The sequence below is a fragment of the Podarcis raffonei genome, chromosome 8, assembly GCF_027172205.1.
Source record: "Podarcis raffonei isolate rPodRaf1 chromosome 8, rPodRaf1.pri, whole genome shotgun sequence".
Taxonomy (NCBI): domain Eukaryota; kingdom Metazoa; phylum Chordata; class Lepidosauria; order Squamata; family Lacertidae; genus Podarcis; species Podarcis raffonei.
In genome coordinates, this window is record NC_070609.1 from 74,886,826 (window position 1) to 75,989,593 (window position 1,102,768).

The 1,102,768-nt window shown below is 45.5% G+C and overlaps 12 protein-coding genes and 8 long non-coding RNA genes across 58 annotated transcripts; 12 read left to right on the forward strand and 8 right to left on the reverse strand.

The window, feature by feature from the left end:
- Nucleotides 1-1,007: 1,007 nt before the first annotated feature.
- PIK3CD (phosphatidylinositol-4,5-bisphosphate 3-kinase catalytic subunit delta) lies at nucleotides 1,008-54,185 on the forward strand. 4 transcript variants are annotated; one of them, XM_053400879.1, is made up of 24 exons: nucleotides 1,008-1,043; nucleotides 16,125-16,189; nucleotides 21,586-21,749; nucleotides 26,670-26,898; nucleotides 28,242-28,474; nucleotides 29,237-29,416; nucleotides 30,398-30,547; nucleotides 31,330-31,419; nucleotides 32,936-33,157; nucleotides 37,561-37,657; nucleotides 38,337-38,467; nucleotides 39,297-39,356; nucleotides 40,302-40,469; nucleotides 41,365-41,486; nucleotides 43,470-43,613; nucleotides 44,287-44,386; nucleotides 45,206-45,384; nucleotides 46,834-46,946; nucleotides 48,158-48,236; nucleotides 49,009-49,176; nucleotides 50,525-50,648; nucleotides 51,235-51,380; nucleotides 52,377-52,509; nucleotides 52,954-54,185. In XM_053400879.1, exons 3-24 carry the CDS (start codon nucleotides 21,609-21,611, stop codon nucleotides 53,089-53,091), a joined length of 3,147 nt encoding a protein of 1,048 aa, XP_053256854.1. In that variant the 5' UTR covers nucleotides 1,008-1,043; nucleotides 16,125-16,189; nucleotides 21,586-21,608; the 3' UTR covers nucleotides 53,092-54,185. The 4 variants fall into 4 exon arrangements, with proteins under 4 accessions (XP_053256854.1, XP_053256856.1, XP_053256855.1 ...); XM_053400880.1 differs by lacking the exon at nucleotides 1,008-1,043 and adding an exon at nucleotides 14,428-14,446; XM_053400881.1 differs by lacking the exon at nucleotides 16,125-16,189 and having other exon boundaries at nucleotides 1,019-1,043.
- LOC128419783 (uncharacterized) lies at nucleotides 4,377-15,379 on the reverse strand. The gene is made up of 2 exons (XR_008331917.1): nucleotides 15,210-15,379; nucleotides 4,377-4,530 (listed from the first exon to the last, which is right to left on the reverse strand). It is a non-coding gene; the product is annotated as an uncharacterized LOC128419783 (long non-coding RNA).
- A 2,139-nt stretch (nucleotides 54,186-56,324) lies between the features above and the next one.
- Nucleotides 56,325-117,015, reverse strand: CLSTN1 (calsyntenin 1). Of its 4 annotated transcripts, XM_053400882.1 has the most exons (19): nucleotides 116,622-117,015; nucleotides 98,326-98,448; nucleotides 88,385-88,414; nucleotides 86,575-86,770; nucleotides 79,496-79,704; nucleotides 77,894-78,043; nucleotides 76,554-76,739; nucleotides 74,442-74,690; nucleotides 72,027-72,148; nucleotides 71,564-71,726; nucleotides 69,522-69,572; nucleotides 67,743-67,900; nucleotides 65,996-66,144; nucleotides 64,369-64,595; nucleotides 63,551-63,721; nucleotides 61,905-62,050; nucleotides 60,976-61,114; nucleotides 59,724-59,908; nucleotides 56,325-57,940 (listed from the first exon to the last, which is right to left on the reverse strand). In XM_053400882.1, the coding sequence occupies exons 1-19, from the start codon at nucleotides 116,695-116,697 to the stop codon at nucleotides 57,743-57,745; spliced, it is 2,928 nt and encodes a 975-aa protein (XP_053256857.1). In that variant the 5' UTR covers nucleotides 116,698-117,015; the 3' UTR covers nucleotides 56,325-57,742. The 4 variants fall into 4 exon arrangements, with proteins under 4 accessions (XP_053256857.1, XP_053256858.1, XP_053256859.1 ...); XM_053400883.1 differs by lacking the exon at nucleotides 88,385-88,414; XM_053400884.1 differs by lacking the exon at nucleotides 69,522-69,572.
- A 21,760-nt stretch (nucleotides 117,016-138,775) lies between these two features.
- On the reverse strand, nucleotides 138,776-160,395 carry CTNNBIP1 (catenin beta interacting protein 1). Its single transcript, XM_053400894.1, has 3 exons — nucleotides 160,277-160,395; nucleotides 158,324-158,414; nucleotides 138,776-141,549 (listed from the first exon to the last, which is right to left on the reverse strand). The coding sequence occupies exons 1-3, from the start codon at nucleotides 160,370-160,372 to the stop codon at nucleotides 141,491-141,493; spliced, it is 246 nt and encodes an 81-aa protein (XP_053256869.1). The 5' UTR covers nucleotides 160,373-160,395; the 3' UTR covers nucleotides 138,776-141,490.
- LOC128419782 (uncharacterized) lies at nucleotides 149,298-149,965 on the forward strand. Its single transcript, XR_008331916.1, has 2 exons — nucleotides 149,298-149,630; nucleotides 149,736-149,965. It is a non-coding gene; the product is annotated as an uncharacterized LOC128419782 (long non-coding RNA).
- A 1,547-nt stretch (nucleotides 160,396-161,942) lies between the features above and the next one.
- On the reverse strand, nucleotides 161,943-196,370 carry LZIC (leucine zipper and CTNNBIP1 domain containing). Of its 5 annotated transcripts, XM_053400893.1 has the most exons (9): nucleotides 196,222-196,370; nucleotides 193,998-194,123; nucleotides 192,955-193,090; nucleotides 192,413-192,511; nucleotides 190,701-190,796; nucleotides 190,161-190,242; nucleotides 188,718-188,755; nucleotides 188,315-188,355; nucleotides 184,848-186,238 (listed from the first exon to the last, which is right to left on the reverse strand). In XM_053400893.1, exons 2-9 carry the CDS (start codon nucleotides 194,096-194,098, stop codon nucleotides 186,205-186,207), a joined length of 627 nt encoding a protein of 208 aa, XP_053256868.1. In that variant the 5' UTR covers nucleotides 194,099-194,123; nucleotides 196,222-196,370; the 3' UTR covers nucleotides 184,848-186,204. The 5 variants fall into 5 exon arrangements, with proteins under 5 accessions (XP_053256863.1, XP_053256865.1, XP_053256866.1 ...); XM_053400888.1 differs by lacking the exons at nucleotides 184,848-186,238; nucleotides 188,315-188,355; nucleotides 188,718-188,755 and adding exons at nucleotides 161,943-162,049; nucleotides 164,700-164,785 and having other exon boundaries at nucleotides 196,222-196,368; XM_053400890.1 differs by lacking the exons at nucleotides 184,848-186,238; nucleotides 188,315-188,355; nucleotides 188,718-188,755 and adding exons at nucleotides 161,943-162,049; nucleotides 164,700-164,785 and having other exon boundaries at nucleotides 193,998-194,124; nucleotides 196,195-196,368.
- Nucleotides 196,371-196,418: 48 nt separating this feature from the next.
- Nucleotides 196,419-224,980, forward strand: NMNAT1 (nicotinamide nucleotide adenylyltransferase 1). Its single transcript, XM_053401932.1, has 10 exons — nucleotides 196,419-196,542; nucleotides 210,992-211,165; nucleotides 211,746-211,929; nucleotides 213,235-213,374; nucleotides 213,866-214,270; nucleotides 214,395-214,450; nucleotides 220,289-220,382; nucleotides 222,789-222,967; nucleotides 223,999-224,100; nucleotides 224,693-224,980. The coding sequence occupies exons 2-10, from the start codon at nucleotides 211,048-211,050 to the stop codon at nucleotides 224,741-224,743; spliced, it is 1,329 nt and encodes a 442-aa protein (XP_053257907.1). The 5' UTR covers nucleotides 196,419-196,542; nucleotides 210,992-211,047; the 3' UTR covers nucleotides 224,744-224,980.
- A 4,196-nt stretch (nucleotides 224,981-229,176) lies between these two features.
- UBE4B (ubiquitination factor E4B) lies at nucleotides 229,177-298,097 on the forward strand. 6 transcript variants are annotated; one of them, XM_053400896.1, is made up of 30 exons: nucleotides 229,177-229,996; nucleotides 230,042-230,537; nucleotides 247,805-247,991; nucleotides 253,616-253,751; nucleotides 256,861-256,948; nucleotides 258,080-258,224; nucleotides 260,095-260,323; nucleotides 261,342-261,746; nucleotides 264,357-264,476; nucleotides 269,518-269,659; nucleotides 270,545-270,645; nucleotides 270,742-270,856; nucleotides 272,673-272,756; nucleotides 276,705-276,761; nucleotides 276,927-277,043; nucleotides 278,060-278,158; nucleotides 280,076-280,189; nucleotides 282,211-282,409; nucleotides 283,683-283,821; nucleotides 285,636-285,735; nucleotides 286,465-286,592; nucleotides 287,373-287,471; nucleotides 288,011-288,246; nucleotides 288,488-288,614; nucleotides 289,252-289,396; nucleotides 290,224-290,358; nucleotides 291,699-291,890; nucleotides 294,189-294,363; nucleotides 294,813-294,959; nucleotides 296,672-298,097. In XM_053400896.1, the coding sequence occupies exons 2-30, from the start codon at nucleotides 230,514-230,516 to the stop codon at nucleotides 296,731-296,733; spliced, it is 4,047 nt and encodes a 1,348-aa protein (XP_053256871.1). In that variant the 5' UTR covers nucleotides 229,177-229,996; nucleotides 230,042-230,513; the 3' UTR covers nucleotides 296,734-298,097. The 6 variants fall into 6 exon arrangements, with proteins under 6 accessions (XP_053256871.1, XP_053256872.1, XP_053256870.1 ...); XM_053400897.1 differs by having other exon boundaries at nucleotides 229,177-229,645; nucleotides 230,396-230,537; XM_053400895.1 differs by having other exon boundaries at nucleotides 229,177-230,537.
- On the reverse strand, nucleotides 295,118-296,195 carry LOC128419785 (uncharacterized). The gene is made up of 2 exons (XR_008331918.1): nucleotides 295,608-296,195; nucleotides 295,118-295,572 (listed from the first exon to the last, which is right to left on the reverse strand). It is a non-coding gene; the product is annotated as an uncharacterized LOC128419785 (long non-coding RNA).
- A 7,184-nt stretch (nucleotides 298,098-305,281) lies between the features above and the next one.
- Nucleotides 305,282-445,641, forward strand: KIF1B (kinesin family member 1B). 14 transcript variants are annotated; one of them, XM_053400902.1, is made up of 49 exons: nucleotides 305,366-305,556; nucleotides 316,222-316,401; nucleotides 344,592-344,668; nucleotides 349,472-349,651; nucleotides 359,231-359,296; nucleotides 361,910-362,088; nucleotides 363,250-363,361; nucleotides 365,679-365,756; nucleotides 366,707-366,772; nucleotides 367,774-367,791; nucleotides 371,284-371,359; nucleotides 372,332-372,410; nucleotides 372,929-373,071; nucleotides 375,134-375,172; nucleotides 378,829-379,040; nucleotides 388,897-388,976; nucleotides 390,437-390,512; nucleotides 394,040-394,119; nucleotides 394,773-394,879; nucleotides 395,484-395,567; nucleotides 396,114-396,294; nucleotides 397,799-397,871; nucleotides 412,655-412,751; nucleotides 413,773-413,921; nucleotides 414,937-415,115; nucleotides 416,518-416,655; nucleotides 417,924-418,196; nucleotides 422,994-423,112; nucleotides 424,267-424,352; nucleotides 424,464-424,593; nucleotides 426,074-426,236; nucleotides 426,644-426,734; nucleotides 427,020-427,138; nucleotides 428,094-428,149; nucleotides 430,139-430,247; nucleotides 431,240-431,306; nucleotides 431,860-431,944; nucleotides 433,458-433,563; nucleotides 435,190-435,304; nucleotides 435,458-435,591; nucleotides 436,805-436,866; nucleotides 437,452-437,597; nucleotides 438,640-438,879; nucleotides 439,544-439,615; nucleotides 439,910-440,031; nucleotides 440,955-441,107; nucleotides 442,322-442,514; nucleotides 443,084-443,202; nucleotides 443,626-445,641. In XM_053400902.1, exons 2-49 carry the CDS (start codon nucleotides 316,296-316,298, stop codon nucleotides 443,666-443,668), a joined length of 5,478 nt encoding a protein of 1,825 aa, XP_053256877.1. In that variant the 5' UTR covers nucleotides 305,366-305,556; nucleotides 316,222-316,295; the 3' UTR covers nucleotides 443,669-445,641. The 14 variants fall into 14 exon arrangements, with proteins under 14 accessions (XP_053256891.1, XP_053256877.1, XP_053256879.1 ...); XM_053400904.1 differs by having other exon boundaries at nucleotides 417,948-418,196; XM_053400907.1 differs by having other exon boundaries at nucleotides 378,907-379,040.
- On the reverse strand, nucleotides 421,572-431,246 carry LOC128419793 (uncharacterized). The gene is made up of 3 exons (XR_008331922.1): nucleotides 431,081-431,246; nucleotides 428,431-428,626; nucleotides 421,572-421,880 (listed from the first exon to the last, which is right to left on the reverse strand). It is a non-coding gene; the product is annotated as an uncharacterized LOC128419793 (long non-coding RNA).
- Nucleotides 445,642-452,548: 6,907 nt separating the features above from the next.
- PGD (phosphogluconate dehydrogenase) lies at nucleotides 452,549-467,765 on the forward strand. Its single transcript, XM_053400917.1, has 13 exons — nucleotides 452,549-452,676; nucleotides 455,816-455,891; nucleotides 457,121-457,300; nucleotides 458,489-458,554; nucleotides 459,274-459,392; nucleotides 460,559-460,628; nucleotides 461,153-461,287; nucleotides 461,861-462,050; nucleotides 464,085-464,215; nucleotides 464,723-464,856; nucleotides 465,683-465,782; nucleotides 466,469-466,591; nucleotides 467,462-467,765. The coding sequence occupies exons 1-13, from the start codon at nucleotides 452,669-452,671 to the stop codon at nucleotides 467,579-467,581; spliced, it is 1,452 nt and encodes a 483-aa protein (XP_053256892.1). The 5' UTR covers nucleotides 452,549-452,668; the 3' UTR covers nucleotides 467,582-467,765.
- A 2,927-nt stretch (nucleotides 467,766-470,692) lies between these two features.
- CENPS (centromere protein S) lies at nucleotides 470,693-479,320 on the forward strand. Of its 2 annotated transcripts, XM_053400921.1 has the most exons (5): nucleotides 470,721-470,921; nucleotides 471,687-471,810; nucleotides 473,153-473,186; nucleotides 477,061-477,127; nucleotides 478,840-479,320. In XM_053400921.1, the coding sequence occupies exons 1-5, from the start codon at nucleotides 470,736-470,738 to the stop codon at nucleotides 478,996-478,998; spliced, it is 570 nt and encodes a 189-aa protein (XP_053256896.1). In that variant the 5' UTR covers nucleotides 470,721-470,735; the 3' UTR covers nucleotides 478,999-479,320. The 2 variants fall into 2 exon arrangements, with proteins under 2 accessions (XP_053256897.1, XP_053256896.1); XM_053400922.1 differs by lacking the exon at nucleotides 471,687-471,810 and having other exon boundaries at nucleotides 470,693-470,921.
- Nucleotides 479,321-479,913: 593 nt separating this feature from the next.
- Nucleotides 479,914-485,662, forward strand: LOC128419791 (uncharacterized). 2 transcript variants are annotated; one of them, XR_008331920.1, is made up of 3 exons: nucleotides 479,914-480,535; nucleotides 481,830-482,438; nucleotides 485,213-485,662. It is a non-coding gene; the product is annotated as an uncharacterized LOC128419791 (long non-coding RNA). The 2 variants fall into 2 exon arrangements; XR_008331919.1 differs by lacking the exon at nucleotides 479,914-480,535 and having other exon boundaries at nucleotides 481,512-482,438.
- Nucleotides 485,663-487,659: 1,997 nt separating this feature from the next.
- On the reverse strand, nucleotides 487,660-495,951 carry DFFA (DNA fragmentation factor subunit alpha). Its single transcript, XM_053400920.1, has 6 exons — nucleotides 495,770-495,951; nucleotides 492,037-492,198; nucleotides 490,035-490,177; nucleotides 489,751-489,940; nucleotides 489,466-489,638; nucleotides 487,660-488,689 (listed from the first exon to the last, which is right to left on the reverse strand). Exons 1-6 carry the CDS (start codon nucleotides 495,879-495,881, stop codon nucleotides 488,486-488,488), a joined length of 984 nt encoding a protein of 327 aa, XP_053256895.1. The 5' UTR covers nucleotides 495,882-495,951; the 3' UTR covers nucleotides 487,660-488,485.
- A 1,193-nt stretch (nucleotides 495,952-497,144) lies between these two features.
- On the forward strand, nucleotides 497,145-612,704 carry PEX14 (peroxisomal biogenesis factor 14). The gene is made up of 9 exons (XM_053400919.1): nucleotides 497,145-497,264; nucleotides 509,388-509,435; nucleotides 555,169-555,253; nucleotides 592,714-592,836; nucleotides 597,622-597,707; nucleotides 602,577-602,679; nucleotides 604,771-604,868; nucleotides 607,823-607,914; nucleotides 610,180-612,704. Exons 1-9 carry the CDS (start codon nucleotides 497,193-497,195, stop codon nucleotides 610,646-610,648), a joined length of 1,176 nt encoding a protein of 391 aa, XP_053256894.1. The 5' UTR covers nucleotides 497,145-497,192; the 3' UTR covers nucleotides 610,649-612,704.
- Nucleotides 612,705-625,809: 13,105 nt separating this feature from the next.
- LOC128419792 (uncharacterized) lies at nucleotides 625,810-633,888 on the forward strand. The gene is made up of 3 exons (XR_008331921.1): nucleotides 625,810-628,667; nucleotides 630,221-630,382; nucleotides 633,792-633,888. It is a non-coding gene; the product is annotated as an uncharacterized LOC128419792 (long non-coding RNA).
- A 2,793-nt stretch (nucleotides 633,889-636,681) lies between these two features.
- LOC128419796 (uncharacterized) lies at nucleotides 636,682-639,546 on the forward strand. Its single transcript, XR_008331925.1, has 3 exons — nucleotides 636,682-637,028; nucleotides 638,079-638,247; nucleotides 639,500-639,546. It is a non-coding gene; the product is annotated as an uncharacterized LOC128419796 (long non-coding RNA).
- A 3-nt stretch (nucleotides 639,547-639,549) lies between these two features.
- On the reverse strand, nucleotides 639,550-945,591 carry CASZ1 (castor zinc finger 1). 8 transcript variants are annotated; one of them, XM_053400928.1, is made up of 21 exons: nucleotides 945,074-945,591; nucleotides 886,931-887,075; nucleotides 795,501-795,565; nucleotides 710,619-711,215; nucleotides 697,105-697,954; nucleotides 693,327-693,395; nucleotides 677,526-677,616; nucleotides 673,560-673,724; nucleotides 669,380-669,552; nucleotides 667,043-667,905; nucleotides 663,780-663,921; nucleotides 662,908-662,971; nucleotides 661,039-661,202; nucleotides 657,776-657,898; nucleotides 656,201-656,530; nucleotides 654,897-655,095; nucleotides 654,135-654,306; nucleotides 646,755-646,903; nucleotides 645,314-645,548; nucleotides 643,905-644,198; nucleotides 639,550-642,194 (listed from the first exon to the last, which is right to left on the reverse strand). In XM_053400928.1, exons 4-21 carry the CDS (start codon nucleotides 711,169-711,171, stop codon nucleotides 641,014-641,016), a joined length of 5,817 nt encoding a protein of 1,938 aa, XP_053256903.1. In that variant the 5' UTR covers nucleotides 711,172-711,215; nucleotides 795,501-795,565; nucleotides 886,931-887,075; nucleotides 945,074-945,591; the 3' UTR covers nucleotides 639,550-641,013. The 8 variants fall into 8 exon arrangements, with proteins under 8 accessions (XP_053256903.1, XP_053256900.1, XP_053256901.1 ...); XM_053400925.1 differs by having other exon boundaries at nucleotides 795,472-795,565; XM_053400926.1 differs by lacking the exons at nucleotides 886,931-887,075; nucleotides 945,074-945,591 and adding an exon at nucleotides 805,448-805,521 and having other exon boundaries at nucleotides 795,472-795,565.
- LOC128419795 (uncharacterized) lies at nucleotides 646,859-654,469 on the forward strand. Of its 2 annotated transcripts, XR_008331924.1 has the most exons (4): nucleotides 646,859-646,939; nucleotides 647,645-647,755; nucleotides 648,679-648,875; nucleotides 653,882-654,469. It is a non-coding gene; the product is annotated as an uncharacterized LOC128419795 (long non-coding RNA). The 2 variants fall into 2 exon arrangements; XR_008331923.1 differs by having other exon boundaries at nucleotides 646,899-647,755.
- Nucleotides 945,592-1,102,768: the final 157,177 nt, after the last annotated feature.

Sequence of the window (1,102,768 nt, forward strand, 5' to 3'; positions counted from 1 at the left end):
ATAGGGACACTTGAAGGGACTGTAATTATGACTCCCTAGGCCTCTGGTAAACCTTCCTGAGGTTCTCTCACCCCTCCTCTCAGGACTCTTCCTTGCATGCTTTTGAGTGGCTGGCAGGTGTCCTTTTGAACAATGGTAACACCTCTTGCTTTCCTAGGTGGATGTGCATAAAAACAAACAAACACAACCCTCTGATAGTTGCAGGTCTGACCCCTACTGCACTGACCTAAAGATCACATCATTTGCACCAGCCACTTTTGAATGTGAGGGAATGTGGCTCTTGGATGGAAGAAAAAGGTTGTCCCCCCCCCCCAGCCCACTTTTAGTCTGTGCGCACACTGTAACTTTAGATGATATTTGGAGCACATTCTTTCCCTCAGAGAATTCTGGGAACTGTAGTTTAAGGGTAACGTGAAATTGGAACTCCTTGTCAGCCGGAACTTGCCGGAACTCCATTCTGGCACCTCTCAGGTGGGCGCCATTGCCATTCTAAGAGAACAAGGAAGGTGTTCCTAGTGATCCCTGGCACCTCTTTTTCTAGAAAAATAACACTGGGTCAAAATACATTGCCCAAAATTCTTTGAGAGAGAGAAGGGTGTGCTTTAAAAATCGCCTTAGAAGAATCCCAGCATGCAGGATGTGAATAGCTCAACAACTGGCAGGTCAATACATTCTGTTGCCTGAGGCCAACAAACCCTGAGAAGTGCATAGAAAACCCCACAAGAACCTCTCCCCAACTATATAAGTACAATAATAATGAACTAAATATCTTGCTGCCCTCTCACAACATCCCAAATCAGCTGCCTGAGGTGGCTGCCCTGGCTAATGAGAGGGCCGGCTCTGTTGACCGTAGTCTACTCTATACTCACTTTGGATTAGCCTCTTTCCTTGGTCATCCCTTACAACCATTGGAAATATAACCGGAAAAAATGAGTTTGGTTAAAATTCCGGATCATTGGAAATCTCACTTAACGGTGCATTCCTGATTGTGTCTACTCAGAAGCAAGTGCTGCTGAATTCAGTGAGGCTTACTCCGGCCCCAGGTAAGTAGGGATATTGCTGCACCATAAACTTGTAACTGAGAGCTTTATTCATTTGTAAAGCACTAACCTCACACCAGGCATTGATTATTATAAAAAATGAAGCAAACAAAAATCAAAAGGCAGTTTTTAAATACAATGGTACCTCGGGTTACATACGCTTCAGGTTACATACGCTTCAGGTTACAGACTCCGCTAACCCAGAAATATTACCTCGGGTTAAGAACTTTGCTTCAGGATGAGAACAGAAATCGTGCTCCGGCGGCACGGCAGCAGCGGGAGGCCCCATTAGCTAGTGGTGCTTCAGGTTAAGAACAGTTTCAGGTTAAGAACGGACCTCCGGAACGAATTAAGTACTTAACCCAATATACCACTGCAGTGGTTAAAATCAGTGCAATTTTGCATTAACATGTTGGTCCACTGTGGAAAGCTTATCCTTGATCTCAGGAACCATTCTGCAAAATTTGATTAAAATTTTGGTAAAAAATGTTACCAAAATTTGGTAAAAATCAGTGCGTTTGAAGGGGGTAGTCCGCCATCTTTGTTCAAAATGGCGTCCAACTGATCTAAACATAGACAAAAACCTGCTCCTTCATCTCAGCAACCATCGTGCAAAATTGGGCTGTGATAAGAGGTGACAAAATGCATAGGAAACAGACAAACCACTTTCCAAAATACATAGTAATGTAGTAGAAATATATTAGCAGAATCCTCTGCTTTTTAGTCAGCAACAGCAGCCGCATCTAAACTACCTGAGCTGCAATATTGTGACTAGTCTGTCTGGACGTTTGGTTTTTGGTAAGGAAATTGCTTGAGGTTAATGTTTCTCGACCTGTAGGGAAATCCAGCATTTTTTGTAAAGCTAATGTGGTCCCCCCCCCCCTTGTACATTTACACTCTTGTTTTCCGGAGCAAACATCTTGTTTGTTAGTTATCTGTTTTGCTGTGGATTATTCCAAAACTCTAGCTTTCCAGAACGCCACTGGTGTTATAACTTTTTTAAACTGGTTTTTAATTTCAAGTAACAAAACATACCGATATCTGATGGGACCTGTTGTGGCTGCAAGAAGGCCCAGTAGGGCCTGCCGCAGGCTGCAGAATATTGAGGGGGCCCAGCACCCTCCTTGAAAATGGGGGGGGGGCCCTTGGCACCCGCAAATGGTACTCCTGAGTAGGGCTAATTTGGGGTCTGGTCGTAAGGATTGTCCCATCATTTGATTAATGAGCCTGATTTGGCTGCTGCGCAAAAGGAGGAGTGTTGAGTTACTGGGACTAAAGTGGAATCAAAAGATAAATGTTTCAATCAAATCTGATTTTAGAAAGAGGTTAACAATGTCTTCTTGTCCATTTTCCAATAAGAGAGTGAACACATGAAGTCTCGGCCCCCATTATCCTCCATTTTTAACCATGTGACCTGGTCTGAGCCTTGTAAAATCAAAAGGATATTGTATAAGTGAGCGGAGTCTTTATATCATTTTAGCATAGGTATTGCTATCTCTCTGTTCTTGATCGTATAAAGGTAGCCGTGGTCTCTTGTTAATATATATTTTTTGCGAATTATTAACATGAAAATTAGGTATGTTTATTGAGAAGACTCAGAATAAGTAAAAGGAAAGCACAGTTGTCAACGCTGCCCAAGGTCCCAGCTCACACAAGACCAACGCTGCTTCTTTCTCTAGATAAAAGTCTTTATTGAAGTTCAGTTTCACTTCCAGACGCGCAGCGCGCAACGCTACGTCTATACCTTAGACCGTCGAAGCTCCATCTGAATCTCCTCCCCCCTGACACCAGTTTAAGATTCTAGCCTTACTCCACCTCTTCCTCTGTTCCTTCTCTGGGTCCGCCTGCTAGTCGGAGTCTCAGCCCTCCTAGACTCCTCTGACTCTTCCCCCTCCCTCCTTCTGGCTTTCGGACCTGGCTCCCAATCCGGGTTTTCTGCTGTCCCGCGCTCCTCCATATTTGAACTTGGCGCGTGCGCGCAGCCTCCCACTTTCCTTCTGACCGTTACACTTGTGTCACTGCTCCCTCTTTCGGGGAGGCTAGCTGGACCTGGCCTTCCCTCCGTTTCCCCACTTCCCGATGGGGGCGTGGTTACCCCTGACTCATCTTCTCTCCCCGCTGGAGGAGAGGCTGGTCCTGACTCATGTGACTCTTCCCCCCCACTGTGCTCTGGTGTGGGAACTGGTCCTGATCCTCCGCTGCTCCCTTGGGAGTCCCCTCTGGTCCCTTGTTTATGGAGCGTCCCCCCTGGGACCCCCCTTGCCCTTACCATAGGCGTCCCCTTCTGGGAATCTTCCGATTCGCTGGAGAAGCTCATGGAATCTCTCGGGTCACTGTCATATTCCCCTACGCTCCCCTCTGATTCCTCTCCTCCGCTCTCTATTTGCTCTCTCCCCTGCTCTTCTGCTCCTGAGCCTCTGACAACAGTAATAGCATCATTTTTGTTATAGAAACTCTGCCCCCAACCATGACAATGTTAGCTTTAACCAATTTTTGAGCTTAGTTGTTAAATCTTTTGCAAGGGAGTAAATTTCAGTTGTTTTAGTTTAGATAGATTCTTAGGTATATTACAGAGTTTCAGGACAGTTGTTTTGTGCCAATGCAGTTGTAGGTCTGGCAGGGTGTGTGTACACACCAACTCAGATTAGGTGAATTTAACTGTTAACCCAGATATCGTGCCATATATAGCAAGCTGGTGCATAACAGCAGGTAATGAAGTTTCAGGTTCAGAAAGGAATAGTGCAGCATCGTTTGCAAAATATTGATAAGATGGGTTTTTCCAAATAATTCAAAACCTTTTATCATCATCTGCTTTCAGTGCCAAAGCTCCATGGCCAGGGCAAAAAGCAGGAGATACAATGGGTAGTTCTGCTACTTGCCCCAGCCAATGGGAAATGTCAAAACCTGGACCTGTGACCCATAGTATAAATTATAAAGCATATCCACACAGGATGCACTAATACCAAAGTGTTGTTATACTATACTATACTATACTATACTATACTATACTATACTATACTATACTATACTATACTATAGTGTTAGGACTATAGAGCTAAGTCAGCCAACTCCTGTGGTATTTATTAATTATTTATTTTTCAAACTTTTATAAGAAAGCATCACATTACAATGCACATTTTAATTGGGATGGGAAACCAAACTGGACTTACTTTTGCATAATAGCAGCCTATATCATGCTGCTGCTGCTGCTGATTTGTTGGCTTCGGTGCTATCTTTTAACTATTTTATTGATTATTGCTATTTTGTTTTATGAGTTATTGTAAATCACTCTGGAAGTTTTTAACTGGAGGGCAGTGTAGAAAGGTTTGAAATAAATCAATGCAACTTAATTTTATTTATTTATGGTGATTGCATTCAATTTTTCTGATGCATATGAGGCCCTCAGAGTAGCTTATAGCCAGGGCTTTTCTTCTGCTGGAGCTCACCGGAGCTCAGCTCCGGCACCTCTCAGGTGAACACCATTGCCATTCTAAGAGAACAAGGGAGAAGTTCATGGTGAGCTCTGGCACCTCTTTTTCTTGAGAAGTAACACTGCTTATAGTGCATGCAAATAATGCCATCGGCATCAAAATGAATAATCTTTCTATTTACATAAAAATGCAAGACTGTTGTCACGCTGTAGTTTGCATGGCTGCCAACAGATGGCCACATCGACTCCAGTGGGATGGCAAGCAGGCAAGTGAGCATGGTGGCCAGGAAAGCTATTTAGTGGGGATGGCGAGCAGAGTCAGGGGTAGACTTTGGTAATCTTTCATAAGATTTGGCCCTGTGTGAGGCCAAAATTTGGCTCCCCCAAACCGATCTTCTCACTTTTGCTCCCTCTTGGGGAACCACCTGCCCTGCCCTAAATGCAGAGCTGGCAGAGTCTACCAGCCTCTACCAGTTCAAGAGCAATAATCCAGTACAGTAGTTAGTTGATTAATCAACACAGTACCGGGATCAGCTGTTTAATCTACCAGTTAAAATTCGGATTGCATTTTTATCTATTATCTAACAGCAGAATTCTGCACAACTTTATGCAGAAGTAAATCCCAGTTTATTGAATGATGATTGCTCCCAGGGATGCTCACTAACCCAGGAGTAAATCCCATGTGAGTAGACATTCCTAGAGTTGGATTATGCCGCACAAAGGCTCTCCAAATTACACCTTGGTTGCAAAAAAACAACAACCCTGATAATTTCTGTGGCTTCACTGAAACATGCAAAAGACATTTAGGCTAAGCTGGGGGAAAGAGCAATGAATAAAATGAGTCATCTTCTCGAAGGAGGTTTGAGTGTCTCTGCAAAGATAAAATGTGTTAGATTGCAGGAAAAAAATAGCTGCAGAGTTAAATGTTTCCTCTCCTCCACAACCCAGGTGGTTGTTGAAGACTGGTAACATTTTAATCAGGCTTGAAGTAAATTTAATTAAAACGCTGAAGATAAAAATTCAATTACAAGGAGAAGTGAATTGCCCAGTTTGTCCTTAAGCATATAAATATTTCCTCTGTGCTTTTACTGAAACAATCCTATGCATTTTACTTAGCAAAAAGACTACATAACATATCCCAACATGTTTAAAGCACACGACATCCCCAAAGAATCTTGGAAACTGTAGTTTACATCTCACAGAGCTATGATTCCCAGCACTGTTAACAAGCTACAGTTCTCAGGAGTGTTAATTTTTTAAGCCATGTGTTTAAAATGAATGGTGTGTACTGTACACAGCCAGTGTGTGCTCGTGTCGCTGTGCAGCCTTGCAGTGCTCTGCTTTTAGCGCCACCTAATATTGCCCCATTCTACATCTTTTTAGCTGCTTTCTGCCCTGCCAACTGCAAAGGTGGATCTACACACAGGGGAAAAAATGCTATAAATAAGTCAGAAATTACCGTATTTTTTGCGCCATAACACTCACTTTTTTCCTCCTAGAAAGTAAGGGGAAATGTCTGTGCGTGTTATGGAGCGAATGCCTACGGATGGCGGGGGGATCTGCTGCAGTCGTGAGCAGAGGATTCATGGTTCCCCTTCCTTCCCTCCTCCGTGGCTCGCTTTGAAACAGCAAAGCGGGAGAAGAGCCGCTGAGTGGGGAGGAGAGAGGGACAGAGAGCCTGCTTCTTTAAAGGAGCAAAGCACGGATCCACATGGATCCTCAGGATTTTTGCACTGGGTCACCCCAAATTCACCATCAGATCACATAGCATGTCCATGGCTACAGCTTGCACCAAAAAAATCACGCACCCACTGTTGCCTGGGGCCGCAGTGGTGCAAAAACGTGGTTACAAAGCATGGATCCACATGGATCCTCAGGATTTTTGCATTGGGCTACCCGAAACTCACCGTCAGATCACATGTCTGTGGCCACAGCATGAACCACAAAAATCATACATCCACTGTTTCGTTTAGAATATTTTTTTTCTTGTTTTCCTCCTCTAAAAACTATGTGCGTGTTATGGTCAGGTGCGTGTTATAGAGCGAAAAATACGGTAGGTCGTTATAACAAAAAAAAATTAACCCCTTTGGAAAAATGCATAGAAGAACGTAACTGCTTTCTAGCGTCATTGGTGTTGCATGTTTATAGCGCATTCAAATTGTCATTTCTTTCCTAATGTGGCTGAGTCTCAATAGTCACCAGCCGCCACCACTGCCTTTATTACAGTGATGTGTTTTGGTGTAATGGGAAGCTGTTCCTAAGATTACGAGTGATCAAGGCAGGCACTGCTAACAAGACGTGGATGCAGATTTTATTTTAATCCCTGGTCTATTGGGGGCATTGCTAATTGTTTGCTATTTGTATGGATTTCCATGAATTTTTCATTAAACTCAGTAATTTTGGAGGGTTGTTAAATGCATTGCTAATTGTTTGCTATTTGCATGGATGGGCGTGTTGTTTTCATTAGTTTAACGTGTTTGTTTTGCTTTTGCTTTTTTAATGGGATATAAGCTCGTTATATATGGCTCATGGGGCTGAGCATTTAAGAAAGAAGGACTTAGCCTGGTTCTGCACCCATGCACCCATGTGCACCTGACTGGGTCTTTTAATAAACTGTGGCACAAAGGCAGGAGTTGCAGGTGGTGCTGAAAACAGCTGTCCAGCTGTGGAAGATGGCAGTCTCCAAAGACTAACCAGCCTTCCTGTTTGTCTTGTGGTGGCAATTAAGCAAGGCGGCCTTCAAAAACATTTTACTTTGTCCCGTTCGCCTATTAGGTGTTGAAAAGGCAAGGAATGGATGATGCACAATGAGCTTTTTAAGTTGCCTAATTGGCCATAATTGTCACAGAGCTTTTTCTATTAAAAAAAAAAAAAGCAGCAGCCTTTGGGATGTTGGGCAGATTCCTATAAGGTCAGGAAGTATATTATACTGACTTCCTTGGTCCATTTAGCTTGGTATCATCTCTGTCCCATCCTTCGCCAGCCTGGTGCCCTCACAGTATGCTTTGGGCTATAGTTCTGCTGCCAGGACTTCCCCAACCCTACCGGGAGATGCCATTGGTGATTGAACCAGGGATCTTTTGAATATAAGGCAGAGGCTCTACCACTCAGCTGTGAAACTCTCTCTTAAAAGTAAAGCGAATATTCTAGTCCTCATGGTTTATTTTAAGTACTGTAATTAATGGGAAGAGTCTCATGCTCGACCGACTAAAATGTTACTCAAATAAAATGTGGGGTGTGATAGCAGAAGGTGCCTCATTTGTGGCTGCCAAGTGAGGTTGCCAACTGAGCGGGGGGGGGGGAAGCTGGGTCTGTTCTTATGCCTTTATGGGCAGCGTGAGATGCAGAAAACACTGTGTGTGTGTGGGGGGGGGGGGGAGAGACGTTCCAGGTCGCTCTGGAGGAGGCCCTGGCAACGGAAGCTGCCGAGAGGTCGACGCAAGAGGCACGGCCGAGCCAGCTGTCCCAACCGAGGGTCCACCACGAAGACCTCACCGACGACTCAGGATCCGACAGGGAGGAGGTGCACCGAGTACAGCAGCGCACTCAAGCAGCCCACATACCACAGCTGCCTCGACGAGAAGGAGGGAACTGCGCAAGCTGTGGAGAAAGCCACGAGAGGAGGACCTGCCGTTTCCGCAATGCAGAGTGCAGGCAGTGCAGAAAATCGGGACACATCGCCCGGGTGTGTCGGGCTCGGCCCACCCGACGCCAGGCATCAGATGACCAATCCAAGAGCCCCAGGTCCCGGGGCCCAACGCACCAAGGCAACTCGACAGAGCTCACGGACGTCCAGGTATACCAGTTGCCCCACCCCAACGTAGAGAAAATTTATGTTGACGTACAGATAGAGGGGGCCCCATGCCGCATGGAGCTTGACACGGGTTCAACTCTATCCATAATCTCGGCAAGGACCTTAAGGAAACTGTGTCCTACTGGGGGTCCCAAACTCAGGCCGGCCCCATTCACCCTCCGGGACTTCCAAAAACGTAAGGTCCCCACAATGGGGGTGGGGACCTTCAGGGTGCAATACTGAGGGCGGACGCGGCAACTGGACTTGCTTGTGGTCAAGGGCCCCTACATTAGCTTACTGGGATTGGCATGGTTTGGACCACTGGGGCTAGCCGTCACCGGGGTGAACCACACAAGCTTACAAGTGGACGTGGACGCCATATGCAAGGAATTTCCGGGGGTTTTCGATGGGAAATTGGGACAGTATACGGGCCCCCCCATTGCTCTACAGCTTGACCCCGCAGTACGACCGGTCAGGCTCAAGGCCCGCCGGGTCCCGTTCGCCCTGAAACCCCGTATAGACGAGGAATTGGACCGGCTCGTGGAGCAAGGAGTGCTGGAGCCGGTGCCTAATGCCCCCTGGGAAACCCCAATCGTCACGCCCGTCAAGCCTAATGGTTCGGTCCGCATCTGCGCAGACTACAAATGTACCATAAACAAGGCCCTCACGGCCCATGCATACCCAGTGCCAGTGGTCAGCCATGTTCTTGCCACCCTGGCTGGGTCGAAAATTTTTGGCAAGCTGGACTTGGCCCAAGCATATCAACAGCTGCCAGTAGATGAGGCCACAGCAGAGGCACAGACGATTGTGACGCACAGAGGAGCATTCAGGGTAAAGCGGCTGCAATTCGGTGTCAGCGTGGCACCAGGCATATTCCAGAATCTAATGGACTCTCTACTTAAAGGGATTCCTGGCGTTACCCCCTTCTTCGATGATGTGTTGATTGCCGGGCCCACACCAGAGGAGTTTGAGGACCGCCTCCGCACCGTTCTGCACCGTTTCCAGACGGCGGGTCTCAAGGTGAAGCGGGAAAAATGTCTACTAGGAGTGCCTCAGGTGGACTTTCTGGGATTTATGGTGGACGCAGAAGGGGTCCACCCGACTGGGGACAAGGTACGGGCCATTTGTGATGCCCCAGCGCCCAAGAACAAGACTGAACTTCAGGCCTTCTTGGGACTATTGAACTTTTACCATTCCTTCCTTCCCCACAAGGCGGCGGTAGCGGAGCCCCTACACAGACTCCTGGACAAGCGGGCCCCTTGGGTGTGGGGCCAGCGCCAGGAGGCCGCATTCCAGGCAGTCAAGGACTTGCTTGTCTCAAACTCGGTCTTGGCACACTTCGACGAGAGGCTGCCGGTGGTGCTAGCATGCGATGCCTCGCCCTATGGAATTGGCGCTGTCCTGGGACACCAACTCCCGGATGGAAGAGAGGTACCGGTGGCATACTTTTCCCAGACACTCAACGCAACCGAGCGGAACTACTCGCAAATCGACAAGGAGGGTCTGGCAATCGTGAAGGGAGTAAAAAAATTCCATGATTTCTTGTACGGGCGGCCCTTCACCGTGGTGACTGACCACAAGCCGTTGCTTGGCTTATTTGCCCCTGAAAAGCAGACCCCCCAAGTGCTGTCTCCTCGCGTCCTCAGGTGGTCAATTTTCCTTGCCAGCTACCAGTATGCACTGATTCACCGTCCAGGGAAGGCGATGGGCCATGCGGATGCCCTCAGCAGGCTACCACTACCGGAAACAGGCCCCGACCCAGCACCTGCACAAGAGGTTATGAGCCTGGAGCTGCTTCCCGACCGCCCCATTCAGGCACAAGAAGTTGCACACCATTCCAAGAAAGATAGGGTCATCTCCCGGGTCCTGGACTGGGTGTGGAGGGGATGGCCCAGCAGCAGCCCCGGGCCAGAATTCGCCGGCTACACAACCCGCAAACATGAACTGTCGGCCCACAAGGGGTGCCTGTTATGGGGAAGCAGGGTCGTTGTTCCCCAGCCCCTCCGCAAAAGGGTCCTCACAGCCCTACACGAGACACACCCAGGGGTAGTAAGAATGAAGGCCCTTGCCAGGAGTTATGTGTGGTGGCCGGGGATCGACGGAGAGATAGAGGCCTGGGTCAAACACTGCCAGGCCTGCCAAGAATCCCGCCCAGATCCCCCAAGGGCCCCAGTCCAGTCCTGGGAGTCCGCCCGGGCACCATGGTCACGCCTGCATGTGGACTTCGCTGGCCCCTTTCAGGGGAAAACATTCTTCATAGTGGTGGACTCCTACACCAAATGGCTGGAAGTCGCACTGGTACCGTCCACTTCTACGTCCGCAGCCATCCGGGTACTACGCAGGCTGTTTGCAACCCACGGGCTCCCTGACACTCTCGTCTCAGACAACGGGACTGCATTTACGTCAGGAGAATTCCAAACCTTCACAGCGCAGAACGCCATCCGCCACATCCGTTCGGCGCCATTCCATCCTGCCACCAATGGCCAAGCAGAACGCATGGTGCGGACCACCAAGGACACCCTTCGCCGCATGACGCAAGGGGATTGGGAGTACCGCCTTGCCACATTCCTTCTAGCACAGCACAGCACCCCCAGCTCAACGACTGGCCGGAGCCCCGCTGAACTACTAATGGGTCGGCGCCTTGCAATCAGATTGGACCGCCTTCACCCCGATAGAGCTCAGGATGAGGTAGTGGTGGGGGAAGGCAGGAACCCCCGGACCTTCGAGGCCCAGGACCCAGTGTACGCAAAGAATTTTGGGGCAGGCCCAGCATGGGTACCCGCCACAGTCACCAGGGTCACTGGCCCCGTGTCGTACGAGGTGCTAACAGATGGGGGGCAATGCTGGCGCCGCCACTGCGACCAGATACGGCGACGATTCCCTGGAGAAAACCAGGAGGAGGAAAGGTCAGAGGAGTCCCAAGGGAACAGAGGGGCAGTGAGGCCCATAGAGCACGAGGGGCCAGCAGGAGAGGCAGAATCAGTAAATACAGAGAGGACCTGCGAGGCCGAAAGGACACCGGAACCAGAACCACGACTGAGCGAGCCGGTTGCGCCAGACCAAATAGCCCCATCACAGCCAGCATCCTTGGAACACGAGCCAGAACCTGAACCCCGGACCAGGGAACACCCCAGGCCGCAACGCACACGTAGGCCACCGGCGTACCTCGAGGACTATGAATGCGACCTCCCGGGCAGGACTGGAACTTAGAGGGGAGGGGTGTTATGTACTGAGCTGAATAGGATCCAAACTGCAGCAGTCTGATTGGTCCTAGAACAATAGGATCCAAAAGGCAGCAGTCTGATTGGTCCTAGAACAATAGGATTCAGAATGCAGCAGTCTGATTGGTCCTAGAACAATGCAGCAGTATGATTGGTTGGCAGGAACTACCCAATCATGCTCCAGATAGAAGTGAATCCACAACCTGATTGGCTTACAGTAGAATTCCGGAATTAGCCAATCATGTGCAGCCCATTGTGTAAATAATGTATATAAAGCAGATACTTTGAGGGGACATTCATTCATTCCTCCTCACCACTACGAGCTGAATAAAGAGCATGAAATCACTTCGCGACTCTGAGTATATTTCAATAATCAAATTATTATTTGAGGTGCCAAAGCTACAACGGGCAGCTGAATAGTTAGCAACCACACATTTAACAATTAGAGCACAGCAACTTCCTGGTCAGACGTTAAAAAATAATTGAACCGAGGCACTTCTTCAAATAAGCAGAAGTTGTCTTCCGGTAAAAAGTGACTTACAGAAATATCTCCACATATAGCAAGGCAGGGTTGAAGGATTAAACCACCACCACCACAACACCACCTCAGGGAAGCTCTGTAGAGAGGTTTGTGATGGCTAATAATTATTCCCTTATTAAAGGCATTTTCTGCTTGTCTGCAGCTTCCAAAGATTGAAGGGAATATGGAGTAGTAAAGCAGATTGCAAGTGCAATCTTAAAAACATCTTGGGCCAATAAAACCATGAAAAGGGGATTGTAGGAAGGGCACAGAGAACCCTGAAGGAAAGCCTGTTGTCTTGAACATAATTACAAATTATTTTTTACAGTCCAATGTGTTCTTCATATGTAGTGATTTGTTAGATTTTTGTACAGTGGTTTTCAAATGTCCTGGAAGTTGAACGTTTCTGTTTTTGAATGCCGAAAACCCGGAAATAAATGCTTCAGTTTTCGAACAAGCCTCAGAAGTTGAACATGCTACGCGACTTCGCAATCTGGAGCTGTAGGTGTCGCCTATTGAGGTTTTGGTTTTTGAACATTTCAGAACAGATTACGTTCAAAAACCAAGGTACCACTGTACATTGTTGATCGAATTAGAGCCAAAAGCTTATGTTGGTCTAATCAGTGGATGCTTCAGCTATAGCTGTAGATTAGCATGGCATCTGCCAATGTAGTGCGCACCAGGTGCATGGAACTTCCATCAGCCTCACCAAGTCCAAAACACCTGGAGGGGCAGCAAAAGTTGGACTGGTTGGCAAAGAGCTAATTGCACAGAGTTTCACTTGAAATAAAAATAAAAATGGAGGTTATTTTCGTTCAGACATATGTAATGCCATCCCAACTGAAAGAGAAACCTGCTAGCAGAAATGGTATTTCCTCCTTACAAGGAATAGAATCTTTCATTTCTTAAACACTGCCTTACACCTTTTTTCAGTTCTGCATTCTTACAGCGAGGTCATTTTCAGTGTGGGAATCTTCTATGCTGTACTAAGGAGAGTGGGGAGGTATCAGTAGAATACCCTCCTTTTGTTGTTGTCGTTTAGTCGTGTCCGACTCTTCGTGACCCCATGGACCAGAGCACGCCAGGCACCTCTGTCCTCCACTACCTCCCGGAGTTTGGTCAAACTCATGCTGGTAACCTCGAAAACACTATCCAACCATCTCGTCCTCTGTCGCCCCCTTCTCCTTGTGCCCTCCATCTTTCCAAGCATCAGTGTCTTCTCCAGGGAGTCTTCTCTTCTCATGAGGTGGCCAAAGTACTGGAGCCTCAGCTTCACGATCTGTCCCTCCAGTGAGCACCCAGGGCTGATTTCCTTAAGAATGGATGCGTTTGATCTTCTTGCAGTCCATGGGACTCTCAAGAGTCTTCTCCAGCACCATAATTCAAAAGCATCAATTCTTCGGCGATCAGCCCTCTTTATGGTCCAGCTCTCACTTCCATACATCACTACTGGGAAAACCATGGCTTTAACTATACGGACCTTTGTTGGCAAGGTGACGTCTCTACTTCTCAAGATGCTATCTAGGCCTGTCATTGCCCTTCTCCCAAGAAGCAGGCGTCTTTTGATTTCGTGGCTGCTGTCACCATCTGCAGTGATCATGGAGCCCAAGAAAGTAAAATCTCTCACTGCCTCCATTTCTTCCCCTTCTATTTGCCAGGAGGTGATGGGACCAGTGGCCATGATCTTCGTTTTTTTGATGTTGAGCTTCAGACCATATTTTGCGCTCTCCTCTTTCACCCTCATTAAAAGGTTCTTTAATTCCTCCTCACTTTCTGCCATCAAGGTTGTGTCATCTGCATATCTGAGGTTGTTGATATTTCTTCCGGCAATCTTAATTCCAGCTTGGGATTCATCCAGCCCAGCCTTTCGCATGATGTATTCTGCATATAAATTAAATAAGCAGGGAGATAAAATACAGCCTTGTCGTACTCCTTTCCCAATTTTGAACCAATACCCTCCTAGTGTCCCTATTTCACAGGGACAGTCCTGGAACTACAAAAGCCATGCCAGTTTCTGATTTGATCCCAAATGCTTTGGGGGGGGGTTGACCAAATATGGGGGGTAGAGAAGGGGAGTGAGAAATGCCCCCATTTTTATCTGGGAAATGTTGAAGGGTGTGCAGCAGTGTGGGCGGGGCCCCAAGGCCCTCAAAATGAATAGCTTATCACTTTAAGAAACTGCTGCGGAACTGGGGGCAGGGGATGAGAGTTGCAGAAGTACCAGAAATAAGGGAGGGGAACAAAATGGGAGGGGAGAGGTCCCCAAACAGGTCCGTTGAGACTGAGCATGCTCTGTGGGCATGGAATGCTGAAAACTCTTTGTGTGGAGGGCAGGGGTCACCAATTTTTCTGGCCTAGTGGGTATATTTTGAATTTTGAGAGAGTTCTGGGAGTGCCTGTCACAAAATGGCTGCCATGGAGGAGGTGGTTAGTAAATGGCAGGTAAAGATGATGATGATAATGATGATAATAATAATAATAATAATGACACAACAGAGAAAATTATGCACATTTTGAGATTTCGACAAGGACTAGAACCGCCAGACACTTTCAAATATGACTTGGCATTCCTGTATGACATACAGTGAAACCACCATTATCAGGACAACCTTCGTCAGCAGCCTAACAAATCTAGAACTAAATACTTGGTGATTTGAAATATACTCAGAGTCGCAAAGTGATTTCATGCTCTTTATTCAGCTCATAGTGGTGAGGAGGAATGAATCAAAGTCCCCTCAAAGTATCTGCTTTATATACATTATTTACACAATTGGCTGCACATGATTGGCTAATTCCGGAATTCTACTGTAAGCCAATCAGGTTGTGGATTCACTGCTATCTGGAGCATGATTGGGTGGTTCCTGCCAACCAATCATACTGCTGCATTGTTCTAGGACCAATCAGACTGCTGCCTTTTGGATCCTATTGTTCTAGGACCAATCAGACTGCTGCAGTTTGGATCCTATTCAACTCAGTACATAACATGATTTGTTAAAGGTGATCATCTTGACTTCAATTTTAACACGTCTGCAACCACTGATTCTACATGCCTGTTTTCATAGTTTGGCTTTTCACCTTTTATTTTCCGTCTGTTATAATTGTTCACTCTGTTTTATATATAATGACATTTTTAGAAAAAAAATACTAAAATAATAATAATAATGGCTTACATGGGAAGCATAGCATAACAAAAAATTAGAGATACCTGAGGGTATGTTCTACTGCTCATGATTATGGATATTTTTTGTTTTCCAGTTAAATCTGAGAGTCCGGGACACCTTGTGGGCCCAATGGTGGTAATAGGCACTGGACTGGCAACCCTTCGTATAGGGGGATGGAATGGAGTATCCTGAAAAAGGGGGCGTTGTCCGGCTGGAACCATGAACAAGAGGACTCCACATTGCAATATTTTGTTAAAGGCCCTACTAGATATATCTAAAAGGCCACTGGTGCTCAGTTTGCTGCATTGAACATGTTTAACAGCTAAAATTGTGCATAAAGTTTTTTTTAAAAAAATAAATATTGGCAGAGAAAAATCGACTCTTCAGAAATCCTGAATCACTCGGAACTCTGGATAAAACAGCAGCAATAATATGGAAGAATGTTTTTAAGTGAAAGACGTTTTTTAAGTGTAATACGTAATGGTTTTCCTAATGTTTTAACCGCTTTAGGTCTTTGCTTCCGTTTTCAGACGTTGCATCTCTTTGCCGCCCTGCGCTCCTTGAGGAGGGAAGGCAGGGTGCAAATTCAATAAGCGATGGCAATGCCGCAGGGCGTCCTGTGTGGGGCTGCCCTTGGAGGCTGTTCGGGCCGGGGTGGTTGCCTGGGCTTGAGGGTTGATGGGAGTTGTAGTCCAGAACCATCTGGAAGGTAGCCGGTTGAGGAAGGCTGACCCTGTTGCTTTTGTGCGTGTTGCCTGCGAGAAAAAGTTGTCGGCAAACGCTTCCTGTTGCCGCAGAGACTTTGCAAACGGTCCCTTGGATAGCGCCAAGCCCAGCCTTCGAGAAGGAGGGGGCGCCGAAGACTTCCTAGGCCGGCGTTCTCCAGATTCTCCCTGGCAAGGTTTATTTTATTTTATTTTTTTCAGTTCAGTTCAGTTCATTTTTATTTATATTTTCAGTCGGCGCCGGTCAAGAGATCCGCTTGCTTTCCTGCCGGGGAAGGGATCATGGATGCTATCCTCAGGTCAGTAGAAGGGGTGGTGGGCGCATCATGAATAAAGATTTGACACTGTATGTCAGCCTCTGCCCTCCCAGGGATCCAGAGTCTTCTCCAGCAGCTGGTCCTACTCGGAGTAGACCCATTGAAGTTAATGGGCTCGGCTCGTTTAGGCTCATGAATTTCCATACTCTGAGATGGATCGTAGCAGGCGGCAACGCTTGGTTTATTCTGGGTTGTATCCAGCCCTTACTCAGAGTAGACCCTTTGAGATTAATGGGCAAGCTAGCCCAGGCGCAATACTTTTGAATGGGTGTACTCGTGAGTAAAACCTAGCAGGGATGCAACCCTCTGACTTTTATCCTGACTTTGAATTCCACCCCATTCCAGTCCTCCCAATTTAGTAGCACATGATGCTTGTTTTTCTCTGCGATGCTCTTTATTTTCCTTTTTTGAAGGGGGGGGGACTTTTCTGGGCAGAATTTCAGCCCTTGGGAATTGTGTGTCCTGTTACCCAGAGGGGTAAATGTAAAATGGTGGTGAATGGAAATCTAGATTAGTTTCTAACGGTTGCTATGTGCACATATAAGACCTTGAGAACAGTGCCTCTGAGCATGTTCAGAGTGCCCTTAGAACACTGTCTTCTACCAACTCAAACTGTTTATTCAGCCTGGTGTTCCGGTAGAGGACTTTCCCAGCAGATGCTGCCTGATTTATTTTATTTTATTTTATTTTATTTTATTTTAAATAATCTTTATTAATTTAAATTACACACATATACAAAGAATTTACAATCTCATACTACAAAAAAATTAAAGAAAAAACAATTAAGAAAAGAAGAAGAAAAAGCAGATTTATGTGCATAAAAAACTTAATCTTCCTAATTAATACTTAAATAAACACTTAAATAAAAAAGACTTCTGACAAAATGAGTCTTCCAATAATTCTCATTGTACTGTTTATACTTGTTTTTTTCACACAGTTTTATATTGCTGCCTGATTTATTTTAACTGGAGATGCTGGGGGACCTTCTGTTTCTGTGCGCCATTAAACATTTCAGATTTGGCCATGAGAGATGCAAGGGCTCTGTGTCAGAACATTGTGAGTTATAGGTACCTTTATTATCCATGAAAAACTTTCAATAAAAACAAATTAAAATAATGATAATAATATTTGCCTGCATCTCCGCATCCTGACCTAAGGTGGGTAACCTCAGCAGGCACACTTATATTATCGGATTAAAAAGTGGGTGCCCGAAATCATGTTTGGCTAAAGATTTAGCCCTGATCTGAAAAGCTGGAGGACTGTTGCAAAGTACCGGTATATAAAATGTTAAAATTGGGGCTTAGAGGTCTGAAATAAAGGATGTCAATTTTGCAGTTGGGGTGGTAGATATTGTTGCTTTAGTGTTATGGGGAGAGGGGAGGAGTGGTCTTACTGCTGGGGTGTGTATGTCTTTGTATGGAGCAGACTTGATATTTTTTTAAGGATGCTGAGCTCTCTGAAGCTCAAGAGCTATGGGGTTGTTAATCTTCATTGTGGGGCCAACTGTTTGCTTCTTTCTCCTCAACCTTTTGAAGTATGACATGTTCTGAAAATAGTTTTACTTTGATTTTTACGGGGGGGGGGGGGGAGCAGAAGTATTATATGCCATGCTATTCAGTTTTAACCCAGGCAAGAAATAAATAACACCACGGTTCAGGTCCGTACTGGTTTGTTTATCTCAGCCTTGAAGCTAATCCCTATTTTGGTGCAAGATCTGGTATTCTGCGAATCTTCTCATTTCTTTATTTTAAAGGGACATGCATTTATAAGACTTTAGTCCTCATTGCTATATAGAGAAGCTTGACAAAGCTAATCCGCACTCCTGTGCAAGATTCGGTATTCTGAGAATTTCAGTACAGTGGTACCTTGGGGTACAGATGCTTCAGGTTACAGACTCCTCTAACCCAGAAATAGTACCTCAGGTTAAGAACTTTGCTTCAGGATGAGAACAGAAATCACGCGGCGGTGGGAGGCCCCATTAGCTAAAGTGGGAGCTCAGGTTAAGAACAGTTTCAGGTTAAGAACAGACCTCCAGAACGAATTAAGTTCTTAACCCGAGGTACCACTGTATGTATTTATTTATAAGAGGGCTTACATTTCTAAGGTTCAAGTCCTCTTTGTTACAGGGGGTGGGGAAAGCTTGTGAAACATGGGCAGTGTTGGGCTGTTGGAAAATGTTTCATTTTCCTTTGAGTTATGTATCAGTATATACAAACATGCATTATATTGGTCTCCTCGCAGCTTTATTAAGTCATCCTCTTCCTGTTATGCTCTGAAAATACCCCTGGCAAATAAATGCCTCATCTTTGCAGATGTCTCCCCCCCACCCCCCAGTGCGGCCTGTAGAGGTTTTTGTTTCATGTGTTGTTGTTGTTGTTTTCTGTCCTAAGTGCAAGTTTGCCTGGCATTGTAAGTGCTTGGCAAGTCAGATTTGTAATAACAAAGCACTTAGTGTAGGGCTACTGCGTTATCAAGGGGAATGATAATTTGCTCTCTTAGCTAGCAGAGTAATATTTCTGCCTCTGTGACCTGTAGATGGACAGGGCTGGCTGGTAAACTAGCTTTGCTCCTGGGGTCTGTTGTGTGTGTGTGTGGGGGGGGTAAGCTGGATTCACCCCCTCTGAAGGTCGAAGAGAAAAATGCAGGAATGTGGCATAAGATTCCAGAAATGGAATGGGAGGTCAGCAACCATGGACTCATGATGTCACAGCTACGACGTCACCAGTACTGGCCTTTAGCTCCATGCGCTGCCAGAACAAAACATCTCTCCCTGCGGGGGTTTGGGGGGGCAGGACAAGGAAAGTATTTGCTTGCTGTGTCAAGAACTCCTGTTTCTCAGCAACTGTTGTTGGCAATCTTGCCTGTGCTGGGAAACGGGAACTTAACTGAGAACAGGCACTGTCTGGACTGATTTTATTGATGGCTATGGACTCTGCTTGGAAACGACCTGGTCTGTTTTTTTTATTTAAAAAATCTCAAGTGACCCCAAACAGCATTACATTCTGCTTGTTACTCAGTGTTCGGCACAAACGCTACTGTCAAGAGGGAACATCTGATTCCGCACCAATCTGACCCACCACCGCCCCCCCCCCCAATCATTTGGACGACATGCTCCAAAGCAGAGCTATTTTCAGTTTTCATTGTGCAGTGTCTTTTCAGTTTCATTGGCTGCCTTTGGGTGTTTTGTCAGCACTGGAAAGGTGAGCTGTAACATTTTTAAGATAAATAATATTCTGAGTTAGGAACATAGGAAGCTGCCTTACCATTGTTCCACCTATGTCTAGTGTTGTTCCACCTGAGTTCAGTGATGGACATGTTTGGGGAGCATGTGAGAAGTCCTAAATTCAGTCCTTATCAAAGGGGTGAGGAACCAGTGGTCCTCTAGGTGTTTTCAGTTTGCTCTAACCATCTCTAACCATTGGCTGGTGGGAGTTGGGAACCCAACTACGCCTAGAGGGCCGCAGGTTGCCCATCCCGGAACTAGACTGCCACTTTCCTTTACTGAAAATGTGATAGAAAGTGTGGAAAATAAAAGCATTGTTTTGTTGTCAGGTGACAGGGAAAAAATCCTCTCTGTCTGAGACTCTGGAAATTTGCTGCCAGTCAGAGCAGGCGAATCCAGGGTAGATAGATCAGTGGTCATGCTTAGTTGGCACCCACATTTAAAAACACATTTAATGCACATTGAAAGCACATGGCACCCCTCAAAATAATTCTGGAAACTGCAGTTTGCTAAGGGTGCTTGGAATTGTAGTTCCATAGAAGTAAGCTATGGTTCCCAAGAACGGTTTCCCCAAAGAATCCTGGCCACCTTTGTTTGTTAAAGGCTCTCAGAATTGTAGCTCTGGGGGGGGGGGTAAAGTAGTTCCCGAAGAATCCTGGGAACCACAATTTACTAAAAGGGCTGCGAATTGCAGGTCTGTGTGGGAGTAGACGACAGTTCCCAGGATTCTTCGTTGTTGGGGGAGTATCATCTGCCTTAAATGTGTCATTTCAGGTGATGTGATGTGAGCAGGAACTGCTAATTCTCACCCCACCTCTCACCCTGCACTAATATATTTCAAATACAGCTGGAGTCTCCTGGGGCGGCATCAAATGTGTGTTTGTCCCTCCCCCCCCCCCCGGCCGCTCACCCCCGCCGAGTCATCCCTGGCTCAGCTTACGCATCTGTAACTCAAAACAAGCAACAGTCATAAATGCTTCTGGCATGCCAAAGCTCATCTTGTAAACATGTCTGGGGTTTGATGTGTGTGTCCCGGCTGCAGAGGGCAGGGAGGGTGTCAGTGAAGCCTCTTCTCTATTTCCTCTACTGAGAACACCACTCAGCACCCCCACCCCCTTGCTTATATTTCCTTCCCTTCCTAGGAAGTTGAATGTGTGGGTTGTGGTGGCTGCATCTTGGCCAAAAGGGCTCAACAGATAATACTTTTTTATTTTTTTTAAAAAAGCAAGAACCACAGTCTGCATTTCTGGGAATTTTTGCACCCAGCTTAGCAACAGATGAGGAAATGGCACATACGCTCTGAGGGGCTGTCATGCAAAAGTGGTGAAGACTGACAAATGGCACCCAAGGGTCCTGCAAGCTGCATTATTTGGGGTGGGGTGGGATGTTGCTTCACACAGACACCCACCCACCCCACTCTTTCCCAGAAGGTTCTGGTGCCTCCTAGTCCTTTATCAGGTGTATTGTGGTTAGAAAGTCAGCACCTGGCACCGTCAGGATTTACATGGAGATGCTGTACTGGGAAGAAACCTCACCTGCTGAATCTCTCCCTCTCGAGTAGCTCTCTTGGGAAAGGGTGCAAGATGGCTAATCTTTTTGAGACATGGTACCTTTATATTATTACCTTTCAGAATTAAGCATTGGAAACTTGCAGAGAGGCATAACTATTATTGCATCCATCCCATTCCAACTGAAAGGGAGACCTCCTTCCAATAATTATGGTGGGGTGGAGGTGGAAGTTTGAATTTGGGTGTGCTAGGCAACCAGTGACTTCCCTTTACTACGCATGGGTCCAGAAAAAATAGGACATCTCTCAACAACTGCCACGATCCTGGTGATATTTTTATTAGCATTAATTTCCGGCTAATGATCAGGTGGCAAATCCAGCCTCCCAAACTTCTTGGTATTATTTTGCGCTCTCTTTTTTTGGTTAAGTTTCTAGTCCTTAGGATTATGTTCCTTCTCATAAGGACTGCAAACTTGCTTTTCAGGAAAGACAAAAAGATGATCCAGGTGCTAAATTCTTTGTTTATAAACCCCTAGCTAGTTTCAGCCTGTTTGGGGGCAAAACTGAAAACCATCGCATATCTATCTGTCTTGAGACCTTACAGATACATAAGTTTAACTTGTCCTCTCTGTTTCTCCTTGGTGGCAGGTTGTAGCTGAGACCGGAGCAGGATGCCCCCTGGGATTGCTTGCCCCGTAGAATTTTGGTCCAAAGAAGCGAACCAGAGCATTCAAGTCGACTTCCTCTTACCCACTGGCATTTACTTGACCCTCTCCATTTCCTGCAATGCAAGTCTTAACACCATCAAACAGGTACTCAGCTCTTTCTCTTTTTATCTTTCTTCATCACAACAGAGTTGCCAAACTCATTCCACATGTTTTCTGTAAGCAAGAGATTGTGCAAGGTCCCGAGGTTCTCTGATGCATCCCAAGCCAGGGCTGGAAAAATTCCATGAAGCTAAAATGTTGTTAGTGAAAAGAACTAACAACATATTCACCCAAGGGCCAAATGTGGCCCTCCAAGCTTCTCCGTTTGGCCCCCTGGACTCTCCCAAGACACACCTCTCAACAGCCCTGCCCTGCTCCCTCCTCACCTAGTCAGATGGGCAGGGTACTACTGCTGCTGCTGCTACTAGTACTACTTCAATGATGATGATGATGATGATGATGATGATGATGATGATGATGCCCAGCTAGGATAGGTCATTGAACTCTGAGCATGCCTCTTGCTTGCTTTCGTGGACGGAGGATAGAGACAGATCTCTCTCTGTGTGTAGTCTACTATATAGAGATGAAATTTGCATTCATTGCCCTACCTACTTTCCCCTCTGACCCCTCCCACCATCGGAATGCGGCCCCTGGAAAGCTGCCCAGAAGGGAATGCAGTGCTCTTATTTGAGAATGGTTCCCTGTCCACCTTCTGGCCCTTGCAGAGAACTGTATGCACCTTTCAGACCCTCCCAGCAGCCAGCATCAAAGGCAGAAATCCTTGTATTTCCCTAGCCTTGGAGCTTAGCAGCTGGCCGTTTTGTTACAGGAGCTGAAGTGCAACCTGGGCAAAGCAGAAAGTCACTCTCTGTTTATCAAATAAAGGAAGTGGCAGTTGACCTGTTCGAGGTGAGATTGCACTTCCCCTTCTTAAAAGATCCAAGATTGCATCTTGGCAGGTGCATCTAAGACCTCATCTATTCCAGGAAATGCCCACATTTAGTTTTACTTACCTACCTGTTTCTCTGTCATTAAAAAACCATCCAAGCGGTTTATTTGATTCCCTCACCCCCAGGACTTTTACGTCAAAAACTTGCTGTGATACCTCAGTTAGTGCATTTGAATTAGTTTACAGGACAGGTCAAAAATTTCAGGAGTATGATCCTGATTTTGGGTACCAGTGGCCTGGCTAGCTATGGCGAGGCACCAGGATTCATGGGGTGGGAGCACCATTGAGCATTGTTATCATGAAATGTGTCATGTTGCCATGGTGAAAAATTGCCACAAAACTGCAACTTACTCAGGGGACAAATTAAAGCAACTTGGTGGCGATTTGGCTTAACTTTACCATATTCCAAGGACACGTTCCAGGCAGGCAAGATGCTCAGAGTGCAATAAAGAAGGACCAGGGAAGGTGTGGCCTCAGGAGAGGTGTGTGGTTTGGAGAGAGTTCTGAGGGCCAGATAAGAGAGGCTTTGAGGGCCGGCTCCCCACCCCCTGGCCTGAAGTTCCCCCGACATTATTGGTTAAGCTAACAAAATTAAAACCACAGCAAAGGTCCACTGTCACATGACGCAAAGCTCTGGAAGTCATAAGGCTTCCTATGTTTATACATCTGTTGTTTTCAGAAGCGCCTGCAAACAAAACAACATAGGCAGTTCTTTCCCAGAATCTGGGCATTGTCCAAAGGTATGTTTCGTGAACAATGTTCTGTGCAGGAGAAAGAACACTTGGCATTGTTTGAATGGAGAGGAATTTTTCTTTCCTCGTGCCACCGGTTTGACGCAATTTTGTTGTTTCGTCGTGTCCGACTCTTCGTGACCCCATGGACGAGAGCACACCAGGCACTCCTGTCTTCCACTGCTTCCCGCAGCTTGGTCAAACTCATGTTCGTAGCTTCGAGAACACGGTCCAACCATCTCGTCCTCTGTCGTCCCCTTCTCCTTATGCCCTCAAACTTTCCCAACATCAGGGTCTTTTCCAGGAAGTCTTCTTTTCTCATGAGGTGGCCAAAGTATTGGAGCCTCAGCTTCACGATCTGTCCTTCCAATGAGCACTCAGGGCTGATTTCTTTCAGAATGGATAGGTTTGAACTTCTTGCAGTCCATGGGACTCTGAAGAGTCTCCTCCAGCACTATAATTCAAAAGTATCAATTCTTCGGCGATCAGCCTTCTTTATGGTCCAGCTCTCACTTCCATACATCACTACTGGGAAAACCATAGCTTTAACTATATGGACCTTTGTCAGCAAGGTGATGTCTCTGCTTTTTAAGATGCTGTCTAGGTTTGTCATCGCTTTTCTCCCAAGAAGCAGGCATCTTTTAATTTTGTGACTGCTGTCACCATTTGCAGTGATCATGGAGCCCAAGAAAGTAAAATCTCTCACTGCCTCCATTTCTTCCCCTGCTATTTGCCAGGAGGTGATGGGACCAGTGGCCATGATCTTAGTTTTTTTGATATTGAGCTTCAGACCATATTTTGCGCTCTCCTCTTTCACCCTCATTAAAAGGTTCTTTAATTCCTCCTCACTTTCTGCCATCAAGGTTGTGTCCTCTGCATTTCTGACCCAACCACACACAAAGCAGATTACAGGAATGATATAAGGCACGCCAGAGAAATGGAAAGCAATGCATTTATTTTGCAACAGTGAAAATGCTAGGATGTTTTAAACACTGCCGTGTGCGTGCATGTAGAGCAATGGGATGGAGCAGTCTGGATGAGTATGTAGTACGTAAAAGGCCCCAGGTTAAATTCACCAGCATCTCTAAGTGGGGCTGGGAAGGTCCTTGTGCCTGAAATCCTGGAGAACTGCTGCCACCCAGTGTGGGTAATATTGAGCTCAAGGGACCAGTTGTCTAACTCAGTATAAGACAGCTTTCTATGTCTTAAGGGAAAGGTTTCAGCTCAGTGTCAGTGCATCTACTTTGCACATAGAAGGTTCAATCCCTGGCATCTGGGAGTGTCTCCTACCTGAAACCTCAGAGAGCAGCCAGTGTAGACGGTAGTGAACTAGACGGATAAATGGTCCTACTTGGTATAATGTACAATATGTGTTGTCATGTTCCTTATGTAACAAACACAACCAGGAATAAGACCCACAGAAATATAAATTATATAAAAATATCAATATATTTATGATGTATATAATGTATAGTGATAGATATAGATGATAGATAGATAGATAGATAGATAGATGAATGAGCTGGTAGAGCATGAGACTCTTAATCACAGGGTTGTGGGTTTGAACCCCATGCTGGGCAAAAGATTCTTGCATTGCAGGGGGTTGCACTAGATGACCCTTGGGGATCCCTTCCAACCTTACAATCCTATGATTCTGTGATCTGTAATGTACTTCAGAATACAAACAATGTAAAAAGTAGTCGTACTGTAGTAATTCTTCATTACCTTATTTTTATGGGGTATTTTGAAGCACGTTTCAAGTCTATTTATGGTATGCATCTGTGGGTCTTAACTGTTGGCTCAATATAAGGCAACTTCGTATGTCATAAGGGAAAGTCTCAGTGGTAGAATACTTGCTTTAAACACAGAGGATTCCTAGTTCATCATTTAAGTGTTTCCCATCCCTTTCCCCAGAATTCACCCTGTGAACAAACTTGAACTCGGCTAGCTGCCTTGATTGGACTCCCATCTTAGGGAAGGTACCTGTTCAGATGTTGATGGGGCAACTCAAACGAGGGCCTCATCTGCACTATGCATTTGAAGCAGCATCATACCACTCCAAACAGCCATGGCTTCCTCCACAAAGAATCCTGGGAACTGTAGTTTGTTAAGGGTGCTGAGATTTGTTAGGAGGTCCCATTCCCCTCATAGAACTACAGTTCCCAGAATTCCCTGGTAAAGGGTATAGGTTGTTAAGCCACTCTGATAGAGTCTTGCCAACTCTCAGCACCCTTAACAAGCTACAGTTCCCAGTATTCTTTGGAGAAACCATGAGTGTTTAAAGTGGTGTCATAGTGCTTTAAATGTATAGTGCAGATGGGAGCAAGGGAGGGGGGAGGGAATAAGTTGTATACAGTGCTTTTTTTCTTAAATTTTTTTAGGGGTACTCTCATTTTCCTACTCATATTGAAATACTGCCCCTCAATGAGGCCAAACTTAGATTCACAAAATGTTTAGGGGGCATGCGTACCCTGTGTTCCCCCCTAGAAAAAGCACCGTAATGTCAAAAGAATACTAACTTCAGTGGACTTTGAATACCAAGGATCTGAGTACAAATTGCCAACTGCTTTACCATACATATCGTACGGCTCAGATCCAAAGGTCTTTGCAATCCAAAAATGAAGAGCAAACAACGAAACACAGCATCTGATTTATACAGAGACGCACAAATACACTACAAACGTGACTAAGTTTTTAAAAAAATAAAAATAAAAAATTGATGACAGCTCTAATTAGGTTAGATTGTGGTCATGATAGAAAGAAGTGAGGCTGGAAGTGATTTGATCTATTTTAACGGCTGAGAACAGATTTCTTTTCACCCAGAGACTTGTTTAATTGTTCAGTCACATTAGTATTTTAAAAGCATTTCTTTCCTTAGAGGTGCAAAAAAATGCTCTATTTTTTGTGATTAGCATAAATATCAAACCTGCTGATTATTCGTTTTATGTGTGTGAACACCAGAGGCAGCCTAACAATTGCTATTTATTTATTTTTTAAAAAAAGAAAACAAAAAATGGAAATAAAGGGTTGGATCCAGTGCAGAGTAAGCCTGTTGAGATTAAGTTAGTCATGCTAACTCCTCTGAGTAGGACTAATGTTCAATACAACCCAGCGCAAAGAAACGGGAACTATTTCTTTTCTTTTTAAAAAAAGTTTGTAAAGCAGGAATAGAGTATCTGTTGCCCTCCAAATGTTGTTGGATTCCAACAACATGTGCTGACTGTGGCTGGTGGGGAGTTGCAACCCAAAAGAACCCTTGAGAGCAGCAGGTTGGTGTGGGCTCTAGAGGGCCAGATATTCTGATCCCAGAATAAAGCATCTTCTCCTCCTCTCCCTGTGTTTCAGATGGTCTGGCACCACGCTCAGTTTGAGCCCCTCTTCCACATGCTCAGTGGCCCAGAGTCCTACGTCTTCACCTGTGTCAACCAGACAGCCGAGCAGCAGGAGTTGGAGGACGAGCAGCGGAGGCTCTGTGATGTCCAACCCTTCCTGCCGGTCCTGCGGCTTGTGGCCCGTGAAGGCGACCGAGCTAAGAAGCTGATCAACTCTCAGATCAGCCTCCTCATCGGCAAAGGTGAGGCCCAACCTTGAGGGGTGGTAACTGGGGTTGGATTAACCCAGCCTTGCTCTGCCTGCTGCCTTCCAGGTGGTTTGGACAATGACTCCCATCAGCCCCTGGTGCCAGGGCCTTCAAATCCCATCAGCCCCTGGTGCCAGGGCATTCAAATCCCATCAGCCCCTGGTGTTTTGGAATCTCGTCAGCTGGATAGTAGTAATAATTATATTATTGTTGTTATATAGTGGTACCTCAGGTTACATACGCTTCAGGTTACAGACTCCACTAACCCAGAAATAGTGCTTCAGGTTAAGAACTTTGCTTCAGGATAAGAACAGAAATCGGGGGCAGGCGGCGCGGCAGCAGCAGGAGGCCCCATTAGCTAAAGTGGTGCTTCAGGTTAAGAACAGTTTCAGGTTAAGTACAGACCTTCGGAACGAATTAAGTACTTAACCTGAGGTACCACTGTACTTATATCCCACCTTTCCTCTAAGGAACTCCAGTACAGTGGTGCCTCGGGTTAAGAATTTAATTCGTTCTGGGGGTCTGTTCTTAACCTGAAACGGTTCTTAACCTGAAGTACCAGTTTAGATAATGGGGCCTCCCGCTGCTGCCACGCGATTTCTGTTCTCATCCTGAAGCAAAGTTCTTAACCCGAGGTACTATTTCTGGGTTAGTGGAGTCTGTAGCCTAAAGCGTCTGTAACCCGAGGTATCACTGTATATAGTTTAATCTTCACAACAACCCTGTGAGGGAGTTCAGGCCAAGAGAAGGTGACCCCCCCCCCAGTGAGCTGTATGACTGAGTGTTAGGAGACACTGATGTGAGAGCACTTTCAAAAGTTGCTCAATCCCATCTGTTGTTTTGGTTGCCCCTTTCTGAACCTTTTTCCAATTCTATGATTTGTCTGAAAACAGAGGGGTTAGGGCAGTGGAAGCAGAACCCCTGTAAAGCTTAAAAACAACATATTAACTCATTCTGCATGCCTGCTTTGTAGTTTGTTTTCCTCTTTTATTTTTCATCTGTTGTTATAATTGGTCTTCGTTTTATATACATTATGAAATGAAATAAAAAATATTTACAAGAACAACAACTTAGAACTCTAAGAATTCCAATTCCAAAATCATTTCAGTTTATAACTCTTCTATGGGTGCTGGCCATCCATTTTTAAGCACCCCCCTCCAAAATGCTTTCATAAGGACTGTAAACTTAAAGTTGAGAAATATTTAAAAGATGCCATTCTTATATTAGAGTGATGGCGTTGCCTGGTTCTACACCACAGATGGCATCCCCCACACTCAAAAAACTATTATTATTGGTTTTATTTCAAAAATATATATCTTGGGATTTACTATTGTCAGGCCTCCACGAGTTTGATGCCTTGTCCGACCCAGAAGTGAATGATTTCCGCACCAAAATGCACCAGTTCTGTGAGGAGAGAGTGACCAGGCGGCAGCAGCTGAGCTGGAAAGCCTGGATGGAGTACAGCTTCCCGGTGCAACTGGAACCCTCGTCCAGCAGTCTCGGAAGAAAGAACCCCCTCCAAGTCCACAACAAGAACATCTTTGTCAACGTCAAATTCGAGTCTGGAGGGGTAAATCCACAAGCCTTTTCAATCTGAGCAACTTTTTTTATTTTAAGAAAAATAAATACTCGTATGCATGCAGCTTTTGCAGTTTGCACGAGGACAGTATAAGATTTGGCATAAGAGGAAACAGAGAGAGGGGGGAAGCAGGGCATAAACAGTGAGGAAAATGTGCTTCCTATGCCATAAGTGGTCAGGCACCTGCTTTTGCATGCAGAAGGTCCCAGGTTCAATCCCTAGCATCTCCAGGTTGGGCTGGGAGAGACTCCCTGTATGGAATCTATAGATTAGCATAGATAACACTGACCTAGATGGAGTCTGTCTTGCATAATGGCATAAGCCAGTTTTATTATTATCATATTTATTTGTTAGTAACTTTACAAAGAAAGAAAAGCCTCTCAGAGCAACTTAGCATGATAAAATGCAACAGTAAATAACAATTAAAATCAGAAAATATAAAACAATGTATAAAATATGGGTAGATAGGGCTGTCTATAAGATAATCATAGGATTATTGTTTTCATTTTGTACTTATTTTTATTATGTGTTTAGTGTTTTTAATATTGTAATTTTATGTTGTGAACTGCCTTGAGATCTATGGATGAAGGGCAGTATACAAATTTAATTAATACTACTACTAATATGTCACTGGCATTTTACTGAGAACCATGAGGACTAGAGTCTTAATTTTTTTTTTTGGAGGGCAATAGGCTATAACTCCCTGGGAGAGCAGCTCCCTGTGTTTTGCTCATTATATTTCCTTCCCTGCAGGAAAGTTTCACCTTCCAGATCTCTCCCAAGGAATTCCCCGTGACACTGATGAGCTACGCTGTCAAGAAGCAAGCCACAATTTTTCGGCACCAAAGAATGAATAGCCCGGAGGAATACGCCCTGCAGGTTAACGGGAAATGTGAATATCTATACGGGAACTACCCTCTGTACCAGTTCCAGGTGTGTGCTCCCCTCTCCCACCTTTCATCTTACTGACTAGCTGGGAAAGGACAGAGAAGGCAAAGGATATTCGTTCCCTGAGCAGAATGGGCTTTTCGCTTTCTGGGAGGACCCTGTTTGGGAAGCCACTGGGCCAGACCAGTGGTCTATTTACCTCTGTACTGTGTACAGAGACTCTGCATACTTTCCCAGCCCTATCTGGCAATGCCAGGGATCGAACCGAGGACATCTTGCACACAAGGCAGATGCTGTATCACTGAGCTACAACCCCTCCCTTAAGACCTAGGAACATAGGAAGCTGCCTTTTACTATTAGTCCATTGAGCTCAGTGCAATTTACACGGACTGGCAGCAGCTCTCTAGGATTTAATATAGGAATCTTTCCCAGCCCACTTGGCCTGCCTTTAAAAATATACATGTCCAGTTCATTTTATTTTCATAGCAAGGCAAGCCTCTGATTTATTCCTATATACTATCTATTTTTAAAATTTATTTTGACATGTACATGCTGCTTTGCCCTCGGCACAGCTTAAAAATTGCATGCCAAAGTGAGCACAGGGAGAACCATTTAGTTCACTGGGGGACACCAGGAAGGAGACCATAGAGAGGAGTGCAAGCTCTTTCTGTGCTATGGATACCAATGCACACGTTCTCCATCATTCTGTCATTTCAGGAGTGGGGTAGTGGATTGGAATTCAGCGTTTTTCTCATATGGGCTAGAAATGTGGTGGTTGTTATATATATTCTTATATTCTCTCATATATATATATATATATATATATATATATATATATATATATATTCATAGGATTTTATACTTACTATATCTTTTCTCTGAGAACATATCGGCAATCTGGGCCTCCCACCCTGACTTGGCCCCCGTTCCCAGTTCCTGTAGCCTTGCACTCCTTTTCTCCTCTCATACATTTAGCGTTTTGAGCTCCTGCTATATGTGCTAATGTCCTTTGATCCATTCCTGCAGTACATCCGTGACTGTTTGCACCGCGGCCTCCTGCCACATCTCACAATGGTGCACTCCACTTCCATCATGGCTCTGTGGGAAGAACAAACCAATGGGATCGCTCACCCCTCAAAAGCGTCCCCCAAACCTCCTCCTGTCCCCAAGAAAAAGGTAAGCTGTGATAAATAAATAAACAAATGAGAAAGGCATGTCCAGACACTGTGGTTTTCCCCAGTCTTTGAAACGGAACGTTTGAAAGTTTGTAGTCCATATGACGTTTTCACTGGCCCTGGAGTACCTGGGTTTAATTTTTTTTGTACGTCTCCCTCCCACCCTCACTCGTAGAAATGATACAGTGTTTGCAGGAAGTTTTGAAGCTTCGACCTGCCTCACAGGGTAGTTGTTAGGTTAAAGAAAACCATTGTAAGCTAGGAGTGGCGGAAGCTCAGCCTCAGCATGTGGCCCTCAGACCTCTTCCCAGGCCACACCTCCCTCCTTGCCCGCATCTCTCTTGGGTATACCTGGAGTCAGTTCTTGAACTCTGACAATGTGTCTTTCTTGCCTTGATGGAAGGCCGGGCGGGGGGAGAAACCAGCTGACTCCACAAAAGTAAAATTCACAGTTATTGCTCAACCCACCTTTGCCTCTGGCCCTGTCCCACCACTGGGGTGTGGCCCCCAGAAACTTGCCCAGGAGAATGTGGCCCCGGGACGACAAAAGTTTTCCCACCGCCTCCTGTAAGCCATCCCGTGATAGCTCGACGGAAGGGTTGGGGTAGCGATCTGAATAATAATTAAGTCTGGACAGAATAACGGAAATTAAATATATCTCAATGCTTGGTGTATAGCTTTTCCAGCTTAGCTAACTAAATTGGCTGATGGTTGCCTCCTATGCTTTAGTGGTGATATTTACCTCTCTCCCTTTTCTCCCCGCACCCCAACCCCACATGCTAGCCCAACTCCATCTCTCTGTGGTCACTTGAGCAGCCTTACTATATCGACTTGGTGCAGGGCAGTAAGGTGAATGCTGATGAACGGATGAAGGTACTCTCCCCACCCCCACCCCCTTTCTTTATGTCTTTCTGCTGGACTTTCTCTGGCTGCTTTTCCTCTTCCTGCCTTGTTGTTTACTGCTTGTTTAAAAAATGCTGAGATCAAAAGGCAGAAGTCATGTGCTGACTTCTCCTCCCAGCCACCACCAGCCTACATGAGACTTTTTCATTCAGCTCTTAAGTCGGTGTCAGTGGCTTGACACTACAGGAAAGGGGAGGGTTGTTGATCAGCATTCTGCAGAAGGAGAGTTCTTAGAAATTTCTGGCTGCGTGGGAGATCACTGGTTTTTGGGGTTGTTGTTTTTTTAAATGTGCTCCTGCATGATACAAAGCCAAAAAAAAAAAAAAAGACCAAAGAAAGTAACCCACAAAAACTGATACCTTCATAGATGTAGAAATTTGGCTCTGCAAGGTCCAGGGAAGGCTGGAACTTTGCTTCTTGAAGGTGCCACCTTTCTGCTAGCTGGGAGGGTTGTAGTTCTTTTTATTAGGTTTGAAGAGCAGTCAAAAATGACCTTATGATGACAATGATGATATAATGTATTTATATCCCATCTTCCTCCAAGGCTGGGATTCAAAGTGGCCACCAACGTTTAAAACAACATTATACAATACAGAGGAATAAAACCAAACTAGCTAGCCGAAAACATTAATTAAAATACATCAGAACACATCTAAAACCAGCAGTTAAAACCCAGTTTGCCCATTGATCAGCATTGCTTGCACCTTACTGTACAAAGGCCAGCCTGAATAGGAACCTGCAACCCGAAGTACTATTGTTTATTTATGTAGGGTTTTGTTCAGCTTAAGTTAGAGTAGACCCATTGGACTGCATGTGCGAAAGTTAGGCATGGCCATTAATGTCATTGGATCTGCTTTGAGTAGGATGACACAACCGGTTGTTACTTATTTATTTCCATTTCCATAAAACATAGGCAGCTGCTTTGTCCGGAATCAGGCTGTTAGTTCTACTAGCTCAGTGCTGTCTACACTGGCTGGCAGCAGCTCTCCAAGGTTTCAGGCAGGAGGTCTCTCCCAGCCCTACTTGGGAGCTGGGGATTGAACCTCAGACCTTCTGCATGTAAGCAGATGCTCTGCCTACTGAGCTACTACAGTCTGTCCCCATGTTGAAGTGATTAACAACCAAAACATAATCATATAACATAGCAGTGATTCCAACGTTGCAGTGTGTTGGACTACATGACCCTTGGGGTTTTTTGTATTTCTTCTGGGAGCCCAACCTCATGCCATTGACTGGCAGTCATCACCACTATAGAGCAAAATGTTCATTGGGTTTTGCCAGCAGCAACTCAGCTGAAATGCAGGTGTCTCCCCCTGCCCTGTTGACTAAGCAACAGAGACCGATTTGTGTCGTTTTCCTTTGTCCCCTCTTTTCTCTACCTGTTACCTTTTGAAGCGCACATGGGTTGAGCGCATGGCGCACGCAGGCACAGAGCTGTGAGGTTGGATGGCTTTGCTCACCCTTGTCCTGCATCTCCCTTTCTCAGCTGGTGGTCCAGGCAGGCCTGTACCATGGCCACGAGATGCTCTGCAAGATGGTGTCCAGCTCTGAAGTCAACGTCTGTTCAGAGCCCGTGTGGGGACAGAGGCTTGAATTCGAGATTAACGTCTGCGACCTACCTCGCATGGCCCGGCTGTGCCTGGCGCTCTACGCCGTGGTGGAGAAAGCCAAAAAGGCAAGGTCTACCAAGAAGAAGTCAAAGAAAGCTGTAAGTCCCTCCTAGGGTTCACTGCATTGGCCTGGTGGTGCAGTCTTGCAGTGGCAGGGTGGAATGTACCACTTCACTGCTGGTTGTGTGTGAGAGAGTTTCCTCCTCTTAAAAACACCCTGCAAATAGAAATCTAGACCAGCAGGGGAGAGGGCTGAAACCTGTTTCCCTGATGCGTTCGGTTTCTTCTTGCAAGAGATTTTTTTTTTAAATGTAAGAACCTTCCCAAAATGGTGTATTTCTTCCTTCAGGCACTGTCTGAAACTGTTAATTCTACGCTACGTCTTCAAGATTCTTTCCACTTCCATCCTGTGGAGGTCTTAGAATTGGGGAGCCATAAACCATGTGGATGAGGGAGACGAGGGTGAAGCAGGTCAATTTCTCCAAAGTGTGGCTCAGGTTGTTTACAACCTGGGTCTGTTATCTATGTTAGGACACAGCGATCACTTTAAAGTGTGATAGCATCCCCCAAAGGATGTGGCTGGGTGGGGCTGAGTAGCTGTAGATGGGCAAGGGGTGATTCAGTGGATGTTTGTTGTTGCCCTTCACTGAGTTGCCCCCTCCCCCCACCCCTTCCTGCTTCTCTCTCTGCACTCCTTTATCTCCATCTTTAAAACTCGGGCTTACAAGCCTTGTCTGAAATCCTGGTCTAACGTCTGGAGGATCATAGGTTCCATATCCTTGATCTAAATGATTGCCCATAGGTAGTTAGCAAGATAGATACTTAGCTAGATAGCAACATGGCTAGGAAGTTAGTTAGATAGCTAGCAAGGTAGCTAGCTAGATGATAGATAGAAAGTTAGCTATCTTATTTAGCAAGATAGCTAGATAGACAGAAGGTCAGTTAGTTAGGTAGCAAGAAAGACAGAGAACAATATAGCTACCAGTATACTGTATAAAGAAAGCTAGCTAGCTAGCTAGCTAGCTAGCTAGCTAGGAAGCAATATACAAAGTTAACTACCTAGGTGGAAAACTAGCTAGTTAGCAGATAGATAGAAAGTTAGCATGTTAGCTAGCAAGATAGATAAGATAGGTAGCCTTATTGGTGCCACTGATCTTTTTGACATGTAGGTTCACAATACAGGCTTAAAATGCAGCAAAGTCAGTCCTCACCCCCACTGCTTCAAATCACACTTGCATTCTGTTATACACATCAGTGCAGCGGGATATTTTTCCAAGTTGCCACTTCCTATCCACACCAGTGGTTGGAGAGGGAGTGTGGATGTCATCATATGACTTCCATTGTCAAAGACCACGTTTCTTAAGTAACTAACAGGACAGATGTGGATTGGGGCATTTACAAACCAGCGGGAGCAATGCTGGATGGAGAGTGAGCAGAACTGTGTACGCAGCCTTAAATGAAAAAGTGTGTAGGTTTTTTGAGAGTTGCAAATTCCTTATGTACAAAAATCCTGCGAGAACAAGCTTGCAGGAACTGGGCAGGCGGCTTGAGTCCTTGGACTGCATCGTGCTCTGCTGAGTCATGCTGCAGCTATTCTCTGTTGCTTCCTCGGAAGATGCTGAGTCATTCACTTCTTGGACCATCTCCACCAAAGATCTCATCATTTAGGGCTTGGTCAGGAGCCAGGCCTTCTGCTGTTTTCGCTGAGTGACTCTTAAGAAGGTTTAGAAGTTGAAAGAAGGGAGGCAGTTAGAAGTAGAGAGGTGAGGCATTCTTTCTGGGTATTTTCTTGGATATGTGCTGGAAGCGAGCATTGCGAAAGAAAACGGAGGAGGGTGTTTGCAGCCAGATTAATCCCTCGGCCCTGTTTACTCTGCAAATGTTTGTTTGCTTGCTTGTTTTGTTTTTTAAAAAGACCAGTTGAACCAGTTCTAACTGTCCCCCTTCCAAGGCTAATAGACTGAGCTGCAAATTTCTAATGACAAAAGCACACAGGAGTCAGAGGGAATCTAAACAAACAAGTTCAAGACCCAGTAGCAGTTCTGAGTGGATGTGAAAATGTGAGCCCTGCTTTTCAATGAATGCATTGTATGGGCAGCTTACCAACTCCTACAAAAGCCAACCCCACCCTTGAAAAAAATATAAATATATAAAACACAGTACAACTAAAAAAATAAATCAGTAGCTAAAGTGCTTTTGTTCTTCTTCTTCTTCATAATAATAATAGTAGTAATAATAATAATAATAATAATAATAATAATAATAATAATAATAATAATAATTTATTTATTTATACCCCGCCCATCTGGCTGGGCTTCCCCAACCACTCTGTGTGGCTTCCAACAAAATATTAAAATACAGTAATACATCAAACATTAAAAGCTTCCCTAAACAGGGCTGCCTTCAGATGTCTTCTAAATGTCTGCTAGTTGTTCTCTTTGACATCTGGTAGGAGGGCGTTTGACAGGGTGGGTGCCACTACCGAGAAGGCCCTCTGCCTGGTTCCCTGTAACTAGGCTTCTTGCAGTGAGGGAACTGCCAGAAGGCCCTCGGAGCTGGACCTCAGTGTCCGGGTAGAACGATGGGGGTGGAGACGCTCCTTCAGATATACTGAACCAAGGCCGTTTAGGGCTTTAAAGATCAGCACCAGCACTTTGAATTGTGCTCAGAAACGTACTGGGAGCCAATGTAGGTCTTTCAAGACCGGTGTTATGTGGTCTCGGCCTCTCCCAGGCACCAGTCTAGCTGCCGCATTCTGGATTAGTTGTAGTTTCCGGGTCACCTTCAAAGGTAGCCCCACATAGAGCGCATTGCAGTAGTCCAAGTGGGAGATAACCAGAGCATGCACCACTCTGGCGAGGCAGTCCGCAGGCAGATAGGGTCTCAGCCTACGTACCAGATGGAGCTGGTAAACAGCTGCCCTGCATACAGATTTGACCTGTGCCTCCATGGACAGCTGCGAGTCCAAAATGACTCCCAGGCTGCGCACCTGGTCCTTCAGGGGCACAGTTACCCCATTCAGGACCAGGGAGTCCTCCACACCCGCCTACCTCCTGTCCCCCCAAAACAGTACTTCTGTCTTGTCAGGATTCAATCTCCATCCTCCAACCGCCTCCAGACACTCACACAGGACCTTCACTGGTTCTGATTTGAAAGAGAGGTAGAGCTGGGTATGATCCGCATATTGATGGACACCCAGCCCAAACCCCCTGATGATCTCTCCCAGCAGCTGCATGTAGATGTTGAAAAGCATAGGGGAGAGGACAGAACCCTGAGGCACCCCACAAGTGAGAGCCTAGAGGTCTGAACACTCAGCCCCCCCCACCACTTTATGAACACGGCCCAGGAGGAAGGAGTGGAACCATTGCATAACAGTGCCCCCAGCTCCCAGCCCCTCAAGACGGTCCAGAAGGATGTTATGGTCGATGGTATCAGACGCCGCTGAGAGATCCAGCAGAACTAGGAAACAGCTCTCACCTTTGTCCCTAGCCCTTCAGGGTTTTAAAAATCTGCTTTGGCCCTCCTACTGACTCTTGAACTTGTTTGTTTTCATTTTTAAAAAAGCCACTTTGGGCTCTGGTGAGCTACTGGGTTTTGAATTTTTTCTCTGTGTTTTTTTAAAGAAAGCAGACAAGTTCAAGACCTAGTAGCATAGCAGAGCCAAAAAAAGCAGCTTTAAAAAAGAGTGGAGTGGGTAATTGGATCTGATCAGTGGGCCCAATCCTTTTCTCCCCTTCTTACAGGCCATGTTTGATGGGTGGGCAGGACCACCCACCTGTCCATCACCTGATGTCACAGAGGCATCAGGTGACATTTTTTCCTGGTGCACACTGCTTTGAAGGCCCGACTATCAGCTGATTGCCAGGCCTTCAAAGCAGCATTGCACCGGGAAAATATGTCACCTAATAAAGGTAAAAGGTAAAGGACCCCTGGACAGTTAAGTCCATTCAAAGGCAACTATGGGGTGCTTCGCTCATTTCGCTTCAGGCCAAGGGAGCCAGTGTTTGTCAATAGGCAGCCTTCTGAGTCATGTGGCCAGCATGACTAAACCGCTTCTTGCGCAACGGGACACCATGACGAGTGCCATAGTGCATGGAAATGCCGCTCACCTTTCCGCCGCAGTGGTACTTATTTATCTACTTGCACTGGTATGCTTTCGAACTACTAGGTTTGCAGAAACTGGGACAGAGCAACAGGAGCTCACCCTGTCGCACAAATTTGAACCACCAACCTTCCGATCAGCAAGCCCAAGAGGCTCAGTGGTTTAGACCACAGCGCCACCAGGAAAGCAGGTCACCTAATGTCTCTAAAGCACTGCAGACAGATTTTTGCAAGCGCTGCACATGAGCTGATCTTCGGTCCTTTACAAATAGCTATGGGCATGCTGCACCCTGGTGCCTGCAAGGGTATATGGCCAGTGGGCATGGCTTGATCACAGTCATTGAATGTTACTCCTGCTGCGTGGACCTGACCCACTAAATCTTCATCACTCTCCCTGCAGGACTGCCCAATTGCCTGGGTGAACATCATGCTGTTTGACTACCAAGACCAGTTGAAAACTGGAGAGTGCTGCCTGCCAATGTGGTCATCGTTTCCAGGTACATAAGGCAGCTCCCTAATATTAGTGTTGTTTTCATCCTGGGTGATAGAATATATGGGACAGGGACGTAACTCAAAGATAGAACATCAGCTTGGAATGCAGAAGGCTCCAAGTTCAATCTTCAATGGCAGCTCTCTCTCTCTCCCTCTCTCTTTCTGTGTGTGCGTGTGTGTGAGAGAGAGAGAGAGAGAGCAGGGGTGGGGAAAACCCTGGAGAGCTGCTGCTAATCAGTGCAGACAGTGCTTAGCTCAATGGACCGGTTGGGCTGAAAATTATTTGCTTTATGTCTTACACACGGCATGATTGTAAAAAGACAACCACCACCTGAAAGCGGTTTACGAAAAAGGATAAAGCGATGAAATTGCCCATATGAAAAATTAACAACAATACTTTTAAGACCTCTGAAAAGCTAAAATAACAGTAAGCTAAAAACAGAATTAAAAAAAGGTTTTTAGCAGACTCTGAAAAGAGGTACTTCTGCCTGATATTAATAGGCAGGGAGTTCCAAAGCATAGGTGCTGCCACACTTAAAAAAATAAATGAGGCAGCTTCCTATGTTCCTCTGACTGTGACTTAGCCGAGTATCACAACGTATGGCATTCATGTTCCGTTCTTGCCAAATCATTGGCCACTAGGTGGCGCCATGTTTCTTAGGGAGCCTCATCCTTTCTTTCCAGATGAGAAAGGAGAGCTACTGAACCCAACGGGCACCGTCCGGACCAACCCCAATATGGAAAGTGCTGCAGCCTTGGTCATCCGCTTCCCTGGCATTTCGCTGTACCCGGTCTACTACCCATCCTTTGAACAGGTAAGAAGGTGGCGGTTTGCACCCCTGCCGCTGCCCAGTTAAGTCTGCTTTCTGGGTCAATGGAAAAAATGGCCACCTCCATTCAGTCTTAAGAGGGGTGCGCCTCCCATTACTGAGTGTGGAATCCCATTTTCATGTAGGGCTGCCAGTTCGGCTGATTTATTAGGCTTGCATTTTATTTGTTTGTTGGTGTATTTCATAATATTTACCCACTGCTTGATTGGGCAGCTTACAGTGGGAATAAAACATTAACATCAGTAAAAATAACTCTTTAAAACATTGAAAGAGATAAAAATCAGCAATAAACTGTGTGTGATCTGGGCTGGAAGCTAGAGAGACAGAGGTATAACCTTGTTCTGTGCCTGATGGAGAGGCAAGATCCTGTTAACGCTATGAACCCCTCCATCTTACACTCAGGTTGTATATGTGTGTAAATAAAGCCAAATATCCTAAAGACATCACAGTCTCTGCTGACCTAAATTCCAATTTAAGCATCTAGGACCCCTGGATTCTCTCATCACTTAGAGATTTGGGCAGAATTTAACAGTACAAATTCATACATATACATACACACACACACACACACACATATATATGTATATATATATATATTATTCATATAAACCTTCATACATAACAGTTCCATACATTATTGTAAACCACGTTGCGTTTACTTTTCGTAGGGGGAAAAAGACCATGATGTGCAAATAATAATGTTGATGATGATGATGATGATGATGATGATGATGGAGCCTTTATAGTAATAATAATTAATCACGACGGTGTTTAAATGTCATTTTACACATTCTGTTTTATCTTTGTGTTTCAGATCATGGAGCATGGAAGGAATGGGCAGTGCCCCCGGTACATGTCGGAGGATCCAGAAGAGGTGAGCACATCTTCCTGCGCATCCGTTTTCAAAACTAGTTCAACATTCCGTCACACCCCAGCATGACCAAGGAACAGGAGCTGGGGGTGGGGCTGTGCAAATAGGAGCCAGTTGAATCTCAATCACTTGGGATCATTTGGGGTGCAGGATACAGTTTAGCTGGTGTTTTGCTGATTTATTAATGAGATGTCAGCACATCCCCTTCCTTCAATGAGCTCTGTTGTGGCAAGTGTGTCCATTGGGATTATCCTGTTTGATCTTCCCAACAGCCCTGTGAGGTAGGTTAGGGTGAAAGAGGGAGACTTGCTCAATGCTGTCCCATGAGGCTGAGTGAGGCCACGTCAAGTGAGGCCCAGCTAGACCCGATGCCATCAAAAGACAAATCAAAGCTTGTAGGCACTGCTAGTCCTACTCAGAGTAGACCCATTGAAGAGAATAAACATGATTAACTTAGGTCCACTAATTTCTGTGGGTCTGCCCTGAGTAGAACTGACTTGGATACACCCCAAAAACCTGAAGATAGATGTTATCTTCAATATTATTTTTTAAAACTGGATGGCGTATCTGTTAGGGTGTTGGAGCGTGAAAAAACAAGTAGGTTCCCAACTAATAGAGCCAAGACCTCAGTCTCAATAACAGTTCGTTTTCGGTTGCCTGCATGCGCAACACTATGCTACCCCCTCACGGCTTTAAAAGAGGATTAGTCAAATTCATGGAGGTGAAGGCAGTGTGGTGTAGGGGTTAGAGAGTATCGGCCTAGGACCCTGGAGACCAGGGTTCGAATCCCCCAATCAGCCACAAAAGCTCACTGGGTGTGACCATTCACTCTCAGCCTAACCTGCCTCACGGGGTTGCCGCGAGGATAAAACGAGGAAGGAGGAGGAGCTCTCTGAGGGAAAAGTAGGGATGTGCTAAGTCAATATTGTATCAATCCCCACGGTTCAGAAACAACAGCTGAAAGAGATTCTGGAGCGCCGATCTCACACCGAACTCTACGAGCACGAGAAAGACCTTGTGTGGAAGATGAGGCATCAGGTGCGGGACCAGTACCCAGGTGCCCTGGCGAAGCTGCTGGTTGTAACCAAATGGAACAAGCACGAAGATGTTGCTCAGGTGAGAAGTTCTTGCTTGGGAGCCAGGGCGGCAGTTGGCAGAGAGTGAATGTTTAGGTGTTGCATGCAGATGTTCAAGCCGAACATTGGTTCTAGAACCTCTATTTATCTATCTGTGCATGTGTATATGTTTTTTTAAAATGCAGAATTGTACAGAATGGCGGAATATGTGAAACCATGTTAGGAAAAACCGTTTTTTTTTCTTCAAAGCCAACAAGTTAAAAAGAATCCGTCCTTCGCACAAGGGTGGGTGGCAACTCTGTTACTCCCTCCATCCTCTTTGATCAGTTGCCTCATCCCGCCATTGCATCCCCCACCTTCCTGTTTGTGGCAGTGGAGTTTTTGACACCAACTTCCTCTCCCCACAACCTCCTCCAAGCTCTGAGAAAGGGAGAAAGGTGATCCCTTCTGCACAAGGTAGCCAGCAGAGTGCTTGAGCTGGTATTCTCTACTGCAGTAGCTAGAAGGATACTTCAGCTTAAGCCTTTTCAGCCACCCAGAAGGCCTTGCTCCATTCTCATCTCTTTCAACTGTTGTTTGTAGGACTTGGTCCTCACAGGACATCTTTTGTGCCTGACTAGAATGTGTCTAGCAATGCCTCTTGCTTGTCTAGAGAGAGGAAAGAGGGGTTTGTGAGCTGGTGTGGCAATCTAACGTACAAAGGCAAAAGTTTCAATTTTTGCTCCACCCACTTCCCCCTGGCTTCGCCCACTGCTGGCATGTGGCCCCTGGGATGTTGCCCAAAATAGAATGCGGCCCTCGGGCAGAAAGAGGTTCTGGACCCTCCAACAACCTCTGGATGTGTTCCAGTGTGTCAATCTTTCTTCTTTCCCTCCCACCACAAGTATTTTATTATTTTCCGTCTGTCTTTTTTAAAAAAAATGTTCACTTTGCAGATGATCCACTTGTTACAGTCTTGGCCGGAGCTGCCCGTTCTCAACGCCTTAGAGCTGCTGGATTTCAACTTCCCTGATCGCTACGTGGGTTCCTTCACAGTCAACTCGCTGAAAAAGTTGACGTGAGTAAAACAAAAGTTTGCCTGATGTTACCCATTTGGCTAGGTTTATATGCCGTTTGATAACACGAAAGGTGGCATGTAGCCAATACCCACATTTATTGATTGATTGATTGATTGATTGACAGCATTTGTACCCTGTTCCTCAGCCAAAAATGCTCCTACAGTGGCTTACGTACAATCAAAACAAGACAGTCACTACCCTCAGGCTTACAATCTGGAAAAGGCAAAAGAGAGAGGGATGAGAAATCAAAATCAAAACTTAGGCACCAGTTTCTAAGCAGTTGGCACAGTTCAGGGGGCACGGGAGGTGCCTGATGGAGCTAGGCCTCCAGCAAAGCGGATGAAATGAGCCTTCTGTTTCCTATCTCTCCCACTGAGACAGCTTGGTGGTAAATGGCTGCCCTGAGATGACAGAGGATGCTTTAAGTGGCTGGCCTGCCACAGCAGAGCCAATGAAGTGAGTTCTGCTTTCCACCTCTCCCATTTCTGGAATGGCTTCCAGTTGAGGGGAGAGTTTGCCTAATGGAGTAGACCTGCTGAAAATTTACCGGGATGACTAAGTTAGGCCCATTAGTACTGGCTTTCTTCTTATATACATAAAAACTTAAGGTGTCGTCATGCTGCAGTTTGCGTAGCCGCCAATAGATGTTTGGCAAGTGGGGGCAGGTGAGCAACACAAGCAGCAGCCACAGACCCTATTTTGCATAAAATGGTACAAAATGCTCATTTTAAAAAAAAAGCAGAAAGACCAACAGACTTTAAAAAACAGTGGATGCAATAAAATGACCAAAATATAGATAAAATCAATTGAATTTTTTTTATTTCCCCCCTGAAAAAAATACCATTTTATTGTTTCCATTTATTCATGCAGTGTGTAATCAATATTCATTTATTCAATATTCATTTATACAGTATGTAATCAATATTCATTTATTCAATATTCATTTATGCAGTGTGTAATCAATATTCAGCAATTCCACCCTTCCCACGGTATTTATAAACAAAAGCACATAATGAACTTCACAGGGCTAGGTAGGCTTGCCTAAACAAGGAAGCTTTTAGCAGGTGTCAAAAACAGTACAGTGAAAGTCTCTGAACCACACCCACAAAAAATTGGGGGTGGCAGGCAAGGAAACGTTGTGCACCCCCTCGAACTCCTTGGTGGAAGGATAGGATAAAAGCATGAGGAGTAATATCAGTAAAACCAATTTGTTACATTCTGCACCTTCGTTTTTGCAATAACTTGGTGCCTGGTGTCAGTGCGTGTGTGTGTGAAAACATCAGAGGCTGGTCTGTTAAGGCAAATGGGGTGCTGCACCATCAATCTCAATATCATCAGCCAGCCCCCCACCTTCTTGCCTTCTTGCTTACATCCAGTTCATCTCCCTGCTCCTCCTCAATCTTAGTGTTGCCCTTGTAGAACTCAGCAGGGAGGTGCATGGGGATAAAACTAGAATGAGTGGGTTCCTGCTGGCCCTCATTCTTGCTTTGCCTCGTTTTTCTGCCCTACCAGTCCCAATGGGAACCAGCAAAGGGGTTGGGCCAAGCAAACAAGAGGGCAGAAAGCTAACCCACGCCTACCCCAGGGTGGAGTCATGAGTGGTTATGGAACTGTCTGCATAACTCTCTGCCGTGCCCACAAAGCTGCTGGAATAAAAGTTGAAACCTGTGAGAACTGTAACTGAATGTTGCAGCATGGAACGCTTCTGTCCAAGGCACACCAGCCAGCCATACCCTTTCCTGTCACTGGCTCTGGCTCCTCCTGCTGTCAGGCTCTGTGCCTTCTGCCCCAGCAGTCTGTCTCCCTCACACACACCCCAAATCCCCATGGGGAAATAAAAATAAATAGATGAAGGGAATAAGAACAATGGGGAGGAAGAGGTGGGTTTGCTGGTTTACAGTAGCCCTGTGCTGCGTGTCAACTGATGCCTCTGCACTTGTGGTGTGGAAATGACTCCTCTGCTGCCGCCTCTCCTTCTGCAGAGATGCCGAATTGTTCCAGTACCTCCTCCAGCTGGTTCAAGTGTTGAAGTACGAATCTTATTTAGACTGCAAATTGACCACGTTCCTGTTGGACAGGGCCTTATCCAATCGCAAAATAGGGCACTTCCTGTTCTGGCACCTCAGGTAAGGAAGTACAGTTAAAAGCTAACCGCATGACATGGGCTGCAGCAGGGAAGGAATACGGAGTTTAATTCTTTCCTTATTCCTCACCCCCCTCCCTGACCAGCTGTGATCCCAATGAAAATCTCCTCCCCACCTGCTTGTTATTGTTGCTGTTGCTAAAGACCCAAACTGTGTCAACTGATTTTAATATTGTATTTTTAATGTGGCTGTAACCCACTTAGGGACTTTCTGGTGAAGGGTGGATAAAACCATCAATAAATTATAATTAACCAAGAATTAATTTTGTTGGCCTTTTAACCAGCATTTTCAACAGAGACCTTTCTCTGAGGGCCCTCACTTGCTGAGGTGTGTTTATATGCTTGAACAAATGGGCAGGGACTTCTTCTGTGGTGGCTCCCACCCGACTTTAGAATGTATCCATCCCCATAACACTGGCACCAACATTCTTATCATTTTTGGCAACAAGTTAATAAGGGATTACCTTTGTCTGTGGCTTGCTTTGTGTTCATTTTCTTAGTTTTTTTTTTAATTGTCTTCTGATATTTTGCTTTTATTATATTTTGTTGTTGTACACTTTGCCCTGAAACTCATTTTGGGTGAACGGTTTTTTTTTTTTTTAAAGATCACCATCATCCTAAAATGTCAATTTCCTCCTCTCACCATCCCTGCTTAGATCTGAAATGCATGTCCCGTCTGTGGCCTTAAGGTTTGGCCTGATCCTGGAAGCTTATTGCCGAGGGAGCACCCACCACATGAAATCTCTGATGAGGCAGGTAAGCAGCTGGCTTGTCCAAAGGGGATGCTTGCACTTTTTCAAACCAGCAGGTTGGTACAGGGCAGGCCCCAGGGCTGGATTAACCATTAAGCAAAATAAGCATGTACTTAGGTGCAGGAGTCAGCAAACTTTTTCAGCAGGGAGCCAGTCCACTGTCCCTCAGACCTTGTGGGGCCCTGGACTATATTTTTTTTTGGGGGGGGGAGAAAAAAAGAATGAATTCCTGTGCCCCACAAATAACCCAGAGATGCATTTTAAATAAAAGCATACATTCTACTCATGTAAAAACACCAGGCAGGCCCCACAAATAACCCAGAGATGCATTTTAAATAAAAGGACACATTCTACTCATGTAAAAACACGCTGATTCCTGGACTGTCTGCTGGCCGGATTGAGAAGGCAATTGGGCTGGATCCTTAGTTTGCCTACCCATGGCTTAGGGCATCAAGAGAAAAGGGGCACCACAGAAATTTTCCATTGTGATTAGAAGAAGTAGCGGGGGGGGGGGAATCAAATATAATTTTCCTTCTTACTGTAGGTTTTATTTCATTTTGAAAAATAAAATATTATTTTGTGTTGTTTATATTTTGAATTATATATGGAGGCACCAAAATCTTCTAGGTGTTTAGGGTCTCTAAAGGTCTGAATACAGCCCCGGGGGATTAAATAGCACGTTTATTTCATGTACAGAGGCCAAATGGACTGTCAGCGGGATCTTATTTGGACGCCTTAAACATTTCGAATAGAACAAAATGAGTTGACTTGGCTCTGGTTGTGTTTTAGATTATGTAATTTTTCATTCTGCCTCCCGATGCAGAGCGAAGCCCTCAACAAGATGAAGACATTGAATGGCATCGTCAAATTAAGTGCCCTAAAGAACCCCAAGCCTCAAACTAAGGAGTTCATGCACACCTGTTTGCGGCAAGAGACCTACCTGGAAGCTCTCTCCAACCTTCAGTCTCCCTTGAACCCCAGTGTCATCCTGGCAAAAGTCAGGTAAGGCAGGGCTGGCGGTGCTCAGGCACGGGGCTGGATGTGGCCCTCCAAGGCCCCCTCGGAACTCTCCCTAGGCCACCCCCCTTCTCAGGTCATACCCCTCAGAATCTCTGCCTTGCATCCTCCAGGCTAGAATGTGTTGCTGAATGCTGATAATGCCTTTTGCTTGCCTGGAGCAAGGATAGAGTAAATTTACCACATGTGGCTCCACCCCACTTGCCCCCTGGGCTGAAAAGGATTTTCCATTGCTGACACAAGGGGCTACTTTGGATCGCACCAGAGCTTGCGGTCGCTCAGAGTGGGCCAATTTCATCTTATCAATTTCAGCAGTTTATACTGCCCAGGACCCAACAAAGTTGAAAAACATGTTTTTAAACAACCCAAGATGCTGTTTTAAAACATCAAATCAGGGAACTCACAAGGCCTGTTGGAATAATACGGTTCTTTATCAGGAGTCGGAAGTTCAACAGGGAGAGGGGGTCTGTGTGATCCCTGCTGGGAGGTTGCTCCTCAGAAGTGTTTCCCCAAAACCAAACACACAGATATGGGCCGTGCATCTTGAGCCTTGCGGGGGACCATTGACAGTGACTTCCCAGAAGGGCTCAGTAATCAGGCAGGGATACAAGGGGTTTAAGCAGCCCCTTGGACCCAAGTTGTGAAGGCCTTATAAATTAGTACAAGAACCTCAAATTTGAGCAATCGTGCAGCCAATGCAAGCTTTTAAGCACCAGAGTTAAGTGCTGGCAGTCATCTGCCCCCACCAACTGTTTGGCTGTAGCATTTTGCACAATCTGGGCCTAGGATGGTGTGGACCCAGGAGGGCTCTGAGCTCAGCAGTAGAGCATCTTATTTGCAAGCAGAATGACCCATTGGTGTTTCCAGGTAGGGCTGGGAAAGATTCCCTGCCTGAAACCCTGGAGAGTCACTGCCAGTCATTGCAGGCAGTACTGAACTAGATGGACCTAATGGTTTGACCCTGTATAAAATAGCTTTCTTTTGTTCTTAACGCCTCAAGGGAAGGGCTGTAGGTCACTAGTAGAGCGCATGCCTTGCATGTAGAAGGGCCTGGGTTTGATCCCTAGCCTCTCCTTTTAAAGCAGGGCTCTCCAAACTTGGGTCCCCAGCTGTTTTCGGACTACAATTCCCATCATCCCTGATCACTGGTCCTGCTAGCTAGGGATGATGGGTGTTGTAGTCCGAAAGCAACTGGTGACCAAGTTTAGGAAACCCTGATTTTGAAGCAGGTGTTGGGGGAAAGATCTCCCTCCCTCTGCCAGGGATCCAGTAGAGCAGCTTGACAACACAGCATGGCTATGTGGAAAGAGTCTATCTTGCACCATTTAAAAGTTTTATTATTTCACCCCTTCTTACCTCCAAGCTTCTGCAAGTGGGTGGAGGTTTTCAGTTGGTTTTCATATATATATGTGTGTGTGTGTGCAATTTTTCTAGTGTGGAGCTTTGCACTTTCATGGACTCAAAGATGAAGCCTCTGTGGATTGTGTTTAACAATGAAGAGATAGGCGGCACCCGCAACGTGGGGATCATCTTCAAAAATGGAGACGGTAAGGAAGCCACACAACAGCTTCTTGCTGGGTTGGGGATATAGGAGGAGCCTCTTTGTCCCAGGAAGATGCCTCTCCCAGTAACAGTGGTCGTGTTAACTAAGGAGCACTTAGTTAAACTATGCAGCTGGCTATCACTTCTCTGTTTGATGCTGTCTGTGTGTAGTGTTTTAGAAACAGTGATATGGCAGGTCCTTGACCCAAGCAGCTTACAGTTTAAAATAGACACTGGAAAAGAGCAGAGGATGTGGGAAATTAGAAGAGTATGTGATTATTTCAACTACGTTTACTCTGGCTTTGTTACAATAAAGTAGGAATAAGGTGTTTGTTGTCCAGCAACATCTGGAAGGCTGCAGGTTGCCCTTCCTGGACTTAAGGCTCCTAGGACCACCTTTCAGGAAAGAGGCTGCCTGCTGTGTCTCTGCATGAGTTCCTGCTCTGGCTTTTTATTGATTAAAACTAATGAGTTTTGACAAGGTAATTAAGAGGTGTGGTTGCATAGAGGCTGTTCTGGGGCATGCACATATCTATCTACATCCACATTTGTGACAGTTTGCAGGGTATTATATATTTATCTCTTGATTTGGCTATTTGCTTTTAATGTGGATTTTTTAAAGCAACCCTGGAATTTTATTTCCACTGTTGACACTGCAGGGTGTAGATTAAGTAAACAACATGCCGGCTAACATACAAAAAACCGCTTTCCTAAAGAAGGTACATATCTTAAGCTGGCATGCTAGTTTCCTAGCACAAACATTGTGCATTATGCTGGTAATCTTTTTACAACAACCTTGTAAAGTAGGTCCGTATTATGATGCCCAATGAACAGGCATCGGTTTTCCTACTGCTAAGTGAGTTTGTGTTGACAGAGGCAAGATGTACAACTTAGGAGACTCCTCCCTAGGTCTCATCAGGCTAAGTTTTGCTAAGTTAGCAGTGCCAATCAGTTGCACAGCGTCTACTCTGAGTAGGACTAATGCTGGCTACAACCCTTAGTCTCTTAGTCACAATTCTACCCCAACTTTCCCAGTTTTAATCATCAGAGCACCCTAAAACATGGGAATGCACAAATCTCCATGTTGTTAGTGCCCCATTGTGGCCAAATGAAGAACACACAAAGGCAAATGTTCCCATCATCATAACCACTGATGAAATGGGAGAAATCATGGGATGAATAGAGGAAAAAAGAGAAATGTTTCTTAATTTTTCAGATCTCCGTCAGGATATGTTAACCCTGCAGATGATCCAGCTGATGGATATTCTGTGGAAGAAAGAAGGGCTAGATCTCAGGTGAGTTCCAAAATAAATTTTTATACCCCCCCATCCAAGGTCCTTAAGGCTGCATACATAGTTCTCTCTTCTCTTCTCTTCTCTTCTCTTCTCTTCTCTTCTCTTCTCTTCTCTTCTCTTCTCTCCCCCCACCCACAAATTTTACCTTCACAACAACCCTCTGAGGTTGATTAGGGCTGAGAGATCCATTTAGCTACTGGTCCACAAAAGAGCAAGCCATCGAGGCTGGTTTGGGCTCTCACTCCTGTCTCGCTTCATATTTGCAAATTAACCCTGGGTGTTGGGGGCGTGTTTATGTGTGTAGGGCAATGGAGTGGAAGTCTCAAACTAGGCTGCTAATGGTGCGCTACCTCTGCGGCTGCTGCAATCAGAACAGACTGGTAGCCCAGCATAAAATGGCACTTTTAAGGCACAGAAACTCTACACTGTCCAAGCATTCTGTCACCTGACTGCCCAACAGCCAATCCTGGTATACCAGGGTATATAAAAGCCCTTGCCTCAGGGCTTGCTCCAGAGTCTTCAAAATACCTCTCTAGCATCAGGACAGCCTTGAGTCCCTGCTCTCTTCCCCCAACAGTGACCATGGCTTGGGCGACACACCTTCCTTCTAGGCCTTTTAAGAACTTGGGACCCATGCCTGGGTCTGGTTTTGGGTCTTTTTGGCCATGTACCTGCCTCTTGCCACTTGGGCTGGCAGTGGCTTCCCTGCAAAACACCCAGAAGTTTTTTTAAAGGGTCCTGACATCTTCCCCTCACTCTTACCTTCTTTAAGGATGACTCCTTATGGCTGCCTTTCCACGGGAGACAAGACAGGGCTGATAGAAGTGGTCATGGACTCAGACACGATTGCCAACATTCAGCTCAACAAGAGCAATATGGCGGCCACTGCCGCCTTCAACAAGGACGCCTTGTTGAACTGGCTGAAGTCCAAGAACCCAGGGTAAGTTTTTGTATTATTGCAGGGGGTTGGAATACATGCCCCCCTCCTAACTCTACAATTCTATTTCCTTACTATGACTACTGTTATTTTTAAATTATTGTTAGAGCAAGTAAGAACAGTAGGTTGTATCTAAGGCCTTTTGTTCCATTAGTGCAAGGATTTGAGTTCACACATGGGAACTTCTCTCTTCGCCCTCCACTCCACTCCACCCCCAGATCTTCTCCATAGGAAGGAGGGAGGTTGTGTTGTGCTGACATATATGCTTGCTTGCATGAATGGAATGAGGAGCTTAGTGGATACAAGCACACAAATATAAATGAAATTGCAAAATGGTTCAGTGAGGGTTAAAAAAACCACGACTTCCCAAATAGATGAAGGGTCACCAACCTTTGATAGGCTTACTGGACACATGCAGAATTTTTAAGCTGGTGCCTTGAGTTCATTGGGAGCTTTGAAAAGTACATAAAGCTGAAAGAGGAAGTGGGAAAGAAAGTCACTTACCCAACTTCCTCCTCCAGTCCTATCTACTTTCCAAGGGAAAAAAATAGCCACCCTCAGCACCTCGTGAGTGTGGGAAGTTGTGCGCATCACACTATCAGCCCCAGCAACAGATCATCTAAATACCTGGATAAATAAAAATGTCTTTTAAAAGATGGCTTAAACCCATTAGGGTTGGCCCCTGCCAGATCTGTGAAGGGGAGGCTGTTGTGTAACGAGTGCTGCAACTGAGAACATCCCTTCCCGCATTGACACAGTATGTTTGCTGTTTGGGGCTGGGTTAAGGTGTTTTACCTGGTATATATGGGAGAAGGCAACCCCCCCCCCCAAGCACCTACATCCTATTTGTGGTTGTAACAAATGTATGGGGCATACACACCATACATTTAAAGCACATGGTTCCACCTCCCGAAGAATCCTAGGAACTGTATTTTTACCCCCATAATTCCCAGTACCCATAACAAACTAGTTCCTGGGATTCTTTGGAGGAAGTTGTGCTCTTTAAATGCCTATGGTTGTATGTGAAGCCATGGAGACGTTGGCCATGTTCTCTGACCTAGCTCACTCCAATGTTATTTTCAATTATTTGATTTACGTCCCACCAAGGAACTCAAGGCGACAGCATACATGGTTTCACCACCTCCCCATTTTACCCACCAACAACCCTGACAGGTAGATTTGGTATGCATCCAGCGAACTTCATGACGGAGTGGGGATTTGAACCCTGGTCTCCCAGGTCCTAGTCCGGCACTTTAACCACTATACCACACTGGCTGTGAGGTTACATTGCCTTGCAAGGAGGAGCTCCAGCTTATCTTCAGTGGGTTTTTGTTCCCTGCCTTTTGTGTAGCGATGCGCTGGACCGAGCCATTGAGGAATTCACACTCTCCTGCGCTGGATACTGCGTGGCCACCTACGTGCTTGGCATTGGAGACCGCCACAGTGACAACATCATGATCCGAGAGAACGGCCAGGTATCAGCAATCTGATACGCCTTCAAGGGGCGATGCAGCTGGTTAATTTCTTCCCACCTCTTTTTGAATCCTCTCAACACCCGTGAAGTAGTTTTATACCGATAAGGAAGGCTTCTGCAGTGGCTTTCAAACTCTCCCAGAAGGAGTTTGCAGCATTAGGGACTTTAAGAAAAAAAGGCAACGAAGAGGCTACACATTAGCAGCTTGCAAATTTATGCATGGCATGGAGACAGCGGCTAGGTAAAATCCCCTCCCCCAATAGAATTTGCATCCAACAAGGATGGCTTTAAAAGAGGATTGGACAAATTCGTGGAGGGGGCTGCTAATGGCCACTGGCCATGAGGGCTATTCTCTGCCTCCACTGTCGGAGGCAGTAATGCTTCTGAATACCAGTTGCTGTAAATGGCAGATCTGCTTAAGGTTTGCACTACCTGTTGTGTAATTTCTTAGTGCAGAATTTATTGGTTTTTCGAATGGTGCAAGTAGGGTCTCTCTTCTGTGTTGGGAAATTCTAGGCCGTTGGGACGATGCTGCCAGGCTTGCAATTAGAAGCCCTAACCTGCTCCCCCCCCCCATTTGTTTCCAGCTGTTTCACATTGATTTTGGCCACTTCCTGGGAAATTTCAAGACCAAGTTCGGGATCAATCGCGAACGGGTCCCTTTCATCTTGACCTACGACTTTGTCCACGTGATCCAGCAGGGCAAAACCAGCAACAGCGAGAAGTTTGAACGGTAAAGGATGAGCTCTGTGTTGCTTTGAAAGTTACCCCCTGATTTGCTCTGGTTGGGCTCTCCCCTCCCCTCCCCAATTTGCCTGGGGCTTAGGGTAGAATCAAGGGCTTTATTTTGTGTCCAGGGTTGGGAGCCGCTGGTAAACTGAGAAACAAAGCCAGAGAGATGGATTATATACAATGGATGTTGTGTGTAAAAGGTATATGCGCACGCACAGTGAGGGTCTGTGTGTAAAATCTGTGTGTATTAACACATACACACAGGAGGAAATTTATGGGCTGCACCCAATGAGAGTCTTACTCAGAGCAGACCCACTGAAGTTAATGGGCCTAACATTGTATACCACCTGTATATTAAAAAGATAAAAATACACCTATACAGCATTCTGTATACAGCTGAGAACCAGGTTACTTGAGAAGCCGCCTTGTGCCTTACACACCCAGTAGATCGCTGCAGTCTGCAGGAGAGTTTCTCTTGCATGTTCCAAAGACTTCTGAAGTGCATTCGGCAGTAACTCAGAGCAGGGCATTTCGAGATACGGCAGGAACCCACTATCTGCACTTTCGGAAACAGTTGAAGACACCCCCCCCCACACACACACTTGATGAATGGATTTTAGTCTTGTTTTAAATGTATTTGTTGTTTTTGTGTTTTAAACTGCTTTTAATTATCTTGCATGTAATACACCTCGAGACTATGGCTTAGAAGGCAATTAATAAATCAGTGGTGTAAGAAGTATTACAAATTACTAATGACACACTGTCTATACAAAGAAGCAAATGTAGACAGTTGGGTTCTGGCAATGGGCTGTACTAAGTGGTCTATGAAGCCCATAAGTTGTCCCATGTATGTGTTGCAGAGTGTTGGTGTGTACAATTGTTCCTGAATTGTATCTAGTGCAAATCCTAGTGAAGTTAAGTTGCACAATTTATTTATTAGGGAGGGGGCATTGTCCTCCCTTCCATCCACTTCCATTTCAAAGCCTTTTCCTTCCAGATTCAGAGAGTACTGCGAAAGAGCCTACATGATCCTCCGATGCCACGGCCTCCTCTTTCTACACCTGTTTGCACTGATGAAAGCAGCGGGGCTGCCGGAGCTAAGCTGCTCCAAAGACATCCAGTATCTCAAGGTGAGAGAGAGACAGGTCTCAAGGGAACCTTAAGGTCAGGCAAGGACCCACCTTTACAGCAGGCTGACCCCGTTTCCCCCAAAATTCCGCCCCCCCCCCACGGACCACTGAATATTTTTGCCTGCCATAGCAACTGTTAGGTGCTGCAAGATTTTCAATCATGTTTTTGCAGCTTCATTTCTTACATTTTGTACTGCGTTTACTATTCCATAGAACACAACAAACATATGTATGAAATGAAAGCAGCAATAAAAACAGAGTTAAAAATCAACGTGGATATGGAGCATAGACAATGCTGTGGTTCACTGACCAGTTTGAGAATCCCTGTCTTAAATTGTTTTTAATACTGTGTTTTTGTTTGCTGGGACCTTATGGTGAAGGGCGGGTAAGAAACTGAACTAAAAATAAAACAATAAATTTAGTTCCTTTTTCCTCCTTCCTTAGGACTCGTTGGCATTAGGGAAGACTGATGAAGAGGCAAGGAAACACTTCCAGCTCAAGTTTAACGAAGCCCTGCGGGAGAGCTGGAAAACCAAAGTCAACTGGCTGGCTCACAATGTGTCCAAGGACAACAGGCAATAGTTCTCTAAGCCTTTTTTATCTACCTGCCAGGCGCACCGAGTTGTGCCCAACATTGGGGGGGAGGGCATCACATCATACACGTGACCAGCCCCCTCCCCTCAACAGGCTCCCACCAGAGCCTGGCTTTGGCCTGTGAGGGAGCTGCCAAGACAGCTTCCTTGGAGTGAAGAGTTGGTGGCAGAGAGCTGTGCCCCTCTCCACAACTGGGCTGCAACTTGTGATGTTCACCCTCGCTGTAGGGCGGGGAGATGGGGCCCAGCAGTGGCACCCCCTCTCAATTTTTTTTTTTGGGGGGCTGAAGCCCCCAGCACCTGCCCATCCTTTGAAATGGACCCTCCAAGAAAAGGTTTCCTACTTCTTGGCTATTTATGCGACTGCTTGAGTCTCTTCTTGCTGGAAAGCTACTTCTCCTGCACATCTTTGTTTATGTGTGTGTTTGTGAGCCCATTCATGGATTACAGGAGGTCCTTGTATAGGCATTCTGTAACTTCAAGATTGCTTTGGCCTCTCAGTAGAGTGAGGACTGGGCCTTTGGGCAAAGCAGTTAGCAGCATCCTTCCAGCACATGCATTTTAAAAGGATGGCTTTGAAAGGGGTATGTGTGGTTTTGCGTGTTGTGTATTTTATACTGATAAAGCGTGTGCTAGATATACTTTACTTGTTCACTGGTTGAACAGAGATATTTGTAGTGTGAAAACCGCCAAAATCGGAAGAGCTGGGCTCTCTAGGAGGAGGATTTGATGCCTTTCTTTTCTGGATTCTTTTGTGTAACACATGCACCCTCACCTCTATAAAGAAAGAAAGAAATGCTACAGGTGACAGTGTCTCCTGCAATGCTTTACTTGCATGGTTGTAGTAAAGATCAAAACTCTTACACTTGTACTGGATAGTCACTGTGCTAGGTAATTTTTTTGTTTCACTTATACTTAGCCAATAACTGTAAAGAAAACAGCCTTGAGGTACTACGTACAAGCCAATTCTGAACTGTTTTTTGTTCCTATGTGGGGCCTTAAGCCAAAGATTTGCATTTATAAAGGTTTACATGTGATTTCAGGTGCTTGGTTTGGGGACTGAAATATAGCTGTTTTTGTTAAGGTGTGTCCTTGTCATTTCTTATTAGCAGTTGGTCTGTCTTGTTGGTACGCTGCAAGGGCCACTAATAATAATGTTCAACAAGTGACCAGCTTACAGATTTTTGCAAAAGGCAGAATGAGCAAGGATGCCTCAACACCCAGGTTCCAAACTGCCTTTTTGCAAAACTGAAGACTTTTGATACTACTTAAATTTCCTTTTCTGGGCCCAAAACTTTTCAAAGACCTACCTTGCTTTATAATGAGCCAGAGCAGGGGGCCATCTAGTATTGTCAACACAGTCTGGAAGCTGCTCTCCAGGGTTTAAGGCAGGAGTCTCTCCCAACCATACCTGGTCATGCCTTCTGCTTGCAAGGCAGATGCTCTGCAACTGAGCTACGGTCCTTACCTGTGCAAGCACAAAAGAACTTAAGAGGATACCGTCATCAGATCCTGCTTCCAAATCTATGGTACCAAGGTGCAATGTTTATAGCCTCCATTTCTTTTAAGAAGCCCTGACAGAAAAACACACATTTTGTTTCCTAAACAGTATAGGTTAATTAAAAAAATGCATTCAGTTGCTAGGCAGAAAGAAATCAGCTCAGAGGCCTAACAAAGAGGCAGAAAGTTAGACAATAACAAAAGAAAAATTTAGAACCAGAAATTTATTGTAGCTCAGACTCCCCACCCCCCAAACTTGACCTATTTACCAATATACACATCTGAAATGTTAGATCCATGATGGCTACATACTGCATCAGAAAAAGTGTACAACCTTTCAGCATTAGCATTTAAAAGAGAGAGAGTGAGAGTCATGATCAGGTTTACAGTCTCTAAAATACAGCTGCTACAGTGATGGTATCATGAAAAAGAGGGTTAAGGAGTCTTCTCTACACAGTGACATTTAAAGCACAGGGCAACTTGGACATATGTTAAAAGTTTTCCCGTTTTGTTTTACTTCAAACTAGCACTTGTAACAGTGGTCAAAACCACCTTCCTTGCCCCTTAACATTTTGCAATTAAACAACCCCAAAGGGAGCAGGAATGAACCAAGTTGTTCGGGGCTTAGCCTTTCCCTATCGTCAGGTCCACCCTATTGTGAAAGGCACTCCAGAGAGACTTTCCTCGTAACTGAGGGAACACAGCTCCCATCATCCCTGACCATTGGTCATGCTGGCTGTGGGGCAGGAGCCCAGCAACATCGGGAGTGCTGCAAGGTCCCCATCCCTACGCAAAAACAAACCCTGCTGCTAGGTAGTAAGAGATTAAAAATGCCAGGCCCAGAAGCATCTTGCAGGAAGCTGCCTTATCCCAAGCCAGCCATCTAGCTCAGTAATATCTGCACTGACTGGCAGTGCCTTCCCAGGACTTTCAGGAGGGACATCCCTAGCTCTACCTGGAGATGCCACAGGGGATTGAAGCTGCAGCCCTTCTGCATTCAAAGCAGACACTCTACCAATGAGGGGAGGTCTCACTCTATTTCCTCACTGCTGTCTCCAACCACCTGGATCAAGCCCTCCGACTCCCCACAAACAGACATCCCAGCAGCCAACATTCTCCCCCGGCCCTGCTGAATCCAATGCTCAAACTCCTAAAACTGCAATGCAGCCAGATTTTTTCCCCCTCATGCAAAGCAGCCGGTCAGAACTTGGCTCACCTTAGCAGGCAACCCACACAACAAAGAAAAGCTTCAGCAGAACACCGCTTCAGGGGAATAAATCAACTGTAAAAGCAATAAACTCGAGGCTCTCTCAAGGAATAGTAATTTCTAAAAAGTTAAACCAGAGGAGAGGGAGGACCACATGCCTAATGAAAAGCCCAGCACTCACCACTGCCATCGGGGTCATAACTTGCTTTTCGGAAAACCACTCTGGTCCCTTCCAAATTCGGGCAAAACATTTTACTGGGCATGGTCTTCCCACCAACAACCCCCTGCCCCATCTCCAAACCTTGTGGACTAAACTGCTTAATTAAAGAGTATTCACAAGGTCACTACTGGGAATAACTTATGCCCTAGTTTTGACAGAAAGGTAGCACATATGTTCAGTGTAAACAACGACCGAAAGAAGAGAACGGAAGCTTAATAAAAAGAGACCCAACGTCCCCACGTTAATTGTACCAAAGGAGCTACAGGGAATGGACAGGAGTGATTGTTTTTTAAAAAAAAAAACAGGAATGATGCCAGCAAGGAAAGTCGACCTGACCTCCTCCTCTCCAAAATGTATATTCAAGTTCACGACTTAAGACAGGCAGCCAAGACAGAAGCACCCTTCCTGCGACACTGTCCTTTTACAATCAACCGAGCCACCTGCGTGACTAGTAGTGTGCAACCCAGAGAGAGCACCAGGCCCAAGTGGTCCAACTGGGCTGTCTCCCTTTGTGCAAAAGAAATTGTGTGATCTGGCCAGCCCACCTTACTGTCCCTAAAACTGAAACAGACCAGGACCCAGAATGCAAGAGGCAGGACAGTTGGACCCAGAAAAAAGGGGGGGTCCATGAAGATGCCTTCATGGTCAAATCATTTTTTGCCACCCCCCTCCCACAACAATAAAATATAAAAAAATAAAAAGGGGAGAAACCCATCAGTAGAGTTGTGCCAGAGAGAAGATGGCAGTCTAATCCAATGCCATTGGATCATCGTTAGCTTTTCCTCTACGCTAATTAAACTTGCCCCATGCTGCTGCTGCAGGAATTTTGGGGGGGGAGGAAAACCCAAAACCTTATTATTACATCATGCGGCATGATTTTTGATTTTAAAACCCTAGCATGGCTTGTGTCCCCCCTCCCCCCTTTCCCCGTTTTCACTACCACAAATGACGTAATTACATAATTCCAAGATTATTTACAAAATATTAAAAAGTCTCGTTAAATCTTCTAACATAGTTAACCTCATTCTGCCACTTTACACATGCACTAGAGTTCAGGAGGAGGAAAAGAAATGCATTTAAAAAGAAGAAGAAGAAGAATCACAGGGATGTAACAAGCCACAAAATAAAAACAATAATAAATCCGACCCAAAAGTTTAAAAAAAGTTAATCTTTTTGTGAGAGAAGGATCCTGGCATTATTATTATTATTATTTTACACTCAGCCACCCCAACAAGAAAGCATGAGAAACGACGCCAGAAGCCTAGTGCCGGACCAAAAATAAGATTAAAAAAACCTCAAAATCATGGTCTAGCGTGTGCAATGACTAGAGGGCTGGTCACGTCCCTTAAATGAGATGACACAAGGAGTGTGTGAGCGAGAGAGACAGATAGCACAAGGCAGTTCCTTGCAGAGAAGAAATAAAAATAATCCAGTCATTGTGAGGTGAGGGAGAAATAGGTACTAAATAAATGTCTAGAGGTGCGACATTTTGATTGGCGAGATTAGCCAGGAAAGAAGAGACAGGACACCAGGACAAGGGGTCTAGGGAGGGGGGGATGTTGGTCAGCTCTGGGGGCCTAAGCGACTCTGTTCACGCCATGGATTCTCAGGAGCGATGGAGTGGTTTTGCCGCGGAGTCTTCTAGGGCAGAAGAACAAAGGAGAGAGACAGAGAGACAGACAGAGAGACATACAACAGCGGAGGGAGCTGGGATCAATAGGTGAGCGTGGAGTCATCCCATTCTAGCTGCTGCTGCCTGTTCACGTTCTGCTGGTCCTCTTCCCGCTCCCCCTCCTCTTCGTCACTGCTCTCGGACTCAGCGCTGGTGATGTCATCCTCCTCCTCCCCATCCTCACTCTCCTCCTCCTCCTCTTCCTCCTCCTCCTCGCTGCTGTGCTGGTCCTCGTATGTCTGTGCAAGGAAAACAAAGACCCCAAAAAGGATGAATGGCATTGCAGCCAATGCTAGTTCTACTTGGAGCAGACCCCGCTGAAATTAAGAGAGGCCACTGGGCAGGGGTTGTTTTTTAAGGAACAGCGCTTTGCTTGTTTGCTATCTGTATTTTAACACATTTACCTTTTATACCATTTGAATTCTATTAGAGAATGATTACTTTTCAACTTACTGCCTTTTATATGATTCTAGCTTTTTGAATTTTATCTGTGTTGTTTCAGTTTGTGAATGCTGCCTTTAGTCCCAGTCAGGGAGGAAAGGCAGGAGATAAATAAGTACAGTAATAATAAAAAAACAACTAGTCATACCTCGGGTTGAATGTGCTTCAGGTTGGGTTGCGCTCCACAGCAACCCGGAAGTAACAAAATGCGCTACTTCCGGGTTTCGCCGCTCACGCAAGTGCACACGGTCAAAATGGCGCCGCGCGCATGCGCAGGAGTGGTGAATCGCGAACTGCGCACGTGCAGACGTGGGTTGCGTTTGCTTCTGGATGTGAACGGGGCTCTGGAACGGATCCTGTTCATATCCAGAGGTACCACTGTACTTAGTTCAATTAGATTCAAGGGGTATATTCGGAGTAGATGTTTAGTCAAATATGACATAATAATGCAAGGCACCTTCTGTTGCAACTTTTAAATGCCTACTGAAAACTTTTCTATTCTGCAAGGCTTAGGCAGGCAATGAAGAATCCATATTTCCACAATAGTTCATTGATGCCCGTTTTAAACTTTTGCTTTCACGCATTTTTGTTGCAATCCACTTTGATAATTTATTTATTTTTTACTGAAAGAGTGGTAAATACTTTATAAACGGGTAAGAAGGGCTATGCTGTTCTCACAAATGGGAAGCCCACAAGCAATGACCCATTGTGGTTTTGTTGTTTTTTCACTTCTGAGGCTTTCTACCCAAGTCCTTTCTTCTACCAGTCTCCTCTGGCTTGCTCTTCCCCATACAGGCAGAAAATACAAGCCCATGACTCAAGCTGAAGACCAAGGCAGCTCCAAATGCAGGCAGGGTGATGCACCTCTCCTACAGAGTTCAGCAACAGGCAATCTCTTGTCCAGGGGAAGGAGAGAGCAGTTGAGTTCCAGAGTCTGGTCAGCCCAGGTAGATGTTTCATGCTGGCCAGAAGCCAGGAAGGTTCAGGGAGAGAACGATCTGAGGGGCACTTTTGGAAAATTCAGTTGGCTCAGGATACAGCAGTTTAATGGATGTCTTGTGTTTGAGAGACGTCAATTGCTGGTGTGTTTGCCTGTACAGCTTCCAAGAGCTGGCTCCCTTTAGATTGCATCCCATTCAGGGATAAAGGCACTCAGGGAGAGCCAGTGAGGGGTGTGGCTTGGGAAGAGTGCTGAGGACCAGCCAGAGAGGCCTGGAGGTCCGAATGATGTCCCTACCACCACCATCACCCTTTTTCAAATCAATTAGTGAAGGGTGAAATGCTTCATAAACTTTAGCATCAGGCCCGCCTCTCACATACAAGGCCTTTAAAGAAAACCCGAGGAAGATGCCGGAGTGCTGGTGGCAGAGGAATGCCAATGATGGTGAGATAAGGGTGGGCCCCCTTGGAGGGCTGGCTGTAGAAGCTCAGAGGGCACGATGCAAACTTTGGACCACCTATTGAAGAACAAAGCCCCAGAGGAATCTGTACCCTGCCCTCTTGGATAAACTGCAAGAGCAAAAGGAGGGAGAAGAGGAGGGAACCCACACAGAGAAACCCACAACACCGCACAAGCCTTACCTCCATGGGGTTGACAGTAATGGTCAAGGCTGAGTCGTCCCAGTCCATCTCGTTCTCCTTCCCAGAATCCTGGTCCCGCATTGTCCGCTGGTGGGCAGCTCTGATCCGGAACACGCCTAGGATGATCATGAATACTAGGAAGCTGACGCAGACCACAATCACAACAGTGGCAGTGCTTGGGACCACTAGGAGAGGGTTGGAAGACAAGAGGCAGATTGCACAGTTAGATGGTCACAGAAGAGGAAGAAGCAGGCAGCACATGCCATGTGCTTCCTTACCCAGAGTGGTGAGGAGATCAGGGGAATTTTTCTAGGACTACTCAGGTTTTTTTGGAGAAGGAAGCACTAGAGAATCACACTATGTGCATGATACGGGAAACCCCCCACCCCCAAAATGCTGCTTGCTCAGTTTGCATGTTCATAACATGTAGTTACAAAAAGGTATACTAGTTCCCAAGCAACTGTGCAGTCAGCTCATCTACATTTCTGAAGCATAAGCTGCTCCTAACTGCTTCACTCCAAATTCCAAGGCTAATGGTTCTCATTGAGGCCCAGCCTCATGACAAGGCTGCTAAGGGGCAGACGTCAAAAGGTGTCTGGAACCCACAGTCTCTGGTTATGAATGCCCATTCCGGGCTCCCTTCACTGGTTTGTGAATTATTCTGCCAGCCTCTTCCTGATTCTCCATTATTGAAACTGCCAAACAAATTGTGCTCTTGTTCACAGATGGCAGAGAAAGCTTAGTTCTGCTAATCTGATGCCCTCTGGATCTTTTGGACTACAATTCCCATCAGCTTCCCCCACCCCTGGGGCTGATGAAGGCTGTGCTAAGTGTGTTGGGGCCAAGGAATGCCCACAAGTAACTCCACACAGTGTAACCTTTCAGTGAAATCCCAACATCAGGCTTGGCAATCATTTAAAAAAGGAAAGGAAAAGCTCCCTCTTTCCCGAGAGCTCAAGGAGAAACAGGCTGTAATTCCTTTTTTCTTTTTTAAAATAAACGAAGGCTACTTTTAAAGAAATCTAGCAGGCTATCTGTGCCTCATAGGGAGACTTGAATTTCATATCCCCCAAGACATTAAGTGCTGCTTGGATGCAATTAGACTGATATATCAGCCACCTCTTGGAAGAGAGCCAGAGATCTGCCTCACCTAAGTGGCAAAAGAGCCTCTCTGAAGAGGATTTTATCTGAGTAGGTTGGAGGGGGCAGAGCTCATCAAAGGAGGTTCATCCAAGGCAGGACGAGCCCTTACCTGAAAATCCTGGGTGAGGGCTAGCCAGGTTGTGCCCAGAGAGGTCGACAAAGGAATGGTGGACAGGCTGGACAAACTGAGGCTGTGCTGCAATGTGGCTGGCATGGTCCACGGGGTTGGCGGTGTGGATCACGTTTACCTGGTGAAACAAAAGACGGGTAAGTGGGAAGAGAAAAGGGAAAATTAAATTTGGGATTATCTGAGTGAGAACTAGCCCCCTCATTTCCGCATCCAATTTTCTACATACACCCAACTCATAATAGTAGGACCCAGTAGGGTCACCCAATGAAGCAGAATGGTGGAAAATTCAGGACCAAAGGAAGGACTTTTTGGATTTGACGAATTCACAAGGAAGGATTTCAATGGCTATGAGCCACAAGGAATAATGAGGGCTAACTCCCATTATTGGAAGGAAGATGCCCCTTAAGGCCAGTTTTTGGAAATCGCAAGTGGGGAAAAGCACTGCCATTATAGGCCTGTGGTTGGCTGCCGTGGGACCAGGATAGTAGAGCGGGTGGGCCTTTGGCCAGACCCATCAGTAAGGCTCTGTTCATGTTCAGCTGTAAGCCTACAGAAAGGATCCACTATAATTTTCTGTACGGAGGCTAGATGCTTCAAAAAATGAGCATCACCAGGGCTGTGACAACTGCTGTTTCAATTGACTAAAAAGGTGTTTCTGAATCAGTTAGCAGCTTCTTTTTAAAAAAAGGATAAAAACCATGACTGACAAAATGCCATGTTAAGGGGCACCCTCTCCTTGCAGATGGACTAGCAGTTGGACTCTGTGTGAGGCAGCTTTATATTTCAACTCGTGATGCACATTAGCTCTCTGTGCGGCATTAGCTGGTGTTTCAGCTAATGGGACCAGTTCCTCAAAACACCCCTAGGAGTCCCTGTAGACCTCCTGAAGCCAACATTTGCTGACGTACCTCCACTTTAAATTCATTGCTGACGTAGCGCCCATTCAGCTCCGAACATACCAGCTTGAACTTGCGGTCAAACAGAGACACTGCGTGCCAATTGCGGTAGCGAATCAAGTGCAAAACCTCCTCATAGCTGGCCATAGTATCAACCCCTAGAGGTAACACAAAATGCTGGTGAGGGGACTGGGGGGGGGTTGTCTCTCATATATATGAAAGTTGCATTTTTATACAAAACATCCAAACTGCTACCTAAGTACGCCCACCCCACCTGAAATGTAGCCCCTGATACTGGTTACAGCAGAAAAATACCAAAATTCTGGGGAGGTAAAAATGCCAATATAAAACCAAATACCAAAATTCTGGGGAGGTAAAAATGCCAATATAAAACCTTCAGCTACATAAGGTGCCTTGAACATTCCATATTGCATGTTAATTGAGCTGAAGGATTTACATCATTGTCTTTAATAAATTATTCTTTAAGAAATATTTCGAATAAATTAATGGAATAAACGAGGAAGTATTCCATTGAGCACAGTTTCCTGTTTAACCCAAACTGGGAAAGTATAGCGAATTATGGTTAATGAGTTGAAAACAAGCCAAGACAGTAAGCTGTAGTTTGACGTTGCATGTTCCAAAGCTGTTGAACCACAGTGTTCCAGATCAAATGAACTACAGAGAATAGCATGCTTCCTAGCTTGTTTGCAGCAGGGTTGAGGAACCTGTGGCTCTCTAGATGTTACTGGACTTGGACCCTGATTCCTGGCCATGCTGGCAGGGGCTGATGGGAGCTGGGAGTCCAACAACATCTGGAGGTTCACGGGCTTCTCCATCCCTGGTGCGAAAGGGGTCCACAGAAAAGCCCTTTGACATATCAGAATCATATGCCTATCTAACCAGTACCAATGCTTTAAACATCCCAGCTAAGTGGAGAGGAAGAGGGGACAGACACTCCATGTCTGGCCTAACAAAAATGTCCCCTGCGCTTATTCTGTGGCGATTCTTGTGGCACTTGAATGCTGCCATTAAGGCAGAGCTGTCTTGGCTGATGAACAAGTGAGACACTATGCATTATCTCCAACTAAGTTTAGACCCCTTGAAATTAATGGAGCCAAGTGAGTTGAACACATTGATTTCAATGGGTCCACTCTAAGCAGGACTGACACTGGATACAGCCCACTGTTTCTCTGATGAGAGATCAAGCCACCTTTAAGAGGAAGCATGGATGCCTTATTCTTGCATTCACAAGAGGAACAAAGCACAAAGACACCTTTGTAAGAGAATGGAGGAGCTTAATTTTGCCTACAAATTCTCCTGAAAACCAAAGACCAGTTCCAAAGGTTTATGCAAACTTGTGGATCACTTAATAAGAATGTGTTTTGCAGATGTATATTGTTAAACGTTTATGTACAGGAATGCAGATTTTCATAATGTATTTTTGAGGGGACCTCCAGGGAAATTTAAATAACATTTTAAAATGGCTTGCCTTCAGTTTTGTAAATACCAGCCGGCTCAGAAAATGGTTTATCACTGTGACTCAAAACTGAAATATATTTAAGACTTTAAGTCATCTCTTGGTATCTCTGGGGTCTTTGCCTTATTAATGCAATTAGGATTTCAAGCACATTCAGGTACAGAGGAAGAAAGTGCAATACCGGTAATGATCATGCCCAGGTTGGAAGTGCTCATCTCCATCCCCTTCTGCTGCAGCCGGACCATGTCGACCTCCAGGCTCTCTTGCTCCTGGCTGAGCTCATCACCAACCACCGTAACCTCGCAGGTATCCAAGTTGTGCATGATCTCCTCAGACACCAGTGACTCTTGGACTGCAAAGGAGAGGAGGGAGGAGGAGGAGAAAATCAGGAAGGCAGGAAAACACACAGAGAGTCTTCTTTGCTTCCAAGCTTTTGCCAGACACAGGGCTCACCCATTTGCCTAAGGGACTAGAATCTTGAATGTTTCCTACATTAGGAAGCTGCCTTAGGCTGAGTCAAGCCACTGGCCCCATTGAGCTTAGTACTGCCTGTGTGACTGACACTGGCTCTCTAGGACTTCAATCTCTACTAGCCCTTCCTGGAGATGCTGGGAAAGGAACACAGGATCTTCCGCATGCAAAGCAGATGCTCTACCACTGAGCCACAGCCCTTCCTTTAAGACACAGGAGGTGCCTTACACTTAATCAGACCATTGGGCCATCTAGCTCAGTTCTGCCTGCACTGACCAGCAGCAGCTTCCCAGGGTTTCAAAGTCAATGAATCTTTCCCAGTCCTACCTGGAGAAGCCATTGCCCCTTCCCCCCAACATTGACTGTTTCCCCCACCTTGCCTCTACTACTCTCTGGCCACCCGCATCCCAGCCTCTCCCCCAAATCCAAGTTTCTCTGATAATCCCTCGAAACAGGGGCTGTATCAGACCCTGCCCCCAGGCCACTAGTCCATGTATGTGTTGCACAAGCTAGGTGAGTGGGCTTTACCTGTGGGGTCCTCATCTCCCTCCCCCTCCGGCTCAACCTCTCGCGTGATGGTGCTGATGATGCGAAGCTCAGGGAACAGGGAGACCCCTTCAGGGCTCTCGAACTCCGAAGCCGAGCGGGCAAAGTGGTTGATGCCACTCAGGCTGATCTTGGGCTCTTCAGGCTGCAGGACCATGATGTAGCCATCCACAAAGGGGATGGCGATGCAGGCTTCATCGTTGGAACACCTGCCAAAAAAACGGGGAAAGGTGACAGGAGCCGGTTGCCATCAATGCCAGAGAGAGGGCAGTAGGTATCCCAGGAGGACAAGACACACAGCACAGGACTAACTGTAAGAAAGAGGGCCTGTCTGAAATGTGTGCAGTGATCATCTTAGAAGCCACACATCAGCTCTGCCTCTGAGCTGTCTCTATGCCAGATGGCGGTTATAACTACTATTTAAGAATTGGTGGCTGAGTTTGCTTTTTCCTCTCCTCCCTCCCTGTCCTTTTTGTGTCGTGCTCTGCAGATTGGAAGCCTGCAGGCAAGGACTATCTTGTTTTATTTAATTGTAGGTAAGCCACGGTTTGGATAGAGAGTGGGGCACAAATGCTCTAAATAAAGATAAAACATGTGGGCACATTCAGAGGGTTCTCCTCTTGAGGACAGGGTGTGTGTGCCACGCCCAAAGAACAAGAGCCCAGCATCCTCCATTATGGAACTTCTTCATTCTCTGCTCAGTGGTGGCTCCTCATCTGTGGAATGCTGTCCCCAGGAAGATACGCCTGGTACCATCCCTTATGTGCTTTCAGTTGCTTGGCAAAAATGTTTTTATCCCCCCAGGCCTCTGGACTTCAGTTTGGGAGGGTGGAGTATGTTTGGGGGACCCTCTTCTTCCCCTTATCTTTTCAATAGGGCAGGCAGAGTTGGGTCTGCCTTTTATGCATGCTGCTAGCGAGTAATTTGGGTTGTTTTTGTTTGCTTCCACAAGACGCTTCGAGTCACTTTTCTGAAAAACTGGTTGGCATCCATCTGTCTTGGAAGACAATGGAAGAGTGTTCCTTTGGGGGAGAAGTCAAACTGCTGGAAGGTTGCAGTGCTTGCTGTGGCTGTAGAGACCGATACAGGAGAGACATGTTTTGTTGCAGCTGGGGCAGATGAAGGCATCTGGTTGTGCTGCTGCAGGTGCAACATGGCGTTTCTTTTGATAACCATAATAATCTTACCCCTGAGATGTGGAGGCATCTTCAAGACGACCAAGTAGAATTGGGACCACGGGGGTAATCTAGTCCAACCCCATCTATGGAATGCTCTCCCCAGGGAAGTTTGCCTGGCGCCTTCATTATATACCTTTAAGCGCCAGGTGAAAACATTCCTTTTAAACCAGGCCTTTGGTTGATCATATTGACATCCAACACCCTTTTAGAATGTGGCTGGGGGTGGGGGGTGGGAGGTTACTGGGTTAGTGCTTTTGGTTTGATGTTGTGGTCTTGTTGTGAAATGCCCTGAGACCTCCGGGTATAGGGCAGTGTATAAGCTGAATAAATAAAAACAACAACCCCCTGCAATGCAGGAATCTTTTGCCCAATGTGGGGCTCAAACCCACGACCCCGAGTCTCATATGGCTTGCTCCCAAAGGGAAACTCACTTCACGGTGCTTGTGATCTTGATCCTCCGGATCCCAGGTGTGGGGAACTGGCGGGAGTTTAGGTAGGCGATGTGCTGCATGGCCTTGTCAAACCGGTCAATGTCGTCTCCTTCCAAGCTCAACACTGACTGGCTCGGGTTCATGTGGATCTGGAAGATCAGGCAGAGAGAGGTGAGAAGGGGCAGTAGGGGCAGGAAAGAGATCAGACCCAGGAAGTGCTAAAATAAAGCAATTTTGTGCCCAAGACTCCCCTATGCAGAGACAGGAAGGGGGACAGTAGCTCAGTGGTAGAGCATCTGCTTTGCATGCAGATGGTCCTGTTTCAATCCTAAACATCTCCAGGTAGGGCTGCGAGAGACTCCTGCCTGAAATCCTGGAGAGCTGGTCCATCTAGCTCAGTATAGTCCACACTGACTGTGTCCCTAGGTCTTTAGGGAAGGGCCAAAAGTCAGGGATCACAGAACCTGATTCTCCAGGTAGAACTGGGAATGTCCCCCTGTCTGAAATCCTGGAGAGCTGCTGCCAACCTGTGTGGACATTACTGAGCTAAATGGGACTGATGGTCAGACTCTGTATAAGGCAGCTTCCTCTGTCTCTATGTTTCTTCAACAGTTACTGCTTAAAGAGTAATTTATTAACTGGGATTTGCCTGCCTGCCCCCAATTAGCTTGAAAAGGTAGCAACACAGTAACTGTGGGTGTATTTCACCATCCAAGAAAACATCCTCAGGACCAGGCAGGTTGCTAAATCTCCAGTAATCCATCTAATTCTACATGCATATTTTCCATGCTGCCGCAACCCCCTTGCCACTGCAAGGTCGCAGTTCTCCATGCCTCAGCAAGTAAAGAGAAGAAAGGTGTATGGGGGCGGGGGAGAATTCTTCTCCCTCAATTTGCTTCTCCCAATACAAGAGAATTCCAAGCAAATTTATGGGATGATTATTAACCCCAGGCACGTAGGGAGCCGTTTCAGACCAATGGCTCATCCAGCTCTGTATACACGGATTGGCAGCATCTCCCCAATAATATGGCAATTAAAACATAATCCGAATGCATCTTCCATATTTATTTAGACCATTTTTACACTGCTTATTATACAAGAAGTGTCTCTAAGTGGTGTACAGAAAACTGAAGCAGCAACAAGCATTACAGTAATACACAATACAAGTTAAAAACAAACGTGTGCAGTGCAGGTGCTGTGTGTGAGTGGCAAGTGTGCACCCATGTATGCACTGAACACATCCTTCCTAACCATGCCCAAGGCTTGAACGCAGTCCCTGGGCCAATAGGTTACGTCATTGTTTCTGTATACTGCCTTTCTGCCAAGGCATCCAAGGCCAAAATTAAAATGCTAAAATACATAGACGGTTTACAATACAGAGCAATCGGGTCCTCTCAGGCTGATTGGTGGCAAAAGCCCCCCCCCCCCCAATGAGAGTCTGAGCATCCTGGATCCTGGCTTCCTGCAGGGCACGCAAGGTTTAAGTAGCCCCAGGGAAGATGGAGGAGTGGTTGCCCTAGCAGCTCAGCTCTGCTGGGAGCTCATGTTATCTGCTCCCTGGCCTTGATTTCCTCCTTTTAGACACCCCTGCTTTAGAGACATCAGGCGGTGCCGGGAGAGACGTCATTCCTGCTCTCATTAGAGAAAGGAGAGGGGGATGTGTGTGTGTGAGAGACACATAACATGTCATCCTAATTGATCTCTGTTCTGCCCATGGATCAAGGGTCCCTCTGCTACACAAGTTTACCTTCAGGCCTTTGCCGACGCCCTCTGAGGTCTGTAAATCCAGTCCTTCCTTGCAGGTGTAAAGGCAGTCAATCACCTTCTTGTTCTCCAGTTTACCAGAGCGGATCATTAAGCCGGCCAAGTTGCCTCGGAAGAACTGGGCCATGCGGAGCTCTCCACCTTTATGGAGCAAAGGAAGAGATCTTGAGCATCATACAAGTTTGCTTCGGGAGGGTGCGTGCGTGCGTTTGTTTAAAGTGCCAACTGTGCTTTTGTTCTTAAAACTGGCATGCGGGTTAGTTTAGTGCCCATTCTTGTGTTAACCTTGCAGGTATGTTCAAGCACAAGGGGGGTGGGGTAGAGAACTCAAAAAGAACGAAAGACGTCCACTCATGCAATAAATATGGCTTTTGAGGCAAGGATGGAATGACCCTACTCAGTGCTGAAGGAAAGTGGTACAATCCTTTGGTCATCAAAAACAGGATTTTCTCCCTTAGTAGAAGCAGTCTCTTCAAAAGGCCAAGGCTACCTTCGTAGCTGCAGTATGGAAACTGCACTTAAATAAAATATTTACACAACAGTCCATCCAAGTAACAATTGCCACTCAATTAGACACCAGATGCAGGAAGCTACCTCATTTGGAAGCAGTTTCCTTCTACTGAACATGAGAAGCTGCCTCATACTGACTTGGAAAACTGGACCTTCCAGCTCTGCACTGACTAGCAACAACTCTCCAGGGGTCTTTTCCAACCCAGTTTGGCAATACAACAGATTGAACCTGGGGCCTTCTCCATGCAAAGTAAATACTCTACCACTGAGCTACTGTCCTTTCCTGAAACTATGAGAAGATGAAGCTAGGAAGACCAATCTTTGCATGGGCTATTCCAACACACCTCTTCTAATATGATGTTAACCATGACACACTTCTACAGTCTAAAAAAAATAAAAATAGGACGCTTTTTACCTTTTGGAACTATTGCTTTCATATGCACATACACAGAGTTAACCTATCAAGATCCACAGAAATTAATCTAAGATTTCTTTAATTGGATGACAGCCTTCTTCAAAATTAAGTATTAGTTCTATTATTTAACAGTTCTCAAAAGCTAGTTTTTAACTTCGCCGTTCAAGATGAGAATAATTAGAAGGTATTCTTCTACCCTGTACAGCACTTCATATAAAAGGTGCAATTTAAAATTAACGAAAGTCTTGGTTTAATTGTCTCAAGCAGAGATGTTAAATCCACCAAGCCGTTTCCAACAGACCTGGAAATATCAGCTGCAAGTCACAAGAGTTTTACAGCTGCGTATGCAACAGACCCTCCCCAAACATATCGGCTGGCAAGTCATTCCAGCACTTCCTCCATCCTCTTGTTATGGGACATGGAAATTTATAGAAGAGGCAGCTCTTCTGATTGACCATTCGATTCAAGGGAGCAATTTGCTGCCCAATGAGCACTGCAAGTGACCGCAACAACCTGCCCTCACTTTGCATGCAGCGAGGGCTGAACCATCAAAGCAATTGACAAACTGTCTCATTTCAACGCAGCCTTTTAAACTGCTTTTCATCTTGCAATTATCACCAATGGGAGATAAAAAGAAAAGAAGTGAACATTCAAGAAACAACCAAACAATAAAAAGAAAAAATAAGAAGCACAATGGAAGAAAACAAGCCCAGCAACACAATAATAATGTAGCTTCAATGGCCATAATGCAATGCTGGCATTTCATGCTATGTGTGAGATGAAGCGATATTTCGGCTTAGAAGTGAAACGGGGGGAATAAGTAAGAACACCAGCAACCTGCAGGGGTCTCGGTCGCTTTTTCTGTGTCATTCTCATTTCCTGTATATTCTGCAGAAAAGCAAGACGAAAGGATAGGAACAAGGAGAAGAGAAAAAGGAACCGGGTGGTTAGGACCTGGAGGTTTCTCTGACGCAGTGCACATGCCTTGGAGGACGTGCTTTGTTTACCAGATGCCCGTCTCCCTCTCTGCATTCAGTACTATATATATATATATATTCTTAAATTCTCTCCCCTTCCTATATTGGTCCTCCCGCCAAGGAAACCCTTAGCCTTGTATCAGGGAACCCCAAGAACATTGCAGAAGGACACTTTCCAGAGGGCACACTTGGAGATGGATCTTCATGTGCGGCAGAGTGTAGCAGGGATGATGTGAAGGAACTCAGAGGGGACATAAAGGAAAGGGACAAATTCGACTGCAGGTTTAAGGTAGAAACCTTTCCCAGACCTACCAGATGCTGCAGGGGGCTGAACTTGGGAACATTCTGCATGCAAGGCATGTGCTCTACATCTGCACTAGGACCCTTCCCTTGAGACACAGGAACACAGCAAGCTGTCTTACACCATCTAGTTCTGTATTGCCTATGCTGACCAGCTGCAGCTCTCCAGGATTTCAGACAGGGGACATTCCCAGCCCTATGATAGAGATGCCAAGGACTGATGAACCTGGGAGCTTCTGCATGAAAAGCAGTTCCACCACTGAGCTATGGCTCTTTCCCGCTGAACAGAAGTTTACACGTGAGGAAGCATACAAATCTCTGCCCCCCCCCAATAACGCAGTATAAGGTGGTGCATTTGATCTTACTACCTTCCTCATTCCTCTACAGGCGTAAGCCTGAGCCACAGCTGGCTGGGGCATGACCCGCCAGGCCTGCTAAGCCTCACTGCATAAGATGAAAGTGCAATCACTGAACACACCCAAGGGGAACAAATAATTGCCTCTTAGGGACACCCAAGTGCCATTTTGACCTTCCAAATCAGGAAGCACAGAGAAACCATTCTGAAAACCATCAGCACATGCCGACATTGCAGTGAGAGTGCTTCTAGGCATTCAGGAAGATTCCTCTGTTCTTTATATCATTTTCACATTTAAAAATGCATTTCAAAAGCTTTAAATATATGCCAGGAAATAATCTTGCAGGATACAATATAGTTAGGGATTGTATTCTGAAGCTTACCCTGTTCAGAGTAAATCCACTGAAACTAATGGCCATGACTAACTTAGATTCATTTATTTTAATGGGTCCTACTCTGAGTAGGACTTAGCTGGAAACTAATCCTACGAATAAATATGCCATTTATGGTGCTAACTCCCCCCCCCCCCTTTAGCCTAGATACAGCAGGTGTCTTCATTTGGTGATCTACATCCCTTCTTCTGCTCTTGGGATGAATCCCGGAATCCATTTTCTCAAGATGCTGACGAGGGAGAGCGTCAGTGGCCTTGAAGGCTGTGATTCAGCAATATGCATCCTCGAGGGAACGGCCGTTTAAACCTGCTTTGCATGTTAAAACCTACAGCTACTGCTGTGTTTCTTTTTATAGACATAAGCAGCAAAATCCTCCAACACACAGACACAGAGGGTAAATTACTCCGTCAAAATCCTCAAAACCAAGCGTGTGGCCCCAGAGGGAGGAAAACACAGTAAATTTGGCATTCATGTAAATTCTAACCAAGTTCAAAAGCACAACTTCTTCATTCCAAGGTGAGGTTTTCTCCACTGATGTTCTCAAGATTTGCAGCAAATGTTTTGCTTTTATTTAACTCTGCCAACAGACTGCGAGCATGCCAATCACCTGGGCTTCAAAGACATCCCAATATAATTAGGAAGAGAGAGAACAGGCTGCACAATTAGCTCCTATGCATTCCCCGTTGAAAATGCATTGCTATTTTCAATCTCCATCTGTTCTCTTGCAGTCTCACTGCAGAGATGCAAGCTCAGTGGAGTTTGCCCACAAACTAGAACAACAAGAGTTCTGGACAAATGACCTACAACTATTCTGCCACCTTTGAGAAGCCTGCAGCTAAAAAAAAGGTAAGCTACCTTGCCAGCAGGCTCCGACCACCAGCTGGGATTCTATTTTGGAGGGATGGAGCGGGTAGTCTTCCGTCACTGATAGAGGGTCAAAGGAAACTCCATCCACGTACAGGGTCACTGCTGGAAATTCGACATTGAGGACATAGTGATGCCATTCCTTGTCGCACACCTGTAAAAGGTACAAGAGTTTTTAAATGGAGGGAGAGAGGGAGGGAGGGAGGGAGGGAGGGAGGGAGGGAGGGAACCTCCACTTTGCGCCGGATAACTTCCTTCCAGTTCTTGATAATAAAAACTAAATTTTGTCAAAGATACCGAAAGCAGGAGTGTTACTGTATCGCTACCCCATTACGGTTCCATAACGAACACTTCACAGAGGACTGGCCTTTTCCTACTGCTAATTGACATACAAAGACTGGCTATTGATCTGTCTAATATTACACCCAGGGTTTGCCTCCTCTGATAAACCCACCTGGTTCAGCTTCCAGTGGAATTCTGCTGGTTTGTAACTCTGCCCCTCCGAAGGATCTTGACGAAAGAGGAACCCAAGACGGCAATTGTGCACATAGAGGGAATAGTGGTGCCGGTTCATATCTGTCCCAAGAAAGATCAGGCTTGTGTTACCATTTCCCTTTCCTCCAGTTGTAAAGCTAGTGAACGTTTGGATCCTGTTATACATGTTACAATCCAGCACATTCTTGTCACAGCATAAGCATGGGATGGGGAACCTTTCCAGCAGGTGGGCTAGATCCTCAGCTCCACACCCCTTCTGGGATAAATCTGATGGGTGGGTGGGGCTCCCTGTCTGCCAATCACCTGATGTCACAGAGACATCCAGAAATGCTGTGCTTTGAAGCTCCGATTGTCAGGACTTCAAAGCTGCCTGAAGAAGTTCCATGCTGCTGTTTAAATTTCAGAAAACTGCAGTGTCAAGAGTGGGGAGGGCTGCTTGCATGAGGGCTTTTAAACAGCCCTGCACTCTGCTTTTCAGATGGCTAAGCAGCAGTGCCAGGAGGGAAAACGCTGCTGCCTTACTCCAACAAAGGAAACTCACTTTAAGCTCTCATGTTTATCTTTGAAGCTTTGCCATTACCTGCCCCACACCTGACGTCAGGTATGACAGCAAGGTGTAGGATGGATAGGCGTGGCTTGCCCCAAAATACCATGGCCTGGCAGGCCAACTCTGCATCCTTCAGCTCGAGGGTTCCCTACCCCTGCAGTAAAGGGAGGTGCTTAGCAAAAAAGGATGCAGGAGGCCTAATCAAAGGGAGACCATTTCCATGGCAGAAATGCCTCCCCTTAGGGCAGTTCCATAGCAATTGCTCTTTGACAGTCCAAGACATTTCAGGAAAATGTCCGCTTCTTAACTAATGGCTCAGCCAAATTTTGCACAGAGGTGCAATAAGAAGAAATAGGCCAGCATTGAAGTGAAAGAATAAATGGCAGTATTCTGGTTTGCTAGTCTCGTGACAGCCTTCAGCCTGGAATTCGGAGCCGGGGTGGCTTTTCACACAAGAGCACCCCTGCTTCCCCATTCAGTGTGAAAGGGACCCAGAAAAGCAACTTTGTTGATAAGGGTGCATGGATTTAATGACAGTTCCCCTGTGCTGAAAAGCATGGAATTAGTTTCTGGGAAAGGGTCTGAATTACAATGGATTTCAAGAGCACAGGCTTGCTTGACAAGCTGCAAAAAAATCCAGATTGCTCAACAATAGTTGGCCACAGAGTTCAGGGTTTTTGGAGCCCTCTGGGAGGAAGGGGCAGAAAAGATTCACAACGCACCAACACACACTGGGGGATGCGTTCACATGAATCCATCTTTAAGCCACTACTACCAAGATAAGAGAAAACTGTCATGTAAATCTGCTGTACTCAGGAATCAAATTCTCTGTGGCCGAGAGCATCTTTCTGCATAACCACATCCAAGAATGAATGGAATAATTCACCCATGTTTTAAAAGCTTCATCTCCAACCTAATTATTTTCAGGATCCCAGATGATCTCTTTTTAATTAAGGGAAACATCTTAAGTTGGCCTTACCCCAATTCTTTTAAGTGAAAGCATGGAAGCTTCTGCTTGAAGAGAGCACTTTTGAACACAGCCAGCTTTCGACTGATATGCCTTGATCTTTCCCCCTTATTAAGTGGAGACTGATCAAAAAGGAGGAAGAGGCCCTTTCCCAAGGTGTCCTCCAGATGTTGTTTGATAGACTGCCTGGGACTGATGGGAGCTGTAGTTCAACTAAGTCTCAGGGAAGGCTAGGTTAAGTTTTGGGAGATCAAAGTTTTAGTTGCTCAGAATGGCTGCTTCAGCCTCAAGATGACAAGACACGAAATTCCTTTCTGCACTGTTGAGGTGCAATGTACAAAACCCAAATGATCGCATCTCTTTTGTCTCAATACCACCTTCCAGAGTACTGTTGGTATCATTCAAAGACTGATGCTATCGACAAAGAAATCGGGGAGGGAAAATGCAGGACAGAAGAGAAAAACATGTTTTCCCAGAAAATGTCAATCAAGACTTTTGTGCACTCCGTTCATTTTTTATGAGTATACTGAGGGATCTTATTGCAACACCTGCTGGAGAAAACTGGAAAGCAGCAACTCCCACACTTCTGACTGCCACTAACATGAAGAATCAGATACATTTACCCACCACCAACAACCCTGCCCCTCACCCACACCAAACACACGAAATCAGAACAGACTGCAGCATCCTGGTGAGGGCTGGACAACCATTCTTACACAGATGCAATCAGGTTCTTCTCCCTCCCTCCAACTCACAGAACTTGGAATGTTTGCTAACGTTCTGTGGTGTTGCAATGGTTCAGCCAGAACTAAAATCCCCCATTTTTTAGCCCAAGGGTTCCCTTCTCCACCCGTTCCAACCTGTCTTGTCTGAGTTGCAGATGATGGTCTCCTTCTCCCTGGCCCCAGGCCCATGCCTCATCCACACGGAAATCACAAAAGGCTCTTTCATGTTGACGGTAACAACGTTGTCTGGGACCTTCACGGCTTGGGTGCCATTGAACTCGAAGACCTGGTCGCTGTCATGGCCGTTGTCAGTCGGAAGGCCTACTGTCCAGTTTGCCGTGCTGCTCGGAGGAGGAAGGAGCTCAGCTGTGCCAGAGGAAGCACCTGCAATTAAAACCATCAACAATGTCACAGCAGACTGCCAACAGAGGAAACACATTTGTTTGTGTGTGTGTGTGTGTGTGTGTGTGTGTGTGTGTGTGATCTGTTGTTAGGACAAAATGCTAGGCTTTCACAGAATTAGCAGCAAGAATTCAGAGTCAGCATTGTTTGCTGAACTTCCACTGTAGTGGAGCTAGACAGAACCCCACAGCTTTAAAAATGCCCCCCTCCATTTAACCCACTGGCCAATATCCAGGTCCCACTGCCTTCAGTATCTCTGCACTTTGTGTTGAGAACTGCATTACGCTGTAATTGTGCTTCTCTTGTTGAGTTCTTGCTTCAAACTGAAGAAGGATCCATCACTATTTACAGCTCCCTCCTCTCATATGGCTTCTGTCATCCAGTCCCTCAAGCTCAGCCTTCAATGAGCCATCACTGTTGCTGCTGCTGCTGCACTCAGAGGCTGTTTAATTCTCAGGAGCAAGGGAAGGGACCAAACCCAGCCCTAACAATTGCCATTGCTGCTCATTCCCTTGGAGAAATGTTCAGCTGACAGGAGCCATGGAGGAAGACCAAAGCCATCTCTCAAGAGCTTGCACTGGGAATTGTTCGTAAGGATACTGACACCATGCTATGCAGCCAAGATTGGCTCCCAAAGGAGCTTACAGTTAAGAGAGAATAATACAACACTATTAGGGATATAGGTGCAGGTTTGCACTTGCCTCTTCCGGCCTTCTGCACTGTTTATGGCCTAGTTCTGGTCTTTCCCAGAGGAGGCAGACAGAAGGAGAAGCTGTGAATAAAAACTTGTGGGCTAGCTGATGATGAAGAGACCAACTCACACGCAACAGATAAAGACTGGTATAATTTCACACTGATATTTCACATGCCAGTGGTGGTGTGCATTAGCCACTTCCAACACACCAACAAAAAAGGGAGGGTTATAAACCAGTAACACAAATAAATGAGTTATCCTTTGTTTTAAAGGCCACATGCTAAAGGGGAGTGCCCACCTTCCTCCACCTCTGGTCTGTCAATGCTTACAACAGGGATGGAGAATCTCAGACCCAGGGGGCCAAATGCAACCCTCCAGAGTTCTCTATCTGACCCATAGGACCCTCTCCAGGCTATCTGTCTCACTGGTTTTGCTTCACAAACTCTCTCACTCACTGTATTTGCCTGGCTGGAAATGTGTCTTTTGACTCTTTGCTTGCATGGAAGGAGGACAGAGAAGTGTGCATTTGTGTGTTTAGAAAATAGCCTACTGTACAAAGTACATGAAATAAATGCACTTAAAAGAAAAGCTGAGGGCTTCAAACAAAACGAAGAACAAGTTACAGACACCAGATGAAGTATCTGCTCCTTTTATTAAGAATAGTTACTTCCATTCATAATATTTATTCTAGTTCTATTACAGGGGCAGATGGGGCTCATCAACCTGAGAAGGTAGCCCATTTAGGAGAAATAAAACTCTGATCCTATACCTCTGCTGCCTTGCGGAATATCTTCAGGAGAAGATGTATTGCTCTGCTTCCCTTTGGATCACACCAGCAAGACTGGGGGGGAGGGGTGTGTCTTGTTTTCTGGGCACCCCAGGTCTCCCAGGTTTACACCCCATGGAGGTCACTTCGGTGCTGCTGACTCAGCAGTCTGACTTTACTCCTGGAAATGCACTCTGTTGTCTCTCGAGACACACGGATGACAACAACAGCAAAATAGTTTAATTTTATAAAGTTTTAAGATTTTAAAAGTACTGATTTGTGGGGGGTGGGTTATGCAGATTTTGCACTGACTATCTGAAATGAGATAAAGATGAAAGGAAGGCGTGGATTGTCGAGAGGCCTAAGTCAGACCAAAGGAACTTACCACAGAGCCTGTGAAGGGATTTCTCAGAGTAAGTATCTCGGTCACAGCCCTTCCCGATATGGTTGGTCTCCAGCTCAACTGTGGCCTGCACGGAGGTGATGGGCTCATCACATGTCTCCAGATGGATGTTGGGAAAGAGAGCGAGGGAGCCAGTTCCAGGTTCGTACTCCATTCTTTTGCTCCAGCCTGAATTCATAAATGGAGGGGGTAGGGGAGAACAGTAAAGATCCATTAGCAAACCCTGGAACCTCAACCAATCCAATTTTAAAAGAAAGCAGAGAATATAAAGAAGTACAAAACCACAGCCTCAGAAGAACAAAGGTGATGAGTTAGGAACTAAAAATATTTTACTTCCTATTACAACCGGGCCTGAGCTGAGAACTGAAATGGGTCCAAATGATCTTTTTCTTCCAAGAGTAACTGCAATTACTGTGCCACAACCCTCTCAAACACCTTTCCTAAAGGGAGGGAGGGGTGGTATTGGGAACTGGGTGGTAGTTGTCACAAACCATCAGGCCCAGGGTGGGCTTTTGTGGAGTTGGAAGGGACCCTAAGGGTCATCTAAGTCCAACCCCCTGTAATGCAGGAATCATAGCTAAAGAATCTCTGACAGATGACCATCCAACCTTGGTTTAAAAACCTCCAATGAAGGAGAGTCTACCACCTTCCCAGGAAATACATTCCACCGATTAACAGCTCCTACCCTCGAAAAATTCTTCCTAATGTTTAGTCGGAATCTCCTGTATTGTCATTTGAATCCTTTGGTTCGGGCCCCACCCTCTGGAGCAGCAGAAAACAAGCTTGCACTGTCTTCCATGTGACACTGCCAGCCCTTCAGATATTTGAAGGTGGCTATCATATCACCTCTTAATCTCTTCCTCTCCAGACTAAACATACCCAACTCCCACAGCTGTTCCTCACAAGGCTTGGTTTCCAGACCCTTTATCATCTTTGTTGCCCTACTGTGCACACAGTCCCAACTTGTCAATATTGCTCTTAAATTGTGGTGCCCAGAACTGGACATGAAGCTCCAGATGGGGACTGAACAAGACAGAACAGAGTGGTACCGTTACTATTTTCAGGAGTGGTCAGATCACTGACTCATTCAGAATGGCCAGAACCCCACGCCCCTCTGCAAGGGTTGACTAGACCCTGGATCCACTAGGCCTAAACCCAGATTAAAGTGGATCCAAGTAGGAAGTGGCTTCCAGGGACACCTACAGCTGCTCTGCCAACACTTTCAACACCACTTCCCCCCCAAAAAAGGGTACTGGCAATAGGCACTAGAAAGAATTTCAATGCTGTAACACTGCATTGGGTGGGTGGGGAACAGCACTGACCTTGCCAGCCTGGCTTGCATGTAGGTTTAATGGTGATCTTCACCAGCACGTCCTCAGCAGCTCTCTTCTTCCCACAGTCATAGGCCGTCACGGTGAGCTTATACTGGTGCTCCTTGCCGTAGTTCAGCTTCTCTGTGTTCTTAATGTAACCTGACAGCAGGAGGAAAGCGTTTGTTTGTTTTTCAGTAAAAAAAAACTGGTGCACTGAAAAGGTTGAGGGTGTGGAGAAGTTGTGAATAAAAATTTACTTGGGATGCCTATGCCAGGTTATAGGAGAATTTTCTTGGTGAATGGGTTCGGGAAGCAGTGGGAACACGTAGAGAATCAACAGAAAGCAAACAAAAAATGCACGTAGATAATCCAGTATTTATTTTGCCATCAAATCTTCTGTGCTAAAGAGTGTTTTGCAGTGCTCAGCCTACAGTGTGCTGTAGTGCTTAAGAGTGCTGGACTAGGACTCAGGAGACCAGGGTTCAAATCCCAGCTCAGCTATGAAGCTCACCAGGTGGCCCTTGGAGCGTGTCACTGTATCTCAGCCTAACTTGCCTCACAGGATTGTTGAGGGAATTAAATGAGGAGGGGGAGAACCATGTATACCACTTAGAGCTCTTTGGGAGGAAAAGGTGGGATATAAATGCACTAAATAAACAAGACACTAACCAAGCAGTTGTGCCTCTTGCATGAAGTGAACTTAAAGAGTCCAGGGTACTCTAGAATGACGGTTCTCAAAAGTTGCTGCAGACCACTCACTGGGAACCTCAATAGATATCTTAATGCACTTTTTTTGTTCCGTAAATCAAAGGATGTGTGTGTTTTAACAATATTTTTCAGTCTACAGCTCCTATGTCACAATAAAACTGCTGAGAAAATTGTGGGCACTAGGCCTCTTTAGCCTCTTCAACAACCTGGTCCCAGTCAAAAAGCAGCCTCAATCCCAGTCATCAGAAAAGAAAATGGAAGAAGAAAAAGCATCCATAAAATGCAGGACCAAGTACAATTCTGCAAGCTTTCTGGAGCCCATCAGAATGGAGCTCATGGTCCACCAGCGGTTTGAGAACCTCTGCTGTGGAATGCGTCCATCCCTCCCCTGTGACTTTTCATCACAGGGTAGGATGGGCAGCAGAGAGACATTAAGTCTTTTTCCAACTTTCCTTAGACACACCTGATCTCCTATAGTAGCCTATGACAAGCACACAACCAGCTCCAAAGCTCTCCAAAACAAAGTTTGAAATACTCCCATTTTGAAGGCTGAAAATTTGAAGCACCAATGAAAAGAGGTATTTTCTACTGTTGCATCAGGAACGAGGAACATGTGGGTCCTCCAGATGTTGTTGGACTACAATTGCTATCATCCCTGATCACTGGCCACACTGGCTGAGTCTGATGGGAGCTCACAGAGGGCAACAGATTCCTCATCTCTCGTTTGTATCTAATGTTAGTCCTAGTATAGGGTTGCCACATTTCCAGACAGTTGTTGAGCTTTTTTTCCCTTCCAAAATCGCAAAAAATAAAAAATGCCAGATTTAAATGCTTTTACAGAGCAGGGTGAAATGGAGACTACCCCTGTATAAACACACACACACAGTCAATGGTCCTACTTACCATCCTTGTCAATAGCAAAGGGAACATCTGGTGTGACGATTTCATAGCTGCAGATCTGGCTGAACTGGGGAGAGCAGTCAGCATCCACTGCTTCCACTTTCAGGATGTTGTCATACCTCTTGCCCTCAATAACGGCAGCTTTGTAGGACTTCTCTTTAAACACCGGGGCATACTCATTGACATCGTTCACCTGGATATGCACCGTTGCTCTGGAGACAGAGTAGCAGCCCATTATTGGCATTCAGCAGAGTCAAAACAAAAAGCCAGCCAACTACATTCTCTAGCAATCAACCAGTTATGGTTTACAGAATAGTATTAGCGTTCTAAAAAAATTCTGCAGCTCCGAACCTGCATGTTTGCCTTTCACCCCTGCGAGGCCACCATTATTCCCATTATTCAGGCAGCCCTTAGAAAACTAAGATGCAGATGATGCTGACCACTGGGCCGCTGTCAGGGCAAACTGTATTTCAATGCTGGTTTTAAATGTGCTTTAATGTATTTTAACTATTGCTTTTCAACTAGCTCACTTTTATTACTCTGTATTTTATAGTGATGTTTTTAAATGTTATAAGCCACCTTGAATTCCAAACTAGGAGAAAGGTGGAATATAAATACATTAAAATAACAGCTGTTTTTGTTTATGTTTATTATTATTATTGAAACATGGAGGCTACTAATGTGTGGGTAGATAAGGAGTCCAAGTCATAGAATCATAGAATCATAGAATCATAGAATCATAGAGTTGGAAGAGACCACAAGGGCCATCGAGTCCAACCCCCTGCCAAGCAGGAAACACCATCAGAGCACTCCTGACATATGGTTGTCAAGCCTCTGCTTAAAGACCTCCAAAGAAGGAGACTCCACCACACTCCTTGGCAGCAAATTCCACTGTCGAACAGCTCTTACTGTCAGGAAGTTCTTCCTAATGTTTAGGTGGAATCTTCTTTCTTGTAGTTTGTATCCATTGCTCCGTGTCCGCTTCTCTGGAGCAGCAGAAAACAACCTTTCTCCCTCCTCTATGTGACATCCTTTTATATATTTGAACATGGCTATCATATCACCCCTTAACCTCCTCTTCTCCAGGCTAAACATGCCCAGCTCCCTTAGCCGTTCCTCATAAGGCATCGTTTCCAGGCCTTTGACCATTTTGGTTGCCCTCCTCTGGACACGTTCCAGTTTGTCAATGTCCTTCTTGAACTGTGGTGCCCAGAACTGGACACAGTACTCCAGGTGAGGTCTGACCAGAGCAGAATACAGTGGCACTATTACTTCCCTTGATCTAGATGCTATACTCCTATTGATGCAGCCCAGAATTGCATTGGCTTTTTTAGCTGCCGCGTCACACTGTTGGCTCATGTCAAGTTTGTGGTCAACCAAGACTCCTAGATCCTTTTCACATGTAGTGCTCTCAAGCCAGGTGTCACCCATCTTGTATTTGTGCCTCTCATTTTTTTTGCCCAAGTGCAATACTTTACATTTCTCCCTGTTAAAATTCATCTTGTTTGTTTTGGCCCAGTTCTCTAATCTGTCAAGGTCGTTTTGAAGTGTGTTCCTGTCCTCTGGGGTGTTAGCCACCCCTCCCAGTTTGGTGTCATCTGCAAATTTGATCAGGATGCCCTTGAGTCCATCATCCAAGTCGTTGATAAAGATGTTGAATAAGGCCGGGCCCAAGACAGAACCCTGTGGCACCCCACTAGTCACTCTTCTCCAGGATGAAGAGGAACCATTGATGAGCACCCTTTGGGTTCGGTCAGTCAGCCAGTTACAAATCCACTGAGTGGTAGCATAGTCAAGACCGCATTTTACCAGCTTCTTTACAAGAATATCATGGGGCACCTTGTCAAATGCCTTGCTGAAATCAAGGTAGGCTACATCCACTGCGTTCCCTTCATCTACCAGGCTTGTAATTCTGTCAAAAAACGAGATCAGGTTAGTCTGACATGACTTATTTTTCAGAAATCCATGCTGACTATTGGTGATCACAGCATTCCTTTCCAGGTGCTCACAGACTGTTTGCTTAATGATCTGCTCCAGAATCTTCCCTGGTATTGATGTCAGACTGACTGGGCGGTAATTATTTGGGTCCTCTCTTTTCCCCTTTTTGAAAATAGGGACAACATTTGCCCTCCTCCAGTCTGCCGGGACTTCGCCTGTTCTCCAGGAATTCTCAAAGATGACTGCCAGTGGTTCTGAAATCACATCTGCCAGTTCTTTTAATACTCTTGGATGCAGTTCATCTGGCCCTGGAGACTTGAATACATCTAGACTAGCCAAGTATTCTTGTACTATCTCCTTAGTTATTCTGGGCTGTGTTTCCTCTGCTGAATCATTTGCTCCAAATTCTTCAGGTCGGGCATTGTTTTCTTTATCGGAGAAGACTGAGGCAAAGAAGGCATTGAGGAGTTCAGCCCTTTCTGTGTCCCCTGTTTGCATTTCACCATCTTCTCCTCTGAGTGACCCCACTGTTTCTTTGTTCTTCCTTTTGCTACGAACATACCCATAAAAGCCTTTTTTGTTGCTTTTAACCTCTCTAGCAAGCCTGAGTTCATTCTGTGCTTTAGCTTTTCTGACTTTGTGTCTACACGTGCTGGCTATTTGTTTGAATTCCTCTTTGGTGGTTTCCCCCCTTTTCCATTTTTTGTACACATCCTTTTTTAATCTTAACTCAGTTAAAAGTTCTTTAGATAGCCACCCTGGCTTCTTTAGGCACCTTCCATGTTTCCGTCTCATTGGTATTGCCTGAAGTTGTGCTTTTACTATCTCCCTCTTAACAAACTCCCAGCCATCATGAACTCCCTTTCCTTTTAGTATTACTGTCCATGGGATCTCACCCAGCACTTCCCTAAGTTTTATGAAGTCGGCTTTCTTAAAGTCGAGAAATTGAGTCCTAGTATGCTTGGCTGCTCCTTTCCGCTGTATAGTAAACTTCAGAAGAGCATGATCACTCGCGCCTAATGATCCTTCCACTTCTACCCCACTAACCAGGTCATCAACATTGGTTAGGACCAGATCTAAAATGGCTGTTCCTCTTGTAGCTTCTCCCACTTTCTGGACAATGAAGTTGTCTGCAAGGCCAGTGAGGAATCTGTTTGACCTTATGCTTTTGGCTGAGTTTGACATCCAACAAATATCCGGGTAATTGAAGTCCCCCATTACTACTATCTCCCTTCCTTTTGCATGCTTGGCCATCTGTTCCAGGAAGGCATCATCTATGTCCTCCAAGATGCGATTTCAACCAACTGCCTACTTTATCTTTCTAGCTATTCCAGTACACGGGAGAGTAATCAAAATGCAGCTTGTTTGTTTTTTTAGATCAACCCACAGGAAATAATCCACTGATCCCACACTCCCCAGGCCCCTTCTACCTACTTGGGCAAAGGCAGACAACATGCTGCCCTCCATCCAAGTTGTTGGCCATCACTGCCCCCTGCGGCAGGGGGCTGCATAGTCTAACTATGCACTGTGGGTTCCTTGCAGAGCCAAGTTGCTAAGAGTCTTCTTGCAATGCAACATCTGGAGGACACAATGTTGGACTACCTCTGTACTAGGGAGGAAGACACAGATGGAGTGCTTTTTCAGCTTCAAGCACCTAGGAGTTACATGCCTGGCAGCAAGCAAGGGAGCAGTTTCAAGAAGGCACAATGGGGCAAAGGAACAAGTAATGCCTTGCATCTCTAACGCACATTAAACAGCGATAAAGAAGAATGGGGTTTGCAAAGCACTCGCTGTCCCTCCATGGAACATCCAAAGCTACTCTCATGTCTCAGGCTTTGCAAATGTGGTGCTGGTCATTTATTTTCCCTACTATAAACTATAAATGGCATCTAATGAATCACGGGAACTGAATAAAGACAGGGCAATTGGCCTGGTCAGCCAGATTTGATAGCTTTTATTACAACTCAAGATTTATTGAAGTAAAGGCCAAGTGAGCTCATTTCTTAAAGGCATGAAAATTTGCCACCATAAAGATGACTACAATAGCTTATATTTAATAGGAAAACCTATAAAGAACTTCTGAGACTGCCTCTTGTACTCAAAAGTTATTACAAAAACGTGTGACCCTTATCAGTAAGCAAAACACAGAATAAATCAATAGGGGATTGAGCTTTGGAAATGCAAACGCTGTCTGGAGCACCAGTTTCATTTAAAAAATAAACATTATTATTTCATACAATCGAACAGCAATATTTAAAGCCTTTAATTTCAAAACTTGCATAGAATTACCGTATTTTTGCCCTATAGGATGCACTTTTTCCCCTCCAAAAATGAAGGGGAAATGTGTGTACGTCCTATGGGGCGGATGCAGGCTTTCGCTGAAGCCTGGAGAGCGAGAGGGGTCGGTGCGCACTGACCCCTCTCGCTCTCCAGACTTCGGGCAGCTCTCCGCAACTTCCCGCCGGGCTCCCAAGGCTTGAGGACAGCAGCCTGCAGCCCAAAACCTGGGGAGAGCAGTGGAGCGCACCCTGGGCTTCCCGCAGCTCTCCGCAAGCCTTGGGAGCCCGGCGCGACTTCCCGCCAGGCTCCCAAGGCTTGAGGACAGCAACCTGTTCTGGGGGCTGGGGTCGGGGGAAGCTCGGGCTTCCCCTGCCCCAGCCCCGCGCCGGGGGGGGGATTAATTTTTTTTTCTTTATTCCCCCCCAAAAAAACTAGGTGCACCCTATGGGCCGGTGCACCCTATAGGGCGAAAAATACGGTAAATAATTTTACTATTACAGAGCTAGAATAAATATAAGAGTTAAAAAAGGATACTTGGGGCTGATGAGTGACTTGTTCTTCATTTTGTTTAAAGCTTTTGACTTTTCCTCATTTGTATTAATTTTATGTCCTCATAAACACATGTAATCAATTCCCTGTCCTGAAATTCCCATCTCTCTTTTGAGATATTAAGTTACTCGGTTCCATGGATTATTCTCTCTCTCAGCTTCTCTACCCCCATAGCATATCTGTTAGCTTACCAATATTTACCTGCTCCCATGCTTTATTAGATATAGTATATTAGGCTTCCGTTTTCCACCCCACGCCTTTGCATAAAGTATTCTAGCCACTGAAGTTATGATATACAGAGCATCAGTCTCATTCGCACAAGAGTTTTCTTTTCAGCGGGAGCCTAAGTAGGTGTACAAAAAGATCCACTACATATTTTAGATTCCTTGAACCCACTGTTTTATTTCCCATCAATGAACAAATGCTTTTGGCCAGCTTTGAGGACATGTGAAAGAGAACAGTGTGTATAAAGACTGCTGTGTGCTGGAGAAGGGGGGGAATTTTTGCATGCCGTGGAAAAAATGGGACCCTATGTATACATACTGCACATCCAGGACGGGCCTGTTCCATACAACATATTAAAGGGTCTACAGCATTAGGGCCCACTTCTGTGTATTGGAGAAGAGCACTGATGCTTTCATTCATCCATTCCATTCTTAGGCTGCCCATCAACCAAAGCCTTCTGGACCATGTTAAGAGGCTGGAGAGCAGCTGGGTGTCAGCAGCAGCACCCTGCCCAAGCTGTACAAGATATGCACAGGAGCAAATCCAAGAGGTACATCTTAGAGAATGGGATATGACTACAGATTTAGAGATCTAAACCTTGTTCCAACCCAATATGCATCTGGCTCTTTTAGGCACGACAGGTGTATGTACTGAATCCCTTTAATCTGTCTGCTCCTGATGTAACCAAGTACTATGAAAAGGCTTTGGGTGTGCTGATGACATTAAGCTCTCTAGGGAAGAGGTGGGAGGAGGGTCAGTGGATTCTGGGTGGGAAGGGGAACCAATGTTTTTGAGTTCTGAATACAGTACGGTTTTTATTCTGTATATTTTCTGTGTTTGTCCTGAAACTCAATAAAAGTTCTATTTTTAAAAAAGAATGCAAAGTGATGCAATACAGTGGAACCTCAGGTTGCGAACGTGATCCGTGCGGGAGGCACGGTCACAACCCACAGCGCCACGTCTGCGCACGCACGTGATGCAATTCGGCGCTTCTGCACATGCGCCAAAACCCAGAAGTAACCTGTTCCGGTACTTCCGGGTTTTGGTGTGTCCATAACCCAAAAACGCGCAACCAGAGGTATGACAGAGTACCAGTTTTTGGGAAGGCATTTGGGAAAGGGCCATAGCCTAGTGATAGAGATCCCACTTTGCATACAGAAGGTCCCAAGGAAGGATCAATCCCTGGAATTTCCAGATAGTGCTGGAAAAGACTCCCTTGCCTGAAACCTGTAAGAGCCTCTGCCAGTCAGTGTAGACAATACTGAGCTTGATGGAACAACTGGTTTCATCTATTAGAGGAAACACACGGAACTGCTGTATTTTAAGCACAGAAATCTTTGAATTTATGCATTGCATTTAGGGAAGCCTGAGGGGAAAAGAAAATCTCTAATAACTTTTGTCAATGCTCAAGCAGTGATAACAATGCAGAATAAACTGTCCCTATTTTCATTCGAGGAATGTTGGAGGGTATAGTATAATCCAGGCTTCCTCAATCTCCAGATGCTTTTGGCCTACGACTCCCATGATGCCCAGCTAGCAGGACCAGTGGTCAGGGATGATGGGAATTGTAGTCTCAAAACATCTGGAGGGCTGAGGTTGAGGAAGCCTGGTATAGTCCATACTGACTGGCAGCAGTTCTCTAGGGTTTCAGACAGAGTGTCTCTACCTAAGCCCTATCAGGAGATGCTGGGGCGGGACCTTCTGCATGCAAAGCAGATACTCTACCACTGAACATACCTTTATTTACCTCTTTCCCTCCTACCCCATGTTTATTATTAAAACCCAAATCATTGTTTACGACTGCAAACGGCCTTGAATGCACTGGCAAACAGGCAGCTTATGAATGTGGCAGAATGATTTTAATCAAGCAGGTAATGTATGGGCAGATCAATGCAATTTAGGGTCCGGGTGCAGCTGGGAACACTTCTGGTACCAAGACCACCCACTGAGCATCTATCACTGTCACCAGCCGGTTTTAATTCATTCATTCAAGGGCAGACTACAAAGAAGAAGAAACCGCATCCTGTCAGGAGGGAAAAAGATGCCTAAATCAGAGCCTCCCACCTCCCTCTCTCCCACGCTGTACTTACTTGTGGGATTTCTTCATATTTGCTCCGTCTGGGCCCTTCCCACAATCATAGGCCTGGATGGTGAACGTGTAGTCCTTCTGCAGCTCACAGTCCAGTTTCTCTTTGGATCGGATCATCCCCTCCCCGGTGGATTTATCCACCACCACCGCTTCAAAAGGGACATTTTGGCCATGGATTTTAAACCCACAAATCTCACCTATGAGATTCAAAGTAACTCCAGTTAGCATTTCCAGGTAACAAAGCATGAAACAGCGGGGTGGTTTTTTTTGTTTTGCTTATTAAATGCAATTGTATGTGTGTGCAGCCAGGGGTTTGTGAGGGTCTGTGGACAAAGCAAAGAGGCAACTGTGCTTTTAAAGATGGGTGAGTTCCGGGAACTTTGTTTTTAAAATAAAAATAAAAAGGCATACATTTTGCTTTCCAAGCAACTGGTTTTTTTACTTTGCATCCATTCATGCAGGAATACAAAAAGAGAGAGAAGAGAGATGTAGACAGGCATTTCACAGGAGTACTTGAGATGCACTCTAGGGCAAAAGAGTAAGAGATCTTAGGGGAGCGAACAGCCAAGGCCACGGGGTGGGGAGGGGGGATATCTTCTATGCCAAGCTACTGGGAAATAGCTGGGCAGCTTTGCTGGATTTTGACCAGAGCAGGAGGTTATAATGCGCCGTTACAAAGTCGGGAGAGGGAATAGGGGGAAAAGATGGAAAGAAAAGCTTCAAGGTATATAGAAGATTCAGCACCACAATTAACATAAATTCTGTCAATTGATCAAAAGGACAAAGTCTTCCTGTGCAATGTACCTGGCGTTTAAAAAAAAAAAGTCAGGGAATCAGAATGAACTACTGAATGAGAAAAGGTAGAAATACCAACTTTTTCAGGCATCCATTTCAACCTACTTAGAACTGTCCTCTATACTCTTACTTTGTGGTTCAGCCCTAAACCGTAACATAAATAGAAGAGAGTGATATAGGCCAAGTGCAAGGACAAACTATTTCTACTGTTGTGTCTATGGTTGTGAGATTCAGGATGCCCCACCTGCTCACACACTCTTTCCCCTCGGCTTCCTTCTTGCACATAATTGCCGTCTCCCTCTCCTTTTCAGAGCTAACCATAGCACAGAGTTACATCTCCACTAATACTACAAGCACAGTTAAGTTTCAAACTAGAGTGTGCAAGCCTACAGTGGCTATACCACTTTGAAACTAACCATTGTTGCTTCAGTACAGATGTAACCAAGCACCATGGTTAGCTCTGAAAAGGGAAGGAAAGCTGGAAGGCAAGGGAGGCTGAAAGAATAAACATGTTTGTGGGTATCTCCATCTCCAAGATTACGAATATTATACCTGCATGGGCTACAACTAAGTCCAGCTTAGTTGTATCCAGCTTAGTTGTATACAAAGTGACCAACAATCTATACCATGAATTGCTGGTATGCAGTATATAATTCGTTGCTTCAGTTGGCAAAAGTTTTGTTTCAGTATATGACTAGAACACCCCCAGAAAAGGAAACTATTAGAGAAAACACTCAGAAAACACATTTACCAGAACTATACACAGCCTAGGTATTAAACTGCACAGTTCAAATGGATGTCTGATTTACCGATATTTCTAGCCAAGGGTTGGTTACATAACATTTTTCTATCAATATATTTTGAGGGTGGTGGGGTCAGCGAGGAAAAAACTGGGATAATAAAATGGGGTCAAAGAGCATGACAGGATCTTCTGTTTAAGTGCTGATTCCCCATTTCATAACCAAAGTTAGTGGGTTAATATTCATAAAAGGGGGATAGAAAGAACCCTTTATCACCTTCTTTGGTGACTGTCACCTCAAAACTCTCTAAAGGGAGAAAAGATAAACCCAAGTCAGTAATACAGGAAAGACCGAAAAGGGAGCAAATAAGGAAAAGGTCAAAGATGTAGACATTTACACAGAAAACCTTCGGACATTTCTCTTTTTTAAAAAATCAGAATCAAATGGTCATAACCAGATCTTCAACTTACTCCTTTCATTCAAGTTCAGAGACACCAAAGATGCCATTTCACGTTAACACGTTTTCAACATCACTCATTTCCTTCTTCCAGTACTTTGCAGTTTACATACTTGTTCTGAACTATATATTTAAAAGAGATCTAGGTTGCCATCCTATGCCAACTTACCTAGGATCAAGTCCCACAGCCACCCCAATACATTGCCTATTGTATCAATATCATATTCACTTGTAGCAGTGAACCCTTCAACACTTGACTGGTTGACATGATGTGGCAGTGCAGGATGTGAAGCAGCCCAAGTGCTAAACATTCTGCAGTTAGACTTCTGTGAGGGAAGCTGAAGCTCTCAGTTTGCCTGGGATTAAGAATCCCACGGGGGGGGGGGATCCCACAAGGGGGCAGATGGAGGACCCTGAAAGCAGTTCTGAGACACAGGGAAGGTACAAAGGCAGGCCATACAACACCAGCAGACTAAGAAAGAAAAACTGGAGGTGTGTAGGTAGGGAATGAGGCTTGAAGGGCAGAGGAAATAGGTGTGATTTTCCAGGTAGGTAAAAGTTGGCCCACAGGCTGGAGATTAGAAACATAACCTCATAGAAACAAAGGAAGCTGCCACCCCCATCGTTCTACCCGGACACTGAGGTCCAGTGCCGAGGGCCTTCTGGTGGTTCCCTCACTGCAAGAAACCAAATTACAGGGAACCAGGCAGAGGGCCTTCTCAGTAGTGGCGCCCGCCCTGTGGAACGCCCTCCCACCAGATGTCAAAGAGAACAACAACTACCGTATTTTTCACCCATAGGGCGCACCGGCCCATAGGGCGCACCTAGTTTGGGGGGGGTGATAAATAATTTTTTTCCCCAGGCGCGAGGCTGGGGCGGGGGAAGCCCGAGCTTCCCCCGACCCCAGCCCCCACAACAGGCTGCTATCCGCAGTGATGCAGTCAGCTCTCTGCAAGCCTAGGGAGCCCGGCAGGAACTCCTGCAGGCTCCCAAGGCTTGCGGATAGCTTCCTGAAGCCTGCATTCTCCCCATAGGACGCACACACATTTCCCCTTCATTTTGGGAGGGGGAAAAGTGCGTCCTATAGGGCGAAAAATAGGGTGCCAAACTTTTAGAAGACATCTGAAGGCAGCCCTGTTTAGGGAAGCTTTTAATGTTTGATGTATTACTGTATTTTAATATTTGGTTGGATGCGGCCCAGAGTGGCTGGGGAAGGCCAGCCAGATGGGCGGGGTATAAATAATAAATTATTATTATTATATTGAGTTTGTTTGTCTATTGTGGCTCTTTGTTGTCAGCAGACAGGCAGCATCTTTCCAGGATTTCAAGAAGGGGTCTCTCCCAGCCAAAGAATTGAACCTGGGTCTTTTGCATGCAAAGCAGATGCTCTACCCTTGTGAGTTATGTACCTTCCCCACTCCTGGTGTATCTAGTCAGACACACTATGCAGTCATCTCTTGCTGTCTGTTATGCTACAGGACGGCAAACCACACCATGGGGAACAAATGTGTCAGGTCTTGCCCAACAAGCATTAGGAAGACACGGCTGCAGAGAAAGCTCAGCAGGGTGCCAAAGCATTTGCTGAATGTTGAACCATGGCTGCCTGCATCTCTAGCTCAGCTGGCCACCGGGCTGTGCAACTACTGCTGCCAGAAAGGGTTGTGGAAAGATGAGCAGTACCCATGCACTTGTCGCAGCTCCACCAGCCCATTAAGCCTTCTGCTTTCCAAATGCAAGTGAGTCTGTGCAGCAGAAGTAGCAATGCACTTCACTTTAAAAAATGTTCACTCATTTAAGAAGTTATACATGCCTGTTATCTAAAGGTTGTGTGGGTACCAACAGATGCCCCAATTGGAAGCCTGCAAGCAGGACCTGAGCACAAGAGCAGCTTTCCTCACTTGTGAATCTCAGCAACTAGTATTTAGAGGCACACTGCCTCTGACAGTGGAGGTAGACCATATCACTGTGACTAGCAACCACTGATGTCCCATGAGTCTATCTTAAAGCCATCCAGGTTGGCAGCCATTATGCCATCTTGTAACAGCTATTATATGCTGTCTCTGTTAAATGTGGAAAAGCCTTGAAAGGTGACACATGCTACTTCTAAATGGATGCTTGCATGAGGCACTACAACTACCTCTTCCAATAAAAATGACACTCAAAAGAAATGCATGAAATAGGAATGTCCTATTAAAATTAACTGGACCCAAATCAATGCCGAAACACATGACTTTTTTTTTTAAAAAAAGTCTTGATTTTCAATTAAGACCTACTCAATTATTCTGCCCTCATCGGCCAGGCACAGCAAATATTGCCCTCCTGGGAAAGGAACTCAAGACAGTATATTTGGGAAGTCAATGGGTCACTGAGGGTACAAAACCTATTGTTGCACCCCTGCAAGTAGACTTCAGACAAGTTCTCCAACCAGAGGGCTGAATACAAAAAGCTCATGAAATGCTAGAGTACCAATAGTTCTGGCACATGAATGAGTTTCAAGAACAATTTCCAGAGGGAATGGTAGCTGTCTTAGCTTCTTGCAGCAAAAATCAACTGTCTTTTGCTATCTTAAGGACAAGCTGTGTTATGGCATAAACTTTCACGACTAGTCATGAAATGGCAGACTGGTGACATTTTATTGAGCATTGCAGAGATGACTGCATTATCACCATCAATGAGAAACAGTACTAGACAGCACAGATATTTGGCATTGGTAAGCTGATTAACTCAAGCAGTTATCTCAATTTAACTCACAGGGGATGGCACAGAACTTCTTGATGAACTGCAGTTCAGCTATTTCATATTGTATTCTTCTTTATCAATAACTGCTTGTGAATAGTTTCCTGTTCCACTAAAGATGTTAATTTACTCAGCACTGGTGAGAGGATCGTATTATTACCAATCTGCTACTGTAATGGATTTCACTATTTAACTTACATTTAAAGTTCTTATTGATTGCTGTTTGCAATTTTTACATCTCCTTGCCGCTCAATTCCCACCTTAATGATTTTCTCCTGTACTAGTCCAATGAAAAGATTATGTAATAATAAAATTTTGTTACGCCTTTAAAAAGGTGCCACAATACACTCTGTTGCTTTTGCTTCAAAAACACTATGCTTTCTTGAAGCAAACATTCCCATGAAAACATTAAGAGCCTAGTCTATGGCTGCAGGACGGCATGATGGCAAGAAGCCCAACAGCGAAGCGGGGTGGGGAGGAGGAGGGGGGAGAGACAGACAAGAAAGAAGTGTGTTAATGTGACACAGTTGCCTGGGCTGGCTTTTGAAAATAAAAAGACTGCACAGCTCTTGGCCACTTTAATTGGTCTCTTAAACTCCTTTGTCAATGCCAGTCAATGCCAACCTTTGCCATGAGGCGATTCGAGCATCACCCTTCTTGGCATCCCTCTGTCAGAACTAATCTATCCAGGAACACTCCTTGATTCTCCAAACATTGACTGCGGTGCTCAAGATGCACTGAGAAACTCTTTTTTTTTCTTTTTCCACACTGGCCAATCTTCACTTTCATGTGAAGCACATGAGCAAAGCAAAATTAACAGGCAAATATTTGAAATTTACGGCCTGGAGTATTTGAAATAGAAATATTTCTTTGAATTCAACTCAGTTACCCTGTTCTACATCGACCCTGGGGAGAGGGAGGACAGAAACAAGCATTTAGCCAGACAAATTCCAAGCATGTCACTAATTGGGCTTTGAAGTATGGCACTCATTCGGCCACTCGCTGTTCTACAGAAAGGCCAGGAATTTCACCCAAACAAACATTTCTGAGCACATTAGGGAGTCTTAAAAAACAACACCCATAATCTGGCCAAAAGGCGTGCTTTGGGGACTGTTCTGCATATTCTAATAATTGAACAGACAAGAGGTCAAAGTTTCAATATGTGCTCCAGATTTCCAGGGCACAATTAATGGGTATAATGTTTCTGCCAGAGTTGCACAGTCAAGACACTGTTTAAAAACAACAACCAGGGAACCAGAAAATACAGCTTCTTAAAACAATGCTGAAATACAGCAGTCAGCATTGGGTTTACCTACAATCAAGAAAATTGGAAGGTCAAGATTGGAGCAGATTCTGGGTTCTCCAACCAAAGGACAGTGCCCTCCATTAGAAACAGCTACACTTTTGATGAACTGCATATTCCTCGCAGGTACACATAATTGGAAGTGATGTGACCTCAAGCAAAGGTCTTCCACAGAGTGCTATAGTTTTGCACCTCTGTAGTCCCTTCCCACTCAAACAAAGGTACTTAATACCAGATAAGACTACTGGCCAATCTGGTCCCGTATTATCCACTCTAATTGACCTGATCCAATGAATTGGAGATGCTGTGGAGGCTGGACCTGGAACCATCTATTGCAAAGCAGGGTGATGTACCACAGAGTTATGGTCCTCCTTCCCCTTCTTAGAGTTAAGTGATACCCTCCTATGGTAGCGGCATTCTACACTATAGTTCTTTCTACCTTCAGAGATGGAGAAGATGCCCTTTAAGGAAGCTTGCTGACCATTATTTGTCTGCTCAATAGTGGCACTCACAGGACTGGTAGGCCAGAAAGCAGCCAGGCAACGGCAAATAATTCTCGATTTCCCCCCATCCTCCTCCCTGCTGAATTCTACCAAAGGGCAACACTGAGGCTAAGGTAGAGGAAGCTGACAGGCAGGACCAATCCCTAGGCTGATTGTAAGCAAGAAGACAGGCAGGGGCTGGCTGAGGGCAGTGCCATATTCACCTTAATGGACCACCCCCCACTGTTTAGTAGTGGCAGAGGACATCCCCACACCTATCTATCCTAAACGTGACAGTTCCAAGGTTCTGGGCTGGACACAAATAACTGTCCATAAAACTAGTCTGTTCCATCTGCACTCCAACCTCATCCGTACACAGATGGAAATTCACTGAAAACAAATGACAGCTGGAAAGAAAACCCAATTTGAAGCCACAGGCCTGATAATTCAAGTTTTTGTTTCATTTAATTTTCATTTCACTTTTAATTTGTATACTGTACCACCTTTCTAGGTTTACAAGGCGGTTTACCAGCTGAAGAAATAACAAAACATACAACAAAGATCACATATCTTATAGCACTGCAATTCAGTAGAAATAAGCCATAATAAAATATATGACTTAAAATAAATGACTTATACCAAGTAATATTCAATAATCCATTAGAATATAACTACTGTATACTGTACTTTAAAATTAACTCTCAAAATATCAGCAAATAGTATTAAACAGAAATTCACTCTCAACAATTGCAATGTATCATTTATTAAATTATAATCAATGAAAATAACAGCAAAATTACAATACATAAAATGCCACAATATATAAGAAACACGTATACCAAACCTTTATACCAAGGCAGATTCCTCCTAACATTCCTGCTTGAGTGATGTCAAAAGCTCTTCCTGCCCTGCCCTAAGCCCAATATTACCAATTTACAAATTAGCCAGCAAACCTAGTTACAGGAAATTATCCATTCCTATCTATTAATTGGAACTGACAAGGCCAACGCCCCTCTCTGACTCAAGCAGGGCTGTTTGCTTCCCCTCTTTGCCTATCAATTAAACTCCCATACTACACATTTAGCCAGCTGCAGCCCGGATGGCAGCACTGCTCACTGCTCTAAACAAACAAGGGCTGGCAGCACAGCCAGGAGAGACGCAGACATCAGCAATCACTCACCGGAACATGAGCTTCCTATAAACTGCAAGTGGGGAGAGAGGAAGGAATACTGACAGAGGGCTTAAATTTTGTGGGTTATTTTTTAAAAGACGAATCCACAATGCTTAGACATGCTGCATGCGGACTTTTAGATCCTGTATGCAAGCACTTCCCTTAAAATGGAGACTTAAATCATGCACAATGGCAAATTCCTACTTTTAACACACCACTATTAATATAGGACAGTGTGGAGAATTAACTGGGGGAAAAGGTTATAGCCAGTGCTAGTCCTACTCAAGAGCAGATCCAATGAATTTAATGGACATGATGAACTTTAGGTCCATTCATTTAAATGGGACACAACCCAAAGTATTTACCGTATTTTTCGCTCTATAACACGCACCCGACCATAACACGCATGTAGTTTTTAGAGGAGGAAAATCCGTAGGCATGCCACCCGTAGGCATTCCCTCCATAACACGCACAGACATTTCCCCTTACTTTCTAGGAGGAAAAAAGTGAGTGTTATGGTGCAAAAAATACGGTACTTCTTCTTGGAAGTAAGCAAGCTATGCGCACACACTATATTAAAGCTTCTGTTTAACTCCAGAATTTTTATCTCTCTCTCAGTTTTGAGACAGAAGAGAACGGCTTATCTCAGTACGGTTGCTGAGTCGCAAGTGAGGAGAGTGCTGTTGTGGTCAAGTCCTGCTTTTGGGCTTCTTATGCATGGCCACTGTGAGAACAGGACACTGGACTAGATGGGACTTTGGTCTGACCCAGAGCCACAGGGCTCTTATGTTCACCACACCTATGGGAGCATTTTTTTTTTAACTGTAGGATAAGGGTAGAGGAACATGTGGGCTTTGAGATGCTCCTTGACTACAACTCCCATCATCCCTGATCACTGGGCCATGCTGGCTGGGGCTGATGGGAGTTGGAGTCCAACAACATCCAAGTTTACTTGAGAGATCACTGTACCCCTTATGCACTCAGTAGTTCAGTGCATTATACTGGAGAATCATGCCCCAGAATACCAGAAGATAGGAATCGCATGTGGATAGAGTGCTGCTACTGCATGCATATTCAGCTTGCAGGCTTCCCACAGGCATCTCGTTGGCCACTATAAGTACAGGATGATGGACTAGATGGTCCACTAGCCTGGTCCAGCAGGCTTGTCTTACATTCTCATGTCCTAGGAGCAAAGGAAACTGCCTTATACTGATTCAGGTGCTCTACTGCTAAGCTATAATAAGGACATGATTTGCCTGCCTAAGTCTCAGATTCAGTTATTTGTAACTACAGATAAAAGGGTCTTGGACAGGGCAGCTATGCCCAACCCTTAGCTCTCCTTCTGAAGCAAGAAGCATAGCAAACGTTGAAACAATAAGGAAAACTGGACTGCAAACTGTTCCTGAAGCTGAACAAACTAATCAAAACAATCCCACCCCCACCCCTTTAATCTCTACAATAAAGCCCATGTTCTCAATAGAACAGAGTGGTGTGTGTTTGAAAACCAAAGTGTGGCAGGTTCGTACGGGTCAGAATGAAATATAGACATAATAAATGCAATGAACTTGCTATCTTAACATTTTGGCTGGTTGTGAATATTGCCAGACTGGTTTCCCAATCAAGAACTTGGTCCTGTAAAAGATTTTACTTAGCAAAAGGTTTATTCAGACAAACCACTAATTAAGAGCTTACGTTAATAGCAAGGAATAGACTTGACACCAAATGGTCTCCTGCACATAATCTCCTTATGTCTGATCAATCAAGGGGCAACCTGTGGGATGTGTTTTTTAATCCCTTTATTGACTAAAGTAGACTTTAAACCAAGTTGCTGGTGATGGTAACAACCTAGCAAAACAAAGTAGTAGCAGAAGAAATTGTCCATAGATTGGAACTGTTCAATTTCTTAGTTGCCCTTCCCCATGAGGTCCCAGGGCAGGCTACAACAATTTTAAATTCAGTATTAAAAACAGTTTAAAACAAACTAATCCAGGGAATAAGGTGGGTCTTGTAAATGTATATATCTCAGGTGTCCAGGGTAAAGAGATGCGTCTTCAGCAGTTGATGGAAACTATATATTGGTGCTAGATGCCCCTCGGTGGAGAGGGAATTCCACAACCTAGGAACTGCCACAGGGAATGCCCTCTCCTGGGCACCCACCCCAAATTTCTGAGGGTAGTGGAATTACCAAGAGGGCCCCCTCTGCTAATCTTAACACCCAAGAGGGTCTGTTAGGAAGAATGAGGTCTTGCAGTATTTGGTAGTTATCCAGTCCAGCTGCTTAACCCCAACACAGTACAGCCCCCTTCCCTGTACATAATGATGCATCTCCAGCTTTTCTTTTCAAAAAGAGCTCCCAACAGCTGCTTCATCCGTTGTGAAAATGCTCTTCAAGTTCCCACAACAATTATGGTGAATGTTCTTCTCCTCTCCAGTGTTAGAAACTCACCGATATATAAGCTAATTGCTAAATGGCACCTTAAATCTGGGTTACAGTCACCACAATGGTATATTTGGCATCATTCCCCCCTCCCCCCAGTGTGGTGTTGGTTGTTATTATTAATTTCATTTCTATACGGCTTTATACTGTAAGAAAAAAATCTCAGTGGTTCATCAAAACATCAAATCAAACAATACAGAATAAAACAAATTCAAGCTTTAAGGAAAATATTTCAGATCCTTCTCTAGGTGACATTTTGCTTTCCCCATATTTACCTACTTAATTTACATAGTTCCTCCACAGCGGAAGTACTCTAGAAAGTCAGTGTGGTAGAATGGTTAAGAGTGTCAGACTAGGACCTAGGAGATCAGGGTTCAAATCCCCACTCAGTCATGAAGCTCACTGGGTGACCTTGGGCCAGTCACAGCCCCTTAACCTACCTCACAGGGTCGTTGTAGGGATTAACTGAGGAGGGGGCAAGCCTTGTGCTCCTTGGAGGAACAGGTGGGATATAAATGCAATAAATACACTCTTCTGCTTACCTGCTTAAAAAAAGCTGGAGGGGCCAGCCAGATGGAGATGTCAGTTGCCAACCTGGCATCCAGAGATCTCCACATGGTCGCAATCGGACCCACTCCAGTCATAAAACACGCCTGGCTAATTTCTAGCACCGCTCCCCTCCGCACAATTAGTGTCATCTCTCTCTCTCTCTCTCTCTCTCTCTGCATGATTGTTGTGTTTCTTCTTGCATTAGCACACTGGAAGTAGCTGCACAGTTCCAGAAGGGTAACCACATTTGTTGCTTTAGCTGCAACAGACTTCACTGGCACAGATCCTGACTTGTTAACAAATCACTGGATATCGCATCCAAAGCAGCACAGAACCCTGTGGCACCTTTAAAGATTAAAGGGTTTCATTATGGCATATGCCGTCATGGAACAGAGGCAACATCAGACTTGTTTTAGGATGTGGACTCTCACTGAGAAAAGCTTATGCCATAATAGACCTGTTAGGTCTTCAAAATGCCAGACGCCTCTTGTAATTTTAGCTACATGTTGAATCTTGTCTAAATAAAGTGCAACTATTCTGAAACATGCACCCAGAGAACAGAAGTCGTATTATTTCTTCCATCTTTCATTTCAATTAATGCAATCCTGAATCTATTAAATCCAACACTTCTGCAGTAGACCATAGACATAACTGTCTCAAATCTAGTTTAGATGTTCCTCTCAGAAGTGCTACTTATTAACCAGGTTGTCCTACCTTGCACAGGCAAACTGTGGTTTGTATCTAATGCTAGTTCTACTCAAAGTAGCCCCAATGAATATAACAGTCTAATTTGGGTCTGTTACTTTCAGTGTGTCTACTCTGAGTACAACTTAAGTCAGATACAACCTTGTGTGTTCCCTCATTCCTGGGTGTGGATTTTTGTACTTGTCCCTGTCGAAGACTGTATTGGTTATCTCCCCAGCTCTGTCTAATCATTTGGAATCACTGGTTTGGCATAACAGCACATTAGACTTTAGTCTAATGAGTGCATTGCCACCTTACATGAGTGATTTCTGGCCCAAATTTCTCACACTTTCAAAAGACACGCAACAGTTAGCAATAAAATACCAAGATGCCCGTACCTGCAAAACGGAGAGGTGCATCCTTATCCAGTGCTATCAATGGGGGGTCCAACAGTACTGTGTTGTCGTTTTCTGTAACTATGCCATGGTAAGTTGTTTCAATCCACGGTTTGTGCTTGTTAACTAAGACAGAGAGAGAAAAGCAAGGTGAAGAATATATCAAGAAAAAAATTGTATTTGTTTAAAAGTGTAACAGATTGTACCCAGTTAAGTCCCACCTACACAGATTCAACCCAAATTAGCCATTTCCATTATTTCAATGGCTCTACGTTAGATACAATGTAATGTTTTGATGCTATACGTCCATTTGGGGACACCATGTTCACCAAAAGGCCCCCATGAAGCAGCAATTTGACAACAAAGATGATTCATTTTGAAGTAGTTTACAGAGTGTCTTTTTCCAGCATTCAAGAACGACCAGGGGACCAGATTATGTCAACAGCAGTAATTTTCACACTGGTAGTGTGAAGTCATGCATCAAAGCTAATCTGGCCCAAGCTTTGTGAGAAAAATGAAAATTCTTACCATGAACCTCTATGGAGAGCATTCCTGGCAAGGGAAGAAGCAGGCCTGTGATTCTGGCCAAAAGAAAAAGAGACGCAGTATGTCTCCCTCCTCACATCCCTCCAGCTGCAGGAATGCCCCCCAGAAACCCATGGGAAAGATGACCCTTCACATGCCCTCTCAAATATCTGCTCACCTAGTGGAATGTTGTTACATGTTATGTTTGCTGAGCCCTGTCCTACATCATTCATTTAAACCAAGGCCACAATCCCTTCTGAGGGCCATATGCTAGTGGCCAGTGGTGGATGGGGCCAGTGGCAAAAGTGGCCAGAACAATGAATGCAAATGCTACCTTTGTCTTGTGGACTATTTTCTACACACATTTACCCAGCTCTCTGTCCTCTTTCCTGCCAAGAAAGAGGTTATTATTGGAGCTGAAGGACACATTCCAGCCAGGCAAAAGCACTCGGGATGCAAAGCAGGGCCAGTGAGGTATGAGGCCTGGGGAATAGCTCCAACTGACAGAGAGACCTGGTTCCCCATTGCTGCTATAAACCTAGACAGTCAGTCACAGATAGCAGGACAAGATATGCCCTATTGCTCAGTTTTTATGCAGATTACAGCAGCCAACCAGGAATTTAATCAAGTTAAGTAATGCACAAGGTGTCCCTAATATGGCTTGTTTTTGGACATGAACAGAATGTTAATGCTACAGAGGCAACCCTGCACACCGACTCCAAACTCCACAGCGATGCGCTTTCAGTATTTCTTCTAATCCAACTGCAGCATATAAAAACTCCTAAACTTGCAGGTGAAGACTAAAAACTAAGGAGAAGCTCAGTGAGATTTCTTCCAAAGTATCTATGTGTGGCCTTACAGCCTTAAAAGCAGGCCTTGTGGAAGCTGTGGCTTTCCATGTGTGATTGGACCACAACTCCCATCCTCTTTTGATAGCTGGTCACACTGGCTGGAGCCGATGGGAAATGAAGTCCAGCAAATATTGGAGGTCCACAAAAGTTCCCTATCACTGCTTAACATCAATGCAATGCTCCCTATACCAAACATGAAGTCTACTGTACATTTAAACCTCCAATAACATGCCATATACATGCCTCTTCTACTACATCTTAGCATCTTCAACTCCCACCATAGTTACCAAAAAAGAATATTTAAATGCAATTTTGAAACAAGTTTTATTTGCATTATGTTGAATACTGCCATGCCTAGCCATGACATTGTGCTAGGCATGAAGGCCTCAGAGGATGAACTTGACACCACTAAGAAACAAGCAGGGACCAGTAACTCCAGTAACTGAAGATCCCCTTGAGGGGCCCTCTGGGTTAACACCTGAACAAGAGCCTCATGACATCAAATGAGGAGGTGGAGCCACACCCCAGTCCACAACAGCACCACAAGGTTTAGGTCCCTGCAACAGCACAGCAAGCATCTACAGGAATCTGCAGGTTACTCATGCATAAGTAATCCATGATACTCGTTCAGGGCCATCAGCTGTGGTTAGGGTGTGGTTTAGGATGCCCAAGTATATAAGGCTTCCTTCTTGAACCTTCCAGTCTCTGGCTCCTGGTACCCAACTCTAGTTACACCTCCGGGCTGAATTGTACTGTGTAGACTACCTTGAGATATTGACCTTGGATCTTTTTTCCTTGGCCTTGCTTCTGGATTCCCTGTGTATGGCCTTGGTTTGTTTCGACTGTGCTGCACCAGAAACCCTGTTGGTGCTTGTAAGTATTTTGGTGAGAAGTTGAAATTTCTGGGATTTGAATGAGCTCTTGGAGTGTGACAGATATGGATTCTATACACACCCACCTACCAGTTATATGAAAGTTATGGTGTTGTGCCATACAAAACTGTAGGCCTGACTACAGGTCAGGTGGTCTACAAGCTCTGCACTGTACCACTATCACGTCCAGCATCCAAGCTGCCCCTTGCAACTTAGGCTCAATTCAGACATTCTGCTTAACCATGGTTATGGAAGAATCAGATGCTGTGGTTTGACATGGATTTAAAAAACAGTTGGCACAATGTCTGAACAAACAGTCACAGGCATCATTACAGAACCCCCTGTACTATGGAGAAAGGGATTAATTGATGAAGCTGAAAGGACAGACCATGCAAGCAACTCTAATCCGTGGCTTCCTCATTGTACTTTTGAAAACTCCAGCCACAGAGTGGGTTTTATCTGAACCCTAATCAGCTCAAGCCAAGGTCTGACACGATGAATGAAATGAGTCACAGCAACAGCCACTCTTGAAAGTGCGAAATAAAAATGCCATTTCCCCTTTCACCCATCATGAACAGCAGGAGCCAAGCATTTAAGAGGAGTCAAGTCTTTCATGTGTAAAGAATTATATTATTTTTGTCATTATTGCATAAATTTGTAGGTGGCAGGGTTCCCCCCCACCCCACAGAACAAATTATCCAGTTGACGTGACCTACAGGAGAACACTAGAACAATTTTCTATTATGCAGAAACTCTTATCTTGGTCTTACAATTTGATTAATAAATCATCTTTTAGAAAGGTTAATATGATTAAGTGCTTTTCAGGACAGATAATGTATTTAAAAGAACCAGATTTTTTGGTGTTATTGGAATTGGATTATTATTATTTAATCTCTTGATGTTTTCAACAGAAAGCCTGTTAAAATGCAATCTGGATATTAACACAGAGTAGGTTAATTATAACTTATTCCTGTATTTAAAAGAGTAAGGGTGCCAAATTTCAAACTTCAGATGAACATACCTTCTTGCACAAGGAATTATCAGGAGGGTAGTTTTACATCTGGAGGTCAGAGTTTTTAAATTCTAATCCCATCTGCCCACTGGGTTCAGGGTGGGAACTAACCATTTAACAGTACAATAGTAACTCTTGTTTCTGGATGTTTAAAGGCCCTTTAAGCAGACTGAGATTCTGCAAGAGCAGCTGTGGCAGACCGTAACAAAATTTTGCAAAATTCTCAAAACTAAAACTAGAAGTCCTTAGCTGATTTGAATGTCAAACATTCTGAGTGGGAAGGGCCCAATGAAGTCCTCTTATTTCTCTCCCTTGCTGGCCTTTGGTTTGTGCATGGGCACATAGTGCATGCAGTGCAGTGGCCAATTCAGAGCCTGGGATGTTGACACATTTTCTTGCATTTCATCATGTTCATGTAACTAGCAAGACTGCGTAAGTGAAGCATGCATGCATGGGTACCCTCATTCCTGCAATAAGCAGGTTGCTACAGTATAGGAATCACAGAAATGCAGGGTTGGAAGGGACCCCAAGCGTCAATTAGTCCAACCTCCTGCATTGCAGGAACCACAGCTAAAGAATTTGAATCCATTGGATTTGTATGAATGCATACAGGTTCCAAAGGCCAGCTAGGGATGAGCAGAAATGGAAGAGGATTCTACTAGGCCTTACACAGATCTCTTCCTGCAAGGGAGAAAAAGTTGTGCCCTGAGTCACTAAAAATGAGACAAACTAACCAAATTTCCAAAATTCAATGCTTTTATGTCCACACTTCATTCCAAGAGACCCAGTATCGATAACTGGGCTATCTAGAAAGAAAAACCAAATCAGGACAGCAGGTTGCTATTCGGTACAGAACTATTTAAATTAATGGACATGAGTAACTTAAGCCAATTACTTTCAATAGGTTTACTATGAGCAGGATTTGGTTGGATGCAACCCAACAGAAATTTGAATTGGAAATATGCTTAAGAATTTCCCTGTTCTTATTCCACCCCAAGCGTCCTCTGGCATATACGAAGGTTGTTGAAACATTTAACAAGAACATAGAGCTAAAAGCAATCTCTTTCTCAAAAGGCATCAACCAAGCCACTTAGCCAAGTCACTGCTAATCTCCTGTCACATAAGCAAGGATAAGTTGTGTTGGTTTGCTTGAAATACAATATTCTGCCCTACCTACATGAGACCTGCCAGAATCTGCTGCATGTGCCCTGATAAGCTATGACAGCGTTACACCCAAGCTCACATTTAATCCATCTGAGGAAAAGAATTGTCCTTGACACATGAGCTGCCTGCAGCCTGAAATTGACTTTTCATTTGGAGCTGACAATATTGAAAGTAGATTCAAAACCCTAATTGATGAAAAGCCTGGCTTTCTTCTTAAATGAGTATTTGAAAGGGGAGAACACATGACTTCAAGAAAAGAGCAAGATAAAATGTACCCTTTCCTTGTTCTGGTTATTTTAAAACGCAATCACCACCTCTTAAAAAAGAATGAGGACTGTGTACAGCAGGCTGACAAACCAACTACTTAGAAAGCCTCCTGGGATAAGTAAGGATCACCATCAAGCACCAAGGAAACAAAGATTTTTGTGAATTGGTAGATGGTCATTTTTCCTTGTTCTGGCTAACAGAGTCACATAAAGGCTAAGGTACATACTGATGAAGAAGTAGGCTAGTGCGTCTGACAAGCATGTAACAGCAAAAACACTAGGAGAAATTGACAATTAAAAGCATCAGCAGAGATCAGTCGTCCCATTTCAAAATCAAAGAGGCCCTCACAGAATATCTAATTCATCAAAGATGGGGGATCCAGAGAAATGACTTTCCCACAGAGGTCAAGGTTCAAAGTTAGTTTGTATGGGAGATGATGCTCTTCTAGTTATGCTGAACACAGATTCTTATTTCGGACCAACTAACATTCAAGATGCAATGCACAAACTTTACATTGCAGGCTGCTCCTCGTGCCTAGATATTTGTGAAATTTGGTTGGGGGGGGGGGAGATGTTTCTTGATCACATGGCATTTGCCAAACTTGAAGCTTCACTACACAGTGTCCCAGTCAATCGACCCTGTTCAGGAAACAGTGCCCTTAAACGTAGAAACTTTGGGACAACTGCCTTGTTGTTGTTGTTTAATCCATTTGTTGCCATGATTTGTTGTTCTCAATAATAATAGTAATGATTTTATTATTTATACCCTGCCCAGCTGGCCTCTGAGTGGCTACCAGTACATATAAAAACATAGTAAGACATCAAAAACTTCCCAATACAGGGTTGCCTTCAGATGTCTTCTAAAAGTTGTGTAGTTCTTTTAGATGGGAGGGCATTCCACAGGGAGGGCACTACTGCCAAGAAGGCCCTCTGCCTAGTTCCCTCACTTCTCTTAGTGAGGGAACCACAAGATGACTCTTGGAGCTGAACTTCAGTGTCTGGGCTGAACGATAAGGATAGAGATGCTCCTTCAGGTATACAAGGCCAAGGTCATTTAAAAATGGCTGTTCTTGCCATTTTTATTGCTTTTTAAAAAATGTTTTACAGTTACTTATATTTTGTGTCAGATCTGTCTTACAGAATACCTGGTGTTCCACCAAAATGACTCATGGAGAAAGAAATACAGAAATATTAAGAAAGATGTTACTGCCAGAGAATCTTCTGAACCAGCCTCATTAGATAAGCTTGGAAGGAATAGTGGGGTCGTATCCAATATCAGTCCTACTCAGTAGATCCACTGAAAAGAATGGAAATGGATCACATAGGTTCATTAATTTCAGTGTGTCTACCCTAAGTATAACTTGATTGGATATAAACCTGTGTTTTACATGCCTTCTGGTTTTTGATCCTTCTACAATTTTTATCATTATAATTTCTCAACTCTTGCTGAAGATTTGTCAGGCTGAAAATGTGCCCTTCAACTGGTTATTAACATATAATTCCTACTGATCTTTTAAATTTATTTTTAATTTGATTGCTAGCTAAATTTATTTTTAAGTTGACTGCTAGCTAAATTTAGTTTTGATTGCTTAAATTTCAACACAAAAACACAGCAAGTCATCAGAGAGACACTTATACACAATAATGGTATGTACAATTCTATATAGGTATATTAAACCTACACATAATTTAGGTGCACCATAGTTCTTTTTTAGGTGCAGGTAATGGTCACGCAGACTGTTCCTTGAAACGTAAGTTTAAAAGCCCCACTAACTTGCATAAAATTGTTCTACTGGTTCTTTGCCTTTCATCATGAAAATGTTACAGGTTATCTTTCCAGCAATTGTGAGGCTTCGTAAGGTTTTATATCACAGCTCAAGAGACAGATTATTTAAATTTGTGTAATAGAAAGTCTAGCAGCTACAAGAAACCAAGTTAGCAGTTCCTTTGGATAATTTATAATTATAATTCTCAAAATTATATTGATATTAGTTTGCAGGTATTTTTTAAAAGAACAATTATATTTTTACTGGGTGCTCTGTAAAGAGCAGAGATGATTATTATTATTATTAAGCAACTATTAAGGCTATAAAGTAGCATTTATATATAAAGCCAGGATTCACAGAAGCTGCTCATAAACTCTCAACCCCACTAATACAAGCATTTTTGAACATTTTCAGAAATGGCTTGAGCTCTTGAAAACCTCCCATGGCAGAGAATTTAACAAAAATTTAATAAGTCCAAATGACCACAGGAAGCTACCCTATCATGAATCAGGGCATTAGTCCACCTGACTCCATACTGTCCACATTGGCTGGCAGCAGCTTGCCAGAATTTCTAATAGGGGACATTCTCTGCCATGCCCAGAGAGGATGGGGATTGAACTGGGGGTCATCTACAAACAAAGCAAATGCTCAGCTACTGAACTATGGCCTTTCCTGTAAGGCACAGGAAGCAAAGTAAGACAATTTGGTCCTGCCAGTTCAATACACTGACTGGCAATTGCTCTCTGAGATTTCAATGAAGCAGTCTTTCCCAACCTTACCAGGAGATGCTAGGAATGGAACCTGGAACCTTCTACATGCAAAACAGGTGTTCTACCAATGAGCTTTCCTTGTTGCAAAGAAATGTAACATGATGCTACATCAATGGACCAGTGAAGAAAAAGCTCTAGGAGGTCAAAAGATGGTACAGGTTTTTCAATATGGGACACTTAGGCACCACCACGTTACAGAAGAAGAAGTATTTCTATACACTTTGTGAGGCCTTGATGATGATGCCCCCCCTCCAAAATGTTTTCAGATACAAAGCATTTTAGAGTAATCAGCTCCAGTAGCCAGCACAGGTTTCTTTTCAGGAGGGATAATAAATACAACTTTAATATGACATGTCAGCTAAAATACTGCAGCTTTTGTTAGCAAAGTAGTCCTGAGATTAAAAGCAAAAAAAAAAAAAAAAAGCCATCTCATGCCCGGCAGATATGTTCTGTAATTAAGATCCAATGACAACTTTTTCTCAGCACACTGAAAACAACACTAGCCTTTGTCTATTCCCTTTTTTCTTTTAAAAGGTTAATGCAGCTCCTTTGGAAAGGTGAAACCCTTATTGATTAGGTTAAATACTGGATGGCTCTCTGGTTTTTACTGGCAATGAAGGTATGTTATTTCACTCCCTTGTGGTTGTTTTTGTCAATATGCAAGGGATAATCCTCCAGCAGCTTGCAAATCCTGCTTCGGGAATTGGATCCTGCTCTGTCAAGCTATCACATTCTTCCTTCACCAATGCCTCCTTTAGAAGGTCAAATATTCCTGGACCCTTATTCCTGGGTTAACACTTTGCTTAGCAGATCAAAGGCAGGGTACCTGCTTTCTGTGGAGAACCTTTACCACTGGCTGGTCAACCTTCCTTCCCATCCACCCGAATCCACATGCAGCTCCTCCTAGAGGTCTGATAATTTTTTCTCTTGGAAGCAAAAGCAGCTGGAAACCATCACTTGAGGAGGCAAGCTTTCCACCCAGCCCTGTTCCACAGCTACCTGCACTCCTTGCTCCCAAGGAAGCTGGCCTTTTCCCACCACTGGCCAGCAGAGAGAAGTCTCCCCCACCCACACTATTTTGTTGGAGGGGGAGAATAGTCTGGGGCTCTGGGGAAAGTATACATGGCTCTTCTCCCAGCCACCATTTTATTCTTACCAGTAACACAGTGAGATGAGTTAGGCTATGTGCGTGGAACTCACTCAATGTCATCTAGTGAGATTCATTACAGAAGGGAGATTTGAACATGGGTCTCCTTAGTTATTGTTGGCATCCTTCTGTCTTGAATGGAGTATGCCTCCGGGGGTGCATTAGTATGTCTGGAGGGTCAGGGCTGCCTAGACAACAAGGACCCCCCCCCGCCTCACTGATGTGATCCAAAGGAAAGCATAGCAATACATTTGAGACTAGCTTGGCTGCAGGAGCTGCTGGAAGGAGGAGTACATGGTGCCATCCAACCACCTTAGAGACTCCACCTCAGTACTAGCCCAGCATACTAACTACTATGCCCAACTGTCTTATCATCCTCTAGGGTGCCCTCCAATGCAGCACCCTCCAGGTGTCCCTAGGACTACAACTCCCTTCATCCCGGCTAACTGACCATGCCGACTGGGGCTAATAGATGTTGGAGTCCTACAACAATTGGAAGACTCCACATTGGCTACCCCTGCTTTGGTGACTGGGAGGCTGCTATACATACCGCCCCCACCCCAAAGTATCCCTGTTATAACTTAAATTTTTATTTAGCGTTTTAACTTTTTATTATGGATTTTAGTTATCAGCTGAGAACCAGTCTAAGTTGAAAAGTGGGGTGTGGTACACACACACAATCCACCCCATTTTGTAAAATCCTGCCCCCTTGCTTTCCCCTTTAACACAATTCTACCCTTTTATTTTAGATTTTGATTAGCACAAGCAGCTAACTCAAGTCAAGGAAAGCAAGGACAGTCCAATTTTGCCCAACCAGCTTAAAATTGCCCCAAAACATCTTAATGCAGTTAGCTGCCAGGGCAAAAACACCTCAGCTTTATGGGAACAAGGACTCACCCATCAAAGCACTGACTCCACGTACACAGGATTAGGCCACTGCCCAAGTCGGTTAAAAAGCGACTCCTACTACTATTAACACTTGGCTCAGAGAACAAGGGCATGGATAAGAGACCAGCTTACGCCCACCCCGCGAAGAGATACTGATTATTACCTCTCCGCATTTTCTTCTGCTGTCGCAGCTATTTTGAGCATCCCATCCAACGTTACTGGACAGGCAGAAGCACTGCCTGATCTAGTTCATCACAATGGGTGCCCATATGCCTTTCCAAGCTTTGCATTGACAAAGTCAGGTCCTGTTTGTTGTCTTCCAATGATGTACACTCAGTTGGCCACTGTGAGAACAGGGGGCTGGAATAGATGGGGCACTGGTTCTAAACTCCATCGCCTGTCAGCCTTAGGGAGCAATCAAAAATTATGCAGATGATATAAGCTAGTCTACTGACTGAAAGTAAGGGCTCTTCTAAGACCCATATGGGTCAGTGGTGGGGAATCTTTTCAAATTCAAGGGCAACATTCCTTCAAGGGCAACCTTCCAAGAGCTACATACTAGTAGTGGGTGTGGCAAATGGATGCAGCACTCACCTTAGTGGCTTTTGTACTCACCCCCCACCCTCCATCTTGTCAAACAAGTGGTAAAAAGTGTTTGCGGTTAAGATTAAGAAACCAGCCACCAACGGAAACCACATGAGTTGTTCATAGTCCACAATGACTTCCTGGGCATGACTAGCAGACTAGCTTTTGGCCCCAGTCTGTGATGGAGAAAGCCTAAAAAGTAGAAACTGATGCCCATTCAGCTAAATCAGCAAACAGTTCCAGTGCCCTACCTAATCTATTAAATCACTGCTGAGCCATTTCAGCATGAAGTGAATTATAAAGTGACACTCACTTTTTAAAGTTTTGCACTGCCCATTAAAGCACCTGAAGGTTGAAACTGGTCTTCCACCCCATCAACAAACTTCTAAAAAATACATCTCAAAAACTTAATGTTTAAAGAAAAACACAGCTGAACACCTAAGTTCTAAAATTGGAACGGTATGGATAAAATTGGTTCCTGTGCAAAGAGGACATGCAATTCTCCCCCACCCCCAACACATGAATAAACACACACACACACACACACACACACACACTTTCTTGAAACATTTGATCAGCCTACCATGGGCTTAGCCAGGATTCATGTCGGGGTGCAAGCTTTATGCTGGGGGGGCAGAATCTCAGTTAAGTATTTTTATTGATTTACTTAATTGGAGGGGCACCTGCCCCCCCTTGGCTACACCCATGCAGCCTATTCAGATATATTTTTCTTTTTACCTCCTTTTCTTGCCTGCATTTTCCTTCCAGTGAAAGTAAGATGAGCCTGTGGTGTAATTTTGATATATGTATTCTTCTTTCCCAGTAAGCATCCTATCTCAAGCACCACTCTCTGATCCCTCTTTCTTCTGCTTTTGTATGAATGTTATCGGTGAAGCTTGGGATTATATCCAGCTATGTGTTTATTTGGAGCAGATCCATGGAAATTAATGGATCTAAATTTTGTATACTAATTTCAATTGGACTACTCAGAGCAGGACTAGCACTGGATACTCAGCCACATTGGGCAAAAAGTTCCTACACTGCAGGAGGTTGGACTAGATCAGGCCCTCCCAATCTTGAGTCTCCAGTTGATTTCTGACTACAACACCCATCATCCCTAGCTAGCAGGTCAGGGATGATGGGAACTGTAGTCCAAAAACAGCTGGAGGACACCCCCCCAAGTTTGGGAAACCCTGAACTATAGGATCCTCAAGATCCCTTCCAACTCTACAATTCTGCACACCATAATGCTTCATATTGCAATGTCTGTAACTGAAAGACAAAAATCATTTAATGCAAAGGTATTAAATGAAGCTCATTACACAACCATGGAAATAATCCAAGACCTGTTCGCTTAGTCACCCATAGCAAATAAAGAGTCCCTGCCAGGCAATCAGGCAGTGATTGCTTGAGGAGTGTTGTCTCCTTCATTTTTCCTACCCCCATATGAAACAAGTGAATTGAAAACATTATTTTTGCATTGGGCTATGCAAAAGGTAGCTTTGGCTTTATTGTATGTCTCATAGGGACAGATTTCTGTGCATATATATCCCTCCAGATTGTCCCCTTTAACGTGCAGTTTGAAAGAAGTTTCCCAGGCCAAACAAAAGCATTCTCCTACCGTATTCATGCTGTGCTAACAAATGGAGGACTGAAAGAGCAGAAACAAAAAGAAGCAAACCTGAGTAGAGCTGCTTTCATCACCACAAAGCAGCTAACAGTGAGAAGCGTTGTCCATTTTAAAAGCACGAAGGGCCCTGCCAGTAATTTAGATCCAGCAGCTTCGCAACATTCTTCAACAATGCAACAGACAGGAGGAAAGTGTTACTGATTCTGAAAATGGAAGCTCTGAGGTAGATGTACAGCCCTCCTCCAACTTGGTGCTCTCCAGATATTTTGGGTGACAATTCATCAGCCTCTGGCTAGTAGTCTAAAAGATCTGGAGGGCACCAAGTTGGTGAAGGCTGATATAAAATGTAAAAAAGAAAAGTAATATAAAAACCCCTCCTTGTCGGATTGGAAGCCATGAACTCTTTGCTAGTTCTGTGCAAGTTAGTTCCTAGGATTGAAAAGCAACACACACATTTTCAAGCCTCCAGCTCTCCATAGCATCCTGGGCATAGCTATAAATATATGTGGATACCACTGCTGGATCAGGCCAAGGGCCCATCTAGTTCATCAGCCTGTTCTTACAGAGGCCAATAAGATGCCCTTTTGGAAACCCGCAAGCAGGACCTGAACACAAGAGCCCTCTCCCCTCTTGTGGTTTCCAGAAACTGGTATTCAGAAGCATCATTGCCTCTGACCATAGAAACAAAGGCCTGTGTTTGTACAAGAATATGAATTAATCTGTTTGGCTTTAAATAAGCCGAGTAAACCTCCAAAACCAGACGTCTAGGAAAAGCATAGGTAGCTGCCTTCTATCTGGCTCAGTATTGCCTACACTGACAGGCAGTGGCTCTCCAGGGTTTCAGGCAGTGTTCTCTCCCTGCGCAACTTGGGAGATGCCAAGGATTGAATGTGGGATCTTCTGCTCTACTACTGAGCTACAGCCCTTCCAAAATATCCTTCTGAAATATTAGAGCCTTTCCAGATGATGGCAGCCATATGAAAACAGTGATAAACCACACTATGCTAAATGGGAAACCAGAGACTGTCACCAAAGAAAATCCTTGCACAGCCTTGAATCTCTTTGCAGCAATAGCGCTTCCATCACTTCCGGGTTCGCAATAAATAGCACAGCCAATTGAGAAAGGCAACTGCCATCTGGCCACATTTAAAGTCAGGCTATAAAAATTCAGCAACTGTGCTCTATTTCAAGTATATATAAAATCAGCCATAGGAAAAGAAACATTTACGTTTTAACAGCAAAATAACTCCCAAATCACATTTTTGGAAATTTGAACCAAACAAGCAAGAAAAAGCCAGATATAGGACAATGTAGCTTCAAGGTACATTATCAACAGATGAGCAATAAGGCAGGCAAAAAGATCACACAATCCTAGCACAGTTGCCCACATATACCTATTGCTAGTCATTTGTGACACACTGTTCATCTCAATCAACTCTCCTATACAGAATACAACACTAATAGCAAATCACAGGACATTCATCTTTACATATTTGTCTGAGCATATTGCTAGGGGTGAAAACTTGCATAGAACTGAGCTGTAAAATTGTTTTAAGAATATACCAAGGGGACAGCAGTTGTCCCAGAGTTGCAAATAAATCCAAGAAGTTTACTAGTCCACAATAAACCCTTACTAGCCCAAAAAATAGGCTTTCCACTGGCTACTATAGAACGCTTCTTTCAAGTTTAATTTCAGAGAGGGGAGGTATGAGAGGACAGGAGCCCATGGGTGCCAAGGAAGGCCTTGGCACCCATGAGCGCTGTGTTGGCAACCCATGGCATAAATCAATATGCAATGGGGCAGTACTAAACTTCCCCACTCCCTTACTAAAGCTTTCCCACCTAGTTATCAGTAGGAAACTGTTGGTGATTTCCAGTGGCTGTTTACTTGTCCATGTTATTCCAAATTAACACGGTATGAGTGATCATGATCATGTGCATATCACATTATTAGAGTGTGTCCTTCTGGCATAAGATGCTCAACCTAAGGTCATTTCTCATCTGTCCCAGGTTCGCTCCTCAATGGCATCTACAGACAGGACCGGGAAACTCCCCTTGTCCAAAAACACTGGAGAGAGCTGCTGCCAGTCAGTGCAGAGTAGACAATACTGCGCTAGAAGGACGATGAGCTGACTCAGTATTAGGCAGCTTCTTGGGTTCCTATTTAAAATAAGCCCTTTAATTCAAAAATATGGGGACTGAAATCTTGCTTTTTAAGGAAGGAGGCACAATTCAGTAGTGCAGCAATATCTTTGCATGCAGAATGTATCAGGTTCAATCTGCAGCAACTTCAGGGGGGGCTGGAAATGTGTCCTTGTCTGAAACTGTGAAAAGCTGCTGCCAGTCAGAATAGAGCAGGCTTCCTCAAACCTGGCCCTCCAGATGTTTTTGGCCTACAATTCCCATGATCCCTGGCTAAAAGGATCAGTGGTCAGGGATGATGGGAATTGTAGTCTCAAAAACATCTGTAGGGCCGAGTTTGAGGAAGCCTGGAATAGAGGATACTGAGCTAGATGGACCAGTGGTCTTGTTCAGTATTAGTCAGCTTCCTATGTTCTTAGATATGAAGAACAGGAAGCACCATAAAGACCAACATGTTTATTGTGCCATAAACTTTTGTGGACTGGAGTCCACTGATCCAATAGAAAACATGCATGGTAATAAACATGTTATGTCTTCAAGATGTCGGAAGACTTTACTGTGTTGTGTTATGTTGCAACACACCAACCCTCTGGAAATAGCTACAGTGAATGAAATTTAAGAGACAAGCACAGTTGTGAATCCATTGGGATGAAAACTAAACATTTCCACAGATGATTGAAAGGTTCAGTTTTTATCAGCAAAATACCCCAACATCACCTGTACCACCTTAAAAATAAATCAGTTTGAAGTCAAATGGGTTGTGTCCCATGTTGGTCCTACTCAGTGTAGACCCATTGAAATTTAGACATGACTAAGTTAAACTTCAATGGGTCTACTCTGAGTAGGACTTCGTGAAATGGATGTCTATAAAAACATTTTAAACGGCACATGTTTTAAACAGCAATTAAGCCATCTCACAATATGATTGGGGGGAGCTCCGGCTCCACATTTAGGGAAAGAAACATTTGCAACCCCAAAAACACAATCTGCAATGCGTCCTTACTTCCCAGCTCAAGGCCCAGCGATAACACAAGAGCTGCAAAAGGTTAAACAGCTAGAGAGGTGTGAGAAGGGATTGTGTTTGCTTTAAATGACAGAAAGCACTCTCAATGAAATTGCAGTGGTTTAAGGTTCCCAGAGATTCAGTAAGGTGTCCAATTCTCTGCATCTATTCACAGCTGACGATCAAAAAACCAATTCCACCATCTAAAATACCATCGCTGCTTGGAAAGGGGTGGGGGGGGAATCATACTCTCAACAGAGAAAGAGCTTTTTGCAAGCCTAGAGACAGACAGTATTTACACCATTGTTAATCTCATCAGATTGGTCCAGTTTAACCTTGCCTTGCCACAAGCAACAACGGCTGTCTCTTATCATCAAAGGGACAAACAGAAGTCTAGTTGGGAAATAATTTGCAGAGTGTGAGAGAAATGATTTGCATGACAAAAACAAAGAAAGTGTGTGCCGGCAGAGAGCTGCTGCGGACTCCCTCCCCCCACTCACAAGCAGTGCCATTATACCCCCCACATTCCATTCCTCCCTGCTAACCCAGATTATGAGCCAAAGTGGGCAGCGGAGGACACAGCCTGGACAGCCAGAATCGCCCGCCAGATAAAAACACTGGCAGTCTCTCTATCTGGGGAGTAAGCAGGTTTTCTTTCCATCTCCAACATGATCAGGTTGCCCTATGGAATTTTTTCCTCACTGCCGGAAAAGGAGGGAGGGGATTATACCAAAGCAAAACAAAGCAAGAGGGAGGGGGGCACTGCGGGCACTGTGTAAACATTCTCCCTGACCCTGTAGGACAGCATATATAGGGGGCACCTTTCTGTCACCTTCCTCCATCTGTTCCATACGGCACCATATAGACTTGAAGGGATAAGAAGCCCATCACCACCAAGGACACTGCTATTTCCTTCCCCATTTGCACTCTGATCCAGATACACAGAGCATATGATTTGGGGACGTGATTAAGCCTTGTTAAATCCCTATAGGGGAAAGGAGCTCAACATACAGGAATGCAGGGGGGGGGAATGGCATAGGGTGGTATAAAAGAGGCATCACTGGAGAAAAGAGTGATAGATGGACTTAACCTCAGAGATAGATTCATGGGCACAGGCGATTAAATTCTAAAACTACAGAGGGAGGAAGGCTATCCATCATCCCCTTTCCCGAGGGGGGAAATAGTGCCCCCACACACTAAAAAGATGTATCCTCTTAAAAGAGTGAAAAGGTAGGAGGAGCGATCTTCCTAAGCCCCCCACCTCTTATCAAAAGATGCCCTTGCATGAAGGACTCTACACCTCCAAAGTCAGATATATGGAGGGAAACAATTCCTTTGGCAGGGTCCGGAGTCTGGATCCTTCAAACACATGTGCCTTTCTGAGATGGTTTAAAACCAGGGGAGAGGAAGGAGGAATAGAGGAGGCAGAGAATAGCTTTTATACAGAACGTGGAAAGGCCAATGGTGGTCCAGAAAGTACATTTGGATGTAAGAGCGTGGGGTGGTGGTGGTGGTGGACAGAATACTAATAATTAATAAGCACAGTGGGGAGGCAAACATTGGGGGGGGGGAGCAGAGATGCAGGAAGTACAGGCCCCCTAAGAGGAAAGCTACAGGAAACAGCTTCAAAAGGACAGGCTGACAAATGCATGTTCGCCAAGCCATACTTAGAGGGGTCCCTGAAGTGGGGTGGGCAGTATAAGGTAAGTATCCTGTGCGTAGGAAGGTGCTGGTTTGGGGGTCTGGGAGAGTGCTTTAGAAAGGGGAAGAGTAAAAAAAACAGGCAAGTGTCTGTATGAAAGTTTGTGTATCTATGTGTGCTTAAGGGAGTGAAATAGACAAATATTGGGGTGGAGAGATTTACTGATAATGGCATGTTGGTGTTTCCTATGTAAGTACTATGTTAAAAAGAGTGGAGGTATTCTGCTTAGAGGGGAGGAGGTGTTGCTATGAGGTGGGGAAGATGGGATGAAGTGGAAAGGGAATCAAATCCACCCCCCCCCCAAAAAAAAATACAAGAAAGTGAGTGCATGTATGGAAAAGAGAGTATTAGGTGTATTATGAAACAACAATGCTATATTCTTAATATAAGGAGGGATGTAGTGCAGTAGGGTTACATCATTTATTAAATAATGGAATGTTATAATATCCTTGTTAATCAGGGACTATTAATGATGCACTGTATTATAATGGACAATATAAGTACAAGGATAAAATATTGCATTATCAAACAATGCAATATTAAGCACTATACTCTATTAGGTATTAATAGTTTTCTGGCTGAAGAGTGGAGCCTAAGTACTTTAAATATATACTTTATAAATTATTCATTTTATTAATATATTTCTATTATTAAACAGCTGTGGAAGATTACATATAAAAGTATGAATATGCAATAGTGCCTATATCACTACTAACCAAAGCAATATTAAAATATCCTTATATTAATGGCTGCAATATTAACTTGTACATTCATATACATACATACATACATACATACACACAACCATTGTATTTATATATACAGTATTACATTAGATATTATTTATTACACACCTAATCCTATATATATCCACTCAGAAGTACATTGCACTGACTTCCATGGGGCTTAGGATGAATATCCATCTTAAACACATACACACCTATGAAAGCATACTACAATAATAAAAATATATAACATTATCAAATCATGCAATATTTATATTATGCACTGTCAGACAACTGCACTTTACAGAAAAGGACCCTTAAAAAATATCTCCTAATACAAATGCAGCAAGATCTAATAAATAAGAACACTGAGTGATTTTCACACAGGGTACACTCTTAGGAGACCCACTGAAATTAATGAACCTAAATTGCCCATGCTCACTAACTTCAACGGGTCTACTCCAAGTCGGACTAATGTGAAATGCCACCTGCTGTTATCATATTGTGTGCTGCAATAAGCATCCCAACACAGTTAAACAGACATCTTCCCATTAGGAATACAGAATGAGGCTAACAAATAATTACAATATCGCATGTGCAAAAAAAGGGGCCCAGTACTGTTTCAAGGCGGTTCTCCTAACGCAAATACAGCAAAACACAACACATTAATAAACCACCACCACCAATAAAACAAACAAGCCAACAAATCACGATATTGCACAGCGCGGTAAGTGACCCACAGTAGGTTCTAAAGAGCAATGCAACCGCAGCGCAGGCACAACAAACGAAGCAGCAGCATCACCTTCGTCGTCCTTATTGATCCTTTCCATACCAATGCTACGTTATTCATCATAATCATTATTGCAACGTCACTGCTATCTATATTAGTGCAACGCAAATCTTTATATGCATATATACATGCGCATACCTGTATCTATCCGTATACAGAAAACGCGCGCCCAAACACACATACGCGTCTATCTACATATGCATATGGATAGACATTTCTGCAATAAAAAGGGAAAACGCAAGCACCGTTACGAAGGTCTCCTTGGCAAGGCAAGTGTAGCACCGTGCCTAAGGTACTATCAGTTAAGTGCAACGCTAAGGCGTTATCCTCCTATGGCACTAACGGGGTGGGGTGGCTGGAGACCTGGACACCCCAACCTATTTTTTAAAAATTTATCACACTCACACACACACAATATTGTTGTTTTCCTCCCCCACCCTCCCCTCCGCCTCCTGGCTCACCTCGGGCAGCGCGGACCCGTCCGCAGAGCAGCGCAGCCAGGAGGAGGCAGGCGGGCGCCAGCCGGGAGGGCAGCATCTCTGCTAGGCCGGGAAGGCGCTTCTCCGCCTCGCCTCCTCCTCCTTCTCCTCCCCGGCGCCCCCCGACCGACCCCCCGTTGAGGGGGAGGGCAAAAAAAAAGGGCTAAAGGAAACGGAGGGGGCGGGTATTAGCGATACTAATAACGACACATTAATAAATAATAGCAACGGTAGTAATAAATAAAAAGGGTGAGGGAGGTGTCCGGGGGCGGAAAATAAAAGGGAAGGGAGGAAAGGCAGCCGTTCCTCTCAGCCCAGCCTGGCCGCCGCGTCTTCTCTTCCTCCTCCTCCTCCTCCGCCTCCTGAGCCCGGCGCTGGCTCCGCTGGCTTGCGAACTAAGATGGCGGCCCGCTCCGCTCCCTTTCGCCGCTCCCTCCCGCACCGGTTGCCAGGCGACGGAGCGGGGGAAGGAACCAACTGGGAGGGGAAAGGAGGGGGGCGAGGCGGAGGGGGAGGAGATACCATCGTGCGGAGTGGTGGAGGGGGGAGGAAAGGCAGAGGCTGAAGGAGCAGCCTAAGCCGGGGAGAGGGGAATGGTAGGAGAAACCGTGATTTCACACACACACACACGCTGGAGGAGGAGAATAGAATCGTGGGGTTGGAAAGGATCCTGTGGGTCATCCATTCCAACCCCCTGCAATGCAGCAATCTCTGGACCCAACGTGGAGCTCACTTCCAGCTCTACATTTCTATGATTAGAGGATTCATTTTACTGGGAGATCTCAGGTGCAGGTGAAAAGCAAAAAAAGGGCGTGGAGCTGAACTGCGGAACTGTCTGCAGCAGGAGGCAGTGATGGCCGTTGGCCACCTGAACCAATAACTTTAGAAGAGAATTCATGGGGGGGTCACAGCTGTCAACTTTCAGATTTGAAAATAAGGGATCAGCAGCCTCACCTGACCTGGGGAAATCTACGGGATATGTAACAATCCGGCATAGCAGCGGGAAGCAGCGGGAAACGGCGCTGGAAAATTAATAATAATAATAATAATAATAATAATAATAATAATAATAATAATAATTTATTATTTATACCCTGCCCATCTGGCCGAGCCTCCCCAGCCACTCTGGGCAGCTTCCAATCAAGTGTTAAAAGCAATACAGCATTAAATATTAAAAACTTCCCTAAACAGGGCTTCCTTCAGATGTATTTTAAAGAGAAGATAGCTGCTTATTTCCTTCACATCTGAAGGGAGGGTGTTCCACAGGGCGGGCACCACTATCTGGTTCCCTAAGCCCTCACTTCTCGTAATGAGGGAACCGCCAGAAGGCCCTCGGCGCTGGATCTCAGTGTCCGGGCTGAATGATGGGGGTGGAGACGATCCTTAAGGTATACAGGAGCGAGGCTGTTTAGGGCTTTAAAGGTCAGCACCAACACTTTGAATTGTGCTCGGAAACGTACTGGGAGCCAATGCAGATCTCTCAGGACCAGTGTTATGTGGTCCTGGCGGCCACTCCCAGTCACCAGTCTAGCTGCCGCATTCTGGATTAATTGCAGTTTCCAAGTCACCTTCAAAGGTAGCCCCACATAGAGCGTATTGCAGTAATCCAAACGGGAGATAACTAGAGCATGCACCACTCTGGCAAGACAGTCCGCAGGCAGGTAGGGTCTCAGCCTGCGTACCAGGTGGAGCTGGTAGACAGCTGCCCTGGACACAGAATTAACCTGCGCCTCCATGGACAGCTGCGAGTCCAAAATGACTCCTAGGCTGCACACCTGGTCCTTCAGGGGCACAGTTACCCCATTCAGGACCAGGGAGTCCCCCCCACCCGCCTGCCCCCTATCCCCCAAAAACAGTACTTCTGTCTTGTCAGGATTCAACCTCAATCTGTTAGCCGCCATCCATCCTCCAACCGTCTCCAGGCACTCACATAAGGGAATTTCCCGCAAAAAAGGGAAGGTTGACAGCTATGTGGTGGGTGAGGTTATTGATGGCTGATAGCTGCAGTGGCTGAGCGCTGCCCCACAGCTGGAGGCAGTCAAGCTTCCGAATACCACTTGCTGGAAGCTGCAAGAAGGGAGGGTGCTCTCGTGCTCGGGTCCCAGTTGCTAGTTCCCCACAGGCATAATATGGGTGGCCACTGTGAGAACAGGATGCTGGACTAGAAGGACCGCCAGCCTGACCCAGCAGGCTCTGCAGGGTCGTTGTTGCTTTAAAAAGAGGCATTCACCCTGCCTCACCCCCTTCTTACATTAAAGTGGGCTTGCATCAGATGCTAGTCCTGCTCAGAGTAGACTCATTGAAGTTAATGGCATGTAGCCAATCCGTACCACCAGTGACGGGAGGAAGCGGGTGTATGATTATTATTCTTACAACAATTACAAAGAAATTGCAATCTTTATATAGCCGATAAAAACATGGAAAACGGGGGGAAAGAGAGATGCTGATGGGCATGGCCTAATTTAGGACCATTAGTTTCAATTGGTCTACTCTGAGTAGGATTTTAATCGTAGACAACCCACAGTGAGTTCTGCCCCTCAACTGGAGAACCAAGGAACTGAGCTTCTGAGAATTTGGGAATCCAAGCTTGGGGCTTTGCATGTGTTATAAGAATTTAAAGGTCTCAAATATAGAATAAATATTCCTAAATGCACACATACCTAAATATATGAACCATGTGATAGTATGGGAGAGCACTCCTGGAGCCATTTTGACTCTCCCAGTGACCTCAAATATTCCTCTGCAGTAAGGGAGTCAAATGGGGAAAGCCTTCCCATTGCCTTTTTGCTTGCAAATCCTGTCTTAAGGGCATATTTGTGTATGAATAGGGTGAGCCTATGACCTGGATTCAGGAATTAAAGCATTACCATCACAAAAGAATGGCCAGGGTGCCCAGGTAATGCAATCAGTGACCATTATCAGGTATCCTGGAAGACAGGATTCCTGCTGGAGACCTTCTCCTTCTGTGATGTATGTATGATGTTTTAGAGGAGTGGTCTTGGGAGTGGTGGGCAATTTCAAAAATCTACATAAGGGCTTGCCACCATTGTTCAGGGTTCTCCTCCTTCCTGCATGTGGTGAGTAGGGACCCTGTTGCAACTGTTTGTTTCCTTTAATAAAGATCTGGCTTACTAGCTGCTTTGCTTCTCAATATACTCTGGTTGGCCTCTGTTTTCTCCTACCGATAAGGAACCCATTTAAGGATTCTATACAGGCTCCGGAATACCCCATAAGGAAAAGGGAGCAGGTTTTTTTTCCTTATAACATATTAATACCACTTTGTTCTTACGCAGAAGTCCCACTTGAGTTCAAAGGGATATAGGATTGTAATATTACAGTTGTAGATCTACCTGGGGTAGACCCGTTGAAATCAATAGGCATAACTAAATGAGGTCCTTTCTATTTTCAACGGGTTTACTGTGAGCAGGACCTAGTGGGAGAGGCACTGCCAAGTGCAGACAGTTCTGAGCTAGATGGACTAACGGTCTGACTCGGAGTCAACTGACTTTCCATGTTCCAGAATGGTTGTGGGAGAAACCACAACAAAAGTGCTCACATCCCACTCCACCTAGAAGATGAAAAACGCCCCTTCTAGACCTTTGGCTCTATTAAATCTTTGAGCAAGTCTCTGCATTTTCAGAGCAAGGTTGCAGGAGACACTTTTCCTTGGAAATAACCTTACATTTCAGTTGTGTTGTGTTGCATTCTAGTAGGTCAAGTTAATAATAATAATAATAATGTAGTAGTAGTAGTAGTAGTAGTAGTAATAATAATAATAATAATAATAATAATGCAATATTTCCCCCCGTTTGCAGACAGTCTGCAAAGGAGAGGAAGGGGCACTGTCAACAATAAATTCCAATGCTCCATCCATTTTGCATGCCCTTGCAATACCACGTGGGGTTTGCTTTGATTGAGGGGAGGGGAGGGGAGAGGGAGGCAGAATAGCACATAGCAACTGATACACTTTCCACTGAGCACAGCTTGTGTGTGAAAAGTGCACACAGGGGTGCCTGAAAAGGAGACAGCTGATTGCAAATCACAATTGCGTTCCAAAACTCTTTATTGGGTTAGTGAAGGGTCGCAGGGAATATTGGAAGACACCCGCAGCGACATCCCACCTTGCATTGTGCAGAATTTCCCGGTGGAACACAACCCCTGCTGAAAAGGGTTCCTTGCACACATGACACAAACTTAAAGCCCCCCCCAAAAAACCACACCTTGGGATGAATCTTGGGGAGTATAGATTGTGAAGGATGTTGGGAATTGCAGCTCAGTGAGGGGTAGACTACTGATCACAGGTCATCCGCTCCCTCTCAGCTCCCTCGCAGGGTTGTAGTGACAATAAAATGGCAGAGGGAATAATGTGTTATTGAGTTATAACGTGCCTTTATGTTTATGAATACGTGTTTGTCCTCAACCCTATGCCCACAAGAAGTTCTTGAGATGAGCAGAAGAAAGATAGGATCTGAATGTCATAGCACGTACAGTTGACAGCAGCTCTCCAAAGTTTCATATAGGGGATATTCCCAGCCCCTCTTGAAGATGCTGGGGATTGCACCTGGGGCCTTCTGCATGCAGAGCAGCTGCTCTACCGCGGAGTTGTGGCTTTTCCTCTAAAAGTTAAGTAAGGTCACATCCGCACAACACACATTTAAAGCACCCTTATACCACTCTAGCGGTTTGTAAACCGTATCGAGAGTGGTTAGGAGACCTTCGCAGAACTATAATTCTTAACAAGAAATAAAAGTCACAAGTCAGGGATTAGCAGCCAAGGGATGGAGGGCTGAGGAGCAGCCCAGAACACTGTAAATAAGTAGCACCCTTATCTGTTCCCCCCCTTTTTTTCTTTTGCTGGGGGGTAGTGGCTGAATTTACAACAGGCTAAGAACCAAAGGGACGCAGGTGGTGCTGTGGGTTAAACCACAGAGCCTAGGGCTTGCCGATCAGAAGGTTGGCAGTTCAAATCCCTGCGACGGGGTGAGCTCCCGTTGTTCGGTCCCAGTTCCTGCCCACCTAGCAGTTCAAAAGCACGTCAAAGTGACAATAGATAAATGGGTACCACTCCGGCGTAAAGCCTGATATAAAGCCTGCAAGCAGGATTTGAATTAACAACACTCTCCCCATTTCTGATTTCCCAGCAACTGGTATTCTGAGGCACAACGCCTCTGGCAGTGGAAGTAGAATGTGGGCATCATGGCTAGTAGCCAACGATAGTGCTGTTTGTTTGTTTGTTTATTTCTATCCCACCTTTCCCCCCCCCAAAGAGCTCAAAGGTGGTGGACACAGTTTCTCCCGCTCCTCATTTAATCCTCCAACAACAACCCTGTGAGGTGGGCCAGGCTGAGAGAAAGCGACTGGCCTAAGGTCACACCCAGTGAGCTGATTGGGGGATTCGAACCCCGGTCTCCCGGGTTGTTGTCTAACAATCTAACCCCTACGCCACACTGCCTCCCCCTCCATGAATTTATTTAATTCTCTTTTAAAGCCGTTTTGAGGGGGTACTGCAGCAGAAAGCATGGAATGAAATGCATTGTGCAGGCAGGCAACCAAAAATTCAGTGTTATTGAGACTCAGGCCTGGGCTGTATTAGTAGGAAACCATCTTGTTCTTTCACACTCCGCCACCACCAAGCTCACATCAATAATTAAGGTGTCTACAACTTGTTCATTAGCAAATGAGCTCTTTGTCTCCCCGTCTTCTGTAACAATTTTCTAATGAGGAGCCAAAGGAGGCAGGAGGGAGACAGAGAGAGGGAGAAAGACTCCGTTAGGCTTGATATCTAGAAACCAACATCCACCTTCCCCCCCCCTTTTTTTCCTCCCTGATTGGATGCCGCAAAGCGAGCAGGCCGAGATTATTTTTAGAGCAGCGAAATTATTCGCCACCCTTTCCCCCCCTTTCCACAAGCACACACCTATGAGCTGTTTCTCTCCCCGTGCGAAATAAATAAATAAATAATGCAGAATATGCTTTAGAGCCTCTGGGATATTATTGTTTCCAGTTGGAGTTTTATTTTTAAATTTGTCACGTGCTGCTTTCCTTGCACTGGGGAATGGCAGATGGGCCCCAGGCAAACTTTTTATTTATTTTTTTAAAAAAGAAATCAATATAACAGATAACTTCCTGTGGCTGTCCTCCCAAAGTATCTCACCCTCCAGCGAAAAATAACAAAGCAAATGAAAGCAAAAGGAAAAAGGGTGTTGCTCTGGTCCTATCCATCCTAAGTCTGGGTCTTGCTGCTTTCTTGATGGAATGCAGAGGAGCCAGTTAAAGGGAATATCGTTTAGGTCTGTTGATTTATTTACCAGCATGCATAGCTCAATTTGCCATGCAGATGCTCCCTGAAGATGCTGAGTGCATTTCAAATAAGAAATAATACAAAATGGAAAGCTGCAAAAAGAAAGGGTTTTGTTGTTTGTTTGTTTGTTTGTTTTTACAAAGAAGGGACCACCAGATAAAATCTATAACGAAACAGCAACAAAACAAGGAGCTTAAAAAACAACGACCCCAAAACTCTTTGCAAAAATAACGTAAGAAGAGTTTGGCAGCTGGATTAGGCCAGTGGCCCATCTAGTCCAGCATCCTGTTTCCACAGTGGCCAACCAAATGCCTCTGGGAAGCTCAAAACCTGAACCTGGGTGCAACAGCAACTCGTTATTCAGAGGGATACTGTGTGTTGATGTGGAGGTAGCCTTTGGATTGTCAATAATGTTCTCTCTACTCAGAGCAGACCCATTGAAATCAATGGACATGATTAACTTAAATTCTGATTTAAACACGTTTACTATGAGTAGCGTATGGGACGCAGGTGGCACTGTGGGTTAAACCACAGAGCCTAGGACTTGCCGATCAGAAGGTCAGCGGTTCGAATCCCCGCAGCGGGGTGAGCTCCCGTTGCTCAGTCCCAGCTCCTGCCAACCTAGCAGTTTGAAAGCACATCAAAGTGCAAGTAGATAAATAGGTACCGCTCCGGCGGGAAGGTAATGGCGTTTCCGTGTGCTGCTCTGGTTCACCAGAAGCGGCTTAGTCATGCTGGCCACATGACCTGGAAGCTGTACGCCGGCTCCCTCGGCCAATAAAGCGAGATGAGCGCCGCAACCCCAGAGTCGTCTGCAACTGGACCTAATGGTCAGGGGTCCCTTTACCTTTACCTTTACTATGAGTAGGGTAGCTGGCAGGTCTCGAACCCTCAGGGAGTTAGCGACTTCCCTTGCATGCAAAGACTGGCTCTGGCGGATTGAACAGACAAGACCAATAGTGGGTCCAATGGTCAAGAAGGCGGCTTTGGCATGTGCTGTAGAGGGAAGTGAGGGGCAGATGGGACTTGTCGACCTAGGAAGGTGTCTCATCTAGGATAAATAAAACTCTGGTCCAAAACCTCTGTTGCCTTGTGGTATATCTCCAGGAGAAGAGGCTAAGGAGCCTTCTTGGTAAGGGAAGTTTAGCTGCCTTTAATGAATAAAATACTAAAACAGCCTTTATATAACATTTCCCAAGCGTTTAAAGCAGTTTGCATATCTAGTACAGTGGTATCTCGGGTTACAGACGCTTCAGGTTACAGACTCCGCTAACCCAGAAATAGTACCTCGGGTTAAGAACTTTGCTTCAGGATGAGAACAGAAATCGTGCCGCAGCGGCAGTGGGAGGCCCCATTAGCTAAAATGGCACCTCAGATTAAGAACAGTTTCAGGTTAAGAACAGACCTCCAGAACAAATTAAGTTATTAACCCGATGTACCACTGTAGTTATAATCCTTACACCATGTATAGGGAATCTCAAGCCCATGGGCTGAGTGCAGTTCTCCAGATCTGTCAGTTTGGCCATGCCCTCCTCTCCCCAGCCATACCCATCTGCTTTATTCATACCCTTCTGGAGTGTTTTTGCCTGGCTGGAAGGTATCCTTGGACTCTAGCTTTTGCTTCTCATGGGTGTGCTCCTGACTGATTGAATTTTCATTTTATCTCACATATTTGGCTCTCAGGCCGTGGTTCACAACAGAAGCCGAACATACTGCCATCAAACATAAAAATCATAAAATCATAAAACGATAAGCAACAGCAAAGAGTTTTAAAAGCACAAAACCAGAAGAAATTAAATTAAAAGGTTTTTTCAAAAGGCCTGGGGACAATAAAAGGGTCTTCCTTTGGTGTTGAAATGATATCGAAGTGGGCACCAGACTTCTATTTACCTAAGGCCTTTGGCAGCTTTCAGTTTATGGACAATTCTGGTTTCATCCTCTGCTTTTCTTGATTTATATTGGACAGCTGGTGTGCCTTCCTTTATTTTTGCTTTTGTGCTGGCCTCAAAAAATTGATGCAAGCAAGCTTGCACATTAAATTAACAAAAAGGCAAGAGAATGAAATACAGTGGTACCTCGGGTTACATACGCTTCAGGTTACATACGTTTCAGGTTAACTGTAACCAAATACAGTGGTATCTCGGGTTACAGACGCTTCAGGTTACAGACTCCGCTGACCCAGAAATAGTGCTTCAGGTTAAGAACTTTGCTTCAGGATGAGAACAGAAATTGTGGGACTTCCGGTGTAGCGCGATCTCGTCGCAAGCGGGGATCTTACCGAGAGGGAGATTCCGCGCTATTTCGAAGGATTAGGGGGGCTTCAGGGCGCGGAGGCCCCAAAAAAAACACTTCTGGAGGGTGTCCAGAAGGTCCGGTTCCCGGCACAACCAGAAGCGATCAACCCGGCCGTCCGGTAGCTTCAGGAGAAGTGAAGAGAACGCGGCAGCAGCAGGAGGCCCCATTAGCTAAAGTGGTGCTTCAGGTTAAGAACAGTTTCAGGTTAAGTACGGACTTCTGGAATGAATTAAGTACTTAACCCGAGGTACCACTGTATTCAGAGAATGAAATATTCTTCCAACTGGGGACTCATGTAGGAAATCTAAGAATGTAAGTGGAGCTCTGTGTGCTTACAACAAAAAAACCCCCAAAACCCAGCATCTAACCCAGCATCCAATTTCCAGCAGTGACCAATCTGATGCCTCTGGGAAGCCTACAAGCAGGGAAGTGGGTTTTCCCTGTAGCTTCTCCCAGCAGATAAACTGTCTCTGGTCATGGAAGTTCCACTGAGCTCCCATAGCAAACAGAAATATCCTCTGTAAACAACCAAGAGTCTTGGGGCACCTTCAACCCTGACACATTAACTGATGCCACACTAAATTTGTTAGTCTTTTAGGATGCCACAAGCCTGCCTGTTTTTGCTGCAACAGGCTAACTCACACACCTGCTCTTCTGGAAATTACCCTCCATAAATCTGCCTGATTCTTTTGTCCAAGCCTTTATGCCATAGGGCACCAATCTTTTTTAGTCCCATTGGTGCATTGGATTTTTTAGTGAGCTGTATGGGTGCCCCTGGCTCTGGTCACCTCTGTCCTGGTACAGAGAAAAAGTGTGTGCTTGCACACTTCAAGGGGACCTGGCTTGGGGTCAGATTCAGTAGAATTAACTTGAGCCTTGAAAATCACAGAGGTGAAAGAGGAAGTGGGAAAGAGTGTCATTTTCCAACTTCCTCTTTCAGCTCGATGTGCTTTGCAAGGGAGAAAAGGTTAACCACCTTCACCACCTTCCCCAACCAAGGGCTAGGGGGAGAGGGACAAGGACACACAGATGCTTTGTGGGCACCAGGGGAAGACCACAAGGCTACCACTGTGCCCGCAGATGCCACATTTGTGACCCCAGATGTAAGTGTCCTGTCTGGTGAATGAACACACAAAGCTGCCTTATGTGTACTAGGCAAGATTTTGGTTCCAGGTTTGTCTATTGAGTCATAGCCGCTCTCCAAGGTGCTATATGACATCCCCCCCTTTTTTTAAAAGCCTGATAGTTTATTAGAGAATCCTCCTTTTCAAATAATAACATAGTTCAGTCTCCCTCATTCTCTCTCACTCCATGAACGCTCTAACTGGAGATGTTGGAGGCTGCGTTTGGAATCTTCTTCATGCAAAGCAGATGCTCTAACCACTGAACTACAGCCCTTTCCTTAAGAAACAGGAGCATCAAAAGCTGTTGAACTTCTGCCTGTCCAGTGCGTTTCCCTGCACATAAAGCACAGCTTTTCCCTCTGTGCAATCATCTGGAAAATCTTCACCTAAGGCAGAGTAGCACTTCTGCCTGTCCAGCGCGTTTCCCTGTGCATAAAGCACAGTTTCTTGCACTGGACAGGCAGAAGTGCTACTCTGCCTTAGGTGAATAAAAAAAAAAGCTGCCATAGCAAGACCGTTGGTCGATCTGGTTCAGTATTGTCTACACTGACAGGCAGCAGATTTCTGGGATTTTAGGCAGAGGACGTACCCATTCCTACCTGGAGATGCTGCCAGGAATCGAACCTGTGTCCTTCTGCAAGCAAAGCAGGTGCTCTGCAATGGAGATCAGGTCTGTCTCAAAGGTGAATCACACTGCCTCGTTTGTTTCAGATGGAACAGGAGGATTTTTGTTGCTGTTGTTCCTGTGGGTCAATAAGTCACCATGCAACCTATGCAACAACTTTAGATTCTCCCAAGAAGATTTGATGGGAGTAGAGAAAGGAACGCAAGGAAGCGAATGGATCCTAGCTGTTGGTTTTTGAGTTTGAAACAGAAACAGAGAAAAGTGTCGATCTCAAAGTCTTTTTCTCCATTTTCTTCCTCCATCGTTCCTTAGGCTTTAAAGTTGTCTTCATCTGTTACTGAGTGAGTGGAGGCGGGGAATCTGTTGTGTTAAAGAGGATTAATCCTGCCCCTCACAACCCTCCCTTCTCCTTTTCAAAAGTTTCCCTCTTCCTCTTTGATCATGTCTGCGGACTGTGTTCGGGGATGCAAATGAAGGCCTTGGCAATCGCGTAGAAGAAAATCATCTCCCTTGACATTTTGGAGAGTGTGTAGGGAATTCTCACTAAGCCATTGAAGTACAAACTGATCAGAAGGAGGGGGGGGATGAAACAGGAAAATTCAATAAGGCAGGGACCCGAAAAGAATAGAAACAGACAACAAAGAATGTGAAAAACGATGAGTGTTTGCTACGGGGTGGGGAAATTGAGGCGCAGCACCCAGACCTGCTTTTTGAAGCCTCTGTTCTACAATACTGCATTGCAGGGTGTATAAATATGTAAGGGCAAGATATGACATCTGGTGGAAAAATCTGGAGATCCTAAGCAGTAGTGACAAATTCAGAAGTGCAGGGTCCCTTCAGGATGGTCACAGCCACGTCATCTGTAAGCTTACACAATAATCATATAAATATGGATGCATTGCAACAGTCATTGCAGATCTCCATGCGCTGCCTTTCAGCTAGATCCACTGTTTTCCATGCCTCATAAATGGGCAAATACAGGTGAAACTCAGAAAATTAGAATATCATGGAAAAGTTCATTTATTTCAGTAATTCAACTTAAAAGGTAAAACTAGTATATGAGATAGACTCATGACATGCAAAGCGAGATATGTCAAGCCTTTATTTGTTATAATTGTGATGATCATGGTGTACAGCTGATGAAAACCCCAAATTAACAATCTCAGAAAATTAGAATATTAAATGAAATCAGCAAAACAAGGATTGCAAATAGACCAATATTGGACCTCTGAGATGTAGAAGCATGCATATGTACTCAGTGCTTGGTTTGGGCCCCTTTTGCATCAATTACTGCCTCAATGCGGTGTGGCATGGATGCTATCAGCCCATGGCACTGCTGAGGTGTTATGGAAGACCAGGATGCTTCAAAAGCAGCCTTTAGCTCTTCTGCATTGTTTGGTCCCTGCTCCTGCCAACCTAGCAGCACTAAAGCACACAGTGCAAGTAGATAAATAGGTACCGCTCCGGTGGGAAGGTAAACAGCGTTTCCGTGCGCTGCTCTGGCTTCACCAGAAGTGGGTTAGTTATGCTGGCCACATGACCCGGAAAAACTGTCTGCGGAAGCGGGCAAACACCGGCTCCCTCAGCCTGTAAAACGAGATGAGCGCTGAAACCCCAGAGTTGCTCGTGACAGAAATTACTGTCAGGGGTCCCTTTGCCTTTACCTTTCCCAACTCTAGAACTCTATTATTCTAATCTATGGACATATAGGCGGCCACATGGCAATGTGGGAAAGAACTCCATCTCAAGGCATAAAGCCTGAGGAAAACAAAGGCATCTTCTCCCGGCAGGAACAAGGGAGGCGAAATGGAACCAGAGTATCTGCCAGAGCTTGAGGCTGCAATCCGTCACCTCCCCCCCCCCCCAGCTTGTTTTGAGAGAAGCACATTCCCCATCAGCTCCTCTTAAATAAACCATGGAAAACTCACAGGCAGCAGCCTCATGGCATCTATTAATAAGCTGCCTCTTCCACGTCTCAGCAGGCCACCTGAGAGAGAGCTGATCCCTGAGAACCAAGCTGATTCGCTGGCTTCTTCAGAGACGCGGCCCCCTGCCGTCACTCCAGGGCGACAGAGCCTCTTGCAAGGGAGGTTTCTCCTGTCTCCAGGGAGGCAGGCTGTTGTTCTCCTTCCTAGGGATGCACTCTCTCTGTATACATGGGTTTGCATCTGAATATATTGAGGTGGGGACCCTTGTTCTGCTTGAGGGCCACATGCCAGGGGTGGGTGGGGCCAAGAGGCAAAAGGGAGTCAAAAATCGATGTAATGTTTGCCTTTGTACACTAGGCTGGTTTCTTAACACATTTGCACACTCCTTTCCTTCATTCCAGGCAAGCAAGAGGCATGCCCAGAGTTCAAGGACATTTTCCAACCAGGCAAAAATACTCAAGGAGGGTGCAGAGTAGAGTCCAGAGGGCCAGATGAGAGAAGCCTAGAGGGCAACATGTGGTCCTGAGGGTTCTCACCCTTATTGTGTGTGCATACACAAACATGCAACTATATATAAGCCTATTTAGGCGCCAAACTTGGCATAAGGTAAAGGGACTCCTGACCATTAGGTCCAGTCGTGACCGACTCTGGGGTTGTGGCGCTCATCTCGCTTTATTGGCCAAGGGAGCTGGCGTTTGTCCGCAGACAGCTTCCAAGTCATGTGGCCAGCATGACTAAGCTGCTTCTGGCAAACCAGAGCAGCGCACAGAAACGCCATTTACCTTCCCACCAGAGTGGTACCTATTTATCTACTTGCACTTTGATGTGCTTTCGAACTGCTAGGTTGGCAGGAGCAGGGACTGAGCAACAGGAGCTCACCCCATCACGGGGATTTGAACTGTCGACCTTCTGATCGGCAAGTCCTAGGCTCTGTGGTTTAACCCACAGCGCCCACCGCATCCCCTAATCTTGGCATATAAGAACATAAAAAGAGACTGTCTTCAGGATCAGGCCAAGGGCCCATCTAGTCCAGCATCCTAATCTTGCAGTGGCCATTCAGATACCTTGTGGAAGACCACAAGGAGAGCCTGAGAGCGACAGCAACTCTGCCCACTTTTGATTCCCAGAAACTGATATTCTAGCTTAATGCAGCCTACTTGTTTCCTAGTTCCAACACGTCAGGTTTGGGAGCGCCTGGCCAGACCTGCTTCTCATGGACAGCCTCAGCCCAACCCATTTTGTAAAACGGCCATGATGTCCGGCCCTGACTACAAACAGGAGCCCACAGGGTACAGCAGACTCTTGGACAAAGAAAAGACAAGAAAGTGCTGTGGGGCTGGATTTCAGGACCTTGGAGAGCACCCAGGAGATCTCTTCCTCCAAAAAGGTCTGGTGGAGGTCTTTTATCCCTTTGGTGGGATTCTGCTGCCCCTTTCAGGCTCTGCCTGCTTCCTAAAGAGAGGAGAGTCTTAAAAGGGGGGAAGTCTTCTGGCCCACAGCTTAGCCCTCCCATAACATCTCACTCAGCTCTTGCCTTGTGTTTCAAGAAGGCACTGGTTAGTACAAGTCCTGCAGCATAAAGACGGGTCATGGAAAGCTGCCAGACACTTAGACCATCAGTATTGTCTACACGAACTGGTAGAGAGAAGAAACGCCATGGTGCACCTGTAGCAGCAAAACCGGACGCCTTTATCTGCCCCATCTGCAACAAAAAGGTCTATTCCTGTATTAGGCTCTACAGCAGGCGCTGTAACTCTCCAATGGTTTGACTTTACCGCCTCCCCAGAAAACAACTCTTCCAGAGACAGATGGATGCCAACAAATGTGACTGGCACTGACTCAGTTTCAGGTGCTGAGAGTTGTTAAGAGACGCCTACAATTCCCAGAGTTCCCTTTGAAGGGGGATTGATTGCTAGATCACTCTGGAAATGGTAGCTCTTGGAGGGGGCTAGGGAATCTCCAAAAAACGTTCAGCACCATTAACAAACTGCAGCTCCCAGAATTCTCTGGGGGAAGCCATGACTGCTTAAAGTGGAATCACAGCCCTTAAATGAATGGTGTGAATATGTGTGGGCCAACTCTCTTGGCCTTAGAATCAGAGTCAGAAGAGATATTGGAGGTCATCTGTAATCTCTGCTCAGTGCAGGATCTGCAATGCAGGATGTAGCCATCCATACCCCCCTACATTTAAAGCAGATTTAAAGCGTTTGATTTTCCCCAAAGGACTCTGGGAACTGCTGTTTACCCCCCCAGCTACAATTCCCGGTACCCTTCACAAACTACAGTTTCCAGCAGTCTATGGAGGAAGCAATGTCACATCATAGTGCTTTAAATATATGGTGAGAATGTGCCCTCCTCCCTCTTCCTCTCCAGGAGCTATGCAGGAACTCAGAGGCATTGTCTGCCTCCGCAGCTCTGCTTGGAGATGAGCTCTGCTCATTTGTGGGCATTAATTTATTCCTTCTTGCTAATTTGAAATGAAGCATAAACACAAGTGTGCCGCTGTATAGCCCATGACCGAGGGTGCAGTTTAAACCCAATTATGCACTATCATCAGAATACATGCCCTTTTATTCCGGTGGCATATTAATTGTAGCCCTCCTTGCGCTGCTTATTAGCACAATTATAGTCTTTCTTCCCCTCCTCTCCCCCTCAAGGCTCCCCCTTCATCAGCCAGCCTGCCTTTTCTTTCTCAAAAATTATTATTATTCCATCAAAACAACATTCTGCTGTCCCAAGGAGGCTTCAAGCATTATTATTAAGAAATAATGGGAGAGTCTGCCTGGGCCCTTCTCTTGCAGGGAAAAAAAGAAAGCAGCATTCATCATCAAAGTGTGTGTGTGTGTGTGTGTGTGTGTGTGTGTGTGTGTGTATCTATATCTATCTATCTCTCTATCTATGAGAGAACATGAAACTCATCCTCTTTTATAAGGCCTGAACACAGCTGTCTGGCTTTAGAGTTTCAATGTAGCAGGTCAAAGGCCTTGAAAGAAAGTGCCTAACCTACCTCGCAGGGTTGTTGTGTTTCGACTGGGTGCCCAAAGTGGCCTTCCAGGTTTCTCAACCTGGCCTGGGAGGCTCACACTGCTCACCCTCCTGACTTTAGATGCTCCTTGATTGTCTTGGCCTGGCTGGAATGCCTCCTCGAACTCAGATCATGCCTCTCGCTTGTCTGGATAGAGAAGGGCGAGGGAATGGGACTTAGGAAAGAGAAGGCATGTGAGTGTGTGTAGAAGCTAGCCTATTGCACATTTTAAATTTGATGCTCTACCCACCTTTGCCTCTGGCCATGCCCACCATCTACATGTGGCCCCTGGAAGGTTTCCCAGAAGTAATCGTGGCCCTTGGGCTGGCAAAGGTCCCCCACCACTGAGGCAGCCCCTTTCAGCCTGCTAAACCATATGGCTGACACCGATCACCGAGCTATGCTGGGCTAGGAGGATCAATAGTCTGGCTGCTGCCCTGCTCTGGGCCATGGCAAGGCTCAACAGGAGAGTAGGGCAATATGAGGTTCAAGCTGGATACAAGGCAAGGTGGGACAAGGTTCAGGCTGGCTGCAAGGCTGTAGGGGAAACACAGAGCTCAGAAGTTCCTCCAGCAAAGAACAAGCTGAAACTAAGTCCCCTTGCAGCAACAGCACCAGGTGCAGACTAGTTCTGAACACCACCTGTGCTGCAGGATGCTTCTCTACTTCAAAGGGCCCAACCTCCTCCAGGAATCTCCAGTTGTGATGGAGCAGGACAAGCTTGAGTTTTCCAGGGACTTCTATGGTGGAGTCAGAAGATGGCAGTGCCATACACCCAGGATGTGGGGGGTGGGGAGGACTGGCCCCACAGAGCTTGTGGGGCAGGTCTTACTTGCCCCCATTTCAGGAGTCCTCACCTCCATCACCTGATAATAATAATAATAATTTTATTACAGTATTTATACCTCGCCCATCTGGCTGGGTTTCCCCAGCCACCCCGGGCAGCTTACATAATAAAACATAAAACATTAAAAACTTCCTGATACAGGGCTGCCTTCAGATGCCTTCTAATAGTTATGTAGCTCTTTATCTCCTTGACATCTGAAGGAAGGACGTTCCACAGGGAGGGTGCCACTACCGAGAAAGCCTTCTGCCTGGTTCCCTGTAACTTCACTTCTCGCACTTCTCCTCCCTCAGAGGAGCAACTCCTGGGCTGAACGATGGGGGTGGAGACACTCCTTCAGGTATACTGGGCCAAGGCTGTTTAGGGCTTTAAAGGTCAGCTCCAACACTTTGAATTGTGTTCGGAAACGTACTGGAAGCCAGTGCATAAAGAGGAATCCAACTTTTGGTCCCTGACACCTTCCTGGGCACCTGTTTGACTGCATTAATTTGTTTGTTTATATCTAATTAAATTTATTGGTTGCTTTTTTTTGTTGCCAGTGCAACCCAAAGCGACTTGCAGCAATAAACAACATACATTAAAAATACCATAAAAGGAAAAATAGAAAATCTAAAACACAATCATATTTTTCAAAATATCCCACCTGCTCAAGGAGGTGCCACGGAATTAAAAGCCAAAAGCCTGGCAAAGAGGAAATGTTTTTACCTGGTACCTATAGGTAAGGAATGATGGTCTCAGGTTAGTCTCCTGGCAAAGAGCATTCTACAAGCTTGGAGCCACCACTGAAAAGGCATGCTCTTCTGTTGTCACTTTCTGCACATGAAGAAGGGCCTCAGATGATGATCTCAGGGCTGGGTTGGTTCACATACGGAGAGGCAGTCCTGAGCCGCATTATGCTTTAGAGTTCAAAACCAGCACTTTGAATTGGGCCTGGGAATTGGTAGCCAGTGCATTCAGACCGTCTACTCAAACCCTCTTGCCCCGGCGAGCAACCTGGCCACCGAATTCTGCCATCTGAATTCCGATGGCATTGGAATGCCCTTGGGCTGGTGGGGTGCACAGATAATCGAAAACTATCCCCAAGGGAAGGAGAAAATGAACACCCAGCAGGTGAACAAAATAGCAGTGACAGAAGAGATGGGGAAGAATTGGGCTGCCTTTTCTTGAAAAACACCATCTGGGATGACTTTTCCTGCCGCCTTTTAGATAATTGGCCATCCGCCTAGGCAGTGTGTGAGAATAGCATGCTAACACACACATACGCACACACAGCACTGAACAGATATGTTTGCCGTTTCAGTCTCTCTGGAAAGTGCATCAGCACATAGCCACTGCCCTGAAAATATATATTTAAAAAATAATAATTGTGAAAGTCACAAGATGAGCTTGAAGGGCACTAGGTCTGTGGAGGAACCAACTGATGCCAAGCCTGTGATTCATTCTCTTTGTCTTTCATACTCAAGGTTTTGAAGACATCCGTTGGCGCCGGGTAAGGTGGCCAAGCAGGTGGGATCCTTGGAGAGGCAAAACAGTACCACCCACCCACAATCAGAGTGAATCAGTAGGCCTGAAGGAAACCCCAAAGTTCCCAGAAGTATAAAAGAACTTTACCAGGTGGGTATGAAGGCAAAAAACAGCCAAGTGAGAATTGGGCATGCTCAGTGTGTGCATAGGCTGAGAGAAAAATGGGGTGGAAGTAGTGGAACGTATTTATCCTGGAAGAAATGGAGTCTCCTGGAAGGGCTGGCTGGTTCCGTGAACAGGAGTCTTCTGCGCTGCAACATTTTGTTGCAGTTCCTCCTTGCAAAGATTATAGCAGCCACATGAACTCAGCATGCTGGCAGACCATGTACCATTGGTTGCAGAGGACGAACAAGAGAATGTCACCGCAGCTGTTGTGCCCTGCTTGCAAGTGGCAACTACTGGAAAAAGTCCTGGATTTCTGACAATGGCATCACCTGATTCACAGTAACACACAGGAAGCATTGCCTAGACTACACTGACTAGATAGCGGCTCTCCAGGATATCAGGCAGGGGTCTCTCCCAGTCCTACCTGGAGATGCTGTTGAGGATTGAACCTGGGAACTTCTGCATGCAAGGTGGATGCTCTACCACTGAGCTATGGCCCTTATCCCTGAATCCAGCTTGAACTAGAGTAAATCCAGATTAAAAACCATTTGAGGTTTTTAAGCAGAGCTTGGATGGCCACCTGTCATGGATGCTTTAGTTGAGAATTGTGTGTCGCAGGGGGTTGGACTAGATGACCCTTGGGGTCCTTTCCAACTCTTATGAGTCTGGGAGCATCCTGGGAATCAGGACTGCTCATTTTGAAAGATAACACACCCACCTTTGCTGCTCTTCACCTGAAATGAACAGCTACTGCATTTTTTGTTTTAAAAAGAGGAAGGGCAAGCCCTCTTTTTGTAACAACGTAAGAGGAGGCCTGCTGGATCAGGCCAGTGGCCCGCTTGGTCCAGAATCGTTCTCACAATGGACAACCAGAGACGTCAATGGAACTCCCTCTCTACTGAACAATAGGGTGAGCTCCCGTTGCTCGGTCCCTGCTCCTGCCAACCTAGCAGTTCGAAAGCACATCAAAGTACAAGTAGATAAATAGGTAGCACTCCAGCGGGAAGGTAAACGGCGTTTCCATGTGCTGCTCTGGTTCACCAGAAGCAGCTTAGTCATGCTGGCCACATGACTCGGAAGCTGTACGCCGGCTCCCTCAGCCAATAAAGCGAGATGAGCGTTCCAACCCGAGTCGTCCGCGACTGGACCTAACAGTCAGGGGTCCCTTTACCTTTTAAGAACATCTTAGTTTTAGCAAGCTGAAACATGCTTGCTGTTTTTAACTGGTATTTTTAACCGGTAATTTCAGTGTTTTGTAAACTGTTTTTGTTTTTAACAATCAAGTGGAATATACATTTTGTGAAATAAGAAATAAATCTGGTGGGATCAAAAGTGCAGAGCTGTGTGAAGAAGCCAATTCATTGGTCAGCCGTGACACTTCTGACATTCAGCTTGAATGGCCCAGTTCTTAGTTTATGGGAGAGAAGGGGGGGGGGAAGTGTCTCCTTATCTGCTTTCTTCACACACATATTGTACACACCTCTCTCTATCATGTCTCTCTCCAACATCTGCTTTAGAATTTGGGAAGGTCAAAGCAAGGTCAGGCAGCAGGGGGCAGAGAGGAAAAAACAGGTGGATTCTACTAGATCCCCATCTGGTAAAATAGCAGCTCAGAATGACTGTATACCAACACTCAGCTCACAATCCCTTTCAGATGGCTGCTTCTGCTGGTGAGGCTTACCAGGCTGTCCAGTCTAATTAGTCTTTTCCCTCCATGGCTCACAAGCGGCTTATAGAAAAGCTGCAGCACAAAAGCATTTTTTTAAAAAGGAATAAAAAGTTCCCCCACTTCCTAGTGCTTCAAACAAGACATAAGAATGTTAAAATTCTAAAGGAGCAAAAAAAGGAACAACGGGCCTCAAGCTCTCCTTTGAAACAACCAAATACTGTTCTAGAGAGCAGAGGTGGGGAGGTATTTCCAGAGGGCCACATTCCCTTCTGAGCCACCTTCCAGGGGCCGCATGCTAGTGGTGGACAGAGCCAGAGGCAAAGGTGAGTGGAGTGATAAATTTTACCTTTTGGTAGAGCAGGCTGGTTTCTACACACGCTGTTCTCTATCCTCCATCCAGATTAGCAAAAAGCTTTATCAGAGCTCAGGGACATATTCCATCCAGGCAAAAATGTTCATGGAGGATATGAAGCAGGGTTAGTGATGGGGGTGGGGTGGCCAGGAGTCTCAAGGGCCAGGTAGACAGACCTGGAGTGTCAGATTTGGCTCCAAGCAATAGAGGTACTGCTTTGTTCCAGAAAGTTTCTCTGCTTTGGCAATGAAGGGGTGCTCTAAACTGGGCCTGGGGAGGTGGTGGTATCAACTAGAAGCAGGGCTGGAGGTCAGTTTCTCCTCCCAGATTCAATGAAAGGCTGCCCAATGCCCTCTGCTGTCCTTCGTAGCCCCTCCTTTCCTTGAGACACCTGGGTTGTTTCATTAATCTCTTCTTTGCATTGTTCAAAATGGGACGTTGTTTCATTTTCCACTTACATTATTGTACGTTAATAGGCCATAGCTCACCTTCATTTCATTCTGCATTCCTTACATTTATAGCCCTTCTGCTCCCCAATCCAATTTGAATTTTGGGGTGTGTCCATTTAGGAACGCTGTATATCTCCATTTACCATTCTGGGTGTCACTGGACAGATTTATGTCTTACTGCCCTCATTGGCTGATTTGTACAGGTAAAAAATGAAGCGTGCACACACATAGCTCATCTGAAGTGCTTAAGATAGGGAAAAATCTCCCCTCACCCACAGAGCTGATTAAATAGAATTGCACATTACAGTATATTGTTTTAGGAATTGTTTTGTTACAATCCAATGCTGAGCTCTGATGGGGCCTTTTCGGTGCCGGTGCCACAATTGTGGAATGCCCTCCCTAGCAAGGAGCCTCTCCCCCCTCATCATTAATTCAGGAGTAAATTAAAAACATTATTCCTTACCTGACATTTGATGACTGAATATTCCTGGCAACCTTAATATTATTAGCTGTGATTATGAGTTTTAATTATATAATTTGTTATCCTGTGGTTTCTGGCCTGGGGCTCCTTTGGAAGAGAAGGCAAAAAACTGAACAAATGAAACACGTTTTTCCTTTTGGAATGAAGGCAAAGGGGGCAGCTGGGCCTATCACTACTGTTGAAAAGGCCCTAAGACAACAGAGCTGGAGATGGAAGTTGGCAGGCAGAGCACACAATATGAGCTTAAACTTTGGTTATCTATTTCATCATATGCAAGGGTATTTTTCTCAGTACCTTCAATTAGGTGGTCACAGTGTAACACCGAAAATAGATTACACTGCATAGTCAGTGGGGGAGGGGGGGAAACCTGGCTTCCATTTCATACCACAATGAACCGTTCCCTCTGACGCCACATCTCCTGCTGGGTGTCAATTCTATTGAAAGGCCACCTCTGATTGTAAAAGTAGCCTTGCATCCTGCTGTACAAGCAGATCCCATTTCTGGACTCTCAATTCCTCCCCGCCCCGCTTTACAGAAATGGCCTACTTGCTGATGTAATGATAGGCATCTAACTCTAAAGAGTGCCCAAGAAAAAGTGACTGGAAACACCCGTGTCCATTTCAGGCAGCAGCTGGGAAGTAGAGGGGGCACATTTAGTGAGGCAGAGAAAAGCTGAGCGGTTGAGGGCGGTTATCACATGATGACCTGCCTTTGTAAAGCCACTGTGTTTATGATGCCAGAGGCAGAGCTGTCCAAGTACATCAGACACAACAGTCCTTCGGTCAGCTGCTCATCATGGAATAGGCCCATTTTTCAGATCATGTGACTCAGATACTAAACCGTGTTCTTGCCTATCAATCCTTTTCCATGTGTATTGACAAACCAAGCTAAAAGTGCTGGTTATAATCTTTAAAGCCTTAAAACAGCAATGGGGAATCTGTAGCCCTCTGCATACTGCTGGACTCCAACTCCCATTATCTCTGACCACTGGGTCTTGCTGGAGGGGGCTGATGGGAGACTGGGAGTCCAAGAACAAATGGAAGGTGACAGGTTCCTTATCTTTGCTTTGCAGACTATTTTGCTTATACTGCTATTGTTTTGAAGCTGTGAGTTGCCTTGTGTGGAAGAAAGCACATGATTGTGTAAACTAGGGCTGCGTTTGAAGGCAGAGTGAGATGGCTGCATTAACAGCAGAAACCCATGGATGCCTACTGCAACAGTCCCATTGAGTTTGATGGGGCTTTCAGCCAGGTAAGTGTGTGCAGGGCTGCAACCCCAAACTATTTCCCTCCCTCTTGGCATAAGGAGGGCGTGTGCTTTTAAAACTTGGATCCTGAACTTGAAATCTCACCCAAGAGCAATACAAGGACTTTTTCATGTTCAGCTGGATAAATATAAAACAAGAAGCAAGGAACAGCTCTTACAAAGTGTATTTCCCTCAACCCTTTCAAGTTACATTTTTAGCCCTCCAAAAGTTTAAAAACCACAGAAACATGTAAGTTTGCTTCGTTAGAAAGATGCAACAGCTTGGAAATGCCATATATATCAATGGAACACAGGCCGCAACCAAACAACAAGGCTGTGACAGTGTTGCCTGGTTGAACCAGCAAGCTACCAGTTGAACTTGTTCACGGAATTTCCAGCAGATGTTTTAGTCGTCGAATCGGCCACAAATTGGGCAACAATCCACTCCTGTGCAACAGAGGTACATACGTAGTGCAGAAGTAACACAGGGTGGAATAGCCTTTCTGCTTCTTCTTTTAAAAAAAAAAGAAGAAGTGGAAGATCTGTGGGGGAGCATAGGAAAAGAAGATTTCTAGGAGGCAAAAAAAATTAATGAAATGTTGGGGCGATGCCACAGCAGGGATAGGGAAGCCTTAATGGACCACATGCTTTCACAAGAACTTCTTTCTGTTAACAGGGGAGTGTTCAGCCTCCATTGCAGTAAAACACAAAAGAGAAAAATAAGTTAACAAAGTTCATCTAATGGCAAAGAGGTGGATGTGTAGGGAAAGGTGACCCAGACACTAGCACATCCACCAGCCACTGCAAAAGAAGTGACAGCTTGGCGCAGGGGAATCTCTCAGTGACAACACACTTCATTCTGAGATTTAGAGAAATTACGACTTCCCTATCATGGAAGTTTTTGGGTGAGGGAAAGCACCAGGATTCTCTTCAATGGAGCAAAAGCTGCACATTTTGTCATGCTACAGAACAAAACAAAACCCTGATAATTGGGATGAAGAGCTGTCCTTTCTGACACATTAAAAAACCGGTCGTGGGGAATAAAACCTGAACGGCAAGGGTGAACTGCATTTATTGCTGGTTTTATTTGAACAGGTGTCATCATCAGCCCCAAGAAACTGAGGCTTTTCACATTGGGAACTTTTATGAAGTTTCAAATCAAAACTCAAGTATCATTTCCAGAGAGGGAACACCTGCTCTTTGCAGGTAGACCAATTAATGTGGGATCACCTTTATTCCTCTTTTCTGTATATTATATCTTATCATATGCTATTATTCTTGGTATCTCTTCCTCCTCCTCTCTTCTCCTCTCTCTCTCTCTCTCACACACAGACACACACACACAGATAGCAATAGCACCTGGACCCTCATAGCCAAGGGCACTTGGAAACTCTAGTTTGCCGCAGCCAGGCTCTCAAGCTGGTTCCTCTAGATAATGATCTCTCCTGCAAAGACAGTGAAACCACAAGTTTCCCCTTCAATGTTTCCCCACCCCCTCAAATACTTCATCAGTACCATCTCACCTAGGTGCCTTCTTGGAAGTACTGTGAAAATTCATGGCACGGGGGGAGACTCCTGGATATAGGCAGAAAACAACTCCTAGAACTTCAGGGTTTTAACATGCATTAATGTCATTGTCTCCGTTTTTCAACAAACAGGTTGTATCACCTGAAGCCACTTGGATATTTTCAGTGGATATGCTCTGCCTCCAAAGAGATCAACAGGCACACAAAACCAAGCCCAATTGGAGGAACTCGTCAATTTCATCTCACTAAGTCAGTGCAGGCATTAGGCCAAAGTTACACGATTCAGGCTCTTACCGCACTGCCACATGTGAAGCAGCCAACAGGTTAAAGATCGAACTGTGCAGACTGCCTAGAAGAATTGGCTTGCACTCCTTCCCAGTTTGACACTTTGCAACTCACAGATATTTGGGAATACAGAATTCCTCCATAGTACTGACAGGCCTTCTGCAAGGTGCAAAGGGAGTTGCCCAAATTTGCAGCAGAGGCTCATTTTCACAACTCTAAACGAACTGTCAGGGCTTCCAACCAACTCCTTCCTGCATGGGCAGAATTGAGAAAACCAAACATGCTTTCAAGCAACAATTTCTTGAGGAGAACTGAAGAACAGAGGAGACCAGCGTGGAAGAGTCAGCTGCATATAGACTCTGCAGCCAACAGGAAGTCAACAGTTAAGCCATTTTTTTTCTTCAAAAAAAAGGCAAGCAAGCATGTAATAAATATGGCAAAACATTTCCCCCTCCCACCTTGACAATAAATGTGAAGCAATAACTAAATACGTTAATTCCCTCTACCCTTCTTCCCTCCCCCTACAAATTTTAGCAAGGAAAACACTGATGTCAGCAAAACACCTGAAAGCCACTCATTTTGCAAACAGCAGCAACAGTCCATTTCCAGTCTCACACAGCCACGCCCCTCTCCAAAAACACACACAAGCATGACCTAAATAAGCACCAGAGCTTGAAGGCTTTTAGAAGTAGGATGTCAGCAATAATTCTTAAAAATACAAAATTAAAAATTAAGGGGAGTGTTTCCACTGGTCAAGTTTCCTTCCTTTAGCTAGCCAATCGGAGTCCGCTTTTTTTTTTAGCCAATCATGAAAGCATTCCTAGAGTTGTCCTTGATTTAAACTGCCTTGCTGACCCACCAACAGGGCATACAGAACAGACGGCTGTGAAATGCATTCAGAAGGTCAGGTAACAGGAAAACTGAATTCAATGGGTTGGGGAAGGCTACCACGGGACAAGACAAAAAAAATCAGGGGAGGGCAAAGGAACTCATGATTGTCCGGCCATCTTCCTCGATTTCCTAGAGCTTATTTGCCCTGCTCCAGCTCTGAATTGCTCCAACAGCCCTTCAAGCTACTGCCGTCTGTCTTCAGTCTCCGATCTGGAAAATGCCATCACCCCATCCTCAGCACCTGTAGAGGAAAGGCAAAAAATGGGATGTTATTGGACAGGTAGGTTTTATTTGCTTAGACAAAGAGTAAGACATGCTAGCCAGTTTCCTGCATTGTGAAGAGATCTGTTTCCCTAAAGCTAGGAGGGGCTGTGGGGAAAGAGAAATATGCCCATTATTAGGGCAGATAATTACTATTCTTTATCACTGTTTGTCTGCAGGCTTTGAGGAGCTTTCAAATTATTGGCTACAAGGTTTTGAGAGAAAGAGTGTTAAATGCAAGTTATAACACCTTATTTTCACCTTGTGTTCAGAGGAATCAATGTTGTTCCCAAACACTGATTATAATTAAAACCTACAGTGCATTCTGAGAGCGAGCTAAAGTGCTTCTTTTTAAAGATGACGGAAAGTGTTAAATGACTCAGAAATCCAAAAGAACATAGCAAAGATGACAGATCAGAGACCTGGCATGCACCAGCCAGCAGTGCTGTGCGTGGGTTGTACAAGTGATCCTCCCATTCCTCCCTAATTCGAACCCCACCCCCCTTGTATCATATGCAGACAGATGTTGATTCTTTTGTCCCACTGGCTAGAAAATTCACTACTTGCTCTGTTGAGTGATGCTGAATATGAGACAAAGGACTACAGGGCAAGGTTACATAGTGCTAGCTATTTTGCTTTCCTCCTCAAATCATTCATATATAATACTTATAAATTACTGGGTATCCTAGCTTTGCTGGAGTGGTTGTGGTGTACAAGATTAGTGTTGTTAAACTGCAAAGACCTGGGTCTGAATCTCCACTTAGCATTGAAAATAACTGGTTAACCATGGGATGACAGGTACATTTTCTCAGCCCAACCTACTTCACAGGGTTGTTGGGAGGATGAGGGAGACCATGCTATGTATGCTAACCTCAAACTCCCAGGGAGCTAGTACATAAACGTAAATATAATAATAATAATAATAATAATAATAATAATAATAATAATAATAACAACAACAGCAGCATTTTAACTACAGGGAAGCAACTTGTCTCAGTCCACTTCACCACACCTGCTGTTACACAAGGTCCTTGCTGTCTTGGTAAAATTTCCTTATTCCTATCTTCCAGTGGCCTGTGACTGGAAGTTCCTAGTTCTTTTTCTTGTATAGCAAGACGTTTATGAAGTAATATGGGGATGGAATGCTTTACTGCTTCCAGAAACCACACAAATAGGAAAGTCCCTGGATGAGTGCAATCCCTGAGTCTTCAAGTGGTAACTTGCTGCAGTCTGTGTGCAACCAGCCTGTCCTGTTAGGGAGATGAGAAGATCAAAATCTGGGGAAGCATAAACAGCCTTCTCCCCACTTAGGAAGACAATACAGGCAAGCTGGCTTTCCAAATGGCTACATCAACCCTAACAAGCCACCATTCCATAAAACAGGTAAACTGCACCCACTTGATGACCTATTGTGAACTATTTGCTCAGTACTTTGCTGACAAAATTGCTTGGATCCTTTCTGATTTGGATGCTATAGTTGATACAGATCCAGTGGATGTAACTTTGGCCTCTGCTTGTCCAGCATAAATTGATACTTTTCCATTTGTACAGCCTGAGGATGTGGACAGGATCCTTAGAAATGTGAGAGCTACATGTCTGCTAGATCATTGCACAAGGGCTGGCAAGGGTGTGCCCCTCTGGTCAATGCATCCTTACAACAAGGCAGGATTCCAGTGAGCCTAAAGGAGGCAGTTATAAGACCTCTGTTGAAAAAGCCCTCCCTGAATCCCACTGTACTGGAAAATTATTGGCCAGTCTCCAATTTCCCATTTTGGAGCAAGGTACTAGAGTGTGTGGTCGCATCTCAGCTCAGGGGTTTCTGGAGGAGACTGATTACCTAGGTCCATTTCAATCTGGTTTCAGGCCTGGTTATAGGACACAGACGGCTTTGGTTGCCTTGGTAGATGACCTATGCCAGGAACAGGGCAAGGGGAGTGTGTCCTGTTGGCTCTGCTGGACCTCTTGATGGTTTTCAATACTACTGGCCATGTTATCCTTCTGGACTGTCTTGCTGGGATGGGACTTGGAGGCACTGTTGCACAGTGGCTGTTCCATCCTGGAGGAGCGAACCCAAAGGTGGCGCTGGGGGACTCCTGCTTGATGCCTTGGTCATTGGCCTACAGGGTCCCTCAGGGTTCTATTCTGTTCTGTCCCCCATGCTATTTAACATTTACATGAGAGGTTGTCCAGAGTTTCAGGGTTTGGTGTCACCAGTATGCTGATGACACCTAAATCAAAGGAAGCTGTCTTGGTTCTAAGTCAGCGTCTATCATCAGTAATGGACTGGATAAGAGTGAACAAATTGAAACTTAATCCAGACAAGACAGAGGCGATCTTGGTCAGTCGGAAGGGAGAACAGGGAATAAGGAATCAGCCTGTGCTGGATGGAGTCAAACTCCCCCTGAAAACCCAGGTTTGCAGTTTAGATGTACACTTAGACTCAGTCCTAAGCATGGGTGCCCAGGTTTCTTCAGTGGCCAGGAGTGCATTTGCAGAGTTAAATTTAGTGCACCAGCTGTGCCCATTCCTTGAGGTGTTCGATTTGGCCACAGTGGCACATCTGGTAGTTAAGCCACTTTTGTGCACTGCTGGGAATGCAGTGCAGGATGGCCAAGATCTACAACAGAACTTTCCACCCCCAGGACCCACCTAAGAGGGTTAAAAACTATTGACATGACTAGTTACAAAATGGGGTGCAGGGCTGAAGTCAGTCACAAAACGGCAGCAGGTGGAGGCAGAGTCTGACGTTATCAGTCGGCTATTACCACAATCATTTCCCCTCTTTGGAAACAGTTAAATTATTTGGCACAGCAGGTTCCATAGTTCAGCCTTCTTAAAAGCTAAGGAAAACATTGAATTTGGTCATATTGTGACTCAGACTCTCAATTTTAGGCAGAAATTGCTGTTTGAGAGGCTCTAGGGGAGAAGAGGACCTCAAAATATTTTTACTTAATTTCGGGTCATTTCTCCTTTCACACTTGTACCCTATTTCAACCGCAAACTGATAGTTCCTTTATCTCTCTTCCTGCTCTTACATTTACTTCCTCCTCCTCTAATAGTTTCCCGCTTATTATTCTATTCCTCTTGATTCCCAGTTTTTATATTATACTATAGTTATTGCTATTATTATTAAAAGATTGACCTCTCTCTTTCTAATTCACTTCAATGCCACAACCAGTTCTTTCCTTTACAGAATGGAGGAGCGGCTTCCTGGCTTCTCCTTTCTCTCTCTCTTGGTCTGCCCACGTACCCACCCACCCACCCTTCCCTCCTTCCCTGCCTCCCTCCCCATCCCCTCTCTTCTATTACCCTGTCCTCTCCTTCTTTCTCTTTTAACCTGGTATGATACAGCCTCACTCTCTACCTCCTGCTCCCATGCATGCATGTATACCATGTGTGAAGGGAGCGGTTGCCATTGGCTAGGGGACAGGCGACTGCACTGAGGCCCACTAGTAATCCCTAGCCCAGCAGGCTGAGAAATGGTGCTCTAGGACACATGGGGCGTGAGGAGAAAGAGGATCCATCTAGTTAGCCTTGAGCCCCTCTTTAAAGCAGGCTTCTGGACAGCAAGGTGGTCTTATGGGGAATGTCTGTGCCATGTTTAATTTGCTGCAGAACTTCTGGCCTCCCAAGGCTGACAGAGAGGAAGCTGCTGGTACTTTCATCTGCAGATCCTCTAGCAGCAATGATCAGAATCAAATTAAGAAGCGGCATGCTTTCCAAGAGTCCCCACCCACATGGCTGCGGATGTTTAGCTAAGCCTTCAATTGATCTTTAGTTTTAAAAATGATCTTTGCCATTCAAGAGCAACTGATAACACAAAAGCATTTTTCCCCCTTGGCCCCACACAAACTAATTAGGCCTGCATGAATGGATTATTTCCTTTAATAAGGCTTTCTTTGAAGCCTCTTGGTTAAAAGGATTAGATAGCAGAGAGAGCAGTTCCAAATGCAATACATCAACAGACTCAAGTTTTTTCTTCCTCCTGAAAGACACTCAAGGAAGCCACTTTGCAGTTTTTGCTGATGGAAGATTAATTTAAGTTACTATCTTTTGGCAACTTAGTTCAAAGCAATGCATTGCCCCTGGGCAGAGATCAATAGTAAGGAGATGGTTATGACAACAGTTTTATGTCTTGCAAAGTTGCTTTAGTTATGAGTAGAGAAAGCAACTCACAGACCCACCGCCCACAGGCTCATTTTGGTCATAACAGAGTACTCTTGGATTTAGAAAGGGAGCACGGCTGCTAAGTGTCATGGACTGGTTGGATGCAAAGGAATGGTGGGAGCCAGCAGAGGAACCACCAAGAGAAGAAGGCTCAGAGCCTGGAGATTGGTGGTGGGATGATGATGAGTGGTCACAGGGAAAAGCAGGGGAAAATTGGGAGGTGGTGGTGTCGGAACACATCATTTGTGAAAATGTGTTCCTCTGACTGGAAGTCTGAGATCCGTGTTTATAATGTTTATTATATATTACAATTGACTAACTGTTAGTAGCACAAAAGGGAAAACCTGAACACCACACAAACGCGAGGGGAATTAGTGATCCTATAAAAAAGAAACTCACAGATTCACAAATCCCCTAGGGGAAGTAAAATCCTCAGTGGCACTTGGTTTCAACACCAAGTGACAGCACCAGGTTCAAATAAAGGACAAGGAGGTAGCAGTCATTTTTGGCAAAGGAATAACCTTTAAAATTCACTCAATTCTGAAATACAATAATGGTAGATATGTTTTTATTAATGGGACAATGAACGGATCTGTATATGCACCAAGTCTGAAGCAACTTCATTTTATTCAAAAGCTATTACATGCCCTCCAACATTTCTCCAATGAAAATAGGGATGTCCCATTGCATAGTGATAATTTTACTATTTATACCCCACACATCTTATTGGGTTGCCCCAGCACTCTGAGCAGCTTCCAACATATATAGAAACATAATAAAACATTAAACATTTGGGGGGGGGCGGGAAATACAGGATTGCCTTCAGGCGGCTCGGAGGTTGGATAACTCCATACCCTCCAACATTTCTCCAATGAAAATACGGACATCCTACCATACCCTCCAACATTCATCCAGTGAAAATAGGAAAATCCTATGGAAAAGTAGGACATTCCAGGATCAAATCAAAAACTGGGTTGGCTTCTCTGAATCAGGGACACCCCTGGAAAATAGGGACACTTTGAGGGTCTGGCATTATGTAAATCCAATAAACTTGCTAAAGGGAGAAGCCATACTAGGGGATGACTTCAACCTTAATGTATGAGCAGTCTCTCTAAAAGACTTGAGCAAGGGCGCCACCTGGAGGAACTTTTTAAAAGATAAAGACCTCATTTTTTTCTTTTTACATCTGTTTGCCAAAAGTCTAGAGTTTTTACTTCCATATTCATAAAAGTGTTGTTTCACTTAGAAGAGGTTGACTAGTGTGTTATTAATTTCTAGTCTATATCTTGCCTCTTTTGTTCAATTACTCTGAGATGTTTTGAACCTGAACTTTTATATTTAGTTAGTAGATCAGTAATTTCCATTTCTAGTCTGGTTATTGTTGTAGAGGTTTAATAAATGATCTTTCTTTGAGACATATACCTCTTGTCACTGCTTTCATAGCCTCCCCAAGGCTGGTAGAATTGGTGCTGTTATTGTTGTATTCCAAAATAGAACTGTAGGGTTTCTGCTATCCTTTATCTAGATAGTTGATTGGTCTCTAAAATAGGGTTAAATGGATTTGGATTTCATTGCTCAGTCCTATGGTCACTTCTACTGGAGTATGATCAGTAATCTTGATGTTACCAATATTCATTGATTCTGTGAAGGGAAATAACTGTGGAGTGAGCAGTTAAAAGTTTATAATCTGGATTGAGAACCATGTTGGCTTGAATGAAATGTAAAACTGAATTCTTTTGTATTTTCTTTGCAACTTGTATCATATAAGTTCCATTTTGGAAGAGTTATAGTAATTTGTATGCATCTTATTTTTCTCTCACCTCCATCTTTTAAGTGGAGGAGGAATAAGGATCTGGAAGAAACCACTGTCTGGACAAACATTACTGAAGCTTTAGTAAGCTAAGGAGCTTAGTGTGTTGAGATAAATTAAGTGCAAAGTCTTTAGAAAGAGCTTTAAGAAAAATAAAGTCAGTAAAGTAATCTTTCAAGCATTCTGCAAAACACCTATTAGTTAGTGAAAACATCTCAATCATGTGAAGGACTATTAAATTCTCATTTTTACAGGATGAGGTACAAATCTCAAACACACAAAATTACACTGAAAGTGTCCTAGTTCCAAATTAAACTAGAGAGCTTGGAGCCCAAGTTATTTTCCTGGAAGTCACTGGGTGGAATTCAATGTAGCACAGTTATAATTTTTTCATCTGCACAAGCTTTTCAGTTTACTGGATGCAATGATCTCCCTCCCCCTCACTGCTTGGGGTTATCCCCACCCCCACCCCCGCCAATTTGAAGTGGGAGGGAGTGCAGAGTGGGAGGAGAGGAATCCCCATTCAGAAACACAAGGGGCTTATTAGGTGAATCCCACTCATTAGTCAAACTGCAGTGGATAGATCCAACAAAGACAATAAACAAACAAAACAAAACAAAACAAAACAAACTCCACCGAAGTTAAAAAGGCATGCTAAAAAGTCGAAAATTGAAGATTCAACGTAAGACCAGTTTCTGTTTGTGGTTTAACTATTGTGGCAGACCTTCTATATTCATTTACCATATTTTTCGCTCTATAAGATGCACCAGACCACAAGACGCACCTAGTTTTTGGAGGAGGAAAACAAGAAAAAAAATATTCTGAATCTCAGAAGCCAGAACAGCAAGAGGGATCGCTGCGCAGTGAAAGCAGCGATCCCTCTTGCTGTTCTGGCTTTTGGGATAGCTGTGCAGCCTGCACTCGCTCCATAGGACGCACACACATTTTCCCTTACTTTTTAGGAGGGAAAAAGTGAGTCTTATAGAGCAAAAAATACGGTACTTCTTTGCCCTCTTTACACAAGTCCCAAGGATAATAATGTAAGCCATTCTGAACTTCTTAGAAGGCTAGGAAGTATAAAAATGCAACAAGAGCTACACTCTCTGTATACAGAACCTTGCATTAATTTATTACCTTGAGGGTCATAACCGATCCTCTGCTGCTATTCTATCCTTTGTCAAAATTTATGGACTAGACAACACTAGTGTTGGAAAAACATCCATACCTGTTTGCTATTTGGGTGCGTTTGAAAAGAAAATTATTAATATGATGAATTCCAAAGAGGTAGCTGCAGAATCTGTCTTAAAAGCAGATATTTATTGAGACACCAGCTTTCAATTGTTGCAGGCTACTCCAATTGTATGGTGGGCGATGTCCCCCCCCCCTCACACACACACACAAAGATTTGGAAACAATGAGATCAGAAGTCCATGAAAGGCAAGGGGCAGTAGAAAGTGGGTCCCATTTTCCTGCAGAGTCCAAATATATACTAACAAAGTGGAGCTGTCGATTTTCAGCTATCTTTCTTGCTATGCTGACTTATCACAGACAGCTGCTTATTGGGAGTAGATCAGTCTGATTTTATTGCTTTGGCTCCAGTCCACAAAGGGGCTCAAAGGTGACAGAGGACTCTCTGTTCTTGTTACAAATATGATGCTGCTAGGTTCATAAAAGCAGCCCTGCTGAATCAGATCAAAGGCCCCTAGTAGTTCCTTCGTAGTAAGTGCTAAGACTGAGAGAGATGCTATGCAGGTTCTACTAGAATCACATCCTTTTGGGGAAAGGGGGGAAATCAACCAAAAAGAGCAAGGCAGAACAAGGCAGGAGATCCAAGCGGCAGGCTTCTTCTAATGTGCACTACTTTTAAACCCAGAGGTGCCTTTGGTGTGGAAATTCCATGGAAGCAGGGTTTCCTAGCAACAACAAGATAACAGATGACATCATGGCCCACAAAGTAGATGAGCAGAGTTATCTAACAGACAGCAGATGCTTCTTCCTCCCCCATCCCAATCCCAATCCCCACTCTCTTCCAAAACCCCATTTTTTAAAAAAGAAGAGGAAAGAAAATCTCTAGTGGATCTTATGTAAGTACAGGAGACTTATTTCAAGATAATCCTCTCAGCCTTCCAAAAGCCCCACTGCCAATTTCAGCAGCCCAAATCAGTTTTCTTTTCTTTGCCCTATTACAGATTACAGTGGCCAGAGCAGAAGAGTTTACAAAGCAACACCCCAAGAAATCTCCAGCTGCACAGAAGACAGGAAGATTTCCACAGTTAGATTATATATAGCCAAATTACACAAAGAAGCTAGAGGAAGATGCAGAAATGAATGGCATCTATTTAATTTCTTAAGTAGCATCATTCACTGCAGAACCCAAATCATCTGGAATAAAATCTTAGGTGAAGATGAAATAATTAAAGGTTGTAGTCTGTCTTAGTCCTACTCAGGGTAGACCTATTTATATAACCCTTTGAGGCCCAGTAACTTCAACTGGTCTATCTATTGAAAGCAAACCTTTTAGAAAAAGATAGTAAAGGTAATCAAGTTTTGAAAGTAGTCAATACCCAGTTAAACCTAATTCACTGAGCTACAAGAAGTTATTTTCAAGAGACAAACTGTGCAAATGAGGTTTAAGCAGTAGATTCAACCAAAACTGTTCCACTGGGCTGCAGGTGGGCAGCTCTGCCATACAGAGAGAAATATGAAAGGGAGAAAGTTTCTAGCTTAGTCTTCAACTCAACATGCCAGTTTTCTGTGAGAAGAGAAATTTTCTAGCATAGAAGATGGTCCCATAATGGGAGTCACAAAAGGCAGTGTGAAGCAATGCAGTTCAGAAACAAGTTTATTGCCTCATCCCATTTTCTGAAAGCGGACCTGATTTGCAAACCTTTTTTGGGCCAGAAGTGGCAATTTGAGATGAGGTTGCCTATTAATTGAAAACCTGTGCTTAGTAAGCAGCTTGTGTGGCTGATTATATGTTTGTTTGTTTCATGTGTGAGTCGCTGGACACGGAGCAGACTCAGGTGACTTACAACCAAATTTTAAAACTTTGTGAATTCCATCAAACACCTAAGTGGAAAGGAAAATCTTCACTTGGCACGTAAACTATGTCAGTGTCAGTGCCAGGAAGGTTTATGTCTCACTTGTGAGAGCATTTCGCTACTGCTGGTGGTGTCACAACAGAAAAGGCCCTCTCCCTTACCGGAACCCTCTAAGCCTCTCTCAAATAGGACACAAAAGAAGGGTTTCAGATGATGCTTGTGAGGTCTGGTATATTCTTGAAGAAGTAAAGAAGCAAAGCCTAAGATCAGAAGGGAGGTGGTGGGGCACTGTTGCTCTTTGTCCCAGGTAAGCAGCAAATAACAATGCTGAAAATAACCAGTCTGCAGAAATAAATGCTGACTGGGTTGCGGGAGATTGAGAATTCTGTCCAACATTTCATACAGCAGTTGAGGAATCTACACCAGTTACTACACCAACAACTCACAGGAGGAGTGAACCTAAGATCACTCGCAAGCTGAAGTGAAGGCTTCAGTTGCAGCTTGTTCAAACAAAGCTGTTGGCGCAGAGCCTAAGATAGCTGGCTACTTCACTGATGAGAGTATCAACTCAGCCCTAGCCAAGCTTATAAATAGCCAACTGCCTGTGGAGACTAAGAAATTGCTTCCAGGTGATCAGGTGGAACAGTTGTTTACTTTTAGGGCACAAATGACTGCCAATGATACATGGGAGCAGGTGGGCTACTATTTATTTATTTTTTTACAGACCTATTTGCAAAGCTGTTCTTGGCAAAATCACCTGGACTTGTGCTTAACCAGACTGTTCTACATTCTTGTGTGTGCATGCACAGATATTTTAACTCTTTATCTTGCATTAAGCTGCCCTAAGTCTATACGGGAAAAAATATTTAAAGGCATTGTGTGGTCCAGCATAATTCTTAACATGAAAAATAGCTTGCACAAGGCAGTAGAAGAGCCTGTTGCCACAGGACAATTGCTGTGAATCTGAACTGGTGAACCATGAATGTTATTTCCCAGGCAGCAGGACCTGAAGCTGTGTCTGCAGTTACAGTTCCGAGCAGAATTTACTTCCCCTCTCCCTCCTGCCAAACCGAACTTTGATTTTTATAGTGGCCTCAGGTTTCACTACAGACCCTGCCTGGTTCTCCAGCAATACAATGGCACCTTCTAGCTATGGTGCATTCACCTGCTTTTCGCGTATTTTATTTCCAAAGGGAATACGGTTGCCCCCCCAAAAGCCAAAGGAAACTAGTGTGATAAATTCACCACTTGATCAGCAAGAGTAGCAAACTGCTTGCAGACCACAACAATTATTATTAATAAATGGTGCCAAAAGAGAAACAGAGGGACTTTGCCATGGCTAGGAGGTAAACAAACATCAGAAAGTAAGGGCACAGGTCCATAGCTCAGACAGGCAACCTTTACAAGGAATACGGTTTTGGAAAGGAAGGAAGCAGAATATTTGCCAAATGCCTGGGAATCAGAGCTGAATCTATATGAACATTATTGTTGACACTTCCAGTAGCATGAAAAGGAACTAGAAAAAAATTCTGCACACATGCTCATTGGCCAATTGCTATTCAACCTGCCTGCTTACAAAGGTCTCTGGTATCTACTCTCATATTGTCTTCAACTTCTTCAAACCCAGGAACTACCTTCAGCTCAAACATACATCTAGGGACCAGTTTCTTATATTTTCCTTACTTGGTGGTGCATGATGGTAGTGCTACCAGTCTGTTCACATGATATGCAAACATTCTTCTACTATTCAAGGTTAAGAACCGAGTTCAAGTGGCGCACAAAAAAACAGACCTTAAATCTGTTTAATTCTGCAGCTGCATGCCCAAACGATGCTCTCCGAACTACCTCCAAGAGGCATGCCCTCCTAGGGTGACTGGGACAACCCAGTCCAATGGGTGGGATACAAATAAAAAATATTATTATCATTATCATTATTATTCCAATAATTAGCTGCTTGGCAGGAAAAGGGGTATTCTGTCTCAGTGCAGCAGTCTTTTCTTTCTTTTTTCTTATTAAAGATTTATTAGTTTAAAAAATACGTGCATCATCTCTTTTTCAAGTTGTGTTTTCTACAGATCGGTTTCATTTGTTGTGAGACATAAGTGTTGCATGCAGTATTAGGTTTAGGTTGGAAAGAAAGGGGGGAGAGGGGTATGGCGAGTGGGGTGGTAATGCTTCTATCCTTCTATGTGTGGGGTTTTGTGTCAGCGTCACTTGGATGAGTTCTCTAACTATTCGCTTGTTATATTTCCTTGGTGGTGAGAGAGGTTGGGGGCGGTCTAGGGTGTGGTTGGTTGTATTTGGTTGGCTGTAGTGAGATTTGTTTATGTGTGTGAGGGGGTGGATTTTTGGATCAGGTTAGCCATATTGATTTGTATGCTGTCTGTGGATTCTTCTTGTTGTATTGTTGGGGTATGTATATGATAAAGGGAAACCATACTGGGGTGACACAGCTTCCACTCTGGAAATATTTTCATATTTTTCTTGCCATTTACCTCTTTTTAAAAAGAAATTGAATAGCCCTGAAAGTCTGGAAACTGGTTAATAGAGATGAACAGCAGAGAAAGCTGCAGGCGCTCACTAGATGCTGCATTCACTAGTGGAAATGTCTGTTGTTCAGCATGAATACAGACTTTGTGAACAGACAAAACCAAGTAGGAAGCCAGTTGTGAAGATTCCCATTAGATGATTCATCTTAGCAAGTCCCAGTTTACACAGGTCTCTTTGAGCTGCTCAATTCCATGGCAGATTAGACTCCAAAATTATGCCCAAAAGCTATGTTGAGTGACTCACACCAACTGTGTCTGGGCTAGAAAAAGGCAGATGTGACAAATAATGGAATCACAATAATAGGTAGGAGGGGAACAATTTTATAATGCGGTCTGGCTTCCTGTAAAGATGATCTGATGTTAGGAATTAGGGTGTTTTCTATAGCATGATTTATGTGGTTGAAACTCCCTTATTAAATTTTTCTCTACCGCTTTAGAACCAAGGCTACAAATCTGCCTTTTGAAAACGACCCTTTATTTATTTATTTTCGTCCAAGGAGATCAGGACTCTCCCATCCCAGAGCCACCCTGCGATTAGAAGAGAGCAAACGGCTCCTAGTCACTCAGCAGGTCTCATGGAAGAACAAAAATTAGCCCAAGCATTTCCCTGGTCCAACACTTTACTGATGCCCTTCAAATGTTGTTGGACTACAATTCCCATCATCCCTGATCTCTGGCTGCACTGGCTAGGGCTGATGCGAGTTGGAGTACCACAACATTTGGAGGGCCACAGATTGAGGAAGGATGTACTGTACTACCCCATACCGGCTCTCTAACCAGAGGTGTTGCAATTCTGTAGGCAGCTGCTGGGAACATTTTCAGCAACAGCTTCAAATCAGTGCATCTTTGTTTCTCTGGCATGTATCTACAACATTTTGGGAATGAGTGGTGAAAACACAAAACATATGTTTATTTATTTATTTTTATAAAAGTATTCATACCCTGCCCTCTCATAACGTATCAGGACAGTGTTCAGCAACATAAACACACACACACACACGCCATTAAAGAGAGTGCAGAACAATCAATAACATGACTGGTTACTCAAGAAAATGTCAAACAACTGCATAGGCCTGACAGCATGTTGCTAAAGCAAAGCCTTCCTCCATAGCCTTCAAAGTATCCTTTTCCTTTGTTCATGTGCAAAAAAAGAAGATCCTAACTGTGTGCTAGCAGGAAGGAACACACAGAACAATGAAAGGCATCCCAGCAAAACCAAGTATTACAATCCTGAATCCAAATCTTATCTGATCCCCGTCTACTTTCAAACCTCAGGCAACTTTCTTCCCCTAAAACAGTACTCTACAACCTTGGGTCCACCATTGTTGTAGGATTACATCTCCCATCATGCCTGATCACTGGCTAAGCTGGCTGGGAATGATGGGGAGTCACAGTCCAACACCAACTGAGGACTTGGGGTTGAAGAATATTGCACAAAATTCATAGTGCAGGCTGAGTGGCTCCCCTAGCCTAGTCCATCAACCTATCTGCACAGAGTATATTTGCATCTCAGCTCTGTGCTCCCCAAGGGACCTGGCTCTCTTCAAGAACCAACAAGGCAGGGTTGCTGCAGCAAACAGTGGCGGCAGAGTCACCAAGGTTGATACTCCCACTTTAACGACCACACAGATTCTGCTTTCCAGTCTCATTATGCAAATAACCAACAGCACAACCTAACTGCAACCTCTTCATTTTAAAAAACAAAAAACCCCAGATGCATCCAACTGTATTTGCACAGAGCGTTTCAAGAGTGTAACGCCTTTCAGTTTATCTGACAAGTAGCAGCTTAGCACAAACCCTCAAGAGCTGCTGCTTTTGCTCCTTCTTTAATAGGCGGGGAACTAATGCAGAATAGATCAAAACAGATGACTGAGAAAGAAGGCGGCCAACATTCCCTCAGGCATGTACTTACAGATTAAGGCCTCCATTCTTCAGATCTTTCATACCTCTGAGCCCCTGCTCCAAGAACAAACCTTGGAGTTCGGTTTCAAAATATCCCTTGGTGTCAAAGACTCCAAGAGGAACAGCTTGCGTTTTGAGAAGTACTGTGCTAATTACCTTCCAGTGAATTGTTAACATCACTTTCAATGCGGCACTTCCAGATTGCAAGGTAGGGAATTCTAGAGCTTTCCAGCTTTCACCCATGTTTCTATTAAAAAAAAATTTTTCCCCCTTCCAGTAGCACCTTAAAGACCAACTAAGTTAGTTCTTGGTATGAGCTTTCGTGTGCATGCACACTTCTTCAGATATATTTGTTAGTATATATTTGGACTCTGCAGGAAAATGGGACCCACTTTCTACTGCCCCTTGCCTTTCATGGACTTCTGATCTCATTGTTTCCAAATGTGTATCTGAAGAAGTGTGCATGCACACGAAAGCTCATACCAAGAACTAACTTAGTTGGTCTTTAAGGTGCTACTGGAAGGAAAAAAATTTTTTTTTTGTTTTGACTATGGCAGACCAACACGGCTACCTTTCTGTAACTGGAACCATGTTTCTATGACAGCCATGCAGCTTATTCCCACTCTGAACTCCTCCACAGAACTTAAAGCATCTCCAAATCCTTTCTGCCAACATACTTGGCAAACGTCTAAATCACACTGAAATGGGAGCGCACCCCATCTATTAAAGAATGAAGACTGAACAGCATAACCGACGTTAGATCATCTAACGTGGCTATTCTGCACATAAGAGTTCAATGTCTTTGGGTGAAGTGAGAACGTAACCCTACCTGAAGACAAGATTTGCCACTCAGCAACCAGTTACCATTTTCTAGGGTTGAGGTAGCCAAAGTGGTGCCCTCCAGGTGGTGCTGGACTACAACTCTCATCAGCTCAGCATGGCCAATGGTCAGAGATTATGGAGGTTGTAGTCTAACAACACCTGGGGGGGGGCACTAGGTTGGCTGCTCCAGCCTAGGGACTAGAAATTGAACCAGTCTTCAGCATACACCTCCCTGCTTTCTAGCTATGTCAACAAAGGCATAGCTGAGCAACTGCCACAGTGTTTGCCATTGCAGAGGCAGGGAGTTGGTCCAGATGAGAACAGAATATGCAAAAGGCAGAAGTGCTATTAAATGGAAAAAAGCAAAAACTTCATGTATGATCAAGCTATGAAAGTTTGAGTTTGCAAATTTAGAAATGTGGCTGGATTCAGGAGAATGTGGAACTCCACGGTCAGGATCTGATGAACCATTAAATTAATACCCAGCCCCAAAGGGGATTTAGATGGATCTTTGATGCACATCAAAGGTTTTGCAAATCAGATTTTAAAATTTCCTTCAACACCTAGATGCAAGATATAGGGGTAGGGTAGTAGGAGGTAAATAGACACTATTTTCTAGGAGAAATGGCAATATTTTAAATTCAAGCATCTTAGAGGTTCTGAAATTGGTTTTTATAGGAAGCTACTGCCATCTAGTGGAGAAGATCTTCATTCAGACAACCAATTTCAGTTTGGCTAATTAAGACACTGGAATATACTTGATGTTATTTAATTACCTCCATGGTTACCTCTTCTCCTGTCCACAGAATAAGAATGAGAAAAGCGGTGACTCCCTAGAGCAGAAGTTCTCAAGAGCTGTTCCTGTGAAGCTCTGCAGGTTTAAGATGCTCTTGGTTTAGAGCAGTGGGAGGGCTTCCCCAGCCCTCCAGATGCATTACCATCCCTGACCATGGACCATGCTGGCTGGGGCTGGAGTTCAACATCTGGAGGGCTGCACTGCATAAGCCACTTCTCAATATTCTATCACACTTTAGAATGACAAATTAAAGTAATTATTCAACATGTCTGTATTTCAATTTAAAATTTCCACAGCAGTTTGCAATCACCAATAAACATACAAAATGGAGAACTGTGGTTTAATGTTAGTTCACAAACAGGGATCTTAGTTCATGTACAAACTGTTAAATTTAGTAAACTTTAGTAAAGTTTTAAGTTAGTAAACTGACATCAATTCTGTTTTGGACTTAATAGGGAACTTTGACCTAAGCAAGACTGGCATGCCAAGGAAGGGATGTAGCAAGCATGTCCCAATGTCCATTTTCAGCTGCTAAACTATGGCTTGAAAAGCTGGGCAATGTAAGACCAAACCAGGTTATATTTTTGGTACTTGCCAACTGAGTGGATGTTTCAGCTTGTTCTGTACAACCTTTGGGGGATCATAGATAGCATACCAGCTGTGCATCCATTAACATTACGACAAGCTACAAGACTCACATTGGCATCAAAATTAATACATTTCTACATTGATCTCTTAATTTTGGTTTAATGCCTTAATGGGGAATCCTTGAGCCCCACCCTCAAGAGCTTTTGAGGAATAATGCTCCAAGAACAAAATGATTTGTAACCTCCCTCCTTCTAACAGAAGGCATTAGAGTACTCCAAGGGTTACTCCCACTTTTGGAAACCAAAACAATTAATGTCACAATGTCAGCAAGGGGCTGCTAATACCAAAGAGGGGTGATGTGGAGTCAGAATTAAGAATTCCTTCTGCGACTACAGATGCAGCTTAGCTCACGGCCAAGAAAATGATCAAAACCCAAGTTCCATCATACAGGAGCCTGGAACCTACTACTCTCCTTCAGTGAACTCCCCTGGTGATGGATCGAGCATTTGAAGCCCTTGTGGCTTATGCTGCTTTTTGCTCCTCAAGCATCTCTGGGGTATTTAAAAAGAACTTCATCCATCATTAAAGCTGAATTTTCATCTTCTGCATCTTACCTAGATCTTTGCTCCTTCCCCTTCCCACAAAAACAACAGCAGACAAATGTAATACAATCAAATAGAATCATGTTTGACAAATTTATGGGGGCACAAGACTTAGCTTTCTTTCTTGGCAAAAAATTATGTTAACTTTCTTGCTGATTTTGGATTTATTTTAGCACAGGGAGCACAAAGTTTTTCCCTTCCTGAGTCTTGATCTTTCAACATGGTAGCATCTATGCTTTGGAACTCCCTGCCTATGAGCATTAGACAGGCATCCTCACTGTATTATTTTAGATGCTAGATACAAAATGTTTTATTTCAACAAGTCTATCCAGATACTTACTTTTTTCCTAAGTAAAATAATATAAATAAACCTTTTCTGTAGCTTTAAAATAAATTTAAATGCATTTCCACAAAGACCACTTATACCAATAAATATTTGGAAAGCTTACATGTCTCTCCCTTTCCCCTGCTACTCACCCTGATCAATTGAATGCTGAGGAAGTTGGCTAAGTTGGCTATTCACTACCCCTGCGTACGTTCTCAAGAACTCCTCTTCACTGGTGGTTAACTGTACAAGGACAAAGAAAAACAAATCCACAAATAGAAACTCAGCAGTAGGGTCTGTGCTTATTTACTATTCAGAGTACAATTCATCACAGTTCAGTTCAGTTTTCCTTACTGTCACTTGTACCTGCTTCCAACCACACAAGAAGGGGCCATAAAAACAACTTCCCCTTTTTGTGAAACCACACTAAATAGACACCACTAAACGGACACCACACTAAATGATCCCCATGAAAATAATTTGGAGACAGCTACTGTTTTATTCATCTACACATGGCAATATAAAATGAAACTACTTTGCCCAATAATATAAAAAAGGAGAGACACAGAGAGAAAAGTGCTACAAAATATTATTTATTATAAGCCCAGTGAGTTGGGAGGGGCATTTAAGGTAACATTTTAAGCAACATTTCTAACATACAATGGATACTGAGATAACTCCTGTATCCCTGGTGTGTTAATAACCATTCCCTTGATAAATGAATTTTTCTGAAATACAATGAGCTCACGGGAAGTAATATTTTGTTGCACTTGAATTTTCTTCCCCAAGTTCCTCCACCTCCCCCCAATAGTATTGCTACCCTATAATTCTGTGGTTGGCTTCCAATGACCAAGAGAGCCTATTATGTGTTGAAATAAACCAAAGAGTAGTCCCCGACAAGTCCCCAACTAGACTCTATACAAGCGTCCATATATCCAGCAGATGACTAAAGAATGCACAACTGAAATTATGTGTTCCTCTATTAATATCATACATTCATTTTACAGTTTACAGTTTAAATTTTCAAAAAGGGGTAGGTAGAAAAATTACAGAAACCTAGATGTAGTATCTGCAAAATAATTACTAGCATTTAGGCTATTAGTCATCATAGCTATTATCTTGGGATCACAAGTGAGAGACTGAAAGTGCCCTCATTTTGTCCTTATGGACTGCCTTTAGGCACCTGGTTGGCCACTGTGAGAACAGGATGCTGGACTAGATGGTCCTTCAGTCTGATCCAGTTGCAAGGCTTATCTTTTGTTCTTATAGGATAAAGGTTTGGGGGCAAATATTTAGTATTATTGTACCCTTTTTAAGATGTAAAGTCAAGCAGAAGTAATATTATCCTGTACCACATTCAAAGTTGTTTAATTAGAATCATGATCTTAAACATTCCTAGTGGCACCTTCATCTGCTCAAGAGAAACTGGAACCTTTAAGGAAAGCTACAAGTAAAAATGGTAAAGGACCCCTGGATGGTTAAGTCCAGTCAAAGGCGACTATGGGGTGTGGCACTCATCTCGCTTTCAGGCTGAGGGAGCCAGCGTTTGTCCACAGACAGCTTTACAGGTCATGTGGCCACATGACTAAACTGCTTCTGGTGCAACGGAACACCGTGATGGAAACCAGAGCGCATGGAAATGCCATTTTACCTTCCCACCACAGCAGTACCTACAGTATTTATCTACTTGCACTGGTGTGCTTTCAAACTGCTAGGCTGGCAGTAGCTGGGATAGAGCAACGGGAGTTCACCCTGTCATGGCGATTCGAACCGCCAATCTTCTGATTGGCAAGACCAAGCGACTCAGTGGTTTAGACCATAGCGCCACCCGTGTCCCTAAGGAAAGCTATAGAAGAATGTAGGGAGGCTCTTAGTCACAAAAGTCCATGATTCTAACTAGCTACCCCTCTAAGTTGCCCTGTACAAGAATCAATTTGAGGTGAACAAGCAAGAAAAGTTTTGCAAACTGGAAAATGGCTCTCTCTCTTTAAACCCCTTGAGTGCCACAAACAACTAACATGGGCATGGTGTTCTAGAAGGCTAGTACAAATTATGCTGAACTAGTAGCTTCTGTGAGGATCTACAAGGCTGCCTGCAATACTTACATTTGATCCCATCTTCCTAAGCATTAGCAGGACTCTGACTTTCTGCTGAATATACATCTCCTCCGGACTCTTCCCGGGGACACCCTCACGGTTCATTCCCCTCTTCCCAGTTCCTGAGACTTCTAAATATTAATCACCAACAAAAAAGATACAAGAATGGTTTACTATGTTAAGAATAATAGGCAAGGAAAAGGCTAAGTATTAACAGTTAAAACCAGCAATACCCTATCCATAGGAGCTGCCTAGTTAGCAGCAGTTCTTTCCTAAACCAGGGATGTGGAGCCTGTGTCCCTCAAGATACTGTGAGGCTTCAGTTTCCATCAGCCCTTGCCCACATAGCCAATGATCAGCAAGAATGGAAACTGTAGTCCAAGAATACCTGGAGAACCACAGGTTCCCCAACCCTGTGGTACACCATTTAATTCAGCTACAAAATGTCATAACTATCATGCTGGATCTCCTGGGAGTGCTCAGCTGGGGCCACAATATAGTAAAGGCTGACAAGTTCATTTTCCACAGGAAAATAAATGGTTTACAGCTGTCTTGAACAAAACGCTGTCAGGAGAACATGTTACAATGCTACAGTCCTGTGGGCACACTAACAGCATTTGACACAGAAGCAAGTGACTAGGTATTGAACTCACTCTTTTTTAAACAAAAATATTTATAAGTTTGAAATTTATACATTTCACTAATTTTACAATCATTTTAACATTTCAAAGTTTGACTTCCTTCCCCCTCTTTCTGTGGTTCTTTAAATTTATTTTTTAATATCTTCTGCATATCCAAATTCATTTAATTTGATCATTTAATTATCTACTTATATATATACACTTACGAAACTGCAGGTTATTACAATAATCCTGCCAATGTTTTTATCTGTTTGCAATTTATCTGTAAATATTCAATTTGCATTCTTTTATAAAAAGTTTGTTATCTTGATTTCTTATTCTTCTGGTAAGTCACTCTTCCTTGGGAAGCATGAGGCAAACAGGCTCATTTGACAACAAGAAATCAAGCCTTTAGTATCACTAGTCCTGTGAAACACTCTGCTAATAGAGATTCAGTGAGGACCTTCTGTGCAAACTTTTAAACACCTGCTGAAAACTTTTGCAGGCCTATGCGGGCAATTAAGAGTACATCCCCCACAATGGTTCACTGAGGTTTGTTTTTTATTTCTTTTTTGCTTTTAACTTATTTTTAACTTTTTATTACAGTGGACCCTCTGGATACAAACTTTATTTGTCTTGGGGGTCCATACTTACCCCAAAAAGTCCGTATCTGAAGGTGTTGCTTCTGCGGTGCGGCGAAACCCAGAAGTATACATTTCCGGGTTTGCCGGGTTCGTAACTCGAAATTACGTTACCGGAGGTACCATTGTATTTGGTTTTATGTTTTTATATTGTTGCAAGCTGCTGGGATATATCTTTATGAGACAGCAGCATATAAATATATTCACAAATAAACTTTTACAATGAATTAGCAGCAACATTCAGCCTGATTGCTAGCTTAATCACCAATATGAATGTCTCTTAGCTATATTAAGATACCACACACAGATGATAGTTTATCCATGCAGCCTTTCAATTCCTCCAAACTGCACAGAATGGATCGTAGTTTATAAGAAGAAAAAGAAGTTAAGAATAGACCAAGAGCTAACATTACCTGCTTGCCTAGTAATCTCAGGCTATGAGAACGTTTAATCAAAAACAGCCAAGGAAGGAGAAATCAAAGATGCAATCTGCGCTTAGGGAAAAGCATGCAGGGCTCCACCTACAAGAAAGCATACAAGGAGAATGAAATGTAGTATCCATATTTGATTGGGTGCATTGTAATTTCTATATCATTTGTTTAAACAAAATAAAAAAGTGATACTATGTTCTGGCAATCTGCGCACAGTTTAACCAAAAGCTCACTAGTTTCCTGTTTGGCAACTGCAGTGTATGTTGCTGCTCTTAGGCAATTCATTTTTATCTGAAATAAGTCATAATCTTTCAAGAGGACCCAGCTGTCCTTTCAAAGGGCAATAAATGCCCATTAAAAGCAAGATCAGGATATTAGGGAGCAGGCTCTAACAAATTCATCTACTGTGACTCTAGACCTATCAACAGATAAGCATGGGAAGTTCTCCAAAGGCTTCAAAATTAGCCAGATCTTGAAGGAAGCATTCCTCCTCAGAGATGGAGCAAGTTATAGCAAGATGGCACATGTCACTGCACCTTCCTGGCACCATCACGTATTATAATCTTAACTCCTTTGAGGCCAACACACAGTTTCTCATGTGACCTCAGGAACCAGTCTGTTGACTATACGACAGAAGATCTCACTTTGCCCAACAATGGCCCATGAATTTGGGTGGTTGCTCCACAAATGTGGAACTCTAAATCGGAGACCTGCCAAAGCCCAAGAACTTTTTAAGGGTCCTGCAATGTCTCTTAATTTAGCTTGTCGGGAAACCTATGGTGGGAAGGGCCAGGTGAAGGAATGTTGGTATAATGTGTTCTAAAGCCACGATATATCCCAACAGACTATAGGCGGAGTTATGGAACAGGTCAGACACTCTGGAAATTAAAAGGAAGGCGTTTCTTTCCACCAACAGGTGAAACACATAAATAGCTTTTTAAAAGGGAAAAAATGAGCATTTTGTGATTCATTTTCCAGCAGGTGGCACCACTTACCAGGATCAAGAAACACCAGCCCCATCCCTCAGACAAATTTTGCACAATTCAGCAGGTAACCTTAAGCCAGGGGTGAAGTATCTGTGGCCCTCTGGGAGTTGCTGGACTACAACCCACGTAATCCTTGACCTTTGGCTATGCTACTTAGAGATGCATACAGTAACATCTGGAGGCTGCAGTTTCCCACCCCTGCATTAAGGTGAACAGTACCCTTCCTTTCACTTCATTCCTAAGGTGGAAGGAATTAAAATAAGAGTAGACTAGAAGTGGGAAAAGGGAAAGGAAACAGAAAAAAATATATACAGTTATGATTATTCAGTTCAGGCTGTGGCTGAATGGCATTTATCTCTGAACTGCCAACACGGCAATCCAATAAGGATGATAGTATAAACCTTGTGCCTCAAAATATACTAGAAAAATGAATGAATGAATCAGACGAAAACTTGACAACATAATTACAAGTCCCTGAATGTTAAAGTCACTGTGGTTTAGATCAGGGGTAGTCAACCTTTTTATACCTACCGCCCACTAATGCATCTTTCTTGATGGTAAAATTTCCTTACCGCCCACCAATGCTCAATGTAAGGAGGATTCAGCTTGGGACGTAGAACCCCCTACAACCCACCCAGAATCCTGAAACACCCACTAGTGGGCGGTAGGGACCAGGCTGACAACCCCTGGTTTAGATAAAAGACAAACCTTTACTGCTATAGGGGCATTGAAGCAAGACATGATTGCTACCATCCAGCAAAACAGCCAAAGATAGGCAAAAAGATCACGTGCAGGGAAGCTAATCATGCTAATCCTCCTCCTCTGGACTTGGCAGCTAAATAGTCAGGTTCCAGTTGAAAACATAAGCCAAACCATGGCTTAGCTCAGTATACAACAGGAGCAAAACAATTGGGGAAGAGCTAAGTGGCCACAGTCTCCTCTCTGGGAGCCTGCATGGTTTGGCTTAGTGTGATGTGAGAACCAGGCCACTATCCCCAGGCCACTATCAAGAGATGGTGTTCTGTTCTGCTCACAGTATACATTTTACCTCACTTTCTGATGATGCTCTAGAAGACTCTCTTTGCCGAGTCCTCAGAGGGAAGAAATTCAGCAATCAAAGGGTAGTCACTCTTCTATAGGCTCCTACAGTCCTAACTGATGCATGAACTTAAAAAGGTGGTACTCATCTATTTTACACACCAACGTGGGATACAGGGGTGATTATGGTTATTTGGGATATGTAAAGCTAAGTGGTTTTAAGTAGCCCACTGAAATTGTTCACAAAGACAACATGAAACCTGTACAAATGCTACCATGTTGGCTTTAAGACATATCCAAGCTACATGGGTGAAGGCAGGCTGCCCATGGCATCTTCCAATATACAATAAATTGTAATCAAGTTATGCTTGCTGTATAATTTGAAGGCTCAAGGCCAGCCCCTGGCTGTTTCCCCTGCAAGGTTTACTGCCTAAACTCTTTCCTCAGTCCTCCCCCCACCCCCAGCATGAAATAATAATACCATGAACTAATGAATGGAACCACCACATATATTGATCATTTCAGGACTTAAGAGCCCCATTTCTATGAACAAAATATTCTCAGCCTAAGTATCTCAAGAATCTTGGTAGCAGGCCTTGAGGGTACGGACAGGTGCGACATTTCACAAGAGGCTGTCACATAGATTCTACACTACTTTCATCATGCATACTGGAGCTCAAAACAAAATATTGGGTTCAGACTGCTTGTTCAGTTACCTGGCTCTGTTAAGATGGAGAAAAGCTCCCTGGACTATTCGCCTCGCCTTGGTTATCACAACTTGGAAACACTGCAAAGTGCCACCCTGTGGAAACAAAACAGTGATTTTAATATACAACTTAACACAGATTAAGGTATGCTAAATATTTTGGACTCAATCAAGTGTTGTCTAACAAAAAGCATAAGTTGTCTTCCTTGTAATTTATTTGTACCCCATTTCAATAAGCTTTGTTGTTCAGAAGCAAAATCAAACTTCTCAGCTGCTGAAAAAGAAGCTTCTGTAACTAGAAATCAAGAGTTTAATCAAAAGAAGGTAAATTAATTTCTGTGCCACAAGACAGACATGCAGGTGGAATGATCTCCCTCCTCTGCCTTTTCCACTCCCTCCTCTTCCCTTGTGTTTCTTCTTTTTTTTTTAGCTTGTAAGCCTTATAGAAGGGCCTGTTACTGACTGTTGATAGGAGCTGCTTTGGGAAACAATTGTCTGAAAAGCACCAAAAATACTAATATAGCAAGACCATAACCATGCAGATGACCAGGGATTGTGGGGACAGTTGATGTGATTGATTTAAAACATAGTAGTAAGAACAGTAGAGGAGGTGGTAAACTTGTGTCTGGATTGCTCAATTTCATACTGCTTGGGTTGGGGTTGGGGTGCTCACATGATGGAATGTTACAAACAAACATCCCCACAGAGAAAAGTGATATATCAGACAGAATCCTAAGACAGAACTGCTTATTCCAAGCAAACTTGCTTTGTAGGTGTAGGGATTCAGTTTCTTTTTCTTTTTTGTAGGAATGACTATTCTATCAAATGAGCTGTCATCTGTAGCGTGAAGCAGTATAACTCAGATACAAGTTTAGCAAGTCACCTAACATGGGTGCGAAGTACAATAAATTTAATTCAGTCATCGACTATAGAACTACATGGTACAATTTGATTTCAAAATCCATGGCTGGGGTTGATGTCAGTTGGTTTCAAACTTTTTCCTCAATGACTTGCCTGCCTAGAAACCCGTGTCCTGCCACAGAACCGTTGTGTATTCTATAGCAGCCTAGGGCACCCTTGTATTTAAGAACTAGCCTCATAACCATAGACGACGACCAGGAACTGCACACAGGCAAGTGCATTAAATTCTATGCAGACAGGTGAACAGGATGGCAGAGGAACCAGCACAGAAACCAAACAGGCTGCTGGAGGAAAGTCCCCTCTTCCACACCCAGTACAGAAATGCAGCTCATAGTCCCTCCTCTGCCAGCCCCCAATAGACTAGTGATTCTTTTTCTTTTCTTCTCTTTTTTGCATGCTATTAACTCGTGGGGGCTTATTTACAAGACTATTACAAGGGGGCAGTTCACATAAGTCTCTGCCCAAGCCTATTAGTTCACGCAGGGCAACAATGAGACCAAAGTGTACACTGTAAACCACACCCAACCCTTCCCTATAGCTGTGCATTTCAGAAAATATCAGTAGCAGGAGGGCAAGCTGTCATTCAGGGAAGCTTGTCTGCAATTAGTGATTACAGAGGAACCTAATAAATGTCTGAGGACCCTCAAGGTTCCTTGAACACCAGTTGAAAAAATTGTTGATTTAAGGAACACACACACACACACGTTTCAATCAGAGGTCAGAGTCTGGTAATCCCAAGTGTCAGCTTATTTCTACTATCCCACAAAGCATCTGGAAGAGATGCCAAACTAATCCCCAGAATGTCACCATCAGGAGGGGACACTACAGCTGAGATTCCTGCAAACCCTCCTCTGCACTGCAACACACTAGGAAGGGCTAGAAGCACATTAAAAAGAAAAGTTAGAAGTATCATCTTGTCTCTGAAAAAGAAAATTCCCTGAGGAGAGAAAGAGCTATTTTAAAATCTTTTAACAATTTTTTTCACTAATTACTTCCTGCTATCTTTGCTTTCTAAATCTGTAACAGAGCCCTAGGACATCTCTGACAAAAGGGTCATTTACAGGAACCAAGTGATCTTTTGATGTCTACAAAAATGAAACACCCGCTTCAAACCCTCAGCAAACGAGCTTCAGAATTATTGAGAAAAGATCCATTCCAGCTGTATCCATTTTATTAACAGACAATACTTTGTTATTATTTCTCACTACTGCAGCAGGATGTTCTCAAAGCATTGCTGTGAACACAAGTATAGATACACCAAAGCACCCTTCTCTAAATTAAAGCCCTCCAGATGTTTTGGACTACAACTCTCATCAGCTCCCAAAAGCACAACTGTCCTAGCTGGGGCTGATAGGAGTTGTAGTCCAAAACAATCCACAGACTCTATGAAAAAAGTAAATATCTCCTTGATACCAGGAGGTATCAGGAAAGGATCTCAGATATAAATTGCAAGCTGAGATCTAACCTAAATGTATCACAACAACAACCCACCAATTAAAGCAACTCATACATACACATTAAAAGGCAGATTCCAACACTTCTGACTAAGGACACCTATGAAAACAGTAAAATATGAGCAACCTCCCCTCTTCACTTTACACAAGTTAACCCAGAGATTGTAATAATGCTGGACACAGTTTCCTGTTTCTTCATATACAGTGGGTTGGATCTGGGCTACATTAATCACACTTAAGTTTCATTGTTTTAAATGTGACTAAAGGGTGATCCACTTAAGTCTGGATCTAACTCACTGCCTACATGTTCTTGCACCCAACATAAATATATACAGGTGGCAACCACTTTGCACATGTTCAATTGACGCACGACCGCTGACACGTGGGTAATTTTGTACCCGGAAGGGGGCATAACGGGGCAGGCTTATGTGCGCTCTGCCAACACGTGCGAATGCCTGGAACGCAGCCCCCACGCAACCAGGCAGTTGCCTGTATTACAAGTGAGCAACGTGAAGCCCAGAGTTCCAATGAATGCATTCAAAGCCACAAAGAAAGTCAGTGACAGAGCTAAGTGCAGTATCTGATGACCTTGAATCCAAGGACTACACGGCCATGTATAAGGATTTTCATTTCAACTAAAAATCTGAAATGTTCAGCTACACATGGACTTTCAAGAAATAGGATCCCCAAATACTCTGTAACAGGATATTTTGGGGGAGACGTGGGGCGTGTATGTGTGGAGATGACTAAGGTCCCAAAAGCAAGCAATGCTTAGCAAGACAGCTGTACAACAGCTGACCCATCACCACCAAGGCCTGCATAGTATTGCTCATTATGCAGTTTATGGAGAGCCACAGTGGTTTCAGGGGGCACGGCCAAATTCCACAGGTATCTCAGCCATGGATTAAATGCCAGCCCGTTACCCTTTTGTGGAACCTGCCATTACTTGCAGTCATGTATACAATCAAAAGTATGCTAGGGGACTATCATATCTACCATTATTATCATGAAGGAAGCCACAGTAATCTTCTTCCAAATCATCATTTTCAGCAGAGGAGCACCATATACACACAACCAATTCTCACAGCTTCTACACAAGGGCTGCTGAGCTGACACTCATGGGAGCAAGTAAAGTGATTTAGACTCTTGACACAAGCCCTGGTCAAAGTAAACCTGACTAAGAGTGCATAACTTCACCAAGTCAGAGACCATAGCCTGTTCTACCTCTGGTATTTTAAAGTGACCAATGCATAATTAACTGTCAAGTAATAAACTGACTATACAGAAAAAGAAGCACATTAAATGCTTAACATAAAACTTAAACAGTGTTCTGCATCTAAAAGTCGATCCTCACATTCTATCCAGCTCTCTCACTAGCAAGGAGACAAAGAACTTGAGATGGATAACATCCAATGGAACTGGATGTTTTATGGAATAAACAAATGTTATTCTAGAGTAGAGGATTTCCAACCTTTCTACCTTCAGAGAACCCTTTCTACTCCACAAAAGCCTGAGTTTAAAAACTGGCACTAAGCTGTTCCCTTAAATGGACACTGCTATTCTCCAGTTTAATCTCTGCAGCTATGCAGGACACTTTTAATGGTTACAATATGATCCCAACAGGCAAAAGGATGTGGCATCTTCAAGACTTGTTTATTTACAATGAGATCTTCCAACAAACACCAAATAACTGAAATCCAAAAACCCATTCCACACTTCTGATTATTTTGTACTCACTCAATGTGATTCATGGCCTTCAACCGCAGGCAGCTGGAGACTGCATTAATTCACTTCTCCAAAGGGATGTCAGCAACATAGAATTCATAACACTTATCCATTTATAATTGAACAGCAAGATCGAGAATACTTGATGTCTTGTATTTTTTAGGTTTTTTGGAACACACCAAGCTTCTAAGGGACGCTCAGGCCCCTTGGTATACAATTTCAGCTACATTTGACTTCAAACTGAATTCTCCAATGGTAGTTTCCATCCAAGTGGCTAATACTGTACAACTTTAAGACAAAGCTTTTACAGTCCTTCCCATGAAAATAATAATAATAAAAATAATAAAAAATAAAAAATAAAAAATAAGCTGCAGTCACCTATATATTAATTTCTAAACCCAAATTGGGGGAAAATGTTCCTCCCCTGGTCATGATCTTTGAATTTCTATAGCTTCTTTCATGAACAGATTTCAAAACACATTGAGACCATTAATGAAGTCAAATTCAAGAACTCCCCTAGGTAATGTTGCCTGACCACATGGAGTCAAGTTAACTGTGAATTATTGTTGAACTTGTTACTCTCTTCTGTCCTTAAGGCATAAGCAACCTATTGCATTTTTTGCAAATATCACCTTGTCAGCAGAGAAAGACAGCTTCTGTTGTACTTCAAGCCAGCCAGCCAGCCAACATATCTAGCCTTATTAAAGTCAGTGTTCGTTCTAGAGAAAAGCTACAACTTCATTTTGCCTTCAGGCAACTGCAGTATTTGGATACATAAAGCAGAAGTGTGTTTTAATCAACCTCATCAACCTGATGCTCTCACAGATGTTTTTGGACTACAACTCCCACTGGGTGCAGCTGATGGGAGTTGTAATCCAAAACATCTGGAGGGCAACAGGTCAGGAAAAGCTGGCCTAGGCCTTGTTGCACCATACCCTAGAATGGCATGTCAAACAGTTGTGTAATATTTAGGTCTCTCCATGGCTGGATGACAGCCAAACATTTTTGGTAATGCGGGAGGGGGTATCTTGTTACAAATTATGGACAACTACACCTCCTTAAAGAGAAGCCTATTCCATCTTTCAGAAAAACAACAAAAATGGGACAGAATACAATACTGTATTTGTAAACCAAGTTATCCTTAGCCATGAGGCCCATCTTTATATAGTTAACACATTGCTATGCCTGCTATTTGAAGACCTGCAATCTTTCCAGAAGCCTCATATAATTGGTAACAAAAAACAAAACAAGAAATTGTTATCAGTTTTGTGGATAGTCAACTGTTCCTTTATTTTAAACCCCACTTCATTTTCAAAAGCAGCTTGCCATGTAGCATGGAGGGTTGATATTAAAGATTCATAAACCCAAAATTCTGTTGGTTATACAGAAAACTAGGGCTGAAAAGCTTGCTTGTGTTGATCCATCCCCAAGGAATGTAAATCTATGGGGAGAGTCAGACTAAATAAGTGAATCAATAAAAAATTTCAAAAATGTATAGAGCTATTTAGTCAGTCTTATAAACAAAAACTAGCATTTACTAACCCATAAAAGCTTACTCACATTTATCTCTGTCTCTCTATGCAGTTTGAGTAATGTCTGAAAGGAGCTGGATCCTTGGATATGAAGCAGAGTGCAATAATACTTTACAGATAAATAGGCCAATTTTAGCAGAACTCAAAAAGGGCATACTATAAGCTTTGTGGCATGTCATAATAGGGTTTCCACAGTGCTTTTTTCCTGGGGGTACACATACCCCTAAACATTTTGTGAATTTTTGTACTTAAAGCACTGAGTTGCCATATTTCAAAAAGTAACAACCAGGACCCCCTAAATGTTTTTCAGCTTTTTTAAGGAAACCCCCAAAATTGTTGAGTTTTTTAAGACAAACCCCATTGTTGAGCTTCTTTTTACAAAAATGTCAAGAAAGACCATAAAACATATGGCAGCCCTATGTTATAAACACCCAGAGAAGTTGTGTAACTCATTTTGATTTTGTTTATAATACTGTATAGGTAAAGGCAATAAAGCATTTTCTAATGTAACACTTAATTTGTAATTATTTATCTTCATCATGTCTCACATGACATTTCATGCATTAATCATTATTTCTGGGCATGTCAAAGGTTTTCTCAAACACTATTTCATTATGACAGCTTGGAAAACATATGCCACAAATATGTCAACAGTTTCTGTGTTGTCAGCAAGAAAATGAAACAACTGGGAAATGCTTTGGTTGCTTACAACATATGGCAAATTATTAATCAGTGCAAAGCCACTAAAAAAATAAATCAGTAGATAGCTCTTGAAATTGTGTTTCTGGTTACTAAGAAAGGCATAAAACCTGTGGCAGATTATCATTTGGTGTAAATAAAACATGGCAACAGTGTATCTGCTCATTTTTGTGAGTGATTTTGTATTTCCCTAATTATCAAGATAAGTTGATAATTTTAATGTTTGTCAACTTATTCCTCTGTCTTTCTTAAAACTCTTGTTCAGACCACAGGTAGAAAATATATTTCTATTTTGTAGGCACCAAAGTTTTACGTACTTGGTAGCCTTCCAAACTAACCACTCTGTACCCCACAAAAATCATTGACTGCAGTATCGTGATACTATGGGGGGGGGGATCAACAGGAAGCACAAGACACTTTTAATTTCACACTGGAGGGTCATTGAACTAATTAGCCAAGCTACACATTGTTGTTTCAGGGGTGGTCAGGAAGTCGATGTCACCTCAATCTCCTTTGCTCTCCACAAACTCAGAAGCTTCCACCTTAACTGCAGACTAATATATCAAAATATTTCCCACCTGCAGTTGTCTGTGTTTAAGTTTTATGGCACTAGGTCATTACACTAACAGTTAAAAGGAAAAAAAGCAGAGAAGGAAATGTCCTCAGCAGGGTGAAGTTTCCTTCCTTTCTAGACAAAGTTAAATATATAAATATGCTATGCAGCAGAACCAATATACCAAAGGTAACAGATAACTTGTTAGCATGGACATTAAACATATACTTCTTACATTTTCCAAGAGAAAGACTTGATCAGTGTTAATCTACTGTATTAGTATTTTGCAAAAAGAGAAAGTGAAATTGATATAAGGCTGAAGAGTCATATGAGTTACTACTAAGCTCTATGGAGTAGCCTGCAATTAATCATTGTACAAACTTGAATTATGCAGGATTAACATTAATTATGTTAAATACTTATCATACTAGACTTATTCAGAAGTGTCTGTTCTAGAGAACATTTATCTTGCACACTAACTGAACAGAGATTATACAATGTACCCCACGATTAACCCACATGAACAGCTTAGTTACCAAAACTTCATTGTTCATTGGTAATTATAGTTTGAGGATTTCTGGAGACTTATTGCATACAATTAAGACAGGACCTTTTTCAGTGTTCAACCAGAATTTTATACTTTAGCTGCTCTTTAAGAATTTTACTGACAAAAAGAATATGGTTTAAGCATCTTATGCACTGAAGGAAAATGTCCTCTGTGAAATGAAAGAGGTTTGTGTTTTAACTGTTGATCTCTCTACCATATGTTACAGCTAATGGCACAAGACAAGTTAAGACTGTACTCTGCTGAACAATGCCTTCTCTATATAAACTCACTTATAAGTCTTCCATTGTTGACAGCACCAGTTATGCTTGAAAGTGCAACAATCATGCTGTTCTGGACAAGGATGTCAGCCACAAGCTACCATGTACAATGTTTCTAACAGCACAACTGTTTATAAATTCATGTTATTCTACAACATGAGGTAGCTGAAATCTCAATGCACATGTCAGTGGGCTTTTAATGTCCAGGCCTCCTGAGCCACAATTCCCAAACCCAGAAACTGCATTTTTGCCTTGCAGCTCCACCTGTCAGTTCCAAATTCTGAAGTCTCTTCTCCCAACCCAAATCATGTGTATACTCTTCTTTTTACCTTGCCCCAAAATGCAGGCAGCATTGCAAACAAGTTTTCTGCAATCAATGGCTTAGTATTAGCCAACCATTTGAGAATAAATGATCTAATAAATTTGCATGTTAATTAAACTTAAGTTCTTGAGTGAAAGAAACATCCTTTTACAAAGTGAATAAAAACTACAGAAAAAAGAAATAGTACTATAATACCTGATGCACACATAACTGCAGGGAAATTCTGACTGTGCAAGTAGATCACGTTAGCTCATGCATTCCAATTCTTATTTTAAGGTTGAAATTCTCAAGCTTGAGTTTACCTTCTTGTATTTAAAAAGCAGACAAAAGATAGAATAATCTTAGACCCAAAATAGAGATGATACACAGTGCATTTGTTTTAGACCACTGTTCAATAACCTAATTCAGAACATAAACACATTCTGAAACGCCAAAGGTATATATCCAGTTTAGGGTGTATCCAGTGTGTGCCAATCCTACTCAGAGTAGACTCCATTAAGTTAATGATTGTTACTAACTTAGGTTCATTAAGTTAAGTCTACTCTGAGTGGGAGTTAGTTGGATACAACCCTGTGTATGCAGACAGATTCAATATTTCTCTCAGCTCTTGACATTAATGAAAGGGTACGTTTAAAAATAATCCTGGGGAAAAATATCATTGATACAGAAATACAAATTCTTGCTTACTTTTATGAAGTACGTTTGTGCAGAAAATGTCACTGTGAATGTAGCAAGGGCAGGGACGGCATGAGGAGAAGGGGCTTCGCATATTCACATTATATGCAGAACACTCCCTGAAGAACTTATCAGTTCAATACTCAAGTTAACTAGGATTAGAACTCCTACTTTGCCCATAGACTTCAGCCCCATTCAGGCATGCTGCTCACATGCAAATGCTACATGTGAGCAGGCTGAACATGCTAAGCTCTAGCCTCCCCCGCTCCCACACCACGTCTCTGTGCCCATTGCTGCCTTATGCCAAGTCACAGCATTGGTCCACCTAGCTCAGAAGGTTTTGCTAACTGGCTGTGGCTCTCTGGGGTTTGAGGCAGGGAACATCCCCCACTTCAAACTTCAAACTTTTGGAGGGTGATGGGCATAGCAACATGAGAGGAGAGTAGCTTCGTACATTTGTCCCCTGCCCGTGCACAGCATATGCATGTGAGGAGCCAGCCAAATTAGAGCATAGATATATGAAAAAACCCCATAGATTACCTATGTTGTTTTTTAAAATAATATTGATTAAAATTACAAAGGAAGGCTTAAGGGCACTGAGTTTAAGTGACATTGAGAATGTATCCTAAAGCGAGTTAAGAGATAGGGTTGTGCAATCTCAGACATAACAAAATGGTTCTGAAGTGGGGCAGGGAGAGAAATCTTGAAAGAAGATGTAGACAATATGAAGAGAGGTGTGGTCAGCAATTAAAGCAGGTATGGATAATATGTGTGCCTGCAGCTGTTGTTGGATTAAAACATCCCTGGCCTTTGGCCTTGCTAATTGTGGCTGGTGGGAAATGGAGACAATGACATATGGAGAGCCACAGTCTCCCCATCTCTGAATTAAAAGCTGCTTCAGACAGTACAAAAGGGGAAGAAGTAGGACCTCATGCATAAATGCCAACATATTAGACATCTGAAACATTAAACACAAGACAGTAACATTCACAAGTAAAAAAAAAAAAGGAAAAGGAAAAGGTGGGTAACTTTGCACATTAGGCAAAGGACTGTCTGGATTTAACATAAAGTGAACATACAGCAAATATCTGCTGCTTGTCACACCCGGCTGTGAAGCAATGGTGTTAACTTCTTTGCCAAGTTCTCACTTTAAGTGTTTCACCTGTTTTAAATGTACATCTGAAAATGCAACATACAAAGCGGCAACTGGTAGTCTAGAGCCAACTGCCAGAGGAAAGACTAGAAATGGGTGTGGCAGGAGGCTGCCAGATAGAGGAATCTGCCTTAAATCAGGTCAGACTGTGTCTATCTGTCCACCTAGCCTGATGGGCAGTGTCTCAGGCATGGAAATTTATTTTATGCTCCCAGCTATTTTATTCTTTTAACTGGAGATGCAGGGGACTGAACCATAGACCTTTCCAAAACAGGTACTCTACCTGTGGGTCCTCCCCAAAAGGATTCTTCCACTGGGATGCAAGCTATTTCCTTGCCCAGACTTGAACCCTCGAATTAGTGAGACCTGCGCTTTGGCTGGTCTCCTGTGGCTTGTGCCATAGGGTTTAGTTGTGAGAATCAGGGGTTCCAAATGAGCCAAGATACCATTTTTTCATTCTGGTGCACAAATATACAATAATTTCATATTGGTCTGGACACTCTTCGACGCCAACTATTTATCAGAAGAGAACCCTAGCCTCTTTTGGAATTGGACATTGTTACTCAATCCATGCACAAATACACTTATTATACATAGTTATTTGTCTTGTTTTTCTGTTTGCTGTGTCTAGTACAGTGGTACCTCGGGTTAAGAACTTAATTTGTTCTGGAGGTTCGTTCTTAACCTGAAACTGTTCTTAACCTGAGGTACCACTTTAGTTAATAGGGCCTCCCGCTGCTGCCGCACGATTTCTGTTCTCATCCTGAAGCAAAGTTCTTAACCCAAGGTACTATTTCTGGGTTAGCGGAGTCTGTAACCTGAAGCATCTGTAACCCGAGATACCACTGTATTTGGTTACTGTTATTTTTCTTTTCTTTTTTATACATTTCAAAATGAAATAAAAAACTTTATGAAAAAGAGAAGGAAGAAGGGCCTAGTAGTGCTGCCAGCAAGTTCAAGCAGGTGTGGGACTGGAGCAATCTGCAAGGGATTAGGAAATACTACTATTCTGGCTCTAAACAGGGGTCATTTAGTTTACCAGTTATGAAGAATATGTGACAGCTTTGCAGAAACAAAAAAAAATTGTTTACAAACCACCAGCTCCTTGAAATCTCTGACCACAGAAAGTCATGTAGAAATGTGGCAGCCATATCCGTCCAAATGACTTTTAGGTGAAGCTGCTTATGATACTGCTGTAAGAGCAAGAAGAGGAGTAAAGAGAGAACTGCAGCTGGGTTTCTCCCCCTGCATGCTTAAAAGAATGCAGCACAAAAAAATGGACAGGATTCTGAAAGCATGGGATAATTTTCTGCATGTGTGTAAGACAAAGGTTTAGGAGATGGAGAGGAAACATTAGGTGTGACAGTCCTGAAGGAATCCCTACAGGAAGCATACAAGAAGAAATCACCCAAAGAGAAGGAAATAAAAAGAAGATTTTGAACAAATGATTTTTGGGTGGGTGAATTAAGATTATTACTTTTTTGCTTTAGCTTTTTTAAGAATTAAACTAGTTGATTTGGAGTAACTAGTGGCAGAGCTCACTGGAAACAACAGGTTGAACCAGTTGAGTAAGGTTCCCACACACACCCATTTCATCATCATCAACCCCCCTCCAAAATAATATTTAATTTTAAAAAACATCTAAACCACTCTTTCTCCTGATGTATTCCAGGATGGTTTACAATAATACAGTTGCCCCATCTGCACATAATGCCAAGTCAAACCATGGGTAAACATGAAAAAGCAAGTGTGCAGGTACAATGAGCAAAAACTGGGGCTGCTTCACTCCTATCCAGGTTCTGCCGCCGCCGCTGCCAACTACCTAAGGCTAAACTATCGTTCACCTTAGCATTAAGCACAAACCAGGTCAGTATAATACAATATAAATATAACTACATTCAGTAATAAAACTAAGAGGCAGCAAATTATAAAACTATAAAGCAGATATAACCATTGAAAACTGCTTCAGCAAATAAAGAGTTTATTGACCTGCCGCTGAAAAGACTGCAGTGTTATCAAGCTGAACCACCTCAGGGAGGACATTCAAAGTAAGGGGTGCCACCACAGAAAAGCCCCTTTCCTTTAACATCAGAACATAAGAAGAGCCCTGCTGGATGAGACCAGTGGCCCATCTAGTCCAGCATTATGTTTTTACAGTGGCCAACCAGATGCTTCTAGGAAGCCCACAAGCAGCACATGAGAACAATAGCTTTCTCTGGCTCATGTTCCCCAGCAGCAGGTTTTTCAAGGCATGCTGCCTCTTATATACCAGGGTAGATAGTCATCACAGGGAGTAATCACTGATGGCCTTATCCTCCATGAATTTGTCTAATCCCCTTTTCAAAGCTGTCCAAGTTGGTAGTTATCACTACACCCTTTCAAGCTAATTCCTTAATTTAACTATGTGCTATGTGAAGAAGCACTTATTTTTGTCTTAATTTTATTTTTGAAATGTACAAACTGTCCTTCACCCCAAAAAATGGATTTTAGGATGGTACACAAAGAAACATAAAAGTTACTGACACACTACTACACAAACCAACAACACTAAGTCAAATAAAACCGTTCAATTGCCACAGAGAAGAACCCCCTCCTTTGCACATGTACCTGAAGTACTTCTCCTGTAGATGGAACAGGTAACATTCGTTTATCACCAACCCACTCTTCAGAAATTTTGGAGAACACAATTTAGGAAGAGAAGAGAAGCAGGCTGTGAAGGTGTAAGATTGGTGCATTCTGTGTTGACCAGAGTCATTGTTAACAGGTGGCCCAGGGAGCCCAAACTCCCAGATCACTTACCCTTCCCCTCCACCCCAGTATTAAACTTAACATTTTAAAATTTTCTTTGCTTACAAAGTTGTTGAGCACGCTTCAATGCTCACTCACGACAAGGCTGCAGTTATCCTTCATTGCTTTCTATTTGTGGCAAACATTGTGTTGATCTGTGGTCACTGGACTGGGTATAGATGGCATTGACTGGTGGCAGGGACTTATAAGTACGTATATGAAAAAAGTAGATGAAGATGGGAAGGAGAAGTGGTGTTAGAGATGAATGTGCTCATGTGTGAAAGTCACGTTGTTGTAAAAGGTTTGTTTTAATTTGAATGTGTAGAGCAGCCCCTAAAACCCTGCTGGCATCCTATAGGAATGGAAAAGAAATTGATCCACATTTTGAAATCAACCAACCAAATTTGCTGGTCCCAGTGTTATATGTGGATCAGCCAGTGTATGAATTTGGCAAATGCAGTTTATACCTTTTTTTATTAAGAAAAGGCGTAAGTACATTTCACAGAAAAGGCATACTTAGGGGAAATGAAAGCATGCAAAAACGTCTCTTAGGGGATGAATGTATACAATCTAAATGTGAATTTTTCATGTTTTGTTTTAATCGACAAAAAAAAAATATGATATGGGATGGATTTACAGAGGCTGAGCCATCAATCCTTACCATTCCAGAGCTCAGAGTAAGCACTGGCAGCAAGAGCCGTAAAACCTCAAGGGCAGATCCACAGTATACATTTAAGGCATGTTCAGTGCACATTTAAAGCATATTACTTTACTCTCCCACCCCCAAATCCTGGGAACTGTGGTTTGTTATGGATGCTGAAAATGGTATCTGAGGGGCAGAAATCACAGTTAACAGGATTCTATGGAGGAAGTGTGTGCTGAATATGCTCTCAATGTATACCATGGATTTGACCTGAGAAGAGGCTTGCTGCTGGATCAGACCCACCTAGCTCAGCATCCTGTCCACGCAACAGTCAACCAGATGCCCAGAAGCAGGACCCCACCGCCTCTGAAACTAACCCCTAAATTTATACGTTGCACACAAATTACCATACGATTATTTCGTTTCACGGGCCTGTGTGAACCCCACCTTTTAAAAGTACTTAGCGATGCTTCTAGCGCTGTGTGTATGTATATATGTGAGGGAAGAGAGAGCAAGCGAGCAAGAGTGACTCCATGACGGTGGGTGGTGCTGCTTAGAGGAAATGAGGGGGTTTTTTTGGGGGGGAAGGATGGTTGGATAAATGAGGGTGGGTGGGAGAGATGAGGCGGAGGGCGCGCGAGCAAGCAGTGGGGGAGGGGGGAGATGGAACGCTGAAGGGGAGTGACGTTTACGAGAGTCGGGGGAGAGGCGCGGGCGCGCGAGCAACGGCCGGCTGGACGGACATTCGAACGAGCAACCAGGCGCGCGCAAACAGGCTGACGGACGAGCGCGCGTGCGCGAGCAGCCAAGCGGACTGAGGGGGAGAGAGAGAACAAGCAAGCAAGCAAGCAAGCAAGCAGTCGCCTACTCACCGCGCGGCGCCTTTTGTTGCCAGGCGAGGCGTAAAGCGCTTACCTGAAGTGGCGGCGGCGGCAGTTATTAGCAGCACCAGTAATAATAATGATGTTGTTGTTGTTACTGGGTCTGGGAGGAGCCCTCGAGTGGCCCTCCCGCGTAGACAAGGAGGGAAGCAGAGGCAGGATCGTGCCCTCGTCCTCTCAGCACTTGGAGCGACTGAGCCTCCTTCTGCGCCTGAGGGGAGAGAAGCGCCGAACGGTGTGTGTGTGTGTGTATAAGCGGCGGCCGCTGCTTCTGCTCTTCTTCTTCCTCCTCCTCCTCCCTCCGTCGTCGTGACTCACAGCGGCGGCGACCGAGGGAGGGAGCGGAGGAGGCGCCTGGGCGACTCCGGGTGGGAGGGACCCGCCGCCGCCGTCGCCGCTGCTTGCCGCGTCCCAGCGCCCGAGGCCGCTGAGAGGCGGCAAGCCGCGTCGCCTCAGGCAGCCGCCTCCAACGGCAACCTGAGGTAAAAGGGGGCGTGGCCAACGCGGAGCTTGCGGCTGGGGAAGGAGAAGGCGGCTATTGTTTCGGGGAGGGGCGTGGCCCGGAGGACGGGGCGTGTCCGAAGGGGAAGGGGGTCGGGGAAGGGAGGAGCTACAAGGAGAGGGGGGGCGTGAAAGTAGCCTGGGGCGGGGTCGTCGTCGGGAGGCGGGGCTTAGAACGTCTCGGGGTGGGAATAGGAGCAGTAAAGCACTGAATGGAGTGCTGTTGTGCTCTGGTCCTGTTCATCGCCTTCTGGCAGGCACCTGGTTGGCTACAGTGAGAACAGGATGTTAGACTGGCTGGGCAAGGGCCACTGGCCTGATGCAGCAGCAAGGCTCCTTTTATGTTTTATTCTGGTGCCCTCCAGATATTTTGGATTATAGTGCACATCTGCCTCAAGTGCAGGGGGCTGCAGCTCAGCGCTGGAACACATGCTCTGCATGCAGCTTTAATCCCTGCAGCTTCGGCTAGGAATGGAAAATATTCCCATTCTGAAATCCTGGAGAGCCACTGCCAGTCAGTGTTGACAGTACTGACTCTGTATGAGGCGGCTATTGCATCATTCTACCCAGACACTGAGGTCCAGCGCCGAGGGCCTTCTGGTGGTTCCCTCTCTGTGAGAAGCCACGTTACAGGGAACCAGGCAGAGGGCCTTCTTGGTAGTGGCACCCGTCCTGTGGAACGCCTTCCCACCAGATGTCAAAGAGAACAACAACTACCAGACTTTCAGAAGACATCTGAAGGCAGCCCTGTTTAGGAAAGCTTTTAATGTTTGATGGATTTCTGTATTTTAATATTTTGTTGGAAGCCGCCCAGAGTGGTAAATTATTATTAATATTATTATTATTATGGGAGAAGAGTGCCACACTTTGAGGTCACAGAGAGGAAATCAACAAGTAGGTCATAGCTGTATAATGAGAGGAGCTAGGAACTGGATTTCTCACTTAAGGAATATCAGTAGTGGGGCAGTGGTTACCTAGCTGGACAGTAGAAAATCCTCCTCCTCCAGATTCTTTATGCAAGGCCAACCCCAGAGGATCTGGCTGCCCAGGTGTTGTTACTGTTTCCTTTACTTCTCCTTATATTGTATCTCTATCCAATAAGGTGCAGCAACAAACAGGCCTGTGCTTTCCAATCTGTGCTTCAGTACTTAAAGGACATCAAAGCACGATGGCACAGAAATCTACAACCTGTCAGTTAATGAAGACCTTAACATGAAAGCCTGTGAAAAGAGCAAAAGCAAGCTGCAGACAGGAACTGGGCGGGTGTAAATATGCTGGGATCTGAGATGATCACTAACACGTACCCAGCAAGCAGCAGGCAGTAATGATGATTAATTATTTAAGAAAAACTGAGTGCGTCAGCTCAGGCTGAAGCGGGGGAGGGGGGAGACGGAAACATCACTCTGGGATCCTTCCGTTAGAGTTACATTAATTAGCATGGTGTGTGAAGCGCAGAGAAATATCCAAAGACATTCTATCCTCATGTGAGGTGGGAGACCTGCAATTAAGGCATCTGTTTACCCTTTGTATCTGACCGAGATGGCTTTTGAAGGAATTACAGGCTTAATGCAATTTTAAAAACACACCATATGTTCTGCTTTGTCCTCATTTGGCTGCTTGATTGTATAAACGTCTCAGGGCAGGGGTGGGGATAATCTGTGGCCCTCAGATGTTATTGGATGCTAACTCCCATCAGTCCCAGCCAGTATGGCTGATGGTCAGGGATGATGGGAGTTGTAAATCCAACTAAAGCTGGAGGGCCACAGATTCCCCACCCCTGCTTTAGGACAGGACAAAATCTACTTCCCTGCAATTTCTAGTTCTTCCCTCTGTAGCAAGAGGGGGGAAAAGTTCCACCTCAGTATACTTGAGGACCACTATTATCTATGTGCCCCATGAAATATTTTATTTGCTATTTATTGATTGCCTTTCTGCAAAGTCTGGTGGTACCCAGCTAATGCAAAGCAGGGACTTGCAGTTGATAGGTGATTGGGAGGGGCAAGTCAATTATCTTTGCTGCAGAACTTGCATTGCCTTGTTCCAAGTGCCAGAATTTTAGGAGAGGATAAGGTGATGGATAGTAAGAAAAAATGCAGGTACATTAAGGGTGAATCAAATGGGAAAGCATTTCAGTAGGAAAGGCAGGGGATGGGGGAGATTGAGCACAGGACAAAAAGCTATTTGCAGGCTGCTGTTGCTCCTGACCCAGTTCTTAGTCTGATATGGTCTGATCCCCTAGAGATGTACAGAAGGAAGGCATGCATATTTGTGGTACGACAAGGTAAAGTCTCATAAGTTGTTTAAAAACCATATTGTAAGGAAATCTCTGTTTTCTGTCTGGACTAAATACAAGGACTTATTTGAAAACAAGACTCCGAGGTGGCTATCACCGATGGAGGCTAAAGCCACAAAAATACTTAATATGGGGGGTGGCTGGGCAAAATACTGTGAAATAATAGAAAGAGTGGGTGACACTTGGAGGTTGCAGAGCTTTGAAAAATTGAAAGGGAAGGTGCGAGACTGGTTTCACTATGCCCAAATTTTAGAGATCTTTAAAAAAGATAAAAAAATTGGTTTCCAGGTGGAAAAATCAAAATTAGAACTAGAATTACTTGAACCTAAGACGAAAGTGCTTTCAAGAATGTACAACTTGCTGCTTAAATGGAATACTCAAGATGAGACAGTCAAATCAGCCATGATAAAATGGGCACAAGATATTGGATACAACATTATGTTTGAGGACTGGGAAAGGTTATGGACCACCGGTATGAAATTTACGGCATGTAGTGCCTTAAAGGAAAATATTATGAAAATGATGTACAGGTGGTACATGACCCCAGTCAAACTTGCAAAGATATACCATTTGTCTGATAATAAATGTTGGAAATGTAAGGAGGCTGAAGGAACTTTTTACCACCTCTGGTGGACATGCCCGAGGGTGAAGGCCTTCTGGGAAATGATTTATAACGAGTTGAAAAAGGTATTTAAGTATACCTTTCAGAAGAAACCAGAGGCCTTCCTCTTGGACATTGTGGGCCAGAGGATACCTAAGAAAGACAGAACCTTCTTTCTATATGCAACGACTGCAGCAAGAATTCTCATAGCTAAATACTGGAAGGCACAGGAGCTACCCACACTGGAAGAATGGCACACACAACTGATGGACTATATGCAACTAGCCGAAATGACTGGCAGAATCCGAGACCTGGGAGAAGAGGCTGCGGAAGAGGATTGGAAAAAATTTAAGGACTATTTACAAAAACATTATAAGATATATGAATGTTAAAAATTTGCTAAGGTTTGAGGTAAATATGCTTCAGTATTGAAATTCGGAGTTGATAGAAACAAAGTTAATGATTGAGAAAAGTTTTAATTTCAGAGTGAATAATTAGATGAAAATACAAAAACACAGGAAACAAGGTATTAATTTGCTGTTTATATTTATTATAAAGAATGCAGGGATGGAGGAGATGGGGAAGTCCAGTGGATGATGAAAAAAAAAAAAAAAAAGACTTCGAAAAATGAATTTTTTCTTGTTTAATTTCTTTTTCTTTCTGTAAAACCGCTTTTGTTGTGTTATTGATGATGGATTTAGATTCTGGAAAAAAGCAATAAAAAAATTTATAAAAAAAAAAAAAAAAAAAAAGAGATGTACAGAAGGAACGGCAAGTGACATCTTCTTTGTTTAAATGGCTGCCGTACAGAGTTCTCAAACCTGCTTGCTTTCCCATATACATCTTTTAAAAATGATAATTTAATCTTAACCCATAACTCAAATTATATTAGGAAGCTTAACGACTTTTATTTGTAAATGATGTACTATTGGGTGACCAGTGTGTGTGTTTTATCATACAATGTAAGACCCTTTGGGATAAGACCCCCCCCTAAAAAAACCCCCACTTTTTAAAAGCATTAAATGGTGTTATACATTTCCATAGTTTCCTGCTGATAGTTTGGAGCTTTGCATGACACCTCCAGTTCCCTTTGCTTTATGCATCTTTTTTCCTAGGCGTAGCTGAAAATCAGGTATCATAAGCCCTAGCTCCTCCATTTGCTGCTTTGCACAGCCAGCCTTAACACTGGACAAAGATGCTCTGCTTCAATCTCTTGCCGTTAGCCATCCATGATAATCTGCTTTGAAATTCATTTAGGATTCTTTCATAATCCAGCTGCCACCACACACCAAGACTTTCCATATGACCACAGGGGTAGATTAGTTCTGATGTTAAGATGGTGCTCCTGGTCAAATTGAAATCTTTGCCATGGCATCATTACTAGGATTTTTCACACCCTTAGGAGAGCGCCCATTCTAACTTTTTGCCAGAAACAATTTTTTGGGCAATCAATATCATAAACTACATCCTGCATTTTTGGACTCCAAAATGACCATTCTTTTTATGAGGACTACCCATATTATGAGCTATTGTTTTTACTTTTAATGAAGTATTCTTGCAGTTGGGAAATTTTGTTCCCACTCCAGAAGAGAAGAGATTAAGAGGCAAAAAGAGTCTATTTTGTATTTCATAATGTTGCATAACTTAGAAAAAGAGCATTGAGTGCAGAAAATCAAAGAAAAAGTGACCTACCTCACAGGACTACTGTGAAAGCAAAGCAAGGCTACAGCACAGAGGTGGCGAACCCTTGGGCCAATTTTCGCCTGCCATGGGGTCCAAGTGAGCCTATGCATCCATTTCCCTCAAACCATGCCTTCTAGCTCATCAGCTGATGTCTCTCACAACATCATCATGTGACTGCAGGCAGGACAGGGTTAAATCCTGCATTGGAGGGAACAGATCAGAATTTAATCTCCCACTTGTCTGCTGATGAGCAGGGGCAGGATACCATGCAAACCCCTTCCTGAATCAGAAAGAGGTATGCATCATAATTCTCTGCTAGAACAGTTTCCTTCCCTTCATTTTAGTAGGGCTTTCAATGCAAACCATCAAAAGTCCTGTATAAAACAAAGAGGGCCAGCATCATTTTTAGCAGCACTTTGCACCTGATGTCCTTGTGCTGTCAGGTGATTGACAGGTGGGTAGGGCCACCCACCTGATACATTTGTTCAACATGGCCAATCCTGATGATTTGGTCTGTGGAGCCAAAAAGGCTAACCACCCCTGCTATGGAGAATGTTGCTCACTAGAAAAGATGTATATGTTCTCACGCCAAGTAACTTTCCTTCTGCTTTCCACACCTGAAGAGGAACTTTCAGAGTTACCAATTTGCAGGCAAGTTTTTGAAAAGAGATTAGAATTTTACGCCAGCAGCACTAAGGCACCTTGAGCTTTATAATTGCTTCAAGCAACAGTAGCTCAAGTACTGGATGCCTAACAAGAAAATCCAACCCTCTCAAAGAATGTATTCCAAATTAAATGCCATATTTGAAACCATTGGCATTTTAAGGGGAAAGTTGTTGTTATAAGGCACTGGTTGTGCCCTTTAAAAGAAGATGGGTGGGGGAATATAAAATTGACAATAAAGATAAAATGCATTTCTCAGTGATGGTTTATTAAAGTGAAATGAACAATATGCAAAGAGAGACAAGTAAATGCAAATCTCTAAGCTGAGTGAGGGAGAGAGATCAGAAGAAGAAGCCTGTTTAAAGCCGGTGTGACTGCTGGGTTTGGCTCAAGGCACGGATTTGCAATGGCACAGCAGCAAAGCTTCCCTTCTGCAGGCAAGGAACTAACCCTCTAATCATCGCTAATGAGACAGCTACAGCATTTCAGGGAAAGAAGGTCTGTAACCACTGTGACTTCACACAAGCTGTTATTTAGCCATCAGTTTTAAAAGGGAAGAAACATTTAAAAGGATGCTATTCCCAACTGCCAAGGCCTAATCACAAGCCACAGAGGGCAGTGAAGACCACAAACAGGGCAGTCAAAAGCAGCCTAACTCTAGGAAATGCTGCACGGAGGCTTTCAGAGTCACAAAGCTCAAACGCATACACACTTCCCGGTAGACCTGCTCTCTCCTCTAACCAGGGTTTTCCCATATTTCTGTGGGACATAAGCCACCACACTTAGGAACAGGATGCTAGGTATGGTGCTCCCCAAGTTTCCCATGGGGCTCTTGCTCCTTGAACAGACTACATGACAGGCAGAAATTCAGCTGATTGAGCTTTCCATTGTATTCCATTGTATCTTTACTGCTTACCTGTTGGGCAGCTTTTAAAGGCAAAAGAGCCCTGCCAGGGTGAAAAGGGAATCCTAACATGTTCTCCACTGTAAAACTTCATATGTGACTTGTTTTTTATCTGTCAAATCTATGACTAAAGGAAGTTTTCCAACAGCTCCAATTAGGGCTGCCATACGCCTGGATTTTCCAGAACATTACTGGGATTTCAAAGGCAGAATTGACATCTGGGGGGGAATTTATGAATGGCAGCGCTTTGTCCTGGATGTTAGGCAAGTCAATCGAAAAATCATGGGTTTTTTGGGTGCTTTTGTAAAGAAAAACTCAATAATTTCAGTGGTTTCCTGGAAAAAAAAGTCAACAATTTTGGGGTGTCCTGGTTTTTACTTTTTGAAATATGGCAACCCTAGCTCCAATGAACTAGAGCTTTCAGTCCCAGATCCAAAAGTAAACCTGACCTCAAACTTCTGTGTGTCTAACATTGGAGGAGGCTTGGACAGTATGGTCTTGAGTTGAGGACAGTGAAAATTGAGGAACACCAACCTACAGGGAGATTCACAACCTAATTTTGCTCATTGCAGATCAAGCTTTTTCTAGACTGAACCCACTTTAGGCTACAGGTGGAAATTGGATGTTTGACTTCACAACCCCAAATCCCTGCACACAGAAAACAGTCATTTCCTAGGGTGGGAGGTGGGGAGTTTATAGCCTAGCCTTCTCTCTGACATACAATTCCTCTGCAGCTGAAAGAGAAAGAAAGGGAAGAGTGTGCATTGGGAACAGGTATAAGAGGGACATTCAAACACTCACATCCCACTAGCTCCTGCAGTGTGAATCAGTGGAGTTCAGCAAAAGATTTACCTCTTAAATCTGGTGGTTTAACAGCCTTGGTATTGTAGAAGCACTGTTGTGGATGGTGGGAGAGACTACAGAGGGACATTTTCTACTTGCCCAGTTTCAGAATTCATAATCCTATTTGGAAAAGTGCCATCACAACTGATCTATAAAACATGGAAGGTAGTCGCCTGTTTTATGGCTGATCTACTGTGGCCTTTGTTCACTAATAACCCAGCGAGCGGCTCCTCCCAGCCTCATGTTCCTGCACTCCCAAAAACTGCTGAATAAGGGAGAGTCATGTTTTGGCAGCATTGCAGTATGCTACAGCCAGCACCCTTTTGGCAACCTACGCATGCCTGCTAGCCAGGAAAATAGAATATAGGCATTGTGCTTGTTCCTTTTTTAAACTGGGGAGGGGAGAGGGAGATAGCAGCAGTTTCTCAAGTTACTATACAATGAGTTCATCTGGGAGCTGTGGCAAGGGTAAGAGAATTGATTGGCAGGGGTGATATTCAGTACTTTCTTTTGAAAAGAAATTAAAATCAGGCCCCAGGCAAGCTTACATATGATCTGTAACAAGCAGAAGAGGTAGAAACAAGGAAGAAGTTTCATATTCAGGATTAAATCAAAACAGTTTTTCAAATCCATTCACTTTCTGGGGTTCTAAGTGAACAAGATCTGTAGCGATTAGGAAAAGGGCATTCTGCACGTAAATTCAACTCTTAAGACTGAATAGGTGAGTCCTGCAACAAACTAAGGTCAAAAATGAAGGGGAAAATGACAGAGAAAAAGAATGTGGATGGCTTCAAACTGCAAAAAAGTGAAAAACCAGTATAGAGGAGATGGCAGGGCAGAAAGATATGCTCTCCAACACCACTCCCCCACACCTGCAAAAAAAAAAAAAAACCCAGTTGGACAGTTACTAAGTTGTAGCCAACCAAGTCCTACTCTGAGTAGACCCATTAAAATTAACAATTTAGCCATGTCTGCTAATTTGAGTAAGACTTGGTTAGAAGCATCACTAAAGGCACTCTGCACATGCCAAGAGGCAATTATTTAGGGAAAAGCTACAAATATTGCAACCAGATTATGGGGTTTAGTCCTAACAAGCCCTCTTCCGATGGAGTTTTCAGGGATGTCTCAACTCCTTAAATATGGGCCTAGCAAGAGGATGCCCTCCACAGACACCAACTTGGCAAATTACCCACCATCCAGTGAGAAACCTAGTGTGGCATTTCTGTCTAGAGCTAAGAAGACCCAGATTCAAGACCCTACTCAGGCTAGCTAATTACTCTTTATGAGCCTGACCAACACTGAACATCTCCAGGTTGGGCTGGGAATGACCCCTCTGAAATCCTGGCGCACAGCTGCTGGTCAGTGTAAACAACACTGAGCTTGATAGGGTTGGAAAAAGGCAACTTCCCATAATCCTAAGTGAAAATTGTTGAGAAGGAGCCCAAAGGGACGAGGGAACTTTTAGCTCAAGCCGATAAGTCACAATCAACCAGCATCTTCCAGGCCTAACAAGATCAACAGTCAGCAAGCGCCACCTTCATTCAGCAACAGAACAGGCAGCATCTAAAAAAAGTAGGATTCCTCTCTGTTTGTTTCCACTTGGAAGGAAGCAGTTTCATGCCGGCCTCCCAAAACATGAGGGAAGAATGGCAGATTGTAGCCCATAACACGCCTGGCTACCGTAGGAGGCCAGAAACAGGGCTTATTGACTGCGTTCCCTGTCATTCTGGTCCACAATGTTAAATTGGCCCAGAAAGCTCCCAACAGGGCTGCTATTGTTTGCCAATCAAGACACGGAGGACACAATGCTGCCCATTCATATCCCAAGAGAAACCGGGAGGGCAGGAGGGCGCTCGGCTTGTTTTGAGACAAGCAAAACTGTGTCGCATTCCACACTAGAGCTACATTCTCTCCCCCACCCCACTTTAAAAAACCCCACACAATTCCAGCAAAAGAACTGAACTCACACAGCCATCAAGCACCAAGAGCTGCTGAAGAGAGATGCTTTCTGCCATCACATGTAACAAAAATAATAGAGAAAAACATTTTACTAGAGAAATGCACAATTTAAAGTGGGGAAAATACATACACAATGCATACATTCAAAAGGTTACACAATTAAGTTAGTTGGTTTCATTTCCTTGTTTTTAAAAAGTACCACTTAGTGGTTTTAGCCTCTGAGCTTATGCAGCCCAGCTCGCCAAAGGGCACTTCAAAAACGATCTTCATTGTAGGTTAGCTTGCCTTTAAGATAAAGAGCGTTACAAAAAAGTTTGTAAGAAACACACAAATACAACATGGTAAAAAAACAAAAACCCCAGATCCAATGCAGCTGAACATAGCCTGCTTTCACTGCTTTGATTTCTCTACCTCAAAACTTGCCAGCGCGAAGACCTTATCGCCTGATCCTGCAGTTAATGAAAAAGAGGGACTGTTTTAAAATTCTGCCTTTATTCCATCAGCAACATCCAGCCTCCAACAATAATTATTGATTAACAATTACAAGTGTAAATTGATATAGCCATACTAATCACACACAGAGGTATTTGATAGTAAGATTTATTTATATTTTTAATATGTGAATAGAATGTTATGCACTTATAATTATATGAGTTTTTGATCCACTGTTTTAAGTCTTTCTTAACTTGGAATACAGTAGTACCATATTGCTTCTCTTATACAAGTTTCTTTTAATATTTTCCTTTATATCTTTTATCTCCTTATCTTAAACCTGACCATGCTCAATTTCCCCCCTCCCTTGTTGAATTCTTAGAATACTCTGTGAGTTTGTTATACATTTAATAGACTAACAAAAATAAAAACAAGAAGAAATGATGGTGGACTGAACTGCATTGATTTAAATGACAGATTGCACTGATGTTAACCACTGATGTCAAAACCACTGATTTTAACCATGGATCTCAAAACTGCACTAAACTGCAGATTTGGGAGTTTCTTAGAATTCCCAAGCAATTATCGGTACAACACTGCCAGTAAGTCATATGCGGGTAAGATGGCAGGCAACTATTTACCACATTGGCCTGAATATAAGCCGCCCCTGAATATAAGCCACACCTTTAAAATTTAAGGGGGGGTAAAGAAAATAAGACAATACCCTCTCCCTTAAAATTCCACAGGCACTCACACCCGTAAATGTCAAATGTAGAAGAAAATCCTACGGGTACTAGAGAGGACCCGCAAGTGGGTTTAACACCTGTTCGTAGCACCGTAAATGCAAATTTAAAAATCAATACTGCACTGTAAAATATAGGGAAAGCGATGTATGACATTAGAATTAATTGCACAATAGTCTCAAGCTCGCAAATCTGCAAGAAAACATTTTTTTGTTCCGTTTTACCATATGTTTGTTTCAGCAGCGATATTCTAAAAGCCAATTTTTGTAAGGTTTAAAATTTAAGCCGCACTTTAACTTTTCACGGTCAGAATTTGGGGGGAAAGTGCAGTTTATATTTGGGCCAATATGGTATGTGGACTACTTATTTTCATTGACTGATTTTGCCAGGCTGATCTACAGGATCAAGTTGTATGTTGTGACTGAGACTGATAAGCATCATTTGGAATAAAGTCAAACCAGTCTGTCATTGGATTGGAAAAAATGCTATTTAAGTTACACTCATGTTCATGCTATATGGCAGTGAATCCAACCTCCATGCCTGTTAATGAAGAGGAAGCAGATGAGCTGTAGTCATGAACTAAGGATGATGAGACACCATTTCTTTTCTCCTGATTGTGAGAAGTTTGACACACATGATCAAGGAAAGAGGCATGGGGAGATTTTTTTTTTTAACTTACCAAGATCACTGGAAACTCTCACAAACTGGCTGAGAGCAGCTCCTGCATTTGTTGAAAGAAAAGTCTCATCATCAGGAGTCAGCTGTAAACACAAAGAATGAAAGAAATAAGAATGAGCTATGAAACTTTTAATATCACTTAAACCAGTGATGGCCAAACTTGGCCCTCCAGCTGTTTTGGGACTACAACACCCGTCATCTCTAGCTAACAGGGCCAGTGGTCAGGGATGGTGGCAATTGTAGTCCCAAAACAGCTGGAGGGCCAAGTTTGACCATCACTGACTTAAACATTTAAAATGAAAGTGACATAATGAATACAAGAAAACATTTCCAAACAAGCTTTCATAGCTTTAAGATTCCAGACAAAGCCTTAAAGAGTGTTGAAGCATAGCAAAAAAAAAATCCAATTCTGTAATATTCTGTGCAGTTTCTAAGGGATCCAGATTCTGCAGCAGGGTATAAGACTAGTACTACACAACATGTGTAATCCACGCAATTCCATTTATAGCCCCATGAAGGACATGCCAAGCAAATTTAGTACCTTCTCCCCAAGCTTCCTGAGAGCAGTGAGAATTTCCACTTTTTGCTGAGTATAGACGTCCCGTCCCAACTTTCCAACAATTAGATCTCTGTCCATCTATAAAGGGGAAGAGAAAACCGGGAAGTGGGGGGTGGATGACACTAATTATGCATCTGATGTATGAAGATTTACACAGCCCTTAGGAATTAACACCCATTATTTGTGTACCATGAGAAAGAAATTTGTGGCATTTGCTAAGTGTCAGTAGCAGAAAAGAATGACTGCCGTCTCCCACCATCAGCCCCATCTGGCATGACTCACAGTCAGGGATGATGGGAGTTGTAGTCCAGCAACAACCTGTCCAGGTTACAGGTTCCCCATCCCTCCTTGGGCAGAGTTCTCCCATCACACATTTCCATGTGATTGTGTGAACCAGTTCACAGGCACCACATGGGGCAAAGCTCCCAATTAAATCAAAGCTTCTACAGCCTGCCTGAATCATCATCATCTTCTTCTCATTATCATTATCATTAACATTTGATTACTGACTGCCCTATACCCGCAGGTCTCAGGACGGTTCACAATATAAAATCACAACACAAAAGCACAAAAGACATAATAATAATAAAAAAGTGGAACAACCAATAATCCCCCCTCCCCAAATTACCATATTTTTCACCCTATAGGGCGCACCTAGTTTTTTTTTTGGGGGGGGAATAAAGTAAAAAAAATTATTCCCCCCCCCCGGGTTTCGGGCTGCAGGCTGCGGGCTCCCAAGGCTTGCGGACATCTGCCTGAAGCCTGGGGTGTGCTGCGGAGCTTGCCGGTATCCCCTGTTGAAGAAGAGCAGCCACCACCGCAGCGCCGTGCCAGCCGATTAGCTTCCCAATCCGGCGCGAGGTTCTGCGGCGACGGGGGAGCCCTGCGCTCCGAAGGCAGCGCTGCCGGCTGCAGGAAAAACGGAGGCGAGGGAGGAAAGACGAAGCTGGAAAGGAAGGGAGGAAAGGAGGAAGCTGGAAACACCTCCAGCTTTCAACCCATGCCTGAGGGGATGCCCTCGTCCCGGCGCGCAGGGCCAGGAGGGGCGGTGCTGCGAGCCGCTCGCTGCCCAAAGCGAACGCAAGCGGGAGCAAAACACACTGCCCGCGCAAAACACACTGTGCGTCTCCATCGAAGGAGCAGCCTGGAGAACCTCAACATCTGCCGCTCACCATCCCGCTGCCGACTGAAGCCAGCCCAGCCCGGAGCGCGGGAGTTCCCGCCGGGCTTTGGGCTACAGGCTGCTGTCCGCAAGCTTGGGGAGCCCGGCGGGAACTCCCGCCGGGCTCCCCAGGCTTGCGGATATCTGCCCGAAGCCTGGAGAGCGAGAGGGGTCGGTGCGCACCTACCCCTCTCGCTCTCCAGGCTTCAGCGAAAGCCTCATTTGCCCCATAGGAAGCACACACATTTCCCCTTCATTTTTGGAGGGGAAAAGTGCATCCTATAGGGTGAAAAATACGGTAGTTTTCATAATTTAGTCTGCCCAGCCCAGGACTAGGCAATGCTGTTAACACTCCCAGCTTCTAATTTTTGCAAATCAGTATAAAATATTGTTTAAGATTTTCAAGTTTTAAAAAATTAGTAGATCACATTGGGATGCCTCACAGGAAGCAGTTTATAAATGAAATGAACTAATGATTCTAAACATACTTCACGTATGTACACTTTTTAAAAAGGTGATAAAACATCTTTACCTCTGCCAATCTTGTCCGCAGCTGCCCTGGCTGCTTTTTGGCAAACATCCTGATGACTTCTGGGGTTTTAAAAGCCTGGCTGATGGCCGCTTGTATAGCCTGGAAGAGGAAGATTACAAGCTAAAACCCTCGCGAAAGATGTTGCATTACACTATTGGTCCATCTTGTTCAGCATTGTGACTGGCAATGTCCCACTGGAGTTTTAGAGAGGAGGCATTCCCAGGCCCATCTAAAAATGATCAGATTTAACCTGGGGCATTCTAGGTGCAAGGCAGATGCTCTACCACTGAGCTACATCCTTTCGCTTAAGAAATAGGAAGCTGCCTTAGCTCAGCATTGCCTAAACTGACTGGCAGTGGCTCCAAAGGGTTTCAGGCAGGGGTCTCTTCCAGCCCTAGCTAGATATGCTGTGGATTGAATCTGGGACCTTCTGCAGTCAAAGCAGATGCTCTCCCTTTGAGTGATGGACCCAATGTCATAATGCAGTGTTTTAGACACTACGTCAAAAAAAAAAAAAAAAAAAGTCCCCTCCAAACACTCACCAACTGCATCCCACTAAGTTCGTCTACCAATGTCATGTTTCCAGACATGATCTTCTTCAGGGAATCATTGAACTCACTCAGCTGCTCAAGGGTTTCTTTCTTGGTCTCTTCATACTCATCTGCATCCAGATCATCTCTGAATAAGAGCAAGCACTGCGACTCAGCCAACAGGTTAACAACAGTAGGGCTCTACATAGGAACATAGGAAGGTGCCTTGTACCGAGTCAGACCATTAGTCAATCTATTATATTTCAACAGCCATCCCTCTTGTTAATAGTGGGCTGCTTTCCCCATCTCACAAAATTAATGATGCCAGTATTTTCCTGTGCCACCCTGAAACAGTGTGGAGCTGCTGCTAGTCGGTGTAGGCAGTACTGAGCTACGTTACCTCTAGGTATCAGTTGCCACGGAACAGTAACAGGAGACAGCTAATGTCCTCATGTCCTGCTTGTGGGCTTCCCAAAAGGCATCAGATTGGACACCAAGGGAAACAGGATACTGGACTAGAAAAGTCTTTGGTCTGATCCAGCAGGGCTCTTCTTACATTCTTAACAACAGCAACACAACATACTGGCATGTCACATGAAGCACTGCCCTTGGAAGATCCTTAAAGGATGTCTGAAAAGGACGAAATCCAAATGAGTGCATGCATCACCCAGTAGTGTCTGGTGCCCATTGGTACTGGCAGGCCAGAAGGCAGGGAGCCTAACAGTAGGTGGAACCAAAGTCAACTAATTCTAGCTTTGTCCACATTCTCCTCCCTGCTAAGTTCTACAACGGCAATACTGAGATTATGAAGGAGGAGGCTGGCAGGCAATCCCACCCTCCTATACTAGTGCTATGTAAGAAGTCAAGGTAGGGTCTGACTAAGAGCAGGCTGACATTAGTGGGACTGTGCCCCATTAGCCCTGATAGGCCAGCCTCCAAGGACATCATACGATCCATCTACAGCTAAAGACTGGATGGATGCCTGCTCTGCCATACATGGCGTTAACACAAAGATTTTGTGACGGATTAGTCAATTTCAGGATGGAATTTATTACCTACACTCCTCCAGATCTTGCAATTGCTGCATTAGTCTATCCAGTTGCTCTTCCAAGTTCTGTTTCAACTTACTGGTCTCAATTGCTCCCCTTGAAGCCATTTCAAATTTTGTGCATTACAGACCACCTGAAAGAGACAAGAAACATACATGTAGTGTGTGTTATTTAAACTGCCAATATCATAACGGTGTTATACAAATTGACGATGCAACTGCATTTGGAATATTGTATGCAGTTCTGGTCACAAAGGATATTGTAGAGCTGGAGAAGGTTCAGAAAAGGACAACAGAAATGATCAAGAGGATGGATTGACTCCACCCCCTAAAGAAAGATTGCAGCATTTGGGACTTTTTAGTTTAGAGAAAAGACAAAAAAGACTTATATCATGATATAAGTCATGATATAAGATATATTATTCATGGAATGGAGAAAGTGCACAGTAAAACATTTTTCTCCCGCTTTCATAACACTAGAACTCATGGGCTTCCAATGAATCTGAATGTTGGAGGATTCAGGATAGATAAAAGAAAGTACTTCTTCACACAGCACATAGTTAAGCTGTAGAACCCACTCCCACAGGAGGCAGTCATAGCCACCAACCTGGATGGCTTTAAAAGAGGATTACACATATTCATGGAGGGCAAGGCTATCAATGGCCCCTAGTCACAATGGCTATATTCTACCTCCACTATCAGAGGTGTCATGCCTCTGAATATCAATTGCTGGGAATCACAAGTGGGCAGAGTGCTATGTCCAGTTTGCAGGCTTTTGACAGACATCTGATTGGACACTGTGAAAACAGGCTGCTGGACTAGATGAGCAATTGACTGCTCCAGCAGGCTTCTCTTATGTTCTTAAAAGGAAATAGCAGGCTAGTTATATAGCGAAAGTGGCATAAAAGAACTTCGCTCTAGTACAAAGTTAAATATCATCTTCTTTATTTAAACATGCCCATCCTATTCGAGAGGCTCAAAGAAGATAATATTGTATTGAGGGATTATTGTAGCATGATTAACTCACCCTAGGAAGCAAAATTAATTTAAAAAATTACCAGGATGTTTGGTTTACTAGTATCTAGTGCAAAAGTATTTCACACCAAGGACCAATATGTTCAGGCATGCCATATTTTTCCCCCAGTTTATAAAATGTGTTTTAAAATTATAAATAGATTTCCTTCTAATCAAATAGGGGTCGGGACACTCAGCTAACTCTAGAAAATAGCCAGTTTGGCTCTGAAAGCCAGGGTAGAGTAGTGGTTAGATGGCTGGCCCTTGGAGACCAGAGTTCAAATCCCCATTTGGCCACACAAACCCTATCTGCTTTTTAAAGAAACATTAGTCACAAATCAGTGTACAATAACAAAAACAGCAAATCCAAATGACATTTAAAAAACATTAAATACAAGCATACTTCATATAAGCAAAAAAATAAGCAAAAACCAACTCCAGTCAGACAGCTCAGCATGCTATCAGCAATTTAGAATGTCATCTCTGTAGTCTAATTTACATAAGCCGCTGAAAGCTACTGAGGAAAAATAAAAATAAAAGCCTTTGAGGCCCACCTAAAAACATCGGTTTCTCTGTCAATTCCCTGATCCACAATTAATTTGAGGAGGAAAATGTTAGGAGGGGCCCAGCGACAATAAACTGGGAGCCAGTCTTACTAACACAAAATACAATTTCTGACACGCCCCCCTCTCTTTTGTAGCTGGGGATGAAGCCTCACCAAGGAAAATTTGCCGCAAGCACACACACCCCGGACCTCTCTAGGGTGCTAAACCTTACCCTAAATGAGGAGTGGGAAGCCTCTGGCCCCCAGGATGCTCCCCAGCTGCACCCCCCCTCACACACACACTGGCATCGCACCCTCCTTGAACCTTTTTGCATGGCCGGATTATTCCCCTCCCTCCTCCAGTAATTCCCCCCTTGCTTACCCGAATGGAGAAGGGTGTGTGCACAAACTACCAGCCTACTGTACAAAGGTGAAATTTACACTTCTTGCCCCGCCCACAGCTGGCATGTTCCAATCCCCCATCCCCACCCCAGAAGGGAATGGGCTGAAAATGGCTCCCCGCCCCAGCCCAAACCATTCAAAACCCCCTCCCAGATCCGCAGGCGGACTCCTTTCCTTATATACACCCACCCAGCCCACCATCCCTAGTATCCTTCTTCCACTATTAGCTTCTATTCTTACATACCCCAGATTATCCCCGCATGCCCCTTACCCCCCAGATAATCCACACTCCTTCAGCCTTCTAGAAAACCGACATTCCCAACTCCCCCAATCACATCCTTTCTTCAGGCAACGGGGTCCTCTATTTCAAAAGCCCAAACCCTTCCCACTTCCGGTTTCAAGATTGTGTGCCGGGGACCGTTCCTAGGGACGGACACGGCACCTCTTTCGGCGCCCGCGACCAATAAGAAGCTTCCCCGTAGGTACTCGTGCAATACTGTTCCCCCGCAGGCGGCCAAACCCGCACAGTTCGGTTCCGTCCCTAAAGGGTTGTTGGCCGGAATTTGTCGGGGAAGAGGCGCCCTCCAAACTGGTAAGAGCCCATTTAGGGGACCTTATGGGGTCGCGATATGAGGGATGGGTGAGTTGTTTTGGATTAGTGCGGGGTTTTTTCATGGCGACTGATGAACCGGTGAGGGGACGGGGCTGTAGTGAAGTCAGGGAACCCTTGAATGACCCCGGAGGCAGAAAGTAGTGCGGTGGTGATAGAAGTTGATATTGTTCATATTTAGCGTGCTTGTGAGTGATGGCGAATGCCAATTTTAACCTGCATTCACGGGGGGGGGTGTATCCAGTCGAGATATACACGTTCATGCAGCTGTAAAAGTGTGGTAGCTTTTTCCAGAAAGGGCTAAAATTAAGAATGGGCAACTGAGGATTCATTTCTTAAAATTATGTGTGTGATCTTCAGCCATAGCACCCAGGACAGCTCATGGAATAAAACCATAAGTTATAAATACAAGGGCAAAGGGCTGGAGATATGAAGAGGGATTTCACCTGGTGCTAAAAAGATGTTTAGCATGGTAAAGAGGGGAATGAGAGGAGAAATAATCGCCATCCTCAAATATCTGAACGGCTGCCACATGGAGGATGGAGCAAGCTTGTTTTCTCCTGCTCCAAAGAGTAGGACTTGAACCAATGGCTTCAAGTTACAAGAAAGAGGATTCTGACTAACTATCTGGAAGAACTTGGCAAGAGCTGTTTGACACTGGCCGTGAGAAGTGGTGGACTCTCCTTTCTTGGAGGCTTTTAAACAGAGGTTGAATGGCCATTTGTCATGTATAATCTAGCTGAAATTCCTGCATTGCAGAGGGTTAATGACCCTTGAGGTTCCTTCTAACTCTGCAGTTTTAAGATTCTATGCTGTTACCTGGTAGCCCTTCCAAATGTAGGAACACAGCAAGCTGCCTTATATTGGGTCAGGCTATTGACCCATCTAGCTTGGTATTGTCTGCACTGACTGGCAGTAGCACTCCAGGGTTTGGGGCTGGAGTATCTCCCAACCCTAGCTGGGAATTGACTCTAGGTCCTTCTTCGTGCAAAGCAGACACTCTACCACTGAGCTATAGCCCTTCCTTAAAATCACAGCTATGGTGAAATATAGGTAATGAGGAGGTGTTGTAGGTGGGAGGTGAGAGATGTCTTCATGTTGTAAGACATAGAGGAAGTATGTGCTTTAAGATTTTGTATGAACCTTTAAAATAATAATAGTGCATCCAATCTGCTACTCCTGTACATGGCTCAGCAGGCTGCAGGAAGTCACTCTAAGGTGCAGAGGGGAGCACAAAAGTATTTTAGTGCCAGCCAGCTTGAAACTGCCTTGTGGTACATTTGGCAGAAAATCCATCACAGTGGAAATAGTGTGTATGTGGGGTCATTCTGTTGATCTGCAGCCCACTTCTTCTTGGGGCTCCACGAGGCTGCATTTTCTCTGTAGGTGAATAATTGGTATCAACTTCTCTGAAAGGCTGAGTGTAGGAGAGGTGCTTTTTTGGTTTTTTTTTTAAGTCAGCCACATTCTTATACCTTTTACAGCAGTGTGACATGTAGACATTTAGCAGGTGAAAGCTCTTCCTGGCAAAAATTGATAACCAAGTAAGTCTCATTCAGAGTAGATCCACTGAAATTAGTGGAACTACATTACTCACATTTTTAACTTAAACGGCTCTACTCTCTGTGTACAGTTTACTCTGAGTAAGACTTTTTTTTTATAGTATTACCATTAAAGTGGTACCTTGGGTTACAGACGCTTCAAGTTACAGACACTTTGGGTTACAGACTCCGCTAACTCAGAAATAGTACCTCGGGTTAAGAACGTTGCTTCAGGATGAGAACAGAAATCATGCAGCGGCAGCGGGAGGCCCCATTAGCTAAAGTGGTACCTCAGGTTAAGAACAGTTTCAGGTTAAGAACAGACCTCCGGAACGAATTACGTTCTTAACCCGAGGTACCACTGTAGTATTATAGCAGTTATATCCCATCCTTTCTCCAAGGAATTCAAAGTGGTGTACATACTTCCTCCCCTTAATTTAAGCCCCACAACAACATTGTGAGGTGGGTTAGCACTGAGAGGCAGTGACTGGCCCAAAGTCATCCAGGGAACTTAATGGCTGAGTGGGGATTTGAACCCTGGTCTCCATCACGCTAACCACTACACCACACAGTTTGCCAAACTTTCCTGTATTCATATCCCACCTTTCCTCTAAGGAACTCAGTGTTGGCATACACAGTTCTCTCCCCCTTAACCATTTTTTTCCTTGCAACACTCCTTTGATGTAGGTTAGGCTGAGAGACTGTGACTGACCAAAGGCTTCATGGCTGAGTGGGAATTTGAACCCAGGTCCTCATCTGACATTCTAACTACTGCACCACACTGGCTGTGGACTAGCATTGGATACAATGCACAGAGAAAATCTGTATCTTTGGGTTGCTGTTGGGGTGTGGTGCATGGGAGTATGTGTCAGCTACATGGCCAGTTCTGCCGCCACTGATGGAAGTTGTAGTTCAGCAACCTCTAGAAAATCATACAGGCTAGCCACCCCTAATATATAGGATCAGGGTGTGTGATTATAAAGGAACCCAAAGTCAGAAACAGCCAGATGTTTTGCTTCTATTTTGTCTAAGAGTCACTGGGCTGAGATGAATAGTTTAAATGAAATCTTAATTTCCACCTTTTTAAGGCCCCTTGTGCTTAATGAGGGTGATTTCTGTATAAGCATGCTCAGGATTTATTGAATTCCATTTATTAATCAGTTCTAATAAAATATTTCAAAGCCATTTCACAGTAAAAAGATTGTACTGCATGTTCCCTGGGGTAATCAAAAGTCTTGGCTAGGAACTCTGACATGATCTAACTCTGAATTGTTTAATACTACTAGATCAGAATTGTAACTTGGCTTAAATTCATCAATTCCTGAAGACAAAGTAGTTTTGAATTTTTTTTAAGGGTTCCTAAATACTTTCAAATTCATTGTGAAACAAATGTGAGGTTTGATAATACCTCAATAGAGAGAGTTCTACAGGAGTTAGCTCCTCATTCATTGCTGATCACTAGATTGGCTGCTTTTTAAAAAGCAGAGTAAGATCTATTTCCAATCCAAACGTATTACATATTACTATATTTCAATAGCACCTTAATTTATATGTAACTCTGATTTCCTCTTCACAACAACTCAACCCTGCTGTATAAAGGTAACAGCCCCATCCATTGCTCCATCCACTTTTTTGCCAGTGCCTGTACACATATTTTGCCCCGGACTATGCCCTTCAGTGGCAGATGGCCCCCAAAGCTTGCCCAGGGGAGAATGTGGCCCTTTCCTTGGAAAAGTTTGACCACTGCTGCAGTAGGTGGAGAAACCCAGCCTGATGGGTGGGGTAAGAAGAAGAAGAAGGAGGAGGAGGAGGAGGTGGTGGTGGTGCCAGCTTTGTACTGTGGAGTCTGATCACATGATGAAGAGATCCGCTTAGAAGCCATTTTGGCATATAATTTAATAATCCATTTGTGCAGCAAGCTAAACTCCACACACACAAGCACATACCCTAAAGGCAGGCCATTATCTGGAGAGTTAGAGCCTCCCTTCCCAGGAATATACAATCTGACTATTTTAACATACTGCTCTGCAAAAAGGAATTTTCAGATCGCCTCTACACAGCTGCATGTCCCTTCAGCCTGGCGGGGGGGGGGGGAAGCTACCTGAAATCTTTCTGTTGGAGAAGAAAGCACCCTTCTAAAAAGTCCCCTTAAAGATAAAAGCGGCTGACTTGAGAACAGGCTACTCCCCTCACTTTGAAACTGGAGCTCTGGAGCATCGCCTTCATCTGTCTCTTGTTCCATACCCGTTCCCATAGCAACCCTCTCCCAGTTAATCTGCTGCAAGGAGCTTCTACATTAAGTCAGGAGTACACATACAAAAGGAGGAAAAGGCTTTGAGGGCTTACTGTTTTGCTCCCTTCCCACAAAAAAAGTATCTGTGGATTTTCAAAAAAATATTACTCTTTTTAAAAAATTAGTAGAATTTTCTACAAAAAGATTTTGAAAGCCAGCAGCCTCCCAGAGCTATCCTTTAAAAAGAACCCTGAAAGCCACGACTCCCCCACCTACTGCACCTCAAAAGGCTGCTTAATGAATAGTTAAAATCTTTGGCTATGAATATCCCCAGATCTGAAGGTCTTCCCACTGTGTCTGCTGCAGAGATCAGTCCGTTTCGAAAAGAGGGAAAGAACTGAAGGCAGTTTAGCAGGCCGCTCATCGTGGTAGGGGCAGACGAATCCAGCCCCTGGCAGATTACAGGTCAGATGTGCCACAGGCAGCCACACTCGGAGACTGGCTCATAACAGATCCCCGTCTTAGTCTCTTTGTTCAGTATCAAGCCAGGAAAAACCACGTTCACAAGCCAAAATAGTCCCAGGACAGAGAAAAATGCTATAAAGGGGGGTGGGGATGGATGCCATTAAAAGAAAAAATAGCACACTTTTGAATTTGCTGTGCGAGTGCAAAATATCAGGACAGACCCAAAACATTTCAGCTTTCTTTTCATTTGTTAAAGCTAGTAGTCCTCATGATAGTGAAAAAACAACCGTGTGTGTGTGCGCATGTGGAAAGTCAATCTTTTGTGTGCATGCGTAGGGGCAAATACAACTTCCTTTTCCTCCTTTGCCTAAAAATTTGCTAAAACTCCCAAAAGGGAACACATCAGCATCTAATTTTTCAGATAGGCTTGCTTAAATAAGCATGTTTTGAGCAGGCACTGAAAAGAGTACAGTGAAGGTGCCTGCCTGGTGTCAATAGGCAAGGAGTTCCAAAGTAAAGGTGCCCCCACGCTAAAAAAAATTTGCTTTTTTTACAACTGCGGAACACGTATTATGTGGAATCTGTAGCATTGCCAGTACCACAGACTGAAGCAGTCAGGTCAGTGCATATGGGGTAAGATGCTTCTGCAAGTAAACTGGCCCCAAGCTGTTAAGGGCTTTATATGCCAATACAGTGGTACCTCGGGTTACATACGCTTCAGGTTACAGACTCCGCTAACCCAGAAATAGTGCTTCAGGTTAAGAACTTTGCTTCAGGATGAGAACAGAAATTGTGCTCCGGCGGTGCGGCAGCAGCAGGAGGCCCCATTAGCTAAAGTGGTGCTTCAGGTTAAGAACAGTTTCAGGTTAAGAACGGACCTCCAGAACAAATTAAGTACCTAAGCCGAGGTACCACTGTAGTAACACCTTGAATGTGGCCCAGTAACAAACAGACCACCATTGCAGATCTCTTAAATCTCTGCTTCGTGCCTGCTGCAGTCTGAATAGTTTCAACCCACAAAGTGGATGCTATTTATGTTTAAACCAAAAACCTGCCATGTAAAATGAAAAATATGCATTTAATGTCACAGCCTAATTTGACCTTAGCATGTGGCCCTCCAAATATTATAGGACTCCAGCTTCCACCATCCCTGACTATTGGCCATGCTGGTGAGAGTTGTCACCCAAAATATCTGGAGGGCACTGAGTTGAAGAGGAAGGCTGTTTTAGCGCAAAGAGGAAGTATGATACCTACCGGTTGATACTAGACTGCTCACCGAGAGAGCCACTGATAAGTAATAAAGCTCAGGAGTGGTTTTGGCCTATGGAAGACACAACAGTCCATTTGTTAGAAAAGGAGCTTAAACAATTTTTTTTAATGATAAGGTCCCGTCTTCAGACTTGCAATCTAGTGAGATCCCATAAGGGTCAGAATAACAACCCCATGCATTGGGAGTGTGTCCCACTGTCTTCAAGACGGCCTACTCCCAAGTCAGATTGCAGATCAAGTAAGAAATATATGGAAATACAGTCAAACCTCGGTGGCCGAATGTAATCCGTTCTAGAAGACGGCAAAGTCAATGGAGAAAAAAGAGAGAGAAAACTCCCTGGAAGCCATCTGGCTTCCGAAAATCATTCGAAAACCAGAGCAATTACTTCTGGGTTTTTGGCATTCGGGAGCCGAAACGTATGATAACGGAGGCGTATGGGAACTGCGGTTTGACTGTACTAAAGAGTTATTAAGTTACAGCCCTTCCCTTATGACGTAGGAAGTTTCCTTATTCTGAGTCAGACCATTGGTCCATCCAGCTCAACATGTCTACGCTGATTGACAGCAGCTTTCTGGGGTTTTCAGACAGGGAACATTCCCAGCCCTGCCTGGAGATGTTGGGGATTGATCCCCAAGCCTTCTGCATGCAAACAAGTGCCAAGTGCCCTACCACTGAGCTATGATATAAGCAGCTCTTGAGCTCCAAAAACTCTGTGAACAACTCAGGAGCTGCTTATATGAGGGAACAAAACTTGGAATTCCTCCAGCCCAGAATTCCATTTTAAAACAAATTGGGCCACCCAAAAGCCTCCCCTTATTCCGCTAGCTTGAGGGGTGGGGTAAGCTTTTGTTTTTAGGCATGCCTAAATATAACAGAATCAGCAATTACTCACGCATTGTGTGGCTAAGGCAGTAAATATGATGGTGCAAACTCCTTTTGCAAAAGAGGCGCCCCCAAAGATGAAGAAAGTGGTCTTCAGCTCCCATGGAACTGGTTCCAGCATGACCAGAAGCAAAGCTAGCCCTGAAAAGATGGGAGGGGAGCATTAAGAGTGCTAAAAATGCACTTGCACAGAGACAGGCAGGATGCAGGGCTGTTGACAGGTAATGTAGCATATTAGGAAGCTGCCTTAGCTGGAGGCAGGCCACTAGCCCATCTAGGTCAGTATTGTCTACACTGACTGGCAGCCGCTCTCCAGGGTTTCAGGCTGGGTTATCTCCCATCCCTCCTGGAGATGTCAAGGATCAAACCTGGGACTGTCTGCATGCAAAGCAGATGATCTGCCACAGAGCTATGGTCATTCCCCTAAACACAAAGTAAAATCCTAGTCCTCATGGTTCTGTATAAAAGGCTGTTTTAAACACAGAAAACTGCAGAGTCAGGCCACTAGTCCATGTCACTCAGTATTGTCTACAATGACTGGCAGTAGCTCTCCAGGGTTTTAGACAGGGGACACCCCCAGCCCAACCTGGAAATGCTGGAGATTGAACCTGGGACTTTCTGCATGCAGAGTTCAGCAGCTGGCTTATGTTTGATGTTTCAAGAAATTGCAGAATATTTCAACTACGCGCACACATCACAGAAATACAAAACCTCCAAGTTCCAGCTGCCTTGGTTAACAGCCACAGATTTACCTAGAAGCTTTAAAAATAAGAAAATGCTGGCTGCCATTCCACTTTTCTTGTGGCAATGAGTTTCACAGCTTAATCCAGCATTCTGCCGCGATGCACACCTGGATTCCTAATATTTGCCCCCAGTACTACCTTGATGATGGTGGGCAGCTTCAAGGAAAGGCCCCCAAATGGAGTGTGCAAATGAGCGACAACTCCCGGGTGGTGCCTATGCAAACCCTCCATTTAGCCCCCGTTCTGTGCACCGAGAGACCCTCGACTGCCTTCAGTATACAACCCCTTAAATTGCACCCTTGCTAGCCTTGACATATTAATAAAAACAACACGCAAATTCTGGATGAACAAAATCCTTCTGGGCACATAATTCAGCCCACCAGGCAACGGCAAGAGAGCCAGACAAACCATGGTTTACCCACCAATGGTGAAGAACGTGAAGATGATGCTTCCAACCAGATTGTAGAGGAGGGGCAGACCACAGTAATGAGATGATTTAGGTCTGGAAGAAAAGGGTTGAGGAACCACTGTGGGTCTTGAACCAAATGGTTTGGGTCAATATGTGCTTCTTGAGGTATAGCCTGGGATGTATACACACCCGAAAGTTTGCACCAGGGTAATTCCAGTGCCTTGCCAAGAAAAGTTATGCCCATTTCCATATTTCTGTCCATTATTTGCATTAATTCATGCTAGTTCAGGGAAACAAAGCTCTTCCCTTGGCAAGTCCTGGTCTCCCTTTTGGCTTCATCCTTGCACTTTTACACTTGCCTCGGCCACCTTACGAACTAGAAACTTGATTCTTGTATCTTTAATCAGAAGCTGTGGGTTCTCTAGACGCTAAATTCTGTGCCGGCTATCGATATCTGTACTCACAGTTGCAGGATACAAATAGCCCTGCTTTTTTGTATATCACAGAGCCAGGAGTGCAGGTTAGGAGCAGAGGAAGCAGCCTCATATCTGGTCATCTGGACCTGTGTTGCCTGCTCTGACTGGCAGCCACTCTGCAGGGGCTCAAGCAGAAAGCGGCCTTCCCCACCACCTTGTAACTGGCAATGCTGAGAGTGGGGTGAGGTTGAACCTTGGACCTTCTGCAACTGCAACTCAGGCTAGAGACCAAATGCATCTCCTCAGGCCTGTTTCTCAATCCCTCAGGACTAACTCCTCGGGTAGCCCTCCTTATGCCACTGGGAAAGCATTTTGTGCCCCAGATGTGGCTGAACTACAGCTCCCATCATCCTTGTCCATTGGCTGTGCTTGCTGGAGCTGGTGGGAGTTGCAGTCCACATCTGGAAGTTGCAGTCCATCTGGAAGGCCACAGGTTCCCGCACTTGAGCTAGACCAGTGTCGTTTCCTGCAACCGATGTCTCAAGATGTTAGGCAGGGATTCTCCAATTCTTCAAGGACTTTTGCACAGCGCTTGTTGAGAGATCTAAACAGAAGGCAATCCACATCCTTTCTGCCAAATGTGGCCCTCCATCTCTCTCTGAGCCTCAGGCATTCCCTCCCCACACAACACACCCTCTCTCCAACCCACATCCCTCACTGGCCTTCCTTGAGTGTTTTTGCCTGGTTGGGATGTGTCCTTCAGCTCTGTTCATGCCTCTTGCTTGCCTGGATGGCCTCTGAGTGTGTGCAGAAACTAGCCTGTGGTGGAAAGGTAAAATTTGCATCTGTTGCTCCGCCCACCACCAGCATGTGGCCCCTGGAAGATTTCCCAGAAGGAGATGCGGCCCTCGAGCTGAAAATGTTTCTCTACCGCTGTTTTACATCAGGAATGAGGAGCCTGAGTCACCCTCCAGAAGTTGTTAGACTCCAACTCTCATCATCCCCAGCCAGCATGACCTGTGGTTTGGGATGATGGGAGTTGTAGTCCAGCAACACCTGGAAGGTGGGCTCTTTCTGCTTTTGATGCACCTTCCTATCACCTTACACAGGGCCTGGTGACCACAGTCCCTGAAGCTGTTAAAGTAACCCCAAAACAGTCCCACAGAAACTTCCCGTTGAATTTTCAACCCTTCAGGTTTGGAGTTTGAACCCTCAGCCCGTCAAGGGGCAAAAGACCCGATAGCCTCCTTGCCAACAGAGATTTAAACCAATAAAGACACCCAAAACCAATTCCAAAATCTTCATGGGCCAGGCTGCGAGCTCTCTCTTCTCAACGTCACCACCTCGGGATATTCCAGCCAGCTCCCCCCACGTTCTGGAAGGTACGCAAAGGTGTTGAGAGTCGTCGCAAGCAAGACAGGTGGATTTTTTTTAAAAAAAAATCAATAGCAGTGTCCCTTGCTTTGTACCTTAGCAAGATGTAGAGCTGGAAAATGAAAGCAGCAATTCCAAGGGCAAATATTGCAAACTGCCTAAGGGGGAAAGAGAAAAAACAATGGTGTTTGTTTATTTTAATGTTATGGCACCTGTACCTTTCCTTCAAGGAGCTCTAGGTGTGGCATGCTTGGTTTACATCCTCCCCATTTTTATCCTCACAACAGCCCTGTGGGGTAGGTTAGGTGGAGACGCACAACCAGTGAGCTTCGTGGCTGAACACGGATTTGAGCCCTGGCCGTGCCCAGCTCCTAGCCCAACACTCATAACACGCTGTTACCTGTGGAGGCTGTTCCAATAGGGTGAATGGGGTGCTGTCCCACCAACCTCAGCTTCTCCTTACGAGGATGGGGAGGAAACTAGAATTCTCTGGCCCCACTTATTGTTCAACTCCCTGCCTTCCGCCCCACTGGTCCCAGTGCACACTAGTCACCTGCCGACCCTTGGGGGAAATCTCCCACAGTTCCATAGTTCTGGCGGTCACTTGCAAGCAGCGTGTTAAGTGGCAGGTTCTTTTTCTTGCAACCCAACCACCGAAGCCATCAAGGAGCAGCTTGGCGCTGCAGTTGGGTAACATTGGACCAGCCTCCTCTCCCCAACCCTGTGCTTATCCAGATGCACATTGCATTGCAGGGGGTTGGACTAGATGACCGCTGGGGATCCCTTCCAACTCCATGATTCTACGATACACCTCCCGACAGGCCCAGCCAGCACAGCCCAAGACACTGGTATGCCCGAGATAAGGGTTCTTACAGTCTGAGTCGGTGACGCTTTGGGAGCCGTCGGCTGAAGTGGTAGGCTGTGTGAACTAGGCAGAAATGGATCATAGCGGATCTCCCGGGAACCTGGGGAGGAAGAGCAGAGTCTCACCTTAGGATCAGTAGGTTGGTTCTTCTGAAAATTTAACACAAGACCAGAAGCCTACCAGTTCTTTGCCCAACTTGGGGCCTTACAGATTTTGGGAGTCAGTCTCCAGGCGCCTCATGCTACAGCTCCCATCAGTGTGGTTGGCTGGAGCTGATGGGAGTTGTAGGAGAGCCAGTGTGGCGTAGTGGTTAAGAGTGGTGGACTCATAATCTGGTGAACCGGGTTCTTTTCCCCGCTCCTCCACATGCAGCCGCTGGGTGACCTTGGGCTAGTCATACTTCTCTGAAGTCTCTCAGCCTCACTCACCTCACAGAGTGTTTGTTGTGGGGGAGGAAGGGAAAAGAGAATGTTAGCCGCTTTGAGACTCCTTCGGGTAGTGATAAAGCAGGATATCAAATCCAAAACATCCAGAGGGCACCAGGTTTAAAAGAGGATCAAAACATATTCATGGAGGAGAGGGCATAAGTGGCTACTAGCTGGGATGGTTATGCTCTACAACTGGATATTACTACCCACAATGGCTATGCTCTCCCTCCAGTTAGAAAGCAGGATGCTGGTTCTTCTGCTGTTGTGCTGGAGTCATGCTTTGGGTCTCCCCAGAGGCATCTAGCTGGCCACTGCCTCCTCAGGGAGCACATAATGCCATATAACTAACATTTAATTAAAACAGGGCTTCTCAGAAACGAGTTCTTGAGCGTGTACAGAGCGCCTCTACCTCACAATGCGTATTATGTGTGTGGTTATGGTTAGAGACAAGGACACGGGTGGCGCTGTGGGTTAAACCACAGAGCCTAGGACTTGCTGATCAGATCAGAAGGTTGGCGGTTCAAATCCCCGCGACGGGGTGAGCTCCCATTGCTCGGTCCCTGCTCCTGCCAACCTAGCAGTTTGAAAGCACGTCGAAGTGCAAGTAGATAAATAGGTACCGCTCCGGCGGGAAGGTAAACGGCATTTCCGTGCGCTGCTCTGGTTCGCCAGAAGCAACTTAGTCATGCTGGCCACGTGACCTGGAAGCTGTATGCCAGCTCCCTCGGCCAATAAAGCGAGATAAGCGCCGCAACCCCAGAGTCGGCCACAACTGGACCTAATGGTCAGGGGTCCCTTTACCTTTACCTATGGTTAGAGACATCTGATGGGGGGGGGAGGGAAGGAATGGTATGTATATTTAATATTAGAGTGGAGGTGGGGTGATAATTGCATACATTGGATCTTTAGAAATCCACAACATCCAAGCGAGGCAGTGTTCCTGAGTATGTGAGGAGTTCATATGAGCAGGACTGAGTCTTCCTCCTCATCTACAGAAATCTACAAGGAGGAGGAAGAGAGGGGGGAAAACTGACAGCTTCCACCCGGGGGAGACCCCCGGCACAGTTCCGTTAGGGAACTCGGCCCCTTCACCATTTCCTTCCCGTTTTAACCTTACCAGCAGCACCAGATGCCTCGATGAGGTTCTGCACCGCCTGGCCAAGCCGCCGCTTGCAGCCTCTCTGCAGCCGCAGTGGTCAGGCTTTCTCGCCGCCGCCGTCTTCCTCCGGCCCCTGGATCGCCCTCTGCGCGGCCCGCGTAAGCCCCCTGCGGATCGCCGTCCCGTGCGGCCGCTGCTCGTTCCCCTAAAGGCAGTCGACCCGGTGCAGGCGGCGGCAGGCAGCACGGCCTGCTGCCCGGGAGCTTTCAGCTGATCGCTCGATCAGGTTACAGGATCGCTTTCATTCATTCCCCCACGTTTCTAGCCCGGGGCGGAGCTCCGAAGACTACAACTCCCATCATCCCTGCCTATTGCCCTTGCTGGTGGGAGTTGAGAGTCCAGCAAACACTCGGGAGGGACCGGCAGGATCCCCATCTCTGAACGAGACCACCCAGTGCCTTTCCTCCACCACAAAACTCTCTTGGCATCTTCTAATGTAAGGACTCCAGCTTCTACCACGCTGGGGCCTAATGGGAAAAGTTCCAGTGCAGGGGTTCCAAATTTTTTCTCACTTGACAATTGCTGAGGGTTTTGGTGGAACACTTAAATTATTATTTCCCCCCTCTCACTGTAGGAACCGAAGTGCGCTGCTTTGACGTTGGTGGGTTTGCTTGTTTTGCCGTGAAGCAGCATGTGAATTTTATGAAATAAAAAAAATTCAGTCAACAAATAGTGGAACTTTAGGTTTGCGGATTAAAGGGCAGTTTTGAAAGTGGGAGTCCAGGGCTTGAGGCCTGTGGGATAGGGCCAAAACAGTGTGTTTTCTTTAAGGCCCTGCTGGAATTCTCAGTGATTTATTTACTGCCTGGGTAGCGATGGAGAAAGTTGGGCTCTGCAACTGGTTTTGAATAAAACAAGTGTATTTTCTCATATGTGTTGCGTATGTCTGAAATTGTTCGTAGTTTGCTTAATTCTGATTTTGCTGGAGAAGGGGCAAAAAGCTGCCAGCTACAAATTGGTAAGAGTCTGCGTAATGTCTGTACATTTAACTGTGGCAACGCATTGCAGTACAGTAGAGCTATAGTTCCCTGTGCAAGGTTCGATCCGTGCTAGATTTTTGCAAGTGGTGACATGAGAAGAGCAGAAAAGTAAGAGGGGTTGAAAGTGAGAAGTAAAGGAAACAATGTTAGAAGGGATGAAAGAAGAGAAATGAATTTTTCTCCTACATTGAAGTTGCAACAATTTCACATCACTCATCTGTGTCACAACCTCAGATGCATCTCTTGGTTGCAACTAATTGTCTTGACCCTTTTGAAAGGGAGAATGAACATCCTGTTTATTCTCCAGTTGACAACTGTCTGGTTATTTCATGAGGAAAGGTTTTTTTATTGTTATTATTATTATTATTATTATTATTATTATTATTATTATTATTATTAACTTAGTGCTTATACAGTCATACCTCGGGTTAAATACGCTTCCAGTCGAGCATGTTCGAGTTGCGCTGCACGGCAACCCGGAAGTAACGGAGCGCGTTACTTCCAGGTTTCGCCGCATGCGCATGTGCATGCACTCAAAATGACGGCATGCGCAGAGGCGGCAAAAAGCGACACACGCGTGCACGCGCAGACATGCCGTCGCTAGATACGTTTATCTCTAGATGAGAACAGGGCTCCGGAATGGATCCTGTTCGCATCTAGAGGTACCACTGTATGTTGTAAACTGCCCTGTGATCTTCGGGTAAAAGGTGGCATGTAAATAAAATAAATAAATAAATAGCCTGGGATCTCCTTCACACAAAAGCAGATTTCCCAGCTGATGAGCTACAGTGGTACCTTGGTTCTCAAACACCTTGGTACTCAAACAACTTGCAACCCAAACACTGCAGACCCAGAAGTAAGTGTTCCAGTTTGCAAACTTTTTCTGGAAGCCGAACATGCTCTGTTTTGAGTGTTACATTGATTTGAGTGCCACGCTTCCGTTTTGAGTGTTACTGACTCTGACTGAAATCTTACAGAGAACACAGAGAGAAAATGGCTGCTACTTATAAGGAGAATGAGTCACATGTCAGAGTGACTCAACAGTTAGCAGTTAGGCCTGAATAACTTTAGTAGGCCTAAATGATTGTGCAGTCCCAGCACTTCCCAGCCTGCTTCGCTGCTTCTGCTCTCATGTGTCTTTGTCACATGACACAATGGTCTCGTTAGATAGTAAAATTCATGTTAAATTGCTGTTTTAGGGGTTGTTTTTAAACAGGCATGGGCAAACTCCGGCCCTCCAGATGTTTGGGACTGCAATTCCTATCAACCCTAGCTAACAGGACCAGTGGTCAGGGATGATGGGAGTTGTAGTCCCAAACATCTGGAGGGCTGGAGTTTGCCTATGCCTGTTTTTAAAAGTCTGGAATGGATTAATCCATTTTGCATTACTTTCTATGGGAAAGTGTGCCTTGGTTTTGGAACGCTTTGGTTTTGGAACGGACTTCCGGAATGGATTAAGTTTGAATACCAAGGTACCACTGTACAGTCTTTTGCTCAACCCACAATAGCACAGGAAGCTGCCTGGTACTGAGACAGATTGTTGGTGCTGCCTTTTGTGCGTCTACATGACGGTAACTTCTGCTTAGCCTCTTGTATTTCAGATATATACATATATAATTGCTTCCTTTGAAACTGAACCTGAGCTCCTCCTTCTCCTCGCTTGCAGCGTGTGGTGGCGTTGACTCAGCCTTCCCTCTGCATCTGTGGCTCCAGCCAAGTCAGATGGAGAATTCGGACGACAGGACCGAGGTGGTGCTCCTGGCCTGCGGGTCCTTCAACCCCATCACCAACATGCACCTCCGACTCTTCGAACTGGCAAGAGATCACCTGCACGAAACAGGTAACCCCTGCTGCTCCTTTGAGGACCAGCTCGGAATCCTACTTTATCAGTCAAATACAGAAATAGCTTTAGTAGTTTGCTGGTTTGTGTCATCGTTTATTTTTTATTTCTTATCGGTTAGGAGAGAGGAGGGAGAGGGCAAAGAAAGCTGGTGGCGAATAATCTATAAAATATTGTTCAGCTGAGCTACCCCTTGGGAAGCTGTTAAGTCTCCACCTTTCATTCACCAGTATACTGCCTTCTTGAAACACTTGTCATGATGTTATTTCAATACAGTCATACCTCGGGTTACAGCTGCTTCAGGTTGCATTTTCTCGGGCTGCGGACTGCCGGAACCCGGAAGTACCAGAACAGGTTACTTCCAGGTTTCGGTGGTCGCGCATGCACAGAAGCACCGAATCGCAACCTGCACATGCGCAGACGCGGATTGCAAACGTGCATCCCGCACGGATCATGTTCGCAACCCGAGTGTCCACTGTACTGGTATTCAACAATATGGCGATTTATTGCACAGCCCTAGTCCATCGTCCCAACAACCCAACAACCCAACCCCCTGGCTCTTGCCTTTTGTTGCATTCAGGGAGATACAAAGTGGTGAAAGGGATTATTTCACCTGTGGGCGACGCATACAAGAAGAAAGGCCTCATCAGCGCAAGGCACCGGGTGACTATGGCGAGGCTCGCGACGGAGAGCTCTGACTGGGTGGAAGTGGATGACTGGGAGAGCAACCAAAAGGAGTGGCAAGAGACCATCAAAGTCCTCAGGTATTGCAAGGGCTGGGTGTGTGCCACTGTAGCTCAGCTGTAGGGCACCTGCTTTGCGTTCAGATGGTCCCAGGTTCAATCCCAGGCATCTCCAGGTAGAGCTGGGAATGTCTCCTGCTTTAATCCCTGCAGAGCCGTTGCCAGTCAGTGTAGACAACACTGAGCTAGATGGAGCAAGGATCTGATTCAGTATACGGCCAGCCTTCCAACAAGCTTTTTAAGTGGGGATGTTTCACAGCCTGCATCTGTATTTGAATTACTTTTAGACAATGTTTTTAGATGTTTTCATTGTTTTGAAACCATGCCAAACCCTGTTTAGCTTTGTGATGTGCTAGCAGTTTTTGTGTTTTTTTGCTGCAAGACTAGGTTTTTTATCATTTGTATGTTTGCCACACTGGTCTCCTTAGGGAGGAAGAGTGGGATATAAATGCTTAATAATCCTCTCCTCCCCCTCCCTTTTTCTTTTTTTCCTCCCTCTCTATTTTCTCCTCTCTCCTCCCCCCACTTCTCTGCCCCCCCCTTCAATCCCACATTGCCTCAGACTGACTGGAAATATCTCAGAAATGTCTCAAACTGACTGTAATTGACCTGTATGAAGGTTTCCACGATATGAAAACAGAGACACTGAGCGTACTCTTGTTGCTTATGGAAAATATTTTAATAAAAACATTTTTAAAAATAGAAATAAAAACAAATGTTCAATAATGATAATGATACTGTTGTTGTTTTTCTTCTTCTTGTTGTTGTTAATAATAATAAATAGTACAGCTTCCTATGTCTGAAGAGTTGGCTGTAGCTCAGTGGTAGAAACCATACTGTGCATGCAGAAGGTTTGAGGTTCATTTTCCTGCAATCCCAGGTAGCTGGATCAATCTCCAGCAGCAACAGAAATGGAAGCCCTGCCTCCATTCCTCTCCCCTTACTTTGCTGCTTCTCCTCTCTCTGATTCTAGATTGTAAGTCCCCCTGCAACAGTCTATTCTCCTCTTGTGTGTTCTAAATCTGGGGTAGAGAGCTGTCTATGATGCACTACGTTAGCCTTCGGCAGCCTCCTGCTCTCTAGATGGTTTGGACTACAACTCCTATCAGCCCCAAGCAGCGAGGTCATGATACGTGGGAGCTGATGGGAGCTGGAGTCTAAAACATCTGGAGGACAGCCAGACTGGTGAAGGCTGTGCTGTGTGTTCATGCGGTGCTGTATTTGCAATAGATAAGAATGGGGAGTTTTTCCCCCAAGGGATCCAAAAGAGAAAAACATATCACCACACCCTCTTTCGCTTTTTAAAATCATCCTTTTGTGTCACAGGTATCACCAGCAGAAGCTAAAACGTTCGTGTCTCACTAACAGCTTTGATGAAGTAGCTCCTTTGAACAAAACGGGGCGGAAGAGAAAACGGGAATCGGGCAGGCAAGTCCCCGTCAGCCGGAATCAACCCCAAACAAAAGGTTCATTTAATATCAAAATTGTAGTGAGCCAGCCATCTCGTATCCAGCGTTGCTCGGAAATTCTAAGGGGGGGAACCCAGTGTGGTGTTGAAATCAGTAGTTAAAATCAGTGCAGTTTTGAAAGGTTCAGTCCGCCAAAGAATTGTGGGAAGTGAAGTTTGTTGAAGGTTCTGAGAGTTGTTAGAAGACCTTCTCCCAGAGCCACAGTTCCCAAAAGGATTTAACTATCAATCCCTCTTCCCAGGGAACTCTGGGAATTGTAGTTCTGTGAGGTGAATAGGGGTCTTACTAACAACTCTCAGCACCCGTAACAAACAAACTACAACTCCCATGGTTCTTCCCATGACTCTTTAAAATGGCATGACACTGCTTTGAATGTGTAGCGTTTTCACACCAGGGACACACAGCTCTCTGGCTTTAAGTCCTAGACCGGGGAAAATGCTGCAGAGCTCCTATCCCAATAATAATTCCTGTCCCTCCCATTTTGCTAGGTGTCCCCCCTCAGCTGAAGTTGCTCTGTGGGACAGACATCTTGGAGTCCTTTGCAGTCCCCAACCTCTGGAAAGCAGAAGACATCGCGGAAATTGTGGCCAACCACGGCATGGTGTGCATTAGCAGGGTGGGGAATGACGCCCAGAAATTCATCTACGAATCCGAGGTGCTGTGGAAGCACAAGGAGAGCATTCACGTAGTGCAGGAATGGATTGCCAACGACATCTCTGCCACCAAGATCCGGAGAGCCTTGCGGAGGGGCCAGAGCATCCGATACCTGGTGCCAGACGCAGTTCGAGCTTACATCAAGCAGCACGACCTGTACACTGCAGAGAGCGAAGATCAGAATTCAGGAGTCATCCTCGCTCCGTTTCAGAGATACACGAGGGAGGCCAAAAATAACTGAAGGTGTGGTGGCGGGGCTGGTCCATATGGGCAGGTGGGGTGCTAGCCTGCCAGCTTCAGTCTTGATTCCTCCAGACCCCTCCTTCCTAGAGAGTTCCTGGTTGTCGCATTCCTCCTCTTTAGTCTCAGTGATGCTCCTTGTAGAACACAACAGCAAGGAGGATGAAGGCAACATTGGAGTGAGTTAGCTTTGCCTGTCATTGGCTCTGCGTCTACTCACCGCTGGGCTCCCTCCCTTATGCCCCACCAGTCCCAATGGGCACCAACCCCCATTGAATTTGAACAGTCCATCTTTAGATGGGAAAGGGAGGAGAGAGAGGGAGGGCTGGGGCAACCTTTGAGAGTTTTATCAGCTTAGAGTTTTATTAGTGTGTTTTATCAGCTTAGCACTGTCACAGTCCCCAAAGCCATCCCCTTGCATGCCAGGGACTGGGGCCTTATGTAGAGTTGCCAGCTGACGTGTCAAAATCACACACACACACACACACACACACACACACACACACACACACACACAGAGCTTCTCAGCCTTTCTCAGCATCTTCATCAGTGGAAACCAGAAAGTGATTTTTTTCAAGGCACAATTGCCTGAGAGTGCCCGTGAGTTGAGCTGATATTGAGGGCACAGGATCTGGCTGCTGGTCGAGAGGTTGGCAACCAACCCAACTATGTGAACCTGAATCCCAAGCATTGCAGAGTCTTCTACTTAAACACACGAACAACAGGCCTGATTGTAATGCACCAGCGCTTCTCTTCTTTAGGACAGGCCTGCAGAACTTTGGGCACTGAGGTCGGACAGAACCCATCTGTTCTTTGCTGTCCCAGGCAGGCAGCGAGACTGGGAGGTTTTTTGAGCCCACTATGAGCCAGTATATACAACACACGGTATATCACCTCCAGCTGGGTGGACCAGGAGTTATTCAGGTCTGTTCTGCTGTCCCCTTGAGCTGCTAAGCACCATTGTGCAGCCTTTGGCCTCCCCCAGAGGTAAAGTCTGCAGAACAACTGTGACTAAAGGGTGGAATGGACACACCCACTTCTGATTGAAATCTGGCATCTTGGCAACAAGAGTTGAATGCTTGCTTTATTACTTTGAATTTCTTTGATTCTAAGAAGATGTGATTGACTACCCCTCCGGTGTGCAAACTGGTCACATAGCCCTTGTCCACTCTAAATGCCACCTAGAATTTGAAGTGCCTTGCAGGTTCACCAGCTCCTACATTCAGTGGCATTCTCCCCCTCTTGTTCGTTTGACCCCTGCCCCTACTTTCCCAACTGTGGTTGCAGACTCTGTTTTGCAGGTAACAATAACTGTGAACTGAATGTATCAACACTGAACCTGGTGGTCAGAATTACATTTCCACCAGTTTTAATCTTAACCATGGTTAGCTCAAACCAGAGTTTGCACACCCAGTTCCAACCTAGCTGCAGACTCTGAATTGAAGATAGCTATGGTAAGCTATCAATGCACAAGTAGCTATGGCTAGCTCCCAAAGGAGACAGATAAGGGAATATGTGACCAACAGAGGAGGAAGAGCAGGAACCAAGAGGAGGTTTTCAGTCTCCTCTCCAGTTTTCCTCTACATGAATGCATATTGGGAAATGCTTTTCACAGAAAGACTGCATGCCTTTGAATCTTTTAGCTCTGTTGGTTCAGAGCCGCCAACAGAAAAGAAAAGAAAAATCAACAAAGCTTTGGTCCTCTTAAACTTCCATGACTCACACATCAATTGAACAGAATTTGTGTATGTTTCCCCCCAGCACTGTCATGTGATTCAAGAAATAAACTATAGGGGTTATTAAAAGAGATCTCAAAAGATGTTGTAGCATATACCACCGCCACCCTGAGGTGATGTTATTAAATGATACTGGGATTTGCATGAAGAAAGAACATAGAATATTAGTGAGTAATTTAATTTAGCTGGAGCAAGAATGTTCCTTGTAAAAACAAGAGGAGAAGAACAACAGGAAAAGGAAAAACTGTGACAATGTGTTAGCAACCTGCAATTATTGCCGTTCAACAAAGCAATCACAAGGCGATAATGCATTTATTGTATGTTATATTTTGTAAGATTGGGGAGAATGATCACATACTAGAGAAAGAACAACGCACAAGAAAACCTACAAAGGCTATCAGTGTTGTTATGTTTCACATAATGAGTGTAACAGATGAGGATTTGTCTTTATTCAGTTACTGAATGTTCTTGTATATTGCGTGTGTGTGTGTGTGTGTGTGTGTGTAAAACATACATGCACACACAAATACCCTTTTCAATTTTTGGTGACTTTCTTCTTTACAATTATTATTTTTTAAATGAATAATTAACAGGAACAGAACAGGGTCGAGAGTTTTTTGTTTACGGTCAACTTTCATTGCAAAATCGCACTTTGCCCTCCCCACAGCTGCACAACCAACCCTTTAAAATCATAATGCTGTAGTGTGAGAGCGTTTGTGTGCGTGCCCTTTGCACTTTACCTCTGCAATGCTAGAGAGGCGCTGTGCATGAGCCAGGAGATCAACATGTGATATTTTGATAACTTCCTTACTCAACAAGTTTAGAATATTACAATAAAATCAGTATGACGAAATCAGTTCACAAGCTGAGTGTGTTTCTTTTGCACTGGGATAGAGGACTTTTCTCTGCCTGAGAACCGCATTCCCTTCAGGGCAACTTTCCAGGGGATCATAGCTGTCAACGTTTCCCTTTTTTTAAGGGAAATTCCCTTATTCCGAATAGGATTCCTCGCAAGAAAGGGAAAAGTTGACAGCTATGCAGGGGATGCATGCCAGTGGTGGGCAGAACAGCAAATATAAATTTTACATTTGTACAGGGGGCTAGTTTCTACACCCACCCACACCCTTGCTTCTCCATGCTCCCATCAAGGCAAGGCAGGATCATGATCAGAGCTGAAGGACATAGTCCAGCCAGGCAGAATGCATGAGGAGGGGGCGAAGGAAGGACAATGAGAGGCGTGGCCTGGGAGGAGGTGTGGCCTGTCAAGAATCCCAAGGGCCAGATAGACAGGACTGGAGGGCCGCATTTGACACCTGGATCTAAGAAAAAAGCTTTTTTCCTTGTCAGAGAAACTCACCAAATCAGCTCAGCCAAGCAAGACTATGGGTTATGTTTGGCTAAGGGATATTGCCACTTGAATTTTCAACAAATCCTAAGTCCCTTTATATATTAGAGGGACAAAGAACCATTTTTCAGCCTGAGGTTCACAACCTCCCAGGGCCATGTTCCAGTGGTGGATTGAGACAAAGGCACAAGTGGGTGAATCATAGACCCAACAGTCATTTACTCGAACCCCCTGCAATGCAGGAATCTCAACACTTAGCCCCCTTTCCAATTTAAAGCCACACCAGACCCTGCTTAGCTTTGCAAATGTGCTAGAAGATTTATTGCTACACTACTAGGAGAACTGAATATAAGTGTTACCTTTGTACCTTTGTACCAGAAGCTAGTTCCCATATGCACTGACACACCACACTCTGCACACACACACACATACCCCATCTAGGCATGCAAGAGGCACCATAACGGGTGTATGTGTAAGCAAGTGCACAAACTATTTTGATTAAAAATCAAGACTGTTCCCTTTTTGTTATCCCATGAGGTAGAGAACAATGGTGCACGAAGGACAGGAAGGCGACTCTGAGGTCTGGTATTGCAATCCCAGATGGTCATGCAACTTGGAGAGACTTGGGAGGACCAGAAATGTGGTCAGAGTTCGAGGTCTCTGCTGTGACCGCAACCTACTTCTGCAGAAGTTGCTAAATTGTTGAGGGCACCAGGGTGTTTGCCCACCCAAAATAGTCTGATTAACTTGAGTTTTATGCCCCCCCCCATATATATATATAAACTTTGGCTGTAGCGCATTGCAGAGCAAAGGTAGCACATGAGAGTTTATTCATCCTGTTATCTGCTTTGCCTTATCTAAACATAAGAACAGCCAAGTTGCTGGATCAGGCCAAAGGCCTATCTAGTCCAGCATCCTCTTTTCACAGTGGCCAGCCATGTGCCTCTGGGAATCCTGCAAGCAGCACTTGAGCGCAACAGTACTCTCTCCACATGTGGTATTCAGAGGCATACTGCCTCCAACTGTGGAGGTGGGGCATCTGCTTATGTTCAAGTTTATAGTACATAAACAGGGTGCAATGCACAGGCTGAAGGGCCTTTGTCACTGCCTAGAGGACCAAGAACCACTGGGTAGTTGCAGCTGTTCTTCCCAATTAAATGGGCCTTAGATTGGAAGGACAGATCCTGAAGCTGAGGCTCCAATACTTTGGCCACCTCATGAGAAGAGAAGACTCCCTGGAAAAGACCCTGATGCTGGGAAAGATGGAGGGCACAAGGAGAAGGGGACGACAGAGGACGAGATGGTTGGACAGTGTTCTCAAAGCTACCAGCATGAGTTTGATCAAACTGCGGGAGGCAGTGGAAGACAGGAGTGCCTGGAGTGCTCTGGTCCATGGGGTCACGAAGAGTCAGACATGACTAAATGACTAAACAACAAGATCCATGTGAGACATAAGTAAGCCCTTCTGCATATGGGGCACAATCAGCTTGTGGAACTCACTGCCACAAGGTGTGGTGGCAGACCCTAACTTAAGGGATGAGAAAAATGCATGGACCTGTCCAATGCTAACCCTACTCGGAGTAGACCCACTGAAATTGATGGCCATGGCTATCATAGGCTCATTTATTTCTGTGGGTAGGACCTGATACAACCTTATTAGTCTTTATGTGGAGCTTCCATCTTGTGAGGCAGTCTACCTTTAATTGTTATTACTTTAATTGTTATCAATCAGTACACGGATAGCTCTGTTGGTTAGATCACGGTGCCGATAATGCCAAAGTTGCAGGTTCGATCCTTGTAAGGGACAGCTGCATATTCCTGCACTGTAGGGGGGTTGGACTAGATGATCCTCAGAATCCCTTCCAACTCTTAGTGGAGGTGTTTTTTTAAAAAAGTTGCTGTGCATACAATTCTGTAGCAGAGGAGGGAAACAGCAAAGGCCTCTTTTCTGGCCTCCCATCATCATCTGACTGGCAACAGCTGGAAAGGAGATCCTGGTTAAGACTAAGGCTGGGGAGCCTGTGGCCTTCCAGATGTTGGGATCCCAACTCCCATCAGCCCCTGCCAGCAAGGCCAATGGTCAGGGGGTGATGGAAACTGTAGCCCCAACAACACTGAATAGTCCAAGATGTCCCCATCCATGGAAAGAGTCTTGAGTTGAGTCTTGGGCACCTTCTTGTACCCGTATTAGCTCTGGGTAATTTGGGATAGAAACTGCCTTTGCAGAAGTAGTATACAGTGGTACCTCGGGTTAGGAACTTAATTCGTTCTGGAGGTCCGTTCTTAACCTGAAACTGTTCTTAACCTGAAGCACCACTTTAGCTAATGGGGCCTCCCACTGCCGCTGTGCCACTGCTGCTGCCCAATTTCTATTCTCATCCTGAAGCAAAGTAGTACTATTTCTGGGTTAGCAGAGTCTCTAACCTGAAGCGTCTGTAACCTGAAGTGTCTGTAACCCGAAGTGTCTGTAACCCAAGGTACCACTGTACCTCCAAATGCCAAATGCTGGGAAGTGACCGTGGGGAAGCTCCGTGGTCTTCCCAGAGGCACCCTTGGCTGACCACTGTTGGAAGCAAGACACTGGGGCTTGGAGGGACCTTTGGCCTAATCTCTGGCAGTTCTCCCACACCATCAGTTTTGAGAGAGACCCAGATTTGACCCACATTAAGACCAAGAAGAGGTTAAAACTCTCCTCTTGCCTCCTCCCCACCCCGTGACTCATGGAACAGTCACTTTTAGTTCTGAAGAAAAGATTTCAAATAGCTTGAACTTTCCCCTCCAAAGTCCCAGCTGCAGCAGATTCTGGGCCCACCCCTCCAGTAGATTGGATCACACTCCCATCACCTTCAGCTGTGAGACCTCTCCTATTCTCCATATATATATCTAGAGAGAGAGGAGGGTCTGCAAAGGTCCAGTTAGCTTTGGTGTTGTATTAGGTTTGCTTGTCTACTTCAGCCATGCCTGCTGATTTCAATGGCACCTGGAACCTTGTCAGCAGTGAGAACTTTGAAGGCTACATGGTGGCCTTAGGTAAGCTGAAATATAGTTTGATTTTCTCTTCCTATTGGATTATTTGCTTTATGTTGGAAACTGTTCCTCTTTGTGCAGAATGTCCCCCACCCCACCCCTTTCCTCAGCCAGAAGCTGTATATGTAGTTGTTTGAACTCTGCAATATATTATGGGTGTTTTGATTTTTGTTTTTATTATTAAAAAGTTTGTATCTAATCACTGCTGATTCTCAACTCTTGAGTTCCTTGAGTTATTTACTCAGAAGTAAGGTCTGTTGAATTTGGGGCTTGGCTCCTGAATAAGTATGTACAGGATTGCTGGTTTCCCTTATGTTGAATTGAGGAATCCAAGCATTCTGTATCTTGGAGGATTAGCTACATGTATTTCTGAATGGAAGTCCCTTTCCAGGCAAGGAGCTGGAGTTTGTTCTCCCTCCCATGCTTTGCCATTGTAACAACCCTGTGACATAGACCAACATCAGTGAGTATAGGAGTTTATTTTTAAGGACGAGCTGGACAAATTCAAAGTCTCCTTGTGTTGCTGTGCAAGGATGTAATTTGCTGGAAACACTTGGTGTTTCAAATAAATTGAATGCATTTTATAGGGGAGAGGCCAACACCTTGGTGATCTTCTGAGCTTATGTGGGAGTTCATATTATCCAAATTGCTTCTTGATGTATCTCTGGGCACACCTGGTCTTCTCAGCCTTCATTCTCTAGCTAAAATGGGGATTACAGTCTCCTTAGTGAGTTGTCTCAACAACAGTGTTTGGCAACACAAGTGGGTCAGGTCTAGAATATTTGCAGCCCTGTGCTTATGAAGTATACAAGCTCTTGAGCTCAGGGCAGCCACACTCACATGGCTTCCTTTTTTTTCACTCAACAACCTTGTAAGGTATGGTTAGGTTGTGAGAAAATATTGCCTAATGAGATCTCAAAGTGGAGAGTTGAACTAGGGCTCTATCATTTCAAATCAAACACAGCAACCACTATACCACACTGGCCCTGCAGCAGCTACTAGTTCACCTACATTGACAAAGAACCAATTCCAAGTGGCTAGACCAGTGGTTTTCACCCTGGGGTGCCTTGAAATGATGGTCAGGGGTGCTGCAGGCAACCCTGGCCTCTGTCCCTTTTTCCTTCCCTCCCTCCTCTGATGCCCCCTCGCGTCTCTGCCTCCCAAAGGCTTGCACAACTGTTTGTTGCAGCAGCCCTGGCTACAAGCAACACAGGCAAATGGTGCCTTTGGGGCTGGACAGGGGGTGCTGGTTGCCAGGAGCTGAGGAGGCTCAGAGATTGGGGGGGGTGCAGGGGCTGCCTGGAGGACTTCCAATAAGAGGGGAGAGGAGGCTGAGGGAGCACTCCACAATCTTCTGTGCCAACCTACAAGTTTGCAATAAGGTTTCCCAAGAATTCAGACATCTGACCCATTTATTTTGGCTCAAATGAGTAACTTTATTTCAACACTGGGCTGAAGAAGTTGAGGAATTGATTTCACACTTGCCACACTTTCCTGAATGACTTGTTCCAAGAACATGAAATTCTCTCTCCCACTGCCCCCTAAACACTTTTTAACAAAGCTAATTGCTCTCCATCAATCCTAAGGAACGGGGACCTCTTAACAGTCTGCCAACTTCCGATCTTCAAAGGCAAAAGCACTGGGGCAGTGGTCTGACCAGGACTCAGATTATCTAGGTTTGGGCAGGTGAGGAGTAGAGTGGGAATGTAGTGGCAAATCTGGAAGTTCAAGATCCCTTCATGATAGTCATAGTCACACCCCTTTTATGACTAGACAGCCTTATAAGATATATTAGTGATGCCTTGTTACCAGCAATGCAGATGTTACCGTGTTGCCTTTCAGATAGATCTACCATTTTCTGTGCATGTACAGGATTCGGACTGCCCCATTATATTATTTTACAATGAATTTAAAGTTGTGTTTTCTTTTAAGTTCCATTGCACAGAACAGAATATCCACACCATTCTCTTGAAACGAAAGCACCTTGTGTTTTCAGTGTTTGTAAGTGCCTGGCTTCTGCAACATAGAAGTGGCATCCATTTCATGCTGATAGGGCAGCTCTGGAAGGCTGCAGGCATGGACCCTGCGGCAGAAATAGTAATGGGTCTTTGACCCCATCCCCCATGACCCTGGACCACTATACCAATGGGTGGGAAGTAGCAGTTATGGCATAGCTGAGTGGTAGCATTTCTGCTTTGCATGCTGATGGTTTTGGGTTCAGTCCCTGGCATCTCCTGGCATGGCATGGAATTTCCTCTAGCTGATACTTTGGAGAACTGTTGCCAGTCAGCGTAGACAGTGCTGAGCTAGATGGACCAGTGGTCTGACTCAATAAAAGGCAGCTTCCTGCAATCGGAAAATCAAATGTGTTCTGTCTAAATAACCTGGATGCAACTTCTCTGTGCAAAGGTATCGATTTTGCCACCCGCAAGATAGCCAAAATGCTGAAGCCTCAGAAGGTCTTCAAACAAGATGGGGACTCATTTTCCATCAACTCAACCAGCACTTTCCGCAGCTATTTAGTCGAGTTCAGGATTGGGGAGGAGTTTGAAGAAGACAACAAAGGCTTGGACAATAGAAAATGCAAGGTATTGAGGACTGGAGAAAGCCTCCCTCTAAGTAGGCAGCTTTAATTGAAAATAAACTTGCCATCCTCCCCCCGCCCCAGCCAGGATGGATGCATGCATGCATGCAGGATGTCTGGGCGGGGGGGGGGGAGCGGGATCCAATAATTTGTGGTACCCAATTCTTGTTTATGTATGAGTGCATTGTGATATTACACAAGTATGGGTCAGGAAACTGCATAGCCTGACTTTCTGTCCACTATACTGATAAGCTCAGGCTGGTGGACAACATTGTTTTAAAAAAAATTGCAAACAAGAGCATCCTAGGTGGTACAATGGGACAGTGCATCTGGCTCTTAACTAGAAGGTTGGTGGTTCGAGTCCACCAAGAGGCAGGATTCCTGCATTGCACAGGATTTGGACTAAATAACCCTTAGGGCCCCTTCCAAATCTGATTCTATTAAAACAACATTTTCCAGCACTGTCCTCTTATTTTTCAATACTTTGGCTATGTACACACTGCACCTGTGAAGCATTTCTTCCTCGCTCCACAGAATTATGGGCACTGTAGTTTAAGGGTTTCTGGGAATTGTGCCCAGAATTCTTTGAGGGAACAAATGTGCTTCATCAAGGTGTACACACCAGAACCTTGTTTGCTCTTCTGTTCATCTGGATACTACTTTCAAGAACCCTTCGCTTGCATTAATTGTCATGGGCTTATTGTAAGCTGCCCTGTTAGATGGTGGGGCGTAAATCTAAACTTTATAACAGTGCCAAGCTAGCCATTGTTGGGGTGGGAGCAAAATGGTGGTCCCATGGAAAGTGTTTCTGACATGGGTTAATTGAAATGGATAGGGCACTGCCCCACCAATCTTGGACTGCCCTCAGACAGCCCACCCCTATGTGCCTCACAGACAGTTTGGAGGGTGGCCTTGCCTGTTATCTTCCTTCTCCTTAGTCTCTGTGTTGCCCTTGTATAATTTGTTGACCCTTGGAGCAGAACCTGAGAGATCAACTGTGCCTTGAATATTTTTGACCCCTCTCCTCCCCTGCAGAGTGTGGTTAACTGGGACGGCGACAAGATTGTTTGTGTCCAGACTGGAGAGAAGAAGAACAGAGGCTGGACCCACTGGATTGAAGGAGATTACCTGTACCTGGTAAGTTGTTTCAGGGGTGTATAGCTAGGGTTGCTTTGAAGGTAAGCCAGCTAGATAGATACTCTGGAGCCAGGGGATGTTGACTCTGTATGCTTTGCATATGGGTCTTCCTATTTGAAGAGGCCCCCTACCACCACACCTCAGCCATGTTTCGTGCTTGAGATAGCCAGTGAGTCCTCTGGCCTACTCTTCTCTCCCCTGTCCCCCTGCCCAATATGAGCAGCAAGGGGCTTTTTAACAGCTGTTGCATCAATAGCTTGCGTGTTCTTCACTTGGGATGGGAGTTTGCAGCCAAGGTCTCTGCTATTTATATGCACTGGGGAGAGAACTAATGGGCCTTTTGCCTCTGTGGGATTGAGTTGGCCAATGGGTAAAGCCTAGGCTACTGCTACATTTAGGTCAAAAATCTGCTTTGCATGCAGGTTCATTCCTCAGTATCTCCAGGTAGGGCTGGGAGAGACTTCCTGTCTAAAACCCTAGAGAGCTGCTGCCAAACAGTGTAAGCAATACTGAACTAGATGGACCAGTGGGTTTGATTTGGTGTACAGCAGCTTCATGTTCTCTTGTTCCTAATGGATGTCTCCTTGTGCAGGAACTCCGATGTGAAGACCAAGTAAGCAGGCAGGTTTTCAAGCGAGCGTGAAGTTGATTCCTGCGATATCCCCCAAATGACAACAGCGCAGAGAACCACGTACAGGAGCGTTTATGCATAGCGGCACTTCAGACATGGAGTGCTAACTGAAAAGGCAGCTTTACAGGTCAAACCTTCTTCCTCCACCCCTGGTGCTCTTTTTGTAAAAGCATTCCAACCTGATCCTTTGGAACAAACGTAACTGTTAACCTGCACTTACTACGTAACTTCATTAAAAAAAAAAGATGACTGTTTGCAATACAACTTAAGAGTCTACAGCTTTTTGTTAAGAGTACTGTACTATTTTTCTAAAAATGCCCTTTGGGGATATAAGACTATATATGTGGAATTCTCGGTTCCAGGTGTGTATACCTATGCCAGCTGCACACCATACATTCAAAGCACCACTTTAAATATCCATGGCCTTCTGCGAAATATTTTTGGGAGCTGCAGCTTAAGTGTCTGGGACTGGCAGGGCTCTGATCAGTGTGTGACAGGGGAAGGGGGCTGGAGCGGGACAGCGATTTATGGGGTTTTGTGCCACCCACAAGGTAGGAGCCAGGGGAAGAGTCTGAGTGATCAGAAGCAGGTGTATGTTTGGAGGGGGTAGGGTGCAGCACATGTCAAAGCAGAGGAAGAAGCTGTTCAGGTGAGGGGTGGGCCAGTTGAATCCACTCTGTCCCCTGCCCTGCTGCCTCCTAGGAACAGGAGGGGCTTGAAAAGGAAAGCACAGCAGCAACTTCCATGTAGGAGAAGTGTTTGCACGCACTCCATCAGATGAAGCGATTTAAGCCTGGGAGAGGGGTGCCTGGTCCCGCTGTGGCTTCAACTGTTCAGCCAGAGCACAAGCCTGAAAAAGTTAATGCCAGCTACGTAGCCACAAGTAGTATGTGTATGTGTTTATTTTCTGAGCACCTTAGGAACTGCTTTGGTCAAGAAAGAATTAAACCACTGGCCATTTTCCCTCCTTGCTGGGTGTTCTCGGGACACTGAGAATGCTGAGCATTGTTAAAGGTAAAAGGTAAAGGTACCCCTGCCCGTACGGGCCAGTCTTGACAGACTCTGGGGTTGTGCGCCCATCTCACTTAAGACGCCAGGGGCCAGCGCTGTCCGGAGACACTTCCGGGTCACGTGGCCAGCGTGACAAAGCTGCATCTGGCGAGCCAGCGCAGCACACGAAAACGCCGTTTACCTTCCCGCCAGTAAGCGGTCCCAATTTATCTACTTGCACCCGGGGGTACTTTCGAACTGCTAGGTTGGCAGGCGCTGGGACTGAGCAGCGGGAGCGCACCCCGCTACGGGGATTCGAACCGCCGACCTTTCGATCGGCAAGCCCTAGGCGCTGAGGCTTTTACCCACAGCGCCACCCGCGTCCCTGCTGAGCATTGTTAGGAGACCCCTATTCCCCTCACAGAGCAGCAATCCCCAGAGTAATTTCACAACCAATCCATCTTCCAGTGAACTGTGAATTCTCTCTCTCTCTCTCTCTCTCTCTCTCTCTGTGTGTGTGTGTGTGTGTGTGTGTTTGCTTGCCTGTGGTCCTGCCTTCCATTAGGTATGTGGCCTTTCCCTCATGTGCGACCTAAGCCAACGTGGCCCTCAGACTGGAAAATACTCTGCACCCCTGCTTTAAGGCAAATCAAGCATTACATGATGAGAAACTCAATAAGCTAGTTGCTGGTGAATTAACTTTTCTGCAGAAATTTCTGATCACCGGACAAGGCCCCGCAGCTCATTATTTCTTAGTACAAGTTGGTAGAAGCTTGAGATGGATGCAAGTTGTGACCCACAGTTTGGCAATACCTTTAATAGGACTAACCAAAATATCTTAACTGTGGCAAGCTTTTGAGGACCTCGGGGCTCTTCAGCACAAGTCATGCCCACTTTGCAAATTTAAAGCACATGTCCTGCCCCCTGCCCGAACACAAAAGAATCCCGTAATTTCCTAAGAGTGTTGGGAGCTGTAGCTTCCCCCTCATAGATCTCCTAATATTTTTTAGGGGAGGCGGTGTGCTTTAAAAGTATAGTGTGAATGTGACCACAGCCTCTTTGAGGAAGGAAAAACCCCACAGTTCAGAGTCCTCACCATTAGGTGGCACCTCTGCTACGTTATGGAAAGACACTCGGCTAGAGATTTTTCTAAGTCTTGTGAGCAGATGACTTGAGTTGTGCAGACTACCTTGAAGAACCTTCCTTAAACTAACAAGCAGCTTAAGTCTTTGCATTATTTTTATAGCAGAAGAGCAGGTCTTTGACTTCATTTCCCCCCCATTTTGCTTTGAGAGAAAGAAGTTTCAGTTTGTCTTTTAAATCAGGTATTAAAAAAACACTCTTATATGCAAGGGTGGGGTTTGTTTTGACGTGTACATAAGCACTGATCCAGCACACAAGGCTGCAGCAACTAAGAAAGATGTTTGTTTTCCAGTAAACCTCAGAGGGCACCATTGGCTTAATTCACATTGAGTGATAGTGTGGTGGCTTTTCCTGTGGGTCAATGGCCCTTTATAGAACAAAGGTACCATCACCCCATATTAACAGATGATAAAATCGATTTTGGACTACAGTATGACCTGACTGAATGTGCCTCCATGTAAAAACTGCCCAATCAATTTTCCTTCAGATAAATTAGGCACTATACTGAACAGACTTATCTAGTTGCAGAGTAATTGACAGAGTTGAACTGATGTACATAAGCACTCCAATAACTGAGGTTTTATTTAGTGCTAGTGTTGCTCACAGTAAAACCATTGACAATAATGAATATGAGTAATTTAGGTCCATTAGTTTCAACGGGTGTACTTTGACTATAACTTAGTGTGGTATTACCCTTAGTGTTCAAGTTGCCTCTCAGACCCTTTGGGTTTTTACTCTCTTGGCACAGAGCAAAGTCCTGTTTTTTATTTAAGTACTGTATACATGTCCTGTCATTCGGCAGCACATTCCCCCACTCTTAAGCTGGTTCACTGTTTCTTTTTGCCTATTAAGTGAATAATTAAAACAAAAAAACAAATAACATGACAAGGGCATAAAACAATGGGGGGGGGAGTGGCAGGTTAAAAGCAATCCAAAACACATTTTTAAAAGCTTGGGGTCAAGGAAAAAGGTCTTCACATGATGAAATGAGTGTCAGGCAACCTTCTCTGGGATCAGGGATGAAGAGATGTGGGTACCACAGTTGATAAGGCCTTTTCACCCTGTGGCTGTTGCTGGCTTATTCTCAGGGTTTATATTATTAAACCTATTTTACTCCGAGATGTCATGGGTTTCTCCCTGCCAGCTCCCAGCGGTTAGGATCACAAGGGTCATCTAGTCCAACCTGCTGCAATGCAAGAATCTTTTGCTCAATATGGGGCTTGAACCCACAAGCTGAGATTAAGAATCTCCTGCACTACAAACTGAACTACCAAGGCAGACAAGGAATCTTTAAAGGTTCAAACAGGCTCCTTTACTGTACTCTTTCTGTGGCTTATGACTACTTTCGTTGTTTGTAACTGCGTATTCCACCCCCCACCCCCCAATGTTGTGAGCTACCATGGGCGTGGTTTGACCCATGGAAAAGCAGCATACAAACAAAATTGTGCATGTATGAATAGCTTTTGTAGTATGGAAACCTCACGGGACTCGAATCTGACAATATTGCACCACATCGCCACCCCTCAAGCGCGCCTCAGGATGACCTCCCCCCCCCCGGCAAATGAAAACAAGGACTGAAATATTGATTTGTTAAATATCCACTATTGGAAGCATAGATGGAACAGAGTGTGAAAGCGTTCCCCCTCATCTAAGACACGCGAAACAAAAAGAAAAGGACTACTGGGGTCTTCAAGCATTTTATTACCAATTTATTCCAATTTTGCTGTAATTTTTATTTTTTATTTCGGCTTGTTAACGTGCATAATTGTCCAAATAATACATTGTTATTCAAGTAAATGAAGAGTTTCGAGTCCTATCGCTCTCTTTGCATAAGACAGCCCCTCCCCCAGCTCTCTTTCCCGCCTCAGCAAAAGCTTTTCCCCACGCCATTCATCGCAGCATTTCGCGCCTGCCCCGCCCCTGTTGCTATGGCGCAACCAAACAGGCCCCACCTCCCGCTTTTAGTCCCTCCCACCCCGAGCTTAGCTTCTTGTAGTAGGTGACAGTGATTGGGCGCGGGCAAGCGGCGGAGGCCTCCCCTCCCTCTTCTCATTGGTCAGTACCAGGGCGCACGCGGGGACCTTCGGCCTGTGACCGAAAGACGATGAAGGGTGGAGCGGCGGAGACGCGGGTGCGAGGAAGAGGAGGAGGCGTGTCATCCGCAGCGCGTGGACTGCTGGGCGGGAGAAGGCGGAGCCTCTTTCTCATTGCACCTCCCTCTCTGCTCCGCGATTGGGCGCCTTCCCTGCGCTCGTTGGGCTGGTTGGTGGGAGGAGCCTCCTCTCTCTTTGGCCTCCCGCACTTAAAGCGCGCGAGCGAAGGGACGCACGGACGCGTAAGCTCTGGTTGGCTGGCTATCTTGCAGCCGTACGCAAAGAGGCGTGCGGAGAACCGCCTGGAGGAAAGAGAGAGCGCGCGCGCGCGAGGGAGAGGAGGGGAGAGGTCACGTGATCCGACGCCAAGATGGCCGCCGCTGCCTCCTTGTTTTGATGAATAATCTCTGTGTGGGGAGGCAGAAGCAGCGTCTGCAGCAGCTGAGGGAGAAGAGTGTGAAGGGGCAGCTCTGAGGGGAGTGTGTTGGTGGCTTGCCGAGAGGTGTAAGGCCAGTCATTGGCTCGGGCTTTCCCCACCACCCTCCTTCCACACTGCCTCCTTTTCTCTGCAGCCCCAGCCAAGCCAGGCACCTGGAGAATTCAAGGGGCTGAGGTGGAAGAGAAGGTGGCTTAAGCTGGGGCCGCGTGCGAGGCTAAAGGGAGGCAGCTGGCTAAACTGGGGCTTCAGGTTAGGCAGCCGACTAAGGGGAGACTGTTGTAATATATAGCTGGTGGCAGGGCGCTGTATTCATATATCTATCTATTGAATATACTGTATAGGAGCCAGCAAGCAGCTTGGGGCTTCTAGCAGAGGGAGAAAGAGCGGGACCTATCTTGTGTGTATATATGGGACTAATAGGGTTTCCTGGGTATACGGAAGGCAGCTTGCGATTGGGAACTGGGGATAGTCAGCAAGCGGAAGGCGCTCTGCCGTGTTTGGTGGACGGTGAGCAATAGGAGCCTCTTGTGATACGAGGCGGTATCTTGCTGACCTGGGGAGCTTTCAGGGTTTGTAGGAAGGTCCATAACAGGCGGCAGGGTGCCACTGAGGCTTTAGGACAACTGGGGGACGGTGAGCAGCGAGTTTTCTGAGATCGGTCGGAGGCTGCTTGGTAGGCCACCTGGGGCGCCTGGAGTGTCGAGAAAAAAGGTCAGTGGGACCCAAGGCAGGAAGCAGGAGCTAGGATCCTAGGGGGTTATCGGCAGCTTGGGGTGCCTGTGGAGGGAGGCCTTTAAAGCTGGGGCTACAGCAGAGATAGCTTCAGGTACAGGAAGGGGTAAGGCCTGGAGGTTTAGATAGGAGTGGCTTATGTGTGTGTTCATAATCATTTAGTTGACTAGCAAACCAGAGAGAAACAGCCTCTGCCCAAGAACAGGGGAAGTATATTCTGTGGTGGTGGTCTTTACCTCTGACTATGCAATTCTGAAACGTCCCTAGGGAAAGAGGCAGCACGACAGGATTTCCCTTAAAGACTCTCTCTCCCACAAGCACGCCCCTCAAGGGAAGTACAGAGCTCCCCTTCCCCCAAACTCCTTTCACCATTAAGAGGAAAACAATGGAGGAGCTGAGCGCTGATGAGGTGAGTTTAAGGATTGTTGATTGAACAGCGGATGATGTGGGAAGGGAGGCTGGGCACCAGGATGTATCCTACAGGTAAATGGTTCTACTGAAGGGGGTTTGCCATGGGGATTTGTGGAGTCCCGCTATTTCTGCAAAGTGAATAAATTTGTATGTGGACCTTGGAGACCAGAGTTCAAGTCATCACTCAGCTATGAAACTTGCTGGGTGACCTTGGGCCAGTCACTTGTCTGTTTGCCTAACCTACCTTGCAGTGTTGTTGTGGAGATAAAATGGGGGGAGGGGAACTATATGTTTGGGCAGGAGTTTTGATTCCCTAGCTAGAGTGCTAGAATGTATCTAGATATAAACGTAGTAAATGATAACAGATTAGTTTTGCTATTTTGGATAAATGCACTAGTAATGTAATGGTCTTGTGTTGCATTTTCTCCCCGCCACTTTTTGGACACACCTCACCCTACTTAAGCCTGCAATTATATAGAGGGTGGGGTTGTTTTTAATCCCTTCTTTTTAGTTGAGTATTCACCTATGTTGAGTAACACATGTCAGATTTTTCTTACTTGGAGAAACTTTTTAAAAGTGTGCTTTGGTTTATTGAATGTCTAAAGCTTGACAGTACTTTGTGCTTAAAGGGAACTTTTCAATTTACATTATTTGATACTGAGGGATAGATAGCTATTTTCCCATTGGGGTGGCATACTACCAGGGCCATTTTTAGGTCTTTGTTCAGATAACGTTTTGGACTTCTCCTTTGTCCAAGTTGTCTATGAAAGAAAGGTGTATGTGGGGACACACAACAGGTCTCCTCAACAGAAGCATGTAAATGTTAGGCTTCTATTTAAAGCTTTGGTTTCAAATTCAGAGTTGTAAGTTTTTTTCAGGTGGGAACCCACAGTGCGAAAGGTGCTAGTATGATTGCTTATGGAATGATTCCAGGGTTGTTGGATACTGTCCTGGTGAGGTGTTTCTTGAGAGTACTTCCTATCTTACTAAGAGGATGTCCTGTGTTTTATTCAGACTTAATTGTGAAGTTTAAACAAAAACAATTTAAACTTCAAAAAATAATCACAATGAGGGAATCTTTTCTATCTACACATTGATATTTTCATCTTGTTTAATTCTAGTCTTTCATTATCTCTCTCTCTCCCTCCATCCTTACCCCTTCTGCCAGGGTGGTATTTTGTTGCTTTTTTAAACAAAAAACAAAGGATTTTTGGATCTTATTCATTGCAAAAGCATTCACAGCTACTTAATCAGTTGCTTTATACTAGCAAGCTCTTTCTGCACACTTTGACACATTGGTAGTACATTGGCCCAAGGTAAGGCCATGTGAGCTTTTTTTATATTGTAGTTTTGATGTAGGTGAAAATACTTTGAGAAGCTAGCTTGGATGCTTTCATAACTTGCCATGAAGCAGGCTTTTCCCATGTGAGTAATCTGTCTTATTTTTTTATTTTAAAATAGCTTTTAAGCTGCCTTTCATGCGCAGAAATACTGGATCAAAATAGTGAATACGAAATCGTCAAATCATTTAAAAGAAGCAAGAAGGTGGAGTAGAAACGCCTTCAGACAAAGAAAGTACCTAAAAACAACTGAATATTTTAAGCCAAGCATGTCCAAAGTCCATTTCAAGGGCATAGTCTGGCCCGCTGATCGGTTTAATCTGGCCCCTGCCACAGTTTATTTTCTGGGGTTTATTTCCTTTGGTCGGCCCTCATGGCCCTTCACTTCATCAAATCTGGCCCTCTTTGAAGTGGTGAAGTTTGGACACCACTGGTTTAAGCAGTTATTACAGTTATTTATTAGATTTCTTCCCTGTACCACGCTTTGAGGTTCCAGGGCAAATTGTGACAATTTAAAAATACACTAATAAAATAACTTAAAAGAATTTTATTTATTAATTTGTTAATTTTATTAACAGTTCGAAAAAGCACATCAAAGTGCAAGTAGATAAATAGGTACCGCTCTGGCGGGAAGGTAAACGGCGTTTCCGTGTGCTGCTCTTGTTCACCAGAAGCGGCTTAGTCATGCTGGCCACATGACCCAGAAGCTGTACCTCGGCTCCCTCGGCCAATAAAGCGAGATGAGCACTGCAGCCCCAGAGTCGGTCACGACTGGACCTAATGGTCAGGGGTCCCTTTACCTTTACCTTGTTATTTTATACATTTCTATACTGCCCTTCATTTGAGGATCCCTGAACCTCCCTGGGGAGAGCATTCCACAAATGGGGAACCACTGCAAAAAAGGCCCGTTACTGTGATCTCTTGTGGATAAGGCGCAGGAAGACGAGTCTCAGATGATGATTGCAGAGTCTGGGTTGGTTCATAGGGAGAGAGGTCCTTGAGGTATTGTGGTCCTGAGCCATGTAAGGCTTTATAAGTAAAAACCAGCACTTTGAATTGGGCTCAAAAACTACCGTTTTTTTTTGCCTTATAGGACGCACTTTCCCCCTCCAAATATGAAGGGGAAATGTATGTGCGTCCTATGGGGCGAATGCAGGCTTTCGCTGAAGCCTGGAGAGCGAGAGGGGTCGGTGCACACCAACCCTTCTTGCTCTCCAGGCTTCAGGAAGCTATCTGCAAGCCTTGCAAGCCCGGCGGGAGTTCCCGCGGGCTCGCAAGGCTTGCGGGCAGCAGCCCGAAGCACGGGGCGCCCTCCGGAGGGTGTTCCCACGGGCTCGCAAGACTTGCGGATACCAGCCTGTTCTCGGGGCTGGGGTCGGGGGAAGCTCGGGCTTCTCCCGCCCCAGCCCCGCGGCTGGGGGGGGGAACAATTTTTTTTTTCATTTCCCCCCCAAAAAGCAAGGTGCGTCCTATGGGCCAGTGCGCCCTATAGGGCGAAAAATACGGTAATTGGCTTGGAAATTGTGGTCAAGAGAATATGGTGGGAAACTGAAAATTCCAGAGCACATAAATAAGTCTTGTTATCAGCACTGGACTGATAACTTTAGTGCCAGTCATGCATATCAGAGAACAGCATTCCACAGATGGTGCCTCACCATGGAGAAGGAATTATTCCATATCATTACATAGTGAGTTTCTAATGGTGGAATATGGAAATGTGCTTCCACCAAAAGTCTCAAGACATGGGCAGGCTGGTTATAAGGAGAGGTACTCCTTCAAGTGTTTGAGTCCTGAGCTCTTCACGGCTTTAAAGATGAGCATAGCATTTACTATATGTAGTTCCTGCTTTTTACCATTTTTTTCAAGGTAGTTCACAATATTAAAAAAACCAGTTTATTTAAAACTGGAGTTAGTGATGACAAAAATAAGGGAAACATATGAAATAGTGGCACTGTCAAAACTCTGGAAGTGTCAGGTGTAATTAAAATAGAAAAGGCACAGTGAAATAAGGTCTTTACTCCTTTCTGAATGAGAGAGATTCTGTGTGTTCCTGACTGTAAGTAGGAGTGAATTCCATAATTTTGGAACCACCATGAAAAAGCACTGCTTTTACCGCACCCCAAACAGGTTCCTGCCTCTTTTCATAGGCTTGAATTTGGTAGCTGGTGCGTACAGTAAAACTCTCCACCGCAACCCGCGGACAGGCTATTCCCATGCTGTCTGCGTTACAGTAAAGGAGAGACAGAGTAAAAAAACACATACAAAAACACTGCTTTTCATGAATAAAGTTCCTAACTGATGGAACATCATGGGACATGGCCTGAATTGTTCAGACTGCAAATTCTCACCAGCTGTGTCCAACGGAACATATTTCCAAGTACACAGACATGGGCTTGCACTAAAATTCAAGTAACAAAGAATGGGCTGCTAATATGGAGTAGCAGCACACTGACCACAGAATTAATTCTAGTGTTATCTTAGTTTGCCTTGATGTTAGAATTGAGCAGTGTTGGTTTGAAGGCAATCTGGGTTAGAAAGAGGGGAGGAAGATGTGAGACCATGCCGCATTTTCAGTCTTTCGAACTTTGGTTTGGAGAATGCTAACATGACATCTAAATTCAGCCCTTTTTGTGAAATACCTTTATTGGTTGCTTGAATATTCATAGAGGGCAGCAGTTTGGAGGCTTGAAACTATGTGTTATCTACTTACGGGTTTTCCAGTGGCAATGAGAAATGCACAACTCCCACCCCACTTTTCCAGTAAAACCTTTCTAGGGAATGAGTGCAAATGGGGGCCATAGGGCCTAGGCAATGGTAAAATGTGTGGTTTGAACACAGAATGTCCCAGGTTCAATTCCTGGCATCTCCAGTTAGGGCTGGAGGAGTCTTCCTCTCTGAAACCTTGAAGAGCTGTTGCTAAACAGTATAGAATTAGATGGATCAATAGTCTGACTTGGTATAAGGTAGCTTCCTGTGTTCATATGACATGCACTGGAGAAGCAGTTGGAAAGTTAAACTTCATTGGCTAGTAGAAACAATGTTTGGCTACTAAACAAAACCAAAATGTCTGGACGCTTGGGTTTGCTTTGTGCAGGTGTATGTGGGGTTGCAATAAGACAGCCCCTTGGTGGCCTGCTATATCATATGAGCAAATTAGTGGCAAGTCTGCTTTTACATGCCAAATATGGATCTTTATTTGGGTTCCCTGTAGGGCTTAGAATCTGAATGTTTCCCTATAGGTTACATTGAAAGATAATTGTCAAGGCAGTAGAGTAAATTTCCCTGTCGAGCTTTGGCGTTCATTTTTCTGAAGTATGTCTATGATGAGCATCTGTTAGGCATGGTTTTAGGTCCAGACTGTTTGCTATTTAGGTCACACCATGTATCATTTTTTGAGGTGATGTAGAATCAAGTTTTTCTCCCCAGTTTAAAAAAAATGAGTTTCTTGTCTTCATTGTTGTGGAAATCCATTTGCATACTTTTTGGGTTCATTTCTGGATCCAGTTCAAGGTTTTCACATTAGTGTTTAAAGCCCTAAATGACTCAGACCCCCAATACCTGAAAGACCACCTCCTTCCCTACAGATCTTCTCAGGTGCAAAGTTCATGGGGGATGGGGCTCTTTTGTGGCTTTGCTGCCTTCAGAAGCAGTGGTGGCAGCAGCCTGGGAGAGGCCTTCTTTGTGGCAGCCCCTAAGTTGTGGAACTACCTCTTCACAAAGATGCAGTTGGCAACTTCATTGTACAGTTTTTGATGAATGCTGAAGATGCAACTCTTTTGGGCCTTTGGCACCTAAGATGTATATTTTCAGGAACAACTCCTGCTTTTGTGATTGTATTTTTAGTTGTAATTTTTAAAACTCTTTTAATGTTGCATTTTAAATTGTTGTAACCCTTCCTGGGACCTTAGGGTGAAGAGCGGGATAATGATAACTATGTAAAAGTGGTGTCACCAAATGGGATCCTTGTTTGGTGGATAGATGTCTTGTATGGCTTCCTGGAACTACGGTCTATACAGTCATACCTTGGGATGAATATACTTCAGGTTGAGCGTTTTCAGGTTGTGCTCCGCGGCTTTTTCCACGTTTTGCCGCATGCACAGACACTCAAAATGACGTCGCGTTCATGCGCGGAAGCGGTGAAACGTGGCACATGCAGCTGCGTAGTCGTGTGTTACGTTCGCTTCAGGATGCGAACGGGGCTCTGGAACGGATCCCGTTCGCATCCAGAGGTACCACTGTACCCCCATTTCCCATGTGGGAAAGGGTATATGATCATCTGTTGCCCAAGGATCTGTATTGGGACTGGCAAATTTTAATGTCTTGAATAATGAACATGTTGGTGGAGGTTGTACCCACTCTGGGTAGCCCCACTGAAATGAATAGACATGACTAAAGTCCAGTAATTTCAAAAGGTCTACTTTGAGTAGAATTTAGCTGGATTCCACCACCATTGAGGTGTCCCAGGTTTCCAAATAACACCAAATTGTTTTAGGTGGTAAATAAAATTGAAAAGTGATTGTGAAGTGCTCCAAAAGGCTCTTCCCATGCTGGGTGAAAGGAGAATAAATTGGCAAATGCGGTTCATTGTAGGTAGGTGTGAAGTGATGCATATTTGGGGCAAGCCCCAGCATCATCTATATAAGCTGATGGGGTCTGACTATCCATGAAAGGGATTGTGGGGTCATGGTGGACAGCTCACTAGAAACAGCCACTCAGACTGCGGTAATGCTGAAAAATACAAATTACTTGTTGGGGATCATTAGGAAGGGGGATTGAAAACTGCCATTGCTGTAATGCTTTTATACAAACCAGTAGTGCAACCATTCTTGGAATACTGAATACTGTTTATAGGTCTAGTTGCTGCATTTCAAAAATATATTGTAGAGTTACACTAAGGGAGCCAGAATGATCGAGGGGCTGGAGTCAAGAGGATAAAAGCCTAGGAAAAGTCAAGTAAAAGGGAGACATGATAGAGGTGTATAGAATTTTGTATCATGAAGAGAAAGTGGGTGGAGAGAAGTCCTTCTATCGTAATACTTGAAAATTGTGTGGGGGGGGGGGAGTTATCCAGTGAAACTAAATAGGAACTTAAGAAGAGCCCTGCTTCATCTGACCAAAGGGCTGCCTGGTCCAATATTCTGGTTCCCACCATGGCCAACAGAAAGCCCATGCACAGGACATGAGGGCAGTCACTGCTCTCACTCTTGTACCCCAGCACAGGTGTCCAGAAGCACAACACCACTGCTCCTAGAGGTATCATATCACTGTAAGGACGAGAAGCAACAAAGAGCCTGACCCTCCATAAAGACGTTTCATCCGTTACAAAGCTGTCCAAGTTGATGGCCATCACTACCTCTTTGTAGAATTCAACAGTTTAACTACCTGACACTGCGCGACAAAGTCCTTCCTTATATCTGTCATGAATCTCCCATTCCCATACCCTTGCAGACTCCTGTTCCTTTAAAGGAATTCCTGTATTTTACAAAACCTGTAATACCTTTAATAATGAGGTGGCGACAAATCAATGCAAATCTGCAAATCAAGAACTCATTTGTAAAACAAGCCTACTAGCATATACCTCAGCTGCGTAATCTCTGTGGAAATGTATTTTTTAAAAACAACAACAATGGAATCCTACTATAGCAATGAGCTGCAACATTTATGATCCTTTTTCTCTGTTGGTGTGTGTGTCTGTGTCGCTTGCATGCTCTGTGCCATCTGTGGAGATAATATTGCAACAACTGACATCTTTATGCAAAGTCATTCAGTATATTCCAAAACATCACAATGTTGTTTTGCATGTTGAAGGTAATGATTTAGCAATCCTTTGATGTTGCAATAGGAATTTAGGGATGTGTGTGATGCCAGTGGCTAGGGTGTACTTCTTGTGAGCTGGGAATGACTAAGGAAGGACTACAGTTCTCAGCAGACACTGGGAGACACTGATGGTAATGCTAAAGAGGCGAGACACTTAGTTTGGAAGTATGTTAATTGTCACTGGAATAATAGGCCAATTGCATTCAGGTGATGAGGACTTTTGACATATTTTAGCTTAAGCCACTTGGTTTAAGCCTGATTATATCACTGTTAATGTAAGCCATTGGCACCAGAAATGCTGTGTAATCAAGCCAGGTTATGCAATATATAGAATTTGATTTATGACAAGGACTTGACCTTTTAAAGCATTAATAAATTTCTGTAAAGTCCCCACCCCCCTTTTCTCTCAGTTCAACTTTGCTTTAAAAAGAATACAGATAGTTTGCAGGCTTACTTTGCTGTTGCTCGAGTCAGGATTCATTCTGTCTCCTCACCTGGTGTGGTATCTTGTTTTGAATCCCACCCATGCACAGGTCACCAGGCATGGAAACTGACCCTTACCTGTGGCAAATAATAATTGCCTTCAGGCTGTTGGGTAGGATTTTTTGTTTGTAAACTTGAAGTTATTCATGCTATAGAGATGAAAGCCTTGTTACACACAGGAAGGTGAGCTATATCACATGCAATAGACTTGATTTTAGAGCCACAACACATTTATCCATAGGACGCTGCCATATACTGAGTCAGAGCAATGGCCCATCTTGGTCAATTTTGTCTACACTGATTGTTAGTGCACTAGTTTCAGTCAAAATGCCCTCCTCAGCCCTACCTGGAGATGCCAGGGATTTTACCTGGGACCTTCTGCATGCAAAGCAGATATTCTGCCACTGAGCTAGGGCTCTTTCCCTCAATGACACTTAGGTACGCAGTGTAAAACAAAATGGCGTCTTTCAGACAACTATCTTAAGGTAGGGCTAGCCAATGTTGGACCCTCCAGATAATGTGGATTATGACTTGAGGGCACCACACTGGTTGTACCAGGTCTCACAAACAGTGAGGTTTCACAAGCAGTGGTTTATGAAGTGGTGGCCGAGCATTGGGATTTAGCTTAAATCTTGGCTTATTTTCATGATTTAACTGGTATTAATCTGAATTTAGCCCATTCACACATAATGAGGAATTCTGGTTTAATACAAGCCAGGACATTTGTGCTGAAGCCAGCGTGTGACAGGAGGAGGACAGGAGGAACAATTGTTAATATCTTCTTAAACCATGGCTTAGGAAATTTTGGGAGATCTAGTGCCACCATCACACTCAAGGCGATGTCAATAGCATTCTTGGGCGATTTCCTATTCAGGTAATAATTAAACCTGCTTAGCTTCAACAGAATTGCTGCATCATGTACCGTCAGGCCGTGCCCTGGGATACCCTCTGCAGGCAAGATATCCTGCTGTACAGACACCACTTCAAAGCAACCTTAGAGAGGGACATCTGTAATGGGAAGTTGATTTCTTACTTCAGAAAGTGTAGATAAATCTGCATCTCAGGCAACTGCAGGGGAATAAGGAAACACATCCACTGGACCTTTTTGCAGCGTGAGGAAATGGTCAAATAAACCTGTTCATCAACGCAGCCGAATCGCTGCATTTCGTACCTGTGCCTGAGAAACATACTTCAAATTTGCTGAGTGAAGGGACTGAAGAAATGATTGGAAAAGCCAACTCAGTACTTTACTGAATGTGCATGGGAGAAAGCTTATGGATCTGAATGTGTGCTGTAGAATAGTAGCTTTCAATCTCCTTTCTGGAGAACACGGGGTGGAGGCGGGTTCCTTAGAAGTAAATGTGGTGTGTCTGTCCTCATTGAGAAGATGAAGCTTTAAACAGTAGCTTGCTCACTCATAACCAAAAAATTGGCAGTTGCATGTGAGTGTTTAATGTGCTTTAGGATGTACATTCCTACATGGCAAAAGGTCTCTGTGAATTTAGTATTTTCCTAATAACGCTCCCTGAAATCCTCTGCAACACATAGGGATTTCTTCTGCAGATACTGATGTAGAAAGCTATGCCCCAATTATTAGGGAAATAGTAGGGGGACTCTGAAATCCACAAAACACAAGCCCCCCCAACCCCTGCCCACTTTTATCCAAATCAGGACCTCTTTGTAGCCTTATGAACATAGATGCTGAGGGGGCTATCAGTGGCAACTAGCCACAATGTCTATGCTTTACTTCCACTGTCAGAGGCCGAATGTCTCTGAATACCCTGTTCTTGTGGCACTGGTTTGTTGTATTTTAAACTGGTGCAATCTCCCTTAGGGCCGTTTGGCGGAAGGTGGTAATAAATTGAATTTATAATAATATCATTTGCTGGGAATCTCAAGGGAAAGAGTGCTGTTGAGCTCATGTCCTGCTTGCCAGCTTCCCATTGGGGTATCTGGTTGTTCACTGTGAGAACAGGATGCTGGACCAGATGGGTCCTTGGTCTGATCCAGCAGGGCTCTTTTTACATAAGGGACTGGGTCTGCAGTACTGTTACTTGATTGCTGGAAAGGGTTTCCTAAAGTGAAAAGTTTGAAAACAGTTGAGGAGTGTACTTGGATAACTTTCTCTATTATACTTCAGGTGTAACATAAAAGTGGCTTTATATGTGTTAGATCGTTGGTCCATCTAGCTTAGTATTCTCTACACTAAGTAGCAGCAGCTTTCCAGGATTTCAGGCAGGAATCTCTCCCAGCCCTGAATGGTGATGTTGAGGATTAAATCTGGGACCTTCTACATGCAAAACAGATGCTCTTACTACTGTGCTATGGCCCTTTTTGCTGAAAAAGCGCTGCTTTAGGAGCATAATGTTTCTTTGTTAGGCTTCATTAAATGCATTCACCCTACACGTTTTTGTATGTGTGTGCTGCGGCACCATTTATGTATTCAAAATGGGGGGGGGGGGGAGTCTCTTGTCCCAAGAAGCTTACAGTCTCCCAGCTGCAGCATCAGTGGAAAAGGGGAGGTGGAGGAAATGAAAAGCAAGAGGACAAATAGCACAGAGAAGGGAAAAAACCAATCATGTGAAGAGAAACTGTGGTGAAATGTTCAGTATCATGCCAGCACTCCTGGGAGGGGTGGAGAGAGAGAGATGGTCTACTGAATCTCAGTGATTTGTTTCTGTAACGCCTCAAATGTGCAGGAAGCTTTTTCTCCTTAATTTCATATACTACCCATATGTTAGATATTAAGTGTTTACTAGTTTTTGAAAGGCGGGGAAGTGGGGGGCCATGCCTAGCTTACGTAATGTGTTGTGAAGCCTGGAACCAAAGACAGAGACTCACTGTGGCAGACTGTCAAAACACTAGTGTGCAAATCATGGTTTGCATGTGAGCATGCATGTGCTTCATGAATGGCTTATAATACAAGGTATTTATGTATAGCACTGCTCCTGCCCCTTGTTGCATGTGGGACAATGGAAGTTGAAAGTAGCTTGCCTAAGGACACCTGTTGGGTTCATGGGGGAAGGTAAAATTTCAACCAGGACATTCCCATTTGTAGTTCAGTCTCTCTCTCTCTTACACAACACCTACTTTTAGGTGAGATGATGGAAACCTTTGGAACACTTGATTGCCTTCCATTTGGCTCTGATGCAGAGCCAAGGTTCCAAGTATCTGGGAAGTTCATGGTGCTAGGGCCTCCTTACTTCCGCAGAAGGTTCCAGGTTCAGTTCCTAGAATCTCCAGTTAAAACAGAAGTGGGGAACCCACAACCTTAGAGATGTTGTTGGCTTACATCCAAATGGGACCATCTTCCACTGGTCCCGAAAGCTCTGCATTGGCTACCTACCAAGTGACCTGTCAAACCCAATTCAAGGTTTTAGTGCTGGTGTACAAAGCCCTAAGTGGCTTGAGACCCAAGTACCTAAAGGAGTGACTCCCCTAATATCGACCATCTCAGGCCCCACAATTGGTAGGGGAGGCTCTGTTGGTGCTGCAGCCACTGACCCTCTTCAATGCTGACTCGCTGCTTGTGGAGTGCCCTTGCTGGTGAGGTGTGTCTTGTCTCCTTCATTATAGACTTTCAGGAAAAAATGGACATCAGTTTATCCAGACATTTGATGGCTGATAGATACTGGCCATGACAACCTTGAAATTAGTGGCTATACAATTGCTTTTAAATGTTTTAAGGTGCTATTGTATTTTTTAACATTTTAAGTATTTATTTAAAAACATTTTGATGTTTGCGGTCTTGGGATTCTTTCAAGGAAAGGGAGGGGTACAAATTTAATTAATCATCTCTGACAATTGACCCCGATCCCTTTGTCTGATGGGGGTTGGAGTCCAATCGCTCCCGAGAGGGCCACAGGTTCCCCTGAATTAAAACAATATGTAGTGAGAGGGTCCTTGTTTTTGGCCCTGAGCCTCTGGAGAGTCTTCCTAGTTGACACTATTCAGTTGAATGGACCAGTGATCTCCCTTGCTACATGGCAGCTTAACTTAGATCAGGGGTAGGCAACCTAAGGCTCGGGGGCCGGATGCGGCCCAATCACCTTCTCAATCCGGCCTGTGGACGGTTCAGGAATCAGTGTGTTTTTACATGAGTAGAACGTTTCCTTGTATTTAAAATGCATCTCTGAGTTGTTTGTGGGGCCTGCCTGGTGTTTTTACATGAGTAGAATGTGTGCTTAGATTATTAGCATGGTATGCATTAAGTTGAAACCTGCCCTGAGCCTTGGTGACAGCTGCATTGGTTGCCAGTTCTTCTCTGGGCCCAATTAAACACATTAGTGTTTAAAGTGCTAAATAACTTAGGTCCTGAGACAGTCTCCCTCCCCACAGACCCTACTGGGTGTTAAGAGGGGGCCCTCTTGGTAGTTGTACACTAAGTTGTGGAATTCCCTCTCCATAGAAGTGTGTCTGGCTTCTTCACTATATAGCTTTTGGCATATGCTGGAACCACAGCCCCTTGCCCTGCCCTCTGACACCTGAGGTGTTTGTTTTCAGGACCCACCCTGTTCCTGTGACACTAATTGTTTTAATTGTTCTAAATTGTGAATATTAAGTTGTAACCTACCCAGGAACCTGCTGGTGAAAGGTGGGGAATAAATTCAATAGTAATAATAATGAGGAGGGGGAGGTTACAGATAATACAATGGGAATCACTAAATAAAAAGCTGGTGTTTTAATAAAGAAGTGCAAGTCTTTTGGCTGGCTTTGTTGGAGTCTTGATTGAGCCACTGAGCAATTTGCAGCATGTGTGAGATGGTCTACGTTGCTGAGGACAGGATCGACCATATGCGGCTGCGGCTCATCTATTACACAGCTCAGTGTACACTTCTGGCATTGTACAGAAAAGGCCACGGTGGCAATATCCCTGCTGTGCATGTGGGGAAGTGTGAGCAAAAGAAATTTGGAAGTGGAAGGAGGACAAGATGTGGGCAACGAGGGGGATAGGGCGGGTGAGGAATGGGGAATTACTGTGACAAATGAGAAAGCGGAGAGTCTTCTGAATGCACAAGGAAAGACTGAACCTTGCCATGTAATGCCCAGATAGCCATAGCATTTAAAGGGGCTGGAATAGTCCATAGATGGCTTACTGTCCAAGGCCTTGCACTTGGTGTTGTCTCCTAGGATTTTTACATGGCATAAATATTCTGTAGAGGGCTGGTTCCAAGGAGTTTCGGGTTCTTCTGTTTCTCCGTCCAATCCTGTTGTCCACTTCTCAAACCTAAATGCTACATGGAAAGGTATGGAGAGCCACCCCCAGTTAATTTCCTTTTTTTTGGGGGGGGGGGAAGGATACGGAGCCAGGGAAAGTAAGATGCTTAAAGATTGTGGTAAATGGGGGTGGCGATGTCTCTTTAAGCGGACTTTCCTTCTCTTTGTACTTGCAACCTCCCAATTCTCAATTGGCACTTGCAAGTACACCCCTACTTGGGAGAAGTGAGATGTTTTCTCAGCTTAAGTTAGGGACTGTTTGTATATAGAGAGCTACTTCAAGGGAGTTGGCAAAATAGGACCAGTGGGATGTTTAGGATACTGAGTCAGACTATTGATCCATCTCTCCTACATAGACTGGCAGTGGCTGGCCAGGGTTTCAGGCTGGGTTCTTCTGTCCCAGTCATGGAGTGGCCAAGGGTTGAACCTGGGACCTTCTGCATGCAAAGCAAATGTTCTACCATTGAGCTATGGCCCTTCCCCCAAATTACAGTGGCACCTTGGGTTACATACGCTTCAGGTTACATACGCTTCAGGTTACATACGCTTCAGGTTACAGACTCTGCTAACCCAGAAATAGTACTTCAGGTTAAGAACTTTGCTTCAGGATGAGAACAGAAATCGTGCTCTGGTGGCGCGGCGGCAGCGGGAGGCCCCATTAGCTAAAGTGGTGCTTCAGGTTAAGAACAGTTTCAGGTTAAGTGCGGACCTCCGGTACGAATTAAGTACTTAACCTGAGGTACCACTGTATAGCCGTTACCCCAGTGTCATACAGTGAGTTGGGGTTTGAACTCTGGTCTCTCAAGTCCTAGTTGAACGCTCTAACCATTACATGTTTGATCACCCCAATTACTCCCCTCCCATTACAACATGTCATGTCACAAAAAGCTTGTAAGTCTCCCTGCGGTTTGAGAATAGGGGTGGCACAGGGAGGGTAGCATTGGAGCAACCTAATTCCAAATCTCCCTTGAGTTTGCAGAGTTAATTTGGATCCAGGTCAGTGAAAACGGGCACTGGATGTTCAGTAGGTTTCTCAGAAGAACATGTCCTCTGATAATGCAGCAGCCTTTTATCAGGTTGAGATTCCTTTTGGATCTCTAGCTGAGAGCATATCTTGACCTGCTTCGTGTGTTGGTCTGGAAGTGTTAATTCAAGTTCTGAAGATATTTTGCAGGACGACAACCGGTAGACATATTAAGCTTTTTTTGATAGGATTTAGTTATCACAGTTGTCTGGCAAAACAGAACTAGCTTGCCTCATACTATGAATGTAGGGTATAATAGGGCTTCCTTTCAATTTAGCTGCTGCTGAAGTTAATAGCTTTTGAGTTTTCATTACAGTCAAGTGGTTTATATCTTGTGAAATAAAATGAATGTATTTCGCTGTGTATCTTTTGAAATTCTTATTGTTGTTGGTCACTTGATGTGGTGTAAACAGAACACTTGTCTCCTCCAGGAAGCAGCGCAAAAAGGAAAGAAAAAAGCTATCAACCATTAGCTTCACATCATGCAGAACCAGTGTTAGAAACTGAGATAGGAAAGCTAGGAGCTAAATGGCACCTTAAACCTAGGTTATGGGCGCAACAAGGGAATGTCTAGGCACACTTTTTTATAACAAGAACACAAAGCTGAAAATGAATGAACTACAGCTAAAATCTGACATTCATTTTCACATGGTCTAGTCCTTCCCCTGCTCACTCCCCCTAATATTCTTAAGAGGGTCTCTTCTCTAGTCTTCAAAGACTAGCTGGAAGTGGGGAGGCAGAAAAAAGTCCTCCTTTCCTTCCACTCTACAGTTTTAATTTGAAATCTTAGACGAAGTACTGCGCCCAGAGCTCAGAAACTGCTCATGCTAATGAAATTCCCTGTCGCAAAATGCTCCTAGAACAATGGAAGTTTCGAACACTGTGCAGAACCAAATATAACAAACGTGTTATCATTCTGGAAACAACCGATGTGTACAATGAAAATGCAGCAACAAGCATTTATTAATTGAGTGTCTAGTTGCAGTTAGCATGTTTGAACAGTCTGCCACTAGTCATGTGCTGGGTGTCCCCCCCCCCCTTGATGTTGGCCTTTCACATGAACAATGAATTTGGACTAGCAATCCTGTACAAATTTTGTATTTGAAACATTTTAAAAATTGCTTGCTTTGAGGTATAGTGTGACATTGAGTGAATTAATGATCCACATAAATATGCTTGCAAAATGCAACTTGTTATGGATCTGAAAGATGGAGAGCAGCTTTACTGGAAGATAAAGAGGAGAAGAGATGATGATATCGACCTCATTGCTTAAGGGGGAACCTTTCACTGCTTCTAATTATAGTGTCCCATCTGAGCAGGGGAATGGAACACCGCATGGTGTTTTCCACATGTTGTTCTGTATCAGTTTCCGGGAAAATGCTCTTTGGAAATCTCTCGGGGAAAGGATAGAAGTCCAGGTGGTAAATCGCTAGAATGTTCAGAAACTTTATGACTTAATGGAATGGAAGCATGTTGCCCTTGAAGGAGAACCTTCTATTTATTTCTAATAGTTCCCAAACAACTGGGGGCGAGGGAGGGAATATGTTTTAAAATGTGTAGTCAGTCTTGAAAACAGAGCTTGTTTTGTGAATAAGATGGTGGGCTGTGAATTGGGAAGTTTCCAGCCTGCATCTCATTCTAGCTATGAACTTAACTGGGAGGCCTTAAACAAATCCCCCTCTCTGCCTCAGGACTGTTGTCTGTAATACCGTATTAGCCCGAATACAAGCCGCACCTTTAAAATTCAAGGGGAAGAAAGAAAAAAAGACAATACCCAAATATAAGCCGCTTCCTTAAAATTCTGCAGGCACTCACACCCGTTGTGTTTTACCGTATGTCTGTTTCAGCAGCAGTATCGTAAAAGCCAATTTTTTTAAGGTCGCGAATTTAAGCCGCACTATAACTTTTCACGGTTAGAATTTGGAAAAAAAAGTGACGCTTATATTCAGGCCAATACAGTATGTAAAATTCACAGTGATAATGGTTGTATTCAGTTGTTATGCTAGCTAAACTTTCCATTTGGTGAAATGTGAATGTGTCTGGCCTCCTCTCAACATAATGTGCACCCTCTCCCCTCTTTCCATACAGGATGAGTTTGAAAGCTTCTGCTTTTTGGTTAACCACAGTTTGTTGTGACCAGAATCTGTGCTTAATAATATTATTATTTATTAAATCTGTATATCTCTCTTCAGTTCACAACATAAAACTACAAAATGAAAAAACAAAAGACATAATAAAGCAAGCTCCATGTATTCCGTGTCTGGATTGACTTGCTTCTCATATTTGTTTTGATTACAGTAGTTAAATGTAATTCTTTTCTCACACTCCCTTTTTAAAACTGTTATGCTGGATTATAGTTAATATTTACATTTCTAGTAGCTTGCTCGCTTATTTGAGAGCTGTACAGGAGCCATAGTTTGAAGTTTCCTTGTTTTGAACTAACAACAGTTAATGGTCACCATGGTTTGTTGGTCCAGATAACACAACGAATGCTGGTTAACTGAAAGAGAAAGCAAAAGCTTCTGAACTTTTCTTCCCAGCTGCATGGGAGAAGGAGTGGTGGATCTCCATGCAGGCCCTGGAGGAGGCCATGCTCATTCAAATTTTGCTAAACCAGCTGGCATCATTGTCAATTGGACATGCTAGCTGATGCTGATGGAGTTGTAGTGGAAAATAACTGGAGGGCATCAGGTAATGAAAGTCTTGCCTCAACAGCTTCCCTCGGCAACAAATTGCTGCAGGCCTTGGAGCGATACTGCAGTCAGTAGCAGAGGAATGACTTCACTGGATTCTAAGAACCAAGGAGAGTCATAATTTAGTTGTAGGTTGCTTGTTTTGTATGCAGAAAGTCACAGGCTCAGTCCCTAGCACAGCCTTTCTCAATCTTGGACTGCTAGATGTTGTTGGACTACAACTCTCATAATTCTTAGGCAGCATGGCCAGTGGTCAGGGATTATGGGAGTTGTGGTTCAAGAACATTTAGTAGTTCACAAAAAGCTACCCTAGCATCTCCAGGTAAAGGGACCCCAGGTATGAGGTGATGGGGAAATACTCTATGCTTGAGACCCTGGAGAGCTGTTGTCAGTAGGGACAGATAATACTAGACTAGATGGACAAACTCTTTGACCTGGTGTATGGCAGTTCCCTATCTTCCTATTATTCTGGCCTTAACATACATTTTTTGCAGTCCCTTCCTTCAGCTAGCATCTCCAGGTGGCATGGGAAAGCTGTGCCTGACCTGGCTTGGGAGTATCTTGAAATACATCCCAGTTCTATTCTTAGCTCTTTTTTCTTGCCTTGTCAGAACCCCAGAGGATTTATACACCAGCATTTTGCTAAGCCCTTTTTTAAAAAAAAAAAAGTTTAACCCTTGTTTCATTGCAGATCCGTCGGAGGCGCCTTGCCCGGCTCGCCGGCGGGCCATCTTCTCAGCCCACCACACCGCTTACGTCTCCGCAGAGGGAAAACCCTCCGGGGCCTCCTGCAGCAGCACCGCCTTCTGGAGCGCCCCATAACCTTGGGCTAAACATTCATAGCATGACCCCAGCTACCTCTCCCATTGGCGCATCAGGTAAGCCACAACTTAATAATCCTTTTCCTTGAAATAGCTGTTACTGGTTTCTATGTATATTACATTTCCCCCACCGCCAAAATGGCTATCAGGTTGTACATTAACATAAATTATCCTTATTAAGCCGTACAAATTTTTCAAATGTTCATCATATAACAGTCCCAGGGACAAAAGTTGTTTTACCTGTTGCAGACCGTCGTTCCCAGGGAAGAATATAGTTCAAGTTGTGATGTTTAGGATAGCCATATCTGCAAAGATGCTTCAGAGAGTTTTGTTTAAGACCTGTTTTCATTTGTATATTGAATAAAACGTCACCATCTTGCCATGAAAACTGTCCATTCCTAGTATCACTGACGTACTTTCTTGGTGACAGGAAATTATACTGTTTACTTTAAACTGTTAAGTCCAGGGATGGTCCTTGTAAGGCTTTCTAGGTTTGAGTTGCAGATAGCCGAGTGGCCACTAAAAAAATAGTGAATAAATCCTTATTCTTTATATTGGCATTTAGGCCTCCACAATTGGCAGTGAAAACACAATTGGCAGTGAAAAATCCAGTTTAATAATTCTGATTTCCTTCCTGTTAGCAGCTGTGTTAGAAAAATTCCTGGTCATTTTTTTCCCCCACGGCAGATGATTAAAATGAACACTAGGAATTCAGATTTCTTTCTACAACTCCAGTATGGAGTAGTTTTTTCTGCATTGCTATGTTAATTAAAAACTGCAGAATGATAGATCAGTAAGGAAACATTACACTTGCCTAATTTTTTCTCTTAAATATTTTGTGGAAATGCACATTCATTTGTTTTGATGCCATGTTCTCTTCCATGCGAGCACTTTCAGCTGAAGGGAGCATCTTGTACAACCTTATTAGGTCCTGTCTTTTTGTGTGTGTTGGTTCCTCTCCTTGGAAGCAGGGGTGTGTGATCTTTTCAGCTGCTGGTTGTGGCTTAAAACAGTCCATACTGGGAATTGGGATTGTTTGCAAAATTCTCTGCAGCAATTTGTGATGCTGGCCATGAGCAATGAGATCTGTTCATGGACAAATCAGCAGAGTTTTGTGGCACCTTCAAGACAAATTTATTATGGCATAAGATGAGCCCTGCTGTATCAAGCCAAAGGCTTAGCTAGTCCAGCATCCTATTCTCACAATAGCTGACAAGTTGCACATGTGATTCTCTGCAACTGGCATTCAGGCATACTGTCTCTGACAGTAGAGAGAGAGGACATAGTCATCACAGTTAGTAGTCTTTGATAGCCTTATCCTCCATAAATTTGTCTGTTTCTTTAAAAGCAGGGGTTGGGAACCCTTTTTAGTCTGAGGGTCCCATATCCTTCTGGACATCCTTCCAGGAGCTGCTTATCAGTGGTGGACAAGACCAGGTTGACACATTCCTCTATCCTTACAAGCAAGAAACATTACCAGAGTTCAAGGACACATTTTCAGGGGAAAACGCTCAAGGAGTGTGTAAAGGAGGGCTAGTGGGGTGTGTGAACTGGAGAGAGTTCCAAGGGCCAGATAGAGGAGGCCTGGGGGCCACATTTGGCCCCCACCCCTCAGGTTCCCCATCCCTGTTTCATCTTGTGTGTTACACGGAAGGTTTCGTGATGTATATTCCATTTCATTGGGTTAGAATATCTGAGTTACAGGTAACCTGTAAAATTTCATGCATCTAATGAACTGGATGCTAGTCAACAACAGCTTATTACAGTAAGCCCACAGCTTACACAGGGGTTACATTTTGGGGATCGTTCCTAAAGCCAAAATCATGTCTAGTTGAAACACATTGGGAGCAATGGTGGTTGGAATTGCCAAAGTTCTTTTCCCCGGACGCCAACCCCTTTTTGATTTTTTATTTGCCAAGCGTGTAAAGCTGAATGTGCACAAGTTAAATGTGTGTAACTTGTGGGCTTACGGTATGCAATTGTAAATTGTTTGGTCTTTTAAGGTTCCTATTTTGATTCTGTTGCAACAGACTAATATGGCTACCCCTCTGGATGTTATTGCTGGATGGGCCCTTAAGTTGCTGCTGGCTACAACAGCTAGATAGAGGCTCCTTTTTCCAAGGCTCTATGCTTCTGAATACCAGGTTTTCAGCCAGGGCTGAAAACTCTTTTCAGCACATAACCTATAATCTGTCTTAGAGGGTTTTGTGGAGATAAAATGTGGTGTTTGGGGGTTTAGGAGCATGTGCCCTTGGAGTAAAAATGCAATAAATAGCCTATTGAAATGTGTAGCATAGACGACAACATTGATTTTAAATAAAGGATTAGTCATGTTCCTGCTATCATATAGGCCTTTCCCCTGCAGAGATCCCAGTCAGCCAGGGCAGATGCCACTGGGTGTCAGGGCTGTGTTTGCCCTTACTGCAACAGTCCTCATGTGCAGCTGTTTACTTTTCCCTTATCTAGATGAATGGCAGCCATTCACTTAATGCTGAAGAAGGGCCATTGTTCATGCTTTGCATGTAAAAGGACCAAGGTTCAATCCCTGGCATCATCCTAGTAGGGTTGATAAATATCCCTACATGAAACCCTATAAACCCACAGCCACACAGTGCCAAACTCTCGAATAGCCACTGAGCACGAAGCTGCCTCTTAATGTGCATAGCCCTATTCAAGGCCCTGTTCCTTCAATATGTGAGTGTATGATGGTAGTTGTGAACTAGCCCTCATATATATCTTACTTTGTTTTTGTTGCTCTCCTTCCTTCCTCCTTAACCTTGACCCTGCAGTTTAGGTGAGAGACTAGTATGCCACTGTGATGCAATATTGCACATTGACCTCATGCTGAAGATACAGTATAGCAATAAATATTTTTCCTGTTTGAAATGGCTCAAGTAACACATGTATAGTCTCTCTTAGCTGTTTACTTCGAGAAATCATTCTGGCCAGCTTGCTCCACTATTGGATTCAGTATTGTTTGTGCCTACCAAAGATAGGGGACAATTTTCATTTAAATTTGCTATGAGTGTGCTGGAATAGATTATGGAGCATATATTCTGTCCAGAGCAAATGACTATCAACACTTTATTTCTTGGCAGGCAGCGTGCAAAGTGGGAAAGGTAGTAATGATGGCTGCTTCATTTTCTTTGCTTTTTTATTATTCATGGGTATCTTAAATTGTACTAGTGGCTATCTTTTCTCATCAGTTTGTTCTTACTAGGTTTTTAAATACGTTTGGTTTTCTTTTACTTGATGGAATGTTTGAGACAGAATGCTAAACCATGGTTTAGTGTTACATTTGTGAGTCTTGGTAAACCATGGGCTCTCACTCTTTCTTTCTTTGGTATGCCAGAGGAGGCAGTTGAAAGCTTTCTGAGATAACTGGTGTTCCCCACTTAGGAGTTCGAACTCTTCCTAGTTAGCTCAAACAAATCAAGACCATCAGCTTTGGTTTGCTTCCTTACTTGAGTTCCTTAAAAGCAGGAGCTAAATGTAATATATAAAAACTAAGTCTGTTAGACTAATTTGCATTACAGGATGTTTTTTGCAATAATAAAATGGGGTCACTCTACTTATGCTGCTTGCAGCTCTTTGGAGGAAGGGCAGGGATGCAAATGGAATATTGTCACTGGCTTTGAGTGACAGTTCCTGTTCCTACCCTTGTTGATCACTGCTAGTAAGTTCAAGCCAGCAGCAGTCTGCACAGGTAATGTTTGGCTGGTGGGTTGAACTATGCTGCACTCCTATTGCCAGCAAATTAGGATGTCTGAAAGTAGTTTTGACTGTGTATGGCAGTGGTTTTCAAGCAGTGTGCCATGGCACCCTGGGGTGCCTTGAATGATGGTCAGGGGTGCCACAGGCAACACTGGACTCCATCCCTCTTCCCTTCCCTCCCTTTTCTGATGCCCTCTCAAGATGGTGGCCTCACGTTCACCTTCAGCCAGTCACCATTGGGCTGCTGAGGCTGAGGGCATCCTCTTCCCAGGCCCCTATAAGGTGGCATGAGGAGGCACCTTCCTTTGGGTTAGGGGGTGGGTCGGCTCAGAGACTAGGGGCTGCGGCTGCCAGAGGACTCCCAAGGAGAGGGGAAAGGAGAGGACACTGAGGAAACACGGCGCAAGGGAGGGTGTTTGAAAAGGGGTGAGGGAGTGCCGGCTCTAGAGATGACATAATTGGGCTTTGGAGACTTGGAGCACATTTCCTCACAGGGGAGCTACAGAAAGAATGTAGTTGGTCAAGGGAGCATTTGACTCAAAAAGGATGAAAATCTCTGGTGCATGGGATTACATTTCATGGGGAAAGTTTTTGTCTGGAACCCGAGTATGCAGTAATAATGTTCTACCCTCCCAGAAGCCCACTCTGCAGTGACTCGATGCGAGTCAAAGTTTTTGTCATGGCTGGGCCCGCTCAGAGCAGTGACTCTACAGAGTTGCAGTGGGCAACCTTTGAACTCATTACAACACATCACTCTGAAGTCTTTGGGGATTACTGGTGTTAGTGCATTGCTGATTATTTATGTTGCAGATATATAACATTTTTAATTGACACTTTAGCATTTTCATTGTATATAAGGAGCACTCTTACTAGCAAACTCAGTCACCCTGTGCCAACAGAGTTGAAAAGCAGGGTCACTAGGAACTAGAAGTTGGTATTGGTTCAATTCCAGGCTGCTCAGAAATACAAAAGCAACCAAACTAGGCAGTCCCCCCCTCCCTCAAAAAAACCAATACCTCAGCCCCAGTGAGGATTTGTGCATATTCTGTTGTTCCCAGCAAGCAGATAATGTTGAGTGTCAGTTGGAAAAGAAAAACAAACAACTGGAAGAAGGAAGGAAAGCCTGAATTGGCTTGTCTGAGCAGCTTAATAGTGCCCTGGAGTGATGGCACGGCTGGCTGGAATAGGATTACTCCTGGTATTGGGGGGGGGGGAAATGTGCTGCAGCATTTTTTTGCTGTGTGTGTGTGTAATATAAGTACCGTATTTTTTCATCTATAAGATGCCCCCATGTATAAGACACCCCTTGTTTGGGGGGACTCCAAATTTAAAAAAAAACACCCCTCAGCACTACCCATGCTTAAGGTAAGCCCCAATTTTAAACCTAATTTTTGGTTAAAAAACCCTAGTCTTATACACGGAAAAATACGGTATGTAATGTGTGTGTAATTTACAGTATGTGTGTGTTCAGTGTTGGAAACTGAGATAGGAAGCTAAGAGCTAAATGGCACCTTAAACCTAGGTTATGGGGGCAACAACGGAATGTCTAGGTGTGCTTTTTTCCAAACAAGAATACAAAGCTGAAAATGAATGAACGACGGCTAAAATCATATGTTCATTTTCGCATGGTCTAGTCCTCCTCTGAAGACTGCAAAAAACAAAGCCATGCTTCCCCTGCCTGCCCCCCTAATATTCTTAAGAGGGTCTCTTCTTCAGTCTTCAGAGAGTGGCTGGAAGTGGGGAGGCAGAAAAAGACCCTCCTTTCCTTCCACTCTGCAGTTTTAATCTGAAATCTTAGGCACAGTACTGCGCCCAGAGCTCAGAAACTGCTCATGCTAATGAAATTCCCTGTCGCAAAACCTGCCTAGATCAATGGGAGTTTCGAACACTGTGTGTGTTTAGTTCAAGAATGTGTTGTAGGAACAAAATGACATATAGTTTTTCCCCCCGGTGTCCTTTCCCTGCAGGTGTAGCCCACCGCAGCCAGAGCAGCGAAGGTGTGAGTTCGCTCAGTAGCTCCCCATCAAACAGCCTCGAAACACAATCTCAGTCCCTCTCCCGGTCGCAGAGCATGGATATCGATAGCGTCTCCTGTGAGAAAAGGTAAAAAAGTTTCCATCTGCCCTCTTCATTTGAGGCTGTCTCATTGTGGGTTGCCCCAGATGCTTGTTGCTCATACAGATGCTAGTTTTTTATGCCCTGCTCAGCAGTTTCTAACATGAGCTTGTAAATAGCTGCTCGCCTGGTTCCTGGTGGTGAGATAGAATTGTCTCTGGGGAACTAGGCAGGGTATCTTTTATCAAAGTAAGTGGATCTTTTTAATTGATAGTTCTTATTGAAATTCCCACAAAGAAGCAAAAAACAGTACAGTCAAACAATACAAAATAAACCATAATGAATCAAAATAATATGAACTACGTATATATTTAAGGGACAGGAGAGGTGAAATAGGGGGGGAGGGGGCAGCTGGTGGTCCAGGTCAGTCCAGCACTCAGTGCTTCCCATCTATCTTGTGTTTGTGGAATATCATTTGCTCATAAATCTCCAGTTGAGTCATATCTTATGCTCAAAGAGGTGATGGTTCTTTAACTTTAATCCAGAAAAAGTGGCATATATGTAGTCTAGCTGGAAAACCTTATTTATTGCATGCATACACTCCCCACCCCAACACACACACACACATTCATGTAAGGAGCTAATCTGAGTTATCTTCTGCTTAAGCCTTTGCTGGCAACTAGTTTTTTTCTGTGGGCATCTTAAACAGTTGGGGGGTTGATGGGCTAAGGTCACCTCTCTAACCCAAAATGTCTTGCTGGCAAATACAGTGGATAGAACTGCTTCTTTTAAGCTCCCACCCAGAGGGATAGGATGCTATTTTGGTAATGGGGTCAAATTTACCATTTAAAAAAAACACACACACACACAACCACATATTAGGGAATCGATTGTGGGAACTGAAATTCAAAAGGAAAGGGTAAAAAAATAGAAACCGACCATGTAATAAAAGCTTTCAATATTAACAACCCAATCAGAGTGGCTGATAAGATGTCTGAATAATTAATAATGAAATAGCATGCAGCATTGATTGCTCAAAACGTGTTTGTGAGGGTGATGTGTAAAGCAGCTACAGTTGCCTAGATGTTTTAGGAAGAAAAAAGGCAGTGAAGAAAGACGTGAAAAGGAAGAGGGGAGCTTTTGGTTGGGGTCATGCTCTTTGCCCCTGTGGTCTGAGCATGAGTCCTGAGATAAGAGGCAAGCGTGGCCCTCACCTGTTTGGTTTTCATGACTGCAGCTCCTTCCTTGGTAGGTTAGTTAAAGGGACTGGGTAGAAACCGCTCAATCAGGTGAACATTTGCTGGGTGCAAAGGATGCTGGGTGTAACTGTTACATATATTCTGTGGTTGGAGATGCATGCAGAAGGACCAAGGTTCAATCCCTGGCATCTCCAGGTAGGGCCAGGAATGTCCCCAGCCTTAAATCCTGGAGAGCTGCTGCCGGTCAGTGTAGTCAATAGTGAGCTAGATGGACCAAATAATGAGCTAGGTGGTCTATGCTCAGATGTTGTTTGGAGCTTTTCCTTTTTAGTTTTAGAAGATTGTTTATTGATTATTTGTAGCATACACACTAAAGCTTAATACAAAAAAGGACATGAGAAAAATTAATAGAATTAATTAAAAAAACCAAACAACAATTTCCAGTGGCAAGAATGATGCCAGTTACAGACTGAGACTTCATGAGTTGGTAAGGTATTTAATCCATGAAAGCTTCTTCTGTATTAAATATTTAATTAGCCTTCGAAGCACTAGGGGTCTTTTTGTGGTTTCCCCACAATCTTACAGTTAAATTTCCGCCATTAAAATGCTCAATTCTTCTGTCTTTATTTTTTTAAAAGAATTTATCCATTCTGAAATTATTTAATTAACAACCAAATATAACATCGAAAAGGAAACACACACACATTCATGAAATGGGAAGCTGGATTTTTCATCCCTTCACAGAAATTAAAGACCCTTCAAAGGGTTGTCCCTCTCTTGGTTTCTAGATTCTAATCCTCCTCTAGCGACCATGTTTTAAATTTGGCACATACTTCTCAGAAGATTACAGTGAACCAGAAGCTGCTATTCTCCTTTTCCAGAACTCACTATATTGTTTAATTGGGAATATGTTTTTTTCAGTTCATTTATGATAGTTAATATATTAAATTCATGCACGTATTTCTGCTCCCCAAGATTTATGCCCAATTTAAACAATGAGTCAGTAACACACAGATTTCAGTATTCACCAAATATGGCCAGTTTCGCCAGGCACCCTTGCTGTTAACTTTCAGGGGTCTCTTGAAGACATGCCAACAGGCCTATGCCATTTAAATCTCCCTACCGTTTTTTTTAATGTTCACCGTGTATTGTTTTTATGTTCTCTTTTATCTGTATATCCACAGGATATGGTGGTATATGAAATACTTATATAAATAAAAGTATAAAGAAAGAGATCTGGAGGGTGGCAGTGTGAGAATGGACCTTTTTAATGGCGGCATTTCCTGGGAGACACTTGCCTGGTGGGATCATTGCTTACCTTTAGGTGCTAGGCAAAAGCATCCTTTAGCTGCAGGCCTTTGACTTTTGATTATCTGTAGCCTCCTTCACTGGATAGGATTTTATAGTTCTGTCTTCTAAAGATATGAATGAGTTTTAGCTTCGAATCTGTTCTAATATTGGGCTGGTTTTAATGTATGTGTTGTTGTTTTTGCTGTAAGATGCTTTGAGTTGCTTCTGTAAAAAAAGTGGCAAATAAATTGCATTAATAATAATGCTAATAATAAAAATAAGCCTGCAGAAACTGCATGCAGCCTCACCACCATCCATATGCCCTGATTTTTTGTTCTGTGCAGGCACCAACTTAAGAACAGAGGGGTTTCTTCCCCCACCCCTTTTAGTTCCTAATGGGCTGCTCTGTAGAGCTCCTTTCAGGTTGAGTCACTTTTCCGCCTTTCTTTGGAGAGCAAAACACAGTATGAACAATAGGTTGTGGGCCAGGGCTGTTGACTAGTGGCTGTTAATGGCAACATTTGTTAATGGATCCAGTTATTCTTGTGTATGTCAGTCTTTTCCCTCCTTGAGCTGCCTTCATGTTCTGCAGCCATCCTGTTTTTCGGTCAGCAACTTTCATTGAAAATGCCTGGAAGAATTAATGGGTTCTTTGTTCTACTTGACAGTATGTCCCAGGTGGATGTAGATTCAGGAATTGAAAACATGGAAGTTGATGAGAATGACCGAAGAGAGAAAAGGAGCCTTACCGATAAGGTGGGTAAGCTGTACTGGATGGAGTTGGGAAGCTTGGAGACACTTGACTGTTGCCCTTTATGGGGCAATGTGCGCACGGGTTTAAAAATGAACGCTCATTCATTTATTTTTATTCATTTGGGTTTCTTGCTCACTCTTACTTCCAAGGCCTCTGGGCAGTTAAAAGTTAGGAGTGTGCTATCAAAATGCTATGGGCTCAGTTTCAGATAACAAACCACCTATGCTTGTTATCAGTCTTGTTTCATGTGCTGCCTCTAGTGGAGGAGTTGCAGCTGGATGGGATATGGGGTGGCCTTCTTGGTTGTGGCGATGCTGTTGTGAAACTCTCTCCCAAGAGAAGCTCAGTTGGCTCCCTCACTGCCTGTAGGTGGACAGCTGAAGCTTAACTATTTGACCTGCGTTGAGTTTTTGTTTGCTTCAATGGTTTTGGGTTTTTTGCCCGTTTGCTATCAATCCCTTTATTTCCAAAGTTCAGAGGTGAGTGCCGATCCTTGTGTAGCCTAACAACACCACCCATGTTCAAGAGGCTTGGAAGAACCCCCAGGTTTGCAGAAATTAAAAATCAAATAAAATTGGGGGGGGGGAAGATCCTGAGGGGATCCCAGAAGCAGCCCAGTGGGGGCTGAGCATCCTCAATTTGCCTGGAATGCAGAATTACTGTTGGGGGGAAAAGAATAGAAAAAATAGGTGGGAGGGGATGGTGTATCTTGAAAGAAGACATTGGTAGTTTGGTTTGGATTCTGAACAGGGGCCCTCCATGTTCCCACATTTTGTTGCAGATTCCTCTTGTTTTTAGCCTTCCTTCATTGCATAATTTCAGTATTGTAAACAGCCTTGTGGGGAGCCCTTTGCGGCCTGGGTGGTGGGTTTCAAATACAAATGGAACCATCTTGGAGAGATGGGGAATGTGCTGCAGGGCACAACCCTCTCTCTCACTTGCAAATTCCACCCTTCCATGGCTTGCTGTCACTGTTAGTGAGCATTATGTCTGCATCAGGGTGGAATGCAGCACAGCAGACCAGAATGAGGTTGCTAACCCTTACCTTACACAATCACAAATACCTGCCCTTTCGTGGCTTTTCAAAACGAGTACCCGAATCTTTTCCTCTCCCCACCCTCCCCATGATAAAGGAGCCCCCATCAGGATCAGAGATATCGGAAGAGCAAGCCTTACAGCTGGTCTGCAAGATTTTCCGGGTCTCCTGGAAGGACCGAGACAGAGATGTCATCTTCCTAACTTCGCTTTCTGAGCAGTTTAAACAGAACCCAAAGGAAGGTAAGGAACCTGAGGTTTAATCCCAAGTGCCTGTTGATGATGCTGAATTCAGAAGCTGGGCTGCTTACCATCCGTCTAATTGAATGCTGTATTCTATCTTGGCCAGCAGCAGCATTACATGGTCTCAGGTAGAAGCATTTCTCAAATAGCTACAGAGATTTTTCAATGTTATTTTAAATAAAATGCACCATCTTTCTAGGCAAAATGCTTGCTCAAAATTTTATCTTGTTTATTCTTAGATATCTTGAATCAAAATACATGTATGAACCAAAAACAGTGGAAACAAAAGAGAGGGAAAAGAGATTTGTTGGGGGTTGGGGGCTGGAATTGTCAAATAAATGCAAACTGGAGCAGATTTATTTGGATTTATATCTACCCTTCCTCCCCCAGGAGCTCAGGATGGCAAACAAATATACAATTTTAAAAACACAAAGCAAGCAAAAACATTCTAAAACAGATTAAAATGTTCTAAAAACAAATGTTAACTATAACATCTAAAATCATTAAAAATATATTAAAAGCAGTTACAATTGGAAGCATCCGATGACCTTGAGATTGCCAGGAACAGTATTCTTCAACCACCAAATGCCTGGGCAAATAGGAATGTTTTCAAATTCCTCCTGAAAGTTAATAATGATAGAGGCATTGTACATCGTCAGAGAGGGCATCCCTCAAGCAGAGAACCACCACTGAAAATGCCTTGTTACAGGTTAGCACCAACTGGACAGAAGCTGGGGGTCTCTTACATACCACTGAACTACGGATCACCCCAAATGAGAGTGGTCCCCCCCCCACTCCTTCTCTCTGCCTCTCTGTTGTGGACACACATAAGACAGCCCTCTCCAACCTGATGTTGTTGTGCTACAATTCTTGTCAGCCCCAGCCCGCATGGCTGGATGTCAAGGGTGATTGGAGCTGTAGTTCCACACATTAAGACTCGAGAAGCCTGGTATAAGGTCAGTAGATCACAGCTCAGGCCATTGGGCCTTCTAGCCAGGTGTTCCGTTCTCTTACGGACTCACGTTCTCAGGCAAAGGTCTCTGCAACCTACCTAAGATTGTTGCGCAGGAGGTTCTGGGACTGAGTTTCTGCTTACAAAGCTTTGTGGTCTGCTGCTGAGCTAAAGCCCCCTTCCCACGTGTCCCATCATGCTTAAACAAAGGCTAGTGATTAATACAGTTGCTTGTTCATGGGAGATGGCTGGTGGCATGGGCTAGCGAGTTCCCATCTAGCTGCTGCGTTGGATTTCCTTCAGTGGGTACAGAGCTCCAAATTGCATTTGTCATCACCAGATGGTGTCTGAGCTGGCACCAAAGAGTGTGTGTAGGGAGGGGAAGGACTCTTATTTGGTGGGTGGCTCAGCTCCCACCATGTTCACGACTTGAAGATGGAAAGCATTCAGTCTGTTTTGTTGGCAAGCAAGGACGTTAGACTTGCCAATGCTTTCAGATTCCTCTGCAGCTCCTGTCTTTGAAACAGAAGTGGGTGATACGGTGACTGATATGGAAGGTGTGGCTGATATTGGCACTCATAATGCTGAGAAGCTTTTGTTGTCATCAAGGATGCTGGGTTGACAGGCCATTGGCTCATCTTAGTTCCTTGCTTTCCTTCAAGCTGTATGGGGTGTTTGTCAAAAGGCAGGTGCTCAGAGTACATCTCTTGAAATTAATGTGCATGCATTTCAGTTGATCTGCTCTGAGCAGGACTTGGTGGGATACAGCCCCTGCTGTGACCATGTGCTATATTTTCTCAAGACTATCTGGGGTTGTCAACCTCATAATCTTCAGATCTTTCCCTTAAACTCTGTTTTGCTTCTGAGGTGCTTACAGTGGAGAACGTTCATGTCATTCGCTCTGTCTCTCCTCAAAAGTGTTCTCGGACTTCAAAGACTTGATTGGCCAGATCCTGATGGAAGTTCTGATGATGTCGACCCAGTCGAAGGAGGAAAACCCCTTTGCCAGTTTGACAGCCACCTCGCAGCCCATTGCAGCAGCTGCTCGGTCGCCTGATAGAAATCTGGTTCTGAACACTGGTTCCAATCCAGGAACGAGCCCCATTTTCTGTAACGTGGGCTCGTTTGGCTCCAGCTCCTTGTCGAGGTAAGTTATAGCTGCATAACTAGCTGGGTTCCATGTCAGTGAGTTTGCAAGGGCAGAGCAGAGGGGTTAGGTGTGCAAAATGGTTCTTTCCAAGTTCTGCAGTGCAAGGCAAGGTGTGATGGATACCCGGAGGGTGGGGGGAAAGTATTTGTTTGAAGCGTAGCCATAGGAAACCTGGCCACTTCTTGTATGATAACTGTCCGCTGAGCAGAACCTCTCTGCCATTTCTTTTCTCCCCCTGTCATTCGACTTTTTTGAGCACTAATGAGAGCTAGAAACTTGTGGGAGCTCTTCCTGTTAAACAAAGGCAGAGATTACTGGGATGCCAGAATGCGTGTGCTCCGTGGGGAAATGCACCTGCAAATGGCAGCTATCCCTTCACTTTAACATGCATTTACCGTATATATTCAAGTGTAAGCCGACTTTTTCAGCACATTTTTTTATGCTGAAAAAGCCCCCCTCGGCTTATACTCGAGTGAGGCAGGTAGCAGCGGCGGGACGAGCAGCCCGAAAGGAGCCCTTTCTCGCCAAAGTAAGGCATGAGTCCTTGTGGTGAGAAAAGTACAGTATGGTCACTTCTTACACTGTGGTTTGGTAAGCATTCCTAAACCCTTGGAACCACCCCACAGTTAGCAAGTGGAGGGGAGCGCATGTCTAGCACTCCCAAAGCTGGCATGCCAAATGGGCCTTGACTGCCCCCCCAAAAAAAACTATGGCACAGTGCTGAAAAGCTTTTTCTGCGCCAGGAAACCCTAAGGTTTAAAATTCTCTGCCTTGCTGGTATTTAACTTTTGCAATTTCAGCAAGTGTGCCTTCAACTCATATAGTTGAAATCACGCAAGTTAAATGAGTATAAAATGGGATCGTACTGGAAGGGGAAATGTTGAGCTGTCTTGCCTGTTTCTGTATCTTATTACCTTCCCTTTTTGCTGTGTTCTAAGCTCCCAATTTATCTCTCTTTTCTTTCTTTCCTTCCTTTCTTCTTCCTCCTCCTCCTCCCTCTTTTCGTTGACTTTAGTCTCTATGGAACCAGCCCAGCTCCTCTTTTCAGCCTCTCAAGCCGTGCACCTTTAGCCGGTTCCTTCCTTGCCTCTTCTGCCAGCCCGGTTGCCCCCACCCCTCCCATTTCTGCTAGCCCTCATGTCGTGCCAGCAGGCCCACTGGTAGTCCAACCCCCATCCCCGAGGTACCGCCCGTACATGGTGGCTCATCCTTGGGCCTTCCCAGCTCCTCCCGCTCCGCCTTCGGCAAGCACCTCCATCCTCTCCCGCTCTCCAACTCCTCCTGTTATAAGCGCCAGTCCTCCAGCTGTGCGGGCTGGTTTGCCCAGGCTTAGGCCCGTAGCTATGGCCCTGCCTCTGTTCCCTGCTTCGCCCGGGCCCCTTGGCAGACATTCTTCTTTCCTGAGCAGGACACCATCTAGGTATTGAGTTTGCATTTTAATGTGTGCTGTGCAGAGTTGGTGTGACTTGATGCACTTCAGAAGAACTCAGCTAACAACATAATAAGCTTTTTTTGGTTCCTAATTGTGCTTGAGGCAAGCTAATACACTGACTGTAAGTGGCACCTGTTGAACCACAAAGCTTTTGGCGTAGGGTGTGTGAAGTTCACAGCTTCTTACAGGGGAGAGAAGGTGAACAAATAGTGACGTGCTTGATTCCCCCGAAATTTGGGGATAACGTGCCCGCCTTTGCTTGATAACTTGTTTTGAGAAAAGAGTGCTTTCCCTACCTTGATCTCCTTGTCTAGATGGATCTTTCCTGTTGCTTGCTTTCAGAATGTATAAGCCGTGTAATGTAAAAATAGTCAGGCAGCAAACAAGAGTACATACAAGGTAAAGACCAGCAACGAAATGAAATGAAAAAGCATAAAACAAATTATTCAGTGTAGATCGTTTCAGCAGCAGACTGAAAGTGCCAATTCAACCTGAGTAATAGGAAGAGAGGTTTTCAACAGGTTAGACACAGATAAAAGTGTCTAAAACAGAGGAAAGTAGGTGCCTGCCCTAATTGCCAGAGTTCTGTAACGTTAGTGCAACCACGCTGATGGACCTGTTCCCTACGGATCCTCTCCCATCTGACCCGCAGGAACTCATCAACTGAGCTCAGGAACCAGATGGCACAAGGCAAGGCAGAAAATCACCTGGTCCTGCATTGCTTAGAGCATTATAAACTAAAAGTAATACCTTAAACTTGGCCCAGTACCATATAGACAGGAAATGCAATAATTTAAATAGTATGGTCGCATGTTGATGGCACGTTGCCCCATAGACCTTTTAAGTCTGCCATTCTTTGTATCTATGGCAGTTATCTTTATTTCTCTTACCTTGATGCTTTAACGGTCTGTTGCAACCAATCTTCTGTCATATTTATGTGTGCTCGATGAAGAGCTTTAAAAATAAAAGTCACATTGGGTGCAGGAGGGACCTGGCTGCTGTAAGGGATGGACTTGAGACTGTGATTAAGCGTCTAAGCCATGGTGACTATGCTCGGCCCCCACAGTTGGAGGAAGCAATGCTTCTGAATACTAGTTCCTGGAAACTGCAGGAGGGGAGAGTGTTGTTGTTCTCAGGCCCTGCTTGCTGATTTCCCACTGAGGCATCTGCTTGGCCACTGTGAGAACAGGGTGCTGGACTGGATGGGCCTTTGGCCTGATCCAGAAGGGTCTTATTAGGTTCTTATCCATCTGAGGCAGTTGGGGGTGCTTAAATGGTGTGAAGAGGACAGTTTAGGGATGGAGAGGGACCTGGGTGCCGTCAATGTAATGATGGTGCTAAAAGGCATAGGGTTGCGTCCAGTATTAAAGTTTGGGTAAAAAATGGATACAACTCATGGGATTTCACAAGGGGACCCCAGTACCCTATGTGTGTGTATGCATGAAAACTAAAGGGCGGTTGCTTGAACTGTGTTCTGGTGCAAGGCAGAATATCATCTAGATGCCACCATGCCATAAAATCCTTCTCTACCTGCTTACTTTGATGAAGAGATCCCCTGTGTTGAAATTAGTTCATGCATTGTAGCAAGTAGACTTACTGTGTTGCGAGTTTTCTGGCCTGTTCTCATTGACAGCTATGATTGTTTTAACACCTGCTGCATTACTCGTCAGGTTTGCTTTCACACTCCCTTAATAGCAGGTATGGGGAACTTCTGTGCCCCTCACTGAACTGCAGCTCCCATCAGCGCCCAGCCAGCATGTAGTTGAGCAGCACCTGCAGGTCACCTGCTTCAATGGCTCCATCTGAAAGGGATCTGCTCAATGACCAGCAGATAGCAGGAGGGCATTGATTTTGTGTTGCCCAGTTAGAACCGGTGTGTTTAGGGGAGAGACCATAACTGGGCTGATGATAGCTGCTGCAGTCCAATGCACCTGCAAGTCCCCATGCTGGTTGAGGCCAAGCTAAATGGACCGGGGAGCTGACTTGGTGTAAGGCAGCGCCATAGATGGTCATGAGGAAGACCCAAACCACCCTAGTCTGCAGGGCATGAGTTGCATAAGGAGAGGGTCCTTTGCATACAAGAACCTCTGCCTGAGATGCTGGAGTTCCTATTACTATTGGAATAAGTGGTAGTGGGGACTGTGGCCTAGTTGTATGGCCACGTACAAGAGTCAGCCAGAGAACTGAAGGGCTTCCATTTGTGATTTGCTACCTTAATTCTTCTCAAAAGTCTCTTCTTTATAAAACCTAGCCCTTCTCTTACTTGGAGAGAAAGCAGATACTGCTTTGCTTTCATTGACCTGAATACTTTTTGGGGTTGTGTCTGTAGAGTAGACCCAGTAAAGTTCATAGGCACGACTAACTTAGGTCTGTTCATTTCAGTGGGTCTACTGTGAGTAGGACTTAGTTGCACCCATCACCTTTTGCTTGTAGTAGCATTGCCGTGGCTTCTGCATGCTTGCATGCTTGCGGTGAATGTTATGTTGGTAGAACAAGTTACTCTTTATATTTCCCCCCTTTCTTTTTTGGTCTTCCTTTCACCCTTCTCTCTTCTCTCTTTCATATTCACTGGTCCATATTTGCTTTTGTTATGAATAGTATGTACGACAACCCTTTCTCCCTCCTCCTTGCCGTTTCTGATGTTTCTGGGGACAGTTCTGATGAAGAAAATGAGGACGAGGATGAGGATGATTTTTCTTGTGTCCAATTTGGGTCCAGGTATTCCAGAAAGTGTGCAACCTACCTATGCTTGGGTGCTTAAAACTAACACGTGTTTACATTTACTTTTCTGCCTACCATATCATAACACCCTTTCCCCAGAAAAATACAACTGCATCTAATTCCATTCCCATAATAACACTTCTTGTGAATGGTTTTGCTCACATTTTAACAATCCCCATTAAACCTATTTTCTCCCCTCCAAGCCTCTGATGCCAGGAGGAAGGGCTATCCAAGATTCCCTTGTAGCGAGGAGGGTGGGAAGAGTGATGTTTGAAAGAGGCTTCTTAACCTCTGCTTTCCAGCCAGGTGTGTTAAGAGATTATAATTTCTATTCTTGGAACCTTTTTGTTCCAGGGTGCTTAGATCTCCCAACAGTAACTACTGAAATGTTCAGTAGAGCCAAGGCAGGAGAGTTTAAGTCTGTTGTGGGTTTCCTCCAACCTCTGGACTTAGTCATCCTTATTTCCATATGGGCCAAGCCATGCCCATTCTGTCCATCACGTGATATCACAGGGCAGGGCAGGTTGAACGGGTTTCTAGCTTGGATGATGCCCAGTTCAAGCCATAGCTGCAAAGGGGCGCCTTGAATTCTGCGCTGTGTGGATTTGGCTTCTTGCCTTGTCACGCTGCTTTTGACAGGAATCAGATACACTTGGGAGGTCCCAATTGCTCTCGAGTGTGTCTAGCCACTTCTGAAATCAGTGCAACAGTGGAAAGCACCAAATTCAAAAGGGATAGCTGTTGGCTCCTTAGGTGCAGGAACAGATTATTTTCCCCCACAGCCCCATATAGAAGATGCTGTTCATTTGCATGCTGTGATTCCTGCATTGCAAGGGGCTGGACTAGATGGCCCTTGGGGTCTTCAGACAGGAGACTGCGATGCTCTTGGCAAACTAAGGGGTTGTGACCAACCAAAACCTATCCACATCAGACCCTCTGAAATTAGCTTAATTGAGTCTGCTCTGAGTTGGAATAGCATTAGATACATAGCCAGGAGTTCATTTCCCTCCGGCGAGACTGTGAAACCAGCATGTTGTAGTGCTGGGCTAAGACCTGGGAAATCAGGGTTTGAATCCCCACTCAGCCAGGAAACCCACTGGGTGACCTTGGGCCAATCACTATCTCAGCCTAACCTACCTGTGATGATAAATTGGAGAGCTGGGAGAGGTGTGTCCTCCACTTCAATCTCCTTTGAGAAAAGGTGGAAAGTAAATGTAACAATCCTCTTCCTCTCCACCTTACACACACCATAACCATTTGTGCAGGAGGGCTGCTATTGCTCCACTGTACTTTAAGGGCTCTTAGGTCCCTGCTAGTGGAAGCATGTTCATTGATAATCTGCTAGCATCTTGGGGATTTATCCCTGGTGCCCCCCTCCCAGTTGGTTGGGGTGGGGAATCAGGGAAGCCCTCAGAACAGTGTGCAGGGGGAGCAGATTGTTTCACTGGGCAAGCAGAAGCAGAACATTGGTAGCAGTGCAATGCTGGATTCCTTCCAGTGCTCAGTACCCATGTGGCCTGGTCTTGGTGGCTATATAGGAACCCTAAAGCACTTCAAGGGGGTCAGTTGAACTGGAGTCGCTCGGTGTGGACATGGAAGTGAATCCTGTGCTGATGAGGCACCTCTAGCAACAACTGTGGGTCAGAGTATGGAGCATCATGCTGTTTCTGTTTTTAATTTGGGATAATTCTTAGTAGGTTTTCAAGGATAAGTAATACATAAGCAGAGGAAGTTGAATAAAGCAATTGCGTTACACCAAGCATACACAGGGACGTGGGTGGCGCTGTGATCTAAACCACAGAGCCTAGGGCTTGCCGATTAGAAGGTTGGCGGTTCAAATCCCCGCGACGGGGTGAGCTCCCGTTGCCCGGTCCCTGCTCCTGCCAACCTACCAGTTTGAAAGCACGTCAAAGTGCAAGTTGATAAATTGGTACCGCTCTGACGGGAAGGTAAACGGCGTTTCTGTGCGCTGCTCTGGTTTGCCAGAAGTGGCTTAGTCATGCTGGCCACATCAACCGGAAGCTGTCTACGGACAAACGCCGGCTCCCTCAGTAAAGCGAGATGAGCGCCGCAACCCCAGAGTTGTCCATGACTGGACTTAACAGTCAGGGGTCCCTTTAACTTTTAAGCATACACAGAACCATTATAATAAATGAACTGACCAATTGAACAAAACCAAATCTCTCTCCAACCAAAAAACCCCCAAAACAAAACCCAACAGACCCTTTGGTTCCAAGTGTTATGTGAATGCCCCTTAGCAGGCAAGCGTGGCAAAGAAATATCAATTTATATGTGAATCGTAGCACATACCAGAATATATTAAATCTAGCAAAAGAGCAGTTCACTTTAAGATGTCCAAACCATCCAGAGGAGGATATAAATCATTAGTTTTATCATTAACAAAGGTGATAAAAATCCCGCTCTCTTGCAAAGTAGTCATTCTTTGCTTGTCCCCTGACTACTTTTGCATGTTGTTGTATTTGACTAAGAGTCAGCACTGCTCATCCTCCCTTCATTTTAAGACATGCACCCTTCCAGGGTTGTTTCACACACCTGAGAAACCAGGAATTTGCCGTATTGTGTGTTGCTGTGATAAAATGCAGGCGCCTGTCATTGCACCTGCAGTATAACAAGGTGTTCAAGGGGGTATACTATTCTACTGACACACGCACCCTCCTCCTAGGAAGCAAGGTGACCTTGCAGGCTATTAATAGCTCAAAAGCATAAACAGACAGAATGAGTCCTACCTAGCCAGCATATATTTATATATATATCTGAGAGATGTTGTCTTCAAGGTAAAGGAAATGCTAATCATAAGTGACCGTGCAGGTTTAATGATGGAAGGTGTGAAAGAGTTCCTTGGCTGGAGCTGCTAATTAATTGGTTTAAGGATGGGAGGAGCCTGTGAATCAGAAGAGGATGTCCTGTCTGTTGCTTTGCAGGTGATTGACTGCAAAATGTTAATGCTGGCCAGTTTTATTTATGTGCGTACTTAAAAGGGCTATTCCACTTCCCTCCCACCAGGGAAATTTGGCTAACAGCATAAAATATTTTTTAAAAGAATATCCAGCACATAAAAGTGTTAATAAAGGTTGCAGACAGAACAGAAAATCTACCTCAGCAATTAAAGTGTGTGTGTGTGTGTGTGTACACGTACATGTACACACCACACGTGCATATATCCTTTGTGTGCTGTGATGGTAATTCTGCCTGAATTTTAAACAGCTCTTGTGGCTGATTTCAAAGTGTACAGCGATCAGCCTTTCTTAATCTGTAAAGCAAATGTTATATGATAAGCTGCCTTCTGGAGACTGTAGGTGGTGTGTTTGGCATCTGGTATATGATTACTTAAGAGAGAGGGTTGCTTTTATCTCCACAATGCGTGTGTGTGTGTGTGTGTGTGTGTGTGTGTGTGTGTGTTGCTGTGTGTGAGTTGCTCCTGTTTCTGAGGACGGAGGCTTCCCTGTTTGCTCAGCAAGTGATCTAAATGTAGCTCTAGGGTCTTTCAGATTAAGGATGCCTTTCCTTTAAGGCGGATATCAGGACAGATAAAAGGAAGTCCTTCTTCATGGTGCATAGTTATAAACTATGGAACTCGCTGCCAATGGAGGCAGCGATGCCTACCAACCTTGGATGGCTTTAAAAGAGGATTAGACAAATTCGTGGAGGAGTGGGCTATCAGTGGCTACTTGCCAGGATCGCTATTCTCTGCCTCCACAGGTGAAGGCAACAACGCTTCTGAATACCAGTTGATGGAGACCACAGGAGGAAAGAGAGCTCTTGCGCTCCGGTCCTGCTTGAAGGCATCTGATTGGATACACTGAGAACAGGGTGCTGGAGTAGAAGGTTGCCCAGAAGGGAATGTGGCCCTTAAACTGAGAAAGGGTTCCTCACCCCTTGTCTACACTAATTAGCAGCATTTCAGTCTTACCTGGAGACCTTCTGTGTGCAATGCATGTGCTTTGTCACTGAATGATGGCGCTGAGTAATATACAGTGGTACCTCGGGTTAAGTACTTAATTCATTCCGGAGGTCCATACTTAACCTGAAACTGTTCTTAACCTGAAGCACCACTTTAGCTAATGGGGCCTCCCGCTGCCGCCGCGCCACCGGAGCACAATTTCTGTTCTCATCCTGAAGCAAAGTTCTTAACCTGAAGCACTATTTCTGGGTTAGCGGAGTCTGTAACCTGAAGCGTATGTAACCTGAAGCGTATGTAACCTGAGGTACCACTGTAGCGGCTTTTCACAGAGCAAACTGGCTGGCTATCCTCTGTGCCTGACATAGGTGCAAGCAGGTACTGAAGATCTGCATCATTTCTGTGGGGCTGATCAGGAAGGCTGTCTCCTTAGTATCTAAAGCCTGAGTACATTTGCCCAGAAGGGAATGTGGCTGTCTGGCTGATAAGGGGGTCCCCCATCCCTGCCATATTAGAATAGGGCCTACACCGATTGCACGATTCATGTGGATTGAATCAGTTGTTGCCACTGCAACAAGGAGCAGTGCCTTTTGAGTGTAGGCCCCTGTTCTGATATGACTTCTAATACATGGTCATCAGTGGATATTAGAAAGGAGATTCCAAGTGAACATCAGGAAGAGCTTTCTGACAGCAAGAGCTGTTGGACAGTGGAACAGATTCCCGCAAGAGTTGGTGGACTCTGATTCCTTGAAGGTTTTTAAGCAGAGACTGGATGGCCATCTGGTATGGGTGCTTTAGTTGAGATTCCTGCATTGCGGGGGGTTAGACTAGATGACACTAGGGGTCCCATCTCTACAATTCTATGTTTCTGTGAATGGAGACAGAGCCAGGTTGTTTGTGGACCAGCAAACCTTTTTAAAAAATTAAGTAGTACTGCCACCAGAGCGGAAAATTAACAACTCGTGTTGTGGGTCTACGCTTTTCCGTGGAGAGTTCTCTGTGCAAGTGGTGCAAAGCCACAGCTCTCCCTCCATGGACTGCCAACTTTCACTGACTGCTGTGGGAAGAAGTGGCTTTACAGCCACTTAGCTTATGATTCTTTCCTTTATTCCCTTAAAGTGGTGGAGGCTCTGGAGGAGCCAGCATTTCTGACTCATGCAGCGACCACTTCACCATCGAGACATGCAAGGAAACTGAGATGCTGAACTACCTCATTGAGTGTTTTGACCGAGTGGGGATAGAGGAAAGAAAAGCACCAAAGGTATGTTGAGGAGAAGGATTCTCTACAATCAGTTTTTGCTGCTTCTTTTTTTGGGGGGGGAGGGGAAAGGAGTTTTAAGGTGCAATATCCACTCCAGATCCCTCCAACCCAGAGAATAAATTTGAGCATTTTTTGCTAAAGAGCAGGGCCTTCTCCGCAGTGGCACCCTGTCTGTGGAATGCTCTCCCCAGGGAAGTTCACCTGGCACATTCATTATACACCTTTAGGCGCCATGCACCTGGCTCCTTTTTAACCAGGTCTTTGGTTGATTTGATTGACATCCTATACCCTTTTAAAATGTGGTGGTTTTTTGGGGGGGGGGTTGTTTTATTTTGGTTATATATTTTGTGGTTTTATATTTTGATTTTGTTCTGTGAACTGTCCTGAGACTTCCAGGTATAGGGTGGTATATAAATTCAAATAATAATAATAATAATAATAATAATATACACTACAAATAAATACTGTTGTGAGCGGTAGCAAACTTTTGATGCCTGGAAAAATAATGTACCAAAATCTACCTTCAATTGCCACAAATACATTACTAATGTAAATTAGTAATTTACATTACTACAAATAAATACTGTTGTGAGCGGTAGCAAACTTTTGAGGCCTGGAAAAATAATGTACCAAAATCTACCTTCAATTGCCACAAATACATTACTAATGTAACACTACTGACGTTTTTTAATCACCTTTATGTTGCCCTGGTCAGGATGACCAGTGGTTTGGGATGGTTGTAGTCTGGCAATAGCTGGAGGGCTGCAGCTGTTCCCCACCCCTGAGGTAAAAGGTTTTAGGAAGAAATGTGCCACTTTGCTTTTAGGGTTTGCGGTGGCTGGGCTCCAGCATTGCTGGCAGTCATTACTCCATTTATTCCCTTAGATGTGTAGCCAGCCGGTGGTGAGCCAGTTACTGAGCAACATCCGATCTCAATGCATTTCCCATGCTGCTTTGGTGCTCCAAGGATCCTTAACGCAACCGAGGTGAGTTGGGCCTGCTTGTTGCCATCTGTTGGGTGGTATTTTCGTGAGCCCCTCTCCTCCCAATCTTCACCCCATGTCCTCCTTCTCGTGCATAAGGTCATTACAGCAGCAGTCGTTGCTAGTCCCGTACATGCTCTGTAGGAATCTCCCTTTTGGCTTCATCCAAGAGCTGGTGAGAACGACCCATCAGGATGAAGAGGTGTTCAAACAGGTAAGTGGCCGGTTGTTTTTAGTGACTTGCAACAATACCAAATAACGGAACGCAAACTCTGTGCAGAGGCCTTGTTCACTTTGGGCATTATACACATAACCTACAGCGATTCACAGATGTGTGTGTGTGTGCGTGTGTGTGCATATAGATAAAATTGCAAGTATGTCCCACCTTTCCTCCAGTGAGCCCAAGATGGCATGCATAGTTTTCCCCATTTTATCATCACAACAACCCTGTGAGGTAGGTTAGGCTGAGAGTGAGGAACTGGCCCAAGATCACCCAGTCAGCTGTATGACTGAGGATTTGAACCCTGGCCTCCCAGGTCTAGCCACACCACCACACTGGCTCCACTGGTGTTGGGGTTAGTGTGTTGCACTTTCAGCTAGGGAGAATGCAATGCAAATTCCCATTCAGGCGCAAAGCTGGCTGGCTGTTCCTGGCCCAATCACAATCTTTGAGCCGAAACTTCCTTTCCGAGCTGTTGTGGTAATAAATGCAGAAGGGTGATTCTGTTCACGTCTCTTTATCCATACTGCTGCACCATCATTGTACATGGCACATTACAAAAGAACGAGTTTGATGTGTCCCTCCCTGCCCTGCCTCAAAGAGCTTGCAATCTAAAAATAGATACAAGGAAATACAGAAGAGGAGGTGGGATGAATGCATGGCCATGCAAGGAAGGAGGAGTGCAAATATTTAAATTGCATGTATGTTGACTTAGTTACAACGGGGTGTTAGGACTAGGGGTTGTTCCAAAGTATTCCTGGCTCTGGTCAAGTGAATTTTGAGGGAGGGGCTTGAAGGAAATAAGAGCACAAGGACCTCAAGCTTCAAGAAAGTGGCAGCCCCCCCCCACTTGCAGTCTAATGCTGCATACTAAGTGGTGTAATGATTAGCATGTCCTTAAAGGCATATGAATTTCACTAAAATAAAATAATACTGGTGCATGAGACTGTCTTAGATAGGGCCTAGTTGGTGATGGCTCCCCCATTCTGTAATTCCGTCTCATTGGAGATACGCTCAATCCCTCATTTACATCTTTTTGTCACCTACTGAAACACAACCGTTAAATTTGGCTTATGGGGGTTAGCAGGATGATTTTGCTGTTGATTGTTTTGTGACTATATTCTGCTGTTGACTGTTCTTGAGATATTGTTGTTTTATAGTTTTATTGCTGTGTTTTCTTTTTTAGTTAAGCATTCACTGCCCCGAAAACTTGTGTTGAAATGGTGGTCTGTTATTTAGTTGATGGAATGTATAGACTGCTTGACTGCAGTAAAACATCTAAGTTGGTTTGCAGTATAATAATGCTATCTGCAAATCTGCAAATACAGCGATGATTATAATGATGGTGGTAATAATAATAATAATAATAATAATAATAATAATAATAATAATAGTAATGCCGTAAGTCTGGTTCTAGCTAGTTGATACATACCCAGGGGCTGCATGGAAACCGGGCTTGATTATTCATTTTTATTTTGTTGAAATTTATATGCAGCCCTTTGTCAAAAGACCACAGGACCGGCTACAGCATAGAACGTAATAAACATACATAGCCTAACATAATACTCACACAATACATAACTTAAATAGTCATCCATTTAAAGTTAATGGTAATAAGCAATGCAAAGTCATTATGTTGTGAACCGCCCTGAGATCTACGGATGAAGGGTGGTATATAAATTTAAATCATCATCATCATTATAACTGATAATGTCATAATAATACAATAATACAGATTAGCCTTGCCTGCTAAAGTGGAAAGTACAAGAGTCATGATTCTCTTTCTCCCTTTTCCTTCTTCTCTGAACAGATATTTATCCCCATTTTACAAGGCCTGGCTGTGGCTTCGAAAGAGTGTTCCCTTGATAGTGACAATTTTAAATACCCCTTAATGGTGAGTAGCCTTCCTCAGTTTTCTCCCTGTACATAACCTTCCCATCTGCTGGTAGTCTGCACCAGGTAGACAGACTATTTTTCCTGGCAATGAACAATGTTGTTGTTGTTGATGATGATGATTTTCCTGTCCAGGGTTGCATTCTGTAGGGGGTTATTTTTTGTGGGTGGGGCTATTTTTGGCCACTCTCCTTTTCCTCTCTTTTTGCTACCCATATGAAATTTGGTCAGTGGCTGTATCTTGCCCACCTATCTCTCATGGAGGTGGTCAGCCTGTGACTGGGCCACATCACTTCATACTGCAGTGTGGGAGGGATGGGGAGGGATATCACATGATAGACTGTTTCTTTAAGTACAGCACATGGAGAACTAGCATGCAAAAAATAAATATCTAGCATAGCTCTTCACTTGTATTCCTGCCCCCATCCTGGTAGGAGCACTGAATCATTCAATCCCCACCTGCAGTCTGAAGCAGCGCATCTCTGCCACAGGTGTACCAGCTCAGTGAGAACCTGGAAGTTTAGTAGGGTGTGATTAGCATAGGAATCAGGCCGTCTGCTTTATGGGAGAGAGGCTTTGTTTGGAGTAGAACTGAAATGTCCCTGCAGAGAGCAGCAGGGACTCTTTCAAGCCGAGCAGACTCTTGATTAAAAAAGAGAAAAGATCCCTCTGTGATTGCTGTGTCTGTTTGCTCCACTCTTGTGCAACATGGCTTGATTTGGACAATGTGTCTCGCATGGATGCATTTAGGCAGCCAGAGATTTCAATTTAATTCAGACGTTTTTGAATTCAATTTTATTCAGACTTTCCCATGGTTTTGATTTTATGTCTCTGCTACTAGTGTTGAAACTGCTCCTATTTCTATTGCGGATCTTGTCATGTTTGATTTCTAAGCCAGTACCGTATTTTTCGTCCCATAGGACGCTCCGTCCCATAGGAGGCACCTAGTTTTTTGGGGGGGAAATAAAGAAAATTTTTTTTTCCTTTATTTCCCCCCCAAAACCAGGTCGGGGAAACCGAACCAGGTCGAGGAACAGCAGGATGGCGGCGCTGTGCCTCCCTGCTGTCCCCTGAGCTTATGGGGCTGGCCAGTGTCTGCCCGGCACGAGGGGCGCTCTGCTTCAGGGTGCCCCTCGCGCCAGGCGGCAGGCTGCTATCCGCAGCGTGGGGAGCCCTGCGGGGAACTCCTTTATTTCCCTGCCTAGGCTGCGGATGTGTTCCCGAAGCGCCGGGCGCTCTGCTTTCAGTGCGCCTGGCGCTCCGGGAAGCAGGCTGCTATCCACAGCCTAGACAGCCCTGCGAGAGTTCCCCTCTCGCTCTCCAAGCTTCAGCGAAAGCCTGCATTCGCCCCATAGGACGCACCCAGATTTCCCATTCATTTTTGGAGGGGGGAAAGTGCGTCCTATAGGGCGAAAAATACGGTATTTTATTTAAATTAGTGTTTCGATTTTGAATAAGCCACTGTGTGTGTAAATACACAAGAGGTGGTGTAGCATAGCAGCTAAGACTATGGATTTTATTATTTGCTTATTAAATAACAAGACTCTAGATCAGGGTTAGTCTCACCCAAGAGTAGACTCATTGAAATTAATGGAGAGAGCTAACATGCATTGCAACAAACCCGGAAACGTCAGAAAGATGTCGCTGAAATGCCACTAAAAGGGTGGAACGGGGTGTTTGCAGGCTTTTTCAGTGGGTTTCAGTTCTGCATGATCTTTTTGACGTGCACGGTGCCTCGGAACATAACCCCCGCGTAAATGGGTGGGGCTGCCTTTATCCATAAGTAGTGACAGTGGCAGCAGTTACAATATTCCCTAACCTCGTGCCTTTGGAATGATAGTGATGGAGAGAGTTAACCAAAAGGAGTATATATGTTGTGCTATAACACATCCAGGATGTGTGGCACATTGTCCTTCTGAATTTCCTTCGATTTCATTCTGTCCTGCCTGCCCAACCCTTTGGGAGGATGTAGATGAAAGTTCTTTTTGTCCTGGGTTCTTGACATCATCCAACGACTTTCTGCTCTCAAATTGCAAGACAAAAGGGGCCCTTGGTGCACTGAGAACAATAGATCTATTTTCCCCAGGCGCTGCTTAACCCTTGCCTGGTCGTTTTGGAGTTTGCCAGCCACTTGGCTAGGCAGCAGAGATGGGAAGAACTTGACTGCTGGCTTGAGAAATGCAATGTGTTCTCTCCCTGCGGTGCCCATTTTAACTTCTTATGAGCAAAAAGGAGATGAACCATAAGTTTAATTTGGTAGAGATTTTGCCCTTAATGGGAGAGATGTGGATAAATGGAATGCATTTTTGTCCCTTATGCTGAAGTGTAAGTGTGTGTTGCGTCCATTGCCTGTGCAAGGCTCTCTCCTAGAGAGACAGGCTTGAGAGCGTTAAACTTATTCTCTGCCAGGTTATCACCCCAAACCTTTTAAAGAACAATTAGCCCTTAATTGATCTGGATGGCTTGGTGCACTGGCTTTTCTCCTCCTTGCTACTTGTGTTTTCATTGAGCGATGTTGTGTAAGCTGACCAGAGGGAGGATTTTTGTTTTCAAGGGCAGACTAAAAAGCTGTTAAATAAAGGGAAGGCCTGTGCCCCTCTCGATGTTCCTGGACTTCAACTCGTATCATATTATTATTATTATTATTATTATTATTATTATTATTATTATTAAAGATTTTCTTGATTTACAAAAGTGTGTGCATTGTCTCTCTCTCTCTCAAATTTTCCATTTAACATTTTTACAAATCAGTTTCATTTGTTGAGATATAAGGAAGAAAAGGGGGGAAGAGGTGGGGGGAGATGGGGGGGCGGGTGGTGATGATTCTTTTTTACTTACTATATGTAGGGTTTGGTGTCAGCATTGCTTGTGCAGGTTCTTTGCTGTTCACTTGTGTTCTTTTGGTGGTGAGAGAGGTTGGGGTTGGCCTAGGGTGTGGTGATTCATTTGTGATTGGCTGTGGTGGTCTTTGTTTTCATGTGTGAGTGGGGTGGCTGAGTGTTTTGGATCAGGTTAGCCATATAACTCGTATCATCTCTGACTGTAGGCTGTGCTACCTGAAGCTCTTGGGAGTTGGTGGGGGCAAAGGTTCCCCACTCCTGGTATAGAGTTGGCAGGCTGTCCTCTCATCCCTTGTAAGAACTTGCTTCCAACTTAAATTGGGGAGGGGAAAACTGTTGTGGCCTGGCTCAGAAATCTAGACCTGGAGCGTGTGTGCTCCCGCTGTTGTTTGAGTTGGAAAATCTGGAGTTCTCAGGACGTCCTGCTATGATGGCTCTGCTCTGCCTTCATGGCCAAGAGGCAGTAATGCGTCTGAATACCAATCGCTGGAAGCCACAGGAAGGGGAAGTGCTCTTTTGCTTGGGCCCTGCTTGTATATTTCCTACAGACATCTGGGTGGCCACTGTGAGAACAGCATGCTGGGCTAGATGGGCCATTGGCCTGATCCAGCAGGCTCTTCTTAGATTCTTATGCTGAGTGGGAGGCCAGGTCCCCAGCGTAAATATACTAGGACTAGCCAATCCAGTCTTCATACTGCTTATAGGTCATAGAAGCTGTTGATTTACCTCTGATAACTTCTGAGACATGACTGCACATACTCCCAAACAACTCTCCAGGTTAAGCTCTCAAGCCATCCAGACCAGCATCCTATTTCCCTCTTTGACTAGCCAGGTGCTCTCGGAAAGCCCACTCACAGGGCCATGAAGACTAGAGCCCCTCTCCCAAGGTTGTGGCAGCTGGTATTTTGAACCAGGAGGTCACACGTAGCTGTCATAAGAAGCTAGCCACTGGAAGAGTCCAAAGAAAGACAGCTTCTTAAGATGCAACTCTTTTAATAGCCCTCCATCCAACACATTGTTCTTTTTTTCCATTAGTCAGCCAAAGAACCTGTGTAGAAATGTCCTTGGATCATTTTGTTTTTCTCATTTATTTTTGTTTCTGTTTTTAGGCTTTAGGTGAACTATGTGAAATCAAGTTTGGGAAATCTCACCCCGTGTGCAGTTTGGTAAGTGGAAAACCTGTTCTTACAATTCCTTTTGAGTTAATGCTGGTTTCCAGTGCTCAGCATCCATCAGATTCTAGCAAGGGGCGATCAGTCAGGCAGCAGAGCAATTTACAACCTTCCAACCCACATGCCAGTCATTTCCCTGTCACCCTCTTGTACCCACAGGTTGTGTCTTTGCCTTTGTGGCTGCCGAAGTCTCTGAGCCCTGGGACAGGTCGGGAACTGCAAAGACTCTCTTACCTCGGGGCTTTCTTCAGTCTCTCTGTCTTTGCTGAAGATGATGTAAGTGATGAGCGAATGAGACCAAAGCAAAAAGATCTTCTGCTACAGCAAAAAAGTTTTGTCTAGTCTGCTGTGGTCTGCCTCAAAAGCCTCTCCCTTCTTTTGCAACCTCTGACGCACCCACTGCAGAGGGTTGTTAGGTTGGCAGGCATGCAGGACAAGGCCTTTTTTGTACTGGCCCCACACCTCTGGAATATGTTTCCATTGGGAGTTCACCAAGCCTTATCACTACAAGCATTCAGGAGAGGCCTTAAAACGTGTTGGTTCTCACTGGCCATTGCTCCAGTTTGTGTTTTTTGGCTTTATGGCAAGAGTGATAGAGTTGTATCCAACTAAGTCCTACATAGAGTAAACTCATTGAAATTAATGGACCTAAGCTAGTTATGTTCATTCATTTCAGAAGATCTGCTCAGAGTAGGACTAGCATTAGATGCAAACTATGGTTTTTAGTTTACTTAATTCTGGGCTTGTTGGGTGTTAGTCTAATTTTAACCGCTATTAAGTATGCTGTATATCATTAATTTGGGACACGGGTGGCGCTGTGGGTTAAACCACAGAGCCTAGGACTTGCCGATCAGAAGGTCGGTGGTTCGAATCCCCGTGACGGGGTGAGCTCCCGTTGCTCGGTCCCTGCTCCTGCCAACCTAGCAGTTCAAAAGCACGTCAAAGTGCAAGTAGATAAATAGGTACCGCTCTGACGGGAAGGTAAACGGCGTTTCCGTGCGCTGCTCTGGTTCGCCAGAAGTGGCTTAGTCATGCTGGCCACATGACCCGGAAGCTGTACACCGGCTCCCTCGGCCTATAAAGCGAAATGAGCGCCGCAACCCCAGAGTCGGCCACGACTGGACCTAATGGTCAGGGGTCCCTTTACCTTTACCTATATCATTATTATTTATTGCATTTCTATATCATAAGCTGCCTTGAAATTGATTCTGCCCATAAACATGGTCTTTACATGTACTTTAAATAAAACATACCTGTGTTGTTCATTGACTTTTTTTTTTTCCTCCTTGCAGCCTAGAGTGGTCGAAAAATATTTCTCTGGACCTGCCATTACCCTTGAAAACACCAGGGTGGTTAGCCAGTCTTTGCAGCATTACCTGGAATCCGCAAGGGTAGGTGTGCTGAAGAGGAATTGGCTGCTTTTTATCTTGTTTGAGAAAATGTTTTTGCTAAGGGTGTCAGTCAGCATCAACCATACTCAGAGCAGACTCACTGAAATGAATGGACATGACTAACCTAGGTCCTATTCATCGCAATGAGTCTACCCTTGACATCAAGCAGGTGCCTTTACTGTACTCTTTTTGGCGCCTGCTTAAAAGCAAGCCTACTCTGCTTCACTCGTACATTGGATCCCGAACACCTTGCAAGTTCAACGTTTTGGCTCCCAAATGCTGCAGACCCGGAAGTGAGTGTTACGGTTGTAAATGTTCTTTGGAACCCAAACATCCGATGCGGCTTCTGATTGGCTGCAGGAGCTTCCTGCTGTGACTTGGCTTCCGAACGTTTTGGAAGTCAAACAGACTTCCAGAACGGATTTTGTTCGACTTCCGAGGTACCACTGTATTTAGAAAGTCGTTGCAAGTTTTAATCTGTTCTTAGTTTATTCTTATTTTAACTTTTCCTCTTTTCAAATGTTGTTGTTAATTCTTGTGGATAATTTTATCCAATGCTTTTTTCCCCTTAAAAAAATGTTTAGGGGTACTCTCATTTTTGACTCAAGAAAATCACCATTTTATAGTTCAAATCAGGAAAAATACATACAGTAAATGGACAAAAGTACAAAGATTCACAAAATGTTTAGGGGTATGTGTGTGTACCCCTGCGTCCTCCCAGAAAAAAAGCACTGATTTTATCATTTAAACTTTTTTTTGTAAACTGCTTTGTAAAAAAACACACAACCTAAATTAAGAGGTGTATAAATTTTATGAAACAAATCAGTAGAATAATAAAAAGCTGGTCACAATCCTTGGAGTGATATTCAGCTACATTTGACTCAGAGCAGACCTAATGAAATGAATAGACATGACCCAGTTAGGTCCATTGATTTCAGTGGATCAACTCTGAGTAAAACTTTGCTGAATATCGCTTTTGGTGCTTAGATGGTTCCTGCTACAACAGGTGTTATTTCCTGTGCCTGAGAGCGAAGGGGGAATTCATCTTCTCAGATGACTGCTGCTGTCTGCATATTTATTTTATTTTATTTTTAAAAAAACTTCGCATTTTTAAATGTGTTGCCTGATTAATTATGGGCCTAAGTGTAGTCACTTAAAATATTTTTAATTACTTTTAACTGATTATTTAAAAGTTGTAGCTTTAGGGTTGAATCCAGTTCTAGCCATACTCAGAGCAGACCCACTGAAGGACAAAACTAACCTATGCCCATTTATTTAAATGGGTCTGCTCTGAGTTGGATACAAGCCTTACTTCTGATCAACATTTGCGAGGTCATCTTAAAATCCAGAAGCATTAGGGGAATAGAGACTACAGCTGCTGTGTAACCGAAGTTTCCAACTATGCTAAGACCCTGGCCACATTAACACCATACTTTTAAAGCACTATGATACCACTTGGCCGCCACCCCAAAGTATTACGGGAGCTGTAGTTTGTTAAGGGTTCTGAGAGTTCTTAGGAGACCCCTCTTGCCCTGACAGAGCTACAGTTCACAGAATTCGCTGTGAAGAGGGATTGACTGTTAAGCCGTTGTAGGAATTGTAGCTCTTTAGCACCCTTAACAGACTACAGCTCCCAAAATTCTTTTGTAGGAAGCCACAGCTGTTTAAAGTGGTATCATAGAGCTTTAAATGTATGGCGTGAATGTGACCTTTCTCTGCACCAGCCTTGTGCCCACCTGGTGTTTTTGGGACTACAAACCCATCATCCCTGACCGCTAGCCATGCTGGCTGGGGCTTATGGGAGGCCAAGACATCCAGAGACTGCCACCAAGGCTGTGCTACACAGCTGTTTCTCAGTGAAAGCTGCAGTTGCTCAGTTAACTTTTTTTCTGACTTTCCTTTTGTAAAAATCTTCAGCAAGAGCTGTTTAAGATCCTGCATAGCGTGTTACTCAACGGAGAAACCCGAGAGGCAGCTCTCAGCTACATGGCAGCCATGGTCAACGCCAACATGAAGAAGGCCCAGATGCAGGTGAAGTTGTGCCCGCAATCCAGATTGGTCGTGAAAGCCTGTTGGCACATTTATTGTGTCCCTCTCCCCTCTTTGATCAACTTGAAATCATAAACTTGGCTGTCTTTTCTGTTGCCATGAACACCCTCACCCACCCTCTGCATTGACCTTCCTGCAACCAAGCCTCTAGTCCTCAGATTTATACTGTCAGCCCTTGCATCACTATGCTTGTCCGTCTGCTCTGCATAAGGATATCAGCCAGCAGTCTTTGATTTCCTCCTCTCATGTTTCTGTTGCTTATGCCCTGCCCCTCCTGACATCCCAAGATGTCCTCTGCTACCTGTTAGTGGGCCACTTTTGTTTCCCTTTGGGGAGGTGGGAGTGTTACTTGCTTTGACAGTCAACGTTGGAGCCTTGACACGTCAATAACCAGCAAGTCATGACATTTTAATTGTAATTTTGCTTGCACCCCGCCCCATGCCCATTAATCTTGCAGCTTTTAAAATTTTAAAGTTTGCAGCTTTTAAATACTCCATACAAATCGGAGCAGAAGCTATTGCAACTGAAACAGCAGTTTTTAAACATACCATTTCCCCTTTTCTTTTTTTGCTGGCTGTTCCTTGAGTTTTGTTTTACTTCTGTTGTTGTTGTAATTTATGAAAAAAGTAATGTCTGTTTGCATCTAACTGGCTAAATTGTATCTTGTAGTGTTGGACTTGAGGGCCATTGGGGGGGGGCACAAACACAGCTGGAAAAGTGGCTTCAGAATATTTAAATAAATAAAAGCCGGGGCTGGGAAGAGAATAATATTTTTATCTTGGGCTTTTAAGTGTTGTAAGCACTTCATGTGCATTGTCTAGTTATAATCCGCTCAACAGGTAAATCAGTATAATCCCCGCACATTATATAACTACCCGATCTTTATGTTCAGCCAAAGAGGCACTGTTAAGTGTGCCACATGGCATTTGTCTTCTGCAAGAAATAGGGGGTTTAGTGTTTAATTATTTTTTAATGGTTGGTTCCCCCCCCCCAAAAAAAATGTTTTTAGCTGTTTCTATTTTAGCTGTAAGCCACATTGAGTCCCTGTCGGGCAGGATGATGATAAAATGATGATGATTGTGATGATAAAATATTGTGTTCCAGCCTAGGTTGTTTAATTCCTTGCCTATTAATTGTAAACAATCCCCATTTCTACTTGCATTTTTCAAACACCTTTTGCTTACACAGGACTTTTCTGATGTGTATCTCAGTCCATGGGTTATTGTGTATCGCTGTTCAGGTGTCAAGTCTTTTTCTGCTGCTTTATGGATGTGTTAATGCTCTGCCTAGATACTTAGTTTATTGTGCAGTGTATGTAAATATATGAGCCTATAAAATAAGCAAGTGGGGGAAATGAAGCTGGGGGAGATGGTGGCTTTTTTCAGACCAGCTAGGGAGCACCTGGCCAAGGTAAAATCTGTGGCTTAGCAGCTGAGAGCTCTGCAGGCGCTAGGCAAACAGTTCTGGGGAGGGTAATTCCAAAGGCACACTGCCAGCAGTACTCGGAGCAAACCCTCTGGCGATGCTCTAAATTAGAGGTGGGGGAACCTTGTGCCCAGGCCTCTCGTTTGGCCTTTAGAACTCTGCCTTTTGCCACCCGTTCTTCACACCTTCCTTGAATGCTTGTGCCTGTCTGGAATGCAAATGCATCCTTGAGCTCCGATAATGCCTGTTGCTTGCCTGGGGTGTAGGATAAAGACAGATGTGTGAGCGTGTATAGAAGCTTGCCTACTGTACAAAGGTAAGAGTTGCATTAATTACCCCACCCACTTTTGTCTCTGGCCTTGTGCACCAGTAGCATGTGGCCCCTAAAAAGGTTGCCCAGAAGGAAATGCGGCCCTTGGACTTAAAAGGGTTCCACCCCCCCCCGATCTACGTAGACAGGTTCACAAGTGGGAAGGCTGTCCTTCAGATACCCTTGAGCCCAGCTTCAAATACGGTGCTGTCTCCCTGAAGTTCCAGTTCTTAGATAGCACTCTGTTCCCTTTCTCCTGGACTTGCAGACAGACGACAGATTGGTCTCTACAGACGGCTTTATGCTCAACTTCCTGTGGGTGCTTCAGCAGCTGAGCACGAAGATCAAGCTTGAGACGGTTGACCCCTCCTACATCTTCCATCCTCGGTGTCGCATTGTACTCCCAGCGGATGAGACGCGAGTGAAAGCTACCATGGAGGATGTTGGCAGCTGGATGGTTGAGCTGTGTGAGTTACGGATGGCTGCTGTTGTCTCCATCTTTTTGTTCCTTGGCAGATGTGCAAAAACAAATTTGTGGGTTGTTTTATTCTGGGCTATGTGTTTAGAAGTTCTGCTCCAAGGTAACCTAGCACTTATGCTTTAAGGAAAATAGAGTTGTGAGACCTTTGGAATTAAATATTGTTTTTAATGTATTGGCCATTTGAATTTCCAGTAGTCTGTGGAATAGACGGAGCTATCTGGAACACAGGAAATCTTGCTTGACTCCTGGCATTGAGATTTCACTCTGTGTTGGTCCCATGCACACTTTTCATATCTAGCTTTGCAGCCTTAAGGTCTAGAAACTTGTTTAAGAAGAAACATGCTTTTTCCCACCCATAGTTAACAGTTGCATCCAGGACATGAGCCACCACCGGAGGCTAAAACTTTACAAAGCAAATGAGAGACAGGCCATTTGTCACGGCAGATAGCGGTTACTTCATTTATAAGATTCCTTACTGCAAGGATGTGGAACCTTCAGCCTTCCAGATGTTGCCGGACTCCAATTCTCATCCCCCTTAGCCATCATTGCCAAGAGTCAGAGATGCTGGGTGTCGTGGCCCAATGACATCTGAAGGGCCGCAGGTTCCCCAGCATGGCTTTGGGCAATTTCTGTATGTTGCTACATGGGGAGAATATTCCATGCTGCATGGTGGCTCCCCTGTTCTCCCATTCACCACTTTCTGCACTGGTTTCAGCTATATCTGTCCGCTGTTCAGTCAGCATCAACACAGTTAATACATAGGTGCTGTACAGTGGTACCTCGGGTTAAGAACTTAATTCGTTCTGGAGGTCTGTTCTTAACCTGATACTGTTCTTAACCTGAGGTACCACTTAAGCTAATGGGGCCTCCCGCTGCCACCGCGTGATTTTTGTTCTCATCCTGAAACAAAGTTCTTAACCCGAGGTACTACTTCAGGGTTAGCGGAGTCTGTAACCTGAAGCGTCTGTAACCCGAGGTACCACTGTATAACTTAAGGACATGGGAGATACTAGCTTTAAAAGCATAACCTTTTAGCAACGTTGCCCAGCAACATTTGTTGTTGTGCCACATCATGGCCACTGATGTGAATGGAATTTAGTCCAACATGCCAGTGGATCGGTTCAAAACGTAACAGGCATGAAAGAAAAAACTGGGACGGAAGCTCTAGTACTATAACCAGGAAAGCTTAGCTTAATATTTCCCATGTCTGAATGCACCCTAACTTCTCAATTCTATCCTGTTCCTTCTCCTTTCCCCAGCTAGGGATCAGTCCCTCTTTTCTGAGCCGAAATTTCCAACGGAGTGCTTCTTCCTGACCCTCCATGCCCATCACCTGTCTATCTTGCCAAGCTGCCGTCGATACATCCGTCGACTGAGGGCCATCCGGGAGCTCAACAAGTGAGGAAGACACGTAGAATGCTGACATTTTCTATATCTGATTTTTATCCTGTTGTCGATTTAAATTACTTTCTGAATGCTTTAGTTTGTTTTTGCCGATAATCTCATTACAGTTATACCTCAGGTTGAAGTAGCTTCGGGATGAATATTTTCGGGTTTGCTCCGCCGCGACCCGGAAGTAACGGAGTGTGTTACTTCAGGGTTTTGCCGCTCGTGCATGCGCAGACACTCAAAATGACGTCACATGCATGCGCAGAAGCGGCAAAACGCGACACGTGCAGACGTGCAGTCACGTGTTACGTTGCTTCAGGATGCGAACGGGGCTCCGGAACGGATCCTGTTCGCATCCAGAGGTATCACTGTACTTAAATTTTGCTGCAAACTGCTTTGAGTGTTTTTGTTTTTGTTTTACGATCAAGCAGTGAAAAGATTTTATTAAATAAACAAAAATAAAATAAATAAGGCATCTCCATACTCTCAAGCACTTTTGATAACGGTCTGCCAGTTTCTCCTGCCTTCTTTGAGTCCCTTCAGTTTTTTGTTACCCACAGAGCTCTGAGCTGGCTGATGTGTGGCAGAAAGGTTGTGAATGCAGATGGGGGCTCATCATGCGGCTGGCTTGCTAGATCCAGATGGCTGTGGGAAGCAGGGAGCCTGTCTTCTGCCGATGATCTCAAGCTCTGCAGGCATTGTCTGCTTGGAGAGCTGTGCCAGTTCCCAGAAAGCTCTGCAGGCCACCAATGGCCTCATTGTTCATTGAGGTCTAAAGGTGGTTTTGAGTAATCGCTAGCATAACTTGGCAAGAGGATGCTTACTGTAGTGTGCATGCACAGTATCAGGAGGGAACTAGGACTGGGTACGCCAACGATTCAATCAGCTGAGGCGAGGTTGTGGGGGCTGAGTAGGGGGAGAAGTGGTCGGCTTGGTTCTAATGCAACTCTGTGCCATGGTTTGTCCCATGGATGATCAAACAAACCATAGCTTGTTTTGCCAAAGGTTTGGCTTGTTGTCCAGCTGCTCTTGCCTCATGCCTCTATAGTTTCATGAGCTTCTGGGGTGAAGTGGTCAAACAAACCATAGTTAAGAGTGCTTGGTTCACACATAATACCAGATATAGTTCAAGCAAATGAAGATTCATCAGCCAACTACAAACCAGCATCTCTAAGTAGTAATGGGCAAAAACTCCTTCCCTGAAACCCTGCTACCAGTTAATGTCGACAATGTTGAGCTAGATGGACCAATATTTATTTATTTATTTATTTATTTATTTATTTATTTATACATACATACATACCCCGCCCATCTGGCTGGGCCTCCCCAGCCACTCTGGGCGGCCCCCAACAAAATATCAAAACACAGTAATGCATCAAACATTAAAAGCTTCCCTAAACAGGGCTGCCTTCAGATGTCTTCTAAAAGTCTGGTAGTTATTGTTCTCTTTGACATCTGGTGGGAGGGCATTCCACAGGGTCTGACGTTCCACCAATGGTCTGACGTGATATAAGGCAGCTTCCTATGTTCATAGCTTAGTGGTGGAGCATCTGTTTCATATGCAGAAGGTCCCAGGTTCTATCCCCAGTGGAATCTCCAAGGAGGGCTGGGAATGTTCCCTGCCTGAAACCCTGGAGTGCCACTGCTGATTGGCATAGACAATACTGACCTAGATGGCCCAGTGGCCTGACGTGATATAAGGCAGCTTCTTGTGTCCTGTTTCATTTACCTCTTCCTCTCTGGTGCTTTGCACTCTCTGCCTTTGCCACAATTGCTCATTTTTTATTTTTATTTTTTTCCTCTCGTTTGGTTTACTTTTACAGGACCGTGGAGGACTTGAAGAATAATGAAACTCAGTGGAAGGATTCTCCTCTGGCCACACGGCATCGAGAAATGCTAAAGCGCTGCAAAACACAGCTCAAGGTTTGTAAGCTGCAGTCGGGCAAAAGCCAGTTGGTCCCTTGCTCCAGTTTCACCTTGAGGGTTTTAGGGAGCCATCCTTGACTACAAATGATTACGGAGATTTGAATGTGTATGCTAGGTGCTGATTGCCTACGTGAAGGTTTGATGAGCTAGTAAACTTGGATTGCAGGCGTAAGAGGGAGATGCGATAGAGGCATAGAAAACATATACATCACATGAAGAAAGCGGTATTTGGGGAAAGAGTTTTCTCCTTCTCTCATACTACTAGATCTTGGGGTCATCCCATGATGCTGATAGGCAGGAGATTTCAGGGCCGATGAGAAGCCTTCACAGAACACATAATTATTATTATTAAATTCATTGCTGCAAGCCTAGGCAGGGATGATGAAGCAGAACCTCTGTGTTCAGAAGTGGCATATCTCTGCATACCAGTTGCTGGGGTGGGGATGGGGGCAAGAGCAGGAGAGAGTCTTGCCCTTTTGCCTTGCTTGTGGGCTCCCGTCTTTGTTGTCCACAGTGAAGACCAGAGTGCTGGACTAGATGAGCCTTTGCTCTGACCCATCCACCAGGCTCTTGAACTGCTTCTTCTTTCAGAGTATGCTTCTCCCAACTTGAATGCTTTGCTGTTCTGAGTGCAATGTTTTGTTTGTGCATGGGCAGCTGGGAAATCTTGATTTCTAGGGTGGCGCTTTTGCTTAACTTTTGGGTCCTGGCAACTTCTCTGTGCAGAAATTGGTGCGGTGCAAAGCCTGTGCAGATGCCGGCCTCCTAGACGAGAATTTCCTTAGAAGGTGCCTGAATTTTTACAGCATGGTCATCCAGCTCTTGCTCCGGATCCTAGACCCTGCCTACCCCAAGTGAGTCGCATTTACAGATCTCTTCATCTCACCCAGTGTGCTTTATTGTGCTGGCCAAGTCGCTAGCTACCTCCTGCCAATTAACAGTAGGTGTCTGCCCCAAAATGTCTCCTATAGGTGAGGCCATTGTTCAGTTACCAGCTTTGAAAAGCCTAGATAATGCTTTATGGGGAAGTTTATAAAAACATCTCACTTCCCAAGCAGCCTGAAGTCAGTGAGGAGGAAGTCTTCATCCTGACACTATGATGTGTATCCAATGTTAGTCCTACTTGCAGTAGGCCCAGTCAAATGAATAAACATGATTAATTTGTCTATTAATTTTAGTGTGACAAGAAGTTAGTTGAATGTGACCTTTTCTTGTCACCCTTCCTCATCCTGATACCCTCCAGATGTCTCTGAACTACAACTCCCATCATCCCTGATCGCAGGCCATTATTGATGGGTCTGATGGGAATTGTATTCCAAAAACAGCTGGAGGGCACCAGGTTGGGAAAGTTTGATTTGTTCCCTTACTCTTAAAATGAAACCTCTACAGGAAATCGGATACAAATTGCATACATATACCTTTGTTTTAAAAGAGTGTAGGGTTTAACTTGTTTTTTTGCATGACCCTTAAAATGTATTTAAATGGCTGTGAATTTGCTTTCCATGTATGTGGCTTTTGGTTCACGGTGGCGTACTTAGCCAGTTATCTACCCTTTGCAGAGTTTTGAAAGCTATTTATGAAAGATTCCTGCCCCAAGGCGCTTAATGGTCTTTCTCTCATCCATGTGTTCACAGCATAAAACTGCCTTTAAACCCTGATGTCCCGAAAGTGTTTGCAGCGTTGCCTGAGTTTTATGTGGAAGATGTCGCGGAATTTTTATTTTTTATTGTACAGTAAGTAATATTGCCACCTTGTTCTTGTTAGCTTCCAAGAAGCATCTGGCCACTGTATGGAAATAGCAGGAAGGGCCTTTGCTCAGCTTTGGAGCATCTGCTTAGCATGTAGAAGGTCCCAGGTTTGATCCCCATTGGCATCTCCTGGTAGCCCCTAGAGAGCCACTGCCAGTTAGTGTAGACAATACTGAGCTAGATAGACGCAGTGGTCTGAACCTGTATAACGCAGCTTCCTAAGTTCCTGTGTCTTAAGGGAAGTGCTGTGTTAGAGCACTTCCTGGCATCTGCAAGAAGCGCGCAGGAAGACATTTTGCCGGAAACACTGGAGAGCTGGTGCCAGTCTGCATGGACAGTATTGAGCTGAGTGGACCAAAGATCTGACTCATTACAAGGCAGCCTTCCATGTTCTGAGGCAACAAGACTAGACAGGCCTTTGGGCTGAACCAGCAGCTTTCTTCTTACCTTGGTGTTGTGCTTCTCCATTCAGGACCATTTTCTCATTTGCCCGTTTTTCATCCCACCCCACCCCCTGTTGCCAGATATTCTCCTCAGGTACTTTATGAGCCTTGCACCCAAGACGTTGTGACGTTCCTCGTTGTGATGCTGTGCAACCAGAACTACATCCGGAACCCGTACCTGGTGGCAAAGCTGGTGGAGGTGATGTTTATGACGAACCCGGCTGTCCAGCCACGGACACAGAAATTCTTTGAGATGATTGAGAACCATCCTCTCTCCACCAAGTTGCTTGTACCATCGCTGATGAAGTTTTATACAGGTTAGCTGCTGCCTGACTCACAGTTTGTGTTCAGCTTTAAACACAGAGCCATGCCCTGGGATGTGAAGTGGTATTGATCGCCCTGGCTGATTATAGAGTTGGGATCTCTACGTCTTTACATACAGTTCAGTATCCCTTGGACCTCTGGCCAGTGTGGAGGCGAGAGGGTACATCCCTTCCGTTCTAACTTCAAAGTGGTGGATTTATTGTCTGACTTACGGTTTCCCTCCGTCCCCCCCAGATGTCGAACACACTGGAGCCACCAGCGAGTTCTATGACAAATTTACAATCCGCTACCACATCAGCACCATCTTCAAAAGCCTCTGGCAGAATATAGCTCACCACGGCACCTTCATGGAAGAGTTCAAGTGAGTTAGAAGGCTTTCAGCATGGCGGGGGCTGGGTCTTAAGGGTTTCTGGACTGGCCCTCATCTTTTGTGGTGAGACCATAGTTCAGTGGGTTAGAGATCACCTGCTTTGCATGGGGAAGGTCCCAGGTCCAATCCCCACCATCTCCAGTTTAAAAAGATCAGGCACCTGGTGATATAGAAGGCCTTTGCCTGAGATGTTGGGATAGGTGCTGCCAGTCAATCTGTGCCTCCCTTCTCTTTCATTTCAGTCTGGTATTTGCACCTCCCCCTGGGTAGAGCATTTTTAAAGTGCTGTGCAGGAAGGCAGTTCCCAAAGGGGAATTAATCTGACTTTGATGCACTGGATAAGAGCAGGGTAGCAGTTCAGGATTACAGATAAATAGTTGTATTAAAGGCATTTAGTCTTAATCTTGTGTGTTCCTTACAACAGTCTTGTGGGGTAGGTTCCATTTCCATTTTGTGGGCGGGGAAACTGGTGCACAGCAGTAACAGATGGCTGAGCAGGGATTTGAACCTCTGCCAGATCCAAGTAACAGCACTGTGGTTGCAGCTCAGTCATTCTGCTGTATTGGAACCAAGGAATCCCATCTCCATTAGAACTCTCTGCTTCTGTCTCTCTCCATCTCTCTTCTAGCTCTGGGAAGCAATTTGTTCGCTACATCAATATGCTGATCAATGACACAACGTTCTTGCTGGACGAGAGTTTGGAGTCCCTAAAACGCATCCATGAAGTGCAGGAGGAGATGAAAAACAAAGAGCATTGGGACTTGCTGCCCAGGGTGAGCAAATGTCTCCTTTTGGAGGTTCCTCTGCCATTTTCTGAGTTAGTATGCCCCACCTTCTATGCAGTAAGTGCCCCAGTGTATCACAAGAAGGGTTGGCACCTGCCTTCAACAACCTGGGCTCTGAGCCAGTTTTAAGGCTTGGCTGCTTAAATATAAAGTCCTGCATCACTTTGGATAGGTTATCTGAAAAAGCATCTTCCCTCCACTATCTCGTAAGGGCATTAAATATCAACAGATGGAACCCTGTTAATTTTTGCCATAGCCTGATTATTATTGACTCCTGGAGGTGAGCTTTTTCATTGGTGTTTTTCATATTGTGGAATGCCCTCCCTACTGAAATAACCCCCACCAGTATTGGTGTTTCGCTGGCTCTTGAAGGTGCACCTGCTTAGGCAAGCATGCCCCAGAACTTAATGTTTGGTTTTTAAAAAACTTAAACTTTTAACGCTTCCGTTTTTTAACAGACTTGTTCCATTGGATTTTAAAGTAGTGGATGTTTTTAACACTTTGAATTGTTAATTTGTGTCTTGTTTGGATTTTGCTATTGATTTTATATTTGTAAACTGCTTAGAAGCCATTCTTGGCAAGTAAGCAGTATATAAAATAATTAATAGCAACTTAATGTTGGTTGCATCTGGTGCTTTGTGATATTGGGGGTGGGAGCAGTGAGATCATTTGGGGTGGGATGGGGGTGGCAGAAAAGAAGCAAGGGTGTCTTGCTGCTGGAAGATGTGGCTGGAAATTTGATAACATATACCAGCTGCTTGTTTTATTTGATGCTGAGGCAGAGGCAGTTTGATCTGCAGCACCTTTTCTTCTAGGACCAGCAACAAGCACGGCAGTCTCAGCTGGCACAGGATGAGAGGGTGTCGCGCTCTTACCTGGCCCTGGCGACAGAAACAGTCGATATGTTCCACATCCTCACCAAACAAGTTCAGAAGCCTTTCCTCAGACCTGTGAGTATAAACTTGGGGTTTGTGATGAGGCGCTTTAAATTATAAAATAGGTGGCAACTTGATTTGCAGGTTTTACTTACATTACTGGCTCTGCGGTTCATTCATAGCCCAGCCAGCTTGAGTTCTTCAAAGTCGGTGTTATTGTGGATGCAGCCATAAGCCTCACCTGTGATTTAAAAATTCTCATCATTGAGACTCTCAGCTTTTAGAAATCTCAGCCACTGCAGGTTATGGATAGGGCCAGAGAGTGTAAGGCCTGAAACAGATGTAACATTTTAAGATCTCTTCACTGTGGCTAAGATATGGGGTTGTATGCATTGCTAGTCCTGTGCAGAGTAGATCCATTGAATCGAATGGGCATGACTTAGACCCATGAGTTTCAGTTGGCTACAACTCCAGAGGTCCAGTTCACCTAAACCAGGCATCCCCAAATTCAGGCCTCCAGCTCTTTTGGGACTACAACTTCCATCATCCCTAGCTAACAGGACCAGTGGTCAGGGATGATGTGAGCTGTAGTCTCAAAACAGCTGGAGGGCTGAGTTTGGGGATGCCTGACCTAAACTATTTGGGCTCCTTTTGTTCCTCTACAGAGGAAGTAAACCTTGATCCCTGGCTCAATGTTGCCTCCAAACCACAATAATAAACCAAGGCTTGTTCTTCGCAGTTTCTTGGAGCAAAAGAAACCAACATGAGGGGTTTTGTACTACAATTCCTATCATCCCTGGCTATTGGTCATGCCGACTGGGGCTGATGGGAGTTGTAGTCCAAAAATTCTAGAGGGCACCACATTGGCTACCCTTGGGTTAGTGGCCTCTGGGGTGTCCACATGGTGCTAGAAGCCTTTGCCATCAAGCCAGGGGCAGCCTGAAAAGTACTAGGTAGGTGCCTGCAAGGGGGCAAGCAGCCATGGGGACAGGAATGGCCACCTGGTGTACAATCCAAAAGTGCCTCTTGTGCAAGGAGCGGTGGTTGCGTAGATGAGATGAGGATCCAGATTCCTATCTGCTGAAAGCAGTTGGCAACCTTCTGCCACACTATAAGGGTGTGACCAAGAAAAACAGAATCCAGGAAGCAGGCTTGGTTCTCATTGGGACAAAGTAAACAGGTTTTGACGTAGGAAATGGTGGAGATCGACAAAGCTACATTGGGGAAATTAACACAGTTGCAGAACAAGGGACAAGCCTGTTGGATCAGGCCATTGGCTCATCTAGTCCAGCATCTTGTTCTCACAGTGGCCAACAAAATGCCTGTGGATGCATTATTATTATTAAGCATCCGGCATTTATGGGGATTCAAGAATTCCTCTCCAGTGATAATACTTTCTGCTGTGGCATTTCCAGGAGCTTGGGCCGCGATTGGCTGCAATGCTGAACTTCAACCTTCAGCAGCTGTGCGGCCCCAAGTGCCGCGACCTGAAAGTCGAGAACCCCGAGAAGTATGGCTTTGAACCAAAGAAGCTTTTGGACCAACTGACGGACATCTACCTGCAGCTAGACTGCGCTCGCTTTGCAAAAGCAATAGCTGATGACCAGGTGAGTGGGGGAGTCCAGGAAAGAAAGGTGTTCAGAAGGTTAGGGTTAGGGAAGAAATGGGTAGTTAGGGATGGGGAAGCTGTGGCCCTCCAGATGTTCTTGGATGACAACTCCCATCATCCCTGACCATTAACTAGATGGAGCTGATGGGAGCTGGACTCTCAACAAAAGCTGAAATGGCCACAGGTTCCCCAGGGCTTGCGTAGTTCCCTTTGCCATCTTCATAGCAGTTGGATATTGGCCCATTTTGTTTTGTTTTTCTCCAATTTGAGATGGACGTTGCTTAACCTCTCGTGTGCATTCATATTTTAGTAAGGATACATAAATACCTTGGCAAAGATTTTTCGGCGTTTCCCTAATAGGCTTGCCTTTTTGGGAAACTTTGGTAATTTAAATAGCTGTATAGCATATTCAAAGGGTGAGAATTTTGGGCAAAAAGGTGAGTGCTCTGCTAGTCCTTAATTATTTTGTGACAGTTGGATTCCCCCCACTCCCCCTCAAAAATGTGATTTGAAGAAAATGACTCCACTCTGAAGTTGAGATTCTCCCAAAGCATTTGCTGAATTCTTCTTTCGATTTGTAAAATTCCATGCAATTTATGAAGCCCAGAAGAGTGTGCTGGGCACTGTGCCATATAGGCATAGAATTTTTTCCCCTGCTGGGTTGGTGTCGAGGAAGGAGTGGGCACATCGTGTGTTGATCACTGCACTGCAGATAAATCTGTATCAGATGTCTGAAGCAGCTTGATGTGGTGGAGCTGATTTGAAAGAAAGTCCCCGAGAAAGAACAAACCGATGTTGCTAAGTCATGCCGCCACAGGTTGACTTCTTTAATGCTCTGCTTGTTCAGAGCAAGCTGTGCAACCCTGTCTGAGGGCACCTACCTGATGGGCAAAGTCTGATTTCCATCCCTAGTAACTGAAGTGTGTGTGTGTACCCTTTCTTGCTCCAGAACTGAGTTTCCTTGCACGTGGCTTTGTTGCTTCATATTTTGGCGACAACAGTCTCTCAGCTGCTTTCCCCTCCCTGCTCCCGCTGGCTGATTTGATATTTATCTGGCAACCATACTGCCTTGGAATCGGAGCGCTGCCCATCCTGCAGTGATACTGCATCGCACTGGCAAGCTCCCAGCAGGTGCCGGCTCTTGCTTGCTGTGACTCCTTACTGCAGGCTTTTTGGAGTTGACATGGCAAGGAGGGAGGGAGAAGACTTTCTGATTACATGCCAGCAGAGTCTGCCACTTGATCGCTGCACATGGAAGTGCACACAACCTATCTATTCCAGGAGCAGATAGCCTTTCTCACGCTTTGGACCGTGTGTTAATTTTAGGAATGTCGGGTTTGCCATCTGTGTCAGACCAAACAGCGGCACATCCCGTCTCCCCACATTGTGTAAACAGGTGCCTCAAGAAAGCTTCATAGCAGAGATTTCCATTTCCATTAATTACCTGGTATCTAGTACTAAAAGCATGTCGAGAGAGGGGCAGACGGAGAGGAGAACAGACGATGTTGTGTGTGCTGTGATTCCGCTGAAGTGCAAAGCAAGCAAAGAATTTGTTTCTGAGTATGGAATGCAGATTCCTCGGGATCTCAACTTTCATTTAAAAAGAGATACCACATTTCTAGTCCTTATCCCTGTGAATATATATTTGAAAGAGTGGGTGGTGGCTGAATTAAAAAATTTCCAGGGGTTGAAGGAAGCGGCTTCAGTGACTTTGCCTTTCCCATAATACGCTAAACCAGAATGAACAGCCCGGAACGGCAGAATAAGCTTTGCAAAGTGGTTTTTATTCCATTTTGCTCAGGTTCCCCATGTCACTAACGCTCAACTGGGAGGTGGTGAAAAGCTGTAGGGAAAGGACTTAACTCTTGGCTATCTCCCCCTGACTTTCTGTGCCCTGTTCCTGCAGCAGTGCTTTAAACACAGAACAGCCAACTGCTTAGAAACATAGATGAGCTGCCTTATACTGAACCAGACCGTTGGTTCTTTAAGTTCAGTATTGGCTCCCTTGACTCCTGGGGCCTACTGCATACAAGCAGATGGTCCTTCCCCTAAAACAGAAGTAAGGTCTTCAAGCTGCTGTATACAGAGTCAGCCCATTTGGTCCATCTAGCTCAGCCTTGCATCTACACAGACTGGCAACAGCTCTCTAAGGTTTCCAGCTAAGGGCCTATCTGAGGGTACTGGGGATTGAGCCTGGGACCTTCTGCTTGCTCAGCAAGCGCTCTGCCACTGAGCTTATGGCTTTGTCAGGTCTTGGTAGCGCATGCGATCATTGTGGTGCTTTCTGTCTTTGCAGAGGTCCTACAGCAAGGAGCTATTTGAGGAGGTCATTTCAAAGATGAGGAAAGCTGGAATCAAGTCGACAATAGCAATAGAAAAATTCAAGCTGCTAGCTGAAAAGGTGGAAGAAATCGTTGCCAAGAACGCCCGAGCTGAAATTGACTACAGTGACGCTCCTGACGAGTTTAGAGGCAAGTAGATTTTTGTGGAGATACTGCAGCTTCACCCAGGAATCATCAGTGGGGCTAAAATCGAAAGAGGGGCTAACATTTTAGGATTGTTTCCAATGCTACTTCTACTTAGAGTAGACCCATTGAAGGTAGTGGCCACGACTAACTTTGGTTAATTTCAGTGAGTCTCCTCTGAATGTGACTTAATTGGATGCAACCCTTAAGAAATAAATAAATTTTATACTGAACTAGTGCAGAAGAGCACGCCGGTTTAGCTTTTCCCAGATGCTTTTTTCTTTTTCTTCCTTTTTAGGAAATTGTATAGATGCACTCAAGGTGCACCAATGAGACCTCTGTCAGTGTGAGGTTGTTCTTAAGAAAAACACCTCTCTAGCCTTCAGTTCTCTAGGAATATTTGCAAGTGAGTCTGAAGTTTAAAGTTTTGATGATCTTGAAACCTTTCCTTCCAGATCCACTCATGGATACATTGATGAGTGACCCTGTCAGGTTGCCATCTGGGACCATCATGGATAGATCTATCATCCTCCGGCACCTTTTGAATTCCTCCACAGATCCATTCAATCGGCAAACACTAACGGAAAACATGCTGGAACCAGGTAGAGAAACTTGTGTTGTGACCTAAGCAAAATAGAGTAAGGGAGCTGATAGCTGGTGATTTTTTTTAGATTAATACTTTTATACAATAAATAAGCAAAAAAACCAACAACCTTCTCTTGGAAATTGGCCTGTAGTAGAGCAATCTGACACCCCAAAATATTTTGTCAAGATGTTCACTTATATTTATTTATATTATAAGCTTTCAGCAATAAAAATCCACAGTTACAAAAACAAAACCATCACACACAAAACGGCCCCAAATGAAACAAATTCAGCAGAAGGTTGTCTGCTTTTTAAGCAGGGAGGGATCCCTCTGCGAAACTCTGCAATCTCTACAGATGGAGGCTCTGATAGCTGAAAGATACTGTCCATGGCAACCATGAAATTGTAGTCTGGCAACATCTGAAGGATCACCCTTGCTCTATGCTTCTGCTGTTGTCTTGAGGGACTGAATTTCCTCATCTGCTGATATGTCACCTGCATAAGAATGTTGCTTGGGCCATATAGTGCAGTATGGCCAACTCAGGCTGTCATGGCTGGCAGTCATTGATGCACCTCTGCTCTTCCATTAATGTGCCCAGCTCTCCCTTAAAGTCTGCACTGGCTTCCTATCTGATACCGGGCCAGATTCACGTTTCTTGTGCTACTGTATAAAGTCCCCAAATTACTTAGGCCCAGGGTACTTTAAGGACCTTCTTGCCCTATACAAGTCAATCACTGAGTTCATCTTTGGGGGAGAGCACTATTTGTGGTCCTCCATGGACCAAAAGCACAACTCGCATCAACAAGAAATCATGGAAATCTGGAAATTAATCCAGAATGCGGCAGCTAGACTGGTGACTGGGAGTGGCCGCCGGGACCACATAACACCGGTTCTGAGAGATCTGCATTGGCTCCCAGTACGTTTCCGAGCACAATTCAAAGTGTTGGTGCTGACCTTTAAAGCCCTAAATGGCCTCGGTCCTGTATACCTGAAGGAGCATCTCCACCCCCATCGTTCAGCCCGGACACTGAGATCCAGCGCCAAGGGCCTTCTGGCGGTTCCCTCATTGCGAGAAGTAAGGTTACAGGGAACCAGACAGAGGGCTTTCTCGGTAGTGGTGCCCACCCTGTGGAACACCCTCCCTTCAGATGTGAAGGAAATAAGTAGCTATCCTATCTTTAAAAGACATCTGAAGGCAGCCCTGTTCAGGGAAGCTTTTAACATTTAATGCTATATTGTTTTTAATACTTGATTGGGAAACTCAGCCAGATGGGCGGGGTATAAATAATAAAATTGTTGTTGTTGTTGTTGTTGTTGTTGTTGTTGTTGTTGTTGTTGTTGTTGTTATATGTCTTCAGTGTCGAGGAGCTGTTTTTGTGGAACTCGCTCCCACTAGAAGTCAGACAGGCACTGTCCCATTTCATTTTAGGAGGACTTGCACATGGATGCTTCTCTGATGATTTAAAATATTTGTGGTTCGTTGTTCCATGTGCTCTGAGTGGACACGAGAAGCCGCCTTATACTGAGTCAGACCATGAAGCTCAGCATTGTTTCTGCACTGACTGGCAGTGGCTTTCCAGGGTTTTGGGGAGGGAATGTTCCCAGCCCAACCTGGAGATTAGACACGGGACCTTCTGCACACAAAGCAGATGCTCAACCACTGAGCTTTGTTACGATGAGGTATTTTGTGTTTAACTGTCCTTCCCCCTCTTTACTCCCCCTACTCAGTGCCAGAGCTCAAAGAGCAAATCCAAGCCTGGATGAGAGACAAACAGAACACTGACCATTGAGGACCCTCCTCCTGCCTGGCAGCACACATGCCAAGGTCAACTGTGAAGAGCAGGACGAAGGGGATTGAGGCGTGGGGGATGTGCTGATTCTTTTGGAAGTGGAAGCTGGCTGGGCTGGAGCTCACACAGTGCCTGTTGCTGCTGCTGCTGCTGCTGCTGCTGCTGCTCCTCCTGCTGCAAAACGACATAAAAGCATGTGGATGAAGAGAAGGAACAACAAAAATTTTAAAAAGCAGCTTAATTCTTGTACATATATTTAAGTGATCAAACACGCCGGTTGATAACGTTGTGGGGGATAAGTTTAGGAAGCTGGCTCTTGTTATGAGGCAAAAATCCTCTGACATCTCATAATTGGGGTTTATACAGCTTGAATTCCTTTTTTTAAAATAAAAAAAAACCTGGAAGACATGTGGATCAGGGAAGCAAAACCCTCAACATGTTGTGTTGTTTTTGTTTTAAAAATATTGCCAGGTCTCCATTAATTTGATTGTGGTTGAAACCTTGAACATTTTGCTGCTAAAGTGACCCCCACCACACATACACATTTTCTTTTCTTCCCTGTTAACTTTTCCTACACTACCCTCTCCGGTTTTTTTCTGTAATGTGAAGCAAATGTTCCCTGTATATTTAAAAAAAATAATCCTTCTCTAGCCCCAAGAGAACATAATCTTGAAAAGATAAGTGTGCCTGCAACAAGTGTTAATCTTGGGGAGGGAATCATATTTTTCTATTACACATATTCATTTATTTTTATTTGGTCAGCCATACATGAGAAGAGTAATCCACATTGGCAGATTTCCTTTTCTCTCCCCCGCTGCCCCTGCCTTTTTCTTTTCTTTTCGCACATTGGATTTTTGTCTTTTGGGAGACGCTTAAACGCTTTAGGGTTTTTTTGTTGTTTTTAAAGCCAGAGATCTAATAAGCTAAATGATGATGATTCTGAGTCTTTTAAGAGCTTGTCTCCCAAGCGGGGCAGATCATTTTAAGTCTCAGCACCTACCAGTGAAGGCAGGAATATCCATTTTTATGTTGCGTACCAGTTTTGTATCCATGGCTTGGCCTTACCAAAGCAAAAAAAACAAAAAAAGGGTGCAGAAAAAAATGTAGACTTGCTTTTTTTTTTTTAAGAAAAACACAGAAACTATATAAAAAAGACGAAACATTTTTGTATGACTGCCCCCTGCTTAAAGATACTTGAATTTCCTTTTTAAAAAGGATTTGAAACCACAGTGTTTAAAAAAAAAAGCCTGAAAAGAAATGTTTTCTTTTTTTTCTTTTTCTTTCTTTTTCTTTTTGCTGACAGTGTCCTCTGTTCAGTTCCTGATTCTTGAACTACAATAAATGGTGATACACATTCACAATAACCCTTCAGTGTGTATGTCTCCTTCACATACGTTGTATGCATGCTGCAGGTGGGTGGTTGTGTGGGCTGCTGAAGCAGAGTTGGAAATGTGCTTGTTTGACTTTAGTACAGTCTTACCTTGGAAGTCGAATGAAATCCGTCCCAGAAGTCCATTCGACATCCAAAACGTTCGGAAACCAAGGTGCGGCTTCTGATTGGCTGCAGGAAGCTCCTGTAGCCAATTGGAAGCCGCGGAAGCACTGTAGGACATTCACCTTCCAAAAATAGTTCACAAACCGGAACAGTCGCTTCTGGGTTTGCGGTGTTCAGGAGCCAAAACGTTCGAGAACTAAGCTGTCCGAAAACCAAGGTACAACTATGTAATATCTCTTATTTATTTCTTACTTGCCCTTCACTCTAAGGTCCCAGGGTGGATTCTGACACTAAAACACAGTATTTCAAACAGCTTATTATTTACAGTCATAAAATTAAGTGGGTCCTAAAAAACAGGCCACGCACATATCAAAAGCCAGGGTAAAGAAGGTGTGTGTTCAGCATTTTCTGGAAGCTGTGTAATGATGGTGCCAGACACACCTCTGTGTGGATACAGCCCTGTTTTGAATTGCAAATCAAATCAAATCAAGATTTGCAAATCAAATCAAATCAAGATATACTATCTTCCATAGTATATCACTTTCAAATTTTAAAAAATGAAGCAGTTTGTAAGTTCTTCTAATAATAAACCTGTGACTTGAAGGTCTGACATCGTCTGCTCCCTATTTATAAATTGAAAAATCAAATACCACACTTACTTAAAATTGTTCCCCTCATTAGCCATTCTGCTGGTATTGGTTTATTTTAAAAAAATCATTACCTGTTTATTCACCACTAGCAGGTAGGCCCAAAGCAGGGTACAATGTCAATGGGACACAGGTTGTGCTGTGGTCTAAACCACTGAACCTCTTGGGCTTGCTGATCAAAAGGTCAGCAGTTTGAATCCGCACAACGGGGTGAGCTCTTGTTGCTCTGTCCCAGCTTCTAGCAGTTTGAAAGCATGCCAGTGCAAGTAGATAAATAGGTACCATTGCAGCGGGAAGGTAAACACTGTTTCTGTGCACTCTGGCTTCTGTCACTGTGTCCCATTGCACCAGAAGTGGTTTAGTCCTACTGGCAACATGACCCAAAAAGCTGTCTGTGGACAAATGCTGGCTCCCTCGGCCTGAAAGTGAGCTGAGTGCCGCAACCTCATAGTTGTCTTTGACTGGACTTAACTGTCCAGGAGTCCTTTACCTTTACAATGTCAAAGCACAATGGAATACATTAAATGGATTAGATTAGATTGATAAAATACGTCAGCCTAAACAGAATCAGCATATCCCTTTCATATTGAGGTGACCAACCTATGTTCCATTCTAACTTCATGGGTTCAGGGCAAGCAACAGCCGGTGTAAATAACTACACAAAATAAACATCATTTTAAAATCAGAAGTGCATGATGCACATCCAACATAAAATGTTGCCACAAGGAGGAAAATCCTAAGAGATGGGATTTCTTAGTTACTGAACCTGTGCTCTGGAATTTGCTTGCCCCTCTCTTAGGATCCCATCTCTTGGGATAGGGAGATGTGTTCGGGTGTAAAAATCTCTGGCTTCTACATGGATTGAATGCAGCTTACTAAACGGAGGTAAGAGTCCTGTCGCCTGCTGCTGAACCCACTTTTGATTCTGGCCACAGTCACCACTGGTATGTGGCTCCTAGAAGCTTCTCCACAAGTGAATGTGGCCCTCAGGCTTTTAAAGAAGGTTCCCCACCCTGATCTTGAGAGACCAACTTTGTTTTGAAATCTCAGCAACTCTGCAAGAAATACGTTTTTGAAACCCCAATCTCCCCCAACCACTTAAAAGGCAAATTAATCACAGCTGTCCCAAGCTAAGCTGAGTGTTTAGCAAAAAGGATCTGTTCCCTGGATAGAGTTCTGGGATGGACAGCAGCCACAAATCGATAGGCAGGCTAAAATAGAAACCAAGACGCCATACATTTTTAAAGGGGCGCAGCCATAGCTTTAGATTATACAGCAGAGTTCCTGAACAAAGCCTGCTTTAATATTCATATGAAGAAAAGAGTTATGAGCATGGCAGAGAGTAAAATGCCAGCTTGCTGGATCTGAGGAACAGTCCTTGAAATGGGCAGCAACCCCTATCTCTTCTGTAGGGGCAAGTGCTTACAAAATATGGGTAATAAGTTTCTTCAATCATTGGAAACTCCTGGTGTGTCACATGTATTATGTCAAATGTTTTAACGTCGTATTTCTCAAACAGGACTCACCAGTGGGCCTTGACCCACTTTCAGAGGAAATAACAATAAAAACAATACAATAACCCCACCCATCTGGTTGGGTTGCCAGTGTTGGGACAAAGTTAGAAAGTGAAATAAAGGGTCATTATTACCATTACCAATTGAATGAAATTGTTACTATCATTCATAATAAACAAATGTGACAGAAAGAAAGGGATAAGAGGGAAGCTGTTACAGGAAGAGGGATGAACTGGGAGTGGGTGGAGATAAGGTACAAGTTGAATATGAAAGGAGAATGGGATAATAAATTGCAGAAGATAGGTATATATATTTTAGGAGTCCTGTGGCGTGGGTTGTGAGGGGAAAATAAAAAGTCGTCTCCATTTAGAGCCTCTATATCAGCAAACTTGCCTAAACTTGGGAGGCTTATACTGACCTTAAAGAAAGCTGAGCTGTGGAGCTACTTGCCACAACGAAAATGCCATGGTGAAGGAATTTCCAGCTATAGGTTAGATACCGCTAGAAAGCAATGTCAGTAATGGCCAGCTGATTATGGCCAACTCTGCCTCCATCTGCCACCATTTCTGTCCTCTCAAGCGGGCCCTGGGGTTAGAAAGTCTGATAACCCCTAGTCTAACACTCTTAATCCCAAGAATTTAGAGGCAGGCAGAAACACCTGAAAAACTAATAAGAGAAAAAAGATACTAAACACTAGGTACTAAAAAACTGAAATGACTGTATCCTTGCTTAACACTCAGCTATCAAATGCTAGATGTTGTTGAGTGGGGTTGATCTCTCTCTTGGTTACATACTTTTGTTTCCCCGCTTCCAGCTACTATATAGTTATAACACCTGACATGTCATGTTCCACGAGATAAAGAGAGCTGCCTCCAGGATACATCTGATTGTTAGTGGGACAAGGATTTCAAGATGAGACTAATTGCAAGAGGCAGGAGGGGAGCTAAGATGAACTAGCAAGCAGTCTACTCTCTCCCATGACCCCACATGCCTCAAAAAGCATGTGATTTGCTCCAGAGATGAACAAACAGGGCCCACAGGAGTACTAAATCAAACCAGATGCCCCCCGAGTTGCTTACCAAGGCTGCATACACACCATATATTTAAGGCACATCACTCTCCCAAATACTGTAATCCTGGGAACTGTGGCTGCCCCTTAAACTACAGTTCCCATGTTTATGATTATTATTTGGTAGGCAGCCATGTGTTTTAAATTTACAGTGTGTATGTAGAGGCAAGAAGCATGTAGCAGAAATGGGGTTGTCTCCAGTGTTAATCCTATATAGAGTAGACCCACTGAAATCAATTGATATTACTAAGGGCCCATCCATACTTGCAAAGAAGTCCTGTACCTGGGAAGTTTTGGTGCAAGGGGGGAAAATAGGTATAAAACAATAATTCACTGGATGTCAGGATCCAGGTTTGGAGCAAGTACTCTTTGGTGACAGAACCCCAGCAGATATTTAAAATCACAAAAGATGCAGCAAAGTAAAGTGCAGAAATATAGGCTGTTAGACCTTGTGAGTTCCAAAGCATAGGAAAAGACCACACATTTAGTAAATAAAATAATGGTTTACTTACAAACTCGCCAAAGGTTATGTTCGTGTGCTTTTCCATACATCAGTCAGAAAGGTTGCACAGGCAGTAAAACTTAGTTTAGTTGCAAAGTGGTGAAAGTTCCTAAATTATTGGTATAGGAACTCAACAGTGGTTTGTGAGAGCCATGTGGTCTGAGCTTGGAGCAACCAACTCAGACCTCCTCACATGTTGAGCTCAGGTAGGCTGAAGGAGAACGAAAGCTTTATTACGTAATCCCTTCCAAGGTGAGCTAAACTTGGCAGGGCAGCTTACTCTATGGTCTTAACCCCTTTATGCATTGATAGACTTAAGCATTATTGATTACATGTGCCTGGTTATCCCACAGAAAGCATGTGTCCAAGCAGTTCCCCACTTGTCCCATGCTTTATAGAGACAGGAGGTTTGAGTGGTTTTCTGTTTGCCCTGCTGCTTCCCCTGGAAAACTGCACTCTTTACCACTGAATCAGAGCAAATGTCAATCAAGGAAAACCCAGTTGATGTTTGCTTTGATTCAGTGGTAAAGATCAAGCTTATCTGAAGGAAAGCAGTGGGGCAAGCAGAAATGTGGGCAAGCCCTAATTCAGATTAATTTCAATGGGTCTGTTCGGAGTAGGACTTAGTTGGAGACAACCCATATTAAGCTGTCATATGTCATGTCAGGAGAAATCAAAATAATGGGGGAAATCTGGAGGGTACACAAAACTATTTTATTGGTACATCACATTTTTAAATATTAAAGGACACTTACAAAAATACCACTCTGTTCTGTGGCATGCTTGAAACCTGAAGTATATTTTGATACGCAGTGAGCCAATAAAATATTTATTTTACCCATGCCCTTCAGATTTAATCTTCTTCCCATTTCATTTCCCCCCTCTCTTATACCGAGTCAGGTTATTGGTTCATTCAGCCCTGGGATGGGAAATGTATGGCCCTCCAGATGTTACTGGACTTCAACTCCCATCATCTCAGAGCTTTAGCCCCACTGGTTGGAACTGATGGAAGCTGGAATCTAACAACATCTGGAGAGGCGCAGGCACCCCGTTTCTCCTGCGTCTTAGGAAAGGACCATCACTGCCTATCTGATGCTGTCTTACCCTTTTAACTCAGGGATGAGGAACCCCTTTCAACTGGAGGGCCAGGTTAAACTGTAGTCAGCCCTCCGTGGGCCACATTTGACTGGTGGACAGAACCAGCCACCTGCCAATAGCTCAGGTAGATTCAACCCCACCTAAAAGCAGTGCAGCTTGCATTGAACATCCATTTGAACAATGCCAACCAGGAGCCACATTTCAGAGGGATCAGTGTGTGCTCCCAATTCTTCCCTCGCAAGCACGGTTTGCATTTGGTACCATTTAAATTGTTTGGCAGGCATCAGATCCACTTGGGCAGGTCTTATCAGGATCCAATGTTTAAACCTGGCACCCAATGCAAACTTCACTTGGAAAGGGACAACAAATGGGATCAAGCATAGGCAAAACAGGCCAAATTAAGCCTGATTAGGTCCACGGGCCAGAAGTTCTTAACTAATCCTCATCTTAACCTAGGACATTCAGCATGCAATGGTTGTTTCCTTCCATAATCACTTGAGTACCTTCAACCATTTATTTAAATTTTCTGCATAGTGGTGATGGGGAGAGGGTTTACTTCCTTTCCATTACTCACATCCCCAGCACTTTATGGAGGATGATTAATACCATGAGTGGTGCTACGTGTGGGCATAGCCAGAGAGGGGCAGGGGGTGCAGCTCCCGCCCCCCGATCAAGTAAATAATAATTTAAAAAAATTAACTAACTGACCAGTTGTGTCACAGATAGCTCAGTTCCAACAAAAGCCCTGCCCCCCCCCAAATCCTGGCTATGCCCATGTTGTTATGAGGGGGGAAATGGAGGGCACAGAAAGTGCTAAGTATATGTTAATGACAGTTCAGCAATGGGGTGGTGAGCAACCTCCTTGTTTTGGGGAGCCACTTGCCCCCTTTTGGCACTGCCTTATGTAGATCACTCCACTAGCCACAGCCATGCCCTCTCCATGCTCTTCCCTTCCTAATTTACATTTTGTTATCAGCCCCTTTATAATATTTATTGCATCCTCATCATTTGCTTTTGCTTATCTGAAAGCCAGTTGGGCCAGTCACTCTCTCAGCCTAACCAACCTTACAGAGTGGTCCTGAGGATGAAACGGGTGTGACAAAAATGTGTGGTAAACATTTTTTTAAAGTCCTAATTTAATCTTCCCCCTCTATTTGACTCAGTTATTGGAATTTTAAATCCTCCCTTAATAATAAAAAAATAATAAATTTTATTTATATCCCGCCCTCCCCAGCCGAAGCCGGGCTCAGGGCGGCTAACAACAATAAAATAATACAACATTCCTTACAACTTCCTTCCAGTTAAAAGCTGTAAGGTTTTTTAAATAGGTATGCTTGAAGGGGCATTAGAGGAAAGAAGGAAGATACTTATTTTTTAGACCTCTTGCAACCTGTGCTTTAGGTTTTTCTTCCCAATCTTCGTCTCCCAAGGTTGCTTCACACATTTACACAGTAGAAAACTTGGGATTGGTTCCAAGTGTACTAGTGAGGGCAGGAGCCACGGGAAACTCGAGTGTACTGTACAGCCCCTCTCTATGATAGCAAACACGGTTCCTGCATTCACACATTCATTTTTACACGTGTGTGTGGAGGGGTAACTTGTGAACTGGTAGTGCTCTTTCCGCCCTTCCTCTGAGCCCCTCTCAGCCTTTATCTTCCTAAAACGTCAGAATCCCTTTGATAAAACTCGGCCTCCCCAGTAGATTCGTGACTTAAAGCTCTCCCTTCTATGTCTCTCTCAATAAAAAGCACAATCTTCCACCGAATTTCCCCTCCACTGAGGTAAAAAAAAATAAAAAAGGACAAGCATCTACTGGATGAGTGAACTCCATCGCCTCCCTTTTTATAGCTCCCTGCGGAAGGTTCCGTCATCGGCTTACTTTCTTCCTCCGCAAGAGGGAGCACCCGCGTATTCCTACGCAGCCGCCGAAAGGACTCCTGAGGAGCATTCTTAGGCCAGAGCTCTGAGAGCTATAGAGAAATAATTCCTTTTTCGAACTCTAATTGGCTGCCTCCGCCGCTGCCGTCCCACCTTCGCGATGCCTTTCCTTAATTGGATTGGCCGAGAGGCACTCCGAGATTGGCAGGTGAATCCTTTCCACAGACCCCTCCCACCTCGGCTTGAGGACCGACAGCTCAAGCGGCCTATCGGCTTCCGCATTCGCCCGGCGAGCCGACATCTCCCCGCGTCTGATTGGAGGTCGTCGAGCGGGTACGGGGGCGGAGCCTTTCCCTCTGGGTGGAGATTATCGATTCCAGCCCCTTCTCTTGCCAGTGTAGCCGCGACGCTCCTGTCAGGCGGTTCGATCCCTCTTGTTATCCTCGTCCTCTCCCCGCCCCGCCGCTCCTTTCTGTGATGCCGCTCTTCCCCGGCCTGGGGGCTCCGTGATGGGGCTGGGCGGCCTCTGTCCCGCTGGCTTCGTCGCCGCTCGTTGTCTCCCGCCAGGCTGCTGATTTGACGGCGGCGCCGGTGTCGCCTCCGCCCTTGACTGCACTGAGGTAAAAGGGGTGGGGGTGACGGGCGGTTGTTGGTCACGTGAGAGGGTGGGGGGAAGGGAGGGAAAAGAGCTGGTGGGGGGAGGGGCTCATCCTTGAAGCCTCCCTCCCCCCTTTCCTTTTCATCCATATGGTCTCAGTCCCGGCTTCCCCATCCCCACCCCGCCCTGTCCCCAAATTCTCCATTGGGGCTGTGGCTCCGCGGTCGGAGCATCTGCCTCAAAAAGGGCCAAAGCCCTTGGCAGCATCTCCAGGTAGGGCTGGCCTGTCTTTGAGCACTCACCCCGGGAGAGTTGCTGCCAGTCGGAGCGGGTAATACTGAGCTGCTGGGCCAAATGGCCTGACTCAGAAGTATAAAGCAGCTTCCTATGTGGGCGGTCACCTCCCCCCCCCCCAAAAAAAAGCCACCCAGGAAGGGATAGTGTAGGTGGATCTGCATGTGCGGGAAGGGGATTGCCATTTCTTTCTTCACCCCCCAAATTATCCTCTGTCTCCCCCCCTTCTCCTTGCCCTGTCTTTCCTCCAACTGTTTTCAGCCCTCCCCACAATTGAGGGGATCAGGTGGATGGAGGGATGGGGTACACAAAGGTGGATATGGTTGATCCCTGGGTTGGTCAGGTGATGACACCCCACTCCTTCTATATTAATCTATATGGGGGGGGGGTTCTCCCCGGCAAACATATGACCCCAAGTGACATCCAAGAGGATGGTGGCCATAGTGTGATTAGTATTAGTAGTGAAATGATAATAGTTCTTAATAATAATTAATGATCATGGTTTTCATACTGCCACTTGCAAACATCAGAGGCATAATAAAATATAATCAGCTCAATATAAGATGTAGTAATAACAAATTAAGTATAATCATGTATTTGGCTTTTAAACCATATTTTTCCTGCCCTCCGCCCGAATGTTAGGGTCTGGAATACCCTACATGCATACATACATGTGTTACAAATGACCTTCCATTTATGCCTCTTTTAAGTAGGTGTTAGCTCCACTGATGGCTTACACCCCAGTAAGTGTAAGAGGAGGCCGTTCTTTAACCTTTAAATTCAAAATACCTGTGCTCCAAAGATATTGTTGGATCCTAGCTGGCTGAGGCATTTAAGGGGTGGGAATCTCTATGGGATGTGTCATTGGGAGAATGGGGGCAGAGGTGTGTGTATGATAATAGCACATAATTTATGCATGTAGCTGTGTATATATACAAGGTATGGATTAAGTATGCCTAAGTGTATCACTGACTCACAAGATTGTGTGCTGAACTGCAGAATACAGACATAGCTAGAAACTAAAAACCTCTTTAAATTCCTAGCAGTTAGAAGATTGTGATTTTCCAGCCCTGCTATATCTGTGCAGCTAAACAAATAAACATGTCTCTTGTATACTGTATATTTATTGTAATCAGCAATTTCCTTGCACTCTCCTTCCTCTCCTTTGAACAGACTAGGAACAACCCCGTCATCCTATTGACTTCTTTTCCTTTGCCAGTTCCAGTTTTTCTCCCCCCTCCCCCCAGTCAATTCCAAATGGAGATTCCTTACAGCCCCCCTTCTTATTACTAATTCCAAGTTCCTCCTAGAGGCATTTTTATATTGGGACCATACATAGTTTGAGATCTCTTGATTGCCTGGTCTCTAAATATTCAGAGAGAATGCCTCTCAATCTAGCCAAATTTGAATCATTTTTCTTTTTTCTTTATTTATCTCCCTCTCTCCAGTCCCCCCCTCGCTTCCCTAGTGACATCTAATTTAAGATCCCAACAACATAACCATCATAGGAAGTTGTTGTGATGGTGGTTGTCAGTGACACCCCTCAAAATAAAACATTTATACTTCATAGCTCCCTAGCTCCATCACAGATATATTTTGTGAATCTCTGCAAATCTCAGTAAATACTTCCCTCAATAAAGAAATCCCTTTGTATCTCAGCCCCCCATCTCCATCAGTTCTGCTTCCAGTTTCCCCACTGTGAACCCTCTCCTGAGTGGGACCCGTAGCCTCATATTTATTTTAAGAGAGCAGTTTTCAATGTTTGCATCCTTTTTCGCTGAAGCTCTGTTGCAGCTTCATCTTTTAAGCAGGGCGGGGTTTGAAGCAGAATTCTCCTTCATTCTATATTAATTTCTGTCTCTTCCCCAACCCCAATTCCCTACAGCAGTGACTTGTTTGGGAAATGCAGGAACCTCTGTGTTTGTCTTTTCCCTACCTCTCCCCCCAGCTTTTCCTCTTCTCTGCCATAAACAGCTGCCGTTTTGTTTTGATGCGTTTCCCCACCCCCCCTTTCCTCTATATCCAGCACAGCACAATTACGGGGCAGCCATATTGGGATGATGATCCGACAGTCCTCTAGGAGCTTAATCAGGGATGGGGCAGAAGGTCAAAAAATACTATTTTGGAATCAATGGCTTTAGTGCAAATGCTCACCGGGTTTCATGGAGTTGTCTGCTAATTGTCATGGCCTGCTTGCATCTTCATAGTTGTGTCTGTACCTGCTCAAGTTGAATTTTCGAGGGTGGGGTTGTAGGACTCTGTGAGTTGCCTTTTTATATTGTACATCTCTCTCTGTGTATTATATTATGTAATATTTCTTACTGTGAAATTTGATGTTTCTCTGTATGGAGCAAAGATTTTAAAGCTTTTGCCCTAGTCCTTCCATCTTCCTCTTCCTTTTGTCTCCATCTTACTGGCTGCACACAGTGACTGCTGTGAATTTTTATTTATTATAAAGTGCTAAGTGGATATTCAGCTCTATAGAAATAGATGATGACGATGGAAGGTATTTAAGTGTCTCTGTCATACAGCTTCCATAGCTGTAGCAGTATGAAGGAAAAAATGTGGTTTTGTGACTGATGCCTAACTTGATAGCATTCAGATGCTTGGTACTGCTGCTTTCATTTAAATTTAAAACGGTTACCAGTCTGTATTAAGATGATAGACACCAGGCCTCTGCCTGTCTCTTTCCCTGTTACAGAACGTAAAATTTTACACATACTCTCTGAGTATTTACACATACTCTCTCTGTCCTGGATGCTTCTAAGTTAACTTTGCATACATTAATCTCTGACCTGGTTTCAGTTGTCATCTTAGTCATGGTGAGATTTTTGTCGAAGGTGGTCAGATTTTAATTCAAATGTAACATGCATTGCCCTTAATAGTTTTAAAGGCCAGCTTTGGCTTCCCATTAATTTATCCATCTGGTTTGTGGAGCTTTTATATGGTTGTGTGTACTGTGTGCTAAGGAAACATAGAAAACACATGAAGCCAATCAAAAATATTTGCTTGGGTTTGTTTTAGATAATATTCCTGGAATTTGTCTGGCAGGGACTAGGATGGAAGGTGCAAGAGAAAAAGTGGAGGGCATGAAGATAGAGGTGTGGTACCCAGCAGGCCTGAGTAGCTTTTTTGAGAGGTTTAGTCCTCCAGTAGAAGTGATGGCTAATTGTTCTGCTGAACTAGCTGTAAAGTTTTTGCTAACTCTGCTAGAAAAAGCTTTTGGACTCTTGCATTCCTGGCCAGCCAGGGGCCCTTGGGATTTTTGAAAGGTCGTTACATTTTGATCTGTGTATTAAGCCGAGAGGTGCAAAATAAGTCAAATGTTTTAAAATGCAGTCACCATTAAAATGGCCACAAACCTGGACAGCTTTAAAAGGGGATCAAGCCGACTCATGGAGAATAATAGCCACTAGTCATGGTGATATTGCCTCCATTATTGGAGGTGGTATGCCTCTGAATGCCAGTTGCTGGGGTTCACGATTGGGAAATTACCTTTATATACATGTCCCACTTGTGGGCTCCTCATTGGCATCTATGAGAACAGAATGCTAGACTAGATGGGCCTTTGGTCTGATCTAGCAGGTTTCCCCTGTTCTTACACACAGGCACACTCAATAATGTAAGCTGGTGCTAATCATTACATATAATAGTAGTGAATCCCTAAGAAGCCCTAAGATATGAGTCCTGAACCTACAACTGGTCATTGAGTGACCCTCAGTTCTAGTTTTATATGAGAGGGAGGACAAAAACTTCTCTCCACTGGGAACATACATGAAACGGATGAAGAACCTGTCACCCTCTAAATGTTGGACTCCCAATTTGCATCAGCCCCAGCCAGCATGACCAGTGGTCAAGGCTGTTGGGAGTTGGAGTTCCAACAAACTGTGGAGGGCACCACATTTTCCATCCTTAGACTAGTATCTATCATGACAAATGGCCAGTCTGTCATTTGTTTTTTTTAAGTTTTAGCCTCTGCTGTTCTCTCATGTTCAGAATGGAATGTCACTGTCAGTTTCTGAGATGGGAAGTATATACTTCATAATGTATTCTTCTCCTCCCCCATCAAATAAAGAAAAAAAGAGAAAAAGTTACATGCACTGGGAAGCAGACACAAAGTGGTTTCACCCTATTGTGTGGGGTGGGGAGTATGGCGCACCCTTTGTGATTCAGTTTATAAACTGGAACATAGGAAGCCACTTTACACCAGTCAGTCTATTTGTAAATCTATCCTAGTATTGGCTACATTGGCTGGTAGATGTGTCTCAGGTAGAAGGTCTTTCCTGTCACCTCCTTGACATCTTTTTAACTGGTTATCCCAGAGATTGCATCTGGGACCTTTTCATACAAAGCAGGTGCTCAACCTCTGAACTGTAGTTTGCCAGTTGTCAGATGACTTTGATAGCTGCTTCCTTAGGCAAACAACTTTAACACCTTTTACAAGGTGTTGTGAGGCTGGAGGCTGTGCCTTACTTTTGTGAAACCTTTTTAGTTCCATATATTACTTAAACACAGATGAAAGCACCCAAGCTTCATTATTGCACCTTTTCAAATTGCAGTTTGCAACAAATTGCAGCAAATTCAGTTTTTTGCTGAAAATGCTCCTAACAACTGGGATGTAGGAAATAATAATAATAATAATAATAATATACCACCATTTGAGGATCACAGGGGGTTCACAACATAAAAATACAAAACAAGAACACAAAATACATAATGAAACCAAAAGAAACCAATAACACCCCCCTCCCAGAAACACATTTAAAAGACCATGGAATGTTAATCAGTCAAAAGGCTGGTAATAAAGAAATGATTTTGCCTGGTTATGTAATGAAGGTAGAAGGCGAGCCCCCCTGGGGAGAGCATTCCACAAATGGGGAGCCACCGCAGAAAAGGCCCATTCTTATGTTGCCACCCTCTGGACCTCTTGTGTAGGAGGCAGATGAAGAAAGGGCCTCAGTTGATGGTCGCAGTGTCTGACTTGGTTTATATGAGAATAGGTGGTCCTTGAGGTATTGCGGTCCTGAGCTGTTTAAGGCTTTATAGGTCAAAAGCAACACTTTGAATTGGGCCCAGAAACTAATTGGCAGCCAGTGCAGTCAGGTCAAGATCAGTGTAATATGCTGAAATCGTCTTGCCCTGGTGAGCAACCTGGCTACCAGATTCTGCACCAGCTCAAGTTTCTGAATCATCTTCAGAGGCAGCCCTGCATATAAATGTGTTGCAGTAATGTAATTTAGATGTTACCAGAGCATAGATGACAGATGTTAGGCTATCCCTGTCCAGATATTAGCACAGCTGGGCCACCAGCCGAAGCTGATGGAAGGCACCCTGTGCCACTGAGGCTGCCTGAGCCTCAAGCGACAACAAAGGATCCAGAAGTACCCCCAAGCCGTGTACCTGCTCCTTCAGAGGGAGTGTAACTTCATCAAGAGCAGGCAACCTACCATTCATCTGGTCTAGGGTACTGCCCACTGGATTCAGCTTCAGTTTGTTGGCTCACATCCAATTCATGACCGAGGCCAGACAATGGTAATACCACACCTGCAGATGTAAAGGAGAAGTAGATTATAGGTTGCCTTCACATCCTGCAGCTGTCAACTTTTCTTTTTTTGGTGCCTAAAATTGTTTTCTGAGAGACGATGTGGAGTTGTGTCTCTCAGAAGGACAGGCCTAAATAGTCAGAATTACTTTTTTGTTTGGTGGCTTTTAGTCTAGTTCCTTTAAAAATCTTTTTTCCCTTCTAACAAGACTCTGGAACACTCTGTTCAGCAGCCTATTCCATTTTTCAGTGGTTTCGTCATCTGCACAGGCATTAAAGCAGCACTTCAGATGGCAGTGTGTGAGCTTACTAAAGAAGGCTTGTTCAGAAGAATGGTGTATTGAAATGTTGTTTCCCAGCATGCTTATTTAGTCAGGCTACACATTTCGCATATTGAAGTCAGAGAGAGGATTAAATGGGGCAAGTGTGCCCCCAATCTCACGTTTGACCTCTCAATAAATTGGTCCGTCTCTTTAAAAACAAATACACGCAGCAAACACAAAACATTGACTGTTTTGCATCTTTGCATGTTCTCTGTTCTGAGATTTTGCATTCTAAAGTGATGGTGCTGTTTGAGAGAGAAGGAACACAATACCTGAATCATGTGATGGAGTAAAGCAGAAAAAAAGTCAATGAAGCAAAAGACCCTATTTCTTTCTAACACATTTGAAGTCTGCTACAAATGTGCATAAGAGCAAAAGAAGAGTCTGGTGGATCAGGCCAATGGCCAGTGTTAGAAATTAGCCAGGCACCAGGCACATTTTGTGTCTGGTGCAGGTCCAATTGTGACCATGTGGAGATCTCTGGATGTCAGGTTGGCGACTGACATCTCCATCTGGTTGGCCCTTCTAACTTTCTTAAGCAGGTAAGCCAGGCATGGCCAAACTTGGCCCTCCAGCTGTTTTGGGACTGCAATTCCCATCATCCCTGACCACTGGTCCTGTTAGCTAGGGATGATGGGAGTTATAGTCCCAAAAAGCTGGAGAGCCAAGTTTGGCCATGCCTGAGGTAAGCAGAACAGTTTATTTATAACACTTATATCCCACCTTTTCTTCTGCAAGGAGTATATGGTTCACCCCCTTCTCAGTTAATCTCACAGGTCATAGGGATTAAGAGGCTGTGACTGGCCCAAGTGGGGATTTGAACCCTGGCCTCCCAGGTCCTAGTCTGACACTAACTACTACTCCACACTGACTTCCTAGAGTCCTTCTTCTATGGGGCAGCTATATAAATTAAGTAGGTAAATTAATATGAGGAAAACAAAACATCACTTAGAAAAAGATCTGAATTGTTTTCCTTGAAGCTTGAGTTTATGTTATTCTGGATTGTTTCATGTGATGTTTCAATGTGTTGTAAACCATTCTGAGATTTTGTTTTCTTTAAAATATCAAGCGGTATAATAATGAAATTATTCTTAACAACAACAACAAATCTCATTGTAAAAAGCATGCCTAGACATTCTGTGTGGTGACTGCAACCTAGAACCAGATGTCAGTGGGATGTATACACACTGGATTCAAGCAAGATTCAAGCATTCTTTCCTCCTGCGATTTCCAACAACTGCTATTCAGAAGCATTAGTGCCTCTAACTTTGGAGGCAGAGCACAGCCATTATGGCTAGTAGCCTTCAATAGTCCCCCTTCATGAATTTGTCTTGTTTGGGTGGTATGAATCCATTGAATTATATCCAAGTTTGAAGAACAGAGCAGCTTGGTAACTGTGGTGCACAGTAAACCAGAGGTGTGAGATCCATCACTTTCCAGATGTTGCTGGACTCCAATTCCCATCATCCCTGACAATGGTCATGCTGGCTGAGACTGGTGGGAGTTGGAGTCCAACAATATCTGCAGTGAGGAATCTCATAAATGAAGTAGCTTTGAATGAGTAAATGCTGGATTTTCTCATTCTGTTGGAGGCTGTGCTATCCTCTGATTCTTTAGCAAAATTACCAGTGTAACCCAAGCTATTACGGTAGAGATGAGGTTTATTATTGGAAAGAGCAGTTTTAGTCATCAGTGTGCAATCCCTGCTCAAGGATGAGGAAGGCTGTATCTTCTTTGTGGTGTAAGGAGCTACAAAAGGACACTTAAGTTGAGGATTCCAAAGCACCGTATTTTTCGCCCTATAGGACGCACCTTCCCATAAGGCGCACCTAGTTTTTTGGGGGGGAAATAAAGGGGAAAAAATTATTTCCCCCCAGGCACGGAGCTGCGGCGGGGGAGGCCCGAGCTTCCCCCGACCCCAGCCCCCAAACAGGCAGCTCTCTGCAAGCCGTGGGAGCCCAGCGCTGGCTTCCGCTGCTTGCGGAGAGGTCCGCGAAGCCTGGGCGCGCTGATCTCAGCGCGCGCAGGCTTCGGCATGCAGGCAACTCTCCGCAAGCAGCGGGAGCGCTCCTGCTGCTTGCGGAGAGGTCCGCGAAGCCTGGAGAGCGAGAGGGGTCGTTGCGCACCGACCCCTCTTGCTCTCCAGGCTTCAGCGAAAGCCTGCATTCGCCCCATAGGACGCACACACATTTCCCCTTCATTTTTGGAGGGGAAAAAGTGTGTCCTATAGGGCGAAAAATACGGTACTTAATGTACCTTCTATGATATTACCAGAAGTTTTTTGTCCATTAATCCAAAGTGCTTTTAGTTCTGTTCCAAGACAGCTGATGATAATAAAAGACTGTAGAAGGCAAAGGTTGTACAGTATTGCAGTATTAACATTCATGCATCTCTGCTGTCTTCATCTCTTGGTTTGTAACTTACGGATTTTTGCAGACACACCTACAAGCTAATGTGTAACTTTCTTGTTTTGATGTGGCATGAGGAATTGTGAGTTAGCTAGCAGCCAATACTCGTTTTATTTGGTGGGTGGGGGAAATGACCTGTCTCCTAAATGTATAGCTACTGTGAGATATAAAAGTTGTCCAGTTAGCTATACTACTCAACAGTGGCCAAATACCTGACTAATAAGATGACACATCCAATTCCTTTATTTCACCGTGCAACCTGTCTTCACCATTGTGAAAGGGGGCCATAGTGTGAAAAAATATGGGGGTGCAGTAAGGATTCATTTAATCTTTAAAAGCAAACCTACCTAGTTTGCACTTTCTAAAACAGTATGTGAACTGAAAAGCAGCCATCCTTCAGGATTTGCATTTCTTTGCATTTGCCTTGTATACTCCAGGCAAGTAGTGTGTACAAGAATGCATAGACTAGGGTAAAGTCTATATGGAAATAACATGTAAAAATGCATTCTGTTAGGAAATGAATTCTCCTTTACAAAAATGTTTATATTAGGCAGATTTGTATGCAAAAATGTCTATTTCAGGATAAATTTGTTTGTTTCAAATGCACCATGAACGGTAAGCCAGAAATAAACTGAGAACAAACTTTGGTTTGTTTATGATTTACTGCTCATGGTTTGTTTGAAAGAAACAAACCATGATCCAGGTTTGGAGGACATGAAAAGTCATTCTATGGCTTGTTTGAGTCACGTGGGTGCTACATGGGAGGGGAGAAGCCACATGATGACTCACGTGTTAAAGGAGAAAAATGTTCACAAGTAAGCTATGGTTTAATACAAACAGTGGCTTATTATTTCTAAGGGAATGCAGCCCTTGACAAGAAAAAGGGCAAATCTCCATGCCCTAAAGCAAATCTCTCTCTGGGAGAATCCTATTTTAGGCGCTTAAAACAAAGTGAACAATATCCTCAACTGCCTCCTGATCACAGTCTTTACTTAAGAGAGTCTAGTACAGTATATCTTTTGTCAATGTAGGCTGAACTGAAGATAGCATCTCAAAATGAAGAGCTGTAGAACGTTTTCTCAAAGGAATGTAATGTTTAATTCATAATAATAAGGTTTACCACACTCTACATTCTTTATAACATAGTGCCATTGTGAAAACTGGGTATTGTGGATGTCCAGTTGTAATTTTACAGGTAGGCCGTCTGTGTATAATTTTTTGTATATATTTGTGTATAAGATGTTAGATGTTTTTGTGTCAATAACTATGAATAGCCTTTAGTTGGATGTCCTTTTGGTGTATCCTGCGTTAAACGAAGCTCAAATTATTTATTTTTTCAATCAAGGAATAGCAACATAGACCAGAAAAGGACAGCCATGTCAGTAAATAGAACAAGTTAATAAAAGGAGAGGATGCTAAATGATATCTCCAGTCTCTCCGTTAGCTGATTCAGGATTAGTTGTTCTCAAGCCTATCTGCGGAAACACAATAATTTGCCCACAATGTACTCTCTCTCCCAGCTAAACTGCATTTTTCGCTATGGCTATTTGCTCCTGGAACTTGGTGATTTGGGCTATTTGCTTTGTTAGCCAGCAGCTGCGAGGATAGAAATGTTTCAAACAGAAACCTGCTTCCCTCCCTCTTTTCTACAGAATCAAGGAGGGAGCTGTTTTCAGGGTGACTTCAAAGGCAAAGCCACCTCAGCATGTATTTTAATTTTTATATACTCTGTGAATGGAGGAAATCCCTGGGGTTGTGTAGGTTTCTTTTAAGCTTTCCACATGTACTGATAAAATGAACAAACAGCACAAAGAACGGCTGTCCTTTTAATCCCTCTGAGTCAGGAGTGATGTCAGTTTGCAGGCTCCATGTTTTCTCCTTGAGGGAGGGGCTGGAAACAATCATTTCCCCCTGAAAGCTATTACTTGACAGTGGCTAGCGAGAAAGAGGGTAACCCTGGATACGCTCGGCCTCCATGAAGCCAAAAAATATGAAATTTGTCTGTAGGGGGGTATCTAATGAGCTAAGCTATTATCCTAGCAACCATCAAGATGTCTGGAATGTATTTTCAAATCATTGAATTTTTTTCTCTCTCTCTCTCTTTCTCTCTCTCTCAAAAGATAACTCCAGGAAAGAAAAAGCTGTGGAAGTCCTTCGCTCATAATTTCTGGAGTACACACAAGAGAACTGCAAAATGTCAGGCGCTTCAGTCAAGGTGGCTGTCCGGGTCAGACCCTTTAATTCCCGAGAGACCAGCAAAGAGTCCAAATGCATCATACAAATGCAAGGCAACTCAACCAGTAAGTTTGGTGCAAATCTTCAGATGGAGTAGTTTTTCCTTGATGAGATTCTCAGTAAATTGGTTACTGTCTAGCTTATGTCATTGACAAATGGTTCATTTAAGGAAATCCTTTCTTTCTGTATGTCTTGTGATAGTTTTTTTTGAAAGGCATTATAAGTTGCTTAAATGCATTTTTGCTTATTAATACTCTTTATCTTACTGTGGATATGTCAAAAGCAGAAACGTGATTTGGAGACTTCCTTCTCTTTGGCAACATTGCACGATCATTTCTGTATGAGTTTCTCTTTGGATATGGCAGAATGGTTGTCCATTATGCATGTGTGTTTGCTTGAGAGGAAGCTTAAATGCCTTTTGGTCTGTGGCTCCATTTTTGTGGCTTCCAGAAGGAGTGTAACAACAGCGATCATCCAGTTTGCAATTTATGGGGTAATTCTGCTATCAGTAAGACAGGTAACCAAGAGGGAGAGAAAGCTGAAGTATTGCTTAGCAACCAGACAGAGTAGCATGATGTTTGCTGAAGTAGCACATCCCCTGATTCTGAGAGTGTTTTCTGCTGTATGTTAAGTTGAATGACTCCTTGCTATGTACAAGGCCTGAATTGAGAGAGACAAAATCTCTCAAATTATAAGTTGGTTGTAGTCAGTTTCCCAGTAAAGTGTTATCAGGAGTACTTTTCTCTCTGAACTCCCATCTGTGTTATTTAAATGAATTTGTTTACAATTCCATGATTAAAGGTGTCCTGGTGTTGTTGTTTTGTGGTCTGGCAGTTTGAACCCCTGGTACATACCTGTCATCATAGATATAACTGTCTAAATGGTAGTTTTCAAGGAACAGAGTTGTAAAGAAATAAATGAACAAGCTCTGAGGATCAAGCTGTAGCTGCTTCAGTAGGGAAAGGCTTCGTTTGCATCTTTCTATTGAACTGATTTTGCTGGGAATGTTCTGACCTGCAGCCTTTTGGGGAACGTCTCCAGGCAGACAAAAGCAAATTGAAATAGCAGGTGGTCAGACTTAAGTCACTTCGACCCATTTAATAACTGTGGGAAAGTAGCATTAGAGATATCCTGGAGCTTTTGTCATCTGAGGGTGGGCTTTTCTAGTGTGCTATTAGGTAGGAATTATGCAAGGAATGTTCAGAAAAATGGATCTTCTGAAAAGGAGAAAGTGGAAAGGGAAGAGGCTGCTTTTCAGGCGGTAATGGGGGGACTGTTTTCACACGCTTTTACAGGCTCTTGTCTCCCCCCCCCTCTTGTGTTCTTACTGAGCGGCATGAAGGTGTGTATAGAAATATACACTTCTTTAAAAGGAGTCCATAACCTCTAATCCCAACCTTCCCCCCCCAAAAAAATTACCATGTGAATGATAGCAGAATATCTCCTGTTCTAGCCTGTCCTGGGTGTGTGGTGTTGTATCTAGTCCATGTGCTGCAGTGGTGAACAACTCCTTTCAGCCTGAAGACTGTATTCCCTGGTGGCCACCCTTCTGAGGGCCACATGCCAGTGGTACGCAGAGCTGAGGCAAAACAGGTAGAACAGCAAATAGGAATTTTATCTTTCATTTCTACACACACTCACCCATCACTCCTCTCTAGCCTCCATCCAGGTGAGTGAAGGACATTATATCAGAATTCAAAGGCACATTCTAGCTAGGCAGAAACTCTCTGGGTGTGATGCAGGGGCCAGTGAGGGGTGGTGGTGTGTGGCCAGGGGCAAGACAGTTTCAGCATATTACAATGATTGTGGCTCAGCTGCACTGGCTAACAATTAGTTTCTGGGCTTTGAATTATAAACAGTATCTCAAGGACTGCCTCTCCCCATATGGACCGACTTAGACACTGTGATCATCACCTTGAGGCCGTTTTTCATGTGCCTCCTTCACAAAAGGTCAGGAGGGTGGTAACATGAGAATGGGCCTTTTCTGCATTGGCACCCCGTTTGTGGAATGGTCTCCCCAGGGTGGCTCTTCTGGAACAAACAACAATAACACCTAGAGTAGAACATTAGAGGTTTGTCTGATTATTGGGAAATTGGGAGTGGGGTGAGTGCTTGGGGAGATGTATGATTTAATCCAGCATGGGTTGACTCCTGTGTTCTGCTTTTATAACATGCCAGCTATGCATTCTCTTTGGGCTGAGCTTGATTGGGTTCCTAGTTGTCTGTCAGTAATAAAAAAAATTAACAAAGTCAATTGACACTGAAGTGACATAGATTATCTCTTTTCTGGGTATACTAGTTGAATATTGAACTGTAATTTTGACTAAATCTGCGTATGGCTTTGGCCTGGACTGAGCATAACCATGGTTTGTTTAACAAACCACATGTTAATCATGAGATATTCCATAATCTAAGAAGCCACGGCTTGTTTCTACAGCTTTTGGTTTGTTGTCCAGCTGCTCTTTCCTCAGTAGTTTGATGAACGTCTGGGGTGTAGTTGTCAAACAAACCCATGGTTAAGCGTGCTGGGTTCACATGCAATGCTAACCCACAGTTAAGGGAAACAAGTTTTGTAAGCCACCAACAAATAAGCTCCTAATTGGTTGGCAGTTAGAAAACCATAGTTACACTTTTGGGCAGAGTTCACACATAATGCTAAGGCCTAGTTTAATATATTGTAAACCAGGTGTTTGTAAATATTTTGTTTAGAAAGAAATAAAAGTTCTTTTCTGTAGTTTCAGGAGTGAGTGAGACAGCATTCTACAAAGTCTAAAATGTACAAGATACTGAGAAGCCCATGAAAATGCCATGCTATTTCCTGATAAATCTTAATTAGATAACCAGACAGTTTGTTCAGCCCATCTTGTAAGGGCAGCTTAACAATTGCTTGGCATGTTGCGTGGCATGCCTATGCATTGCTAAGGACAAATAGACATTTAGAACTGTTGGAGATACTGGCTTTCGACCAGGAAATGAAGTTGCCTCCTCTAGCAAATATGCATGGATTTAAATATTTGGAAGTTGCCAATACAAGTTTCCTTTGTCCTTTTTGAAAGAGGGTGGTACAGCTAGAATTTTACAAGCTGTCCTTAATATTCTATGGAAAGCAGTTTTTTGAAAATATCTGTCCTCTGGTATAATCCACCCTGTTTAAACTTGCAGGTGCAATTAGGATTCATACAGGCTGTAATGTTTCAATGCAGGTGAGGCTACATCATGGTTAAGCCACGGTTAATGGTTTACCATGAATGCGCAGTAAGCTGTGATCCCTGCCTGAAGTGCTGTGTCTGAACTGGGAATCATGGCTTGTTTTGCTCCAAATAAATGATGTTCTGAAGCTGAGAACAAGGCTTGGCTTCAGATCATTTTATTTTATTAAACAAAACAAACCATGACCCCAGTTTGGCCATAGCGCTGAGCCAGGGAGTTGTGGCTTGTTGCTACTGCTCACTAATGGGGAGGAATGAAGCAGCAATGATCTGGGCATTCACAGCAATGCCTTAACCGTGGTTTAATCACAACATGCAAATGCAGCCTTTATCTCCTTTCTTTATCTTTTTTTCCTTTATCTTTTTTTCGTGTGTGTGTGTGTGTGTGTGTGTGTGTCTGTGTATAGAATTGAATAGTGAAATCCTGCAGTCCAGCTGAAATCACATGTACTGTCTGCATTAAGAGGCTGGAATGTTGGCAGCACGCCTGGCCTGCTTGCAGGGCGGTCGGAGCTGATTGCAGATGCTACACAGCAGAAAGTTGCTGTCATGGAGGATATGGAAATGAGAATGGGTTTGTGTTGCTGGTGGTGGTGGTGGTGGGAAATGGGGGGAAAGCTGACAGCAGAGGTGCCAACTTGTGAGAGAGATTGAGGAACTAAAGTCATGTCAGGGGGCGGAGCAGAACGCCTCAGCAGCGCAACTTTAGTAGCCAGAGGTTCCTCCTTCACCTCCTGCTGCCACTGCCACCATCCAGGGGCTGCATATTCCCTCCTTCGCAGCAGCAGCAGCAGCAGCAGCAGCAGCAGGAGGAGCCAGCCACTGAAGCTGCGCCATGCTTGGCTCTTCAGTTGGCCCTGAGTTTTTTGGACATTGCAGGGGCCTGGCCTCCCTCACAAAAATATTGGGGAGTCTAAAAGGGTTGGGCCCCCAAGAGTTGGTGCCCCTGACTGGCAGTGGGGTTGCATAGTTGCTTCTGGGGTTGAGCATTTCCAGCTTTATACAGCCAAAACTAAGTTATTTGCAGACTTCTGAACTGCCTCAAAGCTCCAGTATCTATTAGGGCTAAAAGGAAGAATGGAACCGCAGCTGGTTTCATGGAGGCAGTTCTTACAGGTGAATGGCTGTTTACCAGCCTTCCATGATGAACATTCTTAGGCTATGTTCTCAGAGGATGACTTTAGCAAATCTCATCTATTTATTGCTGCTTTGTTCTTGATGAGAGCTGGTGCAACACAATTCTTTATAGCAGGTGTTGCCAACCAGGTGCTCTGCAGATGTTTCGAATTCTAACTCCCATCAGTCCCAGCCAGTATGGCTGTCTAGGAGGGTTTTTTTGGAGTTCATGTGCTTCCCTCTCCTCTTCTGTGAGGCAGGCTGTAAATTTTTTTGTCCAGTCAGGCACACTGTAGTTTTATCATGGTTTGCAGGGTTCATCACAAGCTGTAATTTGTTGGTTCAAATGAAATGGACTTACATTGTGACTAGAAACTAGTGTTCTGGTTTGAATGGAAAGTGCAAACTATGGTTTCTTCATACTTGGAAGGAAGTGAAGGAATGGTCTTGTGCAAAGACCTCTTGAAGGCACATTCTCATAGTGCCAAACTATGGATCAGTGATACATTTGAACAAGTCCTTTGTGTAGTGACGTTTCTGGACTGCATCTCCCATTACCCTTGGCCATAGGCCATGCTGGCTGAGGCTCATAGGTGTTGTAGGTCAATAGCATCTGGTATGGACTCCCTTTTTGTTTTGTTTCCTCCTTTTAAAAAGGCACATGAAATGCCTGTCATCCTTAGCTTTGATGTTCATGTAATTGTTAACAGGATAGGGGCTGTTTCACCGATTCAGCAAGTCTCTGTCTATCATGAAGAGAATTCCTTCCTCTTTGGAAAGCAGAACAGCAGCAAACTGTGGGCTATCCTAATGGCAGTAATTCTGGTGCCATTCTAGTGATTCAGCTTCTGGCTGTTCAGTAATGTAATGCACAAAAACAACCCCAGCCAATTGGAAGGAAGTGTTGTTCAGTCATATGACGGCAACTGGAATAGTGCTCCACTCCCAAGCTATTCCTTTTTTATGATTAGTGCCTGAAATTGGTTCCAATGTTTGGGGATCCTTTTAAGTCTTGTTTTCCTGAAGGGTTTGCTGCATTAAGCCTCCACAGTTGAAGAAACTCCTCCTCTTCCTAGTAACAGCAGAATGCCTCCCCAGAACATTGAGTAAGATTTTCTCCTACAAAGGTCAGCCATCAAGCTTCCTATTTGCATTCTAATCTCTGTTTTTTGTAGCTGTTCTTAGATTGCTAATACACTTTCATCACAAAAGGGCTTGGGCGCTGAGAACTCATTATTACAATGAACAGCAGTATTTTTGACAGTGCTGGAAGCTGCAGCTGATTAAAGTATGTAGTGCCTTCATGTTACAGTTCAAAAAAGTCAGAACTGTTTGCCCCAAATCTAGAAAGTCAGCGGAATATCTATCAACCTACCTACTTACCTATCAATCTCCCTCCACCCAGAGGAGTTACACATTTTGATATTTTCTTTATCTAACTGCCATATTTTCATACACCACAAAAGTGTCCCTGAAATAATGGTACTCTATCCTAGTTTACCAGGAGCAATATGGAGCATGTTGGTTTATTTTTCTGTAGATATAATTGCCTGATGCTGCCATTGTGTTTAGTAAATGCATGTGCCATCACATCCATCTCTATCTTTTCACTGGTGGACTGACTTTTAAAGCTAGTTTCACTGCATTTTTGTGGTTTCTACCCTGCACTGCATTCTACCTTGCATTTGTGTGGTTTCTACCCTGTAGCTGGCTCTTAAGCAGCTGGCAAAGCATAAAATACATGGCTGGATGGTAGCACAACTAACTTAAGTTCCAGTGGATTTCAAGCATGACTTAAATTTGGATTCTGCCCAGTAGATTTCCATTATGAATGCAATATATACAACATAGAATCATAGAATTGTAGAGTTGGAAGGGACCCCAAGTGTCATCTGGTCCAGCCCTGTAATGCATTAATCTCAAATAGCTCCTACATGACAGATGACCATCCAACCTCTGCTTAAAAGCCTACAAGGAAGGAGAGTCCACCATCTCTCGTGGGAGTCTGTTCCACTATCAACCAGTTCTTACTGTCAGAAAGTTCTTCTTGATGCTTAGTTGGAATCTCCTTTCTATGCAAGTTCTGTGGTTGGTTTTCTACTTTTGTTGTGGAAGTCCTGAGCCATTTCTTGTGCACTTGATGGGGACAAATAAACTCATTTACAACTGCAAGCTGGGTTGATAATGTATAAATCCCATTTGTTGTTTTTTTTTTCATTAAATATTTATTAGCATTTTCAAATAGCACAGAACAAACAAAAACAAAAAATAAACAAAACAAAAAACACAAAAATACATAACATTCAAAACTAAACAAAAAAAGAATAAAAAAACACATAAAGTTTCTAATACTTATTATTCTTAACCTTATTTCTCAGACTTCCTCACACCTCCCCTTCTTGTATTCCAATTTAAATTGTCAGTTCAGCAAGTCCTTAACTTATTTCTTTACCTTAGCTTAAACATTTGTTCTAACATATTATTGCTTTCCTTTACTTCTTTTTTCCATTTCTTCAATTTATTTTTAACAGCCTTATTTTCAATTAATTTAAAAAGAAAAGAAACCAATTTTACCTTATTAAAATTACACATCAACACTTATACCTCATTAATTATTCTTAAACCTTTTTCCTAAAGTCGACCAAAATTTCCCTTCCACGATTTACCCAATTTCCTTACCACTAACAAAAAAAATATAAAAAGCAAATTATCCTTATGTACCCTTTGGATTCCCAACCTCCACCCACCCTTTTCCCGGTTCCAGTCCCCAACCAATATCCATCAGTCTTTATGTTATTTATTTAGCCTGGAGATCTCACATCCGAGGCCCTTATATCTCTCTCAGTTCCTTTCTGCCGGTCTCTTTGATAGTCCTTGATGTTAAACCCCAAGTCTCGGAGGGGCTCCGGCCCAACAGAATCCATGTTGCTTCCAGCCAGTCCTCCATACTTAAAGGCAAAGCCTATGGGGTGCTCCAACTCTTGTTTCAAATTTCTTTCAGATCCAGATGTCCCCAAAGCTCCAGCTTTCACCAACAAATTTGTAATCCTCAGGTCTTCAGATCTCCTCCAAAAGGGATCTCTCCATTTTCCAGACTCCCATTCAGACCAGGCTTTCCACATCCAGTTTTTATTGTCCTTTTTAATCATCATGTCAGGCCTCATATTGTAACTCTCCTTTGACTCCTGCAAATCTCCTGCTCCTCCTTCATTTTCTTCAAAAACAACATATTGCTCCATCGTATCTACACTTTCAGTTTCATTCATTTGTTCAGTTGAATGGGCTTCCTGTTTCAAGTCCTTATCAGGCTCAAAACTGTTGTTTACTGTCCAGTGTAGTAGTGATACCTTTGTAGACAAAGCATTGTACTCATCTTGCAAGTTTCCCAAGAGAACGAGTGCTCTGTCCAATTCTGCTTGGATTTTACATGCTCCAGCCATTTTTGTGATGTAATGCCCCTATTACCCCTCTAGGGGGATTTTAGTTCCTTAATGTTCCTTTCAACTCAAAACCAAAAGTCCAGTTATTTTGTATCAGCCCTCCTTATTTTCAACAAGTTATACCAAGTAAACCAGCAAAAACAGCAGAAACAATGTTCTCTTTTTCCAGCTGACAACTAGCTGACTAGCAGCTCACTTGACAGCTGTCAAAATCTTCAATGCAACAGGCTTTCTCATAGGACGTTCCCGGGTCTCGGGGGGGGGGTGAAATTTCAGCTCCCAAGATTCTTTTTATCCTCCAGTAAATCTTCTTATAGTGTCAAAACCGTGAAGTCAGGATCTTTCATTAAAAAACAAAAAACAGATTCTCTCGACCTTAGCTGCCCAGTCCTTTGTTTTAAATTATTTACAAAGGGGGGGGGGTGAACTTCCTTTTTAGCCCCTTCCCGCTCGTTCCAAATCCAAAATTAAAGATTTTTAAGGTTCCAATCTCCGTATTACTCACGGGTTTATATTTTAGAGTCCAATCGGTCTTGGAAGAAGTTGGCGCTCTCTGTCAATGGCTTGCGGCTTCACTCCGTAGGCGAGGGAGTACTCTCAGCACCACGCCTCACCCTGCCTCCGTTCCGAAGCCTTTAAAAAGGCTCCGTCGCGGATTGGGGGGGCGCAAATGGTGCCTGCCGAGTCTCTGTGTTCACAGGCATCCGCGCCTGTGATTTTAAGGGTCTCCGCTTCGCCGCAGCGGCCAGACCCAGACGCTACGGAGCCGATTCCCTCCGGAGCTCGGAGGGAATCCGCCATTAAACAATGGCGCCAACCCGGAAGTCTGTATAAATCCCATTTGAACACAGAATTAAACTAATTAAACGTGAATTTTATTTCCCTCTCTGCAGAGAGATCTTACAGTATCCTTTCCCCATATTTTATGCTGTGTTTCATGTTATTGGATCATCTGTGACTTGAGCAATGGGATTGCAGTTCTCCAAACCCCTTTATCCCATTGCTTAAAGCAGTGTGGTGGCCCCATCTGTCAGGAGTAAACCACAGATGCTGCCTTTAACAGATTGTGGTTTATGAAGCTGGGAAGGCATGAGCTCTCGGCTATATGGGATACTTTGTTTGTTTATTTATTTTGGCTTGGAATGTATGCTCTTTTCTATCTTTAGTTATTTATGAGAAGGACCATATAAGTGGTAGCACCTGGTTTGCATGCAAAAGATCCCAGCTTCACTTCCTGATGTCAGGTAGATATTTCAAGTGAATTGAAATATGTCTGTGGAGGCCCTTAAGAGCCCTCATCAGAGTAGACCAGTCTTCCCCAACCTGGTGCTCCAAGATGTTTTGCACTACAACTCCTATCATCCCTCACTTTGATGCTCATGCTATCTGAGGCTACTGGGAGTTTGAGTCCAGAGCAGCTGGAGTGCACCACGTTGGGGTATCAGGGAGTACACAATGCCAGGCCATGTGGATGAATAGTTTGAGCTGGTGCAAGGCACCTTCTAGTGTCTCCCCCCCCCCCAATTTTCAGTATTTTCAAAGGGGACCTTAAAGTCTAATCCATTCAGTCAAATGGATGTGGGGAAATGTGCATTGCCACCTAAAATACCTTGATAGCCACTCATCTTGCCACCAAAGTTGGAAGCATCCAGAGATGGGCTTCTGATGCGGATCTCAACCACTGGTGCATTTCACTGCATACAGAGAAATGGAACAATAACATTCCACATTCTTATCTGCTAATAACCATAGACATGTTCACATCACAGGTGGCTTGGCACCAGTGATCTTTGACATTTTTCTTCCTAAGAAGGTGGTGCTTACAAGTATGGTTGAGAAACCCTTGGGAATCCAAAAGACACTAACCAGGGACTTGAGATCTTGACCACCATTGGCCATATATCAGGCAGTGGGCCAATGCTCAGTAAAAGAGCATCAATTTTGCATGTAGAAGGTCCCAAGTTCAATCCCCAGCATCTCTGAATCGGACTGGAAATCTTCCCTGTGTGAAATGATGTGGAGATAGTTTCAGTCAGTATGGGAAATACCGGGCTAGATGGTTTGACTTTGTCTGAGGCAGCTTCCTGTGTTCCTACTGCTTAATCGGAGACCTGTCTCACTAGAACAACCCTTGTGGCTGGATGGCTGAAGAAATAAAAGTCACTTACCCCAATACATTTTTCAGTATAGCTTAGGAGAAAGATTTCCCAGATGGTGGTCAGAGGTTTCAGATGGCAGTAGATACTTGCTCCCACTAGCCTAGTGGGACAGTCAGGGGGAAGAAGCCTAATTCAGTTGCATCCATGCCACGAATCCCAGAGGCACATCACTTCAAATATCAACATTTCATGTCTCTCCTTGGATGGAGTGAGTGGCTTGACAGCTAGGCAAGCCTCAGAGGAAGTTGTGAAGTTCATTCAGATCAGTGAATCCTCTGCTTTCTTGCTTTAATTTCCAACTTGTGAGTTCACCAGCATAGTTTTTGATGTCAGAAGGAAGCAAGCAATCTTCCTGCAAAATGCAGGACTTTTGCCTCCTGGCTTCTCTGGTTCTTGCTGACCCTTTTGGCTTCATAGTTTGGCTGTGCGATCAAAGGCTTTTTTAAAAACTTAAAATGACGTGAAAGCTAGAAAGACCCTGGATAACTGGACATTGGTGGCAGCTCTTTCTTAGCTGTATTATGCCATTGTTTCTCTGGATATGCAAAGGTGGCAAGCATGCACACAGAACAGCTTGGATGTACTCAGAAAAATAAGCTTTTGTGTATCAGAGTCCAATTCATCAGCTGGATGAACTGCAATACGGTTGTACCTTGGTTTGCATATGTCTTGGATTACAAACATGTCAAACCCAGAAGTGTGTGTCCCGGTTTGCAACCTTTTTTTTTATTACAACCCATTTTTTTATTTTTGGATTACGAACTAATTTTTTTTGGAGGCTCCATTGGTGAAAGCGTGCCTTGGGTTACAACCCGTTTTGGTTTACAAATGGACCTCTGGAACGGATTATGGTTGTAAACCAAGGTACCACTATACTTAATTGGCAAGAATATATACACATGGTTAGTGGAATTAAGTGGGAAATCCTTAAAAATGCAAAATAGAACAGACAATTATGATTAGTTGAAAGCAAATTAGTTATAGGGACACATTAACAAAGCAGTGTTGGTGATAACACAAGTCTCCTGGCACTGGTCAAGTAATTAACAACATGTAAAGTGATAAAAATCCATACTCGATTCAAGCCACAGTCTGGCAGAATTGAGCTGCCTGATAAATTGTAGTTGTACTGAATCTACATGGATGCCATGTTGCGTAATTAGTATCTGTAGTAGGAATGAGTGTGGCGAGTATAGTGAATGCAGGTTTGGAAAAGTGTATACAGTGGAACCTTGGTTGTCGAATGTAATCTGTTCTGGAGTACTGTTCGACTTCCGAAATGCTTGACAATCAAGGCGCAATTGATGGTTGGCAATATCCATTTTAAAAATGGAGAAATGCGCCTTGGAAGCCATTTGACTTCTGAGGCGCGTTCAAAAACAAGCATTCACTTCCAGGTTGTCAGTGTTTGAAAGCTGAAACGTTCGACTTATGAAGCGTTCGACAACCGAGGTTCTGCTGTATTAAATGTCTTGTGTCCTTGGTTGATGTTGGTGAAGAATATATATATTTATTTTGTCAAATACTAAGCCAAAACTCCTTACTTGCAACGAAGGGGGCTCAGAAACTGCTCCAGCCAAATTGCAGTGAATGTAAGTAACAATATCCAATGCTAGTCCCACTTGGAGTAGACCCATTTAAATTAATAACCATGACTTAGGCCCATTCATTTCCATGGGTCTACTCTTAATAAGACTCAGTTGGAAACCTATTATTGGAGCACAGTTTGGACGTCTGGTAATCTTGACACATAAACTAGTTTCCTGTTCCAGTTTTTATGTAAGGGATTCTGGTCATAGATGGGGCTTCTTTGTAGATGAGGAATCAGTCTTGTTTCTCAAGTTACTAGGTCAAGAGATGGGGCTAAGGAGAATTGATCAGAACAACAGATGGAGGAGAAAGTACAGAGTGATGAGAGAAGGCTATGCCTGCTTACTCACAGGTCTCGGCATGATGCCTGGGCTCTGGGATCACTGCTTGCTGTTGTGCAGCAGTGTGGACAAAAACCTTGTGAATCAGTTCAGGGTAGGGATCAGGCAAATGACTGGCATGTTTGATGGCTCTGAAATTAGCTGACCCAGTTGCATCAAAAGCAGTGCCTAACTAAGCAGGAGTGATGAGCAGCAGCACTTGCCACCATAGTACTAGCTAGATTTTATTTTAGGAAGAGGAATAACTTCTATGTATCCCTGCCTTGGTGTCCAGTAAAGTCACTCAGATGCTTATTATGGTCAACTGATCAATAGGACAAAACACAGAAGCATAAAGTGCAAAATCACGGCCTTGATGGAGCCAATTATTTTGTTTTGTTTTTGTTTTTTGGCAAGAACTAACAATCATAGCAGGTCCAAGAGACATGATGACAATCAAATATTTTGTCACCTGCTCAGTGATAAATCAAGAAAGATACTCAGAAGGGTCTCTAAAGATGGCCCAAGGAACAGTCTCATAAGAGGCTATATTATGTGTTCTTTAACCCCCAGATAAAAAGTACTGTAAAAGAATTAATGAGAGATTGTTTCGTTCTGGATGCTTGAATGGACACTATCTCTCTGGGAACTCTGCTGTCTAAAAATATTTCAATATGAACTATTAAAACTGGCCCTTAAGGTTAGAATTTCAGAGAGACAAAGAGGTATTTTTCTGGATCTATATTATTTACCTCTTACAAATGATATTTGTATTGCATAGAGATCTAGTTTGGGTATTTTATTTCTCTTTGTGACCACTAAGAGAAAGTAAACCATCTGACAGACAACAGCTTATCCCAGGGTTGGAAAATTCCATCCTTATCTCACACACATTTCATGGGGACAGGTGGGTGGGGCAGCCCACCAGTCATTTTGCCTGGTGTCACAGTGACGTCAGGATACCTATTTCTGCCTTGTACAGAAACCTTAGCCAGAGGGCTTATAATTGTAAGATTCTGCCTCTAAAAATAAAATAAAAATTTAGAAAGCTGGATATGAGACAAAGACAGTTCTTCAAGCATTTGTTAGTGCATTTCACTGCTTCCCTTCAATAACCAAAGTTGTTCAGCTTGTGAACATGGGCCCTCTGTTCTTACAGAGCTGTGCAAAACATCTAAGCAGTGGCGTAGCGTGGGGGGTGCAGGGGGGCCCGGCCGCACCGGGCGCAACATCTGGGGGTTAGGGTTAGGGGGCGCAAATCCACGGGTTAGGGGGCACAAATTACTTGCCTTGCCCCGGGTGCTGACAACCCACGCTACGCCACTGCATCTAAGCAAATACATTCTATGGGCAGCTGCTTTTTAGTCTGAGCTGGCAGAGAGTGGCTGGCCTGGTTACAAATCCAGGATAATCACAGTAATGATAGCTGAATCCTGTACTGATATATATATTTTTAAAGCAGGCCTCTCTTCAAATGCAAAAAGAGAATTTCTTTAATGTGCAGCTGGTTCTTCTTTGTACCTCTTTAAATGTATGTACAAATGCTTTCCTCCTAAAAACTACATTGCTCAATCCTCTTTTCCCCCTCCTGAATTCAAATCCTTCCATTCAGGAATTCTGCCTGTCATCCACTAATCTGTCTGTGATAAATGTGCCTGCTTTCATGTAACTTTTTTTCCAGTTTCTTGCATGAAATGAATTAATCTCTTGGGGACAATGTGTTTAAAAGTGCCCTGTAATTGTTGATGTAAGAAAGGGCCATAGCTCAGTGGCAGGGCATCTGCTTTGCATGGAAGAGGTCCCAGATTCAATCCCCAGCATTTCTAGTTAGAGCTGGGAAAGATCTCTATCTGGTGCTTTGGAGACCCACTGCCAGGCAGTATAGAGGATACTGAACTAGATAGACCAGTGGGCTGACTGCATGAGGTAGATTTCTACATTCCTAGGAATGGTAAAGCAGTGGTAAAACATGTACTTTATGCGCTAAAGGTCGCAGGTGAGAACAGGATGCTGGACTGGGTGAACAATTGGCCAGATCCAACATGCTCTTATTTTCAATCTCCGAGTAGGGCTTGGAATGTCTCCCTGTCTGAAACCTTGGAGAGCCACTGTCAGTCAGTTTAGACAACAATGAGCTAGCTGAACCAATGGTTTGACTTTTTATAAGGCAAATTCTTAAGTTTCTGAGTGTATGTTGGAAATGTAAAGGCTCCATATGGAAATTTGGAGAGGAGGCCCCTGCTTTTAGTGGGATTGCAGCCCACATTTATGGAGCAGGCATGTTGTCCTCCTGAAACGCCAGCTGCAGAGTTGGTATTTATAGCAACTGGATCTGGGAGAGCAGCTGAGGATGAGAGCTTTTCCAGCAGCTTCTGACTCTCTTCTCCCCCTCCCTTCTGTTCTGCATGGCTCACTTGCTTGCTTGCTCTTTCCCTTCTTCTCTTGGTACAGAGCTAGAATTCCTAAAGTAAGGGAGTAAATCCAGCTAAATTCCATTCTAAGCCATTCCATAAGGGTGTTCGTGAAGCTTCCTTTCTTTCAAATAACTTGAAAAATGCCTGTGCTGCTCGACTTGAGAGTGAGTGCCATTCTGCAGCTGGGAAGTGTCAATTTCTCTACATTTGTTCTGGTGTAATGTGATATCTTCCTCCAGATTATATTAATTAGATTTTTGTAAGGTGTCCAATACTTTCTAGTATCCTCCCCTCCTGCTTGCTCCATGTAAAAGTGTGATTTGACTAGACTTTTGATTTGTGTTCTGTATTTGAAAGCTGCATGTTCTGTTGCTTTTCACACTACTTATTGTACCATCCCTCCTAATATCTATACAAACATAACAGATGCTCTCCAGAAGTGTGAGATGCATTATCCTGGAAGCAATAGACTATATCTATTATAGACTATATCTATAATAGAGTTGATCCGTTGGCATTGATAGATTTGGATATTTCTGGTGCATTAATGTCAGTGGGCCTACCTTGGTTAGGTACAACCCTTTATAATTCAGGACAGACAAACTTTTCATACAAAGTGGGCTGCAGGAATGCTTCAACATGAAACCTGTGGGCCGCACATTGCTTTGTTGCACGAGGGAAGGAGAAGTGAAGGGGGAGGTGAGAGAGGCAAAAATTTGAAGCCCAACCAGCACCCCTCACTCTGTCTTCCCAAAGCTGGCTAAGTGGGGTGCTGGGCTTTAGTAAGGCAGTATAAGGTTGCGGCCGGGTCCTAGAGCCCTCCCACCTCCTTCTCAAAGACCTGACTGTGGGCTGCTGGAGGGGGGCATCAAATGTTTCTGACAGCTGCCAAAAAAAAGCTACATATGGCAATACATCTTATTTCTCCCTCTTTGTCATATGAGGGCAGAGTGGGATGGCGGTTTCACCAGCCGTATACCACTGAGTGAAACCGACATTGTGGTCTGTTCCTCATACTGGTTCTGGGCGATATATCGAGATATCGCCCAGGCCTAGCATACAGCATTTATTTCTCCACCTCCATTACCCATCTGTAAAATCGAGTAATTGTGACCTACTTGGTGAGCTTTCTGTGTCATTGAACTGCAGGGTCTTTAAAGCACTATCCCTATAATACATTAGATACCTTTACTCTCTTCCACTGCAACAATGTCTGTTTTGATGGCATACCTGCAAAGAGTGTGGCATCAGCATCCTGGAAACAGTTATTCATTTAGCATCAGTGTTGTATGTTTGGTGGCACTGGACATATTCTCCTAGAAAAAACCAGTCAGCATAATTGTCTGTTCTGCCCCACATCAGGTAACTTACCCAAAGTCCCTTGCACATTCCCCCATGCCAGATTCCATCCCTTTTGTAAATTGGGTCTGCTTTTGTTGGGATACACTTTCTCATCTCAGAGAAGGCCATCTTCTGTCTAGTGCCATATGCTACAGCTGCATCTCAAGGCCATATGCCACAGCTGCTTCTCTAAGTGGATGAGAACAAAGCAAAATGCATCCCTTTTGTCAGGCTATTGTGCTAACTAGCCCTTTGCAGGGCTAAGGTCTCCTGGTGTCTTTGTGGGGAGGGTGGATGGGATCACATCACCATTACCTTTGGGCTTAAATTGATGGCTGATGGGATCGCCTGTTTTTAGTTGTTGTTCTTTTCTTGTTCTTGAAGGTTTTTGGGCTTTACAATAGCTCAAACTGGAACTTCAAAGCACTTTTTCTTAAGAGAGTCTAGCGGACCAAAAGATATAAATTGTGTATATTAGGAACACTTTCCATCCTGGCTGGGCCTTATGAGAACTTTGTTGCTTCAAGAACTGGGGCCTGAATTTGCTTGCTTTTTTTCTTCCTCCCACCTCTTTTCCCTTTTTTGTGTCATGTATTTTAGAATGTAAACTCAAGGCAGGGACTGTCTTTATTTTATGCTGATCTATAAGCTAGTCTTTTTGCCTTTTTGGCAGAGGAGTGGAGTAAGCATGTTTTTTTACATTACATACTTTTTTATTAGGAAAAGTATATGCTTTGGAAACACTAAACTCTCTGATTACTAGTAAAGTTCCCCTTATAAAATTCCTTTCCCCCATATAAACCAACCTGGACTCTGTGTTCGTCATCTGAGACCCTTCTTCATGTGCCTCCTACATTTGAGGTCCAGAGGGTGGCAACACAAGAATGGGCCTTCTCTGCAGTGGCTCCCCACTTGTGGAATGCTCTCCCCAGATAATCTTACCTTCATTATATATTTTTAGGCTCCAGGTGAACGCATTCCTCTTCAACCAGACCTTTGGCTGATTAATATTCTAAAGCCTTTTAAATGTGTGTCGGGTGGGTATTGTTTTGTTTTTGTTTTAACTATTTATTTGCATTTTGTGAACTGCCCTTAGATCTTTTGATGAAGGGTGGTATATAAATCTTAATAGTAGTAGTTATACTACTAATACTAATAGCCAGTGTGTTGTAATGATCAGGACCTCGGAGAGCAGGGTTTGAATTGCCCCCCAGCTCACTGGATGACCTTGGACCAGTAACCATCTCTTAGTCTAACATACCTCACAGGGTTGTTGTGAGGATGAAATGAAATGGGGAGGAGAACCATGTACACCACCTTGAGATTCTTGGAAGATAAAGGTGGCATATAAATGAAACAAACAAGTAAACAAACAAAACATAGCCTTGAGAACAACCCTGTGAAGTAGGCCAGCATTCTGGCTTTCCACCATGAGAGCAGACTCTGCGGTAATGAACTTGACTGAAGCCCACTTAATGAGCTCTTGGCTCCCAGAGGGATTTGAACTCAGGCCTTTCAGTGCTTCATTTCCAGGCCGCACCAATAAAGGATGTATTTTAAAAGCTCCTGCAATCCCAAGTTGTAAGTACTGTATACTGTTTTGTTTCATACATTAAAACAGATTAGTATTAGGCACGTTAATCAGTCTTCCAGTTCTGTTGGGTATCCTGTGTTGTTTATTGAGTGGGGGGAAACAGCAGCTTGCACAAAAAACCAAGGGTGCCTCCTTATGCAACAGCAAGGCAGCTTGATTAAAAATTAAATCCAAGCTTGCATAATTTAGCAGATGAAAATGGCATGGCGTGCACATGTCTTGCCCTTTTGCATACTGCTTACTTTGTGTGCATGCTGTTTACTTAGTGTGGTTTGGAAACAGCAGAAGCATACTGTATACTTGAGTACTTAGATTCTTTTAAGATTTGTCTGTTTGGGCAACACTCAGGTTATCTTCGGGGAACACATTTGCTTCCGAAGGACTAAGATGGAATTTTAACAGAGTTGAAGGAGGCTTAGATGGCAGCATTGGAATGTATTTGAGAGAGAGAAAAATAACACATCCTGCTTGAAATGCTTTCCATTCTCAAGGCTGCCAGTATGAGCCCTTGCCCATGAGGATTGCTAATATCCATCCTGAAAAATAAACAAGACTTCCTAGCTATAGATGAAATTGAAAGGCACCCACCCTTGCTTCTACTCCTTTGGTTTCCAGGGAAAATGTCAGCCATTTGCTTGGCTTCAGGCAATTGCACAGCTTTCTAATAGCAGTGGGCTCTACTGGATAGCATCATATCCAGTATCTTGCTCAGCCAGAGACTTCTTAAGTAAGTCCCCCCCGCCCAAGGAAAGGCAGGATTTAAAAATAAGCAACATAGAGCAAGTTCCCCTTGGTCTTCACTTGTTCTTGTGGTGTAGTGGTTAGAGTACTGGACCCGAGAGACTAGAGTTCAAATTTCCGCTTAGCAGTGAAGTCCACTGATAACCTTAACCCAGTCACTGCCTCTTAGCCTAATCTACTTTACAGGGTTGTTGTGAGAATTATAGTCCTGGTGGTGGGAAGGAGAATCATGTATGCTACCCTGAACTCTTTGGGTGAAAGCTTGGGTATAAAATATGTTGATTGATAAGTAAATAGGAACTAGCTTGTATCATGTCAAGAACATGCTATAAGTGTAAGTGAATACCTTAAAAAAGAGAAAGATTAACATGCAAGAAAAACCACTGTTCTGCAACCAGTTTGGAGTGGCTGTTATTAGATGCCAACACAACAGGGGAGAAAATCTTAATCATATTCAAAGCATAGTTATCAGAATCAATTGTTTTAAGTGACAAGCCCATTGGTTTTGTGTTTGTGTGTCTTTGTTTTTTTGCTATGGGCTTATTTTTTGTATGACTAACTGGATGTCACCCAACAAATCTGATCATGGAAACAATGAAATCCTCTGTCTCACAATGATTTTTTGTTTTCTTGTTTAATGGCAAGTGCAGATGCCTCAAAAGGGGCATCAAGAGTGGTCAGTGTTGCATAAAATGGCAGTGTAAAAGCCACTGCACATCCCTGATTAAAGCCTCTGAGTTCTCATAAGCAGGTGGCTGGGGTGAACCGAGATCCTCAAAGTTGCTGTAAGTGCCACAGTGATGGAAGCTAATTATAGCCGTGGCACAAAAGCATGCGAGGGTTGGTTTGCAAACAGAATTGTTAATTGCCACATTGGGCCTTTTGAAATATCAGATAAACAAATTTCTTTCTAAATACAAGCAAGTGGTTAACGTGGGCCCGTGCTGTGATTCCCTGCCTTTTTGCGCCTCTCCCTTTCAAGGGGATGTGTAATTAAATTATTAGCATGGAGTGCTGTGCATCCAGAGAGGGAATGCCTGTATAATAATGGTCTGCACCAGGACTCCATGATGTAGCTCTATGAAAGCTTTAACTGGGACTATTCCAGCTGCAAGGGTGAACCCTATGAAATCGTAGTGAAGGCCTGCCTGCCTACTTTCCAACCTGTTCCCCCTGCTTGCTTTCTATTCCAGGTGCCTTCTGTTTTGTGGCTGTTTGTGGTATCACAATTTAATGCCATGTGTCTTTATGATAATTTGCCTTGCAGGGGAGCAGGGGCGGGGAACTACTGTATTCCAAACCCCTGTCAGCATGGTCAATGGTCAGGGGTGATGGGAGTCATAGTTAGCAACACCAGGAGGGTCACTGGTTCCCCACATCTGCTTTGCATGCACTATATCATAAGAACAGAGGGAACTGCTTTATGGCAAGTCAGATTATTGTTTCATCTAACTCAGTACTGTCTAGGTAAAAAGGTAAAGGTAAAGGACCCCTGGACTGTTAAGTCCAGTCCAAAGGCGACTATGAGGTTGCGGCACTCATCTCGCTTTCAGGCCGAGGGAGCCGGCATTTGTCCACAAACAGTTTTCCAGGTCATGTGGCCAGCATGACTAACCTGCTACTGGCACATGGAGGACCGTGACGAGTGCCAGAGCACATGGAAATGCCGTTTACCCTCCCACTGCAGCAGTACCTATTTATCTAATTGCACTGGCATACTATTGAACTGCTAGGTTGGCAGGAGCTGGGACAGAGCACTGGGAGCTCACCCTGTCATGAAGATCTGAACTACCGACCGTCCGATCAGCAAGCCCAAGAGGGTCAGTGGTTTAGACCATAGCGCCACCCGCATCCCTTCAACATTGTCTACACCAGGGATGGATAACTGGATCCAGTTGATGAAGCAGATCCTCTCCTATTCTGTGGAAGGGTACTTTGACAAGTGGGCTGGGCTGCCCACCCGTCAGTCAGTTGCATCACTATGATGTCACAACATCAAAGCCAATAATTGGGAGCACATTCTAAATATGTTCTTTATTCTTTCTTCCTTCTTTTGTGGCCGTGGCTTGATTTCAAGTGCCCTTACCACTGAGCTCTACAGCCGTTCCCTAGAGGCTGAAACACTGGTAGCTGCTCAAGCAGCTGAGAATAAAATAGGGATGGTTGCAGTTTTTCACAGAGGAAAAGGAAAGGCTAGGGGTTTTATCTTGTTGTTTGCTTCTTACTGAGAAATGGAGCTTTTAAAACATTCTCTTAAATTGTTGGCGCTTTCTTTTTTATTTTTAAATCTGCATCAGATGTCATGTAAGGGTTGTCTATTGATTTCATTTTGTGCCCCTCTCTCCATTCATATGTCTGAATAATTGTAGCGCTCAACGTGAAATGTTGGCAAGTGCCTACATCTTAATATTTCATATAAGAATGGCATGTTCTGTAGGTTTCTGCCTTTCGGTCCATTTCTTTTTTACAAAATGGCTAGTTCTTATTCATGCGTGGTCAATATTTACTCTCTCCTCCTTGGATCTCTTCATAAAGTTGACCTTATAAATATAACTGAATTAACTGAGCTGGTGTGATTATATAAAGAGAAAAGACAACTTTGACTGGAGCATGTTGGTAAATAGTCATTTTGCTTTCTAGATTAGGACCTTGCTTGTCACAAGTTCTCTTGAGCACAGTGGTCAGTTAAAAATCCAGTCCTTGCCTGAAAATGTTTCTGTGATGTTTTGTAATTCTATAGACAAACCTTGAATTAAATGCGGCAGTGTTAAGTGTTTAGTGGCTTCTTTTTTCTAATGAGGCTTTTAAGAAAGCTAATTTTAAGAGGCATTTTAGAAACTGGAAATCAAAAAGTGGCAACTTTGGAAGCCTAAATATTGCTGCATGTAGTATCTTAGGCAGTGCATCGTGAGGAAATGAGTGCCTCTACTTTTAACACTATTTTCTCAATGAAACCAGACTAGCTTGTTGCCATAGAAATGGCAAACTGAGAATAATTGACTTCCAAGGTTCTCTGTAGGTTTGCAGATGAGTCGAGCGGCTGTTTTTAGGAAGCCTTCCTATTTTTATAACCATATACCTCAAAGGTACGCCATCACTGCTTTCCTGGCAGGTTTGTTCATAGTCCATGATGTAACATTTTCCCAAGGTAAAGACTTTCGTCATAGCTGGTTAGATGCAGATAGGTCTTACTCAGACAATTGTATACTGTACAAACCTTGGCTACAGATCATGCTTAAGGACAAAAGACCTTAACTATGATCCTAAGTTCGGACAACATACAAGGCCACACCTTAGCACCCTCTTAGAGTCAGCATGTTTGTGCGGTTTTGGCAAGCCATACTTTGACTTCCTGTATCGTGTGAACTAGGCCATTGTTTGCTTGGAGGATTGTCACAGATTTACTAGTTGTGTGCCATAATAATGGTGATAGTCATATTGTTACCATACTATTGCTGGATAATGGACTATATAGCTTTGTGGACATCTTACTGTATCTCTGCAGGATTTTGTGTTCCAGCATACTGATAATAATTTTATAATAATAATTTATTATTTATACCCCTCCCATCTGGCTGGGTTTCCCTGAGGCGCTCCTTTGAACATTCATCTGTACTGGCATATCCCACTGACTTACTCATATGTGTGACCTGTGGCAGGGCTTTTGTGTGACCAATGGCTTGATGTTTTACTTCATGGGGATTTTGATTCATGTAGGTATATAAGGCAGCGGTGGCCAACCTGGAGCTCTCCAGATGTTGTTGGCCCAAAGTCCCATCATCTCTGACTACTGGTCGTACATGCTGGGTCTAATGGTAAGTGGAATCAAAGATCATTTGGAGAGCCACAGCTTAGCTACAGCAGGAAACTCTCATCAGATGGCCTTTCTGCAAATCCCACTCAGTCTTTCGTAAGCTTGTCCTGTGTGTGTAGATTAGTACCCCTGCATAGCTTCTCCGGTATGCAAAGTATTTGTCTCCCATTGTCTAGATTCCATAACTGTCATAGATACAGGCAATAAAATCTAATTGCATTTAAAAACAATGAATACAAGAAATGCAATCTATCCCCTGCATAAGTTAAGAAGCATAGCCATGTTCAAGTCCAGTGCAAGACAGGTCCACACTTTTAGTGGGGTAGACTCAAGATTTGTGAAGGGATGGAAGCCAGAGTCTTTGTAAACCAGATTACTTTGCCCTTGTAATCTTGAAATCTTCCAAAGATATTTAGGATTCCAAAGGAAGGACTGGTTTGTTTGTTATTGCTTGAGAATGTTGGAAAGTAAAGTGGCTTATCAGAGGGGAAAGTGGATTGAGGTGTAACTGCAGCTTGGTTATGGTGTGAAAAGAGTTGCATTTTTAAATGCTTATGCACACTTCCAAATTCCTATCCCCAAATTGTTGCCTCCCAAGTGAAAGAATTGTTACAGTATGTACATCAGCTGTTGTGTTTTTCCCCTTGCGGATGTATGCCAGGGTTTTTTTTTTACTCTGAGGCAAGTAAGTGAGTATCTTAAACATGCTAGCATAAAGCTAAGCAAGCCAAATAGATGGGCTTGCCTCAAGCCAAGCACAGCTGTTTATAGAAGGGCCCTATGTGTTAACTTGATAGAAGTGGTTTGCCTAAAAGCGGCAGTGGCTGCAACTGCCTGGGGTGCCAAAATTCCAAGGGCACAGGCCATGGCTTTGGAAATGTCTTAGAGTGGGAGAAACTCAGTACTGCAGCACATGGATGAGGTGTACAAAGGCGGCTGAGCAACCCCTGGGCTGTGTGATGCCCCATGTAGCCCAGGTGATGTGATCAAGAGCCTTCTGATCTCCCATTGGCTGCCTATACATAACCACAGTTGCACAGTGACAGAAGTAAAAATCAGCGGACACTGAAATAAAAAATAAGATTATCATATCCTGGTCAAGTTGTTATTATTGAGTGTGGTGATATTCCGCCGCTGGATGGGAAGCAGCACATAACAGCAGTAGGAGCAAAATCCAGTAGAGTGCATAAGCCCTTCTCTGTTGCAAGATCTTCTCATCTAAAGTCTGTGCCTTGTTTATCTGTGTGGGCCTAGGTAGAGGAGCTTGCTTAGGAACATAGGAAACTGCCTTATACTGAGTCAGACCAATGTTCCATCTATCTCAGTATTGTCTACACCAATTGACTGACTGGCTCTCCAGGGTTTCAGGCAGGGGACATTCCTAGCCCTACCTGGAGATGCTGGGGGTTGAACCTGGGACCTTCTGTGTGCAAAGCAGGTGCCCTAGCATTGAGCTAAGGCTCTTCTGTAAGTGGCAGTCCTCTCCCCCAGCCCAGGTGTCCCTGCGCTGGTTGTTAAAGCCCTGGCAGTCTGGATAAAATAAGCACCCCCTTAATATAAGTGCTAACGGTAACTGTTATATGAAAACCTCTTTAAACTTTGCATTGTGGGTTGCACCTTCCTGCCCCTTCCTTTATCTCTCTGTGGTTGCAGTTGATGAGCTGCTTATGGGATAAGAAACAGAAAAAGTGTTAGACTGGGGAGACTTGAAAATATTCATTCGGGCATTTCCTGCTTTTAGAGCCAGTCAAAGTGTGAAGGTATATAGATCTTCCTGTAATGGTTGTTGCAGTGTGTGGGATTGCTTGGGTTACCAGCTCTCTGTTTTTATTTCATAGCTTGTGTTGATGCCCCCGTTGCTATACAGAGTCTATGCCTTCTCTTCTACGTGACGGTGGCCTCTGGTGTAAGCGATATTAATCCTTGGCTTTTGCCTGACTGTTGGTATTCATAAGTCAGGAGCTCCGGCATAAGGCAAATCCATTAAATGTGGAATCAACAAGGAGAGAGGTGCAGTAGCAACAGTTGCTATTTGCAGTTTGCACATGAAACAGGGCCCCCCACAGATCCCCTTCCCATTTTAAAACCTTTGCAAACAGTTTTGTTCAGGAGCACGGAGTCTGTGCAGTATTGGAGAGTAGTGGCAAGCAAGGGTGTTAGACGCCATGTGAAGGCAGAATGCAAGGATAAGGGCTGTAGCTCAGTGGTAGAGCACTAGCATAAAGAAGATTCCAAGTTAAATTCCCAGTATCTCCCTGTAGGGCTGCAAATGACCCTTGCCTAAAACCCTGGAGAGCCACTGCCAGTCAGTGACAGTGTTGAACTAGATGGACCAATGGGTTTTACTCTGTATAAGACAGCTTCTCATGTTCTTATGGTAAAGGTTCAGGGGCTTGAGTGTCTGAACAGAAGGGATGCCAAGTATGTTAGGAAAAAGGACTTGGACTAGGTGTGACACCAAACCCCCCTGTTCGTGATGCCTGAAGAAACATTTTTTTTATATATAAGATATTTATTAAGATTTTTTATAATATTACAATAAAATAAAAGAAAAGAAAAAACAGAATAACAAAAATACAGAATAAAGAAACTTTTTAAGAAAAAGAAACACACATACATTTTCAATTACTTGTTTTCTTTTAACTTGTTTCCCGGACCTCCTCATACCTCCCTTTTTTGTATTCCACCCCAAATTGTTAGTTCAGCAAATCCTTACCATTATATTATTACCTATTTATAATCCTTTTTTTTCATATTCTCTTAAAGCATTACAGCTGGAAACCACTTAATTTCAATCCAACATCATTCTAACACTCATTAATTTTACAATATTTCTGTAGATAATCTTTAAATTTCTTCCAATCTTCTTCCACCGACTCTTCTCCCTGGTCTCGGATTCTGCCAGTCATTTCTGCCAATCCCATATAGTCCATCACCTTCATCTGCCATTCTTCCAAAGTGGGTAGTTCTTGTGTCTTCCAATACTTTGCAATAAGTATTCTTGCTGCTGTGGTAGCATACATAAAAAACGTTCTGTCCTTCTTTGGCACCAATTGGCCGACAATGCCCAGAAGGAAGGCCTCTGGTTTCTTCAGAAAAGTATATTTAAATACCTTTTTCATTTCATTGTAGATCATTTCCCAGAAAGCCTTAATTCTTGGGCACGTCCACCAAAGGTGAAAGAATGTACCTTCAGTTTCTTTACATTTCCAACATTTATTATCGGGCAAATGATATATTTTTGCAAGCTTGACTGGGGTCATGTACCACCTGTATATCATTTTCATAATATTCTCTCTTAAGGCATTGCATGCCGTGAATTTCATACCTGTGGTCCACAACTGTTCCCAGTCAGCAAACATAATATTGTGTCCAACATCTTGTGCCCATTTAATCATAGCAGATTTCACCGTTTCATCCTGAGTATTCCATTTCAACAGCAAGTTATACATCTTTGACAAAATCTTAGTTTTGGGTTCTAACAGTTCTGTTTCTAATTTTGATTTCTCCACCTGGAAGCCGATTTTCTTGTCCAAATTATATGCCTCCATTATCTGATAATAGTGTAGCCAATCTCGCACTTTGTTTTTTAGTTTCTCAAAGCTCTGCAGTTTTAGTCTATCTCCCTCCTGTTCCAAAATTTCCCAATATTTCGGCCATTTGGCCTCCATATTGAGCTTTTTCTGAGCCTTCACTTCCATTGGTGACAACCACCTTGGGGTTTTATTTTCCAATAAATCTTTGTATCTTATCCAAACATTGAACAATGCTTTCCTGACAATATGGTTTTTAAATGCTTTATGTGCTTTAACCTTGTCATACCACAAATATGCATGCCAACCAAAAACGTTGTTAAAACCTTCTAAGTCCAAAATGTCTGTGTTCTCAAGAAGCAGCCAATCTTTTAGCCAGCAGAATGCTGCTGATTCATAGTAAAGTTTAAAGTCTGGCAGGGCAAATCCGCCTCTTTCCTTTGCATCAGTTAATATCTTAAATTTTATTCTGGGCTTCTTGCCCTACCAGACAAATCTAGAAATATCTTTCTGCCACTTCTTGAAACAATCCATTTTGTCCACAATCTGCAATGTTTGAAACAAAAACAACATTCTAGGCAAAACATTCATCTTTATAGCTGCAATTCGACCCAACAAGGAAAGCTTCAAATTTGACCAAATTTCTAAATCTTTTTTCACTTCCGTCCAACATTTTTCATAATTATCTTTAAATAAGTTCCCATTTTTTGCTGTCATATTAATCCCCAAATATTTCACTTTCTTGACCACGGTTAAACCTGTCTCATTCTGAAACCTCTCTCTTTCAATCAATGTTAAATTTTTCTCTAAAACCTTAGTTTTTGACTTGTTCAGTTTAAATCCTGCCACTTGACCAAATTCTTGAATTAGTTCTAAAACCCTTTTAGTACTAGATTCTGGCTCCTGTAATGTCAGTACTAAATCATCTGCAAATGCTCTCAATTTGTACTGTTTGGCTCCGACCTGTATACCTTTAACCAACCGGTCCCTTCTAATCATGTTCAGCAAAACCTCCAGGACCGATATAAAAAGCAATGGAGAGATTGGGCACCCCTGTCGTGTCCCTTTTTCTATCTTAAATTCTTCCGTCACCACATTGTTTACAATTAATTTTGCCTTTTGTTCAGAATATATTGCACCTATACCATTTTCAAAACCTTGGCCTACCCCCATCCCCTGTAGGTTCTTCTTCATAAAGCTCCAAGAGATGTTGTCAAATCTTTCTCCGCGTCCACAAATATCAAAACTGCTTTAGTATTTATATTCACTTCTAACTTATCCAATATATCAATTATATTCCTCACATTATCAGACAAATGTCTTCCCGGGAGAAAACCCGCTTGGTCTTTATGAATCTCTTCCATCAATACTTTTTTCAATCTCTTGGCCAGAATGTCAGCAAAAATTTTGTAATCCACATTAAGTAACGATATAGGGCGGTAGTTCTTAAGCTGAGTCTTTTCAGTCTCTGTTTTCGGTATAAGTGTAATATATGCCTCTTTCCACGACTCTGGTGCCCTTTTCCCTTCCAAAATTTCATTGCAGACTTCCTTCAAAGGTTGTAATAGCCACTCTTTCAAAGATCTATAATATCTAGAAGTCAGCCCATCCGGTCCTGGAGATTTGCCCAATTGCATATTTTGAATGGCACCTTCTACTTCCTGTTCAGATATTTTATAGTTCAACATTAATTTACTTTCTTGAGAAATTTTCTGTAATCCGTTTATTTTCAAAAATCGGTCTATGTCCATTTCTTTCTGTGGCCCTTGTGAGTATAATTGTTTAAAATACCTCTGGAAGAAAGCAAGAAATAGGGTAAATTTAAAAAAATAAAATCAAGGTAATACCTCACAGGGGGAGGATTAGAACTGGACATGTCTGCAGATCAAACATCTACTAGGAGAATAAGGTCCATGCAATGACAGAAAGTGGGAAAGATGGTTAGGGAGTTCCAAGGCCTTTGCACAGCCACCAAGAAAGCCTTCTCCTGGTGCAGCTTAGACATGATGATTGTAACTGTCTGAATAGGGATTGCACAGATTCATGAAGGATAAGGCTGTGGATTGCGACTAGTCCCAATCACTGTCTGCTACCTCCATTATCAGAGGGTTTATGCCTCTGAATACTAGTTGTAGGGGATTGCAAGTGGGGAGGATGGTGTTGCACTAAGGTCCTGCTTGTGATAGACTTCTGGTTGGCCACTGTGAGAACAGGATGTTGAACTAGATGGGTCTTTTGGTCTGATCCAACAGGGTTATTTCATTCTTATGTCTGTATGTCAGGGTAATATGAAAGGAACGGGAACAGAGCCAGTAAAATAACTTCCCCTCCCAACCTATTAGAATCGAATTGCTCTGATGCCATTGTAAGATAGTTCACTCTCGACTTCACAGAGCCAAAGCACAGTTGGCTACAAATGCAAATATTTAATACAGTGTCTTAAATAAAAAGTGAATGTAGTGGTTTACCATTATAGCTGAGTGGATATAATTATAGGCAATTCCTATAGCACTCTTTTAAGTGTGTTAGGTTCTGAGGTGTTAGAAGACAAAAATACCAGGTTCTTCATTTGTGTATCTACAGGAATTAGATAAGCCATAGTTTAATGTGACATGAACAAGCTGCAGTGTACCTTGGGCTTATTTGTTTTCAATTCTGATGTAACTATGAAGTGGACTTTATAAGCTTTCCCTTCTCCTTTTGGTTAACTGCAGGTAGTAGTGTCCTCTGAGTCAATATTATCTATGGGTTGTTTGAAACAAGCCAACTTGAAACCATGATTTAGTGTAGCCTTCTCTTCCATATGTTGTTGAGAGACTCCAACTCTCATAAGCCCTTGCCAGCATGACCACTGGACAGAGAGTTGTGGTCCAGCAACATCTAGAGGACACTATATTAAAAAAGGCTGGTTTAACATAACTTCTATCCCTGCCCTTTCCTGAAGTTCTTCAATAATAAATATGTGTTTGTTTATTTTTCGCTAGGTATTCTCAACCCAAAGAATCCCAAGGAAGCACCCAAATCCTTCAGCTTTGACTACTCCTACTGGTCTCACACATCGGTAAGAGCTCTGATTTTGTTTCCTAGAACAATCCCCTTTGAAGGTGGAATCCAAGCCTGTCCAGCTGGTGATTGGACACCCCCCTCGCCCCCTAAAGCAGCTGTTTTCTTCCTTTGACTGTATTGTGGTTTTAGCAACTGAAGTTTCCAAGTATCATCTCAGTGTATGTTTAACTGCTTTTTCCATCATGGGTTTCAGAAAGATTAAATTCCAAGTGGCAAAGAACAAGTGTGTGCAAAGATGATAGAGGAGAGGGGTTGGCCCAAGGAGTTGGAGAATGGAATTTGAACAGCAAACATTTTCCTCCTGTGACTGTTTAGTTTTATTTTTTGTTCAGAAAGGAAACTCTTCCTATAGGATTATTTCTGGCTTGGTGAAAGATGAGTTTTAATCTTCTGGGTTATTAGGAGGAGGGCAGTGCTGTGCCTTCAGCTTCTCTACTCTACCTTTCTGCTGAAGTCATAAAACATTCTCTCCTCCAAACAACCCCCCCCCCAAAAAAATCACTTGTGAAAGCTGAATCTGAGGTCTTGCTTACTTCCAGTAATTGTTGGGCTTAGCCGTGGCTGCTCTTCACTTGTCATAAGGGTGGAGTAGATGGAAAAAAGCACTCCCTATTCCCAACAGATGTAAACTTGGGTAATTGATTTTGGTCCAAGAGGAAGGTATGGGCAGGGTTAGTAGCCACTGAGCCCAGTTGGCTCTCATTCAGAAAAATCTAAGGACTGAAAAGTGTTTTTGTTTTCTAATCCCTGCATCCTGAACAAAGAAGCTATGAAATGGCCCTACTGTCCTGCTACTCGAGGGATAGGGAACCACAGGCATAGAAACCTAATGTGGGGCTGTTGGGGAACGACACCCCCCCCCCGCCAATCTGGTGCTGAAGTGACATCAAAGCAAACCATTACAATCTATTTCAGGACAAAACTGTATCAATACAGGACATAGCATTTTACATTAAAATACAGTTGAACCTCGGGTTACGTACTGTCCTCCTTACGAATGCTTTGAGTAATGAGCTCCACTAACCTGGAAGTAGATGTCCCTAGTTGCGAATGCCCTGGAATGCACAGACCCGGGATGCACAGACCCGGAAGAATAGACCTCTGGAATGAATTAAGCTCGTAACCGGAGGTACTGCTGTATGGGACAATCCTGTATTATACAGGACAGGTGGCAACCCCACCCCCAGGCAACACTGTCTGGCCCTCAGTACTCTCTCTAGGCCACTTTTCTCTTTGCCCAGGCCTCTCCCCAACACTTGGCCATACATGAGAAGTGTTTTTGCCTGATTACACTGTGTCCTTGAACTGTGATAATGTGTTTTCCTTGTGTAGATAGAGAGGGGTGTGTGCAAAGTAGCCTACTGTACAAAACTAAAAATTATATTAATTGCTCTGTCTGCTTTTGCCTCTGGCCCTGCCCATCATTGGCTGGGAGCTAATGGGAGTTGTAGTCCAAAACACCTGGAAGGCACAAGGTTGGCAAAAGCTGTTTTTATACCAGTCTTCCAAGACTGCTGTTCTGCATAGACCCCACTGTTATTTAGGAGCAGGAAAGCACCTGGCTGAAATGTCCCCTCTTGCTCCAAACCCATTTAGGTGGTCTTGGTCACACCCCTCTCTTGTCCCTTGGCACCACCATTATAGTATGATAGATAGTTCCCATCTGAGCGTGGTGATGATGAACCTGCCCCACCAAGATAAAATTTAGCATCTGATCCTTGCACTCCTGCATGCGTGTGTCCGCGTTCTCTCTCCTGACCCTCTCCCCCAAGCTATTCCTCTTAATTGAGTAGTAAGTTGGTTTTCCACAGAGAGCATAGCAGGGCAGTCATCTTGTTGTGGGTTAATCTGCTCCACTTATTCCTTGAACGGGAAAATGTTCTGCTTGTCAGCTGAGGCTCCAGATTATGTCATGCTTGGAAGCCTCTTTTTAAAGAAATAGCATTATTTTTTCTTCTCTTTGAATTTGCTTGCTCTCTGAAGCCTTCTGTATGTTTGTTTCTTCAGTAAGATTGTGAAACACAATTATTCCCGTTTTTTTTTAAAGGAGCATCTGGCACTGACTTCTTTGCTTATGCCCTTTATATTTTATTTCAGTTTGATGTACTGAGTTCTCAGCTTGAGAGTTGGAACTAGAGCCTGTGCAAGCTGACAAGGCTTTGCCCTTAGAGAAGCAGTGGGACTAGTTGGGTAATAGGGGAAGAGGGAAAGGTATTTTTCTAATGCTCTGTAGTACTTTATTCTCTTTATTTGCTACTGTAAATGTTTGGTATTGAGGAGTCATACACTGGAGCAAATTCAGTATGTTGTGATAATCCAGGCTTTCTGGCTTATCAGTTGTTCCACTTTGCTCTTCACCTGCTATGACAGAGGAAAACAAACCAGGAACCCACAGTTAAGTTTGTCTTTCAGTTACATCCAAAGCTGCTGTTTTGGTTTATTGTTCCCTAACAAGATGCAATACTAAGCCATGGCTTGCTTTTTAAAAACTTGGTTGGTTTTCCAGCTGCTCTTGCCTTGTGCCTTGGTAAGTTGGTAAATATGTGGGGTAGTGTGGTCAACAAACCATGCTTAAGGAATGCTGCTCATATTTCACGTAGCACCAACAATGGTTAAAACTCAGATTGATAAGCCAAGAACAAACGAAGGATGCAGACCATGGCTTGTTGTCAGTAAACAACCCATAATTCAGATATGGGCCAGGTTCAGACATAACACTAATCCATGGTTGAGTAGGCCATAGTTTGATAAACAATGTTATGTACGAACCAATAAGCCAGGCATGTCTGAAGTCCGTTTCGGGGACTTAATGCGGACCGCCGGTTGGTTTAATCCGGCCTCTGTAGCAGTTTATTTCCTGGGGTAAATTCCTAAAAAAAACTCAACAACTTCAGTCCTAAAAAAGGTCAACAACTATGGTTGGCCCTTTGGTCGGCCCTCACAGCCCTTCACTTCATCAAATCTGGCCCTCTTTGGAAAAAGTTTGGACACCACTGTAAACCAACAACAAGCTATGGTTTAAGGTTGGCTTCTGACTGTGAAAACAAACCACAACCTCTTGTTCAGCTGTAACAGGAAGCCAGGCCATTTTGCTTTGTTTGGTCCTTTCATGGAGTGAATTCTAACAGTGTGGGAGTGATCAGTTACCAGCTTCTTCATGGCAAAACCTGGCTTATTGTGACATGTGAACAATGGCGTACCCGTAATATGCAGTAATTGATCACCCTGTAAGCTGCAGTAATAGCATGGCAGTTTCACTACTTGCCCTCTTCTACAGCTGAGTTTCCCTTTCTCCCCTACAACTATTTCAACAGATTATGAATTTGGCCTCGCTACCCCCGTTTACATTTTTCAATTTAGGTTCCTCAAAACGTGAGCAAGGTTTGCATCCCTAGACTGCCCTAATACTTCCAGATTTGTCAACCAAATAAAGCTGTCACTGTAAACGACTTCAGCTGCCTTTAGTTTTCTCCCAGCCCTGTTTGTCCACTTGCTAACTTGCAGAAGATATCTACTTGCGACAAGGTTCTTCCTTGGCATTACAAATTAGCAAGATGCTTTTAATAAAACAGTTGGGGAAGTCTGCTTGGACAGCTGCATGAGCTGGTTAGTTTTCATGACTGGTTGCACTTTGTCGCTGAGATCAGAAGCATATCCTCTTGATTTCCTGAAACAAAAAGCACTGGCAACTGCAAGGCTCCAGGAGCCTTAGAAGTTCATCACCTTCCTTTTAAGTAGTCCCCGTTGATACCAAAGTGGCCATATCTAATTCTAATCTATAGTTAAAGGTGCAAGGGGATACACTTGAGTGATAGGAACTGCAAACTTCCTTTGGTAACTGGTTGTGGTAGAGGAGGAACATCTTAAACAGGGGTGAGGAACTTCAGGCCTCCGGGCCTGTATCTCTCTGACCCTTGGGATTCTTCCTAGGCTGAACATCCCTCCTCAGCCACACTCCTCCTCAGGCAACACACACCCCTTACAAGCCCTGCTTTGTTTTCTGCTTGAGTATTTTTTGTCTGGCTGGACTGTATCCTTAAACTCTGACTTGCCTGGATGGAGGAGGATGGAGAGAGGGATGTGTAGATACTAGCCTATTGTACAGAGGTAAATTGTCATTATTTGCTCTGCCCACTTAAGCTTCTAGCCCAACCCTTCTGGCATGTGGCCCAGAAGTGAATGTGGCCCTTGGGCTGAAGATGGTTCCCCATCCCTGATCTTAAGCATTGTATTCCCTGAGGGTATGTCCTTCATAAATACCCATTGTTTAAGAACATAAGAAGAGCCTGCTGGATCAGGTTGAAGGCCCATCTAGCCCACCATCCTGTTTGCAGAGCGGCCAACCAGATCCCTCAATAGGATCCTTGGCATCTCTAGGGAAAAGGTCCTCAGAAGCAAGGCTAGATGAAACTTTGGAGACTAGTTGCCAGTCAAGAGTAGACATTCCTGGGCTAGTGGGACTAATGCAGCCTGACTCCACAGAGGGCAGCTTTATATGGCCAAGGAGTGCTTCCCACACTAGCAACCCTTACCATTCTTTACCAGTCTTGCCTGTTAACAGCTGCTACTGCCTTTCTGTGGAAGGCTGTATCACAATCTTTGGATTCCCTTATCTCTTTCCCTTAAGAACATATCACATGAGATCTGCTAGATGAGATGAAAGGCCCCCCTCATAGTCCAGCATTCTGTTCTCACATTAGCCTGCCAGATGCCCTAATGGGAAACCCTTTACAGTTGTTCCATTCCTAATGGGATCCATACTGACTCTCCGCTTACCCTTCTGTTTAAATCTTTGCAGCCCGATGATCCTTGCTTCGCATCTCAGAATCGTGTGTACAATGATATTGGGAAGGAGATGTTGCTGCACGCCTTCGAGGGCTACAATGTCTGCATCTTTGCCTATGGCCAAACTGGAGCTGGGAAATCCTACACAATGATGGGGAAGCAGGAGGAGAATCAGGCAGGGATCATACCACAGGTAAGGAAGAGTCTTGGGATGCCCTGCTTTGCAAAATGCTTCTAGCAATTGGCTTTCACATGGGATTTCTCTGAAGCTTACAGGAATCAGATTCCAATTTCTTTTCCTCAACCAGAATTGTTGTCTTCTTTTTAGAAATGCAAAAGGTGCGGGAAGAAAGAAGGCATTTTAAATAGTCAAAATTAAAGTTACCCCCTCTTGTTAGGATTTAAGTGCTTTTGTCTCAACATTCTGTAAGAGCACAATCAAAATATCATTACTTATGGAAAAATTGTAGCAGAAAGAACACATTCATTTGCACGCTTTTGGTGGCAACTGTGTCCATACAAGAGTACCGTAGGTGAAAATGCAACATGCGATCTCAAAGAACTTTAGGTTTGTCATCTACGGAGAGAGAGAAGTTTGGGTTTTTTAAAATATATATATAGTCTTTTCCAGAGAATGTAGGATACATCTAAGTGGATAGCAACCATAAAATCAGCAATTCTGACAGTCACTATAAAACAAGGCAGCAGTAAGAATGAGTCAGAAAAACAGCAAAATACAGAACAGCAAACAAATCTATAAGGAGGGCGTAGCTCGGTTGCCAGTAGCAAGAGGAACAAACACAAACCAGTGATCAGCCAATTATAATGACTGTCCTAAAAAAGAAGAAGAGGAAAAGTCGATTTGGGTGAGGCACTTGAAAAGGAACAGTCTCATCTTTGCATATTTACTGTATTCAATGACCCAGTGATCTGGCTCTGTATAAGGCAGCTTGTTACGTTCCTATGTGTTAAGGGAAGGATTGTAGCTAAGTGGTTAGTGCATCTGCTTTGTATGCAGGAGGCCCCAGAATCAATCACTAGCATCTCCAGGTAGGGCTGGGAATGTTCTCTGCCTGAAACTCTGAAGAGCTCCTACCGGTCATCTTGGACAACACTTAGCTCAATGGCACAATGGCCTGACTCTGTATAAGGCAGTTTCCTATGTTCCTATGTATAACTTACTATTGCTTGTGCTGCTGCTGCTGCTATCAAGTTAATTGAATGAAGTGTGTTTGGGAGGGGAGGCAGTTGCTGAGACTAGATTTCAGCCTCAATAAATACATTTTGCTGAGTAGGCATTTTGTGCCCTCGTTCTGCTATAGGATCAGCAGCAAATGCTGCTGGCTCTATGCCCCCTGAGTGTAAAATAGACAGTGAAAACCCTTCTTGTGCTAATGGGAAAAACACATGCAGAGCAGACATTTGATGAGGGCTGAGTTATGGCCAGAAGCTGGTGGTAGGTTAAGCAAAATGCCAGCCAGGTGTCGGGGCTGTGTGTCTTCATTTGGAAGCAGGGACCAAGACTGAACTCTGTGCTGATTGTTTTGCATGAAGTTGCTGCATTCTATATCAGAGTTGGGTAGCCCATGGGGCATATCTGGCCCCCAAACCTTTTGATGTTGCCCGCCCCCCGTGGGTATCCTTTTAGAATGATTGTATGATTCTAAATTTTTAGAATATAGGAGAATTTAAGGCAGTATCCAACACACTTGTTCGTTAGCGCAAGGATTTACGTGTGTGCAACAGAACTTCCCCCTGTGCGTGTCCTTGTCCTCCCCAAATTTGCTAGGGAGAGTTGGGGGAACCTCAGATCAGATTTAGGGGGCTCACAGAATGGAGGGGAGGGGGAGATCATTGTGTTGCTGAAGCAGAAATCCTTGCACTGGATGCTCCTTTGGGCATAATCTTTAATTATTGTTTTTCAAACCTGTTTTCTTTATGCTACTCTTTCCTACCACCCTTACTAGTTATTTCAGGATGGTCATGCCCTGTAAAACTTTCTCCACCATATCCTCTAAAATTCCTCTTTGTCTTCATTGCTACAGGCATGTGCTCCCCTGCCTCCTTTGGCTGCTGAAACAGGAGAGATTTTCTCTTTCTGTCAGCCTCCCTTTGGAAGGCAAAGGCTTAAACCACCCCACCCCCCGCTCAGCATAAATAAAGCAGATATTTAACAGATTTTACTATGTATGCACACTTTATTTTTTATTTTTACTTTTTTAAATATTTTTTATTAAGGATTTTCTTGTTTTACAGAAGTGTAGTGCCTCGTATTTTTTCTTCTTCTTCCATGTAACATTTTTACAAATCTGTTTCATTTGTTGAGGCATTGGGGGAGAAGAAAAAAGAAAGAAAAAAGAAAGGGGGGTGGAGAGAGGGAAGATGGATGGGGGTGGGGTCGGGTGGCGGTGTTTCTATTATGTTTAATGTAATGTATGCACACTTTAGAGCAGGGGACAGCAAACTTTTTCAGCAGGGGATTGGTCCACTGTCCCTCAGACCTTGTGGGGGGGGCTGGACTATATTTTGAAAAGACAAAAAAATGAACCAATTCCTATGCCCCACAAATAACCCAGAGATGCATTTTAAATAAAAGGACACATTCTACTCATGTAAAAACACGCTGATTCCCTGACCGGCCGCAGGCCGGATTTAGAAGGTGATTGGGCCAGATTCGGCCCCCAGGCCATAGTTTGCAACCCATTCTTTAGAGTATAAAATCCGGGTTTCCTGGAAACAGACTCCAAAAACTTCATTTTTGCACTGAATTGCATGCTGGTTGGGGTGTGATTGCTTCAACCATTAGTGCCTGCTCATGCCTTCCTAGCCCCCATTGTCAGCTCTTAAGTTCCACCTGCAACAAAGGACTAAGGAAGGCCACAACTGTACCTCACACTTAAACTACAAATCCACCACAAATGCACAATTAGTGGTCCAAAAGATACATTTAAAGCACTATCCTACCACTTTAAACAGTCAAGAATCCTGGGACCTGTCATTTGTAAAAGGTGTGAAGAGTTGTTAGGAGAGCCCTATTTAAGTCATAGAGCCACAGTTCCCAAGGTTCCCAAGGTGGTTTAACAATCCATCCCGCTTCCTAGGGAGCTCTGGAAATTGTATTTCTATGGAGGAAGCAGGAGTCTCATCACATATGACAGCTCCCAGGATTTGTTGGCTGTTTAAAGTGGTATAAGAATACTTAAAATGTGTAGTGTGGTTGTGACCGAAGAAGTATAGAAGTGAGACTTCCGGGTTAGCGCCAGCGCTGAATGGCGGATTTCTCCCGGAGCTCCGGGAGAGATCTGCTTCGCGGGTTCGGGTCTTGTTGCTCACGGCGGAGCAAAGACCCTTAAAAGTCACAGGCGCGTAGCCTGTGAACCGGAGACTCGGCGGGCACCTTTGCCCCCCCCCGACGTTGTGAAATAGCCTTTTTAAAGGCTATAGATCAGCGGAGGGGTGCGTGGAGCGGTGCTGAGAGTCGCTTTTACCCAGCCTGCGAAGCGAAGCCGCGTCGCCATCAGCGGAGAGCGCTGACTTCTTCCAAAGATTTTGGACTAAAAGAGAGCAACTTTCCGTGAGTAGGATTGAGTTTGCATTACAAATTGGACGTCAAAATTAATGAATTTGGGCACCGAGACGGATAAGCACTAAAAAGGAAGTCTGCTTACCGTCCTGCAGCAAGATTAAAGCGAAAGACAGTGAAGCTGTAACTTCTGACAGGAGCTTTTACGAGCTAAGAAACCCAACACCAAGCAAAGAACTCCCCCCCAAAAGGCAGGGGAGGGGGGGAAGAAGGCTTTAAAGGGATTTCCTGCCTAATTTAAAGGAGAGTGAACTGATTACTGCTGCTTTTCTACCTGGGGGTCGGACTGCCGGAGGAAAGACACCGGCTAAGGACGGTTGCTACAAATAAGGTTAGAAAGTAACTGACATATAGACTTTGGTTACTCTCAACTTGAAACATCGTATTTGGTTACATAGTAAGTCATTTACAGGACACTTTTAATTTGGATCTTTTACAAAGTAAGGGACTTGGAGGGCTTTTGCTTTTTGGAAGTGTGGGAACAATTTAAAGTTCAGAAACTGATTTTGCGCCCTCTAGAGGATTTGGCCAGCTTCAGGAACTAAGTGGAATTTAAAACCTGAGAACTTTTTATTGTTGACAGTTTAAGAGTGTGGGAATGACCTTGAACGAAAGACTTTGTTATGGCAGATGGTAAACAGAAAGAAGATCCACAAGAAACAACTTTGAGATCTGGTAGACAATACAAAGTGGACTCTTCTATGCAAAGAAGGGCCTCTGTATCAGGGGCCCCGGGAACTGCAGCTGCAACAAAGGCAAGAGTGAAAACAATGTCTTCAGAAGACGCGTTTACAAAGGCCTTGGGAAAAATAAGTGATTCTTTAGAGGAATTAAAGAAGCAAGGTGCTGAAACAAATAAGAAAATTGAAGAAATTTCTGGGAAAATTGATCTGAATACAAAAAGTATAACTGACCTTGGAAATAAAGTGAACTCTAATGCAGAAGCAATTGGGAAACTATTGGAAGATTCATCTACAACGCGAAAGATAGCCGAAGAAGCTAAAGAAATTGCTACTGCTGTTGAAGGGAAACTTCCACCGGTGTACAGGAAATTGGATGAGTATGAACTGACACTTTCTATGCAGGACATGCAACGCAAGGAGAAAAATCTAAGGATCAGACTTGTGCCGGAAAAAGAAGGAGACAACTTGGTGGATTATTTGACAAAAGAGTTTTCTGACTTTTGGAAGCAAGATTTGAAAGAAGAAGAGCTTAAAATTGAGAGTGCATTTAGGTTGGGAACAAGGCAGAAGAAGAATAGACCCAGAGACTGCTTGATAACTCTAAGATCCAAAGAAGAGAGGGATAAAATATTGAACCTGCATTATCAAACAACCCTTCGGATTGAGGACTCTTATATTGAGATTTTTAAAGACATCCCTAAAAGTATCTTGGATGCAAGAGGTCCTTATAAGGATTTGGTGACACTACTGAAGAGGAACTACATACTATTCAGGTGGGAGTTTCCCCAAGGCTTGTCTTTTAAATACAAAGGCAAGAAAAGAAGAATAAAAACAGTGAGTGATAAAGACAAGTTCTTGGGAGAACACGAAGAAGACCTACAGAAAGAGACCCATCCAGGAGAAGGACATCCTTCAAGATTAGACAAAGACACAGAACCACCGACAAAGGACGAACAACAATTGGGAGCTGTAGGAGGAATTAAATAACCCCATCATGGCTTTGCAACTTCTAACTTGGAATTGTAATGGTCTAAACAACCCCCGAAAAAGAAAAAATATATTTCATGCTTTGAAGAAAGATCATTTGGACTTGATTTGTTTACAAGAGACCCATGTGACAAGAGCACATAGAAAATTGTTAATAAATAAGAGACTGGGACAAGAATTTATATCTTCAGATAAAGTAAAAAAGAGAGGAGTGGTGATCTACGTAAAGGAAAATTTGCAGCCGAAACAAATTTTTAAAGATGACCAAGGAAGATATTTGGCAATTGAAATTCAATTTCAAGGAGAAAAATTTCTGATAGTGGGGGTGTATGCACCAAATGAAGGGAAAACAGAATTCTTTAAGAAGTTGCATGAGACTTTAATGGACTATATGGACTATAAATTGATTATGATGGGAGACATGAATGGAGTAGTTTCAACAAATATGGACAAAGCACAAAGACAGGTAGTCACAAAAGATGGAAGACTACCAAAAACCTTTTTTGAAATGACTGACAATATGGATTTGATTGACATTTGGAGAACAAAACACCCACTAGAGAGAGAGGGAACCTTCTTTTCTGAAGCCAAAATGACATGGACTAGGATCGACCAAATTTGGGTGACTAGCGGTATGGCGTCGAATATAAAGAAAGTGGAAATCTGCCCAAAAACTCTCTCCGACCATAATGCAGTAAAGATGGTGATGAAGCAAACAACAACTGGCTCTTTCAGATGGAGAACGAATGACATCTTATTTAGAGACGAGGAGATCTGTAAAAAGGCCCAAAAAACCCTGAAAGATTATTTTGAAATTAATCTAAGGACTAAAGTAGAAAAAAGAATAGTATGGGACGCAAGCAAAGCCGTGATGAGAGGGTTTTTGATACAACAAAATACATTAAAGAGAAGAAAGCAAAATGAGAGGAAGGAGAAAATTTTGGATAAGATAAAAGAAGGGGAAAGGAAATTAAGATTGAAGCCAAAATCGCAAGAGATTCTAAGAGAAATTAAATTGTACCAAACACAATATATGGAACTGATGAATCAAGAAACAGAATGGAAAATTAAACAAATGAGACAGAAGTCTTTTGAATCTGCAGATAAATGTGGCAAGTTATTGGCTTGGCAAATAAAGAAGAGACAAAAGCTCAACACGGTAACAAACTTAGAAGTGGAAGGAAAGAACATATGCAACCCAGTAGAAATTAGGAATTGTTTTCAGAACTACTTTAGACAATTGTATACACAAGGGCCGCAGAATGAAACAGATATACAACAATTCCTCGAGAAAAATGGGCTGAAAAAGATCTCGCAGGAAAGTAAGACAATTTTGAATCAGGAGATATCAATACAGGAAATAGAAGATGCCATTCAAAACATGACGTTGGGCAAATCACCTGGACCGGATGGACTGACTTCCAAATATTACAAAGTTTTGAAGGAAGGACTTATACAACCTTTGAAGGAAGTCTGTAATGAGATCATGAAGGGGAAAAGGGCACCCGATACGTGGAGAGAGGCCTACATTACACTTATACCAAAGACAGAGACTGAAAAGACCCAACTTAAGAACTACCGACCCATCTCCTTACTAAATGTGGATTACAAAATCTTTGCTGATGTTTTAGCAAAGAGACTGAAAAGAGTTTTGATGGAGGAGATTCATGGGGACCAAGCGGGCTTTCTCCCGAAAAGGCATTTGTCGGACAATGTAAGGAATATAATTGACATTTTGGAGAAGCTGGAAGTGAATATAAACACTAAGGCTGTTTTGATATTTGTGGATGCCGAGAAAGCCTTTGACAACATTTCTTGGAGTTTTATGTTGAAGAACCTCCGGGGGATGGGGGTAGGCCAAGGGTTTGAAAATGGTATAGGTGCAATATATTCTGAACAGAAAGCAAAATTAATTGTAAATAATGTTGTAACAGAAGAGTTTAAGATTGAAAAAGGGACACGACAGGGGTGCCCTATTTCCCCATTACTTTTTATATCGGTCCTTGAGGTTTTGCTTAATATGATCAGGAGGGACCAGTTGGTTAAAGGCATTCAGGTCGGAGTCAAACAATACAAATTGAGAGCATTTGCAGATGACCTGGTACTTACATTACAGGAGCCAGAAGCTAGCACGAAAAGAGTTTTGGAAATAATCCAAGAGTTTGGTCAATTGGCTGGATTTAAATTGAATAAGTTAAAGACTAAGGTATTGGAGAAAAATCTAACACAGATTGAAAAAGAAAGGTTTCAGAATGAGACGGGGTTGACTGGCTAAAAAAGTGAAATATTTGGGTGTGAATATGACAGCTAAGAATGTGAATTTATTTAAAGACAATTATGAAAAAACTTGGACAGAAGTGAAAAAAGATCTAGAAATATGGTCAAACTTGAAGCTTTCCTTGTTAGGTCGAATTGCAGTTATAAAGATGAATGTTTTGCCAAGAATGTTGTTTTTGTTTCAAACATTACAAATAATGGATAAAATGGACTGTTTCAAGAAGTGGCAGAAAGATATATCTAAATTTGTCTGGCAGGGCAAGAAGCCCAGAATAAAATTTAAAATACTAACTGATTCAAAGGAAAGAGGGGGGTTTGCCCTGCCAGACTTTAAATTGTACTATGAAGCGGCAGCTTTCTGCTGGCTAAAAGAATGGCTGCTTCTTGAAAACACAGACATTTTGGATTTGGAAGGATTTAACAATATTTTTGGGTGGCATGCATATTTGTGGTACGACAAGGTTAAAGCGCATAAAAGTTTCAAAAACCATATTGTCAGAAAAGCACTGCTGAATGTCTGGGTTAAATATAAGGACTTGCTGGAAAATAAGACTCCAAGATGGTTATCACCAATGGAAGCTAAAGCAGTTAAAAAGCTAAATATGGAGTCGAAATGGCCAAGATATTGGGAAATCTTGGAAAAGGAAGGGGACAAACTGAGATTGCAGAGTTTTGAAAAATTAAAAGGGAAGGTGAGAGATTGGTTACATTATCACCAAATAAATGAAGTGTTTAAACTAGATAGAAAAATAGGCTTCCAGGTGGAAAAATCAAAATTAGAGACTGAACTGTTAGAACCCAGTACTAAGAATTTGTCAAAAATGTATGATCTGCTGCTGAAATGGAATACACAAGATGAAATGGTAAAATCAAGTATGATTAAATGGGCTCAGGACATTGGTCATAACATCATGTTTGCTGATTGGGAAAAGTTGTGGACCACCGGGTTGAAGTTTACGGCGTGTAACGCCTTAAGAGAAAATATAATGAAAATGATTTATAGGTGGTACATAACCCCAGTCAAGCTTGCAAAGATCTATCACTTGCCTGATAATAAATGTTGGAAATGTAAAGAAAAGGAAGGTACATTCTTTCACCTCTGGTGGACGTGCCCGAAGATTAAGGCATTCTGGGAAATGATTTATAATGAACTGAAAAAGGTATTTAAATATACTTTCCCCAAGAAACCAGAGGCCTTTCTCTTGGGTATTGTCGGCCAGGGGGTGTTAAAGACAGATACAACTTTTTTTATGTATGCTACAACAGCAGCTAGAATACTTATTGCAAAGTACTGGAAGACACAGGATCTACCCACACTGGAAGAATGGCAGATGAAGGTGATGGACTATATGAACTTGGCAGAGATGACGAGCAGAATCCGAGACCAGGGAAGAGAAGCGGCGGAAGAAGAATGGAAAAAGTTCAAGGACTACTTAAAGAAATATTATAAAATTGGAGACAGTTAGAATGATGTTGGATTAAAACAAATGGTTACTATCAGTAATGGTTATGACAAAGAGAATAAGGGTGATTAGCATAAATTTATAATAAAATAAGGCAAGATTTCGCTGAATAACTGTAAGAATTTGGAATGCAGAAACGGGAAGTAAGAGGAGGTCGAGGAAGTAAGGTTTAGAAATTGGGTTATGAAATGGTACTTGTTTTATGTTTTATTATTGTTGAATGTTTGTTCATGTATGTTTTGTTTTTGTTATATAAAAAATTGTTTAATAAAAATATTATAAAAAAAACACACACGAAGAAGTATAGAAGTGAGATTATCAGTAACTGGGTACATTAGCTGACAGGGTTGCTAACACCAACAACCTCCCAAACTGAGTTTATTTTGCTTTTAAAATTCCAGCAGATCAACTCCAAAAGTGATTCTTCTTAAAAACAAGTCAAAGTGTTTTCACAGCTGGCTCTGGGAAGATTTAACATCTTAATTATCCCTCTCCTAGGAGCTCTAATGCCCACGTAGGAGTTCTAATTTTCCCCTTCCCCCCCATGCTGAAGTTGAATTTGGTTATAATCAATATCTGCATAACTGCTAAATGGATTGGCTGTCAAGTGTGTTTTGGGGGTGTGGGCATGGGGACTGGATTAGCAGCCTCTCTGCCAGGCCCCATGTATTGGACAGAAACACTTGGAAGCATAGTAGATTAAGCACCGCAGGGACTTTCCTTACAGTTTTCCTTCTCCCTGGTTGTAGAGTGATGCTCTCTCTCTAATCTCTTTATAGCTCTGCGAAGAGCTGTTTGAGAAGATCAATGACAACAGCAATGAGGAAATATCTTACTCTGTGGAGGTAAGTGTCTTGGTTGAATTTCAGGGACACTGTTTAAACATAACTTTGGAAGGGAAGCCTTGTTAAGGCACAACTCTTGTGATATTGAGACATAATCCTTGGTCCCGCTGATCAGCTTTGTATGTGTGTCTGTGTCTGTGTCTGTATAGCACTACCTGGCATTTTACAAAGAGCAGGTATGTCTCTACCCCAAGGCGCTTACAATCTAAAACAGGCAGAAGGAAGCATGAGAGGAATTGAGGAAATGGAGGCGTGGGCAGGCAGGAGAAGGCTATGTTATTATTTCCATTACACATGCATTGGCTTTGTTACAATATGGTGTAGGAACTTGGGGTGATCTAGACTGCACCCACTACTGCTTCACACCCTCCTCAAATGAGAGAGGAGTGTGTGATTGTATGTAGAAATCAGCCTACTGTAGGAAGGTAACATTTACATTTCTTGTTCTGTTTTTGCCTCTGGCTCCACGTACCATTGTTAAGTGGCCCACAGAATATTGTGCATAAGGAATTATGGCCTTCAGCCTAAAAACGGTTCACCACCCCAGTCTAAGGAATAACCCATTACCTTCTGAAATGCTTTCATCAGCAACACGAGTGTCTCTAATGCCATTTTTTCACCCTCCAGCCAGACTTGACCATCCCACCTGTGACTCCAAACTCCATATAACCTAAGTCTTCATGCTACTGCTTGCCCTCTTCTCAAATTTCTCTTCTCCACAGGCTCCCCACAAAAGCCCCAGCCCCAGCCCCTCCCTCATTTCCTTCACTGCTGGCCACCTCTGCCAATTTAAAATAGCAAGAAGAGGTTGATGTTGTGCTAGCTGCTGGTAGGTCATGTATTCTAGACCTTAAAAATGCTTTGGAGCCTCATTTGCCCTGTCTTCTGGTGACAAACTCAGCGCTATATTTGTAAGCTCATGGTGAATTTTATTTTACAAATACTTGGTGCGAAGGGAGTTCAGATTTGACATTGGAAACCAGTTGTTCCACCACTGCCTGCCAAAATAATAAAGGATTGTTTCTAGCTATATCGTACTCAGAGTAGATCCATTGACATCAATGCAAGTAAATTAGGTTTGATGAGTCTACTCTGATGCAGCCAAAAGATACAGATTTTATGTGCAGTTATGAGCTCCTCAAGTCAGAATCTGTCCCCTTCCTCCAAATCTTTATCCAAATCAGCCAGTCTGGGAGGACTTAGCAGAAGCCGCCCCCATTGCCTGTTGAATAAGGAGGCCTGATGAAAGCGTATGGAACAAATGCATGCAGCAGTGTGCTATTTTTACCTAGGTTGCATTTCCGTCGTTTGCCAACTTATGGACACACATCCTCCTAAGCATCGGCTTGGCAGACAGCCTAGGAATTGTCATTGTTGTGTCGTGTTAACAGGAAAAACGCGTTTGTTCAGGCACAGCTCTATTATGCTACCTTCCGGTCACCCCAGTCACCCGCATTCTTTGGGCTCTGAAGCAGTCACGCCCCCTCCAGCTACAATGCACACCTGTCGTTTCCTTCCTTGGTTGCTAAAAAGGCTTTCCAACACTGCATTTGTAGCCTGGGGCAAAGCAGCAGTCACACACGCCTGGGTATGCACACAAACACACGTACGTATGTACATACATACTTGCAGAGCATGAAGTCTATAGCCCTCTCCTGATATTGCTCCCCAGCCTCTGCACTAGGAGCTTTCATATAGCCCACATTCTGTCTATCCATCTCAAAACAACCTCTTCCTCCTCCCACCTTTCACAACCATCTAAGCTTGTGGCTATCACCACATGCTTCTTTGAAAACCTGGATAGGTCTAGAACCCAAGAGTGGCTCTTCAGGTTTCCTAATTAGCAGCTGGAGCAACAGAGGTGAAATTTTGCCACTTCCTGGAATGGGTTATAATTTCCTGTGTGACTACAGTATGCACCTCCCTCCCGCCCTCCCCCAGTGCCTTGCACCCAAGCTGTAAATCAACCTTTGCCAGATGTTGCTGGAGGACATTCCTGATAGGGATGGTGCCTCCTACTGGAAGGATCAGGCAGGGCCCTCTGAAGTCTTTTGCCTCCTCTCCAGGATGAGGAGTAAGTAAACTTTTCCCAACATCAGGTCCACCCTGGTATTTATCTATAACAGCAGCCATCAACCTCAGCTAGCATGGCCAATAGTGAGGGATGAGGGGAGCTGTAGTCCAACAAGATATGGAGGGCCACATATTTCCCTATTCCTGGAGTTGGCCATAATGGGCTAGAAGGAGCAGTGATATGATCTGACTTACGTAAGGTGGTCTCATTAGCTCAATAGCTTTTTGGATGGATAAATTCCTCTCGTTATTTTTCTTTGTAGATGCTAGAGTAATCTAAAGAGCTCTTACGTAACTCTTTCAGCCAAAGTGCATATTGATTGCTTGTTCTGAAACATAATCATTGTGAATAATGGAGCCTTCTTAAATGATGATGATTTTTTTTAACTCTGTAAAAGAGGATCTTTCTAAATATATTTCTCTCTTCATACTCCCTGGGTCACCTGCTTTGAGTAAACCTCTTCCTTAACATCATTTTCCTGTATTGGTTTTCTTACAATTGTCCAGATTTGAACCATGTGTGTTTGTGTCTTCTTGCAGGTCAGTTACATGGAGATCTACTGTGAGAGAGTCCGTGATCTGCTGAACCCCAAGAACAAGGGGAATCTGCGTGTCCGGGAGCATCCTCTGCTTGGGCCCTACGTGGAAGACCTGTCGAAACTTGCTGTCACTTCTTACACTGATATTGCGGACCTCATGGATGCTGGGAACAAAGCTAGGTAGGTTGGGTCTTATTTCAGGCATGGCACAGGGACATTGGTGTTTCACAACTCACACAGCTGTCAGGTCTTAAAAATATTTGCTAGTACACCAGTGTAAATAATTTCCCTGTCAACTTATGAATATAACCGTTTGGAGTATTGCCTAACAAACATTTTGGCCAGTCAGTCAGACCCTGCATGTGAGCCAGGAAGTCTTTCATTGGATATAGTTTCTCATTTCAACAGAACCTGGAAACTATGGTTAGGAGGCTTAGAACAAAATGGGGTATTAAGCCAGTTTCAAAACATAGTTGAATGTCATGGCTTGTTTCTAACCTGTGAACAATAGTTTCCTGGTTCAGATAGAACATGAAGTGATATTTAATGGAAGACTTCCTAGTTGGTTGGTTGGTTTGCTTGTGCGAAGGCTTGTGGCCAAAGTCTCATCCATATCTTCGCTTGTTAATCCAAGATATGATTGTCCAAGTGCACACAATTGAATTCTCTTTCCTCCCAATCAAATATTTCTCTTCAACTACTTCTGGCAGTGGTGGGGTATAAGTAATAAATTGTTATTATTATTATTATTATAACATGGTATACTTTACTAGTTCTGTTTTGCAGCTTATAAATTAAAACTGTGGACCAGGTTGGCATAAGAGAGATTATCCTAGGGCACAATGATGCAGCTGCTTGCTGAAGCTAAGCTGGTGAGGGGGTGGCCAGTGCCTGGTGGGGAGGGCACTGTATACACTGCCTTGAGCTCCCTTGTGGAAGAGCTAATACAAATGAATTCCCCCACTTTTCAGCCAAGGTTGGCTCCAAAAAGTAGATTACAAATCAAATAGACAAATACAGAGGATTCAAGGGTATGTGTCTGGCTGTCTCTCCTGACTCCTGGCAGTCCATAACACAGTCTAGAAATGGGTCCTCCAGCTATTGTTAGAATCCAACTTCCAGCAGCTGCAGCAGCCAGCATGGCTTTGGTAAGCGATGATGGGAGTTGGTAATCCACCAACCTTTGGAGCTCTGCAGGTTCTCCCATCCCTAACCTAGTCCCAGGTTCAGAGGACCTTGTATGATGGTAAAGATGCCAACTTCCCATTGATTCTTCCCATCAATGGTGTTCTTGTTCTTTAACCCCGAGCTTTCCCTTTCTTTCTCTTTTCTGTATTAAAGGACGGTGGCAGCTACCAACATGAATGAAACCAGCAGCCGTTCCCATGCAGTCTTCACTATTGTTTTCACGCAGAAGAAGCATGACCTTGAAACTGACCTTTCCACTGAGAAGGTAGGCTACTCCCGAGTTGGGGATCAGGGGAAATAGCTGGGGTGCAAAGCAAGCTCCTTGCAACTAGATCAGGGACTTCCCTCATAACATGAGTTGGGAACTGCTCGCTCTCTTTCCCAAGGGTGGTGAGAAATGTCGGTTGGATTGCCTTCTGATGTGCTTAGGGTTGTATCCAACTAAGGCCATATTTACACCTTATATTTAATACACTACAGTGGTACCTCAGGTTACAGACACTTCAGGTTACAGACTCCGCTAACCCAGAAATAGGACCTCTGGTTAAGAACTTTACTTCAGGATGAGAAAAGAAATCACGCAGCGGCGGCAGCGGGAGGCCCCATTAGCTAAAGTGGTACCTCAGGTTAAGAACAGTTTCAGGTTAAGAACAGACCTCCAGAACGAATTAAGTTCTTAACCCGAGGTACCACTGTATTTATTTGAAACACTTTAAACAGTGATGGCTTGCCCCAAAGAGTTCTGGAAAGTATAGTTGTTAGAAGACCCTCATTCCCCTTAGAGGGCTACAATTCCTAGTGGTTTAACAGTCTCTCTTCCTAGGGAACTCTGAGAATTATAGCTCTGGGAGGGGAGTAAGGGTCTCCTAGGAAATCTAGGATACTTTGTGGGAAGCCATGACTACTAAGGCCAAATTCTTAAGACATATTTAAAGCACTCTGATAGACTTTAAACTATGTCTTAAGAATTTGGCCTTAGTAGGATACAACACTAAGAAAGAAGATCTCTGTAGCTGTAGCATAAGGAGAGCCTGAGTAAACCCCGCTCCTTCTGCACAGAAGTGCCAGTGTTTCTGCTTGGCAGGGCTTAACTAATTACCGCCTCATTAACTCTCTCTCTTCTTCTCCATCCTCCCTGTTGGCCTAGTTTCCTTTGGAGCAAGCCGCCTTTTTAAACTGTGGAGGGATTTGCCGCCTTTTTAAACTGTGGAGGGATTTGCATGTTTAAAAGGGGAGCTTATTCTTCATGGGGGAAGTCTCTGGCCTGAATGCTACTTTTGGAGGAAAAACAGGAGAAGCTTTAGCACAGTGCATTGTGCAACTGGGGTACTTATAGAACATTTCAATTCTAAGAATAAACATTTATCTCTCTACAATACAATATCTGGGGCTTTTTACTCGAGGAAAAAATGTGAGTAAGGGAAAGCATGATAGAAGTGTTTCATAAAATGATGCATTTGTGTGAAGAGAGTAGATACGGAGAAGTTTTTCTTCCTCTCTCATACTTCTAGAACTCATGGGCATCCAGTGTAGCTGAATGTGCACACAACACACAGTTAAATGACGGAATTCGCTCCCACAAAAGGTAGTGATGGCCACTAATTTGGCTGGCTTCAAAAGAACATCACTACTAGCCACAATGGCTATGTTCTCTGTCTACTGTTGGAGGCAGTATGCCTCTGAATACATTCAGTTGCTGGGAATTGCAAATGAAGAGAGTGCTGTTGTGCTGAGGTCCTGCTTGTAGGCTTCGCATTGGGGCAACTGGTTGGGTGCTGTGAGAGCAGGATGCTGGACTAGGTGTGACTTTGGCCTGATTCAGCTGCAGGGCTATTTTTATGTTAACACATTACCTGTTCTCTCACATTAACACTCTGCAAAGTTACAGGAGGACGGTGACCTGCTTGTCATGTTGTTGACTTAACTTCTTTATTAGGTGAAGATAATCAAAACTAGCAACCTGCAATTTTCTGGCCAGGTGGTTGTAATGTAATTCCCCACACACCCCCAATATAAATTCCATCCCAGATGAATACAAATTCCTCTGGGCAAAACAGTAAACATGGCCAGCATCCTAATGATGCATATAGCTGCTGAGGCTGCATGTTTTATTCCCAGTTAAGTATTTGTAATCATTGCTATGCTTGAGGTTTTTGTTTTAGGCATGAAGTGATGGGATAGTGATCAGAAAAGGAACAGTTAAACTAGGGGTCATGAGATGGGTGGTGTTAGCATGCCATTGACAGCCCTGATTCTGGTGACACTGGTGCCTTGATATGTAGAGCAGCTTCCTCTTCTATGACGATAGAAGCCCCTCCAAGCATGCAGAATCTGTGATATATAAAGTTCTGACAGTTATGCTGGCTGTGTCATATTTGTAAATCTGCCTCTTTGTAAGCAATGGCTAAAATATAGGGGAGGTATTTGGATATCTGAAAGCTGAACTTATTGGGACTTTATAGCAGGCATCTGATACTGTGCAGGAGTGTTTACCTTGGGCATCTGAATACTGCGGGACCAAGATAAAATTGCTGGCTATCTCTCTCTTTCCCTGCCTTATTTGACCATGCTTTTCTTTACAGGTTAGCAAAATTAGCCTTGTGGATCTTGCAGGGAGTGAAAGGGCAGACTCCACTGGTGCCAAAGGGACCCGATTAAAGGTATGAGTTGGCTTTGCTATGTTGTGGGTAGCCAGGGAAGGAATGTAGGTCTGTGTTAAGAGCAGCCACTTTGCATGCAGAACACTCCAGGTTCAATCCCCAGCATCTCCAGTTAAAAAGGATCAGATAGCAGCAGGTAATGGGAAGGACCCTTCTCAGCCAGAGACTGGAGAGCCACTCCCAGTTACACTACTGCGCTAGACTGGTCAGTGGTCTGCCTTGGTAATGAGTACATTCCTGGATGTTGCCATATCGCTGGATGCATTGCCAAGGATCAGTATTTAGCATGCTGCCCTACCCAATTTGGAGTGAGACCTTAGCCTTTGTCTTTTCAAAACATCTGGCCAGATGTTTGCTAGCCAATCTTCAGCCATGGTGGGGGTGGAAAATGAGATAAGAGGACAATTGATACCCTGAATTGGAGTGCCTGTTGCTCATGGGTCCCACCCAGTATTTGAGGGACTGCATGTTGAGAATCTTGCATTGCAAGGGGTTGGACTAGATGACCCTTGGGAGACCCTTCCAACTTTACAGTTCTGATTCTGTGATTCTATGTGATCCTTAGCCCTTTCTATTCCTCCTGTGTACGTGCGGCTTAATGGCTTGCAGAGGTGAAACCAGAGTCCCTGCCGCTTTGCTGGGGGAAGGGAAAAATGCAGCCTGCATCTCCAGGAATTTTAGGGCAGTGATGACCTATGCATGACGTATACCTGTTGGTCAGATCCTAGACCAACACAGGTGACCACTAGGTAAAGAGAGTCTGTTCTGAGATGCTGTAACATGCATGGAGTCAGACACAATGTACAAAAGAAGTGGAATCCTTAATGCCATAGGTGTATATATCCTGTAGCAAAAGAGTGGGGTGGGTGGGGGTGAAGTGTCTCATTTTTCCAGACTTCCCTTTTATATCTGGACAGCTTCAAAATCAAATGTTTGATTTACCTTTCTAGGAGGGAGCAAATATCAACAAGTCTCTCACCACCTTGGGAAAAGTCATTTCAGCCTTAGCAGAAGTGGTAAGTCCAAATTATTTTCACACTCATTTTTTAAAACAAAACAAAACCATGAGCTTTACAAGCCCACCTGGTTCTAGTAACATGCCAAGACATCAATAAAATAACAACTGCCTCAGGAGGGTGTGGCAGGATATTGTGTGTTAACTGACAGTGTTTTAACAGCTGTTTTAAAAAATACTTAGTGCCCAAGTAGAAATGTTTTTGTTGTAGCTTTCCAAAGGCAGAGGGCTTCAGAAATCTACTATTTGGAAATAGTGATCCTCTACCCCAATTCTCCCCACCTACTAAAGAGCCTCAGACACGCTGATTTTGGGGTGATTTGGGTGGGGAACTAACCGGGGCCAGCAGAGCTCCTGATTTGACCCATGAGGCTGCTGTCCCTGAAAAAACCTGCTCACCAGGCTCACTGCTGGCATTATATTGCAAAATTCTAAACTAGAGAGGGCATGGGCTGGGCTGCATCTGTATGTGGCTGGGCTCAGACTCCCATCATCCCTGACCATTGGACATGTTGGCTAATGGGAGTTGGAATCCAACAACATCTGAATCTCCAGTGGTTCCTTATTGCTGTTCCAAATGGTCAAAGCCTAGCTCAGAGGTGACTGCTTCTCTTAACACTGAGTATAGTGTTAGCCAGGCTTTTAACATGCTGTGTATGTCTGATAATGCCAAGTCCTTGAGCTTCCTGCACATGGCAGGGTTCTCCCCTTATGCTCCATCTAAGCTCTTAAATTGACATGGTTGAAGCCCCTCTAGCTCCTGCCCTCCCTCCTAAGGCTGCCTGCCCTACTGTAGCCCCCCTTCATATAGTAAACTCCATAGGTTCAAGGTTACCACCTGGGGAAAGTGTTTTGAGGTGCTTACTGATGTGGTTCCTTGGAAAAGTAACTCTGGAAGTGCATCTGTGAATCTGTGATGCCTATTTAAACTCCCTCTTCTTCCTCGCTCCACAAACTTAACCTTATCTTCTTCCTTCCTTCCTTCAATGCTTCCAAATATAGGATAACTGCACCAGCAAGGTATGATGATGGAGGAAGGGTAGCTGCTGTCAACTAAAATGTGACATAGCCTGAAGACCAGGGGTAGAGAAGCCGTGACCTTCCAAGATGCAGCTGGACTCTAGCTCTCATCAGCCTTCCCCATTGATCGTTCTGGCTGGGCTGATAGGAGTTGAAGTCCAGCAACATATGGAGCGTTGCAGGTTCCCCCACTTCTGGTGCTGACTATGTGGGTCTTTAGACCAGAAGAAAATAGGAGCAGGGGTCCACAGGGTTGCACTGGTTCCATGTTTAAGGATGCATTTCCATTGGCTTTAGAATCTCTTTGAAGGGGCCTCAAAAGCCATCTAGTCCAGCCCCCTGCCTATGCAGGAAATTCACTTGCTGGACCATTTACTTGCTTTTATGTTATTTTGTTGGTTTTAGCTTGTATTTTTGTTTTAAGGGATGTTGTTGCCACACTGCACATAGTTTATACCACTTACAGGTGTGTTTTTTTTAAAAAAGAAAACTTAAGTGGTTTAGCAATGATTTGAAATAAATGAAGTAAATAATAAACACAGTCACCAAAATGGGTGTTTGGGCTCAACCGTATAAGTGACTGTCTCTGAAAAGGCGAAGTCTGATTTATTTTTATTTTTAAAAAATCCTATACTTCCATCTTTCTCTAAGATGGTGTTTGCTGTGGTCTCCCATCCAAGGGATTAGCCAGGTCTGCAAATGCTTTGCTTCAGCATTGGGTCCCTCTAGATCACTCTCTGGACCTCAAGGGAAAGGGTTATTGATTCACAAGAGCACAAAGTGGATCCCTGCTCCTGTTGTAACTAACATGGTTTTCCCTTTCTTTAGCAGTACAAGTAACATGCACTTACTTATTGCTGCTTCTTCTGAAACAAAACTTTAGACCAGGGGAAGTAGTGGTCCTCCAGGTGTTGTTGGGTTCCCATCTCCCACCACTTCTGACCATTGACCATCCAGGCTGATTGGAGATGTAGTGTAGCAGTACCTGAAGGACCACAGAACTTCCCACCTCCCTGCTTTCAGAGTTTCTGGTTCCCACCAACCAGAGCAGAGCATATGCCCGACTAACTCTTATTTGCCATTAAAACCTGGGAGTCTGCACTCTCTCTCCTACTGTTGGCTCTCAAATGAGTAAGAAGGGGCATTTGCTGAGCTGCTTGTGTGTTAGAGTGGTTTGCATAATGCATTGCTGAGGTTGCTACTTTACATTTGAAGTTTTTGCGGTGGAAACATTCAGATGGATGCAATTGAAACTGACTTCTGATTAGGCCCGCTCTTTCCTTTCCCACCTCTACTGCTTTGCCTAAAAGTCAGATGGTGCTTTCTGTGGTCTCCCATCCAAGGGTGACCAGGTCTACAAATGCTTTGCTTCAGCATTGGGTTCTCCTAGATCATTCCCTTGTAGACCAAGGATAGGATTCTTAATTCACAAGAGCACAGCTGCTTTTAAAAAGTGCATGTGGGAAGGTGTTTCCTGCGTAGCATCTGTTTCAGTCCTGTGCCAAAAGTAGGACTTGAACCCACGTTCAGGAGCACCTCTCACTGCTGCCCTGTGCCAAAATCTACACAGACTGCATCATAGCTGTTTCCTTCCTGACAGTGTCTGTCTGTGTTTTCCTGTGAACACTTCCTAAATCCTTCTAATCTTCAACCAGGTACAAGATTAGTCTGTGTGGGTGGGAGGCAACATAGAATTGGACCTCTCTAGTCTAATTTTGCTAGCTAAGGCTTTCTGACCTCTCTCTGTCCTCAGTAATCTCTCCCCATCCCATCCCCTTCAGTAATTTTAAATGCTCTTCCATCTGTCTGTACCCACTTCATTGGTGGCTGTTATCCTTTCTTAGGTAAAAGCCCAGCAGTATGTAAGCACAAATATAATTCAGCTGATGATTTACTCAAATATAATTCAGCTGATGATGCTTCTTGGCTTGCTGAAAATTAATTTCTAAATAAAACAGAATACCGTTGATCTAATCTTAGTGCCGTACTCCAAATAAGTCTGGCTTCAAGCTTGCAGAGTGTTGTGGAAATATCCAGAGTCTCTTTGGATTAACTTCATAGCTTTGGTTTTTACTGAGGTGGTCAACTTATATCTAGGTTGTACCACTTGGGAGTGTAGTTGAGCCCCTGCCCCCCCCCCTTTTCTAGAAAGCAAAAACATTGCATGTAGAAGCCCAGTGTGTCAATTCGAAGGATTCCAGCCTAACTTTTCTCCCTGAATTTCATGGACTTTTATTTTATTTACCTATTTATTATTTATTTAATTTATATATCACCCTTCATTCGAGGATAAACTATACAACTTACAATGTTGTTTCACATGTTGCTATATTTAGCTTCTTAGTTTTCTATCCTGTCTGCAATTATTTCATCTGCACAGTCGATTTAACTCAGTGGGTAGACAACTTTCTGTTCTCTTGGTAGAGCAGAAGATATTATCTTCAGAAAGTGGCCGGGGGGGTGGCATTTGTTGATCAGTCAGGTTCTGTAGTAATGGTGGTTGCTAACAGGTGCTTCACTCTTACAGCGTATGTGATTTCAGGCAAAGCCAGAAAATAATAATACAAGTATGTGTGGAATCTCTGGGTTGCAGCAAAGTACGTTTTACTCAGAGCAAACCCATTGAAATGTATGGACTCAAGTTTGCCATGTCAATTCATTTCAGTGGGTCTGCCCAGCATTGGATGCACCTTGCAGAAGCATTTTCCATTGGCAAAACAATGGGAAAATGTTTTGTAGTGAGAATTTTTGTTGTGGGGCTTGATGGGGCATATTGGCTGCCAGTTGACCACATCTGTTTCAACTTGAAATGTTCTAGTCGCAATCCAAAGACTGGCAGGGCTTGTTCATGCACATGTGCAACTTTCTAGGCTTATGCTTCCATGACAGGAGCCCAACGTACTACAAGACAAGCCACTTTTTGAAATAGAGGGCTCTTTTGAAATCTCTTTGCTACACAGCAAGGAGGAATGCTGCTTGAAGAATGAGAAATAAAAAATCCCACTGGGTGTGCTAAAGCACTCAGGCAGGATGAAAGTAGTTCATGAGATCCCAGCTCTGAATCCTCTCCTTGCTTTGTCCCCCCCCCCCCCATCCATTTTTAGATGTCTTATAACTTGGGTAAGATGGTATGTAGCATTTTAGCTGCCCACCTTCATGACTGTTAGGAATATATTAAAAACACACACATTAATTTCAGCAGTTGCCTTCTTAGAAGCATTTAACCCTCCCTGTAAAACTCTTCTGCCTAATTGTTTAATGATAGTTTTTAAGATCTGTTTAGTATCACCAATTGACTAAAACATTGTAGCTTTAATTCTAGTATGCACTTGCTTCCTGAAGCTTTTGTTTCATTGTGAGATTATCTTGGCAAAACATGCCTTCAGATGTTGCTTCTTGAAAGGTTCAGGAAAACGTGTGCACACAACTTTGTGCAGACTTCCTTTTTTTGTGTGTGGCAACTGGCTTTTAAATGCTAATGTTCTCTTGCAGAGTAAAAAGAAAAAGAAGACTGATTTTATTCCATACAGGGATTCTGTGCTGACGTGGCTGCTTCGGGAAAACCTGGGTATGTTGACATAGCAGAATCTTTTCCCACCTTTTATTAGTTCCCTGCTAATTAGTAATTACCTTTCATTGTTTTACACTTGGTATTTTGGGGTGGGGAACCTTTGGCCCACCAGATGTTGCTAGACTACAACTCCCAGCATTACCTTTGACAGTTGGCTGGGCTGGCTGGGGTTGATGGGAATTGGAGTCCAACAAACATCTGGAGGGCCACAGAGAGATATAGCAGGGAGCCTCTTTTCTGGATGATGCTTCTAGTTCCCAAGAGCCTTCAGTCTAGGCATGGGGGTCCTGTGCCCTTCCCAGGCGTTACTGCAATACAACCCCCATCATTCCTCATCATTGGCCATGCTGGCTGGGACGGATGAGAGTTGGAGTCCTGCTTCATGTGGAAAGCCATAGTATCTCCACCTCTGTGGTATTTCCAAGGTTCAATATTGTACACTGTGGCTGCATCTAATGAAGTGGACACTATTCCACGAAAGCTTATGCCCTTATAAATTTATTTCTCTTTGCAATGATACAAGACTTCCTGTTGTATGTCCATCACCTTTGATATATATTTATATATAGTATTTGGAGGTTAAAAAACAGGTTTCTGGTCTTTAATGTTCTGAGGGGGAAAAGATACCTGAAGGTTAGATTTAGGATTATATCCAATACTAGTCCTACTCAGAGTAGACACACTGAAATTAATGGATATGACTAATTTAGGTCCATGAACTTCAGTGGGTCTGCTGTTAGTAGAACTAGGTTGGATACAACCCTAAAATATAATTTCCCCACTTATATATATGGTTTGTATATTGAGGAAATAAAAGCATTTAGGATCTTTAAAAGAGCCAGTTTAATCTCTTGTTGACCTTCCAATGCCTTGGCTGTGGAACCTGGATTTGTGACTCAGTCTGTCATTAGTGCTGTTAGCAGTCAACTTTGACTCCTGTTTAATTGGATACCCTTTTTTGCTTCATAGGTGGCAACTCAAGAACGGCCATGGTGGCTGCTCTGAGCCCAGCAGACATAAACTACGATGAAACACTAAGCACTTTAAGGTATTGATCGTGGTGTCAAAATGAGGGCAGGTCTGCTGCTTTCCCATTTAGTTCCCTTCTTTGTAGCATGCAAATGTGAAATGGAGGTTGATTCTGGTCTCTTATTCTACTCACCTTTGTTAGTTGTGGTAGTGTAAGGAAGTGCAGCAGAATCATATGAGGACTCTGTTTAAACTCCTTAAAAATTACATGCAGTGAGAGGAACTGAGCCATGAATAGGAAGTTGCCTTATACCAATTCAGACCATTGGTTCATCTAGTTTAGGATTGTCTACACTGACTGATGGCAGGTCTTTAGGATATCAGGTATGGGACATTCCCAGCCCTACCCAGAGATGCCAGGGATTGAACCTGAGACCACTGAGCTGCTGCCCTTCCCCAGAGGGGAATAACTGTGTCATAGAAAGTGGTATCAGCTAAGGCTCTTGCACATTGCTCAGATTTGACCTATAGATATGTGGCAGAGTTGTGGTGGTGTGTGTGTTTTAAAATGAACTGACCCTACACTTGTCTCTCCAGATACGCTGATCGGGCAAAGCAGATCAAATGCAATGCTGTTATCAATGAGGATCCCAACGCCAAGCTGGTGCGGGAGTTGAAGGAGGAAGTGACACGGCTCAAGGATCTCCTCCGTGCTCAAGGGCTCGGAGACATTATTGACAGTAAGTGGATTATACAGATTCAAGCTCCAGGCCTTGCTGTGGGAGATAACCCTCTTACTCAGCTTCGGAGCTGGGGGTGGCAGGCTGGGAAATCCAGCCACTTTGGTGGATCTGAAAGACTGAGGAGCACAGCAGGGGAAGAATGGAACCAAGTTCATGGATTCGGCAATCCCACAATCTCAACTTCATCAGCAGCATTTGCTTCAAACTCGAATTCTGTGTGGAGCCTTTCCAGGCTAACAGTGAGGCCAACAGTTTTGCTGAGTAGTGTTCTGTATAGTCTTCCATCTTTCTGGAAAGTTTATACATATTTTCCTACCCGTTAAACGGTGAATGCGGGGCTCCCAGCAAATGGGTCCCACTGCAGGAAGTGAGCTAAAGCTGGGCCAGCTGCAGTCATTTCTTCCATCGACCCCCTCACTTGCATTCCAGCTCTCCGTCCCAACAGTATCTTCAGGCTGTCAGTTTCCACTCCGACTGCCTTCCATTTCAGGGCCCCTGCCAAAGCAAACCAATTCAGATTCCATTTTCTTTGCCCTAAGTTTTGGCTGAGAGGTTGGAGCAGCTAAGCTCCTACGGCTACGTATGGATAATTTTGGCACAGAACAAGCAACCTGGTTTTCAAACCCCTTTATTGGATATCTGATTCCTCACTGCCTACCCACAGAGCACAGTAATGTTAAAAAAAAAACTCCAACAAAGTAGGAACATAAGAAGAGCTCTGCTGGATCAGGTCAAAGGTTCATATTCTGTTCTTACGATGGCCTAGCCTCTGGAAGGCTTACAAACACAACCTGAGGGCAACAGTGCTCTCCTCACTTGTGATTCCCAGCAGCTGGAATTCAGAGGCACATGGCCTCCTGGAAGCACACAGCCACAACAGCTAGCAGCAACTTATCCAGTAGACGGTGTATGCAAGCAAAGCAACTCTTGTCTCTTGCTTGGAAAGGCAAAAGAGCTGCAGAGGATTGTGTTTCTGGGAATGCCTTTTCCGTTGTTACATGGTGAAAATATTAAAATACCTCCCACCCCCAAGGAACAATTTTCCAAGAGCTTTTTATCCACCTCACAACATAGTGAGGTTGGCATTCCCCACGTCCTGGCCACAATGAAAATAATCCTTTATTTGTTTGTTTACTTATTTGTTCAATTTGTATACCACAACATCATATGAATACATCGGGTGGTGTGCAAATGACAAAAAAATGAAAACAAAAAAAATTAAATCAAGCAGATCAATATAAGCACACATCCAACCAAGTCCCACAGGCAGTAGTCCCATTGAAATTAGTTGACCTTAGTCATGTCTGTTAATTTCAGTGAATCTACTGAGGAAGGGGCTGTACTGGCCCATGTGGTGGGGAGCAATTCATGGTCTGGGATGGGACCACACTCTCATTAGTGTTGAGAGAGTGGTTCCATCCCAGAACATGAATCGCTCCTGCTTAACATGATCTTGTCGTTTCTTTTCACTGCTCAGAGGTTGCCATGACATTCAGCAATGGGATTTGGCAACCACACAAAGCACCAGGAATGTAAGAATTTGGTCTCTGTTTGGCTAAGGATGACTGTTTTTACAATGTGGGTGGCAGGCCATTTGTAAAAAATGTCTACTTATTTCTCCCGAGGGGTTGAGGGGGGAGGAAGGAAACTTTTAAAATAAGAGATCAGTGTATTTGTGAATGCATTTGAAGTAACTCTGACTTTAAGAATTGATGTTGAGCTTTGGCCTTTTGGGTTGTGGGTGCTTATTTGTCTGCCAAGATACATTCTGACTTAATCACGCTTAACGAGGTCACAATCTGTATGCATTGCATGCCTTTGCCTTGAAAAAAATGGATGAAAGAAGAAAAGGCTGTGAAACAAACAGCATTAGATTTTTTGAGATCCCCCCCCCTTCCCTGATTGTGACAAAACTAGGTAAATTGCTTGTGTTCTATTTGAGAATCTGATATTTTCTTTGTATCCAGTGCCTGGGCTTTTCTTCCCTTTCCTGTGTCAACTATTAATCCTAGATATTTTACGCTTCTTGTATCTTCCCTTCTAAACTTCCTTCCTCCAGTTGATGCATTGGACGATTTCTCTGGAAGTGGAGGCAAATGTGTGTACTGTGGAATTAGTAACCTTTCTAACCTTTTTTGGCTTTTGCTGGGCCAGCTTTCAAGCAAGCTTTACATGCTGTTCCTCGCAGGGAAATCCCAGGCAGAACCTTTTAAAAACCAACATTAGCAGCATGGAACCCAATCTCTTTCTGTGGAACCCAGCCCCTTGCCAACCACTTCAATTTTTCAGGCTGCTTTTGGGCAGAGTGCAAACTCAAAGCTTGTATTTTAAGGCGTGATAACAGTGTGGCACTAGAGTGGGTTTGAATTAACAGGATTTGAGACCATAACTCTGATAAAAGTATGCAATTTATGGCAACAAATGAAGAAAGATGGTGGCATTTTGTTTTGGTTTTTGAAAAAAGAAAACATGAACAGATATTGAATTTTTTAAATTCCATTTTAAACTGTAAGTGCACTGCCAGCTGCAAAGGGCTGGAATTGGCACTTTTCAGTTTATTTTCATTCAGGACCCCCCCCCAGTGTTCCTCTTTCCCCTCCACTCCTCTCCCATCCCAATCCCCATGAAAAGATATTTCTCACATTTAAAAATAGAACCATACCCAACGATAATGAGGTAACTGGATATATAACGAATATGATTCATTAAGGCAGCACTTCTTTCCTTACTGTCTTATATCTCTTAGGGAAAGAAAACCGTTCCTTGTTTTATAACTTTCAAATATACGTGGGAATTTGAATTGGATTTTCCTGGAAACGCAAGGGCAAACATTAAGATGCCATCTTAATCTTAGATAGAGGGCTATATCCAGTGCCAAACGTATTCAGATGACTGAAGTTAGGCATATCTGTTGATTTAAGTAGGCCTAGTCCTGAGTTGACAGGGACGCGGGTGGCACTGTGGGCAAAAGCCTCAGCGCCTAGGGCTTGCCGATCGAAAGGTCGGCGGTTCGAATCCCCGCGGCGGGGTGCGCTCCCGTTGCTCGGTCCCAGTGCCTGCCAACCTAGCAGTTCGAAAGCACCCCCAGGTGCAAGTAGATAAATAGGGACCGCTTACTGGCGGGAAGGTAAACGGCGTTCCGTGTGCTGCGCTGGCTCGCCAGATGCAGCTTTGTCACGCTGGCCACGTGACCCGGAAGTGTCTTCGGACAGCGCTGGCCCCTGGCCTCTTAAGTGAGATGGGCGCACAACCCTAGAGTCTGTCAAGACTGGCCCGTACGGGCAGGGGTACCTTTACCTTTACCTTTAGTCCTGAGTTGGATTCAAACTACCATGCAAAAGGCCTCTGTCTTTACAAGATGCAATTGAGGTGACTTGAGTTGATTCCACCAGTGTGATGGGTTTTAAAAATTCCCTTAGGGAATGGGGAGCACTGGTGGCTTAGCCCAAATAGTATTTCTTTATTTAGGGTTGTATTATTATTATTATTATTTACTTATTACATTTTTATACCACCCTTCATTCGAAGATTACAGGGTGATTTACAATATAAGCCCAACTATGTTATACTCAGAGTTGACCCACTGAATTTAGCAAACCTAAGTTAGTTGTGTCCATGAACTTCAGGGGTCTGTTCTGAGTAGAACTAACATTGGATATAATCAGTGCTATTTTCCTAGAAAAAGAGGTGCTGGAACTCATGAACGCCTCCCTTGTTCTTTTACAATGGCAATGGAGCCCACCTGAGATGTGCTGGAACTAAGGTCCCGCAAGTTCTGGCTGAAAAAAGCTGTGGTTATAATACTAATTAATCAATTACTAGCAGCCTTGCACCCGACACTATTATGGAATTCTAAGAAACAAACAACAGCACAATGCAGTACTGTCTGGTATCTGCCTAATATCTTCATTCAAAAGGGCATTCAATTGTGTCCAAAAGTAGACACAACCATGATCTCATCATCATGCAAAATCATCATGCAAAATTTGGTTATGATATCTTAAGATGTGCCCAGACACATAGAGAACCGCTAGACGGACAGACAAACTGCCCCCCCCCCAAATTGACTACTATTAGAGGGTTTTATTTACCCACCCTTCAACAGAGGTCCCAGGACAGGTTATAGCAATATAAAAATAGTCTGAAATCCAGCACTGAGGGTCTTATGGTGGTTTCCACACTGCGAGAAGTGAAGCTACAGGGAACCAGACAGAGGGCCTTCTCGGTAGTGGCGCCCTCCCAGTGGAATGCCCTCCCATCAGATGTTAAGGAGATGAGTAATTATATAGCATTTAGGAAACATTTGATGGCAGCCCTGTATAGCAACGCTTTTTAAGGTTTAATGTTTTATTTTTATATGTGCTGGAAACCACCTAGTGTGGCTGGGGCAACCCAGTTAGATGTGTGGGATACAAATAAATTATTATTATTATTGATGTCATTTTAAACAATTGACAATCAGAAGACTAGGGTGTTGTGTTTGTATGTGTACACATACGTACACATACAAGCACATACACTCACAAACACACATATGTATCAGATACTCTCGTCTGAGTTGCAGCCTTGCCCGTTACTCCTGCCATTCCTAAATGAAGAAAATAACATGGTGGATGAGAGAGATCTGTCTGGAATTTCCTTGAACTCTGATACTTGGCAGTGTAAATTTTTCCAGAGTGGCTCTTGCTTTAGGGCATTTTTTCTCTTGCTCTGTCTTTTAATTTTTTTTATTTAATTGATGCTGCTTCCAGCTTGCCGGCTTTTAACTCTGTCTTGAGCACCAGCAGTGCAGCATCATGGAGGGAGAACCATGCATGGCGCAAGGGTGCTCTGGTGCTCTGTGCAAACTGTGCAACAGTCGCAGCAAATGCAACTCCTGTCTCCCCCTGTCGTCCCCCCTCCTGCCCTGCTGTGAACGCATGAGTTATTCCACAGGAGGTCTGGTCAGCTCCATCTTTGCCCTGCCCGCTTGCCGAATCCTGGCGGCTCTCTTGTTCCCGAATCTTTCCTCTCTTTGCACCCTCCCTGCTCTTTTCCATATTTATAGATGGCAGTTTTCAAACCAAATTAAAACTCACCCCACATCTTATTTAAAAAACACAACTTTCTTGTACTCTGTACATATTTGACCTGTTAAGCATAGGCTGAAAAAGGAGGAAGTGCCCAAACATGAGTTCTTCCTTCCTGAAACCCATCCTATCCAAAGATGCATGCAAGTCCCTATGTCACAGCCTGGTCTGGTCATTAGTGGAGGAACTAGCAAATGAAGCTGCCATTGGCCCATCTAGTCCATAGGGACACAGGAAGGCACCTTACATTGAATCAGATCCATTGGTCCATCTTGTTAGGCTGGCATTGCTAGTGGTGAGGGACGATTAGCTCTTAAAGAGCAGGTGCACTCCTCATAAGAACAGTCCCAAACTGGGGTGCCACCCTTGAAAAAGATCCTACCCCTCATGGATTCCAACCACCCATCAAGTGAGGAGGCACCTGATTCAGGGCCATGCCAAATGAGTGTAACAAACAGGCAAAGCTTCTTGGAAGGACATCTGTTTCAGAACTGCCATCTAGTCCTATTAAACCTGTCTCTGTTGCTGCTTGTGTGCTACCTTTCTTATACGGGTGTCTCCTTCCTGTTTTTCCTCCCTACCTTCCTTTTTTCTGCTCTTCTCTCCTTGGCCTCTCCTCTCTCCATCCCTGTATTTCTGCCTCCCCTCCTGTCTGTTGCCTTCCTCCCTTCCTTCTCTCTCTCAGATCTGAAAGATTTTCAGAACAATAAACACAGATACTTGCTAGCATCAGAGAATCAACGTCCTGGCCATTTTTCCACAGCATCCATGGGCTCCCTCACTGCATCCCCATCTTCCTGCTCTCTCAGCAGTCAGGTGGGCTTAACGTCAGTCTCCAGTATCCAAGAACGGATCATGTCTACGCCTGGAGGAGAGGAAGCCATTGAACGTTTGAAGGTATGGACATGTCCTCCCTCCTCATATTCCTTACATGTAGGTAAGCATCAGGACCCCAGAAGTATCAGTCTCAGTAATCCATGGCAAAGGACACCCTGGTTTCTGAGTGATGGGGAAGTTCCACTGTGGCCATCCTCCTTACTTCAGTATTTGCCATGTGCTTGATCTATACATTTGGGGTGGTGCCTGTTTGGTTCTGTGCACAGTTAATGACATGAGGTTGGGTGTATCCTGTAGCCTTCCAACACAAAACCAGAGCACAGGCCTGGAAGAAGAATGAGCTTTCATTGTGGGGAGAGGGGACCTCAATTCCTTGCTCCTTAAAACTTGAGAGATATTTGGTCAGTGCTAGTGAAATCTCAGTAGCGAGGACAGGAGCTAAGCAGAACATTCATTAGCAGGAAGATCCACTCACTCCTCCCTTTTCAAATGCAGAATGAATTGTGTGATGTATGCTAGGATATTCAGACTTACTTATTAGCATAGTTGCTTATATATTAATTGAGTAAGTTCTTTGCTAAAACTTTCATTTGGTTAGAGTGCTGGACTAGAGTTGAGGAAGCCCTAGTCACCTTTTCTGGTGAGCCGCTCTCGTCTTTGAGCCTAACCTACCTTGCAGCAAGATTGTTGTGAGGTGGAGCGAATGGGAGATACAACCATCTCTGCTGCCTTGAGCTCCTAGGAAGGGGGCAGAACAACAATTGTATAAAATTGAAAACTCCACACTGCCCTAATAGAAACCCCCCTTTTAAGCGTACACACAGCTGTGGGTTCGGCAAGAGTGTTTTAAATGATTGCTTTTTATCATTGACTAAATACTTGCTGCTGCTTGCAGGATGTTGTTGGGATCCCACTTTGTCTCCAAAAGCATTCCTGGGTGTAGTTTGCGTATTTCCAAAGAGAGCAAAAAAAATACATTAGTGATACTTGCAAGGTGAACTCATTCCTTTTGGTAAATGCTAACTCAACAGCCATCTGATGGTTGGGAAGATTTGAAATCGGTGCAGTCCTGGCTATGTCAAAATCATACAACTAAAACTGAGGAGCCAAGTCGTGGACTTCAAGTAGAAGTATGGGCCAAGAGTAGTGGATAAAGAGATTTTTTTCTCCCCACCACACCATAGTAAAACTCGGGGTCTTCCAATGAAATTGTTCAATTGGCAGGAGATCGGGGGCGGACAAAGGAAAGTCCATGGCACGATACTTAACAAATTAATGGCAATAGTGGCCACAAGATGTCATGATCCCCACTGGCTTGGTATCTTTCAATGTTGATCAGACTAATGCATGGGAAAATAAAGCTATCCATGGTTATTCTGTGTGACTTGTAGATCTGATGGCAGTGTGTCACTGAATACCGATTACAAACACTGGAGAGAGATAGTGACTCCTTGTGGATTTCCTGAAGGCATCTGGTTAGCTCTACTGTGCTTGGTAATGGGATGCTGGGCTAGATGGATCTCTTAACACTTAGTTTCTTATGGATGCTTAAAATCCATTCATTCCTAAAGCAAATTTGTATGGAAATTCCTTGATAATCTAAAGTGTCTCTTATCAAAACCATAAATTCTGAATGGAGCCAACTTGCTAAGCGTGGGCTGTGCAATGAGGACTACGAGTATGTTGCATTGTTGTATCCTGCTTTCCTTCCATCGTGGCTTTTGAGAGGATGGATGTCAGGTTCCAAAGAGGTTGTCCCATCCAGGGACAGGGCAGATCCAGATCCGCTCAAATTTGTGGCTTCCTATACCTTCCGATTGTACTCTGGGACCATGCAGAGACCCTGTTTCAAGAAGGCCTCAGTGCTGCTTCTTTGTCAGGCTAGCAATATGGCACCCAGTGAGAAAGAGTGTGACCAAAATGCCAGAACTCAAAACCATTTCAACCAGCATGATATATGGGACAGTTTTTAAATGCCTGGACCAAGTTAGCCACGAGCACCGACGTCAGAACTGCAGTAGGGATTGTGAATGTCCTGTGGAACATAGGAAGCTGCCTTGTACTGAATCAGACCATTGGTTCATCCCACTTAGTATTGTCTACACTGACTGACAGAGGCTTTCGAGGGTTTCAGACAAGGGTCTTTACCCAGCCTGACCTGGAGATGCCATTGGGGATTGAACCTGGGACCTTCTGTGTGCAAGGCAGATGCTCTACATCTGAGCTAAGGGCCTTCCCCAATATGTGCATCCTTTGGTTGAGATTAAATTTTTAGGGCAATGAACATTTGGAAACCCAAAAGGCCATCTAGCCTAATGCCTGCAATGCAGGTGAAGGTGGCATATGCCTCCTTAAGCATTTTTTATTTTTGCAAACAGGGCTAGTGTGCCTGTGTGGGATGAAGATTGAAATCCCTGGCCTTTTATTGGGATGTTCTTGCTTGCCTTCCTATAAAATAAGGATACCGGCATGTAAAGTCACTGGTTGAGTGGCAGACTTACAAATATATTTCCATGTTCAGTTGAGCTGAGGAAAATGAAGAGTTTATTTCAGCAATAATAATTCAGTCTTTCCTGGAAGTGTCACATTGGAAAACGGAGCACCAAGACCTGGACCCTGGAGATTACAAATGTGAAGTGCTCACAGAATGCCTGCCCCCACCCCCCATACATGGACAATGGAGGCTTTTGTCTATGGAACAGCATCAAAAGGGCACAGCAGCAATCTTTCGGCTTTTACCAAAGCCTCCTTCTCCTCCCCCACGGTTGGGCATGTGAAGCAGCAGGCGGGTTAATGTTGTGAATTTAAATACTGCCTACCCCTCCTCCTTTTTTCCTTCTTTTCCTCTTCCCGTATTTGAAAAGCTGCCAGGGCAATTTGGATGGACCAGCACGCACATTGCACTTTTTTCAAAAATGCCGTTGACATGGAGATAACAGTGCTGTCTCTGCATTTGCCTGGCGCTCTGTCATAAAGTGGCGTCTTCAAACATATTACCCCTCCCCCCCCAACTTAATGTCTGGGCTGGCCTGCCTGTGAGTCTTCCCCCTTCATCAGCATTCAAGGCAACATCTCCGGCATTTTGAAGGGGAACGGGAGGATGGAAGCAGCTTGGCAAGGCAGCATCTTCTGACAAGTTAATGACTGAGGGCATCATGAGCTTCAAAATGACAAGCAAATAGAGATGTGGAAATGAGCAGATCATCTCTAGCCCCACTGGGGCATTGATAAATAAGAGTGTGTTTCCTGTTACAAGGGATTCCAACCTCTCCCTTTTCACATAACCCCCCCACCAATCTTTTTTATTTCTTCCTCTGTTTTCTTGGCTCTTAGAGTAAGCTTCCACAGTTGAAAAACAGCCCTGATATTTGTCTTTTCCAAAGGGGAATGAGAGTGGGAGAAACATTCCCTCCCCTCCCACTAGTTGCTGTGGGAACAAACGACCATTTGTGCACAAGTTGCCAGACTTGCTGTTGAAGGGGGGCGGAAATCAGAATTCTGGAGTAATGTTGGTGTTGGACCTGCATGGTGTTCCTTGAAGGCTCTTCAGTGGTTTATATTCCACCATGCCTTATGGTGGAGAACTTGTCATCCAGCCAGAACGACACATTTCCTTCTGTATTACTTCCTGGGGACCATATGCCAGTGGTGGGCAAGTCTGGAGGAAAAAGTGGGAGGAGCAAAGGATATGACCCTTACATCTGTACAACAGGCTCCATTTCCACTGTGCAAAAAAGGCAGAGAGGTTTCTATATGCACATTCCACACACATCTCTCCATCCAAGCAGGTCAGAGGCATTATCAGTTAATTGGGCACAGACCAGGACATGGCTTGGGCAGAGTCCTGAAGGCTGGGTAGTGAGGCTGGGGGTGGGCACATTTGGCCCTCAAGCCTGATATTTCTCATCCCTACCTTATGGGTTCTTGAAGATATTGGCAGCATTTGGCTGCTGGAGAGAGGAGTCAAGCGTCAACAGCATTAAGCTAAATAGTGGTGTAGCTCAGCATGACACAGCAGTAAAATGACCAGGGTGCGGGGGAGTGACCATGGTTGGCTCTCCTGGATTTTGCATGTTCATACTAGGCCATGGTTTGCCTTATCATGACATGCAAACCAGGTTCCTTTGTGAAAGCATATTTGTACTTATGTACATGCACAAGTGTGTGCCTCTGCCTGGGGAAGAACCAGGAAGCGATCCATTCCAAGCTGAGATTCCTGCAAACGTAGCACCCACTTGAAAAGTTCTGTTGTATCAGATGATATTCCTGCAAATTTGGCACCTTATTAGCAAGTTCTGTTGCATCAGACCTCTCAGGACTTCTAACACAAGCAGATTTGGTAGCATGGTCAGGTGCTCTTAAAATTTGCCAGCCTCATAAGCAGTATTTCCTATTAAATTTATATGGCCACCCATCTGTAAAATTCTCTAGGTGGCATACAAAACATATCTTATAAAGGTGCTCCAAGGCCCAATTCATCCTTCATTAGATGGAGGATTTGACCTGTCAGGGAACTGCCATCTGAGACTGATGGAGCCATGCTTAAGGAGCTCCGTCAGAGACAGAGGTTTGTGGACTTAGCCAAACTCTGAGGGACTAGGATTTTACGCACAAGCAGCTCACCATCCCATCACAGCAATCGGACAGTCCCTGAAAGCAGCTTGTGCAAAGAGGCATCATGAGCAACCCAGCCGGAGCCGGGGGAGCAGGAGGAGCTGGAGAGGGTCCAAGCCTGGAAGAAAGGTACAGGGTGTTGGAGCTCCAGCTAGCGCTGCAAACGGCGAGGCTAGAGGAAAGGAGGGCACAGGATGCAGGTAAGACAAAAGGCGCCCCACTAGCAAGAAAGATGCCAGGATTGGTGCAGAAGTTTGGGGGGGACCCCAGGAACTATCAAGCCTTTAGGACAGAGATGCAGTATGCTCTCGAGCTGCAGTTTAACGACTTTCCCGACGAGGCATCGCGAGTGGCGTTTGTGATTGGCCATCTCGAAGGAGGGGCGAGAGACTGGGTTAGACCCCTGATGGCAGGGAATAGTGAAATGCTGAAGGACACAAGGAAGTTTTTTCGCGCCATGGATTTGATGTTTTCCAGCGAGATTGAACAGGGACTGGTGCGCAGACAATTGATGGCTTGCAAACAGGGGAGCCGATCGGTTCGTGAGTACTGGACTGAGTTTACCATGTTGATACATAAATTGGGATGGGACCTATCGGCGGAACCCATTCAAATGCTCTTTGAAGAAGGGCTTTCTTCGGCGGTGAAAGACGAACTTTCCCGGGCGCCCAGGGCGGAGTCTATGGACCAGCTGACCAAATCAGCGCTGACCATTGGAGCGCGCCAGGAGGCAAGAGCCTTGGAGAAGTGGGAGGGGAAAGGAGAGCGTTGGAGGGATTTCCGCATTCCAGAGATTCCAGAGCCAAGTTTCCCGCCAGGAGAGCCGATGGAAGTTGGAACAGCGCGCGCGCGCGCAGTTTCAAATCCCAGTGAAGGGAGGAAGAAGGAGGGAAAGAGCGCCAAGAAATGTTATCTCTGCCAGCAGCCAGGTCACTTTGCCAGAGTCTGCCCGCAAAGAAAGGAATGGCAAGGGATGGCGGGAGCTGTTGGGGGGAAGGAGGAGGGAGTCCAGGAGCCAGTAAAAGCCAACGCCTGGCTGCCACCGTCGGGGCACTGCAGCCAGGCCAAGGAGCAGTAAAAGTGCCCACTCCGGAACCTCCAAGACCAGCCCTAGTAATAGAGGTGTTGCTAGAGCTGGCAAACGGATACCCACTAAAGACAAAGGCGCTGTTGGACTCAGGCAGCTCCTGTAATTTTATGAGTAAGGAGTTTGCAGCTGAACACCAGATACAGACACTCCCTTTAAGCAACCCCCTGCAGGTGACCACGATCGATGGGAGGGAGCTGTTGGGAGGAGAAGTTAGTCTACAGACCGTCCCAATGGTTATGAGGGTGGCCAGGCACACCGAAAGGATAGCGTTCAATGTGGCCACCCTGGGAGGGGCTCCCGTCATTTTGGGAATGAGCTGGCTAGCGTTGCATGACCCGCTAGTGGGCTGGCATCAGAGAGTGGTCTCCTTTGGGTCAGCACATTGCCTGGAACACTGCAGAGAGGGAAAGGTGCCAGAAGGGGCAAAAGCCTTTCTAGCAGGGACGGAAGTGGCAGACAAAGGGAAGGTGCCCAAACAATACGCTGATCTGAGCAAGGTCTTCAGCGAAAGGGAAGCAGATAAACTACCACCGCATAGAGACTTTGACTGCCAAATTAACCTGGTCCCTGGGGCCCAGCTCCCCGTGGGCAAGCTGTACGCCATGTCAGACAGGGAAATGCAGGAGTTAAGGGAGTTTATTGATAAAAACCTGAAGAGGGGCTTCATCAGAGAGTCCAGAGCGGTGGGGGGGAGCCCAGTGTTTTTTGTGGACAAAAAAAACACGGATAAACCCCGGCTTGTAGTGGATTACAGGCGGCTAAATGCCGTGTCAGAACCAGTGACTTTCCCCATGCCCAGGATTGATGACATTTTGACCAGGGTGAGGAAGGGAAAGATATTCACGAAATTGGACCTGAGAGGGGCATACAACCTGATACGAATAAAGAAAGGGGATGAATGGAAAACCACCATGTTCACCCCTTTGGGGGCTTTTGAATATCTCGTTATGCCATTCGGATTACAATCAGGCTCCGCCTGTTTTCAATCGCTCATGAACCATGTCCTGGGACCTTTGCTCTACAAGAATTGCGTGGCCTTCCTCGATGACGTGCTGATATATTCAGAGAATGAGGAGCAGCATGTAAAGGATGTCAGGGAAGTGCTGAGCCAGCTGCAAGCAAACCAGCTGTGGGTGAAATTGGAGAAGTGTCAGTTTCACACCAAGGAGGTGGAATTCCTGGGGTACCGCTTATCAGACAAGGGATTAGCCATGGATCCAGGCAAGGTCCAGGCGGTGCTGGAATGGAAGACACCGAAAACGAAAAAGGATGTGCAAAGGTTCTTAGGGTTTGGGAACTTTTACCGTAAATTCATCAAGAACTTTGCCCACTTAACGGCTCCCATCACGGACTGTCTAAGCAGCAAGAAGAAATTCGTTTGGACGGCGGAGGCGGAGCAAGCATTTGAGGAATTGAAAAGGGCATTCGCTTCGGAAGAACAGCTCCTGCATGTGGATTTACAAAAACCCATGAGAGTGGAAACTGATGCCTCAGACTGGGCGGTGGGGGCGGTGCTGCTTCAGCCAGGGAGCAATAAGTCGGAATGGAGACCTTGTGCCTTCTTTTCGCGTAAGCTGAACAAATCCGAGAGGAACTACACCGTATATGACCGAGAACTACTCGCCATTCACGAAGCGTTCCGGAGATGGAGACACTTACTAATTGGCGCACAGCATAAGGTGCAAGTGTGTACGGACCACAAGAATTTGGAGTATTGGAGAACGGCACGAGTGCTCAACCAACGACAAGTGAGATGGGCCCAGGAGTTCTCCAAATTCCATTTTGAAATCTGCTATGTGCCAGGTCCAGAAAACATCAGAGCGGACGCTCTCTCTCGCAAACCTGAATATTTGGAGGGGGAGGGAGCGCCTGAAGAGAGACATATTATCCCAGAGGACCACTGGGTGTGTGGGGCGGCCTGGGTGGGGCAAAGGGAACTGGTAGAGGGAACGGTAAATGATGAATACGCCCAGGATAAGCTCAGAGGTTTAAGGAGAGAGGGAGAAGACCCCGGAGGTTTTGAAGAAAGAAACGGGGCATTGTATTACAAAGGGGCTCTATATATACCCGAAGGGGAATTGAGAGGGAGAGTACTCAAACAGCTGCACGACAATCCCACAGCGGGGCATTTTGGGCAACACAAGACCATGTGGTTGGTGACCAGGGAGTTTTGGTGGCCCAAGGTGAGGGAGGATGTACGGGAGTATGTGAGAAGGTGTGACCAATGCCAGAGAGCCAAAGGAGAAAGGCGGGCACCAGCGGGGTTATTAGAACCGTTACCCACACCAGAACGACCGTGGGAGGCGGTATCGATAGATTTTATGACGGATCTGCCTAAATCCCAGGGGAAAACCGCCATACTAGTCGTCGTAGACCTGTTAACTAAGATGGGTCACTTTGTAGCTTGCTCACATGCAGTCACGGCGGAAGAGACAGCGAAATTGTTTGTAGAACACATTTTTAGGCTGCATGGCGCCCCCTTGAGGGTGGTCTCCGACAGAGGGAAACAGTTCACGTCCAGATTCTGGAGGAAACTTATGAGCTTGTTGCACGTAGAGGTCAACTTTTCGACTGCCAGGCACCCTGAGACCAATGGGCAGGCGGAGAGGGCAAACGGTATCCTCCAACAATACCTGAGGTGTTATGTCAATGACAGAGAGAACGATTGGGTCGAAAAGTTGGCGCTAGCGGAATTTGCTTACAATAATGCAGAGAATGTGTCCACCGGGATGAGCCCCTTTTTGGCTAATTATGGGTACCACCCCAGGGCGTTTCCAGGGGGAGGAGGGGAGAGATGGAGTGTCCCGGCTGCTGAACATTTTGTAGAAGAAATGGAAGCGATCCATCGTCAACTCCAACTCAACTTAGAAAGGGCCAAAGAAGAATATAAGAGGCAGGCAGACAAGAGCAGAAGGGAAGGTGAAACCATTAGGGTGGGGAGTCAGGTCTGGCTATCAACCCAAGGGTTGCCGTTCAAGGGGGGTTGCAAGAAATTGAGACCCAAAAGATTGGGACCATTTGAGGTCATCCAACAGGTCAACCCAGTGGCTTTCAGACTCCGGTTACCGAACCACATGAAACTGCACCCAGTATTCCACAGGTCATTACTGTCACCATATAGGGGGGAAGGTGAAGGGGTATCCACACGGGGGCCAGCCATAGAAGAAAGGGAAAGCAGCAACCATGTGGCGGAAATCATAGACTCCAGGTGGAAGGGTAATCAGGTGGAGTATTTGGTCGCGTGGGAAGGGGAACCGGAGTCGGAAAACACCTGGGTGACGGCAGAGGAGGTCCGTGACGAGATCTTGATCGAAACGTTCCACCAAAGGTTCCCCAGGAAACCTCAGCCAATAGCGAGGTTCCGGAGGGAGTACTTTGGCACCACCGACGAGGAGGAGGAACTGGAAGGATTCAGGGAATCGGAGTTGGAAGGAGGAACAGACTCCGATGAGGAGGAGTACTTGGAAACCGGTAACAGCAAGAGGTGGAGGGAAGTGTTCGAAACTTCGGAAGATGAGGGAGGTTCATTCAGGGGTTTTGCTCCCTCGCCTCCCGCAGAGGAGGGGAGGGAAGGGGGTGAAGGGGGCCCTGGAGGGGAGGTGGATGTCAGGGAACTGCCATCTGAGACGCAGGAGGTGAAAGGGCTCACAGAGGGTGAGAGAGACCATTCAGCTGAGGAGGGGACCAGCAGGGGGAGAAGTGGAGTTCCAAGGGAAAGTGAGTCGGAGGGAGGGCTCAGAGACACTTCAAGCGAAAACAGTGGGGAGGTTTCAAGACCTCCTGTAGGGACACCCACTCCTCGCCGGAAACTGTCACGCCGAGAGTCCAGAAGACGCGTTTCCGTTAAGGAGCTTTTATGCTGGAAGAAGTTCCGTAAACGCCCACTGTCTGATTCAACGAGCGACTGATGGAGCCATGCTTAAGGAGCTCCGTCACAGACAGAGGTTTGTGGACTTAGCCAAACTCTGAGGGACTAGGACTTTATGCACAAGCAGCTCACCATCCCATCACATGACCCAAGACTCTGGATTGCAAGTTGATCAATGTATTTGCTGCTCACTATCTTCCTATTGTTCATTTTTATCCTTCTGTTTCATTTTTAGATTTAGCTAAATGTAAAAACTTGTTTCATCAAGTAGGCTAGTGAAAAATGGGTATTTAGATGTAGCTTCCTTGTACATACCTCTAATTCTCTGTTGGACTTTTTTGCAGGAATCTGAGAAGATCATTGCAGAGCTGAATGAGACATGGGAGGAGAAACTGCGGAAGACAGAGGCGATTAGGATGGAGAGGTTGGCACATACATAAAACCACAATCTATGTTTGCTTGGAGGATCTTAAGCCATATGAGGGCAGGATTGCAGCTAAATCTCATTGGAAAGGGAGAAGACTTTTACTAAAAAGGAGTAGAGGAATAGTCACAGAAAAGGACCTAACAGACCAGGTTAAGACCAGAGTTCTGCAGGAATGACTTTGTTGCTGAAGGATTTGAGAGATATTAACAGACTTGGCGTACATCATGTGAGAGGGTGGTGTGAGACATATAGTGTGAGACAGGGGTAGAAGAATGGTAGATTAGGATCTATTGGGGGATCTCTGGGTGGTTTGGAGTAGACTAGCCAAGGATTTCTGGTTGTTTTTAACTATAGCAACCTCAACATTGTGTTTGTTTTATGCCTTAAATTCATTTGCTTTAGCAAATGAAGCTGTTTATGTGACAGGCATCAGGAGTGTATTTTGATGTGAAATGACTTTGAGCTCAGCTCTGGCCCAAGGAACCATTTCTTGAGCTGAGCAGGTGTTCAGAGGCACCCTGGTCCATACTTACTTGAGAGTTGGTTGTTTGCTTCCACCCTTCACGCTGCTATTTTGCGCTGGGCTTTTGTTGAAGCGTGAGATTCTAATAAAAAAGCCCTCAAAAGTATGTCTAACCCAAACCCACCATATTGTAGGAAATGGGGTGAGGAGTTACATGGTCAAAGTGCCTGAAACAACTGGAGGAGATAAAAGAGCATCAGGGAGGAAGCAAAGAAAGGGAGACTAAAAAGACAGGTAACCGCAGAGTAGAGAAGGTTCAAATGTCACAGCTAGAAATAGGAAATCTGTCTGGAGAGCTAGAGAGAGTGTAGCATAGAGACATGTAGAGAATGATGGTTTTCCAGATGGTTTTGCCATAGTAAAAATAAATGGCTCTAAACCAGGGGTGTGTGTGTGAACCTTTGGCCCTACAGACATTGTTGGACCGCCACTCCCATCATCCCTGAACTGTACTCTGCTGGAGCAGATGGGAGCTACAGCAATATTCAGAATGCTACAGGTTCCCCACCATTGCCCTAAATCTTAATGCAGCTTTGCCTGTTTAGGTTATCCTAGGGTTGGAGGAGACCTTGGGTCAAAAATTTCCTTGTTGCACAAATTGGAATGCACTATCATCAAACTACGGCCCTTCAGTAAGTGAATCTGCCAGAGGGAGGGTTGTAGATGAGTGGCAGAGGAGATGCTTTGCATGCCGAAGGTACCAGGTTTACTCCCTGACATCTCCAGACAGGACTGAGAGCATCTCCTGCCTGAAATCCTGGAAAGCCACCGCCAGCCACTGCAGAAAGTACAGAAATAAATATGTCCCATCACAACTGTATGTCATGATTATTAACCTTGTATTTTGTGATTATGAGCTCCTCTCATTCCCTCCGTGTTTTGAAGCTTGAATTATAAATATATTTCAGTGATATCTCTTTTCCCTCCTTCATAGAGAGGCTTTGCTGGCTGAGATGGGAGTCGCCATTCGAGAAGATGGAGGAACCCTTGGTGTTTTCTCACCTAAAAAGGTAAATCTGTGCTGTTGAGTTGTTTTGTGAAGACTGCCCATTACTGGGCTTTTTGGCTCCTAACCAGTGTTAGAAACTCAGATATATAAGCCAAATGCCAAATGGCACCTTAGACCTGGGTTACGGTCGCCACAATAGAATTTCTAGGTGCCATTCCCCTCCCCCCTTGAGATTTATTACTATTACTATTAATATTATTAATTTCTTTTTTTTATTTTAAAGAAAAAAAATCTCAAAAGTGGTTTAAAAGGTAAAGGTACCCCTGACCGTTAGGTCCAATTGCGGACGACTGGGGTTGCGTGCTCATCTCGCTCTATAGGCCGAGGGAGCTGACATTTTGTCCACAGACAGCTTCAGGGTCATGTGGCCAGCATGACTAAGCTGCTTCTGGCGAACCAGAGCAGCACACGGTAATGCCATTTACCTTCCCGCTGGAGCGGTACCTATTTATCTATTTGCACTTGACGTGCTTTTGAACTGCTAGGTGGGCAGGAGCTGGGACCGAACAATGGGAGCTCACCCCGTTGTGGGGATTCGAACTGCCGACCTTCTGATCGGCAAATCCTAGGCTCTGCGGTTTAACCCACAGCGCCACATTAAAACATCAAATAAAACAATCCAGAATAAAACATATTCATGCCTCAGTATTTCAGATCCTTCTTTAAGTGACATTTAGCTTTCCCCATATCTACCTACTTAATATTTTTGTTGTTTAGTCGTTTAGTCGTGTCCGACTCTTCATGACCCCATGGACCACGCCAGGCCACGCCAGACTTAATATAGTCAGTGCTTTTTTTCTGGGGACACACACAGGGGTATGCATACTGCTAAACATTTTGTGAATCTTTGTACTCTGTCCATTTATTGTATTTTTCCTGATTTGAACTATAAAATGATGATTTTCTTGAGTCAAAATGAGAGTACCCCTAAACATTTTTTTAGGAAAAAAGCACTGAATATAGTTTCCCTATAGCAGAAGTACTCTAAGAAGTAGGAGGCCAGTATGGTGGAGTGGTTAAACTGTCAGACTAGGACCTGGGAATCAGGGTTTGTATCCCCACTGAGTCATGAAGCTCACTGGGTGACCTTGGGCCAGTCACAGCCTCTTAATCCCTACAATGACCCTGTGAGATAGGTTAACTGAAGAGATTGATGAACCATGTATTACTTGGAGAAAAAGGTGGGATATAAATGCAATAAAGAAGTTATTCTGCTTACTTGCTTAAGAAAACCGGAGAGGCCAGCCAAATGGGGATGGCAGTGGCCAGCCTGGCATCCAGAGATCTGGTTGCAGTTGGACCTCTGCCAGTTGCAAAACATGCCTGGCTCCTGGAGAATTTCTAACCCTGCTCCTAGTCAGGTTGGATGCAGCAAATAATAGGTCTTATCACTGTTCTGCCACCCTTTGGAGCAGAACTTGAGCAAAAGTTTACTGGTGCTACTGGTAGATTTCAGAATGTCTTGAAGTTCATGTGTGCTGAAATTGGATGTGCAGGTTTTCAGGAACCTTTTCATAAAACTTGTATAGGGCACATAGGTGAAACAAATAATATTTGGCCACCCTGTGGGAAGCAATAGCCAGTTTGATGCATAACTTTATCATAGGAATGTAGGAAGCTGCTGTTCTTAAACCAAGTCAGACCACCGGTCCATCTAGCTCAGCATTGCTTACACTGACTGGCAGTGGCTCTCCGGGGTCTCAGACAAGCCCTGTGTGGAGATACCTTGGATTGAACCTGGGATCTTTTGCATGCATGCCAGATGTTCTACCACTGAACTATGGTCCTTATCAGGTTAGGCTCCAGAGGTTGTTGTAATTGGGCATTTTCCTGTGGCCCCAAGATGGGCAAAGAACCCAAAGGCTCATCAGCAAATCCCTTCTTAGTCTTCTGAAGTGCTGAAAAGACTTTGAAATTAGTGTGGAAGAAGTATTGGTTTGCACATTCTGCATCAAGGGGGCTCAATGAAGTTTCCTTATTCAGGAGCTCCTGGAATTTTGGACCTTGCAGTAGTTCTCACTATGGTTATTGCTCCATTCCCCTCAAGCTCTCTCTTTCCTCTTGTTTCCTCTCATTTTTCTGGACTCTCTCCATGTAGATCTTCCCTCAGAGGCCATCAGCTCTGTTTGATGAGTCTTTTGACGCATTTGCTCTTGACCAGGTTTGTGCAGGTGGAGAAAACAGATGCTTAAGTAGAGATTTCTGCCTATGGAATTAGAAAATAGACACTGATCCTTCTTCCCTTTCCCTGTCCCATTCATCCTGATACTCTTGTTGCTTGTGGTCGGCCTTTTCCTCATTCTGAACCCTCCGATCCTTAGAGTTCTCATAGTTTCGTTTTATGCTGTAAGGTGGCATATTTTAACTGTGAAAGTCTTGGAACACTAGTTAATGAACTAGAGTTACTGGCATCTTCAGTGTTTGTCTTTGTTGTTGTCTGTCTCATGTTTTATTTTGTTGTTGTTTTGACATTTTGTGTTTTTCCTCTTTGTTTGTGCTTGCTGGCATTCCACTGGCTAGATTTTCACTCCAAGGCCATGTGACTTGCTTGCTGATTCCAATGGGTTATTTTCACCAAAGAAGGTTGGTTTAGTGCTTGTTGTAGCTCCTTAGAGTCTATGAAGAGTGTTCGCTGGGTGTCAATGTCCATTTTTCTGTGTTTTGTTTTTGTCCTGATGTTCTGTGTTTTTTCCTTTTGTCTGTGCTTGCTGGCATTCCATTGGCTAGATTTTCACTCCAAGGCCATGTGACTTGTTTGCTGATTCCAGTGGGGTATTTTCCCCAAAGAAGGTTGGTTTAGTGATGGTAGCAACTCTCTTAGGTTCCAGTAAGAGTGTTAGCCGTCTAGCAAAGTACCTAGCTTTTTTCCTCTTATGACTTGGAAGCATGGGGTACAAGAGTGCCCCCTTCTTCACATAGAACACAGAATAAAAGCTTCCAAATAGTCTAACCTTCTCTGTAATGTATCCTGTGGTAGAAATTCCTCTTCCCTTGACAAAATCTGAGGTTGAGAGACTGTGGTCAGCAAATAGATTTGTTTGAAGGCACCTCACTTTGAAATACAAGTAATATTGATATGCTCACTTTCCATCCCGTTGTCATCCTTTATTTCTCTTTATCTCTTTCCACACACATGAAATTTCTATTTCTGGGCAAGTGGAGCAGGAGGACAAACGGGTTGGCGGCTAGTGGACCAAGAAGAAGCTCTCCAGGGCCTGATTTTATTTTTTTTAGTGGTTGCCAGTTACTAACCCTTGTTAAGCAAAAAAAAAAAAGGGGGGGGTATAAATCCACTGAGTAGATCTTCCAATTTAATGCTGGCAGCCATTTCTGCCTATGATATCACTCTGTTTCTGTACTGAAATAGTTTGCATCTGTTCAAGAAATGACTTGTCTTCTCCCAAGGAGAGAGAGGTTAATTTGAAGTTGCATTTGGACCTTGAAGCTGCTGTGTCGCCTTTTTAAAGAAGTTGTACAGGGGGGGAGAGAGGCCCTGATCTTTAAGTTAATTGCTTTTCCTCATTTCAGACACCTCACCTTGTCAACCTCAACGAAGATCCCCTCATGTCAGAGTGCCTACTTTACTACATCAAAGATGGCATAACCAGGTGAGAGGCAACAGTGCTTTTAGTCAGATGGCTGCCACCTTCAGTCTCTCTCTTCTCTCCCAAAGCAAATCCAGTCATATTAAGCTCTTGCGTGTCAGACAGAGCACGTACTTAATTACCCATGTCCTTGTTTACATGCATGGGATTAACGTTTAATTGTCAGATTTGGAGTTGCAGGAGCTTTTTACCAAGCGGAATATTGCCAGGGGAGCTTGGAAGAGGAAGAGCAGACTGATTGTCTTAGCTGGGCATTTTCCTCCTAAAGCTGGAGTGGAGCAGCAGGGTGGGGAAGGATACTGCCATTATAATTAGCATAGTCTTACCTTGCGATACCTACTTCAGCTTCGCCATGGGTAGTGAGGATGGCTGAAAACAGAGAATCTCAGGCTAAGCCGGAAAATGAAATCCACCTGAAATTACGCGATGATCATCAGGTCATTGGTCCGCAGGGTTGGCTCTACTCTTAGGCAGAGTGAGGTAGCCACCTGAGGCAGCAGGGGCTTGCAGGGAGGAGGAAGCGACTGGCAGCAAGGTTTTGGAAGGGGACAGAGCTGTGTATGACATGCACAAGCTTCTCTGTTTATTGCAGATTACTATGTTTATTTTTTTTTTAAGCTATAAGGAATTTAAACAATTTTATTTGCTGGATGCAGGGTTGGCCAGGCAGATGCTGAACGGCGTCAAGACATCGTTCTCAGCGGGGCTCACATCAAAGAGGAGCATTGTATTTTCCGGAGCGAGAGAAACCATAATGGCGATGGTGAGACAGCAGCTTGCTTATTGGTTAAATATCTCTCTGCTGCTCTGCCCTGTGTTGTTACTTATATTGGTACTTGCCATCTTCCGGCTCTTTATAGGCAAGCAAGATATTCTTTGGACTTCTGATTAGCTGAACTCTGTCCTTTTCTGGATTATGTAGTTAAACTCCACCCGGGTTTTGCCCTGGCTTGTTTGGAAGGATTTTAAGAGGCATTCCTGTGGAAATCCTGGAATATGCATATTCTTCTCTGTGGGAAAGACTTCTCTCCCCTGTCCTTCCCACAACATAAGACCATAAGGAGGGCCCTGCTGGATTAGGCTAAAGGCCCATCTGGTCTTCCATTGTCCAACCGGATGCCTTTTGGAAATGACCAGAGCACAGCAGCAGTCCCCTTCCCTGCTGTGATTCCCAGCAGCTGTTATTGAGGCATGCTGCCTCCAAGAGCAAAGGCAGAACATAGCCATCAGGGCTAGTAGCCATTGTAAACACTTACAGTGTCTTTATAGGTCCTATCTAGGAGCTTGGAGAAGTTCTCTGGGGTCAGGTTATCCAGTTTCTCCCGTCAGTAAAACAGTGATATGAGTATTCTTTATTCCTGCTCTAGTGATTGTTACCCTGGAACCTGGTGAACGGTCTGAAACCTATGTCAATGGCAAGAGAGTGGTGCAACCTGTCCAGCTGCGCTCAGGTAAAGACGTTGAAATTTGTTACTCTGTCTTTGGTTTTTTTAAGTGTCTTGAAAACTGTGTGGCTCCATGAAAGAAATACAGGAAGCTGTTTTATCCAGAGACTATTGGCCCATCTAGCCCCATACTGTCTTTTCCAACTTGGAGCCCATCATCCCTGACCATGGGCTATGAAAGCTGAGGCTGGTGTTAATTGTAGTTCAGCAATATCTGGAAGGTATCACTTCGGCTACCCCTGGCCTTCTCTGGCAATGGCTGTCCAACAGAGGTCTTTCCCATGAGCTGTTCCCTGACCCTTCTTACAGCAGATGCCAAGGATTGAACCAAGAACCTTTTGAATGCAGAACATGTGCTCTACTACGTTGCTTTGGGCTCTTCCCATAAGTCTGTCGTCTTTGAGTTAGGGTTTTATGATTTCTGGCTTTGACTGTCCTTGAGAATTCATTGCCTGGGGATAGCATGGCTGAACAAATCCCAGCTAGCTCTCTCTCGTTAAAAAGCAAAAAACAAAAACCCTTTAGGTCATAATCTTTTTATTGCCCGTCCAGGAAATCGTATTATTATGGGCAAAAACCACGTGTTCCGCTTCAACCACCCTGAGCAAGCACGGGCTGAAAGGGAAAAGACTCCATCAGCAGAGACTCCCTCAGAACCAGTAGATTGGACTTTTGCTCAGAGGGAATTGCTGGAGAAACAAGGAATTGATATGAAACAGGAGATGGAGAAAAGGTAATGCATTTTTTCATGACACTGAACAAGTTACCATTCATCCCTCCATCCATCTTACTGAAGTGCTGTTCTCTTCTGCTTAACTGTTGTAGAGCATCATCCTTTAATATTGATACAACTTTCACATGTAATTCTTTTTAGTTAGAATGTTAGCTGTGAAGCAAAATTGCTGATGAAAAGGCTCCTGAGTAGTTTTCGCTTAACCTTTGTTTGGTGCTGGCTTCAGAAGGTTTTGCAGAGTGGCTCATGACAACATTTTGTTTTGTGGAGAGATGCTTCTTTGTTGCTAAAATAGAGCACTGGTCATAATATATTTAGCTTGTTGCAGGATTCTGCTTTCTGCAGAAGTTTTTGTGTTTCCCCACAATATTACTGATCAGCTGGCAAAATAAGTTTTTAGAAGACTCTTGAAGTTCCCGTAGTCCTTTTAAAGTGCCCCGCTACCTAGAAGTGTGTTTCTGCACACACCCACACCAGGAAATCCTTAGGTGGGGCAAATGGGTGCTCTTAGGTGGTGGGGGGGTGTGCATCTGCTGTCTCCACCTTGACTATTGCCGTGTTCCAGTGGGTACCCTCAGGGGCTCAGGATCCAGTCTCAGGAGGTACAAGCATCTTAGCAAAACACTCACCAAGGAAGGTGGGGTTGCAGCTGCAGTGCAGTTGAACCAAACCGAGGTCAAGCATGGAGAATTAGTCTAGGTCCAAAATGTGGTCCAGCAGCATGGTCAGGCAAGAGTTCAAGGGCAGTATCACAGAGAGTTCAGTCAAGATGCCCCATAGCAGGACAGGCAGACTAGGGACCTGAGACCTTCATTGTTTCCAACAACTGGATGGTTCCATTGGGAGCCCTTACATACTCTGGCCTCCTAGACCACTAGTGCTGGTATGGAAGGGATTGCTTATATGGAGACCCCATTGCTCACAAGCTGCATGTTATGTTGTTTTTTGGCCCAGACCTTTTGGTGTTGGGGCTCTTGAGGTGGGGGGTGGGGTTCCAACACCTCCTCTGGTGACAGCTACAAGGGTTCTTCATCAGAGCTTCTCTCCTTCCCCACAAGGGTATTCTCTTTTTTTTTATATAATAAATTTTATTAGTTTTCATCCAATTATACATATTATCTCGAATACAACAAATTATGACTGTTTTGGACTTCCTTCAGCGTCTCTGACAATCATCCATATTTATACCTTTAATACACATTCCCTTCTTTTGTATTGCCAATATTCCTCCTTAGTCCCGTTTATTTCTAATAAACAATACTTATTTATTTTTTTACAGTGCCTCTTGAAATCCCACTAGCGTTGTGTTAACACCACATATATTTTTCAGGGTATTCTCAGCACTGATCTCAGGGGACCCTGCCTTCTCCTCAAGGTTCTCAACCTGAGAGGAATCTGGTTCATTCTCTGAGGACTCGGTGCCAGGTACCCAGTCCAGGCTAGGCACAACAACCACATTCCCAGATTGTATTAAGCTGACCAGGTGTCTAACTTCTCTCCCCAGACTTCAAGAAATGGAGATTCTGTACAAGAAGGAAAAAGAGGAAGCAGATCTCTTGTTGGAGCAGCAGAGGCTGGTAGGTGTCAGTATTTCTTAGCTGTCCTTGCAGAAATCAACATGCTAAACTTCCAGGAAATGTGATCAGATTGACTCTTCCCACTGTTAGCTGCCCCTTGCTTCTCACGTGCTACTTTGGCTTCAGATGCCTGGGGGCATACCATAAAGTGCATGGATCTCATCCACAAGTAGATGTTGAACCTAAACAGGTACAATGTGCCAACATCCTGGTTCCTTAACAGGTCAGAAGGAAGGCTTGTATTTTGCATTGTTACAGCCCCCCTCCCCCAATCAACTCTGAAATGGCTTTTTTGATGGTCTTGCCTGTTATGGTTGCCCTGGAGGGTTGCTTTAGTTTTCTCTTGGATCAACACCAAGTACTAATTCTATGCTGCTGAGGAGAGCCTTCCAGATGCATTGGTGTGCCAAGGATTTTTCACACGTGATGTCCAAAACTGTTGCTGCAACTCTGCATGTTTTTTAACCTTCCTCCCCTGCCTTGCATGGAGTGTGGCTCCCCAGCAAGGGTGTTGTTTGATGCACATAGCAGTGTGTGGTTATGGGAAAAGGCGAAAGAGTTTTTGGTACTAGCAAATCACTTACACGTAGCTAAAAGACAGCAGGTTTTCTGGGGCAAAGCAAGCAGAAGTGAGGATGGTTGCTAGGGAGGAAGCAGGCTTCTCCCACTTTAGCATCCTGGTGCAGGAAATGAGGGATAGGGCACCTTCATCCAATCAATGTAAAGTGAATCTCTAAAAGAACCATATTCCCATTTTGGATGGGTCAGGAAACTAAGTTGACTGGGTATACTCCTGGGCAGGGGTTTAGATCACAAATGGGAACCTATTGTGGTCCATCAATGTCTGGAGGGGCACCAGGTTCTACATCCCTGATCTGGATGTCTAGTGGCAGGCAGTGAGATCTGTCCCTGCATCTGAAACTATGAATGAAGGTAGTAGCTGGCTGGAAATTTATTATGAATGAAGGTAGTAGCTGGCTGGAAATTTATTTACTCAATTTCTGTACTGTAGTCTAACAAAAATGTTCCCAAGGCTGATTTTACTTTTTAATAAAGTGAAGACAATTTTAAAAAAAATACTTAAAGTGTTTTAATAAAGTGGATCAGATTCATTTGTTTCTAGTCATTAGACCATTACAAACAAAGGTTTTAACAGTATAAATAGTGGAATAAGGCAGAAATGGAAATTAACCTGGACACAAATAAACTACAAAATGAACAAACTTAGAATACTGAGTTTGTGTTCATGGACTAGAGTTTTCATTCCTCCTTCTTCCCTTTGCAGCTGCCTGCACCTTCCCAAAGACTGCTCCTGAGAGTTGGAGGATCCTTGGGAATGGTGTGAGATATGTGGTGCAGAGGGCAGCAGATGGAGGGGTAGAGTTGGCTGCAGTCACCCCCTCTCTTTCTGTGGACAGAGGAGCAACTTAGACTCAGAACTAATAAAAGCATGCTTCCCATTATATCCCAGATGTGGGAAGGAGGAAGTGGGGTGGGAATAAAATGTGTTTTCACTAGTCTCCAATGGTAACCAATGCAGACGTTTTTCAGAATTGGCAAAATATGCCCTTAAAGGCTTGTACCTGTTAACAAGTGTGCAGTGGCATTTTGTATTTGTTGAAGTTTCCAGATTGTTTTCAAAGGGAGCCCCATGTAGAGTGTATGGAGGTCACCGGGCATTACTGATGGGTGCTGGGGTATCCCTATCTTTCAAAAGAGGAAGACTTCAGGAGGGTGCTAGTCAGACAAGAGTGCAAGAGCTAATACTGATGAGGGCAGATCAAACAGGGCCAGTGGAATAATCCATAGTCACTAATCAAATGTTCCAGATTTGGGTTTGACCTGACACAGAAGGGGTTAGGTAGGATCACAGGATAATCCAGGGAGCAGACGTGCAGCTCAGTGGGAGCTGTGAGGTCCTGCAGGGTGCAGAGCTTGGCCCTTTCAAAGCCAGAGTAAAGGGAGCCATTTAAGGTTTGTGTGTAGCATCTGTACTATAGCATACAAATGACAATAATCTTTGAGACTTGGAAGCTTTGGCCCGTCTTCATTCACAGATAAAGGCAGACCAGATAGCAGCCTGCAAACAGCAATGACTGGTGCCCATTAGGACTGGTAAGGCAGAAGGCCGAGAGACCAACAGGGGGTGGAACCAAAACCAGTGACAGGCAGAGTTACCACCTGACTGGTCATAAATCAGAAGATGGGCAAGTAGGGGCAGGCTGAGGTTAGTGAATGCTTCCCACTTCTCCCTAATACACCTGCCCTCAGTCCATAGCATTCTTTGGATTATAGAAGCTCACCATAGAAATATTGCAAGTGTCCTTAGTCTAGTATTGTGGATATAATAGTTCACATTTAAAAGTGCCCGTTCCAAGTGTGTTAAACTGGTATGTGGATGAGAAAGGGATACCTTCTGCAAAAGAACTAATAAAGCACAAACGGGGGATTTCTGAGCATTTGCTTACGGCAAAAAATCAATGTAATGTTGTTTCCTACTAAAGAATAATCACAACATGCATTAAAAATGTTACATAGAAGGCACAATATGTTTGAAATTTTAAGGAAAAAAATCAGTGCTGGGCTGAACAGTTTTATCTGCTTTCCTAAAATAAAAATCCAGGTATGTTAAGTTTTGATGTAATCAGTATAATCTTCCATGTAGGAAGGTTGCATTGAAGCCAACCCTCAAATTTGGTAGTAAGAATGAGTTCCTCTTTTTCACTCCTCAGCTTTGTTGAATTGGTTTCTTAACATAATTTGTTGAGTCTTTTCATAATGGAATTTGATGGGCGAGATCAGCAACCCTCCTTCATATTAGCAAATAGCAAATTTTGTGTATGTGCCAGAAAATACAGAGGTGACAGGTCTAATGATGTCAACAAGCCCCTTTCCTCGCCCTTTCTGGACACAGCCTTGAAATTAGCATGTGGTGTGAATTCTGTTTGGGTATCTTCCATTTCCACTGCAGTATGATGGACGGTTTCTTTACAACCAAGGGATTGCATTATTTAATAGTAGAGTTATTGCTGTGGGTGGATAGATGTTCCTCATGGGATCTGTGAATGACCCGAGAATCAGCTAGGCAGCATGTTTAAAATACAGTTTTACTGTACCTTGGAAGTTGAACGGAATCTGTTCTGGAAGTCTGTTTGACTTCCAAAATGTTCGAAAACCAAACTGTGGTTTCTGATTCGCTGCAGGAAGCTCCTGCAGCCAATCAGAAGCCGCGGAAGCCCCATCAGATGTTCGGGTTCCAAAAGAACGTTTGCAAACTGGAACAATCACTTCCGGGTTTGTGGCATTCGAGAGCCAAAACGTCCGAGTTCCAGGGCATTTGGGATCCAAGGTACAACTGTACCATGAACTTCTTGGTAGCATGGTAGCTAATTCTGATTCCTTATTGTCTAAGCAGGCCCTGGAAAACATCTGCTGAGTTAAAAGAACCCTGAACCACTAGCTCAAATAAATGGGCATTCCTCTCAGAACAGCATGAAAAGCTTTGTTTGTTTGAAACGACTTAGGAAAGCCATTTCTTAAGACTTCGCAATCTTAAGGAGTGATGTCATTTTAAAAACATAGCAAGCTTGTGTTAACACGAACCACAAGCTGAACTAGCAATTAGTAAATTTGTAAGAGGCTTGGTGATAAAATATGGGATAAACTTTTGTGGGCATCGAAATAACACAGGCTTTGTGCGGGGTTTAGTGCTTTAAATACCGTTTTAGGATGATTAAAGCTCATAAGCATTCTCAAAGCAACGTTATCAGTGGAAAATGGAAAAGACCCTTTTGGAATGTGGTGGCTAGACCTCTTGCTTGTAGCAGGTTCTCCTGGGAGCCTGAAGTATCCTCACCCGTTGTAGTGGCACTTACATGACTTCTAACCCCCATCCCTAGTGGCTGCTGCTGATTCCACCCCCCATTTTTTTTTACCTTCTAACACTTCTCTGGCTGCTTTTCTAGTAGAACGGACTGTCCACCTGCGTGTTCCTGCACCACGTTTACAGCATTTACTAACCAATGTTAACTCAACTTAACCCTTGGCTGTTCGTCTGATCATTCTGCAATGACTGTTGGGTCCACTCACCGTGAAGGAAAGATCGCTTTAAATTGATATACATTTATACTGGATTAACTCGTCAGCAGTAACCAAGGCAAAAATGTGCGATTGAACTTTTGCACGTCTTTCTAGCATGAGTAAAGTGTTCCTTCCACCTTCCTACCAGGTACTTGGTTTTAGTTTTTTCAACAGTTTCATCTGGATTTGAAAGTCTTTGAATATTCCATGCTGATTAGAGTCGAATTTTCCATGAAATCTAGATGTGGCTGGATTTAATGAAACTACCGGAGCACCTTTAGGATAAAGAGTCCAGCATCATAAGCCTGAAATCTTAAGTTAGACTTTCCAGAACATTTATTCTGTTTGCTCCCCCCACCCCCTTCCCTGCAAAATGATTTGTTTAGTTTTTAGTTACTTTTTATTGTGGAGCATTTTCATTCCTTCCCCCATTTTAATTTTGGTTATTTTGGGGCCACTTCTCGATTTTTCTTTTCCAAAGGATGCAGACTCTGATAGTGGGGATGACTCGGACAAGCGGTCTTGCGAGGAGAGCTGGAGGCTGATCACTTCCCTGAGAGAGAAGCTGCCCCCCAGCAAGTTGCAAACCATAGTTAAAAAATGTGGACTCCCCAGCAGTGGGAAGAAACGGGAGCCTATTAAAATGTATCAGATACCTCAACGTCGACGCCTTAGCAAAGACTCCCGATGGGTTACCGTCTCAGACCTGAAGATCCAGGCTGTGAAGGAAATCTGCTATGAGGTGGCACTCAATGACTTCCGGCATACGCGCCAAGAGATTGAGGCCTTGGCCATTGTGAAGATGAAAGAGCTTTGTACTATGTATGGGAAGAAAGACCCCAATGAACGTGACTCATGGCGAGCTGTTGCCCGAGACGTTTGGGACACTGTGGGGGTTGGCGATGAGAAGATTGAAGACGTGCTGCTCAATGGGAAGGGCATTGCTGATGTGGACGACCTAAAGGTGCATATCGATAAACTTGAAGACATCTTGCAAGAGGTGAAGAAGCAAAACAACTTGAAGGATGAGGAGATAAAAGTCCTTCGAAACAAAATGCTCAAAATGGAGAAGGTTTTGCCCCTGATCAGCTCCCAAGAACCAAAGGGCCAGGCAGCCGTGGCGGCCACAAAAATGAAAGAGCAACCCAATGTCCCCAAGAAGGTGAATGCTGAGGGAAGCGTGAGAACTGATGAGACAGATGCCCACATGAATGATGGCCGTGTCTCCCAGTTAATGGAGGAGGACCCAGCCTTCAGGCGTGGGCGGCTGCGCTGGATGAGGCAAGAGCAAATCCGTTTTAAGAACCTACAGCAGCAGGAAATAGCCAAACAGCTTCGCCGGCAGAACATGCCTCACCGGTTCATCCCGCCCGAGAACCGCAAACCCCGCTTCCCGTTCAAGAGCAACCCTAAGCACAGAAACTCATGGAGCCCGGGCACGCATATAATTATTACGGAGGATGAAGTGATTGAAGTGAGGGTTCCAAAGGAGGATGAGAAGAAGAAAGAGGAAATTGGGGAAAACAAAGACCCGTGCGGTAAAGTCCCCCTTCCCAAGGACCCCCAGCAGCTTTGGTGTGCGTATGGCCCTCAGAGGGGTCAGGATAATATCCAGATCAAGAGGCAGCCGTTGAACGCTCAACCGCAGCCAAGCCATCTGCAGCCAGAAACATCCACTCAGCTGCGCTGGAGAAGCAATTCCCTCAATGGGCAGCAGAAAGGGCTGCGTCGCCAGACATCTGACTCATCAGAATCATTGCCCTCTTATGGTGGACTCCACAATCAAGACCTGCAGACTTTCCAGCAGAAGCGCCACATGCATCAGCACCGCCAGTCCTATTGCAATTATGGCAGTGGAGGGGTGAATCCAGAGAGCAACTTAGCCAGCGGTCGTGCAAGACAGACTGATCAGCCTAACCACTATAACCAGTTTGTGACCCCTCCACGGATGAGGCGACAATTCTCTGCACCTAACCTCAAAGCTAGCCGAGAAACAACTGTCTGAGTCCCTGGAGAGTTGAGGAGGGAGAGCGGTGCTGATCCTGGGAGGTGGTGGTGGTGGTGGTTGCTGTAGCTATACCTACCCTGAGTTTCAAATGATCATTTTTAGCAAATGAGTGGTTTTCTATGCTAAGCACAAACATTTTCTACCTATCTATTATTGCCTGTGAAACATGTTAGAATTGTGGAATATTGATGATTGATAACCCATACCTTAGGGACTTTGGGAAGTTGCCTTCATTTTATTTTATGGGGATACCTTTTTTATATATATATTAAAAATTGAAGCCTTTCTGGAATACCTGTAGGGCTACTCTCTCCTTTGGACAATCAACAAAAGCAAGTCTACTATGTAGTGTTTGAATGTCATCTGTAAAAGCTTCAATGCAACAATTTAGGAGTCTGACCCTTGAATCTCAAGTTGTATTCAGATTCCTTGTTTTGGTTTTCCATCTTCTCAGTTCATCTTGTTCAAATTCACCCATAAAACTTCCGGTTTGGAGCTGATAAGAGAACACAGTTAGTCTCTGGCCCTTCCCTCTCTGTGCCTTCAGGAAATAAAACACTGACATGTACAGTCCTTCTTGTAGAGTCCTCCAAACTCTCATCTTCTTGCAAAGTGCTTTTTTAAAAATCGCATTCTTCCTTAGCTTAGGTAGAATCAGTATAACATTACAGGGGCAGCCAAAAGCTGCCTAAATTAAGTTGCTTGCCCAATTCTGCATGCTGCCTTTAAGCGATGTGATGGGTGTACAGCTGCGGCATCTTCCTCTTCCAATTCACATGGGTCTTTAATACGTTATAACTTAAAAGACAAGGACAAGGATAGGGCCTTCTTGGACGTTATTGGATTTCAACTCCCATCAGCCCCAGTCCCAAGCTGGCCAGTGGTCAGTGATGATGAGCATTGTGGCCCATCAACATTTGGAGGGCTCAGGATCCCCATCCCTGGACTTGCAGAGAGATTTTGATTGGTTTTTTTCACTTACTCTGTGGGGGCACAACTCCACAGTGAACTTGAAATCCTTCTAACTCCCAAGAAGCCTTGGCAATCATTTTGTGGGGGTGAGTAATTTTGTGTTGGCTGCTTAGCTCCCAAAAACGACTAGGTCTTTCCACATTTGTTTCAGGAGTTTATTATGGCAGTTCAGCCAGTTTACATTTGATGCACAAGCAGGACTCTCAAGTGGGGCAAAATCGAAATTTCTGCCTTTTACCTCCTGCAACGACCGCTCTAGGTCTGATTACACCATTGGTCAGGACCCATTAACTGATCTTGCGGTGGGTCATGAAAACCGGAACAATCACCATGCAGTTGCGTGGTAAAATAATTAAGATACAGGTCCCCAAATGCATGCTTGGGTTAAACAGTGCAGACTGACTCCACGTGGCACTGCCCCACCAACCTTAGTCTGCCCTCAGCCAGCCTCCAGCCAGCCCCCACCTGCCTGCCATTTTACTAACATACAGCTCCCTCCCCTTTGGCAGGGATGAGGATGGGAAGAAAACTAGAATGAGTTGGCTCTGCCTTTCATTGGCTGCAGTTGTGCCTGTCATGGGCTCCACTGACTGTTCAGCTCCCTGCCTTAACACCCTACCAATCCCAATGGACACCAGCCACCACTAGGATTCAGGGTGGTTCCCTGGTTAGAAAAAGTGGTGACCTCCTGGATTACACGATGCAGTTCTCCTTGTCCAGACACACAGTCTCAGTCCTTTGCCTGGCATGTGCTCACGTCAGTCGCATGGGGGAATATGGACAGGAGCCTTTCCCCAGTGAACACAATAATGGGAATTGCCTGTTGTCCATGGATTTGATTGCCAAGTATGTTTGCTCACTATATTGCAGAATCCAGGGAAGGTTGGAACTGCTTGCAGGGCCACAAAATTTATTTATTAATTAACCAATGAATTAAATTTAATTAATTGTATTGGTTTCAAAGAGAGAATATGTTTCTGTAGACAAAGCCCCCCGTCAATTTTCTTTTTCTGAGCCAGAGATCACAGTTAAGTTTCCAGTATAAAAGGTGACACGGAGCAGGGGAGTTGAAAAAACTAAAACTTGAAAGTCTTGTGCTTATTGAAATTCCTCAATTAAATTATGTGTCCTTTTAATTTACCCCTTTTCTCGCTGCTCCAGGTTTTTAAACATATCTGGGAACCTGAGCCTTTTATCTGCCTCATTTCCATAGCTGTTTATCCTGTGAGTTCTCTTGTCCGAGGAGCAATTTGCGCTTCATAAACCATGCCACCAGTTTTTTTTAAATTGGAACTCTCTTATCTGGAACAGCATTTCAATTGAGAAGCTGCCTATTTAATTCTAGCTAGGAAATGAGCACAATGCAGTGACTGACTAGCAGAGTCCAGTTACGGCACAGGATGCAGGCAATCCATAAAGGTTTGTAAGAGGACATTACAATCATATTTTTTAAAGAAAATAATTCTAGCCCCCCCCCCTCATTTCTGTGATAAATGCTGTGCAGACCCCTTAAAGAGAAATAGGATGAGAATGTGTGGGTCTTGGGACTAAGTTAGACTTCACACATTGATGCATATAACTGTCTCCCAATGTCATCTTTAAATGAAAAGCAGCCTTCGGTGGCTGGGGTCGGGAGTGGAGGGGTACCAGGCTTCTTAACTCTTGCCCCAACAACTGTTTTCCTACTTGGTCATCCTTCCCCAAGCTGCTTTTCTATGTGGAGGGGGAAAGCAGATGGGGAGATTAGCTGCAGAAAACCAGCTGATGGGTAATGGATTACCAACAGGTATTTGTTGCTGAAAGTTCTGGAGTTGAACTGTCAACTCCAGAAGATGCTTTGGAGTGTGTGTGTGTTAACACCTACAGAAAAGCCGTCCTGGGGTGGGGAGAGTTCCACACACTGCTGCCATCCCTAACAGTTAACTTGTCTGTATAACAACTCAGAAGCAAATCCCACTGAGTTACATGAGACTTGGCCTAAAGCAGACATTTCATGCTCCAAGGACAAAAAGGTATTCCAGTCTGCATTGAGAGAGCTTCTGTTATTACACTAGTGTTATTAACAAGTTAGGAGCTGTGTGATTTAGACAGAGCTGAAATAAGAGTTCCCGGGACCTCCCAAATATGTTTTTAGATTGCCTTAAAGCAGCGTTTGCCAACCTGGTGCCCTTCATATGGTTTCAACTTACACTGGTGGTGAAGGCTGCCTTAAAGTTACAAGTTGGGGAGAGCGTTGAAGGTGGGTGGGTGGTGAGGCCTCCTCTTTACTGTTTTTATCTGCTATTCGGCAACTTCTTTCTGACTGGGCTTAATCAAGAAATCTGTCCAAAGTTAGAGGGAGAGGATCTTTTGCATGTTTGAACGTAGGTTCAAGCAGATCAGTCCATTCACTCTTGCCTTTATATATATCGTAAAAATGTGTTTGCCTTTTGAAATAGTTTTGAGAGCTACAAGAGGTGTGAACTTTGGTTATCATTACTGTAAAGGAGGAAATGACTCTTCCGGTGAAGTGATAGGATTTTGAAAACCTGTCCATTTATTATTCCTCCCCCCCCCCCAAAAAAAGGGGTTTTAATTTTTTTTTAAAAAAAGCAAAACTCTGCATTTTGTGAAAAGCAGAACTGCTTGTGCATTTTAACAAGTGCTTTCAATAAATGATGAAATACTCTTGTAAGTCTTGTCTTGTCTTGGTTGGGATCTAAAAGCATTTGCTTTCTTTTTAGAAGCCCTGTTAGGGGGCAGGAGGTTTCCTTTGAAATGAAACAACATGGAGAAAGGTAGATGGAACTTCCTCCCCATCCGCTTGGCTCCTTCAATGTGGAGGGGTGCCCCATGACATTGATGGGCAGCAGATCAATGCACAGTTACCTTGTCCTGCTTTGAACTGAAACAAACCTAAACTGTCCTGTGCAGGGCTCAGGCTGCATAGTAAAGGGGAACAGAGCTTAGATGTTGCTTCAGCATCAGTTATCCTTCGAATTAGCCTTATCAGCAGTTCTGTGTCAATTGTTAAGCTCCACCTTGATTAAAACTGCCTCTTCGTTTAAAGGGGTGCATCCTGCTCCAGTATTCTTGCTCCAGTGAAGTGGCGTGTATCCTACTAAAGTCCTTTTCTGACTAGATCCATTGAAACTATGGGACTAAGTTAGTCATTAGTGGGTTAAGTCTAATTACTGCATACTCATTGTGTTGGAGTCATTGTTTCTATTGACCTTGGTGGATTGTGATCAGGAACTGACCAACACATTACAAAGAACCTAGAAATCAGTCCCAGGCAATAGATTTCTGAATTGTTGTTACTTTTCCTATTTTTACAAATTCTAAAAGCTTCTAAAAGCTTCATCTGCGTGGTAAACAAAGATGGGGGAGGGGGAAAGATTTAGCATAGCAGTTGGCCAACTGTGCTGGCAGATTACATGTAGCATTTCAGGGTGGGGTTGTAGTTGTTTGTATGTGTAGGGTGGGAGAACTTTTAAAAATATCATACCCACCCTTGTCAAAATACCCTTGCACACTCTGCATAATATATTGGTCTTCTCTGAGTTGTAAGGGGTGGACTGGGAGGTGTTGTCTAATATGTGGGAAGGGGTCAGATCTGCCCCAGAATTGACAGGTGTGGGGTGCTTTTGTAAGCCCAATGGTGTGTTTTGGGAAAGGGCTTTTGCTCAGTGGTTAGAGCATCTCTGCATCCAGAGAAGGTCCCCCATTCAATTCCTAGCATCTCCAACTAGGGCTGGAAGAGATGTCCATCTGAAATGCTGGATAACTGCTGCCAGTCAGTGCAGACAACACAAAGCTAGATGGAGCAACCCTGTGGGTTGAATCCATCCAAGTCCTCCTCAGAGCAGACCCACTGAAATCAATGGATCTAATCATTTCCATTAATTTTAATGTGTCTTCTGTGAGCAGGATTAACACCTGATACTTCCCTATGTTCCTTTGTATGCAGGCTGTAACCAAATCTCACAAATGAACAGAACCAGTTTAAATATCAAAACCAGGGTCCCCTTCACCCTTTTTGAAAGAAGCTGGGCTAATTACCTTAAATACATAATACATAAATCATCCAGACTTTCAGCTAAGCTTTCTGTCGTCTCATCCTGCCATGCAAACATTTGTGGGCTATGTACTATTTTCCATCTTCGTGTGCCTCAGAGAAGCCAAGCAAACCCGTTAGATTAACTATTGAGCGTTGCCAGGAAACGGGCTTACCTTACCAGGCTATTTCCTTCCATTGATGAAATGTTGCCTGCCCTTTTTGTTGGGAGTCTGGGAAATCAAACCTCCCCTCCTCTGTGCCCTTTTTGTTATTAATAGCTTAGAGCCGTTTCTGTATGCAAAGTATGTGTGTGTAAAAGAGAGAGGGAGAAACTACACCCACTCTTTCTGCACATTACGGTATTCAGAGCTTATAGCTTTCTTTTTAACTTCTGATTTATTAAGTATGTGAAAATTTGATGTGTGCTTGAGGGTTCTAAATAGGTTCTAACTGGTTAGAATAGGTTAGAACTGTGACCCAGTAGACGTGGCTGAATTTCAATTCCCATCAGTCTCAGTCAGTAAGACTGATGGTTGGTGTCAGAGACGGGTTGGACACTGAGGAATAGTAGCTGGATACTGGTGAGTGGGCACCAGGAGAAAGGGATGGGTGGGGTGGAGACTGAATTGGAAGATGGGATCGGTCTGGGGGAGCCTGAAACAGTCAGGAGGTGAGAGCCAGAGGCAGGAGAAACTGCCAGATTGGAGAGTGAAGAACAAGTGCAGGAGGAGAGAGAGAGAGTCTGGTGCAAAGGGCTTCCACATCTCTTCCTCCTGCCCCCACCAGGATTGATTGGCGGGGGGGGGGCGCAGAAACAGGTTACTCACTGGTGGCATCTTCGCCTGCTTGCACACAGCTTGGGTGTAGGAGGTTAGAGGCAGGGTTTTTATTTTGCTGCAACTGTCTCATTGGGTGCACACCTAGGAGTAGTTGAGAGGCATAGGACAGATGGACGTGCCTTTTCCTAACTTGTAATTGTACTTTTGAAAATAAAGAGTTCCCGTGTTTTCCTGTCTATAAGATGACCCCATGTATAAGATGCCCCCTACTTTGGGGGACTCCAATTTAAGAAAATGGGGGAAGCTAGCCCCCATGTATAAGACGCCCCAAATTCTGGACATTATTTTTTAGGAAAAAAACCTAGTTTTCTACATGGAAAAAATACGGTAATTCCTCACTTTGGGCATTCCTTACCTGACAGGCAAAGAGGATGGGAATTCTAGTTTGACAACACCAGTAGAGCCACAGGTACCTTTCCATCCTAGCAGAAGCAAGTCCTTCTGTCCCAAGGATGGGAAACCAGATGTTGCTGGTCTATGAATCCTCTCATCCCTGCCCACTGGGCAATATGGCTGGATAGGGATGATGGGAGTTCAATAATATCTGGAGGGCCACAGGTTCTCCACCGTGGTGCTGTCCATACTGAATAACTATGCATTCTCTCTAGTAATGCACACCTGGAAGGAAACTCGAGCCCTCTGTCTAGCCCATCTTTTGTTTCCATTTTTGAAGGTGCCTTCAAAAATCAAGCCTGATATCTCAACTACCTTGCTGTTCTAGCCTTAGAGATGGCTCACCACACCTTAGGGAAATGTATTTTGGAATACATTTTTACTAAATAATACATTCCCAACATTTAGCTTAAGCCTTTTCTTGTTGTTGGTTGCACCCATCATTTCTTCTCCATGGGGTTGAACATTCGATTCCCGTTTTAGAGTATCTGCTTTGTTGTACGGAAGGTCCCAGCGCCACCAGGCTTGGGGAAAGACCCTGATTTGATTACTTAGAAGCCAAAAAGACAGAGTGGGGTTAGGTAGATAATATTCATACATTTGTTTCCTCCTTAAGCCTACCCTTCACATGTTTTGAATGATACTTTGTTTCTTCTTATCCAAGCTAAGCAAACCCAGCTTCATTTTATGCTGTTCTCCAGAGCCCCATCTCTCCCTGCATCCTCTCTCAATGCTTTCCTCACAATATTAAAGTAGCGAAAATAATCTCCCTGAAGTGAGTTGTCCACAAAAAAAAAGTTTTTTAATAGTTTGCCTATCCATACTAATTTCAGTTAGTTCCTTGAACCAGTGGCGTAGCGTGGGTTGTCAGCACCCGGGGCAAGGCAAGTAATTTGCGCCCCCTAACCCGTGGATTTGCGCCCCCTAACCCGTGGATTTGCCCTAACCCCAGATGTTGCGCCCGGTGCGGCCGGCCCCCCCTGCACCCCCCACGCTACGCCACTGCCTTGAACTGCAGATATGGGACATCACAGGCCTCCCAGTCCTCTCTGTCTGACCCTAGAGGCTTTCCCCAGGCCACAACCGTTGTGAGCCACATCCTTTACCAGCCCTGCTTTGCACCCTCCTTGTGTGCTTTTGCCTGGCTGGAATGTGTCCTTGAACTCTGATCATGCCTCTTGCTTGTTTGGTTGGAAGATGGAGATGTGTGTGTGTGTGTGTCTGTGTCTGTGTGTTTAGAAACTAGCCTACTGTACAAAGGCAAAATTCACTTTCCATCTCTTTTGTATTTCCTTATCAGTCGCCTTCCACACACATGTCTGAAGGTTATGTACAAAATGCAATAAAAAGCTAAAAACAACATAGAAAATAATAGCAGACCAATTTCAAAACATTACCAAGTTGTTGAGGGATCTGGAGACTTAAGGGTTGTCTCCAGTGCTAGTCCTACCCCTAAGTAGGCCTATTAAAGTCAATGGACACAATTCACTTAGGTATATTAATTTCAGTAAGTCAGCTCTGAGTATAACTTAGTTGGATACAACACAATCTACTATGAGGAAAGGAACTGGGCATATTTAGCTGAAAGGAGAGACGAGAGGATTTTTAATCCTTTTATGAAATCTGCATGCTAAGGGAAATGTAAGTTGCAGTTAATGTGTGAAACAACCAGCTGTTGTGCACATTCACCAAGCCTTGTGGAGAATGTGCACAGAATCCTTCCATATGAAGAGAAAGTTGTACACATTTCCCAGTCAATGTATATCATCTCCAACAGCCTTGGAAAATGTGCACATCTCGGCTGAATTTTGCACTTTCTTCAGACATTATGCACAGTGCCCAACAGGCATTAGGGAACATACATATATCAAATTAATGTGCACATTCTGCAGTCAGTATGCAATAGTCGCCAATCAATGTGCATTTTTTTTTCTGTTTCTTGTTCAGAAGATTGAAATCTGTACCCCCTGAGCTGCTTCTGACCCACTGCCTAATCTTACGTGGCCCAATGCTCAGCCAAGCATCAGGGAGAAAGGGGAGGCAGACTCCAGATAAATATAATGTGTTTTTTTTCCTGCAGTCCCGCCCTGTTTTCACCACTCCCAGCTGCCCCCCTTGAAAGGCCTTTCAACTCAGTGATTCTTAGACCCACTTACGGAGCAGAACTTGACTTTCTGTTGTTTAGGCGTGGGCTTCTCCAGCAGATCACACAGATCAAACTCAAATATTATTTTGTCCTGCTCCACCAAATTTCCCAGCTGTTGAACTCCCATGGAAATTGTTTGGTTTCCCCCCAGCAAATGGATAGATGAGACATTTATCCCAGAACTCTTCTCTGCCTGCATCTTTTGTCACCTTCTTATCTCTGGAGTTATGTGTGTGTTCTTCCACCTCCTCTCTACTTTTGTCTGTCTCTTCTTCTCCTACACGCTCTCTTCTCTTTCCCCTTCAGGATTATGAGAGTAAACTGCAGGCCTTACAGAAGCAGGTGGAGACCAGGTCATTGGCTGCTGAGACCACAGAGGAGGAGGAGGAAGAAGAGGAGGAGGGTGAGTTCTGGGTGGAATTCAGACAGTTTGGGTTGCAGAGAGAGTGAGAGACTGCTCCACAAATGTTCAAGGTGTCTGTGGAAATGATCACAGCTCTTAAATCTGCTTTCACCAACATGACAGTCAACAAAATGACTATCAAAGACTACAGTTCCCATAATCCATTACTGTTGGTCATGCTGGCTTGAGCTTATGGGAGTTAGGACTCCAACTACATTTGGAGGGCCACACATTCACCACCCCTGAAATAAACAAAATTACTATCAAAGATTACAATTCCCCTCATCTGTTACTCTCAGCCATGCGGGGTGGGGCTGGTGGGAGTTGTAGTCTGAAACATCTGAAGGGCGCCAGGTTGGCGAAGGCTACCTTAACAAAACAAAAAGTGACTTTCCTTCCCTCTTGATGCAACCCAGTGTTTCAGTTTAACACAGAACAATCTCTTCCAGGAACTTCTCTGTATTTATCACTTGGATGGTTTTGGAAATAGGTCTCTTACCCTTCAGGATCAGCACCCTTTAGCGTAGACTACAAATACATAAAACAGTCAGGGTGTTCCAGTGTTCTGCACAATATGTTGCATAACCCTCACAATGACTGTAAGGTTAGGCCATGGTTTTTACCTTCATATTGCAGATAAGGGCTTCAGAGAACCATATCTCAGTTTCTTAGCTGGTATACTCTTTTGAGGGGGATAGTTTGCACGCTGTGAAATTCTTAACAGTTTCTCTCCCTCTGATTCTTTTTAGGACCTCTATAGATTCTGGACATAGTTAGATCAGGGTGGGGAACCTCAGGTTCAGGGGCCAAGTGTAGCCCTCTGTATTTCTTTATCTGGGGCTCATGAATTAAATGCTTTTTCCTGACATGATGTCTTATTGCTTATGAGAGAATATGGCCCTCAAACTGAGAAAGGGTCCCCACTCAAGACCTCATATTATCTGGGAGGGGTGGGGCTCATGGGAAATCAGCCCCTGTCTTCAGTTCAAATGAACCCAATGACCTTCTCTCCTTCCTGTAGTACCCTGGACTCAGCACGAGTACGAATTAGCCCAATGGGCTTTCCGGAAGTGGAAGTTCCATCAGTTTACTTCCTTAAGAGATCAGTTGTGGGGGAATGCAGTCTATTTGAAAGAAGGCAATGCAATCAGCGTTGAGCTGAAAAAGAAGGTAGGGGGGAATTCACGACTGAATATGACTGCATGCTGTGCACACCTGTGTCAAGTCATCTTGCAGAACAAATGTGGGTGGTTTCTGAATTGGAGGGGAGTTGGTTAACTTTGAAAGTTTGTCGGAGGATATATTTGAGAATCTCAAATGATCTTGCAATTCCCAGTTCTGCTGTGGTGCTTCAGCATGGTTCAGATTTAGCCTGTGGTCACATTGACGCCATACATTTAAAGCACATGGCTTTCCCCTAAACAATCCTGGGAACTGTGGTTTGTTAAGGGTGTTGGGAGTTTTGTAAACAACAGTTCCCAGGACTCTTTGGGGAAAGCCATGTGCTTTAAATGTATGGTGTCAGTGTGACCATGGCTAGAGTTTGGAGGGGTCAGTTGTGAAGCAGACCTTCTGTGAACCTGAATGCTCCCTGCCTTTCCTGTCTTCAAGTTGGTGGTAAGGCGGGGAGCACAGGAAGAGACCCCTAATGGCCCTTGCTCCCTTCAGCATATTTTTGTTCTCCATGGGGAGATGAAGGGAAGCTGTTCCTGCTTTGTCTCAGCTGTGGGAACTGTCTTTATGCTTAAGGAAACCAGATCCCTGCTATAGGCTATATAAGAAAGCACTTCTAGATCCAGTCTTATCTGAAGTTCTGTCTGAACACCTGATTTTCATACAGAAGCTCTGAGGTTAAATCCTCAGCATCTCCTGGTTTGTCTAGGAAAGACCCCAGTCTGAAACCCTGGAAAGCTGCAGCCAGTGTCAACAATACTGAGCTAGATGGACCAATGGGTCTGGCTCAATATAAGGCAGCTACCTATACCTTAAGGAAAGGAGTGTAGCTCATTGGGAGGTCGTCTGTTTTGCATGCAGAGAGTCCCATGTTCAATCCCCACTTTCTCCAGGTGGAAACTGGGAAAGGACTCTTTCTTGATGTTCTGGAGAGCTGCTGCCAGTCAGTGTAAGCAGCACTGTCTTAGCATAAGGCAGCTTCCTCTTTTCCTGTGCATTACCTCCATTCCAGGTGCAGTTCCAGTTTGTCCTTCTGACCGACACGCTCTACTCCCCATTGCCACCTGAATTGCTGCCGCCTGAGTCGGAGAAGACCCGGGACAACCGCCCTTTCCCTCGGACAGTGGTGGCTGTGGAAGTCCAGGATCTGAAGAATGGTGCAACTCATTATTGGTCCCTGGAAAAACTCAAGTACGTTAGGGCTGCCATCAAAGTCACCCTTCTGGGAAGCATTTTATTTAATTTACAAATATTTCAGCTCTGCCTTTTCCATTCTGGTGATCCACCAGGCAGTAGCATACAACACTCAGGATGACCTAAATTAAAAGTATAACAGGATTATAAAAGAACAGCAGGAGTAAAAAAAATGGGGGAAGAGCCATTTTGTTCTCACCTCTGAGAACCTAGAGTGCCTTTGCCATTTGGAATAGACAGTACTGTAATCAGGGCTTGGAAGGTTAGTTTTAAAAAAAGAGCTAGTTTAACATGTCCAAAAGGAACTATATTCCAGCTGACATTCGTGGAATGTGCATTGTTTAATTTATTTCCCCCAACAATTATGATCTTTAAACTTAAAGGCTCATGGAGTCTAAAGGACACACAAGAGAATGAGCTTGAAGATGAACTAGAAATTGGTAAAAGTTCAGCTTCCAAAACCAACATAATTCACTTTCAGTTCACCTGGCAATTTTGGGAACTACCGTATTTTTCGCACCATAGGACGCACCGGACAATAGGACGCACCTTGTTTTAGAGGGGGGAGAACAAGGGAAAAAAATTCTTCCGCTCTCTGCCCAGCGCCCCTTCAGCGAAGCGGCAGGAGGCGCTGCGCAGAGAGTGGGAGAATTTTCCCCCTCTTGTTTTCCCGCTCTAAAACAAGGTGCCGTTTAAGGTGCGTTCAGGCGGCTACCTTGGAAGCCTGGAGAGCTAGAGGGGTCAGTGCGCACCGACCCCTCTCGCTCTCCAGGCTTCAGGTTCCTTTCGACCTGATCTTTGGGGCTGGTGGGGGGAAGCCCACCACCAGCCCCAAAGAGCAGGTCAGGGAGCAGCGGAAAGGCGCAGCGGAGAGGCTCCTGCCATAGCCGCGCGTCACCTCTCCAGCCGGGAGAGGGTCGTGGGGGGCTGCTTTAGCTCCGCGCGCCCTCTCCCAGCTGGAGAGGTGACGCGCGGCTATGGAGGCTCCTGCCATAGCCGCGCGTCACCTCTCCAGCCAGGAGAGGGTCGCGGGGGGCTGCTTTAGCTCCGCGCGCGCTCTCCCGGCTGGAGAGGTGACGCGCGGCTATGGAGGCTCCAGCCGGGAGAGGGCCGCGGGGCTATGGTGTCTTCGCTCCATAGGACGCTCACACATTTCCCCTTCATTTTTGAAGGGGAAAAAGTGCGTCCTATAGAGCGAAAAATACGGTACTTTCAGGTGGATGCCAGAACTTTTGGAACTAATTCAGTAAACTTAGTTAAGCTGAACTGGTTCACTCCAAGCACTAACTGTAGTGTGTGGACCAATGGCATGATTCCACATGAGGCAGTTTCATACCTTTTAAATGCAATATGGACTTTCTGGTTCTGCATTTATCTTCTTGCCCCCTCTGCTCTCCAGGCAGAGACTGGAGCTGATGCGAGAGATGTACGACCGAGCAGGAGAAATGGCCTCCAACACACAGGAGGATAGTGAGAGCACCATGACTGGGAGCGACCCTTTCTATGATCGATTCCATTGGTTCAAACTTGTTGGGAGGTAGGTGGTTACAAATTTCTATTGGCTGGTTAACTTCAGCTTGGATGGTGAATGGAGGTTTGTAGGTAGAATGTTGAAAGCATTGTCTTACGGATCTCCAGACTTGGCTTGCGTTATCATCCTGTATAACAAAAAATGTCATGTTGGAAGAGGTTCAGATGATGAAGAGGAGACAGTGATGCTTTTTGCAGAGTTGTTCTATTGGTCTTATATATGGAGTTGACCTGCAGACGCAGCCCAGAACTTGAAAGTGGGCTAAGGATTTTGCAGGTCTGTTTGCAAGTTGATCCTCTCTGTGTGTGATAACTTCACATGTTATATTTCATTCCCTGCACAAGATGCAAGGCAGAGGAGAACTGTAATAAATTTGGGTTCGTTCTCTTGAGAAAAGAATTAATACGGTTGTTTTCCTAAGTAGCAGTTCAATGAATCCTAGTTTTTGGCTGGAGCGCTCTCAGCAAGCCAGGCTCCACTGCCTCACACCATTCTCCAGGGATCATCTCTCAACTCCTATCTCAATGTTTATCATAAGGAAATGTCTCTTGCCTTTGTATATCTTGTAAATATCTAACTCTTGAAGAAAAAAGAAATCATTCATTCTGACTTTTAAGGGTTGCCATATGTCCTCGTTTTCCAGGACACGTCCTCTTTTTTATGGGTATGTAAAATGAGAGTTGTCATAGCGATCCATAGTTAAAAGTAGAAGTCGGTAAATGTGTCCTCTTTTTTGCTCTTCAGAACCCTAGACTTTCTTCAGTAAAGTCCCCATAGTTCAAGGAACAATAGATTAAAAGACTCTCATAACATACAATATATATAAAGGCACACACTACATGCAGAGAGAGCATCTGAAAATGACCCCAGCTCCCTTTCACAGTCCAGAATTCTGTGTGATGTATAAAATATTCTGCTTTAAGACAGAAAGTTGCAGCACTGGAAATAGTGACATCTTACCACAAGCTTATTCCAATGATCTCAAAATAATAGGGTGTTTTGGCATACGAGCGTCTGATATATTGTGTAGTATGTTTCCTTTGCTTTCCTCTGAAGTCTTTCTTCCCACCCTGCGCTGCTTGGTTTTCTCCACTGCCCCTTTCCCCCACATTCCTCTGACCTGTCCTGCCCCCATTCCTCCAGGCAGCCAAAAGCTTTTGCTTGTCAGTTTATTCTAGTGGGCTGTGAGCTGGACTCCACATCAGACTCCTTTGTTGAATGAAGTTGTCCTTGTCTTTCTCTCCCCCACCCCACTTGCCTGCGTTAATCAAAAGTGTTCCGTCCACCAATATATCTAGCTCCCCCATTTTCCACGGCTGCGTGAACGAGCGCCTGGCTGACCGCACGCCCTCCCCCACTTTCTCCACGGCCGACTCCGACATCACTGAGCTGGCCGACGAGCAGCAGGACGAGATGGAGGACTTTGACGACGAGGCCTTTGTGGACGATACGGGCTCTGACGCAGGGACTGAGGAGGGATCGGACCTCTTCAATGATGGGCATGACCCGTTTTACGACCGCTCCCCCTGGTTCATTTTAGTGGGAAGGTTGGTGAGGTTAACTGTAAGAATGGCCAAGGAGGGCTAGCTCTTGCCCTGGACTGCTGGTGCCAGAGCTATTCAAGCCAAGCCATGGGTGATGGGTGTGTTCTGAGCTCCGTGCATCCAGGCCTCCGCTAGTTGTATAATGTAGTTTCAGCGTGTTATTTATTATGAATTCTGCATCGGGATTCTCAGCTTCAGTGGGTCGTATCCAACATTAGTCCTATGTACCAAGTTTCTAGTCCATGGCTACTGTGGCCACATGTCTCAGTAAGTGATAAAACCAGGACTTGTAATGAATGAGCAGCATGCTAAATGTATGATGCTGAATTGCTCCCATTTTGCTCTGCCCTCGTGCGGCCAGGAGCAACAAACCCCAAGCCTTGACTCGCTGTGAAGTGTGAGCCAATGCTCATGGTTAGTTTATTTCCAGATAAGCGTTGATGGTTAGCCAAAGGTTTTATTGGTTGTTTCATATGTCACCTTAAGCCCAGTGCACCTGATTTGCTATTTCCAGAGAGAAAAGGGAGGTGACTGAGCGGCATGCCATGCTCTATGGCTTACTGTGACATACAAATATGGCTAGTGAGTGTCAAGGTATGGACAATACTTGGTGAAACCTTCAGAAATTAGAGGAGGACAAAAGCGGGGCTTTTGTATTCAGCGGTTAAAGCTACAGTGATCTTTGTAGTTCCTTCTCTCTACTTGCGGAAGATAAATTATGTCTCTTTGGTGCAGAAAAATATTTTCACTAATGCCACCCAGACACCCCACCAAAACATTTGTGCTAACCATAGTTTGAGGTTTGAAATATGCAGGTGAACCATGGTTTGGAACGGCTTTCAATTTCTCCTCAGCTCAGAAGCCCTACAGCTAGGCATAGCAGCACAATATCGTAATGACAGTTTGTCAGTTCAGAAGTTGCATCAGAGGAAATGCATAACAGTGGTTTGCAAACTCACTTCAAGCCATAGTTTCTGGTATTGTCATCTGTTAATGAACCATGGTTTGTCAATTCAGGCATCACACCGACCCATAGCTAAGCTTCCTTTAACCATTCCTTGGTGTCATATCTGAACTGAGCTCCTATATCTTTTACCACTGTGAGGTTGATTGGTCAGTGATAGTGATGCCCAAGACACCCTTATTGAGCTACATAATCAAGCTGGGGGAATGGACCCTGGCAATGCATTTCCCCCCCCATCTCTACTCAACAGTAAGTCCAACTGAATCCAGTGAAGCTGCATGGATTTAGGATTTCAGGTTGGGTTCCCTGTGTTTAGCTGAGACACTCTGCTGTTATTTCATAGAGACCACAATATCAAGAACCCTCTTTTGGAATGGTGAGGGCCTACCCTGGGGTGAGGAACCTCTGGCCTGTGGGCCAAATTGGATTTGGCATAGGTCCAAATTTGGCCCTTGAGACCACTCTTCCCAAACAATGCCCAGCATTCGGGAGGAAAAGACTCAGCTCCAAAGAACCACCCTGGAGCTCGCTACAACTGCTGATTGGCAGTGTATCTTCATAGGGGCTTCTTTGAAATGGTCGCCTGGTGTTGTAATGACATCAGATAATTAACAGCTGGGAGGCTCCACCCACCTGTCAAAGTTGCCCTGTGGTAGGTGGGGAAGAAAAAGGATTTGAATGAATACAGTTCTCACTCCTATATGTCCCATTCCATGATGCCTTATTTTCTAGTTCTGTTTTGGCCTCAGGGAATAAAGAGCCTTCAGATCACACACCATTACCCATGGCTCCTTACAGCTGAAATCAGTCATTTTTGCATGTGTGTGTCTTGGCTGCCATCTTGTGGCTCAAAATGAAAGAGCTAGTCCCTGTGGCCATATCTTTTGGCATGCTGGGTTGTCGTGGAGGCCTGATGTTCTCATTGGGTTTAAAAGCTGGAAGGGGAGGTGGAAAAGGGTGGCGGCTGTGGAGCATTTTCTCAGAATCCTTGAAATGATGTTGTGTTTATCTAAAGAAAACAACAGCAACCCACCATTATCATTCTTTTGAGTTCCGTTGTCTTTATGTTTTGATACAAATCTTCATATTAAATTTTATTTCTCATTTGGTTTTTGTGTGTGTGTGAATATGCCACTCTGCCTCACCAACCTTTCTGCTAATATAGCTCTCCGCACCCCTTTTTCAGTCTGCTGCTGTGTTGCCTTAAATAAAATTAGATTTAAAATTGTCTTGAAGGAAGTTGGCAGATGGAAGGAGGTCCTTCCACTCAGTGCAGAAGTAATTTCATGGAATTTCCTGCTGCAAAGATCATAGTCATGGCTGTTACCTTAAAGAAGCGATGACGATTCTGTGACCTAGGTGTTGTTGGACTACAACTCTCATAATCCTTGGCCTTTGGCTGGGCTTGCTGAGGTTACTGGGAGTTGGAATACAACAACATCTAGCGGGCAAGCACAGGTATTTGGGGAGAATTTCAGTTCACATTTAAAGGCGAACTTAATTTTTGCTTTCCAAAACAATACTTGAACTGAAATTTCCATCCTTTGTAATTTGGACTTCTCTGAATCTTGCGGTGCAGTTCTCTAGCTAAGAAGTGTGTATGAAAATGCATATAGCTGCTGGGAAACACTTGAATAGGGTGGAGGCACAAAAAGTAGATCTCCTTCTCTGAGTGCATAGCCCCATGGCTCTAAGCACCGTCAGTTCTCCTAATAGAATATTCAGCTGCTGAGTGAGGATGGAACCGGAGCCAAAATGCAGCCCCTTCAAAACGAGAAGGTGTCAGTGTGCTCAGGAGAGCTCCACATTTTTCAGGAGTACAAAAATATTTTTATGGGCGGGGAGAATAGGATGAGCTTCTCCTCTGCAACCCTTGCTCCCCAACCAACAGCCCAGTGAAGATTGGGACAATGGGAGGAGGTGCTGTCTGGAGCCCCTAACAGGATCATCCCTCACTGCAATATTTTGTTGCAGGTCCCACTTACCTTTTAATTAACAACCTTTTAAAAGGCCTTAGATGAACTGTGTGCTGCCATGACAGAGGTTTAAATGTGCTTTGGAAAATGAAGCTTCATTTTTGCATATATCCACCTTTCTTTGCAGGGAGGGCTTCTGCATCCTTGATCCCCACCACCGATGCAGAGAACCTCCCAGGCAGAGGGATTTTAAGGATCTGTGAGAATTCCATGGGGCAGTCGGTGTTAGAGTTGACAAGCGTGGGAGAACCTCAGTGTTGTATCCAACAAAGTCCTACTTGCGTAAGAGCCGTTGAAATGAATGGGCCTAAGCTAGTTATGGTCATTCATTTCGGTGAGTCTGCTCTGAGTAGGACGAGCATAGGCTACAACCCTCAGAAGCATTGCCATTGCTCAAGCAGGGCAGGGGATATAATTCTCATTGAAAGATATATGATCTGGATGATCCCTCAATTGTAAAGGTATACAAGTGTAAATGGTGAAGAGATGGGGGAAGACTTAATTTGCAGCTCGTTCTACCACATGAGAGGCAAGTGTTTCAAAAGCTTATATTTATTCACTCCTAGTGTTCAATAATGACATAGTAACTCGTTGAATCTCTTACCTGGTACAACCTCTCTTGATTCCACTGGGAGTGAAAATGAAGCCAGACTTGATTTAATAGAAATGTTGCATTTTTTACAAGCTCACAAATGACACAACATTCCCTTTTGGCATATTCAGGAGTCTCCATCTCTTCGGAGCAGACTGAAAAAAATGAAGTAGATCCTTAACTGATTTATTCCAGTGCTGAGTTGCGGCTATTTCTGTTCTTCACGTTTTCATTTTGCTCCTAGCACTTTATTAATCTATTATTTTATTTTTCTTTTGTACTGCCATTTTGTTGTCATTTTTGTTGTAGAATTTATGTATATGTATATATATAAAATCATGCATTTTACATCGCTCACATTCTTTTCATTTCAGGAAATGTCTGCCTGGTGGGGCAAAGGGCATGGGGATGGCAGAATAGATTAATACCTTGCAAGCCACTAGTCTACAGTATATGTTTTCCTGGCCTTTATTCCTGTTCACACTTGAGTACGTTTACCCAGTTACGGCATATAAAGCTTCCCCCTCACAGTTTTCCGCAGTCCAAGTAGATAGGAACATATGTAGCTGCTTTATACTGAGCCAGTCTTGGCCCCATCTAGCTTAGTATTGTCCTCCCTGGAGATCTTTCTGCATACAAGGCACATGCTGTTCCACTGAGCTACAGCCCTTCTGAGAAGGAGCTATTTGAAGTTAACGTAAGCAGGAAGGGTAGTAGGGAGTGTAGTGAGCCTGATACTCACTGCAGCCTGTTCTCATCACACTAAACTATGGTTTAGCTTGCTGTCTGAACACAGCCATTCTTGGATGTTGGGCAACATCACTGAAATACACATGGAAGGATGAAATCAATATTAAGCCCCATCATATTTCCCCTTTTTAAAGTGCTTCTGCCTGTTTAGAATGCATTGTGAATAAAGGTGAACACTTTAAAAAAAAACCCTGTAATTTCCTTTCCTGGTGTACTTGAAACGTTTTCATAAAGCTTTCATCCTTAGTAATGTTAGTAATTGGCTAAAAAAAACCCCACGTTTATAGCTCTCTTCCATTTCAAACATCTTCTTTGATAAACCAACATCTTCATGTCTAACTCACTACCATTGAGTGGCTGGTTGAGTTTTTATGCATTGATGCAAATGTGTTGAAACTAGTTTGCAGATTCCAAAACCTAATACGGTGCCTGTTCAGGCTGACAAGCACAAGCTTCAGTTTGTAAGCGGTGTTCTAATGTTTGTGCTTCTGTATAATATCCCTCCTTTAACCCCCCAGGGCCTTTGTCTACTTGAGCAATCTTCTCTACCCAGTCCCACTCATCCACAGAGTGGCCGTGGTCAGTGAGAAAGGGGAAGTGCGTGGATTCCTGCGTGTGGCAGTCCAAGCTATAGCTGGTAAGGTGCTGTGCTTACGCTCTGCCCTTCCATGATTCCTCACGGGAGCTTCTTTCAGCACAAGGGCCACATTCCCTTCTTGCCAATCTTCCAACTCTATGATTCTGGGGACCTCCCAGAATCAGAAACAGGTGGGGCAGCGGATGCTCATTTACCTTTATACAATCATCTTGTTTCTACACATCCCCTCTCTGCCTGTCCTCCAGGCAAGCAAGAGGCATGATCAGGGTTCAAGGGCAGATTCTAGCCAGGCATAAGTGGACCAATAAGGGTGCAAAGCAGGGTGTGTGTTGTGTGTGGCCTGGTTAGAGCCCCAAAGGCTGGTTAAAGAGGCCTGAGGTTCCCTATCCCTGCCTTTTGCGATCCCATGCTGGTGACAGAGCCTCTCCAGTTCACCCTACTTGTGGTCTCCTGGTTTACAACAATTCATCTAACGCTGAACACAGTAGCTGCCTTCCCCCCTTTGTGCCAAACTTAAGAAAACGGTGGCTGATTTTCTTTGGTAGCTCAGTTCAAATCTCTGTCCTTCAGTAAGGAATAACATAGGAATAACATAAGATATTTTCCAGGGTTGTGAAATTATTTATAGAGTGCGGTCTAGTGATTAGAGTGTCGGATTGAGGCCTGGGAGACCTGGGTTCAGAATCCTTGCTCAGCCATGAAACGTACTGGGCCAGTCAGTTTCTCTCAGCCTAACCTACCTCACAGAGTTATTGTGAGAACAAAAAGGAGTGTGGGAAGAACCAAGCTCCTTAGAGGAAAGGTGTGCAATAAGTGCAATAATAAATAAAATGAACAAGATCAACTGAATAGCTGAGTATTGTAAACCAATAGCTGAATTCTACATTTTTAAAGGGCCTACTATAGTTTCTTTGAAAATCTAATTGCTCATCTGATTGCTGTATCCATTCCCAGGGCCAGATTCAAGTAAATAGTTGTGCTAGCTCAACCAGTCCCACTAGTGCAGTAGGGCTTCCTCCCTCTCGTTTCCCCATGCACCCTCCCATTAGCTCTGGGGGGTTAGCAGAACCTCTAAAACAGCACTTGGGTGGGAGAGAGGGGAGATGTTCTGCCTGGAAGGCCAAAATGCTCACATTGATGGAGCAATCATAATCACATGATGTTGAATTCCTCCCTATGTTTTGTTCTTTTAGCTGATGAAGAAGCCCCTGACTATGGATCTGGTGTTCGGCAGTCGGGCACCGCTAAAATCTCATTTGATAACGAGTATTTTAACAAGGTAACCCGCGACTTAAATGAGCTCTTGTATCTGTGTGTTCCTGTCCCTTCTGGTGTAGAAAGCGGACAGAAAGCTAACTTATCGCTCCTCTCTCCCTTTTGGTTTGCTCAGAGCAACTTTACGTCGGTTGCGATGACCCGTTCTGGGTTGTCCTTGGAGGAACTGCGAATTGTAGAAGGTCAGGGCCAGAGTTCAGAGGTCATCACACCTCCTGAGGAAATCAACAGAATGAATGACATGGGTAAGTGATGCAGCTCTTAGGAAAGGTGGGACAGGGTAAACGGAGGCTTTACGTTGAATTTAGGGTTAAGTGCAGGATCGAAACAACAATGGACCCAGGCAGACTGGGGTTCCCCTCCCTTCAAATCTGGGATGGGGAACCTGTCCAACCCCTATCATCCTTGACCATACTGGTTATGGTTATGGGAGTTGGAGTCCAAGAACATCTGGAGGGCCTGGTTTTAATCAGTGTTACTAAAGGCCAATGCAGCCACTCATGAAGAGACACAGCAAGGAGCCTCCTTTTTAGATGGTGCTCCCAGGAGCCTTTAATCCAGAGATGAGGAACCTGCAGCCCTTCAGTTGTTGCTGGAGTCCAACCTCTGTCATCCCTGACCATTGACCATGCTGGCTTCTGGAGCTGGTATCACATAACATCCAGGAGGGCCACAGGTTCACCATCCCTGGCCTAAATACTGCAGTACAATAACAACACATACTTTTTATTATCATTACAGCACTTAAATGAACTGTTAATTCTTGATTTAAAAAATATGCATTGCCATTTGTGTGAACCTAAACCCCAAGCAAAAGTATCAAGACATATCTAAAAATAGCCCTAAGCTGATAACATTAGCACGTAGCATACCTCCCCCTGCCCTGCATTCTTTTTATACGGCAACCCCAAAGGCCAAAAGGTCCCCTCATAGTTATTCTGGAAGCAGGTCCATTATGAAGGCTCTGGGACTAGAGGAGGAAAGGCAAGGCAGGTGGATCAGGGCAGGGGCACAAGTGGCCCTCCAGATGTTTTTGCACTACAACTCTTGCCATCCCTGATCACTGGCTAGGGCTGATGGGAGTTGGGATATCAACAGCATCTGGAGGGCACCATGTTGTTGACCCCTGATTTAGAGGTGGGTGTGTAGCTTCCTGAGGGACGCGGGTGGCGCTGTGGGTTAAACCACAGAGCCTAGGACTTGCTGATCAGAAGATCAGCAGTTTGAATCCCCGCGACAGGGTGAGCTCCCATTGCTCAGTCCCAGCTCCTGCCAATCTAGCAGTTCGAAAGCACGTCAAAGTGCAAGTAGATAAATAGGTACAGCTCTGGCGGAAAGGTAAACGGCATTTTCGTGCGCTGCTCTGGTTCGCCAGAAGCGGCTTAGTCATGCTGGCCACATGACCCGGAAGCTGTACGCCGGCTCCCTCGGCCAATAAAGCGAGATGAGCGCCGCAACCCCAGAGTCGGCCACGACTGGACCTAATGGTCAGGGTCAGGGGTGTAGCTTCCTTCCGTCCCATCCCACATTGAGCCTGAAGAGCTGCTGTCAGTACAGGGATGGACCCTAATAGTCTGGCTTGGCATGAAGCAGCCTCCTGTGTCCTTGAAGCATCGTGGGAAATTCAGGTGCCGTTTTGAGCAGCTGCTTGGGGAAAGCGCCCCACGACACTGAGGCATAGGAAAACCCTGACTGTCTCATGAGTCAATCCTCCCCCTTTTTCAGACCTGAAGTCTGGCTCGTTGCTGGATGGCAAGATGGCCATGGAAGGCTTTACCGAAGAAGTTGGCGACCACCTAAAACTGGGAAGTGTCTTTACTTTCCGGGTGACAGTGCTGCAAGCCAGCGGCATCCTCCCGGAATATGCAGACATCTTCTGCCAATTCAAGTAAGTTTTGCCTGCAGTGAGCAACAGCAGTATCTGTGGGTCAGAGTCTTAGTCATTGTTTTGGAAATTCTGAGCTGTTTGGGAACTGCCGTGCAAGGGTGAACCTAACTCATTCCGGGGCATCCACACACAGAGGAGTGTTGCTTACTAGCCAGAGCCTCTTGTTTGACTTTGCTTCCAATTCCTCAAGCCTTCTAACTAGCATGGAAGGAGGGTGGGCAAACTTTCCTGAGGTTGGGACAACAGCATATTTTAATGAACATTTTGACCCCTCTGTCAAACTTCCTGCGGAAGTGGGGTGGGGAACCTTTTTAAACTATGGAGCAGCATTTCTCTTCACGACAGCCTTCCAGAATAGATGACAAAGCATTCTTTTGCTAAACTAGATTGCATTTTTGTCGCCCTAGCTTTCTGCATCGACATGATGAAGCATTCTCTACTGAACCTCTCAAAAACAATGGCCGAGGGGCGCCTCTTGGTTTTTATCACGTCCAGAACGTAAGTGGAAGTGGGTCTGCTTCTGATGGGTGACCTCCTGGTCTGTCACTGTTGTGGGGGGAGCATGTTCTATCTCTTGGGAGTCAGAATAGCCCGGCTTTGACGTTTTCTGTAAGGGGGTAGTTAGTGTGGATGTGTGACAAAGCTGTAGCTGGAACAGACCCTGTATACATTCCAAATGGAGTTAAGCCATCCATCTCTTGTCAGATGCAGTGGCTGGGGCTTTTGATTGGCTGAAGACATATAAAGCCAGACTGATGCCGTGCTTATTGTCTCTTTTGATAGATTTCTGTGGAAGTGACAGAATCCTTTGTAGAATACATCAAGACGAAGCCTATAGTATTTGAAGTCTTTGGACATTATCAGCAACATCCGCTCCATCTTCAGGGACAGGATCTCAACAGGTATTAGTGTATGGATGTCCCCTGATTAGGTCAGAATGGGGGAAAACGTAGCCTGGATTTGCAAATATTTCCTTAGGGAAGCATTTGGCCACCCGCCCACTCACTCTGCCTACCTGCCTTCCTCTCCCTTCCTTTGCCACTACTAGTATAGCAGTTCTTATTCTCTTCCTTTTCCTAGCCTTTAAACAGCTTTTTAAGGCTAGGGGAAGTAGAGTAAGTTTCATGTGCAACTGCTTTAGTGCTGCCTTGTGAATTAACACAGTGCAGCACTCTGGTGTCTGCATTTTCAATTCTGATTTTGCTCCCCATTCCAAAGAGTAGAATTTGGGGGGGGGGGAGAGGGGAGAGAGTTTATTACCACACTGTAGCACTAAAGCCAGCTGTATTGTTAGCATGAGACCGGTCTGTAACCACCATATTACCTGAAGAATATCTGAAGAGGTTATTCTCGAACCTGTGGCTAACCAAAATTTGATGCCCCTGGAGGATAATTTTTAAGTGCTGTCCATGAAGAAAGAATGGGCCATGATAAAGAGATTTAGTGGTTTTAATGGTAGGTGATGTTGCTGTGTTGTATTATATTATTTATGTACATTGATTTATTTTTTGGAGTTAAGAATAGGACTGGGATAAATTGTGTTCGCTGAGCCCGTATTTTATACAGTCTGTATATGATGTTTGTTTGTTAATGTGAGGTGTGATATACCTAATAAAGGATTTTGAATTGAATTGAATTGAATTGAATCTGAAGAGGTGTGCATGCACACGATAGCTTATAGTGTACCCAGAACAAGCTTAGTTGGTCTCTAAGGTGCTACTGGACAATTTTATTATTATTATTTTATTTATTTTGACTGTGTCAGACCAACAAGGCTACCTACCTGAATCTAGCACCATATTACAATGAGGGTTGGGAAGGACCTCCAGAGGATTAACCTGCTTCCTTTCTCCACAGCCCCCGACAGCCATCCCGCCGATACTTCCCTCCCCCCATGCCTCTCTCAAAACCAGGTAAGAACAACTTTTCACTGACTCATCTCTGTTAGTGTATGTAAAATGCAAGACTGCCTACCTCTCTTCAGCCCGCAATATAAGAAAAGAATCAATTAGAATATGGAACCATTTTCCTGAGGGAATCCCAGCTTACTGTTGTTTTTTTGTTATAGAAGTTTCTTGCCCACAAAATCATTTATTATCCTACCTGCCGACATCTACTTACGTTGGTCAATTTCGACTCAAAGGGGCGGGGAACAAGAAGACCCAAATTTGCTACAACTTCCCCATGTAATTACCTGGATGCAGACTTTGCTTGCCTTTGATGAGCATCTGTTTGTAATCCTGGAGACTCCCCTTCAGTTCATATTCCAAACCAGGGAGGTATTTTTAAGGGTTGAGGGGCTGGTTGAGTAAGCAACTCTTCTGTTCCAGACACGTCATCCAGCCTGCTTTATTTATTTATAGCAGCCTTCTATTGGTGATGCTCAGGAACTACGAGAAACCAAAAAAATCAGTTCAGTTTTGAAAGGATTAGTTTGCCCATCTTGATTCAAAATGGAATCCGCTTGTATCTAAACAAATATGAAAACTTTCTACAGCTTGGGAACCACTGTGCAAAATTTGGTTACAATATCTTAAGCGGTGTCCAAATGCAGATTGTAGAAACAATTTCTCAAAATATTTAGTAGATGTTGATTTATCTAAAGACTAGCTTCCTCCTCATCCACATAGCTCCATTCTCACTAATAACTCACTGACCCAAGCTTGCTGCAACAATCCCATATCTTTCTTTGTTTTTCGTTTTGGTTGTGCATGTTGACTTCTTGTGTTCATTTCTCCCCTCTTCTTCTCCTGCTCCCAATCTCCTTGGTCTGTCCCTTTCCCCTCCTTGCCTCCCTATTGCCTGCTGGCCCTTCATCCCTTACTTACCACATCCTCCTCCTCCCACCGCCTTTTCCAGACCATGAGAGAAAAATTGAGTTGATCAGGTATCTCATGTCTGGCTATGTAAACGTGCATGTGCTGAACACGTTCTCCGAGCACGCCAACGTGCTTGCCTCCTCTGCCGCGGCAGCTTTCCAGGATGGGGCCGACCAGCTGCCACCTTTCCTCTTTCTGCCTGTCCCCAGCTGCCAGACCGAGCGCTTCCCCAAGCGAGATGGTTAGTAGCCGGATGCCGTCTGTGATAGATGTAGGAACAGCCCCTCCTTACCTTTTCCCTGGCCTTTCTGCATCCATCGGTGGTGTGTCCAGGGAAAGGCCAGCACTGGGCAGTTATATATGCCTTTCCAGGATTCCTGTGGTGGTAGTCTTGTGGTACAGTCTTGTGAATCCTACAGGACCTCATTAGAATCCTTAGTTTCTCTTCCTTTTCATTGTAGATTTATTGTGACTATGGGGATTAAGGACTGCATCCTACTAAACTTTACTCAGAGTAGATGCATTGAAATTAATGGCCATGTCCATTCACTCCAACGGCAAAGAGAAAAGTACTGGTGGTATAATAATACCATAGTGCAAGCCACCTCAGATTGGGGCACAATCCTTTTGTGGAGCCTGGAGCATCAGTTGAAGGCTTGACCGCCTTGACAGTAGCTGTATTTGCGTGTATTGGCAAGCCATAAACCATAGCTTTACGGTACACAAGTGAAATAGTGCCCACTTCACTCCTCCCACTCACACTGGAAGGAAACAAACCACACCCACCAGTTTGATGTTATGAATGAACCATGGGTGTGATTTGCTTAGGTCTGAACAAATCACATTCTGTAGCTAATCCTTACTGATTGTGGTTTTATTTGGAGTTTGAGTTTTGGTGACACTAAGTTGGTGTGGTGGTTTATTTCCTTCCAGTGTGACCCTCTTAGGTGTGATCAAAGTAAACCATGGTTTACTGTGACATGTGAACTGAGTCATTGTGTGACCCATTGGTAATAATCCCAAGGAATTCTCCTTCCTATTGCCTTGTGCAGTTTTTGTAAGCTGGCCTTTTTCCTCTTTCAGTCCCAGCTACGAAGCTCAACACAGTGAGTAAGCCCAACTTGGGACAGAGCGTGACCAAATACGACCTCCTTGTTTGGTTTGAGATCAGCGAGTTGGAGCCGACTGGAGAGTGAGTTCCGCCTCATCATCATCTCTCCTGTGTTTGTTTTATTCCAACAGTGTATATCCTGCTGAACATCGTCGTATCTAAGCAGTATGTTATAAGATTACAGTAGAGAGAAAATCAATTGAAGTTTATCGTAAAATCAGAAAGCTTACTTAAAATAGCTGCTGAATTAAGCCAAATGTCTGAAGTTCAATAGGGAGTTCTGATATCAGCTGGGAGGGAGTTCGGCAGAATTCAACCCACTGTTCTGAACTCATGGCTCCTGAAGGATGTGAGCTGTGTGTCCGAGCCTTTGTGGGGTGGGCACAAACAGCGACTCCTTAAGCCCTCAGTTATTGGGCAGGGATATAAGGAATCAGGCAGTCCTTAAAGCATCCTGGACACAAGTTGTTAAGGGCCTTGTAAATTAAGACAAGAGCCTTGAAGTTAGCCTGGTAGCCACATAGATATTGGAATGCTTGAATAGCTTGAACAACCCTTTCTATCTGCAGGGGGCTGTTCTACTATGATCCTGCGGGAACATAAGAGACTGCTTCCTGGGAAACTCTGCCTTCACATTTTCCAGGGGTTGGAAGTTGTGTGGACTCGTAGTCCTGCATTTCTGCTTGTGCCTTCTCCATGGCTAGCAACATTTCAAATCATGCAAAAGAAGAGAGGGCATGCACATGGCACAATTCACATTATTTATAGACAAGTGGTGGAATTTGGCTCTTTGTGGTGCTGAATTGTGACTTGCTTTACTGTGGTGCAATGCAGTCCTGTACATCCGGTTCTCATCACGGTCTTCAGACCCTCCCCCTTTCTGGTAATTGTGAGAGGAGAAGAGGCTGCCTCACCTTATTTTTGAGGTGTAGGCCATTGTATGGGTTTTTTGTTAGGATGCTGTTTCCCATGAATCCTTTGGAAGACGGTTGGTTAAATGATCTCTCTGATTATGCAGGTGTCTCTTCTTTCTCTCATCTGGCTGTTTGCACTCTCCTTTTTCTCCTCTGCAGATACATTCCTGCTATTGTTGACCACACTGGAGGTCTACCTTGCCAGGGGACGTTTTTGCTTCACCAGGTACTCCGATGCTTGAATCTGAGGGTCTGCTAAATTGCCAGGTCTTATCATACAAGAGCATGATAAGACATCTTATCATACAAGAGCATGAGAAGAGGCTGCTGGATCAGGCCAGCCAATCCAGGCCAGCATTCTGTTCTCACAGTGGTATTCAGAAGCATTAGTACCTCCCACTGTGGCTGTAGAGCACAGCTATTGTGATTACTAGCCATTGATAGCCTTATCCACCATAAATTTGTCCAATCTTATTTTATAACCCTCCAAGTTGGTGGCTGTCACTGCCCCCTGTGGGAGTGAGTTCCATAGTTTAACTATGTGCCGAGTGAATAAGCTGTTTCTTTTGTCTGCCCTAAATCTTCCAGCATTCCGCTTCCAACTCCAGCTCCCATCAACCCTGATTATTCTCCCTGCTGGCTGGGGGCTGATTGGAGCTGGAGTCCAGCAACCTTCAAAGGGCCTCAGGTTTCCCACCCTACATCCGACCAGCTAATTGTTGCAGCCCTGCTATAAAGCTGCAGAGGAGACTTAAGTTTTGCTCCTTCAATTCCTCCAGGGAATCCAGCGCCGGATCACAGTCACCATCATCCATGAGAAGGGAAACGAGCTACACTGGAAGGATGTGCGAGAGCTGGTGGTTGGTATGTTCTCCTCCCTCTCTTTACTTTTCTCTTATTATCAGGATCCATTCTGGTTCCTCTTCAGACTGTTTCACATTCAAAAGAACAGCAGCCCCTCTGCAAGCAGTGCCAGCTCTCCTCCAAACACACCTCAATATACCAAAATGACCACATTGATCGAACGCTCGTCAGTCTCATGTTAGCCTTTTTTCAAACCATCATTTCTGTTTTCCCTGGCTAGGAAGAAATGGATGTGTGCTGTGTAAGAGCCAGTGTAGTGTAATGGCTAGAGCGTTGGCATGGGACCTGAAAGACCAGGGTTCAAATCCCCCCCCGAGCCTTGAAGTTCACTGGGTGTGACCTTGAGCCAGTCACTGTCTCTCTCAGCCTAGTCTACTTCACAGGGTTGTTGTGGGGATTAATTGAGGAGGGGCAGAGATACGTACGCCACTTTGAACTCTGGAGAAAAAACTGGGCAAGAAATGTAGTAAGTTAATAAAACTGCAACAAGCCATTTTGGGGGTTTTTTTTAGCGTTTGGGAAGATCACTTCTAAGTATGGAATGTTATGGTGAGGGGAAGTGTGAAGCTTAAGGAAGCATGGAATGACTGGATGGTGGTGAGAATTTGGGCAATTGGGAGAGAGGGGAGGGTGGGATCAGAACCTGTGTGAGTGTCAGAAAAACTTGCATATGAAGGTATGAACATAGAAAACTGCTCTCTCTCTCTCTTTTTTGAAAAATGACAATGTTCCTTCTAGGACAGAATGGATTCAAAAACTGGTTGAATATGCAGAGTTGGGCAGTTTATCGAAAAAAATGAAAAATAGACCAAAACATGAATGCATTTCTAAGTGGGAAGTAGTTAAAATATACCGGTATTTGAAAAATAATTGTCACAGTCTAAACTCTGTTGTAGCATTCAAATAACACCTGTAGTAGTTGATAGTAAGAATCGAGACCACAGATAATTAAATATTTATACTTTAGGCTTTGATAACAATCTGACAAGTTTTGGCAATAAGTTAATAATGAATATGTGAAACATGGAGTGGATGGGAAGTTGTACATAAAGTAAGAAGATATTCTTTATTCTATTCTATTAGATTTTTTTCCTTTCTTTTAGTTGATATGTTTTATATTTTTGTATTAATGGATGATGAAGAATGTTTCTTTTGTTTATTTCAATTAAGCAAATATAGATTAGATATAGATATGAATGAATGAAAGAAAAAAAAAGAAAACTGCTTTTTACCAAAATAAATCAGCTTTATTCAGACATTGGCCTGGTTGGCTTGCATTGCCAAGCAATTAGGATTATGTGCTTGAACCTTTCCCATCTCCTCTGCAAGAACACCAGGAGCATCTGCTTCCATTAAAGATGCTGTTTCATGTGGGGACCCATGGAGAAATTCACACTCCCAATCTCACCGAAAGGTCAAGCGGCCTTCCACCTGGACCCTGCTTCTGCCTAGTGTGGCTCTAAGCTAAATAAATTCCCATCCTGCATTTTGACTCCCTCCACTTTTTCTTCAGGGCGCATCAGAAACAAAGCCGAAGTAGATGAAGCTGCAGTGGATGCAATCCTGTCTCTGAATATCATCTCTGCAAAATACCTGAGAACTTCCCACAGCTCTAACAGGTAATAGGATTTCTCCAACAGCCTGCCTGGCAAGGCGGAACCCTCTCCTCTTGACTCACCTAGGTCAGATATTTGAAGCTGTATGTCAGAAAGGACCCCCAAGCCGAAATCCTTGTATCCTGAGCCAATGTGGATTGAAATTAAAATAAAATAACTCAGAAGAAAGGGTTGGAAGTGTATCTCTTCTCACTTCCTAACTTGTTCGGAAAGTAGTTCCACCCTGGAAGAATTAATGCTTCATTATTTGCTTAAAAGTCATGGGTAGAAGAACATATTAGCTGTTGGTCTCTAATGTTTAGGCATCCTGGATACAACTCCCTTCCCGCCTTGCTTCTTGGACGACAGCAGGGATGGGGATGATATGGCCCTCCAGGTGTTCGTTGGACTACAGCTCCCACCACCCATTGGCCATGATTCCTGAGGCTGATGGGAGTTGGAGTCCCAACAACAGCTTCCTCTTCCCTGACTAGACAAAGGCAGCTGTGCACTCCCAGCTTGCAGGTGTGGTGCTGCCCTCTTGTGTCATGAAATGGGTACTGACACTAGACTACCCTAGTTATTCTATCAGCTCACACCCACACACTACATTTAAAGGACTCTTGAGCCGCTTTTAACAGCCATGGCTGCCCCCGCCCTGCAATAAAAAATCCTGGGAAATGTAGTTTGTTAAGGGTGCTTGTTATTGTAGCTCTGCAAAGTGCGGGGTCTCCTAACACTCTTGACGCCCTTAACAAAGCACACTTCCCAGGATTCTTTGGCAGAGAAGCCAAGTAGTATAAGTTTGCTTTAATATGGTGTGGACCTTTGGCTAAGTCAAAGGTTTCGCTCAGGGTTTGGCTCAGTCTGTGGGGATGTGGGAGCAGTAACGATTTATTTTGTGCTTTTTAAAAAAGTGTTATCTATGAAGGTGGGTTTCTTTGGGTTGCTGCTTGCCTATCCTTTCTTTTTTCTGCTTTATTTGTCTGCTTGTTTCTTCTCCCTCTCTGCTGTTCTTGCTTTGGGCTGCACTAATAAAAGCTTTCTGTGTCTTCACAGGCTCTTCCTTGATAAGGATATGCCTAGGTATTTTCAGTTTGTTTTCCTTTGTGCATACAGCTTCTGGCTTCAACAGAATGCTTTTATGCCTCTCCCCTTTCTCACCAGTAGTTAGTCCTTAGCAAATCTCCTAGCTCTGCTGTGTGACTCGAGTATTCTGTCTTCTCCTCGTTTCCCCATTGTGTTCAGGAGGCGACAGATGCTCCATTTGTCAGCTGAACAAATGAAAAACACACACGGAGCCCTCTTTTCCTCCTTGTGTTCCTTGTACTCTCTCACATTGTGGTTTCCCAATTAAGATCTGGTTACCCTTTTTGTTTCCATGCTGGTTAGTCTATCCTAGGAGTCACTGTTGCACACAAGAATAATATTAGTGGTAACAATAATAAATAATTGTATATTGCTGTCTTATGAGGCACATGCCCCACCTAGTTTTAGATGCAGTTCCAAAAGCTTCTATTTTTATTGCTGGGAGGAGACCACTACCTCTGACCAAAGACGGGAGGCTTTCTACAACATGCTTGTCAGTGGTGTGCTCAGAGGTCCATTTTTTAAAAAACCACGGCTTTGTTTCTCTTCTGTTCCCTTCAGGACTTTCTACCGTTTTGAGGCAGTCTGGGACAGTTCCCTCCATAACTCCCTCCTTTTGAACCGGGTGACCCCTTATGGAGAGAAGATCTACATGACCCTCTCAGCTTACCTGGAGGTGAGTTATCTCATGTCCCCCACACTGGTTGGATCTGGAATCAGGTGGAAGAAAATATCTGACAGAGGGTGGTACCCAGTGTTAGTCCTAGAACACTTGCACACTGGTTTCGTTGAGAGGGTAAACAGCTGCATGGCTCTCTTTTCCTTCCAGCTGGACCACTGCATCCAGCCAGCTGTCATCACCAAGGATGTCTGCATGGTTTTCTACTCTCGAGATGCCAAGATTTCACCCCCTCGCTCACTGCGCAGTCTCTTTGGCAGTGGCTATTCCAAATCTCCAGATTCGTAAGTTGAATAAGTTGTGTCATGTATGAATAAGTTGTGTGTATGGGCTGAGGGGTGTGGATTCTGAATGGATCAGCTTGCTGTTCTGCAGGGATTGTTGATTAAATTAGGTATGGAGATGGGTGTCTCCCAGTGGTATCGTGGTCCAGGATCGCTGAGGGTCTGCAGTAGCCACTGAGAAGAATTCTTCTCATCCTTTGTGCTCATTGCAGCCAATCAGAGTGAAAGGAGGTGAGTCAGCTGCTGAGGATTGGCTCCTGGGCTCACTCTGGAGAAGGCACATGGGAAGAACACCAAGCTGTTGTTCTGTAGGCTCCAAAGCTAAGCATTTGGGAACACTGAAAACACTAGGTGCTTCAGTTTCAAGAGAATGGTGTGCACGTTTATTATATTTATTTATGACATCTCCATACCACCTTTCATTTGAGGATCACAGGACAGCTTATAATATAAAAGCACAAAAATGCATGCCACAGTAACAAACAAAACACCTCCCCCCAAGTTTCAAAGGCCATAGATTGTTTAAGCCAAGGTGAGCCTCCCTGGGGAGAGCATTCCAAAAGTGAGGAGCCACTGCAGAAAAGGCCCATTCTCGTGTTGCTGCCCTCTGAACCTCTCATGGAGGAGGCACACGAACAAGGGCCTCAGATGATGGTCGTGGTTTGTTACATATAGTGGAATTTCAAGGAAAACACAACTTAAGTCAGTCTGAAAGAAGATATTGAAACACTCCAAATCATTTGTCCAGTACATGCACACAAAATAGTAGATCTAGCTGAAAGGCAACACACAGAGATCTGCCTTGACCATTACAATACAACCCTAATTACTATTTTTATTGTAATCTTAGTTTAGTGTAATGAATTCCTATCTGTAGTGTGAGTGTGGGTAGCATATATATTCAGGTTTAGGATATATCCTGTTTATCTACAATAAGCCTGGAGTGGGGAACCTGTCATCCTTCAGATACTATTGGACTACAACTCCCATCAATCCTAGCCAGCATGGTCAATGGTCAGGGATTAGAGCTCCCTCTGTTTTTTATTTAAACCAGACCTTTTCATTCAGACCTTTATTCTGGACTCTGCTGGCTGGAGCTGATGGACCTTGTAGTCCAAAATCTTTTGAAGGTACCAGGTTGGTGAAGGCTGCTTTACCTTCTTTATATCTGAAAATATTATTTTATTTTCTCTGCTTTATTCTGTGCAAACAGCAATCGAGTCACTGGGATCTATGAGCTGAGCTTATGCAAGATGGCAGACACAGGAAGCCCAGGTAAGAGGAAGGCACAGCTTTCCACATTATTATAAAAGTATGCAAGCAGTCACATTCATCTTTGTTGGTTTATTTGCTATATATGTTTATTCTGCAAAGGCACTTTTCATTTCTTAGAACCTTCTGAGGGACAGGATGGAAAGGGAGAAGAAAACAATAAGCAAACTGAGGCAGCCCAAACTTTCATAATGTTACGTAATGATATAATGACTAGATGGAATGGCCAGTGTAGGACATTTCAGGGGGGGCGGGGCTGAAAAGCTATTGGCCCCAGCCAGGCCAACAGAGGAGGCCTCCCTTGTTGGCTGCTGATGAGAGAGGAGGAGCCAAACAAATGTCAGCTGGTCCTTATCAGGTTGACAGAGAGGGCTGTGGTCTCACCTGGTTCAGCTGCAGCCAGGTGGTGCTATTTATTGTGTGGGAGTATGACAGGGAGGAAACAAGAAAACCACTGAGGTGGCCAAGAGTTTCGGCAGGAGTGCAAGGTATGGCTTGTGGGGTGAACAGGGAGTGGCAATGTCGGCTCCTGACCACTGGTATGAATTCCTTTGGGTGACTGTTAACTTGAGCCATTTCATTGCTCAGGGATGCAGAGGAGGAGGAGGAAAGTCCTGGACACTTCTGTGGCCTATGTCCGTGGAGAAGAGAACCTGGCCGGGTGGAGGCCCCGTGGAGACAGCCTCATCTTGGAGCACCAGTGGGAGCTGGAGAAGCTGGAGCTGTTGCATGAGGTACATGTTGAGCAGTGCCCTTGAAAGAACCGGCCTTTGGGATTTCTGCAAGGTTCAGCTTTGTCATTTCCCACCCACCCGTGAGATGTAGCGGCCAAAAGCTACCAATTAAGCTGCCTGTTACTTATTTAGCTGCCTTGTAATCTTCACATGCTTCCCTTTACTACTTAGCTGTTCTGATTTGGGGTCTCAGTCCCCGAATCCTTGGAACAAACATTGTATGTGGTTTGGCAGGGATGTAAGAAGAGTTTGTGAAGACCACCTTGGACACTGGAATGGCTTTCTTTCAATTAACCACACCAGATGTGATGTTTAAGTCACCTTTATTTTGGTTATAGCAACAGCCACTGGGGAATGAATTCCAAAGGCCTCTACTGACAGATCAACTTCCATAAGCATACATATTACATATTACATATTACTTATTACATTAACATATCTCAGCATGTGCGTGCTTTCTAGGTCAACAGGCAGAGGTCACAATTAGGTATTTAGGCAATGAACTTATCAGAAGAGCAAAAAGTAACATCACAGGAACGGAGGAAGAACAAGGCCATAAACCTATCCATCAATGTCAGCAAATTCCTTCACACGTCTTCACAGATGTCTTGATTCTTTCTACATCATCCTTTCCCCGACATCATAGAATTATAGAGTTGGAAGGGATCCCACAGGTCATCTATTTTAATCCCCTGCAATGCAGGAATCTCACCTAAAGCATCCATGGCAGATGGCCATCCAAATTCTGCTTAAAAACCTCCAAGGAAGGAGAGCCCACCAACTTCCAAGGGAATCCATTCCACTGTTGAACAGCTCTTACCATCAGAAAGTTCTTCCTGATGTTTAGTCAGAATCTCCTTTCCTGTAACTTGAATCCATTGGTTTGGGTCCTACCCTCTGGAGCAGGAGAAAAGCAGCTTGCTCCATCCTCCATGTGACAGCTAGATATCTGAAAATGGCTATCATACATCTTATACTATCTGTCAGTGTATGTATCAATAATTTCTCCACTGCAGCTGATACCATTTCTTTTTTTCTTCAGGTCGAGAAGACTCGCCACTTCTTGCTGCTGCGGGAGAAGCTGGGTGACAGCATCCCCAAGTCCCTGAGCGACTCGCTGTCCCCCAGCCTCAGCAGCGGGACCCTCAGCACCTCCACCAGCATCTCCTCCCAGATCTCCTCCACCACCTTTGAGAGTGCTGTCACGCCCAGCGAGAGCAGCGGCTACGACTCAGCAGACATTGAGAGCCTGGTGGATCGGGAGAAAGAGCTGGCCACCAAGGTACAAAGCCCATGTCCACAATGCGGCAGTTGAATACCAGAAGGTGTGAAGGTTTTATTCTCTGAGGAAGCTTAATCCCAGAGAGCACCCAAGGCTACCCCACAAACATCCTCTCTCAGCAGGGAATTTGAACCCAAGCCAGCAGCCTTTTGTTTCTACACATCCTGTTACCACCCCTAACTTTTTAATACCTAAAACCAGCAAAACACACAAGCTGCCCCATTTGCTACACAGCTTTGGAGGCTTATGTGGGTCTGAAACATTTTTGCTGCTGGGGTTTGAATGGACATGGTTAGCTAGTGTCTGGCATTAAATACATGGAGCCCTCTTGCAAAATATTTTCAAGACCACACATTTTTTTTCTGGTCTACAGGAGGACGGTGGAGGCTGGTCCACTGGGGAGAATTGGGCACTACCCCCCCCCCCAAACTCAGCAAGCTCCCATTTATTTACATCTGCTTAGAATGAGGCTCTGCTTGTCATAGACTCTATGTCCACCTGTTGTAGCTTTCACTGCCTTGTGCTGTACCAATTCTGAGGGGCACCAGCCATCACTGCAGGAAGACCACATTCGACAGCCTGTGGGTTAGGTTGAAGGCCAGCTGCCTCCCACCACCTCCTTTGTCCCCGGTGCTAACAGAGATGCTTCTTTCTTCTCTTCTAGTGCCTGCAGCTTCTTACTCACACTTTCAACCGTGAATTTAACCAGGTCTACAACAGCATCAGTGATTGTAAGGTAGGTTTGCAAAACGTTAAGAGGAAAAATTTAGCACTGGGGTGGAAATGCTCAAACTACTACTCAGCAGACATTGAAAGCATGATGGATCGGGAGAAATTGCTGACCAACAAGGTACAAAGCCCACGGCAGTGTCCAAAACACTGAGTTTGAAAACCCCTCATATCCAGTGTCCTGTGAGATTTCTTGGGGTTTCTGTTTGAGCACCCCATGCAGTACTGTTCTTTTATTTTTTTGTTAAAAAACCCTGGCAGGCTCTGTGGAGCTCACCTCCAGCCTCTTGTGTTCTTCCAGCTGTCCGATATCTCTCCAATTGGGCGGGACCCTTCGGTATCAAGTTTCAGCAGCGCCACCCTCACGCCTTCCTCGACCTGCCCCTCCTTGTCTGATTCAAGATGCAACTCAGTGGATCAAAAGTGAGTTGGTTGCCACCAATGACACATGTCCTGCCTCCACTGACAGAGGCAGGATGCCCCCGAGTTTTCTGGGAACCACAAGTTGGGAAAGTGCTATTGCCCTCAAGTTCTGCTTGAGGGTTTTCCCAGAGGCATCTGGTTGGCCACTGCGAGGACAGCATGCTGGACTAGATGGGACTTCGGACAAATCCAGTAGGGCTCTTCTTATGAGCTGATAGATGTTTGTTTCTTTCTTCTAAGCTTCTGTCCCTCAGTAGGCAATCTGTAGCCCTCTTCAGGCCTACTGAGCTTTTCCTCTGGTCTGTGAACGTATTTCACTCTTTCCCACTGGTCATTACTTTCCCTCTGCTAGTCCTGGTACATCCAGGCGCTGGGCAAAGCTAGGGCCTCGGGGGTCCTTGAATTGGTAGGGAAAGGGCCAGACCTCAGTGGTAGAGTATTGGTTTTGCATGCAGAAGGTCCCAGGTGCAGTCCCCAATGACATCTAGTAGGGCTGGGAAGATCACCTTGAGTGAAGCCCTGGAGAGTCTCTGCCAGTCAGTGCAGACAGTTCTGAGCTAGGTAGACCATTGGTCAGGCTTAGTATAAGGCAGCTTCCTCTGCACCTAGGTAACCGGCTACCTTTGGGCAGCTGCTCAAGAGGTGGAGCTAGCTTATCTGATCATGCCCATACTACTGCTTTTATGTCATTGTTTTCTTTCTGCTTTTCATTCCCATGTAGATTAGTGTCTTGAATAGAAGCAGATGCTCCCAGTCTTTTTGTAGAAGAGACGGGAGAGGCTTATACATATAAACCTAGTGATTTGGCAATACAAGCCAACCAGAGCAGTGCCTGAATTAAGCTGATTTCTTTGATTCTTCTGTCTTTCCAGCTGCTTGCTTTGAATGACAACCATTTGTTTTTCTTTCTTAATTAACAAAAGGACCCCAGAAGCAAATTCTCGAGCCTCCAGCCCTGGCCCAGAGGGGGAGCCACCCTTCCAGCTGATGCCACCCATTGAAGCCTCTTACCTGGCGAGAGCAGGCAAAAATGAGTTCCTGAACCTTGTTCCAGATATTGAGGAAATCAGGCCTGGGTGAGACATTCACACTGCAGTAGCTACTAAAAAATAAAAACCCAACACATGTTCCAGAGCCAAGAGTAAAGGAACAGCTACCCTTTTAGCATTGGGGTGTGTGTATGTGCACAAATATGTGTGTATGCAATTTGTTTCCATATATGTCAATGGGATTTGCAGTCAAGATGAGTATTAGATTGATAGAGTGATTGCCCTTCCATCTTCCCCTAGTAGCCCAGGGTGGCAAAAAGAGACACAATTTAAAAGCAACGAAAAAAATTCTAAAACAGATTTAAACATTCTAAAACCAGTTACGATCAAAAACATCTAAAAGCAGTTAGTTTTAACAATTCTAAAAGTAACTACAAACAAAGACATCCTTCCATCCATTGATCTCAGAGTTGCCACAAGAATTCTCTTGCTACCTGGGTAAACAGGAATGCTTTCAGATTCCTCTTGAAAGTGAATAACAATGGAGACAGCTATACCTCACTAGGGAGGGTGTTCCATAACTGGGAAACCACCACTGAAAAGGGATGTTCTCTGCCTCAGGCCTTGGAGAGCTGCTGCCATTGAGTGCTAACACTCCTGGGCTAGGTAGACTCAGCATTCTTGAATTAGTGTCAGGCAGCTTCATTTAACATGCAGGTGGGGGAACTCAGGCCCTCCTGGTGGTGTTGGACTGCACTTCCCATCACCCCTAGCAATCTGGCCCGCGCTGTCTAGGGCTGGTGAGCATTAAAATCCAATGAACACCTGCAGGGTCACAGATTTCCCCATCCCTGATCTGACACTGCCTAAGTCCAGCCACTTTGAATGGCTTGAAAGTAAGCCTGGGTGAGAATGCATGGCTTAAATTGAGGTTGGGCCCTCCTGGATGATGGCCAAGGTTCAGAGATGTTGGTAGTTGTAGCTCAGCAGCACTATGAGGGCCACACAGGTTCCCCACCCCTGTTCAAAATAGTGATGGCTCTGCTGGCTGTTTCATAATGGTGTTCATACCTTGACTGCCTTGGCCCAGTTGCTGCACTTCATTTTCAATTGAAGGTGCTTGGAGAATGGGTCTAGGCAGGAGAAAACGTTGCTGAACTTTGCTAAGGAGTCTAGAAGGAACCATCTGGTCCTCTTGGTCTGTGAGCAGTGGATTCATTGCAGCGCCTGAGGCCTCTTGGAGCCCATCTCCAGCCAGCTCTGTGTCCTTGAATGCTTTCCTCTTTGCTATTTCTTTCTAGCTCTGTGGTCTCCAAGAAAGGCTACCTGAACTTCAAGGAGCCGCTCTCCCCATCGTGGGCCAAGCACTTTGTGGTGGTCCGACGCCCCTACGTCTTCATTTACAACAGTGACAAGGACCCCATTGAAAGAGGGATTCTCAACCTCTCCACGGCTCAGGTGGAGTACAGTGAAGATCAAGAGGCCATGGTGAAGGTCAGTTGAATGGAGGGTGGGGACACTGCAATCCTCCCATAGGATGTGGGTCTATAATGAAAGGGATAAGATCAGCTCCCTAGAGGGAAAGGCCTTTTCAGGCATTCATTTACACCTGCCAGGATGGGGTTGATAAGGGAAAGAGTTCCACTTTCCTCCCATTTATGTGTCTTCAGGAAGAGGTGAAGGAATAGAAAACCCAGGGGGAAGAGGGAATGGAATATCTCAAAAGATGACATGGCTGGTTGGTTGGCACTCTACACTGCAACTTTTTATTGGAATCCCCACATGTGCTACAAGAATACAATAGCAGATGTTTCTGTGCTCCTTTTTCCTAAATCAAATTGGGGTGATAAGGCCATGAGGGTGCTATACCCCCCTCGCACACACTCTCCAACGCAGATCAGAAAGGATTTGTTTTGGCAGGGCCATTTAATCCACCCAAATCTTGGCCGCTGGGAGACAAAAGATGCTGCCCTTCCCTGATCCCTTTGCAAACCGGGTATCAAATAGCTGCTTTAAGGGCTTGTGAGGATTTGCTGAGCGACTGCTTGCCTTTGTGATTCTAGACACCCAACACCTTTGCCGTCTGCACGAGGCACCGCGGAGTCCTCCTCCAGGCCATCAACGACAAAGACATGAATGACTGGCTGTATGCCTTCAACCCGCTTCTTGCTGGCACGATACGGTATGGCGGGGAGCCTTCCTCAGCCCAAGGGCCACCTTTCCTTATGGGCAATGTTCTGTAGTGGGTGGAACCAGGCAAAAATGGGTGGAGCTGTGACTCTTGGGTTACATTCCAGTCACAGAAAATTCTGAGGTTTCCAGCCACAGGCACAGCTCCATCCAGGCAAACAAGAGGTGTGATCAGAGTTCAAGGACACGTTCCAGCCAGGCAAAATCCCTTGACAAGGGTGCAGGGCAGGGGGGAGTGAGTGGTGTGGCCAGGAGGTGGGATGTGGTCTGCAGAGAATGCTGAGGGCCGGGTAGATCCATATGTGGCCCCCCAACCCTCAGATTCCTTGTTCCCACAGTGAGAAAAGAGGGTATAAAAATGAGTGCTAGAAAGAGCTGCAGTCTTGCTTATTTGCTCCTCCTTTCTCCCACACAGGTCCAAACTTGCCCGAAGACGCTCAGGACAGCTGAAATATTGAGTCTCTGTGGGGTTCTCACCAGGTTCCCCAGCCCAAATCTCTTAACACGCCTTCTGATATAGATAAAGCGTTACCTCTCATTTCTCTGTGATTCTTGAATTTCTCTCTCTTTCCTTGTATGCACCCCTGTGGCTTTAACATTCCTCGTCTCTCTCGCTGTCTCTCCCCACCCCCATCCTCCCTTCAGCACTTTCTCCAGCTATTCTAAACCCCACCACCATCTTTTTATCACCCCTCCCCATGCACATACCTGTGCTGAAAATATTATTAGTAGCATGTGGCCAAACTGAAGAAAGTAACAAGGGGGAGGGGAGTGTTGGTGGTGACTTTCCAATTTATATGCACGACTTTTTTGGGCAAAAAAAGAAGGGACACCCCCTTTTTTGTTTCTCTGGATGCCCTTTTTCTTCATTCCAGTTGACTTTGTGCTACTCTCTGTGATGTGTTTGTCTCCGTCTGGAATACTTTTCTTTTGTTTTGGAAGTCTCTGCACTGCTGCTGCTTTCAAGGCGAGGTCCTCTGCACATGGGTGAATGCAGCTCTTTGTCCACCCCCTGGTCACACCTGGAGTGTGACCAAGATATTTCAAATCTCCTTTTGTGAAAGCAGACTTGCTGGCAAATTTGGACCACTTTCCCACCCTGCCTACTTTGGCTTTTAAAACTTTAAATTTTTAGATTTCAGGGCCGCCTCCCTGCCTCGTGGCTCACGAAGTGACCACCACCTTTGCCCATGTCATAAAGGGGGAAGCTGCCACAGCCAGACAGGGCTGACCCAAGATATTTTGTCCATCCCTGCCCCCCAGCCATTCCACATTCAGAAGCCAACTTGAATCTTTCTTCAGTGTTGGCAGGACCAGGCCATTGCATCTGCTGGCAGCACGCTAGCTTAGAGGGCACGTAACAGGCTACAATGGCAAGCATACACACATAGGGCTCTGTCCCCCGAATACATCGCCACCACTTCCTGCCCCCAGTTGATTGCATCCAATGGTAGTCCTACTCAGAGTAGACTCACTGAAATTAATGAACACAGTTAATGTAAGTTGATTTCAATGGGTCTGCTCTGAATGGAACTGAACTGCTTGCAACTCTCTAGCTTTGGCTGCCTGAGGCAGCTGCCTCGCTCTGCCTATTGGTTGAGCCAGCCTTTCCAAGCCATCACTTTTTGGAGTGCACTAGGCTCTGCTTTCTTCCCCTTGGCCTGTGCATCACTCAATGCAAGCAAATGAATGAAACTGCCTTTCGGATGCCTTTGATGCCCAGGTGCAAAAACCGTGCATTGCACGGGGAGATTGAGATTGATGGTTCCCACCCTTGTGGTATTGCTGTGCACTGAGATGGGCCCCCATTGGCCTGAGCACATGTGTCACGGGCCCAAAGATAGCTGGCTGAGCTGCAAAAATCCAGCTTGGCCAATGCTGGTCCCTTCTGTGCCAGAGTTCTTCAGTAATGTGAGGCTGGTCCTGTCGTTAGGCAGAGCAATTTGACCTTCACAGGCAGGTGGTTTTTGGTGGGGATGGGGCAGTGGCAGTTAGGTTAACACCGAGGACAGAGCTCTGGTTTTGTGCCCACGTGGGCTGCTCTGCTGCTCTGCTTCCCTCAGGCACCACGAATGACACCTACAATCCCCAGCTTCTGCACATGGGAAATATGGGGTGAGTTGTCCTTGCTTCAGGCAGCAGAATTCTTCCGGCCACCCCCATTTTCCCATCTGTGTCTCTCCAGAAGAGTCCAGAAAGGCATAGCTTAGCTGTGTACCAAATCTCCAAAAGGTTAAACCCCCTTCCCCCCTTCTACTTTCCTCTTAGTCGGAACTATGCAGGATATCTCTGATGGCTCCTTTAAGAACAGGACAAGGGCTCTGAAAATTGGGATTCAATGTGGTTGTATCCTCTTGGAAGAAGGGTTTTTAAAAACTTTGCAAAAACTTGGCTTTTGTGGGGCATTGCTTTAAAACCCATCAACCCCCCCCCAAATAAATAAGTAAATAAATAAATAAATAAATAGACTTTTTATAAAAACCCAAATCATTATGCACGTCTTCTTTTTTTTATTAAAAAAAAAGCCAAATCAAGATAACATTTGCCAACCTTTGCCAGCCTGGTGCTCTCCAGATGTTTTGGATGCCAACTTCCACCAGCCAGCACAGGGCTGATAGGAGTTGTCCAAAACATATGGAGGGCACCAGGTTGGCAAAGGCTGAGATGTGAGCAAAAGAGCTGTATTGGGGCCTTGTGCTTCAGGAAGAGGATTGAAACAAAACAAGCTCCCTACACCTCTGCTTTCTGCTGCATACAAAACATATAATCTGAACTAACAAACCTGTTTACATGCTTTCCCTTTTTAATCATTTCGTGTTTCTGAGTAGGAGAGGTTTTTAATTTAGGAACAAATGCCCCTCTCTGGAACTCTTCCACTCATCCTGCAGATTGTAAACATTTTGGGCAATTTTGTAGCCAAGGTAGGTTCACTTTATGCTGGTGTGAAGAAGTCAGTCTCACCTAGGTATACTGGGTTCTAGGTTTCCCTACATAAATGCTCTTGTTCTAGATGTCTCTTAGGTCTAGTTTTGTGGGAACACCGGTTGAGATTTTTTTGGGGCTGTGCCATTTGAGATCACAAGCTGGGGCCCTGCACAAATAGATGCTTGTGCCTATCAAAATAGTTCCCTGAACATAGAAAACCAGAATATTCTAACCCTTTTCCCTGACATGCTAGCTTTTGGCATGCTTGGAATTATTTTACATGGAGGAGCATTCCATCATGCAGGCCTATGTCTGAAGTCTGGAGCGGTGCAGGCAGACCTCATGCTCTGGATGTAAGAACCACAATTAAGCCCTTCTTGAGCTCCCCACTAAGATTCTAAGTTTCTCTTTCTTGTGAGGTGAACTTGTGTTGTTAGGCTGATTTTTCTTCAGTGGGGCCATCTTTGCCCTCCTCTTTCTCCTTTCCAAGCTGGCTTTTACTCCTGTGGCTCACTGTGATCAAGGAGGTGATTTAAAGAGCAATTTCAACCTTGTGGTTCAGAGGAACCAAATTTGCATGTTGGCATTTTTTTATGCAGCTTATAAAAGCCATCTAGTTGGGGGTCAGCTCAGGGAGGAAGTTTACCTACAAACCACAGTACTGAACAGAGACATGCAGGCTTTAAGCACCATAGGATTTTTTTCATCAACAGAGCAACCTCGCTGCATTATTTTTTGGGGGTGGGGGAGAAAATGTTTTGGCTCTGCCGTGTGACATCAAGGAGTGCGCATTGGTGCAGTGCCAGGACAGATGGGGCTCTCTGTAACATTACTCTCCTCTCTCTCTTTCTCTTTCATAACTAAGTGCTCAGGTTGGAACTCCTCCTGACACTTTCTGTGGGTCTTGTGTACAACCTCTGTGCAGGGAAAAAAGGGACCATCCTTGGAGGCCCAGATCATGGCATGGGGTCTGTTTGTTCAATGTACTCTGATTGTGTATGTCTCAGCATAGTGATTAACGTTCCTTATACAACGGACACACTCCTCACTGCCAACGTGTGTGTGCATCGATCGAGGCTGCTGGTTCAGGAGCTAAGCCGATTGTGCGATGGTTTTAATGATGGACTTAAAAGGTTTTATGTGGGGTGCTAAGTTGCTGTATCTGCTGCCTCTGACCAGTAACAAAAGTGGGGCGAACTGTGTGGAACCAGGAAACACCCCCCCGGAGGACATTTCCTGGAAATATTATGTGTACACTAAGATAACTTTTTAATGTATTTGTTTTATTGTTTAAACTCGGAACAAAACTAGCCTGCAAAGTCTTTGCTTTGGGAAGGAGGCCACTATGGGTGGACTATAAATACAGGGGTTATATATAAGCATTAAGGGGCTCTTCTTAAGCAGGAAGAGCAAGTGGATGGTAGTGGAAACCAGGTGTGTCATAGCATACTCATAAGCTGGGAATTGTAGTGTCTTATGTAAAGGTCATATGGCTACTAGGTCAGCTTAGGTTGGTTTATATATGTAGCTCAGGTCGGCAAGAGGGCAAACATCCATTCTAAGCCACTGCTGCATTGGCCATTACAAGAGCAGAGCTGTAATCTGCTTTGGAAACAAGGTGACACAAAATTGTTATTTTTTCTTTTCACAGCCAGTCCCTGGTCAGGCACTGTGAGCAGTCCCTTGCCCGTTATAAAATAGTTCCTCTTGGCCAGGTGTCCCCCAAGCAAACAGAAATGAAATATTTTCCCTTGCATCTTAAATTTGGTCCTAAGTTTTCCAAATTCCAGGAAAGAATGTGAACTATGGCGAAAGGAGAGGGTGAGAATCCAACCAGAGAGGTGCCAAAGCTCTGTTCACTGTCACAGTCCTAGAGTCAGCCAGCTCTTAGGACCCGCCTACCTTCTGGAGGCTCTGCCCCATGCCATGGGCCAGCCAACCCACAGAGCATGGGGCTGCAAACACAGAGCAAGCTTTGAGATCACCTTTTGCACCTCCTGGTGGGATTTCCACTTTTCTCATTCAAAGAAACAATTTTTTTCCTAATGAAAGCAAAAACTGACCACGCTGGGAGCTGTAATGTTGGAACTTGAAAGTCATATATATACTAGTTGAATCATAACCTTATGAACCTTTTAATATGGGTTTTCGTTTGAAGCAATGCACTTTAACCTTTCAGGCCAGTGTCCCCATTCAGGATGTTACGGAAGGGGGAGGGGGTGTCAGGCTCCAAACCTGTGGGAAGGTTTCTCCAAACACCCCTCCCACAAATCCCCCTGAGGGCATTTCAAAGCAAAGACTTTATTCGCTGCTGCTTTACTGTCTAATAATTTACAGGGAATATTTAATTTGTTTTTGTTTTTAAAGTATATATAAAGTAATGTGTATTTATGCATCTGTAGTTTATATTGCACACTAAAAGCAGGACGTCCTCTGGGCTGATCTGCCCCTTGGCATGTACTGCCGTCACTTAATACTGTCTATTACTGCCTATGCATCAAGTGGTACAGTCCTCCTCTGCATTAACAGCTGGCTGGATTTTTGTCATTCTCTTGGTTTTGTTTCTTTTTAACATGCTGCTTTAAAAGAACGGGAATAAAACTAAATTTTTTTGCTGCTCTGAGGGTTTTTTTGTGAATGTATGTGAAACTGGACTTCACCTCGTGCATGTGGATATCGCATTACTCCACGATGGCTCACTTCACCTTCACCCTTGCCCTACTCCCCAAGTCCACAGACCCGTCAGTCCTTCTGACGTCACAGGAATGTATCCAGATTTGTGCTTCCTAATACTAGAAACATCAGCCATTGGTGGAGGGTGGGGCAGAAGCAGACATTTAATTTCTTTGGTTCAGGAGGCCATTTGCAAGTTTGAAGTGCAGCCACTGATGACCAGTCTGATAATACTTGAAAGAAGTCTTGTGGTTGTGCTGGTGTTCGTTTTAAAGCCTGTACCCTTTTTTGTTGTTGTTGAGCAAGAGGGACAGCCCCTGTCTCTTGGAGAAAGGGGAGCAGTTTCGCCTTCTATATGGCTGACTCATGGCCCTCATCCAGGGAGGTTCTGAGTGACGTCTGCTAAAGCTAGAGAAGATTACATGTGCTCATCCCACCCAGAACAGTTCTTGTGTGTTGTTTTCCTTCCCCCTATTTATTGACAACCTAAATTCCATGTGCTTTCCGCATACACGTCTTTCTCATTGGGCATTTGTATGTTTAAGTGGTTCCTTCTTCCCGATGCCCACAGACAAACATGCGCCTCGTCAACACAGACCACCCCTCCACCAACCACAGTCACCTGCACAACATAGGTGGCTTTCTGGAACCGATCCCTTACCCCTTCTCTTTCATTTTTTAAATTAAAAATCAGTCTTTCCCTGGTTGAAAGGAATACATTCACAACACTGTACTTTTTTTATTAACTGACTTTGTTTTGTCTTTTTCTGTTCCTTCCCATGTTTTATTTTGTAAATATATCTGATGTTCGGAGCTTGGGTATACAAAATGTAAATATAGTTCATGTATTTGTACTAATTCTGATCCATCTTGCTGTATAGCCTTTAGGTGTGCAATGCAGATAACAATATCTAACTCCGTGTATGGTAACCTTGCACCACTGAACTGTTAGTGAACGAGGTGAAAAAAAATAAAGATTAAAAAGCCAGTGGATTAAACGAATTTCAGCTCCGTGTGTCTTTTCTTACCTCCTCTTGCAAGAGGCTATTTGGGCCCCTCCAAATTGGTGGTTTTGTTTGTTTGTAGGTGTATCCTGCAATTTATTATCCGGGGCTTGAATGCACAATGACTCTGAAAGGGCACCAGATTCCTCCTCCTCTATACCAAGAAACTAAGTCCATCCTGCTAGCCTGCCCAGCCCTACCTTAAATAGCCATGAGACATAAGCAAAGCCTGCTGGTCAGGCCAATGGCTCATCTAGTCTGGCAGCATCCTGATCTCACAGTGGCCAATTAGATGGGGTGGGGAGGGAAAGAACTTTCTATACCAGGTTGAGGTCCTTGGAGAAACCATGGAATATAAATCTAACAAATGAATTAATTTAAATAAGTAAAAATACATCTGGTATCACCAGCCTGAGATCTTCACCTAGTGCTGAACTGTTACCAGAAAGCTCACTCCCAGCATTCAGGACCAGTAGAACTGGAAAAGCTCTTAACCTCTGCTGGCTTAGTACTTGGTAGAGCAGTGCACTTTTGAAACCACTAAAAACAACTGAGGGAAGCGGAAAGAGAATGTCCATACATGTTTTGATCTGCTCTTCTTTTGTAGCTATTAATATGAGGGGGAAAACAAAGAATAGCTATGATTAGCCATCACTCATCATCTTGGGACTTGAAAGGTGCTGCAGTGAGGATGCTAGCTACACCCTTAACACAGTGCAGTTAAACCATGGAACTCGCTCCTAAAGGAGACAATGTTGGTCTCCAAACCAAGTGACTTTGAAAGAGGATTAGACAAATTCATGGAGAGGGCTACTGATGGCTATTGCTCTCCTCCAAAGTTGCTGGAAACCACAGAATGGGAGAATGTGCTTGTGTTCAGGTCCTGTTCGCCTACTTCCCATAACAATCAGTGAATTAAGTTAGGCTGAGAGACTATGACTGACCCGAAGTCACTGAGTAACCCTGGTCTTCCAGGCCCTAAGCCAACAAACCACTACACCACATACCGGCAAATCCAGGTGACCCAATTACAGCTGATGGGGAGGTATTGCGCAACAAGCTCATTTCCCCCAAATACAGTGATACCTCGGGTTACAGATGCTTCAGGTTACAGACTCCGCTGACCCAGAAATAGTACCTCAGGTTAAGAACTTTGCTTCAGGATGAGAATAGAAATCGTGCGGCAGCGGGAGGCCCCATTAGCTAAAGTGGTGCTTCAGGTTAAGAACGGACCTCCAGAACGAATTAAGTTCTTAACCCGAGGTACCACTGTGGCAAGGAAAGTGATGGAGAAATGTGCCAGGGAGCATGGCATAACTCTTGCTTTGATGCAATGGTCATCTAAGCCCCTTGCAAACAAATTGGAATGAATGCTCATGAAATTGCCAGTGTTGTATAATTTCGCTGCAAACAGATCATAATGAATGCTCAATAAACAGGCTGCCTGCAAGTACGCTAGGTCAAATTTCTGAAAACACCCAGCAAGGAAACTTCAAACAGGGAACTGTCTGATCTTGTCAAAGGGATTTAAGTTAAATAACCTCCAGAAACAAGGAAGAGAAAGCCAGAGGGACCAGGCCACACAAGTCAGAAATTGCCATTGTGAACATGCCTCTGGCACTCTGAGCATATGTGTGTATAAAATCATGTGCCTAGAATGACATTCATGTGCTGCTGTGTTTTGTGTGTTTGGTGGTTCAGCAGCAGAACAGCTGCTGTTCAATGTAAGAAGCTGCCTTTGATTGGTCCAGGAAGCCCAGAGCTCTTCAACCTCCTGCTACTGCTTTTAGAAGATTCTGCAGGGCTAAAAGTGGGGTGTGTTGGGGATTCATGAAGACCCCTCTCCTCTCCCCTCCCATAAAGTACTGTTTCCACGGCATGAAACTTGCTTCTGTAGGAATAGTCATAACTCTGTGGTGGGACACCTGCTTTGCATTTGTTTGACTGCAAATCCATCCAAATATTTTTGACAGGTGGGGAACTTTTTTCAGCTTGAAGCCCATATTCCCTTTCAGCGAACTTTCTGGAGGCTTTACATTGGTGGGCACTGGGCAAGATCACAAAGGCCCCATTTGCACTGACTTTCAAAGCACTACCATACCACTTTCAACAGTCAAGGCTTCCCCCAAAGAATCCTGGTATCTGGCTTCTTGTTTGGGGACTGCTGTTCCCCTCCCAGAGCCAGCCCCCAGAGAGGTTTAACAATCAGTTCTTCCTCCTAGGATACACTGGGAACTGTCATTCTGGGAAGGGAACAAGGGTCTCCTCACAACTCCCAGCACCCTTAACAAACCACAGTTCCCAGGATCCTTTGGGGAAAGCCATGACTGTTTAAAGTGGCATGACAGAGCTTTGAATGCATAGTGCTGATGGGGTCAGAGACAAAAGCAGGTGGAGTAAGAATGTGGCTTACCTTTGCACACATCTGGCAAGCAAGAGGCAAGATCGCAGATACGCCCCAAGTCTATTTAAATATGGTGCCATTTATGGTAGTGATGGGAAGCCTTGCCCGCTGAGTGCATAAACCCTTACAGCCCGAGAGAGTGGGAAAGGGAGCCGGCGAACTACCCCATCCCTCGAATGCATGACTTTGAACCATTGCCAAAAAAAAGAATGAAAACAAAAATTTCCCATCCGACCGCAACAGAGGGATGGAAAGGCAGAAGCCTGTGCCTTTAAAGGGCGATGCTCGCCGTCCGCCTGAGCCGATCAGCAGACCTTTAGGCCGGGCTAGGGCTAGCCCCTCCCTGCGGTGGGCTGGCCTAAGCGGGTCCGCTCCAAGTGGAAGCGTCTTTGGGAGCGCCAGTCGCCTACCTTTCTCGTCTCAGCTACAGTTAAGCCGCCCGAGTCGCCGCCATGGCCCAGTAAGTATTGGGGGGTATTTTGGAGAGGGTTAGCGGGGCTCGTTTGGCAATGCTGAGTTACGCGCAAGAGTAAATGACCGATGAGTTCAAGGCGGGGAAGGTTTCCTCCTAGGCGAGTAAATCTCATCGGGCTACTCTGGAGTAGACCGTAATTAATGGCCATGGACCCCACTGACTTCGGCGAAGCTCCCTTCCAAGTTAGCGTGTGTAAAGCAGACCTGATCCGGAACACACCGTGATGCGGAAGTGCATCTCGCTGAGCTCAGTGGAGGCGGATGGGTCGGTGGGCTGACTCCCGAGTAAGCAGGGTCGCGGTCAGGAAGCTTCATTCGGTTCCAGGAAGCTTACTCCCGTGCAAGAGAAGGGAGTGCACTGCCAGGCTTTCCTCGGAGGGAAGTTTGCACTGAGCTCAGTGGGGTTCATCCAAAGGGGGAGGAGGGTAAGCACTCTGTAGGTGCTCAGGGGCATTTCCATGGCTTGTTAGCTCCTGGGGCTTTATGTCTGTGGGGTGGGATCATCTTCTGATCTGGAATTTTATTTTTTCTTTAAAGGGGGGGGGAAATCTCAAATCGTTGCTAATTGTGGCTACATGGTGATTGGTTGAGGAGGCAGTTTTCTTGATTTATCATTTTTTTTAAGGTTGAGCCTTAGAAATGAAAACCTTCAGCCTCTTGAGCCGTTCTTTAGAAATCAGGGCAGGTTCAAGTTGGATGTGCTTGCTTCTGGGCTAATCTCAGCTGCATGGAAATTGATTGTGGTTAATCTTTTGTGTAAATTGGAAAGGACTGTGGCTCAGTGGCAGAGCACTCACTTTCCATGCAGAAGGTCCCATGCTCAGTCTCTTGCAGCTCCCCTTAGGGCTGGGAGGGATTCTCTGCCTGGTACCTTGGAGAGCCACTGCCAGTCAGTGTCTGCAGTTGGATGAACCACTTGCCCAACTCCTCATAAGTCAACTTCCTTTTGCTCTAATCAACTGGTGGGATGAAATCAGTTAATTAAATAAATGATCAGAGCATAGGGAGGCATGTCGCACATGCTTTAACAATACATAATAAGAAAAGTCTGACTGCGCCATCAGGCCAAAGGCCCATTTAATCCAACCTCCTGTTCTCCCAGTGACCAATAAGATGCCTCAATAGGAAGCTTGCAAGCAGGACCTGAGTACAAGAGCAACTCTTCTCACTTGTGAGCCTCAGCAACTGGTATTCAGAGGCATACTGACTCCCAGCAGTGGACACAGAATTTGTGATATCCTTCTCCTTTGTGTGATTCTGAAATTCTCTTCTAAAGCCATCTAGGTTGTTGGCCATCCCTGCCTCCTGTGGGAGCGAGTTCCAAAGTTTAACCATGTGCTGTGTAAAAAAAGTCCATTCTTTTGTCTGTGCTGAATCTTCCAACATTTAGTCTCAAGTTCTAGTGCTATGAGAGGGAGAGAGAAAAATGTCCTCTGTCCGCTTTCTCCACACCTTGCACAATTTTACACGTCTCTTTTGTGTTCCTTCTTACTCTTCTCTAAACTGAAAAGCCCCAGATGTTGTAACCTTTCCTCATAGGGGAGTTGCTCCATCCCCTTGATCGTTTTGCTTGCCCTTGTCTAAACCTTTTACAAAGTCCTTTCTGAGGTGAGGTGACCAGAGCGGTGCTGTGCACAGTATTCCACAATGCGTGGCTTCTCCATAGGTTTGTATAAAAACAGGTTGTGCAGGATTATTGCAAGGATTGCAATGAGTTAATGCAGGGGTGAAGAACCTTCATTGGCCCAAGAGCCACATTTCCTTCTGAGGCCCACAAACCAGTGATGCATGGGGCCACCCACCCACTCATCTACCTCAGCATTCTCTGTTCTGGCAATCAAATGATATCCCAGTTCAAGAACATCTACCAGCCAGGTAAAATCACTGGGAAGGAGGGTGCAGAAGAAGGCCAGTGAGTGGTGTGGCTTGGGCAGAATCACGTTCTAAATTTTTTTTTTCACCTGACCATCCATACTTAACAGCTCCTGGCATTGTCTCCAGCTAAGTCTTCTCCCAGTAGACCCATTGAAATAATTAATTCCAGTGGTGTCTACTCAGAGGAGGACTAATATTGAATACAGCCTCTGGTCATTGTCATCAATGCTTAGTCCTGTATGAGTTGTTTCTAGGCCAGACTTTTCCTTCTGGACTTTCTAGTTTTGAACTTACAGGGATTCAAAGTGAGCGCTTGCACATACTGGAGCTTTCAGGCATGAGGGCTCCTCTCCATCTGAAGTGGTACAGCCCAAACGCAGAGGACTGCCTCCTTTGCTAATTGTTTGGACAAGGCTTAAGAAGATGTAAAGAGAAACAAAGAGACATTGCCCAAGGCAGAGGGGGTGGTGTGGGTGTGGAGAGAGTTGCCAGAGGGGTGCCCAGTATTGGTAACACTTGGCAGGTGTGTTGTGCAAGTTGGGCCAAGCTCAGGATTTAATCCCTGACGTTTTATTATTGTAGCTGTTGCTGGTTCCTGGGACTGCAAATCCACTCTGGGGAAGGGTCATAGCTCAGTGGTAGATCATCTGCTTTACATGCAGAAAGTCCATGGTTTAACCCTTTGCATCACCAGGTTGGGTTGACAAAGGCTGCAATCTGAGACCCTGGAGAGCTGCTGTCTGTCAGTGTACTGTAGACAGTCCTGTGTTAGATGGAACAAGGATCTGACTCTGCTAAAGCAGCCTTCTGAGTTCCTATGCTTTTACCTCCATTTCTCTCTGCTTTTCTTCCATAATGATTTCTTCTTCCTTTCTCATATAATCCCTCTGAGTTTGAGGAAGTCTCTCCCATATTGTTGAGGCACAGCTAGGAAATGAAAGGGCTTCTAGAAGCGTGTAACTTCTCATTTTCTAGATCTAGTTGCTCAATCTCTAGAATTGACACAACACAGTCCTGGCTGGTGCAAGGCATGGATCAGAAGCACAGCCTGGGTTTTTAAACTGCAACCGTCCCTGTTCCTTGGCACCCCTGCCTGGGTGTCACAGGCCCCACCTGCACTGTACATTTAAAGCAGCATCATACCACTTTAAACAGCCATGGCTTCCCCCAAAGAATCCTGCAAAGAGGGATGGATTGTTAAACCATTCTGGGAAGTGTAAGCATCCTTGTCTGTTCTTCCCCTTTTTCAGAGCAGACATCGCCTTGATTGGACTGGCCGTCATGGGCCAGAACCTCATCCTCAACATGAACGACCATGGCTTCGTGGTGAGTGGAAATGCCTGGTGTGAAGTTTTAACTACTAAGCAATTATTTATCACAGACTCTCTCTCGCTTTCTTTGCTAGGTACTGTATAGAACGTAGAAGGGAGATCTTAGGACAGAAGCTTGAAGACAGGGGTGGGGGTCCTTTGGTCTTCCAGATGTTTCTAGATTACAGCTGTGTTCATCTGTGATGGTTCATCAGTGGCATATTAGCTACTTACTGGGCTAAGTTCTAGATTTTGGTGTATAAATCCCTATACAGCCTGGGACCAGGATACCTGATAAATCTTCTCACCCTTTATATACCCAACAGATCATCTTATCAAGAGAGAGACCCATTCTGCACAGTGTTGGGACTGGGCCTTTAGTGTGGTGGCCCCTGCCTTTTGGAATTCCCTCCCATTATCAGACAGGCACCGTCTCTGTGGTGTTTTCAGCGCCTGCTAAAGACCTTCCTCTTCTAATTAAATAGAAATCTTTCCTAGTCTGCATCTGTAGTGTAGATGTTTTTATTGCTTTATAGTTTGTGGGTTTGCTACCCTGGGCTCCTTTGGGAGGAAGGGCAGGATATAAATATAATAAATTAATTATACCCGTTGGCTATATAGTAAATCTGCTGGTGATAAGAAATGTATGAATGTGGAGATAAGAAAAGTTTGAAACAAGAAGGCAAGGAAGGGGATTTAGGGTAGAGGCAAGGAACTTTTGGCAAACCAGGTGCTGCTGGAATGCAGCTGCCATCACGCCCAAGAATTGGTCATGCTAAACTAGGATTGATGGGAGATGGAGTCCAGCAACATCTGGAGGTCCCTGATTTAGTGGGAGGCCTTGTCTTTCCCTGTTTTCTTATTTGTTTGAGTACCTTAAATGACAGAACATAGATTGGCTTCTTGTTTTGAGCAATCTCTGCAGATAATTGCTCAGCAGGAAGTGCTGGTGTGTGTGTGAGAAGCTAGCTAAACCTGTATACATTGAAAGGTGGTTTTTTTTTAATGACCTGCACACCAGGTTAAATCCATTCCAACCAAGCCTTTCATTTTTCTGGTTAAATGGGAGGAAATAATTAAAATGAACATGCAGATGTCTTGTCCTCTTGGTCCTTAGAGTCTGAAAATAACTTCCTAGTTCCTGGCACAAACCCATAAGAAAACCAGGTATAGGAGGATGCATTTCAGAAAAGGCATCAGCTCTGCTGTCTCCCAGTGCAATCCCTCTCTCTTACTCTCTCCTAGGTCTGTGCATTTAATCGAACGGTATCCAAAGTGGACGACTTCCTGGCAAATGAAGCCAAGGGCACTAAAGTCATTGGGGCCCACTCTTTGGAAGAAATGGTCTCCAAGCTGAAGAAACCCCGGAAGATCATCCTGCTTGTCAAGGCTGGGAGCGCTGTGGATGACTTCATCAACAAGCTGGTGAGCAGATCTCTTCCTCCCATCCTTGACCAACTGCCTCTTCTTTTACAAATGATGCCCCTTTATGCCACTTTCCATAATTCTATGGATTGGCCAATGCTAGGGCTGGCTGAACCTTTCCTCCCTGAGGGGAAGGGCTGGGGCTCAGTGGCAGAGCTCCTGCTTTGCGTGTGGAAGGTCTCAGGTTCAATCCCTGGCATCTCCAGATGGGGCTGGGAGAGGCTCCCTGTGGAAAACCCTGGAAAGCCACTGCCAGTCAATATAGATAATATTAAGCCAGCTTACTATGTTTCTCATGGTAAGTTATCAGTTATATTTTATCTGCACAATCAGAATGAATTTCTGGATGATAAATGCTTTTTCTGTGCAGCCTGAACAGGAGCAGTCACCATTAAGAAAACGAAGTCAGAATAGTGTATACGTGGATTAAGTGACTCTTCTTCTTTGTCCTCAAAACTCTTAACCTAGCTCAAAGTTGTTACCTGAACTAGCCAGATGTCTAACTGAGAATCAATCACAGTCAGTCCATCATTTGAAAAATAAGACTTTAGAGCCATCTTGCCCCCAAAAAGCAGCTAGACATTCCATTTTGGCAACTATAACCTTGGCTTAAGGAGCCATTTGATGCCTAGCTTATATTTCTGAGTTTCTAACACTGCTTCCAAGACACAGACACTTACTGCTCTAAAATTCAGTAATATTTTAGTTGAAGAAGGAAACATAAGAAGCTGCCTTATACCTAATCAGACCATTGGTCCATCTAGTTCAATATTGTCTTACTCTCACTGGCAGCAGCTTTCTAGGATTTCAGGCAGGGGTCTTCCCCAGCCCTACATGGAGATGCCATTGGGGATGGAACCAGAGACCTTCTACATACAAAGCAGATGCTCTACCACTGAGCTATGGCCATATGAAGCTGCCTTATACTGAGTCAGACCACTAGTCCATCTAGCTCACTATTTTCTGCACTAACTCCAGGGTCTCATTAGCCCTCTCAGGAGATGTTCCACTGGATTAGATAGGCTTTTTGGTCTGATCCAGCAACTCTCTGCAGATGGACACCTGCCACTAGATTCAGAGAAAACCTCTCTTGGTACCAGTCATTGGGGAAGAATAGTGGGGAAGGGCTGCTGCCAGTGTGCCCTCTGCTGACATCTTCTGATGTAACACTGTCTCTTTCCTTTACAGGTGCCACTGCTGAGTGCTGGAGACATCATTATAGATGGAGGGAATTCTGAGTATAGAGATAGCACAGTATGTATGGTGCCCATTTGTATCATACTTGTGTACTCCAAGGAGCTCAAGAGGATATGTGGGAGCTAACTTTATCTTCACTAACAGACCTGTGGGGTTGGTTGGTTAGGATTTGTTTGCAAGACATTTCTCTCCTAATACATATTTTCCTAAGGATGTTGTCACACTGCAGTTTTTTGTGCAACCAGCAGGTGGCTTTGAGAAGGGCAGGATTGGTGAGCAAAGTAAGTAGGGGTGCAGCCCCTAGTATTTTATAAAACTGCAGCTTTTTATATCCCGCCTCTCAATTTTGCCCAAAGGCTCATCAATGAGTTTTGTACAAGGATTGGAAGTTTTGAGCAAGGTGTTCCGTTGTGCCAGAAGCTGTTTAGTCACACTGGCTACATGACCTGAAAAGCTGTCTGTAGACAAATGCCAGCTCTCTCGGCCTGAAAGTGAGATGAGTCCATAGTTGCCTTTGACTGGACTTAACCATCCAGGGATTATTTACCTCCATGCTCTAAAGCCCACCAATGTCTGTTAAACCAGATGCAAAGGAAATTTTACTCGGTGCAGAATTTTAAGTTTCAAATGGTTATGTAGCTCTTAACTGGTACAGGAGTCAGATTTATTTTCTTTCTCTTTTGTGAGATATACGTTGCCCTAAGTAGAGAATGCAGTGCTTTTGCCCCCATAATCCTATTTTTCGAGCAACGAGTCTCCCTTCTTTTCCTATCCAGAGGCGTTGCAAGGAGCTCAAGGAGAAGGGCATCTTGTTTGTTGGGAGCGGGGTTAGCGGCGGCGAAGAGGGCGCCAGGTACGGCCCTTCTCTCATGCCAGGAGGAGCCAAAGAGGCATGGTAAGTGATTACGAGAATGATTTAATGCATTTATTTGTTGCTTAATGCATAGGTTTCTCAAGGCTATTTACAATTATGAAAGTGTACATGATACAAAATCCAGAATACAGCAAAAAGAAAAAAGAGCATTAATTGACCCAAAGTGCTCATCCTGCAATAACTTCATAGGACAAATCCTATTCCACTCCATATATAAATTCACATATATTGCTTTCCCATTTTTTAAAATATAGCAAATGTTTTAGCTGCTTTTACGTATGTAATTAATTGTTCTGTGTATGGTTTTTATTGCATTGTAAATCACTTCGGGAAGCAGTGCTAGAGCACCTGCTTGGCATGCAGAAGGTGCCAGGTTCAGTCCCCATCAGCATCTCCAGGTAGGTCTGGGAGAAACTCCCTGCCTGAAAGCCCTGGAGAGCAGCTGCCAGACAGTGTAGACAATAATGAGCTAGATGGACCAGTTGTCTAACTGACTCAGTATAAAGCAGCTTTCCATCTTCAACTGTAAAAAAGGACAAATCCTTTCCTACGCCACTCAATAAAAATAAAAATCGCAGCAAGGTATGATCCAAACATAACTGAAAGGCTGGGCAAACAATGTCTTGGCCTAAAGTTTGACAGTGATGGTGCCAGGTGTGTTTCCTTAGGAAGGGCATTCCACAGACATGGAGTCACCACTGAAAAATGCACGTTCTCTCAGTTGGGTCCTCCTCAGATTGAGTTGTGAAGGGACCAAAGCAGTAAATGTATGTTTCATTTTTATTTTTGTTTACTCATTTACCATTTTTCAGTCTCATCCTTTCTCCTGCCTGGGGCAGTCAATAAAATAGTAGATGCGAATAAAACATAATTTTTAAAAACACAGACTCAGATGAGATACAGTAAACAGCAGCAATGGTATCTGTAGGGACTGCACCCCCAAAATATTTTTTTCCTTATCGAAACACCTGACAAGTGAACTTGTTTCTTAAATGCTTCTGTAGTAGGGACAGACCAAATATCACTTGGAAGGGGGTTTCAGAGGTAGGGAGCCACTACTGATAATGCCCTGTCTCGTGTCTCTGCCCTCCTAGCCTCTGTTATGGTCAGGACAGTAAACCAATCATGATAATGTCCTTTCTATTGCCTTTGCTTTGTTTTTCAAACATCCTTTTGGTTCTTTGCAGGCCTCACATCAAACCAATATTTCAGAGCATCGCTGCCAAAGTAGGAACTGGGGAACCCTGTTGCGACTGGGTAAGATGAGCTGACGTGTTTATGATGCACTCTGCATGCTCCTAGAGATACTCTTCAAGCTGATGCCCCTCTTTGTGAATTGTTTTTGGAAGGTTACTAGCTTCTCCAGCACTTCCCCTCCCACATCAAGAGGAAGGGGAGAAGGCAGACCCTTTCCAATGTTGACGAGCCCATTGGGGGCTGTACTTTGGGGGTAGAATGCGGGTGTGGCCCAGCCTCCTGGTGCTAGAATTATGCTTTTAATGGGAATGGGATTTTAACTTATTTATTGTGGAGGTGGGGTTGTTATAAATTATTCTGTGTTACATGTATTTTGTATTTGTATTTTTTTGGTTTTATAAGGCTGATTAATATTATAAAGTCTTTCATATGTGTTTGTGGGAAGGAGGTTATTGTTTTGTTGGTTTTAACTATTTACTTGTCTTTTTACCTTGTGAACCGCTCTGAGATATTGTCATGAAGAGCAGTATATAAATCTTAATAATAATAATTCATTTTATTCTTCTCTCTTATGACTCTGGCAGGTGGGAGACGAGGGGTCTGGGCACTTTGTAAAGATGGTGCACAATGGGATTGAGTATGGAGATATGCAGCTGATCTGCGAAGCCTACCACCTCATGAAGGATGTGCTAGGCATGGACCATGACGAGATGGCCACGGTGAGCCCACAAGACAAACCAATTTCTTGAATCTGATGGGTGAAGACCCAGTTTTAATAAGTCTAAATAAAAGCCAGAACAGGCACTTACACAGAGACACAGCAGGGAGCCTCCTTTTCTAGATGGAGTTCCCAGGAGCCTTTAGGGGGATGGGATACTTGTGGGCCTTCCATATGTTGTCAGACTACATCCTTGACCATTGGCCATGCTGCTTGAGGCTGATGGGAGTCCACCAATATCTGGAATTCCCCATCTCTGACTTGCAACCGATGGGAGTTGTGGCCCATCAACATATGAAGAGCCCAAAGGTTTACCTCTACAGCAGAAACTGCCTTCTTGACTGCAGGACCCACAATTATCCGCTCAATCCACCAGAACCTGTCTTTGCATGCAGGGGAAGTCCCTAACAGTGGAGGTGTACAGCAGAGCAACAAAGGCATCTTCCTATTTTCTTAAGAGCAAATGCATCAGGTTTATAGAGCACAGAGCACTCCATGTCCTAAAAAAAAAAGACCTTGCAGTCTCAGGGAGGGGGTTGTTGATCTCTCTGCTCCTTGTCTCTCTTGCCCCTAGGTGTTTGAGCAGTGGAATAAGACTGAACTGGACTCCTTCTTGATCGAAATCACAGCAAACATATTGAAGTATCGTGATGCTGATGGGAAGCATTTGCTCCCAAAGATCCGAGACAGTGCTGGGCAAAAGGGAACAGGGAAGTGGACGGCTATCTCAGCTTTAGAGTACGGGGTCCCCGTCACTCTAATTGGTAAATAACTTTGACATAGATTTGCACTAAAATGTGGCAATGATGGGAGGGGCAGGGGCCCCGGAGATATGTGGTGCAGTCCTTGTTTACTTGAAAGACCTGAGTTGAGGCACCCAAGAGTTTGTCGCTGTTATTTAGATTTCTGTGCTACCCTTCGTTAATGGAATTCAAGGTGGCATTCATGTTTCTCTCCTCTTCTCCATTTTACCCTCAACAACAACCCTGTGAGGTAGGTTAGGCTGAGAGATGGTGACTGGTCCAAGGTCACCCAGTGAACTGAGTAGGGATTTGAACTCTGGTCTCCAAGACCTGACACTACCCACTACACCGCACTGGTTTTATGCCTGACAACCAGTAAGTTTGCTGTGTGAGCTCAGGATCCTCCAAACTCAAAATATCATCCACACTTCTGTGCTGTTTTCACAGCTGGCAAAGGGCCATAGTTCAGTGGTAGAGCATCTCCAGGTAGGCCTGGGAATATCTCCTGTCTGAAACCCTGAAGAGCTATTGCCCATCTGTGTTGACAGTACTGAGCTACATGTCTGATTCAGTATAAGGCATCTTCCTATGTTCCTGCTCTGACTGGTGATGGTTCTCTACATTCTTGGGCAAGGATCCTTCGCAGTTTTCCAAAATAAGCTCCTTTTAAAGTGGAGATCCTGAGGACTGAACCAGGAATCCTTTTGTATGCAGTGCATCTTCTCTACCTTCTCTACCACTGAGTTATCAACTCTGCCTTTCTTCTTTAGCACACACACCCTTCCTACTGTGTTCTGCATTTCTCCCCTCTTTTAAATATCAAACCTCCTCCACATAGGGTTCAAGGCTTGGCTCCTAGGGTTGCCAGGTGAATTGCTAATGGATTGGGTGTATGGTTTGCTTTTCTTTCTCTCACCCCTTCTGTTTCCTTCCTACATCAGCATGACTTGCAATTTCCTGCTCTAAAGCAGCTGACTCATCCCTTCACAATGCAGAAGGATGTTGGTTGGCTAAGAAAGTGGGGGGAGAGGAGGGGCTACCTTTGTGACTGCAAGAGTGTGGAGGAACCACAGTGCACCTGCGGCAGTGAGAGTATGAGTCACTCACAGGAAATCTGAAGAACTTTTTCACCTTGTGTGTTTGCACTCCCTCTGCCCACGCCTTTCAGGCTGTCAGTCCTTACAAGTGGGGCAATTGCTTCCATTCCCGGTTACCACAAGCCACTCATGTCTTTATCTGCACTACTCAATTAGGTCCCAAAGTCGCTTTGGGTCAGTTTTTGTGAGTAAAGTGACTGATAAAATATTTTTTATAATAGTAATAATAATCCCCTGTAGCACTCAATGAGTGTTACATTCCTGTTGAATATACTCTGTCCTCAGTGGGTTGTTTTTTAAAACAACATTTCTTGTACCACTGCAAAACTTGGGGTTTCTCCAAGCCAGATGATACAGTTCCCATTTGTGTGTTTGATTGTGTTCTCTTTCGTATGCACAAGGATTGGCACTCAGAGTTTACTGTTGATATCTAGAATTGTAGTTTGTTTTGTGGGGTGGGGTTGCTTACAGCACAATGCTATGCTTAATCTGAAGTAACTGCCATTTAGGCCACCTTGACTCCATGCATTTAAAGCACCATGGTACTGGTTTAATCAGTTGTGACTTCTTTCCCTTTCCCCAACCAAAGAATCCTGGGAACTGTAGTTTGTTTTGGGTGCTGAAAGTTGTTAGGAGACCCTTATTCTCCTCACAGAGCAATAATTCCCAGTGGTTTAAAAATCAGTCCCTCTTTCCAGGAAACTCTGCGAGGAAAAGAGGTTCCCCTAAAACCTCTCTGCACCCTTAACAGACTACAGTTCCAAGGATTCTTTGGGGAAACCCCCAAATGGGTAAGTTTTATGTCCTGCCTTCAGTTACATGATACCCAATAGTTTTTTAGTGAAGATAATTTGAGTTGTTTCAGAAAGCAATCTCCTGTGTACACACAGTACTGTGGTCCTGTTTGCCATTGCTTCAGTTTAGCCATCCATGGTGCTTGATTTTTCTTTCTCCAAAGGGGAGGCTGTCTTTGCTCGGTGCCTGTCTTCCCTCAAGGACGAAAGAGTGAAAGCTAGCAAGCTGTTGAGTGGACCCAACGCAGCGAAGTTTAGCGGGAATAAGGCGGCGTTTCTGGAGGACATCCGCAAAGTGAGTTGTTAGGCCAAGGAGGGCTAGCCTTATGGGCCTCTGGGTGTTGTCAAACTACAACTCCCATCTGCCCCCACCCAACATGGCCAGCGGTTGGTGTGGTGGAAGTTGTAGTCCGACAAAATTCTGGAGATTCACTATCCTATGTGTGGGGAAGATGCATCATTCTGCATTATAGTCTCCAACAAGAACCTCCATTGTCTGAGGTCCAGATTGTTGTAGAGATTGTATCAGTGGTTCCAGAATTATAGGCTTCTTCACTCAAGACATGCTCAGTGGGTTCCTTTAATCTGGAATGGGTGGTGGGGTGTGCAAACCAATCATTCCCTCACACTAACTCTGACCTAACGTGATCCATGACGATGGGCAACTCTCTTTGGGTTGATGGGGTCCTTTCTCAGTCTCTGGTGGCTCAGGAAATGGCTGAATTTGCCACCCTCTGGAGCAAATGGCTGACTTTGCCATCCTCTTTCTAAATCTTGACACTGTCCCTTGGCTCCCTTGCAGGCCCTGTATGCTTCAAAGATTATTTCCTACACGCAAGGCTTCATGTTGCTGAGGCAAGCGGCAAAAGAGTTTGGCTGGACGCTGAATTATGGTGCCATCGCCCTGATGTGGCGGGGAGGATGCATCATCCGAAGGTAAGCAAGACAGATAGGATATGATTGGAGCAGGGGCTGTCGATAGACAGGGAGATGATCCTCTTCGTTTGGGGCTCAGACCAACTGAATCGAAAAGTTGAGATTCTAACTGAGGCTGCACCTACACTCCACATTTACAGCAGTATTGTACCGCTTCAAACAGTCATGGATTCTCCAAAGAATTCTGGGAACGATAGATTGTTAAGAGTGCTTCTGCCTCTACTTTCCTCTGTCTCTCCTTTTGTAATGATTTGTTCCCACTTCTTATGCTCTGAGTTTGAGGAAGTTCCTCCCATTGAGACACAGCAGAGGAAATGAAAGGGCTCCTGCATGCAACTTCTCATTTTCTGGATCAGTTGCTCAATCTCTAAAATGAGCATGGTGTGGTCCCAGCTGATTTTAGGATCAGATGACCTTTTCTTTAAAAAAACGATAACACTTTTTTAGCACTCTTCCCTGAGTGACATATTTGTAGACACAGACCCCATCTGCAACATACAGTTAAACCACGATGATATCACTTTAAACTGCTTCCCCCAAAGAATTATGGGAGCTGTAGTCTGTTAAGGGTGCTGGGAGACCCCTTACTCCCCACTCAGAGCTACAATTCCCAGACTTGCCTGTGAAGAGAGATTGCTAATTCTTCTGGGAAATGACTATTAGCCATGCTAGCTGGAGCTTATGAAAATTGGAGTCCAACAGCATCATTGGTTATCCCTGCCCTTGGTTACAATATGTTGGTCCACATATGTTTTTGGGTTCCTGGCTATTTACCTCACTGATTTCAAGAAATCCTACTAACTGCTTTTGCATGTCTTCTGCATAGTGTGTTCCTTGGGAAAATCAAAGAAGCTTTTGATCGAAGCCCTGATCTCCAGAACCTACTGTTGGACAACTTTTTCAAGACGGCGGTAGAGAATTGCCAGGTAACTTCAGGAAGAAGAGGCCACATACACACACCATATATTTAAATTATTATTATTAATTTAATTTGTATACTGCTTATATTTTTAAGAAAAGCACTATACCACTTTAAACAATCATGCCCCCCAATAAATAAATTCTGGGAGCTGTAGTTTAAGGGTGCTGAGAGTTAATTCCCAGAGTTCCCTGAAGAGGGGCTGATTGTGGAGCAACTCGGAGAACCCAGCTCTGTGAGGTGAAGTGGGGTCTCTCCCTACAACTCTCAGTACCTTACAGCTTCCAGAATTGTCTGAAGTGGTATGGCAGTGCTTTAAATGTTCCAGGAGAATGCGGCTTTAGAAAGTACCTGACCATTTTTAAGTGCAGTATGTATGTATGTATGTATGTATGTATGTATGTATGTTAAGAGATAAAGTACTGAATTTTGCATTGCTATGAACAGCTTCACATACACCACAGCCTCAGAATAGCTGTCCATTGTCCATCCCTTGGGAGCAGATTTTGAGGGTGCGTAGAGGTGGGGGGCTGGGATGGAGAGGGTGGCAAAGTCCCATTGTGCAAGGGGAAACTTTGTCCCACTTGCCCAAGGACAGCGGTGGAGACAACCCTATGTTTCCAGTGGATGAAGGGTCATTGGCTGAATACAACTTTTAAGAAGGTAACTACTACTACATCATTCCTCCCTTAGGAATCATGGCGACGTGCCATCAGCACTGGTGTCCAAATTGGCATCCCAATGCCATGCTTCACCACTGCACTTTCTTTCTATGATGGGTACAGGCATGACACTCTGCCAGCCAACCTGATTCAGGTAAGTCAGTCTGAAAACAGCTTTGGCATGTGTGGAGTCCGGTCTGAAACTTCTCCAACCTTTTTTGCTCCATTCAGATCTTTTGCTCATTTCCCTAGTTAACATAAGGAGAGCCTGACTGCTGGATCAGGCCAAAGGACCCATCTGGTCTGACATTCTGTTCTCACAGAGGCCAACGGTAATGCCCACCTGATGTCTCTGTATCCAGCACAATTTGTGGTGCCACCTCTCTCCTGGCCTTCCTTAAAATCCATCATTTTCTTGTGGCCTTTGGGTTAACCCCCTTAATTTCGATTCCTCAAAGCACCCATGTTTTAAGCATATGTGGCTGCATTTGCCCATGATCATCCCTACCTTCATCTTTTCCTCTCCTTCCCTTTTGTCAAGTTTCCTCATTGCCTGTTTTAGATTGGAAGTGCCATACAGGCTGCAGCTTCCAGCAGTATTTTTACCTGTTTTCCCTCTGCAAGGGGAACCTGCGGCTCTCCAGCTGTTGTTGGACTCCATCTTTTATCAGCCCCAGCCAGGGATGATGGGAGTTGTAGTCCAGCAACATCTAAAGAGCTCCAGGTTCTCCATCCCTGAACTGAAAGGATCCTCTTTAGTTTTACCAACACTGATGGAGACTCTACTGTAGAGGCAATGGGTTTGACCTCTTAGATGTCCCCAACTAAATTCTACTCAAAGTAGATCCATTGACATTAATGGTACTAAGTTAGTCACATCAATTAATTTCAGTCGGTTTACTCGGAGTATTACTAACATGGGCTGCAACCCTCAGTGTGCCTCCTTTGAATTTAGCAACAACTGAAAGTTGACTGTGTTACTTTGGCAACCTATATCACTAACCATGTGTGCAATTTCTCAAAGGCTCAACGAGATTATTTTGGTGCCCACACCTACGAACTGTTGTCAAAACCAGGCGAATTTATCCACACCAACTGGACAGGACATGGAGGCTCTGTTTCCTCTTCATCATACAATGCCTAGAAGGAAGCCTGAACTTGAAAGTGGAAAATACTGTAGAGCTAAAACATTCCCTCTTCTTGCTGGTTATTCTCTGTATCTTCAGCACTTTCTCTAGTTGTCATGTTTGGGGAATTTTTTTTGTAAAGAAGTTGTGATCATGTCTTATAGGAGGGCTAAAATAAACATTTAAATCCTTCTTTGAAAATGTTGTGACTTTTATTTCACCAGCCCAGTTCCCTCTAGGAGTAGTAGTAGTAATAATAATAATAATAATAGGACCAAAATCTCAAGCCTCCAAAAAAAGAAAGAAGAACTTAAGCAGTTGCCCTGCTGGATCAGACCAAAAGTATAGCATCCTATTCTCTCAGTGGCCAACCAGACGCCTGTAGGGAACCTGCAAGTAGGACCTGAACACAATAGCAACCATCTTAGTCTAAGATTATTAGCAGCTCTAACAAACAGATCTGCTTTGAATGTTGCATAATCTATGTCTGCATCAAATTAAGCCTTATAATCACATCTTGAATAAATTTCTCTCCATTTTTTTAAGGATGGTAATTAAATAAATGTACAAGATCCTGTTTTGTCCACAAATATAGAAGCCCTTGTGCTGTGCAGCACCCCTGGATTTCCCACCCTCACAGCAGAGCCGCAATGAAATCACCCCAAGTAATATTCCAAAATCTAAAAGTGTTAAGACGCACTAAATTAAGGTCATATGCCTGGGATAAGAAAACCAATTTTAGCTGATGCTGAAAGCTTGTAAGAGTATTTTGAAAGCTTGTAAGAGTATTTTGTTGGTTTATTGCATTTATATCCCACCTTTTCCTCCATGGTGCTCAAGGAGGTGCACGTGGTTCCTCCTCTTCATTTGATCCCCACAACAATCCTGTGAAGTAGGTTAGACTGAGAGGCAATGACTGGTCCATGGTCATCCAGTGAGCATCATGGCTGAGTGGGCACCAGGTATACAGGCTGAGGGAAAACTCTCTGCAGCTGGAGTACCACCTAATAGCAGGTGGTGTTGGGGTAGTACTGCTCACCTGTCCCTCCCCCCAACTGCATAAAAGGACAGTGAGAGAGGGGCATTTGCACCATGTCCACTGCCCCTCCCAGTCTCCATCCTAGTATGCAGCACTGACTCAGCCACATCCCTCACCATACTGTTGGCTACTGGTGTTGCCGCAGAAAAAAACCTTGGTAGTTGGAGGCTTCAAGGATGCAATGAAGGACCTCACTAGATGTCCTCTTAAGGGAGAAGGTGGTTCCACCAGAATGACAATCGCTAGACCCATCAGACAATGACCATGACGAAACAACAGCGAATGAATGGACGATGGTAAAGGGGAAGAAGAAATCGCAAAACGAATCAACAATGCAAACCAGTACAACCAAATATCTGCCAAAAATACTGTGCAAGCCTACAAAGCAGCCGCAGCTAAATCCTCACCCCAAAGAGTGATAGCCCTGCAACAACCACAGCCAAACGAAGCAACCAGAAACCACTCTGGATCGATGGACCGGTGAACACCCCCTTCTCTGCCCTCCCTCTTGTTGTTGTTACCATCATTTCCCCTCCCCCCTGGTTGGGGCAGTATTGGTAGTGGTGGTGGCACAGTCATACCTGAACTATAGATCAATGAAATACCAAGATACCTTGCCCTGTCTGGTGATAGCCCTGAGTCTTAGCTACCCTTGTGCTATGATTTCCCAAACATAAGTGGTGATCTGATTTCCAAACAGTAACGTTTATTATTTCATCAGTGTGATATGGCAGATTACAATGACGAAGGACCGCTGCAGGTATTGGAAAACAACAAACTCTTGGAAGAGGTAGGAATATAGATTATAAAAATTGATATTTGATTTTTTTAAAAACTACAGATCATTAGTGGCATCTAGTGGCTTTCTGAGGTATTTCATAGAAATACCTGGGATTCAGTCTAGTTTAAAAATTTTCTTTGCAACCAATTCACTTTTGAGACAAGGATGAAATTGCTCTCTGGATCAAACATGCCAATCTATGTTGTTTCACTGATTGGAACACCACATGACCTTGTAAGAATGCTAATGAAATACATATTTCACAAACAAATATATTAGTTACATATATTACTCAGATAGTAGTGAAAGCTGAAATTGCTTGGTGGGGGGCAGGTTGAAGGAATAGCTTGAACAAATTTAGCAAATTCTGCATGTGATCATGCTTCGGTGAGGTTCAGATATGGATTTTAAAACTCGTAATTCGGAGACTTTCAGAGACCCATTTGTACAATGTCTTGCAAAGTCTTTCAAAAAGAGTATAAGGCCATTAAGCAAAGATTCGAATAGATACAGCTATTGCTATTATAGTTTTTAAAAGAATGGAAATTGTAGGATTGAGAGTTCATGGATAATGATGCAGTTTAAATGGATTCTGTGTGTTTTGTAGGGTGGTTTTAATTTCTTCCTTTGTATTGAAAACTTTTGTTAACCTTTATGCAAAATGGGAAGGGGCTAAAAACACACCCCATGACCGCCACCTGCAATCACCACAAATCTACCCAGACATCCAATTTTAATTCTGGAGCAGTGTTGTTTTTAACTATCCCTCAATAAATTATATTCTGCCTACTTCTCTCTTGAGTTATTTTACTAAGAGTTTATCTATTTTGGTTTTGATTGGCTGAGTGAATGCAACTTGCCTTGCCAATGATGGGTTTGCCTCCCTGGCTTCCTTTGGGAGGAAGGGAGGGATATACATGGAATGGATAAATGAACATCCATTTTATTTATTTTCAAATGTAAAAGTACCATTATTTATTTTCCCTTATAAAAAGTTACCCCCTCACAGAATATTAGGCCGACAGACACAGCAATATAAAAGCATTTAAATCCCACCCCGCTAAAAACAGAACAAGGACAAACCGCTTATTTGTTTCATTACAATTAAGCAGTTCGTTAAGTAAATTAAATTAAGGTGGCTGGCCACTCAAGAACATTGGAAACAGCTGGGTAGGCCCGTCGTCATAAAATTTCGCTAAATAAAATATGTGACCCAAAGCCCAGCCCCAATCCTATCCCAGTCCCCCTCAGCGCACCGAGTCCCGCGCCCAACAGCCATGTGGTCCTTCCTCACAACCGTCCTTCCCGCCCCTTTCTCCCGCCATGACAGGCCCCTCCCTGCCGCCCGACGATGACCCGCCCCCTGCCCCAGCTCTTGTTTTTTTTACCTCAGAGCCTCCGCCGCCATTACCGCCCAGAGCGCGCGAGGAGGCGGGGCTGGGCGGGAAATTCGAGCGCCATCTTCGCACTTCGCCGCCTTCAGAAAGGGGCTGCCATGGAGGCGGCGGAGGCCGTTGGGCGCCTCTCAGACACCCAGGTATGGGGTGCGGGGCGCTGCGGAGTTCGGCCCCCTCCGCGCTACCTCCCTCTCCCTAGCAATGGAAGCGCACCGCGTGTTCCAGAGCGTGTGCAGAGCGCCGTTGCCTGGCCAGGTAGAGGGAGGCAGCGGGGCCCTGCGCTCGTTGCAGCGCGTAGCTTCTCCAGCCTCAGGGAAGAGAGAGGGTGCCCCGGTGCATGTGTAGAGTTCTGTTCCATTGGTTAAAATGCGTGTGAGCGAGAACGCTAGAGTCCTGTTATTTTTCGTTTTGCATTTGCGATGTTTAAAGCTGTTCTGGTTATGTTATGTCTATTCCCTCCAACCACCGCTCCTAATTTTAAGAAAACAAATTCATAGGATAAACTGTTCCCCTGGTAGGATAGTATTTGGGAGATCTGGGTGTTTTCTCGGGGAGTGGGTGGGGCGCAAGGGGGTGCAAAAGGACAAGATCCTTTACAATCGATTATTTTATGATGCCCTTTCAGTCATGATTCCAGTGAAATAGTCTTTACTATCTCAAAGCAAGTGTGTTGTTCAGACGGGCACAGTTTATGCGACCCTCCCACCAAATATAGTTCCATTTAAACTATCCTTTGCTGCCTGCTTTTTGTGACTGCAAAAAATGAGGTTTTTCAAACAGGTGTCAGGCCACAGTGTGTAATGCCCGTGTGTAATGTCTGTGTGTTGCACAGGCCTCATGTAATGCCTAGGTGGGTCAGTGTGTAAGTATATCAAGTGCAAGTTTTCTGTTTTGTTTTTCAACAGAGGTTGAAGGCTGCATTCCATTATACGGTCGCTGGCCTTTGTGAAGAAGTTTCACAAGACAAAGAAATTCAGTTCAGTAAACAAACCATAGCAGCTATTTCTGAGATCACCTTCAGGCAGTGTGGTACGGCATATATTTTACAGATATCTTTCTCCCCCATAGTTTCATTAGTTTATTTATTATTAATGTTGCAATACATATATGAAATCTTTACATATTGATACATATACCATTATATTCGTAAATTCACATTTTCACATTTCATTATGTACCAGCATTTATCCAATTCTTATTTCTTGCCCTGTGTCTTCCCTCCACCCGTGCGTTACTTCCTTGTTACTATTTTGTAACTTTATTATTGAGATTGTAATTTTGATATTTTACAGATATCTATATTTGTCTGTAGGAGCAATCAGTATTTGTGTGTTGTTGTTTTTTTAAAAAAATAGAACTGAAATTAGATATGTATAGAACTGACTTAATGATTTCTTTTTTTAATTTTCTGGCACTAGAGGGAGTACACAAGATGAGTTCTGAGAAATCTGTTGAACAGCAGTGCAAATGTCAACACTGCTGTACAAAGCCAAATTAACTGTTGCTTTAAAAATCATTTTCTTTGTTTCTCGGGCTGCGTGTGTTCTGTTGCTTAAGTGAGCTAGGGTATCTTAGGCACGATGAATCACTAAAAAAAAAAAAAAGGTTTTCTAGTCCTCTTGAGGGTGAAGGAAAGTTTGAAAAAGTATTTACAATGATGGGTGATAGCTCAGAAATCAGAATAGGAGAGAACGAGTCAGGACTTCTACCACCAGACTGAGATTCTAGCAGTCTCTGAACAGCTTTAGGAGCCAAGCCAAAGTCAGTTGTTATCTAAGACCAGATGACATCCTGTTAGTTCATAAGGCCAATATTTTTTTTGCCCAAAGCTCCTGATCTTGGCACAGGTTTCTCAGTCCATTATGATAGTCACTTCCCCCTCTTCAGCTACCTTGCACCTTGTGACACCCTGCCCTTAACTTTCTGGAGTATCTTCCCATCCTCATCTTGTGCTCACAAAATTACTTCGTTTTTAGGGTTGTTGTTATGTTTTAATCCCAGCCAAGCAGACACCTTCTGTCACAGAAGTTGATCTGCAAACATGCTGGCACCTTTGTTCCATACTTAGCAGCACAATACAGTAGATTATCAAATATCCAACAGGGAGACATCTTGCTAAAGCTGCATCCCAACCCTTAATCCCACTTACTGGGGCGTAGGTCCCATTGAACTCGGCAAGATGTGCTTATGATGATACTGGGGACCTGGTGATGTACGTTGTGAAACTTTTCCTTAGGCTGAAAGGTGCCTCATATGTTAGTAATAGATAACTGGCCACGAAATTTGCTAAAATGATAAAACTTAACATTTGCCTTCCAACACTAAAAAGGGAAAAAATGTTTGAGATTCCCCCTCCCCCTTTGTTTTTCAGAACTCTTTGCAAAAGACCTTGAAATGTTTGCTAGGTAAGTATTGCGGAAATATGTGCTACTTAAAACTAGACATTGTGCTTATTAATCTGATGAGAAATCTAGAAAAGATAAGAGGGTACCTCCAGACAGCTATGTGTTGTGCTGCTTATCCATGCAAGTTTTTCAGAGTCCACACAAAGTCGTCAGCATCAAAATATCAACCTGTATTCTACTCCATCCCATTTAATTTGCATTTATCATATAATTGTGGAGTTGGAAGGGACCACAAGGGTCATCTAGTCCAACCTCCTGCAATACAGGAATCTTTTTGTCCAACGTGTGGCTGGAGCCCACAACCTGAGATTTAGTTTATGCTATACTAACTGAGCTATCCAAGAGTTTAGAAATCAAGCAAACTTGTTGCCAATGACCTGTTTTCAATATCTGAATGTCCTGTTTGCAAATTAAGCCCCCATCTGGAAGTACCCATAAACCTTTCCTCCTTTTCTGTACCTACTTTTCCCAGAAACCAGCTAATGTTCACTTTACTATGCAGCGTTGCTTCAGCAGTTGTGCTCTGTTGGGGCTCTGATTTATTTATTTTGTAGTCTGAATGCAGGGTATTGATTCTAGCCTGTAAGGTTTCTTTCTCTTCCCCACTCACTTACATTCTTATGAAGCATGGTCGAGTACTTAGCTTAGAAACTGTCTGTATGTTTCCTCAATGTGAATAATTCTCACGTACCCTCAATTCTTTGGCAGGCTTTTAATTCCCCCCCTCCCCATTTTTGTCTTGGAATCGCTCTGGAAGCCAGTACAAAGCACAAAAATGTATCTTTACAACACAGACAAATAGTAAATTGCCTAGAGGATAATGAAGCCTTTGTGTTGAGTCTTGCCTCCTAAGAGCAGCCTTGTGGGTGGATTGTGTTCTGCCTAAAGTAATTGCATGCAGGTGTTATGCCTAACACAGCACACAACTGTTGGATTGGTCTCCTTTTGTTGGCTGCAAATTGAGCCCCTTCATGAGTCGGTGAGTAGGTGGTTTGTTTTAAGCTTTTCAGAAGAGTCTGTTGTGTGAGGTGTCTTCCCATGTGATAGAACCCACCCCTCCAGTCTGTCAAATTAGAGCTGTTGGTAATCTAAAGTGATTGCCATTATGTTCTTTTATAGAAAGGTTTGACTTCCGGAAGCTGAAAACTTGTTTGCTACTCGTAAGTGGCTGGTGGAATTGCTTACTTCTTTGAAGAGGCTGCTTGCTCTATCGGTGTTCTGGGCTTGTATCCTTGCAGTTAGGAAGCATGGCCAGAACAGAGGGTTACAGAAACTGATACAGTGGTACCTCTGGATACGAATGGGATCTGTTCCGGAGCCCCGTTCGCATCTAGAAGCAAATGTAACTAGCGATGGCATGTCTGCGCACGCGTGCGTCGCTTTTCGCCGCTTCTGCGCGTGTGCGTGACGTCATTTTGAGTGTATGCGCAAGCAGCAAAACCCGGAAGTAACGCGCTCCATTACTTCCAGGTTGCCACAAAGCACAACTCGAACGCGCTCAACCCGAAGCGCATTCAACCCGAGGTATGACTGTAGTGGGAAAGGTTCAAAATCATCACATTCAGACGTCTTTAAAATATTATCTGGGTCCTCTTTCCTTTTTAATGTGCTTATTCCTGAGCCGACAGACTGCCTTTTACTGCTCCCTAGGATTACATGGATGGATATGGGGCTTTTTTCCTCCCGCTGGAACTTGCCGGAACTCATTTCCGGTACTTTTTAGGTAGGCGCCATTTCCATTCTAAGATAATGAGGGAGGATTTTATGGTGAGTTCCTTCATCTCTTTTTCTAGAAAAATAGCACTGTATGGATGACATTAAATAATATCCTAAGCATGAATTTGACATGCAACTATCCAAACCTCTTGCTTTTGTTTGACCAAAGCAGGCAGAAAACAGGAGCAGAGCAATTTTTACTATATCTTAGTGTATTAACGAATCCTTCAATAGCTGTATTAAATTAATGCTGTTAATTTTGCACTGAGCCTTTGGAATAGAGTGAGCTAAGGGACCTACTTAGTCTTGGTACACTGCCTTGGAGCCAGCAGATAGTGTCAGGTCACTAATCCCTTTGGCAGAGAGTGCTGTGGACTTCATTGAAGTCATCATTTTATGGCTGGGTTTGGGAGGTGTTGCTGCGCTATCTTAACTTCCTAGCCTTGTTCAGACTTGTCAGCAGCACTTTCAAGGCCCTTGTACATCTCCACCCACTTTAGCCTTTGACATACCTGCTGTTGCTCTCCTAGGCCTTGCCCATCTTCACACCTGTCCTGCTGCTAGAATATTATTTGTTTGTTCTCTTTGGAGACCATCTAACCCAGTGTATTTTTCTGGGCCTTTTTACTCATCCAGATTTTGCAGCTTCCAGCTCTTGTGGCCACCTGCTTGTGTGTCTGTCCTGCTGGATCACTGGAACGTCAATGAATTTTTTGGTAGTTGTTGTAGATAATGATGTGTTTGCATAATGACCCAGTGTGTGATTGTGTAAATCAAGTAGCACATGAATGGCTTGTAAAGCACTTGGGGTACCTTCAGCCAGTTTTGTTTTATTAGATTTTATATACGCAGTTTGCTGAAGCAACCCCTCCTCTGCCCACCTCCAAACAGTTTTGTCTGAGAACCCCAAGAAGCTTTGAAAAGCACAGATAAGATGCTGTCGCAGTGAAGCCTTTCTGTTTTTCATCACAGAATCAAAATGGAATAAAAGGTGCTTCAATCCAACTTCTTGTCAACTAAAGAGAGAATCACAGGGGTTTCCCCCGCAATGCTCTTTCCAGTTTAAATTGCCAGTGTGTAGGTTCAGATATTTATGTTCCAGCCATATGTCTGCCTATAACCCAGTCCCTCCTGTGGAACAAGAGAGGGAGATGGCAGGGTTTTATTACACAGCTTTGGCAGCACACAGAATCCTCTTAAGCACATCCCCTGCATGTAGAAAACTCAGTCTAGATGTGCTACCTTCTCCCTGATGTACTCATTTTCTACATGCAGTGATGATCTGTAGCACTGATGTTGCTTTGTAGAATGTGGTTTACCCTCTACTTGTAGTGTGAAATTGTATAAAAGGCTAGGAAGGATACTACCCTGTGACTTGCTAAAAGGGAAGATGGGGATGATATAAAATCAGGATTCCTGCCAGGCCAGACGAGGAACGCAGTGAAGTTACTAGTGTGGCACAGTATGACCTGGCTGCTTTTTTACCCAGTGACTATGGAAAAAGCTGGTGAAAGAACCAGCATTATAGCAGCAACTAGTTAAGCAAGTAGACAAAGCAGTGGCAGGGGCAGATCAATGCAGTCTGAGCCATACAGGTGGACTTGGCAGCTTCCTAGGCAAGCTCAGTCCAAAGAGCATTTGTAGTTTCCTGAAGTGGCACATAAATATTGGTTCTTGTGGTGATTTGAAAATGGCTGGTTCCCTGTTGGAACCAATAGTGTGACTGAATGCTCTGTGACAACAGGATGACTGCAAGCTTAGGGTGGCAAAAATATCTGAGCCAGCCCCAGAGAGATGACAGTATTGAGAATCAAGAGCTACACTTGTGGTTCAGGGTTTATCTGTAGGGTCAGCAAAAGTCAGTGAGTAGAACAGGAGGGTGATTGGTTGAGGAGGGACATCAAAATAAGATTGCTAATTCAAGCCAAGGAGTCGCTAAAAGTGTGCTAAAAAAAATGACCCTAAGGTTGCTGCTTCATTTACCAGTGAGATGTAACAAGTAATGTTAACATTGCCTTGGCTGTCCTTTCCATAGTTTCACAGTCAAATAAGCCCTTTCACAGATAACATTTTTAAGCTCCAGAAAATTCTCCTGCAAACTGCTTCTGTTTTAGTGATTTGGTGTTTGTTGTTTTTTTTTTGTTCCCACTTTATACAGGCATGCAAAACGAAGTACAGTCAACCTTGAGGATGTAAAGCTTTTAGCTAGAAGGAGCAAGTCCTTGGTGAGATGAACCTCTTGTTTTCTTGGCACGTTGTTCAGAAGTCTTGCAGTTTGTTCCTAAGGATGCCTTCAGACAAATTAACATTTGCTGCTGATGGAGAAACTGCTTTCCTCAGTTATTGTTCCATCCCAAATGTCACCCTTGAATGTCTGTCTTCTGCTTTTTTCCTCCCCACCCCCTTGTCATGTTTCTCTGAAGTGTAGTGACACATGCTGGACTAAGGAGCAGCAGTAGTTGTAAGTGGTTCAAAACAGCCATGAAATGCAAGGGTGAAGTGTGTGGCATTTCTACACAAAGCTCAAATAGATAATGACCTTCTACCGCAGCAGTGATTGTTGATACCTCAATCTTACTAATTTTTACTGCATTAATTTTGCAGCTGTAGAGGGAGAGAGAACCTTGGTCTTGATTGAAGCCCTGATATGTGTAACAAAACTTTGTGATACCTTCTAGTTCTAGTTTCCCTTTTGCAGCTCTTCTGTTTGAAGAGTGATGACTTCCTGGTTCGCAACAGAATGTCCTGGGTGACTGAAATTTTCCTGGACCCTTGGACTGATACTAAATGTTAGCAGAGATGAATGGCTGCTGTCAAAAATAGCCCTGCTTCTCCTGGTAGCTCAGGGGTGGGGAAACTGAGAATGATTTAATCCCCACTCATCAACTGATGAGTGGAGGGTTATATCCTACTGCTTTGGTCATATGCACCATTTCCCTGTGGAGTATTGGTGGGTGTAGCCGACACAAAATTTAACCCTATCGGCTGATGTCATCTACCCATTGGAATAATGTAAGCTGATTGACTTGTGGGTGTGGTTTTGAAAAATTGCCTGATGGGTCAAATTGGAACCCATGGCAGGCCAAGATTGGTTCATGGGCCAGAGGTTCATGTTGCAAGTTTCCCCCCACTTGTAAGGGCAATCTCAAAGTTTTCATATTGCTGCACATTGCCAAAAGGAGATACAAAGCTGTTGTTATTAGGGGCAGCTGTCTGTGTGTGTGTATGTTCCATAGCATCTAGTTCTGGCCAGGGTTTGTTTATGCATGAGAAGGGCTGTGTTTTGGATCTAGGTGTTCTCTGAGGTATTTATCTGTTCCTTTGTAAAAAGAGAGGGAGAAAGAGACAGAGAAAGTAGAATTTCAGTTTCAAATGCTGTGTGTTTTTGCTAGCCTTAAGGTAATCTAGGCAAGCCTTTCCACCCTTCTGTGCAATATGCAGCTACAAAGAAAAGGCTGAGGGGGTGCAAAGGGTGCAGCTGATTTGTGTGTCCTTGAACTAACAGCTGCAGTACGGCTTAATTGGGCATATAACGTCTTATCAGGAAGAGCAAGACAGTTGTGCCCCTCTACACTCTTAGATCACAGCTGTGCTAGTTAATAGCCCCTTGTTTATACTTGGTTGCTATTAGTGTTGTTCTAATTGGTGTGTGTTAGAGAGGGGAGAACAGTCCTGTATAAGCAAAAGATCCAGAAAAAGATTCCCTACTCTTGATCTAACTTAAGATTGTCTACTCTGACTTGTGGCAACAGCACTCCAGAGTCTTGGACAGAAGTCTCCCATTTGCTACCTGTCTGCTCAGCTGGAGTTATTGGGGACTGAACATGCAGCCTTCTGCATGAAAAGCATGTGCTCTTTCACCAACCTGTGGTGAGGAATGCTTTCACTAGTTGATACTTTGCCCCATAGGTGAGTAATAAAAACTATTTCTTTCTAGCTGAAATACATCACTGAGAAGAGTGAAGAAATTGCTTTGAATAGCCTGGAAGAAAAAGAGAAAAGGAAAAAGAAATCAGGCTCTCGGAAAGGGAGAAGAGCCTCTGATGAACAGGAGGAACATGTGGTGGCTGAAAGTGATGATTCCAATATGGCATAATTTTCTCTTATCAAGACTACATCATTTTCAACAGGGAGTAATGAAATCCTGGGACTGCCTTAGGAGCTTCAGTTGCTGCTTGCCCTTGGGTAGAACTCTTGTGGTTTTCATTAGTAAGTAAGCAAGCACAATTCAGTTGATATGTCAGTTCCATTTCTTAAAGCAGACATGAAAAATAGATGCTTTGAACATTTGGGAAAGAGAGATTTTAAGCAAATGGAAAACATTGATAAGTCTTTTGTATTTCACTTTACTTAAACACATAAAGCATTGTATAAAGGCCATAGGTCATAACGTATTAAATGTAATTAAATGTGAATAACTGTCTTTTTCATCAGTCCCTGTCTTCAGAGTGGCCAAGCATTTGCAGAAGAATTGCTCCCTTTCCTTTGCTTGGCAGCACCCCTGCAAGATTTTTTTTTTTACTTCCAAATTTTGCGACACATTAAGAGTCGTATTGCATCACACCAAAGGTCCACCCAGTCCAGCATCCTGCTTCTGATGGTGGTCTACCAGATGTCTCCAGAAAACCCTCATGCAGGAAGGCAGTAGCCCTCTCCAGCTGCCACCCCCATCCCCCTGCAACTGGTATTGATTGACATGTTGCCTTTGAATCTGGAAGTCTGCATATGGCTGCCAGAGGTTAGACCTCCTACGTGAGTGAAAACCTTTATGCTGGAACACCCCTCAAACTTCTCCTAAGCAAGGATGGCTCTTTGCAGAGCATACATGAACAGAATAAGGTTTGAGATCCTTCTGTCTATACACTTTCATTGTTTAACAAATATATAGATACCAATTCGTGACAGGATTGATAATAAGAATCAGCAACAGTCCATAGCTGGCTATTATAAACAACCCATTCCCATTTCTCTAACCATATCCCCACATTCTTGATGGCAGGCAGGCAGTGTCAGTTCATAAGTGAAATCTTTTTCCTGTTTTCAGCTCCAACCAACTTTGTCTCTCTCACTGACTCCCTTCATTATCAAAGAAATACTCTCATTTATGGGGCCTATGCTAGATGAAAGTCCTAATACCAATGTGCCGTGAACCCTTCATGTGAAGTTTCCAGGGGAGCAGTTCTCTTGACAAACTTGCATACTGCCTGCAATATGGTTCCAAAGTTCACAATAAGATCCCAAGTTGCCTGCATGGGTTGGAGATAAAATGATCAAACCAGCCATTTCAGCTCAGGCCTGTGGCATGGCCATCTTGGCTAGTAGCCGTTGATAGGCATGCCCTCCTTTCATGTGTGTGTCGATGCCTCTTTTGAAACTTAAGCTAGGGGCCGTCACCACTTCTTGTGATAGTGACATTCATAAATTAATTATCAGTTGTGTGAAGAAGCATTTTCTTTAGACTGCCCTGAACCTACTGCCAGTCAATCTTCGTGTCACCCGTTGAAGTTTAGTATTATAAGAGAAGGAAGACGGACCATGTATAATTTTATAGACATCTCTCATGTTTCCACTTGCCTCCTAGCTTCTACCAACAAATATCTTTGTGAATCCCACCTGCTCCTTCGGGAATAAAGGTAGGATATACATCCAATAAAGAAATAGTGAAATAAAATAAAGGGAGCTAGAAGTTGAGATTCCCCACACCTTTGTCCAGAATCCATTTCCTAGTTCTGCCCTGAACTGCTTTGCTAGGAACATAGTAAAGGAGTTGGTTCCCTCCCCTTATTGATTTTGGATTGATTTAGCATTTGTGTTTCACTTTTCCACAATGAGGTTGAGCTCAAAGTGGCACACAATTATCACAAAAGCTTTAAAAATGAGCAAATATTACAATCACTATAATATCAGAAGCACAACAACATAAATAGGGCAAAAAACAACCACCCCAAACTAATTCCTCAAACAGTACAATTCAGTGCAAACTCCTTGTGGTTCAAAATATCAGAAATGGCTGCTGAGCACTAGCCCTGTGCCTTCCCTCTGGCCTTTTCATTGAGTACAGCAGCAGCATACTCCCAAGCAGCAATATCTCCCATAGCTTTTGGACTCTGCTTTCTCTTCACTCTTAAGAAATTTGATCAAATTTAATTTTTTGGAGGGATGGGGCAACAGATTCCATAGAAGACCCAGATTGTCTATGATGCTGTTTTTCCATGTGGGATATTTAAGATAATTCCTTTCCACAGTCTTTGGAGGAATGGGCTTTCTCTTCACAGGGGCATGGGCCCAAGGCAAAGACCCTGACTGAGTACAAGACCCTTCAGCTTGTGCTAAAAGGCTCACACCTCTGACAAGGTAGATTTTAAAGTTACCTGGAGGGAAGTAGAACAGGCAGCCCCTATAAGCTTAAGGTAAAGGTAAAGGGACCCCTGACCATTAGGTCTGGTCGTGGCCGACTCTGGGGTTGCGGCGCTCATCTCCCTTTATTGGCCGAGGGAGCTGGCGTACAGCTTCCGGGTCATGTGGCCCAGCATGACTAAGCCGCTTCTGGTGAACCAGAGCAGCGCACAGAAACGCCGTTTACCTTCCCGCCAGAGCATTACCTATTTATCTACTTGCACTTTGATGTGCTTTCGAACTGCTAGGTTGGCAGGAGCAGGGATTGAGCAATGGGAGCTCACCCCGTTGCGGGGATTCGAACCACCGACCTCCTGATCGGAAAGTCCTAGGCCCTGTGGTTTAACCCACAGTGCCACCCGTGTCCTGAACCTAAGCTTAACAGCCTCCAATTGAATTTCCCCTTAATGCCATTGAATTGTTCCTTGGGATCCTGTTGTGCGGTCTGGAGAGTTTAAGCATCACTCCCAAACTTAGTTCTGCTGGTGTTGGAGATGTATTCATAGAAGTGAAATTTCTGTTCTTTCCAAGTATATCCTGAGGCTGCTGCAGCAGATTTCTCAATTATTCTCAGAAGGCATTTCTCCCTCCACTAAACGCACCATCGTGAGTCATTTGTTGCTAAATCACCCTATTTTTGTGCTCAAAGTGGCCTAATCATTATGGGAATAATGGCAAGGAAATGAGGTTTGGTTGGGTTGTTGTTGTTTTTTTAGCAAGTGAAAAATGCATATGTGGCTTAAATTAACAGTAAATGTACTCTAATGGGATTGGCACCCAGAGGCTCTAATTAAGGGTTAAAATCAAACAAGACGCACAATTTTGGGACTTAATTGCTCCCTGGTTCGTGCGTCATTGCTTGTGTTTGGAAGGAGATGGGAGGGGGAAGGGGTAGTGGTGGCGGCCAGGAGGAGGGGGTTCTTTGAATAAAAAACATTTAAGTGTGTGCCCCCTCCCCTAAAAAAGGGGGGGGAAAGGTACAGAATATAACTTGCAAGCAAGTAGCTCCTGGCAGAGCTGAACCAGATGGCACTCCTTGCGCACCTCATGCGCTGCCTGTTTCTGCTGGTGGTGATCTACTCCTGTCCCGCACCCGCTACACTTCCTGTTCCAGAAGGACTTGCGTGGAAAGACAGCAAGGTAAGCTGAGAATTAGGAGTCAACTGATATAAAACACAGCCAGGAATTACTTTGCCTTCCATCCATTATGTGAGCAAGCTTTAATCATAGAATAATCAATGAAAGCTTGACAGAGCAATCCTGTAAATGGCTACTCAGAAGCAGGTCCTATTGAATTCAGTGAGGCTTGCTCCTATGTAAGAAGGTATTGCAGTTTGTTAATCGGCAGGAAAGGGAGACAGATTTTAATTTTTGGCGTGGCTTTGGGAGGGGGGTATTGGGTGATTTTGTTTTATTTGTTTCTGTTCTGTGACTTGGGAAAAGAGTACAGTATTTGAACTGGTCTTTCCTCTTAGCTTTGGTTTTATTAAAAGTACAACCCATGTTTACTCTGAAATTGCACATGGCTGGCACACAGTTTAAAGAACATGGTACGTTGCAGGATGAAATACCATATTTTTCCGTATGTAAGATGCCCTATTTTTGGGGACTCCAAATTAAGAAAACACCCCTCAGCACTACCCGTGTGTAAGACGAGCCTCAATTTTAAACCTAATTTTTTGTTTAAAAAAACCTAGTCTTATACATGGAAAAATACGGTAGGTCTTTGCTCCCAAGGAATCTACAGTCCAAAACAGACACTGCAAAGCAGCACAGAGAGGGAATATAAATTGATCGGAGAATTTAGGTACCATTTAAATGAATTATTCAGTAGATAGCCTGAGTTTGTATTATCCCAAATCACTGTATGGTTCAAAATCACCCATTTACTTGGAAGGAAGCCCTACTGAAAGTGGTGTATGGGGCTACAGTTCTCTTACAGAACTAAAGCCTCAGCTGCAATTTGTAGGAAATGCAGTGGCACTAAGCCATATAGAATAGAATTGTAGAGTTGGACGGGACCCCAAGGGTCATCCAGCTCAACCCTCTGCAATGCAGGAATCTCAACTAAAGTATCCATGACAGATGGCAATCCAACCTCTGCTTTAAAATCTCCAAGGAAGGACTTGAGTAAAGCCCTCTGATTGCAGGAACCTGTTTACCTTTTTACTGTGCACTATAAATGTGTCTTCAGGTTTGCGATTTGGGACATTGTACAATGAAACCTCTACAGATCTCTGTTTCCAATACTTTTTAACAAAATAAAAATAGAACTTCCAAACATTTTGTTTTAACAAGATTACTGACAGTGTTGTGGAAACATAAAGTTGTATCGAATGCTAGTCCTACCAAGAGCAGGCTCACTAACTTGGGCTCATTAATTTCAGTGGGTCTACTCTGAGTAGGGCTTGCTTGAATAAAAGCCATGTATGAGAATTGCTAAAAACTCAAAGAATGCAGACGTGTAAAATTTAAACTGTGCTTACTGATGGGAAAGAACAAAGCCCATTGAGAGCAGAGCTGAGCTGGCTGAGGTATTATTGATGAACTCTCCCTCAGATCTCCATTGTATATGTCTCGGCTTTAAATAATACAGAAAAGAAAATCTGAAGCCCCCCATTTATCAATATAATTGAATGCTGCTATGGGGTTTTCAAAATGGTCATTAAAGAAGCAGTTTTAAGAGTTTTCAACTCTTGAGTGCTTGATTTACTATACACGCTTGAAAAAGATCCAAGAAACAGTTCATAAAATTGATCATTAAAAAGATATTTTTCATCCAAATTATTGGATGAGCTACAACGTGGCAGCCTGATAGTTTATTAGCTGATCGCCTTTGTCGTTATTTTTAACGAGAGCTTTATGAATGAAGTAGAAGACCAGAGTGGAATTATCCTTAAAAGGAAGCGCACAAAAAATTCCATTTAGAAATTTTGTTTTGTTTGTAATTTCACTGAAGCCTTGGAAAATTAAGACGTAAAAGGAGTTCTCCCCCCCCCCCCTTTCAGTTGTGAGGCAGAAAAAGAAGACATCCAGTCAACTGGCTATAAATCAGTTTAGGAGATCATCACTCATCTCTGTCACTTCTGCTCTTCTTGAAGAAGACAAATGCCTATTTTCTTTATTTAATATATTTATATACCGCTTACTACTTATGACTGTTTCTAAGCATTTTACAGAATAACAAAGGCAATGTGTATCTAACCAACAATGAAACTCAGAAAATACAACAGTGCAATAAATGAAATCCTCACCCCAATGAAAACAGTACAGTAACACATTTTGAAACATCTTTAGGGTGAAGGATACCTTCCCTCTTCAACCGCCCCCTTGCCATGGCACATCCTGACTCACAAAATACAACACTAGGTAGGTAAAGAGCCCACATGGAAATGGGACAAGGAGGCTCAGTGGCAGAGAGCATGCTTTGTGTGCGCTAGGTCTCTGGTCCAGTCTCCAGCAGGTGTAGGAAAGATCTCTACATGAGACCTTGGAGAACTGGTCAGAGGAAATTCCACAGAGCTAGATGGATCCAGTGGCCTGTCTCAATAGAATGCAGCTTCTCTTGTTCTTGTGGATTTAATCTTCTAGCACTCATTCAACTAAATCAAGTGTGGAGAGCCTTTGTCCCTCCAGTTGTTGAAATACAACTCCCATCACCCATGGCTATTGGCCATACTTGTTAGGACTGATGGGAGCTGTAGTTCAGCAACATCTGGAGGGCCAAAGGCTCTGCAGACCTGAAACATATTCTGCATTTTAAACTGAATTCATTTCAGCTGTGTTAATCTTGCCCAAAGTAGTTGATGCTCTGTGTGTGTTTGTAAAACCATTCAATTTGTGCTTCTCCCAGCTATTCCTGCCGTTCTGCATTTCTGTAATAATGCCTAATATACCTCTGCTTCATTTGCAAGTATTCACAGGCACAGACAGACATAAAAAGAAGTGAGCTGCTTGCTTTCCTTTCTGGCCTCGCTGACTGGGTATCTCGTACGAATGAGGCACCACTATCAAGGCAGGAAAAGGCTGGGCTCAGCTCTCGGGAAGACAGAGCCCCTCATCCTCAGCCCCCAGCCCGGGAAAAGGCACCCTGTAAGAACTTCTTCTGGAAGACTTTCTCTTCCTGCTAACGAAAATTACTTCTTGGGATGTTGCCCTAGCACCAGTGGACTCGAGATGGCTATGACCGGTGACTTCTCTCCTTGAGCAGCAAGTGCTGCTATGTAATATAAAATTTCTCCTTTCCCTTTTGTTGATATTAGATGTGTGCATAGAGAACCAAATCAGTATGCTCATAACTCCCAACTTGTGTGCAGATGTGTTCGTAGGGCATTTAACTGATGTTCCCCATCTCATTCAGACTGTGAAATAAAGCACACTCCATGTATATTTGCCTGTAAATAACTTCTACACATTTCCAGCCAATTACTAGGAGTGCTAGTGCACCATGTCAAAAGAGAGATGCATGCTCCGTGCTGTTATAATTGTGTTGTGTATGTGTTTGGGCTGCCTATAGCATTGGAGAGTAAGATGGACACATACCATTAAAAAAAAGAATTGTTCTGTTAATTACATTTTGTATCCCACATTTCCTCTAAGCTGAGATTCTTAGAAACCTCAGTCCTGTGTTGTTTTTCTTGGCTTCCACCGAATCACAGTATAAATGCAGTTCAACCTATATTTCTTTGACTCCATTAAAAATGCAGATGACTGCATTGTACTCTTATGTGTACAACATACCCCAACAACAGATGGTTAGGACTGAGAGTTAAATGCATTTACTTCAAAAGAAGCCTTGTGGATCTCCACTTCTCACAAGGGTGTTTAAGAGCACAGCCTTGGTTTCTCGGAACTTTGTGTTCATTTAAAATTGGAGCATGGAAACCAGATCCTGAAATGTTTTTGTTAAAGAAATTTAGGAAATTAAAACACACACACAACAACAACAACAACAACAACAACAAAACAACCAAGCTAATCACTGGTATAGTGAAGTGTTTTCTGCCAAGCTGCATAACCTTGAATTGACGTGCCGATCTTTGTGGGAGAGAAGGAATGAGTAACACACACAAACATATTGGGGGAAAGCTTCAGCTGTTCCTCACAGGTTCTCACCAGCACACTAAAGAGTGTTGTCCCAACTTGTCTTTCCTCTGCTGTTTGCTAGTGCTAAGCTTGTCTCCTAGTACAAATAAGCCTTTAGATTCTGGAATAAAACTTTGCTGTGTGCATACGTAACCTTTGTGCTGTATTCTATCCAGAGAGAGCGTGGACATGTGATTACATGTGCCTCTTTCCTTAGCAACATTTCATGTAGTGCCTCTGGCTCAGTTTGTAAACTTGACCCGGACAATTTTTTCTTTTGTATGTGAATTGGACAGACACTGGTACTAACTGCCCTTCCTCCACCACCTCCCCGCTGATCAGATTCTCTTGTTGCGGCAAAGCTGAATAAAGTCTGCACTTGGGGGTCCTTTTAAATCATAGCTGGGTAAAAATTGGGCTCTTCCATATGTTGCTGGACTCCAAATCCAGCATGACCAATGGCCAGGGCTGATGGGAGTTCATAGAATTATACAATTATGGAGTTGGAAGAAGTCCAATGCAGGAATCTTAGCTAAAGCATCCATGACAGGTGGCTCTTAAAGGGCTGAGAGCCTGGGGAGCTGTTGCCACTCAGAAATAAACAAGACTGGGCTAACGGTCTGATTTGTACAAGTCAGCTTCCCATCTGCGTGATTGTATTTCATCATTAAAACCCCAAGGCCATTTCAGGAATGTATGTCATGCACTGTTTTTGATAAAACTGTTCTGCTGTGTTAGAGGGGGGGGGGGAACATACATGAGAACTGTACAGCAGTTTCAGAAGTTATCTGTTGCTTCTTTGTAGGAGACTGACCCACATAATAAGCAGTTGGGATTTGTAGGCAAAGACATACATAAAAAGGTAAAGGTACCCCTGCCCGTTCGGGCCAGTCTTGCCAGACTCTTGGGTTGTGCGCTCATCTCACTCTATAGGCCGGGAGCCAGCGCTGTCCGCAGACACTTCCGGGTCACGTGGCCAGTGTGACAAGCTGCATCTGGCAAGCCAGCGCAGCACACGGAATGCCGTTTACCTTCCCGCTGGTAAGTGGTCCCTATTTATCTACTTGCACCCGGAGGTGCTTTTGAACTGCTAGGTTGGCAGGCGCTGGGACCGAACGACGGGAGTGCACCCCGCCGTGGGGATTCGAACTGCCGACCATGCGATCGGCAAGTCCTAGGCGCTGAGGTTTTACCCACAGCGCCACCCGCGTCCAAGACATACATACCTAAGCTTAAAAAAAAAACCAGTAGCACAGACAGCAGGCAGAAACATATATAATACTACAAAAGTTTTAATACTAGGCAAATGTAGGGTTAAATATTGTTTTTGTTTTTAGAAAAACGAACTGCTAACTAGTCGAATTTATTGCTAATAGGAGTGGTGACTATCCCATGATACTTTATGCAGGTTATAGTCTCAGCTGGAATGCCCCAGAAAGTCAGATTGTTTTCTTAATGTCATCCTCATTAACAGATGGAGTCTCATAGAAATGGCACAGGCACTGAGGCAAGAGAAGGAGAGCTACCAGCTGGGGGTCACTTTGCAAGCGTGGCTTTGGAATACAAGACGTTTGGCTGCATTCTACTACAACATGAAACGTGCCACTAAAATGCACGTTTTGTATATATTTGTAATGGAGTGTGATGTTCTAGCAGGAAGGAAGCATCGAAAAGCAGGAAGGTAAGGCAAAAGGTGATCAGGCACAAAAAAACAGGACCCATAAACTCTAGGGCGTTGGGCCAGTGCCAAAGCCAAAAATTAATCATGGTAGCAACTTAACAGCACCACCTGTAAGCATAAAGGAGATAGGTTTTTTTTAGTTTTTCCTCGCTGCATACTTAAACAAATATATATCACAATCTTTTAAGGATTCCAGCAGGCCCTCCTAGCATGTGCGCGAAATAATCTCACCCCCCCTAATTTGGCAGTTGGTATACTGCAGTGCTTTGTAGAAATGCAAAGAATTTTTCTCCATGCAGAATGATGCAGAGTCCAGTGAACAATGTCCTGGTTAGAATTTCTGTGCTCACATGGTGTTGTTCAGTTTGTAGAGGCACAGAAGACTCATCGATGTGTCCAAACCTGGACTCCCAAGGCCTCCTTATTTCTTGCGTTTGGAACTCAACCAGTCCCCCCATGGCAACTTTTTCTTGCCCTTGGACATGCTCCTCAAGGAGTTTAGGGCGTGAACCTGCTGTAGGCGCCTTGAAAGTTCCTCCCCACAGGCTTGCTGCAAGGCCTCTGTCTTCGGCTTGTCCCAGTTCAGGGTCAGGGCAAGAGCTTCTGGGTTTGCTTTGTAAACCAGCTGCAACAGAGAAAGGAAAGAAGAATCTACCACTCGGGGCCAAGCTGTGTAAGATATGTCAGATTCATGATTGGCTCTCCTGCCACATGGCTTGGTGGCAGGGGACAAGATTTACATGCATGAGGTTTAATCCTTGGACATTTCTACTCTCAAAGAGGTTCCCAGAATCGGTAACGAGAGAGGACCTTGCTAGACATCAGCAGCTTAGACTGATAGATGGTTTGAACTGGTGCAAGGAAGCTTTTTGTGTTGTTTCTATTTTTAATTTAATTTTTAAGACTTTCTATACTATCCTTCATGGTAGGATTGCAGGAAAGGAGTGGTATCAAAAAATACAATATAAACACATTAAACAAAAACAACACTGGGAACCAAAAGTTGTTTTTGTTTTAAAACAACAAGGAGATCAATGCCTAAAAGCTTTAAACTTAAAAACATTTTAAGAGCCGAAGAGAAGGACCAACATCTTTATGTGATGCTGACAGGAAAATCCACTTTAAACAAAAACGGGAAGAGTGGCAGATTCAGCTCCAAATAGCTTAGGGCCTCAGAGAAGGTAGAATTTGGAACCTTGGAAGACAAATGGACTAGAGGGAGAGAGTGATGTTAACCCAATTCTGGCTGTGTGTTTGTTCACCCGGCCCCACCCTCTTTTAGAATAAATCTTGACTGCATTGGTTCCCAAATGCTTTATCCTGCCCTTTCGCTTTCCATGGAGATTTTATTCAATTTGGAATCCAGGCACAACAAAGGGAAAGAACTCTCTGTGGACTCACCTCTAAGTCCTGACTTGCCAGGCCAAGTTCTGGGGCAGACTTCTCTTTAAGTGTGGTCCGAACATGGCTGCTGAGTGGAACCCCGTTACCAGCACCTCTGCTGCTGCTGCTGTTGCTGCTCCCAGCGTCAACCACGTCTGTTTCGTCCATGGCAGTTTCCTCTGATCCTGGCTCTAGGTAATGATTAAAATAATTCATAAAGGTAAAGGGACCATCATATTGCCCCTCTTTCTTCACTCTGGCATGGTTTGTTGAGAAACGAGCCTCAGCCAACAGCCTCATTACCTTCTGCTTTGGGTACAATGTGGTCCTCGTTTTTCAACGCTTGCAGGTAGAGTTCCAGAAGCTGCCGGGATTGCCGTTCCTCTTCCCGCCTGTCCAGCACCTGCTGAAGGGTGTCTTGCAGAGTCTGGATCTTGGGCTGGTTCTCAGAAAGCTCTTGAGCCAGGTCAGAGCATGGCACATCGATGAGCACCTAGAATTAGATGAGGTCCATCCTCTTACAGCAAAGGTGAGGGATCCTCATTCCCCCTCACCCTGTTGCCAAAGGCACATGGCCCTTCTTTTACCTGGAGGTCTTCCTCCGACATCAAGATGATGGTGGAGAGGTCGTCCTTCAGTTGTCTGGCCAGTTGCCTCCACTTCTCTCCACCACCACCATCCACTCTGTCAACGTCTGCGACGTCTTCCTTGAGCCAAGCTGTGCCCCCATCTGAAAAAGAGCCACAGTTATAAGGGCAAATGTAAAGCTTATTAAGCAGGTTTATGCCAAAATTCACAAAGTACCGTATTTTTCGCCCCATAGGACGCACGTTTCCCCCTCCAAAAATGAAGGGGAAATGTGTGTGCGTCCTATGGGGCAAATGCAGGCTTTCGCTGAAGCCTGGAGAGCGAGAGGGGTCAGTGCGCACCGACCCCTCTCGCTCTCCAGGCTTCGCGCAGATCTCCGCAAGCCGTGGGAGCCCGCACCGGGCTCCCGCGGTTTGCGGAGAGTTGCCTGGATGCCGAAGGCTGGGCGCGCTGAGCTCAGCGCGCCCAGGCTTCACACAGCTCTCCGCAAGCTTGGGCTTCCCCAGCCCCACGCCTGCGGGGGAAATAATTTTTCCCCCCTTCCCCCCCCAAAAAAAAACTAGGTGCGCCTTATGGGATGGTGCGTCCTATAGGGCGAAAAATACGATAATCAGGTTGTTTGCATGACAGTGTAGGCCAAGCTATAGTGATGCTGAGCAAATGTGGGGACTCCTGGAGAGGAACTTGCAGCCACTGTTCTCCTCCCCTGGCCCTTTTTACTGCCACACTGAGCTAAGCGAAAGGTAAAGGTAAAGGGACCCCTGACCATTAGGTCCAGTCGTGGCTGACTCTGGGGTTGTGGCGCTCAACTTGCTTTATTGACCGAGGGAGCCGGCGTACAGCTTCCGGGTCATGTGGCCAGCACGACTAAGCCGCTTCTGGCGAACCAGAGCAGTGCACGGAAACACTGTTTAACTTCCCGCCGGAGCGGTACCTATTTATCTACTTGCACTTTGACATGCTTTTGAACTGCTAGGTTGGCAGGAGCAGGGACCGAGCAACAGGAGCTCACTCCGTCGCGGGAATTCGAACCGCTGACCTTCTGATCGGCAAGCCCTAGGCTCTGTGGTTTAACCCACAGCACCACCCGCGTCCCTAAGGCAAAGTTTATCAGGGTTAAAAGAACATAAAGCATAAGAAGAGCTGTGCTGGGTTAGGCCAGTGGCCCACCTAGTCCAGCATCATCCCTGGCCAACCAGATGCCTGTGGAAAACCCACAAGCAGGACTCGAGCACAAGCACACTCTCCCCTCCTGTGACTTCCCGCAACTGGTATTCAGAAATATTTCTGTCTCCAACTGCGGAGGGCACAGCATAAGCATCGTGCCTAGTAGCAACTTTGTCCTCTGTGAATTTGTCCAATCCTTTTTTAATGACATCCAAGTTGATGGTCATCTCTGCCTCCTGTGGAAATGAGTCCCATAGGTTAACTGCGCTGCATGGAGAAGTACTTTTTTTAATCTGTCCTGAATCTTCCAGAGCATAGAACAGGAGTGGGAAACTGGTGCCCCTCCAGATGTTGCTGGATTACAAGTCCCATCCGCCTCAGCCAGCTTGGCCATGGGTCAGGGATGATGGGAGCTGTGGTCCAGCAACATCGGGAAGGTACCATGTTGGCTATCCCTGCTCTAGGCAAATTAATGCCTTATACGGCAGGTGTCAAATGTGCACCAAAAGCATGTGATGGTCTGCAAGTGCAACAATAAGGTAAGGCAACGCCTGCTTTGTGTGGGGGTTGTGCTCCAGACCCCCACGCATAAACCCGCTCCGCCTCCACCCACAACACCTTTTCCAGCCACTTCTGGGGTGCGGCGATGTGCGCAATTGCAGCCGTGTGTCAATTGGGTGCATGCAAATTGGTTGTTGCCTCTTCTAAAAAGTTGAAGAACCTAAAGGGGGTGGGTGGTAGTGGTGGCAGCAACAAAGGTGCTTCTTGCCCAGGGCCTCATTTGCCCCTACACACAGCATCCATATCCTATAGAGCTTCAACTCTTCCACTTACCTATGCTGCTGGTGGACCACTTCTCGCCCTTTGCCAGTGCCACAAACTTGGTGTTCGGCGGCAGACACAAAAAATAGTCCTCGTCATCCACAATGGTGCCATCCTCAGCCAACACCAGCGTGATGGGCTCTGAGGCCTTGTCAATTGCTAGGAGGTCACAGGCTGTGGAAAGGGGAAGAGTCCATATAGCTCAGTGATATAAATATTATTATTATTATTGCATTCAGAAGGTCCCTGGTTCAATCCCTGGCGTCTCCAGGTAAGGCTTGGGATGTCACCTGGCAACCCTAGGGAGCTGCTGCAGGTCAGTGCAGACACTCCTATGTTCCTAAAGAGTCACCACAACAGCGCAGAAAGTCTTGGCCCCAACGGCATACAACAGTTTCTAGAATCATAGAATCATAGAGTTGGAAGAGACCACAAGGGCCATCGAGTCCAACCCCCTGCCAAGCAGGAAACACCATCAGAGCACTCCTGACATATGGTTGTCAAGCCTCTGCTTTAAAACCTCCAAAGAAGGAGACTCCACCACACTCCTTGGCAGCAAATTCCACTGTCGAACAGCTCTTACTGTCAGGAAGTTCTTCCTAATGTTTAGGTGGAATCTTTCTTGTAGTTTGGATCCATTGCTCCGTGTCCGCTTCTCTGGAGCAGCAGAAAACAACCTTTCTCTCTCCTCTATGTGGCATCCCTTTATATATTTGAACATGGCTATCATATCACCCCTTAGCCTCCTCTTCTCCAGGCTAAACATGCCCAGCTCCCTTAGCCGTTCCTCATAAGGCATCGTTTCCAGGCCTTTGACCAGGCCTTCTGTGGAAAGTGTATTTAATTTTATTTATACAAACACGTGTTTGCCCTTTTCTCTCCCCTCTGGCACTAACAATAAAACCAGGAATAGGAAAATACAATCAACACACATTAAACAGTGTAGTTATGGAAGTGCTTGGCCCCTTATTATTTATCTCACATCAAATTTATTATGAAAAGTATTGGAGGTATCCTCTTGCCAAATTGTACAACCCTAAAAGGTTCTTTGTAAATAGCCACTCTCCAAGGGCGAACAACCAGTGAACCCAGGTGAACGAAGGGAAACCTTTGTAAACTGAGAGTCTGTTATTTTCCATTTAGACCAGGGGTTCCAAAACGGTGGACTATGCACCAGCGGTGGTCTATGAGTTTCATTCGGGTGGTTTGTGTGCCTGTGGATCTGCATTTGAAGACAGGAAATGGCCACATCAAATTGGTTTTAAATTGTATTTTTATTGCTGCTTTTATTGTAATACAATAAACAGTATCAGAAGTAAAAGCAGTAATAAAAATACAATTAAAAATCATATGGCGTCTAGCACAGTGCCATTGCAATTGCTATAACAGGCAGAAAAATCGTTAAGCGATCCACTGATTGGGCGCCACTAATTGAGATGACATGGCACAAGTGACTAATGCAGATAGGGGGAAAACATAGGGGGTGAGGTCAAGTAACTTCTGTGGCCTTCCTTGCCCAGGGCTACGCAGGAATGAGAGCTTTCACCACAAAAGCTTGCAGGTCAGCTGTGTGTAATTTGCAGTGCACAATTCTGTATTAGAAGGCTGCAGGGCAATTCTAAATGCCTGGGAGCCACAAGTAACAGGTTCAGCAAGAGCTTCCCTCCCCACCAATGGAGATTAGAATTCTTTAATGCAATTGAGCTTTAACAAGAGTTTTGTCCACACCCCTTAATCATAAGACACCCAACTAGGTCATCTTCTTTCTTTTACTTCCTTTTGAAGGTCCACTGCCTTTTCTTCTCATAAGCTCCTCTTTCCGAACACCCAGGCTTTATTACATTTTGCCCTCCCCAATCGATTTTGTTTCTTCAAGTGGCTTCGCTGCACGGTCCAAACGCTGCACTGTGGAACCCCTTGCAACAAGATTCCAGTGCCTTGATTCTATGCAGTTAGGCTTCACATTTCAGTGGGATTAGGCACACCTGTCTCTGAACAGCACCAAGTCACAAGACTTGTGCTACTCACTGACACTGCAACGAATAATTAGCCCATCTATCCAGTTTGCGTCCTCCTTCTTTAACATGTCCCAAGTGACCAGATGGGTTGCTTGCGTTGTCTGGCTGGGCCCACTCCCTAGAGAGTTTAATTCTTGTGTCTTTATAGATATTGCATTCTTGAAAATCAATCAATCAGTACATTAACACCCCCCCCAAAATCTTTAGACCCTCTTCATAGGGAAAGTGCTCCAGCCTCATTTGGGTTGGCTTTTTCCTCACAGCCAGCCCAAGACTTGTTGACACCTGAGGCAAACCGCAAAATGATGCCCCTCCAGCCAAGGAGGAAGGGGTGAGTGAAGATCTACATGGTCAGCAAGGGAGAAATAAAGTTCTAAATCGGGAACAGAGGGAGGAGGAGGAGACCAGCAGCACCTCCAAGAGGTTACTGTAGAGACAACATTTTGAGCTGGGGTGTGTGTGCCAAAGAGGCAGCAGATCTGCCCACCTCAAGTAGCAGAATCCAGAAGGGAATGCACAATGCACTGCATGCTGCTGTCACTGACACCGTGACAGCAGCAGCAAGCAATGTATTCCCCTCTGGATCCTGCCGCCCGAGGCGGCTGTCTGACTTTGTCTCATGAGTGGGCTGGCCCTGCTTTTCTGCACCTTTCACACTATTTCCATGACACTATTAATTTTTTTCAGAATGGACAGCCGGAACGGCCCACGGTATTCCAAATGAGACTGCATTGGGAAACCAGAGCCTCCCAACCCCTCTCTTTGGGCCTGGGGGTACATTTGTGGGCATCACAAAAATATACCCATTTCACAGAAGAAAAATTATTAATGCTCATAACCTCCCTCCTACAGGCAAAACCCCCTCCCAAAAACAGATGAAACATAGAAAAAGAAGGAAACAACACCCTCACAAGAAACAGGTACCCCCGCCCCCAAACCACCAAGAAAAGGCAAAGCTAACCCTCTAAAATTTGAGGGCCAGGGAACTTTGGAAACTATCAGCTGGGCTATCTGAGGGCACCATGATTCTATACTGAGACCCCAGCTCCTCTTCAGTTCATCACTTACCCAAACCAGTTTGGAGTTATTTATTTAAAACTGCTATCTCATTTTAATTGCAAGTCAGAAGGAAAAGAAAAGAAATATCAGGATTTAGGATTCTAATTCATATCTGGTATACTGTTTTACTATTATTACATAATCTAAAAAAAAAAATGCTTTATTGAAACCTGGTTGGAAAAAATAAACCAGAGGGGTGGCAAAACTGACAGCAATTGACAGGCCAGCAAATTTATGATTATGTATGATTCATGATGTTGTGGAGGATAGTCCATTAGATTTATGAACTGTAATCCTGCAGGTAAGTACAACTGTGATGTGTGTGTTTGTGCGTGTGTGTGAGAGAGAAGACATTCTTGTCAACTTTGGATAATAGTTCATGCATCTGATGAAGCAGACACTGATCCAGGAAAACTTACCCCACAATAAATTCATTAGTCTTTCTGGTACCACAAAACTATTTTGACTTTTTGCTGTTAAAGTTACTGCTGTTCTCCCGGGCTTCCACCTCCCCACCGCCCTGGGTAAGATCCTCTTTTAAAGATGCATCCCAGACCGAAATTCAACCGGTGCAGCTGTCAATACCCAGGGAAACTGATATGGGAAGCTTCACCTGTGGAATCTCTGCCTCTGTAAAAAGAGGAGGGGAGAGGGGGAAAACCGCTTACCTTTGCTTCGCAGCTCCCGGAGGCAGGAGGCCGCCACCCCGTGCTGCTCCTGTTGGCCATTCTGCCTGACGAGACATTGCTTCAACTGGGGAAGCCTGGAACCAGCCGCCATCGCTTTGCTTGTGTTCAGCTCTGCTATAAGGAAGGCTGTTAGATAGAGAAAGTCTCAGACCGCTCTTTGAAGGCAACCAATCGGAGCAGAGCTCGCTTTGCTGATGCAGCCTGGGAAATGTAGTTCTCTTCCCAAATTCATTCCGCACTCTGGACGGCAAACCCGCCTCTTTGCACGATGCGAAATGTAGTTCTCATCCATCTAATTAAACTAATCCCGATTTTGAGGTGACAAAGCAAGAAATCCCATTAATTTATTTCTTCCTCAGCCAGCATCTCTCCGAAGTCTCCAGTTCAAGGATAAGTTTACATATTCATTCGCTTCATACTATCAAATAGACCAATACTGTTCTTGTTTCAAGAGGGAACGGGGATACTTTGTAACCCTAAAGTTGAATTATTTAACTGGAAATAAAATCTCGTGGCTTTGAAGAACTATAGGGAGTATGAACTACCAAGGCATAGCTGTGTTTGTGTACAGTTTTCTTTTGTGGGCTCCCTTCCGTACATCCTTTTATCGCACACCCATGACTATTTGAGCTCTTAATAATATCGGGGAGGTCACACACGACCCTTCTTTCAGCAGTACAGCGTCTACTTTATATGTGGAAGGTTCCAGGTTCAACCTTCATCATCTCCAAGGTAGGACTGTCTGGGAGGAGAGACCCTCTGCCTGAATCCTTGGGAGAGCTGCTGCCAGTCAGTGCAGTGATTAATGTTCTTATGCAGCTGCACTGTTTTATACTTTCTGGATATCCCATTGCCATATTCTAAACTTGTTGTGCTCCATGTTATAAATCAAGCACTGCTGGGAGTTGTTTCTTTTTGTTTTCCAGTGTGTTTTTTATCAAGTAAAAACCCTGTATGGCGCGAACTAATTTTTATTCTGAAAGTGTGCCTGGAACGGGGGAAAAATTTTGAGAACCACCGTCTTAAGGGAAGGGCCGGTGGAGCACCTGCTTTGCCTGCAGAAGCTCCCCAGGTTCAATCCCCAGGAGCAGCAGGGGATACCTCCTGCCTGAAACCCTGAAGAGCCCCTGCCAGCCAGTGCAGGCAACACCAAGGTGCAGATGGGCCAGAGGCCTGATTCAGCATAAGGCAGCTTGTGCATTTCTAAGCAGACATGCTCAGGATCGCGCTAACCACCAAACGAGCCCTTATCCCCTCCTTGCCGCCGTGTGGCTTAAATTAAACCCCCTGCAAATTCCGCAAGGAGAGGAAGGCAAAGAGCGGGCGACTTCTCCCTCGCCGATCGGCAACTCGGAGCTCGGCTGCTTCCGCCTCCATCGGCCGCCTTCCCTCTTCAGAATCCATGGCATCCGAGGATCGATTAGCCGGGTCTGGAAACATGGCCTCCTCCGAGCAAGGAGAGCAACCTGGGCAGGTAAGCGGGGGGTCGGAGGAGGGAGGCGCCCCGGGACCCCCTCCCCACAAGGACACTTGTGTGGGGAGGATGGGGAAGGGGGAGGACAGTCGCAGGACCTGCCCCTGCTGCCCTCCCTCTTTTAAATGGAAGGAGGCACCCCCCAAATAGAGGGGCCCCTGTGCCCTCAGTGAGGAAGGAGCAGGTGGTGCGTGGCCTTTGCCCCATAACTGGGCGAGGGGGGGGGAGGGGAGGGAGTCCATTTGCCACCTCACCTTCTTTCATTCCCACTCCTCCCGTGAAGGGGAAAAATCCCTTCAGTGGGATTTTCTGATCCACCCCCCCCCCCAATCTCAGGGATTACAGGAGGTGAGTGCCCTTTTGCCCTATAATTTGGGGGGGGGGTGCCCTTTGCCCTTTAATTAGTGGGGATATAGGGGGCAGTTGCCTTATAAAACCCTATAATGTGAAGGGCTTCGTTCCCGCTTTTCATAGCCCCCCAATTAAAAAGGAAGGGGAGGAATGTCTAAAAGGAGTGTCTCCGGGGGTTGGAGGAGGGGGTGTCTTTCGCCTTATAAATGGGGGCGGGGAGGGCTAGTAGTTGCCCACTCCTTATGCCCCCCCTTTTAAGGTTAAGGGAGGAATGGCAAAAAGGAGTGTCTGTTTTTCTCCCAGGGGTAGCAGGATGTGGGTGCTTTCTGCCCATATTTTTTTGGGGGGGAGGGTAGGGGCTATTTGCTGCCCATTCTTTTATGTCCCTCCCCATTAAAAAAAGAAAAGAAAAGGCTAGGGGAACTAGGACTAAAAGCAGGGTTCGAAACTGAGATATGAAAGTTAGGAGCTAAATGGCACCTTAAAGCTAGGTTATGGGCACAACAATGGAATGTATAGGCATGCTTTTTTATATAACAAGAATGCAAAGCTGGAAATGAATGAACTGCAGCTAAAATCTTATGTTCATTTTTCACATGGTCTAGTTCTTCCCCTGCCCACCCCCCTAATATTCTTAAGAGAGTCTCTTCTCCAGTCTTCCGAGAGTAGCTGGAAGTGGGGAGGCAGAAAAAGGTCCTCCTTTCCTCCCACTCTGCAGTTTTAATCTGAAATCTTAGGTGCAGTACTGCGCCCAGAGCTCAGAAACTGCTCCTGCTAATGAAATTCCCTGTCGCAAAATGCGCCTAGAACAATGGGAATTTCGAACGCTGACTAAAAGGAGTGTCTATTTATACCCCCACCCCCAATAATGGGGGAGGTGGGAGCCCTTTGCACTATTATGAGAGGGAGTGGAGGAGGTTAGATGCTCTCTTCTCCTTCTGCTTCCTTCTTGAGCTTCTGGCACACACCCTAACTTCAATTTCAAACAATGAGGGATAATTGGTAGAAACTTGTGCTTTTGAGAAGAAGGGGAAATTGGGTTTCCTTTCTCCATAATAGTAGGGGCTGGAAGAGGAATTGTGGGGTGTGTGTGTGTGTGCGCGCCAGTTGTCCCCTTCTTCATCTGCTTGAGCATTGCCTCTTCCAATCTATTTTTAAGGGTGGGGGAGTAATCCCTAATGGGCTAATCTGTCCTCCATAGGGGTAGATGCCCTTAAACCCTGACAGGGAAGGGGCAAGGAAGTGGGTGGAAGGGGACAGTTGCCTCATTTTCTCCCCATTTGACCTTTTGTTTTCCCCTTTCCAAAAAGGGTGGGGGGAATCTGTGTTGGGATGTGTGCCCTTTGACCCATAATGGAGGGAGGAGGTGAAGGGAGGTCAGTTTCCCTCCTTCTGCTTGATCTTGTGTGCCACTGTTCTAAACTGGTGGTGGTGAAGAAATCAGAAGTGGACTTTGGGGGTGTAAGTGGGGAAGGCGGTGTGTGCTCTTTACACCTAATTGGGGTCAGAGTAAAGATGTGTGCATTGCTAGTTACCCCTCTCCTCTTTCTGTATTGGCTTCTCCCCACCCCCCAAAAAAATATTTCAAAAGCAATGGGAGAGAAATCTCATGTTGTGATTCTGTGGCCTTCCTGGAGAGGAAGTAGGTAGGTATCTGTTGCTCCATAACGTGTGAAGAAGGAAGGAGGCATTGCTTAGTCTAGACTCCGCCCCCCCCTTGGGATAGGCAGAAATGGTGGGGAGCTTACGTTTTCTCTGGGCCCCTCCCAGCTCTGGGGAAACTCATTTATAATTCCTGCATGCCTCCTACACACATGGAGCAAGGAGAACAGGTTGGCCTTGTAATCTTTTCCTTGCATATGTAAAATAATATTGAGAGGGGCTGTATTAGGGGGGTTTCCTCCCTGCCACTTCTGTCTGCATTTGGCTATTTCGATTCCTCTTCAGCTTCCTGCCAAACATGTATGCAAAAACCACTTGTTGCACACCTCTTGAGAGAGCTCAGTGACAGAGCACACCTGTTGCATGGCAAGGATTCCATGTTCGATCCCTGACATCGCCATCTTAGAGGAGGGATTGAGTAAGCTGTGGCCTTCTGGGTGTTCCTCGATTCAAGTTCCCATCAGCCCCCCAGGCAGCAGGCACAGTGGTCAGGGATGATGTTGGGAGGCCAGATGCTTCTGGAGGACACCTGGTTGGAGAAGGCTGAAACAGGACATGCCGGCAGTAGTCAACATGCTACCATCCAGATGTTGCTGGACTAATTTTGGCAGAAGGCCCGTAGGTCAGCGGTAGAGCATCTGCCTTCAGTGTTGACGATCGTAGGTTCAATCCCCAGGTAGGGCTGGGAGAGATCTGTGCCTGGAACCCTGGAGAGCTGCTTCCAGTCGATGTGTAGACAATGTGGAGTTAGATAGACCAGTGCTCTGACTTGGCATAAGGCAGATGCCTATGTTTTTACTGTTCTGTGTTGACTACAACTCCCATCATGCCTGAGCATTGGCTGTGCCAGCTGGGGGTGATGGGAGTAGTTGCCCATCATCTTTCAGAAAGCAGCACATGGGCTGTTTGTGAACTATAATGTCATATCCATGATAGCTGCTAGGAATCAATCTGTTGTAAGCTGCTTCAAGAACTTTCAGGTAGTATAGTAAGAGTTTTATAAAGGGAATAAATGAAACCAACCACCAGTGTTCAGAGATGACATACCTCGGAATTCCAGTTGCTGGTGGACAGGCAGAGGGATGCAAATTGTAGCTTTAATAGGGACAGAAGGGCCTTGTCAACCTGGGATGGTAGTCCATCTAGGAGAAGGAAATCTCTGATCCTAAGCCTCCACTGCTTTGCAGGATATCTTTGGGAGAAGAAAGGGCTAAGAAGTAAACGCTACACAAATCCACAGTGGAATCCCTAAGACGGTTGGGTAGTGCCTTGTGCACCTCCTTCTGGCAACTCCTGCAGCCAAGCTGGTGCCAAATGTATTGCTCTGCTTTCCTTTGAATCACATCAGTGAGGCCAAAAGGGCATTAGGGTGGTCCAGGACCCCCATACACACTGCCCAGGCTTGCACCCAGGGGAGGTCACTTCAGTGCAGCTAACACAGAGATTCGACTTAGCCCCTGGAGGCACACTATATTGGCTCTTCAGGCAGATGTATGCCAACAACCAACCTTAGCTTCAAGCCCTCTTTGTGGGCTTCCCAGCGGGCCGTTTGCTTAGCTACCATGAGCAGCCTGATGCTAGACCAGGGGAGGCCTCAATCTGATGCATTGTGGCTCATTTTACATCAAAGGTGGGGAAGCTCATCCCTAGAGGCCAACCGTAGCCTTCCAGACATCTCTGTCAAGTTCTTGGAACTTTGCCTCTCTCCTGAGCCCCACTGTCTCTGTGTCACACCCTGAGTGTTTTGGCCTGGCTGGAATGTGTCCTTGAGCTCTGATAGTGCCTCTTGCCTGCCTGGATGGGGGCCAGAGAAGGGTGTTTGTGTGTAGAAACTATCCCACGGCACAGAGGTAGAATTTACATTTGTTGTTCCGTCCACTTTTGCCTCTTGCTCTGCCAAGCCCCGACATGTGGCCCTCAGAATGTTTCACAGAACAGAATGTGGCCCTTGGGCTGAAAAAGGTTGCCCATTCTTATTTTCATTACTGTTATTGCCATTTGTTAAGTAGATGTCTCCTCTGTGTGCATAGTTGCTCATTTTCTACACAAACCTTGGTGTGAGGACATAATATGCACTGTGTGAGCTCAAATCTGCTAATTTTTGTGCATAGTGCCTCTTCTCTGGTTTTTTGAAGGCCAGGCAGGAAGTCACCTGGTAAAAGCCATTCCTTCTTGGCATGCATAGCAGTATAAAGCCTTTCACCCATTTAGGAACAGGGGTGAGCAATCTCCAGCCTTGCAGATGTTGCTGGACTAGAACTCCCATCATCCCTCACCATCGGCCAGGCTGGCTGCGGCTAATGGCAGCAGAAATTTACAACATCTGGGGAGGTACCAAATTGCTTGATTCTGGCTTATTTATTTATTACATTTTAAATGCCACCTTTCCCCTCAAGGAGCTCAAGGTGGTGTACGTAGTTTCCTTCCTCCCCAGTTATCCTCACAAACAACCCTGTGAGGTTGGTTAGGCTGAGAGACAGTGACTTATGTCATAATAAATGGGTTTGTCTTCAAGCTGCAACAAATTCTTTCTCTAACTGGGTTCTTCCTCCCCTCCCACCAATCTTGTCAGCTGTTAAAGAATCCCTCCTGGGGGAATCCAGTAGCCTATAGGGCCCCTGAGCCTGAGATTCCCAATTACCACAATTAAAGACAAATTACGGTTTAATGTGAAGGATCAAAAGTTCTCACATGGTTCCTCTTCCATTGCTGCTGAGCTACTGATAAACTAGCCAGCATCTGAGTTGTAATGCCTGAATTTGGGCACATGATATTACCATATATCCTATGCTAGTCCTACTCAGAGTACACCCATTGAAGTTAACAGACATGATTAAATTAGGTTCATCAATTTCAGTGGCTTTATTCTGAGTAGAGACCATTGTTTGTGGGTGTAGGGAAGAAAACAGTGACCTGGCTTGGATTAGGCTAGTGAGAGGGGGGTCTGCAAGAAATCTCATCCCCTTAACTCAGTGATGGCCAAACTTGGCCCTCCAGCTGTTTTGGGACTACAATTCCCATCACCCCTGACCACTGGTCCTGTTAACTAGGGATGGTGGGAGTTGTAGTCCCAAAACAGCTGGAGGGCCAAGTTTGGCCATCACTGCCTTAACTGCTTTCTAGAAAAAAGTTGAACTAGGAGATTGTCCTGTGCAAATCAGGATATTTTGAGAGGGTGATTTGCTAACGTAGCATTCTCCAGATGTTTTGGACTATAATTCCTATCAGCCTCAGCATGTGTAGTCCACAATGCTGTCCAAAATAATTTGAAGGAAACAGGTTGGTGAAGACTCTTAAGGCTTAGAGAAGTGATTGAGCATAGCTTGTTTGCTTGTTTTCAGTAAGCAAACCCAGAAAACATTGAAACTGCTAAGCTTGCCAAATACCCTGGTTGTAGCTGGTGTCCATTAATTGTTACTGTTAAGAATGCAAGAGCATGAGAAGAGCCTTCTGGATCAGGCTGGTGGCCTATCTGGTCTGGTATCCTGTTCTCACAGTGGCCAACCAGATGCCTGTGAGAAATCCACAAACAGGACCCAAGCAGAAGAGCATTCTCCCCTCCCGTAGTTCCCAGCAGCTGGTATTCAGAAGCATTACTGCTTCTGACTTAGGGAGGCAGAGCCTAGCCATCATGGTTAGTAGCCATAGTTATCCTTATTCTCCATGAATTTGTCTAATCTTCTTTTAAAGCCATCCAGGTTGGATAGCTCAGTTGGTTAGACCATGGTGCTGATAACACCAAGGTTGCAGGTTCAATCCCTGTATGGACTAGCTGCATATTCCTGCATTGCAGGGGGTTGGACTAGATGATCCTCAAGGTTCCTTCCAACTCTACAGTTCTATGATTCTAGGTTGGTAGTCATCCTTGCCTCCTGTGGGAATGAGTTCCATAGGTTAACTATGCGCTGCATGAAGAAAGTCCTTTTTTTTAATCTGTACTGAATCTTCCAACTGCATTGGATGTCCACATGTTCTAGTGCTTTGAAAGAGGCAGAGAAGACTTTTCTCTATCCACTTTCTCCATGCCATGCATAATTTTAAACATTTCTACCATGTTACTTGCCTTTTCTCTAAATCAGAAAGTTCCAAAAGCTGCAATCTTTCCTCACTGGACTTATGAAATGGGGGAAAAAACGTTTTGCATGGAAAAATAGAAGAACAGAACATTTTGGATTTCGGAATCGTCCCCCATCCCCTGCAGAAAATCTTCCGCCCCATATCCCTAATCACCTCTGTTGCGTAGTTATTGGAGGGCAAGTGCTTGCCTCTGCCTTGGCTCACTCCAGTTCTGGTGTCCTTGGAGTTGGCTGAACTTCATATTCTCATGCTCTGTCCCTTTAGGGGGAAGGGGAGAGAGAGAGAGAGAGAGAGACTGCAGGAAACCTGGGGGTGGTTGAATTCATCAGTTTCAGGCACCTTGCCCTCCTTCCTGATCCCACCTCTGAAAGAAGCCTGGGTTCAGTCAAAAGATACCTCTTGTCTCCACTTTTGGAGAAAGCAATGCTTCTGAATACCATTTGCTAGAAACTGCAGGAGGGGAGAGTCCTTGCTGCGCCCAGGTCCTGCTCTCAGCCCCACATAAATAAGGATTTACAGTGCAAATCCCAAGCATGTCAGCTCAGGATTATGTTTCCTTGAGCTAGCAGGACTCACACCTAGGTAAGCGCGTATAGGGATTGCAGCTCTAGTTAACAAACAGGGATCATCCTAGAAGTAGCTTAAACTAGCATATATACCAGGCTGGATTTGCTAGTATCACTAATTTGCTAAATAAAGATCATTCTAAAAAAACCAACCCCCCTCCAAACCTATTAATTATATTTAAATATTTAAGTACAGGCAACTCCCCATTTACATGTGTTTGAGGCACGTGCAACCTTGCATATTGCTACAAACCTGGACGTGGCATGAAAAGGGGCAAAAATGGCCCGAGAAGATTGCGGAAACAGTGAAAATGGTGCAAAAATAGCATTTAGCAAACCCTCCCCCCGAGCCTTTGCAAGTGCAATCCCAGGAGCCTTTGCACTGACCTTTTTAGGCCTTTGTAGAGCTGGAGTTTGAGCTAGGAGGTTTGGAGGGAGCAATTGTGGTGGAGTTTGGTGGAGCTGTTAAAAGAGTTTTCCAAGGGTTTCCAGAGGTTTAGAGGGTGTCGGCAGGCTTTTTCCATGGTGTTCCCAATATATGTGATTTCATTTATGCATGTGGTGCCTCGGAACATAACCCCTGCACAAACTGGCAGTTGCCTGTATACATTTGTTGGCTATTAAACTTCTTACAAGTGTATACTTCCAACGGAATAAAAACTCATTTGTAATTTAAAGCCCTCGGCCCAGTATACCTGAAGGAACGTCTCCACCCCCATCGTTCTGCCCGGATGCTGAGGTCCAGCGCTGAGGGCCTTCTGGCGGTTCCCTCATTGCGAGAAGCAAAGCTACAGGGAACCAGGCAGAGGGCCTTCTCGGTAGTGGCGCCCGCGCTGTGGAACGCCCTCCCACCAGATGTCAAAGAGATAAACAACTACCTGACATTCAGAAGACATCTGAAGGCAGCCCTGTTCAGGGAAGTTTTTAATGTGTGACATCTTAGTGTATTCTTGGTCTTTGTGGAAGCCGCCCAGAGTGGCTAGGGAAACCCAGCCAGATGGGTGGGGTACAAATAATAAATTATTATTATTATTATTATTATTATTATTATTATTATTAATTTTCCCCATTATTTCATAGAGTTGCATATTGCCTTAAGCCTTGTTATTCCTGAGAACTTTTAAAACTGAGGGTTGAATCCAGCCAGGTTGGAGGCAGTGATGCTTCTGCACACCAGTGTCTGGAAAGCACAAGGGGTGGGTAGCGGAGAGCTTTTGTGCTTGGGTCCTGCTTTCAGGCTCCCCAGATGCATCTGATTGACCACTTTGAGTATAGGATGCCAGTCTAGATGGGCTGTGGGGCTGATTCAACAGTGAGACTCTTCGTACACTCTTAAGCTCCACCAGACACATTGATATCCTCTTTGCTGTCCATCAAGTCTGAAGCGGACAGCTTCCTTTATTCATTCATCTTGACCACTAGGGAAGGGTCCCAGCTTCCGACTTCTTCCTATTTCCAAACAGGGCTGCTGTTGACAGGTGAACCTTTCCCCGTAACAGTGTTTCTGTATTAGAAAAGGTTTAACCTGTTGAACTGTTGCCTACTGCAAGCTGCTAAAAGTGGGAGAGCCCTGCTCTTCCTCAGTGCCAGCCTCAAATCACATGGTGAACCTGAGTTTCAAGAGTGGTAAACCAGTTAAGTCACTATAAGTCTTTTATCAATTGATCTTAAACCGGCAATCCTACTGCAAGACCAGGCATGGTATTTCAAAGTGGGAACTGTATGTGTGTCAAAAGAGGTCTTGCAGCAACCAGGGTTCAAATGCCCAGGATTACATCATTTAAAAAGCAAGCAGTGTGCTCTAAGAACATCTGCTCTAGTTACCCCCCCTCTTTTTTGCGATTTCCCCCATAGTACAGTAAAATTACAACTTTAAAAAATACAGATCAAATAAGTAGTTATCCATATATGTCTCATAATAACTAAAGGAATATTTTGAACATCTCTTGAGGAAAAGAGTTTGACCCTTTGACATGACTATATCTGTTAAGTGTTTCTGTTAACAGCCCACCTCCAAGTAATCATGAGATCTAGAAGCATAGGATTTTTTAAAAAAAGAACAATAATTGAAAGTTATCCAAAAGGCTGAGGTCTACAAGATTGTGTAGGTCAAAAGCTGCCCTTGATCTCAACAATGTACTTTTTTATTTAAGGAACCCCCTCCCTGTTTCCTTAGAGACCTCTCTTAAGACATCTGTCTCTTTCTCTTAGCCCTTCATCTTAACCTGAACTGATTGATGTGGTTCAATATCCTACATAATAGCTAAATGTAGATCTAATTGGGTGAATCATTCAGGCCGGGTCCCTGAGGAGCCCGGAAGTTTTTATATATCTGTACATTTATGTAAAATTCAATACAGCTTTTGGGGGAAAAAAATAAAGTGAGGTCTGGTTTCTGAGAGAAGATGATAGAGAGCATGTTAGGACTCCGTGTGGGGGATGCATTTCCGACATGAAAAGTGTTTCTACAAACGTGAGGGGGGAAACATGAAAAATAGAAAATAGGAAGCTGCCTTATGCTAAGTCAATACCATTGATACATCTACCTCAGTATTGCCTTCACTGACTGGCAGCAGCTCTCCAGGATTTCAGAGACAGGAGTCTTCTCTTAGCCCTACCTGGAGATGCTGGGGGGTTGAACCCAGGACCCTCTGTGTGCAAGGCAGGTATTCTAGTTGAGATTCCTGTATTGCAGGGGGTTGGACTAGATGACCCTCGGGTACCTTCCAGCTTTGCCGTTCTGTGATTCTACTACAATAATAATAATAATAATAATAATAATAATAATAATAATAATTTATTATTTATACCCCGCCCATCTGGCTGGGTTTCCCCAGCCACTCTGGGCGGCTTCCAACAAAACACTAAAATGCAATAACCTATTAAACATTAAACGCTTCCCTAAGCAGGGCTGCTTTCAGGTGTCTTCTAAAAGTTTGGTAGTTATTTTTCTTTTTGACATCTGGTGGGAAGGCGTTCCACAGGGAGGGTGCCACTGCTGAGAAGGCCCTCTGCCTGGTTCCCTGTAACTTGGCTTCTCACAGAGAGGGAACCGCCAGAAGGCCCTCAGCGCTGGACCTCAGTGTCCGGGCAGAACGATCTACTGATCTACAGCCCTTCCCTTAAGACAGAGGGTTGTAGAAAGTTGACTTATACGTAGTCAAACCCGTTCATCCATCTAGCGAGGTACTGCCTACACCAGGCATAGGCAAACTCAGCCCTCCAGATGTTTTGGGACTACAACTCCCATGATCCCTAGCTAACAGGACCAGTGGTCAGGGATGATGGGAATTGTAGTTCCAAAACATCTGGAGGGCCAAGTTTGCCTCTGCCTGGTCTACACTGACTGGCAGCTGACTCCCTCTCTCGCCCTAGAACTCTTGGGCATCCAATGAAGCTGAGCATTGGAAGATTCAAGGCAGATAGAAGAAAATCCTTCTTCACGCAACGCATAGGCGTGGGGAACGTTTTCGGCCTGAGGGCCATATTCCCTTCTGCGCAACCTTCCAGGGGCCACATTCCAGTGGTGGGCGTGGTCAGAGCAGACGTGGGTGGAGCAATGGATGCAAATTTTAGCTTTGAACAGCAGGCTGGTTCCTACACACACACACACAACCTCCATCCAGGTGACTGAGAGGTATGATCAGAATTCAAAGCCACATTCCAGTCTGGTGAAAACACTCACAGAGGGTGCCAAGCACGACTGCTGAGCACTTTGGCATCGTGAGGGTGCCCTATCCCCCACCCAGGCTGAGGTTTACCCTGCCCCCGTTGCAAGCCAACTCCGTGATTCTGTGATTACACTGGATCCAAGTGCACACCAATTTTTCCTTGGACCGTGGCCACGGTCTTAATTGCTCCGTGCTTCAGTGCCTTGTTAGCTGTGCATGAAAACACTTGCAGGGGAGGAAACCTGAGCTGTCACTTATTTTTAAGATTCTTATTCCTTCGTCCTAGGTCTGCTTGGCATGCTGGTTGCCTGCCCCTCAATTATTTTTTTGCCCTAATTTAACACACACATGTTGATTTATAAATCTGCCATCCTTTTATTAGCACAGCCTCTTAGCGTGGGTATAAATTACCCAGTTGTCAAAAAAATGTTTTCACTGGTATTGCTTGTTTTAGGGAAATTTACAGCAGGGGCTGGACTGGTGGGCTGTGCTGAACAACTTCTGAAGGTTGTTGGTTCTGCAGATGGGGAGGGGGGGTTGTCTTGCCTTTGTCCCCTCTCTTCTCCATTTGTAGGGGGCATCAAGCCTTTTTGCCCAGGGCTGAGTAGCAAGCATCTTAAGCAAGGATGTGTTGCATACAGAAACCATGGCAAAACCTTTGGGCATGCATCTTGTTTAGAAGCGTTATCACCCCATATCACTCCAACTTAATTCACACTGCAGCAGAGGAAAGATAACAAAAACCGCTAAATAAGTAATTAAAAATATGTACAAGACCAATGAGTTAATGATACCTGCTTGCCACATTTCCCAAGCCTGAATGGACAGCTTCTTCAAAAAGCCAGATCTCAGGGGAAAATCAGTACAGTGGTACCTCAGGTTACATACGCTTCAGGTTACAGACTCCGCTAACCCAGAAATAGTGCTTCAGGTTAAGAACTTTGCTTCAGGATGAGAACAGAAATCGGGCTCTGGCGACGCGGCAGCAGCAGGAGGCCCCATTAGCTAAAGTGGTGCTTCAGGTTAAGAACAGTTTCAGGTTAAGTATGGGCCTCCGGAACGAATTAAGTACTTAACCTGAGGTACCACTGCATGCCAAATCAAGTGAAAAGACTCCCCTTTTTCCTTGATGTTTCAGTCACAGAGTAAACTTTTCCATAACGGCTGCATTCAAAAAAGGACTGGTTGAGGTTCATCTGCTAATTAGTGGGTGGGACTATTGCTTCGTTTATGGTTTGGATATTGCCGGCGTGCTGTTTTTGCTTTTCCACAAGTTGTGTGTTAAATGAGATGTTAATGTATTGTACGATCCCTACCCCCTTCCCCGCCCCCGCTATGTTATTATGTATGTGCACATATTTTTCTTTAATGTTAAGTTGCTTGGAAACCTTTGGGTGCCAAGTGACTAATAAGTTTAATAAATAAATAAAACAAACAAAATAAACTGGTGCCGATGCTCCAAAGAAAGACCTGGAACAGGTTTCCATTGCTCAGTGATCACCAGTTTTGCTGCCGGAGTTGTGTAAATCATACCTTCTTTCGACAACATCTCCATAAATATCACAATCGAAAATATTAAATAACATCCCTTTTGGGCGAAACAGCAGTGCTTCCTCACCAGTAAGACCTGGTGCTTTTTAAACTGGAGATGTTGGGAATTGAACTGGAGACCTTTTAGTGGGTGCTCTCCTGGCGAGTCATGGCTCCTGTTTGTTTGTATGTATGTCAGAGCAGCTAAGCGTGCTTAGAAGTGACCATTGGGTGGCACTCTAACCTTGCTTTTTTTCTTCTTACAGACTGGCTCTTCTTCTGGAGCTGAGAATGGAGCATCCCGCGAAGCTCTGGTGAGTCCTGTGTTTGTGGGGTGGGGGAATCAAAAGAATAACGTTGCTTTCACGTAATTCAACTCAACCAGGTGTGGGCTGCATGTCCACGTGGTTGCTTTTTTGTGTGTTTTTTGACCGGCTTGTTCTCTTGAAAAGAGCATCTGTTTGGCCACTTCTTTTCAGGGTCAACTCCTTGGTCTCGGACAGAAGGACCCAAGTATCGCTATGTGTGGTGCTCTCTACGTGACCTCTGAACTTTGACCTTTAGTGACACTCCCCCTCCTTATCTTTTCCTGGGTGAGCAAAGGGTCATCTCCAACCACCCATGAAGGACTTGCTTGCTCTCAATAAGAGATTTTTCTTTTGAGGACTGTGGCACGTAACCGGTCTCTTCTATTGGCAGAGAGTTTCTCCATTTGTTGATGAAAATGAAATGTGTGGTGTATTGTGTGTATGCAGATTAACCTGAGAGGTAGTACAGTGGTACCTCGGGTTACAGACGCTTCAGGTTACAGACTCCACTAACCCAGAAATAGTACCTCAGGTTAAGAACTTTGCTTCAGAATGAGAACAGAAATTGTGCGGTGGCGGCAGCAGCGGGAGGCCCCATTAGCTAGAGTGGTACCTCAGGTTAAGAACAGTTTCAGGTTAAGAACAGACCTCCAGAACGAATTAAGTTCTTAACCCGAGGTACCACTGTAGTACATCCAGCTTCTTCATCAGGGAAACCCTCTACAAAATCTCAACCTCCTTTCGTGCTCCTCATCAAGCAGATTTTGAGATTTCGGTGTTCCTGCTATAGAACAAAGCATCATAATTAAGATTCCCAGACCCTACCTCTTTCCCTATTGAAAGGCCTCCCGCAGAAGGCCTCCAAGGTGCAGAGGATTCTGGGATGTTTCACACATGTGCCTTACACGCCCTCAAATTTCTCACTCCAAACCAAAGGTGGGAGAAACCTGTTTCCCTCCAGATGTTATTCTCATCACCACCCCCTAACCACTGGCTTTGCTGGCTGGGGCTGGTGGAAGTTGGAGTCTGGCAACATCTGGAGGGCCAGAGGTTCCCCATCCCTGAAGTAGACCATTGTTTGCTTTTCCTGCCCTTAGCTACTGTTTAACGCAGGGACAGAGACCATTGGCCTCTGAATACCAGTTGCTGGGAATCAGAAACGAGGAGAGTGCTGTTGTGCTCAGGACCTGCTTGTGGGCTTCCCATTGGGGCATCTGTCTGGCCACTGTGAGGACAGGATGCTGGATGGGGGCCACTGGTCTGATCCAGCAGGCTCCTCTAGTGTAGCTTCTGCATGACTGGATAGGCTTGCAGGCTTTAAAGGTAAAGGGACCCCTGACCATTAGGTCCAGTCATGGCTGACTCTGGGGTTGCGGCGCTCATCTCGCTTTATTGGCCAAGGGAGCTGGCATACAGCTTCTGGGTCATGTGGCCGGCATGACTAAGCCGCTTCTGGTGAACCAGAGCAGCACACGGAAACACCATTTACCTTCCCGCTGGAGCGGTACCTATTTATCTACTTGCACTTTGATGTGCTTTCAAACTGCTAGGTTGGCAGGAGCAGGGACCGAGCAACGGGAGCTCACCCCGTCGCAGGGATTTGAACCGCCGACCTTCTGAAAAGCAAGTCCTAGCCTCTGTGGTTTATTTTTATTTTTTTCAATTTTTTTATTAATTTTCCCAAAAATTTTGAAACACACAAACAGACACACAAACATACATCCTGTTTAAATCTTGGTAACATTATTTAGAGACTTCCTCAAATCCCCTTGGTTGAATTGCATTATATATCATTTTAACAGTTTTCCAAAATCAATTTTCTCAGAAAGTTAACTTAGTGACTTAACATCTTTCATTATTTCTAATTTATCTTTAAACATCTTGAATCTTATCCTTACATATTTGAATCCTAAGCCTATCTATTATTTGCAAGCTTTTCCAATTAAATTATCTTAACATATTTAGCTAAATAGTTTAACCCACAGCGCCACCCGCGTCCCTTTTGCAGGTTTTAAGCAGGCACCAAAAAGAGTAACAGGCCTACGTCTGTCATTTCCATTCATTTCAGTGGGTTTGTTAGTAGGACGAAGCTCAGAGAGAGCTCCAGATTTGCTGCCTCGCGTGCCTTCATGCTTTTGTCTGCAATATTTTTTTAAAATTAAGGCTGTTTCTTGCTGATGCAAGTACCTATGCTTTTGCACTGATTTTTCTTCTCCTTCTTCCCAAGGAGAATGGCAGGCGGCTCACTCTCTGCCCCCCACCCTGTGGGCTGACAGAAATTACCTTCTGTTTAATTAACATCATCTCCCCTGCTCTTTATATACTGCTTCATAATTGCTCCGAGGAAAAGAGGAACGCATCGCAGCCATATATCTATATATAGACATAGATATAAGATAAAAATAATTCGTTGGGAAAAGGTGTGGGGGTGGGTGGGTGGGGGGAAAACGCAGCACAAATCAAGAAAATACAAAATAAAATTCAGTGTCCCTGAAATATAATCTTGATCTCGCAACGAACCTTCATGCATGTGAGGGTACCACGGAGCTCATGTGGAAAAGGAACGGGGGCTTTCAATCCTGCTTCCTTTTTAATTAATTTTTTCCGCTTACTCCCTCTCTTATTCCTCTCGTAGCCTCTTCATTTCTGCTTAGGTGTCGTCATCACTTCCAGGCACGCATCCGTAGAGACCCTTTTAACTAATCGGCCGTTCGCTCCCCACTTACGGCCTGACTCGCTGGTCGTTCAGTGCCGCAGACCTCTAGCGTGAGCTTATTAGTTACCCGGGGCTTCTTGCGTTCGGACAGGCATCATGTGTAGGGCTGCATCTGATGACGGTTTGGAAATTGCAGCGGGTGCAGAATTTGGCAGCCAGGTTGCTCACTGGGGCAAGCCGGTTTCAGCATGGTTCCTGGCAGGTTTGGATGTGTCCCTGAGCAAAACGAGCGCTGTCCCACCTTTCCCCACCCCCATTTTGAAACGTGCTAGCATCCCGTTGCACAACTGAGCAGGATACTTCGGCAAAAGATGTTGCAGCAGCTTCTAGGTTCAGGTGTCTCTCTTATACTTTTTTTTTTAAAAAAAGAAGAAGTGGACAGTATTAGAAAGGGTGGGACTGTCAGTATTGGTTAGCCGTAACAGCTGAGAAAGGACTGCTTCTCATCCCTGGGTAAATATGTAGGAACAAGTCTTTGGAGGGAGAGAGTTGGGACATGACCCCCTCCCTCCCTCCAAATATTTTGCAAGCATCATTGCATTTACCTTTCCAAGCTTCTGTCCCATTAGCTTGAGAGCTAGAAACTTTAATCACCACCATTTGTTAAGCCAGCGAAACAAAACAAAAAGTCCTCTCCAAACCACCGCCGTAGTTCATCAAAACCCAGCCCAGTCCCCTTGGAGTAACCTCTGCGATCTTTAATAGCAAGCTCTGCTTCGAACGGGGAGGCAGCAGCGCCCTTTGTCCGCAGCGGTGGCGGCAAATGGACTGAGGCCGGGGGGGGGGCCCTGTAATCTACGATTATTATTATTATTATTTTTAATTTTGGCCTCTCATTTCCCTGCTGTCGGTCTTGGCCCATTAAAATTTCGCCTGGACGCTCCGCGATGGGAAGTGTAACCTTGTGGTTCTCGGAGCGTCAGCAACTCGCTCTGGTGCTGTTTACAGCCAGCGTTTGTCATCCCTTGGCGTGGGATCAGCTTTCTCCTTGAGTCCAGATGCTCGGTGACACGGCCACTGCTGGCTCTCTCTCTCTCTCTCTCTCTCTCTCTCTCTCTCTCTCTCTCTCTCTCTCTCTCTCCCCCCCCCCCCGCCTGTCTCTCTGCTGCCCAATTTCCCCCCTCGATCCTTCAAGCACTTGTGGAATCTAAACAGCCTTTCCCCTCTCCCCTCCCTTTTTCTTTCTTGGTTGGGCATTCTGCTCAAAGCAAAGAGTTTGGCTCTGCGTAAAAAGAAATATGGGGTGGAACTGCACTTGATCAGTGGAGACAAAAGCCTTTTCTCTTAGCAATAAGACTGTAGAAGCTGTATCTTTTGGGGGGCCTGGGTCTACTTTGCATAGAAATAGAAAACGGAGCACTAATTCTGCTTTTTCCCTTGATACCTTATTTAAGAAGGTCTTATTCGTTGCAATACCTGAAAAACTTGCTCGTTCTCTGCAAGTTTCCAGGGGCAAAGCCAAACCTATGGCCCATGCAGCTGCATGGTGGTCGTTTACGCCTGGCAAGTTCCCCTGCAAAGTATGATTCTTATCTGGTTTTGATTGTATTTCAGGACCTATTATTGACCGCTCCATCGTGCTTCCGTGGTATCATGATCTTATTATCTGTAGAACTGTTTAAAGCCTCTGCAATAACCACTTCTCCTCTCTGCATCATTTTCCTTCTAATAAGTTGTAGACCATATGATTTCAAACATGAGGCAAGCAGTTGCTCGTTTCTGCACCTCTCAGACATCTGCATTGTTATATGTAATAAAGTAATTTCTTTTAAAAATGCAAACTTCTGAAAAGATCATAGGGAAAACGGACCTTGCATTTATCGTTTATTGGAATGATAAAAGTGCAAGGCTTGGATCAATCCACATGCATTATTAGGGCTTAGATGATGTACAGATGATTGATCATTTGGACAGGAGTCGGAACAGTTATTGTTGCCATCTTTAAAGAGGGATTTTTTAAAAAAATGAAAACTATGAAGGGTTGGGAGTGAGGGCGAGATGAACGATGATACATACTTGTTTAGCGTATTATTTTCATGGTCTATATTTCTAATAAGAATTTTGGATTTCTTTTTATCCGTATGATATTTTATACACATGCACGTACTGGGTGAATGATAATTTAAGGCGTTGCAGGTAAATATGCAATTGTGTACAAAATGCTACATAGATAAGAATCGTTATTATTAAGAATAGTAAATAAGTTTACTATTTATAGTAAATAAATAAATAAAGTTCTGCACCCAGCTCCATACATATTCCACCTATGTAGATAATACAAATTTGAGGATGTTTGCATTATGATAAGTTTGCAGGGCCTGTAGGAGATGAGTCGTTGTGCGTGTGTGCAGAACCTTGTAAAAGAGTGCCTAAAATGATCAAGAAGTTGTTGTTGTTGTTGTTATTTAATTAATTAAATTTGATGCATCGTTCCTGTAAAGAAATACAAAAGTATTTGGGGCTTTTAGGGGTTATTCACCATTCTCAGAATGATTTAACTATCAGGCCCTCTTCCCAGGGAATTCTGGGTATTGAAGCTCTGTGACAGGAGATGGGGGCGGGGTCTCTTCGCAATTCTCGGCACCTTTAACAAACTACAGCTCCCAGGAGCCTTTGCGGGAAGCCATGACAAAGTGGTATGATACTGCTTCAAATGTGTAGTGTGTGTGGGGCCCACAGCGTGCCCTGATGTGACAGCCCTCCTGATATTTGAAGAACTTTAACTTTCTTTTCTCCAACGAACCTCACTGTACTTGGTTTGCAAAAGCCCCTCTCACCACCAAGCTTGCTTTTATTTTGACCCGCTCCACCAGCCTTTTCTAGACCTGATGGAATCTCTCCCGGCATTCAAAACCCACAGGAACCCGCCTGAAGGAATGCAAGGCCATTATAAGCCCATTAGGGTTACTGCTTGCCCAGAGGTCGCTGAGCTGATAGCATCTCTCTGGCTGACAGTCCTAAATTATCCTGACTAATGTTTGACTGGGGGCTCTGGGTTAGTTGCCCACTGACTCCAACTGTCTGGGAATCCCCGCACCGATCGGAAAATATATATAGACTTTTAGAGGCTCGCTGGTCCTCTCTCTGGACTGTTCAAAGTGAACCTTGGGGGAAATATTATGCAGAGAACTTAAAAAAAATAAAATTGTGGAGCTTGGTTTCGTTGCAGAAGGGAAGGCCTGCAGCCCAGTGGTGGAGCATCCACCTTGCTTACAGAAAGCCCCAGGTTCCTTGCAGCATTTCCAGGTAGGTCTGGGAACGACTCTGCCTGAAATCCTTGGGGAGCCACTGCCTGTCAGTGTAGACAGTACTGAGCTCAGTGGGCCAATGGCCTGCGTCCGTAAGAGGCAGCTTCCTATGTTTCTATGAAACGTTTGGAAGGTAGACTATGGAACTCACTTCCACAAGAGGCAGTGATGGCCGCCAGCCTGGATGGCTTTAAAAGAGGATTGGGCAAATTCACGGAGAGTAAAGCTCTCAGTGGCTACTAGTCACAGGGCTTGTGCTCTGCTGACATCGCCAGAGGCAGCGATGCTCCTGAACATCAGTTGCTGGAAACCACAGGAAGGGAGAGTGCTCTGGTGTTGATGTTGTGCTTGAGAGTTTTGCAATGGCATGTGGTTGGCCACTGTGAGAAGATGATGCTGGTCTTGGATGGGCCTTTGCTCCAGTCCAGCAGGGCTCTCCTTTATGTGTTCTCAAGGCTGTTCTCGGGAGCTCAGGCCTGTGCCAAGCAGACGAGCCCATCTCTGCAACGGTGTGGACTAGAAACTTACAGGGAGTTGGTGGGTGGGGAGAGAATAGGGTTTGTAGAAAGCCCCCTTGTAGTACATGCTAAAGTCTCTTAGCTCTCTGCATTGCACGCCCACCATCAGAACGATGGAATATGGTTTTTCCGTCTTGTGCCAACTTCTTTTCATCGGCTGTTGGGAGAACGCATTAATTTGTCAAACTGTTTTCTGTGAAGCTTGACCTCTTGGTGGAGTTCTGAGCCGAGTCGTTCTTCTTTTCCTTTCTTTCTTGGTTTTGTCTATTTACTGCTGACTCTGTTCATCGGGTGGCTTTTCTTTCTTTCTTTTTTTCTTTTTTTGCCCCTTCACCCTCCCTTCCCTGTGGTCCGTGCAAAATGCACTCTTTTAATCTGTCGATTCCTTTTAATGTGTTGACCTGGACAAATTCATGCGCGCGCCCTGTCCGCGGATGCAAATGTACTTACCGAGGGAGCATGTTTAAAGGGGAACTGTCAGCTCTGCTTAACTCGCCTGGCCTCAGATCGATAGCAGCGCTTCCTTGAAATTCCCCGCGCATCCCGACAAGACGTTGTAATTGAATGCAATCCGTCCCTACCTCCTCCTACCTTGTACAAAGGTATGGCTGACAAAGGTATGTTAGGGCAGCCCATGCCATGGGGGTGACTGCATGCCGCTGGTTTGAGCACCAGTGTGGTGCAGTGGTTAGAGTGTCGGACTAGGACTTGGGACACACGGGTTCAAATCCCCACCATATCACAGAGCTTGCTGGATGCAGCCTTGTGCCAGTCATTGCTTGACCTACCTCGCAGGGTTGTTGTGGGAATTTAATGAGGAGGGGGAGAACGATGCATACCACCTTCAGCTCCTTGGAGAAAAGGGTGGGACATAGATTCAATAAGTAAATGAATGAAATGTTACCTGTGGAGGCCTTCAGACTTGCCTGTGTAGATTGGTGCCACCCACCTGAAACTGCCCATTTGGAGAATTGGCTGTTTTCACTGCACGCATGGGAATCCGCCTGGTCCCCATTTGTGTGAGTATCTCTGTTCATTGCAGCTTGCGAGGGGTCCAGGGATCCCATGCTATACACCGCTTGCCCTATAGAGGGCAGCAACCGCCCATGGTTCCGAGGGAGACCGGCCCCCTAAAACTTCTCATAAGTCTTTTGTGGGATTCCTAAAAGGTCTTCCCTTTGTCGTAGGGCTGCTTCTGTACTTCAGCGCTGCTTTAACTCATGCTTTTACCTTTTACTTATTCTCCTTATGCTTTTACCTTCTCCTCTGCCCTTTTTTCAACGGCTGGATCCTATAGCCCTTGCTCGAGAAGACTGACTTGATTGGGTCTATTATGCTTCCTTGCCCCTTTCCTTCCTTTTGTCCTTGCCTCCTACGGCATTAACTTCTTTATTTTTAATTTATCTACAGTGCCTGATTGATTTTGTTTAAGTTGCTTTATAAAGAAAGGTTATAGATCTGCAGCATCACAAACCCTGGTTTGCACTAATCGGGATTCCTCCTAACCAGGGTTTGCAAATACCCAGACTTGAAACTCTGGTTAAGATGGGAAACTGGGTACATAAGAAGAGTCCTGTTGCTGGATCAGGCCAGTGTCCCACGCAGTCCAGCATCCTGTTCTCACAGTGGCCAACCAGAGAATGGTACAGAGAGAATGCTGGATCAAGGAAGGGGGAATTCAGACCTCAAAGGCGGCCATCAAACCATGTCCTGGTGTTAATCTCTTAACTCAGGAATGGGGAACTTTTGACCCTCCAGAAGTTGCTGAACTACAACTCCCATCAGCCCCTGCAAGCATGGCCAATAACCTGGGATCGTGGGAGTTGTAGTTCAGCAACATCCAGGTGTCCAAGGGTTCCCCACATCTGTCTTAACCAAAGCTTAGGTGTGTGTGTGTCAGTTATTACACAGAATTCTGCAGCATCCTCAGTGTCCATGAGGTTTAAGTGGAAAAAGTTCAGCAACTGCACCAAGTAGCCTACAAATCTAAAGTTTGCTGTGGTTAGGCAGGTGGCGTTACAGCAGAGGAGTGGAGGGTCATGCAAGCTGGGTGAGTACCCTACAGAATTCTCCTTATCTGTGCTGCTCTTTTAGAAATGGGCATCAGTTTGCTACCTCCCATTTAAAAAGAGAGCCAGTGTGGTGTAGTGGTTAAGAGCGGTAGATCCGTAATCTGAGGAACCGGGTTCGCACCTCCGCTCCTCCACATGCAGCTGCTGGGTGACCTTGGGCTAGTCACACTTCTCTGAAGTCTCTCAGCCCCACTCACCTCACAGAGTGTTTGTTGTGGGGGAGGAAGGGAAAGGAGAATGTTAGCCACTTTGAGACTCCTTAGGATAGTGATAAAGCAGGATATCAAATCCAAACTCTTCAAATCCAAAAACACCCCTTTCTTCCTCTTCCCGTCTCAATTCCGTCACCCTTCCTTTTTCTTTTTCCTTAGACAGGCTCTACATATTTAGCTCATTTAATCTTTGCCTCATAAGTCAAGGCTGTAATTGACAGCCCTGTCATGAAGAGGGGGGTGTGGGGCGCGCACGTTACTCTGGCGGATAGCATGCTTTGCATGCAAAGGTCCCTGGTTCAATCCCCGGCATCTCCAGGTAAGGCTGGGAAAGACGTCCCATCCCTGATCTGAGACCCTAGAGAGCTGCTGCCAGTCAGTGTAGACAATACTGAGTTAGATGGAGCTCTGTGCAACGCAGCTTCCTGTGCTCCTCAGGGGTGCAGTGCTTATGGCTGCAGCCACTTTGCTGTGATTGAGAATTATCATCTGCACCTTCCACCACATCCCTACTTGGTGTTCGGACACTACCTTTCTCAAACCCTCAGCTGCCTTGGTCCCCTTGTAACAGTGGCATCATCATCATCATCATCTGTATATAGGGTACTCATGTTCAAAGCACTCTGCGGTGCATTGATTCAGATTGCATCACCTCAGCAAGGTCCCATTGTAGGTTACAGCAATTTAAAACAGCTAAAAACTTATTACCTCCCCCAAAATAGGGTGGGTCCCGAAAACACGCAACTCAGGTGTCAAAGACAGCGTAAAAAAGGTTTATGCTAATCGGGTGGCGCTGTGGGTTAAACCACAGAGCCTAGGACTTGCTGATCAGAAGGTTGGCGGTTCGAATCCCCGCGACGGGGTGAGCTCCCACTGCTCAGTCCCTGCTCCTGCCAACCTAGCAGTTCAAAAGCACGTCAAAGTGCAAGTAGATAAATAGGTACCTCTCCGGCGGAAAGGTAAACGGCGTTTCTGTGCGCTGGTCTGGTTTGCCAGAAGCGGCTTAGTCATGGTGGCCACATGACCCGGAAGTTGTATGCCGGCTCCCTCGGCCAATAAAGTGAGATGAGCGCCACAACCCCAGAGTCGGCCACGACTGGACCTAATGGTCAGAGGTCCCTTTACCTTTAACAGTCATAGCTTGGCCCCAAAGAAGCCCCTCATAGAGTCACAGTGCCTGGCGCCCATGACGAACTGCAGGTCCCAGGGTTCTTTGCGGGGGAAGCCATGACGGTTAGAGTGGCATGAGAGTGCTTTGCTTGTAAGCCAGTCGTGTCTAATGCTAGTCCTACCCAGAGTAGACCCCCTGAAATTAATGGGCATGGCTTAACGTTGGTTCATTCATGCCACTCTGATTTGGACCGACTTAGATGCAGCCCATGGTCTTGCCATGAATGCCAAACTCTTTACAAGCAGAGGAGATTCACTGTAGGCTGCATTGCAGAAGGAGCAGTTGTGGGGAAGCGACCTGTCTGTTCAGAATAAAGTGAGCCTGGTGGCTTTTAAACCAAAAGCCTGTCTAGTCCAGCATTCTTGCAGTCAGGACCTCACAGTAGTAGGCCAAGGTTTAAATGTTCCTTTGATTGTCCTTGAATCTTCCTGCCACACTTTCCATATTCTCCTGCCACACCAGTGTGGTGTGCCACACTGAGAACCACTATACTAGATCGTCTGGCCCAGTCTGCTCTCTCCTGCCCTCTGGACGCTCTCTAGGCTACACCCCTTTCCCCCAGGCCACGCCCCCCACCAACCCTGCTCTGCTCCCTTCCTGAGCCTTTTGGCTGACTAGAATGCATCCTTGCCTGGGTGGAGGATAGAGAGTAAATTTTAACATTTTCTTCCCCACGCAGTTTTGCTTGTGGCCCCTGGAAGGTTTCCTAGACCGCAATGTGGCCCTCTGTCTGAAAACAGTTCCTCACCTCTGGTCTAGTTCCACTTGGGTCAATAAAGGCATGCTGTATCCGGCATGCTTGATAAATTTGTGCCGCCTTTCTCTTGATGCTCAGCAACCACCAAGGAAGCCTGTTGCTCCTTTGTCCCCCAGCTGATCCAGAAGTGAGCAGAGCTTGCATTTCTGTCCTCTCTCCTCCCTTTTCTCAGACTCAGAATTTGGTAATTACAACAAGGACAGGGAACTTCTTTCCAGCTCAAGGCCTACATAGGCAACGTATGGGAAGCCACATACCAGTGGTGGATGGGGCCAGAGGCAAAAGACATTAAGTTACATTGCAGCCATAGTGATGTCAGTCATTTCTACACACACACACACAAAAACGCAAAAGTGGTACCTCGGGTTAAGTACTTAATTCGTTCCGGAGGTCCGTTCTTAACCTGAAACTGTTCTTAACCTGAGGTACCACTTTAGCTAATGGGGCCTCCCGCTGCCACCGTGCGATTTCTGTTCTCATCCTGAAGCAAAGTTCTTAACCCGAGGTACTATTTCTGGGTTAGCGGAGTCTGTAACCTGAAGCATATGTAACCTGAAGCGTATGTAACCCGAGGTACCACTGTACACTATATCAATCTCCAACCAGGCAAGGAACAGACATGATCAAAAATCGCTCAAGGCAGGCCACTGACAGGTGTGGTCTGTGGGGGGCAGGGCAGGCCCGAGGTGAGTGCCGAGGGCCAGATGGAAAGGTATAGAGGGCCACATTCAGTCCCCTGGCTGAAGGATCCCCACTCTGGTATTACAATGTAGTCACTTGACCAGCAGCACGGACAGACTGTTCTAGGGGCCAGCCACGATGTTGCACTGAGGCCCTGCAACATTCTTGGGAGGCAAATTCTCAGTCGCCTACAGGGCATGGGAGCAGATGAAGTGGTGAGCTGCATGTTGCAAAAACCGTCTACCGGTTGCTGGCGGTTTCTGCCCTACGAGGCTCGTTGTCTTGGAATTTCCTGTGTGTCCTGCCATGGGGGATAGAGTGTGTGTGTGGGGGGGGAAGCTGGACAGAGACTGGTCTTGAGGGGGGGCGGAAATCCCCGTCCGCTTTCTGGAAATGGGAGGCGGGCAGCACTCTCGTGCCCTGCGAGCTTTCCCTCGTTCTCCAAAGCATTACATGTATTACTGCAAAGCACGCAGCAGAAAGAAAGGGAGCGTTTTATGAAAGGGGGTAGCAGAGGAAACATTATGGCCAAGACCTTTTATAGCTTTTCCCATTATTATGGTTTAAATCTTGACGTGGTCTTTATTTGCAGTGACAGTGGGACCAGTAAAGAGGAGAGGCTTTTTCCGCCTCCCTCCCCCACAATCTCATCCCTCCCTCTCTCCGTCTTCCTCCTTGTTCTCCTGCCGAATTTCCCACGCAGGGATATAGATCATAAAAAGCTTGCGAGCGGACTTTGCGGTCCGTCTGACACCAGCTTCCTTCTCTCCCCACCCTCTTATGTCGCGGAAGTTACAAGCAGGGCAAATCGCTCCCGCGGATGTCTGAGATGTGCACGGAAGTTTTCATTATCGTAAAAAGCGTCGCCGCCTGAGTTTTCAAGCCCACTGTCAGATGGGAGTGTTTTGCTCTGTAAATAGTCCAGGAAGCCTTTTCAAAGGGAGAATTGGGGGTTCAGGATGGAGTCCCCCCTCCCCCGCCCCTGCATAGGTAAAGTTTGCTGGGTAGTATTTCTTTTTTTTTAGGTGCTTCAAATGAACAGGCACAGAAAAGGGACGCATTGAATTTTAGTAGGACAATCTCACCTGTCTGATAATATTTTCACTTTCAACCTTTAAAAATGTCCCCCATTTGAAATTGATAGAAAACCCATTTTATGTGATTTTTTTTATAAAAGACATACACACAGGATTCTGGTTATTCACTCAGCAGATAACATATAAGGTTATATGGTTAGCAAATTGCAGACTAATAAAAGCCTAAAATACAGGGATTAAAACATACTAGTATTTTGTTTCGTTACACACGCAGAAACGCACACACAAACCCCTCAATGAAGGCTCAGTGTTTTCGTTCATTAGGAATCAAGGTGTGTTTTTTTTCACTTAAAAAAATTATCAGAAGGTTTACAGTTGTATTTATTTATTTTTTAGTGTAGTGAAACAGAGAATGTACATCTGTGTCCAATTACAAGACAAATAGTAGTGATTTAATATCGGAGGTGTTTTTTCCTCTGTCCATTATTTTTTTTTATAATACATAATATTATTGGATAAAGTTAGAGGTAGTATTTCACTTGATACAATCAATGGCTAAAAACATAAGCCAAAAGTATAGGTCACTACAAAAACTGGAAAGTTGTGGACAAAGTTTTTGCTGGACCTTTGAGGATATCTTAAGACTTATCTCTATACTTGCCTTTGAATTTCTCCAGAAGGTTGTCTGTGTGTTTTAAACATTGGTCTGCTTTGGTTAAAATCTGGTGATTTGGAGTGGGCTGTTTTGTTTTTTATGAGCAGCTGGTTTCTTAATATTTTATCTACAAGTATCTTTATTGCATTTCCCCCCTCTTTAAGTGCCATTTGCCGGGGGGGGGGGAAGAGTTTGCTCTCAAAGGCAGCATTGAAATATTTTCCATCAGGGGTGGGTGCCGACTTTTGTCTGATTCTACTTCTGTGTGCCTTGCTTCTACTAGAACTCAAAGATCCACCCAATCAGAGCTAGGTAGAGTAGACCCACCACTAGAATGAATGAACTGGGTGCTTCTGAGCACATTCTGTACCCAGGACTGAAGCAAATTCAGAGTTCTTTTCACTCTTATTTAGCTTTCTTCATACTTAGCTGGGGAAAGTTTGTTGGGCTGTTTATGTTGTTTAAGCAAGAGGGAGTCGGACTCTTGCCCCCATCTACTGTAAACCATTCTGAGGTGCTCCAGGAGATCTCTGAATTACCTTCATTTATTTAATAAATAAAATTGCAAACGGACCATGAGCAGAATTGGGCCTACCTATGAATACGCGGCACATTAGTATGAAAGGATTCTAACTCGCGAGGGTCAAGTATTTTTTGCAATCAGCCCAAAACTTGGAGGAAGTCTCCTTTCCTCATTGCATAATAGTCTATCCTCCAGGTAAGCCATAAGGATGGTAGAATCTGAAAACCTTGCTGGAAGTTTAGAACTTACTGGTGTCTATGTGTCTATTAGGCATGGCTGGATCTATCAATATTGGGTTCTCTCATTTTTCCAATCTGAAGTTCAGTTTCTTACATTTTTCTACATCTATTTGCAAATTCATTTATTTTAGTCCACATGAAAATCAGTCAGGTTTTTAGTGCAAAATTTATCCTAACAAACACATTTTGTGTGTGTTGATTTGCCCAAATATGCACATTTCTGTAAAACAAATTTCCCAAATATTATGCATTTTAAAAAAAAAGTTCTTTTCTCATTTACACACACTTTCTTTGTTAGCATTTCTCGGCTGGAGAACTGCATTTCAAAACCAAGTGCAAATTTTAGAGGCTAAGGTTATGTTATTCATGTATTGTTTCAAATTCACAAATTTGATGGGTTTCTTTTTAAATGCCAGCCCAATCAAATTTCTCCTCCATTGCTAATGAGGATGCTGTTGTCAGTGACATGGGTTTCCTGGAATATTTTGAATGGGAAAACCTTTTCTCTGCAAATTTGAAGGAATTTGCACCAAGGAATTTTCAGTTTGCATCAGATAATTTTCAGATGCTCTAATTTGGCATTGTTATTTCACTTTTATTTAGTAAACAAAGCAAAAAATTCTGTATCTATTGATTTTGCTTAATATTGTAATTGGCGCCTGTTCATTGGTACTGCTAAACTTACGCAAGCAGAAAATTTTCAGAGAGAAAATAAAGTACTGGAAGAATTTCTTCCCCACACCTCATGCTAGAGAATTGTGTGTCACTCACAGTGAAGTGATCCTGGAATGAGAGATCTTGAGAGAATTCTGCAGGAAAATTTTCTGTTCAGGATACCTTCCTGACAAAATCTATGAAGCCTTCTTTCATTGCAACACAAACCTCTTGCTCTAGGTCTGTCACATCAGAATAGCTCATCTTGATTGGGATTCTATTCTTTAAAAAGCAGCCAGCAGCAAAAACGTCACAGGTTTGTCGAGGAGAGACGCTGGCAATTCTCAGCCAGAACTGGACTTCTCTCCAACTTAATTGCACAGCGGTACTAATGGCAGGCTGGTAAATAGCGGCTCGCCCAGGGCGAAGAGTGGCTGCCTGCAGGCGAGCCGGAACAAATTCCCTGCGAATTGGGTGAGAGTGGCTTCTTTCTTGCTTAAAAGATTTATCTCCTGTCTGTCAGCGGAAGTGTTTCTGCTCCCCGGGGTTGGATTTTAAAAACAATAGCAATTAAAGCACTAAAACTGGGGAACGATAAGATGAAGGTGCAATTAAAAGCAGCAGAAGCAGTCAAGGAAAGGGCAGTCAGAGGGAACCAATTCAAAAAACTAAAAAATAAAAGGGAAAATGGGGGGGGGGGAGCAGTCCTTGCCCAAGGCTGAAAGGATATGCAAGGAGGTACCAGGAAAGCCTCTCTGGGGAGAGAGTTGCAGGGGTAGGAAGTCCATAACTGTGCGGTTGCTGCCTGCCCAATCTCAGAAGTGGGGGGCGGGCACCTGAGGAAGAATCCTTCTCCTATTATTAATAAAAAAATAATAATTTTTTACTTATACCCCACCCTTCCCGGTTTAAAAACTGGGCTCAGGATGGCTGACAGCTAATATAAAACATTGATTAAAATGCAACTTAAAAACAGCATAAAATACAACATAAAATGCAGCATCAATATCAATAAAATTCAAAAATTCAGGGGGTCCTTTTGGGGGAAAAACAAAGCAAAAAAAAAAAAACCCAGTCAGTAGACAAAAAATGATTATCATTACATTCATTTCCACATTACTTCCAAGGATCTCAAGGTGGGGTACGTGGTTCTCCCCCCATTTCATCTTTACAGCAACTCTACATGGTAGGCTACGTCTGTGTGTGTGTGTGTGTATTCCCGTCCGGGTCCTGGCACATTTGTGACTGGGGAATGCAGGTTGTTTTGGCACAAGTGACTTGCATGAGTTGCTCTTGAAATCACTGATAAATGCTGGTCTCCTAAATGTTTTGAAACCGTAAAAAACAATAAAACAGGTGTGCATAGGTATTAAATGTGCTTTGTGCTAGTAACTTTTGTGGATTCGTTTGGGTGGGTGACTAATGACTTTACATAGGAGATAAGTTACCCGCCAGCCTGAAAAGAAACTTCTCCTGTGTTCATCACCCTTTTTTTAAATAAATAAATAAATAAATAAATAAATAATTAATAATAATTGTATTGCCTGTTGCCATGCTTCTAACAGAAATCAAATTGCTCCTTCAGGTGGTACATCCTCTCCCCTTTTCTGTTTAGCAGACTAAATGGTCTTCTGTCATGAGCTGCCCGTTTAAGATCTCCTACCCCCCAAGAAAGGAGTCAGCCCTGGATAAAGACTATAGTTCAAAGAGAGAGCATCTGCCTTGCACACACAGGTTTAATCTCCAGGTAGGAGATGGAATAAGACTCTACCAAAGCCCTGGAGACCCGCTGCCATTCAGAGGAGGCAATACTGAGATGGGTGGACACAATGGCCTGACTCTGCACAAGGCAGCTTCTTATCTTCCTATGATCATGCGCAGACCCTGTTCACGTCCCCGGACGTCACTGGTAGCAGGCAGGTCCTCCACAGCAACTCTCCGTCTCCCTCCTCTTGCGAGCCGGCCAAGGGTGCTGCCAACTCTTCCATTTAGCTGGCGATCCCGTGCATCCCTTAAAAGGGAAGGTTTTAATCTAGCTGGCTGCTACCAAGTGTTAAAACAGGAGTTCTTTTATTTATTTTTAGCTGATGTGCCCCATTGAGTGTTTGCTGAGGGTTGCCTTCTTGCCTTCCCTCCTCCTCGTTCCTTTCCGGGGACTCTGTCGGCTGCCCGAAAAGCCCACCACGGCGGGGCCCAGCCGCTTCCCCTCCTGGCTCGGCGAGCTGTCATCTCGCCCGCGATGGTTGCAGAAAAGGATCTGTATTTAAACAGCAGAGCAGCCTTGGGATCTCCCAAGCAGGGTATTAATGCTAATTCATCCGCTCGCCCCCCTGCCGCGCGCGTTATTTGTTTAAATCTGTAGAATCCCACGGTGCGTTTATATCCTCGCCAGAGTGAGCCTTCGTTCCCTGTAATTATTTAACATTATATGCTGATATAAATTGTAACAGTTAAAGAATGGTAATGAGTAAGCCCGTTTGGGAGGGAGGGAGGAAAACACAAACTTAACCTTAGAAATGGCAGAGTCAGCTCTCTTAAAACAGCGGCCAGGAACTTTGCAACAACAACATTTCCCCCTCCCCGACACTTTTATTTTTCCTCCCTCCCCCCTCTTTTGTCCGCTTCCACAAGATTGAGCCGTTGATCATGTTACAGGGATGCCGTCTTGTGTTCAGGCCGAGAGAAGCTGAGAAATTGCACTGAGCTACGGACCTCCCCTTAAGAGTTGGGAACATAGGAAGCTGCCTGGTCCACCTAGCTCAGTATAGTCTACACTGACCGGCAGCGACTCTCCAAGGTTTCAGATAGGGAGTCTTATTCCATCTCCTATCTGGGATTGAATCTGGGACGATCTGCGTGCAAGATAGGAGCTCTGCCACTGAGCCACAGTTTCCCCCCAGGGCTGGCTCCCTTCACCGTGAAGGTAGGAAATCTTTAACAGCGGCAGCTAGTAATAGAAGAACATTTGTTTTTCTAAACAGAAAAGGGGAGAGAAGGTACCACCTACAACTAGTTTGATCTCTGTTACAAGCACGACAATAGGCACTAATTATACAATTGGGGGGGGGAATGGGGGACTGTAAAGGACCTTTTCAAACCAGCAGGAAATTACCTCCCATGTACACAAGCCATTAGTCAGCCTTCCAAATAAATCCACAAAAGTTACTCATAGACACAAATGCACACACTGCCACTTGTGCAATACGTAGGTTGCCGGCACGCCATTGGACCCAGCAGAGTCGGCTCCTCCGCTCTCTGCAGGGTGTTTTGCCGCTGTGGTGTTTTTGTTGCAAGACAAATGAAAGCAGAGGTTAACCTTACAATCCGTCAAAAGGTGTGTGGTGTTGGCTTCTGCCACCCCAATCACCAGCCACTTAAAATACATCCTTTTTAAAGAAAACAAAAACCCACAAAGGTTTGTATCCACTGTTAGGCCTACTTAGAGAAGACCCATTGAAATTAATGGGCACGGCTAACTTTGGTCCGTTAAATTCATGGCTAACTTTGGTTCTGCTTTGAGCAGGGCTTAGTTGGATAAGGTAAGGTTACCAGACGTCCCCGTTTCCCGGGGACAGTCCCTGGATTTACAAATCAGTCCCCATACAAAATCAGTTGAAGTTGAAAAGTGTCCCTGGATTCATTGAAAACAATCTGGTAACCTTAGGATAAGGTCCTTCCTGAAGATGTTACGCTGCGTCAGATCATTGGTTTATCTAGCTCAGTATTTCTTACAATGACCAGTAGCATCTCTCCAAGGTTTCGGGGCAGGAGTCCTTTCCGCACCTTACCTGTGGTCTGAACCTGGGTCACATCTGCACTTAACATTTCGAAGCACATTTAACATGCACATGGCTTCCCTCCCCCCCAAAAATAATAATTCTGGGGACTGTAGTGTGCTTGTCACTGAGCTACCATTCCTAGCACCCTAAATGAACAACAGTTCTCAGAATTTGGTTGGGGGAAGCCACATGTGTTAATTGTGGGCCTTTTTCAGTCACACTACACCCTCAAACCTCTTCCCTCTCCAAAAAAGAAAACTTATGACCATATTATTTTTGTTAGAAAACCAAAACTGTTCTATCTCTGCCTGGGGTACATGAGAATAATGTTCTGTTTGCAGCTAACAGGTACGCAAACAGGAGAAAAAAGGAGGAATGAGTTGTCTGGAGGTGAGCAGCTGTCAAAAGGGAAAGGCAGTGTGCACTTTGAAAGAAACCCCAGTTTCTGAAAGGAGGAGAGAGCGAGATCGTTGAGGTCTGGAGCAAAAGCTACTGCGAGATTTGCAGAGTGCAGCGTGATGGTCGGTCGAATTGCTTTGGCAGGCTGGACCAGTGCCAGCCTTCACCACAATTCATACTGTGTCAGTTTAATAAATGCACTACTTAAATTATGAAATTACAAAAGAAAAAAGAGAATGCACTTATTCAGACTCTTAATACATTAAAAATAAGGCATTAAAACACTAGCTTTCTCTCCCCCCCAACCCCGCTCCCTCCCTCCCCCTCCCCTCCTTTCCAGAATCAATAATGAACAGGAAGGCTTGTAGACATTAACAGTCATGGACATTCAAACTCTTATACATAAATTATCTGAGAAAAATGCACATAAGACTTGAATAATGTAAATACATTAATGCATTTAATAATTTAAACATTAAAGCGTAGGCAGGAATTCGCGGCAGAGGCTGTTCTGAGATAAGGAACGGCCCTGGAAGTTGCGTGTCCCGAGATCGATGGCCAGTTTCCCCTTGAGAAAAGTCTCGGGTGGGGTGGGGTGCGGGAGTCGTGCGGCGAGAGTGACCGCTTGTCCAAAGCAATCCCAGGACGTCCACCATTTTTATCTTTCGTCTTTGTTTTGCGGCGCCCCCGCCAGCGCAACCTATCCTTCACCGTAGCAAGCACAATTCTCCTCTGAAGGTGCGCCGAAGTTCTTAAAATTCCTCTGTGTTCCGACTTCATCTTGCCGTTCCGAGGAAATAATAGTGGAACCCACCCAGAACGTTGTGTCTTTGTCAGGCCAACTATGCGCCATGCTTTTATAGCAGCATGATACCTCGTTAAATAGTCGTGGCTTCCCTTGAAGAATCCTGGGAACGGTATTCTGTTAAGGGTTCTGAGAGTTACGAGGAGGTTGCTATTTCCCCTCCTTAGAGTTGCAATTCCCAGCGCAGTTTAACAATCAGACCCTCTTCCCCAGGGGACTCAGGGAATTGTAACACCCTTAACAAACTACAGCTCCCAGAAGGATTGCTTGGGGGAAGCCACAGCTGCTTAAAGTGGGTTAACAGTGCTTTAGATGTCTTTAGGGTTGGAAGAGACCTCTCGGATCATTTAGTCCAACCCACTGCATTGCAGGAATCTTTTCCACAACGTGGGGCTTGAACCCCTGACACTAAGATTAAGAGTCTCATGCTCTCCCAGGAAGAAGTGCTTCCTTTTTGTCTCTCCTGAATTCCATTAAAGGTAAAGGTACCCCTGCCCGTACGGGCCAGTCTTGACAGACTCTAGGGTTGTGCGCTCATCTCACTCTGGAGGCTGGGAGCCAGCGCTGTCCGCAGACACTTCCGGGTCACGTGGCCAGAGTGACAAGCTGCATCTGGTGAGCCAGCGCAGCACACGGAAACGCCGTTTACCTTCCCGCTAGTAAGCGGTCCCTATTTACCTACTTGCACTTTGACGTGCTTTCGAACTGCTAGGTTGGCAGGCGCTGGGACCGAGCAACGGGAGCGCACCCCGCCGCGGGGATTTGAACCGCCGACCATACGATCGGCAAGTCCTAGGCGCTGAGGTTTTACCCACAGCGCCACCCGCGTCCCACCCGCGTTTTTGTCTCTCCTGAATTCCATTGGATGCCTGCAAATTCTGGTGTTACGAGAGAGGGAGAAAACTTTAGTCTATGATGTGCATAATTTTATAGACGCATATCGTGTCGCCTTGTACTTGCCTTTTCTCTAAGTTTAAAAAGTCCCCAAATGCTGCCAGGGCCTGAGAGCAACAGCAAATCTCCCTGCAGAGACCAAAGCTTCAGTTCCCGCAGACTCTTGGGATTTACTGGATTGTTAAGGCCTCTGTTGCCCTTCGCACTTTGCCCATAAAAATGCAGAGAGAGTAGTCATGTCAGAGCTTGCCCTGAGAGAGCCTAGCTTCGGGTTGGGTACGGGCATATAATTGCAACAGGGATAGTATTTTTCACAACGCCCACAATGGTCTGCAGCCTTGCCATCCTGACTGATTGGCTTCTTAGGAAGTTTGGGGGGTTGGCCGCTTAGACTTTCGACTGGCCTTCCCTAAACGAGGTTCACTCAAGATGCTTCGGACAATACCTCCCACCATCTCTGAACGTTGGCTGTGCTGCCTGGGACTGATGGGAGTTGTAGCCCCACAACATATGGAGGGCACCTGGTTTGGGAGAGGCTGCTGAAGGCCTTACCTTGGTCTGCGGGTCCAAGTCAGGATGGCTGGCACAGCAGAGCAGATCCGCCTTCCTGGTTCTCGTCCATGGTTTCCTGCAAGAGCTGACCAGCGCAACCAAACTCTGAAGGTGGGGCTTGCTTGGGAATCGGAAAGACCTAGACCTGCAAACTTACCAGAGGGCCGAAGTTCTGAAATCCAGGTACCGGCAGTTCAAGACCATGGCCTGACGCCAGCTCCCATTCTGGTAGGAATGTACGTGGGAAAGGAATGTAGCTTAGTGGTTAGCACCTGCTTGGCATGCAGAACACCCTTCATCCTATTCCTGGCATCTTCAGTTAGGGCTGGGAGAGACAGTGAGAGAGCCATTGCCGGGCAGCTTCCTATGCTCCTGTTGAAACCAGCCTTTTGTTCAGAACAGTGAGGACTAGAATCTTGCTGCTTTGTTTTTAGGGAACGGGTTGTAGCTTAGGGATTGATTGCCGCCTGCAGGAGGTCCCAGGTTCAATCCCCTACAATCCAATGGAAAGGGTCACCTGCTGGGTGAGCCTTTTGCTGGGTTTCCTTCGAGTGCTCAATCCCCCCCCCCCATCGTCCAGGTTCATGCAGCCAGCGGGGAGCCTGGCGCAACCCAGAGCAGGGCAGAGGAGGCCCCTAATCTCATCAGAAGTGCTCTTAGCCCGTGTACGCGGAGGCCACTGAGCCGAAATGGCATCTAGACGGCCTTGGCCCTGATCGAATCACTCATTGGAAGTCCACCTAATTAAAATAGAGCTTCATTTTTCTGAGCCGTTGTTTGGCAGGAATTCGAAACGGGCCTAACCCAATTTCTGCGTGTTTATGAGCCCTTTATTATATCAGAAGTACTTTTCTGTAAATGTACAGGGCCAGTGGTAAATGAATTGATCTCCAAGCATAGATGCACTGTGGACTAGCTAACAATTTCTCTTTCTGATTTCCCTCCACTCAGTGGACTGACTGAGCTACGCTGGGTGGGTTGCTGGGACTTGTTTTCTTTCTTCACCTTCCTCTTCCTCTCCTCCTCTTTCGTAGGAAGCTGCCTTTTACAGAGGCAGACGCTTGGTCCATTGAGCTCAGTATTGTGAACACTGAATGGCAGCAACCCTCTGGGATCTCAGCCAGTGAATCTTTCTGTGCCCCACCTGGAGATGCTGGGGTTCTTCTATCCTACTGGGGTAGCTCAGTTGGTAGAGCATGAGTCTGAACCCCACAATGGGCAAAAGATTCCTGCATTGCAGGGGGTTGGACTAGATGACCCCTGTGACCCCTTCCAAATCTACAATTCTATGATTCTATGATTCTGCATGGAAGGTGGATCACAGGAAGCTACCTTATACCTAATCAGACCCTTGGTATTGTCTACGCCAGTGTTTCTCAAACTTGGGTCTCCAGCTGTTGTTGGACTACAACTCCCATCATCCGTAGTGGTCAGGGATGATGGGATTTATAGTTCAACAACAGCTGGAGACCCAAGTTTGAGAAACACAGATCTACTACTGACTGGCAGCATCTCTCCAAGGATTTTAGGCAGAGGACATTCCCACACTTACTTGGAGATCGAACCAGGGAACCTGCCTTACAGGGTTTTTGCAACTATTACAACATGATAATGACTTTAAAGCACTTTGAATGCTCGAATGTACAATACTTTATTTTTGTTCGTTTGCATATTTAAAATCACTTATCTGTCGCCTTTCACCAGAATGATTCTAAGGCAGTTTAGAAAAAAAGCAGCAAAATAAAACCATACAGCTGCAACAAATTAAAAAAATATATCTAAAAGATGTTCTGAGGTTCGTTAAAAGCTGGCGCTACGAGTTAGCGGCCTGGAAATGCCTAAGTAAAGAAATGTGTTTTTTAAGCAAGTGGTGAAAATCCAAAGCTGTTATTAGTCAGAGGGGTTTCACAGGAGCGGTTTGCTGCAAAACATTCTAAAAAACACAGAAGTGATTTTGGAAGCAGCAGCTAAGGGCTGCAGTGAGTTAATTGGTTAGATTAGTCCAATTAAAAGCCTTTTAGTTGGCTTAAAAAAGGTGTTCCACATTAGCAAGGCAGCATTTTAAAAAATGTTTCTTTTAATGCAAAAATGATAGCTGGGAAGCTACCCTTGAGAAGAGGCACCTCCTTTACATGAGGAAAAAGGGAATGTCGCCTCTTAGATTAGGCTAAAAGATGCATTCTGTCTTCTGTGTGCTTGGGGGGGGGGGCAGAAGGATTGCCACCTCTGTTGCTGGCATCCATCTGTCTTGAGAGTGGAGTGCACCTCAGGTGTGGGTGTGGGTGAAGTCAAGCTGCTGCATTAGCGGCCCCAAAGTGACTTTCCCAGGGTGCAAGCCTGGGCAGTGTGTATGGAGGTCCTGGGCTTCCCAGACGACAAGAGCCCCTCTTGTCCAAAGTGCTATCCAACTGTCTTAGGGACTCCATTCTCGGTTTGTGTGTAGGATTTCGTCCTTAGCCTTTTCTCCTCCCAAAGATATCCCTCAAGGCAGCGGAGGTTTAGGGTCAGAGTTTTTTCCTTCTCCTAGATGTGCTACCTTCCTGTTTTGACGAGCCTCATCTGCGCCTCACTTCTGTCTACAGCAGACATGTCCAAAGTCCATTTCGGGGGCCTAACCTGGCCCTCTGGTTGATCCAGCCCCCGTGGCAGTATATGTCCTGGTGTTAAATTAAAAAAACCAAAACCACACCTCAACAACTTTATTGGCCGTCACACATGTTCGCTTCATCAAATCTGGCCCTCTTTGAAAAAAGGCTGGACACCCCTGGTCTACAGCACGCGCAGAAAACCTCCTTAACCTTTGGACCCACTGTTGGTCTCATCTGCTCAATCCACCAAAGCTTATCTTCACATGCAGGGGAAGTCCCTAAGTCACGTAGGGTTTGAGACCTATCAGCTACCGTCACCTGGCTTAGCCGGGCAGTCGAAGCCAGTTCCCAGGGTGCGGATGCTGTCGCATGCTGACAGCTTCTAGGAGCCGCAGGTGAGAGCAGAGTGCAGGGTGGGGACCAAAGGTGGACGAACTACTCCAGAAGGGGCATGATGTTTCCCTCCCCTGACACCCCATACACCCCATGCATATCACCTTTAAGGTAAAGGTAAAGGGACCCCTGACCAACCCCTGACTCTGGGGTTGCGGCGCTCATCTTGCTTTACTGGCCGAGGGAGCCGGCGTAAAGCTTCCAGGTCATGTGGCCAGCATGACTAAGCTGCTTCTGGCGAACCAGAGCAGTGCACAGAAGTGCCGTTTACCTTCCCGCCGGAGCGGTACCTATTTATCTACTTGCACTTTGACGTGCTTTTGAACTGCTAGGTTGGCGGGAGCAGGGACTGAGGAACGGGAGCTCACCCCATCATGGGGATTCGAACCGCCGACCTTCTGATCGGCAAGTCCTAGGCTCTGCGGTTTAACCCACAGCGCCACCCGCATCCCTTTAAGGTACGGCTAAAAAAGGCATTTTGTTTGTGTGTGTGTGTGTGTGTGTGTGTGTGTGTGTGAATGCCTCTTCTAGTATTAAGCTAAAAGATGCATTTTCCTGTGTGCTTGTGAGAGAGAGTGAGAGCAGGCAGAGTGCCTCTTCTATGTACTAGTAGACGAACTTCTCTGTGTGTGCAAGGGAGAGGAAGAAACGGAGGATTTTCCTTCTAAGATGATGCTAGAAGAGGCATTCTGTTTTCTCTGTGGCCGTTTGTGAGCAAGAGAGTGCAGAAGGGAAAGTGTCTCTTCCAAGGTCGCAACCACCTAAAGCACATGACTTCCACCAAAGGACCCCGGGAGCTGTAGTTCACCCCTCACAAAGCTACCATTACCACCACCCAGGAGTCTTTAGGGGAAATGATAAAAGTGGTTTGATTCCACTTTAAATGTGTAATGTGGCTGGGGCCTCAGTTGGCTACATCCCTATAATTCCGATAGAATATGATGCCTCTTGCCACCATGGGCAAGACTTGGGTGTCTCCTCCTTCTGCTGACCAGGTTGGCTTGGAGCTTCAGGGCTCCTGGGCTCCTTATTTATGGACCCTTATCTTTAAACCAGGCTTGGGCCAGACAATCTCTTCTAAGGGTTCCCCAAACCATCCAGAGTTGAGGAGGACATGGGGGAAAGACCCACTGTGCAAGCAGGAAATCCTTGTGCTGATGGGACGCGTTAGTTGGAGGTTTCCCAACACCTGCCCTTTGGAACTCCCTGACTATTGACATTAGGCAGGTGCTATCACTGTACTCTTTTTCATTAAAAAACATTTTTTGTTTATTCAAGCCTACCTGGATATGCAGATATGTATAATGCTGGTGTGTGTGATTTCACCTGCTTTTAATTTATTGCTGATTTTATTTTTTGGATGTTTTAACTGTTTTCACCCATAATTTTATTGTTTTGTTATTTTTGTAAATGACTTTGAGAATCTTTTTTATTTATTTGGCAATCTAGCAGTGGATGCATTTCATTAAATAAATAAGCTAATAATAATAATGGGAAGCAAAAATAAATTTCTTATACTCTGCTACTTCAGTTATTTGCAGGGGGTTGGACTGGATGACACCTCCCTCCCTGGGATCCCTTCCAACCCTACAATTTTTTGATTCTATGCTTTCACTCTCCTTGTTAGAAATTCCTATTTCTGTTATATTTACTTTCCTTTCCTTTTTAAAGATTACAACAATGAAAATGCTGTTTTTGCTTGAGCATGAAAACCTAGCAAGGGAGGACAGCCCCCCCCCTTGCAAAAAAAGCATTCGATTTAAGAGGCTTGGGTTTTTTCAAAAAATATAATGAATAAAAATCTAAAAACAAAACCTCAGCCTTGGAAAAGTGCATTTGGTCAATTTGGACCGTAATGAAATATAGAAAAGACTCAATAAAAGGGCCTTTATTACTTTAAATGTTTTAAATGTGGACTTTTTAAGCCCATCAGGTTAATGTTTTTGTATCATTTTTTGATTCGATTGGGAGCGCTTTTCCAGGTATCTTTGGCACTCGAGTGCTAATTGGATTTCCGCAGATAAATGGTGCTAGCAGCTTGCAGCCCTTACCTCACCGCGTTTCTTACTTCAGCATTTTTTTTATTTTATTTGTTTTTACTGTAAATGTTAATAAATCTTTGCATGGCTTAAAAAGAGTTGGACAAGGCCAGGCAGAGAGAGAGAGAGAGAGAGAACCAGGCAGTGGGTTGGGAGGGGGGGGAGAGGTTTTCCTGCAGGAAAGTAAGGCCAGGAGGAAACCAGCCCCACCACCAAATGTGAGATTTCATTTTGGGAGGTCGGAAGAGTGAAAGGCATCAGATCCTCCATTGCAATTATAATAATAATATATATATATTTGCAAAAATGGGTACTCAGCCAAGCAGCGATCCATAATCCTTAAGATAAAAAGCGTTGATTTCTCCAGCAAGCCCTCCAGACAGGGCTTGGAGGCATTCAAATTGGGTTACCATTGATGGGGTGGGATAGATGAGAATACTGCGGCGTGGGGGCCATTTTAGAAGAAATACGAAAAGGAAAAGAAGGGAGAGAAGGAAAATCAGAAAACCTTTTAACGATGGTGCTCCTGGCCCCAGTACGGAACTAGTGTCCAAATGAAAGGATGGTGCCCCGTTTGGGGCGAAGGGTTGACTTTGGGAATAAGGGGTGGGGGGGACGACACACCTCCGAAGCGGTTTACAGGAAAGAATAAACCAATGGAATTATCAACGGGGGAAAAAGTTAAAAGCAGCAACTTGAAAACTTAAAAAAATAATGAAAATCAAGGATAAGCTAAAAACCAGTTCAAAACACATGTCAGCATTATACACGTCTGGATAGGGTTGCCTAAACAAAAATGTTTTTAGCAGGCACTGAAAAGAGTACACTTGGTGTCAATAGGCAGGGAGTTCCAAAGTCTAGGGTTCTGCCACACTAAAACATTGCTTTCTTACGAGTGCCGAACAAGTATTACGTGGCACCTGTAACTGTGCCAGTTCCAAACTCTAGAGCGGCTGCGTGGGCAAATATGGGGTAAGGTGGTCCTTTTTGTACTGTGGGCGGGCTTTATTATGGTCTGTGGGCAGTGCCTTCCTTTCTGGGTGGGGCGTTTTATGAAATATGGGTGTGGCACATCACCTGCTTGTGTTATGGGTGGGGCTTGTGATGAGATGTGGGTGGGGCTACAGTGAGCTCCACCCACACCTTGCTGCTCCTACACAAATACTTTTGCTGGCCTTTCTGCCCACACAATTTCTCCTTCCAAATTCTGATATTCGGCTTCAAGCAGACCTTGGACCTGCTCCCAACTCTGAGTAGACCCACTGAAACGAATGAACTGAAGTTAGACATGCTCATTCATTTCAGTGGGTGTCCTCTGAGTAGGACTAGCATTGGATACAGCTTGTGTACCTGGATGGAAAACTTTAATAAAAGCCTAATGACTAGGATCTTGTTTTGATAAATTTGGAAGGAAGTTGCCTGCCAGACCCAAACAGAAGGACTGTTCTTGTCTTCGCTAACAGAATAATCTGCATTGTTCTTTTGGTTTTGGGTTTGTTTGTTTGTTTGTTTTATATCCAAACACTTCTGTATGAGCTGAATCATTGTACCCAGGTAGCAGTCCTCTGTAAATATATGACGCGTGTCTTTAATCTGCTGGTGCCTCGCAGTGCTTCTTGCGTAGGTAAAGGACCTGCCGGCCTCCCTCCCTCCCTGAAGAAGATAATTGGTTATTAATTTTTTAGTAGGTAAAAAGTGTAATTGTAATAATGCTTGACATGTGCTGACTGCTTCAAGGTTTGGGGAAAATGAAAAACACACACAAACACACACACACAAAATAGTGCTTTGCATGCAAGACCTGCTTTCTCTCTCTCTCTTGTTTTGCAAGGGCCTCAATCCCTTTTGTTGAAACCGGTTTCCCAAATTTGTGATGCTAGAGGCAAGGAACGCTTTATATTTGGAGCTTTATATTTGGTGTGTAAGAGTAAGACCCACCAGTCCACAAAGCAACCTTCAACCTGTTTTTCTATGTGGGTCACCTGCTGATCTGAAAGCGCCTTCTGTCTGGAAGGAAACAAATTCAGAGCCTGGTGTCATGTAGTGGTGCTGCAGGTAGATTTCTCCTAGGACAGATCACCTTGCTGTGGATGACCCAGCCTTGCCTGATACAGAGATGCAGAATTATCTGGCCCCAGAAGCAACTGATTGAAAGAAGTCAATAGCAGAGCAGGGACTCGTGCAGAAGTGCAACAGGCAGTCTCCCCCAAGCACGGATAACACTGCAGCATCTCTGCTTAGGCCCGGAGAGGGTGACCCTTGACTGTGCAGAAGGCAAGCAGAAATAGGCCACGTCTGCCCACAGAGAATGAGGTAATGGACCGTGTGACCTTTATCCCTGATGTGCTAGCTTTCTAGGTGAAAAGTATCTCAGTGGTAGAGCCTTTACTCTGCACATGGATAGTCCCAGGTTCAGTCCCTGGCATCCTTAAGTAGCTCTTGTCTGAATCTCAGGAGTGCTGCTGCCAGTCTGTGTAGACAGCACTGGCCTAGACGGACTAATGGTATAAGACAGCTACCTATGTTTCTTCTTGCAAAGAGTGGTTTGTTATTAGCACACTTTTTTCAGTGCTCTGCTCCATCCACCCAAATTCTCTAACCTTGTTCGCATTCCCAAATCCTCATTCTCTTGTGTATGCGTAGACTGCGGGGGCTAGCCTGCCCTCCACCCGACCCCAAATGAATCACCCAACACTCTCCTGAATTTGCAAGGATCTTGGGTGTGCAGCAACCTTTACATGCAGCACGCTAATGTCCCTCCCTCGTATTCCGTGAGGCATCATTTTGGGAACGAACGCTTTCAGACCGAGATCTCTGCATGGGGAGCAAGGGTCAACAGGGCTTTGAGCCTGCGCCTGTGCTGCTTCAGAACACCTGAATTTGACTGTGGACAGTGTCTGCGCGTGTGATCTTTGCATGGGTGCTGGAGAGTAAGCTTGCGCTCCCCGCCTCCCTGAGAGTCTGGTTTGCTGCGATTTGATGGAGCCCTTTCTCTCCCTCCCTGGTCAGGTTATCATGACAGGTCTTTGGTTTTTAAAAAAATAGTTGAACGTAATGGCCATAAAAGATGCCGGATGGCCCTCGCGGGAGGCTGAAGGAGTCCATTCATTCATGGAATATTTACAGCGCGGCCGACAGCCCTACAAGCCCGTTACTCATCCTACCTTGCCTCGTTTTGGAGCCGGCCTGGGCAGGCAGAGAGAAGGCTGCTTGCGTGGGCACAGGCTGGGCTCGGTTGCCCTTAACGTGCCATGTTAGAGTGAGCGAGGGCCGGGTGCTCTCCAGGCATAGCTGGACTCTTGCGTTCTTCTAGTTAAACTGTGGAACTCACTCCTGCAAGAGGCAGCAGTGGCCACCAACTTGGGCGGCTTTGAAAGAGGATTGGACAAATTTGTGGAGGAGAAGGCAATCATCAGTAGCTACTAGCTGCGAAAGTTATGCTTTGCCTCCCTGGTTAGAGGCAGCAATGCTTCAGTGTGCTACTTGCCAGAAACCGTGAGAGAGTGCTCTTCTGTTTGGGTCCTGTTTGCAGGTATAGACTGCATAGCATTTTTTGAGGAGGTGGGGAGAGTCCATCTTTGCTGCTTTTAATGGGTTCAGGGCAGCTTAAGTAACCCCACCTTCCCCAGCAACTTCATTCCCTGGCTTCCCCCAAAAGAACCTTTTTGTTCTTTAAGGAAAGATTTTGATAATCAATCTCTTATGTTCCACCCTGGGCCTATAAAATCTGAAGATGGGTGGAAGATATTTCACTTTTGAAATGTGGCTACTCTGCAAAGTTTTTTTCTTGCTGTTGTTCAAGGAGGGACTCTCTCCCCGCCACCCACCGCCCTCCACGTATTTAAATATATATCAAAGTGTTTTAAGAGAGACTTGGGTCAATAATGCCCTGCTTTAGAATTCCCTAAATACATATTTACACAATAGACCTTAAAATATATTAGTCTATATCATGTCATCTTCTCTCGGGGATGTTTTATGCCCTGAAGCGCAGCAAGATAACAGTTTAAAGAAGAAAACAAACAAGTATAAAACATGCAAACTGGAGCAATGAAACACTCTGCATTTGTTTTAAATAAAGACTTGTGAAGTATGGGGAGGGAGGGAGCTGTGATAAGCGTCCAACAGCTTCCAACAGGTTTACTCAGAAGGGACCCCTATTGCTTTCAGTGGGGGCTTCTAGTTAAATGCATAGAGGACTGCAGCCTAAAGACGCCCCATTTTGCTCAGTGGGACTTCCTTCTGAGTAAACATGTGTAGTGTTGTACAAGGAAGGGGCTATGGAGTAGGTAAATTACTTCTAATGGGAGCCAAACCAGTTCACTTTTACCAGAACTGCTCTGGGGGAAGCAGACAAGAGCTGCGACTCGCACAGAGGGCAGCGGACAGCCTCCTATGAGAGACTGGTCTGTTGCTGTGTGTTGCTGTATTGGAGTGAGGGAATGGCGCTCCAATCGCGGAACCCTACAGAGTTAGGGCTGATCTGTTGTGCATGCAGTGAACTGAGCTGGTAGAGTCCTGAAGGTTGCAGACAGGACTGTACCACTTCCCGCTGCAAGTGGAGGATTGCTTCTGCTTCTCTTTTTTCTTATTTAATGCTCAGTTAATCCATGTTTCAAATGTTTTTTATCATATGTTTTATCCTTTCATTAGGACACATGGGAAAAGCGAGGTGTAGAGTTTTTTAAACAAACAAATCTGTTTAGAAACATCTGACCTATAGGAAAGCTAGCAGCAGATCAGAAAACCCTTCATGGAAAACCAACTTTCTGTATCTGAAGAAGTGTGCATGCACACGAAAGCTCATACCAAGAACTAACTTAGTTGGTCTTTAAGGTGCTACTGGAAGGAAAAAAATTTTTTGTTTTGACTATGGCAGACCAACACGGCTACCTATCTGTAACTGCAACTTTCTGATATACCTGATTACATAATGCAAGGAGCGTTTTGGAGGGAGCATTCAAAATAATAATGATTTCAGCACATACTAGTAGCGGAAAATTCCCCCTGTCTCAGGGGTGTGGAATCTCTTTGAGCTGTGGGCCTCAGATCTTTTCTTCCTCCCACCCTGCGGGCCAGCTTCGACAGGGGGCAGGACCACCTCCCTCTCAATCATTTGCTGTCATACTGGATATGATAGCCATGTTCAAATATATAAAAGGATGTCACATAGAGGAGGGAGAAAGGTTGTTTTCTGCTGCTCCAGAGAAGCGGACACGGAGCAATGGATCCAAACTACAAGAAAGAAGATTCCACCTAAACATTAGGAAGAACTTCCTGACAGTAAGAGCTGTTCGACAGTGGAATTTGCTGCCAAGGAGTGTGGTGGAGTCTCCTTCTTTGGAGGTCTTTAAGCAGAGGCTTGACAACCATATGTCAGGAGTGCTCTGGTGGTGTTTCCTGCTTGGCAGGGGATTGGACTCGATGGCCCTTGTGGTCTCTTCCAACTCTATGATTCTATGATTCTATGATCAGGTGACTGACAGGACCACCCACCTGTCAAATTTGACTCACAGGGATGGGGAGGCGGGGGCAACTGCAGAACAGGATTCAACCCTCCACTCATCAACTAATGGACCTTGCATATGCGTGTTAAATCCTGCTTTCTGCAGGGAGGAAACTGGCGTGTGTAGTCAAACTGAGCAGAATTGAACCCCAAGCATTAGCTGATGGCACTCGGCCACTGGGTAATGTCAGCTGACTGACAGCTAGATGTGCTTTTTTTTCTTTTTTCTTTATTTAAAGGCTGAAGGTTTATGGTGATTCTGAATCATGGAGTTCCTTCTTAACATTCAGCCTGATGAAGAGCCCTGCTGAACTCAGAAGTGTGCTCTTGCTTATTTTTGAGAAGAGGTTTTATACTGTTGCTGCTGCTTGGATTTTATTTTCCCCTCACCTAATGGGTCAGCATTGTAGCTTATATCTTTTACTGCTTTGGAGAAGCGGGTGGGAAAATAGTATTATTATTATTATTATTATTATTATTATTATTATTATTATTATTTATTCACTCACTGCTAGGCAGTAGGCTGCAGAAGCTGGCTTGGTCCCAGAATAAAACCCAGATTTTGCAGGGTGAGAGTGACAGTTTACCTTTCACCGCTCTTCTTAATCTTAATTGAGTGTAGCTGTGAGAGGGGAGGGCATTGCCGCCACAGCACCCCACCCCCTCACCTCGTGTCACAATCCCAGGGAACCTTCAACAGCTCAATCCTACCTCTGTCTAACTCAGAAGTCAGTCCCACTGAATTTTAAAGGGGGTTTGCTCCCAGGTAAAATGTCTGTTGCAGGATCGCAGCCTTTAAGTGGTGCCTGCCTGTGATCATTAGAGATAAACTGTATTTAAAGAAGATCTGGGGATTTTTGTAGTACTTTATAATAATAAAATAATAAAAACCACATACGAAAAGGAGAATAATCGCCCCCCCCCAATACACCCTCTCCCTTCTCTCCCTTGTCCCTGTCATATGCTAGGTTTTAATGAGCAATTTTAAAAAATTGAAAATAAAAGAGGAAAATGAATAGGTGTTGAACCAGCCTGTGATATGTAAATGCCAACTAGTAATTACCTAAAACCACAATTTTATTTCTGTTTCATCTTGCAAAACATTTCATTTCCACCGAGTGAAAACACTTAATTTGGGCTGCGTTTTTTCCACCTCTCTCTCTCTCGCTCTCTCTTTCCACCGGCAGGTGACAAGAGGGCACACTTCCCCACGGCGGTGGCTAGGGGGAGCACCAGCTCTTCGCTTGAGCGATGCTCCCCGCAATCTCATTCCTTCCCAAGGTTATTCCTCCCCGGGATGGAGATTATGAACTGGGGATCCGGCTGTTTTGCCTATCCCTGGGAAGACTAGAGTCTTTCTTTATTCCTCCCCTCTCATCTAGTACATTTCCGTAACCTGTCACATTTAAAGGTTGGTCCAGGGTACAGGATCTAGCCCACCAAAGAATGTATATATGATAGTCTTTAAGATAAAACAGGATTCCTTTTTCTGTCTGCGTTGCATTATATGTAGTGCTAGTCCATTGAAAGGAATGGACATGACTGTCTTAGATTCATTGATTTTAGCTGGTCTGCTCTTGAGTACAACTTAGTTTTGTGTGTCAAATATTTATCTAAAAACAGTGTTCCTCTTCAATCAGGTCTCTTTGGCTGATTAATATTCTACAGCCTTGTAAATGTGGGTTTTTTTGGTGGGGTATTGTTTCGTTGCTTTTGTTTTGAATATTTATTTGTGCTTCTTTTTTGTATTTTTATCTTGTGAACCGCGCTGAGGTCTTTTGATAAAAGGACAGTATAATAATGATGATGATGATGATGATGATGATGATGATGATAATGGCAGCTTTTCTAGGCTGGCACCCACAACACTTTTATTGTGAAATGAGTACTAGTGTGTGTGTGCGTGTGCACATGCTCACACACACACACACACACACACAAAATTCACAAATCTATATGCAAAAATAATCCATATGCTGCAACAGTAAATCCACGCATTGTTCTTATATCCTCATTGCAAATGTTCTAAAATATTAGAAATCTTTCTGAAAATACTAATTAACTGCATAAAGCTGTATTCCGCTAATGTTTGCTCAGAGTAGACCCACTGAAATTAATAGGTCTAAGTTAGCCATAGCCACCAATCTCAGTGGGTCCGTTCTCAGTAAAAGTTAGTCAGTTACAACCCTTAGGGCTGTATCCAGTGCCCTACTCTGCATAGACCTATTGCAAATAGTGGGCATGAGTGACAAGTTCATTAATTTCTATGGGTCTGTCCTGGGTAGGACTAGCATTGGATACGACCTTGTAATTATACAATGCATTAATATGAATACATGACTTTATAACACCATATTCCACTAAGCCCCTGCTATTCAGTTTCACAAAGTTCCCAATAACTGGATTGGGATGATACCCTCAATCGTTTTAATCCAAAATGTGTTAAAAGATCACTTTTCTATATAAAAAAGTTTTGCCTTCTCTAATTCTGATAAGTTTTCCCATAAACATGAGGACCTTTTTGGGTTCAACCTAGCTTTCCATTTAGCATATTGAATTCTTTAAAATGTTTTAAAACTTTTCCAGGAAAACTGATGTGATTGCTAAGTCCTGCAAACTCATTTACTTTGAAGCTGGGATCATCTGAAAGGCTTCCTTCTGCTTAGCCTGGGGCAAAACAACCCTCTCCATATTTGAGACACTCTTTGTACAATAATAGACAAACCAAGGCTGCAGTCCTAATGCACAGTTCCCATTGAAATCAGTGAGCTTACTTCTGTGTAAGCGTGCAAACTGCTGTGTTCCGAAACACTCCACCCACATTGAAAGGCCAATAACAGGTTTACTAAGGACCATTTCTGCTGATAATTATGTTTGGTTTATGTGGAGCAGAAAGCCAGTGTAGTATGATTCGAATCCCCACTCAGCCATGAAGCTGACTGAGTGATCTTTCAGCCTAGCCTACCTCACAGGGTTGTTGTGAGGATAAAATGGGGAGGCGGTGAATTATGTACACCATCTTGAGCTCTGAGGAGGGCAGGTAAAATATAAATATAAATAAATATAAAAGGAGGGGGATGGGAAAAACAGTGGCCATCCAGATGTCATTGGACTTCAACTTCCTACTTCACAGGGTTGTTGTGAGGATAAAATAAAGACGGGGAGAGCCATGCACACCATCTTGAGCTATGGGATAAAAAATGTAATTATTTATTATTATTATTATTATTATTATTATTATTAATTTTGACAATTTATATAACCACTTAATTACTGCCGCCTCTAAACAGCGTACAAAAAAAGAGAGTTTTAGATCTATAAAATTAAAAGTAAAGGTAAAGGTATGCCTGCCCGTACGGGCCAGTCTTGCCAGACTCTAGGGTTGTGCGCTCATCTCACTCTATAGGCCGGGAGCCAGCGCTGTCCGCAGACACTTCCGGGTCACGTGGCCAGCGTGACAAGCTGCATCTGGCGAGCCAGCGCAGCACACGGAACGCCGTTTACCTTCCCGCTATAAAGCGGTCCCTATTTATCTACTTGCACCCGGAGGTGCTTTCGAACTGCTAGGTTGGCAGGTGCTGGGACCGAGCAACGGGAGCGCACCCCGCTGCGGGGATTCGAACCGCCGACCATGCAATCGGCAAGTCCTAGGCGCTGAGGTTTTACCCACAGCGCCACCCGCGTCCATCTATAAAATTAGGGATCCATTAAAAAGCCTTCTGGAACAAATAAGTCTTCAGGAGGCACAGGAAGTTTGACAGGGAGTTGTAAAATTAAGGAATGCTGAATGATGTTGGATTGAAATTGAGTGGTTTCTAGCTGTAATGATATAAAGGAACATGGATGGAAAAAAAGGGTTTGGATAGAAAATAAGGTGATATGATAAGCTGTAATGCTTTAAGTTAAGGATTTGCTGAACAAATAATCTGAAATGGAATACAAGAAGGGGAGGTATGAGGAGGTCAGAGAAATTTGTTATTGAAAAGTATGGTTTATGAACTATATGTTTTTTTTAAAAATTTCTTTGTTTTTTGTTTGTATAAAAATTGGAAACTTTAATAAATATCTTTAAAAAAAAAAGGAAGTTTGACAGGGAGATGGGGCCTGTCTGACCTCAGCTGAAAGTGAGTGCCATTAAATTGGGTCCCCAATACTGAACACAAGGTTCCTGGTGGATATGAGCCCTGCATCCAAGCCATGGGGGAACTATTAGCAGTGACTCCCCACAAAGAGCTCTGTAATCGGGCAAGTAACCAACCAACCGGCCATCAAAGTATCCTGGACTTGGAGTTGTTTAGGATCTTGTAAGTTAATACAGGAACATGTTAGGATTGGGGCCTCTGTGTTCAGATATCACAGGTTGAGGGCAAACAGGAGGGCAAGGTATATATGCCTTCTTGCCCACTTGGGCTGTCCTCTGTTGGAACCAGGAAGCTGGGATAGATGGATTCGCAGGGAGAAAAACAACTTGCTGTCTGTTCAGAGTGCTATCCACCAGAGTCATTTGCTAAAACTGATAGGGCAGGGGGCTTGAGGAGAAGATCTGGAGAAATGGCTACCATTTCAGGCAACACCTAATTAATCAATGATACTCATGGCTGCAGGATGCCGCAGGATGCATAAATAGCTTTTTAAAGCGTTAGAAGATGATAATATGAAGGGCCGTGGCTATTAGTGGGGCTATTTAACAAACCAAATGGAGATTATTTACTTGATTAGTCATCTGCCTTCCGACTGATTAATTGAGTGATTAATCCATTAAGTTTAAATAAATGTACATATTGCCTGGACCCTCTGTATTTTTGAAATATGGAAGGAAGTGCAAGCTAACTCCCGCCCCCCCCCAAGGTTGGTAAACGAAATATACCACAGTGTTAGAAGCACAGTACATCTCTTAATGTTTTCTGTCTTCTTCCTTGTCACAGCTACAAGAGAACAGTTTTTAAAAATATATATGCACTCTTAATGTTTAGCCCCCCCCCGTTTAAAATTGGCCCCATTGATTTAATTTGGCTATTTTTTTAAAAAAATCTCATTCTTCCAAGAAGGTCAGGGAATGCACAGTCCCCTTCTACCCCTCCCCTTTTATCCTCACAACAACCTTGTGAGGTAGGTTAGCCTGAGAGTGAGAGAGTGAGCAGCCCAAGGTCACCCAGTGAGCTTCAAGGCTATTCCCAGAGCTAAAATTCCCAGAGGGGTTTAGCAATAAGTCACTCTTCCTAGGGAACTCTGGGAATTGTAGCTCCATGAAGGGAATATGGTGGGGCTGTGGGTTAAACCACAGAGCCTAGGACTTGCCGATCAGAAGGTCGGCGGTTCGAATCCCCACGACGGGGTGAGCTCCCGTTGCGCAGCCCCTGCTCCTGCCAACCTAGCAGTTCGAAAGCACATCAAAGTGCAAGTAGATAAATAGGTACCACTCTGGCGGGAAGGTAAACGGCGTTTCCGTGCGCTGCTCTGGTCCGCCAGAAGCGGCTTAGTCATGCTTTACCTTTACCTTTACCTTTAATTAAACATTTAATATGGTAAAAACAAGCAGATTTCTTCTCAAATTCCACCTGTGATATAGAGCTCAGTCGGTACAGCATGAGACCCTGAATCTCAGGGTTGTGAGTTTGAGCCCAAGGCTGGGTGAAATATTCTTGCACAGTCCTTTCCAACTCTATAATTCTATGAGTATTATTTCAATCTCAAAAGTGGGGGGGTTATTATTTTTGCTTGTTATTATGGCATGTATTTTTGTGGTTTTATATTGTAAGCCGCCTTGTGATCATCAGATGAAGGACGGTGTAGAAATTTAATAAACCTGAGCAACAAAAACAGCAGCTGTCAGTACCCTTAGCAGACTGCAGCTATGGCTGTTTAAAGCGGTATGAAAGTGCTTTAAATGTATGGTGAAGATGGGAACTTAGAGCAACCTTTGATTTATATTGTGAGTAGCCATCCTGATACCCTCCCAACTGTCAGGGATGATGGGAGTTGTAGTCTTAACAACTTCTGGAGAGGCAGTACATCAGCCTCCTCTGATTTAAGGCTTAATATAAGGCCTTGTGATGAGGTAGTGGTCTTTCTTCCTGGACTGTACGACTTAGATTTCAGGTCGGACATCACATGATTGAATATGACAGCGTATGGGGGGAAAGGCCTTTGCATGTAGAAAGGCATTATGTTGAGGAGAAGGACTCTACCCTGGCTCCCTTCTTGACTTTCATGCATAGGGTTTTTTCTTTGATTGTGGGAGAGCCTTTAATCACATATGTTTCCTCTCCCCTCCTGCCCCTGGCAGAACTGGCACAGCCCAGGAACACACTTTAGCCTATCTGCTTATTTCTTTATTAAATTTATACCCTGCTTTTCATCCCAAAGGAGCCCAGGGCTTCAAATACTCCTGTGGTTAAAACAAAACACCCCCCCCCAAATAATAATTATTATTATTTAAAACACCTAAAAACTGTTCAAAGCATCTAAATGCAATAAAACCTCTGATGGATTTTTTTTTTTAAAAAAACCCAGATGTAACCAAATCATGTTTCTGTATAGGCCTGCCCAAACAGATTTTTTTCCTTCAGCAGGTGTAAAGAAGAAGAAGTGTACAGTGATGGTGTCAGTGTGGTTTCAATAGGCAAAGAGTTCCAAGGTGTGGGTTCTGCCACACTAAAGTAATGACTTGTTGCAACCGTGCAACAGGCAGTTGTGTGGCAATTGCAGAATTGCTAGTTGCGCAGATCCGAGTGATTCAGCCATCATGCTTCGTCTAGAGAGGTTGCAGAGTGGGACAGAGCCAGCTGGGCAATCCTTAGGTTTTTGTTTCAAAAGTAGAACACCTGGCGCTATCTGGCACGCTGACATCTTAGTTGGCAACTCGGGCAGGGATTTAAGCAAGCCTGGGCTAATACCAAGCAGCAAGAGCAACGCAGCATTCGCATAGAACGAGAGTAGCAACCGTGCTTTATGGAAAGTTCGCTTCGGTTAGGAAGAGATTGCTCTACACTAATCTCCTTGGTTTCAAATAACAAATAAAAAATAGTTACCACCAGGGGCACTGAAATGGGGAATTGTGTGGCTGAGGGATTGAGGAACTGCTCTAGCAGCGTAGGTTTGAGTCCCAAGAGGTGCCTTTCTTGGGAAGAAGGACAGAGCCATTGATCTGCTTTGCATGCTGAAGATCCCAGCTTCAGCATCTGCAGATATGGCTGGGACAGACTCCTGCGTAAAACCATTAAGAGCTGCTGCCAGTTAGTGTAGACAGTACTGAGCTAGGTGGGCCATGGTCCGGCTCAGTATAAGGCAGCTTACCACGTTCCCAAGTTTTATGGGAAGGGTGCTGCTCAGTGGTAGAGCATCTGCTTTGCTCCTCAGTTCAACTGCTGGCAGTCAGTGTAGAGGTGAATGTACCAGCAATCTTGACTTAAGGAAGAAGGCAGATTCCTATGAGGCGAGCTTGCGGGGTTATCAGGAAGGCTTTTTGTGTGTGCGTAAAATGCACACCCAGCCCAAGATCCTCACTCTTTGAAAGCTTGATCAGGAATCTCCAGGAATGGTGCCTCCTTAGCGAGATATATAGCTTCATAATTAGCCTCTTGCATTTTTTCACGAGTGCTGGCATCAGCGTTCTGCGATGTGTTTCCCTGATTAACAGCTGCTTTGCAACTACTTCCGTGTGCCACTGATGACCGTATTTGTCAAGCTGGTCCTGACAAGAGTACGGATGTTCCTTCTCCCTTCCACCCCCCACTGCCTTTTACTTAAAACACAGCACTTTCTTTCTCCCCTGCTCTAAAGGGGTGGGTGGGTTGGGGGACCGTCCTCTTCCTTCCTCCTAATGCCAGGCTTAAGAAGCAAAGAGTTTGATTTTGGGTCAGATGCCTGTTTTACACAGAAATGGGTGAGTCTGTCTGTTTCCAACCAGCTCCGCTTTCGCAGATGGTCGCCCACCATTCCTCCTCATTTCTTCTGCGTTTAAGAAGGAGAAATCCAAACGAGGAAAAACAATGCATCTAAATACGTTTTTAAAATGTGCATTTTCTCGAAATGCATACGGATACATTCAAACAACCAAGAGCTTTCTTGCAAGGATTGGAGGACCATTGGTCCACGTAGATCAGTATTGTCTAACCCTGGCTGGCAGTGGCTCTTCTTGGTTACAGACCTCCTTCAGGCAAAGCAGATGCCCTACTGCTTTCCTTAAAACAGAGGAAGCTGCCTTTTACCAAATCAGATTGTGGTCCACCTAGCTCAATACTGTCTACACTGACTGGCAGGTTTTAGGCAGGCATCCCCTCCAGCCCTGCCTGGCGATGCCATTGGGGATTGAACCCTTTTTACCTCCACAACAACCCTGTGAGGTAGGTTGAGGCTGAGAGGCTGGTGACAGCCCGCCCTAGTGAGCATTGGGAGGGGGTTGCAAATTGCAAAAGAAACAGGTTTCATAGGAAACGAGAAGCTGCTTGCCAGCCATCTAGCTCAGTATTTTTGTGCCCCACGGAGAGCACATTACAGCAGTCTGGCCTTGAGGTTACAGTGGATGAATCACAGTGGCCAGACTTGGTGACGACAAGTTTCATCTTCAGTTAAACATCGCTATATCTTTAATACAATACGCCTAGTGCTATGGCAGCAAAACTGCTAGCACATTTGCAAAGCTAAGCAGGGTCTGGTATGGTTTCAAATTGGATGGGGAAAACTGTGCGTTGAGATTCCTGCATTGCAGCGGGTTGGACTAGATGATCCTCGGGGTCCTTTCCAACTCTACAGTTCTGAGAATCTAGGTTTTTGCACAAATACCATAAAGAACTGAGTATGTCCAGTACCAGTGTTGCCCACATGTCCCTTATGGGATAATCTTAAGTGCCAGTGGAATGGAGTGGTGGAAGGACTTGCTTTGGACACTGAGGTCCAGCTCCGAGGGCCTTCTGGTGGTTCCCTCGCTGCAAGAAGCCAAGTTACAGGGAACCAGGCAGAGGGCCTTCTTGGTAGTGGCACCCGCCCTGTGGAACGCCCTCCCACCAGATGTCAAAGAGAAAAATAACTACCAAACTTTTAGAAGACATCTGAAGGCAGCCCTGTTTAGGGAAGCTTTGAATGTTTAATAGGTTATTGTATTTTAGTATTTTGTGGACGCCGCCCAAATTGGCCGGGGAAACCCAGCCAGATGGGTATATTATTATTATTATTATTATTATTATTATTATTATTATTATTAGACTGGGGAGGCATTCCTTCAGATCTCTGCTGGACAAGAGCACAGGTTTCCATCAGGCTGCAGAACAGAGGGAGGGAAGAGAAGCAGGGCCACTCCATTGGCTCTGCTGAGAGCGACTAACCACCTTTGACCCTACCTCAGCTGTCACTGCACACACACAGCCCAAAGTCCCCAGTTTTCCAGGTGCCTAGAAACTTGATGATTGTGCCGAGGAATTAGAGATATTACATAACACTAGCTGAAGCTGTAGGAAGCAACTTTGCAGATATCTTTCGCAAAGATGTGTGTGAGAGAGAGAGGGAAGGAAGGGAGGGAGAGAATCTTTCTTTCTTAGCTATAATTTTGTAATGTCATTTTCAATCAATAGACCTTTAGCAAATAGATGAGACAGATGATGGAGGAGGCCCTTTAAATAATTTAGCTCTCGTTAATGGAGCGATTTCATTTTTTGATAGAATGGCTTTATTGAGAAGTAGATTTTTGTCCGCTGCGTCTTCCTCCGTCGCAGTGTATCTACCACTTTAAAAAATACTAATGCGAAAAACCCGTGTGTGTGTGTGTGTGTGTGTGTGTAGCCAAAGACTCACTGGGAAGAGTACTGTTCCTGTTGATTTCATCTAGCAGAGGTGGTTTGGTTATTTTCTTGGAACAGAGGTTACACTTCTGCAAAGTTTTTTGCTTGGAAAAACTAACAGTTTGTCAGAACTCTCTGTACAGCCTTGGAAGAATTTTTGTGTGTGAATTGGGATTTGCAGTGCTGTTGTGCATGCCCAGCCTGCAGGCTTCACACAGTGATCTGGTAGGCCACAATGAGAAGAGGATGCTAGGCTGAATGGGTGCTGTGGTTGCCCTGATCCATTAGGCTGACCTTACATTTTCACCACTGTGCTGCGTAAAACCAAGGTGTGACTTAGTGTGTTGTTTGAACCAGGACTCATGGTGAAGCTCTCTTCTCACAGATCATGAGCTCCAACCAAGGACCAGCCTTTTACCAACTCAAAGAGTGTTGGTCCACTGATCTCAGACTTACCTGGCAGCAGCACTCTGGAATTTCAGGCAGGGGGCATTCCCAGCCCTGCCTGGAGATGCTGGGGTTTGAAGCAGGGAACTTTTCTGTGCAAAACCAATGCTCTTCCCTAGCAGAGTGGATCGAACCAGACATCCGTCTAGGCCAGCACATTCTCATTTCAGCCACTTAACCTGTGACTGTAATTTGGTAGCTGAGCACCTGCTCTGCACCCAGAAGGTCTGATCCAGCTGGGCTCTTATATGCAGTCTGTAAGACGCGGGTGGTGCTGTGGTCTAAACCACTGAGCCTTGGGCTTGTGGATCAAAAGGTCGGTGGTTCGAAACCCTGCGATGGGGTGAGCTCCCGTTGCTCGGTCCCAGCTCCTGCCAACCTAGCAATTCAAAAGCACGTCAAAGTGCAAGTAGATAAATAGGTACCGCTCCGTCGGGAAGGTAAATGGCGTTTCCGTGAGCTGTTCTGGTTTCACCAAAAGCGGCTTAGTCCTGCTGGCCACATGACGCGGAAAAACTGTCTGCGGACAAACGTCAGCTCCCTCGGCCAGTAAAGCGAGATGAGTGCTGCAACCCCAGAGTCGTTTGCGACTGGACATAACTCTCTAAGATCTTAATGCCCTACAGCAAGGGCCTGTTTTTATTTTTGCGCAGTGCCTAATAACCCTGCACAAACCTGTCTAGAAATTACACTAACCTGTTCTGCTCTTGTCCTGCTTTTCTGGCTTCTCCCGACTGGGCTGACCACCACAAGAACCAGATGATGGGCTTGATGGGGCTTTGACCTGATCCTGCAGGACACTTCTTAAGTTCTGACATTAGGTCCTTAAAAACATTTTGGCAGGCACCGTTGCTCATTCCCTGGCAGCGGAGAGTGAACTCTTGTCGAAAGCGTTCCAAAAAGGGAACAGGTGATTAATATAAAGGCAAAGTAGCTTTTGATAAGTTGGCACGTCTCTGTGTCTGCTTACTCGGACATCTTTCATGTTCAGCACATTTCCCCCCTACCTCCGCCAACCCCCAGGTTATTAATTTGTGCTGTTTATCCTTCCTGCATCTGGCACAGCGATACCCGCGCCGTTTAAATGTGCAATTTCCCTATCGCCGGCATTTCCAGTGAGGCAGATCAAGAGGGGCGTAAACAAGATCAAAGTGGCACTTTATGCGCTGGGGGGGAAAAGGTGGGTGGGCTCTGTATTATTTTATGATTTGGAACGACGGAGTGCTAAACTTTAAAAAGTGAGGTTTCCTTCTCCTCCCACCCCCCCTCCCCTTTCCTTCAAACTATGCCGGGAGGTGGTCAAATTTCCCGTTAAAAAAATAATGAGGAAAAAAATGTGAATTTCATCTCCCTCCCAAATTCATTTATCATGCTTTTTAAAAAGGTGTTTCGCTGCCTTTACCTGATGTCTAAATTGGATTGGCTCATTTATGCTGTTCTTTACTGTATCCCCCCTTGCTTTTCTTAAATGAATTAGTAATGACAGCGCACTCCATCATACCCTCTCTACAGCCACTTTAAGGGGGAAGCCGGGTGATCTAAACCTTTTAACCTATTAAAGATGATTTTCCCCAATTGAATCAGACCCACCGCAGGTGTAATAACTAATCATTTAAACTACACCTGCTATTATGTTTTTTTAAGCCATTATGCATGTTGGATAGATGATAATTCATGTTTATTGCATTGTCCGATGGATCCGTTTTGCCTACACTACTCTGATTAATGTATTTAAAGAAATAAGAGATGCAGTTTAAAAGGGGTGGTGGTGGGGAAGTATATATATATATATATATAACGCACACGCACACACATCCAACATTGATGGAATGCACCAAGATTATTTTGAAAGGGCCATTAGAACCCATCAGAAACTCTGCTCTCTGACCTGAGATGTATATTTGAAAACCAGGTGAAAGGCAGGCGCTCGATCGACTCTCTCCCCTTATAAACCCACCTGATCAGTGCTCTCCACAGGAGGGGCTTCCCTGCAGATACCATCTCATCAGGAGGTCCTTTCTGTACAATGTTGGAAGCAGGCATTTAGCATGGCAGCATTGACCCTGTGGAACTTCCTCCCATTACTGGTGCCTGTTTCCAATGAGCCCTTCCAAGCAGTCAGTTAAACCAGAGGTTTTCAACCTTTTTGAGTCCACGGCCCCCTTGAGATTCAGAGGCACCCCTGCGAGGCTCAGGAGCCCAGCTATGTCACCCCTTGCCTGCAGAGCTGGCAGCCTCTCACCCTTTTTTGAACGCCCTCCCCTGTGGAGTCTTCCCTCAGCCTCCTCTCCTCTCCCCTCTCCTTGGGAGTCCTCCGGACAGCCGCTGCTGCTGCCCCTGGTCTCTGACCTGCAACCCCCCCCCCCGCAAACAGAGGTGCCTCCTCACACTGCCCCACAGGGGCCTGGCACTTGTCTGTCCATTCCCAACAGCTGGCGGACTGGGTGGCTGGGCTCCCTCGCCCACTTGCTTTCTTATTCCGAGGCCACCTCAGCTCCTGGCAACCAGCAGCCCCTGGCTAGCCCCAGAGGCCCCATTCACCTGCGGAGCTTATAGCCAGGGCTGCTGCAACAAATAGCTGTGCAAGCCTTTGGGAGGCAGAGACACAAGAGCATTAGAGGAGAGAGGGAAGGAAAGAGGGACAGAGGCCAGTGTTGCCTGCGGCACCCCTGACCACCATTCAAGGCACCCCAGGGTGCCACGGCACACTGGTTGAAAACCACTGAGTTAAACATACATGCCTGGGTCATGTACCACTTTAAACCAGGGGGAGGGAAGGGATGGGTTTTCATTCTGAGAGCCACATTCCCTTATGGGCAAGCTTCTGGGGGCCGGATGCAAGTGGCTGGCAGGCCCAGAGGCAAAAAGTGGGCGGGACAAGTGTAAATTTTAGTTCTGTACAACGGTATAACTTCTCCACACAACCACCTCTGTCCGGGCAAACAAGAGGCGTTGGCACAGTTCAGGAACACATATGGCCCAGCAAAAATACTCAAGTGGGGGGAGCTTGGAGCACCCAGTGAGGGGTGTGGCCTGGGAAGGGGTGTGATTTGAAAACAATCCCAAGGGCCAAACAGTGAAGCCTAGGCCACGCCCCCCCCCAGCTTAAGGTTCCCCCATCACTCCATTGAGCTATTGCTAAAGGTCCTGCCTGTGGACTTTCTGTATTGGGCATCTAGTTTGCCGCTGTGAGAACAGCAAGCTGGACCGGATAAGAATAGAGATGGGGAAGAGCTGGAGTGAGAGAGGGTTTAGTTTGAGAGATAGGGCTTGATTTGAGATGGGAGATAGGGAATAGGATAGTTTGAGGGAGAATTGGTTCTGATTTGAGTTGAGCATCCTCTCTGAGGAGACCATAGCAAGAGGAAGGAGCCCCACAGCTTAGATAGGAAGATCAGGTTGAATGTCTGGGGAAGGTATACAGACAGGAGTTAACTGGAGGGCTGAGTCTGAGCCAAGGGAGGTAGAAGCTGTTGGAATACAGAATAACTGGGTCTCATTCCTGTCAGGAGGGGAGTGTGCTTCCAGGAAAAGAAGGCTCCCAAGCCAGTAACATGGGCTGTGGTGACCCCCTGGGAGCAGTGTGCCCCAACCATGGTTTGCTTTAAAGCCATGGTTTTGTGTGATGAAACCATGGTTTGCTTTAAAGCCATGGTTTTGTGTGATGTGCAAACAGGGCAGTGTTAGAATGCAAGTAAAGCAATATCATGACTTCATTGAGTATTTTAAAAGATACAAATTATACAAAATGGAATATTGTACAACAGTTGTGCCCAACCAACAGCTTCTGGAAGGAACAAATTGTTTGTGTGTCGTCCTCAAAGTAGGCCCACTGCAGTCAATGGACCTAAGTTAGTCATGTCCATTTATTTCTATAAATCTGCTCTGAGTAGGACTCAAGAGTACAACCATAGGGATTTCAAGTTATCTGTAATATTTCATCCCGCTTCAAAGGCAATTTCTCTGTTCAGCTTGCATTCTACTAGCTTTTGATGCCTTGCCTTGCTCAGAATCTGAGTTCTGATAGTCCCTAACTTTTAAAAAGCGTTTTCTCCTTTTCTCTTCCCTCCTGCCACAGATTGCAACAGCGGTGAAGTTTCTGCAGAACCCTCGAGTCCGCCAAAGTCCACTTGCAACCAGAAGATCTTTTCTCAAGAAAAAAGGTATGGTGGATCATGACATTCCCTTCTTTTCTCCTCACCTCCCTGCTCTTAACTCCAGAAGCGTTTCTGCATGTACCAACCCACAAGTCTTTATCAAAATAAATATTTTATTATTTTTCAATAAGGAGAAAGGGAAAATAAGTACAACCATACGACAGAAAGGACAAAATGATACTGTCTGTGGAGTACATTCTATGTTAGGAATACAGACTGTTCAAAGCAGCACAAAAGGAAAATCTGCATTGTTCAGTTTGTCTTATCTTGGGAAACTCTGGGTTGAATCCAGTGCTAATTCAAGTCGACCAACTATAATCAAGGGACCTAAGTTTGTAAACCGCTTTGAGGTTTCGTTACAATCAAGCAGGAGACAAGTCTTGTGATCAATAAATAAGCTAGCTATGGGCATTCATTTTAGTGGGTCTACTCTGAGTAGGGCCAGCATTGGCTACAACGCTCTGGTGTGTTTCTGCACTACACCAAATTGCTCCATAATAAAGTAACATGTGAAACATGGGGCTGGGTGGGTTGTGCATTGTAGACACTTACTGACGAAGCTTATGAACAAGAAACCCAAGAAGCGGTCACATTTGGCCCAGCCCCCTAACCCCCCTGTTGTGCTGTGTCAAGCACTCAGACGACGCTGTGTCTCCCATTAGGAAAGGGCGATTCTGGCCCTTTCTCATTTTTCCTGTCTTAAGTTCATTTCATTTCTGCGTCAGTAAGTGAAGGTGTTTTGTTTGCTTAAAGTCCTCATGAAAATTCACCAGCATTTCAGTGCAGATTTCTCCTAATAGACACTTTACTCATATGCCGTTTTTGCCTGATGACCCACATCTTTGCAAGCAATTACCCCTAATGTGAATATGATTTTTTTATATGAATTTTAATTTAATATTATTTTTTTTCTAAATAAGCTATTTTTTACTAAGAAATGCACACTACCACCTAACTGCTGCGTTTTGTACACATAATGAGATTTTTGTACACCCACTCAGATGGCAGGGTGCAAGTAATAAAATTATTATTACAGGCAGCCCCCCATTTACATGGGGGTTATGCTCTGAGGCACCGTGTGTGTTGGTAGAATTGCATATAACTGAAACCTATTGAAAATGTCTGCAAACACCCAGTTACATCCCCACTCCATTGACAAATTCATGGAGAAGGAAGAGACCGTCAATAGCTTTTCTTTGTGTCCATGGCTGGATCCAGCAATGATTCTAAATACCAGTTGCTAGAAACCATAGGAGCGGGAGAGTGCCCTTATGCTCAAATCCTGTTTGCATAGCCTTCTGGTGATCCACTGTGAGAACAGGATTCTGGACCAGATGGAACACTGGCCTGATCCAACAGAGCTCTCCTTATGCTTTTCTCTGGGTGAGTTACAGCAATTAAAACACATTCTTCAAAGTAGTTCAAAACAACTTACAATCACAGAAACGAGGTGGTGCGTAGATTCGTATTTAAATCCTGGTTGAATCCCCCCTATCCCCTTCCCCTATCCCCCATACCTGCAGCTACCCTTTTAGTGAAAGACCCTCACCGTTCTTGCACCATCTACCCATAAGTCTTGAGGATGAGCTTCACGTTTTCCAAATGGGGAGGGGAACGAAGCTGCCAGCAAAATGAAGCACTGTGGCAGCAGAACGGGGCTGGTGTTGCAAACTTCTGAACCTGTAGCCTCTCTGAAGGAAGGAGGATATTAGCGTTCACAGGCTCTTTGGTCCGTCCTGGCTTCTGCCAGTGGTATTTGATGCTGGTCGACCAGCTGCGGGTGAAACGGTCAACCGCTTCAGAGAATGGCCAGGCTGAGCAGAGAAGGTTATGGGCCGCAGTCAGTGAAAGTGAGGTCGAGTTAAGGTTAAATTTGGGGTCACCCAGCCTTTCAAGGCCTTGAAAGGGCAAGCGATTGACTGCCAAGCCCTTTCAGGAGGAAAAGAGAGCCCACATCTTGATAAATCCAGCATTGTTTTCAGCAGACGGAAGTTTCTTGTTCTGTGGGCCTGCAACATTTCTGCTGCCTTTATCTTAAAGGAAAGGACAGCGTCTTTTTTTTTAAGCTTCTGGGTTAGTGATGATCTAAAGCTGTCAGCTGAAGAGCAGAGTTTTGTTCTGGTTTTGTTTGGATTCAGGTTGCTGAACTAGGGTCTTGATTTCTTCCTTTTTGTCCTGAGCCCGCAGTTTTTAAATCCTTAAAAAGGAAAGCAAGTTTCTAGCCCGTATGGTCGAAAAAGAAAACTAGCTGGCAGGTTTTGTGAAACAAAGCAGAATGGAAGGAAAAGAACATCTTCTGTTCTCTGTTCTTAGCACATCCCATTGGCTTTAGGGCTTTAGTTCTGGTATCTTACAGACCCAGCTATCTATCACCATATCATATTTCTTTCCCTTCAAAAATCCCAGATTCTCCCTCACATACCTACCAACCCTCTCCTGAAACATCATCCTGTAGGGAGTTAGGCGTGCTTCGGAAATAGTTCTCTGTTGAGGTGATGAACCGCTGTCAGGGCTTGTACTACCTCCTACAGCAGGTGGGGGCTCACACAATTGTGTGCTTCTGTAAACAAACAAAAGAAAAAAAGTACAGTCTCCAGGAACTGGATGCAGAAGGTTAGGTTAGGTTTACTGGAGTTATGTTTGCCTTCCAACAGTGAAAAGTCCCGAAGCAATTTACAACCAGAATAAAATACAGTGATATAAAAATACATAGTACACACAATTGCAATCTTTTGGCTTGATCCAGCAGGGCTCGTCTTCTGTTCATATCTAGTAATAACAAAGATCTAGTGGGTTAGGGAAACCTTGGGCCAGAAGGTAGGCGTTTCCAAGATGTCTGAAGCAACTGATGGTGGATGCTTCATTGTATGGGAGAAAAAAGGGCATCAATGGCAGGAAGAGAGCCAGTGTGGTGTAGTGGTTAGAGTGTCAGACTATGACTTAGGAGACCAGGGTTCAAATCCCTGTTCAGCCATGGGTGTGACTTTGGCCACAGTAGCAGTCTCTGAGCCTAACCCACTACATAGGGTTGTTGAGAGGATAAAAAGAGGAGGAGAGGAACCATGTCTGCCACCTTTCTGCTCCTTGGAGGAAAGGTAGGATCTAAATGCAAAATACCGTATTTTTCGCTCTATAAGACTCACCAGACCACAAGACGCACCTAGTTTTTGGAGGAGGAAAACAAGAAAAAAAATTTTTGAATCTCAGAAGCCAGAACAGCAAGAGGGATCGCTGCGCAGTGAAAGCAGCAATCCCTCTTGCTGTTCTGGCTTCTGGGATAGCTGCGCAGCCTCCATTCGCTCCATAAGACGCACACACATTTCCCCTTACTTTTTAGGAGGGAAAAAGTCTTATAGAGCAAAAAATACGGTAATTAAAATGCCCACTTTTGGGGACACCGCCCTGTGCTATTCTGTCGGGTGCAGTGCCACAGGGAAAATTTCCCCAGGTGATTAAAACAATCCTGGGTCATGGAAGCCCGTTCCTATTTATGTCTATGAAATTTTTGTTCGCCTCTTTTCTTTCTTTCTTCTTTTTCTCAGCGGGTTGTAAGTGTTAGCCTTTCTTGGGATATTCCTGCACACACACACACACAAACATGCAGTGAACTTGTACAAATTGCCCACGTGTCCACAATGTGCTTTGTTTGCATTTCAAAAACCGGGGTATCTCTTTCTTTCTTTTTGGAAGCACTGAATTACAGTGCCTCCGGTCAGGGCAGTAACGCCGAGGAATGTCAACTGTTGGGGCTCTCCCGTCTCGGCTGTTCCCGGCTGTCAGAAGTCTTCCCTTCCGGGTCTGATCTCTTGCAGTACAGGTTCTTTCTCTTTCACTCTCTCTCTCTCTCTCTCTGTTGTCCTCCCCCCCCCCCCCGCTTGAAATATGCGGACCTACGGGGAGTAATTAATCATAAAAGCTTTGGGATTTCAGCTCTATCATCGAAGCAATGAAGCAGGGGAAAGCTGAGCCTAAAAGCTGTGCTGATTACCCACGGTAACCTGATATGAAATCTATAGTTGCAAAGCGATACTTAGCACCTCCCGCCCTCCCTGCCTCTCCCCACCTCAAACACAACCGTACCCCAGGATATCTTGTGATATTATAAACCGCCAGTACATATTGCTGAAGTGACCAGTTTCTTCCTTGTGTTTCTCCCCCACCAGACCAACCCCATCTCCCCCCTCCCGCCCTGCTTGTTCCCCTCTCAACGCAGACGAGAGTTAAGATTTCATTTGCAAAAGGTATTTAGAGCAATTTAGAGACAAATGTCTTGGGTGTTTTGCGCCACGTGCCTCTCCCCCCAGCCACCCCCCAACCTCCAGCTTCGCAAAGCAGAATTTTTAGTATCTGAAGTTCCATCTAATCTGTTTAATTTTAATAAATCCCTGACTGGGAGAAGTGGAGATTGGGGAATTTTTTTTAAAGGGGGGGGGGGCAAGCAGCTCGGCGGCGTCTGCAAGAGGAGGCCTGAAAAGAGAGACGGTGACCCGATTAAAGCTTCTAATGAATTACTTGGCTAATGATTACCAAAGTGGGGAAAAAAATGCATAAACTCAGCAACATTCTTTGATGCAGCTGGGTTGCATCCAGCTCAGTTCCGATCAGAGTAGACCCATTGAAATGAATGAGGCTAAATTAGCAATGTCCATTTATTTATCTGGGTCTTCTCTGAGTAGATACAGCCCTCTGTTTCTTCACCCTCCTTTCTGTTTAGTTGCCGCTAATTTTTTGCAAGGCATCATCATCATAATCCCTGGTAATGGCAAACATGGGTGCAAAAGCAGAACCACCAAAAAGGTTGGTGTTCTTTATATCCTGGAAGGTGCTGCTTAGGTGGGCAGGGATATATGGATTTGTAGTGTCTTGCACATGGTGTGAAATCTACCATCACTGAGTGATGGCCACATGGGATGCAGAGAAAGGGCCTTTTCGGTGGTGTCTCCTCACTTGTGGAACAATCTCCCCTGCTGGCATGAACAATGGCTGCTTTTTGGCACAAGGCTTCTGTGCAGGCTAACTGGAGCCCAGAACTGGAGCCATTCCAGGAAGATGATAGGCTGCTCTGTCCAGACACCTTATGAAAATGGCCTATGATTTGTTCCACTGGAAAAGAGACCAGGCAGCTAAGGTCCTGGTTCTGAGCCCTCTAGTGCCTTATGCATCAAATTCACACTGCCCCCCCACCTGGCTACCTCTACCCAATTTTGGCATTTGCCTTCATTGACAGGTCTTGGGAGAACAAGACATAGGAAGTCAGGCCATTGGTCCATCTAGCTCAACCTTATCTGCAGTAATGTGAGTCAACAGTGTGATGCAGCAGCCAACAAAGCTTATGCTATTTTAGGATGCATCAACAGAAGTCTAGTGTGCAGATCAAGGGACGTAATAGTACCACTCTATTCTGCCTTGGTCAGACCACACCTGGAATACTGTGTCCACTTCCAGACACCACAATTTAAGTAGGATGTTGACTAGCTGGAACGTGTGCAGAGGAGAGCGACCAAGATGATCAGGGGTCTGGAAACCAAGCCTTATGAGGAACGGTTGAAGGATCTGGGTCTGCTTAGCCTGGGAAAGAGGAGACTGAGAGGAGATATGATAGCCATATTCAAATATATCAAGGGCTGTTACGTGTAAGATGGAGCAAGCTTGTTTTCTCCTGCTCGAACCAATGGCTTCAAGTGACAAGAAGGAAGATTCTGACTAAAAATGAGGAAAAACTTGGTGACAATAGGAGTTGTTAGACAGTGGAATGGACTCCCTTGGAAGGTTGTGGATTCTCCTTTCTTAGAGGTTTTTAAGCAGAGGTTGGATGGGCGTCTGTAATGGATGCTTTAGCTGAGATTCCTGCATTGCAGGGGGTTGGACTAGATGACCCATGGGGTCCCTTCCAACTCTACAATTCTGTGATTCTATGACAGGCAGTGGCAGGGTTTCAGGCAGGGCATCTTTCCCAGCGCCACCTGGAGATGCTGGGGATTGAACCTGGGACCTTCAGCATGCAAATCAGATGTCCTAACAGAGCTTACAACCTCCACTGCAGTGGGTTGGGCTAGATGACCCTTTGGATCCCTTCCAACTCTGCTGTTCTGTGACGCTTCCTGCTGCTTCAAGCAGTAAATGGGAACTCACTGACAGCAGCTGGTGCATATTCCACATTTAAAATGAGTGCAGTGGAACACACACACACTCATCTGCCCAGCAGTGCTTTGCCTCAAACATAATGAAAGGCTGAATTCAGACGGCATCTGATCTAGAACCTCGACGGCGTTGGCTGGGCCGAAAGAGCTGTTGGCCATGTCTGCGTAATAGGCTGAGCAAACTGCTCCCAACGGGGTGACAAGCTCTTATTTGGAGAGATGAGTAGGAGGTCACAGGAAACTTTGCCCTTGTAGACGTCGCCTTCATTAATCTGCCTTGGTGCCTAAGCTTCATAGGAGGGAGCAGAGCTCTCGGAAAAAAGGGAGGTGGGGAGGCCGGAAGCCTTCCCCTGGACTCGGTTGCCCCTGTGGGTCTCTTGCAGCTATTGTCAGGCCATTAAGTCGTTGAAGGTGGCGACAGGCCGAGAAAGGGCTAAAGCGGGAGCCTGTCTGCCACACGCCAGGGGAGAGAGGGAATACAGCTGGCCAGGCTCCTTAATTAATTCCCACCCCACTCGACACAGATTTGCATCCCAAGGAAACCTTTACCCTGCTTGGAGCAGCCTGCTATTGAAACGAGCACCTATTTTATTTTTCCTTCCCTGTACAGTGGTACCTCGGGTTAAGTACTTAATTCGTTCCAGAGGTCCATACTTAACCTGAAACTGTTCTTAACCTGAAGCACCACTTTAGCTAATGGGGCCTCCTGCTGCTGCCACACCGCCGGAGCACGATTTCTGTTCTCAACCTGAAGCAAAGTTCTTAACCCGAGGTAATATTTCTGGGTTAGCGGAGTCTGTAACCTGAAGCGTATGTAACCTGAAGTGTATGTAACCCGAGGTACCACTGTACTCGAATCAGCTTTGTTTTTCAGTCACGTGACTTGAAGGTCCAGCAAACCACAGAAGGCTGGGCGGCTTTAAAAGAGGATTGGTCAAATTCATGGAAGGAGGGAAGGTTATTCGACAGCTCCTAGCCCTGATGGCTGTGCTCTGCCTCCATGCTTACAAGGTAGTAATGCTTCTGAATTCTCGTTCCTGGACACTGTAGGAGGGGATAGCGCTCTTGCACTCGGGTCCTGCTTGCAGGTTTCCCATAGGAACATCTGTAAAAACAGGATGCTGGACTCGATGGGCCATCTGTCTTGATCCAGCAGGGCTCTTCCTATATTATGTTCCTACAGAAGGCTCCGGTTCAATGGGACAGCGCTCAAATTATTGAGGAGCAAGTAAGAGGTAGTGGCCCCCCAATATGAAATCTACAAAACCCTATCCCCTTTGAACTTTAGCCAAATCATGGCCTCATTCTAAAAACAGTCAGATAATAGGGTCAGGCCCAGGGGACTCCTTGCCTCTCCACAGTTTGAGGCAGTGGTGCTTCTGAATACCATTTGGAGGGGAGAGTGTTCTTGTGCTCGGGTTGGCTTCTGCAGGCACCTGGTTGGCCACTGTGTGAACAGGATGCTGCGCTAGGTGGGCCACTGGCATTGATGGAGGCAGGAGGTTGTGGCTCTCCCTGGGCCTCCCCACAGTGGTGTTGGCACTGCCTACTGGCAGGGGCGCACCTCCCTGTGCTAGCTGGACCTAATGGTCTGACTCAGTGCAAGGCAACTTCCTCTGCTCTTGTGTCTTATGGGAAGGGTCATAGCTCAGCAGAAGAGTAACGGCTTTTCATGCAGAAGGTCCCATCTTCAACGTACCCTTCCTGAAACCCTGAAGAGACAATACCAAGTTAGATAGAGCAGTGCTCTATCTCATTGTCTCTATGTTCCTAACTACATGCATGAAGTAAATCACAACAGAGGTCCATAAAAACACTTGTGGGGTGTGTGTGTGTGTGTGTGAGAGAGAGAGAGAGAGAGAGAGACAGACAGACAGACAGACAGACAGACAGACAGACAGACAGACAGATGGACAGACGAATTAAGCTACTGGCACTCTGATCTTGAATTGGCCAGATATCTTAGATCAGGGCTAGGAGTCCTGCTGCCCTTTTCTCCAACCACTGGCCATGCTGGCTGGGGCTGCTGGGAGCTGGGGTCCACCTGGAGCTGCCACCGTTTCGCCATCCCTGGATCTCCTCTGAGGGTTTTCGTTGTTGTTGTTGCTGTTGCGCAGGAGACCCAAAAATGGATTTCCGTCGCAGGTGAATAAGCTTCCGAAAAGGAACAGATTTCAATTTAGCGCTCTCTTTCTTTCTCTCTTTCTCTCTATTACTTCTTTTTTTTTCCTTTTTCATAATTTAACTCCATTTCACGAGGCAGTTTGCATGTCCTTGAATGGAAGCTCGTTACCGTGAAAGCTTTTTTAGCATTGATTTCATAACCGCCTTAATTTAATAGCTCCATCATTACTGAGAAGCCCTGAGAGTGAGGCCCCAGCTTTCCAGGTCACTGACCTTTTAATTACAGACCTTGTTCTGATGGCCAGGTTATCGACTGGACGTCTCCCAGATTGCACCCCCTTAGGATGGGGAATGAAAACAACGAGGTTTGCTCCCTGGCTTTCCAGGAGGACGTCCGCAGGGGGTGGAGGAAGAGAGGGAGGAGAATTAAGAAAGCGTGGGAGGGGGAGAAAGTAACCTCCCGTGTTTCTAAAATTAATTTTCTCCTTCGGCTTCGTAATTAATTTTTCAGAAGTGTCGCAGTGAGGTTCAAGCAATTCCCCCCTCCTTATTTTTTTTTTTGCGTAGCAAAGGGCAAATCTCACTGTAATCTGTTCCATGGAGACATTACAGCGCAAGTGGTTCTGTTAGCAAAGACAGTCACAGCCCTGCTGTGCAGAGCTGGCATGCAACTTCCTTTCCAAATTTGCCATGCCAAGTTCCTAGTCCTTAAGCATTTCTTGAGGCTTTCCATCCAGGTATATGGTATGATTACTGCTTTAAATGCAAGGTACACGTGTGGCCTTATGTTTAGCAGAAGTAGTACATATTCTTCTGAGAGGCCAACCAAGATGCCCTAAGGGGAAGTCTGAAAGCAGGACCTGACTGCAGCAGCAACTATCCCCATTTGTGATCCCCAGCAACTGGTATTTGGAGGCCTGCTGCCTCTTGGCAGTGGAGTTAAAATATTTATTTTGATAGGAGAGCACATTTTCACCACTGCGGACAAACTTGTAAGAGTTCCAAACCGATCTGATGCGATCTGCCATTGTGGAAGACCAAACTCTTAGCCAACAGCCCACTCTTGTTAACCTTTCCTACCCATAATAAGAGGAGCTGGTAACCACCTACTTGCCTTAGCAGTACAAATAGAGATGCAGAGATTATAGCGGGCGCCTAGGTTTATTTATTCCTGTTTTCTGAAATTGATCGAGAATCCTCATCCATCTGATCTGAAAGGCCATCTCTCTGTCTTGCCAGCCTCACATCTGCATATCCATCACCTGACACTCCTGCGTCTGGGCCTATTATTCATCACTCTTTCTCCCCCCCCTCCCCCCCGGACATCAATCTCACCATGGCTTGCTTTAGCCAAACCTGGCCATGAAATACATAGCTTTTGGGGGTTACCTTTGAGCCAGGGGGATACATGTAGCTGTGCCATAGCAGAGAGCCCCAATGCATTCAGCCAGGAAGGCAAGTATTGGCTAGTAACCATTCCTTCAGGAGAGAGCATCTTGCCTGTGTCGTTCACATGAACTTCAACCCCACCTTAACTAACCCTTGGTGCTTCCACACTTCAATCCAATGAAGCTGAGTGCTGGAAGTTTCAGGACAGATAAAAGAAAGTGCTGCTTCACGCAGCACATGGTTGAACTATAGAACTCCCTCCCACAAGAGGCAGTGATGGCTTTAGAAGAGGGTTGGACAAATTAATGGAAGACAAAGGTGTCAACGGCTGCTGGCCATCAAGGCTCTACGATGGCGCTACTCTGCCTCCACAGTCAGAGGCAGCAATGCTTCTGAACACCAGTCGCTGGAAACCTCAGGAGGGGAGAGCGCGCTTGTACTTGAATCCTACTTGCTGGTTTCCCAGAGGCATCCAGTGAGAATAGGATGTGGGACTGGATGACCCATTCGCCTGATCTACCAGAGCCCTTCCTGTGTTGTTATTTGTTCTGTTCCTGCTTTACCTCCTCTCTTAGTGAGCTAGCTGGGCTCTAGTGCCTCCGTTTGGGGATGTGCCTTGTGTCACCGCTGAACACGGGACCACCAGTTTTGAAACTGTGTCAGTGCATTTTTCCCCTGGAAAATATATTAGTTCATCTCTGAGAAACAATAGATGAATTAAAAAAAGAAGAAGGGGCACAGTGCTGGAAGCAGAGCTAACTTAGCATGTTCCTCTTAAGTAATGTTTTCCAATGGGGTTTGATAAGTGCTCTCCGCAACTTCCTGTCAAAAAAGATTCAAATCTCAGCATTCCTTTCTTTGGGCTTTCTCTCTGTGTGTGTTTTCAGGGAGGGGGCCCCCCGGAAAGAGCACCGCAAGGGGCAGCCGCTTGCTATTTTAATGATGTTGCAAAGCATCTATTGAGTGGGAGAGGAGAGCGCAGACCTGACAACCTCTAAATGTACATTTATTTCTTCCATAACAGAGGGTACGAGTCACATTAACCATAATAGCCTTGTGCTCACTCGCTCGCTCGCTCTCTGTGCTTTGGCCGTGCCCCACAACTCTTCCCCCTTCCCCCCCCTTTCTCTCTCCCTGAACCATTTAGAGGTGCAATTCACTATGTAAGAGGCCTAGCTGGTTTTTACAGCACAAGCAGGGATAGAGAGAGGCTCTCTTTCGTCTGGCCGCAGCAGAGCCTCAGAAATTTTTACCGCCATTTCCATGACGGAGAAATCCACCCCCCTTGCCTCAAACAGTGGCATTTGCAACTGATGGATTGTGGCCGCACACCCTTCTCTTTTATTTTTTATTTGCTGTATTCATATCCCACCTTTTCCTCCAAGGAGCTCAAGGTGGCATATACGGTTCTCCCCCTCCTCATTTAATCCCCACAACAACCCTGTGAGGTAGATTAGGATGAGAGAGGTAGTGACTGGCCTAGAGAGAGCGTCATGGCCAAGTGGGGATTTGAACCCTGGTCTCCCAGGTCCTAGTCTGAAACGCTAACCACTACACCACACTGGCTCTCATTTTTACTTAATCTCTCCTCGCTTGCCCCTTTCCAATCCAATCCCATCTCTCTTACCTAGTATGCCCCCTTTCCAGAAAAAAATTAAATAAAATTCTGCACCGAGACTGTTTAAACCAGGGGTGCACTCTTTAAAGCAGGGGTAGGCACAACCTAAGGCCTGGGGGCCGGATGCGACCTAATTGCCTTCTCAATCCAGCCTGTGGACAGTCTCAGAATCAGCATGTTTTTACATGAGTAGAAAGTGTCCTTTTATTTAAAATGCACCTGTGGGTTATTTGTGGGGCCTGCCTGGTGTTTTGACATGAGTAAAATGTGTGCTTTTGTTGAAAATGCATCTCTGGATTATTTGTGGGGCATAGGGATTAGTTCACCCTCCCCAAAAAATATAGCCCAGGCCCCCATAAGGTCTGAGGGACAGTGGACCGGCCTCCTGCTTAAAAAGTTTGCTGACCCCTGCTTCTAAATCATTTGCAAAGAAACGCTTATATTAAGTAGAATGAGGAGGCTTAAATGAGCAGTGGGAAGTACTGTGTGTGCCACCTTGACTCCTTGGTGGGAGACAAATGCGATAAATAAGTTGTTAATATATTTCAGCAGATAGAGCCAGTGTGGCATATAAAGGTGTTGGGCCAGGAGATCACGGAGGCACGGGGACAAATCCCCCATTCATTTTTTAAAAAACTTGGTTGTTGACCTTTGGGCCAGTCACTTTTGTTCAGCCCAACTTCTCTCGCTGGGTTGTTGTGTGGATGGAGTGGGGTCGACGGAAGGAGAATCACATACGGCACCTTGAACGCCTTTGCAGGAGGGTAGGGCTAAAAATGTAATAAATGCATTAATTATGCAAAATGAGCGTATCTGCATGATTTATCTCACAGTGCCTATTTTCCTGCTGCATCCAGTCACAGGGCACAGAGCTGTGGTTTGCAGGGCAAAAGAACCACCTGCCCACCCACTTGAAATATATTTAGCCGCCTCTTCACTTGCTTCTGAGATTAAAAGAATGTGTTGCAAATTTTTTTATTGGCCACAAGGACTAGGAACTTTAACAAAAATGAAGCTGAATTCGCAACACACCCTTTTCCCATGTGGAAAGGTGACACGTGTGCCACTCTGGTTGACGCTTCTGTGGTGTGGCACATTTTAGGGTGTCAAGATGTTTTGTGGGTCCTTGCGCTTCAGCTGAAGAGCTGTGGATAAAGAGCTTAGGATAAAGAGAGCAAAGATGTGCTTCGGGGTGTGTTAACACATGGTCTCCCTCTTTCAGCTCCTCACTTAATTCCTGTTCTTCTCCTTGCCCACAAGCAGGGAGATATTACACTGATATTATGTAAATCATTTGTCAAGAGGAATTGAACTTAGGAACTTCTGAGCTGAACCTCCTAGCCTAGTGAGCTTTGATGGAAAATATCCTTGAAATCATGAGGACTAGAATCTTCGGCTCCTCCAGATGCCCTTTTCATTGTGTGCATTTATGATTACAGTAATACCTCCCTGAACGTCCGCTTTGTCTAGCGTCCATTCCAGCAAACGTCTGCGGCAAACCCGCAAGTACCGGAACGGGTTACGTCCGGGTTTGCCACTCACACATGTGCAGAAGTGCAAACCGCTCCGCGTGCAGATACGGTGCTTTGCCCTGCGTCCTTTTTGGCTAGTGGCCAGGGCTCCGGAACGGATCCCAGCCGCAAAACAAGGTACGACTGTATCCATACTTGGTTTCCAATAGTGTAACTTCCTGCTGAAATACTTTTCTTTTATAACTGCAAATGTTCCTGTTTACTTATTATCCCACTTTTGTTCCTCTATAGCACAAGAGTGCCCCTCCAGATGGCAGTAAGATCAGGGAAGCTTTGCAGACCAACTCATAAAGCAGAAAGGTCTGTGATAGTCTGGTATAAATCTACCACAAAGGCACTGTTATTGTGCCAATGGCATTTTGCAGAATACACACCTCCACCCCAAGAAACCCCCTGCCACCAGCCTGGAGAGTCCCCTTAAAAATATACTTGAGACCACATTCACACAATATATTTAAAGCACTATGATATCACGTTAAACAGTCATGGCTTCCCCCAAAGCATTATGGGGGTTGCAGTTTCTGCCGGGTGCTGAAAGTTGCTTGGAGACCCCTGTTCCCCTCCCAGAGCCACAATTCCCAGAGTTCCCTCGGAAAAGGGAAACACAGTCCCCGAATATAGATTCATAAGCAGATTCCTGCCACTGTGAGGATTTGGTCCGTATCCTGCATTCAGCTTTCACTGTGGTTCCTAGAAGCAACAGCGGCCACACCCTGGAAATGGCTTTGACTGGCTGGCAAAACCAGGTGCGGGTAGCTGACGGGTCTCAGACCCTCGGTGAATTAGGGACTTACCTTGCATGTTAACAGGCTCTGGTGGATTGAGCAGATGAATACAATAATGGGTCCGGCGGTTAAGAAGGCAGTTTCTGCATGTGCTGTAGAGGGAAGTGAGGGGCAGGTGGGGCTCATCAACCTGGGAAGATAGGCCATCTAGGAGAAGGAAACCTCCTCTGCCTTGCAGGATATCTTTGGGCTGTGGAGTAAACCCTACACAGATCTGGAGTAGAGTCCCTAAAATGGTTGGATGGTACTTTTGTATGCCTCCTTCTGGCAACTCCTGCAGCCAAGCTGGTGTCAGATGTATTGCTCTGATTTTCTTTGGACCACATCAGCGAGGCTGGGGGGGGCATGTATTGTCATCTGGGCAGCCCAGGACTCTCATTCACACTACCCAGACTTGCACCCCAGGAAGGTCACTTCGGTGCTGCTGATGCAGGGGTTTGACTTCACCCCCAGAGGTGCACTCCATTGTCTCTCGAGATAAGACAGTTGCCAACAACCAAGGTAAAGATATATATATATAGATTTGCCTTTACAATTGTGAAAATGCTTGGTTGTCTTTGCTCCCCCCCCCCAAACCATGCAGAATGTGATGCTTACTCTTCAGCCCCCTCCATTTCCGGGTGAAAAAGAGCCTGCTGATCTCCCGCCCCCACGCGCGCTCCTCTGGGAAAGGGAAACATTTTGGCTCGAAGACCGTTAACCACGCTGTCGATGGCCAATTACGGTCCCTGCTAGGCTGTGGTTTCTGTGGTTCCTTATCAGGAACAAGAGTTGTACTTTCAGAGAGAATGAGAGGGGGAAAGTGAGTTGAATGGATGGGCCTCTCCTTGGTTGGTTGTCGTAGGTGGGGTGGAGTTGGGGGGCGGCGGATGGGCTACAAGCCTCTGAATGCCAGACAGATGAGGTTCTGGCAGGTTGCGTGCCATCCTATTCCTGGCCTCAAGCACTGACCTTTTGTTGTAAGCATCACCCCCAACTGGTCACAGAACTCTACTGATAACTTACATAGAGATTTATTTTCCTTTTTGGGTGGATGCCAAGAATTCCTACATGTGGCCTTCTTGAGTTTGCTTTCAATTTCTCTCCCCCCCCCTCTCTCTCTGCACTTCTTATTATCATGTTGTTGTTGTTGTTGTTTTGCTCTCATTATTTCTCTTGGGCAAAGAATGTATCTCAGTGGTTAGAGAATCTGCTTTACATGCAGAAAGTCCCAGGTGCAAACTCTGGCATCTTCAGGTAGGCCTGGGAGAGACTCCCTGCCTGAAACCCTGGAGGGCTGCTGCCAGTCAGTGCAGACAGTGTTGAGCTAGACGGGCCAACAATCTGACTCAGTATATGGCAGGTTTTTTTAATACTGTGGTTTATATGACCGCAAAGGTTGAAACATCAAAAAAGTGACGAAACTGCCTCCAGGCTCAGGAGTCACTTCCTGGACTACCTGGAGGTGCTATTGGGGATTGAAATCAGGACCTTCTTCTGCATGGCAACTGAGATGCTCTACCACCAAGCCTCAACCTTTACACGGAAGGACTTTTGGAAGTCTGTGCCACGCGAGAGACACAAAGGGATCACAGCAAGGCACAAGTGTGTGTGTGCGCGCGCGTGTGTGTATGTGTGTTTATCCTTAATGGGTTCAAGAGGTTTTTTTTAAAAGACAGACATCCTGCAACCTCCTCCTCTCTTTTTTTTTGAAAGGAGAGACTTCATTCCGTATGAAACCGGAGGCACCCTAATTTTTTCTTTTCTTTTTAATTGACTTCATTGCGCTGTACAAAATGTGTCTTGCTAGTAGGAACCAGTCACCAAAAACGTAGCTGGAGTGCTCTCTGATCCCTCAGAGAGATGGTCTGGAGCAAGGGGGGGGGCAGCAAAAGAGGGATAGCATTACACACACACACCCCCATGGCCACCTTGTTGCAAATACATGGGTTATATTAAAAACTGCATTCATATCATATTTTCCTGCCCCCCTGTTTGGGTCATTGGAAGTGCATGGCTGACCTTATGCATTGGAATTGGCTTTATTGAATTTCACCCCAAATGCGTTTGTAATTTTCTCGTGCCTGCCCCCGCCGACCCACTCCTGGTGTGCATGTCCTTGCTTCCCAGAGTGGTGGGGTGTATGTGTGTGGAGCGGGGGGGGGAGATATAGGATAAGTGCCCCCTTTTTATGGTGATAAACAAAATTAAATTTCTCTCTGTCAACTGCTGACCTTCCTCACCTTTGAGGTTGCATCTTTGCAGCAAAAGACAGGAGGCGCCGATCGTGGATCGTTTTGCTACCAAGGGACGTCGGCATGCAAAGGACCGCTGAGCAAATGAAATATTGAAATCTTTTCTTTATTATTTTTTTGCCGGTTAGCAATAATACCGCTCCATCAATCTATCTATCCTTTTTTTTTTTCCCCAGGGGAAGTTTCTTCCCATTCCCGTCCGTTTGGGGGCCTGTAAGGTGTTGACAACAATGGCCCTGTTTGCACTGTACAATTAAAGCTCCATGATGCCACTTTGAACAGTCATGGCTCCCCCCAAAGAATCCTGGGAGCTGCAGTTTGTTAAGGGTGCTCCTGAGTGGCTTAACGATCAATTTTTCCTTGCAGGGAACCCTGGGAATTGTAGTTCTGGGAGGATCCCCTGACAGCTCTCAGCAGCTCCCATGATTCTCTGGGGGAAGCCGTGACTGTTTATAGTTTATGGTGTGAATGGGGCCAATGTCTTTTGCTGTTGGACTCAAAGGGCCACTTCGCTCTGCTAAGAAGTTGTGATACCCACAGACTCAACCCATTTAACAGGATCAGACAGATTCATGGAAGATAAAATGGAAGCAGACCCACCTTCCCCAACAGAGCACACGCTTGCAAACCCGGCATTCCCAGGGGTCGAAAGAGTCAGACAAGTGCGCCACACCTCATATTTAAAAGCTTGGCAAGGGGTGGTGCGGTTTCTGCTGCCATCTGTGAATGTGGCGCCTGGTTCTGGGTGACAAGACTGTACCTCCTTTTCTAACGCTGCTTCAGGCACTGCCTTTCGGCCTTCTATTCAGCCCCCTTTCCCCCTGCTGGCTGATCAAGGCCCTCCGCAGCTTATTGCTTGTCTGGGCCTGTTCTTCCAAGGGAAATATCCTCTGCATATGGAAGTTCCGTTTATTCATTCAGTTAGAGCAGAGTTTCCCAAACTTAGGCTTCCAGCTGTTTTTGGACTACAACTCCCATCATCCCTAGCTAGCAGGACCAGTGGCCAGGGATGATGGGAATTGTAGTCCAAAAACAGCTGGACACCCCAGTTTGGGAAACCCTGAGATTTAGAGTGTTTGCACTTCAACCCAGAAGTCTCCCTGAGTGGCTTCCAGGCAATCAATTAAAACCAAAGCAGTCCCCTGCCCAATTTCTTACAAATGGAAAAAAAACCTGACACACAAGGGACAACGGTCAGAGAGGGAAGAGGGGAGGAGGAAGCAAACTCAGGCACCAATTCTTAAATACAGTGGTACCTCAGGTTACATACACTTTAGGTTAAATATGCTTCAGGTTACAGACTCCGCTAACCCAGAAATAGTGCTTCAGGTTAAGAACTTTGCTTCAGGATGAGAACAGAAATCGGGCTCCGGCGGCACGGCGGCAGCAGGAGGCCCCATTAGCTAAAGTGGTGCTTCAGGTTAAGAACAGTTTCTTTTTTTCTTTCTTTCTCCACCTCTGAGTTCACCTCTGAGTCCATGACCTCTCATGGGAGTTTGTTCCACTGTCAGAAGGTTCTTCCTGATGTTCATAGGAGCCAACTCCCCCACAATAAAATATTTGCCCACCCCCAAGTTGATGGGTATTGCCATTAAAAAAAGAAAAGAAAAGAAAAAAAGAACAGTTTCAGGTTAAGTACGGATCTCTGGAACGAATTAAGTACTTAACCCGAGGTACAACTGTAGTAGATTATTATAATGACCAGCTGGCATTTGCTTATTTAGTGCATTTATATCCAACCTTTTTCTCCAAGGACCTCAAGGTGGTCTACGTGCTTCTCCTGCCCTCATCTAATCCCCACAAGAACCCTATGAGGTAGGTTGGGCTGAGAGGCAGGGACCGGCCCGAGGTCACATCCAGTGAGCTTCATGGTCATGTGGGGATTTGAACCCTGGTCTGCAGAACTCTAACCAGTACACCACACAGCTCTGAGGCAGGAGGCACCTGATGGAGCATTGATGACGAAAGGAGCACTTGCTTTGCTTAGGGGCTTTTCTGGGATTTGACCCTTGCGTTGTTGGTGTTTTTGAGACTCACCCATGGGTAGGCCAGGCAGGAAACCCTCCTAGCGGTCTGGAGCTCTGGCATGCAGTTTTGGGGGGGCAGGTACCCTGAATTCTCTCCCTCTATTCCCACCCCCTGATTTCTGCCTTTTCATGGGCCTTCTAATTCACTTGCAGCCAGATCCACTCCCTGCCTTTTCACAGAGGAAGAATCTCCCTCTACAAAGGGCAGAAGTTCTCTGGGATGCTTGGCAATTTTACCTTCCTCTCCCGCAGTTCCCACAACCCTCTTTTCCTTTGCCATCCTCTTGGCGTTTTTAAGAAAGTAGTTTTTAATCTTCCACTCTCTAGTACATGAGGGCAGAGATTCCGTCCCCTGCTCTGAACTCCTGGAAGAACTGCCAGAACACTCGTCTCAGCCTCTGAATCCCCGAAACACAAAATGAGATGTTTTAAAAAGATTGCTCTTGAGCGTGCGGAGGGTTTGATTTTTTATATATATATTAAAAAAAAAGAGAAGACACAGAGAGAGAAGCTGTGTTTACGAGAACCAAAAAATAGCTGCTTCCATTACAGTAATTAAATGGCGGCATTTAACCTATCAAGGCTGTTGCATGCATGCGAGGGAAAAGCGCTGGGTTTCGAGAGATGATCGCTGCACAATCCTCAAGGGGAATAGGAGCAGTTAAATAATTTGTTTGCGAGGTGCGAGCTCTGTGTGTCGGCTAAAAAGAGCCGCCAGTGCTGGAAGCACTGGGGAGGAGTGGGGTGGGGGGGCAGGCGGAGGCAGTGGGGATGTGTGTTTACCTAGAATACCCTAGAGCTCAGCCTTTTGCTACTAGCACCTGCACCAGGCTGTCAATAAACTCATCGCTGCCCGTTGGTGATCAGCTATCTGAGGAATGGGGAGGGCTGCTTGCCTGCTCAGCCTCGGTCTTGCATCATGAAGGCAGAAAGTTTGCTTCATCCTTAAGTACCATCTCCCCCACATACAACCAGCCCCCAATTTTTTGGGGGGGGGGTTTAATTTTTTTTGCAGGGAGTGTTATAATTTAATTTCTTTATTTAAAAAAAACACAAAAAACTGGCTATTTCTGCATTGCTTCTACTGGCCACCATCCTTAATTTTTCTTTAAAAAAATGCTTTCACAAGTTACCCGTCCATGTCAACAGACACACATGGCTAGACTGTTCTGTTCTACTTTGAATGGTGTTGCTTGCTTTATAATTGTACGAGTTTTATCTGTTTTTATATGGTTCTATCCCACCTTGGGACTTTATGGTGAAGGGTGAGTAAAAAAAAAAAAATGCTAACGAACAAACCTTCCTGCTCATCAGGCCTTGCAATTCACAATATTCATCACCAAGTTTCAAAATTATCTTTCTTGTAAACCTTTGCTATCATAAGAACATAAGAAGAGCCTGTTGGATCAGGCCAGGGGAGACTAGAATACAGAAGCCTTCTGCCTCTGACAGTGCGGGTAGAACATAGACACTGTGGCTTGTGGCCAATGGTAGGTTTCTCCTCCGCAAAATTTGTCTAATCTTCTTTTACAGCCATCCAAATTGGTGGCTGCCTCTGCCTCTGGTGGCAGTGAGTTCCATAGTCTTAACTATGTGCTGCATGTATAAGTCCTTTGTTTTGTCTGTCCTGAATCTTCCAACATTCAGCCTTCAGATTGTCCTGGAAATCAGTGGCATAATGAACGCCACTCTGGTGCAGGGATAGGCAGATGTCAGTTTGGATTTCTCTCAGTTTCTCACTTTTCCAGTCGAGCACAGGTCTCCACATTTCCACAGCAGTTTGCAGTGTTTTGCTCGTATCTAATGGACACACGTCGGCATGCAGTTTCCCCAAATGTGCACATTTTGCAGAGCAGTTTCCCCTAGTCTATTCCCTGCCTTCCCACTGTCGGGGGGGGGGCAGTATGCTTCTCAATACCAGTCCCTGGTAATCCCAACTGGGGAGAGTTTCTGTTGCACTCAGGTCCTGCTTCCTAGGGTGCACTTCTTGTACCCCCCTCTCCCTCTTGACTACAGTGGTACCTCAGGTTAAGTACTTAATTCGTTCCGGAGGTCCGTACTTAACCTGAAACTGTTCTTAACCTGAAGCACCACTTTAGCTAATGGGGCCTCCTGCTGCTGCTGCGCTGCCGGAGCCCAATTTCTGTTCTCATCCTGAAGCAAAGTTCTTAACCTGGAGCACTATTTCTGGGTTAGCGGAGTCTGTAACCTGAAGCGTATGTAACTTGAAACGTATGTAACCTGAGGTACCACTGTATGTTTTCTTTTTTTTCTTTTTGAATTTTTTTATTTTCAATGCAGAATCAGAACAAAAATTACAAACATTGAATCCAAAATAATACTATACAAACAAAAAAAACCCCGGAACATACAAAAAAAAAATACCACTGTATGTTTTCATCAGATTGTCCTGGCTTCTGGTGTTATGAGGGAGACAAACTTAGTATCATAGGGCTGGAAGGAACAACATGGGTCATCTAGTCCAGCCTCCTGCAATGCAGGAATTATTTTGCCCAAGGTGGGGCTCAAACCCTGAGATCAAGAACCATGCTCTACCAGCTGAGCTATTCCAGCTTGCCTAACTTCTCTCTGTCCCCTTTCTCCATAACTTCATGACACTTCTATCGTTTCCTTGCTTCTCCCTTGCTAAACTAAAAATCTGCAAAGACGATACGTTTTTAAAAGCCACAGACCTGTCGCAAAGGCATGTAGAGGATAAGCTGTTCTGTCCAGTCATCAAACTTTGGGCGCTTAAGTGCATCAGGGACGGCCTTCCCTGAGGGAGCGTGGCTGAAACCTCCGGAAAGAGTGCTGCCTCCCTCTCCTGCTCCCCCTTCAGAAACATCCTGTCGAACATCCCCTTCCGTAGAAGCTGAGTGTCCTACCCGAGTTAGTTCTCTGCGCTCCTGGGATGCGGTGTCAGAGATTTATGCGGAGTGACAAGGCTTGGTGGAGCGTGTTTTTCTTTCTTTCCTGCTTTGTATTGCTGACCCCGGCATTGTAGAAAAGAGTTGGGAGCCTCAAGAACCTCTGTCTTCTTCCCTAATTCTTTCTCCCCTCTCCCGCATTTCTCCACCCCAATTTTGCTGTGTTTTAAGGCATACAAAAATCAAAAGGTTGCAACCCAGGCTAGAACAGACCCACTGAAGTTAATGGATGTGACAAAGCCAAGTTTGCTCGTTTCAGTGGGTCTGCTCTGAGTATAACTCAGCTGGATGCAGCCACAGATTCCCCATTCCTGAACTTTGGGCCCCTGGGAGCCGGGAGCCCCATCCAAAAAGGAGGCTCCCTGCGGCAGCTCTGTATGAGTGCCTGCTCTGGCTTTTATTAAGGCAGGGATGAGCCACCTCCAGCTCTGCAGATGGTGTTGGACTTCTACTCCTGCCTATTGCAGCCAGCGTGGCCCAATGGCCAAGCATGATGGGAGTTGTTCTCTAGCAACATCTGAAGGTCCCTACGTTTGCTTCCTAGAGGGCTCCAGACAGTCCCAAGCTCCACGGGGCCTGCATCCTGATGCAGAAGAGTGTCAGAGCGCCAGGAAGATCCTGTGCCCTGTTTTCAATTTTATGGTAAAAGGACTCAGTCCCAAAGCCGCAAGACACACAAATCCCACAACGTTCCCTTTCCACCACACGTGGTTCTTTGTTTTCCAGATTGTAATTTTATTTTATTTTTAGTGGGTGGGGGGAATAACACTAATAATGGACCTCCAAAGAGCTGCGGTTGTTGCGGCAATCTCAGCCCTGGAGGATCAGAGCATCAGCTAACACGGTCCCTGCCTCTCCCCTGAGAGCAGTGATGAAATATTGGCCGTTCTTTGCCACTCAAGCACCGTGGTCACTGGCAACACTGCTGTCTCCTTCTCTGCTTTGCTTCTTCTCTTTTCTAAAGCTTTTGCCCCTTTGCGGGCAGGAGTCCAGAGGGTCTGGGTTCGAATCAAAGGAAAGGGCGTTAGATAAGGACCACTTCCACCATTCTGTCTTTAAGCATGGGAAGTTATTGTGTTTTTATTTAAAAGTATTAGAACCATACAGTTGTAGAGTGGGGACCCCAAGAGTCATCTAGACCAACCCCACGCAGTGCAGGAACCTTGGGGGGGGGAAAATCACTGACAGACGGCCATCCAACCTCTGTTTGAAAACCTTCAGCAACGAAGAGTTAACTACCTTCCAAGGTGTCCGCTGTCCACAAAAAGTGACTCAGAGTGACTTACAACAATAAATAAGTACCGCATGTATTGAAGCCAGCATAAAAGTAAAACAAAATGAAATTTTAAAAACTCGTTCATATTTTTTTTTTTTTTAAAAAAAGGTAAAGGACCCCTGACAGTTAAGTCCAGTCACAGATGACTCTGGGGTTGCGGCACTCATCTCGCTTTACAGGCCGAGGAAGCCGCCGTTTGTCCGCAGACAGTTTTTCCGGGTCATGTGGCCATATTTTTGAAAGGCAGGTATAAAACATCCCACCCACTGACTATTAAAAAAACCAAAGGCCTGTCAGAAAAGAAATGTTTTTGTTGGGTGCCTAAAGGTAAGTAGTGATGGGCACAGCCCTTCCCCTTATTATTTTATATCCCCCATAATAGTTTAAACCAGGGGCAGCTAACCTGTGGCTCTCCAGATGTAGCTGAACTACAACTCCCAGAACTATTGGCCATGTTTTCCAGGGCTGATGGGAATTGCAGTTCTGTAGCCGCAAGAGAGAGGGTCACAAGGCAGCTAACTCTGGCTTTTAAAAATTCCATCTCAGCTGTTGTGCTTATCCTTATCGTGACCAGTGAAATTCCATTTACAAATATTTTGGGGGTGTGGATGACCAACTTGGCACACAGCTCAAGAGAACCAGTGTGGAGCAGCGGTTAGAGTGCGGAGGTCAGGTTTGAATCCCGTTTCAGCCATGAAGCTCACAGGTGACCTTGGGCCAGTCACAGCCGCTCAGCCTAACCCACCTCACAGGGTTGCTGAGAAAATAAAATAGAGGGGATGCATAATGTGTACTACCTTGAGCTCCTTGTAGAAAAAAGTGGGATGTAAGTACAGTGATACCTCGGGTTACATACGCTTCAGGTTACAGGCGCTTCAGGTTACAGACTCCGCTAACCCAGAAATATTACCTCGGGTTAAGAACTTTGCTTCAGGTTGAGAACAGAAATTGTGCTCCGGCGGCGCAGAGGCAGTGGGAGGCTCCATTAGCTAAAGTGGCGCTTCAGGTTAAGAACAGTTTCAGGTTAAGAACGGACCTCTGGAACGAATTAAGTTCTTAACCCGAGGTACCACTGTACAATCAGTTGGTTGGTTTTTGTTTTTTTTTAATGTTCATCTCCTTCGATGCTAAAGAGGCAAGTCAGTGGAAACTTCCAAGAAACTCCTGTCTCCTGCAATTTTTCCTCTTGATGTTATCAGCATCTCTCTTTTTTTGGGGGGGGGGGGACAAGGACGGCTAGAAATTCACCCGGTGGCCCCCAGATCGCAATGTTCAATGCCCCTCTCCTCCTTTGGAATGCAAGGCTCTTTTTAAAAAAGTAGCTCCAATTTGACTCGACCGTCCCTGGGAAATTGCATCTGCTTCAAACAAACCAGAGGACTCTCTCTCCGATGTGGGGGTGGTTGGGGGGGCGTGGGACAAGGTAGGGAGGGGGGAGACCTGACCTCTCTTCTGACAAGCGAAGCTGTGTGTCTCCTTTGCCTCCAAAGCACCGATGAAATATATTTTGCACTGGCTTGTAATGGTGTGATTTATGCCGTGATACGGTTTGCGATATTCCAGTGTCCTTTTGCCTTTGTGTCGAGAGTCTCTCCGCCCCCCCTTCTCTCTCCACGCCTCCCCCGGCCACCCCAGCGTCTCCTTCTGCTACATTTAACGTAATAGAGGTGAGTAGGTTCTCAGGGCGCAGAGGTTGGACTCAGAGAATGCCGGTCTGAGCGGTGAGCAGGCTCTAAAACTTTCTGCTTCTACCTATTTCCCAGCTTCCTCTTTTTTTCCTTAGAGTAATTTTCCTCCAGGGAGGGGGAAAAAAAACCCCAGACTGTTCTGCTTTTGGGAATAGCATTAATCCAACAATGTACTGTACCTGGAAAGGGATTTGCCCATGTAAGAGTGTGCATCCTCACGTATAGTATCTGTTCACCAGCCAGTGTTGCTTTGCATCTCTGCTGCTTAAGAGCACCGCAGTAGATGGATTACTTGACCACAAGAGCTCAATCTCTGGTGGGAGTCTTTGTAGCACTTGCTAAATCTAGCGGTTGTGCAATCCTATGCGTTGTTGTTGTTGTTCAGTTGCCCTTCACCCTAAGGTCCCAGAGTTGGTTACAGCCATTGCAACACAATATTGAAAGCAGTTCAAACAACTTACAATCCCAGAAAAAAGGTGTGTCCTTGATAAAATCTCCATGCCACCCTCCTTCAAAATATCACAGGGCGGTTTGCAATACAGTCATACCTTGTGTTGCATTAGGTACATGTTGCATCTTTTCGGCTTGCGAACACAGCCAACCTGGAAGTGTAAACATCCAGGTTTCATCACGTGCGCAGAAACGTTCCGCGCACTTCACACATGCGCAGAAGTGCTCTATCACTCTCCATGCCTGTGCAGAAGCGCCACTCTAGTTGCAGACTTTTCGGGGTGCAAACTGCACCCCAGAACGGATTGTGTCCGCAACTAGAGGTACCACTGTAGAAACAATGCAAAACAAGAACATAAAATGTTTAATAATAATAATAATAATAATAATAATAATAATAATAATAACAACAACCAAGACCAAACCAATACCACGCCCCCCCCAATATTTAAAAAGTCATAGAATGTTAATCAGCAGAAGGCCCAGTTGAAAGGCAACGTTTTCACCTGGCGCCTAAAGATATGTAATGAAGATGTCAGGCCAGCCTCCCTGGAGAGAACATTCCATAAATGGGATACCCTGGTACCCTGGAGAGCTGCTGCCAGTCAGCGTAGACAACACTGATGGGCTAGATAGAGCTGTGGTCTGACTCGGAATAAGGCAGTTTCCTATGTCCTGCCCAGTGCCGGATTTACGTATATAAGCTAAACAAACTATATCTCAGGGCCCCACTCTCTTGGGGGCCCCAAAAAAATTTAAAGGAAAAACAACTGGATGTACATTTCCAAAATAATATAAGATTAAAAACAAATAAAATAAAACCTACATACAACAACAGTGTTTTGTGTTGTGTAGGCTCCTATGATGTAAGTAATGGGCCCCGCCTGCTAACCTGCTCCCTAAAATATTATGGTCCATAAATTACCATATAGCATATATTCGACACAAAAAACAGTGACAGCTGGACATATAAAGGGCCCCATTACCTTCAGTAGCTTAGGGCCTCATCAAATCCTGGTTCTACCGCACCTTCTCTTGATCATCGTCTTTGGCGCTTTCTAGGCATAAGAAAGTTTGGGGGTACTTTAATATGTATATGTATATAGTAACTTAATGCCCATTGCTAAGCATTAAAAAGTGCAATAGCAGGGCATTTTATCGTACCATGTGCAAAGCAAGCAAGCAAACAAAAAATAAGTGGAAGAAATGGTTAACAAGACCAATGGGCAACCAACTTTCCCAAGCTGGCACGGATGGTGAATGTTGGGCATTGAAGTCTGAAGCATCAGAAATAAATCCCCACCAGATGACATAGAAATGTTCTGGGTCCTCCATCCCTTTGGATGCATGCAATTTATGTGTTATTTCCCCCCACAATAGTCAGGTTTTGGGGCTCTTCACCATTTTTATTTTATTTTTCTCACACACAACCCCAGCCACCGCGATGTAAGCCTACATCAAGCAAACAGCTTGGCCTTTCTTTCACTGCAGGGTTGCAATACTCCAACCCCCCAGAAAAAAAACCCTTTCCAAAGCTAATTTTCAAAAGATAATCTCTACCATGTGAGAATATTTAATTTATGGAGGTGTTTGTTATTTTTTTCCTTAGCGTTTTAGCCAGAGGTTTGTGTGTGCACAAAAATTAAAGAGTGGGGTGGTGGTGGAGAGAGATAAGATATTTTAAAATAGTTTTGGGTTTGATTCTGAAATTATTGCTGCACTGCCTGAAGTCGGCTAGCAGTGACTCAGTCCTAACCATTCTTACAAGGTCGCTTCAAGTGAGCTTCATGGCCGAATGTGGGGGTTTTGAACCCTGGTTTCCCAGGTCCAAACCCAACGTACTTCCCCACACTGCCTTCTCTAGCCTGTTGCCCCTCCAGCCTGAACCATGAGGTGGGGCTGGTGGCAGCTGCAGTTTGAAACCTCTGGAGGGCACCAGGTTGCAGGAAGCCGCATTCGTGGTTAAGTTCTGGGTAAGAAAACTTGCACTTACCTATTTAAAATTTTGTGTTTGAGATTGGAAATAAACAAATTGGGTGTGTGGGGGTTTTTTTGGGGGGGCGGAAATAAGGTTGATTGGAGGTGGGTTTATGGGAAAGGGGGGTTGGAAATAAACCCATAAACAAGGTGATATATAATATTTTTTTTCATTCTCCTTTTAAATAAATACCGATCAGCTTTATGTTCGGAGACAATAGGAGCTGTTGGCTTAAATTTGCAGTTTACTGTATTTATGGCCGTAATATCTAGGTGCTGCCGTCGTAATTTCATGCCCCAATGAGAAGTGCAAGGTCGAAGCAAATGCTTCCATCGGCATCCTGCTAACACCCTAACTCATAAACAAGGCCCGCCTGGATCAGGTGGCTTGGAATAATACAGGCTAATGAAATACAGCACAGCTTTCCATTACTGTTAGTTTTTACAGTGTCGTCATTACGTGTAATTTATGTTTAAAAAATTCAATTTTATACAAGGCTCTGGGAAATAGGGGTCTCCGGGTCACCCGACGACTTTTAACGGCTTGCGGGGTTGGGGTGGTGCAGGCGCCCAGGGCTGGGGGGGGGGGAGAAGGAGGAGAGGAGGGGGAGAGAGAGAGAAAGAGAGTCCTCGTTCTGCTCAGCTGTAGTCCACCGAGTTGATTGGGGGGGTGGTTCATAAAATAAATAAATAAATAAATAAACTGCCCCCCCCCAATAAAAAATTAAAATGTCAATGTCAAGCTCTATCCCCTTCTTCCAAAAAATATTTCCTATTTTGGAGTGTGTGAGAGATTTGCTTAGTTGGCTTTTATTTTTTTTTCAAAATAGTAGTAATGATATTTTTCGCACTAAAAAAAGAGAGTTTGCCGTCTTTTCTAAGGCCGTGTGTGTGTGTGTGTGTGTGTGTGTGTGTGTCGGTTATTTGAAAGGCAGGTGGCCATCTCTTACGGCTTCTCTTTCTCTCTCCCATCCATCAATCACCCAGGAGGTCCCGTAAGTGGCGGGGCGGAGGGTGGGGGGAGAATTATGGAGGGGGTGGGAGGGAGAGAAAACACAGCCTTAGAGACGGAGATACTTAACAACCTCTCCCAAACTCTCACCCCTTGACATTGGCTTCCTCGCCTCCATTTACGTTTCCTTTTTTATTATAGACTTCGAGAGCGCAGCCAGCAAGGCAAAAACTCCTGCCAGGTTGTTTTTTTAAAAAAGCCAAAAAAAACCACACACCTCCAAACAAATGCCTTTATACTTAACCTTTCCTTTTCCTGGCTGCATTAGCACCATATTTTTAATTGGATCCCACACATTCATCTTTTTTCTTTGGCTGCGTACACACTTAAAGCACATTCCCCCACCCCAAAGAATCCTGGGAACTGTAGTTTGTTAAGGGTGCTTGGGATCACAGCACTCTGGGGGTAGAACTACAGTTCCCGTGGCTCTTTGAGGGAGGTGCTTTAAATATATGGTGTGTATTCAGCTGCTTTTTTCTTTGGTGCATGGAAGTCGCATGCTCTAATTCCCATGTTCAGGATGTGAGTCCTGTTGCTGGGATAGCCAAGACAGTGCTACTCCCCTCCACACTTCTAGAACAGGTGTGGAGGGACCCCAAATTCTGCAAAAGTTTTTAGGGAAAACTTTATGGGGGAGGGAACTCCCAAAACAAGCTCAGTGACAACAGCGTGCTTAGCAACTGCAGAATCCTGGTGGACTCAGGGGAGTGAGAAACAGTGGAAAGAAGGAAGGGGATGGAAGTGGCCGGGATCCCGAACTCAGCGCTGCAATACTTTTGTTGCAGGTCCCACATGTAAGTTGGGCTAGGTCAGGGCTGAGGAACCTTTGGTCCTCCATGTTATTGGACTCCAACTCACATCAGTCCCAGTCAGAATGGACAGTGGTTGGAGTGATGGGGTACAGCAACATCTGGAGGACCCACAGTTTGGCCATTTCTGGACTTAAGGCTCCTGGGAGTCCCATCCAGAAAGGAGGCTTCCTGCTGTGCCTCTGCATGAGTGTCTGCTCTGACTTTTGTTATTGTTGTTGTTTAGTTGTTGTTTAGTCATGTCCGACTCTTCGTGACCCCATGGACCAGAGCATGGCAGGCAGTCCTGTCTTCCACTGCCTCCCGCAGTTTGGTCAAACTCATGCTGGTAGCTTCGAGAACACTATCCAACCATCTCGTCCTCTGTCGTCCCCTTCTCCTTGTGCCCTCCATCTTTCCCAACATCAGTGTCTTTTCCAGGGAGTCTTCTCTTCTCATGAGGTGGCCAAAGTATTGGAGCCTCAGCTTCAGGATCTGTCCTTCCAGTGAGCACTCAGGGCTGGTTTCCTTCAGAATGGATAGGTTTGATCTTCTTGCAGTCCATGGGACTCTCAAGAGTCTCCTCCAGGGCTGGCTTTTGTTAGCCTTGATTAAAACATGGCTAGGAAACATGTTCAATAATGGCAGCTAGAGACCAACATCATATGGAAGGCCAAAGGTTCCACAGTCCTGTGCTCGGCTGCCCGGTTGACGTTGATCCATGACAGGGCCTTTGTTGGCCCTTGTTTGCCACTGTCTCCTTCATTATAGACTTTCAGGATGAATTTAATCTCATTCCTCTTTACTCAACAATAATAAAAGCAATAACATTTTTAGCAGGCGCCAAAAAGAGTACAGTGAAGGCAGCTACTTAATCTCAACAGGCAGGGAGTTCCAAAGTGTAGGTGCTGCCTACACTTAGGAGACAGGAGAAAGGAAGAAAGGAGGCGAGAAAGGATAAGAATGCATAGAGTTTGAGGAAGAAAGCTGGACGTGTATGGAGTGGCACTACTTTGCAAGACGTGTTTCTGAAGACTTCCAAGGAGACTGTCTATCGCCATGGCTGTTCATTCCATAGGGCTGTAGCTTAGTGGTCGAGCTCCTGCTTGCATTCAGAAGGGCACAAGGTTCAGTCCCTGAATCTCTAGGTATGAGGGAGAATGTCTGCTTTTTAAAATTCATGTAGAACCACTGCCAGTCAGTGTAGACAATGCTGAGCTAGGTGGAGCAATAGTCTGACTCGATATAAAGCGGCACCCTATGTTCCTTGTCTCAGGTAAGGGCTGTAGCTTAGTGGTAGAGCATCTGCTTTGCATGCAGAAAGTCCCAAGTTCAACCCCAGTCAACTTCAGGTAGGACTGGGAGAGATTCCGTGTTTTCAGCCAGTATAAACTGGGCTGGCTAATCTGTGCTCCAAATATTTGACCTCCAATATACTTTTTGTGGCCTCTATACAAACCCTACCTCTTCCAAAAGAAACCACTTCTGGAATTTTGGGAGGGATTTTTTTTTAAAGAATACTAGCCATTTTTGCATTGTTTCTACTGACTACCATCTGTAATTAATTTAAAAATAAAAATAAAAATCTTAATTTACTTGTTCACACACATATGCAAAAATCCAACTTGCCTAGACTCTTCTGTTCTGTTCAGAATGGTTTTACTTGCGCATATATATACATACGTATGTGTGTGTGTGTGTGTGTGTGTGTGTGTGTGTGTGTTTATAATTGTATAATATATTGTTCTAACCCACCTTGGGACCTTACAATGAAGGATGGGTAAGAAGTCCAATAAACAAGCAAACACAAAAAGTTAACCCTTTTCTGGACAAAAAGAAAGGGGACAATCTTTTTCTTTTAAACTTTTCTTCCATCTCACCTGGGAAAGCAATTCACTATCTCCATAGGCAATTAGTACTTACAAGAAAGTACTCCAAAGTACCTTTCATGTAAGCCTTTGCTGTCATAAGAGGAGCTTCCTGGATCAGGCCAATGGCCCATCTAGCCCAATGTCCTATTTCTTGCAGTGGCCAACCAGTTTCCTCAGTGGGAAGTCCGCAAGCAAGACCTGAGCAGAGAGCGACTCTTCCCCTCCTGCATTTTCCAGCCCCTGGTAGTCAGAAGTATTACTGCCTCTGACAGCTGAGGTAGAGCGTAGGCATCAGGGCTAGCAGCCCAGCTGCCGTTGATAATTTTTGTAGTTGTTTTCTCTAGGCTAAACTAACCCATGCAGATTTGACAGAAAGATACAATCCTGCACAGGACTTAAAGCCACTTTTCATATCCAGCAGCATCTCTCTCTTTTTCAACGCAAGTGGAAATTGCACGCTTCCCCTACATGTACATGCACACAAAAATCCCCTTCTGTATCTGTAATCCGCCCCCCCCCCCTGCTAGCGTGACCACCACTGGCTTGCAACTGCGGCAGGAACAAAAAGAGAGAGAAGTGGTTGGGGGTGGGGGGAATAGTCCAAATAAATTGTCTCCACGTAAATGAAGAAAGGGGAGGGGAGGGCATGCAGAGGGACATTTCTCTTGACCTTAGGTTTGCTTTGGTGTGTGTGTGTGTGTTTTTAAACAGAACTTTAAAAGATGAAATTGACCTGACAGGGCCCCCTCTCACAAGACGGTGTGCTGGGTGAAATATCAGTGGGTCGCACCTTTGACCCCTGCCGAGCTGCATTTTAAACTCTGCTGGACTTCTTTCCTTCCTTCCTTCCTTCCTTCCTTCCTTCCTTCCTTCCTTCCTTCCTTCTTTCTTTCTTTCTTTCTTTCTTTCTTTCTTTCTTTCCTTCCTTTCCTTCCTTTCTTTCCTTTCCTTCCTTCCTTCCTTCCTTCCTTCCTTCCTTCCTTCCTTCCTTCCTTCCTTCCTTTTCTTTCTTTTCTTTCTTTTCTTTCTTTCTTTCTTAGTGCAGGTTGACTGGAGTAAGAAGCGGGGGGGGGATGGATCAGCTTCCTGTGGTTTTATGGGGTGGAAAGCAGTCGTTTACATGTGTAGGTAGCCTAAGAGGGTAGAGGACAATGGCTTTAGAGGTCAAAACCAACACTTTGAATCAAGCTCAGAGTCTTGCAACATCTGGATTGAATTGAGCTGGAGCCCAGCAACATCTGGGCAGTCACAGATTCTCAATCCCAGTGAGTTTCTTGGCTGAGCACAGATATTTGAACCCTGGTCTCCCAGGTCCCAGTTCACCGCTCCACCACGCTGGCTCTTAGTAGCTTGTTGCATTTTATATCCCAGCTATCCACTACTAAGGGACTCGAGGTGGCTTACACCATTCTCTTGAGTTCCTTCATTCATAACTAGGCATGAGCTAGGATGCTGTTCCAACACTTGGCAAGACCCGCTAAGCTCCTCTTTCAAAGAGCGAGGTGGCTGCAGCCATTTGCACGGCCGTATTTCCAAGTCTCAGGTCTGGGCAAGAACCCAGGAGGGGGACAACTCCTACAACCACCTCTCACTCTCCATCTAATACTCCCCTCCAGAACATCTGCACAGCACTCATGAGAGTTCTTCACCCCTAACACTACGTATCCTCAGTAGTGACTGGGAGCCCAACAGTAGGTGGCGCCAGAGCTAATGTTAGCCAGAGCCAACTCCTCCTAGTTTTGTCTCCATTCTCTTCCCTGCCAAGTTCCACAAGGGCAGCACTGAGGCTAAGGAGGAGGAGGAAGCTGAGATCCAGAGCCACCTATGAAGGTTGCTTATGTATGGCGCATTAACACAGCCTGTGTGAAAGGCCTGTGTTGTATAATGCAAATTGGAAGGTACCTCCACCTCTGGGAACTGTAGTTTGCTAAGGTGCTGGGAAGTGTAGTTCTGTGCAGTGGTAAACTGCACAGAGGTTTCCAGTGCACGGCGTGTACACAGCTTGTGCGAAAGACCCGTTTCGTATAATGCAAGTCAAGAGCCACCTCCACTTGTGACCTCTATGGAGAAAAATACTATAAGGCGTTATGAAAATAAGGGATAATTCGTCCAGTGGTGGCGGCATCTGGCTGGACAGAAGATGGATGGATGGAGAAAAGTGGTGGCGGTGGCGGTGGGGGGGTCGATAATGTGGGTCACGTTCTGTTTTCGTTGCATCCCTTTGCTGTGGCTCAGTCCTTGCTTCTTACCCTCTGCGGTTATATTATTCCTTGCAGATAGCAATCAACTGGAAGGAAGTGTGTGTCTAATTTGCATGAGATTATTTAAAACAAAAAAACAAAAAAAAACGGTTTGCATTAGTCAGGGTGATGGTAAACAACACAGATAGAGAGAGGGAGAGAGATGCCTCCTTATAATATAGCCGCGTCTCTCGGCTTTCAAGGCCAAATATAATTCACTTACAATCGGCAGCTCTCTTCATTCCTCCTTTTAACCTTTTGGATCCTGCCTGGGTCTCGGTCTTCACCAGGAGATAGGAAGCGCCGGGTTTATGCGGGGAAGGACTGGCTAGCAAGGAGAGAGAGGCAGAGGCAGTTGCAATGTCAGAAGCAAGGGTGTGTATGCGTGTGTTATGCTGCTCAGCAGCTGGGCATTGCACAAATGTGAGACGCAGTGAGCCAAAGTTGTAAAGCAGAGACTCCCTTTTCGCTGAGGGGAACCGCCTCGGTAAACACAGCAAGCTTTCAGGTTGCACAGAGCTCTTGGAATCAGAGCGTTGTGTCGCTCCTAGGCCACCATATACCACTTTAAACAGTCACACCTTGCCCCAGGGAATTCTGGGAGCTGTCATTGGCCAGGGGTGCTAAGACTTGTTGTTGTTGTTTAGTCGTGTCCAACTCTTCGTGACCCCATGGACCAGAGCACGTCAGGCACTCCTGTCCTCCACTTCCTTCTGCAGTTTGGTCAAACTCATGCTGGTAGCTTCGAGAACACCATCCAACCATCTCGTCCTCTTAGGAGGCCCCTAGTCCTACCACAGAGCTACCTTTCCCAAAGTTCCCCAGGAAGAGGGATTGATGGGTTCAGCCACTCTGGGAATTGTAGTTCTGTGAGGGGGAACAGGGTCTCCTCACAACTCTCAGCACCCTTAAGAAACCACAGCTCCCATCTGCCCCAGCCAGCGTAGCCATAGATGACCATGAACAGCCCAGGAGGCTTCCACCAGCAGTTTCTACCGGAATAATGCTTTCTGACTGAGACTCAAAGATTTTTTAAAAATAAAAATGCTTCCCATGGGACTGGGCCAATCAAACCTCAAAGACTATCGAAGTAGATGAATGTGTAGCAGCCACAAAAGTGCTCATCAGTGGTGTTTCATCAAGCTGGGGGGAGGTTTTGTGTGAGCTGCTACAGGACCTACTAGGTCAGTATCCTGATTGTTGTGGTCAATCAGATGCTTCTGGGAAGTCCAAAAGCCAAGTCAAGGAGCCACCAGCCTTCGTAGGCATCTGGGATATTCAGAATACACACATATTCTGCCTGTATCTCTAGAGCCCTCCTCAATCCCTATCTTAAGAGGATCCCTAATGAAAACAGCCGTGCTCTGCCTAATCCTATTGTCGCTGGCTAATATGGCCAGATTAATGCGAGAAACAAATTTCTATCTATTTTATCCCTCCCGAACAGGATGCGAATCTAGCTGGGAGGAGGGTAGCTTAACAATGCGTGTTATTTCCTGTGCTTTCCAGATTGGAGACCTCAAGAACAAAGGGCTTCTCTGTGGTTTGGTGTGCAATCTTCAGCGATAATATTTATCACATATGCTCTCTTTGAATGGATTTTTTGGGGGGGAGGGAGGAAGTAGAGGGAGGGGAATGGGCAGCCTGATTCAATTGGGATGCATTCAGAACACCAGCGGTAAAGCTTGAGAAGCGGGAGAGCTCATCCTGACAGCCCCCATAATCACTTCTCCATCAATCCCCCAGTTTATTAGAATCAGCATGAGTGCAATCCTATATATTGTTCCTTAGGTGTCAGATCTGTTGAACTTAGTGGGGTTGATTTAAAACTTGAGAAAGTTTTACCCAGGCACGGGCACTTTTGTACATATTATTTAGCTGCGGATCTGAGTTGTGAAATTCATGAAAGTGCAGATTTTGAAGGAGGTCTAAAGTGTTTTGAATTGTATGTGGATTGTGTGGGTTCACCTTTAAAGGCGAACTGTTGAATTCCCCCTCCTCCCTCCAATCCTTAGCCAGTGATCAGGGATGGTGGGAGTTGGGAGTCCAGCAACATACAGATTGCCACAGATTCCCCATCCATGCTATATCATATACAGGTGCCTTGGAAATGACGTTTCCCAGGGTCCCCAGAAGTGATGTTTCCAGGACCCCCTTTCTCTTTTCCCCACCCCAAGGGTCTTTCTGAAGCCTAAACCCACAGCATCTTATGAAAGTAATTCAAATCAAGTTTTGTCCCTGGAGGCCCAGGCAGCCTCAGGGGCTAGAAGTGCCTTTTACCAGTTGTAATTGGTGCGATAACTACTGCTATTCCTGGGCCAGGAGACCCTTGATGACTTCAAGACTGGATTGCTGCAATGCACTCTGTGGGGCTTCCCTTGCGCTTGACCCAGAAACTGCAGCTGGTGCAGAATGCTGCAGTACGGTTGCTGACGAGAGTGCGGCACTGTCCGCACATAACACCATATATTATAACATATATAATATAACTTCACAGCTTGGGGCCAGTTTTCTTGTGGGGCCTGCCTTACCCCACGTGTGTCCACTTGATGTCTTCGATTTGCAGAATTGGCACTGCACTTTGGAACTGTCTGCCTATTGAACACTCTTTTCGGCACCTGCTTAAAACCTTTTTATTTGGGCCAGCCTACTCGGGCAACGTATATGTCGACATGTTTTAAACATTTGTTTAAAAAATCCTTGGTTTCAATGGTTTTTCACTGTTTTAAATTGCTCTTCAATTCTAAAAAAAAACCCCAAAAATTTAACATTCCTTGCAAACCGCGTACACAGTCAAGCAGTCTATAAATTTTGTAAAACGTGCAGACCTGGCTTAAGTTTCTAAAATGAGAAAGACACTAAAATCAAATAAAAAGGCATGGTTCCTTCCATAGTCTTGTTCCCTCTGGGCCTGGCGTTGTAGAATCTGCCCTTCATGGCACGCTCCCCGCCCCCCTCCTTCCCTTTCTCAGCAAGGATTTTTACTCCCTCTGAAAAAGCGAGCCAGCTGTGCAGTTTCCTTTTCTGCTGCTGGTCAGCAGCTGCTCCTCTTTCTTCTCTGTCTCCCTCTCTCATTGGCCAAATCCTTTCCAGATGTTGCGGCCTCTCCAAATGGAGAGGGGACCCTTCTTTCCTCTCCCCTAAGCCCACCCCTAAAAAGGATGATAGCTTTGCAGAGAGCCGGATTTAAAGCCCCAGCCATCCAAGCGCCCGCCTTTTAATAACCGGCAGGTCATCAGCGTCCTTTTCCAAAAGTTTCATCCCAGCTTGTTCTGCTCTGTTCTTATTGCCTCCTGATGTTTTCTGGGTCCCATTCATGCTCATCACAGTCAGACCTGATTTCCACTCCCCCCTTCTCTTTTCTCTCTCTCTCTCTTCTCCCCCCCTTTTTTTATTTCCGCATTTGTCATAAAATAAAGCAAATTATTCCCATCTTCAGAAACGATCTAGACTAATTAGTCGTCTAACCCAATAATTAGTTTTTTGTTTCCCTGTCTGTTTTCTTACATTATTGTTAGCTTTCTCCTTCCCTACCCTGGGTTTGTTGTTGCTGTTGTGTTGTTTTTCCCCACCCCACCCCATTACGGATTAAAATGAGCCACATTTGCAGTTGATGGTGTACGTTTCCCCCACTATGTTCGTTTTGTGTGTGAGTTTTTTGCGGATTTTTTTTTTTTTTTGACGGAATGGGGGAATTGCAATAGAAAAGCTACTTCAAAAGCAGCAATAAACTCAAAGATAAATTAAGGAAATTGAATGAGCCACATTTGGAAAAAGTGTCAGGGAAGGCTAATACGCCCGTCGCTTAAGGTTAAATTGCGGCAGTGAAGAGAGAATGTGGCTCCCACCCCAGTGAATCCAAAATTCAAGACGCGACCCGCATACTTGCCAAAATACTTTCGCAAGGCAGCTTCCAGGGAGTTCTGTTGAGGATTCTGGGTTTTTAGTTGGGAAGCTTCTTGGTCTGGAGGGCCACGTTGTACCCCCACTGTCAGAGGCATGCTATCCTTGAATATCCGTTACTGAGAAACACAAGTGGGGAGATTGCCACTGTGCTCAGGTCCTGTTTGCAGGCTTCCCAGAAGAGGCACCTGGTTTGTCACTGCAAGAACAGGATGCTGGACTAGGTGGGCTTTCTCTAACTCATGGGTAGGCAAACTAAGGCCCAGGGGCCAGATCCAGCCCAATCGCCTTCTAAATCCAGCCCGCGGATGGTCCGGGAATCAGTGTGATTTTACATGTGTAGAATGTGTCCTTTTATTTAAAATGCATCTGTGGGTTATTTGTGGGGCCTGCCTGGTGTTTTTACATGAGTAGAATGTGTGCTTTTATTTAAAATGCACCTCTGGGTTATTTGTGGGGCATAGGAATTCGTTCATTCCCGCCCCCCTCCAAAAAATAGTCTGGTCTGAGGGACAGTGAACCGGCCCGCTGCTGAAAAAGTTTGCTGATCCCTGTACAGTGCTCTTCCGATGTTCACACAGTGCATAGTTAAAACATGGAATTCGCTTCTATCAATGGCCACAAGCCACCATGGCTAGTATCACAAGTGGGGGAAATGGCTGTTGTGCTTGGGCCTTCCCATAAGCATCATCTTGACCACTGTAAGAACAGGATGGGCTTTGGGCCTGATCCAGCAGGGCTTTTCCTATGCTCTTACAGGCCTGCAACCCCCACTTACACCTGTCTTTATTTACTGGGACCAGTCCGTATTTGTTTGGTTCCTGTCCTAGTTCAATATCTGTTTCTTTTGGAAGAAATCCTAATTCGAACGTTGCTCATTCGAGGACTTAACCTGACGTGGTATTTGCCATGTGGTCTGATCCTGCGTGAGGAGAGCCTGGCTGCCAAAATAGTCCAAAGAACCACCATCCTATTCTTACACTGGCCCACCCAGACAGCACTCTCTCCATTTACAATTCCCAGCAACTGGTATTGCCACTGAGAGTGTGGGGAGAGTTAGTAGCTGAGAAATGTATTGTGACGATTGAAAAGCGGAACAAGGAGGTGTGACGGAGATGGAAGAAGAACAACGGCACCTCACTTGGATGGAAGGGAACTTCCTTTCCAGAGGGGATTGCAAACGGCAGCCATTCATTGATGGCCTTGCTGGCGTTTTCCCTGGTACGCATCTCTGACTTGAAGAACAAGCACCCTCATGGCTTTTTAAAAAGGGTGTGGTACAGACAGCACCTCCTTCTAGTTTCATCTCCATCCTCCTCCTCCCTGCTAAGACTGAAGAGGAGGAAGCTGGCAGGTAGGACCACCTCCTGGGCTGGTTGTAGGTTAAAAAGGCAGGCAGGTGGGGACTGGCTCAAGGCAGACTGAGGTTGCTGGGGCAGATCACCCAAATGGACCGGTATTAAATGACTCTCCTCTTCTTTCAAGGGCTGACGGATGAAGAAATTGACCTGGCCTTCCAGCAGTCAGGTACTGCCAAAGAGGAGCCTCAGCCCCATAGCCTTTCCACGCAGTTGGTGCCGACTCAGCCACCTCATCTTGCCCCACACAGTAAGTAGCCCCATGGCAACCACCAGACTGTTTTATTTCCACACACCTCTCGGTCTTGTCTTCTTTCTCAGGGCTGCGAAACAGGCAGTGTTTTTCTTAAGTGTTTCTGGTTTTTATCTCGCTTTTGTTTTTCTCGGGCGCTAGCCCCCACAATGGTGGAAACATTTGACTGTAGGATGGCAATGCATTAAGGGTTGAATACAAGGAGGCAATATAAGAGTGGGAGTTTGGGTTTTTTAAAAAATATCATTCCTAAAAGAGCAGCTTCCCATCCCAAATCGATACGTATTATACATAATATGTATGTAAAATATGTATTTTAAATAATACCTTTGCAATTTTGGGTTGTGTGCGGCCATTAGGCTAAAAGTTAACAAGTCATTCATGTCCATTAATGTCAGTGGGCCTACTCTGAGTAAATCCCTTCTCCGGGATACCCCCCCCTCTCCCTAGGCCACACCCCCTCCCTGCCTCTGTTTCTTGCTTGCCTGGATGGAGGATCGAGGGGGGAGGGAATCTGTGAGTATGTGTAGAAACTAGTCTATTGTACAGAGTTGAAATTTACATGCACAGTCCCAGCCATGTTTACCTCTGCTCCTGCTTACCAGTGGCACGTGGCCCTAGGAAGGTTGCCCAGAAGAGAAGGTGGCCCTCAGGCTGTGCAGGGGGGGGACGGGGGACACAGTTCCCCACCACTTGTTTGGATCCATTTCTTCATTGAAGCTTACCTGCCATCTTGCCCCTTTCCACACCCTATAATTTCATCTGCCACTTCCTTTCCTTTCCGCGCTTGAGGTTGCTGCTGGTTCCTGACGCCAGGCTAGTACGATCCCAGCCTCTAATAAAGATTTAACGCCAGCAATCTACTAGCACCTATTAGTCCCAATAAAGATATTGCAGAGTGAACGGCAACTTGTCCGCTCGCTGTGGTTTTGGCTCCTATCCTCACTCGTGAAAATGACAAGGAAATTAATTAATCTCCATGCAACAACTCAAACGTGCAATTAAGCCGCGGCCCTTCGGCTCGAGATGTAATTCTCATCTTGCTCTCCGACTGGCTCCAGAGGTTATCCTGAAGTACGGAAAGTGCATAAGGACATCAGAAGAGCCCTTCTGGATCAGGCCAAAGGCCCATCTAGTCCATTGCCCTGTTTTTTCATAGCTCCAGGAAGCCCACGGGCAGAGCAAGAAGGAAGCTTGCAGTGTTTGGGGCTTTTTAGTTTAGAGAAAAGACAAGAGTGATAGGTGACATAACAGAAGTTTATGAATTGATGCATGGCCTGGGTAAAATGGGATAGAGAAAAGTTTTTTCTCCCTCCTTTATAACACTAGAACTCGCGGCCACCCAATGCAGCTGAATGTTGGAAGGCACAGGTAAAAGGAAGTCCTTCTTCACTCAACGCCTAGTTAAACTTTGGAACTCACTCCCAGAGGAGGCAGTGATGGCAAGCAGCCTTGGTGTCTTTGTAAAGGGTTACACAAATTCATGGAGAGAAGGGCTATTGATGACTACTAGCCATACTGTCACTTTTCTCAGTTTTCCTTATTTTAAAGTCCCAGTTTCTTGATGCTGATTCTAAACCTTTAACCACAGAGGAGAACCAGTCAGTTCTCTCCTTCTCGCTGCTTGAGTTCACTAGCATGTGCAAGTGTGTCTGTGTGTGTGTGTGTGTGTGTGTGTGAGAGAGAGAGAGAGAGAGAGAGAGAGAATTTTCCCATCTGTATTTTTGCCAAGAAGTGTCAAAAACTGCTTCTTTTTTTAAAAAAACAACAACTCAACACACATACACACACATACACCCCACAAGCCACCAACTCCTTGATTTTGATTAATATAGAGAAACAAGACTTGGGTTGACTGATAATAAAACTGATAAATGACATCTGAATTACTTGTAGCTGTAATTTATTACATAAAATATCTTTTATTTGACATGCGATTAGTTGCTGGAAGCATCACTCAATCTGACTAGTTTGAATGCGCTCCCAAAATGAACCCCCCAACTTGGAAGGGAAATAAAGGAGGCAGAGTGGGAACACTGGTGCTGTCTGCCGTTGGCATTTATGAAATACTCTAATCCAGAAGTGAGGAGAAATCTGACTCTAAGTGTTTTAAATGATTGATAGGGTTTATATATACTTTTCCCCACCTCCCCTAATCTCCTTCATTACATACAAATTCCGGGGAGTTCCTGAGCTAAGGTGTGCAAGCAGTGTTTGCATTGCGCGGGCGTTGTCAGCATCCCATAATATTTACGACCCTTGTCGGTGGGTGTTCGTGTGCTGGTTTTGCACCTGTTTTTTTTTAAAGAACTCCACTGTCTTTTGTACAAGGGCTGTTGGTTCCTGCTCTCCTTCCCCTTGGATGTTAAGGCAGCCACTCAAGTAGGCCTCCTCTGGCAAGTTAAGGGCTGCCTCCAGACAATCGCTCAAAGAAGTGTCACAGAAGTCTGCTTTCTCTGCTTTCAGGCCACAAACGACCAACGTGGGCATTTGTTGGCTGACAAAACTTTTTGGAAGGCTGCTTGAGAGATGGGGCAGTGGCCGGTAACAGAGATTGTTTTTAAAGGGGGATTGCGCAAGGCCACATGAGAGAAGAGGTCTGTGGATGGCTCTTACCATGATAGCTCCACAGAACCTCAGCGTTCAAAGGCAGTCTACCTCAGGATGCCAATTGCTGGAGGCCAACCAGCTGCCCTTATGTACTCCTTGGCTGACTTTCCAGGTGTGTTTTTATATATTCTGGAAGACACTCTGATCAGATGGGCGGGGTAATAATAATAATAATAATAATAATAATAATAATAATAATAATTCTGGGGAACAGGGCTCTCAGCTGGATGCTGCTGCTGAATAGCTCAGTTGGTTAGAGCGTGGTGCTAATAACATCAGGGTCACAGGCCTGATCCCCATATGGGACAGCTGCATATTCCTGCATTACAGGGGGTTGGACTAGATGATCCTCAGTGTCCCTTCCAACTCTACAATTCTGTGACTGTTCTGTAGGGCCCTGCTTGGGTAGTTATTTATGTGACACTTTCGACCTAGTTTAGTATTTGCTATGTGACAGATTATTATATAGGTAGGGAGATTGCTGGCCTCCCCATTAAATATTTTGCAGGCCTTGAGGAGTTCCTTACCAATGCATTAAGAAGAGCTCCACTGGATCAGGCCAAAGGCTCATTTAGTCCACCATCCTGCTCTCACAGTCGTCTTACTCTTATTACAGAAAGTGGTAGGTTTTCCCACACAGATCCTACTCCTCCTCAAAGCTGAAGGAACAATAAGTCTGCCAAAGTTACTAGTCCACAGGGTTGGGTCCTGGCTCACACTTTTCACTGTCATATCAGGGGAGCTGGTGCAGAATGTGGGGTGTTTTCTTCCTCCTCTCCTTCTTCTTCTCCTTCCCTTTCCCCTTCCCCTCTCTTCAATTAGTTCTTTTCCCTTTTTCCTCAGTGCCTTTTATTTTTCGCCACAAGACAGAATTGTTCCACACACCCCTAAAACGAGTAAAATGGCATTTCAGCTCCTCATCTTTATAGACTCTCTGAACTTTCCGAAAGATCATCTCGGTCCCTTTTCATTAATAATGAAAACCAGGGGGCAATAAAATGTTCTTAGCACGAACATTACAGGGACAGAGGGAGAGATGACAGAGGTCAAAGGCCACAGATGATGGAGTTGCTAGGGGGGGGGGACTTAGGGAGACCTACAGGTGTCTTCGGAGTCTTCCTGGAGGTCAAAGAAGGAGTGGGACACTGGGGCCTGGGCAAAGATCGTGGCAACTATTCCGACATGGTTCATAAGAAGACAGTAACTCCGTAAGAGTGGGGATTTTATTTGCAAGATTTTGAGTTGCTTCTCCTATACAGTGGTATCTCGGGTTAAGAACTTAATTCATTCTGGACGTCCGTTCTTAACCTGAAACTGTTCTTAACCTGAGGTACCACTTTAGCTAATGGGGCATCTCGCTGCCGCCACACCGCTGCCGCTCAATTTCTGTTCTCATCCTGAAGCAAAGTTCTTAACCCGAGGTACTATTTCTGGGTTAGCGGAGTCTGTAACCTGAAGTGTCTGTAACCCGAGGTACCACTGTACAGAGTAAACCCATTGAAACGAATGGACCTAAGTGACTAATGATCTTGAACGTTAGCGGGTCTGCTCTGAGTTGGAGACAACCCATTGAGTGCATCTATTGTGTAGATGCATTTGGAGTTGAGATTGAAAAATCCAGAGCCAGGACTGGCAGTTACGTTTTCTGAGCCAAATGAACTCTGGGAACTGTAACTCTGTGATGGGAATAGGGGCATCCTAACAAATCTCAGCATCCTTAACAAACCACAGCTCCCAGAATCCTTTAGGGGGAGCCCTGACTGTTTAAAGAGGTGTGATGGCGCTTTAAATGTGTGGTGCTGATGTGGTTATATATTTGGAATGTATCTTTGGCCAGATGTAATATATACTCTGAACCTGAAGCTTTACAGTATATCCCTGGTTAGACAATTTTACAATTGCTTCTCTGGGGAATTACTCCACATTTACTGGAGGCTCTTCCTCAGGGATGGGGGACCTGTAGCCGTCCAGATCTTGTCGGACTTCAACTCCTATCTGTTCTGACCGTTGGCCATGCTAGCTGAAGGCTGATGGGAAGCAGAGTTTGACTGTGTCTGGAGGGTCCTAAGTTCCCCATCTCTGTCCTGTGCCTGGATAAGGAGCGCAGCAGGGAATACCACAAAACCCTGCCTGTTCCTCCTCACTCTTACCTTTTTCGCTTCTGCCCTCCAGGTCCCCCTGGTTCCAGATGGCGGGATTATGGTGCTCTAGCGATTATCATGGCGGGCATCGCTTTCGGCTTCCACCAGCTCTACAAGGTAAGGGGTTACCTTCTGACTTTTGTCAAGGCCATGGGATGGAACCTCCATAGTTCTGCAGGGAGGTCCCAGGTTTCAGCTCCCAATGACGTTGGCAGGTAGGAATGGGAGAAAACCCCCCGCCTAAAATCCTGGACTATTGCTACCAGTCAGTGTGGACAATGCAGAGCAAGGTGCACCAGTGATCTGACTCAGTGTAAGGCAGCTTCCTATGTCTTTAGGCAGTGGTTCTCAAACTTTTTTCTCTGGGCCGCAGTTTCAGAATAAAAATTTGCTCGCGCCACTCTGATTTTTTTTTTTATGGATAAGAAATACACTGGAAAACAAAAGGGAACAACTCCTATCAGTGCTTGATTTATAACCTAGAACGCAACTACTTTATAATAATAGCAATAATAACAATAATAATAATAATTTATTATTTATACCCTGCCCATCTGGCTGGGTTTCCCCAGCCACTCTGGGTGGCTTCCAACAGAATGTTAAAAATGTGATAAAACATCAAACATTAAAAACTTCCCTAAACAGGGCTGCCTTCAGATGTCTTCTAAAAGTCTAGATAGTTGTTTATTTCCTTGACATCTGATGGGAGGGCGTTCCACAGGATGGGTGCCACTACTGAGAAGGCCCTCTGCCTGGTTCCCTGTAACTTCATTTCCTGTAGTGTGGGAACCGGCAGAAGGCCCTTGGAGCTGGACCTCAGTGTCCGGGCTGAACAATGGGGGTGGAGATGCTCCTTCAGGTATAATATGACAATGGGACATCGAGAATAATGCAGCTATATATGAACATGACTCATCCCCCAAATATAATTATAAACAAGTCTCTTACATATATGTATCTTAAGTATGTATAGAAACTCAAGGAAAGGTGTGAGTTTGCTTTTGCTGGGTAATCTCATTTGTATTATGTCTTATATGAGACAGACAAACTCTCATCTCTGCATCAACACAAATGAGCACTTCTCTTTTCTGATGTTTCATATTTGTCACTGAGTTGAAAAACCCTGTTCACAACAATATGTCACAGGGAACTGTAGATGAATAGCCAATGCTCTTGGAAGAGGAGTGGATACTGTTTCTGCATGTATAGTGAAGAAAATTTATTTTTATAATATACTACAATGAAATGTTGAAATGGTTCTTTGATTGTCCTTGAATCAGCCACACTTTCCCACCCTCTCCGGCCACACCAGTGGGGTACACCACACTCCTTGAGAACCACTGTCTTAAGGGAAAGACTCAGTGGCAGAGCTTCCCATTTGCATGCAGAAGGTCCTAGGTTCAATCCCCAGTATCCCCAGGTAGAAGAAGAAGAGAGAAATCTGATTCAGTTTGATATAAAAGTGAACCTAATTTTCTTTTCCCAAAACAATGTGAGGACCGAAACATCTCTCCTTCACAGTTCACACTTCTTTGAATTTTACAATGTCACTGTCCAGTTGCTTTTTTTAAATGCATGTCTTAGGGGAAAGTGTACATAAAAGTGAATATATTCATCAAAATAAAATAGAAAAATGCATTGTGTTTGTGGAAACCACTTGCAAAAATGTGTATGTGAGTCAGAGCTGCGTACAAAAATGTGCTTATTAGGAGAAGTTTGCACCAGAATGCTGACAGATTCACATAAGGATATAAAAAAGGAACTGCTACAGAAATGTAGAGTGCTGAATTTAAGATTTTTTTTGGGGGGGGGGATGAGAAACCAAGAAAACCAAAATTGTCAGATCCGCCCTTATCTCCAGGTAGGCCTGAGAATATCCCTTGTCTGAAACCCTGGGGAGCCACTGCCAGTCAACACCAAGTCTGCTTGATTAATGGTCTGTTCTGCCCAATTTTGTCCATAACCCTGCTCCCCACTGATATGCGGCCCCTGGAAGGTTGCACAGCGGGGAATGTGGCCCCTGCGGTGTAGAGAGTTTAGCTCTTGCCATGGAATGTTGTATTTACATGGCTTGTGTGTGCTTGTGAAGACTTGCCTCTTGCTGCAGAGTTCCCTCGCTCCCTGGATCCTATGCATTCCCAACCCCTGGAAATATACTTTGTAGGTCTGTTTCTGTTAGCAAAAGGAAAGAGTGTTAACTTCATTAGGGCTTATGAGTCAACAAAGCACAGTGCCAGGGGAGTATTTGAATTTTATCTGCATTTATTGGAAAGATGCCCGCCCCATCTTTCCATCTAAAACTTTGCAGGTGGCTAATGGCTGCAGCTCTGAAAGCAAGCAACTGGGCGGGGAGGGGAAGCTAAAATAATTCTGTTATTCCTTTTTTTAAAACTTTTTTAAAAAATGATACAAAAAAGTAGCAGTAAAATATGAATTAAAAACTTAGTTGGCAACAAGCAACTTTAGGGAGCTTTAGAAAGCCTGGGCAAATTAGAGAGGACTTGAATTGGCACCCAATGTTCATCAAACTATTTGCCATGTGTTGGGTGTAATTCCAAGAAGCTTTTCCTCCTGTTGTCACCTACCTCACCTCAGACAGAGGGCTTCCAAAGGTGATTTGAACCAGTTGGGAGCATCAACATAGGTTTCAAACAAACACTAGTTTGTTTAACCAGCCAACTTCAGAAACCATGGTTTGAAGAAACTGGCTAGTTTTACACTGGGGTGGAGAGCCTCCTTTTCAGCCTGAGGGTGTGACACATAAACACACTGTGTACAAGTATTCCTGCTGGTGCATGTAACACTAAACCATGGCTTATCATGACACATAAACTTAAGCACTGTGCAATTACACAGCCTGCCATTTTACCCAATACAGCTGTGGGATTATTTTTTGAATTCTGGAAAAGACCCTGTAAAACAACTAAACAAAAACAGAAGAATTAATTATTTCAGCTTGTACTGTGCATGAAAAGCCATTTCAAGAGATCACACTGTGTGTGGTCGCTGCATGTTTTTCCACCAGGATTTTACCAAAAGCATCCACAAGGTCTCTTTATATATAACAATCAGAAAATGCAGTATTAGCTCACAGAACGTTGTGAGTTGTTTGAAAAGGAAAAGTGGAAGATTAGGGCCGATTGGGGTTTGTGTGCAGAATGGTCCACTGGAGAAAAGCATGCCTGGATGGATCCTGGAGCAGGATCCTTCCTTTTTAGGAGGTGAGAACACATTGCAATAGTCTTTCCCTGCAAGTCCTACTTGTTAAATATACAAACAGGTAAAATAGGACTTTAGCCTCATGTAAAGAGGCAGGAGTGGGAAGTGGGGTAGAGGTAATGGCTCACAGATTTTAGCAGTGACTCTCATTGTGCGAGAGCTAACCCAGGCATTACAAGGGTGTCCCCTCACTTTCATTTGTGAAGTGCTAACAGATATGCAAATACGTAAACGAGGCTGACGCCAGACATCTGTATCATTAACGTTGCAGATCAAGTGGAGAACATATTCCCCCACCCCAGGCACTTCAATCTTGGGGTTTTATTTTTTTTAAAAAAGCATAGTAAACTCTCTTTAAAAAGTACCTTTAAACATTTCTCTCTCCCCAGATAGACACTATTTATTTATTTTTCCTCTTTAAAGCAAAGATTAGAGGCAGATGCTAGGCTTTGTCTTTCTCTATCTAATATTTCCCCCCAGAGGTGGAAGATTAATATTTCTGTTCTGGGGTACAGCAAATCTGAAATTCCCTTTGGGACAGAGATTTATTATTATTATTATTATTATTATTATTATTATTATTATTATTATTATTTCAAACTATACCCGCAAGGTTTCAGAGCCTAAAATGCCTTTCTCACCAGTCCCGTCCCCATGGCCTGCTCCAAAGGACTGGAGGCAGAATGAGAGGGAATTCCTATTTGTGAGTCCCGCCTCACATAGGGAACAGGCTGGATGCGGCCCTCCAGCTTCCCTTTCCGGCCCTTGGAGGTTTCCCCAGCTCATACCTGCCATTTACCCTGCTTCACACTGCAAGTGTATATGCCTGGCTTGAACTTTAATAATGCTATGGTTTGTGATGTGCCAGCAAATCAGAATTGCAAACCATGGTGGGTTTGTAAACCATAGCTTGCGCTAACGATGGTTTAGCTCAAGGTCTGTCTCGGCAAACTTTGGTTACAGTCATAGCTGTGCCTCAGAAAAATGGGAGTACAGTCAACCAGCTGTGAGCCAGGATCTGCATTTGGATGTCATGCTAAACCAAACTCCCCCTTGCAGAGGAGGGACGAGCACCTAAGCCTGGGAGGAGAGGTAGACTCACTCTCATTACACCAAGCTACAGTTTAACTCTGCCATCTCAATCTGGTGTTTTATCCAACTAAGTCAAAGTAGGCTCATTGAAATAAATAGACCAAAGTGAGTAATTTCACTTGGCTTGCCCTGAGTTGAACTAGTATTTGATACATCCATGTATATTTTGGGACAACATCCCCAGCCAGCCTAATATAGGATATGAGACCCAGAACATCCGGAAGGTACGAGATTGGTGAAGGCTGGACTAACATTAGGTCTCAACCAACTCATAGTTTGCTTGTAAGTTTGAAAGTGCAAATCATAGTTTGCTGTGATATCTGAATCAAGTCCCATTGGATGCTAGGCAGTTCTATATATGCAGAATCTAGCAATCCACCCGGTGCTGAATGAAGTCTTGCAAGGAATACATGGTTCTCAGGGTGCTTGAATTAGGTCTGAAGCAATCCATAGTTTCCCTCTACGGTTGGAAGTGCAAAACCCAGTTTAGTGTGATATCTTAATTGAACGCGATTGGACGCTGGGCCATTCTATGTGTAGCACCCCATCAGGCCCTGATTGATGTTTGGCAAGGAATGTGTGGTTCAGATTTCAGGGTGCTTGAGCCAAGCACAAATGTAGCCCCGTTTCCTTTCCTCCTGTCAACACACTTAGCTCTCTGCTGTTTTGGTGCAGAAATACCTGCTCCCATTGATCATGGGCGGCAAAGAAGACAGGAAGCAACTGCAGAGGATCGAGTCGAGTATCTCTGAGATGAGTGGCAGCGTGACGCAGACAGGTGAAGATTAATGATTCCATCAGTCCCTGCCCCTCAAAGCCCCTGCTCCCCACGTCTTTGTCCCCCCCCCACGTCTCCTTTCTTCTCGCCCCCACCCCCAGTCTTCCCTCCATTCCCCAACCTTCTCCTCCATCTCCACTTTATGTGGTGACTTCATTTATCTGCTCTGAGAAATCTGTTCACATTTGCAAATGAAGCCGCCGTCATTTCGGTTTAATTTGAAATTGCTTGTTTACTGTCGGCGCGGCCTCAATTAATTATGTTTTTACGGAAAGGCTCCCAACCTCAGAATATTAATAAGGGGAATAAAATGACAGCCTTTCGAAGGGGCTGTAAAGTTCATTTTTAATTTCTGCTTCTCTGAGGGTTTTCTTTGGGTTTTTTCCCTCCTGCCCCCTCCTTTTTCTTTTGGGGGACGGGTGGGGGCACCTGCTCTGCTGCCACCCTTTCCCCTTCACATTTTTTCCTTCTGAGTACTCAAGGCAGGGTCAAGAGAGTCTGTAATTACGCCTCGTCCCCCGACCCCGGCAACCTTCTCTGTTATTGACTCCATAGGGCTATTCTTCATTACACACTGCCCCGACGGATGACCTAGATTAGCTGTTACCTGTCACACTAGTGAAATCTCTCTCTCCTCTCTCTCTCTCTCTTTTTATGAACCTGTTTACTGGTTTATAATTTGAAAAAAGGGGGGTTGGGGGGAACCTCTGAGCAGTGATAATCAGCCCCCCCCCACCACAACTGAGTTTTCTTTCCTGGAGACAGGGGGTGGTGGGGAGAATGTATCCAGAGAAGGAATCTTTCCCCCATCCGCTATATTCACGTAAATGACTTTTAACCGGCCCTTCGCCTAGAACATACGAACAACCCTGATGGATCAGGCCAGCATCTTGTCCAGCATCCTGTTCTCACAGTGGCCACCCACGTGCCTCAATAGAAAGCCCGCAAAGCAGGACCCGAGCACAAGAGCACTCTCCCCTCCTGCGGCTTCCAGCAACTGGTATTCAGCAGAATTACTGCCTCTGACTCTGGAGGCAGAGCATAGCCATTACGGCTAGCAGCCATTGATAGCCTCGTCCTCCAGGAATTTGTCCAATCCCCTTTTAAAGACATCCAAGCTGTTGGCTGCTATTGCCTTCTCCAGGATCTGTGTGAAGGAGTCCTTTGTTTTGGTTTGTCCTGACTCTTCCAACCATCAACTTCATTGGATGTCCATGTGTCCTAGCCTTATGAGAGAGGGAGAAAAACAACAACTTTTCTCTGCTTTCTCCATGCCGTGCATAATTATTTGATTCATGTGCTGTTGTAAGAGCATAGATGCAGAGCACAGGAGCATCTTCTAAAGCGGGGGAAAGATAACTGCTACTTTTGAATTGCCCAGCAATAAAACCGCTAGCACGTTTTTTTGCAAAGCTAAGCAGGGTTTCAAATTGAATGGAAGAACACATGTTGAGATTCCTGCATTGCAGGGGGTTGGACCCGCGGGACCCCTTCGAACCCTACAGTTCTATGATTCTGTGTTGTTTTCCCAATCTCCCAATAGGGGAAGGGCTGTAGCTCAGCGGTAGAGCACCTGTCTTGCATGCAGGAGGTTCCTTGTTCAGTCCCATTCAGTGTATTTTGCGGATGTGACTTGGGCATCTGTTCCTTCTTTGCTGCTGCCGCTTATTCCAGGAGTGTTGTCCTCTTCCAAACCATATACAGACCTCAAGCGCGAAGGAGAGCTTCCCCCCGTGCAGTTCAGAGGTAGATAAATGACACCAAGGCTGCGCGAGTTCAGGGAGACAGTGCAAATCATAAACTGATATAATTAGAAGGGAGAGGTTTTGGATAGATATACTGTGGGCTTATAGACACCTATACAAAGGGAAGATAAAGTAGAAATAGGGGAGGTTAGATAACAGTGCAGGTAGATTACCCATGGCGTTGATAAATTATAAGCGGTTCGGGCAAGCAAAAGCCACTGATAAATTAGACGTAGAAAGAACGGAGGCATCTTGTAGTTGGACATCAGAACACTTTTTTAAAAAGGAGTCTCTGCGTTTGTTGCGATCTCATTTCCCCCTCTGTTTCCTTCCTCTTTTAAAACAGTGACTCAACTTCAGACAACTTTAGCTTCTGTCCAGGAACTTCTAATCCAACAGCAGCAGAAAATCCAGGAGCTCACTCAAGAACTGGCTTCCTCCAAGGTATCTCTCATCACCCTTTACCCTTTCAATAACTGCAAAAACGGGTCCTCAAACAGCTTGCAAAAGCAATTGCCACGAAATATGCTGCAGTGGCTTTTTTTTTTTTTTAAAAAAGAAGGATTTGACAGGTGTGTGAAGGGGAGTTAAGCCCATCAGCAGTTGCTGGGGAGCACGATCAATGTACTACATCCGTGTTTTAAATCAGGCTTACTAAAAGCCAGGGCAGGCATTCATGCAGAGATGCAGCGGGCAGCCTCCTTTCTGCTTAGTGTTCCCAGCTCCCAGGAGCCTTTAGTCCAGGCATGTGGAACCTCTGATCCATCAGATCTTCCCTGGTCTTTGGCCACGCAGGCTGCAGGGAGTTGGCAGAAACATCTGGAGGGCACAAATGCTGCCCTAAGTAATTTGGTGCCAGGAGAAAGGGAATCCAGACTCCCAAGCCCCCATTCACTCATTTTTCCTTTGGGGAGACAGAAGGTCTTGCTGGTGGCCTGGAGCCAGCCAGGAAATTGGGAGACTCTCTCTTGTGAGTCTGAGAAGTGTTAAGATCAAGAGCATATGTTACGCTTTAAGGAGAGAAAAGGAGCTTGTTGGGATGGGGAGTCTTTCAAGATTCCTCCTCCTCCTCCCTCTTTCTTCTTCTTTCTTCTTTCTAAAGCCCTCCTCTGAAAATAGTGACACGTGCTGCTGTTTATACAATATAATGTGTATGTGTGCATTTCCCCCCCATTTCATAGCATTCATATACTAGATTGCAACAAAACCTTAAAGTGCTTTACATTTGTTTGTTTTTTTAAAAAATTAGTCAACGAAAGGCCGTTGAAAGCACTTATTTAAAAATTATTTTAAAACCAATTGACAGTAGGGAGGAAAAGAACATGTCAGCATTCTGTGTGTCCAGATAGGATTTGCCTAAACATAAACGTTTCAAGCAGGCACTGAAAAGTATACGGTGTACATCAATAGGCAGGGAGTTCCAAAGTTTAGGTGGATTTCGTTGGGCTATAGTTCCCATCATCCTCCCTGACCATTGGGCATGCTGGCTGCATTTGGGAGTTGCAGTCCAACGTCTAGAAGCTGCCATGTTGGGAAGTCTTCCCTAAACTTTAGCAGTTAAAAACAACAAAAACCCCAACCATAGTTTTTTCAGCTGTTCTCTTTAAGTTTTTATGTCGGCTTTTCAGACTCCTGCTGACATGCTGTAAAAAATGAAAAAGAAGGGCTTTAAGTAATTAAAAGGAAAAAAGAAAAGCCTGCTACATTCATTTGTGTGTGTGTGTAGGCTTGAATTTTCTACCACTTTTGTTTCTGGGGTTTTTGTTTTTGTTTTTTGTTGTTGTGGCTGTTTAAAAGAAGCTGGCTTAAAAAGCCCCAGATGTCAGGTTTTTATTTCTTAAATCCTGCAGCATCTGGCACCATATGTGTTTTGGAAATCCGAATCCCTTTTGCACAGGCCAGCAAGTGGAAACCACTCTCTGCTCCTTTAATGTGCTTCTGCAGTTTTCAAAGGGCTCCGAGAGAGAGCGAGAGCCAAAAACGGTGGCTTGTGGATTCCCCACTGCCTCAGAGGCTCAGGGAGTGGCAGCCTCCCTGGGGAACACATCTGTGCCTGGGTTGTCAGCTACTATGGAGCTGAGCCTGTCGCTGCCAGAAAGGCAGGCAGGGTGTGTGTGTGTGTGTGCAATGGTTGCTGCCAAAGCAGCAGCAGCAGCAGCAGCAGCAGCTGGGAGCCGCTTCCAAGCAAGATGATGTGAGCTGAGACTTAGATAGCCCATCCAAGGATTACACCTGGCATGGATGGACTTCAGGGTTTCTGGATCACCACTTAAAACAAAACAACAACTTGAAGCCCAAGGATGAAGGGACGGCTTTGGCTTAGTGGCCAAGCACCTGTCTTGCATGCAGAAGGCCCCAAGGTTCATTCTCCAGGTAGGGCTGGGTGTCGTCATCCCCCCAAGGATCCCCCCAAGTCCATCCAAGGATTATACCAGGCATGGATGGACTTCATAGTTGCAGGATCCCCCTTCTTAAAAACACAAACACACGCTGGAACCCTGAGGATCAGGAAATGACCATAGCTTAGTGGCAGGACACCTGTCTTGCATGCAGAAGGTCCCAGATTCAGTCTCCATGGGATGTCCCTGATCTGAGGCCCTGGAGAGCTGGTTCCAGTCAATGCAGACAGTACTGAGATAGGTGGATCCGTTTTCTGACTCAATCCAATCCAGTATAAAACAGCTTCTTGTATGTTGCTATGTCTTAAGCGAAGGGTTGTAGCTCAGTGGTAGAGCATCTGCTTTGCATGCAGAAGGTCCCCAGGTTCCTCAGTGGCAAAATGGTGGCTTATGGGCAGAGCCTGTTGCCTCCTTCACCCCTGAGCCTTGCACTGCAACCACTTGTGACAACTGGTTATAGTTATGCCAGAGTTATTGCAAGGTCAGGGATACTAACTCTCCACCCCACAAAAAGCCCTTTACTGTTGTTGCTATGGTTAGAAAACTATGAGTCAGAACACTGTGGGGTTAGTTAAGGGCGAGCAGGCAGGCTTGCAGGGTATAGCTTAAAAACACCCCCCCCAAAAAAAAATCCACCAGGCAGATCCTGGTGCAAAAGTCCTGTGGTTGGAGAGCTCAAGGTAATTCCATGCACAAATTCCTACAACCATTACGCACTCTGGAGTGGCACTGTCTCATTTCACTCCCTCTTTGGCCTTCAATAAAAATTGTTTATTTTAAAACAAAATCTAGGCAGGCCAGTCCTCATGTGCTGCCCCCTAACTCCTAGCTGTTGTGGCGGAAACATCTGCCTGCAACCTTTATGATTCCTTTGAAAGACAAACAATGCTGTCCTCGGAAATGCTTTTGAGAGCCTGGGTTCTTGGGATACTTTCTCTTGAGGAGAGGCCACATCTGAGTTCACCTGCCTTTGACCAAGACTTCCTCTTTGCACCCTAGGCCACAACGTCCACTAACTGGATCCTGGAATCTCAGAATATCAACGAGCTGAAGTCGGAGATTTATTCATTAAAAGGGCTGCTTCTAAACAGGTATGCAATAATACAGAACCAAAAGAGCCTACGGAGAGACTGGCAGCAGGAACAGGCTAATGGCCCATCATAGTCCAGCATCCTCTTCTCTCTCAGTGGCCATCCCAGTGCCTGTAGGAAACACACAAGCAGGATTCAAACACAACAGCACTCTCCCCCTATTGGAGGAAGTTCTAAGGGGCCAATTTCTCAATAATGCAACCCACAGACCCACTGGGCTTCTCTGCAAACCTGGCTTTCTTTTTTCCTGTGCTTATATACTGCTTGATACCAAAACAGTCTCTAAGTGATTTACCAACAGATTAACAAATTGTAGGGGTTGCATCCAGTGCTAGTCTTGCTCAACGTATACCCATTGAAATTAATGGACACGAGTGACTATCTTAGGCCTGTTAATTTCAGTGAGTAGATCCATTGAAAATATGGAACATGAAGTGAGGTCCATTAATTTCAGTGGGTCTGCTTGGAATAAAACCTAGTTCAATGCCACCTAGTGGGTCTACTCTGAGCAGGACTTAGTGGGAGCAGAGGAGGGTTCTCGCTCCTATGCTGCAGAATTCTGTACTAGCTGTGGTTTCCAGGGCAGGGGCAGCCCCACAGAGTGAGTTGCAGTAATCCAGATGCCAATGTCTGAACTCTTGCGGTCATACCTTCCCAGTCCAAGAATAGTTGGAGCTGCCCTGCCAGGCATAGCTGGTCCCAGGCCTTTCTCTGTTTAGGGAGGGAGCTGGACTTTAGGAGCTGGCTAATGAATCTATCATCTTCAGAGTCTGCCTCCCCCCCCCCCACTGCTGTCACTGGTTCTTAAAAAAACAACAATTGGGATATGTGGGGTGATGCACTGTATGTCTAAAGCAGAGATGGAGATTCTTGTTCAGCCCAAGGGCCACATTCCCTTCTGGGCAACTTTCCAGGGGCCACATGCCAGTGGTGGGCTGGGCTAGAGGCAAAAGTGGGCAGAGCAATGGGTGTACCTTTGTGCAGTAGGTTGGTTTGTACATACACACTCACCACTGTGTCATCCATGCAGGCAAACAAGAGGCATTTTTCACCATTCAATGACACATTTCCAGCCAGGCAGAGACACTCAAGGAGCGTACAAAGCACAGCCAGTGTGGGGTGTGGCTAGGAAGAGAGGGTGTGGCCTGGGGAGGGTACCAAGGGCCAAACGGAGAGGACCGGAGGGCCACATTTTGCCCCTGGGCCTGGGATTTCCTCCCTGGCCTAAACCTATTTCTCATGCAGAACTCCAGTGCTCTGTTGCTGCCAGCAATTGCTAGGTGAGCCAAACAATTACACCCGTGCTCTTGTCTGTGTGTCCGCAAAGGGACATCTCATCATTAACAGGAAATTCATTGTCGCCATTGGGGTGTGTGTGTATATGTGTGTATTAATGCAGCTGTGGAGATAAGTGCTTTTGGAAAATATATTTCTTAAAATAAATAAACAGAACCAGCCAGCTCAAGCCCTCCCTTTGCAGCAAAGCAAGAGGCCGTGACACCGCAGCAAAGGAGAAAAGCCTCCAAATTGAATTTCTTGATAGCATTTACGATACTGGTGAATAATGCGGAGCGTTTGCTCGTTTGCATGCAGAGGAGGCGGCGGACGCTTCCGATACGGGGTTTCTTCCATGGCTAAGGGGGAAAGGCTTTGCCAAGAGGGTCAGACGTCCTCCCGTTTTCATTTCACCTCTGGAAATCCCTACATGTCCCTGACACTACATAGGGCTTGTCTAAGAAACAGCTCCTAGCCTACAATAGTGACTAACACAGTGTTCTGGGTTAACAGCCGGCCATGGAAGCCTGTTGGGGATTCCTGAGTGCAGGTGTGGGGGTGATCTCAGGCCCATGGGACAAATGCAACCTCTCCAGGCCTCTCTATATGGCACCCAGGCCTCTGGCACCCCCTCTCTCCAGGCATTGATTCCTCACTGGTCCTGCTGTGCATGCTTCTTGAGTATTTATGCCTGGCTGGAACATGTCATTGAACTCTGATAATGCCTCTTGCTTGCCTGAATGGGGGATAGAGAGAGGGGTTTGCGTGTTTGCAGAACCTCTGGCGTTTGCATGACTGGAAGGTGGCCTACTGTACAAAGGTAAGAATCACTCACTCTTGTGATCTGGTCCTGCTTGTGAATTTCTCATTGGTGCATCTGGTTGGCGGCTGTGAGAACAGGAGCTCTTCTTAGGTCCTTTATGAACAAGGAGCAATTCAGCAGGTCACGGAGCTGGATCTAAGCTGCTCTGTTTCTTCCCTTCCTCCCAGGAGGCAGTTCCCTCCCTCTCCATCTGCGCCTAAAATCCCATCCTGGCAGATCCCGGTGAAGCCCTCCTCGCCCTCCAACCCCGTAACCAACAACCACAACACCAGCAGTGACATCTCCCCCGTCAGCAACGAGTCCAACTCCTCCTCGCCCGTGAAGGAGAACCACAGCCCCGAAGGGCCCAAGGTCAGCTGCCACCTGCTGGGTCCGGAGGAAGGGGGTGAGGCGCTGATCGACCTCAAGGGGCAGGTCCGGATGGAGGTCCAAGGGGAGGAGGAGAAGCGGGAGGGCCAAGGCGACGAGGAGGGGGAGGAGGAAGAGGACGAAGACGACGATGTCAGCCATGTAGACGAGGAAGAATGTGTGGACGTCCAGACAGAGGACCGGCGAGGAGGCGATGGGCAAATCAACGAGCAAGTCGAAAAGCTACGGAGGCCCGAGGGAGCCAGCAATGAGAACGAAATTGACTAGTGCGTCTGGGGAGGGGTGCCACCTGCTCACCCCCCACCCTCCGTACCTCTTGGCCGTGCTCTGTTCCTCGGGCCTCTCTCCCTGCCCAGTGATTTCTCCCCGTCTCGCCTCTGTGATTCAACACAAGTAGCGTTGTGACCATCTTGCAAACCAAGCGGCCTGAGCGCCAAGGTCTGAGCAGCCCCTCACCCGCCAGTTCCGCTTTCCAGTGGCTCCCCTTTATTTCACGCTACAAGCCACTCTTCCCTCACATTTCACCTCCAAAAGGGGCTTGGTTGCCACTCGGCCCACACCGCAGCCAGAGAAATGGGCCTCCTTGCTGACAACATAACACAAATCCAAATATCAAACGATGGACCTCAGGTTCCATCCTGTCTGTTCCTAAACTCTCTTCCTCTCCGGCAACCATCTAACTCAACTAACATCCCCTTTGCAAACAAAGAGTGGGGGCTACTGCCTTCTGAGCAACTCCCCAGAGCCACCGGTGTGACATCTGTCTCTCTCCCTCTGGTGACTTATTTCCTCCCCACCCCCTAGTTCAGTTTCAGATTGAAAAGACATCCCCATCTTTTATGAAACGCAAATGTTTTTTGTGGGGTTCCCAGATTCTCTTGCTTCCATTTCATTTCTGAACAAAGCGGTTGTCTTCTGAAGATCCCCTAACTCCCTCTTTTTCCTAGGGTTGTGAGCTAAGTTCTACTAAGAGTAGACCCACAGAAATTAACGGGCCTAAGTTAATTATGCCTATTAATTCCCATGGGTCTCCACTGAGTAGGACTAGAATGGGAGACAGTGTCTTGGGAACAATAGTGTGGCATATTTGCTGGCAGAGTGATTTGCTACATTAGAGGGAGCAATTCTGTGAAGGCTTGGGTTGTTAGCCCAGTTTCTTAACATCTCCTGCCCCATCCAAAAAAATGCCCTGTGCCTGAGGCTTAGCTCTGCTGCTCCCCCTTCCTCTCTCTCTCATCCTTTACTCCTCTTTTTCTCCCTTTCTTCATGAGTCCTCATTTCTCCTTGCTGTTAAATGCCTAAAGCAAGCTCATGATTTTTCCTGAAGAAAGAAAAGGTACCGAGCCCAGTTCCCCTTCTGTCTCCTTCCCAGTTTCAGTATAGGTCCTTGGCATGACCATTGACTGCTCAGTTCTTCTAAGTCAGTTTCGGGGAGCTCTCCTGACATTCCTGAACTACAACTCCCATTAGCCCCAGCAAGCATGGGCAATGGTCTGGGACAATGGGAGTTGGCTTTTAGCAACATCTGGAGGGCCAAAGGTTTCCCCATTCCTGGTAGCTGGAAGCTCTGCCCAGAAAAGAAGCTCCCTGTCATGTCTCTGCATGAGTAGCTGCTCTGACTTTTATGAAGACCGGTTTAAACAGTGGATGGGGCAGCTGTTTCCTTCCAGGTGTTGTTGAATGCCAGGCCCCTGTCAGCCCCAGCCAGCATAAGAGCAACACCTGGAGATCCAGAGGTTCCCCATGCCTTTTCCAAGTCATTGGGCCTGAACAAAGGAAACAAGGAGGCACTTTGCCCCTCAGATGTGCCAGGCAGAGTCTACGATCTTTGTGTGGAGGCCTGTTCCTTGCACCTGTGTCACCCTTCCTCCCCGCATCCACCCCCCCATCCCTCTTGCCCACCTCACTTTTGCCTTACTGCAGGGATGGGAAAGAGTACAACTGCACTGGACTACAATTCCCATCATCCTCCCCTGACCACTGGCTGCTGCTACAGGGGCTGATGGGAACTGAAGCCCAAAAACATCATGGAGGGCTATGAAGGTCCTCAACCCACATCCCTGCCTTATTGGGTGGAGTAAATGGTCCAGCGATGTCCGGTCTCTGTTCACTTTTTCATTCAAAGAAAGAGAGGAAAAATATATAGATAGATATTTAAAAGAGCCTCGATTCCTGTTAACTAACATCTCTCGGGTCTCTCACTGCCTCCTCATCCTCACCAAGAGGCAAAACCGAAAAAAATGTGCTTGTCCGTGTGATCATGTATAGAATCCAACTATAAAATATGATTGTATATAATTGTAATAAATATGAGTTACCACTATTTAACGCCGGGCGCTTTGCTGCTATGGCTGTAGTTTATTTTTCTTCCTTTTTTGAAATCGCCTGCCTGTTTTCAGCTGGGAACAGAGGTAGGATGGATTCCAGAACCGAATCCTCTTTAGGAAAAAAGAAAAGTCGGGGAAGGAGTGTAGTTCGCTGCTGTTAAATATCTTTAAAAGTAAACAGATTTCATGTCCAAACCACAATTAGCTCCACACTCTTCACTTAAGGAGCAGCTCAGACAAGGGACATGGAGCTACCTCCTTATTATCGCCTCTGAAAATGCGCTTTTTGCAACTGTGTTCCACGGTCCAAACAGTTGACTTTCGTTTTTAACTGTTCAAGTGATTTAACCTCATTTTGATTAGTGTGAGGAGGTTCCAGGCAGTTTTTGTACTCTTTTAAAGAAGAATTGGTCTCCTGTTTTGCTTATGGGAACATTTATTTATGTTCGCACAATTAGCCTATGGAACTCATTTCCACAAGGTGTGAGGCTAAGGTCACAAGCTTAGATGGCTCCATACTGAATTAGGCAAGCCCATGGAGGATAGGTCTGCCAGTGGTTACAACTGCTAACAAAGCAACAAGTTTCTAGCGCTTACAGCAGTGAAAATGACCTTGAAAATATTGGCACAAACGCCTGCTGAAATCTCTCAGGCCAGAGCGGGTGACAAATAAGATTCTCAGTGGGTGGAGGACTAAGGTTCCTGTGCTAGGTATTGTTCCTTTTCGCAACTAATGAACCCAACAATAAATTGTAGGGGAAAACTTTAAAAAAAATAAAGCCATAGAGAACAGTATTGCAAATTAATTGGATTTGAATAATGCATACAGCCACAAAATTAGGAATTATAGGAAACTGTCATACCAGATCAGAGTATTTGTCTGTCCAGCCCAGGATCGTCTGTTCTGACAGGCAGTCACTCTCTGAGGGTCTCAGGCATATAAGGGTCCAACTGGAGATGCCAGGGATTGAACCTGGGACCTTCCGCATGGCATATAGATGTGCTCTCTATCACTGAGCTATGACTTTTTCCTTAAATCACAGGAATACAGGCAGAAGCCTTAGACCCATTCAAAGCATTAGTCTGTCTAGCTCAGTATTGTCTGCACTGGTTGGCAGCAGTCCTTCAGGGTTTTCAAACATTCCTAGCCCTACCTGGAGATGCCCGGGACTGACCGCATTGCAAAGCCTGTCTGCCTCTGTCACTCAATTGAGGTCCCTCCCCAAAATCCCTGGTGTGGAATTTTAATTACCATGAGCACACAAGACACGCAGCACTGCATCTCTCCAGAGGCAAGGAGCATCAGGGACAATTTGTGATATTCCTTGGTATGGTGAAGCTACTTCCTTTGTGGCCCGGGAGCACTTCAAAAGTTTAGTGTACGGCACACGTAAATTTAGCAGTGTCCTCACTTAGCAGAATTATTTGCCCTCTTTAAAAGAAATGAGTGATTCCTGGATCTTTCCCCCACTGCGTCTGGTACACGGTGACATTTTCATGCTTATGGGGCGAGAGAAGGGACCTTTCCATGACTGTATTTAGACCTGTTATTGAATGCGGTGATTTCTCATTCCTTAAATGGACGAATATCTTTCCCAGGAGTCTCTCTCTCTCTCTCTCCCCCTCTCTCTCCTTTTAACGCTCATGAAGAACATTACATTTAGCTAAAACAAGGCAAATTTTGAAGGGTGTTTGAAAGTAAAAGCTTTCCTCAGAAGATTCCCCCCGCCTGCCCTGCTTTGTCTCTCACAAGCCAAGAATCTTTTGTCAGATGGAAACAACAGGACCAGAACGCAAAGAAGGTCTCATGATGAAAATGCATTGTCCCGTCAGTGCCCACTTTATATACATAGAAGGATTTGAAAATAGCTGCCTGGACAACGGCAGTCGCTTGGAGAATGTGGAAAATTATGTTGGGGAAGTATTTGAAAAGGGTGACTTACGAGGTTTACAATACAAACAGGATAATTTTGCTCCTACTGTTTCCACTGGATAGTAGGTACCAAAGAAGCATTTAAACAGGAAATTTTTTATTTTATTTTTTAAGGAGAAAGACATGGGTTCTGCCTTCCTTGGTTAGAAGCCTTTAATACAAATACAGTGCTTTTTTCTGGGGGTACTACACACACCCTTAAACATTTTGTGAATCTTTTTATTTTTGTCCATTTACTGTATTTATTTTTCCTGATTTGAACTATAAAATGGTGATTTTCTTGAATCAAAATGAGAGTATCCCTAAACATTTTTAAAGAAAAAAGCACTGCTTTTTTACATACAAATTCCAATTAGTGACCACATCTCATAGTTATCTTGGGAAAGGAGCCTCTGAACTCTCCTCAGTCTCTGGTTCGCTTACCTGAGGTGAATTAGTAATAGCAAGTAAAAAATTGACCCCGGTTAGGGGCTGAGCACCTTTCAATTTCTCCATCTTGGGAAAATTTCCCATGAGGGTCCCAAGATGGTTAACGTAATGGGAGGGTAGGGAACTGTCTTAACATGCCACACTATCTGATGAAGGGGTGGAACAGCTTCCTCCATGAGAAAAGGTTATGACATTTGGGCCTTTTTAGTTTAGAGAAAAGGTAAGTAGAAGGAGACATGATAGAGGGGTATAGAACTATGGGTAGGTATGTAAAAAGTGGACAGAGGAAACGTCCCCCATAACACTCGGTGATATCTAATTGTGCTGAATGCTTGGAAATTCAAGACACACAAAAGAAAGTCCTTCACACTGTGTAGCGAAACCTATGGAACTTGCTGCCACATGAAGTTGTGATAGCCACCAAGAGGTTTAGACAATTCCATGGATGGCTACTAGCCACAGTGCCTATGTTCTACCTCTGAATGCCAGGTACCTGAAATCACTCAGGTCTCGCTTCTGAGCTTTCCATCAGCATCTGGTTGGCTGCTATGCGAACAGGATGCTGGACAAGATACAGCAGGTGGGTCTTCTTAATGTTCTTATGTCCAGTGTTCCCAGAGAACCTGCGGCTCTCCTGATATTGCTGGACTACACCTCCCATTATCCCATTGTCCGTGGTGGCTGGGGCCGATCGGAGTTGTAGTCTAATCACATCCCAAGGGCCGCAGGTTCCCCATGGGATTATACCCCAGACCTTCTCTTCATAAAACATATGTTCAGCATCTGAGTGATGAGTGAAGCCTACTTGTGTGGACTTCGGAATTATTCCATATGACCTGATCTGCAAGGAGTAGCTGTGACTCATGCACCTATATAGATTCTTCCCAGTTGGGCCTGTTTCTTGAAGCTTTAAAAGGCTCAAAGGCCTGGCCTTTAGTTGCTAGCCATCCTTCCTTGTGAGCCTATGGGTCAGGGATCAGCAAACTTTTTCAGCAGGAGGCCAGTCCACTGTCCCTCAGACCTTGTGAGGGGCCGGACTATATTTTTTTCGGGGGGGGGGGATGAACGAATTCCTATGCCCCACAAATAACCCAGAGATGCATTTTAAATAAAAGGACACATTCTAATGTAAAAACACTCTGATTCCCGGACCGTCCTCGGGCTGGATTTAGAAGGCGATTGGGCCGGATCCAGTCCCCGGGCCTTAGTTTGCCTACCCATGCTATAGGTCCTTAATTATTCTGGTTCCAGAGGGGGGAAAGCACCTTTTCTAACACTATAGAATAGACAGCCTTGGTAAGGTTTGGGAGCTTTAATTATGATGCTTGAATTTTTTTTTTAAATTTTTTTAAAGGTTTGTTGCTATATTTATCTTATTTTGTGCATTGTTTATTGGTTACATTTATTATTTATTTGTTATATCCTGCATTTCCTCTAATGAACTTAAGGCAGCATGCAAGGTTTTGTCCTCCCCCTCCTATCCTCAAAACAACCTTTAGAGGTAGGCTAGATTGAGAGATGGTTACTCAGTTCAAGAGCACCCACCTACATGCTTGTGTAAACTACTTTGAAGAGCAAAGTAGCCCTCTTGTGGCTACTGAAAGGCTATCTTGTGCCTCCCAACATCATTGATAGCTCTTTCAGCATGTATGATCAAGAGTTCTTCAATATTTCACTCCCTCAGTAGGTTACAATAGTTTAGGTTTCTTAAATCACGCTTTGGAATGCATGAGGTTCTTTGTGATAAATACGTACTGAGCACCTTCGTGTTTATTAGGCCCTCTGCCTTCAGAGGCTTCTGATTTCTTTTTCTAAGTTTAGCTCCTCAAACAGGCCTAGCTACTTGATTTCTTTTCAAAAGCAAATGGAATATAAGTACTGGATTTGGGGCTTTGCAAAAGAAGAAATATTCTAAGAGGCGATACTACTTCATGCTGTTTTTCTTATTTAATGCTTTTAAAAACATGCTGTGATGTCCAACGATAATAAATACCACTCCTATCTGATGGTTTTTCCATATGGGATTCAGCTGCATGATTCAATTGATTAGGATTTTCCCCACACTGGCTCTGCAGAAACTAGGGTTGTGTTGCAGCAGCCCTCCCAGGCACTTGTTTCTTCTTCTTAATTGATGATTGACGAAGAAACATAATTCACAAGCTCTCACATACTAGCTACACAGTAGGTCAATTCCTCACGGAAAGGGTTGTAGCTTAGGGGTCAAGCCTCCGCTTTGCATGCAGAATCCGGCATCTCCATGTACAGCTGGCCATGTCCCTGTCTGAAAACCTGGGCAGCCACTGCCAGTCAGTGTAGACAATACTGAGCTACCAATGGTCTGACTCTGTATAAGGCTGCTTCCTAAGATCTTACGAAACATGTTGACAGCCAATTTCTACAATCAGCCAGGAGCTTATTTCTACCAAGGCTGAACTGGGCTGCAGGCAGATGTTGGACGTGTTACACCAGTGAAGAGTTTTATGTGCCGTGAAGCCTGGTCTGTTCTCCATGGTTCATATAAAAAACCAGGCCACATCCGCACCATCCATTTAAAGCACTATTATACCACTTTAAATGGTTGCGGCTTCCTGCAAAGAATCCTGGGATCCTGCTGCCTGAGTCAGTTGTTTCACCTTGCCTCATGGGTGGGCCAGCCCTGCTCAAGCTTCTCAAAATGAGCATCGCTTCCTGACAAACCTGGAGTAGCTAATGTCCCAGGCCTTAGCCTGACACTCTAATCACTGTCTGGAGGGCACCATCTTGGCCTTCCCTGCCTGAGTGGTGAAGTGTCCCAAGTTGGTGGAGTAGCGCTGCACCTGTTGATTTTCTGCCTGACAACACTGCTGCTGTGACCAGGGTGGGGAGGAGAGTATCAAATGGCCCACTGTTGTTGCCACAAAACCTGGGCTTGGACCCTGGCAGGAAAAAAACAATAAGTAGCAGGGGGAAGCAACTTGGAAACAAAATTAAACAGGACAAGCAAGGGGCAATTGCTTGTGTAATGGGAATCCTGAATTGTGTGTGATTAGCTGTGCTTCTCAGCTGAGGGGAACACACCACCAATACAATCTCATCCCCCACTAAAGGGAGCAAACATTAACCTAATAAAGGCAGGCAGCTGGACTGAAGGGGGAAAACCAACTCTTTAGAGCGGAGGGGGAAGCTTTCCTTCCATTAGAAAAATAATATATTTTATCCAAATAAGGTAAAAATATTTGAAATGGGGCAGAAGTGAGCACGAAGCGGGCCTTTCTAGAAAAGGAGATTTCTCCAACTCTCAGCAACCCACTTTTATTTTTGTAGTTTTGCAGCTTGTCTTTTGGGACAAGCAATCTACACACACACTCACACTTTGCAGGGTTGTGGGTAATAAGCAGGACTTTTGAGATAATATCTCCCTCTTTCTCCTTTCTCAACCCCCCCACCCCCCGCTTCTTTATAGAGTTTCACCCTTCAGCAACATTTGGAGGTTCAGTCACAAACATATATCCCTCACTAAATAGTCTATGTGGATCAATTAGTTAAAAGTTAATGGTTATATATTTTTCATAAGCGGGTATGATTTTGGGGAGAGTAAAAGCTCTCCTCGCATGACAGAAGCATTGAAGAGAAAAGCGATGACAAACCTAGACAGCATCTTAAAAAGCAGAGACATCACCATGCCAACAAAGGTCCGTATAACAAAAGCTATGGTTTTCCCAGTAGTGATGTATGGAAGTGAGAGCTGGACCATAAAGAAGGCTGATCGCCGAAGAATTGATGCTTTTGAATTATGGTGCTGGAGGAGACTCTTGAGAGTCCCATGGACTGCAAGAAGATCAAACCTATCCATTCTGAAGGAAATCAGCCCTGAGTGCTCACTGGAAGGACAGATCCTGAAGCTGAGGCTCCAATACTTTGGCCACCTCATGAGAAGCGAAGACTCCCTGGAAAAGACCCTGATGTTGGGAAAGATGGAGGGCACAAGGAGAAGGGGACGACAGAGGACGAGATGGTTGGACAGTGTTCTCGAAGCTACCAGCATGAGTCTGACCAAACTGCGGGAGGCAGTGGAAGACAGGAGTGCCTGGCGTGCTCTGGTTCATGGCGTCACAAAGAGTCGGACACGACTAAACAACTAATCAACAACAACAGTGGAGGGTTATTAAGATGCTGAAAACTGAGACTATATTTCATTATCTATATTTTCATAAGTTGGTACATTATGCTTTTTCTGTCAGGGTCTTTCTTTACACAAAGAAGTTTGAAGAGCATTAAGTAGTCCTTTGGATGATTATTCAAGATGGCGTCACGTGTGCTAAAATTGGAGATTCTCTTGCTTGCTGCCTCATGAGGTGATTTGAGAGAACTGCATGGAGCCCTGAAGAGAACCCATGCTTCTTCTAAGAGGAGTTTAAAGTCAAATAAAGTCCATAGAAGTGCATTTGGGTGAAGGAGAGGCAAGGCTCTCAATCCTTGTGTAATAAAGAACTCCCTTTTCCTCTGGGCTGAGGTAACTTTCTGAGGAAATCTTAACACAGTTTGAGAAGGTTATGCAAATGTATTGCTGGCCTCACTCCATGTTTTAAACTTTAAAAACGGTATTTATTGATGTCCAGGGCCTGTTCACTGGAGGGGGGGGGTTGTCAGCGGATGAGGACAGTGTCCATTTCAATTTGCTCTGAAATGGTCATGTAGGAAATGGCTTTAACCTCTTCTGAATGTGAGGAGAGGGGCCAGGCAAACCTGTCCTAAATGCATTTTCTCTGATAGAAACTCCCATCCAAATCCATAGGACTGAAATTTAAAGGAAGCCTGCTCAGTACGGCCCATTTTTTTGCATGTGAACATGTTTTATTCTAGTAACTACAGAGATCTGGAGTGAGGTCAGGAATGGGGGATGGGTGAAGAGTCATTTTGTGGGTGAGCAAATTTGCTCCCCTCTCACACACACGCTTTGCCACCTTCAAGAAAATAGCAGCCTTCTTTTTGGGAGGGGAGTTTTGCCTGTTGCATTTGGACAGGGTGTCTCTCATGGGGGGGTAGTATATTGATGAGGTGCTGCTTTTGGAGAAGTTGGGCAATGTGAACTCTCAGCCATGTCTGTGGGGGGGGGGGGAGAGGGAAGAGAGACTCCTTAGCTGGCCTGTCAGATAAATCTTCTGCTGTTTACTTAAATCCTCAGCGTTTCTTCAGTTTGTTTGTTTAAAAAAAGTCCCTGCCAAAAAGTGGGGGAAAGCCGTCCTTGTTCAGTCTTGCAGTCTTGGATTCAAGGACAATTGCATGGCCTTGGGATTCTTCATTCCCCGCTCGGGCTCTCAGGTGTACATATGTATGTATGTATGTATGTATGTGTGTGTACACACACACAGTGTGTTTGAAATCTCCTTACAGGAAATAAGCTGCTTCTTCCTCTCTTCCAAAATAAGTAGCTAGCTAAACTCTTTCAAAAGGTGTGTGAGAGAGTGAGATTGATGGTTTCTATGCTTATTTTGAATTCCAAGAAAGAGTGCTTTATTTTATTTTAATATTTTTTTTATTAAGCAATTTCAACATACCAAATTATCAATTGAAATACAGTGGTGCCTCGCAAGACAAAATTAATTCGTTCCGCAAGTTTTTTCTTCTTGCGAGTTTTTCGTCTTGCGAAGCACTGTTTCCCATAGGAATGCATTGAAAATCAATCAATGCGTTCCTATGGAAACCGCCTTCAGACCAGGTCCGGGGACAGTCTGTCCCCCGACCTCTTCTGAAGGCTGGGGGGGGGGGACAAGGGCTTTTCTTCCCACCGCCAGCCTTCAGAAGGCTGTTCTGAAGGCTGGCAGTGGGAAGAAAAGCCCTTCTCCCCACCTCCCACCCCTCAAGCTCCGGGGACAGGAGGGCTTTCCTCCCGACCGCCAGCATTTTAAAAGCCCCCAGGACAGCGGAGACTTCTCCGCTGTCCCGGGGAGATTTTAAAATGCTGGCGGGCGGCACCGAAGGCTTCCGCTGTCCCGGGAAGGCAGGCGGGGGGGAGCAAAGACTTTCGCCCACCGCTGGCCTTCAGAAGAGGTCCTGGACCTCTTCTGAAGGCCGGCGGGGGGCAAAAGTCTTTGCTCCCCCCGCCTGCCTTCAAAAGCCGTCGGGATAGCGGAGAAACGCGCTGCGCTTCTCCGCTATCCCGGGAAGGCAGGCGGGGTCCAGGACCTCTTCTGAAGGCCGGCGGTGGGCGAAAGTCTTTGCTCCCGATGGCCAGCATTTTAAAAGCGGTCCGGGATAGCGGGAAAGCGCAGCACTTCCCTGCTATCCCGGACCGCTTTTAAAATGCTGGCGGTGGGGAGCAAAGCCTTTCGGCCCCCGCTGGCCTTCCTGGACCTCTTCTGAAGGCCGGAGGGGGGCGAAAGGCTTTGCTCCCCACCGCCAGCATTTAAAAGAGGTCCCCGGAGATTTCCCTATGGGCTTTCTTCTTGCGAAGCAAGCCCATAGGGAAATCCGTCTTGCGAAACAACTCAAAAACGGAAAACTCGTCTTGCGAGTTTTTCGTTTTGCGAGGCGCTCGTCTTGCGAGGCACCACTGTAATCAATTACCGGTACATTATTCCCTCCCCCCCCCCGGCTATCCCTTCCGCTTCCCCCACACCAAGGACTTCCCTCAGCTCCCCTCTCTGATTTCTTTGCACATATTATTCGCTGCATGTTATAACATTGTACATATCTTTGCCTTGTCTATCAGATATTCAACTATTTCTAGTTGAATAGTTGAACAAGAAAGAGTGCTTTAGAGCATGTACAGAAAGCTTCCTGTTTCCAGCCACGACCAGCCCCACTGGGGTTTAGGTGACAAAAAGACTTAGCTGAGACTCCAGTATTTACAGTGCCGGAGAGAACAATTGCATTTGTTAGGAAATAGTACTCGCTTTCTGATTTGTGTTTCCAGAACTTGTGCACTTAATTTTGTTTTATTCCATTTTAAAAAAAATATTTACCCCACCTTTTGACTTTAGGGTCCCAAGCCAGCTTATGAAATTCATCATAATCAGTGACATAAGATGAAATATTTCCCACTACTATATTACTGTATGTTTTTCCTCTGTGGCACAATTCTAAAGATATTGCTTCATAAAATGAATTAGTAACATAATTGTTGGATTCACAATATGACTCAAATTTGGGAAGCTCCAAAGTTGTAATTAACTTTTTTTCAAGGAGATTATCCCCAGGAATCCCAGCTATCTATCCACCTACCTACCCGTGATGTGGGATTTCGGGGAGGGGGGGATTAAATCAGGGTCAATTAATTTGTATTGGAATTATTTTGCATTAGGAAAAAAATCTAATGCCCTAGAGAGAGTGCTCTAATTTTTAGGACCCACCTTATTTCTGAGATTGTAAATTGTTTTAATCTGTTTTTAACATTGTGTTTTAATTGTTGCAACCCACCTTGAGACCTTAGGGTGAAGGGCGGGGAATTATTATTATTATTTAGTAATATATATATAATATTATATATACGAAATAGTTTCTATTTAACATTTAAACTACATTAAGTGTGATTTGTGGAACATTGTGGAACAGTCTACACACCTAGGCTGAATAAAGTATTTAAGTTCAACCAGCTTTGGTTATTTTTTAAAAAAAAGTATTTCTGATACTTTTGTCAGATTAACATGGTCCCCACTGCTGCTTCTGTTTACTTTATAGTAAAGCTATCCCAGCCGTGGGCCCTAACACACCAGTCTCGGGATTTGTAGTATAGACTCCCAGGCTAAGCAAGTGTGGGGTTGTTGGTCCTTGTTTGGATGGGTCATGGATCTTTTGTTTTGCAGCATATACATTTATTGCCATTTATACACTCCCTCCCCAGTTAACTGTTCCCAAAGTACCTTATAATTAAACCCCAGCTCAAAATGGGCAAAATCTTAGTGCTGGATTGATATTATGTCTGTCTCTCCATAATGGTTGATGACCTCATAGTGCAGATTGTAGACTCTTCCAATCACAGGGAGGGCAGTTTAACTGGCGAGGGGCAGAAGAAATGGATGGGGAAGATACCAGCCCACAGCCGCCTCGAAGCTCCACAGAATTTCCTGGATCCAGCAGCTGAAAAAGCTGATTTTAATTTTCTGTAAGTAGATCAGGGATGTCGTGGGTAGTTCTCATTATCAGGCACATGCCATGGCCGCTCTGCAAGTTCCTGGGTCCTTCTGACCTCTGCTGCTCCTGTGATTGGCTGTGATTGGCCTCTTTCAGATTCAGCAAGGAGGTGTTAGTGACCTCCACATGCCTTACTCCCTTCTCCCAGAAGGGATTGGGTCCAAAGGGAGAGGCAACCAAACGGGCACAGGCAGCAGCGGACAAGCAGCGGAGAAGATGGGCGTTCTTGAGAAAGGGAGACCCACAGGTAGCCCCCCCCCCAAGGTTTTGTTAAAATACTGGAACAGGCATTAAAAACTGGATCCCCAGTAGACAAAAGCAGTTCAGTTTAAATATTTGATTCGGAGGAGGAGCGGGGTGCGGGGAGGGAATCAGTGAAACGCACTTAAGATGAAATCCTGTATCAGTTTACCTGGGAGTAAACCAGGTAGGCATGTATCTGATTGCACTGCTAATATGGTTTAAATGTTATATTCAAGCAAATCCAATGTTTTGGGGTTGTATTCAACTGAGGTCCTACTCAGAGCAGACCCTGTGACATGAATGGGCCTATGTTAGGCATGACCATTAACTTCACTAGGTCTACTCTGAGTAGGACCAGCATTGGATGCAGCCCATGTAAATTTTAGCACTTCACCTCACCCATTAGAGGCAGCCTCCACTGCCTCCTGTGTTGGAAAGTGGTTCAGGTGTTCCCAATACAGACCCAATTAAAATGACCTTCTCCCACAGGCAGGTGGTTCTATAACAAGGGGCTCCTATGGACACACACAGAAGGTTAGTCTCTGTTAAATGACTGGTAGGCCTTCATCCAAATGTATATTTTTGGGGGTGTGAGTTGAGAGTCAGTGTGGTATAGTGGCTAGTGTTGGATTAGGACCAGTGGGCAGCTAGGATTCAGATCCACACTAGGTCATAAACCTCCCTGGGTCACCTTGGGCCAGCTAGCAGTTGTGAGGATAAGGAGGGAAATGTTTATTTGAGCAGCTGGGAGGAAAGATGGGATATAAAAGTAGGATATTTGTGTAAGTAGGGCCTCCAATTTTAATCCAGGAGGTGGAATCCCCCCCCCCATCCCAAGTTTGGGAAACTTCAGTAGCAACATGAAATCTTCCAGACCATGTATCATAAATGTTTTCTAGGAGTGGCTCTCTTCAAAGTGGAAGATGTCGGCAATTTTTCCTTTATTCCCCACCCCCACACTCTTGATTGTGCAGTGCAGCTGTTTTCCTAGCTAAGAGCAGAACAAGATCTCAAAAAAGCTCTTTTTGTCTGAAGCCCGCAGGCAGCCTGCCTCTCACTTTTCCCCAAGAAATTGCAAAACCCTTGCATTTGCCTCAGTTTGAGTGTAGGAGTCCCAGCCGGTGCCAAAAGGATAGCTGTGCCAAGGAAGGCGTTGAGGAGCGCCTCTCAGGGTGCTAGCTAGGGCACTGTGCACCTTTAAGGTGTGGCTGGGAGCCACCCTGCTCTATATGAGCTTCTGCGTCCCTGTACTTGTCTCTTGGCTCAGGCAGATTGCTGACATGAAACAGAAGTGAAAGATTCCTAGCAAAAACAAAGGAGCAGGGAGAAAACGTTTCTGTATGGTGTAATTCTCTCCCACACACCCATTCAAATTTCAGAGAAGAGCCAGAAACGTGTAAGTGTTAGGGCATTGATGGAGGACTGAGATGCAGTGACTACATCGGAGAAATGTATGGTGCCAGGTTAATTTTAAGGCTCGGATTTCCTCCCCTAACACCCCCCCCTTTCTGCGCTTTCCAAAATGATAGCTTATAATTAGTGGTGCAATGTTTAATTGATTTGCAGTGGAATCCTGTGCAGGTTTATTCAGAAGCAAGTCCCACAGAATGTGGTTAGACTTCCACGTAAATGTGCAAAGGACTGTGGTCTTAATCAGTAAGGTTCATTAATTTCCCTCCAAAAAGTCTCTTTTAATCAACTAAAAAAGTGCCTCTGATTATAAGGTACTTAAAATGGTGCTTGCCAGCTTATTTTCATAAGAGGCATTCCCCTTTCTTTCTCTTACAATGGCCTTTGTCAACATGGTGCCCTCCAGATACTTTGGAACAGGCATAGGCATACTCGGCTCTCCAGATGTTTTGAGACTACAACTCCCATCATCCCTAGCTAACAGGACCAGTGGTCAGGGATGATGGGAGTTGTAGTCTCAAAACATCTGGAGGGCTGAGTTTGCCTATGCCTGCTTTGGAATGAAATCCCCATCAGCCTCAGCCACCGTGCTGGCTGGGGCTGATGGGAGTTGTTGTCCAAATCATCTGGAGAGCACAGTGTTGGAGAACGGTATCATGCAGAAAGTGGTGCCTCTTCTAAGTCCACTCATATTTTTCTGTGACACATGATTGAATCCTTCTGAAAATGGAAAGACTGTTGCTGTCTTCACCTATTGGGTTTTGCTCTTAAACCCAAATTTGTTAATTGACTACTTATCTAATATTAATCTAATTAATCAACTGATGTATTTTTTAATTGGCTGACAGCCCTAGTCAGAATTAAGCTTTAATCTACCCTATGCCCAGTGCTGGATTTACATATAAGCTAAACAAGCTATAGTTTAGGGCCCCACTCTCTTGGGCCCCCCAAAAAAAATTAAAGGGAAAAAACTGGATTTACATTTCCAAAATATAAGATAAAAAACAAATAAAATGGCTTTAGATACCTGTTAGGTCCAAAAATTACCATATAGCATATATTCAACACAAAAAACAGCGTCAATTTGTTGTTGACAAAGGACAGCTGGACATATAAAGGGCCCCATTACCTTCAGTAGCTTAGGGCCTCATCAAACCTAAATCTGGCCCTGCCTATGTCATACATCACCAGGACACTCTTTTAATTTCTGGTCATCTGGGGTCATGACACATTCAGCACTGTTGATTGGATTAAAATATTGTAGATCTTGAAGGTGGCAATCCCTTGGTCATGAACGATATGGTAGGGCATGTCACAAAACATATATTAGGATGCTGGGACATATCAAATTTAGCTCTTTGTTAAGTTTTCTGACTGAACTGTGTTTTGGGCTTCAGCACCCTTTTGCTACCTGACTCTGGACTAGGTCAACCTTCTCCGACTCCCATACAAGCTTGAGAGGGGAAAGAAATTAGGGGCTTGTGAAATGGTAGTGTCTACTTGTACCCCTGCCTGTAAAATATCCTTGTACAGTTCCCTAAAATCATGGTTATGTTCATGTTCACAGCTCTGCTGATTATTATATATGGACCCTGGTGGGTTTTGCCTATTTAAGTCTTTGGAAGAGATTGGGTCCACACTGCCCATTCTCAAGGCACACAATGGGTTTTTTTTAGCCCAACTCATTGAAATTAATGCCACAGCTAACTCAGGTTAATCAATTTCCGTGGGTCTGTTGTGAGTAAAAATTAGTCTGATATGATCCGGAGAGTTGGCATCCAATGTTAATTATACTCTGAGCCGACCCACTGAAATAAACGGGCATAAAAAATGTAGGTCCATTCTATTCATTCAGTGGGTGTTTTCTGACTAACCTTGGTTACAAAGCCACGATTCGGTGTTCCATTGGTGGACCTATTTTGAGTCCTTTTTAAAAATTGTTTTTATTAAAGATTTTCTTGGGTTACAAAAGTACATACATTGTTCCTATTTTCAGATCATAAAGTCATTTCTACAGATCAATTATATTCGATGTGAGACTTTAATATTGTATACAGTATAAGGCTGGGGGAGAAGTGAGAAGGGGAGAGAAAAAAGTGGGGGGAGAAAGGGAGTAGTAAACTTTCATTCTTTTACATAGTGTATGTGCGAGGTTTTTGTCTCAGTATCACATGGGTAGATTCTCTTTCTATTTGTCTTCATTGGCAGTGAGAGAGGTTGAGGGCCCCGGATATGGTTGGTTGCCTTCGGTTGACTGCAGTGAGTTTTGTTTGTTGTGTGTGAGGGTACGGGGTTGTTGGGTCAAGTTAGCCATATTGATTTGTATGTTTTTGGTGGGTTCTTGTTGTCTTGTTGGGCTGTGTGTGTGTAATAAAGGGGAGCCACACTCGGGTGAAGGTGTCCACTTTTGTTTGTCCACGTTTGTTAGTTTGTTGCTTAAGTTTCCTAGTAAGGCTGTTTCCCATACCGTTTGGTACCAGTGGTACATGTTCACTCCTGACAGGTCCCTCCAGTGTCTAGCTATGATGCTGCTGGGTTATAAGCTCTCTGTAATGTGAGTGTGTGTTATTGTCTTGGAAAATATTCTATAGGGCCAGTTCTGGGGTGGCTTCTAATACCTGTTTAGTTATTTCACATATTTCTTGTAGGACTGATGTCCAAAAGGGTTGGATTTGGGGGCAATCCCCACCACACATGGAGGTATGTGCCTGTAGAGGTACAACCTCTCCAGCATTTTGGTGAGGTTCCTTGATATATCAGTGCCGACTTCTGTGGTGTTAGGTACCATCTATAGATAAGTTTCAAGGGGAGATGGATTTAGATCACAGTTTATTCCATTGGGTAGGGTTTATTTTATAGTCTATGTCATGCTCCCATTGTTTTTTGATTAAGATGAGGAGGTTACTAGGATTCTGGAGCAGTATTTTTATATTGTGGCTACCCTGTTTTGAGTCTTAGGAGAAAATAGCTTTGAATTAGATCTCTTTATAACCCTTTCAAAATCTCGCCTGCCATTGTGGTGGGATGGAAGGCAGCCATTGTTTAGACCAGCAGTGGGCAATATCCTCTCACCCCCTGGGGAGCTGAAGGTGCTATGAAAGATGTATTAATGCTGTGTTCACACTTTTCTTGCTTTTACTTTTGGGTAGGTTTTTGTATTGTTTCAATAACCTGCTTGACCAGAGTGCCTGGTAAGACATCAACAAATGTGTATATGAGGAAGTGGAACTTTTACTCAAAGCACTTTCCAATGCTTATTGAAACATTTTTTTCTGACCCACCTACCACAGAAAAGTAGGGTGCCATACTATTCTGGATTTTTTTTTGTCTATGTATGTATTTATTTACATAGTACTTTTTGTATGTATAATTCTAAGCACCATATCATGGGGTCCCTGGTGGTCTCCCATCTGGGCACCTCAGGAGACCTGCCAAGTGTCCCTATTTTCCAGGGACAGCCCCAGATTTACAGAAGCCATTGTGACACCTCCCTCTGCTGGCTCACTGGTCACCAAAGTGCTAAAAGGCCTGGTGAGCTCCTATGGTTGGATTGTTTTGCGTTTGTTACAGGAAGAAGATAGACATGTAAGTAGGATTTCTCTCAGCATCTGCATTCTGTGATGATAGTGATTTCCTCTTGAGCTTAGAGGCATTAGAGAGTACTTACTATGAGTCCCATTTCTCTTTCTTTTCTAGACTTTCAAGGCTGAGAAAAGTCTTTTCCCGTCTGGGAAGAAAAAATAAAATTTCTCCTTTCCCAGAGACCTCCTCCTCGCCCACCAGTTCTCCCTCCGCCTCACCCTCCAGACCCCTCTTTCAGAAGACTGCAAAGGTAAAACCCTTCAGTGTATAGATGTTGCTTCCAGAGAAATAGTAGTCCCTAAGGATTCTTAGGAAAGGTCTCTCTGTAACTGTTTGAGGCCTATTTTGAGGTTCAGAAAATAAACATATCCCATGTGGCTCTTTGTTTTCCCTGTACGCTCTGCAGACCTGCCATCCTGACCTGGAGGAAGATGGCAGGAGGAAGAAATGCCAAGGAAAACATGAAGGTAATGTCGATTTCCAAGGATATGTTTAGGGTATACTGTATAAGAAAGTCCCTAAAACAGTTATAATTGCTAGCCTTCTCTTCTTTTCCATTTAAATGACATAATATTTGAAGACCTGGAGGGAGAGCAGGGGCAGGGCAGCTTTTATACTGACACCATGAACCACAGAACCTGAGCACGGAGTTTGCCATCACTCTCTACCAACGCTGGGCAGAGCTCAACCATAGAACGAACCTTGCCATTTCCCCAATGAGCGTGTCTCTGTCTTTGGGGTTTCTGCAGTTTGGGGCTCAAGGGAGCACACTGGCTCAACTGCAGGATGCTCTGGGATACAGCACGCATGGTAAGACAACCTTCTGAGAAACAGCTTTTTGGGGAGCAGTGCATGCTGTCGTGAACTTCACCTTACAGTTTGGACTGTTCTTCCTCTGAGACAGCCACCCTTCTGGGGCACCAGGGCTGCCCGGGTCATGGCGGGCTCCAGAGAGCGGGGAGGGCGGAAGAAGCACCAGCACTGCCATGGGGGACCAAGGGGCGGAGAGAGCCCAGCTGGATTTTATGTGCTGCGGCGGCAGCTGCTTTGGGAACCAGGAGCCAGCCTGGCCTGACCACGCACCCTATTCAGGACTTTTTTAGAGCATGATGTTTTTGCCAAGGAGAAGAGAGAAAACCTGTGCAGACTTTGAAGTATTAATGGATGTCTGTCCAGTGGTACTGTCCACACAAAAGATCATGTGAGCTCCCGTTGCTTGGTCCCAGCTCCTGCCAACCTAGCAGTTTGAAAGCACATCAAAGTGCAGGTAGATAAATAGGTACCGCACCAGCGGGAACGTAAACGGCTTTTCCGTGTGCTGCTCTGCTTTCGCCAGAAGCGGCTTAGTCATGCTGGCTGCATGACCCGGAAAAACTGTCTGTGGACAAACGTCGGCTCCCTTGGCCAGTAAAGAGAGATGAGCGCTGTAGCCCCAGAGTCGTCTGCGACTGGACCTAACGGTCAGGGGTCCCTTTACCTTTACCGTGATGAAACCAGAGGCTGACCCATCAACCTTCGAGGGCGGAGGAGTCTAAAGCTGGGTAGGGGTTGCTCCCCAAAGCCACCATATGCATTCCCAGAAGACCATGTGGTGGGACTAACACTACATTATGACATAGGCATCGCTTATATGGGAACTTTGGGAAAGGAAAATAATAGCCACTGGGAGTAGCTCTGGCACAGCAGCAGTGAATTTTGTGCCTCCCCACAAAACTGGCCCAAATCCACCCCCTTCATATTTGTAGTTTGCGAATGGGGCTGTGAAATGTCATTAAACACGATTCATTTGTCATTCTTCATTAGCATCTGTCCTCAGCATGGTGCCCTCTAGCAGTTGTTGAGACTCCAGTTCCCATCCCTGCTGACTATTGATGAGGGTAACAACCATCTTGCTGCAGCTAAGAAAACCTGAGTCTGGATGGGTGGCCACCTGGGAACCACATGTCTGCCACCATGGGTTCCACGGTGTGAGAAAGGCAGGGTACAAATGTAACAATGCATAACACCCTTTGGCCACAGGTTCCTCCATCCCTTGTTTAGCATTGCATATGAGCTAGCTAGTCCTTAGCAAGCAACTAAACTTTGGGGGGGGGGAGCAAGCAACTAAACTGGATAGAGTCGTGCTTGCACTTTTTTCCTGCTATAAACTTGGAAGCTGAAAATGTAGAATATAATAATGAAGGCCCCTGCAGGCTTTATAAGCCTCAGGCCTGCCCACCAGCAGCTACAACTTGCGGTCTTCACAGGCAGCTAAGCCCAGACCCTCCAAGTGTCCCTATTTTCAAGGGACGTCCCTGATTTAGAGAAACCGCCTCGGTTTCTGATTTGATCCCGGAATGTCCCATTTTTCCTTAAAAGGTAAAGGGACCCCTGACCATTAGGTCCAGTCTTGGCCGACTCTAGGGTTGCGGCGCTCATCTCGCTTTATTGGCCGAGGGAGCCGGCGTACAGCTTCCAGGTCATGTGGCCAGCATGACTAAGCCGCTTCTGGCGAACCAGAGCAGCACACGGAAACGCCGTTTACCTTCCCACCAGAGTGGTACCTATTTATCTACTTGTACTTTGACGTGCTTTCGAACTGCTAGGTTGGCAGGAGCACGGTCTGCGCACAGGAGCACTCACCCCGTCGCGGGGATTCGAACCGCCGACCTTCTGATCTGCAAGTTCTAGGCTCTGTGGTTTAACCCACAGCACCACCAGCGTCCCATTTTTCCTTAGGCTGTCCCTATTTTCATTGGAGAAATATTGGAGGGTTTGGAATTATTCGACCCCCTAGTTGTCTGGAGGCAATCCTGTATAGGGAAGGTTTTTTTTTAAAAAAAATTAAAATGTTTTATTAGGTTTTTATATATGCTGGAAGCTGCCCAGAGTAGCTGAGGCAAGATGCGTGGGATATAAAGAATCAAATTATCATTATGGAATGGGATGTCCCTATTTTCATCGGATAAATGTTAGAGGGTATGCTAAGCCCCTTTCAACTGTGAAACGACACAAAGGTCAGCTTGCATTGGTTCAGACCCTTCCTCGCCTCCTGCACAGCTCCCGAGGTGTGTGGCACACCATGCAACCACTGTAAAGCAGGGCCCAGGCTCTTGGCAAGACCAGTTCCAGCCTGCAGGCTGTGCGTTAATTTGTTGAATTTGCCTTTTCTCTCATAAATTAGTCACTCTTTTATTGAAGAGAAGTGGGAGCCCTACAAAGAGAATTGAGCAAGTCCCAACGGGAGCCCTGCAAGCTGCGGATTGTTTGTGTGTGGGGGTTTGTGCACATCTTTTCTGCTCAGAAAGCATTAATGTAAAATTTTTGAATCCGCTATAGGCATGGCTCCAGCAAGAACAAAACTCTGTGCTGCTCCGAGGTTGGATTAGGAGTGTGCTCAGATAATGACATCTGAAGAACAAGATGGCTGGGAGCGGCAGCAGAGTAAACGGGGGCGGGGGGGGGGGCGGGTGTCTTTGAAAGAGAGAAGAGCCATAATCCCACTTTACTACCAAGGGGGGGGGGGAATGCTTGCAAAGGCAGCAGACTTAGTTTGGCACAGATTATGCCACTGATTCCAGATCCTTTTGGCAGCGCAGAGAGGCCAGCAGATTCTTTGCTATGGGCTCTTCTGCACTCTGCTTTTTCTATAGGTAGCAAGGGTTGATTTGGCCAGAGATGTGGTGTGCATTTTAAGTACTCAGGAGGAGAGTAATGTGTAGTGTTTCTAGGAGCATATGGCACATTCTAAGAGAAAAACATAGCTTACGTAATGTGTTCCTGTCTCTCCAGCCTATTTTAAAATATAGGCATTACCCACGGTTTGGGCATGATGCCAAACCACGGTTTGGTGTTCTTTGAGTAAGCTTTGGACATATGGACCCCATCTTCCTTTTTGACACCCCTAATTCTGACACTGCTGTCAAGCAAGTTTTTCAAAGCATCCAAATAGTGTACAAACAAAAATTTGCTTGCAAACTAGAATTGGACATTGTGACACTTGCCCACAACCACAGTTTCCAGGTCTGGTTTGCTGGAAACATACTAGGTGTTGCAGGGTTTTTGCCACATTTGTTAACAACTTGGAAGTCGTGGAAGGGGTTGGAATGCAGGAAGGGAAGGAGAGTGTGAGCCTGAAGCTTGTTTATGTATTGATAAACCATGGTTGGACATTATGTTTGAACTGATCCATTATGAAAAGTTGGGCTTCTATTTCAGTAGCAGGGGATGAATTCTTAGCAAAGGTTAAAGGCCTGCTGCTGGCTGGAGATAGTGTAGATTAAATTACACACACTCCCAAAAAGCACCATAGTGTATTTTAAGTTAGTACTGATGTTGTTTTCTTATACCTTAATAATAACCAAAGCTTTGTTACCAACCCAGGAGTTTGTGTTTCTAAAAGAAAGAGGAACTGTACCTGTGTCAGTTATATTTCTTTTTAAGAGGTTGGGCTAGATGACCCTCAGGGTCCCTTCCAACTCTGCAATTCTGTTATTCTATCCCTCACCATTGGCTGTGGTGGCTGAGGCTGATGGGACTTGGGAGTCTAACCTCATCCCCACACATTGACTGCAAACTATTATGAGGACTAAGCTTACTAATGAACGGCTCTCAAAGGCCTGCTCCAACTAGGTTTGGTCTCCCTCTCTCTTATGCCAGAAACTCAGGGCCATCCAATCAAATTGATCAGTAGTATATTCAGGACAGACAGAATGACATACTGGTAGGTGTTCACAAAGCACATTGTTAACTTGTGGAATATGCTGCCACCAGATCTGTTGCTGTATCCTTAGACGTTTGAATTTTGTATATGCTAATTTAGATGAACAGATGCAAATTTAGGCCAGCTTTCAGAAAGAGGTTGTATCGAATGCTAGCCCTACTAAAGAGTTGACTCATTGAAACTAAGACACTGATAACTTAAGCCCACTAATTTTTATGGGTCTACTCTGAGTAGGACTTAGCTGGATACCACCCAAAGTATCCTGTAAGCAACGTGTGAGGGGTGGGGTGGAGGGTAAGCAACAGTGCCCCTGGCTGCTGCAAGATCTGTATTTATGAATGTTGCTAGCCATTTTGAGGACTATACAGTAGTTGAAAAGCGGAATATAAATCACTTAAAGAAATAATGAATAAGGTGTGTGTCTGTGTCCGCTAACTTATATGGCTTTAAAAAGAAATCAGACCATTTCCTGAAGGGTGATGTCAGCAGGTATTGCCTCCAAGAACTAAACAGACCATTCTGCTTCAGAGCCAGCTCTTGCCTTCATGACCTGTCCGTGTGCTTCCTGGAGGTGTCTGATTGGCCACTGTGGGGAATAAGATACTGCACTAGATTGGCCTTTTGGTCTGAACCAACAGAGCTCTTCTTATGTCCTGTCTTCTTCTTGTTTAGGAGTCAGCATGCAGAGTTTGTGGCTGCCCAGAACTTGGAAGCACTGCATCATCATGGATCTTGCTTCTCTCCAACCCAGATTTCAGCAAAGAGGGTGCTCACATTCTGGTGCTCAGTTCACCTGACCCACCCCTTAGATCATGGGAAGGTAGGTTTGTGTGTTGGTCAATTTTGCTGCTTTCATACTTTGCCAAGGTATACACAAAATTGGGCTGTGTTTCATGTTTTATTCCATTTGTGTACTACTAGTAAGTTGGGATCAGCTTACAATGGGACACACTAGTGGCACCAGAATGTACATTTTTATGCTTTTAAAGAAAAGGCAGGAAGAAGAGAGTGAGATAGGTCTATACTAGGGGTAGGGGTGTGTGTGTGTGTGTGTGTGTGTTGACTCTTAACAACTGTCATGATTTACTTTCTCCCAATGAATCCTGAGAATTTTTTCAGTGTGGGTGCAAAAAACTGCCTGCCAGAGATCTCAGCACCCCTGGAACCCTATCATTGACTAAGGAGAAAGATCACTTATAACCAGTCTGTCAGCAGTGTTGATACATCCTAAGAAAAAGGAACACATATCACAAATTAAAACAAGGATGCCTTGTTGTGTTTAAAAGTGGGCCTAGAGGTGGAATAGCACTGTTATGTGTAACTCATTGGATGATTTTGGAGTAGGGGCACAGTAGTTTCTGGGGAAATGGAGAACTAGAACATTGGGGCCCAGTACCACCAGGGAAACAGGCTGAAACTGATCCTGGGCTCATTTGAGGAGTCGCTGGTAGGCCCATGATCTCCCATGTGTTTTTGGAGTTAATTAAGAATCAATATATACACAGAAGCTGCTCATACTTTTGTCTTCATGGGTGAAGGTGACAAAGGCATCTATCTATCTATCTGGCCGCAGTGAAACTTCATTTGAATCCAAGCTTGGTTATGACCAGAAAGTCCTGTTCCCAGTCTCCATTCCTCTGCCTGCAAAATGTGGGATTATGGAGCTCTGGGCAGAACGCATGGTCTTTCTTTTATCTTAATAATCTTCTGAATTAGGTGAGCCTAAGAGGGAGGCAGACTTCTGCAAGGTCATCTAGTGAGATCCATGGCTGAGTAGTGATTTGAACTCAGTGTGACGCTTTATTCACAACACACAGTACATTTAGCCATTCTACACACCAACCTCAAAGTAATCTGCAAGTCTTGTGTTTTTTAAATAAATTTGACTATTGTTTAGGTCAGTGTGGTCCTATAGGCCTCTTTACCTTGTCCCTTAGGATTCTTCCCTAGCCACATCGCTCACCGACCCTGCTTTGTGCCCTCTTTTGAGTGGTTGGTGTTTTTTGTTTTTTGTTTGGCTCACTGGAATGTGTCCTTAACTCTTGTAATGCCTCTTGGTTGTCTGGATGGAGGATAGAGAGGGGTGCCTCAGTGTGTGTGAAACTAACTTACGGTACAAAGGCAAAATCCACATGTGCTGTTTTCCTCACTTTTGCCTCTGGCCCCAGCTACCCTGGCATGTGGCCCTTGGAAGGTTGCCCAGAAAGGCAGAAGTTGTCCTTGAACTGAAAATGGTTCCCCATTCCTGGTTTAGATGATTGTTGCACCACCGGGCATTTAACCAAAGGAGCTAGATAGCCCTTAATGGTATGGATATCTCTTTAGGCTTTGGAATGCCACACCCCGTATCTGTACATTTTGTAACTCTTTTTGAACTGCTATGCATACCTGACCTGCAAGGGCAGTGTTACAGCCCCAAGAGTTCTTCTTTGGCTCAGTTTTTAGATGTTTGTGTTGCAGGGTGGGAGGGAGGGACATAGGGGTTGATCTCAGGCTCCATTGTGTTTCTAGTGTCGTCATCAGGAGAAGTGTGGGGTCTGTTAGTCTGGGGTTTAATGAAGCTATTTTTTTCTGCATATGGGGAGTATAATTTGGTTTTCCAGACCCCAATGACAGGCCTAACCTGGGCAGCAGGTAGCTTTCTACAATGCCAGTAATTACCTAAGCTTTGCCCTTGGAGCAGGGAGATGAAACATGTCTGAGCTCAAGAACTAAATATGTTAAATAAATAATTAAAAAGTAGGACTTTTAAAGATGCTAGTTAAAAGTCAGTGTGATGCTACAAATCAACAGAAAGCTGTGATTGGTTGGCTTTTTGTTTGTTTGGTTTTTTCCAGTTTTTATTGAGTGAAAATGTCAAACCTTGCATCAGTCATGCAAAAAAAATAAATCAAATAAATAAAACACATATATTAAATTTCTAATAGCACTAAATTCAAGTGGAAAAATATTCAGTTCTTAATAACGTAGGTGCTGAGAAGACCAAATTCAAGTAAAATCAGAGCACACCGTCCTGTTAGGATTTTTTTTTCACTTTCTGCATTATTATTTTTTGTCTCAAAACCTATATATAGCTATATATCTATATATATAGGTATATACATATAGATATATATACACACACATATATATATATGTGCATACATATTATATTTATATTTATATATATACACATACATATTTATAAAACATTAAAAAGAGCATTGGTAGTTCAAGCATCACTTCTTCTTTTTCTCCCTCCCCACCCCTCCCACACAGAAAGAAATAAAATAAAATAAAAACAACAACAAAAGAAAGTACACATTTTAAAATTCAAAATGAGCTAGCAATGGCTTATAGTCCTAGTGTGCAATATGGATTTTACAAAAGGCTAGAATTTCTCCCTCATATTTTTGTCTTCCTGTTCTTCTGTGTGTGTATGTTTGTGTGTGTGTGTTTTCCTTTTAAAATCTAGGGCCATTAAAAAACAAACATTTCTTTTTCTATATTGAAATACAGTTCTCTTTCAATACAGGTGAACTTTATAATAATTTATATATTTATTTGGTGGCTAGGTCCCCCCCCTTTCAACGACAAAGCAGTAATGAAAGGATCTACACTTAGGGTTTCAGAGGTTTGGTTTTTTAAACTCTCTCTCTTGTTCTTGACACATCCCCTCCCAAACACATGGTCCCCTTAAAGCCACCAAGTTCTATATTCTGCTGGCTCCATTTCAGCAATATCTGTCAAAGCATAATATGCCTTTTAAATCTGTGTCCATCAGCTGTCCTGGAGAGGCGCAAACTGGCTGCCTAAACCTCAACAACTTCTCCGCACATCATCAGCACCACCATCACTTGGGACCCAGCTACTAAATTTCCATGGGATACAGGACATGAATGTGAGCCTGCCCGGGGGCAGCGGAAACAGGTGAGTTCCCCCTTCCTGCACAGAGGACGCATTTACCACCCCTATACTTTCAGCCATGCTAAATTTTACCACGTCCAAATTTGCCTACTGTGAGTGGGATGAGAGGACACAGAATCAGAAAAGGTTATGTTGTGTGGGGGGAAAGGTTGAATAATCTTGCTTTGTTGCTAACTGGTGGCCTCTCCTGCTCTGTAAAATGACACGCTTAGGGTCCATCCAAAGGTTTATGCTTGCTCTGAACTTTTAAGCTCAATCTTAAATGTCCTCCTCTTTACACCTGGGGACACTGAAGTGCTTCTTCCTGAATCAGGATGTCCATCAGGATGCAAATGATAAACATTTAGCATCTATATAAACATAAAGACCTGTTTTTTCATTCGTTTTGTTTTAGGCAGAGAAGGAGGTGGAGAAGGTTGTGAAACTGGGGAAGTATAGAGGGACCAGTCATTAGGTGTTAAAACTAGTTCAACTTGGCAGGCTTTTTGTTGGAACTGAAGGTGGTCGAAACAATGGGGAAACTGGTTACTGGGTGATTCTTAGTGGGGAATAACAATTCCAGTCAGATCCAAACAGTTACATAGGAAGGGGTGCATAACTGGCTAATGTAAACTGTACCTGTTCTGCAAATTCTTCTCTTCCCACCCCTTCCTTTCTTGCCCACTAGTAACCACTGGCTTCTATGACCAGCACCAATGGACCAGAAACCCAGGAGAGGCCATCTTACTACCTTGCAACCACCAGAGGGTTGTAACTGCCTGTTTGTATTAAAAAAGACCCCAAAATGTATAGAAACATAAAAACAGGGCTTATCCATTACCTCTCACCCTGCAGTGCATCACAGGTTTCAAAAACCTTGACCGCAAGCAAGAGTTTTCTGTAGCACCTTTTAGCGAGACATCTAAGTGGTGAGAACAGGAGGGGTATAAGAATGTGCTGAGAGTTTGCCCAAACTTCTTAAACATAAATACCTCACTACCACGTTCACCAAACTCAGGTCCTTTCAAGAGACTGAGAGGACAGGGAAGAGTAAGACCTCATTGTGCCCATTAGGTAATTTTGATGCGCATCTGTTGATGTGACCTATGGTCACACTATGAGACCATAACTGGCCCCATCCTGGAATTTTAAAAAGCAGAGGCGGCAGCGGTGTGGAGACTTGCTACCATCTAATTTGATGTTCCAAGGAGCACCTTTGCCAAGTCAAAACTACCAGGAAAAGGTAGGCTCTTGGTGAGGTTTCTTTTTTAGAAAAAAAAAATTATAACCTGACTGCCCATACGTTTGAAATGGCTAATAATTAAGTACATTTGTTTTATAAAAATCCAGAAACAGTCATGAATGAGGTTCAAGCTTTTTCTTTTAAAGCTGTGGGAAGAGTCATAGGAGGCTGAGATGGTTCTTGAGGAAACAATTGTCCCCAACCTCCCAAAATAAAATTAAGAACAAATTAAAAAACACCCTATGCATATTACTACAAACCAAATTGGAGTGTGTCTGTGGATAAGAGGGAGTGGTGTGTCTGTGGATAAGAGAGAGTGCATGAAGTGTGTTTCATTAAATGACAGGGCTTTTTTTGTGTCTCTTTTAAAATGTCTGCCTGGCTGAAATTCAAATTCAGAATCACTTGATACTCTATACTGAGAGTAGGAAAATGATGGTAGGGAAGACCCCCTTTCTGTAGCTTTTGCCCCCCCAAGAAGTTTTTTGACTAGCTGGAGGTGGTGGGAATTAGTGTCCACACTTGTGTGTGAAGGAGATAATTGTTGGTGAGCAACCAAATAGGATGTTGAAGGGTCTGTTCCTCAGGGTAACATTCTTCACTGGATACTCACAGAGTATTATCTTGGTATGGCTCCTTTCTCTCTGTTCTATATATTTCTATATATCTCTATATCTATTCGTAACCTTTACAGGGGCAAAAATACTGTACAGCTATCTTTTTTTCCTGGACATATCCTTTATCCTTTTCTTTGCCACTCTTAGTTTTCCTCCTCCTTTCCCTTACTGTTAATATTTTAAGAAACTTAAAAAAGTGTCCGTGGACCACATTCTTACTGTTGAACTGTCAAGTTGTTTTGGGTGTGATTGTTTGAGAGGGATATTCAAAAACTAAGACTAATAAAGCTCTCAGCCTTTTTTTTTCTTTTTGCACTAAAATGGCATGTCTGTTAGACACAAGGGTTGTTGTGTGTGGCTGGTTTCATTAGCTTTTAATGACTCAAAACCACCAAATGTATTGGAAGCAAAGGACCTATGGAGATCTGCAGAGCCATTGTGGGTGCCTGTTTCCTTCCTTGTTTTTTTTTTTTAAAATGTCCTCCCCCCTTTTAGGATATGCCTGATCTGGTGACCTGAGGGAGTGCAGGGCAGGTGGGCAAGGGACATTAGATTATTTGTATGCCAAATGAGTTTGCTGTGCAGCTGTTTTAATTGTGGAGCAACCAATTCAAGTGGCCTCTTCCTTTCCACAGCTCCACAAAGGGCAAAGGGACAGGAAACATTTCTGCCCTGGGATTCACCCTCTCTGCCCGAGAATCTTAAGGTAAGAGCCCTATGTGTGGCTTGATGGGATGGGTTGTAGTAGCTAATATTTATCCTCCCCCAACTTGTTCCCACTAAAAGACGCATGCCCTCTTTCAGCCTTCATAAAGCATGCTTAAATGGGGTGAAGGTGGGGGGTGGGAACAATGGTAGAGCAGGGTAACACCTCTGCTTCCTTCCTGTAGCTAAACAAGCCATCCCCCAGTAAGACCAAGTACTACTTAGGCCTGCCTACTCTTTATGAGGTACTTGCATCTTCCACCTCCTCTTCTTTCATTAGCAGCGAGGCGGAGGGGTATCCTGAGCTCCTGGGTCTCTACCCTACTTGTTGGGGGTGGCCCTGCAGTCTGGAAAAGAAGCAGTAGGCACCCCCTCTCCGCAAGGCAGCGGTGTTTGGGTTGGCTCTGGTTAAATCCAAGCCTCCCTTTCACAACCAAGGGTTCTTTTCAGTGCCGTACCCCGTACTTGCTGCCACCGGTCAGAGCCCCACCAGAAAAGGAACACTCCCCACTCAGGTGTGGGAGTGTCACAATATAAATAAGTTCTTTTTTCATTTTAAAAAAAAAGATTAATATTATTATTATTCTTTAATAACAAAGAGGAGAAGTATCCGCATATTCCCAGCCCCGTTCAGTTCATTAATGCTTCTCTTTCTCTTTTATTTTATTTAAAAAACTGACAATAAATACCCCATTTCCCAACCAACCCAAGCTGCCTGAGACCCCCATTTCTCCTGTTCATTTGATGTTGGAGAAGAGAGGAGAGAGAAAAATAGAAGTATGACTGATGCCCTCCCCCAACCCCAATTATGCCTAATGGCGAATAACTTCGCTTTTGTGGCTTAAAGGAACCAAATCCTCATTTTTGTAAATAATATATTATTATCACCCCCTAATATTCACCATCGGATGCTAGCTGCCCCCTCTCCCTGAGAATGGGAGGAGTGTTAAAGGACAAAATGAAAACAGGAAAATAAAATAGAAGTTAAAGAGGAAAAGAAACAACCCCACTCCCCCCTCCAAACCAACAAGGGGAGATTTTGAGGGAAGTGGCAGGGGAGACATTTGCCCTTATGGTTAGCACATCCATCCAGGAGAAGGAGGGTCACTTCTCCATGGCCCAACCCATCTGCATATTAGTAAAAAGATTTGCCGTCTGCCACCCTGTAAACATGTGCGTCCCAACAGATGGGTCCCTCCGCCTCCCCCTGCCCTTCCCATGGGCACAAGGCTTCTTTCCTTTTTATTTTTTGCATGGTCCAAGGATTAAGCGGTTTCCTCGTTATCTTGTGCACTTCCTGGGGTGGAGTTGGGTGTGTGTGTGTTTCTCTTTGCTGCTTGTCGTTCCAGCGTTTGTTCTCGCCTCACGTAGCGGGGTCCTCTCATTTAATTCAGTTTCTTATTTTTTTAAAAGATCAAAAAACCCTGCTGCTGCTGTCTATAAGTTAAGGGGAGGCCTCAGGGGCGGGGGCTTGCTCGCCTGGAGGTCTGGAAGCATCGCTGTGGACTGCAGAAGGAGAAGCAGCCTCCCCCAGTTCCCTAACGTCCTTTGCAGGCATGGCCTGGGGGTCAGGAAGTGACTCTTCAGAGTCTGTGTTCAGATCTTCCTCATCGTCATCGTCATCATCGTCGTCATCTTCCTCCTCCTCGTCTTCCTCATTCATTTCCTCCTCATCCTCCTCCTCGTCGTGGGAGGAGTCGTCCTCCACGTTGCCACAGCTGGCTGGAAGCCGCTCGCTCTCCACGGAGACCCCACCCTCACCGGCGGGGGAAGGGGCAGTGCCCGCAGCCTCTGGCAATTTCTGGCTGAGGTCCAAGGAGTCATTGAGGCCCACGCCCGCTGCATTCTGCAGGAAGAAGAGGGAGCTGTTTGTGTCAGTGCCGAGGTTGAGCGAGCTGTCAAGGTTGACGGAAGAGTTCTGCGCATCGTACTCCAGTGTGGAGGGCGGGAGGGCCTCTGGGCCCGGAGAGATGGCCGGCAGCTCTCCGCGCTCCTGTTTCTCGTGCTTGCGCTTGTGCGAGTCCATCTGCGACATGCCCACCACCGTGTGCTTGCAGCCGGGGTAGGTGCAGTGGAAGTGGGAGCACTTGAGTTTGTACTTGCAGTCGGGCACCTCGCAGTCCACGCTGGAGCTGAACTGGCAGAAGCCTGCAGCGCTGATGACGTCCTGCTTGCCGTGGTGCTTGCGGTGGGCCGTCACCTTGGTGCTGTCGGTGCAGCGGAAGCCGCAGCGCAGGCAGTGGAAGTGCGTGCTGTTTCCCGAGAACTGGCAGTCGGGGAAGTTGCAGCTCAGGGAGGACTTGAAGCGCTTGAAGTCGTCCAGCACCAGGTTGTCGACGCGGTCGTGGTGCTGGGCATGTTTGTACATGTGGGTGCGGCCGCAAAACTTGTAGCCGCAGTTCTCCCTTGTGCAGTGGTAGTGGGTGACCTTCAGTGAGAACTGGCAGCTGGCATCCTTGCAGTCTTCATAGAGGTCGTAGCGCCGGAAGCCCTCCAGCATCATTCCTTCGTCCAGCATCTTGCGGGAGGAGGCCGTTTTGCGCCGCTTGCCAAATGGGGACATGTCCTCAATGATCCAGAAGCGCTTCTTGGCCCCTGCGGCGGTTGGCATGGTGATGGTGTTCCCTGGGGAAATGAAATGGGCAGAGGGGATTTTAGAGCAGGACTGCATCAGACCCACTTCTCTTTCCTGCCTAGCTAATTGGGGTGGGGGTTCAGACACGCAGTGTTTGCCCAGTGTTTCTTGATCTTTACAGTTTCTAGGCAGTGAGAGGAATGGCAATACTGTATTAGGCTCCTTCAGGCAAACTCATTCCATCCACCTCATCCCCAAAGCCTGGCCACTGCAAAGCCAATCTTTTCATTCCCTTGAAGTGGTTTGGCAAGAGATGAATAGACTTAAGAGATGGAGAAAGGAAGGCCTTGTACTTCTGGTCATTACACCTTTTTTTTACCTGTTCTGCCTTTGTTCCTTTGGCACTTTATCTGTGAGAGAGTGCTTTGTGACTCCACTCTCATACCTAAATATTTGTACTCTCACTACATCAAAGGAGCAGTAGCCGCAAGCCAGGACCAGACCATGTTAATAAACCACGGGCTCAACACTATTCCCTCCCTCTCTTTTTTTAAAAAAAGATGTTTTACCTGGAACTTGCATGTGACATGGAGAGCAATGAGCAACTCGTCTGTCATCTGATATGTTTACTGTTTCACTCACTCAAAGTCAGACATGCAGCCCTCCAGATGTTGGATTCCAACTCCCATAATCCCTGACCATGTTGTCTGGGGGTGATGGGAATTGGAGTCCAGTGTCACAAGTTCCCTAGCACTGCTTTATGAGATTTCTCTCCTTGCGTTTTTTAGGAACAAGCTAGTAAGTAAGGGTGACTTAAATGAAACACAATAAAATGAACTATAAAACCAACAACCACATGCATCTAATGTTGCTCCAACAACTCTCCTGGGCCATGAATACACAGAGCTTCAACCTGCACCGACCCCATCTTGCTCCTCACAGAAGTGGCAAGGGGTAAGTCCAGAATGGGCTGTGTAGTCTCCTGGACAAGAGCAGCACATTGGGAAGCCTGTCCCTTACAAACAGTTTGCATAGGAGAGAATGTTTATGCCCAACCCAAAGAGTGAAAAGGGGTTTTCACAAGGGATAAATTTAGGAGACCACATCACGGGGGTCAGACAGCACCCAATGTTTAGGAGCTGGCAGCATTCTTAACCAGGGCTGAATCGACATTTCAGATTTCTAGGCTCTGTACCCTACTTGGGCCACCATGACTGTAGCAAGATGGTGATTGGGTGAGCCAGATTTGAGTTCTGAGGTTAAGCTTTTAAGGGCCAAAGGCCACACTGACCAACCATCAAGTCTTTGGGGGCTGCATATTAAAGTGGTTATTTAACTCATAAAACCCCTTTGCTATTAACCGCTCACATTGGGCGGCACAGGAAACCATTTGTGATCAAAAGGACAGAGGATCAATCAGTAATTAGAAACACACACACACACACACACACACACAATTAAAAAATATGAACAAATGTTCCTTTTTTAAAGAAACCACTTTTTGTGCTGAGGTGGGTTTCTCTGTGGCCTGTAGGTTAACCTCCCTTTGTCTTACCTACTATTGCAATCAAAAATTGGTCTTCTGTAAATTGATTTATATATATATATAAAAATGGCAATCCAATAACTGTAGGTGTCATTTTGAGCATCAGTTTGTCATCCCTAGGACTTTAGTGGAAGGACAGGGAGGTAGAGCCTTTTGGGTAGGATGTGGTGGGTGGGGCTGTAAAAGTATGAGAGAAAGTGTAGAATGGTTTTACCTGCCGCATCCTGCACTAGAGGGACATCGCTTTTGACTGGAGTTGGGGCGGCAATGATGGGTGAAAACCCTGTTGAGCTGGCGGTAGGCAAGACAAGGCCCCTGCTGGATCCCAGAGTGGCACTTAGCAGAGAGTATGAGACACAAGATGGAGAGAAGAGATACGGGAGGGAAGGAAGGGGAGACCTGAGCAGGGCTTGTGAGAAAGATGGAGGCAGAGGTGGTGGTTGTGGTGCATTTTGGGTAACGTCATCACCAGCAGCAGGAGGAGCAGCAGCAGCAGCAGCCAGGCAGCCTGGAGAAATGTGGAAAGAAAGAAAAAAATAGCAGGGGGGAAAAACAGAACAGAAGGAAAAGAAAAGAAAAAAATAGAACCAAAATGAGAACCCAAGAGTGTAAGCAGTACAATGAAAATGGAGAGCACGTTCACACGTACAAGAATGGAACCACTGACAGAGGAGATGGAGAGTGTGATGGATAGCAGTGATGGAGTGAGCATACCCAGAGACCAACAGGGAAGAGCAAGAGGTGGCAGAGGTCCCTGTGAGTATCAAAAGGGGACTGCAGTTTTACCGCCAGCCCTCCTCATCTGGTTTGTGGCAGGCTGGCTACAGTCAAGCACCATCATCCTGGAGAGGTGTGATGAGCAGTGGTGCAGTTTAAAGAGGAGTATGGCTGCTTCCTTAGTGCTATGAGTTTCTATGCTCTGCCCTGTTTGTGGAGTGGTTGCGATTAGCATTTACTTGCCGCCCTGATATTGACCAGTGTTTTTAGTAATGCGTTTCCACCAGCCCCAGCAGGCTGCCCCAAGCAAAGGCCATCAATTTGAACTGTGCTGTGGGGAACAGTTACTTTTAAAAATGGCTATTATGGGGATACTTTGAGGCATCTTTTTAGGTTAATGCTCCTTGATGAAATTGTGGGGTGTGCCAGCCAACCTCACTGACGTGTCCCCCTGGTAACCCCAACCCCTGACACTCTTGCTTAGATGACAGGTGACAGGTGCTAGAATTTCCCCCCAAAACCTGGATCACAGTATAATAATCTCCCCAAAGGGCAACTGTGTAAACTTCAATTTGTTTGATCACTGGGGCGGTGGTGGGGAGATTTTAAGTGAGCAAGTACTGATACCTTTATTTCCATCAGGAATTATTTTAGCAACGTATGAGCTGCACAGCCCATTCTGGATCAGAATAAAAATACTTTCACAAACCAGGGATGGTGATGTCAAAGGGGCTCTTTTAGATGACACAGTGATGTCTCTTGCTGTGTCACAGGCGGAGAGGAGATCCCGCATGGCGGAGGAGGATTTGGCGCAGCTTGTGCGAGAGAGCACCCAAGAGATGCAGCTTTTAGGCTGCTCAGAAGCAAAGTGTCACCAATAAACCGTTTTCTCCCAGTGTCACTTACCGGCTGAAGTGCTTTCGTTGCCCACTGGCGTGCTGGAGCAGCTGCGGTCCATATTGGAGGACTCGGAGGAGATGCCACCAGGGCTGCATCCTGTGTAGTCAATGTACTCATCTGTCTCGGTATCCATCATACTTTGGGGTCCCTGGAAGGAAGCAGGAGTCCCTGATGAGGCTGGGCTGGGAGCCATGCTGCTGACTTGGGGGAGGTTTTCGTTCCTTGGAGTGTGTCCAATAACCTGCAGCGAGAAACGCGATATTGGGAGGGGTGTGTTTGACTTCTACACCAATAACAGTAGTTGGGTTCCAAGTGGACATCTGTTTGGTGTTAGGTCATGTTGGCTAGCACAATCAGGCTGGCATCATATACATCACCTGCCTAAAGGGTGTTAATGCTGGCATTGTGAATTCTGTGTATCTATGCAGAGGATGCCGCCAGAGCCTGGGCCTGGGAGTGTTAATCTTGGCATCAGCATTGTGCTGTGTTGAACTTGCTGAATTTAGCAGCTGCAACTATGGCAGAGGCAGCATATGCATGAAGATGTGCTGGGGGGAGGGGATCTTTTGATTCTGCATTATATTATTACTACTACCACTACTACTACATTTGCCACCTGCCCTTCACCAGCAGGTCCTGGGGTGGGTTACAGCACTTTAAATTTCAGAATTAAAAACTGTTAAAACAGAGGAAAGTTACAGGAGCAGGGTGGGTCCTGAAAACAGACACCTCGGTTGTCAAAGGCCAGAGCAGAGTGTTCACAGCATTCACTGAAATCTGTGTAGTGCCAGTGCAATATGCACCTCTGTGGGCAGGAAAGTCTACAACTTAGGGGTGGCAACCCCCTGCCAAGTTTCTGAGGGCAATGGAACGACTAAAAGGTCACCCTCTGCTCAACTGTAGGGAAGGAAGTGGTTTCTCAGACATTTGGGGCCAGAGTCATTTAAGACTTTTAACACAAGCGAGAACACTTTCAGCTGGACCAGGAAACAAACTGGCAACCAATGCAGTTGTTTTAAAATAAGAGCAAAGGGGGGTAATATAGGGGGGTGATTCTAATGTCACGTTTTCTAACATAACTGGAATGCTCTTTGAATATTTGCAGAAGTAATACAATGGCAGAACTGAATGTGAATGCAGATTTTAGAGCAAAGGATCAGGAGCTGTGAGGAATTTTGAAGATTTTGCTTTCACATCTTGTCCTGGACAATTCACATAGGTCTTGGGGAAGGGCTGTAGCTCAGCGGTAAAGCATCTGCCTGGCATGTAGAAGATCCTAATTCCTGTTAACTTCAGGTGGGCCTGGAAAAAGCTCCTGCCCAAAGAGCTGCTGCCAGTCAGTTCTGAGCTGAATAGTCTGACATGATATAGCAACTTCTTACGTGGGGAAGTGCCATAGCTTAGTGGTTTCTAAGCATATTTATAGCCACCCTGCAGGAGGAGTCACCTGAGTGGGAACACGGTCGAAGTTCTTCCCCAGCATCCTCCTCATGTGCTTCCTGGCATGGGATGTCATCTGATGCTTCAGGAGGAAGGAGAACTGGCAGCCTTCACGGATGCAATGGAAATGGCTGTTCACTTGGTTGTACTTGCAACCTGGGAGAGAGGGAATGCAAAACAGATGCAAACCTCGTAAGTTAACAGTGGCCAGGAGTGGAGCAGCTGTACTCCGGGCAGGGGGCTTGGCAATGGCTGCTGTCCTATCTGATCTCTGAGAGAGTGCAGCAATTGGGACTGACTGCTGGCTCTTCCGCATCCCCAGACTTGTGTGTTAAATACTTCCTAATGTGGGAGAACAAGGCAGAAAGGATTCTCTTGCTGAAAAGGGGTCAGGAAAAAGAACTTGTTTTAAACTAGTAGCATAGGCTTCTGACACAGGTGAGAAGGCGGGGGGCGGGGGTTACTTTATTAATTGTCTTAGAATCCAAGACTTAAATCAGGAATAGGGAACCGGTGACTCTCCAGATGTTGCTGAACTAACTACAACTCCCAACAGTCCCAGCAAGCATGGCTAATGGTCAGGGATGGTGAGAGCTGTAGGCCAGCAACATCTGGCAGCCAGAGTTTCCCCACATCTGATTAAGATGGAAGGATGTCCTTCCCCTACTTTCCTCACCTAGTCCAATCAGTGCACATGGCACAAAGCCTGGCTGGCAAGGGGGTCAGTGTGGAGGAGGTCATGTGTCACCTAAAAGGTTTTTAGGGCCACTCAACATGAGTGCTGGTTGAATCCTTTCTGCTATGCCAAAGGTGGTGGTGGGAGAAGTCCCAAACGAACAAGGAGAGAGAAGGGCTACATGGGTCTAGAGTAATAATGGGGAACCTTTGTCCTCATAGGTGGTGGTGGGACTCCAACTCCCATCAGCCCCAGCAAGCAACACAGCCAATGGCCAGAGAGGATGGGAGATGTATTCCAGCAACATCTGGGGGAAAGATGAGTGAGATAATGTATGTGAAGCCCTTTTGGTGTCCTAATTTTTCTATGTAATTAACTAAGTAAGGCTGCAACATTTAATTTATTAATTGGCTAGATCAATCCATTAAAAACCATGTTGATAGACTAAAAATGTGTCCAAATTAATTGGACAACATTTTCTGAAGCCCAGTTTTTAAATGCAAGTAGTTATGAAAATTGCAGCTGGCAGAGGGGGGGATATGCATCTCCTAAGTTAATGCCTTGTGCATTAACAAAAGCAAAAGAAACACATTTTGTTTCGTTTGTTTCAGAACAGATTTGTTTAAGTTTAATCAATTAATTGAGTAACTTGGTAAGATTCCTTTAACGGGATGGCAGCCCTGATTTCTCCTTTTTTCTTTGGGGGGTTTAGATGAGGGTGGCGCTCTGGCTGTAATGTTGGACTCCAACTCCCATCAGCCCCAGAGCTAGCATGGCCAGTAGGCAAGTGATAGTGATGATTCAGAGGATGGTGCCAGAGCTCAGTCTGTTCAACACCTGTTTAGAAAAAAAACATTGTTCTGCTTGCCCAGAAGCTCCTGACTATCGAACTGAAGCAGGCTCTTGGCCTTATTTGAGGAATATTTGGGTGCATCACTTTGCATGCTTGAAAAGCATCACAAACAGTCCATGTCCACCAACAATATTGTGCACACAAATCCACACACATCATGAAGAACCTCTTTTCTTCCTCAGCGCATCCATAAATGTCCCCCACCACAATGCCTGCTCCTTGCCAAATTCAGCCAGTGAATTGAGCAAACTGTATGTTCTTAAGAAAGTGGCACTGTTTTATGTCTCTGCCAAGTTTGGTATTTGTTTAAATATTATTCTCTCACCCCGTAGAACTCCCCCCCCATCACCCATCACCCCCCTGTTCTGTCTCTATCAACCCGCCACCCTGTTCTCCTTTCAGGAAGAAGAACAAACAGTGCTGGCAGGACTGAAACTGTATCGGCCGCAGGCAGGTGAAGGCTTGCCCGTTGCTGGGGCAGCTGAGTGTCATGTATCATCGGGCGGCTTTGTCTGGCCCCAGCCATCCCCTGGAACAGCACCGGTTGAGCAAACAGCGGCAACCGCCAAGCCGCTTGACATTCGTAAGCCAAGACCCAGGTAAGGGGCAGACTGACGGTGTTGTTTGCCGTTGCCCAGGTTACCACAGGCCTCGCTGCCTCTCCAACATGAATTCTTTATGAAGTAAAAAACCCACAAAAACCCACAACCGAATAGGAAGAGATCTCTCTCCTGCTCTCGCTTTGAATGTTGGCTGTTTTGTCGTCTGTGTGTGTGTGCGCGCATATTGGCTATTTTTATCCCCATCAATAGAATCAGTTGTGTTCAGGGGGGTAGCAGGGAGGCAGCCAGGGACACAAAGAAGGCCATGGCTTGTTTGTTCTCCAGGACTCCAGCGAATACATGGTGCCCCAGACAACATGGGGCTAAACACTTCTCTGGGGTGAGAGGTGCAGGTACAGCTAGTGGAGAAAAAAGAGGGTTGCCAGTTTCAAAAGCCAAAGGAGACTCTCCCCCTGCCTTCAAATAATGGCTTAGAAGCCAAATTTATCTCCCCACCTCCTTGGACCATCTGCGTAGAGGAAAGGTGGCTGCCTGAAGAAACTTACAAAAAGCTATCAAACAAGAAGCCTCCAGAATCTGTTTCTGAGACTAGAGCCTCCATATGCATGTGTTCAGTCTATAATAATAATAATAATAATTTATTATTTGTACCCCACCCATCTGGCTGGGTTTCCCCAGCCACTCTGGGCGGCTTCCAACAAAGATGAGAGATACACTAAAATGTCACATATTAAAAACTTCCCTGAACAGGGCTGCCTTCAGATGTCTTCTGAATGTCAGGTAGATGTTTATCGCTTTGACAGCTGATGGGAGGGCGTTCCACAGGGCGGGTGCCACTACCGAGAAGGCCCTCTGCCTGGTTCCCTGTAACTTGGCCTCTCGCAGCGAGGGAACCACCAGAAGGCCCTCGGAGCTGGACCTCAGTGTCCGGGCAGAACGATGGGGGAGGAGACACTCCTTCAGGTATACTGGACCGAGGCCGTTTAGGGCTTTAAAGGTCAGCACCAATACTTTGAATTGTGCTCGGAAACGTACTGGGAGCCAATGTAGGTCTTTCAAGACCAGTGTTATATGGTCTCGGCCGCTCCCAGTCACCAGTCTAGCTGCCGCATTCTGGATTAGTTGTAGTTTCCGGGTCACCTTCAAAGGTAGCCCCACGTAGAGCGCATTGCAGTAGTCCAAGCGGGAGCTAACCAGAGCATGTACCACTCTGGCGAGACAGTCTGCAGGCAGATAGGGTCTCAGCCTACGTACCAGATGGAGCTGGTAAACAGCTGCCCTGGATACAGATTTGACCTGTGCCTCCATGGACAGCTGTGAGTCCAAAATGACTCTCAGGCTGCGCACCTGGTCCTTCAGGGGCACAGTTACCCCATTCAGTACCAGGGAATCCTCCACACCTGCCCGCCTCCTGTCCCCCAAAAACAGTACTTCTGTCTTGTCAGGATTCAACCTCAATCTGTTAGCCGCCATCCATCCTCCAACCGCTTCCAGACACTCACACAGGACCTTCACCGCCTTCACTGGTTCTGATTTAAAAGAGAGGTAGAGCTGGGTATCATCCGCATACTGATGAACACCCAGCCCAAACCTCCTGATGATCTCTCCCAGTGGCTGCATGTAAATGTTGAAAAGCATGGGGGAGAGGACAGAACCCTGAGGCACCCCACAAGTGAGAGCCCAGGGGTCTGAACACTCATCCCCCCCCACCACTTTCTGAACACGGCCCAGGAGGAAGGAGCGGAACCACTGTATGACAGTGCCCCCAGCTCCCAGCCCCTCAAGACGGTCCAGAAGGATGTTATGGTCGATGGTATCAAACGCTGCTGAGAGATCCAGCAGAACTAGGAAACAGCTCTCACCTTTGTCCCTAGCCCGCCGGAGATCATCAACCAGTGCGACCAAGGCAGTTTCAGTCCCATGATGAGGCCTGAATCCCGACTAGAAGGGATCCAAATGGTCCGCTTCTTCCAGGCGTGCCTGGAGTTGTTCAGCAACCACTCGCTCAATCACCTTGCCCAAGAATGGGAGATTTGAGACTGGGCGATAATTGGCCATCGTGGCCGCATCTAAAGATGGTTTTTTAAGAAGCGGTTTAATAACCGCCTCTTTCAGCGGGTCTGGGAAGGCTCCCTCACGGAGGGAAGCATTCACCACCCCACGAAGCCCATCGCCCAGTCCTTCCCGGCTAGCTTTTATAAGCCAGGATGGGCAAGGATCCAGGAGACAGGTGGTTGGCTTCACTCGTCCAAGCAGCCTGTCCACATCCTCGGAGGTAACAGATTGGAATTGATCCCACACAACTTGACTAGACAGGACTCTAGCACTCTCCCGCCCTGGCCCTGCTCCCACGGTGGAGTCTACTTCTTCCCGAATCTGAGCGATTTTATCTGCAAAAAACTTTGCAAAATCATTGCAGGAGATCATGTGGCCCGTACTGGGCCCCGATGTCGCAGGTGGTTCCACTAAATTGTGAACCACCTGAAAAAGTCTCCTGCTGCTGTTTTCTGCAGATGCAATAGAGGCGGCGAAGAAAGTCTTCTTTGCCGTCGCTATCGCCACTTGGTAGGCTCTGTTAGGATATTTCCGTTCCACCTTAAAAGGAAGCAGGATGTTTGTGTCACAGCCTGCGTATTTCCTGTTTCACAGGATGTTTCTGTTGTGTCTTTGCTTTCGTTTCTCTCTTTGCCTGAGCATACTGAAGCAGGCAGTCATGTTTTTTCTTTGTTCTGACCAACGCTGAATAAACTTGTAAATATGCTCTCCTGCTGTGCATCTTTCGCTGTGTGAATTCTGCTGATAGAGTGTGCGCCAGCCTAAGAATGTGGAATACTATTTCTGAGGCTTCGTGTCGCTAATTGCTGATATTGCATGTCTACAGGAGATCGATGGATCGTCCGGCAGCCGGCTTGGGGGCTATGATGGACTTTGTCTCCCTGGCAGTATCCCAACAGGCTCGACGTTGAGCTCTAACCTGTGTCCGGTCAGATTCAGAATGAGTTATCCACCACCGGCGCTCTAGCCGTCTCAACGATTGTTTCATTGCCCTCAGATCCGTGGAAAACCACGGGGCTCTCCGGGCTCCATGCAATCGGAGAGGGCGCTTCGGAGCCAAACAGTCAATAGCCCTGGTTAACTCCACATTCTAGCGGGCCACCAGGGAATCGGCTGAAAGGCCATCAACATGGGATAAAGCATCCCCTACCACTCTCTGGAAACCATTTGGATCCATTAAGTGGTGGGGGCAGACCATCCGAATTGGTCCCACCTCCCTGCAGAGGGGATGGGTCGCAGAGAAGTCCAGTTGCACCAGGAAGTGATCTGACCATGGAACTTCTTTCGTTTTGCTTTTACTTAGTGTCAGATCACCAACATCTATAGAGGTAAACACCAGGTCCAAGGTATGTCCGCGGCTATGGGTTGGGCCAGACTTATTCAGGGACAGCCCCATGGAGGCCATGCTTTCCACGGGTCTAGGCCAGTCCTGCATGGAATCTTTGACTGCAAAGCCAGCAAATTGGCTGGTTTGAGGTGGGTGGGTGTTATTGGCTGTTCAGATAGGGATTTAGAACCTGTGTCCACACACAACACATACAGCCATCCCTGACCATTGGCCATGCTGGCTGGGGCTGATGGGAGCTGGAGTCCAGCAACAAACACCTGGAGGGCCACCATTGTAGGCCTTCTGAAAAGGGTGTCCACCACTTCCACACACACCTATGACCCTGCTAGACCTCAGCGCCAGTTAAACTAAGAGGTGCAAAACCCAGGTCCCAGCTATCACTGGTGCCCTAAAAACTGGTCCTGTCATTTGGATTACTGGGGGCAGAAAGCTGGTTTCTATATGGGATGGCTCTTAAAATTTGCAGATAAATAAGTAACTTAGAACTGGTTGCACCCCTATTAAATAACCAAGTAGCGACATGGTCCAGGGATTGGCACAACCCCTTCTGGTTGCAGTTCAGCAGCTGATCCAGTGGGGCTGAGTGTTGGGTGCCTCTGCTCACAGTCTGCAGAAGGGGCCAACCATGTGTGGGTTTAGCCCAGGAAGGTTCACTTTTGTTTGCCGTAGCAGCTGGAGGAAAGGAGGGGGAGGTGTTTACAATTTCGTAATTGTTTTTGGCATGGCCCTAATAAGTCTGGCAAGCAGATCTGCCAACCACACACCCTGCCGCCTATCAGGTGCTTTGATGTGCCTGGATGGTTGGCATCGAAAGAGGCAATGTGCTTGCCTCCAGCGCCGAAGCGACTGTAGATGCCAGAAGAGAGGATGGGAGGATTCTCCCCCTTACCCTGCCACTACCACCATTGGGAAATATTTACCCTTTGGCTTTTGCTAGGCAGATCTGGCAAGGAGTATCAAAAAATGTACTCCTCAAGCCAAGGGGTATCATGCAAAAAGGACTACTGGGAGATTTCAGGGTTCTTCCGTCACACTCAAATTTCTAAGGTGATCAGAGCAGGTGTTTGCTCCCTGTGACACTCCTCCTGCAACCAGGGTGAGCAGAGACATCTCGCTTTGCTGGGGAGTTGCCACTGGGGTTGTATCTATTAGAAACAGTTGTGGGTTGCCTTCCCCACTTGCATTCTTAACTACTCAGGGCAGGACCCACTGATCAAAGGAACTTTTCCAAACCTGTTTGTCTGCCTACCCACACAGAAAGTAGGCGATTTGGCTTAGAATAGAAGTGCACTCAGTTCTGGTTGTGTGAAAGGCTAGGGAGATGGTGCAGTTGTAGCAATTGGAGAGCTGGACAAGGAGGTGGGGAAACCTACATTTAAATCCTCACTCAGCCATGACATTCATTGGCTGACCCGGTATCAGTCAGTCTACCCTACCTCACAGGGATGTTGGGACAATCATACCATTTTGAGGTGTGATATAAAATAAAAAAGCTAGTAAGAAGGGGCTCTTCCCAGGCACTAACGACCTGTATGCTTGCCACTGCACCCTTACAAAAACCAACCTGATATGTAAGTAAACATATATATTTTTTTAGAGAGAGACAGGTCACTAGTTTCCCACTTTCTTTCCTCTACAGGAAACAGATCCTGCAAAGGTGGCTGGGAACTTCCCACTGCTTGGGGAAAGGGAACAGAATCCGTTATCAAAGGAGGAGGAAGATAACCTGGTGGAAAAAACACTCTTTATGGAGGAAATGGCCAAGAGTGACTGAGTGCAACTGTATGCACACTTCCTTGTGAGTTTTAGATCCAGTGTCAGACTTTTTGCTGCTGCCAACTGGTGAAAGATCCTTCCCCAACACCATGTTACACCAGAGGAGAGAGACTTACCTAGCCTGCCGCACTCTTCCCTCTTGGTGAAGTACTTGAAGCCATTGGCTGCTCTGCGCTCTGCCTTCTCATGCTTCTTCACGTGCCAGGGGAGTTTGGTGGTGATGTTGGTCACAAAAAAGCAGCCAGGGCGAAGACAGTGGTAATGCCCTCGCATTCGGAACTCACAGTGCTGGAAGGAGAAGATGAGGGCAAGCAAGGTCAGCATACAACACAAACAGCAACCCTGACTCAGAACAAAACCCAACCAAGTTAGCGTGAGGTCTGGTGGTAGGAATCTCCCAGCATAATTTTTTCTCTCTGACCCTTATGAAATGCATGTATTTATCCAAGTAGATTGTGTTTTCTGCAGATTGCTGTTGGTTCTAATTCAGCTGTAAACAATGGGTTTTTCCAGGGAAAAGCAGCGGGGGAATCGCAAAATTGTTTGGACCATGCCCAGAAAGAATGGGGCAAGCAGGAGTGTGGATGAGCCCTTAGCTGGAGGATGTGGCATGAGAGCTAAACTAGGCTAAGCCTGCAGTGCAGTTGTGATTTGATGGGTGGCACACACAATGGGGCATCGACCCCATTCTGCTTCTCTGGGATGCAACCAACAAAATTTTACTCAGAGTAGAACTTCTGAGGTTAATGAACCTAAGTCAGACATGTTTATTCATTTCAATGGGTGTAGTCAGAGCATGACACCAGTGGGCTCCAAGCTCCTGCCTCGGCTCCCCCACCCACTGTTTTCCCTTCACCCCCCCAGCCTTTCACCCTTACCTGGTTAGGACAGAGACATTGCAGGGAGTAATAAGCAAACTGGTCTCGCACATTCACGAGGTTGTTGTTGGGGTTGATGTGGTCGAGGCAGTGGGACTCGGCCTTTCCGGAGGTTTTGCACACGTACTTGCAGTTCCCAAACAGACAGTGGAAGTGGAATTTGTTGGCATACTTGCAATCTGTTGCCAGGCATGGATCACTGGGTAATTTTTATTAGAAAGAGAGGAAGAATAAGTTTCTGGACAGCCTTCCCTGAACTCCCTTCTAATTGCATCATCGCTATTAGAAATCAGGGTCCCCCACCCCCGCAACTAAGATGACGAAGATGCTCCATCCTGGCCTTTCAAATCTCTTCCCTTCAAGGGGATGGTCACCTAGCTCAGTGGTCGTACACCTGCTTTGTATGCAGAAGGTCCCAGGTTCAATCCCTGGGAACTCAAGCAAAAAGGTTCAGGTGAGCAAGTGGCGGGAAAGATCCCACTTGGCCTGAGACCTTGGAGAGCTACTGCCAGTCCAAGTAGATTATTCTAAGCTAGATGGATCCATTGGGACAAAACAGCTTCCTATGCTCCAATCCCTATTTTGTCCTAGAACCCATTTAAAGCCAGGCAAGAGAAAGCAGAGAAGAACACAGAGCTTAAGAAGAGCTTGGCAGCTGGATCAGGCCAGTGGCCCATCTAGTCTAGCATCTTCTTACAGCAGGCAGCCAAATGCCCCAATGGGGAGCCCATAAACAAGACCAGAGTGCCAGAGCACTCCCCACTCCTGCAGTTTTCAGAAGCATACTGCTCCAGCACTGGAGGTATAACAAAACCATCAGGGCTATTAGCCACTGACAGCCTTTTTCTCCTCCATGAATTTGTCTTTTAAAGCTATCTAGGTTTCTGGCCATCACTGCTTCTTGTGGGAGCAAGAGTGGTACCTCTGGTTATGAACTTAATTCGTTCCAGAGGTCGGTTTTTAACCTGAAACTGTTCTTAACCTGCGCCACCACCGTGCAATTTCTGTTCTCATCCTGAGGCAAAGTTCTTAACCCGAGGTACTATTTCTGGGTTAGCGGAGTCTATAACCCAAAGTGTTTGTAACTTGAGGTGTTTGTAACCCAAGGTACCACTGTAGTGTCATTGCTACCTGCAGAGACCCAGAAGTATCCTGGCTTTAAACGAGAGGGAGCAGAGCTGGGATTACACTATGGTTGTGGAAGGGGAGCAGCAAGGATATGATCTTTGGGAGAAAATTGCTCTTGGGGAAAATGGTCTGCCTCCCCCAGCCCTCCATTCTCCCCTTTAAGTGAAGTCACTCACTTCTCCTGGAACTGGAGGAAGCCAGGTTTGACCTGAGGCTTGGCGTTCTCGAGGGAAGTCGTCGTCAAGGGAGATGTGGCCAGGTTAGGCACTGATGTGGGGATCTGAGAGATGGTGGAAGCCAGTTGTTTCCAGGCCAGGAGGGTGGGAGTGGAGGGCACAGTCATGGAGCTCGGGGCGGGCACATCCGGGGCAGAGGTGTTGGCCAGGGCAGCGGAAGAAGCAGCTGAGGGTGACGAAGGGGCTAAGGAAGTCTTGGTCTCAGCAACGGTTGGGAAAGAGAATTCAGAGCTTCCTTTCACAGCTCCGCCATCTGTTCGGAAGTGGAAACTATGACAAGAGGGGAGAAAGCAGTTAACATTAGGCTCATACACTTTATACATGAAAATTGCTTTGCAGCCCACACCTCACCTCCCATTCTGATTAGTGCACCACACCCATGTTTCCAAAGAGTAGAAGTCATTACCACTGAGTAGATAAAAAGGGTTGTATGCAAGCCCAGTCCTACTCAGAGTAGACCCAGTGATGTTAAGGAACGTAACTTCATTTCATTAATTTCAATGGGTCTCCTCTGAGTGCAACTTAGTTCAACACAGCCCAAAGTTCTTTGTTTCCATTTGGACAAAGGTAAGCAACCTTTTCATTCTTCCATCCTTCCTCCTTTATTATCAGCCCCCTTTTTAAAAAAAACAAAGACACCCAAGTTATGCCTGCTTTTTAAATTATTTTTAGTAATAGATAACTCTTTTATTTCTTTCTGGAAGTGGTGCTGGTGCTGGTGCTGGTGATTCCTGGCCTCCAAGGTATCTTAAATCACCCTTTTTATTTATGTCCCCAAATCCTGAGCCATGTGAAACCCAAAGACAAAACACGGCAGCTGTCTTCAGAAGCCGTTCTAAAGCATAGTTTAGAATAGGCATAGGAGAATCTTCAGTTCTCCAGATGGATTCCAGCAACCATCATCCGTGATCATTGGACGGGCTGATGGGCGTTGGGAGTGCAGCAGCATCTAGAAAGTCAAAGGTTCCCCTTTGTGTGCCATGGCCAAACCTAGAAGAACCTTGAGTTCACTCACTTAGCCCCCTCATCTCCTCCAGCGCTCTTGGCAAGGAGAAATTCAGGCGTTTCCACCTTCTGGTTTAGAATAACTGCAATTTGTTGTTTGTTCCAAACTGACATTGTCGCCTGCTTCAAACTAACTGAGCTGAACCACAGTTATGATCACTGTGTCAGAGGCGAGATTCAAACTGATGAACAGCTCAGGACTCTTAGCCACTGTGCTGCACTCACCAGGCAAAGGGAGGAAGTGTGCCATGTTCCCAACCAAAACAAAGTTCCAGATAGCAGAAGGAAGGCCAACACAATTACTTCCACCCATGAAATCTCAAATCTGGGCAGGTGGGATTGCAGGGTGAACAACTGTGTTCACTCAGGACCATCTTTCCGAATCCTGCCAAGGCCACACACAGCTCCTGTAACCCCAGGGGTTGCCCCTCCAACCTTTTAATTGAGAGCAATTGTAAGTATTGTGTGTGTTTGCATTGGAATTCATTGTGTCTTGGCTCATCCCCTTACTTGGCGTGCTTGATGGCTCCATCCAAGGTGCTGAAGAGGGCTCCACATTCTTCCACCACACAGTGGAAATGCACTTTATGAAGAAAGTCACACTGAGCATCGCAGAAGTCCTTGGTACCAAATCTGCCAAAACGAGACATATATATATACCTTAACAGAGAGAAATGGGGAAGCTGCCTTATTCTGAGCCAGACCACTGGTCCATCAGTGCTGTCTGTAATGCCAAGCTTGCAGGTTCGATCCCCGTAAGGGACAGCTGCATATTACTGCATTGCAGGGGGTTGGACTATATGATCCTCAGGACCCCTTCCAACTCTCTTGATTCTATGACCAGAGTTTCAAGCAGGTGCCTTTTCCAACCCTAGCTGGAGATGGTGGGGACTGAACCAGCAAAAGCTGGTGGCCTCTTTGATGCTTTCCCACATATTGGGAGCAAGGCATACCTGCCAAAAGGCTCTTCCACAGCTGCCAGTTACGTTTGCTTAGCTAGACTTCTCAGTCGGCTTTGAACCAGGGAGACAAGGACACGAGCTTACACACGCTAAACATAATGGCTTGGCTGATCAAACAGATACAGCGCGACAAAAGGGGGGAATTCACTAGAGCAGGAGGAAATCAGGATATCATTCCATAGGAATGTCAATGTTTTAATTAACTGTTTGGCTTTGAATTGGTTGAATTTAAATACATTTACATATTGAAAATAACACTGATGAAGGTGTCCTTTTTTAGGGCAGGGGGAGATCCTGAAAGAAGGAAACTGTTTCTTTTACTCATGAGATAACTGAAATGTAGTCAGTGGACACTGGCACTTTGAAAAGAAAGGCCACATCTAATACACTCTTCTCTATCACATTTGGAAAGGTGGAGTCTTTGACTGCTTTGAACCAATTTCAAGAAAAGAAGGGTTGAAGTGTTCCAAATATTATTGGTAACACACCACACCAAAATGGCTTAAAATAGTTCAAGGACCGTTACTGTTGTACAAGGCAAAGATTTTCTTTTCTTTAAATTGACATTTTCCGTGGAGCAACATTAGTGTTTGATGCTATGGTCCTTTTTTTATCTGAATGAAAGCTCTTGCTAGTTTATCCAGTACTAACAGATAGCTAGATAGTTTGCCTTTCAGGATGAAAGACATCTGTAAATGTCTTCCTCTATCGAATCTGGCACTGTCTGAAGAGAGCAGACGTGTTGATAGTTTGAAAATCTGGGGAGGGGGAGCTTCAACGGCCCCCCCTACCAGCCCCCATAAGTACTGATTTTTCTAAGAATTGTTTTGGGGGGTGGCAAAGTGTTCATTAATGCAGCATATCTCTACGGAAAAGATATTCGACACCTAGAAGATCAAAGGAATGCTGAGAACAGCTTTGGGATTCTAGAAGAGTGCAACCTCTCTCTGGACAAGCTGGATTACTTTTTAGAAAAACATAGTTATAAACTGAGTGGAAGGAGGGAGGCAATGAATCTGTCTCCTAAGTAAAGGCATTTTGATAGCGTCTCTCATATGTTCTCAAACTGGCTGGGGTGCAAGTAACAGCTTCTGGGGCACAAACAGGCTGAAGGATCATAAACAAAGGAGAATGACAAATGACTGCCGCTAAGGTTTTTTTGGGTGTGTGTGTGCGCGTGCAATGAGTCCTGCCGGGAAAGAGACCGGCTTGGTCTGAATTTATTTAGTCTTGATTAGTAATCTGGGAAAAGGGAGTAAACAGCCAAGTTAATGAAATTTACAAATTATGCTAGTCTGGGAGGAGCTGGGAGCCCCAGAATGAGGGCAGAGAAATCATCAGGGGAATGGAGCCTGCAGAAAGAATCGGGGCAGCAACACTGATTCAGGGGAGAGAGACCTGCTAAGGAGTGCCGTGCACAGAACACACAGTAGGACCCAGGCTCAATTCATAGCGCTGGTTTTGATTGCTAAGTCCATAAACTAGGGATGAAGAATATGCATCGCTCCAGATGTAGTTGGACTCCAACTCCTGCATCCCTGACCATTGGCCATGCTGGCTGGTGGGAGCTGCAGCCCTAACAAAAGCTGGAAGGGCTACAGGTGCCCCATCATCCCTGTTTTCATCAGTCTTAATAAAAGCCAGAGCAGCTACTCATGCAGAGACATTGCAGGGAGCTTCCTTTCCGTATGGGGCTCCCAGCTCCCATGAGCCTTGCGGCCAGGGATGCGAAATCTGGGGCCCTCCCAATGTTGTCAGACTCTAATTCCCATCATCCTTGAGCACCAGCTATGCTGACTGTGGCTGATGAAAGTTGGAGTCTAACAAAATTGGGTGGGTTGCAGGCTCGCCATAAAATGCCCCCCCCCCATTTCTGGGCATCAGGAGGGCTGCCTGCTCCCATCTGAACCTAGCTCTCAACTGAGATTGTATGCTGACATCCTTCACTGGGCACCACATCTTAATAAATCAGGCCACAGCCAGAAAGGCCTCTTCAGTGGTGGCTCCTTCATTGCACAGCTCCCTCCACAGATATACTGACTTGGTGCCTTCCTTACTCACTTGAAGACACCAGGAAAAGCCTGTTCTATTTCAGGCTTTAATAGCAATTCATTTGATCTGTTTCAACTCCTCTTTTAGATATACTGGTTTTTTCCTCCTTGTTTTTATGTAGTGCCTTACTTTTTTAAAGCAAAATCCTGCAGAAATCGCCTGAACCATTATATTCCAGCTCGATAATTGGTGAGGCTCCTTTTTAATTTCTTTTCACTTGTTTTAAACTTTTTATGATTTTATTGTTTGGTTTTTTTGTTTTCATATTCGTTGTGATACATTTTTATGGTACAGCGGCATATAAATATTTTTTTAAATGAATGAATGATACAGCTTCTGGCTGTATTTGTGAGCCACTTGATAATTAAATATGGTAAAATAAAATGTAAATGATTACAGCTCTGGAACTCATGATAATTTAGATTTATGGGGGCTGTGACATTGTGCAACCTGTGCTGCTCAAGAATCTAAAAGCAGCAGAGACAGGGCTGAGGTGGTGACAGCCATCTTGAACTGCAGGAACACAGGCAGGCTTATGTAATTATTGTGACAATTTATATACCGCTTCACTACAACCATCTCCAAATGTCTGCTGAAATAAGAAGGTCTTTACTAGGCTCTGTACGTGCAACAGGGAGCAGAGATGCCCAGCCTCAGTGGGGAGTGCCACAAAATCCCTGAACAGGTTTTAAGTGGGTAATGTTGGTATCATACCAATCTCCTCTACACCTTGTAACCTGGCTCAGAACCTGCCCTCACCTGCGCAAGTACATCTTCCAGGGCTCAGAGAGTTTCTCCTGTACAAGAGCCTTCACTGTCTTGCCCAGGTATTGCGTGGCATCACCTGAAGCTCCCAGAGGGCTGCCGTCAGCCTCCACCTTCAAGCCAAGAAGGTTGCCGAGGTTGGGGTTGGTCTGAGACATCTGTGGGGAGAAAGCAGGTGAGTTATGTTAGGAGATAAATCCTGAGTTCGTCTGAGATTATCCCACAAATAAGTTGTGGTTTGTCCTAAAAAGTAACGGAAAAGAACAGGCTTGGGGAGTGGAGTCAAGTGGAGCAAAGGAAGCCCAGGTCCAAATCCTATAACAACTGTGTACTTGCAAGGGAAGCCTTCCACAACGGGACATTTTGGAGTACAACTTCCATCAGCCTCAGCCAGCACAAAAACATGGGCCACTAGGTTGGGGAAGGAGACCCCTGGCAGTTGTTAAGTAGGTCCCTGTCTCTCTATACTGGTTCCCAGAGCAGTGATGCTCCTTATTTTAAGGTCTAAAAATGAGTGGTTCCCTCACTACAAAAGGGAATTCTTCTCCTTGGTTGTCAGTTATTTGGGAAGCAGTGTTAAGCTGCTGGGAGAAATATGAAGAGGGCTCAAGATCAGATTCTGGAGCCCACTTCTGCAGAATGAGTTCCTGGTGCTCTCTGGGCTACAGTCAGTTTTTATCTGCAGTCAATAAACAAAACGAAACTGCTTTGAGTGCTTTTTGGTGTGTGTGTTTGTATAACGGTATATACAGTTTATGAAAGAAAGAAAAAACTCGCCAAATTCTGTGAGTTTCCTTCTTTGGAGAACAACAACAACAACAAAAAATCCCTCTAACAATCCAAATCAGCAGGTGCTTTGACAGATTTAAAGAAGAGCTGAAAATGCACAGTGGCACAGTCCAGCTCGATAATGTGCTAAAAGAACAACTGAAATCCTGATGAGAGAAGGAAATAAAAAGCTTTCTGGGATGGATGGACAAGGGAAGGCAGAGAGGCAGAGAGGCAGAGAGAGAGAGAGAGAGAGAGAGAGAGAGAGAGAGAGAGAGAGAGAGAACATCAGACAAAGTCACATTGTCCTTTCTGGGGGGTTCTATGCCCTGGCTGGATCTCACGCTCAGAGCTCAGGGGAAGAAAACAGGGATGCCTCGAAAACTCATCACGCAACAGGACACCGAAGGCTGGCTTTGAGGATACCCAGACTGCAGATGCAGCTGGCTACGGGGGGCACAATTAATCTAGCCAAAGTAGCATTTATCATGTAAAAGGGTGAAAAAATTTATCTGTTGGGTGCATAATTATTCTCCCCTGCCCCAACTTAACAAAAGAATTATGCACTTAAAAAAAATAAATATTCCAGAGCAGTGGCATTCAAGGGTGCTGGAAGCATGGAATCAAAGATCCTGGCTCAAAACTTCAGGTATATCCTGCCCTCCCCCACGCTTGCCCTGCTTCCTCCACTCAGAAAAATAACCACCTGCCACCACCCTCAGAAAACTTTTACGGTAAATAAATAGAATTAATAACAGGAAACAAAAGAGGAATTGTCTGGTTTGGAAATTAAAAAACAAACCCCTTTCGGAGGCCTCCCGTTTCCAAAGGGATAGGAGGGTGGGGGGAGAGAGAAGAAGATGTCAGAGGCTGCGATATATTTCTTCAGCCAGTTCATTAAATTAATTCGTAAGCAGTGGCTCTGAAATTATACCCGATGAAAAATGGTCTCAAAATTTAAATGGTACAAACTCATCTTATTAGAGGCAAAACATTAAAAAACAAACGTGTCTCCCCCTCCCTCCCCACCTCGCCACCGTGTCTTTAATTTCTCTTGGTGGGGGGAATGAAAGGCCCTTGATGGATGGCTCTTACCTTATTCATAAGCGAGGATAAAAGAGATGAATTTGCCGAGACTGTGTGGCCATTTGATTCATTACTGGAACACACAAACCAACAGGGTTTAGTTAAGATGTGCATTGGTGAGGGCGGGGGGAATGACGACGACTGCAATTAATTCTCCTTTCAAACTAGGGTCCCCATCCTCACATTCCACCTGCTGGAGAAGGACGGACGAGGTGGGAGCCACTCTCTCCAGCCAGCCAGGGTCAAGCTCACTGGCCTAGCCAGTCCAGCACCTGAAGGCTTGGCTGAGATGTAAGCGGGAGAGTGACAGTTCTTACGTCCAACAGCCAAGTTGTCCTGCTCTTCACCGCTCAACCCCGTCCTGGTTCTGAGTTATAACAGCCCTCCAAGGAAATGAATGAAGGGTGTCTGGATGCCAACTAGGCCAACCTGCCACCTTCCAAGTGTTTTGGGTGACAACTCCCATCAGCCCCTCCAGTTGGCACAGCTGATCGGAGTTGTGGTCCAAAGCACAAGAGAGGGCACCAGGTTGGCAAACAGTGCCTTTAAAGAAAGCTCATGGGAGCAGAGGGAGCTGGTTGCCCCGCAACCCAGGCAAAACTCTGATTGAGTCACTCACACAGCTAAAAAGGGTGAGGTGGAGTTTAAGGGTATGTGAGCCAGGCTACTGAAAAGCTGAACAAACGGGCCTGGTGCACAGACTGCTGTCTTCAATGAACTTCTTCCCAGCAGTAGGCCTGGCCATGTTTATCTTAACCACTCTAGTCAGACTGAGAGGCTTCTGATGATGCCCTCTTCCCCACCCACGCTCAAGCTTTTAGGACATTGCCATGTTCTTCCTCATCACCCAAATCTGTCGCTGCAGAGCCTCCCTCTCTTACCCATGATCCTTCACACTCAGGTCCAAGCTGTGCTCTTGCAAGGAATCCTGGGTCACGGTGGACACGGAGCCTGGATTCTCTGTAGCCTCTTGCTTAATCTGAGCTGGGTTAAACCGTCCAGGAGTGGTTGGTTGTCCATTCCCTGCGTTTTAGAGAGAAGGAAGGGGAGGAGGGAGGGAGGCGGGGAGGGAGGGAGGGGGGAGGAAAACCCATAAAGTTTTAAATAAGTAAATAAAGGAAGCCAACTGACAATAACGATCAAACAATATCAAATAATGCACAAGAAAGTTAAAAAAACCCAACAACGGCAACAGTAAGGTTGGAGAGAAAAGGAATGGCCTGAGTCTGCTGGTCAGCATTTATTGCCGGGTTGACGTGATCGGTTCTGACGTCCACCCCGGCGCGGAAATTCTTCCAAGTGATAATTATTGCAAAATTATGTCAAAGTTGTCCAGGCTACGGGCCCTTTAAAAGAGGAGGGCGGCAGGAGCGAGGGGGAGATCTGATGCTCTGCGCAAACTGTCATAACTAATTTGCGGGGCTGCCTCTTAAGCGTTTATTAAAGACTCTGTTAATGCTGAGGCAATGTGGCAGCTTGAGACTGCTAGTCAAGCCCCCTTCCCATTCCCCAATCTCAACGTTGCCTTGGCGACCGCGCTCCGGCCTCCTCACTGAGCATGCCCAAAAGGAACGTCTGCGGTGTCAGGTCTATCGAAACTGACAGCCAATCAGATTGGTTCAAACTGCGCAACCTCTTCCGCCATCTTGCCTTGTCCCGGCCAGAGAATGCCACTGTCTGGCCTTTGGGTCTCTACTCCTTGCCCCAAACTACGTTGGAAAAAATCTAATTTATAAAAAATATATATAATGAAATTGCCTCAAAAGAAGAAAAAAGTAGGGGCAAACGTCCCACAAAGTTACGAAAACACATTAAATAAATAAAAAAAGAATGAGGCAGACACAGAGAAAAGGATTAAAAGATGGCGGGGGGGAAATTGCTGACAGGAAGATGTCCGCCGGGCTTTCATCCACAATCCCCAAGTGACTAAAATATTAATCTACCCGGAGGCACTACAGCTGACGGTGAACTGCTTCACAGACAGCAAGTGGCATTTTATTTTTTAAAAAGAGGAAAAATAGTTCCCGCGATGACCTCTCTCTTTCAGGAAAAATAAATGATTAAAAAAAAAGGGTTCTGACAACTTTCTGCACAGCACTGGCCTTTTGGTGCCCGAGAAGGACAAAACGGCATCTCCTTCCTCCCCAGCTGACAAGTTGAATCTGACTTCAACAATGGTGACAGAACAGCGTCTTTCACCACACCTGAGAGTGGCAGGCCGGCTTAAGGGGGCAGAACAGGCCATGTGGCACATATAGCTCTGTCTTTCATCACCTTGCTATGTGCTCTCCCTCCCCACTCCTGGCTCCCAGGCATGTGCTGCCCGAGGCAGCCTCCTCCTCCTGCCCAATGGGAGGACTGGCCCTCCTTTTGCAGGACTCCACCTAACCTTTCTATCTGGCCCAACATTTTGTCCTCACAGTCGCCCACCAGGTGTCCCAATGGGAAACCTGAAAGCAAAGCCAGAGTGCATATTTCAAATACAGATGGAGTGTGAATAGAATCTCGTCTATTAGTCTACTGCTGGAAAAGCCTTCCCCATTTCTGCCTGTCTCTGTCTCTCTCCACTCTCTGGAAAGAAGTCATCTTGATGAAGAATGCAACAGCAATCTAACTTTCAGTATGACCAGGAAAGTCTGATTCCCTCCATTTGGGCTCGTGCACATTTGCAGCAGGCTTAAAAACAGGCCCGTGATACCCAAGCTTCCCCGGCTACAGCTGCAACTGGCCAGCTATGCATCTTTGCTAGCACTGCGAAAGGCTCCATTAGTCACAGCAAAAGCCCCTAATCTGGCTGTGAAGTGATCGGGCGGCTGCTGCTGCTGCTTCTCAAGGAGTCCCGAGATGGCTGAAGGAGAGCTGCTTGTTCCTTCAGATCCAGGAAGTCAAAGCATCCGAGGCAGCTGCCGTTCCAAAGAGGGATCAATGGGAAACTAATCTGGGTAAACATCTCTCCTCCCCACTACCCCAGAGAAGGATGGCAGGAGAGGACAGAGGAAACTGTTGGCTGAAATAGATGCTTACAAGGAGCTGGCAACGATCCAGGGTTCATGCTGATGTGCGGGAATGGAAGGGGGCCGAGCCAAAGAGTCGGCTGGGGCAGTTTGGGCAAGTCATTGTCTTGCCCAGAAAAGATATAGCCCTCCCTGTTTGCCTCCAAAACCTCCATGACAAGTCACAATGTGCTTCTCCTAAAGACCTAGAACAGGTCAGCCATGATGGTGCAGTCAGCTCAGATTGGCATTCTACCATCAAAGAATGACTGGATCTCCACCCATTTATTTTGCAAATAGGCTTTGTGTTACTGCTGTATCTCTCCCCTGTCACAGGTCCTTAATGAACCACTAAAAAGGTGGAGCTCTGCAGCTGGGCTTTGAGGCTGGGGCAGCAGCTGATTGGGAAAGTCACTGTGTGTGTTTCAAAACCAAACCTGCTTTCTATCTGGGCAGCTGATCTGGAAAACAGGTAACAGAACAAAAAGATATCTCCCTCCCTGTTCCCTTGGACCAAAGTTCAAAACAGGTTCTGGGCCCCCTACACTAGCACATCTCAAGAAGAAGCCTCAATCTATATTTGTGTTTAAGTGTCAGGGACTGGCAGAACGCTGACGAGTGTGCATTGGGGGAAGGGTGCTGGAGTCTGACTTGAGAGAGGGGGCAGTGCTTTGTGGGGACCTGTACCAGCCAGGAAGCAAGAGTCAGAGGCAGGGGAAGCTTCAGAGAGGGGAAAAGAGGCAGGCCAGGCAAGTGAAGGACCAGGTGCTTCTCCACTCTCCCCTGGACCACTGGCTTCCAGAACCAGGAGGGGATTGAAGAGGGATAATCAGAGGCAGCTTCCATGCAGACATAGTCTCTAGCTGCATGCGTGCAGCCCATTGGAGGAAGGTACATAAACTAGTGGAGGGAGAGTGGTCCCCAGTTGCTGCAACTGTTCCATAGTGCATGGACCTGGGAATAGCTGCGTAGATGCTAGGTCTCCTGAGCTGTAGAAGCGGCTGTGTTATCTTTGACAATAAAAAGGCTCCCCACCTTCTCCAGTGTGATGGAGCAACTGGAGTCCCTTCTTTCCCCATGTGTGTGAGATTTCCAAATCCCGAATGGACAAATAACCCCCCTCATTCAACCAGGAGGGCCAACAAACTCACCTGCCTCCACAGCCACCGAGGGCTTAAGTGCTGCAGCAGCCAGCCTGGCCATCATTGGCGAAATCAGGCCTTTGCTGGCGGAGATCCTCTCCATGATGGATGCTGCCGGAGTTGGGGAAGAGGTGGCCGCTGCCTCGCTGGAACCTGAGATGGCCTGGGAAGGGGAGCTGGCAGACGGCGCTGGGTTGGTGCCGGAAGCGCTGGCGGCTATCAAGCTGGCGGAGCCGGCGGGCAGCGGGGTGGCGACCCGGCTGGGGAGGATAGGGAAGTAAGAGCCCGCCGTTCCGGGAAGTGCTGCGTTGGAGAGTGCCAGGGCCAAAGGGATATTGCTCGGGAGGGCTTGGGAGAGTAGGCCGGGGATCTTGGAAGCTGTCGGCATATTGTTGGGTTTGCTGGAGGCCTGCGAGGCCGAGAGCTCTGCCGCCGAGGAGGGCGCTCCTGGGACGATCAGGGAGACAGAAGACTGCTGACTGGTGGGGGAGGCACTCAGGCTGGAGTTCTTAGAGCTCATGGCGGAGAAGTCAATGAGGTCGTCGTTGCTGGACTCCTCCTGCTCGTTGTCCTTGGCCCCCAGGAGGGAGGCAGGCAGGCCCAGCACGCCCGAGCTGCGGATGTGGCGGCGCTCGTGCTTGCGCTTGTGGGAGGTCATCTGGCTGGTGGAGGTGAAGGTGAAGCCGCAGCCGGGCCGGATGCAGTGGAAGTGGTTGGTGGCTTTGCTGTAGACGCAGCCTTCGTACTTGCACTCCTCGTACTTGTAGAACTTCTTGAAGCCGTCCTTGGCATAGGCGTCGTCCTTGATGTGGTAGCTCTTGTGCTTCTCGATGTCGCACTTGTTCTTGAAGGTGAAAGTGCAACCAGGACGCCTGTGAGGTGCGACAGGGGAATCAGGCATAGAATAGGGCAGGCATTCCTATATCTGAGCAGAAGTGCTACGTAGAGCAGTTCGATCTCCACCCGCTACCCCAGATCTTGGCTTCATTTTGGAAACCACTGTGCCAAACTATGCAGATAGCAACCAGGGTTAAGGAGCAAAGCTCACCATTGCTCTCACGGGAACATGGGAAGATGCTTTATACTGAATCAGACCATTGGTCCAGTGAGATCAGTACTGTCAGCGCAGAGAGGTAGTGGCACTCCAGGCTTTCAGACGGGAGACATTCCCAGCCCTACCTGGAGATGCTTCTGGGGTTTGGGACCAGGTCTTTCTGCATGCAAAGCAGATGCTCTGCCATGGAGCTACCCTTCAGGTTCAAGTGATATGCCTCAAATACAAGGAGGTCTGAACTAAGCCCTGGTATAAGAGAGATTCCTGATTTGTAACTGGATCCACCTCCCCACCACCATCTTTTCATTCTTGGCTTTTCCTTTGTTCTCTCTCTTTCTGGTATATGATTTTTTACATGAATTAATATTTTTGCAAAATGTTCCTGTCTCTGGTGGTACTATATATATATATATTTCAGAGTCCCAACAAAAACCTCAGAGAAATCCACATGTACATTTCTGTCACTTGGGGAAGGGAATGAAATGGTTAGGTTGTAGCCAATGCTAGTCCTACTCAGAGTAGACCCACTGAAGTTAATGGACAGGACCGACTGAGCTCTATTGATTTCAGTGGGTCTTCTCTGGGCAGGACTTAGCTGGAGACAACCCACAAGCTTTTGTTTGTGAATGAGCTGCCATAGCTAGGAATATTCATATTACTCCATGGGTCATCCTCAAGTGGTGTACATCAGGAATGAAGAACCAGTGGCCCTCCAGATGTTGTTGGACTCCAACTCAATTCAGTCCAGTTGTTGTTAGACTCTGGGCTCAATTCAAAGTGTTGGTTTTGACCTATAAAGCCATATGCGGCTCAGGACCCAAGTACCTCAACAACTGCTTCTCTCCACATGAACTGACTTGGATCCTGCAACTGTCATCTAAGGCTCTTCTCTGTGTGTCCTCACTGAGGAAGGTCTAGAGAGGTGGCAACATGAGAATGGTCCTTTTCAGTGGTGACTCCACACTTGTGGAATGCTTTTTGCAGGGAAGCACTCTTTTCATCTAATTTTAGGCACCAGGCGGGAACTTTCCTCTTTACCCAAGCTTCTGGCCCTCAGCGTGAAGGGTTTCAAGTAGTTGTGGCCTCTTTTAATTGGGCAGGATCTGTAAGACCTGTCTTTCTTTGGACCAGCATGTCCTTTAGATTTTTCTTGGTTGTGTTTGTTGTAAACAAGAGCTGCCATCACCGATGGCAACTGTAGCTCAACATGTAGCCCTGAAGGGCACCAGGCTAGAGAGGAGTGATGCCCTCGGGGTAACCTGAACTCTTTCCCCCTTTTGCAGAGAGCCCACCTGCAATGGAAGTGAGTGGTCTTCTGCCCGTAGAACTGGCAGTCCACCGTGCCACAGTCCTCCGTGGCCCGAAACCGCTGGAATCCATCATTGATGAGCTGGGTGTTCTTCTTGTGGAAGTTCTCATGAGTCATTACGTCAGAAGTGCTGGTATAGACTTTGTTACAGCCCACCTGGTGCAAAGGAACAATCAGGAGACGGGGTGAAGGTTGGGTAAATGAAAGAAAGAGTGACATATAAGCTCCCCTGAGAGACGTTGCTGGGGAGAGAGCAGAGAGTTTATAAAGGACAGGAGCATCTCCACCTGGGAGAAATACCATGACTTCTGAAACTTTCCTGCCTGGCAGCAGAGCAAAAGGGGCAGATATTCGCTCCAGCTACACTTACTTAGGGCATGGGGGTGACAGAGAGTAGGACATAGGAAGCTGCCTTATATTGTGCCAGGCTATTTCCCAGCCTAGGCCAGTATTGCCTACTCTGACTGGCAGCAGCTCTCCAGGGTCTCAGGCAGAGTGAGGTCTTCCGTATCACCTGCAATCTTTTTAACTGGAGATGACTGGGATGGAACCTGGGGCCTTCTTCCTGCAAAGGACGTGATCTAGCTACAGGGTCCCTCTCCCAAAATAGCAAGTGGGGGAGGAAACAGTCCTAAAATTATGGCCTATCCCACTTAAGGTAGAGGAGTTGGAAGGTCAGGTTGGCAGCTGCTGGATCAACCTGGTCAGCAAGTGGGTCTGCTTCCACAGTCCAAGGTGACGTAACAGCAATATGTAGCAGAGACAGGCACATGTGATAGTTGTGCAGGAGGCAGTATGCCTCTAAATCCCAGCTGCTGGAAATTACAAGAGTTGTTGCTGCACTCAAGTGCTGCCTGTGGCCTTCCCCTTGGGGCGTCTGGTTAGCCACTGTGAAAATGGTCAGTGAATGACCAGTGCAGGAGACTTGGCTACCCTATCAAGTTGGCCACGGGGAATGAACACCCTTTGTCATCTGCTTTGCTATAAACTCACAGGCGTGATGTGTGTGTGTGTTGGGAATGGAATGCTGAAACCCTACCTCCTCCCTCAGCTGTTCCTGAGCAAAGTGAGCTAATTTGCCATATTGAGTAAAATTCCAGTGGAATCTGACAATGCCACTGTGCCCGCCAAGAGCGCTTTCGCCCTCCCCACCACCTTCTGTGTGTCATGTGCCAACGCCTGCACCATCTCAGAAATGAAGCAAATCAAAACACCCTTCCTGTCTCCCACCCCCACACCAGCCCCATACTCCTGGTTCGGTTCAGCTTGCGTTGATTCAAAGAGGCAATAACAAAACATCTGGAAAACACCCGGGGGGGGGGGAAGTAGGGGGCGGAGGGGAGAGAGAGAGAGAGAGAGAGAGAGAGAGAGAGAGAGAGATCCGAAGCGATTCCCGATAGAACATGGGCTTCTTTCCACAGTGACACCTTGAAAGAAGACAGACCCGGCCATGGTGTTAAAAGGCAAAATTAAACAAAAAACTCCTCATGAATAATTTGCAATGGGGCTCTTTGTGCTAAAGCAGGAAAAATGTCCATTGGTATAAACAACTAACTGAATTTTGCCCATGCCAATTATGGACATAAAGGTGGGGGGGGGGAGGGAGGAGAGGGCCAGGCGCAAATACTGCTGTTTAAGAGATATTTGCTCGAATTGGGAACTCGTCCTGTTCCAAGGCCTTTTCTTCTTAACATGGGCATTGGCTTCGGGCAACCCTTTCTACCCATTCCCACAGAATTCCTTCCGCACAAACGCTTCTGCTGCGGGGCAGCGGATCCCATTCTGGGAGTGTGCTCTGTGTTCACATGGGCTAGGCCTGCCTTTGCCAGCTTAGTTTCCTCCCAGAAGTTGCTGGACTCCCATCAGCCCAAAGCAGGCAGGCAGGAGTCACGGATGATGGGAGTTGGGAGTCCAGAAACATTCCGGAGGTATCCTGAGATGGGGAAGACAAAGCCAGGCCACCCTTTGCAGGGTAAGAGGACAGCGCAGAACAAACTCAACACCCTCCTGTAGCCCTCCAGGTCAGTGCTGATCTTCTCCCTGAGGGGACCTCATAAGCTTCCACAGAAACCCATAAGAAGGGCCTCCTGGATCAGGCCAATGGCCCATCTAGTCCAGAATCCTGTTCTCACAGTGGTGAACCAGATGTCTGTGGGGAAACCTGCAAGCAGGACTGGAACACCAGAGTCCTCTCCCCTCTTGTGGTTTCCAGCAACTGGTATTCAGAAGCAAACCACCTCCAACTGTGGAGGCAGAGAATAGCCATCGTGGCTGGCCGGTAGCTGTTGATGGCCTCCTCCTGAGAACCCATGTGCTTGGTAGAAACGAGAGTACACCCAAGGGCTAAATCCCCCTTGCACAGGTAGGCTTAAAGTATTTTAGGGTGATGGAGGGATCTCTCCACACCATGGCTCCCCTCCTGACAGCCTGATTTCCATGGCTGCAAGAGAGCCTGAAGAACAACAGGCCAGCTCCTGTTGTTGCTGGCCTAAAACGCCCATCATCTCCCTGACCACTGGGCATGCTGGCTGGGGCTGATGGGAGCCAAACGCCACCTGGAGGCCACAGCTTTCCCACCCCTGACATACGGCTTCCGGAGATGGCGTGGTTGCAAAATGGCTGGCTTTGGAAACCCCCCTCGCAGCGACAGGCTGCACCATAATTCTCGCAAACCTCTTTTTTCCCTGGCAGTGAGAGAGCCAGCTTCCTTTCTTCCCTTCTTTCTTTTGACACTGGGCTGTTATTAATATTTGATTGGCTTAGCAGCTGGCTACAAAGGGACAAACGCGATTGCTAAAGGGCAGGCCTTGCGCAGAGAGGTTGTATATCAACAGAGGAATGCGGCAGTTCTGATGGCCTCTCTGGCTTGAGGAAGGAGCACCCTGGAGAGAGACCCCCAGAGCTTGACCCTTCCATCACTCCTACAAAGGATCTGCCCGGATGTGTGTAAGGGGGAAATATCAGCTCTCCACTCCAAACTCTGGCCTTTCCCCCACACCCAGGAAATGTGCCTGTCCTGGGTGCACAGCGGAGCTGTTTATGACTCTTCTTGTCAAAATTTGAGCGGGAATGGACGGAATCAAGCAACGTTTCCCATTGTTGCCTATGGCACTCATCTGAATAAAAAGCTCTTTAGAAAAATGCTCCTTTTACTCATCTTTGGGTTGACTCTGATAGGTGAGCCTAGACAGAGAGATTTCTGCCCAAAATCAACCTCCTGGTGAAACAGGGATCTCTCAGAAATCTGTGCCTATAAACGGGGTTTCTTGGTCCACCTTCTGCAACATGTGGCCATACAGATATTCTTTATTTGTTTGATTTATACTCTGCCCTTTCTCCAAAAAGAGCCCAAAGTGAAAAAAGTATCTGTAGCGTTATTTTTAAAAAGCCTTCTAAAAGCAATCAAAAGCATTCCAAAAACTATTAAAATCAATCACATTGTTTTGGCCACTGTGACTTGCCAGAGATAGAAGGTCGTGGCTAACAAGGTGCTACTCAAGAGTAGACCCATTGAAATTAGTGGACACATGTTAGTCAAGTCCATTAATTCCAGTGTATCTAGTCTGAGAAGGACAAGCATTGGACACAACCCAATCTCTTTCAGACATCAAATGTGTGGGTAAACAACGGCATCTGGGGCACTATGGTTGGGGAAATCTCTTCAAGATCTCCTGATCCCGTGAGCTGGCACAATAGGCTGGCAAGCTGAGCAGCCTTCCCCGAAGCAGCTATGGGGGGATCTAGTAGTATCTTTAAAGGTAAGAATCCCATTATGAATCCTCATAGCAACATGTTGGCTCCGTGGTGGAAGATGACTTTTGCACAAGGAATCATAGGAAATGGTCTTCTACTGAGCCAGACCATTTGTCCATCTAGCTCAGTACTGCCTACACTGGCTGGCAGCGGCTCTCCATGGTCTCATCAGCCCTACCAAGGGAGGCTAAGCATTGATCCTTGGATGATACAGGTGCTCTACCACTGAGCTACAGCCCCCCTCCCAAGGAATCTCTGGACCACACGCCCCCCTCCCAGCCTAGCTCCAACCTGGAAATGCATGGCACCCGTGAGGGTTGGTGGCTCTGTTAAAACATCCATGCAGATACTAGCCCTGGGGGTCCCTTTGCTCTCTGTGCCACTTGAAGGCAGAAGCCCAGCATCGTTACCTGCATGCAGTGGTAGTGTGTGCTTTTCCCATTCAGGTGGCAGCCGTGATAGTAAACGCTGCAGTCGTCGAGCGGGCTGAAGCGCATGAAGCCGTGCTGGAGGGAATTGTCCCGCTTCTTGTGCATGTTGTAATGCCGGATCACATCTTGCTTGCTTGTGAATCTCTGGGGGGCAAGAGGAAGACGCAGAAGAGGTGAGGCAGGGCTGGGAGCAGGGAGGCAGGGGCAGATCTTTGTCAATTTCAGTTTCTCTTTTTTCTTCTTCAGTGTCCATAGTTTGGGTTGCCCAATTTCCACAAGGGTTTATGATTTATTGGGCTGGACCCAACTAAGTGGGACGAGGGTGGCGCTGCGGTCTAAACCACAGAGCCTAGGGCTTGCCGATCAGAAGGTTGGCAGTTCAAATCCCCGTGACGGGGTGAGCTCTCATTGCTCGGTCCCTGCTCCTGCCAACCTAGCAGTTCGAAAGCACGTCAAAGTGCAAGTAGATAAATCGGTACTGCTCCGGCGGGAAGGTAAATGGCGTTTCCATGTGTTGCTCTGGTTCGCCAGAAGCAGCTTAGTCATGCTGGCCACATGTCTGTGGACAAACACCGGCTCCCTCGGCCAGTAAAGCGAGATGAGTGCCGCAATCCCAGAGTCATACGCAACTGGACTTAACGGTCAGGGGTCCCTTTACCTTTTTACCCAACTAAGTTAGACCAAACCCATAGAAATCAATATTCCCAAGTCAGTTTTACATCCTTTAATTCCAATGGGTATATTCTGAGCAGGACTGAGACTGGGTACAACCCAATATAAGCTTTTTTTGTAAGCAATTTCATATGAGACAACACGCTTTTGTACATTGCTTTCCCTGATACTTTGTGTGGATTTACCCCTGCAAATACATTTTTATACACAGTTTTGGGTCAGAAAACTGCACTGCAAAATCTGGAGAAATGCAGTGTTTGAAGGATAGCTGTCTTTCCATTCACACTTTGGTTTGGGAAGTGTGGAAGAGGCAGTCCCACATTAAACTGTGAAAGCTAAGTACTACTTGAGGCGGTGGGGCGACATGAGTTGCGGGAGGGCCTTTGGAGGAAGAATCCCTTTCATACTGGCTCAGCAACTGTGCACTCTAAAGCCATTTGTAGCTTTAACAGTGTGTTCGTAAGTAATGGCAAAAGGGTGGCAATGTGTGAACACCACAAAAGAGGGTTGTCTTTACAACAAACAACATTCCAGGCTTTATTTTGAAATGGGAGAAATGGAAAATGCAAGCACCAACTGAAGTGTTGTGAATGAAACTGCCCTAGCTCAGGAGATCGGAAGCTGTCTTATACCGAGTCAGATCATTGGTCCATACTGACTGGCAGCAGCTCTCCAGGGTTTCAGGCAGATTGAAGACGGAACCTTCTGCATGCAAGGAGATGCCCTGCCACTGAGCTAAAATCCCTTCCTACAGCTTAGGAAAGCAGGTTTCCATTCTGAGAGACACCTGGTTGGCAAGACTTCAATATGCAGACAATCCTTCCCTTTCCAAGTACCCAGCACCTTGAGACGCCTCTTCCAAGCTCTGGTAGGGAGGCTACAAGCCCAGTTTAGCCTGTTGGATGGAGTAGGTTGTCTAGATGCCAAGAAAAATACCCTCTGGACACATATAGGAAAATATCTCCCCCTCCCCAAATTCCCACCCATTTTCCTGCTATACTAAAAATAAATCCTGATCTATTTCTGTTGCTTTTATTAAATTTTGGGATTTACACAGGAACGCCAAAGAAGAGCCTAGGGCTGATTTCCCCAAGGCGTTATATTACAGGAATTCCATTGCCAATCACCGTTAATTTGCGGCCACTTATTACTGAGCGCCGTTCATTATAAGAAATATATATCTCGCCTGCAGGGTAATTTGCATTTGGAAAAACTCAGCCTAAAGCTTTATTCCCTGGTGGGATCAGGCGATTCCACCCACAAGCCTGGACAGCTCCCAAGGTCTGTTGCAAGAGCCTCCCCCCCCCCTTTTCTTCAAGGCCCTCTTGTTTCCTTACGGCCCGTCTCATCAGACAGACGGCTCCTCTTTGGTGCAGAATGGTCACTGCCCACATCCCCGGTTCGATCAATAGAAACCCACGGGGCCCCCAGGGCTTGGCCAGGACTGGGCCAGTTTCCCTTGCTGTGGTTGAAGTTGTTCCTCCGAGCCTGGCGGGTGCCAGGGCAGAAATCAAGATTCCGCTGCGGGCAGTTCCTGGGAATCCCTTGCACACCTCCTGCCCCACCATGTGCGGAGGCCCTAACCACAGAAACAGTGGCGTCACTCGCTCAGATTCAAGTGCAGAGTAAACAAACACAGCATGTGACTGGGAAGCTGGCTTGACAATCTTGCCCTGGCACCTCTCCCAGCAATTGCAGCCTGGCTTCTGCCCCTTCCTCCCAGCATCCAGCCATCTCTTCCCGAAACTAAACCGCAATCTCAGGACCGCTGCTTGTCTCAATGGTTGCTTTGCATCAGTAGCTGCTGAGGCATCACTTGGCCAGCTAGGCTGAGCCTGATTTGTCACCCTCCCCCGCCTGCTTGACGGCGCAGCTCCTCCAGGGGAAGCCAGGGAAAGCCTGTGCTTCAAATGGTGTCTGCTGGCTTAAGGTTTCTACTCGTCTTCCACTATCACAGGAAGCTGATTGCTGCCTGCTTATAGGATGATGCCACTGGAATTGAGGTCTGATGATGAGGCTGCCCTTTAGGGAGAAAAGGTTGTGTGTCTGCAGACCATTAGCTGATGCCAAGGGTGAAGAACCTTTAGCCCTCCAGATGTTTCTGGACTACAGCTCCCATCACCAGCCCCGACCCCTGGCCATGCTGACTGGGACTGATGGGAGCTGGAGTCCAGCAACATCTGAAGGGATGCAGGTTTCCCCCCTTTGCTGGCCTATGGGGGAGTTATATGGTGAAGACACCCCAATTTGTACGTGCGGGTACAGTGACTGGTTTTGTGAGTGCCTCTGACACGTATTTATCCTTCTAATCCTCCATGGGGCAGTGGCTGTATCTAACCAGCTGGTCATCGGCAGGGTATTGTCATGTGCAGAACCTTCAAAAATGATTTGCAGGGACGCTCATGGTTGCATGAACAAATTCCAGGATTCAGTTCCTCTGGCTGAATCCTGTGATCCACCATCCAAATCTCAAAGTGTTCCTGGGGCACAGTAGGCTTTGATCTCAATGATACAGCTATCTACTGTGCCAGGTTCCTAGTAGAAAACAAATCTGGGGTGGCTTCACAGGCTGCATACATACTGTGAATCTATAGCACATTTCAAGCATGCTCCCACTTCGTCCCAAGAATCCTGCAAACGGTATTTTACTCCACAGAGAGTGACAGTTCCCAGTGCCCGCAACAAACTACGGTTCCCAGGATTCTTTGGCATGAACAAACATGCTTCAAATGTATTGCGTGTGCACAACTATGTAGATGCTGTATTAATAATGCAAGACTTGAGAAACGATCCTTGTGTCAATGGGAAAATCGCTCCTGCAGGAGGCGATGTTACAGCCAGCTATTGTGACTCAGAGCACATTGGCTACTGCATGGGCAATGATCATCTGCAGGGCACCAAGTTGGGGGAAGGCCAGTCTACTCTGACTGGCAGCTGCTCCCCAGGGTCTCGAGTAGAACGAGGCCTTCCCTATGACCTACCATTGAGATCTTATCGCTGGTAGATGCCAGGGACTGAACCTTCTGAATGTGTTCTGCCGCTGAGCTCTGGCCCTTCCCAAGCAGATGATCTCACTGTTGCTACCTTTTGCTGAGTCAGACCACTGGTCTATTTAGCTCGCAGCCAGTGTGGCACTCCAAAGACTCAAACAAAGCTCCTCCCCTCTCCCCAACAAACCCTTGCTGTTTCAAAGCCTGGGATTGAACTTTGCCCCACCGTACTATTTAAGGATCCCCCCCCCCCGCCGATGATTTATTTTCATTTGGTTTTTACCTGATAGTTACACTCCGGGTCAAGGCAGTGATAATGTTCTCGGTATTGGTATGCACAGTGAATGTGTCCGCAGTGCTGGCTTCCGGAAAACCTGAATGTGAGAGAGAGAGAGAGAGAGAGAGAGAGAGAGAGAGAGAGAGAGAGAGAGAGAAAGAAAGAAAGAGAAAGAAAGAGGAAAAAGGGAAGTGTGAATATCATGAGAACATTTTTCAAAGGAAATAAATTCAACCCCGCCCCTGCCTTCCTTGGTTAGTCGGGTGCTAATTTCAAGTTGGGTTCACACTTCTTGGAGCCTGGCATGCGGTGCTGCTATGTTATGCGTTGAGCTACCTGCATGAGTGTCTGACATGAAAAGGGAAGTCATTATGTCTATATGGTCCCTCCGGGTTCACAGAACAAGGTTTACAAACCAACAGCAAACTCTGGTTTGTTACCAAGGGTTGTTTGTGGGCTGGGTTTGGATGGTCCAATTAAACCACAGATTGCAACGCATGGCTTAGCATTATGTGTGAACCAGGCCAGAATACCAGGATCGACAGCAGGAGAGAGCAACTACTCTCACGTCCTGCACACGGGCTTCCCACTAGGGCATGTGACTTTCCACCATACAGAGCAGGATATGAGATTTTGTAACAGTAGATTCTGCATTTGCATGGCAAACCCACAGAATGCACTCAGCTGTAGCCACTGTCTGGGCAAGGTGCGACGTTGCAGAAACCACAGCAAGGTTTCTATATTGGGCTGTGTGTATCCTCAGTCACTATCTGGAGGCTTGAATGGTGCAAAATTTTAAAGCTGGCTTCCTGCAGTGAACGGCTCTCTCCGCGGAAGCACTTTGCACCTACAGAATGTTTATAGGAAATGGCTAGAAGATCCACACTCATGTTAATTAAATTGTGGGGCTAGCTAGCATCTCCGCTGGAACGCTAAACCCAGCCATAACCCAGTGGTTAAAGTGCCTGCTTGGCATGCAGAAGGTCTCAGGTTAAATTGCCAAAAGCACCTCCAGGTAAGGCTGAGAGAGACTCCTGCCTCCTCTGTTCCTGCAAATGGCCATATCTCTTTATATGCAAAAGGTCAAAGGTGAACACAGGGTGCTGGACTAAATGGGCCACTGCCCTGATCCAGGAGGCTTTTTCTTATGTCCAGTTCACAGCACCTCCAGGTAGGGGTGGGACAAACTCCCTGCCTGAAACTCTGGAGAGCCTCTGCCTGTCAGTGTAGGCATTACTGAGCTAGATAGACCATTGGTACAACTCAGTATACAGCAGCTTTCTGTGCTCCCCGTCCCCAATGCTTTTCTGCATGTGCTATATGAAATAGGTAATTGTAGACTCTGGTTTTGAGAAGCAGAGAAAGGGGCAGCGGCAGCAGAGAGGGAAGAAACAGAACTCAGAAAACTTCATTATACACAGCGTCACGACTGTTGGGTTTATCTTACTCAGTAACGCCTACACTGAGTGGCAACAGCTCTCCAGGGTTTCAGGCAGAGTGCAACCCCAGCCTTGCCTGGGTTAAAACCTGGGACCTTCTGCTTGCAAAGCACATGCTCTGTTACTGAGCTACGACCCTTCCCCCAGAGAACAAGAGACAGAGGCCTGACTGTCTGCTATAAGGAAAGCTTGGCTGGACTACTGCAGTCCATGATATGCCGGGCAGCAAAGGCATAACAGCCAGCAACACAACAGGGGCTTGCAGAAACCAGCAACTAGGAGGGTGCATTGTACAGAGCATATTGCGGAGTGATTTGAAAGGGGACTCCGATGGGGAAACATCCAGAGCTAAATCGCCATCTGCTCTGAGGTTCCAAATGCCACACAGCACTACATTCCTTGCGAGAGCCTCTTGGGGCGGGCATCAAAGAGGAGCCATGAATTGAAGGGGAAACCGAGGCTGCGGCCCAGGGGAGGAATGGCAGGAAAGAGGAAAGAGAGAGAGAGTTAAGGACAGGCTTTTTGGAGTGGAAGATGGCAAAAGAGAGGAGTGGCAGCAGCAGGGAAGATAGCATTTGCAAAGCACACAGGAAGAGGTGGTCAATTGCAGAGGCAGAAGGCCTTGAAGAGATGGAAAAGGGGGGGGGCGTAATTGACAGAAGAGAGGGGCATTGCTAAAAAATTTAAATCGCTTCTTTGCCACGGCGTTTGCAGAAAAGGGGACAGATGCCAGAAGCAGACATGCCTCTCCCAGGGGAGGAAAGAAGGAGAGGAGAAAGAACTGCAAGGAATCAGGAATACGCCAAAGCAGGTGATTGAGAAACCTGAGCAGTGGCGGAGAGATGAACTTTAGAAAAACAAAAACAAAATAGCAATTTTGGCCTTGGGAACAAAAGGTAAACCAAGTTCTTCTTTGTTCAGATTCCAAAATGGCACAAAAGATTCACAAGGGTTGCGAAACAGGCTCTTTTCCCCACCTAGTCTGCATCACCAACCATCTTCACCTGGTTTTAAATCCTATCAAGTCTCGATCCAAGGAACTCCAGGGAGCCCTCGCTCTGCCAGGGCACTGAGGATGCAAGGGAGAGGATAACTCTGCCACCGTCTACAACTACAGTCTGGAAGTTTTAAACTCAGGTTAAACCTCTGGCAGAAACACATCTTAATTGGAAAGATCTAGATTGCACTCGGGAGATGTGATGATATTAACAGCATGTTCAATTTATGGTCTTCCCTCTTTCTGTTCCAAGGACACCATAGTAAGAGGTATGTGGCGTGACCACAGGCACCCTACATTACAATTGGCAGGGTGGGGGTTAAGCACATGTTTAACTCTTGCTCATTGTCACCAAAGGACTTAATAAACCCCAGTGTTTGATCTGGGCTAGATTGGGCCCCGACTCCCAGAAGGTTTCTGCTAATGGCAGTCTAAATAGTGGAGAAACAGGCATTCCAGTATGCCTTTTTTCCTTTCCAACACCGCTAAGGGCATTGAGGGTGCTGTTTTGGCCTATCAGACCCCCACATTTCATATGAGAACTCTGCGCCCTACCAATCCACATGGGTGGCAGAGCTTTAGGAGGTATCAGTCTTGAACAAATGATCATCGCTCTCATTTCTACGTCATTTCCTCAGTCCAGAAGAGGCAGCCTAAACCAGCTGTCAGAAGCAATTAAACTAAGCAATTAAACAAAAAAATTAAGCACCACTGGATCTTCCCCAGCCTCTGAGGCCCTCCTCCACCCATTGTCTCCTTGATGGTATAAAGTGGTTACCCTTTTCTCCCTTGAAAAGAGCTGAAGGAGAAAGTTGGAAGAGTGACACTCTTTCCCACTTCCTCTTTCTGTTGTATATGTACTTCAAGGCTCACAGAATTATAGAATTGTTAGAGTTGGAAGGGAGCATGAGGGTAATCTAGTTCAACTCCCTGCAATGCCGGAATATTTTTGCCCAATGTGGGGCTCAAACCCACGATCCTGAGATTAAGTCTCATGCTCTACTTGAGCCATACCAGCTGCTCAGATTAATTCTACTGGATCCAGTTTTTATCCAAATCCCTTGAAAAAGCAAACTGTATGTGAGCGTGTGCATGCACTTTCTCTCTTCCCACAGCACTTGCTCCAAATGTGCCCCTAGGCCTAACAAGGTTGACGAGCCCTTCCCTATTCCCCTTAGTTGTCTATACACTCGCCTCTCTGGTTGTTGACATTTGCTGAAGCCGCCTTGCTAGAAGTGCTTCTGAGTCCTGCCTCTGCACTCCTGACTCCTGCTCCTTTTCCGCCTACCTTGCTCTCTCGTAAGAGACTGAGGCCACATTTGCACCTGACATATGCAACAGCACCATGCCACTTGAAGCAGTCATGGCTTCCCCCAAAGACTCATGAGAAACGTCATTTTTTAAGGGTGTTGAGAGTTGTTAAAAGGTAAATGACCATTAGGTCCAGTCTTGACCGACTCTGGGGTTGTGGCGCTCATCTCGCTTTATTGGCCGAGGGTCAATTGCATTGACCAGCATGACTAAGCTGCTTCTGGCGAACCAGAGCAGCGCACGGAAACGCCATTTACCTTCCCGCCAGAGCAGTACCTATTTATCTACTTGCACTTTGAGGTGCTTTCAAACTGCTAGGTTGGCAGAAGCTGGGACCGAGCAATGGGAGCTCACCCCGTCGCAGGGATTTGAACCGCCAACCTTCTGATCGGCAAGTCCTAGGCTCCGTGGTTTAATCCACAGCGCCACCCACGTCCCATGGGTTGAGAGTTGTTAGGAAACCCCTATTCCCTTCGCAGAGCTACCATTCAGTGTGAATTTAAGCAATCAATCCCTCTTCCCAGGGAACTCTGACAACTAGCTCTGGAAGGGGAATGGGGGTCTCCTAACAACTCTTAGACAACACCCTTAAACAACTACAGTTCTTTGCTGAGAACTCTTTGGGGTAAGCCATGACTCAAGTGTATTAAATGTATGGTGCAGATGGGGTCTGAAATCCTTGCCTTGCTGCCACAGGTTCCTCATGCCACCACCCTCATCTCACCCTCTTCTCTCGTGTCTAATTCAGGGGTGGCTGCCAGACCTGTTTGGAAATATTTGTTTTTTGCCCACTCCGAGTGTGGTGCACCACTGTGCCCTGGGGATATGAGGGCAGCTGAAGAGCTAATTAAGGAGAGTGCCTTCTGCCAAGAAGTAGAGCCATCCGTCACGCCACGCAGAGACCCCCACAGGACATGCCAACCGCTGGCGCCAACTGAAGTGTGGCAAGAATTTCTGCTTGACGGAAGGCACGAGAGGAAGTAGCTGCAGGGAGGACAGGGAGCCCCACAAATTGCTGATTCACAGGCACTGCCAGACAGCACTGTTCAAATTCATGTGGCCATTTCCACCAAGAAAGGAATCCCATAGCTCAGTGGCAGAGCATCTGCTTGGCACTTAGAAGGCCCCAGGTTAATTCCCCAGTGGCATCTTCAGGTAGGGCTGGGAAAGACTTTCTGCCTGAAGCCCTGGAGAGTCCCTGCCAGGCAGTATAGTCAGCAATGAGCTAGATGGGGCAAGATGCTGATGCAGGATATAGCAGCTTCCTATGTTTTAAGGGAAGGGACATGCTAGGGATCCTGCTTGGTGTGCAGCTGGCAGCAGTTTCAACCCCCTGCAGCATCTCTAGGTATGCCTCTTGTCTGAAATGCTGGACAGCTGCTGCCAATCAGTGCAGGCAGCACTGAACCAGACAGCCCCATGGCCTGACTCGCATGGTATAACTCAGCTGCTGACATTCACTCTTAGCTACTGCTCATTTTAATCAGTGCTTCTCAAACCTGGGTCCCCAGCTGTTCTTGGACTACAACTCCCATCATCCCTTGCTAGTAGGACCAGTGGTCAGGGATGATGGGAGTTGTAGTCCAACAACAGATGGGGACCCAAGTTTAAGAAGCACTGATTTAAATCATCAGCTGCTTTGGGTGGGCTGAAAAAGACGGGACGCAAATTTAACTTATAGGGAAAGCCCTGCTTTCATTGGCCAGAAAGATCCCAACCCTGCTCCAAGAGGAAACCCATGCACTGCACTGGCAGATAAGGGCTAGCCTCATTTTACACCAGATATTGCCATGGTCAAGGAGTAGATGGGGAAGGTTAGTGTGACTAGCAGGCAAAAATCCATTTACCCCTGAAATTAACAGGATCAGCAGCAACGGCACATCATGCCAAGGGGTCGAGGCGTGTGTGTTTGGGGGTGAGGAAGAGGTCTGAAGAACTGGGGGATCAAGGGCAAAGGAATTTTCCCTGGTCGATGCTCCCGTTGTTAATAGGTTGCTAAAGGGTTATATTTCTCCTCTGCTCTTTCTGACACTTGAAACAGTTCAAACTTATTAATTTTTAAAGGCCAGCATCTGTTTAGCTCCTCAAAACAGAAAAGCTTGCACACAAGTGCACACCTGCTCATTTTGCACACCGTCGCAAAGGCCCCCCCCCCACTTCTAAAGGCAGACCGCAAACACAATTTGATCCACACAGGAGGGCAACTGACACAATAGGGCATTTCATTTTACTGGGGTGAAACTTAGTTTTTGCAAATTTCTTTGGCGAGGGGGCCTTAAAAATATGCTTTTGGGTGTGTGAAATTCAAATCTATTATTTTTGTGATTGGACAACATTTAGCTTGGTAAGTCTACATTGGATGAAGAAGCACATAAACTGCTTTCTGAAAACAAAATAATTTTAATTTTACCTTCTGAAAATGTCAGGCAATGCTAAAAATAATACTACCATTTTTATATGAATTCTGTGCACTTTTACACACATTTTACTTGCCAAGCAAAACTAAATTATATTAATTGAACCAAAATATCTTTTGAAGTCCCAAGTCATGCTACAATTTTTTAGCACCCCTCATTTTGGGCTTTTGAAAGTTGATACGTTCATCACGCCCTATTGGCACAAAATGCTCTTCGGGCTTGTCGTTTCAAATATATGGAAACAAAACCCGCTTCAAAAAGCTGCCTGTGCAGACAAAATGGTTGCAGAGCGAATGGCCAGGCTGTGCTGTGAGCACTGGCAATGCATGGGTCTTCTCTCAAAGGTCAGTGGAGCAGCGAGAGCATCCTAGCAAGTGTGCCATAAGAATGCACAGTTGCTACATGGCCTCAGTGGCCCTGTCAAGGACCCACATAAGAGCCTAATTAGAGTTTAGCCTCCTTACTGGCCAAATGGTCATACTTGCAGGATCGCCTGACCCCATGCAATGCCCACTTCAACCACTCTGATCGGTGGAACCGGCACCATGACAGATGCCTCACAATATTCGTTCCCCATTTGCAAGAAGCCAATCCTGTTAACATGGCAGCACCTGCACTTTGAAACTCCCTGCCTGTTGACACCAAGCAGACAACTTTGCCGGGCTCTTTTTGGGGCTTGCTTCAAATGTGTTTGTCTAGGCATGTCTAGACATGTTGAATGCTGACGTGTGTTATCATCTCTTTTGATTTTAACTGTCTTTTAATAATAAAATTGGGGGGGGGGCTTTTGTTTTTGTGTTTTGGTAAACTGCTTAGAGGTTTTATTACAACCACGTGGTATTTTGGGAAAATACCGTATTTTTCTGTGTATAAGACACCCCCTATTTTGGGGGACTTAAAATTAAGAAAATGCAATATGCACTATCCGTGTATAAGATGACCCCTTATTTTAAACTTCAAAAATTTAGGAAAAAATATAGTCTTATGCACGGAAAAATACAGTAAATAAAACCCCAGGTCCCAGAAGCAAAGGAGAGCAGGGGCTGCAGCTCTCTCTCTTGTTCTTAAGGATGAGGTAAGGGTTGCACTGAAAAAACTATAAAGTCATGTATCTGAGGAATCTGGGTGTTGGCTCAACCTCCTTCTTCATCAGACTCTATACTTTGACCACCAGGCATTAAGAACATTAAGATGTGCCTGCTGGATCAGGCCAAAGGCCCATCTGGTCCAGCATCCTGTTCTCTCAGTGGCCAGTATTTGGTTCTGCTGGGTACCTTGCTGCACTTCTGCCAGGCTGCCGTTATCACCTTTGAGAACTCAGACTCATAAGCAGTGGTGGAGCTTCATGCTCTGGCACCGGGGGGGGGGGCGGAGAGCAGCGTGGGTGGGGCCCCAGCTGCGAAGGCACCCTGCTGGTATCGTGCCGCCGGTGGCGATATGCTCCGCCCCACTCTTCTTCCTCCACCAGTGCTCATAAGACCTGAGTTTGGGCCTGCGCTATTAAACAGCTGATGTTTGTCTCTCACATCAGGGATAAAGCTCAGACTCTCAGGAAGGCCTGTGTCTCAGCCAGGATAGGTCCCTTGAGCCATGCAGGGCCTGAAAATTTCTTGCTATCCTCCTAAATTGTGCCAAAGTGGCAGACCCATGTCTGCAAGCCTGCCTCCCCGCAACCTTCCTGCCATCTTAGAAGCAGAAGAGGCATTTGGGCGACATCCTGTCATCAACTGATGGATGGTTAATGTTCGATCTCTTCCATATTTGGACCTTGCAGTAAGAGCTGCTTTCAGAAATATTTATAGAGGATTAGGGGGTAAATTATTAAATAAATGAAAATCAAAGGAAGAAGGGAAAATTCATGGTTCCTGTGCAAAAATAAAATAACATATAATTGATTTGATTTGATTGATTTATAAATTGCTCCTGCTCAGAGTTGGGTAGCAACCATTTTAAAATCAAGAATATTGATATCTATATCTAAATATATGCAGCCAGAATGGTAAAACTCACTGCCCTCTACATGCCCCCATGTGCCCCAACCCTGTTTATTCAGGAACACAGGCATTCAAGACACTCTGTCTGCATCCAGAATGACAAGTCTCCCTCCAATCACAAAATCAACCCCCTTGCCATAATGACCAACCCACTACAAAGAAGAAGCAAGGTGTGTTGTAGGGGGAGATTTTGTAGGTTGGGTGTACGGTATACCCTCTCATGCTCCTGCTTCTCAACAGATAAGGCAGGGATGTTGGGAAAGTCCTAGGTCTACTATCCATTGAAATTAATGGACCTAAGTTAGTCATGCTCATTAATTTCAATGGGTCTACTGAGTAGGGCTAGTATTGACTACAGCCCAGAGTGTCTGACTTGGACTGGGGAGATCTGTCTTCAAATCTCTGTAAGACCAAGTCATGGATGGCTTTGGCCAAATCCCTCTCTTGGCCAGGCATGGTCCCAGGATAAAATGGGGAAAGAAACCCCCCATCTACAATGATTCCGCCACTGTGCTGCCAATGAGGCAAGCAGCCTTTCAAGCTGAACTTTAAGATTTAGGCAGAACTGGGCTGCTTCTCAGGCATGCTGTGGAAACGTCAAAGAAACCCCTTACTCTCCAGTATACTTCTATAACAATTGGAGCGTCAGTGATAAATTTTCTCTATGCACCAAAGTGGCTTGTCTCTTCAGCACATGCCAGAAACATCATAGTAAAGATTCTTCTATATTAGTGATAGTGTCAAGGACATTGGAAGCTACTTTATACCGAGTCAGACTATTGGGTTCATATAGCTCAGTATTCCCTATGCTGACTGGCAGTTTCAGGCTCTCCAGGGCTTCGGTCTTTCCCTAGAGATGCCACTGTGGACTCAACTTGGGACATGCAAAGCAGGTAATAATAATACAATAATTTATTATTTGTACCCCTCCCATCTGGCTGGGTTTCCCCAGCCACTCTGGGCAGCTTCCAACAAAGATTAAAAATACATTAAAATGTCACACATTAAAAACTTCCCTGAACATGGCTGCCTTCAGATGTCTTCTAAATGTCAAGTAGTTGTTTATCTCTTTGACATCTGATGGGAGGGCGTTCCACAGGGCGGGCGCCACTACCGAGAAGGCCCTCTGCCTGGTTCCCTGTAGCTTTGCTTCTTGCAGTGAGGGAACCGCCAGAAGGCCCTCGACGCTGGACCTCAGCGTCCGGGCAGAATGATTGGGGTGGAGACGCTCCTTCAGGTATACTGGGCTGAGGCTGTTTAGGGCTTTAAAGGTCAACACCAACAGTTTGAATTGTGCTCAGATGCTCTCTTACTGACCTATTAATTACCAAAATTCTATGGACAGCCTTGAAAGGCATTACCTATGCTACAGAAATGTCTAGCAGGTATTCCCTCTTTTCAAGGTTTCCTCGAAGATGCAATTCTATGGAGAAAACTAGGGATTTTTGACGAGAACCCCCGCTATAGTAAAATCATCCAAATTCTTTGGCGCTGGTGGAGAGCCGATAAAACCAATGCAAGTGCAGTGATGCACTTTTGGTATGTGGTCCCTCAACACTGGAGCATATTTGTTATAACTCTGCAGATTCAGTGGATGTGTTTGCATTCCACGCTTTGTACAAATGCGCAGGTTCCCAGGGAGGAGATAGCAATTGCTTTGTGCCTCCCCAGTCCTTTTAGTGCAGTGTGGCAGCTAAACCAGTATAGCTAAGGTCTGTTCTATGCTTACAGGTCATGGTTGTGGAGCAGAGAGCTTAACCGTGACCCCAGGAGCGGGAGACATGCTAAACCAGGTGTGGGGAACCTTTGGCCCTCCAGATGTTGCTGAATTTCAGCTCCCATCAGCCTCAGCAAGCATGGCCAGGGGTGGTGGTGGGAGGTGTAGTTCAGAAACGCCTGGAGGGCGAAAGATCCCGCATCCCTGTGCTAAGCCAAACATGCTGAGCTCAAAGAACCGACAGGGAGCGAAGTGGGTCCGCTCCAGCAGCTGATTTGGCTTGCCTGGACATGTGGACCAAACCAGTGTTAATTTAATAGGCTCTCAAATCAGAGAGAAGGGATCCCTTGAAAACAGGTGGAGTTGAGAGAGCTGGTGACCACACACCCTGGCGCACTATGCTCATGCCCAGATGTGTGCGGCCCCCGACACAAGCAGATGTGCGAGAGAAGCACTTTGTTTCCTTCTCTTGACTTGCCAGATCTGGCAAGGGCTGCTAAGAGAGACCCAGATAAATAAATACTAATAAAAATAATAAATACAGAAGTCAGCATGCTTAGTGAGCATTTACACACTCATTACTCTGTAACGATGATGTGCATGACGGGAGGAAGGGGGGAGAAAATCCCATCAGCTAACAACCAGCCACCCCCATTACAAGCAACATGGGGGGAGCTCATGTAAACAGATATTTAAGCAAGGCCCTCAGAAGAACCATCTGCCAGTGTAAAAATTATTATTATTATTATTATTATTATTATTATTATTATTATATCCACAGAAAAAAAGAAATGCAAATATACAGAGTAAAGTGTGGAGCCCAAACAAACCCTGAACTAGCTGAGAGAGAGAATCCGTTTTGATCACACAGCGATGGAGCGTCCCTGGGCAGCTTTCGGCAGTGCCTCTTAACGAACTCATTAAGCTAATTGTGCTGCGCAGACACAACCTCTTTCTACCTCTACTCCTTTAATTTAGGGCTTTAAAACAGCCCCCCCCCAAAGAAAGAACACCCACATGTAAATTAAAGCCAAGTGTCTGGCTATCAAGAACAGGTGAGCTGTCATAACCTAGAATGTGTGATTCTAGATGTAAACTACTTGACTGACTGGTTTAAGGGACAAACAAATCTCCCGATGAAAAGCAGCCCAAGGAGAAGATGCTTAGAGGTCTTTTGTTCTAGTAAGTGGCATATAATTTTTGTTAGATAAAATGATTAAAAATAAATGAATATAGCTCTGGAGTTCAGCAAATATATAAGCTAAAGTATAAGCTGCCTCTCAGCCAAGGCTGGCCAATGGCATTGTACAGATAGCAGTGGCAGCAAATCTCCCTGCCCACTCGCATCTCTCTGCCATCAAGGTTCAAGAGTATCCAAGGGCAATCAAGGTAGTCTTAAGGCAGAGAAGCACATTTCCCCATCCCTAGCAGCGGAAGCGCAACAATAAATTCAATAACAAACAATAAATTTAATAACAAACAATTTGCTGCCCTTTCAAAACATCTAACGATAGGGCCGGCCCAGCTCAGAACGTGGACAGCTTCTGTTTAGCTATCTATTGGTAGATCTCGCCTCAAACCATTCATCTTGATTATTACTATTTAAACCATCCAAGCTCATGGCCACCACCTCTACCTGTTAATAAAGGCAGATTCCTAACAGATTCATATTTCAGCCCTGGGGCCCAAATTTGTGGCTCCAGTTATAGTGGGGTAGTCAATGTGATGCCCTCCAGATGCTGCTGGATTACAAATTGCATCATCTATGAGTATTGGCCAGGTTGGCTGGGGATGATGGGCGCTGCAGCAATCCAACATCTGGAGGGCATCATGTTGCCCACCCCTGGGTTGCAGCCAAAGAAAACCATTGATTTATAAACAGGAGGTGGACAGAATGGGAAGGCTATACCACCCTGCCCGCAGAAGAAGAGGCCCTGCTCTGTGCACTGCCTGGTGTTGAAGAACAGCTGGGTAGGATAAGAGATAGGGCCTTCTCCGTGGCTGCACCCAAATTATGGAACACCTTGCTCCGTGAAATGGGGCTGACCTACCTTCCCCTCACTGCTTTTCACTCGTCATGGCTACTTTTATTCCAGCAGGCTTTTCTCTAAGGAGGCAGCCAATGTTTTTGTGGCTTTCAAAACCCCCCTTCCCTGACTTGGTGCTCTCCAGACATTCTGGACTACAACTCCCATCAGCTCTTGCCATGTGTGATGGGAGTTGTAGTCCAACACATCTGGAGGGCACCACACTAGGGAAAGATGCTTTAAAGTCTGGATTCCATCCCTTTTTCATAATTGCCGTACGAGATTGCAATGCGGCACAGAGTAAGCTGCACGAAGGGGAGTTTGCATAGAGAGTTTCGTAAAACCAAGTACAGTAACGGAGCGTGTTACTACCGGGTTTTGCCGCTCGCGCATGTGCAGATGGTAAAAATGATGTCATGCGCATGTGCGGAAGTGGCAAAACGCAACCCGCGCAGTCATGTCTTATGTTCTATTCAGGATGCGAACAGGGCTCCGGAACGAATCCCGAAGTACCACTGTACATAAATACCAAGCAGGTGCTACTTCCAACAGGGAACCTGTACTGTCGGGTGAGTAGTTTCTTTGGCTGACTTTACCACCTCACTAACCTCACTAACCCCAAGGTGGGTGGCTGGGAAGGAAGCACGCCACCTCCATCTTACCATCCCCTCCGTGCACAAAGGAAAGGAAAGGAGGAGAAACCTCCTGCCAGTTTGGTCCACAAAGGAGAGGCCTCCCCTCTCCTCATCTTGACTAAAGACAGGCTTATAACTAATGAGCTTATAACTTATAGCCATGCAGGCTCCACTGTGTGATTTAAGGCCCCTGAGGAGAAGGATTTTAGAGGAAGGGGGGAGTAAAAAAATTAGTATGAGAAAGCGGTGTGTGTGTGGGGGGGGTTCACCTATGTATAAGTATGTGGGCTTTTTGCTTCACATCCGTACATCTGGGACAACAAATATTTCTCTGATTTTATGACTCTCAAGCCACTAACGTGGATTAGAACCAATTCTGATCTACAGAGGGGAAGGAATGGAAACTAACCACCTTTGCTTCAGCTATATTCTGAAAACAATGGGTGGCAGCCAATGTTTGTCCTACTCAGAGCAGACCTATTGAAATTATGAAACATGATTCCATTAATTTGAATGGGTTTACTCTGAGTAGAACTTAGATGGCTACAACCCAATCCTGTTGGTTAGTGTCTGCTAAGACAAGGTTAGGGAACCTTTGGCCCTTTAATGTTGCTAGACTACAATTCCCATCATACCCCTGGCTACTGCTAGCAGGGGCTGATGGGAGTTGGAGTTCCAACAACATCTAGATGGGTTAATCATTTACAGCTACAGACATTTTCAAGAACCTGAAGTCAGAATGGAAGACGGGAGTATACCTTGTGACATGTCCACTCTTGGGGGTTTTGCCTCTTGTAGGCATTTTTGTGGGATTTGCTTTTGTATATCTTGTTTCAAAAAACAGCAAACCCTGTTTGATCAGGGAGGACAGTGAGGCTCTCTTAAGAGCCAGTGTTGACTTTTTCCAGCTGCATCATCTGTCTCCAGAAACCTCACAGCAAATGAAAAAGGCAGTAAAGAGGGTTGGGTATTTTGTTCCTTAGTTCAGGCTTAGAGGGCATATAACTTTGTTTTTCTACTAAAATAATGAGATCCTACCAACCGAGGCCAGATGCAAAATGGTGGCTCAAGGGGGAAGAGACAAATGGCTATAGCACCCTGCTAACTATATGATGAGCTGTGCACCTGAGTTACTACAGACTAGTCACTAGAGACTCTAATGGACTGATTCAGGAGGGGCCTTTTCCTATTGTGTTTGAACAGTTGCTACCTCCTGAATTTCATCCAGGAATCTAGGAATGCAGATCTGCCTCTTGCCCACCCGTTTCCTAGGCTGATAAGCCACTCTTGGACGCTTTGGGAGGGAGGCTGGGATATAAATTAAATAAACGATTAAGAACAATGACAAAAAACCAGCCTGGAAGAGAGCAGCAAGGCCTATGGACCATGGCAGGTTCCACACTTCCTAGATTACATACAATCTTTGTTTCTGCTAAGGATTGCACCCCCTTAGGGGTAAATTCTTAGGGGCCACATGCTGGCAGTGGGTGGGACTAAAGTTAAAAGCGGGTGGGGTCCGAATCTAATGCCAGCCCCTTTTTTAATTTTGCCCCATATCTCTCTCTCTCTCTCTCTCTCTCTCTCTCTCTCTCTGCCAATTCCTCGCTTTGTCACTCCCTTCTCTCACTCTGCCACACCCTTTTCTCTCCCTCCCACTGCCACCCTGTTTTCCTTATTGCCACTCACATGAAATTAACCATAGGGCCACTTGCAGCCCAGGTTTGCAGGTTGGCATAGGAACAGAGTATGAGGAAGCTTCCTATGTCCCGGAGTCCAGTCAGTGGTCCGTCTAGCTCAGAACTCTCTCTACTGACAAGCAGCAACGGCTCTCAAGGATTCCAGACAGGGCGGCTCTCCTAGCCCTACCTGGGAACTGAGCCTGGGACTTTATGCATGCAAAGCAGTGAGTTATGGCTCTTCCCTGCTCCCAATGAAGGGCTGCAGCTTTCCTGGCAGCCTTTGCCACCATTTCATCTGGGTTTCACCAGGGCTCCTCCTGATGGATTCTTGATAGGCGGCCTTAGCACAGCCTCAACGCCAGCCTTTCTGCAAAGCTGCTGCCCTGACGTTTCCATCCCTGGTCCCTCTCTTTAGGCAGAGGATGCCAAACGGCCGTGGCCATTACCTCTACAGTTCCACAGCACTAGCATTACCGCCTCTCTAGGCGAATGAAAATAAACGGCGGCTAATTTGCCTAGACAAATTAATTGCAACGTCTCCAAATAATAAAAATATGTCAACTGAGAAATCCAGCCAGCCAGCCAAATACAGCAAAGCAGGACAAATACATCCATCCCACGGTGCTGTGCTAATGGAGGGGGAACCTTTGGGTTGTGCATCCAACCAAGTCCTGCTCCGAGTAGACCCGTTGAAGTTAATGGATCTGAATTAGTCATGCCCATTAATTTCAGAGCAGGACTAACCTGGGATACAATTCATTATGCTGAAACCACAGCCTTGGCCTTCAACACAAAACTCGCACAGGAGACTCTGGATAAGCCCCACAATGAATAGATGGGGGGGGGGGGAAATGAATGGCTAGAAAAGGCTTCTCTCAAGAAACAGAGACTGCAGAAGGCTGCCTTATAACAGGTCAAACAGTTTGCCCATTTAGCCCAGTGTTGTGCCCATTTAGGCCAGTACTGCAATTGGCAGCAGCTCTCTAGGGCCACAGGCAGAGTGGGATCTTCCTGGTCAATTGGAGATGCTAGGGACCTTCTGCACACAAAGTAGGGGCTCTGCTGCTAAGCCACAGACCTTTCCTTAGGACACAGGAACATAGGAAGCTGTCTTATACTGTGCCAGGCCATTTGTCCATCTAGCTCCATGCTGTTTACACTGATAGGCAGTGACTCTCTAGGGTTTGAGCCAGGAGACATTCCCAGCCTTGGCCAGAGATGCTACAGATTGAGTTTGGGACCTTCTGCATGCAAAGCAGGTGCTCTAACCACTGAGCTACGTCTTCATCCCTAAATAGAGCAAAGGTCCAAGCCTCTCGAAACCAAGATGGCTGATTTTTCTACTCTAAGAATCAGGGAGAGGCTTTGTAAAGGGTGGGGTTTCAGCAGGAAAGTTGGCGGTGGGGAAGTCAGTGTGGATGTCAGAGAGAAATGGAAAGACTCAGTTCCCGCAACTGGCTTTTTGCATTTCGCCCAGACAGACAGACAGAGACCCCCCACCCCTCGCCCCTGCCCGGTTCTCTGTCCCACAGCTCCCTCCGTCCCGCTCCCGAGAAAAACCCAAGGTTGGGGGCGGGAAAAATCAGCCTACCTGGCAATATATTTCTGGTAAATATTTACATCTTCGGTGACAGCTGGTTTGTCAGTGGTTAATCCGTTCCTAATGAGAAACACACAGAGGGCAGAGATGGTTAGCGCAAGGTGGTGTCAGGACACACTCCAAGCCCCCTCTCTCTCTCGTGGAACACCTAACATCCAAGGACAATGGCATGCCCGGGAGAGAGGCACGTGTGCGTCTCGTACTTCCTGGCTGCTGTTAAGGAGAGATGCCTGTGCATCTCCTAGTCCCTGGCTGCACTTACTTTAGCCCCAGTTCGTTATTTATTTTCCCATAAGTCCCCTCTTTCAAAAAGATGGCCTTCTCTTTTCTGGATGAATGTATGAAAGGCTGGTTTACAAACAACATGTGTGATGCCTATATATTTTTTAAAAAATGCAACACAGGGCATGTTTGTTCACTTGCTGAACAAATCACTGGTGAGCCCCTGAAGTTTTCTGGATGGAAGGTTCGGGAGCCAAAGCACCAAACTTAGGCACCAATCCCAGGAGAATGTGCACCATCTTAAAAAGCTGTTGCTCAGAGGTTAGGAACAGAGGAAGCAGCCTTAGAAAAGGTCAGGCTGCATTTGTCCACCTAGACCAGGGGTCGGCAAACTAAGGTCTGCGGGCTGGATCAGGACCAATTGCCTTCAGGATCTGGCTAGCGGACTGTCTGTGGATCTGCATGGGGATTCTGTTTGTTTGGGCTGTACCAATTCCCCCTGCCCGGCACCATTCCACCCCCCCACCGTGCCACCGCCCCCTCCCTCCCTCCTCCTGGCTTCTCCCCGCCCTGCCTAGAGAAGGAAGGGGGCTGGGCTGAGCTGGCTGAGCGCCATTTTAAGCAGCCCCTCTCCGGAGCAAGCCCTTTCGCGGCGATCATCTTCCCTCTGCTGCTGCCACTGCCCTGGTGCTCCTGTGGGCCAGAGAGCGGGGTGGATGAGCTTGCTCTGCCTACCCACGAGAAGCAGCGGCGGCGGCAACCCCAGGGAAGGTAAGCGCAGCAGCTGGGGTGGGGGGTGGGTGAGGAGGAGGACTACTTGCCTCCCTCACCTCTTCTTCCAGCCCCCCCCGTGCCACTTCTCCGGCCCGCCACAAGGTCTGAGGGACAGTGGACCGACCCATGGCTAATTTTTTTTGCCAACCCCTGACCTAGACCTAATACTCTTGACTAGCAGCAGATCTCTAGGGCCTCAGCACCTTTTAAAACTGGGGTCCTGAGTTACTGTTCCCCTGGCTGAACAGTCCTGCTTCTTGCCCCTTGGACCTCTTATTTTGTGGTATGCAGGCAGCAGCCACACCTGCCTTGGGACTGTGGCAGCCACTGTGTGCAGAGGGGAGTGAGGTAGGTGAAAACACCTGGGGGAACAGGGAGTGCGTGTGTCATAACATCTCCACTCTGCCACTCTTAGAAGGTAACCCCCTTTGAACTGTGGGGCTCCTGCTACACAATACAACCCACCCAACTTTGAGCTTGCTCAGGTAGGCCACCCAATGGGCAGATGGGAAAGCCACACGCCTCTTCTACATGTGAGGTAGAAAAGAAAAAGAGGAAAGAGCTGCCTGCTTCTCACACCAGAGTGACATGCCCTCAGCTTCCCAAAGCTCTCAAGAGGACGGTCACACAAATCTACAGCACACAGAGGGAACTGCGTCAGACGCTCAGCATAAAACCTTTGCGGCTTCTCTCGCCTCCCCATCCACCACCCGCATCGCCTCCCATCCCAAGGAAGTCTTGCGGGCAGAGCAGAGAGCGCACTTGAGGTTCATCGTCCAACCACAAGGGAAAGAGAGAGTGCGAGAGGACGAAAGGCAGGAAGGAAGCAGAGCTGGGATTGTGATTAAGAGCAAAAAAGGAAAGGGGGATGGGGAGCCAATCGTGCTGTCCTTGGCTGTCCTTGATGAACTCTGGGCTGATTGGCATGATTAGAAAGGAACACACCTCAAGGTGTCTCACAGCTGACTGCGCAGTGAAGTGGCCACCTGATTGGCCTGGCGCACAACCAAGTGGATCCCCTGCCTGAAAAGAGGGTGCGAGATAAAACCCGAAAGGGCCACACAATGGGGTCAGCTGGCTGCCTCACTGAGCAGGTGACAGCAGTGGGTTCTCTTTTGAATTCCTCCTGGCCATCTGATTTTAAAATGTCACATATTTTTCTTCTTCTCTTTCCAGCCCCTTTGGCTGGCTCTTCCCAAACTTCATACCACCAATTATGGGCCGGTGCAGAATGTTAAGAGAAGCAGAAATCAACTATGTGCAGGAACGGGATTGGAATTGGAATAGTTACTCGTACCCTAGCAGACACTTCCCTGCCATGGTCATGGGATATAAGAGGTAAAATATCAGTCCTAAGCTAGGTGAGATCCCTAAAGATTGGAGTGCAACGTTCAAAATGCTTCATCCTTGTGGACAATGCCAGCTGGCAATGCGGGCAGCGCTCCGGGGTTTCAGGCAGAGAGACTTCTTTGCCCTTCACCTGCTCCCGGTTCCATTTATAAATAAAATGAAAACATGAGATTCTGACATCAAAGCTGGGACCTTCTGCACGCAAAGCAGGTGCACTGTGTTTGGGTCTCTGCATTTGGCACACAGCAAGAAATCTGGGCAAGACCCAACTTACCCTCCAAATTCACTTGACTCACATTGACCTTAAGGGACTGATCCACTGAGATTAAGTGGGATGAGCTTTCTTAGCTCTGCTAGAATCTAGTGATCCTGGGGAATAAGGCACTGACAACGGGGGCCACTCATAAGACAGTGATGGCTGGTGCATATTGGGATAGGTAGGGTAGGAGGCAGGGAGACCCACTGTAGCCAATGACAAGCAGAGACACCACCTGAACTGGTTGTGAGTAAGGAGGAAGGCAGGTGGGGATTGGCTGAGGGTAGGCTGAGGTGGGGGGGGGGGCAGTGGCTCATTCTCTCTCCAGCTGCTCATTGATAGCCAGCAGGGTTTTTTCTTCCTGTAAGAGGGTGGTGACCTCCAGTTGCAGTTCGACTACAGCTCCCATCAGCCTCAAAAACCAGCAAGACAAAAAGGCCCGCAAGTCATAGCCCAGCAACGGCTGGCGGGCATCACATTGCCCACCCTTCAGCCACCAGCCTACCCCAAGAGCAGTGCATGGATTACATTGGGCAGGATTGGATCCACTTTCCTTGAGTGAATCCCAAGCTTGCTTTCAACAATGTGGCTAAACACCCTGTCTCCTACCCTGTACCCCAATCTGGTTCCTCTATGTCAGGCCTGGCCTTCAGTTTTATGTCACCAATACTTGGCCTCCCCTCACCCCACCACCTCCTTGCAACGTTTTGGCTGCCATCATGAAACTGGTTGCCTCATTGCGGCTGCTGGACTTCTCAAGCTGGTCCTCTCTTGACCATTTTTTGGATCAGTGTTAAAAGCTCCAAGTCATCTCATGTGAGATTTTTGTTGTTCTTCTTGTTGTTATGCCCAAGAAGACTCAAGACTTCAAGAGCTGGTTTCAGCTTTCGTCTTGCAAAGGCCCGGGCCCTGCAAATGCAATTGCCTTGGATTTCTGGGGCTGATAAGGAGAAAGAGTGAGAGAGAACCCCAGAAATCCGAAAACCCACCAGGTCTCTAGGTAGTCCTGCTCACCGCTTGGCAGCTGGCTTCAGCCATCCCTTTGCATGCTAATCCAGAAGGCAAACAGAGAGAGGCCTTCTGGAATGAGCTGCTGGATTTTCCTGTCCTGCCATTTGAGGTGGAGGTGAGATGAACGTGAGGTGGGGTGGGAGGGGGAAGACTTACTTAACAGTGGAAACCGTTCCAGTTGTGATGGAGTCCGTCTTGGAAAACGTGGATTTCAGGTACTCTGGAGTGTTGAAGGGCAAAGACACCGGCTGCTCGGGTCCGGCCACCGGAGCGGTGCTGGGGGTGCTGGCGAGAGGGGCGGGGCCCAAGCTGGGTGCCGGCGCTTTGACTGGGGTCAGCTTCTGGATGTTCCTGACGTCGTACTTGGAGGGGCGCCCCACTTTGCCGGTCTTGAAGGCAATGGCCCCTCCCATGTCCGGGCTCCCTTCCCCCGGCTTGAAGAGGTGCAGGTACTTGACGTTCTCCAGGTCATACTTAGAGGCCTTCTTGTAGGTGTTGCCGTTCTGCGGCCGGAGGCTCTCGCCCGTCTTCAGCTTCTGGATGAAGAAGTCATACTTGGAGGCCCGAGACATCAGCCCTTGGATCTGGGAACTGCTGGGGGAAGGCAGAGGCAAAATGGTGGCTTTCGTCTCCGGCAGGAGGGAGGTGTCGGGAGCGGGCAGCCGGATCACTTGCCCCAGGGTGGTCGGAGCCTCCTTGCCAAGCTTGCTGGTTATCTCCTCGGTCTTAGCTGGGTGAATCGGCCACGGGACTTGCTCGCCGGCCTTCAACTTGCGGATGTACTCTTCATACTTGGAGAGGCGGGCTCGCTTGCTCATGGCGTCCTCGCCAGATAGGGAGGTGGCCACGACAGCAGCGGCGGTGGCCTCTGAGGTAGCGGCGTTTAGCTTCTCAAAGCTGATCTTGCGAGCCAGCTCGTCCCGCATGTTCTGGTCATCGTAGCCAAACATGCCCAGGAACTCGTTCATGGTGGTGGCGGCGTAGTCCCGCAGAGACGAGGCCTCCCCTGGAGTAAGCGACAGAAAGAGAGAAGACGCGTCACTCAAGGGGGTGGGTTTCCCCTTCCCCTCTGGTGCTGGTGGGGGGGGGCGAGGGGAGGGGAGGAGAAGGGGGGACGAAAGAGAGAACATGATCTACCGACATTTGGCTCACTTGTTCGGTTTTACGACTCTTAAATTAATTTGTTTTTTGAAAAAAAGTAATTAATACTGGGGTAAAATAAAAAGAGTTCATCAATGCCAGGAAAATCAATTTCCTAAATGTTCTAGCCGATGGCTTTTCAGTACATTAAACAAAGTTTCATAAATGTCTCTGCACTCTCGCCTTGGCCTAATATGAAGAAAAAGTAATTTTACTGGAAGTGAGGCCTCTGCCAATATGCCAAAGGCGTCACGAGCTCCCCTTCTCTATTTATATGGGTGGGTGGGTGGGGTGGCAGCAAGGGGAAGGCTATGGGGTAAAGGAGCAGGGTGGGAACAGAGAGTATAGTGGTTAGAGCATTGGACTAGGACCAGGGAGAGCAGGGTTCAAATCCCCACCCAGTTCTCAGCATGGTGAATGGGACAAGGCAAACAGAAAAACCTCCAGAGGGCCAAAGTTCTCCAGTTGTGCTAAGGGGGTCTGATCCAAGTCATGGCTGCAAAAGATATGTCAGGAACGTGGTCCCAAACCATGCAGCCAATGTGGCATTTTAAGATTTTGGTTGGTGCTGGATTTTGCCTGCTCCTAGTGCTTCCTTTTCAGCAGCTGTGGCTTGAACTTTTACCATGCCTGACATCATATAGGACATCAAGCACAGTTAAATGTGGGGCATGGTTTGCTTCAAATGGCCTGGTTTAAGTAGGGTACATAGGGTGGAGGTGCCCCACCACTGCCCTACAAGTAGATGCTGGTGTGGGTGGGGAAGGAGAGGGCTGCTTTGGAATTGGGGCAACCTGTAGTTTCTCAGGATGTGGGGTTTCAAAGAAAGAGCCTATTCCAGGGCTACGGAAACCTGCCCGTTTATTTTATGTTACTTTCTTCTTCTTCTTTTAGACTTTTATTCTGCCTTCTGGCCCAGAAATGGGCCCCCAAGGAGCCCTAGGAGGCAGTTTTGCTGGTCACTGGGAAGGACGGTGTGGAGGTCGCTTTATTTCTGTGCATAGGAGGAGATAAAAATTGCTCCAATGTGCCAGTGCGGCCTCATTCAAGCTTTGGGCTGACATGGCGGTTCCACCTCTTGGGCTGCCCCCCGTCTTTCCTCCCCCCCTCCCCCCAGCCACCTAACTTTCTCCCTACAGAGTGAAGATTTACTGTGGGCAAAGAGTCCTTCAAGCCTCCCTCATCGCTTCCTCTCAACTCTCAGCAAAGGCTTTTGCTTACCCTGTAGGCGAAAGGAAAGGAAAGAGGCCTAGGGGACGTGTCTTCAAGTTTTGCAGGCTCATGACCTCGTTTTAAACCAAAACATACCTTTGGGGACCCGTTTCCTAATCTTTCACCATATATTTGCATGGTGGCAGTGCTCCTGTTGCAGCGCACCTTGGATCATGTCATGAAATTAGTCACATCCCTAAAACTTTTCTATGGTCTCCAAAGCATGCACCTTCCTAGAGCAAGGGCCATAGCTCAGAGACAGAGCACCTGCTTGGCATGGAGAAGGTCCCAGAATCATTTGCAGGCAGGTCTGGGAGAGACTTGTGCCTGAAATTCTGGAAAGCCACTGCCGATTGGCGTGGAAGGGCTAGTTACCCCTTCTCTTGCCTATTGCTGCCCTGGTGCTGTGGGTTAAACCAAAGAGTCTAGGACTTGCCGATCAGAAGGTCGGTGGATTTGAATCCCCGCGACGGGGTGAGCTCCCATTGCTCAGTCCCTGCTCCTGCCAACCTAGCAGTTCGAAAGCACATCAAAGTGCAAGTAGATAAATAGGTACCGCTCCAGCGGGAAGGTAAACAGCATTTCCATGTGATGCTCTGGTTCGCTAGAAGCGGCTTATTCATGCTGGCCACATGACCCGGAAGCTGTACGCCGGCTCCCTCGGCCAACAAAGTAAGATGAGCGCCGCAACCCCAGAGTCGGTCACGACTGGACCTAATGGTCAGGGGTCCCTTTACCTTTACTGTTACCCAAAGACATCTCCCATGCTGGGATTCGACCCGAAAATAAACCCATGTCAGCGGAAGGCTTTTTAAAAGCCTAAATGATGCATGGGAGGTTGAGGGAGAAGAGGGTGCCTGCAGGAAGCAGAGGCCCCTCGGGTGACATCTCAGCTGCAGGCTGACAGCTATTTACTCCTGGGTCAAGACCACAAGCGAGTCACTGGTCTGGCTTGGAGTGGGGGATGGAGGAAGAGAGAACTGGGCAAGGGAGGGAACTGGGAGAGATCAGAGCAAGGCAATGAGATGGAGGGCCCTTCTATTGTTGACTGACCCCTTCTGCCTTAAGGGAGGCAAACAGACTTATTGAGAGGTGTAGGAATGATGGCTTTGGCTGTGGGGATGCACCTGCGCCACTGCCTCCCCAGCCACCCTGGTGCGCCACGAGCATCGCATTCCATGTCCGCCAGCCCGCAACATTAAAGGCTTCCTTCCTTGCCGTTTCACTGCCTCTCCCTGGCGTAACACGAGAGCCCAGTCAAAAGCAGCTAATCCCGTACAATCCCGAATCTCCCAGGTCTAAGATTTCCCTGTTCCTGCTAAATCTGCCTTCCCCCTTTTTCTGCTTTTCATCTCTCTTCAGACCTGAAAAATGATCTCTCTCCCTCTCTTTGACACCCGCCCGGCTCCGCTCAACTCCCGGGGCCTGATGCGGTGAAACCCCATTCAGGTCAGAATAAAAACCACACAGAGAGCAGAGAGGGAATCCAAAAGGGAAATTAAACTATTACCGGTTTTAACAGCTCCCTTGGAAGTTTGCAGTGGCAGGTGGGCTGGGGAACAGAAAGGAACTTTCTCCTTCTCTCTGTACTCAATGATTTTTTGATTATTATTATTATTTTTTATGGTGGTGCCATTACTCAAAAGAATCCTTTTTGCAAGGCGTCCCAATCAGAACATGCAAAGATCCACCACCTCAAAGGGTGGATGGAGGCTGGAAAAGTGGGGTGCAGGGGGGCTCTTTTCTGCAGCACTGGGAATTTGAGAGCAAGTGCAAAGCAACTATTTCAAGCACATATGCCTCCCCCACAGAACCCTGGGACCTGCAGTTTGCTAAGGGTGCTTGGGATTGTAGTTCTCCAAGGGGCTAAAACATATTTCTCAGGAATCCTTTTTTCTTTTTGAGGGAGTGGGAGAACATGTTTTAGATGTATGGTAGCCTTAACTTCCTCCCTGGGCTTTTGGGACTCTTGCTGGAATTTCCTGGAGGGTCGTACTCTGTGCTCCTGTAGGAGGAGAGGGGGTCCAAATGGGGTCCCCCCTCCCTCTGATTCTGTTGCTGACCATTTGTGGGCATTCCCCAAAGAGCAGAGATCTGAAGGTGCTTGTGGCTGGCTCAGAGCAGCTCTGCTATCGCAAAAGGATCCCGAATTAGCAAAAGAAAAAAAGGAAAAAGAAAAAAAAAGGAAGCGTCCCGAAAGGGACTAAAAATAGCTCACAGCAACACACTATATATGGAGGGGAAATTAAAACACCCAAATGGAGGAGAAGGTCTGGACTTTGGGGGGGGGATGGGGAAGGTGTCCCAAAGTCAGCGCATCGTTTTCTATTCTAACCAGAAAAATTGGGCGGGATTGGGGGGGGTGAGTCTGGAGGGAGACCTTGCCCAAGCAGGGAGGGATTTGATAAAGCAGGTGGCATCATTGGTAGTTTGGGGCATAGGTTGTTGGGCATAGTCCTGATCCCAAGCCCTTGCTGGCCTTGTATGCATACATAGAACTCTCTGCAAGCAAAGAATATGTCCCCCCGTGTTGCCCCATAAGAAAAATTCCAAAATACATAGCAGGGCAGTACCTTTATTAAGCCAGTCAATGAATAGTGAGTCAGCTTTACAGAGTTCTCCAGGGCTCTTCAGAAAGGCTGTATATTTAGCAAAGCAGGAGGGAGAAAAAAGCTGACTGTGCTAAAGGTCACATCCACACCACACAGCTTTCCCCGAAGGAACCCTAGGAACTGTAGTTCGCCCACCACAGAGCTACAATCCCCAACACCTGTTGCAAACTACAGTTCCCAGGATTCTTTGGGGAAAGTCATGTGCTTTAAATGCATGGTGTGGTTGTGACCAAAGTCTCCATAGGTCTCAGTCCCAATAAATTTGGTCAGCCTTTGCCAACCAGGTGCCCTACAGCTCCTTTGGACTACCACTCAGCTGGGGCTGAAAGGAGTTGTCGTTCAAAAATAGCTGGAAAACACCAGGTTGGCAAAGGCTAGATTAGATTCTCCAGTGCAGGTTTCAGGGTTCATGTGGAGATGCACAAGACGCCAAGAAGATCATGAGCATATCCAACTACCCGTGTCCCAAACTACCAGTGATCTGGTTGTTTGAAATATTAAAACCCAGCAGTTCTCTTAATTTGCCACCAGCCTTAAGCAAAACAAGACTCAGCAAGGGCACCTGCCCTTTCCCTGGGGCACATCCCTTCGCACGAAGACTTGGAGAACCTTGGCTACCAATCGAATCCAGGGCTTCTGAAAGAGTTCCCTTGTTGTGGAAAAGAAAAGAGAGGGGAGGCTGGGGAAGGGAAGAACCCTGCCTTGCGCAAAGATGTTTTAGAACATTTCTATTCTGCATCCATTCACATCCATTTAAAAACAGTTCAAAAACTAGAAAGGAACAACAACATGCTCCACAAATAATGCAATATACTGTATTTTTCGCCCTATAGGACGCACTTTTTCCCCTCCAAAAATGAAGGGGAAATCTGGGTGCATCCTATGGGGCGAATGCAGGCTTTCGCTGAAGCTTAGAGAGCGAGAGGGGTCGGGCATACATCCGCAGCGTGGGGAGCCCTGCAGGAGTTCCCTGCAGGGCTCCCCACGCTGCGGATAGCAGCCTGCCGCCCAGCGGGCAGGGCGCCCTGAATCAGAGCGCCCCTTGTGCCGGGAACACATCCGCAGCGTGGAGAGCCCTGCAGGAGTTCCCCGCAGGGCTCCCCACGCTGCGGATAGCAGCCTGCCGCCCGGCGGGTGGGACACCCTGAATCAGAGCGCCCCTTGCGCTGGGCATACATCCGCAGCGTGGAGAGCCCTGCAGGAGTTTCCCGCAGGGCTCCCCACGCTGCGGATAGCAGCCTGCCACCCCGCGCGGGGGGCACCCTGAAGCAGAGCGCCCCTCACGCCGGGCATACATCTGCAGCGTGGGGAGCCCTGCAGGAGTTCCCTGCAGGAGTTCCCTGCAGGGCTCCCCACGCTGCGGGTAGCAGCCTGCCGCCCGGTGGGCGGGGCACCCTGAATCAGAGCGCCTCTCGCGCTGGGCAGACATCGGCCAGCCCCACAAGCTCGGGGGACAGCAGGGAGGCGCAGCGCTGCCATCCCACTGTTCCTCGACCTGGTTCGGTTTCTCCGACCTGCTTTTTTGGGGGGAAATAAAGGAAAATTTCCCCCCCTTTATTTCCCCCCCAAAAAACTAGGTGCGTCCTATGGGACGGAGCGTCCTATGGGACGAAAAATACGGTATAGAATCTGGATAAACCACGAAAAAGCAGAGTGATGAAATCTGCACAAAGGTTGGGCAGTAAGAGACAGAGGACAAGGCAAGCCTGTGTATGCAGATGGGATGAGAGGCTTCTCAGGAAACTATAGATCACAATCACACACATACATACATACATTCACACGGCTGGTGTTTTATTTGAGGATGTGTCCTGCAACCTGTTCTTGACACTATCTTAGTGCATGACTCTTCAGTGCTACTGCGTTATAGCTGTCCAGAGGGAGCTATGGTGTAACAAAAGCAGGACATCACCACCAAGCATATCTGGTATGAAAAGTGACGAGATTTCAGCAGGAAGTTATAGCCTATGTGCCAAAACAGTGTGAATGCCTCCAAAACTTTGCAGGCACAATGGAGCATTGAAGGCATCGTGAGTACAAACCATCATGAATGTGCAATGAAAAGAATGCCTGAAGGGGCCTCCAGGTAGGTGTGGAGTCAAAACAGAGAAGGGAGATGCTCTAAACATATATTTTACCAACATCTGACCCATTCCACCAGCAGAAGAGATGGGAAGCAGAGCTCATTCCATGAGCTTTGCCAGAAGATCCTCCTACATCTGATTGATGTAAGCTGACCATTATAAGAACAACTGTTTAAGAGACAACTGTTTAAGAATTGGTCCCTGAATTTGTTTCCCCGCCCCCTCTTCCCTCCTTGTCACTTTCCCCTTGTGTGTTATGCTTGTCTTAGATTGTAAGCCTGTGTGGGCAGAGGACTGTCTTATTTTAATTGAATGTAAGTTAGCCACTCCAGAAACCTTTTTAGCTAAAGAAGGGGGTCCAAATGCTCTCAATAAATAAATTGGCAACTCTTTCTTTATGATCCTGCTTTCTGTGTCCAAGGGAGACTTTTTGTGTGTTGCGTAAACAGTTGGGGGTAGCTCACTGTGGAGCCTAAAAGTTCCAACCAAATGTCTGGTATGATTTAATAGTTGTATGTAACTTCTCCATAACCAAGGGAAACTTTAAAGGTAGCTCACAACAGCAACAAGAGAAATAATGTTTCAACAATCTATGGAAACAAACCTCTGCTTTTATCTACTTGCAGAACACCAGACACAAGTTTCAACTGTGCACATCAGTTTCATAGTTTCTTTCTTACAATTACACACAAAGAGAGTCTTCAGGGATGCTATTCTCTCCCTAATTTTTCTGAAGAGCTGCTGCCAGCCAGTGTAGACTAGAGATGGGGGAGGAATTCAACTTTGTTTGCATCTGAATGAGAAGTTACCTAAATCCGCACTTCTCGAACCAAACACAAAGAGAAACCCAGCTATTCTTCAAATTTTGCATTTCTCTGAATTTTGCAATGCCTTTCTCCAACCTATTAATGGGCACGAGGATGCGCATGCTAGGGAAAGGTGTTCATAAAGATGCATCTGTTACTGAAAATCCCATACAAAAATGCATTATACTGGGGGAAATGGCTTTCAAAACTGCTCAGTGTGTTCAGTAGAAATCCATACTAAAATGCTGGGAAATTTTCATGAGGATTTTTTGTAAAAAGAAAAAAAAAAAGCCAATCACTGCGGAAAGGTGAACTGAATTTACGATTTGGAAAAGAAAGAAAAAAAGACACTGGGAGATAACAAAATACACAGATTCGTCCATTCCTAGAGTAGAGAAGTGCTGAGCTAGGTGAACCATAGGTCAGTATCAGCTAGCATCCTCCGCTCCTACCAAGCACCATGCCTGACACCTGGCCATGCTGGCTGGGGCTAATGGGAGTTGCAATCCAACAACCACATGGGGTAGGGACCTCCTTTGCATGCAGAAGGTCCTGGGTTCAATCCCTGGCATCTCCAAGAAGGGCCACGTCTGAAATCTCAGAGAGCCACTGTCAGCCAGGGTAGACAATATTTAGCTAGATGGACCAATGGCCTGACTCAGTCTAAGGCAGCTTCCTAGGTTGCAAACATCTGGGATGCACCATGCCAGCTGCCCCTCGAGTAGCTACTTAAAACTAGGGTATATCTCTCTCTCCTGAATTGGGGGTTTGAAGCTGCAAGAGGCTGAAGCAAAATCGGCTCAGCCCTGAATGCTGCCTAGATGGGAGGCCCCATGGAAACCATGCGCCAGCTGCTCTGAGTAACATGGAAGGTGGAAGCAAAACAAGGAACAAAACTGCACACAGAAACACAGGCCAAACTGGGAGTGAGGATTCGCGTAGCTGCTTCGCACAGCATTGCCTGCTATTGTTGTCAAAACAGCGGGCGGACTTTGCCAGGTCAGGCCAAAGGTCTGTTGGATCCAGCAGCCTGCCTGCTGCAGACGCCCTCACCGCCAAGGAGATCTGCGGCGGAAGCCACCTGCTGCTATGTGTCCCCTGGTGCCTGGTACTTAGCGCCTCTGCATACGAAGGTTCCATATTTGGCTCTCACGGCTGAGTGCTGTCGATCAGCTGATCCGCCGTGAATTTCCCTCCCTGCTTGCTCACCTAGAAGGTGGCACACAATCTGGGTGGGAACCTTTGTCAATCCAGGCTTTGGAAAAGGTGCCATGTGGTGGGAAATAACCCTGCCAGATGGTGCTGTTTAACTCCCTGTGGACTGGCAGGCTCGGCTATGCGTTCCCAGAAGTATTCCCCGTTCCCCATAACTGTATATTTTTTTGGGTGCCTCTGCAAACAGGAAAGGCAACCAAAGAAGCTGGACTGGGGAGGGGCGGCGGGGGAAAATTAAAACAAACTTAAGCACCGAGTCCGGGCTCAATCACCTTGTGCTGGCGACAGACAAGGGCTTTTCCTATCAAAGGAAACTGAAGGTCACACTTTTCCTCATTGATCTTGCAATGTTTGTTAATTACTCTGTCACTGATGTGGCGAAGGATAATTAAACAGCTCTGTTTATATCTTATATGCATAATTATGCGCGTTGCCACTGAACTCGCGAAGGCTGGAGAAGAGGGAAGGGACAGATGAACAGAGATGAGTTTCGGTTGCGTTATTAAGGGGGAGCGCGGGGTGGGGGTGGGGGAAGCTGGGGCCCACATGCACAAAAGGGAGAAACTTTGATGGATTGGCGAGATCAGGGGGGCTTGTCGAGATGTGGGAAAGAGGGCAAAGTGTCGAGCAAAGTTATTAAACCTGAATGGGAGTTTAGACTTCATTTGAAGATGCCCTTCTCTCTCTCTCTCTCTCTCTCTCTCTCTCTCTCTCTCTCTCTCTCTCTCTCATATTCTCTATTTCTTTTGGGGGGGTTGCAGGAGTTCTGGTAACTCAATCTTGAATCTCCCTGTGCTCAAAGCTAGCTTTTTTACACATCCACTTCTTTTGGAAAGCTTTCCCATAGCTCCCTATAAATGGTCACCTCTTACCTTTTTGCCACCGATGGGGTGGTGGTGGGGTTTGGAGCCCCATATTTAGTCTCTGCCTTCCTGCCAGCCACCCCTGCCTCGATTTCAGAATCTTCCCAGAACAAAAGCTCCTATATCACAACTGTTTAAAGTTCCCCATAAACCTCTCTGGCCCTCGTTGTGTCCTGGTACAAACACTGTGCTCTCTGCTGGAAGGGCAGTGGGAATCTGTGGCTCTGTGCGGTTGTGGTGATGTTTAAAGTCCTGCACTGGGTTTAATTGGATTGTATGGAACTGGCCTACAACAGCACCCATAATTCTGCGGGGCCCAGCCAGGCAGGACTGGGTAATCTGCAGTCAGTCTGGTCCATTTGATGGTCATAACAACATCTTAAATTTCTTTTTTTTGCTCCCCTTGCTTTGCATACATTCACCAACAATTGTTCCCTTTCCAGCCCTACATGAAAGACCACCTCTATCCCTACAGACCCTCTCTGCTGTTAAGGCTGGAAAAGGGGTCCCTCTTGGCAGTTCCTCAAAATTGGGGGTGGTTGGGGGGCTGGGAGGTGGAGGGCTTTCTTTGTGGCAGAGCAGTCCCTAAACTGTGGAACTCCCTCCCCACAAAAAAACGTCTGGCATCTTGGGCTGCGTACACTTCCTACATTTAAAGCACACAACTTCTCCCAAAGGATCCTGGGAGCTGTAGTTCACCCTCCTCCCACAGAGCTGCAATTCCCAACATCTTAAACCAACTACAGTTCCCAGGATTCTTTAGAGAAAGACATATACTTTAAATGTATGGGGTGCACACAGCCTCTCCTGCACAGCTGAAGACACCCCTCTTTACACTGTTAAGATAGTCTGTTTTGCAGAATTTATACTGTTCTGTTCTGGCTGGAAGAGTTTGGCTTGCTTTTATAGTTGTAACTATTTCATCTGCATTTTTATATGTGTATATATAAACCACATATTATATTGTTAGAACCTGCCCCCAGGACCTTACGGTGAAAGATGGGCAAGAAATCTTAAAAATAAATAAAATAATGTAATTAATTTCAGTTGGGTCTGCTCTGAGTAAGATTTAGGTGGACACAACCCCATCTCCTCACAGTTGCCGGTTAAGGTACTTTTGCACACACAAAAACCTCTCCCTCTTCCTTGTTAAACTGCGTCCTTTTACCTTTTCCACTTTATCTAGATTGCAAAGACTGGGCAGAGAGCATACTGAGTTCAGATAACAACCACCAGAGTTTGAATAATGGGGCATTTTGCCAGCTCTCCAGGAAGCGAGTGGAACTTTCCCTACTATGGGTGAGGTCTGCAGAGAGGTTTCTCCCCCCCCCGCTTCCCCCCAAAGCAATAAATTCTTGCTTTCTTAACGAAAAAGTAGACTAAAGAAAGTCAAGGAAGGTGGGGCTGGGGAGAGAGAATGCACGCAGGCTGAAAGAAAGAGTGAAAAAGAATAACCTCCTAGCAGAACAACGGCCAATTATTGCATTAAGATCAGCAGAGGGGGACTTTTTGGTAGTCCCACCCACCGTCCTAAAAAGTTTGGGGTTTGGGGTGGGATGGCCTCAGAGAAAAAAAGGCATTCTCCAAGGATGCTCCTACCTTGTAGAATTCCTTCTCTACAGAGGTATGTCTTGCACCTTCGTTATATAATTTCCACCGTACACTGAGGACATACCTCTTGACACCTGAAATATATACAGTGGTACCTCGGTTTACGAACTTAATCCGATCCGGAAGTCCATTCTTAAACCAAAACCATTCTTAAACTGAGAAGCGCTTTCCCTAATGAGGCCTCCCGCCGCCGGTGCCCTTCCACCATTCGGTTTCTGTTTGTAGACCGAGGTAAAGTTCGCAAACCGGGACACTACTTCCGGTTTTGCGGAGTTCATAAACCAAATAGTTCGTAAAGAGGGCTGTTCTTAAACCGAGGTACCACTGTATGTATTTTCAAGACACACATTATTGCTACAATAGTAATTTGTTTTAAACTATCTTTAATGCTTAAATCGTTGAGACCTGGCCCATGACCTAGTGGGGAAGGGCAGGTAACAAACTGACAATGATTATGATGGTTTAAGATTTGTTTATGGATTTTATGGAATTGCAAATCATAACATAACTCCACACCTTCCCCCTCATTCCATACACAATAGCCAAAAGCACACATTCCCCGGAGATGTAAGCAAGCGATGTTAAGCGGTAATAACAGTAACAACAGCAATGGTAATATTGCAAACCGCCTTGGGAAGGTAGTTTTGTCCCGGGAAGAGGTTGGGAAAAAAGCACACGCATAAGGTAGATAAATAAAACCAACAAGTAAGGCAACAATTAAAAAAAAGGAAGGAAAATTAAATTTGCAGTAAAACAGTTCCCAGGGTAGGAAGAGCTAGGAAAAGAGAGGAGTCTCGTTCGTGCTAATGTGTCCGCCAGGCAGGTCTGAGCGGTGGCAAGCAGAGGTGTCACAGAAGGAGCTGCTGCTGTTTTGTTGCTGAGCCAGTGGCGGCCAAAATTCCTCTAGAGGGGAAGGCCGAGGGAAAGAAGCCGCTTCTCTCATCTGCCAGCACATCTCCCCGCTCAGCTGAGCTCTGTGTTCCTTGTCCCTCTCTTCATTCCTTTCTCTCCCCGTCGAGTTAAGAGGGGAAGCAATTGTGGGGGGTGGGCTGGAAGGGGGAGACAGAGGGCCTGGCGGCTGTGTCAGAGGGGCCAAGGGCCCACTCAGACACACACTTGTGCAAGCACACATGAGCACAAGCACTAAGCCAGCACTCTTTTCATGGTATGTGCCGTAACAATGTTCTGCGAAGCTGGTTGAACACATCTGCAGTGCACACACAGACAATAAAGCAGAAAGAAGGAAGGGAATATATTCTGATTTTCTTCAGGAGTTCTGGCGATGGTGCTGAAGCTGCAGTTGTATGTTGTTATCAATGGCGTTTCATTTAACTCACCATTTTATACTTTTTTAAAATGTATGGCATTAAATGGCTAGGTACAATCTTGCACTCACTTACTTGGGACTAGGGACAGTTAACACTCGACGGGGCTTAATTCCAAGTGGGCATATATAGAGTTGCACTGTAAAATTGAGTAGCTGCAATTAATATTTTAAATAAGTTGAAATAATACTTATTGTTATTTCAGCCTACTAAATTATATATATTAATAAGCATATATATATATATATATATATATATATATATATATATATATATGGGGATTGTCCTCATTTATTATAAATGTTCAAGGTACCATTGATTGTTTTAAGTGGCTACTACAATAGATTAGTCACATTTCAAAATCCCCTTTTTAAAATAGAACTAATTGCATTTTGCTTTTAAACAGAGTGTTGGGGCTAGCCCACAATGTGGGGTTCAGGGACTGCCTAGGCGTCCTTTGACACAGGGAATATGCTGCTCATTGTTGAAGGGGATAAAAAGCTACCTAGGTCAGCCCCTCACGCCATCCCACCCACCTGAGTCCAGAATACAGAATGCTGTGTGCAGAGGGCAGATGATCTGCAAGAGGGACTTACAGAGCAATATCTGTAGGCAAGTCGTGTAAGTACGCCAAGCTGCACGCAACAGGAAATGCTCTCCCCCCCCCAAAAGAAGAGCCACCAACCCAGTAACAGCTGGGTAGAAATTTGTTAGGATGATAACAAATCACAAAGACCCCGGATCCATCCAGCAAACATACCAGTTTTTCAGTGCCCAGAGATGCCAGCCTAGGCAGCCTTACCTGAGGCAGCTCCTCCACCTAGCTTGGAGACCACCTCACTGCTGGGACCCCGGAAGCTTTCATCCTTTGAGGGAGGCCCATCCGAATCCCGTTCATCCAGGAACCTGCTCCCATCTTGGGGTCCCCTCAGTGGCTCGGCCTCGTCCACGTTGTCCTCTTCATCACTGCACCCCTTGGGCTGTACCATATACACGCCTTCGGGGGGCACCTCAGCGCCCTCGGATCCCCTCGGTTCCTTGCTCTCGATGCGCCCCAGCAAGGAGTCTTCGCTGTACTCCCCGTTGACCCACTTTTCAATCACTTCCCTTCGCTTGTCCTCCTCAATCTTCTGCACGCGGTCGACCCCCTCGGGGAACTCTGGGCCCAGTTCCTTGGCCCCAGGCCGGGCGATATCCTTTGCAGTGGTGAGGGTGCCCCCACCAGTGCTCTCCCGACCCAGGGGAGGCTTTTCGGCATGCGCCCGCTCGGGTCCCTTGTGGTCAACAACGACCTGGCGGCTGAGCTTAGCACAGATCGCGTTCAGCTTCAAGCCACCTTTGCGCTTGGCAGCCATCTTGGGGTTACCTGAGGTTCTGTCAGTGCATATAGTTCTTTCAGCTGGAGGGAAGAAACAAAGAGAGAGAGAGAAAGCAAGACAGTTAGAGGGTGGGGTAGTCTCCAATGCATCTAAAGCAAGTTTGAATACCGTTCAAATAACCGAAAGAAGAATAAACAAGTGGACTAAATCACAATTGGCTTCATCCCAAAGCAAATCCACACAAGCAAATTAGCAGTTTCTTCATTATTTACATTCTGTGCTTCCTGTAAGAAGCTCAGGGGCTCCCTCCCTTTCACTGTCACAATGACCCTGTGAGGTAGGCTAGCTGTGGAGATCATGATGGGCCCGGTGCCACTCAGTGAGCTTTATGGCTGATTTAGCAATGATTTGAACTCATATCTTCCTGGTCTAACGCTCTGACTGTTACACCACATTGACCACCTTTCCACAATCCCACAGTGAGTTGAGCAGATTCCTGGAGCATTTGCTTGAGCAGCTGTGTGGCAAGGTGGTTAGAGCATGAGCTGTGGGCATAAGGGAGCCACACTCACAATCCCCGCTCAACTAAGGCTCTCGGATTAGTCTTGGGTGAGCCCTTCTTCCACAGTCTATGAGTCCCATGAAATTCAAAAGCTTTAATTAGACACATTTCTGGCTTTGCTAATATGGTCTGCCTTGTTCATTTTGTTTTGGGTTTCTCTACTCTTGCTGATGAGGAATCCCTAGGTTTCACTCAAGGTATGAGACAGATTTGGGTGAAACAGCTGCGCTTTACGTTTTCAAAAAATGGGGAGCAGCCAGAAACCTCACCATAACCTAATATTGCTGGCATCTCAGCAGAGACTTACTCTGGTCAGGCTCCAATCACCATCTTAAAACTGAACCCAAGCCCATCCAGTGGTTACAACATCCAGCCCAAATATTGTACGTTTAAAAGTCCCCCCCCCCTTCCTCATCTCAGGCACTCCCTGTTCTGTGTAACACCTGAGCCAGAGGAAGGGTTTGCTTCCCATTTTGTGACACTTTGGTTGGTCCTCATAAAGAAAGGTATTGCCTAACTGGAGTTGTTGTCGTTTTTTCTCTTATGGATCAACACAGCTGCCTTTTTATCTTTACATCATTGAGGTTGCATCCTCATGCCTAAGACAGTTTTGGTTTGCAACACTTTCAGAAGGGAGCACAGGAGGGGAGAATTTATAATCCACTGGCTATCAAACCGATAGCATGAGCTTCCCACAACTGCTAGAGCAGCGGTGTGGCTTTAGAAAAGGATGAGACACCCCACCCCACAGCAGCTTAAGGATGCAGCCTCCCCTCCCCTGATGTTGGGGTGAGATGAAGAGACAGAGACCTAGGTCCACACCCCTCACTTGTGTCAGCGCCTCTCTCAGGAAGGGTCCAGGCAGCCATTCGAGTCGTGTGCTTGGCACAGCGATTGCCCCAGAGCCTGAAGCTTTTGCAGCACGGTGGCTCACGGCAAGACAGCCTGTCCATCTCCTAACAGCAGGAGTCAGCAATGCAATAAGGCTCACACGCAACAGGCTCGTTGCTGAGCATGGAGGAGGTTGCTGACACATTGCAGGAACCGACCCTTGGTGCGCTGTGGGTTGGAGAAACCAAAGTAGATTCTCCTTTGGACAGGGTTTGCTCAGAAGAACCCCCTTTTCTCTTCCTCTCCCGCTATTTTACCTGCTCTTCCCTCACTAAGTACCTGGTTCTGCCCAGCTGCAAAAACAGATTCATGGGGGGGAAAGGATGAGAAGGATGCGTTCAACTTGCTCCCAAAGAGCAAGATTTCCCTTGCTGCTTGTAAAAAGGCTTCTGGGTCTCTTGCATTCTCCCTCCCCCTCCCCCGATAAAAATGAATGACTCTGGTTTGAGGCCCCAAAACACAGAAGGAGGTTGTGATCTATCAGACCCCCAGCGATGTGCCCGGGAGCCGTTGTGACATCCCCCTAATCCTCCAGCCTGACAGTCCAACGCAAACAGCCTGAAACTTTAGACTCTCTCTCTTCCCCCGACAGCCAGCGTGTGGCTGCTTAACATTAGCGGCTGACAGCTCTGGGCACGCACTCCTGCCAAGAGCGGCAGAAGAGAAACAAAATCGGCCACAAGCCGCCCAGGAAACCATGGCCAGGGAGGAGAGGATGCCAATCCCCCCCCCCATAGAGCCCTCCTAGGCCAGGGAAACAAGACAGTGGCACCCACAGCTCTTCTGGATCTGAATGCCAAAGGCCTCAGCAGCTCCTGCATCATGAACAGCCCATTTATGATGAGGCCCAGGTGGCGACGACCTAGGATGGGCCTTGCAACACATTTTAGATGTCGTTTGGTTGCTTTGGGCAAATCCAGGAAATTGCTCCTCTTTTTGGGGGAGCAGAGGACAGCATAGCCTGGGTCTTTCTATGTACAGCGTTCAGTCCATACCCCATTTAATTGCCACATTTTTCATGGGCTTTGAGGTCAAAGCCAGACAGAGCTCAGGCAAAGGCAGGTGATCAGATGTCCCCCTCCCCCCCAGAGCAGCAAGGAGCAAGATCCAAGTTGCTAAAAGCCTCTTGGCTCAAGGTGGGAGGTCTGCAATCCATGCAAAAAACCTGAATCGCCCTTCTCCCTTTGTTCCTCTCACCCACAAATATGCGATTCCCAGATAATAGCAAAACAAAAAAGACACGCACCTGTGCTATTGACACACCCACCCATGTACTCCCAGGAGAGCACACACCATGTACACACCCCAATACATCCAGGCTCCAGTGACACACAAACACGTGCGCTCTCACTCTCACACCCTCCTGTGTCATGTTGGCTCAGGGGAATCCAGGTTGCTGTTTCGTCACTGCTTCCCTGGCCCCACCTGATCCGGAAAGCTCAACCAAGGCCTGTTAAACTCAGGGCAGAGTCCTGCCCTCAGCTACACCTAAGTTGGAGGATCAAATGAGGTTAAGGTGGGTGGGACGGAGCATCAAAACCAGCTCTGCTAAACAGATCAGCCAAAGCTCTCAAGAGGGGAGGGCACTGTTTTAAACGGGGAGGAGGGGTGCACCCATATGCTTTGGAGAAAAGATGGCTTGGGGAACGTAGCTGAAGGAAAAAGGTTTGGACAGCAGCCTTCCAGGCAGGCCATCAGGCCACTGATGATTCAGCACAGGGAGAGAGAGCATTTCTACAACACACACCATGGTCCAGCATAGATCTTTTCTACAGGACAGGCCTTCCTCAGCCTGCTGGAGGCATTGAGGTGTCAGATCCTATCAGCGGCCCCCCGAAAGAAAGCCCCCTCCTGGCCTCAGCACAAATGGACATCTCTCCAACTCCCTCTGTCCACCGCCCCTCCTTCATCCGTTTCCACCCTTCCACAACTTCCTCGGGATGAGGGACAGTCCCGTCATCCCAGAAGGAAGAAGCCAAAGACACGTAGAGATGGCAAAACGATTCTATAAATATTTATCTAAAGGAAAAGGATGGTGGGCAGCAGGGAGGGGGAGAAATATTGCTGCGAGGATGTGGAATATCCCACAGACATGGCTCACCTCCTGGCCTATCCAAGAGTCCTGCAGCTGGATCAGGCCAGTGGCCCATCTACTCCTGCACTCTGTTCTCACAACCGCATGCCCCAAGAGGAAGCACACAAGCACCACTCTCCCCTCCTACCACTTTCGGCAACTGGTATTTAAGAAACACTGAGACTTCCACAGAGGAGGGAGAACACAACCGCAAATGTTTTGCAGCTCCAAAAGATGAGGGGATTTTTAAAAGGCACTTCTCTGAGGCTTAGGCATCTTGACCAGCTCCTCCCAGCTCTGCCATCAAAGTGTAGGGCACCTTAGAAATTGGCAGAGCACGAGTCTTTTAATCTGAGGTTGTGAGTTCGAGCCCTATGTTGGGCAACAGATTCCTGCATTACAGGGGGTTGGACTAGATGGCCCTTGTGGTCCCTTCCAATTCTATGGTTCTATGAAATAATAATGCAGTTATACATGGGCGCTTACTTCAACTGTAGCTAATTTAACTCGCTGCTCCTTGCTTTGATCAAATTTTCCCACCGGTTGAAATAGCTGAATGGTGATGCAAAGAGCTAACAATCCAAGGGCGGAGCTGCTTTCTAGCCCTTTTCCCACATGGAAAACCTGCTTTTCGCTTTTTGCAATCCTCAGTCTGGTGAGACAGTTGCTGGTGCTGCCATTTTGACGGTGGGAGGCTAAAAGGGGCACTTTCAACACTGATGGGCTAGTTTTCTATTTGCAGGCATCTCCCCCCCTTTTTTAAACAGATAAAGAAAAACAAAACTCTTATGGCATCCTCTACCTGACACATGAAGAAGGGCAACACATTCTATCTCCCTCTGCCTTAAAAGGGGATTAGACAAATTTCTGGAGGATAAGGCAGTCGGTTGCTGCTAGCCACAGTGGCACTGTTCTGCATCCACTCTTGGAGGCAGTTTGTCTCTGAATACTGGAAACTACAGGAGGAGAGTGCTCTTGCACTTATGTCCTGCTTGTCGGCTTCTTAAGGGCACCTGGCGGGCCACTGTGAGAACAGAATGCTGAATTAGATGGACCACTGGCCTGATATTATGTTATTTACTTCTCTGTCCTGCTGCAGAATCTGTCTTAGTGTGTAGTATGTGCAAAGTCTGATGGGCAGTTGATGCAGAAAAGGCATTCCTGGGACCAAAGCAGCCTAACCCCCCCCCCCACGAACTCTGCACCAGCCTCAGTTCTACATTTAGTGCCTTGCGAAAGATCCCAGGCTAAGTAAACATCCCCTATGATTTTCTTCTCCCGAAAAGAAATGTTTTGATTTCACATCAATCCAAGGAAGCAGTTTATAACCCATGCCTGTCACAGAGACTTTTTCATCTCTGCCCAGGACAAACTCTCCCACATGCTGTATTTACACTGAATGCTTCCTGTGAAAACAATGCAGCTGAAAAGTTTACACCCGTGTGGCGTGGCAGGCACAAAGATGGCCCCCTCCCGCTTAGAGCAGCTGAGAGCCCGAAGAGGGGGGAAAAGAATCAGGACTCAGGAACTTGCAAACTTGGGGAAACCATGAGAACTCCCAATTTCATTTTAAATGAAAAGCAGCCATCTAGTCCTCATGGTAGTAGCAGAAATGAGCCAGGAAATGCAACAGCAGAAATTGCACTAAACAAGCTATGCAAGGCAGTAGGGTAAACTCTGAGCACATATGCCCATGAGTATGGATTGAGCAGCATGCTTTGAGCTCAGTATTATTCAGCAATTGCTCCTCACAAGAAAAAAGTCTGGCGTCGGGCTCATAATTCTGCCAGTTGAAAATCTCAAGTGTCCATATGTAAAAGAAAGGCAAGCATCTAGTCCTCAAGACCAAGGAGGTAGGCTTGAAAGCCTCTGGGTAAAATCGAAAATGCTGTGTGTCTATGTAGCATTCCTAGCAATTGGGGAGAGGTTCTTTAATGGCCTGCTCAGCTCCTTTCTCCTCTTCAGGATTTAGCAGATGCAAAATTATGCAAAATTAAGCAAATATGTGCAAATGTGCTTAACTTGCAATCATCTATCCAGGTCACAGAATCCAGCTTTCTTCTTGGTGTACCATCCGTACTGAAAGCACAGTGCACAAATAGCCTTCAGCCAAACACTCTGGGCGATGCCTATCTGGCGGAGAAAGCGAAGCTTGCTTATTTTACTGTTTTAAGATCTTGCTAGTATATTATTATTATTATTATTATTATTATTATTATTATTATTATTATGGATAGCCCTAAAGAATCGCAGCAAGAAGGTAAATTGAGAGTTAGTGAGTGGGAGTTAGTGAGAGACAGGAGAATGATGAAGAGGTAAATTTTTAAAAACTGGGAAAGAAAAGTGCTGGAAGAGACTCTGAGCTGGGCAGGTGGATTAAGGGACCAAGAGCTGATGGCGGGGACGGACGGACTCTTGACTCTAGAGGAAGGGCGTTCCTGGATGTAGAGTGGGGTGCTGCTCAAACCCAGCTGAGGATACCCCTGTTGTGGAAGGCAATGGTGGGTGGGGAAAGGAAGCGGGGCTTGTGAGGACTGTCACTTCAGAGGGCTGCGTGGAAAAAACGAACAGATGGACCTCTCGTATTCTTATTGAAGAATTTTAAGCCCAGCTGAGTAGCTGCGCTCAGGAGGGAAGCCGCCGTGCCAGCTTTCCAGGAGCTGTGAGGGTTTCATCCGATCAATTATTCACAACATTGTTTGGGGCGGTTGAGGGAGGAAATGGCGGGCCAGGCAGACGGGAGTGGATGGGGGGGGGGAGCTTGCTTGCTTGCGTGCGTGCGCTCCTGTGGGTTTGGAAACTGTACACATTTTTCAACTGAAGTAGGTGCAGGTTGCCAAAATGCACCCAAAGCCAAAAGACGCCAAGAAGCCATCTAGACCAGCCAGCAGCCAGGATAGGACTTTGAGAGCTGCAGGGTGGGGTTGGTCCTGTTTCTATGCTATTCCTTGGGCCCATTTGAAGCGTTTATCATTGGTTTTCGTGTTTTGAACCTTGGCTTGACTTTTTAACAATGTTTGCAAACCACACGTAGGACTGTGTTATAGGAATGGTACATAAACGCAACAGCAGCAACAAGAGAGTTTATAATCCCGTCCCGTTCGGGGTGTGGGATTTGACAATGGGGCTCTGATTGTGCATCACCCCTTTCTCAGCTTTAAGTTCTGTTTGTTTTCAAGTTGCTGGACCATGAGATGGCAAAGGCTATGTGGCCAATGGTTGGGTGAAACACTTCGAGTCAGATGAAGAGGTAAGCATCTCTGGGTTTCTTTTGAAGGGGGCAGAAGGGACAGAGGAGCAGAAAGCACAACTAGGCAAAACCAACCAACCCAATTTGCATCATTTAGATTCCTCATGGAACTTTAAAACTTCAGATAAAAGTGTCATGGCTCACTTGAAAAAAACAACTCATGACTTGATTTCCTCCCACTGTCACCTCTCCACCTCCAAATGTGGGGTTCTAATCCAGAGCAGTCCCACAAGAAGTCCACACGGTCCTGGGTTCAAGGCCCATGGTTCTGAAATGAGTCAGCAAAAACAGTAGGGAGCAACTCTCCTCAAAACCAGCCCCAAACATACCTACCCATTTCCCAACACAGGCCAGATGAGGCTGGGTGTTGTGTTTTTTAAAATATTACTGCATTTCCTTTGAAAGCCCTGTCTGGGAAATACACCATGAGGGATGGGGTCCAATTCCATGGGTGGGAGGTAGGCAAAAAAAAGTGGACTTGGTGTGCTTTGACACCCGTCCCTCCCCCCTGCCGCTCCAGTTTATCAATAAAACATTTTATTGCTTTTAGCTCAAGAGATGACCTCGGCTTAGTGGAACGCTGTCTCTTTCGCCTGACCTTGGGAGAGTTCCACAGCGGCGCTGCTAAGCGGAGTCCATGGCCACTGGAACCGCAAATCCTTCATGGCTGGAAGGAGGGCAAGCAACGCCCAGGGGACGGGCACTGGAAAGGACATGGGTGCCGCTTCACCTTGGACACATGGGACTGGAAGAGCAAGAGAGGCTTTCAGTTTCCTCCAAAGAGAGGCATTTTTTTGGTTTGAAAAATGAGAAACACAAGGAGGAGGGAACTGGAGGCTGTGTATTCTGCAATCACATAAGACCTGGAATGGACAGCAGAATTTTGCTAAACTTTTCTTTTAAAAAATGAGAAATGTTCTAGTAATAAATAGTATTAAGAGAAATAGCTTCATGAAATAGAGTGGGGTAGACAAGATTTCCAGTAGGCTTTATTTGGAGGGGGAGAACTTCATTTCCTTGCACAGCTCTTCACACACCCATCCAGACCAACAAAAACAAAATTTCACAAAATAATATCATTTATGCAAGCTAGGAGTTTATGTGGTTGCACAACCTAGCATTTTTGGAGTGCGGAATTGGGGTTCAGCAACAATATTGCTTCGCTATAGTTACACAGTAAATATGAATAGCCCTCTAATTATATTTTGACAACAGCCCTGACCATTCTCCTCACAAGTCTTATTTAAGTCTTTCTCTGTAAGACTGCTGGACCCATATAAAACACACGCAGAGCAGAGGAAAACTTTTCTGACGCTGGTAACATGCACAGCAATACAAAGGACCCTTCCATACTCCGGGCAACAGACAGTAATCCTTCCACCCAGTGTGACACCACTTTGCATGTACGCACACAGATACATTCTCAGCTTTCCTGTGCCCTCCTCAGGTCCCCGGCACCCGGCACCCTTGCCAATTCTTGCGCTGCAATCTCTCCGAAAGAGAAAACCCTAAAGTGTTAACGGTGATCGGTGAAATGGCACAGCAGATTGCTACAATAAATAATTTACTGATATTTATAAATATTCAAATCAGCAGGCTTCAGAAATTGAAAGGGGGGGGAGAGAAGAGAAGCTGGAAAGTAAGTGTGTGTGTGTATTGGTGCAGGGGGTGGGGAGTTGACATTAATTCCCCGACTCTCCAAATTCATTTGAGGACTATTTCTCATTTCAAACAAATATTAAATCTTTTGGCATAAAAAATGGGTGGGGTGTGCATGGGTGGCAGGGGGTGGGGTGAAATAGATGGAAGGAAGGAAGGAAGATGTCTCTATGGCTGGCATTCTGCACCGTCTGCCAAGCCAGCACCTTCAGGCTGGTAACCTTGGACTGACAAGCCACAGGGGACCCCGTGTCAGCTTGTGTTACCAGGGTGCCTACATTCGATTCCACCAGATTCCCAAGAAGGAATCAAGGCTAGAGGTATCTCCAATGGTAACATACGCTTCATCATAAAAAAAGAAAAAGGCGGTGGTGGGTGTGGCGTGTCACCTTTAAAACTACTTTCTTCAAGGGTGCCTTTGTTCTCTGGTGGAGCTTGAAATTCTCCTTCCTTGTGTGAACCACCCTGAGATGAAGGGCTGTATATAAATCTAATCTAATAAAGCAAAACAAAATATAAAATAAAGCAAAGGTTGCTACAGGTTGCTGGTAGGACAGGCACACCATCCCAATACAGACAGCAAATGTTATGTGATGGTCAGACCAGGGGCAACCAATGTGGATATGCTGTTGGACTCCTGTCTCCTTGAAGACCCAGGCAGCAGGGCCAATAGCCAAGGGTGATGGGAGCTGCAACCCAACAACATCTGGAAGGGAAGCACATTGGCTACCCGTGGCTTAGAGCAGCCTCCCCCAACTTGGTGCCTTCCAGATGTTTTGGACTACAACTATCAGCACCAGCACCAGCCAGCACTGGGTTGTAGTCCAAAACATCTGGAAGGCACCAAGTTGGAGAAGGCTGAATTAGAGTGTTGAACTGTTATTATTATTTATTAAATTTGTATACTTAGCAAATCCCTCGTTTAGCTGTGCAACTCTCTGGGTGATTTCTGGCCAGGTCATAATCTCTCAGCCTAACCTACGTGACAGGGGGATTGTTAGGATTTTTTTTAAAAAATGGTGGAGGACTATATACATCTGGCATTGCAAATGGGGCAACCTTGGGCACAAAGCCCAAGAACATCCTCTGGCACCCAGGAAACCCCCTTTATCGTGAGGTGCTGAGGATGGTTACGGTTTCCCTCCTTGAAAGGTGTACAGAGCGGACAAAGGAAGCTGGGAGAGTGTTGCTCCCTCCCACTTCTTCTTTTAGCTCTACTTATTCACTTTATTCTGCGCGTTCGTTTATTTCCTCAAATATTTGTACGCTGCTTGCCCATCAAGAGAAAGATCACAAAGCCGTTTCCCCAAACCCACCAACAAAATTAAACACAATATAAATGATAAAATGCAGACAACTGCAGAAGCAAAAACAAGAAAATACAGTGAGACATCCTACAATATCAAAGCATGATTAATCCTACAAGATAGGGCAGCATCAAAAATTTAAGGATCACAGCAGCTGGGCAAACAAAAATATATTTACGTGACGATGGAAGCTCTTCAAGGGTATAGCTGCAAGTGAAAAGAGTTCCATATCTGGGGTGCTGCCACTAAGAAGGCCCTATTCTGTCCCCACATGCCAAGCACAAAAAGCCGTGCCTTGTTCGCTAATTTTAAGGCCCAGGCTTTCCAAGGCTCATATCACCACCTGAGCTGCCTATATGAGCCTTGAAAAGCACATAGTGCTGGAAGACAAAACAGGAGGAACAATAAACTGGCAACTGAGGCATTGAAACCATCCCTTTTAATTCTTGTCTGCCCCCACATCGAAAGGGGTGAAATGTAGAGTACACTGTGATATGATTTATGGCCTGTTTTTGATGCTTATATTTTAGTGAAGCTGGGTAGGGTTTGCCCTTCCTTAGTGTTGAATGGAACACCTGTAGTCATTTCTATTCTATTAATCGGGATTTAAAACGTGTAGAGAATAGTTTTGGCATTTTTAAATATCCTGTAAGTCACTTTGGAACTCCCCCCCCCCATAAAAATCATCATCAACATCAGCATCATCTCTTGAGAGGCTTGTTCCTCCATCCTCCTCCAAACATTTTTGCAATCACTGCCATTGCATGAAGCTGTACTGAGGACGGCTCCTCAATGGCTTAATAAAGGTATTTCTGAGCCGTACTCTCGTTGACGGGATGGCCTGTGGCCCTACTCCGTGGGTAGATTACCACAGATCCCTTCTCTCCTGCACTCATTAACCAGGGCCCCAAAGCACCCCATTGGTAAATGCCTGGCTCCGGCATGGGGTGAGCTTCCCCCAGGATGAATAATGCTTTTTCTAATGCACGGGTAGCCTGTCAGCTTCCTTACTCCCAATGTTTTATGAGCTTAACTGAACGGCTCTGAACTCCCTGGTAAGAAATAAAGTTATCCCTCAGCGTCCCCTTCTAAACATTTCACTCAGTGCAAACGGTGTTTAAGAAAAATGAGGACATATTTCTTCTTAAGGATGCAGTATCCCCCTTCAGAGGCCTAATTTATGCCATATATCAACTGGCCAAGGGAGAAAGAGGCAGGCCGGCCGCATTGGGAGCGCAGCCGGCCCAAATGGAGATTCTGCGCTGCTTGCTTTAACCACTGCTGTCCCCCTCACCTCGCAGGCTTGGAACACCAACCGGACGGCACGCACACAAAAATTGGACGGGCGCTGCACAAACTCTGGGCATTGAGCACCTTTGCCACATGGCGCATCGGCCCTGGAGTCCACAGGATTACAGCAAGGTATTCTGGGAGGCTTAGTTGGAACTGGCTGCCAGGTCCTAAGGGGTTCACAACCTGAAGTGCCGAGAGCAAAGCCTCTTAGGATAGGGCCTGCAAAGATCAGTACCAAACACAGAGATTCCTAGGGTCTGCAAAGGCCCAGGACAAGGCAGAAGGTCAGGAGACATCCAATACCTGCCCAGTTTTGCTCTCTGTGTTAACAGATGCCATGTGGCTTGTGGAACAGGCCACAGAGAGAGTGAGTTCTTGTATGGTGACTGCCCATGGCTGGCAAATTGGGGCTTCATGAACTGGCAGGACTATGGGAAGGAGGAAGAGGATCCTGGCAAGGGGTGTAGCTGGGACTGGGACACACCAGGGCAACCTGGGGATGGGGAAGGAGAGGTTGGTGTAGAAAGTACTTACAGGGTGGCGGAGGATGATGGATGGGAGTCAGTGCACAGGAACCAGAGCAGCAGGACCCATCACCAGAGCCAGAGGGGCCCCTGTCTCGACAAACACAGCAGATTCTGAGGCATAGGGAACAGCAGGCAGGGTGCTCTAGGAGGCTGAGGCAGGCAAAGGCCGACAAGCCCAGCTCACTAGCTGGACAGGTGGGTCTCGTTAGCTCTAGGAGGAGGTGTGTGATTCCTCAGCCACAGTAGTCTTGGAGCAGGTGAGGGTCCCATGCCTCATCAAGCCCAGATGCTGCAATCACATGCAAAGGGCAGCAGAGCTGAGGTGCTGTATCTGCTCAACTGCCCGTGTTGATTGCTCTAGGATCTCTGCGGGACCGTGCTTTGGTTTGGACACGCAGATTGACCCTGGAGTGGGGACTTGACCCACTGACTTGTCGCCAGGTAGACCAGGGGTTCAGGACAGGTGCTGGTCTTGCTGAGGCTGGGATGGTGCAAATCTAGATTGCAATGGGCTCTTGAACATAGAACAAAATTGGCCTATGTTGTGCTGGTCACATATACAGTTGACTTATGTTACCGGGAAGCCATGATTTAATGCCCACCGCTATAAGCACCTGCATGACTGACTTGCAGCCCATGCAGAAGTCTAAAGGGCAGCTTATATCTGGCCCTCGGCACACCACTCATTTCCAGATCCCGGGTTTGAGGCCACAACGGGCATGCCACAAATGTACCCTGGGAATGAAGAGCAGGCTCCTTCCTTCTGGGGTTCTGCTTTAAGCAAAAGAGGAGAGGCAGCCATGATAACAGCTAGGTGAGTAGAACTGGTGCCAAGAGCTGGCATGACTGCACATCTGTCAGGAGCCCACATGCCATCCAGGGGTCCACTTCCAAGACCCCTCTGGCCTTGTTGCAGTGAGGAGGCAGACTCAGTGAAGGAAGGGACAACACAGAGGGTGCCCTGCCGAAAGGCCTTCCAAAGCCCAGGGATGAAAATTATTGTGTTCATACTCAGGGCGATCCAGTATCTTGAATTTCTACATGAGGAGTTTCTATAGGGCGCAGAGAGCTTTCCTAAGTTGGTACATCTGAAGCCCAACACTGTAGCTAAGCCATAATGGGGGGGAACAAACAACAACAACCCCCCCATTTTTTAAAAAATAGCCGCAGTGCTCCAGCCATTATCTAAACACTATCCTGAACCTTACACACACAAAAAAACATGTACTTTCCCAGGGCATTATTTTGATATTGGTATATGAGGTGCTTTTTTCTGGGGGTACGCATAACCCTAAACATTTTGTGAATCTTTGTTATTGTGAAGGTGTTATTGTGAAGCTGTTATTACTCATTATTACAAATGTTCTTGGTTTATTTGCCCCTTTCAAAGCAATATATAGAGCACCCATTCCGTTGAGGTAGCCAAGTCCCACATCTAACAAAACCATTTCTCTTGAGGTGGAGAGATCATCTACATCCTCCAGCATAACTTTTGCCATTGCAGGGAAATGCAGACATCCCAGAACTTCTTGATCCACAATGGCTTTTATGGTGCATGTCTACTCAGAAGCAAGTGCCACTGTGTTCTAGGCTTACTCTCTCTTGGTCTCTCTCATAATAAGACTTACAAAGATTCTTGCCATACCTGCCATTGCATCTCTATCTCCAGCCCTGGTTAAATCATTAACATCCTCTATCGCCTTTCCCTTGTGCTTTTAATCATAGGAAACACTTTCCCCCAATGTAGGAACACTGGCTTGCCATTTGCAAAAGGGGTTCTGTTCCTGCTTCGTGTCTTAACTGGACTTTCCCTTTACTTTTTGTAAAACAACAACAACAACTGAAAAAGAGAGGTAGATAAAATTAAAACGTCACTCCCAAATCTGCATCTTCCATCCTTTAGCTTATTTTAATTTTGTTTATATTTTTACACGCATTAAAAGGTTTACTATCCAAAACGAGTCTAAGTGGTCTCACTTGTCGGCTAAGTAACTCCATAAATCAACCAGAAGTGTTAACATCTACACCACAGCCCGAGCCATCAATCTTGCCCCATTTTACAAGCGAAAAACAAGGGTTGCTGTGGGGTGGGTGGGGAGAGAGAGAGAGAGAGAGAGAGAGAGAGAGAGAGAGAGAGAGAGGAGGGGTGGGGGTAGTGGGAGCACTAAAGGAAGCGTAGCTGCTGGCCAGCAAAAGACCGGGAGGGTTCGTCTTGCGGAAAGTTATCCGGGAAGTCAGGCACATTGCCAAGGGAATGGGATCCAAAACATCAGACTCTTCAAACTCTTCTGTCCCAAAGGCAGAGGCTCCGAAGGAAACAATGCAGATAATAAAAGGGAGGTTTAGAATTAAGGGTAGTATAGTCTTGGGTGCTGCTACATGGAACTGTTTCCGGAGAACTTACCCTGGGATCTGTTCTAGGGAAGGAGTATTGATGAGCTGTGCTAGGAGAAATGGGCAACTTGTTACCTACGGCTAAGTCCCAGGAGTCTCACCTCCAAAGAACGGGAAGCCATAGTTCCTGCCCATGGAGAATTGGAATTAGACAAATTCATTGAGGATAAAGCCACCAGTGGCTAGTAGTCCCGATGGATATGCCCTTCTGTTGTACCTCGAAACTGCAGGAGGGAAGAGTTTCTGTTGGGCTCAGGTCCTGCTGGTAGGTTTCCCAGAAGCATCTGGTTGGCCACTGTGAGAACAGAATGCTGGGCTAGATGGACCACAGGCCAGATCTAGCAGGCTCTCCTTATGTTCTTATGATAGAAGCCACAGAAGGCCAGAAGCTGATGACCTTCTCAAGGAGGTTCTCTCACATCATGTCAAAGCTCTCTTTAATCGTACATGCATAAGGATAGCAATGCTTGGCATTTATACAGCACTCAAAACTTCACCACAACCCCTATAAGGTAGGGGAGTATCATTATGTCCATAATCTAGAAGGGAAGGAAAGGGCTGAGAATGTGAGTGGTATACGCCAAAGGCCACTTAGAAATGAGATTTGAATTGAGGGGTTCCTTGCCTCTGGCCTCCTATGCTGTACCCTGCACTACACCACACAGGAACATAGCCACAGCCAAGAGTATATGCATATGCAAATGGCAAGGCCACATGGGAGAAGGAAGTATTGTACTGAAATACACCCTGGTACATATCACCCATTTCAGACGGAGCGGCATAGGAATGTTTGCATGCATGCACATGAAGTCACACTTGTGCACAGCAACACACACACACACAGAGCGAAACCCCTCTTTCCAGGTAATGAACCAAAGCTTTGGAGAAACACAATAGTAATATCCTAGGTAAAAGGGATCCCTGACCATTAGGTCTAGTCATGACCGACTCTGGGGTTGCGGCGCTCATCTCGCTTTATTGGCCGAGGGAGCCGGCGTACAGCTTCCGGGTCATGTGGCCAGCATGACTAAGCTGCTTCTGGCAAACCAGAGCAGCACACAGAAACGCCGTTTACCTTCCCGCTGGAACGGTACCTATTTATCTACTTGTGCTTTGATGTGCTTTTGAACTGCTAGGTTGGCAGGAGCAGGGACCGAGCAACGGGAGCTCACCCCGTCACGGGGATTCAAACCGCCGACCTTCTGATTGGCAAGTCCTAGGCTCTGTGGTTTAACCCACAGCGCCACCCACGTCCCAATTTCCTAGGTACATCTACATTTAACGCTGATCCACCCACACGTACAAAATATGTATCTGTGGAGGGTCAGCGTTAAAATATGTATGTGTGCGCGCACACACACAGAAGCAAATCATTTTGCACCACTCCCAAAGAGCATGCAAAACAAAGGCACACTAGCGTTGCACACCCATGTTTATGGGAATACTCATGGGAGAGATATGTGTCCAGCAGAAATTTCAAATGTGGCTCTACGGTGGCTGAGCAGAATAGTGCTCAGCTGGACCCCACAGACCAGCTGCCATCAACCTGGCACCACCCAGATGTTTCGGACCTCAGCTCTCATTGGCCCCAGCCAGTCCTGACTGGAGCTGATGGGAGCTGTAGCCCAAATCGTGTGGAGGGCACCAGCTTGGGGAAGACTGCTGTAGAGAGGCGCTCATCCCCAAACGCCAACATCTCCCCCTTCCCCCACAGCCAGCCCTAGATAGGTTGGAGAGCCCCCCAAGTGCCTCTTTGGTGCGGCCATCCCATCCATGCGCGTTTGTGCAGGGCAAGGCGATCTCTCTCTCTCATTCTCTCTCTCTCCCCTCTCATCTTTTCATGCACTCTATTTCTCTTCCCCTTTCTGAAAACAAGTGAGCTGTAAATACTGTTTAACCTTCTCCCCCCCTGCCCCCTCCCCTCCGCACTATAAAAACACAAATATGCCATAACTCAGCGGGCCCAGCCGCCGCGCCTCCAACATGCCCTGCTCCAGGCCTCTCAGGAAGGTCATAACAAACGACTTTCCGATTCAGTGCTCCTGAAATAATTTTGTGTATTAAAACCTGAATCTGCACTTTCTGGACCGAAAGCCTCTCTTAATTATGGCAGGCGTCCTTGGGGTGGACAGTGATCCTTCACTACAGCACCGTTAGCCAACCGGAGAGGCGGGAAGCGCGGTGCCCCCCACCCGGGGGGCTTAGCACTCCACCATTGCCCATCGCTGCCTCCTCCCTCCCTGCTTGCTTCCCCCCCCCCCACCGCCCCCACCTGCCCCCCTCTCCCTCCCCACCCCCACCCCCGCCTTCCCTTTGCCCAATCTGTTTTCAAAGTGTGTCTGTCCTTTATTAAATTGTTTTCTTTTCCACATTATCAGTTGCCATGGAGACCTCATCTCTCGGATTATTTGAATTTCATTATATCTATTGATTTGGGAGCATTTCATCTTTTTTATTGTTTTTCTGTCAATTTTCAAAACGAATAACCATCTAATTTGCGTCAGCGCTGATTATGTTTGTCCCTCAATAGAGGTCGGCAGCTGCGTCGAGGAAACAAATCAATGGGAAACCATCATAAACCTCCCCAGTACGATCTCCAGGATGTGTGGGTGACATTCCACACTGGCAAAAGACACTCATCACATCGAAACTTCTTTCTTTTACCTCCCCCACCTCTCTCTTTTTTTCTTTCCTTAAAAAAAGAGGAAAAAAAATCCAATCCTAACTTTGGGCTTGGAAAAAGCTTAAAAAGAAAAGCTCAAAACCAAAACCCTGATATAAACCATTTTGGATAAAGGTGTTGGAAGGTGGGGGGGAGAACCCTAAAAGGATAAAAACAACATCAGCAACCCAAGAAGGCTATATTTCTTTAATAACACACACATACACACATATATTTTAAACCACATGAAGAGAAATTAAGAGAAAGAGAGGGGGAAAGTGAAGTGCAATTTGCAAATTGCTTACTATGTTTTTTTTAAATAATTTATGCAATTTTAAGCATTTACGTATAAATTTTTTAATAAGCCACCCCGGAGCAAAATGGCCATTAACATCCTAACGTCCTTCTGCCCGATGGACTTGTGTGCAGGATCAATTTCCGAGAGTACTTCCCCTTTTCTTTATGACATGATAAAACCTTTTTAAAGCAACTTACACAAATAGGGAATTTTTTTCCTTCCCCCTCCCCTTTTATAACAGCCTCCACTGATTCACTGGGGAGAGAGTGTGCATGTATGCAAGTGTGTGTGTGTGTGTGTGTGTGTGTGTGTGTGTGTGTATGAGAGAGAGAGAGAGAGAGAGAGAGAGAGAGAGAGAGAGAGAGAGCGCTGCGCTGGGGAGGGCAGTTGGCAGTAAGACAGACCCAACCCTAACTGGAACGGACCTGGCTGTCCTTCTAACAAGGGCATAAACTTTCATTAGCGATGCACACAGTCAAAGGCAATTTAGGGAAACGCGCAGTACGGAAAAATAAAACCTCAGCATTTTATATATATATTTATATATATATTTATACACACACACACATGGAGTGGCTCTTCGCCTTCGTCCAGGGGGCTCTATCCTTGAGCAAAACTCTCTGGCCAAAGTGACCCACACTGGCCGTGGGGAGGGCAGCAAAACTGCAAGGGGGCAGGAAGTGTATGTGTGTGTGACTGTGGGGAAGAGAGTGCACAGGAGTAGGCAAGGATGCAGTCAGACCCAGAGAAGCAACTGGACTGAGAAAACACCTAAGAGATGGAAATATTGGGTGTTTTTAACATCTAACATTTTGATGTCCCTCCAAAAACAGGCACCTAGATACTGGACATCGTTACCAAGCCTTGTCCATATTGTCACACTGAATAGACAGCTTCCTCTTAATCAGCCGCCCTCTTGCCACACAGAATATTCTATCGGCACACAAGGTCCATAGATCCTCAGACCACTGCAATCTTGCCAGCTTGTGCAATTTTAGCAGTGCGCATTTAGAGTGCTTAAAAACTTTGCAACTAGACCACCACAGCCAACTCACAGCGACTACATTTCTGCCTGCAAACTGCTTCCTTCCACCAAGCTGGGAATCCAGAGAATGGGAGGGAGGGAAGCAGGATTCTGGATAAAAGGCAGGTCAACGGTTCCAGACATTGGTGTCACCTCTTTAGCCAGCCTCGCCATCCCACTTCAAGTCCACAGATTTCCTTATTAACGGGAATACATTTCCACCGTGTTGCATTTGAGCATTATGTAGAGAATATGGCAGAGTTTATCCTCTGCTTTTTAGAGGGTTAGTAGGCCAGCCTCCACCCGAACCCAGTTGATGTTGGACTCCCATCAGCCCCTGCAAGCAAGGCCAAGAGTCGGGGAATGTTTTAGCATCTTAATTTACCAGGGATCTCCAATGCACAGGGAGCAGGGCCAGGTGTAATGTGCCTGGCCCTGCTGCCCTATCTCATGTGTTTACTAATTTACTAGCTCTTTACTAACTTTTTATAACTAATTCTTGAAGAGGGCTGCAGGAGAAACGGGTGATGTGCAGCCATGCTCTCTAGATCAGCTAACGGTTTTTGGCGAAGGTGTCAGAAGTTACATCAGCGCGAGAGAAGGAAACATTACTGCTTTGTAGGATGTGCAAGGTCCCCAGGGACTTGGGATGGTGCTAATTTTTGCCTGCTGAACTGGAGGGCGAGCAGAAGCACAGACTGGACTTTGTGCTGCAGCCCAAACCACAGTGCGAATGCAGGGAGTATGAAGGCAAACTTCATGAGTCGGAAGAAACGTACCCTGCGGGCCAGATCTGGCCCTCGTGGTGTGCAGATACAAAGGATGTATGTCTGTCACCTATAGACTGCCCAATTTTTAAAAATCTCCTGAACCCCAACAAGCATGAGATTGCCCTGATTTTGGCCAGTTTAACTCAGCTACTCAGAGGAGGTCAGCCAAAGTTGAACATTTCCAAATCATATATATCCATTGACTTTACTGCCTATCTATAGCCGGGGGATAAAAATAGCCGGCTCAACGTGGAGGTGACTTCAGTGCTGTAGGGTTGCCAAGAGCTTCGTGGGCAACTTTGGCAGCTCTGAAACACCACTAACACCAAAACAAGATCAGCCCAGTAAATAATTCTGCATTTGGGTGGGTCACTATTGTTTTTTAGAGGGTTCTGCAAGTATGACCACTTCCTCCCTTTGTGCTGGTATATGTCATAGAAATACCAAAAGGTCAATATTACGTTCCACCACCTGATTAAATGTTCTAGGAAGCATCTTGAAGGGTAGGTAGGATGAAAGTAACATGGTAGTCCTTAATTCAGCTAAACTGCAAGGCGTGCTAACCCCTGACAGCTGGTCCTGGGGCCCAGACACTTGGCCTTGTGGGCTAGTGCTTCATGGTAGCTTTTAGGGGGCTCAGCTGTAGGCAATGTATGTCCTGATTTTTAAAAACAAACAAACAAAAACAAGCATGTATGCATGCATGCAGAATGTCATTCCCCCACAGAGCAAACCCCCCCCCCCAATGCTGGCGGAAACAGGTACTACTGCAAGTATTTGGCAACTCACAAGGAGGCAGAAGTGGATATGACTGCAAGGCGTGTGGTGAATTCGAAGCAGAGTGGCATGATGTAGCTTAAACCCCAGGCACAAAAGACAGTCAAGGGTTCAGGGGCTCTTTTAACATAGCACAATGCAAAGTGTATATCCACCCTTTCTGGTTTAGCATAGGAACGTAGGCAGCTGGTTTAGCCCAAATCAGGCCACTGGTCCATCTAGTTCAGTATTGTCTACACTGGCTGGCAGCAGCTTTCCAGGGTTTCAGATAGGCGACACAGCCAGCCTTTCCTAGAGATGCCAGGCACTGACCCTGACACCTTCTGCATGCATGTCCTGATGGCCACCAGACTTGTTCAAAAGAGAATGAAACAAATTCATGGATGGGAAGGCTATTGATGGCTAATAGCCATGATGGCTGTGTTCTCCATCCACTGTCTGAGGCTGTATGCCTCTGAATACCAGCTGCTTGGAATCGCAAGTGGAGAGAGTGCTGTTGGGATCAGTTCCTGCTTGCAGGATTCCCATGGTTGGCCACTGGGAGATTCCAACAGGCTCTTATGTTCTTCTGATGCAGATACCCTGTTACTTGCATTAAGGGATGTTCAAAGCGCTCCAGCTAGTTGGGGCAGATCATTCATCTGCCTGCCAATGGCACATTTGAAGAAAACAAGCTGTGAAAAATGCCAGCAAGAGGGCAAGAGAGAAAGAGAGGAATGATTCTCCCATCAAGCTCACTTCCTCCTTTCATTTGCCTTTCTTTTCATTTTTTTTTTTAACTTTTAACTGTCATTAAAATAACAAGTTTCTGTTCCAGTCTAAACATTCCCACATTGTATAAAGGGTTATGTTACACCAGAGTCACCGTTGGGCCCAGTGTTTGCACAGAAACCTCGCCGCAGGTCCCCCCCTTCCTGACAAAGTGACTTATTAAAGTTTAAACAGTAATTAACAGAACAATAAAAATAAAGGGATGTTTGGGGAGTCGTAGAGCACGCAGGGTTTTTTGGCAATCCCAGCAAAAAAAAAATATGTGTGTGTGTTGTTGTTGTTTTATTTTGTTGTTGTTCCCAATACCCTGAGCTGGCAGGAAAAAATGACTATGAAACCAGAGGGGATGATAGGTAGAAGGGAGCTGGCCGTGGGGGGGGGGCACAAAGGGAGTGCTGATGGAGAAAGGAAGCCCAAGTATTCAGTCAGTTGCCAGGGCAAAATGCAAAGGAGCTTGGGGTGGGGACGAAGCTCTTGCATGGAGGCTGCGTTTGTGTCTGTGTGTGTGATACTGGAATAGATCTGCATCTCTTACGGGAGGCAGAATGAACCCTGGAGAAACCTTGGCAGATGTGGGCCTGAGCCAGAACGGGTCTTAAGGTCTCTCAATAACCCCAGCCAAGTCCCATACATGAGTCATCTGCATCAGTTAAGGTGGGGAGACGGACAGCTGTACCACTGGTCAGTTGGTTTGAGTGTGGTGCTGATAACGCCAAGGTTACAGGTTCAATCCCCATAAGGGACAGTCGCATATTCCTGCATTGCAGGGGGTAGGACTAGATCAGTGTTTCTCAGTGTTTTTGGATTACAACTCCCATCATCCCTAGCTAGCAGGACTAGTGGTCAGGGATGATGGGCACTGTAGTCCAAAAACAACTGGAGACCCAAGTTTGGGAAACACTGGACTAGGTGATCCTCAGGGTCCCTTCCAACTCTACGGTTCTATGAAATGTCACTTAGGGCACAGTCAAACACTGATGAGGCAGTTGACTTAATGTAGATTCATCCATTACTGGAGACCAAGAGGCGTTTTTCCATAGCAGCAGTTCTCAAACTAGTTGCAGGAAACTCAACTAGATCATACATGACAAATGGCCATCCAACCTGTGCTTAAAACCCTAAATGAAGGAGAGTCCACCACCTCTCGTGGGAACCTGTTCCACTGCGTATTACAAGTGTCTCATCCCTGACATTGACTGTACTGATCTGATAGTCATGTACATTCATTTCAAGAGGTCTAAGAGTAACACTAGCCTTGCTGGGAAACAGCTCTGAAATCATGCGACTGTACAGTCAGGAAGAAAAGCAAGGCTGGTAAAACACTGAGATCTTAGTCGTCCCCCTGAAATCTTTTTAAACATACACAGACAGGAAGCTTTCAACTGCCTCCTGGAAGTGCTTGCACACCTTGGGGTAGGGCTGGGGACAAAGCATGGATTGGGACCTTCACCTCTTCGCAGAAGGAAGCAAGACAATTATCTAGGCCTTGTTTCCTAGCTTCCATTTTGTAAATAGGTCATCAGCTACAATGGCAAGTGGGGGTGAGGGAGGGAAGAAAAAACAATAATTAAGCCTCAGAAAGTCTTGCTGCTCATTTGTAAATCCTGAGTCGAAAAGGCAGCAGCGGCAGGGGGATGGGAACATTGTTGTTGAGTAGACCCAAAAGATCTCTGCCAGCATTTGCCCCAAGGCTGCATTCCCACAAACAAGGGCAGCCTTTGGGTATACAGTATATATATTTCTGTGGCAGCAATTTAGCCAGACACCTAAAACCTTGAAATCCCGGGACTACGGAAAGAGTTTATGGAAAGCCGTGAAATATCCCAGTCCCCTTCTGCCTGCTTTCTAGAGGGAGAGGACCTTCCTCAACGGGTGGAGAGGATCCTATGACTCAGCTGCAATTCTAGGGAATAAAACAAGAGTAGGGGACTTCCTCCAGCCTGAGGTCCACATTCCCCTTGCGAACTTGCTTCTGGGGGCCACACATCCATTCTGGATGGAGCTAGAGGGGAAAATGGGCAGAACCACAAGTTCTTGCCTCTGTATCGTGGGCTATGTTCCAGCTTTGTAAAAAAAGTCAGAGGTTTTCTACACATACACACACCTTTTCGCCCAGGCAAGCCAGAGGCATTGTCACAGCTCAATGGCACAATCCAGGCAGGCACAAATTATGCAGAGGTTTGGCCTGGGGAGAAGGGTTGCATCCTGCACGTAGGGAGGCCTGGAGGGTTGCAGTTGGTCCCTGGAACAAACCATCTAGCTCAGTACTGTTTACCCTGGCTGGCAGCAGTTCTCTGGGGTTTCAGGTGGGGAGTCTCTCCCAGCCCTACCTGGAGATGCTGCCAGGGATTGAACCTGGGACCTTCTGCATGTGAAGGAGATGCTCTCTCACTGTTTCTCTGCCAGTGTGGCTGGAGGAAATTCTCACTTGCCACAGGCAACCAAGAGAGTGGCTATTTGCAAGCCTAGAGTGAAACCTATTCACTTTTACTAACGTGGGGAAAGTGACTTGACAGAGCCACAGAAGAGTATTAAAAAAAGCTACTTCCCAGGCAATTACCAATGGAGATTTTTTTAAAAAAAATCATCTGTTTTTTTTAAAAAATCATCAATTGCTTGATGCAAGGAAGAGGGGAGGGGGGCACTGATCAGGAGGTGGGTGGGTGGAATCTGCTGTTATGAGTCTTAATTCACCTCAAAGGTCCTGAAAGGTGCTGATTTAATAAGCTGTGTAACGAGCCCAACGTTAGCTGAAGGCAGCCCTAGAAACTACGGGGAGATGGCATTTTGGGGGGGTGCGTGTTCGGAATTAATGAAGCTGGGAGAAGATGGTGGGTTTCTCTGACGCTCTTACAGGAGAGAGATTGGGGTGTGCTTTGTCCAGGATGTGCTTAATAAAAGGATACTTTCAAAGGATAGATAAAGATGCGATGGAATGGGGAGGGGGGATAGCAAAGGTTCCTATTGCTTTTGACAACTAGGGCCTGTGGGGTGTTCCAAACTCCCCATCATCAGCCAAGATTACCAGGGTGTGGAGGGTGCAGGACTAAGACTGCCATCGTGTTGGAAACAAGCAGATAAATTCAAAATTCTGCATCCAGGCAATCAAACATATCCTGTGCATGAAGAAAGTCCCATGTTCAGTCCCTAAACATCTCCGGCTGAGAAGCCAGTTTGCAGATGATGGGGGGAAAAGACCCTTCTTTGTTTGACAACCTGCAGCAATGCTGCCCGTCAGAGTAAGCAATGTTAAGCTAGATGGACAAATAGCATCCTGCGCTCCTAGCATGCTGGGTCAAGAAAAGTGGGACTCTCTGGCCAGCACACACCATGCCAACTTGCTTATATTTTATTACTTTTGCATAATGTGTCCTGCCTGTGCCAGTCATGAGGGGCGACAGCCCTAAAAAACCCACAACATCTTGGCAACCTCTTAAAGGATGGCTTCTTCGACAAACTGTGGCATTGCAGCAGGCTGGATAAAGCACAAGGCTTTAAAGAGCAAGACATTCTCCAAAGGATCCTGAGAACTGTAGTCTGAAATGGGTGCTTGGAATCGTTGCTGTGCGAGGGCTGAACCACAGTTCCCAGGATTCTTTGGGGGAAACAATGTGCTTTCAAAGGATAGTATGTACAGAGCCTTAGGCAGGCCTGGACAGTGGCATCCTGGATCCTGGCTCCCTCCTCAATGTCATATAAACAAAGCTGCCAAATAGGAATACAATTAGAGGAGCAGGTTCTGGGAGACGGCAAATTACACCCCAACCTTTTCTCTCGCACTCATTCAAATGCTCCTTACCATTGAAAAGGGGATGCAAAAAACGCGAGCCCCATTTTCAATTTATTCGTTGCACAGGCAGGTGCTATGGCACCCGCCGCAGCTCCCCTTGCAATCTCCTTCCAGCAGCCTGTGTTATTTCTTATGCTTTCGCTCCTAGCAGCATCGGTGGGAAATAAGAAGAGAATTGCTGGCTTGTTCAGACCTGCCCTGGGTTTGACTGCATGTAACGCAAGACCTTGGATCAACAGCCAGCTTGGGCAACCTTTGCCCAGAGCAACTCCCAGTGCTGCAGCCCCCCTGACAGCCATTTCTCCTTTCAGGGTCTGTCCTCTTCCCCCATGGCCTTTTCGCAAGCTCAGTTGCTTGGTGAGAAATGAGGCGGCAGAAAGGAAAGCAGCAATGGTGAGCTGGAAGCAGCCACCCACAGCCAGGAAATGGTCACCTTCTGTGACTTCTGGGTCCATGGGTGCAAAGTCACATAGCTGTCCTCTCCTCCAGCCTTACCTGAAGCAGTTTGGCTCTGGAGAAAACCAAGGAGAAGAGAAGGGACCCTGAAAGGGCTTGCTTCCGTGTCCACAAGCGCACTTCTAAAATCACAGGCTTGCTGGTTAAACACAGGGCTTTGCCAGCTGAAAAAGTGGCCTCTGTGGATTAATCAGCCAGAGCTTGACGGGATAAATATATCAATCAATGCTGCAGCCCTGCTTAATAGTGTCCTGTTCCCATTTTCCCTTTAGTTGACAGGCCTGAGATTTGAACAGGGGTTGACCCGTCTAGGCCAGCACTGGACACACTTTGAAAAGTCAGCAAAATCGCCCATCCCAGCTGGGCAAGACATGGCTGATTTGCACTCCCAGGGGCACGACGACTCACGAGAGGGACACGGACGATGCCTAGGAGGTGAGATCAGGTCAGGATGAAAACAGCTGGGTTTATAGTTCAGGTTGGTAAGCACAAGTGAGCTGAGTGATGCCAGCTCACCTGCTTGCTTCTTGCGCATAAGGCAATAAAACAGTTTTTTCTTTGATTTTGTACGTACACACACATCCAAAACCACCATAGGCCGTCATGCCAATGACTCAAATTAGCATCTTGACGCTAATTATCAGGCTGCAATTTTGTAATAAAAGTACAGGAGTGGGTCTTTTAATTTTTATAAGTATTCCAAAAGAGACTTGGCTACTCGAACCAATCTTGCCTTGGTTGCAACAGTTCCTGTGCTGCCCTGGATTAAGCAGAATTGGAAAAAAAAAATCTTGAGGATTGGCCCGGGGAGCGGAGGAAGAAGAGGAAGAAAAGAATCCCTTCTTGACCTCAGTAGGTCACATCATTAGAGGTGCTTTGCTTTCGCAACTCTTCCAGAACCCGGGCAAAGCTTGAGAAACAAAAAAGGAACTAATTTGTAAGTATTTTTAAAACTGAGGTATTTGTGACAGTGGATTTAGCGGTTGCCAGCCATCTGGAATACAGAATTACAGCCACCTCCCTTAATCCTATATTCCTTAAACCCTAAAGCTGGTTATAGCAGAGGGATGAGGAGGCAGGAGGGGTGGGGAGAGGAAGAGGAAAAGCAGAGGGGTGAAGGGTGGAGGGCAAAAGAGGAGGCAGGACTCTCCGAAAATTGGCAAACTTTCTTAAATGTTTCTTAACCCTCACTGGAGGTAGCAAGGAGCCTCTCAGCTTAAAATGGTACAAGAAGAGAGAGATGCTCTCTACAATGCACAAGAGCACACGCTCACGAGTGTCTCTCTCTCTCTCTCTCTCTCTCTCTCTCTCTCTCTCTCTCTCACACACACACACACACATACACACACACACACACACACACAGAGGCATCCTGGCCTGCACAAGGCTGTCAGGTAAATTAGATCTGAAAGCTGACAATTTCTGACCATATTTCCTTGATTATTTCAAACAAATGCGCACCAGCCGCTGTAAGGAGATTACAGTGACATAAACGTCCCGAGCGGGAGGGAGGGAGGGCAGAGAATTCAGGTCACCCCCATCCGTCCCCCATTTGACAGCCGCTATATCGCTATCCAATCCAATAAAAAAATCCCCCCTTTTGCTTTAATTAATTTTACAGCTAGCTTGCTTAATTACTTTCAATCAAAATCCTCCTGCCATCGCAAAATTAGAGATGGTTGAGCTCCATTAGCCTAAATTCTCCATCTCCATATAGAAAAAGAGGCTCCTTCCACGGCAGACCAAGCCAGGGTCTCCTGCCTCGCTGGGCTGCCAGCAGGCGGATGGGGAGTCTGTCCTCTGGCGAGTCGGCAAAGGGAAGCGGGGCTGCCAGCAAAGCCCCAGAGACAGAGAACCAGTTCCCTAAGCAGCAGAGGGCTCGGGGCTGCTGGCAATGGGGTCAGAGGGCCTGCTCAGGTAGGGTCAGGGAAATCAGCAGGTGCCTGCTTCTGCTCTGCCAATCCCAGGCCTGGATTGAAAGCTCTCCGAGAGCTGGAGGCTGCCTTTGCCTGGGTGGGTGAAAAGACAGCCTTGGAAAAATGTGTTATCTGTGTGAGGCCAAGATGGCACAGTGGGTAAGGAGACCGCGCTCTGGACCAGGAAGATGCTGGCTCAGATCTTGCCTCTGCCACAAACTCTCCAGATGGTCTTGGGGAAATGACTGTCTATCAGCCTCAGGCTGCATCCAGACCATTGCCTAAAGGCAGGACTTAGGAGCTGTCCTCAGTGATGTGCTTTTGTAACACATGCACCACATTAGCAGACCTCCACCCACTTTGGGCTGCTGCCCTGCTGCTTGTGTGTGTTTGCCTCTCCCACTGTATTCTCAAATAAAACATCAGCTGATAAATATGCCTTATTTTAAACCTTTCCTGTATGGACCACCACTGGGGGGGGCGATCCAAAGACCCCCTACCACTAGGGCATGTTGAATTTTTCAGCCTTCAGTTTTCAAAATTTAGGGGTGCTAAAAAGTTGCTACATGACTTGTGAATTCAAAAGGTATTTTGGTTAAATTAATATGATTTCTATGCTTGGTAAGTAAAAGGTGTGTGCAATGTGTGTGCAGTGGCAAAGAAATCATTAAAAATGATTGCCAAGTACTTGCAGTTATATTATTTATTATTAACACTATGTAGCATTAGATGACATTTTCAGAAGGTAAAATTAAAATTCTTTGGTTTTCCAAAAGCAGCTTATGCACTTCTTCATCAAATGTAGACTTTGCTGAAGAAATTTGCAAAAATGAAGGTTCGCTCCCTAAAATGGCACGTCCTACCCTACCAGAGGGGTTGCCAACCCATGAGCACATTTGCAAACTGAAGAAACTGCCATGGGCAGCACACCCACACAATCTCGCAATCAAAACACACACCACAACCATATTCTATTGTCTGCAACAGAATGCTTCTTTCATGGAGAGGCACCATCAACAAGAGGCTACTAGTACTTCATTATTATAGAGATAATAGGTTGGACACTATTCCTGCCCCAGCTGGAAAAAAGTATTATTATTGTTGTTATTGTTATTATTTGTTAGTAGTAGTATTAAATCTCACTGTAAAACTATCCAGAGTGTTATGGGGATGAAGAGAGGTGGAATGAACTACTGCTAGATATTGGGGGGGGGGGGGGAAGGAGATACAATGCCAAAGTACCGCTGGTCAGGAGTGACTTTTGCAGCAGCAAACGGCCCCCTGTGCACACGCCTACTATACATTGCAGGTAATCCAGGTGTTTGGTTTGGGTATGAAGCTGCCTGCTCAATTTAACACTGAATTTCACTTGCTGCCTTGTCAACTTCACTTTCTGCACTGTCCCTCTTCAGCAGTTTGTCGAAGAGGTATGACCTCACCTTCCTATTTTGCCAAATTTATTTTAGTCATAGAATTGTAGGGTAGGAAAGGCGCCACAAGGGTCATCTCGTTCGGCGCCCTGCAATGCAGAAATCTTTTTGCCAAGGGTGGGGCTTGAACCCGCAATCCACAACTTTGAGATTAAGAGTCTCGTGCTGTACCAACTGAGCTATCCCTCAGGCCTGTATATCCCATATATTTATAAAATGCTCTTCATCAAGAGACGGTTTACAACAATTCAAATCCTTTCCATGGCCTCCAACTAAGTGTGTTTTTTTAAGAAGAACCCACTGGACACTAAGAATGTGGATGGACAAGAGGCATTATTAACAGGGAAAGTGCTTGCCCTGTTATTGTCTCTGGTCAAACAGATCCAGCAGGATTTTGAAGTAGAACAACAACCTGCAATATCTGTTTGAGCAGACATGATTGAGTATGCATATTGCAGCACCTATGTTATACCACATTTGTTTAATTTGTGGTGTGTGTGTGTGTGTGTGTGTGTGTGTGTAAGAGAGAGAGAGAGAGAGACAGAGAGAGAGACAGAGAGAGAGAGAAAGAAAGAAAGAGAGAGAGAACAATCACAGCTATCATCTGTCTCCAACCCTAAACTGCCCATATGTCTTCACTTGGAAAGTTAATAAGCTGTCCCTCTAACCCTGATCTTCAGAAGTGAGTGCCAATTGTTTTGTAGATGAAACATCAACTTCCACACACAAGAGGATGTATTTACAAGAGGATTAGACAAATTCATGAAGGATAAAGCTATTAATGGCTACTAGCCACAATGGCTATGTTCTACCGCCACTGTTGCTGCAGGCAGGGGTTGGCATCTATCTGCCTCCAGAGTCAATGGAGTGCACTTCCAGGGGTGAAGTCAAACTGCTGGAGCAGTATGCTTCTCAATACCAGTTGCTGGAAATCACAAGAGAAGAGAGTGCTCTTGTGCCTGGGTTCTGCTTGTGGGTTTCCCACTAGGGGCATCTGGTTGGCCACTGTGAGAACAGGATGCTGAACAAGGTATGTGCAGGCTTGGGGGCATCCTTAGGTTTCAGGAAGTACAAAAGATTTAGGGGGGACTCAAATGGGTGGGGGGACTTCCCCTAACAGCTCAATGACGACTGACTAAATGGAATGAAGTATCCTGTACAGGGGCGCTTCACACTGCAATATTTTGTTTATGCCTAGCCTCGATTCCTTTTCATTTGACCAGCTACTAAGCCGCAGCAATGAAAGAATTAGCACTTTATAGAGGACCTTGCTGTGGAATTCTGTCCAAAGAAAGTCTAAAGAAAAAACATTGGAGTGAATGTAACCAACATATATGGAGATATAAGGCAATCATTGCGAGGAAGAAGATGGCTGTGTCATTAAATACAGAGCATGGGATGATTCATCTCAGAGCTACAGAGAATCAAAATACCATCCAAACTTCCCTTCCAAGCCGTTCCTTCAGAGTAGGGGTGGGTGAATACACCAATTTTGGTTTATCTCAGTTTCTTGTTTTCCCACATTTCCACATTGGTTCACAAATCTCTTTCTAAAAAGCCCTCCTAAAAATTCTTCAGCATTTTAGTGCAAACTTCTCCCAACATCCACATTTCTGTATGTAATGTTGCCTAGCAGTTTTGCAAAGCAATTTCCCCATATATAATGCATCTTTGCATTTCATTTTCACCAATATATATGCCTTTATATGCATACTTTACCTTAAGAAGAAACTTTTCTATACACTACTTGGCATGGCAAAATTTGAAGAAGTGCAAATTTCAAAGAGAGGCTATTTCGGAAACTGTGAATTCAGTGACATTCGCCTTTCAATGCAAAGTGAATCAAACTGCTTCCCCAACTCTACTGCAGGGGCCATGTGCATGGCTGGATCATGCCCCCTGCTTGTTCATAACTCTGATTTCCCATTCTAGGTTCACTCCGCCCTGGGTGCCCTTGTCCAAACCCACGCCTGGACTGCTGGTCAATTCCAAGACAGGTCGGAAATGCTTAGACCTGGCCTCTGCCCCCTACATGCCCCCCTGCTCCCACCCACCCCAATTTATCCACCAAATTCCTGTCTCCAGTGCCCCGAGAGGCCGAGACAATAGAACAGAAGCGGCCTTAAATCCACCAGTCTCTCCCTAAATAGCAATGGCCCTTAATCGCCCCCGACATCGGGAGCCTGTTATTCTTTCCCCTGGTCGCCTGGCTGGAGCTGTTCAGATCCATCAGCATTATTCGCAGCAATAAACGGTAGCTGTGGGAGAAGACAGGAGGGGCCTGCCTGGGAAGGCCCGCTGAATCAACTCCCCCCCCCCCCCGCTCCCTGAGTAAAGCGCAACGCTCAGAGGCAGCCCTATCGCAGAGCAAAGCGAGGCAGATACTCCAAGCCAATGATTTTGGAGACTTCTGAGAGCAAAAGCAGACACCGGGATGTTCGCTGGGGCATGCCCCACTGAAACAAGCAGGGCCAGTATGGCTCATGGAAGAGAGCTTTCCATAGGACTGATCCAACAATTCATAAGCAGAAATTAGATCTGAGGTTTCAAACACCAAAACTTTTTTGGGCTGGCCCTTTCCAAGGCCTGATATGTGCCAGGGTGTAACTCTGAACACACCTGAAGTGGGACATTATTTACACTCTTTGCTACTGGTGTCCTGGTTGCTGTTGGTGTATGTTTTTAAAGGAATGCACAGCATGTGTGCTTTGCAAATTTCCCCAGATGGATCCTACCAAAGACATTTCCAGGTCGGATTAAGCACACTGCAGAACAAGGTATGAACCACTGTGGTTACCCAGAGAAGCCTACTGATATACAGTTGTACCTCGGGTTACATACGCTTCAGGTTACAGACTCCGCTAACCCAGAAACAGTGCTTCAGGTTAAGAACTTTGTTTCAGGATGAGAACAGAAATCGTGCTCCGTCGGTGCGGCAGCAGAAGGCCCCACTAGCTAAAGTGGTGCTTCAAGTTAAGAACAGTTTCAGGTTAAGTACGGACCTCTGGAACGAATTAAGTACTTAACCCAAGGTACCACTGTACAGGCTTCTTGAGAGTTCTCCAGAGTTCCAAGACAGATGGGCAGGGATGGCATGCCTCTGAGCACATACAGAGGGCCATTCCCACAACCCTAGACACCTACAGTCAGCTCTCCTCCACCTATCTGTTTAGAAAGCGTTCTGTCTGTACATCTAGAAAATTTGATTTGCCACCAGATCCACTTGAAGGGTGGGGGGTGGATGTTATTTATCCCCCCTCCTCCCCAGCCCCCAGCCCCTCCCCAAAAGCTGCCTCCAGCTGATTAAGGATTTCTAACAGGATGCAGAGATTTGCTGTAAGACCTGGCTCTGGATCAGCCAGGGCATGGAGCCAAATGTGTGTGCGCGAGTGTGAGAGAGGATTGCCCCTTTGGCGCGGCTGCCAAACCGGCAGCCGCGGCTCCTTCAAGGAGGCTTTGGAGATCCCAGCCACGACAGAGTGGCAACCTGCCCTGGCTGGCTATGCCAGGGAGAAGGAGAAAGCCCAGAAGCAAAGGAGGTGTTGGACTGATGCCGCAGGAGTCTGGATGTGTAGGCTGGATCATCATGGTGCTACTCTGGCTGTACAGACCAAACTGTATTACATTTTTCTTCACCCTGCCTCCTAGGAGCTCATGCTCACTGCTCACTCGCCACGTTTTGCCCTCAAAGCAACCCTCTCGGGGGTCTGCTTGTAAACACCTGTTTGGCTCCTGTGCGAACAGGATCACAGAATCACAGAACTGTTGAGTTGGAAGGAACCCTGAGGATCATCTATCCAAAGCAGGGATATGCAGCTGTCCCATATGGGGATTGAATCTGCAACCTTGGTATTATCAGCACCATGTTCTAACCAATGGAGCTATCCGGCTATGACTGGGTCTTTAACCTCATCCGGAAGCCAAGCCCTTCTTAGCTGATGAGTTAGGGACGGGGCCAAGGTCAGTCAGGGAGCTTTATGGCTGGCTCTCCCCAGCTCCAGGCTGACATGCTAACTGCTGCACCTCCAGAAGTCACTGGACTCCAACTCCAGCATGGCCAATGGTCCAGGTAATGATGGGAGTTGTAGTCTAGCAACATATGAAGAACCACAGGTTAACCACCTCTGGTCTAGATCCTATTAACTGCCTTGGGTTCTACTGGTTTCAAACATCAGCACCTGCTCTAGGAGAAGCCAGCGTGATGCCCCTCCAGATGTCACTGGGCTCCAACTCCCATCAGCCATTGCAGCCGGCATGGTCAATGGTTAGAGATGATGGGAGTTGTAGTTCACACCATGCTGCCTGCCTCTCTGCTGGGACTTGAATTCAGGTTCAACTTGCAAGCTGGCTCAAGGGCTTGGGTTGTTTCTTACTTTTTGCTATCCTAAATGAACTTGGCTTTACTGGGTCTTAATGTAAGCTGAGCAACATCATAACTATTGTGGGGAGGGATGAACCCTACCATCTTCTTTACTTCCTCTTGGCTAATAGAAACCAGAAACCTCTCCTCAGCTGCATCCTATGAACTGCAAGGCAGGGGAGGCTGGTCCACTGGGGCGGATGAGGCTGCTGCCCCACCAACCTCAGCCACTCCCTGCATGCCCACCTTCTTATTTACAACCAGCCTGTGGGCAGTGGTGGCACTGCCAATCACCTACCCCCCTCCTTTGCTTCAGGGTTGCCCTTGTTCAACTCAGCAGGACAGATGATGGGTGGACAGTTGAGTGAGCTGGGGATGTTTAGGCTGGAAAAGAGGAGACTGAGAGGAGACAGAATAGCCATTTTCAAAGGGCTGTAACATGGAAGATGCAGTAAGCTTGTTTTCTCCTGCTCTGGAAGCTAGGACCCATACCAATGGCTTCAAGCAACAAGAAATGAGATTTTTACTAAACATCAGGAATAACCTTCTGACAGTAAGAGCTGTTTAATTGTGGAACAGACTCCCTTGGAAGGTGGTGGACTCTCCTTCACTGGAGGTTTTTGAGCAGAGGCCACCTGTCATGGATGCTATAGTTGAGATTCCTGTGTTGCAGAGGGTTGGGCTAAATGATTCTTGGGGTCCCTTCCAACTCTACAATTCTATGAAATTAGAATTAGTTGATTCCACTGGTCATTGGCTGTGGCTCCACATCCTGTTGGGTTCCTTTCCTCCCACCCTATTATTTCCAATAGGCACCAGGTGATATTGCTCAGCCCGCAAGCTGCTAAGTGTTTGTAAACCCCCTGCCCCCAAACACACACACAAGAATATAAGCACATTTGTTCTTTCTCCAAGACACTTCTGAAGCTGAGCGAGGTCCCTGCAGGATGCTGGCACCCTGTGCAGTCACAGTTTGCCTCCGTGGCTGGAGCCAGCTTTGTGTTCCAGAGGGGACCCTCCTCACACCCCAAAACGAGGGGGTGCTGTTCAGGAGTGTCATGTGATGCTAACCCATTCTCTGCTCTCTGACCAGAAATGGGACCTGCATATTAAAGGTATAACGGCATGGCCTCCCCTCAAGGCAAAAATCCCTCCTTGGTTCTCTAGGTTCAGCAAAGCTCAAGAGCCAGGATCCGATCCTCTGCCAAGTCCTGGCATTTATAAGGCTGCAGAGCTGCTCCAAACAGCGGCAGGGAAAGGGGAGGGGGTGGGCCAGTTTCTCCTTGCTTGGCAGTGGTGGCGGAGGCGGCAGCTTGGAGACACTCAGCAGAGTCATCGTAGCAAAGAAAAGTCCGGAGTCAGCTCCTGCTGGCCCAGGGCTGAGGGGAGAGAGAGAGGCAGGAGTTGATATTGCTGGTGGAGGCCGTGGGGATGCTGTCGAAAGCTGCTAAATATGACCAGGTTAGCACTTTCGTCTTTTAATGGCGGGTCACCATTAATAAGCCCTGGGCCCGAGGGTGCACTACACCACTTCCCTCCCGCCCCCTCCCTATCCCGAAATACTCATTTCATTAACTTTTACTGCAGAGAAGCGTTCGGCACCTGCTTAGAGGGAGAGGTGGCTAACAGGTTAATGGAGGGCTCGGAAAACGGGAAAGGAGAAGGGAAAGCACAACCCGCCCCACTGCCAACCACCTAAGAATGCCCTGCAAAACTATCCGTTGGACTCTCAGGAAAATGCCATGCACAACTGAGGCATGCCTGTGAGCTAAGAGCAGGGGGCACTTGCCCAAGTGGCTGGCTGATGCCCCATCAGCTACCGGGATTTCTTGCAACACCTCAGAAGATGCTGACGTTTGCTCTGCCCCCCAGAATGCACACAAGCCCCTAAGAATCTGGAATGGGGGAGAAAACTGATTCAGTTTGAATTTAAAGGCAAATGTGTCAAATTCACAACATTAGAACTGAAACACACCCATCCTTCAAAATCCACACTTTCCCAAATTTTGTAATTTCCAACCAGAGTTTACAAAAATGCATAATTAATTGCAAACGGCTGTAGAAACGTGGCATGCAGAATTAAAGACCGAGGGGGAAGAGAGAAACGGAGAAAACTGAAATGGACAGGTGCTTCTATCCTTGCAAAGAATACCAAAGCCCTGAGCAACAGCTTGGTTTGCTTGTCCTCTTAAACTGGCTGGCTCTCCTGTGGAGCAAATGGCTCTAGCTCAGAACTGGGTAAGAAAGGAGACTATTGACCAGTATCTGTTGGGGCATCTAGTACTGGGACACTTGCAAAGGATACTGGGACATGGGTAGCCTTCTATAAAACCCAGTGAGGCACTTCCTGCATTCTTAATCAAGAGTGCAGAGTCAAGATCACTTAGTTACACCTGGCTTTCAAAGAGAATCCAAACAGCGCCTGCTTGCTTTGTAAATTTAACATACTTGAGTTGACCATGGGGATTCTAGCAAAAAACCAACGAACAAAAAATAGACAGCTCAAGACTGATCAAACTTATCAGATAAGATAGTGAGCCAACCAATATGTTAAGAATCATAGAACTCTAGAGTTGGAAGGGACACCAAGGGTCATCTAGTCTAACCCCCTGCATTGCAGGAATCTCCACTAAAACATCCCTGACAGATGGCCATCCAACCTCTGCTTAAAAACCTAACACCTTCTGAGGTGGAAAGCATAAAGTCTTCTGGCTCACCAGCCAAGAAGATTCCTTTCTGATAACATGAGGGCTAGAAACTTATTATTCCGTTTAAAATAAAAACCTGATCTTTTCTGGTTTTTAAGAAGGGGTGCTGAGAATGTAAGGTGAGGGAAACATTTCACCCCCTCCCTTTTCAACTGGGAGATTTGCTTTTTGTTTTTCTATTATTATTTTATTAGCAAACAAGAGAATTGGTACCATTTCTTAGGGTTTTAAATCCGCAGACGCAAATCCCTGGGAAAACAGGATATTGTTTATCTAGCATTCTGGACACTGCCTAAGTAATTCCAGCCTGGCTACTGCCCTTGCAGAATCTCCTGTTCTTGTCCTCTCACTGATGGCAACAAAAGAGGCAGCGACTGGGTGGAGGGGAGAAAAGAGAGAGAGATGGGAGTGTGTGGGGAGGGGCACCAAAACAGCTGCCCCAGCTGCCAACCACCCTTCCCTTTCAAGATACCTATTGATCTGCCCTACTTGGCAGCTTGTGCTGAAGTCACTGTCTGTAGAGTTGGATCAATGAGATCTGGTGGACGGGAGGAGCATCTGATGGGAAGGAAAGAGAAAGATCGGTGGGAGACACATGGAAAGCGGACTCAGAGAAGTTCTTATTTGGGCTTTGAGGGGGCAGCGGAATGCAAATAGAGGGATGCACTCAATGCCAGCCCTACTTAGAGTAGTCTCATTGAAGTTAATGGACATGACCTACTTAGGTTCATTTATTTTCAGTGGTGCTTTTTGTGGGATTCCCAGAGGCATCTGGCTGGCCACTGTGAGAACAGGATATTGGACAAGATGGGTCACTGGTCTGATCCAGAGATCCAGAGCTCTTCTTAAATTCTCATGCACTCTAATATTACTCAGTTGGCTGCAGCCAATATGTCCTTCACTCGGACTTTTGTTTCAGGTCTAATATTCCCTTAGAAAGACGGCCAATGCATATTAGCTTTGGGTAGTGATAAACTGGTCTGGAGGGGGGAAGGTGAAAGGTGACTGCACCCTCCTCTTGCATGCATTTGAACAGAAACAGAGGAAGGTGCCTTATACTGAATCAGAACATTGGCCCATCTAGCTCAATACTGACTACACTGGCTGCCAGCAGCTCTCCCAGGCGGGAAGTATTCCCAGCTCTACCTGGAGACAACAGAGGTTGGACCTGGGACCTTCTACATGCAAAGCAGATGGTCGGCCGATCTGCATTCAGCTTGGCATGCCAACCAAGCATTCAGTTCTGAAGAAACATTGGACAACACACGAGGGATTGGAAGGCATCCAAGCGCAAGCATTATTTATGGAAGGCCTGAACCAGGAAACGGAGGCCGAGCACCTCAATCAAAGCCCCCTTCAACTGCCAACATGGCAAAGTAGAGACACCTTCCTCAGAGCAGCTCGAGGACTTTGGAGCATTTGGCAATCTGCCCCCTTCCCGCCCTGAACTTGTCCAGAATTTTAAGAATGTAAGAACTTATACCTGGATCAGAAACAAGAGCCACCTAGGTCAAGAAGGGGGAACCTGTGGCCTCAGTGGAGCCTTGTCCATGAGGGCTAATGGTGTACTGCCCCAACAATCCCAGTACCAAATACATTGTAGGGGGGCACACAGGCTCCCCGTGCCCAATCTATGGCAGCATTTTGCTTCCCACAGCAATCAGTTCACAAGCCTGGGAAGCTTCACAAAGCCAGACTCAACAAGAAGCCCCTCCTATTCTCCTCTAGCCTCTGGCATTACTGAGGTAGACTGCCTCTAGACTTGGAGGCTCGACTGAGTTACCGTGGCTTACAGCCGCTGATGGCTGCATCTTTCTTCTGATAGGGCATGCCTTGGATTTTGATGGGCTGCACTCAAACCTTCCCGCCTCTAAAAAAACGGGTTTCTGCTTACACTGAGCAAATCCTATACACGCAAACTGAGCATGGCAAATTTGAAAGTCAGCAGTGATGCAGCCAGCCAGTCGGGCCAGCTATGGAAAGGGGATGCGGCAATGGCCGTCACCTCCAAATGCCCTTCCCAGAGGTATGAAAAGAGAGAGAGAGAGAATCTGCAGTTGTCTCGTCCTTTCCCCTCCGCACAACTGTTGCCTTCTTTTTAGAATAAAGCCAGCAACTGTTCCTAAAACTCAGTTGCCCGGCCCCTGAACTTTAAAAAAAAGAAGAAGAAAAAGAGGGTGGAAGCTCCGAAGAATACCATTTTATGAGTCAAGCCAAAAAAATGTTCTCTGTTTTTAAAAGACAACACACAGAGCAACCATCCCGCAGGAGCACCTGCTCCCGGGAACAACAACTGTCTAATCTGATGGTGGTTACGGCATCGCATCAGGACACCCCCTTCTCCCTCGAGAAAGGAGAAGAGAGGCAACAGAGAGTATGCGAGAAAGGGACAAGAAAGCAAAGGAAGAAATCAGCGAGGGGAAAAGAAAGGGGGAGTTGGTGGAAGGGAGAGGAAGGGAATGAAAAAAGACTCTTTAAAAAATGGCATATTTACTTATAAAAGAAAGCAGGGTTGCCTGCTGTAACAGTGGAGAGAGGAGCCCAGCAAGGGATAGAGTTAGTGGTCCAACTTTTGCACCGTTCACCCAGCTTGGGGGAGAGGAGGCACAGGCTTCTTCTCGGAGAGCTGCCTGCCTTCCCTCTGCCTTCCCCGTGTTTTTAAACTCGGTCTCTGAGAACAGTCCAGGAGTCAGGAAAAATGCATTTGAACGACTGGAGCAGAAGTTTCGCTGTGTCAAAACGGCCGGAGAGAGAGGATTTCAGCGCGCGGAACAGAGGGATAGCGGAAAGCAGGACGGCAAAAATAAAGGCACGCAACTAAACTCTGATCTGCCGGTGGGGATGAAAAGGAAGGGGGGGGGAGAGAGAGAATGTGAAAAAAAGAAGAGGGTTGGGGAGAAAGGGTCGAGACATTTAAACACAGATGTCTGAAAACAGAGGGATGCGGGCAGCGGAAGGAATGAAAGGAGCAGCGAAAGAGGGAACGAAGCAAAGAAATAAACAGGGAGGAGGAAGGCTGTCTATTAAAAACCTCAGTGCATAACACAAAATGTCAGCCTTTATAGCTTCTTTCTTGGCAGGGCTGGTACTGAGAAGCCCACAAAGAAATGTCACCGCTTGTCATGTTTAATCACCTGCTATTAGTTAACACCTTCGCTGCAAGGAGTCTGCAACCCCTCTCCCTCCACCCGTCCGCACACACGCCTGCCTTTCCACATCTAACCACCCCAACCCCATGAAGCAGCACAAACTGGGAAAGCCCACTTCCCCTTCTCCCCCCGCCAAAAAACCCCACATCCTGATCACGCAGGCAGGGGAGAGGAACAATGCAGGAGACCTTGGACCACAGAGCAAGAGGCGAGCATTGCTTCCTGACAGTGGAAGAGACACGACCTGGGAGAAGTTGCAGGCTTTGAGGACAATGATGATGTGTGAAAGAGAGAAGCCGCGAAAATGAGGGTGCCGAGTGATCCTCACAAACAAGAGTTGTGATGGAATCTCCTTGGACCCTGTTCATTTTACAATGTGTTCAGATGCTCTGAACAGGTTGTACGCAACTAGGCTTTATTATTATCACCATTCTATATTTATTTATACCAAGGTGGCTTAAAGATAAAAGCAAGAATGGCTAAAAACAGAGGGGGGTCATTTAAAAAAATTAAAAGAATTGATACAACATATATAAAATTTGTTTGAAGCGTACAAATAATTACAATGAAAACAGCACTTTCATTAAATCAGCGAATTGCCCGAATATTGGAACAAGTCTTCACCTGGTAGCAGAAGAATAACAAGGAGAGAGTTGGTCTAGCTTCTCCAGGGAGAGAGTTCCAGAGTCTAGGAGCACCACCACCGAGAAGGCTTTTTTCAAAACAGACCCCTTCAGATTAATGGAGTTCATAAATTAGCATTTATGTTATAAACTGCCCTGTGATCTTTGGATTAAGGCTGGAATTTAAAATTAAACAACAACAACAAATCATGTCCCTTACACTTCAGTGGAGTTACTCTGAGTATGACTACCACTGGATACAACCCAACATTTAAAACGTCATTTATTTTAATTGTTACATTTTACTAATTTGTTGTTTTCCACCCTGGGCACCTTCTGGACAAAGGACAGGGTAGAAAATAACAATAGTAATAACATTTACAGGAGTAGGGGTAATAACGATGCTATTTATTAAAGGTGCTGGAGGGAGCACGCTTTGGAGGCAGACTTGGAAACCTTGCAAGAAAGGCTTCCCCCACCCCCAATCTCATTCACCTGAGCAGCCAAAAGGCGCATCAAGGAAATGGCACCCTGCCCCCCCACAAAAAGCACGTCTGGAACCCTCCAATCTGTTTGCCTGAGCTGCAACTGTCACAGAAGAGCCGGCGTCCAAAGGCATTAGCGGGAGAGTTATGCTTCCGCACTCTGGCACCTTGCGCTGGTGGTGACTTTGCCCCGCTTCCTTCAATGCCTTTGGTTCGAGACGTTTAGATCAAAATAAAAATTCATCTGCTTGCTTCCAGGGGATCCAGGTCTTGGCTTTCCCTCCCTCCCTCTCCTGGCCCAGAATAATGGATGCAAAAGATTCAGACCGCCCGTGCCCATTAAGTTTCTTCATGGGGTGTAAGTTTAGGCAAGCAAGTTATTATTTTTTTCTTTCTTTCCTGGCACATATTTTCCAAACATTTATTTTAAGTAAAGAGAAGAGTGGGGAGCTGCAAGCAATTTTTAATGTTGTTTATTCCGATGCTAGTATCATCCCTGGGCTCAGAATAAGGTAGCAGAGGATAGAACAGAAGATACTGCTAATATTAGCCACCCCAACCCAATGGAAAGGATAGTCTCTCACAGCTTAATACAGCCTTTCTCAACCTTGCACCCCCAGATGTTGGACTACATCTCCCATCACCCCTGACAGCTGGTCCTGCTAGCTATGGATGATGGGAGTTGTAGTCCAACAAAATATGGGGGCCCAAGGTTGAGAAAGGAGGGCTTTATATCCGGGGCTCTTGGCTAACCGGGGCTGGGGGGAATCCCTCAATGATCAGCACAGTCCTCATCCCCTAGACATGGTTTGAGGAATCTGCTGCCACTCAAAATGTTGCTGGATCTGACTCACAAAAATCCCTAACAGGATGATGGGACCAGGAAGCCCAATGAGACCTGGAGGTTCGGTTTCCCTAACCCTGCATTAAAAGGAGGCTGAGTTGAGATGAAGGTGGCCTGGGGCAGTAAAGGCCAGCTTCTGTTGCCCCCTGGCATGCAACAAAGGAATGAGGAAAAGTAATCTTCATCTATGACTGGACTAATCACCCTCATTTTTTTTTTTTAAAAAAAGCTGGCTTTGCTTAGTGGCCAACTCTGTATCTTGTGGCAGTGAGTTCCTCAAGCTAACTGAAGTGTAGCATGAAGAACTTCTTCCTTTTGAGAGACCTGGTTGTGTTAATTCATTGTATTTTGTTTTTTTTTTACCCTACACTTCCTCTAAAGCGTACAGGGCAATGTACATGGTCCTCCCTTAACTTATCCTCACAACAACCCCATGGGTGGATTTGGCTGAGAAATAGTTACTTTCCCAAGGTTCAGTACATTTGAACTGAGGTCTCTCTGGCCCTAGTCCAGCCACTCTAACTACTAAACAACACTGGGGTTTCTCACTTGGTTACTCCCGAAATTCAAATCTTATGAAGGAGAGAGAGAGAGAGAGAGAGAGAGAGAGAGAGAGAGAGAGAGAGAGAGAGAGAACACCCAGCTCTGCCCAGCTTTGCCCAAATTTGTGTGGAATTTCCACTGGGGTGATGTTCTTGCCTTTGTCCCTTGTGATTTTTTCTCTCTAAAGCATTCCATCGTTTGGGTTCTGCTGAAAAAAACTTGTAATCTGAGTAGCTTGGACACACCGCCCGGCTGTCAGTTTCAAAGCCAACCTTTTGAAGGAAAAGATGCCAAGGAGAAAACAAACTGTAAAAGCATAAGGATTTGGCCACGTTTGAAACAAGCTTCCTGATCAGGTGAGCCCAGCTCAGAACTGACCTAACCAGAAAAGCAGAACGAGATTTTTCCACTTTGATCAAATATTCCGAAAACATCAACCACTTATGTGTGTGCTGGGGAAGGGCTGCGGCTTAGTGGCAAGAGCACCTGTTCTGCCTGCAGAAGGTGCCAGGTTTAGTCCCCTATGGCATCTCCAGGTGGGGCTGGGAGAGACTCCCTGTCTCTGAAGCCCCAGAGAGCTGCTGCCAGTCAGTGTTGGCATCACTGAGCTAAATGGAACAATAGTCTGACTTTGTCTAAAAGAACTTGCTAACAGAAAAGAAAGAACAAGAAGGGCATTTGTTTCCTACAGGAGCTAATAAATTTTTGCTCCATCTTTAGTACGGGGAAATTAGAATTCAAAGCTTCTTTGGAACTGTGGGACAGAGGCAGATTATTAAAACAGCAACCCAGCACAGCAAATTGCAACTGAAAAAAAGGAACCAGCAAGCTTCAGAAACTTGCTTTTATTAGCATCACAAAAGAACAACAACCCTGCTGTGTCGAATAAAAAATTGGACTTGGGCTTGAGTATCCCAGGCCCTGCGTTGTAGCTGATCAAGATGGGCAGATAAATCACATGGCAGAGACTGCTCAGGCTGCTATTTCTGGAGATTACATTAAAAAACAAAACAAAACAAAAACCCTGCGTAAAGAAAATTAAAAGAGAAAGAAGACTAGGATATAGTCCTGTTCCTGGCTCTCTAGTTTTCCATGGTGAAGGGGATTCTCAAGTGAGGAAAACACTGAAGGGTATTTTCCTCATACTGTACCTGTATTCTGTAATGACACATAACTACATTGGGTGGGTGGACAAAATCCAGCCTCAGTTTTCGAGTCTGTGAAACGTGTTCAGTTGTGACTTGACTTCAGAGGGATGTCTCAGGAATCAATGAGGGATCAATGAGGGTAGGGAGAAAGAAGCCTATATTAATCATGGCAGGAGGGGAATGCCCTTAGAAATAAATCAATACAATGCAGTAGCTACAAAGTGAGGATCTGAACTGGGTGGGTTGTGGGTTTGAGCCCCATGTTGGGGGAAAGATTCCTGTATTGCCGGGGGGGTTGGACTAGATGACCCTTGTGCCCCTTCCAACTCTTCTGTGAGTTGCCCAACACTCCACTGCAAACGTGTTTTCCGTTTTCAAAAATTTCCAACTTTTCCTCTTTCCTGCCTATCTGCCCCTCCTCCAGCTGCCTCCTCTCAAGGTCGCAGCGCTCATTTACACGCTGAATATTTGCTTAGCACTCTGACTCCTTTTCTCAGGACTCACCGCAAATTTGTTTTCTGATAAAACAAGAAGTCGAGGTGGGGGGGGGGGGAACAGCTACAAAGCTCAAAAGAACAGCAACGATTTTTCTATACAATATATATATATTTAAAAACCCAAACCGCCTAACAGGACAAGGGTGGAGACAGAAAAATTAACTCATCTGTTCATTTTGAGTTAATGGTCGCCTTACATTGCGGATAAAGTGGGCTCTAACCTACAAAAGATTGGACGGCAAAGACACTGTTAAGCTTGAATGTATCACAAGGCCCTTAGTTGTTTTTTGCAGCAACATACCAACCCAGTTACCCTCTCAATTTTTGCCTTCCCATTGTTTCTGCAGGGAGGCAAGCCTTGGATTTTGGAAACGCAGCTCTGTATGGAAGATGAAATCCAGAAATGCTAAGTGCCATGTTAAGACGACTCCATAGCTTACAAGAGACTCGTGTCCTTGGACGGATGCTCTTGTGTGTTTGACTAAGATACTTATCCCTCCCTCATTCTCTCCCCCTCCCCCTCACAATTAGCAAAGCATCCAAGCATTGCACAATCTTTTAATTAACTTATCCTCAAGTCAACCCTGGGAGGACAAAGGCTGGTGCCATTCTCCCCATTTTACAGATATAAAGCAAGGTGAGGCGAAACTCAGACAATCTTCATTGTTTATAAATCGCTACGCAATGGATACCCCCACCCCCACCCAAAGCAGACCTGTATTCCCCATAGTATGGACAAATGTGGAGTTCAGGTCTCTCCCCATCTTCTATGCCATCCCCAGCTGTTTAGCAGGCAACAGCTACTAAACAAGGTAAGAAATTGTATTCTGACCTCCCACCTCAAAGAAACACAGATCTAAGCTAGTTTTCTCCATCAACTTCAGTGAGCCTATTCAGAATAGGACTTAGCTGGCTGAGACCCTCATTTCCCCCAGTGAGAGCAATGTTCCCCAGTGCTGCAGTCTGTTTTCCCCCAGAGACATGAACGGCACCCATTCACTTCTATGAGAGTAAGGAAAGGAGGCAAACTCGGCAGCAGGGGGCTTAATTCAGTGCCCATGACGCCCGGGCAAATCTCAGCCTGCGTTCCAGACAGCAGTCAACTTAACTTTGTTCCATGCAACTGTATGGGAGCTATTGAGAGCCAACACCGCTCCTGATTCCTTATAGCCCCAACCATCCCCACTGAGAAGGACGATTACAATGCGGTGGTCAAGCATCTGCTTTGAATGCAGAAGGTCCCAGGATATTGTTGTTGTTGCTGTTAATGATAATGAGGACAATAATAATAATTTTATACCACCCTCTACCCACGGTTCCATCCCCAATGGCATCCCCAGATAGGGCTGGGAGAGACTCCTGCCTGCCAGTGTATGCGATACTGAGCTAGATGGACCAAGGATCTGATTTGGTGCTAGGCAAGTTTCCTGTATTGCTGATCTCCATGGCTTGGTCACTTTACAGAGGGCATAACCTTGGGAACTGGCTTTCAAAGACAAAACACTGCAACGGTGGCTTAAAAAAACCAACAAACCAACCAACAAAAACCACATTCCCCTTGAGTCTGGAGAAGTCACCCTGCACTTCCTCCCTGCTCTCCTCCCTCTGCCCACCCCAGCACCGACCTGACTGCCTCCCTGGCAAGGGCCAGTTGCGTCTCGCTGCGCCCCCTCTGCCCTCCCTGCCGATACGCACATGGCTTTAATGTTTTTATTACCTGTTTGACTCACTGCCTTATTGCTTCTCCCCTTAATGGGGCCGTAACCGTGGTAACAAGGAATAAACGGCCACCAGAAAATGAGATGATTAAACAGGTCACCCTGGCAAAACAAACTGCGTCTCCCTAAGAGGATGCAGCTCTTGTCTTTGGGCGGGGGGTGGGGGGGAGGAGAAGGAGAAACGGATGCAGGAAGGGTGGGGAGATAAGATGACCCACCAAAGCTCAGAGAAGCCACAGCGGTGGGGTGGCTTGGAGACTGCGGTGAAAGGGCCTCTGGGCATCTTCTGGCCCTCAAGTGGCGGCCATTTTGAATTGTGGACATTCTCTGCCTATGACGCAGATCACGCACTGTTCAAGATGCCATTGTGGAAGCTGTTCTTGGGAGTGTATGAACATCTCCGCCAGGACAGTTTTACCACGCAATACGCAGCCGCCATGTTGGTTTCAGTTTGTTTTAGTCCTGCCTCTGGGACAACTCTTGAGGGCAGCTGAGAGTGCTCCTCCAGACCGGTGAGGAGTTTTCTGCAGGTGTCTTCTGCAACATGACGCCAACCCAATAAGAGTGAATCAGCGGTGGATTTATACAGGGCCATCTGCACAACATTCCAGTTTATTGGTTGTTCTGAGAGTAATTAAACTATATTTGTGCATTACTATTGTCTGCAGGGGTGATCTTGTATCATAGCACAACCAAAGTGGGGGACATCCTCCTGTTGTCCACCTACCCACCTCCATCCCGAGAGAACGGAGGCCAAAACCAGTTTGGAACACCCTCCGTCAGTCACCCTCTCTCAGAACTTGGCTAGCTGGCACATCTGCCGGCACAAAATGTTCTTGCAAAAACAAAGCAAAACAAACGAGAGAGCGGCGGGTGGGGTGGGGGAGAGAGAAGATGAATAAAGCAAACAGGTGACATCACAAACCGTTGTCCTCCAGAGAGCCCCCAGGCACCTGCCAAGTTCCAGATCCGGATCCTACCTGTTTCAAAAGTGGCAAAAGGTGCCAATACGGGAGGTGAGGAGACAGAGAAATCAAGGCGAGGGGAGCAACTGGCACTGGTAAACCTGATGGCACCCAGCATGCTCCAAATATTGGTAGCCTGGGTATGATCTGGAAAGAACCCAGGGCCAACTCACATTCATGCACACACTGTTTTAATTTTCAATGCCTTTTATTGCACATTGATGTGTGAACTGACTCCACGGAAACATGTTGGGCAAGAGGTGATGTTAATAGTTGGCAAAAAATGGTAATCTGCAGCAGACTGGTTTAGAAATGCTAGTTACCACTTGATGCTAGTGTGTAAGTAGTAGTAGCAACAGTAACTATTACTACCAATATATACAAGGTGCCTAATGAAAAACAACAATTATGACCATCATTTATGTTGAATATGCATGATACAATACTGCAAGAGCCTCCAAGCAAATGGAAGAGCTGTAGCTCAGTGGCAGTGCATCTGCTTTGCATTCAGAAGGTCCCAGGTTCAATTTGCAATATCTCCAGGTAGGATTGGGAATGTTTGTTGCCTGAAACCCTGGAGAGCTGCTGCCAGTCAGTTTAGACAATACTGAGCTACATGGACCAACAGTCTGACTCAGTATAAGGCAGCTTCCTATATTCCTGAATCACTTGTCTTTCAGCTTTAGGTCTCCAGCCATAAAATGGGGACAACATCGACCTGGCTCTCAAGGATGTGTCAAGCACTTTGCAACTGGAAACTGTTCTAAGCAACAGCACAGATTCCAGGACGAGAGGCGCTCTGTGCTGCATCTCAAATACCTTCTTGGTCCACCTCCCGTGTTTGAGGAAGTCAGCTGTTAGCCTGCAAAAAAGCTCCACCTGCGGTAAACTGCTCTGGGCCTTTCCAGGATATCAGTTTACAGAGCAATATATGCACGGTTGCCACTCATTTGTTGCATAGGGATCTAGAGTTTAATTCAAGTCAGTGCTTCCAGTGGTGGGGATATTGCATTTCCTCAACACTCAAATCACAGGATCTGACAGAGGGAAAGTGCTGTTCCCTCTTATGGCCACCAGACATCACATCCATTGCAAATGTTTATGGAACATGCCTGGGATGGTGCTGTGGGTCCCAATTGGACAGCGCATGTATCATCGCCAGCAATGAGCAACACCCTACTTGTTCTATCACCAGTATTTCTTGAAACTTTGTTTAATTAAATTTATTTAGAGGCAGACGACTTTCTTGCAGAAGTGCTATGGCACTCCTCTTTTCTAAACAAGTAGTAAACAAGAGAGTAAAGTTTCTCCCCACTCCTTTAGAAACGGCAGGAAAAAGGTAAAGGACATCTGAGGCCTATTTAAGGACAAAGGACACCCCGCTCCCAATGCTTTATATGATTGCTCAGTAGTGATGCCTTCAAACTCTCACACCGTCAACTGGGTGTTAAGATGCATACCTGGAAAACAGTGGTTTTTTAAAAAGGTAGTAAGACCAAATGGAAATTTGCAACAGTTGGAGCAAATCTATGTTCAACAGACTCCCCACACCATTTCCAAGAAGAGAAAGATAAGACCTGATGATGTAGCAATAAAACTGCTAGCACATTTGCAAAGCTAAGCAGGGTCCGGTATGGTTTCAAACTGGATGGGGAAGCGCATGTTGAGATTCCTGTATTGCAGTTGGTTGGACTAGATGACCCTTGGTGTCTCTTCTAACTCTACAATTATATTAAATCTACAATACAGACAGACCCTTTCCAACAAGATATGGCCCAATGCAACCACACCTCTGACCACAAGAGGAGGTGGAAAGAAACTCCTGTGTGCTGGATACCTCTCTGCTCTTTCCCATGTCCACAAGATCCAAAAGCAAAAGAAAAAAGGATGCATCTTTTTCGCAGGAGAGCTCACACTTTTTTCGATAACACCACTAACCTTCAGATGTCCAATGCCCCCAGAATAGTCCATTTTGATCAATGCTGCAGTTAACACAGGAAAACATGTGTGAAAACTGTACGTGCACTTGGACATTTCCCTGTTGTACCCCTTTGCCGTATGCAACATTCCCAGGACTACTGAAATGAAAATGTGCACATTTCACTCACATCTGGGAATTGCTAGTGAGCAGGATTTGATAATCCAGAACATTTTTTTTGCAAGAGTCTGCTTGCCTGGGCGATCACTTGAAGGAAAGCACATTTGTTTGTGTGAATCATCACTCCCCCCCAAAAAAAGTGGAACCCTGTGGCCAAGGCCCTTCCCTGTGGGATGGCACTGGAAGGGGTAGCTGAGTCTGGGGTGCCCTTGCACCCAGTCTCATTCCCCATGCTGTGCAGCAGCACCAAATGCTTTCTTCCCTCCACCCTCTCACTCTCACTCAAGCCTGCGAGGGCTGCTTGGCTTTTATCCTGAGCCTGAAACCGCCTCAGGATTGGAAACTCAAACCGCTTCCCAGCCTTGGGAATTCTCTCTTTCTCTCGACAGCTGACACAGCCTCTATCTGGCTCATGGTGCCAGGGCACCCAGTCCAGCCCAGTTCCCAAACTCTGCTGAAAACCATGCCTCTGCAGAGAGAAGAGGAAGCTTGGAAGCTTTGAACCTATCAGGACCATCATCCCAAGTCAAGGACCTTCCCAAATGGGGCATTTTCAAAACAACAACAACAACAACAACTGTCTACACTCCTCACTTATGACTGCTATTCATCATGACACGTCATTTGCACTGTGGTGCGCATGGTGTCAGCTGCTGGAAAACCACGTCACTGGAATCCAGCTGGGTGTGGCCTGGCACTAAGGTCTTGGCTTCCCAGTCAACATAGGACAGCAGTGACTCCCCACCTTGACTTGCTCCTTCAGGGAATTCTTAGTCCTGCTTGGCTCACATCCCAGTTTTCCTGCTGGCTGGGAGCTCTGCAGAAACTCTCTGGCTTATGTCAAGCCCAGTCCTGAATGTTTCCTTGCTCACCTACAGCCACCAAAGTCCAGGCTTCATTATGAAGTCTTGGGGGGCGGGGAGGAGATTCGGCCTCGGTGCCCCAACTTTAAAGTAGGAACAGCGGGGGCCTACCTCATAAGGGTGTATAAGAAACAGAAAGATTGCTAAGCACTCTCTGGACAATGCAAGAACTGTGTAAACAGAAGCTACAACAAGAAGGCAGCGTCGCATACGTAATGCAAATTCCTCAGCGAGGCTTCTTAGTTCAGTTGGTTAGAGCATGAGATTCTTAATCTCAGGGTTGCAGGTTTGAGTTCCACTTTGGGTGAAAGATTCCTGCATTGCAGGTGGTTGGACTAAATGATCCTCGTGGTCCATTCCAACTCTAGAATTCTGTGACTGAGGCACTGCAAATGCAAGAATTGTAGGAGCAGGGATGTCCTCGTGAAGCTCTGCAAAACCCCTGGTTTCCTTCTTAAGGTTTATGGAGATCCCCAATTAAGCGAATGGAGCTTGATGCATATCAATGCTGCCTGTGCGGCCGCAGCTTAAATAACTCAAGATTGTGCCTCAGGTCGCACCTAGCTACTTTAAGCATCACTTCCTTGCTGTGCAAAATGTCTCCACACGCCTAGAGGTGTCGGATCGCACCGCAGCTGCACATCAGTCCAAGCTCTGCATGCAAAATGTTCGGCATCTTCATGTGTGTTGTCCAGCTGCTTGCTTTCAAGTCTGCCCAGCAAGTCGGTGTCCCTGATGTGGACACATACAGGAGCCTTACTCTCTCTTTGTGGTCCTAATCTCAGTAGGGTCTTTGCGGGATAGTGGCACCAACGGAACAGCTAATAAGTTTCCTCCTCTTTTGCTGCCCAACTGCCATGCTCCTCAGGGAAGGGTCTCCATCCTAGAAAGCCTTCAATCCTAAAAATTAATGTTACCTGTCTTTGAAAGCTCCCTCCCCCCATAACCCCCATTACTTCTCTCCAGGGAAATCAGTCTAAAAGGGGCTAATGGAACAATGTCCCTCCTTTCTTCCTCTCATTCTTTCCCTCTCTCTCTCTCTTTTTTATTAGCATTTGTGGAATTTATTCCCAAACTCTCCTAATCTTTCGTACACAACCATTTGATTTGCATAACCCAGCCCCCTCTCATAAAAACTGGCTGCTAGTTTAATTAAAAAATGTAAATTTGCTGTCATCTCGGGGCCTGGTGAATTAGGACGACATCGGCATTTTTTATTGCTGAAGACGTCCAAATTGATCCAGTCCGCAGTGAACCGGAGGGGTGCAGGCGGGCGGGGGGCATGCGCGCGCTTGAGTGTTTGTGCGTGGCCAAACAGGATAGCGACCTGTGGGTTATACCTGGATAAAACCACATTTGCTGCCCCCACCCCAGACATACACTTTAGGGTTCCCGAAGTGGAAACGAGTGTGTGGATGGCTCCCTGACCACATCCTGATTGGCAGACTGCTGTGATGATGTCACCCATGGGAGCTGCCAACCTGTCTGGTGCCGTAAGATGACAGTTCTGTCCTTCCCCTTCAGTTCCACTTCTCACTGAAGAACGCCGGGATCAGTATGATTCAAACTTGGCTTCCCAGAACTGAGCCTCAATTAGGTCCTGTTCTAATAAAAGGGAAAGTGGAGCCAACCCTCAAGGGAAAATGAGAGGAAAGCAACAGGGGATGGGGAGGGAAGGTGAAAAGCACCTCTCTGCTATCTCTCTCTCTCTCCCTTCCTCTTTCTCTATTCCCGAAGTCCACGGCTGGTTTCGCAGAAGCAGCATTCAACTTCTCAGCCACTTTGGAGGAGGAACACAGAAAACACTACTCATCTGGATCCCCCAGGCAAAAACCTGTTGTCTTGACAGGCGGCTGGATGCACTACTTTCATAAAGGGGAGTTTCTCCGCACTTCGGAAATTCGCTGGGTGTGCCACCCTTCTGCATCTCGACAGGCTGCCTTCCTGTTCCAAGGGACAAGAAAGGACCTCTATCTAAATCACAAGAACAGGAGCAAGATCAGCCCGGGGAATAGGTGGTTTCCATGTAATCCTGCCTCCTGCAGTCCGCCATGGCACTTTGGGATGACGTATTTGTGTGACGGAGGAGTCTGCCTTTCTAGTCTTGAAATTAAAGTCTATCAGCTTCCGAGGATGATCTTAGTCGGTTCTAGTAAAGTCACTCATGCAATAGATTCTGATGGTGGGAAGGTAGCTAAAAGGGGGCTGGTGGGCAATGCTGGTGGGTTGTGGTTTTTTTTTGGGGGGGTATTATTTATTTATCTATCGCTTTCCACCCAACCACCCAAAGCAATGCACAAAATGCAACAAAAACAGCGGGGGGAAAACAGCTTAAAAACAACATAGAAAGTAACAACACAGGTACATTTAAAAATGATATGAAGTAGCCACCTATGGCAGATACCAGTTCACCTAGCTGGGAAACCTTGTTGGAGGAGAAATGCCTTCAATTGCAGGTGCCTGTTGTATCTCGAAAGGGATGCAGTTCCAGAAAACAGGGGCAGCTACACCAAAAGCCCTGCTCCGAATTGCTGTGGAGCAGGCTGCCGAGATCTGCAGGAGAAACTTTCATGCAAACTGCAGAGATCTACCTGGTATATAAGAGCTAAGGTGGTCTTTCGAGTAACCTGCTCCTGAGCTGTATCATGCTTCATGCATTAGCACCCTTCTATGTTAGCGTCAATACCTTGAACTTGGCCTGGCAGCAGAACGCAGTGCAAATCCCTCAAGCAACAGGGGGTGGGGAGGGAAGGAAGGTGAAAAGCACCTCTATGCTATCTCCCTCTCCCTCTCTCTATTCCTAATGTCCATGGCTGGTTTCGCAGAAGTAGCATTCAACTTCTCAGTCACTTTGGAGGAGGAACACTGAAAATACTCCACATCTGGATCCCCCCTACTTGCAACCAAGCCACTGCATCCTGTAAAGCCCTTTGCTTTGTCTTGCAAATACAATCTTAGACCTTTTACTTGCTGAGAGTGTTTCATATTTTGGCAGTGTTTCATATCTGAATTCTTTGTACACACAACTAGATCCCATCGTGTTGTACTGAGCTCTCCCCGTAAAGGTGGATGAGGAGAGAACGGGAAATAAAGATAGATCATTCCAGGAATTTATTTATTTTTTAAGCAAGAGAATGAGAATACACGTTATAAAAGCAATTTAAACATATGCTTCTTTCCTTATGACCTGGAGTAAGCTTATTGCTTACTGACAGTCCCAGAAAGCCTTCTCTGAGTCCGACACTAAGAAAATTCTTTTTAAAAATTGGTGGAGCAGCACAGCACCAAACATCCAGATTTCAAAGCCCAGATTTTCAAAATGAAAATGACCAGGCCCAAAACGTTTTTGGTAGCACACCGCTCCACATGATTCATAATTTGTGACCTATATAAAAGTTTCCCTTCGCGCAGCCCAAGCATCCGTGTGTTTACTCAGAAGTAAAACCAGCTGGGTTCAATGCAGAATTAGGCAACTGTTGTATGCATGCATCCTTAGGAGTAGCTCAATAGGATTTACTCTGGAGTAAAAACGCATAGGATCATGATGCTAGGGCACAATCAGGTATTTAACATCTGCCAGCTGAGGGCTATTCCGATTTAGCAGAAGCACTGCAAGGTGTGACACTGTTGTGACACCTACGCTGGTGGAACTCCCCTGGTAGGCCAGCAGAAAACACTGCCAGCAGCAGTAATGCTGACAGAAGAGGCAAAATGGAGGTAGAGTCATAGGTGGGCCATGGGCTGCATGCACAGGGAAGCAGAACGTAAGAGCATCTAATCCTGCTGGATTAGATTTCCTATGGGAAGCCTACAAGCAGGTTGCAGGTGCAACACCAGCTCTCCTCACCTGATGTCTACAGCAACTAGTATTTTGAAGCATGCTACCTCCAACAGTGGAGGAGGAACACAGCCTTCACAGCTAGGAGCCACAGTGTTCCGCTTCACAAATTACTCTCAAAGCCCTCCATGTCGCTAACCATCATACGGCATCCTGTACGTTTTCAATTCAGGAATAGCACAACCTTCTCTTACATGTTGTGCGTGCTTGAAAGGGGTAACTCTGGCAGTGACGGGACACTTTGTGCAAAACAGCCCGGTCCCACAACACACATGGGAACTTGAGGGCACATTGCTAGCCGCTCTCTGGTTAGAAACCCAAGGTGGCCCTCACTTTCGGACTACAGACACACCTTGTGCCCAGCACCCACGACCTTCCTTCAACAACTGAGCACACCAGGGCAGAGCAGCCTGCGCTGATCAGCAAGGGAAGGGGCGAGCCATGCTACAAAGTGCAACTGTTCCAAACGCCTTGCCAGCCCTTCTGACAAATTTTGTGTCTTGCCTGAACTGAAGTGCTCTAAAGCACGAGGGAAGGCGGTTAGTTTCCCCCTTCCCAAGAACCAGCTTTCCCATTGAGGAGCCTCCCAGGGGCCACATGCCGGTTATGGGTGGGGCCAAAGTCAATGCCAGCCAGGCAAAGGCAGATGAGGAGGGCACAAAACAGAGCCAGTGAGGGGTCTGGCCTAGGGGAAAGAGTGTGTGGCCTGAGGAGAGGCCTAGGCCTAAGGAGAGTCCTGGGGGGCTCAGACAGAGAATCCTAAAGGGTTGCATTCTGCCCCCAGGCCTGAGATTACCCACCTCTGCTCTAGCATTCTTGCCCTCCAACAGCGGGGTCCTCTGACACTGATTTGGCATTTTGTAGTTCTTTATTTTCCCCCTCCCCTTCTAGGTTGAGCATGCATTGGATGCCACAGCTAACCTGCCAGCTTAATCAGTGACGTATCAACCGGCTGGTCCCCTAGGGGAGATTCTCACTCTCCACAGGTGATCAGACAGCCAGTCTTACAGCACCCAGCAACACTTCCCCAAAGTCTCCCAAATATTAGGAAGAGAGATGACCATCAGTTGTGAACCAATTCCTCCTGGAATGAATGATTCCAAAAAAGAACAGGCTCTCAGAAAGAGCTGCATATTCTCCATGTGGGCAAAGAGGGAGTGTACATAACAACAGCTTGCCAACGCTGAATTCTGCATTCAAGATGAATTCTGCAAAGAATGAATTCTGTAGCTTGTGTAAGTTCAACAAATGTGTTTACTTTGCATAATTTATGTGAGGCACTGAAGCCCCAAATCCTGACCAACAGAAACCTTACATGAGCCCACCTGAGGCTTTTGAGATGCCAACAAGAACTGCCCACAGGGGGGTGACGGCTTCTTCACCACCATAAGGGCCTGGAAATTTCTTTTGCTTTTGAATGAAATTCTGCACAAAAATGATGACATTAATTGTGGGGAAAACCTCAAGTGACCACCACCCAAAGGAAATGGTGGCACTATTATTTGAAAACTTTATCTGGGCACTGTGCGTTGGTATGAACGTTATTTCATTATCAGCATCGTCATCCCACATTTTATCATTATTACTAATTTATTGCCTGCCATTCACCCCAATGACCCAACAGAAAATGAACTTCCATGAAAAGTAGAGTTGGGTCCATAGAAAGTGTGTGAAATTGCACCTCTGCAGAAGCACCCAAACTTTTGGCCGCCATGATAGTGTGGTGCAGGAACCAACCATCCTTCCGATTCTGCCACTCCTGCCTGGCACCTTTTCAGGTATGACTAAAAGGGTATCGAGAGAGCTTGTATTGTGATGACTTGAGGAGCTTGGCAGAGGCCCCTCAAAGAGAGATAAAGCCCTTGACCTCAGAACACAACAAATGGGCTCACTCACATGCAGACTGCAGTCTTCCAGGCCCTAATCTCCAGGGTTCAGCCAACATCTTGGGCCTTCTTGCACAAGTATGTTTCTACTGGGGATCCCCACATGTGTGCTGCCACTCACTCCCACCACAGTCTAGAAGCTTGGCTGGCCATGGCTCAGCGGTAAAACATCTTCTTTGTATGCAAAAAGTCCTTGCATACAAGTCTCCAGGTACAGCAAGGAGAAGCACTTCCCTGAGACCCTGGGGAGCTGCTGCCAGTCAGTGTAGACAGTACTGATCTGGATGCACCAATGGTCTGGTTCAGTGTGAGGCAGAGTCCTATGTTCCCATGTCTCAAGGGAAGGGCCACAATACCGTGGTAGGCAGCACACCTGCTTTGCTTGCAGAAGGTCCCCAGTTCAATCTCGGGTATCTCCAGGGAGAGACTCCCTGTCTGAAAACTCTGGATTGCTGCTGCCTGTCAGCACATACTGTATGAAGCTAAATGGTCTGACTCAAGACTCCATTTTTTCCTTCTGAGCTCATTGTTAGGTGCCAGAGGGCGATTGCCACAGCAACAGAGAGTCCTATTGGCCCCTTTCCATCAGGGAGAACTTACTGGATGGAAGGCTATAGCTCCCGCCAGCAGGGGGTGCCAATTTCCCAAAGAGGGGGACGAGGCCTTGGATGCAGAACTAGGGAGGTTGCAAAACATGGCACCACGTCATCCCAACCCTCAATAATTACTCCCACCCCCTAATATCTTGAAACTGCAGGGGAAAGTCACTTTTCTACCCCTTAAGATTAAAATGTCCAACCTCGTAGGAAAAACAACAGTAGCAGAAAAAGGGAAAGGGAGGGGAGGGGATTTTTTTTTTTTTAATGACCCGTCTCTCAGCCACATCCTGAACAAGAACATATCAAGCCTAATAAAGAACAAACGCACACCCAAGAACCAAATATTTCAAAACAATGCAGACTGAACACTTCCTGGTGCTTTTATCTCCTGGTATGATGAACCAATATATAATAATAAAAATAATAAATAAAAAGACCATAAAGGAACACACATCAACACACGCACTTTCATTCTTTTCCACCAAAATAACAGGTGCAAAGTGGAGGCCAGTCAATCATCAACCATTTTATTACAATCTTATGCCTTATGAAATAAATGCTGCAGTAATTATCTCAAACATGTCGGATCAACAAGCACAGGATGGTTTGGTGTATGGATAACTGCAGTTACTAGTTTTTAACTCTCTGTGTGTGTCTGGAAGGGGGGCGGGTTCATAATAAAACAGAGACGACACTTAATGCAGTTTAGTTACTCCACAACATGCTTTAACTTCCCATTCCTGCTCACAAGAGAGGTTAAAGAGCGGTAAGAATGTGAAACTCGCCCCATGCCCACGACTCTATGATAGGCCACAAAGTGTGAAGTAGCAGGGTGAGCGGCAGCGAGCAAAACAGGAGGGGGGGGGTCATTTATGCACAAATTCAGTCTCAGGCAGAGGATGGTTTGGAAAACTGGGCCCTGAGAAATTCCTGTTTGCTGACCTATCGCAGAAAGCAATCCCCAAACACCTAGTGAGTTTCCCAAAACTCTCCAAACACAAGCATGTCCAAAGAACGACACCAAAATAGCACGTTGGAGTGATACTAGGCTATGATTTCTCAGGCCTAAATTATTTCCTTCAAAGTCAACCCCTTGATGGAGTCAGCTGCCAGGCCATGGATTCCACACTCCGACCCGCCAATCACCATAAAGTCCCGTCTCCCCCGAATAGGCCGTGGGAACCTCAAACGGCCACAAACCTCTGCCGTGGCCTGTGCAACCCTGCCCTGGTGTGACCATTATGTGTCCCAGAAACAAAAGTGGGGAGGGGGAGCAGCAGAACGCACGGGACACCCCCTATAAATCTCCCGCGGAAAGGGCGAAAACAATCCAGCCAAGGTGCAAGGAGGAGAAGAAGAGGGGGGAAAGCTCATTAAATGTAATAAGCAGTCTCCTCATCCGTCACCAGCTTGTCCCAAATAAATTAAAATTCCTTTTCATTTACACAGCACGCTGGGAACCTGACAGGCAACCTTTTACGGACAGGATGAGGTGCAAGGGGGCGGGGAGCTTAGAAAAAGAGGGGAAGAATAATTAAAGGGAGAGAGGGAGAAAAATAATATTTGAGGAGGAAAAGAGAGAAGAAATGCACCATCATAATAAAATCTACATAAACTTCCTCCTTTTTTTCTGTACTCCCCCACAACCACAGCTTCTAATACCCCGGGCCTCACACAACGCCATGCTCTCATTAACAACAACACAAACAGATCCCAGATCTGATATCCGCTAAGGGAGAGGAGAGAGACCTTCCGAGGGGCAAAAATCCTTCTTTTTAGCCTCCTTGAGAAAACTATAAACCTGGTGTGGAGCGGGGAGGGGGGGGAAGAGAAGAGGAGGAAGGAAACAACTTCCGTAAAGAACCGAAAGAAAAGTGAAACAGTATTTGTACCTTTGCACCTGACAGCAAAGCCCCCCCACACCACCGAAAAAATAAAAACAAGTGCTATCCATCCCCCTTGCCATCTCTCTGCAACATTCTGGCAGATCTTTTAAAAACCTTTTGAAAGTTGACATATGTAAGCGCTTGTCGCCTCCGAGTGACAAGCCGCTCATCACTCTTGTCAAACAACCCTCCATCCCCCAGCACACCCCAACACACACACACAAACGCACCAGACATTTTCAACTTGGGCTTCCCCACTAGAAACACAACTGAAAAGTTTTCTTAAAAAGAAGTGAAGAGCTAAGTGGTTTGTATCTTTTTCCTTTCTTTTTTAAAGCAGAAACTACCCAACTCACACACCCAGCAACCTTGAAGCCGAGAGTGAAACATGAAACCGATCAGCTGCGCTCGCTAGTTTTATTAAACTAAAAGAGAAACTATTTATAGACAAGCCGAGCGTGGTCGGTCCGTCCACGGCGGACGGACACGCTCACAGTTAAAAAGAAGGGGGGAAAGGAGAGAGAGACATAAGGAGGAATAAGAAGACAATGAGAAATGAAGAGGAGAAAAGGTCAAAGGTTGCCTCCCCGCCCCCCGCCGGCACACACTTTCCCCTTTTTTGGTACAAAGTAGGAGAGACGGGGAAATAAAAAGGAATGAACAGACTAGGGGGAAAAGCACAATTGTGCCTTACTTACCATAGTCGGAGAGACGAAAGCCGAATTCACTTAAATAATCAACTTTCATAATACTTAATTAATACCTAATTGCAACTGATTGCTCCCCGAATAACAAGTTGGTTCAAAATACTGATGTCATTGCTGCTGACGGTCCTCCCTGGGAATCCACTTGGGCACCAGCTCAGTTCAGTGGCGGAGAGTAGGAAGGGGGAGCGGTCTGGTGTCAGAAGTGATGGTGATTGGCAGGAGAGCCCTGGCCCCGTGGCCACGCCCCCCACCCACCCCCTCCGCTCACACGACCTCCCCTCCTACTGGCTGGAGGGCAGGTGAAAGAGAGCAGGGGAGGGAGACGGCTCAGTCCCTGCCTGGTTGCCTTTGAGGAAGGAGGATGCTCTCTGGGAGAGAGAGGGAAGCCAGCTAGCTCAGAGACAGCCAGCCAGCCAGCCAGCCAGCCAGCCAGCTGTGCTTCAAGAAGGGAGGGGGGTAACGAAAGGGAAAGGAACACTCTCAACACTCTCAGCACACACACACACACACACTTCCCAAGCCTATTAGGGTTGCTTCCCAGGGGCTGCCTATATTGCTCTGGGTGCTTTACTCTTGTCCAGGAAAATAGAAAAGAAAGGAGCAAGGAGGTGGTGGATTCAGTATATTAAAACTGGACTTTTTTTGGGGGGGAGAGGGGGTGGTGGTGGTGGCAGGAAGCAGGAAGCCTGCTCAAGTTATCCCAAGCATCTTGAATTTAGAACTTGTTCCCACTTATATCATGACCCATTTGCTCCCCCCCCATCCTGTGCCTGCTGCACACCGGACTCTCTGGCTGCGCCTTTCTGAAGGAACATGTTCCTGTGGATTCCTGAGGTTCTGAATTCATGTTCAGAACTTTGCACATTGCATATAGTTTTAAGCCACTTTGAGACCCGGGTGGCAAAAACCGGGATATACATTTATAAAATATAATGATGGCGGCAATGAAGCAAACTTTTCACTTAAGAAACACGTCCTGCCATTTTTTTATTTTTCCAGAGGCTGGGTGCTCTCCCCTTCTAGTAAAAACAAGCCCTGCTACAAGGCCAGATTCTACCCATTCCTCCAGCCTTGCACACAAGCCCACCAGAGTTTCACCAGCTTGCTCACCACCCAGCGCCAATTTGTGACTTCAAAAAAAGAGAGGGAAAAAAGTGTTTATAAAGTTTATCTGGCTGGTGGCCTGTAGGTTGATTCTTACTCACCACAGGCAACCAGCCAAATGGCACATTAAAACACATTCAGTGCTCACTTAGATAGTTTGTGGGAAAATACCTTTTGGATTACACCTTTCAGAGTCACGCTTTCAACCACCTCCCCCCCAAAAAATACCCTCCCACCCCTACCCATATCACCTAATTCAATATCGTCAGGATCTGCACCTTCTAGTTACAGATAACTGTTCCCTGTCGCAACACAAGACTGATTCCCGAATCTTAAGAACCTAAGAAAAGCCCTGCTTGATCAGACTAGGAGACTCTCTAGCCCAATAGTTTGTTCCCTTCACTGGCCAGCCATAGCCTTCAGAGAGCTGCTAAACAGGCCTTGAAGGAAACAGCCTTTCCCTGCTGCTGAGCATGGAGTCTCCATTTAGCTTAATGGCCGCTGAAAGACCTCTCCACAAATAAACTCCCCCCAAAAGCACCATGATGAAATATTTCCAAATATGGACTGGGGGCCAGTTAGTACCATCTACCGCCTCAGTATTGTTTTCCCCACACTGCTGAGGCCCTGGACTATCCTATCCTATTCTTACTATTCTTACTTTTATTTCCTCCAAGGAGGCATACATGCTACTCTCCCTGTTTTATTATCACAACCACCCTGTGAGGTAGGTTAGGCTGAGAGACAGGGGGCTATATTCAGTGCTAGTCCTAGAGTAGACCCACTAAACTTAATGGGCACAGCTAACTTTAGTTCATTAATTTCAATGGGTCTACTCTGCATAGGATTTGGCTGGATACCACATGGCGGCTGGCCCAAAGGCATACCCAGTGAGCGTTGCAGCTGAATGGGGATTTGAACTCTGGTCTCCCAGGTCCTAACCCAACACACACCCTGCTCTGGCCTAAGTGGGGAAAAAAGAGGCCCCACCCAAAGAGGTTGGCTCCAGATGCACGTCCGTGTAAACAAGGGAAGAATTAAGCTCTGGCGCACAGGCACAGCGAGTAAACACGAACTAATGGATCTTGAACATTGCATTTATTAAAGGATCACTCAACAGGAGATTTTTAAAAATTTTTATTCTGTTTCAGAAAGTACTCTCAAGCTTGTGAGGTGTTTTGCAGGAAAAAGGGGATGTTTTCCACCTCTGTTCTTTGTAGGAGGGAGGAGGAAGAGTTTCTGCTTTTCTTGCAGTTATGCAAAAATGTGCCCTTATTTCTCCTCCACCACCCAATACGCAAATGGCAGCTGGTGCTCTTGTACCTCCTAAAGGTATCTCAAGCTACTCTGTTGCCAACAATGGGGAGTCAAGTCCTGGTTGGCCTGACTCTCACAGGAAAATGCTGGGTAAACATGGCCCTGTTCCAGAACTGTTGTGTTCAGAAACTGTCAGAAAGACATGAGAATAGCTCCGCTGGATCAGGCCAGGGGCCTGTCTATTCCAGTATCCTGTACCCAGTAATGGGCAACCAGAATAGCCCACAAAATATCTACTGTTTGATCTGTGTCCAATAATCAAAACGTGCACTTGTTCTGTTCTTAGCTCTCATGGCTAATAACCACTGATGCACCTACTTCCCTCCCCCCTTCCCACACATTCCTCTAAGCTCTTTTGATAACTACTTCTGCTCCTGAGCACCACAACAACATCCTGTGGCCGTGAATTCCATAGGTGAATTACATATTGCCTGAAGAATGTCCTTCCTCCAGCCCATACTGGGTGCACGGCCAATAGGTTTTGCCTGATAACCTGTAGCCTATGCATCAGTGAACAAACCTCTATTGTGTGTCCTCCCGCCTTAAATACCCACTTCTTACTAATCTCCCATGGATTTAAATCAATAGGGTGAAGGGTTGGGCACAAAGTACATCCTTTTTTTAAAAGATATTTATTAAAATTTTCCATTGTAATACATTAAAAAATCAAAAAAGAAAAAACAAAAAAGTTTAAAAACACATAGAATTCACAATCCTTATTTTCAATAACATATTTCCCTGACTTCCCCACACCTCCCCCTCTTCTATTCCAATTCAAATGGTTGGTTCAACAAGTTCTTATCCCTAATTTTTAACCTTTTTATATTTAGTTCATTTTAAAAAACCAATTTTGCCTTATAAACATCAATAGTGATACATCAGTGCTTATTCTTAAAACCTTTTTCTAAAGTCGGCCTAAATTCCCTTCCACGATTTCCTCAATTCTCAGACAGATAACAAAAGTAAAAACAAAACAGATTATAATTATACACCCTTTGGATTCCTAAACTCCACCCCCCCCTTTCCTGGTTTCAATCCCCAACAAACATCCATCAATCAATCTACTATCAGCCTGGAGATCTCACGTCCGAGGCTCTTAATTCTCTCTCAGTTCTTCTCTGCCGGTTTTTTTGATAGTCCTTGGTATTAAGCACCAAATCTCGGAGAAGCACTAGTCCAATAGGGTTCATGTTTCTTCCAGCCAGACCTCCATACTTAAAAGTGGAGCCTGAATCTTGTTTCTCACTCCTTTCAAGTCCAAATGTCCCCAAAGCTCCAACTTCCACCTTAATCAAATTTGTAATCCTTGGGTCTTCCGATCTCCACATAAGGAGATCTCTCCATTCTTCAGTCTCCAATTCAGACCAAATTTTCACCATCTTAAGTTCTTATTTTCCTTTGTAACCATCATGTCAGGCCTTTGGCCCTCCTTTATTTTCTGTAACATTACATCTCCTCCTTCCTTTTCCTCAGGAACAACATATATCTCTTTCTTCACACTCTCAGAACTCTCAAGTTTCTCTTCTTGTCCAGCTGCATGGGCTTCCTAAGTCAATTCCTTATCAAATTCAATGGATTTGTTTACTGTTAAGTCCAGAGTTGCAACATTTATAGCCAAAACATCAATTTGGCCTTGTAACTTTCCCAAGAGAAGAAACACTCTGTCCAATTCAGCCTGAATTTCCCCTCCTTCAGCCATTCTTGTAATGTCCCAAAATCCCCTCTAGAGGGATTTTGGTTACTTAGTATTCCTTCCAGTTCAAATCCGAAAGTCAAATTAGTTTGTATCAGTTCTTCCTTATTTTCAACAAAGTATAGTCAAATTATAACAAATATAGCCAGCAGAAGCAGCAGAAACAAAGTTCTCTTTTTCCGTCTTGACAGCTAATTTGACAGCTGTCAAACTCTTCAATGTCTTTTCAACAGGCTCTCTCGTGGATCACTCCCGGGTCCGGGGGGTGGCGGCACTTCAGCTCCCAAAATTAGCTCTTATCCTCCAGTAAAATTTCTTCTAGTGCCAAATCGTGAAATTAATGTCTTTTACCCAATAATAAAAGAAAGAATTCTCTCGACCTTAGTTAGCAGGTCCTTGCTTTAGATTGTTTACAAGACGGGGAGACAGACTTCCTGTTTACGCCTTCCCCGATCGTGCCTAATTCACAAAAGAAAAATTTCCTTAGAAATCCAATTTCCGTAGTACTCACGGGTTGTTATTTTAAAGTCCAAATCACAAGAAGAAGTCAGCGCTCTCCGGCCATGGCAGCGCGGCTTCACTCCGCAGGAGAAGCAGTCGACTCTCAGCACTGCGCCGCTCACCCCGTCCCCCGTTCCGAAGCCTTTAAAAAGGCTCCTTCGCAGGTCGGGGGGGCGCAAATGGTGCCCACCGAGTCACCAGGTTCACAGGCTTCACCGCCTGTGATTTTTAAGGGTCCCCGCGTCGCCGCAGCGGTAAGACCCTAATCCTGTGGAGCCGATTCCCTCCGGAGCTCGGAGGGAATCCGCCATTAGCCGATGGCGCTAACCCGGAAGTCCCTGGCACAAAGTACATCCTGTGCCTCTTGAACAGGACTTGGTGCAGGTCACCTGGGCAGCAACGCCATGTTTGAGTGAGTGCAGGCTTTGGAACAACACCCTTACTGCTCTGGAGTGAGAGAAGAAAAGAAAAGCCAGGCACCCTGAAAAGACCCATTGAATTTAATGGACCTAATTTAGGCTCCATTTGCAGAGTGGCAGGGGCAACCCAATCAGATGGGCGGGGTACAAATAATAAATCATCATTATTATTACTACTATACACATAAAGCAGTAACACTCATGGCTTCCCTCTGCCAAAGAACTCTGGGACCTGTAGTTTGGGAAGGCGCTGAAAGTTGCTAGGAGATTGCTATTCTCCTCACAGAGCTATAGTTCCCAGAGCTCCTTGGGAAGAAAGATTAAACTGTTAAACCACTCTGTGAACTGCTGTAGCAGCTCTGTGAGGGGGAATAGGGGTCTCCTAAGAACTCTCAGCACCTTTCGCAAACTACAGTTCCCAGGATTCTTTGGGGGAAACCAGCTGTGACTGGTTGAAGTGCTATGGTGCTGCTTTAAATGTAGACTGCAGATGGGCCCGACACAATTCAGGACGGCCACACTCCCACATGTTTCCCAGGCAAGCCAAACCAGTTAGCCATGAGGAGACCGCAGGCATCAGGATGAAAACAGGCCTGAGCAGCCAATGACACCTGATGACTTCAGAGAGCGAGCCAAAGAGTGTCTGGTGTTCAAACAACTCCCTTATCAATAACAACTGCGACTTCATTCATTGGCTAAAAACACTGACAGACGGAAGCAGCTATTGAACAGAAATTACTTGGAAGTGTACTTGCACATTGTGCTTCTTAACTTCCTTTTTAGAAAGGCTGGCGACCCCCGCCTTAGTGGACTAGGATCCACTTACTTTAATCGGGGAGGAAGAGAAATCAAAAGTGGAAACAAGACAACAAACTAAAACACTGATTTGCAATGGCAAATCATTGTTTGTAGTCACGTTTCAAAGGCACCCTTCTCAGTTAACAATACACATACAGTGGTACCTCTGGTTACGTACTTAATTCGTTCCGGAGGTCTGTTCTTAACCTGAAACTGTTCTTAACCTGAAGCACCACTTTAGCTAATGGGTCCTCCCACTGCTGCCGCGCCGCTGGAGCATGATTTCTGTTCTCATCCTGAAGCAAAGTTCTTAACCCGAGGTACAATTTCTGGGTTAGCGGAGTCTGTAACTTGAAGCGAATGTATCCTGAAGCGTATGTAACCCGAGGTACCACTGTACAGGCAACTCCCTATTTGCGCGGGGGTTGTGTTCTGGGTGCATCAGCAGTAGTGCGTACTTTTAGGATAACTTAGAGACTGGATGGCCATTTGCCATGGGTGCTTTAGTTGAGGTTCCTGCATTGCAGGGGGTTGGACTAGATGACCCCCAGGATCCTATCCAACTCTACTATTCTATGATTCGAAACAGCATCGCCCAAGGGAGTTTGGCTCAAGGTCTGCAGAAGAACACGAAATCCGTAGGGTGAAAAGCCCACCAAGCAGTGTAAGAAACCCCAAAAGAGTCTGCTAGGGGCTGAGTGTGCTCAGCTGCTACAAAATGCTGATTGATGGTGGGAATGAGACGGAGTATTCTAGAAAAGGGCAGGGCTGCCTGGCAGGCACTCCTGAACCCCACATATTGCAACATTTTGTTGTAGGCCATACTTGTGCTTTATTAACACTCATCATGTAAGCAGCAGTCACACATGTGAAAAATCGTTCATAATCAGGGCTCTGCATGCCAAAACTGTGCCCCGCAAGCAGATAATTTGTCAGTGGGCGTGGAACTCAGCCTTCTGAGAATCTCCACTTTCTTTATTAAATGTTTCTAGTCAGGAAGTTGCAAATACGATGGTGTATGTGGGTTTAGGAGCAGGGTTTTAATCTCACCTGTGCCGCCCCAATGTTGTTGGACTACAACTTCCATCATCTCTGAGCACTGGCCATGCAGGCTGGGGCTGATGGGAGCTGGAGTCCAGCAACATCTGGAAGGTCACAGGACACCCAGCTCCTGTTTTAACCAACCTTTAAAAAAACAGAGCAGGCACTCATGCAGAGACATAGCAAAGAGCTTCCTTTCTGGGTGGCGCTCTCAGATCCTCAGAGCCTTTTTTCATGAATGGTGATCCTGGGGCCTCCAAAGGCTGGTAGAACTACAACTCCCAGCATCCCTATCTGTTGGCCATGATACCCAGGGCTGATGGGACCTGGAAGCCAGCAATGTCCCTGCCCTGTCCCTGCTTTCCTTACGAACAGGAGAAACAAAAACATTGTGGAAACACCTGGCAAATCGGCATAATCTATACAAGGGGCAGAACAGAAGTCTTTCCTCCTGGAAAAATGTAAGCGCTAGATTCATATGCGGAACTGGCTGTGTTCCCCTAAATCCGCCTCTGGAATTGAAACTTGGTATCTCCCAAGCACAAACCCTAAACTATGCTCCAGTAGGAGCATGGGAAAGTGTTGTACACTGAGTCAGATCACTAGTCCACCTTGCTCAGTGTTGCCTACACAGAGCGGCAGCAGCTCTCTCAAGATTTCAGACAGGGTGTCTCTCCCAGCTTTACCTTGAGATGGTCTAAGCACGGATATACATATTGTCCCCCTTTCCCTGTCCCTGTTCCACCACCACCCTGACCTAGGACCAACCTAACTCGCAACAGAAAGTGCACTTTTTAAAACAGGGTTACTCAGTCTCTCCCCCTTTTCCCAGTTTTTCCCAGCCTCTTCCTCCTCTTAGAAAAAGACCTCTGAATGAAAAGGCCTTGAAAGTGGTGGCCCTCCACCTGGAGACCGACATGCCGATAAATCTGGCTGCCTCTCTCCCCTGTGGCAGGCTGAGTAGAAATCTCTCTCTCTCTCTCTCTCTCTCTCTCTCTCTCTCTCTCTCTCTCTCTCTCTCTCTCCCCCCACACACACACAAGCTATTTGGAAAGTAAACACTTGTCCCCTGGTTTTAAGCCCAGCCCTTGCTGATCCATCCAGCCAAGTACAGGATGTTTAAAGAGAAAAAGAAAAAACCCCAACCTGCACAAAATACCTATTTAATCAGGTAAATAATCTGTCCATTTGTTTTAAAGAGAGAGGCTTAGGTCTATTTACCCAACACGCCTAGGAACTCTCCCCTCACATTCTTTCCTTCTTTTATAAAATAGCAACTTTTTTTAAAAAAAAACAACAACGCAGAGAAAGGAAGACCTGCAGAGGAAAAGTACATTAGATGTGCAGGTGAGTCCGTGCATGTGCACACACAGAGAGTCCTGGGCTTCCTTCCTGCCCCCCACCTCCCGCCACCAGATAAAAGGAAAAGAGGTCCAGATTTATGCAGGGGAGTTATGGCGGCATGTTTAATTAACGTTTCTGGATTGTGACAAGGCTGCGTAAGACCCTATAAAAATTCAGGGCGAGCCGCACAGCTCTGCCCCGGGCTTCCTTTGGCGCGGAGTGTGCGCCGTGCAGCTCGCACGTGGAACACACGTCGGAGGGAGAGAAATTCCCTCACGTGGACAAAGTTCAACCTCTTCTCAACCACGCAAGCGTCTCCGCCGCTCGCTGCAAATCCCCTGTGCTGCCTCCCCTCCGATGTCTGCTGTGCCTGACTTGCTACAACCTGTACAAACCAGCCACTGGGCTGCTTCCCACTCCTGTACAGCCCCTGGCACGCGGGCATATTCATCCCGATCCGCTTCCTGGCTCCTGGACCCATTTGCCGAATGGCCATGGTTCAGCCTCAGAGGGGGTGGTTTGTTTCAGAAGTGTAGGACCCTGTCGGGCACTCTGGCTGTCTCTGGGACCAATGGTCAGAGGTGAATATTTAGGGGGCCACAGGTGCCTCGTCCTTGACCTGCAGGAATAGTTACCCCCAAGTGTGTGCCTCAGTGGGCTTCCTTTCCCCATCTACACCCCTTCAAGTAGATGTACTTTGCTGGTGGGGGAGAGAGAAATGGGTAGCAAAACCATTCCCCCCCCTCCATAGGGTGTTGACTGCTTTTAATTATTCAAGGCCTGCCAAGTGTTCAGAAACTCAGATGAAAGGTGATCAGGGCGGACGAGGGATGATTATTAATGATTAATAATTATTATTGTTATGGAGGCACAATGATTCCAGAGGTGCTGCAGCAAAAGCGGCGAGGGCAGTCGCATCGGCGGCATTCCCAAAAGTTAGGGGTTCAAGCCATGCCTGTAGCCATACCAAACGTCCACCCCAGATCCCAACCCTTCTGTACATCGTTATTTATTTAAATTAAAGAATGCTGCCAAGTTCCTGGGATTCCAGGCAAGGTGCAAAGCAAACAAAAGAAGCCGGTCGTTAAACGAAAACTCGACGTTACCAATAAAAAGAAAAACAGCAAGGATGTAAATCCTCTTGACATCCAGATTATCCATCAAAAGGGCCTCTCATGAGGAAGGATCTGTACCGTCTTGAAAAAGATTTGGAGGACTTTGCACAGGCAGGTCTCATTGGACTCGAGAGAATGATGGTCCGGTGCTAAGAAGGATGAGAAGACTTGGCAGCAGGTTCAAAGGGCTTTAGCGGATTTGGGAATAGCAGATCACCTTCAGAGCATTCAGGACAGCCATCCTGGTGCCTGGAAGCTTATACAATGCTCCTAAACCAGGGGTAGCTAACCTGCGTCCCCACAGATGTTGTTAGACTACAACTCCCATTATCTCCTGAATGCTGATGGCTGATGGGAGTTGGTGTCTAACAAAATAATCAGGGTTCAGGAATGGGCAGCAGGCTTGGCACATTGTAGGACAGATAAGGCCCTGGGTTGTCCACCTTGCAGCCTCCAGGGCCAGTGTAATGTCTGGAGGGAAGACACAGCACACGGCAACCATGAGCTGAAAGATGGAACAAGGCTTCAGAACAATTTTTCAATCCATGCCTCCCCTCCACCACAATGTGTAGAGATACACAGAGGGAACACACAGAACTTTCCTTCTTTTTAACTTACGAAGCAGCTGTCATGTTTCAGGGTCTGATCCTTACGATACAGTGGACGCTTGGGTTGCGAATGTGATCTGTGCGGGATGCACGTTTGCAACCTGCAGCATTCGCAACCCGCGTCTGCGCGGGTTGCAATTCAGTGCTTCTGCACATGCAGAAAGCCCGATTTAGCACTTCTGCGCATGGGCGACTGCTGAAACCCAGAAGTAACCCATTTCGGTACTTCCGGGTTTCGGCAGTCCGCAACCCGAAGACATGCAACCTGAAGTGGCTGTAACCCAAGGTATGACTGTATTGTCACACATTTCCTTGCCACTTACTCAGAGCTGCCTTCCCACTCTCTATGGGTTTTCCCTCCTTGCCCCAGATGACGTCTCTAAATAAGTTTGATTCCACAAATCTGGCTCCTGGGAGCACTGCGCTCTCTTTCTGGCTCCTTCCCTAGATCGGGAAGTCTATTAGGCAAATCGAGTTGTCCTATTTTAAGTCAATTCCTTGTTTTGTTTGATTCATATTTCGTCAAGAGAGGCGCCTGGAGGCCTGGGCGTCGGGCACAGCAGGCAATCGGTGCTCTCTTTCCTGCCGATTCCACCTCTTTTCCCTCCTTGATATGGTTTCAGTTGCTTCACTGCCAGCATGACATGGCAGACAGATGTTGCTAAAGCCCGACACTTTGAGTATCAGTGTACAGGGCAGGGTCCCCTAAAGCAAGCAGGCCGGCAGGATTGCAGGATCCTAGCTCACTGCGCCTACTAGTCATCTGCTACAGTCATTTAACAACCTTCTTTTTCCTCCAGTTTCCAGCCCCTGTGATCCGAGATGGAGGGCAGCCTGCCTCTCCTTACCTGGCCCCCGTGCCCTCTGCACCTCCATCTCCCCAGCTTGTCTTATGTACACATCTGATTTGAGCAGCAAAGCCTTTGGCAGAACCAGAGCTGGAAGTTCGGGTTCCTTGTCTGGCAGGGAGCGCTAGGCCACTTATAATGAGAGTTGGGCCATTGGTCAACCTTAACAAACTGCAGTTCCCAGGATTCTTTAGGGGAAGCCAGGTGCTTTAAATGCATGGTATGGATGCAACCTAAAGCACATGAGAGTTTTCTCCACTGTTTACCTCCCTTCTGATGCACAGTCTGGATTATCTTCTCTTCCCAGTTTTGAGGAGCCATGCATAGCACCCTGGTATCCCTCCAGGATGTGAGGCCTAAGGACACAGCTGCCCCTTAGGACATATGGCCAGAAGTTGACAAACTTCAGGCTCACTCATCTGCTGCTACATTTTGCAACTTTTCAGGGATCATCCACTCCCTCCCTCTCTGCGCAGGCTTTCTTCCCAGTCCTTCCACCTGGGATCTATGATACTTTAGGGACAGCCTCAATAAATCTGAGATGCTTGGGAGAGCCGCTTCCCAGCATGAAAAAGCCTGGCTTAGGGTAGGGTGGGATGTTAGCTATTTGCTAAATGGGTGACAAAGGAAGGAACAAAAAACAAACAAACAAACAAAAAGGCATTGGCGAGGCTGGATTACTAAAGGAGATCTTCTTTACTGCCCAGTTACTCTTGCAACGAAAAGCAAGTAATGCATGTCTCCAGGCAAAGGAGCATGTGGAATTAAACTTTTTTTGAGCTTCTGGAAAGATTCTGCCTCAGGTCTAGCCACGCCAGGATAGAAACTGCTGCCTGAAAACTGTTAACGTGTGCACAAGTTAAAGCAGGTTACGCAAGAAAAGGGATCAAGCTTGCGTTTTTGTTGTAAGCTGAAAAATGAACGAACTTTTTTTCTAAAGGATTAAGGTGCGCCAGTGGCATAGCGTGGGTTACCGGTGCCCAGGGCAGGGCAAGTGCTGTGCCCCCTCTGGTGGAATGGGCGGCTGGGGTGAAGGCATGCAGTGAGGGCATGTGGGGAGCCAGCACGGAGAGTGAACGGAGTCCAGGAGGTGCTTTCCCACCTTCTTCTTCTTCCTTCCTCGGGGAGCGGTGCGGGTGACAGTGGCAAAGCACAGGGGTTGGGGGCACATTGGCAGGTACCCGTGCTGGGAGAGCAGAGGGAAAGAGAGGAGAATGGCTGGCTTGGAGTGGAGGCAGGCAGGTGGACAGCAAGCGAGCAGCTGGGCTAGCTGCTTGTACTCCAGTAGCGGCTTCTGGCATGTACATGGAGCGCCCGCCCCCCTGCTCTCCTTCCCTCCCCGCAGGCCCAGCGCTTTGTGCAGTGTTCAAGGATAGCCAGACCAACCTCGCCTCTCGGCCAGCCCAGGGTCGGGGTCTCCATGGGTCCCTTTAGCAGCCATGAGGCGGAGGAGGCACTGCCTGAACCCCAAAGGTCTAGCCTGGGCCTGGCTTGCCTCCCCATAGCTCTGGAAGGTAGCAGGAGCTCAGCCACACAGCATCAATGAGGGGGACTGCTGTGGGGGTGCCTGGTTGCGCCCTTCAGAATTATGCAACCGGGGCAATCACTGCTACGCCACTGGGGTGTGCACTTGAGAGCAAACTGTGCTAAATGTCCTCCTGCTGTTTCCAACAACCAGTTCTGACCATTTCTGACTCTGGTCCCACCCATTACTGGCATATGGCCCTTGGAAGCTTGCCCAGGAAGAAATGTGGCCCTCTGATGGAAAAAAGGTCCCCCCGTCACTTCTGATGTTAAGCACGAGTTCTCAGATTAAAAGCACATGTGGATAACTAGCAAAATAAATGGAAATGACAGAAGTAGGGTGGTGCCAGGGTGATACCAAGGATCTTGGGGTGATGAGGGGGGAGGCAGAAGTGGAGGACTGGGGGGAGGAGAGTGTGAGGCAGACGTAGCGATTGCATTATCGAAGGAGGCTGGCTTGGCATCACCATGCAATCGCCTTGGTAATCCTGTTAGCCAGCAATCTCCATTCCGAAAGAGCTTCATTTCTTTGTGAATATTTGTAAACTAGATATCTAATGGAAAATTATAGGAAAATTATAGTGAAATTCATGACGAAGAAATCCGATTAGCCCTAATTCAATTATGCCATCTTAGCCCACACTGCACATTTCCCATTTTTTCCCCATAAATACCAATGCCAGGGGTCTGGGTAATCAAATAAAATTGAAAATCATCTTCCCATTAAATTCAATTAGCTGCAATTTCTAAAGCCTATCAGAGATTTTAATTACTAAATTATAAAATTCTCCAATGCTAAATTGAAACAAAAAAAATGACACATCCTTGAGTTTCAAAAAATAAAAAGAAAGGGGAAATAACAAGAAAAACCTTTTTTTTAAAAAAACATCCTCCCAGTCTTTTTGGTCCACAGCATATGTTAAACGAAAGAGCTTTGTTTTCTGCCAAAGGCTAAAAGCAAGGGAGAGGATGGCACATTTTGTGCTGAAAAACTAGGAGTGTCTGAAATGGACCATCCTCCCTCAAAATGATGCTTGAACAAAATCAATCCATTAAGACCTTGCAGGTTAGACATCAGGGTTTTGGCTCTTTGTTTACCTGCTGTGCAGCTGACTCAGAGGCCACTGGTCAGAGGAGGGTGGGAAATTCAGGTCCTTTTGAGTACAAACGTGTCACAGACTAATATCCTCTTTCTCTTGGGAATCACAGAACACTAAAGAGCCAATCCAGTACCACTGTCAGCTTATATAGCCTCAAGATTTGCTGGTGCTCCCTCAGTCCAGGCAAACTCGATCTTGAGTTGAGTTGATCTAACTCATCTGTTTGCTGGGTCTTTCCTGGGCAACCTTTGGGGGAGGCCCAGAGGCAAAAGTGGGCAGGTCAACAAGTGTATATAGATTTAAAAACCTTTGTGCAGTAGGCTGCCTTCAACGCACACTCTCGCCACCCCCACCCCCATCCACCATTCAGACAAGCAAAAGACATGGTCAAGATTCAAGGGCGTATCAAAAAACATTCAAGGTAAAGCCAAGCCAGTGAGGGGTTTCTGGTGTGGGGAGATTTCCAAGGGCCAGACAGAGAGGTCTAGAGGGCCACAGTTGCCTGCCCTCCCCCCAGCTTGAAGTTTCACTGCTCTACCACTACCACCCTCTTCCACCTCCACTGCTTGAAGCACCTTCCTGCTTCATCAGTTATCTCAGGCGGGACCTTGCCATCACTCAGACTTGTGTGCCTGATCCCACAACTAAAGGGAAGAACAGAAATATCTCATTCCTTCCCCCGCCACACTCCCCAGTTTGACTTTCCACACTGTAGATAAAGAATAATGGAGCCGTAGTGTTGGAGAGGGCATCGCTAGTCAACTCGTCCAGCTCCCTCTAGGAACCCAGAGATCTAGAGCAGCCCCAAACCTCCTGCTTTAAGACCCCCAGCAAGGGAGCGCCCACCCCACCACCACTCTAGGAAACTGGTTCCATTAGGCTTCCCCTGATGTCAACCAAAACCTGCCCTCTTGTAGTTTAAGACCTGCAAATCCATTTGTCTTGAGAAGGGTTTCCCAAACTTGGGTCTCCAGCTTTTTTGGACTACAATTCCCATCATCCATAGCTAGCAGGACCAGCGGTCAGGGATGATGGAACTGTAGTCCAAAACCAGCTGCAGACCCAAGTTTGGGAAACCCTGGTCTAGAGTCAGATCCCCCTCCCTGCTCCAACATGGTGCCCTCCATCTGCAGAGCATCACACTGGTTAGCCCTGTTCCAGAAAAACAATGGTAACCTGAAGGCTTCCAGATGTTTTTGAACTCCAGCACACATCTGCCTTAGCCAGCATGACCAACAGTCAAGGATGTTGGAAATTGAAGTTTGTGGGGTTGGGGCGCCAGTTCCCTACCCCTGACCTAGAGCAGCCTCCCCGTGGTGCTTTACAGATATCATCCTTGGCCATACTGGCTGTGGCTGATGGGAGAAGGAGCTCAAGGACATCTGGAGGGCACCAAGTTGGGAAAGGCTGGTATAAAAGCAATGAACTACTCTATCCCTTTTCTCAAGGAAAAGCAAAGGATAGGGAAACACTTTAGCTCCACTGCAGAATTATCTACTCCTAGGCATATATGGGATGCATACACGTATGGGATATTGGAATCCCCAATGTCCCCAATTGGAGTAGTTAATGTTGCTTGCTTTTCCCTAGTCCTGGTACCACCCAGCAAGGCTCAGACAGTTCCACTTTCTCGACTGGGATGGCTTCGCAAAGACAAAGCTGGAACTCTAGGGGCTCCTTCTGATGTCAGGGATTCCCGATCCTTGCCTGCAATCTGGGAATCCTTCCTGGCCTCTTGAAACCAACAAACTCTGTCAGTTTCGAGGCAGTCACTAGGCAGATCCGGCTTGCTTTGTGCCACTCTGGCAGAGCTGATACCAAGCTCCATTTGCCAGGCGCCCTGGAGTTGCCAGTCTGGGGAGTCGCCCGCAAACAAAACAAAAAAAGTTAATTATCTCAGCTTTTTTCCCCTTTCTTTAATAAATAAGAGAAACTGGCTGAGCCGGATTCTTCGCAGGGCCCTTTCTCCCCCTTTATCATCCATCAGTTTCTGTGACACATTATTCAAAAGGATATATAAAAAAAGTTTTGCAATGTTCAGGATTGTTACTAAATCCTTTTTTCTCGTTCCTGCTTTCCTCCTCCCTGCTTGCCTTGCTTCTTACAGTGCCAGGCAAGTGGGTGGGGGGGAATAATAGTAAATAAATGAGTAAGAAAAAGCCCAAAGCCAGGAAGGGGGAGGCTCAGGGGTTGGTCAGCTGCTGCTCCTGCCTCTTCTGTGGGTCGCACAGGAGAGTTGGCACTGGGCCCACCTGCACACCTTGCTTGCCGTCTCGCCCTGGAATGTTAACACGGGCACTGCGGAATTCCCAGATCCTTGCCACCAATTAATCAGAGTCCCTTTTGGGAGCCGGTGTGGTGTCATGATTAAAGTGTCAGGCTTGGGCTGGTGAAGCTGAAATCCTTCCTTCAACTGTAAGGCTCGCTGGGTGCTCTTGCTACCTCTCGGCCTAACCAGCATCGCAGGCTTGTTGTGAGGGTATAGGAGGAGACAGGGAGTGGAGAGAGCCACATACGTTGCTTGCAATTCCTCGGGGGAAATATTGGGGTAAAAGCCTAAGGAATAAACTGAAACAATTTTTTTGCTCCAGCCAGACTTTGAGGGTTCTGCTGGCAAAGTCATCAGGTCCATGCAACTTAGGCAAGAAGCAAGGAGCACAGATTTTGCCCAGGCAGGAGCCATGGAGCTCCAAGCAAGCATTGGTCAGCTTGTCTGTGCATCCATGTGGCGCAATGGGTCATCCATGTGGCGGCTGGCTGCAACCTGAAGGTTGGTGGTTGGAGTCCATCCAGTGACGGTTGTGGGCAAGATTCCTGCATTGCATGGAGTTGGTTCAGATGACCCTTAAGGTTCCTCCCAACTCTACAATTATATGATTCTATGTACTTTATGGAACATACCTGTGAGTGGAGCGCATTCAGCCCAAACTCTGCAAGACTGACATAGCTGACATCTATGCACAGTTGGCAAAGTGGTGGTGGTGGGGAGGGGGAGGAAAACACGCTGCTCCACAACTGCTGTCTCCCTGTGGTTGCTTGGTGGAAAGCCCTTTTCACAAATGTGTATTATGACTGAATAATAAAATAAGGGGAATTAAAAGGAAGTGGCAGTCCTAAGCTCGCTTAACTTGCAACATTAACTCCATCAAAATCAACAGGACTTCAGAGGAGACGATCCAAGTGGGTTTTGCTCAGAGTAGACCATACTGAAATGGATAGCCTTAAGTTAGCTACATCCTTTCATTTAAACGGGACTGCTCTGAGCAGAAACAACCTATAGAAAAATGTGTCTCAGATGGGAGCATTAATATGAAATATGCCAGAAACCTAACGTCTAACCTAATCTTTCAGAAATCTAACGTTGAGGACAAAGCGTGGCCCCTTTCCCCAAAATATACTTTGTTCCTACTGTAGCCCCCAACCCATTGTTCAAAGGGTTTCATGCACTTTTCAGCCACTCTGGAGAAAAACACACTGGCATTACTGACGCCAATGAAAGGCTGTTTCATGCATTCTTCCTCCCCTCCTACTTGCCCTGATAGAATCCCCTTGCAGGGGAAACTCCCTACACCATCAGGTACAAAGTGTCACCCAATAATTTTATGTGGCCGCCAGCAGCAGTCCTGATCCATGTGTTCATAGCAGAGATAAAAGCCTCTTGTGGCTGTGTATCATATATACAAAGGTGAAGCATGGGCTTTCTCCTCTCTTTTTAAAATCTGTTTCTCCTTCCCTGCAAGGAGATTGCATCTGCGTAGGAGTAATACCTGCAAACAGTTTTGCTTTGTTTATTTCCACAGTTTGCTTTCTTGGAAATTTCCTGGCAAAAAGGAAGGGCAGCACAGGCGAAAAGGCCAGGCCTAGAGACTAAAGATGGGAGAATTTGTTAATTTCAGTTTTCTCTCACTTTCTCCTTTTTCTGATCGTATTTGCTTCAGTTCTCCACATCAACTTATGAGCCTGGTTTTCACTAATATAGCACATTTGTCTAAATTATTTTCACTGAAACGTGAATTTCTAGACACCGTAGTATGTGCATTTTTGTGCATATTATTTGGACAGAAAACCACATTGCAAAATTTGGAAAGTGCAAATTTGGCTGTGTTTTGGTTGGCGGCCGTATTGTCTCAGAAAGCACAAACCTTTAAATGCAAACTGAACCAAACAACGCCCCCTCCATCCCCACTGGAGATGTTTTCAAGCTGTTCTCCAGAAGCCTGAGAACTAGCAACTTGCTTCTTCTTCCTTCCTTCCTTTTTTTAAAAAAATGAGGTTGATCAGATTTCTGAATTTTGCTCCAGGCGATATAAAAATGTGCCACCCTGCTTACAGAGCCGCTAGCAGACCCCTCTTGTCCTGATGCCCTGCCCTTGGCTATCCAGGTTTCCTCGGAAGCTTCTGCGCTGTTATTTCCTGCTCCACGCTGCCTGTCTAGAGAACTCTCATATTTTCAGTGCTCACCAGACCATGAATTCACCTTCATACCAGTTACAGGGTTATTTAGCTTTTCCTGACGCCAATAACCACCTCGTTTCAACTGCTGCTTCTGCCAGTCAAACAGTTTGCTCTTTTTTCGAAAACACACACACAATGCACACATAACACAAATGTGCATCATACCCGCAGAACTGTAGCAGGAGCGCCCCCAGGAAAACTCACTCCATTCTGGGATTGGGTGGGGAGATGATGTTTAGCACCAGACGCTGCCCCAACTCACCGCCGCCGCCACCAAACCTGAACCCAGCAAGGTAACCCCCATTGAAGTTCACGCAACAGCTGTGTGGGAGAGGGTGGAAAAAAGGAATCACAGAATTGTAGAGTTGGGAGGGCCCTCCAAGGGTCATCCAGTCCAACCCCCTGCAATACAGGAATCTCAGCTTTTGTGTGTGTGTGTGTTTTCCTAGATTGTAGGACCTGATATCTACAGGAACATATGATGAACAAGGGAAGAGGCAGGGCAGAAAAGGAGGAAAGGGAAGAAGCATGGAAGAGGAAATACATTCATAAGAAAGGAGAAGAGGAAGAACAGGGAATCCAGGGGATAAATGGGTTCCTCCCCATGCCATATTCCTCTCCGGCTTATAGGCACCAGTGTATTATGATCCAGACAAAAAAATAAATGGTAGCTCCACTTTGGAGACCAATACTCCATAGTCAACCATGTGCTCTAAGGGCAGGGTCAGGTTCATGGGGGGAGCAAGGTGAGATTTGGCTGTTGTCTACTTGATTCACTGTAGGCCCATGAAATGGGAGATCTGGATATAAGCCTGAGGTCTTTCTGCTGAATGTCCACTGGGTGGTCTTTGTGGTGGGAACCTTCTCTCAGTCTCCGTTCTACCATCCTGTAAAATGGGAATATTTAAAGACCCTCTCTTCACACACTGATCCAGGGTTTAATAAACTGTGGTGAATTACACCACGGCATAGCATTATGGGTGACCCTTGCCTTATGCCTGAGCTATGGTTTGTTTACTGCCAACAAACCATGATCTGAAGCCAGGTTTTTGTTGTTGCCTTATGAACCTTGGCTTGATTTATATGAGCAGCCTTGCTTGGCCAACCCACCGTAGCCACTTGCCAAGCTCCAAAGGCAGAAGCAGCTGGAAAATGAAACCAAACTTTGGAGAATCAAGGCATGGTTTTGTTGAATCAGCTGAGTGACAGACAAATCATGGTTTGGCTAACCATGGCTTAGTGTTAAATGCTAACCAGGAGTCACTGTGAAGTGAGAGCAAGGATGATGGTGGTGAAGAACCCGAGACTGAAGAATGCTAGCTCAAAAGTCCCAGTGATTTTGCTCTCCTGCCACACCGCACTCTTTTATTCATGGTGTGTCAGTAAGCCGTGTTACGTCTGCCTAGAGTGCCTTTTGGCAGGTGAATGTATGTTATTGGAACAAATGAAAATGAATAACCACTGACTTCTCCTTCTAAAGAGTTAGGCTGCTCAGCTTTTTCTTGTCCCCAACCAGCACTCAAAATCCCCCAAGCTCCAGGCGCATTTTGCGACTGGTGTGGGTCCAATTGAAACCATGTGGAGGTCTCTGGATGCCAGGTCAGCGACTGATATCCATTTGGTTGGTACCTCCAGCCTTCTTAAGCAGGTCAGCAGAAGAGCTCCCCCCCCCATTTATATCCCTTCAAGGAGTACATGGTTCAAACCTCCCCCCCCCAGTTAAGCCCTACAACAACCCTGTGAGGTAGGTTAAGAGGCCGTGACTGGCTAAAGTTCACCCAGTGAGCTTCTTGGCTGAGTGGGGATTTGAACCCTGATCTCCCAAGTCCTAGTTCGACACTCAACCACTACTCCACACTGGCTTCCTAGAGTACTTCTGCAATGGGGCAGCTCTATAAATTAAGCTGGTAAGTAAATATGGGGAAAGCAAAATGCCACTTAGAGAAGGATCTGAAATATTTCCTGTGAATCTTGCATTTGTTTTAGTCTGGATTCTTTTACTTGATGTTTTAATGTGTTGTAAACCACTCAGAGATTTTTTTCTTTACAATATAAAGCGGCGTGTAAGTGAAATGAATCACCATCACCACCTCACTGCAAAAAGGCACCTAGACAGTCCCTTGTGGCGACTGTAACCTAGGCTTAAGGTGCAATTTGGCAATTAGCTTATAGATCTGAGTTTCCAACACTTTCAGTTCGTGGGGACAATGGAAAGGGTCTTATAAACTGGCATAGACTATAAAATCTGGAAGCAGAAGTTGCTATGGATCAATCTTTTATACAGCACCTGGTACTTAGCTGGCAAATAAATACTGAAATATTAAATTAAAATTGTTCGGGAAAGGTTTTCTTTTTTCTTTTAAAGAACATGTTGGATATTGCTTTCTTTTCATTCCCACCCATCCAACTCCTGCCCTGGCAAAGAAAACAAGATGTTTCGGATCGCTAAGCTGAAATTTTGCATGGCTTCCATGAGGAAGATATGAATCAACTCCCAGTTTCAGCAACGCTCCTAATTCCCTCTCTGGTGAGGTTAAGCAAGGAGATGACTTTTTTTGTTTTTCACCTCTGCGGCCCATGTGACGAAACCAAGGTAACTTGAGGAAACAATCAACATTTCCACCCCCCTGCTTCCAACCACCTCTGGTTTTGTTTTTTTTAATAAAGAAAATGTTATTATGATGATTATTCTAAAAAAATAAAAGAGAAAAGAACTAGAGCGAGAGTTTTGAGCAAACAAGAGATCAATGGATCCCCGCCCCCTCAGAAGGAAAAACAAACACCCAGATCACCACAAATTAGACAATGTCTCGCTTCACTTCATCCAAACAGGCTGACAATTTTGGGGGGTTGTTGCCACGGCGACAGAATAACACAGTGTTCCGCCTGTTGCAGAGCAATCAATTAACTTAATGCCGCCCAGCGCCTGTTTACTCTTCCATTCAGAGGTGCTGCCGTCTTCTTTGAATCCCTCTTTTCCATTCTTCCCTCCTTTGCTTCATCTCAGTGAACTCTCATCCTCTCTCTCACACACCAACACACACCGCTTCTTTTGAACGCTCCTTGTCACCCACTTCCAGTAGGCAAGATGGTGTCAAGCTTTGGTACCAATGCATATGCCAAAAATGTATCGTGCAAGTGTTTCTCCGAAGTGAAATACGTAATCTCTGAGGCAGTGTTGTGCAGTGGTTAGAGTACTGGACTACGATATGGGAGACCATGGTTCGAATCCCCACTCTGCCATGGAGCTCTCACTCGGCCAGTCACAACCTCTCAGCCTAACCTATTTTACAGGATTGGTGTGTGGAATAAATGAAAGCGGGGAAGAATCATGTACACTACCATGGAGAAAAAGGTAGGATATAAATGCAATGAATGAATGAATGACACCACAAGCCTCCCGTGCTCCTCAAAATTTTGCCCATCACAGAGTTTTGCCCAGGGTAATGCTTCAAGGTGATTTCATCCACAGACTCCTCTTCCCAGAATGTCCCCTGCTCAGTCGAACATCCCATCCCAGGTTGGGGAAGAGACGTTTTATACATAAAGAGAAAAGCTACCCTCGCATTTACGGGAGATCTTGGCAAATTTACCATCATATGGGCTTCCAGTTGCTCTTTTATACGTTTTAAAACATTGTCAATAAAATATCTATCTATTGGTGCCAGGAAACATTCTCATCCTCACCACCGTCGTGAGCTGTTAGGGCAGCCTCTAACGATGAGCTTAGGCAACCCTTGCAGATACAAGTGCAAGCACACTTTAGAGTACAGTACTAAAGGGGACCTGGATTTAACAGGGAAACAAACCACGTATGAGCTGCCCAAGCCCCTCCATGCTTTCCACACACACCCCAGAGGAAAAAAAATGCCGGAATGATCAGCTTGGCTGCCTGCTTTTACCCCGGTTTCAGTTTACGCTCTAGGCTCCACCTGCATTTTTTTTAATAGAAGCCAGCTCTGGGCAAGTTCCCGGCAATTGGTTGCTTTGGTTTCAACAGACCCTTTCAAAAGAACAATTAGATGCTTAAGGCAAAGAAGAGCATCCCCAATCCTGCCATACAGTGACCCTCCTGAGTAAGAACAGGAAGAGCAAGGCCTTTTCCTGTTGTTCATTCCTAGTATCCGGCTGTCAGAGGTAGAGTGCTGCTGCACATGGAGGCTCTGCTCAGCAATTATATGTGAGCTGTCATGAATGGGCTGATTGGTTTCTATGACCATTTAAATAAAACAGCAGCTGAGGCTGCATGCACACCATATTTACAGCACATGCCTTCCCACAAAGATTCCTGGGAACTGTAGTTTAAGGATGCTGGGAATTGTTGCTCTGTAAGGGGCAAATAACAGTTCTCAGGAACTGCAGTAAGCAGGTTGCTTTCAATGCGCTTTAAATGCACGGTGTGTACGCAAGCTAAGCAGGTGGCCATTTATTGCATTTATAATCTTGCCTTTCCTCTGTAAGACCTCAAACTGGAATGCATAGTTCTCCCCAAACCAACTGTATCCTCATGGCAGCCCTATGAGGCAGATAAGGCTGCAAGATAGTAGACTGGATTGGGGTCACCCAGCAAGCTTCATGGCCAAGGAGAGATTTGAACCTGGGTCCCCCTGATCCTACTCCGACGCACTAACCACTAGAAGACACTGTCCACCGTAACATCTCTGCTGCAAGCGGCCCTTCCTTTTGCCAGCCCTGCGTCTTGAGTTTTAGTGTTATGTGAGACTGAGAAAAGCCCCCCTGTCCCAGCCATGCTCCAACACCATTCATAATTTTCTACGTTTATAAACATGCCCGCTGAAAATTTTGCTCATGAAGACCTGGCTGTATAAATAAGGTGGACTTAGCCGTCATAATACTCAGCACTTCCAGGGCTGCTTTGCATTTATACATCAATCCCCCCCCCCAAAAAAAACCCCCACACACCCAGAGGTGCAAATGATACTCATGTCGTGCCCTTTCCATCGTGCCTCAAACCAACCCCCTGCTCCCCACCCCACCCCCACTGGCCACTCGTTTTCGGAAAGCCAATCTGTCAGGGAACCTGTTGGCAAAGGGGGTTTGTCGACTGCTCCCTGTCCATTACGGCCCAGATTATAAGCATATTGCACAGATCTCTCTGCATGATGCCGGAGAAATCCAATACGCTGAAAGGTTAATGCAATCAATTAGGGTGACAGGGAAGTAAAGGAAGGCTTCCGAGTAGATGAAAAAGAAAGAGAGGGAGAGAGGGAGACTCAAAGGGCTCTCCAGTTGAGGGCAGGGGGAATATCTGGCATAGCTTCGTTGGCAGAGCACACGACTCTTAATCTCAGGGCTGCGGGTTCGAGCCCCACATTGGGGAAAAGATTCCGGAGTTGCAGGGGGTTGGTTCATTACGCAACACCTTTGCACTTCGCTCTTGGTGTTCAGACTTGCGCTATTGTTGGTTCAGTGTCAGTGCAATAAGGTGCCATTTTGGCAAAACATTCTCTGTATGCTGCTGTCAAATAAGACCCAGGAGAGGTACGTGGCAGAAACGGGGGAGCAGAGCCTTCACAGGACGAGTGAATAATAAGATAGAAGGCCAACGAAAAGGGCGGCGGGATGATTGTGGTGCTCATTCATTCATTATTTGTATTTGTTCTTCAAAAGCTACGCAGGAACTCCTGCATTTCTTCAAAAGCTACACAAGCACTCCTGCATGCATGAGGCATTTCTTGGGCTCCATGGAAGTCAGGGTGGAGGGAGAGGAACAAATGACTCTTGAAGATAAAACCCAAGAACAAGTTCAGAAAATGGTGCAGGCTTTGTTGGGGAACAGAGGCGTCTTGCCCTCCCTAATGAGGCCGCAGGTACAAGCCAACAGTTGGCCAGGACCCTCGTGAAAGCTATGAGAAAACAAAAATGTAACCAATTATGACTGGGGGGCAAAGAGATATCCCCCTGCACACAAGCACACACTTAAGGTGAGGTACCTTAAGAAACTGTCTAGAGACTGCAACAAGGAGGTTGCTCTGAATTTATTGTGAAGAAGCCAATGAAAACAAAGAGAGGTGGTTTGGCTGGGAAGGGAAGGGGAGAAGGCTAATTTCCTGATGAGCTTTTTCTGCCAAGGGAGAGGGAGGCTGAGGAATCCTGACCCCATCCTTAGGGAGGGGCTCAAACGGCCCCTGGAGATCTGAAATGGCTTTCCCAACTCTGAGCAGGGCTGAGGAGTTTGCACTTGACACCCAACGTAAAGTCCAAGCCATCTTTTACTTGCCACCCACCCACTGCCGCTGCTCTGGGCTGCTCATGGGCTGAGGCCAGGGAGGTTGCAACACTGAACCCTCAGGACAAATTATGGCTCCCCGCTACATCCTTCCTTACGCCCCCTACTCAGTTGTAGGCAAGCTCTCCAGGGCTGCTTGGCAGTGGCAGACCTACATTTTGAGGGCCCTGGAGCTTGAAGTATTATAGGGTCCCCTTCGCAACCCATAACAAGGTATGGGTAACCCTTATTATCTCCAATGGGGTTGTTCCATGACAGATCACCACAATTTTATTTATTTTTTAAAGAAAAATAACTACTACAACTCAAGATTTTGATTAAAATTGCTGTACTGGATTATCTCATATGTCAAAGTTACTGGTGTGAATAAAGAATTCCTATGCCTTACAGTTTTCGAGTAGTGCAACTCAAATTGGGTCTACTGACCTAAAAAAAATTAAGCAATGGGGATTAAAGTCACTTCTGGGGCCCCTGTGGAATTAAGGGCCCTGAAGCTTAAACTTCATTTGTTTCATAGTAGATCCACTCCTGCTCCTCGGTCCTAGTGGAGACATCTCGAACCACCTGAGACATTAAGTGTGGAGATCTTGGTTCACTGGAGGCTGGGGGGAAGGAGAGAGAGAAAAACCAGCAAGAGGTGGGGGCTAGAAAAATGGGGGGCAGAACACAACCTCCCACCTGTTCATTGTGGAGTGCCACCTCCCTCACATCCAGTTTAGTGTCAAACTGTGCTACTGGCAGGACCAGGAGGCCGGCGTCTCCAAGCAGGGCAAGAAAGAGCAGAGGAAGCTGCTGTATGCTGAGTCAAACTTTTGGTGCAGTTAGCCATGTGGTTGTTTTCTGCTGCTCCAGAGAAGCGGACACGGAGCAATGGATCCAAACTGCAGGAAAGAAGATTCCACCTAAACATTAGGAAGAACTTCCTGACAGTAAGAGCTGTTCAACAGTGGAATTTGCTGCCAAGGAGTGTGGTGGAGTCTCCTTCTTTGGAGGTCTTTAAGCAGAGGCTTGACAACCATATGTCAGGAGTGCTCTGATGGTGTTTCCTGCTTGGCAGGGGGTTGGACTCGATGGCCCTTGTGGTCTCTTCCAACTCTATGATTCTATGATTCTATGATTCCCAGCCCCTCTTGGGGACACCAAGTATGGAACCTGAGATCTTCTGCATGCAAAGGAGGCTCTCTACCACTGATCTACACCCCTTCCCCAAATGGTACGTCCCACCTGCAAAATGAAGTGGTACAGTCTGCTCTACAAACATAGGAAGTTGCCTTGTCCTGAGTTGGACCCCTTGGTCCATTGAGCTCAGCACTGTCTACACTGACTGGCAGCAGCTCTCCAGGATTTCAGACTGGGGTCTCTCCTAGCCGAAGGGGACCTTCTGCACGCAAAGCAGATGCTCTGAGAACTGAGCTGTGGTGACAGAGCGATGCAGCAGGGGGGCCATGGAGGCCAGAGAGGGAGGGAGGGAGGGAGGAGGAAAGAGCTGTAACCAGGGTTGTGAAGCATGCAAAGGGAAGCATCTGCCCATCCCTTTGAAGGCTCGAGGCAGGGTGCTCAGGGGGTGACCTACACCGTGCCTGGCTGTGATCGCGTTTCAGGGCCACTGCCTGCCGATTCCAAGACAATGAAGGGGCACCTTTGAAGTTGGAAAGAGAGAAGCCGAAATGCAAAAAAACCTGGAGAGATCTTATTTGAGAGGGAGAAGTGGGGGGTGCGTGTGGAGCGAAGGGCCAAGCGGGTGGGTGGAGAGGTTGTGCAGACAAAGCAAAGAGTCGGGTGCCCAGTGGGGTGCCCCGAAACCAAAAGGGACAAAAAGGAAAACAAACAGTTTATGAGCGGGGGCACTTGCTGCCTCTGTCTGTGTCTCCCCGCCTTCCCCTGCCAGCCACTTCCATACAAACCCCGCTGGCTCCAGAGAGGCCCATCCCGTCGATGATGGATGGATGTGTAAGGCTGGCTCTCATTCCTCGCCATGTTGCAGCAGAAATATTTACATAACATTGGCCTTCCACCGGTCACCTCTGACACTGCGGGGCCCAGCTCTCCTGAGATGCTCAGTTCGGAGAGAAGTGGGGGGAGGCACTCGCTCTGCTGGCACCTGGCTAGAGTAGAGGGCAGACCAAGAAGGTAATGCCATCTGGGAAAACCTCAGTAGGCCTCAGTTGCCTTGTCTGTTCAATTTCAGGATGTGTTGCAACTAAAGTTTGCAGAGTGATTACAGAGTTGGCAGTTCTTGCAAATAGGGACGTCAGAGCATTCTGCTGAAAAGGGGAATTGCAGAGTTCGCTTATTCGTCCTGAGAATGAAAATCAATTCATCGAATACGATTAGTATTCATTTATTGTTGCTGCGTTCCGTCCCCCCAAAACCGTAACTGATTACATCCCCTCAGCTCCCAAATTTTCAACGTCTTTCCTTTGCACTGATACGAATGGGGTGGAACAATGTAAAGACAATGAAACTTAGGCCAGTTACGTAACTAATTACCGAAATTACTTAAATTACATAATCTTCCCACAACGGACTACAAGACGAATGTTGTTTTTGGTGGAAGACAAACTGCAGCGGAAAAGAAACAGTGCTGCATGCAGTGACAACAGTGTGGAATGGAAAGCGATGCCATATTCATATTCCTTCGCTTTTCCCCAAACCGTTTTTGTGTGAATGTGCATCATTTCTCCCCCCCCCTTCCTGTGGAGGAGTATTTGACGAAGCCAGCTGCTTCCCACCACCAGCAGAACCGAAAGTGCCACTGTCCAGTCTCACATTTACTAGCTCACTTTATGAGAACCAAGTGTGAAATTTGGCATTGGCCACTTTTAGGAAATGGAACTTGGGGGAGGGCGGAGGGAGGGAAGAGTGACAAAAGGGGGACAGTGATTATTTGGACAGGTGACAATTCCAAAGCACCCAGGTTTCCACACTGCCGTTCCCTGACAATTTGTTAGGAAACTAATGTTTCAGTGACAAATGTTTTGACCTCAAGAGTTGTATGACACCTCCCCCTGCACAGTGCTTTTCTTGACCTGGATGGTGATTCTGTGGATGGCGTTTCTCACATTTACCTTCCCGTGAGAAAGCTCACTTTGGCATGGATGTGGAGCATGAACAGAAGCATATTATGCTACCGCTGAGCTACGGATGGTTGTTCTGCCACATCAAACCGCCTGTAAACAGAAGAAGCTGCCTTGTTCTGATTTAGACCTTTGACCTGTCTACCATTCAGACCACTGGTCCACCATCCATTTACGCTGGAGAAGGTGCAGGCAACACACCTTGCAGGGGGTGCGCCAGTGCCTGACACTTCCCAGCGTCGTTAGCTGTGACTCTTTTGCTAACAAACTAGGCATAAAACACACAGACAAGACCAGCCACATGGACAGGAGCAACAAATTGCCACAGACACACAGAAAGGTAGGAAAAAAAGAACCCGCGTGGGCGGACATACCCATTTGTGGTCTTGGCGGTCTCTCCTACCTTTCGATGACCAGGAATCAGATTCCGCTATTGGGTTTATTTTAAAGCTGTGAAGTCACTTCATCCTGAGGAGAGAAAAATGAGATAGAGGTTACTACCGCTAGCATTATATACACCGAGGCAAAGGAAATTGGGTGGGATTACCATTGCAGTAGGCGTCCCCCTCACCACTCTGGCCTTTGACTTGACCAGTGGCACCTTGGTGTTAATATTATTATTGCTGAGAGATCCACAGGTAGTTCACAGTCAATTCATCTGGCACGCACAGAATTTGAGCAGCTTTTTAAAAAGTTTAAATCTTTTAGGTTCTGCCATTTTATTGTTCTGTTGACCCTCCCTCATTTTAATGATCTGCTCTTTCATTGTATTTTATGGTTGTATCATTGTGCTTTTAAAAGCCCCCCCCCCGTTGTATGCTGTCTTGAATCTGCTTTGCAAAGAAAGGTGAGATAATATGCATATTTGTTATAAATAAGGTATGAATACAGCGGTTCTCCTGGGCAGAAGGAGCTGGGCAGAGTGCCCACTTCAGATGTTCTTGCTGGAGCAGCACACAGTCTTTATTCTGGTTCTTATTTGAAAGCTGTGTTTGGGGCAAACAAGCAGAGAAGGCAGAAGGGCAAAGACACTCTACCCTTGCATCTCTGTTGCCTGACGGTGGCCTCAACCCCAAAGGCATCCTTCAATCAGAAACAGGATGCACCCATCAAAGTTCATAGGGACTAGAAACTTTGGGAGGGATTCACCTAACCAACCCCATCAGCGGAGGCCAGGTACAAGGACTAGCACTTGCATGGCAGGGTGTTCCCCACTCTGCAGCCCTCACAATTGGCTCCCACAACAGCGAATGGGGGCAGGAGAGGGGGGAATGAATGGAATAGCAGCTGGAGGAGGAGAGGTGAAGAAAGAGCTGTGAGCGGAGGTGGAACCCTTTCTCATTCTCTAGACCCCTTTCATCTGGAACAGGGTGTAGAGAGTGCTGCTGAATGGGGGGAACACAGCTGTGGAAAGCCTGAGGAAGTACCAGCCACTTTGGGCCTACTCATAAAAGACTAGGGTGAGTGACTAGGGTGAAATCCACAGTTTCCAGGAACTCTTCTCATTGTTAGACTTTTGTGGTGAGGTGAGCATTTGTTTGGACCCTGGGTGAGAACCCGGAGGGTGTGTCAGAAGGACAATGACTTGATATTGATCTCTCTATATTAGTAAGTTTGTATTAATGTAACATTTTTATATGTAACCGTGCATTTTTGCATTATTTTACTTAACCTGCTGTCGGTTCTTTTTTGTACACTGCTCAGAGATATTTTTAAATATATTAAGCAGCACAGAAGTAGAAAAAAGAAAAGAAAACCCACACAACTTTGAATTTCACCCTTTGGTTGTATCCAATGCAAGTCCTGCTTGGAGTTGCCTCGTGGAAGTTACTAAGCATGGCTAACTTAGGTCCGTAAATTTCAACGGCTCAGTAGCACACAACCCTTTGCTTTTAAAAGGCACCATGTTCCACACAGACCCCTCAGTTGGTGCAAGGGAATAATGGGATAGCCACTAGGGTTGCTGCACAAAGAGGAAGAGCTGTGGCGCACTCACCACTGACGTGGGAGCACAAGCGGTGTGCAACAGGAGCACTGACTCCTGAACTTAATGTGGGGGTAAGTTGCCACAGTTTGAAATGACAGATGGGGTGGGGAGAAGGAAATCCCTCCATTCTGGCCACCTCCTCCCTTTTCCACTCTGCTCTGTATCCATCAGAAGTGCTCTCACAAACCTTCATTGCAGTAGGACATGCACAACATGGGGAAGAGCTGTAGCTCAGCGGTTAGAGAATCTGCCTTGGATGCAGATGCTCTCAGGTTCAATTCCCAATGCCATCTCCAGGTAGGTCTGGGGCAGCCTCCCTGCCTGAAGCCCTGGAGAGCTTCTGCCAGTCAGTGTAGGCAAGACTGAGTGACTGGGGCAACCCAGTCAGATGGGTGGCATGTAAATAAAATACTACTACTGGTAATAATTACTGAGCAAGATGGACCAAAGGTCTGATTCCGTATGAGGCAGCTTCCTATCTTCTCTGTTCCGAGCAACGTAGAGATTGAGTGTCATTCCCCCTTCCGCACATGGGCTAAACTTGAGCATACTCAAGTAAAAACTGGAGGGAGAGGGGAGGGCGAAGAAATATGTAGAAAAACAACAACAGTTGCAGGGGAGGGGGGAAACCAAACAAAAGCACCACGCAAAGTAAATTGAATTATTTAAAGCCATATGTTCCAAAAGTGTGACAGAGCTGAAGGAAGGGGGAAAAAGGCAATATTGTGAGACTTCCGGATGGGGGTCTCCCTATACTTGGCGGGGGGCGGGGGAGAGACAGAGATGATAGAACCAGCTGGTAAAGAAAGCAGCTGGTAGCAGGTTTCCTACTCCCATCGACAGCGGGAAGCTATGTGCTTTCCCCCCCTCCCTGTTCCATATTGTATCCTCCAACCAGCTCGTTTGACATGGCTTGGGATGACTCTGCCCTGGCAGAGAACAGTGTGTGGGTTGGCTTGGCGTGGGCCTGTCACACTCCTTTTGCAGGGCAAAGCTCTATATTCTGCACAGCAGGTTAGAATCACAGAATTGTAGAGTCGGAAGGGACCCCAAGGATCATCTAGTCCAGCCCCCTGCATCGCAGAGCGGTTTGCTCAACATGGGGCTTGAACCTATGTCCCTGAGATTAAGAGCCTCGTGCTCTACCAGCTGAGCTTGGACCAAGAAAGGCTCAAACTCCTCCCTCTCACCTAGGTGACAAAATAATTTGGGGCAGGAATGGTGGGGAGGTACAGGGAGGAGAGGCTGAGGGTGGTGGTCCCTCTACTATTTTGGAAGGTGGGGTAGTTTTTAGTGGACACTCCCTGGAAAAGACCCTGATGTTGGGAAAGATTGAGGGCACAAGGAGAAGGGGACGACAGAGGACGAGATGGTTGGACAGTGTTCTCAAAGCTACCAGCATGAGTTTGACCAAACTGCAGGAGGCAGTGGAAGACAGGAGTGCCTGGTGTGCTCTGGTCCATGGGGTCACGAAGAGTCGAACACGACTAAATGACTAAACAACAACAACACCAACACACCTCTGTGCCAGAAAAGCAGGGCTGACCAAAGACATTTTGGTGGAAAGCGGCAAGGTGCTTTGTACTGAGTCAGGCTATTGGCTCTAACTGCTGAGCCATGGCTGTTCTGATCATTGCTGCCTGGGTTAAAGAATAAGATGATCACACACACCACCCTGGGCGCCAAGCTGAGGGGTGCAAAATTGAGATGATCAAATTTGGGGCGCTCAGTTTTGGCCTTGCTCATGACGAAAGCGGGTGTGAAAGGTTTTATTGTTTGCAGAAGGGGATGGGACAGGGGTCCCATCCAGTCCAGCATTGTGTCCTGACAGTGACCACCCAGACACCTGTGGGGAACCTTTCTGCCGTTTCCGGCAACTGGCATTCAAAAGGATTACTGCCTCTGAGACACAGCGCGGCCATCGTGGTCAGTTAGCCTTTCCCTCCAGGAAAAGCATTCCCCGGCCCCAATAGTGTTGCCCTGTAAGCTCAGCTAAAGCATCAGAGAGCAGGTGGCAAAGCAAGTTAGAGGTAAGGGGAAAGTACTCTGCACATGAGCAGAGGTACCATCACCACCTGCTTCACAACTTCACGTCTTTGAGGGGAAAGCCCCAACCCTTTGGAAAGCAAATTCTGGTGCTGGTGAATCTGCCTTTACATTTTTATCCTCCCTTCCTCGAGCAGCCGTCTTTCTCCCCGCAACCGCCCACCCCATGCTGGACTGGGTGGGTGTTGTTTTTTTAATGGCCCAGCAACCCCCTTCTCCCCCCTCCCACCCCTCCATTATTTTGGCCACGGCTTATCAATGATGCAAGAGGAATAACGCCAATTTACTTAGAATGTGTAATCCCCCCAAATCAGATTGGGGGATTGCATGAGGCGGTCTGACCTTGCATATGTCTCCATTAAAGCCACCCAGGCCTACGCTTGTATTCTGTGTTCCCAGCACATATTTAGACAGATAACGCTAATTGTACTTGACATGTCCTCTTAAGGATGGACTCTCCTCCTCCTCCCCCAGCTCTGCCTGACAATGAGACAGCCTCGGAAGCCAGGATCCGCTCCGTATCTGCAGGGCAGGGCACAGCTCAGAAGCCGGGGTGGGCGGCAGGGCGAACAAAAAACAAATAAACAGAAAACCGTTCCACGCAACAAGGGCTCCCAGCCAAACCTCCTCTGCCGACGCACCACGGGCACCCTCAATTAATGCTTCAGAAAGGGGGAGGCTGCAACCCCCACCCCCAAACAGAAAAAAGAACCCAGAGGAGGGATGGCTGGGTGGGTGGGAGAGAGAGAGAAACGCATGTGTGTGTCCCTTTCTGGGGCAATGTTAATCGGGGATTAAAAACTGCTATTGTGGCAGACTCAAGTTCTCTTAAGGAAATGCATCCCATGCTCCTTTGGAAAGGGAGAAATGTTAAAGTCTGGGGGTGTTTTACCGTATGGTGGGCACAAAAGCGATGGGATGGGGCCCCCAGAGAAGACACAGTTTAAGCTACCTAAGAGAGTGTGAGAGAGCGTGCAGGAAAGTTTGCATATAACTTCTGGGGCAGTTAAAACTTAAAAGTCAGGTTAGGGGTCACCTGCCTTGAATACAGCCTGTTGTTCTGCCCCACACACTTCTCTGCCGCTTCAGGTCTTTCCTCCCCTGACTACTCACTCACTGGAATCGGGTGGTGGAGTTATTGTTTTGTTTCTGTGCCCGTTTTTATCACGTATTTTGTGTTTGTAACTTGCATTTTTTTGCTGTGAATTGCCCTGAGATAGTCGGATGAAGGGCGGCATACAAATTTAATAGATAACAATAAATAAATAATAATAATAATAATAATAATAATAATAATAATAATAATAATACTTTGTTGGATACTTCACTGTGTTCCCCTCAGGCAACAACCCTGTGAGGTAGGTAGGCCTGCTGTTACACACATTTTACAGGTAGAATTCAACACTCAAGCTCCAGGAACTCCTTCCAACGCTAAGCCTCAAACACTCAGCCCCCTCTTCGCCCCCCCAAAAGGGGATGGAACCACAATAAGAAAACTGGAGGCGCGAGAAATCCAACCCTCAAAAATATACTGAGAAGCTAATAACTGTAATAATGAAAACTGTAATGTTGCATTTCCCCAATTATATTGTGACAATACATTACTGCTTTTGCTATTACGGTTATTATCTCCCTGGTACTTGCGCCTCCAAGTTTAGGCCTCAGATGTGGAATGCTCAAAGCAGCAATACTAGGAAGGAGTGCCTCTGAGCATATGCACAAAGCACCCAGTGCGTAAGCAAGGCCAACTCCTCGCCATGTCGGGGGGCGGAGGGAGATGGTTTCCACATCAATGCTCAAACTCTGTTTTGAAAAAAGAAGTAACAGAACCAGCTTTTAGCCTGGGTTCTGTTATTGCTGCAAACTCCGTGATTTTATGAAGCTGATGGAAGAGTCTTAAGAGAGGAAGAAAATAGCCTTGATAGGAAAAGGAAGGTATTACAACCACAGGGCTGTGTCTGCCCTAAGAAAACACTTTCAAATTGCTCTCTGCAGTCTTAGGGACTAGAAACTTGGTCTTCTTTTAAGCAAGCTTCTAGAATATAGAGGGTGCTGGGTTTCTGTGCTCTGAACCAGAACCAGGCCCTGAAACCACCTCGGAAGGCAAGGTGCATTGCAAAACCGCAGTTGCGAAGTCCTCACTCTTGACTCCAGAAGCCACCATGGACTAGAAGCAGAGTCCTTTCTGCATAAATATTCATTCCTTCTCTGGAACCCAGCTCCAGCTCACCAGACCCTTGTCAGAGCCAAGTCGCTTCCCTGGTCTCAGCTGCATTGCTCAGAACAGCCTCGACGAGGAGTACAAAACTTTTATTTTTGCCTAAGTGGACTTTCGGCCTTCCTCTCACCCCTCTTCCAATCCTGCTACCTCCTAATTTGACTTTTTCCAATATCTTTTCTCCAACAACCTTCTCCCACCCACCCCCCGCTCTTCTTCCTCCCCAGAACTGCGCATTTATTAATTCATGAGGCACTAATTAGTTCTTTGTTTAATTTTGTGTTAAACAGACTGACCGGAATGATAACGACTTTCAGCGTTGCATTACGGTCCCCAACCGCCCCTGTTTTCTGACAACAAGGGAGTAGAGAGAGACTGGCGTGATGAACCCCAATTCCCTCTTCAGTTGCACTTCATTAAGTCAAAATGTGACAAGAAGCTTAGAGAGTAACTTTCAGATCGGATCACACATAACAATTCGGCAGGAAACTTTCCGAAGGGGGGGTGGGGTGGGGAGGAGGCAGCGGCGGCGCTTCTGAATGAAAGCTGGCACCGGTGCACAGCACCCTCGCCACTCTCGCCTTAAAGGAACAGCAGGCACAAGCACACATATGCAAGCAGAGGCGGATTTCTCCCCAATCACAGCCGGCAAAACTCTATCCCCAACCCCGGTCCCATTTTCAGATGATTTTGTTGTCTTGGCTGGGCATCTTTGGAAACTCCAGCCAGAGAAGTTCCTGACCTTGCTTTCAAGAGGCTCCAGGTGCTCGTGGGAGAGGTGCTTACATGCCTGAAGGTCTGTGGAAGCACGAGTGCAGAAAACCATGTGAATCCTGCACTGCAGGGCATCCAGATCCCACACTTAAGGGGAAAGGTCATAACAGACAGATGTTTGAGCCAATCCAAAACAGCCAAAGGCCAGGTACTTGGCCAAACTGCCTTCTCCTTGCGTGCTCAAATGCCCGCCTTTATTTCCTGGTTTAAGCAAACCACCATTTGCTGTGGCGCCCTAAATCAGCTCTGCACAAACCATAGTTTACCATGGCACAAGAGGGGAGGAGGAGAGGGCTGAAGCCCAAGTCTCATTGCACAAGGGCTCAACAAAGGATTGGCTCTTGTGCCCGACCCTAAGGATGTCTACTCAGAACGACACCTCGCTGACTTCAGTTGGACTTAACGCCCAAAGAGGCAGGTGTATGCCTGGATCTTTGAGTTGTTCTGCAATAAACACACACACACACACACAGTCAGATTCCAGCACCATGGCTTCAGAATCTGTTCAAGTTATGCTGGTGCCTGAGATGGCAAATCTAATACACAGATCCAACCCAGCAGTTTGAAAAACTAATCCTCCCCATTTTTTTCTTCTTTTTGCTGCCTCAAATCTGTCTCCTTGAGGCAGATGCCTCCATTTGCCTCATGAAAGGGTCGGCCCTCCATTTCATTGCAGAGCTGTAGTTCTTATGAGCCTACCTTGTTCAGAATCTCCTTCTCAGGGCACTTGGCTTGTTAAAAGAGTTCTAAGATTGGTTTTATGCCCGTAGTCCCAGCATGCCCTTGGGTGGCATTTGACAACCTGGAGCCCTCCAGATGTTCCAAACCACAACTCCCACCAGCCAGCACGGCTACTGTGATTCAACTACCCCCCCCCCCCGCCACTGGTAGGCCTTCAGGTTTGGGGGAAGCTGAGCTTAAGGGATCTTCGCTAAAACAAAGTGTGCCAGAGACAAAGTGGTGGGCAGAACGGTTTTGAATACTTGAACCTATTTCTGCGGTTTTCCAGGAACGGAGATGCAGCGGCGGTCAAACTATTTCCCCCCCCCGCTGAATTTTTGCCTGTCATTCAGGACACGGGAGGGGGCCAGGGAGAGAAGACGTTGGCAATCTTAGTCAAAGCACTTCACTGTCATTAAGCAGAGTGCATTTCCCCCTCACTTCATGTGAAACAAAAAGTTGTTTTTGTGGGTCAAAGCCCTACTTTATCAGATGCGCAAGGCATGATGGCAACCCACATTTCCTTGGGTGGAGGGTGGGGGTGGGAAAGATATATCCAGCAAACAACATGTTCAAAGCTGCAGAAGAAAGGTGTCCACACATCTTTTGTTTCTGGGAGTTTCTCGGAAGCAGGGCCCAATCCAAAGCCCCTAGCGCACATAGCTGAAGGAAGAATACATCCAGCATCTACAGAGCACAGGGCCTTGGTTCACTCTGGGGGAGCAGGCCCCTAACACCTTTCCCCTAGCTGTTCTCTCAGAAACAGGGCCTTGTCTAGACCCAATGGTTGGAAGGATGACAGGCTCCATAAAACTGCTCCCCACCTTTCCCTGGAGCAGGTGGAGCCAAGGCGCCAGAGCAAACTCTTCCGCATCCCAAGTTGGTCTCAACAAAACTCACTGCCTCCCTTTCTCTGAATAGGATTTAGTTTCACAGAAGCCACATAAAGGAAGGCAGGTACCCGGAATTATAGCATTTGAAAGAGCCAGGCCTGTGGGCCTCTCAGGAATATATCATATATTGTGTGTGCAAATGCTCAAGGGACAGGGGAGATATATGATTTGGGTCGCCTTTCCATGAGAAACTACCTAATTTCCACTTCTTACTTGGACTGACACTCGAACCGAAACTCAGCCATCCTTTGAAATTCTCACTTCTCTGAATCTTGTAATGCAGCTCTCCAATCGAACAGTATGGACAAAAACATATACTTTAGGGGAAATCATGCATAAACAAGCATACATTACTGGAAAGAACATGCAAAAATGCTTTCTACTAAGGAAAAAAGTGCTTGCAAAAGTACATACAGCCATCAAAACTGCATGCAAAACTGCATTTATTAGGGGTATTATTATTTTTAATTGCACGTTGCTGTGGAAAGGTGAACTTAATTTAAGTCGGGGGGGGGGGAGAGAAATTGGCAGATACCAAAGCGGACTAATTCATCCATCCTTAATACACATAAAAACAGACACAGGTTAGTGTGACAAGGTCAAAGACTTGATATCTAGGCAGCAGGAAAACAAATGTATTGGGAGCAAAAGTTTCCCTAACCCCCCCTCCCCCATTTTAACATAAATACATCATTACAATTTCTGAACATCAAGGTTCCATCTGGGACAAGGAGGTGGGTGGGAGGAAAGGGGTACTTGTTGTTTATTGTTGTATGACTAATAAAATAAAAACAACAGCAGCAACAACCAACTTCTTTTATAGTTTAATCGGACAACAGATGGAGCGTGCATCTCTTTTTCTCTCACCTTTCACTCAAGACCAGATGTACCGAGACAGTAATAGGAAAAACAGACATAATGTATGTCTACACACACACACACACACACACACACACTGCCCATTGCGGCAAAGAAAAACGAAAATGGTCGAAGAAGATGGTTCTTTTTGCTAGGAGGCAGGCTGGCCACTTTGCAGGGTGTCCACACTGAGTCAGAGAGCATAAGATTGAAGCACAGGTGACACTGCTGCAACTTGCCTCCAACTGGAACACCAGCCAGCCACACAACACTCAAACACAGTTACAAACAGTACGGAGGCCAGGGAGAGACAGAAATAAATAGGAGCGTCAAACGTCCCTTTGCCCTGGTCAAACATGCACCGTAACCACTCCCCAAACAATTTGGCAACCTTGCTCCTGCTAATATGCTCTTGGGCTGTTTTAGCAAACCAATTAAGCGTAATCATTAATTATAAAGGGGGGAGCGTGAGAGAGAAAGAGGATATGAAAGACGTATGGAAAGGTGAAAGAAAGGCAAGAGTCTGACAGCAGAAGGGAGGCCAGGATGAGATGTGGGGGCTCTGTCCAGTTCACTCCACCCAAGACAGAAAAGCCCCGTCGCCCCGTATCCAGGTGGATGGTGCTTTTCAAGCCAAAGAAACACCCTCCCATATAAATCCAGTTTAGAACCCAAACTGAAGGGTCTCCCTCTCCCCACAAAACTCCGCCAAGCGTTCTGTTGGTATTGGTTTAGGTCCAAAACAAGAAGCAAGACCCCATCGACAGGCCCACTTAACCCAAAGGCAGCTCAGACAGATTGAACAGAGTGATATGGAGATACGAGAAAGGCGGTCAAAGAACAGAGGTGCATACCAGAGCTCAGGAACGCTCTCCCTCCGTGACAGGGTAGCCAGCTCTCCTGGAGAAAATGCCTTGAGAGGAGATGAAAAATTGACTTTTTTTTTAAAGAAAGACCCTTGATTATGCACACTTGGAAAACTGACTAAATTACTGTCTATCCCATCGGCTCCCCAATGGGCCTGGCACCCCCTGAGAGCTGGGGGCAGCTGTCAATGCATCCCATACTTCCTCTGCTTCCAACCTCCATTTCACATATTTCTCTTTTGTTTTGTTTTGGGGGGTGGGTGGGTTTGTTTCGCTATCCTTCTTGAACACACGCATGCTCACCCCCTCCTTGCGTTCCTCCTCTCCCCCCCTTACAAAAGTCTCAGGTCTGTGTCAGCCCAACGGACAGTGCGGCAGAGTGGGGGGGTGAGAGCGTCATGGAAACCGCCCCTTCCCTGGGCAAACATTCTGTTTGGCCTCCGCGTCCCGAGACCCTCTTTTAAGGAGCTGTCAGGACCCCAGGAGAGTGTCACACGACCCAAAGACCAGGCGTGACGGAGCCTATTTTCTGCCCGAAATTTGATTGATTAAAAAACTTTTTAGGAAAACCATGTTAAAGGACTAAAAAAAAAGAGAGAGAAGAAGAGGAGGAGGGCGAGGAAAGGCGGGGGCGATGCATAAAACAGAAAGGACCACGGGAAGCAAGGATGGAATGGGGGGCAGGCAGGGAGAGAGGGGGAGCAAAAGCCGAACTGGTGGGTTTCCTAGGTAATAGCGCCAGGGGACGAGTGTCAGTTGTAGTTAAACAGCATAACCAGGCCGCAAAGAAAGGTCAAAGGAAGCATGAAACTTTACCACAACAGTGACTAAGATAATGAAGTAGTGGGGATGCCCGGGAAGAGGGGGGGGGCGGACTGAAACACACTTTGCGCACTCCAGGTGACTGGCTATGGGTAAGTCTTGCTAACTGCCAGAACTGCCTGGGAAGACACAAAGGAACCTCTGTGGGGCTCTAGTCTTCCATAGTCATTGGTCACCATTAAAGGTAAAGGTAAAGGACCGCTGACAGTTAAGTCCAGTCGTGAACGGCTCTGGGGTCGCGGCGCTCATCTCGCTTTACTGGCCAAGGGAGTCGACGTTTGTCCGCAGACAGTTTTTCTGGGTCATGTGGCCAGCATGACTAAGCCGCTTCTGGCGAAACCAGAGCAGCGCACGGAAACACTGTTTACCTTCCCGCCGGAGTGGTACCTATTTATCTACTTTGACATGCTTTCAAACTGCTAGGTTGGCAGGAGCTGGGACCAAGCAATGGGAGCTCACCCCGTTGTGGGGATTCGAATTGCCGAATTTCCAATAGGCAAGCCCTAGGCTCAGTGGTTTAGACCACAGCGCCATTGGGTTTTACCAATCAGAAAGGCCACAAAATGTCACAGTGTGGAATGGTGCTTCTCAGGGTTCTAGCTGGCCATGCCCTTTCCCATGATATTCCATCCCATTCCCTGTTAGCCAGCCAACATTCCACACCCACTGAGCATGTTTGGTCATTGCTGCGCTGTTCCTCATCCCTGAAAGTATTAAGGTAGTAGCCTCTGCGAATCCTACTTGGAGAAGACCCGTTGATGGATGGGACAAACTTAGGTCCAACTCAGAGAAGGACTTTTCTGGATATAATCCTTTGGGCAAAGTTCAGGTGGAAACAGACCAGCCTGAAAGCTAGTGATTTGCTCCAAAACAAACACAACTCTCAGATGGAGTGGTCCTAAGTTCTACAGCTAACCAATGACTGGTCTGGCCATAGTGACACATGCCTGAGTTACCTCTTCTTCAGATTGCTGTAACATACTCTGTATGGGGCTGCCTTTGAAAAGTGCTCAGAAATTTCAACTGGCTCAAAGAGCTGCAGCCAAACTGTAGACCAGGGCTGGTTACAGGTAGCATATGATTCCATTATTAGAATAGCTCCATTGGGTATCAGTCTGTTTCCAGGCACAATTCAAAGTGCTGATTACGACCTATAAAGACCTATATGACTTACGTCCAGGCTATCTGAAAGAATGTATTCTCCCATACGAACTTGCCGAGGCTCTGAAGTCATTGGGGGCAACCCTTCTCTCAGTCCCGCCTCCTGCGCAGGCACACTTCTCGGTGGCTGCCCCTAGACTCCTAAACTCCCTCCCTGCAGAAACCAGATTGGTCCCCTCCTTGTTCTCCTTCTGATGGCAAGTGAAGACTGTTTTACTCCTGCAGGCTTAAGGGAACTGACAGCTTTTAAGGAAAGGGCTTTTAATAGTGCTGTGCTGTTTTTACTATCTATATTTTAATAATTTTTTATATATGTTTTAATTCTATAATAGTTTAATTACTTTGTAACTATTATATTTTATATATTTTTTTAGTTTTCTGTATTTTATTTGTGTTTTAATTTTTGTGAGCTGACTTGGGTCTTGGTTTTGGGAGAAAGTAAGTAAATAAATATGTAAGTAAGTATTGACAATAGTTTGACAACTCGAACAAATTCCTTAGAGGGGAGCTGGGCGGCTACCTGTTGGGAATGCTCTAGAGCAGTGTTTCCCAAACTTGGGTCTCCAGCTGTTATTGGACTACAACTCCCATCATCCCTAGCTAGTGGGACCAGTGGTCAGGGATTATGGGAACTGTAGTCCAAAACCAGCTGCAGACCCAAGTTTGGGAAACCCTGCTTACAGCTTCAGATTACCTCCAAGCGGTTGGACTAGATGAGGATTAGCTCAGTTGGTACAGCATGAGACTCTTAATCTCAGGGTTGTGGGTTCAAGTCCTGCATTAGGTTAAAGTTTCCTACATTAAAGGGGCTTGGACTAGATAATCCTCATGGTGTCTTCCAACTCTCCAATTTTATGTTTCTGTGATCTCAAACAACCATTCCAAACCTATGGGTGGTATTCAAATAGGTTTTATTCAGAGCACACTCACTGAAAGGAATGGACCTAACTTAGTCATGTTCATTGTTTTCAGTGGGTCTACTCTGAATAAAGCTCAGCTGAATACCACCCTTTGATTCTACATCCAAATAAACCGTGGCAAGCTGTGCAGCCACTTCCTCACACACATAGGAGCCGTGAGGGCTTCAGCCTTCACAATAAAATATTTAAGGGGGTTGAGCCTCCACAAAGTTCAAGGGTATTCCCATTCAAATGTGGGTGCACTGCATCATGTGATCAATTATGCAGGGCGGGGCTTCCCTGGGCCCCCACAATTTATTATTCAAATTGGCACCTCTGTTCACACAGAAGCCCTTGGGGAGGTTTGCACGTCAACAGATGACAGTAAAGACAGAACTGAGGATTTGCAAGGCAGATAATTCAATCTCTTAATCTTCCTCACATTCAAACGAAATAGCTTTCCAGTAACTCCAGAACAGAAAGTTCTGTACTAGCCAAGGAAGGGACCGTACTGTACTGGAATCAGAGGCTTTACAAAATGCTCCTACACAAAACTTGCTTAATTTCATGGGTGCAATCCAGATGAAAGCTGTACCCTCTATATTGCTGATGGAGCCAAGGGCTCTTGCTTATATGTCAGCATGACCTCTGTGCTTAATTTCCTGGGATGAAGGTGTGTTGCACCGAAGGACTGAAAATGTGGCTCACAACAAGGGCCAGATGTTGCCAACCCCTGGCTTAAGAAATCCTATCTTTCTTCCACCTGGCCCTTTTCTCCCAGAAGGAAACCCACACCATAGTCTCACATGTGTATGTGTATCTGTATGCGCATGTGCATGTATTTATTAAATGTGATGGCAAGATTATGTGTCATAGAACTGTGGTGGGTGGGAAACTGATTCATGGCTCTGCAACTTTGCAAATAAGTGCCTTCCCAGCAAAGGACTGGGCTGCATACTCTTAAGACATCCAGAACTTTGAGCAGCATTTAAAAAGCAAGCTTTGGGGAAGGGGTTGCAATTCAACCAACTTTTACGCAGATTAGACTGACTGAAATTAATAGGCCTAACTTAGGCATGTTCATTCATTTCAATAGGTCTACTCTGAGCAGGCCTGGCACTGAATTCCACCCAAAGGAAAATAATATACCCTCCAACATTCCTCAAATGAAGGTCATTTCTCACTCCCAACTGACCCTACTCAACTCCCCCTTTCCTCCCCTCTGCCCCCACAGAGCATTTCCTATTAGAAGAAGGGCAAGCGCCGCCACCACTTCACCAGTGGGACACAGCACACACACCCTCCCCCCCTTAATCCTTTTGATCCTGACTTTTTATTTTATTTTATTCATAGGTAGAGTCACAAAAAGAAAAATACACACCAATAAATACATTTTAGAAAGGGGCAAGATTAGATGCGGACGCACAAAGCATTTTTAAAAAGATTCTTTGCACTCTGCTCTGCTCTCCATTTCTTCCCGCCCAGGGTGGCCCTCTGCCTGCCCCTCAGAACTGCCATATCACATAAGGCTGGACCTCATCGCCGGCAGCCTCTCCTCCTTCTCCAGCAGCCTCTACGAGCTGCCAAGGGAGGAGGCCGGCAGTAGTGGCCGTGGAGAGGCAACGCATTGCAGCCCCTGATGCTCAGGACAAGTGCCAGCTCATCCTCTTCCCTGAGCTCGGGGGTAGAAGCACTGGCAGGGGGAATAGGGATGTTCCAGGATCAAATCAGAAGCCGGGATGGCTTTGTAATGCCAGGATTATACAGTGGATGCGCACGCGTGGGTTGTGATCTGTCACTTCTGCGCATGCGCAAAGAGCGATTTAGTGCTTCTGCGCATGCGCGACCGCCGAAACCCGGAGGTAACCTGTTCCAGTACTTCCGAGTTTTGGTGGTCCGTAATCTGAAAAAAACACAGCCTGAAGCCTCTGTAACCCGAGGTATGACTGTACTGGAAAATCAGGACACTTGTAGGGTATGAAAAAGGCCCTCAACCAAGTCAGATCATTGGTCGTCTACCTGGAGATGCCATTAAAAAAATAAAAATCCTTTATGTAACCAAGCATTTCGGTTTTTAATATTTCAGTCTCTGATTTTGCAGCTCCTTTGCTTCTGTTCTTTTTGTGTGTTTGAAGTTTTGTTTTAGTTCTTGTGAAGTGATGGTACTTATTTCCTGCCTCTTTCATTGAGGTGCTTTGCCTGGCACATGGGGCACTTTAGACGGGCAGGTTCCTTGTGCAAACGCATCAGGGCCCCATCTTCCCTACACACTGAAGGCCGTATCACACCATGTAAAACAGTCCTGGCTTCCCCTAAAGAATCTGGAGAACTGTAGTATGTCAAGAGTGCTGAGAGCTATTAGAGGAGACTCCCTGCTCCCCACACAGAGCTACAATTCCCAGAGTAAGTTAACAGTCAAGCCCTCTTCCTGGGGAACTCCAGGAACTGTAACTCTCAGCACCCTTAGCTACAATTCTCAGAAGGCTTTGGGGGAAGCCAGGACTATTTAAAATGGAGTACTACTGCTTGAAATGTACAGTGGTACCTCAGGTTAAGTACTTAATTCGTTCTGGAGGTCCGTACTTAACCTGAAACTGTTCTTAACCTGAAGCACCACTTTGGCTAATGGGGCCTCCTGCTGCTGCCGTGCCGCCGGAAACTGATTTCTGTTCTCATCCTGAAGCAAAGTTCTTAACTTGAAGCACTATTTCTGGGTTAGTGGAGTCTGTAACCTGAAGCATATGTAACCTGAAGCGTATGTAACCTGAGGTACCACTGTATAGTGCAGATGGGGCTCAGGTAACAGGCAAGCAGGGTGAGGTGGAGGGCAAGCAGGCAGGGTAAGGTCAATTAGGCAAAGTGTGTGTTGAAAAGGAGGGCAGCCAAGGGATTAATCTGGTTTACTTTTGGTGTCGTACCTGATGATAAATTGATCTGTACATTCATTTTCTTTTGAGATAGGAGCTCTCTAGTAAAAGTTTATCATCTCGGTATGCCTTGGAAGGAATCGTGTAATCGCCACCAAAATTAATAACTCCTAAATGAAAATTATCTGGGGTTGGAATCTGAGAGCCTAAGAGTGAGCTACCAGCTCCAATTCAAGAATGCCTTCCCGGGTATTTTCCATCTCGGGCCCTACAATCAGCAGGGGAGAACCTGGTGATGGTGGTGGTTCCCCATTTGAGGAACACCCGCCCTGGTGGGGTGCATCAGCCCCCCATATTATTGACTTTCAGGTCAAATTTTTAAACATTGCTGTTCACCCAGGCATTTTGATGGTTGATATTGCTCCAGGCTACCTTGAAATTGTTATAGTATGTGAGTGTTTCTTGTTGCTTTTAAATCATAGAATCATAGAATTGTGGAGTTGGAAGGGACCCTAAGGGTCATCTAGTCCAACCTTCAGCAACGCAGGAATCTCAACTAAATCATACAAGACAGATGATCACCCAACCTCTGCTTAAAACCCTCCAAGGAAGGAGAGCCTACAACCTCTCATGGAAGTCTGTTCCACTGTCGAACAGCTCTTACCCTCCATCTTTCATGTGACAGCCCTTCAGGCTATCATATCTTCTCTCAGTCTCCTCTTTACCAGTTTAAACATACCCAGCTCTCTCAACCATTCTTCATAAGACTGAGTTTCCAGACCCTTGATCATCTTGGTCACCCTCTTCTGCACATGTTCCAGCTTGTCAATATCCTTCTTAAATTGTGGTGCCCAGAACTAGACACAGCATTCCAGGTGTGGTCCTACCAAGGCAGAATAGAGTGGGACTATTACTTCCCTTGGTCAGGACACTAGGATGCAGCCTAGAATAGCATTAGTTTTTTTTTTGCTGTTGGATCACGCTGTTGACACATATTAAGGTTGTGGTCTCATAAGACACCTAGATCCTTTTCACATGTTTAATTTATTATTTATTATATTGTTTTCCCGCCTCATTGTTTCATGGCCTGCGCTACTTCGGGAGGGAGAGCAGGACAGAAATTTAATAAACAAACTAACAAATGATATTCTTTTGACTCAAAGCAAAACTCTGTCGTTCCTTGTGCATTTGGGAGAGAAAAATCATTTTGGCTTGCATAAAATTTTGAAAGGGAAGCCGCCCTCCCCCTCACCATCACCCCACAGCCCCAAGAGAGAATAAGATTATTTTGGCTAAAACACTCCCTTTTCTCTCTTCCTCTATCACTACTTCAATCTAATATTCAAAAAGCAGAAAAAGACTGACGCAAACTTGCAAGGTGCTGTGGGGCAGAGGGAACGCAGCTAACAGCCGTTTCAGCGAACAAAAACCTGGTCAGATCATGCTGACCTGCTATGTTCTCTTGCTACTTAGGGAATGAAACACAATGCAGCCGCTTATACAAAGCCGCGTTTGAAAAGAGATCTTTCCTTGCTGCTACTGTGGGAAGCTGGCATGTTTCAATATATATTTGTTAAACTTTCCCTCTCCCTACGGCGAAGGCTCAGACTCACACACGTAAACACGCCTGCTCTGAGGCTGCAGCTTCTCAGGCAACCGCAGAGCTCACATCCTTGGAAACAGCAATGCCATACAAGGTAAAGGTAAAGGTAAAGGTAAAGGTAAAGGGACCCCTGACCATTAGGTCCAGTCATGGCCGACTCTGGGGTTGTGGCGCTCATCTCACTTTATTGGCCGAGGGAGCCGGCGTACAGCTTCCGGGTCATGTGACCAGCACGACTAAGCCGCTTTTGGCGAACCAGAGCAGCGCATGGAAACGCCGTTTACCTTCCCGCCGGAGCGGTACCTATTTATTTACTTGCACTTTGACGTGCTTTTGAACTGCTAGGTTGGCAGGAGCAGGGACCGAGCAACGGGAGCTCACCCCGTCGCGGGGATTCAAACCGTCAACCGTCTGATCAGCAAGTCCTAGGCCCTGTGGTTTAACCCACAGTGCCACCCACGTCTCTTGCCATACAAGGTACTAGTTCACATTAATTTAATGTCTCGGCCGCTTGTCGGGAAGGGAACCGAAGGCCTTCAGGTCAGAGTTGGCTTTGTCCGGCACAGGGTTGGCCTGTCCAGCTTTGCCGCCTGAAACAAAATGGGGCCATGCCACCCCCTGCCCTCCCTCAGTGGTGCACATTACCACTTCTGCAGCCGCCAGAACGCCCCCATCTCACTGAAACTCGGGGAGACAGGAAGCATTCTTTCATGGCCTTGCCATGTGTGCTCTCTGCAGGGTGGAATGCCCCCCTCTCACCGAACTCAAATCCCCCAAAATCCCAGGGACTGTGGTTTGTTCAGGGTGCAGGGAACTGTAGCTCTGTGAGCAGCAAACTGCAGTTCCCTGGGGTGCTTTGGAGAGGGGGAGTTATGGCTGTTAAAGTGTGGTAAATATGCTTTAAATGTATGGTGCAGAATGGCTTCTCCCTCTGAAGTGGGTGCCGAATTCAGGGAGAGGATGGGGGATGGGGGCCCACTGCAAGGATCTTGACCAAGCTCCCCCACCCAAAGAAAAAAGTCGGGACTTAACAGCACTTCTTCCAGTCTATAAAAGCTCCACTGCCCAGTTGCTAGGAAAGGGTTGCAATTCAGCGGCAGAGAAGGTGCCAGGTTCAATCTCCAGGTAGGAAAGTTTCCTTGCCTGAAATCCTGGAAAGTTATTACCGAAAGCTTTAAAAACTTGCCAGATCTGCTACTTCCTCCCATTCTGAGTCATAGGCCACTAGGGGTTTTGGGGGGGTGGGTGGGAGGAGAAACTTAATTTTTGCAAATCTATTCAGTCAGGGCTCATAAAAATATGTTTCTAGTTGTGAAGAATTCATATCTGCTATTACTTTTGTGACTGGGCAACATTTAGCTGGTTAAGTCTACGTTTGATCAAGAAGCGCATAAACTGTTTTCGGAAAACCAGAGAATTTTAATTTTACCTGAAAATGTCAGGTAAAGGTAAAGGGACCCCTGACCATTAGGTCCAGTCATGGACGACTCTGGGGTTGCGGCGGTCATCTCGCTTTATTGGCCAAGGGAGCCGGCGTACAGCTTCCAGGTCATGTGCCCAGCATGACTAAGCCGCTTCTGGTGAACCAGAGCAGCGCACAGAAACACTGTTTACCTTCCTGCCGGAGTGGTACCTATTTATCTACTTGCACTTTGACATGCTTTCGAACTGCTAGGTTGGCAGGAGCAGGGACCAAGCAACGGGAGCTCACCCCGTCGCGGGGATTTGAACCACCGACCTTCTGATTGGCAAGTCCTAGACTCTGTGGTTTAACACACAGCGCCACCCGCGTCCCTGAAAATGTCAGGTAACACTAAATAAATAAATTAATAACAGCAGCAGCAGCAGCAACAACAACAACAACATCAAAACAACAAGAACAACAACAAAATATAATATACCTGCAAGTCCTTGGCAATCATTTTTAATTCTTTCTCTGCAATTTTACAAGCAACCCCCCCCCCCCAGTTTGCGAGGGGGTTGAGTTTCTTGACCCTGCACGCATCAGCAGTGTGCAATAAGCCTGCCCTGCCCCATTACGCCCCTGTTAAGCACTGTCCCTATTATGCCCCCATTCTGTCGTCTTCCAGGTCCAAAACGACCCATGTGTCGGCAGTCGCATGGCAACTGAACGCGCTCAAAATGTTTGCAACCTGTGCTTACTGAGCAAAACTGAATTATATTAACTTAACCAAAATATCTTTTGAATTCCCAAGTTATGCTACAAGTTTTTAACATCCTTCATTTTGGGAATTTGATAGCTGAGAAAGTCAACATGCCTTGGTATAGGCTTTTGCAGCACGCTGGTTTGTTCCATGAACTGCCCAGCAAGATGCCCCACCCACACAGTTCCTGATCCTCCAAGGTTCGTGACTGGCGCTCGCTGCAAGCCTAGGCGGGTGCCTTGCGGGGGGAACGTGTGCGCACCCCACGGAGCACATGCAAAAGCTCACACGCACCGAACCCTCCTTCCCCACCGCTGCCACCACCACAGTCCGGGAACTGTCAAGAGAACATGAGCAAAAGCTGTTTCTTGACAGCGAGTCATTTATATTTTAGCTTCGTTCCATTATCCTAACGAAGCCTTCATCAGCAGATGCAATATTAACAGCAGAAAAACCAGCTCATTACGTCCGGGGGGAATTCATCAAGACGACAATCATGCATGCTATGTGCGCCCCTCCGCCCCGAAAGGAAAAAAAAAGCCTTGGAAGAGGCCACTGGCGCAGTTATTTATTTATTTTTCTGCCTTCCTCCACTATCCCATTGCAAGCAGAAAAGGCAAAAAAAGCAACAGATGCTTCAGATGCTTCAGACTACAAGCGCCACCCAAACCAGCCAGTGCTGGCTGGGGCCAATGGGAGCTGTAGTCCAAAGCACCTGGTTTAGGCTTTAGGCATAACCTGTAGAGCCAATGGCTGCACCACAGACCCCGAATGCGATCCGGGTTCTGGAAGGCAGCTATCACTTTGGGCAAGTTGTCAGCCACTTAGCACCTTAGGTCACCTTCTCTGGAATAGGGTGGATTGGGACCACAGGCTTTGCATAACTAGGACTGGTTAGCAAACTGAACGACTGATTTAGGCCAGTGCAGAAGGAGGATGAGCAAAGTGGCACCTTCTCTCTTCCCTGCTATACAGAATCTGTCTAGCAACATGCCACAGAGGAAGAATATACAGCTTCAGATATGGTGAGGAGATTGGAGTTCACCTTCCTTAGGGGAGGGGGCTTCCTGGGCAGCATGTTGGTGGTGGGCGGGGCCAAAGTCAAAAGTAGGCAGAGCCAGGAACAAAAGTGGGAGGAGCAACATGGCTCATACCTTTCAACCACGCAAAAGCAAGTGGCTTCTACCTTTCCATCTTCTAACCAGGCAATCAAGAGGTAATGTCGCAGCTCAAGGATGAGTCCCAGAGAGCCAGTGGGGCACAATGGTTAGAGTGCTGGACTATGACCTGGGAGACCATGGTTCGAATCCTCACCCAGCCATGAAGCTCACTGGGTGACCTTGAGTCAGCCACTGCCTCTCAGCCTAATCTACCTCACAGGGCTGTTGTGAAGATGAAATGGGGAGGAGGAGAACCATGTACACTGCTTTGAGCTCCTTAGGAGAAAAGGTGGTATATAAATTTAATTATGATGGTGAAGTCTGGCAAAAGCATTCGAGGAGGGCAGAGAGCTTGGGTGGTGAGGGGGTGTGACCTGGGAAGACTCCCGAGGGCCTGACAGAGGTAACTGGGAGGCCACATTCAGACTGGAGGTTTTCAACTCTTGTGATAAGGAGTCATGCCAAACTGTTTACAGTCACATTCAGAAAACACATTTTTATTTTCCTCGGGGGCGGGGGTGCCAAAGAGCAGAGCCCTCCAGACAGATGAGGGCGTAACCCTGTCAGCAAAGCTGAGCGATAAAGAACGGCACGGGCCTTGCTGCTAGACCCAAAATCTCCGCTGCAGCATTTAATTTTCCGCTAGCCACAGCCTGCTGCTCCAGAGCTACTTCCCCCAAGCGCCTGGGCCCACCCACATGCTCCCAAACTCCCTCTCAGGCTTAGCAGCTTCGACAAGGGCCAACCACCACCATCAACCCCCACCCCCCCGAAGCGAGAAGTGGGCTTTGACAAGCCTCGTTTGAACGATTATTTCCATCCCCGGCAGGGACGGGATTTATTTATTTGCTCAAAAAGAGGGGAATTGGGTTCCTGGGATGTCAAGTCTGATCTCGCTTGCGCTCTGGTGGAATTAAGGAAGACCCCCATTTTGTCCGACAACATCCCTAAAGTCTAAGGAATTGGGCGGGCAAGCTCTCTAATCACGCCGCCTGCAGGGACAAAAGCTCTGGCTGACCCTGTCAGCTCCATTTACCCTTGCTGCCTGTCTGGCTCCCACGCCCCCTTTCGCCACCCCCCTCCCTGCCACATCTGGGCTAATTCCAACTCTTCCAGCGTCCAGCACACAAATCCTCTTCCAGAGTAAAAACTGCCCTGAGAATTTAATTTTTTAATTTATTAATTATTATTATTAGATTATCAGAGACTGGCAAACTCTGGGCTGCTCAAATTAATCCTAATCAGGAGATTGATACCTATTGGTGAGCTTCATCAAAGTTGCTGAACTGTCCCAAGGACCCATTTTTGCTCTGGCCCTCCCCCCACTCACCCTATTTTCATACACAGGTAGCAAAGGAAAAGAGTTCCTGGTTTTGAAACAGTTCAACTGCAGGCAATCTAATCCCTGTTATTGTAAATTAATAAAAATCAGACCCCCTCCTCCTTCCTTTCATCAGGCTGCTTGCAGCTGATCCCCAAACTGCAAACCGGATATTTTAGAGGTGGGAAAGTTGCATAGAAAAGGGCAAACAACACTGTGCAAAGCGTTTGGGAACTCTCACAAGGAAAGGCTAAAGTGCAGGTGTCAGCAAACTTTTTCAGCAGGGGGCTGGTCCACTGTCCCTCAGACCTTGTGGGGGGCGGACGCGGACTATATTTTGAAGAAGAAGAAAAATGAACGAATTCCTATGCCTCACAAATAACCCAGAGAGGCATTTTAAATAAAAGCACACATTCTACACATGTAAAAACATACTGATTCCCGGACCGTCCGTGGACCGGATTTAGAAGGCAATTGGGCCGGATCCAGCCTCCGGGGCCTTAGTTTGCCCACCCATGCTAAAGTGGCTAATATTTGGCTCAAGAAAATAAAAGATGACATTGGGGGAGTATGCATGATGTAGCTATTGGTCTCCTTCTTGCCTAATACTCAAAGAGAAGAGCTAGGCCAGTGCACCCATGAGGCAAGGTGAGGCAACTGCCTCAGGTGGCAGGATCCAGAAGGGCAGCAGATCCAGCCTCCAGGGAATGCAACTCCTGCTGCTGCAGCCACAGCTTCAGCGTAGGAGGTAGGATCTACTGCCTCTTTGGCAGCCCCCCTACAATGCCGCCTCTACAGCGGCCTCTTGGAGAAAGCACTGCTGATCTCCTCTCATTCCTAGGGAGGAAATGGCAGAGGCTGCCCTCCGGGGTTTCCTGGGTTCTGCACTCACCCAGCATGATTCAGAGTATGCCCCTTTCCCCCACTGCGTGATGACCTCTGATTCCCACTTCAACTGTTGTGTAAGGTTGACTTGATTCCTCCCCTTGTTCCTTATGTAGATCTCTATTCCTCGCTCACTCCTGGTGTAGATCTTCACTCATCCTTTCTTCCATGGTGGTGGTTGGGGAGGGGGCAGCATTTTGTGGTTTGTCTCAGTTGCCAAAATGTATTGGGCAGGCCCTGGCTAGGTGTGTTTATCCATTTGGTTGAGAGCCGCCTAAACTTTCTGAGAGTTTGCTCACACTCAATTTGAGTGTTTGCTCACACCTTGTGACATTTTGGTTGATCCGAACAAAGGTTTTACCCAACCATAGGATAGCTTTTGGGTTGTGCGCATAGAAAGCTGAGGGATGCGGGTGGCCCTGTGGGTTAAACCACAGAGCCTAGGACTTGCCGATCAGAAGGTCAGCAGTTCGAATCCCCGTGACGGGGTGAGCTCCCGTTGCTTGGTCCCTGCTCCTGCCAACCTAGCAGTTCGAAAGCATGTTAAAGTGCAAGTAGATAAATAGGTACCGCTCCGGTGGGAAGGTAAACGGTGTTTCCATGTGCTGCTCTGGTTCGCCAGAAGCGGCTTAGTCATGCTGGCCACATGACTCAGAAGCTGTACGCCGGCTCCCTCGGCCAATAAAGCGAGATGAGCACCGCAATCCCAGAGTCGGCCACAACTGGACCTAATGGTCAGGTGTCCCTTTACCTTTACCATAGAAAACTGAATTCAGGATGTTCCACTGAGGCAGACAGGAGAGACTCAGGAGAGACAAATGGAAACAGTAACTTCAGACGCTGCGTTTACAAAAGCGCAGGGCACAAGGATATCTGCTGCTAGCTTAGACAGCAGTCCTATATGTACCTGGGAGCAAGTCCCAATGAACTCAGTGAGGCTTGCCTCTGAGTAAATATCCATAGGACTATGCTATGCTCTTTTAAAAGGGTATTAAGATGGTCAGCTATGCCTGTTCTCTCTGAGCAACTTTTGCTTTGCTTTGCTTTGCTTTGGAGTTTAATGGTAGTTGAGAGTACAGCCATCTCCGGAGGGCAACAAGTTCCAAACCTCTAGGGCATAGGATCGCAGGCCTACCCTGAAACCCACATTTGGATTTTGGATGCCAACAAACTGAAGAGAACCCCTCCCCAACAAAGCAGGTGGAATCAGTGTCTGTCTCCACCAGTCCTTGCATGACACTTTGTTAAATAAACAAACAAGGACTGGTCAAAACTGAGAGCGAGAGACAGACAGGACAGACAGACAGCGGGGAGAGGAATTTCTCCACTGTGAATAAAAATAGGAAACGCTGAACAGCAAGCAAATCCTTGTTATCAGTTGTCTCAAAGTGCAAGCGCAATCGGGGAAGGTGGGGGAAACTGCCTGCCTGCATTAGTTTCCTACCCCCCTCTTTCCTTTCTTTTGCCATTTATCAACAGATTGGACGGAGCCAAATGGGCACTTGCCTCACCCTGCTAAATAAGGCATTGGTATTTCTGATAAAGCCCTCAAATTCCTTATCAAGCTGACACAAGAAGAATATGCAAAGAGAAAGAGAGGGGGCTGCACAGTCTCCACGGGTCCCACCACCTCATTCTGCCATTCCCAGCTACCCCAAGGGAGCAATTCTGAGCTTAAAAAACACAGAAAAGATGTTGGGTGTGTTAATGACCTGCTTTAAGCTCAGAGGCAGGGTTTAAGTCAGCCAGGGACCAGAAAATAAAGTCATGTGGGTGGAAAGGCTTTACGGTGGTCTCCAACTCAATCCTGCTCTGATAAGACCCACTGAAATTAATAGACCTAAGTTAGTCATGCCCATTGATTTCAGTTGGAACAATTGAGGGATTTGGGGATGTTTCGCCTGGAGAAGAGGAGCCTGAGAAGAGATGTGTTAGCACTCTTCAAATATCTAAAGGGCTATCCCATGGAAGATGGAGCAAGTTTGCTTTCTCTTGCTCCAGAGGGTAGGACCAGCACCAAAGGATTCAAGTTACAAGAAAGGAGATTTGGACTAAACATCAGGAAGAACTTTCTGACAGTAAGAGCTGTTTGACAGTGGAACCAACTTCTTCAGAAGGTGCTGAGCTCTCCTTCATTGGAGGCTTTTAAGCAGAGGTTGGATGGACATTGCCCAGGGATGTTTTAGTGGAGATTCCTGCATTGCAGAGGGTTGGACTAAATGATCCTTGGGGTCCCTTCCAACTCTACAATTCTATGACTCTGATTCTATTGCACACTAGCCTCTGGCCCTGCCTGCCGCTGGCCTGTGGCCCCCAGAAGGTTGCCTGGTGCAACTGGAGCATAGAGTGCCCGGAAAAAGCTGTTCAAAGCAGAGGAGCAAGGCAGGCTGTTGTGCCAGGACACTGGACCCAAGGCAAGCACCCAAGGGTGTCATCTGCTGACTGCAGCCCACTGCCAGATGTATACACAAACCAGTCTCTGCTCTTCAGCTCCCACTTTGGTCATCTCTTCACTGTCCTCTCCACACACACCCTGCCCTGCATGTCACGACAAAACAAAAGCCTTTCCAACTCCGAAGTGGCATTCCTGCGTGCCTGCCTCCTCCAGCAGGCCTCCTCTCCCAGCCACCGCGCAAGCTGTTGTTTAACCTTCAAATTTATTATTTTTAATTATTTTGATTTATAAAAGCATGAGGCAGTTAAACCCACATTAAATAAACTCTGCATTACGGTGCTTAACAAAACACTGCAGAACTCTGGACGTCCGAGGACTCCATAAAATAACGGGCAAGATGGATGGATGGCACCGGGACAGCTCGTTACCCACCGCCTTTGCCAGAACACAGATTCACTCCGCTTGCCCTTCCACCACCCGCCTCCTCCCTCCAATGGGCGACTAATTAAAATGACAAGACAGACACCATCTCCAGCGAGCGGCCCACCGATTTACAGTATCCCAAATCTTTCCAACAACGGACGTCTTCCTCCTTTTCTCGGTGGGTTTCAACCTAAACACGGCCGTCTGCCGCCGTCTCCCGTGTAAGCCTGAAACGATGACGGATACGCTTTTGGATATTTGTGCAAAATTAAACTGGGATCGGCTGTCAGGGCTTTTGCACTGACGTGAATGTCAAACATGAACCAAACGGAGTATTGCGTGCTGTAACCATGAGGACTGCCAGCTTGGGGTTTTGGAGAAGATCCTCGCGCGATTGAGGATTCTAACAAAAGTTTGAAGGCGACACACTCCACAGCTCCCTAACTCTGCACACACTGCCACCTCTTCACCATTTGGGTTCAAGCCAGCAACTTGCTTGTGATTCCATCAACAGCCTGGGTTCTTTAGGGATCAATATAATAGTATAATAGCCCCTTCCACCTTATGACAAGTTCAGCCTGGCTAATGATCCTGGACTCAGAGAGGGCTTCATTTCCACCTTTTATAGTCAAATCTCCAGCAGATCAGCAAGGATGTTGACACCCAATTGATAACCCAACAAATGGTTATCCCCCCCCCCAAATACCCTCGACTAAATAATACAGCTGAAATGAAGAAAACCGGAGGGCGGGGGCAAGGACTTGCTTGCTGAACTTCAGAAACATAACTAAGATTTTCCAGTCCCAGCAGGCATTGTAAGGTAGAGTTCGGGGTTGTTGTTTTTTAAATGTCCACTGTTTTAATGCGCCATTTTCTGTGGATTGTTTTTATGTACACTGCTTAGAAATGCAAATAATTAAGCAGTATATAAATGCATTAAGTAAACAAACAAACCCGGAGTGGATGTTTGTGTTGGATGACACTTAGCTCAGTTTTGCCCTGATACTCAGAACATACTCCTGAGACTGGAATTCTTTGATCTTAAATGCAAATATTTTGCACCAGACTCTGTCTAGTGAATCTTGGGGTTCCAGTAAAAAAAATTAATTTTTTTTAAAAAGTAGATCCAATGAAGTCCCCCACCCCCAGCTTAAGGGGTATGATGTGCTTGTGCCTCTCATCTGCTTTTAGGACAAGGCACTCTGGTTGTTTGGGTTAATCTGGGAAGGGGTGATGTGTGGAGGCTCCCTGCCTTTCAATGAGGTAGAGGACTTGAACCCCATGAGCTTCAGTAGCCCTGTCGATCTATGGCAGAGGGGGTTGAGCAAGGGATGTCTCCACTCCCTCATTTCCTCTTGCATTTCCCACTTGGGGAAGGAAAAACTTAAGTGATTTACACAGGAAATAGGTAAAGAGCAATTATAATTGATTGGGAATCATTTCCTGATGGTGCTGGCGGATGATTGATAGCGCCAGCTGGCTGCTAAGTGAACTGTGTGTTCATGAAAGCCATTTTTAGCTTCTACCTATCCAAAGCCAAGCAGGCCACAAATCACCACATCTGCCCTCTCTTGCTAGGAAACCTGGCTTGTGGCAAAGTGGGTCTCCACAAACAGGTTCAGTCATGAATGGAAGGATGGAGGGAAGAAAGGAAGGAGTATTTCCCAAGGTTTTGGATTACAATTCCCATCATCCCCAACCAGCACAGCCATGTTTTGGACTACAGCTCCCATCAGCCCCTTCCAGCACAAATGTGTTTTGGAAAGCAAGTCCCATTAACCCATGGCCAGAACAGCCATGTTTTGGACAACCACTTCCATCACCTGATGGGACTTGTAGTCCAAAGTGCACCTAAATGATGCCAGGTTGGTGAAGGCTTCCACAAGCCACACTGAAGCTAGGAAAAAGGACAGGGCTATATATATATAACCACAGAGCCTAGGACATGCCGATCAGAAGGTCGTTGGTTTGAATCCCCGCGACGAGGTGAGCTCCCATTGCTCGGTCCCAGCTCCTGCCAACCTAGCAGTTTGAAAGCACGTCAAAGTGCAAGTAGATAAATAGGTACTGCTCCAGCGGGAAGGTAAACGGTGTTTCCGTGCACTGCTCTGGTTCGCCAGAAGCGGCTTAGTCATGCTGGCCACATGACCCGGAAGCTGTACGCCAGCTCCCTCGGCCAATAAAGCGAGATGAGCGCCGCAACCCCAGAGTCAGTCATGACTGGACCTAATGGTCAGGGGTCCCTTTACCTTTATAATACTGAAAACAAGCAGCAGTGGGGGGAACCACGCACACAACAGAACCACCAGATGCCAAGGTGTGACGGTGAAATGCTGGAAGGAGCCCTCTGAAAATGGGGATGCAAATCCCATGTAAACACCAAGCAGCCAAGGCAAGGGTACCTTGAAACGTGGCACAATTTAAAGTCTCTTTCCCATTCCAGAGATGGTTTCTGGGCTTCTGTTATTACGAGCCAAAAGGAGGGGAGGGCGAGAGATGTTCACACCAGCCTGTCAATAAATTGTGCCTTCCCATTCCTCTCCGACGGGGATTCATTCCCTAATAAGGGATTGGCAGCTTTCTGGGTTATTTCGAGTGTGTGTGATAATGTTCCCTGGATACCAATGGCTTCCAAGGATCAGATAGAAAGGGGGGGGGGATGTTATATCTCATGAGGTAAAACATGGAATAGGGAGAGAGAATGCAGGCGGAAAGTGCGTAGAAAGGGACACCCCAGTAATATCGAGGGGTGGATTTGAGTTTTTTAAAGATGACTCTGGCACGAGTCTTTTAAAGAGCATAAAAGGTCCTTTTGTTGCAGAGAATCTCCTCTGGAGATTACATGCCAGGAACGCAGCACTGTCAGCAGCTGCCTTTGGTCACAGACAACTTTGCTGTTATTTGGACTCCTGTAGACCCAAAATGGAAGCCAAATTTCCATTGCGTTACAGCGGCGAGGTCTGCACAGGAGCTGTGTGTGGCTGGAGCTCAAACAAAACCGCAAATAGCAAAAGCCTGTGCTGTGGGCTACTGATGCTCAGCGCAAGTTGTGCAAAGCAAATGCATTTTATTTGTTTTGCTGCTTGCTCAGGACTGCCCAATAAGTGAGAGCACCAAATTTAAGAATGTAGGAAGCTGCCTCATACTGAGTGATGATGGGTTCATCTAGCTCAGCTTTGTCTACTCTGACTGGCAGCAGCTCTCCAGGATACCAGACTGGGGACATTCCCAGCCCTGCATGGACATGCTGGTGATTGAGTATGGGACCTTCTGCGTGCCAAGCAGGTGCTCTGCACGTCCACTTACTCTTCCTGAGTCTCAGTGTTGCCCTTGTAGAGCTCTGCAGGCAGAAGTTAGATGGGGACAAAACTGGATCGAGTTGCCTCTGCCTGTCGTTGGTTCTGGCTCCAGCTATCACTGTCTCCGGCTGTCGGGTTCTGGGCCTTCCACCTCATCAATCCAGACAGACACCCGCCACCTCACAGAACAAGGCTTTGGAGAGCATTATCACATCCTTTCTTGCTCTTCTCATGCTCCTATCCTTCAGTTTTTTCTCACAGGAAGCTTTCCACACCCCATATTCCTGCATCGCAGGAGGTTGGACTAGATGATCCTTAGGGTCCCTCCCAACTCTTTTGATTCAATGATTTTATTATTCACAGCCTTGTGAGGAATGGCTGAAAGATCTGGGCACATTCAGCCCAGAGTAGAGAAGCTTAAGGCTGCCTTCAGACAGCACTTTATTCTGTTTTCCTGACTTTTCCTTGGCTGATCATTTCCACATTTTATCGCTTTTGGAAATTTTGGAAGTTTGATGTTCATTCTTGTGTTGTTTCCTGAAGAAAAATCCATTAACTTGGGAAATCACAGGAGTTTTGCACAGTAGTTTATCATGATGTTGAAATCTGGAGCAGTATCCCAGCACTCAGTTCTTTCCTGCTGTTTACAATAAGCGCAACATGGCTGCATAATTGACCAACAAGCCACAGCTCTGAAATGCAACAGGTACCGCCATGTAAAAGGAATGTTAGAAACCAAGAGGCATTGCAACCAGTAAAACTAATGCAGTAAACCTCACATGTGAATGTAGCCTGAGGAGAGACATGACCGTCTTTCAGCTTATCCGGGCGCTGTCATGAATGAAGATGGAGCTGACTCGTTCTTTTCTGCTCCAGGGGGCAGAATTAGAACCAGTAAGTGGAAATCGCAGGGTTTGGCTAAACTAGAAGTTCAGCTCAGCAGTGGAACTGTCTCAGAAGATAGCTTCTCTGCCCTGGTCCTCACTGTTGGAAGAAGAACTCAAACTTCCCAGCTCTGCTTCTGCCAAAGCCCTCAATGAGTAAATCAGATTGATACATAGGCAAAGCACCAGGTACAAAGTACAACAAGTGGAAGAAAGGTTTAGATGCACGTTTGGCGCAAGCAAAAAAGTCAATCCAACAAGCAAAACACACCCTGCATCTTCCTTTTGAAGAGCAGGGCAGATGCAGTGCTTAGTGTGGCAAATGGCCAGAGTTCCTGGACTGGACAAGCAAATGGACACTCCTCTGAATGGGTTGGGCCTGCAAAGCTTGCTCGCCTTGGTGTCTCTGTGTCCGTGGAGGTGATGTTGACACCAGCTTAACATCCAACTCACTCTCAGCCACCTCCCCAGAAGGAGGAGGCTCATTACCGACAGGAGAAGGTGGCAGAGGTAGCTGCACAACAGAAGATGTCTGATTAGAGGTGACCAATGTCTCAGGGACAGGACACTTCTTAATCCATGGATCAAGCTGTGCACTCTCTAGTTCGCTGGCCCCCTCTTTGGGTTCTGACTTGGGGGGGCATTTCATCTCCCCTAAACCACAATAACCCTCCCCCAGGTCAACAAACTCCCCTACCTCCTCCCATTCTTCCTCTGGGTTGTACCATACCCTCCATGACACGTCCACAGGACCCATGGCACTTCTACAGAGGCTGAAGGGCAACCTATCAGGGGTGCTGGCACTGTAAGCTCACTGCCCCGGGCAAAGGGGCCAAGCTAGGTGAGGGCCAATGTCCCTTACAATGCTGTGATCCTATGAATCTCTGTGGGTTACCCCACTGATCTCTTTGGGATGATCCGGGAGAGCCTACAGGGGGCTGGGGTTATCGTTAGGGGTGTGCCTTTATGAATCCCTCATTGGTATGGTGGGGAAAACCCATCTCTCGGCATGTTGGAAAGGAAAATATGACTTGCTTTATTTATTTATTTATCTGCTCCCTCACCCAGTGGCAGATTTGTGCCGAACCACAAGGGGTTAAGCCCACCAAGCTGCTTTCCCCCCCCTCTGCCTTCACTCTACCTCAATTTCACTGCTCCCATCACCTTCCTCCCCCACCCCCTGATCTTACGGGCGGGGGGAGGGGGGAGAAAACCCATCAAAATAACTATTTTATGTCTCCAAATATGCAGATCATTTTCTTTAATGAAAGATGCTTGACGTCTCCGATCCAATTAATATGCAAATGCAGGCGAGGATTTATTTGTGACATTCTGTCTGGGTGAGAGAAAACAAAAAAGGCCTGTTAACCAAAACACTAATTGCTGTGACTGATTGTCACATATCATCATTTTCATAGGGTCTCCTCCATCCCCGGCACTCGGGAAGCCGTGATCCACGACTCTGAGATTAACAGACAACCAAGGAGAAACAGGGCAACCGAGGCCCTACCTGCCTGGCACGCTTGGATGAGCCTGCGTGCCCGTCCGAAACAGCTGCCAAACCCTGGTGCGGGGGGAAGCATTTGTCTCCCCAGCCCAGACTGGTGACCCTTCCGCTGTGGCAATGAGCAGAGAAATGCCACCACCTTTGCAGGAAGCTCCCTCCTCCCTCTTTGTGTTGGGAGCCATTTCCTAGGCAAATCAGGCCGGATGGATCCGTTCCAGAAAGAACCCGATGTATCAGGTGAGTGGCCCATCTCATCCAGCATCCTGTTCTTGCCCTGGCCAGCCAAATGCCTGATAAGCCTGTATGCAGGACCCAAGCGCCACAGCAACTCTCGTCTCTGGCAAATGGTATTCAGAAGCACATTACCTTCCCTTTAGAAGACAGCCATCAGGGTTAGTAGCCACCGATCGCTTGCTCTGTGCATTTGTCTCCCAGCCAACCTAGCAGGCCAAAGTTCCTCAAAAGCCCAAGGAAGTAAGCAACATAACTTCCCAATGGGCTCCCAGCCAGCTCAAACATTCAACCATCTTGCCTTTTCTTTTAAGTCTGCCAGCCGCGGCAGCTGTTGGTCCTCTTGTCCTGATGTCTTCCGTTTGCAGAGAGAAAGCAAGTGCAGCAAGTACAACCAAGAAGGAGAGAGAGAGAGAAAGTTGGGGGGCAAGTCCAGGAAATCAGTGTCAGTTAGAGGGGCCATGTGTCCTGCTTAAAAGAGGACAGACCTCGGTTTGAAGGCATTCCGAATTTGAAGGCCTGTCTAGTCCATGTTTAGCTGAAAGGCAAAGGAAGTTTAAAGAGGGGTGCAGCCAGAAGCTTTGAAGTTGCCCGACCACAGTTAGCCCCTGAACAACAGTCTGGGCAGGTGGGCACAGTGCTCACCTGGTCATGGTCTTGCCCCTTTTGATGGTGAGGTGTATTTAATAAATAAACAAATCTATACTCTTTCTAAACATGGCGGGGGGGGCAATTACTTGGCCACCCTTTGCAGAAGAGGCTGAAAGACTCTGCTGCGGCTGGCATTCAATGAGGCATGCAGTCAACTGTAATTTTTACTTGGGTGCTCTGGTTTGTTGAGTGCAGTAAAATGCTGGGAGTGTGGGGTGCTCTTCTTCAGGGTTCCAGCTCCCCTTTTAAAACCACCTAAGCCAGCAACGATATTGTGGCAGGAAGTTCCACAAACTAATTCTGCATCCTGTGAAGAACTACCCACCTGTGTGTATGAGCTCCACAGTGCTTAGTTCATTTTTTGGTTGCTATTTTGTTAATGTTGCTTTATAGATTGTGAATGCTGTAGTACTTTGTGGATCCTATAACATGGCTTTTATGATATTTGTGCTGTTTAGCTTTTTAAAAAAGTTGTTTTGTTAATAGTGCTTTATAGATCGTAATCGTTTCGCCAATGATTTGTTAATTATTCTGTATGATATATGCCGTGTTTTTGGTGTTCTATTATGTGATTGTTATTTATTGTTTGTAAGCCACTTGGCGATTCATTCGAATGAAAAGTGGCAGAGAAATATAATAAATCAAATCACATGCATTTCTGCATGAGGCTTTCCGGCAGCTGAGGCTATTTGGACCGGCTGGTCACACAGAGAAGCAGCGGGCACCCTCTTCGGAGCTGATCAAAGCCTCCCAACATACAATTTGAGAATTCCTGTTACGGGACTCAGAATCATTATTTCCTTTGACCTGGTTTCACAGAGGAAACATCCTTGTTTCAGGTCAGACTATTTATCCATCTAGCCCAATAGAGCCTGCTCTGACTGGCAACAGCTCCCCATGTTTCCATCAGAAAAGGGACTTTCTGGCAGCCTGAAACTACCCGGAGGTGTCAGGGAGTGAACCTGGGATGTTCTGCATGCAGTGCAGGAGCTGCTCCCGCGTTCCACCTGACGGCCTGCACTTCTCACTGCCTGCGTCACTTGGCAAGTCCCCGGGGCAGATGTGGAACCAGGCAGATGTGGGGCCTGCCAAACGCCCCCATTCCCAGCACTTTGAAGAACCGTGTGTTTTGAATTTCATCTCGGGAGTTTTTTTCTCTCTCCGAGACTTCAGCAGATTAAAGTTGAAATAACCTACAAATTACTTAATGTGTTGTAAATCTTCTGAAATTAAGGTCTAATGGGGAACACATGTCAGCAGGCAGAAGACAGTGCAAGGAAGTCGGGTTTTTCTCACAGCGAGGGAGAAACACCAGAGGGGTGGGAAGCGGGAGGGGGGTGGGAATGGAGGAGTATTGGCTCCTGGCGCCTTGCCGCATCCCGGGGAACGGGTGGCGGTGGCTGGAAACCAACAAGCCTCCATCACAATTGCGCTTCCAGGTTGGCAGGCCTGGGGCCGCTGATTTTACCACTCCCTGCGTCTGCAGCAGTCAATGAGGTTAAGCAGCTGAGTAAACCAAAGGCATCAGTCCCTGGGTGGCCGAACAGTAGTGGTGTACGGCAGGGAATGGCCACAGCTTAGCTGGGAGAGCATCTGCCTCATATGCAGAAGGCCTCAGGTTCAATCCCCAGCATCTCCAGGTAAGGCTGGGGCTCCTGCCTAAAACCCTGGAGAGCCGCTGCCAGTTAGTGTGGGCCAATGATTCCCCCATCCTTGGGTCCCTAGGTGTTTTTGGGGACTACAACTCTCATCATTCCCAGCTAGCTTAGCCAGTGGGACAAGGATGATGGGAAATGTAATCTAACAACATCTAGGTGCCTAAGGTTGAAGAAGATTGAGGTGGAGAATTTGGAGCTGAACAGGCCAATGATCCAACTCAGCTTTCAATGGGGAATTTGTAGCTCTCCAGATGCTGGACTGCCAACTCAGACAGCAAGGAATCACTCAAGCGGACAAGTTCATGTGTGAGACGGCATTGAGCCTTACCAGGGGCTTATGCCTCAGGAAGCTAGCGGTAAACCGCCAGGGAGCAATCACCCATACAAAACCAAGGCACCTCTATTTCAGCCAACTGCAGAGCGTGACAACAGCCTTACATTTTTATGTATATAGGGGTGTCTCTGTGTACTCAATTTCTGTTGTCTCTATTTTGTTGTGCTCCTTGCAGAACCTGTTAGAGGCAAGAGGATGGCAGTATGGAAATGTGGCTCACACAGGTAAGGGCAGCTGCCATGCTACCTTCTCCTCTCTAGCCTGCATCTGGTTGCAAGTAGGGGTGAGGGGAAAACCCATTTCCCAAGCCACTACACGAATCGAAACCCAGATACCCCTCAAAATTATCTGCATTCCTCAATGCCGCTCTCTGACCCAATAAACATGCACAAAAATGCGTAAAACAAGGGGGTGCACATGCAAAAAATGTGTTGTATTAGGTAAAGTGTGCACAGAAAATGTGTAAATCAAGAGAAGCTCGCCCAAAAGAGCATAACCGATTTTCTTGCAGACTTCTTTTTTAAATGCAAACTGATGCAGAAGTGGAGTAAACTGATCTGAAGATTGGAAAAGCGAGAAACTGGGAGAAAGCCAAATGGATGGATGTGTCCAACCCCTTCCTTCCAGGGAAGGCTCATCACTAGGGCAAGGTTGGACACAGCACTACCATTATTTTTGTTTTTCACCCCAGAATCCAAAGCTGTAGCCTAGCAGTCCTGGGTATATGTGTCCCACTCACCCCACCCCATCCCCAGAGTCATAGTCACAGATTTATTACCACCCAGAGGCTACCCCGAGTTCTGTCTCCCTTTGTAGATACAAGCAGAACTGGGGAAAAACAACATAGGTACAGTGGTACCTCGGGTTAAATACTTCATTTGTTCCGGAGGTCTGTACTTAACCTGAAACTGTTCTTAACCTGAAGCACCGCTTTAGCTAATAGGGCCTCCTGCCGCCGCCGCCGGGGCACGATTTCTGTTCTCAACCTGAAGCAAAGTTCTTAACCTGAAGCACTATTTCTGGGTTAGCGGAGTCTGTAACCTGAAGCGTATGTAACCTGAAGCGCATGTAACCCGAGGTACCACTGTACATCTAGGGAGCAGATGCTTACTCCTGTCCAGTGCTTTTGTCTTGAGAATTGCACAAGTGTCTGTTGTAGTTTTTTGCAAGGAAGGAGAAAGATGGGAAGGAAACCAGAATATGTTGGCTCTGCCTCTCAGTCACTACAGCCTCCTTCCCACACGCTCGGGACATGTACCTGTCCTGCTCTAAACAAGTATCTTTCCTTCCTTCTTTCCCAAACTACGCGGAGCAAGCTTGCCTGTTGCCTCTGCCTGGCACACAGTCCCCCCTTCCTCCCTCCCTCTCCCCTCCTCTCCTTTTCAGCAGATTTCTCTCAAGTGCGCTGCCATATGGTTCCAGTTAAGGCCCATATTTTTTCCCCTCACCAATTGAAAAGACACACTTTCCTCTGTGCCAGACAGTTTTGCAGATCGCTCCGCTGGCTGAAGTTCTTATTGGATTTCTCAAGGAAAAGAAAAAAGAAAACACACACACACACACACTCTCACACTTAGAACCCAAACCAAACAAAAACCCAAAACCCTGACATTTTAAATTAATGCACAGCCACAACAACCACCTCAAATAAAATAAAATAGAATAGCTCAGAATTTTAATGGTGTTGTAAGTAATTTTTAACTAATCCAATCCAGATTTTCATATTAACCTTTGAGATGGAGTTCATCTGGCTACTATGTTACTGGGATATATATATATATATATATATATATATATATATATATATATATTTGTTGGGCTGGCCTGGGCAAGGAAAATTAAAGGGTAAATAAAGAGAGACACGAAGGGCAGGAGGCAAACTGTTGCAGAGATGCCTAGAAGCCAGGGAGCTGGAAAAGTGTGAATTATACAGGCTGGGGTTCTTATCAGCGACAAGGCTTACTCTGAAGCAAAGCTCAACATTTTGCACCCCACGGTTCAGCCTTCCAGTACACAAAGTATCAGGAGTGCCTTTGAGCACATAGTGAGTGCATTTCCTATGCCTCCCCAAAGTGTTCACATGGTGCCCAACAACCCCTGTTTACAAGCTCGTTTGCCAGAGACAGTCCTGATTATTTGGTGCTGGTAAAAGAGCGGAAGAGCCTTTAGTAGCTGTTGGGGTGGGGAGCGAGGCATAGGCGTCTCCTCACAACTCTCATTGACAAACTACCGTTCCCTGGATTCTTTAGGGGAAGCTGTTTAAAGTGGCATAAAGGTAAAGGGTATAAAGGGACCCCTGACCATTAGGTCCAGTCGTGGCCAACTCTGGGGTTGCGGCGCTCATCTCACTTTATTGGCCGAGGGAGCCGGCGTACAGCTTCCGAGTCATGTGGCCAGCATGACTAAGCCGCTTCTGGCGAACCAGAGCAGCACACGAAAACGCCGTTTACCTTCCCGCTGGAGCGGTACCTATTTATCTACTTGCACTTTGACGTGCTTTCGAACTGCTAGGTTGGCAGGAGCAGGGACCGAGCAACGGGAGCTCACCCCGTCGCGGGGATTCGAACCGCCGACCTTCTGATCGGCAAGTCCTAGGCTTTTGGGTTTAACCCACCTGCGTCCCACCTCCCGCGTTAAAGTGGCATGGTACTGCTTTAAATGCATAGTTCCCTGCCGAGAACTTGCAGTCCGGTCTATTAACATGCTCAGCAGAATGGTGGTACAAATGGCCGAGTGGGCAATAAAACATTTTCTGAACACTGGCCAACATCTTAAAAAATAGGAAACCAGCACTCAGCAGAAAAAAGCTGTATGCCAGAACCTTTTGTCCTGAAGTACTAGTGTTCTATTTGCAGGGATTAATTAAAAAAAGAAAGAAAGAAACATGGGAAGCCTGCAGAAATAGTACTCCTCACCTGTAACTCAAAGTCCATTCTATCACCTCATTATCTGCGTAGTCCTCTGGCAATGTAAACTAATACAAGAATACTGAGTGAGATGGATCTCAGTCAGGGGTGCCAAATTGAATAAAATATTGTGGAGGCCCAGATAAACCCCACCCTGCATAATTGACCACGTGACATGGTGCACGCATACTATTTGAACAGTAATGCCCATTAAATTTTGGGGACAGGCCCCTCAAATATAGGAGTTGGCTCCTATGATCTCAGCTATCTTTTCTTTCAGGAAGACATACTGGTTGAAGGATCACCAGGTTTTGGATGGCAGTCAAACTGGTTCCCAGGTGATATGCTATCAGGTCATCTACCCCTTCCCCACTTTATTTACTTACTTACTACTACTACTACTACTACTACTACTACTACTACTACTGTAATGCGCAGCCACATCGAGTTGATTAACTAGTTAGAGTAATCAACTGAAAAATAAAACTTTTCATCAATTGAAAAAGTTCCCTTCAAATTAATCGAGCAGCAGGGGTGGGTGGGTGAATCTGTGTGTGAATCTCTTGCAGCAAAAATAATCAAAAGTCTTTAGGCACCTTAGAAATCACCAAATGTAATAGGGCATATGCTTTCGTGAGCTCTAGCCAACTTTGTCAGATACATGAACTGACTATATCAGGTTGCAGTGAACTTACATCCGTTCAGTTCAGTGGTTCTACTCTGAGTAAAAACTTCTACAACACATTGTTTTTAATTATGAGTACTTCTAAAAACTGGAGGTGGCAAGAATGCTCTTAGAAGAGATCAAGAAGGTTACTCAAAGGACTGTCTTTAGGGAGCACTTCTTGTGATGCTGTTTGCGACAGCACAGAGGCAAGGATGGTGTGTGACTTCTGGCAGGATTTTGAGCTGCATGGGTCTGTTGCAAATCTATGACCCTATGAGCTGTTCTAGCATGGTGGGTAGAGTGTCAGGCTAGGTGTTGTTGAGACCAAGGTTCATCCTTATTCAACCAGGAAGCAATCTGGGGGTCTTATTCAATGTTAGTCTTATGCAGAGAAGAGCCACTTAAGTTAATAGATATGATTAAGTTAGGTCCATTAATTTAAATGTGTCTTCTCTGTGTAAGATGTAGGTGGATACACACCTAGGTTATTTTGGGATGTATTATCTTTCAGCCTAGCCTACCTCGCAGTCTTGTTGTAAGGATAAAATGGGGGGAGGAAGACAATACTCACCATCCCAAAGCGGGACAGAAACTGAATGAATGTATGAATAGCTCTTCAAAGCACGCTCAAAGTGCTACACATTATTATCTTGTTAAGAACTGCCTCTACCAAGGAAGGAGAGTCCACTTCTGAGGGAGTCCCTTCCACTGCTGAACAGCTATTACCACCAGAAAGTTATTCCTGATGCTTCATAGTAATCTTTCTTGTAACTTGAAAGGTGATTCCGACAAAACCTCAGGAAGCACTTTCTGACGACAACAGCTGTTCAGCTGTGGAATGGACTACCTTGGAAGGGAGTGGACTCTCCTTCCTTGGAGGCTTTTAAGCAGAATTTGGATGGCCATCTGTTGTGGATGCTTTAGTTGAGATTTCTGCATTTATAAGGGTTAGGCTAGATGATCCTTGGGCGTCCCTTCCAACTCTACAATTCTATGATTCTATGAACCACCACATCATGCAGGTCAGTATTATTCTCTCCATATCGCAGATAGAAAATGAAGCCCCAAAGTCTCTTAGCTTGCATGCATGCATGCAACAACAACAACAACAACAACACACAATCCTTGCAGATCAATGACTTCAGAAGACCCACAACTCTTGCCATCTCCCCACCCATTCTATATCCTCCCGAACTCAACTGTGGCATTCATATAAGCTCTCAACACGCCCATAAATTCTTTGTCTCTCTTTCTGGGCAACATTCCTTCTGTGCCCCTCTGGACATGCATGCTGGCAACCCATGGTAAACAAGGGGGAGGAAGGGGGTGGCGGGAGGCACAGGGACCCTTGCCAACAACTTTGTTAAGCATTGGCACGGCAAACAGAAGGTGGATGGGTGCAGTGCCAGCTCTGTACATGAGTGCATTCTTAACATTCTCGCCCTCCGAGAGCTTTTCCTCTCAGTCGCCTGAAGGAAAGATGGAGAGGCACACGGGCAAAGATGCAATAAGCACCACCTGAGAACGACCTGTTGGTAGATAATCCACAGCAGGAACAGGGGAACCCTTGGCTGGGCGTTGCTTCCAAGTACAGCATGGAACAGCAGGATAAACTGGGTGTATAGAGTATTGGGAATGGAGTCAAGAACCCCCCTCCTCCTGATGAAGCATATGTCATATGCAATATTTCGCTGCACACATTTACAGAGAGGGTGTGTAACTCACTGATTGGATCCAATGAAACTGAATACTGGAGGATTCGGGCCAGGCAAAAGCAAGGACCTTTTCACACACTGCATAAACTATGGAATTCTCTCTGAATACCAGTAGCTGGAAATCAAAACTGGGGAAAGCTGCTCTTATGCTCAGGTCCTGCCTGCAGGCTTCCTACTGAGGCATCTGGCTGGCCACTATGAGAACAGGATGCTGGGCTAAAAGGGCCATTGGCCTGATCCAGAAGGCTCTTATGTTGTGGGGAACCATGGACATCTGGAGGGACCATTTAAAAAGATAGTATTGTATCCAATGTTAATCCTTCTCAGAGCAGACCCCTTGAAATTAATGGCCGTGGCTGTTTTAGGTTATTTTCAATGAGTATAACTTAGTTGGGTGCAAATGGTTGAGAGAGAACAAGAGAAGATCATCCACAGAATACTAAACCCATCACAACATTATTCTGTTCAAAGATATTTGGATTCCATTTGGAGTCTTGAGGCACTTTTACTAAGGAGTAAGGTCCACTGAACAGAGCAGGGTTTGCTACTGAGCAAATATGCATGGCAACAAACAAAGAATGCAAGCAAAATACAATCTCTTTTGAAAGAGGTTCATTCCCCCTCCCTTAGTAACAACTGGCCTTCATTGGTAGCATTTGAGGGCATACAAACATTGTCCGTCTTTCAGAATGTTAAAAATTATGTTTAATTTGCTAACTGTTTATCACAGTATTAGATATTTTAAACTTTCATTAAATGCTTTACCACAAAGGTAAAGGTAAAGGGACCCCTGACCATTAGGTCCAGTCGTGACTGACTCTGGGGTTGCAGCGTTCATCTCGCTTTATTGGCTGAGGGAGCTGGCGTACAGCTTCCAGGTCATGTGGCCAGCATGACTAAGCCGCTTCTGACGAACCAGAGCAGCGCACGGAAACACCATTTACCTTCCCGCCGGAGTGGTACCTATTTATCTACTTGCACTTTGATGTGCTTTCGAACTGCTAGGTTGGCAGGAGCAGGGACCAAACAATGGGAGCTCACCCCATCGCGGGGATTCGAACCGCCGACCTTCTGATCGGCAAGTCCTAGGCTCTGTGGTTTAACCCACAGCGCCACCCACGTCCCTATGCTTTACCATATACCTACATAAATTACTACCATGTACGCAAACACAAGAAACTCTCTGCCAACTGCTGATCAGGGGAAGGAACATGGTTCAGTAGCAGAGCACATTATGTGTGTGTGGAAGGCCCAATGCTCAACCCTTGGCATCTTCAGGTAGGGCTGGGAATATCGCCTCACTGACACCCCAAAGAGCTGCTGCTAGGCAGTGTTGACAATATTGATCTAGATGGAAAAACGGTCTGCCTCAGTATAAGGCAGCTTGCTCTATTCCTCTTGCGAAAGAACACACATGCAGCGAAGAGAGTGAAGTACATGGGGTTTGCTTTACAGGCAATTAGGATGACGTACATGGAATTATTCTCCTACAGCTTTGCCAGCATGGGGAAAAGTCATGCATGAGGTGGCTATGGATCAATATTTGAAACACAAGGCAAGCCACCACCTCTCAGCCCCAGTTCCCAGTCATAAAATGAGTGTACCAATCACATAGCCCAGAAGAGCGTTGTGAAATGGAGGTAAGAATGAGGAAGACCACTGGATATGCCAGAACTATAACCACACCGGAAAAGTGAATGATAACCACCAATGCATGCTTAACCCTTCCACCAAGATGCAGAAGACTGTAGCTGACCTGGGAGATGGTAGGGGAGAGAGCCTTGAAGCATGCAGGGAGGTTTTTTTCCAGAAAGCAAGGCCTGCCTCTCACAGATTCAAAAGGGGAGGATACACCTTGCCAAGCAGATTGAAAGGAAGACTGTAGATCGGTGGAAGAGCACCTGCTCTGTATGCAGAAGGTCCCAGGTTCCCTCCTTCCCATCTTCAGTTTGGGCTGGGAATGTTCCCTGCCTGAAACCCTGGAGAGTTGCTGCCAGTCAGTGTAGACAATACTGAGGAACGTGGAACATTGACCTGGCTTTGTGCAGGGCAGCTTTCTCATTTCCTAAACCTAGCACAAATCATGGCCTCATCTCCCCAGGGCGGCTGCCAACCAGGTATTGAACAAGGTTGCCAGGGACAACAACTAGGTGTTGCTGCCACGGCAGAGAGAGAGAGGCTGTACATTGCACCCTGCACCACCGGCTTCAGATAACCCACAGGCACTGAGCCAAGCAGCATGAAGGAAGTTGAACACCCCCTGGGCACCCTGCCCGGCAAGAGGGAGGGATCAGAGAATCAGGAGGCCTCTGGACGCCCATGCCAGGCACTGACATGGAATTGAGATACACACCTCCCCACCCGCCCCCACGGGCACGGTTCCAGTTTGCTTGGCAAATCCAACTCCCCACAAACTGAAAAGTAAAAGCGCCAAGCCAAGCGCCGAGAGAATACAATGTGTGCCCCGTGGGCAGAGGGCCAAGGTGGCACACGGTGGAATTCAGGGGGAACATGCCAGCTGCTTTGAAGGGGCAAAGGTTAAGAAGGCCCAGGGTAGCACTCCTTGGACTTCTGCCAAGAGTTAAAGGGTTGTTAGTGCAGGTGACCTGCAGTTTTGGTTGCCAACTTAGGGAGTACAGGTGAAAAAGGTGCTTTTCTCCCTGCACCAGTCCCTGATCTGGCTCAAAGAGACAGAAGGAACAAAAAGAAGCAAATTGGGTAGCAGTTTAGATTTTTTATATATTTAAAAGGAGTCTCTTGGGAAATCCTGAACCCAAGCGGGTGATATGGGTGGCTGCAATTCATAAATGCACGTGCTGCCCCCCCCCCCATTTTGCTCCCAACAAGTGATTGACTAAGTTGCCATGGGGACCACCAGGTTTTTTGCCAGGATGCAAACTATGCCCGTGTCGTCCTTCCAACAGTGGGTAGGGTTGCATGAGCAGGAGGCGGCTGGAGGCCACGGCAATGGCGGTGGTGGCGGCAGGGAGAGAGAGAGAGAGAGAGAGAGAGAGAGAAAGTGCAGCCAGCACAAAAGGCAAATGGCTTTTTAATGGAGTGCCCTGCCAGGGATTGAAGACTCAATAAGGAGCAGCGGAAGGCTCTGTGTGCGGGGCTGGAGGGGGGTCCCCTTTGAAGTGCCGCAGGGCCCGTCCAGGCTGGGAAAGTTTGGAAGCGGTCAAAAGGAAAGCTCCAGGCCTCCACGCGCCCCACGTCCCGCTCTGCTTGACGGCCTGCCATTGAGAACGGCTGGCTCCGTCGGCTGAGGAGGCCGGCAGAAGTGAAGGCCACAGGGCAAAGACAATATGAAAGCTTTTTTGCCCGTGCTGCTCCCAACCTTAGCACCAACCAGGCACACAAGGGAAAAAAGCAGCCCAGGCTTAGTGGGGGCGGGGGGGGGGGAGCATGACCTCCTGGATAACTGTCTGCAGAACCAGGCTGCTATTAAAAAACCTGAGAAGCTGGGCCAGGAAGGATGTTGGCAACCTAAGGGAGCAGGGCTGGGGGAACACAGATAGGAACAAAGGAAATTCCTCAATATTGTCTACACTGACTTGCAGCAACTCTCTGGAGGAGGAAAATGCCAGTCCAACATGGAGATGCCCTTTGGGACTGAACCTGGGACCTTCTGAAAGCAAAGCAGATGCTCTACCAATGGCCTCCCTTAAGACACAGGAGCATAGGAAGATGTCATACTGAGTCAGACTGTAGGCCTATCTAAGCTTAGTTATCATCTATACTGATTGGCAGCAGTTGTCCAAAATTTCAGGTGAGGCTCTTTCCGTGCCCTACCTGGATATGCCAGGTATTGAGACCCCAGGACCTTCTGCAAGCAAAGCAGGGACCCTTCCCGATGCCATCAGATAATGCAATTGTCTGATGAGCTTTAACAGCTTCCTCCCTCACAGGAAAGCATGAAGTGAGAAAGCTAAAGAGATCTGAACACGTCTCCTGAACTGTTTCTAGGGATGCCCTCGCCCCGCAGGATTCCTGTGCTTTTAGCAGCGGGCAGCTGAAGCAGACATTCAGCTGGTCAAAGCTTCCTGCTCTACAACACTACAGCTCATAAGAACCCAATATGATCAGCCCCAAAACCCATCTAGTCCAGCATCCTCTTCTCACAGTGGCCACCAAGAGATGCCCATTACCGGGAGCCCACAAACAGGATTCAGGCCCCAGAGCACTCTCCCCAGCAACTGATATTCAGGAGCGCACTGCCTCTGATTGTGGTGGCAGAACCACAGGTTTAGTAGCCACTGATAGCCTTATCATCAATGAATTTCTCTAATCCTCTTTCAAAGCCATCCAAGCTAGTGGCCATCACAGCGGGAAGAAGTCCTTCCTTTTGTCTGTCCTGAATCCTGAATAGCCTTCTGAAGTGCTGAGTTGCTTGCACAGTAATTTTTAATCTTGCAGATCTTATTATACCGCCATAGACCTGACTCTTCCCCCACCTCTGAGCCTTGGCACTCATGCGAGAGATGTGGAATTTCCCAAGAAAACTTGAAAATCGGCACCAGGGAGGGAAGAAATATTTCGGCTCAGCCTCAAGGTGAGGAAAAACACACAAATGGGCGGTAGTGGGATGGGTGAGAGAGCACGCCCCCTATTTTTAACTACCGTATTTTTTGCTCTATAAGACTCACTTTTTCCCTCCTAAAAAGTAAGGGAAAATGTGTGTGCGTCTTATGGAGCGAATGCAGGCTGCACAGCTATCCCAGAAGCCAGAACAGCAAGAGGGATTGCTGCTTTCACTGTGCAGCAATCCCTCTTGCTGTTCTGGCTTCTGAGATTCTTGTTTTCCTCCACCAAAAACTAGGTGCGTCTTGTGGTCTGGTGCGTCTTATAGAGCGAAAAATACGGTACCTGTTGCTGGAGGAGGGAGGGATAGAATAGGGAGAGAGGCTAGTGGAGTCTGGAGAGGCTGTAGTGCAATGTGCTCTATGCAGGGTTTCCCTTGCACTTGATCCATGAAGGCTACCTTATTTTGCCTCAGGCAAGGCCTTGCCACCCCAACGCATGGCATGTACCACTTCTGAGGCGATGGGATAAGGGCAACTGCCAGCCTAATGCCCATGACAGCCAGAAGAGAAGTGCAGACTGCAAGGGCTGCAAGTCAGGTTTTGAGATGCTCTAAGTATCAAGTACGGGTGGCGCTGTGGGTTAAACCACAAAGCCTAGGACTTGCTGATCAGAAGGTTGGCGGTTCGAATCCCCGCAACGGGGTGAGCTCCTGTTGCTCGGTCCCTGCTCCTGCCAACCTAGCAGTTCGAAAGCACATCAAAGCGCAAGTAGATAAATAGGTACCGCTCTGGCGGGAAGGTAAAGGGCGTTTCCATGTGCTGTTCTGGTTCACCAGAAGCGGCTTAGTCATTCTGGCCACATGACCCGGAAGCTGTACACCGGCTCCCTCGGCCAATAAAGTGAGATGAGCGCCACAACCCCAGAGTTGGCCACGACTGGACCTAATGGTCAGGGGTCCCTTTACCTTTTTAAGTTTCAAGTGCTGAAGAGGCCAAGACAGGGATGACCCACCATCACAGTCTGTTCAATACTTGAGAATGGGAGGAGGAGTAGAGTGGAAGCACCTATAGGTGGGGCTCCAACACATTTGGCCCTTTGTACCTTGAGCAAAAGAAATTGTGCAAAGAACACATTATGGGAGCCTCTGAGGGAAAGGGCGGGATAGAAATTTAATAAATAAATACATAAAATACCTAAAAGAAAAATGGGACAGAATGGGATAAATTAGCATAATGTATATAAGCCGCGGAATGCTGATGTCTCTGTATACACAGACATAGATAGCTACACCTTACTCATTCATTTGTTCATTTATGGCAGTACCCAGTGCTAGACCTGCTCAGAGTAGAGACCCAATGGAGTTAACGATCATGACTAACTTAGGTTCATCAATTTTGATGAGTCTACCCTGAGTAAGACTTAAGTTGGTTGCAACCCAGAATATATTAAGAGAGTCGTTATAATATTGCATGCATATTTTTTACAAATGATATTATTGTGGCATTATATAAGCACATACATTCTGATGTTGTACAGAGTAGAATGTTTCCAATTAAAATGGCTTAGGAAGCCGGCTTTTTAGAAACAAAAACAAGAAAGTAAAAGGTGTTAATGGAATAAACAAATAAATTGGGGAGATGTGGGAGAAGCAGAAGATCAAGGGGGAGATAAAGAGTCAAATTAGCATGAGTCAACAATGTGATGCAGCAGCAAAAAAAGCTGATGCTATTCTAGGTTACATCTACAGAAGTATAGTTGCCAGATCAAAGGAAGTAATAGTCCCGCTCTATTCTGCTAAGTCAGACCACACCGGGGGTACTGTGTCCATTTCAGGGTTTCACAATTTAAGGAGGATATTGACAAGCTGGAATGTGTGCAGAGGAGGGCACCCAAGATGATCAAGGGTCTGGAAACCAAGCCTTATGAGGAATGGTTGAAGGAGCTGGGTATATTTAGTAGGGAAAAGAGGAGACTGAGGAGATATGATAGCCATCTTCAAATATCTAAAGGACCATCACATGGAAGATGGAACAAGCTTGTTTTCTCCTGCTCCAGAGGGTAGGACCCAAACCAATGGCTTCAAGTTACAAGAAATGAGATTCCAATTAAACATAAGAAAGGACTTTCTGATGGTAAGAGCCATTTGACAGTGGACTCCCTCGGATGGTGGTGGACTCTTCTTCACTGGTTTTTAAGCAGAGGCTGGGTGGCCATCTATCATGGATGCTTTAGTTAAGATTGCTGCATTGCAAGGGGTTGGATTAGACGACCCCCTTCCAGCTCTACTGGAAGAGTACGGGAAGAACATCAGAGCCCTGCTGGATCAGGCCAGCCAGTGGCCTATCTGCTCCAGTGTCCTGATCTCACAGTGGCCATCCAGACCCCAAGGAGAAGCCCACATCAGTGATGGGTTTATGGTGGTGCTGACTGTTCCTCTGCACAGGGCACTGAGCTGAGAAGGTGCCAAATTGAGAAGGCCCATAATTGAGAAGATCCATTTGGAGGTGCCAAATTTTGGCCTCGCTCAGGGCGCCTTATTGCCAAAGATTATCAAAGTCCACCCTTCCCTGCCTGTTGGATCTGAGCGCAGCAGAGCTCTCCCACCCTGCAGTTTCCAGCAACTAGCATTCAGAAGCGCATTCGCTTCAAAAGCGGAGGCTGAACATCCAGCTATGGGGGTCTGGAGCCCCAAACAGGCTTTGTTTTGATAAACTCAACCTTTTAAGCCTCTGACCTTCACCCCAGTACTCGTCCATTGAAGATGCTTGGCCTTCTCATTTCTAAACATGTAACCAAAGTTTTTGGAAATCATCATCATCATTATTATTACTATTATTTTAAAACTGCAGAAATGGGAGCTGGTGCCAGTTTTTGCTGTTTTGACAAGACAAATAAATTATTTAAGCAGCGCCACTAATTGAGCAATGCTTTCCAGGAAAGCGCGGGAAAAATACATACCTATCACACACACACAGACGCAGGCACACACACTTTTAAATATATATATGTTTTTCCCCTTTCTTTTTTTAGAAAAAAAATATATCTCTAGGAAAACATAACACACTGACATCGTTTTATTTTGTTTTTTTCGGTAATTATACTAAAGATGAAAAACTCATAATAAACATCTCCCAGTCCCCACCTGCTAACAGTAATTATAATAGACTCAACAATAAATGGTAAAGCAGAGCAGAGCTGCATCTCGGGAATTCTCCAGGGTCTGTGGATTAGCTCGGAAAGCCTGAATGATTAAAATACACTAATTAAAATTTTGTGTTCCTTAGTAACTCGTCTGCCTGGGCCCCTGGTGTTGGCAAAATGGGAATTAACGTGACAAAAGCAACACAGAGGGTTTTTGTTTTAAATAAAGAAGGGGGGCAGGAAAGAGAAAAAAAATCTATATAAACAAGTTCTAGATCTGTGAGCGGAAGAAAGAAAACGGGAGTTTGAGGGGAGGGGTGTTAAAATGTATTATATAAAGGATTCGGAGGGATGCAGAGTCGCTGGACAGGTCAGGACAGGTTATTTCTTGAGGTTGCGGAGCAAAAGTCTTAAAGTCAAACATTTCAATGAGAAGTAGCAAGTGTGGCTGGGACAAATGGTGGGTCACATACACATTCAATGGGGAAGAAAGCGTTTAAAAACAATTACAGAAGCCAGCAAGCTAGGAGGGAGGTGAAGAGAGAGCAAGAGGGAGATTCAGGGAGAGGGCCCCCTCTCTCTCTCTGTCGCCACACACTTTCCTCTGAGACGGAGACTCTTGCAGTGCGCCCCAGCTCCCTTTCCCAAAGAAAAGAAAACAGGACTTTGGGATAACGGCACCAGAAAAAGCCTTCTGCCCCACTGCAGCTACACAAAAGAAATTGGAAGACTTTTGGGTTGCCCTGAGCAACCTAATTGCATCAGTACATTGCACACAGGAGCCAAACTAACTGAATTTTGATGAAAAGACGGTGGTAATTTACGGCATCACGAAATTAGTTGTCATAGCGACGGGTTAATTACATCTCAAATTAACAATGCAAGTGTGGTGAAATTAAATATAAATCATATTTTCTGCATAAATTATAGGGGTTGATTAGACCGGGGCTCGGGGAGAGGAAAAGGTTGAGCCGCCGTGGGCCTACACAGCTTTTCAAGCCGACAAGAGTCTCTTGGAAACACCGGGAGAAAGATGGGGAAGGGGGGGGGGACGCTGGAGAAGCAGGAGAAGGAGAAAGTATCAAAGACAGCACAGCGCACAGCACCGTCTCCTCGGCGCTCGTTTTGCGTATTTTCTTGACCTTGCTACCTTGGGGCTCCCAAAGTTTCTACTTCCAGAGAATCTAACGGCAGCGCCGAAAAATAGGCACTGTTTGGTCCGGTGTAGGAGGCCAAAGGCCTAGCTCTTCTCCAAAGCAAGGCCATCACCCTCAGTCTTGGTGTGGAAGCATCCATCACAGGAACAGTCCTTTAAAGCAGGCATGGGGAACCATTGGCTTTCCAGGTAGTCCTGAACTGCAACTCCCAGCGCCCCTGGGCATGTGCTTGCTGGGGCTGGCGGGAATTGTACTTCAGCAACATCTGCAGGGCCAACGGTTCCTCCACAGTGGCCTTGCAGAGACGTCCAGCCCACATTCCTCCAATATATCAGACCCTAAAGTTGTGAGTGGCCTTTGTGGCGCTGGAAATTAGGATGGAGCAGGCCAAGCTTCCCTGCCAAATAGCCACATTTCGGTGGCAACACCATTCGTCCTTGATAAGAGATGGTGCTGAAGTGGCAACTCTGCACTTGCTTAGCTGGGAGTAAGCACCACTGAACACAGTAGGACTCCCTTCTGAGCAAACATGCACCAGACTAGGTCATTGCGTGTTTGCATCAAATTCCTCACCGGCACTATATTACATTCATGCTTAAAGAGCTGCACTGGTTGCTAGCAGTTGGGGTCTGGGCACAATTCAAAGTGGTGGTTTAAACCTGGAAAGCCAGGATCCTGCCTGTATAAAGGGTCACCTCCTCCTCCCATTAACCCCTCCCTGTGCTTTAAGATCCCCCAAAGTCTTAAGGTCCTGCAGGCTCATAAATGCCTAAATCAGGATTTTGACATTACTGCGAAAATTCTGTACGTTTAAATGTTTCAAACAACTGCTTTGGAAACAGCCCAACAGGTAGCACTGAGATCTAAGGCCTTCTCGGTGCCCAGAGAGGACCTGCTACCCACAGCCCTCTTAGCCTTTAGAATAGTCTCTAAGCTTTTCTTGAGGAATTTGCCAAAGCTTTAAGCCATGCTTTATTGCAATTACCTAAAAGAAGTGCCTTCTCCTGCATGGACCTAGCAATGGTACATGAACTATTTGCATGCACAAGGCCACAGGTTCAATTTCCAATGGCATCTCCAGGTAGGCCTGAAGCCCGGTAGAGCTGCTGCCAGTCAGTGTTGGCAATACTTAACTAGATGGACCAATGGCAGCGTTCTATGTTCCTCCCTGTCTGTTGAGATCCTCCTGAGAGGCCTTCTCTGGGCACTTTCATTTTCTGAGGTCTGGGAACTGGCTCCTGAAGAGAGGGCTTTTTCTGGGGTGGTGCCCAAATGAAGAAAAACTCAAGCCTAAAGACGTCTTTGCTTTTTTTCTTCTCTAGGCATCTCTGGAACACCGGGCAAAGTCCTCCCTGCTGTCTTGTTTCAGGGGTTCTGTGTTTGAACTCTTCCACAATCAAGCCCCATTGAGTTCCACAGAACTTCAGGAAAGCATGATAAGAACTGCTACCCTTTGCAATGAAACTTCAGACACTGCAATATGCAGATTGCTCTGTGGATACTGTTAACAGAAAATGGCTTTTGCAAAAATTGTACTACTGGCTTTGGCAAACACAGCTTTGGAAGCGTGGGCCCTGGGCTCAGAGGCTGCAAAATGCACATTTTTTTAAAAAGCACACCACACATCCACCTGGAAAACTCAATATAAAGCAAGAACGGGAGGGAGGTTACTTATTAAAGTAATTAATACCAACAGTAAAAAAAGAGAAGTAAATAACTATTGTAGTTAGAAATGAAGATAAAGAAGCTCTGAACAAGGACAAATATTTGACTTGCTCAAAGGTTAAAACAGTAGAGTTCTTCAAGGATTACACCAGGAGAATGGTTTTTCTCCCCATACTTTCATTAGTGACCTTGGAGAAGGGAGGAGGAGTGTAAACAGGAAGCTGCTGAAATCTGCTGACGACACAAAAATGGAAGGAATTGTCAATGCATATGAGGGTCAGAAAATTATATGGCATGATTCGGATGACCTCGTTGAAGTGGCATGACAAAAACGGGATAAAATAAGGCAGCAAATGAAAGTGAGGGAAAGGTTTGCCTCTAGAAAAGTAGCCCATTTTGAAATGGTGCCATTATATGACAGAACCATTATTTTTTAATGGACCCCACTACCTCTGCTGGTGACACACACAGTTAGGATCCAAAACTCTTCCTTTCAGAAGCATTTGTGTGGTGAGACTGTGCCACATTTCTCCCCATGTAGGGCATGTGTGTGGGAAACCAGCACGTCAGAACTGGAAACCAGCCAGATTCTTGCAGAACGTATCCACAAGCAAGCACCCTACATGCTCACGTGATCTGCCCAGAAAAAAATTGTGCAGGTGCCAGTTTCTGACACAGCCGTCAGGAACAAGGCAAACGCAGCATAGCAAAAGGCCCTGTGCGTTTCAGAGATTCCACAGGACCCGGGGAGGAGGTCAGCGGCTGCCCCCAACAAGGAGCGATTGGCTGCTCTATTAAACTCTCGGTGACCCTTATGGAACACAGGAGCATTGCTCCTTCACAATGGAGGCACAATTAACAACAAGGGGGGGGGGGAAAGAGAGAACTAAAAATAAAGCTGTTATGGTGTGTATTATGTGCCACCGTCCCTCCCTCTCCCATGGGAGCTGGGATTTGCAAAGGGCACGCAGGTCCGTTTCCCTAGGACTGCCTCTGAATCTCGGGCCCCAGCCACCAGACACAAGACAGACCATTTCAGCATGTTGTTCACGGGACATGCCATTCCTTCTGTCTCGCGCCTCCTTCAGATTTGATAGCGCTAGCCATCAGGGGCTAAAATGCCCTTGCCTTCTCAAAAGTTACAGATTCTAAAAGGGGAACAGATCCGTTGACTTTGTGATAGTCTGATACAGTATTACTGCTATGTTTACTTACTCTTTTCTAGCACCACTCCTGAATTCTTTTGCCAACTCTTTCTTAGATGATTATTCTTCTTTTTATTATTATTATTACCATTACCACAGCTCTTCACCAGAAGGTTACAATATAAAATACAGCATTAAAAACAAATTACAGTAACAACTAGTCTCTCTCTTTCAGATAGAAAGATAGATAGATGTATAGATAGATGATAGATAGATAGATGATAGATAGATAAATAGTCAAACAGGGTAAAGAGGTGCATTTTTAGCATATGATGAATGCTGTACAATGAAGGTGCCTGGTGGACCTCTGTGGAGAGGGAATTTAATATTTATGTGCTACTTTCTCCAGAGACATCTGCACTCAAAGTGACTCAGTATGCAGTATCAATAACCATTTCATTTTAACCAACAGTATAACACAATCAAGAAACAAAAACTTTGACTTAAAGAACAAACTTAGATAATAGAAACCAAGATGTTACCAGGAAGTAATAATCAGCAACTACATTATGCTTTCCAAGTGCAACACATACATTAACTTGCAAGTAATCCTTAAAACTATCCTGTAAGGTAGATCACTTATTTCCCTCATAACTGGGGCAACCCAGTCAGATGTGCGATATATAAATTAACAACAACAACAACAACAATGGGATTTCATTGTAGGGGGCATATTTGAACTAGGAGATTACAGACTCAATCTCTTTGTTGGTAAGCTACCATCAATTATTGTGCAAGGTTTAACGCGGTGATTCCCCAAACACAAAACTGGGAGCAGTAGCATTTGTAATGGTGCTGTAACATTTTCTGCCAGGCACCCCTTTCCACTTCCTGCCTGCGCTAAAGGATAGAGACATTGGGGCTGGAGCAACTCTCCTAAAGGAAAGGTTACAATGCTCATGCTTTTTAGGTTTTTTTTATAATTGTATGGAGACGACATGGCAGAGGTGCATAAAACAATGCACAGTGTCGAGAGAGTGAAAAGGGAGAGGTTTCCTTCTCTCCTCATAATACTAGAACCCGGGACCATTCAATGATGTTGAATGGTGGGAAATGCAGGACAGTCAAAAGGAAGAACTTTGCCACATGACTAGAATTACGGAACTGTAGAGTTGGAAGGGGACGCGGGTGGCAATGTGGGTTAAACCACAGAGCCTAGGACTTGCCGATCAGAAGGTCGGCGGTTCGAATCCCCACGATGGGGTGAGCTCCCATTGCTCAGTCCCTGCTCCTGCCAATCTAGCAGTTCAAAAGCACGTCAAAGTGCAAGTAGATAAATAGGTACTGCTCCGGCGGGAAGGTAAACGGCGTTTCCGTGCGCTGCTCTGGTTCGCCAGAAGCAGCTTAGTCATGCTGGCCACATGACCTGGAAGCTGTACGCCGGCTCCCTCGGCCAATAAAGCGAGATGAGCGCCGCAACCTCAGAGTCGGTCACGACTGGACCTAATGGTCAGGGGTCCCTTTACCTTTACCTTAGAGTTGGAAGGGACCACAAGGATCATCTATTCTAGTCCAATCCCCTGCAATGCAGGAATCTTTTGCCCAGAATGGGGCTCAAACCCATGAACCTGAGACTAAGAGTCTCACGCACTACTGACTGAGCTATCCCACCTGGGACATCTGATCGGCATCTGGTGGGCTACTGTAAGAACAGGATGCTGGACTAGATGGGTAAGGTGTATTGAATTTCCCAACTTTCAAATTCAAAAAATGAGGGGTGCTAAAAAGTTGTAACAAGGCTTGGGAATTCAAAAGATATTTTGTTTAAATCTACATGATTTTAGTTTTGCTTGGTAGGTATGATGTGTGTAAAATTGCACAGAAATCATTAAAAATGATTGGCAAGTAGTTGCAGTAATATGTTAATCTTCATTTTTTATTTATTAGCATTATCATTATTATTATTTAGCATTACCTGACATTTTCAGAAGGTAAAATTAATATTCGGTTTTCCAAAAGCAGTTTATGTGTTTCTACATCAAATGTAGACTATCCAAGACTGTCCAAATGTGCTGTCCAATCACAAAAATAATAGCTGATCACATCTTAAGTTTAATTTTTAAGACCCCTTACTGAAGAAATTTGCAAAAATTACGTTTCACCCCCTAAAATGGAATGCCTTCCTAGATGGGCCTTTAGCTGAATCCAGCTTCTTATGAACAAAAGTAAGAGAGAACTCTTGCCTTCATGCCCTGCCTGTGGACATCCCTGAGCCACCTGACCGGCCACCGTGGGATTGTTGCTGGAAGAGATGGGCCTTTAGTCTGACCCACCCTTTTAAACTTTCTCTGGGTGTTTTGGCTCACTCCTGCAGCCCCACAATCCAGAAAGAGTAGTCAGAAGAAGTCAGACATTCTTTGCAGCCTGTTCAAACTGCACTGATTCTGGTCAAAGTGTGCTGTGCTTTGCTTGCTTAAAATCCACCCTCGAGGAGATCGAGGGTAGGGAAAGATCTCCCGCTTAAAGGACTCCGGAAGGCCCCCAACTGACAAACAGCCCACTGATATTTCATTTTTGCCAGCACTGGGGATGGTCTTTAAATTGCAAAGTTCAGGCAGTCCCATCCTGAGAAATTTCTCAAGACGCAGTGGGTTCTACTTTTTGTTCCTTGTTTCCTCCATTGCAACTTTCTTCATGCTTAAAAAAAAGAACCATAAAAAGCTTACGTGAAAGTGGAAAAAGGAGAAGAAATGCCCCCGCAGTTCAGGCAGCCGTCATGATCGATGGTGGTGGATTTGCGTGCCCATTTCATTAATTTTTCAGTATGCATTTTATTTATCTATGCGCCGTACATCTGCTGAAGTTTATACACTCGATCATATATATAAATATAGACACGCGGCAATCAATACGACATCCGCTTCGACTGAAAACAGCTTCCATTAGCCCCCTCCCCGCCCCATTCCCTGCCCCCCACCCCCCTTTGTTTCCACAACCTGATGGCTGAGCACCTTGCACCGTTCAATCAGCTTCCGATCTTCATTAGCGGTAATGCACGGGCTCCTCCCCTTGCCCAGCGCTCAACTTTTTCATTCATCCCAAAACATGAAGCCATTAACCGCACCCACTGAGTTTCAAAGCACCCAGCAAGAGGAGGAGTGTGCCCCTGCCCCCCCCCCCACACTGCAGCCAACCTTTCGGGTCAATATACTGGGTAGATATTGCCAAGATGATGCTTTGGAGAGGGCTAGCCTTGGTTTCTGGGGACTGAATCTGGGACAGAAATCGGCAGCCTGGGAAGCAACTCAATAATACTAATACTACTAATAATAATAATAATAATAATTTATTACTTATATCCCATCCATCTGCCTAAGTTTCCCCAGCCACTCTGGGCGGCTCCCAATCAAATGTTAAAAACAATACAACATTAAATATTAAAAACTTCCCTAAACAGGGCTGCCTTCAGATGTCTTTTAGAGATAGGATAACTGCTTATTTCCTTCACATCTGAAGGGAGGGTGTTCCACAGGGTGGGCGCCACTACTGAGAAGGCCCTCTGTCTGGTTCCCTGTAACCTCACTTCTCACAATGAGGGAACCGCCAGAAGGCCCTCGGCGCTGGATCTCAGTGTCCGGGCTGAATGATGGGGGTGGAGACGCTCCTTCAGGTATACAGGACCGAGGCCGTTTAGGGCTTTAAAGGTCAGCACCAACACTTTGAATTGTGCTCGGAAACGTACTGGGAGCCAATGCAGATCTCTCAGGACCGGTGTTATGTGGTCCTGGCGGCCACTTCCAGTCACCAGTCTAGCTGCCGCATTCTGGATTAATTGCAGTTTCCGGGTCACCTTCAAAGGTAGCCCCACGTAGAGCCCCACTCTCAGGAATTCAGCATGAAGCAATAAAAAGGGAGAGGGCCTCTGACTGTGTGCAGAGTTCTTCCCCCTCACTAGAGTCAAGGGCAATCTTTTCAAGAGGGGCAGGGCAGCTAAGCCCCAAGATATATTTATTTTCACTCACCGGCTTACAGCATAATCCTTCCCATGCCTGCTCAGATGTACACAGGAGGCTGCCATACTCTGAAACCGGTCATTGAGTCTATCTAGGTCAGCAGCACTGTCTACTCTTGACCTGAAGCAGCTCTGTGGGTAACAGGGTCTTCCCCATCACCTGGCACCTGAGATCTTTTTAACAGACAGGAGGTGCTGGGGGTCGAACCTGGGACCTTCTGCACGCAAAGCAGGTGCTCGACCTATAAGCCCCTCCCAAATTCAGAGCCGTGCTGAGCTAAATGAGACTCACTTGGAGGTTAAGCATGCATATGACTTAAACCTTGGGTGCAGATGACTGGCTTGCAGCTAGATTGCCATAAATTGGTCCTGTGACGAGAAACAAGGCTACATCCTTTACCTCTGCTCTTTTTCAATCACCCCACAGTATACCCACTTAGCCAAATGCGTTGCTGTGCATAGTCCACTGCCAGAGTTAGGCAAACTAATCAGAGATTTATCTGAAGTATAAAGTTTCTAGACTTTAAGGTTATGAAAGAAGTGTAATATACTTTAATCCCCAGTGTCTCCCTATATACTACAGAGATAGATAGATGATAGATGATTGATAGATAGATAGATAGATAGATAGATAGATAGATAGACAGACAGACAGATAGAGAGAGAGAGAGAGATAGCGTTCAGCTAAGCTTGGGAAACTCTCACAATTTTTATTTATTTAAAAGAATTTCAGGCCACCTTGTCAGACAAGGTCCTCTCTTTGACACCCAGGTGGAACTATGCAAATGGGTAGTTTGGCTGTGCAAGGCAATTCTTTCTGGCTTATACGAAGTGACTGAAATTCTTCCATCAAATGAGCTTTTGAAAAAGATCTGTCTTTTCCATAAAGCCTCGTGAAACATGCATCCAAACAGTCTTTTACTTTTCTCTCTCTTTTTTAGAAAAATCATGCACAAATCCAACCAAGCAAGGGAAGGAGATGAGTTTCTCCCACCCCCTCAAGAAAAAGGAATAGAAGGTTGGCAGAAAAATAGGGCAATGCTAGGCTTTTTTGATACCTTAACAAAATATATTTAAAAAATGAGGAGCCTGCGCCTTTAAAAGATTTTTCATTTATAGGCTCTTTGCTCATCCACCATTTCAGTGATCTATATGCAAATATGCTAATGCATGCAAATTAAGACACCACTTTTAGTCCCAATTTAATAGAAAGCATTAAAATACCATTTTTTCCAGCAAAAAAACCTCCATATGCATGAAGCAAAGGCTCCCCACCCCCACTGTCCTTCCTATTTTTCTCTCTGTGTGTGTTTTGTCGTTGTCATATTCCAGCAGCACAACACAGTTTTGCAAACCCAACTATCTTTTTTCCAGGTGTTACTTCTTCTTTACATTTTCCCCTCGAGGAATTGCATTTCTTTCTTTCTTTACTTTAACAGCGCTGGAAAGGATTGGGGCACGTTTCCTTTTTCTTCTAATCCCACCTCCCTTCAGTAGATACACAAAGAAAACAGAAACGAGATCTACAACCTTTTTATAAGCCTGTTCACAATGAGGAATTCCAGAGAGTCAAAAGTAACAATGGTGCGTCTCAGGGCTCCTCCCACAAGCTCAGAGACTCCACCCTTGCCTCCACCCACTGACCTTGACTGAGGAGCTCATTAGCTTTAAATAGCCTGTGGCAAGTTAAAAACCTCTGCCTCTGCCTGCCTGCCTTTCTGGCGAGGTAGAAGTGGTTAAAGCAGCCTTGTACGCTAGGCCAGCTCTCTTGGAAGGCTATCAAAAACAACAACCAAAATTTCTGCCAAGTGGACTGGCAGAGAAAAGATGGGTGACAATGTCTTTCTGCTGCCAGCTCATTTGGGTTTGAGGCTGGTTGAAGTGGAAGGGGCTTGTGCTAGCATGCCAAGAGAACAAATGGAGCGGTCCTTCCTTCTGCATTCTGCCAGTCCACCATTTGACCATGCTGGCCAAGAAAGAAGGAGCTTCTCTTCCAATATGGAAACCAAACAGGCTGGTGGGAGCAATCTGTCTCTCTTCCACCAGCTCACTCGCTTGCCTGCATAGAATTCCATGTACTCACCTACATAGAATGTCTTGTCACCTTTGGTGACTGAGCAAATGCTGAAATACAGGGCTGGGAATGTCAAGACTCAGGATTGAGTGATCCAGTTTCAAATGTCCTCCACTCAGCCATGATGCTCAGTAGAGTATCTTGGGCCAGTCACCTTCCATCAGCCTAACCTACCTCGCAGGACTGATAGGCCAAACTGTAGTCTACCACTAAGACGCCTGAATGAGTCATACACCAGGCTAGTAAACAACGCTAGCACAAGTAAGAAATGAGCTTTGCAAATATCTCAGTTTAATTTGGGTTGGCCACTTACATGCTCTGCCCATACTGAATTTTGGATTACAAATTCCTGGTACTCCATAAAGTACAGTGCATACTGGTGGCACAATATAAATTATAGTAATTATTATTATCACCAAAGAGAATATGCAGAATGATGGGGTGATAAGAGAGACTCACTTTGGTTTAGAAAAACAAATTCTTCCGGCCACTTTCAGGATGAGAAAGACAAGCACCCTTTCTTGGAGTGCAGGCAGCTATATGGACTCAAGAGTTTATCATGGGAGCGGGGAAGCGGAGCATCCTTTAATTCCCCTTAAATAGATCACTATATCTCAACCTAACATAGCTCACAGGGTTGTTGTCAGTGCTGCCATTCCTTCCTGGGCATTCAATTGGGGCTGTTCTCTCTGAAAGGGAAGGCCATTTGCCCTCTTATTTTTCAAAGCTACTCTGCTTTAATTAACGCAACATTAATGCCGTTTTTCCTTAATTTCTTTTTTAAAAAATATTTTTTATTGAATTTTCAAATTATAACAACAAATTTTCCTCAAATCTTAACTGAACAATATATATCCATATTTCCTGTTTACTGTATTTTACTGTATTTTTCACTCCATAGGACGCACCAGACCACAAGACGCACCTAGTTTTTGGAGGAGGAAAACAAAACAAAACAAAAATTCTGAATCTCAGAAGCCAGAACAGCAAGAGGGATCGCTGTGCAGTGAAAGCAGCAATCCCTCTTGCTGTTCTGGCTTCTGGGATAGCTGTGCAGCCTGCATTCGCTCCATAAGACGCACACACATTTCCTCTTACTTTTTAGGACAGAAAAAGTGAGTCTTATAGAGCAAAAAATACGGTATATATCCATATTTCTCCCCTCCCCCCCCCTTTGGCTTCCCCCGTATTTCCATATTGATTTATTAAACAAATTTTATACCCTGCTGGTTTTACCTCTTATATAGTTGTGAAAGTTTAGTCAAAACCTGCCAATGGGTCCAAATCTTTATACTGTCTTTTTATACAGTTTATAAATGGTTCCCACTCCTTTTTGTCTCTCTAATGTAGCCTCTCTCTCAGCTTAGCCACTTCCGCGTAGTCCATAAGCTTAGCTTGCCATTCTTCTTTTGTTGGCGTTTTCTCTGTTTTCCATACTTGTGCTAATAAAATTCTTGATGCTATGTTTTTCCTTAATTTCTTGAAGTGCAATCAGGCTAAGGGCAATGTTGGGTGGCAAGCTAAGTGGGCACTCAACTTCCGGGCAAGGAACTCATCTTGGAAAGTGATGAAACAGGGTTTGTTTGTTTGTTACCATTCCAAGGTCAAAATAAAATGGGGCCACTGCTCTGCATGAACTCACAGGGTTATTGTGAGCCCATTATGTAACAGGTGTCTCAGGTCTCCATATGTCACCAGGGCTGCTAGTTGGAGGATGGAACTACAGGCCACCCCAGCCCAAAGCTTGACCTACCAGCCCATGGTACTCCTAGCCTGTGAAGTCAGGTGGTGCCAGGAGGGCCAATCAGGTGAGATATAAAGGCTCGCATAGCTGCTGAGCACCCTCAACTCAGGCAACAAATTGCTGATGGAAGTCCCCATGTGTCATCAGAGACACCTTGGCCCTGAGCTATGGATACTGTCAATGACCAAACTTCCTTACATAGAGTCAAACTATGGGCCCACTTAGCTCAGTATTGCCCACACAGACTAGCAGCAGCTCTTTAGGGTTTTGGATGTGGAGTCTTTCCCAGCCTTTCCTGGAGTTTCTGGAGATTGAGACTGGAACCTCTTGAATGCAAAACAAGTGCTCTATCACAAGGCTAGGACCCTTTCTACCCTTGACTAGGAGTAGTGGCAGAACAAATTAAACACACACACAAACACGGCCTTTGCTTATTTTGCATAATGTATGCAAGTTGCAGAATTTTGCTTTTTAAAAAATATTGGAGTGGGGAACATTCTACATCACCCCCAAAATAGCTTATGGAACTCTACAGCACCCCGACCCCACCAAACACATGTTTTTAATCTTCCTTTTCAGCAGCTCAGAGTATTTGCAGCTATCCGCCCCCCCTAAGATGAAAGCGTAGAAAACGAGCTGCAACAACACGACTGGGCAGAACACTGAACATAAAACAGTACAGAGCAGATACTGATATATTATTACGAAGCAAGAAATTTTGCCAGCGCCAAGCCCCACAATTTTATGGTTGGAAACTGAGAAAACATACCACACAGCCACACACAGTCATCCAAACTCATCTTCAGGTGGAGAGATTTCCCCGCCAAACATGTTTTATTGGGTAGAAGTGCCTCCCTATTTGTACCAAGCCAGAGGTTGCCAGAAGTTTTACATCCTGCTTTTGCAACATGTGTGGGAATCTTTACATAAGACCTCCCCCCTCCTCCTCTCTCTCTTCTAATTCCAAACCTGATTTGAATTTGTTTTGAAAGATTCCTCTATGCCTTCTTGTTTCCCTTTTATGGAGCTCAAAGTTCTGTGACAAAACTGTGACCCTGATGTTGGGAAAGATGGAGAGCACAAGGAGAAGGGGAGGACAGAGGACGAGATGGTTGGACAGTGTTCTCGAAGCTACCAGCATGAGTCTGACCAAACTGTGGGAGGCAGTGGAAGACAGAAGTGCCTGGCGTGCTCTGGTTCATGGGCTCACGAAGAGTCGGACACGACTAAATGACTAAACAACAACAACCCCAGCCTGACATATTCAAGGAGCAGGTTACCATACCTATTCGATCCCACAAGAGGCAGTGATGGCCATCAACTTGCAGCGGCTTAAAAGGAGATGAGACCAATTTATAGGTGTTAAGGCTAACAATAGTTTGGGAGGGAGAAAGAAAGTGACACACACAGAGAAGGCGTTCCTCTCCCCACTTTTGGCTCTGGCCCCTGATAAGGTATTCCTGAAGGAACAAGGCTCTTGACATGGAAAAAGAATATTCCCAGTCCCAGATTTAGGAAGTATATGTGCAGGGTACCCACCCCAATGCAAAGTCACTGCCCAAGAGCTGTTCCACAACTGACCCACAACGTTTAGGCCCAACATGCATTTCCTTTGGTTTATTCTCTAACCCCCACCGGGCATGAGGGATGAGCAAATATGGCAACTTCAGTTTCACCCAGTTTCTCATTTCCCCACCCTTAAGTTCCGCCATCCAAATTTCCACAACAGTTTGTTATTTTTCCATGAAAATTCAGCAGCATTGTAGTGCAACTTTCTCTTGATATACACACATTTCTGTGCAGTTTTGTCTAATATACACATTTTTACAAAGCAATTTCCCCCAATTTACTGCATTTTTGTATTATTGTATTATTATTGTATTTTTGTATTTTGTACAAAAATATGCATTTTTGTACACATCACTTGCCTGGAGAACCACATTGCAAATTTGCAGAAGTGCAAATTTCAAAGGATGACTGGGCATTTTGTTTCGGAAAGTGAGGATTTGGCTAAGTCCACCTTCGAATGAGAAAACAGTATCAAATTCCCCTCCCAACTCTACCCAGCACACAGCCATGATCTGTCTGACATCACCTTTTGGCTCACAGGCATGGCATGCTAGATCCACTGGAGGGTGAGTGGAAGCTGGAAAGCTTTATGAACGTAGTGTTTAAAAGAAAGCACCATAGAATCATCGAACTGCAGAGTTGGAAGGGATCCAAAGGGTCATCTAGTCCAACCCCTGAAATGAAAGAATCTCAACTAAAGCATCTATGACAGATGGCCATTTATCATTTGCTTAAAAACCTCCAAGGAAGGAGAGTCTACCACCTTTCGTTGAAGTCTCTTCCACTGTCAAACAGCTCTTACTGTCAGTCACAGAGCAGTGTACAAGTGTGATGGTTTCATAGAACTCTTCATTGGGCTCAATGTTATTAAACATTCGACTATGGAGAAAAAGGTATCGGCAGAAATACCATCTTCAAGATGTTGCATATTAAGAATTGCAAAGTGGGTTCCTACCATGCCTCTACAAAAACATCTTTCTTTCCTCTACAACATTCTTTTTAAAAATATAATCAGGTCTCGGGAAGCGTTATGTAAAAGCAGAAAGCTCAGTGATTTTCAGGTGGTCCTAATAAAAATGTTACTGGACAGTTCCATGTTCGCCACCAATTTCCTTTCAGCAGCAAATATCTCCTGCAGACTGCGGGAGCAAGAAAAGGAAGAGAGAAGGAGAGAGAAGAAATTCCACTGCTGTGAACACTTAAAGGCTGAAAACCTTCAGAGCAGCAACTTTTCAATTCTGAGGAAAAGCAGGGAAGATGACAGACGGATGGAGGGAAGGGAGAACAGGAGGAGGGGAATGGAAGGTGTCTTACGGGGGAGAATATGGATCAGCCTGTCATCTGGAGACCCATCTTCATCCAGAATTAATGCACTAAAGTTCTTTGTTTTCCCTCTAAATGGTTTTAAAGAGACAGTCGGGGCTCTGCGCCGGACGCTCCGCGCGGCGTTGGTTCAGCAACTTCAGCTGGCTCAAGCATTTTGAAAATGAAAAAGCAGCACATTGGAGGATGCAGGAGCTGAGATCGCAACAAAGAGCTGGTCCAGGGGGTGGTGTGTGTGGAGAGAAAAAGAAGACAAGAGAGCGGAGAGAGAGCCCGGAATGATTTGCAGAGGGGGCAGAGGTGTGCTTATCATTTAGTGCTACTTTGGAACATGCTGGATGAGCTCCCGGACCTGCAGTTTGCAGTTTCCTCCTGCAGGCAGGGCATGGGGTGGGGGTGGGGGTGGGGTGGGCTGGGGGGGTGGAGGAGGGAAGGGGTCCAAGGCACAACATGCTGAAAAAGAGGTGCAACTTTCAAGTGCAGCAAAAGCCTTTTGCAAGCTGTCATGTGGCTTGACACCTCCTTACAAGACCAGGGCTCTGAAAATATTTGGCCTCAATAAAACTGGCTTTACTGAACTTGCCCTGAAGAAGAGCTCTGTGCAATGCCAAAGCTTGCTAGTTTGTCCTACCCATTCTAACCATCTCTGGGCAAGCTGCTTCTCCCTTGCTCTCCTACTCCATAACACTTCTGCCAAGCCCATGTTGTTCCTATTTATGTGGTTTCTCCACCCTAGAGCTGCGAGCTTTAGCTCAGGAGATCAATCAAATGAAGATTTAGCAGATTAATGGGTGGCGCTGAGAATGAAAAGCACACTTCTTTCTTTTTGGGCTACTTTGCGTTTGGTGTGTTACTAAAACTAGAAAACATTCAAGACAGCCTTCCTTCCTTCCTTCCTTCCTTCCTTCCTTCCTTCCTTTCTTTCTTTCTTAGTTTATGCTGATTAAGTTGTGGGTATTCACACAGTCCTTCAATCTCTCCTCTACTGAGGTTTCAGCAGCTTGCCAATAATACTTAAAACTGGATTGGCAGATCAGATAAAAAGGCAGATTGACCAGACAACAAGAATGCTCTGATGCTGAAATGTTCACCACTCCCTATAACTTGCCCTTCTCTGGCTCAGTAAGCCACTCTCCTCACAAAAACTACTTCTTCCACAAACCTTTTGGGGAACCATATCAAGCTATCTTGATCTGGACCCAACTCTTCCCACTTCTCTAGCCCCTAACCCTGTTCCCATCTTGTCTATCCAATATAGTCTACGAAATGGTTCGGACACAGACTGCTGATTTTGTGTTCTGTCTAGAAGGTAGATGAGGGTCTCCTGGTAGGTCTCTAGGTGACGGACAACAGATTTGCCAAGGTTTCTGACTCCCAATAGTTTAATCAACAACAAGAAGAAGAAGTAGACTAAACCTTCTCAAATATTCCTGCATTGCTTGGATGGGGAAAAGCAAGAGTGGATTTTTGTATCCAAGTACCATGGGCACAATTCTGATATGGAAAACAAATGACTGGGCCCAGCATCTTAGTTCTTAATTAGCATAAGAACATAAGAAGAGCCTGCTGGATCAGGCCAAGGTCCAGCATCCTGTTCTCAGGGGTAATTCAGATACTTATGGGGAGTCTGCAAGGAGGACCTTAGCACAACAGCAACTATCGCTTCTTGTGGTTTGCAGCAACTAGTATTCAGAAGCACCAGGCCTCCGACGGTATGTTTCCCTAGTTTGAGTTAGTTTCACCTAGTCTGAGTTAGTGTTCAGTGCACTTTTGGCTGCAGCTCCCAGGCAAGTGCAATTGTGTCAAAATACAGGTAGGTAGCCGTCTGCCGTAGTCGAAACAAAATAAAGAAATTCCTTCCAGTAGCACCTTAGAGACCAACTAAGTTTGTTATTGGTATCAGCTTTCGTGTGCATGCCTGAAGAAGTGTGCGTGCACACGAAAGCTCATACCAATAACCAACTTAGTTGGTCTCTAAGGTACTACTGGAAGGAATTTTTTTTATTTTGTGTCAAAATAGACACTTAGAATCATAGGATCATAGAGTTGGAAGAGGTCACGAGGGTCGATCCCACTGCAAAGAAGGAATCTTTCGCCCAACTGAGCTATCCAAACTCACCCAGTCTCAACGATCAAATACAATATGTATACTTAGGTGCACGCACCATTTTTTCTGCCTAGGTATTTTATCTCTACATGAAGGGAGGCTATGCATGATGCAGCTCTTAAGACAGCAGACAAGCAGTTACCATGTTGGTCCCAAAGAGAAGAAGCATAAAGTAGGCTGTACAGAAACATAGGAAGCTTCTTTTATATTGAGTCAGACAATTGATCCATCTAGTTCAATATTGTCCACACTGACTGGCAGCAGGTCTCCAGGGATACAGACAGTGGGGGGGGGGGAAGGCATTCCTAGCCCTGCCTGCCATTGAGGATCAAACCTGGGACTTCTGCTCTGCCACTGAGCTACGGCCCTTCATCAAATGTACGGCTGCAAAATGCAAGCTGGTTAAAAAGCGTGCAAGCTTTCTGGTTTCACAGGTTTTTTCATCAAGCTGGAGGGCCATTGTTCTGTTCCTCTGGCCAAATCGACCTCCTCAGGTTGCCTGTCAGATATCAGACAGGTGGTTGGAAAGCCAGGTTCACTTGCACGACTGGCCAGGCACACACCCTGCAATGTCCGAAGCTGGTCTCAGGGTGGTGGATTCAGCCCTCTCTGCCAAATGTAGCCCCAAAGAATTGGTACTTCCTTGCCTTCAAATCCTGCCCCCCACCCCCACCCCGTGAGGATTGCTGGAAAGGATGGGGTGAGTTGAAGAACTGAGAGCAAGCAGCAACAGGAACAGAGTTGAGCCATTTTAATTATTCAGATGCCAGATGGAGTACTTTTCGGCCCTTTCCCCTCACTTTCAAAATTGTGTGTGTGTGTGTGTGTGTGTGTGAGAGAGAGAGAGAGAGAGAGAGAGAGAGAGAGAGAGAGAGAGAGTTCTCCTGGGGTGAAGAAGACCTATAAGAAAGGGGGGAATACCCAGAGCAACCCCCCCCCCAGTTTGGCCCATGAGGGAAGCTGTCAAGATATTTGCAAATTCCCCTGGTGAACATCACTGTAGCTGGTTGATTATTTCCTGCACTCAGTGAATGGGAAGAGAGAGGGAAGGATGGAGAGAGTGAGGGATAGAGAGAGACAGACACAGAGAGAGAGAGAGAAAGAGAGAGAGAGGAGGAAGGAGGGGTAAAGAGAAGAGGGCTTTGACCTTCTGTGAAGGATATAAAAAATCCACCAGCCTCAGGGGACACCCAACTATCTAGCATATTGCTGTTAAAATGTCTGCAAAATTTAATACACTTGGCATGCCATCTAATCAGTCCTTGGAAACCAGAGGGGTTTTCCCCCTCCACCTCTCCCTCCTGTTTTCTGACTGCCTCAGACCTCCAGCTTTGGGGCTGCCCACCCCCCTAATGTAAATGATGAACTTAGTTCATGTGGGTTATTTAATTTTAATTTTTTTGAGAGAGAGAGAAAAAAAAGAGAAAGAGAGAGAGAGAGAAAGAGAAAGAAAGAAAGAAAGAGAGAGAGAGACAGCTGTTCCTTGCCTTTGAAAAAAAGTTTACAGATACTTTTTTATTCCATCAGGCTGCTGTCTAAGTGAATGGAGTTAAAGCCAAGTGTGCAAGATCATGGGGTGCACATGAACAACAACAAGGTAAAAAGTCAGGGCACTAAGAATATAGGACCCACTTGAATTAGAGTCTCCTTTCCAACAGTGGCTATCCAGGCGCTGGTAGTATTAAGCACTGTAGTGAAGAACAAATCTCTTTGTTCAGAGGTAGTATATCTGATTGCCAGAAGCTGAGTGCTCATGAATGGAAATGGAAAGTCATCCCACTGCTGCTTGAGCTCATGGCAATCAGATAGACTGCTTGATAGCACAGAGGTGTTATTCTTATCTATCATGGTTAATAGTAGGACCAGCTCTAGCTTAGTTACTTATTATGATTATTTTTAAGCTTACATATAAACTGTTCATCATCCAAAATAAGAACTGTAAAGGAATGTACAAATAAATTCTAAAATCTACACTATCGTATAAACATCACACCCAGCAAGAGAAATAAAACCACTCAACCAGCTAAAAATAACAACCAATTTCTGGTTGTTTTTCACTGATTGATAAAAATATTTTTATTCCGGCAGCCCCTAAGGTCACTTTCACCTATGATCTTGTGTCATTGCTGCTTTCAGATGGACCTTAATGCTGCATATTTATGTATTTTTATTGTTTCAGTGTTTTATGTTCTTTGCATTTTGTTGCATTTTATCACATCACAATTTAAAATTGTTGCAAGCCACTCTCTGCAGTGCATGGCAACTAGAAGGGCAGAATAATTTATATATATATATATAAAACGAATATTTTTAAAACACCACCACCACCATAATCTAAAGTACTTAGGCAAAGAAAGCCAGGCACAGAAAACAACACATTGGCCTCATCTGCATGCAATTTAAACTATGGTTTAAACAGGAATGTGTAGCAATCTAGTGCACACTGCTGCAATCACAGGCGTTTTGCTTCTCCCTCGCTCCTGCTGCTGCTGCCCTGTCGTAAAACAGGCCCGTGGTCAGTGTTGACCTGAACCTGGCCTCTGCTCCAAACAAAGTAGGAGCAGTAGCCAAGATTTCCTCTTGGCTTACAAGGCCAGATATGCCTCCCATGACAGAATCTTCCAGAGTCAGGGCTCAGTACCTATTTGGTATACGTCTCTTAAAAGATGGAACACAGAAAATGGCCCTCCTCTGAAAACCTTAACAAATGGGCAATCTGCGTTATCTCTGGTGGGCTGCTTTGCAGGAAGGTGGTGCCAGGTTCAATCCGCAATGGCACTCCTGCCTGAAATTGTAGAGAGCTGCTGCCAGTCAGTGAAGGCAATACCGAACTAGATGGACCAATGGTCAGAATTAGCATAAGGCAGCTTCCTATGTCCACTGAACAACGACACCTGAATCGGCTTCTGAGGAGCAGGCATTATTTCTGCGGTTACACTTTGCACATTTATCTGTCTAGGGCCGATGTGAGTTGTAGTGAAAGGTGTCTGGGTGGCACAAGGTTGGCAAAGGCTGGGCAAGTGGCTGGACACAGGCACAGAAGGTTCAAGTCCCCAGCTCACCTAAGAAAGCCCCGGGCACGCCACAACCAACTTGGGTCACAGGCTTGCTTCAAGACTCTAGAAATGCCTCTTGAGAAACAGGCATGAAAAAAACAAATAACACGCACACACACACACAAGTACGTTTGTGTGGGTATTGGAATTTTCTACCCTCAATAAACTCCAAAGGGTTACAGTGGTACCTCGGGTTACATACGCCTCAGGTTACGTATGCTTCAGGATACAGACTCCACTAACCCAGAAATAGTACCTCGGGTTAAGAACTTTGCTTCAGGATGAGAACAGAAATCGTGCTCCGGCGGCGCGGCGGCAGCAGGAGGCCCCATTAGCTAAAGTGGTGCTTCAGGTTAAGAACAGTTTCAGGTTAAGAACGGACCTCCGGAACGAATTAAGTACTTAACCCAAGGTACCACTGTACATCCATCTAAGTCCTACTCAGAGCCGACCCACTGAACTTAATGAACCTAAGGGAGTCGTTTTTCAAGAACATGAGGGATATACTGTTTGATTGAAAGAAAATACAGATCGGTTTACAAAGCTAAAATGCATCAACTTCAATGAGTGCACTATGAGTACGAATAGAATGGAGTGCAACTCAAAGTTCAATCAGCAGAAACCCCAAAGGCCATAGTTGCTTTCTTGTGTGTGTGTCACAAGTTTGCTCTGTTCAACATCAATCCTCTTCTGCGCCTTACATGCAAAAGATGGCAAGAGAAGGAAATGAAGCGGGATGCCTCCTGCGATTTTTTTCAAGACGTCAAAAATCCTTAGCTGCGTTGCACACTTGCAAACACGCGGGTCTGAGACCTGCCGCTTCTAAATGGTTAACTCTGCTTGTGACTTGTGGCTGCTATTCTTCCTGCTTTGGATCCCTGTCTCCCCCCTCCCCTCCCCTCCCCCAAAAACAAACATCTAGCGAGAGTGCATGCATTGGGGAGGGGTGGAGAGAAGAGACAGAAGGGAAACCCATCTGAGCTGAGGGGGGAAGGAGGTGCTTCTACGCTGACACTCCTTATTGAATCGGACAGCTGCCTTAGCTACCACATGGCATGAAAGGAAACTGCTCCCCAGAGAGCATACACACCCAACAGTTGTTGCCTTGTTTGCGTGTGTCACCAGAGCTCAGCTGCTCGGCTGGAAGACAGAGGAGGAGAGCGTTTACAAATGGCAACTTCAGTCAGGAGCCTTATCCTGTACCAGACCCCTTGTCCACCAAGCTCAGCACTGCCTACACTGACTGGCAGCAGCTCTCTGGGGTTTCATGTAGGGAGTATTTTCCCAGCTGTACCTGGAGAGGCAGCCAGGGATTGAACCTGGAGACTTCTGCATGCTAAGCACCTGCTCTGCCACTGAGGTCTGGTAGAGTATGAGCCTCTTAATCTCAGGGTTGTGAGTTTGAGCCCCACATTGGACAAAAATATTCCTGCATTGCAGGGGGTTGGACTAGATGACCCTTGTGGTCCCTTCCAACTCTACAATTCTATTATTCTAAGACAAGACACAGGAACACGGGAAGCTGCCTTTGGTTCATCCAGCTAATTGTTGTCTACACTGACTGGTAGTGGCTCTCCAGAGTTTTAGGGTTAATTTAAATTGTTAGATTCCTGGGCAGAGTGCTCTCTCTCTCTTTCTCTCTCTCCGAGTATTTTAAAAAGTTTTTATTAAAATGCAAAACCAAGCACAAAATAAAATCATCAAAGAAAACAGGTTATGAAATATTGAAGCAGAGACAGTAAGGGGGCCAGCAATACATTCCAGATTTTTGATGTAGTAGAAATTATAACAAGTCTATAAATAAAAACACCACTAATGTGGACATATTTAGATTTTTTAGTATCTCTGTAAAGAGCTTTGTATAGTGATGGTGCTATATAAACCAAAGAACTCCTTTCTGGGCTCACAATTCTACATCCTAAGGCTCTCAGCTACCATTAAAAGATAAGTTTCTAGCCCTTATGAGGAAGGAATGTGGCAGTGCCACATAAATCTCAGGCAGGGGTGGAGTGAATAAGGTTTTCCGTGTTTTGAGCCTTCATTTCCTTATGAGTAGGAGAAGCAGCCGAAATTATGCAAACTATGCAAATGCCCTTTTATCTGCGTCACTGAATAGGCCTGGAATTTATAGAGTACATAGGCTTACTTATTTATTTTGTTAAAATACTATTTATTTTTTAAGTACAAAATCCACACAGCCTCTGCTCTTAAACTACCACTTTGGCTCCTGTTCTTTTGGAGGCAATTCAGACCACGATTGCGGGGAGGGATAAATTAATCCAAAATGGGGATACCATGCATTTTAGAGAATATTTAAAAAAACCACAAATGAATAAACCACACTTCCTTTCCTGGACAGAAGGAAGGAAGGGAACAGACAATATAAGATGGGGGTTTATCTGCTGGACTGCTAAGAAGAAAAGGAATAAAGGGTCAAACATACATCCACAGCCAATGGATCAAGAGCGCTGTGATGAAAATGAAAAGTCATTCCTAGATCCTTCCCAGTTCCACCGAAACTACATGCAGAAGTTAATTGCAGAGGAATCCAATAAAAGGGGAAAACCCTATAGGTGCAAACCACTCCAAGTCTTTAATTATCTTCAGGATACACACACACACACACACACACACACACACACACACACAAAGAGAGTTTTGGCAAAGTAGGGTGGAGGGAGGAGTGTCAAAGAGCAACAGTGAACTTCCTGAAGGATGCTAACTTGGCATTGAATAATTTCCTGAGGACCCCGTCAGAAATACGATAAACCCTATTTTGGGTTCCCCTCCCAAAACATGAATATAATCCACATACTCTTTGACACTCTCTGTCTTGTGAGATCTGTATTGTGCGGGTTTTCTCCACCCCACCCTGCTGAACCTTTCCAAAAGGAAAAGGGTTCTCTCCAATGCTCCTCAGTGTAGACTGACTGAAGTTAATGTAGACGACTAACTTAAGTTCCGTTAACTTCAAGGGGTCCACAAGCCAACTAGTGTTACTCAGAGCAGACCCACTGAAATTCATGGACCCTTTTTTAGTCATTTGTAGCAACTTCAATGGGTCTACTCTGAGTAGGACCAGCAGTGGCGACAACCCTACCTGTTCACCTTGCTAAGCTATGAGGGGTTATCTGTTGAGTCCATATTTCCTCAAAGGCAGTATGTGGGGTTGGGAAGGATGCCATTGCGGGTGGAGACTGAGATGGCAGTGGGTGGGGCAGGGATCACGCCCCCCCCCACTCTCTGTGCCATCCTGACCCATTTCCTCTCTATGCCCATCCTGTGCCCTTTGCCCATCCTAACTCTCCTGCCACTGAATGAGAAAATAAAACTATGAAATGCCTAAGCTACGTGAGTCTACAACAACCTCTCAAAACAAACAAACGCATAAAGTGTTCGAAAAAAACCCAGCACCCCCAACACCTTTAAATTTCGTTTTTTTATATATAAATGTGGTCATATCTCTTCAAGAGCAATGAAGCAGTTTGTGTTTTTGCAAACATTTCCCTGCACATTCTGCATGTATAAAGTAATATTATTAATCCAAAAAGATGGCCGGGGGGGGGGGTTATATTTGCTTCATATGAACTTTAACAGGAGTTTTTAGTCCAAACGTATGACACTATTTGTAATGGCATGGGCCCTTTTTCCTTTTTTGCATCCTCTTCCATTAACGTGATGGGGTCCAGGTCACCCCAACATTTTTCATTTCAGTTGACATTTTTGGCACACAATACCAATAAAATCTGATTACGTTCCCCCGCCCTCCTGTTTACAATGGTACCTCGGGTTACAGACACTTCAGGTTACATACGCTTCAGGTTACAGACTCCACTAACCCAGAAATAATACCACGGGCTAAGAACTTTGCTTCAGGATGAGAACAGAAATCGCGTGGCGGTGGGATGCCCCATTAGCTAAAGTGGTGTCTCAGGTTAAGAACAGTTTCAGGTTAAGAACAGACCTCCAGAACGAATTAAGTTCTTAACCAGAGGTACCACTGTAGTTTTTAATCATGAACTTCAACTCCAGCAAGGTTTTTAAAAGGGTTCTGTGAAATCTACAACTGTGAGATACTAAGAATACAAGTTTCTGCGCCTTCCAACAGGAGTTTGGGAGAAACTAAAGAACGCCTTCCTGCCATGACAATCATCTTGCCACTTTGCAATGCCCTCACTTGCAAATTGGTCCATAAGCAGACTCTCACAGGGTCCCCTTTAAACTCCTTGTGGAACAGGCATCAGCTCTGCTGTCCGTTAGGTATTTCTTCCATATGTGCTTTATTTAGGAAGGATCCTGTGCTCTAGGCTACAATCCCTTTTGAGCATGAAATGTGGTACTGGGCATGTCATGTAGCCGGCTGCTCAAAAGTCTCAGCATTCACTTTACTGCAGCGGTCAGCAAACTTTTTCAGCAGGGGGCCGGTCCACCGTCCCTCAGACCACGTGGTGGGCCGGACTATATTTTTGGGGGGGGGGGGAATGAACAAATTCCTATGCCCCACAAATAACCCAGAGATGCATTTTAAATAAAAGCACACATTCTACTCATGTAAAAACACCAGGCAGGCCCCACAAATCACCCAGAGATGCATTTTAAATAAAAGGACACATTCTACTCATGTCAAAACGCACTGATTCCCGGACCGTCTGTGGGCCGGATTTAGAAGGCAATTGGGCAGCATCTGGCCCCCGGGCCTTAGGTTGCCTACTCCTGCTTTACGGGGAAGAGAAAACTTTCTCACCCTTAAGATTGAGAAGAGAGGCTTGAGCATCGTCACCTGTTGAAACTGAAGGAACGTAGCAGTGTGTGTGTGTGTGTGTGCGCGCGCGTAATTATGTCTCCTTTGGTAAGCGAAGCAGAAGCAAATTCTGGAAACCTCTCTTTTGGACATTTCATTTCCTCTTCGTCGGTTTTTTTAAAAAGAGTGGAACTGTGTACATAAGGGGAGTGCATGCGAAAACAGAAGAGGATTTAGGCACACCATCCTGCTTTCATTTTTGTTCATGCAGCCACAGTTGACAGGGGGCCAATTCACAAATGCAAATCTCCATGCTTGACTGGTGGAAGGACCTTTCGAAAGATGGCTGGCAGGGACATGAAGCAGGGCCTTTGGGTGCCACAGGGAAGTTGAGGAATGCCCCTCCTCCACCACCAAGAGGCTCATTTAGCCCTTGCACTTCAGGCTTTCCAATAGGCCATTACAGCAGTACCTCGGTTACATACGCTTCAGGTTACATACGCTTCAGGTTACAGACTCTGCTAACCCAGAAGTAGTACCTCGGGTTAAGAACTTTGCTTCAGGATGAGAACAGAAATCGTGCTCCGGCGGCATGGCAGCAGGAGGAGGCCCCATTAGCTAAAGTGGTGCTTCGGGTTAAGAACAGTTTCAGGTTAAGAACAGACCTCCGGAATGAATTAAGTACTTAACCCGAGATACCACTGTACATGCATTTTACCTCATCAGACTTTTGGCCTCAAGCGACCCCAAGCTATTCTAAAGCTTGCTTTCCTCTTCCCTCCTCATTCCTTTCTCCTTTTGTATTGTACCCATTAGATTGTGGGCCTGTGAGTAGGAGCTGTCTTATCTTTTAAAATACATAAGGTGCTTAGAAAATTTGGAGCGCTTTATAAATGAACAGGGAAAATAGTAAACTTGTCTTTGCTCTGGATCTCCACTGCAATGTTACGATTGTTGAGTTCGGGGAGGGTTGCTGGCAGGGGAGGACCTGACTTTATTTTCCTTGTGCTGTGCTATTATAATGTATTATAATAGTTTATTAAAAGCCGTAAGCCGCTTTGAAGGTCTGTGGTTGGGGATATATTATTATATCTACAATGTCTTTCACAAAGTTGTTTGTTTGCTATGTATGCATTTCGACACGTCTTAAGATACCGTAACGTAACCAAATTTTGCATGTTGGTGCCTGAGAACAGGGAGCAGGTCTCTGTCTTTGTTGGATACACTGGGATGCCATTTTGAATCAAGATGGCAGACTGAACCTTTCAATGCTGCACTTAATTTAACCACTGGTTTCAAAACTGCACCAATTTTTTATTTTTGGCTTCTTGGAATTCGCAAGCGACATTAGCATATGAGGCTAATGGGGTTTTAGTGGACAAGGTAGGTGTGTGTGTGTGTGTGTGTGTGTGTGCAGCAATTGAATAACCTCTAGGTGGTTCATTCCAACAGGCAAATGATGTTAAGAGCGAACATGTGGCAGACATGGATGTGCAAACTGGTGGCTCAGGACCATCTCAAAGAGGTTTGCAAGATGTGGTGATGGATGCCATGGATGCTTTAGCTGAGATTCATGCATTGCAGGGGGTTGGACTAGATGACCCTCCAACTCTACACTTCTATGATGAAGTCCCCTTGGATAAGCTGAAATCAAGCCCCTCAGAATGCTTCTCCAAACCTATTGTTCCCAAGAGGAAAATCTCTGATAAGGGAGGGCCCTCCAGAGGAATTTCAGCCCTTCAGCTTGTACATTAACTCCTGTGAGAGATAAGGAGTTTCTAAAAAGAGGGTTTTGACACCTGCCCTGGCTTCCCTCAAAGCCGAGCCTGCCTATTCCAAACCCTCCCAGGTGGAGAGCGAAAGGCCAGAGGACCCGATTACCAGCTTAACGAGAAGCACCGTTAATGAAAAGAGCGAGGCCCATAATGGGAGACAGGCCTGTGGGAGAGAGGAGTGGGACAGCGGGTAAACACAGACATTTTACGCAAAGAGAAAGGGACAGGGAAATATTTTAGTGGGCCATAAATTTGGATTTCTAATTACTTCCTCGTGTTTTTCAGCACTCCTCAGTCAAGTTTGATTAAAATTCCTTTCAAAAAAGGAGTTGTCTTCTTGCGGGGCCTCCTGTCAGGGAGCAAGTGCCATGAAAGCCCCAGAAGAGGAGGTGCTGCAAGGAGGCACTCGCATACGCAACCCTCCCAGCCAGGATTCGGTCTTCCAGTCCAGTTGTCAGGAGAAGAGGATGCCAAACCAGGAGAATAATAATTTTAAAAGTGTAGGTGGTTAGCACTTCTGCTGTTATTTTCCTGCTTTCTAGAAGTCATCTAATGCCTGGGGCACTCTGCACATGTTCAGATGCTGCATTCTAGCTCCTCTTGCTATAGTTAAGAAAAACTTTGTTCTTCTTAAGAAAGTTACTTTGCGGGTGTTCAAAGGCCCTTGACTTGAGGTGGCAGATTGTGTGTGTGTGTGGGTGTGATAGAGATGCTTCTTTATCCCTGATCTTACTTGCTACTCCCCTCCCATCTGGAAATCTGTTGTAAAACTTATGAAAATGACTATTATAGCAAAACGCTTCATATGCCTAACTCTGTTCTAATACATTTCAAGTACCTGAAAATGAGTGCAAGAGCCCTGAAAAGAACATAGAGCTGAAAGAAAGAGTGGAGGAAAGCACCACTCTTCCAGCTACCTTGCCAACATCCTTCTTAAATTGTGGTGCCAAAAACTGGACACAGGACTCCAGGTGTGGCCTGACCAAGGAAGAATAGAGTGGGACAATAACTTCCCTTGATCAGTACACAAAAGTGAATGGGAAGGCCTGTTCCCTGTACCCCATCCTGGCACCTAATACACAGCTCTCCGTCTTACAATCTCCTGCCTCCTTCCTTAATAGCAAGAGACCCATCCACAGAGGAAGAGCTGGTGGTCTGCCTCTTTCTGCCAATCCCCTCTCCCTCCCACCGTTCGACCCATGCATGTGCCCCCACCATGCCAGCTATTCAATCTCTCCTGGGGCAAGTCAAAGGGGTTAAGAACAGCCAACTGCCTCAACTGCTCCGGAGAAAGCACTTGCTTACACTGCAGCCCGCTTCCCTCTTTATTAATATGCTATTTATCACCAGCGCCAGCTTTTAATACCGTTTTGGCTTAATGTCGTTAATGAAATATAAATACCCTGCGCTAATGATGTTGGTCAGAAGGCAGTACGGGCAATTGGCAGGAGTGCAGGAGGCAGCCCAAACCACTTTGCCGTGCGTGCCTGTAAGTAAGAGGATGCAAAGGATCGGCTGATGTTGCCTGTTCCAGGTCAAGAAACATCCAGCGCCGCAGGGAGCCGCTGCCTTATCTGTGGGCCACCCATGCAAGTAGGATGAGGTTGCAGGGTGGACTGCACTCCTTCAGAAGGTAGCGGAGTGCATGGGTTATGGGCAAATTTAATGTTTCCCTACGTTAAAAACTCCCTGCAGGCAAAAAGCCAGCTAAGCAGGCGACAGACAGGAGCACCACCAGTCCACCTTGTATCCCTGATAGGCTAGCTTGCTATTGGCAGGGAGTTTCATACATCAGGGAGCAGAAGGCAGCTTTCTATGTTCCCTGAAGAGTGCACTCTTCCCTTCCCACAGCTGTGGCAAGGGCCCAAAAGGACTGTGTACGTGTACCCACCTTACACAGAACTAAGTTACCGACAGTGGACAGCCGGATACCCCGAGAGGAAGCTCACAAGCAAAGGACATTAGAGAAGCAGGCAGTACAGTGGGGCAAAGAGATGCGTGTTCACAACGCTGTTCAGCCACTGGCGCTGCCTGAGGCAAGCCTTTCTCTCTACCCCTGCCCCTGCCCTGGCCTAAACCTACTTCACAGGCTTGTTGCAAAGCAAAAATGGGAGATTTCACACCCAGCACCCACCAATTCCTCGAAGAGCGGGCAGGATGCATGCGTGAGGAGCAGCAGGGTGTAAATGTAGACCGAAGAAGGCACCTTTTAGTTTGGCACAACCTTCTCTCAATGCTTCTCGTAAGACACAGCTCCCCCCACCCATGCACCCTCTTTTCAGGTGCCGCAAATCCACTTCAGAGTTTCCCCACCCCTGCTGTGACCCCCTCTCCCCTCCCAGCTTTCCCCAATGTCACCCCCAGAGCCTCTGGGGAGCACGAGTCTCATTTGCTGGGGGTTTGGCCTGACTAGTCTCGGCGGCTAATCCCTCGGGTGTCTCCTGTCAGATTATTAATTAGCTAAAGCGGATCGGCCCTGGAATAACATGCAGCGGGACCTCAGATAAAGCAGGCTAGCAGGAGGGCTGGCATGTGGCCTGTTTAAAGAGACAGGACTATTGTTTCTCCCGGCCGCCTCCATTCGTGAGACACAGAGCACCGCCTCTTCCAGGCTATCACCTTCACTAGGAACTGCAGGCCTCTGCAGGCACCTTTCCGTCCACAGCTCCAATAATGCACAAGTAGGGCTGCAAACAAAAGCAGGGTGTTTGTGGGTTTGCATCAGACTTAATGCATGTCCAAAGACAGCAAGGTATGCCCCTCTCTGTCTGCCGCTGCGCTCTCTTTACTTATTTATTTCTTAATATCTATGCACTGCTTGGTTGTAATGAAACTTTAGGGCGGTTCACCAAAAAAAAGGGGGGGGCAATACAGTACAAGAATGAAAGGTTAAAAGCAACTGTTCCCAAAATAATTAAAATCAGCAATAAACTAAAAGCGGATTAAATATACATCAACATTAGATATATCCGGGTCGGGTATATAAAACAGAAGGTGCCTGCTTGATGTTAGTGGACCTGCTTGGTGTTTCCTTATCGCTCACAAGAGTGCTCCCCGCATCTCCACATTTTTCTACAGTACTTTTCGGAATATAAAGTCAAGGTTTAGACCACACCTGGTCAGACCACACCTGGAGTACTGTGTCCAGTTCTGGGTGCCACAATTTAAGGAGGATACTGACAAGCTGGAAAGTGTGCAGAGGATGCCAGCCAAGATGATCAAGGGTCTGGAAACCAAGCCTTATGAGGAACGAAGCTGATTATATTTAGTAGGGAAAAGAGGAGATTGAGGAGATATGTTAGCCATTTTCAAATATCTAAAGGAATGTCACATGAAAAATGGAACAAGTTTTGTTTTCTCCTGCTTGCTCGGGAAAGTAGAACCCAAACCCATGGCTTCAAGAAAGACGATTCTGACTAAACACCAGGAAGAACTTTCTGACAGTAAGAGCTGCTCAACAGTGGAACAGGCTCCCACAAAAGGGGGTGTACACTCCTTCCTTGGAGGTTTTTAAGCAGAGGTTGGATAGCCATCTCTCAGCTGAGATTCCTGCATTGCAGGGATTGGACTAGATGACCCCCAGAATCCCTTCTAACTCTATAATTTTATGATTCTAACTCCTGAAGTTGCAACATACAATCCTGGATCCTGATTCTCAATGCCCCAAGCATGTTCAGAGCACCTTTCCCTCACCACAACATACAGCTTGCCCCTTACAAATCAAGGATATAATTCCCAGAGTGGTTGAAACAATCAATCCTTCTTTTCTGGGAACTCCCAGCACCCTTAAACTACACGTCCCAGGATTCTTTGGGAAGTGGTACAACAGTACTTTGAATGTATCGTGCTGACTGGCCCCAGATACAATGTGGGTAGGGGAACCCACAGAAAAGGTGGCAGAAAGATATTTCTAGATTTGTGTGGCACGGCAAGAAGCCCAGAATAAAATTCAAGATATTAACTGATGCAAAGGAAAGGGGTGGATTTGCCCTGCCAGACTTTAAACTTTATTATGAATCAGCAACTTTTTGCTGGCTGAAAGAATGGCTGCTTCTTGAAAACACAGACATTTTGGACTTAGAAGGTTTTAATAACGTATTTGGATGGCATGCATATTTGTGGTATGATAAGGTTAAAGCACATAAAGCATTCAAGAATCATATTGTCAGGAAAGCATTGCTTAATGTCTGGTTAAGATACAAGGATTTATTGGAAAATAAAACCCCAAGGTGGTTGTCACCGATGGAAGCAAAAGCACAGAAAAAGCTCAATATGGAGGCCAAGTGGCCGAAATATTGGGAAATTCTGGAACAAGAGGGAGATAGACTGAAATTGCAGAGTTTTGAGAAATTAAAAAATAAAGTGCGAGATTGGCTTCATTATTATCAGATAATGGAGGCATACAATTCGGATAAGAAAATTGGTTTCCAGGTGGAAAAATCAAAATTAGAAACAGAACTGTTAGAACCCAAAACCAAGATTTTGTCAAAGATGTATAACTTGCTGTTGAAATGGAATACTCAGGACGAAATGGTGAAATCTGCTATGATTAAATGGGCACAAGATGTTGGACATAACATTATGATGGCTGACTGGGAACAGTTATGGACCACAGGTATGAAGTTTACGGCATGTAATGCCTTAAGAGAGAATATTATGAAAATGATATACAGGTGGTACATGACCCCAGTCAAGCTTGCAAAAATCTATCATTTGCCCGATAATAAATGTTGGAAATGTAAAGAAACTGAAGGTACATTCTTTCACCTTTGGTGGACGTGCCCAAGGATTAAGGCTTTCTGGGAAATGATCTATAACGAAATGAAAAAGGTATTTAAATATACCTTTCTGAAGAAACCAGAGGCCTTTCTCCTGGGCATTGTGGGCCAATTGGTGTCAAAGAAGGGCAGAACTTTCTTTAATTAATTTTATAATGAATGATTTTAGAGTGTTGTTTGTGTTGTACTTTTGTATTGTTTATTGTTGTTAGCCGCCCTGAGCCCAGCTTCGGCTGGGGAGGGCGGGATATAAATAAAATTTATTATTATTATTATTATTATTATTATTATGTATGCCACAACAGCAGCAAGAATACTCATTGCAAAGTATTGGAAGACACAAGATCTTCCCACTCTGGCAGATGAAGGTGATGGACTATATGGAACTGGCAGAAATGACCGGCAGAATCCGAGACCAGGGAGAAGAGTCAGTGGAAGAAGATTGGAAGAAATTCAAAGACTAGCTACAGAAATATTGTAAAATTAATGAATGATAGAATGATGTTGGATAGAAACTAAGTGGTTTCCAGCTGTAATGCTATAAGGGAATATGAAAAATGGATTATTAATAGGTAAAAATCCAACGTTACAATATTTTAAGATTAAAGACTAGGATAAACAAAGAGGGTAAGGATTTGCTGAACCAACAAACTGAACTGGAATACAAAAAAGGGAGGCGTGAGGAGGTCCGGGAAACAAGCTAATGAAAAATAAGTAATGGAAAGACTGAGTGGTTTTTAATCATTTTTATTTTGTATTTTGTTTTTTTTATTTTTCATTTTTATTATGTAACATTTTGAAAATTTCAATAAATATCTTATAAAAAAAAGGGAAGTGGTACAACAGTACTTTGAATGTATCGTGCTGACTGGCCCCAGATACAATGTGGGTAGGGGAACCCACAGAAAAGGTGGGTTCAGAAGGAAGCCAGAGAGAACTAGTATCACACAGGGGTTATGAGAAGCAGCTCCAGCATAAGGGACATCAAGGGAGGGAGCAGGAGATGGGTCAGGGATGGACAACCCAGGCCCCTCCAGAAGAACTATAACTCCCATCAATATGCCCATGCTGGTCGAGGTTGACCACAGCTGGACATCTGGAGAACCACAGGTTCCCCATACACAATCTAAGAAATTGGGAAATGAAGCCATCTCAGGAAATCCTTTTCTCCCTGTTATAAAGTGCCAGGCCACCAACAGGCCACAGCGTGCACAACAGCCGTGGGAAATCCTTGAGAATCTGGGATCCTTGCCTACGGGCGAGGCAGCTGTGTGGGCCCAGGACCGTTTGCAGGGCTTTGTTTTGCATCCACTCGGCATTTCCCCATTCCTCCTCCTTGCTGGATTGGCTCACTTAGGATCTGTTTGGAAACAGCAGCTTTTTGAGAACTTTAAAATGTGGAGCCACACCGAAAAAACGTGCCGATGGAAAATAAGGCAGGAGGAAGATGGTAAGCCAGCCATGTGTGCTGCGTTCACACATGCAATCACCCAGAGGGGAGAAGTCGCTTCCCCATTAGTGCATGATGCGCACTGTTCCCGGGTTGCCCAGAGCAGCAGAAGCTTCTCTGACATGTCTCATGCTTGGGGCACCACAACCTCTGGCTTGCAGAGAGTGCAGCCACTTCTGGGGATCAGCATTTCTCTCTCCCACACCAGCCCTGTCCTCAGAGTCCTGGTTTCAGATTTGTTTTGATTCACACTGGTGGAGCTCAAATACTGAGTTATACGGGCACTAAACCTTCATTTCCAGCTCTTAACACAGATTACTTAGGAAAGGGGGGTGGGGAAAGAGGGGCACTTTAATTGCTTTTCACCATTAGCATTTCCGGAGGACAACACACTGATTAATTTGAAGAGGCGTTCTGTGGCCACTACCATTGTCATACTCTCTCCTCGAACCCCAATGCCCTGCTTAGTTGAACATGGTGCCAGCTTATATGGCCTTTTCCCAGGTGCTGGAGATAATATCACAGCACCTGATGCAGTAAGACAGGAGCCCCCAGAAGACCCCCACCCAAAGACCACCAGGGAATGTAGGGTTAGATATGTGAGCTAGGCACCAAATGGCACCTTGGTTACAGTCATCACAACAGAATGCCTGTTCCCCATGGGGTTGGTCTAGATGACCCTTAGGGGTCCCTTCTAATGCTACAATTCTAAGATTCTATGATCTCAGCTGCGTTGCCTGACTGTAGCTTGCTTTTACAACATTCATTTGTCCCAGTATGCAAGAAGGAGAAACACACACAGTGGAAATGGTGTTAACTATGGGCTAGGGCAGAGGTTTTTAAACTGAGTTCCATTTGGGTGGCTTGTGGAAAGGCTATAAGGTAAAAGTAAAGGGACCCCTGACCATTAGGTCCAGTCGTGACTGACTCTGGGGTTGCGGAGCTCATCTCGCTTTATTGGCCGAGGGAGCTGGCGTACAGCTTTCGGGTCATGTGGCCAGCATGACTAAGCCACTTCTGGCAAACCAGAGCAGCACACGGAAACACCGTTTACCTTCCCGCCGGAGCGGTACCTATTTATCTACTTGCACTTTGAGGTGCTTTCGAACTGCTAGATTGGCAGGAGCAGGGACTGAGCAACGGGCGCTCACCTCGTCGCGGGGATTCGAACCACCAACCTTCTGATCGGCAAGTCCTAGGCTCTGTGGTTTAACCCACAGTGCCACCCGCGTCCCGGAAAGGCTGTAGCACTGTCAAATATCTCCGTTCTCAGCCCTACACTCATTTTCCTTGATGTGATGATGGAGGACTGTGTGCGAGTCAGCTGGCTTGATGGAGATGTCATTGCCAAACTGGTGCCCAGAAATCTCCACGTATTCTCAATTGAATCCATGTTAGCAGGAAAATGAGCCTGGCGCCTGAGGATGCCTCCCATTGCACACCATCAGTCCAGTGGTGCCAGGAATGCATCAGGAAAGATGCTAAGGAAGAAGGCAGAGTGCCCATTTTCAGGGAAGAGGATTGGCCCTTTAAGGCTCAAATTCTCGGAGAGGTGGTGGTGAAGCCTGGAGGAGATAGTCTGAAGGCAAAGGCAGAAAAGGCTTCAGTCGGTTTCCAATAGTTGCTGGAGAAAGTTGTTCCCTTGGAGGCATCTGCGGTCCATCAAGCTATGCCTTTCTCCCAGCCTCGCTGCAGCTCCTGGCATCGGACCAGAATGTGTCAAAGCCCCTGAGAGGTTTTTGAGGATCCCCAAAGATCCGTTTGAAAACCAGTGCCTTAGATAAGTCAGGCTCAGGGGAGGGTCCTAGCTTTGCATACAAAAGGCGTCAAAGTCAATCTCTGGCATTTCTAGGTAGGGCTAGGAGTGCCCCCTTCCAGGAACCACAGAGAGCTCCCAGCAGCCTGAACAATACTATGTTTCTAGCCATCTGCAAAGGAGACTCAGCAGATTCCACATTAAAAGAAAAAAGAAAATCCTGCTTGTCATTACTCTTGTCATTTCTTGGGAACATGACGGAGATGAAGAACAAGTTCAGCAAACAGCCATAAAGGAAATCCTCTGAATCAGATCCTCAAAGCTGATGGGGTGGGGGGGGGGGGGAATCAGCCTGTCGCTATCTTCAGGACAGCTGGGCTGATTTAACCAAGTTTTTACAAGGGTTCAGGGTTCCCCCCCCTCAACCTTTTCTTTTTATAAAAGCAAATGAACCGCCACTGAAAAATCTAAACAACAAAATTAAAACGTTAAACTTGCTTAAGAAAAGCAGCCTGGGGCGTAAATGGAGTAAGCTATTCTTCCAAAGCAGTTAACAGACTGATCTGCTAAAAAGTAAGGTTTGGGGACACATCTTTAAGATGTGTACCCCGCCTTAAATTAACTCATGCAGGAATGCAGCAGAGAAGAGAATGAACAGGAACACACACAGAGAGAGACACCAAAGATGGGTTTTATTTTTGCTTTCTGCTTTCATCAACACATTCCTCAGAATTGCATTTTTAATAGCATCCTGTTTCTGAGAAATGTGTCTTGCGCACTTACATTGGTCCAAATGAGGGATTGTTCAAATATGTAAAGGTGGTTTACATATTTAGGAATGCTAAATGAATGTTCACTTTACTTTTTTGAATTTGGGTCCAAAAAATATTTGTGTTCAATTAGCAAAACAAACATTGTTTTCTTGTTGGGAAGTGATGGGATAGTCCCAGGAAAGACAAACCAATGATCTGATTCTGTTTAAATAAGTTTTAGGTTTTCGTCAAGAGGGCAGCTCTCATGGTTCAGGTCATTTGCAGACAGCATTCTGCATGGGTAAAGACTGTGGCAGCCTAGCACAACTGCCCCCCTAGAAATTGTAATTTGTTCTAGTTAGGCACACTTAAGAAGTCTGCATTTACTTTGCAAGTTCCTGTATGGAATGACCTGATATGCACTTCTAAGGCTAATGTGCAGATTGGAACTTACCGTATTTTTTGCACCATAACACTCACTTTTTTCCTCCTAAAAAGTAAGGGGAAATGTCTGTGCGTGTTATGGAGGGAATGCCTACGGGTGGCATGCCTACGGATTTTTCTCCTCTAAAAACTACATGCGTGTTATGGTCGGGTGCGTGTTATAGAGCGAAAAATACGGTAGCTATCCAAAACAGATTTCACACTTCTCTGAAAGCTATAGCACAGTTCTTGAAAACTTCAAAAGATACAATACTCATCTAAATCTATAGTTTGAGGGAAAACGCACATTTTGCATCTGATTCCAAGAGATAAAACATTAACAAATGTACAGTGGTACCTCGGGTTACATATGCTTCAGGTTACATACGCTTCAGGTTACACACTCCGCTAACCCAGAAATAGTGCTTCAGGTTAAGAACTTTGCTTCAGGATAAGAACAGAAATCGGGCTCTGGCAGCGCAGCAGCAGCAGGAGGCCCCATTAGCTAAAGTGACGCTACAGGTTAAGAACAGTTTCAGGTTAAGAACGGACCTGCAGAACGAATTAAGTACTTAACCCGAGGTAAGGTAAAGGTAAAGGGACCCCTGACCATTAGGTCCAGTCGTGGCCGACTCTGGGGTTGCGGCGCTCATCTCGCTTTATTGGCCAAGGGAGCCGGCGGACAGCTTCCAGGTCATGGGGCCAGCATGACTAAGCCGCTTCTGGTGAACCAGAGCAGCACACGGAAACGCTGTTTACCTTCCCGCCGGAGTGGTACCTACTGGTATTTATCTACTTGAACTATGACGTGCTTTCGAACTGCTAGGTTGGCAGGAGTAACCTGAGGTACCACTGTATTAAAATGCTATTTAAATACAGGTTTTTAATCTGCAGTTTAAAGTAGAAATGCAATGAAATGGTATGCAATGGTATTATGGGCAACATAGGAAGAGCCCAGCTGTTGGATCAGACCACAGGCATATCTAGTCCTGCCCCGTTTCCCATTCAGATTGCTCCAGGAAGTCCACGGGCAGGGCATGATGACAACAACCCTCATTCACTGTTAATCATAAAATCATCATCATAAGCTGGATCAGGCCAAGGCTTCTTCCAGTCCAGCATCCTGTTCTCACAGTGGCCAACCAGATACATTTGAGAAACCCACAGGGCTATGATCCACTGGTATTCAGAGGCTTCCATTTGCATTTATTAAAGATCTATTTTTCAAGTTCTTATGGACATAACTGGGACATTTTAGGAGCTGGGGAAAGGGCCTCAATTGCCCACACTCTAGGACATTCATGGAAACCATAGAAAGCTGCCTATACCGAGTCAGACCACTGAGTCTCTATAGCCCAATATTGCCTACAATGACTCGCCGTGGCTTTTCAGTGTTTCCAGCAGGTAACAGTGGCAGTGAATCTCACACTCCAAGTAAGTGTCATGTGAAGATGCCATTAACATGCAAAAGTGACACCAACTGGAAATAGATGGATCCCTTGCTCTGTTTCAGGAACTGCATAGCTCAGTGGTAGAGCATCTTCCTTGTAAGCAGAAGGACCCAAGTTCAATCCCCGATGGTATCTCCAGGTAGGACTGGGAATGCACTGTGCCTGAAATCCTGTAGAGCTGCTGCCAGTCAGTGTATACAATACTAAGCTAGATGGACCAAGGGTCTGACTCAGTGTAAAGTGACTTCCCATGCCACAGCCACAGTGTATGAACTAATTTCCATGTCTGGGTGGCACCCATGATAAGTGTTATTTACATTACAAACTCAAGGCATATGTAGGAACAGGGTGCATGCTCTTTTAAACCAGGGTGGAGAACTAGGTTATCTAGGTATTCTGAGAATCATAGAATTGTAAGTCTGGGAGGGCCCCCCCCCCGGGTCATCTAGTCTTGCCCCATGCAAAGCAGGAATCACAGCAAAAGCATCCCTGATAGATGACCACCCAACCTCTGCTTAAAAACCTCCAGTGAATCAGAATTGCAGGGTTGGAAGGGACCCTGAGGGTCATCAACCCCACCCCCTGAAATAAAGGAATCACAGCTGGAGACTAAAACTTGCATCATCATCATCATCCCTGACCATCACCCATGCTGCTGGTAGTTGTAGCCCAACATTGGCTACCCACTGTTCTCTCCAATGTCAATGCCCTACATGATGATCTAGACCAGCCTTTCTCAACCTGTGGGTCCCCAGATATTGTTGAACTACAACTCCCATCACCCCTAGTTAGCAAGGCCAGAGCTCATGGATGATGGGAGTTGTAGTCCAACAACATCTGGGGACCCACAGGTTGAGAACTTCTGATCTAGACCCTCACTGTGGAAATCAGCCAGTCTGCATTTCCATTTGATGACCCAACGCTCAAAGCAGACAGCAGTAGCCAAGGTCAGTTCCCTTTCTGAGTAACTCTGCTTTCAGTCAGGAAACTTATTATTATTAGCACGAAATCAGGCCTCTTACATCACGGCAATTTAAGGCTCATCCTCGCCTTTTCATTTTGCAATAACTCAGGCAACTATTCAATACACAATCAAATACCAGTTATTAATGTCTGTGGGAAGGAGAGGATCTATAGATAAGGTTCCTGGAACACACCTGTGCAATTTACATGGTACAAAATCTAGGGCAGGGGAAAAACAAGAACAGAGCTTTAATTTTACTCTAAAACAATGTCTGCATTTCTCATGGGTCAAACGGGAACACTTTCAGAGCCAAACGTAGACCCAGATGGGCACACATACTGAGACAGTCATAGAAACCCTTTTGCAGGGGTGGACATTTCAGATATCGCTGGACCCATCAACCTCAGCCAATGAAGCCAGCATTTGGAGCTGATGGAAGCTGAAATCCAACCATAACTGGAGGGCCACAGGCTCCCCATCCCTGATCTAGTTCAGTATTGCCTGCACTGACTAATTGTGGCTTTCCAGTGTTTCAAGGCAGGGGTCCTTCCCATTTGTTGGAGATTTAACTCATGCCAAGTACGAACTTTACAACTGCAGAGTGAAGACCAAGTGTTCAAAGCACACATTCAGCAGCAGCACTGTCTAGACCTGCTCATACTGTCAATCCTGAGAGGAATCTGGTCTTCTCAAAGGGGTGTAGCAAAAGGCCCTGTTCTTAGATGATCTGGAGCTGACAGAGCACAAGGGCAGCTAGAGGGCTGCAGCTCAGCGATCAGAGCAGCTGATTTGCTTGCAAAAGGTCCCGGGTTCAATCTCTGGCATTTCCAGCTAGGTCTGGGAATGACTTCCATTTAAACCAGTAGTCCTTGAAAGGATGTGGCGTACCACACTGGTGTGGCAGAAGAGGATGGCAAGTGTGGCGGGAAGATTCAAGGACAATCAAAGAAACATTTCAACATTTCAGTGTGGTATAGTATCTATCATCTATCTCTATCTATCTATCTATCTATCTATCATCTATCTATCTATCTATCTATCATCTATCTATCTATCTATCTATCTATCTATCTATCTATCTATCTATATCTATCTATCGCAGAATATGGATAGATATCTTTTCAAAATGAGAGCAAGACATATGTTCTCCATGACATATGGCTGTGAACAGGAATCTTCAACTCTGATAAATATGAAAGATCAGAAAAGAGAAAGGCTTCTTTGTATTGATGAGGAGATGAGAGTTTGTTTGTCTCATATTAGAGCTAATATAAATTAGATTACCCGGCAAAAGGAAGCTCACACCTGTCACTGAGTGTGTATACATACTTAAGGTATGTATGTACGAAGCTCGTTTGACATTATATTTTGGGAATGATTGCTGTTCTTCTCTAGCTGCATGGTTTTATACTTTCTGGATGTCCTGTGATCATATTCTAAAGTAGTTGTGTTCTACGTTCTAAATCAAGCACGGCTAAGAGTTGTTTCATTTTCTTTTCCAATACATTCCTTATTCATTAAAAACATGGATGTGGCATAAGCAAATTTTTATTCTGAAAGTGCAGTCCAGAGAAAAAGGTTTGGACACCACTGATCAAAAGCAACAGTGCAGGCAATATGAAGCTAGAAGAAACAATGGATTAGAATAAGGCAGCTTTCTATGTTCCTGTGACAAGGACTGAATAATCTCAGGGCCTTAAGGAACATGTTGCCTTCTCTCCCCTTCCCTTGATGTCCCTCCCCTCCCCTCTGCTCAGCTCTGTGCAGCCGTCAACCAAATATCTGATTGAAAGCCTAGGGGAGGGAGTTTAGAACTGTCCGGTCTGGTTAGGATTGAAGGTCAATGATCCAATACAGACGAAGGATGTGAAAAAACAGGGGAGGGGGGATTGAAAGAGAGAGAGAGAGAAGGAGCCTGCTCAAAGAGAGAGGATGGAGGATGCCACGAAGAGCAAGGAAGTGTCTGGAACGCAGTTTCACACTCTGAGACCCAAGGGCTGTTTTTACTCCTGTCCTTCATGCTCACATCTTGTCACACTAGAGGTCAGGTCTCCCAAGCGTTCCTGGAGAGCTGAGCTGATCCATATGGCAGGCAATATGTTGACAATATGGATTGGCCAAACGCTGGAGCAGATGGAGGCGGCAACCCGACTTCCTGCCCAGAGAGGCCTTTCGCTTTCTCCTCGTCCTCCCTGTCGGAGCCACACCAAAAGAGAGAGGGACAACTCCGCCAGGAAAAGTGCCTGCCTAGGTTAAAGGCGCTGGTCCTTTCTGGGAAGGCCAGGGATAGGTTCAAAGTGAGAAGCGTCCGTCATAAGGCTCCTGCTCAAAACTGTGCACAGAAGATTCGAGGCAACTGAGCAGGCAGAGCAGAAACAGCCCTTAACATCAACAACACTGATTTGCATCCAACCAAGCCCTGTTCAAAGCAGAACCACAGAACTGAATGGATCCAGAGTTAATCACGTCCTTCCATTTCAATGGGCCTACATTGACTACAATTTATTTGGATACAACTATTTGGCTTCACACAGTGCATGTTGAGTGTTCAAAGCGCAGTGCATATGTCAGACCAGTAATCCTTATAATACTCCAGTACAGTATTTAGGGAAACGGAAAAGGGCCTATAGGTCAGGAGCAGAACACTTGTTTTGCATGCAGAGGGTCCCAGGTTCAATCCCTGGCATCTCCAGGTAATACAGGGATGAAGACTCCCTGCCAGAGATCCCTGGAGAATCTGTTGGTAGATGTTGCTGCGGTGGACAGGCCAATGGTCTGACTGGGCATAAGGCAGCTTCCTCTGTCCCTGCAGTAGACCAGGATCATCACCGCAAAGATGCAGTTCCTTCAACTGCAAAGACCACAGAGTGAGTGTGAGGACTGGTGAAATGTGAACTCAAGTTTTCCTTGTTTCCAGTTTGCACACTCAGCTATCATGATGCCGTAGCGTAACCTGCCACCTCACCTCAGCTACAAATTCACTTTATGAGCTTGAGGGAACCCGCTGTGCTCTCCAAACAAATTCCATGCAAAACAATGGGCCCCAACACAGTCTGTCTCACTTTGGGGCCCTTTCCCTCCAACATCTCAATCGCTGCAGGATGAGCAACGGTACGTTCTGCAACGTCGTCTAACACATATATGCATTTGGTAGTTTGCTGCTACTCCTTGTCCACTGCCCCATGTGGCACCCATGATAGTTTCTTGGATTTTCAAATGGGTCCATGAACCCAAATAAATTGGCGACTCCTGGTCTAGTCAGCCGTGCTAGCTGGGACTTATAGGAGCTGCAGTGGTTAAAGAAGACCTTTTCTTTTTGACAGTCATAGTTATTATTTTGTTTTATTGATTGAAAGAGTTTATAAACTGCTCAATATTTTAAATGGAAAAGCAAACAATATCATTAAAAGAAAAATGCAACCTAAAACGATAAAAGCAGGAATTCAGGGGATTCAAACTTGTAAAACATAATCTGATCTTATGTGTCAGGGAAAGTCGCATGACCCTGTCCTATAACTCTGTTCCAAGTAAGACACTCCCTTTGTTCCAAACAAATCGTGGAAGATCTGTGGTTTAAAACAGAAGCCATGGATCACGCCCACTTGTTCTTGAACTCTTTGCAAGATTCGGAGAGTAAGGTTGTTGAAATGCCCCGCCAAAGGTGCAACTGAAAGTTTTACTACTCTATGGTAAGCATTTTAAAAACAAACTGTTAGCTGGAGGATTCATCCATGTCAAGAACCAGCTCCATTGTGTTGGCACCTACATACCCTTCGAAAAGAAGTGTGGTACTGTAGTTCTGCAAGAAAACAAGCAGAAGATTCTTCTGCAATCCTGCAAAACTACAGTCCCCAGATCCATGAGAGTTAATCGGCTTAAAAAACCAACAGGCGAAGTAGATATAATGCTAATTGTGTGGCATCCATTGAAAATGTCTACAGACCATTTGTTAATTTATCTTGGAACAGTTATAGGCTACCTTTCCGAATAAAAAGAGAATGGTAACAAGAGAGCATCTAGTGTAACAGAATAAAATAGCTCCCTCCCAAGACTCCCAAAGAACAATTCACAAAATAAATTATATGAACATAGCAGTCAAAAAATCAGCAGTCAAAAAATTCACAGCTTGTCTAAAAGCTCTCCCCCCCCCAAAGCAGACACTTGCCTCCCGCCCTGCCCCAGTCCTACCTCCTTCTCCATGATGTTTAATATAACTTAATCCAGATCCTGGTGTGATGACCTCATATATTTTTTCCTGTGCCAGGAAAAACAATTCATGTGGTGGTGGTAGTGGTGAGATGAGAATGCTGTGATGTCAGGACACGTGCAAATTCTCCAGCATGCTGGGTGAGGAAGCTAGTTGCGAGGATGCTGATCTCAGCAGCAACATGTTTGACAAGTCTGGAGCCCTTGGTTAGCACCAGGGCTGGCCCTATCATTGGGCAGTGTGTCTCAGCTGGGTGGGAGTGACAAAAAGCAGCAACAGGTTGTTGAGAAGATAGCAATATCAAAAGCAACACAATGGCCAGAAACAATAACAATGTGAAAAACTTTATGGAATAATTCAAAACATCAAAACTAACAAACTGAAGTCTCTGAAAGTCTCTGAAAGTCCTTAAATGAATCATGGCGGACAGCAAGCTGTGAAGCTTTGTATAATCAGCAGATATCCAATTCTGATGTCCAACTCTGAACTCTGCTGAACAGTGCTGAACAGTGCAGGTCATCGTTTGAATATTTTATTTTCAGTTAATGAAGAAATTATATATCTTTCTACTTACAAGTGTTGAACTAATTGGCTGATGAAGAATTCAACAAAACAGTAGTTGTTATCCGGAAACACTGTTCAGCAGAGTTGGACATCAGAATTGGACATTTGCTGATTATACAAAGCTTCACAGCTTGCTGTCCACCGGGTAAAGTCTGGCACTGTGATTCATTTAAGGACTTTCAGAGACTTCAGTTTGTTAGTTTTGATGCTTTGAATTATTCCATAAAGTTTTTCACATTGCTATTGTTTCTGGCCATCGTGTTGCTTTGATATTGCTGACTCATATTTTGAAACACAGGGGTTTGTTTGTTTACTCATTGTTGAGAAGATAGGGCAGTGTGTGCCACGTGGTCTGCACTCTGCCGTGTTAAGCCAGCCTGCTGACCTCAGGTGCCAGGGAAGGACTGTCCCACCACAAAAACAAAAGAAATTCAGTTGCCAATCTGGACAGCTTCTGTACTGGGATGGGAAGAGGCACCATCAGACAGCAGATTGTCATGGGCTGGCCCTGGATAGCGCAGATGCAGTCACAGGCTTTGTCCGTCATCTGGAGCAACGCAAGCATTTCACTTTTCGAGACGGGCGGCAGGGCACTATCAACTTATCTGTAGGATTTCTTACCTGCCCTTCATTGTAACATTCCAGTGTGGGTTACAATGACATAGCAATGCAATATTAAAATGAGCTTAAACAATTTGCATCAGAAGAATAGGGTGGGTCTTAGAAATACATCTCAACCGCAAAAGGCCAGGGGGCAAAGAGCTACACTATGAAGACGCCAGATGCACCTCTGTGGGGAGGGAATTCCACAGCTTCCAAGAGGGAATTAAACAGCAATGTACACAGTGTAGAACATTTTGAGCATTGCAAGATGTATCAGCCTTGGGCAACATCAGAACTTCCCTTGAGCAAGTTTTGTTTATACATGGGGCTCTAACGGAAGAAAGAAAGCAGGCAGTGCTAAGGATGAACTAGTCTGAATTAATGAAGTTCATCGAGTTAGTTCAAAAATGTCCTCAACTACACTCAAAGTAGTTTCTATAATTGCTGGGTAGATAGAACATGAATTAAATCAGGAGTGGTTTCTTGGGGGGTGGGGGTGGGCTTTGAACAATTTCTAGTTCATCTGCAAGTTCATTCTCTTACCGGTGTTTTTTACGCCTCAGACTCTTTGGGCCTTTAAGTGTAAAGATCACAGTTTTGGTGGAAAAATAATTAAACAATTCACATCCACTGTATGTGGGTTGAGGTTATTTTTGGACGTTTTATTCGTCTTCTCTTATATATCTCAGCACAGCAGCTTGTAGCTTTCTGAATGTTGGAAGAAATTGCCGAAGATTACTTAGACAAGCATGAATTGAACTGTGAACTGCACATGAACCAAACTAGTTCCTTTGCCACATACTGAAGTAGAAATAGCTCCTTTTAAAAATGAACGTCCCAAGCCCTGGATGAAGACATACCTCAGCAGAGGTTTAAGAGAACCCATGCAAGTAGCTTGAGCCACAAGATCTGACTGTAAGAAAAAACAAATTAGTACCTTGTATCCTGTGTTCCCTGGGCTTGAAATCCATTCCAAATCAACACGTTGAGGAGGGGTGTCAGGATCAGTAACCCCTCCCAGGGTGCTTCAGGAAACAGATAGAGTCTGATAGGTTCCCTATACTTGTTGGTGTCTCTTTGCCCTAAGGAAACAGAGGGAAATTATTTTAAAGTAGTAATGAATTTACAGCCCCTTTTTGAGAGCAACCGCCACACAACTGCTTACAAGTGTTTTGAAAAATTACAGTTCCAATATATAAACTTTTCTGATGCGGTAGAGAGCTGTATGAATTTATCAGGTTTTATTTTACTTTTATACATAGCTAAAAAACTGTGAAAATGCCAAGCTTGCCTAATATACTGAAGACCCATATCTTTTGATACTTTAATAGACAGATAGGTAGATTAGAGCTGTATTTTGGTGCGAATGGTGGCTTTTGGTGCAAATGTAACATGTAAGAGAGATGTGAGGCAGGACACGTCCCATGTACTATATTTATTATTTATTTCTGAAAGTGCAGAATTCCATGGTTATAGGGTTGTATGCAATGCCAGCCCTTCTCAGAGTAAATCCACTGACACCGATGGACATGACTAAGGCCCATTAATTTCAGTGGGCAGGACTAAGTAGTTCTGCTGCTCCCATGGGACAGTTTCAATGTTGTAAGCAACTTTTCAGGTAACAAAATATATGCAAAGGTCTTTGAGCTTGCTCAAATTCGTGTGTTAACCATTTTTAATGTCTTTGGGGATTTATTTCCCCCCCGAAAAATTAAATATTGTAAGGGAAGCACGTGCTGTTCGGTTTTCTGATTATTAGTTTGCAAGTAATTCTCTATTGCCAAATATTCTCATATATATCAGGGTAGTGGGCAACATAAAATCATCAGTAACATTTCATCAACAAACACAAGTAACTCTTGATGGACTCTAGATCCCATCAGCCTCAGCCAGCATGTCCAGTGCTTTGAAATGATGGGAGTTGTAGTCAGCCAATGCCCTGGAGGCTGCAGGTTCATGGACTGGACTTTTTCAGGTGAGCATCTAACAGCAGGGAGAAAAATAATAGCTTTTCCTGGTGCTGCTGGGGACACCCTCATTGCACTCAAACCCTGGTGGAAACTCACTGCTTCCAAGGAATTTCTCCCTAATTCCCACCCACTCCTCATATTCATAAGCTCCCAAACCCAATGACCCTGCCTGGTGATTATTATTTTTGGAGGGTGGGGAGGGAATATTATTAACAATTAATTATTATTGCAGTTGGAAAGCAACGTCAAAAGCCAAATTCAACCCTAAAACAGGGAGAGGAGGAAACGTTCAAGAGAAAACACAAGTGTTTCCCGAACACCAACATGTGATTTTGTGATTTTCTTTTTTCTTCCAGGAGGAGAAAAGAAAGGGAAAGAGGAGGAGGAGGTGGTGGAGGAAGAAGAAAAAAGACACATGCAACCCGGGTTGTCAAGATTAATTTGCAATAGGTGTCAGGCCAAAGAAAACGCTGCCCAAAGAAGCCTAACCTCTGCAACCAGCAACCTCCTTTGTGTCAATTTAAGCAAATATTGTGGCGTTTCCATGGCAATCCCTGTTTTGAATATCTACAACACACACTTTTTCTTTCTTTTTTTTTCATTTTACAAAAAGGGCTTTTCCTGTTTGTGCTGCAGCTATAAAACCTGTAAATATTTTCTGCCTTACCGCACGTATCCCTCTAGCGATCTTTTTTGAAGAAGAAAAAAGGGAAAGGAGTCGTTTTCTGCCTCCCACTAGTGTGTAGAACTCAGAGGTACCCTGTTTGGGATCTTCTCAAGGAACAAAACTACAACATGTTTGGGTTCTTTGGCCCATCTGACCCCAGAGAAACCTGCAACAGTCCTAACCATTTCATTGAGGAGGTCAGAACTGGAAATGCTTTCAGGCGTCAGCCCAAAACATACAGCTAACCCTAATCCTAATTAGGAAGGAAAAAAGAAACCCATCAGCTCACATTAACAATATAATAAACATCCTTCTTAATTTACACATACAGATAGCTAAAGATGCCGTCCAAATGTACAAATAGGTATCCAAACAACTTTGGCATTTATAGAAAATACATTCAAACATACCAAGGACATTAAGGTCTTCAGGCCATTGCAGAATACATGGCCAGTACCGTATTTTTTGCTCTATAAGACTCACTTTTTCCCTCCTAAAAAGTAAGGGGAAGTGTGTGTGCGTCTTATGGAGCGAATGCAGGCTGCGCAGCTATCCCCGAAGCCAGAACAGCAAGAGGGATCGCTGCTCAGCAATCCCTCTTGCTGTTCTGGCTACTGGGATTCATAATATTTTTTTTCTTGTTTTCCTCCTCCCAAAACTAGGTGCATCTTGTGGTCTGGTGCGTCTTATAGAGCAAAAAATACGGTGTTTGATCTTCTGGGCTTGAAGTATAAGTCTCTTAGTAACAATAATCCCCATACTACAGGAGTGTAATTTAAAAGTACATGAACCTACATAGACACCAAGGATTTCATCAAGACAAGACTTATATGGACAACTTCAGACCAAAAAGGAAATATTACTGTACAAGCCCAAATCATATGCCTGAATGAGGCATTCCCAGGCTTACACCTGCAGCATCTGAGTTAGTTCCTTCTTGTAGACATGGAATTCAGTATATCCAAAATATAAATTTATGCTGAATCAATCTCAATTATAGATTGAAAGAAACATTCCACAAATATACTAAAGTAACTTTCCATTATTTAGGCTGTATGGTATATTCTAACTCCTCATTCCATTTCCCCCTAAGCTGTTGAACTTTTGCTTTACAAGCATCCCATAAACATTTGTAAATGATAGTTGTGGGTTTGGTTTTCTGTAAAGATCCAAATATTACTTCTGGCTATTTTGGGGTGCTGAAACACTTAAAGCAGAGAGACCATAAATAGACACAGACAGGTTTTGAAACGGAAAATACTGCCGTTCGGCACTCATTGGTAAATGATACCTAACCCTCAATATTAGGAAAGTGTAAAAATTCTCCATCTATTCCTATCAGCTGATCTAATGTATAAAGGCACCCAGATGTAGAAGGCTGGCCTATTCTGATGTTCATTGGCTCTCCAGGAAATCAATCAAGGTCTTTGCTATCACCCAATACTTCATCTTTTTTTTGTTTTATACTGGAGATGCCAAGAATGGAACCTGAGACCTTCCTAATGGAACAAAGGAAGCTGCCTTATACAGAAGGTTCAAGGATCATTACTGCACTACATGGACCAATAGGTCTGATTCAGAAAAGGCACCTTCCCAGGTTCCTATGAGATGTTGAGGTCCTACACAACTAACCCTAGGCTTCCACCAGCAGCAAGGCAGTGGTTAAAAAAAAAAGTAAACTGAATTTCCTGGCTGTAATGGGCTGGCGCCAGGCTCCAAACATTAGCCTAATGTGTTAACTTGGGGGAAGTCAGTTTCCTTTGGGATTTTAACATTCTCTGGAAATGTCATATCATCCAACGGGACTGTTTGTCCAGGAGACACAGTATTTGAGAGCTCAGAATGAAGCAAGGGCAGTCAATGGACTTCACCTTCCAGGAATGCACATGTGCGTGTATTGAACACACAGAGAGGGAGACACACAGAGATCACACACTTTTACCCCAGATTTATTAATCTGGAAAAAAGGAGTATTCTTTTGCAAACACTATTCTATCAAGGCCAACTAAATTGCATCGACAATGTTCAATGTAAGACAAGGCGCAGAATCGCTTTCATGGAACATTTGGGCCAAATCCACACATGCAGGAAGTATGACCCACATAATCCTGACCATCTTTACAATGCTATTTCCTCCTTTTCTCTTTCTCCACCATCTGATCTGCAGTTTCATGCAGATGGGACAGAATACCTGCAGGGAGCTGCTCACACAAATAAAACTGCCCACCCCTTGCTGCTAGTATGCCGCCTGATTTACATGTGTGACTGGAACCTTATAATGGGCAAATCCTGCAAATCATTCGCGGTAGATGCAGTACTTAAAAGAAAGGACAAAGGGCTGTCTGATCACCTTTGTTAGATTAGTCAAGCAATAGGGAAGGGGAAATAATGTCACAAACTCTAAGAATGAGTTTACTTTCGGTTGGCTCTGTCTTTCTCAAGACAATGGAGAGAAGGAAACTTGGTGAAGGAGTAGGATTTACTACACCCCCTGTGCTGTCCTGGGTGAAACTGACTCTCTTCTTGGAAGATAAACAGACCTACCCAAAGCAGAATTAAAGAAATAAACTTGGGGCGGGGATAATGAAAAGAAAGCCAATCCTGTCAGCTGAGCAGAGCCAGAGCTGTTGTTCAGTTATTTGTTAGGTTGGCATGAAATCACCTTGGTAATGTTCAGAAGGGAGATCGGCAGGAGAACTTGTAATAACTCACACAACCCCCGAATCTAAACAAGACATCAAACAAGGCCAATGCCTGCTGTTATCTATTGAATTTTCTTCACGGGGTGGAGGGGAGGGGCAGGGAGAAAAGCTTCTCAGGAGGGTGCGTGTATGATTTTTAAATTATTATTATTATCATTATTATATTATCAATTTGATAATCTGGCCCCAAACTGTGGAAATGTTTGTTTGTTTTGAAAAGGCTAATACAGTATTCACCTCAGGGGTGTTGTTAGGGGTGGCTGAAGAGGCCTCAATCCTGGGTCTTTTGTGCAAGGCCCCAACATTATTGCCCCCCCATACCAGTCCTACTCAGAGTAGACCAGCTGACGTTAATGGCCATCACCAACTGAGGTCCATTAATTTAAATGGGCCTACTCAGATTCAACCCGTACATATTTTTTACTTGACTTACTGCAAAGCACCACCTTTTCCCCTCTTTTCTGCTCAGAGGAGAATTAAGCCCTGAGAACAAGAACCAACGCTGGTCTTTCCTCCCGTTGAAAGCCTGAATCTTTGCCTATACCTTAGCATATGCTGATTTGTGCTTATTTGTGCCGTGGGACCTGCGCCCAAAACTTTTATGCTCCTAGCAACACCCTTGATACACAACTCAATCACTCTCTTTGAAAAAATAAAATGTAATGTAAAGATTTAAGAATGTGGTTGCTTGGTGGGCCTGGCTACCAACACAACGTGTGCGCGGACAATTATAGCTTTTGTAAATAAATAAATAAGACCAGACAAATGCACTGTGTGAGGAGAGGTTCGTCAATGGCTGTTAGCCATGAAAGCTACCTCAGCAAAGAAAAAAAGTCTATTACCATTGCACTCTGCTTGTAAAGTGTCAGGAAGCGCCAGGACAAGAACAGGAAGTCTCAACTCTAGGCGAGACTGCCCCAAGTGGCGAGCAACTGAAACTGTGGTTTAGGGGGCATATTTCAAGGGAATAAAGTGTTCTTGGGCTCTGGACTAACCCTGCCCATCTAGGGTAGCCATTGGCTTCTCCTGGGACTGCAAAAGGAGTGGGCTAGGGCAGTGAGTGGGCAAAAAAACAGCCTTGAAGGCTCTGGGGTGTTATGGTTTGTTCAGTGACAGTGAATCCTGGTTTAGCCTCCTAAACATGGCCTCTGCCCTTCCAGGCTACAACCCTTTCCCCCCAACATTCCCAGTTCCAGCTGTTCCTCCACCCTGGTGGGAAGCTTCTCAGAGGCTTGGAGTTGATAGACCAGCCTTCCCCAACCTGATGTCCTCTAGATGTTGGGATTCCAGCTCCCATCAAACCTGATGGATGGCCTTGCTGGCTGTGGAGCTGATAGGAGTTGAGAGCCTAAGAACATGTGAAGGGAACCACACTGGGAGAAAACCTGAGACAGGTCCTTATCTGATCCAGCAGGGCACTTAGGAGACTCCAGCATACTGGTTAAGACAACCACTTAAATGGCTCTGAGAAGCTTACAGGCAAAATATGATGGAGAGAGCCATTTTATGGTTTATTTTGGGGTGGGGGTGGTTTGTCATCCTCTAGAGATGACAAAGGAATGATGAGAGTTGTAGTTCAGCAGCATCTGGAGACCCAAAGGTTCCCCACATCTGTCAACATTTGCTGTTCACCATGGTCTTCTAAACTTTTTTTTAAAAGAAGAGTCATTTCAGTTACAGCATGGCAGCCCATGACCATCTACACAGAGCGGAGCATTTGCAAAAACTATTCGCCACAATTAAAATGTTTTTTTAAAAACAAAAACAAAATGCAACTGCAAAAAATGATGAAACACGTGTCCACAAACTTTCCAAATAGCTACATGTTTTGAAGGTGTAAATGCTGGCACACCAGTTTGGCTCTGATGAAATAACAAACGATGGAAATACCTTACAGATAAGACGATAAAAAGGACAAGTTCGTGGGAACCAATGCCTCTGTGCTACTCCAAAACAAAGTACTGTCTTGTTTATTTGTTAGTTATTAACGTTCCCAATCTTGGATGCTTGGGACTAGAATTCCTGTCAGCTTCAGTCAGCATGGCCAATGGTTAAGGAAGATGTGAGTTGTAGTCTATAAGATCCAGAGGGCAACAGGTTGGGGAAGGCTTAGATAAGCATTTTTAGGCCACATAGCTTTCGGACAGAAAAGGAAAACTCCGATCCTTGTGGGATATTCTCCAGGAGAAGAAAAGGCTAAGGAGTCAATCTTACACAAATCTTGAGTGGAGTCCCTAAGACAGTTGGATGGCACCTTGTATTCTTCTTTCCAGCAACTCCTGCAGCCTAGCTGGTGCCAAACATATTGCTCTGCTTTCCTTTGGACCACATCAACAATAACTTGTCATCTGGGCAGCCCTGGACCTCCATACACACTGCCAAGGCTTGCACACTGGGAAGGTCACTTTGGTGCTCCAAATGCAGCAGTCTAACTTCACCCCCAGAGGCATACTCCATTGTCACTTGAGACAAAAGGCGGTGCCAAAAACAAGGCGCATTCAGGACTATCCCTGCATCAAAACTTCCAGACAAAATTCTTCCTACAGCACAGATTATTTTCTTTCTACCATTTTAAAAGCAGACATGTACACTCACATAAACAAACACTGTGATAATGGGATGCTGGCCTGGGGGGGGGGCCTTTTGACCGGATCCAGCAGGGCTCTTCTTATGTTCTTCTGCATACCACAGTTTAAAAATGATATTGACGACTTAGGATACATGCACAGGAGGATACACGTGTTCTGGGGGGACGCAGGGGTACACATACCCCTAAACATTTTGTGAATCTAAGTTTGGCCTCATTGAGGGGCAATATTTCAATATGAGTAGGAAAATGGGATTACCCCTAAACATTTTTTTAGGAATAAAGCACTGCTGGAGATGATAAGGAAAGATTGATGGAGGTGAGTGTGTTTAGCTTAGAGAAGAGATAACTGAGAGGCAACAAGAGTGCCATCTTCAAATCTTTGAATGTTGTCACATAGATGATGGAACAATGTGTTCAAATTATAAGACAGCAGGTTTGCAAGAATGTCCAGCTGCTTTGGCAATAATACGGGTTGCCTCAGAAGGTGATGGGCTCTCTCTGTTAAGAGATTATTAAGTAGAGGCTACACAGCAACCACGTTACCAGGTCAGTTTCAAGGTTCTTGTAGTTATTTACATGGTTTTTAACAACCTGAGTCCAAGATGTCTTAAGGATCTCCTTATCCCTCGTATCCCGGCTCTGTCGCTGAGATATTCAGAGGAGTCATTATTGTTGGTCCCCTATGGCTCAGACGCATGGCTCGTATCCATCAGAAGACTTTCCTTCAGTGTACTGGGCCAAAACCTGTGGAACTCCCTCCTAACTGAGATTAAACAGGCACCTTACTTGCCGAACTTCAAGTGCATGGCAAAATATTATCTCATTTCAGCAGGCATTTTAAGGCAGCGTTCAGATTCTATGATGACCTTTTATTGTTATAATTATCTGTATGGTAGGGTTGCCATATTTCAAAAAGTAAAGGAAGACCCCCAAAGTTGCTGAGTTTTTTTACAAAATGAGATTTTTCAATTGATTTGCGTCACCTTTTGGAAATTCCCCCCAGACATCAATTCTGCATTTGAAATCCTGGTAATGTCCGGGGAAATCTAGACTTATGGCAGCCCTACTGTATAGTACATTTTCATATACACCACTTAGACATGCTAATGAATGAGCGGTATAGAAGAAGAAGAGGAGGAGTTTGGATTTGATATCTCGCTTTATCACTACCCGAAGGAGTCTCAAAGCGGCTAACATTCTCCTTTCCCTTCCCCTCCCACAACAAACACTGTGTGAGGTGAGTGGGGCTGAGAGACTTCAAAGAAGTGTAACTAGCCCAAGGTCACCCAGTAGCTGCATGTGGAGGAGCGGAGATGCGAACCCGGTTCACCAGATTACGAGTCTACTGCTCTTAACCACTACACCACACTGGCATTGTAAATGCCTTAAAATGATGAATAAATAAATAACATGTTAGAGAAGAAGGCGTATTGGCACTGGAAAGGGTGGACTATCAAATCTCTGAGGCCCCTTCCAGTGCTAGGATTCTATGCCATCCACGTCTCACAAATGACTAGTACAGTTCTTTGTGGGCAAATTAGCTTTGGTGGCCAGCAGCTTTCACGGAATGAAAAACACTGGCCGTCACACGGGTTACTGTTATTATATTTATATTGTGCACATACTGTTCTGTCTTTATCCTCACAAGAACCCTGCAAAGAGGGTTATGCTGAGAGACAGTGCCTAAGTAAGTGCTGTGGCTCAAAAGGAATTTGAACTTGGGTCTTCCTGGCCTAAGATCAGCCCTGTAGCCACTACAGTGCTGGCTGTTTGACAGAGAGACTATCTAGTGTATTCATTGATTAATGTGTACAATTCTACGATCTCTCACAAAACAGCACAGGTCAGAAAGGCTCTCCAAAAAGATGAATGGGACTCAAGAAAGGAAGGCAGGCTAATGTGATCTCACCACAATCATTCCGCAGCTTAAATTCCCTGTTGGCTGTTTTGCTTTCTAACCCCACCTAGAAAAAAACAGCAAGAATCCTTCAAATAAGACCATGGTGGAATTCAAGAGGAAACTCTTAATCCCAGAGGAGAATGGTGCTTACCTCCCAAAGTGAGTGGTGCTGGGGCAAACAGATAGAAAAGGAGCTGACTAACACCAAATCAGATCAGTCACCCATCCAGCTCAGTCTTGGAAAGGCAACCAAATGAAAACTTAATTTTCTGCAGATATGTTTACCACCCTGGCTAGGGCAGATGGAGGAGATATTAAGACCTTCCTTGTCATCAGTGTCTACCAAGCTAGCACTTAAATACAAGACTGACCTAAGCCTGGCATTGTCCACTCTGACTTACTGTGGCTCTGTTCTCTTATCACCAGGGGAGCCAACTTGAATAAAATGTTAAGGGAGGGTTACCCTGCATAACTGATCACACAATGCTGTGCGCGCACACACCATTTGAATGGCAATGCCCATCTACCTTGGGGGCCCCCGACCCCCTCAAATATTTCATTGGGGGGCTAGAAGTTGGCTCCTATGCTTATCACTGGGCTATGGTCCTTTCCTCATCGGTTCCCCAGAAACCCAGATGTGTTGAGGCCCAAAGCAGACTAGGAAAAGAAAGTTGCTTTCCTTTTCTTAACCAACAGCTACTTTCTGGCAGAGAAACCAGGATCTGCAGCTCTGACCTTGGCAAGCCCCAGTGAAAATGAAGACCCGGAGAAGAAGCTCCAACATAGGTGGGAGGAACAGCCCCCCCCCAAAGCAATCCTACCTGATGAGCTTGCTGCTCCTCTTGTATCCCCTGGGAGGTAGCTGGCAGCTCCAGGGAAGTCTTTAAAGCTATTTCCTGCCCTAAGACCTATCTCCTACTGTCATCACAACTCTTATCTGGGAGAAGAAAGCATGCATTTAAGAGAGATTGTTGTTGGCATGCTATCACATTGGAGGGGAGCAAGCGATCCACACCAACCAGACAAAGAGAGAAAGAGCCAGACTAAGAGACATGGAAGAACTTTGCTTTCTTGATTCCACCACCCGCACCCCAAAAAGGAATATTCTGCGCCACAGCAGGCTTGCAATCCTCCCCTTTATCTCCCAATAAAGATCAAGCTGCAGCAAGATGCCTATCTCTTCTCTCCTTTCTCAAACCAAGCTTTGTGACCCATTTTTCCAAAGCTGGGTACGATGCAATACGGGCCCTGGAGTCCTGGAGCTTTCCCAAAAAGCCAGGAGATTTTGCAATGATTACAGCAATGAAAAAGGGAGAAATAGAAAAGTAATAAGTGATCAAAGGGGAGGGTGGTGAAGCTGGAGCCCGTTGGGCAACTCTGCCGAAATCCTTCCTACACGTCTGGAAACAAGCAGCGCTCCTGGTTCTACTTAGGAATGTAGAAAGCTACCTTGAACTGAATCAGGCCATCGGATCTTCCCAGATCAGTTTTGTCTACTCTGATTAACAGACAGCTGCTTCCCAGATTTTCAAATACGAGTCTATTCACCAGCCCAACCTGGGGAAGCTGGAGATTGAACCTGAGACCTGCTGTATGCAAAGTGGGTGTCCTACCCTTCCTCTAAAAGCAAATAAAGATTCTGCTCTTTGTGGTTCTGGGTAAAGGGCTGGCACAGCAAGCTGCCGAATACCAAGCCAGGAAAATTGGTCCACTTTTTCATGTAGGGATGGAAGAAGCCTAAGAGTGGCAGTGGACAGGATCAAGGATGTGGTGAAGGGGAAGTATGTATCCTCTCTTCATATAGCTCAGGGTCTTTTAGTGAAACCAGTGGGGAACAGAGGCAAAAGAAAAGGGCTTCTTTGTGTGATGCATGGTTAACCTATGGAACTCACTGTCACAAGGTGCAGTGATGGCCAATGGCGTAGATAGTTTTAAAGGGTGATTAGGCAAGTAAGGTAAAAAAAGGTAAATTATCCTTGGACGGTTAAGTCCAGATTTGGTCTCTCCATCTGAAACCTTGGGGAGCTGCTGCCAGTCAGTGCAGACAACACTGAGTGGATCAATGGACAGATTCAGAAAAGGGCAGCTCAGGTGTTCCTGTGCTTATTTAAAGGCTTTCCAGAGGCATTCGGTCGACCACATTAGGAAGCGGAAGAATGAGCTAAATGGACCCTTAGTTGGATTCAGTAGGGCTCTTCCTTTCCTCTTACATTCCAGGAGTTTCAATAACCACTTGCTCACAGTGCAGTTCTAGAAGTGTTACTGAGCCACTGAGCTCAGTGGGACTTGCTCCTAGGTAAGTGGACACAGGACTGCAGCCTCACTCAGACAGCAGAAAGAGAAGGCTTTACGGGATTTGGTTCTTTCAGAATCACCATCCTATTTATAAGGTTGTTGTACTGCCCAACTCCACAGCAGGATAATGACAAAAATTAAGCAGCCCTATTGCAAAAGGACAGGGTTCCTTCCCCAACTTCAAAACAAAAATAAAATAAATGTTTAATGATTTTCCAAGTACACGCAGAGAGAGAAAACTGTTGTGCTCAGCAAATGGGGTGAGAAAAATATATCTATCTATCTTCATCCTACAACAAAATCCCATTTGATGTGTTGTGGCATGAAAGTGTTTTTCATTGCATTTTTACAGCATGATCTCATGTACCCTGCAAAATGGGGTACGCCCAAAACAGCAGGTATTTTATGGGATACACGCAGAGCAAATATATACACAATTAAGGGGGGGGGAGAGAGACAGTGAGAGACAGGGAGTAAGTAGTATTGGTAAATATTCAAATCAACTGGCAACTGTGCCAGCTCCACTCCCTGGGAGAGATTATATATATATATATGCGCGCGCATGCAAAAAGTTAGGAGCCAGCAAAAATTTATAGGAGCCAGTTAGGGAGGAGAAACCAGATCCTTGACCTCTGCAGCAACACAGATGCCAATGACCACAAGATGCACAGATTTTTAGGTGCCAATGGCAACAAAAGACAGGTGTTGTTTTTTAATATCTCTCCATGTATGTGGGCATATAATGTTCATCATCATAGTAGTGTGAAGCTGGAGGAGGAAAGTCCAAAGCCAAGTTTTTTCACTTATTAAGCAAAAGATAACCAGGACTGTGTGCATTCTGTGCCCTGCATAAATTATACAAATTAACTAAACTTGCATGGATGATGTAAAGCAAACAGATTATTCTGCTACTAATTTCACGGGAGAAGGCAAGGAGCTTGGGTAAGTCAAGCAGCTCACCGTGGGATAGCAGATATTGGCCGTGCTGTTTCAAAGCTCTTTGCATCCATAAGGTCTAGAAACTTGGGGTGTTTTATTTTATTTTTTAAAAGAATGAATTCAGAATGGCAGCAGTCCACACCGCTCAGATTGCCATTTGCCACAAATGGAGAGAACAGGAACTGAATGTTCCTCCTCTGCACGCCAGAGGTATTTGATAAATCCAAGAACAGGTGCAGCAAAACAAAACACAGATGTCTCAAAGCAAGTGAGTCAAGCCATGCATTACAGTGAAGAAAGGGAGATCGTTCTGAAGTCTCTAGCTTGCCTGACATGGTGATAATATCCCCCCAGTGCTGCTTAAAGAAAGTCCCTCTAAAGTATGATGGTTAAACAGATGAATGCATTTGAGAATGAAAACTCTTAAATCAAGATATATAAACAAGGAAGGACACATCAACCCAAGCGTCTTGGACTGGCCTGTGGGTGGAACCAGCCACACCTGCCGCCCCCAACATGGAGCCTGCCAGAGTTGCTGGATGCCCAGTCCCATCATCTCTGGGCATTTGCCACCTGGTTCAGCAACATCTGGTTCAGCAACACCTGGAAGGCACCAGGCTGGGAAAGGCTATGTCAGAAAAATCTTGTGATGATCTGCACCCAAGTCAGATACTGATGAGAGCTGGGCAAAGCAAGGTCAGGGGTTGTAGCTAACTGAGTTTTATTCAGCATAGTCCCATTGAAAGTAACAGCCCAGCATTAGTCATGGTCATTACTTTCAGCAGGTCTGCACTGAATAAAACCCCAGGCCTCCTAGTTTATTTATGCACAAGGAGTTTAATTGCATCTCACAATAAACACACAACGGTATGGCTTAATTTTACACTGATTTTTAAACTGTTTTATGTCATACTATATTATTTTATGCCATGCACTGTCTTTTGGCATTTTTATGCTCAGCGGCATATAAATTTGCGAAACAATAAAAATATCAAAGTCACTAAAAACAAACAAACCAGCAACAGGGGGCTGAAGATGAAAGAAGGCAGCAGAATGTTTTCCCCAGGACAAGCAAAAAAGCATTTAGTCCTGGGTAGATTTTTTTTTAAAAAAGCCTTTGCCAGAACATCTGTCAAGAGCAGGCGTAGCCAATATGGTGCCCATCCACCCTAGCAAGCATGTCCAATGGTCAGGGCTAATGGTAGCTGAACTCCAGTGGTGTCAGAAGGTTAAAAGAAGGTTATTTTGTGAACCGCCCTGAGACCTCCGGGCATAGGTATTATTATTATTATTATTATTATTTTATTATTATTATTATTATTATTACTACTACTATCGGGCTGTGCTCAGAAACAGACTGGAAACTAGTGAAGTTGTCAATAAACAACTGGCATCGTAAGTGGCCTTTTGCCTTGCCCTGGGTCCACCTTCTCAAAGCAGATTTCTGAACTAACTGAAGTTTCTAAGTAGTCTTTAAGCACAGCCCAACGCACAATGAACTGCAGTAGTCAAGATCAGGAGGTTTCCAGAGAGTGAACAGGCTTTCTCTGTTCCAGAAGGCTTCAGTTAGCAAGCCAGCCATAACTTGCCACTCAAATGGCAGGCTTGGATCTAAACAAGCAATCTCAGCCTGCAACCTTGACTCTTCGGGCACAGGGCAACCCCATCTATGTTCTAAGCAGCAAGAAATAGCTCCCTGAAAGCTTTTATATTGGCCAGGGAGCATTACTAGATTCTCTCTGGCCTGTTTGTTTTCAGGTGGCTTCCTTAACTGGTGCAGTACCCTTCTCTGATCAAAGATGGGTGGTAGAGCAGAGGTGGCATTCCAGCTGTGGGTGCAAGCTCTGACGGCATTCAGACTCCGCAGCAAGGGGGAAAGAGTGGGTCCATCATTTCAACCTACACAATAAAGATCATTAAAAGAAGAAAAAACATTTTGGGTTGCAGCCCATACTAGTTCTACTCAGAGTACACCTATGAACTTAATTACCACGACTAACTTAGCTTCATTAATTTCAGTGGGTCTACTGTGAGTATAACTTAAGTAGATACCGCCCTGTCTCAGAACCTGATCAACAGAGGACCAATACTTTTCTTTACCTTTTTACCCGTGCTGCCAATGCTGACCTCTTCTCCTCTCCCTCACGAATCCCTTTTTCTGCTTAAACACTTGGAGAAGTTTATGAAGCCAAATAATATAAAAAAATAAAACCAACAACACCACCACAATAAAGGGTGTGTTGCCACAGGGAGACGGGGCAGCCATGGAAACCGCCAGCCCTTTGAGTGAAGCCCGCATGAAAACACAAGCTTTTGTGGAAGACCTTTATCATTATTATAATAATGGAGTCACCAAGATCTATAAGAGAACAAAAAAATAAAAGAGAGACAGAGCGGTGCAAATACAAACATCAGCTACTCACACATACATGAAACCCAGGAAATAGTTGTGAAAGTCTCTCTCTCTCTCTTTCTCTCTGTGAGTGTTCAAGTGCTCTGCATAGCTAGGAATATGGACAATGGTTCAACCCACAGAAAGATCATAGAATCATCAAAATGTAGTGTTGGAAGGGATCCTGAGGATCTTCTAGTCCAACTCCCTGCAATGCAGGAATATGCAGCTATCCCATACGGGGATCAAACCTGCAACCTTGGTGGTATCAGCACCATGCTGTAACCCCAACTGAGCCATCGATTCCCAGCTTCCATTTTAAAGACCTTTTGTTTGGAAAAGCAGGTATAGTGAAGGCCAGCTTGAGTTCTGCAAGCTGAGAGGGGCACCAGTGTACTCTCAGATTTACACTTTTACAATGGACGATTAACACAACCCAGCCCTCGCCAATCTTGTGCCCTCCATAAATTTTGGACTTCCATCTGCCCCAGCTAGCACAGTTGTAGGCATCCAACGGGCAAATTCTGAGCTAGGGGATGAACTTCTGTTGCTCTTAAGCCATCAGACGGTGAGCAACTAACATGGAAGCAAAGAAGCTTGGAGCTGCCTTGATGATGATCATCTGTTTATCCTCAGGTGATCCAAGGAGACAACAGGAGATGAAGCAAGAATGACTTGTGCTTCCTCTCCTCACCTGAACCTCAAAGTGATTGGGTTGAGTGTTTCAAGCTGGGGCTCGGTCTGAAAGACCCAGGAATCAAGTCCCACATTTTCTGCAGGTTCATTGGGCCGCCTTATTTCTGTGAACACCACTGATCCTTGCAAGGGAAAAACCCTGAAACCACCGTGAGGCACTTTGCAATCCACTACACAAGAGATCAGCCAAAGTGCATACGCTCTGCCAGGTCCATACATTACTGCTCAAGCATGCAACTACACAAACTTAAACAGGGCATTCCCAGTTAGAGCAGACAGAATTGCATTGTACGCTGGTGATGCAAGGCTCACAAGACCCTTCCCATGCACTCACAGCTACAGACATGTGTGCAACTGGAGCACACTGGTGTTTCACCACTGTAAAACAAGTCAAGTGCCTATGAGAGAGGCAAGTCAATGGCTCTCATACAGTGGGTTTAGGGACGCATCTCTCCCCCTTCACACTTCATGCATTTACTGTGGCACACTGGTGTGTTCCTGGGTTACCATGTAAAAGTGTGAAACAGCTAATGGAGACAGATATAACATAACAGTCAGCTGGGATCATTTCACAAGCAGGACCTGATCACAATAATTCAATGGAACTTCCTCTTTCTATATGATTACTAGGCACTGTGCAATAACAAAATGGACCTTTCCAGCAGGCTTAGAGTGTTAAATGTTGAACACAAGAAGATCCCTGAAGCTGGATCAGACCAAAGGCCCACCTAGGTCAGTATCCTGTTCTCAGAGTGGACAATCAGATGCTTGTGTGAAGCTCCCAAGCAGGACCTGGGGGCAACAGCAGTTTCCTCCCCATTTGCTTCTTGTATCCAGAGGCACAGGCCTCCAAGAGTGGAGGGAATACCTAACCCAGTTTAACTAGTGTTCCTTGCCAACCTTCTCCTCTGTGAATCTGCCTAATCCCATTTCATAGCCATACAAAAAGAGACCAATGAACAGGAGCCTGATTCCGGGGTCAGGCCAAAGGCCCATCTAGTCCAGCATCCTGTTCTCAAAGCGGCTAACCAGAGCCCCCAAGAGGAAGCCCACAAGCAAGACCTGAGTATGGCAGCATTCTATCCAGTTGCGATTCCTGGCAAGTGGTATTTAGAGGTGTGCATCCTCCGAGAGTGGAATTAGGAAAGACAAAAGGATGTAGGGAGTTGAACCAGCACAGAAGATATGAGCAAGCGGCTTCAGAAGCAGAGGTGGTTGTGGCAGCGAGGAAAGATGTGCGAGAACATCTGATTGAGAGCAAGATCCTGAAATGGAATGGGCTCCCAGTGCTCAGATGCAGGGGTGGCAAGGCAGAGTTGTTCTTTTGGGGCAACTTTTGGCTCAGAAGGGACATGAGAGACGCAGGCAGCATTCCTTGACGGTTTTACCAAAAACAACAGAAAATTCCTGAGAGGCAGCAGCTGCCAGCTCAACCGAACCGAGAAGCTAAAAACAACACAGAAGAAGTGGAGAAAAAAGGTGTGCCGTGTGACCAGATACTGGGCTCTCCAGCCCCCCAGGGGAGGAACAAGAAGGGGGAGGCAGAAACAGGTGCAGACAGAGGGATACAAATCTAAAGTTTCTTAGAGAGGAGAGGCAGATATTTGTATGCGCGCACAGAACATGCGTGATTGGCTGCAAAATCCTAAGGAGGACCCAGATGCAGAGGAGGAGACGACAGAGGCCAACACCTCGCTCAAAACTCTCCCAGAACTTCAGAATGCAAATGCTACTCAGTGGAGTCACTGCAACCCTTAAGCCAGAGCTTTCCAAACTGTGTTGCAACATGTTAGTGTGTCGGCTGCAGGGTGTAGGTATGTCGCGCAAATGTTCCCTGCGTTAGTTTATATAGGGTTAGTTTAACCTCCGGTTTGCTAAACTGAACTACTGTGTCACGAAATGATGCATATCTAAAAAGTGTGTCACCAACATGAAAAGTTTGGAAAGCCCTGCCTTAAGCATTTGGGTTATGGAGTGTATGGTGGCGGCCATGGATTTGGACTAAACGTTATGAAGGATGGGAGAGGGTTGTTCGACAGTGGAATAAAGAAGCCATCTCTCCTTCGGTAGGAGGTTTTCAAGCAGATGTTGGATTTCTGTTAAGGATGCTGTGGTTGCATCCTGCATTGAACCATGGGTTGTATTAGATGACTATGGTTGCATGGCATGCATGAGACAGAGAGAACTGGTTGTTAAGCAGACTGTAAGCCACACCAGCTCTGCAACCAGGGCCCTCAACAGAAACCTAGTGCCAACATGTGCCTTCATTTTACCTTCTGAGATCTAGGGTGCCCACATGCAGGACAGGGCAGGTGAGCCTTCAAGAACTGCACAGAAAGAGGTTCAACCTTTGCTGAAATGCCCTCTTCTATCCAACTATGGGCTCATCCACACTTCCGTTTGTGCTGAGTTTCTAGGCTCAGGTGTGGGATTTCCAGGTTGTGTACAAGCAGGGGTTTTTTTGTTTTTGTTTTTGTCCTGGTGCTTTCTGCAGGGAAAACCCACATTTTGTTGCTGAACTGCAGCAAACAGCAACCTGCGGAAAATTGCTGTTTGCTTCAATTCAGTGGTAAAATGCGGGTTTTTCTGGGGAAAGTGCTAGGACAAAAAAGAAAAAACATGCTTGGACACAGACCTGGAAATCCCGGAGCTAGGCCTAGAGTTGCAGCACAAAGGGAAGTGTGGAAGCCCCATCAGAGGCGCAAAGATTCTATTTCACTTCCTTTGAGTTTGGCCACTTCATGGTATGAAACCTTGTTGGCATCTTGTTCCATATTCCCTTGCATGGAGCCCAAGAGGAGGAGGTTGTCGCCTTTGACAGAAAACAATACACTCTATCCAACTATTTCTGCCTCAGAGGGCTAAAGTACCTGCAGTTCTACTTTTCCAAAACCCTCTGACCAAAGCATAAAAACTGCTTGATTTTTCCAGCAGGAATTTTAATGTAGGAAGCTACCTTATACTGAATCCATCTAGCTCAGTATTATCTTCACTGACTGGCAGTGGTTTTCCAGGGTTTCAGGCAACAGACATTCCCTGCCCTTCCTGGAGAGGTTAGGGATTGAACCTGGGATCTTCTGCATGCAAAGCAGGTGCTCTGCTGCTGAGCTCTGGCCGTCCCCCACAGAGACCTATAGTTCCCAGGGTGGTTTAACAACCAATCACTCTTCCCAGGCAACTCTGGGAATTGCAACTCTGTAAGGGGAAGAGGGTGGCGCTGTGGGATGCGGGTGGCGCTGTGGGTTAAACCACAGAGCGTAGGGCTTGCCGATCAGAAGGTCGGCGGTTCGAATCCCTGCGATGGGTGAGCTCCCGTTGCTCGGTCCCTGCTCCTGCCAACCTAGCAGTTCGAAAGCACGTCAAAGTGCAAGTAGATAAATAGGTACCACTCCGGCGGGAAGGTAAACGGCGTTTCCGTGCGCTGCTCTGGTTCGCCAGAAGCGGCTTAGTCATGTTGGCCACATGACCCAGAAGCTGTACGCTGGCTCCCTCAGCCAATAAAGCGAGATGAGCGCTGCAATCCCAGAGTCAGTCACGACTGGTCCTAATGGTCAGGGGTCCCTTTACCTTTAAGGGGAAGAGGAGTCCCTTAACCCCACTCTTACTAGACAACCGGTCCCAGGATTCTTTAGAGGAGGCCATGACTGCTTAAAGTGGCATCATAGTACTTTAAATTTATAGAACGGATGTGGCCAGAAGCACATGTGCTAGGACCAATATGCAAATCTGGATTATAAAGGCAGAACAGAGAGCAATCCCATGTCAAGCCACTGGGAGCTCCTTCCCGCTCTGGGCATGTGTGGCCCTGGCAGAGAGCTGGCCCAGTTCAGAGGGGCTCAATGCCCCAGAGGCTTAAGTGCCAGAAAGGCTGGGAGCGAGTCAGCTGTTCTGGCATCGACCTCCCAAACTCATTCAAATATTTCCTTTTCTTTTTTTAATTTAATGTCCCCCATAATTCATCTGTCCCCAAAGATAATCAATAGAGCCCGTAATGAAAATTTGAGCCATATTTTACAATTCGCTTGCAGAAGAAAGGACCTCATCAGCAGGACTGGCCTTGGCTTCCAGCAGCGCTACCTCCAAACCAATCTGAGGGCTGTTTCCCTCTCTCCCACCCACAGCTCCCCGCCTTCACAGAAGCTTCTTGGCCTGCCTTACATTTGGAGGAGAGGGTCCTCTTAGCATCACCCTGTTTATCCTGAGAGACTCAGCACCACTGCTTCAAATGTGCATGAGAGGATGACTTGGGGACTTACTATCACACAATAGGCCATGCAGGACAAAGGCACCAGCAGCCAGTGCTGGTCAGGGAGCTGCCTGAATCAGAGTCAGACCATTATTTGTCCTTTTAACTCAGTATTGTCCACACTTGAATGGCAGTGGCTCTTTAGGGTTTCAGGAAGGGGATGTTCTCACTCCTTCCTACAGATACTGTATACCACTAGGCACTGTAACCACCACATAATAACATGTAAGATGAGCTAGCAGGATCAGACCAGCATCTCATTCTCACAGCGACCAACCAGATGCCTCTGGGGAGCCTGCATCACCCTGTCTGCCTGCAATTCCCACCAACTGGTATTCTGACTCTGACAATGGAGGTGGAACACAGCCATCCTGCAGTTATGCTCTATACTCCTTGTGGTATGTTCATCCTGGATTGCTGGGAGAGCGCCCTTGCCTTCAGACCAAGGAGGCTGCTTTCATATTGTGTTGAACCATTGCTTGATCAAACTCAGTTTTGTCCATACCAGGAAACAACCAACGTGGTGCTGCTTAGATCTCACCACTGGGACTCCAAACTCCCATCAGACTCAATATAGCCAATAGATGGTGGGAGTTGGAGCCCAGCAGCGTCTGAAGATCCAAGGCTAGGAAAGGCAGCTTTGAGGGGAAATACAGCCCTTTGGTTTCCATTCTCATATTGACTACAGCCAGGATAGTAGAGCAAACAGAGCAAACAGAGTGTTGGAATTATCCACGAACACCTGGATCCAAATCCTTGCTCAGCCATGCTCTCCCTCAACCTGATCTACTTCACAGGTTTGTGGTATGGATAAAAGGAGTCCAAATGTGCAAGTGGACCCCCGCCTGAGCAATCTGGAGCAGGAGTGGGGAACCTGTGGCTCTCCTTGGGTGTCTCCAGAAGTTCCTGGGTTGCAACTCCCATCATTCCAAACTGCTGTGCTTTGTTGGCTGTGCTGATGGGAGCTGGTTTCATTGATATAGGTGCACAGTGGCGTAGCGTGGGTTGTCAGCACCCGGGGCAAGGCAAGTAATTTGCGCCCCCTAACCCATGGATTTTAGTAGGGGCAGAGAGCTGTGAGTGCGAGCGCCGCCCCCCAGATGTTGCGCCCGGTGCGGCCGGCCCCCCTGCACTCCCCACGCTACGCCACTGTAGGTGCACAGAGACATCTAACTCCCATTAACCACTCTAAGAATGTGGGAGGAGCACAAAGACACTATCAAACCTGGCCCAGCTAAACTAGGTTCCCTATGGCTGCTAGTCCTCAAGACAACAGAACCCCAAACCAGCTGAAATCCCTTCACCACCACTGGCCAGGGAAACTGGGACTTGCAGCTTGTTTTGAATACAGAACTGGGGGGGGGGGTGTCCCTGGTAGATGGTGTGAAGCAGCCACTTTGGGCCCCCGGTTCAGGCTGTCTTCAGACTGTCTCCACCCAGTCTCCTTAAATGAAGACATTGGCACATCATTTCAGACCAAACCAGAGCCTCTTGATGCTCCTGTTTTTTGTCCCTCTGCATCCCATGACAAGATCAGGAGAGATCAGAGATCATATCAAAGATCCATCTAGCCCAGCATCCTGTTCTCAAAGTGGCTGCCCAGAAGCCCCAGTGGAAAGCCTGAAATCAGGGCCTGGATTCAAGAGTGCTCATCCCACTAGCAATTCCCAGAAAATAGCCATAATGAGCAGCAATATTGGCAGCCTTATCCTCCACTAATCAGTCTTGTTGCCCCAGATCTCAAGATGCCCTGAAGACTGATGACAGAAAGAAAGGCAACCTTGTTCCTGGAATGTCCCTCCACCTTGGGATTCCCAGAAGCAGGTGGTCTCTTCCAAAGGTCACAGCATATTTCACATCTGAAGCTGCCAACGTCCGCAGGGAGCCAGAGGTAACACAACAGGATTTTCATTTTGCTGAAGCAGAATGACCAAAGCACGGCAGTCGGGGAGTGGGGGATTTATAGCCATTAAGAGCAAAGGCAGCAGAAGCTATGGCAGCGGATCACAGCATGGTGAAGATATGCAATCCAGTTGTGTGGTACACAGGACAGCCATGTGGCACCGATTCTCAGGGCACTTGAGAACCCCCCTAACAGTGAGCCCCAACAGTGGAAGAAGAATGAAGGGGAAGGGCATCCCCTCTCCTGCAGGTGGCTGCTCCAGCTACTTTTCTCCATTTCTGGCTCTGATAATGGGAACAAAAACAGACTCAAAGGAAGGAAGGCGCATGGGATGTTCTTTCCACTCCTTGTATCTGGTAGCTTGGCCCATGCGCAATATGGAAAGTGGGGAACCCAAATCTACATAACCCCTCCTGCATCACCATTACTGTTACAGTGTCAGCCACCAATGTCACTACATGTTCTTTCATGGTTGGTTGTTCTTTTCACAAAGGCCCCACTGCCTAACAGTGGTATGAATCACTACACAAGAGATATAGTACAGACGCTATTTGCAGCACTGTTCGAAACAAAAACAACGTCAAGAGATCTATAACTCAAGACAACAGCTCTCGCTCCCTTGCCCTGGTGTGCCCAGGATGCAGATCATCATTAGGCACAAAGTTTCCCGTAGAACGCTCCGACTCGAAACAGAAATCCTTCGAGATCCCCAGGAACAAGATCCATTGTTCAAAGTGACATGTTGGCCTGCACTTGGTCCCCAGAGTGAGCTAATTGCTTCTGCTTGTCTCAGAAGCCAGAAGATGCTTCACCGAGGAAGTGAGTTGGTACCTGAGAGCAAAGAGATCGTGATCGTGGCTCCGGCACATGATGTCCAAGGCACACCTGCAGAAATGCACAACGGCATCCCTTGGAAAAGCAGTCTACATGGGGGGGATGGCCATAGCCTAGCAGCAGAGCATCTGTTTTTGTAAGCAGAGGGTCCCAGGTTCATTTCCCAATAGCATCTCCAGGTAGGGGTGGGAGAAGCTTCCTGTCTGAAACCCTGGAGAGCTGCTGCCAGACAGCACAGTGCTAGGTGGACCATTGGTCTGACTTGGTATAAGGCAGCTTCCTATGTTCCACTGCCCCCAACCCTAAACTGGGAAGCTTCTGGTCTGCATACTGGAACCACGTCAGTCCAGCTTGCAGAACGGTGGGGAAGGGAAGGAAGCGCTCCAGGATCTCACATGACCTTGCTTCCAGGTAGCCTGTGGGCCCTTCTGCTCCTTTCCCAGCTGTATATATATATATATATATATATATATATATATATATATATATATATATATATCTCAATCAGGGTTGTGGGTTCGAGTCCCACATTGGGCAAAAGAATCTAAGGGTTTGGGACATTGGGCAAAAGATTCCTACATTGCAAGGGGTGGAACTAGATGGCCCTTGTGGTTCCTCTACAATTCTATAATCTAAGTATCTCCCTAATCAGGGCCTGGTCAATAGCCATACATTGGCCTTGTCAATATAGCTGTTCCTTCACACCTAATTCTTATCTCTTTCAGGTAGACTCCTCAGCTCCAGGTGTGGCTTTTGGCTGAACAAGTCTGCACATGCTCGGTGGAAATGCTTCCTGAATTCCAATAAGGCAGGGGTAGGGTATCTGTGGACCGCCTCCCCCTAGATGTTTCTGGACTCCAAAAATCCCATCAACCCACACTAGGATACTCCCTGGATGTGGGGTGTTGGGAGCTGAAGACCAAAAGCATCTGGAGAGTGTGCCAACCCTGCACCTTTGGGTCCTCTCTAGGAGTTATTCAAGGAAGATACTAGGCCTGAACCTTACTGAGATTTGCACCTCCGTCTCAGGAATGTCTGGACTATGTATAGCTGCTGCGCTTATCACCTGTATGGACAGGAGGTATAGATCAGTATTTGGATGTCTCTTCCTTACTGTTAGGACTGTATACATACAATTGGTTTTTTTTAAAGATACATTATTATTATTATTATTATTATTATTATTATTATTATTTACCTGCCCTTCAACAGCAGGTCACTGTGGGGGTTATAACAATTCCAAATACTCCCCTCCCAAAAGCTGAATTCTAAATGTTGAAATTTGTATGAAAATTGGCCAAAGTCCCCCAATATAACAACACTCAAGGAAATAGAAAAATTCCTTCCAGTAGCACCTTAGAGAAGTGTGCATGCATACGAAAGCTTATACCAATAACAAACTTGGTTGGTCTCTAAGGTGCTACTGGAAGGATTTTTAAAATTTTGTTTTATTTTGTTTTGACTATGGCCGACCAACACGGCCACCTACCTGTATCTAGAATCAAGGAAATAGATGACAGAACCAAGGCAAACAAAGCTTCTGGAAACACAGAAAACACATCAGCACTATTAAACGCTCATATGCTTCCAGGTTTACTTAAATTCAAAAGGGACTAGAAGCATGTTTTGAAAAGAAAACGCACAACCACATGAAGTCTCAAGAGTACCGAATTTTCTACACTGGCTCAGTGTTAATCTTAGAACTGAAAACAGCACAAAATTCAAGCTGATGGTGCTAATCCTGCTAATCCTTTGACATCAAGCCCTCAAGTCAAAACAGCCACCCAGCAACTCAAACCTCTACTGTGTGTGGCTGTTGGGTGGGGGGCGGTTGACAGGGAGAGGGAAGTCAGGACTGCAGAGTGTGTTCCTAGGCCAGATTTTACCAACCTGGTGTCCTTCAGATGTTTTGGACTTCCATCTGACCCATCAAGGATACTGGTTTATATTCAACTAAGTCCTGCCCAGAGTAACCCCACTGAAATTAGTGGGTCTAAGTTAAAGTCTATTCATTTTAATGGGCCTACTCTGAGGAGGACTAGCACTGGCTTGCACCCAACCTTTAACTTTTCCAAGCAATACAAGCAAGAGCAGATGCACACCATATATTTAGAACACCTTCAATGTGCATTTAGAGCATATGACTTTGCCCAAAGAATCCTGGGGAAAGTACCCTTAACAAACTACAGTTCCCAGAATTCTTTATGCTATGGATCTGCCCTAGTTCACTGGAGAGGAATCAAGAGAGAGAGTGAGAGTGTGAGAGAGGAATATTTTGGGCAAACAGGTGAGAGAGGTACATGTGTGGGAATTTTGGGGCACACCCAACAGATCCTGAATTGTGCTGGCAGAAATACAAACAACAAAGAGCCAGGAAATTCCTAGGAAAGAGGCAGCTCCTCTCCCTCCACCTGTTGGGAGGCTCCCATTTGACCTCCTTCACACCTTAATCCATGCTGGGCGAATCTCAGGGCTTGTCTCACCGAAGCTTGTTAAAACGGCATTTCACAGGGAACAGTTTTCAGGGAAGGCATTACCGTGTGGGCTTTTCCAATATTATTAATTTTAATACTTCTAATCCATCCACAAAAGTGTTTCTCCACTATGGATTTTTTCCCCCATTTTGCTTTCAGAAACAAAAGCAGATGAGCTGCTGTAGGATGGTGAACCTTTATGCTTTTGCTGAAGTTTTTTATCCAAAAGAGAAAGGACGAGGAAAGTTTTTGCAAACATACTGTGTTTTTTTTAAGTCTTTGAATTTAGGTTTTTCAGTGCTAATTAAAAGAATAAGCGTGTGTACGTATACAAACACAAACACATCCCTTGGAAAAACTATGGCTGTTGACGGGGGGAGGGAAATATAAGAACTCCCAAACAACTAGTTGATCCAATAAAGCAGTTGTTGGGGAGCCTTGGCCCTAGAGATGGTGCTGAACTACAACCCCCATCAGCCACAGCAAGCATGGCCCATGGCTAGGGATGATGGGAGTTGTAGCTCAGCAACATCTGGAAGGCCAAAGGCCTCCCACACCAGCAATAAAACAGCACTGCTTCATTCATTCATTCGTTTTAAAGGTCATGTTGTTTTTCTGCCAAGGCTGGCCTGAGACATTCTACTGCCCGAGACAAAAGACAAGATGGTGCCCATTCCACAGAAACTGGCCACTCTGGTACCCGAGCCTAACTTCAACAGTGGCAACAGGACAGTATCCTCCACAGCCCCTAGTGGGCAGCATGCCAGCTCAGGGGGCAAGGTGAATGGCACACATGGCTCTGTCCTCTGAGACTTCACCACCACTTGCCTGTACCTCTGCATCTACTACCTGAGGTCCAACTTTGTCTAACGCTAGGGCCGAACCTGTTGCACTGGCCATATTTCACATAGTGTCACAAACACTTTCTTTTTCAAAAAGAAGGTGTTTCCTGCTTGCAACATGAAAAGCTGCCCGTGTATCTTCTGTATCTCTGTTTGTGTATTTATATATTTCAGTTTTGAAAGACCTTGATAATCGGCAACAAACACTACTGAGAACTTGCAAGTTCAGATCCATTCCACGCTGCGCTCTTGAGCAAGTTGAAGTCACTTCAAACGGGCCTTGTGCAGGAGGCATTCTGCCTGGATTAGCCCCCACATTTTTATTCAGGCTGGAGAGAGATAAGCCGAGATAAAAATCTGGCAGAAAGACACACCTTTGGATAGAGATTTCTCATCTTGATCTCCTATGTACCTATAAAAAAGCACCTTTTTGGTGGCTAGCTGTGGGGTGGGATGCCTGTTTGCTAAGGTGGTTCCCCATCGCCACCTTTTTAAGAAGTTCCTGTGATATCTGACTAGCCCAGGAGGAACCATAGTAACATGCACTCAGCTACTGAAGAGATACAATTGCTCATTCAAGAATTTGGGAACTCCTACAGTTTCCTACAGTCCCAATATTTCTAAATTTATGGCTCTCTCAATGCTGCCTGTTGTTTTTTTAAGTGCCCTTTATGCATAACACTTTGCAGAAAGGGGACACGTTTCAATCTCATAGAAATCATGGTTGCAAAGCAGACTCCTGGAACTCAATTCATTCTTATTCTCTCATTCTTACAAGCCACCCTGAAAGGTAGACCAGTAATATTAATCCCCTTTGCTACCCGAGTCCCATTGGGTGAAGGAAGGCAAGTTGCACTTCTCTTGAGTCCAGAAGAGCACACAGAGTTCTGACCTGGCCACCTCACATTATCTTCATGGCTTCCCCGTAAGGTAGGCTGAGAGTGACCATCACAAGGTCACCCACTGAACTTCCCTGGCTGAGTGAGGAATTGAAAGCCTGGTATCTATGCTAGCTCTCATTAAGACTAATATGCTTTCTCTATCTTGGCCCTCAAGCTTTATGTTTCCACAGAAATTCTTCCATGTTGCACGTTCATTACAACAAACAGGTGCCAGCTGCAAGTGCAATATCAGGCAAGGCGAACTCTTTCAGAGTTTTTTACCTTTGCTTATGACATTCAAGCAGAAATCAGATCAGCACATCAGGAAGCTTCCTGGTGCAAACTGAAAAGTTCCTGAGGAAAGTCACCCTGTGCAAATTAGCCTAATTGGTTGTTGTTTCCAGTGGAGGGGGAAAAAACCCCATTTAAAATTTCCCAGAAAAACTACATCACTAAGTAAATTAGCTGTTGTTGCTGTTGTTGTTTTAAAAAAAAAGGCTGGAGTTTGAAACCTTTCTAAACCACTGCAAGTCACCCAGAGATCTACCAGTAGCTACTACAGTGGTACCTCGGGTTAAGTACTTAATTCGTTCCGGAGGTCCGTTCTTAACCTGAAACTGATCTTAACCTGAAGCACCACTTTAGCTAATGGGGCCTCCTGCTGCCGCCACACCGCCGGAGCACGATTTCTGTTCTCATCCTGAAGCAAAGTTCTTAACCTGAAGCACTATTTCTGGGTCAGCGGAGTCTGTAACCTGAAGCGTATGTAACCCGAGGCACCACTGTAACTGCTTGAGGGGATGGTGGAGAGTGGGGGCAGAGAAGGGCTGTCACAAGGCAGGTGGCCGTTTCAAGTCCATGATCCTGCCAGGCAGGTGCTCGCTGCAGAAGTGGAGCAAGCAGGGGACAATATTTGCAGCTGTGTTGGCATACGTGTGTCCATATATTTGCTATAGATGTCAGAATGTTTATTCCAGAGGAGAAGAGAAGAGAAAGAGGAAAAGTAATGTGCTTTACTGGAGCACTCCTGTTGAGCATACACACTTTGGAACAATTTTTTTCATGCAGAGTTTGGGGTGGGTGAGCGGAAAGGGGGAAGCAGTGAAGTTACAGATTCCTCTAAAGGAGGGTTGGCTAGATACACCGTGAAAAATAGATGTTAATGCCAGGTCCAATATAGCAAGGCCTTTACTTGGTTACAAAAGCATGCCCAAGGCAACTAGGGCTGGGTGATATATCAATATATCGTCCAAAACCAGTTTGAAGTCCATATCGTGATATCAGCTTCATAACTTTTGACCTGGCAATATACTGCGAATCATGATGTGTATGTGTTTGTGCGTGTGCTGTGCAAAAATCACAATGTATGAAAAACCATGAAGCCAGCCAATGTCTGTACATACCTCCATCCTTATTTCAGACATCGTAATATATTGGTACAGTATATCACAATGTTTAGCTGGTGATATATCACAATGTTGAAATCCAGATACACCCAACCCTGGTATGCACAATATGGTATCGAGCACAGAATTCAACTCCCCCCCCCTTTTTTTGGTAAAAAGAAAAGGCATGTTTCCAGTCCTTAAGATGGCAAAAATATGCTTGAGAGGTAATGGGCAAATCCTGGTGGAAGCCTCTGTGGCCAAAAGACCGGCTGCTGACTCAGATTGCCAGGGGTGATAGGGTGGGGTTGCAGCACCCTGAGCAGCATCTTGCCCCTCCCTCTGATTTGCAGAAGCAGAATAAATTATGCAAAGTTGACTCTGCTGGATTTGCAGGGTTCAGCTTTCCATGTTACAGAATGCTAAACTGTGCCGTAAAACCAATTCCTTGCAGAAGCATGCAAAACCACTGACGCCACAGAATCACAAACAGGGACAATCTTGTGCAACACCCTCCATCCTCACTACTTGAGACAGCCTGGAACCCCGAGAAGCATGGAAGGTTCCTCTTGGACTGCTCTACACTGTCCTCCAGCTAGTGAGTGTTTCTCAAACTTGGGTCCCCAGCTGTTGTTGGACTACAACTCCCATCATCCCTAACCACTGGTCCTGCTAGCTAGGGATGATGGGAGTTGTAGTCCAACAATTAATGGAGACCTAAGTTTGAGAAATACTGCCCGTGTTAGCTTCTGATGCTGGACTTGTAGTCAGGCTTTCAAGGGAATGCGGGATAGATGACTTAAACTCACCGCAGATCGGGTTAGGGTTAGTACAGAATAGCTCCAAATCAAAAGTGCCATTGAGTATCTGAAGAGGCAGTTATAGGAGGGACCCAAACTTTTTGCACATAGAGTTGCAAGCACAGACATGTCACAGTCAAGGTATATTGGAGGACCGCTACATGTAAGATGATTTTGCAAAGTCTACTCCCATCGCCCAAAATATGCAATTACGAAAGGCCTGGGGGAAGAGCTGAAATACTTAAAAGATAAGTCAAGCGGAATGAGGGGGAGCAGACTGGGATCCACTTGAAGAAAGCTGGCCTGGGTGATCTGACACCCATTTCCAACGATTTCTTACAGCTGTTTTACAATGGCAACAAAATTATTATTATTAATGATGATGGTGGTGGTGTTATTATTATTACTATTATTATTATTACTTATATCCCACTTTTCTCCCTGACTCAAGGTGGCTTACAGCTAACACAGAAATGATTAAAAATATGGGTGGAAGCAATAACTAAAAAACAATTAAACATTAATAGAATGTATATGTTTGTGTATGTGTGTATACATATATATATATATATATATATATATATATATATATGTGTGTGTGTGTGTGTGTGTGTGTGTGATCTATTAATAAAAACATCACAGCAAGGAGGGAGTTCCAAAGTCTGGGACTGGCCACCACCAAGAAGGTCCTTTATGGGAACTATAGTTTGCTAAAGGTGCTGGGAAATGTAGCTCTGAGAGTGGTGAACTACAGTTCCCAGGTTCTTTGGATGAAGTCGTGTGCTTTAAGTGTATGGCGTGCACAGAACTTTAGTGTTACTTACAGTTTTGATTGCCCTTTCTTCCCTCTTAAAAGACTATTGCAAAACAGCCTTGAAGTGAGCGCACATTGGCTTAAAATGTCCTTTGATGAAAGCAACAAGCCTTTTGGCCCATGATGCTCTCTTTAGCACTTATCAGAGATCTCTCCCAGATGGCGTATTTTGTTTTAATATATATGTATATACTGGCAAGATTTTTTTATTGAGTCATCAATTCTCTTGAATCACAAATTCAAATGCAATAAAACAAAAACTGTTTTGTAAAAAAAACAAAAACACCTTGTATGTGAGACACGCCGGGCGTTTCCAGGAGTTACACCATGTTTTTAAAAAATCACGCAATTAAAACTGTAAGGGAGGGAGAAGAGGGAAAGAAAGAAAAGAACAGAGGCAGAAGAGAACCTGTTGCTTAATTTTTTATTTTAATGAGCAGCTTATTGTAGAGTTTGAAAATGGGAGCACCTCGGTGACTAAAGGTATGCTGTAAACAAGTTTTCCTAATGAATTCCACCTCTTTATTCCTCCAAAACCAGCAGGGCGGGTGGAATTTCAAAAAGGACAGGCCACTAAAAGGGATCAGGAAACCACCAATATTCAACAGGCAGGTTCTTCTCTTGAGTTTCTGTCTGACGTACATCCCAACCTCACCCTTCATTCGACTTCTGAGAACTATGCTTTTATATATGTGTGTGTGTTTGTGTGTGAAGGCGTAAAACGATTGAAGTCAAACAATAATTTACAAATTGCTATGGTAGGGGCTCGACAACCCAAGGCACGGTCTGCCAAATCCAGACTGTCCCCTGCACAACCATATACCATATAGCCCCAAGGCTGTGCACACAACCATATACCACATAGCCCCAAGGCTGTGTACACACCGTGTATTAAGAGCACATGGTTTCCCCCAAAGAATCCCTGGAACTGTAGCTTGCTAAGGGTGCTGTGAGGGGTAAACTACAGTTCCCGGATTTATTTATTTTTTTGCAGGGAGTGGAATCATGAGCTTTAAATTCATGGTACGTATGAGGTCTCAAAGGCCAACCTAGACAAATGGGAGCAATAGAAGCTCCACTCTTTGAACATCTAGTCCGCCATCATCTGTTCTGACCTTACACTAGTCTGGGGGCAGAGAAAGGTCTTTCCCAATACCTGCTACCTAATTCTCTTTCTTAAAAATAAACAAAAAATAAACTGGAGATGTTGGGAATTCAAGCTAAGACCTTCTGCATGCAAAGCATGACCTCTGACAGACCCTCTAAGTGTCCCTATTTTCCAGGGACAGTACCGGATTTACAGAAACCATCCCAGTTTCTGGTTTGATCCCAGAATGTCCCACTTTTCCTAATTTCACCAGAGAAATGTTGGAGGGTATGGAGTTATGCAACCCTCTAGTCAAGGAGATAAGCAATTGTACAACCTCTAGAACACATAGGAAGGGAGCCCTGTATAGGGAAGTTTTTTTGTTTAATGTTTTATTATGTATTTATAATACATGTTGGAAGTCGCCCAGAGTGGTGTGGGGTGGGTATAAATATATTATTATTATTATTATTATTATTATTATTATTATTATTATTATTATTGATTAGGATGTCCCTATTTTCATCAGATGCCTGGCGTGCTCTGGTCCATGGGGTCACGAAGAGTCAGACATGACTAAACGACTAAACAACAACAATTTTCATCAGATAAATGTTGGAGGGTATGCTCTGGGCGTATGAAACCAGCTCCACTTTGAGCCTCAAAACGTGTTCTCCCATCTCCATCCTCTCTCACTGTTCTTTATGGCCAAATGGAAGACAGGAACCTTTTTTATACACAGTCAGATCACTGGTCCATCTAGCTCAGTACTGCCTACACTGACTGATAGCAGCTCTCCAGGGTTTTAGGCAGGGGCCATTCCCAGTCCTACCTGGAGGTGCTAGAGATTGAACACCTGGGACCTTCCGCATGCAAAGCAGATGGTCTGCCACTGAGCTATGACCTTTCCCAGAAATGGCAGGCGGGCAAAATTCTTCACTGAACTCTTAAAATCTAATAAATACAAGCCGAGGAGGAGCAATGAAGGAGTTTTATGGGAACCAGAGAAAAAAAATGTAAAGTACAGTACACATACACACACCCCTACACACCTGCACAGAAAAGGTTGTTTTTAATTCCTTACAGCTGAATGTATACATTTATTTATGCTTTTTCTCTTAAGACTGTAGAAGGCTGCTTCCTAACCCCCCTTTCTGATTAAATGGTGGTTAACCCACCCCGCACCCATGTGATAGGGCAGGCTATAATAGAGAGATTCTGGAGGAAGGAGTGGGCGGCTTGGGCCTGACTGCACCAAACAACTATAATTAATATACCATGCCAAATATAAATATTAATCATTAACTCGATTCACAGAGCTCTTTGACTGTTGATCCTCCAGCCACCCATATGAATGAAGCTGACAGAGGCCCTGTGACTGTGTGACTTTTGGCACGGCTTTTGGCATCACCAAGCTGGAAAAAGCTCACCTGTTGGGTTCAGGCAATGCAGAAACAGCCAGCAGAGCTTCAGGGAGGAGATGCTCCAGATCCAACACCACAGAGCAGCCACTGCACTGCTGGGAAACCCATAAAACTGAGATGGGCTGCCTACACCAGATAAGCCAGTGGATGTCCTTCTTCCCCATATAATGGAGGGACAGGTAGTAGCTCAGTGGTAAAGCACCTGCTTCGTTAGGGAACAAATAATTTTGCAAAAGGCAGCCTTTCCATGTTCCTCGATACATGGCAAACTGCTGGCTATCAGATGTCGCAACAGCTCCTGTCCTTAGGTGGCTTATCAGCAGCTATCGCCCATCACAATTAAGGATAGAGTGGAACCTGATTATGACAACCACTCTCCCCACCTGCAATTCCCAGCAACAGGTTATACAGAGGAATACTGCCCCTGATGGTGGAGGTTGAGCACGATCATCGTGCCTTGAAACTGTTGAAAACCTTCATCTCCATCATGTCCTGCTGGCAAGCATCCTGGAGGCATCTGGTGAGGACAAGATGCTGAACCACATTAGACTTTGGCCTGATCCAGGAAGGCTGTTTTCAATTCCGGCAAATAAATAAGTAAATAAAGGCCAAGGTGCTAAGTTCAGAAAGCGGAAAGATAAAAACAAGCGCTGATCGAAGAAGCCCTACAGAAATCCAAGAGATTTAAAACACTTCTACAGAACAAACCAGTATTTAACAATATCCAGCGCATGGAATCAGCATGAGTGCAATGTACCTGCATGTGAGAGATATAACCAAAGGCGAGTAAGATGTGATTATAGATAAGTGCTTACTAAGGTATGCACAGATAGGTAGTTTTGTCCCCTTAAAAAAACAAAAAAAACTTGCTGGTTTGTAACATGGCCCTTAGACACATTTCTTTAGGGAGAATTGCAGCTAGATTTTAATGGCTTCCCTCTGGCTCCTGATCAGAATCTATAGCCATAGCTCTGAGTTCTAGTCTCATAATTAAACATATTACAGTGGTACCTCAGGTTACATACGCTTCAGGTTACATATGCTTCAGGTTACAGACTCCGCTAACCCAGAAATAGTGCTTCAGGTTAAGAACTTTGCTTCAGGATGAGAACAGAAATCGTGCTCCAGCGGCGCAGCAGCAGGAGGAAGCCCCATTAGCTAAAGTGGTGCTTCAGGTTAAGAAGTTTCAGGTTAAGAACGGACCTGGAACGAATTACGTACTTAAGCCGAAGTAACACTGTATTCAAAATAAAATGTGTCGTTTTCCCCCAAATGTCATAAATCACTGGTTTGCAATTTAGACACAAGCCCCTGCGCCAGATCAGATGTGGTTTATACACGAGAGTTTGGTGTTTCATCTGCAAGTCACATTTTTAATCCTTCCTCTCTGAATATATTGAGGACTAGCAACTTAGCACTTTGAAATGAACACAGAGATTGTTATCATTTCAAGCTCCACCAGTTTGAGCTATAAAAAGGAGCCACCCTAAAGAAAATAAATCAGTCATGAGCTGTGTGATGAAATTGGCGAGAGTTGGCAAACACTGGGTGCAAATGAGTCAGTGTGAACAATAGGAAGCAGACGATTTCTTGAGTGGCTCAACCCCATGCAATCCTGTAATCCCCAATCAGAAGTGTGGGTGCTCAATATCTACAGAACAACAACAAAAGAAGTCTCTTAAAGACACCCTCAAGCTGTCTTCTTCATAGTTTCGTCCATCTTGCAACACCACTAAGCTGGCCAGGCTTCTTTTTAATTTATCCAGATTATACAAACTCTTAAATCCATCAATTCTTCACTTAGGATTAGGCATGAAGAGCCCTAAATTTGGTGGGAAGGTCTGGTCACCTCCTCACTTGGCTCTCTGTTACCCACTTGCTAGCCCATAGCACCACACAACCTCTCTTACTCCTAACGCCCTTCTTAACTCCATCTGACTTCTTGAGCAGAAACCGCTGGGTAGACTGCATCTCCTACTCACTAGCAAAGGACAGTGGCAACAAAGAACAACAATAGCTTCATCCACATTGAAGCAGTGCTGTAAACCAGTGTAAGAAACTCAAGGTGCCAAATGGCTCCTTCAACCAAGGTTACAGTTGCCAAAACAGAATGTCTACTTGCAATTTTTAAGGTAAAGGTAAAGGTACCCCTGCCCGTTCGGGCCAGTCTTGCCAGACTCTAGGGTTGTGCGCTCATCTCACTCTATAGGCTGGGAGCCAGCGCTGTCCACAGACACTTCCGGGTCACGTGGCCAGCGTGACAAAGCTGCATCTGGCGAGCCAGCGCAGCACACAGAACGCCGTTTACCTTCCCGCTGGTAAGCGGTCCCTATTTATCTACTTGTACCCGGGGGTGCTTTCGAACTGCTAGGTTGGCAGGCGCTGGGACCGAACGACGGGAGCACACCCCGCCGCGGGGATTCGAACCGCCGACCATGCAATCGGCAAGTCCTAGGCACTGAGGTTTTACCCACAGCGCCACCCGCGTCCCTGTACTTGCAATTTTTAGGCAAGCCTTATTTTTCAAATGATGGACTGACTGTGATTAATTCTCAGTTAAACATCTGGCTAGTTCAGATGACAACCTTGAGCTAGGTTAAGAGCTTTGAAAACTTAAAGAAGAAAAGTCACTTGATCCAGGGACAGTCCACATATATTTTGGCCTATTCTGACCTCGTTTCCTTAATGGTGACTGTTCCTGCTCAGGCTGCACAGAAAAAGCATTTTAGTTCCTGAAATCCATCCCGTGTGCTGATAAAACATAACTGATAGAATTCTACAGGATGAAGTATTAGTGTGTGGGGAGCCAATGACCACCAGGCATGCAGCTCCTGATGGTGGAGATGTCAGGTGCCAACCCGGCGTCCAGGCATCTTCACTTGGTCGCAAGTAGTCAAAGGTCAGGTGCAAAATACACCTCGTACCTGGCTAATTTCGAACACTGGTGGTCTCTCAGCCCTACCTGGAGATGCTGCTAGGCCCTTCTGCCCTACCACTGGGCTACGCACATCCTTCCCCATTCACACCCATCACTAGGCAACTTGCAGCATCAGGGGGTGACTTGCATGCCTACATGTTTGTGTGCACACATGAATGAGCCCTCAAGGATCAAAGGGAGCCTCTATTACTTTAAAGCTGTTGAACAGAAGCATCACGCACACACTAAGCAACAAGCTGTACAGAGTAGCATGCATAGAAAAACTGCCCCAATGGAACATCAGGCTTTAATCATAAATGAAAGTGAAGCCCTGCATCCAATTTTATGTGGGCTTCAAGTGTACAATTTACACCAGCCTCACAATGAATACCTAGCCTGGTAGCCACAGGTGACTCAGAATACCTTGCAAGTAAGTGGGCTGTCACGGGAAGCCACCTCTCACCCACCAGTCTACTTGGATCCCATGTTGCCTGAGGAGAAATGGAAGCTAAACTCTTCTCTCCATCCCTTCTCTATCAGCAAGCATGGCAGAACGGCTCTTTAAAAATAACATTAGCATACTCAGAGCCCCAGCCAGGTGCTGCCAATTGACCCAAGCCAGGGTCTTCACCCAGATATTTCTGAGCTAAATGTCTGTGTTCCATGGAACCCTGGTATTATTAGCTGTGGCTGCTTTTAAATGTTTTTAAAGGTAAAGGGACCCCTGACTATTAGGTCCAGTCGTGGCTGACTCTGGGGTTGTGGCGCTCATCTTGCTTTATTGGCCGAGGGAGCTGGCATACATGTGCCAGCATGACTAAGCCGCTTCTGGCAAACCAGAGCAGCGCACGGAAATGCCGTTTACCTCTCCTCCCCCAGAGTGGTACCTATTTATCTACTTGCACTCTGACGTGATTTTGAACTGCTAGGTTGGCAGGAGCAGGGACCGAGCAACGGGAGCTCATTCCGTTGCGGGGATTCGAACCGCCAACCTTCTGACCGGCAAGCCCTAGGCTCTGTGGTTTAACCCACAGCACCACCAGTGTTCTTAAATATATTTTTCTTACAAAAATAAACATGCTTTTATTTTGTTTGTATTTGTATTGCTTTATTACTTTATCGTTTGCTACCATGGGCTCCTTTTCAGAGGAAGGGCAGGATAGAAAATCATAGAACTGGAAGGGACTTTGAGGGTCATCTACAACGCTCTGCAATGGAAGAATCTTTTGCCCAATTGAGGCTCTAACCCGCAACCCTGAGATTAAGAGTCTCATGCTCTACCAACTGAGCTATCCCAACAACAACAACAACAACTGAGAGAAGGGTTTTTCCTCCCTTCCTTTGCGCCTAGCATGGATATGCGAGAAACCTCTTAAGTGAATTTAGTTGGCTTATTTACAGAACTGATATAAGCCACTATTTTAAACTCAAATGGGAGTCAGAATCCCTACTTCAAATCACCCACTTATCTCCTATCATTCTGTTTCCTGCGCACCCTTATTGGCAGCAGGCTGAAGCTCAGAGGTAGAGCATCTGCTTTACATACAGGGCTGGGAATGTCTCCTGCCTGAAGCCCTGGAGAGCTGTGTAGGAAATTCTGAGCTAGACGGACCAAAAGTCTGGACCATTTTAAAGCTGCTTTGTGTGTGTTCTGATCTACAGAGCTACTAACAGCTTTTCAACCCTCCCTTTGCACCTGGCCATCCTAAAATGGAATGGAGAATGATGTGCACAGGCAAAACCAATTTAAATTGAGTCCTAATATGTCGCAAGTCGTTCTGGCCCAACAGGCCTGAAAAGGTACGCTGCAAGCCATTTGCGATCACACTCGCAAACACACTCTCAGTTATAACGGCTATGCTTGGAGAGGGACAACAAAGGGAGCTGGAAAGTAACTTCCAGCCCCTGCACGGTGCCGAACTTCAATTGAAAATAAAAAGGTTGCATCAAACAGGGATCAAACAAGGGCCGAGCGAGACTGTGGGCTCCAGGATTACACATTTGGAAAGCCATCAGAAGATGCAAGCCTGGGAAGGCAGCGGAGGGGGATTTAAAACCTTATCCCCACTGTCTGGTTCTCTCTTTTTGAGTGGTGGGGAAGAAGCCACACTCAGTAGCCCCAAAGCAAATCTGAACCTCAGGTGTGCAGGTGTACAGGTAGAGACACACCGAGATGACAGGAAGGAAGGAAAGCAGCAGGGAGGGAAGGAATGGAATGAGAGGTGGAAGAAGAAACTGGGGGAAAGGACTGGAGAGGGAAAGGCGCACTCTGCAGCACTGTTCAAAGAGGTATATGGGTTGCTCATGGCAATCCGGCATAGGTAAAACGAACCTCTTTATCATTCAGAAATAGACAAATGGCCCGATTGATGCAATCACTGGGGTGACAGACTCTGACAGGGGTGGAGAACCTGTAACCCTCCAGACATTTAGGCCTGGTGCCAGATGTCAACCACGTCAGGCACTCACAGAGGGCCCTAAAGGTAAAGGGACCCCTGACCATTAGGTCCAGTCATGACCGCTCATCTCACCCTATTGGCCAAGGGAGCCAGCGTACAGCTTCCGGATCATGTGGCCAGCATGACTAAGCCGCTTCTGGCAAACCAGAGCAGCACACGGAAACGCCATTTACCTTCCCGCCAGAGCGGTACCTATTTATCTACTTGCTCTGAGTGCTTTTGAACTGCTAGGTTGGCAGGAGCTGGGACCGAGCAACGGGCGCTCACCCCGTCGCGGGGATTCAAACTGCCAACCTTCTGATCGGCAAGTCCTAGGCTCTGTGGTTTAACCCACAGCGCCACCCGCGTCCCTTATCACAGAGGGCCCTAGGGACTCAGAAACTTGGGGGTTGTGGGGCAGGGTGCTAGATAATGTTGGTTTGGGGCAGTAACCAGTCTGCATGCTGTCAGCTGGAACCAGCCATGCTCTAGGAGACACACAGTGCATCAGGCACTGGGCCCTATGGCACATCCTCAGCTGAGCAGGGCTGAGCCAAAGGCCATCAACAGCCCTGCGCAGACAGATTCTATCCTCCTTTCCCTTCACCCATATCAAGGGCATCAAAGCAAGAAGACGGGCGGGGGGGGGGGAGATAAAGAAAATTTAAGGAGGCAGCCAATTATTGTCTGCACACACAACCCTATGCGGAGGGACAGAGTCAGTTCAGCAGCCAGAAAGAGTTCAGGGGAATGCATAATCCTCTCCCACAACCCGGTCCTTCCCTCCCACCCCCATTTCCGTTTACTATTTGATGTAATTATAGTTTTTGATTGAAATCCACCTGGAGTGTCACCTTTTTTTTCTTCTCCCCCCCCCCCACCTTTTACACTTAACAGACTGTCTAAAAAATCCATCAGAAGGCATCAACAACTCCTACAAAACAGAAAGCCATCAAAAGAGTGGGGAGCCACAAGCCTGCTTGTACTGCACCTCTCAAATCTCATCCCATAGAGCCAGATTTGCAGCTGCAGGAAAAGGGCCCGATCTCTTCCTTCCCAAACCTTAGACCCCCAGAATAAGATGAGCAGAATCATCAGACTTTTTCATTTTCTAGCTTAGCTCAAAACGTCTACTTCGGTTCCAACTCCTCTAATTTTGCTATCACCAAACAAGTGGAAGCAAATGCATCGAACACACTGCTCACAGTTGCAAGTGCCTTAGCAAAAAGAGCTCAAATCGTGCAACTACAACCAGCTATCCTCTTCTGGCTCTGCTGAAGGAAAGGGTGACATTTCTCATCCATCTGATTTTAAAGCAGTGCCCTCTTGCTCACCTGCCCTCCCCCCATCTCTCCAAAATACTTAGGGGACTAAGAAGTCATTTCTATGCCCCCCCCAAATAACATCTAACTTTCTCACCTCCAAACTCTCCTGCTCTTCCTCTATCCTCTTCCTCTCTCTCTTACACACAGCACACATTTTACCTCCCATGTCTAATTTACACCTTCTCAAGGTTGCCTCTTTTTTCTTTTAAAGGGGGGAAATAGCAGCACCGTAAATGAAAAGCCCAATTTCTTTAAATTTGCATTGTAAAACCATCATTCAACTTCCTCGAAATAAATTTTACTATTTTATTAGAGCAAACAAAATGGTAATAAAACACTAATACAGCGTCTTGTATCCAAGGGAAGAGCTAAAATTAACATAGCCCGCACAGTGTTTGCTATTACATTCAATTACCTTTTTACTTAAGATTTACATTCTCATCCCCCTTAATCTCCACATTGGTGGCTTCGGAATCACTCTCCCCAAGTCAGGCCTAACATTCGAGAGACTGGCTATTATGAAAGATAGTCTCTCTCCAAGCACAGCTGCACTTTTCCCTCCAAGAGCTAAGACGATGATCTGGTTTTGCTACCGGCTACAGACATCTGCTCTAAAACAGAACAAACTCTGGTCCAACAGAACTGACCAAATCAAAATCAGTCCAAAATTGGTTTAACAGCAGCAGCCAAGGATAGTGAGGTTTAGGGGTGGGAAAGTCAATTTCAGTTTCTTGTTTATCCAGTCTTAAATGCTCAATTCTCCACATTTCCACATGAGTTTATGAATTACTATTTCAAAATTTCTCATGAAAATTAATCTGGGTTTAAGTGCAAATTCCTCCTTGTGCTTGTATGCAGTTGTGCCTAATGTACTCATTTTTGCAAAGCCATTTCCCCCCAATAGAACACATATTGATGTTATTTTTGCTGACATACGCATTTGAATGTATACTTTACCCCTGGCATATGCACATGTGCACACATTACTTGGCCAAAGAACTGCACTGCAAAAGCTGGAGATGTTCACATTTCAAAGGATGCTTCTGTTTCAATCTGCACATTGCTTTGCAAAGTGGGAACGAAGTAAGTCTGCGTTTCTCTCCCCACTCCCCACTCCCCCAGCCGCTGTTAGATCATCATTGTTGCCGTTTATTATTACGGAACAACAACTATCTGCTGAACACAATGCTTAGCGCCAGAAACTGCACAAAATGGAGACATAATGCAGTCCTCATCCCAAGCATGTTCCATTTACATTATACAGACAGGCAATACGAGGTTGAAGGAGAGGACGTTTGCGCAAATAGCAGGACTGAGCTTTAAAATGTGTTAAGATAAAAGGCACTGGGGGGGGACGGGAATGGATGGGACAAGGGGATTCTGGTCATCTTTTTTTATGGCACACACCCGTACAGGAAACTTGGGTCTTTTGCCTGCCTCATGCACTCCAGTCCTCCCGTGGCCATGAAGGGGGTAAACTGAGGCTAAAGCAGAAGTCCAGGAAAGACTCACAGTCTGCAGCCCGGAAAGCTTGCTTCCTGCCTTTACCCCATTCTCCCTCCACCTTTATCTCCCCAAATTTCACCAGGCACTGCTTGCATGCTTGCAAGCTTACCTTCGCATTCCTAAGAGCTAGAAAACAGCTTCCTTAAAAACAGCAGCAGGTATTTCCTCCGGCTGCAGTATTCTGCAGCTGCACCAGGGTGATGGAGCACACGTACCCTGAGTGTTACATGTGTGCACACTCATCCTGCCCCCCCCCCCCACAAGAGAAAGGATCATGGGTTCAATATATGCGAAGGAAAACCTCATCTTAAGTTTGCCTTCCCAGTCGTCCCACACAACATCCAGTCTTGGATGAGCACAGGAGATGACAGTGTATAAGTCATGCCCCCAGCCCACACTTAAGGAATCCTATCTCCGCTGCCAAGTCAAGTCATTGCTTTGCTTTCGACAGGCTGGGAGAACGATGCTTTTCAGGAAATACTTTGACTTCCAGTTGCTTTAGTTTTTATTCTGCTGCCGCGAATTGCACTGGCTGCAAATTACCTACCAGCCTAAGTTTAAAGTGCTGGTTTGGGACCAGCATACCTGAAAGATCATCTCACCTCTTTCTAAATCTCCAATCTAAGGTCTCCTACAGATACCATATTATCAAGACACCCACAATATAGGAACCAGGCCTTTAGCGTGGTGGCACCACCCCATCAGAATTCCCGCTTGTTAAATTACAAGACGGGCACCATTTCAAAGCTTGCTGAATACTTTCCTCTTCCAACAAGCCTTTTAAAGTACAGTTCTTTCCCAGTCCGCATCTGCACTTGAATTGTTTTTAGATGCTTTGATTGTTTTATCACTTGTGTGTTTGATAATTTGTGAGAATAGAAGCCAAGAGAGCAGATGAAGAGTCCTTAAGGAAAGGAGGAGGAAAGGTTTGACACATTCCATTGTTATTCTCTCGCTCCCGTTCTCTTCATTGGCCGATCCAAAAGAAGTCTGTCCTCAAACTGGAATGTTTCTTAGGACCTGTCCTCGTCCCACCTGGATTTCCCTGGTTTTGCTTCCTTTCTCCATACTTGGTCTCAGTTTTGTCTTCTTTTGCTACCCCACCCTTTATAAATAAAAAGGAAGATAAACCAGCCAGCACCACCTGAACAGGGCAAAGGAGGGGGAGCGGGGAGTAAGGCAAACACAGCAGAATTTTATCTTTTATTTTTACCTGTTCTGAGGCTTTGGGCATAGAACAGGCGTTAGCAGTGAGTGCAAGTTCTGAGTCACCCCTCCAGTTCCCTCTGCACAAGCCAAGGGACAAACAGGAGGAAAACATAGAATTAAAAAATAAAACTCACAAGTGTTTTGGCCTCTCGGATGGCAGACAACAAATGCTTTGTGAAACCTGGGTACTTTGTGTGCTGTATTCAGTTCAAGTTCCTACTCAGAGCAGACCCATGGCAGTTAGTAGAACACAACTAATTTAGGTCCTAATTTAGAATACAACTAATTTAGGGACGCGGGTGGCACTGTGGGTTAAACCACAGAGCCTAGGGCTTGCCGATCAGAAGATCGGCGGTTTGAATCCCCGCGATTGGGTGAGCTCGTCGCTCGGTCCCAGCTCCTGCCAACCTAGCAGTTTGAAAGCACGTCAAAGTGCAAGTAGATAAATAGGTACCGCTCCGGCGGGAAGGTAAACGGCATTTCCGTGCGCTGCTCTGGTTTGCCAGAAGCGGCTTAGTCATGCTGGCCACATGACCTGGAAGCTGAACACTGGCTCCCTTGGCCAATAAAGTGAGATGAGCGCCGCAACCCCAGAGTTGGTCACGACTGGACCTAATGGTCAGGGGTCCCTTTACCTTTACCTTAATTTAGGTCCATTTGGGTCTACTCTGAGTAGGACTTAGCTGGCTACTTCCACAGAATCGCAGGGAAGAAGTGCACATATCTAGACTTCAGCATCCCTAATTTTTTGCACACCTTTTGTACATTAGTTCTGAAAAGCAGCATATAAATATCTTTAAAAACAAAACAAAACCCTGAGGCTGCTGGGGCTTTTTTAAAAAAACAACAACAACCATGTGCATTGCTGGATCAGACCTTGCAATTTCCCAAGAGTGGCTAGTCACATTCACCTACAAGCTCAAAAAGCAGAGCAAGGCAAGATGTCCGATGGTCTCCTCTCACTGCCTCTCTCAACATCTCAAAGTAAGAGGTTGACTGCTTTTGATCATGGAGGTTCCACTTGGGAACAATAGCTTCAAACAGGCATGGGGAAATTTCAGCTCTCGAAGGACTGTTGGACTACAGATCCACTAGTCACTGACCATTAGTCATGCTGGCTGATGTGATTTGGGAGCCCCAATGACATCTGGAGAGCTACAAATTCCCCAACCCTGGCTTAGAGCTAGAGACGGATCCACGCCCCGCCCACTGCAATTTGTTTCATACTCTTTTAAAGCCATCTAAGCTACTTACCATCCACCTTCTTTTGTGGAAAATGATGTCAGTTAACTTTATTACGTGATGCACAGAAACACCTTCTTTTTTAACACCATGCCTAAATCCTGCTGCTGGTTTATTTTAATTATATAGTGGAGCTCGCCCAGGAAGGGCTGGGTTCCAAACTTCCAGTCAGCCAGGAAAAGCACAGAACTGGTCTTGGGCTGCTCAGCCATGCTCAGCCTAAGCTACCTCACAGGGTTGCTGTGAAAATAAAAGTGGGACAAACTCTAGGCATGCCACCTTTAACTTCTTGACCCTCTGGTCTCAGTCAGTGTGCAATCTGCCTGACTGCATTGGCTACCAATTAGTTTCCAGGCCCAATTCAAAGGGCTGGTTTTGACCTATGTAGCCTTAAGCAGCTTAGAACCACTATACCCCAAGGACCTCCTCTCTTGATATAAACCTACTCAGACCCTGAAATCATCTTCTGTGGCCCTTCTTCATGTGCCTCCTCCACAAAAGGTCTGGAGGATGGCAATACAGTACAAGGACAGGCCTTTTCCGCAGAGGCTCCCCGTTTGTGAAATGCTCTCTCCAGAGAGGCTTGCCTGGTGCCTTCATTATACACCTTTAGGCACCAGGTGAAAACGTTATTCTTTAATCAGGCCTTTGGCTGATTGACATCTGATGCCCTTTTGAAACGTGCTGCGGAAGGAGGGATTACTGGATTGTTTTTGTTTTTATTATGTATTTTCTGTTTTTAAAAAATATATTGTGATTTTATGCTGTGAACCGCCCTGTAATCTATGGCTAAAGGGCAGTATACAAAATTTATTTAAAAAAGATAAAGTAGTAGCATATGCAGGTCTGTGCCATGAATATATAGTTGTTGTTTTTAAGGTATGTAGATGTTACACAAGAACAGAGGGCCAACAATTCTGGCATTCTGCAAGATGTAGTTTTGACTGACGTTCCACATTAAGACAACGCACATACTCTTACCAACACCCAACTTTAAACCTCTTCAGAACATCTGCCATTGCATTATCAGAGATAATATTGACACAGGTCAGGAACCGAGAATCAAGTTATTCCAGGAATAAGGAAGAATCCAGCTTCTTTTAATATAATATATAATAATAATAATAATTTATTATTTATACCCCGCCCATCTGGCTGGGCCTCCCCAGCCACTCTGGGCGGCTTCCATAAAAACCAAAAATACAGTAAAATATCACACGTTAAAAACTTCCCTGAACAGGGCTGCCTTAAGATGTCTTCTGAATGTCAGGTAGTTGTTTATCTCTTTGACATCTGCTGGAAGGGCATTCCACAGGGCGGGCACCACTACCGAGAAGGCCCTCTGCCTGGTTCCCTGTAGCTTTGCTTCTCGCAATGAGGGAACCGCCAGAAGGCCCTCGGCGCTAGACCTCAGCGTCCGGGCAGAATGATGGGGGTGGAGACGCTCCTTCAGGTATACTGGGCCGAGGCCGTTTAGGGCTTTAAAGGTCAACACCAGCACTTTGAATTGTGCTCGGAAATGTACTGGGAGCCAATGTAGGTCTTTCAAGACTGGTGTTATATGGTCTCGGCGGCCGCCCCCAGTCACCAGTCTAGCTGCCGCGTTCTGGATTAGTTGTAGTTTCCGAGTCACCTTCAAAGGTAGCCCCACGTAGAGCGCATTGCAGTAGTCCAAGCGGGAGATAACCAGAGCATGCACCACTCTGGCGAGACAGTCCGCGGGCAGGTAGGGTCTCAGCCTACGTACCAGATGGTATTCAAGCTTCCCTTCTCCCCCATTAGGACTCTGCATTGCTGGGCATCTTTTTAGTTTTTTTACATATCCAGGAGGCCAAAAAACCAAACGACGAAGAACTGGAAATGAAACACAACCAAGATCCCAACAATCAGATGTTGCTTAGGAGCACAAGAAGAACCTTGCTGCTGGATCAGGCCAAAGGCCCATGCACTCCAGCATCCTGTTCTCACAGTGGCCAACCAGATGCCTCCAAAAAGCCCGCAAACAGGATCTGAAGACAACAGAGCTCTCCCCACATGTAATTCCCAGGCACTGATATTCAGAGGCAAGCTGATCGCACAGTCAGCTTCTCCTGGAAAAAGGAAGTGCCAATTGCTTCCAAGTTTGCTTGACTTTGGGGGGGAGGTAAAAAAATGTGTGTCTGCTGTTTCCAAAACAAGGGAAACTGCAAAATGGAGAGTACACCTCTCCAGGTATGTACTTCTGGTGATGGACCGCAGGCCTTATAACACCAGATTTTGTACAAGGGTCTACACCCTGCTGTTTTTAGTTCTACAGCCTGTGGTGCAAGGCTAAAAAATGGAGAGGAACCTTGTACCAGTTCCACATCATCTAGTCAGAATAGGCCACACAAGAGCATCTGTGACTCGCTTCCATGCGGATGAAACTGGAGGATGCAAACTTCTGTGAGAAAAGTGACTAGCAAATATAATAAATAATCTTCCAGAAGCAGCCTTCTAATTGGCAGACCCTTGGCTTGACTTTGCCCAGAATAACAGTCCTAAATGTCCAGAAATGCTACAAATTCACAAGAGTCATTCTCCCAACCTCTTCTAAGGAAAGACACAGTTGATCAAAATGGAGACCTTCAACGTGCAAGACTATGCAATCTACTGTCCTTCCCGGCAAATTCTTCCATGCGAAACCTCCCACACGGAGGCAGCAGTAACACGGAGGCCTGCATGTGGAACCAATGGATCATCTCATGGCAAGTCTCCACACCAGATGATGGATTCCATTTTGGATTTTATTCTTTATTTAGTGTATTTAATGCGAGAGGCTGAACTGGTCTTCTCACTCCCCTTCCCCCTTTTATCTTCAGACCAACCCTGCGAGGTAGGTTAGGCTGAGAGAAAGTGATTGGAATACCCTGTGGAAGGGTGTTGCTCTCACTGTTTATTTTACAATTAGTGTTTCTAAAATAATAATAGTAATGCTACTGGTGTTGTATTCTTAATAGCTATAAGCTAGCTACAGTTGTTTACATCCCATCTTGTCTTTCAAAAGTTTTAAGGAAGTAAATGAGTAAGAAATCCAAGCAAGCCTTTAAGAAGAGCAGAGCAGTTTTATCTTCTTTAGAAAAAATATAATTGAGTCTTAAAAAAAACAAATGCATAACAACAAGAGAGCTTTTTTAAAAAAAAATCAAATCTGCTTGGGCTAAGAAGAATTTTCTTAGAAATTGGACGGAAGGCGAGAGTTTAAAACTCAGTCACCAAATTAGCCAAGTCAAGCGGCACAGCCTGCATTTATGGGGGAAAGTCCTACCTCACGTATTTGCTACCAGCACGTAGCAGGCCAGCTGCCACCCTCTGCTCCCATAGTTTTAAAAAGACTTAAGTCCATCCAAAGGGGGAGCTTAATTTTCCTTTTTAAAAGAGAAAAGTGTCAGTCTAATTAGATAAATCCGCCAGGCACGTGGCCTGCAGTTCGTCATGGAAATTAACCTCTTCAAAAGATCAGAGTTACCGAAATAAGAATGTGTGTTTTGGCAGAAAGCGGACGAAACGGGGGACACACACACCCCGGCTGAGTACTGGACGCTTCATTCTCTCTTTCAATAAATGCGCTTTCTTGCAAGCCCCCCTTGCCCCTCCCGCCCTTTCTCTCCCTGTGGGCAGAAGCCAGGGAGCTTTTGTTGCCAAACAACACTAGCAAACGGTGCCGGTGTGACAGTGAGGAAGTCTTTTCGGGGAGGGCACAATAATAACCCTGATGGAAGAATATCACCTCGGTGGCGGCTGAGGGCAATTTGCCAGAAAGCTTCCCTTGATGGAATGGGCAGGGATAATCTCCTGGAAGACATAGACACCCACACGTTTTCTCAAGGCCTATCCCAAAGAGAGATCCGGCAGAAATCATTACCATTCACAAAAGCCTTTCAGAGAGACGAAACCTTGGCTAGAAAGCAGCTACTGGGCTCTTCTCTCATCCTAGAAATCTTCATTTCAGAGACCCATGAAAACTCAGGTCAGCAGCAAGAGGATGCTCTCTCTTTGGGATAGATTTTGACAGCTTGGGATGCAGTCCGCGGCTACTAACCCCGATGGTTTTGCTTGCCCTCTGTGTTCAGAAGCAGTACGCCTCTGAATACCAGCTGCTGGGACTCATCGGCAGAGAGAGAGAGCTGGTACTGTGCTTAGGTCTGGCTTGCAGGCTTCCCACAGGTATTTTGGTTGGCACTGTAAGAAAGGGATGCTGGACTCAGTTCATTCGTTTGTTCTTCTGATGCAAGTTCCTATAAATTGGGCATGGAATTTTAGGTGGTTAAAAACAAACAAGCCACTTCTTTATTCTACGCCAATACTCATTTGGGTATTTTTATTCGTGTTTCTACACCAATGCTCATTGGGGCATTTTAAATTATCATGTTTTAAATTATGAGATCCCTCCTGCCCCACACTTACCCTCAAGGAATCTAGCAGACACATTTGTTGGGAAAGGGGGGAAAGTCATGGACTGGTTGTAATGCACAGCGAGTTAGTGCTGGGAGGGACCAGAGGATCATCTCGAACAAACTCTTGTAGAGAGAGGTTCTTTGGATGGAATTGCACATACCTCGTTAAAATAGTCCCAAAACAGACTGCCAAAGAAATAAGTCTGCAGAGCAAATTGTTTGAGGAAAAGGCTCGTAGGAGTCCTTAGGGCTCACGTCTGGCACCTCCAGATTCCCTTTAGGATGTAGTGCTGTGGACCAACGAGACAGTGCTGGACTCTGGGGATAGAGCCACACTGCTGTGCTCAGGTCCTGCTTGTGGGCTTCCCAGTTGCAACTGGTTGTCCACTGAGAGAACAGGATGCTGGACTAAATGGGCTCTGGCCTGATATCCAGCAGAGCTCTTCTTCTGTTCCTCGGCAATGGTTCGATATAGGCTCACCCAATTCATCTCCAACCTGTTAACTTTCCTTCCTCTTCAGCCTCAGTCTCTGTTTTGGTCAGCCCTTCTCCACATGATGCCTTAAGCCAACACTGCCATCCCCCAAATCCTACCAGGCCTTTGGCTGAATAACATTCTATTGTGCTTTTAAATGCCTTTGTGGAAGTGGGGATATTGGTTTGGTTTTTGTTCTTGCTCTTGTTTTATTATGTATTTTGTGCTTTCATCTTGTATTTTTATGTTGTGTGATATGCTCTGTGATATTCGGAATGAAGGGCAGTATACAAATTTAATAAATAATAGTAATTGCTGGCATCTGTCTCGAGAGACAACGGAGTGTACCTCCGGGGGTGAAATCAAACCATGGGAGAATCACAGCACCTACTGTAGCTGCATAGACTGGTAACTTACAACTCCCACATTGTTTTTGACGCATTAGCAGAACCAAAGTGAGCTCTCTGGAGTGCAAGCCTGGGCAGTGTGTAATGAGGCTTTGGGCTGCACAGACAACAAGACCCCCCTGCTTGGCTGCGCTGATGTGGTCCAAATGAAAGCAGAGCAATAAGATGGGCACCAGGAGGAGTTGCTGGAAGGAGACGTAAAACCATCTTAGGGACTCCCACTTCAGATCTGTGCAGGGTTTAAACCTTAGCCTTTTCTTCTCCCAAATAACAGTAATAATGCCAGTGCTCAAGACTGCCTCTCCCTAGGCCAAGAATAGGGAACATGTGTGGTCCCTCAGATGTTGGGTTCCACTCCCATCAGCCCCAGCCAGCCAACGGTTCTAAAGCTGGTGTCAACTGCCTTGGTGATAGCCTCCTCCCCAGCTACACAGGCATTAGACCTGGCGAACAAAGTCAGTATTTCATTTGGTGTGCATTGTTTGTCTAAGTAGCTTGTGTGGGCTTACAGGGAAAGCTAAAATACTCCTTCCTCCTTACAGGCAAAGCTGAAATGGTCCTTATTCTTAAACACCTGTCCCAGCTGTCACACATGGAAGGGTAGGCCCTGGGCTCCTCACGAGGCCAGTGTCAGAGATAGGCACCATGGGGTACTTGCTGAGGCCTGCTCTTCCTCCTCGCAGCCACCCTGCCCCATTAACCGGCCCTCACCAATAACACAAGCAAAGACAAGAGCGAGGAGATAGAGTAGAACTCGCCCCACTCTCACACTTTCTCCCATCCCAGATGGTTGAGCAGACTGAGTCCAGGGGTGCGATGAGAGAAAGTGGGCAGGTAACAGTCCCTTGGAAGAGGAGGAAGGTCCTTGGCAGGGACCGTGAGGGCACCTTCCCCGAGCTCCCTCCAAAATCAAATACTGGCACTGCCTCCTCTATTGGTGGCCCACACTTGGAAGCATCACTGGTTTACTGTGGCAGCGCCATTTTGGTTTCTAGCTGGACCCCAGCACACCGCTACGCTGTGGGTTTCTCAGAACACCAGGCAGGATTTATTTTTTTTAAAGAGGAGTGGGCAGGGCAAGCGTCCACAGCAGGACCTGCCAGGCTACTGGGGCTCTGGCAGCTGCCCAAGTATGCCATGTGCTGATACCGCATAACACAAGATATATTCTGGAAAGGGGCAGGGAGCAGGCTATGCCTGTGGTAGCAACTGCTCACCTCCCCTAAGGAGGCCCATGTTCATTGCTAGAGACTCAGAAGGACAAGTTACCTCACAAAGCTGACTCACCCACTCCTTGGCAAAGCTGGAGAAACCCCAGAGACCTAAATATTTGATGCTGGCACCCCGAGGGCTTCAATCTCTCTACAAAGTATTTAAGGCTCCTCCAAAGTCTTGATATTGCCCCCTGAGAATTTCAAGGAGTTGGAGAGGGCATACTCAAAGTATGGTCAGTGGCAGAGCCCCTGCTTTGCATGCAGAAGGTCATTGGTTCAATCCCCAGCATATGCAAGTAGAGCTGGGATAGACTCCCTGCCCAAAATCCTGGAGAGCAGCTGCCAATCAAGGCAGACTGTACTGAGCTAGATGGAGCAGTGGGTGTAATTCAGTATAAAGCCATTTCCTATGTTCTTAAAAAAGGGAGAGGCATAGGAGGCCTGGAACACCCTTTGCTGAAGAAAAATCTATGCAGAAGTGCCTAGGAAAAGCACCTTGCGAAAAAGGCAGGCTTTTGCCTGGTACATATTCAGCCAAAGTGTTATTGGCTCCCCCCCCCCCGCTTGTGCACCCCGTTTAAAATGCTCAGGTCAGAGAGGTTCAAGGTCACCCACAAGAGAATTCCAGCCCCCTCACCCCCCAAGTTCCCCAGTGACAGAATTAAAGGAGTTGCCATGTTCCTTTGCTGCATGGTTAAGATTTATTTCTATTTTAAAAAGGCCTCCTCGTAGAAAGGATTGCTCGGCACCTGCAGAATGGTTCCTAGAACCTCAAGCCACCCAGTGCTCAAAGCTGCACGCTTACAAGGTGCAGCCTCTTCCTGCGATTAAAAAGAAGAAGAAGAAAAAGCAACAGTATCTGGAGATAAATTCTTCAGGAAATAAAAGCACAAGAGGCGGCGATATGCTTTCAGACAGCGGACAGGGGGAGAAGGTTAAAACCTGATATGTGACAGGAGAGTATTTTTTCAAAGCTAGAAAGAAAGAAAAACAGGCTTGTTCTGCTGTGAAACTTTTCCTTATCCAAAAAGAGGTGCGAGTGTGTGTTAGAAAGGATAACCCACAAACATTTATGCAGGGAAGGCCTTTGGCCAGGACAGGGAAGGAAGCGAGTATTCTCCTTGGAAGTCTTTCATGTGAAATCCAGGTGGATATTCCATTCTGACATTAACATCTCCCACGGGAATTATTCCCGTGCACTCCTGTGAAGAAATGCACATTATGTCACATTCAATCTGGCGGGGGGCGGGGGAGGAACGTTGCGCTCACAAATGCCTCCCCCAGCGGATGGCACTTGGGGTGCTTGTGGCTGGCTGCGGCAGCATGAAGGTCAATCCCACCGCGTGCAGAATTTCTACAGAAAGTGGTGCTCTGCCCGTCATGCAAGATGCTGTGGGGTGCAGCACCCACGGCGGGAGATGGCGTGGACAGCAGCCACCGTGCGGGTGACGGTTATGCAGGTTGCATCAAGCCTTCTGTTCAACAGCAGAGGCACAAACTCTCCAGGAAACGGCTTCAGGTGGTTTTAAGGTTAGGGGGGCGGAGAAAGAGGAAAAAAGTGACCGCTTCCTTCCCAAACACCAAACTTTTAATAAACATCACACAGAGCCTCAGCTTGCCGACGGCACATCTTACAGGGAACCCCATCTTCCAAACTTGTGAAGTTTATCCAGTGAGCGATTGTATGTCTGAGGCTGCTAGGCCAACAAGCCGAGTTGAAAAGGACCCCTTTTGTCCCTGCCCCCCTTTCCACAACCAGTTCCTCTGCCCCCCCCCTTCTCCCGTGTCCTCAAGACTCCTCTCACCTTGAGAAGTGTTAGGATTACCCAGCATTTACACTCAGTGCTTCTCTTTATTCCTTAAGACTTATTAAGAATGATAATGAGCTACAAAGCTGAGAACACGTTCCTCTTTCTCTCTCTCTCTCTCTCTCCCCTCTGTCGCTCTTCCTCTCTCTCTCTTTCCCTACGTGCCATTTCCGTCAAAGGCACACAGGACAAATCTGACCAAAAAAAAAAAAAAAGGGAAAAAAAGGCCTGGCAATATGGATCAAGGACACTTGAGGATTTATATTCTATAAATCAAACCCCCCCTTTTTGGGGACGGAAGTTTTTTATTATTATTTCTGTACTAATTTCTCCCTTCCCCACCCCACATTTTTGCTTCCTTTTGCCCCCCTTTTTAAAATTCCCTTCCCCACCTTCAGAAGATTCCCCCCCTCCTTCCTGGACTTTGAAATGAGGTGTGGGGGGGAAATAAGACGGAAAAAGGAAGGTTGCCTGCCTGCCTGAAAAGGCTCGTTAACATGGGGCTCTTAAACGGTTGATTAATTTTAGCAAAATTTACGACACTACTCCTGCTTTCCCCTTCTTCGCCTTGCAGCATGACACTAGAGCGAGTTAACTTGAGGTCCTTCTTTCTTCTGCCGCCACCCCCCCCCCGAACCCCTCCACCACCGGTACTTTGCAGGCTTCCTCCCATGTCCCAGCACTTGTTTGTACACATCAACACGCCTGGAAAGATCATAAACGCTGTCCAGGAACATCCCCGCCTTACGGATAAAAGCAGTTTTATTCCCTTTTACAGGGTCGAGGAGAGCAGGAAAAGCACAGGAGACCAACTTCTGACTATTCTAACTTTTAAAAAATGATAAAATAGAAATTGTTTCAACTGACAAGCTGATTTCAGATGGGGGTGGGTTATTTTTTTTTTTTTAAAGGAAGCCTTTCAACCATTCTCCATCTTATAAACATGTCCTCCTGACTTTGGGCTGCATTCAGAATCCTAGGATGCTCTCTCAAAAACCATGTCTGAAGGTGGCTTCGTTGCTTATAATTGGGGGGGGCAGGGGAGGTAAATGGCAAGGGAAGAAACAGACCATCTAAATAAAATGAGAGAAAGACGCAGCTCTTAAACATTCCCTTAGCTGTACGCTAATATTTCAACCGTCTGGTGAGCGCTGGCTTCTCACCTGCTATTTACCTTCTCCACTTGCCCGTTTCTTCTGGCACTCTGATATAGACATCAGAAACGCATGAAGACTCAATTACTAAGCTACTTCATACACAGGGCCACCTCGCACACTCGTGGTTTTGTTTTTAAAGGAAAAACAACAATCGGACTCACTTTCTGCCCACTTACGACATGATTTTGGGGTTGCCATCCCAAAAACCTTCCCGTTATGTCACTTGAACATGTCATGACCACTGCGCCAGTAGCTGTCAAATAGGTATAGACAAACAGAGCCCAACTACATCTAGGTATAAAGCTACCATTTCAAGACACGCACAGCAATATTTGTGTTCTCACCCACCCACCCCTGAAATCAACAAGATATGGGTTAAACTAAGCCACACCTGCTATTTAAAAGAAAAAAAAGTGTTAAGAAGCTGGGATTCAAATTTTTGGAGTTGCTGTTGCAAAGAAAACATTTTTAAAAGAAAAAAAGTTCAGGTAGAAATATTGTGGGATACAGAGATGGACCTGCTTTGAGTCAAAACAGGCAAGGCTGTTTGGGATTGGTTTATTTTTTTAAAAAAGATTGGATAGGTTGCCCAGAACATTCTGTTTGTGGCAGTAGAGCCTCCCCCCCATATTTATATAGATGGGTTGGGTGTAAATCATTCTCAAAATGAAATTAAGTAGGGGTATGTATGTGGGGTGTGTGACTTGTGTTGAGGACAAAAAAGAAAAAGACATTGACACAGTAAATCAAGGGTGGGAGGTAGCCAGTCCCTGATCTAAGCAAATAACACATTCTGATATAATAAAGTATTTAAAAAGAAAATTGGGCAAAAGGACATAAGCAGGTGGCCACTGGCAGAGAAGGGGTGGCTTAGAACAGAACATTACAAGTTTCTGAAAGTTAAAACTCCACCCTCACCCTTTGAACTAAATCTTGCTTTTTCTGTTTGCTCAAGGAGGGGGGGGAACACTAATACAGAGTAATCATTTGATTTAAAAAAATATGCTTGTTGAAAGACACGTCCATTTTTCAAGCATATGTGTGCGTTTTGAATTCATAGGTGCCTCCCTTAAGTTTAAAAGCACCAGGTATTTTTCCCTGTCCTGATCATTTAAATAAATTTGCGGTGGGGTAGGGGTTCACCCACTAGACCAGAGGCAACAATCATAGTGGAATATCCACCCTCCACCACCTCTTTCCTTATTACAGGAGCAACAAGCCACTATGCATCTGAAATCCTCTGTCCCTCCTCCCCATAGAATCAGGATTTTCTCCTGTAAAAAAATGACAATGTCAGCTGTAGGAAAACTGACACGACCAGCTTTTAAAAGAAATGTTGGTGTGGGGGGAGAGAGAGAAGTCAGCCACTGACTTCTTGGTTAAAGTATTTTCTTGTTCTAACTCATGTTCTTATGTCACTGAGCTAAAAAAGACAGAGAGAGGGGGGGGGAGAGAGAAAGAAAGGGGGGAGAGATGACTTTCCTTGAATGATCTGTTTAACCTAAGCCAGAGGAAAAAAAAAAGTCATTAATTACTTATGTGAGCTATTGCTTCTGAAAGACAATAAACCTGCCCGGTCGCCATGGATATGACATATTTGCTCTGAAAACAACACAATAATTAGCAAAGGGGAAAGATACAAGGGGAATATGCAAACTCCCGGGTTTAAAGCCACAGTGTTTCTTTTCTTCTGAGTTGTGTGCGTGTGTGTGTGTTTGTTTTTTTCACTTCTCTCGGTCCAGTTTGCAATTCAATTTTTTAAAAAAGAATAAAGAAAAAGGGGTGGGAGAAGCAGCTACCCAAAAGATTTACCAAAGAGAGAGAGAGAAGGCAGGCATGGAAGGAAAAGGATGGTGATCAAATTCCACTGAAACAGCAGGGACAAAAACATAAACACACAAGAGAATTAATAAGATGAAAAGCAATCAAGGATGTGGATTTCATCAGACAAGTTAGGCTTACGTTAGTCTTGTTTTTAAGTCTGTTTAGTGCTGTTTTGGCTGGAGCAGGTTGAATGCACGTGTATCTGTGTTTTAAAAGAAAAAGGGGGAAAGTAAACTGGAGAGTGCGGGGGGGGGGGAGAGAAGATACTGTTTTAAGAAACAAAAAAGGTTGAAAAGAGAATAGCACTGGATAACAGGGCGAAACGAAGCTTGGACCGAAGAAGGTGCACGGCAGGCATATTTTTAAACCTACCACTTTGCCCGTCTGACAGAAGCCAGTGCCACCAGGTTGGCACCTGCTAGGTGCCCGGGAACCCCAAAATAAGTCTCCACCATCTTTAAACGGGTCTTGAATAAGACAGCTTCCAAAACACATGACACCCATCACAAAATGACACTTTAACATAAAAGAAAAAAGTTTCGTTGGGCAATTTGGAACTTAGAAGTCTGCAGCATCTCCTTGAGAACTGCTCTAAAGAGAAAAGCTTTTTATGTATTATTCTCCCCCCCCCCAGCTCTCTCCCATTAAGCTGAAACAAAAGACTAAAAAAACCTCTAATGCATTAACTCTTCCCGATTCTGACCTCCTGCACTTAAAAAATAAATGATAAAACAATAATACCCTGAACATCCACTTTACCCCAAAAAATCTTTATATTTGATTTTGGACTTATTATAAAGTGAAGGAGAAGTGGAAGGACCACCTCACAACTGCAGCAGCAAGCAAGCAAGATTTTATTTGCATCAATTACTGGTCTGTCTGACCACAGCCAAGCATATTTAAAAGAAGGGGCCTTATCATTTAATCTGCTCTTTCTATTACAGTTTTTAGACAGAATCTTTCAAGATCAGAGTCCCATTCACACAAACGGCAGACTCTTGATGATCAATACCCTTTAACTTTTCTGCTTACTCCCACCCCAGTTCTGCCCCTTTCTGAACACATCAATATGGAAAACATAAGTTGAACAACCAAATAATGCAGGGTTTGAGAAGAAAACAAACAAACAAAAAGAGTAGCAGAAGAAAAAGAGCCCACGCTACTTCTTTAAACACTTTAGCACATATGGAGTTTGATTTCTTGAAGAGATCAGTTTAACATCTCCATAGAAACCTGCAACAGATTATTATCAACAGAATAAATAAGTAGTCTAATAAATTAAACAGGAGGCAGAAGATCTGGAAACTTGATTACTAAGTTCACTAATATTCTGCTTCTTCACCAGCACCACATAAAGTCTTCCTAGCCGGTGGAAAAATGGATTTTTAAAAGGTGACAATCAAGTAAAACTAAGAAGTTATTTCCCCTACGCACACGAAGATGGCTTATAGGAAAGACTTAGGGAGAGAAATAGGAAGGCCAGAGTGAATGTATTCCAAAGGGGAAGGATTAAGGTGATCCCTAATGTAGTTACATACGGCCTTGAGGAAGGAGCTGTTGGGGGGGGGGAGGCAGGAGAAGGGAAGCATGTTGAAAGGAAAGAACACATGGAGTTTATTAATCAAGTTCTCAAAGTTTCCCTCCCCTTCCACAAAAGCCAGATAGATTTAAACCACATCTATTCACATCAAACCTCCACGACACACCCTGTTCCCCCAAAGTTTTCTCAAGCAGCAAATCCCAGAAAGAAACCCTGGAGGTGGCACCCACCATCCCAGAAGACACCCCCACCCACCCACAGGCCCTCACCCCAGCTTTGCCTTTCCATCCTTGCCAGCCACTGAGCCACCTTTCTCTCCCAGCAAAAGAAATAAAACGCGGAGAAAATATTTATTTGGACAACTGACACAAGACAAATGCACGCATATAACCTAAAACGGTGGAAAGCACACAGAAGCTGTCTAGTCCCATACACCCCCCAACTGAATACAGATTTTTCAACCACGGCTAAATTCTCCCCAGGGCACACAACCACCCCCAACCCTATGCCAACCTCTCCCCACTACCTGTATGCAACAGAATCTAATGGGAGGAGCGGTGGGGGTAACATGTTATTCCCTTCCCCAAGAAAACAAATAAGACTAAATTAAGATTCTCTTTATTGCATAAAATGACTCTTTCCCCCACCCCAGAAGCTTAGGATCCGACCATACATCTGGAGAGGCAGATTTGAGAGAGGGGGGAAGTATGCAATCATTTCATTCCCTCTCCAGAACTCACGCCTATGTGCCCCGCTCTGCGTCCAACGCTTTCACCCCCTTCTTTTAATTTCTGCGAACTCCCCAAACCCTCTACTTTCCCTTATTTTTAACCGCTATCTTGCTGTTGTCCCCACCCCACCCGCCCCCGTTCCCGGCAGGCCCGAACTTTGACTGACAGCTCGACACCTGTTCCCTCGTCCCGGGAGCGCCCAAACATGGAGAGGAGCGTTCACCAAAACCCCACTCCTTCCAGGGCGCCCCGCCCTTCGCAACTCCACCCCTAGGCCGAGCCAAACCCCCGCCCCCCCCACCGCCAACACAAACAATACGCCAAACAACCGCTCGCCTGCCGGCCTCCCCCCTCCAAAAAACAAACAGCCTCTGTACATGAAACGTCCCTTACCCCTTGCGCGCCCCCAGCAGACCCAACTTCTCCAAAGCGCAGGAGATAAAAATACGAATGAGAGAGAGTGTGCGTGAAAAGGACGGGGCGGGGGGCAAATCAGCTGCTCGTTCTGCAAATACCACGGGGTAAAAATAACCTGCTGCTGCAAACGAGGGGGCAGACACAAAGTACCCCGGATCGCCCCAAAAGCGCACTCTTAGGGACGCTCAAATAACTTGGGTTGGGGAAAGGGAAGCTAAGGAGAATAGGGAGAGACCCCCCCCCACCCCGGAAGCGCAGGGCGACGCAAATACTGAGCATCGCGCCTCTCCCCCCCCTTTCTCTTTCTCTATTCTCGCCCCCTTGTGCGGCCACCGTGCGCTCCGGACCCTCCGCCCATCTCTCCAAAAGTCATCGCGCACCCGGGGTCTTCGCTCCAAAGCACTTTGGGAAAACTTTGCGCACCGACAGAAGCAGAAGCAGCTCCGACTCCAATCCCAAGAACGAACCCTGACAAAAAACGTCCCTGTATTCTCAGTCTTTTAGGGACCCTAACCCTTTCCTCCTCCCCACCCCCCGGGACAACCTGCACTCAGCCTTTTTAAAAAAAAAAAAAGGAGGAAGGGGGAGAAATGTTTTCCCGAAACTGTCTTGAAAACGCGGACACCTGAGAGCAATATTTGGGGAGGGGGGTGGGAGAGATCCCGCCCCCTCGTCCTCTGCCTCCCTCCCCCCTCCTGCCCTTTCTTTCCCTTTCCTCCACCCCCCTCCCCAGGAACTATTTTTAAAGTCTTCGAAAAATGGTTAGGCACCACCTGCAACTGTAGGCAACTGGGAGACCCAAGGGGATATTCTTCTATGCCCCCTCCCCCGTGTAAGGGAAGGGGGCACCTCCAGCTTCTTGGGAGATTGGGGAGGGGGAGGAAAGGAAAGGCGAGTCGCCAAACGCGCGGACGTCTCCCACCCACCTTGTTTGAGAAAGTCCTGGGAATTGCGAGAAGCTCGCCTGCCTGTCCGCCCCTCTCCTCCCGCCCCTAACTCTGGACAAGAAGGAAAAAGAAAGCGAACCACCTGCATCCATTCCTCTCAAAGTGCCCCACGAAGAAAGGGAGAAAGAGGAGTGTGAGAAAGGGGGTCGCAGCAGCAAACTCTCTCTCTTTCTCCAGTCGCCCCCACCCAAAGGAGAAAAACCAGCGCGCAAAGCCCTGGCCCCTCCATCCCGTTTCCAGGCGCATTGCAAACCCCCGCGCCGTTTCCGCGCGCAATGACCTACACAGTCCTGTGCGGTGCAATGTAACGCGACCCCCCTCCCCGACGCACACACTTTTTACAAGTGCCCCCTCTCTCGGCCGGTGCAAAGCCCCTTCTTCTCACGCCCCCTCCCTGGCCAGGGCAGCGACAGCCACCTTCCCCAGTGACTGCAGCCGCCTGCGTCGCCCTCCAAGCAATGCCGCCGCCGCTCGCCCTCTCTGCCCCAGCCCAGCGCGCACTGGGGAGAGCGAGGCGCGGAGAGAGTTGCTGGGGCGAAAGCGGCCGCCGCCAACCGGGACGAGGCGCGGAAAAGTGCACGGGCGAGGAGTCGGGGGAGCCCCCCAGGGAGGAAGGGTCTGGGGCCGGGCGCAGGGGGGGCAAGGAGGGGAGAGCAGAAGGTCTTACCTGCACTTGGGGCTGCTTTGGGTGACTTTCCAAGTACAGGGAAATGTGTGTGTTTGGGATGGAGGCTTACAGCGCGCATGCGCCATCAAAGTTGCCCTGATCCGGGATTTTTTTCCCCCTCCTCTCGCTCGCTTCCCTTTTGCTTTGATTATTGAATTTTCCTATTTCTACCGGGGGTGCAGGCGGCGCGCAAAACCCGGACTGGAATTCGGGCACCATCTGACACCCTCCCCCCCGCCCCACGCGAGCTCTCCGCGGGTTGAAAGCGAGGGAGAAAGGGGGACTTCGGAAGAAAAAAAAGGGGAAGGGAAAATAGAGAGGAGGAAAAAGGCATGGAACGGACTCGCAAGGAACTCCAGCTGAAGAGGGGCGCCTGCAAAACCCGGACTGGATAACAATACACTGGCAAGATTGGTTGTTGTTGTTGTTGTTGTTGTTGTTGTTGTTGTTGTCCTCCTGCCTAAGAGCAATTGCTCTCCTTTCCAATCCATCTCCCCTCCTCCCTCTGCCTGTGACCATTTTCAACACAAAACCAAGGTGACCAACCTTGTGTTCCTTCCATAGACTTTTGACAGATTTCATAAAACTGAAAAGTAAACTAAAATTAATAATAACACCTGGTGGGGTCTAAATTTATGTCTGGGTTTCCTGTAATATATGAAAACCCATTGCTGGCCACCTTGCTCTTTAATATTTAGAATTACAATTCCATGTTATTAGTTATGATGTACTGTATACATATATTGATGCTCTGTTGGACTTAAGTGCACACACATCTTGAATCTTTATTCTGAGTTAACGTAAGAGTTTAGTAACAACTGTCCTGTCTTTTTGTAGTTTTGGATTTGAACACATTCATTTATTTAATAAAAGCATTTAAAATATTTATAAAAGTATTTAAACACCGCCATCTCATAAAATCACAGGAGCGGCATACTATTATATGTAAACAATGAAACGGGGTGGGAAACCATCTTGATATATCTCAGTACCGTACCTTTCTTTTCTTGGTAAGTGGTTCTAATTTATTACCTGTGGGTCTTTGCTGACATAAAGGCTGACCTCCTGCACCACAAGTGAATAGGCTTTTCTTGCTGAAAATTTACAGTTCTATGGTAATAATTGTGAAAGGAAGACCAATAGTGTCTGATAGGAACAGCATATCATTCAGGGTGACTATCAACCCTGGAAACACCTTCTTATGGCTGCCAGAATGTTCCTCCATGTTGCCTAGGAGCTGTCGAGAAAGGGTTTAGAGAGCCTGTAAGTGGACAACAGATAGGATGCTTCAGTCCCTTTTGGGCAGGCAGCCTCTGCTCATGCTGCTACTTAAAAGAAGTAGATTGGCCCAAGTGGGGGTCCCTGGCAAGGCAAGGCAGGGATTTTGATCCCTGCAAGGTTCTGAGGTATGGGCAGGAATGCAATGTGTCCTGATATTGCCACACAACAAAATATGCAACCCCAAGCCACGGCTGTCCCACTTGCAGCCATGAGCAAGTGGTCCTCAACTTAGGGCTTATCCAACCTTCACAGCCCCACCTGAAGATGCTTGGAACAAAACCTGAGATGACATGCTGGCACATTTTATGTGCAAAATACATGTTCTGCCACCAAGTTATGACCCTTCTTTTAGAGGGGGGAAGGAAGGAAGGAAGGAAGGTCTTTCTGGAATACAAGCAAAAAGGTATAACCCCTTGCTTCCAGATGGAGGACCTTCCACAGTGTTGTGGCCATGGCTACAAAGGCCCTGCTTTATTGTACCAGAGGCCCCCACTTCTTCAGGTCCATGAGCAAATTTTTATTTTTGAGCAAGGGCTATGGGTGCTGCCCCCTTTGGCCATTTCTGCCTCCCCTGCCAAGAAACAGAAACACGTGTGCACGCACTCTCTACTTTTCCAAGAAGTCTAGGTGAAAATCTGATCTAGTGTAAAGCATGTAGAGCTATGGAAGTGGGAGACAGTGCACCCCTTCCAACTTCCTCCTTCAGCTCTATGTCCTTCTCAAGCAACCACCTTCACCATCTTATGACCAGGCAGGCGGGGAGGGTGCTCAGAAGTTTCATGGGCACCATGAAGGCATCATGGGTGAGGCTGGAGCTCAAAGGGTTCCATGGGACATGTTTTATTGGAGCTGGGGCAGATGCAGGCATCCAGATTTCCTGCTGCAGGGGCACCATGGTGTTTCTTTTTTCATTGCTCCTCCCAGTGGTCATTCCTCTGGTCACTGCTGTGGATACACAACCTGACTGTCTTCAGGTACTGCAGTCATCTGCAAGGGATTCCCACACAGTGGGGTTGATGTTGCCAGCCTTCATGTCACGTGTGGGTTCTCAAATTTCAGCAGTGCCCTGTGATGCCAAAATTCGGAGCTCCTATCTTCTTGCCTTCCATTCTACATCATATTTGCAATGCCCCTGCAGTGCTCCCCTAAATCCGCCTCTGTTTGCAGACATCTTTGTAACACAGAGTTGGTCTGCCAACAGGCCTAGTGCCTGAAGCCAGGTCCCTGTAAAGCACATCTTTGCTATCTTCTATTCCGTGGCCAAGACAGCATAGACATCGCTGAGATAGAAGTGTGAACAGAAAGTGGGACTGGACTTGGGAGAGCATGGAATTAGGATTGCGTGCGCCTCCCCGCCCTGCACCCCAAAATTAATGGAAGCCCTCACCACATCTTGTGAATGACATGTTGTATGAGGAAGGACTCTGTTCCATCTTGGAAACTACCACCAGTTGATTTCATTGGGAGATGAATGTTGCACTCCCAAACAAGTTTAGGAAGGGACTAAGCTGCACTGAGCATGTAAGGCTTACTTCCTATTCAATGTGAATAGATTGCACTCCAATACCATCTAATATGATGAGAAGGGAAGGAAAATGTCCCTGGACTTTATCAAACTAAGTCCTACTCAGAGCAGACTCACTGATATTAACAGATCGAAGTTAGTCATGCCCTTTCATTGAAATGGGTCTACTCTGAGTAGGGCCAAGATTTGATACAGCCCCCGTCACTACATTGTTCACTTGAAAACATACCTGCTGTGGAGTCCAGTCCCGTATTGTCTCTTTGTGTGTGTGTGTCCCCCACCTCTGTCTATCTCCATCTCTCTCTTCTTTGTATGGAAAAGCCAAATAAATGAACTGCTCAAAGAGCAGCAGCCGCTCTTCAGCATTAAATGTTGTCATATCTGCTTTCATTTCCAGCACCCTCCCCCCCAACCTTATTGTCAGTTTACCAAAAGCAATTAGAGCATATCAGGGAACCACTGTTTGCCAAGTGCCATTTTCTCACATGAAACTTTTGCTCTTGGGTTACACATTATTTAAAAAAGAAGAAAGAAAGAAGAAGAAAAAGTCTTAATCAGGCAAATATTTACCTGAAGGGCTAACCTTCTCCCCCCCCCCCCATCTCCACCCTGTTGCCTTAGCTGGTGAAAATGAGCAGAAAAAAGCATGCAGATCATGGATGGAAGCAAGCCAACTTGAACCAGATATAAAATTGGTCCTGTGAACTTCTTGAGTGGTGAGGTTATGTTGTTGCTGGTATGTCTCCAAAGATGGTTCAAAATAATAAATTAGAATGCCCCCTCCCCCAAACTGCAAAATCTGGATGCCGCACTTTAGGAAAGACAGACTAGAAGGAGTTCTGGGAAAGGCAACAAAGGTATGGAAAACAAGTCCAATGATGAAAGGTTGAAGAAACGGGGCATGTTGTATATACACCAGGGATTTAAAGTACATGACTTTCCCTCAAAACGATCCTGGGAACTGTGGTTTGTTAAGGGCTCTAGGAATTGTAGCTCTTTAAGGGGTAAACTACAGTTCCCAGGATTCTTTGGGGGAAGCCATGTGCTTTAAATGTAAGGCATGGATGCATCCGGAGAAGGGAAGAAGGAGTGTGGGAGAAGGTGGACACACATGAAAACACTTTTCAAATACCTGAAGGGCTGCTACATTGAAGAGGGCAAGACTTGTCTTCTGCCCGAGAAGGCAGGACGAGGTCTTAATTTGCAAGACAGAAGATTTCAATTGAACGTTAGTATACATTTCTTGATTGCAAGTATGGTTCAGCGGGGGACCCAGTTATAAGGTGGGAGGGGAGGAGATTCTCCATCAATGGACATGGAAGATCTACATACTCAACAGACTGATTGCAAACACACTCTTACTGAGTAAGGTTCTGGAGTGGGCTATCACTGAGCAAGTCTAGGTACTCTTGAATTAGACTGATTTTCTGGATTTACTTCAATTTGTGCCCAGTTCTCCTTCTTCATCATTAGTGTCACTGGAAGCATAAGTGGCCCAAATAGTCCATGTGATGAGGAGTGCCATCTATCAAGGCTTTTCAGTGGTGCCCTCCCAGTTGGTCTAATGCTCTCCCCAGCAAAGCATGCCTGGCACCAGCAATGAGAACTTTTTCAGTGTCAGGCAAGGACAGTTCTCATACATAATAATAGTGTGAATTGGATTTGGGGCTTTATTTGTTTTTGTGAACTGCCCAGAGAACTCGTCTGGATGGGTGGAATAGAAGGGTAATAAATAAAAATAAATAACTGATGGGGTTCCTACTTCATGCTGCTAGCATCCTGCAAACATTTCTTCGCAAGATTGCTTCCGTTTCTAATTAAAAGCTGAAGGTTGAATTTCAGCTGGCTGAAGAACTGTTGTTAAAGCTAAAGGTGAACCCGCATTGAGCCTATGCAGTCGGAAGTAAGCACCACTGAGTTCAATAGAACTTATGCCTAAGTAAACCATGCATAGGATTGCAGCCACCCTTATACAAATGAATTGGGTATGGTGTTACTTACTGCCACTCTTTGTGGGTGGGGGTGTTGACAAATACATGGAGCAATACAGCTGCATTACTTTTTTGTCTCCCCTTTGGAGTATGGCTATGGACATTCCATGGGGCTGTAGCTACAGGGGCTATCAGAAAGAGATCATACCACCAACATTCAGTCTTAAATGCATGGATGTTCAGACTTCAGAAACCTGTGGCTTTACACATTTCTGAATGAATCACTTGTGCATACCCTCCAGGTGTCCCGATTTTCCAGGGACACTTCTGGATTTATGAAAGCCATCCTGGCTACTGATTTGATCCTGAAATGTCTCTATTTCCCCTGCCACTGCTGCTGCTTCCAAGCTCGGGGAAGAGGATGAGCCAGTGCTTGCCCTGAGCGACAACGGTGGCTGTGAGGGAGCATCCCATGGCCTCTCCATGGCCGCCACTGCCAGTCTCCTCCCTCGCGTAGCTCATAGGAGGAGGAGAGGCTGCGGCTGCTGAAACCCAGCCCTGTGTGATGCACTGGCTCTGAGGGGCAGACAGAAGGCAGGGCTGCCCTGGGCAGGAAGAAAGGGGGAACGAAGTGGAGCGAAAGGAACCTTGATTTTTTTTTTTAAAAAAAAGGTTTGTGTGTCCATTTCTAATCTTGTCCCTTCCTCAAATTATTACATTGGTGTGTGTTTTTCTTTTTGTAAATCTATCAAATAAAAAATAAAATAAAATATTAAGGGGTTTTCTCAGGATGATGAAAGGTGTGTGTGCTGTGTGCTGTTGATGTAGTGGTGATGGCACCTGCCCTTCTTCTGACAGGAAATGCTCTGCAGGTGGGGACAAAGATGACCCAAAAATGGGGGGTTGAGGAAGGTCAGTTGCAGGGTAGTGAGAAATGTCCCTATTTTCATCTGAGGAATATTGGAGCATTTGCTGCTGCTCAAGGTTAGAGCCTTCCATGGACAGCAAAACGGTTCCTAGGTTCTAGAGTGACTCCACCCGATAGACTGTTCCTACTTTCCCCTTGACATAGAAGGGCTATCAAAATGTCCATGTCAGGCTGAGAATTTGCCTGGGCAGCAGCTGTATCCACTGTATCCGGAATCGTGGCACATGGCTTCTGGTTCCTGGATCTCACTCCACATCTGGCTGCAGCCTGATGCTGCCACTCTCCTTTTCCTTTTGCTCTTTAATTTTATGCCTACAAAACACAGACATCTGATGATGACTCCAGTTGCGCTAGATATAATTCCACAGACATGGCAAAATATCTGTGATCCTGAACGTTAACTTTGTTAGGTTCTCCGGTTGCATAGTTGAAATGTTCATCCGCTGACAAAGTCCTTCGCATCTTTGAGACAGGATGTTCTTTCTAATTGCTTGTTAATTAGGCCTCTCACCGCCCTGCTGAGGCAGGTGTCCTTTTATTGTTTGTTCCCATTTCACAGGTTCAGAAACCAACGCATGCTATTGCTCAAGGCCACACCTTGAGTCAGGTGTAGAGCTGGGAAAGGAACTGACAGGAGAGAGAGAGAGAGAGAGAGAGAGAGAGAGAGAGAGAGAGAGAGAGAGAGGTGCCTGGACTGCCACTCCTTGTCTGCAAGGCATTGGATCCAACTCTACCATTCTTCCAAGAGGAAGATCTGAAGACTCTTTCATCCAACAGATCTAGGGTCTACGGCAAAAGGCCAAGGAGGGATAGAGCTAGATCAAATTGGCCTCCAGAAATGATCCAGAGTGTTCTGTTCTGGGATTTAGATTAAGGAGATGAGGGAGCCTTAGATTGACAGGAGGCAAGAGCCTATGCATTATTATATTCTTGCAAGCAGTTAATAAAGTCAGCAAACATATGATCTTAAATTAAACAAATGTATTTCAATCAAAGAGAAAATAAGCATGGAATATTCACTACACTCATTTCTTTTTCTTTCTTTCTTTTTTTAAAAAAAAACTTTTCCCATTGGCATTGGCAAAGTCATTAATTATGGCAAAGGGCTCAAAATGGCATACATACAGGAATCTCCCTTTCACACTGGCCTCACAACAACAACCTTATAATTGTCACCAGGTTCATGGCTGACCTGGGAAACTGAGAGCCTAAAAAGTAGGAGGACCTAAGGTTATATGTATAGCCTTATTACTCCTAATGGTTAATCTGGCCCTACCTGCTGGATGCTGGGCTAGATGGGCCTTTTAAGTCTGTTCCAAAGGGGCTCCTCTTCTGTCCCAGTTCTGATGTTGATTAAGGCACATGGAATACTCCTTGAATATATGACACCCCCAAAAGATGAAGAGGTAAAAGTAGTAATGATACACTGGGCAAGAGACTTTGGTTACAATATACAGTATGATGATTGGATGAAATTATGGAATGAAAGGCTGAAATTTACGGCATGTACTGCGTTGAAAGAAAATGTAATGAAAATGTTTTACAGATGGTATATAACGCCAGTTAAACTGGCCAAAATGTATAAAACATGCAATAAGTGTTGGAAATGTAAAGAAAAAGAAGGTACTTTCTATCATATGTGGTGGGAGTGTAAAAAGGTGAAAGACTTCTGGGAAATGATATACAATGAATTGAAAAAGATGTTGAAATATACGTTCGTTAAAAAACCAGAAGCCTTTCTATTAGGAATGGTAGGAAATGAAATCAATAAGAGAGACTGTAAACTGTTTCAATATGCAGTGACTGCCGCAAGGATACTTCTGGCCCAAAGATGGAAACAGAAAGAAATTCCAACAGTGGAAGAATGGAGAAGGAAATTGACCGAATATGCAGAATTGGACAAATTGACTGGGAAGATTTGATACCAGAAAGACCAAAAGTTTATTGAGGACTGGGGAAAATTTACAGAATATCTGAAAAATATATGTGATACACAGACAACGCTTGTTGGTTTTGAAGAGACTCTGTGAAATAGTAAGAAATATTGCAAAAAAGAGAGTAAGAGGAAAAGGAGTGGGGAAAGGCAATATCATGTTTAGAAATGCGCCAATAAATAGAATTTTTTCGAAAGATTGACAGAGAAACTGAGGGAAGTCAAAAATTGAAGCATGAGTGTAAAATAATTTGTTGACTGTATAAAACTTGTTTGGAAAATGAATAAAAATTATTTTAAAAAATAAATGAATATATGACACCCCATGACTGCAGGGTGGCCAGTTATGCAGCCCCCAACAAAAGAGATGATGGGGGGACGACCTATTTCCACGAAAATTTGCATATGGCAATTTGCACGTGCAAATGTAAAAGTAATTACTATGATTTAAACAGAAATGCAATATATCTCACCATGGATAAGAAGACACCAGGTGACATGTGTGCCTGGTCGGCTGTCCAGATGCAAACTGTTAATGGGCAACTTCAGGGACCCCACCTGCTCTCCCTCCTTAGGGTGGCTTCTCTTTAAACCAGGCTTGGATTGGAGAGTCCTTCAAACAGAGGACAACTTCAAACAGAGCAGGGCTCCTAAAAGTGGCCAATAATGACCACCTCCACCCCCGGGGGCAGGGTGGGAGTATTGGGACTGTGCAAGGGGTGAATAAATACTCGGGGGTTGAAAAGTGATTGAAAAGGGCCTAGGAAGCAAATGTTTAATAAGGAACTTTGAGCCATGGGAATAAAGAGCAAGGGCATGTATAGAGTGCATCCCTTTCACCAAGGAGGAACATCTGTATTTAAAAAAAGGATGCCACAATACAGCAGCATCCCCAGGCCTTACTGTTTTATAGTTTAACAAAAGTGTGCAGAGCTTCACTTTTCAAAGTGGTTGTTGATGACACATGGATATTTATTTCCTTTCTCCAAGCGTTTGGATTGGGGTCAATGACAACTTTATAGGCTCCTCCAGGAGGCAATGAACTCAGAGGTTTGGGAAACCCTGATTCACAGAGGACTGTCCTGTGTAAAGTAGTGCACATGGCCACCCAACATTTTCCCCCAGGTATATGATACATGGCTTTGATTCCTGATTAAGTGTTAGACTGTCGTAAAAGTGGCAGGAGTGGATGGTCACCTGGAAGGCTAAATTGGAAGCATTATTTATGGTGTGAACAATAAAGTGGTGAGGGCAACAGGGAGAGAGAGAAGAGTTAGAAAGATAGAAAGATGATAGAAATATATATATATATATATATATATATATAGAGAGAGAGAGAGAGAGAGAGAGAGAAGCCCATATCCAGGCCAACCAATGTTGGGTAATGATTTTCCTTTTATTATTTTCAATAGGGTACATATGTTGGGTGTCTGTTCCATTTTTCCTCTGGGGCTCGCTCCCCGCTCTCCTTGGATGGATAGATGCTGCCGATTTCAAACCAACGCTTTGAGCAGATAAAGAGGAGGCTGCTAGGTCCTCCACACGTAAAATGGCCGCTTCTGCTCAGTTAATTCTTCTTGTGAGGAGCCGGGGGGGGGGCAGGTTCCACGGTTCGCTTGAGCAGTTCAATTCCATTTAGTAAGCCCTTAGCCACTTTTCAGCTTCTGTTCCGAGAAATCAGGTAAGGTGAGGGAAGAATTTGGAGCCTGTCCCTCCTCTTTTAAGGTGGCCTTGCCAAAAGATGATTCTGAATGGTTCGTGATGCCTTGATCCTGGTCGGGAAGACTAAGAATGCAACAGCAGGAAGCTGATCAGACGGGGATGCATTTATAGGAGTCAGGCTGAACCACAGGACCTGCTTTGACCTCTGGTGGTGGTTGACTTGCCTGGTTTCTCCATCATTCCCTTCAGAGTCTGGTGGACAGAGACACACATGGAATTCCTGCCTATGGCATTCCTTGGGTTTCATTTTTTTTTTTTTTAATATTTTTTATTACGTTTCTTTCCAACTTCCATACATTGCAAGCAAATAAGGAATTTACAAGAAACCATTTTCTCCTTTTTTTTTTAACAAAAATCCCAACTTGGACTTCCCCACCCCTTCCGACTCTGCGCTCCCCACATTAACAATGTCAGCAATTTGTTACCTTATGTCATACCCCATTGTAACCTTTACATGCTATGCATCTAAACTCAATATACCGTGTCACAGTCTCTATACCTTTAAAACAAACGCAACATGTTCAGTTCATATTATCTCCTTTTCTCTTTTATCACTTAGTTTACTATTTACTTAATCATAATTGCTAAAGCGTATCATTTCGAAATCATGCACAATCTTAAGATTCATACAGTTTATAATACTTTTGCAAGTAGTCTTTAAACTTTTTCCAGTCCGCCTCAGTTGTTTCTACATCCAAATCTCGGATTCTGCCGGTCAGTTCAGCTATCTCCATGTAGTCCATCAACTGCGTCTGCCATTCCTCCAGCGTGGGTAAATCTTGTGTCTTCCAGTTCTTTGCGATAAGTATTCTTGCTGCTGTACTAGCATACATAAACAAAGTTCTGTCCTTCTTTGACACTTTCTGGTCTACCATGCCCAACAGGAAGGCCTCTGGTTTCTTGGGAAAGGTATACCTAAATATCTTTTTCAACTCATTATAAATCATTTCCCAGAAAGCCTTAACCCTTGGGCATGTCCACCAGAGGTGAAAGAAAGTCCCCTCTGCTTCCTTACACTTCCAACATTTATTGTCAGACAGGTGGTGTATCTTAGCTAACTTGACTGGGGTCATGTACCACCGGTATATCATTTTCATAATGTTTTCCTTCAAGGCCGTACTTGCCGTGAATTTCATTCCGGTGTTCCATAACCTTTCCCAGTCTTCAAACATAATGTTGTGTCCAACATCCTGTGCCCATTTAATCATAGCAGATTTAACTGTCTCATCCTGTAAGTTCCACATAAGCAGCAAGTTATACATTCTAGATAACAGCTTTGTCTTTGGTTCTAACAATTCTGTCTCTAGTTTCGACTTTTCCACCTGGAAACCAACTTTTTTATCCATTTTGAAAACCTCTTGAATTTGAGCATAATGTAACCAATCTCGCACCTTATTTTTTAGTTTGTCCTGGCTCTGCAACTTCCAATTGTCTCCCATTCCTTGGGTTTCAGATCCAGGGCTTGAGATTTAGGGTTGTAATTAATAGGCCTATGTTAGTAATGCCCACTGATTTCAACAGGCCTGTATAGGACTAATATTCAATACAGGCCATTTGGTTCAAATTCTAGCTCAGGTATCATCCTACTAGAAGGGAGTGGCTTTGTGCAAATTACTCTCTTTTAGCATTAAGGTGACCTATAGAGGGGAGGGGTATCAACCAGGGACTGGACAACCAGACCCACAGGAGAGGGGAGTGCCCTTGTGCTTGGGTCCTCCTTGAGGGTTTCCCACAGCATCGGCTACTGCAATAACTGGATGCTGGACTCAGTTGGCCATTGGGCTAACCCAGCAGCCTCTTCTAATGCTCTTCTTAGACCCATACACTGTATGGCTTGTCCTTTTGCATATTTACTCTTGCAGTTTTTAATGTGTCTTATTCCCAAACTGCACCCTTGTTTCCTGTGCCACTACAGCAGCATGCCAGAAGAAGGAGCTGCTGACTGCTTTTGACAGACTGTAGGTCAACAGCAGAGCATCTGCTTTGCATGTAGAAGGTCTTGAAATTCAGTTCCTTGCATCTCCAGGCAAGACTGGGAATGTCTCCTGATGTAAACATTGAAAGGCCCCTGCCAGTCACTGTAGACATTACTGAGATAGATGAACCACTGCTCTGACTTCCTGTGTGCCATGTTGCTTTGGTTACATGCTACTGAACTTGCTGGTCAGAGGGTCGTATTGCAGTTTCTAGTTCAGTGGTGGTCAGATAATACAAAGGGATAGCATGAAACCTCAAGGTCCCTTCCTGGATCCTTGGTGTGAGCAACTTTCTGCTCACACTAAGAGTCCTTCCAGACGTCCTTTATATTGTGCATTCCTGATTTGTGCTCATGGTGGTATCAGGGTGGTGTTATGCGATCCCACTTTCAATACTGTTCGCACCTCCAAAACGTCTGGCAGTGGACATGCCGCTTTGTTTTCAGTTAGTGCAAACCCCACAGCTTCTAGTCAGTGCAAAACCCACTTTTTCTACCACAAATGCTCCACGTTTGGCTTTTCTCCCACTTCTATAGTGCAAGTGTGCCCCTCCAGGTGACTGCATGTGGTAACACTGGGGAAGCATCGCAGAGCAACTGAAACAGCAGAACAATGTGTGGACAGTTCAGTATAAACCCACACTCAAGCAGTAGTATTGCATCAATGACATGTTCCAAAAGATACCCACAAAAAACTCCAGTTCACAGAGGCCCTAAATATGCTTTTCTAACTAACCATGCCTTGTATAGCCTCCCTCACATGTCTCCTTATCTCTCCTACTTAGGTTTTGCACGAGACTTGTTCGAAAGTGACCCTGTTCTGAATTTTATATCTGGCAGCCTTACATTGCTCACTCCCCCCCCCTTTCCCATTTGCCTTCTTGCACACTCAGTTGCTGCAGCAGCTGAGGTGAAAAAACAGAAGATTACAGGAGGCTCGATATCCCACTTTGCCACTCATTCACAACAAACAAAGAGCAATGATTGATGATTAAAAATGCATTCTCTGGGCTTGTTTTCCTTTGTTTTACCATTATGGAGATATTATAAATACGGAATACTAATCAAATCAGACCTGGTGAGACCTCAAAGACCTTCATGTGATCTGAGGGCTCGGAGGAGCCTCAAAGTCTTTGTCTCAAGTCTCCCTGCCATCCAAGGATGACTGGGGGCAAGGAATTGTGCAGGTGTGTTGTTAGTTAGGAAGGGGGTGGTTTTGTCTGGTTTTCCTCTTCTGAAAAGGCTTTTCACTGCAGTGTGCCCCCCAACATATATTTCAATGCATAGGACAACCCAGTCAGATGGGTGGGGTACAAATAATAATAATAATAATAATAATAATAATAATAATAATAATAATAGAACATTTTTCAGCCTGAGGACTCCATTCCCTTGCAGGTGGGGGTGATGCCAGTGCTGGCCAGGGCCAGACACAAAAAGTGGGTGGAAGAATGGATGTGGTTGTGATCTTTGTACAATAGATTACATTACAAGCACAGGAACCTGCCGTGTACTGTTCATTTAGCTCAGTACTGTCTACCACCATTAAGCTATGGCCTTTCTCCCTACATCAACAGAATCAAGCAATGGCATAAGAAACAGACAGCTCCTTAGAGGAGGTGGGTTTAGCAGCAAACCCAGATCAACTAACCTTCAGAAGACCTCTGCATCCTGCTGAGACAACAGCTGTGCTTGGGCAAGTTCTAGCCAGTCACAGTGACCTGTCCAGGGTCCTGACAGACTGTGCTTTGCATTGCCGATTGCAATCCTGCACAACCTAACTTTGGCATCTGCTCTACTGGACTCAACCTGTACTCCATCAGCTACAACCCCAGTCTTCTGGATATTACCTTGCCTTTATGGGACAAGCCATTGCTACTTCAACCCAGCCTGGGAAACTCATGCCAACCTACGATTGGATCTGCCCAGCATATCACAAGAAGTGCACGAGGAGGACAGAATGATGTAAGACATACTACTCCAAAATCCCACAAACCCCCTAGACGCAATCAAAAAACAATGGGAGAATGACATAGGCTATGAGATTAACCAGAATGTGGTCTAAACCTCCCTTTAAATCCATATCAACGAAAAGAAAAGAACTCACACTGAAACTCACCTACAGGTGGTACCTAACACCAAGGAAACTAGCGCTAATACGCCCAGGAACCTCACCAAAATGCTGGAGAGGGTGCACCTCCACAGGCACATACCCCCACATGTGGTGGGAATGTCCCAAAATCCAACTATTCTGGGCAACAGCCATACGAGAAATATGTAAAATAACTAAACAAGTATTAGATATCACCCCAGAATTGGCCCTATTAAACATCTTCCAAGACAACAACGCCCATTTACACCACAAAGAACTCATAACCCACCTATTTTCAGCAGCCAGAAACACCATAACCAGACACTGGAGAGACCTGTCAGGAGTAAGCATGGACCAATGGTACCAAATAGTATGGGAAACAGCCCTACTGGAAAAATTAACTAATAAACTGAAACTGACACGGGGACAAACAGAAGAAGACACCTTCACCCCGGTATGGCTCCCCTTTATCACATACACAGCCCAACAAGACAATGACAATAATCCACCAACAGCATACAAATCAATATGGCTAACCTGATCCAAAACACCCACCCACCCCACTCACACACGAAAACAAAGATCACCACAGCCAATCACAAACAATCACACCCTAGGCCAACCCCAAACTCTGTCACCACCAAAGGAACACAAGTGAACAACACAAACAACGCTGACACCAAACTCTACATACACTAAGCATAATAGAAACACCACCACCTGACCCCACCCCCATCCATCTTCCCTCCCTCCACCCCCTTTCTTTTTCCTTTTTTTTCTTCTTCTCCCCCTAATGCCTCAACAAATGAAACGGATTTGTAAAAATATTACATGGGGGGGGGGAATACGAGGCATTACACTTCTGTAAAACAAGAAAATCCTAAATAAAATATTTTTTTAAAAAAGAATGATGTAAGACAGTATTTATTTGTGAAACGTGTAATTAATGGATGAAATTCACTACAACAAAAGAAGCTGGCAGTCACCTGGCTGGCCTACATATATGTATTGAGGTCACCTTTGGAGAGGCCAGCCCAGCATGCCTTTTCCTTGTCTCCACCACCTGATGAAGAGGAATCCAACTCCTTGTCCTTGACACTGCTTATCCCGAGATAGGGTTGGTAGTGACCAGAGTGTCACATTCTGTGTAGTGACAGCCCATATAACTCCCTACCCAGGGAGGCCCACTTGGCCTCCCAACATTGTTATCCTGTTATCTTGTTTTCATAAGCCACCCTGGAAATTTTGTAGGACGTGGTATGTTTACATTCTGGGATGACATGATCAAACAAATGTACAAGCAAACAAGGGGGAAGAATGTGGGTTGGTAATATAAACTGTGTAGGGTGTCCTACTTAACAGAGGACAGTCCTCTATTTGAAGATGTCCCCTTTTCAAAGGGCTGCAGTTTAATCCAAGGTTGGTTTAAAGATGAAGAGACATGAGGGGGTGCATCAGCCAAAGGAGGCACACAAGTTACCTGGTCAGCCTTTCCTGCCTTGTCTCAAGAGGCAATGGAGTGCACCTCCGGGGGTGAAGTTAATATTTAGAGTCCATGATAGTCGTATCTCAGCGGGAAGGGAGGCCACCACCCAAAAACCTCCCTCTTCTCTGTGGTGGGGCCATTTTGGCCACATAATCAATGGCACTTACAGTCTGATCATCAGAAACAGAAGGAATGGTGCTTGAGTATACAGGTCTAGAAAAGTACTTATTATGCTCTTATGGGTATTATTATTACTATTACTTATTAAATATCTATACCACCCTTCATCTGAAGATCACAGGGAGGTTTACAATATAAAAACACAAAAATACATATCACAATAACAAACAAAAACAATATCCCCTCCCAGTTTAAAAGGCCATAGATTGTTAAATTAGACAAAGGCCTGAGAGAATAGGAATGCTTTCACCTGGCACCTAAAGGTGTCTAATGATGACACCAGGCAAACCTCCCTAGGGAGAACATTCCACAAATGGGAAGCCACCACAGAAAAGGCTTGTTCTCGTGTTGCCACCCTCTGGACCTCTCATGGAGGAGGCACACATAGAAGGCTCTCAGATGTTGATTGCAGAGTCCGAGCCGGTTCATATGGGGAGAGGCAGTGCTTGAGGTACTGCAGTCCTGAGCCATTTAAGGCTTTATAGGTCAAAACTGTGGGATGCGGGTGGCGCTGTGGGTTAAAGCCTCAGCGCCTAGGACTTGCCGATCGAAAGGTCGGCGGTTCGAATCCCTGCGGCGGGGTGCGCTCCCGTTGCTCGGTCCCAGCGCCTGCCAACCTAGCAGTTCGAAAGCACCCTCGGGTGCAAGTAGATAAATAGGGACCGTGAAATATACTCAGAGTCGCAAGGTGATTTCATGCTCTTTATTCAGCTCATAGTGGTGAGGAGGAATGAATGTGAGTCCCCTCAAAGTATCTGCTTTATATACATTATTTACACAATGGGCTACACATGATTGGCTAATTCCGGAATTCTACTGTAAGCCAATCAGGTTGTGGATTCACTTCTATCTGGAGCATGATTGGGTAGTTCCTGCCAACCAATCATACTGCTGCATTGTTCTAGGACCAATCAGACTGCTGCATTCTGAATCCTATTGTTCTAGGACCAATCAGACTGCTGCCTTTTGGATCCTATTGTTCTAGGACCAATCAGACTGCTGCAGTTTGGATCCTATTCAACTCAGTACATAACACCCCTCCCCTCTAAGTTCCAGTCCTGCCCGGGAGGTCGCATTCATAGTCCTCGAGGTACGCTGGCGGCCTACGTGTGCGTTGCGGCCTGGGGTGTTCCCTGGTCCGGGGTTCAGGTTCTGGCTCGTGTTCCAAGGATGCTGGCTGTGATGGGGCTATTTGGTCTGGCGCAACCGGCTCGCTCAGTCGTGGTTCTGGTTCCGGTGTCCTTTCGGCCTCGCAGGTCCTCTCTGTATTTACTGATTCTGCCTCTCCTGCTGGCCCCTCGTGCTCTATGGGCCTCACTGCCCCTCTGTTCCCTTGGGACTCCTCTGACCTTTCCTCCTCCTGGTTTTCTCCCGGGAATCGTCGCCGTATCTGGTCGCAGTGGCGGCGCCAGCATTGCCCCCCATCTGTTAGCACCTCATACGACACGGGGCCAGTGACCCTGGTGACTGTGGCTGGTACCCATGCTGGGCCTGCCCCAAAATTCTTTGCGTACACTGGGTCCTGGGCCTCGAAGGTCCGGGGGTTCCTGCCTTCCCCCACCACTACCTCATCCTGAGCTCTATCGGGGTGAAGGCGGTCCAATCTGATTGCAAGGCGCCGACCCATTAGTAGTTCAGCGGGGCTCCGGCCAGTCGTTGAGCTGGGGGTGCTGTGCTGTGCTAGAAGGAATGTGGCAAGGCGGTACTCCCAATCCCCTTGCGTCATGCGGCGAAGGGTGTCCTTGGTGGTCCGCACCATGCGTTCTGCTTGGCCATTGGTGGCAGGATGGAATGGCGCCGAACGGATGTGGCGGATGGCGTTCTGCGCTGTGAAGGTTTGGAATTCTCCTGACGTAAATGCAGTCCCGTTGTCTGAGACGAGAGTGTCAGGGAGCCCGTGGGTTGCAAACAGCCTGCGTAGTACCCGGATGGCTGCGGACGTAGAAGTGGACGGTACCAGTGCGACTTCCAGCCATTTGGTGTAGGAGTCCACCACTATGAAGAATGTTTTCCCCTGAAAGGGGCCAGCGAAGTCCACATGCAGGCGTGACCATGGTGCTCGGGCGGACTCCCAGGACTGGACTGGGGCCCTTGGGGGATCTGGGCGGGATTCTTGGCAGGCCTGGCAGTGTTTGACCCAGGCCTCTATCTCTCCGTCGATCCCCGGCCACCACACATAACTCCTGGCAAGGGCCTTCATTCTTACTACCCCTGGGTGTGTCTCGTGTAGGGCTGTGAGGACCCTTTTGCGGAGGGGCTGGGGAACAACGACCCTGCTTCCCCATAACAGGCACCCCTTGTGGGCCGACAGTTCATGTTTGCGGGTTGTGTAGCCGGCGAATTCTGGCCCGGGGCTGCTGCTGGGCCATCCCCTCCACACCCAGTCCAGGACCCGGGAGATGACCCTATCTTTCTTGGAATGGTGTGCAACTTCTTGTGCCTGAATGGGGCGGTCGGGAAGCAGCTCCAGGCTCATAACCTCTTGTGCAGGTGCTGGGTCGGGGCCTGTTTCCGGTAGTGGTAGCCTGCTGAGGGCATCCGCATGGCCCATCGCCTTTCCCGGACGGTGAATCAGTGCATACTGGTAGCTGGCAAGGAAAATTGACCACCTGAGGACGCGAGGAGACAGCACTTGGGGGGTCTGCTTTTCAGGGGCAAATAAGCCAAGCAACGGCTTGTGGTCAGTCACCACAGTGAAGGGCCGCCCGTACAAGAAATCATGGAATTTTTTTACTCCCTTCACAATTGCCAGACCCTCCTTGTCGATTTGCGAGTAGTTCCGCTCGGTTGCGTTGAGTGTCTGGGAAAAGTATGCCACCGGTACCTCTCTTCCATCCGGGAGTTGGTGTCCCAGGACAGCGCCAATTCCATAGGGTGAGGCATCGCATGCTAGCACCACCGGCAGCCTCTCGTCGAAGTGTGCCAAGACCGAGTTTGAGACAAGCAAGTCCTTGACTGCCTGGAATGCGGCCTCCTGGCGCTGGCCCCACACCCAAGGGGCCCGCTTGTCCAGGAGTCTGTGTAGGGGCTCTGCTACCGCCGCCTTGTGGGGAAGGAAGGAATGGTAAAAGTTCAATAGTCCCAAGAAGGCCTGAAGTTCAGTCTTGTTCTTGGGCGCTGGGGCATCACAAATGGCCCGTACCTTGTCCCCAGTCGGGTGGACCCCTTCTGCGTCCACCATAAATCCCAGAAAGTCCACCTGAGGCACTCCTAGTAGACATTTTTTCCCGCTTCACCTTGAGACCCGCCGTCTGGAAACGGTGCAGAACGGTGCGGAGGCGGTCCTCAAACTCCTTTGGTGTGGGCCCGGCAATCAACACATCATCGAAGAAGGGGGTGACGCCAGGAATCCCTTTAAGTAGAGAGTCCATTAGATTCTGGAATATGCCTGGTGCCACGCTGACACCGAATTGCAGCCGCTTTACCCTGAATGCTCCTCTGTGCGTCACAATCGTCTGTGCCTCTGCTGTGGCCTCATCTACTGGCAGCTGTTGATATGCTTGGGCCAAGTCCAGCTTGCCAAAAATTTTCGACCCAGCCAGGGTGGCAAGAACATGGCTGACCACTGGCACTGGGTATGCATGGGCCGTGAGGGCCTTGTTTATGGTACATTTGTAGTCTGCGCAGATGCGGACTGAACCATTAGGCTTGACGGGCGTGACGATTGGGGTTTCCCAGGGGGCATTAGGCACCGGCTCCAGCACTCCTTGCTCCACGAGCCGGTCCAATTCCTCGTCTATACGGGGTTTCAGGGCGAACGGGACCCGGCGGGCCTTGAGCCTGACCGGTCGTACTGCGGGGTCAAGCTGTAGAGCAATGGGGGGGCCCGTATACTGTCCCAATTTCCCATCGAAAACCCCCGGAAATTCCTTGCATATGGCGTCCACGTCCTCTTGTAAGCTAGTGTGGTTCACCCCGGTGACGGCTAGCCCCAGTGGTCCAAACCATGCCAATCCCAGTAAGCTAATGTAGGGGCCCTTGACCACAAGCAAGTCCAGTTGCCGCGTCCGCCCTCGGTATTGCACCCTGAAGGTCCCCACCCCCATTGTGGGGACCTTACGTTTTTGGAAGTCCCGGAGGGTGAATGGGGCCGGCCTGAGTTTGGGACCCCCAGTAGGACACAGTTTCCTTAAGGTCCTTGCCGAGATTATGGATAGAGTTGAACCCGTGTCAAGCTCCATGCGGCATGGGGCCCCCTCTATCTGTACGTCAACATAAATTTTCTCTACGTTGGGGTGGGGCAACTGGTATACCTGGAAGTCCGTGAGCTCTGTCGAGTTGCCTTGGTGCGTTGGGCCCCGGGACCTGGGGCTCTTGGATTGGTCATCTGATGCCTGGCGTCGGGTGGGCCGAGCCCGACACACCCGGGCGATGTGTCCCAATTTTCTGCACTGCCTGCACTCTGCGTTGCGGAAACGGCAGGTCCTCCTCTCGTGACTTTCTCCACAGCTTGCGCAGCTCCCTCCTTCTCGTCGAGGCAGCTGTGGTATGTGGGCTGCTTGAGTGCGCTGCTGTACTCGGTGCACCTCCTCCCTGTCGGATCCTGAGTCGTCGGTGAGGTCTTCGTGGTGGACCCTCGGTTGGGACAGCTGGCTCGGCCGTGCCTCTTGCGTCGACCTCTCGGCAGCTTCCGTTGCCAGGGCCTCCTCCAGAGCGACCTGGAACGTTAGGTCCTTCTTAGCGTAGAGGCATCGTTGCAGCTTCTCATCCTTCAGGCCACCGACGAGGCGGTCACGAAGCATGTTCTCCAGCTCTGAGAAGTTGCAGAACCGGGCGGCTTGGCGGAGAGAGGTCACAAACCCAGTTATGGTTTCCCCAGGGGCTTGCCGCTTTGCGTAGAAGGCATTTCGACGAGCCACCACTGAGGGCTGCGGCGAAAAGTGCCCCTTCAGCTGTTCCATTATTGTTTTGTATGGAACAGTAGCGACGTCTTCAGGCGCAAGGAGAGCCCGGGCGATTTCAAACGTCTCCTCTCCGCAGACGCTGAAGAATATCGCCCTCTTCTTGGCGTCTTCTTCGTCGGTGACCCCTTTGGCTTCTAGGAGGAAGGTGAAACGGGAGGCGTACGCTTCCCAGTCTCCCGATGCTGGGTTGAACGGCGAGAAGCTGTTGTCGGTTGCCATTCTGAGTTCCTTGTGTCCCGGAGCTGAAGCCTGGATACACGGTGCGAGGCAGCGGTGCGGCAGGTGGCGGTGCTGCGGTGCTGTGTGTGGCAGTCAGCTCAGCGGGATCCCATCCTCGTCGCCAGTGAAATATACTCAGAGTCGCAAGGTGATTTCATGCTCTTTATTCAGCTCATAGTGGTGAGGAGGAATGAATGTGAGTCCCCTCAAAGTATCTGCTTTATATACATTATTTACACAATGGGCTACACATGATTGGCTAATTCCGGAATTCTACTGTAAGCCAATCAGGTTGTGGATTCACTTCTATCTGGAGCATGATTGGGTAGTTCCTGCCAACCAATCATACTGCTGCATTGTTCTAGGACCAATCAGACTGCTGCATTCTGAATCCTATTGTTCTAGGACCAATCAGACTGCTGCCTTTTGGATCCTATTGTTCTAGGACCAATCAGACTGCTGCAGTTTGGATCCTATTCAACTCAGTACATAACAGACCGCTTACCAGCGGGAAGGTAAACGGTGTTCCGTGAGCTGCGCTGGCTCGCCAGATGCAGCTTGTCACGCTGGCCACGTGACCCGGAAGTGTCTCCGGACAGCGCTGGCCCACGGCCTCTTGAGTGAGATGGGCGCACAACCCTAGAGTCTGGCAAGACTGGCCCGCACGGGCAGGGGTACCTTTACCTTTACCTTTAGGTCAAAACTAGCACTCTGAATTGGGCCCGGAAACTAACTGGCAGCCCGTTTGTTCATGCCAGGAATGGCATTATATCTCAAACCATCTTGCCCTGATGTGCAGCTTGGACAATGAATTTTGGGCTAGCTGAAGTTTCAGAACAGCCTTCAGAGGCAGCCCCATGTATAACATGTTGCAGTAATTCAACCTAGTGGTTGTAATACACCTCAATATGCTTTAAATGTATGGTGTGGATGTGACATGGTGACATACATGCCATACGTTTAAAGCACATTTACAGTATACCCCTTGTCTTCTCCCCAAAGAATCCTGGGAATTGTAGTTTACCTCTCACAGAACTATAATTCCTAGCAAGCTTAATGAATGGCACTTCCCCATATTTCTTTGGGAAAGGAAGCCATGTGCTTTTATAGATGCTTTCAATGTGTGATGTGTGTGTGTGTGGGGGGGCTGTTTAAGCCAGGAATGATTATTTTACAAAAATACTTCCCTGAAAGGTTTATTTTCCATCCCTAAAGGATTAAAGGCCCTATTAAAGTATTCCTTAAACCATTTCCCACTGCCAAAAATGGAAAATAAAAACAACTTCTGGGAATATAGATGTGGAAAAATCTGGAGAGGCAACAGCTAATGGCCCTATCAGGGTGGGGAAGGCAATTGACTGCTATTTAAAATGGCCTTGTGTTCCATTTCAATGTTATCACCCCCGATAAGCAAAATACATACATATATTATGTGCTTTTTTCATGATAAAAAAGCAAAGTACAATAAATGAAAGCAGAAAAAGGCAACAGTATCTAAACCAAGTTGCCTAAGAGAACAGGTGCATGTGCATTTGGGGTACATAAAAAGGACTGTGGGGAGAGAGAGATTTGGTTCCTCTCCTCTCCCAAACAGCTTGCGTCTTCCTTGAGCTGTGAGCTGGAGTTACTGTAAACACGGCCTTCTAAAGTCATCGAAAAAGTTCAGCACCCCATGCAGGGTGGCTCAGCTTACACTATCTAATTTTTCTTTGTGACTTAATACATTTGAGATATCGTTTGCTATCATGAGACCTGAGAAATCCATTTATTCACCCAATCAGCTCATGGCAAGCCCTCCTTCCTTTAAGATTCCCTCCCCTCTCTGTCCGCCACCTCCTTGTTTATTATTGATCATTTACACACAGCTCCTTTTCTAAAGATATAGAGTCCTTTGCAGTTTGTCTATTGCTTGGCCCCCGCCAACAAAGCAAGCCCAATCCTTTCCCCTTTCACAGAAGTTTGCTTTAAACATTGGATGTTCCTCATGGTAAGGTACACCTGTGCCTCAAAAAGCATTTGACTGGCTCTCAGAAAAGTGTTTTGCCAGTGCCAATAGACAGAATAAGTACTTGTTTAGGGTACCAGCAAAGCAGGGGCACAAAAAAGGGTGTTCTTCCTCAATTTTTCTCTTCTCATTACGTCTCCCCACCTAAACCAGGGCCATCTGACTAACATAATGAAAGGAAATCAGATTCTGTCACATATTGCAATAAATCGGTTCTTTAAAAAAAATTATTTTTTTTTTACAATTTTGTCTCATGCATACTTGAGACTATCCATTGCTGTCTGCATAACAGCCCTGTGAGGTAGGTTGAATAGAGAGATCATGGCATGCCTGAGGCCACCCAGTGAGCTTCACTAGGTCTCCTTGGTAAATCCATTGCACCAGGTAATGTGCCTACACAGACCTCAGTATGCTTCAGATGCACCCTCAGCGCCACTTGGATATACTGAGACTGACCAAAAAAGTTCTGACCAATGAATGGTAAGGCTTTTAAGCACCTGATCAGTTAATCAATCCTTTTCCGATAGATCTGCACAGCTTCAGGGAAGGTGCTTTTCAGAGATTCCTGAAAAACTCAGGTTCCTGAAGCTCAGATGAAACAGGCTGATGGTGAAACTGCAAGCATGTCATAAAAGCAATTACTGAAAATGTAAAAGGTGTCTGCTGATAACCTGTCAGAGCACCAGGTTCTTTGCGTGTTAAACCAAACACCAGCAGAAAAAGATGCACTTTGCAGCTCTTTCCAAAAGGAAGCAAAGAGGTAGAGCGTGGCACTTGAGGGATGACAGTTGCTCCAGAGCCTCGGGGCAGTAAAGGCCTGGCTTGTACCAGGAGCCACGTCCTGTGCTGATGGAAAACAAACCAAGATCTGGCAAAAGGAACACAACTGTCATGGAGGCTGACATGGCAACCAGAGCACAAAGGTAGAAAACCTGCTTGGCATGCAGAAAGAAATTCAATCTCCGGACTCTCCAGACAGGACTGGAAAATAGTTGCCTCAAACCCGAGTCAGGGCCTAATTGTTTGGCTTGTATCCACATCAAGGGATGTGTGTGTACGCACACGCACACATGTAACCGGGGTGGGGGGTGGGGGAGGGAAGGGTTTCCACCAGGGCCAAAGAATACATATGGAGAGGAGATCACAGAGCTGCCATCCCAGCACCCTTAACAAAATACAGTTCCCAAGATTCCTTGGGAAGGGGGAGCCACGTGGTTTCAGTATATGATGTGGATGTGACCTGCCTGTCCCTGCCTCAGATCCCTTGTAGGGAGCAGGGGAAGAGTCTCCTGTTACACTTGCCCACTTGCCTAACCTTCTTTGCACGGGTCCTGCTGGTGAAAGAGCGTGTGTGCTGGACTCTAGGAGGTCAGGAGGATTTCTCACTCTCCACCCCCTTCTCTGAGCACAAAGGGGCTGGAATTTCCTCCTTTCCAAGAAAAGCCAGTTGCAAAGTGCTCTCTGCACCCAGGGAAACAATGCCTTAAAAAGGACTTCAAAAAGAGGGATTATTTGTCATCTGGAAGGGCTATAAAAAGAAGCACTTCTCAAGTACTGAGTGTGAATACCATTACTTTACAGATTCAAGAGGGGGGGGGGAGGCAGATAACCTTGGGGAGACCTGACCTTCAAACAGGTCCAAATAACATTTTTTCCCCAACTCCCTTCTCTCTCCTTTTTCCAACTGTACACAGAGAAATATTAACAATGTGAAATAAACCCAAATGTACTCAGAGGTATCTGTCCTTATAAATTAGCTGCATATATGATCACACGTTGACCATATAAACTGCATTATTTTAAATATTCACACAAATAACAAATGAAAGAGACACTTGCTCTGGCTTGGTCTGATGCACTGATGTATCCCGCATAGTAAGCTAAAGGTAAAGAGACCCCTGACCATTAGGTCCAGTCGTGGCTGACTCTGGGGTTGCGGCACTCATCTCACTTTATTGGCCGAGGGAGCCGGCGTACAGCTTCTGGGTCATGTGGCCAGCATGACTAAGCCGCTTCTGGCGAGCCAGAGCAGCGCACGGAAACGCCATTTACCTTCCCGCCGGAGCAGTACCTATTTATCTACTTGCACTTTGATGTGCTTTCGAACCGCTAGGTTGGCAGGAGCAGGGACTGAGCAACGGGAAGTCACCTTGTCGCGGGGATTCGAACCGCCGACCTTCTGATTGGCAAGTCCTAGGCTCTGTGGTTTAACCCACAGCACCACCCGCATCCCATCCCGCAAAGCAGGGTTCTTCTAATTCTGTCCCTGTCAGTTTTCCTTTTGGTTTGGCATGTACTGCATGAGAGTCTTTTCTCCTCTGTCTAGCTGGCTTCACCCCCCATCCCCCACTGCCATGCAAAGCCCTTTCCTGGTACCAGGCATAGACTCCTCAGAGGATGTTCCAGACACCCCACAGGCCCTCGAGAAACAGGCAGGCCTCCCCCCCAACCCAATGCCGATGATTCCTCCAGGTTGACACCTGATGAAAAACTCCTGGAACTGTCAGCGTGGTGTAGTGGTTAAGAGCGGTAGTCTCGTAATCTGGGGAACCGGGTTCGTGTCTCCGCTCCTCCACATGCAGCTGCTGGGTGAGCTTGGGCCAGTCACAATTCTTTGAAGTCTCTCAGCCCCACTCACCTCACAGAGTGTTTGTTGTGGGGGAGGAAGGGAAAGGAGAATGTTAGCCGCTTTGAGACTCCTTAAAGGGAGTGAAAGGCGGGATATCAAATCCAAACTCTTCTTCTTCTTCTTCTTCAGCGGAGGAGGTGGAGCTGCTTCTCTAGCCCCCAAGAGCACCGATGTCAAAAAGTTTGGGTCCAAACTGAAGAATGATGACTCAGGTCTCTGGTTCCTAGTCTCCTTGCCTTGCCGAGTTTGCCTGAACTGCCTGTGATATAGACCTTGCCTGACTTTGTCTCTGGATCGTGTTTTGACTCTGCTGCATCTACAGTGCAACCTTGTCCCTGTTGGTGGAACTTATGGTAAGGTCTTTCCCGCCACCTGCTAAATGATCCTTTAATTGGAGATGGTAGGGATGAATCCTGGGACCTTCTGCAGGAAAACAAATGGCTGTACCACTGAGGTCAAGGCAGGTTTGAGGAATTTCAGCAGCTATAAGGACTCACCCACACTCCTGCTTGTTCTGTGACTAGAAAGCACAGATCAGAGAGGTTTTCCGCTTGTCATGTGCTTTCTAGGCATGGGGTCCAAGCATTTAATCATTTGTTCCACAACTTTCCCTGGAAAACTCACTGTTTACCGCTGAATCGGAACCCATGGCAATCCACAGAAAAACCAATTGATGTTCGTTCCGGGACAAGCAGGTGTGTGGGCGAGCCCTAAGAATCAGGGCTAGTCCATGACATTTTGCTGCCTGGGACAGAGCAGCAAATGCCCTCCTAAGAACACAAGAAAAGCCTTGCTACTGGATCAGGCCAAATGCCCATCTAGTGCAGGATCCTGTTCTCACAATGGCCAGCCAGATGCCCCAATGGGAAGCCCACATGCAGGACCTGATTGGAACAGTAAGTTTCCCTTCATGCAATTTGCAGCATGGGAATTCAGAAACATATTGCCTCCGACAGGGGAGGTATAACACAGTCATTGTCAAGGCACATAGTCCATAATACCCAAGGCCAGTCAAGTAATGTTGAGACCTGAGGCAGAAAAGCACCCCTCCCCATCCCTGCCAGTAAAAATTCAACAGCAATCAATTAAATAACCTAACATTTTGCTGCCCTTTCATGACACTGAAAATTAGTCGCCTGAGGCGGCTGCCTCATTCTGCCTTATGGTAGGGCCAGCCCTGACAAGAGGAGCTGGAAAAGGTCTTCTGTGGTCAGAGGATATGGCTTCATTACATTGTAAATCATTCTTTGCTGGTCTCCATGACCAACACATGATGTGCTGTAAGCATACCTTCGTAATTCATAAAGGTGGCCGAATGCCACTTTGCTTGGTGTGCAGTTTTGATTTATATATTTTTTTCAACCCAGAGTACAAACCCGAGTATAAAATTCCCCACAGCCACAGCCTTCTACAAAAACAGTGAGTTCAGTTGATGATGATTATATGGCATTTTTCTAGCTATTATAAAAATTTGGCAAAACACTGAATGGTCTCATAGGAAGCTGTCAGACTGTCGCTTCATTTAGGTCAATATTGTCCACTGCAACTAGTGTACATTGCCCTGTGATTTTCGGATGAAGGGTGGTATGGTAGTAGTAGTAGTAGTAGTAATAATAATAATAATAATAATAATAATAATAATAATAATAATAATAAAGTCTTGTGACTAGCAGCGGTTCTTCAGGGTTGCAGACAAACTACTTTTCTAGTTCTGCCTGGAGATGCCAGTGATTAGATCTGGGACCTTTTGCACACAAATCATGTGCTATACTCCTGAGCTACAGCTCTGGTGAGTCAAAGAGTGCAGCTTTGGCAAGATGAGATAAACACTTCTTAGATGTGGATTGGCTTCTGGCATTCACTTTTGGGGGAAGGGGGAAATTTGCTTGTTGCATCTGTGCATTAGACATGTTGCACGTCAATAAAAGTTGGCGAGCTTGCTTGATTTGTGGTGGAATGTGTGACGTAGCCGGTGGGCTTCTCTGGTTGCTTCTACACCATCCACACTCTTCTACCAATTTCAGTCTTCTCCCGAAGAATCTTGGGAACTGTAGTTTGCTAAGGGTCTCCTTTCAACTCTCAGCACATTTAACAAACTTGTGGGGAAATCTATGTCTCTTGAAGTGGTATAGGAGTGCTTTAAATGTACGGTGTGGGTGTGGCATCTGTTTCAGTATAGGAGTGCTTTAAATGTACGGTGCGGATGTGGCATCTGTTTCAATTTTTGTTCAGAATGCAGATGTAGGGGTTAGGCAGCACCACAGTCTTAAATTTGGCTCTGTATATTTTCTGAACTGGTACAGAGAGATCAAGGGCCTTCTCAGCGGTGGTGGTTCTTTGACTGCAGAATTCTCTTTTCAAGAAGTTTTGCTTAGCAACTCAGTTATTCCATTTTGGAGCTGGGCAAATAGCTTCTTATGCTCCCATATTTTCTAAACATACTTTAACTTTGGTTTGTTTGGTTGCTCGTTTTAGAATGACTGCTTTTAACTATCTGGGTGCCTTTTTAAAAAAATGTTTATTTTTAATTTTGCAATTTAAAGGGCAGGGCAAAAAATGATGGTGGTGTTGTTGTTTAGTCGTTTAGTCGTGTCCGACTCTTCGTGACCCCATGGACCAGAGCACGCCAGGCACCTCTGTCCTCCACTACCTCCCGCAGTTTGGTCAGACTCATGTTTGTGGCTTCGAGAACACTATCCAACCATCTCATCCTCTGTCGCCCCCTTCTCCTTGTGCCCTCCATCTTTCCCAGCATCAGTGTCTTCTCCAGGGAGTCTTCTCTTCTCATGAGGTGGCCAAAGTACTGGAGCCTCAGCTTCACGATCTGTCCTTCCAGTGAGCACTCAGGGCTGATTTCATTAAGAATGGATGCGTTTGATCTTCTTGCAGTCCATGGGACTCTCAAGAGTCTTCTCCAGCACCATAATTCAAAAGCATCAATTCTTCGGCGATCAGCCTTCTTTATGGTCCAGCTCTCACTTCCATACATCACTACTGGGAAAACCATGGCTTTAACTATACGGACCTTTGTTGGCAAGGTGACGTCTCTACTTCTCAAGATGCTGTCTAGGCCTGTCATTGCCCTTCTCCCAAGAAGCAGGCGTCTTTTAATTTCGTGGCTGCTGTCACCATCTGCAGTGATCATGGAGCCCAAGAAAGTAAAATCTCTCACTGCCTCCATTTCTTCCCCTTCTATTTGCCAGGAGGTGATGGGACCAGTGGCCATGATCTTCGTTTTTTTGATGTTGAGCCTCAGACCATATTTTGCGCTCTCCTCTTTCACCCTCATTAAAAGGTTCTTTAATTCCTCCTCACTTTCTGCCATCAAGGTTGTGTCATCTGCATATCTGAGGTTGTTGATATTTCTTCCGGCAATCTTAATTTTTTTTTTTTAATTGAATTAAGGAATTAAAAAAATGATGGTAATAACTAAGTAAATGAATACATTGGGTTGTAACCAATGTTAGTCCTACGCAGAGTAGATCTATTTAATAGATATGACTAAGGCTGTGTACACACCATGCATTTAAAGCACCCCCTGAATCCTGGGAACTCTAGTTTACTCCTTACAGAGCTATAATTCCCAGCACCCTTGACAAGGATTCTTTAATTGGAGATGGCAGGGATGAAGCCCAGGACCTTCTGCATAAAAACAAATGGCTTATACACTTAAACTAGATTTATACAGCCTAACTTAAGTCCATTAGTTTCAACATGCTTACTCTGAGTAGGACTTACATGGATACATAACATTATGCAAATAGTCTCATGTCACTATTTGATTCTTTGGAGAATTTTGGGGTGAGGAAGAATCTTAAGATGTTCCTAAAGAAGAGACTTAACACAGAGAAGGCCAGGGTGGGGGAGTAGAGAAAAGGAGAAAGTTGGCACATATAGCTCTTTGGCCAAGCCGCCTGTTGCCGTCTTTGGAGAAGCAAGTCGCAGCCTTTGTGAGAATGAGACAGTCGGCAACTGCCAACTGCAGGGTGAAAAACGAAGAGTCCTTTCACCCTCTTCTGAAGCTTCAGCTGCTGTGCTCTTTGCAGCTGCTGCTACTCCTGACATTCTGGTGAGGAAAACCAGTTGCACAGCAGGAAAGGACTGAAGATATGGACTGACAAAACTCTGCTGCCCCCAATGTGCCAAAGTTGTGATTAATATGAGTTTGCCAGGGAATGCACATGAACACCAGCCATTGTGCACACAGATGGGGCATCAGGGGAAATGTGCACCAGTGAGGAAGCAGGGGGTTGTAAATATTTTCTGGTCGGTATGCCTAGTCGATGCTGGGGAATGTGTCCAGCTTGACAGGATAAACAAGGTATATCTCCAACACGGCCCGGTCACTATGCACATTCTCTGTTCAGGTAAAAGTGCAAGCTCACTGGTCCATGTGTGAAACTGTCATGTCTTCCAGCTTTTGATGCTGGAAGGGATGGTCTCAGATCAGGGCTTCCAACAGCCAGGCTCCAGCACCATACTTCCTGCAGCACAGCCACACTGGTTCCTCAGTCAGCCTGGTCTGAAGGGTATCACCCAGTCACCAGCCTGCCTGAGCATTCCATCACCTGATCCCAACAGGCCAATCCCAGCCCACTAAACCCTATAAATCCCTGGCATCGGAGCTTGCTCCTCACTCTGAGCAAGCTGCCCTGAGTGAGAGGGTTCTGCTCCATTCTCCTTCCTGCTGCTGCTGCTGCCGCCACCATCTTGGACCATGGTGACTCCAGCCTGACTTTGGCCTCATGTGGCTTCTGATTTCTGAAATTGCTTTCTCAGAACTCTCCTACCCACACCTAGGACTCTAAATTCACTCTTGCCTGTGACCCTTTCTACTCTGATGTCCTGGTTGACTACTCAGCCTCCTGCCATTTTCTCAACATGTGATTTCCTCCAGTTCCTCAGCTAACTGGTTCCCCTGTTTTGGACTGTGCCCTTGTCTGCACCTCCTGCCTTCGATGGGCAGGCAGATTCCTGCTTCATCCTGCCCAGAGGTGCACACAGTTTCTTCTTCAGGCTGCTCACAGAGAGCACATGGTTATTCCTTCTCTTCCTCCATTTATCCACTGCCTTTGTCTCACTCCAACTTGTACGGGACAAGTGAATATTGGTTTCCTAACCTTTACACGCTAAATAAACAAATATCATGGCAAGCAAAAACTGCCCCCTTTCTGCCCCATATGCAAACCAGAGCCCTCTTGTGTGTTCATGATGAATTGTTCTCACGATGTTATCAGGATGGTCACACACCATCACATTTCAATACTGTTTGGGCCTGCAAAGGTTTTGGGGTGGTCAGACCAACCAGTGCATAGCCCATAACTTCCTACTGAAATCCTGTAACTTTTTAATACCACAAATGTTCTGATTAATTTTGTCCTGCTTTCATTGCACTGCAGCTTCTCTGGATTGCAATCATTTGGTAGCACTGGGGAAGCATCCCAGAACAACTAATAAAGGAGAATAAATCCACAACTACTAACACACTATTATTGTGACAAGAACATGCTGCAGAGTGCACCTGCAATAAATTATCAGTTTGGAAGGGCCCCGGGTTTCAAAATCAGGAGATTTTAAGGGGCTTCACTTCCTCCTCCCTTTATTCTGAACATCTGAAGGACACACAAGTCACAGTTTTGGAGTTTCCATGCCCCCTTGCCCTTATCCCTATCTTCTACAGGAGACACCGTGACCCAGAGTTTGACCCAAAGTTTTCGTCTACCCTACAGTCAATTTTCTCATTCTTCCAGCCTACTTTTCCACACAAATTCGTGATTATTATTTTTTGAGAAGTTTGCACACACATTTCCACATGCACTTCTTGTGATATATGCATTTTCTTAAGCAATTTTGCCCAATATATATGTTTTCTTTTGCAAGCAATGCTCTCTAATATAATACATTTTGTATGTTATTTCTAATATTTCACTAACAGGCACATTTTTATGCATACATATACAGCTACACATTTTCATTTGTGGGTTTTTTTGGGGGGGGTTGGAGACGTGCATTACAAAATTCGGAGAAATTTTGGAGGATGGCTGCGTTTTTTTGTGCGTTGCTTTAGAAAGTGTGATTTAAGATGGTCTGCATTGAAAAACGAAGAGAATGAGTGTCTCCCCGCCATCCCTATCCAGCAGCCCCCCTAGCACTGCGCAAGTGCTGCTGTGCCTTTAAGATTTGGAGCGATGCCCTTTTGAAGGGGAAACAATTACATTTCAGCAGAACTTCCATCCTTCAGTGGTGGGAGGGGAGTGGGGGGAAAGACCAAACCGTTGTCTTTCCAAGATGGGGTCAGCCCCGCAGCCTTTTCGCTGGAAGCACTTACTACACAATTAATGGAAGGGACTCTCATCAAATGAGGGACAAATCATAAAATTAGGGAGATGGAAATTAGGCATGGACAAGCAGTCCAGGTGCAGGGGGAGGGGGCGAGATTTATGGGGGAGGCTGTATTATAGCTAATGATTTCTGCTAATGATCCTCCAAAGTATAAAGTGGCACTGAGCCCACTCTCAGTGGGACAAGAGAAAATCCTATGCACGGGTGAAGGGCATCTTCCAAAGAGGAGAGCTGAGCGCCCCCCTCCATGAAAATGAGGCAACCAACCCCCCTCTGGCTTTTCTTCAAGCCAGTAATGCTGCGCATGCAGTTTGCTCATTAAGAGTTAGACTTTCTGCTGCACCAGAGACATGTCCAAGTGTTTTTGCGGCTCATTGGCACCCGCAGAAGTCCCGGCTTCCCTTTCGAGCAACCTCACCTCCGGAAGTCCTTGCTATCTTCTCACTGAAAACCTGGTCTAAAAAGGTAAGAAGGTCAAAGACCCACTGAGTCCAACATACTCTTCTCCCAGTGGCCAACCAGATGCCTATGGGAAGCCTGCAAGCAGCACATGACTGCAACAGCGCTCTCACTACCCATGTGGTACCCAGACACACACTATCTCCTGAACATTGCCATCAGGGTTAGTTCCATTGATAGTCTTCTCCTCCATCAAAGTTTCATCCTTGTTGATAGCCATCACTACATCTTGTGAGGGCAAATGCCATTCATCTACACACTATATGAAGAAGTCCCTTCTGTCTATCTTGGATTTTCTAACGAGTTCCAGTGTCATAAGAGAGGGAGGGAAATTTCTCTCTATACCATGCTGAATTTTATATATTGCATTGAAGGGAATCTGAGAAAATGGCATTGGGCAAGCATTGTGTCGGGATGCACAAGAGTCACAAAAGACAGTGGGGTAGTTGAGTTTCCAATGGAGTTTGCACAGAGGATGTTTTTGATGGACACCACTCCTGGATTTTCTAAGGAGTAAAGGCTGGTCTACTGTATGAATGGTCTGCCATAGATCAAATAGCACAAAGCAGGACATTCATGTTGCCTAACCAAGGATTCTAGGGCACATAGGTGGACATTGCAGGAAAGCTTGCTCTGATGCATAACTATAGGGGAGGGCTGTTGTCTTATTTATTTCATAGGTAAAGGTAAAGGGACCCCTGACCATTAGGTCCAGTCGTGACCGACCCTGGGGTTGTGGCGCTCATCTCACTTTATTGGCCGAGGGAGCCGGCGTACAGCTTCCAGGTCATGTGGCCAGCATGACTAAGCCGCTTCTGGCGAACCAGAGCAGTGCACGGAAACGCCGTTTACCTTCCTGCTGGAGTGGTACCTATTTATCTACTTGCACTTTGATGTGCTTTCGAACTGCTAGGTTGGCAGGAGCAGGGACCGAGCAACAGGAGCTCACCCCGTCACGGGGATACAAACCGCCGACCTTCTGATTGGCAAGTCCTAGGCTCTGTGGTTTAACCCACAGCGCCCCCCACGTCCCTTAAATTCATAAAATTATGCTCTACCTGCAGGCTTCCCAAAGCCACTTGATTGGCCACTGTGAGTACAAGATGCTGCACTAAATGGGCGGCTTTCAGTATTCTTATGTTTTGACAACAGAACAAAGTGTCTCCTTGGGAGGTGGTGGGCTCACTTTCGCTGGAAGTGTTTTAAGCAGAAGCTTGGTGGCCATTTATCAGGGATGCAAGATTCCTGGACTGAGCTGGCAGGGGGTTGAACTGGGTGACTTCTAAGGACGCTTTCAAATCTATGACTATATGATCAAAGAGTGGCACATGGCAACATTCGCAGCATTGTACAGTAACTTATCTGGAGAACAAATGAGGCAGCCTGTGAGAAGTAGAGTGAAGGCTCTTTATCTCTAGTAAAGGAACAAAGGAAACCAATTAGCAACTTCCTTTTTTAAAGTAGTGAACATGCATTTGTGAATCTGAGCATAGCTTGGAGAACCATTCCCAGCCCTCACTTTACTATGAAAGTCAGTATAATTACCATGCCCATTATAACCTTCCTGAGCCTTAAGACTGGCACCAATGACCCCACTCTCAGTCCTGCTGTTAACAAAGGTCTTGCCAATGGAGCCTTTTCAATGGTGGCCCCACAACTATGAAATTCCCTTCCTAAGGAACTCCACAGAGCCCTCTTCCTGCCTGCCTTTAAGTGGACCTAGAAAACATAATAAAAATACTACCTTGCAAGGCTTTTTGTAAGCGTTTTTTTTTTACTGGCTCTTGTATATGGTGTTTATGCAGATATGTCTTAAGAAAAGCCCTGCTTAAATCAGGTCAAAAGCCCATTTGTTCAGCATCTGGTTTCTTTTGGTGGCTGATTAGACGATTTCAGGATGCAGGTAAGCTGGCCCTGAGCACAGTCTGTGATCTCCAGCAACAGGTTTTCAGAGACTTGTTCTGTTTTAACTGTAACTGTGTGATTCTCTTTCTTTCTCATTTTTAAACAGCTATCAGGGTGGGAGATGAGATGAGATGTAATTTTAAACACCTGACAGAAGTAGCAAAACTACACACGTACAAGGAAATTATATCATATAGATTGGCAGTGCATGCATACAGCTAGTCTAAGAGAAACCTGGAACTGCACAGTGGCAGCAAAATTCATGATGAGGCAATTCCCACAAGCTATCAATAGAGAGATCATGCTGGCTCCAGAATTTTGAGGGGTCCTCAGGCCTCACCTTAATATCCACTCTCAGGCATGGAAGGATATTTTTTTTTGATACTCTGTGCAAAATGCAAATGGTGGCATTGTTAGAGAGATGTGACCCACTGCAGGTCTTGGAGTCATAGCTGTCAACTTTCCCCATTTTTAAAAGGGAAATTCCATTATTCCAAATAGGATTCCTCACAAGAAAAGGGAAAAGTTGACAGCTATGCTTGGAGCGCAGGCAAATATCCAACTTTGCCACCCTCCAGCACCAGCCATGGAGAAAGTCTCACCAAAGTCTCACCAAAGGTTTCAGATCTGGATTTATGGTATGCATTATACAGATTTTGAGTGGGCACTCAGAAAAAAAAAGTGTGCTTATGTATTTGTTCATAAAAAATATTGATATACCACTATCTCATAAAATGTATCAAAGCGGTTTAGAACCACTTTGGTTTACAACCACATATGAAAACATGTAAAAACGTAAAACAAAAGACTATCAACAAACTGTTATGGAAAGTTGCTTTCTTAATTGCCTGCATAAGCCTTGCAGAACAGAAATGTTTTCAGCAGGCTAGTTTGTGTGCTGCAGCAATGAAACCACTAGCACATTTGCAAAGTTAAGCAGGGTCTGGTATAGTTTCAAATTGGATGGGGGTCCATGTGTTGAGATTCCTGCATTGCAACGTGTTGGACTAGATGACTCTTGGGGGTCCCTTCCAACTCTACAATTCTATGATTTAAAGGTTTAAAATAAACGGTGTCTTCTGAATCTCTACTGGCAGTGCATTCCACGGAACTGAGCCAATCATACTAAAGGCTTGGTTTTTGTTGTCTGGTGAGCATTAGCACCTCACAAGACGACCAGTAATGCTCCTGCAGATGCTAACTCCAAAAACTTAATTTTTTTTTCATCTTTTAGTAATTTATTTATTTATTATTACATGTGTAGCCCACCTCTCCCCCAAGGGAAGTGATTTTCTCCTCCCCATTTTATCCTCACAACAACCCTGTGAGGTTGGTTAGACTAAAAAAAAAAAAAGAGAGAGAGAGAGAGAGAGAGAGAGAGAAAGAGAGAGAGAGAGAGAGAGAGAGAGAGAGAGAGAGAGAACACAACTAGCCCAAGGTCACTCATTGAGCTTCATGGCTGAGTGGGGATTTGAACTCAGGTCTCCCAGGTCCTTGCCCAGCCCTCTAACCACTACACCACACTGGTTCTTGCACAAGGAGAAGATAGTTATGAATGGTTCTGGGTTTATGATACGTTGAGAGTGGCCCTGGAGTTTTACAAAAAGCTCTTTTCTTAGAGGGGATTAAAAAAAAAATCAACAACCCTCTGACGATTAGAGCTGCACTGTGCCCTCGACTCCCAGGAGAGTCCCATCCTGCCAGCCAGCTTGATTGGTAGGTTGGACCATTACATCCCTGTTCTTGGAGTAATAAAGATTCTTAGTAAGTTTCATTTGGAGCACTCACCAGGAGTGGAAATGGACAATGATTCACAGAAACAGAAGCCAGAGCGTGTGCCAAAAACACAAGAGCCGGCAAATTTTTGCTGAGCTGTGATTTTGGACTTTCTCCTCCTCCTCATCTCCGTGTTCCAGCAGAGCCCCTTGCAGGAACCGAAGGCGTTTTACGCAGCATGAAGACTCAAGAGCCTGAAAGGCAGTGAGCGTGAAGGGAATGGGGAGAAGAGGACAAGGAGGAGGAGAGTGGTGCTGGGCCGTAAAAAAAAAAAAAGGCATTGCAGGGAGTGGGGGGGGGAAGGTGCCACACACAGCCATGAGAGGTGCAGGACCTAAAAATCAAGCAATGAGAGGAGCTGCCAGTGTTTGCCTACAATGACACACACACAAACTGTGTAGCTGCGGACAATTGAAGAAATGGACTGAGCAGTGAGGATGCCAAGGCTAAGTCTTCTGATCTGAAGTTGCTTGTAAAACATTTTACATAGTCAACTAAGTTTCACTCAAAGAAGACCCGCTGAAATTAATGGTCTATTAACTTCAGTGGGTTTGCTCTGAATAGGACTGGGACTGAACAGAAGCTTGTGCTTATTCAATCATATTCTAAGCATGTGCAGAGATGCTGAAAGGGAAGAGGTGCTGCAGAAGTTGGGGCGAGCTCTGCTTTTCCCTACCTTCCTTTAGCCACAAGTGAAACCTGGCTGTTAGGAAGGGACATAGCTCAGTAGTAGAGCATCTTGCTCTGCATGCAGAAAGTTCCAGGTTCAATCCTCAGCATCCCAAGTTAGGGTTAGGAGACACACCCTGTCTGAAACTCTCAAGAGGCACTGTTAGCCAAGAAGAAGAAGAGTTTGGATTTGATATCCTGCTTTATCACTACCTGAAGGAGTCTCAAAGCGGCTAACATTCTCCTTTCCCTTCCTCCCCCACAACAAACACTCTGTGAGGTGAGTGGGGCTGAGAGACTGAAAGAAGTGTGACTGGCCCAAGGTCACCCAGCAGCTGCATGTGGAGGAGTGGAGACGCGAACGTGGTTCACCAGATTACGAGTCTACTGCTCTTAACCACTACACCACACTGGCTCTCAAAGTGGACCAATGGTCTGACTCAGTATAAGGTAGCTTCCCTGTGCCCCTACATCCCATTCTTCAGAAATGCTAGGCATGGGTGTCAGATGTGTCACTTCTTTTTTAACAGCCCCCCAAGTTTCTTTTAACTTTGAAATAGGTTCAGAGAGAGAGAAGTGGATTCCTGAGTGACATAGTGGCCAGCCGCTTAGCACTGTGCACAGCCATGCTCTGGCAAAGAGGAGAGAGAATTGGTTTAGTACAGGCTTGTACAGACAGGGCTGTACAAATCTGGCTAGTTCTCAAACAGGAGGAAAAAAAATATCCCATGAACAGAATACTCGGTAGAAGGCTATGCATTTGTGGGTGCAGTTTCACATTTACTTTATGCCCTTCTCCATGCAGCCTATTCTGCAGCATTTTCAGACTTGCTAATAGATATTTTGGGTAGAAAGCATTTAATCTGGCAATTCTACATTACTGCCCTAGAAGACATCAACAAGACTTTTCCTCCTAAATATATCTTGAAAAGCAAATGTGTTGGGGTGTGTCAGGAATTCGGAAAAGTCAATTGAGACTTCACATAGCACCCTCTATTTAATTTTGCAGATTTATTGGTTGAGTATAGAAACAGCCATTTTCAGTTATACAAAGAAAGGGCTTCTCCACACTTGGTAAGCTAGTCTGCTCCAACTTCTCATTGTAGGGTGAGCATGGGACCAAGTGCCACAATGTTGTCAGGGCTGCTGCATTGCTAAGCACCCATGATGTCACAAGCAGTATTTGGTAGGATCTGAATGCCTGCTTAACACCATATCGGACAACGGACAAGTTGTAGTGTTCAGCATCAGCAAGAGGTATTTGGTAGGCACTGGATGACTGCATGCCATCCTTTCAGACAAGCTGCAGTGATCCCACTAGCTGGAGGAGAATTTCCTTTGCAACAATGAATTGCGGTTTGAGGGTTGGGATATCCTAGACACAGATTGATTTCCTTGAAAGAAGATGCTCATGTCTCAGGAGACAAACAGGCAAAAGTGGGGCACTCATTACACAGCACTCTGCGTGTCTGCCGAGGCAAGAGATGACTGGACGATGGGAGTCCAAAATGACTTCATGCCCCTCCTACCCTCGCTGCTGGCAGCCTCCTGAACTTTGTTGGGCAAATCTGCTTTGAAATTCTTAGTAGTAGGAACACTTTTCTGAATAATTACAGATCTCCGGTTCAGTGGGAAACTGTAGCAAGGGGAAGTCATTCACTGCAAGCCAGAGTCAACAGACTGTGAACTCATTGCAAGCAGAATACATGATAAAGATTATATCCACAGATGAATTTATTTGCTGGGTCCATTGGCCTATCTTGAAAGTTAGCTGAATGACTTGCTTAAAGTTGCACAAATGGGCATTCTTGTCTCTTTGCACACTCATCCTTTTTCACCCTGAGACTGGATAACTGTATGGTTTATGGAGGTGTTAAGGCGTGTACACACCAGACAATTAATTCACATTTAAATCACATGCCTCCCCTGCAAGAATCTTGGGAACTGTAGTTTACCCCCACCAGAGCTACAATCTCCTGAATCCCTGTATGGACTGTATGGACATAGTAGCAGAATACAACACTTGTCAAAGAGCTCGTTCACACATCCGCTTGTCCCATGCCTAGAAAGCATGGGTCTGAATGTTTTTCTGCTTGACCCACACTTTCTAGACACGAGTCTAAGTGGTTCCGCCTTGTACCATTCCCCTCCCAGGGAAAACCTTCTCTTTAGTGCTAAATCAGAGCAAATGTCAATCCAGAAAAGAACCGAATTTCCATTTGCTCCGACTGAGTGCTAAAGAGTGGTTTTCCCTGGGGGAAATCAGTGGGACAAGAGGAAGTTTGGATGAGCCCCAAATTCTGCTCCCAAGGACCCCAAATTATGTGCCAAGGAAAGCTGGATTCAAAGACTTGCTTGTTTTTGTGCAAACGAAGCAAATTGGTTTATGTTTACTTACTCTGCATAATTTATTCCACTGTGTTAAGTCAGCAAGGAGGAGCAGCCAGTTATTCAGGGTCCCGAAACCTCACCTCCTGAGCACTGGAGAGTGGCGTATTTTATTTATTTTTAAATATTTATAAGATGCTTTTCTGGACCATGTTCGCCCAAGACGGCATACAGCAATAGAACCATGAAACCAGATGTGGGGAGTAGACAGCTGCACTTGGGGTCTTTCCACTGGGGCAGCTGGTTGGCTGCTATGAGATCAGGGTGCAGGACATGGTGGACCACTGGCCTGATCCAGCAAGATTCTTCTTATGTTTTTATAAATAATGTAGTACATTGTGTATATTGAAGCATAATGTACTATTATAATAAAATGTTAAAGCATTAAAAAAAGCCCTGACAATACATTAAAATCCTGCTCAGATCCTATTTTGACTTCAGGTTTTGCAGGAGTCATTGCCCAAATCCTCCCGAGCTTATGCTCACAGCCTTGGGGACTAGAAACTTGACATTTTTTTTAAAAAAAAAGAACAAAAGCTAAGGGCTCCTCCAGACTTCCTTTTGTGCCAGGTTTCTAGACATAGGTCTGTACTTTAAAGATCTGTGTCTGTGCTTCCCCCCTCCCCAATGCCTGCAAAAACCTGCTCTTTAACTCTGAATCAGAGTAAGTGGAAACCCATGGAACACCTGAATTGATGTTTTTTCAGATTCAGCAGTAAAGAGTGAATTTTCCAGGGGAAAGCAGCTGGGCAAAAAAATTAAAAAAACTGCTCAGACATGAAGCTTTAAAGTGCAGCCTAGAAGTCATGGGGCAAAAGGTGTGGGTGAGCCCTAAGACCCTTAGAATGCACTAAACCTGATTATTTATGTCAGTAGCCTGCAAATCTGGGCTCACAGTATACATATGGTCCTGTCTATAAACATAGATTTCAGCTAGCAACAATTTTGGCCTGAGTTACGTTTTCCAGACGCATCGAGCAAACAGATGCTGTCGGTCAGACTCACGTTCATTTTAGATTAAGGGAACAAGATAACAATATGCAAAATCTCCACTGGGCAGCGGGCACATTGCCCTCATGGCTGTTTTGTGCTGGAATCGGTCTGAGACGCTTGCCTACTTCCAGATTAACAGCTGGGGCCTATTTTTTGCCCATGAAACAAGAGCACCGCAATGGGAAAATGACATGTACACAGTTTGTTCCAAACAAATGTATTTGCTAGGATGGGAAGAGAACTATTTGGGGGGAAGGGACCACAGCTCAGTGGTAGGACAACCGCTGTGCATGCAGAAGGTCCCAGGTTCACCTAATGGCCTGGCATCTTCAGTGAAAAGGGTTCAGAAAGCACATAGTGGAAAGTCCTGTCTTTGCCTAAGACCCCAGAGAGCTGCTGCCAATCAGAATAAACAATACTTGGTTCACATTTACTCCTTGCATTTAAAACACATGACTTCTCCCAAAGAATCCTGGGAACTGTAGTTTACCCTCCAGCCACAGCTGCAATTCCCAGCACCCTTAACAAACAACAGGCAACCTGGTCCCAAGCTATAGTGTATAGGGCAGGGGTCAGAAACCTTTTTCAGCTGTGGGCTGGTCTACCGTCCCTCAGGCCATGTGGTGGGCCGGACTATATATATTTTTTTTGGGGGGGGGAATTAACAAGTTCCTATGCACTACAAATAACCCAGAAATGCATTTTAAATAAAAGTACACATTCTACTCATGTAAAAATACCAGGCAGGCCCCACAAATAACCCAGAGATGCATTTTAAATAAAAGGACACATTCTACTCATGTAAAAACATACTGATTCCTGGACCATCCACGGGCCGGATTTAGAAGGCAATTGGGCCGCATCCGGCCCCCAGGCCTTAGGTTGCCTACCCCTGGTACAGTGGTACCTCAGGCTAAGTACTTAATTCGTTCCGGAGGTCCGTTCTTAACCTGAAACTGTTCTTAACCTGAAGCACCACTTTAGCTAATGGGGCCTCCTGCTGCCGCCATGCCGCCGGAGCACGATTTCTGTTCTCATCCTGAAGCAAAGTTCTTAACCTGAGGTACTATTTCTGGGTTAGCGGAGTCTGTAACCTGAAGCGTATGTAACCTGAAGCATATGTAACCCGAGGTACCACTGTATACGGCTTTACACACCTTAAACATCACCCAGTAGCTACCCCATTGCTGATAACTGATTTGCGACATTTCTTGCAAGCCACGTCTAAGACTGTGTGATCCAAAGGGTGAAATATCTCAATCCTTTAAGCAGAGTGGTGTAAGTGTGCATTTCGGCTGGATGACAAAGCAGCCTCACAACTGTGGATGGGGCCTGCTGTTGCCCATGCAGGATGGGGGAGAGAGAGATTACAACAGGCGTGGGGAATTTGTATCTCCACCAATTCCTAGCAGCTAGCATGGCCAATGGTCAGGCACAATGATAATGACGGGAGTCCAGCAACATCTGGAGGGCCACAGCTTCCCCACCCATGTTCTATAGAGCTCAGGGTGGTGGATGTGGGGTGAGTACATCTTGTCCTCCCAACTTGCCCTATGAGCCAGGCTAGGCAGAGTGACTTCCTTAAGCATGCTTTACAACCGAGTCAAGAACTGGAAACACCAACCCTACCATTAGGCAAAGCAATATCCGCCAGGGGAGGATGCTGTCCCATTGCCACCATTGCTTAGGTTCAACTGCCAAGGTGCTTGGCCTCTGTATACAGAACGTAAGGGGTGACCTCAGGCATCAAAATGTTTTGGGCTGGCCCTGAGCTGAGGTCTTGAAAATATATATCATACCATTAAGCAACCCCTGAAGCAACTGCATAAGAAGGAAGGAAGGAAGGAAGGAAGGAAGGAAGGAAGGAAGGAAGTTTCCGTGGCCCAGCTGGAAACAAAAGTCCACTTTCTGATGTTCCAGTGGCCTTGGCCATGATGGAGGTTCGAGGTGGTAGGTGGGTAGGTGGCAGAAGGGAGGGAGATGGTGAGGGTTTGGCATACAGTATATATCACATCTCAGCTCTTCTGGATCAGTCACGCTTCCTAATTCAATAAGGTGAGAAGGAGCATAATTTGATCATATTTGTTTTGCATCACTGCAAAAACAGAAAATGAGGGGCTGCAGAGCTGCACCAATTTACTTCATCCGACCTTGATTAAAAGAAAATTAATTGCCGCATCTCTCAGGATATCTCAGGCGGCAGCCAATGGGCTCTCTGGAAAACCACAAAAAGGGGGGGTTGAGAGGAATGGGGGGGGGGAGCGAGGCAGAAAGACTGTTTGCCCTTTCATCTCTTAGCATAACTGTCTTGTTGGAAGCTCTGGCAGACTGAAAAGGAGGTGGATGTGCGGGGGGCGGGGGGAGATAAATAATAATAGCAAAACACCCATCCCAGCGCACGGGAAATCACAGACTCCTCTCCTCAGCCTTTGAGCTCCCTCTCTTGCTTTTGCTTCTGTGTTCCTTGCTTTTGCATTTTGTGACAGGCTTTACCCAGGCAGCCAGCTCTGGTTCCGTAGGAGTTTGAAGAAGTCTCCAAAGGCAACCAAGGGTTGCATTTGAATCAAAAGCAAAGGTGGTGAAGCACAACCCTACTACCCCCAGGGTACTGTACCTAGAGCAGAGATAGATGGATTTGTCAAATGTGGTTGTTCTCAGTTGCTCATATTTTTCATGTCTTAAGTTTAGTTCTCCACCCTTTTGCATCAATTTGCAAATCTTCAGTCTCATGAAAATTTGAACCTAAGAACATGATTCATATTCCAGCATCCTGTTCCCACAGTGGCCAACCAGATGCCCATTATGGGAAGCCCACAAGCAGGACCTGAGCACAACAGCCCTCTTCCCAACTGCAATTCCCAGAGGCATACTGTCTCTGACAACAGAGACCAGCATTTTACATGTCTCCTAATATTTTTGCTAGCAAACTTCCTTAATATAATGCATTTTGCATGTTATGTATTTGCTAATATAGGCACATTTATGCACACTTTCCCGTAATAGACATATTTTTGTACACATCAACTGGTTGGAGAATTGCACAACAAAATTCAGATAAGTGCCAATTTTCAAGGCTACATTTTGGTTTGTGTATTTTTTCAGGAAGAGTGAAGAAGGTAGGTTCTCATTCCAATGCAAGCCAAAACCAAATTTATCCCCCCACACTAATTGATTGTAGGGATTAATCATTTCTGGGGACACCATACACCTCTGGGGACCTGGCACAGCAGGGGGCAGGGAGGCACAAAATAAATTTATAAAACGGTGCATGATTAGGAGAAAATAGGTTGTAGCCAGCTAAGTTATATTCAGAATAGACCCACTGAAATTAAGGAACCTAAGTTAGGAATGCCCATTAACGTTTGGTTCTACTCTGAGCAGGACTAGCTTTAGATACAAACTACTATTTTCCACTGCACTCTCCCTAACTAATAACACTAGAACTCAAGAGGCATGAAAACTGATTTGGCTGGAGATTTCAGGGCAGACAAAGGAAAGTACTTCACACAACAGATAGTTAATTTGTAGCTGGCCACCAGCTGAGAAGAAGAAGAAGAAGAGTTTGGATTTGATATCCCGCCTTTCACTCCCTTTAAGGAGTCTCAAAGCGGCTAACATTCTCCTTTCCCTTCCTCCCCCACAACAAACACTCTGTGAGGTGAGTGGGGCTGAGAGACTTCAAAGAAGTGTGACTAGCCCAAGGTCACCCAGCAGCTGCATATGGAGGAGCGGAGATGCGAACCCGGTTCCCCAGATTACGAGACTACCGCTCTTAACCACTACACCACATTGAGATGCCTTTAAAGAGGAAAGAGACATGGCCATTGCAAAGCACTGATGATGCTGGATGGTAGTCTGCTCTCCTCACCTGGAGCTGCTGCTATAGGACAGAACTAAGGACATGTGTTGTCACAGCATCTAATAGAGACTGAGAGCTTATGTAGCCTGGTTATTCGCACTCTGCCCAGACCCAGCTGCAACAGGGTGGCCTAGCTTTCAAGGCTTCCTGCTTCCCAGGAGGCACCTTATTCCTGAGGAGGCTGGTTCCTTTGGGTCTTGAAGAACACACTCCATCAATAGGCGGATGCCTCTGCCTGCAGCTTCTGATGCCAGTGTTTCCTGGGGCTGGGAGGTAGCTTGACCTCCCATCCTAACTCTGAAGGGGAAAGAACTTCTACAGGTGAGTTCAGAACATCATCCATGGGTGTCTCAGGGTTCTCTGCTGCAGGTGGACCTGACATCACTTCTCTGGGGGTGCTGGAGGTATCTGGGGCAGTGCAGGAGCCAGGAAGCCTTGCAAAATCTTTGGACTTTGTGCCGCTAGGGTTTCAGTCTGAGGAGGAGTCACCCTGGCTTGGGCCTAGACCAGGCAGGACAATGCTGGCCATGGAAGTTGGAGTCTAAAGGAAAAAAGGTTTCCCAATCCCTTGAGTAGACAGTACTGGGATAGATGAGCAAGTAGCCTGACCTGCCTTCCTATGTCCCACAAAGAGGAACCATATTGAAGAGAGGAGAGAAGGGAACTCTGTGGCCTAGTTAGCATGACGTGGTAAGCCAAACTGTAAGTTACTGAGACCAGGTGTACAAGCTGGCTCTGAAAGTGCAACATAGAAAATGGCCTTATCATACTGAGTCAAACCATCTAGACAAGTCTTCTCTACAATGGCTCCAAGCATCTGGAGATGCTGGGGATTGAACCTGGGACCTTCTGCATCCTTAGCAGATGCTCTACAACTGAGCCATAGGTCCTTCCCCAATGGAACACTTTGCTCCTCAATGGTCCTTTTTTATTTTTATTTTTACTACTGTGGCATGCTGAGATGTCATATGTCCTCTGAGCTGGCAGTAGAGGTTAAGGTCTCTTCTAACCTTGAGCTGTAGCCAAGAACAAACCACGAGCTATGTCTACACTGCCATCTTACGCCTGTGACAAAAGGCAATTGCCGAAGGGGGTCAGGTATGAATTTTGGCACCAAAGCAGAGTTTCACTGCATCTGCCTGGTTGTGCCATCCACTGCTTATTAACTCAGAACATATGCCCAAAACTATCATGCCGGTAACTCTCCGATGGTTAACTCCAATAAAACAAAAGAAAGCGGTTTCCCTCCTTAATAATTCATGGGCATCTTTAAAAGCCCCTGTTAAAAAGATACACAATTCCTCCTCCCTCCCCAATTTTCTGATGTACTAATTAACCAAGATCTGCATCCGATGCTATTCTCTATTGGACCTGAGTGACACTTTCTCTTCCTTCGACCAGACACAAAACCATCTGCTCCACTCATCCATCACTTGTACTTTCTTTAGCATTTAGCGTCATCTTGACAAGCTGCAGCTCTCAGATCCAGATCTCTGCCCACGCCAAGGCAACCAATTTAAAAAAAGAAAAGGAAAATGGGAGAAAGGAGAAGTCTTTGATGGCATCAGAATCAAGACTCTTGGCCTTCCTTAATGTGGTGTCCTCCATTTGCTTTGGACTACAAAGTGTCCCTGGCCATTGGCCATGCTTCCTGCGGCTTATGGGAGTTGGAGTCTGATGACATCTAGGTGGGTACCATATTGGGGAAGGCTGCTTTAATGAGTGGAGGACTAATGGGGCACTGCCCCACCAACTACTCTCTCTTGCCTTCCAGCTTACAACCAGCCCAACAAGGTAACACTGCCTGTCAGATTCCTTCTATTTGGTGTCAGAGTTGTCCTCGCAGAACTCAGAGAACAACACTAGAAGTAGTTGTTTCTGCCTGTCACTGACTTTGACTCTACATTTGGTTAGTTTTCCTGTCTTTTGCACTACGAGTCAACCACCCAACATTCACGTTCACTGCTGCTCTCTCTCCTAGGGTTTCTGTAGCAAAAGCAGATGGCTTGTCAAAAAACAAAAACAACAGAGAACAGTGGGGGCAGCTCTGGACTGAGTAGCCAAGGCCGAAGAATATTTCAGGGGGATCCAACTTGGAAGTGCAATCTCAGGATCAAAAGACAACAAAACAACATGCCCAGGAAGGCCTTGTTGATCAAAGAAGGCTTATCTGGAGCAGGAAGCTCTGCATATTCCTTCCTGCCCAGGAGGATCCAGTGGCCACCTTAGGCACGACGATACTAAATTGCTTACACCAGGGGTGCAATGTGTGATTCAGTGGCTTATCACATGGGGCACTTGCTCTGGTTCAAACTCCAGTTGCTCCTTGACACCCTCAATGTGAGTTAAATCTATGCTCAACTTTAAATTTAAAAAGTCACAAACATGAGAAAAGGTGTGGCAGATCCCAGTGGTGGAGAGCAGGCGGGGGCAGGGCTGGCACACGTCCTGGGGGCAGGGCATGCCACCCGCAGGGGCATGGTGTGTGTCCTGGGGGCGTGGCATGCTGCCTGCGGGGGCATGGCACCCAGTGCGGGGGGGGGGCATCCGCGATGGCACCCTGCTGGAATTGTGCTGCCGGGGGCTGTACACTCCCCCCGCACTCCTCTTCCTCCAGTGGCAGATCCTAGAGTGGAGCCCAACATCAATACTTTGATGGGCCTCGGGGTAAAAGCAAGCACATGTGTCTTGTTCACCTAAAGCATGTAGCCAAAAGGTGTGTGTGAAATTTCAACAACAACAACATTTATATCCCAACTGGCTGGGTTTCACCAGCTGGTCTGGGTGACTTACAGCATATATAAAGCATAGTAAAATATCAAACATTAAAAACTTCTTGATACAAGGCAATCCATTGCTTTTATGGAAAGGGACCCAAAGGCTTAAAAGTTGGCTATGTCCTCTTGGTTCTGATGAACCTTAGGGGGCAGGTGGCCGTACACAGTGAAGTGTTTGCACAAAGCAGCTCATTTCACAGGCTGGGACAATGTCACCACAACTCAACGCAACCAGTCAACCAACAGAAAAGCCATAGCTTTGTGGTAGAGAATCTCTTTTGCATGCAGAAGTACTTGGATTCAAGTCCCTGGCATCTTCAGAGGGCTGGTGATTTCCCCTGCCTGAAACCCTGTAGAGCTGCTGTCAGTCAGTGTAAACAATACTGAGCTAGGTGGAAAGTTGGTCTGACTCTGTATAAGGTAGTTTCCTATGTTCCTATGAAAGGATCCTGTGAAAAAGTGGCACAACCATGCAGCAAGCTGTGGCATGCACACAACGCTGACTCACACAAGGTCAAAACAGCTGTTGAAATTTTGTGTAAAGTGCAACTCTGAGTAACTCTGACAAATTGCATGAGGAACTTCTAGGAAAGGCAACAGAAGTCTGAGAAGACAAGAAAAATTTCTCAAGGGGTTTCATACCTCCCTGCTTGTGATTTACCCCTTGGACATATAACACAAAGCCAGAGTTTGAAGGCAAAGGGTCATTTCCCCAAGGTAGTCTAATAAAACAGGCTCGATAGGCTTGCATGTAACGGAACACCCTGGCTTTGGGCATAAAACGGGGAGATGGTTCTGTCAATGTTGTTGTGCATTGCACAACACATGTGTAGTATGTGTGAGTGTATGCAAAACAAACAAACAAACCACCCCTGTGTGTGTGTGTGTGTGTGTACAGTAGGGTTGCGTGTCTGCGTGTGTGTTCGTGTTTGGGCGCAGAGTAAAAAGTACAGCATGTGTTTGGGAGTTGGGATGTTTAGTAATTAAATCCCTTTTCATCCTTCTGCACCTGTCTCCTTCTGAAAACTGAGAGAACAGACGTCAACCGGGACAAGGGCTGGACTGAATACAGCCAATTCTGAAATATTTATTAGCTTGTGACACCACTCAATAGAGGAGAAGGAATGCCGCCTAATCCGCCCAACAAATGCTCGCTTGGTGGAGGGGCATTTCTCTACAAGTGCCTCATTATATTTCAACTACTGCCTAGTACTTTGTCAAAAATGGTATCGTTTGTAATTTGTTGTCTATATTTGCTCGCAGGCAACTTTACCCTTGCGGTAGCCAGAGATTTAGGAGCACAACGTTCTGGAGTGTAAATTTAATTTTGCGAGCAAGCTTCTCAATCAGACACACAGGCACACAGCACTAGGTTCTCCATTCTGGAGGGTGGCAGTTGTTGTTCTTGTTGCTGGGAGCAGGTTCGGTGTATTTCATGGGTACACCCATCAAATGCCTGTTAATGCCAGTTGCAAATCGGCTCCATACAGAATAGAAGGCAGTGGCGGTGTTGGTGATGAAGACACACCGTGAGTGCCTTGCTCTGTCTTCCCTCCCCTATTTAAAAGTCGGAATAGGGCTTAAAAGGCCTGCTGGTTAAAATTGATCTCTGATGGCTATGAATCCAAAAGCAGTGGAAGCTGGTCCATTTGGGCATGTGGGACACTGCTCCACCAAGCCGACTCTGCCTTTAGCCAGGCCTCACCTGCCTGCCTTTTTAACTTACAGCAAGTCAAGGGGTGGATCTCCCTGTGATTCACACTGGCTCCACCTGCTGCTGGTCTCCTTGCTTTCTGCCGCAAGTCCCAAGGAGCACCAGCCACCACACTTCGAAACTTGCCCAGTATCAGGGCTGAGTTCAACGTCATTGACGGAGAACAGCCAGGGTTTAGGAGGTGCACCAGGGGATCAGAACTGGGGGAGTGGGCCAAAGTAGTTGAGCCTTTTTTGCAAAATCACAAAGAAATTGGGCATTTTTAAAGCTATTTTAAAGGGGAAACGAGAAAAATGACACTGCCGACATCAGGTGCCATACACCCGGATTTTCCCGGACATTTACCTGATTTCCACCTGGAATCTGCTTTCGGATGCAGTATTCTGGATTTCTCCAGGAAATTCCAGACATATGGCAACCCTAACTAAGGGATCAAGCCGGGAGTGATAGCCCAGGAAAGAAGAAAGTGAGCAAAAAGTGTAAGAGTTGTTGCCCAGGCAAAGACACAGCCCAAACAGGGAGCCTTTTATAACCCTGATACGTCAACTGCCCAAGAATACAGGGAGCTGCTTTATATCGAGTCAAGGCAATTGGTCCATCTAGTTCTGTATTGTCTTTACTAACTGGCAGCAGCTCATCATAAGGGTGTATAGTCTGACTCTGTATAAGGCAGCTTCATATGTCTAAAGTTCAGTGGTAGAATATTCATTCTGCATGCAGAAGATCTAAGGTTCAGCTCCTAGCATCTCAGGGGTCAAAAGTGCCAGAGAGCTGTTGCCAAACAATGTAGACATGACTGAGCTTGATAAACCAAAGTTCTGATAGGGTACAAGGCATTTTTCTATGTTGATATGAAGGCCAGGTGACAAGTCAGTCAGAGAAGGAAGGAATGAGGAGTCACAGACATGAGACAAGTCTCCTACAATCCAGTTGGCATTATCTCTTTTTTACACCTCATAAAATTGACTTGAGGAGCTTTTTGTGTTTGGCTGATTTACAGCCTGATCTCAAACCTCTTTTTTAAAAAAAAGACTCAGAAGAGGAGTCCTTCTGACCTCATTCCTGGTTAAGTATCTTGGGAAGTTATGTTTCTAGTTTGTAGTTCCGTTGAATATGCAAGTTAAAAGGAACAGCTGCCTGTGTGCAAAATTAAGAGCACTTTCATTTCTCCTTCCACCCGTCCACAGATGGACGCCCCTTCAAATATCATCGTTATTTATACAGGCCTTTTTAGCACGCAAAGCACTGCTCTGTCTTTATCAGATTCAGCAACTCAGCTTTCTCTTGTCACTGATATTCCCATTTTGAGGAACTTGAGTCTGAAGGCTAGCCGCTTAAGCAAAACCAGTGGTGTGGTTCAAGGGGAATGCATGGGAGTGCCATTCTGGGACTTTTCTCAGAGCAGGAGTGACTATGCCATCTGCCAGAGTAACTGAGAGACTACTGCTTGCTCTGGAGCATAGGAAGCTTCCTTTTACAGAGTCAGGCCTACGGTTCCTCTGGCTCAGCATCATCCAAGCTGAATGTTGGAGAATTCAGGACAGACAAAAGGGCTTCTTTATGCAGAGAATCCACTCACATAAGAGGCATTGATAGGTACCAAGTAAGAGAGAATTAAATTCATAGAGAAGAGTACGGCTATCAATGGTTACAAGCTACTATGACTATCCTCCACCCCCACTGTGCCACCAGTTGATAGAAACAGCAAGAATCATAGAATTGTAGAGCTGGAAGGGACCCTGCGGGTCATCTAGTCCAAACTTCTGCAATACAGGAATCTCCAAGGAAGGAGAGTCCACCACCTTCTGAGGGAGCCTGTTCCGCTGCCAAACTGCTCTTACAGTCAGAAAGTTCTTCCTGATGTTTAGTTGGAATCTTCTCTCTTGTAACTTGAATCCATTGGTTTGGCTCCTATCTTCTAGTGCAGGAGAAACAAGCTTGCTCCATCCACCATGTGACAGTCCTTTAGATATTTGAAGATGACTATCATGGCTCCTTTCAATCTCGTCTTGACCAGGCTAAACATACCCAGTTCCTTCAACTGTTCCTCATAAGCTTGGTTTCCAGACCCTTTATCATATTGATCACCCTCCTCTGCACTTACTCCTGCTTGTCAATATCCTTCTTAAATTGTGATGCCCACAACTTGACACATTACTCCAGGTAAGGTCTGACCAAGGCATTAGAGAGAGGTACTATGACTTCCCTTGATCAAGACACTACACATCTGGAACAGCATTAGCTTTTTGATGCTTTTGCATCACACTGTTGACTCATGTTAAGCTTGTGGTCTACTAAGACCACAAGATCCTTTTCACATGTACTACTGGCAAGCCTAGTGTCCCCTATCTCACATTTCTGCAGCTGGTTATTCCTGCCTACATGTAGAACTTTACATTTGATCTTACTGAATTCATTTTGTTATTTTGGCCCAGTTCTCCAGTCTGTTAAGGTCATATTGAATCCCCATTCTGTACTCATGTGCTCAGGAGTCACTTGCTGGTTTCCCACAGGCATCTAGTTGGTCACTGTGAGAACAGGATGCAAGAAAATATGGACCACTGGCCTGATCTGGCAAGTTCTTCATAGGTTCTTAGTGTTTGCCAAGCTGTCTTTTAAAATGGGCCTCATTTTTCATCAGGTGCAAAATCATACCAATTTCTTCAGACGCTTGTTCAATTTGTGACATTTCCCCAGCGTGGTTTTGCACATCCCTCAGTGTCAAGTGAAATGGAATTCTGAACTCAAGTCACCAGAAGTAGGGGAACGAGACTAAAACGTTTTCTTGTAAGCACTGCTAAAAATCATCATCAACAACAACAAAAACAAAGGCATAATAACCTGACGGATGATGAATCCCATCAAAGCAAAGCTGATTCTGGGTGGTTTTGGCATGATGTATCCATCGTTGCAAGTTGCTGTGTTGGAGAAGTCATTAGATGCTTCCCTGGAGGGAGGCAGCAAGTACATTAAGAGGGACGAGGACTTACCATGAGCCAAATGGCTGCTCTTATTGTTCTCAGAAGGGCACTTAGGATGTTCTTAGGACCAAAAACTTTTCCATAGCATGTCAGAAATGGGACTGCCGTTTAAGATCAACAGGAACACTCAGCTTGCATCTTTTTCTAAGGATATTTCTCTACACTCACAGGCCCAGAATCCTTCACTGGAGGTTCAGGCTAGCAATGTGATACTACCCCACCTGAGCTGTCTTTCTGTGTGCCTTTGAGGGTAGATACCATTCAGAAGGGGAAATATGGATCTCAGTAGAGCTCAGTTGATTGGAAAGCAGACACAGGCATTCACAAAGAAATATATTCATAATACCAACACCGTAACCTGCTATGGATGTTCATCTTTTAGTAGAGTGGGGTAGGATTTGTCTTTCTTATGTTATTGTAGGATGAGAACTTTTAGTCAATAACATTTTTGTATTTTAATGATGACTTTTAAATTTTGTGTTATGTATTGTGTATTCATTTTTGAGACATTTTATGTGGTAACAGTGACAACAAATACTCAGCCAGCTTAAGTTTACACTATGGCCTTCAAGCTTTTGCGTTTCACAGAATTCTTCTGCCTGATTATGAATTCTGTGACAGGAGTGGACTTTGGTATTTCAAATTTCAGCAGCACCCTGGGCGAGGCCAAAATTCATCCCCCTGCCTCTTGACTTCCATTCTGCTCAGTTCACAACCTCATGTTTGAGTTGTCCTGCAGTGCCCCCCTTGGCTCAGTGCCCAGTGTGGGGGAACTGGTTGTGCTGCCCTAAATCCACCTCTGTCTATGAAATTTGTGGTACCAGGGCATGAGTGTTCAGAGCAGATGTGAGATAAATGTGCTAAGCATTGTAAGGTCCTTTCTAGGTCAAAAAGTGATACAATACTGATTAAGAGTAATTGACTGATGACAGGAGAAAGGTGTACTGATTCTTCCATGTACAATTAAGCAGAGGGCATCAAAACTATACACAACCTGAGATAAGCTAGTCATCCCCAAATCTATGAATCAGAATGGCCTGGAGAGACAACAAAAATAAAATGATCAGGAAAAATGTAAGTAAGAGCCCTATCTAGGTAAAAACATGAGAAAAGTCTGACTGGATCAGACCAATGGCCCATCCAGTCCATTAGCCTGTTCTCACAGTGGCCAACAAGGTGACCCAAAGGGAACCTGCAGGCAGAACCTGAGTGCAGCATTCCTTTCCCCACCTGCAGTTGCCAGAAGCTGGTATTCCAAGGCATATTGCCTCTGACGTAGCATTGGGTCGCACTGATTTTGTGATAGCTATTTAGGTATTGGCGTTTCAGATCCTAACCCTTTGATCACTGTATTCTTACAGGTTGCATTGTGGCTGCTTGAGGCCATAGGCCGTTCAGTTCTTTACAGAACATGGATCATCTTTGGATATATCAACTCTCCTGGTTATATTGATCCTGTCAAGTGCATATCACCTTGGGTGGTTTCAGTACCAAGGAATTGTCATTCTCTTCTTTCCACCATCTCAGTCTGTAGTGATTGTGTCTCTCACACCAGTCTCAACTGGTGTATATTGACTCCTCCTCCTGTACTGATTATTGACTCCGTTGCTGCCATTGGTTCTATCCCTCCTTTGTTGTTTGGATTCGATCGAGTTGATCAATTTTCAAGCAGGGCTAGTGCTCTCCCAGTTGACATTTGCAAGGATCCCTTTGCATGGTTTTATTTGCTACATATTGACATGCTTACTTGGTGATCATCGCACCACTAACACTTCTTCGCAAGACAGTTGCAAATCAGTGTGAAATGTAAACAAATAATTAAAAAAAACCATACAGAAGAAGAAATGCAAGGTTCAGAAAATAAAAGCTAATGCTAAAAACGTGTGTGAAACTGCGCCAGGGAGACAGAGAGGTGTAAAAAAAAAAGTACTAAAAACAGGATACCAAACCTGTAGTTGTTTCGTTTCGCTACTGATCCTGAGATGAAAAGTAGAGGGAACCCTATAATTCCCTTGAGCTCAGTATGAGAGTAAGGAAGGCACTGTCCTTGCAAAGGCTACACTATCTACCGTATTTTTCGCTCTATAACACGCACCAGACCATAACACGCACGTAGTTTTTAGAGGAGGAAAACAAGAAAAAAAATATTCTAAACGAAATAGTGGATATATGATTTTTGTGGTTCATGCTGTGGCCACAGATATGTGATCTGACAGTGAGTTTGGAGTAGCCCAGTGCAAAAATCCTGAGGATCCATGTGGATCCATGCTTTGTAACCACGGAGGAGGGAAGGAAGGGGAACCATGGATCCTCTGCTCACGACTGCAGCAGATCCCCCCCGCCACCCGCAGGCATTCGCTCCATAACACGCACAGACATTTCCCCTTACTTTCTAGGAGGAAAAAAGTGAGTGTTATGGTGCAAAAAATACGGTAACCACTTATTCTCCCAAGAAGGAAAGCAGCAGAAGTTACTCTCTATTTCTGTCGGGAGCTGCTGACCACTGCCCATGTGGTAAGCAGTGTCACAAGTTCAGAGCAGGCCAGCATCTTAAACAAACTTCAAACCACGGTTTAAGATTCTGACTTCTTCCAAACTTTATAACCATAGTTTACCAGTTTGGACATCATCAAAAGCCATGATTAAATGACTTATCACAGCAGGCCGAAATGGAGATTGGGAAGGGTAGCAAACAATGGTTCTCCAGGGTTCTGGGCAAGAGTCATTCCCAACTTTTCTACCTGGGCACATTTAACTACAGGTTAAAGGAACTGGACCTGGAACTTTCTGCAAGCAAAGCTTGTGCTCTGCACTGACCTGTGGTCCCTTCCATCATGGCCCACAGCTGAGCACATAAACTACTGGCACTAGAAAGTACAGTAGAAATTACAGAGGTGATCAACTGCTTATAGTTTTGAATTTTAAATTGTTGTAGCCAGCCCTAGGATCTGCTAGTGAACAGTGCATAATAAATATGATGATGACAATCTAGGGTTGGTGGAAAAGATTCATTCAGTCAGTAATTCATGAAACTGAAGCAGTAATACAAGAAGAAATGGAGCTGGAGTCTATTGAGTTTTACTCAAAGTAGACCTATTGAAATTAATGAACCCAAGTTAGCCATGACCTTTCATTTTAACGGTCTTACACTGAGTAGGAGTAGCGTTGGCTATAACCCATGGTTTAGTGAATTGCTCCACCCCTCTTTGTTCCTCCAAATTATTCAGCACTGGATTTAGAGCAGTGCAGGTGCTTCCCCCTCACATGGCGCCGAGCTGAGGGGGTGCAAAATTGAGAAGATCCAGAATTGAGAAAATGCATTTTGGGGTGCTGAATTTTGGCCTTGCAGAGGGTGCCATATTATGAAAGATGACCAAAGTCTGCATCTGAATCATTCCACTGATTCTTCAGCATATTTACTTGGGAGTAAATGCCACTGTACCCATGAGGCTAACTTCTGAAGGATTGCTCCGTTAATTTCAAATTCTCTCTCCGCCTCCCACACCAGTTCTGCTCCAAAATGAAATGGGGCACCTTCGGTGCCTGTTGAATAAACCAGCAAACAGGTTTGAGGGTTTTTTTGTTATTTGTTTGCAAGACATTCTTATATATATATATTTAAAAAGTTTTCCCTACTAGAACAGGATTAAAAATAGGTTTGTATGGAATGACACACCATGACTTTTTATTTTTAACAAGCTTGCCTCAATCACTATATTTTCTTTGAAGGGGGTATTTGCACCTCTCAAATGATATGTGCTGCTGGAAGAATGATCTGCCTGTTCTGTAGAAGTGTGTGTTTCTCTGTAGATATTCAAATTGTTGTCCACAATAATGGCAGCACGCAGCAAGTGACAAAGGAGGAAGGCATTTTGAATTTCTCAAAGTTTAGAAAGCATCTCATTACAGGGCTTTCTGGGAAAAACAAGATGGCGGCCGCTCTGATTCTCCCCCCCCCCCAAAGAATTTCACCTCAACCCTGAAATATTGTTGAAACAAAAGAGCCAATTTCGAGGCAACAGAAAAATATCAATTTGCTCCAGTTTTGTATGAAATCTAGGGGTCATATTTGGGGAAACAAGACACGAAACTGCACACATGGAACATGCACAACACACACACAAAAACACATAGGAAAATGTAAGAATCAATGTGGGCAAATACTAAGAATGAGGAACCTGTACTGCCTTCCATGTGTTGTTGGACTACAGGACAGGCTGAAGCTCAGTGGCAGAGAATCTGCCTTGCATGCAGAAGGCCCAAGTGAAATCCTTGGCATCTCCAGGAATGGCTGGGAGAAATTCCCTGTCCAAAACTCTGGAGAGCTTCTATCAGTCAGCCTAGGTAACACTGAGCTGGATCAGGGCTGGCCCACCCATGAGGCAGGCTGAGGCAGCTGCCTCAAGTGGTGGGAACCAAATGGGTGGTACCTATGTGGGGGTGGAAGCCCTGGAGAAGTGGTACCACCACCAACAGCAGCAGTTTCTGGTGAGGGTGTTGGTGTGGTGCAGTGGTGACGTGGCAGGGCAGCACCTTCCCATCTCACCTCAGATGGTGAAACAGGACACGGCACTCCTGAGCTTCATGGACCAATTCTCTGACTCAGTATGAGGCAGCTTCCTATGTTTCTTGCATCAAGCTCTGGCCAGCATTGCCAATGTTCAGCGACAATGGGAGTTGACGTCCTACAACATCTGGAGGGCTGCAGCTTCCCCATCCCTGATGCATACCATTTTAATTTAATTTAATTTAAAAAACAAAAAGTCTAGAAGTTAGCCCAAGAAATGTCAACTAGTCTATTTGCTTCTCCATGGCCATTTGGAGAACTGATGGGAAGGAAGTGTTGCTAAAAAAAGCCTTGACTATTCTGGCCCATGCCATGTGTAGAAGACAACACAGCCTTGATCCACAGATAGCTACCATTACATACTTATTGCTTTTAGACTTATCAATTATTATTATTAGTAGTAGTAGTACCCTGCCCATCTGACTGGGTTGCTCCAGCCACTCTGCATAGCTTCCAGCATATACAAAAATGTAATAAAACATTAAAAACTTCCCTATGAAAGGCTGCCTTCAGGTGTATTCTAAAAGTTGTGTAGTTCTTTATCTCCTTGACATCTGATGAGAGGGCATTCACTACAGGGAGGGTGCCACTACCGAGAAGGCCCTCTGTCTGGTTCCCTGTAACCTCACTTCTCACAGTTAGGGAACCACCAGAAAGCCCTCTGACGTAGATCTCAGTGACTGGGCTGAACGACAGGTGTGGTGATGCTCCTTCAGGTATACTGGACTTTAAAGGTCAGCACCAACACTTTGAATTGTGCTCGGAAATGTACTGGGAGCCAATGTAAATCTTTCAGAACTGGTGTTATACTGTCCCAGTGGCCACTTCCAGTCACCCATCTAGCTCCCGCATTCTGGATTAGTTGTAGCTTCTGAGTCACCTTCAAAGGTAGCCCCAAGTAGAGTGTGTTGCAGTAGTCCAAGTGGGAGAAAACCAGGACATGTACTTCTCTGGCTTGAATTTCTTTCTTTCTTTCTTTCTTTCTTTCTTTCTTTCTTTCTTTCTTTCTTTCTTTCTTTCTTAATGGGTGGGGTATTTTTCCTGAGTTTGTAAGCGTCTGCGGAAACTCACTGTGTAAGTCAGTGGGACATTTAAACTGAGAAAGGAAGACATGTTTTCTCAAGACTGAACACTGAGATGCAAAGTGTTGGCGTAACACCACTCAAAACACAGCCACGGGCAACAGTATCCAGGGCAATCGGCTGTGCAAGAGGTCACCTTTGCCAAGACACCAAGTTCAGGGCTGGCAGTACGAGAGCCCCCGCATGTATCTCCCTGGGTACGCGTCCCCTTTAAGGCCAGGGCTGCGCTGTCTTTATTTGCTTGTTGAAACTGTTCAGTTTTAGGACATGGGGGGAGGTCACACCTGTTGTGGAACTTGATAGAAGGCTTATTTATAAACTTTCAGAGCTTGAGATTCTTGCAGAGCTGAAAACGCTGATGTCCGGAGGGGAAGGTCACTGAAATGCTTGTTTATAAAAGCAGCACCAACTGGAAAAACCATAAAAGTCTGAAATGATGAAATTAACAAGCTATTTGATCAGGCGCGCTGGGCTGTGTGCTCCCGTGCCCGGGTGAGAGAGGCTTGCATGGAAAACACGACACTGTCAGAGGCTCTTCTGCCATTTTCCTGTCAAGAAATTACTATTGCACACAAGTCCACAAGCATGCGCCCTCCCCCAAAAGAAAATAAAGCTCTGGCAGGGCTTAATATAGTCTAGTTTGGGGGCCAGAGTCTCTTCCAATCTTAATTTGACCTTGTGTGGAAAAGGGGAAAGGCAATCCTGGTGGATGGTGCATTGCTACTAATCCGCTCTCAAGTTTTGAGGCTTCAAAGGGTCGCACCACTTGTTCGCTAAGACACAAGATGATCTTTAGTGAGGATAAAATCCCACTTGTTGCAAAATATACAACCAGGAGATCATTGACAATGTATCCCTCTTTTGGGTTCCCCCCCCTCCCTCTATGCTTTATTCCTATAATTTTTCCTCTGCAACTACAGGGGCTCTCTGAGGACCGGGTTACACTGCTTTTATTAGGACACTTTAAAAAGAGAGAGAGAGGTGCTGAGTTCCAATCCTTCCTAAAAATATTGTCCTTTCATCCTAAGCATTCAGGGACAGAATGCGACTGGTGTGGTGAAAGGCGCTCTGCATATGCTCAGAGACACTTTTTATATTCCTGGACTACTGCTGCAGACAAATCCTAGAACTTGAGCCCTGATATAAATTAAATGCAGGCACCCCCATATTTTGGGGAAAGGAAGCCAGATAAAAAAAAAATCTGTGCAAAGAGCATATTATAGTCACCTCATCTGCCTCACCAAAGAGGTTATTGGCTAAGTCATTATGTCTGCCTTTTGTGCTTCATGTATGGTAAGGTTTAGACATACATCTCAAAAAGTTTTCTGGATCTGTCAGAATCTTCCTTTATAGGAAAGCTTCATTTTCCCTCTCAGTGACTGATGGCTGAACAGGTGGTTTGTGAGTCTCCGAGTGTCATATGAACACGTCCTTTTAGAAATGGGCAATTTGCAGCTCACTTTCTCTGGCTGACAGGCCCGTTTTCTGCTGACACATTCTTGCCCCTTCCAGCCAAAATAATTCACAGTACATCTGCCCTCACTCCTCTCCAGCAGCTGAAAAAAAATTCTTTAGGAGGTGGAGGAGGGGAAAAAAATACATTAGTAACTCCAGGAATCCCTGTCTGTAAAAAGGAAAGTGTTCCCTTGTACCAAAGTAGGATTTGGCCCTTCCGTATTCTGTCTCAGGGAGTTTGCCATCTTCTTTGGAGGAACTGTATGGAGTTTTCTTTTTGTCCCACTGGGAGCTTCCTGCATAATTCTTCTGGAGCAGGGTCATAAGTGGGTGATGCAAAGACAAGTCCCTGCCCTGTGCACATCTGATAGGGAGAGGTGGGAATTTCATGCAGGATTACTGACAAACCACAGGATATATTTACCCCAGGCATGATCCCCCTTTCTCTTTCCTTCCTGCTGGAGAAGTTGGGAGGAGGAACTGGGGAAGGACCATAGCTCATGGACAAGAGTATCTGCCTTGCATGCAGAAGGTCTTTGGATCAATCCCCAACTCCTGCCTGAAACCCCTGGAGAGTCACTGCCAGTCCCTGTCAATTAAAGGGCTGCCATATAGAGGATGGAGCAAACTTGTTTTCTCCTGCTCTAGAGGGTAGGACCCAAGCCAGTGGATTCAAGTTGCAAGAAGGGAGATTCCAACTAAACATTAGGAAGAACTTTCTGACCATAAGAGCTGTTTGACAGTGGACTCCCTCGGATAGTGGTAGACTTTCCTTCACTAGAGGTTTCTAAGCAAATATTAGACCGCCATCTGTCATGGGTGCTTTAGTGGAGATTCCTGCATTGCAGGGGGTTAGACTAGAGGACCCTGAATGAGTTGGACCGTTAGTTTGACGGTATATGTCAGCTTCCTATGTTCCTATGAATTGGGCCAATTTGCTAAAGTACAGGAGCTCAGCTCTCTTTGCTTTCTTCCTCTGCTTCACACGAGAAGGAATAACACATTGTTGCTTCATCTTTGTACTGGGTGCAGATATATGGAGCTATTGCTCCATCTAAGCCCTTTGTTGAAGGATGTCATTCCAAAGCAAATGTCTTAGAAGGAAGTTTCTGCCTGTAAACACAGAGCCAGAGAACTGAAAGGACCAAGCGCCCACCTTGGCCCAACCCAGCTCAATACAAAGATCCTCAGTTTTTCCTTTTTTCCAACCTTAAATCCAATTCTTCACATTTTCACAGCAGATTGTGATTTTTTAAAAAAGAGTACTCATGAAAATTCTTCAGCGTTTTAGTGCAATTTTTCCTGATACAAACATTTTTATGTGCGGTTTTGACTAATATACATCTTTTTGCAAAGCAGTTTCCCCAAATACAGTGCATTTTTTGTATGCTACTTTCACCAATATAGGGATTTTTTGCACACATTACTATGTACATTTTGTACATATAACTTGACTAGCAAATTGCAATACAAAATTCAGAAAAGTGCAAAATTCAAAGGATGGCTGTGTTTCGGTTTGTGCATTGCTTCACAAATTGTTGATTAAGTAGCTTTGCCTGTAAATGTGGGTTGAATTTCTCCCCCACCCCTGCAAGAGATAGGCCTACTAGGACCAACCCCGTGCCATTACAGGCTAACCGATTTGACTTTGAATTTTACAGACGGGGAGAGTTTTTCGCAAGGCGAAAAAGCTGGTGTGAGGCAGCCTCATTATCTATGGGATTTAAATACAAATATTTATAATATCTAACCAGAAAATGACTAGAGGTACCATGATCCCATCCAGATGGTAGACTAAGGAATCCACCAGATTCCTTTAATCTATCATTCCTTGTGAGTGAACACCCCAATTTACACCCCATCTTACCAAAAGCAGACAAGCCCTTCCCAGCCAGCAGATCAGTTCCAGTTCTTTGGTGGAAGCGATTTTACAAAACGGAAAAGGCTGTTTCAAGCAGAGCGTTCTCTGACATCATAAGCACTCACACACAAGGATGGCACAAGGGAGGATTACTCACGAGCTCACCCCATATTTCAGTGTACACATTGCATAGAAGCAAATGCATTATTTCTTGCACCACCAAACCCTGGAAATGGAATGCTAGCCAGTGACACCACTTTGGGCCCAACTGTACCAATTTTTTCTAGGACATATTCCAAAGGAAGAAAAGAAAGCTGATGCAAACATGCCCCAAATCTCCCCAGGTGCCCAGGTGCATTTTTCCGTCTAAGAACCACTCTCTTGCCAGCTTAATTGAGGAGTGTGCACAATGTAGTTTCTGAATGGCTGAGCTTGACTGGCATTCACTTATCCTTTGCCAACTTGGATTTTGTGAATGAGGCTTCGCCATGTGCACCAAAGCCACTTGCTCAGCTGGCAAACGAGAGCTCCATTGCAGGGACTTTGACTCCAGTCGCTTCTTGTTGATTGGGCATGGCGGTTCTCCCTTGCTCACCATATCTGTACAACTATGTTCTCTGCCTCGGTTGCAGATACCTTCCCATGTTTCACATAAGATGGGGAGGTGCTTTCTTGAGCTACTGTTGTGTTTTTGCTCTGGAAGAGGCTCCTTCTGCATTTCTGTGTCAGGAAATTTGCACTGCGATGCCTTTGTAGGATGATGCTCTCGCCAGTTTTAGATTCTTTTTTCCTCTTGTGTGTCATTAGAACTCTGTGCATCTGCATTTTGTTCTCCTTTCCCCCATTTGTGAATTATGCTTTCGTGGGTGCATGTTTTGTTGCCTTAACTGTTTCTGATTTCTCCCCCCCCCCTTGGGTAAGGGAGAAGGGAGAGGGAGAGGGAGAGGGAGAGAGAGAGAGAGAGAGAGAGAGAGAGAAGGAAAGAAAGGAGGAGGGAATTGTTTGTCATTTTGCTTTGTATTTATCTGTGGATGTTTTCCTTATGTTTGCATAAAGTAGATGGAGGCTACAATTTGGTGATGTTGAATTCTATGAATACTAATCTCAGACTACCCTTGACCTTGGGGTCAGCTAAAGATCAAAACCAAACCATTTAATATTTTCCTTTTGCAGATCAATAGAAGCATAAATTCACTCTCAATGACAACTATAATTTCAAACAGATCTATAGGGCTCAGGCTTGCATTTCCTGGACTAGCTTGCCAGTTGGGGAGCAGGAGAAAACAGACTTTCTGCCTCTTCTCTCCCCCCCCCCCTTCACCATTGAATCTCTTTTGCCTTTTTTTATTGCTCTGAAATGCTATTTTCAGCAGCTGCTGTCATATAAATATCTCTTGTTTTTCTTCTCCTCTTTCCCTCCTGGTGAAAAGGGCAGGGGACCTATTGAAAATTCTGCTTTATCTCTTTCAGGCAAGTTCAAGTGCGGGTCGAACAATCGATTCCTCCTCCTTTTCTTTTTTAAGTTTCCTGTCGTTCTTTTGCGCAGATCAGCACTGCGAGAAAATAGGAAGGGCAGACTCGTGTATGTATATCCAAATGTACAGAACAGATACAGATAGTTCTCTCTCTCTCTCCCCTGTTGTATGCGACATGCAACAAAACCATCAGCCAGAAATACACTGGTGTGTGTGTCAAACTTTGAAGGTGTGATTGAGCTCTTTAACCCTCTTCTGGCTATGGACTGCATTGGAAGTAAAAGTCCAAAAGTTAAAGATGTAGATAAGAAGAAAGGGGTTAAGTTGCACCTGCCCCCCTCATTCCTTTCTAACCCATGCTCACAATTAACTACTTCATTGGTGATCCACACATTTTCAAACCTGCATTTTTTTGAAAGTAACATATTCACCTCCACCAATGTTTTAATGAAACTCAAGGTAAAATGAGGAGGTGGGTTTTTAAGGGGGGGAGGGAGAGAAAAAATCAGCAAAAAATTTCATCTCAAAACAATGATGTGTTTTAAAACGTAAAACGAAATGCAGTTTTGATCCACATACACTTCCCCCAGCCACTTTGTGAGCATGCCTTGCTTGCAGAAGAACAGTGAAAACAGAAGTGTGTGCCCCCACCCATTCTCACAAGAAAGCAGTATTAAGTACTGGGGAAAGAAGGGGGTGGGGGATTTGCTTTGTGTAGGAATAAAGACTGTGTAACGTGAGGACTTTTATTGCTGGCAATCAGAGTATTGCTTCTGGCAGTGGCTAAAGGTGGAAAGGAAAGATGATTTAATTTATAGAAAGGACAAAGATGTCATGTAACAGATTTAATCATTGAAAAGGGAAAAAAATTAAAGAAAACTGGCTAATGTCGTAATTTACATTTCGGGATAATAAACGGGGGAGGAGAAACTATTGGAAAACACTGAGAAGGTGAAAAAATAAATAAATGAGAGGGAAATAAATAGATTTGCCTGTAAAACTAATAAATTTTAAAACAAAACCAGAAGGCAAAACACAACCCTGGAAAGTGCTGGTAAAATGGACCATCGATTTTGGAGTTCATCTGCATTTTGTATTTTAATAATGCTTACTCTCTCTCTCTCTCTCTCTCTCTCCCTCTTTTGCAAAATATAAAAGCTGATCTGATAAATATTAATTTGAACCATCATAATGTATTTGAAAATTCCAGCTAAAATGTCACCACATGGAACATTAATGTAATATTTCAAGGCCCTGAGAGCAATACTCATATTGATTGCATTTATTCCACTCTAGGGAGGAGAAATAACTCTTCAATGTGGGACACATCTGGTAGCCAAAGATGTAAAGAGCTGAGGGGTGGAAATGCGGGAAAAAAAATTAAATTAAATAAAAAAATTAGAAAGGAAAGGAACCCACTTGACAATATATATCTACAAAATGTGTGCAATATTGAAACCAAAAATGGCAGGCTGGTTTATTTTTTTACTTTGGTTTTCATTTGTAAATTGAGGTGCTTGAAGAAAATTAACAACCCTTTGAATTACTCTTTTTGTTAAGGGTAAAAAAAGTCTCAGCGCCACAGCTACACACACACACACACACACACACTCCAGATAACCCTGACACACATCCTATGTTCATCAAAACAAGAAAAGTGAAGAATATTTTGTAGTGGACTTGCATATTGGAAAGGCTCAGGGAGAAGGAGCAAGAGAGGAAGCTTCCATGAAAAAACTTTGGAACGACAGAAGGAATTGTCCTGTTCTTTTTAGGAAGCCTCTCTTCAGAGCTGTGAGGTTTCAACTTTGCAAGGACGGAAGCCTGTGTGTATGCAGAAGAGAGACATGGTATATTCCCCTGCGATTCTGCAGGAGGAGCGCGGAGACACACTGCCTGTCTGGAATCCCATAAAAGAGATCTTTTCCTTGTCGTTAAGAATATTGATGTTCATTAGGCTCGGGCGTCAATGTGTCTTTGTGCAAATGATACGAAATCCGACTCAAATTGTGACCCTGAATCCAACATTGTAACTATAGACCTGCTGCAATCGGAGGGGCTAGTGAGCCAGACCCCCCCTCCTTTCCCACACACAAACACAGTCCACACACAGACACTCTACAAAGGTATCAGGCCAGCACAATTCCAAAATATAGCCAATATACATATAACTATCACCACTGTATACAGGAGGACCAGGATTATTAAACTGAGTGGAGGTGGGTTTATTTATTTATTGCAGAGACGCATGGAAAACTCGCTGCAGTGGTTTTGTAAAGCAGAGAGAGAGATCTTGCTACAAGTGGGTTTTCCTCCAGATCACAGAATTCCTTTAGGAATACTGAAAACTCTTGAGTGACAAAAAAGAAGGAAAGAAAAAGTTAATTTCTGATCAACAAATCCAGGGGGTCTTCTTTGTCTACCGCTTGGTGCCGGAATGAGGAAATTAAGTCTGGTAATTCATGGCAAGCTTCTCTGATAGAGATCTTTCAGCAGTCGGAGTGCTTTTGAAGAGTGCTAACGGTCTCATGGATTTTAATAATGGTGAAGAGGGAGAATCCGCAATGTAAAAATATCAACCTGCCAGCTTTCGTTCCTACATATTTACAGGCCCGCTACCTCCTCATCCGTCCCCTGACCATTTGCCAGAGGTGGAGAATAAATATGTGAGCCCAATCAGCAGCTTCCAAGGAGCAAGAAGTTACAACAGTGGCAATTCTGGTACTATCCTGCACAGTTTTGAGTCACATTGCTTAAACTGCATTTCAGAAGAACCAGGTTGCCCTCTTTGAGTTCCCACCAGGGTGCCATCAGAGCAAGACTTTAGGGCAGGCTAGGGTCCCACTCAGTAGTAGAAGCAGGAGGTGGCTTAGCATGTTTGGAAGTAAGGCTGCAGTCCTAGACACACTCACCTGGGAGTAAGCCCCATTTGATTCAGCGGGACTTATTTCTGAATAGAGATGCATAGGATTACTCTGTAAGTGAAATAATAATACACATTACCATCTAAAGAGTGGGTGCCCATGAGACCATTCAGTCCTCCAGAGTCTAAAATTACTGAGCTGTGTACCACTGGCTTCCACACATCTAATAAATTGTATCTGTGTAAAAATCACAGGACAGAGTTTGCTTTCTGACATGCTTCCAGACAGTTCTCTCCCACCCCCAAAGAGAGTTGTCATACAATTGTGACAGGTGGTGTGGAAGTCCACAAAGCAGGTGGAAATATTGATGTATTAGTTTGTTACAAAGCAGTGAAATTTGGGTTAAAGCAGTGTAGTGCAGCCACAGCTGACTCTCACTATAGGATGCAACCACAATGGATGATTTCTTGAGTTGGTGCAAGACTGGGAGCTGGCTTATACAGTCACGTCATTGGTCCATAATATCTCAGTATGATCTAATCCAGGAGGAGCAAATGTGATACTCTCCAGCTGTGGTTAGACTCCCATCACCACTGGTCATTCTGGCTGAGACTGGTGAGCATTGGTTACCCCAGTCTACTCTTTGATCGCAGTGGCTCCCCAAAATTTCAGGCAAAAATCCTTCCAAGCTCTCAAATATGGACAACTCAAGATGGAGGGATGCACCCCAAATTTCAAATGACAGAACCAGATACCTAGGTGGTACAGCATGTGATTTATAGGCAGAAGGTTCTGGCTTTAATCCCTGGCATCTCCAGTCAGAACTAAGAAAGACCCCTGTCTGAGACCCTGGAAAGCAGCTGCCAGTCACTGTAGTCAATATTGAGGTAGATGGACCAATTGTCCTGACTTGATATTGAGCAGCTTTCTATGTTCCTGTGCAGTGAAGCATCTAGAGGCTCTGGGCTGGCTATTGGGCCCTCCAATATTGAGCTTAACTCTTAAGGGAAGAGCTGCAGTCATGATAAAAGATATACTTTGCCTACCAATGGTCTAAGGTGCAACAGGAACATACAGAGCTGCCTTCTACCAAGTTGGTCCATTGAGTTCACCGCTGTCTCCACTGACTGGTGTCTACATTGACTTCCCAGGGCTTCTCAAACTTGGGTCTCCAGCTGTTGCTAGACTACAACTCCCATCATCCCTGAAAGCAGGACCAGTGGTCAGGGATAATGGGAGCTGTAGTCCAACAACAGCTGGAGACCCAAGTTTGAGAGACACTCTTTCAGACTGGGTTCTCCCTCAATCCTACCTGAAGAAGCTGCTGGGGTCTTCTACATGCAAAACTCTACTGTTGAGCTCTTCCCCTAAATCCTTGGCATCTCCAGGGAAGGCTGGGAAATACTTCTGTCTGAGCCCCTGTCGGGTGGCAGATGAACTGAACTAGATGGACCAATGGTCTGACTTTCTGCAAGATATAGTTTCAGATAGCTCTCTTTCATCAGAATTCCAAAAAATGCCCCTTTATGCACATGAAACCAGATCTGTGTAACTTATGTGATTCACCAGGCTGAATACAACCCAGAAGCCACACAAACGGCTTGAAACATTGTTTTTGCTTGAATGCTTTGGACTTCAAAAATGGTGGGTGGGACACATCCTGGCACTTGGCAGACTGCATTAGGTGGCTGTTGGGTTCTGTTCAGTTTAGTTGGTCATATGCGGTTCACATCCACTCTAGATAATAATGTTCCTTTGAAAAGGAAAAGGAAAAGTGTTCTGTTAGCGCATAAACCAAAATGCTTGGCCCTATGGAATCTTTACAGTCCACTCCTAATCTGTTACGTGACCTTAGTGTGAAAGTCATAGCCCTCAATTTGTGCCTCAGTTTATCCCCTGCTAAACTTAACTGCATTGCAGGAAGTGGGAAATGGCACAGGTAGGGTTTAAGAAGCACTTTGAGAAAACTGCAGGTAGGGGAGAAAAAGTGTTCCATGAAAGAGCCAAGTAATAAGTCTTGAAAAAATTACAGAGCTGGGCAATTATAAGGGGGTGGAGAAGACTCTAATGCAGCCTTTGCCAACCTGATGCCCTCCAGATGTTTTAGACAACAACTCGCAACACGCTGGCTGGGGCTGATGGCAATTGCACCAGGAAGGGGAAAGTTGCTGCAATTATATGGTGGGGGTGCCATGTTGATATGTGAGCAAAGAGGAAATGCTTGCACCAAAGGGGAGAGTGACTAAGGCTCACATTTTTGACCCAGAGACATGGGACAAGGGGGGACGGCAACGCAAGCGCCAGCAACTTTTGATTGGCAAAGCTCTTTCCATATGTTTGTGCTGTTCTTAGGCCCCTAAATGGTTAAACACCCTCTTGTGTTCGTTTAAACTGTCACTTTGCAGAGCTGCCAAAATATTTTGATGGCTTGTACCAGATCTCCTTGGCAGACTGTTCTTTCAGTTGAATGAGAGAGAGAGAGAGAGAGAGAGAGAGAGAGAGAGAGAGAGAGAGAGGAGGGGGCGGCTATAGGACTGTTTGAAAGAATGAATAATGCATTACCAAGGTGCCCCCTACTGGCCAAGGGAGTCTTTTAGCGACATTCACTGGCTTTGAGTAAAGTTGTAAACGGAAAGGTAAGATATAGGATGGTTGCATCTTAATCTCTCTCCAGTAAATAAGGTTTTTTTCTCTGTCTCCCTCACCATTATACATACATACAGGTCACTGCAGATTTTCCCCATTTTCATCCATAGCCAGAAGGCTAATCTTTCACCCTTGGATATCTGCTCTTGTTGCAAAACTGAAACTATGAAATATTCTCCTATTCTTATCACGTGCAGTGAATGAATATGCTTTTTAAACAAAACAAAAAGCAAACACAAAAATTGATGTTAGAACCATATTCTGATCTCTAGTGTGGCAGTCCTGAATGAGGGTAGGCTGTGTCCACAAGTAATGCTTGTTGAACTAGGTGTTTGAGGGATTTTAACTGGCTCTCCTGAATATGTCTGACCCCCTGGCCTTCCAGGTTTTTAGTCTCCGCGGCTAGTCAATTTATTGTAAAACCAATCAAACAACATAGCACACAAAGTCTACTGCTTGGGGCAGTCACATTACTCTGCCTAATGGTAGGACCAGTCCCAATCTCTTGCACTTCTGTTCTGGGTTAACAAAGTTCCCCAGGGATATGTCATCATCTTAGGACAGGTGAAAACAACCACGACCCATTAACAAAAAATTAACAAGGGTTACATTTTGAATTGAGGAGGGGCTATGCCACATTGGCCCCACCCACTGGGTCATTCCATGCCAAGGCAAGGCAAAGGTTTCCTAGACCAGGTTTTAGAGGAATTTTCCCTTCTCACACTTCTGCTGCAAACACTTTTTGCAGAAGCCAAGACAAAGACAGATGAGATTGAATGATTGACATGCACAAGGTCACTGAGGTTGGAGGCAAATAATCCTTTTAAGAGAGCTGGTAGTGGTTTGGGAGAGCCACCCACAACTCTTTGTCCTGTCCCACTATTTCCTGTGGCCAAAGAGGTTGCATAGGCTTTTAAAAGCAGCAAAAATCCTGAAAATCCTTTTTAATGAAGGTGAAAATGGGATGATGAGCAAACACATCATGACTCCACTATTTAAACTACATCTTAAGCCACCTCCACTTCTCTCTCTGCTTTTAATGTTTGAAGTTTTATTCCTTTTTTAATGTTCTGTTGAAAGCTGCCCAGAGTGGTAGAAATCATCATCATCATCATCATCATCATCATCATCATCATCTCTCTCTCTCTCTCTCTCTCTCTCTCTCTCTCTCTCTCTCTCAAAAAAAAAGCAGCCTACCATCAGTATTCTGCCCCCACACCCCCACATAATAAGGATGGGATCCCTTGAAGACCAGGGTCTATGCTGGACCAAACTGGAAATCCCTGAGGCCAGAATAGCAACCTAGGTTGCAAAGGGTATAAAAAGGGTATAAAAAGTGATGGAGAGAGAGCCTTTCTGAAACAAAACATTCTGAATCAATGTGCCGCCCTTGACCAATTCATAAACACAGGAAATTCAGACCCTGTTGGTAGTGACATTTGTGGAAACACCCCATCAACAAGTCCTTCGCAGGGATGTGGCTCCCTTTTGTACTCCTTTATTAACATAATGTAAGGGTGACCAGGGCCAAGTCAGATCTGGATGTAATCTATTCTAGTCCATTACTACAACTCTGGGAGGGGTGAATGGGAAACAGCCACAGTTAAAAAGATGTTTGGCAAACTACTCTTGCCAAGTGGAGGCAGCAGAAAGGAAATGAATGGCCCTTTGGGATCGTTCCAGAATCAGTCAATATTCCCCCCTCCGCCCCCGTTGAGAAATGCTCGCACCAGTGAAAAACCCACAGACATCAATGGGCATGAATGTAACCCTGCTATCTCTGAAACAAACAAACAAGGAACATACAGAAGCAAACCATTGGTCCATTCAGTTCAGTATTGTCTACATACACTAACCTGCAGCAGCTCTCCAGGGTTCACATAAGAAGATCAGCAGATCCTGCTGGATCAGCTCAATGGCCCATCTAGTCCAGTATCCTGTTCTCATAGTGGCGACCAGATGCCCATAGGAAACCCGCAAAAAGAGCACCAGAGCCCTCTCCCCTCCCATGGTTTCCAGTAACTAGTTTCAGGTAGGAGATGTTGAAGGGTATTGAACCTGAGACCTTCTGTGTCCAAAGCAGATGTTCTACCACTGGGCTACAGTCCTTGCCCTGAAGACATTGTGTACCAAAAAGAACCTTGGTGCTGTGACTCCAGCAGCCCCAATACAACCTTTAAGGCCACATGCAGCAGGATTGGAACTTGCTTTGCTTGATAGAAGAATTTCCCATAGTTCATAGTACCTGCTTCATGACTAGCCAAGCAGAATACATAATCAGCACCATCGTTCTATATTCGGCCATCCAACATAATTCTCAAGGTGGTGGCCAATAAATAAAAACAACATTTGTATCCCACCTTTTCTCCAAGAAGTTCAAGCTGGAGTGTGTGGCTCCCCTTCCTCATTTTATCATCACAACAACCCTGTGAGGTAGGTTAGGCTGAGAGAAGCGACTGGCCTAGGGTCACCCAGTAATGTTCATGGCTGCGTGACAGATTTGACACCCCACCCAAATGTCCCCAGTCTAAGGCCGCCTCTCTGACCACGACATTGCATTAATGCAAAGGATTTAATCATCAACCTTTTTATTCGACCGTCAGTCAGAAAAAAGTACATTTGTCAATACATAGTTAAAACATCCAGGAAGATTTTAGAACTTAGCCAACACTAAAATGGGCTAAACAGATAGCCCCATATCAATACAGTCAATTATAGTCTTGCGACGCTTAAAAGCTAAAAAAAGAAATTTGGCCACCAAGGAAGGTATAGCTCTAGTGACATTATTCAGCAAGTGTAAAACCTGGTTTTCTCCGGGTAGGAAGCTAAATTGACATAGGAGTGGGTCCATAAAATTTTGTCTAAGCTCTGCATAAGAAGGGCAAGTCAAGAGAATGTGTTCGGTGGACTCAACCACACCCATGGCACAATGACAGGTTCTCTGGGCGTATGGTACTCCCCTATACCTTCCCCACAATATCCCAGAGTCAAGGACTTTTAATCTAGCCGCTGTAAGAAGTCTGCGGTATTCCACATAGTGGATTTCTGCAAGGTAGGGAGCTGGTATGGTCCGATAAATCTGGTCCCCTAGAAACATCCCTGGTTTTACCTGGGCTATGTCCTCTTGTCTGGCAATGTCACTCAGTCTCCGGGAGATCACAGCTCTAGCTTGATTGTACGTCATAGACTCAAAGTAAAGGTGAGACAATCCGCAGGATTGAACCTCGTTAATGACCTCCCTTTCCCACGATGATTGGAAATCGTCCCTCAATATCAAGGGGGCAATACCCACTGGTTTAAAACAAAGCTTGAGCCATAGCCAGAGCTTCGTCTTCAAGGCCACATACCGTAGAGCTTGCCAGCCGACCTCTAATCTCATAACCGCACCCGCTACCGAGGGGGGAATCCTAAGGATGGCTCTAAGGAATCGCGTTTGGATAGAATCCAGTTTCAAAAAATCCCTACGGGAGCCTAAAGAGATGCCCACCAAAAGAAGGGGGAGGACTTTCATTTGAAAGAGTCTCAAAGCTATCTTCACTGATTGAGCCTGATTCTTAGCATATAGAGATCTAATCTGGGTGGCTGCTTTAGATGCATTAGTTGTTATATAGTCTCTATGGGCCAGAAAATACCTATTTGACCGTATTACTTGTCCCAGATATTTAAAGCAGTTAACCTGCTCTAGGGGGATCCCGTTCATCGACCATCGATGGAGTCTCGGTCGGGCAGAGAACACCATGATCTTGGTCTTAGCATAGTTGGGTTGGAGCTCATGCTGATCACAGTATTCATGTAGAGCTTGCAACATTCTCCTCAGTCCAATAGGGGATCTGGCAAGAAGTGCGGCGTCATCCGCATACAGAAGAACATTCAGAGATCGGCCTGCTAATTTGGGGGGGTGGAAAGCATCATTGGCCATGTGAGTCACCAGTGAGTTAATGTAAAAGCTAAACAATGCTGGGGCCAATAGACAACCCGGTCTTACCCCTCTAGTGGTGGTAACAGGGTTGGAGACTAGGCCTTTATTGTCTAGTCTGATTCTCAGAAAGGTGTTTGTATGGAGGCTGATAATCAGATGAAGGAGACGACGGTCGATCTTTGTAGCAGCCAGTTTTGTCCATAGCTGCTTTCTAGAGATTCGATCAAACGCCTGCTTAAGGTCAATAAAAGCCACATGAAGAACCTTAGGGGCTTTGCCGGCATACTTTTCCGCCAGGTGATTCAAGGTTAATATTTGGTCTGTGGTAGATCTTCCAGGGCGAAAACCCGCCTGTTCATCGGCAATGATATTGTCGTCCTCCATCCATTTCCATAGTTTGTTTAGCAGGTACCCCGAGTAAATCTTCCCAATGACATTTAGCAAGCTGATTGGCCTAAAGTTGCTCGGCTCTGTACGTGGGCCTTTCTTATGTATTAATACAATCAACGCAGAGCTCCAGCTTGAGGGAAATTTTGCTGTTTTGTTTATATGCGTGTAAAGTGCTGCTAAAAGTGGGATCCACCAATCTTTATTTGCTTTGATGGCATCAATGGATATAAGGTCATCACCAGGGGCCTTGCCTGCTTTAAATCGATCTATGAGGGTTTCAACTTCAGGGCATGTAACTGGGTCCCAATCGGGCAGTGCTTCCGGTTCCACCATATTTCCGCAGGCATCATGGGCTGCATACAGATCGGCGAAGTATCTTTCCCAAGTGTCCGCTGAGATGTGGGGTTCTATTCTTGCAAGCGGCCTACCCAGGTATCTGGAAATTAACTGCCAAAAGGATTTAAAGAAATGAGAACAGAAAGAAATTTCTGGAGCAGAATTTTAAGCATAAAAACTCCTGTCTGAAGCTAGTAGCCACAAGAAGCATTCCCACTATCTCCAGCCTCCAAGGATGACAACAGAGAGCAACCCCCAAGTGCCATAACATCCTCTTTCACCTATTCCTTGGAAGAGGACTCCCCCTCTCCCCTCTCCTCTCTGACCTCTGCCTCCTTTTAGGAAATCACAGTTACCTCTGACTGAAGCTGAGCTGGGGCACAGCTGTGTTCAGCTTGCAGCCGGGCTTGGGAAATCCTTCATGGCTGTAGGGCCTTTGCGAAAGGGAACATTTGCTTTGTGCTCCTTAGGCCAAATTCTGCCCCCACACTGCACAGTTAGGTTTGGTGTTGGCAGCCTGATCTGAACTGTATTCCCAGGGGATTTTTTTTTTCTTGTCCCGCTTGTTTGATGGTTGTTGCTTTGTGAGCTACCTTCTTAGGAAAACAGATGAAAGGAGGATTATTGTTGTTAGCCGCCCTGAGCCCAGCTTCAGCTGGTGAGGGCGGGATATAAATAAAAAATTATTATTATTATTATTAAGAGAAGCCCTGATTCCCATGGTGTGTCTCCTTTTGTCTGAAGAATTCAAGTGGTACGCAAACATTGGTAGTGCAACAGGCTCCCTAACAGGGTCCCTATACAGCTCCCTGGAAGGACACAAACCCTGTGGAAAGGTTTCTCTTAGTCCAGTGGTTCTCAAAGGATGTGGTGTGCCACACTGGTGTGGCAGGAGAGGATGGCAAGTGTGGCAGGAAGATTCAAGCACAATCAAAGAAACATTTAAACATTTCAGTGTGGTATAGGATTGTGCAGTACCGTATTTTTCGCTCTATAAGACGCACCAGACCACAAGACGCAGCTAGTTTTTGGAGGAGGAAAACAAGAAATTGTGAATCTCAGAAGCCAGAACAGCAAGAGGGATCACTGCGCAGTGAAAACAGCAATCCCTCTTGCTGTTCTGGCTTCTGGGATAGCTGTGCAGCCTGCATTCGCTCCATAAGACGCAAACACATTTCCCCTTATTTTTTAGGAGGGAAAAAGTGAGTCTTATAGAGCAAAAAATACGGTATCTCTCTCTCTCTATATATGGTTATACAATCAGAAACACTATCCATGCCTCTTCTCAAGAGCATTGGCTATTCTTCTACAGTTCTCCATGGCATATTGTTGTGAACAGAAATTTTCAACTCTGACAAATATGAAAGATCAGAAAAGAGAAAAGTGTCTCAATATTGACAGGGAGGTGAGAGTTAGTTTGTCTCAAATTAGACCTAATATAAATGAGATTACCCGGCAAAAGCAAACTCATGCCTCTCATTGAATTTGTATACTTACTTAAGGTACGCATGCATGAGGCCTGCTTCTAATTTTATTTTGGGAATAATTCATGTTCGTATGTAGCTGCATTGTTTAATACTTTCTGGATGTCCCATGATCATATTCTAAAGCAGCTGTGCTCCATGTTATAAATCAAGCACTGCAAGGAGTTGCTTCATTTTGTTTTTCAATGTATTTCTTATCCATAAAAATTCAGTGTGGCACGAGCAAATTTTTATTCTGAAAGTGTGAAAAAAAGTTTGAGAAAAAAGTTTGAGAACAACTGCCTTGGTCCAAGAGAAAACGTTGACAGGGTGTGTGTGTGTGTGTATGTGTATTGAACTGTTCTTAAGGGGAAGGTGCTTCCAAAGCATTACACACTATAGTCAGTGTGGTGTAGTGGTTAAGAGTGGTGGACTCGTAATCTGGTGAACCAGGTTCGATTCCCCGCTCCTCCACATGCAGCTGCTGGGTGACCTTGGGCTAGTCACACTTCTCTGAAGTCTCTCAGCCTCACTCACCTCACAGAGTGTTTGTTATGGGGGAGGAAGGGAAAGGAGATTGTTAGCCACTTTGAGACTGCTTAGGGTAGTGATGAAGCGGGATATCAAGTCCAAACTCCTCCTCCTCCTCTTCTTCTTCACACATGGGGTTGTATCAAAGTTATGCTGAAAGGTGGTGACTAGCCCCAGTGTCACCCTATGAATGGGAGATCTGAACCTGGGATTCCTCAGCTCTGGCGCCACAGTCTAACTAACCATTACAGTCTCTGGCCCCTCTCTCCCCCATCAATAATCTCCAGTTGATGCTGTCTCAAAGCAGCTTCTGAGGGAAAGGCCTCCTCTGTTTGACACCATCACCAGAGTTGGCCCATCCCAGGATTCTTTCATCATCGTCCACATCTGGACATTGATAATGATGACAGCTCTGTTCTTTCCTCCCCCCTTTTTTTCTTCCAAGCTGCCTGTTTTATCCTGACTTGATCCCAATGCATATTCCTGTTTTTGCTGAGCTCTGTTCCTGCCCACACCTGTCAGTTACACCCTGATCTGCTGCCTGCCATGCCCCACCCAAGTGCAGTTTTCTCTCCTTGGTCACCTTCCTTAAACCCAGCATTGATGGCGCCTCCTGTCAGACTCAGGCTTGCAAGAACCCTCAAGACCTAGTTTCTCCAGTAGCATGCTTGATCTTTCACCCACATATTCACCTTCCCATACACTCCAAAGAGCCTCTCCTGGAAGTTAGGAAGAAATCTGGAACATAAGCCAGGATGAAAATATTTGCATGCATAAGGCATCTGGTCCCAAACTTTAATCCGAATTTCAACTGTTTTTAAAACTGAAATTGAGATTTAAGATATATCTATCTTTAAAATATTTTATCAGGAAACTGATTGATCCCCCCCCTCCAGTTTGGGGGGAAGAGGGTGCAAATTGAAGCTACAGGAGGATGTGCTTGAGAATGTTGCTTCCCCTGAAGTTGTGCCAGGCCCACTGGCATCTCACATCTTTCCAGCAATGATACTGCACTGCTTTGCTCATATCACAGAACATTTCCAGACATTGTTCCATCTGCACTGCCTCTGAATACCAGTTGGTGGAAAACATGGAAGGGGAAAACTGCTCTTGTGCTTATGGGCTTCCCTCAGGCATCTGGCTGGCCACTGTGAGAATAGAATGTTGGACTAGATGGGCCATGGCCTGATCCAGCTGGATCTTATTATAGAATCATTGAATCCTAGAGTTGGAAGGGACCCCAAGGGTCATCTGTTTCAACCCCTTGCAAAACAGGCATCTCTACTAAAGCATCCATGACAGATGGCAATCCAACCTCTGCTTAAAAACCTCCAAGGAAGGAGAGTGCACCACCTTCTGAGGGAGTCTGTTCCACTGTTGAACAGCTCTTATTGTCAGAAAGTTCTTCTTGAGTTGGAATCGCCTTTTGTGGTTTGGGTCCTACTCTCCAGAGCAGGGGAAAACAAGATTGCACCATCTTTTCTTATGAGACTCCAGACAGGAGAGAGGCAGGTCCAAAAGAAGTCAAGTGGATTATAAGAGCAGTAACACAGCAGAGCAGTGTGTGATGGGATCTACAATTCTAACTCATCCTTGGAACAAAAGTGTGCACCTAGTATGAAAAGAGAGTGATTTGCTTTCCTCCCATGGAGTGAACAGTTGAGGTGGAACTTGAATCCAAACCTTTCACAGAACTTGAGACCCTGAATCTGGAACCTGAGGGATACCACAGGCAGGGATTCTGCCTGTGACTCTCCACCAAGCTCTGGCCAAAGGAGGGAATTACTGAGATACCAGACAGATCACCTGCCACGTGGTCCTGCCTCACTCCTATAAAGACTTCCCAATCTGATCAACGAGGAGAGTTTGCTTCTGTTGCTGCTCTTCCGGTAACAGGCTGCCTCTGAATTTGCCATGGCAGGAGCTAGGTTTGAAGTAGTGAACACTGCAGAGAGCAATTCCAGGTGGAAGTGCAGAGCGGAAGAGGTTGGATGAGGCACCCAAGCTGAGGGAGCAGGAGAACAGAGCTGTAGCAGGTGCTGGTGCAATGCTGGCCAACTTCAAAACATACCTTTTTGTTGTTGTTGTTCTCCTTCTCACAGACTGGGACCCAGGTTTCAGACCTCTTTTGTTCAGGCACTGCTATTTTTCTGCTGCCTCGGCTATCTAAGCTCACTTTAGTGTTTATTAGCCCTGTGGGGCAGCAAGATGGCAGCGCTCCGGACATTAATAAATAAGCACCTTCCCTGTGCTCCAAAGGAGAGTGTGACTTCCCAGTCCTGAGCTTGAATGTGACGCAGACGGGCCATTCATGAGAGAGAGCAGCTGCCTGGATGGCCCTTTGGCTCTCCCTTCGCAAGGCAGCTTCTGCCAAATCAGCAGGAGCCTCTGATCAGCCCCAAAGTCCTTTTCAGGTATTTCAGGGTTGAAGCTGTTACCCGGCTTTTTCTCAAAGGCCTCCCTCCTCTTCCCACTCCACAGGGGATTTGCTGGTTCTTTCACACAGGACAGGATGCACCAAAGAGGAGGATGCAAGAGCAAAGGTTGGCTTGCATTCCACAGTGCAATTTGGAACTTCCACTAAGCAGTATATAAATACCTTAAACAAAATTAAGATAAAACAAACTGGCCTGTCTCCCCCACTGCTGCTCATGCATGTGTGCTGTAAATTTTGCTCAGAGTAATCCACTGAAATTAGGACCTGACTGAATCATGTTCATTGGGTCTAATCTCAGCGCTTGTCCATACTTTGGCTTGTATCCTGCCCAGAAAGCATGGGTCCAAGCATGGGTTTCCCATGGGAAAACTCACTCTTTAGCGCTGAATCAGAGCAAATGTCAATCTGTGGAAAACCCGGCTGATGTTTGCTCCAATTCAGTGATAAAGATTGGGTTTCCCTGGGACAAAGCGGTGGGATGAGCAGAACTCTGGATGGGCCCATAGTCAAATGCAACCCCATGTTTCTCCTTCTCATGTTACAACAGAAGAGGAAGCCTAAGCACCATTCATTTAAAGCACCCCCCAAGAATACGGGGAACTGTAGTTCACTCCCCACAAAGCTACAATTCCCAGTACCCGTAGCAAACTACAGTTCCCAGGATATGTGTGTGTGTGTGTGTGTGTTTTAAATGTATGGTGTATATACAGCCAAAGAGAGTAGGAAAGAAAAAAAAGCAGATGCGCAGTTTGGGAACCTGCTGCCAGGTTGCATCTAGCTGAAGTGGAAGAACAAAAAATGTATTGTCCCTTCCCCTCTTCGTGTCTAACAAGCCCAGTATGGCATCCCTAACAGGCACTGAAGCTTTCAGGCTGGGAATGTGCCTACTTGGCCCTGATCAAGAAGATGGATCTGTATTTAAATGGAGACACCAGAACTGTGTGGCGGCCTTTGGAAGCCTCCCGGCACTTTATCTCCTTCGATGTCAGGCCCTGGCTTAATAGACCTATCCTTCTGCACTCAGCCGGCATGCTGACATGCTCCTTCCCTTGTCGGCTTAAGCATCCAAGGCTGCTTTCACATCAACAACGGCAAGGAGCACGAGGAACTCTTGTAAGGAGGATGTGCGCTTTGCTTCTGCTCTATTCGCACACGCGTTCCGCACAGAATGGCCCGCTTGTCTTCACACAGAAAGTGGGGGAGAGGGGAGCATGCTCTGTGAAGTCAAGCGAAGATACTGCAAAGTTGAGGGAGCAGGTACATCCCATGTCACATCCCTGAAATTCGCAGTCACGGGGCGCCCACAACAGCTGCCAGCCAGCAGCTTTGCTTTAATCATATCCATGGAAAGCAGGCCTAGCAAGAGCTATCACATGCAATAGCACAGAACAAAACCTCCATGCTCAGAGATAGTGTACCTCTCTGATTATCAAGGGATGACAAACAGCAGCGGGTAGCTATCTCCCCTGGTGGTCTGCTGTTCCCAGGGATGTTTGGTTAGCTACTGTAAGTGGTGGGCTGGATGGAAATCAGCCCTGAGTGCTCACTGGAAGGACAGATACTGAAGCTGAGACTCCAATACTTTGGCCACCTCATGAGAAGAGAAGATTCCCTGGAAAAGACCCTGATGTTGGGAAAGATGGACGGCACAAGGAGAAGGGGACGACAGAGGACGAGATGGTTGGATAGTGTTCTCGAAGCTACCAGCATGAGTTTGACTAAGCTGCGGGAGGCAGTGGAAGACAGGAGTGCCTGGCGTGCTCTGGTCCATGGGGTCACGAAGAGTCGGACACGACTAAACGACTAAACAACAACAACATTTCTTAAGCGGCTTTCATTAGAAGATCCCAGGGCAGCGTACAAAAGTGTGAATAGGCCAATCAACATGACATAATAATACAATATCAAAAACACAACAACAAGCAACACAATGACAAAGAAAAACCAAGCTTAAAACATAACATTATGGAGCAATGTAGGCAGTTCTGAATAAAATGTCACCTAAGAGGACTGGGCAAAAAGACTGTGATGCCAGTGCCAATTGTGCCTCCTTAGAGAGGCTGTTCCGAAATTGGGGCATCACTACAGAAAAGGCCCTTTCTAGGTCAGGCCCACTCCACCCAGGGCATTTTTTTCAGCTGGAACTCACTGGAACTGAGTTCTAGCACCTCCCAGGTGGGTGCCATTGCCATTATAAGAGAACAAGGGAGGCATTCATGGTGAGTTCCGGCACCTCTTTTTCTAGAAAAATAGCACTCCACCCTATTAGCAATCACTCAATCACTTCCTCTCTGGACTTTGCACATCTTTCCATGACTTCGCTGGATATGACCCTCCCTCCCCTGTGGTTTCTGCATTGGTTTAAAAGGCCAAGAAGATGTTTCTCCTTTAGAGCGAAGGTGCAGCAGAAGAACATAATTGTCCTCTGCAATCTATAATTGTCCTACAATCCTCACAAGCATGTGGAAGAGCAGGCTGCAGGCAGTAAATGTGTGTGTGTGTGTGCATGTGTGTTTAAAATATATGCATGTGCATTACAGGCAAGATGGCTGTGTGCCTCCCAGCCTGACATTTAATACATTTGGGAAGCAAGCTGTACATCAAAGAATAGCCCTGATCTCAGGATTTGGCCCTGCTCAGATCTGGGGCTGAGGGTTTCCTTGGAGGAAGAGCAAGGGGAGAAGGATCCCTATTTAAGATCCCTGCACCAGGAGTGACCAGCGTCCATTGGGGCTGGTTGGGTAGGAGACATAGAGTCCAACAGTAGGCGGCATAGGAGCCAATGACAGTCAGAATGAAGTTGGCAGGGAAGTAAGTGCCCCATTAGCCCTCATGGACCAAACTCCACTGTCCCATTTAGGCTGCAGCCTTGAGGAGCTTTTCGGAACCAGACAGTCCATTCACAAGACTGGAGGTCTCCACATTGCTTGCTTGGGTTCACGGTTGGCTCCTGAACCATGGGCCTCATTATCCCCAGGGCTACAAGAGCAGAAGAGACAGCATGGTAGGCAAGAGCTTCCATTTGGGAAGAGGCAAAATTCATGTAAGCACCTGCCCGGATAAGATCCTGGCTGAGATCTGGAGCCTCCAACTCCTCTATAAGCTCACAGTCTGAACTGGATCATTGCTTAAGCAACAAGTCCCTCGGGACTCCGGGTTCCAGTGCATAGCCTTTCCTTAACCTGGAATTGGACACACGGTAGCAGATAACATTTAAAAATTCTTAGCAATGCATTCTCAAACGGTTAAAATCAGGGAAAAAGTAGGGGTAGCAGCTTAACTGAGGGCAGGACCTGGAAAATAGGAAATATCCCTGGCAAAAAGGGGCATTTGGAGCATATGGGCATGTCAGCATCCTAGTATTACTATTATCTCCATAGTGCAGAGATATTGGCTTGCCTGAAGGATTTCTTGAGAGAGGCTAAAGATTTGAATCAGGGAACTGTGTGGTATTTAGGAAAGGAACTGGGTTGCACAAGAGTTCCCATAGCCACAGTTTCCTTCCATCAATGACCATAATTTTATCTCCCCCTCCTTTTGCTGTGCTTTTCTGGAAGATGGTGATAATTTCATTTATTTGGGTGGAGCATTGTACTGGTGTTGCATTAAGGGGAACTTTTAAAAATACATTATGTTCATTCTTTATTATTTATGCCAGTGATACGGGCGATGCTCATTATCTGCGCTTTTGTTATGAGTGCTGTAATGTGAGGATAGCCTATGAGGTGAAATGGATAAATGTAATGATGTGATTCAGGAAGGGTTTTTGTTTTGTTTGCTTTTGTGTGGTTTTTGTTTGTTTGTTTGAAAGTATACACACCCATACCCATACCAGGGATGAAAATAAGGCATGCAGATAAATGCCTACACAAGATTGTCCAGTAACAGCAAATTTTTAGATGCACTGATGGAGTAAGTACATGAACATAAAAGCCCGGCTAGGACTAAGATGGAGGATACTTTAAGTTCAGTTTGGGGGGAAATGTGTGCATTAGTCAAAGCAACATATAGAAATGTGTTTTTTTTGTTTTTTTTTATTATTATTATTAGGAAATTGCAGAGAAATGCTGAAGAATTTTCATGAGGAAACCCCCCCCCATTGATTCAAAATGTGGTGAGCTGAATTCAGGACTGGAAAAGTTAGAAACTGGTAGAAATGCAATGGGCAGATTCTTCCTGTCCTATCTAGGACAGACCAAGGTTCCATCTAGCACAGCATCTCCCCTTGCACATTTATTCTGAACTTAGAGGCAGACTGAGCCATCATGGCCAGTAGCCACTGAAGATATATACCGGTAGCTGATATTCCAACATGAGGTAGCAAGTGCTTCATTACTTAATTCTGATGGACACTAGATGCTTCAGAGAACTTGTGGGGATCAGAACACGGTGGGTTTAGTCCAGCATCCTGCTTCTGACAGTGACCAGTCAGGGGTTTCCAGCCCTCCACTTCAGTTAGCTCAGTTGGTTAGATTGTGGTGTTGACAATGCCAAGGTTGCAGGTTTGACCCACATACAGGCCACCTGCATATTCCTGCATTTCAGGGGGTTGGACAAGATGATCCTCGGGATCCCTTCCAACTCTACAATTCTATGATTCTATTACTTATTCCAATCATCGTTCGTGCACTCTAAGATCATCATCATCATCATCGGAGCACATGAAAAAGAGACAGCGCATAAAACCCTGCCAGAAACTTCATGTCTACTCTACTTCCTCAGAGAAAACCCTGTTTTCTCCACAATGGGAGAGAGCGTGGGTGGCTGCACTCCTCCTCCTAAGGCACTGGTGGAATTGAGTATTCCTGACTTAAGTCCTCTCTCCTCTCTTGGGTGGTGTAATGCATTGTGTACTCCAGTTTGCTTCTGAAGTTGTGTGATTTAAGGTGGTCACTAAAAGATACCAACACACTACACAAATAATAGAGGCATATAAAAATCTCTCCAGGAGAGAGAGAGAGAGAGAGAGAGAGAGAGAGAGAGAGAGAGAGAAGCAGGACCAGTACTACAGTTAGGGTGAGAGAAGTGGCTGTCAGAGGTAACTGGTCATGGAAGGCTTGCAAATTCTGAGTTGTGTGATCCAGGGGGAGAGATGCATGTGTGATTCTCTGCTTTGAGGGCCAAAATAACCTGGCCGCCCTTGGGTATGCCCACCTTGATTTGGGGATGGGGGAGGAGGAGGAGGAGGAGGAATCAGCAGCAGCATTTGCTACTACATCTCAAGCAGAAAAATGCATTACGCCAGCAGCCCTGAAAAGAACAGAAGCCAAAGGTGCTCTGACCAAACTAGAAGGTGCAGGATCCTTCTCATTACAGGTCTCCAGAGCTGCTAATGATCTCTGTTGATATGAACACTAGCACTTCCATGCTTGCGAGTGTGTATTGTGTATAATTGAGTGGCTTGTCCAAGCCCACTTTCCCAGTCAGCACTTACTGACAGGATAATCTCGGCTCAAGAAATGTTGCCGTAGTATTGGCTTTGGCTGCCATGCTATTTCCCTGGCTGGAGGAAAAGAGAAAGGACACCTTACACAGAGATATAATAGAAGAGGACATCACCTTAATTCCACCTCCATTAGACCTCAGAGTGTCGGCGGCGACCCTTCTAATCTCATCAATATTCAAAAACTCTTCACCCTCCCCCCACCAAAAAAGCTATAACTGGAGAAGTCAGAAATAATGTAATGCAGTATTGATTATTTTATGGTACGATTAGGTGTAATTACATCTCTCAAATTTTATTTTAATGTCACTTTCTACTACTTTTAAGCCTTTTAAAATGATCCAAAACATCTCTCTTTAATGGAATGAACATGGAACGCAAAACATCCTTTTCCCCCCTGTTAAGGTGTGACCTCAATCTATTTGAAAACATAAATTACCACTATGTATAAAACCATAAAAAATGAATGATGAATTTAATTCAGGCGAAGTGTGAGGGAACCGGTAAGGAAGGAGAGGAGAAGAGGGGAGAGGGTGGCAGGAGTTAAAGCGCTGTTTATCCAGACGAGAAGGGACAGCTGAGGTACAGAGAGAGGAAGGGTAAACGGAGATGCAGATTCCACCGCTATGCAATGGGACAAGTGAAGGACTTTTATACCGATGCATTTCGAAGAAAGAAAATGAAAAGGGCACTAGGCCTTCTGTGCAAAATCAAAAACAATGGAATCATCTTGCTCTATTCTTGAGAAAATAGTTATTTGTCCCCGTTAACCCTCAAATAGCCTGCTAAACCCTCAGATGGTCAGCAAGAACGACAAGCACACAACAAACATGCAAAATAATGACCTCCATGGCATGAAAACAAGCACGTCCCTCAACCACTCAGCGGGTATTCCCTATGAAAACCCTTGACAGTTTTCTAGTTCTGATATTATATATGTGGCATATACATGGCATGGAACAATGGAGGCCTTAGACTCAGCATCTGTGGCCAATAGCGCCTGAGAATTACGGTACTACCTGAGCCAAGACGCACAAATCAAACCAAACTCAACATGTAGCAGAGAGAAGTAACAAATAAATAAATTGGTGAAAAATGAGCAGGAATGTGCGTGTGTGTTTTTTAGCAGCCTAGTTGGAGTTAGGAAGGCAGGAGTAATACCTCATTCAGCATGAATGGTGAGGGTAAGGTTGTGTTGGCCACTGAAATTCTAGCCTAGCTCTATCAAGCTCTGAAAGAAGGCTCTGTGCAGGTGCAGAACCCACTTTCCAGAGACCAGGAGGAGAGAAATTAGGACTTGCACTATTATTGAGCTTGGTGACTTCTGAACCATCTACTGTCAGATGTTCTCAGTACAGTGGTACCTTGGGTTACATACGCTTCAGGTTACAGACTCCACTAACCCAGAAATATTACCTCGGGTTAAGTACTTTGCTTCAGGATGAGAACAGAAATTGTGCTCTGGCGGCGCGGCGGCAGCGGGAGGCCCCATTAGCTAAAGTGGTGTTTCAGGTTAAGAACAGTTTCGGGTTAAGAACGGACCTCCGGAATGAATTAAGTATGGAACCAGAGGTACCACTGTATTTTGAAACTTGTTATATTTGAACTAAGAAACCATACCACATCACATTCTAGCTTAAGTAAAGTGGTGAGGGACACAAATCCAGCCCTTGCTGCTCCTTAAAGTGATGGCTCAAAGGGTGCATTCTTTTGGTACTGACCCACAACTGGTGGTGAGCCCCAGAAGTCAGATGATATAGTTCCTAATGCAGCCTTTGCCAACCAGGACTCCAACTCCCGTCAGACTGAATGGGAGGTAGAGTCCCAAACATCCGACAAGCACCAGGTTGGTGAAAGCTGTTCTGAGGAGACAAGGTGTTTTGCAGCTGATCCCATGCAGCTTCAGTGGCTGAGTCTCAGCAGCATCAATGGTGGGAAAGAGGAAATTGTTGACCAGTTTTCACCCAGCCCTGAAGTCCCAGCTTTGTTACTTGCCGGCATCTCCCTCTGGGGCCTTTAGGGAGTGCAGTGAAAAAGTATTCACATCAGGTAAGAGCTTGTTATGGGTGAAATTTGGGGTCTGACTCAGAGTAGACCAATTGAAATTAAAGGGTATGACTAAATTGGGCTTATTAAATTCAACGAAACTAAGTAAGTTGGATACAGCCCATGGTTCATTCAAATTATCATTTAAAATGTGCACATTTAAAATAAGTAAAATATGGCTGCTTTATTCCATGCTAGACCATTGGCCATCCTATCTCATTGTTGTCTCCAACAAATGGCAGAGGCACTTCAGGGTTTCATGCAAGGGTCTTTCTTTCCAGGCTCTACCAGGAGATGGTATTGGGGATTGAATCTGGTCCCTTCCGAGCTACAACCATTCCTCCAGAGAAGCTGGAATTCAGTCTAAAGTCTGGAAGATGGACATATAGATCGCCACATTAGTGGGGAGGGGGCAGGGAGCAAAAAGAAACGTGAGAACCAGAAACTGTTGAAACCTAATTGCCAGGTAAACCTTGGCAACTCTGCTAATGTTCTCCAGATACACTTTGCAAAAGAAAAAAGAAGAAGTCTAAACAGTCGAGATATCAACTACCTGGGGATAAAATGATCCTCTGCTGTCTCTCTGCCCTCCATTACATACTTCAAAAGGCATTAACCAACCCAGAGCCTTCCTAAATAAGAATGTCAGAGAGGTCCATTTGCGAAAGGGTTGTAAAGGGGGAGGAGGCGAGGCAACCGCAGTGGATGTATTTAGTGAGCTGAAATGCATGAACTTGACTGAACAAGTATTGATCAGGGAGGTCAAAGAGGGCACACCCAGCGCAGGGAGGCCGCCTAACGAGCGCCGGAGTGAATCTCTGACAATTAGATGAGGCTGGACCTTTAGGATTACACACTGAAGCCGTATGTTGGTCAAGGATAAAAAGAAAAATAATGAACAGGAAGAAAGCCCTCTTTGCTCCCTGGCAGATAGAGGAGACTTTCTGCAGCTCAGCACATGGAAAAGGAGGAAGGCAAATTCCAACAAAGTTCCAGGACAGAAATCCACCCTGGAGGGAATATTTGTCATTGTTCAATGTCTTTACAAATGACTTGGATGAAGGAATTGAGGGGACGCTTATCAAATTTGCAAATGACACCAAACTGGGAGGGGTAGCTAATGCCACAGAAGACAGAATCAGGATTCAATATGACCTTAACAGTTTGGAAGACTAAGCCCAAACTAACAAAATGAATTTCAATAGGGACAAATCTAAGGTTCTACACTTTAGGAAGAAAGAACCAACTGCAAAGGACCAACTTACCTTTTCTACTGGTAAGCCAGGTGTCCCTCATCTTATATGGTACACCTGGCATACCAGTACAAAAGGATCTAGGGGTCTTAGTAGGCCACAAGCTTGTTGTTGTTTAGTCGTTTAGTCGTGTCCGACTCTTCGTGACCCCATGGACCAGAGAACGCCAGGCACCTCTGTCCTCCACTACCTCCCGCAGTTTGGTCAAACTCATGCTGGTAACCTCGAAAACACTATCCAACCATCTCGTCCTCTGTCGCCCCCTTCTCCTTGTGCCCTCCATCTTTCCCAGCATCAGTGTCTTCTCCAGGGAGTCTTCTCTTCTCATGAGGTGGCCAAAGTACTGGAGCCTCAGCTTCAGGATCTGTCCTTCCAGTGAGCACTCAGGGCTGATTTCCTTAAGAATGGATGCGTTTGATCTTCTTGCAGTCCATGGGACTCTCAAGAGTCTTCTCCAGCACCATAATTCAAAAGCATCAATTCTTCGGCGATCAGCCTTCTTCATGGTCCAGCTCTCACTTTCATACATCACTACTGGGAAAACCATAGCTTTAACTATACGGACCTTTGTTGTCAAGGTGACGTCTCTACTTCTCAAGATGCTATCTAGGCCTGTCATTGCCCTTCTCCCAAGAAGCAGGCGTCTTTTAATTTCGTGGCTGCTGTCACCATCTGCAGTGATCATGGAGCCCAAGAAAGTAAAATCTCTCACTGCCTCCATTTCTTCCCCTTCTATTTGCCAGGAGGTGATGGGACCAGTGGCCATGATCTTCGTTTTTTTGATGTTGAGCTTCAGACCATATTTTGCGCTCTCCTCTTTCACTCTCATTAAAAGGTTCTCTAATTCCTCCCCACTTTCTGCCATCAAGGTTGTGTCATCTGCATATCTGAGGTTGTTGATATTTCTTCCGACAATCTTAATTCCAGCTTGGGATTCATCCAGCCCAGCCTTTCGCATGATGTATTCTGCATATAAATTAAATAAGCAGGGAGATAAAATACAGCCTTGTCATACTCCTTTCCCAATTTTGAACCAATCAGTTGTTCCATATCCAGTTCTAACTGTAGCTTCTTGTCCCACATAGAGATTTCTCAGGAGACAGATGAGGTGATCAGGCACTCCCATTTCTTTAAGAACTTGCCATAGTTTGCTGTGGTCGACACAGTCAAAGGCTTTTGCATAGTCAATGAAGCAGAAGTAGATGTCTTTCTGGAACTCTCTAGCTTTCTCCATAATCCAGCGCATGTTTGCAATTTGGTCTCTGGTTCCTCTGCCTCTTCTAAATCCAGCTTGCACTTCTGGGAGTTCTCGATCCACATACTGCTTGAGCCTTCCTTGTAGAATTTTAAGCATAACCTTGCTAGCGTGTGAAATGAGTGCAATTGTGCGGTAGTTGGAACATTCTTTGGCACTGCCCTTCTTTGGGATTGGGATGTAGACTGATCTTCTCCAATCTTCTGGCCACTGCTGAGTTTTCCAAATTTGCTGGCATATTGAGTGTAGCACCTTAACAGCATCATCTTTTAAAATTTTAAATAGTTCAGCTGGAATACCATCACTTCCACTGGCCTTGTTATTTGCAGTGCTTTCTAAGGCCCATTTGACTTCACTTTCCAGGATGTCTGGCTCAAGGTCAGCAACCACACTACCTGGGGTGTACGAGACATCCATATATTTCTGGTATAATTCCTCTGTGTATTCTTGCCATCTCTTCTTGATGTCTTCTGCTTCTGTTAGGTCCTTACCACTTTTGTCCTTTATTATGGTAATCTTTGTACGAAATGTTCCTTTCATATCTCCAATTTTCTTGAACAGATCTCTGGTTCTTCCCATTCTGTTGTTTTCCTCTATTTGTTTGCATTGCTCGTTTAAGAAGGCCTTCTTGTCTCTCCTTGCTATTCTTTGGAAATCTGCATTCAATTTCCTGTATCTTTCACTATCTCCCTCGCATTTTGCTTGCCTTCTCTCCCCCGCTATTTATAAGGCCTCATTGGACAGCCACTTTGCTTTCTTGCATTTCCTTTTCATTGGGATGATTTTCGTTGCTGCCTCCTGTACAATGTTACGAGCCTCCATCCATAGTTCTTCAGGCACTCTGTCCAGCAAATCTAAATCCTTAAACCTGTTCCTCACTTCCACTGTGTATTCATAAGGGATTTGACTTAGATTGTATCTTACCGGCCCAGTGGTTTTTCCTACTTTCTTCAGTTTAAGCTTGAATTTTGCTATAAGAAGCTGATGATCTGAGCCACAGTCAGCTCCAGGTCTTGTTTTTGCTGACTGTATAGAGCTTCTCCATCTTTGGCTGCAGAGAATATAATCAATCTGATTTCGATGATGCCCATCTGGTGATGTCCATGTGTAGAGTCGTCTCTTGTGTTGTTGGAAAAGCGTGTTTGTGATGACCAGCTTGTTCTCTTGACAGAACTCTATTAGCCTTTGCCCTGCTTCGTTTTGATCTCCAAGGCCAAACTTGCCAGTTGTTCCTTTTATCTCTTGCCTCCCTACTTTAGCATTCCAATCCCCTATAATGAGAAGAACATCCTTCTTTGGTGTCACTTCTATAAGGTGTTGTAAGTCTTCATAGAATTGGTCAATTTCAGTTTCTTCAGCACCAGTAGTTGGTGCATAAACTTGGATTACTGTGATGTTAAAAGGTCTGCCTTGGATTCGTATCGAGATCATTCTATCGTTTTTGAGATTGCATCCCAGTACAGCTTTCGCTACTCTTTTGTTGACTATGAGGGCCACTCCATTTCTTTTATGGGTTTCTTGCCCACAGTAGTAGATGTGATGGTCATCCGAACTGAATTCGCCCATTCCCGTCCATTTTAGTTCACTGATGCCCAGGATGTCAATATTTATTCTTGCCATCTCATTTTTGACCACCTCCAACTTACCCAGGTTCATGGTTCTTACATTCCAGGTTCCTATGCAATATTTTTCTTTACAGCATTGGACTTTCCTTTCGCTTCCAGGCATATCCGCAACTGAGCGTCCTTTCGGCTTTGGCCCAGCCGCTTCATCAGCTCTGGATCTACTTGTACTTGCCCTCTGCTCTTCCCCAGTAGCATGTTGGACGCCTTCCGACCTGAGGGGCTCATCTTCCAGCACCATAACTTTTATATGCCTGTTGTCTTTGTCCATGGAGTTTTCTTGGCAAGGATACTGGAGTGGCTTGCCGGTTCCTCCTCCAGGTGGATCACGTTTGGTCAAAACTCTCCACTATGACCTATTCATCTTGTGTGCCCAGCTCGGCGTAGTTCATAGCTTCTCTGAGTTCTTCAAGCCCCTTCGCCATGGCAAGGCAGTGATCCATGAAGGGGAGGCCACAAGCTTAAGAGGAGTCAATAGAATGATGCAGTGGGGGGGGGGGAAACTAATGCTATCCTTGGCCACATCAACAGAAGTAGAGTGTCCCAATCAAGGGAAGTAATAGGACCACTCTATTATGACTTGGTCAGAGCACTCCTGGAACACTGCATCCAGTTCTGGGCGCCACAATTTAGGAAGGATATTGACAAGCTGGAATGTGTGCAGAGAAGGGCAAACTAAATGATTAAGGGTCTGAAAACCCAGTCTTATGAGGAGCGGTATGTTTAGCTTGGAAAAGAGGAGACTGAGAGGAGATATGATAGCCATCTTCAAATATCACATGGAGGATGGAGCAAGCTTGTTTTCTTCTGCTCTGGAGGCTCAGACCCAAACCAATTGATTCATGTTACAAGAAAGGGTATTCTGACTAAACACAAGGAAGAACTGTTTGACAGTAAGAGCTATTTGACAGTGGAACAGACTCCTTTGGGAGATGGTGGACTCTCCTTCAATGGAGGTTTTTAAGCGGAGGTTGGATGGCCATCTTTCATGGATGCTTTAGTGGAGATTCCTGCATTGCAGGAATTTGGACGACATGACCCTTGGGGTGCCTTCCAGCTCTACAATTCCAAGATTCTGAGATTCTATGATTCTTTGCTGACAGCCTAAAAGATACTTGTGCACCGTACATATAACTTCTGTCCCATGGCCATGAAAATGGCAGCCTGCCCCTTATCATATGGGGACCAGTCCTCCATCAGTTGGCATTATCCTTCTGAATGCCAGTTGCTGGGAACTGCACGAGGGGAGAGTGCTGTTTTGCTCAGGTCCTCCTTGAGGGTTTCCCATAGGCATCTGGTTGACCACAGTGGAAACAGGATGCTGGACTAGATGGACCACTGCCATGATTCAGCATGCTCCCCTTACATTCTCATGTCCCACTTAGAATAACTTTGCACTTAATGCTCATTGAAATCAAATATCCTTCACTTAGTCGTGACTCACTTTCATTTTAATGGAAGATAAGCTCAACTAGCGTAGCTCGGACCCAACCCATTAGATTTAGGTTCTTATGTCTTTATACCATTAACTGTTGTAGCTGAGAAGCAGGTGACTCCTCCATCCAGCTGTGGCCGGATGCAGTACTGTTCTGTTCTGTGTGGTTTGCCTTTCCTTATCTGTACGCTCTGTCCACCAAGCCCAGCAAAGGTTGGCTCTTATAAAGACCTTCTGGTGTTCAGGTTGTCAGTGAGCTAAGCAATCATTGCTCTGAGCCTGAAATGTGGTGAAGAGGGTAGCTGGTGCTTCCTTTCCTACCTTGCTGGGGTAGCAATGGTACCCAAACTTCTCTTCGCTAGCTCTCTGTGAAGGAACAATGTCATCCACAATGGCTTTTCACAAGCATCTCCCAATGGTTCAGCAAATACATCCTTCTAGTTCTCTTAATACCCCCCTGGATGCATATCCGTTTGCAATGCTGATTTGCAACTACCTGCACCCTTCCAAGTATTCTCTCACATGCCTTCCATCAGAGGCCTGAGTGCCAAGGTTTTCATTACTTCCTAATGGCCCATAGGCTGGCTGTATATATTTTTCTTCTTAAAAACCAATTAAAAACAAAACGTTAAGTAGCTCTGGCCGATCTAGAGAAGCCATTGATTTCATCTCCGTTCCTCATCTATTAATGGGTATACCTACTCTGTCGTAAATCTCTCCCGTTGATATATTTGAAAAAGCCCTTCACTGCGTACCTCCACCCGGGGCCAGCATCAATTCATTCTCTTGTCTACCTGCCCTTGAAACCCAAAATGTTTCTTGCTGCTTTGGCTAGCTTGCATCTCCTTTGTGCCTTAGGACTGCAGGGTTTGTTTGTTTTTTCTGCAATTTCTCTCTAATGTCTTTAAGATGAAGATCCCACAAATCCTCCCTGACCAGAGCTTGGTCCTCAAGCCTTCTGCAGAAGGATCACCATCTTATTACCCTTAATTACAGGTGAGGTGTCAGATTAGGCACAGCAGCTGCTTTTCACCCCATGCATACCTCAAACTAATGACTTGCCCACACAAATAGCAAAAATACAGACTCACAACCGGCTAGAAAACATCCATAATACAGGCCAGCCCCCATGCTGTCAGATATCACATATCTAAAGCATGAGAGGGAGAGATGCCCAAGCTCTTCTTGAAAAGCTACAGAGAGGGAGGTTCTGCACCCTCCCAGAACAGCTAGTTCAATTGCTCTTAAATTTGCTTGGGATTTATTTTCCAAGTATTCTCAGCTTTTTTATATATATACCACTGTACAAGCAACACATATGCAGTGTCCTAGATCCACAAGCATGCACTCACCCACCAAAGAAAAGAATAGGAAGGAGGGGAGATAAATTCAGAATGAGAGGGGAGAGAAAATTAGAATGAATAGAGGAAGGCAGGAAGAAAGTGGAAAAAAAGAAGAATGAAAGTGTAAGAATATACTAATATACTATTGTTAAAAGATTTTAAAGCTCAAAAGAAAAGTATTCATTTGTATAGTCTATTCCCACCAATCTACTCTGTTTCTTTGTGCAAAACAGTCTAGCTCCATGGGTGGTATTGAACAAAGTTGTACTCATAATAGAGTTATTGAAATTAATGGGCTTAACTGCGTTACGTTCATTACTTTGCCAGTGTGGTATAGTAGTTAAGAGTGGTGGGCTCATAATTTGGTGAACCGAGTTCGCTTCCCTGCTCCTCTACATGCAGCTGCTGGGTGACCTTGGGCTAGTCACACTTCTCTGAAGTCTCTCAGCCTCACTCACCTCACAGAGTGTTTGTTGTGAGGGAGGAAGGGAAAGGAGATTGTTAGCCACTCTGAGACTCCTTAAGGGGAGTGAAAGGTGGGATATCAAGTCCAAACTCCTTCTCCTTCTCCTCGTCTTCTTCTTCCAAGGGGTGAACTCTGAGCAAATCTTAGTTGAATACCACTCTATATGCCCACTTGGCACCTGCTCAAAAGACATCGTTCCCACTGTGTCCAGCTGCATGTGAGAACAAAGCCTGTACTTCCCTATAGTTCTGCCCCTTGTCTTCCTTCTACCCAAGACCCTGATTGTTGCTTCCATGGTCCTTTCCCTAAGGTAGTAGTTTTAAAGATTTCCAGTTCTGGATAAATCTTCCCATGCTGACTTGTCAACTAGTCTCAAGGAACCCCTTCCCTGCCCACTGCATGCCCCCCCCCATTAGCAACAGAACCCAAGAGAATTCAGGGAACTATTATAGGGTGAATCAACTCAGTTTGTTCAAGACAGGACACAGGAAGCTGACTTATAACCAGGTCAGAGTATTTATTCACCTGGCCCAGCCTATTCCAGCCTCCCCCAACCTGGTGCCTTCTAGATGCTTTGGACTTCAACTCCAGTCTGCAAATACCCTGCAATCAGCATGTGCTCCTTACATTAGGCTTTTGCAGCAGGCGGTAAAAGACTAAGAGACACCCACAGAGCAGCTCAATCCTTTGCTAAGAAGTAGCTCCCATCAAGTTCCGTGGGAGCATGAGTGCATAGGACCGCAAGCTTATAACGCCTTCCTATCCATGCCTTCTCAGAAGAAAGCCCCACTGAGTTGCATGGGGCTTACACTCAATCAAAGGCCACATAGGGAGCTGCCTTGTCAGGCCATCTAGATCAGTATTGCCTTCACTGACTGGCAGCAGCTCTCCAGGGTTTCAGGCAGGGGTCTTCCTGTGCCCCAGCTACAGATGCTGGGGACTGAGCCTGGGACCTTCTGTGCGCAAAGCAGATGATCTACCATTGAGCTAAGTCCCAACCTGCAGCTTTAGCTCTCACTTTCACCCACTACAAACCTTTACAGTTGTGGATAGCTGTCAGCACATGCCTCCCCTGCCCCTCTCCAACCCTACTAAACACCCCAGCACCCTCATTGTATTTAGGTATCCAGAACTGAACACCACATTGCCAGAGGATCAGAAGAGAGTTAAGCACAGGGGTACTTCCGCAGATGGATTCTGGTGGCGGCTTCAGGCAAGCTGCTATTCTCACATTTTCAACATTTGCAAAACTGGGATAGAAACACAAATGAGGGGACTACTGTGAAGCAAGGTAGGGGAAGTGTTCTGAAGTTTCAGCTGGGCTGAGAGAAGATATAAACAGTAAGATGTATTTCTATGCATCTGTGTATAGCTTTTGTTAAGCAGGTTACAGATTAATGGCTGGGGATGGCCAAAGAAATGTCTCTCAATGGGAGCCAATGGCTACAAAATAGTTGAAGATGTCTTTGGAATGTTCTGAATGGGGAATGTTCTGTTTGGTGAAGGTGACACCCCCTCTGGCTAAAGGGAAGGAGCAGGAGTGTGTGAGAGTGTTAGAAAAAAAGTTTTGCTTAGAAGAAAAGTGAGTAAGGGAGAGATATAGAGGTGTACACCATTAAGGTGTGGAGTAAGTGGACATTGAGAAAAATTCCCTGCTGGAACTTGGGGTCACCCAATGAAGATGAATGTTGGAAGATTCAGGACACATGAAAGAAATGCCCCTACAGAATTTACTTCACACAAGATGTAATGATGGCCATCCACTTGGGCAGTTTAAAAAGAGGTGATGACAAATTCATGGATGATACAATGGCCACTAGTCATTAAGGCTATTTTCTGTCTCTATTTTCAGAAGCAGTGCTTGTTGCTGCGAATCCCATGTAGCACTCAAGTCCTACTTGCAGGCTTCCAATAGACATCTAACGGGTCTTTTGTTATGTGTGTATTAGAGAGAACCATAGAATTGTAGAGTTGGAAGGGTCCCTTAGGGTCATCTAGTCCAACCCCCTGCTATGCAGGAATAAGAGAGAGCTAACAAGAGAACTAGTGTTGAAACAGAGACTCACATCAGATTTCCGGAGAGAGGCATCAAGTACCTTTCTTTGGGGATCTGATGTGGGGTAGCAGAACCCAGTTCCCCTAAGGAGCACTATGTCGGTTGTTTCCACCTACGATCAGCTTACATATTTGTAATTAAATTTAAAAATGCAAAAGGAAAAGACCACTGTTAAGTCTCCAGTGACCTGTCTTTCCAATGCAAGCCAAACCCAGGTAAGAACTACTCCTCGAACTCACACTGCTTAAGGGAGTAGGGAGTGTGTAACCGTATTATAAGTTTTGGGTCCCCGTTTTTAATCATCTCATGCGACAAAAGTTTTTAAATGCAGCCATCTGCTTTAGCTGCCAAGGTAACCTCAGAATATGGTGGCGGCTCTGTTGAGAGAAGCGTCCGCACACCCCTGTCTCATTTAAAGTCCACCAGAGTCATCTCCTCCAAGACGGTGACTTTCAACAAGAGCGGAGCTGGAGTGCCAGGATCAGTTAAGGCCCTTTGAAAAACCACGTGCCTGTATGGCTAGCCCCACTGACTGCTGACATCAGCTTGACTTTATCACCTTCTTTAAAGATGAGTATTTTATTCATAAGGCTACGCCTCCCTGAATCCAATCAAGTTTTCACATCAATTAGGCAGACTGACATCAGGTTTAACAATGTTTCCCTGTTCGAGGATTGCCAAATCTAAGTGTCTGCAAGTCATGAGACCTGGGCCATTCCACCACAGTGGTGTGAGATGTACCAACTGTGAGAGAGAGACAGTAAAACTGCTGGATTCTGGAGGGAGATTGCCTTAGTTAAAATGTTATTTCCACTAAGGGCTGGGGATGAAAAAGAAATAAACACGAGATATTAAGTATTAGGGTGACTTAGGTGCAGTGATACTGGTGTTTATTGCAGGTGCCTAATCATTAGAGAAACATGCACAACCTGTTTGCCCAGAGATCATAGCAGGTCAGGAAAAAATGATGCGTAGTATTGTGGGCAATGATGTCTCTGCCATGTAGCCTTCGTAAGTTACTGGGAGGTTTCATAGAATCATAGAATTTTAGACTGGAAAGGGAACCCAGGGGTCATTATTCTATACATTCACACATGAGGGAAAGTAACATTACAGTAGCAGCTACTTCTACTGCAAGACCCAGTATCAGATCAAAGGACATGGGGAGCTTCTTTTGGGAAATGTCTGAAACTGAAACCCCCAACCTTCCCCAGACCCATACACCAGGGCTAGGCAACCTAAGGCCCAGGGGCCAGATGCGGCCCAATCGCCTTCTCAATCCGGCCCGCGGGCAGTCTGGGAATCAGCGTGTTTTTACATGAGTAGAATGTGTGCTTTTATTTAAAACGCATCACTGGGTTATTTGTGGGGCATAGGAATTCATTCATTTTTATTTTTCCCCCAAAATATATTCCGGTCCACCACATGGTCTGAGGGACAGTGGACTGGCCCACGGCTGAAAAAGGTTGCTGACCCCCGCCATACAGTATGCGTTCTCATTTGCTCTTAGTCAGATACAAGCAAACACACATGGGTCCATCTCTCCTCATTCAGGTCGGTCTGCAACTCCCTGCCCCTTCCCTATGTTTACAGGGACGAATACGCTCTTGGTGGTGTCCAGACAAACCTGTTGATATTCCTCCAGTTTGTGAAATTTGTTTTATCCTGCGATAAACATGTTCCCACTGTGGGGAGTTTTGAAGAAGCAAGGAAAAAGCAGGAGCCCATCCTGCGCATCGGGAAATAGTTAAATCCCAGCAACGGGTCCCTATTTTCCCAGAGCCCCCCTCTGTAGATCACTCAGCATAATGGCTAATCCAGCATCACCACCACTCCTCCACAGAAAACCCCACTCCCTTGTGTGTCTCCTTCTCCTGGGGTGGGGGAAACAGGGACCAATATGCACCCATAGCTTCTAGTCAGATCAATGTAGCACCTTTCAGTGTTCATTTGACCCAAGGAGCAGGCAACTAAGCCGCTCCTTAAGGCTGTCTCCTTGCAACAACCAGAGGGGCCTCTTGGCTTATTGTTTTAAAGGCTGTCCAGAGGCTGTTTAGGTGAATCAGCGCATTTCTTGCGAACATTCCCAGAGGATCTTTCCACATGCGCCACAATCTATTTAGAAGTTGGCAAATGCTAATGCTCTGGGAGGTCCCAGAAGGACAGTCTTTGTACCACCTCTTACAGCGAGAGAGAAACCGTCTAGCACACTGCTGTCTACCTAGCAGAGCCAAGTTGCATGAGCACGCACAAGCACCACGTCATGCTATGCAATGTGCAATCGCATGGACACATAACTTCATTTCAAGGCACACAAGGGAAAGCGCACACAGAGATAGAGAGGTGCTGGGGCCCTTTGGAAAACATACCTTTCTGGCTTTGAAAACCAACAAACCCAGATGCATCCCTGGCAGACTGCAGTTACTCAGTCATGATCCATGCACTCTGCACATCCTCAGAAAGATGCTTTCTCTCCAGGCACCTAAACACGATGTCAGAACATGAGGAAAGGAGATAATTTTTCCAGAGGTGGTCTAGGGTCTTTGGGACTAGCTGGGCTGCAAGTGCAAGAAGAGTGAATAGGCTGTTTGCTGTGCAATGGGCAGAGGTGGGTGGGACAGGCTATTAACCTGCATAGGGTTCTGAGGTAGGGGTGTGGTGCACATTAGATCATTTGCGGCGGATGAATGGCGCAAATCATTTTATGAGCACATAGGGATGAAGCAACACTCCTTTCTTTAAAAGCAATATTCAGCTGAACTTCTTTCCTCACTGCCCACCCTGAAATCCCTCCACCTCTGACTCCCAATTTTATATGCGCCAGCACTGCCCTTAAACTCATAGATGAAACAGCCCAGAAATTAGCATTGCGTATTCCTTTTCTGCTGGAGCCAAATGCGGGTGAAAAAGAGCTTGTTTTGATATTTGCAGGAGCAAATTAATTTGGGCCTTCAGATAAGATCTCAGACACACCCCGATGACACTTACACCCCCAGCCACAGAGGCCGATAACATCATCGGCTGCCTTTGCTGCTGCTGCCTTTTTCGCCCGTTTCTAGGGTTATGAAATACATATTTTGTATAGCTGGCTAATGCCAAAGTTTCAAAATCCATGTAATTAAGATTAATTTAAGAGCTGCATTGGATCATCTTGTGGCATCCACCCATTAATTAAAGAAACACTTTGAATTTCAGGTGCCTGCCTTAATATTTCACTCCGTGCTGGCACAGCCAAAGTGAACAGCCAAGGAAATAAAAAATGCCCAGGTGCACAAAGCAGGGAGTGATCGGTAAAGAGGAGGCTCTGTACTCCTGGGAGACAAGTGCCCTCTTCTGGACAGCATCTCATGATGGGGGAAGAGAACTATTCACACACACAGGCCTGTCTCTGTCTATCTACTGGTTATGGAGGAAGCCCAACTAGGGACTATAATATGCTGGTTATACAGAAAATTAACTGCAGGTTTGGCAGGCCTGAGGGAAGCCTGTCCCCCCCCCCCCCCTTATCAGGCTAAGGCATGGGGCTTTGTTGTGGTCCAGCCTCAGTCAATGAAGCAGGAGATTCATCAGCCACTGAGGATTTTCAAGTGCGGCGCATCAAAGAAACCACCGTTTCCCAGGAATAAACTGGGATTGTCAGACAGCCCGGGCTCTTGTCCTAACAGTCCATTGATCAAATCAGAAGAAACACAAATTCCATCTGAGCCATGTTTGTTGTAGGAGCAAAGGCAGATTGCAGGGTGTCAGATTCCACTGCAACTCTCTACGAAAGCTTTCTTTCTAAAAAATAAAAGCACTCAGCATATGCTCATGGGAACACTAGCCTTGTGGCTTTCTGTATTCATAGGGATGCAGGAGGATGCCTTGTACTGAATTGCAGCATTACTTTGTCTAACTCAGTAGTGACCACACGGGCAGGCAGCAGCTCTCCAGGGTTTCGGATGGGAAACATTCCCAGCATCTACCTGGAAATGCTAGGGATTGAACCCTGGGATCTTCTGCATTCAAGGCACCATGACAGTGATGTATTGGTTTTTGGTCACCCCAGGAACAGGGGTTTTTGTTGTGGTTGCCATAGGTGAGACTCAGCTCAGATTCTTTTGGATTGAAGAACATTACAGGCAGGTGCCCTACCATTGACCTACAGCCCTTTCCCTTAAATATGGCAAGAGCCTATAGTTCCTTTGGCTCTGAATAAAGGGCTGATTTAAATAAAGATCAGATCCAGAGTCAGACCCAGTGGCACCTCGTCCCGTTTCACTGCTTGAGGTAAAACAGGAAGTGCCACCATACCCTGCCCTGCTGCCACTGCTTCTCTGCCTGCCTTGTCTCCTCCACTACTGGGACAGAAGCAGTGGCGTCATCGGCACCAATTTCAGGTAAGATTTTGCCCAATTTGGGAGAGATCTCACTGAAATTGTATGAGACCTTGCATGCTCCACAAGATCTTGCACATTTTTGGCCGTGATTTCAGCTGAAATTGATGATGGTTCTGTGCTGGAAGTGGAGTCAGTGGGACAGGGGGGGGCTGCTGCCTTGAGAGCTTCTGCCACCTGAGGCAGCCGCTTCAGCCTGCCTAATGGCTGAGCCAGTTCCGGTCAGACCATTGGTCCAGAGCTCAGTATTGTTGACACTGACTGGCAGGAACTCACTGAGGTTTCAGACAGGGGACATTCCCAGCCCTACATAGAGATGCCAGGGTTGAACCTGGGGCCTTCTGCATGCTCTGCCACTAAGCTACAGCCCTTCCCCTCAAAAATGTCCATTTCCCTCGGGAAAATGTAATAGGCCGCGAGACAACGTATGCATGAAAAACCACAAAAAGCCACATGTGTGTGGCTCAAGATGGGCAGACATATGGCAGGGGAGAATGAAAGCATTTTTCCTCCCTCCACTAGCTGAAATGGTACAAAAGTGTCAAAAATCTTTTTCCAGCTTGTATGTGTGCCTTTTGGATTTTGCAGCTACTTGGGGCTATTTGCTCTATGTATTTTTTATCATCTGTTCTACTCTCGCTGGAAGAGGGAAAAATACACAAGTTCTACATACAGTACAATACAGAACATACAAGTTCTACACACATGCAAGGGACGCGGGAGGAGCTGTGGGTTAAACCACAGAGCCTAGAACTTGCCGATCAGAAGGTCGGCGGTTCGAATCCCCGTGACGGGGTGAGCTCCCGTTGCTCGGTCTCTGCTCCTGCCCACCTAGCAGTTCGAAAGCACATCAAAGTGCAAGTAGATAAATAGGTACCGCTCTGGCAGGAAGGTAAACGGTGTTTCCGTGTGCTGCTCTGGTTCGCCAGAAGCAGCTTAGTCATGCTGCCCACATGACCCGGAAGCTGTACGCCGGCTCCCGCGGCCAATAAAGCAAGAGGAGCGCCGCAACCCCAGAGTCGGTCACGACAGGACTTAATGGTCAGGGGTCCCTTTACCTTTACCTTTACATACAGTAGAACCTCTACTTACGACTGCCTCTACTTGGGCCCGATCCAAGTTGCGACCACGGCAAACCTGGAAGTAAATACCAGGTTTGCCACAATTCACACACGTGCAGAAGTGGCTTCTGCCATTTGCACATGTGCAGAACCATGCTGCCGCCGAATGTGCCTGCGAACAACGGCGCTTTTACCAGCGACCTGGATTGACTTACAGACGGATCTCCGGAACTGTTAACGTCCGTAAATAGAGGTTCCACTGTAGTTGGAGGTGCCATCTTTCTGTGCTCCGTTTCCTGTCATGCCACCGGACAAGTATTCTATGTAAATTCCCATATCCTTTTTTCATTGCCCCCTGCTGGCTGTGAGAGGAACTAGAGCATTGCACCCTCTCCCTCCACCACCCCAACACACAGATTATGCTCCTTGGTGTTCTCCTTCTTTCTCATTGAGGCCTTTCACACATTACAAAATCTCTGTATGGAAAGCATTTTCACAGAGGCACAAGCTCACCACAGGCAGACCACCACATGCACACGGCACAGAGTGAAATATGGGAACGTGCAACTGTCACGTGTTCAGGTCTACCTGAGGGTGGTAAGCTAGCTGACTCAAAATCATTCTCAGATTTGTAAATAGCCCAGGATAAGCAATGTAAATGTATCCAGGTTTTTATAGTTCAGCTTGCTCAATGCTGGGAGTGAAATTATGATCCTCTTCCCATTCTGCCTGATGAAGTGTTCTGCGAAGCTGAATGCTTGCTTTCTCCGGCACTAACCCAACCAAATGTATAATTTTCCTTGTCTTGCACTTCCACTCATACTCTTCCTGCCAAGTACCAACTTTTCCTGTTCTGACCCATGCAGTCCACGAGGCAGTCCACAAATGACCCCAAAGCTAGACTGGACCGCAAACCTCTCCTTCCCCCTTCTGTTCAGCGTTGCTGAGGAACCTACACTTGCTCTGCACTGTAAATCTGAAGTAGCAACAGAACAGTTTCCACCTTGGCACCTTGAAGTGCACCTGGATTTTAAAATATGCCACAGGCCTCTGCAGCAGAGGCGGACTTTGGTAAACTCCTGAGCGAGGTGAAAATTTGGCACACCCAAATGGATCTTCTCAATTATGTATCTTCTCAATTTTAAACTCCCTCAGCTCAACACCCTGTGTGGGGTAACAGCCTGTACCTCCCTGAATCTCACACTGTCTGTGGTGGTCCTGCTACTTCTCTGTTTGTTAGACTTTGCCAACCTCTGAAGTTGTTGAATGGACAACTGCTGAGCAGGCAGTCCATGGCAGCCTCGTGAGCCTCCTCAGAATTTCAGCATTTCAGGGGGTCATCTGTGTCACTTGTCCTTAAATCCTGCCCTGGCTTGGTACATATGAAGCTATTGTGCTCTGCAGTGCAGCAAGGCAAGACCCAACTGAAATATACTCAGAGTCGCAAAGTGATTTCATGCTCTTTATTCAGCTCATAGTGGTGAGGAGGAATGAATGTAAGTCCCCTCAAAGTATCTGCTTTATATACATTATTTACACAATGGGCTGCACATGATTGGCTAATTCCGGAATTCTACTGTAAGCCAATCAGGTTGTGGATTCACTTCTATCTGGAGCATGATTGGGTAGTTCCTGCCAACCAATCATACTGCTGCATTGTTCTAGGACCAATCAGACTGCTGCATTCTGAATCCTATTGTTCTAGGACCAATCAGACTGCTGCCTTTTGGATCCTATTGTTCTAGGACCAATCAGACTGCTGCAGTTTGGATCCTATTCAACTCAGTACATAACACCCCTCCCCTCTAAGTTCCAGTCCTGCCTGGGAGGTCGCATTCATAGTCCTCGAGGTACGCCGGCGGCCTACGTGTGCGTTGCGGCCTGGGGTGTTCCCTGGTCCGGGGTTCAGGTTCTGGCTCGTGTTCCAAGGATGCTGGCTGTGATGGGGCTGTTTGGTCTGGCGCAACTGGCTCGCTCAGTCATGGTTCTGGTTCCGGTGTCCTTTCGGCCTCACAGGTCCTCTCTGTATTTACTGATTCTGCCTCTCCTGCTGGCCCCTCGTGCTCTATGGGCCTCACTGCCCCTCTGTTCCCTTGGGACTCCTCTGCCCTTTCCTCCTCCTGGTTTTCTCCCGGGAATCGTCGCCATATCTGGTCGCAGTGGCGGCGCCAGCATTGCCCCCCATCCGTTAGCACCTCATACGACACGGGGCCAGTGACCCTGGTGACTGTGGCGGGTACCCATGCTGGGCCTGCCCCAAAATTCTTTGCGAACACTGGGTCCTGAGCCTCGAAGGTCCGGGGGTTCTTGCCTTCCCCCACCACTACCTCATCCTGAGCTCTATCGGGGTGAAGGCGGTCCAATCTGATTGCAAGGCGCCGACCCATTAGTAGTTCAGCGGGGCTCCGGCCAGTCGTTGAGCTGGGGGTGCTGTGCTGTGCTAGAAGGAATGTGGCAAGGCGGTACTCCCAATCCCCTTGCGTCATGCGGCGAAGGGTGTCCTTGGTGGTCCGCACCATGCGTTCTGCTTGGCCATTGGTGGCAGGGTGGAATGGCGCCGAACGGATGTGGCGGATGGCGTTCTGCGCTGTGAAGGTTTGGAATTCTCCTGACGTAAATGCAGTCCCGTTGTCTGAGACGAGAGTGTCAGGGAGCCCGTGGGTTGCAAACAGCCTGCGTAGTACCCGGATGGCTGCGGACGTAGAAGTGGACGGTACCAGTGCGACTTCCAGCCATTTGGTGTAGGAGTCCACCACTATGAAGAATGTTTTCCCCTGAAAGGGGCCAGCGAAGTCCACATGCAGGTGTGACCATGGTGCTCGGGCGGACTCCCAGGACTGGACTGGGGCCCTTGGGGGATCTGGGCGGGATTCTTGGCAGGCCTGGCAGTGTTTGACCCAGGCCTCTATCTCTCCGTCGATCCCCGGCCACCACACATAACTCCTGGCAAGGGCCTTCATTCTTACTACCCCTGGGTGTGTCTCGTGTAGGGCTGTGAGGACCCTTTTGCGGAGGGGCTGGGGAATAACGACCCTGCTTCCCCATAACAGGCACCCCTTGTGGGTCGACAGTTCATGTTTGCGGGTTGTGTAGCCGGCGAATTCTGGCCCGGGGCTGCTGCTGGGCCATCCCCTCCACACCCAGTCCAGGACCCGGGAGATGACCCTATCTTTCTTGGAATGGTGTGCAACTTCTTGTGCCTGAATGGGGCGGTCGGGAAGCAGCTCCAGGCTCATAACCTCTTGTGCAGGTGCTGGGTCGGGGCCTGTTTCTGGTAGTGGTAGCCTGCTGAGGGCGTCCGCATGGCCCATCGCCTTCCCCGGACGGTGAATCAGTGCATACTGGTAGCTGGCAAGGAAAATTGACCACCTGAGGACGCGAGGAGACAGCACTTGGGGGGTCTGCTTTTCAGGGGCAAACATGCCAAGCAACGGCTTGTGGTCAGTCACCACGGTGAAGGGCCGCCCGTACAAGAAATCATGGATTTTTTTTACTCCCTTCACGATTGCCAGGCCCTCCTTGTCGATTTGCGAGTAGTTCCGCTCGGTTGCGTTGAGTGTCTGGGAAAAGTATGCCACTGGTACCTCTCTTCCATCCGGGAGTTGGTGTCCCATTCTGAATCCTATTGTTCTAGGACCAATCAGACTGCTGCCTTTTGGATCCTATTGTTCTAGGACCAATCAGACTCCTGCAGTTTGGATCCTATTCAACTCAGTACATAACACCAACCAAAGCAGGACAGGGCTGAAAGGGAGAACAGAGCTCTGAAGCTGCTTCAGCAAGGAACAAGCTGGAACTGAGTCCATACATAGCAGCAGTGCCAGGCATAGCTTAGTTGTTAGCCCCACCTGTGCTGCAAAAGAGGCTGTTCTACTTGGAGAGCCTAGCCTCTTCCAGTAGTCTTCTACTGTGATGGCATACCCTCCAACATTTTTGTCCCCCAAATTGGGGGTTCGTGCTGGTGCGCTCACTCACACCAGAGTCCTGGACCAAAAAATCGGACATTCCAGGATGCAAACAGAAGCTAGGATTGTCTTCTGTGATTCCGGGAAATCTTGCTTAAAATGGGACAGTTGAGAGGTATGTGATGGGGTCTTTGGTAGTGCAGTTTCTGAGTTAGGGGTGCCACTGCCCTCCCTGCTTTTCTTTCAGAGTCCTCACCTACATTTCCTGAAGATGAGGAACCCAACCCAGCCATGATGGACGCTGTCTTAGATCAAGTCAGGTCACTTGTTCATAGATCCCAAGACTGTTTCTACTGACTAGTAGTGTTCTCCAGGACCTGAGGCCCAGCCTTCCTCAGACACTCTTGGATCCCAGTCTTAGCCTTCTGCCAACGCAAGAGAAAGGTCAGAGACTAATCTTTCTGTGCCCAAATAGGTGCTTAGCCACGTAGCTCTGAATCTTCCACCACCACACATTTGAAGCACCTGCATCCTGGGTGATCCCCACAGATGCAGCCTTCTCCATTGCCATTTTCAAAGCAAAATGCCTCCATTAGGCGCACCTCTTCACCTAAATCTGGGGTGTGGTGCTGGAGCTTTCCCCTTCTTCCCGAGGTGTCAGTGTAGCTCTACATGTGTTCTCATTCTTGGGGAAAATGTTCATGATTATTTCATTTTGTGGCGGTAATGGAAAATACATTTTAGTGCTTGTGTTCCACATTTGCAATTCATGTTCCCATACATGATTACATTAAGTCTGTGTTCTGTCATTTTTGATGAATGTAGCTTGTTTTCCGTAAAAAACAGACCCTGGGATGGAAAGTGACAGAAGTGAAGCTGTAACAAAGGATGATCAATTTTTCATAGCCACGCCACCATAGGCAAGAGGAAGTCCCTTGGAACCTCAAGGGCGGCTTAGGGAGGGGGGTAAAGGGAACTCCAGTCACACGGTGAAGTGTGACCCCACAGCTATCCACTGCAGTGGTGGAGGGACAATAATGGGGTGGCGATGGCTGATGGTGACGCCTTTTCTTCACCGGAGGTTGACAAACTGCCTTTTCATTATCAGTTCAAATGTCACTCCTGTGAGTGGATTTTGCATTATCCGATTGACCTTGGCTCTGGGGAGAGAGGTGCTAAGCGCAGTGGTGGGGCATGTGTTTGGCATGTGGAAAATCTTCTGGTTCAGTCATTGGCATCTCACTGCACAGGATACTGTGTAGCATTAGCTGGGGAAAGCCTTGCTCAGATCCTTGGAGAGCCACTGTCCAGTGACGAGAGCAAGTAGGACTGGGCTGGAGCGACCATCAGCATCACTAAGGGTCAGAGTCTGCATACAGGCTGCATACACACTATTTAAAAGACATTTAAAGTATGCAACCCCCCAAGAATCCTGGGAACTGTAGTTTACCCCTCTCATAGCAACAATTCTCAGCACCCTTACAAACTACAGATCCCACAATTCTTGGGGGGGGGGAGTCATGTGCTTTGAAGGTATGGTGTGTATGCAGTTTAAAGGCCAGAACTTTAATTTAAATCAGTTTTTGCTTAAAATCAGTCGGTACTGGGAATGCGTTAGTGCAACCTACATAAACGAGAAGGAATATATGAATGACAAAGTATTCTTCCCTGTTTTCTAATCTGCATTAACCAGTGCACAAGCAACATAACATGTGAGGGCTGATGCAAGATTTGTTGCAGGCAAAAGTTTTAAATATTTCCTAATGCACATCATCCTCCCGGCAGTACACACATGTGGTTGGATTGAACTACGTCCAACTCAGAGTGGACCCACCAAAATTCATGCACCAAAGTTAATCATGTTCATTAACATCATTGTGTCTACTCTGTGTAGGCCATGGACTTTCCTAAAACACAAATCCCTATGCTGCCCTTGCTGTGACAAAGCACACTATTAAAATTGCTCTGTGCTATCACCTGAAGTATCCAGAGTTCCAGGACATAACCCCCAAATCATTACAAAACAGAACCTGAGAGGCTTGGCTTACCTGAGATCTATTTCTCAAATGATTTGCCAGATAAAATAAGTAATAACAAATGTCCTTTGCCATCTGTTGTAAGGAGGCAAGGGAAGAGACCACACACACCTCCTTGGGACAGCTGAGAGGCACCACCACAGAGAAGGCTCAAAAACTGCTGCTTGTCAGGTGAGAGGATATCACTACATTTTGGAAAGTCACCAAGGATTTGGGACTGGGGAAGGCTGATGCAGAGATATGTGCTATATTGAAATAAATTAAATAAAGCTTTCAGCTAGCATGGGACCTGTGAAAATGTGGGCAGCGTCTGCAGGTTGTTTCCATATAGGATCTCTCATGCAGGGCCAGCCCTATCATGAGGTAGAGTGAGGCAGCCAACTTGCAAAGCAGATTGCATGCATCATTAAAGAAAAGCCAATTATGAGTCACACCATTCTTCTCCCCCCCCCCATTTTTCCCTTGTGCAAAGCTTTTCACATTAGGTGAGTTGATTGGTTTTAATCTTGGTGCTTTATGTATCTCTGGCTTTGGGAAGAATATTACTGATATTGCTCTTTTTAATTATGTTGTTATAAATTGTATTAAGAACATAAGCCAAGCCTGTTGGATTAGGCCAGGGGCCTAAATAGTCCAGCATCCTGCTCTCACTGTGGCCAATCCGATGCCTGTGGGAAGCCCACAAGCAGGACCTGAACACCAGAGCCCTCTCTGCACTGCCTCCGACAGTGGAGGCATTTTATTTTATTGCTTGAATTTGGATTTTAACTTTGCAGGCCCTTTTACCCAAAAGGCGGCATAAAAATAATGATAACACAATTCTTTATCCCAGATATATGCTGGCTAATTTTTGATGGTAAAGAAAAGAAACTGTGCATGCTCAGAGGCACTATTTTCTTTTGCTATGAGCTGAAATACCATCGCAATTTTCCTCTACCAAGGACCACTTTGTGTATGTATGTGTATTTGTGCACATACCAAAGTTTGCATGTGTATCTGTGTGTGCACCGGACAGGGTGAAACAACAACAACAACAGCAACAACAACTTATTTATATGCCACCCATTTGACTGGGTTGACTGGGTGGCAAGCAAAATTATAAAACCACAGTAAAACATCACACATTAGAAACTTCCCTATACATGGCTGCCTTCAGATGTCTTCTAAAAGTCTTTATCTCCTTGACATCTGACGGGAGGGTGTTCCACAGGGTGGGCGCAACTGAACCCACTGTGGTGGTAGGAACTGCCTTGTCTTCCTGGCTTCGGGATTGTCACTTGCTCTGCCCCTGAATTTGATCTAGGGAAGAGCGCTTCTGGATGTGGATTACTTTTTACCCAGGACAAAAGAGCCAGATCCTTTGATTGGACATTGACTTTAAGAATGGTAACTTTAAAAAACCTGAGCTTGAGCTCACTTGTCCCTCCTCCCTCCCATCCCGAGGAATCTCTTAAGAACTGATTTTCTTGGTAAGTTGCTCTGAGAGCTTTATTGGCACTCAGAGGGGAGGGTATAAATGAAGTAAGTAGGCAAAGTAAGTAAGCAAGCAAGTAAATATCAGACTCTAAAATTACACATGTCTTGAGCCAAACTCTGAATGACACATGTGCATTGAAATTGCCATTTTTCTTAATGAAGGACAGGGAAGATGATGGCAAGCTTTTCCTAATTGCCATGCCCATGTTTCCTGCCGGAAAACACAGTTCTTTATACTGATGCGTAAGTGTGTGCATTTTGCCCTGTGCATTCAAACCCAAGTGAGGAGTTGTCCCTCAGAGACCCAACTAGCTTACATGCTGCAGAAGGCCAGATACATAAATGCAGATCAGTCTCATTTTCATTTATAGAGTTATCTTTCTTGTTAGCCACCCCCCACCCTTTTTGGTCTCTTCTATTAGTTTTAAGACATGCGGAAACAAATATATAAATGAAGCTCATACTGAGATTTGAAAATAATAGAGATTTTACTTATGCAATGCCAATACTTGTATGTAAGACGTGACATGGCTCAGTCAGGGGATAATGGCGGTGATGTTTCTGACACGAGGTATCAGCTCCGTTAAACCTGTATGAAAACCATAAAAATAACAATGAAAGAGACTGGCTTGTAAGAAAAAATATTAGGAAATTATAATTAGGAGTGGAAATATGAGCATCAGATAGAAGTGGGATTTAATATACTGATGGATGGCTGAGGAAAGGCCACATTTGTAGGTAAAGGTAAAGGACCCCTAGATGGCTGAGTCCAGCCAAAAGCCGCACTATGGAGTGTGGCACGTTTGTCCACAGACAGCTTTCCATGTCATGTGGCCAGCATGACTAAACCACTTCTGGCGCAACGGAACACCGTGACGGAAGCCAGAGCACATGAAGCGCCATTTATTTTCCCACTGCAGCATACCTATTTATCTGCTTGCACTGGTTTGCTTTCGAAATGCTAGGTTGGCAGAAGCTGGGACAAAGCAATGGGAGCTCACCACCATCGAGAGGATTCAAACCATTGACCTTTCAATTGGCAAGCCCAAGAGGCTATGGGGTTTAGACCGCAGCACCACCCGTGTCCCTTCACCACATTTGTATCACCTCCCCATTCCCCCAAGAAGTTCAAGGTTGCATACAGAGGATCCAACTATTGCCCATCTTTCCAGTATCTACTCTAACTGGCAGAAGCAATGTTGAGAGTTGGACCTACTGTTGAGCTATGTCCCCACCCCCTGCCTCATTGGAACTAGTTTATTTCAGGCCCACAATAACCCTGCAAGGTAGTCTGAAAGTGATGTATCAGCCTGGAATCCCAGGAAAGTGGAGGATGTTTGTGCTGTGTCCTGTTGGTATGGTGGCAGCAGCACTGACCCTTCTTCTGATAGGAAATGCTCTGCCGGGGGCAGAGGACCAAAAGGGGGGGGGGGAGTGAGAAATGTCCCCATTTTCATCTGAGGAATGTTGGATGGTAAGCATCCATTAGCTCTAACTACCACAGCCAATGGTCAGGGATGATGAGAGCTTGTAGCCAAACAACCTCCAGAAGGCACTAGGTTGAAGAAGGTTGAATTCGGCTGCCGTAAACACATAGGGACCTGCCTTGCACTTGGTGCATTTGCTCAGTGCTGCCTACACAGGCTGGCAGCAACACACCAGAGTTTCAGATGCCAGGTACTTGAGATCTCTTGCAAAGCAGGTGCTCTGCCACTTGCTGGTAGCTATCGCGTAACAGTTACATAATTACATTCGCAGGCAGCAAAACAATGTTGAGGTGGTTCTTGTCATTTTTGCAAAAGCTGAACTGCAGCAGACCAGAAACAGTGCTGCCCATGACATATTTGGAGCGGAGTAAAAAACAACAATATAGAACAGAGCGCAAGAGGAAGGCCGTGTGCCAAATTTTACCATTGCACAGGACACTGCTGAAATTTGAGAGCCCAAAGTCTGCCGCTGCCTATGGGCAAGCATGCCAGAGTCTGGTCAAGAAACATTCTTCTCCAAGCTTTCTTCAGTGTCTATTTGATAAAGACTAACGTCACTTTTAAAGTAAATATTAAAGCGGACAATGCTCTCCACTTGCTTTGCATTGAGTCGTTCTTTCCCTTTTTATTTCTTCCCCCGCTCCCCAAAATGTGAGTGAGTCAGCTTTTGCCTCTTCCCCCAGCAGCCTCTGGCTCTAATTCAGTTTAAGGACTGTGACCTTTGACTCCTTTTTACTATACTAACCTGGCTAAGAGAACACTTAGTGATTTATCCATGATCTACAGGGAGAGAATCTGGATGGGGCAAAGTAGGGGAGGAGGATGAGAGTGAGAGATAGTGAGGGGTTGGGGAGGGGGGAAGGAAGGGAAACAAACTTTCACATAAAATTATGGTATATGGATAATTGAGAAGTTTAAAAACATGAATCTAATTGTGCTGTCCCTGGAGGAGCCGATATTGAGCCCTCCTATAAAAGGCTTGGAGTTACCCAATGGTGATTTATTGCTAAATCCTAGTATTTTTCAATACATTATAGTTTTTAAATTGTGTTTAAATTGAGTGTAGAAGAGCAGAGGCCATTAGGAGATGCAGAAATGATGATTATATTTAAATATTCATGCACGCAGTACCTTATTATTGAATCTGAACACTAACAAAATCAATATTAAGTGCGGTTTGACATGAATTTATTTATGAATTTCGACTCTCTAAGTACTGTATTTTTTCACTCAAAAAATGGTGGGTATAATGTAGTAATGATATCAAAACAGAGTGTCAGAGAGCATTAGCCGAGGAGGTTATAAACCTCCGTATTACGGGGCCCCGTGCCGCCCTCAAAAGTGCTTAGTGCACAAAACCAAAATGCTTTTTTTTTTTTATTTGAAACACATAAACACACACACACAGAGAGAGAGAGAGAGAGAGAGAGAGAGAGAAATAGGAAGGAAACTCTTGGTTGGAAATTGCACTGCAGAGGTTTTTCTTTGCTCTCAGGGCTAGCACGAAGAGGGGGGCAGGCTGTTCACCATATAGATTTGGATAAGGTGATGATCTGGATGGAGCAGCAGAGTGGGGGGGGGTTAGATGTGATGGGGGGCAGGAACAGAATAGGGACTCAAGCTGTCAAAGAAAACTTCAGTGATAAGCCCAGCCTGGCCATGGGCACAAGACTGCCAGCTGTTTCTGGATGGGAAAAGGTCCTTTCTGAATCCAGTTTGCCCATGACTAGCAGTTCATTGTCAAGAAGAGCAGCATCAGGATGGTCTGGGTTTTTTGCTGATTTTTTGGGAGGCGGCTTTACACTAATTTTTTTAATGTTATTTGTACAGAGGCTTCTTTTTAAAGCATTACAATGGTACTTCGGGTTGCAGACGCTTCAGGTTACAGACTCTGCTAACCCAGAAATAGTACCTCGGGTTAAGAACTTTGCTTCAGGATGAGAACAGAAATTGTGATCCGGTGGCGTGGCGGCAGCGGGAAGCCCCATTAGCTAAAGTGGTACCTCAGGTTAAGAACAGTTTCAGGTTAAGAACGGACCTCCAGAACGAATTAAGTTCTTAACCCGAGGCACCACTGTACATACTTTATTAGTTTTTGTGTAGCTGGTTTGAGGCCCCAATACCTAACACCTGTCATAACATGAACTTCCCTGAGGCGTCAAGGGTTATTATCCAAGGCCCTTCTTTGAGTGTCCCCCCCAAGAGAGATTTGGAGAATGGTGACAAGCTTTCCAGTTGTGCCCTCCATCCACAGAAAGCTCCCCTCAAGTGCTGACAAGAAGAGCTTTTCAGGGGCAGCTGAGCAAGAAGCAGAAGTTCAGCAGGTGTAGCTTCACTCATCACTGTGTTTCCAAATCAGGAAAAGCAGCTCATGTTGAATTTCTACTTGCTACTCAGCAGTTAAAGTCGCAGAAACCATGCCTTTGGTTTGACCAGCATGCAATTCTTATTTATTTAATATACATCTACACAGCTGTTCGAGAATAATTTTTTTTCCAAGGCAGTTCATAAAAAATGCAGCAAATAACATTTAAAAACATCTCTATATACAACATCATATTATTAAAACTAGTAATCCAGAATAAAACAACCATCAAAAGCAGGCTGCACAATCAGATCCCTAGTCGCTAATAGTTTCTGGAGGCCAAGGTTTATAAACCTGCTTAAAAATATTCAAGGATGGGGCCTGAATATCATGTGGGACAATTTCCCACAATTATTGAAAAAAGCCTTGGCCCGTGTGCCAGCCTAACCTTTGCTAGTGGGCATCTCAACAAGACTTTAGACTGCTCTTAAGGCTCAGGCAGAAAAGGGTGCTTCTCAGCAGCAGCATACCCAGTGATTGCTGTGCCAAAACAGATAGCAGAACAAAGATGGTTCAAAGATGAGTCACATACAGGCATGATGGTTTGGCACTTGCAATCAAAGCTGGTTCTGTGCTACAGTTGTTGTGCTGAAACAGCTGGCCCATTTGGACCAAAGTGAACATCAGTCTGCACAGGGGCTGACATAGTTCCTGAGTGAATGAATTGTAGGTGCCAGGCGCATTTTTGCCCCTATTCCCCTGGAATAGCCCTTTGAATCCTGGCACATTTTCCTGTGTTTTCCTCTTTGGCACTTAAACTTTTGATGATGGCTGCTAAAATGTTTATTCTAGCATCTAGGGCAGTGATTCTCAAACTTTTTTCTCTAGGCCACATTTTCAGAATAAAAATTTCCCTTGCACCACAACAATTTTTAAATTTATATGAAATAGGTTGGAAAACAAAAAGAAACAACTCCTGGCAGGGCCTGATTTTGAAAAGATATCTATTCCTATTTTGCAAGTTAAATAAAATTATCTTGATGCTATACTACAATGAAATGCTTAAATGTTTCTTTGATTGTCTTTGAATCTTCCTGCCACACTTGCCGCCCTCTCCTGCCACACCAATGTGGTGCACCACATCCTTTGAGGACCACTGATCTAGGCAACTGAAAAAGGTTCTAGGTCAGCTCTGCCTCCTTCCAAATGAAACAATTTTTGGAAGTTTTAGCTTCCACACAGACACTGATACTCAACAAAGCTGCCAATTTTCCAAGTGCGGCTGCTTGGAACTGAATTGCTGCTTAAATGCATCTTTTCTCTTGCAACCATTTCCTCCCTCCCTCAGCCCACTTCTTTTCTCTTTCTATTTCCCAGTGCAGCTCCATGGGCTCTTAATGGATTGGCAAAGGTCTTGGGGGACTCTCAAAGTGACACAGAAATGCTTGTAAAGAATCCCCTCTTGGAAAGAGTTTGATTGTAGAGCAGTGACACAAAGGGGGATCATGCTGTGTGCATGCCACAGGCAGCTTCTGGCCGGGGCAAAACAGCCATGCAAACAGACCTCATTAAAATTAATTCCCTTTTTCGTTTTAATTTGAAAAGGAGACCTCGAGTATAGCAATCCCAGCTTGGGTCACATGGACAAAACAAGCAAATTACAATTCTCTGTATTCAAATGACCGTGCTTTGGCTGCCATGAAGGTGGTGTGGAACCAATCACTACACCATTCAAGCTATTTAGGGCAGGGGTCCACTCTTTAGATTTGTGCATAGCCTAGCACTTGATAAGGGACAACAGGGTTGTGCTCCAAGATTTGAGATAGAATCATAGAATCATAGAGTTGGAAGAGACCACAAGGGCCATCGAGTCCAACCCCCTGCCAAGCAGGAAACACCATCAGAGCACTCCTGATATATGGTTGTCAAGCCTCTGCTTAAAGACCTCCAAAGGAGGAGACTCCACCACACTCCTTGGCAGCAAATTCCACTGTCAGACAGCTCTTACTGTCAGGAAGTTCTTCCTAATGTTTAGGTGGAATCTTCTTTCTTGTAGTTTGGATCCATTGCTCCGTGTCCGCTTCTCTGGAGCAGCAGAAAACAACCTTTCTCCCTCCTCTATGTGACATCCTTTTATATATTTGAACATGCGGGTGGCGCTGTGGGTAAAAGCCTCAGCGCCTAGGGCTTGCCAATCGAAAGGTCGGCGGTTCGAATCCCCGCGGCGGGGTGCGCTCCCGTTGCTCGGTCCCAGCGCCTGCCAACCTAGCAGTTCGAAAGCACCCCCGGGTGCAAGTAGATAAATAGGGACCGCTTACTGGCGGGAAGGTAAACGGCGTTTCCGTGTGCTGCGCTGGCTCGCCAGATGCAGCTTTGTCACGCTGGCCACGTGACCCGGAAGTGTCTCCGGACAGCGCTGGCCCTCGGCCTCTTAAGTGAGATGGGCGCACAACCCTAGAGTCTGTCAAGACTTGCCCGTACGGGCAGGGGTACCTTTACCTTTACCTTATCATATCACCCCTTAACCTCCTCTTCTCCAGGCTAAACATGCCCAGCTCCCTTAGCCGTTCCTCATAAGGCATCGTTTCCAGGCCTTTGACCATTTTGGTTGCCCTCCTCTGGACACGTTCCAGTTTGTCAGTGTCCTTCTTGAACTGTGGTGCCCAGAACTGGACACAGTACTCCAGGTGAGGTCTGACCAGAGCAGAATACAGTGGCACTATTACTTCCCTTGATCTAGATGCTATACTCCTATTGATGCAGCCCAGAATTGCATTGGCTTTTTTAGCTGCTGCGTCACACTGTTGGCTCATGTCAAGTTTGTGGTCAACCAAGACTCCTAGATCCTTTTCACATGTAGTGCTCTCAAGCCAGGTGTCACCCATCTTGTATTTGTGCCTCTCATTTTTTTTGCCCAAGTGCAATACTTTACATTTCTCCCTGTTAAAATTCATCTTGTTTGTTTTGGCCCAGTTCTCTAATCTGTCAAGGTCGTTTTGAAGTGTGATCCTGTCCTCTGGGGTGTTAGCCACCCCTCCCAGTTTGGTGTCATCTGCAAATTTGATCAGGATGCCCTTGAGTCCATCATCCAAGTCGTTGATAAAGATGTTGAATAAGACCGGGCCCAAGACAGAACCTTGTGGCACCCCACTAGTCACTCTTCTCCAGATGGTCTCAGCTCTCATATGCCTGGCTAAAATAATCATGGTTTTTTTAGGCCCTGTGCAAAATTTTCATCTCTGAAATATCAGTGTGTGTGTGTGTGTGTGTGTGTGTGTGAATAGGAGGCAAAATGTTTCATGGCAACTTTCTGCTGCATACCGGTAATTCTGCCCCCACCCCCAATTTGCACCACCAGTTCAAATTGCAAGGTGCCTCTTTCTCTAATCTTAATTAATTGGTTTACATTTATATACCGTATTTTTCGCTCGATAACACGCACCTGACCATAACACGCACATAGTTTTTAGAGGAGGAAAACAAGAAAAAAAAATTCTGAATGAAACAGTGGATGTATCATTTTTGTGCTTCATGCTGCGGCCACAGACATGTGATTTGACGGTGAGTTTGGGGTAGCCCAATGCAAAGATCCTGAGGATCCATGTGGATCCATGCTTTGTAACCACGTTTTTGCACCATTGCAGTCCCAGGCAACAGTGGGTGCGTGATTTTTTTGGTGCAGGCTGTAGCCATGGACATGCTATGTGATCTGATGGTGAATTTGGGGTGACCCAATGCAAAGATCCTGAGGATCCATGTGGATCCATGCTTTGTAACCACGTTTTTGTACCATTGCAGCCCCAGGCAACAGTGGGTGCGTGATTTTTTTGGTGCAGGCTGTAGCCATGGACATGCTATGTGATCTGATGGTGAATTTGGGGTGACCCAATGCAAAGATCCTGAGGATCCATGTGGATCTGTGCTTTGTAACCACGTTTTTGCACCATTGCAGCCCCAGGCAACAGTGGGTGCGTGATTTTTTTGGTGCAGGCTGTAGCCATGGACATGCTATGTGATCTGATGGTGAATTTGGGGTGACCCAATGCAAAGATCCTGAGGATCCATGTGGATCCATGCTTTGTAACCACGTTTTTGCACCATTGCAGCCCCAGGCAACAGTGGGTGCGTGATTTTTTTGGTGCAGGCTGTAGCCATGGACATGCTATGTGATCTGATGGTGAATTTGGGGTGACCCAATGCAAAGATCCTGAGGATCCATGTGGATCCATGCTTTGTAACCACGTTTTTGTACCATTGCAGCCCCAGGCAACAGTGGGTGCGTGATTTTTTTGGTGCAGGCTGTAGCCATGGACATGCTATGTGATCTGATGGTGAATTTGGGGTGACCCAATGCAAAGATCCTGAGGATCCATGTGGATCCGTGCTTTGTAACCATGTTTTTGCACCATTGCAGCCCTGTTTTTGCATCAGATCATTGCTATGTGATCTGATGGTGAATTTGGGGTGACTCAATGCAAAGATCCTGAGGATCCATGTGGATCCGTGATTGGAACCACGTTTTAAGTAGGGAGGGAAGGAAAAACATAGAAGCGACAAGGAGAGGGGTGTGCAGAGAAGCAGCTGGCTAAGAATGCAGGAGAGGGGTTTTACCGGAGGGAGGAAAGGAAGGCAAAAGTCCCCCCCCCACAAGCCAGCCAGCTCTCTCTCTCTCCCCCCCCCCAACCTGCATGTTGCCTTCGAGTCCCAGACGCACGGAAAGGAATTGCCTGGAGGGGAGGGGTTTTCTCTGCTCTTTGTTCCGTTTGAGCAAACACAGTAAGGAAACAGAAGCGGGTGGGCAGTAAGACCCTGAGGCAGAATGCAGGAAAGCAGCAACTTCCTCCTTTCCTCCCTTCTCCGGACTATTTGATATTTGCCTGATTTATGCCTTCACTCGCGCTTGTCAGCTCCAGGGACCACACATTCGCTCAATAACACGCACAGACATTTTCCCTTACTTTTTAGGAGAAAAAATCTGCGTGTAATAGAGGGAAAAATACGGTACCTTCCATCCAACCACTTCTCTGGGCAGTTAACAATAAGATGCGATTTACAATAAAATCCTCTGCAATTATTATTCATATTATTTGCACATTCTGCACAACCAAGGGAGCCCAGTTGTGCCATGTCATCACACTGTCAATTAGACTTGGCCTCATGAAAGCATCATGAAGCTGAATCAGAGTGGAGGCCATGCTTCCTGCCCTCGCTCTGAATAGGCATCTTCACTCTATTTCATAGTCCTTTCCCCTTGAACAATTGCCGAAATGTGTGCGTATGGAATTCATTTGGCAAAGGCCAAATTTTGATGTGAAATGCCCCCCAATCTCTGTCTTATATTTGGCTTAAAAAGAGTGATGTATGAAGTTAAGAGTTGGCTGGATAACGCATGAGAAGAGGCCTCTTGCTGGCAGAAGCAGCTTCTATGATACTGGAGTGGAGGCTTTTAAAACTTCTATTTAAAGGGGGATTGGAGGATAGGTCTATCAATAGCCATTAGCAATGGTTGCTCAGTGGAACCTGCATATTCAGAATATTCAAATTTCTGGATGCACCCAGGATGTGGATGCTTCAGTGAATGAGTCAGATATGTTCCAGATCCCATTGGTCTTACTTACTTACTTACTTACTTACTTACTTACTTACTTACTTACCTGGCAGGGGAGACACCATGATCATGAGAATGGTGAACCAAGAAGGTCAGGAGAGGTTTCTGGGAAGCAGAGAGTAGCTTCTTACTACTTCTCAGCACCCCTGCCTGATTTGGAAAGGAGCCTATTTCAGATTTTAGCCACTATCCCTGTAAAAAAAAAACCAACAAAAAACCCCACCTTGCTATTTTCCATATCACTCAAGCTTGGAGTGAATTCTTCAGCAGAAGTTGGTGGCTCCTTCACCACAAAAAATTCATCAACCCCACTATATTTTCAAAGCAAGCCCGAGCACTTAATTCTCTCCCCCGCCCAAGTGCCTGTATCAATATTTTAACATGAGTGTTACGAAGAAAATTGCTTCCCCCTCGCTGCCCCACTCCTAATTTCTGCCATTTCAACCTTGTCTCTTTTCTCTCTCTCATTAAATCAGTGTGACGAGACTTTATTCCATTCCTTAACTAAGTGAATATCCCGGAAATTTAAAATCCCCAAAGCACAGCGACCAGATTCTGAAAGCTTCCAAATTACACAGAGAATAAGCAGCCTCAACGGAATCAGATCCTTCATGGCTTTTAAGTGGAAGTACAGGCAGGCGCCTGCAAGTGACAAAATCAAGGAAGAGTCAGCCAAAGAGGGGGGAGTCAGGGGTGGGTTGTTCTTTTGGGGGGGAGGGAGAGGAGGAGAATAACTCCCCTGGAGTAAATGTGCTCAAAGTAGGCATGGGTGAACATGCTGGTTTCCATTTCTATCAGTTTCTAATTTTTCCCCATCTCACGTTCAGTTTTCCACATCAGTTCGCAATTTTTTCCCAAAAAAAAAGAGGTCCTCATGAAAATTCAACAGCATTTTAGAGCGTATTTATCCTAATATGCACATTTTTGCATGACATACAAAATCTGCACAATTTTGCAAAGCTGTTTTGTCTGATATAAACCATTTTGGGATAACATTTTCACCAATGTAAGCATTTTTGTACACATTGCCTTTTTCTAGAGAAATTGTCCGGAAAAATGCGGAGAAGAGCGAATTTAGAAGTATGGCTATGTTTGTGTCTGCCTGTTGTTTTGGAAAGCATGAATTGTGTAGGTTTCCATGAAATGTGAACTGGATAGAATTGCTCCCTCCTCCCTAGCTACGACTGGGAGGCTGGATGCATTTTGCAGTTCTGAACAAACACTAAGGTGGGAATCATACTAGGCTGTTGTGGGAATTACTATGGACGCAAAATGACACATTTTGATCCTTTCAAATTCATATCATATGGGGACGTTTTGGTCAAAGGTGGAAAAAATGTTTAGTATTCTGCCACTTAAAAAATAAAATCCACACAAGGCTTAAATAGGGTGAAGTAACTTCCCCAACCCAGTTAACATGGGGAGGGGGAGTAGGAAAACACACATACCTCTTTTCCAGTAAATCGATGTATTTGCTCTAATTTTATTTGGATTATAAAAGGGAGCCTTTCAAAAAGTGCTTAGGAGAGCAAAAAGGGGAGGGGAAATGATAGGGGTGGCATTCATGGTGAGCATTACTCTGTCTGTATTAAGAATCCCATCCTCACATTTTATTGTTACTGTCAGCCTGCAGAAGACAGTGCTTAAAACAAAATAATACATAATGTATTACAGGGGCATAAACATCAGCAGTCATTTTTTATCTTAAAAAGAAAATGCAAAAGCAAAAACAAAAAAGCAACACACACACACAGCACAACACAACCACCGTAAAGTATACGGAGGTAGAGAGCTGGAGGAGCCTTAATATAAATGTTGGCCACTAAGATAATCAAAAAGGTATTAGAGGAAATGATGGAATGAGAGACTTGCAAGGGTCTCCACAACATTTTAGCGGCTGCCCTTCTCATTACTTGGCGTGGGATGAGGGAAGGAGAGATGGTGAGAAAGGGAGAGCTGCTGTGAAAGGGCCAAAGACCTTACAGGAGAAGAGAAGCAAACGGGATCGTTCTTGGTGTATCCATTTATTTAGGAAATGCATGATGCCTTTTATTTATTAATTTAATCCTTGATAAATTATTCATAATACTTAGGATATGACGAGTATCCAGCAAGATAAACGGGAAGGGCCTCAGACTGGTGGGGGATTTTTTCACTGGCATTTTTTATGTGCATGTATGTGATGGGACTGGTACCCACAGCAGTTTTATCAAGATATGAGTAACAGCACCTCATTTATTTATTTATTTATTTATCTTTAACGGAAAAACAACCGTTTGCGGGTGTATTTGGCAAAACACCATTGACACAATGATACTGCATTAATGGTGGATTTATACTGGACCATCTGCATATCATTCAGCTTTCTTAGCTGTTCTGTGATGCTTCCCCAATGTCGCCGCATTATTGCTGTCTAAAGGGGCACTCTTCCACTACAGTGCAACAAAAAGTGAAACCAAAAAGATAAAATAAGCTCGCACATTTTTGGTATGAAAAGATTTCAGCAATGAGTTATGGGGCACACTCTGGAAGTGAAGCCATGAATTTGTCCCCAAACTTTTGCAGACACAAACAGTATCAAAAGTGGGTGTGCGTATATCCACTGTGACACAACCATGAGTAGAAATAATCATGAATGCACAATTAAAAGGAATTTTGAAAGGGCCCTAATAAACTCTAACATAACAACAAAAGTTACAAGTTTGAAGCTGAGGTTGCCAACATGTGTCACCTAAAAATATTGTACAAAATTCAAGCATATTCAGAGACCTCACACTCAGGTGAAAGGTCTGTAGGAACTCGGCGGGAAGGTATAAAAGAATCCTGCTTAGGGGGTTTACAGAACTGTGTGCAGAAAACATCTGTGGTCTTTGTTTCTGAATCAGAAAACTGCTGGAGTGGATATGTGCCTCTGCTAAAGCTGCCACACAGTTACTGCAAATCTGCAAAACAACAGCAATAGCAAAGGCTGGGGGAGAGGGGCAGCTTACTGTGTGTCACACATTTAAGCAGCTGTACCAAACAGGGAGGGATGCGGATGGCGCTGCGATTTAAACCACAGAGCCTAGGGCTTGCCGATCAGAAGGTCGGCAGTTCGAATCCCCACTACGGGGTGAGCTCCTGTTGCTCGGTCCCTGCTCCTGCCAACCTAGCAATTCAAAAATACGTCAAAATGCAAGTAGATAAATAGTTTCCGCTCTGGCAGGAAGGTAAATGGTGTTTCCATGCACTGCTCTGGTTCACCAGAAGCGGCTTAGTCATGCTGGCCACATGACCTGGAAGCTGTACGCCGGCTCCCTCGGCCAGTAAAGCGAGATGAGAGCTGCAACCCCAGAGTCGTCTGCGACTGGACCTAATGGTCAGGGGTCCCTTTACCTTTACCTTTACCAAACAGGGAAGGAGCACCTATTAGGCCAGGGGGTGCACAGTAAGTTATCTCAGCTTCACCCCAACTTGGCCCCCTCCAGAGGTTGTTAGATTACAACCCCTATCAGCTCCACACAGCATGGCCAATGGACAGAGATGATGGGAGTTGTAGTCCAAAGCATCTAGAAGGCACCAGGTTGAGGAAGGCAGAGCTTGCTGGTCCTTGAACAGAATGGAAGCTCTGTTGAGTTCTAGTGAGACCCAGGCACAGTCACTATCTTTGAAGGGGGAGGAACAACACAGAATAATGGTGGGATCTGAAGCAACCTTTTTGTTTATTTATTAACCTTCTCAATAAACTGTCTTTTGATGTATGTGAAATAGCACCTTGAAAAAGTGCAAATACATTATGGAAATGATGTGACCAGCTTTTACAGGTAAATAGGGTGTCAGCAAGGCAGAAATAAATGCAGAGATAATAACGAAAATGCACCCCCCGTACTCTCCATTCCATTCTGCAGCTGTTCATTATTATCGGTTCTTCATCGCCATCATCATCGTTGCAACAAGTCTACAAGGTAAGTCACTAGATAACAGTCTGATTTTACATATAGTAATTGAGTTTGCCAGTGCTTCTGCTGGTGCTTCTGCCACTGCCAATTAAAGGAAAGAAGAGGAAAGTATGTGGAGAGGAGTGCTTTTGATGCTGGATGGAGGCAGAGGAGATGGGTGGCAAGAAAACTCAGGTATTCCTCTCCATTGAGTACCCTGAGCCTTTTGAAAAAGTTGCCCATCCTCGAAAGTGTGTGAGTGTGTTGTGGCACTTGCTGTTATCATTTAAATAAATGGTTTAAAACAAAAAGAAACGAGCAAAGGCAGATGAGGAGTATGAAGAGTGCTGGCTTTCCAGAGTTCAGAGAACGGATTCACTGAGGGGTGGTGGTGCTTTTGTGCCCTGGATTTTGGGGGCTGGGACTGCTGTCTTTTAAAGCCATTCTAGAGCAGTATGCACTGATTGTGCCAATTCTCTTTGAAATGCAAGGAAGTTTAGAGAGTCTGCAGAGCCTGGGAACGCAGTAAAAAGAGGGCTGGTGGGCCCACCGGCAAGATTCCTCTTTCTACATGGAGAATGTTCACGTTAAATATTTCAGCTGACATCTGGATCCAAAGCCCTCCAAACATCTGGATTCCAGCCCTCACTCCCTTCTTCTCCACAACAGTCAGTGAGTACCTTTCATTTTCTACCATTTCCAGGTGTCCTCTGGGAAAGGGGGGATTTTATTTGCCGTTTCCGTACATGGTAGCCTCAGCTTTGTCACTTTATATTATAAAGAATAATGTGGCAGGGCCACAGAGGACATATGTAGGGGACAGATTGAGCCTGGACAAGTACTTTTTTGAGGGAAGGGAGGAGGAGGAATGTATGTCAGGAGGAAGGATGGAACCCAGAGGGAATGTAATTAAAGAGCCCAGAAAAAAATGGAGCAAAAAGAAGACTATATTTTGGTCCTGTTATATTCAGCCTATTGTTTCCAGTTCCAGATTGTGTGTGTGTGTGTGTGTATGGTTGAATTCTGCACTGGCATGATATAAATTTTAGACCACAAAAAGCTGAATTCTCTGGCTTTTGATATTATTCAAACTGATTGCATTTAGCACTTCAGTGCTTCTTTACATGTACTAATTGTGCTCTGCTCTTCAAGGGGAGGGGGAAATAACTTCAGGAACCTTCACTAGCGCTCCATCTGCCTCTGTCATGACTGGCATCCACTTCCCATTCAGACCAGCCATTGAATCTTCAGCAGCAGGGATGGAACAGCATCTTCAGTCACATCTGGGGGCAGCAAGTTCACTTAGAAGGCACAGAGCAGTCCATGGGGCATGCACAACTTTGTCCTCCCAACACCTTGTTGCTGCTTCCCTGCCTCCGTCTCAGTACCTGCTGCCCGAGGCAAATGCCGTACTTAGCCTACTGGAAGGACCGGCACCGACCTTTGTTCACAAAATCTTCTCTTCAGCCACTGCCCTCATTTCTGCGGCTTCAGGAAACATTGGCCACACATTATCAAGTCCACATTGGAAGCCATAAGGGCTGAACACTTGCTTTAAAAAACAATGATACTGAGATTCTCCGTACATGAAATTCCATGCCCAATATAAAAATCTACACTAATTAATTTTATTTATATCCCATCCTTGTTCCCAGGAGCTCAGGGTAATGTCTGTGGTTCTTCCCACCCTTCTTAATCCTCACATCAACCCTGTGAGGAAGATTAGGCTGAGTGAGAGACAATGACTGGTCCAAGTGAGGGCTTCATGACTGAGGGAGGATTTGCATCCACACATCCCCAGCACAGGACTGAGCCTGACACACTAATCACTATGATATTAAACTGTAAAGAAATCCTTGATTATATCCCTTATCTTGAACAGCACGCTGAGATGTTGCTTCTGTTCTCTGCAATATTGCTTAATCAAAGTAATCATTAGTTTTATGTGAGGAACATTTGGACATGCAGGATCTTGCTTCAGTGCTTGGGGTTGGACTAGATGATTGTTTGGGTCACTTTGTTCCCACAGCTCATTCGCCACCCACGCTTTCCAATACAGTGGTGCCTCGCAAGACGAAAATAATCCGTTCCGCGAGTCTCTTCGTCTAGCGGTTTTTTCGTCTTGCGAAGCAACCCTATTAGCGGCTTAGCGGCTTAGCGCTATTAGCAGTTTAGCGGCTTAGCGGCTATTAAAGGCTTAGCGACTTAGCGGCTAAAAGGCTATTAGCGGCTTAGCGGCTTAGAAAAAGGGGGGGAGCGAAAAAAATTGCAAGACTCGCAAGACGTTTTCGTCTTACGAAGCAAGCCCATAGGGAAATTCATCTTGCGAAGCGCATCGAAAAACAGAAAACCCTTTCGTCTAGCGGGTTTTTCGTCTTGCGAGGCATTCGTCTTGCGGGGCACCACTGTAAATAAATAAAGTAAAACAGGGTATGCAGAAAGAATGCTAATCTTAACCAAGCCGGTGTTCATGTGAGCCTGGTGTACTGGACTAGTGTACAAGACTTAATAAAAACAAATAAAAGGAATGAACTAGCCAAGTAGACTACAGCAAGGGCAACTCAGAATGGAAGGAGGAGAAAAAGAAGAAGAGAAGCAACAAGAATTGTGAGCTGCAAACACTGGTGCCATCTCCTCTGCCCACCACAACTCCTTCACTGTATCTCTTATCCAGGATCTTACGATGGATTTAAAGCATTTTAAGAGCCAACCTTGGTTGAAAAAGCCGTTCCCCGTTCCCGGGGAGATGACTTTGTAGGCTGGTCACAAGCCCAACACGTGCGCACGGGGCGGGATAGCCCCTGCGCTATTGGGAGTCCTTGGCCGCGTCATCCCTTGAGCCGACCAATCCAGTCGGTCAGGGGGCGTGGCTTGGGTTATTTAAACTGCACGTGATTGAGGACTCACCCCTTTTCTGCTTTTTGCTCGCTCAGTTTCATGTGTCTTTATTCCAACATCTCGGGAGGGTTTGGGGCCTTGCCACGCAAGTGAGTGATGGTAAACACATAAACAGTTGGGCAGAAAGTCTGGCTCCAGATTGCTGTTCAGGTTTGCATTTCACTGGTTCAAAATGGTTAGTATCCTATATACCAGGGGTGGGGAATCGTTGGCTCTCCAGATGTTGCCAAACTACAGCTTCCATCAGTAAGAGCCAGTGATCATGGCTGGTGGGAGTTGCAGTCCAGCAACGCAAAAGTCTAACCAAAGGTTCTCCACTATATACTACAGGTGCTGCATTAAAAGATTTTACAGTGAATCCTATTCCATCTCCCATCCCAGCTTCTCTGATCCATAGGACATGTACTGCCCAAATGAGGGATGGAAATATCAGCCTGTTTTTATTCCCTGTCAGATTCATATGTATCTGGTCATAAGGCTGTATTTTTGTTTGTTTTTTTGTTTTGCAAATATATGTGTGTATTACAGAAATCACACACACACAATTGCATTACAATTGTTGTTTTTATTCTACTAACCCATTGTAAAAGGTAAAGGTAAAGGATCCCTGACAGTTAAGTCCAGTCGCAGACGACTCTGGGGTTGTGAAGCTCATCTCACTTTACAGGCCGGGGGAGCTGGTGTTTGTCCGCAGACAGTTTTTCTGGGTCATGTGCCCAGCATGACTAAGCCGCTTCTGGCGAAACCAGAGCAGCGCACAGAAATGCTGTTTACCTTCCTGCCACAGCGATTCTGATACCTATTTATTTACTTGCACTTTTTGGCGTGCTTTCTAACTGCTAGGTTGGCAGGAGCTGGGACTGAGCAACGGGAGCTCACCCCACCGTGGGGATTCAAACTGCCGACCTTCTGATCGGCAAGCCCAAGAGCCTCAGTGGTTTAGACCACAGCGCCACCTGCGACCCATTGCTAACCCACTCTATAAGGTTATATATGAATGTGATTGCCACTACCCCTTAGCTTTGGCTAATTAGTAATCAGTGGACAATTTTAAGATTGGCATGCTGCATTTAAATTAATCAATCCCCTCCCGTTTGGAATAGGTGGTGAGCCAAGACAGTTGATCTCAGAGGTCCTTCTCTTTAGTGCAACCCGCTTTCTTTACCCAAATGATTAGGAAAAGCAGGAGGAGGGGGATGATCAATGAAATAAGGCTTGATCTCCTCATAATCAAAGAGTGCTTCCACACTAGATATTTACTCTGGAATGGCCACTCCTTGTTCAGTCACTTTTGACAAGGCAACTCTATGAGTTCATCATCACACATCATATTGTGTTTTACCCTGCTGTTGCATTGGTTGCTTTGTCCATTTTATCACTGGCATGTGCCCCCCCAAGTTCCCTAAATGGGAATACAGCTCTTTAGCAGAAAAGGGGCCCCACCCTTGCCTTAGCACTGGTCTTCTGTCTTTTTAAAGAGGCCCTGTTTTGACACGTGCAGCGGCATTTTGGTTCTTCAGACCTACTGCTGTGCTGCTGCACGATTACATTTACAGTGGACCCTGTTGCCACAGGATGCCAATGTTTTTAAAACCAGATTTTAATTTGCCCCAAATGCTTTGTCACCTGCGCTGAAAAAATTAAAATATCTGCACAAATAGTGATTACTCGATCGTGGTTCATTTATTTGCAAAAGGCTGAGGAAAACGTGGGTTCGCCATGCAGCAATTGTGACTTACATTTTCCCAAAGAAGTTAAACAACTCTATGATAAATTACGATTAAGTGCTATTGCATGAATTTTTTAAAAAATGTATGCGAGATATTTCACTTTATTAACAACGTTTAGTTCTGTTTCCTTCTGAAACCCATCTATTTCTAAAGGTGTCAAGTTTTTTGCCAAAACCTTAGTTTTTTGTTTGTTTAACTTGAATCCCGCCACCCGACCAAACTCAGAAATTAATTCCAATACTCTTTTTGTGCTGGACACCGGCTCCTGTAATGTCAAAACCAAGTCATCTGCAAAGGCCTTCAGTTTATATTGTTTTCCTCCGACCTGTATTCCTTCCACCTGCTGATCCTTCCTGATCAAATTTAGCAAAACCTCAAGGACAGAAATAAATAGCAAGGGTGATAGGGGGCACCCCTGTCGTGTTCCTTTTTCAATTTTAAACTCTTCTGTCACCACATTGTTTACTATCAATTTAGCCTTTTGTTCTGAATATATTGCATCTATGCCATTTTGGAACGCCCTTCCCACTCCCATCCCTTCCAAATTCTTCTTCATAAATTTCCAAGATATATTGTCAAAGGCCTTCTCCGCGTCTATAAATATCAAAACTGCTTTTGTATTCAAATTTGTCTGTAGAAGTTCCAGAACGTCAACAATGTTCCTAGTATTATCTGACAAATGCCTGCCAGGGAGAAAGCCTGCTTGGTCTTTATGAATAACTCCATTTAAGACTTTTTTCAATCTATTTGCCAAAATGTCAGCAAAAATCTTGTAATCCACGTTTAGGAGTGAGATGGGACGGTAGTTCTTAAGTTGAGTCTTTTCAGATTCCAATTTTGGTATCAAAGTGATGAATGCCTCTTTCCACGATTCTGGTGCCCCCTTCCCTTCCATAATTTGATTACATACCTCCATCAATGGCTGAGTCAGGTATTCCTTCAATATCTTATAGTATTTGGAGGTAAGTCCATCTGGGCCCGGGGATTTGCCTAGTTGCATGTTCTGAATGGCATTTTCGATTTCCTGTTGGGTTATTTTATAATTCAGGTCAGTTTGTTTGTCTTGTGTTAGTTTTTGTAGGCCATAGCTTTTTAAAAATTTATTTATTTCAGTCTCCACTTGGGGTCCTTGGGAAAACAATTTTTTAAAATATCTCTGGAAACACTTTCTAATTTCCTCTGGTTTCTGAATACATTCTCCTTCAACCTCTAGATTGGTAACAAAGTTCAGTTTTTGTCTCTTTTTCAGCTGCCATGATAGCAGCTTCCCACATTTATTTGCCGATTCAAATGATCTTTGTTTCATCTGTTTGATTTTCCATTCAACTTCTTGATTTATCAGTTTTGCATATTGTGCTTGATGGAATTTTATTTCTCTCAAAACTTCTTTTGATTTTGGATTTAGTCTCAACTTTTTCTCTCCGTCTTTTATCCTTTCCAAGATCTTGTCCTTTTTACCGTTCCAGAGTTTTTTCTTAATAGAATTCTGCTGTATCAGAAACCCTCTCATAACAGCTTTGCTTGCGTCCCAGATTGTTTTTTTTTCCACCGAAGTGTTCAAATTTAGTTCAAAGTAGTCTTTCATCGTCTTTTGGGCCTTCTTCACTATCTCCTGGTCTCTAAACAATGCATCATTCATTCTCCATCTGAAGGATCCAGCTGGTGTAAGTCTCAAGTCCATTTTCAAGGGGTTATGGTCGGAGCAAGTTTTAGGGCAGATCTCTACTTTTTTGGTCTTGGGTGCCAGTCCTCTAGATATCCAGATTTGGTCGATTCTTGTCCAGGATAGGTGGGCCTCAGAAAAGAATGTTCCCTCTCTACCTAGGGGGTTCTTTGTCCTCCAGATATCAATCAAGTCCATATTGTCTGTGAGTTCAAAAAAAGTCTTTGGTAATCTGCCATCTTTAGTCACATTTTGATTTTGTGACTTATCCATGTGTGTGGAGTGAAATACCTGGGGGTCAACTTGACTGGGAAAAATTTGAATCTGTTTAAAGATAATTATGAAAAATGTTGGTCTGAAATTAAAAAGGATCTAGAAATCTGGTCAAGATTGAAACTTTCCTTGTTGGGAAGAATTGTAGCAGTAAAGATGAATGTATTGCCAAAAATGCTGTTTCTGTTCCAGACCCTACAGATCGTGGACAGAGTGGAATGTTTTGGAAAGTGGCAGAGGGACATTATGAAGTTTGTCTGGCAGGGCAAAAAGCCCCGAATAAAATTTAAAATATTAACAGATGCAAAGGAAAGAGGGGGTTTTGCCCTGCCGGACTTAAGGTTGTATTATGAAGCTGCATCCCTCTGCTGGCTGAAAGATTGGTTTTTGCTAGAAAACACTGATGTCCTAGATCTGGAAGGGTTCAACAATGCTTTTGGGTGGCATGCATATTTGTGGTACGACAAGGTAAAGTCTCATAAGTTGTTTAAAAACCATATTGTAAGGAAATCTCTGTTTTCTGTCTGGACTAAATACAAGGACTTATTTGAAAACAAGACTCCGAGGTGGTTATCACCGATGGAGGCTAAAGCCACAAAAATACTTAATATGGGGGGTGGCTGGGCAAAATACTGTGAAATAATAGAAAGAGTGGGTGACACTTGGAGGTTGCAGAGCTTTGAAAAATTGAAAGGGAAGGTGCGAGACTGGTTTCACTATGCCCAAATTTTAGAGATCTTTAAAAAAGATAAAAAAATTGGTTTCCAGGTGGAAAAATCAAAATTAGAACTAGAATTACTTGAACCTAAGACGAAAGTGCTTTCAAGAATGTACAACTTGCTGCTTAAATGGAATACTCAAGATGAGACAGTCAAATCAGCCATGATAAAATGGGCACAAGATATTGGATACAACATTATGTTTGAGGACTGGGAAAGGTTATGGACCACCGGTATGAAATTTACGGCATGTAGTGCCTTAAAGGAAAATATTATGAAAATGATGTACAGGTGGTACATGACCCCAGTCAAACTTGCAAAGATATACCATTTGTCTGATAATAAATGTTGGAAATGTAAGGAGGCTGAAGGAACTTTTTACCACCTCTGGTGGACATGCCCGAGGGTGAAGGCCTTCTGGGAAATGATTTATAACGAGTTGAAAAAGGTATTTAAGTATACCTTTCAGAAGAAACCAGAGGCCTTCCTCTTGGGCATTGTGGGCCAGAGGATACCTAAGAAAGACAGAACCTTCTTTCTATATGCAACGACTGCAGCAAGAATTCTCATAGCTAAATACTGGAAGGCACAGGAGCTACCCACACTGGAAGAATGGCACACACAACTGATGGACTATATGCAACTAGCCGAAATGACTGGCAGAATCCGAGACCTGGGAGAAGAGGCTGCGGAAGAGGATTGGAAAAAATTTAAGGACTATTTACAAAAACATTATAAGATATATGAATGTTAAAAATTTGCTAAGGTTTGAGGTAAATATGCTTCAGTATTGAAATTCGGAGTTGATAGAAACAAAGTTAATGATCGAGAAAAGTTTTAATTTCAGAGTGAATAATTAGATGAAAATACAAAAACACAGGAAACAAGGTATTAATTTGCTGTTTATATTTATTATAAAGAATGCAGGGATGGAGGAGATGGGGAAGTCCAGTGGATGATGAAAAAAAAAAAAAAGACTTCGAAAAATGAATTTTTTCTTGTTTAATTTCTTTTTCTTTCTGTAAAACCGCTTTTGTTGTGTTATTGATGATGGATTTAGATTCTGGAAAAAAGCAATAAAAAAATTTATAAAAAAAAAAAAAAAATGTATGCGAGAAAGCATTTTAATGCAATGTTTTAAAAACAGGTCTTAAAGTATGCTTCTAAAGTGTCATGCTCAGGCGCATCGTTCCTTACCCAACTGTAAGATGGTGATGCACCAACTAATGCGAACAGAACACAGTGGGAGGTAGAATTCCTTCTATTTCTGATGTTCTCACTGTGAGTGCTGGTTGCCGGTGTAGCCAAAATGGCACCACCCTCACAAAAAGAGAGAGGCATCAGCAACCTTCAGGGAACTTCAGGGTTTGCAGAACTGCAAATATTCTTTTGGGGAGAAGAACTCTAGGGGAGAATTGGGGGTGATGGGAAAGAGGTGAGAGGGCAAATGCAATGGAGTAGCTGGAACTCTAACCAGCAGCATTCAATGCTGCAACATTTTGTTGCAGGCCCCACTGCTGCAAGGAAAGTGCCATGCCAGCCAAAAATGAGGAAAGCATATAGCTGCTAGCGGAAATGAAATGACTGGTTTGGGGTAGTGTTAAAAGCCCCATTCTGGAAGCATCCTGAGTGTTTACAGATCAGTCTTGTCTACTGATCAACTGCCGACCATCTACGAAGGAGACTAGAAAGTTCTTGAAAAGTGTCTTCTATCTGTCTACAGAAGGGTTCCTGGTGCCACCTAGTGCTGTGATAGAACAGTACAGTTCTTGCAGGCAGCATGAGATAACTGTAGATTCAGTGGGCTTATTCATACTAATACTAATAATGTTATCATTTATAGAGATGGCAATAAATAGTTCATAATTTATACGGCTTCCATGGTTCCTGATGCCGCACAATCGTTAACTTAATTGTGCTTACTTCCCTTACAGAGGCTTGAGACAGACCATGGGTTTCAAGGGAGTTGGTTGGAAGTGGTTTCAAAGAGCTTCTCTTCCCATAGTGCAGATTTACCTATTTTTATTTTTGCCCCCCTGCTCCCTGTGAAAGAACAGGTTTCGGAAGCAGTAAAAACACCCGGTTCGAGCAGAAGTAAAACTGCGGAAAGTGCATACTATACAAGAGGCTGTGGACCCTGGGTTGTATCCCATGCTAATCTTACTCAAAGCAGACCCAGTGAAGTTGATGGACATGGCTAACTTAGGTCCATTCCTTTCAATGGGTCTACTCAAAGTAAAACTTAGTTGGATGTAATCCCTCTTCCAAACAGTCTTCAGTCACCGGGAGAAAATTATCTTCTGTCTCCGGCTGCATGACGAACAGAAATTCAACTGGTGTATATTTCCCCAGCATGGAGATTCAGTAGTTGGGGGGGAAACGGTCACATACTGACTGTGGCATAGCTCTTAAAGAGCCAGAACCTGAATGGGGAGGGTGGGTGGCGGCAGCAATACTTTCTGCCGTAATAATGGCACCAGTTCTTTCTGCCATAAAAACAACTTTGCTGTCCAGTTTACATACAGGTAAGGGATTGATTTTGCCACCCAGCACAAGCCAACAGCAGTGTTAAGATTTGTGCTCTGCTCTTCCAAGCCTGAGTGTTTCCATCATAAGTTATCCCCTTCCCCCTTTTGCATTTACAAGTTTGTCCCATGAGATGATCCGTGTTCTGCCTTGGATATCTCTGTTGCCCAAGGTGCTCAAAGAGAGGAACTGGGGAAGAAGGAGGGAAGGGAAGGGAAGGGAAGGGAAGGGAAGGGAAGGGAAGGGAAGGGAAGGGAAGGGAAGGGAAGGGAGTTGTGGGTTAAGGAAATAAAGTTGAGAATAAACAGAGAAAAAGGCCAACTTTGGCCATCTCTGTACGTTCTTGACCCTCGTCCATTGTGGGGCAACAGGTCTTTGCCTACAGGAGGAAGTGGGGAAACAACAAAGATGCCGAGTCTGGAGGGAGGTGGGGAGCAGTCGAGGCAAAGGGTGTAATTATCACCCAATAATCACACCTCAACTGAGCAAGGGAAATGTCACTCGGCAGGGCGCGCTAATCTTCCCGCCTCCCCTTCTCTGGCATGTCAGGGATAGAAGCTAGCAGTTACATGGGTTATTAGGGAGGGGGACTTCCAAGGAATTTGTAAATAAGTGATACTTGGAATTCGGTGCTCTAGAATCTCACTCTGTCTTGGGCCACATTTAATAATCCCTTTGTAGCTGGGAAGAGGCAAGCCTAATCATATCCAAGGTCTTTCTCATTAATTCAAATATTTTGTGGGGGCAATGATGAAAGCCAAGGGGTCGTTATTGTAAGCCACCCATAGAACTTTGCTCTTGGGTGACAAGTAAGAATGATCTCTTGTATCCAATGCTACTCATACACAGAGTAGACCCACTGAAATTAATTGGCACAACTAATTTAGGCCCACTAATTTTAAAAGGTCTACTCTTGGGTTGGATGTAGCTGAATACAACCAGATTACCAACATCACCATATTGATTTCTTAACTGCAGTTCACCATGAGGTTGCAGGGTGGGTTGCAACAATGTAAAAATACAACATAAAAATCAGTTAAAACAAATTATAATATAAGATAGATACATAAAAAATGCTGATGATGGAGTTTGGTGCATGGACTTTGGTGAAGTAAGTACATTTTCAGATCAGCACTGGGTGGAGATTATATCACATTAACTCCAGTGTAACCATGCTGAAAAAGATTCCCTGTACACCACTTAAGCTAGTGTGTTGTAGTGCTCAGTGTTAGACAAGGACGTGTCAGGCCAGGATTCGAATCCCCACTCGGCTATAAAGCTCATGAGGTGTGACCATGCGACAGTCACAGCCTCTCAGCCTAACCTGCTTCACAGGGTTGTTGTGTGGGGGAGAGGTAAAACAAGGTGGGAAGAGCCATGAACACTACCTTGAGCTCCTTAGAGAAAAACGTGGGATATAAATGCAATAAATAAGTAAATAAATGAATAAATAAGAAAGTGGTGCCTTAATGCTGCAGGCAGTCCTTTAATGAGAGGAGGAGGTCTTGGCTGACCTTCCTAGTTCCTCCTCTCAGAATATTCTGGTGCTGCTCTTTACAGTGATGAAATTCATATCCTTAAGGAGCAGAATTATGGACATTTTCCCATGAGCAGATCCATTGGCAAGGAACTATGGATGGGTGACATTGTCAATGCTGGTTTCTCCCAGTTTCTAATTTTTCCAATCTTAAATTCTGTTCGTATTTTTTAAGAAATAAAAAGTCCTTGTGAAAACGAACCAGCATTTTAATGCTACCTTTTCCCTAACATGCACGTATTTGTATGAAATTGGTCTTAACATAATGCATTTTTAATATCTTGTTTTCACTAATAGTTACATTTCTAGTGATACTTTGCCCAGGCACCCAAATTTTTGTATGCTTTACTTGGCTGGAGAACAGCTCTGCAAAATTCAGAGGTGTGCAAATTTCAAATACAATTTTGCCTATCACTTTGGGAAGTGTGAATGAGGTGGTTTGCCTTTAACTGCAAACTGAATCAATCTTTCTCTGCCATCCCTACAAAGGGTGCTGCAGCAGAAAATGGGGCTTTGCCTAGCTGCAGATTTAACTTAGCCCACAGCTGGCAGCAGATCTCTTTGCTCTGTTCCAGGATATGGGCTGCTGCTGCCACTGGTGGAATCTCCACCGCCACAACTAAATCACCTTGTAAGGAAGCACCTTAGACTGTTGCTTTACATGTTAGGTGAGAGGTTGAGTAGGCCTCATGTTCCCAGTGGAGAACATTGTGTGGGAAGCTAGTTTCCTTTTGCACTGGAAACTCGTCCTACTGGGCCAAACCTAGCTCCACCCGGAATGTTGCTTCAACTGAGGGATCGTTCACAATTCCACTTGTCCTGTGCCTAGAAAGCACAGATCCAAGTGGGCTTCTGCTTGAGCTGTGTTTTCTAGACAATGGTCCAAGCAGTTTCCCCCTGACCCCACTCTTTCCCCAGGGAAAACCCACTATTTAGTTCTAAATTTGAACAAACATCAATCCTGGAGAAACCTGGGGGGCATGGCAAGCTGCAAAGCTAAATGGCGGCATAATCTTATGTCTCTGAACACAGCAGGGTGAAAATCACATTGAGACAGACCCTTCAAATGTCTTTATTTTCCTGAGACAGTCCTGAATTCATAGCAGCCTCCCAGTTTCTTATTTGATCCCGGAATGTCCCATTTTCCTTAGGATGTCCCTATTTTCATGAGAGAAACGTTGGAGGGTATGGAGTTACGCAACCTCCAAGCCAAGGAAATAAGTAACTATACAACCTTTAGAAGACATCTGAAGGCAGCCTTGTATAGCAAAGTTTTTTTAATGTTTAATGTTTTATTATTTTATATATGTTGGAAGTGGCTGGGGCAAGCCAGTCAGATGGGTGGGTGATAATGATGATGATAATGATGATGATGATGATGATGATGATATTCTCTCCCTATTTTCATCGGAGAAATGTTGGAGGGTATGCTAAATGGTGACATGATCTTATGTCTCTGAACATGATCACATTGAGGGACAACCATAGGGTGTGGAACATCAGAAATCTTACACACCAGGAACAGTAGTGATTCAAGGATTTCAAGGATTTAAAAGCAAGTCTGCACATTTACTTTTAAAAGAGTAAATTGAAGGCTCAATATCTCAGGACTCAGGCAAGTCCTCAGACACTGATGTGCCTAATGAACACTCACTTGCAAAAGGGCAGGAAAGCAGCAGCAGCTATGGAGGCTGATAGAGACTCAGACGTCTACACAAACTGAATTCGCCAAGCCCAAATGTGTAACTGGACCACCTTGTTGACACCATTTGTGCAGAAATTTGATGACCTTTCTAATCAACTAATCCTAGAGAAAACCCAAATTGTTGTTAGCCCAGACTGAGTTTAAATGAGCGGTTTCCCCGGGGAGCGGGGGGAAGCAGCAGGATAAGAGGAAGTGCGGATAAACCCTGAGTCAGCATTTCCTTGTAAACACCTTTGGAGAAAACAAAGGGGGGGGGGAAATACTGGTGCTGTGAACACAACACATCTAAACCAGAAGCTTATTGTGTATTCCCCACCCAGCTGAGGTCCCCGCTACCACTGTAAACAGCTCTTCTGGAAAACCTCTTTGCCCGCAATGGTCTTCTTGAACCCAGTTAACAAGGCCCTTTAAAACACACACGCACAACAACAACGCTGTAAGGAGCTAATCAGAGCATCCTTATTAATTTCCACCTCCCTTCCCCACAAGCTAATCATTGCATTAGAAGGATGAATATGTAACGAAGTCGAAACCACAGGAGCTGCGATGGCAGGAGGGGAGATGGATCTCATCGCAGGTGGAAGCCCTCACATTAGAGGGAGCGCAAAGACCCAGTGCGGTTTTCACAGCCACAGGCAAGGGAAACCTCCAGAAAGCTTGACTGTTTTAGAGCTGCAGGAGGTGGAGGTCGCAGTGGGGAGCTTAGCTATACGGGTCTTTTGCCCCTGAGGGTCAGATCGGCCTGCCTCTTGCTCTGCTGTGCTTAACGGTAGCCAAACGCCACCATCTTGCATTGGCTGGATGTTTCGATGGATGTGCATTGCGGCCGGCAGGTTGGACCGGACAGCATTCCACCCCCAAATATGATGCTAGGAGCATGGCATGTTCCCTGTAGAACCAAGTGTCTGTTTGGAAGAGCAAACAGCTGTAGGGTGGCAATTAACCTGCCACAGTTTTGTGGGAGGAGCCCCCCCCATTCCCTCCCACTGCAACCAGTACTCTGCTGCCCCCTGCGGTGTGTGCGCCATCTCTTCTTGGTTGGTCCAGCCTCTGTCTCCCCAGCGCTGTTATGAACCCTCCAGCACACACGGTTAATTAGGGAAAATATCCTTTCTAGCAATTTAAATGATTTTGGCATTTTCAGGAGGGCACATGTAATATTCAAATTACTTCCACTCCGTGCCGCCTTGTCTTTGCTTGGCTCGTCTTCCCAGGTGAATTTGCGGTCTCTGAAATGCTCTAATTTCCCCACACAAGCCATGTCAAATATAATTTTGGTGCAAAGTTGGTAATTATACCTAACATCAGTCTGATGTTAAAAACACTGAAAAATTTAGCAAGAGGAGACGAAAGGAGAGAGACACGCGGCTGAGGCCAGAGAACGAAAGGCGGGTGCAACCCCCCCCCCCCGCTTCTGTATTTGTGCTCTTTAATTAATAATAGCATGTTTTCAGGAACCAAAGGAGAAAAAAAATGAAATGAGTTCTCCCGAACTGACTGAAATTTGCTTTTGTCCCAATACTTTCTCACTGAGGAATCCGGTTATAAGGTAGTGCTGCTGGAAAAACTGCAGACAAAAATGCAGGGCCCCAGCAAAGTCCTATGAGTGTGTGACCACAAACTGTTTCTCCCCTTTGGAGATAAACCTACCCAGTTTTTCGGTGCTTTCTAGAAATCATTTTATGAGGCACTCACTGAATTTGCTAGCATATGCACACGCATCTACAAGAAACCTGGTTTAAAAGAATAATAATCTAAGACACCCTCTCTCAAAGAAACATTTTTAGCAGATGTGATGTGACTTTACCCCAAAGAGAGGACTTAACATGCAGAATGAATTATCTAGCTGTCATCCTCAGCCCTCCAGCCCTGGTTTTGCTGCCCCCCAAAGATGTTCTGCCTATTTTTGTAGAGTCCTTAAAAACCTGCCTTCTCTTATTCCTGACATGACCATCCCACGCTCAGATCTGCCTTCCCATCAAAGGGACTGCCTGGATCTCTTTGAATGCTAATCTCTGTCATTCAGAACTGGTCCAGGGTTAAGAATTCCAGGCAAGAGATTCCTTTACTTGGTCAATGTGGCACAGTGAATATTGTGGTGTTTAGTTTTGGAGGTAAGCAAGTGAAATTTCCACCCCTGGAGGCCAAAGAGGAAGTTAAAGTCTAAGCAATGGGGATGGAAGAAAAGTGGAAGAGCCTGATAGCTGGCTGCATTATAACCAAAGTGGCTCTATTGCCAGGGCCAGCTCTGTGCAGGGAAGTTGGCTCTTAAAAGGAAATTTATGGCTCTAGCCCCCATAAAGTATGTCTAGCAATGCCCCGGCCCATTCTCATTGCATACACAAGAACAGAGACAATCTTTTGGTTTGCCACAGCTGTTGCAATGATGCGCTGACCTCAACAGAGTCCCTTGGATAGCCACTGTGCAGCAACCACAGAGTTTTTACAATTCCTGTGCTGGGCTTGTTTTGCCAGCTAGCAAATGCCTTCTCTGGGTGGGATTGTGCCTGGGAGACCAGGCTAACAAGGTTCTGCAGTAAGCCTCGTTGAGTCCTGTCAACACCATATCCCAACTGGCGTAATCTAAAACATGCCTGAGACTTAACCCTCCCACCCCAAGAGGATCAAATACAATTGTAAAACACAAGGGTGCTGACAAGGTCTCTGGCAATATGCACTGGTTGTAGCTTTAGGGTTGTGTTCCTTACATTCCCACCCGCACCACTTGTGCGCAAGAGAGGAATCTCTGTATATATCCTTTGTGTACCTCATTTCCCTTTGCTCCCTGCCCCCGTTCTACTTTAAAAGTTGTGTTGGGGACACAGTTTCCCAGGAAAACAGGCCCCTGGGTGATTGTCACATAAGTTCATCCAGAAGTACTTCCCCATGTAGAAAACGACTCACATTTAAAGATCGAGATCACCTGCCGGGATTCACCCAGGCTCAGCAGCAGGAAAGGCACTTTTTAACATAAATTTCAATAAATGATGGTTGAAGCCTGCCACCCTTTCTCTTCCCCCACTTCCAGGGACAGGTGGCCACCATAATTGCTTCCTATAGATCCTTCCTGAACTACTGTCTCGTTTGGCTGGTGGTGGAGGTACATGAGGCAAGGAATGACTTTCTGGGCTAGACAGTACCCTCCCTTCTCTAATAGCTTTATTGATAATCTGCCATGCCTTTAAATTACAGGCCTTATCCACAGGCTACCCAAGATTCTCTGTGACATTAAAGTGCTCGCTCCAGCCACAGAATCCTGGGGAACCAGCTGTTTCCAATGCTGAGAGCCAGTGTGGTGCAGCAGCTAGAGTAAGACTTGGATATGGAAGACTCAGGACTGAATCCCTGCTCCCCTGCTCAGCTTAGCCTACCACAGGGAGTCTGAAAGGGGCTGCTCTGCGGTTCTTTGAGGAAGGAAAGGGCACAGCTAACTAAAATTTCAGGCAGCATTGTCCGCACTACATCAGCGTAATGCACCAGGGGAGTCAAAGCAGGCAACTCAGACAGCACGTTCTAGGTTCCCTTCTCCCTGCACCACCAAGGCAGCTCACAGGTTGGAGGTTTCAGTGGCTGCTTCTTCCTTTGCTACAGCACCACCCTTTTAATGGCCAGAAAGGACAATGCTCTGTGGAACACAGTGACCCAGCAGTGGTTTCTCATTGACCCTTTATAACTGTTGATCCAGACTTGAACCCTCAGTTGGAGCAACTTGTGCATTGAGTAGCAACACAGACTCACTGGGTAAGAACATAAGAAGAGCCCTGCTGGATCAGGCCAATGGCCCATGAAGTCCAGTATCATCCTCAGAGTGCTCAACCAGATGCCCGTAAGAGAAGCCTGTGTACAGGATCTAAGCACAACAGCCTTCTCTGCACTAGTGATCTCTAGCATATGGCATCTGACATTGAAGGCAGAGCATAGCCTTATCCTCCAGGAATTCTCTTAATCCAAGCTGTTGGCCATCACCATCTGATCCCCAGCCAATCCCGCCTCTGTCCCTTGGTTCCTATTTGCCTGATCTGGTATCCAACCTCTTACCCTTCTGTAACCATGCACTTCTAACCCGAGTTCCTGCTGTAGGATCTGACCTCCAGCTTGTCTGGCACTGTGTCACCTGCCTCTGGTACTATTGACCATTGCTGATCTGTGTCAGATATAGACCTTGCTATAGCCAGAAAGCTGGATGGTGTTTCAAGACTTAGCAACCAGTTCAGCACCTGCTTGTTGCGATGGCTCCCAATGGAACTATGGAATTTTAGCCCTATGAAAATCTGGTGTAGGGTCTATGTGGGCAGCTAACATGGTTCTCATTAACCACCCCAAACTACAATTCAGTTCACAGTCTTGATTTTGCAGCTTAACTGAGGGTTAGGGCACATAAGAGACTACCTCTTCTCATGTGAGTTGAACCCTTTATACTAGAGAAGCTCTCCTTCATGTCCCACCAATATGAGAGTTGCATTTGGCAGGAGCACAGGTGAGAGCCTTCTTTTTAGTCCCACTTATTGTCTGCCTTGCCCCTCTCTGGTCATTTTTACCATCTTGCAAAGACTTTTCTTCCCCAGCAGGGATTTGGCTTGCTGAGCTGATTGCTTCTTTGTTGATCCTCTGTTCTCCTTTTTTGTTTTGTTTTTTACATCTGTTCTCCCTCTTGTCTTTCTAAAATTGTGAATTATTTATTTTCTTCTTGTGTCTTATTTTAATATTTATTGTAAGCCCCCTTTGATTGGGTTTTAAGGGAAAGTTGGGGGTATAAATATTTTTATGAATTAAAATAAAATAAACTCTGTCCCTCTGGGTCCTGTCCATTGCTCCTCTAACAGTTCAATCACATTACCATAATATTTACTCAGAAGTAAGTCTGATGGAGCCCAGTAGAGATTATACCCAGATAAGGGGGTCCCCCAGAATGTGCTTGACAGGGAACATCTTGAAAACTAAGAAACTATTGCAGGCACCACCAAATGCCCATTTTGAAGAAGGAAAAATTGTGTTTCTCTCGGAAGAAACAGACAACATCTACACAGCACATAAGATATAGACCCACAAAAGCAGACCCTCACCAAAAAACAGGCAACCCACCCACCAAGCAACAATGACCAAAAAGCAAAATAGTAATTAAACACTGGGCTTTGGCAGGTGCCAGCAAGGTGTCTGAGGGCACCATGGTTCCTACAGATGCCATGCTGGGGACTCTAGGGGTATAGGATCACAGCCTAAAACTCTTATACAAGGATAGCAAATTGCTTTCCGAACACAAGACTACACAGGTCCTGAAGACGGCTTTTTATTGCCTGAAATATTTGGCCTCTTCTGTACTTAAGTCTGGCTGCTGAGCATCCACTCTATCTCTTCAGCTGGGGTGGCGTGACTGGACCACCTTTGACAGACTACTGACACCCTCTTCTGCATCCTCCTCAGTGCTAGCAGATATGTCAAAGTGAAATTGCTGTCTTTCTAAAGCCTCATCCCTTTTCTCCGCTGCATCCTCCCCACAGTACTCTGTAAAGGCTGCATCTGGTATGAGTCAGGCCTCCCATTTGGTTCCAATCTGCCAGTTTCCTGCTACTGTCCATAATAAAGGGAGACCGACGCTGTGGCTTTCCACGAGTAGAGCGGTCTAATTGGTGCCTTGTTGTGTGTGCTGGCAGTGGGGGGCTGGGGGAGGGCGGGAGTTGAAAGTGGAAGATAGGATGGGCTCTCTATGGGAGCAGATTTCTCTGCCCAGATTACTCCATGCTCTGTGCATGCATGTAATGCTCCTTTTATTCCTTGGCTCCAAACACTCCAGTGCACATTTCTACCCCCACCCCTATCAATAGCTCTTCCAGCCTCCTAATTGAATTCTTCCCCAGCTAAGGCAGGCGTTCCTCATTAGGAAGAAGCCAACACATGGATCTAATCTTGGTTTGTACAGAAGAGGCCTTCAGAGGCTTTTGTGGGTGGCTGACCTTGCCGGGGGAGAAAGGCCACCAGAGCTACTGTTAACACTGCCAATAAGATCACGGTTACCAGCCCCCCAGAATGGGTAACTGGGTAAGAGCAAGGCTGCCCCCCCCCCTACTGCAACACAACAACCAAAGCTGAAATCCAAATCTCAAGCCAAGGGAAATGAGAAACTAAAAATTCCAAGCTGAGACCAAGCCACAAGACTGAAATTGAGCTTAAATGCACACTGCATTGGCTTGCATCTATCTATCACTTGCTGCCCTCAATTCTCCCATTCATCCCCACAACTCCCTTGCATCAAACTCATGCCTGCCACATTAAGAAATGCTTTCATGGAGCTCAGATTCCAAGTGATGCCCACATCAATTTTGGATGGCCGCTACAACAAGGTTCCATTTGATGACAGACTCTGCAAAAGTGGCTAACCTCAGGTGGAGGACATCATATGCTACTTGTTAATCTATCTTTTATATAGCGATCCAAGAGACTGATTCCTGGAACCTTTGCTAACTCTGGAAGCAGGATTACTATGACAGAAAATGGTTCATTTTTGTGTGTGTGACGCTAAGAGATTTGTGACACATAGAGTGGTACTTCATGCTCTGGCTGCAGGAAAGGTTAGAAAGAGAGAGCTAGACAGTATTGCAACAAGTTGTGCTGGAGATTCAGAGGTCTAATGGAAGTTAAGCTAGGTATGCATGAACAGATGATATGTATGAATTCTGACTCCCTTTCTTTATGAAATTGCTGCATGCTTTATGTCATGGTTTGTCGCGTGGCAAATTGTAATGGTTGAAATCGCTATGGCCTTTGGTTAATACAATAAACTTTTCATGGATTGGTTGGTTGACAACTGCTTTGCTTGTTGTTCTTTTTCACCCCACATGGCAAAATGTGTATGTTAAGTGCCTTGAAGAAGGGACCTTTCTGCACCCGGACCACATTCTGTGCTTTAAAATAGCATTGTACAGTGTTATATAATAAAATGCAGTGGTGACTAATAGTGATAATATTAGAAATAGTGTATGTGCTTTTGGAAGTGGGTGCCATCTTAAGAGGATGGGGAGGTTGTCAGCAGCACTGCCACAGAGGCTGTTGCATGGCACACAATCAGTATTTGTTTGCGCCTCTTTGAAGACGGGAGATGAAAGGAGTGCCCGCCTGGGCTGCCTTTGATTAGCTTCTCGTTCTTAACATTGCAGCTGCAATTCTCTTTTCCTTTTCCTTCCAAGTCTCTCTCTCTCTCTCTCTCTTTCTCTCACTCTCTCTCTTCCCCCAAGTGCCACAAAACTCTGCAATCCCCCTTGCTTCTCTGGGGAAGCTCAACTTCAAGGAAATGTAACAGAAAAAGAAGGGTGGATGTAAAGGAGACTGGACAAGATGGGGACCCAACAGAGATTGGTGCCACTTTTGTTTTGAATTCCCCCACCACCCTCCAACCGCAACAGGCCCCAGGAAGGGAGGAAAAATCACTCGTTTCTTCTGCTTTTGAAATGGCAGAGAAAATAGAGCGGGTCCCAAGATTTTTACAAAGCTGTCATAGAGAGAGATCACATGCATAAGAGCAGAGAGGGATAAGATTCTAGTGTGGTGCACAATTCCTACTATTTCTTTCATTTCCTAGCGAAATGCCAGTTGATATGGAATGTGGAGTTTGTGGAAGGAGAGCCTGCATTGCAGGAGGCCTGAAGTGTGCACAACTGTGCATCATTATGTCTCTCTACGCTCTGCTGAGACACTGAGTGGGGCTTGGGGAGGCAGGCCACCCACATTTAGGAATGGTTGGCTGGTTTTTCCTGTCATCAAAAAGTTGTCTGGTAGGTGTGATTGGTAGCCATCAACCTATAAGGAAGAAAGCAAATGGGTGCCCAAAGGGATGCCATTGGAGTTGAGGTGGCAGCGCCTACTGTAAACAACAGGTACATGGGCAGACCCTGGTATAGCCAACTAGAAGTTAAGTTTAGCCTATTGCACAGTGGAAAATATTTGGCTCTATAGGAACATAAGAAGCTGCTGAAAGATTCAGTACAGGCAGAAGAAAGCAATCCTCAGCACAGTGCATAAACTACGGAATTTAGAGTCTTATGCTCTACCGTCTGAACTATTCTCTAGTCCTTCTTGTGGGCTCTCCACAGGCATCTACTTGACCACTGTGAGAATAAAATGTGGAATAGATGGATCTTTGGCTTGATCCAGAAGCCAGGTTCATATGTTCTTAGAACTACAGTACAGTAGTACCTCAGGTTAAGAACTTACCGTAATTCGTTCTGGAGGTCCGTTCTTAACCTGAGGTACCACTTTAGTTAATGGGGCCTCCCGCTGCTGCTGTGCCGCCACCACACAATTTCTGTTCTCATCCTGAAGCAAAGTTCTTAACCCGAGGTACTATTTCTGGGTTAGCAGAGTCTGTAACCAGAAGCATCTGTAACCTGAAGTTTCTGTAACCTGAGGTACCACTGTATGTCAAACTATGGATCCTTTTAGCTCCATGCTGTCAACGCTGCCTGGCAGTGGTTTTCCAGAGTTTCAGACAGGAGTCCTTCTCAGCCTTACTTGGGGATGCTAGAGATTGAACCTTGCAGGCAAAACTTGTGCTCTATTATCAATGTGCTACAGCCCATATGGAGGGGCAATCAATCATGCAGGCCTCTGAATATGAAATCTGGCTGTTGTTGGCAGCTCCCCCCACCCCCAAATAAGTGTGCCTCCGATTGCAGCCCCAGAATGAACAGGGGACCTTTTGCAAAAACCTATGTTAGTTTCCCCTTTCCTATCTCGTCACTGAGGCAGGACCTGGACGCCACATTTTAGCTCATTCCCTTTCCACATGTCACATCTGGCGAATGTAAAAAAGGAGAGGGGGAACCTAGTCCCACATGTTTTGATTGAAGCCTTTTTTCTTCAAAAATGCCAACATTAAAGGAAGGTTTTTGCTTTGTAAAACTGAAACTGTAAAATGGCTCCGTAACCCAATCTGGGGGATTAAAGGAACCACATGAAAAAGGGGCTAAATAGCTGGACATTTACTTCCGACACAGAACTTTGAAAGGAACATGTGCCTCCCAGGAGCCTGCTCTTGAGAAAGGGGACCTTTCACGAACATCTCCATCTCTTGGTTTTTTTGTGGAACTAAGGAAATATATTTGGGATCCATCTATGTATTTCTATATATAGATGTATATGCCTTTGTTCATGCTTGTCCCAAGGAGACTTTCAGACAACCTAGGCCACAGACACCAGATGAAATGATCAAATTAGGCCTACGGCTTTCTAGCTATATGAGAAGATGACTGCCTTGGGAAATGTGTTTAGAAAAGTGCCACAGAAATATAACTGCCCATCATTATGACAGATAATGGGTGCTGGACAAAAGGCCTGCGTACTGCAAAGACCCAGGGGTCATAGAGCAACATGTCTGCCCTCACCCCCACACTTATGTCCTGATACATCCCTGCCTGTATCTGGGACTAGTGCATGGCTTCCCTCAAAGAATCCTTGAACAGTGACTTACCCCTCAGAGCTACAGTTCCCAGAATTCTTCGAGGGGACCAATGTGCTTTCAACATATGGCATGGATGTAACCCAAGAGTTATACTGGATCAGACCAAATGTCCATCTATGGCAGCACTGTTCCAGCACTGTTCCAGGGCAGCCCCAAGACATTTTGGTACCTGAGGTAAACCGCAAAATGATGCTCCCATCCCACCAGAGAAGACGCGACGAGTGAAGATCTATGTTAGGAACAAGTGGGGAATAAAGATCTACCGGTACATTGAGATCTGATGCTCCTCTGGATCCTGCTGCCTGAGGTGGTCACCTCATCTTGCCTCATGGGTAGGCTGTCCCTGTTCTGATTTCAACAGTGGCCAGACAGATGGAAGCCCACAAGCAGGATATGAGTGACTGGCATGCTTGGAACAGCCTCACAGAACAGCTGTGTGATGTCACTCTCTTGCTTCCTACAGGTCCCTCCTCAAAACCCACCTTTTCCATGAAATGAAGCAAAGTGATCAAATGAAACCACCAGGTATCCTCTGCTTACCCCTGTCTTCACTTTTCTCTCCTGTTGTTTCTCCTGAACCTAATGTTAAATTGTAAGCTTCTCAAGATAGGGCCCTGTCTTCTTGTATTCTGTAAATGCCATTGCACATAGATGGCACTGAGGCGGTCACATCCAAACAACATGTATCAAGCATTCTTATATGGAGAATCCTTGGAGGAACTGTAGTTTTTTAAGAATGCTGGGAATTGTAGCTCTGTGCGGTCAGACCCTTAACAAACTACAGTTCCCAGGCTTCTTTTAGAGGAAGCCATAACTGATAAAGTGGTATGTGAGTGCTTTATATGCATGGTGTGGATCTGACCTGAGTGCCTCCAGACTGTCACTATTTTGCAGGACGGATTTAAGCAAAGTGAAGTGGATTCGAGTGCTTAAAAAACAACAACCAGCCACTAGGTTTTTTTGCAATAGGGAAAGTGTTGGGGAGATGCACTTAAAAGTGTGGGATGAACGAATGATTAATGAACAAATGAAGATGTGTAAACATGGCACAAGCAAATCAAGATGATGAATGCTCTTTGTCATATAACTGCCCTGTAAACAAATCAGAATGAATGCTCAATAAAGCTCAGACATAATCTAACAACTGTGTAAGCTTTGTGCAAACAAATCAGGATGTATGCTGAATAAGCAGGCCCACTATATTCATAATATCTTAGGCAAAAGTAGGCTTAGCCATCCAGTATCAGGTAATAATATTCATTCATGCCAGTAGCCTATACAAGAGGAAAAGAAGTAGCAGTATCTAGTGATAGAAACAGTTAGAAGATAAACCAGTCATATTGGAACCTGTTTCCAAGTGAGAAATTAACCAGCTACAGTATAGCAAAAAATTGCTTTGGAACAGCAGCTAATGTTAAGGAGCTATTAGCAGACCCAGTTGGGAAGCTGGCAGCTTTGGGGAAATCTCTGTGCGGAAGTCCCCCAGACCATGTATATGCTGCCCCCACACATAGGATTCAGCTCTCAGCATATGTTGGGAAGTGGCAAGCAAATGGTGCTTTCCAATGCAGGTTGAAAGCAGAATCCTATATGCTTGGACGCGGGTGGCGCTGTGGGTAAAACCTCAGTGCCTAGGGCTTGCCGATCGCATGGTCAGCGGTTCGAATCCCCATGGCGGGGTGAGCTCCCCTCTTTCAGTCCCAGCTCCTGCCCACCTAGCAGTTCGAGAGGGCCTTCTCGGTAGTGGCGCCCGCCCTGTGGAACGCCCTTCCAGCAGATGTCAAAGCGATAAACAACTACCTGACATTCAGAAGACATCTTAAGGCAGCCCTGTTCAGGGAAGTTTTTAACGTGTGATATTTTACTGTATTTTTGGTTTTTATGGAAGCCGCCCAGAGTGGCTGGGGAGGCCCAGCCAGATGGGCGGGGTATAAATAATAAATTATTATTATTATTATTATTATTATTATTATTATTATTATTATTAAGTGCAAGTAGATAAATAGGTACCGCTTTATAGCGGGAAGGTAAACAGTGTTTCCGTGTGCTGCGCTGGTGCTGGCTTGCCAGAGCAGCTTTGTCACGCTGGCCACGTGACCCGGAAGTGTCTCCGGACAGCGCTGGCCCCCGGCCTCTTAAGTGAGATGGGCGCACAACCCTAGAGTCGGACACGACTGGCCCGTACGGGCAGGGGTACCTTTACCTTTACCTTAGATGCACGTACATTACCAGCTTGCTTGTGGGGCAGGGGGAGACACTAAAGGGAGGCATTCCAGGTCCCCAGTCCCCTAGGCCAACAGATGCCAGCCTTTCAAATAAATCCACAAATACTTTTGCTATCCTACCTGGGCATATGCAGTGATGCAACTTATTTGAAACTAAATTATGTTACCATGTTCTGGCACCCATCTGCCTGAAACAAACAAAGTCCCTTCCACTTTACAAAACTCCCCTGTTGTTCAGCTGCTGGCAAGAACTAACATTCTTAGTTGTTACTAGTGGCTATCTGCAAGCCTGGAATAAACCCTTAATGTCTTTCCATGCCGGAAAACAAGGCAATTCCAGATATGGGGAAAGGAAGCCATTTTCTGTATTAGAGAGTGTCCATTTTCTGAGTCAGAGATGTGAGTTGGATTAGGTGTGTTAGTGCTTGAGTCAGCTCTTGGAGGAATACTTGGGTCTTGATCCAAGCTGCAAAGTATCACTATTGCATAAATAGTTTGGCACTGGGTTTTTTGCCACTAAAGCTTCATTACAGTGCTCTCTTTCTCGCCCTCATAAATTTCAGTGTCCTCTAGTGTCTCCCAGCAATCACTTGATCTAATATTAGGATATAAAAGAAATGCAGAGTGATTTTAAGAGACTTATTAAAATACAATTAGCTGTGTGCATGACTTAAGCAGCAAAATCATTTTCGCTTTTGAAAAAGGAAAAAAAAAGAATAAGTAAAAAAACAAAAACAAAACCCACAAGCTGATTGTGTTGAAAGCCATGCACCTTTCAGAGATAATAAAACTGCCAATCAAGGACATTTTCAAATATGGAAATGTTCATCCTTATGTTTTATGGCCCCCTCAGTGAACATTAAAACTTATTATGAAGCTCTCAAAGCAGCAGCAGCAACCCCCTAAATCTGCATTCATAACTACCACAATAATATTCATTTTCTATGAGAGCCAACAGCGTCCCGGTTTCGACTGATATTACCCCCATGATCCTTCCAAAGGCCAGTCCTCTGAGATTTGACCCTTTTGGCACGAAAAGCATGTGTGGTGGGTGCTATTTTGGAAAAGAAAATGGCATTCTATGTTTTGCCATATAAAAACTTTGGATTAGTAAAAGATAACAAACTACTCCTTCCTCAATATCAGTATTAAAAGGAATTTCCTCCAGCGGTGGAGTCATACAACAGTTAACACTGCCCCCTCATGTCCAAAGTGAGAATCCCACAGATTTGTGAGGGGATCAAAGGACCAAGAGAGACTTGGAGCACAATCCTATGCACACATACTCAAAAGTAAGTCTCATTGAACTCAGTGAGGTTTACGTAGATGTAGGCATATAAAGCTGTCAGTAGTTAGTAGTCATTATGGCTAAATGTACTGCCACTAAGAGCAGAGGCAGCTTGCCTCTGAATCAGAAGAGTCATCTTCTCGTTTTTAAATAATATTTTTATTAAATTTTCAACAGAAATAACAAAAACAAACAACAACAAACACAACAACCACAAACAAAGAATAATATACACAAAAGCGATATCAAAGCCATAAAATGGGATTCTCCGAATCCCTTGACTTCCCTCACTCCCCTCCCCTGGTTCCTTAAATTTCTTTTTCAACTGCATATCATTTCTACTCCAAATTATTTTTCTATCTCAACTTTCCTGCCTTATTTCCAAAATCCTTAAAATTCTGCCAATGTATTAACCTGTTTACAATACTTTTGTAAATACGTAATAAATATTTCCCATTCTTAAGAGGAACCCTCTTCCCAAGATGATTGTGGGGGCCTGATTCAACGTCCTCACATTGTACAGTGTCCTGATGCCACAAGGAGCCAAGAGGTGGAGCCGAACACTCTCTGAACATTGAGGGGCCTGGCCTCCTAAAAAAGGGGGGACGTCAAGAGTGCCTTGGCCCCTAGGAGCTGGTGCGTATGCTCTAAATAACACAGATTGAGAAACAGCGAGAAAGGGCTATTATCCTCATGTCGACTATGGGGTCAACTTGGTTGGTAGGCATGAGAGACAAGCCCTTTCCTGTGGTGGCCCCCACAATATACAATTATTTCCCCTTGCAGTGCTCAAGAGCTCTATGTTGTGCATTTTTACATGGGTTTCAAAATCCCAACTATATAGGACAGCTATTTCTAACTAAGGCTTAAAGGTAAAGGGACCCCTGACCGTTAGGTCCAGTCGCGGACGACTCTGGGGTTGCGGCGCTCATCTTGCTTTATTGGCCGAGGGAGCCGGTGTACAGCTTCCTGATCATGTGGCTTTAAAAGAGGATTATACAAAATCATGGAGGACATGGCTATCAATGGCCACTAGTCACAACGGCTGCATTCCATCTCCACTGTCACAGGCATCATGCCTCTGAAGACCAGTTGCTGAGAAGTGTAGTTGGACAGAGTGCTGTTGCGCTCATGCCCAGCTTGTGGGCTTCCCACAGGTATCTGGTTGGCCACCATGGGAGCAGGATGCTCAACTAGATGGGCCACTGGCCTGATCCAGCAGGTTCATCTTAAGTTCTTATGCCTCTTAGAGACCTCATCATTTACAGTTTGCGCAGAGAGGTGAGCTATCCAGAAACTACCAATAAATCTCCTCAGACAACTCAAGGACTGAAGCATGAAACCATGTAGTACAGGGTGATATCACCTGGTCCCTTTTTACAAGTATATTCCCCCCCCCGCTCCATGCTGAGTCAAATGCCAGGAATTAGCAACTTGACTGGAATGCATTATAAACAAAACATGCATTGGGTAAAGCCAAAGAGGATATGTTCATTTTTAATGAGGGATGGTATATCATAATGGCTAAGAAGCTGAGCTATGACTCCAGAAGTTATTGGTTCAAATGTTGTCTCTGCCACCAACTCGCTAGGGAACCATGGGCAAGTCATTCCCATCTCAGCCTCAGCTTACCCTCCACTGTATGGGTTTTCACTGAGTAGGCTTTCCTCCTGTCCTACTCCCCAGGGCTTGCCATTTTGGGATGCAATAAGGCACCATTTTCTGTTCTGCCCTGTAATTATCACATGCAGCACTGTTTCCATTCTGCTGCAGTTCATCTTCCACCCAAAATGTCATTTGTTTCACTGTCTCCAACATCCTGATTGCCATGGGGCTATATCCAACGAAATCTTCCCCAGAGTAGACCGATTGTAATTAATGAACTTATGTTAGACATACCCATTAATTTCAACGAGTCTACTCTGGGTAGGTCTAACACTGGATACCACCCATTGGTCCTATACTTTTGCCCCTTTCGCTTTCTTGCCTCCTATGCTTCTCCTCCACATCCAATTCAGGGGTGGTGATGGGATTGGCCAAAATGCACTTGGTAGGCCCACCTCTTTGCCACTGTCACCACTGCCCATTCATTTGCCCTCTCCCTCTGGGCTGATTCTAAATCAGCACCACTGCCCTAAAAAGAGGCCAAGGCAAGAACTGCTTTCTAGATGCTTTTGCTTGCATATTTGGAGAGGGCAGCAAACACAGAGAAAGGTAGATCGGGGGTCAGCAGTAGGGCCACTTGATTGGGTATGGGCTTCAACAGGTACCCAACAATGTCAACCTCTGAGGCTAGTGCTGCCTGCTATGATAGCCAAATGAAACATCCATCTTCAGAGCCGGTATATCTCAGACCTACAAGCTGCAAAGAGATAGAAGGCAGCCAGCAGTTGCCTTGTGCTGACAGTCATCCTGAATGAAGTCCCCCAAATGCTGATTCCTCTTTCTGCATTGAGGAAACATTTCTCTTACTGTGTGAATAGCTTATCTGCAGTCCTGGCAAATCATATTATCGACAATTGCCCTGCAGGGGTCAGGCTTGCTCTTTGTATGCATGCTGTCTCCTTACAGCTCTTTTATGCTTGGCTTGGGGAGAGATGGGGGTTAGAAGCAACAACTCTGCTCCTCAAAGAGACTGTGGACCATCATCCCACATAAAAAAGAGAAGGTAATGGCTTCTGTAATTTGATTCTAAGGAAGAAGCTGAAATTACCTCCTCACAATAGGTGCATGGGGAATGGTGGGGAACATAACTGTTTACTATCCAGGACTATCTAACTTGGGAAGAATTATAGACAAGGTTCTCAGGCAAAATGACTTTATAGCAGCAATGAACACTCTCCATGGCTGTTGGGCATTTTTAAAAAGATGTAGCTCTCATGGCTATCGTGTACTTTGGTTTTATTTTTAAACTCAGTGGTCTTGAGTGTCTGCTAGGGATGAGGTGCACATGCTAACTCATTTCTAAAAAGAAGAGATGTTACGGGTCATTCTTTGGCTACCTGGTCACCTCCTCTGGAAGTTCTACCCTTGTAGCCCCCAGATGTGGAGCGCGCGGAGAGGAGAGTGAAAGATACTCTGTATGTGTTCAGAAGAACTCTATAACTTGTCATTTCAAAGGAGATGTTTAATTCTGGAAGTATCATACTGGGGCTATGTCAATGTTTATGAACACAATGACTGTAAACATTTCTGTGTGACCCTTGTTTGATCTCCTGATGTTGAGCTGATGATGTTTCCAGACATTTCAGGGTCTGCATAGACTTGCCAGTGTGGGGCTTGTGTACTGACAGCTGTGTTGTGCTTGGTGACAAAAAGACTCTTCACCCAAGCCAGATTTTGTCCATGTACTAAAGGACTGTTAGGGGACAGTCTTCATCCATATACAATCCCTCCCCACCTACTGACTATGCTCAGGGCCACTGTCATGAACTGACAGGACACTGAGGAAGGGGAAGAGGATCCTGGCGAAGGGTGTAGCCATGATTGGTACACATTGAGATAAGCTAAAGATGTGGAAGGGCAGGTTGGGGACTTAGGAGGTACTCACAGGGCATCAGAAGATGTTGCAGCAGCAACAACAACAACTGACAGTTCAGGGGAGAGAGGAACATCACCAGAAGTAGAGGTGCTCCCAACTCTGCAAACATAGGGGTCTCTGAGACATCAGGAACAGTGGAAATGCACTCCAGGAGACTGATGCAGGCAAGAGAACACAGTCCAGCTCACTAGTGGACCAAGTAGAGATCATGGGGCCTGTTAGGTCTGAGTAAGTTTTGTGGTCACTCAGCTGGATTAAGCCCAGGGCAGGTGAGGATCACATGCTTCATCAAGTGGCAAAGCAGAGTTGCTCAGCTGGAGCAAACTCATTTGCAGCAATCAAGATTGGAAGCAAGCCAGAGACTCTGTGTCTGCTCAACTTTCTCCGTTGATGTACCACAGCTTGGCTGTTTTGGGAACTCCACTGGACTTCAGGACTGACCCCAGGTGTTCCAACCCTGGATCTTCTGGAGAGGTGGAAATCTGACGCTGTGGATTGACTTTGAACCTTGCTTGTTGTATTGGACCTGGACTGGTATTTTGGTATTTTATCATTTGGACAGTCTGACTACTCTCTAGTGTTGCCCTTGGGACTGTGTGCACTATCAGGACTTACCATAACTCTGGATATGTTGGGGTTCAGGACACCCACCTGATGAACTGCTTCTGGGCATTTCTGGTCGGCAGTTGAAGTTGAAGGGAGAGAGAAGATGCTGCCACAAACCCTTGCTGTCTGGGTAACTTATGGAGCTCACCCCACTGCAGATTCCAGCCAAGTCTTCACTGCAGTGTTGTTCTTGGATAGGTAGTGGGGATTAGGACTGAACACCCACAAGTAATGACTATAACAAAGTTGGGAAACTAGTATAACAGGGTGGGGAACATCAGACTTGTGGACTTAACTAGGTCCACAAGGTCTCCTCATTTGACCCACCAAGGCCATTTTGGTCAAGTCACACCCACCTACCCTACACCCGATATCATACATGACATCTGGGGTGGGGCAGGTAAAGGTATGGCTAGGTCAAAAGGGGGATTGCAGGCATTGCCATTCACCTGCAAACATTTTACAATGTTGTGTGGACAAGGAACCAAGGTTCCTTGGTGGCTCATCAGTGTTCCTGCACAAAGAACAGCCTCTTGTATGAGAGAAAAACCAACAACAACACAGGGCTCCATCCAGACCATTTAAAAAGTCTCTAATAATCATTGTTTACCACTTGGACAACGCTCACCCTTCCCCCTTTACAGGGAAAACTAAGAGACATTTATTCCTGGCCTCTTTGTTGATGTTGCTGCTGCTGTGAGTCCCTGAGTGCAAATGACTTTCTGCTTTTAATGAGAAAACAGCTGCGCTGGAGCAGCTCTGCTGTTGCTCTCCTGCTGTGGTAATTGCCAGCTCTTATATGTTATTTAGACTGGGATCTTTTAGCTGCTTATATCTTGCTGTGCTGAGGGAGCTAATGGCTGAAGAAGAGTGTGTGCTTGCAGCAGTCCTAGTGAGGACTGTTTTCTGCCTCCACACCTCGTGCACACCGACCCCTGCACCGCCTGAGTCATTCACTTAGTCTGAAGTAGGTAATCTTAATGTTTATCTAAAATTTTATGTAAACTGCTTTAACTAACTAACTAACTAGAGAAAGGAGGAGGAACTTTGAATGTTGGTAGTTCCTTTTTGGATTTTGGGTAGGTCAGCCACAGAAAAGAGTGCAGCGCAGGAGAGACTAGATGTTAAAAGTGAGCAGAACTACATCCTAGAAGCCCCAAGGGTATGACCTTTTTCATCTCCACATTCCACAGGCTATAATCATTTTATTAGTGAACCATTGGAAAGGTGTTATCTCTACTTCATATGTGAGAAAAAGCAAGAGTGAACTGAAGAGTCAAATATGTCATACTAGGAAGTTACCTGTAGCTAACCTCTTTAGTGGAAAGCTATATTAAGATGCCCATTAGAGCTCCTTTGCCACTCCAGTGTAACCTTTATGAGGGCTGGTGGCTAATCATTACACTGTGCTTGCTTGCCCACTCGGGCACATTTAACCTGGGGCAACAAATCATTATTGAAGTGTGTTATGTATTGTGCTGACGGGTGTACTTAGCTGAGCACACTTGGCGGCTACAAGTGCTGCTTTTGTTTATACCCAGGGGACACTCTCTGAACTCTCTCCATGGCATGAGGGTAAGCTGGCAAAGCACATATTTGTGTGCCCAGCAGTGCTGTTAGGCCGAGAGAATTAGTTTGTCTTAATTGCTCAGCTTAAAATGGTAGGTTGAGGATATGGCAAAGAAGAAAGCAATGCTAATGCGGAACAATTGTTCAAAGAACTCAAAAGTCGAGCTCAGTGTGGACTTGTGAAAAAGTGTCAGTTTTAGATTGTAGCTTTTGCAGAAATTATTAAAATGACTTGACAGCAACAATTGGAATCTTGAGAAATGCAGAAAATATTTTTCAAAAGAACAGTGGGGGTTAGCATTTCAAACCTTTAACAACTGATCCTCTTGAAGCTGCCCAGCTAGTTGTTGCTCAATATTGGAAGGACCTAAAGAGTGCTATGTTAGTTTTGCAAGTCGCTTTGGTGGAAAAATTAACAAATTATGCCTGGCTAAGGAACAAAATATAAAGATTCTTTTGTGGCAGACTGGCACTCTTTTTTTGTTTATGCAAGCAAACAAGAAACACAAAAACAACTAGAAATATGCACAACTTTCTGGCTGTGTTAAACATTGTGGACCTGAATTTTGATACTTTGATGGGCTGCACTGACAGATTCATGTTTTTGGTTTGTCTTTTATTTTACTTTAGACTCCCTTTGTCTCCTCTTTGAGGTGAGGAGGGGATTGTTTTGTAGTATTAAAATTGTGTTAATAAAAACCCCCACTAAAGTTTAAGATCAGTACAAAACATGAATTGCCATGCAGTTTGTGTGCACATTTGAAGCAAAACTATTGCTGATCCCCCACTTTCTGTTATTATTTAAGTACAGACTAGAAGAAGCTGAAATGCACAAAGTGTCTGCTACCTTTTGGCAAGATGTGTGACCTGTGTGAAACCTTTTCTTCTGAAGTGTTGTTATTTGGCTCTCTAAAGCGGTCCTCTCACTGCCAGATCCTCTCACTACCATCTTCCTTAGACGGAGGTTGCTTCTGTCACATGCTGTGGAAAGAGGGGAGAGGAAATCTTTTAAGAACAAGATTTGATGTGCATGTGTGAAACTCGCCCACAGTGGAAACAAAGTTTTGCAAAATTTTACAATTTGAGCTTCTACATGGACAGCTCACCCCCTCCCCTCCCCCCTTTTCAAAGCAAAGACTTCAGAGCTTTGGAACCCAATTATAAAAAAGGGGCTCCTTTGAGCATTTTATTATTGCTTTCCATTCACCTCTGAGTAACATCTCATATTATAAAGAGGAGGAAGGGCTTTTGGGCATGCTGGGACCCTTGGGTCTCCTCTTCATAGGAATATAGTCAGAGAGGATCCCAATTTTGCTAGCACTGAAAACGCACATTTCATATGAGCAAACATCATTGAACTGAAGTCACTTTGTAAAGAAGAGTGGGCCAAAATACCTCCACACAACGAGGTGAAAGTCTGATAAAAGCCATACCATGTGTGAAGCACTAAGTTAATGTTATAGGTAAAAAAACCTGCTCCTTTTCCCTTATGGGGTACCCAAGAGCCCATATAGAGTCGTTTTGTAGGTTCTCTTTCGGTAGGAGAAAACAACCAGAGACCAACCAGAGAATATTGAGAAGCAAAGCAGCTAGTAAGCCTGATCTTCATTAACTGTTGCAACAGGGGGCTCCCCCGTACACAGGAGAGAGGAGGATGACCAAATCATGAGACCAGGGCCCTGCAGGATTTAACCTCCTTCTGCAGGGCCTGTAAGACAGAGCTATTTCGCCTGGCTTTCAATTTGAATTTAGCCTGATCCTTTATTCCCCTTCCTTCCCTCTCCCTCCCCTTTTTATGTTGTATTTTATTTTATTTAGGATTTTCTTGTTTTACAGAAGTGTAATGCCTCGTATTTTTTTCCCCCATGTAACATTTTTACAAATCCGTTTCATTTGTTGACTCGCTCTGGGATCCCACAGCTAATTCTCCCCTGGCCTCCTCGCTGGCCCAAATAGGACTAATTTAGTCAGCTAGCCCTAGTGATCATCTAATGTTTATTGGATGGAATTCCCCTAAATTGATTTTTGAATTTATTGTTATTCACGCTTTTATACTGTATTTTATGCTGTTTTTTGTTGTATCACAATTAAGTGTTTTAAATTTGTTGTTCGCCACCCTGAGCCCGGTTTTCTGAACCGGAAATTGGGGGAATAAATAAAAATTTATTATTATTATGTGTGCTTGCCCTTAAATAGCCATTTTGAAATTCCCTGCCCTGGAGCTCTAGACCACTCCTCCATACATCATACATGCATCATGGAAGGGGTGTAGCCCAAGACCACCCCCCAGACACATCATACCTACATCACAGCAAAGGCAGTCTACAACAGAAATCTGAGTGCATTGTTTTTACCCTGTCTGCCAGGTTACCTGTCACTTGACTGGATTACCTGGGGAGTCTGGCCATTCTTTTGTAATGATACTTAATTCCTGAGCCAGGTCACAGGCTCACCCTATTCACACCTTAAATGTGCCCTTAAGACAGAATTTGTGAAGATGGAGACAATAATAATAATAATAATAATTTTTTATTTATACCCCGCCCTCCCCAGCCAAGGCCGGGCTCAGAGCGGCTTACAAGCAATAATAAAAACAAGATGAATGATTACAACTTAAAAACAAAAATAAAAAACAACATTAAAATAATGGAACATTAAAATATTAAAATGTAGCCTCATCGCAGGAGGAGAAGGAAAAGAAAAAAGAAAGAGAGGGAGGGAGGGAATCAAATTGGCTCCAAGCCAAAGGCCAGGCGGAACAACTCTGTCTTACAGGCCCTGTGAAAAGAAATCAGATCCTGCAGGGCCCTGGTCTCATGAGGCAGAGCGTTCCACCAGGCCGGAGCCAGAGTTGAAAAGGCCCTGGCTCTGGTTGAAGCCAATCTAACTTCCTTAGGGCCTGGGACCACAAGGGTGTTGTTATTTATGGACCTTGAGGCTCTCCGTGGGGCATACCAGGAGAGGCGGTCCCGTAGGTACGAGGGTCCTAGGCCATGAAGGGCTTTAAAGGTCAAAAGCAGCAACTTAAATATGACCCTGTACTCCACCGGGAGCCAGTGCAGCTTGAAAAGCACTGGGTGAATATGCTCCCATGGCAGAGACCCCGTGAGGAGCCTCGCTGCAGCATTCTGTACCCGCTGGAGTTTCTGGGACAGCTTCAAGGGCAGCCCCGCGCAGAGCGAATTACAGTAGTCAAGCCTGGAGATGACCGTTGCATGGATCACTGTGGCCAGGTTGGGGCGGGAAAGGTAAGGGACCAAAAGCTTGATGTGGCGAAGGTGGAAAAATGTCGCCTTGGCTGTTGCTGTAACTTGCGCCTCAATGGAAAGGGAGGTGTCAAGGATTACACCCAAACTCTTAACAGAAGGCAATGGCACTAATTGGGCCCCCGCAAGAGAAGGGAGTTGCTCCCTCATCCCCATGCCATCCCGACCTAGCCATAGGACCTCTGTCTTCGAAGGATTTAGTTTCAATCGGCTCCCACGAAACCATCCACCCACAGCTTCCAAGCATCTGGTCAGTGTGTTCGGGGCCGAGTCGGTGTGGCCATCCATCAGCAGATAGAGCTGAGTGTCATCAGCATATTGGTGACAGCCCAGCCCAAAGCTCCGGATAATCTGGGCAAGGGGGCGCATAAAGATGTTAAAAAGCATTGGGGAGAGAATTGCGCCCTGCGGCACTCCACACACCAAGGAGTGGCGCGACGACATTTCCCTCCCTCGTGCCACCCTCTGTCCCCGACCAGAGATAAAAGAGCACAACCAGTTACGGGCTATGCCCTGTATCCCCACGTCTGCGAGGCGGTGGTCCAGAAGATCATGATCGACCATGTCAAAGGCTGCTGACAAATCTAAAAGGATCAGCAGCCCTGACCCGCCTCGATCCAGTTGTCTACGGAAATCATCTGTTAGGGCAACCAGAGCCGTCTCCATCCCAAAACCAGGACGGAAACCGGACTGAAATGGATCTAATGCCGATGTTTCCTCCAGAAACCTACCAAGCTGTTCAGCAACCGCTCTCTCAATTACCTTACCCGGGTATGGAAGATTTGAAACTGGGCGGTAATTGGATAGGTCTAAGGGATCTGATGAAGTTTTCTTTAAGAGTGGACACACCACTGCTTCCTTCAGTTCCCCTGGGAATGTCCCCGTGTCAAGGGACAAATTGATAATTTCAACCAGGGGAGTCCGCGCAACATCTGGACACTCCCTAATCAGCCAAGACGGGCACGGATCAAGGAGGCAGGTGGTGGGCCTACCAACTTGGAGGAATCTATCCACATCAGTAGGGAGTATCCGATCGAAATGGTCCAACACTGGACCTGAAGTCAGTTGAGGGGCCTCCAGTTCAGTCACTGTATCTAAATTGGCAGGGAGGTCACGGCGGAGCAACAGGACTTTCTCCGCAAAAAAGCTCGCGAATGCCTCACAGCTGTGGGTCGAATTTGTGCTTAAATTTGGTTGTCCTCCTAAGGACGTTATTGACCTAATTATTCTAAAAAGTTGTGCCGGGCGAGAGCTAGCGGATGCAATGGAAGCTGCAAAGTAAGATTTCTTAGCGGCTTTCATAGTCATCTCATAGGCTTTCATAAGCGTCCTATAAGATGTTATTGAGGCTCCGTCACGAGTCCGTCGCCATACTCGCTCTAGCCGTTTGATCCCGCTTCATTTTCCGGAGCTCCTCAGTAAACCAAGGTGCCCGGTTTCGACGGGGTCGCAGAGGGCGCTTAGGCGCAATCTCATCAATGGCTGCCAAGAGCCGGTTATTCCAGTCCTCAACTAGGTCATCTAATGAGTCGCCAGGAGGAGCAGGGTTCCGCAAGGCTTGTCGGAATCTATCAGGATCCATCAGTTTTCGCGGACGAGCCCAAATAGGTTCGCCACCCGAGCCGGGGCGGAGCGGGAAGTCAATCTTGGCTTTCAGAGCGTAGTGATCAGACCATGGCACTTCCACAGCGGGGAGCATGATCACATCTATGCCAGCCCCAAAGATCAGATCCAGCGTGTGGCCTGCTTGATGAGTGGGGCCCAAAACAAACTGGGAGAGCCCTAGTGTTGCCATGGAAGTCACTAGGTCCAGAGCCTGTGAGGAGGGAGCGGCATCAGCATGGACGTTGAAGTCTCCCAAAACCAGTAGGTTTGGGAACTCCAAGGCCCAGCCCGCCACCACCTCCAGCAGGTCTGACAGGGTGGCTGCAGGTGTGCTGGGTGGTCGGTACACCAGCCAGACAGCCAAGCTCTCCTTGGTGCCCCACACGAGACCAACACATTCCATGCCGGAGATGGCCGGTGATGCCAGAGCTCTGAAAGAGCAATCCTCCCGGAATAACAACGCTACTCCTCCCCCCTGACCCACAGTCCGCGATTGATGGAGGACAGAGAAACCTGGGGGTGTTATCTCATGTAGGGAGACTACTTCGCCTTCCCGTACCCAGGTCTCCGTCATGCAAGCCAGGTCAATCCCCTGCGAGACAAAAAAGTTATGCATGGTGGCGGTTTTGTTGCCTATGGACCTGGCATTGCACAGCACCAATGACGGAGGTGTGTAATCCTTGCTCTCCCTACCCTCATCCCTTGGGATGGGGCGTAGATTGGAAGGGGTTCAAGGATCACTGCATCTCGAAACCCTTCGCCGATAGAGATATCTAGCCCTACCACCATTCCTCCCTAGCCCTTCAATTGTGGAAATCCCAGATCCCATACTAGCCTCCCCAATAGATGGGTAACATCCCCTCAATAACAAGTCATCCTTGGGCCAGGACTCCTGGGTCAAAATGGTATGGGAAAGAGGTGGAGGTCTGATAGGGTAAGTATCCCTAGAAGATAAAATCCAACCAACCGCACCCCAAGCAGGGGGGACAGTCCCATGGTGTTTCATTAACTGTCAATCCCCCTCTCCCTCCTGGGTTAATTGGAGGATTGTTGGTTCTATCTGTGGCTGTGGAAGTATTAATGAGGTATATGTTATAAAATGTGGATCACTGGCCAACAAAGAGCCAGATTCGAATTCGAAAGATCTGTCCATCCTGTCTCGCCAGGAGTACAGTAGAGAAGGCTGATCATTCTGATAAGTTTTTGGAACGTTAGGCAAAGGTCCAGATGTAGATTTGGTGCTGGATATACCCAGATTGTCAGCAACATAGAATTCTTTAGGTGTTGTTGCCATAGAAATGTCGGAGGCGCCAAATTCCTCATCTAATTTGGTGTCGTTTGAAAAGGGAACAGGGAGTTGCACTGATGTCTTTCTATGGGATAAAGAGCTGTTGGGGGAGGTTTCTCATTTCCTTGCAGAGAAATATTTGAGGTCATTTTGGGAGAAAGAAAATGGTTTCAGGACTTTTCTGTGGGTTTCAGACATGTGGTTTACATATTTGTATGTGTTTGCTTGGTACATTTATGAACATTTATTTTATATATATATAAATATAATATCTAAAAATTCTTATAACATTACATTCAGTAGCTTGTATAACCACCTTTAGCAGTGATAATTTGAAGTAATTGTTTTCTGTATGCCTTTTTTTAAAAAAAGTAAATATTTTCTTAAGTAAATAATATATATGTGTATGTGTATATATATATATATATAGAGAGAGAGAGAGAGTGTCACACAGAAAACAGTTGCTTCAAGTTATTGCTGCTAAAGGCGGTTTTGCAAGCTACTGAATATAACTTAGTTCTTCACACATGACTTCTCCATTTTGGCTTTTTTTTTTGTTAAATACATCATGACCCAGTGTAATAGGTCATGTGGTGTTGTTTATTTGAGGTTGTATTTACCTATTTTAAGAGCTGCTAAGGAACAGGTGGTTGATATTATGTCCCAATATGTAAAACCATAGAATCCAGAGGGTGCACTCCCCCCCCCCAAAAAATGTATAGCAGACAGGATGCATTAGAATCCATTGTTGTTGGGTGAAAAATGCTTTTTGGGATTTTTGTTCTGAAAGACTACCCAACAGTACTGTCCCTGCCAGATATAACTTGCAACTAAAGGAGCTGTTTTAATTGATGGATCACTGGAGAAGGAGGTTTATTATTTGCTGCTTTGGAAGAATGAACAAATACATGGAAATACAGTTATTTTAAAGGTTGTATGTTACTGTATCAATTACGTCTGAATCTGTTAATGCCTGTATCAAGTTTATGAGGCAACTAATACATATAAGTAACGTC

Coding starts and splice junctions, on each gene's coding strand:
- CLSTN1 (XM_053400882.1), bottom strand. CDS start 116,697: ATGCTGCCCTCCCGGCTGGCGCCCGCCTGCCTCCTCCTGGCTGCGCTG. Junction 98,449..116,621: donor ACGGGTCCGCGCTGCCCGAG/GTGAGCCAGGAG, acceptor TCTCTGTCTTAG/TTAACAAGCACAAACCGTGG. Junction 61,115..61,904: donor GCAATGAATTTAAAGTGGAG/GTACGTCAGCAA, acceptor TTGTTTCACCAG/GTAAACGTGATCCACACCGC.
- CASZ1 (XM_053400923.1), bottom strand. CDS start 767,943: ATGAAAGTTGATTATTTAAGTGAATTCGGCTTTCGTCTCTCCGACTAT. Junction 693,396..697,104: donor GGAACGGTTTCCACTGTTAA/GTAAGTCTTCCC, acceptor GTTTCTCATTAG/GAACGGATTAACCACTGACA. Junction 673,725..677,525: donor ACCCGGAGTGTAACTATCAG/GTAAAAACCAAA, acceptor CTTGCCCCCCAG/AGATTCACAAGCAAGCAAGA.
- UBE4B (XM_053400895.1), top strand. CDS start 230,514: ATGGAGGAGCTGAGCGCTGATGAG. Junction 270,646..270,741: donor GGATCCTTAACGCAACCGAG/GTGAGTTGGGCC, acceptor CTCGTGCATAAG/GTCATTACAGCAGCAGTCGT. Junction 286,593..287,372: donor CTAGACCCTGCCTACCCCAA/GTGAGTCGCATT, acceptor ATGTGTTCACAG/CATAAAACTGCCTTTAAACC.
- LZIC (XM_053400893.1), bottom strand. CDS start 194,098: ATGGCTTCAAGGGGAGCAATTGAGACCAGTAAGTTGAAACAGAACTTG. Junction 193,091..193,997: donor CAAGATCTGGAGGAGTGTAG/GTAATAAATTCC, acceptor GCTCTTATTCAG/AGATGATCTGGATGCAGATG. Junction 190,797..192,412: donor TGCGGACAAGATTGGCAGAG/GTAAAGATGTTT, acceptor TCCCCTTTATAG/ATGGACAGAGATCTAATTGT.
- PIK3CD (XM_053400879.1), top strand. CDS start 21,609: ATGCCCCCTGGGATTGCTTGCCCCGTAGAATTTTGGTCCAAAGAAGCG. Junction 43,614..44,286: donor TTCCTGTTCTGGCACCTCAG/GTAAGGAAGTAC, acceptor ATCCCTGCTTAG/ATCTGAAATGCATGTCCCGT. Junction 52,510..52,953: donor AAGACATCCAGTATCTCAAG/GTGAGAGAGAGA, acceptor CTCCTTCCTTAG/GACTCGTTGGCATTAGGGAA.
- CENPS (XM_053400921.1), top strand. CDS start 470,736: ATGACCCGCCCCCTGCCCCAGCTCTTGTTTTTTTTACCTCAGAGCCTC. Junction 470,922..471,686: donor GGCGCCTCTCAGACACCCAG/GTATGGGGTGCG, acceptor GTTTTTCAACAG/AGGTTGAAGGCTGCATTCCA. Junction 473,187..477,060: donor GACCTTGAAATGTTTGCTAG/GTAAGTATTGCG, acceptor CACTTTATACAG/GCATGCAAAACGAAGTACAG.
- NMNAT1 (XM_053401932.1), top strand. CDS start 211,048: ATGGAGAATTCGGACGACAGGACCGAGGTGGTGCTCCTGGCCTGCGGG. Junction 211,930..213,234: donor GAGACCATCAAAGTCCTCAG/GTATTGCAAGGG, acceptor TTTGTGTCACAG/GTATCACCAGCAGAAGCTAA. Junction 213,375..213,865: donor GAATCAACCCCAAACAAAAG/GTTCATTTAATA, acceptor CCATTTTGCTAG/GTGTCCCCCCTCAGCTGAAG.
- DFFA (XM_053400920.1), bottom strand. CDS start 495,881: ATGGCGGCTGGTTCCAGGCTTCCCCAGTTGAAGCAATGTCTCGTCAGG. Junction 489,639..489,750: donor CATTGTACCCAAAGCAGAAG/GTAATGAGGCTG, acceptor ATCATTACCTAG/AGCCAGGATCAGAGGAAACT. Junction 488,690..489,465: donor TGGCAAGTCAGGACTTAGAG/GTGAGTCCACAG, acceptor TCTCTGTTGCAG/CTGGTTTACAAAGCAAACCC.
- KIF1B (XM_053400902.1), top strand. CDS start 316,296: ATGTCAGGCGCTTCAGTCAAGGTGGCTGTCCGGGTCAGACCCTTTAAT. Junction 394,120..394,772: donor ATCAAAGATGGCATAACCAG/GTGAGAGGCAAC, acceptor TGCTGGATGCAG/GGTTGGCCAGGCAGATGCTG. Junction 431,945..433,457: donor TGTGCGAGAGCTGGTGGTTG/GTATGTTCTCCT, acceptor CTTTTTCTTCAG/GGCGCATCAGAAACAAAGCC.
- PGD (XM_053400917.1), top strand. Junction 457,301..458,488: donor ATGACTTCATCAACAAGCTG/GTGAGCAGATCT, acceptor TTTCCTTTACAG/GTGCCACTGCTGAGTGCTGG. Junction 465,783..466,468: donor CGGCGGTAGAGAATTGCCAG/GTAACTTCAGGA, acceptor TTCCTCCCTTAG/GAATCATGGCGACGTGCCAT.
- CTNNBIP1 (XM_053400894.1), bottom strand. CDS start 160,372: ATGAACCGTGAGGGTGTCCCCGGGAAGAGTCCGGAGGAGATGTATATT. Junction 158,415..160,276: donor TTAGGAAGATGGGATCAAAT/GTAAGTATTGCA, acceptor GTCCTTGTACAG/TTAACCACCAGTGAAGAGGA. Junction 141,550..158,323: donor TCAGCATTCAATTGATCAGG/GTGAGTAGCAGG, acceptor TTTCCTCTACAG/GTGCTGAGGATGGGGTGATG.
- PEX14 (XM_053400919.1), top strand. CDS start 497,193: ATGGCATCCGAGGATCGATTAGCCGGGTCTGGAAACATGGCCTCCTCC. Junction 497,265..509,387: donor AAGGAGAGCAACCTGGGCAG/GTAAGCGGGGGG, acceptor TTCTTCTTACAG/ACTGGCTCTTCTTCTGGAGC. Junction 604,869..607,822: donor AAGAACTGGCTTCCTCCAAG/GTATCTCTCATC, acceptor TTTGCACCCTAG/GCCACAACGTCCACTAACTG.